Source organism: Balaenoptera borealis, assembly GCF_965194805.1.
Source record: "Balaenoptera borealis genome assembly, chromosome: 19".
In the NCBI taxonomy this organism is placed as follows: domain Eukaryota; kingdom Metazoa; phylum Chordata; class Mammalia; order Artiodactyla; family Balaenopteridae; genus Balaenoptera; species Balaenoptera borealis.
Window position 1 is genome coordinate 4,887,854 of NC_138878.1, and position 1,028,382 is coordinate 5,916,235.

Consider the following 1,028,382-nt stretch of genomic DNA (forward strand, 5'->3'; position numbering starts at 1 on the left):
CCAGCAGCACCCGCCTCCGCAGAGCTCGTGAGAAACGTGGACTCTTGGCTCCACCCAAGGTGGGACGAATCAGCATCTGCCTGTTAACAAGACCGCAGGTGATTCACGTGCTTGTTCGCCTGGGGAGCCTCGCCAGGAAGCACCTGCTGACGGCCTGGGCCTTTGCATGCGTGAGTCTACAGCCCCCCGAGGAGGGCACACGGACCCCCTTCTGCAGATGGGAAACTAGGCTCGGCGCCCCTAGCAGGTGACAGATGGGGGTGGGGGCCTGGGAGGCATGCCGGGAGGAGGCGTTGGAGATGGTGAGATCGGTGCAGCCTCCCTGATCTCTCCCAGCTGAGCTCCCTCTAACCCTCGGGGCGGCCGGGAAGGCCCCGCCCCCGGCAGTCTTAAGACTCCCGTGCTCAGGCCAGAAGTCTCAGAAGCTACAAGTTCTTGGGACGGATGGCCCTGACCTCTTGCCCGTGTCCTCCTAGGTTCGGGGACGTGACCCCAGCACGTGCTCTCTAGGGCTCCCATAATTCATGACTCATTTGCCCACCCCGGTGGAGCTAGAGCCTTCCTCCCACCCCTCTGGGTCCTCTGAAGTGAGCCCGAGTCCCCGTCCCTGATGGCCCAGGACTGTCTGTCGCCTTGAAGATTGGACTTGGTGGTAAGGACCAGGGGCTGGAGCCCCTTCGCTGTGGAAGTTGGCCTGGAGGCGGGTGGGTGGGTGAGAACAGCCATGGGGAGGAAGGAGTTGGGGATTTGGAAGAGAAACGGGGTGGGGGAGGGCAAGAGTGCCCATAAACAAGGTTGGAAGTTGGGGGGGGACTGGAAGTTATGGGGCAGGTGGTTGCATAACGCTTTGGAAAGGGGGAGCAGATACTCAGGAAGAGGGGTACGGAGGCTGGGGTTGTTGAGACAGACGTCTTGGCTCTGGCTGGATCGAGGAGAGACGCATCCCAGCTGGAGAAGGTTACTGTGAACTGGGAAGACGGTGCCGGGACCACCCCGTCTCTCTGCCCCTCTGCTGCTTCTAGCCATGGAGGGACAGACCCCAGGAGACAGAGGCCTTTCGGAAAAGCCGGTCCCCACGGCCGCCCGCCCCAGTCTATCCTCACTGGGTGCTATCTTCATTCTCCTGAAGTCCGCGCTGGGCGCCGGCCTGCTCAACTTCCCATGGGCCTTCCACAAGGCGGGTGGGGTGGCCCCAGCTTTCCTAGTGGAGCTGGTAAGCCCCTGGGGAGCATTTTGGGGCGGGGGGGTGGTTCTCTGGGGGCAGGTAGGAGCTTAAGTTTATTTTTCCAGCTAGAGCCCTGGGCATTGCTTTTGCAGAGCTGCCTGTCTCCGAAATTACTCCTGTGGCTTTTGGTTTTCCATCCCGCTCAGCTCACGAAGGGAGAAGGGAATCCCCCTGTAGGCCCGGGCCGAGAGCATCCTCTATGCGGCTGAGAACCTCGCAGCCAGGCGGGGTGGAGGGGGAGGGGGAGGTAGAGGCGCGGCGGGTCCCTGTGGAGCGCGCGGCACCTGTAGCCAATGAACCTGGCCTTTCAGCCGGGGAGGCGCTGTCTCCGAGCCACTGATTGACTTATCTTGCCTCCCGGTCTCGGCTCCACAGCGAAAGCCCAAATCCCGTGGGCAGGTCAGGACTGAGGCCGCTGTGACGCCCCCAACCTGCACGGTGTCAGCGGTGTTTGGCCAGTTCTGCTGGCTGCGTGTGGAGCCTGAACTCTCTCCCTTCCCAGAAAGTTCCAGGGCCTGACCGTCCTCAGCGGAAAAGAGCTGCTGATTAGCACAGCTTCATGTTATTAGCAGGCTTTTCCTTGGGCTGATAGGAATCAGGCATTTCGTGGTAAGCTCTTTGACCGGCATCATCTCAAATGCTTTTTTCTGGCAGCTGGCTGATAATGGCCTCATTGGTGGGCCCACGGGGCCTCTCTTGTCCTTCTGGAAGCTTCCAGATGCTGCCCTGCTCAGCGTCCGGTGTAGCCCGTGCCGCCCCCATGCTGGCTGAGCGCCTGTCTGGCGCCGGGTGTCTGAGACAGTGTGGTCTCCGTCCTTGTGAAGCTTGTTCTAACAGGGAGCTCGGACAAGATTCAAGAAGTCGAATGAGACAGTGTCAGATGGTGGGCAGCGTGACGGTGGGATGACATCTGTGGGAGCGGGAGCGGGAGGGGGGCAGAGAAGCCCCCTCCAAGGCGGCGCTGAGCCCCAGCTTGTCCAGGTGCACGTGGCGGGCAACAGAGGGGTGTTCGGATGTGTGCGGCAGAAAGGCCGCGCTTCCGGAACAGGGAGCCCGACCTCCAGCCACAAAGGGTCAGCGACAGAGCGGATGGGGCCCGCGTGGGGGTCCGTGGTCAGGCACAGACGGACCAGTCCGAGGACGCCAGGCAGGGCTGAGGCAGGGACGTGGCGCGCCGCTCCCCAAGCTCCGTGCGGGGTCTCCCGGCACCTTTCGGGGGTACGGATGCTGACAGCCCGGGTTTGGGTGGGCCTGAGATCGCGCATCTCTGACAGGCTCCCGGGTAACACGGATGGTGCTGGAGTGGCTTGCTGTTTGCACAGGATGGTCTAAAGATCCCATCTTGAGCAGGTAGGCAGGCTTCAGGAGAGAGGACCCCAACTATGAATAAATGGCAACTCCCGACAAGGGAAGAAGTCAGGCTGGTAATCAGCAACTCCCCTATCATTTCCTGACTCTCCCCTCCTCTTAGCCAGTGAGACTTCTGCCCTGTCCCCAGTTACAAGGCCTCCCCTCGGACGGGAGGAGTGTTTAAACATCCCTGCCACTGGGAGGTCAGTGGTGTGAGGTTTTTAGGTCTCTAATGGCCCCATGAGCACTGGAGGGTTAATGAAATTAACGAACCTGCACCCTCCTCGGCTCCAAAGAGAGGCGCGCCTGGCGAGGGGCTGTAAGGGCTCTTTGCTGACTGGCTGCTAAGAGGCTCGGGGACCGTCTCGAGGGTCAGCCACTCCTGCGTGGACAGCTCACTGTGTTAGCAGAGACGCACCTTCACTGGCAGAGGCTCAGCCTGACCCCCCACCCCCCTTCCCTTCCTTTCATCCCCAAATACCTATGAAGCACCTGCTATGTTCTGGGTGCTTTTCTGGGGCTAAATGGTAAGCAAAAAAGACACGATCCCAGTGTCCATGGAGCTTAGAACCTGGTGGATGAGAGAGGCAGGGATCCTCACGCTGTACGCTCAGTTGTGAGTATGTGGCCTCAGGCCCCTGGACCTGAGGACCACAGCCTGGGCAGCGTAAAACAACAGAAGTGTATTCTCTCCCAGTCCTGGAGACTGCAAGTCTGAATCAAGGTGTCGTCAGGGTCCTTCCCGCCTCTCCAGCTCCTGGAGGCTCCAGGCATTCCTTGGCTTGTGGCCACGTCACTCCAATCTCTGCCCCATCGCCACATGGCTTTCTCTGTGTCTCCTCGTCTTCTGTCTCTTATTAGGACACTTATCATTGGATTTAAGGCCCACTTGGCTCATCCAGAATGACCTCATCTCAAGATCCTTAATTTCACCTGCAAAGACCCTTTTTCATTTAATTACATGTTCATTATTTGCATCTGCAAAGATGGCTGCCAGTAAGTCCCTTTCACAGGTTCTGGAGATTGGGATGTAGACAAACCTTTTGGGGGATTCGACCCACCACGGGGGAAAAAAGTGGGCCCACGAAAGATGTGGTTCTGCCAGAAACGGAGGGTTGAGCCCACCTTGGGGGTGAAGTGTGGGGAGGCTTCCTGGAGGAGGTGACCTTGGAGAAGAGGGGGGAAGAGTAGGGGGTCCCCAGGTGAGGGACAGTGGTGGAGGCGGGGTGGTGGTGTTCCAGGCAGAGGAACCGGCACGGGCAGAGGTCGAGGGGCTGGAGGGAGCGTGCGTGTTCCTCCTGGCTCTGAACTTTCAAGTTTCTGTCAGGCGGTCCAGTTAGGTGTTCCCTTCAGCAGCCCTAGTTTTGGCTGCTGGCGTAAGAACGAGTCTGCCGTTCAGGGGCACGAACTGTGTCTGAAGACGGCCATGCTGGCTCTCCCCGGGCTTCTTGGCTGAGCACCTCACAGCTCCTGCATTGTTCTCCTCCATAGAAATGTGGGAGGGGAGTTTGGCCGTGGAGACCAGGTCCAGCTTAGGGAAAGGTAGCCGTCCATCCTGGAGAGGCTCAAAAACATTTAACTACGTGGGGCAAGTGGGTCTCAAATGCATCAGTTGAGGCTGGGGGGGGGCGTGGGGGAGAGGTTATCGAGTGGCGCAGGTGATTCGGAAAGCAGTTTGTAAGAAATTGCCAGACTTGAGCACACATCTACCCTGACACCCAGGAATTCCACTCCTAGGTGTGTGTCCAGGAGAAGGAAACGTGGGTCCTCAGAATGACTTATTCTAGAATGCTCAGCTCTTCCTTCATAGTAGCCAAAAACGAAGAACAGCCCAGATGTCTGGCAACAGGGGACTGGATCAACCAGTTGTGATTCTATCCACACAGTGAAATAGCACTTGGCAAAAATAGGAATAAATTTTACCGATGTGCCCGATAGGGCTGGCCCTCACAAAAGTTACCACTCAGTGGAAAGCCCGATAAGAAAATGGATAAAAGCAGAAAAATATTAGAGTGGTTTTTTTCTGGGCACGGGGACAGAAAGTGACTGGGAAGGGACAGGAGGGAACTTCGGGGACATGGTAACATTTTGTGTCTTGGTAGGGGTTTAGGTTGCACATGTACGTTGGTTATACCCCTTCCAATGATATACTGATACACACTTAAGACTTTGTGCATTTCACTGTGTGTAAATTTTATCTTACAAGGGAGAAGGACTGTAAACAAATATCAAGCTCTAGCGATATGCATGCCCAAATCTTTAGGGGGAAGTATGCTAATTAGTATCCACAACTTGCCTTGAAATGTACCCCCAAGTTTAGATGGACACATGGACGCATGGTAGAGGTGTGATAAAATAAGCAAAGTGACCTGCTTCTAGTAGAATCTAGGTAGTGGGTGCATGGCGTTCATTATAAAATTCTTCCAACTTTCCTAGATGTTTGAAAATATTTCAGTGTTGGAAAAAATTCCAACAGAGCACTGGAGAGGGAGTCTGGAGAATAAGAATGACCATCATTTCTTGAGCAGTTACCACGTGCCAGGCACTGAGCTGAGTGAGTTACGTGCTTTGTTTAAAGCAAATGCATCACAACCCTTCAGTAAGGTAGATGGTATCATCCCCATTTCACAGATGGGAAAACAGAGGTTGATGGTGGGCCTCATGCCACAGAGCAGGTGAGTGGCAGAGTTGGAATTGAACCCAAGTATGCCTGCTTCCTAACCACCATGCTTTACGGCTCTTCACCTGCAACGCATGTGATCTTAGGAAAGTAATTTAAACTCTGGGTTTCTGATACCTCATTTGTCCAACTGCTGTGGGGTGGTGGGAACCCCAGATTCACAGACGTAGAGCCAGCGCGGCCTCTGGAATCCACCTGCTTTGCAGCTCTGGTTTCAAGGGAGGGGGCTGGTGGCTTGTCAGGTAGAGGCCCTAGGCTGCAGGCAGCCGTGGCCTCTGCAGGTGAGACCCAGAGGGAGTGGTATCAGCATCCTGGGGGGCGGTTGTGGGCACGCCTGGCCCCATGGTCCTGTTCTGCAGGTCTCCCTGGTCTTCCTGATCAGTGGGCTGGTCATCCTGGGCTATGCTGCCTCCGTCAGCGGCCAGGCCACCTACCAGGGCGTGGTCGGAGGGCTGTGTGGCCCCACCATCAGGAAGCTGTGCGAGGCCTGCTTCATCATCAACCTGCTCATGATCTCCGTGGCCTTCCTCAGGGTGATCGGGGACCAGCTGGAGAAGTGTAAGTACCTGCCCTGGAGTCAGGGGCGACCCCGGGTGTGGAGCTCAGTTCTCCCGAGTTCCTGGTGGATGAACAGGATGTGGACGTTGGGCTCGGGCCCTTGGCAAGCAGCGGAGGCCGAGACCACTCCCAGCTCCTAACGTCGTGGCGAAGGGAGATGCAGGGTTAGTAATTACCACCGCAGTGAGAGTCAAGGAGCTGGAGGGAGCTGTGCTGGGGTGTCCAGTGGGGACTCATTTTACAGACGGGGAGGTGGCACCAACTGCAAGGACACGCCTGTGAGAGAGAATCAGTAACACCTTGAATTTGGGGACGTCGAAGACGCTCAGCCCCATGCCGCCTTGGCCTATAGTCCCCCCACTAACAATTTCCCTCTAAGCACTTCTTTGGCTGCACCTGACCGATTTTGATATGTTCTGATTTCACTTTTATTCCGTTCAATCCTTTGCTAATTTTTGCTATGATTTCTTATTTAACTCATGGGATGTTTAGAATTGTGTGATTCAATTTCCACTTATTTGGGAGTTTTCTAGTTGCCTTTTTGGTTTCTTTTTTTAAAAATTTTTTTATACAGCAGGTTCTTATTAGTCATCCATTTTATACACATCAGTGGACACATGTCAATCCCAACCTCCCAATGCATCCCACCACCACCACCCGCCCCCACCACTTCCCCCCTTGGTGTCCATACGTTTGTTCTCTACATCTGTGTCTCTATTTCTGCCCTGCAAACCGGTTCATCTGTACCATTTTTCTAGGTTCCACATACACGCGTTAATATACGATATTTGTTTTTCTGAGTTACTTCACTCTGTATGACAGTCTCTAGATCCATCAGCGTCTCTACATATGACCCAATTTTGTTCCTTTTTATGGCTGAGTAATACTCCATTGTATATATGTGCCACATCTTCTTTATCCATTCGTCTGTCGATGGGCATTTAGGTTGCTTCCATGACCTGGCTATTGTAAATAGTGCTGCAATGAACATTGGGGTGCATGTGTCTTTTTGAATTATGGTTTTCTGTGGGTATACGCCCAGTAGTGGGATTGCTGGGTCATATGGTAATTCTATTTTTAGTTTTTTAAGGAACCTCCATACTGTTCTCCATAGTGGCTGTATCAATTTACATTCCCACCAACAGTGTAGGAGGGTTCCCTTTTCTCAACACCGTCTCCAGCATTTTTTGCTTGTAGATTTTCTGATGATGCCCATTCTGACTGGTGTGAGGTGATACCTCATTGTAGTTTTGATTTGCATTTCTCTAATAATTAGTGATGTTGAGCAGCTTTTCATGTGCTTCTCGGCCATCCATATGTCCTCTTTGGAGAAATGTCTATTTAGGTCTTCCGCCCATTTTTTGATTGGGTTGCTTGTTTTTTTTGTTTGTTTTTTGGGTTTTTTTTTTCATTTTGAATATGACTTTTATTCTCTTTCAGCAGGTACAAAACAAAGCAATAAAAATGATTATAAAAATAACTGATGAAGATAACTCAAAGGATAGGTATTATACGCTTAGGCCATATTTGGGGGTTCTGAAAAGCTAGATGTCTAAATATTTATCAAACTTTAACTTCAAATGATTTTGAAGAGGTATTAGTTCAGATTTCATCTAAATCCTACTATTAGCTTTGGGCTTTGTTTGAACAAAATGAATATGAAATAATCAATTTGTTTAACATATAAAAGTGGTGTAAAAGATAGACATTCTTCTCCAGTCATAAGCATAGGGCCATAGTTTTAGCTCTAGAGAATAGGATGGAAGTGGAGGAAGTTACCTCTGTTCGAAGAAGTGAAAATGTAACACAAAAAATTTCATGCGAAAATTCAAAAGGGAAAACATTAACTGATAATGTCACACATAATCGTCAAGGTCCCTAGTACTTGGAGCATTAGGAATGCACCCACTCTTGTTTCAGGCGCTACCAGATTACTCATGTCTTAATTTTTCTCACTCTCTCACCTTCTTTCTCAGGTTGTCTCTACAGCAGGGAATTCCCTAAAATAGAGGGAAAAGTTTCCAAAAATTAAAACCTAGTCACCTATTGCTTTTGATTCTATTTATTGTGGTCATTGAGATACACACAACTGAATTACAAAAAGGCCTTTCAAAAATGTGTTGCTTATGCTTTAATTCGGCATTCAGCACCTCCAAAACCACTGAACAAAATAAACCACTGGACAAAATATTTGTATGGCCCCTCTGTCTCTACATATCCATTCCTGCTTACTTATCATTCCTGGAAGGAGCCATGTGTAAATTTTATTTCCTGACGTCTTTGGTCATGCCATTATCAGACTGCAATACCCTTTGAATTTCTCCCTCTCCTTCTGTCCTGTCCTCAACCAATATTGCTGTCAGTACAACATTTTTAGCAATGGAAATTCTATTCACACATCAAGACCAAGCACAAAAGATTGATTTCTCTCGAGTCTTCCTCAACCCTTCCTACCTAATACCAAATTAATTGCTCCTTATAAACGCTTCCACTCCATTTTCTCATTTTATGAGATTTGTTTTATCTGTATTTTAGTTTGGCCTCTTCGTTCTTGCCTTTCCTACCCAATGGTCAGGGCCTTGAAAGTAGTAGAACATTGTCATAGCTAAAAGCACAGACTCAATGGGTACATGCACTTCACTGAACACCTTTTATCTTACAAGCTAAGGCATCTGGTGAGTTGTTTAACCTTTTTCGCCACCTTTATATTCTTGCGTGAATAATAGCCTCACAAAATAGTGTTATGAGAATTAGATTAAATGACATATTATATTTAAGTATGATGCCCAAAAGAAATGTTGGAAAAAAATTTGCTAAAGTAAATGCTAGAAAAAATTTTAATTAGCTGAAAGTAATGGCCATATAACGAGTACATACTCATTTTGTGACTCGTTCATAAAACCCAGCATAGTGTCATGCACATAATTCCACATCTGAGCCCCTATTAAATTGATATCTGTAACTGGTTTCTCTAAATTCTGAAAGCCAAGAGCAAATATCTTTCAACGACTATAGTACTCAGGAATTCTGAGGTTCAAAATTTTCTTGGATTGATACACTTCTGTAAGTTACCTGCATGATTTTACGTTTCAGTTGCATAAACCGTGGTCTCTGCATAATATTGTTTTTTATGGATAAGTGAGTGAAACCCAGAGCATAAAGTCCGAGGTAGATAATAAAAGCAAGGGCTACGCAGGAAAAATACATAAGAGTTTAATATTACATATCTCTCATTCTCGTTTGGTGCTAAGAGCACGTCTAATTTAAAGCTACCAGAAACAGAGAGTCTTTACAAACCACCTGGGTGTGAGCGACACAGTGAACCTGCACCCTGTGAAGGAGAGAATTTCGCCACACGTTTTCTGGGCTGCACAGAACCAGCTGCTTAGACTGGTGGATAATTTCACTGTAGCTGATTTGGCATGAATGCAAGGAAAACAAACTTCTTTAGTGGACTTGACTCTCAGGCTCATATCAATCTTGCAATAGTAAACTGATAATTTTACATTACTGTGTTGTAGTGAAGAACATGATTTATATATATATTAAGCACTGAAATCACCCTTTAGAAGAAAATCCTTTAAGATCTGAAGAGACCTGTGTAGGTTTTAATCTTGTAAGTTCTATTAACAAAGCAGTCAGAATTTTCCTTTTGTATATATTTTTATATTTATTCTCCTAGCCAACTCCAACTATTTTCTCTACATTCTTCTAAAATTAATGGTAATAGTAATAATAGTTAAGTACCTTTTGGAGGACTGCTATTTTCTCAATGAAGGTTTAAGTATTGAGATTGAGGAGAAGCAGCTTGAATCACAGACAAGCGGAAAGTTTGAGCATCACAGAAAGACCCTAGAAATATCTTTTGAAATGTTTTCTGTAACAATTCCCGTCAAGCCAGGAGGGCTGGTGCTCTGTTACTAAGTGAACTGAGACGTGGGGGCATTGGTGTCAAATACGTTCTTTACCAAAGTTTTTTTTTTTTTAATTAATTAATTAATTTTTGGCTGCATTGGGTCTTCATTGCTGCGCGGGCTTGCTCTAGTTGCGGTGTGCAGGCTTCTCATTGTGGTGGCTTCTCTTGTTGCGGAGCATGGGCTCTAGGTGTGCAGGCTTCAGTAGTTGTGGCATGTGGGCTCAGTAGTTGTGGCATGCGGGCTCAGTAGCTGTGGCACACAGGCTTAGTTGCTCTGTGGCATGTGGGATCTTCCTGGGCCAGGGATTGAACCATGTCCCCTGCATTGGCAGGCGGATTCTTAACCACTGCGCCACCAGGGAAGTCCAGTGATACACCTCTAGTAGCAATCTTAATGCTTCATCCAGAATAAATATCACACGAGAGGAATATCCAGAGGTTATTTTTATCTCCTTTCTCTAATTTAGATGATCGCTGCATTCAAGTCTTGCTGCGGTCGGCAGGAGCAGAGCCCAAGCTGGGAGCGTGGCTGGGGGTGGCGGGGTGGGGGCGCAGGGTGCCGCCAGGCACTCGGCCCGGAGAACTTGGGCAGAGCCTCCGCCGTGGTCTCCGCCAGCGGCGCGAGCAACATGTCCAGTATGAACTTTCCAGCTCCGGGCCTGGCCGCTTGTTTTTTTTTTTAATATTGAGCTGCATGAGCTGTTTATATATTTTGGAGATTAATCCTTTTTCCGTTGATTCATTTGCAAATATTTTTTCCTATTCTGAGGGTTGTGTTTTCGTCTTGTTTGTAGTTTCCTTTGCTTTGCAAAAGCTTTGAAGTTTCATTAGGTCCCATTTGTTTATTTTTGTTTTTATTTCCATTACTCTAGGAGGTGGATCAAAAAAGATCTTGCTGTGATTTATGTCAAAGAGTGTTCTTCCTATGTTTTCCTCTAAGAGTTTTATAGTGTCCAGTCTTACATTTAGGTCTCGAATCCATTTTGAGTTTATTTTTGTGTATGGTGTTAGGGAGTGTTCTAGTTTCATTCTTTTACATGTAGCTGTCCAGTTTTCCCAGCACCACTTATTGAAGAGACTGTCTTTTCTCCATTGTATACCCTTGCCTCCTTTGTCATAGATTAGTTGACCATAGGTGCGTGGGTTTATCTCTGGGCTTTCTATCCTGTTCCATTGATCTGTATCTCTATTCTTGTGCCAGTACCATATTGTCTTGATTACTCTAGCTTTGTAGTATAGTCTGAAGTCAGGGAGTCTGATTCCTCCAGCTCCGTTTTTTTCCCTCAAGACTGCTTTGGCTATTTGGGGTCTTTTGTGTCTCCCTACAAATTTTAAGATTTTTTGTTCTAGTTCCGTAAAAAATGCCATTGGTAATTTGATAAGGATTGCATTGAATCTGTAGATTGCTTTGGGTAGTATAGTCATTTTCACAATATTGATTCTTCCAATCCAAGAACATGGTATATCTCTCCATCTGTTGGTATCATCTTTAATTTCTTTCATCAGTGTCTTATAGTTTTCCACATACAGGTCTTTTGTCTCCCTAGGTAGGTTTATTCCTAGGTATTTTATTCTTTTCGTTGCAGTGGTAAATGGGAGTGTTTCCTTAGTTTCTCTTTCAGATTTTTCATCATTAGTGTACAGGAATGCTAGAGATTTCTGTGCGTTAATTTTGTATCCTGCAACTTTACCAAATTCATTGATTAGCTCTAGTAGTTGTCTGGTGGCATCTTTAGGATTCTCTATGTATAGTATCATGTCATCTGCAAACAGTGACAGTTTTACTTCTTCTTTTCCGATTTGGATTCCTTTTATTTCTTTTTCTTCTCTGATTGCCATGGCTAGGACTTCCAAAACTAGGTTGAATAATAGTGGTGAGAGTGGACATCCTTGTCTCGTTCCTGATCTTAGAGGAAACGCTTTCAGTTTTTCACCATTGAGAATGGTGTTTGTTGTGGGTTTGTCATATATGGCCTTTATTATGTTGAGGTAGGTTCCCTCTATGCCCACTTTCTGGAGAGTTTTTATCATAAATGGGTGTTGAATTTTGTCAAAAGCTTTTTCTGCATCTATTGAGATGATCATATGGTTTTTCTTCTTCAATTTGTTAATATGATGTATCACATGGATTGATTTGCATATATTGAAGAATCCTTGCATCTCTGGGATAAATCCCACTTGATCATGGTGTATGATCCTTTTAATGTGTTGTTGGATTCTGTTTGCTAGTATTTTGTGGAGGATATTTGTATCTATATTCATCAGTGATATTGATCTGTAATTTTCTTTTATTGTGGTGTCTTTGTCTGGTTTTGGTATCAGGGTGATGGTGGCCTCATAGAATGAGTTTGGGAGTGTTCCTTCCTCTGCAGTTTTTTGGAAGAGTTTGAGAAGGATGGGTGTTAGCTCTTCTCTAAATGTTTGATAGAATTCACCTGTGAAGCCATCTGATCCTGGACTTTTGTTTGTTGGAAGATTTTTAATCACAGTTTCAATTCCATTACTTGTGATTGGTCTGTTCATATTTTCTATTTCTTCCTGTTTCAGTCTTGGAAGGTTATACTTTTCAAAGAAATTTGTCCATTTCTTCCAGGTTGTCCATTTTATTGGCATACAGTTGCTTGTAGTAGTCTCTTAGGATGCTTTGTATTTCTGCGGTATCTGTTGTAACTTCTCCTTTTTCGTTTCTAATTTTATTGATTTGAGTCCTCTCCTTCTTTTTCTTGATGAGTCTGGCTAATGGTTTATCAATTTTGTTTATCTTCTCAATGAACCAGCTTTTAGTTTTATTGATCTGTGGTATTGTTTTCTTTGTTTCTATTTCATTTATTTCGGCTCTGATATTTATGATTTCTTTCCTTCTGCTAACTTTGGGTTTTGTTTGTTCTTCTTTCTCTAGTTCCTTCAGATGTAAGGTTAGATTGTTTATATGAGATTTTTCTTGTTTCTTGAGGTAGGCTTGTATAGCTATAAACTTCCCTCTTAGAACTGCTTTTGCTGCATCCCATAGGTTTTGGATCGTTGTGTTTTCATTATCATTTGTCTCTAGGTATTTTTTGATTTCCTCTTTGATTTCTTCAGTGATCTCTCAGTTATTTAGTAACATATTGTTTAGCGTCCATGTGTTTGTGTTTTTTACATTTTTTCTCTGTAATTGATTTCTAATCTCATAGCATTGTGGTCAGAAAAGATGCTTGATATGCTTTCAATTTTCTTAAATTTACTGAGGCTTCATTTGTGACCCCAAGATGTGATCTATCCTGGAGAATGTTCCATGTGCACTTGAGAAGAAAGTGTAATCTGCAGTTTTCGGATGGAATGTCCTATAAATATCAATTAAATCTATCTGGTCCATTGTGTCATTTAAAGCTTGTGTTTCCTTATTAATTTTCTGTTTGAATGATCTGTCCAGTGGTGTAAGTGAGGTGTTAAAGTCCCCCACTATTATTGTGTTACTGTTGATTTCCTCTTTTATAGCTGTTAGCAGTTGCCTTATGTATTGAGGTGCTCCTATGTTGGGTGCATATATATTTATAATTGTTATATCTTCTTCTTGGATTGATCCCTTGATCATTATATAGTGTCCTTCCTTGTCTCTTGTAACATTCTTTATTTTAAAGTCTATTTTATCTGATATGAGTATTGCTACTCCAGCTTTCTTTTGATTTCCATTTGCATGGAATATCTTTTTCCATCCCCTCACTTTCAGTCTGAATGTGTCCCTAGGTCTGAAGTGGGTCTCTTGTAGACAGCATATAGATGGGTCTTGTTTTTGTATCCATTCAGCAAGCCTGTGTCTTTTGGTTGGAGCATGTAATCCATTCACGTTTAAGGTAATTATTGATATGTATGTTCCTATGACCATTTTCTTAATTGTTTTGGGTTTGTTTTTGTAGGTCTTTTTCTTCTCTTGTGTTTCCCACTTAGAGAAGTTCCTTTAGCATTTGTTGTAGAGCTGGTTTGGTGGGGCTGAATTCTCTTAGCTTTTGCTTGTCTGTAAAGCTTTTGATTTCACCATCGAATCTGAATGAGATCCTTGCCAGGTAGAGTAATCTTGGGTGTAGGTTCTTCCCTTTCATCACTTTAAGTATATCATGCCATTCCCTTCTGGCTTGCAGAGTTTCTGCTGAGAAATCAGCTGTTAACCTTATGGGAGTTCCCTTGTATGTTATTTGTCGTTTTTCCCTTGCTGCTTTCAGCAATTTGTCTATAATTTTTGCCAATTTGATTACTATGTGTCTCAGCGTGTTTCTCCTTGGGTTTATCCTGTATGGGACTCTCTGTGCTTCCTGGACTTGGGTGGCTATTTCCTTTCCCATGTTAGGGAAGTTTTCGACTATAATCTCTTCAAATATTTTCTCAGGTCCTTTCTCTCTCTCTTCTCCTTCTGGGACCCCTATAATGCGAATGTTGTTGCGTTGAATGTTGTTGTGTTGAATGTTGTCCCAGAGGTCTCTTAGGCTGTCTTCATTTCTTTTCATTCTTTTTTCTTTGTTCTGCAGCAGTGAATTCCACCATTCTGTCTTCCAGGTCACTTATCCGTTCTTCTGCCTCAGTTATTCTGCTATTGATTCCTTCTAGTGTATTTTTCATTTCAGTTATTGTGTTGTTCATCTCTGTTTGTTCTTTAATTCTTCTAGATCTTTGTTAAACATTTCTTGCATTTTCTCGATCTTTGCCTCCATTCTTTTTCTGAGGTCCTGGATCATCTTCACTATCATTATTCTGAATTCTTTTTCTGGAAGGTTTCCTATCTCCACTTCATTTAGTTTCTTTTCTGGGGTTTTATCTTGTTCCTTCATCTGGTACATAGCCCTCTGCCTTTTCATCTTGTCTATCTTTCTGTGAATGTCATCTTTTTGGTTTCTGCCTTAAATGCACCATGGTCAGAGAACACACCTGTATAATTTTGACATTTGAGACTTACTCTGTGCCTCAGCGTGTGGTCTGTCTTGGTGAGCTCTTAAAGGGTGTGTATTCTGTGGTTCTTTGGTACAGTGTTCTAGAACTCTCCATTAGGTCAAGGTGATCCAGAGCTTTGATCAGATCTTCCATGACCTTGCAGATTTTTGTGGGAGTGGGGCAGTGGCGGAGTCTAGTTATTCTGTCAGGTTATGAGAGAGAGAGTGTTAACATCTCCAATTATGATTGCAGATTTGTCTATTTTTCCCTTTAATTGTATGAATTTTTTGCTCATGGTTTTTGCAGCTCTCTTATTAATAAGCACACACAGTGAATTGCCTTTTTATTATGAAATTTTCCTTTTTGTCTCTGTAATTCTTTGTGAATATACCTGTGAATATAGCCTCTCCAGCGTCCTTAAGATTAGTGTTTGCACAGAATTTCTTTTCCCACTCTTTTACTGTGAACTTTGGAATTTTAAAACACACTTCTTGTAGACAGCATATGGTCGGGTCTTGCTTTTTTATCATCTTGACAGTCTCGGGTTTTAATTGGCATATTTGGACTTTTACTTGGAATGTAATAATGACTGATACAGTTGCATCTCGGTCTACCATTTTACTGTTTGTTTTGTCTGTTCTGTCTCTTGAACCATGAAGAAAGGTCCCTGATGCAGGGATGTGGAAATTAAAGGCTCCCATGTTGTGGGAAGCACTCTGATCTTCCACAAAAATCAAAGTTGGTAGATCTGAACCTCCCAGAGGGTAAATTGGCACAAAAATGCCCTGCCTGACAGTGGTAAGTAGAGGTCATGTCAGATTTCAATTCTGGTCAACTGGTGGTGCTGCTCTGCTGAGATGAATTCTGAGGTGCTGCCATGTTGAGAAGGATTCTGAGGGCCTGACTTATTGGCAAGGATCTGAGGGGCTGCCGTGATGGGAAGGATTTTGATGGGCTGCCCTGTGAGAAGGATTCTAGGGGCTGCCGTGTTGAGGAGAATCTTAGGAGCTGCCTTTTTGAGGAGGATACTAGGGGCTGCCCTGTTGGGAAGAATCTTAGCAGCTACCGTGTTGAGAAGGATTCTGAGGGCCTGCCTTACTGAGAAGGATTCTGAGGGCCTGACTTCTTGGGAAGGATCTGAGGGCCTGTCATATTGGGAGGGATTCTGATGGGCTGCCACGAGAGAAGGGTTCTAGGGGCTGCCTTCTTTAGAAGAATCTTAGGGGCTGCCGTGTTGGGAAAGATTCTGAGAGGCTGCTGTATTGAGATGAGTTCTAAGGGCCTCCGTATTGACAAAAATGTTAGCAACTGCAGTTTGGGAAGGATTCTGAGGAGCTGCCATTTTGAGGAGGACTTGAGGGGCCACTGTGTGAGAACGATTCTAGGGGTTGCCACGCTGAGAAGAACTGTAGGAGCTGCCATGTTGGGAAGTATTCCGAGGGCCTCTGTGTTGAGAAGAATCTTAGGGGCTACCGTGTTTTGGAGGGTTCTCGGGCGCTGCTGTGTTGAGAAGGAACTGAGGGGCTGCTGTGTCCGAAAGATTCTGAGGGGCTGCTGTGTTTAGATGGATCTTGAGGGTCTGCCATGTTGATAAGGGTTTCGAGAGGCTGCCGTTTTGTGAAGGATCTCAGATGCTACCATGTTGAGAAGGGTCTAAGGTGCTGTCTTGGTGAGAAGGATTCTGATGGGCTGCCATGTTCGGAAGGATTATGAGGAACTGTCTTGTTGAGAAGGATCTGAGGGGTGCCGTGTTGAGAAGGATTCTGTGGAGATGCTGGGTTGGGAAAGATTCTCGGGGCCTCAGTGTTGAGAAGAAATCAGTGGCTGTTGTGTTGAGAAGGATTCTGAGGGGCTGCCGTGTTGGGAAAGATTCTGAGGGCTTGCAGTGTTCAGAAGGATTCTGAAGAGTTGCCGTGTTGAGAGGGTTTCTGAGGTGCTGCCATGTTGAAGATGCTTTTGAGAGGCTGCCTTGCTGAGAAGGTTCTGAGGAACTGTCTTGTTCAAAAGGAACTGAGGGGTGCCGTGTTAGAAGATTTTGAGCCGCTGCAGTGTTAGAGTGATTCTGAGGGGCTTTCATGTTGGGAAGGATTCTGAGGGCCTGCCGTGTTGAGAAGGATTGTGAGGTGCTGCCTTGTTGAGAAGGATTCTTCGTGGCTGCTGTGTTTGGAAGGATGTTAGGGGCTGCCATGGTGAGCATTTTGGGGAGCTGCTGTGTTGAGGAGGACCTGAGGTGCAGCCCTGTTGAGAAATATTCTGAGTGGCTGTCATGTTGAGGCGACTTTTGAGGGGCTGTCGTGTTGAGGCGACTTTTGAGGGGCTGTCGTGTTGGGGAGCATCTGATGTGCTGCCGCGTTTAGAAGGATTCTGAGTCGTTTCTGTGTTGGGAAGGATCTGAGGGGCTGCCATGTTAGGAGGATTCTGAGGTGTTGTGTTGATAAGATGCTGAGGGGCTGCCGTGTTGAGAAGGATTCTGAGAGGGTGCCATGTTGAGAAAGTTCTGAGGGGATGCCGTGTAGAAAGGAGCAGGAGGGCCTGCCTTGTTGAAAAGAGTTTTAAGGGGCTGCTGTTTTGAGGAGGATTCTTGAGTGTTCAGGAGGAGGCGGAGGAGCTGCCATTTTGAGGAGGGCTCTAGGAGCCTGCCGTGTGGAGAGGAATTGTAGGGGCTGCCACGTTGAGAAGGACCTGAGGGGGCTGCTATGTCAGAAGAATTCTGCATGGCAGCTGCTGCTGTTGGGAAGGATCTGAGGGCCCGCAGTGTAGCTAGGATTCTGAGGGGATGCTGTGTTGGGAAGGATTCTGAGGGCCTCCCTGCTGAGAAGAATCTTAGGGGCTGCCGTGATTTGGAGGATTCTCAGGGGCTGCTGTGTTGCGAAGGATTCTGAGGTGATGCTGTGTGAGAAAGATTCTAGTGGCTGCCGTGTGGAGAAGAATCTTAGGGGCTCCCACATTGGGAAGAATCTTAGCAGCTGCAGTGTTGGGAAGGATTCTGAGGGGCTGCCAAGTTGAGAAGGATCTGAGGGGCTGCTGAGTTGAGAAGGATACTGAGGGCCTGCAGTGTTCAGAAGGATTCTGTGGGGCTGCCAAGTTGAGAAGGATCTGAGGGGCTGCTGAGTTGAGAAGGATACTGAGGGCCTGCAGTGTTCAGAAGGATTCTGTGGGGCTGCCAAGTTGAGAAGGATCTGAGGGGCTGTGGTGTTGGTAAGGATCCTGAGTGGCTCTCCTGTTGAGGGCAATTCTGAGGGCCTGCTGTGTTGAGAAGATTCTGAGCTGCTGCCATGTTTAGAATGATTGTGAGGGGCTGTCATGTTGGGAAGGATTCTGAGGGCCTCCGTGTTGAGAGGAACCCTAGGGGCTGCCGTCCTTTGGAGGATTCTCAAGGGCTGCTGTGTTGAGAAGGATTCTGAGGAGGTGCCATGTTGAGGAGGATCCTGAGGTGCTGCCTTTTTGAGAAGGATTCTGAGGGCCTGCAGTGTTCAGGAAAATTCTGAGGGGCTTCCGTGTTGGGAAGGAATATGAGGGACTGTGTCTTGAGAAGGATTCAGTGGGCTGCCACGTGAGAAGGATTCTTCATGTCGGGAAGGATTCTGAGGGCCTCAGTGTTGAGAAGAACTTAGTGGCTGTCGTGTGGAAGAGGATTCTGAGGGCCTGCCGTGTTGGGAAAGATTCTGAGGGGCTGCCATGTTGAAACTGATTTTGAGGGCTTCCCTGTTGAGAAGGATTCTGAGGGGGTGTCATGTGAGAAGGATTTTGAGGGCCTCAGTGTTGAGAAAATATGGGCCAGTATGTTGGGAAGAATCTTAGCAGCTGCAGTGTTGGGAAGGATTCTGGGTGGCTGCCATTTTGGGGAGGATTTGAAGGGCTGCCGAGTTGCGAATGATACTGAGTTGCTGTCATGTTGCGAAGGATTCTGAGGGGCTGCCATGTTTAGAACAATCTTAGGGGCTGTCGTGTTGAGAAGGATCTGAGGGCTGCTGTATTGAGAAGATTTCGGGCTCAGTTAGTGGATCACCTGGAGAGATTAGAGTACTGATTGGAGGCATGCCACCCCATCTCTGGGTGGATTGACTGGTGGGAAGAGAGCATCGTGTGCGTGTTTCTGGTTGGATATTTAGGGATATGTCTTTCTGAAGGCAAGTCCAGGTTACTTGGGCTGAAGGCTAATTGGAGGTTGGGGTTTTTGATGGAGTCGTTACATTCATTGGGTACAAATGACTATAAACGATGGTGCCGAGGACACCAAGATATGGCCTGGAAAGTGAGGGCTCAGGAAGGAGGTGGGTAGCCCAGATGGCAGAGGGAGGCTTTCCTGGCTTCAGGAGTCCAGATGGCTAAGAAGGGCTTGCCCCCCATCCCAGGCCACATGGGGCCTGGGACTCATGGAGATCTCTATGCGCCTTTGGGTACGTGCATTCCCTTGGCCTGTCTGGCCAGGAAAGCCTGCCTTGCCTCCCTCACGGGAGGTCTCTGTACCCTGAGCTCCACGTGGAGCTGTCCCGTTGCGTCGCTCCAGTAGAAGCAAGCCATTGTGGTCAGGCCGTTGATTTCATTTCATCACTGGCTTTACGGAGCATGTGGTGAGAACAAGGAAGGGTTATGTTACAGCAGTTGCCAGCACCCCCGAGTGGGCCGGGAACCAGCTCTCGGCACCTCCACCCACGTGCTTCCAGCCTCAAGCCATCTTGCTCTCTCCCCTTGGCTCGCCCCTCTCCCCCATCTGTCTAGCCTCTTCTATCTGATAACTCCAAATTCTCCGTCTTACTGTGGTGGAATCAAAACGGGCCCAGACTCTTAGGTGTTCCTTCTCTTGAGAGGTTGATAGGGTCTGTGTCCCCTCCCCCTGAATCAGAGCGGGATCCGTGACGGCTCGGCCTGGCGGAGGATGGCAGATGGGACACTGCCAGTTCCAGGCCTGGCCTTTAAGAGGACGGCACCTTCCGCCTTGGGCTCGGGACCCCCCAGCTGTCATGGACCAGCCTGCTGGACGGTCTGCAGGGAGGGCCCCACCAGGCACCCTGTGTGAGCCCAGCCATCGAGGACCCTCCAGCCCCGCCCCCTGCCAGATACCCCCAGGGGACCCCAGCCTATCTGGTGTGGGGCAGAAGCAGCCAGCTCAGCCCCGCCCTAACTCTCCTCTATCTAATAACGGGGTTGCCCTAGGCTGCTGTTTGGGGGACATGTATTCCAGGCCCGGAATTCACCACACACACCCTTTGAGCTCTTGAGCAAACCAGAAGGATCTTTTACAAACAGGAGGGCCTGGGTGCCCCAAGGGCAGACCGTTGTGTCGTTTGTTGCCGATTCCAGCACTTAGAGCAGCGCCTGCCGGGCGGAAGGAACTCGGGGAAGGTCTGTTGAATGAATTCCTACAGCGTGTCCCCTCCGTCCTGGTGGCACGTGACAAGGTCCCCATCCTGTTTGTCATCCCATCCCTTCAAACTCACGGGGATGACTCAGTGCCCACGGCGAACCCCCCCGAGGACCCGGAGCTGGGAACCCCACGGCCGCGGCTCTGCAGCTGGGGGAGGGCCCCGCGGGGCTCGCTGCCTCTCCTTCCCTCCCTCCCCCTAGTGTGCGACTTCCTCCTGCCCGGCGCCCCGCCAGCCCCGCGGCCCTGGTACGCCGACCAGCACTTCACCCTGACGCTGCTCTCCGTGCTGATCATCCTGCCTCTGTCCGCCCCGCGTGAGATCGGGTTCCAGAAGTACACAAGGTACGGGCTGCGGCCCCTTCCTGGCAGGGCGATGGCTGGGGCTGGGTCCCCACCTCAGCGCGCGTTTGGTGGGTGGCTTCTGTCCGCCTGGGATAGGGGAGCTGCTAGCACGGGTCTTCCCGTTTGGAGAAGGGGAAAAAATATTTTTAATTACACAAGTCGTACATGTGCCTGATAGAAAATACAGATAAACAAAAAAGAAAATTACCCGTAATGACAGGACCTGCAGCTGACATTTTGTTACTTAATGATTGCAGACTTTTTCTGCACACACGTGCGCATATGCTGGCACGGAGAGAGACACACACACACACACACTTTTTTCCATTTTACAGTCTGAGGCTCTCCATGTACTTTTGCAAAAATGAAGTCTGGCAAAAGTCTTCACACAAGTGTGCCACCCGCCTTCCCCTGTCATGTAACGAAATGGAGCAGAGAAAGTGGGCAGGACCCCCTTGCCCCCCGGGGACCCGCAGCCCTCGCCAGCCTTGTCCGGGTCCTCCTTCCCCCCGTGCTGTGGCCCAGCGGGCAGTGTCCCAACTTAGATGCTGAATCCCAGCGGCTGTTGGTGGAGAGACGGGGGCGCCCGTAGCGATCACAGCCTCGCAGGTCTGACCTCGCTGGGCCTGAGCGCGGCCCTGCCCTTGCCTGCCTGGAATGCTCTTCCCGCTGTCCCCAGTGTGCAGATAAGGAAATGGGGTCCAGACACTGGCCTGACACCTTGCCAGTGTGGGCAGAGCTGGCATCGAGACCCCGCTCCGTGTGGTTCCCCAGGCCCTACCCCACCGTAGAGGCCCCTAACGCTGCCCTCCGTCCATGTGTTAGCGTCCTAGGCACCCTGGCCGCCTGCTACCTGGCCCTGGTCATCGTGGCACAGTACTACCTCGGGCCCCAAGACCTCGCTCGTGAGCCCCGCCTGGCGTCGAGGTGAGTCTCGGGGGATGGCTTCCCGGGGCTGCTGTGAGGGCCGAGGGACGCTTCTCCCCCCTCGACCCCACCCACGGTTTGCACAGAGCCCTGGCTCGTCCCGTGAAATCCTTCAAGTCTCTGATGCCGTAGAACTCAGCAAAACCTCCTTTCCTGGGGCTTCCCTCGCGGTCCAGTGGTTAGGACTCTGTGCTTCCACTGCAGGGAGCGCGGGTTCAAGCCCTGGTCGGGGAACTAAGATCCCGCGTGCTGCACGGTGCGGCCAAAAAAAAAAAAGCTGCTTTCCTTCTTCAGAACGACAGCGCTATCACTAGTGAGGACGGGGGACAGACTAAGGGACACGGAAGCACTAGACACCCCACCAGCCTGGGGCTCCTAGGCTGGTGCAGACGCGTTCCCCGCAGTTTAGAGGCGGCAGAACCAGCCAGCAAGATGCAGGTGCAGGGGCAGAGGGCAGTGAGGCCTGACGAGCCTGAGCGAGGCCAAGAGTGGGAGTGGGCACGGGGGGGGTGTCCTCTAGGGATGCGGAGCTGCGGCGGGGACTTCAGTTTTGCACGGAAGCCATTGCAGGGTTTTGATCACAGCAGGGGCTTGAAATCAAATCGGCTGGTGGCAGGCCAGCTCCATGAGCCTGTGACCTGTGACCTGTGACGTCACCCGGGTCCTGGGCTCAGAAGGGCCCCGCACTTGGTTTAACGCCCTGCTGTCGCCATCCTGAAATGCTTAACTGCTGTTGAACAAGGGGCCGGCATGTTCACTTTGCACTGGGTCCTGCAAATCGTGTGGACCCTCCTGGAGGATAGGTTGGAAGTGGAGCGGGAGAGAGGAGAGAGTCCGGGTGGACTCTGAGCTCTGGCAATGCCGTTTCCCGGGCTGGATGGGATGGGGAGGGGTCGGGTGGGGATGTGTTAGGTTGGAGACAGCTGTGAGGCACTAAGTAAGATGTCAGGGAGCTGGTCAGACTGTGCGCCTGGAGTCCAGAGAGGCCTGGGCTGGAGAGAGGAACGTCAGCCCAGAGATGGCATGTAAGTAAGGCCAGGAGCCCAGGTGAGAAGTGTGAGCTGGTGGTCCTCCACCAGGCCCTGGGGGATCAGGGAGAGGGTGGCAAGTTAGGAGCGCGTGTTAGCTTCTTGGGGCTGCTCGTAGTAACAAGTGACCACAAACTGGGTGGCTGAAAGCAGCAGAAATTTCTCCCCTGCTTCTGGAAGCTAAAAGTCCCAAAATCAAGGTGTGGGCAAGGCTGCACTCCCTCTGGAGGCTCTGAGGGAGGGTCCTTCCTGCCCCTGCCAGCGTTGGTGTTGCCAGAACTCTTTGGCCTTCCTTGGTCTGCAGGTGCTTTGCTCCAGACTCGGCCCCCATGGTCACACGGCCTCCTCCCTGTGTGTTTCCTCTTCCTATAAGGACACCAGTTGTTGGGTTAACTCCCAGCCTACTTCAGTATGACCTCATCTTCATTTAACCAATTACATCTACAAAGACCCTTTTTCCAAATAAGATTTCATTCTGAGGTTCCCAGTGGCTACAAATCTAGGGGGACACTGTGAAACTCAGGACAGAGGATAATAGAATCTGGGTCTCAGAAGTCAGCAAAATTTGAAGAAGGTTGGGGTGATCGCCACCAAAGGCCGCTTCTGGGTCACATGGGGCTGAACGCTGGCGCCTGATTTGGCCACGGAGGCCGCTCTTGATGTGGCTGGGTTTCGTCAGGGCAGGAGGCGGGGTTGAAGGCCCAGGTGGATTGGGTTCAGGAGAGGAGGAAGGAGCCGGGAAAGAGCTCTTCTGAAGAGGGGAGAAGAGAAATGTGCAGGAGCCGGGGCACAGAGGCCATGGCCCGTGTGGCCCATGGCACACCAACGGCATAATCCAGCAGTGAAGGAAACCCGATCAGAAGAGGCCAGATCCACTGCTGATCTGTGGCCTTGAATCTGTGGAGGGGAGGGTCCTGCTCTCTGGAAATGCAGCCTCCAAGGCTGGAGCTCGGGCAGTCTCCCCCACAGGAACGGGAGAGGACAGCATGTGAGGCCCAGAGGACGCGGGCAGGCAGATGGAGCTGTGGGAGCGTGGGCGCTAAGAAGCTGGCCATCGGCTGACTGTGCTGTTGAGGAAAGTCCAGGAAGACAGGGCTTGGCTGGGAGGCTCCGTGATCTGCATCCAGAGTTAAGAGTCGGCCGGAGCGCAGCACAGAAGGGAGATACCACCGTGTGACGTTCCCCGTGGCTGCTGTGACACGTTAATGCCAAACTTGGTGACTTAAAACTACACAAATTTATTCCCTTACAGTTCTGATATCAGAAGTCCAGAATAGGTCTCACTGGGCTAAAATCAAGATGTCAGCAGGGCTGTGTTCCTTTTGGAAGCTCTAGATTGGAATCTGTTCCCTTGCCATTTCCAGCTCCTAGAAGCGCCCACATTCCTTGGCTCGGGGCCCCTTCCTCCATCTTCAAAGCCAGCAAGGTTCCATCTCTCTGACCCTGCTTCTCTGGTCACAGCTCCCTCTGACCATAGCTGGGGAAGGTTCTCTGACGGCAAGGATCCTTGGGCTGCATTGGGCCTAGATCATCCAGGGTCGTCTCTCACCTCAAAGTCCTGAGCTTCATTACATCTGCAGAGTTCCTTGTGCCGTGTAAGGTTCCCAGGATAAGGACATGGACCTCTTTGGGGCCCACTATTCTACCACAAGCAGGAAACCCCGATTCTATAGCGGGTGCTGTTTATGCCCCCTCCACTACATGTCCCTAAAGGTGCTGGAGGCCGGTACCTAGAGCTGCTTATTAAAGGAAGCTGGAGGGCCACCATCTGGGGACCACTGAGAGGGCTTGACCTGAAGACTCTGCCCCGTGCACACCTCAGTTCTCTTGGGCAGCTTGGACAGAGGTCAAACCATCCTTGCCCCGTTGGGGTCTGTTTGATGGATGCTGCCTGTGGCCCCTACCACCCCAGCCCCTAAGCTCCCTGGGAACGGGCAGCCTGCAAGGGAGGCTGGAAGTTCCTCCTAGCCACGCCCTGCCCAAGCTGTGCCTGCATGGAGAATGTCAAGTTACCATATGTCAGCACAGATGTACTTAGGAAGTGCAGCATTTAACATGCAGCCTTTTCCAACCCCCCAAACCCGGCAGTGGACGTGGTTATTAAAGCCTGTCTTATAGTCACGCTTAGTTACATCTTGCTGGTGTTGTTGAAAACTCATCTTCAAGTTGAAGGTTGTTTTGAGTTTAACTTTTTGTAACAAACACCCGTTTTCATCTCTTTACAGTCCTTCCTCCTGGACCTCCGTGTTCAGTGTCTTTCCCACCATCTGCTTCGGATTTCAGGTAACCTTGGCATCTGTGTTGAAGAGGGTGGCATTTGCAGGCTCTGGTGACCACCTGCTCCCTCAGGAGAGTGTGGCCTCCCTGTCGGGAGAAGCTCGAGGACTTGTTCCAGGAGGAGATGGGCTGTCTTTGGGGGACGTGCACGTGGCCGGCATCTGGGCTCAGTGAGCTGGGAACCTGCCCCGCCGGCAGCCAACAGCAGCGCATTTGTTTGTTGGGTCTGGGGTCGAGTGTGTGGGCCCGGGACCTGTTCCCTCCTTTGCACAGTCCTCACGGCCGAGTCGCCACGCCTGGGGACCTGGAGCGGCCCGCTTACGTAGAATGCCTTCGTGCAGGTGGATTCTGCCGCGGGGGCCCGGAGGCTTGCCGGCTAGGAGGGCCGGAAGGTGTGTGGGAGTTGGCGGTACTGGGCAGAATATATAGACTTTGATAGAATGTCATGGAGTAAGGAATTCCGTGCGTGGAATCCAGTGGAGGGGCTTCCGCCGCAGCGCTGGGTGGGGCAGATTCAGAGATGCCCTTTTCCAGGCGCTGATGCCTGGGCGGAGTCTTGAGGAATGTGTGGGAGGTGGCCAGCTTGAAGGGGAGGCCGCTTCAGCTGGAGAGCCACGGAGGGGAGGGGTCCCAGGCTGGAGAGCTGCAAAGGGCTGGGCGGGGCTGGAGGGGCGGGGGTGGGGTTGGGCTTTGCTCCCCGCCCTCTGGTCTCTCCTGGGGTCTCGCAGTATCCTAGCAGGTGGCAGCTGACTCCCTTCCTCCATTGTTTATTTTGGGAAAGATTTGCCTCTCTCCTAAAAACAACCCCCTACCCACCACGACAACAACGAAACCGCCCCAAGTGAAATGCGGTTCGCGAGGGAAAGTGGCCCAGGGTTGGCAGTGTCTCAGCTTTGTAGCCCGAGTGTCTTCTTCCTGTACTCGTGAACCAGCTTCTCTTTGCGTTCGTCATCTTATATTTTCTTTGAGAACCACTTTTTGGGGAAAAGAAAAGTCCTGAAACATTTCCATTTCTCTTTTTTTATAAATGAGTCGCTGTATCGTTTCTGGGGCTTAGCAAGCCGCTTACAGAGTTTCTCACGTTTCTTCCTGCACGCCCAATATTTTGAAAGATGGAAAGCGATGGTTTTGCTGTCAACCTTTTGGATGTCGTTGAGTCAGTCCTCTCTCGGGTGCCCGAGCACCATATGGTGTAGCAGGCTCGCGCCGGGCGGGGGTGCGGGGTGCTTTCCAGATGCTTGTAAGGAGGTGCCCCCCTCACCTTTGCCTCGGCTCCCTCATCCGATTCTCCTAGCAACCGAGGCCTGGGCTGCAGTTTCCAGGGACACGGGATGCGGAGATGGGGGAGTTGGGAAAGGATGCGGATTGCAGGGCGGGGGTGGGGCTGCCAGGATCCAGCTTGGGGAGTCAGGGATCTGGGGGTGGGGAGACTAGACGCAGGTGAAGGTGGAAGGGAGCAGGGTGAGGAGTGGCGCAAGGCTGGAGGGGCTGCTGTGCGGGGAGGGGGCGGGGGGTCACCTGGCGTCATCGGGAGCTCCGGTTCAAACACAGCCCTCCCCACACACTTAGCAGCGGGGCACCCCGTCCAGCCTGCGCAGAGTGGGAAGGAGAGGCCTGGGGGAGCACGGGTTGGGGGTGCAGGCTCTGCTCCCAGACACCCTGGCCACACGCGGTACTTCTCCCTGGTTTGTGTTTTTTTAATTGAAGTATGACTGATTTACAACATTGTGTTAGTTTCAAGTGTACAGCACAGCAATTCAGTTATATGTAGCTGAATATATATACATATTCGTTTTCAGATTTTTTTTTCCTTTAGAGGTTATTACAAAATATTGAGTATAGTCCCCTGTGTTATACAGGAGGTCCAAGGGTTATCTGTTTTATCCATAGTAGTGTGTATATGTTAATTCCCAATTCCTAATTTATCCCTCCTCCCATTCCCCTTTCCCCTTTGGTGACCATAAGTTCGTTTTCTATGTTTTTGAGTCTTTTTCTGTTTTGGAAATAAGTTCATTTGTATCTTTTTTTTTTTTTTTTTAGATTCCACATATAAATGGTGTCATGATATTTGTCTTTCTTTGTCTGGCTTTCTTCATTTAGTATGATAATCTCTAGGTCCATCCATGTTGCTGCAAATGGCATTATTTCATTCTTTTTATGGCTGAGTAATATTCCATTGTATATATGTACTACATCTTCTTTATCCGTTCATCTGTCGATGGACATTTAGGTTGCTTCCATGTCTTGGCTATTGTAAATAGTGCTGTAATGAACATTGGGGTGCGTGTATCTTTTCGAATTATGGTTTTCTCCGGATATATGCCCAGGAGTGGGATTGTAGGATCATATGGTAACTCTGTTCTTAGTTTTTAAAGGAACCTCCATACTGTTCTCCATAGTGGCTGTATCCATTTACATTCCCACCAGCAGTGTAGGAGGGTTCCCTTTTCTCCACACCGTCTCCAGCATTTATCATTTGTAGACTTTCTGATGATGGCTATTCTGACTGTTGTGAGGTGGTACCTCATTGTTGTCTGGATTTGCATTTCTCTAATAATTAGCGATGTTGAGCATCTTTTCATGTGCCTGTTGGCCCTCAGTGTGTCTTCTTTCCCCTTGTTATTTTTAAACGGCTTTGAGATACAACTTACATGGTATACAACTCACCCCTCTAAAGTGTACAGTTCAGTGGTTTTTAGTATGTTCACAGAGTTGTGCAACCATCACCACCATCAATTTTACAACATTTTCATCACCTTCAAAAGAAACTTGTACTTATTACCAGTCACTCCCCATTCCCCTCTTGTTCCCCTCCTAGCCCCTGGCAACCACAAATTTTTCTGTCTCTCTGGATGTACCTGTTCTGGGCACTTCATGTAAGTGGAATCATACAGTATATGGTTCTTTGTAGCTGGCTTCTCTCACTCGACGTGGTGTTTTGTTTTGTTTTAAATTTATATTTTTGGCTGCATTGGGTCTTTGTTGCTGCTCGCAGGCTTTCTCTAGTTGCGGCGGGTGGGGGCTGCTCTTCGTTGTGGTGCATGGGCTTCTCATTGCGGTGGCTTTTCTCGTTGCAGAACACGGGCTCTAGGCGCGCAGGCTTCAGTAGTTGTGGCGTGCAGGCTCAGTAGTTGCGCACGGGCTTAGTTGCTTTGGGGCATGTGGGATCTTCCCGGACCAGGGCTCGAACCCATGTCCCCTGCATTGGCAGGCAGATTCTTAACCAATGCGCCACCAGGGAAGTCCCACTCACCGTGGTGTTTTTGAGGATCATCCGTGTGGAACACGTGTCAGGACTGCGTCCCTTTTCATGGCTGAATGATATTCCACTGTTTGGAGAGTCCACAGCTTGTTTTTCCGTTCGTCAGCTGGTGGACGTTTGGACTGTTTCCACTTCTTACCCACCACATGCTCCTCTGCCCTGCATCTCATCACTTAGTGAACAGTGAGCTTGCTATTGGCCAGTCACCGTCCTAGCTGCTGTCCCAGCAGGGCAGCACTGCCCTCAGAAGCTTTATTTCCCCGCATAAGACCAAGAGAAACACAACCCAGGAGTCTTGGGAGAAACAGGAAGAAGGGCAGGGCTCCATCCTGCAACCACCAAACATCTTTTCCCCCAGGTCTGCGTTCCGGAGTACAGGAGGCGGGAACGTTGATCCTGAGTTCCGCTGCTTGTTGGTTGAGAGCGTGTGTGTGTGTGTGTGTGTGTGTGTGTGTGTGTGTGTGTGTGTGTGTGTGTGTGTGTAGGGGGGCAGTTTAAGCCCCCCAGTGCCTGGCTGAGCCAGCCTGCAAGCCAGCAGGCTCACTTGGGGTCAGGGAGGTCCCTGAGGCTTGCCTGTCGCGGAAGGTGTGTGAGAGCTTGCCCCAGGCTGGACGCCGCCTCTGTGGCTGGAATCGGGAGGCCTGAGGCTGGTGTGCCCCAGCCCCTCACAGTGGGCACTCCATGAGGGTGGGGACGGTGTGAGGCTGGTTGATGGGTACCCCACACTCGCAACAGGGGGGACTGATACAAGGACCTGAGTGTGGAGCGCTGGGGTTGGGTGCAGGGAGGCCTCGTGGCTGCAGGTGGGGCAAAGGGATGGATGACTGAGCAACCGCCGGAGTGCCCTTCACCCGTGGGCCAGGCTCTGTGCTGGGAATGAGGGAGGCAGGTGTGTGTGACACCACATACCTGACAGACGCTGAACCAGCAAACCCAGATGTGCTCACATGGGGGGCGTGAGAGCAGAACTCGGCCAGCTGGGGAGGAGGGCTTTCCTAAAGGATGAGTAGAAGCCGGCTGGACCAGGAGACATCGCAGGCAGAGTACACAGCACGGGCAAAGGCCCTGAGGCGGCGAAGAGGGACAGTGGTGGGCTGAGCTTGGTGGGCGGGGGGAGCGGGGCTCTCGAGCCTGGGGAGTGGGCGGGCATGGGCGGTCATCGTGTCGGCTTTGATCAGAAGTGAGTAAATGGATGTGGTGGTGGGAACCCTGCCCCGGGAGCCTGGGAGGATCCCAGAGCCCATAGGGCACATCCAGATACAGCAGCGCCTCTCACCCCTGGCCGCTCATCAGGGCCTCCTGGGCTGCTGATAAAACACCGCTGCCCAGGACCTGCCCCAGATAAATAAAGTCCACATCACAGGTGGGCTCCTGGCATTGGCTACATCTGGTTTATATTTTTAAAAATTTGACCATGTGATACTTATGATTTATATACTTCCTACACACTGTATGTGTACTCCCATGAAACCGTCACCCCGATGGGGATATAGAACATCGTCAGCACCCCTGGAATGCTCCCTGAGTAGCACCAAGCCACCCCACTGTTCTGCCCTCTGTCACCACAAATGGTAACTCTCAACTGAGGGTGATTTTGCCCCCTAGGGGACACTTGGCAATGTCTGCAGACATTTTTGATTGTCACAACTGGGGGGGATGCTTCTGGCATCTAGTGGGTCAAGGCCAGAGGATGTGGTCCGCATCCCACCATGCACAGGACAGTCCCCAAGCATCAGCAGTGCTGCGGTCGAGACCCCCGTCCTGGCTTGTTTGGCTTGTAACTTGAACTTCACGTACGTGGAAACATTCTTCTTTTCTGGCGTCTTTTGCTCCACGTTACAGCTGCGGGGCTCTCTGCGTTGAGGTGTGCAGTTGCGTTCACCCCTTTTCAGTGCCGTGTAATATTCTACACGTGAATATCTGACGACTTACTTCTACCTTCTGCTCTTGGTGGGCATTTGGGTTGTTACCCCCGTTTTGGGACACTGAGACTTTTTTTTTTTGTATTTTAAAAAATATTTATTTTATTTATTTATTTTTGGCTGTGTTGGGTCTTAGTTGCGACGCTTGGGATCTTTGTTGTGGTGCACGGGCTTAGTTGCCCTGCGGCATGTGGGATCTTAGTTCCCTGACCAGGGATTGAACCCATGTCCCCTGCATTGGAAGGGGGATTCTTTACCACTGGACCGCCAGGGAAGTCCCAAGACACTGAGACTTTTTAGATGGCGCCAGGTGGTTCTAGCGCCCAGCTGGCCCGACTCCCGTTGACCCCGCCGCTGCCTTGCAGTGTCACGAAGCTGCCGTGTCCATCTACTGCAGCATGCGCCACCAGAGCCTCGGGCACTGGGCCCTGGTCTCCGTGCTGTCCTTGCTGGCCTGCTGCCTTGTCTACTCGCTGACAGGTAAGGCCCGCGCGGGGTGCCCAGGACCTGGGTGCGGAGCAGTAGGAGAGACCGGAATAATCACAAGTGTGTATAGAGACCCTACCGCGTCCTGGGTGCAGTGCTAAGTGGTTTGACTGCCTGTGCTTCTTTTGTCCCTAACGCCCCCAGGAGAGTCCACAGTTCATAGCGGCGGCCACTGAGGCCCAGAGGGTTGCCATGGCTCGTCCAGGGCCTCCCAGCTATAGATGAGGCAAAGCTGAGATGCAAACCCGGGCCCGTCTGTCTCCCAAGCCCCTGCTCTTCACCCCCCGCGCCTCTGCCTGCCTGTCTGGTGGGATGGCGTCGGTGATGGCTGTCGGAGCATTATGTCCAGGCAGTCGTTTACAGAACACGCTCTTGGATGCAGTGGTTTCAGCATCCACAGACTGGCACAGGAGGGTCTTCAAAGGTGACAGCAGTGTGGCTCAGAGAGGGGGCTGTGCCACGCCCGAGGTCCCACGGCACGTCCGGTGCACAGCCCAGGGCCCGGGCTCAGGCTGGCTTCTGGCCGCTTTCCTCCAGCCCAGCAGCCCTTTCTTTCGTCAGCCTATCAGAGTCTCTGATTCAGGGAGCTCTGGGGCTCCCACAGATGTGTCAGGGGCCTTGGACACTTGCTGGGTGACTTCTGTCTAGCAGGGGAGGTCTCTCTCATTCTGTGGCCCCCTGAGTTGGACCCGGTGATTAAGAGTCTCCTTCAGATGGTCCAGGGCCAGCAGGATCCTGGGACTGGAGAAAAACCAAAACGAGCCACAGCTCTTGGTCAGCGATGGATGTCTCAGGACCGGGCAGGTGACGCGGAGGCCGAGAGGCACTGCTGGGTTGTGGGGTAGGGACCTGACTTCTGCTGTAACGAGCTGTGTTATTCCAGACAGTTGTTGGCACCTTGGGCCTTGATTTTCCCCATCAGGAAAATGGGCGCATGGACAGTTTCTTTGTCTAGGTGCTGTGAGGGTGGGGTGGACAGGGCACGGAAAGCATCGTTCAGAGTGCTTCCAGCCAGTCCACACCCACGAGTGGGCGCCTTGTACGGGTGCCGGGAGCTGTTTGGAAGAAGGACAAGGGACAGCTTTGCCCAGCAGGAGTTTGAGCCAGAAGGACCAGGATCCTGTAGGCTGAGGACAGGAAAGCCTTGAGATTCTAGAACTTTGTCAGCTCCTAGGGGAAAGCTTAGCAGCGGTAGATCCGGGTGCTGTCTGCGTGTCGGAGTTGAGGTGGGGGGGACAGCATTTTTCTAATCAGCTCTCCTGTGTTCCCCCCTTTACCCTTCACAGGCGTGTACGGCTTCCTGACCTTCGGGACAGACGTTTCTGCTGACATCCTGATGTCCTACCCAGGCAACGATGGGGTCATCATCGTTGCCCGGGTCCTCTTCGCTGTGTCCATTGTGACTGTCTACCCCATCGTGCTCTTCCTGGGGAGGTGAGGCCAGCTCGTGGGACACGGTTCAGTGCGGAGCACAGCACCCGTCAAAAATTAGCATGTGCCGGGCGCCACGCCAGCCCATGTGGCGTGGGGACTGTCTTCACCTCTGTTTCCTAGAGGAGGAGACGGGGGCAGGGGAGTCAGGTGGTTTGGCCAGCGTCGCCCAGCTGGTGTCAGGACTGGAGCCTGGCCCCCTGGGCCCCGCCCTGTCGGCTACCCACGTGCGGCGGGGGTTCCCGGGGAGTGAGCCCTGCCGGTGTGCAGGGCAGTTGGGGGGGCACTCTGGGGCACCCAGTGGTGGGCGAGTGCAGGGCTACAGCCCCCGGGAGCCCGTGGGAGCCCATGGTGCGTGGCCTCCAGGTCGGTGATGCAGGATTTCTGGAGGAGGGGCTGCTGCTGGGCGTGTGGGCCCCGGGCCCTAGCCGAGCCCTCGGGGCCATGGGTCCGGATGTCGCTGACCGTCCTGTGGGTCACCGTGACGCTCGCCATGGCCCTGTTCCTGCCCGACCTCAGCGAGATCATCGGCATCATCGGTGGCGTCAGCTCCTTCTTCATCTTCATCTTCCCAGGTGAGGGCCCTGTGTGTGGGGGGTGGGAGCCCGCGTTGGAGGGATGGCTCCCAGCAGTGTTTACTGGGCCAGGCGCGGGGGCCGGGGCTTCGCACACCTTCCCTCATTTAACATCTCAATGGCCCTCGAAGGACGTACTTGGTGGGCGTGCTGTTATCAACCCAGCCTACAGATGGGAAGACCGAGGCCCTGAGGCCTCCTGGGTGGAATAGCTGGCGTGTGGCGGGGCTGAGTCAGCCTCACAGCCTCGTCCACCCTCCCGCTGCTGCCACTCACTGTAGGATTTTATTTAATGTTTTCAATTATATGAAACTCCTATGGTTCAAAGGTACCCCACAGACATCTTCCTCCTTGTCCCCCAGTCTGGGAGGCAGACACAGTTTCCATGATGGATGGATTCCTAGGAAACCTTCCCAGTGTTAGTGAGTGATGATGTGAAATTCCAGTCAAATTGGCCTGAGGGTTATCCCGGCCTGGCAGACCCAGGGTGGCCAAGGCTAGGGGCTCCCGGAGAAGGAGTGGCACTGCAGGGGCAGAAACCCCAGATCCTGCGGCCCCTGGCCCTGGGAAGCGCTCTCAGACATGAGTTGGGGGGTCCGAGTGCCTCACCGCCTCCCTTGGCTTCCCCCCAACCGCCATCCACCATCTAGGGCGCATGGACTCAGTGATGCAGTGCCTTAAACACGCAGTATGGGTTGGATGTCCATGTCCTGGGTGGGGCCTTGTAGCTCTAGCCGTTTTCCGTGCTGGAAAGGACGGGCCAGGATAGGCTTGGCAGCGGGGAGACCCACAGGATCTTTAGGCAGAGCTGTCTGGCTTCAAATCCCAGTAGCACGATTAAAAAAGAAAAAAAAAAAAAATGACAGAAAGAAGAAAATAACAAAGGCAGCTGGCAGTTGTCAAAGGCGTCCCCGGGGTGAGGCCCCGAGTCTGGCCCTGACTCACTACCTCTCATCAGAGACGTGAGCGTGTGCTGTCAATGTCGCTGGAGAGGCCAAGGTGTTAGGGGGTGTCGAGCGGGGACCCCACAGTGGCGCCATGAGCCACCATTCGGTGCCCGCTCTCCAGGGGCAGGGTGAGCCTGCGGGGCCGCTTTGGGCAAAGGCCCTGCCGGCCTCTCGGGTCCCTGGGGACTGCTGGGTGTTGGCCGAGCCCTTGCGAGCTCGGGGCTGCTCTGGGTTCAATAACGAAGAGCTGGTGTGACCCCGTGTCTCCTCCGCAGGTCTGTGCCTCATTTGTGCCATCAGCGTGGAGCCCGTAGGACCCCGAGTTAAGTAAGTGTGTGCACGTGAGGGTGTCGACTCTAGCGTGTGCGGGGCTTGGCGGGAGGGGCGTGTGAAGGCTGCTCGCCCGCCGGGTCCTGCGTGTGAGGGAACTGCAGGCCAGGCCGGGAGGGGGGCCTTATCCACACAGCGGGGGGGGGGGGGGCAGCTGAGCCGGGGCTCCATCCCAGGCCAGCACACGGCGCCCTGCTCATTCCGTGCACGGCCGCCCTTCCACTCCGAGCGCTGTGGTCTCTGCTTGGAGCTTTATGCGGATTTGGGGTCTTCCCGGCGTCTGGAGGCCCGAGTCGTGCATGCTTCCCCATCCTGCACTCAGACCCCGGGCAGGGTGGGTACAGGCTGGTCCTGTTGCCCCACAGATCCCTGAGTTCTGGAGGCCGTGGGCTCCCCCATGCACCAGGGCAACACGTTCTATTAACAGGACACCAGGTCCTGGTTGGATGACGCCTCAGTGCTGGGCCCCACGCTCAGCCCCTTTACCCCTTCCTCTCCCTGCGATGCCGGGCTATTTCCATCCCAAAGACGAGGAGACAGAAACCAACCCACAGGCAGGTGGCGAGTAAGGGCAGAGCTGGGGCTCAACTCTGGCCAACTGGACGCGGGGCCCCACGCTTACCCCCTTCCCTGCTCCACGTTGCTGGTTAGACAAAACAGTTTGGACCATTCCTTTTTTCAGCAGAGTACCCTCCGCTGGGTCGGCCTGTGGTGTGACTTGGACCATGTACTCTGCCAACGAGGGGCCCAGTTGGACCCCACTGAGGAAGAGAGTGTGTGCACGGGTGATGGGCCAGAGCTCAGCCGGTGCCAGGGACCCACGAGTCTATGCAGATCTTGGTCCCATTTCACAGATGTGAAAACTGAGGCCAAGACGGCTAGAGAGGACACTGTAGTAGTTTTCTAGGGCTGCTCGTGGCTTAAATCAACAGAAATATATTTTCTCCCAGTTCTGGAGGCCAGAAGTCCAAAATCATGGTGTCAGCAGGGCCACACTCCCTCTGCAAGCTCTTGGGGGGATTCCATTCTGTGCTATTTCCTGCTTCTGGCGGCTCCAGGTGGTCCTTGGCTTGTGGCCGCATCAGTCCCATCCCTGCCTCTGTCCTCACACAGCCTCTCCCTTATGTCTGTGTCTCAAGTCTCCCTCTGCTTCTCTCCTATGAGGACACCTGTCATTGGGCTTAGGGCCCACCCCCAATCCACGGTGATCTCATCTCCATATCGTTAACTTCATCACATCCGCAAAGACCCTATTTCCAAATGAGGTCGTGTTCACAGGTTCCAGGTGGATGTGAATTTGGGGGACCACCATTCAGCCCAGTACAGATGCTCTTATGTCACAGCAGCCGTGAACTTGGGGCCCACTTGCAGCCTCTCTTTCCCCTTTGTCCAGCCACATGGAGCCCAAGCTTGGTCTTCCCACAGCGGCAGGCCTGGCTGGGTTCCCTTCTGGGTTGAGAAGCATTTTTCTGGGCATCTCTAAAGCTGACTTGGGCTTAGCACCAGCCCCGGTTGCCTGGGGGCCCCCTACACGGTTCTTTCCCTGTAGCGCCCTTTCAAGTCTTGCTGCTTCTGTGTGGTGCCTCAGTCCAAGTTCACAGCAGTTGTTACTGATGAGCTTTCAAGGTATTTTTAATCCTAGCGCCGCTTTAGGGCTTTCTGATCCATCAAAGCTGCTCCCAGGAGCCGGCAGCCCCGTCACGTTCACCTCTCTCCCCCCTTTCAGGCAGGCGGGTGTTTATGGCACCGAGCTGCCGCTCTGCCACGCTGCGTAACCGGAGATGGACTTTCCATGACAACGGATCCTTGTGGCCTTTGTTAACGGGCCAGAAATATCCCTATCATTTCGTGGGAATCTTATTATCGTGGCTCTTGCCTCACTGTCTGCAGCTTCTCTCCTGGTTACGTTATGAAGCCTGTGGACGTGGTCTCATGGCCACCAATTCCAGCCACTTCTGTCCCCTCCTCCATGGCCCCCCAGCCGCTGTTCTCATCTGTGTGACCTAGGGCTTTCTTCTTCCTCACTTGGGGGGGGCTTCAACCCCTTAAAGAAAAGAAGCGGAAGAGAAGGGAGTTTGAAACTAGTGTCTCCCTTCCCCCATTTCTTTGTCTTTGATAAAATATTGGGAAGGAACGAGGTTATGAAACAACAGATTGGGTGAGAGTTGTTTTTTTTTTTCAATTGCATGGGTACTTTATTTCCTGTTGTCTCAGAAACCCATCCCTACGGGTAAGGGAGGGTAACCTGAATTTTTTCCAAATTGGTGACTCTACTAGGCTTCACATCATAAGTTTTCTATGTGTGTTTGGCTCGTCTGTGCAAATCTCCAGAAAAGCGCGTGTTGACGTGAGTTTGTTGACTTGGCAGGTGCTTCCTGGAGGCCTGGGGGGTGGTCTCCGTGCTCGTCGGCACCTTCATCTTCGGGCAGAGCACGGCGGCGGCTGTCATGGAGCTGCTCTGAGCGGCGGCCCGCGCCCGAGCGGGACGGGGTCTCCACGGCTACCCTGGTCCGGCTGCCTGCATCCAGCCGTGAGACCGATGTTATTTCATCATAAAGATGCTGGAGAAACTGATACGTTCTGCCTTCCCAGGCTGCTCATTTGGGCTTCTGCTGGTTGCCAGGGTTTCTGGTGCTGTGGTGAGGAGTTTCTTAGTGTCCTGGGGCTGCCCTGCAAATGACCACAGACTGGGGGCTTCTGGCAACAGCAGTGCATTCTCTCAGTCTGGAGGCTAGAAGTCTGAGATCAAGGTGTGTGCTGGGCTGGCACGCTCCCTCTGCAGGCTGTAGGGGGAGGGTCCCTCCTGCCTCTTCCAGCTTCTGCTGGTTGCTGGCCATCCTTGGTTCTCCTGGGCTCGTGGCTGCCTGCCTCCAATTTCTGCCGCCTCCCTCACGTGGCCGTCTTCCCTATGTATCTGTCTGAATTTCCCTCTTATAGGGCTCACCCTAATTCAGTATGACTTCATCTGAATTACTTAATTGGGATCTGCAAAGATCCTATTTCCAAATAAGGTCACAGTCACAGTTTCCAGAGGTTAGGGCTTAAACTGTGTCCCCCAGAAAAATAAGTTAAACCCATAACTGGGAGGTAGGTGCTGAGGCCCAGAGAGCCCTGCTTTGGGGTGCTGGGATCAAAGACACGAGGCAAGCGCATTGCTCGGTGGGTGAGAGCCCAGAGGGCATTTGGGGCGGCATCCGTTGGGGATGGCAGTGCCACGGCACGGGGGAATGCCCAAGGAGATGCGTGCCCAGAGCTGGCCACACAGCCTGTGCTTGGCCTCTCTCCAGTGGGGGGGAACCCGAGGAGAGCCCCCGCCCCTTCCACTGGCTGGACCGGAAGAGCCCGGAGGACAAGTGCGCTGTCTGCTCCACGGTTCCCTCCCCGATCCCGGGGTGAGGAGCCACGCCTGCGGCTGAGGCTGAGGGGGCAGGGATGTGCCCACGGCCGGGGAGGAGAGGAGGACGGGGCCAGGAGCTCCCACGTCGCCGTGCTCCCTGGCACTGACCCTACCCAGGGCCCGGCAAGCCCTGGGCGGATGTTGCTGGATTCAGGCCGCTCTTCCTCTGCCCTGGGACACCTGCCAGACGCCAGCAGTGCCAGAGCCCGCATGGGCTGACGTCCTTTAGACACCTCCCTCCAGGTAGGCAGCAGCCGGGCCTTGTTTGTTATCTCGTGTCACGTGTGTGTGAGGCTGGTGGTGATAGGACCGTTTTAGAGTTTGGTTTTTTCCAGTTTATCCACCTGTATTAATTTTGTTTTTTTTGAGATGCAATTCACATATCACGTAGTCCACCCTTTTAAAGTGTACAATTCGGTGAGCATTAGATGTACAGAGGGATGCAGCCGTCACCAATATCCAATTCCCGTACACGTTTATCCACCCCCAAAGGAACCCAGGACCCGTTAGCCTTGACTCCCTCTTCCTCCCTCTCTCCAGTTCCCCGTAACCATGGATCCGCTTTCTGTCTCTAGGGATTTGCCCATTCTGGACATTCCACATGAATGGACGCATACAATACGTGGCCTTTTGTGTCTGGTTCCTTTGACTTAGCGTAATGGTTTCAAACTCGCCCATTTTCCAGGTGAGGCAACTGAGGCTTGGGAAACTCAAGGCCGCCTGTCCCGTGAGGTGCAGAGTTGGGCTGGGACTGATCTTGGGTTAAATTCCATCGTCCATTTTCTTTCCACTCCTAGGAGTGGCCAAGGGGGGTGGGAACTAGTTGACCCAGGGGGCGGGGATGGGGCCCCCGCCCCCCAGTGCCCTGGCTGTTGGCGGAGACTCTGACCCAGTGAGGGGGACACAGGACCCTTCTCCAAGTGCTCTCTGACCAGCCCCACCACGACCTGCCACACCCTGCAGTGGCCACAGCGTCCTCCTGGACAAGGGCCTCAGAACCGGCACACGTGCTGGGAGAATTGATTTCCTGGGGCATCTATCACCCCCGAGCTGGCAGCGGGTTTGGATGGTCAGAGACTTTATCATTCACACCCTGTGCGCTTGGCACTGTGCTGCTGCCCAGGAAGGCTGGGCTGTGATAGGACCCTTCATGGAGGGTCCTAGGTGAGAACAAAGCATGGCCGGTAGGGGTCGTGCCAAAAAGAGAGGCAGTGTACGAAGTGGCTTTGGAGTTGGACTACTGGTTGTGAATACTCTCTGCCATTTGCTTTCTCAAGATTTGGAAAGTTCATGAACCTCCTCTAAGAATCAATCTCCCCACCAGCAAAACAGAGCAGGCTTATTGTGTATGAGGCAATGTGGGCTTACTGTGTGAGAACTAAAGGTGATCATGTACCCACAGCAGCTGGTGGGGGACCCAAGCAATGGTAGTTTTATTTCCAGAAAAGCTAGGTTGAGAGTATTAGGAGGTGAACACTGAGCTTCCTGGCAGCTAAGGGAAAAAGGGAAGTATGAGGACCGTAGGGCTTATGCCAAAGCAGGAAAGCACATCAGGGAGGTGGTGGCCTGGCACTAATGCTAAGAAGAGATGAGGGTGGGGCTCTTGCAGGGGTGACAGGTATCACCCCTGGGTACGATCGTTTCCATCTCTCTGACAGGTGTAGAGGGGCTTCTCATAGGACTGAGCCTCAGATCAGCCATGATCACGCAAGGATGTGATGCAAAGAAATGCAGGCTGGGATGCTGCCCTCTGATGTCTGAGCTCGTGAGGCAGGTACGATCATCTCCTGGACTGACCTGCTCCAGCACTGAGCGCCTCCCCCTGGTTTGGGACAGCAGCTGGAGGACAGAGGGGCTCAAGTGGCGTGCTTGAGATCAGGGTGGTAGTGCAGGGCTCTGAGCATAGGCTCTGGGTCTGGAACATCTGAGCTGACTCCGCCTGCCATGTACCGGCTCTGTCACCTTGGCCAGGCCCCGTCCCTGCTCTTAACAGCCCTTGTCCTCAGGCTGCTGACCCAGGAAAACCTCCGTGAGCCTCGGCGTCCCTGCTCGGACCTGGGTCAGCATCTCCTCCTTTCCTTCTTCCTCCGGCCCTTGGTTCCCATCCTCTTTGTTCTCCTCTAAAACGAAACTGAGGGCAGCCCCTCCCTCCCAGCATAGCCATGGGGATGAGCTGAGACAGACCCCCAGAGCCTGGCCTGTCACAGGATCCCGGTCAGTGGTGACATGTGTGTTTGAGTGCAGAGACCCTCCTGTCTCAAGGGACAGCTGTGAATGTGGCCCAGTAACGTTCTGCAGTCGAGGTGACTCGTTCTCCTGCTCTGAGCAGCATGGGCTACAGGGGGTCCGAGTGTCCTGGGGCAGTGCCCTTCCAGTGGCTCTAGGTGCCCCCAGGTGACGCACAGGGACAGCAGCCCAGCACCTGAGGGGTTACCTGTGTCACACACAGGATGGTGGCCACATGCCTCCCGTGGAAGGCTTGCGTTTTGAACGGGACACGGCAAGGAACACAGATGCTGAACATCTGTTTGAGCAGGTGAGTTGTGATTTTTTTAAAAATGAGATTCATGTAACATAAAATTAACCGTTTTGAAGTGTACGCTGCAGGGCCTTTGGGTACCTCCACGGTGTCATACACCCACCTCCTCCATCGCTTCCCACACGCCTTCCTTAGCAGTAAGTCCCCCAGCAACCTCTACTCTACTTTCCACTGCTATAGATTTAACTCTTCCAGACGTGTCGTATGAATGCGATCGTACAAATGTGGCCTTCTGTGACCGGCTTCTTTCGCTCAGCATAGGGTTTGTAAGGGTCGCCCAGGTTGTGGCCTGGGTCAGGACTTCATTCCTTTTTTATGGCTGAATCATGGTCCACTGCATGGATAGACCTGGGTTTGTCCATTCGTCCACTGATGGGCATTTGTGATGTTTCTACCTTCTGGCTCGTGTGAATAAGCTGCTGTGAACATATGGGCACAAGTGCTTGCTTGCTTAAATGCCTCAATTCTTTTGGGCCTAGTATATACCCAGGAGGGGAATTTCTCGGTCATGTGGTAATTCCATCTTTAACTGTTGGGGGAACCTGACTCAGATCTGACCGTATTAACCTGGAGCCGTTCCTCTGCACCTGTCTCCGCTGTGTGCGAGGTGGTTAGAGCACAGGACTGGGGGCAGACAGCTGCTCTGACAGCTGCTCTGGGTTTGGATGAGGCAGTGCCACTTGGCTGTGTGACCTCTGGTGAGCTGCTTGCCTTTCTGTGTCTCGGTTTCCCTACCTGCGGATCCCAGGATGACACAGGAAGCAGCGACGGCGCCTGCCAAGTGCCTGGCACTGGAGTGTAAAGTAAGTGGAGGCTCTTATCCCCTTTAGGGTTGATGGTTGTTCTCTTCAGAGCCTGTTCCACCCACTCAGAATCTGAGGAGGCGCTAAGTGCTCGTGGGTGCAGTCAGCTCCGAGCCTACAGGAGGGGAGAGCTGGGGCAGAGGGCGACGGGCCCAGAGGCCGGGCTTCCTCAGTTGCGCCTCCAAGAGCCTCCACCCCCTGAGAATATTATTTTTAAAACAGCTGAGCTGCTTGGAACGGTAGCAGCGTCAGGGTGGGGTGACGCTGCCAGCAGGACCTCCTGCAGTGGCCTTCTCGTGAGGCAGGCAGTTCCTAATCTTCAAAGGAGGGGGTCTTCTCCCCACTTCACAGATGAGAAAACAGAGGCTGTGAGAGGCTGAGTGCAAGGACGCTCAGATGTTCGGCTGGGATGTGAATGTGCATTTTACGCTTCCAACAAGCCCCCATGGTTTCACTGGGCACCATGGCCCAGTTCCAGGCCCTTTCTCTCTCTCCTCCTTCCCCAGCCCTCAGCGGCCCCTAGGCAGCTGCATCCCTACCTACCTGCCCTCCTTTCCATCCTGCTTTAGGAAAGGGAGGCATGTCTCTCTCCTTGTCCCTTGAGACTTCTGTGTATTATGTCTCTCCTGCACCACGGCCAGGGAAATAGGGAGTTACAGAGGTTCCAGCATTGGACTTGAAATAATAACCTTTAAGTCTAGGGTCTTCTGTCTTGTTGGAACAGCACCTTTATGGGTGTGCAGTCAAGGATTGTGTCCAGGGAGGTCTGGCTTTTGCCCTCAGCTCTTACGAGGTGATGACCTCTAGGACCTTGGAACGTCCTGACACGTGTATCTTCGTTTACCTGGGGCTACTTGGGAGCAGCTTGACCTCCACAGGGGCTGGAGGCTAAGGTCAGCCAGAGCCGACCCCCAGTGCAAACTCTGAAGGTGAGCTTCCCTGGTTGGCAGCTCTGGGAGAACCAGGTGCTGTCTGCACGTGTCACTGGGAAGGGACACCCCTGAGCTTGGTCTCTCCGGGACCCTCCGCCATGGTGAGTTCAGTCTGTATGCTTTTGCTGCCAGAATCCGTAACCACGACTAGAACGGCTCGGCTGAGTTCTGAGAGTCCTTCTAGTGAATTACCGAGCCGAGGGTGGTCTTGGGGACCCCCGAACTGTGCAACAGGCATGAACTTGTTTGTCAAGATACATACATACCTCGGTCATCACTTCCATTTGACAGATAAGAAAGCTGAGGCGACTGGGCTCAGGTTTCAGGGGCCCCGAGCATCCTGACAGCTTCGCTCGCCAGCTGTCATCAACTAGAAAACACACACGCAGCCGTCCCCAACGCTAGTTTATTTGGTGCCTGTCCCGGGCGGCTGTTTGCCTAGCAGGGCACTGGCTACATGGGGTCTACTGCTGCCTGCAGGCTCGGCCCGGGCCTGGGGGGCACTACAGGGTCCTGGCTCCTACCAGGTGGAGGAGTGGCAACCAGGAGGCGCGAGAAGGGAGAGGTGGTGAGGGGCGAGCCCGGCCGAGGACATGGGGACTGGTCAGGTGTGGCCACTCGCTGGGGGCAGGGGCCGCTCCCCGTCACCGCCGCCCTCTGGCTTCCGCAGGGCCCAGCAGCTCGGATGCTGCTCTGTCAACAAGCGGGGGGCAGGGGTTCTCCTTCACTTCAAACAGCAGGAAAAGACCTCCTTATTTGGAAGTATATTGAAAAGACAGCTCGCTCGTATACCACAGTTTTTAGAAAAGAGTGGACGTCCTTCATCAGCGGGAGCGGGGCAGCGGGGTCAGCCGCGGGGCCTCAGGCAGGGGGTCAGTCGCGGCCCCGGGTGCACCAGGCAGCTGGAGGGGAGGAGGGGAGACGCGTCAGGGGGCGGAGGCTGCAGCGGGCCCCCTCTCCCCTCAGGGCCTGCAGGCTGGCGCTCCTCCTCCTGGTGCCAACTCTGTGCCAGGGGCCAGGCCCTACGAAGGGCGCAGAGGTGCTTGTCCTGGGGGCAGATCACCTGCCCAGGGAGGGAATGGTAGTCTGGCTGGGAACGCGGGGCGGGCGGTGGGGGGTGTCCCGCAGCGAGGGCTGCCCTGGCCTGGGGGTGCTTTCTGGGCCCCTGGCACAGGCCTGCCCCATGCTGGGCTCAGGGCCCCGGCCTCCCTGCCTTGTCTAGGACCCCCTCTGCTGGAGCACTCGCTGGTGGACTGCAGTTCCTGGCAGCTAAGGGAACAGAAGAGAGTCTGTGAGGTTTGGGCCTCAGCTCAGCCGTTTCTGCCTGGCCCGTGGCGTCCCCACTCCCCCTGTAGCTGGTCCAGGCCCTCCTCCCCGGTACCTGGCACGGAGATCCGGGAGAGGGCCTCGGGCTGGCTCAGCGTGTCCACCTTGACGTGCCGGAACGCCTTGCACACGGGGCTCTGCAGGTGCCTGCAACCCAGGGGGACGCCCGTGAGCTCTCGGGGCCTGGGGGCCACACCCCAGTCAGCCGAGCTCGGGGCTCAGAGCCCTTGTGGGAAGGTAGGGCCGGGGCCCCCGGGGGCTGGGGGCACAGCCTGGCTCTTGCCTCCCCATGAGCAACCTTCAATGAGAGAACTTTCTGGATTGTTATCCTTGGGCAGCAGTTCTGAAACAGGAGCAACCCTGGCCTCTGCTCCCAGGGCCCAGCCGAGCACGTTGAGGGGGTCAAGCTCCAGCCTGAGAAACACCGCCTCCAACTGGATTGAGGCCCGGCCTTCTGAGTGGTGGATGCCGCTGGAACCCCGACTCATCACCCAAGGAAGGGCCTGGAAAGGGGGCCGGGGCAGGTCCCCTCCCCCATCCCACCACCTCACCCCCGGCCGAGGGCTGAAACTAGAGAACGTGCGTGGCCAGGCCTACATCTTCCACTCCTCCTCCGTCTCCCAGAACTCGTAGACCACGAAGGTGACGCCGTCCGCCAGCCTCACGGCAGCGATGCTGCAAGAGGAGAGGAGAGACCGGACTCAGTGGATGCACCGGGCGGCCCGCCTGCCTGCTCCCCGCTGGGGTGCGCACACAGCCCACAACCGAGCCCAGGCAGAAGCTGCAGCAGCCGGGGGTGGTGACAGGCCCGGAAGCCAGCCTGTCACCACCCCGAGGCTGCTCTCAGCAACACACTCCCTTTCTGATCAGCTGAGTGCCCCTCTCTACCCTCGAGAGCAAGGCCTGGCCCCGTACAGTGGCCAGCATGGCTGTTGAATGAATGACAGTGAAACGTCTTTTTGAAAAAGCCTTTCAAGTCATTGAAAAACCTACCTTTAAAAGCATCTTCCACCTGCCACGCTGTCCTTCATAATCATCCTTTCATTTAATCCTTAAACGTAGGCGAGGCAGACGTGGCCCAAGCCCCTGAGCTGCCTTGCCTGTGTGAGCAGCAAGGCACTCACCCTCTTGCAGATAGGACTGAGAGACCCAGGCTGGGGGGCTGGAGCAAGCGGGGGGCGCCTCTAAGAATGTGGCCGACCCCGGGAGAGGGAGGCCCGGCCTCCCAGGTCACGCTACCACCCCATCTGGCCTCTCGGCCACCCTCCCGGTTCCTTCTCCTTTTCCCACACGCTCGGTAGCACAGAACCCCAGGCATCCCCGAGAGAGGAGAATCCTGGCCCGGTGGCATCTGCTGCATAATTACAGGCAATTCCAGGGTGGGGCTGCAGGGAGGACGCCCTTCCAGCCCCGGGCCCCCTTCTTCCACGCCTTCTCCCAGGATGAGCACACAGCTTCCGGGGCTCCGGGTGACACCTGCATGCCCCCCGCATCTCCCCACTTGTACATCGGCACCTCGCATGGCATCTGGAATTTAACATGGCCCAAAAGGCCCGTGCGACTCCCCGCGCCCACGCGCCTGACCTTCCGCGGCTTCTCCAGCTCAGCCTGTGGCCCCGTCCTCCATCAAGTTTCTGAAGCTGAAGAATCTCAGACTCCGCCTTGCCTCCTCTTTTTACAGCCCCCCACCCCATCCTGGCCATGGTCAAGTCCAGTCCGGCCCCCTCCAAAACAGATCCCAGCTCTGCCCACATCGTGCCCAGGCCAGTGCCCTCTCCGCGTGACCGCAGGGCCTCTCCCTGGCTGCCAGCTGCACGCCTGTTGCCACCCCTCCTTACACAAGGGAGGCAAGACCGAGTCTCCCTCCTGCCTAAGCATCTCTCCCCCGTGGTCCCTGGTCCCCGGAACGAGCAGGGCCTCCCTGGCCATCTGACCCACCCACCCCTGGGTCACTCTGTCGAGCCACACCAGCTGCTTGCTTTTTCGCAAGCACACCTCCCTCACTGCCACGCCAGGTCTGGGCAGCAGCCTGTGCCGGGCCTCAGATTCTGCGGGTGGGGCTGCTCATCACTCAGCCTCGGCACACATGCAGCCCCTCCCCAAAGCCCCCCGTTCGCTGGCCTGCACGGCGCCCCCCGCCAACCGGAACCATCTTTCTTCACCTGCCCTCTCCCACCACCCAGGATTAACGTGCAGCAAGAGCAGCCGCCTGAGTCACGCCGTACCCCCAGGCCTGGCGCACCTGCTTCACCGGGAAGCTGGTGGAGGCACACGTGCTCTTGAGGTAGGAAAAAAGCAACCGGGGAGGGAGAGACTCGAGGCAGGGAACAGGCACGGAGCCTACAGCTACTGTCCGCTGGGCACCAACGGGTGGGCCACAGACGGGAGACAGAGCCCGGCAGCTTGTGCCAACAGCCCTCTGGGACCACCCCCTGCAAGGATGCAGGCCTTGGCAGCAGGGACCAGAGGGTGAGGCCCCCGAGGGGCAGCAACCGTGGCAGCTGACGCTGAGTGGGCGCTGGGTGCCAGGCACTGGCCTGTGCCCACCACGGTCATTATTCCACTGACGCCTCCAACCCCCCCAGGGAGTGGGTCCGGTCAGTGGTCCCACTTTACAGATGAGTAACCTGAGGTCTGTGCGATGAAGTCACTTGGCACGTTTGTGCAGCAAGGAAGAGCCCGAGCTAGGGGACCTGAACCCAGCTCTTGGAACCACCCCGCTAGGGGGCTTCCCTGGGGTCCGGTGTGTTCTTGGGGTGAGGCCTGTCCTGCCCTGTGCCTCCACCCCAGGCAGAGCTCCCGGCCACCACCCCGCCCCGCGGCTTACTCACTGGAAGCAGTTCCTGGCTCCGGCGGTGCCCCTCAGGTACTGACGCAGGGAGTCCAGGAACTCGGCCAGCTGCTCAGGGCACACGGCCATCTCCTGCCGGACCAGCTGCAGATGCTGCGGGGCCACAGGACCAGTGAGCCACCCTGCGGGCCCCCTGGCGGCCCGCTCCCCCCGGGACCCCGCCCAGCCCAGGAGCCCGCCTCCCCAGGACAGGACAACTTCTTCAGAATAAAACTGACCCCCCCCCCCCCACACACACACACTTTTCATTCTTACACGTGGAGACTGGCAAAAAATGAGCTAAACTTAAGAAGCCAAATGCGGGAAGTAGTCCCACAAGTGCTGAAAAAACAGGGACGTTTAAAGAGGCTCTAGAGAGACTGGGAGCTGCCTGCAAGGCTTCGGGTCCAGGACACAACAAAATGAGTGACCAGCAAAATTGTTTCTGATTGAATCAGCATTGTGATGTCACTGTCCTGCTGATCACGTTGCTCCAGGCCCAACTGATCACAGCCCTGGAGCCTCTAAGAACGCTCCTGGGAGGGGAGGGTGGCCAAGTGCTGGGGCTGCATCTCCCCTTGTGGTGGCCCCTGGGTGGAGGTGTCAGGGACACCGAGCCACCTGCATCTTGAGGCCTGGCTCAGGCAGGGATGGGGCCACAGGAGGGGTCCTCACCATGTTGGTGCCTTCTTCATCCAAGAGATGCTGCTGGAGGTCAAACCAAAGGGTCTGCAACAACAAAGCACGAAGAGATGCTGGAGACAGAGGCCACCTCTGCTAGGGAGGCTTCCAGGACCACCACAGTGACACCCAAGCACCCAGGGCCACCGAAGAGCTCCAGCCCCTCCACCCCACGATTCCAGAGGCTCTGGAGTCCCCGAGCGGGTGGGAGCTCCCAGGGCCAGAGCTCAGCCCACCCTCCAGGCACGGTGCTGGCTCAGAGAGGAGCCGGGAAGCCAGGCTGGAAGACCAACCACAGGAAGTGGCACAGATCCCTTCTGGCCGTGGCATCTAGGGGGCGCTGGAGCCACAGAGGCCAAGCACGCCAAGTGCAGAGAACACGAAGGCGGCTCCACTGTGCTGAACCCAGGACGCTGGGGTTTTGTCACAACTTCCGCCGACAGCCTTGCTGGCAACAGGTTCCCCGACAACTTACACGTCGCCCCCAGTCACAGCCCCTGGCGCCTCATGAATATAACGGTCTAAATGAGGTAGTCTGTGCTCGCTGGCCTTCCACCGACCCTGGGGGCTAAACCCTCTATACCAAATCTTATGTAACTTTCCAGACTCCCTGAGGTCGCGGCTGCCCTACTGTGAGCTCTAGGAAAGCGGGAAGCCCGTGCACTCTGCTCCTGACCACGTGCTTGTGTCTGTAATGGTGCCACGATTTCAGAGCAGAGAACCCAGAGGCCACAGAAGCTGGTCCAGGGTCAGAGTCTGAGTTTGAGGCCAGGCCTGTCTCCTCCTGATGCACGGAATCATGATCCTTCTTCCTTTAACTTGGGCACCGCACTAAAGGCCACCTCTGTGCCCATCCCTGTCCAGCCTCCACGAGGACAGCCCGTGTCCCTGGCGCAATCCCGCACCCAGGTCTTTCCTCTCTACACAAGCACGTGAGTGAGGCGCATCAGCTGGCTGTTAAGGAAAACAGAGAGAGCGGCCGAGGTGCAGGGCCATGACCCGTGCATTCACCACCTGGAAATTCTTAATAATGTTGGAACAAGGAGCCCCACAAATTACACAGCCGGTCCCAGAGAGGGTACTGACTTTCCGGGGACATAGGGTGTGGATGTAGGCGTTTGTAGGTGGCCAAGGTCTGCCTGGCAGGGCAAGTCTCTTTCCATGGTTTTAAAACCATATAGGTGGGCTCCTGGAGAGCAGGGGCTGCAACTGGTTCCCTAGGTTTCTCCTGGCCAGCTGGGCCCCGCGGTGGTGAGGGTGGGGATGAGATAAAGATGAGGGGAGGGTGGGGGAGGGGCGGCGGCACCCACGTCTGCGCCCCCCGCCCCGTCTCCCTGCCTCGCCGTCCCAGCGTTCCAGGAGCCCAGGCACAGCTAGGAGCGCTCAGGTTGGCCCTTGGAGGGCGGGGCCCACAGCAGGTCCCGGATTGGCCCCTGCTCGCAGCTCGGACCAATCAGAGGCTGGGAAGAGGGCCCCGCCCCGTCTCCAGGACGCCCAGGTGCTCCTTGGTTTCCAGCCAGCCGGTTGTTCAGGCGACTGGGGCGCTAAAAATAAGCTTCAAAGAGCCTCCCCCTGGGGGCGCCCGCAGAGTTGTTATGACAACCGGGCCTCAGGGTCCCCGCCGAGCCTTTCCCACCGCTCCCACCCAGCAGCCGGCTTTAGCTTAGTGGCGGGGTGGCGGGGTGGCGGGGTGGCGGGGGTGGGGGTGGGGGGGGGAAGGAGATCCCACCCCTCGGCCTCAGACCTGCAGGTGGGATGGCCGCCTCCTCCCTCGGACTCCCCTGCAAGTCTCGGCCTCACCTCCTCCTGGGGAGCCCCACCCACTGCCCTCACGAATCCCTCAGAACTAACCCACGAACCCATCAAAGCACTATTTTTCTTTTGCCCTTTTGCAAAAGATATAAAAAAATTCAAAGAAGTAGGAAAAATGTAAACTTGCCACTGCAACCCTACAGCCTGGAGATGCCTGCTATCTTGGTTTATGTTGATATACAGGTATGGTATGTGTATAGGTTCTGGCATCAGAATGTCTAATAATAACTGCTAAATAACATTGTTAATATTAAATGCTAACTATGCAGCAGGCTCTGTGCTAAGCCATTAAGACATCATTTTGTTTAATCCTCACAATGACCCTGTGAGAGGTGCCATTCTGATTATTTTCTCTGTGGTTAGAGGAGGACTCTGAGGCTCAGAGAGGGTAAGTCACTGGCCCAAGGTCACACAGCTGTTAAGTGTTATAGCCAGGATTCAAATACAGGCAGTCTGATACTGGAGCCTGTTGGTAAACCTTAAGGCAAATTATTTTCTTTCTTCCAACGAATGGTCATCGTTATGGGCTGAATTGTGTTCCCCCAAAATTCATATGTTGAAGTCCCAATCCCCTGTACCGCAAAACGTGACTATATTTGGAGACAGGACCTTTGAATAGGTGATTAAGTTAGAATAAGGTCACATGGGTGGGCTCTAATCCAATATGACTGGTGTCCTTATAAGAAGAGATCAGGACACAGACACACACAGACACAGGGAGAAGACGGCCGTCTACACGCCAACGAGAGGCCTCAGAAGAAACCAGCCCTGCCAACATCCTGATTTCAGATTTCTAGCCTTGATCTGTGAGAGAATAAATGCCTGGGTTTAAAGCCCCGGTTCTGGCAGCCCTGCAAAGCTAACACAATCGTATCCTGAGTGCCTACCGAGCCATAAAATGTTCTCCGAAAACACGATTCCGCAAAGGCTGTGCCACTTTCCGTCACTTGTGGATGTGCCACGTCACATTTAAAAGACTTCACGCTGCCGGTCATTCTAATCTCTCCTGGGACGTCACCATCCCTCACCCACCACGTTGCTGGGTCTAGGCTACCACCTGCCCAGACCACCCCGCCGCCTTAACGCCTCCTTGAAGCTCTGTCCCCTTGCTGCCCGTGACCCTGCCGACTACTTCCTGCTCCTTGAGATGCCCCTCCTGGCTGCCCGCCCACCCTCCACAGCTGCTCCTCTCCTCCGGTCCTATACAGTGGACATGTTCCCGGCATCTACCCTTAGTCCGCACTCCACCTGGGGAATGTCCTTTCCAAGGCTTCCTGACTTCTGTCTCGAGCTCGGGCCTCACTCTGCACTCCCTGGGGGCTGGGAGGGCGGAGAGTGGATGCAGGGACAGGGGCGAGGGCTCAGTGGGCTCACCTTGCTCTCCAGCCGTCCTATCAGCCCCGCCAACCTGCTGATCTGGGCTTCCAGGCCCTCCTCCTTGGAGTCTGAGGTGACTGGGAAAGAGGAACAGAGATGCTGATGGGGGGGCAGGGCCAGGCCTAAGGTGGAGGGGAGCTCCCCGCCCTGCCCCGGGGCTGAGACCTGCCCCCAGCCCTCCCAGGCTCGGTCCCCATGGGAGGCCCAGGCCCCATGTGGACCACTCTGAGAATTCCCCCCAGCCAGTGCCCCCCACTCTGGGCCACTGCTCTCTCACCAAGTGGGAAGCTCTTCCCTTGCTCCACGGCCGTGAGCTTGTGGTTGTGGGCATAGAGGGGAGTGGAGCTCCCAGACCAGGTCTCCACCACGCTGTGGCTGGGTTTGCTGTGGTTCTGTCTGCAGAGGAGTGGGGAAACGCACACTGTGAGGGGGGCTGCAGGGCCCTGTCCGCTTGTGGCAGCTTCGACAAACATTAGGCACCAACTGGGGGCTGAAGCGCGAAAAAACTCACTCCGTGGAGCCCCATCCCTGTGAAGCGAACATCGTGGCCTTTGTTTTACAGAGGGGGACACCAGGCCCACAGGCCAAGGCCACGCTGCAGGCGGGGCCGGGTTGGGATCTGAACTCAGATCCTTTCCAGGAACCCAGACTCTGTTCCCGGGAGGTTTAGTTCCAGGGCCGGGCGAGGCTGAGCCAGGCCCCCAGCCTCCCCGCAGCCCACAGCTGCCCCTACCCCCCCGGCCCTGCTAGGAGCCGATTCAGTGTTCACTGCCCTCTGGGGTGGGGGCCTGGGTTGGCTAACAAGCCCCCTGTCCAAAAAAGGAAGCCCTAAGACACAGTCGAGAGCAGGCATCTAACAGGACAAAGATCCGTGATCCCGACCTCAGCCTGGCCCCATCCCGTCATGACACTACCCGCCACGCACATTACTGATGTGCACACGCACACACAGCCCACCAAACACTGTGCCTGGCACGTAGTAGCGACTCAACAAATGCCCAAACCCCCATGTGCAAAAATGCTGGAAAACTCACCACAGACATAAAAATACACCCAGACGCACATATTCCCCCCCGCCCCCCCACACACACTCCTGTGTGCACGGCCGACACGCCTGGTCCCCAGGGCTGCCTTGGTAATGTTCTGGAATTTGCCTCCTGTGAGCCTGAAAGCCCAGCAGCCTCTCCCTGTGCAGAGGGGCCACCCCCAAGGGAGGAGAAAGGCTGGCAGAGTCCTTGAGGTGTCAATCGTGGCGCCTCAACAGACTCAGACCATGAGTGGGAACAGTGGGAGTCCCCCAAGGGCGGCAGGGTCTGAACCAGTGGCTCGTGCCTGGGTCACGACGTCCCCAGGCCTGGGAAAGAGGACGCTCAGGGGACCTGCAGCTGAGAGCCAAAACAGCTGAGATTTGGGCGGTTTGAGGTGGCAGTGCCTGTGAAGCAGATGTGTCTCCCCATCGCGACGTGCCACCCCTGCCAACAACATCCCAAAGTAAGCTTCCAAAAAGGGGGCAGGCAGGTGTAACGGCTGACACGTGACGGAACTGGCAAAGTGCAGGAAATCGGCTCTGAAAATCATGCAGCGGTCTTATCGGTTCTGCAGCAGGATAGAAACCGCAGGTTTTAAAATCAAGATAGTGATTAAAAAAAAAAAAATGAAGAAAATCTACGTGACAACTTCCAGAGCTGAGGCTGTTAACCTTGGGAACCCTCAGAATCACAAGACTGATCAGCTATGCAGAGTCCTGGGCTCAGCTCCCAGGGACCCTAATCCAGCGGGCACAGCCGGAGCCCAGGAATCTGCATTGTGCATATCCTAGGTGACCGGGCTGCAGGTGCTCAGAGCAAAGGCATTTTGCGAACAGCATCACTGAGCAGCCTTTGCAATCATATCTGACTGGGACAAGCCCCCCACCAACCAAAAAAACACATCCAAACCCCCATGCCCAGCAACCAACATCCTGCTGTGCCGGGTCTCTGCCTGGGAAACCGCGGCAGAGACCCAAGGCTCAGTAAAGCTTGGGCATCCGGCAGCTGCCCCCGCCTGTTTCTATTTCTTTATTTCCCCTTTGCCCCGGGCACATCAGCTCTTCAGGGAAGAACAGGCACAGAGGAGTTGGCCGGAACTTGGGACAGCAAATGGGAGGGCTCGTGGCCCCCAGGGGCTGGCCCTGCCGAGCCGGAAAGAGACTGCTACTCTCCGGACCCCCATCTCACCGCCCCAACAGTGTCCCCCTGCAAAGAGGGGGGACCCCAGGTACTTTCCACGGCTTCAAGGACCCACAAACAAGGCCTTAAATAACACTAACATTGGGAGAAAACCACTCTATTTCACTGCTCTTTCAATCTTTCTGAAGTCATGCTTTGATGCTCCTTTGTTTTCAACGCCCATCTATGATCTCACAGCCTCTCTTTTTGAACAAAGAGGCAGCAGCCCTCAGGGTCCAAGCTGACTGCAGGCACCAACAGTGCTTATTTTTACAATTTCTTCACTCACAGCATGTGATAACTTGTTTTCAAATGATGGTAATAGCCACCAGAGTTTCTTAAATTTATTCCCAGGTTTTAAAAAATGAGTCAAACAATAGAATAGTTTTAGCTAAACAATAATGTGAGCAATATGGAAATGTGGCCAAATTGATCAGAGTCTAGGAACTAGTCATAACTCTGTGAGGAGGTAGGTGTATAATTGTCCCCACTTAAAGAGCTGGGGAAGTGGAGGCACAGAGAGGAGCAGCGGCTTGCCCAAGGTCACCCAGCCCCCAAGCACACGAACGTCCCCACCAAGCAGCAGGTCAGCACACACACGGCCCACCCCACAGGCCCCCACAAGATCCCATCAACGCACCGGATCTGGCTGGTCTGCTCTTCGATGGCCTCCACCGCGCTCTCCACCGAGCTCAGCAGGGACTGGATCTGATTGGCTGTCTCCTTCAGGAGGAAGCGTGTCACAAACTGGTCCACGTTGCTCCCACCCTCATACACCTGTGGTGGGAAGGGAAGGGGCACAGAGGGGAAAGGAGTTGGGGAGGGATCGTGGGTGGAGAGCTGGTGCAGGGGTGGGGGGACACCTGGGGTCAGTGTCTCTGCACTGGGATGGGGGTATCACAGGGCTCCAGCATGAAGGCAGGGGTATGGACTGTGCCTGTCACATAGCAAATACTCAGTATACAGGAGCTGCTATGATGATGATGATGGTGGTGATGGTGATGATGATGAGAAAGATGGTGGTGGGTCACTTCTATTCAACATAGTATTGGATGTCCTAGCCCCAGCAATCAGACAAGAAAAAGAAATAAAAGGTATCCAAATTGGAAGGGAAGAGGTAAAGTTGTCACTATATGCAGATGACATGATACTATAAATAGAAAACCCTAAGGATTCCACAGAAAAACTACTAGATCTAATAAATGAATTCAGCAAAGTAGCAGGATACAAGATTAACATTCAGAAATCGGTTGCATTTCTTTACACTAACAATGAAACATCAGAAAGGGAATGCAAAAAAACAATACCTTTTAAAATCGCACCAAAAAAAAAGAGAAAAACCTAGGAATAAACCTGACCAAGGAGCTGAAAGACTTATATGATGAGAATTATAAAACATTAATACAGGAAATTAAAGAGGATTCAAGGAAATGGAAAGATATCCCATGTTCTTGGATTGGAAGAATATTGTTAAAAATCATGAAACTATGGGGTTTCCTTGGTGGCGCAGTGGTTGAGAGTCTGCCTGCTAATGCAGGGGACACAGGTTCGAGCCCTGGCCTGGGAGGATCCCACATGCCACGGAGCAACTAGGCCCGTGAGCCACGGCTACTGAGCCTGCACATCTGGAGCCTGTGCTCCACAACAAGAGAGGCCGCAATGGTGAGAGGCCCATGCACCACGATGAGGAGTGGCCCCTGCTTGCCACAACTAGAGAAAGCCCTCGCACAGAAACGAAGACCCAACACAGCCAAAAATAAATAAATAAATAAATAAATAAAAAATCACGAAACTACCCAAAGCAATCTACAGATTTAACGTGATCGCTATCAAATTACCCATGACATTTTTCACAGAACTAGGATAATCCAAAAAGTTATATGGAACCATAAAAGACCCAGAATTGCCAAAGCAATCCTGAGGGGGAAAAAAAAAAGAAAGCAGGAGGCATAACTCTCCCAGACTTCAGACAATACTACAAAGCTACAGTAATCAAAACAGTGTGGTACTGGTACAAAAACAGACACACAGATCAATGGAACAGAATAGACAGACCAGAAATAAACCCACACACCTATGGTCAGTTAATCTTTGACAAAGGAGGCAAGAATATTAAATGGGAAAAAACAGCCTCTTCAGCAAGTGGTGCTAGGAAAACTGGACAGCCACAGGTAAATCAATGAAATTAGAACACACCCTCACACCATGCACAAAAATAAGCTCAAAATGGCTTAAAGACTTAAACATAAGACACGACACCATAAAACTCCTAGAAGACAACATAGGCAAAACATTCTCTGACATAAACTGTATCAATGTTTTCTTAGGTCAGTCTCGCAAAGCAATAGAAATAAAAACAAGAATAAACAAATGGGACCTAATCAAACTTACAAGCTTTTGCACAACAAAGGAAACCATAAAAAAAACACAAAAAGACAACCTACAGAATGGGAGAAAATATTTGCAAATGATGCAACCGACAAGGGCATAATTTCCAAAATATACAAACAAGGATTAACCAAGATGGCGGAGTAGAAGGATGTGCTCTCACTCCCTCTTGCGAGAGCACCAGAATCACAACTGGCTGCTGGACAATCATCGACAGGAGGACACTGGACTTCACCAAGGAGGATACCCCACATCCAGGGACAGAGGAGAAGCCACAGTGAGACAGTAGGAGGGGCGCAATCAGAGTAAAATCAAATCCCATAACTGCTGGATGGGTGACTCACAGACTGACGAACACTTATACCACAGAAGTCCACCCACTGGAGTGAAGGTTCTGAGCCCCACGTCAGGCTTCCCAACCTGGGGGTCCGGCAACGGGAGGAGGAATTCATAGAGAATCAGACTCTAAAGCCTAGTGGGAATTGATTGCAGGACTTCGACAGGACTGGGGGAAACAGAGACCCCACTCTTGGAGGGCACACACAAAGTAGTGTGCGCATCGGGACCCAGGGGAAGGAGCAGTGACCCTGGGGGAGACTGAACCAGACCTACCTGGTAGTGTTGGAGGGTCTCCTGCAGAGGCGGGGGCTGGCTCTGCTTCACCGTGGGGACAAGGACACTGGCAGCAGAGGTTCTGGGAAGTACTCCTTGGCGTGAGCCCTCCCAGAGTCTGCCATTAGCCCCACCAAAGAGCCCAGGTAGGCTCCAGTGTTGGGTTGCCTCAGGCAAAACAACCAACAGGGAGGGAACCCAGCCCCACCCATCAACAGTCAAGTGGATTAAAGTTTTACGGAGCTCTGACCGCCACAGCAACAGTCAGCTCTACCCACCACCAGAGCCTCCCATCAAGCCTCTTAGATAGCCTCAACCACCAGAGGGCAGACAGCAGAAGCAAGAAAAACTCCAATCCTGCAGCCTGTGGAACAAAAACCACATTTACAGAAAGATAGACAAGATGAAAAGGCAGAGGGCTATGAAGGAACAAGAAAAAACCCCAGAAAAACAACTAAATGAAGTGGAGATAGGCAACCTTCCAGAAAAAGAATTCAGAATAATGATAGTGAAGATGATCCAGGACCTCGGAATAAGAATGGAGGCAAAGACTGAGAAGATGCAAGAAATGATTAACAAAGACCTAGAAGAATTAAAGAACAAACAAACAGAGATGAACAATACAATAACTGAAATGAAAACTACACTAGAAGGAATCAATAGCAGAATAACTGAGGCAGAAGAACGGATAAGTGACCTGGAAGACAGAATGGTGGAATTCACTGCTGTGGAACAGAATAAAGAAAAAAGAAGGAAAAGAAATGAAGACAGCCTAAGAGACCTCTGGGACAACATTAAACACAACAACATTCGCATTATAGGGGTCCCAGAAGGAGAAGAGAGAGAGAAAGGACCAGAGAAAATATTTGAAGAGATTATAGTCGAAAACTTCCCTAACATGGGAAAGGAAATAGCCACCCAAGTCCAGGAAGCGCAGAGAGTCCCATACAGGATAAACCCAAGGAGAAACATGCTGAGACACATAGTAATCAAAGTGGCAAAAATTAAAGACAAAGAAAAATTATTGAAAGCAGCAAGGGAAAAACGACAAATAACATACAAGGGAACTCCCATCAGGTTAACAGCTGATTTCTCAGCAGAAACTCTACAAGCCAGAAGAGAGTGGCATGATATACTTAAAGTGATGAAAGGGAAGAACCTAAAACCAAGATTACTCTACCCAGCAAGCATCTCATTTAGATTTGATGGAGAAATCAAAAGCTTTACAGACAAGCAAAAGCTAAGAGAATTCAGCACCACCAAACCAGCTCTACAACAAATGCTAAAGGAACTTCTCTAAGTGGGAAACATAAGAGAAGAAAAGGACCTACAAAAACAAACCCAAAACAATTAAGAAAATGGTCATAGGAACATACATATCGATAATTACCTTAAACGTGAATGGATTACATGCTCCAACCAAAAGACACAGGCTTGCTGAATGGATACAAAAACAAGACCCATATATATGCTGTCTACAAGAGACCCACTTCAGACCTAGGGACACATTCAGACTGAAAGTGAGGGGATGGAAAAAGATATTCCATGCAAATGGAAATCAAAAGAAAGCTGGAGTAGCAATACTCATATCAGATAAAATAGACTTTAAAATAAAGAATGTTACAAGAGACAAGGAAGGACACTACATAATGATCAAGGGATCAATCCAAGAAGAAGATATAACAATTATAAATATATATGCACCCAACATAGGAGCACCTCAATACATAAGGCAACTGCTAACAGCTATAAAAGAGGAAATTGACAGTAACACAATAATAGTGGGGGACTTTAACACCTCACTTACACCAATGGACAGATCATCCAAAATGAAAATAAATAAGGAAACGAAGCTTTAAATGACACAATAGAACAGATAGATTTAATTGATATTTATAGGACATTCCATCCAAAAACAGCAGATTACACGTTCTTCTCAAGTGCACATGGAACATCCTCCAGGATAGATCATCTTGGGTCACAAATCAAGCCTCAGTAAATTTAAGGAAACTGAAATCATATCAAGCATCTTTTCTGACCACAACGCTATGAGATTAGAAATGAATTACAGGGAAAAAAACGTAAACAACACAAACACATGGAGTCTAAACAATATGTTACTAAATAACCAAGAGATCACTGAAGAAATCAAAGAGGAAATCAAAAAATACCTAGAGACAAATGACAATGAAAATACGACGACCCAAAACCTATGCGATGCAGCAAAAGCAGTTCTAAGAGGGAAGTTTATAGCTATACAAGCCTACCTAAAGAAACAAGAAAAATCTCACGTAAACAATCTAACCTTACACCTAAAGAAACTAGAGAAAGAAGAACAAACAAAACCCAAAGTTAGCAGAGGAAAGAAATCATAAAGATCAGAGCGGAAATAAATGAAATAGAAACAAAGAAAACAATAGCAAAGATCAATAAAACTAAAAGCTGGTTCTTTGAGAAGATAAACAAAATTGATAAGCCATTAGCCAGACTCATCAAGAAAAAGAGGGAGAGGACTCAAATCAATAAAATCAGAAATGAAAATGGAGAAGTTACAACAGACACTGCAGAAATACAAAGCATCCTAAGAGACTACTACAAGCAACTGTATGCCAATAAAATGGACAACCTGGAAGAAATGGACAAATTCCTAGAAAGGTATAACCTTCCAAGACTGAACCAGGAAGAAACAGAAAATATGAACAGACCAATCACAAGTCATGAAATTGAAACTGGGATTAAATATCTTCCAACAAACAAAAGTCCAGGACCAGATGGCTTCACAGGTGAATTCTATCAAACATTTAGAGAAGAGCTAACACCCATCCTTCTCAAACTCTTCCAAAAAATTGCAGAGGAAGGAACACTCCCAAACTCATTCTATGAGGCCACCATCACCCTGATACCAAAACCAGACAAAGACACTACAATAAAAGAAAATTACAGACCAATATCACTGATGAATATAGATGCAAAAATCCTCAACAAAATACTAGCAAACAGAATCCAACAACACATTAAAAGGATCATACACCACGATCAAGTGGGATTTATCCCAGGGATGCAAGGATTCTTCAATATACGCAAATCAATCAATGTGATACACCATATTAACAAATTGAAGAATAGAAACCATATGATCATCTCAATAGATGCAGAAAAAGCTTTTGAAAAAATTCAACACCCATTTATGATAAAAACTCTCCAGAAAGTGGGCATAGAGGGAACCTACCTCAACATAATAAAGGCCATATATGACAAACCCACAGCAAACATCATTCTCAACGGTGAAAAACTGAAAGCATTTCCTCTAAGATCAGGAACGAGACAAGAATGTCCACTCTCACCACTATTATTCAACATAGTTCTGGAAGTCCTAGCCACGGCAATCAGAGAAGAGAAAGAAATAAAAGGAATACAAATTGGAAAAGAAGAAGTAAAACTGTCACTGTTTGCAGATGACATGATACTATACATAGAGAATCCTAAAACTGCCACCAGAAAACTGCTAGAGCTAATTAATGAATACGGTAAAGTTGCAGGATACAAAGTTAATGCAAAATATACAAACAGCACACACAACTCAGTAACAGAAAAACAACCCAATCCAAAAACAGGCAGAGGATCTAAATAGACATTTCTCCAAAGAAGACATACAATGGCCAAAAGGCACATGAAAAAATGCTCAACATTGCTAACTATTAGAGAAATGCAAATCAAAACTACAATGAGGTACTACCTCACACCCATCAGAATGGCCATCATTAAAAAGTCTACAAATGACAAATGCTGGAGAGGGTGTGGATAAAAGGGAACCCTCCTACACTGTTGGTGGGAATGTAAGTTGGTGCAGCCACTATGGAAAACAGTATAGAGGTTCCTCAAAAAACTAAAAACAGAGTTACCATATGATCCAGCAATCCTACTCCTGGGCATATGTCCAGACAAAACTATAATTCAAAAAGATACATGCACCCCTATGTTCATAGCAGCACTATTCACAATAGCAAAGACATGGAAACTACCTAAATGTCCACAGACAGATGAATGGGTAAAGAAGATGTGGTATCTATATATACAATGGAATACTACTCAGCCATAAAAAAAACCAAAATAATGCCATTTGCAGCAACATGGATGGACCTAGAGATTATCATACCAAGTGAAGTAAGTCAGAGAGAAATACCATATGATATCACTTATATGTGGCATCTAAAATATGGCACAAATGAACCTACCTACAAAACAGAAACAGACTCACGGACATAGAGAACAGACTGGTGGTTGCCGAGGGGGAGGGGGAGTGGGGGAGGGATGGATTGGGAGTTTGGGATCAGCAGATGCAAACTATTATATATAGAATGGATAAACAACAAGGTCCTACTGTATAGAACAGGGAACTATATCCAAACTCCTGGGATAATCCATAATGGAAAATATAAAAAAAAAGAATGTATATATGTGTATAGCTGAGTCACTTTGCTGTACAGCAGAAATTAACACAACATTGTAAGTCAACTATACTTCAATAAAAAAAATAATAAAAAACAACTAAATTATAAATAAAAAATGTAAAAAAAATGGTGGTAGTGATGATGGTTATGAAGATGATGATGAGGAGGAGGAGAAGGATGGTGGTGGTGATGGTGGTGATGGCGGTGATGATGGTGAAGATGGTGGTGGTAATGGTGGTGGTGATGGTTATGAAGAGGATGCTGATGATGATGGTGATGGTGGTGATGGTGATGATGATGGTGGTGGTGATGGTTAGATGATGATGGTGATGGTGGTGATTATGGTGAAGACGGTGGTGGTAATGATGGTGGTGATGACGATGGTGAAGATGGTGGTGGTAATGGTGGTGGTGATGGTTACAAAGAGGATCCTGATGGTGATGGTGGTGATGATGGTGGTGATGGTTATGAAGATGGTGATGGTGGTGGTGTTCTTGATGTTGTTGTGGACAGGGATAAAGTATTAGGGAAGAAGAATTCACAGCCTCCTTCCTTCCTTCCTTCCTCCTCCGAGGTGGATTCTTTGGGCCAGGCATGGTGTCACACGCCTGTAGTCCCAGCTTCTGGGAGGCTGAGACAGGAGGATCCCTTGAGCCCAGGAGTTCCAGGCTGCAGTGCACCAGGCCCTAAGTTCGGCATCAACGTGGTGACCTCCCGAGAGCAGGGGACCACCAGGTTGCCTATGGAGGCATGAACCAGCCCAGGTCAGAAAAGAAGCAGGTCAAAACTGTGCTAAGTAAGCCCACACACCTGTGGTCAATTAATCTCCGACAAAGGAGGCAAGAATATACAATGGGGAAAAAGTCTCTTCAGCAAGGGGTACTGGGAAAGCTGGACAGCCGCAGGCAAATCAGTGAAGTTAGAACACACCCTAACACCATAAACAAGAATAAACTCAAAATGGGTTAAAGACCTAAACATAAGACATGACACCATAAAACTCCTGGAAGAGAACATAGGCAAGACATTCTCTGACTTAAAACATACCACTGTTTTCTTAGGTCAGTCTCTCAAGGCAATAGAAGTAAAAGCAAAAGTAAACAAATGTGACCTAATCAAACTTATAAGCTTTTGCACGGCAAAGGAAACCATAAAAAAAAAAAGAAAAGACACTACAGACTGGGAGAAAACATTTGCAAATGATGCGACCAACAAGGGCTTAATTTCCAAAATATACAAACAGCCCATACAACTCAGTAAAAAAAACCAAACAACCCAATCGAAAAATGGGCAGAAGACCCAAATAGACATTTCTCCAAAGAAGACATACAGATGGCCAACAGGCACATGAAAAGATGCTCAACGTTGATAACTATCAGGGAAATGCAAATCAAAACTACAATGAGGTACCACCTCACACCCGTCAGAATGGCCATCACTAAACAGTCTACAAACAACAAATGCTGGAGAGGGTGTGGAGAAAAGGGACCCCTCCTCCTCTGTTGGTGGGAATGTAAGTTCGTTCAGCCACTATGGAAAACAGTACAGAGTTTCCTCAGAAAACTAAAAATAGAATTACCATATGATCCAGCAATCCTACTCCTGGGCATATATCTGGACAAAACTATAATTCAAAAAGACACATGCACCCCTATGTTCATAGCAGCCCTGTTTACAATAGCTAAGACATGGAAACAACCTAAATGTCCATCAACAGATGAAGAAGATGCAGTATATGTATATATACAATGGAATATTACTCCCCCAAAAAAGAATGAAATAATGCCATTTGCAGAGATTATCTAGAGTATCATACTAAGTGAAGTAAGTCAGAAAGACAAATACCACCGTATATCACTTATATGTGGAATCTAAAATATGACATAAATGATCTTATTTATGAAACAGAAACAAACATAGAAAACAGACTTGTGATTGCCAAGGGGGAGGGGGTTGGGGGAGGGATGCAGTAGGAGTTTGGGGTTAGCAGATGCAAACAGAGAATGGATACACAACAAGGTCCCACTACATAGCACAGGGAACTATATCCAATCTCCTGGGATAAACCATAATGGAAAAGAATATGAAAAAGAATATATATATAACTGAATATATATATATATATATATACCTGAATCACTTTGCTGTACACCAGAAACAACTAACACAACCACTGTAAATCAACTATATTTCAATAAAAACAAAACAAAAAAACCCCCAAAAGCCGCCTGTGCTGATCAGTAGTGGCATGGTGCCTGGGAGTAACCACAGCGCCCCAGCCTGGGCAGCACAGCGAGACCCCATCTCTCTCATTAAGGGAATTCTGCATCTCCTAAGTGTTCTGTATGTCCCGTAAATAAACAATAAACTTTTGCCTTTAAAAAGAAAAAGGTGGATTCTTTCATGCTGCTACTCTGAGGAGTGACAGAAGAGAATCCAAAGCAGCCGGAGTAAACTGTCTCCCCAAAGAAAGTGCCTGAGACTCAGTCCCCAGAGGGAGGGGACGAGAGGGAAGTCTGGGGGGAAAGGGGGCGGGGCTTAGAGGCCGCAAGAAGAGGAACTCTGGGGCATAAGATGAAGAGGGTCTTCCACGGAGTTTGCTCTGTGATGTGAGACCATTTCCCCTTTTGTCAAGAGTCTGCAGCAGAGACACGGCTCAAGGTTCCTGGATCCCGTTGAGTTTCTTTTGGCTTCAGAAGACTTGAGTGGGAGGGAGAAGGCTCTGGCTTAGCCAGGTCACTCCAGGATGACAATGATCAAAATGACACTGTGATGGGAAGCTGGTCCCTCAAGCCCTGTGCTGCTCTCTGGCCTCCTGTACCAAGACCCCACCCTCCTGAGCCACCTGCCCCGGCACCTTGGAATTCTGCCCAGTCCCCGGCCAGGCAAGGGCTCTCAAGGAAAGAAAATTTAAACCATCCATCACTCTGACTTGGAATTAATTAGCAATAATTGCACAAGGGAACCACGGCTAGAGACAGAGAGACTGAGAAATGAAGGCCAGGGCGGGGAGCAGGGGAACACGGCTGGGGGTGGAGAGGGGCCGAGAGGAGAGGTGCACGCAGACGGGGAGGTGTGGAGGTGGACCTCCTGCGCCACCCATCAGACCAGGAGCGCTGGCGGCAGGCCCCGACGGGGAAGGAGCCGAGGGCAGAAAGCATGCCAGGTTCTGGCAGCCTAATGCACTGCAGTGATCAATTATCCTTCCTAGAAGACAGCTGAACTCACATGCAATCCAGTGATCGATGGGCTCTGGACAAACAAATGACCCCAAAGAACAGGAAGACATAACGAGGTAAAAAAAAACAAAACAAAAACTGAACAAAAAGAGAAAGGCTGCTAGAAGCCATCAAGCAGAAAAACGAGCTAAAGGGAGTATGTTAAAAGCACCCAGATAAGTGACTCAAGGTGCAGTCAGGGATCAATAAGTGTAACTGGTTAGTTGAATTAAAAAAAAAAATAAAGACAAAATTTTCAAAAGAGTAAAAATGCAACTTGTACAGTTTTGTCCTCCACTACCACTGATGCCTCAGCCGAGAGGCCAGCTCCACAGATTTCAGAGGGAAAGAGTCAGAGCTGGGAATTCCGCAACATGTGGGCAAGTTATTCACGTGCAGGATAACAGGGAGACCTGCAGAAATCTGCAGATTTCTGAAAGTTCATCAAATGAGCACCTTTCCGGCAAAGAATGCCTAGGAATTTCTCCCAAATCTTCTAGGGCTGAATCACAGAAAAATATTCTTGAATAGGGAAGTTGTGGAGAAAAAGTGAGGGTGATCACCCAAATGAAAATGAAGGTTACAGAGGTTAGGAAATAAAAACATTGATCACTAATAGTTAAATTTTAATCACACTGGATTAAGGGAATAAAGAGTGTCAAAGTATGGAAAAAGAGCCAATCATCTGAAAAATTGTTTTAATTTCACAAGAGGGGATAGAAAGTGTTCTTTATTAGCCAGGTATAAAAACAGGATTAAGAGAGTGTTTAACAATGTATGTTTTAGAAGTCCCTAGTAAAATGAAAACTAGAATGTTTACCTTTGAAATCATAATCAATGTTATAAACAAAGCAGACTACCAAAAGGTAAAATGTCAAAAAAGACGAAGGATCATTAAAAAATGGGAAGCATATAAGATTATGACAGCAGCCAGGCCAGACAGATCATAACAATAAAGAAAATCAGCCTAAACTGCCCCACGTAAAGACACAGTCCCAGATTTGACTAAATGAGGTCCATCTGGAGGCATATATAAAGCAAAAGAGCACCAAAGGATTTGCAAAGAAAAGCCTGTGCAAAGATTCTGCTACCAAATTTGATCGAATGATGAGGACGAGTTGCAATATCACGATCAAGGTAGAATTTAATGGGAAAGTATTACATAAGATTAAAAGGGTAAGAATAAATGACAGAAGGCATAATGCATTACACGGACATGACATTATTAAATCTTCGTGCATTATTAAATCTTTGTGCAATGGGACAGGATATTGCTACAAGTACGGCTATGCAGGGTTAGATGAATATAACCACTTTATAAGGCAATTCTACTTTATATCAAGAGCCTTAGACTGCCCAGTAATTCTCTACTTTTGATGATCTATCCTTAAGAAATAATGCAAAATGTGGACAAATACTGATGTCCCAAGGATACAGTGTTAATTGATAATAGCAAAAACCTGGAAATAATCTAACATCCCCAAGAACAGAGGAATAGTATGTAAATTTAAGTAAGAATATTTAAAATGATACTTTTAAACAGTTTTATTAACATGGGAAAGGTGTTTGTTAAAATGTTAGGTGAAAAAAAGCAGAAAATTTTTGTATACAGAATGATTTTAAGTGTATTAGAGAAATACCCAGAGGAAAAAAGGCTCAATGGTAATAAAGTGGTAACAGTGGTTAGAGATAGTGGGAATTAGAAGTGATTTGAAATTTTTCTTTATATTTTTCTCTACTTCCTAAATTTTGAATATTGAATATGTACCATTTAGGTAACAAAAGTATTACAACAAGGTCTATAGGCGTCAAACGGCATGGCTAAATATGCAGGAAGGAAATATTAGAATTTTAAAGATTAAATGTCAAAACACAATTTAGTTTGAGAAATTAGTTCACCAGTGTCCCACAGGACAGATAAATTAGAAATAATAAATGTCTATTGTAAAGGGCATTACTGGGAAAATGTGCAAGTCTTTAAAGTGGGCAAAAAAGATTACTGGGTTCCTTGTCTAATACACCCTTCTAGGTTATCTAGGTCTTTCCTTCTTTGGGAGCTACTTTTAAAACTCTAGCATGTAGGACTTCCCTGGTGGCGCAGTGGTTAAGAATCCGCCTGCCAATGCAGGGGACACGGGTTCGAGCTCTGGTCCAGGAAGATCCCACATGCCGCGGAGCAACTAAGCCTGTGCGCCACAACTACTGAGCCTGCACTTTAGAGCCCGCGAGCCACAACAACTGAGCCCACTCACCGCAACTACTGAAGCCCACGCACCTAGAGCCCGTGCTCTGCAACGAGAAGCCACCACAATGAAGAATAGCCCCCGCTCGCCGCAACTAGAGAAAGGCTGCATGCAGCAATGAAGACCCCACGTAGCCAAAAAATAAATAAAATTAAAAAACAAAACATTCACTTTGTTATAAAGCAGAAACTAACACACCATTGTAAAGCAATTATACTCCAATAAAGATGTTTAAAAACAAAAAAACAAAAACTCTAGCATGTAAAAACTTGACAATAATGCAAATAATTCTCATCCACAGAAATGCATATGAATTTTGTCTGGCAGAATTCAACTGACTATTGTCCTGTGAACAGTGACCAATTTTGCATTTATTCACAGATTCATCTCAGAATTCCTGGTTGCCTATGTACATGGCAAATGTTCTTTGAATTTTCCTTGGAGACAGTGTAACATCTTACTGGTTCTCAAATTAAGGAGTTAAATAAAATCTTTCACATGTGTATACTTTATATTTGTACAAGAGACAAATTTACCTTTTTACAAAGTTGTCTTTTAACAACATATATTTCACAACAAAGAAGGGATAGCTATTCTCAGATTTTATACTCTGAAAGTATGATCCACATCTTCTTCCCAAGTATCCATGGGAGAATTATAAAAACAAAATAACATGGGTCTTCCCTGGTGGCACAGTGGATAAGATTCCACGCTCCCAACGCAGGGGGCTGGGTTTGAGCCCTGGTCAGGGAAGTAGATCCCACATGCATGCTGCAAGATGCCACATGTGGAGATGCCACATGCCACAACTAAGGAGCCCACGAGCCACAACTAAGGAGCCTGCCTGCTGCAACTAAGACCCGGCACAATCAAATTAAAAAAAAAATTTTTTTTAATCAAAATAATATGTAGTGAAGAAATCTCAAAAAAATTTTTAAAAATAGAATACAAACTACTGGTTACTTGGTTTTATCCTAATACTATGAAATGAGAAATGAGTGAGGACATAACAAACTATTAGAGAATATTGAGAGAGGAAATATTAATCCTATATACTAAAATCTATCATTGCAGTGAAAGTATCATTCAAAGGTAGATTTCTAAAATTTCAAACTTTATTATCCAAAAAAATTTAAGCATTCCTTTTCACATATGAAAAAGTATAACAACAACAATAAACCTAAGGAAATAGGTGGTAGGAAATAATAATGATAAAAACTATAAATACAGTAGATTCAGTAGTAGATACAGAATCAATATTGCCAAAATGACCATACTACCCAAGGCAATCTACAGATTCAATCCAATCCCTATCAGATTACCAATGGCATTTTTCACAGAACTAGGACAAAAAATTTCAAAATTTGTATGGAAACACAAAAGACCCCGAATAGCCAAAGCAATCCTGAGAAAGAAAAACAGAGCTGGAGGAATCAGGCTCCTTGACTTCAGAATATACTACAAAGCTACAGTCATCAAAACAGTATGGTAATGGCACAAAAACAGAAATATAGATCAATGGAACAGGATAGAAAGCCCAGAAATAAACCCACTCACCTATGGTCAACTAATCTATGACAAAGGAGGCAAGAACATACAAATGGAGAAAAGACAGTCTCTTCAATAAGTGGTGCCAGGAAAACTGGACAGCAGTTTAAAAGAATGAAATTAGGACACTCTCTAACACCATATACAAAAATAAACTCAAAATGGATCAAAGACCTACATGTAGGGCCAGACACTATAAAACTCTCAGGGGAAAACATAGGCAGAACACTCTTTGACATAAATCGCAGCAATATCTTTTTTGATCCACCTCCTAGAGTAATGAAAGTAAAACCAAAAATAAACAAATGGGACCTAATCAAACTTAAAAGCTTCTGCACAGCAAAGGAAACTATAAACAAAATGAAAAGACAACCCACAGAATGGGAGAAAATATTTGCAAACAGTGCGACTGACAAGAAATTAAGTGCTGAAATATATTAACAATTCATATAGCTCAATATCAAAAACAAACAAATAACCCAATCAAAACATGGGAAGAAGACCTAAACAGACATTTCTCCAACGAAGACATCCAGGTAGCCAAAAAGCACATGAAAAGATGTTCAACACTGCTAATTATTAGAGAAATGTAAATCAAAACTACCATGAGGTACCACCTCATACCAGTCAAAATGGCTGTCATCAAAAAAATCTACAAACAATAAATGCTGGAGAGGGTGTGGAGAAAAGGGAACCCTCCTACACTGTTGGTGGGAATGTAAATTGGTACAGCCACTATGGAGAACAGTATGGAGGTTTCTCAAAAAACTAAAAATAGAACTACCATATGACCCAGCAATCCCACTCCTGGGCATATACCTGGAGAAAACCATAATTCGAAAAGATACATGCATCCCAATGTTCACTGCAGCGCTATTTACAATAGCCAGGTCATGGAAGCAACCTAAATGTCCATCAACAGAGGAATGGATAAAGAAGATGTGGTACATATATACAATGGAATATTTCTCATCCTTAAAAAAAAGAACAAAATAATGCCATTTGAAGATTGTCATACTGAGTGAAATAAGTCAGACAGAGAAAGACAAACATCATATGATACCGCTTATATGTGGAATCTAAAAAAAGGGTACAAATGAACTTCTTTACAAAACAGAAACAGAGTCACAGATGTAGAAAACAAACTTATGGTTACCAGGGGGTAAGGGGGGACAGGGATACATTGGGAGATTGGGATTGACATGTACACACTTCTAAATAGATAACTAATAAGGACCTACTGTATAGCACAGGGAACTCTACTCAATACTCTGTAATGGCCTATATGGGGAAAGAACCTAAAAAGAGTGGATATATGTATATGTATAACTGGATTCACTTTGCTGTACACTTGAAACTAACACAACATTGTAAATCAACTATACTCCAATAAGAATTAAAAAAAAAAAAAAGATACACGCACCCCCCAATGTTCATTGCAGCACTATTTACAATAGCCAAGACATGGAAGCAACCTCAATGTCTACTGACAGAGGAATGCATAAAAAAGATGTGGTACATACATACAATGGAATATTACTCAGCCATTAAAAAAAAGAATGAAATAATGCCCTTTGCAGCAATGTGGATGGACCTAGAGATTATCATACTAAGTGAAGTGAGCCAGACAGAGAAGGACAAGTATCATGATATCGCTTACATGTAGAATCTAACAGAAAAAAAAAGACACAAATGAACTTACTGCCAAAACAGAGGCTCATAGACACAGAAAACAAACTTATGGTTACCAAAGGGGAAAGGGGGTGGGTGAAGGGATAAATTAGGAAGCTGGGATTAACGTATACACACTACTATATATAAAATAGGTAACCAACAAGGACCTACTGTATAGCACAGGGAATGCTACGCAATATTATCTAATAACCTATAAGGGAAAAGGATCTGAAAAAGAATATATATATATGTATAAAACTGAATTGTGCTGTACACCTGAATCTTATACAATATTGCAAATCAACTATACTTCAATACAAAAGATATTTTTAAAGGAAAGAAAAGAATTTTAAAAATAAATACAGGAGAAAACATACTATATAAATTAAATTTAAATAAATGTGTCAGGGGCTCGTTTCTAGAAACAACTAATTAAAACAGGCAAAACTCTGTTAAACAGAAGTTTAAATGTAGCAAAATAGGACAAAATTTAAATCAAGACCTGAGCTGTAACAGCAGATGTTTTATTAAACGTAATCTGCATTATGTGCCTGTTTCAATGTTTTAAATTTTTTAAAAAAATCATAAGAACATACTATGCATAATCGATCATAAAACTGAACATGTCCATGGCAGTTTTGTTTAAAAATATACTAAAATGGACACCAAAAGTTTACCTAAAATTAGGATTGACTTTAAAATCACTATTAGAATAATCCCCTCCCCGTTTAGTACCTCAACCCAAGCCTATGGATTAATTCTTTCTATTTTTGAATAGAAACATGATTCTAAGTTAAAGAAGCTGATTCACACACAGAAAGATATTCAAAACCACCTACAATTCACTCCCTATCACACAATCTCAATTCCTGATAGAGACAGAGATAAAACACTCAGCTAGTGACAGGATTCAGCAACGTGGTAAAAGAATAATGTGCCAATTAGGGTTTATCACAGGAAGCTAAGGACTGTTCAATAGGAGAGAATCTAATAATAGAATCCACCCCATCAATAGGTTAAGAAAAATCATATGATCCCTGAAAAAAAATACCAAAAGGGCATTTGAAAAAAATTCACTACCACCCCCTAAGGCAACATTTAACGAAGGGAACACAAAAATATTTTTTAACAGACTGAAGACTTTATTTCTAAAATAAGAGCTGGTATTAATATTATAATTAGTGAAGTACTACTACAGAGATGCATTTGAACATCAGGAGCAAAACAAGGATGTCCGACGTAGTGCCATTACAATGTTTGAGAATTCAGGGTAAACGCAACAGGACGCAACAGAGAAACAGGAGGAACACATATCAGAAATGAAGACAGTAACTACACTAGTTAACAATGATACTATGACTGCACATCTACAAAAGCAAATGAGTCACCTTAAATCAATGGATGCAAGAGAAGTATTTGAAATAATCAATGAGCTGCACTTCCCCAAACAAAAACTTGTTAGAAAACATGCAAGAAATGCCAGTCACCATTGTGACAACCTATCATAGCATCACCACCATCACTAGGAAATCATGCAGCCTTTGGTACACTCCAACAGCAAAAATCCTGCAAACTGCTTTAGGTTGTACTGGTAGATGTTAAAATCCTCTCCCTTTTACCATCACATCAAAAAGAATAAAATACCTAGGAATAAAACTACCTAAGGAGACAAAAGACCTGTATTCTGAAAACTGTAAGCCGCCGATGAAAGAAATCGAAGATGACACAAACAGATGCAAAGATACATCACATTCTTGGATTGGAAGAATCAATATTGTCAAAGTGACTATACTATCCAAGGCAATGTACAGACTCAATGCAATCCCTATCAAATTAACAATGGCATTTTTCACAGAACTAGAACAAAAAATTTTTAAATTTGTGTGGAAACACAAAAGACCCCGAATAGCCAAAGCAATCCTGAGCAAGAAAAACAGAGCTGGAGGAATCAGGCTCCTTGACTTCAGAATATACTACAACTACAGTCATCAAAACAGTATGGTAATGGCACAAAAACAGAAATATAGATCAATGGAACAGGATAGAAAGCCCAGAAATAAACCCACTCACCTATGGTCACCTAATCTATGACAAAGGAGGCAAGTATGTACAATGGAGAAAAGACAGTCTCTTCAATAAGTGCTGCTGGGAAAACTGGATAGCAGTTTAAAAGAATGATATTAGGACATTCTCTAACACCACACACAAAAATAAACTCAAAATGGATTAAAGACCTAAATGTAATACCGGATACTCTAAAATTCTTAGAGGAAAACATAGGCAGAACATTGTTTGACATAAATTGCAGAAATATCTTTTTTGATCCACCTCCTAGAGTAATGAAAATAAAACCAAAAATAAACAAATGGAACCTAATTAAACTTAAAAGCTTTTGCACAGCAAAGGAAACCATAAACAAAACGAAAAGACAACCCACAGAATGGGAGAAAATATTTGCAAACGAAGCGACTGACAAGGGCTTAATCTCCACAATATACAAATAGCTCATACAGCTCAATATCAAAAAAAGCAAACAACCCAATCAAAAAATGGGCAGAGGATCAAAGTAGACATTTCTCCAAAGAAGATATACAGATGGCCAAAAAGCACATGAAAAGATGCTCAACATCGCTAATTATCAGAGAAATGCAAATCAAAGTTACAATCAGAGGGATTGGTGGCACAGTGGTTAAGAACCTGCCTGCCAACGCAGGGGGCATGGGTTCGACCCCTGGTCTGGGAAGATCCCACATGCCGCGGAGCAACTAAGCCTGTGTGCCACAACTACTGAGCCTGTGCTCTAGACCCCATGCTCCACAACAAGAGAAGCCCGCATACCGCAACGAAGAGTAGCCCCAGCTCGTTGCAACTAGAGAAAGCCTGCAAGCAGCAACAAAGACCCAACACAGCCAAAAATAAAAAAACAAACAAAAAAAAACTACAATGAGGTATCACCTCACACAGTCAGAATGGCCATCATCAAAAGTTCTACAGACAACAAATGCTGGAGAGGGTGTGGAGAAAAGGGAACCTTCTTGCACTGTTGGTGGGAATGTAAATTGATACAGCCACTATGGAGAACAGTATGGAGGTTCCTTAAAAAACTAAAAATAGAACTACCATATGACCCAGCAATCCCACTCCTGGGCATATACCCTGAGAAAACCATAATTCAAAAAGACACATGTACCCCAATGTTCACTGCAGCACTACGTACAATAGCCAGGTCATGGAAACAACCTAAATGTCCATCGACAGATGAATAGATAAAGAAGATGTGGCACATACATACAATGGAATATTACTCAGCCATAAAAAAGAACAACATAATGTCATTTGTGGCAACATAGATGGACCTAGAAATTATCATACTAACTGAAGTAAGTCAGACAGAGAAAGACAAACATCGTATGATACCGCTCATATGTGAAATCTAATTTTTTAAAAAATGATACAAATGAACTTATTTACAACACAGAAACAGACTCACAGATATCAAAATCAAACTTATGGCTACCAAAGAGGAAACATGGGGGAAAGTGATAAATTAGGAGGCTGGGATTAATATATACACACTATTATAAATAAAATGGATAACGAATAAGAACCTACTGCATAGCACAGGGAATACTACTCAATATTCTATAACAACCTATATGGAGAAAGAATCTGAAAGATAATGGATATATATATATAACATTCACTTTATTGTACACCTGAAACTAACACAACATTGTAAATCTAGTATACTCCAATAGAAATTTTTTTTTTTTTAATTTATTTATTTTTGGCTGTGTTGGGTCTTCGTTTCTGTGCGAGGGCTTTCTGTAGCTGCGGTGCGCGGGCCTCTTATTATCGTGGCCTCTCTTGTTGCGGAGCACAGGCTCCAGACGCGCAGGCTCAGTAATTGTGGCTCACGGGCCTAGTTGCTCCGCGGCATGTGGGATCTTCCCAGACCAGGGTTCGAACCCGTGTCCCCTGCATTAGCAGGCAGAGTGTCAACCACTGTGCCACCAGGGAAGCCCCCAATAGAAATTTTTAAACAACCAAAAGAACATAATATTTTGAAGAGATTAAAAAAAGCCAGAAACAGATTTACAGATATTGACAAGAAACTTTTGGTTACCAAAGGGGAAACGTGGGGAGGCGGGAGGGATAAATCAGGAGCTTGGGATTAACATACACACACTACTACATATAAGATAGATAACCAACAAGGACCTACTGTATAGCACAGAGAACTCTACTCAATAATCTGTGATACCCTATATGAGAAAAGAATCTGAAAAACAATGAATACATGTATAACTGAATCACTTTGCTGTATACCTGAAACTAACACAGCATTGTAAGTCAACTATATTCCAATAAAATTTTAAAAATAAAATCGTCTCTTGATAGAGAATTGTGTCACATCTCTGAATAGTTATGCCCAAAGACCAAGAAACAAGTACGTGTTTTATTAATACGGAAGACAACACTGCTGGGCAGTGGCTCCATTCCCAGATTTCAAAACTGAGGCTCAAGGCGGTGAGTTCAATCGCAAGGAGTCCCATGTGGGCATCCAGTGTGCCTTACTCAGCCATGAGGAGCGGAGCTGGGGCTGACACACTGCGCAAGGGTTCCAGAGCTTGGGGGCTTTCCATGCTGCCTTCTAACCCCCTGCCCATCTTGATACTTTCAGAATATCAAATAGTGTCCAAGGATGAACAATGAAAGGGAATTAGTCTCACACAACGTTAAAATATACTTCAAACACCAAGACTCAAAACAGCATGACGCTAGGACACAAATGGAAATGTGGGTTCGTGGAGGTTCAGGATCAGGCCCAGCTGTTTTTGGATACATGGGAAGAAAGGGATTCTCCAACACCTGGTAGAGCAGGAACCGAGTAGCATCTGAACAAAACATACAGAACTGATCTTTCCTATGACTGGGCACACAATAGGGGCCTAATGATACTAATAGTCGCCTTTGCTCTGTGCCAGACCCTGTGCTAAGCAGCTTAGAGACCTTTTACTTTGTTCAGTCCTTGTAAGGACTCTATAAAGTGAATGCTCCCATTCCACAGATGGAGAAACTGAGGTTCAGAAAGAGAAGTGACTGGCTGGGGTCCTTCAGCCTGGTCTGGCTGACTTCATCAGCTAAGCTCCCTGGCCTCAACCAGCAGGTGGCGCTGGTCTTTCCTGAGCTCCCACAGCTCAGGTAGGCTGCACGCCCTCGGGCATTACATGTCCATCACAGCGTGGCCCACTCCCTCCTACACGCCTTGGTCAGCTTGCTCCCATGCTGTGCTCCATACCTCCGGCCAGGTCCCTGACTCAGTTTCCCCTCCCATTTCAGCAGGAAGCTCTGGCTGTCTGGCCACAACCCTACAGGGTTCACCTTTCCGAGCCTCTGCTTCCATAGTTATGAAAGCTATGTTTCCATAGTTATGTCACTTATAGTTATGAGTGAGTGTCACTACCCACAGGGTTGCTGGGGGGATTAAGTGAGCGTTTAATCCTGGCTGTCGTAGATCCTCGGAAAATTCACGGTGACTCTTCTCCGTGGATACAGAGAAGGAACACACCCCACTGCTCCCCCCAGAAGCACCAGCCAGAGCAAGTGCAGACTCACAGGTAGGAAACGGAGCTGGGAGACAGGCTGCTTACGCCTATCTGAGCTACAATGATGCCCAGCCCACAACCTGCCCCATCTCCCTCCTTCTGCCCTCCTCCAGGGCATAAATGCCAACAAGGAGGTGACAGGCCTGCGGGCACAGACTCTGAAGCCACACCCGAGCCCTCCCTCCAGGACACGCAAAGAGTCCTGCACCCTGCTCCCTCCCAACACTCCTAATGGATCCACCACCCAGCTCACGTCTCCTGGTCTGGACACGGCGTTCTCACCCCAGACACCCTCAGATTCCCGGTCAAGTTCAGATGCTCAAATCCACCCCGATCCCTCCCCATCCGTAACCCTGCTATAAAGGGCATAGCATCGTCAGGTGTGACACCTGTCCAAGGGCCCTGGAGTCCTCAGTGTGACTGCCACTCCCTTCCTAGGACTCCACCCCAGGACCAAGCCCAACCGTGGGAAAGGGCCTCACGCTCCGAACCAGACACGGCTGGACAGTGCCATTCACCAAGCCACTCCACTCACTGCACAGTTTCCCTCACTCTCTCTAGAAGCCCCAAGCAAAGCCCACTTCAGAGCCAGATTCGCCCAACACTTGTCATCACAAATCCAGGCACCCTTGCGTGACCATGTCCTGGGGGAATGCAGACCCAAACCAGCACTCAAGCCCTGGCCCCCGAAAGCCACCCGCACCCGCTGACCTCCTTGGTGTAGCCCATGGCCTTCAGGACAGAGTGATTCAAGGTCTCCAGGGAGGCCAGGACGTCCTCGTAGTCCCCCATGTGGTCCACAAAGTAATCTGGGGGAAGGGAAGGCAGGGGTCAAAGGTCATAGGAGGATCATGGCCCTCCCCATGGGTCCTCCCACCAATCCCGTCTGTGCCCCTCATTCATTGCCTCTCCCCAGGCCCCTCCCCTCCCAAAAAACACACCCCACCCAAGCCTCGGTCCCTGCACAGCCAGCACCTACCACACAGCTCCTTGGTGTCCACATGGCTGCAGAGAGAGAATGAGAGGGACTCAGGGACTAGCCTGTGACGTGCCTCCCGCCCTCCTTCCCTCCCTGGCGAGCACAGCCTAGTGCAGCTGGCAAAACACCTCCCGGGCCTCTTCTCTTTTCATCCTATGCGCTGGCACCGTGACCCCGGCTTCACAGATGCGGGAACAGCAGGTGAAGAATGGCGCCCCCTCCAGAGGGTTCCACGTCTGTGCATCTGTCTGACCCCCTCACCATGCTTCCCCACCGCTTTCCTCTCCCAAAGCCTGCCCACCACACATCAGGAGCAGATGGGGCTAAACCGGGGGCTGGCAAGAGGGAGGGGAATAGCCCATGGCTATTACAGGCTGTCAACAAAACTCTCACGCGACGCACTGCCCCGGACATCCCTGCCTGCTGGGTCCTGGGCTCTGCTGGGGGTGCGGGTGGCCCTCCTTGCTCTCACTCTAGGCCTGGGATCCTCCTGTCCTTCCTCAGAGGAGGCCGAGCACGAGAAGGCCACCCACGCCGGGGAAGGCGCAGGCGGCAGCCTCGGAACGCAGGCACGGTGGGGCGGTGTGCTGGCGGCGGACGCCCAGGGACCCGAGCTTTGTGTAGGTCCTGATAACCTTCCCTTTCTGGGCCCCAGTTCCCTCCCTGAGACACGCCGGCCTACAGAGTGTGCCGGCTTCATCGAGAGGCTTCTGGGAAAAGGCTCTGCAAACTCTGTCTTGGAGGTTCCCCCAATCCGCATCACCTGGTGAAAAGTTCCGACAAGTCCTGCAGAAACGAAGCCTGCTTAATGGTGCTCAAAGTAGCATTTCACCGACCTTTCTGAGCCGTGTGAACGGTTTTGGGTAGAAAACCTGTTTAGCATCCCAAGGAGGGGATGTTTACAGCTCACACTCTGGGGAACGTTGGAAAGAAAACACCCAAAGGTCTTTAGAGGTCTGGTCTTTGCTAGTGGGAAGTCCGCCCGCCCGCACTCACATACGCTCTCCAGTGCCGCCTCCTCCCAGACCCAGCTGCGCGAATGAGGATGAATAATCGACAGGCACCTGCCGCAGCCCTTTCAAGCTCCCCGGGGCGCTGCAGGAACTGCTCAGAACCTCCATCTCGCTCCGGAAACAAAGCCCTCCCCTGGAGCCTGCGGCAGGAAGCCGTTTCTTTCAAGGGGCCTTTCCCCCTCCGCCTGCCCCACCCCGGCTCCCAGGACGCTCCGCCCCACCTCTGGCCCCAGGCGGCCCCGCGCTGTGTCCCTTGCCAACGGGCCTGGTGGCAGCTCCTCGTCCAGACCATCTCTAGCCTGTCACAGGGGACCCCGGCTTATCAAATCTGCTCCAAACAGCCCCGAGGAACTCAGGTGTGGAGTGGAGAAGGGGGCTCGGGCCTCATCCCGCCTGGGGATCACTCGGAGAGGGCAAGGCTGGAGTTCAGGTTGGGGAGGGTCGGGTACGTGTGAGTAGAATGCGTACTTTGCACTTGATTTAGGGATTTAGAGTTTTAGGTCTGGGGCCGGAGTTTGGGATTGATTGAGACACAGGTTAGTGTTCTGGCTGGGTTGGAGAAACGGTGATTAGGTACAGGGTGAGAATGGGAGTTCAGGTCAGAGTGAAGATCAGTTTGGTTTAAGACGGGATCCGGTGAGGATGAGAATCACAGAGCTCGTGTTGGGACCGGGGATAAGCACAAGGCGCTGGGGTCAGAACTAGGTCGAGGGGGCTCATCTCTCCCTTTCGTTATCCGGTGTATATTCTGCAAATCTAGGGTCTCTCCCAGCTTCGCCATGTGTGCTCAGAAAAGACAAACACTTGCCAACGCAGTATCAACCTATCCACTCCCCAGATCGCCCCGGCCAGTCGGGGCCAAACAGATGGGACTTCTGGATTAGCAGGTTTGGGGACTTTGAGGTCTCCGTGCCTCCAGGGGAGTGGGCGGTGGAGACTGGCCACTGCAAGAGAAGGGAAACGCTGCCTCCCGGCCCCAGCCCCCACCCCCCAGGACTTAGCTCACTTGGTATTGTCGGAGTCGATGGTGTGGAAGAGACCCTCTAGTTCTTTCTCGTTGAGGACGCCATCTGCAAAGAAGAGCTGGAACTCCTCCAAGGATAACTTCCCGTCATCTGCGAGGAAGGGGTGGGGGGAGAGCAGCTGGTGTCTAACAGATGGGACATCCCCAGACCCAGACAATTCCCAAATCAACAGGGAAACTCCAGCCAGGTAATCCCCGCCTGCCCCGCTAATTCCCAAACTAGCAGATAAACCCCAGCTCAGATCATCCCTGCCGGTGCCGCTAATCCAAATTAACCAGCAAACTCCAGTTCACAGAGATCACAGACTCATCTAGCTGATTCCCAAACCAACAGACCAACACCATTTACAGATAATCCCCAAACCAGCAACTGCTGGGGCTCATTAAGCCCCGCAGTCAACAAGTAGGTAGAGCACACCTGAGCCTGTCAGGCAACCTCCTCTCCCAGTCACCTGACCACCTGGAGGCAGTCTGATGACCATTCTCTTTTGGTTCCAAAAGCCCAGATAACCTCCGCACACTTTAATCATCTCCGCCTCAGCACCCAGGTCCTGATTCTGGGGAGGGAATGACCCCCCTCCACTCTGCCTTCACAGGGTCTGACGTGAGCCCGCTACCAACGGTGGCACTCACCGGGCCAAGGATGCAGCCCTGAGGATGCCAAACCCCGGGGGAGGTGGTGCCAGGCCTGGGGCTCTGGGGTGGGGAGGGGCTGGGCTCTGGACGAGGGGCCCTCACAGCTGACATACCTGTCCCAACGCTTCCCTCCCCGTCTCACCTCTTCGGCCTCCACTTGCGGTTGCCCTGGGTACCAGCACCCGCTGGGGAAGTTCTCATGGGTTGGGGGCAGCTGGGCCCCTGAGAGAGAGGCTCCCAGCAGAACTCCAGCGACTCCCCAAGCTTCCAGCCTCCGCTCCTCCCATCTGGGCTCTCCCGCTCAGTGCACCCACCTCCCCATCCCATCCCGGAAGCCACAACCCCCTCCTCACTGATCTTAGACCGCTTCCTGCTCCTCCTTAAAGGGGCCGCATCTGTGGGAGACAGCGGAGGTCAGGGAAACGGGTGAGCCCCAGCCCCTCTCTGCAGACCCCCTTCATTACTTCCGGCAAGTCTGCAGTCAAAGCCCTCGAGAGCCCACATGGCACGTTGTGTGGATTAGAAAGAAACGTGCTTCCTGATGGGGGTGGTGAGGAGATGCAGTACAGCATCAGAGCACGTGAGGGGAGGGCCGTGCAGGCTGGATCTGAGGCCCTCAATTCTCTCAAGTAGCTGCCCTTGAGCAGGGTACAATCCGCCCAATCAGACACGGCATACCTACTTGGACCCAGGCAGAAGCCACTCGTACATTTTAAAGGCTCTGGAGCTTCTATCTCTGCTGCCAACAGCTCTGCAGGGACTCAAAGTAGGGCAACTTTGAGTAGGGAGAGGGAGATCCTCACGCCTTGCGCTGGGCTCCGCCCCGCCCGTGTTGAGAAGGGCAATATGGGAGAGTGGGCACGGGCTTGCACGTGGGGGGCTGGGGCAATGTCCAGTGTGCCTCCAACTTCCTGTCTCAGGTGCTCAGGTTTGTTTTGTTTTCTCTTGTTTTCTCGGCCTTGCCCGCACAGCACGCGGGATCTTAGCTCCCCGACCAGGGATCGAGCCTGCGCTCCCCGCAGTGGAAGCTCAGAGTCCTAACCACTGAACCACCAGGGAATTCTCCCGGCTCATGTTTTAATGTCACAGACGGGAGAATGAATTTCTGACTTTCAAAACCCAGAGTCCCCCCAAATCAAAACAATCCCCCCCCACTCACACATAAAGACCCAGAAACCAACCATAAACAGCACGATACCAGCTGTGACATACATAAATGCTAAGTTATGGCTCTGTGTCTTCTGTGAAAGAGGACAGTTTCCAGGTTTCCTTTAACAAGACTGATGATGACCCAGGAGCCAGGGAGCGGAACCAGGGCAGACACACAGGCTCTGTGTGTTCACGCATCTGGTCCTCACAATGCCCCACGACATAGGTATACCATCACCTCCAGTTTACAGAGCAGAGAGGCACGGAGCAGTTATGGGACTTGCCCTGGTCCCTCAGCGGGAGGTCGAACCCAGGCCACCTGGCTCCTGAGTCCATGCTCCCAACCCAACCTGGGGCAGGGTCTTGTGTCGAGACCCCCAGCCACAGGGCTAGATGGAAAAGCCGAAGCCAAGTCTGGATTCAGTGGAAGCGTGCTGTGATCGATTAGTCACGTCTGCCACGGGCACGGCACCATCCCCGCCACCATCTCCTTCCGCGAAGCCAGGCACCGCCATCCAGTCTGCACTCAGGAGAACAGGCAGAGAGAGGCCCGCCAGGCCTCCTGAGCACAAAGGCTTCTCGGTGACATTTAGCTTGAAAGTCCCACCACAGCCCTACTGAACCCAGATCAGCTAATGAGGGAAGCAACATCTATCTGCCAGGGCCTCTGTCCAATTAGAGGAGCGAGAGGGCCTAGCACCTCCAGGACCCCCCCGAGCGGGCCCCTTTGCAGGTGTCCTCACTAATTAGCATGAGCTCAGCCTCTGTTGCAGTGACCTTTCAAATGCCAGGAGTCCGCCAGTCTCCCTGTTCCCTGGAGGAAACGCAGTCTGGCACCCACCCCTCCACCCTTCCAGGTCCTACACCCCAAGCTCCCCGGCAGGCACCCCACTCTCCGCCTCCCCGCGGGGGCCACGCCCAGTCTCCAGCTCCACCTCCACGAAGACGCCTCTGTCCTGGGAGCCACCAGGCCAGGCCAGGCCAGGCCAGCCCGAGCCGAAGCCCTTGTTCCTGTGATCCCTAAGGCCGATTCCACTCCAACCCGTGGCCTGGGGCCGCGGCAGGCATCTTGCTTCCGTGGACAACTGGGGCGGAGCCAGCATCCATTCCCTGCCCACACGATGTTGGCAGACTGGGCTGGGCTCAATCAGAACCGCCCGCTCTGCTCCCCAACTGAGAATCTGCCATCTTTGACTTGTCCTCCCTGAGCCTTGATTTTTGGCACCTGTAGAAAAGGGGGGGTGATGCTTCTTCTCCCACTAGGAGCCCAGGGAACGTCAGAGGAGGTCTGTTAACGTCTTGGTGCCTAATAGATGCTCCACAGCTGCGGGCAGTCTCCACCAGATGGTGAACGCCCCGTGAAGCACGGGGCGAGAATCAAACACTTGTTGACAAACCAAGGCCCGTTTTCCGAGGCACTCAATGCTCGTCAGCTGATGTGAGGACTCGCTGGCTCCTTGCAGCATGCCAAGACCCGAGCTTCACCCCACCCCCCATGACAGCCCCTCGAAGCGGGTACTAGTATGATTATCCCCACGTACAGATGGGGACACTGAGACCCTGCGAGTTTGGTGACTGGCCTGAGGTCACAGGGCCGGGAGGCGGCTGAGCCCTGGCAGCTCCTGCAGCAAAGCGGGGGCCCTACCTCCTTCTCACCAGCCCGGGAAGCTTCCTGGGAACCAGAATCACACGCCCCATTAACCCTGGTGACAACCCCCCACGGCCACTGGTGCCGGCCGGGAAAACTAGGGCCCCAGGGGCACGAGTGGGCTTGGGCTCAGCCTCTGTGGGGACCGCAGGAGCAAAGTCGAGGGTCCCCGCAGCTGTGCTCAGGGGGCGGAAACACGGCCTCTGATGGGCCGGGGTGCAGGGGGGCGGGGGATGAGCAACGAGGATGAAACCCCATCTGTGCCTGAAGGGAGACCAGGGCGCCAGCCACGCACCCACACAGACCCACACACACTGCAAAGGCTCCTGCAGAGCTAACCACCAGGAAGACACACAGACACACACACCCAACTCCACACACACACACTTGGTATGTACAGCAACAGTTGGAGACGGCCATTCAACCCTCATGTGCACACACTCTCAAAAGCATGAATGGTGACGCACAGCCAGACCCACACGGCTGCATCCCAGGGACACACACACCGCACTCCCAGCGGTGAATGAGTCCGTCACCTGTAAGCCAGCAGCTGTTTACCAAGGACCTACTGTGTGCCGGGTCCATGACAGGGACAAGCCCAAATACCTCCCTGGAAAAACCTCGTCATCTGCTGAGGGGCGTGACCAACACACGGTGATGACCTCAGGCCGTCTGCACATTAGAAGGTAGAGAGAGGCCCCCCAAACCCCCTTCTCTAGTCTCTGACGCTGTCCAGGCCGCGATGCCACGACGATTTCTTGAGTGCCACTCAAGTCCCCCCACCGCGTCCCTCTCCTTCCTCCATAGGGAATTACTCCATCTGATGGTCCTGTATCCCAAGAGGCCTGGGAGGGGCCACCGTCACACCCAGGGATGGTGGGTGAGAGAGGGAGACCCCTGGGCACTAGCTTCCAGCCCAGGGCTGTTCCCCAAGGTCTCACGCTCTACCCCCAACACAGTGAGGGGGCAGCTCAATGGTAACTCCCAGGGTCAGGAGGGAGGGGTGCTGGGGCCCAGGGGAGTGCTGCCATCTTGGCCTCCAGCCCACGCACGAGAGGGCCTGGGACCTGAAGGCCCCGGGGGAGTGGGCAAGCGATGGGCCATCTGTTCCCCACTCCTTCCCCAGCACGGGCCTTGATACTTAATTAGTATTTTCTCAATGGATGACTAAATCAACACTGAGCACTGCCTGCTTCTCTTTTAAAAAGTTCACCACCCATCTCCTCCCTGCATTTCCCCAACAGCCCAGGGAAGCAGACAGGTTATGTGTTATCACCCCACTTTACAGATGGCAAAACTGAGGCCTGGAGAGGGGCTGTGCCTTGGTTAAAGTCCACAGAGAGTTGCTTCCGGCCCAAGAATAATGACTATGGTATTAATACAAACGCTCTCTGTGGCCACTGTGAGGTTCAGGTGTGCCTTGGTAAACCTTGTTATCTTCTGACCCCTGCCTTCCAGAAAGGTCCAGGGTGGAACATCTCCAGCAAGTCAGGAGAAGTGGAGTGTCCTGAATTCACTGGCCACGACAACGTGCTCACTTTGTTCGGGAAGCCGCGTGAAGTGGGGAAATCTGCTGGGGTCCGCAGCAGAGCTTCGACTGTCTTCATGCAGCTGGGTGACCCCGGGCAAGTCACAGAACCTCTCTGGGCCGCTACGGAGTTGACAGAATGGGGGCAACAGCACTGACTGTATCAGGTGGCTTTGAGGAGGAGGTGTGCCAGGGCCTGGGAAGGGCCTGCAGTGAGGCTAGGGGCTTCCTGGGCCCCCGCCTGGGTTGCTCTGGTCCAGCCCAGCTGCATGAGATTAAAGTACATCAAGCATTTACCACGGGCAAGGCATCACAGCATCACCAGCACCTGCTCTCTGAATCCGCACGGCTCCCCTACTAAGTAGGAACTATGGGGAGTGTCATTGTAAGATGGGGAAACTGAGGAACAGAGCAGAGCCAGGATTCAGAGTCCTGCACTCCCAACCGGAAAGAGTCAGGTCCTCATTCAGGGGACAGCCTGGGAGGGAAACTCACCATTTTTGTCCGCACGGCGGAAAATCTGCAGAGAAGAGAGGTCGAATCAGCGCTGGCCCGGAAGGGGCAGGCTCTGACCACCGCCCCCAACCCCAGGTGGTCCTGGGGAAGCTGGGCCCCCTTCTCCCTCCCCGGGGAGGACACCCTGGCTGGGATCCAGGGGTGGGAGGGTGTTTCAGGCAGAGGTCCTCCCGCTGCCTGCACGGAAGCAGCTGCCCACTCTCCCTTCTGTGCCGGCAGCCTGCCCACGGCCACGCTGACACACGCACACGTGCGCGTGGACATACGCTCACAGCCATCACGTGCTTGCGTGTGTGCTTCCAGAGCTGTGGGTCTGTGGGCTGCACGCACTGTCGGACGCTCAGTCGCACACTCAGAATTCCTGTCCCATGGATGCAGCCACTCGCCTTATACCTCCCCCCTCCAGGACCCCTTGGGAGCCTGGTTTCCTCCAGGGAGGTTGGGTTAAGTCTGAACAGAGGTGTCTGCTAAGGGAACCTCGAGGCCTGATGACTGCATCAGCCAGGGCAGAACTGGATTATTTTGGGGGATGGGGGAGTGGGTAGGAGCAGGCTGCCAGGAGCTCAGAAATCTAGGTGCAGATGCAAGGTTCCGGCTGCCACGGGAAGGGGAAGAGGGGGGAGGGGGGAGGGGGGAGGGGGAGCCCAATCCCCTCCAGCCTCAGCTGAAACCAGGTAACTCCTCCTCCTGGTGTTTTTGAGACCTAGTAAGCCTTGCTGATGGAAGGAGGAGAGGGAGGCACGGCCCCTGTGGGTGATCATCACACCTTCAAGGACAGAGCCCCCTAGTCCCCTCCCTCCAAGCAACGGGGCAGGCATCCATCATCAAGCACAAACCAAAGCAGCAGCTCAGGAAGGCTTCTCAAACATCTCCCCTTCCTTTAGCTGAACCCTGAGTCCTGGGCACGGGGCAGTAGCCACTGTGGCTGAGGCAGAAAAGGGAGCAGTTATCAGAACCCCAGCCTGAGCACCCCACACGCCTGCTCCTGACTGCAAGGTTCCCGGAGGCGGGGGTCCCACCGTCAGGTGCCCGTGCCGGTGTGAGCGTTAAACAAGTGGCTGACATGACCACGTGATGTGGCCCCCATGCCTGCTCATCACCCCATTTCACAGATGAGGAAATGGAGGCTCAGAGCCAGCTCACGGCCAGCATGTGAGGACTCCAGAGCCCACCTCCAGTCCTGTGAGGACCAGGAGAGGTCTGGACAGGTCTTCCCTGCAAGGGCGGCCCAGGACTTTCAGCTGTGAACGCTGCTGGGGCTTTGAGAGGGTCCAGCTGTGCAAGTGCGTGTCGGGCTGTGTGTGAGCCTGTTTCGGGGGGCACTGAGCCACAGGCACTCACAGCACAGATCCCCCTTCCCTGCCCAGCCCTTTCCGCCCAGAGCCAGCTATGGGCTCCAGGAGGAAGGGGAGAGCGGAAATCCACGCTACCCCCACTCACAACGATGTGTGATACACACACACACACACACACACACACACACACACACCCTCTCCCAGAACCCCACGATGCACAAGCGAGGCACCCCAGCCCGCGGTCACCCACCACACAGGACACCCTCACTGGGACATGCACACCCCACTGCCATGCTGCCCCTTGGGGGGGCAAAGCTCCCTCCACCTGCCCCCAGCACTCTACAGGGGACGTCCATCCTGTAGAATCTCCCTCCTACGGTGGGGAGTGGGTGGGAGGGAGAGGTGGGGCAATTTGGGCCCCGGAGAGGATGGATGGGGGTGAGGAGAGGGAGGGAGGGTGGGGAAGGGAATGACGGGGCTCAGAGTGGATGGGGGTCCCCAGAGGGGTCCAGGCTCAGGGAGGACGGGGGATGGCTCCGCCTCTGCTGACAGGAGAGGGGACGACAGAGGTGCGGAGGGGGCCTCACTTAAAGAGGTGGTGCCTGGGGGAAGGGCATTTAGGGTAGAGAATACAAGGGCTTAGGGTCTACAGCCAGGACAAGAAAGGAGGCCCCCGACCTAAGGAGTGTGCGTGTGTGCGTGTGTGTGTGTGTGTTGGGGGGAGGTGGTCTTAGAAAAGCAACGACTGGGGCAGGAATCGGGATGGAGAGGAGGAGGGGGCCGGAAGCGGTCAGAGGCTCCCGTCCCGGGAAGGGATGGGGGTAAAGGATGAAGTGCCAAGCTGGGAAAAAGATGAGGGTTTGGCCAGAACAAAAGTAGGGGGGCGGTGGCCGGGTCGAGGGGCTCCAGGCTCCCGGCTCTGAAAACGTGCAGATCCCCAGAAGTGGAGGGAGGGGACGGGAGAAAGGGGGTCGTCCCGGTCCAGGAACGAGACAGGATTGGCACGGAGACCCGCCGGGAGGTAGAGGGGCAGGGGGCCGCGCTCTGGGACGCGGAGGGGCCGGTGCGGGTCCTGCTCCGGGCCGCCGAGCGGGAGGGGCCGGGGGGTCCGTACCCAGGGAGAAGGGGGCCTCGCGGGTCCCGGCGGGGACGGAGGAGGGCGGCCTCGGGGTCGCCCTCGTGGGAGGAGGGGGCTCGGGGTCCCGGCCGGCGCGTACTCACGTCCAGGATGACCGCGGTGCCCCCGCGCGGCGAGGCGGGGCCCGGGCTGGGGCCGGGGTCCGCGGCGGGGACGGCGGGGGCCAGCGGCGCCCGGGGCTCGCCCATCCTGGCGCCCACCCAGCGCAGCAGCCCGCCCAGCGCCCGGCCCTGCGGCGGCGGCTCCCGGAGCAGCCTGTGCGCGCCGGCCCTGCACAGGCGCGCCGCCCGCTCGCACATCGCGCCGCGCCCGCTGCCGCCACCGCCCGGAAGCCCGCCGACCCCCGCCCGGCCCGCGGACCGCCCCCGCACGACCCCCTCCCCGGCGCCGCCCGCGCGCCCCGCCCTCCCTCCCTCCCTCTGCCCCCGCGGCCGCGGCCGCGAGGGGACGGCCGGCGCCGGGGGACGGGAGTGGGGGGAGGGGGCCGCTCCGCCCGGACCCCGAGCCACGTGCCCCGTGGCCACAGCCCCCACCCCCCGCGGCCGGGCGCGGCGGCAGGGCGCTACCCAACAGGCGCGGGGTCCTGGGGGGGTCTGGCTGCAGGGGTGCGTCCCTGGGGGCTGCCCCCCTCCGAAAGTCTCCCGCTGTCCTCTCTCCGGAAGGTGCCCCGCCCCGCCCCGCCTTGGCACCGCCGCAGGGGCCGGAGCGCGGTGTCCGGCGAGCCCGGAGCGCCCTCTGCCGGCTCCGGCTCCGGGTATCAGCGCCCACGCACGGGGGTCTCCCCCACCACTCCGCTGGTACCCACTCTTCCCTTCCTCCCGGTGCACGCCCGGTGAGACCTCACCCGCCCGTTAAACAACGCCCAGAACCAGTCTTCACCCTGGAACACCCTCTTCCCCTCCCTCCCCGCATCCATCCACCCACCGACCCAAAGAATTAAACAAGCACCTGCTAGGTGCTAGGCCTGGTGCTGGCACTGGGTTCCAAGGACAGGGAAAACAGAAGATTTCCTTGGCCTCCTGGAGCTTACATCCAAGTGGGCGGAGCCAGATACTGGAATGATTACACGGATGAATGAACAATTAAAACTGAACTATTATGAAGCGGTGGCACCTTGGGCCACGAGAGGGGAATTTGCCTTAAGGCCACAGAGGGGCATGTGTCAGAAGAGGCTTCCTACAGGAAATGATCCTTATGCTCTGAGAGTGGAAGGAAGACGAGTTAAGAGAGGAGGGGAAAGTGCCCTCTGCTAGAGACTATCCTGTGCAAAGGCCCTGTGGCAGGTGCAAGTGTGGGGAACATGCAGGACAGACTGAAAGGAGACAGTGTGGCTGGAGGGAGAGTGGGAGAGGGTGGGACTAGACTGGAGGGGTGGGCGGAGCAGGAAAGCCTCGCCAGCACCCATTCCTCAAACACAGCTGCTGTCTCCTCTGCTCTCACTAAGCTGCCCTTCCTCTTGGGGCACCATCCATTGACTCCCAACCCCCCAGCCCAAGAACCTTCTCCCACTAGGCCCTGTCCTTCTCCCCCCGCCCCCACTCCCCAGCTCCCAGAGCAGGTCCTGGGCACCTGGCCCCCTCCCCAAGCACAGAGTCCTCAGACACAGGAGTGCAGGCAGGCGCTGGTTTTATTTGGGACCCAATTCTGGAAAGAGCAGGGCCTGGGGTCCTGCTGGCTCGGTGCTCAGCTGGTCCCGGTGCTCCCAGCTCACACCAGCAGCTTTCACCCCCAATTACAGGTCTGGGCCTACCCTGTCCTGTGGTCACTGTTTCCACCCTGGTCTGAGTCCTGGCAGCCTGGGTTTCTCACTCTTCACCTGAGAGGGCTGTTGCATGGGCTCGTGGCCGCTCCTGTCTCCTGCCAGGAGAGGCCCCCTTCCATCACTGGGGCATCTTGGGATGGGCTCTGCATCCAGCAGGGCCATGGTGCTCTCCCCTCCTCTTTAGGGCCTGGGTGCAAGGATGCCAGGCCAGGTGCTAGGGCGGCTTCCTGGCCTCCTTCCTCAGCAGGGAGCTGGCCACAGCCAGGGCCCCGCCCTGCACAAACCTCACAAAGTTGTCCCCGGCCAGTGGCCCCACGGCGTACAGGCCCTCCTGGTGGATGCTCTGGTAGGTGAAGGGGTCCACGTCAATGGGGTTCCTCTTGGCGCTCAGTGGCTGGTTGGGGTCCATGGCGAGGTCAGCGCCTGCCCCCGGGAGGAAGGACAGATCAGGGTGGGAGCCGATGAGGACCAGCACCAGGGCAATGCCAAAGACCTTCTGGAGGCCCTGGGGGTCCCGGAACACAGCCTGGCGGTCCTCCTTGAAGAGCAGCAGCTGGTGCTCAGGGAGGCTCCGGTAGCCCTCGTAGGGGCTGGGCGACAGGATGGACCGCTCCCGCATCATCTGGTGCACCTTGTGGTACTCAGGGTACAGCATCTTGGGCAGCTGGTTGAACACCAGGCCGGGGTCGTCCACGGACCGGCGGAAGGCGTGGATCACAGGGATGTTGTAGTGGCGGGCGTAGAGGACCGCGTCGGCCGCCGACAGTCCCGCCCCGATGATGAGGACGGGGTCTGAGGCTGGGGACATGGTGCCTGCCCGCGTGGCTGCCTCCAGGGCCGACAGATCATGATGGACGAAGGGCAGGGCCTCCCCGGGGATGCCCAGCCGGGCTGGGCTGTCAGACGTGCCAGTGGCCAAGACCACGTTGCGGGCGCATAGGGAGAAGGGCTGCTGGCTCCGGTCCTCGGCGGTCACGAAGCCGTTCACCTGGAAGAGGGGGCTGGGGTCCCGGGCCCCGGGGCCGCTGGGCTCGGGCGTCCCCCGCTCCACGGCCGTGACCACGGCGCCAGACACGAAATTGTGGCTCAGGCCCTTCTTGATCACGTAGTCGCTGTAGTAGTGGGCCATGTCCCCGGCCGTGGCCCGGCTGTTGCGAAGACCTCTGCGGGGAAGGACGAGGGAGGGAGAGTGTCACAGAGCGGACTGCGGGGGAGATGCACCACCCAGACGTGTAGGACTTGGTTAAGCGGTTTAACCTCTCGGAGCCTCAGTCTCCTCTTCTGTAAAATGGAGCTGATAAGGGTGCCTCATTAGGGTGGGGTTCCGAGTGTGGCCTCCGGTGCCAGATGGCCTGGGTTCAAATCCTGGCTCTGCCACCAGTGAGCTCTGGGCCTGGAACCCTCTGCCTGGGCTCCTCCTTTGCAAAATGAGGATGACCGTGGTGACAGCACCCGTTCCCTGCCATTGTTGAGAGGGTTAGATAATACGAATGAAGAATTTAGAATAGATCCTGACAGGCAGTAAGTGACATGAGGTCGGCCACTATTGTTCCTTCAAAGGACTAAATAATATTTTACATAAGTGTGGTAGGATTCCGTCTTTATAAAGTTCAGAAACAGACAAAACTAATCTACAGAGTTCGAGGTCAAGCAAGTGGCTATCTCTTAGGAAGCGGGTGATGGCTGGGAGGGGTCTGAGGGGGCTTCTGGGGACAGGGGATCTGTTTTCTGAGTCTGGGGGGCTGAAGCGCAGGTGTATCCACTCTGAGAAATTTCACCCACCTGTGGGCATATGAACTGTGTAGTTTTCTGTGTGTCCCTGTATTTCAGTAAACAAGTTGGTTAAAGAATAACCCATGTAAAGCACTTAGCATAGTCCTTAGCCCACACAGTAGCAGCAGCGACTATTATTATGATATTACTATTATTGTTGTTGTTGTTATTTCTATCGCTATTATTGCAACCCCTTCCGGGGCCATGACTAGGGCCAGTGTTGCCAGTGGGTGACGCACAGACTTTGACATCATCTCAGCTCCTCCCTGTAGCTACCTGGGTGACCTTAGGTGAGTTACTTTCCCTGACTTGTGGACACATTGTTACGGATTAACTCACTTGAAGGGAATCCTCTGTGACACGCCTTCAATACAACCCATGATTGCAGTGTGAGCTCAGAGCACATTCCCTAAGGCCGCTCCAGCCAACCCAACTCGTTAGTCTGCTCCTGAAACTGGAAGTCTGGAATCCATGCCTGTGGGCTGGTCATTTCCCCTCCTCTGTTTTAGTAAAAATTGTTTTAAAGGACCGTCCTCAGAAGATGTTCCATCCGGGGTTCTTGATAATAATGGCACATTGGAAAGAATGAAAGCTCCATGACTGGAAAGTGGTTTAGGAACCGTGGCAGCACCACGAGGCCGGGAGGGCATCTGTTGTGGCTTTTGGCTCCAACATCTAAGCACAAGGCTGGGTATGGAGGAATTAGTGGAGATGCTCACCATCTCTTGGGAGTATAAGTGGCCATGGGAAAGGATGGTTGCAAACACTGTGTAATGGCCCTGTGAAGTCCTCATGACATAATGTAACATTTTAAGAGTCCGATAGAAAAGGGTATGTCCACAAGTTAAATTTACGTTCCCATCTGTCTGTTAACACATCACTACACCAGCCTGGATGTCTTCCTATCAAATTTTCAGGGACAAAAAGTCTTTGCGTCCAAGGGACAGACAGTGAGCCCCGGAGGGGCGGAAACCGAGCTGCCAGAGAGGCCGACTGCCTCCTCGGTGGGGACAACAGGCCCCCTGTCACAGCCCCGAGGGCGGAGGAAATGTACAAGGGCGAGCCGGGGCTAGAATTTATCTATTCAGTGATTCTGCTGTCTCTCTGGGGTGGAGAGAAGTGTGCAGTGTGGTCATTATGGAGCAGGAAACCGGATGGGGAGAGAACCCCCCGAGATGCGGCAGTGCTAGGTAGGGGTCAGTTGTTTTCCTTTTCTCAATTTTCAGTTTTCTATAGTATGGTTATGTTTCTAATGCAGGAACATTTTTTAAAAAAACTGCATCCTATTAGCTGACCTAGACAAAAAGAGTCTGTTCCAGGCCAGGCTCAGAATAATGGGAGGCCAGAGGACTGGGAGCCTGGGCCGGAGGCTCCGGGGCAGGGCGTGGGGGGCAGGGGCCAGCTGTCACCCTCGCCTTAGAGCCTGGGATGCTACAAGGAGGCCAGGTCGAGGTCGTGCGGCAGGAGCACTGGACAGGGAGTCCTAGGTGAACGCAGCTCTGCTGCTCACTCCCCGTGTGGTCCTGGGCAAGTCCGTTCCCCAGCCGAGCCTCAGCTTATCCCCTGGAGTAAGAGGAAGGGCGGGCTAGCTGAGCCCCGAAGCCCTCTGGCTCCCAGTCCAATGTCGGGTCGGGCCCAGGTCTTCCCTGCCCACCTTGGGCTTTCCAGGGCAGCCCCACCTTCGCTTTCTGCATATCCAGTCCTTGACCTGCAGGTCCGGGAGCCCCATCCAATCGCCTTGGCTCAGGGTCACCATGGAGCCTTCAATGGACTGGGAGGAAAGGAGACCAAAGTCCAGGCTTCTGCTGGGCCCCAATCCACTCAGGGCTGGAGGACAGGGCAGGGCAGGCGAGGGGTGGGGGGAGGGGGAGGTGACTAGGGAAAGGTGGGAAATGGAAGCGTCCTAACCCAAGTTAGGGAGGAGGAGGGACCCTCCCTCCCGGGACCCTCCCCCCCTCCCCCTCCCCAAGACTTCATGTAGATTTGGCTCAAGTCCCCTCACCCCGTCTGGGCCCCACTCACATGCCAGGCCCCCCCTGGCAGGTTCCGGCCCAGGACCAGGTGGGGGATGGCTCGCTCCTTCTGGTGCTTCCAGGTGAGGACAGACTCCACGTTGCCCCCAAAGTCTGTGTCTGGGCGCAGGAGGGCATCAAACAGCAGGGCCACAGGGCTTTGGCACCGGCCTTCAAGGCCTTCGGACAGGTAATCCAGGTCCTGGGCGGGGGGACACAAGTCAGAGGGCCCGCTGGAGGAAGGACACCTGGTCCTGCCTTTCCACCCTAACATCAGGGTGTCAGATAAGCTTGGGAAATGCTGCCTCTCAAAAGGAGATCGTGCACATCAGCAAATTAAATGCTCTGACAAGTCCCGCAGCTGTCATTTACCCGTTTAATTTTGCCAAAGCCAGTGTCTCTCAGATTTACTGGAGCAGGGACATTTTTCTCTGCATGTTATACTGAGGGACGGCTGTCCTGTAGAACAGCGGTCCCCAACATTTTTGGCACCAGGGACCGGTTTCGTGGAAGACACTTTTTCCACAGACGAGGGTGGGGCGGAGGGGGATGGTTTAGGCGGTAATGTGAGCGATGGGGAGCGATGGGGAGAGGCAGATGAAGCTTCTCTTCGCTTGCCTGCCGCTCACCTCCTGCTGTGTGGCCCAGGTTGGGTGGGGGGGTCCCCCGCAGGGGAAACCCCTGCTGTAGAAGGCATTCTGAAAAACGCCTATCTAGACCCAATGCCAACTTCCTTCCTCACCCACCAGCTTGACGCTGGGAGGGGCCCAGGAGGATGGATGCTGCCTGAAGTGGGGGGCGGACACTGAGTGGCCTCCTGGAAGGCGAGGGGCGTGGAGGGGAGACTGGTGAGCCCTCCTGAGCAGGGGCTGGTGGACCTGCAATGTCTAGGGCAGGGGCTCTCAGCTGTGGCACAACTGGCATTTGGGCTGGATAATTCTTTGTGGCGGGGCCTGTCCTGTGCATCTAGGATGTTTAGCAGCATCCCTGGCCTCGACCCTCTACGCCTGTGGTGTCACCACTCTGGTCGTGACAACGGAAACTGTCTCCGGGTGGCCAAGTGTCCCCAGGGGGAGCAAAACCACCCCTGGGTTTAGAAGCACTGGTCTAGGGGAGGAGGCGCAAGCTGATGCGGTGTTTGTAAGTCTTCGAAGACAGCTGTGATTCCTCTTCCCCAGTTTCTGTGGCTGATTTGGTGGTCTCTCACACGTTTGGTCTTATGTCTCATAAATGCATCCTTTTTTTTTTTTTTTTTTTTTTTTATAAATTTATTTATTTATTTATTTATGTTTGGCCGTGTTGGGTCTTCGTTTGTGTGCGAGGGCTTTCTCCAGTTGCGGCGAGCGGGGGCCACTCTTCATCGCGGTGCGCGGGCCTCTCACTGTCGCGGCCTCTCCCGTTGCGGAGCACAGGCTCCAGACGCAGAGCACAGGCTCCAGACGCGCAGGCTCAGTAGTTGTGGCTCACGGGCCTAGTTGCTCCGCGGCATGTGGGATCCTCCCGGACCGGGGCACGAACCCGTGTCCTCTGCATTGGCAGGCGGACTCCCAACCACTGCGCCACCAGGGAAGCCCCTCATAAATGCATCCTTTTGATTTTTGCCTGGGAGAGTTTTCCCGCAATGGGGGTGTCCCTCCCACCCGGAGCTCAAGCCCACCTGGTCCACGATGGAGACCCCTGGCGCCTCGGTGAGCTTCCTCTGCAGCACGGGGTGCGGGTGGATGGCATCTGGCTTCACGTAGGGGCTGTAGCCCGAGAGCAGGTAGGACAGGCAGATGCCCGAGGGACCATTGCCTGGGGAGAGAGGGTGGGGTCAGAGGGCGGCGCTTTTGAGCACGAGAGACCACCACCACCGAGGGCTTTGGTCTCGATCTGTCTCATTCATCGATTTGCTCTTCATGCATAAAAATAAAAATAGAACACTTATTAGCACTATACCACTTTAACAACAATAAAGTTGTGGAGATAACTGCTGACATTTACTGAGTGCTTACTATGTGTCAAGCTTTGCGTCAAGTGATTTTAATAACAACGAAATAATAAGAAACTGACAGCCGCTGCTGCTGTACCAGGCCCCTCCATAGCCCCGAGCGCACTGAGCCAGACACATACCACTTTTCCTCCTTTTCTACTTGAGGACGCTGGGGCACAGAGAGGTTAACTGACTTGCCTGTGGTCACACAGCGGCATGACTGAGATCCTGAGATTACTGAGAACTGACAGTGGGGTCAGGTCGGTCAGAAGGATGTGTAAAATATTACAGCACAGATGGCTACGTGCTCTGGGGGTGATCTCGGGGGCCAAGCAAGGGTGCTCAGGGTGGGCGCTAAGCCACCTGTGGGGCTGGCTGCCCCCAGGTCTGGATGAATCGCACTGCTTATCCGAGGCACTTCTTGGGCAATTAACCTCATGACATCACTCCTATTCTTCTCTGTCTTTCCCCTGTCTTATGTTATGCTGTTCTCAGTCTTACTCATATGGAGACAGCTATTCAGACAAACCCTATGAAATCGCCGAGGCTCAACTGTTTTTAACATACAAAAATGGCCATTTCATGTGGTTCGACCTGCCGTTTGCCCGGAGGGAGGGGCCCTCTGTCCCCCATTTGTGCAGACCTGACGGCAGGACCACATGCTTCGGCTGTGTCCCCGTCACTCAGGCAGCAGGCACAGGGAAAGCACAGGACGGGGCGCAGGCACAGAACCCGTCCCCCGACCCCCCCGCCCCGCCCCTACTGCGCAGCCTCTGCAGAGCACCCTGCCCTTGCCTCGAGGGTTCTGGGAAGGGCTACTCAGACGGTGTTTTATAAATTGCTGAGCACAGCACTGGGCACAGAGTGACCGCTCCAGGCCCTGCCCGCTCCTGACCTCCAACCCTTGGGGCTCAGTGCAGCCCCTCCCCCACCCTGGGCGGCACTCACCGATGATGACGACCGGGAGGGGCTCTGAGCCGCTGGCACCAAGGTGGTCCTTCCACCCGTTGCTCATGGCTGTGGCTCTCGGGGGGGCTCGGGGCTGGCAGCAACCTGGGGGCACAGGGGAGGAGGTGAGCCGGGGTGTCATGCAGTCACTTCCCAGCTGCAGGGTGACCTCCTGTGGCCCTCAGGATCAAGTCCAAGGTCCTCCCTGAGTCTTATCAGGATGACACTCCCCTCTCATATCTGCTATACTCTGAACAGGTCCAATTATGCAGGGCTCTCTCCCCCAGCCTGGTCACCGCCTCTCTCTGAGCCTCACTCCACACTCCCCATCTCATCAGGGGCAGTAACTGTCCTCGAAGCTTATTCAGCTTCCATGAGGCCTCCTCTGCCCAACTGGGGGCAAGCCCTGCCCAGCACTTCTGTGACGGCCACAGCCCTCACCCCACAATCCAGCCCTCGGGTCTTCAGTGGACCCGGCCCTGGAGAGGCACTTCTGAGCTGGCGACCTCTCTGGGTCTCAGTTTCCTCATCTGTAAAATGGGAATAATAATCGTCTCTACCCCATGGGGTTGTTGGAGGGGGGGACACAGGTACTGTACGTGAAGCACCTGCCTCGAGAAAACGGGCCACCGGGAAGACACCAGAGCTCACTGTCTCCTCCAGGGGCTGGGCTAGAACAGGTGGACATGCAGAAAGCACGGAAGCCTGAGCCCCTTGGTTTGGGGAGAAATGCATGCAAACCTGCTTGTCTCTGGAGCGCCAGCGCCCCCTGCTGGCCACAAGCCCAAATCACTCAGAGAGACCCAAACCCCGTTCTTAGGGCTGCAGGTGCCTGAGGAGGGTCCAGACCCACCTTCTCCACATCCCCCCAACCGAGCTAACGGGGGCCCTGGCCTCACCCACTGTCCAGCAGCCCTGCTGTCCTGACCACCACAGGGCAACATGCACACGAGCGTGTGAGGAGCAGGCAGGCACTTAGCACTTTCTATGTCCCAGGTACTTGACATGTTTTTTCTCATGTCCTCCTCACAGTGACCCTATGCAGAAAGCACTGTTGGTGCTATTATCCCACTTCACAGATGGGTAAACTGGGGCTCGGAGAAGTCGCACAAGTTGCTCAGTATCACGCAGCTGACTTTTGAATCCAGGGATAACGGTGCCGAGGCTTTGCCTGAATGCACCGTGCACGCTGCCTGCCCTGTCCCCAGGGAGACATGGGGCTGGTAGCAAGTAAAGGGGTGAATGGGGGGGCACAGAGCCAGACCACCCAGAGCAGCCAGGGATGGGGGCCCGGCATCGCTGGCCTTCAGGATTCTTCCAGAAAAGACTGAAATCTGGATTTTTAATGTGAATTCTCTGATTTGGAAAAGTGGGCAACTAAGTCACATTTTTTGAAAATCTTCAACAGGCTGGTGAAACACAACCGAGGCCAGCGTATGACCTCTGATGTGCGCAGAGTGACAGCAACACCAGCGTCCACCGCTGGGCAGGTCCCAAGCAGAGGGACGAGGGACAGCCGCCTAGACAGGCTGGTGGGAGGACCTGGGTGTCACTCCCACAGCAACAACAGTGGACCTTCGCACAGCACTTTACAGTTTGCGAGGAGAGAAGCTTGCACCTGAGCCATAGCATCTGGGCCTCTCGGGCACCCTGAGAGGTGGGCGGCGTCACCGCCATCTGGCAGGTGAGGAAAGGGACGCTCAGAGGGTGAAGGGTGTCTCCAGTGTCACACAGGGGGATGTGACATTTAAGGACCCCCTCCCCAGTGCCCTCAGGTCCCCTGAGAATGGCCTTCCTCACCTCAGCTGGGGCCTGGGCTGGGAAAGCCTCCTCCTCCCGTCTTGGTGAGCCCCGTGTTCCCCATCAGGGACCATATGGCTCTCTCCACGCCTGGTTCCCTGCAGAGGCCCAGGCTGTCTGCCTGGGAGGAGGATTCCGGGGTGACACCACTGCCACTGCCAACAACGACACAGAATGACCAACATTTCCATACTTCCATGGAGTTAGCCAGGTGCCAGGCATGCTCTAAACACTTGATGCACGTTAACTAACTTAATCCGCATTTAGCTGCGTTGTTATAAGGACTCTCGCAATCACTCTCGTGTTACAGATGGGGAAACTGAGGCCCAGCGAGCTTCTCACAGCCCTGTATGGTTTGCGAGGAGTTTGCCCCAGCTTGCGCAGGCCGAGCTGGGTTTGAGCCCAGGATGGCCTGTTCCAGAGCCTTCTCTGTGCCCCCTGAGCTGGAGTGACAGTGTGACAGTGTGTGACAGAGGCCCCTCCTACCCGGCGGAGTGTAGCACGCGTATCCATCCCTGCTCCCCCTGCTGCTCTGTCCCAGCGCTGGTGTCGGGGGAGGGAGGCCAGGCGGCCAATGCTCGCAGCTGGGAGGGCACAGTTTCTCACTAACCACCGGCCGCTGGGTGTGCCTGGTGGCCCTGGGGAGGAGGGCTGTGGTTCCCAGAACTCTTCCTCCTGGTTCCTTCAAACAGCCCCAGGGCCCTGCACTGCACATCCTCACTGCCCCCAGGAATAGCACCAACGGGACGCAGGTGATGTCCTTGCAAGACGCTCCTTCTGCATCGGCTCCTTTAATCCTCATGGAGCCCACTTTACAGTCCGGAAAACTGAGGCTCAGGGAGGTAAGGCCATGCCCCCGAGGTCACAGAGCCAGGGGGTCATGAAACTAGTTTGTTCACCGAGGGCTCAGACCACCTGGACACCCCATAGCCCCGCACAATGGGTGCCAACCTGTCCCCAGCGCCCACGGAGTGCCCACCCTGGGCCAAGTCCTTTACTTGAAGCTTCAGTAAAGGACTGAGGATCCCAGCCCCTTTGAATCCTCCCAGCGCCAGTAAGGAGGGTACTTGCAGAAGCCCCCATTTACCGATGAGGAATCAGAACTGACTGCCCCCTTTTCACGCTTCCCGGAGGCAAAGGGGCCCCATTTACCACCAGAGCTTTTGGACTCCAAGTCCAGTGCTCGTTGCCAGAAGCTTCTGGATGCCACGCACATGAGGTCACCACCCAGAGGCTGACCTGAGAGGTTACTTCCTGTGCAGCGATACAGCCCCAAGTCCTGAGACAAAGCTCTCAAAACCTCGGAAGAACGCATGCTGCCAACTTTCATTTGAAAGTTTAACTTCCCATTTCTTCTATGCTTTTTAGTTTTGTGGGGTTGGAATGGTCAGTTTTTAATGCGAACGTTTTGTTGGAGTCCCTCTGGTTGGAGATGGCAAATGTCCACTGAAAAAAGTTAACATTGAAAACTCATTCAAGTTCACAAGAGAAAAGCAGCCTAAAAGAAATGGGAATAACTGCACCTTCCAAGGTGCAATTATTTTCTTTCTTTCTTTGGAGTTTGCAGCATTGGAACTTCTAGGGTTATCAAAGCTTGAAACTACTCTAAGACTTGGGGCACCTGTATGGCTACATTTACTGAGTACCTGTGGTGGCTTTTTGCTCATTTCACTTTAATGACAACCCCCCACCCCTCTGCCCCGTGGGTTTTCTTATCCAGATTGCCCAGAGGGAAAAACTGGGGTCAGGAGGGAGCAGGTGTCTTTCCCAGGAATGTTGGAGACCGCGCCCCCGAGCCCAAATCCTGCCCCTTGATACCTGTCAGAGGCCGGGTGAGTGCCCTCTGAGGAAAACAGCATGACAACAGTGCCACCAAGAAAGTGGCAGGGGGAGGATGAGGAGGCGCTCTGTCAGCCCAAGTGCCAGCAGCTGCCAGTCGCCAGGGTGACGCCTCAACGCTGGCGCGCGCCCCGTGGCACCACCTCCCCCCGGAGCCTCCCCCATCTGGAGCCCCAAGAGCTCCGAGGCTCCCCAGACCCTCTGGGACCCCTCATTCTCGGCACCCCGAACCCTCCTGGGAGAAGCCAGGTCCCCGGGACCCTGGGGCGGGAGCCGAGGGCAGGTGCCTGGGACCTCTGTCCCCTGCAAGCAGGAGAGGCGGGGTCCCGGAGGGCAGCACCCAGCCTGCCTGTGTGACCCAGTGGCCTCGGGGCGCCGGGCAACCTGCCCGGGCTGGCCACACCTCTCTTTCCTGCCCAGAGCAGCATCACGTGGGCTGGGGTGTACTCCAAGCGGGCAGGGCAGCTGTCAGCTGAGGGTGCCAGGCACCTGGAGATGGGCACGGCCGGGAGGGGCGAGGGAGGACCCTGGGGTGGGGGGCATCATGCTGGTCCAGGGAGCCTGCGTGGCTCCAGGGCCCCGTGGCCACCCCTGCCTGGGAGGGACTAGCTTCTCCCACCGCCCCCCCCATGCCTCGCCTGGGCCACTCACCTGATGGGCAGGGGTCGAGGACACTCGTAAGCCTGGCCTGGTCAGGCACTAGGAGAACCAGGGGTCACGGTGCCGGCCGAGGGAGCAGGACACCCATTACCCCGTGGGGATCCAAGAGGCTATGAGAGGCCGGGAAGCGAGGGTATTTCACGAGTTGGGAGGAGGCGGGTGGTGGGCGGGGCCAGGAAAATCACTTTCATAAGCGTGAGTCAGCAGGGGCCCCTGGATGAATGAACTTGCACACTTGAGGGAGGGCGGTCACGTTGCCAGCTCCGGGGCACGGCCTTAAAGGGCCCCTACCCGGGGCGGGGGGTTGGGGGGTGGGGCCGGTCCATGGTAGGGTGGGGCCCGGTCGTGGCCAGGCTGAGCCAACCTGGCCTTTCCCCTTAGGGAGGCGGAGACAGTCCTGCCCAACGTACAGTCAAGGCGGCCCCTTTAAGTAGAGAAAGAAGTCCTGGTGCCCTCATTCCACCTGGTTCTATGTGGTGTCTTCCCGCTTCTCCCCTCCCTCTCCCTCCCCGCAATAGAAAGTCCTCTGGCACCAGCCCAGAGCAGGCTGGGAACCCAGCTGTCACTTCCTGGGCAGGCTGCCTCAGTTTCCTTATCTGAGAATGGGGCTAAGTAATCACTCTCCCTCCTGGGTGGTCGGGGCGTTTCAGGGATGTCATTCTTGGTGACCGTGCCTAAAACATGGTTCATGTCTTCTTTTCTTCGTTATTTTTTCTCTTTAGCCTGTAGCATTGCGTGCCTCACATTTTGCCGATTCTTACTCATTTTATTATTTTATCGTCTCTCTGCCCAAACCAGGATGTGGGTTCTGAGTGGCAGGAAAGTGTTATCTCTGTCTGCTCTATCCTGAGCGCTCAGCACATAGTAGGTGATCCAGGAGGAAGGACGGGAGGGCTTGAGAACAGTACTCGGCCCAGAGACCTCAGTGCATATTAGCTGTTATTTCATTACTGATGTGACTGTCACCCCCGTCCTCCTCACTTGCCTGGGGACTTCCCTGCCAGCCCTGCGGCCCCATTAGGGCTGGGACCAGGGTTAAGCAAGGAGGCACTCACCTTGCATACCAAATTTAAGGGGATGCCAAAAACACTCAGTGATCAAGAAAACAGTATTTTGATGCAATTGAAAAAAATAAAAATTAATGCCAAAAATCCAAGATAAACGAAAATGTTAAAATTTCAAACAAAGATCTGTAACCATGCCATGCCAAGCTGTACTAGAGCCTGATGCAAAAAGAAAAATCAGAATACGCATGCTGTCTGTATTTAAAACTTTGACATTTTGTTCATCCTGGATTTGAGGTGTTACTTTTGATTTTTAAAAATACTGCATGAACACACTATGTGCCTTGATTATGGAGTGCTTTGCTGCCCCTTGCATCCTGTGCTCGAGGCGACACCTCTCTCCTAGTCCTGGCCCTGGTGGCCACAGGGGACAAGGGCCCTGCCGTGGAATATGCACAGAGGGGTGGCGGGGGACCAAGAGGGGGGGGACCGGGTCTGACCGCTGGGCTCCTTTGGGCACAGGGGGCGGGGCCCGGGTGAAGGATGGCTCTGAAGATGCAGAGTGCTGCTGGGACCAGAAGAGAAGGGGGAGAAAGGAGAGAGAGAGAGGTTGAGGGGGGGAGGAGAGGGAGAGAGGGGTGCCCCACAGGGAGGGGCTGTTGACAAGCGTTTGGGGGGCAGTAAGAGGAGCTGGGATGAGAAGGGAGACCCTGGGGGACCAGGCCCCACAAATCACGTGACTGGTCCAGGCAGGGCTGCATCCGGTGCGTGGTGGGGTGGGTGACAGCTGGCTTCTGGGCTCAGCTCTACGGGCCGAAGGAGCTTGGGTGAGGCACTGCGCCCTCGGGGCCTCCCTTTACCCAGGAGAAATGGCACTCATAGTCCTTTCCTCCTGGGGTCCTCGGCAGCAGGGACCCTTGGCGTCACATGACGCAGTGTGACATAACACGCAGGAGGCGGCAGGAAGTCCGTTGCTCCAGGCCTCAGCTCCCTGGCTGGCTTCTAGCTCTGCTGCACATGTGCTGTGTGACCTTGGGCTGCTGGTCCACCTCTCTGGGCCCCTGTTCCAGCGGGGCTTTGTTACCAAAACTCCCTGACACCTTGGTGTGCACCCCACACACACCAGGACCTAGTCTGGGTTTGCACACACCAGGAGCCGTGACGGCCGAAGATGGAGCTGCCCCTGGATGTCCCTCTGGCACAGGCTGCATCTTTCCCCAGCAGCCCTGCCTGCCCAACCCCCGCCCACTGTCTCCACTTCTCCATCCCAGGGCTCTGGTCTGCAGCCTCCCGGTGGTTTTGGTGGGTGTGTAAACTGAGGTCAGAGACTCCCACCCGGAGCATGGTGGGGCGGGGCGGGGCTGAGGCTCAGGGTCCGGAGGGAGAGCCTGGGAAGGAAGTGGGCTCCGGGCACCCCCATCTCTGGGTCTGGCCGGTCTTTCCTCCCGACCTGCCCCGCTGCCCCCACTGGCCCTGACCCCTTTTCCGGATTTTGAAAATTTGCTGATATGGGAGAATTGTGGGCGGGATATGGACTTTCTTCCCTGTCGCCTGTTTACCTGACAGCAGATTATCAGAAATAAAATGTGTTGAGTTGCTTCCAGAAAGCTTGACTAAGACAAAGACTGATAATGTCACAGGCAGACAAAGGGGCAAAGGTTAGAGGAGCCACAGAGAAAGAGCAAGAAGGGTCTTTGCAGGTTGACTCTTGGGGGACTGGCTCTCTTGGACTCCACTGGGTGCCCCGATTCCTTTAGACCTGCCCCGCCCCCTTCTCGGCCATGACTTTGAATACTAAGCGCCGGAAGTGTGAGCCTCCTCATTCTGATGTGCTATAAGTAGGGCTCAGATGCAGCAAATAAAAATATGGGCACCCAGGTAACTTCCGGAATTTCAGATAAACAAGAAATGAACTTTGAGTGTGTCCCATGCAATATTTGGGATATACTTATGCTAAAAAGTTTTTTTCATTGTTTATGTGAAATTCAAAGCTGCCTGGGCACCCTGCACTTCATCTGGCAAATCTAGCCTTAAGTGTAAAATATTCGCTAGATTTCAAACTGTTAGTAAAAACGAAAAACAACTAAAAAAGAAAAGGCAAAATGGCTCAATAATTTTTATATGGATTCCAGGTTGAGATGAATATCGTGAAAATATTTTGGACATCTTGGGTTAAGTGACATAGATTATTAAAATTAGCGCCACCCGCCTCTTTGTTTAACGACGCTTTTGGAAAACTCACAGTTACACACACAACTCTCATTTGGCTTCTGCGGGACGCTTGCACCAGCGGCTCGTGCAAACGGGGACGTTTTGGGACATTCCCGGGTTTAGCACCAAAAGCCCCGCCACGTACCAGGAGCCCCTCAGTTCCAGGTGAACCAGGATGGCTGGTCACCCTGGGCCATTGCAAGCGGCTGGTGCCTCGCTTCTGAGCCTCACTTTCCCACTCCGTGCCCTGTAGTGCCAGCATGGGGCTGGCAAGGGGGTAACCACTGGCCCGTGCAGCTGAGGGCAGGGGCCTGGCTCATGGGAGCAGCCTGTGCTTGGTGTGCAGCCCCCTGCCCCCCAGGCTCCCCCCAACCCCCCCCCCCGGCAAGTGCTCGGGAGCTGGGGAACCAGGGGAAGAGAGGGGAGGGGTAGCCTCAGGGCGCTTCCCTGGGGGTCCTGGTATTGAAACAGCCCTCACATCAAGCCCACCATTCCTCCCTCCCTAAGAATCCCCAGGACGTGGACTTCCCTGGGGGCGCAGTGGCTAAGAATCCGCCTGCCAATGCAGGAGACATGGGTTCGAGCCCTGGTCCAGGAAGATCCCACATGCTGCGGAGCAACTAAGCCTGTGCGCCACAACTACTGAGCCTGAGCTCTAGAGCTCACGAGCCACAACTACTGAAGCCCACGCGCCTAGAGCCCATGCTCTGCAACAAAGAGAAGCCACTGCAATAAGAAGCCCGCGCACCGCAACGAAGAGTGGCCCCTACTCACCGCAACTAGAGAAAGCCCGCGTGCAGCAACGAAGACCCAATGCAGCCAAAAATAAATAAATAAATTAGAACAAAAATACAAGATAAAAGAAATCCTAGAACGGTTCGAAGGGGCTGTTCTTGGCCTCTCCTCATCCCTCTCCTTTGGGACAGCTCCCATGGCTCTGCCACTTGCCGGGCACTTCCAGGCACTGGGCACTGTGGACACAAGGTTCTTTATACATAGTTGAGGCTCAGAGAGGCCAATATTGAGCCTGAGGTCACACAGCGTAGGTGGCAGAACTGGGGCTTGAACCCAGGGCTGCAACTGCAGAGCCTGGGCGCCTGCAAGAAAAAGGCTGACTACGAAGGAACTAAGGAAGGAAGACAGCCTGCTTCCTGTCTCAGACACAAAGGCACAGACCCCTGAACTCTCCCGGAGGGCCCCCTATCTCCACGGCCACCCCCTTTATGAGGCGTTCACACTGTAAGGTGTTTGGGGGATTGCTACATTTGATCTGTTAACCAGTCCAGTGAGGAAGGCTCGGTGCTGTTATTCTCCCATTCTACAGTTGAGGAAACTGAGGCCCTGAGAATGTGAGATGTAGCCCTGAGTCACGGCAGGGCCGGCCAGTGCATGACAGGAGAGCTAATATTTGCCCTCGCCGGTTAGAGTCTTGTCATCCACCGCATTCCATCGATTCTCCCGATAACCCACAGAGGTGGGCAAATATTTTCAATAACAAGTTTCGTTTACAGATGAAGAAACCCGGAGGGACCTGCCCAAGGCCAGGGGCAATGAAGTGGGGAGAGGGGATTCAGAGTTGGGTCTGTCTGGTGGTACAGCCTGCGCCTGCTGCCCCAGGACATCAGTGTGAGCCGCCAGGGCGCAGGGCAGGTTCACGCCCTGGATAGTCACCAGAGATCCCCCGGGGGAGACGGTGTCAAAGCTGGGGAAGCCCACATCCTGCCCCCGCATGGAGAGAACCAAGGAGGGCCCCGGGAAGGAGTGTCTGCACAGGGTTGAGGCTGGGGGTCTTCAGCTACATTCTCTGCTTCCTGATTGCCCCCTCTTTTCCTTAAAAACCAGGAGGAAAGTTTTGGCAGGAGAATGAATGTGTCTGCCCAACAGTCAGGGTGGACAGGGGTCCAGCCCCGGGTGTAAAAGGCTTCCACTTTGGAGTCAGACCAACCAGGATTCTGGCTCCATCACTTTCAGGCGTGTGATTTTGGGCAAGTGACTTAACCTCTCTGAGCTTCCGTTTCCTTATCTGTGAGCTGCAGACGGCACAGCAGTGCTTCTCATCTCTGCTGCACGTCAGAATCACTTGGTGGAGGGGGTTTAAAGATACACTAACACCCAGGCCCCAGTCCCAGAGATTCTGACATCACGGGGCTCGGATGCGGCCAGACACGGGAAGTACCACTGGTGATTTCCATGTGCGGCAGGGCTGGGATCCTCTGTCCCTGCAGCTGTTGGGGGATGAGCTGAGATACAGCTGAGGAACCGCCTGGTCCATGGAGATGCCCAATACATTGGACTCCCTTCCATCCTGGCGGCCCATCTTTTTGTAAACCACATTCTTTATGCTGTTGCAGGAACAGCCATGAGGTCTAAAAGAGAAACACGTCTTTGGAAGAGGCAGGCCACCAGGATGGCAGGGGCCAGCTGGTGACCCTGGTGGGGCCTCGACCAACCAGACAGACCTCGATGTCACCTTGCTCATTTACCGAGATTTGGTTTCCTCAACTTTGACTTTTGAACTTGATGGAGGACTCGACATTGACCCCCACGGCTTTTCATCTCATTCTCTCTATGCACAGGCATCCCCTGATCCTAAATTCCAATCCTAAGGGAAAACCCGGAAGCAGAGACAAACCCCAGCCACGACAGACAAGGAGACACGCACCAAGCACTGATATTTATAGCAAGAACTAAGCAACTTCCGTGCTGGCCACTGAGACCAGTGCAGCCAGCGGGAGCCAGTGCTCAGAGAGGACCATTCGGCAGCCTTTGGAAATGGCAGTTACAGAGCCAGGAGGCAATGTGGAAACTCTCTATGATAGAAACAAGTGAAGCAGACTACGTGGGCCTGAGGGCAGGAAGTGGAAAGGAATCAAGGAAAAAAAAAAAAAAGAAGCTAGAATATTTGCCAGGGCCAAGGAATTGTAGATGGATTTTTTTTTTTTTTTTTTTTATTTGGCTGCGCCATGCGGCACAGGGGATCTTAGTTCCCCAACCAGGGATCAAACCCGTGCCCCCTGCAATGGAAGCACGGAGTCCTAACCACTGGACCACCAGGGAATTCCTGTAGATGGATTTTTAAAATTCGAATTTTCACTATCTTTGTATAAACAATAGTAATAATCATAAGGAAAGGCAATTCAAGACGAGGATTTTCTGTTTCATTTTGTTCACTGATGTATGCCTTATGCAGGGCCTGGGACACAGTAGTAGCTCAATAAATACGAATTGAATGAGTGAATGAATCTTGCTGCTTTCACACTTTCCTGACAGATTCTTAAAAGATTTTGAGCACGAATGGCCCCCCTTGGCTTTATATCATGTGCATATAGATTGGCGTGCCTTCTGTATGTTTAAATCTTTGATGACAACTTTGCAGTGGCTTGAAGACAGAGCCCTGTGGTACGCCATTAGAGACCCTCCCACTAGTGGACACAGCTCTATCATTGGCAGAGGGGTGAGTGAAAAGGGTCCTGTCTGTGGAGTCAGAAACTCTGGGTTGTGTCTCTGGAACTTACTAGCTGTGTGTCCTTGGGCAAGTTACTTCACTTCTCTGAGCCTTCATCTCCTCGTCTATAAAATAGGGACACCTGTCCCTCAGGGTAGCTTGCTGCTTGGCACGTTGTGGGTTCTCAGCAAACTGTGGATACCGCCACCTGTGCTTCCCACCATCCAGACATTTTCACTCTGAGCAGAGAGTCATTTTCCAATCATCCAGCCCACAGTTCCACCCCTCCCCCACAAGTATCCTCTAGTGCAGTGGTTCTCAAAGTGTGGTCCCCGGACCAGCAGCACTGGGGAACTTATTAGAAATGCAGATTCTCAGGCCCCACCCTAGATTCACTAGATCAGAAATTCTGGGATGAGCCCCGCCGTCTGCATTGTCACAAGTCTTCTGCATGATCCTGAGAACCACTGCCGTCCACGCCACCCTCCGGACCCGTCTGCAGGCCCCACAAGACAAAGGAATGACCGTCATCTGACTCGACTCCTCCTGGAGAAGCCGCGCTGAGTACTTGGGCCACTGCTTCTTTCTCCCTCCGGCTGGTAATCCATAAGCAATCTGTGACCTGGGGCTGGAGTGTGAGCACGTGCCCCCTCGTCCCTCAGCAGCCTGGGGCCCACCTGCGTGTCCCTGACCTGGAGGGTCCTGCCGTGTCCTGTGAGTCCTCTTAGGGCATGTCCCAGGCCCCTCAGCACGCCGAGCGGTGGTTTTGCCGAGGGCTGCGACCTGCCCTGACCTGCCCCTCCTCCAAGCTTCCGGGCCCTCCTAGCAGGTATGTGGCTCCTTCAAGTCCAAGTTCATTGTCCGGGCGGACAAGCAGTCCTGGGGAAGCCGCTGCTGTTGCCCTTTGGCCCAGGGGAGCCGCGGCATCACCTTCCTTTTTCCTTTTGCCCCACATGCTGCTAAAAAAAGCCCTGTTTGCTGTCCTTATTGGATTTCACATACCCTTCAGGCCTTGCCTTCCTGGGCGGTGGTGAGGTCAGGGCCTCAGTGACCTCATTCACCGTCCTTCGTCCTGCGTCCTGCGAGCTGGACCTTTCCCCAGGAACTGGACGGGCTGGGAGAATAGCCCCAGGGGCATTTCACACGTTTCTCTGCAGAGAGCACCTGTGAATTCCCGGGAAGAGGGCTGCGGGGCTTCGGGGTCTCGTGGTTGCCGGAAGCAGGGTTCCAGACTCCTGTCCTTCCTTACTGAGGCCCCATAAGAGACGCCTCCAGAGTCTCTTATAAACTGCAAATTAGACCCTGTACCTCCTCTGCGGCACCACCTCCAGGGGCTCCTGGCTGTCCTCAGACCTGCCTGGCCTCAGGACCAGCAGACAGGCCCGGCAGGAACAGACCTGGAGGGGGGCCCACGCGCCCCGGCTCTCAGGGTCCCCCCGGCACCCAGCGCCTATGCTGTCTCCTGCCGGCTGCCCTGCTCTGCCCACGATCCCCTGCCTCACTTTCCTCTGGTTCCGGGCAAACCTCTCTGGATCCAGCTCTCTGCTGTTCAAATGAGGCAGGGATAACCGGAGCTTGCATTTCCTGAGCCCTACAGGGCGCTGGGCTTATATACCAAGGGCTTATAACCCAGGAGGCTCCTGCCTTGCCCACCAGACCAGAGCCAACAAGCGCTTCATGCCCAAGTGTCCCGCGTCAGAGAGAAGACGGTACAGGGGAGCTTTGGAGGGAATGGGGGTGAGGGCGGTGAGGCTGACGGGGAGCCCCTTGGCAGCGGTAGCACTTCCGCTGAGGTGGCCTGGTCACCCAGGGAGCTGGTGGAGGAGGCCGAGGGAAGGCAGGGCAGAGACACTCCCAAGCAGAAGGCCTCCAGATCATCAACTGCACCGCTTTGTTTGAAGAACTAAAGGAAGGCAGGAAGGGTGCAGGGGCGCCGGAGGGGCCGGCCGGGGACAGGCCGTGCAGAGAAACAGCCTGGACATTACCTGGGCTGCAGTGGGAGCCCCTGACCGGCCAGCGAAGCCCCGGAGCAGTGGGCAGGCTGTGGTGGCTACTTGGCGAGAAACGGCAGTGCCCTGGGCCAGGATGCCGGCGGTTTAGGCCGAGAATAGATGGGCGCTCGGTCCCTTCTGGAGCCGGCATCCGCACGACTCGATGACAGGTTATACTTGGGGAGTGAGCGGTGCCGCCCTGCTAAATGTGGAACAGCTGACTGACTCCCTCCAAAGGAAAAGCCAGGATCGCCATACCTGCCAATTCCTATGGCCAAAATACTCCCACCACGGCTGATCTGAAGCTACCAACTCCATGTGCGGAGTTGGGAAGAGACAAGCATAGTCCCGTGTGAGCCGACCCCAGGGGTCAAGAATACCAGCCATTCTCCTGGTTCGAGCAAGGCGACGGGTGCATCTTCACAGGGCCACTGACTCTGGGGACTTCCCTGGTGGCACAGTGGTTAAGAATCCACCTGCCAATGCAGGGGACACGGGTTCGAGCCCTGGTCCGGGAAGATCTCACATGCCACCGAGCAACTAAGGCCGTGCGCCACAGCTACTGAAGCCCGCGAGCCTAGAGCCCAAGAGCCACAACTACCGAGCCCACGTGCGGCAACTACTGGAGCCCACGCGCCTAGAGCCCGTGCTCCGCAACAAGGGAAGCCACTGCAATGAGAAGCCCACGCTCGCCGCAACGAGAGAAAGCCCGCGCGCAGCAACGAAGACCCAATGCAGCCAAAAATAAATAAATAAATAAATTTATAAAAGAAAAAAAAAAAGAATACCAGCCATTCTCCTGGTTTGAGCAATGCAACGGGTGCATCTTCACAGGGCCGCTGACTCTGGGGCCCCCTGGACCACAGGCAGACCCCCTGGGGATCTTGCAAAGCAGCTTAGAGGCCCCACTGGCTCGGCTGAGGTGACAGTGTGGCCCAGGGGAGGGAGGGAAAAGTGGCACCAGCAGCAGAGAGCGGGCCAATCAGAGAAAACAGAGAGACTGGGATAAAAATGGTAACGATAAAAGCTACGATCTACTACATCCTAACCAGATGCCAGGCTGGTGCTCATTGCCTTGTGTACCATCAATGTGCACGTCCTTCTCCGAGGCAGGTCCCATCACCAGCCAGGTTTACAGAGGAGCAAATCGAGCCACAGCGAGGGGCCGAGCCAAGCAGCCTGATGGCGGCAACCTCCGCTGCTGCCTACCTTCCCAGCTGAGCCCAATTCCTTCTCCAAACACAGAGCCTTCCTTGGGAGTGGTTTTGTTTTCTGAAGAAATGAGGCCTGCTTGGTCTCCTTTGATACTAGCCTGAGTTGAGACCAAAATGAACCACAGCTGGTTTCTGGTTCCTCATGGTCACCACCTTCATCCTTATCCCCATCGTCTGTCATCTTCGTCATCATGACAGCCGTCACCTCCATCATCATCACCATCTTCATCTTCATTTTCATCATCTCCGTCATCTTCATCCCTATCACCATCATCACCATCTTCATCATCACCATCTTCATCTTCACCACCACCGTCTTCACCATCACCACCATCTTCATCACCATCATCATCATAAGCATCACTGGGTAGTGGGATAACAGAACTGTTCCTTACATGTAGTTCTAAGTTATCTGCCATGGCCGAGTACTGCTTGTACATTTTAAAGGGGGGCAATCCCATGGTGGCACTGAGGTACTGTGATTGGAGCTGGGTAAGGAGACGGCTGGGACAAGGGGGCGCCTGTCTGAATAGACGAGAGCCCCGCCTTGCTCACAGGGCTGCATCCAGCAGGACCTGACAGGCCCTGGGCTCTTTGGACCGGTGGGGCAGCCAGCACGCTGGGCAGCTTGCCCTCTGACCTCCACTGCTGCCTGCCCTCTGACCTCCACTGCTGCCTGCCCTCTGCGGCACTGGGGTGCCGCCCCCGGGCAGGGAACCTTGGAGGCTCTGTGCATTTGGTGCATGGTTTGGGGTGCAGGAGCAGCCTGTGTGGGTTCGGGGAGGAGGGGGGCTGAGGTGTCCGCTGCATGAGCAGGGGGCCCCAGACACCCTCGTCACGGGACGGTTCCTGCACTACAGGTGATGACGCTTTGCCAGTGGAATCGGAGGCATGGGGGCTAAATCATCATCGGGCTGGGCGTGGCTCTGCTCTCCTCACGAGTCTGGGCAAGGATGGGCTGGCCCACCTCTGGCCGTCAAGGACTCTGGACCTGACTCCAGGCCACTGTAGCCTTCTTCCTCCTTCTGGAATTCAGACTCCATCCTCTATTTGATGAGGGTGGGCAGATGCTGTCTCCCCAGCCAGGGGGCAGGAGCAGGTCATCCTCTGCTCTTGTGCCCTACTCCCCTGGGAACTCTGGGCCCCCTGAGAGCTGAGGTGCAGGGTTCCGGGCACCAAGACGTCGACACTCGGAGGGAGCTGCCCCATGAGCCCAACGCCTCGCTTCCCAGGTGCAGAAGCTGAGGTCCAGGAGGGGAAGTGGTGCCTCTAGGGCCACCATGCTGCTTCCCCCTAAAAAGGCCAGGACTCTGGGGAGGGGGCTCCACGCTCCCCCGCCCTTCAGGGACTCAGTCAGCAGGCGTCTGTGCACCAGTGCTGTGCTAGGAGATGGGCACACGATGCTGGAGGAAGATGCAGGTCTCGTCCCCAAGGAGGTGACGACCCAGCGGGGAGATGAGCAGCTGAGCATGTGAGTGAACGTCCTGTCACCAGTCTGGCCATGTCAGGAGAGGCCCCAGGAGACAACTGGGCCGGGAGCAGAGCGTGGGAAGGACCCACTGGGCTAGGAAAGGTCTTCCAGGTGGGGGAAGTGGCAGGTGCAAAGGCCCTGAGGTTGGAAGGAGTCTTCTGAGAAACCAAAAGGGCGTGTGTGTCTGAGTGAGGGCATCAGCTGAGGCTGCAGGGGCTGACAGTAGCCAGGTCACGCACGGCCTGGTGGTCTTTCTCCCAGGAGCAAAGGGAAGACCCCAGATGAGGGTCACGGGATCAGACTCGCATTTTGAAAAGATCGTGGGGAGGATGAAGGCGAGTGTGGGAAGGAGACGCTGTGGCGTCTGTCCCAAGAAAGCAGCAAGGTCACGGCCACTTTCTGTCCCCAGGAAGAAGCTCCACCTGGGTCGGGCCATATTCCAGACACTGTGTGTGTGCGTGTGTGTGTGTGTGTGTGTGTGTGTGTGTGTGCGTGCGTGTGTGTGTGCGTGCGTGTGTGTGTTGTAGGGTATGACATGCAGACAGGAGAGGTGGAAGTGCCAGTGGGTGGAACTTGCTGAGGGGTTAAAGGTCACAGGGCACGCGGGCATGGTCTGTCCTCCTCCCCGAGGGTGCAGAGCTGCCCAGTGGGCTCTCCTCTCCCTGAGCCCGCGTGGTCTGTCCTGGGCAGGGGCAGCCATCACCCTGAGTGCCCTCTTCCTTCTCCTGGGACTGGCCTGTGTGGTTGCGCCTTCCACGTGTGTGGGGGGGTTGGGTCTCTGGCCGGGGCCTGGGGCTGTGGAGAGACAGGTCGGGCTCCTGAAGCCACTGACATCAGTGGGCACCCCCTGTGCTGGCGCCTCTCCCAGGGATCTCATGGGGAGGACAGGAGCCCGGGTCCCGGCAGGATCTGGGTCCTGTGAGTCTCCTGCCCTAATACCACCATGATTACACCCTGAACCTCCCCTCTTCCCTGGCAACCGTGGGATTGCATGTGTGTCTGGGAGCCCCCAACCCCCCAGACAGCTGTCCTGGTTCAGTCTTAGCATGCTCTACCCTACCCCAAGCTGCCCAGAGACCCCTCTCCCAGGGCCAAAACCAGGACAGATTACAGGATACGCAGGCCTGGAGCAAAATGATAACGCACGGCCCCTTGTTCCACAGTTAATAAGAACATCAAGATAGGGAACCCTCCTGCACTGCTGGTGGGAATGTAAATTGCTACAGCCACTAGGGAGAACAGTATGGAGGTTCCTTAAAAAACTGAGTTACCATATGATCCAGCAATCCCACTCCCGGGCATATATCCGGAAAGGACAAAAACTCTAATTTGAAAATACACATGCACCCCTGTGTTCACTGCAGAATTATTTACAATAGCCAAGACATGAAAGCAACTTAAGTGTCCATTGACAGATGAATGGATAAAGAAGATGTGGTACATATACACAATGGAATATCACTCAGCCATAAGGAGAATGAAATAATGCCCTTTGCAGCAACATGGATAGACCTAGAGATTATCATACTAAGTGAAGTAAGTCAGACAGAGAAAGACAAATATCATAGGATATCACTTATACGTGGAATCTAAAAAATGATACAACTGAACTTATTTACAAAACAGAAACAGGGGCTTCCCTGGTGGCGCAGTGGTTGAGAATCTGCCTGCCAGTGCAGGGGACACGGGTTCGAGCCCTGGTCTGGGAGGATCCCACATGCTGCGGAGCTGCTGGGCCCGTGAGCCACAATTGCTGAGCCTGCACGTCTGGAGCCTCTGCTCCGCAACAAGAGAGGCCGCGATAGCGAGAGGCCCGCGCACCGCGATGAAGAGTGGCCCCCGCTTGCCACAACTGGAGAAAGCCCTCGCACAGAAACGAAGACCCAACACAGCCAATAAATAAATAAATTAAAAAACAAAACAAAACAAAACAAAACAAAAAAACTGCTAATCCTCTCTCTTCCATTAAAAACAAAACAAAACAAAACAAACAGATTCACAGGCATAGAAAACAAACTCACGGTTACCAATGGGGAAAGGGGGAGTGGGATAAATTAGGAGTTTGGGATTAACAGATACACACTACTATATATACAATAAACAATGAGGACCTACTGTATAGCACAAGGAACTATACTCAATATCTTATAATAACGTATAACGGAAAGGAATCTGAAAAAGAGAGAATCACTTTGCTGTACACCTGAAACTAGCACAACATTGTAGATCAACCATACTTCAATTAAAAAAAAAAAAAAATCAAGATGGCAATAGCAGAGCTTAAACCCAGCGAGGGCCCTTCTGAGCCCCGAATGCCTGTGACGCGGCCCTGGTCCCATTTAGAGGTGCAGGAGTGGGGGCCTGCCAGCCAGTCATTTTCAGGGTAAGAGATGCCTCACAGCAAAAGAACTTACCAAGAGTCGGGCCCTGAGCTCTTTCTCTCATCCATTCACGCCACGATCAGGTTCTGAGCTCCTGCCAGACACCAAGCGCCACAGAGGCCCCGAGACTGGAGGTTGGTCCTGACTCTGGCCTTGGACGAGCACCCCGCACCCAAGGTCTCCACGGCCCCTCCTCACCAGGCCTCCCAACACTCACCAGCCTGGGGCTCCTGGCGGGCTTCTCCCCGGCACACTGAGGTGCCTGCGACTCGATGGCTGAACGCACTGATCCCCGGGAGGGGGTCCTCAGAGCAAGGGGGCACGGCATCCTGTCACTCCCCCACCATGCACAGCCCCCCATCTGTCTGTTACCGAGGGCCTCCCCATCTCTCGCCTGCATTGTCCTGCAATGCACTAACCTGCATTGTCCCCCTGAGTTCTGTGCAGTGGGTGTAACTTTTAACTTACACACAGTACAGTGCACGCTTAAGTTTGCAGATGTGCACGCCCACGTGGCCACCACGCAGGCCACCATGCAGGACACGCGCGGCCCCCTGGAATGCCCCCTCCTCTGACTCTGGTCCCCACACATTAGCGTTGTCGGCTCTCCATCTTGCCACCAACGGCATCGCACGGAATGTTCCCTCTCGTGTCTGGATCTCTGGCCCTGGGTCCGCTCACGCCGGTGCGTGGGTCGTGGGTCCCTGCGTTTAACCGCTGGGCAGAGCCTCACCGTCTGCATCCTCCACAGCTTGTGTGTCTGTTTCCTGGACATTTGGTTGTTTCTAGCTTTTGCTATGATGGTTCCAGAGCGAGCCTTTGTGGGGACACTGGCTTTCGTTTATTGGGGTAATGCATAGAAGCGGAAACGCCGGGTCACAGGGAAGGCGAGTGTGTGAGGTTACCAGACACTGCACGTGGCTCTCCAGAGGGACGCACCACCTTGGCCGGGCCCCTGTGGCCGCCGCCCGGCTGGCCCCCGCCCCCCGACACCAGCCAACTTCCTGCACGGGTAGCTGGCCACACCATTCCCTCGCTTGCTTTGCGGCCAGCCCCTGCCTTGGTGGGGGGCTGGGCGGGGGTGGAGAAGTTCCAACTCGGCGGCATCACCTGGCCCTCCACCACCGGCCCTGTTTATCTCCCCAGCCGTATATCCCTGGCTCTGTCCCACCTTGAACCTCATGTTCCAGCCGTATCGAAGGCCCACAGTTCCCTGCACACACGTCATTTCTGTCCTTCTGCGTGGACTGTCTTTTCCACCAGGAGCACACGTCCCTCCGTCGCCCTCCTGAGGGCGGCCGCCTTGTCTTCTCAGATCTAACCAGAGCATCTTGGCGACCTGTCGACGTCTCCCGGGCCCTGACCCGCATCCTTCGGCCCACTTCCACCTGGCTGCTCGAGGCCGCCTTGGCTGGGGCTCTTCTGAGCACGCCGGGTTTGCACCGTGGGAGGGGTGCCACACAGTGAGGGCAGCCCCTGCCTCCAGCTACGTCCTCAGAGCCCAGCAAGATGCCCGGCACACAGGAGGCCTCGGTAAACGTGCAGTAAATGCTCAGCTTCGTACAGTAACGCCCACACATCCAAAGCGTGCACCCCCGTGTGACCACCACTCAGGGCAAGACATGCAACACGCCCAGCTCTCGTCTGACTTTTGTCCCCTGAGGTTAGTGTTGCCGGTTCTTGAACTTGACATAAACGGAACCACACAGAATGTCCTTTCTCTCTTGCGTTTGCCTTCCTTTGCTCGCTCCGGACTCCAGCCCTGAGAGGCACATTCCTTGGGCCTGAATCCTGCTGCCTTGGTGGCCGGAGACCTTGGCAGCCCCTGCCTGACTGATTTCCTCCCTCTCCCAAGATTTCTCTTCCCCTTCTGTCCTCAGCCCGGGTCGGGGCTTTGTCAGCAAGTCGCTGCTTCCTAAGCGGGAGAGGCGTTTTCTTCCTGTCATCAGCAAGTTATCTTTGAAATTCAGGGACCCAAGCTGTGGCACTGCCCTGGTCCCACGCGCATGGGGTCCCCGGGCAACCGTCCCTGTCTCCTGTGCCTCACTGCATCCCCTCTTTGCAACTACCTGGCGGTTTCATCACTGTAAGCTCGGGCCCGTGCACGTCACCTTGGTCCACCTGGCCACACCTCGGAGCTGAATTCTCACGTGGGGTCCCAGAGCATCAGCACCGATCACCTGGGAACTCAGAGGTGCAAGTTCTCGGGCTCCACTCCAGACTCACTCTCTGGGAGAAACTCACTGCTTTCTTTCCTTTATTCTCATATTCACAGCACCTCTGACCCCAGATGTGTGGGTGTCTGCCCTCAGCGACTTGAGTCTCAGACCCCAGCTGGGTGTCCTACAATTCAATTCAATTCTGCCGCCAACCAGAGATGGAACAGACCCCACAAGTTACGGGCGCAGTCCCACCAGGCTGCTGCCCCACTTAGATGCCAGGCACAAGCAGTGGGTCCCCAGGCCACCCACACTTCTGTCCGCCTTGGCCACAAATCAGAGGTTCCCACGACCCCCTCCTTGGCTTCACTAATTTGCTAGAGGGAACCCGGGAAGACAGTTTACTTACTATTGTTGATTTATTACAAAGGGTATTTTAACGGATACACATGAACAGGCAGATGAAGAGACAGACAGGGGAGGTCTGGAAGGCTCCTGAGCACAGGAGTTTCTGTCCCCTGTGGAGCTGGCGTGCGTCACCTCCCGGCATGGGGACACGTTCACTGACCTGGCAGCTCTCCAAACCCCACACTTTAGGGATTTTTATGGAGGCTTCATCACGGAGGCACGATTGATAGTTAACTGACTCCCCGGCCCCTCTCCCCTCCCTGGACGAGGACGGTGGGGCTGAAAGCTCCAAGCTTCCCATCATGGTCCTGGTGACCAGCCCCATCCTGAAGCTGTCCCCGAGGCCACCCAGAGTCACCTCATTAGAACAAAAGATGCTCCCCTCACCCAGGAAATTCCAAGGGATTTGGAAGTTCTGTGTCCAGAAGTGGGGGTCAAAGATCAACCATTAGTATAAAACATGCTCCTAGCATTTCATCATGTAGGAAATGACAAAGGTTTTAGGAGCTCTGGCCGGGAAGCCAGGAATGAGGACCGAAATATGTATTTCTTATTATATCATGATATCATGCTCACTGAATCAGAAACTTGGGGGTGAGGCTTGGCAATCTGTGTTCCCACAAACCCTCTGGGGGTTCTGATGCAGCTCGAGTGTGAGAACCGCTGATTCCTGGCTTGTGAACATGTTGGTGATGAATCAATCAAAATGGGAACACAAATTCCCTGGAGTAGAAGTATGTTATCATTACTCTAAAAATTGCAAAGGGGTTCTGGAGCTCAGGGCTGACGTGGTCTGCTACGTCATCAGAGCACCAGCCCGAGCCTCCCTGGTCACAGACGCCTGCCCCACACGGAGGGCGATGTGGATCAGGTGTCTTTTGCCTCCCCGAGAGCAGGGGCCTGGCGTGCCAATTATCTGCCACTGGCTTCTCCCAGATCCATGCTCTCCCTTCTCTGTCCTGCTGTGAGCCCCGGGAGGCTGAGGCCCTAGCCAGCTGCTTCTGGTTGGATTTGATCAAAGGGAGAGGCAGGCAGGAGGCAGGAGGTCAGAGGGCAGGAGGTCAGAGGGCAGGAGGAGGGAGCAGTCAGGGCAAACGTTGCACAACCAGCTTCAGGGGGTGAACCAGCCCCAACTGGCAGTGTTTGCCAATTTCTGTGGTGTAAATGCTCCCACCGCGGTCAATTTCAAGTTACCCCCATGACAGCTCTGCCCGCAGAGTTGGGAAGAGATGTGCAGGAGTATTTCCAGATACATCCGTGTAGGGAACCTCACGACCATAGCTCGTAGCGAAATGGAGCGAAGTCATTAGGGAGTGATGAATTTTGAGTAGATGTTGTCTTTGCTTTGAGTATAATTTATTAATTGTAAGTTCCTATAATTTAATTCTCAATAATGGGAGTGCCTAACAACTGGTTCACGGAATTTCTGAAGGCTTGACAGCCGGCCCTCATAGGTGGGCGGGCCACTGGGCCGGGTGACACTTTCTCAGGCTGCCTGTCTGGAGCGCCCTCTGTGGTCTGGCTCCAGCCCTGTGACTCCTCCTCGTGGTCAGGCTCTCGCCCGGCTCCAGGGATGCTCTCTCCTCTTGCCTCTTTAGCCCGGGGAGAACTCAATGTCTCTCCCTGTGCCCCGGCTGGGTGGCCCAAAGGCGGTGTCCTGGGGTTGGGGGACAATGAAGCAGAAGCCCATCCCTGCCTGAACCCCTGCTCACTTCCATTTCTGTCAGTTATCAACGTTCTGCATAGGATGTCAGTGGAAGAAATGATTCTGAGACCAGAGGTCAGAAACCCGGGGTGAGGGTGGTCGGGGCGGGGGTACGGTGAGCTTCTGGAGGACAGAAAGGTACTCAGCAGAAGTGCCTGCATCCCTCGGGCATCGCGGGTGGGCGTGGCGGCGGGAACACTCTCGGGAGGTGCTCTGGCCGCATCTGTCATGATGACAGTGCACACGGCCTTGACCCGGCAATGCCTCGGGAGGTATGTGTCTTAGAGGCAGACTCAGACCTGTGTGAAATGATGTTTGCCTTGAGTTATCCATTACAGCATTGTTTAGAAGAAAACGGGACACGGCGCAAGTGCCAATCGTCAAGAGACTCGTTAAATAGGTTCTGGCACATTCTTACAGTAGAATATGTTACAGCCATTCTTTTTGGGATGGCACGAAAGGTTCTCCATGACTGCGAGTGAAAACAGGACATCAGGATGGTGGGCAGACTTTGCTTCCATTTGTGCAGGAAAAGAAGGAAGGCAGGGAGGGGGATGGGAGGAGGGAGTGGTAAGAGGGGAGGGACAGGTCTGCTGCCTGGGAGAACACGCCAGCACCTGCAGCAGGCGTCTCTGGGTGGGGACCTGCCTGGCTGGGGACTGGCTTCTCACTATAAACCCACTGGCACTTTCTGGATGTTGGGCCATTTTCCTGTACCATCTGGTCAATAAACAGATACAGTTCAAACAGGACTGAATACGGGCTCCTGAAACTTGACAGATGCCTCTTCCTGTTCATTCCCAACTCGGCCTCATCACCTTGGACCCCTGAACTCGAGTTAGGCCAGCCCCCCGACCCCCTGCTGGCTGACCAGGGTGGAGGCACCCAGCCAAGGCCCTCCAGGACCCCCGGCTTGGCAGGAAGGACCCTGGTGGTGACTTGTCTCTCCTCCAAGGGTTTCATGTCCATCCTGCCCTCCCTCTGCTCAGCTCCGTGGCTACACCCGCCTGAGGAGAGGGGCGTGAGAGCTGGGTACAGAGTAATGCACCCACAGCCATGCCCAGGACTCGGGCGGGGAGGGGTGGGGACCACATCTACCTCGTACACCCTGCAGCACCTGCGCCTGGCTCAGGGTAGGCGGGCAACTTCTCTGACTGCCTGACCGCTGGACAAGGACCCAGCTGCTCTCAGTTGAGGCGGTCCTTCCAGTGAAGGAAGCCTGATTCCGGCGTTTTTGCCTTCCTTTCTTGGAGGGAGGGTAGTTTCCACCCTGACGCATCTGATGGCGAGGTGTACGGGGATGGCTTTACAGCAGCATTTCCCAAACTCACTGGCCACGCACCCTTTCTTCAAGGTGCATTTTGCAGAACTAGTGTTCCCTGGAACACACTTTGGGAACCCTGGGTTAGACGGTTCTATAAATAACCACTGTCACCCTTAGAGGCCTGGGCGCTGGGGTTTTAAAAGATTCCCCAGGTGATTCCCACGTGCAGCCAGGGTTGAGAATCACCGCTCCAGAGCTAGGTTCAGTGGGTGGGGCCAGAGGACCGTCCTTTGTACTGCGATCCTGGGTCACATTAATAAGGGCATCATGGGCTTCCCTGGTGGCGCAGTGGTTGAGAATCCGCCTGCCAACGCAGGGGACACGGGTTCGGGCCCTGGTCTGGGAAGATCCCACATGCCGCGGAGCAACTAGGCCCGTGAGCCACAACTACTGAGCCTGCGTGTCTGGAGCCTGTGCTCCGCGACAAGAGAGGCCGCGACAGTGAGAGGCCCGCGCACCGCGATGAAGAGTGGCCCCCGCTCGCCGCAGCTAGAGAAGGCCCTCGCACAGAAACGAAGACCCAACACAGCCAAAAATAAATAAAATAAATAAATTTTAAAAAAAAATTGAAGGCTTTAAAAAAAAAAAATAAGGGCATCACCTACAGAATGTGGGAGGTGGCGGTCCTGCTTGATTCAGCACCAATCGATAATCAACGGGAAGGGAAAGGCTCTCTGAGGAAGTGACGTTTCCACTAAGCCCGGAAGGATGGGTGAGGAGCCTCCAGGCAGAGAGGACAGCACTGACGAAGACCCTGGGGCTGGGAGGGCCTGGTGGGTGTGAGGGTGACAGTGGGATCAAGGGTGCCGAGCGCTGGGGGTGAAGAGAGGGGGTGATGGGGAGGAGGGTGGAGGCCCGGCCACACAGAGCTCTGAGAGGCAGTGTGGTGAGGAACCTGCCTCAGGGGTGCTTCCCAGCTGTGTGGCCTGGGCCAAGTGACTTAACCACTCTGGACCTCAGTTTCCCCACAGGTGGCATGAGGATAAAAATAGCAAGCCCTGCACAGGTTTGGGGACGGCCCTGAACGCTGAGAACTGTCCCCGACTCACGGGGAGCCCTGCAGAAAGGCTGGCCTCCGCCACCAGCCGCAGCGTCACATCATCATTATCAATGGAGGTGCCCAGGAGGCAGAGCCAGACTAGAAACCAGGCCACCGGGGGCCTGGGGTTCTGGGTCTTTCCCATTCCGACTGCTCCCTCCCACCGCTCCCTGCGTACACACCCTCATGCGTAAGTGTCGGCGCTGGCAGGGGCGTGGGGTCTGGATCCCTTCCAGGCCCCCCACGGGGAGCTTCTGTGTCTCTAACGCTGTGGCCACCTTCCTGGAGAGGAGGCTCGGCACCCCGCCCACCCCTGCAGGCCTGCCACCTCCTGCTCCGATGGGGCAAAGGCTACCGGGTCACGGGGGCCTCGCTGGCGCTCTGAAGGCGGGGGAGCGGCGCGCGTCCCTCCGTGCGATCCTCCTGGCTCTGGCCGGGACTGGGTGAGGCAGGGCCCTGGGCGGGGGCCTGACTCCGTGCCCCACCCTCCAGCTCCGGGCAGGCAGCGACCGGCAAAGGGAAGATGCAGCCAGGTGGAGAAGGGGGGACTCAAGAGGCAGGACCTGCCCGGCCACCTCGGCTCCCTGCACTGGGAAGCCCGCCCTGCCCGGGTGCCAGAGCCGGTTCCCCCTCTTCCCGCCAGCCCCCTCCCCAGAGCTGCTCTTCCTTCCTTCCAGCTGCTCAGAGGCAACCTTTACACCCCGACCCAATCAGCAGATCCCACCCACTGTACCTGCAAATGTATTTGGACTTTGACCACTTGACACCACCCCAGCTGCTGCCACATCTGTGCCCTGTGTTGCTGCAAACCTTCTAACTAAACCGGCCCATCCTCCAGGCAGCAGCTAGGACAGTCACATCAAACAAAGCTGGGGGGGGAGGGGGGAGAGGGAGGGGGGAGAGGGAGGGGGGAGAGGGAGGGGGGAGAGGGAGGGGGCCCTAGCCTTGCGACGACTTCCCTCTCACCTGGGGTGTAAACCAGTCCTTTGTGACCCGGCATCACCTGTCTGATCTCCTCTCCCGCCTCTCTGACTTCCTGGGCCTCCCCCAGGCTTGCTCCCACCATGGGGCCTTTGCACTTGCCCTTCCCTGGGCCTACGATGCTCTTTCCTCAGACATCCACGTGACTTGTTCCTCCAATCCATTTGGGTCTCTGCTCATATGTCTTCTCAGTGGCCAGAGCACTCTGTATAAAACAGCAGCTCCTGGGACTTCCCTGGTGGTCCAGTGGTAAAGAATCTGCCCTACAATGCAGGGGACTCGGGTTCGATCCCTGGTCAGGGAACTAAGATCCCACATGCCGCGGGGCAACTAAGCCGGCGCGCCACAACTACTGAGCCTGCGCGCCTCAACTAGAGAGCCTGTGTGCTGCAAACTACACAGCCCACAAGCCCTGGAGCCCGCGTGCCACAACAAGAGACGAGAAAACCCGCATGCCACAACTAGAGAGAAGCCCGCTCACCGCAATGAACAATCCCGCGTGCCACAGCTAAGACCCGATGCAGCCAAAAATAAAATAAATACATAATAAATAAATCTTAAAAAAAAAAATAGCAGCTCCTACCCTCCTCACCCAGCTGCCTCTTGCCACACAGCCCTCGCCACCACTTACACACTACACACTTACTTGCTCATTTGTTTGTCTGAATCCCCACACTGGGATCCCAGTTCCCAGAGGGCAGGGTGTTTTCTGTCCTGTTCCCTGGTGGATCACAAATGCCTAGGATGGGGCCTGGCACGTAGGTGTTCCATAAATACCACTGCATGAATTGGGCTTACGAGCACGCCTTAAGCGAGGGACAATTGAGACCAGAGGCTCCTGGGTTCCTTCCTCTGGGGCCGACCTTTCTGTTCCTGGAGACATAACATCAGAGGGGTCAGCTCTTCCAGGGCACCTCCAAACCCCTGGCTCCCTGGGAGCGTTGACTGGCCTTCAGGTTTCTCATCTGTAAATGAGGGGGTCGGCCTGGGCTCCTCCCCTGGGACTTTCCATCTCAGACGTTCTGGACGCCTGTCCTTCCCGTCCCCCCATCCGTTCTAATATCCAGGGGCTTGGGAGTGTCTAACAGGAATTGGCGGTCAGGGTGTAAGCTGAGCCACGTGAACTGCTACCAGGCAAACCCCATGTGTCTCCATGTCATTGTTTAGACATCATCACATCGTGGGGAGAGGAGTCTGGAGGAGAGGGTGGGTGGCCTCCCAGAAAATACATCCAAGTCCTAACCCCAGAAACTTACGAATGCGGCCAACTGAGAAAAAAGGGTCTTTGCAGATCAAAGTTAATCAAGTTAAGGAGATTGAGATGAGATCATTTGGATTTAGTGTGGCCCTAAATCCAATGACAAGTGTCCCTGTCACAGAGAGGGAGATCTGACAGGGACAGGGAAGGCCATGTGACCGCAGAGGCAGGGCCTGGAGTGATACAGTCACGAGCCAAGGGAGGACGCTCCCGCAGAGCCTGGGGGGTGGTGCGCTGCCCACGCCCTGAGCCGGGGCTCTGGCCCCGGGACCGTGAGAGAACACGTTTCTGTGGTGTTAAGACGCCCAGGTTGTGGTCGTTTGTTACGGCTGCCCCAGAAACCTCCCACAGGAGGGACTGCAGGGGATTAAAGCCTGAAGGGAGGGCTGCTGAGGATTACCTTTCCCTCCAAGTTTCAGCTCCGGCCTTTCAGCTCGGTCGCGCCCGGCTGCGTCCTGCTCCCGGTCCTGGGATTGGGGTGGGGTGCATCGGGCAGGGAGTGTTCCGGGTGCAGAACCACCTCCCCTGGGCCACGCCCGGGCAACGCCTGGCTCTGGGCAGCCTGGCTCTGCCTGAGCTCAGCTGCCGGTGGCTGTGGCCTGGAAGCCCCGAGAGCTCTGCCGTCAGCCTTGGAGGCCAGCCATTTAAACCAGGACAACAGATCGTGGGAGTGGTGTTCCACCAACCACCCGGAGGATGGGGTCGGGGGCGCCACTTACAGACCACTCACCCCACCCCCGGGGGCTCGGCGCCCCACCTGCATCACATCACGGGGCACCTCAGCTTCCCCACCGGGAAGCTGTGGTTACAGGCATTTCACAGACGAGGAAACGGACGCTGCACAAACTTCCCAAAGTGACCCCCGCAGAAAGTGGCAGGGCTGGGGTCAGGGCCCAGTGAGGCCGCACCGTCCCCTGTCCGGGGGGCGGGGGGAGGACTGGCTGGGGCCTTGGGCATCCCTGGGGGCTGCGTTCCTCTGCAGGACTCGAGGGGGGCCCTCACCGTGAAGCACGCGGTCTCCTGGGGGAGCTGGTTCGCCAGAGACTCTGAGTCAGAGCGCCCGGGCCTGTCTCCACCAGCCTGACACGGGGCCAAGGTGGCGCCAGAGGCCTAGGAGGACAGAGGCAGGGAGGGAGGCCTGGCCACCCTCTCCCCCTCGGCCCCGGAGTGGCAGGGGCGTGGGCACACTGGCGAGGGCTGCTTCTTGCGGAGGGTCCACAGGAGTCGGTGGGGAGCTGGCGCTCTGAGGAGAGCCCGGGCTCTGGGCTGAGATGGGAGTGATGGTGGCCACTTACGTGGGCTGATGACAAGGGACGATGACGGGTTCTGGCACCTTCTGCACGGGGGGGTGGGGTGGGGGGAGTGTGCTAGGGCCTCCAGAGGGAGCTCCCGTCACCCTCGCAGGGGAGGGACCAGAGTTAGCCCGCTTTACTGCTGGGGACACTGAGGCTCAGGGGTCACAGCGCTTTCCCCAGATCGCGTGACAGCAAGCACAGCCCTGGGGCTCCCGACCAGGCCCCCTGACTCCACAGCCCACAGGCTTAACCCTCCTCGCTCCGGGGCCACGGGGCCACAGGGCCTGGCCGCCACCTCTCTGGAGCTCCCCCTCCTCTCTGGCCCCTTCTCGCCGCAGGCCGCCTTCCCTACCTGGTGACAAGTAAGGCTGGGTTTGCAGGGCTGACAGGTGACCAGCGCTGGCTGGGGAGGAGTGGGCACAGTGGAGCTGGCCCTCCCCTGGGGGCACCCCGCCAACCTGGCCGTGGCATCAGGGGAGCAGGGGGACAGGAGGCCAGGCTGGCCTGTTTGTCGCATCACAAAGCCCTATCCTGGCGGGCGGGGGTCTGCGGGGGGGAAGCCTGGACAGCCTCTGCCCCGGGGTCCTGGCTGGGCCCCGCTCCTTCCCTCGCAGCACCTCCACCACAGCACCCTCGGCCTCAAGGGGGGCACCCTGAAAATGGGCACCTCTTGCCAAGGTGAGCCCGAGGCAAGGGGAGGTGGGCAAGAGGCCCCACAGTTGGGTGGTTCAGAACTCTGGTCTCGGGGGCAGACATCGCCACGGCCAGCCCACCGCCGCCCCGCATCCGTACCCCTCCCTCCCCCCGGCCTGAGTGAGCCAGAGCCCCTGAATCAGCTGCTCCTTTAACCCCGTCCTGTCTGAGCGAAGAACAGACGGCCTCAGGCGACCTACACGCAGAGGCGGGGTCACATCCAAAGCTGAACCCAGGAGCTGTACGAACAAAGAAGAGAAAGGGAAATCTCTCCCAGCAGCCTCAGGAGCAGCGGATTAAATCTCCACAAACAACTTGATGTGCCTGCATCTGTGGAATACCTGAATAGACAACGAATCATCCCAAATTGAGGAGGTGGACTTTGGGAGCTAAGATATGTATATATTTTTCCCTTTTTCTCTTTTTGTGAGTGTGTATGTGTGTGATTTTGTCTGTATAACTTTGCTTTTACCATTTGTCCTAGGGTTCTGTCTGTCCATTTTTTTTTTTTTTTAACTTTTAAAAAATTTTTTCTTAACAAGTATTTTTGACTTTTTATTTTAATAACTTTATTTTATTTTACTTTATTTTATTTTATCTCCTTCCTTCCCTCCTTCCTTCCTTGCTTCCTTCTTTCTTTCTATGTTTTCTCTGTTTTATTCTGAGCCATGTGGATGAAAGGCTCTTGGTGCTCCAGCCAGGCATCAGGGCTGTGCCTCTGAGGTGGGAGAGCCAAGTTCAGGACCCTGGTCCACAAGAGACCTCCCAACTCCACGTAATATCAAACGGTGAAAATCTCCAGGAGATCTCCATCTCAACACCAAGACCCAGCTCCACTCAACAACCAGCAAGCTACAGTGCTGGACACCCTATGCCAAACAACTAGCAAGACAGGAACACAGCCCCATCCATTAGCAGAGAGGCTGCCTAAAATCATAATAAGGCCACAGATACCCCAAAACACACCACCAGATGTTGACCTGCCCACCAGAAAGACAAGATCCAACCTCATCCACCAGAACACAGTCACTAGTCCCCTCCACCAGGAAGCCTATACAACCCACTGAACCAAACTTAGCCACTGGGGGCAGATACCAAAAACAACAGGAACTACGAACCTGCAGCCTGCGAAAAGGAGACCCCAAACACAGTAAGATAAGCAAAATGAGAAGACAGAAAAACACACAGCACATGAAGGAGCAAGGGAAAAACCCACCAGACCTAACAAATGAAGAGGAAATAGGCAGTCTACCTGAAAAATAATTCAGAATAATGATAGTAAAGGTGATCCAAAATCTTGGAAATAGAATGGAGAAACTACAAGAAACATGTAACAAGGACCTAGAAGAACTAAAGAGCAAACAAACAGTGATGAACAACACAATACATGAAATTAAAAATTCTCTAGAAGGAATCAATAGCAGAATAACAGAGGCAGAAGAACGGAAAAGTGACCTGGAAGATGAAATAGTGGAAATAACTACTGCAGAGCACAATAAAGAAAAAAGAATGAAAAGAATTGAGGACAGTCTCAGAGACCTTGGGGACAACATTAAACGCACCAACATTCGAATTATAGGGGTCCCAGAAGAAGAAGAGAAAAAGAAAGGGACTGAGAAAAATTTTGAAGAGATTACAGTTGAAAACTTCCTTAATATGGGAAAGGAAATAGTTAATCACGTCCAGGAAGCACAGAGAGTCCCATACAGGAAAAATCCAAGGAGAAACACGCCAAGACACATATTGATCAAACTACCAAAAATTAAATACAAAGAAAAAATATTAAAAGCAGCAAGGGAAAAACAACAAATAACACGCAAGGGACTCCCCATAAGGTTAACAGCTGATCTTTCAGCAGAAACTCTGCAAGCCAGAAGGGAGTGGCAGGACATATTTAAAGTGATGAAGGAGAAAAACCTACAACCAAGATTATTCTACCCAGCAAGGATCTCATTCAGATTTGATGGAGAAATTAAAACCTTTACAGAGAAGCAAAAGCTAAGAGAATTCAGCACTACCAAACCAGCTTTACAACAAATGCTAAAGGAACTCCTCTAGGCAGGAGACACAACAGAAGGAAAAGACCTACAATAACAAACCCAAAACAATTAAGAAAATGGTAATAGGAATATACATATCGATAATTACCTTAAATGTAAATGGATTAAATGTTCCAACCAAAAGACATAGACTGGCTGAATGGATACAAAAACAAGACCCGTATATATGTTGTCTACAAGAGACCCACTTCAGACCTAGGGACACATACAGACTGAAAGTGAGGGGTTGGAAAAAGATATTCCATGCAAATGGAAATCAAAAGAAAGTTGGAGTAGCAATTCTCATATCAGACAAAATAGACTTTAAAATAAAGACTATTACAAGAGACAAAGAAGGGCACTACATAATGATCAAGGGATCGATCCAAGAAGAAGATATAACAATTGTAAATATTTATGCACCCAACACAGGAGCACCTCAATACATAAGGCAAATACTAACAGCCATAAAAGGGGAAATCGACAGTAACACAATCATAGTAGGGGACTTTAACACCCCACTTTCACCAATGGACAGATCATCCAAAATGAAAATAAATAAGGAAACACAAGCCTTAAATGATACATTAAACAAGATGGACTTAATTGATATTTATAGGACATTCCATCCAAAAACAACAGAATACACATTCTTCTCAAGTGCTCATGGAACATTCTCCAGGATAGATCATATCTTGGGTCACAAATCAAGCCTTGGTAAATTTAAGAAAATTGAAATCGTATCAAGTATCTTTTCCGACCACTACGCTATGAGACTAGATATCAATTACAGGAAAAAATCTGTAAAATATACAAACATATGGAGGCTAAACAATACACTACTAAATAATCAAGAGATAACTGAAGAAATCAAAGAAGAAATAAAAAAATACCTAGAAACAAATGACAATGAAAACACAACGACCCAAAACCTATGGGATGCAGCAAAAGTAGTTCTAAGAGGGAAGTTTATAGCAATACAATCCTACCTTAAGAAACAAGAAAAATCTCAAATAAACAACCTAACCTTACACCTAAAGCAATTAGAGAAAGAAGAACAAAAAACCCCCAAAGTTAGCAGACGGAAGGAAACCATAAAGATCAGATCAGAAATAAATGAAAAAGAAAGGAAGGAAACAATAACAAAGATCAATAAAACTAAAAGCTGGTTCTTTGAGAAGAAAAACAAAATTGATAAACCATTAGCCAGACTCATGAAGAAAAAAAGGGAGAAGACTCAAATCAACAGAATTAGAAATGAAAAAGGAGAAGTAACAACTGACACTGCAGAAATACAAAGGACCATGAGAGATTACTACAAGCAACTCTATGCCAATAAAATGACAACCTGGAAGAAATGGACAAATTCTTAGAAATGCACAACCTTCTGAGACTGAACCAGGAAGAAATAGAAAATATGAACAGACCAATCACAAGCACTGAAATTGAAACTGTGATTTAAAATCTTCCAACAAACAAAAGCCCAGGACCAGATGGCTTCACAGGCGAATTCTATCAAACATTTAGAGAAGAGCTAACGCCTATCCTTCTCAAACTCTTCCAAAATATAGCAGAGGGAGGAACACTCCCAAACTCATTCTACGAGGCCACCATCACCCTGATACCAAAACCAGACAAAGATGTCACAAAGAAAGAAAACTACAGGCCAATATCACTGATGAATATAGATGCAAAAATCCTCAACAAAATACTAGCTAACAGAATCCAACAACACATTAAAAGGATCATACACCATGATCAAGTGGGGTTTATCCCAGGGATGCAAGGATTCTTCAATATACGCAAATCAATCAACGTGATACACCACATTAACAAATTGAAGGAGAAAAACCAGATGAACATCTCAATAGATGCAGAGAAATCTTTCAACAAAATTCAACACCCATTTATGATAAAAGCCCTGCAGAAAGTAGGCATAGAGGGAACTTTCCTCAACATGATAAAAGCCATATATGACAAACCCATAGCCAACATCGTCCTCAATGGTGAAAAACTGAAACCATTTCCACTAAGATCAGGAACAAGACAAGGTTGCCCACTCTCACCACTATTATTCAACATAGTTTTGGAAGTTTTAGCCACAGCAATCAGAGAAGAAAAAGAAATAAAAGGAGTCCAAATCGGAAAAGAAGAAGTAAAGCTGTCACTGTTTGCAGATGACACGATACTATACATAGAGAATCCTGAAGATGCTACCAGAAAACTACTAGAGCTAATCAATGAATTTGGTAAAGTAGCAGGATATAAAATTAATGCACAGAAATCTCTAGCATTCCTATACACTAATGATGAAAAATCTGAAAGTGAAATTAAGAAAACACTCCCATTTACCACTGCAACAAAAAGAATAAAATATCTAGGAATAAACCTACCTAAGGAGACAAAAGACCTGTATGCAGAAAATTATAAGACACTGATGAAAGAAATTAAAGATGATACAAATAGATGGAGAGATATACCATGTTCTTGGATTGGAAGAATCAACATTGTGAAAATGACTCCACTACCCAAAGCAATCTACATATTCAATGCAATCCCTATCAAATTACCACTGGCATTTTACACAGAACTAGAACAAAAAATTTCACAATTTGTATGGAAACACAAAAGACCCCGAATAGCCAAAGCAATCTTGAGAAAGAAAAATGGAGCTGGAGGAATCAGGCTCCCTGACTTCAGACTATACTAGAAAGCTACAGTAATCCAGACAGTATGGTACTGGTACAAAAACATAAATATAGATCAAAAGAACAGGATAGAAAGCCTAGAGATAAACCCATGCACATATGGTCACTTTATCTTTGATAAAGGAGGCAAGAATATACAGTGGAGAAAAGACAGCCTCTTCAATAAGTGGTGCTGGGAAAACTGGACAGGTACATGTAAAAGTATGAAATTAGAACACTCCCTAACACCATACACAAAAATAAACTCAAAATGGATTAAAGACCTAAATGTAAGGCCAGACACTATCAAACTCTTAGAGGAAAACATAGGCAGAACACTCTATGACATAAATCACAGCAAGATTCTTTTTGACCCAGCTCCTAGAGAAATGGAAATAAGAACACAAATAAACAAATGGGACCTAATGAAACTTAAAAGCTTTTGCACAGCAAAGGAAACCACAAATAAGATGAAAAGACAACCCTCAGAATGGGAGAAAATATTTGCAAATGAAGCAACTGACAAAGGATTAATCTCCAAAATACACAAGCAGCTCATGCAGCTCAATATCAAAAAAACAAACAATCTAATCCAAAAATGGGCAGAAGACCTAAACAGACATTTCTCCAAAGAAGATATACAGATTGCCAACAAACACATGAAAGAATGCTCAACATCATTAATCATTAGAGAAATGCAAATTAAAACTACAATGAGATATCATCTCACACCGGTCAGAATGGCCATCACCAAAAAATCTACAAACAATAAATGCTGGAGAGGGTGTGGAGAAAAGGGAACCCTCTTGCACTGTTGGTGGGAACGTAAATTGATACAGCCACTATGGAGAACAGTATGGAGGTTCCTTAAAAAACTAAAAATAGAACTACCATGTGACCCAGCAATCCCACTACTGGGCATATGCCCAGAGAAAACCATAATTCAAAAAGAGTCATGTACCACCATGTTCACTGCAGCTCTATTTATAATAGCCAGGACATGGAAGCAACCTAAGTGTCCATCGACAGATGAATGGATAAAGAAGATGTGGCACATATATACAATGGAATATTACTCAGCCATAAAAGAAACGAAATTGAGTTATTTGTAGTGAGGTGGATGGACCTAGAGTCTGTCATACAGAGTGAAGTAAGTCAGAAAGAGAAAAACAAATACCATATGCTAACACATATATATGGAATCTAAGAAAAAAAAAATGGTCATGAAGAACCTAGGGGCAAGACGGGAATAAAGACACAGACCTACTAGAGAATGGACTTGAGGATATGGGAAGGGGGAAGGGTAAGCTGTGACAAAGTGAGAGAGTGGCATGGACATATATACACTACCAAAAGTAAAACAGATAGCTAGTGGGAAGCAGCGGCATAGCACAGGGAGATCAGCTTGGTGCTTTGTGACCACCTAGAGGGGTGGGATAGGGAGGGTGGGAGGGAGGGAGACACAAGAGGGAAGAGACATGGGAACATATGTATTTGTATAACTGATTCACTTTGTTATAAAGCAGAAACTAACACACCATTGTAAAGCAATTATACTCCAATAAAGATGTTAAAAAAAAAAGTCTACACGTAACAAATGCTGGAGAGGGTGTGAAGAAAAGGGAACCCTCTTACACTGTTGGTGGGAATGTAAATTGGTACAGCCACTATGGAGAACAGTATGGACATTCCTTAAAAAAACTAAAAGTAAAGCTACCAAAAGATCCAGCAATCCCACTCCTGGGCATATGTCCAGACAAAACTGTAATTCAAAAAGATACATGTACCCCTATGTTCACAGCAGCACTATTCACAATAGCCAAGATGTGGAAACAACCGAAATGTCCATTGACAGAGGAATGGATAAAGAAGATGTGGTACATATACACAGTGGAATACTGCTCAGCCATAAAAAAAGAATGACATAATGCCATTTGTCGCAACATGGATGGACCTAGAGATTATCATACTAAGTCAGAAAGAGAAAGACAAATACCATATGATATCACCTATATACGCAATCTCAAATATGACACAAATAAGCTTCTCTATGAAACAGAAATAGACTCACAGATCTGGAGAACAGATTCGTGGTTGCCAAGGGGGAGGAGGAATGGGGGAGGGATGGATTGAGAGTTTGGGATTAGCAGATGCAAACTATTATATAGAGAATGGATAAACAACAACGTCCTACCGTATAGCACAGGGAACTATATTCAATATCCTGTGACAAACCATAATGGAAAAGAATGTATATACATGTATAACTGAAGACTTTGCTGTACAGCAGAAATTAACACAACATTGTAAGTCAACTATACTTCAATAAAAAAAATAAATTATTTAAAAAAAACAAGCCCCCATCAGGGGCCAAGAAAAATTTTTTTTTACTGGCTTACATCTGTTTTATAAACTAAAATGGTTACATTTACTTATTGTAAATTCAGTAATGGCCCCATAGCTCATAAGTGATGACACCAGGGTTAGAACCCGTATCTGGGTTCAGATAAATTAGGTCCTAACCTCTACTGTCACAGGTAGTCTTTGTGATGACAAAATCGAAGGGAAAAAAGTACTGTAAAGCTACAGTTTTTATGTGTCTGAAGGTCACCCACAGAACAAAGATGACAGTACAGTTATGTCTGGGGGTTCTGTGGACGGGGCCGTAGGTTGGGATGGTCAGAAAATACAGGCGTATCTAACTCATGAACCGTCCTGGCCTTCTGGGCGGCTACACTTGGTCCTGCCAAAATCCCTTGGATTTCTGCCATCGGAAAGGAAGGGCCTGACAGTTGAATGATGTGTCTTCCTTCTCATCTAAGCCCTTCTGCCGCTCCAGTGCCCCCTCTGCTCTGAAGCGGCGCTGTGTCTGCTGGTGACAGCACAGCCAGCCAACCACCGGTGCTGGGCACAGCGGCCTTTTGATTCAAGGACATAAAGCAAGGGACACGGAGAGTGTTCCTCTGGGCTCGACTGGTGTCACTGCAGGAGTGGAGGTTAAGGTTGGAGGGACAGAGGTGTCACGTGTTTGTTAATAAATTTCTCTCATGTGTGACGTGTAAGACCCTCAAAAGCCCATGCCCCTGGCAGGCCCCCTCCTGCCTGGCTTCAGGCCAGGACTGATGAGTCCCATGGCTGTTTCAACACATGACCTTCCTCTTCGGAAGGTCAGCTATCAGCTGCTTCTTTGGAGGGTGGCAGCCTCATGATCCTGAGGTCTTGGGTAAAAAACTTTCAGCGGCAAGGCTGTTCTGAGAATTGCAGAAATTGGAACCGAAGGGTTTGGGATGTCCGGTGCTTATTTCAACAAGCTGACCCGTCTCTGTGGTTGCACAGAACCCAGAGAGAGCGCTGAGTCATGCAGACAAAAAGCTGCAACTGGTCAGAGTTTAAGGCAGTTGTCGGTGTTGGCTGCAAATGAACAGATTTGGGGGCAAGCCTGGGTATTCGGAGCCTGATGAAGCTGAGATTACCTGGTGCCCCAAGCCCCCGTATGCTAGCGTTTGAGGCACCACATTTATGGATGGGCTCTTTCTGCTGCACATCTGAGAGCATCTCGCTGCCCGGCAGACACCATGCTGGCCTTACTCGTCAAATATCTCACAGCCGCAGAATGGCCGCCAACACCAGCATCCGTGCAGGGAGCTGACGTGCAGGCCCGTGTGCAGATTTTTAAGCGAAAGCTTAATACAGCGTTCGCAGAGCTCCGGGAGGCCCACAGAGCCTGGACAGTCCCCCAGCATCAGGGCGCCAACCGCTGGCCACGTGGGGCTGGGGAGCCGCCCGTCTCCTGGCCCCCGAGGGCAGCATCTCCGGCTGAAACGCCGGGTTCTGAGTTCTGCCTGCACGTGGCTTTCCTTCCGGCCCTCGTACTGACCGCTGGCCCCTCGAGAGCACATCTGCAGCAACTGCCGTCGATAAGCCCAAGGGAAAAGCTCACTGTGTGTGTCCAGAGACAGGGTCCTTCAGAAGTTTCCCGAAGTGTGAGGTGTGCGTGAATCTGGAGGCTCTTGGACAAAGCCAGCACCTCGTTGAATCTTTTTCTGATTCTCATTCTTCCAAAAGTCTTCTGAGGACTTTCTGGATCTTCAAGGGGAACGTCTGTAAGTCTGTTTGGTGCTTTGTCCATCTTTCTCACTCCCTAACGTGCATCTCAGAAGGCAACCAAATTTATCTAGAATGTTGTAATACTGCTTTGTTTTTGATGTATTATTTTTACTCTTAACTTCTATTTATTGACAGGAAACACTGAGTGTTTCTTTATGGCAGTGATATAAAAATCGCCCTGGTGGTTACCAAACGTCTGAAGTTTGAGGCCACAGCCTCTACATTGAGCGGGAGGGATTTGTGATCTGGGCTCTGTGCCTGAACCAGAAAGCCATGTCTTGAGTCAGCCTGCACGGTGACCCATCTGAGGGCCTGGGGAGGGGGTGCCCTGGGACATCTGCGAACACGCCCACTCCTGCTCCACTGGAGACGACCAGCAGCTCCGGCTGGGGGGCCCCCAAGAGCCTGCGGGGAAACTTGGCGAAAGCCAGCGGAGCAGCAGACTTGGACAGCTCAGGTCGCTGCAGCGGTTCTGAGCGCCGTTAGCTCCTGTGAGAGGATGGGAAGCCTGCTGTGCATGATCTGGGTGCAGGTTTCACACCCGCCCGGGGGCTGGGGGTGGCGGGTGGGTTTGTTACTTGCTAAGTTGTGATTAAAGTCCCCAAGTTCGGGCTTCCCTGGTGGCGCAGTGGTTGAGAATCCGCCTGCCAATGCAGGGGACATGGGTTCGAGCCCTGGTCTGGGAAGATCCCACATGCCACGGAGCAACTAAGCCTGTGCGCCACAACTACTGAGCCTGTGCTCTAGAGCCCGCGAGCCACAACTACTGAGCCCGTGTGCCACAACTACTGAAGCCCACGCACCTAGACCCTGTGCTCCGCAACAAGAGAAGCCACCGCAGTGAGAAGTCCGCGCACCGCAACAAAGAGCAGCCCCAGCTCGCCGCAACTAGAGAAAGCCCGCGCGCAGCAACGAAGACCCAACGCAGCCAAAAATAAGTCAATAAATAAATTTATATCTATATAAAAAAAAGTCCCCAAGTTCAGGAAAGGAAGAGGCAACACCGCCATCTTGTGGCCAATAGTGTGCACAGCACCCGCGATGCCTGCTGATTGGGATCCAGGCTCAGAACCATTTTTAGCATCAGACAGGTTTCTGACGCTGCTGACAGTGGCAAAGGGGGATTTGTGGCCTCCTTGCCTCTCCAGCCACGGCAGGTCACCACTCACGGAGCCACCACACCTAAGAGGCTGCGTGCCGCAGACACCGTGCTGGGTTCCAGACCTACATCTCCCCTCAAATCCCCCCTCACAGCCCCAGGACTGGGCGCTACCACCAGCATTCCCTGCAGACCTGCCTTCACTGCCAGGCGGGGGACCTGGGGACACTGTGTAGCTCGGGAGAGGTGGAAGTGGGATTGTGGAGAGAAGCATGTCTTTTAACTTCCCTTTTTTGTGTTTAAAGGGAACTTGCCCTGTAGGTCTCAGGTCACACAGCAGGGCTGTAAGAGCAGCTCCCAGGCCCATCCCTCTGGGCCTCAGCGTCTTCAGCTGTCAGTGGGGACAATGGCGCTCCTGTAACAGGCCCCCTCGGGGTCTTCAGACTGAATGCAAGTCATCACCCAGAACATGCCTGCACCCAACAGCCCTCCATCAAGGCAGCTGGGATTGTGCTTCCTGGGCAGGAACTGGATTTGGAGGAAGTGAGGTCTTGTGGGTTCCTGGGGTGGGTGGGGGGGATTGTGTCCTATTCCCACACAGCAGCCCCAGGGGGCAGGACTCTGTGGGGAGAGCCAGGGCAGGGGGCCAAGCCTGGCCAGAAAGACCCTGCCCGTAAGGGGCCGTGATGCGGGGCGCCCGGGGTGATTGTCGCTGTCAAAGCCAGGGGACCCTCGGCAGGTGGCTGCGTTGCGTTGTCGATACCCATGTGCGCGTCCTTGGGGGGCAGACCATAGAACTGGCGGTCCAAACTGGGACACTTCCGAGAGGAAAGGGACGCTCTCGTAACAATTATGCCAGGATAGGGGCACCTCGGACGCGGGTTGCCCCAGGCAAGCAAGGACGACGGTCACTCTTGTCATCAGGTGGGCAGGTGGCAAGTGAAGACGTGGATGGAGATGAGATTCTCTAGGGGAAAGAAGGGACTCCTGCGATCAGGCCTTGAGGGACCATCTGCCACGACTTGAGGCTGGGGGGAGGAGGCAGCAGGACGGCCAGGAGCGCGGCCTCTCAGGGCGCCGATAGTGACGGGGAAGGGCACGTTCCCCAGCCCTGACTGCTGCCCAGAGGGCACCTGCTGGGTATACCCCTTCGGGGTGGCTGGGAGTGTCGCAGAGCTGGTGAGAGGTGGACCCCAGAGCCGGGTGAGGGGATGGAGCAAGTGCCCGTGGCAGTCCCCTCTGGAGCAGCGTGAAAAGAGCCTCACCTCTCCCCCAGGAAAACAGCGTTTGGAATACCTAAGGCAGCTCTCTGGTCTCCCTCCCTCCCTGCCAGAGTTATCAAGGAGGGACTAAATTTTGCTCAGGATGCGCTGTCTAGTGCACAGGAAGGAGGGCTGCGTTTCTCCAGTGGATGGAAAATACATACTGAGCCCCTGCTACGAGCCAGGTATGGCGGGAAGATTCACAGCAACGTACTTGAAACGGACAAGCCTGGGGGGGGTTCCAGCCTTTGTCACCCATACACACCAGGCTCTGGGGTAGGTGGGCTACGGCCCGCCCCCGCCCCCCTCCTCCTAGGAACCGTCCCCCCGACACTTGTCACCTCCCATCGCCATGGGAACAGTGGACGCCACCCGCAACCGCTCCACTCGACTGGTACAGAGACAGAGTCGCCTTCCAGCTGGACCCCTCGCGGGGCCTGTCTCCAGTCTCCAGACTGGGCCGATCATCTCTCCGCCCTGCCCACGGCTGAGGCCGGGTAACTAGCGGCGGGGCGACCCAGAGAGATGGTCTCTACAGCGGTGGGGCTGTGGGCAGACCCCTGGGCTGAAGCGGGTCTCCAGAATGTGGCGAGGCCTTGGAAGAGAGCGGAGAGGGCAGCGGAGAAGATGCGGGGGCCCTGGGCAGGTGGCAGGCCTGCTCTGCTCTCCCGCGGCTCGCGGGGCCCTGCTGTCTCCGCCCACGTGTGCTCAGCAGCTCTGCCCTCCTCCGGTGGATTTTCTGAGCTGAGGTTCTCTGCCCTGAACTGGCTGGAGCTGAGCGTCCGTCCCTGAACCACTGGCAAATACCGACTGCTCAGATTTTAGAGAAGACACTGGATTTAAACCTTTCCAGCAGCCTCCCCCTTGCTCGAGTTTTAGTGTCACAACACCTCCATCCCTGGCCGTCTTCCCCGCCGGGCTGCCCTCCCGACTCCACCCCCCTCACTCCCGCCACGGCGCTGGCTCCTGCCCTGGGGCTCTGCTTGCGCCCTGAGGTTGGAAGGCAGGGCGGCGTGCACGGCGCGGGGCAGGCCTGGGCTCGGGCCCCAGCTCCAGCCCCAGCAGCTGCTCAGCCTTCCCAGAGCCTCAGTTTCCTCATCTGTAAATGACAATCACTCCCGCAGGCTTCGGGGTTGGCAGGTGCGGAGAACATCCGGCCCAGAGCAGAGATAAACGCTGCTTCTTCCTCCTTTCCTCGATGACTAAGCATTAGCTACTCGAGAAGTCAGAAAGAGAAAAACAAATACCATATGCTAACACATATATATGGAATCTAAGAAAAAAAAACGGTCCTGAAGAACCTAGGGGCAGGACAGGAATAAAGACGCAGATGTAGAGAATGGACTTGAGGACACGGGGAGGGGGAAGGGTAAACTGGGACGAAGTGAGAGAGTGGCATGGACATATATACACTACCAAATGTAAAACAGCTAGTGGGAAGCAGCCGCATAGCACAGGGAGACCAGCTCCGTGCTTTGTGACCACCTAGACGGGTGGGATGGGGTGGTGGGAGGCAGACGCAAGAGGGAGGAGATCTGGGGATATATGTACATGTATAGCTGATTCACTGTTATACAGCAGAAGTTAACACACCAGTGTAAAGCAATTATCCTCCAATAAAGATGTTAAAAAAAAATTAGCTAGTCGAGAAATGCAAATGCAATCAGAAAAGAAGAAAAAAAAGAAAAAAAAAAACAAGGACGAGAAAGAGACCTGGGGTCACTCTACCGATTTTGCTAAACTGCAAATAATGCAGCAGCTTTCTGTGGTGAATAGGAATCACGGAGTAGCTTTTGTTTCTATCCAAGAAGAGATCAAAATGGACTTTATATTCCAACGAATATAAAGCCACAAACAGAACACGGCCCTCTTGCAGAAGTGTTATGCCCCTAGATGACCGACAGAGGGCAGAGCTGTGCAACCCTCAGCTGCCCTAGATCTAGAGGGCAGAGAAGGTCCAGCCCTCTGAGATGGAAGATGGGGTGGGTGGTGCAGAGGAATAATGGAGGGGGGCAGGCATCAGAGTGGCTCAAGCCAGCATGGGAGAGCCGGCTCAGGGCTTGCTGGACAAGGTAGCAGCTGGGAGAGCTCAGAGCTTGGGCCAAGCCACCGAACCTGGGGATCCTCATCTGAAAGTGAGGTGCTGCTTAGCTGCCAGGGGCGGTGAGGACGCCTCAGTGCACAGAAGTTCCTGGGAACGAATTAGTGCACTCAGTCACCTTATAGAACAGAAGCCAGAAAACCATCACAACTCTAATTTCCAAAGAGGGGGACGATGGATTCCAGAACCTACATCCGGGTGAGTGTGACGGTGGTCCCAGAGTCCAGATGTATAAACATCTGTAATAAAGACAACAGCTGGTGCCTTTTCAAAGCTTTATGCACTTCATCTCCTTGGAGCCTCTCAGCAGCCCTTGAGGTAGGTGCTGTGGTTACCCCCATTTAAAGATGGGGAAACGGGCAAGATGAGGGCAGGTGGTTTGCTCCAGGCCACCCAGCTGGGAAGCGGTGGGGTCGGGATTTGAACCCGACACTGGCTGGAGCCAAAGCTGGTGGCGTCAACCATTATGGCACCTACTGCCTTTCAGAACAAAACCGCCCACGAACAAGTCAGAGCAAGTCAGCCCCAAGGCCACTTGCAGCCCTGGAAACGGAATTAATCTGAATTCCAGAACAGCCCAAGACTGCTGGACAACAGGCTGGAGAGATCTGGGATCTGTCTGAACCACAGACCCCAAAGCAATGAGAGAGGAGAAGAGCCGTGCACGGGAAAGGAGGGGAGAACAGCCACCCCACGGGTGGGGTCTGTAGGGTGCGGGCTGGGAATGCCAGGGGGAGGAGGCTCTGTGCTGGGGAGGGGCGGAGGGGGCTGCAGCCTTGAACCCAGGGCGCTGTGGAAACTGACTACTAATGACAATCTACTGAGCTCTTACTGTGAGCCCACCATACTGCCAGGCACTTTACAGAGGAAGATCCGGTGGTCAGAGTGATGGCTTGAGAGCAAGTGGGATGGAAAACAGGTCTGGGAGACACCGTCCATGCTCCCGTTACTGCATCCCCCTTGCGATAATGCCCCCGGGGAGTGGGTTGTACTCTTCCGTAGGATGTAAATTCGCAACGTGAGGAGGGTCCGTGAGTAAACTTCTGTTGCCTCCAAACCCAGCTGCTGATTCTGACTCCTGCCTGGCTGCCATTGCCAGAGGACAACATACGCACAACTGGGCAGTCTGACCATCCCTCAGAGGAAGTGGGCGGCTGGGCTGTTTCAGCCATCTTCTGCCCTGCTAGGGCTTGCAGGGTAAGTGTGGGAAGTGAAGGGGGTTCCCTGTAACACACATGAAGTGAGGGGGATTCCAGCCCAGTGCACTGCAATGGAAGCGTCACAAGCTTTCCCTTCAGTGATGTGGACTGAGGCACGGAGCCCTTATCCAGCCAGCTACATCCATCAGCTCAGTCCGCTCCGGCTGCTGTAACAAAATACCACAGACTGGGTGGCTTAAAACAGCAGAAACTGGTTGCTGACAATTCTGGAGGCTGGAAATCTGAGATTGGGGGGCAGCACGGTTGGGTGAGGGCCCTCTTTCAGCTGCAGAACTCTCCTAGGGAGCTTCGTGAGGTCGTGAGTTGTAAGGACACTAATGCCATTCAGGAGGGGTCCACCCTCACGACCTAATCACCTCCCAGAGGCCCCACCTCCTAATGCCATCACCTTTGGGGGTTAGGATTCAACATGTAAGTTTTGGTGGGACATAAACATTCAGAGCACGGCACCACCCATCCACCCATCATCCAGTCTTCGCAGAACACCTAAATGTAACACATTACAAGAAATAAGGTTTGAAAAAAAGAAAGAAAGAAAGAAGGTTTGATAAAAATGGAAAATTACTGATGGTTGTGGAAGCTGGGTGGTATGTACCTAGGGTCATTACACTATTTTCTCCACTTCTGTGTATTTTGTTTGAAGATTCCCATATAAGAGGTTGAACAGAGATAAGGCGTGCAGTGTGGGAATCAGGGGCTGCGGTCTCAGGGGCCGCCTGCCACACGGAAGCAGTTGGTGCCTTAACTTTTTCCAAGCTCCTGGAGGGCGGCGACTTCAGGCCTGCAGAGCCCAGGGGCCTTCACCATCAGCTCAAAGCAAAACCGAGAAAGAGGGGGCTGCTTCCACCAGGATACAGAAAAGGCACAATTTCTAGCAGTGACCGCGGTCACGTTGTCTGTTACCAGGCAACAAGTGACACGAAGAAGACGACAGGGGTGGTCCAGGGACGGGTCTGGAAGGTGAAAGGCAAGGAAGGTGGGGACCTGCTGCCTGACTCAACATCACACCCCCTCCTCGCCCACAATCAGCAGCGCCTCTGCCATCACCTCTGTCCTCAGGCCACACGCTCCAGGCCCGCTTTACAGAGCATCAAACCTGCCAAGGGGCTGGCTGGGGACCAAGGGCACGGCTAACGAGGTCTCGGACCTCAGACACGACCACTATGCGATCGTGAATAACCACGTGTTTAATGCTTCACAGGACAAACTTGTTCTTTGCTACGAAATTCATCACGAACTTGAATCGCTGTAACTGTCAAGTCTATAATACAATTTAAGCCCCAGGCGACAAGAGCTCTCGTGTCCAATAATTTAGCTTAGTGAAGTTTGTGCAAAGTCACAAACCTTTTCATACGTTCACGATCTCCAGAATTTAACTAGTGAAGTGTAGCACAGCTCTCTACCGCTTTGCAATCAGCAGAGAGAAACGGCTAAAACAATCATGGCTGAACCATGTTCTACACTGAAAGGAATATCTGGTTCTCACCTGGGCCACCTGCCCGGGTCCTGGAGCGGCTGACCCATCCACCTTGGGACGAGAGCCGGCAGAGGCTCCATGGTTTCTGAAGACCATCCCAGGGCAGGGAGCCAGGCCGAAGGCCACGATGGAATCTTCTGGAGAGAGCACAGCATCCCCATCCAGCCCACGTCCACCTGTACCCACCACTACCTCGCAGCGGTAACGCATCTTCCCTCGTGCAAAGCCCGGGCCCGGCCTGCCGGTGTGACCCCGCCACAGGCCAGAGAGCACAGTTCAACTCTGGTTCACTCTAGAAGCTCCTTTGGGTACATAACCCCATCCCCGACCCCTCCGGAAAATTATACTTTTCCAACCCGGGGACGCTGGCTTCAGCAAAGGTGACTTAGAGTTTGCTGTTCTTCTGAAACTGGGCCACCAGGCTGAGGACCTGCTCGGAAGCTTTGATGCTCTTGGAGCTGAGGTAGGTGGCCCTGTTGGTGGCCGTGTCCTCCAGGAAGTAGCGGTAATTGACCATGAGGCCACACGAGCCCGTGATGCCCTTGAGGCTGACGTCGGCCATCCAGTTGATGCGCCACATCACGGCCCCGTTCTGCAAGTGGAAGTTGGCCACGGGGTTCAGGGCGTAGCCCCGGTGCTTCTCCCCGTACAGGTACCAGGCGCAGAGCCGCATCAGGGGGGCCTGGAGCGCCCGGACCAGCTGCTCAGACTGGACCCACTCGCTGCTGCTGAGGAAGGTCTTGAGGGTCTCATTCACGGGACCGCCCGTGATCTCGGAGATTTCTTTACACTCGGAATCTGTCAACAGTTCGTTCCTCCCGTGATCCTTTGCTTTTGACTTCAGCAGCCCCAGAAGCCACTTGGTGAACCCAGGGATAGGGGACAGACTTGCAAATGTCCCCAGGTGAGGAAACTCCTTCTGCAGGGCATGGTTGGGGTGGGGAAAGGAAGGTGGAGAAAACACACACACACACACAATTCAGCAGGTGAGTCACGGATTCACAAACACCTCCTTTCTCGCTTACGTATCATTAACCTCCGTGTGCTGCTGTGGGGTTTACAAAGTGATATTTGATGTGCATGAATCTTCTTCTTTCAAGGAACAGTTATTAAGGATCTGATGTGTGTCAGGTCCTGGAGGCATCCTGAGTCCCCAGGACAAGCCTTTACTGTGGGGTCTCCATCTGCACCACTATCCACGCCGGCAAGTTGGGGGACCTGCCTGAAATCGGAGGGGTGGGCTGCTACGATGTGGGGTGCCGTCTTCTGACTACAGGTCTGGTCTTTCTAGCCCACCAGGCCCCTCCCACGGACTTTGCTGCCGCCACAGAACCTGGTTTGGTGCTTGGCACACAAGTACCCAGTGACTGTTTGCTGTTTGTTGAATGAATAACTGATCGCCCAACTATAGCACAGTGGGTGCAGAGGATGGGATAGAAGGGGAGGCAACGGTTATGTCTCCACATCAGATAACACAGTTCAATCATTGTTGTTCAAATTACAGAGAGATCTCAATGATCACTTCAAAGAACCCAGTATTTTCCAGTTAAAAATGTAATATATGCTCACTACAGAAAAATTTTTTTTAAATTTAGGACGGAAGCAAAGAAACCACCATACTCTCCAGGTTTGACAGAGTATAACTCCTGATCCTTCTCTAGGCAATTTTTGCAAGGGCGAGACAGTTATTTTACATCCTGCTTTGTGGATTTATATCATGAGCGCTTTCTCATTGTCACTCAAAATTCAGAACCGTAACTTGTATCAACAGAATAATATTAAAAGATAAGACGATCCCATGCCTTTCCTAACCCTGTTCTTTTCACTGGACATTTAAGGTGCCTCTTTCATAAACCTCCATGAACACCTCTGTGTTGGAAGGGCTGCCCTTCCCTCCAGATTTCTCGGGTGACTTTCCGGCTCCCAGCCCAGTCGTGGAGAAGACGTCAGCGGCAGGATGGCTCCTGGGCTGCCTGATTCCGGAACAGACTCTGCTGTATCACCCAGACCCCGGATTCTGCTCCTCCTCTGACTGCCTTTCTGACCCTCATACCAGCCCTGCTACCCACCCGCCCTCGCCCCATTCATTAGCACCTTCAGCAAAGAAGCAGGAAATAAGAAGAAACTCAGAGTAATCAGATGTGCTTCTTATCGCCTCTGGGGAAGAAGTGGCAGGGAGTGATTCTAACGAAGCTGATACCCAACTGAATCCCAAGTTCTCAGACTTAAAACTATGAATTTAACACGAAGCACGCAAATATTTAAATTCCATCCTATCTGTCATTCTCTGAGGAAGAGCTTCTGCAGCAGCTGTCTGTGCTGAAACCACCAGAAGCACAGAGCGCTGCTCTCAGAGCCCATTAGTCATGACCTAATTATTTTACCTAAAAATTGGATTCTGCACATTAGAGTTCACTCCAGCCCCTCATGAGATAGCTTTAAAAAGCCCAAACCCAGAGTGGACCTGAACATTTCTGTGTGTTTCCCAGGGCAACCAAGAAAAGGCAATTATAAAAAAAAACCAAGTGCCAGTGCATTTACCCTCCAGCTGCCTGGTCGAACCTCGACACTCCCTCCTGGGCCGCGAGTGGGCGAGGGTGGGTAGGGAGGTTGGCACGGCCAGGACTGGACAGTGGGAGCGAGGGGGGCCCTGCTGGCGACTATGCTGGGACAGCGCGTGCCCATCAGGAGCCGCCCCGCCAGCCGGGGGCGGGGTCCCCTGCAGAAGCCGCCGCCGCCCCCAGGACGCATCTGGATGTGTGGCCCGTGAGAAGCTAGCTTTGAGGGCCTTTTCCTCAGCACTGCTTCCACCCCCTGACGAGTCTCGGGGCTCCTAGGAAGTGCCAAGGGGCACCTGGCACTTTTCCACCCCTCCTGCTCGCTCCGGCCCAAAGCTTCACCCTGTCCCCAGAGATGAGGGCAGAACTGCTCGGCCACCCCAAGGCGGGGACACAGACAGCGGTGCGGCGGGATCAGGGTCGAGCCTCGCTCACCTGCAGCTCCTTCACCACCCGCTTGATGAGGAAGGTGCCCAGCTCCACGCCCTGCAGCCCCTGCTGGGTCAGGCTCAGCGAGTATAAGATGGCTGTGGTGATCCTGTCCCGCTCCTCTGTCTCCGACGTGGGACTCTCCTTCACTATGATGGTCTGGAAAACACAAAGGACACTGATGGGCAGCCGTGGATGCACCCGCCCCGCCCTCACCCCTCCTGGGGGTCCCTCGACCCAAGAACCAGCCTCTAGAGGCAAAGCACCCCGTTTTGAGACGTCTCTGGAGGCGGCGGTGGTCTCACAACTTCCCTGGCTGTTTGCTCAATGTTGTATCATTTCTATCACTTTGAAATTCTCCCACAAGCTTCGCTGAATCACAACTGATGTCCCCCAGGTCTCTCTCAGGGGAGGTCTCTCTCTCTCTGTGCAATCTGCCGCCCTCCGACACCCACAGACAGCACGCCAGCCCTCTGCCAAGGCCAAGGGCCCCCCTCCCTGCGCTCCTGTGCGCAGGCTGCCCGCCGCGTCCCGCAGGCCTCCCTCCGCCCCGCTGAACCCTAGTTGTTTACACTTCCCAGTAAGGCGGACGCAGTCCTACGCAAGTTTTCTTTCAGGAGATGTACCTTTTTATGCCTTTCCTATGTACCTTTTTGGTTTTCTGCCACGTCCTTATATTTCCACAGTGAAACCACACGCCCGCACAGACACGTACGAGAAGCGATCTAAGAATCAGCATGACTCGTACTGGGAAGTCCCTTAGCCAAGTCCGACTTGATCGGCTCTGAGATGTGAGTGCGGGGTGTTCTGAGCTTTAACACCCTGAGGGCCACTGGACAACAGTGGTGGAGACCTTGCAGTTGGCTTGGACACAGGCCCGCCAGCCTGCTTCTGAAGGACACGCTTACGCTGCTCTAAACTCCTACCAGCTACCCTGGATGCCTGAAGTAGGGGAGTCTGGCCCAGAGTCCAGGCTGAGGTCTGGAGCCCACAGACTTTCTTAAATTGCCAACGGGGTGCGTGGGTCTGCGCGTAGCCCCCTGGGGAAAAACATCCTCAGCTCTCATCCCCTTCAGACGCTCGGAGGGTCTTTTCTGTGACTCCTGGGAAGCCATGAACCATCGCCATAAGGAAAGTGGGGCGGATGGTGACACAGAGGCCGTGACATCCGGGGCCCCACCAGCCTCTCCTGCACCCGCAGCTGACGGAGGAGCTCTCCTCCCATCATTCCTCGTCCTCATCTTGTTAAATCGCCTCCTTTGTTTTTCAAGAAGTCTGTAGGTTATCTTGTGGTTCTGGACTCAAAAGTCTCCAGCAAATCTTTTTTTTCAAGTTTAAAAAAAAAAAAAAAAACCCCAAACAAACGAACCTTTCTTTGATAATATGAATGAGATACGCACAATGTCAAAGAGGCAAGAAATAAACGCATGAAGAAGAAATCACAAATCACTCCAGAACTCAACACCCAGTCCTACTGTTAACGTTTTGGGGAGCGCCTTTCCAGGTCGGTCTCACCGGCCCCAGGCAGGCACACACATAAATACACGTGCATACAAAACCACGGACACACGCAGTCTCTCATGTGTCTGTCCGGACGCGCGAGTCTCCTCACACGGAAGGCACCTGCCCTCAGGGCTGGGACCCCGGTCCCCCACCGTCCCCACTTCTTCCATCATCCTGGGCAGATCTCTGCAGTCCCCTCCTAGCCTCAGAGTCCTCATGTCTAAAAATAAGCCTGAGTCACAAGGCGCTGCGGGCAGACGGGGCAGAGCAAACGCTCAGTCGACGTAATTCATGCTACACAGAAGGTCACACCAGATAGGCCAGGCTGGAACCTGAACCTTCAGTCAATAGTAAGTCAAAGTTGACGTTCCATGTCAAACACACAAAGCTAAATCCACACTTACGGCCACACGTGGGAGCGCGCGGTCTGTGAGGACAGGCCAGACGCACACGCCATCGTTCCCTCGAGCATCCCCTCCAGTGGACACGGTGGTTGCCACTCCCACCTCCAGACCACGCTGCAGTGAGCAACTGCCCAAACTCTCAGGCCTGAGCCTCTCTTGGGATAAATTCCCGAGGGTGGAATTTTCAGGTCAAAAGGAACACACGTTTTATATTTTAATAGTTATTACCAAACTGCCCCTGGGAGGTCGTGATAACCTCTAGTGCGTGACAGTGCAGGCGCCTCCAAACAAGCATCGTGCGGGAACGTCTCCCTGCTGACAAGCCCTCCACCCTCCGATGCCAGGAGATGCTGCCCAGCGCCCACCTGAGATCTGCCATCGCCTCTCAGCCTCCTAACAGGCCACTCCGACCCCGAAGCTGCAGTGACCCAGGTGTGCCCACTTCCCCTCACCGGACCTGCTCTGCAGCCCCAGCCCCTGCCCCCCGTGGGCCTGCGGACTGAGTGTTTCAGACACTCACCAACGCCTCGAGGAGAAGCCCAGCTTGCTCCGGGGGGGGAACCACCACACCGGGCAGAGCGCTGGGCCCGCGTCAGGCACGCAGCACAGCCGACTTTCCAATTTCTCAATCAGCTGTCTTTTGAAACTACCCACAGGCACTTAGAGGCTGAAGAGTTGATCCCCGCGCCCCTGCACTTGTACCCCCTTCCTCCATAACAGCCTGGACCACGTCTCAACCCAAGGTCCACACACCCTGGCAAAAGCTTGCCCCATCCCATCACTGCCCACACACTGCCCGTTCTCCACTCTGTGGCTGCAGATCTGGAGACTGTATCTAGCTAATGCAAAGATCCACAAAGGCCAAAAAGCAATTTATTTTCAAAAAGGGGAGAAAACTAAGTTAACAGAAAACTTAAGGCACCCTGGGCCGTCTGCCCCGTCCTGAATCGACTGCACGCAGGTACCTGGATGCTGCTGGAGATCTCACTGGTCAGGGCCACGTGCAAAATGATCAGGGGCTCCCCTGGGGTCGAGCAGTGAGAGAAGAAGTAACACCTTCTGTAGGGCCCCACGCGCCGTTTCATGTCCGCCCAGTTTTTAACGGGATGCACAGCCTCAGACCTGACGAGAACGTTATGAAGGGGCAAGACAAAAGTACAATTCACAAGTTAAATAGCCGCAGGGCTGATTCCTACCTGTATTATTCACTCAAGTCAAAGCAATCCTTTAAATACAGCTTCAACAGACTCTGCGGGAAATTCAAAGATCACTTTAGCGTGAAACAGCGCTGACTGAGAGGAGGCACAACTGGTGACCGTTTTACACACAAAACTGTGCTCTCATCCCCGCTCTTAAGACTCATTTGCCAGGCCCTGGGGGAGCAGTTATGTGGCAGATTTCAACACAGAGACTTGACCAGATGCCTGTCACTGGACATCCTACGTCTCTTGCTTCCTCTGAATCTCCGCAGTGTGAAGTCCGTGCTGCCTGAGGACACGCCTCGCCTGGCTGCTTCCATTTGCCCAGTGACCTCGGCCACCGCTGTTTTGTTTCAACGTGCGATGTGGCAGCATGCCACTGTCGGCCAGCCTGCATTTCACTGTGTCCGGGGGAAGGTGGGAATCACGCACTATACTGTGAATTTGGAGATTTTATCCAAGGGAGACATTTTAACAGCGGGTTGAGACAGACGTTTTTTGAGTTACTAATGCCAGTGCTTGGTCCAGTGAACCCGGGCAGCTCTGAGCATGGGGTCGTTGGGGAGACGCGGGCGTGAGGGCTTTAAATAAGAGGACGTGACCGAGACCCCAAGTGCAGGTTCACTGGCAGAAGGACCAGCTTCCACCTGTGCCCTTTCCTCCTCTGTGGTCTCGGCATCACCTGCTAGGACAGCCACCTTGGTGGATCCTGTGTTTGGGTTTTATCAGGCTTGGAACAAAATGTACACGGGAATGGAGACTGGCTTTCAACTGAAACGTAAGAAAAGCAGAAACGTCATAAATACTTACTCACTGATTTTCTGCAGCACTTCACACGGTGAATGCCAGGTGACCCGCTCCAGGTTCAGGAACCCGGAAGAAAACCATTCCGAGAACATGCTTTTCAGCACCCCGTTCATTTCCTGAAATGGAGAAGGGGGAGCGCTGGCCTTCCGAGGGAAGGACGTCCAGCCCATCCCCGCATCGCTGCCGCACCGGGAATTCGACTCCAAAACCTGATACAAACGAGGAGCGGGCAGGATGGGCCTGTCCTGAGGCAACCCGACCGGGCTCCGCTCTCGGCCACGACAGACCGAGCTCAGCTCCACTTCTTCCTTCCCTCCTTCCACCCGTAAGACACCTGGGCTCCACGTGAACTAAGTTGCCCAAATCAAATAACGTGCGCCGATGCATTCGCCGCCGTGAACACAGCCACACACGTGATGTTAAGCTGACGCTGAACGGCGTCTCGTGCAGGAAACTCCAACACCCTCTCGGGAACATTCTCTGGTTCGCCAAAAACACCCTTTCTTGTTTCCCAAGAGAAACGAGCACTGGGTCCCGCGCCCCACATTTCGACAGCTCTAAGGTGTGTGTTTTCCTATTTTAACATCTTGGTGGTCAGGACGCCTTGTTCAAATGATGGCGGGTCACTGTTTAATCGGCAGCATTTTTTCCTCCCTGAGTGGGCCGTAGAATAATAGTGTGTCGGGCAATCCATGCATTTAGAATTGATGACATTATTCTAATTTCACTTACTTATATTTATTTTACTTCCAAAAATGATTTGAGTCAACTTTACCATCAGAGATACATTCGCACTGAAACTTTTCAAGCAAGAACAGAACAAGAGGTGAGTAAGGAGAGGAGAGGATGCAGGGGCAGAACCATCCCAGTTAAGTCTGTGGTGACTGCCGACCATGTAACAGTGGTAAGCTTCGTGACAGCCAGAGCAGAGGGGATGTCCAGGGCAAGAGACAAGGCTGTTGTTCCTCAATGGCTGCGTCCCTTTTCCCCAAATCAACAGAAGCTTCACTTTTTAGCTGGGCACATGACTGTTCAGAATAAAGTTTGCACTGCCGCTAGGAGTAGTCATGTGACTGAGTTCTGGCTTCTCAGATGTAAGCAGAGGTATCCTGCAGCAGCTTCTGGGAACCTTGAAAGATGGCAGGAGCAGCAAAGGGCTGCTCTTTTTCTTTGTCTTTCCCACCGCAGGGAAGAGATGTCCTTCCATCTTTTTCTTTGTCCTTCCCAATGCAGGCTGGAAGGCGATGTGATGGCTAGAGCTGGAGCAGCCATTTGGGCCATGAGGTAACTCTGGGGATGAGTTTTTCAGGGAAGAGCAACAAACAGCAGTCTGGGTCAACTGAGGGCACCGCAGAGCAGGATCAGCCCTGGGCTGCCTACCTCCAGACTTCTTCATGAAAGACAAACTTCTCTTATTCAAACCACTGTTGTTTTGAGTCTCTGTTATTTATAGATGAACTGCATACTAACAGATACACTGCATATTACTGAATAACAGCAAACATCTCAGTATGCCTGGTACAGAACTGACCTTATGAATCCCTGTATAAGAATCACAAAGACCATGACGGATAACACCTGTAAAACTGTACACAAGCTATAAAACTGTTATAGGGCCATTTCACATTTTAATCCCTGGTAAAAGGTCAAAGGACTCAGAACCTTGTCACTTGAGGGTAAGCTGCAGGCATGGGGGTGGCGGCTCAGAAACGGTTTTGGAATGAAGCGATGCCCATCTTTCAATACTGAAGGCCTAGGGCACGAAAGAGGCCCCATGGGGGCGAGGAGAGGGGGTAAGTCTAGGACCAACGGGGGAAGGCACAGTCAGACTCCGTGCAAAGAAGAGCTTCTGAGTAGCGAGGGCGGCCCACAGAGGTCCTCCTGGGAGATAGCGGCCCTCCCCACGGGAAGAGATGAGCACAGAGCAGGCAAGAACGTGGCGGAGGTGGTTTAGAAAGGATTTCCACGTCGACAGGCGGCTGGACCAGATGACCTCTGTAACTCCTCGTAACTCTCTATCCCATGGTCTAGTCTCCTTCACTGGCCTCTCAGCTCTGTAAGGGCAGAGGTCATTTCTGATTTAGTCCTCTGGTTCTCAAAGCCATCAGTGGGGTCTTCCATGTGGAAGATGATTTAACAGATTGATGGCAAATGAAAAAGAGAAGACAAACTGGAAAACAGTGAGCAGGAAGTAGCAGGAAGGCAGGAGAAGGGATGGCTCACCAGGCAACACAGAAGGGCTCCTTACAAAACTGTATTTCCTGCACTGACTACAGGGGTCCTCAGCCTTCCTGGGGTCCCCACACACTCTTGCATATGTGCTAAAAACTGGGGACACTCTCCCCAGAAAAATGCAAACACATTAATAAAACTCTGCACACAGTTTCCTGGGGTTCATGGACCCCTGTGAAACTCAGTTCCCAACCAGGTTCCCCAGGTTGGGAACCTCTGCACTGAAAGGTTAGGAACGGACCAGCCGAGTTCCACGTAGGATGTACATGGAACTCTATGGCATCTCCGTGACACGCACAATAGGGACAAGTTGGAAAAATCTACCTCCGGCATTCATACAGTACTAATTATGAAAGGAATGGTCTGGCTGACGGAAGCGCCTCTTCTACGCGTCCCTTCGTTCTATTCTGGGCTACTGACAGCTATGAAGTGGGACACTGGACACGAGATCCGGGAATCTAGGTTAAAGGTTACACACCTCCACCGCCCAGGGCTAACAGGACCGCAGCTGTTCAGGCTGGAATTAGGTGCCGAGGGCAGCAAGGCTACCGGATCTCAGACAGCAGGAGGGAGAGGAATCGTGTATGCGTCATGCTCAGTGATTCAGAAATCATTTATCAGCGACCCAGGACTCGAAAATACAACTGCTGGGACGACGTTCCCATCTACAAATGAGTTCATCTCTTAGTGTGGCTAAGCACAGAATTTAGGAGAACCACGAGGACCACCAGGTTAACTTCAAAACAGGACAAGACACCACAGGAGGTTTCCAACCAACCGTGGTGCGGCTGGGCGCTGCAGTGGTGGCGTGGGGACCCTGACTGACACGAGTTTGGTCCCTTCTCCAATGTTCCGCCCGGGCTTCCATTAAGGTTCGCACAGCTCTCACCGTCATTTCTACATTCAAATCGCCCATCGTTTCCTAAATGCCAGCTCCCTTCTGCTGCCCACAAATATCTGACGGTGCCCAGACTCTCTCCCAGAATGGGAGTCCCCTTGGCTTCACTGGGGATTGTATCTGTAAGAGACTGAACTCTTCAACCCCAAAGGGCTTTTGGAAATAACTCCGCAGAAAAACAAGAAGCCTGTAAACTGCACACACAAGAAGCACGCGCCTGCCCGCACACCGTGTACCCCGCTCAGGAGCTAGACACACAACCGCAAGTTCACAGGGCGTCTCGCTGAGGAGGAGAGCAACTGACGGCTGGATTGGATTCACACCTCAGAGCCCAAAGCCCTCACTTCCCCGCCTCGGGAAAGAACACGCAAACCCGGACTTACGGCCACACGTCCAGGCATCATAATAAGCCTCTCAACTCACTTGGAACTTCAACAGAGAAGAAGAGCATTTTTAACAAAAAGAACATTTGATCTTGTAAGCAAAGGGACCGTTTCTTTTCCTGGTGTGATTAAGCTGCTTTGTGGATTTGGTATTACCCACCCCTGCCCAACACTGGATGACTGATTTATTGTTCTATTTCCTAAGATTAAAACTCGGGGTGGGGGGCAGGGGTCCTGCGATCAGAGAATTCAAGGACATTGACAAGTCCCTTTTCTACAAATTCCTTAATCATGAAAACAACTAAAATCCCTTTCTTGGGATAAATCCATTAAGATCAATTCACTTATTATAATCCAAGAAGTGCTTCAAAGCGGCATCAGAGGGACGGACCATCGCAGTAGAGACCTGGGATGAATCAAGAAGTCCCAGGCTGGCCTCTAAGACACTTAGGCTTCTAACGACCTTTTAATTGATGGGCAGCAACGTCCATCCTCTCCGCAACGGATCTGCTATCTTGAAAACCACAGCAGACATTTGACGTTTGCCGGGTTGTAAAAACTTTCTACACAGCACTTGCATCTTCCCAGCAAACAGACTTGATACCGACTCTGAACTTCCTATCAGGAAGGATTAAGAGTAAGAAAAGAAACCTCACCCGATTTAAAATATCCAAGAAAAGAGATCTACCCCGTGCCTGGCCTTCTGCCTCGGGCTTCATGCTGGGCTCCACTCAAATAGAAGTGTCAGGCTTCGGGATTCTTCCATATTTCCAATAATCACAGCCCTCGGTCAGAGACCAAGATGTTGACAAACTGCCCTCATTCGTAGCTGTGTTTTTAGCCAAGCTCCACGGTAGTTTCAGAAGAGAAGCAGGCTGCCCTTGGGCAGACTGACCACTGCCGCCTCAGCGGCCGAGCTGGTTGGCCCAGGACAGTTAAGGGACATGGCTACGATCACCTAAAATCACGCTTCTCACCAGCATAACTGGGGCCTTCCTTCCCCACCTGGTGCGTCTTCTGCTGTACCCACTGTTCCGTGTAAGATGGCTAATCAGCATCCTTTTGGGCCTCACACATGCCAGTTATTCTAAGGACGCCTTTGTGCTCACGAGATTCAGCAAACAAGAAGCTGCGAGGGGAAGCAGTGGACTGAGTCCACTCCAGGGCGATGCCCAGGCCTGAGCCCACAGCAGCTCTCGTTCACCTGACATTAGCTGGCAGCTCCAAGGTCAGCAAGGGCCAGGGGAGAAGCACACCCGTGTGATGGGGTGCCGTGTGCACAGCAAGGGGTGCTCAGGTCTGCTACTCCCCGCCTCCTGGGCGTCCCGCGGCATCCTAGGCCCCTGGGGATCTGCGGCTCCTGCGCTGAAGCTTCGAGGGCCAAACTGCTGGTGGTTTCCAACACTGGATTCCTAAAAGCGAAAAGCTCTAGCTTTTTAACCACCTCTTTAACTTGGCTGCAAAATCCAGAATGAAACAGAAATGGAATCAAGATGGACCACACACATTAAGTGATTCTGGTGATTAATTACAATATCAGATCCCAGTGACGATTTCTATGGGTTAAAAAAAAAATCAACTCTGAACGTTTTGAATGATAGGGATAAAAAAACATTCACGTAGCCACAGAGAGCAAAGGGGAAGGGGAGCAACAGATTTAGCTACTAACGGTTAGAGGCACTCGGGCTAAGGGCGGGTTTCCAGGTAGAGAAACGCAAGAGGTGTGATGGAGCCACCTGAAAAGGCTTCTGCACCCGGCGCGTCCAGACCACGCGCAGAGGCCAAGGTCAGGCTAGGGTCACTCACCCTCTGCTTGAGAAATATCTTGATTCCACGTGACTTTTTGCCTTTCGGTTGGTGATGTTTTTCCCTCATGTGTGTGGACGGCCTTGGTTAAAAAGCAAAGGAACCCTGAACGTCTGAGGACACGGTGTTGCTGGCAGCTCTGGGTCTCCCTGGGCCCAGCTCCCCTCCCACAAGCCAAGTCTCAAGGTCACGGCTTTGAGCTTTGATGATGTCTTCTCAACCTCATGATAACCAAGAGTTTTCTCTTGTATGTGTGGAAGAGTAAGGAAACGAGTCCAGTTATGTCTCACAGAATCGGATGCGACATCAGGAATCCCCCAGGACAAGGGCGGTCCCAACGTCTGGTAGGATGTCTCTCTCTCTCTCTCGGCCGCACGGAAACCTTCCCTGGCCTCCAGGTTCCGTTCCAGGCTCAGACCTCTGAATGGAGCAGTCTGACCTCAGGACGAATGGGAGTGGTTAGCTGCCGACTTCGCCAGATGGCAGGGCACCTGGGAGTCTATCTCACGCTTCATTCATCATTTTGCTATGCAAGACGAAGGTCCCAGTTTTCAAGGAGCTGATCATCCAGTTGCGGGGGATAAATACATTTCAAACAACAGATTCTGTGGTTAATGTATCAAATCCAACCGAGTGGTACAGACAATTACGTACCTATGAAGCTCAGAACTGGGTGAGGCCGCCCTGAGCTGGAGCGGCTGGAAAAGCCTAGCAAACGAGCTGCGAGTGGAGGTGGCTCTTTTTCTAACAGGAATCACGCAGGGGTGCGGGTTCAGGAACTTTCCATCCAGGAGCCAGCTTGGCTGGAGAGCAGGGGCCGTGGAAGGGAGCGAGTAATGCTGGGGGAGTGGGAACGTGCAGGATGGCTGGTGGGCAGCAAAAATGCCAAAGGAAAGACACCGAATGCCATCCTCCTGGCCACGGGAGGTTTGATGATTTTTCGACAGAAGAGCAGAGACTGACCTGATGCTTCAGAAAAAGGTGGGTGCTGAGGTTGCTGATAAGACGGAAGCTTACACAAAGTCTTGGAAAGATAAACACAGTCACAACCAGAGAATATTAAACTCCTGACTCAGTGAAACTAAATAAAACAAAGCCATTCATCAACTGGGTTGTTTTACCTTCCCTTCAGTTTTACAGAAAAAGGCAAATCTAAAAGAATAAGCCCATTTTCGATCTAGTTAGGTTGTCAACTAAGAGAGTTGGTGTGCCATGATGAAGTACACACCGTGGAGTCGTGGAGACAGGTCTTGGGTGGAGGCGCTCTTACCAGCTCTGTGCTCTGCGCGCTGCACTGGGCCTCGACAAGCTTTAATCACCTCATCTGTCAAACGGTCACCACGTCTTGCTGAGGATGAAATGAGCAAGTGCATGAAAGGCACTCACACATACGGTGCCTGCCCCTAACTCTTCCCATACTAGAAGGGAAGCCTCTGGACCAAGTGACCTTGGAGCCCGAGCACACCTGGTACCATATAGATAGCCAATGAATGGCTGAATGGATGGGTGGAGAGTTTCACTTTGGGACAGGTCACCTACCCAAAAGACATCCTACCTTGGATTAGGTAGACAGACATCCTAGCTAATTCTCAAGCCTCCTATGCAATGAGAATTAAGTTTCAGAAGGCTTTCAGGAGCAGTGGTCTCTGCTTTAAGGAGAAAAAAAAAAAAGTTCTGCTTGGATTGCAGACTAAACCCAAGCCTCTCTTGGGAGGAACCAGATGGGTATGCACACAGTGTGTGGAACACAAGGTCTCAGCCGTTCAGATGAGGATTTAGTTGGGAACATGGTCAATTTAACACACTGGGATTCCAGGACTGATTTGGTGCCAATGCAATAAACAACTGAGGTTCTCAGCCTGTGACTCTTATAGCTGAAGGCTCATTGGCCCTAGGTAATACTTAGCATTGTAGATTAGCCAGCTATTATGAGCAATCAAATCATAGCTACTATTATCATCCTGAGATTAACCCTATCCTAACTACACACAATTTTATGCATCTAGGGCTACCAAGAAAGATAAGAAGGTTTCTGATAAACACCATAACTCACATAACATGATGAGGATATAAAATGTAGAGCAAAGAACCTAGGAAATTTGGATTTGGGTGGATGATCAGAGACATACTTATTTGCTTTGAGGTCCTGGTCAAATCATGTGACCTCACGTGACTTGATTCCTTTACTGTAAAACGAGACATGCTTATCACCTCCCCAAGAGTGAGGCAATGAACGCAAAAACCATTATGCCAGTGTTAAGAGTTCTTAAACGAATCAGGACATAATCGTTCAACTGTTCAATTCTTTTTAAAGCCAACTGCACCTACTAAAGTTCTGAATGCCAGAACATTTACAGCATTTTTGGTTTACTAAAAGAGCAAGTTAGTGGTCCCACCATATTTAACATCAATAGTAATAAAAGGACTATATTCAACTATCAGCCACCTTTCAAGTCATCATTATTTAAATCTTAAACCATTTATTCGCATCTAACCTGAGCTCACTGTGCTAAAACGCCTGATTTCCTCAAGAAGTCAACTTAGAACCCTATTTTTAGGGCTGAACTCAGGCAGGTGAAAATGCCCTGGTCAAAGTTATGAGGCAGAGAGAAAATAGAAGGCATCCAGGCCCCTAGACGGTGGCAACCTCGAGTTCTCGTCACCTCTGTACGTTTCACAGGACTTTTTAGGACAAGGGCTTACACAGTGGGCACCGCAACTAACTTTTACTGACCCCCATCCAGGTCTTCCGAAAGGTACCGGATGCTCGGTCCGGTCCGCATCCAAGTGTGTCACACGGACGACACCTCTCAGGTAAAAGAATAAAGAAGAGACTGTATGGCGCACACTCAGCAGGAACGAGGCTTGACAGTCACCTTCAAAGTCAGCGAGGGCCTAGTTTCTATAAGACTGGAGCGAGGTGAGCCTAGAGGGAGGCGAGGACTGGGAAAGCGTGGGAAGGAAGGGGACAGGGTTCGGGGGCTCTGACTCGGGCGAAGTGTGCGCGGCGCCAGGCAAGGGAAGGTGGAGCGCGTGGGGCTTCAGGGGCGGGTGAGGACGCCATGGGGAGGGCCGCCAAGGGTCGGGGGCGGCCCGGGCGGGGCCTTACCCGGACGTGCGGCCCCTCCATCAGCTTGAGGGCCTGCGCCTCGAGCAGGTCGGCCCGCAGCTGCACCAGGAAGCGCACGCCGCCGTCCAGCTTGCTGATGTGGTGGAAGAGGCTGCGGTAGCGCGGCACCAGCGCGTAGCGCAGCCGGTCCTCTGCCTGCAGGAGCACGGCCGCCTCCCGCGGCTGCTGGAGCAGCTGGAGCACGGCGGCGCTCTGCTCGGCCACCTGGCCGTGGTCCACGCCGAAGCCCTGCGCCAGGCGGCCCAGCAGCTCGGCGCGCTCGGCCGCCTCAGCCAGGCCGCCGTAGAAGCTCACGAAGTCCGCGCACTGGTTCTCCGCCGGCGCCGGCGTCTTCTCGCGCAGCCCGTAGGCCGGCATCGCGGGCACCGCACGGTGCAGCAGCTCGTCCATGGCCCGCTCCAGGGCGCCGGCCGCCGCCGCCCGCCCGCTCGACAGCCGGGGTCCGGGCGGCCGCGGCGGCCGCAGGGGGAGCCGCGGCCAGAGGAGGAGGAGGCGCCCAGCCGACAGACTCGGCCTGAGGACTCGCATGGCGCAAGGATACAGCTGCCTGGGGAACGCCAACAACGCCGCCGCCGCCGCGCTTCCGGCTTCCGGCACGCGCCCGTCCGGTTGCCCGAGCCCGGGGGACGGGCGGGGCGGCGACCAATCGGAGGGCGGAGCGACGGGGGCGGGGCGGAGTGCGGCGCGAGGCCAAGTGTGGCCAAAGGTAACCCGGCCGGCGACCAATCGGAGGGCCGAGCGGCGGCGCGGGTGGCGACTTCAGGGGCGGCCTCTGCCCTGTCATCTGGCCACCCGAAGTCACCGCCTCAGTCCCTCTCCTCTAGGGCCGAGCTCTCCAGCCGCAAGGAACGTCACGGTCACCTAGGGAACCTGTTACGCACGCAGATTCCTGGCCCTACTCCGGAGACTGATCCAGTGTGCCTGGGGAGGAGCGGAGCAATCTGCGTGCCTACGAAGTATTCGTGGTGGTAATTCTCTGGCAAGGTAGCCTTTGTCTTGACCCCTGCCTAGGCGCTCCTCTCACTTACCCAGATGACCCCCAGAGCTGCAGCCCTCCTCTCTCCTGAGCTCCAGAGCCAGGCTTCCAGCTGCCTGCTGGAGAACTTTCTCAACGATATGGCAAACCGGGCTCTCCCAAGCATCTTGTTCCCCAACGTGTCCCTCCTTCCTTGGTCCTCATTCATTCATTCATTCGTTTTCATTCAACAGAGTGTTTATTAACCGCCTGGTATGTGCCAGGTCCTATACGGTGCACGGGGATAAAATAATGAACCAGATAGACCTGAACCTGCTGCAGGGAGTTTACAGTTTAACGAGGGAGACAGGTGATACCATAACTACAAATTGTGTTAAGTGCTATAAGGGAAATAAATAGGGTGGAGTGATATAGCTGGGTCAGAGCGGACGTCCCACTGTGGACAGGGTCATCAGGGAAGGCCTCTCTGAGGAGGTGACATTTCAACTGAGACCAGAAGAGGGGGGGAGGTGGGGAGGTGGGGAGAAGCTCACCTATCCATTCTCCCAAGGTCAAAAGCACCGTTTTTTATAACCTCTTCCCTGCCTTTCATCCCAACATCTAAATTTTATCGATTCTGCTTTTAAAAGACTCCTGCATTCATCTCTTCTCTCTGGCTCTCTGCTCCTGCAGCCCGTGTCACTTCTTACGAGGGCCACTTGCAGTAGCCTCTCTGCTTCCAGGCTTGATTGCTCCAATCCATTCTCTGCATCAGCTGCTGGGTGAACTTTCTAAACTATCCATCTAACTACGTTATTCACTTGCTCAACAACCAAATGCTTTGAGCCTGACAGGCAGAGCCTGGCACGGACGGCCCCTGCTCCCCTCTCTGGCACCGTGTTCTGTCTCTTCCCACCTCACGTCCCTTACTCTGTGGCCTGGTGGCTCCCAGATGTTTGGATTTTGGTATCAGTTTTTAAACACTGGGAAGACGGACACAGGACAGGGAGTGGGGAGGTGGCTGGGATCGCATCCGTCTACAGCCTTGACACACACCCCCCGCTTCAGACAGTCCCTCCTTCCGGGAGTGAGATTTCTGCCACAGTTAGTGAGAGACTGGGGGGAGTTCGCAGGGCTTGACGCCAAATTCAGTGGAGTCCAGAGGGAAAGCCATCCAGGGTCCCACTGTGCTCTTGGAGAAAGAGAAGCCTCATCTAGGTACAAAGGATGAAGGAGAGCTTCAAAGAACCCATTGAGAACACATGGTGGGCAGTATGCCCGGGCAAGCGGGCTCCGGGGCAGGGCCTTTCTTGTGTGGGGAGCTACAGGGCACCCAGCGATCGGTGGGTAGAGGACGGTGAACGCTTCCCTTCCTTAGTCACACAGTAGTCAGTAACTGATGTCCCACTGAAGTCCCTCTGCTGTCCCCTGTGCCTGTAAGAAGGATGTGTGCAGGCCCTGGCTGAGCCCCTCATGTGCCTCTCTGTACACTAATAGGACCACCAGTCATTCAGCACTTCCTAAGTGCCATCCCCTGTTCTTAGCACTTACATGCAGTATCTCATTTAAGCTTCCCAGTAACCCTATGGGGCCAGCACTATTATTCCCATTTTATAGAGGTGGGAACAGAGGCACAGAGAGATACAGGGACTTGCCCAAGGGCTTCCACTAGTAAATGCAGCAGTGCTCCCTGGGTCTCCCCCAGCCTGGAGTGCGGAAGGACTGTCTGGACCCAGCCTGCTCTCCCTCCAAAGTCTGTGCTCCTTCCACCCCAGGATCCTGCCTCTGCTAAGATGAGGATTCCTGCATTATTTAGAAGTGAGTTTGTTTTCATGCTGAAATGTTGAGGAACAGACAGGAGAGACAGGAATCTAGTAAATACCAACTCCCTCCCACACGGCCGAGGGTTGACTGCTTTCAGTCCTCACAGCAACACTCTCAGGTACTTGTCCCCCAACTACAGATGAGGCCGAGGCTTGATGGGGTCACGTGACAAACCAAGGTCCTCCTGTTAGTGAGATGCAAAGTCCAGGTTTGACCATTGTCTATCGGCGCCGAAGCTTTTGCTTTTCCCACTCTCGTGAGTTAAGTTTCTGGAAAGGTTTTCCTTCCTCAGAGGCCATACGGGAATCATCCATCTGTTCCCAAGTTCCATCCCAGTGATGATGGGAACCAACAGGGAGTGATAACTGTTATTTTATAATGGGGGAAAAAATTCAGAGGGGGGGCCAGCCCTAAGAGATATTAAAATTTATGAAGCTCCAGTAATTAAAACTGAATGAACAGACAAACATTTATGAAAATAACAGAAGAGCCCAGAGGTGCTTGGGTATTGGGTGTAGCGCCCCACATCATGGTCGCTTCACACATCACTGGGGGGAAAAGAGCAAAGCTGTGTCCTCACACTGTACAAAAGAAATTCCAGATGGCTTAAGGGTTTAAAATTTCACAAAGTGAAACAAAAGTATTAGAAGAAAATAATCCCAGAGTGCAACAAACCTTTTGAAGCATGACGCAAACCCAGAATGCATAAAAGAGAAGATAGGTAAATTCCAATATATAAATTTTTTAAGTTCTTTATACTTAAAAACAAAAGCAAAAGACAAACACTACCTTGGAGAAATATTTGCAAGCTATTATCACATACAAATGGCTAATCTCCCTAATATATAAAGAACTACAAAGCACCATAGGAAAAGACTGTCAACCCAGCAGAAAAATGGAGAAAAGATCTCACCAGAGAGTTCTTAGAAGAGGAAATAGAAATGCCTCTGAAAAATCTGTAAGGTGGGCTTCCCTGGTGGCGCAGTGGTTAAGAATCTGCCTACCAATGCAGGGGACACAGGTTTGATCCCTGGTCCAGGAAGATGCCACATGCCGCGGAGCAACTAAGCCCGTGCGCCACAACTACTGAGCCTGAGCTCTAGAGCCCACGAGCCACAACTACTGAGCCCACGAGCCACAACTACTGAAGCCCATGCGCCTAGAGCCCATGCTCCGCAACAAGAGAAGCCACCGCAATGAGAAGCCCGTGCACTGCAATGAAGCGTAGCCCCCGCTCGCCGCAACTAGAGAAAGCCCGCGTGCAGCAACGAAGACATGACGCGGCCAAAAATAAATAAATAGAATAAATAAATTAAAAAAATATATGAAAGGTGCTCAACTTGACTCGTGATAAAAAAAAATGCAAATTAAAATACTCCAGTGAGCTATCAGTTTTGATTTTCTGTGTTGTAATGATCAAAAAGCTGCGTGACAGTCTGTGCTCACGAGCCTGTGGGGAAGCAAGCCTCCTCTTCTGCCGCTGGCAGGAGCGTCACCTGGTACAGCCGTGTGGGGGGTGCAGGGTGCCTTGGCAGTTCTCTCTCAGCATCACAAACCGGCCCAGCAATGTGCACAGATACATCTTCCGTGTGCTGAATGCGTCAAGGACAAGGCTGATCAGACCTGGGTTCTCAGTCAGCAGGACCAGGAATCAGGCAGGGAGCCCAGGACAACAGCAGGGTCCCCGCAAGGAGATGGAGGTGAGGGTGGAACAGCCACCTCTGGCAGTAACAAGGGCTCAGATTCAAAAATCCTCTGCCGGAGCACCTTGGCCAAGAAGAAACAGAAAAATCAAGGTGGGGGAGGGGATGGTTGGAGCATCTCCATCCCCAGAGGCGAGTACAGGGAGCTGGGACAGCACATGAATAAAAACCGTGGGCTCCGAAGTCAGCAGAAGGTCCTGGGGACGCATCCTGGACCTGCCGTTTTCCAGTTCAGTGACCCTGAGTAGGTTTTGTCACCTTTTAAAGGCTCTTTCCACATCTAACAGATGTAGTTGACAGCAACTGTCTCTTACAGGCTTGTGAGGATTAAATGAAACAATTCATGTTAAGCACATGGCAAGTAGTAAAGCCTCTATCACATTTTAGTGAAATTATGGTCATTAATATTTGGGGGTGAGTGTATATTTGCATGTATCCAAAAATGGAGCACCATGTTGACCCCGGGCTCAGAGACACTCTGATTCCTGTGCAACTTCTTCCTGGAATTCTGCAGTAAGTGAGGGAAGAGGCAGCTGAGTGTGAGAAAAGAGGGTGGAAAGGGAGAGAAAGAGTCAGAGAGAGACCGAGACAGAGACAGAGACAGAGAGAGAGGCTGATGGAAAGCCATTTCCTTGAGCAATTGCCAGGATAACAAAAAGAGATTTTTCTTTTGAAACTATTTTCAAATAGTTACAGTTATCAAAGGAGATGATTTCGTCCTCTAGGAAGTGAGGCTCTGACCTCCCTTCCATTTTCTCCTCCTCCTTCTATTTCCCACCCCACCACCACATTTATGGGAGAGAATATCCCACACCAGCCAGGTCCCCCACGGAGCAAAACTGCAGGAAGCATTAGGAATACGTGGGACTTTTGTTCCATTCAGATGGAAATCCAAAGCATCTTTTGTTTAAGGGTAGGAGAGCCGGTACCTGGCTGACTAGGTGCCAGAATTCCTATAGGTAGAACCCTCTGGTCCAAGCGTTACAGTATAAAAGCACCGAGAGGTAGCAGTTCTTTATGGGGCCAGCCTTTGTTGGGCATGTCTGATCTTACAAGGCTCCAGGGAACTCTGTTTGGCTCCTTCTGCAGAGACAGAAATACACAAAGCCTTCTGAAGGAACACTAGTTCCTCTTCTCTAAGGAAGTGGTGAAAACTCATCTCCAGCTGGTGAAAGCAGTCTGCCTGGTCCAGACAGTTTCCTTTGGAGCTTGTCCTCATTTTCCGTGTCCCATGTGCTCTCATCTGTCCTGGGATACTCCTGCCCTGCTGCAGGGACCTTGTCCACTTTGCTTAGGTATTTGCTTCAAGTACAGTTCTCAATCTGTCTCTCTCCCAACTTCCTCCCTTTTCACATAGTTTCTTGAATCTGCTTTTTTCTGTGTTCATACTTGTTTTCCTCCAGGTGTCAACTGCCATTCTCTGCTTCCCCTGCTTGTGCCCTTGGTTCACAAAACATTGTCCTAATCCCAAACGGAAATTAAGAAAACAATTCCATTTACAAGAGTACCAAAAAGAAAAAAAAAAACCCAAAACTTAAGAATAAATTTAACCAAGGACATTTAGGACATGTACGCTGAAAACTACAGAACACTCAAATTAAAGAAAATCTAAGTAAATGGAAAGATATCCCATGTTCATGAGTTGGAGTATTAATATTATTAAGATGGTAAAACCCTCCAAATGAATGTGCAGATTCAATGCAGTCCCTATCAAAATTCCGGTTTGCAGAAATGGAAAAGCTGAACCTAAAATTCATAATGGAAATGCAAGGGGCCCTGAATAGCCAAAACTTCTTCTTTGTTTGTTCTTTAAGCAGAAGAACAAACCTGGAAGATTCATACTTCCTGATTTCAAAACTAACTAGAAAGTTACAGTAATCAAAACCATGTGGTGGGCTTCCCTCGTGGCGCAGTGGTTGAGAATCTGCCTGCCAATGCAGGGGACACGGGTTCGAGCCCTGGTCTGGGAAGATCCCACATGCTGCGGAGCAGCTGGGCCCGTGAGCCACAATTACTGAGCCTGCGCGTCTGGAGCCTGTGCTCTGCAACAAGAGAGGCCGCGACAGTGAGAGGCCCGCGCACCGTGATGAAGAGTGGCCCCCACTTGCCACAACTAGAGAAAGCCCTTGCACAGAAACAAAGACCCAACACAGCCATAAAAATAAATTAATTAATAAATTAAAAAAAAAACAAACCATGTGGTACTGGCAAAAAGGTAGACGTATAGATCAATGGGATAAAATTGAGACTCCAGAAATAAATCCATACGTCTATGGTCAACTGATTTCTCACAAGGGTTCTAAGACCACTGAATGAGGGAGAGAATAGACTTTTCAACAAATGGTGCCAGAACTGGATATCAACATGCAGAAGAATGAACTTGGATGTCTACCTCACACCACACACAACAATTAACTCAAAATGTATCAGTGACCTAAATGTAAAAACTGAAACTATAAAACTCACAGAAGGGAAAACAGGTGTAAATCTTCAGGAGGTTGGATTAGGCAATGGTTTCTTAAATATGACACCAAAAGCATAAACAACAAAAGAAAAATAGATACAGTGGACTTCATCAAAATTAAAACTTTCATGCATCAAAGGACATTGTCAGGAAAGTGAAAAGGCAATCCACAGAATGGGAGAGATATCTGCAAGTCACATAGCTGATAAGGATCTAGTATCCAGAATGTATAAAGAATTCCTATGACTTGGTAACAAAAAGACAAACAACCCAATTTTAAAAATGGGCAAAGGAATTTGAATAAACACTTCTCCTAAAAGGATATGCAAATAACCAATAAGCATATGAAAAGATTCTCAACATCAATAGTCATTAGGGAAATGCAAATCAAAGCCACAGTGAGGTATCACTTCAAATCCACTGGTATGGCAATAATAATAATTACAACAACAACAATAATAATAATAGTGAAGTAAGTGTTGGTGAGGATATTGAGAAACTGGGACTCACATACACTGTTGGTGGGAATGTAAAATGGTGCTGCCATTGTGGAAATTATTTTGGTAGCACCTAAAAAAGTTAAACATAGAGTTACCATATGGCCCAGCAACTCCACTCCTAGGTATATGTTCACACACGTTCACAGAAAAACTTGTACACGAATGTTCACAGCAATATTATTCATAAAGTCAAAAAGCAGAAATAGCCCAAATGTCCATGAATGGATGAATGGAATAAAACAAATGTCATATTATCTATACAAGGGAACATTAACAGCCATCAAAAGGAATGAAATACGGATACATGTTATAACACAGACGAATCCGGAAAACATTACACCAAGTGAACGAAGCCAGATACAAAAAAACCACGTTTTTTATGATCCCACTTATGTGAAATCTCCAGAATAGGCAAATCTATAGAGACAGAAAGTAAATTAATGGTTGCGTAGCACTGAGGGGAGGGGAGAATTGGGAGTGACAGCTAATGGGCGTGGAGTTTCTTTTCGGCTGATGAAAATGTCCTGAGATTAGATAGTGGTGATGATTGTAAAACGTTGTGAATGTACTAAAAACCACCGAATTGCACACTTCAGAATGGCTGAAAGAGGTACAAACTTCCAGTAACAAAATAAATGAATCACAGGTATGAAATGTGCAGCGTGGGGAATATAGTCAAAAGTTATGCAACATCTTTGTATGGAGACAGATGGTAACTAGACTTACCGTGGTGATCATTTTAAAATGTAGACAAATATTGAGTTGCTATGTTGTGCTACAGGAACCAACACAGTGTTGTAGGTCAATTATACATCAAAAACAAACTCAAAGAAAAAGAGGTAAGATTGGTGGTTACCAGAGGTGGGGGGGGAGGGGGGAGGGGGGAGGATTGGATGGAGGTGGTCAAAGGGTACAGAATTCCACTTACAAGATAAATAAGTCCTAGGGATGTAACGTACAACATGATTAATACAATTAACACCATTGTATGTCACATATGAAAGCTGTTAAGAGCAAATCCTGAGTTCTCATCATAAGGTAAAAATAATTTTTTTTCTATTTCTTTTATTTTGTATTTATATGACATGATGGATGTTCACCAAACTTATTGTGGGAATCATTCCATGATGTATGTAAGTCAAGTCATTATGCTGTACACCTTAAACTTCTGTCAATTATATGTCAGTAAAACTGGAAGAAAAAAAATAAAATGGTTAAAATAAAAATGAATTTTACGTTATGTGGATTTTATCTCCAAAAAAAAAAAAAAAGAGACCATCTCAGAAGGATTTGCATCTCTTTAGCCAATTTCCATCAAGAGAATCTGATTGGTCCAGCTTGGATTAAGTGACCAGGCTGGTATAAAAGGTCACAAAAACCACATGGGGCTGGGGGGACTTACCCTTTTGGGTAGGGACACAGTATTCAGAGGAAAGGGTTATGGGCCAGGCAGCTGTCCCCAAAGATGTTTACTTTAAGCATAAAAAAAGAGTTAAAGAAAATCTTGGAAAAAAAAATAAATCACCCATAATTCTAGCATCTTAATTATGACAGTTTTTATTTCTGCAAACCCTTCCAGTATTTGTCCACAGGCCAACATATTTTTCTGAGTTGTAATCACTATGTTTGTGCTGTTTATTTCCTGTTCTTTTTTACTTCCCACCATATCACAAACACTTCCCATGTTTCTAAATCACCTTCATAATTATCCTTTTTAATGGCTGCATAACATTCAATTGAGTTGATGTACCATAATCTCTTAATCACTTTGCCATTTCTGGATATTTACTTGGCTTGTAATTTTTTTCTGCTAATATATATATCATGCTGCAGGAAATATTCTCATGCATACTGATTTTTTCTTTACTGGAGTTGCCCAAATTACTTAAAAAGACCAAACAGGATAAAATTTCCCATGAAATGTCAAACTAACCAAGAAACCTAGCAATGGAGAGAGACACGTAAACTCACTGGGGCTCCCTGGGAAGACAGACACAACTCCTGGAGACCCCTCCTCCCCACCCAGGGAAGCCTCTGCTCTCTCACCCGTGGTGTGTTTATGCCTCTCTCCCCACTAGTGGTTCCCTGAGTTGTCTGTGCTGTGAATATGCAAATGTGGATTTATCTCTTCCTCTGGGTTGCATCCAGGTGGGTTTGTTTTTGCTGCTACAGTGCTACCATGACCTTCCTCAGACATGTCTCCCAGTCCTAGGGCCAGACTCCCTGTAGAGTTTCTCACCCTTGACACCAAAGACATGTTGGGATGTATCAATCTTTGTGATGTGTTTGTGTGTGTGGAGCTGTCCTGTGCATTCTGGCCTCTACCCACTAGATACCAGTAGCAGCTCCCAGTGGCAACAACCAAAAATGTCTCTGGACCTTGCCAAATGTCCCCTGGGAGACCACGCTGCCTTCCCACTGTTGAGGACCACTGCTTTAGACTAGTGGTTCTCAAACTTTGCTGCACTTTAGAATCACATGGGGAAGCTTTAGCAATATTCCATGCCCTGTATCTGGAGCACACTACAATTCAAAAAGATACATGCACCCCTAGGTTCATAGCAGTGCTATTCACAATAGTCAAGACATGGAAACAACCTAAATGTCCATCGACAGATGAACGCATAAAGAAGATGTGGTACATATATACAATGGACTGTTATTCAGCCATGAAAAAGAACGAAATAATGGTATTTGCAGCAACATGGATAGACTCAGAGATTATCATAATAAGTGAAGTAAATCAGAGAAAGACAAATACCATATATATCATTTACGTGTGGAATCTAAAATATGACGCAAATGAACTTATTTACGAAACAGAAACAGGGACATAGAGAACAGACTTGTGGTTTCCAAGGGGGAGGGGGTTGGGGGAGGGATGGAGTGGGAGTTTGGGATTAGGAGATGGAAACTATTATATATAGGATGGATAAACAACAAGGTCCTACTATATAGCACAGAGAACCATATTCAATATCCTGTGATAAACCATAATGGAAAAAAATATGAAAAAGAATGTATACATATGTATAACTGAATCACTTTGCTGTACAGCAGAAACTAACACAACATTGTGAATCAACTATACTTCAATAAAAAAAGAAATATTCCATGCCCAGACTGCACCCCAGACCAATTAAATCAGAACCCCCAGGGACACTGCTAGATGCCAGTTCTCACATTTCCTGCACACTGGAATCACCTGGGCACTTAAAAAAAAAAAAACAACACACGGATATCCCAGCTGCACACCCAGAGGTTCTGACATAATTGGTCTGGAGTGGGGGGCTGGGCATTGGGATTTTTAAAAGTGAAGCCTTAGATGATGTGCAGTCACGTTCAAAACCACTGAGGCAAATGCCTGTGAGCGGAATCGCCGGATGGTAGGGCTCCACTTTACTAAGTAATGGAAAACTGTTTCCCTACCACTTCTTCTTTTATACACGTCTGCCATCCTCCCCACATCCACGCCTCCAACCCTGAGCTCTGCCATGGCAGGGTCTGTGTCTCGTTTACCTTTAGATTCCTGTTGCCTAACCCGGTACACAGTAGCTGCTTCATGTATATTTGTTGTTGAATGATTGGAAGGGGGTTATAATTTTGCTGCGGTTTAAAAACACCTTGAAGTTAGAGCCAGCAGGGAAAGCAGCAGAATTGTAGTGACTGGAGATGGGGGTCAGCGCCCCCATGGAGTCTTTAACACGCTCCTGAGTCAAGCTAAGAACGGTGGTCAGTATCAGCAAGTGTGAGGACTTGTCGATGCTTCATTCTGATTCCTCTGAGGACTGTAAATGGCCATCAGGGGCCTCCCTGCTGTCTGAAGGGGGTGCCAGGAATGAGGGGCTCTGGGGTGCTGGCAGAAAGGAGTCATGGCTGGGATAGGGAGGCTCAGCAAAGAGAAGGTGGATGGAGATGGGAGTGAAGGGACTCCCAGGTACCACTCTGTGGTCGGCAGAATGATGTCCCCCCAAATATGTCCCTGTCCTAATCCCTGGAACCTGTGAACATGTTACGTGACATGGCAAAGGGGAATTAAGGTTGCTAATCAGCTGACACTGAGATGGGGAGATCATCCGGGTGGAAGGGGGAGGCAGAGGAGTCAGAATCAGAGAGAGACTCGAAGCCGCTAAGCTGCTGAGGGGGATGGAGGGAGGGGTCACAGACCAAGGAGTACGGGCAGCCTCTTGCCTGGGAAAGGCAAGAGGATAGATCTCCCCTGGAGCCTCCAGAAGGAACCAGCCCTGCCCACCCCTTGATTTTAACCCAGTGAGACTCGTGCGGGACTTCTGGCCTCCAGAATTGTTGTTTTAAGCCACTAAGTTTGTGGTTGTTTGTTACAGCAGCCATAGGACACTTATACACCTTCCAACGTTTGCTTTGTTTGTTCCAAAAGGAAACGCAACGGGCAAAGTATGTTTTGTATCAAACTCTGGCCTCTGTTAATAGTAAGAATAGCTAATATTTGGTGGTGAATGTATTAGGTGCCAGAGACTGTCTTAAGCACTTCACGCAAACTCATTCATTTAACCCTCACAACAAAGTCTGAGAGGTAGGTTCTATTTTTAATCTGCATTTGTACTGATCAGATAAACTGAGGCCCAGAGAAGTTAAGTAACTTGTCCAAGGTTGCCCAGACAGTCTGGCTCCAGAGCCCACACAAGATGCTGCCATGCTTGTGACTGATTACACAAAAGGTCAGTTTCTTTCTGGTAAGATTGCAGCCCTTCTAGATATGTGATGGGGCAAAACCATGGGGGCAGCTATGTGAAAGGAGCAAGCCTGTGTTATTGTAGAACAAGCAAGCTTCTGCATCTGGCAGGTTGAAAGGTTGAAATGATGGTTCTGTGGCTTATAAGCTGTGGGACTCCAGGCAAGTTATTTAACCTCTCTGAGCTTTAGTTTCCTCCCCAGAAACAAGACAACACAACTCTACCTTAAACAGCTGGCATTTCAGTGACATAAGGAAAAGTATGAGAAAACACTCCATAAGTGTATTTTCACTTCTTGCCCCTACCTGGTTCTCTGATGTAGGGTAGCAGGGAAGTGGTTGAGAAAGAGAGATACTGAGTGAGTCTTAGTTCCTGTGCTCAAACCCTCGAGGCACCACTTGCTTACTGTAACCAGAAGCAAGTTACTTACTCTCTCTAGCCTCAACCTTGTCATCTGTAAAATGGGTGCAGTGAAGCTAGTACCCCCTTATAGAGCAGTTGTGGAAACTGATAAGGGTATTCTGGGTAAAGTACGTGGCATGGTGCTGGGGACTCAGGGAGCTCAGTGGGCGTTAGTCCTTCTGCTTGCCTGACACGGGAGGGAGGAGCCCATCCTTCTGCTGAGGAGGGGACAAGAGATGGTGATGCTGGTGGGGGCACAGAAGCAAGAAGAGGCCCTGTGAGAAGCAACAGCTGACAGGGACCCAGAGGGAAGGGCCAAGCGGCCAGAGGTGGGCAGGCGGCCGGAGAACCAGGCGTTTCCAAGGACAGAGGGTGGGTGGCTGGAGCTTCGGCCAAGCCTGCAAGGACCTTCCAGGGTGTACACGGCGGTGGTCGTCCAGAGGGCGAGAGAGGAGGGCTGCTCAGAATTCACCCTCTGCTTCCATTCCCTGTGGGCCCGTACAGCAGCCTCCCTCATGGGGATCACACGTTGCCACGGGAAAAAGATCTGGTTCCGAAACTCGTACACCGTGATTGTATTTTTATTAAAAAAAAAAAAAGCATCCTGAAAAAACGTTCACCAAAATGCGAATACTAGTTATTTCTGGGTAATGGCTTTTCTTTTTTTTAAAAAACTTTAAAATATTTTTTAAGAATATATTTTTGGGTTGCCCAACCTTTTTTTTTCTTTTTCTTTTTGATTACAATGAGCATGCATGACTTTTAATAATAAGAAAAAGTCATATTTTCTACATTTCCATTTTGGATGGAAAAAAAGAACCTACATTTTATCTACCTTCATAACTTGTGCATCTTCCAGGAAGCTACACTTCACCCTTTATTCGATGCAATTTGACGCGGTGGACACTTGGAGGCACTTGGGTGAACAGCCCTCGGCCCCCCTGTTACAAGGATGAACAAAGCTCAGGTCCTGCGTCCAGACAGCTCAGGGTACCCAAGCCATCACTTCCCGTGTTTGTAAATGTCTCACGTTTCCTGCCTTAGTAACTATATTAAACGCAATGCAGTCTCTTCCTGAGGTCTCAGTATTCTCACCAAGACCCAAGTTAGTGTGAAATACTTTGCTGGGTTTCAATTCCTGTCTCAGGACATGCATTTCTTCACGCTCCTGGGGGCTCCTGCAACACACGGGGTCACTTACTCCTTAAATTGAGTGGTCGCAGACTGTCGTGATTTCTTGCTGGTCGGTGTTAATGGTGATATTCATATTTCTGAGCACTGACTACACGCTAGGAAAACGGCAAAGTCCTTCACACGTTTCATCTCGTTTAACTCTCAGATAACCCCTGAAGGAGGAGCTTTATTACTCCGTTTTACAGATGAGAAAACTGAGGCTCAGACAGGTTATGTAATGTGTCCAAAAATCACACAGCTAGTTAGCGAAGTGCTAAGATTTGAACCCATCTTGGGCCAATTCTAAGGCATAAGATGTTCATCTCTACGCAATACCACTTCCCAGGATGCACGACACATTTCATGGGCTGCAGCAGAATGTATGTTCCGAAGACGGTGGTAAGAATTCCTGTCCTCCTAATTCTCCTCTCCTTGAATCTGAGTGGGTGTGTGTAGCAGCTGTGCAGTTCGCCGCTCAGATTTCCCTGCAGGAAAGAACTCGGAGTTGAGCTGCAAGGAAGGCTGTTAGCCTGCAACCGCTAACGCCCGCAGCGCGCACCTCAGCTTCCAAGCCGAGGCCTCGCTCTTCCTGGGCAGCCCTGCCGATGACTCAGCAGAGCGAGGTCTGGGGCTTGGCCACTTCCCAGCATGGGCGTCTTCCAGCTCATTCCACCTTTGCTCCAGAGCGTGAGGCTGGGCTGCCCACCGCTGTCCAATCTGCATGCGCTCCGAGGCTCCCCCCGCCCCGTCCTGCACGCCCCGCCCCTTTCCCTTCACAGGTATCAGATCCACACCTTGGTCTAAAGGCTCTTCCTGCCCCTTTCTGCCTCCTTCCCCTGTTCTGTCTCAGATGTTACCCGCAACAGACCTCTTGCACTCCAAGCTCTGTTTCAGTGGCTGCTTCCCAGAGGACTCATGTGACACAGCCTACTGCTGTCCTATAACCAAGAGAATGTTGTGGAGGTGTTGCTGCATGACTTCCCAGGCTGGGGCATAAAAGCCGAGACAGCCTTCGCACCATTCACTGGGATACTCGCTCTTGAAGCCTTCAGCTGCCATGAGGCTGCCATGTTGTGAGGAAGTCCAAGCCAGCCCACCTGGAGAGACCACATGAAGCCCTGAGATGACGAGAAAGGGGTGGGGGAGAGTGGGGGGAGAGAGGAGGAAGGGGTGGTGCAGAGAGGGAGGGGAAGGGGAAGGGAGGAGGAGGAGGAGAGAAAGAGAGCTGCCTGGTCAGCCACCCCTTACTCCAGTCTCCTGCTGTCCTAACTCCAGCCATCACCGCACTAAAACCACGTGAGAGACCCCCAGCCACCTGCCCAGAGGAGCCCCTCCCCAACTCCTGACCCACTGAGACGGTGACAGGCAAGTTACTGTTGGCTCTTTCAAGTCACAAAGTTTTGACTCATTTGTTAGGTAGCAATAGATAATTGGTATAAGCACCCTGTGGACAGAGTGTGTGAGGCTGAGGCCTGTCATTTTCCATTAATACTTAAGCATCTTTGCTGCCGTCTGAGAGCTTGGCACATCGTAGGTGTTCAGCACACATCTGTTACTGCTTTGCATGTTCAATAAGATTATAAATATGGACTAGATCTGAGCTGCCTAGAAATACATGTGTAGCGGTTGAAAACATTCCCTTTCTAATTAAATTGTGATGAGGATCCATTCTAAGACAACCTCCAAACATTTGTTAATTAAGAGAAACAGAAGGTACTTCTGAGAACTGGGATTAAAATTATGAGACTATAAAGCTCAAAATTATGAAACCCCTACTGTCAAATGAGCAGAAATGACTGTGATGAGGTACTGGCTCCTGACCAATGTCTATATAAAGACAAGTGCAGTTGATACAAAGGAAAGCAAAGTTGTTCTTGTGTCTCCTCAGCCCATCACAAATCCTGACACAGGCTGCAATATCTTTAAAAAGGAAGAGACAAAAAGAATGGAAGAGAGAAGAAACAAAGAGGCATGATGTAGCGAAAATTTCCGGGCCCAGGAGTGTGTGGCTTCAGACACTTGTGGTTTGTCTGGTCTCAGGGAAATCCTTAATCTTTGCTGGGCTCAGTTTTCTCATCTGTAAATGGGGAATAATAATAACAGTACCCCCCCTTAATGGACTGTTGTGGGAATTCAATGAGATATGGATGTGAAGAGATTTATTGCCTTAAAGTACTTTACACATGGAAGCTTTGCTCACTTAAAACTATTAAGAAGAGACATTTGTTTTCTTGTTGTAAGGATCACTTGTCAAGTAGCTTTGGAAGCAAAATACTGTAATTGAAAACATGAAGATTTCTGAGCTGGGCATACCTGGGTTTCAATCTCATCTTCACCGATGTAAATGTAACTTGGTTGGTAAAACTGCTGGGAGACTCTACTAGAGCTGAAAGTATGCATTCCATATGACCCAGAAGTTCCCTCCTAGGTATGAACCAAATAGAAGTGTTCACCAAAAGGCATGTCCTAGAATGTGCACAGTAGCCTAGAGGTTTAAAAACTCAGACCTGGATGCGACCCAAAGGTCCACTGTATTCATTTTCTATTGCTGCGTAACAAACTGCCACAAAATTAGTGGCTTAAAACAACACACATGGGCTTCCCTGGTGGCGCAGTGGTTAAGAATTTGCCTGCCAATGCAGGGGACACGGGTTCAAGCCCTGGTCTGGGGAGATCCCACATGCCACGGAGCAACTAAGCCCGTGTGCCACAACTACTGGAATCCTGCACGTCTAGAGCCCGTGCTCTGTAGCAAGAGAAGCCACTGCAGTGAGAAGCCTGCAAACCTCAACGAAGAGTGGCCCCCGCTCGCCTCAACGAGAGAGAGCCTGCACGTAGCAACAAAGACCCAACACAGCCAAAATAAATAAATAAATAAAATAAATTCATTAAAAGAATTAAAAAAAAACAACAACAGCACACATTATCTATCTCACAGCTTCTGTGAGTCAGGAATTTGGGCACATGGGCTTTGCTTCAGAATCTCACAAAGCTGCAATCAGGTATCTACTGGGCAGGGGCCTCATTCCAAGGCCCGACTGGGGAAGGGTTCACTTTAAAGCTCATGTGGTTGTTAGCAGAATTTAGATCTTTGTGGCTGTAACCCTGAGGCTTTGGTTTCTCGCTGGCTGTCAGCTAGAGGTTGTCCTCAGTTCCTTGCCACGTGGGCCTCTGAAGAGCCAGCCAGGGAGAGAGTCTCCTTGCAAGATGGTGGTCGCCATCCTATGTAACCTAATCATGGAAGCAAATTCCATCACTCCAGCTGTATTCTATTGGCTAGAATTGAGTCAGACACCCTGCCCACTATCAAGGGGAGGGGGCCACCTTAGAGTCTGTCCGCCATACGCATCAACAGAAGAGTGGACACATAAAGCATGGATGTCACACAATGGAATACCCTATAGCAGAGAGAATGAGCAAATTCTACCGCATGCAACAAGGTGGGTAAACCTCCAAACACAATATGGAGTGAAAGGAGCCAGACACCAAAGAGTGATGATGAAACAGGAGGGGAGGGGGCAGGGCACAACATTTAAGAGAATGACAAAGCCCTTCAGGACATGACAAAAACTGGTTAGAACTGATCAGGTCCAAGATGGCAGAAGATTCGACTTCCAGTGGACCTTGAGCCTCATTATACCCTCACTGTAACAGATCAGCTAAATGACACACCCACAGGTGCCATGACAGTTCCAAGGCTGACTGTAAAAGGCCAAAAAGTGGGCGGTGGCCCAATTTCTGGAAATCCCCGCCCCTTCTCCAAAATAATTGGAATAATCCTCCCACTTGTTAGCCTGTGGAATTACCCAGACCATAAAAACTAACCACCGCACATTTTGGGGCCTCGTGCCTTCTGAGACGGCCCACACGCTGTTCGTGGAGTGTGTGTCTCTCTAAATAAATCTGCTTCTTACCTATCACTTTGTCTCTCACTGAATTCTTTCTGTGATGAGACATCAAGAACCTGAGCTTCAGTAAGTCCTGAGACCAGGTGTGTGATCTCAGTTAAAAGACCGTGGGTTCAAGTCCCAATCTGGGTTCCGGCCGGGTTCGAGTCCTAGCCCGTGGGTTCAATTCCCATCTGAGTTGTGCGGTTTCAATTCCATTATATAAAGCTCAATAATTGTCAAAACCAAACTCTGCTGTCAGAAGCCAGGATGGTGGTTACTCCGGGATAAGGGGAGATTGACAACTGGGATGAGATATGACGGGCTTTGGTGGTGGTCATGTTCTGGACACTGGTCACAGGGATGTGCTCACCAGCACGGTGCCATCTCACTGTGATGGGTTCGCTCCTCTGCCTGGACCACGTCTCCTCACTCGTCAGCTGGCTGGCTGCACCACAGCGCCACCTGTCCCAGAGCTCCATCCTTATTAAAACCATCTCCCTTCCTCTTACTGCTTCTCTGTGGGAACCTTTTGTTTCCACCACAGCAGACCTATCACAGATATGGAGTTGTTTTATCAATTTATTTTTAATTTGGTTTTTGTCTCTCTCCTCCCCACTAGGATGCAGGCTCCACGAAAGCAGGGACCACACGTGCCTTGCTCTTCGCCGTATCCCAGGGTCTACAGGTGAACAGCAACACAGAGTCCCCTCCTGTCTCCCAGTTCACGTCTCCTGTGAGAGAGGGGCCAGCAGAGGCTGAGAAGCGTCTCTGAACCATTTCCAGATTCTGGAGCTGGTGTGCAGCGCTCATCCGACCAGTGATGGCCAGAGGAGCTGGGCTATGAGGCAACGCTTTCTGGAAGCAGCGGAAGGAGCTGTAGACACGGCTCCAACGACATCCCCCCAAGCTCCCCATCACACACGTCTTCATCCTCCGAGCCTGAGCCAACTCCTTGCCTCCCTTTTCAGGTCGGGTTTCTTTGGCCAAACCAACATCGCACTATATATATGTCTTCTCTTGCCAGGAGGCAGTGACAGGTGGCTGATCCCCGACTCATTTGCACAGGCTGCCGGCGACAAGAACTCTTTGCTCCATGCTCTCCCCAGTGCCCGGCTGTGCAGATGAAAGGGGAGTGCTGTCACCATGGGACGGGACATGAGTCTGCTGAATCTATATCATTTCTGACAGATGCAGGGCTAAGAGACACAGATCTGCTCCTTGAGCTGAAAGTTTAATTCCAGCTGTAGGCTTTGCCAAAATGGAATGAGACATGGCAGGAGTGAAAAAGCAAAACAAGTGAACGAACAATAGTGAGCATTCTCTTTTCTCGATTACACCCTCTGTGTTTTCAACTGCCAAGCACAGGGCTTCCCTAAACCAGGACATCGGTTCAGTCACAGAAATGCTGGTGTTCGGCCACCAGAGGGATCATTCTGAAATTCTAAACGACTTCATTGCTCTCCGGCTCAAAGCCTGTCAACACCCTCGGTCACCCAAAACAGATTTTTCAGCACTTGTTCAAAGCTATGGCATTTGGGATTTGGAGCAGTTGCAAGCTGTATTCCAAATAACTTGTTACTGTTAAAAGTTAAAATATGGCTGTTTTCGGATGACTTAAAATTATTTTTAAATTAGAAATCTCTGACAGGTCTATATGAGAATGTTTATAATAGCACAAACTGTAAACAGCCCAAATATTCATCAACGGGGGCATGATAAATAAATTGTGGTCTATTCATACAATGGAATACTACTTAGCACTAAAAAAGAACACGTTACAGGTACACACAACAGCGTGGATGGCTCTCGTAAATGTAATAATGAGCAAAAAAATCCAGACACAATGACCGTGTGATGAAGATTCCATTACATCACACAAAAGATCAGGGAAAACTAATCTATGGTAACAAAAGCCAGAATAGGGGTTACAGCAGTGGGGGGGTATGCATCTGTACTCCCTGGGGAGTCTTCTGGGGTGTCGGAAAAGTTCTGTATTTTTATGGGAGTGGATTACTCAGCCGTATATGTAAAAACTACAGAATTGTACCCTTAAGATTTATGCATTGTAGCCCCATAGAAACAGTGGGTTTGATCTTATCCACATGTTAATGATCACATCACTCTCACTTACACTTTGAGAAACTTTTGGGGGTTGAGGAAAAGAAGGGGTGATGTAGTCAGTGAGTCTGGGATTGCATGAATGTGGAGGCCCGCCCAGGCTGCACTGCCTGTGGGAATACTGTCCGCCCCTTTGTTGAACATTTGGAAACCCTGACGTAGAGAAAAGCCATTTGTGATCTGGCCCCTTCCCATCCCCACATCGCCATCACTTTCAGCTCCCCAAACACTCCCTGAGGTTTGTGACTTCCAGAACTATAGGGGAATTAATTTCTGTTGTTTTAAACCACTAAGTTTGTGGCAATTTGTTACAGCAGCCATAGGAAACTGATACAATTACTATGATTATTTCTGTTATATTCGTTTTCACATCTCATCCCCCCCCCCTTTTTTTTGGCCTTCCTTCAAGAAGATTTTCATACACAAAAATCAACACAAAATGGATTAAAGACTTAAATGTAAGACCTGAAACTGTAATACTCCTATACGAAAGCATAGGGGAAAAGCTTCTTGACATTAGTCTTGGCAGTGATTTCTTAGATATGACATCAAAGGGACAGGCAACCAAAGCAAAAATAGACAAGTGGGAGTGCATCAAACTAAAAAACTTCTGCACAGCAAAGGAAACAATCAACAGAATGAAAAGCCAACCTATGGGACAGGAGAAAATATCTGCAAACCAAATACCCAATAAGGGGTTGATACCAAAAATACATAAGAAACTCCTACAACTCAGTAGCAAAAAAACAAATAACATGATTAAAATATGGTCAAAGGACCTGAATACACATCTCTCCAAAGAAGACGTACACATGGCCAACAGATATATGAAAAGGTGCTCAACATCACTAATCATCAGGGAAATGCAAATCAAAACCACAATAAGATACCACTCACACCCCACAGGATGGCCATCATCAAAAAGATAAGAGATGGCAAGCATTGGTGAGGGTAAGGAGAAACTGGAGCCCTTTTGACTGTTGGTGGGAATGCAGCTGCTTTGGAAAATAGCACGGAAGTTCCTAAAAAGTTAAAAATAAAATTACCATACGATCCAGCACTCTCACTTCTGGGTATATTTATCCAAAACACCTGAAATCAGGTGTCTGCACTCCCATGTTCACTGCAGTGTTATTCATAATAGCCAAGGTATGGAAACAACCCGAATGTCCATCGACAGATGAATGGATAAAGAAAATGTGGTATATACGTACGATGGACTATTATTCAACCTTAAAAAGGAAGGAAATCCTGCCGTTTACAGCAACGTGGATGGACGTGGAGGATGTTACGCTAAGTTAAATATGCCAAACACAGAAAGACAAATACTGTGTGATTCCATTTATATGAGGCATCTAAAATAATCAAACTCACAGAAGCAGAGAACAGACTGATGGTTGCCAGGGGCTGAGGGAAGAAGGAAACGGGAAGTTGCTGGAAAATGGAAGTTTCAATTGATATAAAGTCTCAGTTATGCAAGACGAGTCAGTTCTAGAGACCTTCTGCGGGACACAGTGCCGCCAGTTAACAAGGCTGTATTGTGCACTTCAACACTGATCAAGAGCGTAGATCTCGTGCTAAGTGTTCTTACTGTAACCGAGCAGGACCCTCGGAGGCCTTCCCAGAATAGACCCCACCATGTCCTCCGCCTGCCTTTTGTCTGCAGAAAAACTCTAGTTGAAGAATACATTTAATCGGAGAAGTGAGAAAGTGTAGAAAGAAAGGAAAACAGTCAAGCAAGACAAAATAACAATACCTTAGCCATTAAACAAAGTCAAGGACCTTTAGTTCTCCGTCAAGAACTAGAGATGATACTCTGCGCCATGTCCTGTGAGCTGTTTGGCAGGTACTGAAACCTCCACCAGGTGGAAGACGCTAACTGCATGCCGCCCACGAGCACGTGGACCCCAGACCGGCTGCAACCAGCAGGTTGAGGAGGCTGACTCCCGATGACCTCACCACCAGCCAATCAGAAGAATGTCCACGAGCTGACCACGCCCTGCTCTTTGATTCCTCACTACCCACTCCAGGGCGGGACACACAAGTCTTGAGGGCATTGGCCTGCTGCAGCCCCCTTTGCCTGGCAAAGCAATAAAGCTATTTCTTCTCTACTTCATCCAAAACTGTCTCTGCATTTCTATTCGGCACCTGTGAACAGGGGCTGAGTTTCTTGAGTTTCGGCAACATTACCGCAAAAAACAATGAAAAACAAAACGAACAGGATACAAGGAAACATTTGGAGGTGATGGATATGTTTATGACCTTGACTGCAGTGATGGTTTCATGGGTGTATGTATATGCCCAAATTCATCAAATTGTATGCATTAAATATGTGCAGTTTTAAATATATCAATTGCACCTCAATAAAGCTGAAATAAAATGAGAAGATACAGATTTCTTGAGCTTGAAAATCTCCCCCTTTTCCTGCTGAATCTACCTAGAGGGAGAACTTTCATATCCACGTTTCTCCAACACACTATCCTCTTTCATCTAGAATTCAGCGAAATTCTCCTGAGAAGTCCACGTGTATTAGACTCTCTGGGACGGGGATGGCGGGTGGCGGTCTGGGGGATGGAAGGGGATTTAAACGTAGATCTGGGGCCCCCTCCAACCTTACTCATTCTAAATCTCAAGAGATGGGAATTAGGATACAAAAATCTCCATTAAAAAACAAAACATAACAAAAACCACACCTCAGAAGATTCTGACGCACACGTAAATTTAAGAACCACTCATTTGGTTGCAAAATGCACCCCATTTTCGATTTTTATTTGTTCTTAATAAATACTGTAGCAAAATCTACATGTTCCAGTAGAGGGGGATGTTACTGCATGAAAGAAAAAGCCTTTGGCAGGAAAATGGGATTTGACAAGCCCCACTTCAGAGAAGGAAAATGAAGATGTTTCCTCCGAAAGGATGTCCACCTGTGGAAGGGCTTCTCCACCACCCACCCTGTTCGGGATCTCAGAAGAGAACCGTGGCATTCGGTTGAACAAATACTGGCTGATTTTGTTTATGTTCTGAGGATCTGGGAAATTGTTAAAGCACAATGCTGTTCAATTAGTAAGACCTTTGTTTTTAAGGGGTTTTTAGGGAAATGATTTTGACACCCATCGCCCTGTCAAGTGTGCATTTAATTCTTAGTTTTCTGACTTCCACTGCCGTGCTTGACACTCTTTGGAGGAAGCCGTGAATGAAGCTGTATTTTTTTAATCCCTAGATGAAATGAGAAGTCGCTGTAAAGTGGCATTCACTCTTGGACTCCATTTGCTCTCACGGATGCAGAGATGGAAATTCTTGCTGGAAGAGGGAGAGAAACTGACATTTTCCAGCAGCCCCTGTGCAAGGAGTTTATACATTGTAGCCTTTAGCTTCCTGGCTATCCTGCAAAGTCTGGATTAGTTTCTGTGGGTTTTTTGGGTTTTTTTTAAAGATTTAATTTTATTTATTTTTCGCTGCGTTGGGTGTTCGTTGCTGCGCACCAGCTTTCTCTAGTTCTGTTGAACTGGGGCTTCTCTTGTTGCGGAGCACGGGCTCTAGGCGTGCGGGCTCAGTAGTGGTGGCACGCAGGCTCTAGAGCGCAGGCTCAGTAGTTGTGGCGAGTTTCTCTGTTTTAAAGACAGGGTAACTCAGGATCAGAGGGGCTGGGGAATTTGTCCAGATCATACAGGAAGAGAGTAACAGCCTGAATCAAGATTTGAAACTTGGTCTAGCTGACTCAGTAGAAAGCAAAACAAAGAATCATCCCAGTCTCCTGTTACCTAAACAAAGGTTTATTACCTTTAGTCAAAAGGACAGAAATGTGACCAGAGATGCTACATGCATTAGCTCAGGATGAGGTCCAGCTGCCCCTCAAAGTGCAGCCCAAAAAGTGACCTTGTGAGAACTTCCCTAAAGGGGAGCTTTCACACCCAATCTGACCCTGGCCATCACAATTTCTTTCTTCCAGGGTCTTTGTGGCAGGCTGTTTGACGGTCCCCTAAACATGTCCACATCCTAATTTCCAGAACCTATGAATATATTTCCTTACATGGAAAGAGAGACTTGGCAGATTTGGTTGAGTCGGTAACCTTGGCCCAGGATTGTTTGGGTGGACCCAATGTCATCACGAGGGTCCTTGTAAAAGGGAGGCAGGAGGGTCAGGGTCAGAAATGGAGACAGAAGGACGGTCAGGAGCCTCCAGAAGGAACACAGCCCTGCCGACACCTTGATTTTAGCCCAGTGAGATCTATTTTGGACTTCTGCTGCGTAGAATTGTAAAACAATAACTTTGTATTGTTTTAACCCACTATGGTTATGGTAATTTGTTATAGTAGCCATAGGAAACTGATACAGTCTCCAAACATTTTTGATCATCAGTAAAAAAAAATTGACACCCATCAGTAAAAAAATTTACACTGCACAGATACATTATGTACATTATAAAGCAAGCAAAATCAGAAATTAAAAGGGATAAAATAAAGAGGACATAAGAAATATTTCAAAATGCATTTTTAAGTTTAGGTGCAGTAACAGTACAAAACCCCTTTTGGCTATAATTACAATTATTTGTATTAAAATATTAATAGTATTTTCAATCAGAGTGAAGGATTGAATATGCTTCATTACATTTTAAACTCTTTTAACACTTTTTCTCGATACCAAAATTTAAGGACCTGATTCTGAGGTTCAGTAGTTTTTTAACTGAAAAATATTTCCCACAAAGATTTGTGGCTCTATGTGGAAGCTAATAATGATCATTTTCCAATCCCAACCACCAATTATGCAAATTTCTGTGGACATGTGGCTAGTAAATTTCCATGTTTCCTAATCTTCATGTTGTTCTTACAAACTAATTGGAAGGTGGTACTTTTGATATTTTTACAAGTGGGTTCAAAACCCACTAAAACTTTTCCTACTAAACTCCTCCTACTATAACTTTTTAGGAGATTTTGTAAATAGTTAGAATGGTTTATTTCCAAGATTTTAGGCACACAGCTATGGGCACTTTCATAGGTGATACTTTTAAAAGTGGGTTTCTGGGGGAAAAAGGTGACACAATAATGAAAAACTTCCCTCAAATACTCTCTCCATAGCAGAAGTTTCTTTAAAAAAGCAATTCCTTTCTCATTAGTATTAAAAGTGGAATTTTTATGGGACAGATTATACTTATTTTTAATTGGAGTATATTTGCTTTACAATGTTGTTAGTTTCTGCTGTACAGCAAAGTGAATCAGCTTTATGTATACATACATCCCCTCTTTTTTGGATTTCCTTCCCATTTAGGTCACCAGAGAGCACTGAGCAGAGTTCCCTGTTGATTATACTTCTGAAATTATTTGCTGGGTTATTAATTCCTCAGAGCTACTTGTCACTGGAGAAAATATCAGCAAATTTGAAACACCTGTCATTTTGTTTTTAAAGAAGTGTAACTTCTTTAAGTTTTGACATTCTTCTATGGCTTCTGCCATGAGGTACTCAAGGTATCCACAAGGTTTCTTCCCATCTCATTGTGAGCTGTGGATTGCATAGGGTTAACTGCCCCAGTGACACCTAGTGGCATTGATGCTCATGTACTTCTCACATCACCAACTTCTTTTCCTTCGTTTTCCTTTCCCCCTCTTCTTCATCCTCCTCTTCTCCTTTTTTGACCTCAGGTAGAGATGGATGGGTTACAGAACACACCATCATCACTGGTCCACCCAAGATCCCTCATTAGGAAAAAGCCTTTCTCCCTTGTGCCCCATAGGTCATTCGCATTTCTCTAGCCCCCCAAGCAAGTCTTCTCATGTATTTAATGGGTTTTATTCAGGGGCGGCGGGGGGTACATGCTCTTGCAAAATACAGACTGTTGTTTTGTGTGATGTATTTTTAATGTATGTAAGTGGTTATCTCATTACTTTTTCCACTGAGCCCCTGTTTCAAAATCCATTCATATTGCTGTGTGTACCTCTAAACCGTTCCCTCTAGCTCCCTGCCACCATACGCAGCCCTGTATTTTCTTTCTTTCTCTCCAGGGATGGATATTCATACCTCTGACTCCTTGCCACCATGAAGAAAATAATAGATTGGACATCCTTGTACCTGGCCCTTTATAAAACTGCGTGAGCCCTTCTTTGAAAAACAGACCCGAGAGTAGCACTGCTGGGCCACTGGGCATGTGTGCTGCTTCTACTGGACCAAGTGCTGACTTTCTCCTCCCCGGAATAGCTATGCCATTCTGGTCTCCTGACCATCACACATGAGGATCCCATTACCCACATCCTTGCCAACACTTGGCATGATTCAGCTCTCCAACTGTCGGTCTAACACGTATAAAATACTATCTCACAGTTTTAATCTCCATGATGACTACTGAATTTGAGCATCTTTTCGGATGCCGTGATCTTCGTGGTGTTCCTCTTTTGTAAGTTGCCTGTTGATGTCTTTTGTCCATCTTCCTATTGGGATTACTCTCTGTTCTTACTGATTTTCAGGAGTTCTGTGAATAGTCTCTAATTGTGTTGTCCAATATGGTGACTACTAAGTGCATGTGGCTTTTGAGCTCTTGAAATGTGGCTGGTTCAAAGTGAGATGTCCTGTGATGGTGTAAACTACACTTACAGTCTGAAAGACTCAGGATGAAAAAGAAAAAGCAGAAGTCTCATTAATAATTTTTATATTGATTTTACGTTGAAACGGTAATATTCTGGACATATTAGGTTAAATATATTATTAAATTAATTTCATTTACTTTTATGTTTTTAAATGTGGCTATAAGAATAGTTTAAATTACCTAAGTGGCTCAAATTACATTTCTAGGGAAAAGTACTGGGCTGCCCATTTTTGACATTGTAAATGCTGTCTCCTACACTGTCCCCTTTTAATGAAAAGGGTAAATTTTACTCATAGTGCCTTTCATTTTTGAAAAGGCCTGAATTTTGATGTAGTCAAATTCACTAATTTTGTTGCTTTCTGGCTTATGCTTTGAAACGTGTTTTGAAAATTTCTTCCTCTGCCCTGGCCCACAGATATTTCCCTAAGTTTCTTCTATTAGCTTTGCAGTTTCATCTTTCACTTTTAACTCTTTCATTCATCAGAGTCCACTTTTATGTCAGGTGTTACACGGTTATCTTGTCTCTGCGAGTTAGTTATCCTTATACTATCTATTAAGCAATCTACCTTTTATTCACTAATTTGTGATGCTACTTTTATTGCATATTAAATTCTTACACACACACACCTGGGTCTGAGCTCTCCTCTTCCATCACTGGTTATACTTACACAGCTTTTCCATAAAATGTTATTGTTATTAAAGAAGTGATATACTACTGAGAATATATATTCCCTGGTACATCTTTCATTTAATGGCTCACAAGAAGTGGTCTTTATGTATTTCTTTACTGAAACAAAATCTAACAAATACCATTAGCTATGACATACTTTTTTTTTAAAGCTATACTCTCAACCAGTTGTATAGAAAACCTCCCACGCAGCTTACTTTCTTCTAATTCTAGGTTGTTCAAATCCTCAGTATTTTCTATGCCTTTTCCAATGGCAAGGCTGACAAAGAGACGAATTTTACTTTTTGCATTTTTCTTTATATTATTTGACCCATTTTTACCGCAGCAGGAAGAACAAGCATTTCCTCAATGGTATGTGTCTCTCTCGCCTATTGCTGAGAAATCTCAAGAGAGACTTTTGTATATTTATAATTATATTCAGTAGAGTTTTACAAAGCACTTAGTACTGTCTGGTTTTACATATTACTGAAAAAAATTGTGCGGGTTTGGCTTCATGTCTTGGAAGTTCAGTTTTTCAAGGTCATGACAATTTCGACTCTCATTATCTAGTATGCATAGGCGTAACAACGGGTAGTCTGAGAAAGGCGTGCTTTACTGACCCAGCGTCCACGCCTCCTTCCTACCGGCCCCACCTTGACTCGATTCAGAGATTCAGAGTCATTGCACCCTCTCTCTGTCTCAGAGTTTTTGCACAACTGACACCAGCCTGCTCAGAGGTGAGCACGTGACTCAGACCCAGCCAATCAGCCTATTCCAGCCTCCTGATCCTGATTGGCTCATGGGTGGACACGTGACCCAAGCCAATGATATTCAATTCTAGGGTTTTGTTGGAATATCAGGAAAGAGAAGCTGCCACTCCACTGCAGTTGCTGAACCTGAGGCTGTAAGCCTGGACCACCTGGGAAGAGTCTGCTTAAACACAGGGGGCCTGATGGTGTAGTTTGAGCTCCTCCTTCAGCCTTGCCTGCCCTCGGGGCCGTGGTCCAAAAAATGCCCCCCTTTTTGTGTATGGCTATTTGGGATGTTTATGGTCACTTTCAAACTATAGCACATCTGAGGAACCACTACACCCTGTTCTTTATCTTCAAGACTGTTTTCCTGTTTATAAAGGTCTTTGGTCAAGGCACAGGGCAGAGTGACTGTGTCACCTAAGGCTAGCTTGTGGGTTATCTATGACCGGCAGGCTTCCAAGTGGCCTGATGGAAAGGCCCTTCTCACAGGCCACTCTCCAAGCCCGAGCTGATGACATCCACCAGGAATTCACCAGCTTCATGCCCACCTCCCAAATTCTGTTCAATACATTCATAGTTAACAATACTGTATGGTACACTTGAAATTTCCTAAGAGGGTGGATCTTACATGTTCCCATCACACAAACACACAGAAAATGCTAACTATGTGAGGTAACAGATTTGTTCATTACCTTGATTGTGGTGATCATTCACAATGTACATCAAAACATCAAGGTGTACACCTTAAATACATGCAATTTCTACTTGTCAGTTATACCTCAGTAAAGCTGGAAAAAAAAGTGTAATGCTGCAATGTGAGGTCTTGCCTCTTATTTCTGATCTTTGCAGATGTTCTGGGAAAAGGGAGGATTTGCCAACTCAGCAACCTTCTGTGTTCCTAATTACCCACAGAATTTTTTGTTGGAAGACAGTGACACAAGCATTACAAGAGACGCAGAGAACCCCGGACTTGAAACAATCTCAGATTCTGATTTATAGCCTCATCATCAGAGAACTTGTGTCATCCTAACAAATTCAGTGCTCATATACAGTTTCATGGCAAAACTCTCTAGAAAAAGGCCTAGAAGTTTCTTTTAAAATTAAACATCCACCTACTCTACAACCAAACACTTCCATCCCTAGATTTTTACTCAAGAGAAATAAAAACATGTGTTTACACAAAGACATGTACATTAATGTTCTCCATAGCTTTGTTCATAACAGTTCCAAACTGGAAACAACCCAAATGTCCGTCAATAGAATGAGGTTTTTTTAAAGTGAAATATTCAGACAATGGATTACCACTCAGTAATGAAAGGGAATGGATGAGTAAACAAACAATCCGATTAAGAAATGGGCAGAGGAACTGAAAAGACATTTTTCCAAAGAAGACATACGCATGGTCAACAGGTACTGAAAAGGTGCTCAGCATCGCTCATCACCACAGAAAACAAATGCAGATGTAAATCAAACCCACAATGAGATATCACCGCGCCCCTATTAGAATGGTGCTCCTCAAAAAGACGAGAGACAAGTATTGCTGAGGGTGTGGAGGAAAGGGAGCCCTCGCACACGGTTGGTGCAAATGTAAACTGGTGCAGCCACTATGGAGAACAGTATGGAGGTTCCTTAAAAAAACTAAAAATAGAACTACCATATAATCCTGCAATCTCACTTCTGGGTATATTTCCAAAGGAAATGAAAACCGGATCTTGAAGAGATATCTGCATTCTCATGTTCACTGCAGCATTATTCACAATAGCCAAGATATGAAAAACAATTTAAGTATCCATCTACAGATGAAGGGATAAAGAAGAAGATACGGTGTGTATACACACACACACCCCGGAATATTATTCAGCCACAGGAAAGAAGGAAATCCTGCCATTTGCAACAACCTGGATGAACTTTGAGGGCATTATGCTAAGTGAAATAAGTCAGATAGGGAAAAACAAGTACTGTATGATCTCACTTACATGTAGAACCTAAAAAAAGCTGAACTCACAGAAATAGAGACTAGAATGTTGGTTGCCAGGGGCGGGGGGAAAAGGGGAGATGTTGGTCAAAGGGTACAGACTTCCAGATATTAGATGAGTAAGTCCTGGGGATCGAATGTACAGCATGGTGATTGTGGTTAATAATACTGTATTTTACACTTGAAAGTTGGCGAAGAGAGTAGATTTTAAATGTTCTCACCATGAAAATGAAACGGCTGGGACTTCCGTGGTGGCGCAGTGGTTAAGACTCCGCCTGCCAATGCAGGGGACATGGGTTGGATCCCATGCCGCGAAGCAATGAAGCCCGTGCGCCACAGCTACTGAGCCTGCGCTCTAGAACCCCGGAGCCACAACTACTGAGCCTACGTGTCACAACTACTGAAGCCGGCACACCTAGAGCCCATGCTCCGCAACAAGAGAAGCCACCGCAATGAGAAGCCTGTGCACCGCAACGAAAAATATCCCCGGCTCGCTGTAACTAGAGAAAGCCCGCATGCAGCAATGAAGACCCAAGGCAGCCAAAAAAAAAAAAAAAAAAGAAAGAAGCAGGTAGCAGTCAGAGCTATAGCACAAGTAGGGGAAACTTTAAAAAAAAAAAAGGAAGAAAAAGAAATGGTAATTATGTGATGTGATGCAGCTGTTAGGTATGGCGATAATCACTTGCAAGTGTATCAAATCAACCCGTTGTACACCTTAAACTCACACAATGTTATATATCAATTATCTCAATAAAGCAGGGAAAAAACTAACAGGAATGAACTCATAAACACAACAACATGGAGGAATCTCAAAAACATCATGCTGAATGAAAGAGGCCAGGCCCCCAAAGTGCATAATGTGTAACTTTGTTTATATGGAGTCCTAGACAGACAAACGATCTAGTGTGAAAAAAATCAGCACATGCGCCTCTGCGGCTCTGGATCCACCGCGGGCCATCCAGCAGAAGCGGGGACCCTGGAGGAAGGGCGGCCGCGGCAAACTGCCTTCTCCCTTCCTCCTGCCCTCCGACCACAGCCAGTGCTTCCACTGCCCAGACCAGACCAGCTTGGACGGAGCCCGGACCACAGCCCGCAAGAGTCAGGTACGGACACCGGCAACGTCACAGCCAGTAACTGAGCTGAGAGGCAAACCTGGGTCTGCCTTGCTCCTCAGCGCAGGTTGCCAGATTTAGCAAATAAAAGTACAGCTGCATTTGAATTTCGGATAAGCAACAAATGATTTTTTAGGCTAAGTATATCCCATGCAATATTTGGGGCATGCTTATGCTAAAAAATCATTCGTCCTCTGAGATTCGCATTTAGCTGTTCGTCCTGATTTCTATCTGGCAACGCTTTGCCAAGCAAGCCCTTGCTCTTTCCACATCTCCGTCCCGCCACCTCTTACGGGAAGAGACTACGGTGCACAGACCACCGTATCAGTGCGGCGCCTTGTACGTTCAAGACTGGCATTCTGGTTTGCACTTCTGTAGTGGTCAGAATTTTCTGGGTTACAGTGGCAGAAATGCAACGGAAACTAGGTAAGCAAAAGGGCAACTCATTAGCTGATGTGAAACCTTGGAAACGACGGGCCTCAGGTACTGGAACCAGGAAGCCGTCTCCTCTCCCTGTCCACCCCTCTCTGCCCGGCCTGCCTTCTCTCTTTGCTCTGCCCATCAACTGCGCCCAATTCCCAGACTCACATTTGTCCACGAGGGGCGTCTGCTTCTACTGACACTTGCGAACAATCCATGGGAAAGTCCGTCTTGGGCCACAGGGAAGCAGTCCCCCACATCCCTGGGCCTCCAAGTGTGGCATCGGAGCGGCATCGGCCAGGGCTTACCACGAATTCTCGGGCCGCCTTCAGATTCTGTGAATTAGAATCTGATTGATCGATCCTGCACGTGACTCTGACGCATGCTCAGGTGCGAGAACCACCGCCCTAGAGGAAGGGGAGCAGACACGTCTAGAGGAAGAGAAGGGCTCTGGGTGGAAGACAGTAAATTGTTATCCGTCACCTCACCAGCCTCTCTGAACCAAATTGCCGTGAGTTCTCACCATGTTTTGGTAAATGCGTCAGGGAGCCTGCAGGGGCCGAGACCTTGCGGTGTGATGACGTCACCGGGACCCGAGCACCGGTGGGGTGGCCTGATGACCCGCCTTCCCCACGTGCGTTCCCAGGTGTCTTTCAACCCTTGACCCTCCCTCCCAATCCAGCCGGCCTTTCCATCTCCATCCCTCCGTAATTAAACCGTAATCAGCCCATCATTAGTATCCAAGACAGGGAGGGCAATTAAGTGGTAAAAATAAGGATGCGGCATTAGCTGTCCCTTTTAAAGGCAGAACCAAGAGCCTTTTACATTTTGTAAAAGTATGCTATTATATTAATATGCCTAACCCGATTATGGTTTCTTCAAATTCCTCTCTTTTCACTTAAGACATTAAGGCAGACATTTTAAACCGTATCTTTGTGCAGCATTTCCAACATTAACAAATTATTAGACACTAATTGCTCTGGGTTCCAGCCACCCCTCTAAACAAAGTTTTCCATTTGCCGAATTTAAAACATAGCAGAGCAATTTGTGTTCCTTAATAGCTACAAATTTGTTAGCTTGACTCAGAACCAGCAAAACCTGGGAAGCTATTATGTAACTACATACAACATCTCCCCGATGATGGTCATTAATGCAGAGATTTCTAGAAAGCACCGTCATTATGATTGGGTCTACAACGGCCAGCGTTTGACAGCCTGCGGGGGTGGGGGTGGGGGGGTAGTGGCACAAAGCACCCCTGGAACATTTTCCTGGTCCCTCAGTGGTTCTTTGTGAGTCTGAAATAGCCCTTGGGTTTCCTTAAAGGGAATAAGAAACAGAGGCTGAAGCCCCAAAGCTCATCCTGAGCAGAGCAGCCATGGCGGCTGGTTATGACCTCTCTCCCCAACTCTACCTCTCAAATGGTCGGTTCCATTTCAAAACAGAGTGCTGGGTCTGATGTCATCTAATTTCTATTAAAATTGTGTTTACTTTAAAAAAAAATGGTTTTTTTGGGTCTGAGTTGGGTCTTCGTTGCTGCATGCGGGCTTTCTCTAGTTGCGGTGCGCGGGCTTCTCATTGCGGTGGCTTCTCTTGTTGCGGAGCACGGGCTCTAGGTGCGCGGCCTTCAGTAGTTGTGGCTCGTGGGCTCTAGAGCGCAGGCTTAGTAGTTGGTGCGCAAGGGATTAGTTGCTCTGCGGCATGTGGGATCTTCTCGGACCAGGGCTCGAACCCGTGTCCCCTGCATTGGCAGGTGGATTCTTAACCGCTGCGCCACCAGGGAAGCCCTAAAATTGTGTTTACTCTTAATCAGGGCACAGATATGCATGTTTCAGGTAACTCCGGGCAACGAGGTTCTATTTGCCTCTGCAGGAAGGGCCTTCCCAATCTGCTGACCTAACACTTTAGTTTTATGGAAGGGGAAATTGAGGCCCAAAGAAAGGAAATGATCCATGAAATTAAAAAAGCAGTAGGTTATGGAAGGGGACCCAGGAACCTTGATTGCCACCCCTCCCCCAAAGGACAGACTGCTCTTTATAGTTTCTCCTGACTTAAAAATCACAGCTTTGGGGCTTCCCTGGTGGTGCGGTGGTTAAGAATCTGCCTGCCAATGCAGGGGACATGGGTTTGAGCCCTGGTCCGGGAAGATTCCACATGCTGTGGAGCAACTAAGCCTGTGTGCCACAACTACAGAGCCTGGGGTCTAGGGCCCGTGAGCCACAACTACTGAAGACTGCACGCTTAGAGCCTGTGCTCCACAACAAGAGAATCCACCACAAGGAGAAGCCTTCACACCGCAACGAAGAGTAGCCCCCGCTCACCACAACTAGAGAAAGTCCGAGTGCAGCAACAAAGACCCAAAACAGCCAAAAATAAATAAAATAAATTAAAAAAAAATCACAGCTTCGGTTACTGTGCACGGAGCTGGGAAAATGAAGTGATGGGTAAGATGTGATCTTGGCCTTCAGAAGGCTTTCAATCCAACGTTGAGGGTCAGACGTGCAAAGAAACTGGCAAAAGTGTAAGGCAGAATGGGAAAAATCGTGACCTCTCTTAAATGTCTTGCCCTACTTGCTGCAGGGCCTTTTCACATGCTGTTTCCTGTCTGGCTCACTCTGTCTCCCTTCACCTAGTTGACTCCCATCCACTCCTCCTGGTTCCAACCTCACTTCCTTTCCACTGGGAGGGGCCAGAGTTCCTCTTATGCTCTCTCATTCCACTCAATTCCTTAGCCAGACTGAACGTTCCTTGAAGGTCTCAGCTGCATATATTGTTCGCCTTTGTACTCATCCACATAAGAATATAAACCAGTATGTTCTATGTGGATTAAAACTGTGAAAAAGGGCTTCCCTGGTGGCGCAGTGGTTGAGAATCTGCCTGCCGATGCAGGGGACACGGGTTCGAGCCCTCGTCTGGGAAGATCCCACATGCCGCGGAGCAACTAGGCCCGTGAGCCACAACTACTGAGCATGCGTGTCTGGAGCCTGTGCTCCACAACAAGAGAGGCCGCGATAGTGAGAGGCCCGCGCACCGCGATGAAGAGTGGCCCCCACTTGCCGCAACTAGAGAAAGCCCTCGCACAGAAACGAAGACCTAACACAGCCATAAGTAAATAAGTAAATAAAAATTAAAAAACAAACAAAAAACCAAAAAAAAATGTGTAAAAGATGTCTTGTGTTTACAGGGAAGCAGAAGCGTCCACCTTCATGAATGCCCACCCAGATAATGGAAGGTCTCGCAGGTCAGAGACAACCTTTTCTTGATTGACTGTCCCATGCACTGCAGGATATCGCGTGTCCCTCTGAAGGCCGCTGCCTACTTCAGGCATCGTGACAACCCCCCGCAAACTTCCAGAGCACCTCCTGGGGTGGGGTGACGACTCCCCCGTTCAAGAGCCACCACTCTAGAAACCCAAGAGACTTGCTTCATCCAGAGAGACTCACCTGCTGGGATACAGGGCAGGGTGGCGCTGAGGAGTGATGGTGTGGCGCCATTTCTCATCCCCTCACCCATTCAACACTTGTGTGCGCGTACGCTTGCTCAGGCTGGGTGCTGGGGACCCAGGGGTGAGCGGAACCTGACACAGCCCCTGCCTTCATGGGGCTTCCCCCTCCCCCAGCATTGTAAGGCAGATTGTAGGGAAGGTCTCTAACACCTGGATGGACAGGTGCTTTCACCATCACTGGTTAGAACGCTCTGGAAGAAGGAGTTACAGAACTTCGGCAGGACTTTGCACCTCTCAGACAAGTGCTGGTGCGCTGCCTAGAAGACGCTCTGGACAGTTCATTTTCACGTGTACACCCGTCTGTCTGCCCATCTCAGATGAAACAGAAGATATATGTATCAGATTTGGAGATGAGAACAAAAAGAGATGGCTCTTAATGCTGGATGATAGGATCGAGATTGCAAAAATCTTAACAGGTTGGAAGGATGGCAGGAGCACAGCTGGAGTAAATCAAACGAGGCTGAATGCTAAGAATCCGTCTTAAATGCCCCCAATGCCCACAAGTACAGGACAAGGCAGACCCAGCTTGGGAGAGGTTCCTACGAAGAACTCCAGGAGGCTTAAGTACCTCCAGAACAGCAATGGGATGTGGTAGCCACAAAGTAAATGCAACTCCTTGGCTACATTACGAAAGGTATTGGGTCCAGATGCAGGGAGGGGATAGTCCCACTGGAGAGGCAGTTGTTCTTGACTTCCAAATCACACCAGTACTACTGCTGTTACTGACCCCCTTGCCCCATTGGCACTGTCCCCCTCACTCTATGAGCATCTTAGGGACATCACTAAAATATCGAGGCTTTGAGAGAACCTGGGATAAAGCCCAGTGCAAGGGGTGTGGCCTTCCTAATCAACTGTCCTTTTGAGTCTCAGTTCCTCCACTGATTGGCTGAGTGACATTGGTCAAGTTAGTTCACCTTTCTGAGCCCCATTTCCTTCACCTGTGAGGTGGAGAGACTCATATGTGAGGATTAAAGGAAACAATGTATACAGAGTATAAGGTAGGCTTTCAATTACCCTGAAGTCCCTTCCCTATAATTTCTAAGATTGGATGCGATTCTATTGCTTCTTTCCTTTTCGTCTAGATGTGTTGGATGCTTAAAACATCCCACAGAGTGAAAGCAAGGGTCGTGTCACCAACCCCAATTAGATATTACAAAAGCTCCATAAATCTGGGTATGTGACAGGGAATTAAAAGCTGAAATTGTCTGGCCACTGCTCTAAAGAACAGAGCGATCACCCCATAAAGCAGCCCTCATGTAATTTTTTCCCGTTTGCCAGCAGTGCATGTCTATCAATAATCAGTAGGTTATTGATTTCCTAACACTGGATAATGCAGCTAATGGCTCCCGTTTACCCAGCCAGGACGAAATGAAGAGGCCAGGGTGTGCTAAATGACGGCTACTTGCCTCATTATTTGGGGGGCATGTTAATCCGCAGCATGGATGACCTACACAGAAGCTGGGTGTCTCTGGCTTTTGAGAATGGAATTGAGTATTGATTTCTATACCATCCTCTTATTGTTTAATTGAACAAACCACAGTCCCTGCGTGTGTGCTGCTGACCCAGACTCTTACTCGTTAACGAGCTAAATGGCTTTGCACACGAGCCGTCACACACCTGTCACAGGCTGTGCCCATGGAAGCCTGTGGCTCCTTGACAATTTGGAATGGAATTTATAACCCACGCTCCACTTCCTGTGTAAGACCGAGTGCACTCTTGAATCTTTTAGCAAATAACCTTGTCCACAGGCTTAGGCAAGAGGAGTATCTGATGATTAATTTTCTATGTCAACTTGACTGGCCATGGTGTGCCCAGATGCAACGCTATTCTGGGTGTGTCTGTGATGGTGCTTCGGGAAGAGGTCAGCATTTGAACCTGCAGACTCAGTAAAGCAGATGCCCTCCCCGGGGTGGGTGGGCCTCATCTAACCTGTTGATGGCTTGAGTAGAACAAAAGGCAGAGGAAGGAGGAACCTGCCCCCCTTTTTCCTGCCTCCCTGCTTGAGCTGGGGCATCTCATCTCATCTCCTGCCCGGATTTTCACCATCAGCTCCCTTGGTTTTTAGACCTTTGGACTTGGACTGAATAATACCACCTGCTTTCCTAGGGCCCCAGCTTCCTAGACAGCAGCTCGCAGGACGGCTCAGCCTCCATCACTAAATGAGCCAATTCCTCATTATATACGTTTTATATACATATATATACATTTTATAGATATAAAATTTTATATACACTTATATACATTATACACACACACACACACACACACACACACACACACACATGTCCTGTTGGTTGTGTTTCTCTGGAAAATCCTAATACATCACTTTCTTTTTTTAAATTGAAGTATAGTTGATTTACAATGTTTCAGGTGTACAGCAAAGTGATTGAGTTTCATATATATATATATATATTTTTTTTTTTTCAGATTCTTTTCCATTATAGGTTATTATACGATATTGAATATAGTTCCCTGTGCTATACAGTAGGTCCTTATTGTTTATCTATTTTATATATAATTTAAATGTTAATCCCATACTCCTAATTTCTCTCTCCCCCCCTTTCCCCTTTGGTGACCATAAGTTTGTTTTCTGTGTCTGTGAGTCTATTTCTGTTTTGTAAATAAGTTCATTTGTATCATATTTTAGATTCCACATATAAGTGGTATCATATGATATTTGTCTTTGACTTACTTCACTTAGTATGATAATCTCTAAGTCTATCTATCTTGCTGCAAATGGCATTATTTCATTCTTTTTTTATGGCTGAGTAATATTCCATTGTGTGTATGTACCACATGTTCTTTATCCATTCATCTGTTGATGGGCATTTAGGTTGCTTCCATGTCCTGGCTGTTGAAAATCCTAATACATTACTTCCTGGTGATGCCTTTGCTTTCTTATTGATCAGTGCACCAGGCACCTGGTCACTCCCCAACCCAATTCAGCTCTGGAAAGAACCGGGGGTTGGGGGGAGTGGGCAGGAGGGAACGGTGGAGGAAGGGTGAGGACAGGCTGTGACTGAATGTGTGTGTATGCGTGTGCATGTGCGCATGTGCACGTGCATGCGTGTGGGAGGAGGAGCACGGCAGGGGAAGGGCTGTACCTGTGGCGGGTGGCTTGACCTGCACACGGTTCTTCTCGCCCTCCTGCTCTCCCCAGTACGTCACTGAGGGTGGAGCTGGCTCACCCCACTGCCTCAGGGCTCAGCCTCCTGACCTGCTTTGTCCAATGGACTCTACAAGCAGACAGTACACACCGCATGGGACCAGGGTCTTCACGTGAGCTTTCGTGGTTTGGCCTGGCCTCTTGTGCTCCAGTTTTGGCCTTGGGGAGAGTGTGTCCCAGAAAGCCATCAGCCCTTCAGGAATAAAAGACCCATGGAGTAGACTGGAACCCAGCCCAGTGGCCAGAACAGAGCCAAGCCTCGCTCCCCTGCTGCTGCATGAATGAGAAATAAACGCCTGTTGTAGGCCTGGAGCTCGGGACTGCTGATTACACAGCATCACTGCGGAGACACCTGACTTCCGTGGTGGCTGCATCAGCTGCTGGGGGACTGGAAACAAGCGGTGGGGGAGGGGCGAGAAAGCGGGTCTGCCTCGCGGGCCCGAACTCTGAGCCGTGAGCCGTGTTTGGGATTCAGACGGTGGCCTCCTGCTGAGCACTCCTGTTCCCCCAGATTAACTTCCCGGATAGGTAACTGTACCTCTGGGCCATTGTCTCGGATGCTCAAGCAGCCGTGGGTGAGAACGGCAATTGCAGCACTGCTTGTCCGGAGGAAAGATGTAGACGTCCATCAACAGGAGCCAGGCTGAAATCCATGGGGTGTATTAAAGGCAGGTCGAATGGGCCAGACCACAGACATCTACTTGTAGAGGCATTTCACAAACAACCTGGGGCTGGAAAAGCAAGTTGTGGAATGATGCGGTCTGAATGATAATATTTACATAAAGATTACAAACCTAAAACACAATACTGCGTATTGTTTATGGATGCATAAAGCTGTGTTAAAAGTATAAAAACATACACATGAAGGAGAAACACCAAATTGATGGTGGGAGACCGTCAGGAGGGGCGGGGAGGGAAAGGACTGGAACGGGTACACAGGAGGCCTTGGCTGGATCGGTGATGCTTTGTTCCTTAAAAAAAACCAGATTTGAACAAATGTGACATTAGGCTGAGATCTGATAAGGCTGTGTAGGGGCGCACAGGTATTCATCAACCCGTTCTCTCTCTGTCTGTGTGTTGGAAATAGTTCAGATAAAACTGCTTTAAAGGAAGAAATGTCCGTGGTGCGTGACGCGTGTGGGCATGACGGGGGACGGTGGAGGAGAGATGTGGGCGTGTGAGTGGAGGTGACAGGGACGTGGCTGGAGGCCTGTGGCAGGCTGGACCCCCGGGAAGCCGGCTCTGGGATGGCGCTGACACGTGGGCGTTTGTTGAGGAGGGGGGAGGGGACAGGTCAGCTGCCCCCGGGAGCTGTGGAGCTGGGGTGGCCCTCAGAGCTGTCCCCAGCTGGGCCGAGACGGCCAGGCCTTCACACACCAGCACGGGTGGGTCACCGAGCGAGGGCCGCCGGGAAGGGCCTGACGGTGGGCGCGGCCAAGCGACCTGCTGACAGCACCGCCAGGAGCTGAGACGCGTCGCCACTGAGGGGGTCCGGGGGGCCCCACAGGTCACCTGCCCCCCCAGGTCATTTGGGGCAAATTCATGAAGGCTCAGGAACCTGCACTGGGCTCTCAATTCCTTAGCGCCCATGGTGATCGCACCTAGAATTTTAAATAACACTTGAAAAAAGGTTCAATTTGAAGAAAATTCAAACCTGCAGAGAAGTCGCAGGGACAGAACAATGACCACCCCCCACACATGCCCCTCACCCAGAATCCTCACCTGTTAACAACGTCCTCTGTCAGCATCTTCCCAGGAAGCCGCCCTCAACTTCTGGGGACACGCGCAGGGTCACGGCACTTGATCCTTCGAGAGGTCACCTGTGTCCCCTAGGAACAAGAACCCCCCCTTCCATAATCAGGGTATAAAGATCAAGTTCAGGAGCTTAATATGATTCCATACTATTATTTAATAATAATCCATATTTCACTATCCATTCCTATGCTGGGTGGCAATTTCCCCCCAATCCAGGATCCACCTAGGATCATTCCTTGCATTCTAGAGTCACGCTAAATAGCTTTTTAAAGGAACACTATTTTGTGCTTTTTGGAAGTTTCCTGGCATTTTCCAGATTCAACTCACGGGGAGCCTCGGCGTGGAAAGAGAAGCCGCCCCTGCCCCCCACCTCAGCTGGCCCCGGCGAGGGAGGGTCCGAGCCAGGGACCCCTCTCCGTCCAACCCTCCTCTGTATGCTCCCCTCATCCCCCCAGGATGCTAATGGTGACCCGGGGAAGGTGCCACCCGGCTCTTTCACTTGCGGTCTTTCCCCACAGCAAGCAGCGGAGTGAAGCCACTGAGACGCCCAAGCTCCTTCATGATGAGGGTTCTGCCCCACCAGGCTTCTCAGGTGTTTGCACCTGGGCAGGGTTGCTAGGCTGGGAGAATACGCACCTTAGGTTGGGTAGAGCTGGGTAGTGATGCTTCTAAAGCCCATGCAGCTGCTCCCCTTGTTCCCAGCCCCACGGGGCGTCCTGCATGCCCATCAGAACTGGCACCAAGAGCTGAAGCCCCGGTAACGAGCGCACACCGTCAGCTGGTGCCGAGCCATCTTCCACTATCAACCGGGCCTCTGACTTAACACATTCAGCCGCTGCCTTCCCTCTCAAGCCTTCACCCAGAAGCAGCACAAATACCTTTAAAAACACACGTAGTCATAGATACCGTCAGAGATGCTTCAAGGTTTGGACAGACACTGTCACACGCAATTCACCGTTGGCGTATCACACACAGCAATAATTCAACAACCCTTTATGAACACCCCTATTTGTTCAGGCCACTGTGGTTGGAGTTTCTGTGCCATCTGCCATGCATGCCCAATGGATACAACCTCCTACGGGTACAGCTGGCCGGAGCCTGAAGTTCACAGCAATGGATGCTCGCTCTATCATCCGTTGCTACTAGCAACACCTTGCAGTCTGATTCTGGCCCTGGAGAGAGACTGCTTGGGTTCAAATCTTGACGCTGTTCCTGAGTGACCTGGGTCAAGTACTGAAGCCCTTTGAACCCCCATTTCCTCATCTGTAAGATGCAGATAATAGTACGAGAATTAAGTGAACTGGGGCAGTAGGCACTTTGGCAGTGCCTGAGCCGGCAAGCACACACCCTGCTAGCTGCTGGCGTTGGGACACCGACCTGCCGGCCCTCCCAGGGATGGCTCCTCCCACAGAATGAACGTGGTGAACAAAATGTAATCATTTTATTTTTTGCATCAGTAGAAAAATATTGAAATCAATGGAAACATATTTGGACCATACGTACAGATTAATGGTCATATTCTTAAAACATAGAAAGATCCTGAAACAGAAAAAGAAAAACTGACAACCCAGTTCTTACAAATGGGCAAGGCGCTTGTGCTGGCAATTCACAAAGAAGAACCATAAATGGCTGATAAATAATCACGAGTTCCACCAGTAACTGAAGAAAAGCAAACTAAATCAACAGAGAGAGAAATTTTTTAGCTACCATTTTCAGATGATAGCATCAGGCCCCAACGATGGTGAGCCTGCAGGAAAATGCGCCTTTATCCCACACTGCTGGTGGGATTTAAAATTTCCGTCTTTCTAGGGTCAAGTCAGCAACATCTATCAAGGCTTTCTAAGCATTGAGTATCTATGAATTTATCTTAAGGAAATAATGACAAATGTGCTCAAGGAGCTTTGAGAATGTTCACTGCCTGCTGCTTATAAAGTGAACTGGATTCAACCTAAACATCCAACAAAAAGGGGTCATTTACATAAATTATGACACGTCCACACCATGAAAAGCTTCGTACCTTTACACAGCAGTAGAAAAAATGTTTACTGATATAGAATATGTTCACAGTTTATTGTTAGCTGAAGAAATAACTTAAATAAGACACTGTACATACGGTAAATCCATTTTGGTAAAAAATGAAAAGTACACTTTCGCAAAGGAAAAATATTTAGAGTCATACACTCCCAAACTTTAACAGTGTTCTTTTTGAGTAGCAGAATTATGGATAATTTTTATTTTCTTTTGATTTTTTAATATTTTCTAATCTCTTTATAATTTTATAGGCATCACATTTATTTTTTTTTTAATGGAAATAAGTTATGATGACTCATGTAAACTAAGATTGGATGGGCATGGGAAAAATACTTCTTTTTGATATACTTTTTCAAAAAGTGGTAATAAAGGGGGTTTTTCCACTTCCTTTGGAATCTTATAGTCTTTTTCAAAATTAGAGAAGAATCCAGTTGTGTAAGTGGGCAGTGTAAATTCCACCAGGAGAGTTTAATGGATTTACTCATTAAGAGCCTGACACATGAGGCTAGAAACTCATTGAGAGTTTCAGCCTTTGTCTCATCCTGAATCCAACAAGAAGTGAAGTCTTCTGCTTAGCAGAGTGTTCATTACACAATAAATTGAATGTAACCACTGAAAATATTCATGCAAATATCTTCATTAGTAAAATCACGCAATTAATCTGAAAAACACGCTAAATGAAGCAGCCAAATTGTTGCATATTTTCCCAGCTCTTAATTATAATTTTGGTAATCAATTTTTCTCCTGATTACCAAAACGAAAAAAAAAAAAAAAATCTTCAGCATATGCACAGATCTGAGGCTGAGCTGGAATGCGAGATAAAGCCCTGAATCGTTTTTAGCAAAGAAGGCCATTAACCTTTCCTGTGTTTTTGTTCATTGCAGGCATTTCCTGCTAATGCTCATTGCTCAAGATGATTGGATTTTAACAAGAGCTTTTTGGATCAAGCATCAGTCCTTCCTGAACTGTACGTTTTGCAAGCGCCACTGTCATTAAAGGTTACCATTATCATCTTCCCAGCGTATATTTCTAAAATGGCTTTTGACTGCGGTGTAAAAATTTTCCCTAAGTGAAAAGGGACATCCAAGCTCACGCCCCAAGGTACTCAGACAACCCTGTCCTCGTGGTCACATGTCCCACCTTCTCTGGTCTCTTGTTCCAATGTACTGAGTTAGAGGATTTGAGGGTGGGAAGACCACGCAGTATAGCAAAACCCTGGGGGAGGTGCTTAGTCCTGGGGAGCCTCGATTTCTAGTATCTGTAAAATGCAGAAGAGAACGAATTCACAAGCCAGTGAGGATTGAGATGAGTACAGTCTCTGGCACATGTAAAGGAGAAAATATATTTGCTGACATTTAGATTGATATCTTTTAACATGTTCTCCCTGAAACAGTCCACCTCCTAAGACTAAACAGGAAGTTATCACCTCTAGATAGGACAGGGCAGGTGGGTACCTGATCTTTCTAGCAAGATGTTGATTTTGACCATTTGACCTTAGAGTTCCTCCCAAGATGTCAAAATGCCTAATGCTCAGTCATGAGAGTAGAGCTGGGAAGAACACATATATGATACAGAGAGAAAAGCCAGGAAGGCAGGGCCTCGGAGGGCAGGTTGTGCACTGCACAAGGACGCCCTCTAAGGGGTGCCTGCCGTTCACGGCAGAGATGCTGTAGATTTGTGTATTTACCCTGAGAGTTTTCTAGATACAAAATCAGTACATTTGGGGCTTCCCTGGTGGTGCAGTGGTTGAGAATCTGCCTGCTAATGCAGGGGACACGGGTTCGAGCCCTGGTCTGGGAAGATCCCACATGCCGTGGAGCAACTAGGCCCGTGAGCCACAACTACTGAGCCTGCGCGTCTGGAGCCTGTGCTCTGCAACAAGAGAGGCCGCGACAGTGAAGAGGCCCGCGCACCGCGATGAAGAGTGGCCCCCGCTTGCCGCAACTGGAGAAAGCCCTCGCACAGAAACGAAGACCCAACACAGCCATAAATAAATAAATAAATAAATTAAAAAAAAATCAGTACATTACAGTGATTTTCTGCCAGATGGAAGTAAAGTACCCTGAGGAAGGGACACCTCTTCCTAAATTGCACAGACCCTGTACAGGCTGCCGCGTGGGGCACGCCCTCTGCTGCTGACGCCACAGGAAACGTGCGGCGAGCAGAAGGGAAGATCAGGCGCGTGGGTCCCTCGGAGGAGACCCTGGCCGGGGAGTTATGGGGGAACCTGAGGGCGGAGGCCTTCTGCCTGGCTCCTGCTCAGGACCTGGAAGGGGGGCTGCGTCTCGGGTGGTCCCGGTCACGTCGGCGTGAAGCTGCTGATGCAGCAAGATTAGAAGAGAAGGCCTGAAGGGCCGGGCAGGCGCCTGGCAGGAAACACGTGGTCAGTTCAGACTGGGAACTTGACGAAGACGCGGGCGGAGCAGAGCAAAGCCAGCAAAAGCAGAGAGCCCTGGCCCTCCCCGGCCTGCGCAGGCCCGCGGGGCGGGCGGGGCGAAGCTGGAAGCGCAGGCGGCCCTGCAGAGCTGGCCCGGGGGCGGGGCCCAGGCAGGGAGGGGACTAATCCCACCCTCACGGCCCCCCCTCCCTGTGTGTGTGCGCGTGTGTGTCTGCGCGTGTGCGTGTATGGTAGGTGTAGTGTGTGTCTTCCCAACGTGAACCAAGCACGTAACGCCAAAGGCTGGATTTGACGCTGACCGCCCAGCTCCACTGCCAGCCTGGCGGGAGGGGCGCCCCGGTAAGGATGTGGCCCGGTGCCCTGGCCAGAGCAGTAGGGGCGGCTCCCCCCGCCCGGGAGAGCGTATGGGAGAGACCTTGTTTCAGATGGCCCACAAACTGGAATTTTGGGGGCCAAGAAGGAGGGGGGACTCCAGATAAAGGGCCCAGGGCCCAGCTGGGGTAAATGTGTGGGGTGGGAAAGAGCGTGACTCTCAGCACCGGCGGGGAGTTCAAGGTGGCCTGGGTGTGGGAGGGGCCTGGGTTGAGTCTCGCTCACATGGGCTTTCTCACCAACCCACGGGCAGATGGGCTCCAGAAGCAGCATACACGGAACTCCCTACCAGGATTCCAGAACTCTCCTCCTAGCATGCCAGCACATGTGCCCTCTGCCTTCCCAGAAAATGTCCCTTCCGGAAAACCTCTGCTAGTAAGATAGAGGAAGGATGTGTTGTGTGTGTGGTGTGTCGGTGCGTGCGTGCGTGCGTGCGTATGCGTGTGTAGGGGTGGAAGAGGGGGGAAGGGAGGGTGGAAGAAGAAGATAGTGAAATCAAACCCTCCTCTAACACTCAAGCCCAGAAAGTTAGTTAAATGATTAGGGTACCCTTATGATGGAATGTTCTAGAACCATGAAAAAAATCTTATTTCTCAAAAATAACAGATCATCAGCACTTGGAATGACAGATGCGTAAGTCTTAGATAAAATCTTAGCAATTGGCATAGAACAACTCATTAGAGAAGAGTCGCCCAGACCACATCGGCTTTGTTCTTCATGTAATTTATCACTACACAAGAGAAAACATTTAAAAGCATTAATAATTGAAGCAGAAAATTTAAAAAAAAAAGATTCGATGCCCTCTTTTCATAAAGGCTGGAAAAACAGTAGTTAGAGGGAGTTTTCCCTTAACACAATGACCCTTTGCATTTGAAATTCAAATCCAACAGAGATTTAAGGAAGAGCCTGCCTTCTGCGCTTGGCACGGTGCCAGGGCCTGGGCCGGCCTCGCCTGTCCTCTCGGCCAGCCGTGTGTAAACCTCACTCTGCTCCTGCACTGCCTCTCCGGCCTCATCTCCTCCCATTCTCCCCCTTGCTCATTTAGCAGCAGTCTGGCTGGCCTCCCTGCTCTCCTGGAGCATCCCAGCTTCGCTTCTGCCACAGGGCCTTTGCACTGAGGGCTCCCTCTGCCTAGGACACTTCCCCCTGCCCCCGATACCCCCATAGCTGGCTCCCCCATTTCTTTGAGGTCTCAGTTCAAATGTCACTGTCTTCGTAGGGGCTTTCTTGAGAAACCTATGTAAAAAAAAACAAGGGCTACCCCAACTGCCTACCAGAGATCTCTCCATCTCTCCTCCCTGCCTGTTTTTTCTCTCTCATCATCACCTGCATACCACATACTGACTTGTTTATTTAGTGTCTGTCTTTCGCTGCCAGAATGCCAGGACCACGAGGGCAGGGCCTTTATTCACTGTTTCTCAGGGCCCAGAACAATGCCAGGCACAATAATTGCTCAGAGAATATTTGTTGCATGAATGAACGGACAGGCCAAAGGGCTCTGCCCTGCCGGAGAAGCTGTAACGTCCACAAATTCTGTTTCAAACCTTCTTGCTTAGAAATTCTGTTTGCTTGCATTTAAACATTTATTTCTGAAAAGGCAAAATATGCGCCTGGCGTAAAACTTGAAAGACACAGACTTAGGTGTACACAGTAAACGCTAAGCTCCCCTCCCACCCAGGGAGACCGCTCCCCTTGCCAGTCCATAGATGGAAAGGGTGGCTCAAGTGTAATTTATTTATTTATTTATTTTTGGCTGTGTTGGGTCTTCGTTGCTGGGCACGGGGCTTTCTCTAGTTGCGGCGAGCGGGGCGGAGCACAGGCTCTAGGCACGCAGGCTTCAGTAGTTGTGGCTCGCAGGCTCAGTAGTGGTGGCTCGTGGGCTCTAGAACTCAGACTTAGTAGTTGTGGCGCACGGGCCTAGTTGCTCCGCGGCATGTGGGATCTTCCTGGACCAGGGCTTGAACCCGTGTCCCCTGCACTGGCAAGCGGATTCTTAACCACTGGGCCACCAGGGAAGCCCCCCCGCAAGTGTAATTTAAATTTGCATTTCTTTTTGCCAAGTGAGACTGAGCCTCTTCTCATTAAGAGCAGTTAATAGCTGTTTTTTCTGAGGACTGTCTGTTGATTGCCTCATGCGTTTTTTTCTTGTTGATTCATCAGAGCGCTTTTCATATTAAAGAAATCAGGCCTACGGACATGCAAAAAGGTTTTCCCAGTCTGTCACATCCTTTGGCTTGTTTGTGGCATGCACTTTCACACAGAACAGCTTCATTTCCCTGTCAAATGTATCGATATTCTTCATGGCTGCAAAGCATTGTGTCATACTTGGAAAAGCTTCCTTTACTCAAAAATTATAGACAATTTTTCATGCATCTTTTTGTGATCCTTTTACTTGCTGTTTGCATTCAGATTAGGAGTAGCCTTGACCCCTTGTATTCCATGCAACAGGCCAGGAAGTTATCCTTCGATTTACCGTGAGCCCACAAAGTCTGTCCCAGGGAAACACCAAAAACCGAAGCACCACGGTTTGTGGTTAGAACGTGTCTTTCGTGGTTTCTAAAAACCACAGGGGCTGGGGGACGGGCTGCGTGTCGGGGGACTTACGCAGCTGTCCTGCTCGTGGTGCCACCCTGGAGGTCCAGAGAGGGTAAGTAATGAAGATATCCACCCCCCCGGCACAGGGCTGGAGGCTGTCTGGGGCGCCTCCTGAGGTTTCTGGACATGGCATCCACTGCAGAAGAATACTAGGGAGGTGAAACCCCGCGACAGGTCTCTAGCACACAGTGTTCTGGAATTTCTATCTCATTGGGATTCAAAGAAATCCAAATATGAGTGAACCGGAGAGGAGTCTTGAGGGTAGGGGATCCTGTAGGTGCCTTTTCTTGGAAACTCTGCACCCTCGACTGTAGGAGGGTCTGTTCTGTTCTGACACTTCTGAGCTCACTCCTTCTCAGGCTTTGGTATCAGCTTGTCTTCTGAGGAAGGAGATGCTTGCTTTTCTCATTTCCTCTTCCTCTCCCGCTGGGTCATTTCCTACTATGGCCACAACCACCCTCTACATGCTGATCGCTTCCAAACATGTTATCTCTGCTGTATGCTTTTAAAGCAAGACGTTTTGAGGCGGAGTGCTAACTTGGAGGAAACTAGGAAGAATATTTAGTTATTTGGTTTTTTAAAACATTAATACTTTAGCGTTTCAAAAAATGATAACACAGTTATGTTTTCTAAAAGCTGAACAATGTATAAAAGGGTAAAGAATAATTCTCAAGAAAAAAACACCCTCAGTAGTCTACTCCCCACAAACAATCATCCTTCTCAGTATTTGGTCTCTGCCCTATGGATAAAAAAACCAACCAATATGCTTTGTTGAAAAGGAGGAATTTTACTATACATACTATTTTTAATGAGAAAGCATGTGATTTTACTCACATTTGATAGTAACAGAATCTGAAGTTGAACTAAAGAAATCTCCGCATTTTGGACACACACACACGCGCACAAACAAGAGAAACAAGTTCACTGTCCCTTTAAACCTAAGAAAAAAGCTGATAAAAACCACAGAAGCTGAATTCATTAACTTTTTCTAAGACTCTATGTTTTAACTCTAGATGGTATTTACTGACTTTTTGGCATGAAAAAAATTTTAAATGTTGAAAATCTGGGGAGTAAAGCAAATTAGATAATTACAATTGTGACACTTGAATTAATTAATCTGTTTTGTCTTCTTGACTCTGTTTTAGAGCTGAAATCGAAGAAGACAAAAACACAGTTCAGTGGCTTTGAAGATTCTTTGCCTTCTGATTTTGCCTCAGGAGTAAGAGCTTAATATGAGTGGAAAATTAAGATTTCTGGTATACACAACAAAGATAAACTAAGGAATTCCACAGAGTTCAAATTATTGTCAGTGTTCCCAAATGGCACTTTTTATCTGTGGTTGAGGGAAGGGGAAATATCAACCTTGCTAATAAGATAACCAGTTTGAGTGTAATCTCCTGGAATGTATTAATGGATGGCTTGGTTTTTAAAGCAGTCAGGGGACCTGGAACTGAAATTTGGATGTTCTTTACAATCCACAGAAAAGACATGACAAGTTGTTCTAATGCGATTAGAAGATTATGCCTGATCACATTTCTCTTTCTAAGCGTATCGTCTATGAAACTGGCAATAAAGAAAGGGATCCTTGTTGTTGTAACTTGATCCTCCTACTTCGTGGAATTAATCCATCCAACAGAAATAAAGGGTTGCTTCCCTCATATCTCTCTTCATTTGTTCATTCATTCATCAATTCTTTCTTTTGCTCATGGTCTCATTCACTCGTTCAATAAATACTTATTGGGAATTTACTAGTGCCAGCACCCCGCTAGGCATGAAGGAAACAATGATGAATGTAGCAGTCAGTGTTTGCTGGGTAACAAGCCACACTATTACTTAGTATTGAAACTCAGTTTGATTTACAAGTATTAAGGTATTTTTAATAGGAACCCTCCTACAGTGCTGGTGGGAATATAATTTGGTATAGCCACTACAGAGAACAGTGTGGAGGTTCCTTAAAAAACTAAAAATAGAGTTACCATATGATCCTGCAATCCCACTCCTGGTCATATATCCAGAGAAAACTATATTCGAAAAGATACATGCACCCCAATGTTCACAGCAGCACTATTTACAATAGCCAGGATATGGAAGCAACATAAATGCCCATCGACAGATGAATGGATAAAGAAGATGTGAGATATATATAGATAGATAGATAGATAGATAGATATAGATATAGATATATAAAATGAAATACTACTCAGACTAAAAAAGAATGAAATAATGCCACTTGCAGCAATATGGATGGACCTAGAGATTATCATACTAAGTGAATTAAGTAAAAAAGAAAAAGACAAATATCATATGATATAGCTTATATGAGGAATCTGAAAAAAAGAAACAAATGGGGGCTTCCCTGGTGGCGCAGTGGTTAAGAATCCGCCTGCCAAGGCAGGGGACACAGGTTTGAGCCCTGGTCCGGGAGGATCCCACATGCCGCGGAGCCACTAAGCCCATGAGCCACAACTACTGAGCTTGTGCTCTAGAGCCCGCGTGCCACAACTACTGAAGCCCATGCACCTAGAGCCCGTGCTCCGCAACAAGAGAAGCCACCGCAATGAGAAGCCCGCACACCGCAACGAAGAGTAGCCCCCGCTTGCCACAACTAGAGAAAGCCCGTGTGCAGCAACGAAGACCCAACGCAGCAAGCAAGCAAGAAAGAAATGAACTTATTTACAAAACAGAAATAGACCCATAGACATAGGAAAAAAACTTATGGTTATCAAAGGGGAAGGTGGAGGGAGGGATAAATTAGGAGTTTGAGATTAACATATACACACTACTATAAATAAAATAAATAATCAACAAGAACCTACTGTATAGCACAGGGAACTCTACTCAGTATTTTGTAATAACCTATAAGGGAAAAGAATCTGAAAAAGAATATATATGTTCTTTTCTGGTTATATATATATAGTTATATATACATACAACTGAATCACTGTGCTGTATGTATACCTGACACTAACACAACACTGTAAATTAACTACACTTTAATAAAAAACAGAGAAAAGATATTTAATTCTCACCAAAACCTTATGACATAGAGTATGAGCCCCATTTTTAACATCAATACACAGAAGCACAAAGAGGTTATGTAACTCTCGGGGTCTAGGGGAGATAGATATTGAATAAATGAATGATGTATAAAAGTCTAGGTGGTCTGTATACTAGTCTACTTCCACTATTTTCTGCAGGTTAGGAACATTTCTTAGTTGAACATAACTACAGGATGGTTGTATAATCACAGTTATGCTGAGTTTGAAGCGAGATCGTAGCCGGTACCATCAGGGCACAGATCGCAGAGTGACCTGTCCTGTGCTAGGGGTTGCTATGGAAGGTCTCTCCCCAGAAGGGATGTTCAAACTCCCATCTAAAGGATACAAGAAAGAATAAGGGAGAGGGAGAGGGGTGGGGAGAGAGAAAGGCTCCAGGAGCACAGTCACCAGTGTTTGTGAATCACCACTAATCCACACTACAAAGTGAAATCTCGATCAGGTAAAGTGTGTCGCCATGCTGGGTGGCAAAGAGGGCTACCTCACCTGGAACCTTGAGGGGACTTCTCCCTCTCAGGAGAATCACCCACAGGTTCTGAAAGTAAGTTGCACTGTTTAAAACTCCAGAACAAAATTAGAAAGGCAGATGCCAAATGGGAAAACATTCTAGCCACGTGTGTTAGTCCAATCATTAATTCATTCAACTACTGAGTGCAGACTAGATTCTACAGTTCCAGACCCGTTCCAAGGATCTACCCAAACATGTACCCATATAGAAAAAGAGTGGGGGGGAGGCATTGCCTAACATATGTTCAAACTTGATTCATTTTTTTACCACATTACCTCCCCCACACCACCACCACGTCTTGATAATCATCATTGGTATTGACTAGCCTAGCTCATTCTTTTTTTTTTTTTATTTAAACTTTTGGGTTTATTTATTTATTTATTTATTTATGGCTGTGTTGGGTCTTCGTTTCTGTGCGAGGGCTTTCTCTAGTTGCGGCAAGTGGGGGCCAGTCCTCATCGCGGTGCGCGGGTCTCTCACTATCGTGGCCTCTCTTGTTGCGGAGCACAGGCTCCAGACGCGCAGGCTCAGCAATTGTGGCTCACGGGCCCAGCCGCTCCGCGGCATGTGGGATCCTCCCAGACGAGGGCTCGAACCCATGTCCCCTGCATTGGCAGGCAGATTCTCAACCACTGCGCCACCAGCAAAGCCCGCTCATTCTTTTTGAAAGTATGTACAGTACTGTTTATTTACATCTTGATGGATTTTAGGTTGTTCATAAATTTCTCCTTTTGCAACCAGGGCTACCAGGAATATCTTTGTTCTTGTCTCTTTGCACATGGGTAAGTTTTTCTTTAGTCTAATATCTAGAAATGAAGGTGTTGCATTCTAAACATTTTAATAGCTACTGAGACAATACCCTCCAGTAAAGCTGTACCAATTTGCATCCTTATCAACGTATTACGAGAGTATCCATTCCTCTGCCAATGCTAGGTGTCATCAATCATTAAAATATTTAACAAACCGAAAAGCCGAAATAACCCCCAAACAATACCACCACAGCAAAAATAAACAAACAAAAAACAAAAAACAACTAAAATCCTGATTTATCATTGTTGAGGTAGTTTGAATTTGAATCGTCCTATTTTTCAGTGTAGTCCTTATCAATTGTAAAGTGGCTGAGTTTATGAGACACTATCTCACCTTTCAGGAGTAATTTGCTTTGGGAAATTGCCCAGTTTTCTTTAAAAGTTTGTGGATGGATTGAGGGTTAAGCTGCTTCCAAATGAAGTTTAAGGTTTATAGCAAATTGTATGGCTCTGAAGGATATCAAAGTAATGGCTCAGAGCCATTTTGAAGTGCTTACAAGGCTCCTATCAGAATAAGAGCATATATGAGCAGGGAATCCATGATTTGCCTAGGGCTTACTCATTACAGAATTCCTTTTGGCGGTAATAACACACGTTGGCAGGCCACCTTTCCTTCTGAGCGGAGTAAATGTGATAATGCTCTATTCCTTGTATTCATCAAGAAAGGACGGTAATAGCCACATTGATAAACGTAGGCTTTATGATTTCAGAAGTTGTTTATGAAAAGAATGACTCAGGAAATGCAGATGTGGAACCACAAGAAATCTGAACTGGGCTTTTGACTGGGGCTGGTTTAATAAAAGCCATTATGTTTTACTTTGTACTTAAGACATTTATATTTTAAATTTAATCAAGTTGAAGTCTTAAGTGGCATACTTTTATTAAACATGGAATTGACTGAATACAATGGGTTTTTTTTCCTTTAAAAATGACTCCAAATTGGACTGACTTGATTCTAAGTGCTCAAGACTGGAACATTTGGTGAAGTCACTGGTAGGGATAGAAAACATACCCAGTAAACTAGGCCCTCATTCTTACGGAATTTCATGTTATGTTGCTAATAGAGAATGCGATCGCTCCTCTCGGAAGGCTCACACTTATAATAGAACAGTGCTTTCTGTGGTTTTGGGGTGTGATTACTATGAAATTGAATTTAAGAAAAACACCATATAATACCGAATCCATATAAAGAATTCATCTCTTGCACCAAGCTACCCAATCCATAAGAAACTCCTATTGATCCCACCTCTCAAATACACATATGATTCATCCAGTTCTCAGGGTCCACTGCTCGTCTAAGGCACCACCATCCCTTGTCTGGACCCCTGCCTGCACCAGTGCAGCCTCCCAGGGCTCTTCTGGCATCCACTCCAGCTCTGGGTGGCGGATGTAGTTTGGTACCAATCCGGCAACTGTCACCCTCCTTGCTAAGAACACCCAAAAACGAAAGAGAGGGTGATCCCATCTCCATCCCAGGGGTAGGTGCTGGTTAGTCGCAGCCAATCAGGGTAGCCCTGTTTTCACTGCAGTGGATGGTCCAACGGGCCATGAGGACAGTTTCCTCCTTGTTAAAAAAAAGTTACCGGAGGTGTTGATATTCTTTCCACTGGATATTGATGTACGTGGATGCGATGCCTGGTGCCCCATCGGGTCACCAGCCCCAGGATGAGGCCAGCACATTGGGGGTGGCCTGGGGCTCCAGCCACAGACGTCTCCTCTGAGTTGCCAGCAGCTCCAGGACCTCTTGAGCTCAGAGCCTTGCTCGCAATGACCAATTTCTGTGCCCATCTTTCCTCACTCCTTTGCCCAGCCCAATTCTTTCTGCTCCTGTAAAATCTTCCTCCCTCTAGACGTGTACTTTCTTATAACTCTTATCCTAGTTTCTCAGACTTTGCTTGCTTTGATGACCTTGACAGTTTTGAGCGGCACCGGTTGGGTATTTTGTAGAATGTTCCCGTTTCGGAATTTGTTTGATGTTATTCTCACGGTAAGAGTTTGGTGATGACTTTTGGGGACCAAGACTTTCAGAGGTAAAGTGTCCTTCTCGTCACATCATTATCAAGGAAGGGTACATACGATCAACATGATTTATCACTGTTGATGGTGATCTTGATTTGTTTGGTTTTTCCACTGTACAGTTGCTCTTGGGAAGGTCGCTCTGTGCCGCCTACACCTAAGGAGGGGGGGTTCTGCTCCCCCAGAGAGCCATTTCAGGGAAGGCTCGGCAGGTCTGTCAGGGAGTCCCCCAGCCAGGGTCTCCGTCAGAGGAGTCCTGCATTCTCCGGGAGTGGACCAGGCTCAGTGTCTCTGCCACACTCCGTCACTGGCTGGGCACAGTGTGGCCATGGCAAGTGTGGCCTCGGTACAGATGTGGCAATGGCTTTCAGGAGGCAGCAGCTGAGTCTGTGGGGCAGTCCCCCGCCCTGCAGTTGGAGATCTTCGGGACACCTCCTCATGGAAGCCTGGGCCACAGGGAGAAGCCACATGTAAGTGCTCCCTTGACAGTCCCAGCCGAGGTCCCAGACAGCCACCAGCATCAACCACCAGCCACTTGAGAGACAAGACCACCAGCCTCCAAGCCTCGCAGAGAAGGCCCTGGGCATCACGGAGCAGTGACGTGTTCTTCCTGCTGCACCCCCATCCAAATTCCCGACCCAAAGAATGTTCAAGCATTAAAAAAAGTGGTCGTTTGTCGCCACTAGGTTTTGGGATGATGTGTCACGCAGTGCCAGTAACTGGAACGCTGCCCGCCCTCACTTCCATGAGGACAGCCTGTCCCTTACAATAACCCCTCGTTTTGCTGATGTGGCCATGGTGGCTTCTGTGACATCCACCCTGGAGCGTCACTGAAGACCCTCTCTGGCCTGTGGCTTAAGCAGTCCCTGGAGCCACCGGGGAAGGGTGCTGAAAGGAACATTCTGCTTTTGACAGCAGCAAAAACTGCACAGCCACCGAGAGCTCTTCCAAGCCTGGGGCTCAGTCCTCCTGCACCCAGGCCATGGGTGTCTCTCCTCCTTGGTAAGGGCACTTTATAATTCACCCTTAAAAATGTGTTCATTTGAAGGGATTGGGCACTTGCAGTAGAATGGGAGGAACGAGCAGCTCAGTGCCCCTGGGCAAGCCTACGACCCACCTGGTTCCATTAGAAGTATTTTCCCACCCGTATGGGAAGGCTCAGCCTCTTCTGAGCAACGCAAACTGAAATGGTGAGACCAATCCTTTGACACAAAGAGGCTTCTGGCAAGGTCGTCAGAACTGCTATTTTCTGCTTATATAAAGAAATTGAAGCGTGATTTTGCGCAAACAAGATTTGCTGATCTCTAATGCATCCCAGAGTGTTTACTCACCACCTTTTGGAAAATTAGAATTTGTTTAAACAAAAGATTTTCTTCTCATAATCTATTTATGGCTGACATTGCAAAAGTCATTTCATAATACGACTCAAAGAGCGAGAAGAAGAAAGTGAGGGGAAAGGGCAGAGGGATGACAAGGGTCACAGATCATGGGAGAGGAGCAATTACTAGTTTTTAGCTGTTCACTTTATGCAAGCACAGACCCGGGGGGAGGCGAGAAAGAGATGAAGGGGAGGAGAGAGAGGGGAGAGACCACTGTTGGGACCTACTGGGCATTCGTTCCAGCTCTCCTTCCTAAAGGTATTGTGATTCCATTCAGCAGCTACCCCGTCCTCAAAGCAGACACCCCTCAGGAGAAGCTGCTCCCACCCCTGGCTCCAGGATGTGTCTGTACCATCCGAGGGCATTGAGAGACAGTAGAGTGTGGGCGGAAATTCTGGAGTCAGCCGGCTTAGACGAAAATCCCAGCTTTTCCACTTACAAGCTGTGCAACCTTGACCAAGTAGCCTAACTTCTCTGGGCCCGAGATTCCTCATCTGTAAAGTGTGGATAATCATTACACCCTTCTTATAGGGCTGCAAGAGGACTGAGTTAGTACTGTAAAGTGCTTAGCATGATGCCTGACACAGAGTAAATGTTTCATTTAATAAATAAAGCCAATCTCATTCGCATTCGCAGTATTTGGTTCAGGAACGACGTGACTGTCTCCAGCCAAACATACAGGAGAGGGAACTGACCCCCTCCCGACTTCTTGCTGTGTGAGAAAAAACACCCCCCATCTGTTTCATGGAGCATCAAGGGGGCCTGATAGTCACCGCTGAAACCTTCCTAAAAAAAAAATTCCACCATCAGTGCCTCAGTCAACAGCTGGCTATGAGCTCTCAGCAGGTATCCCGCACGCTTGGGAAGTTTTGTGACGTGAGAAAACAAAAGCTGCAACTTACCCTCAAACGCAGTGATATTCTCAGCGTATTACCGCAACCATTCACAAAGCCGGCGCAATGAGACATTTCATAGATATTGCCAACTAAAAATCGGCACTTGCCATCTGCCTCTACAAGGATGAAGTCACAATTTCTTGTGAGTGCTGACCTTCCACACCCCCTGAAAGGAGTTCAGGGTGGAGATCAGGAATGAGGCACTCTGTGCTCTGGGAAAAACTGGCAGAACAGGCCTTCTGACAGTTAGGTACTTCCAGAAGATTTTATGAGCCCAATTCTCGCATCCCCTTATATGTAGAAAATCACTAAAATCACCTATGGTGACATCCGCTCGTGACTAGCAGTAACCTTTAGGAGACTAGCAGCAACCTTCTGCAAAAATCTGTGCTTGATTGCACGTACCCCGCTCCACCAAAATCACACACATGCTAACCTTCCCCCCAACCTCTTTAGAGCACTTTCTCAGAGCTATCTGAAACGCTATCTCCTGGGCTATACTCCTCATGCTGCCTCAATGAAAAATTAACTCACAACTCTCACGTTGTGCATTTTTTTTTCAGTTGACAATACTTACTTAAACATGTGTCGGTCTTCACAATCTCCCTTTTGTAGCTTGGGGTCCGTGCCACTTTTCTTCCAGGTCCCCATTATGCCTATACATCGGGAAAGTTCAGAGCCCCGGCACCCGGGACCACTTATACTCAGTGAATAAATGGCTGAGTGTTCAGGGTCCACAGGCCACCTGAGGACCAGGCGTGCCCTGTCACGTGACCCAACGAGGTCACCTGAGGGCGCTGCCAGCGTCCGTGGGGCAGCGGCAGCTCAGCGCCGGCTTTCACATCATTCAAGGTGATCGCAGGTTCCGCCATCTAACCCGCGAGCCTAACCGCGGGTAAACAACAGACACACACACACGCACACACACACCTGCACGCCAGGTACGCAGTGGCGCCGAGCCTCGGCCTCCGCTTCCCCCTCTCGGGCTTAGGTTGGCAGGAAAAGGCTCCCAAGTCTCACTGTCCGCGTGCGGTCGGCTTGGCGCCGCACGTCCCGGCACGTCCCTCGTGCAGAGGCCCGGCGCCACTTCCCATTGGCCACAGCAAGTCACGTGGCCATGCCTGCGGCAGAGCGTGGGTAGCGCCACGCCCCCCGCGGGTCCGGTAGGTGGATGTGACCCCCCCACCCCCACCCCTGCTCAGCAAGGGAGTGAAGAACTGGAGCGCGAATCCAAACAACCAGCTATTTAGGGCTGCTCGTGGTGGCTGTGACCTTGGACTGCCCATCCCCTTGGCCAGGCTGCCACAGAGCGGAGTAGAAGTAACCAGATGCTCCTTTAAAGTACGGATTTCTCCGTCATTTCAGGGACCTGGAACTAATACCTTGTCAGGGTTCCTCTCCCCGCCAATCCCCGCATCTCCGTTACCACGGGAAAACGGCAGGGGCCCTCGTGCTTGTCGAGGAATTAAATACAAAGAAAGAAAGAATGACTCTGGAGGTAATGCATAAATATGACCGTTATCAAATTCAAACAATAAAGAAATGTACAAAGGAAAGATATTAACTCATCCCTCACCCTTCTCCCTGCAAGCTGACATCGTGACCTCCGCTTGCCTCTGCCTCCTGGCTGTCCCCGAGTGCTCATTTCTCCGCAATCCACGGGCCTGGCCAAACCATCTGTGCTGTCCTCAAACTTCTGTCCTGTGGGGTGCTTAGGAGTTGAATTCTCTCTTCCTTTCCAGGCTGCTGTTGCCTCCCTAGATCTTCTGGAGTCATACAGAAATGGAGGCTTGTAAAAATATGCCAGGATTCCTTACAGTAAAGTGCAACTTGACCTGGCATTTCTGAGGGAACAGCTACGCCAGGCCACATGGGTTCTCTTTTCATCAAAGGCCGAGCCTCCTATTCCCTCTTGTTGATGTTGACGGGCCCAGTGTCAGCCCAGGAACCAGTATGTCTTGACCGTCCCATAATAGGCAGGGCGGAGCAGCTTCTTTCCTATGCTTGTGCCCCCAACCGGTAACACTGGCCAAGGAGGGGCAGTCGGCTGGGGAGGAAGGGTGGTCTGCGCAGGGGCCTTGGCTGCAGCAAGGGGGCCGCTGTTCAGTGTCCGGCTCTGCCGTTTGCCTCTCCCCTGACCTTCCCGTATCTTCAGTACAAAGGTCCCAGCCCTTTCCCTTATTCTCTCAACCGAGTACTGAGTATTAGAAAGGTCTCCACCTCAACGGGCCTGAAGGATTAAAATGATTACCACATGGAATATTCTGGATTTGTCTGCCGTCTGGCCTGCTAAGGAGGACCCTGGCAGTGTCAGCTCAGCTTTCTTGGTTACAAAGCTGGGGGGAAAGGTCGATTGGAGAAAAGGAGAGAAACTTATCCCATGGCTTTCGGGGGCAGCCACACCTGGATAAAAATCTTGGCGCTGCCAACCGCTAACTGTGTGACCATGCACGGAGTGTCTTTCAAGCGGTGGGTGCTACGAGGGAATTTTAATCACCAATAGTCGACTGGTGTGATGTAGGGGGCCTGTATTCATTTCCTGGGTCTGCTCAACAAAGTGACACAATGTGGAGGGTTCACAACAGCAGAAATGTGTTCTCTCATATTCTGGAGGCCAGAAATCTGAAATCAAGATGCCAGCAGGGCCACATTCCCTCTGCAGCTGCTGAGGGAGGGTCCTTCCTTGGCTCGTCCAGCTTCTGGTGGCTCTGGGCATCCTTAGCGTTCCTTGGTGTGTGGCTGCATCACACCAATCTCTGCCTCCATCCTCACATGGCCTCTCCATGGGTGTTTTGTGTCTGTCCCAATTTCCCTCCTATAAGGACCCCAGTCATTGAACTTCAGGCCATCCTAATCCATTATGACCCCCTATTAACTCGATTACATCTGCAAAGACCCTATTTCCAAATAAGCTCACACCCATAGGTAACAGAGGTTAGGACTTCAACATACCTTTCTGGGGGAACACAATTCTAGTCACCATAGTGCCCTTCCCATATCGCCCACCTTTGCCACTTGACCCCTGACTTGCCAGCAACCTTCAGCTCTTCGCCTGAGAGCTTTATTTTGCCCCTGGAATCTCTGTTGCCACAAATGCCAGTGAATTAACACCACTTCATTCCCACTCCCTCCGCCCCCAGCAGGGCTCAAGCAATGGCTGATGGAAGTTGGTATATAAATATTCCAGCCTCCTTACTCCTTGGGGGATAACTCTGAGGCATGCCCTAGACTGGTTCCCAGAGTGCCCCAGGGGTACCAAGCTCCAGGTGCCCACAGGGGAAGCTGGCTTGACAACCCACCCTTTATCAGCTGCGTTCCCTTCTCTGCCTCACTTTCCCAGACCCTGATGTATTTCTTTCACCTCTCACATACTTACACCTTAGGGTTCACTGCTGGGGGAACCCAAATAAGACATTAGACACTCAGTAGTCCTTCCCCTGCGATAGGAAACCAGGAGGTGGCACAGCCGGGCAGGGCTTAACAAGGCAAGCATCTTCTTGAGCTACCAAAAAGGGGTGCTGCAATCTGGCTGCAGAAACACAGAAAGTGGGAAGAGCATATGTCTGAGAGTAGGAGATTCACGTTGGATTAACTAGCTGTGTGGTTTGGGGCAGGTCACTTAACCTCTCTGTGCCTCCATTCCCCCTCTTTAGAGTGGTGATGGGGGCCCAGACGACCTGTAGAATCCTTTGTGCTTCTGGGACTCTGGAATCCCACCGCCTGCTCCTCCCCACCCCCGACTTTCAACAACTTCTTTGCCTGGCTCATCTATTTATTATAACATTGTTTATTTATTAATGTTTTGGAGGCAGAGAAGGCATAGAAACTGGGGTTTGTCTCTGAGGGGCAGGCTCATGTTTTTGTATGGGTTCAAGAAAACATGACATAATACAGTGGAAAGTTTCATCATGGAAAAAGAAAAAAAATGATTTTCTTTATTCTATTTGTAACTGATATTTTCTCCTATTTGGCAACAAGATAAAGTGGGAACGTGGACTGACTTAGGGGTCAGGCGATCTGGGTTGAATGCCAGCTCTGCTTCATACTAGCTGTGTGATGTTGGGCAAGCTTATTCACTCATTCAGTGAATACCTATTCATGGGTGAGGGTCAGGCAATGTCCAGGACATTGGAGAGTCAGTTGTGTGCAAAATGGTGAGTTCCTGCCTTCTTGGTGCTTACAGACTAGAGAGAAAGACGTTAATCAGATAACCACAGATACACCTACACACCATGAGAGGAGCTCTGAAAGGTAAGGACAGGTCACTATGAAAGTGATAAACAGGGCAAGGTTTGCAAGATTTGAAAAGGTCTCCCTGAGGAGTGACGTTTGAGCTGAGATTTAAGTAGACATAGGTGTCTGCTAGGTAAGGAGTGGAGCAGAGGAATAGCATCTCAGGCAAAAGCAGCAGCACATGCAAAGGCCCTGGGGTGGAAAAGAGCCAGCACATCCTAGAACTAGCTCAGGGTGTCATTGACTCTTCTGTTTAGAAACAAATGAATATATAAAAATGCCTCCAGGTCACTGTGGCTATCAAATGAATTACTGTGTGAGGAAGTGCCCATCAAGCACTTCCTCTTTCCAGGCTTGGGAAAGTCAGGCAGGGAGGGCTCTCAAGTTCCTCATCCGGGGATAGAGGAGGGGGTGGGAATTGGGTTATAGGTCCCAGGAAAGCCATTACTTCACGTTGCCGCTTCATTGCACGTGGGTCAGGTGCCTTTTGCTTTAATCTGTTTACTGCTCTGGTCTCACGCTGAAGGTCATGGCTAGGTCCTATCTCTTGGGGCTTTGTTTGCTTTAGTTTTGAGAATTAGCAGTAAATCATGCAGGCTCCCGGCCATACCTTCTTGTGAATAGTTCTCTTGAGTCTGGGGACTTGCCCAACTCCAGGGGCTGACTGCAGCTAGAGGTCTGGGGCGGCTCTTAGGCTGGGTCTGGACACTAGGCTCATCTTTCAATCTGTGGGTGGAGACGGGGCCTCCACTCGCACTCACCTACCTCCCATCCCCTCTTCTCTCTCCTTCCCTTCGCCCACCAAATGGGTACAGGAGCCCCCCGCCCCCCAGCACTGCACAGCCATGGTCTTACTGGGATGTGCAAAGCAATCCCTTCACAGAAATGAGAGTCAGGACGCTGGGGTGGTCCAATGACTTTCCCAAGGTCGTGAGCGATAAGCCGGGCCAGGTTCGTGGCCTGTAACCTGTGCACAGGGCTTTGTGCTCGGGGACCGCCCCCCCACCCCCCCGCCCCCCCCGCCCCCCCCCTTAGAAATTCTTAATAGCTTCTGAACAAAGGACCCACATTCCATTTTGCACTGGGCCCTGCCAGTTACGTAGCCAGTCCTGCAGTGAGAGTTGGGCTTCACACCAGATGGGCTTCATTCCAAACCCAGCGCCCTATCGCCTTCAGCAGTGCTCTTTCTAAACCGCACATCTGTCATCTCCCTATGCGATACTTTCTGGCATTCAGTGGGTGTTAAATAAATGTCCTCTAATTTCTTTAGAGCCATGAATTGACTGAAGGCTCAAGTTGAGCGTTAAACTGAATTGTAACAAGACGAGACATGCTTCGGGTTCCATGTTTATGTCAGAAAAGGGGCTCAGGGTTCATCAGGCAATGCGGGAAGCTAACTGGGTTGGCTGGGGAAGGTGGTGGTTCAGTGGGAAAGTGGGGGAAAGAGTGGGAAAGACCCGGAAATTAGGAGCGTCGTCCTGAACTATTTGGTTCACTCTTTGTGGGAAACAGCACCTGATTCTATTTAGGCAACTCTTCTCCCCGATTCCCAACTCCAGCGCTTTGATGAGTGGGCTAAGCCCAACTCTGGTCTCATGGGAGGGCACTGACCCAGGCCTGGGCAATCAGCTCATTCCACCCCTCTAGGCTACTGTGATTGGCTCAGAGGCACGTGCTCCAAGCCAGACCAATGAGAGGCGACCCCAGGATGGTTGCGGGGGAACTCTGGGCCAGGGAAGCTCTTTCTGGAAGGGATCGGCAGGTAAGAGTATGAGATGCAATCTGGAACTGCTGGTGGTCATTTTACCATGATGGTGCGAGCCAGTGCAGAGGACAGCAGAGCTGACTGGTGGTGATGAGCACCTGGATACAGCCAGGCCTCAATCCACTCCCAAACTCTCACTTACAAGAGTCAGGAAATGCCCTTTCTTGAATCTGTGAGTTACCAGAAGCAAAAAAGATTACCGGTCACTCGTAGCTGAAAGCACAATGGTGATGGTAAGGAATGTAAATACCCTGAACAGAGTCCCCAGCCCTTGGCTGGTGACTCTTCTGCAGGGATTTGTGGGGAGCTGAACACCCAGCCCAGAGTGAAAGGAGATACAGGGGCTCAAGGGGCATTGGTCTCCAAGTCTCAGGTAGCCAGCAGCAGAGTCTAAATCTCCCTTTAGCCAAGACGACATCCTGAGAACCCCTCTCCCCATCAGGCCACTGCAGACCTTTGAGACTGACTCACTGGGGTCCACTTCCTCTCTGACTGCAGCTTTCCAGTGCACAGGTGCATCCCACCATCCAGTGTTTGCTGATCAGCTTCCTTCTGCCAGGCACTGTACTGGGCACAGAACCTGGAAGACAACTGTGTTTCCAGGTCAGCCCGGAAAAGCCAGCACAGCCAGTCAGCCATTTTTAGAACTGTAGGCTGCAGGGTATGGAAACATTCTTTATAATTTTTCATTAAAATTTTATTTTTACTTAAACGGTTGCAAGAAAATGTAAACCTACTGCACACTTTAAAAAACAGATGGGTAGTAGGTAGCCAAATTTTACTACGCTAGTCATGAAATGAAACTGACAAAAAGATGAACCACGCAATAAATCTTTTTGTTGATTTTAGGTGCTGGGCATTTCCCCAGCGATTCCAATGGCAGTACTGGCTTCCTTAAGGCTTTGGATGTTGATAACACAGGTTCTTTTTGAGGACAGGTGTCTTTCGTGACAATGACACATCTCAGTGGGTGCCTGGAACCTTCCTCTCCCGGCGCCCTCCTGCTGATTGGTGCCACACCAGATCCCCTGAGTTAAGCTAAACGACGGGCTATGTCCAGACCGAAAGATAGCAAAGCCCAGTGTAACTCCATCACCTCCACGTTTGGCACAACATTTAGTACGAGAAATTCCACATTAAGCCTGAAATGCAGGACGTGATGGTGGTCAAGGGGTAGGAAGCAAAACAGGTCAACAGAGTTGAGAGAGAGCGGGGTCTTCCACGGTGTGTCGCTGCAGCTGGCCTTTCCACACTTTGCAAAAGGGCTCTGTGCTGGAAACCCTTCTCCCCAGCTGCTTGAAATTCACATTGGGCTGAAAGTTCTGAGAAATACTGTAGAAAAGAAACCTGTGCACTTTGCTTAGTTCCGTGTTTCCCCAGCTTAACCACTGAACTTTTTGTTTGTTTTGTTTTGAGTAGCAGCTGTTTTTATACACTCTTTAGGAAACACCTGCTCAGACATTATACTGTTTCATGTTTCTAGTTGTGGCGGAATTATCCTTTACACAGAAGAACAAGGGCCACGGTGTGCATCTTCACTAACATGTATGTGAGCTTTCAGGCTGGTCCACTTAATGGGAGTGATGACAGGAGGGACAAGGCAGCTTGGACTTAAATTCCGACATGACACTTCTAAGTAGGTTTGCATACTTACAAGTGGGGCTACTTAGTTTATTTTAGAGAGTTCCAGCTAGCTCTCTTGCGGTCCATTTGCCTAACACCTGCATACCTGCAACGTGCCAGGACTTGTGCCAGGCGCCAAAGGGAACTTCAAGATAATACGATAAAGTCCCCAGAGGCCCCCAGGGTCCCTCAGACAGTGGGGGAGACAGACACACGGCAAGGAGTTTGAGGACAGTGTGACAAGTGTTAAAGGCATGTTTAAAATACTCTGGGGATCACAGAAGAAGGCTACCTCTCTTTGAGAGAACGGAGGCTATTTTTTTTTCTGAAAGGGAACAGTTGAATTGGGTCTTAAACGTTGAATAGGAGGCTACCAGGCAGAGATGCAGGTTGGGTTGGGGACATATTTCAGGGGCAATGAACAGAGAAATGTGTTGGTTGAGGTGCAGCGGGGGGAGGGGTAAGATTCAGATTCCAACTCCCACATGTGGGTTTTTCCACACCAAGCAATCCCCCGACAGCAGCTGGGTGTCCTGTAATTCAAGTCAACTCTGATACCATCTACTCAGAGGCAGCATCGAACTCCACAGGTTAAGGGCTCAGTCCTACAAGACCACTCTCCACTTCAGGCTCCCGTCACAGCCCAGCTGGTTACCTGTGCTTGTGAGCTAACGGCTATAACCAGAAGTTCCCACGACCCTCTACTCGGGTTTGATTAATTTGCTAGAGCGGCTCAGAGAACTCAGAAAGATATTTTACTTCATAGATAATATCCAGACAGAAGAGCTGCATAGGGCGAGGTGTGGGAAGGGGCACGGAGCCTCCATACCCTCTCCAGGTGCACCACTCTCCCTCTGCTTCACCAACCTAGATGCTTTCTGAGCCCCGTTTTCGGTTTTTACCGGAGGCTTCATCACCAGGGCATGATTGATTAAATCACTGGCCACTGGCCATAGATTCAACCTCCAGCCCCTCTTGCCAACTGGAAGTCTGGGGCGTGGGACTGAGAGCTCCAACGCGCCAATCACAGGGTTGTTTCCCCTGGCAACCAGCCCCCACCCTTAGGTGGTTTCCAAAAATCACCTCATTAACATAAACTCAGGTGTGGTTTGTTCTGGATATCAAGACACCTCTATAGCTCTTATCACTTAGGAAATTCTATAGCGCTTATCACTTAGGAAAAACCTTATCACTTAGGCTTTAGGATCTGAGCCAGAAACAGGACAACGACCAAATACATATTTCTTACTATAAATCGCAGTATCACAGGGGTGGGGGGCCAGGTATGAAGGGCTTCTATCCTGGGCTGATGAACTTGGAAAGTAAGTGCCCAGAGTTGCTCTGTACTTTCCCTACAAAGAGCCCCCAGAGCAATTTGGTAATCATGTAATTAAAAAATTAATTCTCAGATGGGGAGAGGGATGGAAAGAGAATAGAGCTACCATAAAGCAAGTACCATCACGTGTTAACCAAGGTGGTGTGGATACAGGCACTCACTGGGGAAATTCTTTTAGATCTGCCGTACGTTTGAAAATCTTCAGAATAAAATGTTTGGTAGCATGGACTCAATTCACATTTATTATTTCCCTCTTCCTTTTGCAGTGCTCAGTTTTTCTTAAGCTTCTCTTTGATTACTCAAGTTGCCAGCACCAGAGCAGTTACGTCCGCAAACAAGTTGTCAGAAGCCTCAGATGAATTTTAGACCTAACTGAATTCCCAATTTTCTTGCTTAGGAAAAAAAAAAAAAAAATCTCTAGAAAACAAATTAACCCTTGATATACCAGTTACGACTTCTTTTAAAAAGCTGGCTGTAAAATGCTAAGCCAGGCACCCAGAGATAGTCTGAATGAGTTAGTGAGGTCTGGGAAAGAAGGGAGGGTTCTGAGCTTCCAGGACAAAGGGCAGATCCCAAGCAGAGATCAAGGTGAGACGGAAGTCCAAAATCAAGGTGTCCTGGGGTGGGTTTCTGTTTAGAGGCTGTGAGGGAGAATCTGTTCCCTGCCTTTCTTCCAGCTACTGGTGTTGTCAGCACTCCTTAGCTTGCGGACACATCACTCCAGTCTTGGCCTCTGTTATCACAGGGCAGTCTCTGTGTCCCTCTGTGTCTCTTCTCTTCTTAAAAGGACCCCAGTCATTGGATGAGGGCCCATCGTAATCCAGCATGACCTCATCTTAACTTGATTACATCTGTAAAGACTCTGTTTGCCAATAAGGTCACATTCTGAAGTCCCAGGATAGGATTTCAACATACCTTCTGGGGGGACACAACTCAACCCACAGCAGAGGCGGACAGGAAGAAAGGGTTTTGGGAGGGGTGTTTGGCTGGTCCCTAGATGTGCTGCGTGGAGACAGTGTGCCAGGATGAGGGGGAAGTCGAGGTAAGTACAGAGCAGCCGGCCTGGAGTCGGGACCGTGTGGAACCAATAAATTAAACATCTCCAGAACTGCCTACCTCTGGACTTTTTTATGAGGTCATTAAATATCCGTACTGTTAAAGCCATTTTTAGTCATTGCTTGCAACGGAAACTATTCTAATTTATTTTTTTATTATCGAAATAAAATATCTGACCGTAAATACTTGAACTCAATACCTTGGTTTTGGGCCTAAGCATTAAATGTTTTCCTTCTTACCAATAAGAAGAAAAAAAGTCATGAGTTAGTTATTTCCTTTAGGATGGATGACTCAAAAGATAAATGAGAAACTTGTTCTTTCTTCCAAAATAGCAAACATGATTTCTTTTTAAGTACATGAAACTATGCTTAAAACCCTCCAAGAGTTCTTTTAAAATGTAATTTTACAGATATGTCTTCTTATTAGTAAAATCTTGTTACTTTCACAAGTTAAATTATATTTCAATATATTTATGTATTAACAGAATTGTCAACTCACAGGTTAATCTGCTGTGGGAATAGAAAAGTATGCCCAGATGAAAAGAATGCATTTTCATGAAAATAGAGATACATGAACTAATACATTATGAGTTTTTAATAAATAATCTCCTTATTGAATAACATCCTTCTGGTAAAATATTTACCATACTCTTTAAAACCTTTTTAAGCAACTGTCACACTCAGGAAGCTTTAAATGATGGGCTATCCTGTTGTGGCTGAAGAGTGGGAATGATTTCTCATGGAAGTGCATCTTAATAAGAAGCAAATTGATTTAAAGTGATTCAAGTCCTCGTGGAGTGAGGGCTCTTCACGCTCAGCTCCTTGGGCGGGAGGGCGAGCTCCTCATTTCACGGGGCCCGAAAGGTCGTGCTCTATCCCTGTGCTCCGATGTGCTGGGTAATTAAGAATCAATTCCTTTTAAATTACCTTAGGACTGGCCCAGGCCCGAGTGATTCAGAGTGAGATGCTTTTCCCTGCCACCCCGTTTCTCCATGCAGTGTTTTCCTGTGTAGGAAGGAATATTAAAAAAATGACAGGAGAATTGATTAAAGACACGGATCCCTAGCCCCTGTCCCATATGTACTGGATCAGAATCTACAAAAGAGGAGCCCAGGAACCTGCATGTTAATCCCCCAGGGATTTCTTGTGTTTAGACTAGTCTGACTCCCCAAAGCTATCAGACAACCCAAGTTGGTACCATAGGGCCCTCGTTCTCACACTTGAGGGAGATCAGTGGAGGTTGTGTTAAAACTCAGGCTGCTGGGCCCCAGCCTCAGGGTCTGCTTTCATTGCAAAGAATTCTTGCTCAGTTTACTAGATTACTTAGTATAATACAAAAAGAGATCCTTTAAGTTCAGAACTTTCCAAACAGCACCTTGTTGAAGTATTACTAACAAATCTTGTCCAGAATTGTTCTGGAATACAGATTAGCTTGAATAAACCCAAGAAACTTCTGGCAGTTCATGGTGAGGAAAATGTTCTCAGTGATTCCAGAAACACTGGCTCAGCTGTGCCAGAGGGGTCGCACAGACTCTGCTTCTCCTTCTGGGAAGAACAAAGTTGAGTCACAGATCATTGCGAAGCCTTGTCTGCGCTCGAGAAAATGAGACTGACCCACTGAATCTTACTGTATTTCCTTTTGACGAGGCTGGCAAAATATATGTTTCATATAATCAACTGTGATGAGGGCTCACGGACCCCAAGGCTGACCCATGGTAATCATCAACCTTTTTGAAATTCTGCTGGCAAGACAGCATACTTTTCCAGCTGGTTTCAAAAGAGTCTTTCTCTCTAAGTTTCTTATTTATTTATTTATTTATTTATTTATTTAATTTTATTTTTGGCTGCATTGGGTCTTCGTTGCTGCGAATGGGCTTTCTCTAGTTGCTGTGAGCTGGGGCTTCTCTTCGTTGTGGTGCACGAGCTTCTCATTGAGGTGGCTTCTCTTGTTGTGGAGCACAGGCTCTAGGCACGCAGGCTTCAGCAGTTGTGGCCCGCGGGCTCTAGAGCACAGTCTCAGTAGTGGCGCACGGGCTTACTTGCTCCGCGGCATGTGGGATCTTCCCGGACCAGGGCTCGAACCCGTGTCGCCTGCATTGGCAGGCGGATTCTTAATCACTGCGCCACCAGGGAAGTCCTCTCTAAGTTCCTTAATTATGGGCCCAAGGAACATAGGTTCTGATTGAGGGGTATCCATCAGAGCTGTCTGCCTATCAAGGGGGAAGTCTGATTTTCTTTGCAGGACATTGTTTTGCAGCTTTTCCAGCTTTGCAATCCGTGTACCACGCCAGTCAGGCTTCTGTTCCACAAAGAATTTGGGCCCATCCTTTGCCGCAGTAGGATTCTGGAGCAGAATCAGTCAAGTGGTCTATTTCCGGGAGAATGTATCATTAAAAGAAACAAGCATATTCTTTAAATTTCCAGAAATGACTTTTCTGATGATTATCCATAGCCCATTAAAATTAACTGGGTTTTCTTCCACATAACAGGCCTGTAGTTTTAAGATATTTAATATTTCAAATTTCTTTCTGGAAACACTGGGTTTTGATGGCAACTTCTAACGACCCATAAAAGGTAAGAGGTAGTAAAACTACAGCAGTGGTTTAGGAATGGGGTTTTTTGAGGGCTGATTAGATGGACAAAGATTCCAGCTAGAAAACTTTTTGATGTCAACGACCTTCGAGTGCTCTGAGGGGTTGAGGCCAGGGCAGCACAGGAGGAACAACTTGGGGAAAACATTTTCTTCACTCTTAGACAGAGACGAGGGGGAAGGAGGAAGGCGTTCTCTTTCCGTGGGCCGCGCCTCGGTGGGGCATTCTGGGTCCCTGATGGCCCTGTGGGTGTGGAATTCACTCTCCCTGGGGCTGCCCTCCCTTGTGAGACATTACAGCCCCCTTTGCAGCTGAATGCTTCCAAACTGCTCCATCCTGAATTCTTAACTATTGGGAAATGATACTGTTCCTTTTGGAAGGTAGACGTTTTGCCAGTGATCAATAGGAATCATTGGTCAAAAGATGTCCACAAAGTAGGAAAGTATAAATATACAGCCAAGACGATCACCACGAAGCAGCACAGCATCCCTGCGACGTGTATGTAGTTCATGTACCTGCACGTGAATGCGCTCGGCCTTGCTCAAGGAGGGAGCAACAGAACCTTCCATTTCCCCAGCATCACCAGGGCCCTGCGGACGCAGGTGTTCTGTATCTATTAGATCTAGAGCTCGTCCTCGGCAGGTGTCCGAGGAGCCTCCAGGCACCCCTCTTGGTGGAAGCCTCAGCGTGTGAGGGCCAAGCACTAGAACTGATTCTTTCCTAGCAGGTCGACCTGACTTGTAGAAAGATTCCTTTCCTATTTCCAAAGTGATCTGTGAGGTGGGTGAGTGTGACGTTCTGTCACATTCCCTCTGGTTTTTGTTTTTAGGCAGTGACTCACATCCCCTGCTCCTGCCCCCCACCCCCTTTTCATTCATGGAAAGTTTTAAAGAGGCCGCAGCTAAAGGCAGACGCTTAGCATTATTAGCAGGAGACCAAGGTTCCAGGTGATGGCTGCAAAGGCACCTTTTTAAGACCTCTGTACTCACGGGTTAGCAGGGAAACAACTGAAAATCAGCAGCCAGTATTCCCTGCCGTTTATCAAGGCAAACATTGTGAGAAACTGAACTGGATTTGTTTCTATAGTTGTTCTCAAAGAACTTAAAAATGCTGGTCCAGCACATTTCTAGCAGCCCTGAATACTTTGAATTCTGAATAAAAATTCACATCAAGCATGTTTATTATATAATTTAGGTCATGTTTAACTGAAAATGCAAAATGAGCCTCTGAAACTGAATTTCAAGATCCGGGTTGCGGATTGCCAAGCAGCCCAGCCAGGAATACTTGGAAATCTTACCTGGATGGACAGCTGTGGGTGGCGATTCCATGGTCCCTGCTTCCAGCTGTGTGACCTCGGTCAACTGTCGCCCAGCATTGGGTTCCTTCTGTTTAAAACGGGCTGATCAGATAAAAACTGAACTCAGGGTTGTCAAGAGATGAAGCCAAATAACGTAAACAAAATGCTCGCACAGCACGGTGGTTTATGATAAACGCTTTCATAGGTGCTGGTAGCTGTTACTAATCATTAACTGTGGCCAGTTTATTTTCAGGGTTAGATCTGACAACATACTGTGAAAATTCCTCCATTTTAATCTAATTATAATATGTAAACTACAGAATAAAAAAAGGGAACATAGTTATCCACACAGGAAACCTTCAATTTACAAACAGAATTTTAAAAAGTTCATTGTAAGTTGTTTGTTGGACTCTCTGTCCCCATAGCAACGATGCTCTAAGTGCGGTTAAGGGGTCCAAGGACTCACAGACAGATGAACCTTTAATCACCTGAAGTACTGTGTTTGTTCTGATAAGTTTCAAACACAATGGCACTTCAGACATGAAACAGCAGAAAAAATAAATTGATAAAATATTAAAACATTTAAAAATCCTGTGGCCTGAATGAAAGCAGGATTAACTAGAGGCCAAATGAGGAAGCTGATGGGGCCTCCGGGCTTGGAAAAAGAGGGCATTTAATCAAACCTAAGGCTGTTTTGCTTGCTGCAAAAAACTCCATGCTAGCTGTATTTCTTAGCTGAGTAGGAACTTCATGGGCCTGTAAATGAACAAAAAATAGTTGGAGAATAAGAGAGGCAGACAGATTTTCCTGCACCCAAAGATTATGCCTGAACTAGACAGGAGCCACGCTGACCATGCTAGAAGCCTTCTCAGAGCAGAGGCTCCAGGACAGGGAGGGTGCCTGGAACCCTGTCGCCGGGGCGGGCTGGAGGGGAAACAGCTGTGCCTCGGGCCCAGGAGGCTGTGGCCTGAGCGCTCGACTATGGGTGATCAGGCCCGTAACTTAGCAGGTGTTGCACTTTGCACTTCACAGGGACCATGTGAGGAAAAGCATCCTTTTGTACAATGTGGAGGCACCCCAGCCCAGGCTGAAGCCTTACCTGGAGGCTGGGGAACGTGAAGCGAGTGTTTATAAAGTGAACCCGGAGCTATTTATTGGATTTCTTTAACCGCTATCTCCCCAGGTGTGTTTCACACCACATGCAGGTTCTATGAAATGTTAATTAGGTGCCAAGTATTAAAAAAAAAATCCTTGGTTAAGTAACTTGGAAACTGGCAGATGAGTTAAATCCCATTTCTGCTCTGGGGGCTCAGAGCCTCTCCTGAGCTTATTTGCGTTGCCAGCTTTCATCAGGTGAATCACATGAGCCGGTAAGATGCTACCCCCAGGTGAGCACAAACCCTTCTTTGCTGGAGCTTCTCAGGGACGAGTGTCCTGGGGAGCACACTCGTGAAGGTTTCCCTGGGGACCCCGGAGGGCGTCGCTGTCCTTCGCTCTGGCCGGTGAGCCCTGCAGCCTGAGGCTTCCACACTCCTCGGCTTCCCTTCTGGCACCACAGTCTCCCCCGTGCCTCCCGTCCCCACTTTGGCTATGGGTACTGAATCCTTCCAGAGCTTCTAGCCGATCATCTGAAATGGTATGAAAACGCAGAAAACCAAACCAATCATTTTTGACACAAAGGAAGCGTCAACAGCAGGATTTCAGGCACCTTTATTCATGGCAGGTATTTTTGGTCAGGGGAAACATTCCTGTTACTTAAGGAGGCCAACTGCTTACATCCCAACTGTCCACTTGCCATTTCCCAGGCCTGGAAGCATCTTGCACACGGTCCCATCCGGTCCCTGAGTCCAGCTGGCTCTGGGCTTTCAGGGCCACACCTCGCGACCTACCGGCCCAGTGAGGGAGTTTCTGCGGCTTGGTGACAACAGTGGGGAATTCATTTTATCCCAGAAGAAATCGACTCCTCTGTGTTCCCCATATAATTTATAAATAGGACAAATTATTCCTTAATATTATTATATATTTGCAATTCAAACAATTAAGACTAGTGACATAGGAAACTTTAAAAAAATCATACTGTGTTGACTACGGGTTTCCCTCTCCAAAGCACTGTTCCATTCCCCAACTTCTTCCACGTTCTCTATACAAAACCATCCTGCTGTGACCGTCGCACGGGTCTCCTCCCCATCAACACTGCCTTGGGGCTCAGCGCTCCTGACACTGCACGCTGAGCCGCAGGACTTATTTTCCCTGTCTCCCATTATCAGTAATAAAGCCACTACTCTGCTCGAATTTAGGTAAGAACCAGTTTAAAGAAACTATTTCTTAAAAACTCAAGCCTACAACTAGTTATTTAGTAGGCATGGACTTAACATGGTCTGTTTTCCTTTTCTGTTTCTTTTCCCAGCCAGTAGCTCAAAAGATGGAGTAGCTTAGTTGTAAAGTCCTGCCAGACTTCCTATGGTAACTGCTGTAGATGGACAAGGTAGGGTCCTACTGAAGGTTCAAACCTCATGCAAAACTCTAACTGCTGAAAGCCTCATCACATCAGGCAACTCTGTCATTGTCCATATTTAAAAATTCTAACACTAAAGTGGCCGTGGCCACTCTTCGTTACTGTAGCACCTGACCTCAGGGACTCAGGCATAAAATCATGGTTCCATTCCGAGTTTTGGCGACAGAGTAGTGCCAGATATTTCTGAATACACAATTTTAAATGTTTTTAACCACTTGGAAAGTATCGCCAACACACTATTTAGTGTTCACTCATCAGTCACTCTGAGAATCAAAAAACCTTAACTATAAATGCCTTACTTCACAAAATCTTATTATAACCAAGGATCTCCCCTATGTCTAATAAAAAAATTACACAGCAACTTTTATCAAACAGCAACTACTACAAAGGGAATGATAGAAAAAAAATGACTTCACAAAAATACACTAAAAAATTTGACAATTGTATGCAGGAACTGCCAAAGTTTTAGTGTTTAATAGCACAACTGACCAAGGTCCAAGACGTGAATTTACCATGTTCAGGAAACATGGGAGGCAGGGGAGGGAAATCACTCTATAAACTAACTCTATAGTATGTGGTAAGAAGAATGCACACTTTATAATATAAAACCTGTCTACACATAGCAGTTAGTTGCAAAAAGCCATCTGTCTTCTCTTGGCTTGTAAAAAGGGTGTTCCAGATTCCAGTGCAGATGAGCAACCTGTTGAAAAAGCAAAAGCCATCAACGTGCTATTCATTCTGTAAGGACAAATAAAAATAATACGTAGAATTAGCAACTAAAAATCCTTTCACAATCCTCTTTGAATTAAATGTATTTTCTCTGCACAATATCCTAGCAAAACTACAATGAAAATCTTTATTAAAAACATTATTGTGAATTTGTTTTCTACTCCCACTCCTTTCCTTGCATTATGCCTGTCACTCGAGAAATTCTTCAATCTGTTCTCTTTCACTTGATGGGGTTTTTGACGGCCAGACGATATGAGACCCAGAGAAGCTCCTAAGACTGGCAGGACACTGCCCAAGTCTATAAGGAATCAAGATGACAACCACACAAAACAACTATGTGATTTACTGACATAGTGCATCAACCCAATCTACTGTTAAGATAACAGTAAATTTAAGTCTCTTACCTCCTAAACCTCTACTTATTTCCTTGGACTTCAAAGCAACCCGTACTTCATAGTTACCTATCATTTGGTCCAGCCAGGACATGCTCAGAAAATAAAAAAGGAATTTGGTGTCTTTTACTGTGTATTTTGCTTGGTACTCTAGTTACCTAAACATTCACAGTAAACCTTATTTTTATAGGGAATTAAAATGCTAAAAATGGGATGGGAACAAAGGGAGTTTAAAAACTACGTTTGGGTTGCAATGAAGTAACCACCACACTCAGGAAAAGGCTTGTCATGAAGGAACCCACTATGGTGAGAACATGGCAGTCATCTGTGCCTCTAGCTATCTTGCTGTAACAGGTATTTCTGATTATTAGTCTCTCCTCGTATCTGTAACCATGCAATGGAAAAACAAATCAACTCTAGGGTGAAGGCTTAATGTGGCCACAATCTAGGTCATCTAAATCATAATCAGTCATTGTCCTGGCATTTACCTAGTGCAGGGGGTGTTCCCAAGAGAATCCTTAGAACTTATGGCATTTATGAAGGTGGCAATGTGAGTGTTCTCTTTAAAAAACAAAACAAAACAAAACAAACCATTGGAAAATCTGCCAGTGATAAGAATTATCAGGCCAACAAAATACACTTCTTTGTTTTCGCCGTAATGATATAAACTCAGGGGTTATCTAATATTAACTAATGGTCTTAACTAGAGATCTAGGTCTCATTGATAAAAACAGGGAAAATAAATTCTTCATAAGGAATTAGTTTGGCATGAAAAATTCAAAGCCTGGAGTCCACAAGGGGAACAATACAAGGGACGCTTGCTAGATCCTGGCTGGGGACAGATCCAGAGAAAGTCCGACTACATCAAAATCACAGGGACATGCACCGCACTTCTACTGTCCCTCGCTCCCCTCACCTTCAACTCTTCTGTGTGGCAGGGATCTTGTTTTCCCCGTCCAGCTCTTCCACCCCGGCCTGTGTCATGAGGTCTGCGATGTTTTTCTCCAGGTCATCAATGCGACTGCTCATGTCATCAAGTGGGGAAGTTAAAGACGGCACCAACAGCTTCCACTTCTTACCCCTCTCCTCCAGGGCCCTGCAGACTACAACCTTCAACACAGTATCTTCACGAAAGTGGTTTTCCAATTTCCTTTGGATAGTGTTAGAATCTGGTTCAGAGCACAGGAGTCCGGGGTGAGGATCAAATCCCAGCCCTGCACTTTACTAGTGATGGGACCTGGGCAAGTTCTTTCACTTTTCTAAGCTTCCTGGCTCCTCATCCGCTACACAAAGGTAACGCTACAACCTCTTCATCAGGTGATGGTGAGGATCACAGGAGAGATACACATGAAATGCTTCGCTCACAGTCAACAGTCAATCATACTAGGCAGCATTACCGATAGACTGTAAGTTCCTCGCAGCCAGGGATCTAGCTCAGCTGTATCCCCAGCTCTTTGCACAGTACTTCTCAGGAAGTGTGCATCTAAGCTCAGTAAAAAAAAAAAAAAAAAAAAAAATCTGGTAAATGACTAGTGGAAGTTGACCTGCAAACCACCCACTTATCGCCACCACCATCCGGAAACTGGGATCCAAAGGCCCATCAGAGACTGATTACAAATAAAGGATATTTCTTCCAATGATCTGGTCGGACATGGTCTGAAATTTATCTTGCATCTGTTGCAGGAGTGTCTGCACCTGTGAAACAACAAAACACAACAGCCGACGCTTACCCCGAGACACCTTCACGGGATCAGGATAGGAGCCCTGGTGCCACGGGGAGACCAGGATTCCGGGTTCCGGCCCCAATTCTCCGCAGCTCCGTGGCCTTCGATTTCCCTATCCGGGTTTCAGTTTCCCCACCTGTCAAATTAGACTCGGGGGGCTGGTGACGCCCCCTCCCGTCTGGGCCCGCTGCGATTCCCAAGGCGTCGGGTGTTTTGGGGTGGGGCGCGCAGAGCAGAGTGGGTAAGGAGCGGAGCTGAGGGGAGCCGGGGTCACCGAGACTGAGTGGGGCTGGGTGCGGGGCTGGGTGCACGTCAGCAGGCGCAGGGGCCTGCAGCCAGCGGCCGGGGGGTCAAGGTGGCCAGGCCGCGGCCGCGAAGCCTCTAGAAACCTGGCTTCCAGAGACCTGCCCCGCGCGGCCGCGGAGAGGGCGCCTCGGTCCGCAGACTTCGCCGGCGTCCCCCGGGGATGCGGCGGCCTCGGGCGCGCCGCGCACAGCCGTCCCTTACCACCGAGGTGAGATCCTGCACGGTCTTGGGTTCTGTCTCTGCCATCTCCCCGGTTCCCAGCTTGGCGGTGCTGTCTCAGACGGTCACCTACACTTCCGTTTGTCCGCGCAGACGCCCCAGCGGCTGCTTCTCGCGACGACAGAGGCCACCCGCGGGACGGCGGGGTGTTGTGGGAGCTGTAGTTCGCGTTTCCATTCCGAGGCGAGGCCCCGCCCACAATTTCTCCGCCCCCTTCCACTAAGCCCCGCCCATCCCCGCCCCTACCGCGCCTACCTCCTGGCCCCGCCCCGGGAGGAAAAAGGTGAAACGAACCTGCGGTGGGGCTAACGAATGGAGAAGTGGCCTCGGTCTCTTCCCAGACCGTCGTTAAAGGCCGCGCTGGCTTTCTTAGGGCGCCTGCGAGGTGCCAAGTCCAGACCTGTGTTGCCGCCTGACCTCCAACAAAACCCCGCAAACCCCGAGAAGGGAGAAGGAGTCGGGTCCCTTGGAGGGAAAACCGACGTCCTAGGGGGGAGGGGCGCGCCCACCACTCGCCCAGTGCCCAGCTGCCGGACTGGTTGCGCCCTGGACACAGTGTTTTTCTTTCTCCCCACGATGGTCGAGTGGAGGTGCCGCCGTTGTGGGACAGGTTGATTTTCACTTTTAAGTGTAAGAAAAGTTCTGGATGGTGCAAAAATCCTAGATGACTTTTTACAAAGTCCTCAGACTCTTGTGACCACCAAGACAGGAAACATGACCAGTTCGCTGGAAGCCCCTCCGCCCCTTCCCTATCACCCCCACCTACCCACCCACGAGGCCGACCACCGTCCTGACTCTCATCACAGTCATTCCATTTTGCCAGCGGCTCAGCTTCGTACAAGTGGAATCGTACGAACGCCCTCCATAGAGTCTGGCTTCCTTCATTCAGCATGATGTTCCATGGTGTTGGGTGGGGAAGGTTTCTGGTTTGGTCAAGGAGGGAGCAGTGTGCAGGGTTAGGAGACTGGATTTGCTATTTCCGGAGGGGGGCACTGCGGAGTTGGGACCTCAAGTTCCAGCCCGGCAGGTGGTCTTGGGATTGGGTCTTGTTGGCAAGGGGGTAGGAGAGCCCTAGGATGAAGACCTGGCATGTTCCAGCAACGTTCACATTCCTTATCTCATTTAAGGACTGCATTTGGGGGTCAGTTCCAGCTTGGTTTTAGCTGCAGAGAGCCTGTAAGGGAAGAACCAGCATCTGTAACAAACCTGGGGGTCTGGTCTTAGGGATATAAGACTCGACTCTCTTCACCAGCCACTTACCTGCCTTCGCCCCTTACCTGCCTCCCTCCTTGCCCTCCTCCCCCCAGCCCCCAGGTTCCTTCCCTTGCCAAGAGGCAAAACATTTTATAATTGGGTTGTTGTTAACTGGTATTTAGCACTTTAACTGATGACTTAAAATAAACCGCTCTCTGGTGTTTAAACTTAATTCTCAGAAGAACCCTGTGATAGAGTTATCACCATTTTATAATGTTGAGAAAACAGACACAAAAGGGACTAAGACTCTTAAATCAGGAGGTCAAATTAGGAAGTAAGAGACAGGACTTGAGCCCAGGACTTTCTGACTCTACCCTCTCCTTTTTCTATTGTTCTAGAATTCTCTGAGTTGTGTGAGTTTAGAGCAGGGTTACTCAACAGTGGCACTGTTGGCATTTTGGGTCAGGTCATTCTTTGCTGCGGTGGGGGTGAGAGGTGCCCTGTACACTGTGAGATGTCGAGCAGCTTCTCTGATTTCTACCCACTAGATGCCAGTAGCATATGCCACCACCCCCTTCCCCGTCGTGAAAAACAAATTTATCTCCAGACACTGCCGAGTGTCTCCTGGGGTGAGGGGATCACCCTCAGATAAGAAACGCTGACTTTAGAGGGATCTATGAACATCGCCTAGAGTTCTGTTCACTTGTTCTGCAACCATGAATTTATTTTCGCTTGGACCATTTCTTGAGAATTTTCCTCTCTCTATACTGACAATGAAGGTTGGTGTGTTAGTTTCCTAGGGCGGCTGTCACAAAGTGCCACACACTGGGTGGCTTAAAACAACAGAAATGTATTCTCTCACAGCTCTGGAGGCCAGAAGTCTGAAGTCAAGGTGTCAGCAGGGTTGGTTCCTTCTGAGGGCTCTGGGGGCAGAATCTGTTCCATCTTCTCTCCCAGCTTCTGGTGCTGCTGGCAGTTCTTTGTGTTCCTCAGCTTGTAGACCCATCACTCCAGCCCCTGCTTCATGTTCACATGGCCTTCCTTCTGTGTGTGTTTCTCTCTTCTTCTCATAAGGACACCAGTCATATTAGATGAGGGGCCACCCTACTCCCGAATAACATCATTTGAATTAATTACATAGGCAAAGACCCTGTTTCTAAACAAGGTCGCCTTCTGAGGTACTAGGGGTTAAGATTTCAATGTGTCTTTTTGGGGGGGCACAATTCAACCCATAACGGTCGGTAAAGTTATACCACTTTACATTTGTATCCTACTTAGTATTTTATAAAGTGTTTACATAGAGCTCCAGAATCATTTAGCTTGTAAGTAGTCAAGGCTGGGTGAGATTGCAGGCCCTCTCACTTTGGACCCCAATCTCTGGGGCTCCCAGACTCAACACAGAAGACTGGGTACCCACACCCTGGATTTCTAGTCAGGTCTGGCATAGGGCCGTGAGCAACACAGAACATGAATTAGCACTTGGATCTGGAGTTTTGCTCTGTGTGTGTGTGTGTGTGTGTTTCTGGCAGGAGACTTGAGGCCTTTTTATCCTGATTGAAATGTTCTTTGCATAAATAGCAAGCTAACTTGACACTTTTTTAGTGGAGGCTTTTTTTCTTTTGCACTTAAGCAGAAAGACAGCATATTTTCTCTGTGTGGAGACCAAGGTCTTTTAAACAGCTGCTTTATGCAAAAACTCCACTAATTTATCGTCATGGCTGATATACTTACTTACTTTGCAGGGCTGACATACCGAATGTAACTGAATATTGTTCTACTAACAAAACTACTGTATTATGTGTGAGGCATTAGCAGTTTACCTTTAAAACTTTGGTTCTGAACAATATTTTTTTTTAACATCTTTATTGGAGTATAATTGCTTTACAATGGTGTGTTAGTTTCTGCTGTATAACAAAGTGAATCAGCTATACATTTACATATATCCCCATATCTCCTCCTTTTTGCATCTCCCTCCCACCCTCCCTATCCCACCCCTCTAGGTGGTCACGGAGCACCGGGCTGATCTCCCTGCGCTATGCGGCTGCTTCCCACTATCTATTTTACATTTGGAAGTGTATATATGTCCATGCCACTCTCTCACTTCGTCCCAGCTTACCCTTTCCCCTTGCCGTGTCCTCAAGTCCATTTTCTACATCTGTGTCTTTATTCCTGTCCTGCCCCTAGGTTCTTTAGAACCTTTTTTTTTTTTTAGATGCCATATGTGTGTGTTAGCATACGGTATCTGTTTTTCTCTTTCTGACTTACTTCACTCTGTATGACAGACTCTAGGTCCATCCACTTCACTACAAATAACTCAAGTTTCGTTTCTTTATATGGCTGAGTAATATTCTATTGTATATATGTGCCGCATCTTCTTTATCTATTCATCTGTCAAAAACCCGCATTTCTGTTTAAGTGTCATAGTTATGACAACTATGGGAGAGGGATGTCCTTAAATCATGAGGATGCTCTTGCAGGACGACAGTTTAGAAAATTCTGCCCTAAGAGAAGGCAGGGAAGCAGAGGGTAAAGAGGTAGTGCTTGCTTTAAAAGCACATTGTTACACACTTTGGGAAATGCTGCCGAATCAGAGTAGCGAGTCTCTTCTCCTTGGGGATAAACCTCAGACAGGAATTTCTGCAGGTGCTGGATACCCGTTTTATATAGAACAATCCATCAGGGCACCAATAATCCTCAGCAGGGAAGATGCTGCCTTGCTGGTGTGAGGAGGGGCAGGGCAGGGATTCGGGATCCACTCTTGGTGAGGAGCAAAGGTAGGGCTTTGTTATGGAGAGAAAAGTCTAGTTCCGGCAAATTTAATTTAGAAATGCCTTCACCCCAGTACCAGTCCTCCTGGCTTGGATTCCTTTGCGACATCAAGTTTTGCTAGAATCCCTGGCATGCACCATGGGTAGAGCCACTTCGGACTTTGACTTGGGAGGGTCTCTTTGAGGCTGTGTTTACGAAAGAACAGAAAACTGCTTTCATGGGGAAGAATGGTGTCACCTGTGGCGACCTAATCCATTTCGAATTGCTCTGCTTTGCTTTGGGTTTGAAGTGTTGGTTTATGTTTCTCATGTTCATTGTGGCAATTTTCCAAATTAGTGTCACCATGATTGGCTGACAAAGAATCAATTTCCTGGAGACAGAATGCCCAGGGAGGAAGGAAGTGTTTCTTAGAGACTCTGACTTGGAAGTTTGGTTATGGTTTGCTTCGCTGATCCCGTCATTATCCAATTGTTTTGTCATCATCAATATCATGTATTGTGTGTGATGATACACACTCCGTTCCGTTGACTCCTGGTGACATATGTGTGGTGCGGGCTTAGGATAAGTAGGAAAAGTATTGGTGTTGGAGTCATACATACCACTTACTAGGAGTGAGACGTGGTATAAGATAGTTTTAACTTTTGTGAACCTCGTTTTCTCATCTGTACAGTGGAGACAATCTCTGTTTCAACAGCCCATGAATTATATAAATTATATATATAGTTATGTATTACATATAAAATGTATAACATAATATGTAAATACACATATGTACATCAGTGTGTAAAAAGCTCGCCCATAGGAGGCACTTACAAAGTATTAGCATCCTCCCCTTCCTCTTTTTTGTTAAGGATCTTAATTAAGTAAACTTCTTGATGTCTGTCTATCCTGTATCTACTTCTCTCTCTGTTTCATTCTGTATCTCTCTGTGTCTGTCCGTGTATCTTTCTATGTATTATCTATCTATCTAGCAATCATCTATATGTTTTTTCCAAGTCAGAAGGATTTGACGGTTACGTAAGAAGAAAGGAAAAGAGTTAGTTATTAGGCAGGCAGCACTTAGTTTTACTTTTTGTCTTTAAATATTATAGGCCAACCAGAGCATCATTTGAAAAAATACACCTTTGCTTTGTCACTGTGTTTGAACTGTACTAAAGCCGGTCTAAGACAAGGTACACACATTAAAAATCCCAGATCACCTTTAGCTGACTATTTCACAAACAAGTTACAAATTTCATGGTAACTACACAGTAAATCAAATGTTAATTTACAGCACAGAAACTATAAGCAATTCAGTAACTAGGGCCCAAAAGTACTGTATCCACAATAGAATGAAAAAAATTTTAATTATAAACTTTTATCCTTTTTGAGCATTTATGAAAAAAAATTTTTTTTAATTTCTGAAAATTTGTATCTTGGGGGAATAAATAATATTTAACATCAAACAGTGTTGATATGTGCATGACAATGCAAAAACTTTTTCATATAGCCTTCATTTTCAATTCTTTAATAATCTGAATGCTTGTATGACTGAATGCTGAATGACTTTATTTTCTAAAGGAAAAGCTTTAAAAAAATAGCAGAAAATGGACATTTTCAGCATATACTTCTTACAGGGCTTCTCTGAACCACTTTCTCAAAGGTTTCGTAGCTTCATAGTGATAATTACTGTGGTTTTACTACACCCGTTGCTTCTCACAGTATCCTTACCGACCAGCAAGCACTTGGGACCAAACAAAATTTCCAAGGCTTATCAAGCTCAGCAACCCTCCAACGATTAACGTTCTGATAGTGCTGCAGCGTGAGCAAAAGGAAGAGGCTTTTCTGCCTCCCGAATTTGATGAATATCTAAATGACTTCTGCTTAAATCACAGACTTATTCTTAATTTATAGAATTAAAGTTCTTATCTGAAATCCTTGTTCACACATTCAGTCCCACCATTTTTTTCTGTCTCTACATATTTCGTATATGCCTTTCTAGAAACATAGTCAAAACTAGAGAATTTTTCCAGTAGTGGGCTATTCCATTAGCAATAGGAAATACAATAAGGGTAACACATTTTACATAGCAAAAGAATTGTTAATTGCCTGAGATGAACAATTATGAAAGCACTTCATCATCGCATCATGAGAGGTTCCAAATCTCAACAGCCAGATAAGGAGAGAAGGTGGGATGTATCATCTTGGTGAAAGGCGGGGCCAGATCATTATTATTATTATTACTATTACTATTCTTTAGTAGTTAAACGGAAAAGGAAGTTCAGTCTTTCTCAGTGCTCACCTTTCTCTTGGTGTGATTTTTTTCTCCTTGGTGTGATTTATCTGTTGACTCCTGCTTAAGTCAACTACACGTGAATAGATTAATATGCTCCATCTTCAGAACCAGAAACTGCTTGGAGATCCTTTAAAATTTGTCTATAGCCAAGCACAGAACAAGCTCTTGAAGATCCCGCATGACTTTCTCCCTTAGCCTTCCCTCCGCTCAGTTGGTTTGGTAGTGACCGGGTACTTGGGAGGACAGGAGTTAACTTTTGGATAACTGAGATCTCTGATTCATCTGGTAGACTCCCCTCATGGACCTGACAAGCCATAGAAGGGAAGGGAGGAAATATTTAAGAAAATGATGATATCTTGTATAGGAAAAATTTCTAAGGTTCCAATATTAATTTAGAATAGTGTTAATAAAGTTCTTAGAACTAAGAAGTAGTAGAAGGTCTGTTTAGTTGGTCTGGATAGATAGTGATGCTAATTAAGGCTTCAGACCAGGGCTTTCTGGTCTGAAGCAGGCACTGTGTCTGAGAGTTGGGGGTGGCATGGGATATAGTGGGGACAGCATGAGCCCTGGAGCCACGTGGCCCGGCTGCCGGTTCTGGAGGCCACTTACCTTGGGCAAGCTGTTTGATTTTTCTGAGCCTCAGCTTTATTTGTAAGTTGGAGAAGATAATGGTACTGCCTCACACGGCTGTTGTAAGGATTCAACGAGTTAGTAAGTATAAAGGATTTTATATAGTGTGGGCACATAAGTAATCAATGCATGTAAACTGTTATTACTATTAATTGCATTCTTGTACCCTGTTCACACACACCAGGACAACTGTAGACCCTTTTCTTCAGAATCACCTGGAGAGCTTGTGTACAGGTAGAATTACACTAAACCCAGCATCAAACATGGCGTTGGTAACAATTTTTTAGTTGCCAATCTTAAGATCAATGTATTCATTATGGATAAAACGCAATCTGATCGACTTCGAGAGTTCCATGGTAGATGGTTATTCCATTTATCGGACTGTTTAAAATGTCCTTCTGAAAATCTGGGATGAGTCACCAAAATTTCTAAAAATGTTCTTTAAGAATCAAAGTCTTATTTGATACCAGGTGATACTTACCATGAAACGCAGCTGGATTTATTTTGTTATGCTGTTCAGATTTGCAGGTGTTGCTGGAGTGTCAGGGCAGGTGCAGCTACCTGAAATGACGTCCACGTGGAGAAAACTGGCAGCATCGAAGGTAACTTTTATAGAAATTAGAAAATGTTCACACGTGCTTATTAAAACAAATCGTCTGAAATAATTTATGTCAGATGGGGAGAAAATGTAATTTTCAATTAGCTAAGGTGATTAATACACTAATAAAAAGAAGGTGTGACTGTTCATTCAATGAAACTAAAATCCTCAATCTTGCGCTCAGTAATGGGAAAGCAGTTTCTGGCTCTTACTTTTTTTTTTTTCAATAACCTGGACTAAAAATGCAGTGGTAATTGTGAAATAATGTTTTGATTCTACCTTTGGTTTCAGTAAACAATGTAAATGTATTCTAGCAAGTTAGAAACACCCTATGATTCAGGAAATGCTACCACTTTGGCTTCTAAGAATTGGGCTATTTTGTCGTTGTTGAAGGGATTAGAAAGAACAACATGATAGAAATATCTTGTCCTGATAAGAACTCTGGGGACAGGGAATATACTTAAATAGGGGATAATTAAGGCCTATCCTGCTTGTTGATGAAGTATGCCCTATACTCTGATTCCTCTGTGTTCTAAGCTAAGCTGAGCTACCAGCTTGATTGGTGAAGTGCAGGAGAGCCTGTGGGCTTGAGAGAAAAAGGCGAATCTTACACTTGCATACTTGAGTGGATGGGTCACTCGAGGTCTGTATTCCTCCTCACGGAGGGCCCCGGCTCATGGAGGAGGGCGAGGTTTCTGATGCTTAGTTAGCTTGCCTTTGAGCCAGGCTGCCAACCACCTGGCCATCTGAGGGTGTTCCTGGCTGTGCACCAGGTGGAGCCCTCGCCCCGCCTTACGGGAAGAGGGGAGCGAGGTCCACCAGGGAGACACAAGGCTGCGTCCTGTGAAGCCAGAAGACGAAATCTGGTAAAGTGTGACTGTGCAGGCTTGGACCCCCTGGCCCCGAGCCTGCTTTGTGCACTGGTGGGGGCTTCTGGCTTTACAGACTTACCCACTTAACAGGAGACGTCAGGGGACCCAAACGGCCAGCCAAAAATGTGAACTTGCACTAGGCCAGACCCAGCAACAGTGACATCAGACACAACATAGAAATCAGAGAAAAGCTACTGTCCAGTAGTTTTAACCACCAACACCCATTTATTTTAATGAAAAAAAGTCTCTGCATTCTATATGCTCCAAAAAGATTTACTATCAAAACAAATACAATATATGGAACTCTATCTGCATAATTTCACTACAATAAAGACAACATATGACTTCTAGTTCCTACAGAAGGTGAACTGAAAAGCACAAGTGCAAACAGAGATTGCATAAGAAAGCGTGTGCGCACGTGTGGTTAAAACCTTTAGTAAGCAACTGCATTAAAATATGCTAAGACACTTACCTGACCCTAGGTCGTGGCGAGCTCTAGGAAAAAGCCACAGGCTGTCACTAGTTTTATCTGCTAGAAAAATTTGGTGTGAGCTTTGATGGTTCAGTTACAGTTTATCGACAAGAAGATAATCTCAGTACAAGCACTAATCTCCTCCTTACTTTCACATGCTCACAGAATAAAAATCAATTACTTTTCATACATAATGAACATCTTTTATTTTCAGGTTTGCAAACGACGGTCGTCGATTCACACAAAAGGGTACTTTTAAAACTACCTGTATTTACTCTATTGTATGCATGTATATACGAAATGAATGGTGTGTATGTGCATAAATGTATGTCTGTACATGTGGGCAGATATATGTATACACATGGTACCTGATGACCTCTTCGGACACATGTATGACCTCCACGATGACATTCGCTGTTGTACATATGCCCGGGAGGGCGAGATTCTCTATCACGATCCGGGTCCCCAGAAAACCCACTGGGAATGTGGATTCTGGACAGTTACAAACGCAGATAGATAGATGCCCATGCATTTGATGGTAAAATGTCCAGCTCTGCTCCTCACCTCTCTCGCTCAGGATCACCATCACATAGGATGGCAGTGAAAACTGGTCATGGTCCTCATTCTAAAGAGAAAGGGCTCTGTCTCTGCTCTCCCCCTCTGCGGACCTGCCTGGCTGGTGGGTTGGTGGAGATGCGTCAGCTCTGTGGTCTGCTCTAGTGCTGAACTTGGTGCTGAGGCCCTGGTGGGGTCAGCTGCTATAGCTTCTACCCCTTCTTTGCTTAACCTCTCAAGGAAGGGTGACATACCAAAACCAAGCTTCTCCTGTAGAGTCTGTCTCTATAAATACTGGGTATATACACGTATAGATACACATACATATACAAATACTAACCCACAGACCAAACTGGATGTGTGGAGTGCTGACTAGCAACATGGCAACACATCAGGAAGAGTAGTCATTGTTCCTCCTCCCAGAAGGTCAAGTTCTATGCCATGATCTTTAAACACTCAGGGAAAATTCAGAGGATTCCATTAATTAAAGGAGAAAGGGAGATGCTGTCAAAATAGTGAAGTACAGACTAAGTGAAAATTGCAAAGAAAACAAAAATCTGGAACAATTGAGGCCTAGTTGTGAAGTCTGAGAGCTGTAAACTGCAATCTTCAGATCTGGATTTTTTTTGTCTTTTTTTCCTGTTGCTATGGAAACTTGGTAGTCAAGCTTCAGATGTCAGGAGTTCTCACAGACCTGAATGGAAAAGATTTCAGAGTCAAGTCAAGGAATATAACAACGCAATTCAAAACATTTTAGCTAAATACTAGATACATGACTGACAAGCTATAATAAATGCATTTATAAATATTGCACTACCTTGGGGAAGTTTTTTTTTTTTTTTTTCCTTAAGCATAACATTTGAAGAGAGAATGAATTGTTCCGCTGGTTTATGTCTTAAAAAGCTGGACTCCTCTGAAAACGCGAACGCCAGACACCTCATCTCAGACCAGCTGCGGCCACTACTGCTGCTTCACTGAGCCCTAACTCCTGCAGTCAGCCCAGAGCCTGGCTATTTTATAGACAAGCCTACTTGGTAGCTTAGAAATTGACGATCATCCCAGATATTTTTTTTTTGGTCACACAGAAGAGCAAGATAGTTAGTGGTGGTTCTCCAGAGATGGTGTATGAATTTCTGATGCTTGCTTTAACAAATGACTGCAAACTCAGTGGCTTAAAACAGCACAAATTTATTCTCTTAGACTCTGGAGGTCAGAATTCTTATGGGGCTAAAGTCAAGGTGTTGGCAGAGCTGCGTTCCTTTTGGAGGCTCTGAGAGGGGAGCCACCCCTTCCCTTTCCAGCTTCCAGAGGCCACCTGGGTCTGGTTGTGGCCCCTTCCTGCATCTTTGTGGCCTGCATCAAAGTTTACTGAGGTCGCCAGACTGTGCTTATTCTCTAGGTTTTACACCAGCTGAGGGACTTCTACTCTGCCTGATGATAGTATGAATGGAAATAGCTTGGTTCTCTGCCATTTTTGCTTAATTATTATTATATCTTGGAAATGTACAGGGAAATGGTACCACTAAAAACTTGTGTTACAAAGAAAGAAAAATGTATAAAAGGTCAACCCACAATGCAAGTATAGTTTATTCTGGAATGAACTGAATGCTGGAATATAATGGGTTATTCTGTAAAGCTTAGGGTTTTTCGTTCTAAATCTGTTAAGGCAGCGGTCCCCAGCCTTTTTGGCACCAGGGACCGGTTTCGTGGAAGACCATTTTTCCACGGACGGCAGGTGTGGGGAGATGGTTCAGGCGGTAACGCGAGCGATGGGGAGCCGCAGATGAAGCTTCGCTCGCTCGCCCGCCGCTCACCTCCTGCTGTGCGGCCCGGTTCCTAACAGGCCGCGGCCCGGTGCCGGTCCAGTCCGCAGCCCGGAGGTTGGGGAACCGTGTGTTAAGGGGTGGCTCAGTATGAACCTATTCTGCACTCCATTGATTTTAGAGTTTAAAGCAGTCATGTATCTGTTTGGAAAATTTAGAGCTGCTGCTCTAAATTTTAGATAAAAAGTGTTTGTAATGTGATTCAAGTCTAAAAAAGATGATACTGAGAAAGTTAAGGGTGAAAGCTGTTTTAACAGAAAGGGCCATGGAAATGAACATGCTAATTGAGATGCAAGTTTTCATTATTTTCTACACCTAGGGATCTTTATATTGCTTGACAAATGAATTCCTTTGGGGTTAGGAGTCGTCTGAACTCATTTAATTTCCCTTTTTTCAGTTGAATTTTTCATTGCCCTTGCTACCATCGCCGTAAACTCTTTGGTTACCTGGGCTGCAGTAAACTATATCCTTCAGATTCACCTATATTTGAAGAAAGACTAGAAAAGAACATATTAAATGGCATCACTAATTTCATTCAAAAATATTTTCCTGTGTGAGATCAATACTTAAAATAATCATTTTGGTCATTGAGAAAAACAGGAAAAAAATTTTGGCTGAATAAGATCTACCACATTTGAAACTCTCCAATCCCTGTTTGTCAACTTAGACTATAACCTATCTCCTGTGACAGCTGAGTTCATTACATGAAATAGTCCATGATTATGTAATGTTTTCAGCGGTGCATGTGCGAGGTCGGAGGTCGACTGTCATTGTCCATGAATTTGTACTACTTGGAGGGATCGGCTCTGTCTGCAGGCAGAGCACAGCCTGCTCTACTTGGGCTTGGTGCTTCCAGGCCATGCCTCTGCCCATAACATATTTCACAATGAAAAGGAACAAAATATTGACACACTCAACCACATGGACTGTATGATTTCATTTGTAGAAAATTCTAGAAAAGGCAAGAAACTAGTAAGAGAAGGCAGATCACTGAGAGTCTGGATTGGGGGGAGGGGATCAACAGCAAAGGGATACAAGGAAACTGCATCTTGATTGTGGAGTGGCTACACTTTACCAAAATTCATCAAACTGTACCCCTAAAATAGGTGAATTTTATGGAATGCAAATAATACCTCAATAAAAAGCATTAGAATGAAAAGTATTTCCAGTGGCTGTTTTTGCTCTTCTTGGTCACCTCTTTAAACTTCTTCATTGTGATCAAGATTACAATTCAATGCCCTCTCCTTTCTAACATAGAGACATTTAATTTTGGTACTTGTTCAAATGGTTCACCTGATCTGTCCTTTTATATTCTTGCTCTTGCTGATTAATTAGGCCTAAAACAATGTTCAGGAAGGTTTCAGCACAGTATTCTTCCTTGAACTTGCCTTGTCACACCACACAGAGCCCTACAAAAACCCTAATGGAGATGCCAGCTTGCTTCCTTGGGAGGGTCTTGGGGGAGAATTACGCATCCCCTCAATGTTATCAATACACAATTTAAACAACAAAATTGGCAGTGAAAATAATTTCATTTACATTTTCTATTACTTTCAATATCAGTAGTTTTACTTCCTTTACTTTTAGATGTCAAAGAAGGAAGTGCGTTATCTCTCAGTTCAACTCTCAGATGCAATAAAGGCTCCTACGGTATTGTAATAAACTGAAATGTTATTATCTTTTTCCACAAGGGAGGCAGTCTAATGACAAACACCGGCCTCCATGGGACCTTTCTGAGCATCAGTGTCTCATCTACAGAGTGGGATAAAACCATGAGAGCAATGACGGAAATAAAGAGAAAAGCCACAGAATACGGGGTGTTTCGTTAATGCTAGTCTACTTGGATCAGAATATTACTTGAGAGGAGGAGGAAAACCCATTTTCTCTTCCCATGCTGGATGATGTGACCCCTGCAGTTTTATGAACAAGGCCTTAAAGAAGGCATTGACACACTTTTTCTGCCAAGAGCCAGATAGTAAAAATGTTTTCGGCTTTTCGGGCCGAAGGGTCTCAGGGGCAACCACTCAACTCTTTCTGCGGTGGTAGCAGAAAGCAGCCACAGACAGTGTGTAAATGGACCTGCTGTGTTCTAATCAAACCTTAAAGGCATGAAGTGGCTTTATTTGACCCTCGGGCTGTACTTTGACAACCACTGATTTAAAGAAACATCAAACAGATTCTAGATTGGGATTGACATATATACGCTAATATGTATAAAATGCATAACTAACAAGAACCTGCTGTATAAAAACATAAATAAAATAAAATACAAAACAAAAACAAAAACAAAAACCAGATTCTACCACATCCCTAAATTCATTCAAGGACAATGGCTGGGTGGGGACGTTATCTTGCTCTTGCACCTTACAACCTAATTTCAGGGCTCTTCGGGCCCACGCCCCACACCTTGCTTAATGTTTTAGGCCCATTTCTGTGTGCCTTCTTGCCACTGTCACGTTAACAGCTGCACAGGTGGGTCAGCTGCTTTGACCTTGCTCTTAGGAGAGAGTCTGAGCCATAGGACACCATGGTTACTTATTCCTCACATGCCTACATTATTAGTTTCATTCTTCCCCTGTTAGGAAGAACAACTTGGGCTAGGTCTATAATAAAACAAGAATCATTATATTTAGCAGGCATCTCTAATGTTCAAATGAACATTATCAAATAATCTTATACCTTTGATATAAGGCCAGACTGAGGTTTGTTTTTGAAGCCAGACAGATGGGTGATGACACCTGTTCTTAACTATTTTGGGGGCTGAAACTACATGTCTTGCGGTGCAAAACATGGGAGGGTCAACTGAGTACCTTTCCAGCTGTGTAGGGAGATTCAGGGCTCCTTTCTGAGGATGATTTTGGCCTGATCTCAGGTGCCCTTCCCTGCAGTGGGATAACCAGGTGGCTCTCCATTTAGGTGAGAACAGAAAGCACATCTGATATCTCAAAAACAGAATGCATGCATCTGTCTTCTCTCAATGATACTACTGTGAGTATAAAATGAACATGAGTTCTTTAGGAGTTATCAGGATTAACTGTGATCCAAGAGCTCAGCTGGGAGAGGTGAGAAGTGAGCCATCCTTGGGAACCTGCTCATTACTGATGCCTGTAGGTCAGGGGTCTCCAAAGTAGGGCGAACAAGAAAATCCCTTGTTGGGAGGAAGCAAATACTGCCATGGCTATTTATATTCCTTTTAATCTAAACAGACAGATTACATCTTACTAATATTTAATACATGGATTTGGAGTAGCAGGCATGTGTATTATCATAAAATATATTGTGTGAAAATATACAAACACTCGGTGTGTGTGCTGGAGGCCACTGTCTCTTGGGATGTTGGTTCCATGGGTTGAATGGGCCTGGGAATCTGTATTTCAACAATCAGCAGTAGGAAGTCTCCATTTAAAAACCTCCCTGGCCGTCTAGAGGTGCTGATAAATGAGCAGGGTCCTGCAGAGCCTTGGTTCATCAAGAGTCAGGCTTTGATGTTGTGTAATTGTATTTATAGAGGGCGACGTGTGAGTGGCTACTCAGCTATCTTCTCCATCTGTGTACACACACACACACACACACACACGTGCACACATACAGCATTATTATTTCTGTACAATCACCCTGGAAGTACTGCCCTCTAGTTTACCCAGACTCTGCTATATGTGAATTCCAATGGGTCTCAGAACCCAGACCCAGTGCTGGGCTCGCTGTCTGTCTGGCGCTCACTCGAGAAGCTCGTGGAAAACATTCCAGAGGCTTACTGCAGTAGAGTTAGTTGGTCAGAGCAGGACACTAAATAACCCACGTGCGTCTGTTGATAGGGGAATACACTGCGCCTAATTCCTATGATGGGATGGGATGGGATGCTCTTGAGCAGTTAAAGTGAATGAACCAGAGCAGGGGTACCTGGCTGGTGCACCACAGTGCGTTTATATGGCTCTCGAATTAAGAACAGTTTCACACTTTTAAAGGTAGTAAAACACAGATGACAGAAACAAAAAAAGCCATAAAAAAGAATATGTGACAGAGCCCTGATGTGGCCCACAGAGCCCAAAATATTTGCCACCTGACCCTTGATGGAAAAAGTCTGCCGACCCCTAAACTAGAGCAACATAGATGGAGCTTGGAAATGTAATGTGGAGAGGAAGAAAAGCGAGTTGCAGAACATCAGGCTCAATATAATATGGATTAGATCAAGTTTGACAAACTGCACAAAGTAGAACTATATGTGGGGTTTGTGTGCGTGTGTGTAGTAACAGTATAAAACAATGTCCACACACACTCTAGCTCATGATAGCTATTGTCCCTGGGGAGAGAGAACAGGAAATGAAACTAGGGAGAGGAACACAGGGGATTTCAGCTTCATCTGTAATATTTTATTTCTTGAGGAAAAAGGAAGAAGAAAGGAAGGAAGGAAGGAAGGAAGGAGAAAGAAAGAAAGAGAAAAAGAAAAAGAAAGAAAGAGAATATAAGAATGAGAGAGAGAGGAATATATATTTCTTCCCTCCCTCCTCCCACTTCCTTTCTCCCCCCCTCCCGTGCTCCACCCATCCACCCACCCATCAACCCATCCACCCATCCATCCAACGAGACACTCCTCACTGTAAGGTCTCCTCTTTAGTTCTACACCCAGGACTCTGGCTCAGCACAGCTTTAAGTGTCTGACGTTGGAATGTGTCATTTCCTGTTGACTCCACTCACCACTGTCACCAGGATACAATAACTTCTATTCTTTATTTTCTAATCATCAATTTCTCAACCTCCTAATTCACAACAATGCAAATAACCTTCTCAAAATGTAAATACTGAGGCCCTAAAGGCTTTTGAATGGCATTAGCTACATGTGAATAATTTCTAAGGTTAAAATTGGACTAGTATGCCATAAATAGGAAATATCTGATACAAGTATCTATTCATTTCATGCTCACATCTATATTACTCGGCATAATAATTCATTTGTTTAAAATAATGCTTCATTATGTCATAGTCATGACTACTGGTCAGTGAAAAAATGTGTGAATTATGCATTTATCTCTTTTCCTATGGCCTCAACCTCTCTCCATGCATTCTCATGACTCTTCTTAAAAAGGTATGGAATCTCTTTTAACCTCACTAAAGATAATTCCGCACAATGCAGAGAGAAACAGGGCCCTAGTAGACCAGTTAAGCAATCTGGGCACATCTGTATGAGCTCAAGTTCAGGGGCATCTGCAGGAAGTTTCTTACCACCTGCTCTGCAGGACGGCCTTGGGTGCCTTTGCACCGTTCCTCACATTAGTGGGCAGGGGGATGTGAAGGTGCCTTTCAACATTAGTCAGAGCACTTTTACAGGTAACACTCTGTTACACCGACATAAACTAAAAATGAATGTTTCCTCTGGGATAAATTTTTTGGGAAGGATATATGGAAAAACAATAGCTTTGGTGAAGTTACGTTTTTGTACTGTGCATGCACTGGAGTTTGGTTAACTTACGAGCTAAGCTGAAGAAAGACAGGAGCAGGACTGCGGTTGCGCTGAAGTGCGGGGCCCCTGCCGTGTTGCAGTCCACTTTGGAATTCTTGCAGGAACACACTTGTACCCTGAGGTCTGTGATGTTCGTCATGGGTGGTTTCCCTGAATCTGTCACCATGATGGGCAGGTGGTAATTTGCTTTGTTCAGATTTTGAAGAAGGCTTACCAGGGCGTGCGTATCTACAAAGACAAAGGGAAGCCTTCATGAGAGAGGGCTGGACCTTTCCAAATAAAAGAGTGGAGTTTCGGCCACTAAACCCACACAAAACAGGCAGTTTATTCATTTAACTAGAAGAGTGCTTAAATATAAATCCATTAACATCAAATAAAAATAAAGATTCACTTCTTCAGTTGCAGAAGTCACATCTCAAGTTTCTGGCAACCACACATGGCTGGTGGCCACCATACCAGAAAGTGCCAGATAAAACACTTCCAGCATCGAGGAGTTCTATGGTTCAGGGCTATTATAATCAATTTCAAGAGGACCCACTTTCGTGAAGATGACTGAAGATGACTGACTACCAAGAACTCCTCCCTGAAAATTTATTATTATTTATTATTATATAATAATTTATTATTATTATTTATTATTCACAAAGATCACATTCAACATTTGGAAGAAATAATGTAAAAATCCACGCTCGAATTGTCACATTGTACATCTTAAATATATACAATTTTTATTTGTCAATTAAAGGTCATTAAAGCTGGGAAAAAAAGAAAAAAAAGAAATTGTCAGCTTAGAGCATTTTTATATAAGAATCCAAATTCAAATAATCAAAATACATTTTTGGAACAACAATAACAAAAATCCACTCACTTTTTTTTTTTTTTTATTTTATATTTTATACAGCAGGTTCTTATTAGTTATCTATTTTATACATATTAGTGTATTTATGTCGATCCCAATCTCCCAATTCATCCCACCACCACCACCACCCCTGCCACTTTCCCCCCTTGGTGTCCATACGTTTGTTCTCTACATCTGTGTCTCTATTTCTGCCCGGCAAACCGGTTCATCTGTACCATTTTTCTAGGTTCCACATATATGCATTAATATATGATATTTGTTTTTCTCTTTCTGACTTACTTCACTCTGTATGACAGTCTCTAGGTCCATCCACGTCTCTACAAATGACCCAATTTCTTTCCTTTTTATGGCTGAGTAATATTCCATTTTATATATGTATCACATCTTCTTTATCCATTCGTCTGTCGATGGGCATTTAGGTCGTTTCCATGACCTGGCTATTGTAAATAGTGCTGCAATGAACACTGGGGTGCATGTGACTTTTTGAATTATGGTTTTCTCAGGGTATATGCCCAGTAGTGGGATTGCTGGGTCGTATGGTAGTTCTATTTTTAGTTTTTTAAGGAACCTCCATACTGTTCTCCACAGTGGCTGTATCCATTTACATTCCCACCAACAGTGCAAGAGGGTTCCCTTTTCTCCACGCCCTCTCCAGCATTTGTTGTTTGTAGATTGTCTGATGACGCCCATTCTAACTGGCGTGAGGTGGTACCTCATTGTAGTTCTGAAAAATCCACTTACTCTTAAGGTGGGTAGGTCCCCATGTGTGGCTGTGGGGATGGGTTCTACAGTCTAGTCTCTATCAGGCCTCAGCCTGCACCCCTAGGTTTGGGTGGGAATCCATAGCACAACGCACAACTTGGAGACTGGACCCTTAAGCCCACGTTTGGTGGGAATATATGCCAGTACCCAGGCCACTGGGCAGCACTCAAAAGTGGCCACCCCACCTGGCACTGCTTTTGGTCTCGGGCTGTTTGCTTTTCAATCACTCAGATGACTATGGATTTTTTTTTTTAAATAAATAAATAAATAAATAAATTTATTTATTTATTTTTGGCTGTGTTGGGTCTTCATTGCTGCGCACGGGCTTTCTCTAGTTGCGGCGAGCGGGGGCTACTCTTCGTTGCGGTGCGCGGGCTTCTCATTGCAGTGGCTTCTCTTGTTGCAGAGCACAGGCTCTAGCCATGCAGGCTTCAGTAGTTGTGGCATGTGGGCTCAGTAGTTGCGGCACGTGGGCTCAGTAGTTGTGGCTTGCGGGCTCTAGAGCGCAGGCTCAGTAGTTGTGGCAGACGGGCTTAGCTGCTCCGTGGCATGTGGGATCTTCCCAGACCAGGGCTCGAACCTGTGTCCCCTGCACTGGCAGGAGGATTCTTAACCACTGCGCCACCAGGGAAGTCCCTTTTTTTTTTTTTAACTGTTCCTTTCTGGGCATAAACAATGCTAAGTATTCAGAAAAAAATTCTGGGACAAGAAAAAGAATTGAGAAGGCATTTTGACTATTAAATAAAACCAGGAGGGAAAAGAGTGTGATGACCTGAAGACAAAAACAGATGAAGTATTATCCTATCCAGAAGGCTACAGCAGCAGAAATAACCAATGTGGATGATTACCCCACTGACATGGCAGGTTAATACGAGGAACATTCTCTGATATCCCGCACGGAGAGGAGAAACTCTTAAATGAGAAAGTTCCAGCTGGAAAGAACTGGGGATGATTATTCAAATGAGCTACAGTCACAAAAACTAGCAAATAAAACACTAACCCCTCAAATAAGAGAAGGGCTGTTTTAATTAAAAATAATCAATGTAACAAAATTCATTCTTTAAACAGCAATGAAATAGACAAACAGGCAAAGAGAATCAATGACAAGAGAAAGACACCAATAAAATGAGATATGAGATAAGGCCATAACAAAACATGTGACATTTTTTAATAGAAAATTTTATGTACGACTGTACAATACATTTTCAAAACTTAATGAAATGGGTAATTCCCCATCCCTCTCAAAAACTGTACCGCTGAAGTACGAACAGGGAGCCCAGCCCTGACTGGGTCAATCGCAGGATAAATTTGCTATTGATGGCAAAGTGTATATAATGTGCGAGTTCCGGTTTTGGGCTTTATTGCGAGGCAAGGTGATCTTAGTAGCGAGTTCACATTTGCCAAGGGGAGGGAGGTGGAGGAGGTGTTGTGATACAGGGATACTTGTTAATTCAATACATTGATATTTCAGTCTTAATAAGGCAGATGATAAAGTTTTAAATTTAAATTTTAAGATTCCACCTGTCCATGTGCAGGGACTGGTAGAAAGGGACATTGCTTGCGAGTTTCATAAACGAGGAACAGGACAGATGGGAGAAGATATCAAAGTCGAAAGTCAAAGTCAAGGTCACTTTAGAAAGTCAATTCTGAGATCTGCAGCATAAAATGGAAGTTGGAGGATTAGAGGTTAAGACTTCCTGAAGATTCTTGTACTGGTGCGTCTCTTGAGCAAGCAAGCATAGCATGGAAAATCTCTGCAAAGTGCTGGTGAAAATTAAGGTAAACACAGAGGAGAGGCAGCTGAGCCAAGACCCCTGGCTTTTGAAGGCTGAAGACTGGGTGGGTGTGGAGTGTAAAGTATGGGCTGTGTAGTATACAGGGTACAGCATAGAAAAGAGAGGAAGCGAAGGAGAAAACTTTCATGTTTGCATTTCTAAGGAACAGATATTCAATATTTTTACAAATCGTATACAGGTGCTGGTAGGAAAATTGTCAGTATTTGTAACGTGTGAATAGCTTGAAACAAACCATGTGAGGATGCCCGAGAGCGGAGAGGAGGAGGAACAGGCTGGGAACAGAAACCACGCCAGGGAAACTAGGCTTCAAAGCTGCAGGATAACTACAGAATGTTCGGCGGACTTACTGTTGATCTTGGAGATCTTCCAGACTTTATCAGGAACAGTTGGTTTATGGATTTCAAATTTGAAAGGATCTGTATTTGGGTGAAGATCCTTATCTGAAGCTCCCAAAATGACTACGCTGAGGTTTTTGGCGTCATCACAGACCTCCGCTACCGTGGGGTAAATGAAGGGCGCGTTGTCATTCACGTCTTCCAGAGTTATCAGCAAAGTCCCAGTGCCAGTAGCGGGAGGGTCGCCTACAGAGAAAGGGGGGAGATGTTAGCACACAACCGGTACAAGGCAGGAGTCGTTGTCCACAGTACCTTTTCCCAGCATGCCAGATGCCTTTACTGTTGTCACCAGGTTTCAAACAGGACGGACAGGGATAGCTTCCATCTTTGGATAAAGTTTAGCAGTTTAAAAAGCCTCTTAGCATGATCTCTAGGTCCATCCATGTTGCTGCGAATGGCATTATTTCACTCGTTTTTTATGGCTGAGTAATAGTCCATTGCATCTATATACCACATCTTCTTTATCCATTCATCTGGGGTTTTTTTTTGGATTTTGTTTTTAAATTTAAAATTCTAACTCTAAGCCTATTGAGTAAAAATAATTGAGTGGCATGGATTCCTCTTTCTAACAGGAGGGGGCACTGATGCATGCAGCACAGAAGAGCAAGACTTAAAGGTTCAAGATCAAATGGCGTTGGTGGGGGGTGGGCGGTAGGGGAGAGGGGCATAGATATGAAGAAACCTGTTTGAGACATATACCCTCAGCAAAGAGAAAAGAGATTTGATCTTTTTTTTTTGTTGAATGCCTATATGTGATTTCATAACCTTTTTTTCCCAGTTATTAATTTCTAGAGGCCTATACTCATAGTGGGAGACAGTACTTCCCTACATTGTCATTTTAACTGGAGTCTGACATTAATTCATTAGGTTTTGAATAATTATGGGTTACTGAAGCAAAGTGGAAAGTATCCTGCATGTATATATTCACTTCTAAGTGAAACTTAATATTATTTGGATATAATATTAAAAAGTAAAAACTGATGTTTTCCCCCTTATATCCATTCATCTGTTGATGGACACTTAGGGTTCTTCCATGTCTTGGCTATTGTGAATAGTGCTGCTATGAACACAGGGGTGCATGTATTTTTTTGAATTATAGTTTTCTCTAGATATATGCCCAGGAGTGGGATTGCACTTAGATTATCATACTAAGTGAGGTAAGCCAGACAAAGAAAGACAAATATCATATGATATCGCTTATATGTGGAATATAAAAGAAAAGCCTTTTATCATATGTAAGACTTCTGACTGACATTCTTCAGACTTCACCTTTAGAATGCTAAGCTTTAAACATATGTGTCATACCAGCACGTTGAAAGTCACTCAAAGAATGGAGATGAGAAATAGAACTTATCCTCGCTTACCGAATTAAACCTTTTATCTAAACAGCCAAGTATTTGCATGTTGGCAGTGTAGACAGGATGGAGATTCTGTGAGAGATGACCATATTCCATATGCAGTATTCCTCTTCACTGACTGGGAGGTTGACTACGAGAGGAAGACCTAATCCAGTGTTTTCTCTTGTGGGTGATAAAGGGTCTGGGATGGCTGGTGGTGCCCCTGGGAGCTGGCATGGCTGGCCCGGAGCACAGGACAGATTTAGAAAGGCCGGTTATTGTGGTTACCAAAGGTGAAACGGTGGGGGAGGGATAAATTAGGAGTATGGGGTTAATAGATACACACTACTATATATAAAATAGACAACCAACAAGGACCTACTGTATAGCACAGGGAACTATTCTCAATATCGTGTAAGAACCTATAATGGAAAAGAATCTAAGAAAGAATATATATATGTATATACATATATGTACAAATATATATCTCTCTCAATATCTTGTACTATACTCAATATCTTGTAATGTAATCAATATACTCAATATCTTGTAATAACCTACAATGGAAAAGAACCTAAAAAAGAACATATCGGGACTTCCTGGTGGCGCAGTGGTTAAGAATCCACCTGCCAATGCAGGGGGCACAGGTTTGAGCCCTGGTCCAGGAAGATCCCACGTTCCGCGGAGTAACGAAGCCCGTGCGCCACAACTACTGAGCCTGTGTTCTAGAGCCTGCGAGCCACAACTACTGAACCCGTGTGCTACAACTACTGAAGCCCGTGCGCCTAGAGCCTGTGCTCCGCAACAAGAGAAGCCACTGCAATGAGAGGCCGGCGCACTGCAATGAAGAGTAGCCCACGCTCGCTGCAACTAGAGAAAGCCTGCACAGCAACGAAGACCCAAGGCAGCCAAAAATAAATAAATAAATAAAAGAATATATCGATATCTGTGTATATATATATAACTGAATCACTTTGCTGTACACCTGAAATTAACACAATGTTGTAAATCAACTATATTGCAATAAAAATAAAAAAGTCTTCAATAAAGATAAACTTAATGTTCTAAACAAAAAAAATTTTTTAAATAAAAATGCAATAATTCTCTGCAAAAAAAGAAAAAAGAAAGGCAGTTTCGTTATGAGAAATGAAGTCACTAACTGGCTACTGGGACAGTTGAAGCAACCATAATATAATCTTTGGGCCTTATTTTTAAAGCCTTGTTTTTATTCAATATTTCAGTTATTTCTTGAAATGTTTTTCATTTCAGGGAACGTTATTTTAAGACGCCCTTATAATCACCTATGCAATGTCTTTCACTTAAAGAACAGGGTGTTCAATCTTAATAAGACTCAGCGTGGCTTTATTTAACTTCCTCTCATTTTTACTCATCTATGCATTAGAGGTTTGCTCTTGGGACAAACCATTCATTAATAGCTTCTAATTTTCTGTGAGAAAAGTTACAGCCAAATTTGCAAGCCACAAATAGTAAGCGTACAGATTTGCCTTGTTCCAAAAAGGGTTTGATGCACCTCTGGAATTACAGTACTCTAATTCTGTATGCTAGGACTAAGCTAATGTCTAGCTAGCTCCCTTTTTTCTACCCATCCCCATTTGCACTTAACCAGATTTCCAAGCTTAATTTTATTTTATCTGGTACTATGTTTATTTTTGAAATGCACATTAAGTTTAAAGTCAATTTATGAACCACATGAGGGTTAAAAGCGGAGTGAATGTCTGAGCTCAGAGTACAGGTGTCAAGGGCAAGGCAAGGCAGGGTCTGACAGAGTCTGTTGATAAAGAAACAATGAGGACTTCCCTGGTGGCGCAGTGGTTGGGAATCTGCCTGCCAATGCAGGGGACACGGGTTCGAGCCCTGGTCTGGGAAGATCCCACATGCCACGGAGCAACTAGGCCCGTGAGCCACAATTACTGAGCCTGTGAGTCTGGAGCCTGTGCTCCGCAACAAGAGAGGCCACGACAGTGAGAGGCCCACGCACCACGATGAAGAGTGGCCCCCGCTCGCCACAACTAGAGAAAGCCCTCGCACAGAAACGAAGACCCAACACAGCCAAAAATAAATAAAATAAATAAATAAATAAATAAACCCAGGAGGAAAAAAAAAAAAGAAACAATGAGCCTTTGCAGATCCAGGCAGTTTATTACTTACATAGACACTAGAAGGACGAGTAGGCAAAGGTGGCTCTCGTGCAGGGGACGCCAAAACGAAAGGGGCACGTAACCACAACACGAATGAAGGGAGGCCCTGTTGCTGGGGAGCCAATTTCAAGCTGCTTTTCAGCAGTTTTATAGATGCAGCTGCAGCTGAAGAGGGTGGGCAGGAAGCCTGGTCCCTTGTCAGACCCGGGAAGGTGATGAGAAACGGTTTGTGACAGCCTCCCAGGGGACATTGGGAGGTGAGTGGGGAATGGACTGTTGCAGCTCCCGAGAGTTTTTCCAACACTGTCATCAGCTGCCACCAGGGGGCTGTCCCTACTGCAGGGCATACAGAGGGGTGGCCAGGGGATGCGGCTGGAGACAGATGTCTGGTCGGGCAAGGGGGCCTTGACTGTCACAACTAGTTGCTTGTACTGATGTTCCGGACTCACGAAGCCACCAGAGTTTTTCAGAAAGGCAGTGGAACAACCTGATCTGAGTTATTTGTAGAAACACACAATGGTATTGACAGGAGATGTTGGGCACTGGAGGCAGGGAGACCAGCAATAGATTGAGTCATGATGGGCAGTTTGAACAGCAAATAAATGTCTCATCTTGTTGATGAGGCACTCAGATGAGGCTGCCAGAAGAAAAGCAGAAGGTAGTGGGGAGCAGAAAGACAACGAACTCAGCTTTGACTGTGCTAAGAGCCTGTCAAATTCAGTGCACCCACACGGAAGTGCTCAGAGCTTGGGAGACATGCCAGGGCTGACTTAGCGATTAGGGAGTTGTCAATGTAGATGCTTTCGAAACCTTTCTAGCAAATTAGGTTACCCAAGGTGAAAGTGCAGAATGACAGAGGGGTGGGCACCTTAGGAAACCCCAAAGAGCAGATTAAAAGTTTAAAAAGCAGGTGATAGTTTCTGAAAGACATAGGGGAGATGAATTGGAGGAGGCAATGATCAAGAATTCAATGTGTTATGATGCACAAAAGGAGTAAAGAGAAGTAATGGGATTTTGCAAGGATGATATTACTGGCGACTTATTTGTTTGTTTAACATCTTTATTGGAGTATAATTGCTTTACAATGGTGTGTTAGTTTCTGCTGTATAACAAAGTGAATCAGCTGTATGTATACCTATATCCCCATATCCCCTCCCTCTTGCATCTCCCTCCCACCCCTCTAGGTCATCACAAAGCACCGAGCTCATCTCCCTGTGCTATGCGGCTGCTTCCCACTAGCTATCTATTTTACATTTGGTAGTGTATATATGTCCATGCTACTGTCTCACTTCGTCCCAGCTTCCCCTTCCCACCCCACCATGTCCTCAAGTCCATTCTCTATGTCTGCGTTTTTATTCCTGTCTGGCCCCTAGATTCATAAGAACCTTCTTTTTTTTTTTAGATGCCATACATATGTGTTAGCATACGGTATTTGTTTTTCTCTTTCTGACTTACTTCACTCTGTATGACAGACTCTAGGTCCATCCACCTCACTACAAATAACTCAATTTCGTTTCTTTTTATGGCTGAATAATATTCCATTGTATATATGTGCCACATCTTCTTTATCGATTCATCTGTCGATGGACACTTAGGTTGCTTCCATGTCCTGGCTATTGTAAATAGTGCTGCAATGAACACTGGGGTGCATGTGACTTTTTGAATTATGGTTTTCTCTGGGTATATGCCCAGTAGTGGGATTGCTGGGTCATATGGTAGTTCTATTTTTAGTTTTTTAAGGAACCTTCATACTGTTCTCCACAGTGGCTGTATCAATTTACATTCCCACCAACAGTGCAAGAGGGTTCCCTTTTCTCCACACCCTCTCCAGCATTTGTTGTTTGTAGATTTTTTGATGATGGCCATTTTGACCGGTGTGAGGTGACACCTCATTGTGGTTTTGATTTGCATTTCTCTAATGATGAGTGATGTTGAGCATTCTTTCATGTGTTTGTTGGCAATCTGTATATCTTCTTTGGAGAAATGTCTATTTAGGTCTTCCGCCCATTTCTGGATTGGGTTGTTTGTTTTTTTGATATTGACTGGTGACTTATTTGGGAGTGATTTCCATTAATGGGGAAGAAACAAGCTTGAAGGAAGCTGATCAGTGGTTCATGAAGCATGAGAACAGATACTCTTAAAAATTTTTTTTTATTTTAATTGAAGTATAGTTGATTTACAATGTTGTATTAATTTCTGCTGTACAGCAAAGTGATTCAGTTATACATATGTATACATACTTTTTCATATTCGTTTCCATTATGGTTTCTCACAGGATATTTTGAATACAGTTCCCTGTGCTGTACAATAGGACCTTGTTGTTTATCCATCCTATATAATAGTTTGCATCTGCTAATCCCAAACTCCCACTCCATCTCTTCCCCACCCCCCCTCCTCTGGCAACCACAAGTCTGTTCTCTATGCCTCTGCATCTGGAGAATAGATACTCTTTAGTGGGGCTGGTAGAAATTTAAATAGATTAACACCCAAAGACAGTTCTAGAGTAAACATTCAAATAAGTATCTGCTAAAATAGGAACACAAATGTAATTAATCATCAGAAGGATGGCTGTTTCTAATGGTGGCAGACCATCAACTTTTGTTAGCTCAAGAACTCAAAGGAAATGCGTAATTACTTTGAAGTTGGTTTTTCACTGTCAGCTTTAGTCATTTGGTTGAATTTCTTTACTGAAAAAAATATTTTTCTCTTTTTATGGAACTAATTGAATATCTCAGAGGAATCCATTATAATTTTTTCACTCTGAATATAATATGAAGTCATTTGGTACAATGGATGAGAAGGCATTATGAGTATTTGAAATATGGTCGTAAGAATTGGCCTTTCATGAACTTAATTATACTACTGTCTTCAGTTCCCCATGTGTTATTCCCAGGCCAGGCTGGTGATGTCTTTTTCTGAAGCCAAGTAAAATGAGCTTGTTTTTCTTTTGTTGAGAAGGTAAAGACTTGATTCTCAAAATCCTCAGGGAAAGCCTCTCCCAGTTTATATGCACAGGATGGAAAAAAAATCACCATCCAAAATTTAAATGTGATTCAATATTTAATGGTTCTTCACGAGCCCTTTGGCTCCAATAGTTCCGGGGGCCCAGGAAATACTGGAGCTTCTAGGTATTCCCTGGCACTCAGCAAAAATCCCACGGCCCTCCTCTCCCCCTTTCCACCAGCAACCCCAAGCTCCCAAGAGCCCACTCCAAGCTCCCAAGGGATATGGAGCTAGACCTGCACTTGCTCCTCCCGGCAGAGGACACATTAAGGCTCAGAGAAAGTCCCACCTCGCAAGCTGTGGAGGGATTGCTCGTGTCTGCAAGGGCTTCTGTCTTTATAGTGTCAGGAGAGGGAAGGGTCCCGAGAGATGAACCACTCCTGCCAGTGGGTCTTAAATTGAATGGGAGGTGGGTTCCCCTTTGGGAATCTGATGGTCATGGTCCTGCCTCCAGGGAAATGCACGTCCGTTCATACCGAAGGGTCCGCAGTCACTGGGAGTACCGGAAGTGCAGCCTGGGCTCTGAGCACGTTCAGAGCCGCTGATCTAGAACACCCTGGTTTTAGTTGTTGTGAGGCTGAGGTCAGAGAGTTTGAGGATGGGCTCAGATTAACTCTGTGAGTCTCAGGCCTCCTTCTCTAGAGCAAGGGTTAATCTTCGCTTTCTATGTCCAAACTTGCACTGTGTAGCTTGATTCTTACAGGCTCTCATTTCAACCATGAAAGCAAACTAAAATTCCTAAACCATGATTTAGGGTTATTATTAGTATTATTTTTTGTATCTTTTTCTTACGAGCTACTTTTTATTGTGGTAAAATATATATAACATTTACCATTTTAACCATTTAAAAAATTAATTAATTAATTTATTTTTGGTTGCACTGGCTCTTCTCTAGTTGCAGCGAGCGGGGGCTACTCTTCGTTGCGGTGCGCGGGCTTCTCATTGCGGTGGCTTCTCTTGTTGTGGAGCACGGGCTCTAGGCACGTGGGCTCAGTAGTTGTGGCTCACAGGCTCTAGAGCACAGGCTCAGTAGTTGTGGCGCACGGGCTTAGTTGCTCCGCGGCACGTGGGATCTTCCCAGACCAGGGCTCAAACCCGTGTTCCCTGCATTGGCAGGCGGATTCTTAACCACTGTGCCACCAGGGAAGTCCCCATTTTAACCATTTCTAAGTGTACAGTTCAATGGCATTAAGTACATTCCCACTGTGCAACGATCACCACTATCCATCTTGAGAACTTTTTCATCTTCCCCACCTGAAACTCTGTCCCCGTTAAACGACAACTCTCTCTTCCTCCCCACAGCCTTCACATCTTGGTGGGTCATTCATTTTGTTTCAAGCTTTCATGGTGCCAAACAATGGCTTGACATGGGTGAAATGGTCACCATTTTCTTTGCTGGATCTGAATGAGTGAATCTGTTCCATCAAGAGGACTGTGCCTTGAAGACCACAGAGATGCTCTGACATCATGAAGTTGTGCTCTGGACCACTGCTTGCTCCCATTTCCTTATTTGTCATTCCCACTCGGCACTGACAGCTTGTAATACCTCACACATTGATCAGGACAGGAACAAATTGATCCTGCTGCTTGATTTTGAACCAAGACAATTTAACTGGTACTTCTTCACTTTGGTGGTGATAACTTCCTCATAAGACGGTTGAGTTGGTGTCCTGTGCTCAATGCCAGCTGTCCTGGCCAAACCCTTGGTCTGGCTGGTTCAGCATTTGATGCTTGGACTTTTGTGTTCTAGGTTTATTTGGGGGCAGAGCTGTGCGTTTTCTAAGAGAAGCAGGATCATGTAACTAATGAAAGTGAGGATTTATGGAGAGAAGTTGAACCCCTGCTGTTAATCAGAGTAAGAAAAGTTCAAGCAAACCAGAGAGGTTGCTGTTTTAAGCACGTGGGGTTCTACCTTCCAATTTTCCGTCATTTTTTCAGAAGAGGAAACTGGGGCTCAGAAAGATTAAGTAACTTGTCCAAGGCTCTGTAGCATTGGTGGTGTGTCACCTGTTTGAGGGCTGTGGCCTATAAGACACAGTGTTCCCATGCCATGCACACTTTGGGAGCTCTAGCAAGGGAGTGGAATGATTGGTGATCGTAGCACAACCCACCATCTGCGCCAGACTCATCTGTGGAGCTCAAAGTTTAGGTATTTTGCTGCTTGTGGTTGGCATCAAATCAAGCATTGGTAGAAAGGGTAAAAAACAATCTCTGTGCTTTCGTTACTTAAGCGACCAACAATACATTGCTTTTTGTGGAAGGTGGGTGGAGCTAAGGCCTGTACCCAAGGAAACATGTCACATGTGGGTCTCCTGGCACTGCTTTGATGCTGTGGGTGGATGTAATGAGAAGCAGGGCCAGTTTTTTTTGTTTGTTTGTTTTGTTTTTTTTAAATTATGGGAATGTTATTTTACTCAGAACCCTGACCAAACAGGATTTCCACTTAGCCAAAAAAACACTGAAATTTTCTGATATGTTCCATTATTCAGAAGATATATATATACATATATATATATACACACACACATACATATGATGTGCATGATATAACAGACAAAAACAGTGTGATTCTAATTAAAAGATATATATGATTAGGAAAAAGATTAGAAAGAAATATATCAAAACCTAAGTAATGATTATCTCTCCAGGTAATTAACATTAAAATAATACTTTTCTCTTTTCAATCTCCTTTAATAATAACCATGATTACCATAATAATCAGAAACAGAAATGTAAACTCAAAAGTTATACAAGGATTTAAAAATATTTTTTTCCAATTCTTCTTTCTTTTCTCTATTTGTTTTTACAATGAATTGATATTTAGTAAATTCACAGAGTTCTGCAACTACCACCACCATCTAATTTTAAAACATTTCCATCACCCCAAAAAGAAACATCGGGCCCATTTGTACTAACTCTTCATACCTATTTCCAGTACTAGGCAACCACTAATCTACTTTCTTTTTCTATAGATTTGTGTTTTCTGGACATTTCTATAAATGGCATCATACAACATGGCCTTTTGTGTTTGGCTTCTTTCACTTAGCATGATGTTTTTGAGGTTCATCCATGTTATAGCAAGAATCAGTACTTCACTCCTTTTTATAGCTGAATAATATTCCATTCAGCTGATGGACCACATTTTGTTTATCCATTCACTAGCTAACAGACATTTGGGTTGTTTCTACTTTTTGTCTGTTATGAATAATGCTGCTATGAACATGTGCATGCAAGGGACCAGATTTTCACATGCTACAATGTCCCTAGACTAGTAAGATAAGACCCCAGTGCATCTCCTCAAGAGAGTCCCCTTAGAAGAATAGGGTCCCTGGTCTTTCCACATTTGGCTGGGCTGGCTTCATATGCAGAGAAGGTTGAATCTCAGCAAGAACTTTCAGAAGCTAGCTCTGAGAAGTAAAGGAAGGTAGTAAATTTTTCTAGTCACTGGGCCTAGAGGCGTGTAGCACGTGTCTTACCTTGGGAATCATGAATTTTGTATGGGGAATAGTGTGCACAGTGAGGTTGCCTGCTTGAAGAATAAAATGCAGGAAGAGAAAGTGAGAGGAGAGAAAGACAGGAAGCTCATTTCTGAGCTCCACGGGCTCTGAGCATCAGGACTGTTCTCCGTCACCATCCTATTATAATAGGTACCTGGTACCTACCTACCTGGTAGATTTTTGTGAGTGTGTGTGGTGAAGGAAAATGCAGTGTTTATCATATATTGCCACACAAGGAGAATGGGTGGCTCATGCTCAAAAAGCCTAAACTCCCCTGGTTGAGTTTTGAATTAATTTAGGTTGATTTGAAAAAGCTAAGGATGTGTTGCTCTTTCCATGCATGTAATCATATGTGTTTATATTTCCATACGTTTCCTTGTATTCTGAGAAAGTGTCCTCCTTTCCCCCACCTAGGGCAGAAACAAGGGTGTGTGTGGGATGGGGTCTGTGGAACTGGGGCTCAGAGTAGGGAGTCCACACCAGGTACAAGGAGGGAGACCTCAGCTGGGTGTCTCAGGAAAGCCTGAGGCCTCAACTCTGGGAGGGAAATCAGGAGGATGGGCCAATTCATGAGGAACCACAGTTCAGATGTGGCCCCTGACTGAAGGCTGGGCACCCCTGCTAGATTCTGAGGCTTGTCTGTCAGGGCAGAATGCTTGGGTGGGGCAAGCTACTCCCCCCAAGTTCCTTCCGCATTTCTGGGCATCTGTTGAACCTTTGCTAAGCAGCTGTGAGCAAATAAATGTCACATTTCTTATTTCATGTGAACAGGGCTCTAAGCTATCTTTACCTTTGCTCAGAAATGGGAGTGAACCAGGATTCTTCTCTGTATGGTCCCCCTTCATATTGCTTAGTTCATCCCTGTGTTCTATTTACTATGGTTTGCAGGATCAGTATTTTACAGATCTTTTTTTTTTTTTTTTGGCATGTGCCCTGTAAGCCAAGAATCTCGTTGCATTTTAATTCATAAGCATTTTTTATTGCTTTGTTAATAGAGATCTTACCAATCTCATTTTATATTTTGAAAACATTTAATAGTAAACCAACCAAAAACCTGGTAGAAAATAGATTTCCAAACTGCAGTGCCAGGTTTCCACGGGTGATACTCAATGTAGAGCTGAGGCAATTATTCACATAATTCAGACTCAAAAATTCTTTTGGAGGAGAAATAATCTGAAACCTGAACTGTTTAAAAAAAAAATTCCACCTTTTGGCTTTTTTTGTTTCCGTTTTACGGACTTTAAAGAAAAGGCCAAAGTAGGGGAATAGTTGATTTGGAGGCCATGTTTAAACATGACAGTTTTATTTTATTCGTTCAGCTAATAATTATTTATTGGGGCTCTGCCCTGTGAATTACTGGATATGTACAAAAATCAACCATACAGGGTGCCTGTTCTTGAAATGTTAGCAGTGTGGCAGGAACAGATATGTAAACAGATGCAGGATAGCGCTTTAAGTGCGGGAAGAGACATGAGGATAAAATGTCACGGGAGCTTGCGGCATGGAATAGTTAACTGTCTGGGGACAGTTCCAAAGGCTCCATGAAGATGTGGCTTAGAAGCGAGAATACTTTGTGTAGCTGGAGAAGGTTGCTCTAGATGGAGGGAATCGTGTGGCTATTTTGTGGGAATAAGTTTTCGTAGACTTTTAAGCAGGATGCTGGCTTTGATAAGAGCAGCGGATGCTGGAGGCAGGGAAAGGAGAGGGCTTGAGTGAGGAGAGAGGGCACAGGAGGACCAGCTGGGCGGCCAGTGCAGTAATGCGGACTGACGATGGGGGATGAGGTGACGGCAGCCAGGATGCAAGAGCAGAGGCTGGATTCAGGAGGCTGGATAGATAGTGAGAGCTGGACTGGGAGTGATGGGGCAGGAGCCTCAGTGGGGATGGGGTTCCAGCTTGGGGACCGTGCAGGTGGTGACACTATTACCCAAGCTGGGGAAGAGGGAATACCAAGGAGTACAAGCTAAGAGACCCCTCGGCAGGATGAACCGAGCTGGCATAGATGGGCATTGCAGACAGTATTTTAATGCCCAAATCAGCTTTTTTCCCCAGTAACGTTTGAAAACATTATGTTTAAGATGGTTGATTTGGCTGGTCAACATGGAAATGTCCTGCTGTCAGGTAGATGAAGGGTGGCTTAAGTCTCCCCATTCAGACAGAAGCAAGCTCCATGAATTGATGCCCATGGCGAAGGCAGCATTTTCTGGCTAATTCTCTGATTTAGAGCCCTCCTCCGAGTGGAGGGCTCTGCAGCCCGTCCCTTCTCTAGAAAAATGCTCAGACCACCACAAGGGTGGTCGTCAGATGGCATGTCATAGTTGCTTCAGACACTGATGACTCTGCAATGATAAGTTTAGAAAAATCAGTCCATAACTCAGCTCAAGTGGGTTGACTTAAATATTTAAGTTTTACAATATTAAAGTCCTTACAAGGCACCAGGAATTTTGCATTCATGATTTCCCATCCTTGTAACAACTCAGCAGGGCAGGTGGCATTATCCTTACTCTGCAGGTAGGGCAACAGGCTGAGAGGGCCTAAGTCTCCTACTGATGGCGGCACAGTGAAGCTGGGGAGCTGGCCCATTCCGAGGCGTAGCAGAGCACCAGGCCCCACTCTCTCTGTGGAGTGTACTTGCTGCCTACAGATGGCTCTGATCACAGCCTTTCTATTACCAGATCTCAAGAGTTCTTTTATCGGGCCATTTTGTCAGTGACAAAATTGTAGCTAGTATTTTCAACGTGATTGATATTTTACTGGTACTTGAAATAACGAGGAATGATGGCTGGGCCTTCAATTTATTTTTCTTCCTCAATTACTATAACAGCTGAGATAAGGGGTGTTAAACCGGCTTAATTGGGTTGCCATCATAACTAATGGCTTGATTTTATCCAAACTAGCATCTTTTAAGTAGAATTAATCTAAATAATTTTACTACATCCCCTAAGCAGTCTTGGTTGATCTACACAAAGAGGCATCTTTTTGAAGTTCAGATCCCTGTCATCCCCAGTTTGGGGGCCATTGTTATCCTGTAGTTTTGCGGTCATTTCACTATGGGGCCAAATAACTTTTTTTCTCTTTTAATCAATTTAAAAGTATTTTGCACAATATTTCAATTTAGAATCAGTTTGTGTTATCAGAACGTCTATTATATAGGAGACTGAGGGAAAAGACAGGTTAGGACATGATATATCTTAGCTTATGAAAAATCATTATCTTAGTCAATTCCATTTTAATTTTACAGCTATTATGTTTGGTTTTCTATCTGGGTCTTCTTAGTAACCCACAGCACATTTTTAACCGACAGACTCAAACATACTTTATACAAGTTGCTAAGTCAAGAAAACATGCTGCTGAATTTAGCGATAATTGGGCTTGTTTTTATGCTATCATTCCCTTATTCTTTTAAGTGAAAATAGATGGGGATGTGACACTTGATAATCACATAAAGGCTTCATATGGACGCTAGAGATAGTACGCGTTTCCTGGTTCAAACTATTTCGTATGCACCAAGCCTTAGTAAGAACTAAGAGGGATAATTTTTTTCTTTTTTCTTTAAACTCTCTGCATAGCCTGGGTGCTGGGAGCAAGGGCATTTGAACTTCCTGAAGCAAAATATTCGTCTGGCATTTGGAATCACAATTTAGAACTTCTCTGAGGGCATAAGAGCCATTCAATAACAATCATGGAACGCTGAACCCTATACGATTTCAGAACAGGAGGAGTGAAAGATGAGGTTACAGGTGAGAAGGAGGTAGGAAGACCAGCCTGATAGAATCCTGAGCAGACGGCAGTAAGCCAAGAAGCATCAGCCGGCTATGCCTTTCTGCCCATGACAATCTCCAGTGGGATTCCAGAACTCTTACAAGAAACTGCTTGTGGCAGTTTTCGGCCCACATAAGACAGTGAGACTAACACTTGACCTTTCTGGTGATTACCTGAGCAGCAATGATAATCACACTGGGATTTGCCCGGTGCTAATTGCTGCTGCTTTGCCCCTTGTCAGCACATCCCCAAAGGGATGCCACCTGACTGCATTCCTGAATGTCGTCTCTCCATCTTGGTATTTTCCTTAACAGTCATTATTTTTTTTTCCCCTTTCTTAACACATGCCAGAAATTCTGTGTTCGTTTAAGTCTCTAATGAAGGAGTTCCTGTACTCTGAAGGCACTAATCTGGGCCACATAAGGTGAGTGATGATATTCGTTTCTAAAGGTAAACTGCTCGCCAACATGAAAGGTCACACCGTACTGATCTGTAGGATGAAAGGCTTTATTGTGCCAATCATTCAACCACAGCCATTTCTGCTTTAGCAAAAGAAAAGCATTTCGCTTATAATAAAACAATGTTGTTAGGTAATTTATAGCTCATTAAAACCGATTACCGTTTACGAAAAGTGCCTTGTACATCCTTCAGTGTCCTGTGGGTTACAACCTAGCCTCTGTATGTAGGGAGTGATTAGTGTCTTGTCCTCCCCGAATCGTCCATAACCGGGGCATTATCCATATTATTGTGAAGCGCGATTCTGGAGTCTATATAGACTTGCTTTGGGCCCCACAAGCAAACAGGTCCAAAGAGTTTTTAATTTCTATTAACTCAGAACAGATTTCCAGCCCTGTATCTATCTTTTTACATTCTTCCATTCTGATATCACAGTTTCCAGTCTCTAAGAGGTACCTAAAAAGTATATTCTCTTTCTGTGCTGCCTTACCATTGTTCTGAACTGAGTAAGTAGAGCTGTGTGTAGGAGTTATGATGGGGTCACTTCGCTTTTTGCAAAGTGTTATAGGGACTGCAGAGCGCATGCTTCACCTTGTTCTCTCTGCAGACATCCTGTCATTCACCCCTCCTGGCAGTTTTGCCACCCGCTCCCCGCTCCCCCCCAGCAGCTGGGGATTGTCCTTCCTTAGAATTACAAGATGCTGAGAGTCTAGCTTTAGGGTAACGGATACTTAAACAGCACATGAATGGTCACAGCCTCCTGGGGAAGGCACAGTGGACCAGGGACACGCTCTCTGTGTAGCCATATGTATATTTTTTCCTAAGTTGTATTGAAATATAGAAACTTTCATGTTTCCACAAATACACAGCTTGAAGAAATTTCACAATCTGAACACACCCATGTAGTTAGCCCAGTATATACAAGATCAAGAAACTCCTCCACAGTTCCTTAAAACGCTAAAAATAGAGCTACTGTATGATCCTACAATCCCACTCCTGGGCATATATCCGGAGAAAACCGTAATTCAAAAAGACACATGGCACCCCGATGTTCATTGCAGCACTATTTACAGTGGCAAGGACATGGAAGCAACCTAAATGTCCATCAACAGATGAATGGATAAAGAAGATGTGGTACATATTTACAATGGAGTATTACTCAGCCATAAAAAGGAATGAAATAATGCCATTTGCAGCAACATGGGTGGACCTAGAGATTATCATACTAAGTGAAATCAGACAGAGAAAGACAAACATCATATGATACCATTCATATGTGGAATCTCATTTAAAAAAATGATACAAATGAACTTATTTACAAAACAGAAAGAGGCTTACAGATATCGAAAACAAACTTATGGTTACGAAAGGGGAAAGCAAGGGGAGGGATAAATGAGGAGTTTGGGATTAACAGATAGACACTATCATATATGAAACACATAAACAACAAGGACTTACTATATAACACAGGGAACTAAATTTAATATTTTGAAATGACCTATAAGGGAAAAGAATCTGAAAGAGAATATATATATTCTTTTATAGCTATATATATAGTTATTTACAACATTGTATATCAACTATACTTCAGTAAAAAAAAAGAGCCCTTCCACAACGTAATCTGGAAGCATGGATTAGTCTTGCCTGTTTGACCTTCATATAAATGGAATCATTCCATATGTGATCTTCTGCTTCAGCCTTCTTTTTGCTCAATGTTATGTTTGCAAGATTCATCCATGTTGCTGTGAATAGCTGCACATCATTCGTTCTCAGCGCTGTATAGACCCAATTGTGTGAATGTTCCACCATTTATTTATTCTACTTTTGTTGGGCATTTGGATAGTTTCCAATTTTGAGCTATCATGAATAGTGCTGTTACTCACATTCTGGCATAGGGGTGCTGGTGAACAGATACACACATTTCCGTTGGATGTACAGCTAGGCATGTAATTCCTGGATCATAGGGGATGCATATGTTCATCCTTAGTTGATACTCGCAGTTTCCAGAGTAGTTGTACCAGTTTACACTTCTTGCAGCTGGATATGAGAGTTCTAATGATTTCATATCCTTGCCAACACTTGGCATTTTCCATCTTTTCAGTTCAGTCATTTTGAAGGTGTGCTGAGTGTTGAATTTCATTGCATTTCCTTGATCAATTTGTATTTTAGTTTATATTTGGATAGTTTAATTTTTATTTCCTTGATGAATGAAGTTGAGCATCTCTTCATATGTTTATTGGCATTTGTATATCCTCAGTTGTGAATACCTGTTCAAGTCCCTTACCCATTCCTCTTTGAGTGATGTCTTTTGCATATAGATTGTAGGATTCCTTTGTAATAGAAATACCTCCTATTTTGTGGGTTACCTTTTTATATATATATATACTTTTTTAATTTTAATTTTTATTTATTTATGGCTGTGTTGGGTCTTCGTTTCTGTGCGAGGGCTTTCTCTAGTTGCGGCAAGTGGGGGCCACTCTTCATCGCAGTGCACGGGCCTCTCATTATCGCGGCCTCTCTTGTTGCAGAGCACAGGCTCCAGACGCGCAGGCTCAGTAATTGTGGCTCACGGGCCGAGTTGCTCCGTGGCATGTGGGATCTTCCCAGACCAGGGCTCGAACCCGTGTCCCCTGCATTGGCAGGCAGATTCTCAACCACTGCGTCACCAGGGAATTCCCGCTTTTTATATTCTTGATGGTATAATCTGATGAACTGAAGTTCTTAATTTTAATATAATCTATCATTTTTTCCCTTTTGTCGTTAGTACTTTTGTGTCCTGTTTAAAAAAACTTTGCCTATGCCAAGGACATCAGTATGTTCTAATATGTTTTTCTCTAAAAGATGTATTATTTTACCTTCCATATTTTGACCTGTAACTTATTTAGAATTGGTTATTATATATGGCATAAGAGAGGGGTCAGGATAATTCTTTTCATATGTGTGCCCCATTAACCCAGCACTATTTATTGAAAAGACCACGCTTTCTCATCTGCACTACCATGCTGTCCTTGTCATAATCCGGGACTGTATATGTGTGGGTCTGTTTCTGAACTCTCTATTCTATTTCACTGGTCAGTTTTTTCTATGTTTGAGCAAACACCACACAGTTTGAATTATTATAGTTTTCTTTTTTTTAAAACATTATTTATTTATTTATTTATTATTTTTGGCTGTGTTGGGTCTTTGTTGTTGCATGTGGACTTTCTCTAGTTGCAGCAACCGGGGACTGCTCTTCATTGCGGTGCGTGGGCTCCTCATTGCAGTGGCTTCTCTTGTTGCGGAGCATGGGCTCTAGGCGGATGGGCTTCAGTAGCTGTGGCGCACAGGCTTAGTTGCTCCGCGGCATGTGGGATCTTCCCGGACCAGGGCTCGAACCCATGTCCCCTGCATTGGCAGGCGGATTCTTAACCACTGCAGCACCAGGGAAGTCCCTGAATTATTACAGTTTTCTAATAGGTCTGGATATACGGTAGTGTCAGTCTTCCAACTTATTCTTCAAGATTTCCTTGGCTATTTTTAGCCCCTTGTATTTCCATATGAATTTTATAATCTGTTTCTTCCCCTTTCTCTCAAAACAAAAACCTGGGATATTGCTTGGTATTGCATTGAATCCTTTAGGTCCATTTGGAGAGAACTGAGATTTTAATAGCATTGAGTCTCCTAATCCACGGATATGGTATAGGTCTCTATTTACACAGGATTAAAAACTCTTAGTAGTGTTTTGTAGTTTTCAATATAGTCTTTGTGCTGTGTCCTCACGTGGTGAAGGAAGTCTCTGGGATCTCTTCTGTAAGGGAATTAATCCCGTTCATGAAGGCTTCCATCCCCATGGACCTCCCAAAGGCCCTACCTCCAAATACCAGCACACTGGGGATTAGATTTCAACATGTGAATTTGGGGGGAGGATACAAACATTCAGTCTATAGCATCAGCCATCCCATCCTCCAATCCCTCATACCTTCAAAATCTGGCAAACGTCTTAAAGAGAGAATGGCTGTGTGTTTAAGGTAAGTTTGCTTGCTTTGTTAGGTGTTTGTTTCAGTGAGACCCCAGGAGATTTTACTCTGCCCTTTAAAAGGCCTTTATCTATAACCATGTGCTTAAGAGCCCTCAAGTTTTCACTTTGTCACACCAGCCACATGACCGTTACAAGTGTTTCTCTTTTATTTCTTTCCATCCTGGGCCCTGCCTGGGTCAGGCCTGATCCTCACCCAGAATCTAAAATAGTCTCAGAGAGAAAAAAGTGGTTGGTGGCCCTACACTTTTTTTTAGAATGTTTCTTTCTTCTTTCCTATTTTAGTTTTTAGTTGAGTTAGGCTTCATTGCTTCTGCAGCTCTCTGATGCCTTTACAATTAAGATCTTTGTAATCTATCCAGATTTTTCTAGTTTTTGCAGTGGGGACACGGGTCTACTACATCCTACCATAAAGTTCCCATGACCATATATTTTATTGACATGTTTTGGCATAAATTCCTGAGTGACTCCTTGTTTGGAGAAAATCAATTTATTTTGCTTTAGCTTCCCTCGTGTTGTATGACAAAAATTCCTTATTCTTTCATTCCATCAAATACACTGAATTTCTATAAAATTAATAAAATCAAATGCTTACTTTGGATAACACTGAGACATCAGTTAGTACTACTAACTTTGATCTAACAGCACTTACTGTTGGTTTTTCCTGGTTAACCATAATATCTAGAGATAAGTTTTCAGTGAGTGACAAAAACGAGCCTTTAAACAAAAGTTACTCTGATTTATGAGGTCTTTGAAAATTTATTCTCTTTTTGCGCTAAGTCTTTTGAGCCTTATTCAAGGTTATCATCTCTAATGATGGTTCTATATAGTAATGCCAACTTGTTTTTTATTTATCATTCCATCTTCAGGGACATTTCTATCCTTTGGAAACATCTGTGACACCAGATTGGAATTTCCTTGTCTGATATTAGTATTAACAGAGTTAGATAAGAAATAGATTTCAAACTGCATTATTTCTTGAGGACCATTCTCGGCCGTATTCCTTCCTGTCTATAACCCCATTGGGGTGGGACTGACATTTACTGAACATTTAATATGGCTTTTGATGGAGAGTGTAGAGGGCACAGCACTTCATTTTCTCACGACAACCTCGTAAGTAGAAATTATCTTCCTCATTTTGTAGAAGTATTATAGAAACTGAGCCTCAGAATCTATAAGGAGCTTGCCCAGTCACATCTGGAGAGAAGACTCCTGTTTCCGGCAAAAATTAAAGTGTATTTCATTTCTAGTTTTTTGGATGAATAACTGCATAAAATATTTTATAAGGCAATGATAACTAAACTATTTGCTGGGTTTCAAACTTCCTTCATGGTGTTCTTAGCTGAGAATTTTCTCTACAAGTACAGATACTTTTACGTAGTACAGAACTCTGAAATCATTACTTTAGCTGATCTATAATTGATACTTTTTGTTTGAAAAGCATTTTAGAATTCTTGGCTTTTTGTCCTCCACTGTTGAGGCCCTTAGCACTCCTGTCTAGACCTATTCCTTCTACAAAACTTATCTGTTTTGATGGCGACAATCTCTTGCATTGTGACTCCCTAAGTAAAACCTCCTGGCCTCTATTTCAGTCCCATGTTGCAGTGTCTCATGGGATCATCTCAACATCCACCCCATACGGACAACATGGGAACAATCCTTTGAAACCAGTTCCATTTCTATTAATGGACTAGATTTCTCACTAGAAATCTTCGTATTACCATTCTCTCTTTCATATTGAGTATGTGTTGTTTTCAAAGCCTTGTTTTTTCCATCCAGATGTTTTCTAGATTCACCCTTTCTAGTTTGTTTCTGTTGCCAGCAGGCATACCTTGACCCTTTCAACTAAGATACCTGCTATGTCTAACAGTGTTTCCCAGCTCCAGACTCACTCCACCCAAACGACTTCCACTGCTTCTCTTACCTTGATTTCTGCACAGCTTTCTAATGCCTCCTTGCCTCATGTCTCATCATGATCTGATTGATTTTCTACACTGCCACGGGGGTTATCTTTCTAAAGTACAGCGTTTATTCTCGAGGAGTTTGATAACCAAATCAAACTCCTTGACATAGCATATGGAGCGTTTCATGATCTACTTTATGATCTATTCCGCATATAAATGAGTGCCTGCTCTAAGTCAGGCACTGTGATAGGAGCTGGGCATTCCACACAAGACCTCGTAACCTTATCTCTGTAAATATGGAGCCTCCAGTACTGCCGACCGATGTTTAAGTGTCTCACATAGCCACCTTCTTTCAGGCTTCTAGTAGAATGCCTTCCCTTTTCTCAACCTATCTTTCATCACTCGGTTTAGAGATCCCCTCAACCAAGAAGCTCCCCGTGACCACCTCTGAGGCTGGATGAGGGGCTCCTCTGGGCTTAGTTCCAGTAGGACAGTTGTGACAGTGTACTGCCACCTTCTGTTTGCTAGCCTAACTTGCCAAGTAACTCATTAGCTCACTGAGCACAAGGACAATGTATTATTCACCTTTGAGTCTCCAGGACCAAGCACAGTGTCTGGTCCAGCTCTCTGTTGATGAATGTCCATGTGCTATTTCATCGTGTCAGTTTCCTCCTCAAGAACTTACAGGATCCTTTGGGTGCCTGCTCTATCAGATGACTTGCCCGGATTTTGAGATGTCTTGAAGATATGACTTTCCCGTATACATCCAAATAGGTTTCTACATACTTACTCACAGTGGATGTAACCCTTCTCTTTTCTTTTCTTACCTCCCATGCCACACTCCCTTTTAATTTTGACTCCTCTGCTCTATGCCCTCAGGCACCCCCACCTCCTGACCCTGCCATTTATCCAAATCCTGTCTTTCAAGGCCAGATTCAAAGGTTGACTTCACTGTGAAACCCGCTCTGCCTACTGGGTGCCACACCGATCACTCACTTCTTAGACACGTGCTCTCCTACTTGGTTTTGTGTAAGTACCCAGCCTCTGAGAATTCTTAGTTCACCCGTTATTGGGTAATGAAGGCACATATAAAGAACCCTATAAAAATATTCATTTTGATATACATATAGGACTCAAAAACCGAATCTTCAGCTATGAACGGCTGACTTTTAGGAATTACAGGGAGAGCAAAACTTCTTGTGTGATTGACACAGTAGACACCTTAGCTTAACACACCCAGAAACCAACTCTGATTCCCCCCATCTCAGCCAATGGCAAATCCTGTTAGCTCTGAGTCTGAAATATATGGAGTATCTCCAGAATCCGATCCCTTCTCATCCCCTACTCTATTACTGGTCCAAGCCGCCATCTTTCCTAGGTTGTCCTCAGTCTCCTAAGAGGTGTCCCTACTTCTGTCCTTGTCTCCTATGTCTGATCTCAACAGAGCAGCAGAATGATCATGGCACTCTGAACTCTACTCTGAACTTGGCTACGGCATCCCATTTCAACATAAAGTAGAAGCCAAGGGTTGTACAGAGGCCCACGTGACCCTACATGATCTGCATCCCCATCCCCTTCATGTACCGCTGCCCTCTCTGCTCCAGCCCCCAGCCTCCTTGCTCTTCCCTTAGATTGCTTCAGGGGCCCCATCCCCACTTTCTTCATGTTTTTACTCAATGTCACTTCCTCAGTGAGCCTCTCGGGGCTGTCTGGTTCAAACTGTAGCATCCTTTCATTTGCTATCTCTTTTTCCTGTTTCATACATAAATAGTATACTTTCTTTTTTTTCTGAATAGTATGTATTTTACTCAATTTCCTTCCGTTCTCCATGACTGTGTCAGCTGCACGAGGACAGTGATTTTTGTTTGTTCACGACTGTATCCCCAGTGTCTGGAACAGAGTCTGAATTGTGGATATTGCATTATTAGCTTCTGAACGAACAGCAATTGTTCTGCGCTTATGAAGCTACCAGATGAGGGGACCTGATGTCTTTCCATGGTGCATATCATAAGAGGAAAAAAGCTGAGGGAACAATTCAATTGTCAGGGTCGGTGATGTCCTCTGGGACTTCCTTTCAACTTGCATTAGGTAAAAAAACCCTCCTTGTAGATGAGAACATGACACCAAGATGAAGGACATCAATGTGGCTTCCTAGCCTTGGCGCCTACTTGAGACGGAGCCCAGTGAGCTCGCTGCTCTGACCCCTAACTAGACAAAGACCCAGGAATTCCAGCACTTGGGGATTTTACTGACTCGTGTGTTTACACATTTGCTTTCCCTGCCCCCCTCACATTTAATTCTTCCCAAGCACACCTTTACGTATATCAGAAGAAATGTTAAAATGTAAAAATATATTTATAACCGAAAAATACTCACATATTGGCATTTAAAAAATGACTCACCACTGTCGATTGCCAGGAAGAGGGCAGTGTATACGCTGTTGTGGACGAATGGGGACTCGCGGTCCAGCACAGCAGTGGTGTCGACAGTCCCGTTGATGGGGTTGATATTCAGCCAGCCTGCTGGGTCCTTGTAAACAGAATACCTGAAAAAAAAAAAATCCCCAAACAACGTCAGATTACATTCAAAATAGATTCAAGAAATGTTCAAGGAGTACTGGGCACAAGCTCCCAGGTTAGCTGCCAGATAATTCTTAATACAAATCCAAAAACATCATTATAGCACAGTTGTTCATTCAGAAAGTAATGACTGACCATTAACTCTGGGCCTTTTCTGTTTTAAATATTTTGTACATGCACCTCCTTTATTCCTCATGACAAGCCTGGGAGGAAGGAGCTCTTATCTGCCCAGTTCTCACAGAGACAGAGTTCATAGCCTGTCTCCTGAGTCCAAGTCCAGTTTTTTTTTTTTTTGCTTTTACACCTTGGATGCATCTAGTATGCAGACTAGGCAGGAGAAGCACTGTCATGAAGGTACAGGCAAGGCACATGGACGCTTGGAGGAAGTAATTATCTCTGATGGAGGGTAACCCTGGGGTCCTCACAGAGGATGCAGTATCTGAACTAAGACAGAAGGAATGGGGGGATATTGTCAGAGAATGAGAGGACAGACACGTCAGGAAAAGAGAAGAATAAGAATTAACATATGGAACAGAGATATCACTAAAAATGTAAGTTCCACAAGAGCAAGGATATCTGCTCACTGTCGTGACCCCAGCTCCTAGAACATTACTTAGCACATACACAACACTCAATAGATAGTTGCTGAGTGAATGTTTAGGGACCAGAAGGTAGATGGTCGTGGTTGGAAAATAGCTTCTCTAGGGGAAACTGAAAGAAAATGATTTGCAGAGACAAATTATAAAGAACCTGAACCACCGTAGTATGGGGTTTGGATTCTAGATAACGGAAACAATCAAAAAATTTAAAAATGTTCTTATTTTTGAGGTTGTTGTAAAAGTAATACATGCTCATTGTAAGAAGTTCAAACAATAAACATGTACATTAAGTAAGAAATGAAAGTCTTATATATCAGGGAGACTGACTGAACATGACCCAGATTTCTTTGAACCGGGTGGCTTGGTATATGTGGGACTGTCCCAGGGACACCTTGCTAGTGCTCCAGCCACGTTAGTACTTAAGCCAGAAAGACGCTTGTTGGTGTTTTTGCCATTCTCTACCCACCAATGTTTGGAATTCATGTCCCTGAAGAGACATGAGAACTGTTAGTTCATCAGTCTTACACAGATGCCTGAAGTTGACCATCTCTGCCTTATACTGCCAGCTTTGGTTCTAAGAATGTCTAAAACTGGATTTAGCCAACAAGATGGCAAATCTCTGAATGAAGCGTTTGGGGCAGATTACCATCCTAGTCTTCACAGTGGAAAAGATGTCCACGTCCTAATCTCAGGAACCTGTGATGTTACCCTACATGGTAAAAACTTTGCAGGTCTAATTAAGTTAAGGATCTTGAGATGGGGAGATTTTTTTGGATTATTGGGAGAGGAAGGGGCTAAATGGCAACCACAGGTGTCCTTATCAGAGGGGAACAGAGATTTGAGACACACAGAAGAGAAGGCCATGTGACCATAGAGGCAGAGACTGGAGTGATGCAGCCACCCGAAGCTGCAAGAAATAAGGAAGGGTTCTCCCCTAGAGCCTTTAGAGGGAGGATGGCCCTGCTGACACCTTGATTTTGGCCCAGTGAGACTGATTTTGGACTTCTGGCCTCCAGAAGAATAAATTTCTAGCCACCAAGTTTGTAGTGATTTGTTACAGGGGCAATAGGAAATTAACACAGTAGATATAATATCCCCACTTACGGATGAAGAAACTAAGGCACAAACCACACAGATCCTAGGACTGTACAGTCTGGACATGGGCCCAGGTGGTCTGACCCCAGAGCCTATGTTCTAAACCCCCATGCTAAGCCGCTTCTCAGCAGAAGATACGCCCTGAATTTTGAGAAAAAGTGAGCTCTGAGTATAGAATCAGGGCTCCTCTAAGTGTAATGGGTCCGATCATTCGTGTGTAGGAGAGACCAAGGGGCCGTCCACAAATGTGTGGCCAAGGAGACGGGGATCCACCAAGGTTCCTCGTCCCTGACTTGGAGGCGATCTTGGACGGTTGCAGCAGCGTGACTGTCTGCTGAGGGAGCCTGTGGTCACTGAAAGGAGGGGTGGTCAGCTGCTCCTTGAGAAGGGGCTGAGGAGTAAGAAACACGGGCTAGCAGAGGGAGCAGAGGGAGCAGAGGGAGCAGAGGGAGCAGGGGGAGCAGGGGGAGCAGGGGGAGCAGGGGGAGCAGGGGGAGCAGAGGGAGCAGGGGGAGCAGGGGGAGCAGAGGGAGCAGGGGGAGCAGGGGGAGCAGGGGGAGCAGAGGGAGCAGGGGGAGCAGGGGGAGCAGAGGGAGCAGAGGGAGCAGGGGGAACAGGGGGAGCAGGGGGAGCAGAGGGAGCAGGGGGAGCAGGGGGAGCAGGGGGAGCAGGGGGAGCAGGGGGAGCAGGGGGAACAGGGGGAGCAGAGGGAGCAGGGGGAGCAGGGGGAGCAGGGGGAGCAGAGGGAGCAGAGGGAGCAGAGGGAGCAGGGGGAGCAGAGGGAGCAGAGGGAGCAGGGGGAGCAGAGGGAGCAGGGGGAGCAGGGGGAGCAGGGGGAGCAGGGGGAGCAGGGGGAACAGGGGGAGCAGGGGGAGCAGGGGGAGCAGAGGGAACAGGGGGAGCAGGGGGAGCAGGGGGAACAGGGGGAGCAGGGGGAGCAGGGGGAGCAGAGGGAGCAGAGGGAGCAGAGGGAGCAGAGGGAGCAGGGGGAGCAGGGGGAGCAGGGGGAGCAGGGGGAGCAGAGGGAGCAGGGGGAGCAGGGGGAGCAGGGGGAGCAGGGGGAGCAGGGGGAGCAGGGGGAGCAGAGGGAACAGGGGGAGCAGGGGGAGCAGGGGGAGCAGGGGGAGCAGGGGGAACAGAGGGAGCAGAGGGAGCAGGGGGAGCAGGGGGAGCAGAGGGAGCAGGGGGAGCAGGGGGAGCAGGGGGAGCAGGGGGAGCAGGGGGAGCAGGGGGAGCAGAGGGAACAGAGGGAGCAGAGGGAGCAGAGGGAGCAGGGGGAGCAGGGGGAGCAGGGGGAACAGAGGGAGCAGAGGGAGCAGAGGGAGCAGGGGGAGCAGGGGGAGCAGGGGGAGCAGAGGGAGCAGAGGGAGCAGAGGGAGCAGGGGGAGCAGAGGGAGCAGAGGGAACAGAGGGAACAGAGGGAGCAGAGGGAGCAGAGGGAGCAGAGGGAGCAGAGGGAGCAGAGGGAACAGAGGGAACAGAGGGAGCAGAGGGAGCAGAGGGAGCAGAGGGAGCAGAGGGAACAGAGGGAGCAGAGGGAGCAGAGGGAGCAGAGGGAACAGAGGGAGCAGAGGGAGCAGAGGGAACAGAGGGAGCAGAGGGAACAGAGGGAACAGAGGGAACAGAGGGAGCAGAGGGAGCAGAGGGAGCAGAGGGAGCAGAGTGAACAGGCATCCAAGGGGCCTCCAGGAGCCTCTGGTTGCCACTCAGCTGCCTCACAACAGGCAGCACCGCAGTCGTGTCCCAGCCTCACCACCAGCTAGGGAGACCCTCCACTGGCTCCCAGCCTCCGCTGCAGCCTCAGCACCAACCCCTGGACGTCTTTGGGCTTCTCAGAGGCACTGACAGACCCTCTGACACAGAATTCTCATTTTAATTCATACAGAGGCACGCCGGTTTATTTCAGCCGCTTGTGAACTTGAGTCACATGAACAGACCCAAGCATCTCTGTGCACACCAATCAAATTCAGTTTTTATACTGAAAGCAGACGGGCCAGACCTGGGACTGCAGAACACCACCAGGAAGAGGACCCGGCAAATGCTTCCCGGAAGGCATGGATCCAGTCTTCAGTGTAACAGCCTCAGGGGCACAGCGTCTGTTACCGAACGCACGTCTGTGTGCCCGACGCAGAGTGAGGCCAAACAATACCAAAACGTCGGAGTCTGGAGCAGAGAAAGGTTTACTGCAGGGCCATGCAAGGAGACGGGTGTCTCACGCCTTAAAAAGAAATCCAAAATCCCCAAAAGCTTTCAGCGAAGCCCTTTTACAAGAAAGGTGAGGGAGGGGCATGGTTAGCTGTTGCAGACTTCTTGGTGTCGTATCCTTCGTTCCTGAGGTCAGGTCACGGTGTTCCTGTAAACCTCCACCAAAACAAATGTTACTCTCTGTTCTGACAAGGAAGAGCAAGGTCCCAAGGCTCAACTTTCGCCCTCTGAGGTCCAGGCCCTGGCTGAGAGGAGGGGGGTCCCCGCGGGGGCCAGTTACCCCGCCCGGGAGGGTTCGTCCAGCACCCAGGCTGGGTCCTCCCGCCACTGCCCAGGCCCGGCTGAAGAGGCAGATCTCAGCTGGCAGCGCCCTCAGGGTCGGGCCCCCAGACTCCGCCCAGCCGTCGTCACTGAGGGAGCCTGGCACCCAGGACCCCGCCGGCCCTCAGGCCTTTCATTTAACCTGGAGAGAACCATTTGTAAAGGATCGACAAGAGTTCACGTGGTAGCAAATACCAAGCAGGTGAATGCCCAGCTCGCGACTATCGCCCTGCTTTGAGAAGAGCCCCAAACACAGAGGCGGACCTGAAGTAATGATTTGCACTGTCCTCGCAACTTAACCCTGACCTCTGGCCACCTCCTAGGGGGAGACAACTGATCTAAGCTGGACCAAGTTTTGAAACTTGAACGGAGAGGCTGAAGCTGTCTGAAGCTGGTACCTTAATGGCAGTGTCCGTCTACTCCCGTTGCTGAGGCCTCCATGGACCTCGACCCACGGAGACCGCCGCTGCCATTAGGTCGCGGAGGTGGGGATGCGGGAGGGGTTTGCAGCTTCTTCAAGGCCTGGGCCCGGCAAGTGCGCGGCCGTGGCGAGGGCTCTGGAGCTCTGCGGGACACAGCCCCCAGCTCACCCGCCGGCCCCGGGGACAAGGCCGCGATGCGGAAGACCACTGTGAGGCTGCCTGTCGGCGGAGCGGGACCTCTAACCGCCACGCGAAGAGTCTCGCACTAGGTCTCGCGATACGGACCGCGCGGCGGCTCCTCCCCTATTACACATCCATTTAATAAAATAGTATCAACACAGCACCATGCAACGCCCAACTGAGCATTTACTAGGCGCCAGGCGCTGTTCTAACAGCTTCCCGTATCTACTTTGTCAGCCTTCACATCAACGCTGTGGGGTCGATAATATTATTCCCATTTTACACATGAGGGAACTGAGAGGATGCTGGATGCTATAGATCTTATAATTGTCTTAATTTTTTCTATTAGTAAATTACAAGCTGCAGATTTCTTAGTTTGAACTTCCGTCATTTTAAACCGACTTGTATATTAAAAAAAAAAATCTTAAGTAGGATGTTTTATTTTTAAAAAATGTAGCACTGTGACTTTTTGCCAAGGAAAATGATATTGGATATTACTCCAGTGCAAAAACAAACCAAACCAAACCAACAACAACAAAACCCCTCAGGGCGATAAATGCCTTTGCCAAGGTCAACAGCTAGTGTGTAGCAAGGCTGGGATCTGAACTTGGTGCCAGGGCCCTGCCCAATCACACACGTCGTCAGCATCATGGGGGAGTTAAAAGCATAGACTTTGGAGTGAAAAAGACTTGGATTCTGGCTGTGTGACCTGGGGCGAGCTAGTCTCTGTGATTCTGTTTCCTCCTCTGTTAGGTGGGACAATCCCAGTGACCTCAAGGGTGGCTGTGAGGGCAAAGTGAGGCCTGACTCCAAGTGGCTGATGTGTGTGCCAGCGGCCACTGAGTCAGGCCCAGCGTGCTCTCTTTTGACGTGATCCACACCGTCCTCAGAATGTTTTGGAAATATATGACTCAGCGAGCCCTGGGGAAACAAGGTTTTGAAGCTAAAACAGTGATGGGGAACAGATGGAGAGAATGAATGAGGCTAACGGAGGTTTTCCCACACTCCCTTGATGCCTCAATTATCATTTCCATATTTCTTCAAAACAGAAGACATGTATTACTCATGAGAATGAACTGCTTTAAAAACACCAGCCTTTCATTTCGATAGTAATTTACACGTACACCTGGCAAAATGCTATCTTCTAAGACCCACCTGAAATGTCTCCTCTGGGTCCCCCCGTTTGAGTTCCCCAGTTAGAAGAATTAGTCACGCCTTCCTCTAAGTCCTTATAGATTAAAATGCCTTTAAGAGCATCATATGGGCCCTATAGGTCTGCCACCTTCACCAACTTCTCAATGTCAGGATGAGGTTAAAGTTGGCTATACTACTACTGCATGCTTACCGTGCCTGGCTTTGTGCTAACCATTCATAGTCAGACCACATTTATTTCTGTGGTTCGCAACACCCTGATGAAGTGGGTATCATCGCTGTTGTAAAGAAGAGACAACCAAGGCTCAGAGAGGCTTAGCAACTTGCCCAAAGCAGCACAGCTAAGAAGTAGCCGAGATGGAATTAAACACAGGTGCGCCAGATTCCAGGCTCTGGATCTTAACCAGGATACTGTGTGTTTATGCCCAGGAACAGGTGTTGGCCATTCTGCATCCTCAGGGCTGAGTAGAGTGCCCGAACAGGTGGTCACCCAGTAGATGTTACTGCATCCTTTCTCTTTCAGTTGGAACAATCAAGGAAATGGAAAATGCAAAGAAAGGTGACATTTGTTTCCCATCTTATCAGGTAACAAGTTCACAGTTGATCCAGGAGTGATCTGTGGTGGTTCAACATATTTGAAATCATGAAAAATTTAAATGGATATTTAAATATCCATATTTTATTCCTTGATTAATCGACTCAGAGTTTAGATTATAAATAAAAACTGAATGAAATAATCTAGCTTTCCACATTGGCAAAGAATGCTCTTTCATTCTCCCGTCATTTTTTTGTTTTTTGGGTTTTTTTTTTGGTCTTACGCTGCTACAGTTTTGCAGAACAATGAACATGTTTGCTTCTTGAATAAGGAAAAGTTATATTCAGTAGAAAGCTTACAGATGTTAATTGGAAGCTGTCCCCTAAGAACAATGCCCAGTAAAGGCCTGTACCCATCACATTTCCAGTGAAAGCATTAACTTGAGTGGTTTTACAGGATAATATTCCACTATTTTATTTTCCTTAAAAAATAATCAGGGGCTTCCCTGGTGGCGCAGTGGTTGAGAATCTGCCTGCCAATGCAGGGGACACGGGTTCGAGCCCTGGTCTGGGAAGATCCCACATGCCGCGGAGCAGCTGGGCCCGTGAGCCACAATTACTGAGCCTGCGCGTCTGGAGCCTGTGCTCCGCAACAAGAGAGGCCGCGATAGTGAGAGGCCCGCGCACCGCGATGAAGAGTGGCCTCCACTTGCCACAACTAGAGAAAGCCCTCGCACAGAAACGAAGACCCAACACAGCCATAAATAAATAAATAAATAAAATAAATAAACCCAGTTTAAAAAAAAAAAAAAAAGCTGAAATATTAAAAAAAAAACAAACCCCAAACACTTGCCTTTCCCTTAAACTCTTAAAAAAAAAAAAAAAAAAAAAAAATCAGGTCTCCATCGTTGTCCTATTTAATTGAATTTTTGCTGGGCCCTTTGTTTTCCGCTATTAGTTGATGTATTTTGTTTGGTGCCTCTTCCAATCGGAGACCTTAGGGAGGTCTGCCCGTGCCGCAGATCTCCTCGATGCCCATCTTCCTGTGTCTCCTCAGAATCACAGCCACGGAGAGAGGAGGACGGGGTCATTCCATTTACTGAGAATTCCCAAGTGCCCAGTGCTGGGTTTCACCGTGCCCACGCCCTCCAAACTAAGAGCTGCATGGAAGCTGCTGCAAGTAGGTGTGATCCTCCCTAACCCTGGAGATTTTTACCCCAGAGGGGAAAAGAGCTCAACACCTATCAACCAACCTGCCCTTCTACCTCCTGGCCTATGAGCCCTTGTGTCAAATCAGCCCTTTGGACCGACTGGCCAGGCACTCTGTAAGTTTCTGCATTTTCAAAGGTGTCTTTTTAATAAACCTTTAGTGCAAAAATACTGGCGTGCAAGATATTTTCTGTGCTTCTGGGCCTGAAAAATGCATATGTCTTATTAAATTGGAATTTCCAGGCAATTTATCTGTAATGTGAACTTTGCTTGTTACAGGGGAAGAAAAATCAAATTAAAAACAAGACTCATTTCACTCGGTATGTAGCTTCACAGGAGCTGCTCGCGTGCTTGCCAAGGCTCGACCTCTTCCAGGTGTCAGCATTGAAAGACACAGGGCAGGCTGATTAGTAGATCAGGGCAGTGGGGAGGCGGGGAGCGGGGCACCTAACCACAGTCCGGGCCTGCTTCCCTCGTGGGAAGCGGGCTTGCTGTCCGCAGGGCCCTGGCAGAGCAGGGAAGGAAGCTCCCAGGCCAGAGGGCTGGGCTTGGTATTGACCTGGAGGGGCCCAGCTCCCATGGGGGGGGACCCATCAGAAATATCCCGGGTGACGGCATGGGTTGTAGGGAGGGTTGGTATGTTTAGACCAACACACGAGCCTAAGCGCAGCTCATTCTCAAAGCGGAGTCAGTAAGGATGGGAAAGATTATGAGAGCCTGGAAAATGAAAACAAGGAAAGGGGAAATACAGAGTGATTTTCTATTCCTACTGAAGGAAGCAAACAACCCTGTAAAACCACAGGGAAGAAAGGAAACAGGAGGTGTATACTCAGCTCCTCACTTAATTCCAGCCCAATGGGCCCCCTATGTTAGATGAAATATCTGCTTGGGTGATTCAAATCAACCACTTTATTTAAAAACAGAACTAGAAAGAATTCCCAGCAGAAGGAAATACAATGTTTTGAAATAGCTCATGTAGCTATGGCTCGGAGTACAAAGGAAAGGGCATATTTCAAATCTCCTGACAAAACATACACAAGAGACTGAGGGACCAGTGGATTCCAGAATCCTAGCTCAGTTACACAGCACAGGCCACCACAGCGTTTGTAGAAATCTGGGGGACAGCGTTCTCTCCTGCTCCTGGGGAACCAGAGCCAAAAAAAGCAGTCTTGCTAACAGGAAGGACTTCTCAGGGACGGAGAGATGCCACAACCAGCAGACGTGGACAGGAAGAGCTTCCCAGATCCCTACCATGACAGCAAGCAACGCACAACCACACCTAATAAGGAGCTCACGTTCCACCCTTCAGTGGACACAGGTAGGTTTGGTGTGAGTCCATTATCTCTGCTCTGTCATAGGAAGTAGGAGGTGAGATCACTAGGGATTATCTTTTGCTTGGACCACTCCAGTGCACCTGATTCTTACTTCTATTCTACTTGCTACAGTCAGTTCTTCAAAGAGCAGCCAACTGAAAATTGACCATTTTCAGTGTATATCTCACATGATGTAAGTTCCTGCTCAGAATCCTCCAGTAACTTCCCTCTGGGCACACAATAAAATCCAAACTCCCGACCATGTCGCCAAGGCTTTGCCTAACTCTCCACCCGCCTTTCATCTATCTCATTTGACTGTGTCTCTGGTACCTCGAAGAGTGCCTGGCACACACTGAGTAGCTACTCAGTTGTTGGATGAATGAATGAATGAACAAGCCTTCTTCCACATGCTTTGACTGACCCAGATCCTGGGCGACCCAGAATTCTAAAGGAATTTTGTCCCGAGGTGCCCCATGGACAGACCTCTCGAAGAGGCTACTAGACCATCTCTCTCTTGTTACAGCCAAACTCCCACCTACATGCTGCTTCAGATGTGCCTTCATTGGGCTCTGACCTCACCCATGCTGTCAACAAGGGGATTACTTAGATTAGCCTGTGTGTCGGGGGTCCCGAAGACCCCCCCACCAGGTTCAGTAATTCACTAGGAGGACTTACAGCCCTCAGGACATGGTCACACTCCTGGCTAAGATTGATCACAGGGAAAGGATGCAGAACAATATCAGCAAGGGGAACAGGCACATGGCGTAAAATCCAGAGAAATCAGGTAGAGTCCTCTCCCAGGGGAGTCACACAGGATGAGCTTACTTCCCCAGCAATGTGTTGTCTACCAGGGAAGCCCATTAGGGACTCAGGGCCCAGGTTTGTGCTGGGGGCTGGCCTTGCAGGCACCCTCTTCCTGGCAGGGAGCAAAATGGCTGACTTTCAGAAGGAAAGCAGGTGTCCCGCACAAAGCATATTTTTTGGCACAAAGCCTGAATTCAGGCACAGGGAGCCCTCCTCCCAGGTAGGGTGCCGGGAACCCTCCAGAAATCCAACCTTCCAGGCATCAGCCAAGGGCCAACCTTGCCAGCAGGCCTTTCTGGGGACAGCAGTTTCAGGCTCTTCTCTGCATGTTCCATGATCACAACAAGGGGACTGATGGGTCAAAAGAAATTCTACTTCTTTTTAGAAATCATTTAATTTCTGGTTCTCCTAAAACCATGTTAATTCTCCTAAAACATATCCAAACCCTTGAGGAAGCCAGAAATCATGAGGGAACACGTTCTCTAGGTGAGGTGATGGCTGGCTTCCACCCTCTCACGTATACCCAATGACACGCAGATGAGGCCTTTTGTGTTTATTGCAGAAAACTCAGGCAACATAGATAAGCAAAAAGAAGAAAATTAAAAGCACCCTCATCTACCTCCAGAAATAAGCATTACTAAAATTTGGTCTAGAGGCTTCCAGACTATGTATAGATACACACATGAACACATGCACGCATGTGACCATGCAGTTCACTCCCTCACTGTGAATAACTATTTGCTGGGCGTCTCGTGTGCCAGGTGCCGAGTGTGGTGCTGGGTGGGCAGCAGTGGATTTCCTGTTTTGTTGGAACTTACACTCTGGCAGGCAGAGAGGGTGTTAATTAGTAATTTACATTAGTTATTTAATTACACTGGTGATGACTGCGGCCAAGGCAGTTTCCCTCACACAACACATCATGTTTTTCTAGTTTTCAGTATTTGCTTTCTGTTGTATCTAGAACTGGAGACACACATTCATTGATCACCGAGGAGGTGCCACACGATGTGTGTACGTTATTACGTATCATCGCCCCATCAGCCTGGAAGGTAGATACTATTACCCCATTCTACAGATGAGGAAACAAAGGCTCAGACTGGGCCAGTAGCTTTGAAGTGGCAGAGCTGTGGTTCCAGTACAGATTCTCTGTCTCCTGAACGTAGTCTGTATTTTTGTTTGCCTTGAGAGTAGACTGTGAGGGTTGGTAATTTTTCTATGCCATTAGCTCTCCAGATCTGGCTTGTATCAGGGTTACCAGGTTGCTGAGTATGATGGGGCCTTTCTGCTTTTACCAAGTTCCCCAGGTGGTTCTGGTTTACCAAAGCTTGAGATCTACCACTCAACCCACAATGATTAAACTCGGAAAGGAAACCCTAGGACTGTGTCCTGTGGGTGGGTTTTATTTAGGGGGTTAACTCAGGAACATGGCATTGGAATCTACACAAGAGTAACATTTTCTAAAAAAAAAAAAAAAAAAAATACCCAAACTATTAAGCTAATATAATACTCTTGTAAAATCCTATTTCTGTTTATAAAATTTCATACACCCTTGAGAAAGGTTTAATATAATACAGCACATGTGTGTGAATTTAATATCTTCATCACTAGAAAGTCTCAAATAATATTGTCTTAAACTGTTCTTTTATTGGAAGGTTCATATTGACAACTTCTAAGTCAAATTAGAGACTTAACCACTGGGACAAACTACTCAGTTATGATGCAGATATCAATGGTAACTGAGGTCTGAGAATCATTTGTTCTAAAAAATAGTCATTCTTAGTCACCACCTGCTCTCACTAGTGGGAGAGAAAGGGGCGGGGCCCCAGCCAGCGGGATACTGACCTTGCTTAAGATTATTGTGAATCTTCTGTGCCTGCAGAAGACACTGCCGACCCCCAACCTGCTCCTCAGTGCGTGAGCCCTGTGTGCACGGAGCCTTCCCTGCCAAGCAGAGGGGAACTGACATTTCCCGGGCACCAGCTACTTGCCAGGATCATGCTTGTCATCTCCAAATACCGGCTCACCACCTGTGCCAGGCAAGGCAGGTCTGCTGCTCACCTCTCCCAGCAAAGGTCACACCTGCTCTCTTGTTTGAGGCCACTAATCCTTTGTTATAATTTGCTGCCAGTGTCCTTACAAAGGGGCTGATAGGAAGGACCTTTTGTGCCTGTGACATGGCTTTGGGACCGGGCTCTTTCTAGTTAGAGCTTCATCCCCATTCTGCAAACTTATTTCCGAAGATGATTTATGAAGTCTCCCACCCTGCCTTCGAAACCTACGTGAATGCAGCAGTTATTAAAAAAGGAAGCAAAGTCCCCACAGCCCTGATTATAAATGTCTTGTAAGGTGCCCTCAATATTGACTCAGGCCAAAATGATCACAAAGAAATACGGAGAAATCTAGCAAGACAGATTCAACGTGTTAAGTCACAAATTTAACAATGTCAGAAAATTTTGGAAACTGGGACCCTGATACAGTAACTACATATGTGGCTCTTTTCAGTAACAGGCTGAGACTTCAGATTTCTGAAATCCAAGAACACATTTGTCAACTCTAGACAAGAACGTGAGTTGATATCTTCAGTGTTGGTGAAAATATTAAACAGATGCTTTAAAAATGCAACTACAAATTGTTTTTCATGATTAATGATCATTATCATGATCATTAATTTTGCTATTAATGATCAGGCCTGGCTCCTCTCCTGTGCACTGTCGTCAGGGTTACATTTCCCACACCTGTATATCCGGGCTGGGTGGCTTTTCCCAAGCGCTAGAAACTGCACTTGGAAGGGAACAGGATGACTTGGAATTTGGTACAGTTTGGTAAAATGTAAGCTTTCCTTCGTGTGAGGATATTCACCCGTTTGTTCACTTATTCGCTCATTCCATGAAGAGTCATCTGGCTTTCACTGTGTTCCTGGGTCCAAGAATGCAAACAAGAACAAGCCAGCAAGGATGGCTCATCATCTGAATATTCCACTGACCCTGTCATGAATGAACTTCTGGCCACGTCTGTAATGGTCTCTAACATCCCTCCCCGCTTAACCCTGGTCGGCAGACTTATGAGTCAGCCTCTCAGAGACCAGAACCATCCAAATACATGCCAACCAGCACAGAGCACGATGTTCATCTCACAGAAGACGAGGGGTTCCAGGAAGAGGCTCAAAGCAATGCTGGCCTAAGTAAACCCCAGACAATGAGGAAGCAGCAGAGAGAAACCAGTCACCAGACAGAAGAAGAGAAAGGAGAATGAGTTTATCAGGGCCTCAAAAAAGAATGTTTTGCAGTATGTATTTGCAAATTCACGTGCTGGGTAAAGAGGCTAAAAATTTGAGTGAAAGATACTTGCACGGCTGCTGGCAAATGTATAAGGACAGAAAAAGCATACATTTTTTAGCAGACAGGTGCTTAATAAAAATTTAAAAGATTGTAGTAGGGTTAATTGATGAGGGCAAAGTAACTCAAAAACTTAACATGAGGTCCTTTAAAAAATTATCATAGAGCTCTTACGTGGGCTGATAATTTTATTATGATGTGACTTAAATACTTACATATGGACATAATTCTTGTGCAACTGTAAAACCAAAACAAATTTACAGAAACACGGAGCCAATGAAATTTAAATTAACATCATAAAAACAAGTGGTTTGCCCAGGATTAGGTGACGCCCTCTGGCAAGGGGATGAAACGCTGGCATGGCTTGGAAGGACACCTCTTCGTAAACGTGCCAGGCAAGCCGAGCGTGAAGTGTAGCGTGTGCTGTCATGCATGTTGTTGGAAAAACTGTGTCAAAGCAAAACAATCCTTGGTTCATCCATGTTCACTCCGAGAACAGCTTATGGCTGGGGTTAAACTAAGAAACAAACTGATTTTCATCATTTATTGTTCCAAAATAAGATCTCAGTCAAATCTTTTTTTGGTTTTGAGTTGGATTTTGGTCCCCACTTTAAATCAGTTCGTCTTCGGTAGTCCTTTTCTCTCCCCGTCTTCCCTAGATAAGGGCTGCTGGTGGTCCCTGCTCTTGAAGGATCACAAATTGGAGGACTTGAGCTGGATGAAGGCCGTGGAGGCAGGACTTTGGGGGTGCTGAGCCCCACACTGAGACGTGCCCTAGGAAATTACTCCAGGCCCACACGCCTCCACCTAGGACCACTGAGGCCAAAAAACATCCTCAGGAAGAAAACAACTCATGCTAAGCCTAACTCTAGAGAAGCGGCCATCTCTTCCTAGAAAATCTCAACGTTTATAAATAGTGAAAACTAAAGGCACCGCTCTCGACGCCAGCCTCCACTTTGCCCTCAAACAAGCCCCTTCAGTTTTTTGTGCGTTTCTAATACGATGACAGGATTCTGCTGTCTTATCAGGCTTCTTAAAAGGAGACTTTCACTTTCCTATCCCACCAGACCATGTTTAGGCTGTGCGATGGGGTCCAGTTCTCAGTGGCCACTCATGGGCCCATCCTTAACGTCCCCAGGGCACAGGGAAGGTCCACATTCCTCAGGTCTAATTATGTAAGCGTTGCAGTCAAGGTTCGCCCATAGCCCAGCCCTCACCACCACCCAGGGCTGTGCAGCCCCGCCCCCAGGGATCACCGTCATGCCCCCAAGGAAGCAAAGGGGGCCCTGCTGGCCCTGGGCCAGCCTCTGTCCTGCAAGCCCATCTGCTGGGGTAGAGTCAGGCCAGGGTGGAAGGTGGGCCTGGGCCTAGGACCCTTGGATGGTGATTGGAGGCAGGGTTTCCAGTGTATAAGGGTCTTCCAGAAGGCCACTCAAGTGAGGAGGGGGACGGAGCTCCCTAGACACTCACTTTGGGAGATTTGGGGTGACCAACTTGAGACAAAGCAGCCTCTCTTTCTCTGATTTCCAGGACAGAGGCTGGATTTCTTCCTCACCCTGCAGGCATGTAGCTCAGCATCCTGTGGCTTGTGAGGCCATCCCTCGTCCATGAGTGCCCAACTTTACTAACACTTATTAGAAGGCTGAAAAGCAAAATAAAATAAACTAGTTTCAGCATTTCAGAGTTTGGGACAGATAAAGCCCCCTGCAGCGTGTGGCCCAGGTTGGGGGCCTCTCTGCCCAGGGCTGTACAGCTTGCAGGTCAAGTTCAGCTTCTGTCCACTAAAGGCGATGGCGTGGTGGTGTCTGGGCCAGGTGCTGTTTCCCATGGTGGGTTGTCTTGAAGAAACGTGGGAGAGCAAACCGGGATGTCAGAAGACCAGCACAGGAAAGTTAGTCAAACCCCCTGCATTCGTTCTCAGTTTATTTTTATTGGGTGATTAACTGACAGGCCATGGCCGTTGCTCAGCCCCTGAGCCTTTGAGCTCAGCTCAGACCAAGCTGGGCAGAGGTATCGGCACTTTCGAGAAGTCGATGAGTGAGGCTGCTGCAGGGACCACAGTGGGACAGATGGATGGCTGAGCCCGGCTTTACGCCTTGAAGGTCGGTGAGCACAGCCTGGCCAGCTGCCACGGAGGAGGTTCTCATGGGCGTGTGCTTGGCTTGGCGGACAGGCCTCCTCCCTCCACTGGAGTCCAGGTGGTGAGCGACTGCAGACACTGCTTCTTACGGAGGCTGGGCTGTGGGGAGAGCCACATGGTTCTTGGCAGGAGCCGAGAGGGTCTGGGCTGCATACGGAGAGACCTCGCCTGGAGCGCATTTCCACTGACCTTGGCATGGCCCATGGTCTAGCTGAGTTATCCCCCAAGCAGGTGATTCCGCTGGCTCCCCTGTGGGAAGGAGCTGGCAGGCATCTCCCACCACAGAGCCCTGGGCACTGATGTCCTACATTCACTCCATGCGTATTTTTGGAAGACATGTTAGAAGCCCAGAGCTCTGCGAGGGACTGGGGAGACTGCAGTGAACAAGGCAGGAAGCTCCCCGCCCCCTGATGCGGACCTTCGCCGAGGGCATTCATCGCCAGACACTGCACTTCGCACACGAGGTGGTGAGTGCACACGATGGGGAGCGGCTGTCTCCCTCTCTTCCCAAGCCCAGTGACTTGTCACACGTCTGGTCCGTCGCAGGTCTTAGTCAAGGATGGGTGAGCGCATGAGCAAAATGCCAGTGCATGAAAAGCAAACGGGAGGACAAGCTACGGAATTCTGAGGAGTCAATGTCCCAGCATTTGCAGGGCGTGTGAGGACGGCCGTGTGCCTGGTCCACGCGGTATGCGGTGGGTAAGTGGCCCCGGTGCGCTCAGGTGTGCAGAGCCACAGAGCTTTTGACAAGGGCGACAACGCATCCTGGGCCTCTGAGCCTCCCGCTGCCCGAGAACGCCAGCTGTTTCCTCATTCTTGCCTCCCCACCATCCACCCATCGTGCTCCCCAGACCTGAGGCCCCCAGCCCTCCACCCTCCCAGCCTTCGTTTTAGCTGCTGGTTTCTGCCGGGAATTCTGTCCCCAGCTCTCTGCTTGGCTGGCTCGTTATCATTCTTCAGACCTCAGTTGAAATGTCACCTCCTTCCTACCCCGCCCATCTACGGGGCCTCTCCCATCGACTCCCCATCCCATCAGGCTGCTTGCTTTCCCACTGGCACGTGCTGCACCCTGCAGTCAGCCTGCTAATGTGGTTATGTATTGATTTACTTGTTCACTGCCCGTCTCCCCACTGGAATGTAAGGTCTACAAGAGGACAAAGGCTTGTTCACAGCTGTCCTCAGGGCCTAGTTAGGGCCCAGCTCGTGGTGCAAGTTTAGCAAGTGTTTGCTGAATAAATAAATAAGCCAGTAAGGTTGCATGGAGGCAGAATATAAGAAGAGTAGTCAGCCCGTCCAAAACATTTACTTTGAGCCTTGTTGTTTTATATCAAAAGTAGTATTTACAATGGACATTTCTCAACGGTCCACTGCAGCATTTAAAATCTCCCAGGACCCTCTGGGATGGTCCACACGAGAGACTTTTACTCATTTTACATGTTTCCTGTCTGAACTCTAGAGAAAGAAAACTTACGCTTTCTGGATGAATCAACCTCTTCTAAACTGACTTCCCAGAAGACTCAAAAAGAACCCAGGTAATTCTTTGCACTTGTCTTGATTGCTTGGTTGTTTAAAAAGAACATCGCATATGCTTTTTGTGTCTTGAACTTTTCATCTAATTGTGATTAAAAGAACGTCTCAGTTTAGCCAAGAAGGAAGAGTTGTCTCCAACATCGCCAGTTCCTAAAACAACACTCCTAGAAGGAAATAAGTGAAAATCCCTTAAAACTCTATATATTCCTTGATCTAGAAATTCCTTTGCTAATAATTTAGCCTAAAGAAATAGTAAGGGAGCAACTTCTAAAATTTGGGAATGCTGGGTTAATAAAATCAAAGCTTCCCCTCCTTTGCAGGGCTTCTCAGAGCCTTGAAAATGTAGATTCACACTGTGAATATCCGAGAAAGGGCCTCAGAACACAGCATTACTCAAACTTATTTGGCAGAGTTATTTAGCTACAAGAATGTTTCTTCCGTCACTGTTCATTATAGAAAAATTAAAGAAACACCAGGTAACTGTCTATCAAAAGTGATTAGTTACCCAGATAATGAAACACCATGCAGATATTAAAAGACATGACAGGACTTCCCTGGTGGCGCAGTAATTAAGAATCTGCCTGCCAATGCGGGGGACATGGGTTCGAGCCCTGGTCTGGGAAGATCCCACATGCCGCAGAGTAACTAAGCCCGTGCACCACAACTACTGAGCCTGCGCTCTAGAGCCCGTGAGCCACAACTACTGAGCCCGCGTGCCACAACTACTGAAGCCTGCGCGCCTAGAGCCCGTGCTTCACAACGAGAAGCCACCGCAATGAGAAGCAGCCCTAGCAAACTGATACAATACTATATAAATATTAGGTTGAATCATAAAGCTGTCATTTTATTGGTCAAAACCCATCAAATATCAGCAGTTTCATACGGCCCAATCTAATCATAAGTGTATATACAATAAAAATGACATGTCATAATTGTACGTTTTCTGCTACTGGACAAGAGTTCTTTGAGGTCCAGGAGACATGTCTTATTTATCTTTGCTTTCTCTTCTCCCCAGGCATCCACTGGCATTTGGTAAACATTGGTGACTGATGAGTAAATTACCAAGATGAGCATTTTGAATTCCCATTCCAATAGAAGCCTTAATACGGCTCATATCAAGGCTAGTTCTCTCATTAAAAAGAATTACCGTGCACTTATCGGCAGGAGCTACTGAACTGTTTGCCAAGACCTTTTCTTCTCACTTCATAGGAACACAAATTAAATGTGTCTTTACCACACACACACACACACACACACACTCACACACAGCCCAGTGTCATCCAACCCTTCTTGAGTCACACCACTCACACACACAGGCTTGTGGCATCAGAGGGCAAGAGCGGGCATCTTCTCCCCAGGCTCCTGGGTGGGCACAAAGGACTTGAAGGCCAAGGTCAAGGATGGGCTGGGAGGCAGAGAGTGAGTGGTATGTGGTTCCAGCACCCCCCCAGTGTCCTGATCCCTCTCTTCACGCACCATTTCCACTCCTGCCTGTCCAGACCACAGCCCAGGGCATCTGAGTGTATGATGCTGGGCTCTTACTCCTGGGAGGAGCTTGGGTTCTGGGTATAGTCACATTTCTAAAAGCTTCTGCTATGCAAGAGAAAAAGAAAAGCGCCTTCCCTTCAAATGTATAAGTCAAAATTGACACAAAATAAACTAAACCCTTGAATCGCAAAAAAATGGCCAAATTAGCAGATGCAGGAAAAGGCTGCCATCTCCTGTAACCATGTGGTTTACTCTCTGGCTCTCCCAGTGTGGACCTTTGAGCCAAGCTGTCGGCTGGTCCCTTCAAGAGATCTGTCATTCCCAAACCTGGCCAGTCCTTGGGCCTCATGTCCCTAACACATGGTCTCTTGGAAAGCTATTCCAAGCCTTCTTCAACCTTTGAACGTAATTTTGTCTTTCAGGGCCTCTACTGTCAATTTACTAACATTCTTGGCTTTTAAATCTCCTACATTGACATTTTATTGTGCAAAACTGAATATATTTCCTTCTCAAGATGGCAAGGTTGGAAGTTGCTTCCTTGAGCACCACTAAGATGGTGGTCCATGGGGGAGATGGGTAGGTTTGCGATATAGCAAGTAGAAGAAAATGGTAGCATCTAGGCGATGGGTGAATGAGTGCTCGCTATAAAATTCTTTCAACATTTTGTGCGTTTGAAACTTTCATAAAGTTGAGGGAAAAAAAGGATGAATGTCTTTTTTGGGGACAGTAAGCACGTTCTGTTCCCACATTCATGTCTTTCTACAAAGAGACCATGAACCTTAAGGAGGTCACGCACTGTATGACTGCATTCATCTGAAATCTCCAGGCTAGGCAAATCCATAGAGACCGAAAATAGATTAGTAGTAGATTAGTAGAAAGATTAGTGGTTGTCTGTGGCAGAGGAGAGGCAGAATGGAAGTGATGGCTAAAGAGAATAGATTTTTTCTGGGGTAATGAAAATGTTCTAAAATTGATAGTTGTGATGGTTGTGCAACTCTGTGAATATACTAGAAACCATTGAAATGTACATTTTAAATGGGTAGATTGTGGGGTTCTCAATAAAGCTGTTATTTATTTATTTATTTTTGGCTGCGTTGGGTCTTCGTTGCTGTGCGTGGGCTTTCTCTAGTTGAGGCGAGCGGGGGCTACTCTTCACTGCGGTGCACGGGCTTCTCATTGCGGTGGCTTCTCTTGTTGTGGGGCAAGGTCTCTAGGCACGTGGGCTTCAGTAGTTGTGACACGTGGGCTCAGCAGTTGTGGCTCGTGGGCTCTAGAGCGCAGGCTCAGTAGTTGTGGCACACCGGCTTAGTTGCTCCGCGGCATGTGGGATCTTCCCAGACCAGGGATCGAACCCGTGTCCCCTGCATTGGCAGGCAGATTCTTAACCACTGCATCACCAGGGAAGCCCCAAAGCTGTTAGATATAAGAAAAATACCTTCAAGGAAGTGAGCTCTCCATGGTTTCCAAGGTGATTAAAGCACAGCAGCAAAACAAGACAAAAACCAAACACCCTTCGCATGATGCTCTTCAGAATATTCTACTAATGAACTGCAGAAAGCCAAAAAATGACAGGGGTAGTTTGATTTTCTTTCATTTTTGCCTGCTTGACATATGCTGGGTCAAACGAAGAACTCTCTGAGTCTCATCTACGGGATCTTTCTTCTTACTTGTAATGACTGCAGCAGAATGGGCCATGGTCACTAGTTGCCTGGTGAATGAATGAATGACAAATGAATGAGGGAGCAAGCACCCTGCTCTCCCCTTGGCCGTTCCTATCAATTCACGTCACTGTCTTTGAATGGATGTTTCACTTATTCTTAATCATGAAGGTTACAGCTGTTTCTTCATGGCATCAAGGATTCTTGTTTCTCCCAAACCCAAGCAGGAGTCCTCGTCTTGTCACCAATTTGGGCTGGTGACATTACTGCCACTCTTGAGCCTTGGTTTCCCATCTATAGAACAAAGGGCAGGTTCATCAATGGTCTGTAAGGTTCTTTCTAATGCTAGTAAATTATGACAGTCCTTACCCAAACAACAGTTATTCATGGCTGAGTAAAAAGTTATAAAATTATTCCTGGTGGGTAGATTCAAACTGAAGTCCTGGGAGTTTCTTCTACATGATGAGTGACATTTTACAATATAGTGTAAATGCAGAGAGTGGAAAGTCAGTCATTAAAGGTGAGAAAAATAAACAGCTGGCAAAGAATGCCGGTATAAATTACTCACTCTGACTTCAGGGGGATAATTTTTTTAAAGTAAGATCATGAAAAGTAGATTTATGTCCCCAGATCCAATGCAAATGCAGGATTTGTACAATAACCATTTATCAGGTCCTAAAGAGCTGATTTATGGCCCAGCGGCCCTACTTTGTATTCTGATGGGCTCAGAAAGTTAACTGACAACACAGAAAAAAATATCCTCCGACTCACTGCAGATGATGGGTTATAAATGAGCACAACTTGATTTTCTGCTCTGGAAAAGTAGTGTTTTGAAACTCTCATTAGAAATTAGTCGTTAAAGCTGTGCCCAAACTTGACTGTTTGGCCCATTGCTTTATTGCTGGTTTAGTCATTTAATTTCCTGACAGCGTTGGGCAGGGAAACTACTGCCTTTGCTTTGGAACATTCTAGGTCGACTTCTTTGTCTAGATTTAACACCAAGTCAGCCAGACTGTGCCCAGGACACATTACACTGCTGGCCTCTGCAGAGGTTTCACGCCCACGTACGACAAGCTGGGTGGCACAGAACTGGTATCCAGCGCGTGGGATGATGGGAAAGCCATCCAGGTACCCTCAGCCCCCACCTGCTCTGCGGGAGACACTGCGCTGGCCTGGAGCAAGTGGGCACAGAGGGATGACCGGGCTTCTGACACTCCTCCCCCAGTATCCGCGGAGAGGCTGAAGTAGTGTTTACCGGACTGCGTGCCCTATGGTTCTGGCCCCAGAATCACCTGTGGAATTAAAGACACAGATTCCCAGGTCCTGACACTGAACTTCTTGAGCTGGTAGGTCCGAGGGAGGGCTTAAGCCTCTGTGATTTTAACACCTCCATCGGTTTTTGATGCTGGTCCAGGGCTGGGCATTTGGGATTCGCTGGGGCCTGGGGCTCTGCCATTCCTTTAAGCAGCTGGAAGGTTGAGGTATAGAGTCCAGTGCATTTGATCTAAGGGGGATCAACAAGCAGGTCAGGAACCTTCCCTCCGGCTGGGGGATGGCCACAAAGCTTCCTTTTCACCCTCCATGTCCAGTTAATCACCAAATCATTTTGATTCTACTTTCTTCATGCTTCTCAGATCGGTTGCACATCTTTGAATTCTCTTCCTTGCTGTTCTGGTCCTGGCTGCCATCATCTCTTAAGCGGCCTCGCGGCCTCTTCCCTCTTCCCCTAACATGTGTCTTGTGCCTGAATGAGCTTTTTCTAAAATTCAGATCATAACATCCTTCTGAGTTCAGTCCTTCAGGTGTCCCGACTGCCTACAGATCTGGGCTTAAACCCCACAGCGGGCCATACAAGACCCTTTCCTGTCGTGCTCACTCGTTGAGTGAGCAGCTCTAGCCTCTGTGCCTTTGCCTACGTTTCCTGGGCCTGCACACCCTTTCCCTGGCCTGCCTTCAAGTCTCAGCTTGGCTGTCTCTTCCTTCCTTGACTCTTACAGGGAGACACAGATATGCCTTCCTCTCTGCCCTTGTCATACTGTCCTGTTTTTCCCTTGAAGGTCATTTTCATCACAGCTTTTATATTTATGATTATAAAGTGGTTGTTTATACAGCTACCTTTTCTTCTAGACTAGGTGAGCCTGGATAGTACAGGCCATGCATGTTTTGATGTCTATATATCCTCAGGATCTGTGAATCCTGGGGTTGGATGATCCTGGAACTGGTAGGAAGGCTGGGGAGACACACAGGGGTTCACCCAAAGGCCATACCAGGGGAGCTACTCCTAGCCAGGTCTCCTCTTGGGGTTTCCCTGGTTTCAACACAGCTCTTGTTCAACCAGCAGCCTGTATCTCTGTTGACCTCTCTCCATCAATAATATTATTCCTTTGGGGAGGCCGATACTCAGGTTGGTGGGGAATGGTGAGGTAAGTGTAGAGGTCTCCAGGAGAGCTTCCCAGGACCCCTTCAGGAGGACTTAGGAGATGGGCTCCAATATAATTTCAGGAGGCCTGAACTGGAAAGAAATCTCCCATGGCCAATTTGAGCTTGTTCAAGTTCATCCTCCCATGTATTCATACATCTATCCGTGTATCCATCCATATATACATTCACACCCCCATCCATCCATGTATCCATCCATATATACATTCACACCCCCATCCATCCATGTATCCATCCATATATACATTCACACCCCCATCCATCCATGTATCCATCCATATATACATTCACACCCCCATCCATCCATGTATCCATCCATATATACATTCACACCCCCATCCATCCATGTATCCATCCATATATACATTCACACCCCCATCCATCCATGTATCCATCCATATATACATTCACACCCCCATCCATCCATGTATCCATCCATATATACATTCACACCCCCATCCATCCATGTATCCATCCATATATACATTCACACCCCCATCCATCCATGTATCCATCCATTTATCCACTCACATATCCATCTCTGCATCCGGGCATCCAAGCATCCATCCATGTATCTGTCCATTCATGTATCCATCCAGCCATCCATCCATCCATTATTTCAGTATTCATCGGATGGCTACTGTGTGTTAGGAACTCTTATGTATTACTACATCTATGACAGAACTATTATGCTCTAGAAAGAGCAAGATTATTAACAGTATGTAAACAGACAATATAATAATTTCAGAGAGTGACACATGCTCTGGAAGCCATCACATTGGGCAATGGCACAGGGAGCGACTAGTAACAGGTGGGCAGAGTTAGGGAGGGCTTATTTAGAAAGCAGTGACCAAGGAACGCCTCTCAGAGGAGATGACAGATGAGACTTAAATGAAAAGGAGATAGTCAAGTAGAGATACAGTGGGGAGAACATTCCAGGCAGAGGAAACCATGGTGAGCTTATGAATCAGGGAGGAGCCTCCAACTGGGAAGCAGTTTGGGGATAGTGGCTAGAACAGAGGCCAGCAGATAGACCCGAGTTCAAATCCCCACTCAGTCATTAACACCTGTGGGTCACCGGGAGTGGTACCAACCTTTCTGAGCTTTTTCTCTCCCGTATGTAAAATGGAGACACTAAAACCTTACTCATAAGGTGGTTGTGAAGATTACATCACATGTGGATCATGGTCCTTGGCATGGGGTAGCTTCTCAAACTCACATATTTCAAAATCCTTTTGCCAAGTGAAAGTCACCATACTTATTGCAACAGAATCCTGAGACATGGGAAAAGATTGATCACCTAGGTTCTGGTAACCAGTTTCAGACTGACACTTCTATCTGACTTTGGTTTCCTTCCATATTTTAAAAATACTCTATGTACTCCCTTTATTATGCATGTCACCCAGCTCTAGTTACTGTGAAACTAGAAGGTCACAGCTTGGCTCCAGGCTCAAAAATATGGCACCTGTCAGGCGCATGATTTAAGAACTTGGTCTTCCTCAGTGGAACCACAGCGTAGTAAAATCCAGTCAACGATTCAATCCATTGCTGCTGAGTAAAAGCTGGGAGAAATCTTAAGCTGCTATATTAACACTAAACCTTTTATTAGTAAATGTTTTTAGTAAGATGACATTGAACCCCCTACTTCCCTCCTCCAGTCTCCAAACAGCTCAGCTTTGGAAGGAGGGCCAGAGACTCCAGACAGAAAGCAGTGACTGTGCTGGACGAAAAAAACCCCCAAACCCCCAAAGAAAACCAAGATAAAAACAAAGCACCTTACAAGGGTGTGGGCCAACAGGACACACAAACCCAATCTGCTCAGGCCTGCTATTTTAGTCTTCCCTCTTTTGATTACATTCACATCTGGCTCTTATTTTCCTTTTAGATTGCCAGAGGTGCACTGATCAAGGTTCAACATCTGGTTTTCTGGAGGAAAAATAAAGCCCAGATTAGTAGCATTTGCCCATTTCTGTGGTGTAAATACTTCCACCGTGACTGACTTCGAGTCTCTCATGATGCCATGGAGTGCGGAATTGGACAGAGGTGGTAACAACTGGCTCTTGCGAGCTGCTCTGAACTGGCTCTGGGCCAAGACTCCACGTCATCGCCCTAACGTCATGACCACCTCCTCTGGTTGGGTACACCGTCAGGCATGCACACATGACAGCGCATATAATCGTAACCATCACTGTTTGAGGCAGGGATCGTTAGTACCGGTTCAAGGATAAGGGGCCTGAGCTCAGAGGGACTGTGCGGCCCGCACAGGCTCACACCATGAGAAGGTGGCACTCTGCCCCCGCCCCCATTTCAAGCCCTCCTGTTTCTTCCCTGGATTAGTACCTTGCTTCCCAACAGGCTTCATGACTGCAGTGTCCCTGGGGTCCTCCCTCAGTGCTCTTTTGTGTATATAACCATCTACCCCAGTTCAGAACTGAGTCCAGTTTACTTAGCTTGCCCTAGAATGCAGCCTATACTTCCTCATACAATCCCTTTACTCTGGCAAAATTGATTTCCCCACTGTCCCCAGATGTGCCTAAAATCACTGACCACCCTCTCCCATCAGCTTTTCCCTACCCTGCTTATCCAGGATGGTCCCATGAAAATCCTGGCCCCTCCTACCAGCCCTGCTGGACCACCTTAGTCCCTGGGGCTCTCTTCCTGAATGTCTACAGCGTTTATGCCTGGACTACTCGCTTGGGCCTCAGCACCAGTGGCTTTTTTTTTTTTTTTTTAATAAATTTATTTATTCAATTTATTTATTTTTGGCTGTGTTTGGGTCTTCACTGCTGCATGTGGGCTTTCTCTAGTTGCGGTGAGCGGGGGCTACTCGTTGTTGCGGTGCGCGGGCTTCTCATTGCGGTGGCTTCTCTTGTTGCGGAGCATGGGCTCTAGGCACGCGGGCTTCAGTAGTTGTGTCTCGTGGGCTCTAGAGCGCAGGCTCAGTGTTGTGACGCACGGGCTTAGTTGCTCCACGGCATGTGGGATCTTCCCAGACCAGGGCTCGAATCTGTGTCCCCTGCATTGGCAGGTGGATTCTTAACCACCGCGCCACCAGGGATGAATGCATCAGTGGCTTTTGTAAAAACTCTGCTGTTTGATTTCTTACTGCTTCCAGGAGACCACAAGCTACTGGAAGGTAGAGACAGTGTGGTCTGCATAATTATAGAAGAGCCACAGACTCTTGCTCAGACAGGTGTTTAAGAACAGTGCCCAGAGCAGAATGTACGTGACTTGTCCACTGTAGAGCAATTGTAAGGAAGGATTCCGCTACACTGGGGTCTCAGACCCCACAGTAGCCTTACGAGAACAAACTCAATCTATTAAAATATATTTTAAAACAGCAAATCTCATTCTCTCCTCCCTTTAAACTATATTTACTTGTTACAAAGAGCAAGAGAAGGCAACGTCTCCATGGCTGAGTGTGCAAAAGACACGAGTTCTTCTGTGCTCTGGGTATGGGATACAAGATATATCACAACTCAATTCTCCGACCCATAGAGTTTTGGAGGATAGATGGGGCTGTCAACCCTAAATGAAGCTGGTCTGGATGGCTGCAGGCTGTGACCTTCAGGTGACTTTGGTCGAGCCTTCAAGGAGCGTGGTCACCCAACCCTAGCAGCGGTTGGCTGTGCCTGCATTTCTGGCTGCATCTAACAACCACTCCAGCCAGAAAAAGAGTGTGGGATTCTGATGCTATGGAAACATGGCACTACTGATGATGCTGGAGGTGCAGACGTGGAAACTCCCAGGCTTGGGGAGGCTCAAGCCTCACTGCCGAGACCACCCACCCCTAGGAACACCCTGCTGGAGCCCTACCCGTTCTGGACACAGTTATGGGCCACTCCACGGAGGCTGTGTCAGGGAAAACATTCTGCAAGGATCCTGCTCCATAGGAGAGGCCCCGTGGGACTTACCTTCCAGAACGGACCACCCCTGGGTTTGGTTTGCATGGGGTCCACATCTGGCTCTTGTGAGCCGAGTCAGGGTGCAGAAGTTAGTGAGGGCAAGGCCTGACAAATTCTGGAATCAAAATCACTGTCATATGTGCCTGATCAATGGAATGCCGCATGACCATTTGCCTCTCACTACTAATTTGCCTTAAAAAGGGGCAGCGACCAGAAGAGATGGAGGAGTTAGTTTTAAGAGACACTGACAGTGCCCTGGCACAGTGCCCAGTACCCCTTTAGTGCACATCAGGCTGGTGCCACCTGCCAGCACCTCCATTTCTCTGTCTGAGATCTTGCTCTGGCAGCCAGAGCCCTTTGCCCACCTGTGCAATGGGCTGGAGTGGTGGGGAATCAGCCCCACTCAGAGCGCCCCTTCCCCACAACCGATGGGAATTGACATATAAATACCCCAGCTCCATCGCTTCGGGTAAACTAAGCCTCCACGGTCTCCTGGGGTTCCCCGAGCAGGACTGGCCCCCTTTGCCCACAGCGGTAGCTGGCTGGACAATGCAAAGTGCACTGGTGCATTCCCTTCCCTGTCTCACTTTCCACTCCCTTGCTGGTATTTTATGAGATCACCTCCCAAATAGACAATTTGCACCCAATCCCTGTCTCAGTGTCTGCTTCTGGGACAACCAAAACTGAGACAGTTGTGTCAACAGAATTCCTATTGGGCAGTGGTTAATTCTTCCGGAAGCCAGTGCCTAGACCAGCATGAAATGACTTCATCCAGGATAGTGGTGAGTTAATTACAATGAGCTCTCCTTAGTGTTTCAACAATAGGAGAGGAAACAGAGCAGAGGAAGTCCTGAATGGGTTTCCATGAAGGAAAATCCAGAGAAAGGTGTCTAGCACACCTGCAGGCTGAGGTTTTAACAAGCTGCCTCTCGGGATCACAGAGAGATAACAGGCTTTGCATGCAGGGGCCACGGTTAATTGACCTACTTTTTGCCAAACTAACTCTTTCAACCCTCACTGAAGCCCTGCAGGCAGGTATTTCATTACCACTGAGAGATAATCAGACACTGAGACACTGTGGGGTTAAAGGTCCTCATCAATCCCCACCAGACGTGAATGAGGTCACAGATGGGGAGACCCAGCCCTGGCTCACTCACGCACACAGTAGGTGCTCACTTAATAAGATTTCCTGTTTCTTCCTGCTGTTCTGATGTACCCCCTCAGAACAACAGCCTGGCCCATTTCTCAGGTGTTTGAGTCTGTTTCACGCCATAGAAGAAAGATAAAACTGGGACTCTTGTATCTGGTATTAGTGAAGTAGGCAATTCAGACCAATCCTCCTACTAAGCAAGCTATAAGATGTTGGAAAATATATATAAAAAGAGGAAATGGGAAAGAAGTCAGGATGGGTTAGAAGACTGTAGGATTGCAATCAGTACAGGCCTCTATTTTCTCACACCCTTAATGGCTATGACCTCATTTTGAGGGGAGTCTTAGAAAGTTTTGCAGGTAATTTCGTCAGTCTGAAAGTTGAGCCCTTTCCAAAGAGTTTTTGATTTTGGAAAGAAGGAGCAAGACTAGATTATACCTAATCAAGTAAACAATCATTACAGAGGCCAACAGGGGAGAAAGAAGTGGAGATGAGTGGTTCCAAGGGTTGGTGGGGGGTAGGAGGAATGAATGGGCAGAGCACAGAGGGATTGTAGGGAGTGAAACTATGCAGGATGATACTATCATGGTGGACATGTATCGTTGTAGACGGGTCCAAACCCACAGAATGTACCACACCAACAGTGAACCCTAATGGAGACTATGGGTTTTGCGTGAAGAGGTACGTTCGTCAGTTGTAACACACAGTCCGCTCTGGTGGGGTGCTGGTAATGGGGAGGCCATGCATGCGTGGGGTTAGGGGTGTATGGGAAACCTCTGTACCTCCCCCTTTGCTGTGAATCTAAAACTGTTCTAAAAAGTAGTCTATTTAAAACAGTGGGCAAGTCTAGATTTCCCCAGCTTTATGGAAATAAAATTAACTCAGCAAAATGGAAGACAGTATCGAGAATACAATATTAAAGGTAAATTGTATACACAGGTGAAAGATTTCTGACAGAACACTCATCAGACACGGAGGGAATATAAGCACAGACTGGGAAAGCGGGAGGGAATGGACATATTCCTCCCCACTCCCCACATGCCAGTTCTTCTCCCTTCATTTTGGTAAAAATACTCTGATTGCTACCACCCCATCCCCAGTAAAGTCTGTCATCAAAGTCAACCGTCCCCTGGCTATGGGTGGGCCCTGACCCAAACCAAGCCATCAGAATCACTCTCAAGTCTGACTCCAGGACTCGGCAGACAGCTGGGGCTGAGCCCACGCTCTGATGCTGCTGCCCCTGGTCTCCCCTGACTCTGGGTCCCACCTGCTGTGACACCTGCTTGTTGATTTCGTGAACACCTACACAGCCTTCTGATGCATTTTGTTTCTTTTGCATACACTTCACAGAGTTAATTTCTGTTGCTTGCATCCAACTTCAACAGATAAAAAGCCCACTTCAGACACAGGACACTATCTGGAAACGCATTTTACTAATACTGCTGCTGCTAAGAAGGACAGGTGCCGGGGCCTGGTAGTTAGGACCCCCAGGCTGCGGGGACGAAATCCCCCTCCCTCTCCACGGCCTGCAGGAATGCCTGAAAATGCTGAAACAATCCACTGCCCGCAGGAAATCCCGGCACTGCCTGCCGGGGCAAGGTCAGCAAAGATAAAGTGGATGGGTTCTTGGAACTGAAGAAGAGCTGTGAAGGAAGCATTATCTAATCCCGATCAAGGAAAAAAGACCGTTAATCTCTGATGAGAAAACAGACTTTGCATTAGCCGTAAGTAACACTGCACCAAGTGGAGGAATAGCCCAAGTGATTATTACACAGAATTTAATATTTATGCCAGCATGAACTGACAGCAATGAAGCTCCGTTTCATACCTTTTGTGGAATGAGGTGGGGGCATTTATGACAAAGGCATGCATGCACGAATGAAGAAATATGCTAAATGTAGCAATAAAACTCCCACTCTCGAACCTAGCTGCTGCTTTTTCCAGCCCTAGCCAGAAGGCCCTTGCTCAGCAAATAACAATTACCTGAGATTTCAAATGATGTACAGAAACAGATGGGCATACAGAACACACTCATGCTTCTCCTTTCTCTTAAAAACACGAGAGAAATGGGAAAAGGTAGTTGGCAAAAACTGTAATTAAGAATTAAAGACACAGGATTAATCTCCAAAATTTACAAGCAGCTCATGCAGCTCAATATCAAAAAAACAAACAACCCAATCCAAAAATGGGGAGAAGACCTAAATAGACATTTCTCCAAAGAAGATATATAGATTGCCAACAAACACATGAAAGAATGCTCAACATCATTAATCATTAGAGAAATGCAAATCAAAACTACAATGAGATATCATCTCACACCGGTCAGAATGGGCATCATCAAAAAATCTACAAACAATAAATGTTGGAGAGGGTGTGGAGAAAAGGGAACACTCTTGCACTGTTGGTGGGAATGTAAATTGATACAGCCACTATGGAGAACAGTATGGAGGTTCCCTAAAAAACTAAAAATAGAACTACCATACGACCCAGCAATCCCACTACTGGGCACATACCCTGAGAAAACCGTAATTCAAAAAGAGTCACGTACCACAGTGTTCACTGCAGCTCTATTTACAATAGCCAGGACATGGAAGCAACCTAAGTGTCCATCGACAGATGAATGGATAAAGAAGATGTGACACATATATACAATGGAATATTACTCATATACAATGGAATATTACTCAGCCATAAAAAGAAATGAAATTGAGTTATTTGTAGTGAGGTGGATGGACCTAGAGTCTGTCATACAGAGTGAAGTAAGTCAGAAAGAGAAAAACAAATACCGTATGCTAACACATATATATGGAATCTAAAAAAAAAAAAAAAAAAAGAAAATGGTCATGAAGAACCTAGGGGCAAGACAGGAATAAAGATGCAGACCTACTAGAGAATGGACTTGAGGACATGGCGGGGGGAAGGGTAAGATGGGACAAAGTGAGAGAGTGGCATGGACTTATATATACTACCAAATGTAAAACAGATAGCTAGTGGGAAGCAGCCGCATAGCACAGGGAGATCAGCTCGGTGCTTTGTGACCACCTAGAGGGGTGGGATAGGGAGGGTGGGAGGGAGGGAGACGCAAGAGGGAAGAGATATTGGGATATATGTATATGTATAGCTGATTCACTTTGTTATAAAGCAGAAACTAACACACCATTGTAAAGCAATTATACTCCAATAAAGATGTTAAAAAAAAAAAGAATTAAAGACACATTCTCATTGAAGATGAAAGTAGATGCATATCATCAGAACCCCTCCTTATGGGAGACTAAGGAGGCATTTCCCAGTTTTGTCTTCTCTAAAAAAGCTACTAAATGTAAACAAACCAAAAAAATCCACAGACTCCAGGATGTCAACACTCTGCCTGTTTAAGTCATGAATACTGAACAGTTCCTGAGTCTATTTTGTGACACTAATTTGCGTTACAGTCTCTATAAACAATGTTTTAAAACTGTATCTCCTACTGATGGTTGAGAGTCTTTATCAATAGGTAAGAAAGCTCAGCTGTAGTGACGCAAACAGCCTCACATGTTTAGTTATCGGATATTTGCAGAGCACCTTGGTTGTACGGAACTGGGAGATAGCTCCCCTGCCAGAGCCACCACGTACCCCATGAAAACACACCTGAGATCGCTGGGTAGCCGGCTCAGGCAGATGGTCAGTTTGGACCTATGCTTCACACTGTGTGCGTGTTTTAATGCCAGCTGCATATTACTTAGAGTGTAAAATTTACATCTATTAAGTATTTCCGTCAATGATAAAAGAAATCTTTTTAAGGACAAGGATATTAATGGCACTTGAGGCAAGTCATTAAAGCAACATGATCCTCTCGACATTTCCAGAAACCATAGTCAGGGCCCAAAGCGCCATCTACTATCATATGACTTGCGTGGACGTGATTGTCATGGCTTCTGCGTCCTCTGTTTCTTCTTCTTCTAGCCGACCGCCTGCCTTTACTTTGGGCAGCCAGCCCTCTGCCACCCTGACCCCAGGGTTTTGCTTCTGCACCAGCTCCCCTGAGTTGACCCAGGCCTGTGGTCAGTGATTCGTCTAGGCTAGACACCTGATCCGCCCTGGACCCAGGAATTCTGCTGGAACCCTGGGAAGGAACTTTCCTGGGGCTGTGCACCTGGAGCTACTGCTGGGGTTTTGCGATATGAGGTCAGGACTTATTTGAGAGTGAAGCTGATGGCGAGGAGGGGGAGTCAAGAGGGAAAGAAGACTCCTGAGAGCCCCGCCCTGATGGCGCATGCAGGCCTGACATCACCAGTGTGCACTGTTCTGATTGGCTGGTGCCACCACTAACTGTTCCTATTTGAATATTTCCCACCAACACTCAGATCTGGCTCTAGCTAAAATCCCACGTCCCAGTTATGCGAGCTAATCAGTTCATTTTTTTTTTTCTCTAATGCCAGTTTGACTTAGGTTTCATTTGTTACTGAGAATCTCGACTATAGATGAATTCACCATTTGTGAGGGTTAAAATTTAAGTAACAAGGCTTTATGCCTATAGATTTGAAAATTAAACTTTTTTTTTTTTTGGTGGGAGGGAAATTTGAGACAAAGATCTACTTGGATTGTGTTTCCCTTCTTTGAAATGCCCTCCCCCTCTCCCAATTCTTTATAAAAGAGTGTAGTGCTTGTTAGGAATCAGCCTGGCTTCATCAACAATAAGTTGGTCAGAAGAATCTCATTTCTCATGAAAATGAGGTACCCCCTACCTGAACTCAGGTGAGGCATTTCATACTGTCATGTGGGAAAGATGGATGCTGGGGCGATGACCAGCTCTTGGGTGAGCTCCCCCTGCTGGAGGGGCCGTTTCCAGTGGGTGTCGGATTATCACACTTTGCTCTGTTGACCTGTCAGTTAGAGAGCTAAGTGTATTGGATGGAGAGAGGGTGAGATGAACCCATGAAGAAAGAGGTGCAGGCACTTGCTCCTAAGCTGGGTCAATCTGTTGTGCAGTGATAGAGACAGAGGCTAAGACACACAGTTCCCTTGTTACTGGCTTGAACTATATAATCAGTCCATTAATTAAAAGCTCAAAGGGCTCAGATTGCTTTGGCCTGAGGCTTCTTTGGCCTGAATCATGCTAGTATTTGAAAGCAAAAGTCTCCCCGCCCCCTTAGCATTTCTTTACTAGTAGCTTAGAAATGCACTGTCATTTCAAAGTCACTTTGCAGAACGTTTTTACTATGTTAATAGAAATCCAAGTGATGTATGAACAAACGTGGTAGGGCTGAATCTTTAGAGAAGCAATGTTGTTTTATACACCTCTCTACACTTTTATTATGTGTGTGTTTAACATAATAAGTGGCAGATATGATGTGTGGTGAACTGAACAGAGAGCCTAGCCATCCAGGGCAAAACAATGTCTATAACATTGAAATCAAGAGGCAATGTGGTATTTTTCCAAGAAAAGGGAAATGTGTAGACGAATAACAGAGGTAAAATATAAAACATTGGCTCAGATTCTGTAGCAAGGTGTCTTTGCCTTGCTGGCTTGTGTAGATGCAGCAATGGGGCTTGCCTACACCTCGAGGGGTACACCTGACAACACACAGTAAAATGAAGAACACAGAGCTGCCTGAGGATTCCCATCCCAGGATACTTCTTTCTCTAACATACAATTCATTACGGTAAAGTACAGGGATTTTAATTTTGCCTGTATTTTTCTTAGCTATGTTTTTTCTTACCGTACCTGCTATGCATAGAATAGACCCTGTTTCCGAATCTGAATCATGCCTCTCCCAACTCAGGTGTGCACGGTCCTGGAGTTTGGTTTTTGTGAGGCTGTGAGAGCCACAAAAACTCCGAGGCCTGCTGTAATGCACAAATTCTCTCTTACCCACCAGAGTCCCCTTTAAAAGGCGCTGCCCTGAATTGTAACGGTGTCTGTTGTGGGCTGAATTACTTCCCTCTCAAAATCCTATGCTGAAGTCCTAATCCCCAGCATCTCAGAATGTGACTGTATTTGGAGTCAGGGTCCTTAAAGAGGTGATTAAGTTAAAATGAGGTCACTGGGGGGCGGGTGAGCCAATAGGATTCGTGTTCTTATAAAAAGAGGAGATTAGGACAGACAAACACAGAAGGAAGACCATGTGAAGACACAGGGAGAAGACGGCTGTCTACACACCAAGGAGAGAGGCCTCAGAAGGAACCAAACTTGTGGATGCCTTGATCTTAGACTTCTAGCCTCCAAAATTGTAGGAAAATCCATTTCTGATGCTTAAGCCACCCAGTCTATGGTACTTTACTGCAGCCCTAGCAAACTAACAACGTGCCTGTTAGGTACCTGAACATGTGCTAGCCGGTGTGCCCCTCCACCATTAGGCAAGTTCGCTAACTGAGAAAATTACATTAAGATAAACTCCCCTGAAATGAACCAACTCCTACTCTGTCATCTATTATGCCTACAATAGCCCTTTTGCATTTGTTCCCCAGTACTGTACGCTCACAGAAGGCGGTGCACGAAAGGCCTTCTCCTTCTTTGACCTGATTAATTATGCGACACATCAGCACTGAAGAGCAAGGCAGGCAGACTACAGTCAGCCTTTCATATCTGCAGGTTCCACATCTGGGATTCAACCAACTGCAGACAAAAAATGTTTGGGAAAAAAATTCCAGAAAGTTACAAAAAGCAAAACTTGAATTTGCAGTGTGCTGGCAACTATTTATATAACATTTACACTGTATTGACTACTATTTACATAGCATTTACATTGAATGAGGCATTACAAGGAATCTAAAGATGATTTAAAACAAAGGAGGATATGCATGGGTTCTGTGCAAATACTATGCCATTTTATATAAGCGACTTGAGCAAGCGTGGAGCTTGGTATCTGCAAGGGTCCTGGGACCAATCCCCTGTGGATATGGACGGATGACTGTATTGACTTTCCAGTGGGATATCTTGAACTCTCCCTGTGCCTGAATTCACAGAACTTCTATCAGGAGAAGCCCAAGGAAGGGCCACGTTGCTGGCTGCTCCCCACCCAGGCAGCGGCCGCTGCCTCAAGTGAGGTGGGGTGTGCCACGGCCCCTCTGCTTGTCCCCAGGGTCCAGGTCACTGGGTCTGTGTTCCAGCAGCCAGGAAGGGCACTCTTCTCTATTTTGAGCCCCAACACATTCCCTAGAATTCTGCCCTGTTCATCCCAGTTTGACCCATGGAGATGACTTCCTCCCTCCTCCAAACATCCCAAGATGGCGGCTGTGTTTGTCCTTCAAGAGTTGCTTTTCCAGTCCTAGCTTCTTCCGAGTGCTTCATGTCACAGAGTTTGGAGCCCTCTTCTGTTCTTCTTAATAACAAGCATACTAGCCTGGTTTACTGAGTGCTTACGGGGTGGCAGTCACCACGCTAAGTGCTTCACAGTTAACTTTAACTCATTACCACCTTGTTAATCCCATCTAAGAGGAGGAAACTCAGGCTTGCGGAGGCTAAGTCAGTTTCCCCACGGCCTATTGCTCTAGCATAGGGTTTCACAACCTTGGCACTGCTGACATTTGGGGCTGTCCTGTGTATTGTAAGACATTTAGCAGCAACTCTGGCTTCTGTCTGCTGGAAGCCAGTATCAACCCCTTCTAGACATTCTAGACATTGCCAAATGTCTTCTAGGGGGCAAAATCACCCCTGGTTAAGAACCACTTAACCAGGCATCTATAGATGGGCGACTTGCTTTTTACTATTTGGGGAAGTCCAAGATTCTGGAGGAATGAATAATACTTAAAAATCTCTGTTCTTTCTATGAATGCAGACTACTGGAGAAAGAGGTAAGAATAATGAACTGAGAAAAAGACAGGGTCAGGAACTGAGGCACACACATCAAACAGATTTGCCCTATGTCTGATGCAAGCAGCCGACACAAAATGCACTGTCGTTCTCAGATTCCGTTACATAGGATGATAAAGTCCATGAATAAAATGTTTATTTCCTTGTAGCAAAAATGAAATTGTTCATTTCATTCTCCTACCATCATGTGCGACGACTAGCTCCAGACAAATACAAATAGGTCTGGTGATAAAAAGGTTTTAAGAGGCTCACCGAGGATAGCAACGCAACACGAGCTCTCTCAATAATTAAATAAATGTTTCCTGGGTGTTTGCTATGTACAAGGCCCTTGTGGGCACCATGGTGTGGGGGCACAGGGGTGATTCAGACACAATTCCTGTGCCAAGGGAGTGTTTCCCAAATGCAGTACAGGCAGTACCCTGGGTCTGGGAGACTCTAGGTATGCATGGATAAATGTTGTGTGAGCAGTACTGATCATGGGGAAACTCTCTTCAATTGGAAGCGAGAAATAGATGAGGGTTAGTGTATTAGGTTCTTACAGTTGCTGTAACAAATTATCACAAACCTAGTGACCGAAAACAACTCAAATTTATTATCTTAGAGTTCCGGAGGTCACAGTCTAAATGAAGGTGTTGGCAAGGCGGTGTTCCTTCTGGCAGCTTCCGGGGAGAATCCATTTCCTTGCCTTTTGCAGCCTCCAGAGGCTGCCTGCATTCCTTGTCTCGCAACCTCGTTCTTGCGTCACTCCAACCTCTTGTTTTGTTACCGCATCTTCTCCGACTCTGATCTTTCTGCCTCCCTCTACTAAGGACCCTTACGATGACACTGGGCCCACAGCAATCCAGAGCAATTTTTATATCAAGGGCCTTAATTTAATCACACCTGCAGAGTCTCTTTTTATCATGTAAGGCCACACGTTCACAGGTTCCAGGGACTAGGATGTGGGAATCTTCAGGCGTTGGGGGATAGTGTTCAGCACAGCACAGTTAGTATGGGGAGAAGGTAGGAAGACTGTGAATTCAGGGAGGGGGACACCCATCACAAAGAATTTGCGCAAAATGGGGAAAGAGCCTGCCAAGGTGCGAGTGCACTGAGAGCAGCAGAGAATTTAATTAAGGAAGGAGAAGAGGCTGCTTCAACCTCCTTCCCAGACGCCTGGGCAACCAGCCTCTCCTCAGGCTAATGACAGTGTAACATGGTCCCGACTCAATCCGTTAGAAACCACAGTCATTTCACAAGAAAGGATACAGCTTTAGGGGTTCACTGATGCCTCCAGCCACAGAGCTACTGAGCAGTGGAGCTAGGACTTGAACTCTGGTCCATCTGACTCCCAGCCCATCCTCTGTTCTCACAGACTTTGGGCTCTATCACAGATTGTGTTTTCCTTAAAAGGCCGCAAGAATATTTCTGATCTCACATGCTCCTCCCAACCAAAGGTAGAGTCTGATTTCCTTCCCCTAGAATGTGGGCCAGCCTTGATGACTGCCCTGATGAGAATGTAGTGGAAGTGACCCTGCATGACTTGCTGAGACCACGTCACAAGGTGACTGATAGAGCTTCCATCGGGCACTTGCTCTTGGGATGCTCATGGCCACCATATGGTGAGAGAGCCCAGGCCACGTGCAGGCGTTCTGGCTGACAGCCAGTGCCAACTGCCCATAAACAAGCAAACGAGCTTTCAGTGATTTCAGCCCCCAGCCTTTGGGGTTTCCAGCTGAGGCAACAGATATTGTGGTGCAGAGATGAGCCATCTCCACTCTGCCCTGTTCATAATCCCGACCCACCAAAACCACAGGATGTTTTTTTAGGCCACTAAGTTTTGGGGAGATTTGTTACCCACCCGTGGAAGCTGAAAGAGGCACTCAGCCCCAGGGCAGATTTGCCTGCTCTCCTGCCTAAATATATCCCCGGTTTTGTAAAATTTAAATTGGGGTGACAGCTCTTAACCTGCAGATCACTTGGCTCAGCTTTCCCCTCCTCCCTCCTGAGGATCACAAGTAGGACGGAAGGTGCAGGTTAGAGCCGGCTCTTGGTGCCACCTTGTGCAGGGGTACAGAAGGCGGGGTGAGCAAAGATGCAGTCAAGGTGCACGGGGCAGAGAACAGACAGTGAGAGTGTACCCAAGGCCAGCAACTGACCAAGTGGGTGAAGACCTACGGATGGTCATTAGCAATTTATTTGATAAAGAAATATGTATTGAGGTCTACTGTATGGAAGAACAAGGGATGCGATGGTTGAAAACAGACAACTCCTGCCTTCTCTGAGCATACAGTTCAGTGGGAAAAACAGACGGGAAGCAAAGATTTGCAAATGATAATTGGGTTATGAAAGGTATGTGCAGGAGGCTATGAGAATGTTGTTGGTAGGGCAAGGAGAGGTTTCTCCTAGGGAGTGGTGTTTGAGCAGAGAACTTGCAGGTAGAGGAGTTGGCCAGAGGCTGCTGTGTTCCTCAGGCTGGCGGGTGGGATTCAGGGGGCAGCAGCAGGCTGGAGACAGGCAGACGAGCTCAGGAGATGCTGAGAAGATGGGGCCCCAGGACTTGGTGATGGGGGGTATGTGGCGATGAAGAGCAGGGACACATTAAGGATGAAGTCCGGGCCTCTGGCTGGAGCATGGGGGACGGTCCTGCCCTTCAGGGACACAGGGAACACCGGGGGTGAAGATGAAGGTGAATTTAGTTCTGAATACCTTGAGTCTGATTGGCCTGTGAGGTTCCCAAATGCAGATGTCTAGCAGAAATTGTTTACATGGAACAAGGGAGCAGGAGAGCTGACTGAGCTTGAGATGTACATTTGGGAGCCCGAGGCACACTGAACTGAAGTCTCTATTGAAGTGGTGGGGTGAGGACCCCATGATGGGTCAGGAGCAGGGAGAGTCTTTGGGGGCAAGGCTGAGGACAATGGCTGGAGGTCATGAGGCGGATAAGGAGTGGCAGGAAGGGATGGAAGAGAGGATGGCTAGGGAGGGACCCTGCAGAGTCTGAGGTCTTGGAATTGGTGGAGGTCTGAGTGATAGTAAGGTTTCCAGCTCAACTAGTTCAACTAGTTCATTTCAATTCCCTCGACAGTTTTAGCCAAAAGATCACGGTGGACTTCCCAATTAAATGCCATGCTTCCCAGTCTTGCTGCATCTCAATATCATTTTTCTTGCCTTGTTTGGAGTCACGTGGTGTCCAAGACTGCATTCATCTCTGCTCCAGAGCACGTTTTTTTTTTTTTTTTAATTAATTTATTTTATTTTTGGCTGCGTTGGGTCTTCGTTGCTGCACGCAGGCTTTCTCTAGTTGCAGCGAGCGGGGGCTACTCTTTGTTGCGGTGCGCGGGCTTCTCATTGCGGTGGCTTCTTCTTGTTGTGGAGCACAAGCTCTAGGCGCGCGGGCTCCGTAGTTGTGGCTCGTGGGCTCTAGAGCGCAGGCTCAGTAATTGTGGCGCACGGGCTTAGTTGCTCCGCGGCATGTGGGATCTTCCCGCACCAGGGCTCGAACCAGTGTCCCCTGCGTTGGCAGGCGGATTCTTAACCACTGTGCTACTAGGCAAGTACCCAGAGCAGGTGTTAGGTATGTGTTTGCCAACCACTAAATCCTGCAGGAAGATGCTGTGGTCCTCATCCGAGACAAGCTCAGTTATTCATGAACTCACACTTTGGAGTGTCCATCTGTCTAGCTTTTAGCACAGTAAGTTACTTAAGGGACATTAGCCTTTGTTTTATCACCCAGGAAACAGGGATTGCAATGCTGATCTCATAGTGGTGAGTGAAGATGAAAAGAGGTAAGGGATGAGAAAGTACACAGCTCAGTGCCTGGAAAATTAACAGCTGCTTAATAAATGCTTGTTAAGTGAATGCATGATTAAGACATTTCCTTAACAGGTTGTAGCTCTCACACAAGTATGAATACCCCATAAACATCAAAAGTGCATACAGTGATTTCCTTACTACAGATAGAAAGCACCAGGCTTAGCATATGGCAAATTCTTAATAGATATTTATCAACTGACCTGTTGAACAGGTGCATAAATGAATGCTGTGCCCAGTTCTTCCTCTGAAAGTAGCAGGAGAGGCTCATTTAGGATACTACCCATTTCCTTCTCCTTTTATCTCACCCAGCAGAGCTGAGATGCGACCAACTTGGGGCCAAGGATGCCCCAAAGGAGATATGGCTGGGACATCCCTGTCACTCATCCCCTTACAGGAAGATGCAGCTGGTTTCTGGCTGCATGGTGACAAGCAGCAGGAGGTAGCTGCAAGCATGTCAACAGGAGAGAACTCAGGGCAAGCCCTGCCCTAGACTGAGCACAAAATATGCCTTAACCCGCTCACTACGGAGAGTCAGCACTGACCATCCTTAGTCCTTGACAGCATAAGCTCCAACTTGGAAGAAATAGTAAATGTTTGCAGAGATCTTAGAATAGGTCCATGCCCTGAGATCCACAGCAGGAACCCACTAGCTTGGACCTGCTGTTTCTTAGCTGTGTGAGTCCAAACAAATGTGTGTAACTTCTCAGCCTTGGCCGCATTTTTCTGTGAAATGGGTACGACAAGACCTGTCTTACGGTTGTTGGGAAGATGAAACAATAAATCGCACAGAAAATGCCTGGCACTTAGTAGTTGCTCAATAAAGTGTAATTTCCTTTTTCTTAGGCTCTCCATCTGATATCATTGCTTTTCTTTTTAAGTCATAAATCTTAAAAAACCTAGTTTTCTAGTTTATCTTCCACGGAGATTCCCAGAGGCAGATAAAGTGACCACAGTATGATATACTGAAAGCACAAAAGACAGAAAAACCCCAAATCAAGTAAAGCTTTGCTTCAGTTCATTTATCAGCCAGCAAAAATGATGACCTCAAATGGCCCTGAATTCCATTCTCATAGTCTGTTTAAGAATCAGGAAAGCATCCATTTTAGAAACCTAGTCACAATACACAATGCCATGGTTCAGGAAGGGGTGAATTCAGTTTCACAGAAAAGTCAATGGATGATGCCAGAAAAGCCTAGAAGTTTCCAAATTAGTGTTGGCCTTCCAGAAAGTTCAAACCCAGGGAGCATAGGCATCGGCTATATGTTGGAGGACAGCTTTGATGAGGCACAACAAACAGCATGATCTCACTCACACGCTGAAACTGTTTTCCTGAAATTGGACCCTTATTACTAAGTTAATAGAAAAAAAATTCCAATTGAACTTCAGAAGATTTTTTTTTCTATTATGATAACATTACAGAGCTCAATTTGGTGAAAAATGAGCACGGAAGGCTTTAACAATTTTCTAATGGAGCTTAAATTCAATTCTAAGAATAGTCACTATATTAATTGGCAAGGAAGGAACACTTAATTCCTGGAAATGTACTGATGGGGAGATGACACTTTCCTGGCATCGGGGCCTGGAGAAGCAGGGCCATGGCGGGCTGGATCTCAGAATGAGTCCCCTGTGGATCCCAGGGCAGAACATGCTCTGCTGAATCCATGTACTGGGCAGGCAGCAAACATTTCCCTGAATGCCCTAAACTCTCCTTCCTAGGACATGAGTTTAAGGTTGTAATTGGCTTGTTCCATGGGATTTGAAGAACTATCTGAATATTCATATTCTGATATCAATGTGAGAACTACAGTGCATTTTATTGTATCTTTTAGGATAATTGTTATTTTTTGTTCATAATATCTGTTATCTTAACAACCTAACTACAGTGGATTAAAAACCCCACCTAAGAGAAAGCAATGGAAAAACATATCTATCCTTTAACTCGTCTCGAGGCAGTTTCATTCCTCCAGATCAAATTGGAAATCACAGTTCCAGGTGAAAATGCGGAAATGCTTTTCAAATCCTGCTGAACATTTCTGAACCATGACCAAGGTTAGGCTATAGAATCTGGTGAAGGGTCCTTGTCGTTTTCTAGATGCCAAGTAATGTCTTTATAGAATTTACAAAGGGATAAGCCTTTTTCATGTTTCCTTGTAAAGAGAAGTGCTGTCTGTAGGGTTATCGGGATGAAGCTTTAGAGGACGTATCTTGTGCAGCTGAATGGATGCCATGACAGCCGAGAGGGATGTGTTCCAGGAAGCAATTGCTAGTCTGCGCCTGTTATGGACTCAGGGTCCTCGTGGTCTAGGCCAACATTTGAGTTCTCATTTGACCGTAGAAAAGGACCACAGTACCTCTCTGAGTGAGTCTGCAGAGAGAAAGGGTGGTTTTCTTACTATTTCCTTGTTTTTTTGCATCTTTAAAAAATTTTCTGAGATACATGCACCCCAATGTTCACAGCAGCACTATTTACAATAGCCAAGACATGGAAGCAACCTAAGTGTCAAGTGACAGATGAATGGATAAAGATGTCACACACACACACACACATTGGAATATTACTCAGCCCTAAAAAAGAATGAAATATTGTCAACTGCAGCAACATGGATGGACCTAGAGATGGTCATACTAAGTGAAGTAAGTCAGACTGAGAAAGACAAATATTATATGATATCACTTATATGTGGAATCTAAAAAATAATACAAATGAACTTATTTACAAAACAGAAATAGACTCACAGACATAGAAAATAAACTTATGGTTACCAAAGGGGAAAGGGATGGGAGGGATAAATTAGGAATATGCAATTAATAGATACACACTACTATGTACAACATAAACAACAAGGACCTACTGTATGGCACAGGGAACCATATTCAATATCCTGTAATGGAAAAGAATCTGAAATATATATATAACTGAATCACTTTGCTGTACACCTGAAACTAACACAATATTGTAAATCAACTATACTTCAATAAAAATTATTTTTCTGTTTATAAAGTAACACGTCCAGCAGAGAAAACTTGGCAATACAAAAGAGTGTGAAGAAAAAAATAAAAAATCACCAGTACTTCCAGGAACCCGACAGAATTGCTCCTAACCTGGTGAGGTATTTTATTCAACGTCTTTCCAAAATCGATTTATTTAATTGGGACCACACAATTAACCAATTTTGATGTCTACTTTTTCCACTTCAGTTTTTATCAGGAAAGAACACTTTCCCCTGGCTTATAAAACACAATTTTAACGGCTGTGTATTATTCCATTATGGGTTGCCCCATAATTTATTTATTCAGCCTCCTATTGTTGGACATTGAGGCTGTTTTCCAACTTCTTGCTATCATAAATAAGGCTCCAGTGAAGAACTCTGCACATAAATCTCTGCTTCCTAGTACATAAGTCTTTGACACCATTCTTGATTATTTCTTTGAGATAAATTCCTAGGAGTGGAGTTCCTGGTATCAAAAAGTATGACTGTTTGAAAAAAGTTGATACATAATGAAACGTGTCTTTCAGAAAGTTTGTACCAGTTTGCATTCCTCCCCTAACCCTTTTTTTAAAGCATCACTTGACATAAGACAATACTTTCTTGTTGCAGGGTGGGTGCTTTACTCAAAGAGGTGGGTGTACCAAGGAAGAAAGCTCTTATCAGCCTTGTCACTGGAATCCAGGAGACACAGGCTACATGGCCCAGGCGGATGGGCTGCCTGTTACTCAGAAGGTTGTGGGCTCCGAGCTCATGAGCTGCCCCTCTTCCCTGCCCCACCTCCGTATACATCCTACGCTAGTGTGGTGAGCTATTTTTATGCAGTAATATATGAGGCTCAAGGGAGTGCTGCTGTCACTTGCAGTTCCCTGAAGGGGCCAGTTCCTTGCTACTTCTCTGTGCATTTGCACCTTCCACTGCCTGGGCTTGGAAAGCCGCTTTCCGTGGTGCTACCTGGTCAGCTTTGGAGTTAATTGTTAAGACTCAGCTCAAGAGAAGATGGAAGTGAACAAACACTGGATGAGAGACCCAGGGCACATGGTGTGTGTCCTCAACAGCCTCTTGGCCGAATGGGGGAGATGAGAAGCACTCACGTGGCTGAGACAATTTTATTTCTCACCTGGGATGGAAAATGAAAGCTGGGATATACAAATAGGCTCTATATTCCAGTTTCCCTTTCAGCTAGATGGGGGGCCTTGATTCTGGCCAAGGGAAAGTGGGTGGACATGATAATGTCACTTCTGGATCTGGCCACAAGACCCCTGTAAGACCCTCCTCTCTCTCTCTTCCTTCCACAGTGACCCTGGGGGCCACACATGGAAGAGACAGTCTCACAAGATAGAAAGAGCCAAGAAGCCTGGGTCCTTGAATGATATTGTGGGTCAGAGCCATCTCCCCATCCTACCCCCCAAAATGGACAAATGGATTGTGAGATGAGGGAGCAATAAATCTCTGTGTTAAGCTATTGAGAGTGGGGGCTTATCTACTACAGCAGCTAGTGTTACACATCCTTGTTAGGACTCTCACTGGCAACTACAAAATGTGTGTGTGTGTGTATAAGTTGTGCTAAGTTATGCAAACAGGGGAAGCCCCATCTGGGGTTGGGAGTGGGTGATGGAGGAAGGCTTCGAGGATGAGGCTCTGTTTGGAATAATTGTTGAAGGATTAATTACAATGATAGCTAATAAGCATTGAGTTCTTTCTACATTCCAGATGCCAGATTAGTCTGGTTTATCCTCCCAACAATCCTAGGTATTATCTTCTTTCACATTTGGAGAGGATGAGGCCAGGAGAGGTGAAGTAACTTGCCCAAAGTCCCACAGATCTCAGTGGCAGAGTGGATATCAAAGCCAGCATGCTTACACACGATTCCATCCTGCCAGTATATGAGCAGGGCTTCACTACGTGGTGGTTACTTGGAGGGAGAGGCCAGGGGAAGCAACAGGAGCAAAGGCACAGAGAAGAAGAGATACGCAAATACTTAGTATCCCGCACACAGATGGGGCGCTGAGCAATGGGTGGGCGCTAACTGTGGTGCTGAAAGAGGAGCTGCATGGAGGACAGACCTAGGAGGTCCCGGGGGAGAGGCCACGGTGGGCAAGGGGTGGCACTCTAGGCCGATGTCCTAGAACAGAGGCAAAGGAGAATGTGACGTATTTGGGGGAATCACCAGATGCTGGTGAATCCACATAGAAGCCTGTACGTTCTGGTTTTGGCTTAAACGCATGTACCCTTGAAGGCCTGTTTGTCAACTTTGTGGGGAGAACAGCTGTGCATCAGGCTTGGCCAGTACGTGGACGTGGCCTCTATGACTGGCACACGGGATGAACTCCCTGGATCTGTGTCAGGGAGTGAGCTGATGAATGAAACATGCAAATATGTCACGTAGAAAATAAGTGAATCGGAAGAGCTGCATCCAGCATCGGGCTCCTTGATGCAGCCACACCTGCGCTCCATTCAACTGCCCGCCTTGCCTTTTCTGTTCCTAGACATTCTGACACTGAGTGCCTCATCTTTTCAGCGACTGAGGCTCTCTATTCTGGCTCAGTAACTGCAGCCATCACAGAATTAAGTAATGACAAAGTGAGTTATTATCCAGCCTGGCTTCAGCTGGGATGTAACCTGCAACCAAGACACCTCACTGTTGGAACGCTCACAAGACTGTCTAAGCAGTGACATGAAAAATGTCCCCTATAATTCCCCAGCTCAGAGCCATATATCCTCAGAGTGTTGACTCCACATTTTGTCGGGAATAATGCTGTTTTGTTGAGAAGGGGAAGAAGGTGTAATTAGATTCCTCATAAATGTTACATTCATCCTTGTTAATCAAAAATTAGTAGCTCTTAAAAAAAAATAAACACAACTCAGCTCCCCAGGAAGCTGACAGCAGTTCCCGTGGCCTGGTTAATTACACAAAATGAAACACAATGTGTTTCTTTGTCTCTTGACTGTGTAATTAACAAAATGAAATATAATGATGGCGATATTTGAGTGGCGGGATTAAAGGTGATTTTCAATTTGCTTCTTTATTTTTCTCTGTTTAATTTTTCTACAGTGAGCATATATTGCTCATTAAACAGCATTTAAGTAACTTTAAAAAGGAAATATGAGATTACATTCTAAAAACCTGTAAACAAAAGACATACTCTTCCTAAGCCCCTCCATCCCCATGCCCTGGCTCTCATGACACTCCCTAGAAATATGTCCCATCAGACAACTTCCGAGGCATTTTCCATTTTCTTTATCATACCTACTATATTTGGAACCCTTCTTCTGTTGGTTTTCTTACTTATTCTGACTATTCCCCAAGAGGAGGGCCCTGTTTGCCTGATTCTCACTAGGACCCCAACAACAGTGCCTGGCATACAGTTGATGCTTATTAAACAGCTGTTGAACCAAATAAAGAATGAAAGGATGGGCTTCCCTGGTGGCACGGTGGTCAAAAATCAGCCTGCCAATGCAGGGGACACAGGTTCGCACCCTGGTCAGGGAAGATCCCACATGCCTCGGAGCAAGTAAGCCCGTGCGCCACAACTACTGAGCCTGCGCTCTAGAGCCCGAGAGCCACAACTACTGAAGCCCGCGCACCTAGAGCCTGTGCTCCGCAGCAAGAGAAGCCACCGCAATGAGAAGCCCGCGCACTGCAACAAAGAGTAGCCCCCGCTCACGGCAGCTAAAGAAACCTTGCGCGCAGCAATGAAGACCCAACGCAGCCAAAAATAAATAAAGAAATAAAGAAATTCATTAAAAAAAAAAAGAAAGGATGTATATGGGAAAGAAATGTGCTATTTAAAACCACCAGGGTCTTCCAAAGAGAGTGGGGCTTTTTTGGTTTTCTAACACGTTTCCATCTGTTAGAGGTGAGCCTAAAGCTCTTTGGGGACAGTGGCTGGAGAGAACTGAATTACTCTAGAGAAGATCCTTGTTTTTACTCTCAAGAGAAAATATTGACAAGGATGAACCCCCAAATAGTTGTGCTGAGCGAAGGAAGCCAGACAGAATTTAAATTTCAATTTATATGAAACTCTAGAAGATGCACATTAATCTATAGTGACAGAAAGCAGATCAGTGGGGGGCAGGAAGGGAGGGGCAGGAGGGAGGGTTACAAAGGGGGCCTTTTTGGGGGTGCTGGGTTTGTGCACTATCTTGATCGGGGGATAGTTTCATGGGTGTGTATATTATGGCAGAACTTATCAAATTATACACTTTAAATATGTGCAGTTTATCATACGTCAACAATGCCTCCATAAAGCTGTTATGAAAAGAGAAGTTGGGGAGGAGTGGGGGAAATTGGAGACAGGAGACGAGTCACCACATGTGCTGAGGCTGGGGTACACTGGGGGGGATGATGTGTCCTGCGAAAAATACAGAGGGAACTTGGGCAGTGAGGAGAACTTGCAGCTGAGGGCTCTCCAGGGCTCAGACTCAAGTAATTTGACGTGATGTGACCGCATCCTCCTCCAACATCCTCAACGAACTGGACCACATGCACCACATGCTACTGCTGATGGCCAGTGTGTGTGGATGCGTGTGTGTGAGTGTGCACACGTGCATGTGTGTACGCTGAGGGGAACTGAGGAAAAGGACACGCGGAATGTAACAGACCAGCATGTACAAGATAGTGAGACAATTAAGAAACAGAACTAACTTGTCAGAAGTGGACACCTGAAGGCAGAAGTGACTGTTAGAAATGCAGGGCCTCCTCCTCTAACCCTTGGAATTTTCACAAATCCTGGGGAAGATTTTGGTCTGTTTCAGGGCGTGGAATCAGGATTCATCACAAGTTGACTTAAGTCTTAAGGGCAGGCAGATTCCAACTGACATCTGATGCTGCCCCCGTGCTCGTGGCTGTTTGTTGAATGAATATAGGAATATAATTCTCACTTGCTGTCAGAAAACAACTGCTATTATTTTGAGTACTGACAACAGGAGGCAGGATGATGACGGATGGGCTGTCACCGGGGCTTAGATCACCTTTCATCTGGTTGGCATGTTGAACGACACCTGTGTCTTGGGGGCCATGTCTTACAAGTCACGCATCTATTGGCTGATGGCTTGCTGTGGGGCAGGCTCCGTATCAGATGTGGAGATGAACACAGTGAATGTGACTCAGGCCTTCCTCAAAGAGCTCACAGCTCAGGGTAGAACACAAGCAAATCAAGAAACCTCCATAAGGGAAGGGCCGTACTGTAGGGGTTGGCAAACTATTTGGCCTATAGGCCAAATCAGGCCCTCTGCCTGCTTGTGTAAATAAAGTTTTATTGGAACACGGCCACATCCATTGGTTAATGTGGCGGCTTCTGCATTACAACAGCAGAGTTGAGTAGTTGAGACAGACCATGTGGTCTGTGACGCTTACATTACTTATCATCTGAACCTTCGTGGAGGACATTTGCCAATTCCGGCTCTAACAGAGTATTCCGAGCAAGCAGCTGTGACTAAAGCAACAATGTCAGGACTTGCCGACCCTGACTGCTGTCAAATCCAGCTCTCAGCGCTCCAAGCCAGGTGGCTCAGCTACGGGTAGAAGTCTTCCTGGTACTGCCTTTGTGGTTGAGTGAGAAACAGACTGGACCTCCGAGGGGAGTCTCTCTCTCCCCAGGAGGAGTTGAAATACAGGTGCTCATGGCCTCTCATCAGCTTTCCAAGGCAGTAGTACCTGAGCACCCAGGTGACGCCATCTCCCCCAAGGTGGCCTCAGGGAGACTCAGCAGAGCCCAGGTGCCCGGCCAGGGACACTGGGAGAGAGTGGAGAGAGAGGAACATCTTCTTTCATCCTCTCAAGCCCAAAGGGGAGGCTCAAACCAAGGAAGAGCGTCAAGTAATAATCAAATATGGAAATTTAATTGAGCATTTATCTACGCTGCTTATTAAAGTCAGACCCTGATGGAACTCTCTTTCCAGACTTTGCAAAAAGGTATTAAATATTAACCTCTGAAAGCCTGGTTAAAAATTGGCTTTGAAAGTTGTTTATTTGAATTTATTCATTAAATAAACAAAAATGTCCTGAGTGCCTGCTATGTACCAGGCTCTGTTTAAGACCAGTGTGGTTCTTACCCTCAAGAGGCAGGGTGGGGAGGTGGGCAGTGAATATGCAGGCAGGCAGGCCAATCCTAGTTAAACAGCTACCAAATCACCTCCAACACTGATTAGCCAACACTGAACTGTGTGTAGGTTAGGTTCCTATGAGCGTCTGGTCATGTTTTCATCAACCAAGCACTACACAACCTTGTCTTATGTGTGTTTCTGTTTAAAGATACCTTATTTTATACATTATCTATCTATCTATCTATCTCTCTCTATATATATAGTTGATTCATTACTTTGAACTCATGGCCGACAGGACTTCAACTCATGCCTGAAGGAAGCTCATCTAACACACAAGTTTTCTCCACAAGCCCCAGGAACACCAGTTAGCATCTGAGCCCTCTGCTTGGGAACCATTTTTAACAGGGAAATCATCAACAAGCTCAAAAATGTGAGTAACTCGGCACCTAACAGCCTGTGAGAAGCAAACGTGTTTACAGTACGAGCTGAAATAACAAGGCAGAGTATCACTTCTTGGACCTCAGCTCGGGATGTGCATGTCGGGTGACTCAAATTTTTCACTGTTCCGCGCTCATCTGCCAATGACCGAGAAAGCACTGCAAGTATTTTTCCATCACAAGTAAATTTTAGTGTGTAGGTGAACTCACAAATATAGAATATGTGAATAATGAGGATCAGCTGTGATTCAAGGCAGAGGGAATAACTTCCACAGAGTTCCTGAGTGGGGAAGATGCTGGAGGAAAACCATGAGGTTGGAGCGGAGACAGCCAGAAGGAGAGTGAGAAGAGAAAGGTGTGGAAGCAGGGCCGACCCGGAGGATACTGCCAGGAGAGTGCATTGTGAGGAGAGGCAGGGATGCAAGGGGAGATCAGTGGGGATGCGACGACGTGCCTTAGACCAAGTGTGCGCGGCGGAGCTGCAAGAAACACACAGATTAAGACCTAATTGGAAACTGATGTAAACCACAACATTGATAGAGTGAAGGAGGGAGAAATATATATTAATTTTCATAGATGCAAAAAAAAAAAAAAAAAAAAAAAAAAAAAAAAAAAAAAGACCTAATTGGAGATGGACCTGCTAAGATAGTTGATGTGTTTCACCAATAACTAGACAACCTATGTTTTAAGTATTTGTGAAATATTTACTTTTTGATCTAGAGATGTTTAAGTTTTAGACATACAGGGTAAAATATCAAATAGTAATCACTTGCCCATAGATTTCCAGTCCCAGGGAACAGCTCAGTTGTAGGCATTCCATGAAGGACAGCCAGATGGATGCCAGCGTGGGTTCCGAAAGACATCTTTTCATGATCTCAGTCTACTGGATCCCCTGGTCCTCCCATCTTCACAGATTTTAAAAGACGCCCCAGACACAAAGAATACAGGGATGAAACTGATCCTCTAAACACTGACCCTAAAGTTTAGTCAGTGAAATAAAGATCCCACCTGGAACAGAATTTTGAAGAAATTTTATGGGAATTTAAAGAAGCTATAGGGAGGGTGGGAGGGAGACGCAAGAGGGAGGAGATATGGGGATATATGTATATGTGTAGCTGATTCACTTTGTTATAAAGCAGAAACTAACACACCATTGTAAAGCAATTATACTCCAATAAAGATGTTAAAAAAAAATAAAGAAGCTGAACATTCTGCTGGATACAGGTTCTGTTTTGTTTTGTTTTAAATGACAGCTTCTCCTCTTACAAAATAAAAGAAAGAAATATTTTCTCGTTAAAATATTCTCTGGCGTAAATATATCTGAACTTGAATTCCAACCCTTCCACTAACAAACTGCCCAACCCTCAGCATATTTTGGTACCTTGGTTTCTCATCTATAGAACAGAGATAACCACACACACTTCAGGGGTGCCCAGGGCAGTGGCAAGATTTCTAGATGCTACATTTAGTTACTTTTTGCATTTGCCTTTTCTATTTCATTATGCTCTCTTTTTTATTCATGGTTCCTATTCTTTTTCCCTAACCGTTTTAAACGTAATTATTTTATAGTCTAGTTCTTTTTTTTAATCCACAGATTTCCTTTTCTTTCGAGCCCAGCTATGGATTCCATGAATGAGGGGGTTACAATTCACCCCACATTCCTAACTCTTGCAGAAAGGGCATCTCCTTTTGCCGGTCCACCATGATGCCGGCTCATGGCACAGACGGTCTTTGGTGCTGCCTATTTTTTGGCTGAACACACTTTCACTCCTGTTCTGGAGCCGCAGAGTCATAGAGCATTTCTGACCCCACCCTTTAAATTTACAGAAGAAATGGGCCCAAAGTAGAAAAGTGGCTTTCACAGTGCTGTGCTGAATCATATCAGAGCTGGACACAAAAGGAAAAAAGTTACACCAATCCTACTTTACTTAAAAATTTGATATTTTGTTTATCATGAATTTTTACGTTAACTTTGATTTTAAAAAATCATTGCATTAAAAGATGTTCTGGGGGACGTCTCTGGTGGTGCAGTGCTTAGGAGTCTGCCTGCCAATGCAGGGGACACGGGTTCGAGCCCTGGTCCGGGAAGACTCCACATGCCGCGGAGCAACTAAGCCCGTGAGCCACAACCACTGAGCCTGCGCTCTAGAGCCTGCGAGCCACAACTACTGAACCTGCGCACCACAACTACTGAAGCCCGCGTGCCTAGAGCCCATGCTCCACAACAGAGAGAAGCCACTGCAGTGAGAAGCCCGCGCACCGCAATTAAGAGTAGTCCCCGCTCGCCGCAACTAGAGAAAGCCCACGCGCAGCAAGGAAGACCCAATGCAGCCAAAAATAAATAAATAAATAAATAAATTTAAAAAAAAAAAAGAAAGAGGATCTGTCTTGATGGCCGAGATTTCTGTGCGCCGAGGAGAATTCTTTGCTCACCTCACCAGCCCTGGTGGGAGGTCTTGGGGGCGGTGCCCCCGTCTGGCCCTGAGAGTCAGCCCAGAGCCTCGCCTTCCTCCTTCACCGCCCCACCTCCTGCTCCGCCTCCTTCTCCACCCCTGGCGCCCTGTGAAGACTGACCTGCCTCTGGCCCATGAGCGCCATGTGCTCATCCTGAGGAAGGGAGCTCTCAGCGCAGTAACTGCACGTGCAAACGCTGGCCCCTCAGACCACAAGCACCTGTCCTCACAGAGCGCTCCCAGGGACAGCTGTGGCCTCGAAGTCAGCCACAGGGAGGTCACAGGCATTGTGGGAAACTCCAATTTGCGGAAAGGGTTTCTAGTGGACGTTGTCATTTCTGGCTGTTTACCATCTTTCATCGCTCCTCACAGCATCCCAGGCTCCCTTTTGGACAAACAAAACCCCGTTTTGTGCAGTGTTGGTGATGGGAGGTAGCCCCAATCTGATTCTTGCCCGGATGCACTAGGAGTGATATGGGACATGCAACTTAGCTCCAGCAAACCCGACACTCTTTCAATGAGTGAGTGACGTGGGAGGAGGGTGGTGGAGTTCATGTTCATGGCACGGGAAGTGTAACCTGAGAACCAGGCTGATCCCTCTGTAGGGATCACACTGTCTTCCCTCTTGAGTCCTATTTGGTGGCCACTCATTTTTTCCCAGCTTATCCTCTGACGTCCCGTCCAATCTGTGATCACCCATCTCAATCGTGGAAATTCTTGTGTTATTCCACTTAGCAGAGCTGACGCTGGCTCTGTTGCTTGCAGCCATGGATCCTGACAGATCTTGGACTAGAAATACTCAGAAGTGCTGAATTGTACTGTCCTCTTTTGCTCATAGGTAATGGTCTGCTTGCTTCATCTCTCTTCAAAAATTCAACCAGATGTGAAACTTGTTCGGGTGACAGAGTCTCTGCAAGTCATGGTGTTATTTGCTCGGCATCCTATGCTTTGCAGAGCGTCCTAAAATCTTGATAAATTTAACCCCTATGCCCAAACCAGGAACAGTTTTACCAGTAGAAAATATGACTATGTTTTATGTACGCTCTAGAAAGATTGCAAAATCAAGCATACCTGTCCACCAAAGAGTCAAGCTGCAAACCTTCAAAAACCAGTCATTTTTAATAATGGTTCACCATGCATCCATTTGCTCTGTCATCTTTGAGTACTTGCTTGCAGGCAAGCAAAGGGCAGATGACAAAACATAATATTTAAAAACTTTTATCTGCTCCCTTCCATCTTTCTAGGAATGGGGATTTTAGCCATTCCTAGAAAATGCCACCATGAGATTCTACCAGTGAGATACCTTGGGCCGGCTTGTGGACCACCAGCAGGGTTCTCCAGGAGCAAACGTGGAAACCTATCGTCATTCTTGGGAGCTGTGACTAACTTTCATTAAGTCACTTCCCTAATAAGTGTTTCCATAGACTTGCTTTCCTGTGAGTCCATAATGCCTGAATATCACAGACTGTAGAAAAACACTCCTTTCCTTCTCAAAGAGCCACCTTTAGGGAACAGCTACATGTTACGTTCTTTGCTGAGAATGATAATTGGGTAGTTACGGGCATACTAGGTGCCAGACACTGTGCTCTAAGCACTTTACCTGAATGATCCGGTTTTTCCTTCACAGTGACTCTACAACCTAGCTATTATTTGCCTCATTTTACAAGTGGGGAAACAGGCACAGAGAAATTGAATGTCTGCCCAAGGTTACACATCTGGAAAATGGATGAGTGGGGATTTTTGCTCAGGAAGCCTCGTACTAGGCGGCAGTTGGGGCCACCAGAGTCCCTGGGCTCTGCTACTTCTCTTTGAGAGGCCATATGAGACTGGGGGCCTGCCCCTTTCCAGGGGAGCCCTCTGGGGCAGCCCCTGGAGACAAGATGGAGTCTCTGATAGAAGCAAAAGTCAAGAGCTGTTTCCTTCACATCCATTGAGAAAACACATTTTTCACAGTTGCGATTTTCTAATCTTCCCTAATTAAAGTTTGGCAACATTAGGAAAGGATTTTATGATGGACCGTTTGTTCTAAGGTAACCATACATATAGGAGCAGAGGGAAGTGAATTAAATGGAAAAAAGCCCTGAGACAGGGGCAGCCAGGGAAAATGGGAGCATCATCAATCGTGCAGCAGGTGCATGTCCAGCAGGTGAGGGTGTCCCTGTCTGATGACGACAGTGGGAAGAGCTTCCGCGTGAGGGGAAGAGCTTCCGCCTGAGGAGAAGAGCGCGCCTGGACGCCCGCCCGCCCGAAGGCTTTCTGCAACCTCTGGTCCAGGCAGCTCTGCCCAAACCACCTCCCCGTGGTTCTTACAGGCAGCTGGGCAGCAGTGGTGTTTGCTGTGGCATTCAGTGGCAGGGGATGTCATAGATTTGAAGACTATCAGGCAAAAATCAGAAATGGAATGTGCAATTTTATTCTGAAAAGTAGAAGTCCAGTAGAGCAAAGTTGTTGTTGAGGGGTGAGCTTCTCCGGCATTAGTTGGTTTGGGAGGCAGAGTGTGGAGAGGTGAGAGGTCTGTCTTGCAATTCAATATCCTTCATGTGAATCCCTGTGACCTCGGGCAAGTTCTCCAATCTCCCTGCGCCTCATAGGCCTCACCTGTGAAATGGGGCGATCGTTGTGCCTTCCTTACAGGGTTGTCGTGAAATCAGAGGCGACTGTACGTGTAGGGCATGGAGAACAGTGCCTGGGACACAGGGAATGCCGGCTACTCTGTCGCAGCCGTGAGCACATTAGTGCTGCCACAAGAAAGGCGCTGATTTAGACTGAATGCGTGAGGAAAGGGGACCAGAGAAGGCAGCACAAGATGCTGATGGCAGAAGAGAAGGAGATGGACGGAGCCAGGCCGACCTAGGGCTGATCAGCTCCTGGTTGCGAGTATCCATGCCACCCTGGGGCCCAAGGAGGCAGTGCTTGGCAGACCCTGGATGTGGCGCTCGGGGTCTGGCTGCCCAGCTAAGAGCACGTGCTGGATTCAACTGCGCTGGCTCGGGGACTCTCAGGCAGCTGCCTCGTGTACGACACGCTGGGCAGGGCTGCTCCACAGAACGTTAGAATGTCTGAGCGCTTCACCCCGGGGCCTCCTTTCTTTTCCACCGTTGCGCACCTCTTTGGGGATCTCAAAGGCTCAGGGATGTAAATTCCACCTGCATGTGGCTGACGCCCTGACTTTTATCTCAAGCCCAGACTCTCCCTGCTACCCAGGTCACCTGCTCCCTGGTTCCATCTCAAACGCAGCATGATCAAAATTGAGCTCCTGATATTCCCCTCCCCCAAGTCACTTCTCTAGTAAGCTTGTCTATTTCATAAACATCCACCCTGTTCTTCCAATTGTTTAGGACAAAAACCTCAGAGTCAACCTTCATTCTACTCTCTCTCTATCCCTCTCTCCCCCTCTCTCTCTCTCTCTCTCTCTCTCTCTCTCTCTCACACACACACACACACACACACACACACACACACACACACACACACACACCACATCTGGTTAGCAAATCCCCTTTGCCACTGTAACCCAGCGGGACCCTATGGGGCCTTCCCGGGACAGGGACAGACCCCTCCCCCATACCCTCTGCTTTAGTTCTTCTCTGAAGTACCTACCTAGATAATAGTATCTGATGCATATTTCCTGAGTTTTTCAGATGCTAAAACCACGACCAAAAGGAAGAAATTAACTACTTGATGATCACGAGCACATAGCCCCCAGACCTTCTGGTGCCTAAGGACTGATCACCAACAACCAGAGAATTGTGCACAAGCTGATCACACACCCTGGATGCTAGTCCCTCACCTGGCCCTTAAAAATGCTTTGCTGAAAACCTTCAGGGAGTTTGGGGGTTTTCTGAGCATGAGCCACCTGTTCTCCTTGGATGGCCCTGCAATAAACCTTTCTCTGCACCAAACCCCGATGTTTCAGTTTGTTCGGCCTCACTGCGCGTCGGGCACATGAACTTGCATTCGGTAACACCACTACCTTGCAAACATTTCCAGTATCTGCCTGCTTCTCACTGCTTCCACTGCTACTGCCAAGTCCAAACCCTCTCCACCTCTCACCTGGATTATTGCAGCACCCTCCCCACTGGTCCTCTGCTCTCTCCCTTCCCCACCGACTGTCTTCTAAAACCACCAGAGCCTTTAACTTCCCATCTTATATCTTATTTATAGTAAAAGCTTTACCCCACTCAATTGTGGCCTCATCTCCCACCTGCCCTCACCCCCTGGATCACTCTGCACAGGCACACTGACCTCCCCACCCCATCTCACACACCTGCACACCCTGCCTCAGGGCCTTTGCACCTGTCATTTCCCCTACTTGGACCACTCTTCCCCAGATATCTGCATGGCTCACCCTTCACTTCCTTCAGGTCTTTACTGAGATGTCAGACCCCACTGCTTTCTCTGCTTTATTTTCTTTCTTTGCTACTATACTATTTATTTTATTTTTAAATTTTTCTTTGGAATTTTGGAATTTTATTTGTTTTTTTACATAGCAGGTTCTTATTAGTTATCCATTTCATACATATTAGTGTGTATATGTCAATCCCAATCTCCCAATTCACCCCACCCCCGCTTCCCCCCTTGGTGTCCATACCTTTGTTCTCTACATCTGTGTCTCAATTTCTGCCCTGCAAACCGGTTCATCTGTACCATTTTTCTAGGTTTCTGACTTACTTCACTCTGTATGACAGTCTCTAGATCCATCCACGTCTCTACGAATGACCCAATTTCGTTCCTTTTTATGGCTGAGTAATATTCCATTGTATATTATGTACCACATCTTCTTTATCCATTCGTCTGTCAATGGGCATTTAGGGTGCTTCCATGACCTGGTTATTGTAAATAGTGTTGCAATGAACATTGAGGTGCATGTGTCTTTTTGAATTATGCTTTTCTCTGGGTATATGCCCAGTAGTGGGATTGCTGGGTCACATGGTAATTCTATTTTTAGTTTTTTAAGGAACCTCCATACTGTTCTCCATAGTGGCTGTATCAGTTTACATTCCCACCAACAGTGCAGGAGGGTTCCCTTTTCTCCACACCCTCTCCAGCATTTGTTGTTTGTAGATTTTCTGATGAAGCCCATTCTAACTGGTGTGAGGTGATACCTCATTGTAGTTTTGATTTGCATTTCTCTAATAATTAGTGATGTTGAGCAGCTTTTCATGTGCTTCTTGGCCATCTGTATGTCTTCTTTGGAGAAATGTCTATTTAGGTCTTCTGCCCGTTTTTGGATTGGGTTGTTTGTTTTTTTAATATTGAGCTGCATGAGCTGTTTATATATTTTGGAGATTAATACTTTGTCCGATGATTCATTTGCAAATATTTTCTCCCATTCTGAGGGTTGTCTTTTCGTCTTCGTTATGGTTTCTTCTGCTGTGCAAAAGCTTTGAAGTTTCATTAGGTCCCATTTGTTTATTTTTGTTTTTATTTCCATTTCTCTAGGAGGTGGATCAAAAAAGATCTTGCTGTCATTTATGTCAAAGAGTGTTCTTCCTATGTTTTCCTCTAAGAGTTTTATAGTGCCCGGTCTTACATTTAGGTCTTGAATCCATTTTGAGTTTATTTTTGTGTATGGTGTTAGGGAGTGTTCTAATTTCATTCTTTTACATGTAGTTGTCCAGTTTTCCCAGCACCACTTATTGAAGAGACTGTCTTTTCTCCATTGTCTATCCTTGCCTCCTCTGTCATAGATTAGTTGACCATAGGTGCGTGGCTTTATCTCTGGGCTTTCTATCCTGTTCCATTGATCTGTATTTCTGTTTTTGTGCCAGTACCGTATTGTCTTGATTACTGTAGCTTTGTAGTATAGTCTGAAGTCAGGGAGTCTGATTCCTCCAGTTCCGTTTTTTTCCCTCAAGACTGCTTTGGCTATTCGGGGTCTTTTGTGTCTCCATACAAATTTTAAGATTTTTTGTTCTAGTTCTGTAAAAAATGCCATGGGTAATTTGATAGGGATTGCACTGAATCTGTAGATTGCTTGGGGTAGTATAGTCATTTTCACAATATTGATTCTTCCAATCCAAGAACATGGTATATCTCTCCATCTGTTGGTATCATCTTTAATTTCTTTCATCAGAGTCTTATAGTTTTCTGCATACAGGTCTTTTGTCTCCCTAGGTAGGTTTATTCCTCAGTATTTTATTCTTTTTGCTGCAGTGGTAAATGGGAGTGTTTCCTTAATTTCTCTTTCAGATGTTTCATCATTACTGTATAGGAATGCAAGAGATTTCTGCACATTAATTTTGTATCCTGCAACTTTACCAAATTCATTGATTAGCTGTAGTAGTTTTCTGGTGGCATCTTTAGGATTCTCTATGTATAGTATCATGTCATCTGCAAACAGTGACAATTTTACTTCTCCTTTTCCAATTTCTATTCCTTTTATTTATTTTTCTTCTCTGATTGCCATGGCTAGGACTTCCAAAACTATGTTGAATAATAGTAGTGAGAGTGGACATCCTTGTCCTGTTCCTGATCTTAGAGGAAATGCTTTAAGTTTTTCAGCATTGAGAATGATGTTTCCTGTGGGTTTGTTGTATATGGCCTTTATTATGTTGAGGTAGGTTCCCTCTATGCCCACTTTCTGGAGTTTTTATCAAAAATGGGTGTTCAATTTTGTCAAAAGCTTTTTCTGCATCTATTGAGATGATCATATGGTTTTTCTTCTTAAATTTGTTAATACGGTGCATCACATTGATTGATTTGCATATACTGAAGAATCCTTGCATCTCTGGGATAAATCCCACTTGATCATGGTGTATGATCCCTTTAATGTGTTGTTGGATTCTGTTTGCTAGTATTTTGTTGAGGATCTTTGCATCTATATTCATCAGTGATACTGGTCTGTAATTTTCTTTTTTTGTAGTATCTTTGTCTGGTTTTGGTTTCAGGGTGATGGTGGCCTCATAGAATGAGTTTGGGAGTGTTCCTTCCTCTGCAATTTTTGGAATAGTTTGAGAAGGATGGGTGTTAAGCTCTTCTCTAAATGTTTGATAGAATTCACCTGTGAAGCCATCTGGTCCTGGACTTTTATTTGTTGGAAGATTTTTAATCACAGTTTCAATTTCATTACTTGTGATTGGTCTGTTCATATTTTCTATTTCTTCCTCGTTCAGTCTTGGAAGGTTATACCTTTCTAAGAATTTGTCCATTTCTTCCAGGTTGTCCATTTTATTGGCATACAGTTGCTTGTAGTAGTCTCTTAGGATGCTTTGTATTTCTGCGGTGTCTGTTGTAACTTCTCCTTTTTCATTTCTAACTTTATTGATTTGAGTCCTCTCCCTCTTTTTCTTGATGAGTCTGGCTAATGGTTTATCAATTTTGTTTATCTTCTCAAAGAACCTGCTTTTAGTTTCAATGATCTTTGCTATTGTTTCTATTTATTTCTGCTCTGATCTTTATGATTTCTTTCCTTCTAGTAACTTTGGGTTTTGTTTGTTCTTCTTTCTCTAGTTCCTTTAGGTGTAAGGTTAGACTGTTTATTTGAGATGTTTGTTGTTTCTTGAGGTAGGACTGTATTGCTATAAACTTCCCTCTTAGAACTGCTTTTGCTGCATCCCATAGGTTTTGGATCATCGTGTTTTCATTGTTGTTTGTCTCTAGGTATTTTTTGATTTCCTCTTTGATTTCTTCAGTGATCTCTTGGTTATTTAGTAACATATTGTTTAGCCTCCATGTGTTTGCGTTTTTTACGTTTTTTTCCCCCTGTAATTGATTTCTAATCTCATAGTGTTGTGGTCAGAAAAGATGCTTGATATGATTTCAACTTTCTTAAATTTACTGAGGCTTGATTTGTGACCCAAGATGTGTTCTATCCTGGAGAATGTTCCGTGCACACTTGAGAAAAAAGTGTAATCTGCTGTTTTTGTATGGAATGTCCTATAAATATCAGTTAAATCTATCTGGTCTATTGTGTCATTTAAAGCTTGTGTTTCCTTATTTATTTTCATTTTGGATGATCTGTCCACTGGTGTAAGTGAGGTGTTGAAGTCCCCCACTATTATTGTGTTACTGTCTATTTCTTCCTTTATAGCTGTTAGCAGTTGCCGTATGTATTGAGGTGCTCCTCCGTTGGGTGCATATATATTTATAATTGTTATATCTTCTTCTTGGATTGATCCCTTGATCATTATGTAGTGTCCTTTCTTGTCTCTTGTAACATTCTTTATTTTAAAGTCTATTTTGTCTGATATGAGTATTGCTACTCCAGTTTTCTTCTGATTTCCATTTGCATGGAATATCTTTTTCCATCCCCTCACTTTCAGTCTGTATGTGTCCCTAGGTCTGAAGTGGGTCTCTTGCATATATATGGGTCTTGTTTTTGTATCCATTCAGCGAGGCTGTGTCTTTTGCTTGGAGCATTTAATCCATTCACGTTTAAGGTAATTATCGATATGTATGTTCCTATGACCATTTTCTTATTTGTTTTGGGTTTGTTTTTGTAGATCCTTTTCTGCTCCTGTGTTTCCCACTTAGAGAAGTTCCTTTAGCATTTGTTGTAGAGCTGGTTTGGTAGTGCTGAATTCTCTTAGCTTTTGCTTGTCTGTAAAGCTTTTGATTTCTCCATTGAATCTGAATGAGATCCTTGCCAGGTAGAGTAATCTTAGTTGTAGGTTCTTCCCTTTCATCACTGTAAATATGTCATGCCACTCTCTTCTGGCTTGTAGAGTTTCTGCTGAGAAATCAGCTGTTAACATTATGGGAGTTCCCTTGTATGTTATTTGTCATTTTTCCCTTGCTGCTTTCAATAATTTTTCTTTGCCTTTAATTTTTGCCAATTTGATTACTATGTGTCTCGGTGTGTTTCTCCTTGGGTTAATTCTGTATGGGACTCTCTGTGCTTCTTGGACTTGGGTGGCTATTTCCTTTCCCATGTTAGGGAAGTTTACGACTACTATCTCTTCAAATATTTTCTCGGGTCCTTTCTCTCTGTCTTCTCGTTCTGGGACCCCTATAATGCGAATGTTGTTGCATTTAACGTTGTCCCAGAGGTCTCTTAGACTGTCTTCATTTTTTTTCATTCTTTTTTCTTTATTCTGTTCCACAGCAGTGAATTCCACCATTCTGTCTTCCAGGTCACTTATCCGTTCTTCTGCCTCAGTTATTCTGCTATTGATTCCTTCTAGTGTAGTTTTCATTTCAGTTATTGTATTGTTCATCTCTGTTTGTTTGTTCTTTAATTCTTCTAGGTCTTTGTTAAACACTTCTGGCATCTTCTCGATCTTTGCCTCCATTCTTTTTCCGAGGTCCTGGATCATCTTCACTATCATTATTCTGAATTCTTTTTCTGGAAGGTTGCCTATCTCCACTTCATTTAGTTGTTTTTCTGGGGTTTTATCTTGTTCCTTCATCTGGTACATAGCCCTCTGCCTTTTCATCTTGTCTATCTTTCTGCGAATGTGGTTTTTGTTCCACAGGCTGCAGGATTGTAGTAGTTCTTGTATCTGCCGTCTGCCCTCTGGTGGATGAGGCTATCTAGGAGGCTTGTGCAAGCTTCCTGATGGGAGGGACTGGTGGTGGGTAGAGCTGGCTGTTGCTCTAGTGGGCAGAGCTCAGTAAAACTTTAATCCGCTTGTCTGCTGATGGGTGGGGCTGGGTTCCCTCCCTGTTGGTTGTTTGCCCTGAGGCGACCCAACACTGCAGCCTACCCTGGCTCTTTGGTGGGGCTAATGGTGGACTCTGGGAGGGCTCACACCAAGGAGTACTTCCCAGAACTTCTACTGCTAGTGTCCTTGTCCTCACGGTGAGACACAGCCATCCCCCGCCTCTGCAGGAGGTCCTCCAACACTAGCAGGTAGGTCTGGTTCAGTTTCCTATGGGATCAGTGCTCCTTCCCCTGGGTCGTGATGCACACACTACTTTGTGTGTGCCCTCCGAGAGTGGAGTTTCTGTTTCCCACAGTCCTGTCGAAGTCCTGCAATCAAATCCCACTAGCCTTCAAAGTCTGATTCTTTAGGAATTCCTCCTCCTGTTCCCGGACCCCCAGGTTGGGAAACCTGAAGTGGGGCTCAGAACCTTCACTCCAGTGGGTGGACTTCTGTGGTATCAGTGTTCTCCAGTTTGTGAGTCACTCATCCAGCGGTTATGGGATTTGATTTTATTGTGACTGCGCCCCTCCTACCGTCTCACTGTGGCTTTTCCTTTGTCTTTGGATGTGGGGTATCTTTTTTGGTGAGTTCCAGTGTCTTCCTGTTGATGACTGTTCAGCAGTTAGTTGTGATTCCAGTGCTCTCGCAGGAGGGTGTCTATACTATTTATTTAAAAATTTATTTTCTTGTTTGTTTTCTATTTCCCCCTGTGGGATTGTAATATCCATGATGACAGATAATTTTAACTGTTTCTACTGCTTCTGTATCCCCAGTGCCTAGAAAAGGGCCTGGCATAATGTAGGTGTTCATTAAACATTTGTGGAATGAATGAAAAATTTAACGATTAAAGAGGTGGCTTATCTCATCCTAACCCAAATCCAGAAGCCCCATGTCACATGTGCAGCCCTCACATGGGAAACCAAGGCTGTTAAAAGTCGGCTACATAAAGTCTGATCTTATCCTGAGATTCCTGCCAACACCATTAGACTACACAAGGAAAACTCTGAATTAAACATATTAGGAGAACTGTATTTTAGAGTCTCATCACTTGAAAACAAAGCTTCACGATCCTTTTGGAAATCAAACTGGGAGCAGAGATGAAGCACATTTCTTGAATTAGTTACAAGATTCTCTGTCTACGGTTTCATTACCTGTGTTAGTGCTAATGCCGTGATAAGCCCTTCACGAGTGTGCAAGGTTGGTGATTGGCAGATAGAGATAATAAAATACATCAGCTATTTTCCCTGACTTCTGTTGCTATCCTGAAGTATGTGGCTTTCTCAATCAATGCTATATTGGTAGCTTCTGTAGCAACCCTCATCTAATTCAAATGCCTTTACTAAAAAAAAAGAAAAACCAGCTAAGCAGATTTTACAGCTTAGAAGACACTGAGCGAGAAACAATATTAACATTTGTCAATATTTGCTTTATTGGTTCTGAGAATTAATTTCTTAGGCTGCAAAGAGTGACCATCATAATTATACTAAAATATAACCAATTTGAAACCATGCTGTTAATAATGAAAGTCTGGCCCATGGCCAGTTTATAACAACATAGATGGATGTTGAAAAGGTGGGTAAATTGTAAAATAACCTTTCAACTGTTTTTCCAAATGGTCAGACGTTTCATAGTAACCAAATCGAGCACCTCTAATTGAGGTTAATAATGAAAATCTTCCATCTCTGGATCACTATAAAGGCCAGAATTCTATTTTTAGCCACTGAAGCTGTTTAATCTTTAAACATTCAGTTGTTTAATTTATTAGACCTTGTTTCCCACTGCCATCTTCATAACAGAAAATCTGATTGCGAAAAATAAGAGTCAGCTGTTTTAATATATTTACATAAATAATTAAAAATTCTACAGCAGAGTACGCAATACAATGTATTGCCACCATAAACTTCCAATGGAAGGATGTCACTTTAATTAAAAATTACAAAGGTGCCACTATAAACAATTCATTTACATTTCAAGCTCTGTGTTGACTCAAGAGAGAAATAACTAATAAAAAAAACCCAAACAAACAGAAATGACCTCACCCCAAATCCTATTATTGAGGTCAGTAACCACATTTAATTAAGATGAAGTGTTAATAATATATTTTAGTGGACAGAGGCTCTTTTCATTTCCCCAGGTAGAAATGTTATTATTTGGCCTTTAACTTCTGATTAAAATTTAAAAGGTGGGAGTCACCCCAAATTAAACTCTTAAATCTGGTTTTGAAATCTGGCTTTTTCAAAAGGGGAGTTACAACCCTCCTTTCTCCTCCCAATAAATGGTAAGCTACTACACATTTTGAACATCTGTGTTCCTGAGAAATGACAGTGATGACAAAAATCCTAATTTCCAAGGGAACTGATTTTTGCCATCTCCTTCCAAAGGTCTTAGAAGATACAGAACAAAAGGCCCCATAGCCAGCTGATGACTTTTGCTTGATTTCCTATCATGTTTTTTGTGATTTCCTTTGAATGGGCTCCAATATTAGATTAAATGAGGTGTTAAAGAAAAAGGCTTGATGACTCACAGGAAGACCAGCAAAAACCAAAATTGGGCCTTTTAACAAATCTTTTGGGACTGAATTTTCATCACCGCATGTTGCATTCGGTACCAGTTTGAGCCCATGAATGAATCTACCTCGGAGCTTAAAAGCCTCCAAGTCTAGAGGAGGAAGGGAAGGGAAATGACTTAAAAAGACCCAAAGAAATCAGAACAAAGTAGGCTGTGGTTTTCAGAGTGATGAGGACCTAATCTGGATCTGATTCAGATATTCTGTGTTCAAAGGATGAGTTCAATTTGGATCATGGCTTTGGAAGAAGAGCCGGCGGATGGACCTGACTCCTTAGTGTAACTTCCACAGACCTAGGAAGCCCAGTGAAAGGCCGATCGGTCCTGCTCAGGCTTCCCTCCTGGGACTGGTTTAAAACAAGGCCACATGCAAATATTTCCATGGTTGGTAGACACTAGACAATACCTGAAGATGAAAAATAATAGTAATCACAATAAACCATGTCTGCTTATGCACAAAATGTCTGTACGCAGAAACTCCACCCCAGCTGCTGGCAAACCATGCTATACCTGTTTACTAAGCACTTCCAAAGGCCAAGCGCTGGGCTGTTTTAAGACCTACGATTGGTGCAGCCAATATGGAAAACAGTATGGAGGTTCCCCCAAAAACTAAAAATAGAGTTGCCATATCATCCAGCAAACCCACTCCTGGGCATATATCCAGACAACACTACAATTCAAAAAGATACATGCACCCCTATGTTCACAGCAGCACTATTCACAATAGCCAAGACATGGAAGCAACCTAAATGTCCGTCCACAGATGAATGGATAAAGAAGATATTGCACATATATACAATGGAATACTACTCAGCTATAAAAAGAATGAAATAATGCCATTTGCAGCAACACTGATGAACCTAGAGATTATCATACTAAGTGAAATGAGTCAGAAAGAGAAAGACAAATACCATATAATATTACTTATATGTGGAATCTAAAATATGATACAAATGAACTTATCTACGAAACAAAAACAGACTCACAGACATAGAAAACAGACTTGTGGTTGCCAAGGGGGAAGGAGGGTGGGGGAGGGATGGATTGGGAGTTTTGGGTTAGCAGATGCAAACTATTATACACAGAATGGATAAACAACAAGGCCCTACTGTATAGCACAGGGAGTCATATTCAATATCCTGAGATAAACCATAATGGAAAAGAATATGAAAAAGAATGTATATGTATAACTGAAGCACTTTGCTGTACAGCAGAAATTGACACAACATTGTAAATCAACTACACTTCAATAAAATAATAATAAAAAAAGGACCTCTGAGCCTCTAAGAACTTTTTCTGTCCATGGTGGCCTCCTCCCAAGTCATACCAAATATATTGAAATGTACTCACATTGCAAGTACATTTTTTTCCTGTAAAATTTTTGAGATAATTTTTATATCACTACTTTTGCTTTTGGAATTATTTGACTACTGGGAATATTTCACTAATAATCCCCTATGATTTCTCTAGTGCCGACTCAGACGTTCTACAATGTGAGATCTACAAACAGTTTGCAAATGCAAAGACATTTTTGCAAATACTAAATTCAACCTGCCAGGACATGGAAGCAAGCTAAATGTCCATCAACAGATGAATGGATAAAGAAGATGTGGTACATATATACAATGGAATATTACTCAGCCATAAAAAGGAACGAAATTGAGTTATTTGTAGTGAGGTGGATGGACCTAGAGTCTGTCATACAGAGTGAAGTAAGTCAGAAAGAGAAAAACAAATACCGTATGCTAACGCATACATATGGAATCTAAAAAAGCGGTACTGATGAACCTAGAAACAGGGCAGGAATAAAGACGCAGATGTAGAGAATGGACTTGAGGGCACAGGGGGGAAGGGGAAGCTGGGATGAAGTGAGAGAGTAGCATTGACATATATACACTACCGAATGTAAAATGGATGGCTAGTGGGAAGCAGCTGCATAGCACAGGGAGATCAGCTCGGTGCTTCGTGACCACCTAGAGGGGTGGGCTAGGGAGGGTGGGAGGGAGGGGATATGGGGATATATGTATACGTATAGCTGATTCACTTTGCTGTACAGCAGAAACTAACACAACACTGTAAAGCAATTATACTCCAATAAAGATGTGAAAAAAAAATTCAACCTGCTAAAGTCATGGTGCTGTGGACACTCGATCTTATTAACTTCAATGTTGCTGTTTTCTTTTCAAACTTTGGAGATGATAGATTATGTGTTCATGTCCTTGACATTTTTGTAGGCTCCTGGAAAGTTTGAAGGTCTTAGTGCTGGGCCTCAGTGCTTAATTAATTAAATGGTACTGATGAGGCCCTTGTGTTTTACCAGGGATGGCTATAAACATGATCGTTACCCTCATAGAGCCTGAGGTTCAGTGGAAGATGGACAGTTAGGTCAGGAATCACAGTAAAGCACTAGACGTTCAGAAAGCCCTTTGGAGTGCAGTCTGAAGGTCAGGGTAGCCCACCTGCAGAGGCGATGCCTAAACTAACATCAGAAGGACATACAGCTGTGGACGAGGCGGTGGCGAGAAAAGCCCCAGGAGTTCACCTCATTTGCGTGTTTTCTTTCCATAAACCGAGGTTCAGAGAGGTTACATTTTCCTCATCAGCAAAGAGGCAGACTCATGGTTGTGAGAGTTAAATAAGACTTTGGTGACAGTGCTTTTGGTAAACTTTTATATAAAAATGTTAGGCATCTTAGTCATAGCACCAGCAAAATAGATGTGTCCAGGGGTATCGTGGCAATCTTTGCCTAGTTTAGTCTGGTGCCCAATTCCCAGGAGGCAGAGACCAGCTCAAAGGCATGGGGATAGTGGCACTTCTGGGGAATTCAGGAATCTGTTGATAAGCGAGACCATAATGATGCTTGGAAATAAGTTATTTCTGTTGCTTGGCTTTTTCTCCCCAGCTGGAGACCACTGGTTCTTACTTCCCAAGGAAACAATTTCCTTCTCTCCTTCCTTCCTTTTCCTCTCTCCCTCCCTCCCTCTTCCTTCTTTCCTGGGGCATCATCATTTGCAACAAAGCTCTCGCTCTTTTGACTAAAAGCTCCCCGGAGGCTGTAGGCAGAGATCATTCTCACAAGTGAAAAGATAGCACCCAGCAGTGTTAGGCCCATAGTAGCCTCTAAATAAATACCAGTAAATGAATTCAGTAAAGGAATGAATGGAAAACTATAATGCTTGTGCTTTTTTCAAGCAGCTGTCTTTGGCAACACAATTATCTATTATTTTGATTGTGTAAAAATATAATTTCATGGCATGTATTCATCTTTTAAAATCTACCCTGTAGTTTTGTATTACACAGAAAGGTTCAATCCCCAAAGGTGTTCATGGCAGAAACTTCTAGTTACCTCACAATACCCACTCTTCCTTTCTTCCTCAGTAAAGAATCCCAGTTTTAAAAGTTGGTTGCTATCCAGCTGAATGACCATACTTCCTAGTATTTCTTACAGCTAGGTTTTGGCCATGTGACTAATTTTGGCCAATAAGATTTAAATAGAAATGTGATCAACTTTCAGGAAGACTCCTTAAAATATAAGAGACTCCCTTCTTCTTTCCCTCTCTCCCAAACTACTGTCTGGAATGCAGATGTGAAGGCTGAAGCACTAGCAACCATAATAATTGTCCGTGAGGAAGAGGGTGCCGGTCTCGAGGTGACTGAATGGTGAGCAGGAAGGAGCCTGGGCCCCTGACAGCTTTGTGGAACTGCCATCCTAGCCCTGGACTGCCATAGCCGCTCTACACTTATTTTATATGAGGGGGAAAAAAAAAACCACTTCTATCTTCTCTGAGCCACCATCATTTTGAATTTTCCTTTTATATTGAGCCAAACTTAATCCTCACAGATACAGTGCTGCTAGATGCACACTTGTGGGGTTCCCTGGATGAATGATCCTTTCCCCAAAAAATGTTGAGGAGTAATGGGTAATTTCACATGGGTGGGGACAATATTTTTCCTCAACACGTATCTTATGTATTCAGTGTGTGGGCAGAAGTCTCTGCTGCAGAGTTGTTTACTACGGACCCTGGATAAGATGAGTTCTGTCAGAAAAATGTTTGGAATAGGAATTGCTACTTGGCTGCCTCAATAGAAATCCCCGGATTGGTCAGAGAATGAAATAAGTCCTCTCAGACCATTCAAAATGATTGAGCTGCCGGCTGCATCCTCAGAGTAACCAAAGCAACAGATCTGATGCAACAGTGAGTCCCTGCTTCTCATTTCACCGTTAGAGAATGTTGGGCAAATACAGTCATTTCCATTTTAGCATAATTATCATTGAGCTGCTCTTTCTGACAATAATTAGCCAACAACTTCAGGTGCACGAGTCCACTCCTCACTGGAGACACTGAAATGTCATCGAGAACTGCCAGATTCCTGTCTCGTGTACACGGAGGAAGGCTCCACCCTGAAAGCTGAAGCCTGTCTCGTTGTCATTGCAGGTTGAAGGACAGGGTGTGGAAACCAGCTCTGTTTTACAACACGTCAACGTTCACATGACCTTTGAGCACAGAAACTTTCTAACCATCAATTCAAATAATAAGGGAAAATAGAAATGTGATTGCCTAGGTAAAGAGACAAAGAAGTCTTTATATGACAAAAAGCATTAACATCAACACATTTGCAAAGTATTTTCAGAAAATTAATGATGCATTAAACAATTTAGCTACAAGCGTGTCCACTGACCTTTTAAAAAAATAATTTCACACAATTGGAAACAGTCTAAATAGCCAACAAGGGAATGAATAAATAAGTATATTCGTGTAATAGCATTGTAGAATGCATACTATTCAGTGACGAAAAATAGTGGCTATTTCTTGATATGGAAAGCTATTCGCCATATATTGGGAAGTAAAAATGACAGGTTCCAAAACAAAATGGGTGATGTGAGCCAATTTTGAAAATAAAAAAGGGAAATACTCGCACAAGTGACTGGAGATATACCTAAGCTGTTAAAAGGGGATTTCCTTGGGTGGGATGATTACAGATTTTTAAAATTATCTTCTTTATTCTCAACTGCCTTTTCAAAAGTTTCCTCCATGAACTATCTTAACTTTATAATAAGGATAAGAAGATATAAGTCATTAAAAAGAAGAATTTCATCTGTCACTAGCCCACCGCTGTCCATTTTGATTTGGCTAAGCACAATGCGATGGGCTTTTAAACAAGTTTTAATAACTCAGGCTTTTTAGTGAGAATATTCACTCTGATGCCTGGACACCTCCTGTCTTCAGAGTTACAGGCTTCTCAGAGATGAAGACGCCTTTCACTGATTTTAACATTCCCTGGTGAGATAAAAGAGGGCATCACAATGGCAGCGGCAGAATCACTGTGCCTGAGAAGGGCTTTCCATCACAGAAGACAGGACCAGGAATGAGTTAGAATTAAGGTCCTAAGCTTTGTGGGGGCTGGGAGTGGGGAGGAGTTTCCTGTTTTGACAAGGGAAGGAGCCTGCCCTCAGGGAGGAGGTCAAAGTGCCTGTCAACTTGGGGGCAGGACCTGAATCAGGCCGGTTGGGGTGGAGCATGTCCTGCTGTGCTAAGATGCCTTGAGGGCCTGGCTAGGCATCTGAGATGAGATGGGGTTACTGGAGCTGAGGCACAGAGAGTCTTGGAGTGAGATATTGATAGAGATGGAAATGGGGGGAGGGGGAGAGACAGAGACAGAGAGAAAGAAGAGGAGGAGGAGGGGGGAGGAAGCAGATAAAGGAGGAGGAAAGAGAAGAGAGGAGAGAGAGGAATGGGAGGAAGGAAGGAGCAGAGAATCAGACAGAGAAGAGATGGCCATGAGACAAGAGAGAAAGATGGACCTAGAGGGAGGGGGAAGATGCCAATAGAGACAGTGATGGGGAGGGAGGAAGGGCAGAGGGAGACAGAGGGAGACATGTAGAAGAAATGTACAGAGCAAAGGACAGACCAAGAGTAATCGGCACAGAGAGGGACACAGAGAGAATGACAATGTGGACACAAAGAGTCACACACACAGACAGGGACACCCGCATAACCTGCACAACTGCAGAGCCCAGCGCCGTGCTATTGCCGGGAATCAAGACAGGGGCAGATGGCGCTGGCAGCATCTTTTTGCATGTGCCTTTGTCAGCTGAACTCAGAGCTCTCCTTGAGATAAAAATAGGAGTTCTCAGTTCCTCCATCTTCCAATGCCTGCTCCCCAAAGAATTATTAAGACAACAACACCACCACCACTCACAAGGTCATCGTGTCTTTCTGAGAATTCTGGAGAGCCAAGCACGGTTTATTAGAAAACCATGTCCCAGCCTGGCCCCTCCCCTCAGCCCTGCTCAGCCTCTGCACACACAGCCCATCGGGGACAGTGCTTCTCGTGTACAGGATCAAAGGCTGCAGATAATTAATGAGACTTTTCTCCCTGAAGAGTTCCTGTGACAATAGCTCAACGTGTCAGGGATGTTATCCCTGCCTTTGATGGGCTCAGAACCAGCAACAGGAGAGGAAGGGCGGAGGGGAGGGGAGAGGAAAGGGGCGGAGGGAGATCCAGTCAGTGCCAGGCTGAGAAAGGGTCACTTCTGGGCAACTCTGGATCCCAGCAGGAAGGAATGTGTCCGAGGAGTCAGGCCAGAGAAATGTGCGTCACACACACATACATGCACACGCACATACATACACACACATGCATTTATTTTGCTTCAATGCTGGAAAAGTGATTTGTCCAGACACTGCTCAGCCAGCCCCATTTGTAAATGCTACAGTTCTCAGGCAAACAGCCACAGAAACACCTCAGCTATATTTTCTGAGGGGACTCGTGACACTGAAATTGGTCAACAGTGGCTCTCCGTGGTCCCTGATGACTCAGCATCCATTCCCACCTTCTGGGAAGAGCCTTCTGCATTCCTTTGGGAACCCACCACCCCAGTTCATTATGGTTGGATGCTGGGTCCACGGTGGGCACGCGCACCAGGACTAGCCCCGGGCACATCCCATCCTCCTGCCATTCTGGGTCAGAGACAGGTGTGTGTCCAAGTTGGCTCAGTGAGACGCAAACCTGGCCCTTGGGCAAGTATTGATACTACTGGTTAGGAAGGATCTCTTTCTGCTGGTAGGACTGGGATTGTTGGCGGCCTTGACCCTCTACAGCCATACAGATATGGCTGAGGATGAAGCCAACCCAGGCAAGTGCAGAGTCAAGAGGTGGGGAAAGAATATATTCTGAGCACCTGAATTCTCACGCTGTATGTCCTTGTCCTCCTTTTCAGTTTTGTGGGCCAGTACATGCATTTTTGGCAGAACTCAGTCTGAGATGGGTCCTGGCCACTTGTGACTGAGTGTCACAGCTGTAATGAGCAACTGTAGAAACAGGAAGCTCTTCAGAGCTTTCTACGCTCCTGCTTTTTACCGCAAGTCTCACGTCTAGTAATTTACAAATTGCTTTTTCTGATCTCCTTTTCTCACAGTGGGCGCCACTGATGCCCCACCCGAGATGGAATGGAGGACCACTGTACCCCGGTTCCAGGAGCCGGCCTTTGCTCTCCATGGCTCCAATCCTGGCCTTGGTGCCCCTCAACGTCTTGGCTCTTGCCAGTCACACGCTCCCTCTCCAGGCTCCTGTCTCCCGACTCAGTTTGCCGGGGCTGCTTTCCGTGGCCTCTTGCCACGCTCCAAGCACCACACTCCACTTGCCAGATGGGATTTCCTTCCTCCTTCTCAATCAGCTCCCTGCCGTGGGGGTGAGGAAGGGCAGCCGCATCTGGGAACATCATGTCTCTTGACTGTCAAGATGCCCTGAGTTGGGGGTGCGAGGCTCCAGCCCAGGTAAAGTGGACCCGCCCCTGGGCATGTGAACCGTGAGCCGAGGGACACGAGAGTGGATAGTGGCTGGAGGTGAGCACCCTGTGAGGTGCTGCAGTGCCAGCCTGTCAGGTCCCATTACCTAGAGACTCAACAACGCCCAAGCTCCTGGGCAATCTTGGCCCAGTTCTAAACATATTCTTCAATTCTATAAACTACTCAACATCACTAATCATCAGAGGAATGCAAATCAAAACCACAGTGAGATACTATCTCACACCTGTCAGGATGGCCATCGTCAGAAAGACCACAAGTAATACATTCTGAAGAGGATGTGGAAAAAACGGAACCTTTGTACACTGTTAGTGGGAATATAAATTGGTACAGCCACTATGGAGAACAGTGTGGAGGTTCCTCAAAAAAATAAAAATAGAACCACTATAGGATCCAGCAATTCCTCTCCTGGGCATATATCCAAAAAAAAAGAAAACACTAATTAGAAAAGATACATGCACCCCAGTGTTCATAGCAGCACTATTTACAACAGCCAAGACATGGAAGCAACTTAAGTGCCCATCAACAGATGAACAAATAAAGAAGATGTTTTATATATTTATATATTTATATATATATATATATATATATATATATATATATGATGGAATATTACTCAGCCATAAAAAAGAATGAAAATCTACCCTTTACAACAACATGGATGGCCCTAGAGAACATTATGCTTAGTGAAATTAGAGAAGACAAATACTTTATGTTATAACTTACATGTGTAATCTAAAAAAAGAAAACAAACAGATGTATATAAGAAACAGAAACTGACTCACAGGTATAGAGAAAACACTAGTGGTTACCAGCGGGGAAAAATTCTACCAACTGCGTGTAGAATCTTCCAGCAAATTCTCCCTTTTGCCTAAGTCAGCCAGAGCTGGTCTTAAACAAAGAACTCCGAGAGACCCACCTCTTCCACTGTCTGCCCCACCTTAGTAGGACCTCTATTCCCAGATCCCAGACACCTGTCTCAGCCCCTCCCCATCACATTAACACTTTCCTGTCTGGCAGCATCCCAAGTTACCCAACAAAGGCACAGTCCCAGGCTTAGCAACATCAACCCCATTTCAATCCATTTCCTACCCACCCTGGAGTCACCTCTTTGTAGAACTGCAAATCAACAGTTAAGCTCCCCTAGACATCCTAAATTTGTACAACTACCTTACAGTCTGTTAAGCTACAGGTTTCCCGATCTAAGACCTTAAGGAAAGCTTTCTCTTTGATGTTTAAATTGTATGTTTCCTTTGCCAGATACTGAGCAGGAAAAGGGAAAAAAAAGGAGAAAAGGAAAAAAAAGAATGGCTATTTCAGATTTACATTATTACAGGATTTGGTATTATTTTGTAATTTTATCTACTTTGTCTGGCATTTCATAAAGTTTTGTTGTAAAAATAAATCCCCTTTTGGGGTTGGAAAATAACTTCTGCCAGCTTGCTCCACGGTCCTGTTGCTGACGCGGAGATGGTGGCACATTTTTAGGTGTTTCAAATCAGGAAAATAAGACATGTTTATTTGAAGTGCGTCTAATACTTGGTTATCGGTACCTCATATGAAAAGATTAGATTTTGGAAGAGGAAGATTAATTACTTTCTTTAGCGGAGACAAGTGTGCATTTGGACCTGCGTGCCAATGTGTTTACTGTGAAACGTCGCACCAGCGAGGGCATCTCATCTCCACTAGCATGAGATGCACTGTGGATAATGATCATTTAATTAAATCTCATTATGAAAATCTCTTCTTCTGAAGTACTGGACAGAGCTTAAGAAATGAACACTGAAAATTTGAACTTTTTTTTTGGTCTGCCAATCATCAGCGGAAAACCCAACCCCGATGGTCCATTTCTAATTACCAGGCAATGTCTACTCCTTTCCCTTCTGACAGTTCAGAGTCCAGAGCACTTAGAAGAGAGCATGGACTTTGCAGATTATACTGCAAAGTTTGCATCCTAATTTCTTCCACTACTAAGCTGGGTAGTCTTGAGCAAGTTACTGAACCTCTCTGAACTCCTAATACCCTTAACTGTACATGGAGTTAGCCTTTCTCATAAAGTTGTGGCAGCTGATAAAGTAGGTGTCTGAGATGCAAGGGGCCATATGTGGCGGCTCCTTTCTTTGTCCCTTCCACACTGTGCTTGGCACCAGCAGACCCCTCTGGACATTTGAGAACACAGCCCTGGAGCCACTCTCCTCCCGGGCTAGTCTATTGCCAGGAATCAGGTGCAGGGGCAACATCCCCACCTAGTGAGCCTGGTCCCCTGGTGCCACCAGCCGCCAGCTCTTCATTATGACACAAACTTCCTGCTCACCCAGATCATTAACAAGTTTAATTTAATGGTAGTTTGCTCCGGACAACCCAGACCCTGCAACCGGAAAAGAAAAGCCATTGCTGCCCGCCTCCCTCCCGTCTCAGGTTACCCAGCCGCCCACTCACCTGATGGTCTGATGCTGCAGGGAATCAGGGTCTGTGGCATTCACCGTCAACAGCACGCTGCCCACGGAGATGTGCTCTTGCTTGGTCACCATCATGGGGTCCGGGTGGAAAACCGGACCCTCATTGACATCCAGGACGGTGATGTGGACGGTTGCTGTGGAGCTGGGGCCGTAGGAGACGTCGGGCACCAGCGGGTCCTCGTTTTCCACTTTGATCAGCAGGGTGTGAAAGGCAGAAATCTCATAGTCCAGAGGCTGAAAGGCAGAGAGAGGGGCTCAGCACGCGGGTCTGCCACAAAGGGCAGGCACTTTTGCACGAAGGCCTCTGACAGACCCCGAGCCGTGTGGACGCTCAGGGGTGGATCCAGGTTTTGTGGGCTAAGAAGCTTGATGCAATATGGGGTCCTCTTTAAGAAAAAGAGTATGAAACATACAGATACCAAATTAGGTGTGGAAGTTGTTCCTTTTTTTAGATTGAGAAACAACTTACAACAATTACATGAGTCTCAGAGACCTGTATCCTTTGTTGTGAGATCTCTTTAGGTGACCCCCTGGCAGCGCTGACATTAAAGGCCTTCCCACCGGTAGCCTGTGACCTCACGACTCCGGCACTCACGGGGGCTCCAGGGGGTGCGCATTCTGCCAGTAGGGTGTCATGTAGGGAAGAGCATTCGGGAGGCTGACACACGAGGGGTTAAGCTGCATGGCCCTTCCCCACCGGAGGGCACTGGAAAACTGGTGGGGGGGCATTTTTATTTGTCCCCATGACTCGGCAGCTCTGTGGCCATTTTCTGGGCAGGGGGCAGTGATGCCAGATACATGGCCATGCCTGGGACTGTCCCACCAATGAGCAACCCTGCTGAGGCCCTTTCCACGTGATTCTGTAAAGGGGCTGATGGTAACCGCCTCCCTTGCTGCTGTGTAGACTAAATCAGAGGATATTAAGGAAACTCCATTGTAGACATTATTAACATGGTGCCCTGTCCCTCACAGAATGTCATGGACGACATTCACTCAGTCACTTTCTTTCCAAACCACGAGATGCAGTGTGAGTGACATTTCCTGTCAATGGGGGTGTGTGTGAGGAGACATTTAGGTGAGATAAGGACACACTTATTATTTCAAGCTATTTTCCTAATGTTTACTGGGAAAACAAGTAGCTAACTCATCAGGCCCATGACATAATGGATATTCTTGCTGGGAGGACGAGACTAAAGTGAGTACAGGGAGGTGGTTCACACTCAACCAGAAGTAAGGAAATGGCAGTACACGTCATAAGGGATCTGGGAATGTGGCATCAGAGGTGAGCATGGCGAAGCTGGGGAAAGAGCTCTACGGGTGCAGGGGGTAGAATCTGGAATCGGGCAGCTTTAGTTGGGAGAGCTTTAGGCAAAATTACATTATCTCTCATAATAATTACAGCTAACACGCACGCCCCACACTCCACACCTGTGAAAGTGCACCCGCACAAATACACATGCATATATATATGCACAGGCACACACACACTCAGGAAGTACTGACCCCGGAAGTGCTTCCCGGCTGTAAGAGGACCGCCCCTCCCGCCCTCACCTAGAACAACTCCCAACAGGGTCAGTATTAAGATTTTAAGCGCTAACAGATATCAAGCTGTTGGTACCTAGGAGCTACCCAGTTATGTTGTGGTTCCATCCCTGGAACACAAGAATAATTTACCACTTCATCCTCCTTTCTAACAACAGATCTCTGTCCTTCCCAAGTCAAGCCCCAAATACGCAACCCCAGTGAAATAAGTTCCAAACATGGGCCAGGGAGCTGCCGTGCTTGGAAAGCAGAGTCACTCATCCCAGTCAGGACACTGAAGGGGACGGGAGCCTTGGGCGCGCTGGGCAGTGACAGTCTGCCGGGCAGCATCCTGAGCAGGGTGGACGCACAGAGCGTCCACCCCCCCTGAGAACCTTCTCGACCGCACCCCAGCACGGGGCAGACCCAGCCAGGCAACCCGAGGCCCGGAGGATTTCTTTCATACCAGCTCCCAGGAACACACCATCTTCCTGGAAATAAAGTTAAGGACAACATGCTGAGGCTATGGAATCCTGAATCTAGCCCAACTGGATTTTCTACCATGATGCAAATGGCAGCAGGGTGGGGTTTTACTGCGTTTCTTAGCTCTGCAGGGCCCTTAACAGGCAGCAGCTGTGAGGCCAGCAGCGTGAGCAGCAGGATGGAGTGGAGCGGCCCGGGGCAGAGGAGGAGGAGCAGGCTCCCGACAGGAACGGGAATCTTACCATTGTCTCCTAGGGCCGTGGTAACAAAGCACCAGGTGGCTTAATGCAAAGCTTAGTACAAAGAAATGAACTGTCTCACAGTCCTGGAGGCCAGAAGTCCAAAATCGAGATGTTGGCAGGGCCATGTTCTCTCTGAAAGCTCTAGGGGAGCCCTCCCTGCCTCTCCCAGCTTCTGGCGTTCCCGGGCTGGCAGCGCATGAGTCTGACCCCTGTCTCCACCATCACCTGGCCTTCTCCCTGCGTGTCTCTGTCTTCACATGGCTGCCTCCTCATAAGGACACCAGTCATCTTGGATTGGGGGCCCATCCTACTCTATTATGCCCTCATCTTAACTAATTACACCTGCAGTGGTCCTATTTCCAAATAAGCCCACATTCACAAGTTCTGGGGGTTATGACTTTAATGTCTTTTTGGGGGGAGGCACAATTTAACCCTAACAGTGGGGTACCCACAGCTCCCCCCATTCACACACGTCTTATATTTACATATTACGTATAAATATACATACAATATTTGATCTGCATCACAACCCCTCATTACTTTCCTGACATAATCCATCTCTCATTGTGCACCTACTGTGTGCTAGGAGGGCCCCGTGTGCATCATCTCACCTAATCCTCACCTTACCCTCATAATAGTAGGTGATTTTAGATCCTTTTTACAGATGAGGAAACAGTTTCAGAAAGGTTAAGTAACTCGGTCAAAGTCACACAGCTAACAAGTGGCACAGAGCCGAGATGCGATACAGGGATTCTGATGAGAGAATCCGAGCTGATAACAATAAACTGCTTTTGGTACCGGGTGGTATTTCCACAAGTAATGCTGATGGGGACTCAGCCCTCTGTCCTGCCTTGGGCCACTTCATTCATACCAGGAAGCAATGTAGCTTAGTAGTAGAAAGCGCTCTTTGCTCCCAGAGCCAGAGGGGAGGGGATCGAGTCCTGGCCATAAGAACTCTAATGAATAACTACTGGACCACAGGCACATCACTGCATCTCCTGGAGCCTCAGCTTTCTCATCAGTAAAGTCCTAGTACCAAGGATTGTAGTAAGATCAGAGGAGATGATGCATGCTGGGTGTTTCACACAGCGGCTGGCCTGGAATCGGATATAATAACAAGAGGCTGTTAAGACAGTGAGGAAGAGGAATATGGGTAGAAATAGCTGGAAGAGCCACTGCCCTCCTGCCTTGCCTCTTCAGGTATGTTCGAGGCTGACATTCCTCAGCAGAATGCTGGCTTCTGAGGAATGCAGATGTGAGTAGTGGCACAGAGAGAGGGAAGGAGAGAGAGAGAGTCCAGCCTTTTCCGGAGAGGAGGACCTCTGCAGTGCTTACTTCCGTTTGCACAAAGCTGGGTGTAATGACACCAGTGGGGCGATGCCCAGGGCCAGTCTACCAGAAGCTGATGAAACGTGGGTCTCTGCTCCCACCCCTTCCGAGGCCTGCCCTGGGTCATGCTGCATTAAGAAGCCCTCCGTTGTCTCGGGCATATAACCTTATTAATGTGATTTGTCTGGTGTGGGGTCTCTGTGTCAGGGATGGGAGGAAATTGAAAACACTTCCAATAAAGGTACAGAGATGTAATTTGATTAATATTTCATCAAGTGTCAAAAGAGGGTGTGGACCATTGTTCTGGAGGATTTCAAGGCTGGAAAAGCTGGCTCTCATGGGAAGGGTAAAGAATCTGGGGTTTGTTCTCCAGAAGAGGGAGGCTTTGGAAGTGATCAGACAGTGAGTTTTCAGCCTGTGACAGGTTTGGGGATCAAGGATGCCTGCTTTCTCAATGCTTCCTTCTCCTCTGAGGACAAAAGAGAGAACAGACTTAAAATGCAGGGTGGATTATATTCAGCTGAAAGAGTAACTCTTGGACAGTTTGGAATAGGACACGGCTACTCATCTGGCAGAACTGTTAGGATTCGGTCCTGTAGGAGGAAGGACTCCCGCAGAAACCACACAGTCCTGAGACCTCCTCTTGTTCTCCCGTATGCCGACTGCTAATTGTGTAGGGCGGAGCTGCTTGTGGTTGGGCTGCAGCATGGCCATGTCCACCCACCCCTCACTGCAGACGCCTCAGAGGAAAGATTCAGACTTCCCAGCCTTCCTTGCAGCTGAGGGCGGGCATGTGTCATCCGGTCAGTGACACATCATTGGAAATTGTCTGGAGGACCCGTGGAAAAGACATTTTTTCCCCTAATGAGAAGAGAGGGGCCCATGAGGGCACATATACTCTCTCTCACTTGCCTGGCTGCCTCCTTGCTTCCTGCCTTGGAACACGGCAGTAGGAAGACGTGATGCCCGGGGCTGTGACAGCCATTTTATGTCCATGAGGAAAACATCAGAAACATCTGTGGTGCCACCTGCTGGCTCTCTTGACACGTTGAGCTGCCAGCCAATCCTAGATTGGCCTACCTTCATCTAGTTATGAAGATCATGAAATTCTCCGGACTATTTAAGCCACTATCAGCCTGGCATCTGGTTACGTACAACTGAAAGCATTCCTAGCTAATGCACTGGGTTGCTAGCAAGGTGGAGAGCACAGGGAGCATGGTCAGGCCAGCCTCCAGAAGGCTATCCTGGGGCTTTAACTCAGGTGCACTGAGAAGCAGAGAAAGCTCAAGGCCCTTTATACAAATTCATGTGGCAGGCAGCCAAAGGGGGGATGCCCCCATCCCAATTCTGAAGCAAAGGGAGTCCACTTGCTAGTAAAATGGAGACCCAGGGAGGGCCCCAGGCTCTGTGGGCACCTCCTCCCGAGGAACTGCAGGTGGAAATTCCTTGTCCTACGGCAGTGCTCGTCCACAAGGCTGTGCTCTCCTGGGGCAACTCTCCCTCCTGTTCTGACCCTGCAGGTGTGGGGCAGGCCCAAGAACCTGCATTTCAGCTAGCATTCCAGGTGACTCTTCTATATGCTAACGTTTAAGACTCACAGCATTGTGGGCCAAAGGGGGAGTGTGGGGAGAGGAGAATACTCTTTTCCAGTCTAGCTTTGCTTGTATTTTATTTTCCTCAAGCTGTAGCAAACACAGGCCGGGAGAATGGTGCTCCTGCAGGGTTTATGGTGGGGATGTATATTTACCCAAGCTTTGTCTTCCAGCTGCAGGTTTGGAAAATTGCCTGATGCCTTTCATAGATACAGGGCTAGCCTCAGAGAACAGCCAGTGGCTATGTTTTATTTTTTTACGACTTTCACAGCTTTGAAACTATAGCACTGAATGTAGGAGGGCAGTGCCAGGATCTCCCGGGAGTCCTGGCAAGGGAAGAAGAATTGGGAAGACCCAGAGGCTGCTCTTTTCAGGGAGACGTTTGGGGCTCAGTTCAGACGAGGTTCTGAAAAGGACAGGGCCTGGGAGAAACCTAGACCCCTCATCCTCTGGAGAAAGCCGGAAACTTCTCTGAGGTCTGCCATTCTCAGTGGCTCCGGGTTCTGCCCCCAGGGATGTTGTGGAACTTTGTTGGTGCAAACGTTTATACGGCCCTGCAGCTAGGCTGAATAATGACCCCACCCCCCAATATGTCCATGGTCGAATCCCTGGAACGTGTGTTACCGGACATGGCAAAAGGGACTTTGCAGGTGTGATTAAGCTAAGGACCTTGAGCTGGGTAGAAGATCCTGGATTATCCAGGTGGGCCCAATGGAACCACAAAGGTCCTTAAAAGAGGGAGGCAGGTGGGCTTCCCTGGCGGCACAGTGGTTAAGAATCCTCCGGCCAGTGCAGGGGACATGGGTTCGAGCCCTGGTCTGGGAAGATCCCACATGCCGCGGAGCAACTAAGCCTGTGAGCCACAGCTACTGAGCCCGCGTGCCTAGAGCCCGCAAGCCACAACTACTGAAGCCCATGCGCCTAGAGCCCGTGCTCCACAGCAAGAGAAGCCACCGCAATGAGAAACCCGCGCACCGCAACGAAGAGTAGCCCCTGCTCACTGCAACTAGAGAAAGCCCGCGTGCAGCAACGAAGACCCAATGCAGCCATAAATAAATAAATAAATAAAATTAAAGAACACTGCACAAAAAAAAAAAAAAAAAAGAGGGAGGCAGGAAAGTCAAAGGAAGAAGTAGATGTGACAATGGAAGCAGAGGGTCAAAGTCAGAGAGAGATAAGAAGATGCTGGGTTGCTGCTTTGAAGATACAGGAAAGGGCCATAAGCCAAGGAATGCAGGCAACCTCCAGAAGCTGGAAAAGACGAGGAAATCAATTCTCCCCCAGAGCCTCCGGAAGGAACCAGCCCCACCGACTGTAGCCCTGTGAAACTGATTTTGGACTTCTGGCCTCCAGAACTGTTAAGAGACTAAATTTGCGTTGTTTGAAGCCCCTGCGTCTGTGGTCATTTGTTACAGCAGCCCCAGGAAACGAACACAGGCACCACGTGCCAGTCACATATTAGCTTGTGAGCTCCTCACAACAACCTGGAGCGGTGGGTTGTACCATCATCCTCATTTTACAGATGAGGAAACTGAGGCACAGAAAACAATTAAGCATCTTGGCCGAGGGTGCACAGGGAGTAGATAACAACGTTCCTGCTTGGTCCACTAATACGATTACTATAAACACGATTGCTCTCTGCTTTTCAGGCAAATTGCTGCACGCACCAGAAAAGAAGCTGTGTTCCGATGGACGTTCTGGTCTGGCAGCAGCTCTCCCAGAACCTCCCAGATCCCTTCCTCCAGGACACGGGGACCACCAGCCTCGCGTGCTCTGCTGCCACCCCCCTCCCTCCCATATTTCTGAGCCCTCCTGTTACATCATTGTCACTTTCCTTCCCGGTCCCCCTGTAGCAGACAGAGGTCAGCTAGCTGGGCAGCAGTGCTCACAGGCGGTTTCACACGGAGAAGCGTCCCGTGTGTGTAATTATCTGCTGTGTTTGACAGATTAAGAAGAACTGTAGGGGCTTCCCTGGTGGTGCAGTGGTTAAGAATCCGCCTGCCAATGCAGGGGACACAGGTTCGAGCCCTGGTCTGGGAAGATCCCACATGCTGCGGAGCAGCTGGGCCCGTGAGCCACAATTACTGAGCCTGCGCATCTGGAGCCTGTGCTCCGCGACAAGAGAGGCCGCGATAGTGAGAGGCCCGCGCACCGCAATGAAGAGTGGTCCCCAGTTGCCACAACTGGAGAGAGCCCTCGCACAGAAACGAAGACCCAACACAGCCAAAAATAAATAAATAAATAAAATTTAAGAGAGATAAGCAAAAAAACATTCTCTCTATAAATTTGATCTTTAAAAAAAAAAAAAAAAGAACTGTAATAACGCACAATCTGACCATGGATCTTTAGAAAACCTTCACAGGTCCCATTTTTGCATATCTTTGATAATTCATTATCAAGCATATGGAGAATCTCATTTAAAAATTAAGTTTGTTTTTTTTTTAAGGTTACACAGAAGTTTAGGTTTTCCAGAACCTGTAGAACAACTTGGTTTTATAGCCATGAGGGTACAAGCACACCCCTACGCTGAAGCCTTTTCCCATTTTAATTCCGGGAGGAGGAGACAGCGGCTGGTTTATCCTCGACCTGGGGCCCTGGGTGCTCAGGCGAGGAGGGAGGAGCAGTTGGAAGCACCCTTACTTTGACGACGGAGAGCATCCCCTCGTTGCTTTGCGGGTTGGTGTGGATCTCGAAGCTCTGCCCAGGGTTCCCGTTGATGATGGTGTAGGCGGCCCTCCACGCGCCTGTGGTAGGATCGTCCTTGTCCTCAACTGTCAAGTTGACAATAACTCCCACGGCTCCTTCCTCGACTGTGGCTTGAAACTGCAAACAAAGCAGACCGTCACTGTCACTATTTTGGAAAAAAAAAAAAAAAAACCACAGTGAAGACCATTGATGGCACTCTTACCATATGCCTGGTATTGGGCACATTACCCATACCATCTCATTAAATAATAAAGACTAACAGAGGAAGATCACGATGCTGTGTGTGCCAACAGATGATATGCTTCAGGTTCTCTCAGCCTTATGCGGGGCCATGAGGCTGAATTCCCTCCTACAGGATGTGGGCAGAAGTGATGTTTGCCAGGGCTGGCCTGGGTTCACCTGGGCTGAGGGTTAAGAGAACAGCTGTGCTTCTTCTCTGGACCCCTTTCCTTCTATCTACCTGGATGCAGACAACCAGGAGACCCAAGGGGAAGGTGGAGCCACAAGAGGGAAGGAGCTTGGGTCCCTGAGTCACCACATGGAGGTGGGTGGGAGCCTGTCCTGAACTGTTGTCGAATGAGAAACAAACTTGTATTGAGTTTGAGCCTTTATGCATTTTTGTTTGCATTTGTTCTTGTAGCCTTGTTACTGAATGCAAATCTGTGTGCCCAATGCACAGTGAGGCCAAACAATACCAAAACGTCAGAGTCTGGAGCAGAGAAAGGTTTACTGCAGGGCCAGGCAAGGAGATGTATGGCTCATGCCTTAAAAACCCTGAAGTCGCTGAAAGCTTTCAGCGAAGCCCTTTTACAGGAACGGTGAGGGAAGAGCATGGTTAGCTGTTGCAGACTTCTTGGTGTCGGATCCTTCGTTCCTGAGGTCAGGTCACCGGCAGGTCACGGTGTTCCTGTAAACCTCCACCAAAACAAATGTTACTCTCTGTTCTGACAAGTAAGGGCAAGGTCCCAAGGCTCAACTTTGGCCCTCTGAGGTCCAGGCCCTGGCTGAGAGGAGGGGGGTCCCTGCGGGGTCCAGTTACCCTGCCCGGGAGCGTTCGTCCAGCACCCAGGCTGGGTCCTCCCGCCACTGCCCAGGCCCGGCTGGCAGCGCCCTCAGGGCCAGGTCCCCAGACCCTGCCCAGCCGTCATCACTGAGGGAGCCAGGGGCCCACGACCCAGCCGGCCCTCAGGTGCCTCAGGCCACCCAAAGGTTGGGGCAGAGCGGGCCGGGTCCCAGGGACCCAGGGAGACCGCCGTCGCCATTAGGTAGCGGAGGAGGGCACGGGAGAGAGGTTCCCGCGGCCTCAAGGCCTAGGCCCGGCCAGTGGGCGGCCATGGCAAGGGCTCTGGAGCTCTGCGGGACACAGCCCCCAGCCTGTCCTGGGGCCCCCCAGCTCACCCGCCGCCTGAGGCCGGGGACGGCCCGGAGGGACCCAGGGAGAAGGCCGCCGTCCACCTCTTACCTCTTGCCGTGAGGACCACCCCGGGCGGACTGTTGGCCGAGCGACCTCTAACCGCCACACTAAGTGTCTCTTGCTAACCCTCCTGTGCTTGAGGTCTCGCGGTAACGGTTGCGCGGTAACGGCTGTGCACCGGCCCCGCCCCTATTACAGCCTCACCCACCCTGAACGACAAGGTAACCAGATAATCACACCGCCATCGCTCACATATGGAGGGACGGGGATTGGAACCCCAGTGTTTGACTCCAGAGCCTCTGCTCAACTGTAGCCTCTTCCTTAGTGAAGGAAGCCAATTTCATCCCTCCCACCCCTTGCCCACACCTAGCATGACTTTAAAAGGAAGGAAACATATTTTCTAAGGAAACATATAAATCGTTTGGAGCTTTGTTGTACCTGTGTTTTTATTGTAACACATCTCAAATATTTGTTGCAAGTAGATGTGGTGAAAAATAAATCAATAAATGAAAAATCAGCTTTCAGGTAGAGAATTTCACGAGCCATCATTAGCACATTCCTTTGAGCTGGAAGCATAAAGTATTGTTTTGGTGCTTACCTCTGATACACTACTGGTGAATAGTAATCTGTTTGCAAATATTTTATATACAATTAATACCAATAAGCTGACAACAAGAAGAAGAAATATCCTGGAATTTCAATTAGTAGGAAAGAGAATCTAGAGACAATAAGAGGATGTCAGAAAGCCCTTCTGTTCAAAGACAAGTAATTTGAGAAATGAGGTTTCAAAAGCGGTGGCTGATTAATTAATTGACTTGCAAATCATTAATCACAAGCCATAATCTTGATGCCTTGGGGGAGCAGGATGGGGACGGGAACTAATTTGTCTGTCACAACTCAGCAAACCTGCTTGAGCTGTTTCCCTTCCCTACAAGCGGTGCTGGGAAATTCCTGGAACACGCACACTGGATGGAAAGGAGCTGGAGTGAGGGGAAGTGGAGGGTACTGTCACACAGAAACAGCTCCACGAGACAGTTATTTTGACCTGATTCCTCTGATTCTTGTTTAAGTTAGGCCTAACTTCTATCTTTCCCCCCTTATCACAAAAATTACGGAATTCCTGAGCTTGAAATCTAGACTGGTGGTTCCCAGCCCTGTTAGAATCTCCTGGAGGGTTTTTTAAAAACACTGTTTTTTAAAAAAAATAACCCTATTCCAGTTCAGTTGGTCTGGGGTAAGGCGTGGGTTTCAGTGTTTTGTTGACCTGCCCAGATATTTCTAATATGTAGTTTGGATAGAGGAGCATGAGAGTTCAAGGTCAAAAACGGCCAAAGTAAGGATGTGAGAGCCTGCCCTTGTGCATTGCAAGGCTGCCTGAGTCCCATGCTGAGGCGCCTGCAGTGCATGTGGGATTGGTAGGAAGGAGAGCTGTGATCAACTACTGCCGTCTGCCATGTGTCCAGGAGTGGGACACACGTGCTATCCAATCCTACAGGTGGCAGATAAAGAAACAGGCACAGAGAGAGAAGGAAGGAAGAGGTTTGTCCAAAGTCCTTGAGTGAACCAAAGGTCAGATACAAATCTCCTGGACTCCAGTAACGTCTGCTTTCCACACGTTCTATTACTCACGCCCACTCAACAGTCCCATTGCTTAGGCCAGTCCTCCACCCCCTGCTGTGGTCCAGAGCCAGAGGACTGATTCTCTGTCCCTCCTGATCACAGCAGACCTCAGCTCATAACCTGTCCCTGTGGCTGTTCTGACACCTGTACCTTGGGACAACAGGCAGACAATTCAGTGGGTTTGGGAGTGCTAAGACTAGAGGATGCTGGAAACCACCAGTCAGGTGCGAATGCCATTACATCCAGTCCACAGGTGAGGAGTTACTTTGTCAAGGCAGGTGAATGTCACATTGCTGAGAGGAAGACACTCTAAGAACAGATCACGATTTGAGGAGGCTGGAGGCTCCACATGTGTCTGTCTTGTTCAGGGCTTTCTCTCCACCCCTTGCATGACGCTGGGTGCATAGAAGGGACACAGTAGGTGTCTGTTGAGTGAATGAATGGTCTTAAAATAGGAAATGGGGCCTGGCATCAAAGGTGAGGGCTGAGAGGAAATGTGGAGGGATGAAGCTATACAGGAGTGAGACTAAGAGAGACTGGCATGGTGACGGATGCCTGATTCTGCCACTTGCTTGGATGGTCCAGGGCAGGAGGGATGGGTTGACCTCCCTTGTTCTCCAGAACATCTCCAGCAGGGATGCCTATGACTTTCGAAGACACTGGGTACGTTATGTTTGTTGGTCCCTCCTACCACACTTGATTTTCATAGGCTTTAAAAATTTCATTTTTTTTCCCCCTGATGTGAGGAAAAAAATTAAAATTTTCTTAGATCCTAAAAAATTCATTTTTTTTTTTTTTTTTTTTGCTGATTTTAGGAGTTCAGGCATGCGCTTATAGTGCCTGGTCCCCAGTACACAGCACAGTGCTGGACACATGAAGATCTTCTGGATGGATGGATGAATTTGTAAAATTAATATTTAGGCCATGTATAGGTGAGAAAAGCCTGTGCAGTTTCTCCCATGACACCTTTTCATGACATCCACCAAGAGGCTGGTGCAGAATACCATTTCAGTGCGTGGGCAAATGAGTCCAAGTGGAACAGGAAGGTGATGTTTTAGAAATTCTCACGGCATGCATTACGACCCTAATATAGCCTTAGATGTAGTAATGTGTCCACAGCTACATTTACCTACCATCCATCACCCATCCATCCATTTATTTTTCCTCTGTTCATCCATCCATCCATCCTTCCATCCACTTATCCATCCTCCATCCATCCTCCATCCATGCATCTGTCCATCCATCCACCCATCCACCCATCCACCCATCCATCCATATTCCAGCCAGCCAGCCAACAAATATTCGTCAAGCGGCTTCTGTGTACCACACATGATATAGTATTAAATTCTAAAAAATAGAAAAATAAAAAAATAAATTCTAGGGATACACTAGTAAACAAGACAACAGACATGGCATAAGTTTAATTATAAAAATATGTGAAGTGTTGGGGAAGAAATAACAGTTCTTGGAGAGCCTGAAGCTTGAGGCGAGTGGTGAGAGGGGGTGGTGCCTGACCCAGTCTAGGGAGGGTCATTAGGGAAGAATTCCCTGAGAACTGAAAGAAGAGGAGTTAGTGAGATGAAAGGGGAGAGAGCCTTCCTGGCATCTGGAACAGCAGGTGCAAAGGCCAGCAGTGAAGGAAGCACAGGGCATTTGTGGACCAGAGGGGAGGTGGGTGTGGCTGGAGAGCAAAGGAGAACTCGGGGAGAACTGTTTGCTATTGGACTCCAGAGGAGAATTGAGTCAGATTATGCAGAGCCTTGTGGGCCAGGGAAAGGCATTTAGAATTTGTCTTGAGAGCCAAGTGAAGTCTAATCAAGGAACTGGATTATGTTTAAATCTACTCCTGGGAGAATTCAGAAAAAAATCTTTAAATATAGAAAACATTCAACACAATTATTATAGTCTTTGTTAAGACCATTATTTGATTCTTGCATAAACTATAAAACCAGTTTCCTTGAGCATCCATTTAGAAACTCATTATTGCTTAATTAAATACTCATTCTATTAATTCTATTCAATGTTTAACCCCATTATGTAATTCAAGAATGGAAAATTAAGTAGATTAAAATGAAACAGTACCGTCTTATATTTCTATAGCAATGCTCACTCTGTGATTTAAAAACAATAGACAGACATTAACTTACGATACTAGAGCAGGAGGAATTACGGATTGTAACATTACTTCATTTAATTGGAAAAAAATAAAGTTACTTTTCTGTTAAACTGTGCAGCAAATCAAATACGAGATGCAAAACGTGTTTTTACACAATCAGTATGGGCGACTGGCTTGGGACATACTGAGTTTCATTAGCTCTCTCCTCTCAATTCAGAACTGAGTTACTTCATTTTCTTTTCTTTGCCAAGGTGAGGTGAATTTTGTGATGGACATTTAGGAAGAGACTACTTGGACTTGCCACAAAGGTTATCCATCACCAGGGGAAGAGGGACTTGTATTTTAATTTACACTGAGAATGAACACTGTTCCTCACAGAGCAAAGAGTTGGTCCTTAAGGTTAACCTGAAAGACGGAAATAACGATCAGCAGGCTAGAAAGCCACAGATGGGGGAGAAGCGACAGCTGATGACTTTAAGGGACCGGACACATGCAAGCCTGCCTGCTCCATCGCTGGAGTCCAGGTTCATGAGCTGCCAACCCTGGGGTTTCATGGAGAACTGATGTTGAACTTGAAAAGCTGGGATATAGTCATCTGGGCCCTGGCTTTGAAAAAATTAAAAGATAAGGTCCCAGAAAGTTTTACACACTTCAGTTTCTATTTGTGAGGATAAAAGGGTGAGGGAGACATCATCAGAAGCTGAACTTGCAAGCACTTTTATGAGTCTGTATTTACATAAACGATGCAGCTTGTTGGGAAAATCTAATTTCTTGCTGATAGCCTAATGGGTAGAAACTGTGATTGCTATAAATAAGATCATACATTTAAGGATCCTGGCATAGACTAAGGAATCAGTATTTGTTAGCAATGGTGATGATGATCGATTTCATTCTGTATCATATGAAATTCTTACTAATAAATTGGAGAATATGGCTCAAACCCCTGTGACTCTTTCTGTTCTTATCACAGTCTGCCTTCCAATGTGGTTGTCTTGTGTAGATAGCTTATTTCCCTTGGTGGGTGTGGAAGAAGCTCTTTGCTCTTCAGTCGTGTATACCTGACACTCACAAACTTGCCTATCCTTGTCTTGATCTTTATCACCAAGACAAATGATGTTAACTTATCACACCCACATTTAGAAGGAATAGCTGCATCAGATATCTGGTTTCCTTCTATCTATGATTAGGAGTCATCGTGGGGTAGAAAGATGCAACACCTCATTTAAATAAATAGTCATTAAATGTCTATTGCATGTCAGGGGGTCTGCCAGGCACAAGAAGTACAGCAGTAAATGAGAGGGACACTATTCTCTCCCCTCATGGGTTTACAGCTCAGCAGACTGACACATTCCCTCCTGGTCACCCCATTTTTTTTATATGCTTTGCTCACACTATTCATTTTCTACCATTTCTCCACTGTCATTCATCCCAGGCTGCAACTATATTTGGACATGATTTAGTTTACAGCTAATGGTCATTTTAATAAATGGTGCTGGGGCCATTGGCTAGCCATGTGGAAAAAACAAAGAATCTTGATTCCCTACCTCACACTATACAGAAATTGTGAAAGGTAAAACAATCAATGTTTTAGAAGAAAACATAGGAGGACATTTTAATTCAGCTTACAGTTAATGTTTATGTGTACTTTATATATATGTAATATAATGTAAAATATTTAAAATACATATAATATAAAAATATAAAATGTAATTATATATATAAAGTACACATAATATAATATAGATAATATTTAAATAACAAATTTAGTAAGTATAGAGTTTATTCAGTATTTTAAAGAAGGCTTTATGTCTAAGGAGTGATGAACAGCAGAGCCCCACAAGGGACTCTAGGTTGCTTGGCTGAGAACCATGGTCTGCTCATCAGCCATCCCTCAAGACAACTGTGCCTACTGAGTCCCTCCCTAGCCACGTCCCAGTAGGATGTGCATGGACAGGCCCCGAAGTAATACCAAGATGGGAGGGGACCATTCGGGAACCCAAAAACCCATAATGGCCCCAGACATAGGTGAGCGTCTTTTACTCATTTCCCATCTAGTCAACATTCTCTCTTCTCTAAATATCATTTCCTCTTTGAAAATGAGGAGTGGTGTCAGCCCTTTGGTTTTCAACGCCCATGGGAGACAGTTCACAGAGAGAAGACGTAAAGCAGATGCTAGAGCTGGGCTTCCCGGCAACTGTGAGCAGAGACTTCCCCGCCCTCTCAAGTGGAGGCAGCCTGGGGTGTGCCCCTATCAACTGTGAGACGGGTCTTGTCTCTGTTTCCGAAAATGCCCAACACCACCTCTTTCATAAAGTGAGAGCACTATAATTAGACATTCAACTTTGGGATCATTTTTGTCTAGAGAATACAACCTGAGGGGAGAAGATGACAGTGTACATGTGTTGGAGGGTCTCACGATAAGAAGAATGACCACTCCTTCTCTATTCTCACTGAGAAAAAGGAAAGTGAACTAAATTGTACGTCACATGCCAGAGATGATAACATTCTAATGGTGGATGGCAGTCTTCCTTTTCTGAAGATTCTTTAAGTTTCTGAGTAGATTTAGTTCAGGGTGCCTGTATCCATAAAACATCTGAGGAAACTATACCTTCCCCAGCTCCTGCTGAAAAGAGTGTTACTAGAGGGCCATTTGTATCACACGATCCCAGCTTTCATTGCCAGAGCTGACTGGACCCAGAAGTGGCACTGGACTCACAAGTCACCAATCTATTGGCTGCTTCATGAATGATCAGATGATTTCTCTAAGCATATGAACTCAGAGAAATAGAGGCTATATAATCAGAGAGCAAAGGGTCCTTAAATCCTAAGTTTCTGAGTAGATGAGAAATGGAGTGGCCATTTTTTGTCATTTGGACATGAACGAATAGATGCATAGAGAAGCAAAAGAATGGACACACTGAAAGAAAAACCAAGAGATCTTGGGGGCACTCAGAGACAGACAGATGAGGAAGCATCCTGGATCTCTGACTAGTTTCCCAGTCCTGCTCCTGTTCCCCTGAGGCTCCCTGTGCTTCTTGTGTGGGGTGCTCCCGTGCCTCTCAGCAACCCCATCTCCTCTCCAGCCGTCTCATGTGGGTTTCTACTCCTTGCAACTAATGAAGCCCTGGGAAAACAGCTGTGGTGGATGGATGTCTATCACTCTCAGGACGTAAATGTGGTCCTTTTGATGAAGATTTGGGTTTCATAGATGTTTCCTCAAATATTTTTTCTTTTTCTCTTTTACATCTTGCTATGGAAATTTTCAAACAGCTATAAAAGCAGACAGAATGAAGTAATGAACCCCATGTGCCATCATCAGGCTTCAGAGATTTTCAACTTATGCCCCCATTGTGCTTCATCTACACGCCCACTTCTCCCCATTCCTGTCTTGTTTGGAGCAAATCCCAGACATATCACTGAATCTGTAAATAATTCACTGCTTGTCGCTCAAAGTTAAAAACTCTTTTAAAGAAAACAGAATCAAAGTCCTCTCCTGATCCAACTAACATTAATTTCTTCTACTGACAATTATTGTGTTTTTCTTTTGTGCCGGATGCTTTACTAAAAGTATTTGCATGTTATTTCTATTGTGGGGAGAGAGAGTCCCTTGTAGCTGCGGTAAAGAACAGTTAGAGACTGGCCTATTAGACTTCTCCACGGGTTACGAGAGTCTTCTCAGTTAAATGTTACTAAACATTTATGTTTATTATGCCACACACCGTTACTAAACAGGTGAGGAAACAGAAAAGCTGAATGCGGAAATAGTTCAATGATAATAAGGAATAGCAGCTCGATGGCAAAGAAACAGGTTCCTGAGTGGGGAGGACTCTCCAGAGTTGCTGGCATTCCAGGCAGTGAGGTTCTTGGTCCAGGAGAGCCGAGGCACACATCTCCTAGTGGATGTGACCCCCAACCCCCCACCCCAGGGAGCCCCGGGCCAGGAGGAGAGCTATGTGCCTGGAGGGCTGCGTCTGGGGTCCTGTTCCAAAGAGAGGAAAGACAAGCGTCACGCAGCCTCCCAGCTGTACAGGTGCCAGGGGATGAGCCAACAGGCAAGAGAGGGAAACAATATTCACCTCGTGCTCCGGCAGGAATTATCCTCCCCTCCCCACTCAGTGCACTCTCTTCTGTATTGATTCATTTCCTAGGAGGAGTTTCCATGGTTGCTGCAGACACAGAGGAGGTGCTGGGTACCCGACTTTGGAGGAAGATGCCCAGCCAGGTTCTGGCTTGCTGGGGGCCCGACGGTCCAACAAATTTGTTTATGCAATTCTTCCTCCACGTGACCTCGCCTACCGAAGCTCCTCGAATTTACCAATTACAGATGCATATTGCAGCTACGAAGTGAGTTTTCAGGAAGAAAAGACTCAAATACTAAAACATATCTTTTTGTCCTCAAAACAAAATGAGAACACACAGCCACTGAAGACTGGCAGAAAAATAATACAGCTGGGCAATGGTTCTCAAACTATGTTCCTTGGAACAAAGAGTGTTTGAGAGATGGTGCAGGAGTCCCACGAATGTATCACGTATTTTCCTTTAAACAAGAAAGACTGAAACTGCCTGAGGAATCTGCTAGATATATTTTATCTGTTTTGCATATTAGAGTTCTTGTCTAAGATTTTGCTTGCAAAAAAAAAGTTTTGCTGCTGAAATGACGTTTGAAAATCACTGCCTTAGGGAACTGATGAAATAAATATTACATGTGATGGTGAGAGAAAAATAAAAACCAAGGAGCAAATATGCCTGCATTGTTTTTTCTCCACATGCCCGGTGTGGAAACTTTATTTCATCTGACATTAATATCTCTCCTTCGCTTGAGTTTCTCTTTTTAAAAAAATGAAAGAAAAGGCAAAACACATTTGTACATTTGATGAGATAACTGAAAAATAGTTTAATTTTGAGAAGCAAAGAGATCTTCTGCAGGGATATGCATTCAACACAAATATCTGAATCTGGATGAAGAATGACTTTTCTTTAGGAACAATAGCATGGTCTGCTCTAAAGACTTAGAATTTGGTTTACGCAATTCTGCAAATTTACAGGTGTGGAAAATTCAGTGAAATGGGGCAAGTTCTGATCTACCTCTAACTCACGGGTAAATTCTGTAACTTCTCTGAGTCCAGGTTTGCTTATCTGAGGTGTAGGGTATCAGGCTAGAGCAGGAGTTCTTAACACTGACTGCACATTAGAATCACCTGAAAACTACTCATGATCTGAGGTCCCACATTCAGAGATTCTCTTTGGGTAGGGCCTAGGCATTTGCATTTCTGAAAACTCCCCCAGATGGTTCTGATGAATGGCCAGGAGGTGAGAACAGCTGCTTGAAATGACTCCGAAGGCCCCCTCCTAGTGTTAGGATCGGACTTTAAAAAGATCATTGTGACCTATTCTAGCTTGTGTGGGTCCTAGCCGGTGTTGGGAGTGCCAAAGGATGCCACTGGTGGGACCCTTGAGATTTCTTACAGTTCTCTGCTCCAGGAGTCTATAGGAGTTGCTAACGGACCAACGGAATACATTTGCCAATGAAATCACAGGGCTATCTCCTGGAGGTCATCTTTTTCATCACCTCAAACAGAAATCCTGTACCCATTAAGCAGTCATCCTATTCCTCACCGCCCCCCACCCCCAACCCCAGCCCCTGACAATCACTAACCTACCTTCTGTCTCTATGGATTTACCATTCTGGAAATTTCATAGAAATGGAATGACACAATATGTGGTCTTCTGTGTCTAGCTTCTTTCAATTAGCATACTGCTTTCAAGGTTCATCCCTGTCGTAACCTGTGTTGGCACTTTGTTCCTTTTACTGGCTGAATAATATTCCACAGCATGGATGGACCACATATTATCTAACCATTCTGCCACTGATCAACATGTGGGCTGTTTCCACTTTTTGACTATTGTGAATATGCTGCTCTGAACATTCATGGACACGTTTTTATATGGACGTATGTTTTCATTCCCTTGGGCAGATACCTAGGAGCGGAATTGCTGGGTCACATGGTGACTCTGTGTGTAATGCGGTGGAGATCTAAGTCATTCACCAATATGCAGAGAGTGCTTGGGTGGCACCTTTTAAACACATGAGGCCATGTACTGTTTGCTGGCTTCTCAGAGCTCACTGCCCCCTCCCGTGTGAGGGAAGGCAATATTTGAGAATGAAGCTTCCCTCTTTGAATGGCAGGAGGGGTTGGGAAGAAGGGGGATCTATGGGCACCGTATCTCCTTTGACTAACCCACTTCAAGTAGCCTCCTTTCCCCTATTTGCATGCGGTATTGCTCAGCTTAATGCAGAAATAAGACGGACACCCCGGAGCTCACGGAGAACAAGCCCTGCTCTGTACGTGCCCCTTGCAGCTGTTTCTAACTAGAGAAAGTACATCTTTAATCTCCTGAGCGGTAGGAAAATCGACACACTTGGCTAGGCTCCTGATGCTAATGCCCCAGTACAAATAAGGACACGAGAAACCTTCTGCTTTCATTACAAGGGATTTGTACAAATTCACACATGGAATTGACTTACAGCTTCTAATTTATATTTAAATCCCAAATGTCGTTGTCAGAAGAAACTGCTTTAAATCTATTGTCTGTGTCTGCACCATTGATTCCTGTTTCAAATAGACCCCATGGGACCAACTGTAATTCCCATCGGCACCTCTGCATATTTCTTCCCAGAGGTGGCTTGTGGTGCTTCTGAGAACATCTGAGTCCCACAGGTAGAAAAGATGGATGAGAATTTTTCCCTTGGGAATCAGACCCAGTGAGAGGGGAAGGATTAGAAAAATCATTCTCTGTCCCTTCTGGGCTCTGATCCCAGGGTGGAGTCACACTGGAAGTCTGTGTGGGGAGAGAGGTGCCCCGATGGCCATCTTTCATGTTGAAAAGAATGAATGATGGAAAGTTACTCATGTTCAACACCCCCTGAAGCTCTATAACGTATTGGCTGTGTGACCTTGGTCAAGTCACTTAACCTCTCTGTGTCTTGATGTTCTCATCAGCACAATGAGAAAAATAATAGTCCCTACCCTTATAGGATTATTATGATGATTGAGAATATTTATAAATGTCAAGATGAATGCCAGATATGTAATAAGCAATATAGGCACATTGTCACGATGAACACAGACAGAAAGAATACAGAAATGAAGTTTGTAATGGTGCACATCAATTATAAGGAATGTGACCAGAGAAATAAACTTTGTTCTTTTGGGCTTTTTGTTGCTGTCGTTAGAGTAGACTAGTTTTGCTAAATAATATTTCTGACAATATAAATTTCCCTTGTTGTCTAAAACTACTTAGACTTGGTGTCACGTATAATCAGAGGTGTCCTGACCAATAGTACCTTTTAGAGAGGTGTCCTGACCCATAGTACTTTTTAGTTCCTAAATGTATTTTTAATCTAACTTAGGGTTTCTCAAGAGCAGTGCTCGTGACACTTGGGCTGGATAACGATTTGCTGGGGGGGGGGGGGTGGTCCTGTGTGGGATGTTGAGCAGCATCCGTAGCCTCCACCCACCAGATGCCAGGGGCACCCGAGCTGTAAGAATCAAAAATGCCTGCAGACATTGCCAGATGTCCCAGGGGAGCGCGTGCGTGCGTGCGTGCGTGTGTGTGTGTGTGTGTGTGTGTATACAATCCTCCCTGGCTGAGAATCACTAATCTAGCTAAACCAGGTCGGGGGCTCCCTAACAAGTATCTGCCTGTAAATGGCAGCCCATGAGCTCCCCCAGGGCAAATTTATCAGCAAGTTGGTCCTAGACTTAAGTCTCATGGGAAAACTGAAATAGCATAATAACATTTTCCAGGGTAATTGAATCGCACATTGCCAGAAAAACATTCAAGGGTAAAACTAAAGACTGTAATTATTATGAAAATTATTGATGTAGTTTTCATTGCTCTACAATTTTTGAATTAGCCACTGATAATCCCTTTTATAAAAGAAGAAAGGTAGTTTTTCTTGCTTCTCCTTCTTCCTGACACTTGCCTGCCTCTCACTTTTCAATAAACACGTTCAAGCCTGTGTGTGCTACGTGGACTCAGGTGCAGCAGAGACCCGGGCCCTCCTCTGAGGGGCAGCCCTGTCACCTGTGGGGCTTTCTCCATGGGCCTCAGAATTTTCCATTTGGTCCAGTTAGAACTATGTTCAGACCCAAGCTTATTTGGCAGTGAAGAATTACTGTCTGTGGTCCATTTTCCCCTCCCAATTTTCCAAACCCCTGCTACTCAAAGTGTGGTCCCTTGGCCAGCGTGGGTATCACTTGCGAGCTAGTTAGAAATGCAGAATCTGGGGCCCCGCACTAGACCTTCAGAATCAGCTTCCAGGTGATTCAGGGCTGCATCAAGTCTGAGACGTCTGCTCTTGACCGCTCTACCAACTCTTTGTGACTCGGTGCTTGCTGCCTGACCCTGATGGGCAGAGAGACCAGAATACAGGTGCCCTCTACGTTCAGCACTCCCAGCCTGGAAACCTAGAGACTAGAGGGGGCCTTCTCCCTCCTGTTCAATGTGAACTTCTTCCCTGGGTCCCATCCCCTCCCCTTCCACCTTCCACTCCTGTCCTGCTTCCCTACCTGCCAACTTACCCCACCTCTCAAGTCTATAACGTGTTCTCGACTCTCCAATTAAGAACACAACCACAAAACACGCGCAGCGAAGCGAAAGCCTCCCTCCACTCTTCCGTGGCTCTCATTCCCTTCGCAAGAGGGGCCTGCATTTCCTCGGCCCCCACTGTGCGATAACAGAGCACTAAATACCTTGGAACCTGCTGTGAGGGCTAGGGAGCACAAAATTTAGGACTGCAGATTTATCTGCAATCAAGGAACCATATAACTGGTCGTTGTTGAGGTGTAATTATAGGAGAAAACATACTGTTCAAGAATCCTTACCGGGTCTGCTGAACAGGTGCCAAGGAGGCTTTTCATGAAACTCACACGTAACAGGCCAGACACTGTCCAACCCCAGCCTGTGGCTGCTGCATCTGGGCTGCTCCACGCGCATGGGGACGGCCGTAAGGAGGCTGTATTGTGAGTATGGAAAACAGCAGCTCTCACAGAGTTAAGGACTTCTAAGTAAAAAAGTGAAGTCTTCCAGCTTGATTTTTCCCTCCCTAGTGACAGGTGGGGCAGTGAGAAGTGCCAGGTAGCATGGGAGAGCCTGTGGGAAATGAGAGAAGCTGAGGGGAGAGAGAGGAGAGAGCGGGGAGATTGACAGAGAGACACACAGAAAAAAAGAGGTGGAGAGAGAAAGAGAGAGCCAGTGGGGGGAGGGCAGTGCCGGGAAAGAAGGCAGGGCTACACATGCGAAAAAGAGAGAGACAGAGAAAGGGAGACGAGAGAAACAGACTGGAGAGGGAAAGAGAAAGAAGGAGAGATAAATAAGTTAGAAAATAAAGACAGGAGAAAGAGATGTAGAAAGAGGGAGATGGGGGTGGCTTAAGGGCTTGGTTTTGCTTTTTCTTAAATAAGAAAATCTGGGCAAGTCAAGAGCCGCGTTCCAGCACTTTTGGCATTCCCAGGGCCTGTGCCAGAAGAAGCTGAGGACAGAGATTTCCATATTAATAGAACCCAATGGTTGAGGCCTCCAGTCTAACTACTTAGAGCAACTGCAGTGGGAGGAACTGAGGATTCAGTGACTAAGCCAGGACCCCTGGGAGGAGGGGTGACCGTGTCCACTGCCCCCACCCAGAAAAGATGCTGGTGGGTTCTGGGCCCTGGGCGTTGCCTCTACGATAATTACCAGGAAGCCCAGTCTTTTTACGACAGTTTCTAAAATCAGTGCATTAGACACAATTGGATATGATCAAAATGACCCTTAAAAGTCTCCAAAAGGGTCCTTATGGAGACTCTCACGGCCCTGGGAGGCTGTTCTACTCTTGGGCCACCTTGTATGAAAAAGCTACATGTGACTTCGAGTGTATACAGACTTGTATAAGCTAAATGTTTGGATGATGAGTCATGTGTGTTTCATTAACCCCACATAGGTCCTTCCAAGGGATGGGTTTGCATCTCCTGAACTCATCTTTTTGTTGCCTTTACAAATATTTAAGGAGAGGTTGCAAACCAAGGAACCAAGCAAAATCTGTGGTCCTTAGCCTCCAGTTACCTTATGTGAAGTTTGTGTTTTTAACACATCTCAGAGGGCCTGCCCAGGGCAAGGGAATTGTAACAGGGACCATAACAGGCATGGTAGCTGGTAGCTTTCTGGGCCCTGGTGGGGTCGGCCAAGGGGACACCTGAACATAATCTCTTCCTTTTTGGCTGGAGGGCACCCCATAGACATGCACCTGAAACAGCACCCTGCTAACGGCCACCTCTGGACAATACTCATTCTTCACATGTCAACTTGTGAAGATTGTTGAGGATGAAAAAATGGGCCATTCCTGGGGATACACATTCTAGCTATCCTTGAACATGGAAAAATCCATCACTTTGTCTTCTCTGTCAATAAGAGCAACTTCTGAATGGAAATAGAGTCCCTGGACCATCAGGTTTCAAAGAGGCTCATAAGTAAGTTGATGCAACACACACACACAGATACACACACGTATGCACATGTACACACACATCTTTTGCAGGAAGGGAGTGTTTCCAAAGCGAGTCCACATCTAGCGTTGTTGCTATAGTAACACAAGTGAAAGAGGAAGACAGCTTCACAAACAAAACACAATGGTGAGCTTCTTCTGTCACCTGCCTGCGACCTTGTTCTTTCTACAGTCAGGGAACAGGTGGAAGGTTAGTGTAATTTAAGCCACAAGGAAGTGAGGAGGCCTGAAGTCACAGCAGTGTGGTACAGACCTCAGGGGAGGAAAAGAAAAAAACATGACGCCTGAGGACAGCGAGTTCAGGGGCTCATTAGCAGGTAAAGGTGACAGGTGGGCGCTGACTCTTTCTGATGTAACCAGCAGCTAGAGAAGAGGCCATCAGAGGGGGTTTCACAGCCTCAGAATTGCTGGAACAGGCTGTAGCATGGGGATTTGGCTGAATTGAGAAAACTCAAATAATTGGGTACAAAATGCCTGTTTTCTGAAGAAAGCCACGCTCTGCAGACTAACAGCAGCAAAATGATGATTAATAGCATGGTAATATCAATAGCAAAAGCTAACATTTGCATGCTTCCTCGATGTTGTGTGCTGGGCTGATGGCCCTTGGAATCCCACTTTACTGGGGTCCCTGCTACGAACGTGGGCCCTTTTCCGGGTCTAGAATTCTGTCCCTGTTCTGTGCCCGAACGTCAGGTGCTTCCCTGGACCATGAACCTCTTCTTCTGTGCATCTGCTGGAGCCCATTCACAGCAGGGCAGGTCTTCCTCCATTGTCAGGTAGGTGTCTATGCAAGTACAGAAACCAGTGTAGCTCAGGAGATGGAAAAGGTGAAGGTAATTGAAAAGTACTTTGATCATACTGGAAAAGGGGCTATAAACTGCAATTTAAATAAATACTCATACCTTTTGGACCCAGCGTTTCACTTGTGAGAGTTTATCCTATAAAAACCTTCATACGTGCGCACGAAGATACACATTCAAGCATTCTTACTGCTGTGATATTTACAAAAGGAAAAACCAGGGACCACCAAAATGTCCATCCCTAGGGGACTGGTCAAACCGTGGGACACCAGTGAAACAGAACACGATACAGAGCCATTAAGATAATGAGGGGGCAGGACTTCCCTGGTGGCGCAGTGGTTAAGAATCTGCCTGCCAACGCAGGGGACACAGGTTCAAGGCCTAGTGTGGGAAGATCCCACATGCCGTGGAGCAGCTGAGCCCGTGCGCCACAACTACGGAGCCTGCGCTCCACAGCCCGCGAGCCACAACTACTGAGCCCATGTGCCACAACTACTGAAGCCCACGTGCCTAGAGCCCGTGCTCCACAACAAGAGAAGCCACCGCAGTGAGAAGCCCGCGCACCGCAACCAAGAGTAGCCTCCGCTCGCCGCAACTAGAGAAAGCCCGCGTGCAGCAACGAAGACCCAACGCAGCCAAAAATAAATGAAGAACTAAATAAAAATTTATTAAAAAAAAGATGATGAGGGAGCTAATTGCTTGGCATTATTGATCAGAAGGGAAATGTATTGTATCGGATGATGCAAACACCTTGGGTTTACTTAGTAGAAATAAAATGTGTTAAGTTAATGAAATCAGGAGAAAGTGGGCCATGCAAGGGGCACATGTGAAGGCAGAGCTGAGATAAAGAGGAGATTACAGATTCTTTAAGGGTCGAGATTGCAGGAGCCAAGGACACAGGTGGAGTTCACCAAGCTGCTGTGTGTGAGGGGCTGGGAGTGCGGGGCTGACCCTGCGGGCGATGCTCCCAGTTGCCTGGGTAGAGCCCTCTCCCCAGGTTAAAGGTATAAAAATAGAGACAGGCCACGTGAGAATTCAGCAAGTGGTCTCTAGGGGTGGAGCATCTTCCTGCTGGGCTTCCACTCAGAGCAGGGGTCGGGTAGAGTGTGTGGGCGGTGGGTGGCTGTGCAGGGGACAAAGCATAAGATCATGAGGGGCTCAACTTGAATCACACATAAAGGCGGTGGAACCTCTGGGATGCTGCTGACATGCTCGAAATGACCACTCATGGAAGTAAACCAAGAAGGTGTGATACCCCGTGTCTCGTTCATTCCAGCTGGAAGGAACTTTAGCTGGGAGATGGAGGAACCCACTCTCCTGAAGCCTTCTGTCAATTGCCTTGAATGGCTAAACATTACGGAGTGTTTCTCCGCCCTTTGCTGTCACTAAGAAAGGCCAAGACCACCCAAAGCAGGTAGCAAAAGCAAAAGGGGAAAAAATAAAAATAACAGCAACAACAGCCTATGTTTACTGAGTGGTTACTCTGTGCCGGGGATAGGGATAAACTCCCTACACATATTATATCATTTGATCCTCACCATAGCCTAAGGAAATAAGGAGCATTATTTCTCTCATTTTACCAATAAGGACAAAGGTACAAATCCTGATGAAATTGCAACATAGTATGCATAATTTGATCCCATCTTTGTAAATAGAAAGTAGGGAAAAGACACCTGTTAAAACCTTAACAGCGCTCATCTCTCGGGATAGTGGAGAGACCTGGCAACTTTGTGTATTATATGCTTGTATGATATTTTAAAGGTTTTTTAAATAGTGGGATGAATTATGTTTAAAACAGAAAAAAATAATTTTGGAGGGGATAAAATGCTATTGAATTCAAAATGCATTTAAAATTAAGTTGTTTTCTAAAATACTTTAGAAAAAGAAAAATAAAGTGGGAAGAATCATTCTACTTGATGCTAAGCCTCACTACACAGCTACAGTAATCAAGACAGTGCAGTACTGGTGGAGGGAGAGACACAGATCCATGGAACAGAATAGAGAACCCAGAAGTAAACCCACACACAGATGCCCGTAAAATGGGGCTGGAACCACTGCACATCCACAGGTAAATAAAGGACCTCAACCCCAATCTCATACCTTATATAAAGATTAACTCAAAATGAACCATGGATTTAAATGTAAAACATAAAAATATAAAACTTTTTGAAGAAAACACTAATTTGAAGAGATACATGCACCCCAATGTTTATAGCAGCACTATTTACAATAGCCAAGGTATGGAAGCAACCTGAGTGACCATCAAGAGATGAATGTATAAATAAGATATGGTATATATACACAATGGAATACTACTCAGCCATAAAAAGAATGAAATAATGCCATTTGCAGCAATATGGGTGGACCTAGAGATTATCATACTATGTGAAGTAAGTCAGACAGAGAAAGACAAATACTGTATGATATCACTTACATGTGGATCTAAAAAATAAAACAAACTAGTGAATATAACAAAAAAGAAACAGATTCATAGATATAAAGAAGAAACTAGAGGTTACCAGAGGGGAGAGGGAAGCAGGGAGGGGCAAGACAGGGACAGGGGGTTAAGAGGTATAAACTACTATGCACAAAATAAGTGAGCTACAAGGATATATTGTACAGCATGGGGAATACAGACAATATTTTATAATAGCTATAATGGAGTATAACATTTAAAAACTGTGAATCACTATGTTGTATACCTGAACTTATATAATCTTGTAAATCAACTATACCGCAATTAAAAAAATAACAGGAGAAAATCTTCAGGACCCATTGCTAGACAAAGAGTTCTCAGAGTTGACATAGAAAGTACAATCTATATAAAAAAAAATGATAAACTGAACTTTACTAAAATTAAAAGCATTTTCTCAGTGAAAGACTGTATTAAGAGGATAAAAACATAAACCACAGATTGAAATATTTGCAAGCCATGTCTCCGAAGGAGGACTTGTATATGAACCATGTAAACAACTCTAAACAATCCAATTAGAAAGTGGGCAAAAGGACTTCCCTGGTGGCGCAGTGGTTAAGAACCTTCCTGCCAATGCCAGGGACACGGGTTCAAGCCCTGGTACAAGAAGATCCCACATGCCGTGGAGCAACTAAGCAAGTGCACCACAACTACTGAGCCTGCACTCTACAGCCTGTGAGCCACAACCACTGAGCCCACATGCCGCAACTACTGAAGCCCGCGAGCCTAGAGTCCGTGCTCCGCAATAAAGGTCACTGCAATGAGAAGCCCGCGCACCTCAACGAAGAGTGGCCCCCACTCGCCACAACTACAGAAAACCCACCTGCAGCAACGAAGACCCAACGCAGCCAAAAATAAATAAATAAATAAATAAATAAATAAATAAATAAAATTTAAGAAGTGGCCAAAAGACGCAATCAGACATTTCACAAAAGAGAATAAAGATGGCAAATAAGCACATGAAAAGATGCTTAATACCATTAGTCACATAGGGAAATGCAAATTATAATCCTAATGAAATATGGCTAACACCTATCAGAAAGGTTAAAATTAAAAATAATGATAACACCAAATTCTGGTGAGGATGTGGGGAAACTGGACTTCTCAGACATCATTGGCAGGAAGAGAAAATACTACAGCTCCTTTGGAAAATTGTTTGGCAGTTTCTTATAAAACTAATATGCATTTAACATATGACCCAGCAATCACACTCTTGGGCATTTATCCCAGAAAAACAAAAACTTACGTTCTCACAAAAACCTGTACATGAATGTTCATAGCAGCTTTATCTGCAACAGCTCCAAACTAGAAACAAGCCAAATGTCCCTCACTAGGTGAATGGTTAAACAATCTCCGGTTTATCCACACCATGGAATATTACTCAGGTAATAAAAAGGAACAACTACAGATACATGCAACTACTTCCATGGCTCTCAAGGGCATTATGCTAAGTGAAAAAAATCAGTCTTAAAGAGTTACTGATTGTTTGATTCCATTTATATACCGTCCTTGAAATGACAAAACTATAGCCGTGGAGAACAGATTGGTGGTGCCTGGGGACAAGGCCAGCTGTCGGGGCAAGGTAAGGTAGGTACAACTATTAAGGAGTACCAAGCGTAGCCCTTTGTAGTGATGAAGGAGTCCTGTATCCTGATGCTGGTGGTGGTTATACAAATCTCTACATGCGATCAAATGCGTAGAGCCACACACACACACACACACACACACACACACACACACACACACTGGTGGAAACTGAATCAGATCTGGTTGACGGTACCGTGCCCATGTCCACCTCCTGGTCTTGCTATTGTTCTACACTGACAGGAGATGTTACCATGAGGAAGCTGAATGAAGGGGTCAACAGGCTCTAGGCACCGTTTCTGCAACTTCCTGCATGTTTGTAATTTAAAAATGAAAAGTTAAAAAAAATTAAGTTACCTTTCTATGTAAGCCTGAAATTATGCATTTTGGGGCTACGGGCTGATTTTACTGTTAATTTGGAGGGGGATCAACTTGTTCATGGTGGAATCCACTTTGCAGTTGGGCTCCCATACACTGTACCAGGCCGAGACCTCTGATTCAAATGCACCCCATTTTGACAGGAAATAGTTTTTTTGGAGAGAGAGAGAGAGAGAGAGAGAGAGGAAGTGCCACAGAAAGCTAATGTGTTCCTCCTATGAGCAAGTAACTCAGCAAGATACCATTTTCCCTGTGAGTAAGAAAGATCGTTAATAGAAGTGAAACAAAATCTTTCAACAGAGAAATGAACCCCTACCCCTATAAGAAAACACTCCATGCAACATTAAAACAAACTCTTTCCTAATCTGGTTAACTCGGGCTTTGTGCTGATTTAGCTAATAGAGTGGTGAGGACTGTCAAAAGATGGTACATCAACATGTTCAAAGCAATACTTCTCAGATATGCTTTTCAACACTGAGTAAGGAGAAAGGATGTTTTTCAACACCCTGAACCAACATACACAATGGGACAATTCTGGGGTTCTTAGCCAATAAAATTACTCTTGGCGCAGCCTTTGTTCATCCAAGAGTGATGGGATTTCTCTTAGGCTCAGTAATGTGGGTTCAAAGGTGACAAAACTTTACCATCCATGGCTGACCTTGAGGATAATTTCTTTCTTTTTTTAAAATAAAATTTATTATTTATTTATGGCTGCGTTGGGTCTTCGTTGCTGCACGTGGGCTTAGCGTGGGCTACTCTTCGTTGTGGTGCATGGGCTTCTCATTGTGGTGGCTTCTCTTGTTGCAGAGCACGGGCTCTAGGTGTGCGGGCTCAATAGTTGTGGCAAGCGGGCTCAGTAGTTGTGGCTCGCGGGCTCTAGAGCGCAGGCTCAGTAGTTGTGGCACACAGGCTTAGTTGCTCCGCGGCACGTGGGATCTTCCCGGACCAGGGCTCAAACCCGTGTCCCCTGCATTGCCAGGCAGATTCTTATCTGCTGCGCCACCAGGGAAGCCAGAGGATAATTTCTAATTTGTCTGACACCAGCTCCTTGGTGGACCAGCTGTAATCTGGGCATGTTACCTAACCTAGCTAACCTGTCCTGCACAGAGTTGCTGGTCACTGTCATCAACATCTCCATTTTACAGGGGAGGAGGCTGAGGCCAAAAGAATTAAGGAACCCATATAATATCTAAGAGCTGGCAAATGATGGAGATGGGACTGAACCTAAGAGTCATCCGATTTTAGCATGTGACCAGTCTCCGCACATCACTCTACCCTGCCTTGTGGATACAAGGACTCAGAAACAAAACTGGGATTTTGGGGCGTAATAAAAAGGGTCCTTCTAGTCAAACCAAGTGTGTGAACAGAGAGACAACGGGGAACCAGGCAAATGAAGCCCCTTCCCCACCTCGTCGTCCCCTCCTTGGCTTCTGTCTTCTGAGACAGAACGGGGTCATTATTTTAAAAAATCCTGTACTCTCCATCACATTGCTGTCAGTGGCATTTGCTTCCTTGCTGGAATTTCAAAACCCCAAAGCAGACTTGTCATATGGACAGTTTATCTGCCCAGTTGGTGAATGATACTCTTAAATCTTTTTTGGGTGTCTAGGGTCCATGACCCTGACACGTGGTTTGGTCAAGTGAAAACGAAAGAATTGCCTGGGGCCCCATATCCCCCAACAGCCTACAAACTTATTGGTGGCAACACGGCTGCTTTAATCAGGGGGCTATTGACAGCGTACACGGATAGAGCTCTGCCGGGAGCTGTTACAGGTCACCAAGGCTGGCTTCCCTCAACAATATTTTAATGTGCGAACGCTAACAAATGGCACTCCAATGGCTCCTGAGAAGCCATCTCGCCGGCCCCTCCTGATGTGACTTTCCTCTTTCCTTCCCTCTGTCACCGCTCTCTGGGGAGCTTGCCCTGCTGACACTGTCCACGTGAAGCGGCGTCTCTGCTAAATGAAAGGACTCCATCATTTTTATGCTGGTCTTCCAGACACCAGGAGAAGCTACCTTTCCCCCATCAAAATGTTACATGGGAAAAAGACAAGCCATGTTTGAAATTACAGGATGGTCATAGAGCTCAAGCAAATGAAGTTAACAGGGTGTTTTTCTCCAGGCAACGGGGCCACGAAAAAAAAAAAAAACCCACTCAGAATCTTATTAAAGCCCTAAACGCAAGATGCATTTATGGATGCAGAGCAGATTTCCATGCCAACCTAGAAACTCAGGTAAGTTTTACTGCCCAGTTATGGCAGAATTTCATAAATAGACTTCTTCAGGGAGCAGACTTTTGTCAGATAACCTGAGGGCTTCATTCTGTATCCTTTCCAACCTACACTCATTGATTGCATTTGCTGGCTACAAAATGCCTTCCTTAAGTTTCCCTTGAACCACACCGGCAAACCCAAGACTGAGGACAGTGGGTGAGGGAGTGCTCTGTAATTTCAGCCCAACTGTTACGGGGGCAGGAATACATCTCTGGGATGCTATCATCATCACAATGGCCCCTTTATTGAGCCACATGCTGGGCACTATGCTTGCCATATATTATTGGCCTTGACACTGAAATGCTCTACTTTATTTAACCCTTATTACAAGGTGGTACATTTTACTCCTAAATAAACCTCTCAGAGAGGTTAAGTAATATGTCTAAGCTCACACAGCCAGGAAAATGGCAGTGCAGGGACCTAAAGTAGATATGAGATCAACACGTGAGTCTTCCGAGCTTGGCTAAATGTCCATTAACATGAGATGCATCTGTTATTTGCCTCCTGCTGCCAGTCAGACAACAGGCAGTGCATGGGAAATAAGGGTGATCTGAGGGTTCTAAAAGATAGAAGCTAAGACATATTTTGGTTACTGACACTGTCAGCAGACTAGCAGACTGTCTTGTCTAACTCAGTGGAGTCAAGGTGTGTTGCAAAGCCCCCTCCTTCTGCATCTAAGGTGTCAGCTCATGTGACTCGGCTTGTCAATCTTCTACATAGATGGCTGAGGAGTCTTCCAATTGGATGTTGGTTGTTCCACCGCCTTGCTCGTGTTGAATAGCCCTGAAGAGATGGGATTTAAATTGTGCCGAGGATATTAGTCTAAAGTGAATGAAGTGGAGAGTAGACTTCTCGCTTATGTCCCCAGAGTGATAAATGAAGGACCGTAATTTTTTTTCTAAGGAAAAGAAAATGGGAAATCAACGTGGATTTCAGACACATGAGAAATAGCTTATGAATTTAGATGATAGCTTGGTAGAGATAAATTGTACATCTGTTCATTCATTTTAATAAAGTGGAGAGATGGCATGCTGCTGAAGCCCTTGGACAACCCTGGGTTTTTAAAATTATGGTCCTGTAATAGTAGCCTTAAAATTTGTAATGCAGCCAGTGGTTTCTGAATTGGAGGGAAAATTCATTTATAAAATGAAAGTTCAGACTTTGGAATGTAAATGGGAAAATGCAATTTTTCTTGGCCAGATATGAATTAGTCCTGGGAGGGTTCTGCAGCATCTTGACCATAAAATATGTATTTTTGAATCTTATGAGAAAGTTTTCAGACTGCTGACAAAACTTCTTTGGGCAATCTCTATTTAGGTAAATTGTTCAGGTATGAAACATATGGTTAACCGGCTTTGTTATTTCTGCCTTGAACTTGGTGCTTCGTGTACAAGGGCAATTGTAGATTAATATTTCCATTTGAAATGAGTCTAGCCTGTTACAAATACAAAAATCATTTTTACTCAGTAGTAGAAACATAAGGAAGAGAACTTTTATAGACCAGCAATTACCAGTTGCCATGAAATTTTACTCATTCAACAAGTAGTACTGAGTTTCTTATTACATGTGAGCCCTATGCTTGATATTGGGGAAATACAACAGTCCTGATTGTAGGTTTCCTGCTGACTTTAAAACCTAGAATTGTTATTAAAATTTCTCCAGAAATAGGTATTAAGCCCATAGAAAGCTTTTGACAGAATAAGCAATTTCAATTTTATTTCATAAATCAGCTTCTCAAGTTTTCAGGTGGGAAGGAAGTACAGATAACCTGGTCGTATTGACTGGCCATAGATAACACAGGCCCAGCTAGGAAAACCCCCAGACCACCTCGAATATATTTTATTTGCCTCCTCATCAAATACTGAATGGATATAGATGACACACTTTAGCCCATAACCTTGTAGATTAAAAAATATAGACTGCAGAGGCTGTTTAGTCTTAGAATTGAGGGCAATTAGTTTTTGTCTTAGGTCAGTTTTTGCCCAAATAGGTAAGATATTCTCCCCAGGTTTGTGGGAATCTAGACTATATCTCAGGAAGTCACATGGATAAGGGGTCTGGGGTGTAGCTTATCAGTGGAGACAACAGAGATGGGACAAAGGCAAAAAAATAAATGTCCACATTCCTCACAGGCAGGACTACGGGGTGAGTACTGGCCAGATGGAGGAAGATAAAGGCCCCAGGGAGTTTTGCAATTAACAAGTTTTGTTAACCACTGCCTAGAATTGGAACTAGTCAGGTCAGAGGGCTCCTGGGAATTGTTTTTATACATCTATGCTGACCTACATCTACTCTCTTAGGCTGCATTTCTGGAAGTGCATTTACTGGACCAATGAATAGGAAAGGTTTTAAAGGCTTTTGATAGTGTCTGGGTGAAGGGTCTACTCTTGAGCATGGCTCTGCCGCCTCCTCCAATGGGACCTATTTCGAATTGGAAACGGGACAAAGTCAACTGCTGAGAAAGAGAGATGGGACAAAAGAGAGGTTTGAAGAGAGCAGAGAGGTTGAGGTCAGCCACCAAGCAAGTAGCAAACGGGGTGTTATGAGTTAAATAGAAAGAATGGAAGACCCCTCCACTCCCACCCAGGTTAGGAAACCATGTTTATGACTTGCATTCAAATATCATCTATTGACTCACTCACCTTTAAATTCCCCTGGTCACAGTGCCTGGCTCATAGGAGGTGCTTAATTAATACTCATGGAACACCTGAGTGTCAACTACATCCTAAGCACTTTCAGATCCCTCATCCTGGTATTTATCCCTCGTAATATTCCAGCAACACAATTTTAACCGCATTATTCACAGGGAGTCGCCAGGATGGCTCCGTGTCTTAACATGTCCAGATGGCTGATGGTTTCCCTGTACTCCTTGGGCCTCTGGCATCAAGTCTGGCCTCAAAACAGTTACAAAGATGAAGAACGTGAAACAGCCACACGCTGCGTGGCAACGTCAGCTAAAGTAATTTAAAAGCCCCGGAATAAGAAGCAACCGCGTTCCCTATCATTTCAGCTGGGCAGAGCTGCTCTGAGGGAATGGCCCTCCTCTAACCTGGCTTTGAGATGCTACATTTTCTGTGCCACCTCACTCATTCGTGTTTGTCTCCTGCTACCCCACGGCTCACCCACAAGTGCGGGCTGACTTTGTCTTCAGATTCACAGGCCCTTGGGCTGAGGTGCCCCCTGGAGAAAGCTCCAGACCTGCCCTCACAAAGCGCAGGGCGCAGATGCACTTGACTCTCCCCAGGTACCAGCAGCTGAGCTGTCCCCTCCCCTTGGGACTGTGGGCCAGCGGTGCTCCAGCTCAGTACTAGTGGATGACACCCCTCACTGTTCTGAAGCAAAAAGGCGGGAGAATATGAGTGGCAGAAATTGCAAAGAGAAAAAAAATCATATTTTCTACAGGTCTGAGAGGTAAATACCAAATCCCAGGACGGGCAGAGGAAGTAGACGGCCCCATAACTGTGAAACCAGGTAACAGACCCTGTTAGCCACAGTCACTGGCATGTGGGGTGGGGCTGGAGGGAGATGGAGAGAATGAATCTGCAAAAAATACATAGTGAGGGCCTCTTGCACCGGTCAGGGTGTGAATGGGCCATTCTTTAAACATGTGCATGGGGGCTTCAGAACACAGAAGCCAATAAACCAATCCGGAAGAATTAAGCCTCTCCTGGGACCGTGGATCTTCGAAGGGAACACAAAGGACTCATCACACACCCACACAGACACACAGACACCCACATACACACTCACACATATACATACATACACACACACACACCACATACACACATACACACCACAGACACATACACACATACACATACACACTCATACACGTATACACATACACACAGATACATACACACACAATTTTATCTATATTTAGGTGGGGAAACATGATTAACTTATACACAGTGGTGTGCTGGTAAATGCTTAACAACTGACTCCTCAGGGGGAAAAAACGCCCTGATTTGTAGCTTGTGTCCCCACCACGGCTGATTCAAGCTACCAACCTGATGTCAAGCACACAAAATTGGGAAGAGATGCACTCAGTCAACTCTCGCAAAGCCAGTGCAAGGCGGCCTGGTGCAGCCCTGCTTGTGACCACCAGGCTAAGCTCATTCTCTTTCAAACAGGTTCTGGGTAGATGGAAAATGTAGCTTCGATCTGTGCGTATCCCTTTTTTCAGGGAGCAATCCTACCCCACCCCTTGGGGTCACACTGGTGTTGTCAACCACAGGCCTCACTTTTCTTCCTCAGAAATGGGAAGGTGACCTTGGGTGGGCCAATCATTCCATCATTCCCTGGCACTCAGTGTCTGGTCTGAGTGACCCTGTGACCCAGTACAACCAATCAAAGTCTTTCTGTGAGATTACTGTTTGGTTCTGGGCAAGAGGGTGTGCATGTCTTCCTTTGTACATAAGCCATGGGGACATAGGCTTATGGTCACCAGAGGCCATCTCACCTGCCACGAGGAGAGAGCCTACCAGAGAATAAAGCCAATACAGAGAGACAAGCGGAGCTGAGAGATGGAGTGACATACAGAGAACATTCTGATGATGCTGCCTGAGCCCTGGAGGCAGCCACATCTGAGGTCAGAAAGCCCTTCAGTGCCTCCCCCAGGGATGAGGACCAATGCCTTCCCCAGGGATGAGGACCAATGCCTTCCCCAGGGAGGAGGACCAATGCCTTCCCCAGGGATGAGGACCAATGCCTTCCCCAGGGAGGAGGACCAATGCCTTCCCCAGGGAGAAGGACCAATGCCTTCCCCAGGGATGAGGACCAATGCCTTCCCCAGGGATGAGGACCAATGTCTTCCTCAGGGATGAGTACAATGCCTTCCCCAGGGATGAGGACCAATGTCTTCCTCAGGGATGAGTACAATGCATTCCAGGATTTGCTCATGCTGGTTCAAAGTGGGTTTCTGCTTTCAACAACAAAATGAGTACAAGCAAACGATCTTTAACTCTGGAGAAATTAAAAGCAGATTTTCTTGAGGAAGAATGAGCCTCTAGTCTCAGCCTTCGTCAAATTGATTTGTGTTTTCAACTTCCCAGAGCTGAAGGAAAAAAAATATTTTGACCATTTCTATAGAAGGCTGCTATAAGTGGTCAGTTCATTTCACTGGGGTTTGTTGAGGCTTTCCTCTGAGCCCATCATGTGGGAGGCCAGTGCTTGGCTATTACAAACCAGACAGCTAACTGGTTCTGGCTGGGATATATAGATTTACAGCTCTGAATTGAACCTGTGTTAAACCATGCATCTAGGGGCGATTAGCAAAGGCATCTGTTCCTATTTGCAGAGCTGCCGGGCAAGAGTGCTATTTGTTGGATTTGATTTAATGCAACAAATATTCTTTGCACTCCCTCTGTGTACACTGTTCTGTGACTGAAGGGGAAGAAGGTGACAAATGAAGCTGTGTCTGCCCTCAGGGAGCTCCAGTCTGGAGAAGGCAGAAATGGATACCTAAAATGCTGATCCAACGCACGCTGGGAAGAATGCTGTGATTGAGGCAGGAAAAAAACGCTGGTGAAAGAGAGCCAGTTAATTCTGACTGGGAGACCTGGGGGACCTTAAGGGAAATGCATGGCTTCCTGAAGTCTGTTACTGGGGCAGCAAACTCACACAGGGTGGGCCACCTCTCTCACCCATCCCTGTGCGTACACAGCACAGGCTAGCCCCAGCTCCTTCTTTCAGCCTCTTGCCACTTGCATGCCTCAGGGCATTTGCATATGCTGCAGGCTTTGCTCAGAAGGAGCTATCCTAGCACCACCTGCGTCACTTCTCTTAGCAAAGCCAAGACTTAAGAGGATGACAAATTACTTTACGACCTCTCCTTTCCAGATCTCAGACCAGGTCTGTTTTCCTTAGGTCATGTTCCCAAAGCTCTCTGAATTTATCTGTGGGATGCACCCCTCTTGCACTCCTTTAATATCTGTCCTCCCTACTAAGCCACAGGAAGACAAGGGCTTGCCCATCTTCTTTAAATCTCCAGCCTTCAGCTCACTGCCTCTATTAGCTAAGCACGCGGTGAGGGCATGAATGAAAGGTGAGGCCACTTTCAACCCTGCTAACTCAGAACAAGTATATCAAATGCACAAAAGATCTGTGAACTTGAGGAAGCACATTATTTCATTAATGTTCGAGGAACTGCAGTAACGACAGTCATAAATTTAAAAGATTTAAAAATTTTTATCGGAGATAGCAGACTAGTATAAATGACCCTAGTTAATGAACCAAAGTTTTTCTTGCTTTATAGGCCTTTGCCCGAATTCGCCAGTGAGTAAAACCTGGATTTCAATCGAGATATCTAATAATTAGTGTACCATTATAAGCCACTGACAGCGATACCGGAAGATTCTGAATTAGATATGCACATGAAGGTATATAAAGTGGAACTGTCAATATCTTTCCAACAACGTTGCTGCGTTCAACATAGGTTATTTGATTTGGTTGTTGAGAAACTAACAAAAGGCCAGCGTGTCGGGGGCCTGGCTTCTTTCACTTCTGAATCCCACAGAACCAGAACAATGTGTAAAAATCTCAGAAAGTGAGTCTAGCATAATGGCTGAGAGGTGCGCTCTGGAACCAGACACCTGGACGTGGCATCCCTGCCCCAGCATACTGTAACCGTGGGTATGTTTCTAACATTCCCATGACTCAGTTTCATCATCTGTGAAACGGGGATAATAAGAGTACTTATGTCATAGGGCTGTTATGAGAATTAGATGAGTTAAGATGCCTAAAGCACTTACTACCTCCCATAGATAAGCACTTAATCACTGTTAGCTTAAAAAAATTGGTTTTCTGGATGAAAACATTTTTCATTTATTCTTTGCTTGTAAGAAATGATTATTATATTTGCCCACTAGACCTATCAAAATAAAGACACAAACTACTAATCAAATTCACTGGCGATTAGAAGATCTCTCCCAGGCTTCCCTGGTGGCGCAGTGGCTAAGAATCTGCCTGCCAATGCAGGGGACATGGGTTCGAGCCCTGGTCCGGGAAGATCCCACATGCCGCGGAGCAACTAAGCTCGTGCGCCACAGCTACTGAGCCTGCGCTCTAGAGCCCACGAGTCACAGCTACTGAGCCCACGCGCCACAACTACTGGACCCGTGTGCCTAGAGCCCATGCTCCGCAACAAGAGAAGCCACGGCAATGAGAAGCCCGCACACCGCAACGAAGAGTAGCCCCTGCTCGTTGCAACTAGAGAAAGCCCACGCGTGGCAATGAAGACCAAACACAGCCAAAAATAAAAAAATAAATAAAATAAATTAAAAAGATATGTATATTAAAAAAATAAATAAAATAAAAGATCTCTCCCCTTTTTTTTAATTTGAAGAAATTGTGGAGGGAGAAAGAGTAGCTTACACTCATCCTGGCGAGCCCAGGAGAGAAGTGTGTGTGTGTGTGTGTGTGTGTGTGTGTGTGTGTGTGTGTGTGTGTGTGTGTGTTGTAGTTGTATCTAGGGCTTGCACTAAACACTGTCCTGATTTGAACAGAGAGGCAGGTGTGGCAACAGGGAGGCAGGAGGTGATGAGGTGATGCTGGAAAAGTTCAAGCAGAACTGAGATTGGAGGTTATAAGCCCTGCATCTTCAGCAGTCCCTGGTGCCCAAGTGTAAACGGAAAAACCAGATGGATGTTCTCTGAGGAACAGCCCTGCCAAGGAATCCTGGAGAGCTGACCTGAAGGGCAAGACCATGGAATAGGAACATAATAGCTGTGGCTGAAGTTGGCAGATGTGCTCTGAGAATGGGGTCTACAGACACTGCGCTGGCGAGTCGTTAATGCTGGCATGGTGCAGAAGCAGCTTAGTGCAGGGTTGAGAGCATGGGGCCTAGACTCCGGGCAAGTTCTTCAGCTCTCTGAGCCTCAGTCTCCACACCCATGAAATGGGTATGACAATGAGAGTCTCAGGGTTGGCAGCAGGAGTGAACAATGGAATTTATGTAAGCCTCTTGGACACTGCCTGGCACAAAGCAAGTGCTTTCAGAATTCTGCATTGGCTTCTGGATGTTTGTTTAACGATAAAGAGGATGAAGGAGCAGGTCCAGGAGTGTTGGACAGACAGAACTTCTGACAGAATGGCCAGTCTTGCCTTTGATAAAAGCTCATTACATATTTGCTATTATTGATGGAACACTTGTTAAGAGAAGACATCTCTTTGAATTTGCAAGGAAAAAGGAGGTGCAAAGTTCAGAATCTCAACCTCTAGTTCCCCAATGATCTGGGGAGGAATCAGCCCGCTTAGCCTCAGCTTTCTTATCTGCATGGGGTGAGAACGAGACCCTTTTCACTGGGTTCTCCAGGTTTTAGGTGGGAGAGAGTATGTGGAGTGTGGAAGGGCTTCATAAACTTAAAAACAACTGTGTAAATGTCCACTAATGCTGGTTCCCTGCTGTTATTTCCAGTTCTGTGAAGGATATAGGTGGTGGGTCGTGTGTGACTGGCGGCATCATCGCCAGCAGTCTCTGACCATAGGAACAATGGTATTCCTGAGCAGCATGGGGTCTCCAAGTCTTGGAAGGTCTACCCTTTACTGTGTCCGCCAATGTCTTCCCACTGCACTTCCGGTGAACAGCCTCCTAGCCTTGCCTGCGTGACCGGCCCCAGTCTCACATCCCCCGTCGTCTCTCAGGCTGCTCCAGCCACACTGGACAGCTCAGTTCCTCAAGCAAGACATGCTCTTCCCAGGCTCCGTGTCTTCACACGGACCCTCTGCATACTCCCACGTCTCACTGGCATGGGCTGAATTTTGTCTCCCCAAAAAGATCTGTTGGAGTCCTAACTGGCAGTATCTCAGAATATGACCTTCTTTGGAAATAGAGGTGACCGAGCTAAAATGAGGTCGCAGGGTGGACTCCAATCCAATATGACTAGCATTCTTATAAAAAGGGGGAAATTATGCACAGACACGCACACAGCGAGAAGGCCATGTGAAGATGAGGGCAGACGGGTGACGCACCTACAAGCCTATGAGCGCCACAGATTGCCAGCAAACCACCGGAAACCTAAGAATCGGGCATGAGCAGATGCTTCCTCAGAAGGAACCACCCTGTGGATACTTTGATCTTGGACTTCTGGCCTCCAGAACTGTGAGCAAATTAATGCCGTTCAAGCCGCACAGTGTGTGATATTTTGTTACAGCAGCCCTAGGACACTAGCACAGTCACTGTAAATGTCACCTCCTCAGTGAGTGTCACGGCGTGTGCGCACAATGTGTCCATGTACGGTGATTCCATCTTGTCACTAGGGACCATATGTAGCTATTTGCTTTGCTGGTCAGTTGTCCCCACTTTAGACCATAACTTCCTGAGGTCAGGGACCATGTTTGTTAGGCTGGGATGTTGTGCTCACCACACTGCATCCCAGCCTAACACAGTTACTGGCAAAGAGGAAGTATGGAATACACTTCTGATGGATGGGCTGGTGAATCAGTGAATGAATGAATGAATGCACTTTGGAAGGCAACAGTATAATGTTACGATATGCAATAGGTACATTCAGTTAAGACAGGAGGAAGAAGATACTTCTCATAAATTCCTGTCTTCTCAGATCTGGGCAGGTCGACAGCATAATAAAATGCTGCCTATACTGGGAAAACTGATATTCAGCCTGTAACTAAAATAGATTTTAGTTTGGAAACAAATGAATATATTAAAATCAATTCTGGATAATTTTGTTTAATCCCATTTAGAAGAATGAGCCCACACAGAACTCTGGGGCTGTGGAATATTTTCTTCCTTGTTTTTAAGTTCGCAGGAAAAGTCAAGTCTGTCTCCACTCTAATGATTCCTTTATGTATTATTTATTAACGTTCAGTTTTCTTTCTTTTTTCTTTTTTTTACTTGACTGGTAGGGAAGTAGATTTAGGGCTCTCTGCAGTTATGCAGATTTGTTTATTCACTTCTGGAAAGGAATTTAACTCCAACCCTCTCGGCTCTCTGCACCACAGAAAAATGATAAACCTTAGGGTCCCTCATGACTTTGTGTTACAGTAGGGCCTTGGTTTTGCACCAGCAGCAGTATTTTGTGCCACAATGAGGCTGGCCTGGGATCTGCAATCAGCCTTGAGCAGCCTCCCTCGGCTCTAAAACCGGAGGGTTGGGTGAGGTTCTTTCTAAAGCCCCTTTCAGCAACATCACTCTCTAACTTTTCGATGGCCTCTGCTGCTTATTGTCAAACATTTATAATTTATTCACTCCTTTGCACATTATTTGGGTATGGTCCAAAGCTGGGTGCTGGGGCCAGAGCAGGGAACAAAAGAGACAAAGTTCCTTTTCTCGTGGAGCTTACATTCTAATTTGGGGAGATTGACAATAAGCAAATAAATAACTTAATTGTATGGCACATTAGGAGGTGAATATTATATATTATTAGAATAAAATAAGTGCAAACTAGGATGTGTACATATTAGAAAAGAAGAGAATACATAACAGAATATTACATAATGACATATGATGGTGTACATGCAACACTGTATATAATATGGAACTGCAATAATATTTAATAGTGTATTAGAAGCTGAGACACAACAGGTGGTAATAAGGACTTACTGCATGAATAACAATTTCATCTCTAGTTAAACTTTTGATGTTGCCCCTGTGCTGAGTCCTAGAGGCAGTGATGAAAAGGACCTGTCCCTAAATATCAAAGCATCTAAACGATGCTGGGAGACACAGGATGATGACACGACTAAAAGGCAACGTCATGAGCCTGAGCTGGGGGATGCCTAGTGTGCAGGAACAAGGAGGGAGAAGCAGTAACCCGCCTGGGGGATGTATAACTTGGGGATTTATAAAAAGCATAAATTGGAGCTTTCCAGGTACAAAAGAAGAGAAAGGCATTCCAGGGGGAAGGGAACAGAATGTGCAGTGGCACGGAGGCACGCCAAAGTTTGCTATGTTGCGGGGATAACGAGCGCTTCAGTGTGGTCTGAGATGGAGGTAGGTTGTGACCAAGTGGACCGTGTTTAAAACCATCCACGCGCAAGACCCGGTGCTCTTATTTCTAACACTGTTGAGCACAGAATGGTTTCCAGGTGCAGTGCAGGCTTGAACATTGCATTTTCCAACATCTCCTTTGGGTTGCTCTTGGCTTTCTATTTGTGAACTCTTGAGTTCTCATTCTGCAAGCTGCATTACAAGGTGTAGTGATATTACATTTATAGAGTTAAAAAATAGATGTTGTACAGCTGTGTGGTTGTTGCTCTTGGTGTGAGGATATTGTCTTTGAGCAGAAGCAGATGCATGAAGCCTTCAGAGGCCCCTGTGCGATGGAGTGGCTCAGTGGTGAGACTCTGCCAGCGGTAGTACAAAATTGCTTTCATTGTCACTGCGTTGCTGCTGACCCTCTGAGCATAACCAGAGGGTTAGCCAAGGCACAGAATCTGCATAGAGGTTCACACAGGGACGATGGGGGTCAACGCATCATAAGTATAATTATGAAAGAGCGATTAATGCAATAAATCATCTGGCTGTCTGGTCTACCTCGACAAGAGGCTTGAAGAACCAGCCACAGGGTAGATTACAGTTTTTCACTTCAACAAATCCAGATGTTTCGACATCACAAACACAGTGTATAAGCGACACGGGCATTGTCGACAACGCAAGATTTCTCACCCTGCTGTCTTTGAACGATTAAATCTGGGAAAGCACACACTACCCTTTTCCTTAGCGGGAAGAATCTTGTTTAGATGATGGCTTCTATTTATAGAGCACTGCTTACATTTGAACAAATGTTTCCCTTCACTCTCTTTCAGTCGAGAAATCCAGCTGTAGACCTGCTGTTTCAAGTACCTCTGAAATTTGAACACTAGGAGATTTAGTTGATGATTTCATGTTTTTCTACGACCTTGGTGCAGGAGAAGAAAGCAATGAACTCACCCCTTCCAAGTGAAGATAAATGGGGAACGTGGGTGTTGGCTCTTTTGCAGCCAACCCTTCTTCAATTATATGCTGGGAAGCTGGGAATGCAATTTGCAATAGATGGCTCCTGGAGTCCTTGGACAAGATGTTGGCCTGGACGAAGACGGACCAGGAAGTGATGTAATCTGGAGGGATGTGACCATTTGCACAGTTGGGAATTGGTGGTATCCGTGCACTGAAATCACACTGCTCTATTCTCTCCAAATATTCCCTTTCTGTACATATTGGGATACCTCCATCCACCACCCAAAGCACGGGATAAAGATCTCAATAGTGTTATGTTTGGACTCCACCCTCCAGAAAAGTCACTTGTGTCAGATAACTGAAATGGGTTCGATCTTCTAAGAAGTATGTGGTTGGTTTTCTGGATTAATCTCTATTGAGCAAGGAGAATATATAATTACGTGGTCAGTGTTTAGACACAGGCACCTCTGAATTTAAAGGGCTCTCCTAAGGGAAATAAACTCTTATGGAGAGTTTCATTTAAAGCACTCAAATATATTGCATGAAATCCCGGAGGAGTGGATAAATACATTCACTTCAGTTATACCTTTGGCACACAAAGGTACATTTATGAGCTATATACCTGGGGCCATCAAACTACCAAAAACAAATGAAAAGGTCCAAAAGAGTTCAGAAAACTTCCAATACTCATGTCAACTCAAGAGCGAAGGAACGGGAAAGCAAAGTCTGCCTCTAATGATGCAGTTCAATTCCCTTGGGGTTAGAGTCATTTCTTGATTATCAATATCAAGGAGGAGACACAAAATTTTTAATCTTTTTACTAAAATGAGTTGATTTTGAAGCAAATGGTATGAGAGGGGGTGGGTACTGTCAAAACATTTAATTATATTTCTTCAATCCATATTTTTAATGAAAATATTGCGATGTTTTGTGCTACAGTGAATTCCATATACACAATATCTACTGCTTTTCCCTAGTAATCCAGGTTAAAAAGCTAATCCATATTTTTCTTTGTTTATGGTAAGTGGGGCAAGCTTCTTCTAGACCACCCCTCAAATCTAGGATGGCTCAAGAACACAGACGTCACACAAAACCCCCCCACCTATTTGAAAGCACTACAGAGCTATGAAGACAGCCAGAACTTGAGAATCCAGGATCCTGTTGAGAAGGGAAGTTTACTGAAGTGAAGCCAATACTTTATGGAACTTTTACCCTTAACACAGTTTCTAACTGATAAAGGCACAGGGACAAGAGGCTAAGAATCTGAGCAGAAGAAAGTGCTGCTAAGAGACCAGGAAGCTGAGCAGAGCTTTCAGCAGTCTCATGGGGATGACAAGACCACTGAAATTCAGGGTGTCCAAGGCGGAAGGGCCCTTGTGAAAATACCCATCTTTCAGCTGGGGCCCCAGAAAGGCTGTACCCAGGAGTAAGGGAAACCACAATAGCCCTCATGTAAGACTGAAACTCAACGATGAACTAATTCAATCCTAGACTGATTTAAAGTCATCCTTTTCTACTCTTATTGGTTTACAGAAAGCAAAAATGATAAAGTTAAGGAATAAAACAAATGTTACCCTGACATCATCTTGCATCAGATATTTCATTGAGAGGAAAAAGTAAATTTCTGATGTAAGAAATAAAATAGTTCCTTGATTGATAAACTTACTAATGAAGAGAAGTGAGTCATAATGAACACATTGGTAAAGATTTAAATTTCTTGTGATTTACCTGCAATACCAACATCAATAAAGACAATATAAAACTCTTAATATGTCTCAAAACAAGGATGTGAGTGACATGAATAACAAGTGTCATCAATTTAACGATTAGTCTTTATACAAGAACATTTGAAATTGCAGAGCTCATATATATATGTATATATACGTACATATATATAAAATATATATATGACAGAAATTTGATAGAGATTTCCTTAAATTTAACCACAATTCTCAATATTTACATGAGTTTTCCAACAACAAAATAATGTGGTAAAGGTGAAAATATGTTTCTAAACTCTCAATAATACAGAGCAAATTTCTATCAACCCTGCTACAGGAAAGACTAGTCTTTTTGCTCTCTTTCTATAGAAAATGGTTTTGCATAATTATTATATAAAGAAGAGACCAGAGAGTTTTCAGTCAAACATGTAAGAGAAAAAGTATTATAGGGCAAATTAGGCAGCTAATTAAGAAAATATTTTTATTATGAAAGCTCATAGTCCAAAGAAAAATAAGACTCCTAAAGCATTAAGGTCCTTGAAGACTTTTAGGAATTGGAGACTGGACCCCAGCACCCCCTTGATAACTGAATGCAAGTATCTGCTGGTGGCTCAGTTTCAGCTTGCCGGCTTCCAGCTCACACCATTTATCTTCACCCCTTTATGAAAATCAGAGCATTTACCCATCTCTCATCTTCCAGGAAGACAGGGCCTTTTAAGTTTTATGCCATTTTCATTACATGTATCGTAATGTTATAGCTTGAACACTGAAACATTTACTTTAGAAAGAATTCATCAAATAGCCAAAAAAAAAAATCCTGTTATTCAGTCTTCATTACCAATTGCCATTTTAATTAAAATCTGAAAATCAACTGATTGAATAAATGAATGAAAACTCATTTAAAAACCTTATGATCATTTGCAAACACATTCTTTTAAAATTAATAGCAAGTTTGTTAAACCTCATGACCTGGGGTTTACGTGAAAATGAGTTATTCAGTCAGTATGTGTTGAGCATCGGCTATGCTATAAATACAAATCACATGTCTTTTCTTAAAAAAAAAAAAAAAAAAGCAACTTTAGAGAGAGAAATGGACAAGTCATTTTGCTCTAAATGGGACTGAGATTCCCAACTATAATCCAAACTCTGGGTTTGGAAAGTTTAACTAGATTTCCTAAAATCATTTCCAAACACCTAATCTAGAAAAGTCACGACTAACATGTAAACATAAACTAACAGTTAAAGCCACGTGCGAAAGCTATTAGGAAAACTCACGGAAGACTCTCCATAGGGAGACTAGTGCTTCTAACCCAAATTTTCATGAAAATCAATGACTAAAAATTGATTTCATGTGTCAGTAACAATTTAAAGTACTTGGTTCATCATATCCAGTGACACTGTTCTCCAGTTAAAATCACCTTCAGGAAACATTCGGCAGAGAGTGAATTACTGAGTGCCAACTGGGAATGCAACAAAGAATAAGAGAGGTGTGGGCTTTGCTTCTCAGCAAGCTTACAGTCAGTGTGAATAAACACAAGCGGAACAAATGATCTTAGTTTGCACTAAGAATGTGCTGTTTAAAATACCCTTTAAAATATCTCCTTCCTTAGTAACAACCCCTATATTACCAAGGGCTGCAACCTGCCAACTAAAGATGGCTGGAGTTTTTCTCAGTCTCCCTCACAGATCAGGAAGGCTAAGGAGATGTAAGTCATTTGACTTTCTGGGGAATCTCTTGAAATGACATTTACTTAGGTGGCAGGTCCTCCTCTGCCCTTCTCATTTCCTGCTTCTTTCTACCTGTTACATGGACATGATGGCTGGCACTGCGGTGACCCTATTGTACCATGAGGCAGCTTTGGGGAAGGCACAAAAGAAAGATAAGAGGCATACGGTAAACTGACAATATCATGGTCTCACCATACTGGCCTGGGACTGTCTACCTACGGACTTCTATGTGAGAGAAACTATACCTCTGACTCATTTAACAGAGCACTATTTCCTGTCTGTTATTTGTGGCCAAATGAAACTCCTCTTTTAAACAGATCAAAAAATGCACCTCTCTGGAGATGGAAGACCATGTAAAATAGAATTTTTAAAAAAGATAAGAACCATATACTTCTATGAATTTCCTAAGAAATGTCCTAATATATGCAGAAACTTACATAAGACAACATCTTCTTGGACAGGTTTCTAGATACCTTCAAGCCCAAATGACCACCATTTCCATTCTGGGATGACTGAACCTTGACCTTCATCTCTGAAAATTATTTCATCTTCAAGATCACAGGGTCCATGTTTTCTCTCTCTTTCTAGTTCATCCTGTTTGACCACTTCCACACCCAAGACCACTACCTTTGGGCTGAGTCCTTATCAGTCCTCTTTTTCCACCTAACAGGTTCCTCTTAGCCTTCTTTGCTTTTGCCCACAGTGATGAGTTTTACAGATTCTGCCACCTCTCCTCCAGAATTACTTCACCCCTGGAACTTGAGGGTCTTAATCACGTATTTTGAAGTGCTTGAGCAGCTTCATAGATCGCTTTCAAGGAAAACAGCAGCTTTTCAACATGGAGGGGAGATGGCCGTTAGACAAGAACGCCAGTTGGCCTTTTGAATTTTAGAAACATCGTCACCATCATATCATCATCTGGCTCACCGCAGCCGTCTTCCTCACCACCTTCGTCGCTGCCTTCGTCCCACTATCCTCGTCATCACTGTCCTCTCTACCACCTTCTAAATTACCACCATTTCCCCATGGCCAGCACGCCAGAGAACACGAGGTGACAAGCACTAGTGCTCTTCACCATGCAGCTCACTTGACATTCACAAGAACCCAGTGAGGTGGGCGTTATGATCAGCCCCATGAACAGGTTACAAAACGAGAATGTAGATGGTGAACGTGCTCAGATCCCGTGGCTGGTAGGTGTGATATGAATCCAGTTCTGGTCCAGAGCCCAGCCCTTCACATCGCTGTTATACCACCTCTACCGTTCTGGTGTCCAAAATGTATGAATCAGTGATAAAGAACATCAGCCATCCTGGAACGTGTTAGAAAATTTAATTGTGAATTTGATTTATCCAACGTTGGCAAAGACTCCTATGGGATACGTAATATCTAAGAGAGAGAATCTGATGTACTTGGCTAGTTACCCATTTTTCTCGTTTTGTTACTTGTATCTCCATATGAGTTGTGACATCATCTCTGCCCTGAGGGAATCTCAAGCTCATTGTCCAATGTCCATTTTTTAAAAAATAAATTTATTTATTTATTTATTTTTGGCTGTGTTGGGTCTTCGTTGCTGTGCACGGGGTTTCTCTAGTTGTGGTGAGCAGGGGAAACTTTGTTGTGGTGCGCGGGCTTCTCATTGTGGTGGCTTCTCTTGTTGTGGAGCATGGGCTCTAGGTGCTCGGGCTTCAGTAGTTGTGGTGCGCGGGCTCAGTAGTTGTGGCTCACAGGCCCTAGAGCCCAGGCTCAGTAGTTGTGGTGCACAGGCTTAGTTGCTCCGCGGCATGTGGGATCTTCCCGGACCAGGGCTCGAACCCATGTCCCCTGCAGTGGCAGGCGGATTCTCAACCACTGCGCCACCAGGGAAGCCCCCAATGTCCATTTGAAGAGAGTTTTGTGCTTTTGCCAATATTCACAGATGAATACAGTTTCCATTATACTATTTAAGGTCTCTTACTTTAAGATCTATGTTAAAATTTTTCCTTGAATTCATTGGTATTAATAACAACAACAACAAAAGCCTCTCACTCACGGTATTTAGTCCATAACTAGGTATACAATTCTGAGCTTAGTTTAGGCTCCACTGAAATAACTAATTAATCTCACCCACCTGGTAACGTTAATAGGTTTTCTCATTTTAGATTGGGGTTATCCAATTTCTATTTTCATTACTATGTCTATATTGAATATTACACTGTGCCTTGAGTTATTCTTTTGAAAGAGGTTTGCAAGAAATTCTGCAGATAAACCAATATCTCCCAATGAATATCCCATGAATACCAGCTCGATGAGCCATGGTGAGATGGACCAGGAAAAATTATTCCCAGGCCAAATAAGTCTGAGAAACCCTACAGGACATACCTACCCCTCTTGGAGAAACACAAAGCATTTTAAAGGTACCCAGAAGTCCTACAGTAAAAGAAATCTTTCACACCATTCATCTCAGTGTTCTCCACATCTGTCTGACCCTGAAATCTCTCCCCACCCCCTGCCCTATAATGATAATAACTTGTGGAACTAATTTCTTGGAACACAGTTTGAGAAACATGGGAATAATAAGCAATCTGTGTTAGCAGTTTTAGAAACAGTGTCATGGGAGCAACAGAACAGACCGTGTTAGCTACATGGACTTTGTTGTTTTGAGGTTAGACTCCTGAGTGTCCAAGACACCACTGGGAGAGGGGGAGATTTCCACCTCCTGAATGAGTCATGTAGGGCTGCTAATGTGGAGAGGTCACTGCGGAACCAGGGGGCTGAGAAGGGCCACCTGGGGTAGCCCTGAGACACTTGAGAGAGGGGTGGGCAACTGCAAATCCAGACACGGATCTTTTCTCTGAACGCCCAGGAGGGTAGAAAATATCAACGGCTTCCTTGGAAGCAAAGCACTGCAGCTGAGAGCATGGTAAACAGGGAGCTGTGCTCACGTCCCATTTCTGCCACTTACTCTGCCTATAACCTGGAGATCTAGATTCTCTGAGCTTAAAATAAGCACTCTCATTGGGTCAGAAATGTGGCTCACGAATCCAACCCCACACGGTCAGATGAGGCGATGGATGGAGGGTGGAGAGCCCGTGGTGGTGGCGGATGCCCGGGAAAGGTCTGGCAAACGACGGGGCTGTCATTACTGATGCTACGCTTCTGCTCAGTAAGGGGGGCGTCAAGTCCTTGGCTCTGGTCCTGACCCCCAAAGAAACCATGACCATAGCACATTTCCATCAGATGCACAGTGCCAGTGACTTCCTAGCCTGGATACAAATTCAGCAGCTGGATGAAATCTTGCATACTCAGCCTGTCCCCAAACATTGCTCCACTGGAAAAAATGGGAAACAGCAAGCACGATCCACAATCATAAAAGCACAGGAGCTGCGAATAAGTAATTCGCAGCTAGCTCTCCCAGACAAGCTAACTTGGTTGTTATTTATAAGCTCCTGGGCCACCCTGTTATGGCCAAGAAAATCTGCTTTACCTTCTTGATGTTTTTCCGTCTGGCCTCTCAATCTGTACTTGCTGAAAAGAATAGTTATTGTTATGCTAAAATCACAATAGGACTCACACAATTCAGCACTAAATAACACCAATAAAACTATGAAAATGGCACTTTGGCATTAAAAGTTGTCTTCTTATGGACTTTAACAAGATTCAATGCTTTTGTTTTCATAATGCTTTGGTATTTTCAGCTTTACAAAAAAAAAAAAAGAAAAAAAAGTAAAAAAGTATTCCAGCAAGACACCATCTTCTCTCCACAAAGGAGGGTTTTGATGTCCCAAACAGGGAGCTGGCTAGGGCTGTGGTACACTGAATTAATATTAATCAGCAATCACGGCCATGACCACAAGGCTGGCGTTCAACAGGGGTTTACCTCTTTCTTGGTGAATTTAGGTGAGTGATCGTTTTTGTCATCGATCATGATTGTCGCTGTGGCCGTGCCTGTTAATCCAACATCCAGTCCAGCCATATCTTGAGCCTCAATGATCAACTCATACTTGGGATTTTCCAGAGTCTACAAAGCAAAAGCACAACAGAGGATGACATTTAGATCTGGGTTATCACTCGGGATAGGGGAGATGCACGTTGCTCGGGCCGACGCTGTGTGCCCCTCTCCATCTAGGGCAGGCGCCTGTCATAGCACTCTTACCTGTTGTGCATAAATGTGTCTTTGGAATCTCTCCAAGGCAAGACAGTCACTATTCATGGACTAGAGTTGGCTGTGGGGATGGAAACTTAATATCATTTCCCTCATGCAATAGCATTTACCACCATAATTCCTTGATGTTATTTTAAGGGTTGCATAAAATATAATCATATGCATAATTTATAATTTATTTCATCATCTTCAATTATTAGGACTTGAGGTTATTTCTAGTCTTCTTAAAATTTTGACAATTTTAAATAACACTGCAATGAACATCTTTATTCAGGAAGCTCTCAATGTATTTTGATTAAAAAAAAAAATGATAGATTCCAGGAAGTGGAATTATTAGGCTAAAGAGTATGAACATTTTAAGAGTCTTTATTGATATTTCAACATTGCTTTCAAGAAGATCTTACCGATTTTCGTATCATTCCTATCAGGATGTTTAGTTTATGACCCCAGGCATGGCTTGTCGCTAAAGAACAGCCGACCTTGCCCCATGAAGCACATTGGGGGATGAGTGTGATTCTATAATGGCTGTTGAACAAGGATGTAAATTTCTCATAGCACTTGCCCTTCACCAACTTGCAGTGAAGGTAGCTGTGGACATACCCCAGGGCAGCTTCAAGCGCTAACTCTAGTGGATATGTGCTGCCCTGCCTTCCCAAGCATCCATCCCATCCTCCTCTGGTACTGAGGCTATACTTCCTTTGGGGGTATCATCCCTGCCACACTCTTAGTGCACGTGGAGTTCAGGTAGGGTTGACTCTATCCCTGGACTAGGGATGGTCATGTAGCTCAGGCTTGTACAATCAGGGCCTCCCATTCCCATTGCCATGTGATGGGCACATAACCCAAGTTAGGCCACCTGGGATTGAAACTCAGTTCCAGGACATATTTCTTTAGAACTTGTAGGCAAAAGAACTCCTCTTTCTGTTGGACTTGAAGGTGGTAGGACCAAAATCTGGAGCTGGTGGTGACCATTTGCAACCACACAGAGAAAGGCAGCCTGAGAAAGAAGACAACACAGAACTGAGAGGTAGGGATGGAGTTCTTTTAACCTAATTTGAGCTCTTTAATAGTCATTGTTGAAGCCAGAATTTACCCCTCAGATTTGTGATTTCTATGAGCTAATAAATTTCTCCTTTCCTTAAGACATTTAATTGAGATGTTCTGTGAGAAGCAACAAGGGAATTCTGACTAATATTGCAACGAATGTTATGATCAATTATCTGGTTATTTGCAAGAAAGTGTAAGAGCAATTGTATCACACTAGGGTATCACAATAGGCTCTTCACAATAGTGTTCCAATAATTTCATGAATACATTGTTTTTCCTTTTAAAATTTTCCCCTCTGCAGAAATATTTTTTTGACCAAAGAGAGTTATTATAATTTTTTCTTTCATTAGTTTATGCATTCCTTTAGTTGGAAGTTATTGAACATCTAGTCTAAATATGGTGCTGGGGATATAGGGATGGGAAAAGGGTCCTTTTCTTTAAGGGGTTCAGAGATGTTTAGGGTTGACGACAGGCATGTTCACATATAACTGTAACAAAATAGAGTCAGAGCTAAGCAGAGGTACATACAAATTCTTGCGCTAGCACAAAGGAAGGACATGGCTTAACTCTCCTGTAGTTTAACAAATTTTATAAATAATTTAAAAAAATGAACCAGCCAATTCCTGTCTCCTCATATAAATAAAACTTTATGACTGCAATGGGAACTCGACTGATTAACCTAGTGGAAAATCAATTAGACTATGAACTAGATATATTGCAAGGTTTGAAATGAGATGTTCCAAAGTCTCAATTTTCTGCCAAACTTAAGGCTACCAAAGAATATGTTTTGTATTGTCAAAGAATATCCAATTATTGTAAGGAAAATAGAAATGATCCAGTCATTTCTAAAGTGGAAAGTGAGCATTCCTCTCTACCCACCCCCAACCCCATCTCCAAGAGGTAAATGTTGTTAGTAGTCTGGTGTCTCCCTCCTTTGTCCTACACATCACACACACATTCAATCATTCCCTATTGGATGGTCACTTGTTTGAGTTGTTTCCAGACCAGCATAATTTATTCAATCATTCCCTACTGGATGGTCATTTGTTTGAGTTGTTTCCAGACCAGTATAATTTATTCAATCATTCCCTATTGGACGGTCATTTGTTTGAGTTGTTTCCAGATTTCCACTTTGAAAAGCAACTCGAAGATAAGAAGTCCACTGGCCTATGAGTATTTGGGGATTTTTCTATAATAAACATAATTGCTTTCACAATGACAAAAATAATAGAAACCAAGCAACCAATGATAAAAGCACCTCCTCTGAAATGTGGAAGACTTAGAGAAAATGGCATATGTATGAGCCCCCTTGCTCTTGCCCAACTGGAAAACCTTCCACTCACCTCTGACCTGCCTCCCACTCCAGCTGAGCCTTTTCTAGGAAGTCTGCCCCTAAATCCCTCTTACTTGAAATATACATGCACATGCGCATTTCTGCACCGCTCAGAGTCACTCTGCCTTTGTTACTCTGCTGGACAAGGCTCCTAGGCAGCCCACAGCTGCCCATCGTCTGGGAAGAAACACTGATGCAGAGAAATAGGCCCTGGTGGCCACGTGCACGTTTGTCTCCCTCACAATAGTTGAGTGAGTCACGGTTAACTCCCCAACCCCAGCTGGGACAATCGGATTCTGGGAATATGAAATGTGAAACCAGGCATCATGGAGACAGAACGTAGGGCAAACCCTCTTGCCTCTCCCATGCTGCTCCTGGGCCCAATAGAAGGATTTTACCTTCTTTTTTTTGGTTTTTTAAAATAAATTTATTTACTTATTTTATTTATTTTTGGCTGTGTTGGGTCTTCGTTGCTGTGCATAGGCTTTCTCTAGTTGCAGAAAGCGGGGGCTACTCTTTGTTGCAGTGGGCGGGCTTCTCATTGCGGTGGCTTCTCTTCTTGTGGAGCACAGGCTCTAGGCGCATGGGTTTCAGTACTTGTGGCTCGTGGGCTCTAGAGTGCAGTAGTTGTGGTGCACGGGCTTAATTGCTCCATGGCATGTGGGATCTTCCTGGACCAGGGCTCGAACCCATGCCCCCTGCAATGGCAGGTGGATTCTTAACCACTGGGCCACCAGGGAATTCCAGGATTTTACCTTCTTGAATGTTCTGGGAGGACACTTACCACCCTGGTGCTCTTCTCTGCCCATGCGGGACGCACCCCGTCTGGGGGACGAGATCTTCAGCCGTCCAGCTGTTCTGTCACTGGTGAGTGAACTGAACAGGGGGTAGGAAGCTCATTGTCCTCTAAAGGCCAAGCTGCACTCTCCTTGGCACGATCTGATTCTTGGGTTTATTTCTCTCAGTTGGTTCAAGGCTCAGAGGGGAGATAGGTATTATCAACTCCAACAGAAAGAGCCTTTCCGGCTGAGTTACACTGAAGGCACCGCTCTAACCAGAAAGATGCAAGCTCTGCCTCTGAGATCTGGGCCTGTGCTGGCTCTTGACTTCACCTCTCCCCTGGATTCTGTAACACACCCTGGTGTTTATTCAGGAGATTCTTTTTGGCACTGAAGTCAGCCAGAATCAATTTCAGTTTCTTGCCATCAGAGGAAACTGTGGTGAGGAAAATGTTACTTGTTTACCCAATCCTATTGCTTTTGCCTGCAGGGCGTACAGCTAGACTGTAAGAGGAACTTGTGTGACCAATTCTGGCCAATGGAATGTGGGCAGAAGTGATGGACTGACCTGGCCCCTAAAACTCCCACGTATTCCTCCATGTTTCCTATTCCCAAAGAGGAAGAAGCCTGGATCTCCAAATGACTATATGGCACAGAGACCCTTTGCTGACCTGCTTTAGACTGAGACGTGAACAAGATACAAGCCGTTGTTCAGGTTTAAGGGAAGTTTATTACAGTGCTTAGACTACCCTGACTAATTTGAAGGCTATATTTCCTGTTTGGTCTTATTTTGAATGCCCATTTACTATCTCCCTAAGTGGATGACAAAGTTTTCAAGGGCAAGGACCATGCCTTTGACCCCAACACCTAGCCAGTATGCAGCACGCAAGCTGGGTGATTTACTTTCATTATTGATAATGATGATATAGTACTGTTTCCTTGAACTAAATTATATCTCAAAGGTCTGAGCATATCAGTGGCATTTCCAAACCAGAGCCATTTATTCTCAGGGAATGGCTTATTCTTTGGAGAACTCTAGCTCAAGGAGATAGGAGTGTATTTTGACAAAGAGAAGCACTGTGTCAAAACTGGGAGAATGAAATTGACTGCTTTGATTTTAAGCTATCTGATCTGTAAGACATATCTAAGAGTCAAGCTGCTCTCCTGGTTTGAATTCTGCAGCTATGCATTTCTACTGTATTTGCCATCTCTTCCTGGGTGTCTACTTGCTACCAGTTAATATATATGCTAGAAACAAAAGGAAGATGGTGTGTCTGCAAGAAAAAGCCTCGGGTGTATCTCCACAGACACGGGCTGGGTTCACTGATCACACTGATTTGAAAAGCAAACATTCCATCTTGAAAAAAAAGAATCAAGCTGTGTCACTAAATATGGCATGTAATCAATCACCGGACCCTTGATGTTTTACACAGCTACCGCGACTGCCATACGAGTGAGCATTTAACGGAACATTTATCACTAATAACAAGCACAATGGTAGCTGTGGGGGGGAATCAATGAATAAATGTTACATGGAGAAAGGTTCTGCTATTAACCCATGTGGTACCCCATCCTCCTCTTGCTTCATCTTGAACTGCCCTCCACATCTCTTTTCACACTTTGTCCAGACTGGATTTCCTTCTACTGTACCCCACTTTTTCTTACTTTTGACCTTTCCACCTCTACTTCCTCCTTTAGGTGAATTCCTGCTCATTTCTGATGGTCATCCTTCACTGCACTGAAGCTCCATGAAGGCAGGGACCTTATTGCATAATGGGGTAGCTGACACTTAGGGAAGGACAATCAGCATTTGATCAATCACTGTTACCTTGGCTCCACCTCTTAGTAGCTGAGTGAACCTGGTCAAGTTACTTAAGTTCTCCTTGCCTCAGTTTCCTCACCTGTCCAATGGGGAGAATAATAATACTTCTAGGATAAGTGAGGATTAAAATAGGTAAGATAAAATGCCAAGCATGGAGCTTGGCATGTGTAGATGGCTGCTGTTATTACGTAGTAGAACCTTTGGAAAGTCTTCTAAGGATGTGGCAAGAAGCTAGGATGGCCTCCAGGGAAAGCCAGAAGCAACTGAATGCTGCCAGCAACCACTGAAGAGCCCGGAAGTGGATCCTTCCCCAGTCAAACCTTCTGATGAGACTGCAAATTCTGCACCAACACAGAGACTGCAACTCTGTGACAGTCTAGTGAGCAGAGGACACAGCTAAGCCATGCCCAGACTCCTGAACACACAAACTGTGAGACAGGAAATATCTCTTGTTTTAAGTTACTACATTTTGGAGTGATTTGTTATGCTGCAATAAATAATGAATACAGTTTTTCTCCAGCACTATCACAGTCTGTAATATTCTCATTTATTGATTACTTGTTTATTGGCTATGTTGACCCTGACCACTTGAGCTCCATGAGGTCATGGACCTTGTCTTGTTTAAAGTTTTATCTCCCAGCTACTAATTCAGTGCCTGGCACATGGCTGTTATGCACTAATTAGTCACTTATAGATACATTTTTAATAAAATAATGAATTACAAAGAGTGATGTGCCTGTAAATGTTTAACAGCACATGTGCCTGATTTGCAGCGTTTGTCAATTTTGGTGGTTTAAATACTCTTACCATGGCTGATTTCAAGCTACCATGATGTCACAGAGTACATAGTTGGAAAGTGGTATACACAATCAGTTATTATGAGCTGGTAAGAGTTGGCTCCAGCTTATAAACTGTGCTTTAAGGTTCAAGGAAATCTGTAAGAGTCTTTTTCAATAAATCCTTTTGTTGTCTAACATTGCAGGTATTGTTAATGAGAAATATTAATATGAGATTTATGGGAAAGAAATAAATTGTAATGCAATTTATTTATTTATTTACTCATCAGCTTTGCCCGGATAGGCTGAGACTCCTTGTGATATGGCACCTGAACAGGGACCACATTCTTCTGCACCTGACACCTAGTCTATAAATACTGCAAGCAGATTGGTGAAAACATTATCTGGAGCAGAACAAGTTGTTGTCTGTCTGGAGTTTGATTTATCCACTCTGGCCACATAACACTGGGGAAAGGTAGTCCATAAATCCAGCAGGAACCGTGTACATCCCCTTGTAAAAGGTGCCCTTTTCCCACTGCAGACAGCGAGTGACATTCCTCCATCTTCCTATGCAACATGGCGAGTTGGGTTTGACTTGTGTTTGTCTTTAGGCCTCCTTTTACTTTGCTGCTCAGTGCTAATGTGAACGTTCAGGTGCTTGGCTGTCATCTGCTGTGTTTTCATTTCGGCTGGGGTAAGGATAAAGAGAAGGCATAGCTCATTTCCCCACATTTACTGGTTGCTGACAAAGCCAGCAGGGTGGGGAAGCAGCAGGGGAAATAAACACAGCCTCTTAGACACATGAGGTTGGAATAACCTAAGTGATAGATTTCAGGTTGAGGGATACCCAAATCAAATAAAACATTTCCATGTGAAGTGTACTTCTTCTGATGTTACTGATGAGTCACGGCAAATAAAATGCCAAAGGCATTCATAACGTACCTGGAAAAATCACACCCTTCAGACCCAAGGTGGTAAATATTTGACATTCAGGTTGATTCCACTGAAACATTTATATAGTGTCTACTAGGTTCAAGTAACTCTGCGAGGATGTGATGAATGATACAGATGCTGCTTTCAGTCCATTTTTAGATAAATGAACAGAAAGCAAGTAGATAAAGTATGATGAGATAAGTGTTATTTGAAGTGTACCAATTAAGGTCTGTGAGAAGGGGGTCAGGACATGGGGTGCTCAGGAAGGCGATATGAATTTTATTTAATATTTACTGAGCACTTACGACGCATTAGGCATTGTGCTAGAGAGTAGTAACGAGTAAAGGGAGACAAATCTGGTGCTAGGTAATTCCCAGGTAATTTCAGCAGAATGAGATGGGAGTAAGAAGAGTGCTGTGGTTATTGCAAAAGAAAGGTCACTTAGCCCAGACCTTGGTGGGGGGGAGGAAGGAGACGTTCCTGCAGAGGAGAATCTCCTACTATAGGATTAGAAATGGGATCTTGATGTGGAAGTGAATTTCTGTGGAAGAAGATGAGAAGCTATTAATCCTAAAACAGTATTAAATTCAATGGTTTAATCAGAACTGAAGACTGATTCTGATTCTGGGCAGGACACCCTGGGAACAAGAAGAAGTATAAAATATATTCCCTACTTTCAAGGAACTCATAGCTTGGCTGAAGGTAAAACATGTATAAGTGGCTCCACAAGGCACCAGGTAGTGTGTGCTGCACATGTATGCAATAGGTTCAGATGTGAACGGTGCAGCTGGGAGGGCTACTGTGGTTTTTAAGTGGCTTCAGGATAACGCAGGCCGGAGCTGAGCTTCGAAGGAGGCTGTGAGGGCAGAGAATTCAGAGGGGAAGAGGAGCCTGAGCGCCAGCATGGAGGTCCAGCTAACACAGGGCCACTAGTGCGGCTGGAATCAAGGCTTGTGATGAGAAGAGACACAACCTATTGTCTCTTGAAAGTATCTCAGACATCATCTAGCCCATCCCACCTTCAACGAGCTCCCAGCCTGAGGGAACAGACTTAGGGAATCCCAAGAAGCATATGGTTGGTTTGGGGCAGATCTGAACATGCTAAAGAATTGCTTGGTTTAATCTGTTTGATTGAGACAAGGAAGTGCAGACGTCTAAAACTTGAAGGAAAATAAAATTAAATGAAAGTGCTCTTTCTCTATCGTTTTAATATATTTTCACAGTCACTGTTTACTGTGTTAGCCTGTTTCTTCTAAACTTTTGGCCTTGAATTGCCATGGCAACATTATGCCCAGTACATAGTAGGTGCTTAAGACAGACTGTCTCAGTCAGTGCTTCTGGAACTTGCTTGTATCAGAATTCCCTGGTGGGTGCATTAAAACACAGATTTCAGCCCACTTCGAGGGCTTATGGTTCATGAGGTCTGGAGTAGGGCCTGAGGATGTGCATTTTCGGAAAGTTTCTGGGAGATGCTGACGCTGCTGATCTGAGGACCACGCTTTGATCAGCATCGTTTGGAATGAACACTTGATGAAATGCAGGTCAACGAGTACCCTTATTTTAACTTAAAACTCACCTGTTTATGATGCAATTTAAATGAAAAACAGAAACATAGTTTACCAAAGTTTCTCCGTGGAATTTTCCTTTTTTTTCCCTTTCTAGAAAAACTGTACTCCCAGTAAGACATTAACTAACACTATGGTTGCCCCTCGAGCCTGCTTCATCTTCTGGATGTCTCCTTTGGATGTTCTCCCTCAATTTTCATGGACCAATGACAGAACTTGTCATGGTCCCTGCAACATGGCCCTCCTCTCGGAGGCATCACCTCAAGCTGAACGCCTGGGAGCTGTCCTCAGCTCTTCCCGCTTTCACTTCAAAGAGCCCATCATCAAGTGTTAATGATGTCGCCTCCCCAGCCTCTCCTGAGTCCGTCCTCTTTCCTCTGTCATCCCTGTTGTCACATGACTTCGAGTCCTCATCTTTTCTCACCCGAGTTACTACAACAGCTTTCAGACTGGTTCCCTCTGCTCTCTTCCAGACCCCTCTCCACCCAAAGCCAGATACAGTGAGCTGTCTAAACTGCCACTTGACCACAGGACCCTCCTCAAAATGCGTCAGCAGCCCTTCGGTAGCTACAGGATAAGCTCCAAGCTCCTGAGGCGTAGAAGACACCCCCGCCCTGGCCTGATCTCCTAGCGCTCCTCACTCACAGCGCTGCACCCCTGTAACGCCGGGCTACCTGCAATCCCAACACCTCGGGCTCTTCACTCCTTGACACCTTAGCTCATGCTGCGCCCCCTGCCTGGGAGGCCCTCCCCACCCACGATTCCCTCCACCCCCTTGGAGAATTACTCGTCCTTATAAACCTTACTTAGATGTGTTTCCCTCCTAAAGCTTTTCTGCTCTTCCCAGAATTACTCCTTCCTCCTCTGCATTAGCCCTGTGTGTATGTCATGGTGAATGCTTTTTTCTTGGTTGACTTAATGACACAGCAATGTTCGCTTCACATGTCTGTCTCTGTGATTAAGCTGTTAGGTGCCCAGTGTCAGGTTCATGAGTCAAGCACAGGGCACAGTGGAAGTGAGCTCTAAATGCCGTCAAGCTTTTGGTCCTAGAGGCTTTCATACCTTCTGTGGTAGGCAGAATACTGGCCCCCAAAGATGTCCATGTCCTAATCCCTGGAACCAGGGAATATGGTACCTTATGTGGCTAAAAGGACTTTGAAGATGTGATTGAGTAAAGAATATTGAGAGGAGAAGATTATCCTGGATTATCCGGGTGGGTCCAAAGTAATTACAAGGGTCCTTATAAGAGGGAGGTGGGAGAGCCAGAAAAGGAGATGCAACAATGGAAGGAGAGAGAGAGACAGAGAGAGACAGAGAGAGAGAGAGAGAGAGAGAGAAACAGAGACAGAGAGAGACAGAGAGACAGAGAGAGAGAGATTGGGAGGGAGGGAGGGAGGGAGAGAGAGAGAGAGAGAGAGAGAGAGAGAGAGAGAGGCTTGAAGATGAAGAAGATGGTACACTGCTGGCCTTAAAGATGGAGAGATGGAGGAAGGGACCATGAGCTAAGGAACGCAGGTGGCCTCTAGAAGGTGGGAAAGGCAAGGAGACGAACGTTTCCCTAGAGCTTCTAGAAGGAATCAGCCCCACTGACACCTTGAATTTACCCCAGTGAAACTCATTTTGGACTTCTGACTTCCAGAACTGTAAGATAATAAATGTGTGTTGTTTAAGCCACAGATTTTGTGGTCTTGCTATGGCAGCCGTAGGGAATGGATACAGCTTCTCTGGAGAGCGCTCATCAAGCATCCTGCAGAGCCAAGATGCTCGCCAGCCTCTCTGCCCCATGTGGTGCTCATTGTCACCAGCTGCCACCTTCATTTCACTCCCAGCTGCCCCCTTCCCAGGACTGCCCACCTTCCCAGAATAGCATCCACTATCTTCCCTCTGGAAAATATTTCCATTTCAATCCTTTGAAGCGTAACGTCAACCAGACCTTTCCTACAACTCTGTCCAGCAGGAGGAGGAGATGAATTTCTTCCCATCTACAAAGTGGTGAATACCAGTTCAGTTTATTGGAGAGTTTTCTCTTCAAAATATACGGTTTTCAATATGTCAGTCACTTTCCTAGTATTCATTAGAGCCGTCGATGGAAGCAAGGACCCTGTCTCTAACTTACTCCTGCCATATCCCCGACACCTGGCCCTCTGAGACATGGAGGCCCCAAAATACTGCCTTTATGTGGCCACTGGGTTACACTCTTTGAAAATAAATTGAATTCTAAACCCCCCGGGGAAAAATCACACAGCCATCCCAGTGTCTGGTGCTCTCTGTTAATATTTGACAAATGAATAAATCAAAGGATGGTGATGCGGATCACTACGCAGAAAACTTGGCCTCAGGGATGCTCTTCCGGGTTGCAGCAGTTGTGGGTCCAAAGGCAGGGCCTGGGCAAGGTTGGATGGGCTGAGCTGGTCTCCAGGAGGCTGGGTTGTGCAGAGTAGGGCACGGTGACAAGGCTCTAGCTTTCCAGGAGCGAGCAGGGAAAGTCCTTCCCCGTTAGAGAGACATCCATGCCAAGGGAGGCGTGGCCTTCTCTGATGCTGGTGGGGTGAGCTCTCCCCCACCTCATGGCAGATGCCCCAGGGCAGGTCCCAAGCCCAGGCTCAGCTCTTGGCCTGTCACAAATCCTGACTGTATAAGATGCAAGGGGGACCGGTAAAGGTGGGACAACCCAAGGCTCAGCAGTGAGGTCTGGATGGGAACGACCTTTCAAAAAAGAAGAGAGGGCCAGGGAATGTTGCTCAGACAGGCCTCAGCAAACCCGTCTGGGGGCTGCCTCAGGTGACCCTGGGGAGCCATAGGTGCCACAGTATAAAATCGGGAAACTGGTATCCCTGTCATCTGCCAAGCAGTCTCCGAAAGCAAATAGCTTTTCTTGGGTTTCGATTTATTACCTTCTAAAATGTCATTCTCTGTATGGGTAATAAAAGATAATACGTTTTATGGTGGCTCCTTATGTTAAGGTTTTACAAAATCTGTTATTAAATTATCTGCATAGAATCTAAATGAATCTTACTAGGTGACATGGAATAGCAAGGGTTTTTTTTTCCTTTCCTGTCCCCCAGATCAAGTGCAGTGAGAAGGGAGGCACTCTCTGCATGTTTTCTAATCACACAGCAGAAGGTAATGCTTTTAAGGTCAGACTAAAAACTGAGTTCTGCTGTGTAATCGGCTTCACAAAGATACATACTGATCAAAACGTCCAGAAAATTCAATCACTGACTCCCAGTGACAAAAGCACGTGAGCCCACCGAGGGTTGGAGGATGTTTCTAAAATTAGGTTCTAAATGCTTACGACTTGGAGCCATTGCGGCTTTACCACCTTTGCCTGCTCTTGGTTCTCTGCATGTTAATGGCCTTTTGCCCGTTAATTTCAGGCGCTTAATCAGTGTCACCTCCTCCCCTTAGACAAGCACAGTCTAGGCGGCCTTTGTCAAGCTTGATCCATCCAGCTTTCCTAGAGCCTGCTCCCATGCAGATGTGATCTCTTAATGGAATCTGCCATCCAGGGTTACTTTTCATCAGTATTATATGTTTTCTCTGAAGCCAAATGCATTTTTATGCAAAGCTTACTTCGCTTTAGAGTTCTATTGCTGTAATAATCCCACGTAGCTTTAGAAACAAAGGACCCCACTGAGAGAGTAGCGAATCGGCCACTGACACCCCCCCACTCCACCCGAGGACAGGAAAGCGATCCAGGATAGTCCTTTTACACGTCATTGGGTTATCCTCTTTGAAGATGGATTGAACTATTTCTAAATCATCCGAGGAAAAATCACACAAGATGGATTCCGATTATGCCACTGCTGTTGTTCCAAAAACGAATTCATATTACCAGGGAGAAAAGGCAACAAGGATAACCCGGCCGTGGATTCTTCTGGAAGGCTCTCCTGTCACTTCCATGCCTGGCACAGTGCGTCCTCTTGCTCACCTTCCTCCCGCGTTACTTGGACGAGACCACCCAGCATCGTGATCTCCTGCCCCATTCGCACGAGGCGGCCCTTTTGTGATCTTGGCTGCATCATTCATTTTGGTCTTGAAACCGTCTTGGCTCGGCTGACAAGAGCTGAGCCTATTAACACCCTTGCATGTTAGCTGAGCAAGGAACAAGGAGTCAAATGTTATGACTTAACATTTGGTCTTGCCCTTTGCCGGCCCAGTCTCGCAGACAGCCAGAATGTTGATAAAGACAAGTGTGTTCTTCCTCACAAATAATAAAACCCGTGAACATGCCCTTGGAGGGCTCCTTTCCATTTTATTTTTTAAAAATAACAATAAATAGAGTGCTCTGCGTTCCCTCCAGCTCCTCTCCAGTGCCCTTTTCAAAGTAGAGGGGAATTGAGCTCTGTTGCCTATAGAGATGTCCTAGAGGGAATCCCAGAACCTCAGCTCAGGTCCTGGTGGGGGTCAGACCTCAGCCCTGGGACGAGACCACACCTCTGTGCCTCGTGCTCCCCCCTGGCTCTAACCCCAACCTATGGGCGCCCTCTCTGCTCCAGGCCACAAGTACTCATTCCTTACCAGTCCAGCTGGCTCCCATTCAGACCGTCAGTCATTATTAATAATCATGGCTACGTCCCTCATCGAGCACTTGCTATGTGCTGGAAGTGGTGCTGAACCCTTCGTGTGCCTTGCCTCTGCCGATCCTCATGACCCACACCCCCTTAGGAGGGTAAGACTGTAGCTCCCACTGTATAGGTGAGGATTCTGTTGCCCAAGGACACACAGCTCTTACGTGATGGAGCTGGGACCGGAACGCAAGTTCTTGGGTCCACAGCCTACGCTCATAACTGCTACACTCTGGGGTCCCCTCATCACCTCATAGCCTCTCTTAGTGGTAGCCCATGGATTCCATATGGGAACCCATTTCCCATCTGTTCACACCAGCCCTGGATGGGTTGGGCTTGGAAGGATCGGAGCTTCTTTCAGATCAGTCACCAGGTGTGGGCAGCTCTTTGGACACTCTCCACCAAGTCTCTAAATGTCTGCCTTCTTGGAGACCCCGGTATTCCCACAGCTTCATTTCTCCCTACCTTACTGATTCTGACAACTTCAATTACCACCTGTCTCTTTTATGTCCAAATCTCTCCTAATTCCCAAACACACACTTCTAACTGCTTGCCTGACATTTCCACCTGAACGTTTCACAAGCACTGCAAATACAGCATGTCCCAAAGCAAACTCAGGATCTTCCGAGCCAAGCACACTCCCTCCCTGTCCTGGTTTGTGGTGGCCTCCTCCACCCAGGCCACCGTACTAGAAGGCCCTGGTACCCTCTCTCATCCCCTCTGACTCTCTCTTAAAAAGGAATCTCACATTATCCCATTCTCACTATTCCCACTGCCCTTGTCTGAGTGTGGGTCACTGTGTCTCGCTTTGACTGCTATTTCCTGAGACAGCAGAATACAAACTTTGGAGCAATTTGGGAAGGAGTTATAGGGTGCAGGAAGGTGGAAAGAGGTCCTGGTTTAGCAGCATCATGACACTGATGGAGGGAAGGCCACCTGGACCAGCCCAGCATATGGTGCACCAGCAGCTGTAACCACTGGCCAGTGGGAGATTTTATATATATATATATATATATATATATATATATATATGGCTGAGATTTTTTTATATATATATCTATCTGTTTAAAAGTCTATCTCTATACCTATCTATCCATCCATCCATACACACACACACACACACACACACACACACAATGTTTACAATGGTTAGGTCAGTATGATGGAATTACAGATACATATTCTTTTTTCCTCCCTGTTTTGGGTTATCTATATTTACTATTTTTTCCTACTAGAAAAATGTATGGCTTGGGTTACGAGGAAATACATTTTAAAAGTTACAGTGTTAAAAAAGAAAAACGACAAAATAAACACAAAACCTCTTCAAAGTGATGCTTATGACATCAGATCTATACCCTCAGAATATTTTTTTTTCCCTTTTAAATTGTATTTTGGGACCAATGGAGAAAAACGTATTAAGCCAAGAGCTGTGTAAAAACCAGAAAACATCAGTATAAAGACAGAGAGACGGGGGCTTCCCTGGTGGCGCAGTGGCTGAGAATCCGCCTGCCAATGCAGGGGACACGGGTTCGAGCCCTGGTCTGGGAAGATCCCACATGCCGCGGAGCGACTAGTCCCGTGAGCCACAATTGCTGAGCCTGCGCGTCTGGAGCCTGTGCTCCGCAACAAGAGAGGCCGCGACAGTGAGAGGCCGGCGCACCGCGATGAAGAGTGGCCCCCGCTTGCTGCAACTAGAGAAAGCCCTCGCACAGAAACGAAGACCCAACACAGCCAAAAATAAATAAATTAAAAAAAAAAAAAAAAAAAAAAGAGACAGACATTGGCTGCGCGCTGTCCTGCGCAAGCAGCCTGACCTGCCCAAGCAGCCTGACCTGCCCACGACGCTGGCCGCGGTCCCCCCCACCCCGCCCCCGGAGCCAAGCATCCTGAGACTCTGCCGCTCTCCTTTCACTCACATCTCAGCAAGCCCTCCCCCCGCCCCCGGGCTGCAGGTGAGAACCTGAGACTCAGAGAGGGTTCATTCATTTATTCCTCAAATGTTCTCTGAGGGCCGATTGAGGGCCATGAGTTTGTTTAGCTGGTGGGGATAGAGCTGCAGACAAAAGTCACAAAGACCCCCCCCCCCCCCCACCATGGAGCTTATCTTCTAGGTGAGGAGACAGATTGTAACAAAACCAATAGAGATAGATGCTATGCTAAAAAATTAAGAAGGGGGATAGAGAGTTCTGGAGTGAGGGCAGAGGCTCAAAGAAGGTCACATCTGATCAGAGCCATGAAGAGACCAAGGAGGAGCCACAGAGATACCCTGGGAGAGAGCAATCCAGGCAGATGAGTTAGCAAGTGCAAATGTCCTGAGGTAGAGGCACGTGGGATGGATAGTTAAGTCTGAAATATTTTAAAAACACTGAAAGTAATTCTTGAGGACTGACTTCTGACATTCTTGCTATTCTGCTCTATTGATATTCAAGGCAGTGAGCACCTATTTAAAATAGAAGCAAATGCTGGAGATGTAGTTTTGGATAGATGACTTGACTATAAGCTTTATGAGGGCAGAGACCATACCTGCCTTCCAAATGTCCCATATTCATTTGTTGGATGGACGAATGAATATAGTTGTGATTTTTATAAAAGAGAAAAAGGTTTTCATCAACTTACAAAAAATAAAAAGCATGTTTCATTCAATGCCAGCTGAAATCCAATCTGCCCAAATTTCATTATAGACCTAAAAATCAAAGGCTGGGATTTTAACAACATAAAAGTATTTAAAAAATAAACAGAATAAATGACACCTTCTTTGCGGAATGCACTTTTCTTTCTTTTATAAACATTGACTCCCACAAACAGAGATCTGTCATCTAACAGGGACGCTAAGTGTTGCTATTTGGCCCAGCAATCAACGCAAACATTTGGCAGTTCTCAGACTTATTATAGTCAACTCCAACCCCATGGAACTTTTAATAAGAGAGCGTAAAAGAAAAGGTAAAGTAATGAAATGGACAGAAATGAAAACTGGGTGGTGCACTGATCTCAGACTTAGGACCTCCCCAGACCCAATTTAATCAATTACCAAGTTGATCAATTCCACCCCCTTAAGTTGTTTATATCCATCCTCTTCTTTCCATTCCCATTACTTCTCCTTTAGTTGAAGGCACAAAAAATAAGCCTCTGTGGTCTCCCTGAGTGCCATCTCACCACCTCAAGTGCATTTTCATGACAATTATCTTTCTAACGCTCAACCCTGCTCACTCTGCTGCTGTGCTCTAAACCTTTCCACGGCTCCTTATTGCTGCCAGGATCCTGTCTAAGCTCTGGGGCTTGGCACTTGAACGCCCTTGGAGATTTGTCCCCTTCTAATTGCATTTCCTACCACGCCTCCCCTCATTCGTTATCCCAGCAATACTTAATCGCTGGCCATGGTTTCTTAACCCCGCCAGGTTCTCCTCACCTCTATGCCTCCGCAAACACTGTTCCCATTGCCTAGGACGGCTTCCATCCACGTGTCTCCCAGGCAGGCACCTACTCATCGGTTAAGTCTTAGCTCCCACGTTACTCCTCTGTGAAGCCTATTCGGATTCTGCCACGTCTACTTTGGAGTCTACTTTTCTGCACTCACACTGTGCCTTATTCGTGCTTAGGTTTAATAAATACCCACCTTATCACTATTGCACATTTAGCTCCCTGCTAGCCTGTAGGCTTCTCAACGGCTGTGACTCCTTGCCCATCAGTATAGTTCTTGGACATCAAAGATGCCTAATAAATACTTAAAATTGGAAAGAATGATCGAGTGTGACTTCAGCCTTAGGAAACTCGGAATCTTGGTGAGTAACAGTCCCCTGGACCAGCCAGGATCCACCTCCGGCTGAGGTCGTAATAATGAGGTGTGGAGATGGTGTGGCCTTCAGAATCAGACAGCATGAGATGCAGCCCTGTCCCAGCCCTTACTACCCGTGTGGACCTGGACAAATCACTTAGCTTTCTCGGTGCTTCCAATACCGCCTCTGAAAATGGGTATATCATCATCTACCTTGAAAGGTTGTCGTGAGGATTAAGGAAGAGGATGCCTGCAAAATGATTAGCACATCATGAAGGGAACACCACCACCTAGCTGCACGTGTTGACTGTGGACGAGTTACTCTCACTTTCATCATTTGTAAAAGAGAGGGAATAATAGTATCTACCCCACAGTGTTGTTGGGAGGACTAAATGAAATGATACATGCACAAGACCCAATAGTGAGCATTTGTTGAGCATTTATTATTACTATGATTGCACCCAGGATGCTCTCTTACTGGACCGCTTATCACTGTGAATTGTGCCATATGTTTACAAAGCTGTAAGCTGTTAGGAGCCAGGGATCACTGATGTCTCTTCATTGTCATATCCGTGACACCTGCCTATTGTCAGGCGTACAGCAGATGTTCATTAAACACTAGCAGACCAGTGCCTACCCAAACGTCTACTGCCCTCTGTCTCTCCAAACCGTACCTGCCCTTGAGGGCTTGGCTCAAGGGTCCCTCACATCCTGAAGGCGGTCCCTACTTCCTACTGTAGGTTATCTGCTTTTGAAACCTACAACATTTGCATGTCTCTCACATCTTCCCTGTAATATATTTCAGCCTGGAACCTACAATGGTTATTTACATTTCAGCTGCCCTGAAAGATGGGGTGTGCCCGTGTAACCACGTCCCCTTGACAAGCTCTCAATCAGCCAGACACTCACTGCTGGTCTGTACCCTGGAACCCTCAGTCCCAGCATATTTTACCATCCAGAAAAAGGCCCTGTGGCTATGAGTAATGGATATTTTACAGGGTCTGAGCAAATCAAGAATGGCTGGACATTCTTCACCATGAAGGAACGGGTGGCCAGGGATATTTTCACAGATACACCATTTAAACATCATCATAATACTGTGAGAAAAAAATCTACTCAAATCCACCCAGCATAGCTCTCTGCAGTATTGAAGACTGCCTCTGTTCAAGCCAGAGGCACCCACATTAAAAATAAATGCTTAGTCGGAGAATATTTAATGGCATGGAAAATGTTTCTATTACATTGTTGAGAGGAAAAAGCAGGTAACAAAACTGTATGAACACGGAGATCCCATTTTTGTAAGAAATGGACTTATCTATACGCAATTTTTAAATAGGGCAGGAGAATTACGTATAGCAAGATATTAACAGCAATCATCTCTGACTGGTGTGGTTATGCAATTTTAATTTTATTCTTTGTGTTCTTTTCTAATTTTTTACAATAAACATTATTTAGTGGTCGGAAAAAGAGTAAGTTTTATCACCTGAACTGAAATGTAAGGTCAAGGTGATTTGGACATTTCTATGTGATTTTGGGGGGGAGGGGAATGGATCACAAGGCGTGTGGTACTGGATGTGGCCTCTTGCTCTTCTCTCCTCCTCATGTCCTAGGCTCCAGTGCAAAGCCAAGAGTCCCAAGACCCGGGCTTTGCTTGAAAGCAGACAACCATTTCCTTGAACCGAGAAGTGACGGCCATTAGCAATTCTAACAGGGGCGTCTGTGCGGCCCTCCCATTACAATAGAAAAAGCACATTAAGTAAAGGACACAGGCCTCGAGGCGGCTCTCTAAATGTCAGCGTGCAGCCCTGCACGTTTATATCTCAGCAAACACGCAGGCTTCTCCAGAGAGCCTGGCCGACAGCTGGTTGGGGTGCGAACCAAGAATTCGACTAAATGTTAATTGGCCTTGAGGTGTGACATGGGGGTCCTTTAAAGGCTGTGCTGGGAAACTTCGTCTTTTCCCAGCTTTGCTTCCTTTAATGCGGTCATCCATAAGTCATGAGGAGGATCTGGCCAGTAAGCACAGGAGGAGCAGAGCTGTTTAACTCTTTCCTACCCCCAAAGCATCCATTATCCACATGGTATTCTGTGCCTGTGAAAGCACCACGAGGTCTAATGTTTGGATGGAACATACCCATACGTATTAGGAGTCCCTTATATTAGTTTCCTGGGGCTGCTGTAACACGGCACCACAAACTGGGTGGCTTAAAGCAACAGACATTTATTGTCTCACAGTATTTCAGTCCTTTTTATGGCCACATAATGCTCCATTGTATGGATCTACCCCATTTTACTTATCCACTCATCAACAGATGGACATTGGGTCGCTTCTACTTTTTTGGCTATTATGGATAATGCTGCTATGAGAACTCATGTACACATTTTCATGTGGACCTATGTTTTCATTTCTCTTGTGTATATACTTAGGAGTGGAATTTCTAGGTCATATTATCTGTCTTCTTTTTTTTTGATGTAGGCATACAAATTGACCTCTTTAAAAATTACTCTTCATGGATTCGGGTTTTGTTGTTTTTTTGGATTGGGGTTTTAAAACTGGAGTTCATGGACACCCCAGGGATGAATTTGGGACATCTCCTAACCTCAGAAATTGTATGTGAAATTATGGTTTCTTGTACATTGTTTCCTGGGGAGATGTTACATCAGATTCTGATCTGCCTGGTATGACTTGGTCATGGTTTGGGAAGAGAGGGAACTTATATGTCAAGACTCACTAGGAATCACTAAGTGCAATTTCCAACCTGCAGATGAGAACACGGAGGGTGTAAGAGCTGAAGGAACTCCCAGTTCTGAGGCTGGTAAGTAGTGAGTGAGGTCAAGATTTGAGCCTCGGTCTGACCTCAGAGCAGCCTAAACGGTCAACCTCATCTAGACTGTGGGATTTGGTACCTGGTCTGGAGTCCCAGCTGCTACTTCTCACCAGGGTTTTTGAGGCACAGGCTTCCAAGAGGACACTGCAGTGAGGGCCTGGTGGGTCCTCTCCGCTTGGAGCCGTGCAGTCAAACGTGTCAATAATCAGACTGTAGACTTCGGATGCAAACTCAAGTGTATTAACGTGGCTTCTAAGCTCAGAGAGCTGGGTGTCCATGTCTGACATGTCAAGGGTGTGCACCAGAGGAAGGATAACGACAACAATAGCAATGTCACCATAGTGACAACGTCTGCTGCCATTTCTGGAGCATCTTCATTGAGCTAGGCACCCCTCATCAGAATCTTCAGGACGACACTGCACGGTCTGTATCAGTAGCATTCCGATTTCAAAACTGGAAAATCGAGGGGTACGGGACCCAAGGGCGCTTCCTGGGAAAGGTATAGTTGCAGAAACTCTTGTACCTGGAGACTGGGCAGAAGGTCTCTGGAGATCCCAGTTTCTTCCCTAAATCCAGGACACCCAATTCACTCAAATCTGGGGCAAGATGGTTTGGGCTCCCCCATGCCAAGGTTAAGCGCTGAGAACTGCCCAGACAAGTGGGCAGCTACTCAATTAGCATGTATATAACTGGCATCTAGTAGGTCCTCAATAAATGTTTATCAACTAAATGAGTGAGTTGATCAAACAAATCTGGTCTTTTTGCCTTTAAACAATCTGCTTTGGTGATAAGAAAACAGTCACTGCATTAAAAACATGCAGCCTCATTTACAAATCTTGGATTTCTTTCTGCCTTTGTTTTATATTTAATTTTTTTATAGTTTTAGGAACGTTAGGTAGATTTCTATTTATATGGAAAAGCAGATTTTTCTTATGACAGCTCTGCGCCAGGAGCAGGATCCTGAGGTTGCATGTGGACTCCAAAGGCAAGGGTGCCACGGCTGATTAGCGATGTCCCCACAGGGGCAGGAGGGGCAAGCACGAGTAGGACCATCACAATAGCCAGTCTCCTTCCCCTGGTGGTTGTATGACCTCCTACAAGTTCCCTGGTTACCTCCAAGCTGGTAGATGGCTGGCCTGGTTCTCTTGCTGAGCGAGCGCAAGCCCCAACCCACTAAATTCCGACCATGCTGAGCGGAGCCACACCCACCGGCACTAGATCCTAGGGTCCAGGCCGTCTAAGAAATACATATGTTGGCTCCAGTTCATCTGATAGAATCTGTGTAACCAGCTCCTAGACACACTTCAACCTTCTCCCTTCTCCCCTACCTCTCCAAACTCAATGATTCAAGGTTCTTTCAGTGTCTAAATCTTTTTTATTCTTCAAATTTCTCAGCAGCTCAGCAACGTGTCACTGTGTTGTGCAGTCATAAAAATAATATTAATGTTACGTGGTGCGAGACAATGCTCATACCGCATTCTGTGGATGAAAAATATTGAGTGTGTCAACATGTTCAAGGCCTAAAAAGAGAGCTTCATCATTCAGCCTGCAGTGTCTGTAAGTACTGTATACATTTCAATTCTTTATGTGTGAAACTTAATGAGTTTGGATTCTTTGCCTCATTGGTCATAGCGCTGGGAAATAAAACAAAGGGAGAAGGCATAACTTTCCCACATTTAAACTTTAAATGCATCAGATCTTTAAAACAAACTAAACAGAAATGAGCACTAAAATTTATAGGAGAAGTGATGTATGATTTGAATTTCCAAAGTATATTTTGGGTCTGTTATAAATTCTTCCAAATCAGGAATGCCATGTTTGGCTATTATACACGTCCGACAGCTTTTCTTCTGCCCATGTCCTGGAAAAACCCAGGAATAACACATCGTAACTGGTGAGCTAAGGCTAGAATATTCAATCCAACGGAACAGGGACTTATTGAGGTCCTATGAGGTGCCAGGCCCCGTGCTCAGCACTGGGGACTTAAGAGATGAATCAGACACCAATACTGTATCCATCCAGGTGAGATGAGATGGTTCAGAAGGAAGAGTAGGAGGGAAATGAAAGAAAATTTTAGGAAATGGAATCAAAAAGACCTAGTTATCAATTAGGGTAATGATAGTTATGAAAAGAGATAACACTATTGATCACTGAAGATAGGTGAAGCCGTGTGAACTGTCTAAACATTATCCTATTTGACCCTCACTGCACCCTGGGACAAGGATATCGCCACCAGCACCACACACACCCATTTTACAGACGAGAAAACTGAGGCTCAGAAACTTTATATGACTTCTCCAAGTTATTCCAGAAGCAAGTAACAGAGCCAGGATCTGCACACAGGCAGAATGACTTCTCAGCTCCATAGCCAGTGTGTGTATTTGATGCGATGAGCGAGGGGACACTTTCTACCTTGGGCACCTAAGTCGATGGAGTTAAGACCAACCATGGAATCAGGACGAAAAGAAAAAGCAGGGTTGGAGGACAAGAGTGTGGCCAATTTAAGGCTGAGTTAAAATTGAGAAGAAAGAGAAAGAGAGAATAAACTTTACCCCTGCTTCTCCTTCATAGTAAACTCCCTGTGCTGGATTCTCAGGGCAGATGCCAGCCTCACACTAGGGAGAGTCAGGCAAATATTTCTTGATTATGTGGTAGGTAGAGACATATGATCACTGTTACCTTGAAGAACTAACTCAGGGCCTGCTGTCTCCCTGTCAAGACCATTCTTTCAAATTTGCTTAAATTTAGGTTATTAGTCTAATTCAATGCACAGATCATTTAGGTGGTCGATATCTATTGCTTTAAGGGCCAGAATTCTTTAAAAAGGGAATAAAACCTTGGACTGATGCCAAGCTAAGGAAAATGAAATAAAGACTGTTCAAGCCTCCTCCAGCAGCAATTGTCAATTTTGTTTTTGTCCCTCCAAGTTTGAATCGGTATGAACTGCCGGGGAGTGATAATTTTCTGTCTTTTAATTCCCTTGCAGGTAGGACATTTAGATTTCTTGGCAGCAATATGATATTAAAGAATCCAGGGACTTCTCTGGCAGTCCAGTGGTTAAGACTTCGCCTTCCAATGTAGGGGGTGCGGGTTCAATTCCTGGTCAGGGAGCTAAGATCCCACATGCCTCAGTGGCCAAAAATCCAACACATAAAAAAGAAGCAATACTGTAACAGATTCAATAAAGACTTTAAAAGAGGTCCACATCCAAAAAAATCTTTAAAAAAAAAAAAAAGAATCCATACGGAGCAAATTGGGTGACGATTTCCTTTGGGAATTACTTCCAAACATTTTGGTAATTACACAAAGTGAAAAGGACTGTTACGTTTGTAGAAATATGTATGTGTTCACAGGGTATATTTTGGCTTCCTTTGGTAGGTGTTGTTCATTCATGCTGGCGAAAGATGTAGCTTCTCTGCTTTCAAACATTCAGTGTGGTTGCCAGCCTCTGAGTTGAGACCAGATGGTTGTAAGGAAAGGACGAAAGGGAACTTTCTGGAATTCTAGGATGGGTTTTGTCTCCTGTGCTGAGTCCTCCAGCCATCATTTCCAGTTGTCTCAGAATGTTGCCCTCATTTCTTCTCACAGCAGCTTCTTAGGGAGGGCAAGGCTCTCCCCTCACTAGAGCATGAGCGCCGTGAGGGCAGGAATCCAGCTTTCCTCGGCTTTGTCCCCACCGCCTGGCTTGGTGCTGGCATGCTGTCCGAGCTCAGGAAGTGTTTGCTTAAGCAGCAAATCGGGACATCATCTCAAGGGGAGACACAGAGTCAAGGCCCTGAGATAAACGTCACCCCAGATGAGCCCTGAGAGAAACAGGAGGAGGTGGGCTTTAGAGGATGGGTGGGCAGACACAAAGGACTCCATGCGGCCCTTCTGCCAGCTCTCCAGGTCGTTGTGTGGCCACTGAGGGCGTGGAGACTCCGTTTGGCATGGTATGAATCAGGACCTCATATGTCCTGGTCTCCTTTGCTTTGCTTTCTGGTCACAAGATGGAACTTCTCCCCACGCACTGGTACATTTTATAAGAAAACACAGGCCACACAGAACCACAGGCCTGAGTCTGAGAAAGGGAATGGCTGATAAGTTTAAAACCACTGGCTTCTGCAGAGAGGCAGACAGGCCGGAGGCCAGATGTCCAGACATCTTTGAGCACACCCCAAGTCTATATGAACAGAGGACGGAGCCCTGTTATCTTGGGAAGGAGATGATTAGGAATTGGAAGGATTTTTCTCCTTTGAATCTGATGAAAATTGGGAATGAGACTTTTGGAAAAAGTAGAACAAAAGTATATTTGCTGCATGTGTTATTATTTCATTCATCCAAGTATCTCTTGAATATCATTTCTAGAGAAAAAAGAGCGTCCAGTTCATAGCCCACAGTTCCCTGCAACTTGCCTAAAGTGAGTCCCTGTGGGGGGAGGACACATCAATTTCTCAGAGATGGCCCTGAGCAGACTGGCTTACAAGGACAATTGCTCAGTAAGTGACAGACCACGTGCAATGCGGCTGGCATCACAGTGGAATTGTGTGGGGCACAGCTGATTCGACTTGGAAGTCCAGGGAAGGCTTGGCGGGGCATGTAAGCTGGGCCTGAAAAGATGCATAGGAGTTCCTCAGGTGGACGAGGGCGGGAAGGGCACATAAACTGAAGGAACAGTGTGTGCACAAGACAGCATGAAAAAGCCTTGTATGTTTGTGGAATAATGTTACACATATTTGGCAGGAGTCTGAAGTCAGCAGAAAGAGGGAAAGGAGAGGAGGCTGGCAGAGTGGTTTGAGAGCAGATGTTGAAGACTTGGAGTTGATGCACTAGGCAAGATAGAGTTATCAGTATTTTTAAGCAGGCGAGGATGCTTTAGAAAAGGAGAATGTTCTGGAGGCAGCAGGAGGATGGTGGAGTCGGCAGCACGGAGAGGCAGTTATGAGACTCTGCAATGGTCCAGGCAAGAGAGGCGAGGGGCAGAACGAGGACAGAGGCTCTGACGGTGCAGAGCAGTGGACGCCTTTGAGAGCAGGTCATGAGGAGCTTCTGGGGGACGGACTGGGTATGAGGGAGGGGAGGGTGACTGAGGACCCTTTATAACTGCTTGAAAAGGCACCTTACTGAAACAGACACCGTCTCCTTAAGTTTGACCGTCAGAAGTTAGCAGGATGCATTTCTTTCTCCTGTGTCTTCTTGGTCCTTCCTGTCTATTAGCAACAAGGCATTCATTCATTCATTCATTCATTGCTGGTGCCCTTACTTGAGCCTAAACCCTGCCCCAGTCAGAAGTTGGCCAGATTTGCTTCCATTGTATTCATCCCCCAACCCCAAACAACAGAGCCAAAGCACATTGAATCACATCAACTAAGCTCAGAACAGGACAGGAGATTCATTGATAACTCCAGGACACATGTGGACGTTCATTATGCTTGGAAACTTCACAAATGAAGTGCAAACAAGTACTCACTGGGTTTGGAAAGACCCAGGAAGAAGGATCAGAATTTGGTCCTGTTCCCTCCTCCTAGGAGATAAGGGAATTTTCTCTCTACCACTCTCCAGTTCATCTCTACAAGAAATTAATATTTTTAAAGGCCAAACTCCTGGCTTCATTTTTCATCTTGACAGCTTCTGAAATGCAGAGAGATTTTGCATCGGATCGGCTTTTTTCCCCTTTGTTTTGGGGCGAGTTTCATTTCATTCCACAAGCACCTGTGTGCAGACCAATGAAACGTCTTTGAAATGAGCTTGTGAGAAGGGGATTCGATGAGTTAATGAGCCTGCTGCCTGCCTGTGAGCTGGGTGTGGGGGGAAGGAGACAGGATTCTCCAGGGCCGTGGGCATCCCTCCGTGTAGAACGGGGCAAATTGTTACTTTGGTTGCAGCTAGAGGCAACAGAATTTACAGGATCAGAACTGGTGCACATTTTCTTTTAAAAATTTAAACAAGTACATGTTTCTGTTTTATAAATCTTCAGTGTACCAGCTGTGCCATTTACTGGCTAAGCCTTCTGCCAGCGACTTTCCCTGTGCCTTGGTTTCCCCATCTGCACCTCATAAGTTCAGATGTTTCCTAGTTAATAGGCATGCCCTTAATTAAAGGGGCATTTGTTAATCTCTGATTTAGTGCCTCATGCCTTTTCTGGTTGCCCATGTTTCTTGGAACAGAGAGTTCGACCGATATGGCATTTCCTTCAAAAGACTCACAAGCTACTGGGGAAGTGGGGGAGGGTTCAGAGAACATGGTAATGAGAGCTGTGATGGAGACGGCGTGGGCTTAAGAAAGCACGGAGGAGGGGCGTCTCAGCCAGCCCGGGAAGTCAGAGGTCACCTGGAATCCGATCAGGTTCAGTGAAGTGGAATCCGAGTTCTGGAGGACAAGCAGGGGTTGGTCAGATGGTAAATGGGGAAGCTGGTCACGACCTGGCATTCCAGGTGAAGGTGGAACAATAGCAAAGAGCCTATAATTTCACATGCAGGGAATGGCAGGTGGTGAGTGCCTTAGGGATGGAGTGAACATGGGGAAGTGGAGAGAGGAAAGGTGAGAGACTTGGGCAGAGGGTATCATGAGATGAGAGACAAGGGAACGGGGACATTTGTGGGTCTGAGGTTCCTCCTCTGGGATTTTGCCTCTGGAAGTGACATGCAAGGAGCCAGCAAGATGAGAAATGATGAACTTGATTATTAATATCTGAGCAGGTGACTGATAACTCTGAGGGCAGAGCACTATTGTAAAATGAACTGGAGACTGGGACTCCACCGGATCCTCTATCCTGCTTTACAAGACAGGACTATGAGGGCAAATCTCCAGCCTGCCTAGGGGCCTGCCCAGACCCCAGGCACAAAGGGCCCGCTATATTTGGATGGAAAAAATGAAAGGGGAAGAAAGAAGAATGGAGCTGGGATACTGACTTTGAGATGCAGGGATCTTATCTAACAGCAGACATGGCCCAAAGGAGGTTCCAGACCCACAATCATTTAGCAACTCATCCTCCTGTAAGAAGAATGAGTAAGGGGTTCAAAGAGGGGCAGAGGTCCCCATCCCAGCAGGCCACTCCTGTCCTATATGGAAGACATTCCCTATGCATTGAAATACAAGTTGTAGAAAGAGGAAGAACAGTCTCTCCCTTCTCAACGAAGGATGGGTGTTGGGAGAAATGCCTACCTTTCCTTCCACTGTGAGCAGAGGTGCCAATCATCAATTAGGCATTTGGCATTTCCTCCAGATATGGGAATGGCACTGTGGAACTGTCAGGCCAATAGACACACAACTTTGAGAATACAGTGCAAAAGCTACAGAATGAGAACTGGACACTGAAAGAAGAAAAATCAGACAAGGTACACAGAACAATAATAAACCAGAAAAGAATAAATCAGCTGAAAGCAGAGAAGAGGAGGGTGAATGCCCAGAGGTCCCCATGCAGCTGGAAAAAGTATAAGAAAGGAGGTGAAAATCCATCACCTTCACCCACCACATAAAGATTGCATTTCTCAGATGTCTTACTGCCTCGTCCGTTCTCTCAGGGAGTTTCCAAGTATTCATCCAAGCAGACAACAGGAGATGAACTAAATGTCACCAAATGTCCTGAAAGAGTGGAATCATTGTGATAAAGAAGCACTCTTGAGGATAGAGGGGGCCTGGTAATCAGTTCTCCAGAAAAGCTCTCTACAAGCAAGAAAAAAAGAAGAATGGCAGAGGGATGAGAATCCCAGGGAGGGATCTGAGATGAGGACTGTCAGGGCTGAAAAAGCAGTGTGTGCCGGCAACAGAGAAGAGGGCTTGGAGAACTCCAGTGCATGGTGTCGAGCAGGAGTCTGGGGTCAGGGTTCTTTGAGGAGGTCAATTTTAGCCAGAAACCAAGGAGGAAGCCTTGGGCCAGGTTTGACCTGTTTCTCTAAAGGCGAAGGGTCCGAGAAGGATCACTGGACCTGAAGGGTGTTGATGAACTGCAAACATGCAAAAATACCCTGACACTTGACAGGTTCAGGGCACGAGAGTGATGCAGGCAGAGACTCAAAGACACTGAGAAGTAACAGACAAAACAAGAGATTCCCTTTGCCATGGTGGCCCTATGTGGCATTCCATCTCTACCTGAGATCGCTTCTCACTGGAAAGAACAATTCACAGCATTCACAATGGGACTCTGAGGGAACTGGCCTATGGTGGACATGAGAACTGAGGAGCCAGGAGGGGACAGGCTGCTCTCCTTTGTCATATTCCTAGTCTCTTTACTCTGCCCCACGAATGGACCTAGAGTTCCCCAAACAGGTCACATAGTATTTTCACCTCTTTGATACTCAGGTTAAAACTCAGCCCAAATGTTGCCTTTTCCAAGAAGTCCTACCTCACCCTCTAATGATCCTGATTTGGGTTTATGCCAATGCTCTATTTTCATAACACTTACCACCTTGTTCCATAATTACTTGTTTACCCAACATTCTTCTCCACTAGATTTTGAACTCCTTGAAATGCCAGACTAGGTCCAAGTTTGCATCCCTGGCAATTTGCATGGTGCCTTGTACACAGAAGGCACTTGACTAATAACAATGGTAATAATAACACTAGTAGTACCTACCATATATTGAACATTTACAAAGTACCAGGCATTGTGCTAATCATTTCACACACTTGACCTCATTTGGCCTCATAACTGCTCTGTGAGGAAGGATCTACATCTCCATTTTACAGATGAGGAAACTAAGAGTTGAGATTACTTTTCCAAAGTCAGAAAGGCAGGATTTGAAGGGACTGATATTCAGACCTGGGTTTCTCAGATTCCAGGGTCCACATTCACAGTTGCTTCACTGAATAAAGAAAAGAACACATGCTTCTTCTCCTGGATGGCTGTGATGCCATGTTACTCAGATAGAGGGTGGGTCAACCCTGGAAGGAGGCAGAGGGAAGGCAGAAAATAGGACAGGCAGCTTTGGTTTGGGTAGTTATAGTCTTTTTGATCTGTTTCTCAAGAAGTCTTGCTGTTTTGTACATATATGCCTTCCTAAAAGTGGTCTTTTCTAGAGGAGACCCACGCTGTAGTCAAGAGGATTCACAGAATGACATGTACAACTTTCAGCAATCTGTGTGATTCAAGCACACTGATTATCAGGAGAGATGAGATAAGTGTCCCTCCTCCCCACCCCCAAGCAAGACCTCAGCTTAACCAATGGATGGATTCTACAGTAAAAAGTGAACGTTTAAAATCTAATTAATACATTTGCTCATAGTTGCTTTTTCTCTTTGAACACCACTTTAAATTCAGTCTTTTTCCAGGATAGAAAAATATAGCTTCAAAAACATTTTCATCATGTTGAATTTGAGGTGAATAAATGCACTGTCCATCACAGGAACCCACCCTGGTTCCATGACTGCTTACATTCCCCCAAAGAATAACCATTACCTTAAAATTAGTAATACTCGACATAATTGGAATTCAGTAATGCTTCCCCACATGATTAGGATCTGCTGGATGACCTAGGAAAAGGAAGCAACCAGTATATGCCACTTCTTGCCTTTCTCTGCAAATCCATCAACCATTTCTGGAATATGGTGACAAGAAGCAATCTGTTCATTCACTCATCAGTCACACACTCTGCACTTCTGACCATGAAAGGGACCTCACAAACCAGCTAATCCAGGTCTCCTCCTGTAACAGATGAGGAGACACTCCCAGAGAGAGAGGAAAGGGGACGTCTCCAAGGTTCAAGCTCAGGACACAATTCAGGTCCTCGTTCCTTTTGGCTGTCTCACAGTCGAACCAAATATACACTCAGGCTTGTTTATTGTATCAGTAGAACAGCACTTCTAGCTATGTTTCAGACACACACTGGCAGTGTTTGATATTAGTTCTATCACAGCACAAACATGGTTTATTTCTTAATAATCTCCTCCCTTCAAGGATACTTTCGTTCTAAGCCTCTTCTACCCAAAATAGACAGGCAAAAACACTCCACGTGGGTGCGAGCACATCAACTTCAGAGAAACTATTCACCTAGCCTACACTGCACAAAGGTTCATTAAGAGAAAAGACAATCCATTTAGCCAAGATATGTTTTATCCAAAGTCTTACACTTGCCGGAAAGTTTATTTTCATGAGCTTCTTTTTACTTGTGCAACTTCATATAGGGCTACTAAGATTGAAGACTGAACTAGGCAAATAGAGATCAAACATCTGATATTTTATGGAACCCAAATGTAACCCACTGTTTTCGCTGAACCAGATTACGACACTTGCTTCCTGTCCGCTCTGGGTTACATAAGAACGGAAGTTAATGTTGTCTGTTTTTTCTTTTTTTGATGTTTTTGCTATTCTGGCTTACTAGAACTAAACTCCCCAGAGGTGGAAAGATGAAAAGTTCTTACTCTTGGCAAGGATACTGATGTCTGATCTAATCCAATCAAAAACACAGAGTCCTTATGCTAAGTGGTGAAATACAGAGAAAGACAAACACTGTATGATATCACTTACATGTGGAATCTAAAAAAAAATACAATAAACTAGAGAACATAACAAAAAAGAAGCAGACTCACAGATATAGATAACAAATTAGTGGTTACCAGTGGGTAGAAAGAAGGGGGGAGGGGCAATATAGGGGTAGGGGATTAAGAGGTACAAACTGTAAGGTATAAAATAAGCTACAAGGATATATTGTACAACACGGAGAATATAGCAAATATTTTATAATAACTGTAAATGGAGTATAACCTTTAAACAGTGTGAATCACTATGTTGTACACCTCTATTTTATATAATATTATATACATATCAACTACACTTCAATTAAAAAAATATATATTGTGGGAAAAAAAAAGAATTCCAATGCCCTCTTCAGACTAGAACTCTAGTTCTGAACTATCCTTTCAGCACCTAGAGTTCCACTGTCAACAGAGCCTCCCCATAAAACAAAAGACTAGACCATTTACAAGGCTGGGGTTCTTAATGCAGAGCTTTGCTTTCCTTTGAGATCAAGAATATGGAAAGCACACGGAAGCCACTGTGAGCTCTCCAGAGTCCTGACCATATTCTGTGGACAGATTTGTGCTCTCTGGGATCCTGGCTCTATAGCACTGCAGCTCTCCTGGATTCCAACATGTCACTTTAACCATTTTTATTATTCATCTCCCACCCTTTGGATATCTGAATCCCCAGCTTAGCTTGGTGCTCTGCCTTCAAACGGGTTAGTCAGAAGCAGAGCAATGGTCTCTTTTAAAGAATTAAAAAAACAGCTCTGTTACTGAGCTGTTAAGCATTGTTAGAGTTGATGACACCATCACAGCAATCACCAGGCACCATTTATTCAGCACATACTATGCACTAATAAGAAATTTAGCTACGTTATCTCTTGAATTTCATCATCACCTTGTATATCAGGGATTATCACCATTTTGCAAATGAGAAAATGGAGGCTCACTGAGGTTGAACAATTTTGCCTAAGATCACTGCAGAAAAGAAATAAACATGTAAAGTGCTTAGAATAGTGCCAACAGTCTAGTAAAAACTCAATAAATGTTAGGTGCTAGTAGTTTTTCTTTTTATACTGTGCTGCTATTGACTTAAATATTGACCCCCCCACAGAGAGGGAGGAAAATATACTTTGATAGCACTCCCTCTCTGCCTCCAAATATCTTTTGAAGGAGTGATGGACAAACTAGAATGGATTTTTTCAAGGGAAGAAAAGAATAGTCAATCAAAAATGATCTACTGGTTTGGTAATAGCAGAAAATTGGAGAGGAAACTTAAAGGAAATAAGACTCTTAAGAGCCATACCATGAGTTTACGGATGATTATACTTCATGGTTGTTCCAATCTGCCCTTCCCCTTCTGGGTTAATCTGCTCGTCCCTCAGCCCCTGGAGGGAGTGACCTTATGGAACATGTAACCTTGCATAGCTTGCCTAGGGGCATAGCTTCCTGGGCCAGAGGTGGACACACCCCAAAGGGGAACCAACTCATAATTAAGGGCGAACCAAACATAGTCACCTTTTGTGAATTTGGAATTGAGATTCTAAGAGACTGAATACATTTGCAGCAATGCAAAAAGATGTCACACAGAGAAAGTGGCCTACTTACATTAGTGGCAGAGCTCACAGAAGGAAGGTCCAGGGACCCCTGTTGCTGAGGGCCCTGGAGCCATCCCAAATCCTCCCACACCTCAGGCCTGGTGGTCTATCTTTCCCTGGAGAGCTGGGAAACCACTTGGTATTTTTACTCTCTGAGTTGATGGATTGGGTTTCTATTCCCTCCAACCAAATGAATCCTTGCCAAAACCTACAGTCACCCCAATCAGCATACATTATGATACAACTGGGCTGTGTGATTCTGCTTTCACTTCTGAGCACCATATTAAAGAGAAACTGCTGCTTATTTGCTGAGTAGAAGGCGTCAGGGTGGAGACCATGAGAGAACTGTGAGTAGGTGGATTGTGCTTGATGGAGACTCAAGGGGTATGACTATGCTTCTACATATTTGAAGTGCTGTCAGGGGGCAGCAATGCAACTTTTAGCACTGTGGCTACGGGGTAAAGAGCTAGGAACCATAGATAAAAGTAATAGAGAAGATTTCAGCTCAGAGCCTGGAATAGAACACAGAGTCTAAGCTCCATGTTGGGAAGAACTTTGTGTATCTTGTTCTTGCCTTCACTCAGCTCCTCTCCCAGGGACCAGCACAGAGAAGCCACTGAGTATCTATTTTCCATATAAATAATTAGGGAGGTAGCAGGCTCCATTCAAAGGGGCTGGGGCGTCATAGGAACTTGAATGGATCAGGGTTTCATGAGCTCAAAACCCTTCCAAACCCTAAGGTCCAGTATGTCATTATGTCATTATGGAAGGTAATAGACAATGTGGCCCCCATCATTTGAGTAATCAACAGGTATACTGGTCAGTTGTTTGATCTGCTTTAATCTTTAAATTTCATTTAATAAAAAGATTCCAAATCAGAGAATTTGGGGAAGCACAAAAAAGCATAAAGTTTCGAGAAAATGCTATGAGCTGAACTCCTTGTTCTTTGTGACAGGAGGGAAGTTGATAATCCACGCCGTGCTTCTCATTTGGAACATGGATACAGTTAGGGCGCCTGCCTCAGGGTTTTTGCTTTTCTAAACAGAGATGAAATAAAGTAACATATGTAAGGAGACTAGCACAGTGACTAGCCCATAGTAATAACTCAACAACATTGTAACTAGCTATCATTAGCTACAGAATCACTTCATTAACTTTTTAGAATGAAATCTTTGCATCTATCTCTCTTCTCTCTGCCTTCCTAGTTCCATGCAATGCTTCTGATCAAAACAGCGGTGTTTAAAACAAATGAGGAGGTGTTCTCTTTAGCTCCGGGAGAGGGCTCCTGCTTCTCTGCAGCCTCCAGCATGACTGATTTATGAGATGCTGACCCCACGTGGGAGGCAAGCATATGGTTCTTCACGGTATTGGACACTGACCCCTCTGTGCTGTTGCCGTAGATACAGAGGACCTGACATTACTGCAGACACTGGACTCCGGACACCAACATACTGAACATGACCATGGATCTTGTTTTCTCACTTACCACATGGGTAATTATTTAAAGGTTACCCCTCCCCAGAGCAATTTCTCTGTTGCTCTCATTAAATCATATCAAGGGCCCACATCACTCACTTTAAGCACTAGGTATTTCAACAAAGTTGAAATGATGCCAACTAAATTTACTCAAATACAAACGTTCAATAAAAGGCAATTTGGCTTTGAAAAAAATAGAAGTTTCACTTGCATTCATAAATGTTACATGCAGGCTCAGATTACTCTCCAACAAGATGTAGATTTAAAACGTAAATTATTTAAAGTGCCCGAGACCTGTGCCCACGTTTCTTATTCTAAGGCAGTGACATACATTACACGTACATTATTCACGCGTTAGGCACTCATTACATACACACTGCTGCTGCCAAAGGCATAACCAGTCAGGAAAGAGGCTGTTGCGTATTTCAGACAAATCTGGATACTCTATCCCTCCATTTTTTACCTTTAAGCTCTGTTTTAATGGAAATATCTTTCACAGGTATTACATATGTCCCTGTCCCCTACAGATGTGTGTGCCCACTGGAGGGTTCTCTTTGAAAGCATCGACTCTTCTGCTAACTGCTCCTGGTCGTTAGTATACCCAGATCCAATTTTGTGACCCATGACCTATGACCTTCCAACATCCTACTAGACAATGCGGATTCACTCTGATATCCTAAGGGCTAGCAGAAAGCAAATGTGATGGTCCCAAACTCTCATCCCTTCAATAAGAGGTGATTTATTATGTTCACCCAGAAGGACTCTTGTCACATCAGGAAGAAATGACCCCTCCAGCTTGTGAGTGACTCAGCAGGCAGACGCCTGGACACTCCTTTTGCTAAAAAGCTCCCTGGCATCAGCTGGCACCTTGACCATCTGCCAATTGCCCAAATGTGGAGTGAACTGTGGGGTGCCCCATGACAAGCTTGCCCCGTTGCTGGATAAATTATTGAAGTCAGGGCCAAGGTCAGTTCTAAGTGGTTTTCTTGATGTTGTGGAAATATTTCCTGTTGTTCTCCATGTCCCTTGATTTGTCAGAAATGCTCAAAATGAGAGAGGGAGGAGAGTGTGGTGATGAAGGACTTAAGCTCCAGATTCAAATCCTGACTGAAACAATTACGGCTATATGACTTTTTTAATGGAACTGTAATTGACCTACAACACTATGTTAGTTCTAGGTGCACAACATAGTGACTTGGTATTTCTATACATTATAAAATGATCATCGAGATAAGTCTAGTTACCATCTGTCACCATACAAAGTTATTACAATATTACTGACTATATTCCCCATGTTGCACATTTCATCCCTGTGACTCATTTATTTTGTAACTGGAAGTTTATACCTCATACTCTCCCTAAATCTCCCTATTTCACTCATCCTCCCGTCTCTCTCCCCTCTGGCAACCACCCGTTTGTTCTCTGTATCTGTGAATCTGCTTCTGTTTTGTTACGTTTTTCCATTTGTTTTGTTTTTTAGATTGCACATCTAAGGGATATTGGGTTGGCCAAAAAGTTTGTTCGGGTTTTTCATGTTGCAGAAAAACCCGAACGAACTTCTTTGGCCAACCCAATATCATATGGTATTTGTCTTGGTTTGACTGATTTCACGTAGCAAAATGCCCTCCAGGTCCATCCGCGTTATCACAAATGGCAAGATTTTATTCTTTTTAATGACCGAATAATATTCCATTGTGTGTATGTATGTAAGTATGTGTGTATCTAGCTATCAATCTATCTATATGCCACACCTTCTTTGTCCATTCATCTTTCAATGGACACTTAGGTTGTTTCCGTATCTTGGCTATTGTAAATAATGCTGCAATGAACATAGGGGTGCATGAACCTTTCTGAATTAGTGTTTTTATTTTCTTTAGAAAATACCCAGAAATGAAACTGCTGGATTGTATAGTGTTTCTATTTTTAATTTTGGGGGGAGGCTCCTTACTATTTCCATAGTGGCTGCACCAATTTACATTCCCACCAACAGTGCACAAGGGTTCCCTTTTCTCCACATCCTTGCCAACACTTATTTGTTGTCTTTTTGATAATACCCATTCTGACAAATGTGAGGTGATACTGTACTGTGGTTTTGATTTGCATTTTCCAGATGACAGTGATGTTGAACATCTTTCTGTGTCTGGTGGTCATTTGTATGTCTTCTTTGGAATATTCTTGATTGGGGTCCTCTGCCCATTTTTAAATTGGGCTGTTTGGTTTTTTTTTTTTTTTTTTGATTTTGAGTTGGATGAATTCTTTTTACACTTTGGATATTGATCCTTTACCAGGTTTATGCTTTGTTTTATTAACAGTTTCCTTTGCTGTGCGAAAGCATTTTAATTTGATATAGTCCCATTTGTTTAATTTTGCTTTTGTTTCCCTTACCTGAGGAGACATTTCCAAAAAGATATTAAGACTGATGTCCAGGAGCATACTGCTTATATTTTCTTCTAGGAGTTTTATGGTTTCAAGTCATACAGTTGAGCCTCTAATCCATCTTGAGTTTATTTTTGTATATGGTGTAAGAAAGTAGTCCAGTTTCATTCTGTTGCTTGTAGCTGCCCAGTTTTCCCAGCACCACCACTGAAAAGGCTGTCTTTTCCCCGTTGTATATCCTTGCCTCCTTTGGCATAGGCGGATTGGCCACATAAGTTGCGCTTATTTCTGAGACCTCTCTCTCATTGACAGCTGCACTGTAAAGAGTTGTAATTCTGGTGTGCCTGTAGGAGCAGGGGTGCCCCTCACAACGGCTGTGTGATTCTGGACAATTTATTTGACCCCTCCAAGCTTCAACTTTGTTATCTCTATTTGGAAGAGAGGATGCGTGTAAAGCACTTTGCACCCTGCTTGGCACAGAGTAGATGCTCAGGATATGTCTGCTCATGGTTCTGATGACTGTGGTGGGCTTATTTATCTCAGGGTACCTATTCCCTAGTATTTGTTTCCTCTTTTCCACCTTATGCTAACTCTGAGGAATCTTCCTTCCCATTTAAAACCATGAGCAAGGATTTTTGAGGGCTGGCTTACTTTAAAGCCTATGAAGTCTTTACCATAATAACAATAATAAAAAAATTATTATTTATCTGACTTGATGCCAGACCCAAATTGTCTCCAAACCCCTCATAATGGTTAACTTTGAACAGTGCTGCAGGCAGAAAGAAAATGAAAAACTGAAATTTTGTACTGTGCCTACATAATTTTTCCATTAACTCTCTTTGTAATTACATTTAAAATTAATACTGTCCACAGGTTGAATTACTTAGGATGGTAGAGAAAACAGTTAAAACATTCCAGGTACTAATCTTGCTTTTCCAGGCCTTAGCTTTGCCTGCCTCTGGTAAGCCCATGGTTCCAAAATTATTTTTCATTGAAGAAACATAAAAAGATGCTATAAACAGAGCAGAGTATCCTTGCATGGGTGTTTTATGTAAAGTGCTTGGAATGGCAAATATTTGACTTACTGGGGTTGGGAGCTGAGAGGACAAGCAATGTTAGCCAACCTGCTACATTCTGCTTAAAACCTGTAACAGGAACACCTGTTCTGATGGGCTTTGCAAAGTATCCCCAAAGCAGACTGCTGTTCTCAAAACGCCACAAAGGTTTCAAGCAGCCTTGGGCTTATTGACGGGTTTTCTCCACCTATGCTAAGCGTCCTACATCTGGAAATCACTCTTCTAAAAGCGCACGTGATTCAGCCAACTATGAGTACTCACATAAATCTTTGGCTTTTCCAATGAATGTGGAATCAGAGAGACCAGCACTTTTAAATCTAAGCACCAGCAAAGTTTGAAAACCATATGAAAAGGTGTCTTCTAAGGGCTTCTCAAATTTTGATGTGGGCATGAATCACCTGGAGGATCCTGTCAAAATGCAGACTGTGATTCAGTAGGTCTGGGCCAGGCAGGGTCTGAGATGATGAATTTCTACCAAACCTCCAGGTGTTTTCCATCCGGCTGGTCCATGGACTGCACTTTGAATGACAAGCTTCTAAGATACACATGGATCTGCTTCTGGGCTTGAGTTCCCACTGTACACACCATGGTGTCCTTGCACACTGTGGGTGAACTAGTCACTGCGCTACAGTGAATGACCTCCCCTCCTTCAAGCCGCCTGGCTATTCGGGCTGGCAAAGTGCCCGAGGAGCACTCTCTGAGTGTAAGATGACCATGAGGGGCTGCACCCAGTACATGCTGACTGGTCCTTGCACCCAGTGGCCCTGGGTCTGCAGAGCCCTGCCTTCCCGGGACATGGACGTTCTTAGGAAGTGGTGTACCCTTCCATCAGAGCTAGTCCGACATTTTCTTCTCTGTTTTCCCATCGCCTTCTTATCCCTGCCTCCATCACCATTTAATGTCCCCTCCAATACCTACATCAAATTGTTTTTCTTTATCTCTTCTTCAGTCTCATTTTTGTTTGGCTTGCTGTCCCCTGCCACTAACTCTTCCGGTCTCCAGGGATCCCATGATTTTCGGGCTGAGTTCAGTTTTTTAGCTCTCCTTGTTTTTTTGTTTTTTTTCCAGTGTTCACAGCTTCCTTTCTCCTCCCAGCCAGACTTTCACCTACTGTTTCTACACCCAGGTTTAGAAAATCTGGGAAGCAAGACTCAAACAGGAGTGGCACTACTGCACTGAGATCTGAATCTATAACCTCCTAAAATGATCATACCCTTTGATCCAGTCATTCTACCCCTAGGCATTTATTAAGAAAACAGGCAAAGACACAGGCAAAGATATCTGTACAAGGTGTCCATTGCAGAATTATTTATAATAGCAAAAAAAAAAATGTCTAAAATAAACTGGTGGTTAAGTAAATGATGGTACATCAAAACCGCAGGTATATTATTTTGACATTAAACATCTATGCTTTAATGCCTACTGATTAGGTGAGAATGCTCATAAAAGTTAAGTGAAATAATGTGACTAGACAATGATGCATATATTAAAATTCCAATGTTATTAAACTATGCATAGTAAAGAACTAACAAGAAACTCACCCAGTTATTAGTAGCAGTAGTTTTCTCTGGTTGATGGGATTATAAATGTTATTTTTATAACTTTTATATTTCCTGTGTTTTCCACAGTGGAACTGCATTCCTTTATTTCAAAAAATCTTAATATTTAGGAAAAAAATATTAAAAATAAAAACAGTTTACTTTATGAATTTAGATAATAGACCTCACTCACAGATACTTTAACTATTTGACTATCAGGACAGCCTGGAACTCACATTAGAGTTTCCTCTGAATATTGTAAAATACTAAATGGAGTAGCTGTAATAAATGCTCCCTCAGCAAAAATGTTTACATACAATCACAGGCTTTTAGAGAAGAAAGTGGGATGTGATCTGCCCCCATCTTTCCCCTAAATAGAGTAATCTCTTTTGCCACGTTCCCACATTCTCTCTCTAGTGACAAATTCATTTAAGATGCGATTCCTCAACTGGCTAGCAAACTAGCTTGACTATTTTGGGCATAATTACAGATAATTAGGCAGCATCTTAGAGTAATGTGACTTTCCACCATTGCAAAGAAAGTAATTTGCACTTTCAGTGTGACTCTCTTCTGTCTCTATACTCTGCAGTATCAACATTTTGCATTTCCCCTATTAGTTAATGCCTGACTAGGGGACTGAGGGCTGTGCCAGGATGATGTCTTGAGGAAGGATTTATCATGTGAGCACCAAGCAATCAGTGCACTCTTCGCAGTAACTGAGAGTTCCAGTAGTCACTGGGTCGGCTAACACACTGACATTTCCTTGACCACGTGACTTCAACATTTCCTGGTGAGATAATGCCTTTAGACATAGGCAACTGTGCCCTTCTCCATGGTACAGAGTCCCCAGGACCAAGGAAATGTGCCCAGCCAGGTCCCATGGGTCCCTTCTAGATCACTGTGTACCCAGAACCCCAGAACTCCCAGTCCAAATGACAAATAGACCAAGAGGACACTCAGCTCTCCTTGAACGGTGTCATACCATTTATCCCATAGATGCAGGTGGTGGAATTGTCAAATTATTTTTCTAGTATTCTCCTGGAATTAATCAATTTATTATCTACCCAAAAATTTCTGCCATTCATTCTGTTATACATTTAACCTGCCCATCTATAAACTCACCCATCTATCTACCCATTCATCCACCCATCCATCCACCTATCCATCCATTTTTGTTGACTAACATTAAGTAATTATGTGCCAGGAACCATATTCATCACTGATGAAGATGTTACGGTCGCCTGACTTGATGCCCCTATAGGCCAGGAGGTGAGATGGGTACACAAATTGATGACACCGCAAAGTGATGATAAATGGAAGAACAGAAAGGCAGCTGATACGATTTCACCAAGGGAGTAGAGGGATCATAAAGGCTCCCTAGGTGACGTGTCTCAAAGAATGAGGGTATTTTGCCAGGGAGAGAAGAGAAGGATGGAAATCCAGGCTGAATGAATATATGAGCAAAGACTCGGAAACACGAAGATGCAAGGCAGGTATGTGCAAAGGTGAGAAGCAGCACACAGTGAAGCACCAGGTGTGTGCGCTGAAATGAGAAGGAGGCTGCAATGTAGTAAGAAGGCAGGCTGCAGCGATACGGTAGCATATCTCATGGTCGAAAACCAGTTGTTTGTTTGATCGGTTTAAAGCAAGGTTGTAACATGATGGAATTTATGTTGAAAGGAGTAACGGGCGGGCATGAAGCATAGATTGGAGGTGGGATCATTTATGGGCGATTGGGAGGGACAAGGGGCCATATCAGAGATGTTTTCCTGGAGTAGAAGGTTGAATACACAGGACCTGGTAGGACAGGGAGAGCGAGAAATTTAAGGCAACTCAGAGATTTCTAACTTGAGAGTTGGGTTTACCATCAGCAGAAATGGAGAATCCTGGAAATGAAACAGGCTAAGCATGGCGGCTTCCAGCTCATTCACTATTTCACTTATTTATGGGATGTTTAGTGAATGTCCACTATGTGTCAGCCACAAAGGATACAACGGTGAACAAGATGGACGTGGCCCTACCTCCGCGGAACTTTCTGCCTCGTTTTCACAAGTAAAACACAGAAGGATTGACATTTTCCTCCTTCCTGACGGACCCACAGCTGGAATCCCCAGGAACTTCTCCCGCAGCCAGTGTGCATACACGGGCCAACTCCTCCATTAAGGGCAGAATGTGCTGTCCGATTAATTGCTTGGCAATTGACCTCCTATCAGTCAATCATCTGTCATTAAGACACTGCTGTCGGCAGTGTTCAATCACCAAATGTCACTGATGGCTCCCTATCGCGCATTATTGTAAAACTACATCACTCCTCACGTGAGGAATAAGTCATCAAAGCAGATGCTCGAAGGCTTTGCCAAGAGCACTGACAACTTCCATCCCCACCCCCTGGATGAAAGAGGCTTCTTTAGGGAATTTGACATTTCTAGTTCTCCCTGGCTTGAAGCTCCTGCTAGACAGCCGACCAAGAGATGTGACAGGTGTTCTTGTGTCTCGGTCAAGCACTTGGGGCTTTAACAATATTGGAGCCCCGGTGTGCTCGGCCACTCGGCAGAACGCATTTCCCGGAAGTGTGTTCTGTGCTCTCAAGTTGTGAATCCCGCAGAGTCAGAACAACAAGCTGTGATCTGTTCTCTAGAAGGTAAGAGTGCCTCCAACCCGGGGCAGCTGGTGCTAATGTGTATTTTCTGCTTGGTCAGCTAAATCTCCTTTTGGTACAAACAACCCTGGATCATATCAGCAAGCCAGGAGGGAAGACAGACACACAGAGTTAAAACCAACCTTATGGTTTCCCCTCTCGGGGCCCCTCTCTTTCCCCTTGGTGCCACCAACAGTTACAAATGCTTTGATTATAGGAACAAGCTTTTATAGTCCTCCTTCGACTTTTCCTCTGAAGGATTATGGAGAATGCCTCTTTCTTTAGTTGATGGGTTTTGCTTCGCCTTTTTCTTACTGCAAATTCAATGTGGTAGCGGTTTTATTAACTGGATTTCTCATGCTGTGCAGAGGTTTTTGTTTTTGTTTTTGTTTTTGAGTGTGGATAAGTGTGATGTGGGAGGTAAAGCTGTGGTCACCGTGCCGTGGAAGGGGTGGTGCTCCACGCTGGGATATTATCCCCAGCCAGACTGGGGACCCCAGAGTGGGACACATGGGAGCGCAAGCTGGCATAACATATGGCAGCTGCCACGGGGGGAGGGCCGCTTGGGGGTTCACATCCTTCTCCTGTGCTCCCCACCGTGCGGCTGTTCAGCTTGCACACAACTTAATCCACTCAACATGCTGACTTAGTACTTTTGTCTGAAATTCCTTTTTTTTTTTTTTTTGCCTATTTTCAAATAGGTGCTCAGCACAGAGGAAGGAAGAGAGATGGGGTGAAGCAGGGATGGACAAGCTGGAGAGGGGGGTTGTTCCTGGGGACTGACTTTCAGGTGCACCCACAGGCTCTCACAGGTGAGACCCGAGGACTCCATCACAGCGTGTCTGTGTTTGTGTCCTTCCCGCCAAGGCAACGTCCCGAGTGCTTAGAGAGAGCCGTTAATGACCTGTGAACAGAGGTTAAGCTTGGCTTTCACTGGGTCACTCGGCCTCTTTCTGCTCCTCCAAGCTTTCAGAGTGGTTCTTGATCTGCTGGTAGCTGACAAGCACTTAGCCAGATGGGAAAGGAAATTAGGCAGACAGGAGGAAAAATCACACTTCTTCCTTAGTTTTCCTAAGAAGAAAATGACACACGAGGAGGCAAAGAAAATCCTCAAATGAAAATGCTATTGAAGCATTTGTTACCCTTCTCTATTTTGTTACAGGGATGGTAGTAAAACCCTTAGAATGAGAGGGCCGGAGGCTTCTCTTCAAGGCAGAAGGAAGGAGTGAATGGGATTTTGGATGGTAGGACTTGGGGAGGTGAGAATCCAGAGTAGGGGTGGCTGGAAATGGCACCAACAGGGTAGAGAAGGCTGCCTTCCTAGGACTGGTGAACATGTGGAAAGAAAATAAGCCATCTCCACACCTGGATGGCTCCACACTTTTGAGGCCTCCAAAATGTCTCAAAAACCCATTCATGGTCTTCACTCACCCCACATTCCCCCTATGAAAGAACTGGGTCTCCAGGGACTCTAGTTCTCAGAGAATGGCATGACCTTTTGCCCTGTTAGCTAGACAAGACCTGAGGGTCATCCTTGACACTGTGTCCTACATCTAAAGCAGGGTGTCTCAACCTCAACACTATTGGCAATGGAGCCAGGTTGGGGAGGCCGCTGTCCTGTGCGCTGCAGGATATTTAGCAGCAATGCCGGTGTCCACCTATTAGATGCTAATGGCACGCCCTTCCCCCAACCTCTGTGCTTCACTCCCCACCTGCTGCAACCACCAAAAGTCTCCAGACATTGTGGGATAGCCCCAAGTTGTCCCTGGTTTAGAACCACTGATCTAAAGTTAACCGCCATCAAGTCCTGCCGGGTTTATCTTCTCAATCTGCCGACCTCTCCCCACCCTGCACCCTCATCACTAGGTTAAGTGATCATTACTTCCCACCTGGACACCTGCTCCAGCCAATCTTCTCATGCCACTCCTGGCTCCTCCAACCCACTTTCCAGACAGCAGCCCGGTCGATGATTCCAGAATCAACTCTGCTCACATCATCTCCCCATACAAAACCTTTGGAAGCTTTCCTATGCTCTGAGGATATAGATGAAGACTTCTAACAAAGCTTAAAAGAATCCAGCCATGTGTGAAGAGAAGGGAACCCTCCTACGCTGTTGGCGGGAATGTATTTTGGTGCAGCCACTATGCAGAACAGTCTGGAGGTTCCTTAAAAAAACTAAAAATAGAGTTACTATATGATCCAGGAACCCCACTCCTGGGCATATATCCGAAAAAGACAAAAACTCTAGTTTGAAAAGATACATGCACCCCAATGTTCACAGCAGCACTATTTACAATAGCCAAGACATGGAAGCAACCTAAGTGTCCACTGACAGAGGAATGGATAAAGAAGATATGGTACATATATACAATGGTATATTACTCAGCCATAAAAAAGAATGAAAAAATGCCATTTGCAACAACATGGATGGACCTAGAGATTATCATACTAAGTGAAGTAAGTCAGAAGGAGAAAGACAAATATCATATGATATCACTTATATGTGGAATTTAAAAAAATGATACAAATGTACTTATTTACAAAACAGAAATAGACTCACAGACATTGAAAACAAATTTATGGTCACCAAAAGGGAAAGAGGAAGGAGGGATAAATTAGGGATTTGGGATTAACAGATACACACTACTATATATAAAATAGATAAACAAAAAGGACCTACTGTATAGCACAGGGAACTCTACTCAATATCTTGTAATAACCTATAAGGGAGAATAATCTGAAAAAGAATACACACACATACACACATGCAACTGAGTCATTTTGCTGTACACCTGAAACATTGTAAATCAACTATACTTCAATAAAAAAAGAAAAGGAAAAAAAAGAAAAAGAAGAGAATCCAGCCATGGCCTGCTTCGTCAGCTTGTCTCACACCATTCGCCTCTTCCCATCGGCTCCTGCTGCCCCATGAAAGGTCCTCTGTGCCTCATGTTCCCTCCAGCTACACATCCTTCTTCCTCCTTCAGACTTCAGTCTTTTGGATCAAGTTTCCAAAATCACTTCTCCAGGGTCTCAAGCTTCCCAGATCCCCCTGTGTCAAGGCTCCCAGTTAGACACCGTATGTCTTTCCGTCTCAGCTTTTATTACGGTTCATAATTCCATATTTATCTGTGCCCTCATTTGACTGAAGTTCCCCTGTCCCACGAGACTCTAAGCTCTGTGAGTTGCAGGGACTATGTAGGTTACCATGCTCCTTCCTACCCCTGGCACCTAGTACAGTGCCTGGCATATAAACCTTCGCTGAAGGGAGGGAAATACATGGAGATGGCCTGATGGATTAAAATTCACGCCAACAGTTCTCCCTGAACTTGAAGCCAAGGCTTTTCCGGACCAGAAATGTCCCTTCCATTCCCTGTTGTTGTTGTGTCTTCATGCATTTCTTCATTTCACAAGTCTTTCCTGAGTACCTACTACGTGCCAGATGCAGATTGACACTGGGTATTCAGACAAGGCAGGCTTGGCCATGACGACGCTAAGCAGCAGAGACGTACATCATCCAAGCAAGGGCAGCCCTGTGAGGACTGTGGAAGGGGGCGTTACTGATATGCAGATGGCTGGTGTGTGCTCTGAGGCCATGGAAAGAGAAGCCCTCACAGCCTCTCCTCCTCACCATTGTTTTTTCCCAGACTTAACTACCCAGGAAGTAGGAGTCAGATTTTGTTGAGCAAAGACTGGGAGGCACAGCATAAAACATGAGTTAACCTAGATGTCACTGATTTGTAGAAATGGCACCAATCCTAACATGTTATTTGGCATTTATATTGCATTTCCTAAACGGATTTCCAAGTGTGTTTTCAGAATGCCTTGAACCCAGAGAAATAAGGCACAACAGCCTTTTTCTTACTTGATTTAAAAAAAAAATCAGTGGCCTGGCCAACAGATGAATAACTGGTACAACTGGAAACGCAGCTTTAAGTTAAATTAAATCAAGTCAGTTGAGCACTCATCTGTGGCTACTCGCCACCTGCAGGTTTGGTGCTAGGTGCTGAGGATGCCAAGATTCTGGGGCTACTAAGACAAGGAAAACAAGAGTCTTGCCCTCATGGAGTTCATAGCCTCTTAAGAGGGAAGGAGCCACACAGACCTCTGCACGATGTACCAAGTGCTATTTTGGGTATAAGTGCATCTATCCCATTATTCAGGTTTCAGCCCAAACCTCACTTCCAAGAGGCTTTCTCTGATCACCCTGTGAAATATCACACTCTCCTCTGCCAGTTATACTCTCTCTCATTACTCCATATTAATTTCCTCATAGCACTTATCATTTTCTGAATTAAGTATCAGTTTATGTTTTATGTTATATTGATTCCCCAGCTAGAAAGTAAACCCTACATTTTCTTGCTCCCCTTCATACTCTAGTGCCTAGAACGGCATCTGGTAGGTGGCTGGCATTGAATGAATGAGTGAATGAATGGATGGACGGACAGATGGATGGATGGATGAATATTCTCAGGGAAAGCCAGTCAGTTCTCCCTTGGGAGGTTGAGGGTTGAGGAAAGCTGTAGAAGAGAGGCGATATCCAAACTGGGTCTTGAAGTAGGAGTTCCTTGGGTGGATGAGGAGGGAATCACTAGATATAAATATTTATAAACTTGGAGGTGGCAGGAAGAGGGATGTTGGACTCCACAGGGTGGCAGGAGAGATGTGGTGGGACAGGAAGCCGGGGCAGGTTGTGAACAGGAGCGAAGGCCACGCCCAGAAAGGAGACTTCTCCCTCTAAGGATGTTTGTGGATAATGAGACTTTTTAAGCACGAGAAAGGTGGGGACAGATCTCTAATCTACAAATCCTCCTCTGGTGGCCCAAAAGAATGAGGCTGCTCACTGAGAAAATTAATGAATATTTCCCAGGAGAGAGGAACGGAATTTGTAAGTATCTAATCTAGCACATCCACAAACTATTTTTTTCTTCTTTGTTGACATCAGATATCCTTTAAAATCCCCCAACTCTTACTGTAAAGTCTTCTTAGGCCCCGAGCACGTTGAACCGCGCTTGGAAGGTTTCCACGTCTTCCCAACCAGGGTCATCTGGGATTTAACACTGAACGACTTAGAAGAAGGTCTAAGAAGCTGAAGGACTAATTAAGTCCCGACTGGGTAAAGAACATGGGTTTCTAACAGTGAGTCTGTGGGGTATTTTTAAGCACTCCCTGAGGGAGGTGAACAGAATAAAAGCTTCATCATTAAGTATCTTTCCCGTAAATGGAGTCTCCTAGTTAGTTTGTAGAAAGTCTCATCAACTAAGAATTACATATCATACTTATAAATTTCTCTTTCTTAATATCTATAAATGTAATGGCTGGAAAGCACGAGAAAGACTAATATATATTAAGCTCACACTTAATGGCCAGGCATTGTCAAAGGTATTTTACATACTTTAATCCTAGTAGAAATCCTGTGAACTGTTATTTGTCCTCATTTTGCGGATGAGGAAACAAAAAGTGAAGGGTTAAATCCATTGCCCAAGACCATGCAATCAGTAAGAAACAGAGCAGGGATTTTAACCCGGGTTCAAACCCAGAATATAACAGGGATCAAAAACATAGACACAGGAGTCCGATAGACTGGGCTGTAGGACTTGACCACTCAACACCATGTGATGCTGGGTTAACCATTCCGCCTTAAAGCTGGGGCTTCCTCATCTGGAATGTGGGATCGTGTAGTTCCTACTTCAGAGATCCTGTGAGTAGGGCCATCATCTCACGTTCAATGAGAGGACATGCACCAAGCACTCTGCACAGAGCCTGACACGCAGAAACCACTCAGTGCAGTTCATTTTCCACACTGCAGGAGTGACCGAAAGGTCTCTGTTTTAATCCGGGAAAGATCCAACACCACTGCAAACAACCAGATGCTAAACGACAAAGCTGCACTCTCCCTGGCCGTCCCGCCGCTGGCCACGCCAAACGTCACTGATGAGATGGTTCCAAAATCACGGTCTTGTTCACTGAGGCAGCTTCATGTGCACATTGTTTTCGCCTGGGTTAGGGCTTTTCCGCCTCGGTATTTTGACGTTTGGAGCCGAACAGCTGGTCGTCCTGTGCACTGCAGGATGTTGTGCAGCATCCCTGGCCTCGACCCGCCAGATGCCAGTAGCGCCCCCTTGACTGTGACGACCAAAAATGTCTCCAGACATCGCCAAATATTCCCTGGTTGCACAATCACCCCTCCCCCACCCCCACCCCCAGTTAAGGACCACTGACTTAGGTAAAAAGTAACAGTGATTTATGAAGATTCAACAAGAGGTTCCTAGGATTCAAAGAGGTACATTTCCCCTTACCCTGATAGCTCACAGCACTTGCTAAATAGAGATGATTCTCACTGGGGGGCCAAGGCAGGGCGATCAACAAATCGCCATCACCAGTGAGCTCATCAAACTCCTGCTACCCATCCACATGTTTTGTAGATTGTTAATTGCCCATTAAAGGAGTCATGTCATTTAATAAGCATTCTGTCATTTGGCTTCATAAGGTGGAAGGAAAGCATGAGGACCCAGGAAGGGTCTCTTTCACATTTTTAATGAGGGGTGACAGCTATGTTCACTCACCCAACATTTATTGAGCGTCTGCTATATGAAATGTCACATGTTAAGCCTCTAACAGCATCAGGAAAAGACTGAAGTCTTTTATGAAGGCCAAATTGCCTCATGGAAGGAATACTAATTGATTTTTCTTATAGTTATTGAAAACCTACTGTGTGCCAAGCCACAGGCTAGGCTCTGGCTAGAACACGCTGAGAGTAAAGGATATTGTTCCTGCACTCTTGTAGCTTACAGTAAAGCAGTGGGTCTTAAAGTGGTGTCCTTAGACCAGCAGCATTAGTATCACCTGGTGTTATGGATCGAACTGCGTCCTTCCCAAAAGATATGTTGAAGTCTTAACCCCCAGTACTTCAGAATGTGATTTTATTTGGGAGTAGGGCCTTTATAGAGGTAAATCAGACAAAAATGAGGTCATCACTGTGGGTCCTGATCCAATATGATGGGTGTCCTTATATAAAGGGGAAAACAGGACACAGAGACAGAAATCTGTAGACAAACAGGGAAAATGCCACGTGAAGGCAGAGGACGGGGGAGATGCAGCTACAAGCCAAGGGACACCAGGGATTGCAGGCAACCAGGAGATGACAGAAGAGGCAAGGAAGGAGCCGTCCCTAGACCCATCAGAGAGCATACAACCCTGACGACAGCTTGATTTCAGACCTGTAGCTTCCAGAACTGTAAGATAATACATTTCTGTTGTTTTAGCCACTTAGTTTTTGGTACTTTATTATGGCAGCCCTAGGAAACTAAGCTTGGTAGAAATGCAAATTCTTGGTCCCCACCCCAGATCTACTGAATCAGACACTGTGGTATGTATGGAGATCCAGCAATCTGTGTCTTAACAAGGCCTCCTGGGGACGCTGATGCATGCCAGAGTGTGAGAACTACTGATGTAGAGCCGTGGTTCGCAACCCTGGCTGCGTATTACTTTCACCAGGGTAGCCTTCAAACAAAAGCAAAAACAAAAACAGTGTCTTAGGGATTCTGATAGGATGATTCTAATGTGCAACCAGGCTACGAATGGCTGGTCTAGAGCAATGTCTCGCAAATGTGAGTACGCACAACTCAGCAGGAATGGCATCACGGGGTGGGGGGTGTCTTGTGAAAATGCAGATCCGGATCCAGTAGGGCTAGTGTGGGGCCTGAGACTCTGCATTTCTAACATGCTCTGGGTTGATACCATGCTTGTCCGTGGCCTACTTAAAGTGTAAGTGAAGTAAGGGTCACGTAGTACTAATACTAAAGTTGACAGTAATAATAGTAGCTAACAAATATTTATTGAGTGCCTTCCAAATGCCAGCCACTGTGCTAGGGAATGGAACACATTGACAGATGAGAAAGAAGTGGCTTGAATATCGTGGGTCCTGAATTCTGTCTACGGTTTTTGCATTCCTACGGGAAAGGACCTTATTGAACCTGTGAGGATACCTGATAAGGTAGAGCTGAGTCTTATATCAGGCAGAGCAATGCTAACAGCTGTTACAGATAAACTACAATTCTCAACAACTTAGCAGATAAACATTAATTCCTCCCAGTACGCTCAATGTCATGGCGGATTCCGGTATCCAGGTCCTTCCTTCTTGGAACATGCCCTCCTTTTTGCCCCTGGGGTGCTGCTCTTAGTTCAGCTGGTGGATGGGGAAAAGGTTGAGGAGGCCCAGGAGTGGTCTAATGACTTCTACCAAATTCCACAGTCTCTGTTACACGGCCCTGCCCAACCGCGAGGACACCGGGAAATTAAGTCTAGCTCTATGGCCAGAGGAAAAGGAAATGGGTTTGGTGAAGACACTGTCTCTACCACATGTCTTGAAAGATGAGTCAGGTTGGTCAGATGAAGAAAGGGAGGGAGTAATAAGAGGGTGGGGTACCAAGAATTTACAATGGATGTTTGGTAAAGGATAATAAACTAATCAAATTTCCATAGCTTCTCTGGTTACCATTTTCCTTACAAGAACAATTATGGTACTCCACTTAGGTCTTCATTGCTCCAACACTATGACATTAAAACGTTTCTATGGAACTTGAATAGACATTTCCCCAAAGAAGATATACAAATGGCCAATAAGCACGTGAAAAGATGTTCAATATTACTAATCATTAGAGAAACACAAATCAAAACTACCATGAGATACCATCTCACACCCATTAGGCTGGCTACTGTTTGAAAAACAAAAAACAATTACTGGCAAGGGTGTGGAGAAATTGAAACCCTGTGCACTGCTGGTGGGAATGTAAAATGGTACAGGTCCTGTGAAAAACAGTATGGTGGTTCCTCAAAAAATTAAAAATAGGATTGCCATATGATCCAGCAATTCCACCTCTGGGTACCCAAAAGAATTGAACGCAGGGTCTTGAAGAGATATTTATACACCCATGCTCATAGCAGCATTATTCACAATAGCAAATACGTGGGAGCGACCCAAGTGTCCACTGACAGATGAACAGATAAGCAAAATGTGGTCTATACATATAATGGACTATTATTCAGCCTTAAAAAGGAAGAGAATTCTGCAATATGCAGAATGTGCAACATGGATAAATCTTGAGGACATTATCCTGAGTGAAATAAACCAGTCACAAAAAGACACACGCTGTATGATTCCGCTTATATGAAGTACTTAGAGTAATCAAAATCATAGAGGCAGAAAGTAAAATGATTGCCACGGGCTGGAGGGAGAGGGGAATGAGGAATGATTGTTTAATGGGTACAGAGTTTCAGTTTTGCAAGATGAAAAGAGTTATGGAGATAGATGGGGGAGATGGTTTCACAACATTATGAATGTCTTCAATGCCACTGAACTGTACACTCAAAAATGGTTAAGATGGTTAATTTTATGTTATGTGTTTTACCGCAATAAAAACATTGAAAAGATGTCTAAGGAAGCGTGTTGGCACCATCCTAATAATATTCAACAGGCAGATGGGCTAGATGTATCTGGACTTACTCCCATCATCCTTGGTCACTGGACACTAACACGGGCCAGAGGCTGGAGCTGATGGCTGGGCTTAGAGCCTGAGATGAGACTGGCGTATGCATTGGGGAATGAGCGGGGATGACAATAAAGACCTCAGCCAGGAGATGTCAAGAGGACGCCAAGGCAGCATCTGCATTCACAGTGGTCTCCACAGCCACCTTTACCGAACAAACTGTTGTCCTGGTTTGACCATAACACAAAATATTTTTAAGTAGGTCTTGTCCAGGACAAGCCACCTACATATCAGAAAGACTCAGAGCCAAGAGAATTGTATCTAAGGTCAAAGAATGAGTTGCAGAAGGAGAGATGAACCACGGATGGAGTACCAGGGAGCTGTATGGATTGATGCCCACATCATGCAAAAATTCCCTCTTTGGTGTTCCTAATAGCTGATGTACACTTTTTGACTGCCTGAGCCCTCTTTCAAATGTTGAGCTGAAACCTTTTTCTGTGGACCCCATCCCTCTCAGGGTGTACACAGAGAAAGCAATTTTAGTCTGTCTGCACGACTTTGGGCAAATGACTTCGCCTCTCTATGTAGCAATTTCATCATCTATAAAATGGAAATAATTACAGTACCTCTCCTGCATGGAGCTCTCGTGAGGACAAAGTGAGTACCTGATGCATAGAAAGTGCTCTGAAAATAACAGCTAGGATTATCATGATTACTCTTTGTGAACTTTTAAAAAATGGCACTCAGGCTCACCTCCGTGTCTTCTCCCCTATCAGATTTTCTCTCTTTCAATTCTTCAGCTTTTGCTTCTTGTAGAGAGCCAAGCCTTTCACTTTCATCTGGACTATCATCTCCCAAACTGCATTCTAAGGGTAATAGATCCTCAAGGTATTAGTAGTATTTCCTTGAAAAACAAAGTTTGGGAAACACTTTGTATACCAGATGCCACCCTTGAAGGTTTATAATATACCTTGGTATAATAAAGGTTCTGAAAAGTCCTCAGCATAGAGGACTGTTTATATGGGTTCATGTGTGTGCCCTCTTAGTGGAAATGTTAAGCTGGCATGATACTTGTGATGGGCAATTAGTCATCATCTAGTATAATTTAAAACAATTCTATATACCCTTCAACCAGCAGCTCCAGTTCCAGTTACCCAACCTGGAAATACTTGCACGTGGATCATTCTAGTTTAATACGTCTTTGAAAACACATTATGTGTTCTAATTGGACAAGTAACCCTTCAAACCTTGCCTCATCTGCTGATGTGATAACTATGCCTTTCTTTCTGTGCCTAAATCCAAATCACTGACAAAATAATCGCATGATGGTGCTCAGTTGACACCGATCCACCACTCTACACTTCTCCTCTATGGAACCACCACATTTTCTGCAACCCACCCACAAGGACATCCTATTGTCTGAGGATTGCATTCCTTCTTTAAATTATTCTCTCAAGTTCCTCTCTATAGTTTGACTATAAATTTGGACTCAACTGCCTGGGTGAAATCTCATAAAAGTCCTTTCAATTGAAACTGTATTTTTTTCCTTCACTAGATCAACAGATTGTTGGTCTGTCTTAACTGGTCATTTCAATCTCGAGATTCTGATTGTCTATGGAGATGAGAAGAGTGTAAACGCTTTGGGCGACACTGATGACTAATACCTGGGAAACTGTGCAAACTGAAACAAATCTGGAAAGAAATAACCTAAAGTTACCCAGAAACAAATCCACTGTGCACGATCCAAGCAACAAGAGCCAAAGCTTCCCAGTCCCCTCCTAATCTTTAGAAATGGTTTTCTCCTGAGCCAGTTGGCATATTTCCATTACAGCCTTCTGAATATGTATAGACACAGCAGGTATTTTAAGATTGCTGCAAGTGTCTGACAAAAACATTGTGCATGTTCAACTTGTTGAGGAGACATCTTAATGACAAGCAAAGCAATTTATAGAGGACATATTTTTATAGCACAGTAACATCAACATTTATTATTTGGGTCATAACTGGGAAAGGAAACAGACTTTCCCCATTTAGACAACAAAATTAAATTCCTAGGAAGGCAATAGAGAAACAGGCACAATCTCGAATATAGTTATGGTATAAAAGAGTATTCTTTTAGAAATATGGTGGTTAACCTGGGAAGAATAGTATAATGGCCTGATCAAATGTTCCCAAGATAGAATTTTGCAGTACAATCCCTTCCAAAGGGCTAAAATTTGATATTGTAAAAATTCAAGGTAATCAATCTACTATAGGCATTTTTCCCCCAAGAATGCTACTATATCAGGTGATAGTTAGATGTACTTATTATTTGCAACTCATTTCCCCCAAAGAATTAGTAATGCCTAAGGAGCTTTTGCCTTAGAATTACAAACGTTCTGAAAAGTCCTGCAGTCATAACCTAAACCTTATTTAGGTTAGGCAGGGTGTGGGTAAATGTTTTTTACTTTTCTCTCGATGTCATTCATATTCCAGTTCCTAAGAATTAAACAACTGTGTATCTACTGAATTCAGTTTCTAACACATTATATATTCAGGTCTCGCTGATAAGGAAAACATTCAAATAAAATACTTAAACCAAATGAAGTATATTTTACCTTTCGGTTCGTAGCCTAAAGTGCTACACAGGTAATGCTACTGAAAGAAACAGAGCAGGACAAATTGACTGGTACCGATGAGCCAATTTATTGCCACAGGCGGCTTGAGAAGGTCACGTGAAATTTGGTTTCGCCTAGCTGCTCCGCAGACACTAACCACGCGCCTGCTATGTAGATAGAGCGTACTGCTGGGCCTTCTGAGACACAGCCGATGAAATGCCTACTCTAAATCTATGGTTTTCCTGTATTTCAATTCGATTTCAATTAAGTCATCACTTCTGCCAGTCATCCTTGTTACTACAAATTCCAAAGTGTCTGCATGCCCTTAAGATCCACATTTTTCCTCAGTACCCTTTTTTCTCAGCAAACGAGCCACGCTTCTGCCTCACTGCGATCATGAGTTCACTCTGATATGAGCCACCTCCACTCCCTCCTCCCCATCTCAAATTCTACTCGCCCCAGTCAAGAATTGCTGGTGTCATCCTTGCCATCCATCCCTTCTGTATCTGTGACAGTCAATCTGACACAAGTGCTGCTGCTTTTTCCCCTAGACCGCCCTCAGGATTGTACCCTTCTTCATCTCCACCATCAGACTAGCACATGTCTCTTGTTTGGGCCAAAATAATAGTCTCCTAGTTGGTGTTTTTCTTACCTCTGTCTCTTCTTAACACTCAAACCAGAGTGATATTTCCAAAATGCATCTCCGAATGTCTCATTACCACTTAAATTATTTAACGGGCTTCCCGTTTCCATTAGAATAAAGACAAAACACGGCCCACAAGTCCTCAGAGCCTAGTCCCTGCCGAGCTTGCCAGGCTCACTTGCACCCAGGCTCCTGTTCCTCTCCACGCTCCATCCCATGGGCCTTGCTTCAGTCTTTAATACTCACCATGCTCACACTGGCCACAGGACCTTTGCTCATACTCTCTCTCTCTTCCTGGAATGTTCCTTCTACCCCTTCTTGCTTGGTTAACACCACCTCATCTTCTTGATTCACCCCACATATCACTTCCACAAGAAGGCCTCCCATGACTTCCTTGTCAGGTCAATCCACCCTACTATAGACTCTCTGGGAACCATGACCCTTTTAACACATGTTACCTTGGTTGGTATCTTTATTTGACTACTAGTAGGTCTTCCCTACTAGACTGTAAGCTACATGGAAACAACACATGTTTAGTTTTTGCTCACTTTTTCCCCGCATAGCAACTGGCATAGTTTTGGCTCATAGTATATACTCAAAAGATATCTATGGAATGGATTTCTTGATTCATAATGCCAAAGAGATCCATGGCTGTTCATGGGTATTTAATCAAATGCTTTCCTGGGTGAATTCCTTTCACTGACCACTCTAAAGAGAGGTGAGCCAAAGCTTGAATGGTTATTTCTCTTTTTAGCTGCTCCAAACACTTCTTCTGTGCCAAGCACTGTCCTGAACTCTTTGTGTGCATTCACTCGTTTAATCCTCACAGCACTCTTAAGAGATGGACACTACCATATCTCCATTGTATGGCTGGGAAAACTGAGGCCTAGATGTTAATGAACTTGTCCAGGATTACGGAGGCAGATCAGCATTATATTCCTAGCACCATGCACAATACCACAGGCTAAGGGCTCAATAAATATTTGTAGAATGACTGAATGAACAGGTGAAGTAGCAAAGCTGGTCTAACATCAGCCACAGCTCCCTAATACTTTTTAGTCTGCCCACTTCTTTTGGTCCCTGCTGTCACCCACTCATCTGAACCGTGGCCACTTGTCACCAGAACTCTCAACAGCTTCCTCCCTCTTCTTCCTGAATCTGCTCTTCCCTCTCTCTACGTCACCCACCTGCCATGTGGTTAGAGTGACTTCTGGAATGCAACCAGACCCGTCACTCCCTTTCCTGAAATTCTCTAGTGGCTTCTCACTGTCCTTTGGACACTGACCCAAGTGCTCACACTAGCCAGTGTGATCATGGCTCTTTCCAGCCTCACCTTTCTCTTGCCCCCGCAGGGGCCAGCCTCCTTCCTGACTTGGGGACTTTGCATGTGCTGTGCTGCTGCCCAGAGCACCCTTCCCCCTCTGGTCTCCCAGCTAATTCCTAATGGACCTTTAGGCCTCAGTGTTTCTGGTGGACTGAATAATGACCCCAACAATATCTCGGTCCTAATCCCCAGGACCTGCGAATGTATCTTAGATGGCAAAAGGGGTTCTGCAGATGTGATTAACTTAAGAGCCTTGAGCACATCAGTGTTCCACTGGAGCCATCACTTTCTTCACATTGTCCTACAATGTCATCCTTCCCACTGACATTTATGCTTTAACAAATTTGTGTGAAGAGGAAACCCTCAATCGTTACTGATAAAATCATGGATTTGACCAGCCAGTTGGGTATATATATGTGTTCGCTAATTCATATTTAAATAATTCAACTATATGCATACACATGTTCCCAGCAACACTATTCACAATAGTCAAAAGGTAGATACAGCCTGAACAGTGGATGAATGGATACACAAAATGTGGTCCATCTGTACAATGGAATATTATTCAGCCATAAAAAGGAATGGAGTACTGATTCATGCTACTTCATGGGTGAACCTTGAAGACATTATGCTCAGGGAAAGAAGCCAGTCACAAAAAACTACATACTGTGTGATTCTACTGATACGAACTGCCCAATATAGGCACATCCACAGAGACAGGAAGTAGGTGAATGGTTAGCAGGGGCTGGGGGCTGGGTGGGAGGAGCAACTGTTTAACAGGTCTGGCTTTGCTCTTGGGGTGATGGGCATCTTCTGGAACTAGACAGAGGTGGCGGCCGCACAGCACTGTCGATGCACTAAATGCCACTGAAATGTTCATTTTAAAGCGATTACTCTTACGTCATGTGAGTTGCACCTTGATAGAAAAGTAAGTACACTACTTTTCTTTTTTAACTGAGTAATACTTCAATCCTCACAGCCTCCCCAGCTGAGGAAACAGTGTGCCCCACCTTCTACCACCTCCTCACCTTGGGGCGTTTTTCTCGATGCCCATGAGTTGTTACGGATGCTGAAAAGCCTGCCAGCTTTATCTAGAAACACCAAGCAAAAAGCCCGACATTCTGTCTGTTGGCTTCAGGCAGGCACCTGCCATCCAGGCGGGAGGAGGTAAAGGAGCCTCCAATCTTGTCGCTGGGGGGCGTGCCCCATGAAAAAGCTTTGCCTCTGGAATCAGTGTTTATCTGCAGCTCAGCCATTAAGGCGGGGAGCAGCACTGGAGTGCTCTTCTGGGCACGTTTAAGTGCAATAAACACAGGCATGGAGTGGGCCGTCACATCGAGGGGAGATGTCCCACGCCTGCCCTTCTCCAGCACGACACCCACTGCTGTCACCTGCTGATCTTCCCAGATGAGAGCCGCCTTTGGGAGAGACAGTGATGTGAGCAGGCGGAGGAGAAGGAAGGTGGGGATCCTCGTAGCCATGCCCACTCCTCTTGCACACGGGCAGCTGCAGTCAGCTTCCCTTGCGGAAAGCTCTGTCGCCGCGGGTTTGTGTTAGAAACAGCTGGTGGCCGAAGGCCTGGCAACTAACCAGCCACGCTGCTCAGGGGCAGGTAAGGCTGTGGGCTCTTCCCTGGGCGCTGCTGCAATTCCGTCTGTAGGGGTGTGGGCACAGCTCGCGGCTCCTTACACATACCAGAGAGTTTCACGGGGCTTAATGGAACTGACCCTGTCCTGCCAAGGAGAGAGGAAGAGGACTGCTCAGGTCCCAGCCAGCTCGGCTATCCCTGTGGATGACCAACCACCTGTTGTGACGCTCCTCTGGCTGCCAGGTGTCACGCGCGGTGCTGCGGAGACAGCGCTGGGTTACAGCGACGTGTGAACGTAAAGCTTCTGGTCTATTTGGGAAGACAAATGACCCTCTGTTCACTCTGCAGCTCTGCATCTAGTCAGGAACACGGTCCGATTAAAGGAGACTGCTGTGAGGTGGGCTGCAGGCGTGGCTGACGCGGAAGGCGGGTGGCGGGTGGTAGGAGAAGTAGGCTGACAAAGAACGTGCATCCTGACAGCTCATCGCTGACTTCCCGCAGATCACGCCGGGGGTCGCACAGCATCAGGGTCCTCAAGGAGAGAATCGCAGCTCAGCCGGGACACAAAGCTCCAGGTTGGCTCTTTATTTGGAGGTCCTCATTCGAGGATGACAAAGCGACCTCAGACACTGAAGCTGGAAATGCCATCCAAATGTTTAAGAAAGTGCCCAATACGAGAACCATAAAACTCAGCACGAGGTCAGCTTGATGGTAACTCCACAAAATTCCAGCAATGGAGCCCTACAGGGACTGATTTTACAGTCCACTCAATTTGGTGACAGTTCTCAACTGAGAGCTTCATTGTCTTATGCTTTAACTGAAAGTATTTAACCTATTACAAATTATCATGAATAGCACCAAACCGAACACCCCCAAAATGCTCACTTCAAATATATGAACCTCTTCACAGGCCAGCAGGAGCAAGTGGGCAGAGCTATGGGGTGGATGGAGGACAGGTGACAATGTTCAGGGAACATTCCGCATGGCCACTCAGCATCTGTATCAAACGCCCCCTGCTGGCAACTCTAGGGAGGCCACTGGACTCTTTCTTGCCCCCCCTTTAAAATGGTCTTCACAGGCTCTTTGCTCCCCTCCTTAGCTAGGACTGAATTTTCAACTTTCTCTTCGTAAGCGATTTTAGAAATGTTCCCTTATTACAAATGCAATATTAAAATAAAAGAAATCTAAGAAAAACATGAGCTACAATCCCATAATCACCTAACTGAATAAATGTTTCATTTATTGAGATTCCTTTTAATCTTTTTTCAGCATGCATATTCTTCTTTTTCCTCATATGTGGTCATTTTATAGATAAAAGTTTCATCTGGAGCATTATGTCATGAGTAATTTTCCCTTTTGCTTGTTTTTTAATTTTTAGACTTTGAATTTTTATTTAATTAATTATTTTTCACCAAGGCAAATGAGTTTCATTATTATTATTATTATTATTATTGAAGTACAGTTGATTTACATGTTTGGTTTTTTAAAAATCTCCATATCCATTTACCCTACTCAAAGATAACACTAGTACATATCACCCATGCCTTTCACCATCCTTACAGAATCCTCCAAAAACATATACAAGGACTTTCTGTGATTTCTTTTTACAAAAAATGGCATGTACATTTCTCTTCTCAAGCTATATACATTGCTCTGGGCCACTAAGTCAGAGATATTAAAGTTATTTTTTTAAGCCAATTCATATTTCATAGAATGGATGTAATACAGTGTACATTTATTTAACTTTTTACTTTTTGTGCCTGGAGAAAACAATACTTCAACAACAGCCTTGAATATCTATCTTCAAGAACTGAGGTTTTCTATTTTTAGGATGGCTTTCCAAAGTAGGATTGCTGGGTAAAAGGCAATGCCTATTGATCATTTTAGTACATACTGCAAGAGTGGCTTGTAAGTGACAGAGCTAGGAATCAAATCCATGTACACTGGCCTCTAGAGTCTGAAGTCCCAGCCATTAATACTGTGCTACCTCTTTAACTTCAGAGATGTCCAACAACAGAGTTGAACTTCTCAAAGCAGCAAGCTTGCCTAGACATGCAATGTCCAAAGAAAGGCAGAGGGATTCATGGGGAGGGGGCTCTGGTGGAATAACCTCCATCTTTTCTTCTTATCTGAGATTTTCATATTCCCTAAAATGAATCCACTGTATTTCAGTCTGCTGGGCCAAGCAATTTAACCGTAACTACCCTGTTAGTAACTGAGCATGACCACTCTTGGGACATTTCTCAAGGTGACTACTGCTAGTTCAACAGTTACACAGCCACGATTCCTCAGCCATAATGAATAACAAAAGAAACTTGGAGAAACTCACTTTGATCAGTCTCTATCTTGACTAAAACCAAAGCTGAACCATAAATGGACTATTCAGAAATAAGGGTAAAAAAGTAGCACATCCAGCATAGTATATTTTTTTCACTGAGTAGCATTTCTTAATAGTGTTAGATGCAATTACATCTAAGTACCAGTTGCAATATCTAGAAATAGGTGATCTGATATTTACAGCAGTAAATCCCTTCTGAAACAACATTTATGCCATATATGTGTGAATGTAAGTGCTATCACAAAGGGCTCTTAGAAGAGCCCATTAGAGGCTTTTATTTTATTTTATTTTATTTTATTTATTTATTTTTTTTGAGGCTTTTATTTTTGCATCGCCTTGAGAACGAGCCTCACAGGAGCTGACGTTTCACTCTAAGCCCCACAGAAGGGTAACAAGCCCATTCAGACAGCCCGGCTGCAATAGGAGACATTTCCCTAAGGAGAAGACATTAATGGAAAAAATATTTCACCTTTGCCTTTTTAATTTTGCAATTTAAAATCTCTCTAAATACACTTCCCCCTTTAAAATGTGATCAACCCCAATTTCCCCATCTTTATTACGGCAAAGAGTCAGTTATAGTATTACTTTTGGAATAGCAGCAGGGGCATTATTTAGATTTAAGGGAGAAGGCATGCATGAAACTGTTATTCAACTGAATATGTTTAGTTATCACAGCTATTAGGAGGATTATTAAAGAGTTTGTGCGAGTTTGGAATATGCAGACGGAACTAAATACCTGTATGTGTGTGGTGGGGAGCACGCTTGTGGCTTATCACGTGTGCTTTTAATTAAAGGCTCTGTTGGAACCTGTAGAGTCTAGCCCTGGCGCTCCCAATAAACTCTCTGTGTGCCCTTGGGTAAATCACCGAACCCATGCAAGGGGAGCCCTGAAGATTTCTTCTGGTTCTCATACTGTTTGAAGTTTTGATACATAAATTAATATTAAACTATTAGTGAGAAAATACAGATTCGTTTCCATGTTACAGTCTAATACTGATGCCTGTGATCTCAAAGGTATTTAAGTTGGTAAATGCCACTGTCACCCTAATGATAACAGAGACAGTAATAGGAGCGAGTGTCTGTGGGGTTGCTCATGGGTGCCAAGCCCTCTGCTGGGTGTTGTCTCGCATCTGCTCCCAGGTCCTCTCAGGGGTATTGTTATCCCGATTTTACACATGAGGAAACAGACTCAGGTTGACCAGAGTCATCTCTCTAACGCGATGGGTAGATGAAGTTAAAAAAAAAAAAATCACTGACCATTCTCAAATTTTTCCTCCTGTACTGCAGTTACGGCGATTGAGAAAATTCCCTTTGCCTCCAAATTCCCACTGTCTGTCTGCTTTGAGATAATAATTGGGGCTACCACAGAAGTTTCCTTGCCCCCAGAACTGGGACAAAGTGTTAAAGTAAAGGAGAAACTTGAGCTGGCTGGGGCTGCGGAAGGTGAACGAGTCAGTGGTTAAGCTTCCTGACGGCTCTGACCCGAGTCCTAATGCTACCACGTAAAGGCTCTGTGACCTTGGTTTAATTACTTAGCCTCTCTGAGCTGTACTTGTAAAATAGGCATCAAATAGTACCACCTCGCAGGGATGCTGCGGGGATGAAAAGAATTAGCACTCTTCCAGCTGTGAGATGCCAGACACGTGTCTGTTGTCACTGTTTGCCTCTGGTTTGGGGTTGAAATATCAGGAGAAAGGGGATGGAGAATAATGTGAATATATAGAGTAATAATAAAATGTTGTCCAGGGTGATGCAGCAAGAATCTACGAAGAGAAAAACCTTGGTCTACTGGCTTCACCGTGTCTTGCTCATGTGTGATGTGCAGCTCACTAAACCCCACCATCGACAACCCCTTCTCTGGGCTTCATGGCTTTGCAAGGTTAGTGTTATGTGCCCCCTTTAAAGATGAAGAAACCATGCTCAGAGGGCTGAGGGCTTTACCAACTCCTTGCAGTAAAATGGAGTAAAATGGAGGCACAAAACCCGTGCCACTTTGGTCTGCTCACTATGGTTGTAAGTCATGTCTGAACTTTCTGCTTCTATAATTGTAAAGGACTCATAACAATGTGGTTACACATCTTTAAATCTATTTCTGTATAAACAAACTAAATTAGTATCTACTCCTTCACCGGGCCTGGTATGAATATATTACTCATGCATACTACATGCTGATTTATTCTTCTAATAATGCATTATTCATTCTCTTAACAGCACATAATGCAAATCCACAAGAATCTCTATGAAAACAAATCTACTGAATGGTAAGGTCATGACAAATATGGTGACATTTCAACACTGTGGTCTCCATTTCATTAATTTCTACAACTGAAATAATACCCAGCTCCTGTGGGCGGACTGTCTGGTAAGTGATTAAGAGCTGTGATCTGAGGAGGTTGGTTGGAAGGTGCCAATTACACTGGTGACTTTGGAAGTACCAGAGGCTTTCCCTTTGGGCTGGGGCAGAGATAGGGACCTACACTCCAGGGCCTTGGTTCAGGCTCTGGCTGTGTCATCTTCCCAGGAATGGTGGATGCTTCTAGGAGTTGTATGGTGTAAGACTCGAGTACTGGAATGGGGTTTGTTGTCGCTCTGGCCTCTTTCTCCCAATGTTCTTTGTGCATCTGGAGCAATGCAGCAGGCTGGGGGAAAATGGACAGGATGTGGGGTGTACGACGGGATATGCCAATTGGGTGGAGGCAAAGGGGCTAGGAGGAGCCCCAGCCAGCTGCCAGGGAGTGGCCTTCAGAAGACAGCCTGGACCCAGAAGGCAATGGCCATCAAGGGTCGACCACAGGATAAGGGGGTGTCCCTGGAGTATATCCAACTCAGCGGTGGGGAGTGGATGAGCCCAAGGTGAATGCGTATGTGTGGCAGGTAGTCCCGGTGAGGGAAGCATTTGTCGGCACAGTGCAGGCCCTACAATGGATTCTGGGGTGGGATCTGAGTCTCTGCTAAAGGAAAATGGAAAGAGCGGGGTATACGATGAGACAGGTGATTGGGTTTAGAAAGTCTGAAGAGGATTCAGCTGTCAGGCTCAAAGAGTGGAGTTTGATGTTCAAGCAAGACAGCCAACCAGCCAACCTGGCTTCCCTCCACCCATGTATTCAGCTACTCATTTGCCAGCACCTACTGCGGATGTGCCAGGACAGTCGTAGGTGCTGGAGCTACTGGGCGAATACAACAAACACAGATCCCGTGCTCATTACGTGTGGGTGTATTTATTTAGGAGCGGCAGGGCCAGTTGCATTGAGGAGAAGCACCTATGATCAGGGCACTAGTGGAGGGTATAATGGGGGGGATCAGGGGGTCAGGAAGGGCTTCCTTGGGGAAGTGACTTTTCAGCTAGAACTTGAAGGGCAATTGTAAGTTAGCCAGGTGAGGATGGAAGTGAAGAAAGTTCTAGGTAGAGGGAACAGCACCTGCTAAGGTGAGTCTGAAAGGGGCTTGGTGCTGCTGGCAGGGATCACGCTGAGAATAGTCACGGGGTGGCTCGTTTTGGGGCTGAGTTGTGAAGTGTTGAAAAAAAATTATTTCAGTTGTCAGGGTTGAATTGGGTTGAACCTACAGGTGAGGCCAGATGGCCTCCATGGGAAGTCCCCAAAGAATGCATGGCTCCGAGGCTGGACTCCGGGCCAGCCTGACACCCTTGTCACCACCTGAATTTGCAGGAGGTCAGATCCTGACAGGGACAGTGGTTGGGAAGTCAAGTGTCACCCACCCGCTGATAACAAACGACTCCATGGGGTTTAGAAGCCAGTGTGCTCAGCTACTTGGCTGTGCTTTTTAATTTTCATTTATTGAGCAGTATAAAACTAGACATTTATTGGCCAAAGACCATTTTTGTGTTCCTGTAACTCAAAAATGGTTACCTTTGAAAAAATGAAGTATCACCTGCTTCAAGTGTAAAATAGAGACCAGGCCTCGCTGGCACCGGCTGAATTGTTCACGTTGGAACCTCCGCAGTTGCACATTATGCCGTGGACCTTCTTCCCCAAAGCGCTTTATTACAGACGCGCATCTTAACTCTCGACAGTCCGTACCGTGAACTCACGTAAGACGGAAGTGTATGCTCCAGCAGGTAAATAATAGATGGCATAAAAAAAGGGCAGGACCCATTTTGACGTGATCCATTAAAGTGGATCTGAAGCAACCATGATGGCCTTTCCATGAAGATTCGATAAAAACGTGGAGGCTGCAACGGAGGGGTGGCTAATAGCGCAGGCCAGGGAGTCGCCTCCCTAAGTGGGCAGCAGCCAGAGGGCAGGGAGCTGGGATGCGTGTGGGCTGCTCACTCTCAGAAAATCACTTGAAAAATAACAAACACTTCCTGAGCGCAGCCTCTATGCTGTTTCAACAACCTCCCAGAATGGAATTATTATCCCCATACTATAGGTGAGGATACTGAAGAGCCAAGAGGTTGAATTTCTTTCTCAAGGTCGGTCAGCTCAAGGTCAGAGGCAGAAGCAACACTAAGCAGGCCCACCTGACTCTGAAGCCAGCTGGTACCCATGGAAAAATCAACAGCTGTAAGAATCACCGAGTCACTTTCTCTTCGGTAGGTGGCTGGTCGCTCCACACACAACTTAGATGGATTTCTCTAATACCCAGCTGCGCCAGCCAATGACTGCGTCAATATTTGTGAAACTTTTACATCCCTTTACGCCTGACAAGGGGTTTAGGCAGTACTGTCATCCGATTCTCTCAGGAGACTGTGGAGTAAGCTGTCTTCACCCCGAATTTTATTGATGTTGTTGACACCCTGAAGTTAAAACCCTGCAGAGGGTTCCTGGCTATTAATACTAATACTAGCACAAGAATTCAGGTGTTTTTTTTTAGATTATTGGTTTTTCCATTTTTGCTTTGTTTTTAACTTCAGAGAGCAAAGAGTACCCTCTCTCTTGAGAGACTTCCCAAGTCACACATGGGGGATGATTACTTTATAATTTAAACTATAAAGCCTTAAAGCCAGAAGGGACCTAAAACAGTGAGAGATAATTACTCATAGTTATGACATAAGGTGGCACATGTAATAATTTAAATTTAATATGTGTCAGAAAAATACTGGTTTTCCATTAAAGTGGCCCAATGGTGATATGGTATTTCCTACTTGGACATGTTTATTGAATAAATGCAAGTGTGTTGTTATAAAGCATAGGAAGTAAATGTTAGAACAGGTATTAGACAGATATGGCAAAAATTATGAAAGTGAAACTTTAAAAGTTGGCATTTGGGAGACAATGGTTGAAACCTAAGGAGAGGCACTCTGGGGCAGCCCATCGCTCTCCTTTCGAGGGATTTTTCTCACTTGGATGAAGACCCTGAGCTGTGCAGAGTCACATGGCAGACCCCATGCTTTCCTCTAGCCAGTGCCCATCAGCACCCTCCGGGCTCTGCCCAGTCAGCTGCAGAGGGAGCCAGGCCCCCTTCTGGCTCTAAAGCTGATAATACCTCATTCCTGGGAGCACTCCATTAAACCCTTCCAGAACAATTTTACAGACTGGGAAGCCATAATCAAAACTGGCAATCGAGTGGCAGACACTTTGGCAAAATTATATGCAGGCAAGAACATGGCTCTAACGCCATCATAGAGTGGATGCTTGTGATGACATCTAGACATGGATTATCTTTTCTTAAACACATCATTCATGGTCTCCAAGAACAAACACAGTCCAAGCATCTCCCACAGGGCAGACCCTTTAGCCCACTTCAGTAAACATCCGTGTGACCAACACCCAGATCAAGATATAGGACATTCTCCAACCCAGCAGGCTCTCTAACTGCCATCCCTCCAAGGTAGTCACTATTCTGACCTCTGTTGCCATGGATCTGTTGTACCTATTCTCGAACTTCATAGAAATGGAATCATTCACAATATACTCTTTTGTGTCTGGCTTCTTTTATTCAATATTGAGCCCACAGGTGTCACCCATGTTGTGTGTAGAGCAGTTCATTCTTTTCATTACTGCCTACTTCACTTTATCTACCTATCTGTCTACCTACCTATCTATCTTTCTACTGTTAGTGGACATTTCTATAGTTTCCAATTTGGGGCCATTATACAAAACATTGCTGAAACTATTCTTGTGTGTCTTTGGTGGATATAAACTTTTAATTCTCTTGGGGGCAGTCTACAGAGATAAATTGCTACATTATAAGGTATGCAGATATTTGGGTTTTAGAACGTATCGCAACACACTTCCAATGTGATCCAATGTACACTCCTATCAGCAATATTCAAGAATCCCGGTTGTTCTGCATCCGTGCCAGGACCTGACATTGTCAGTTCCTTCGATTTCAGCTTTGGTTAATGTTGATGTCTTGAAGGTACCCAAGCCTAAGCCCCCAGACCCTGTCCCTTTTCCTGAACTTCAGACCTTTATTTGCTATTGCTCGTTGTCTGTTCTCACCTAAATTCTTTTCATGTGTCTTTCAAAGTCAACATTGTCGGCTGAGGACTCATATCTCCTTTCTGACCATCTGCAAATCTTCCTCAGTCCTAGCTCCAATAAACTCCCTAAATGCTAAATTCCTCATGCATCTTTAGTTACTCTTGTTCCCCTGTCACTCGAATTTGGAGGGTTGTACCTCTGCAATGTTTCTTGTATTGGGGTCCCTCCTCTTTCCTCTCACACCACCTCTGCTCTCAGCCCCCATTATCTCTTGCCTAGACTATTTCAAGTTCAGTAAAAGAGGTTTCTTTAAACAGCTCTTTTCGGACATTTTAGAAATGGCTTTAATTCATTTCCTAGACAACTTCTCTGGCTCCTGATCAAAGGGTCTATAAACTTGTAACTGGATTAGTCTAATATTCAAGGTATTATAAAGTAGCTAATTTTCTCTCTCTGTTAACTCACTGAGATTCCTTCAAATGAAGACTATAAAAATATGATATGAAATTCATTTTCACAGAAGTGTTTGTTTTTTTTGAAGTACTGGTTCTTTCTATGTATCTGGAATATTACTGAGGCCACTCCACAGTTCTTCTAGAGGCTCCAAGCTGGGGGCTGCTTTGAGGCCACATGTCACAAACCGCCCCATAAAGGCCCTTGGTTATTACTGGGCTCTAACGTTGGGCCCGAGAAACCCACGTTCCTGATCGTACCCTCTGAAGTCATCCTGCTTGGCTGAGACAAGACTCCAGGCATTTGTCTCCATCTCTATGTAGAAAGTGTCTTCTAACCTAACTAAATGACCTCAGATTTCCAATGTGTCCAATTTCTTTCAAACTCCACTCTCCATTCCTCCAGATTTGACAGGCTTAAGGGCAATGGTAAAGTTTACTGGCTCCGAGAAGTGGGATCAATGCTGCAACTGGAATCAATGAATGCTAACTCCAATATTACTAACTTGAGGTGTGGGGTGAGTCACTTCACCAGGGCTCAGTTTCCTCATTTGTAAAATGGAAGCCATAACTGCACCTACCCTGTGTCAACTACAAATTGGCATTTTCCATTGGCACTTGCCATCTGCCTCTCCAAGGATTAAATCACGTGCTGCTGCAGCTGCTGACTTGCAACACCCCTGAAAGCAGTTCAGGGTGGAGAGCAGAAATGAGGCACTGTGCGCTCTGGGAAAAACCGGCAGAACACGTCTTCAGACAGTTAGATATTTTCAGGAGCCAATTTTATGAGCTCAATTTTTGTATCTCCTCATATCTAGAAAAGCACTAAAATCCTTCATGGTGACATCTGCTCCTTGTGACTAGCAGTAACCTGCATGAGACTAGCAGAAACCTTCTGTAAAAAATATGTGCTTGATTGCATGTATTCCCCCTTCGCCAAAATCACATACATACTGACCTTCCCCCCTGCCTCTCTGGAGCAGTGTCTCAGAGCTATCTGGGATGTGTCTCCTGGGCTGGAGTGCTCATTTTGCCCCAAATAAAACTTAACTTGCAACTCTCACGTTGTGCATTTTTTAACACCTAGAAGGTTGATGTGAAAATTAAATGAGACAATCTGTGTAAAGCCCAATGCTAGCATTTAGTGAGTACAATTGACAATCTGACTATTATTATTATTAATGCTAAAAGAAAGTCACCACACTGTCCATTTCCTCCATTCATACATTGCTTTGTTCCTAATCAGCTTATTTCAGACCCTCAGCAATTCTCTCTCTCCTTTGAGTTTTGCCCTCTGGATCCGTCTTCCAGCCTCTCAACCAGTTTGCCTTGTTTCCCAGACTCCAGCTGCAACAAGGAGAGTAACTTCCTGGTGATGATCCTCGTGTTCACCCCCTTTCAGCTTTCTGGGGCCATGCGATTCCTTTTAGCCCATGGGAAGTGTCACTTCCAGGCTGAAGCATTTAATAGCTGGTGTTCAATACCTCGGCTCTTTCCTCCTCTGCCACAGCTGCAAAGGAGGTCACGGGCTCCACGCAGTACAAGTTGTCAGAGCCTCTGTCAGCCTGGGTCCCTTGGTAACTATGTGGAGCAGAGCTTCCCAGCAGATCCATGATGGACAAGTAGCTTGAGCAAGAAAGAACCTGTGTTGTGTTATGTCTACTAAAGTATTAGGGTTAACTTGTTACTGCCGCATAACCTAGTCTAGCCCTGACTAACACACTAATTTGCTTTTAGATTGACAATCTGTTAATGAGCCTCTTTTGGCCATTCCACATTCCTGAACTGTCCCGGAGGGATTCTCAGGTTGAATATGGCCCACTCTCCCAGCACCCTCTCAGAGCCACCCTCTTGAGCATCTTCTTATGCTAGAACTGATTGTACCCAGTGAAAGATCTGGTCACAGCCAATGACTCTAAAGAGTTTTTCTGGAGTCAGTAAGAGATTCTAGGAATTCACTTCACTTTTACCTTTGCCAGAATTACTATACACTCATCCAGGAAAACATGATAGCCAATGTATCTAGACTTCTTTCAATTCTTTAAATATGCCAGCAATATAAATTCACTGGTCCCTTTACCAGTAATATTTTTGCTCCAATCCCTACCACTTCCTTTACCTCCTTTCCTGGCTAACAACCTTCAAGTCTCAAAATAAGTGCCACTTCCTCCAGGAAGTCTTCCTTGATTCCCCCAGCTAGGTGAAGATCCATCTATTGTATACTCCCAAACTTGCCCCAGGTAACACTCAGAGCATTTGCATTTCTTATTTAATGTCTTCTCTGCTGAGTTATAAATTCTGTGATGATGGGGCTGCAGCTGGCTTATTTACCACTATACACTCATTTCCAAATTCTGTACCTGGAAGAGAGTAGGTGCTCAAGAATTATCTACTGATCCATAAAAATTATCTGCCTTTATAAATAAGAAGGAGAACAATGCAGATAGATGCCCCCCCCAACACGAGTAAGCCAGCTCTCACATTAAAATCCCATATCTAGAATGAGATGACGCTCCTTTGAGATAACCCATAACTCACTGCACTGTAAAGAACTGTTTCCCACAAATTGCTTTCTGCAAAGTTTAGTTCATTTTCACATTTTGAAAATGTGAAATAAAGTCAGATCCTTGGCTTCTTGATTCTGCCTCATACATAAGCTCACTTTGGTGCTGGCATGATTTTTATGGGCTAGAAATTAGTGGAGTATTCACAAAGAGAAATGTCATGCAAGCCTGGCTCAAGATCCAAATTACAGAGACTTCTCCCGACTCTGAGAATAAAAGGACCTCAACAGAGCAACGCTCTCCAGACAGTCTCGGTTGTCGAACTGTTTTCGCTTTTCATTCTTTAGCATCGCAAAGAAAATTGTCTAACAGTGCAAAATTCTTGGAGGAAAGTTTCTACCCACCCCTCTGAGTCAACATGTGACAAGAGCTATCTGAGGATAGCTGTTACACATTTTCACGGCAAAGATAACAACTCGCCACATACTCCTAGATGGGGTCTTCAAAAACCGAGTTTTAGAATAAACCACTGGGAGCAAGTTTTGAATTAATTTTCTGGGTTGGAATAGAAAATAGAAGCAACTCATCTAATACAAAGAACATAACAAGATAATGTTACTCCCACATATGTCAGCTTTTCATTTCTTTTATTTTTCCTAGCTCATGTATATATATATATATATATACACACACACACACATATATACACGTATATATATATACATATATACCCACACAATTTTTTAATGCTAGAGTGTGTGAATACATTATAAAACGTAAGTTATTAATTTATTTCTAAATGAAACGAATGCTTTGCTTGGTGTGTTTTTCACTCCTTCATTCACTCAACAAAATATTGTGGCTTTTGGAAAAAGAATGAGGTTTTTTTTTTTTTTTTAACCTGCATATAAAGCCCCAGTTCTCATATTTTGGTAATATCTCTGTTTTGACATCTAAGAAATTCTAAGTATTTGAGAAAATTTGCATTGCTTTTTAACATTGAAAACTTTGACAGTTGGAGTAATTTTCTAGTCATTCACCCCTGTGAATCTAAAGTGGTATCTTTTTCTAGCTTCCATCAAGGGAAATTACAATACAGTGTAAGGTTCCTCTCCTGATTACAGAACTCATCTTCAATTGTGTCACTAAAAAGACCAAACACATGCAGACATTTGAAATAAGAACCGGTCCCGACTGTTTATTACTGCTTGTTAACTCTTCCTAAGTCCATAAAACAGCAGTGACGCTGAAGTTACTGCAGAGAAAAGAGCAGTGTTTAAATGGAAAATGCCGTGTAAATGAATTTTGTAGTGGTTGTTTCAAAGCTTCTAGAATCTAATCGAAGAGGCTCAAAGTTGGTTCGGAGAATCCTTAAAAGTAATCCAATCCAACCACCCAGATGACGTACGAGTCCTCATGTAAAGATGTATTAACTCTTCTGAAAACAGAGCTGAGAAATGTGAAATGACTTGCCTGAAGCCCTCCCCAGCTGACCCAGAGTATACTGAGCACAGAAGGGCTGCGTGAGCCTGGGCAGGAGAAGACCGCTCTCAGCCCCCATTTCTACATGTCCAGTTGGGGGTGTATGAGTATGCTAGGGCTGCCATAACAAAGCACCCCAAACTGGGTGACTTAAACAACAGACATTTATTCTCTCACAGCTCGGAAGGTCAAAAGTCCAAAATCAAGGTGTCGGCAAGGTTAGTTCCTTCTGGAGGTTCTGAGGGAGGGTCTGTTCCAGGCCTCTCCCCCAGCTTCTGGTGGCTTGCTGGTGACCCAGTTCTTCCTTGTGGACATCACTCTAGTCTCTGCCTCCATCTTCAGATGGCATTCTTCCTGCATCTTCTGTGTGTCTCTCTTTTCCTTAAGGATGCCACCAGTCATTGGATTTCGGTCCTACCCTAATCCAATATGACCTCATCTAATACATTTGCAAAGACCCTATTTCCAGATAAGGTCCATTCCAAGGTTCTGAGGGACATGAATTTTTAGGGGACACTATTCCACCGGGTAGGGAAAGCGATAATGACACCCACTGCATAGGGTGGTGGTGAGCATTAAAAGCATGTAAATAAATATAGGGAACTATGTCTGCCACATAGTAAAAGCATGATCAATGTTGGCTGTATTAGGAATTGTCTCTAAGCCCAGGCTGTATTCCTACATAGCACACAGGATAATTTCATTCTAATGTCGATGCTTACAGCTTCTGTTGACACATTTTTAACCTCCAAGATGCTTCCTATTGGGTATATGGGACAACTTTTGGCCCAAAACATTCTCTTGTATTTCCACCCTTTACTTCCCTACTTTTAATCTTAGTCTTCATCAATTATTTGGAGACTGGAAAAGGGCTGGCAAAAACCTGATCTTTGTCTCTGAGCCAGATATAAAAGAAATTTGTCTTGTACCTTTTGGAGAAATTTTCCAGATAAAGGGGACCTGATACTTTGGAGCAGGCAGCATTTCAAGTCCTCTGTTGTCACCCTTTCCAATGGGCATCCTGGGGGCAATGTCTGAGTGACAGGCTATGGGATTCGGGTCATATTCAGACCTGACTGTTGATCTTTGCTTGATGCTTTGCAACTTGGGAAAATAAAGTAAATCCAACCCAACTTACTTTGTTTCAAAGTCCATTTCCTGTGGTGCTAGCAGGCATCAGAGGCTCAAAGACAATTCGTGAATTGTTTGGCGAGCATAACCCTGGAGCTTAACATGAGGTTCAACCGAAAGAGATCTGGGCTTTTCTTTCTTCCCGTGTTTTTGTCCAATCTGTGAAATACTTTCTGGATTTAGCTGATTTTCCAGGGTCAGGGTTAAAAAGCCCGCTGGATTTGATCAGCGGTTCTCAATGTTAGTGTGCGTTGACATCACCTGGTCGGTTTGTTGAAAACACAGGATGTGTGGTTCTGTCTTTCAGTAGGCAGACAAGCACCCCAAGCACATGTGGGAAATGAAACACTGGTGGTGAGGACATCAGCTTCTAGCCTCGTGCCTCTGGGTCTCATCCTCTCCATGGAAGAATTCCGGAAAGGATTTCCCAACCACTGTGGTCCTTCTCTTAAAATTCCTTATTCCAAGGATTACTTCATCTGTCAAGGTACCTCTGATTTCCTGATAACATTTTGAGAAGTGGAAACTTTTGCCAAAGAAAGTAATTCTCTCATTGGCGTGTTGTGTATTTTTAATATTCCATTAGATTTTGTCCACTTATCTCTATAATTTCAAATTGTACTATATCATTTATGGGCTGCAAAAGGATTTTCACAGGCAAGTTCAGTCCAATTGTGTGACGGTGTGTTTATCAGTTTCCTCAAAATGTCATTTAAATTCATATTTCACATTCTGAGATCTGTGCTGTGTTCTCTCTCCATCTCGGAAAGCAAAAAATCACACACATCCAACTACCACTTCTAATATGAATAAAAAATGTTCTCCACTTTATCTATTCGAAACCAATATCCCTGAAGAATCTAAACATCTCACTCTTTTTCTTTTCTTTCTCACAAAATAGCCCCAGGAGAAACCTATCAGCCACATCTCAGCCATCCATTCAGAGGGCTACTGGACTGAGCTGACAAATCCAATCCCACTGTAAAACAAAGCAAAAACATACAAAAAAATCCTTTAAAGTTGAATTAATTATAGACATGAAGGAGATATGCCCACAGAATCAAACCAGGCTTCCATTATTCTGACCAGGTTCCTGTCACCTTGCCACCTACCAGCTGCGTGACCCTGGGCAAGTTACCAACCTTCGAGCTTAGCATCCCCATGTGTATCATGAAGAAAATAACAGTCCCCCAAACTCAGAGAGTGTAAGAATGAAATGAGAATTCATGGAAAGTATTCAGCCCAATGACTGGCTCATACTGAATCTTCAATAAAAGTTCCATTATTAGTATGACTTTTTACTGCCAAATAAGGACTCTTTGATAACTTGTTTCATTTCCTCTGATGTCTTACTCTTTGCCTTTATGTTTTCTTCCCTCTGCCAGTAACAGTCTTCCTCCCTCTCTTCGCAGAAACCTTCTTCTTACTGTCTAAGTCAGGAGTCAGCACACTATGGCCCATGGGCCAAATCTGACCCACCACTTGCTTTTGTCAATAAAGTTTTACTGGAACACAGCCATGCTCATCTGTTTATGCTGTGCTGTCTGTAGCTACTTCTGCGCTACAGTGGCAAAGTTGAGTAGTTGCAACAGAGACCATATTGCCCAGAAAACCTGAAATATTTACCATGTTGCCTCCCATAGATAAAGTTTGCAGATCGCTGCTCTGAGCCCCCAGATCAAGTCATCCCATTCGTGGCCATCTTCCCCAGTCCTCTGAGACAAAGCTACTTCTCTGGCCATGCATGTCCCTGGTCCCACATATCACTGTGCTATAAACAATCATCTCCACGCCTGTCTTCCTGCTACACTGTGTGAGCACCTTGCAGGTGGGCATCAGCTCTCACATCTTTGAAACCCCAGGCTAGGAGGGTGAAGGCCTTCAGAGAAGGAAGGCCCTGTGGGGTGGAGGAGAAGAGGGTTGCGTGGAGGGACTCTGGAATCTCAGCTTCCAGTAGGGGTCACAGAAGGGAGGACACAGAGGGCTTTTGCGATGCATGCACACTACACACACCCCACAGAGACAAGTGTACACCCACCTGTGCACACAGCTATGTTCACATATACATACTTTTGCATAGCCTGTAACTCCATGCACCCGTTAGCAGCATAGCAAAGTACAAACGCACACACATCAGTAGGGTCTTCATACCTGTGGACTAGGAATGCTGCCTGCCATATCAGTAAACAAAGGATGTTGCAGCCATCAAGCCACCACATTACAGCGACCCCCCGAAGGTGAGCCCTGTGGGAACTCGGGATGGAAACAGGATGCCAGCCATCTAGCAGTCAACTGCTGCAGCCACCCTGACAAGACAATGCACCCTGAGGAGATTCAGGATGAGAACACAGAGGATACTGGTCCAGATAGCTGAGGTGCATATCAAAGGAATGATTTCAATGAGCCCAGACTCTGCATCTTCCCATTCATAGAAAAGCACTAATTTTATTAACTTGAGATGTCTGGTTTTCTTTAATTAACAATAATCTTTTGATGTTCTGACTACCTGGTCTTCGTTGCAAAAACTCCTGTATATCCTGGCTCCCCCCACCCTGCCCCGCCTCTTCAGAGCAGTCCCTCAGAGCTATCTGAGAGTCCTGTCTCCCAGGCTTGAAGTCCTAAGAATGTCTGCCAAATAAAACATTTACTCTCAACTTTTAGGTTGTGCATTTTTCTTCAGTCGACACACCTCAGTCCTACATGGCACCTGTACCTGTTGCGTGACAGCTTAAATATAGAGACCAGAAGGGAAGGATGGATCTAGCTGGCTCTCTGATTTCATTTTGTTCTCCCAGAAGCAGACCCTAAGACCAAGATTTGGGTGCAAATAGCTTATTCAGGAGGTGATCCCAAGAAGCACAAGTGAGTGAACAGAAGTGAGACAGAAAATAAGAAAAAACCCAATATATGGGGCGGTAATGAGCAGGTTATCACTGTGGGCAGTTGGGGTTCAATCCTGCAGGGTTATTGGGAGACTGGGTAGAACACATCTCAGAGCTGCCCTACTCAAAGGGTGAGGAAGGGATATTTATCATCCATAACTCTTGTCTCTCAAGGGTTGACGGCTGCTCCTTGAGCATGAACTCCCCCAGAAGACTGAGCACACTCCCATGGGAAGAGGAAGTCTCCAGGCTGACAGCTGCAGGGATGAAGAAGCCGACAGCCCATTGGGAGTGGTGAGTGTAGGGCACTGCCACGTTATCTAACCCAAGAGTCAGAGGGTTGATGCCATCACCATATTGCATTAGCAGGGGTAGGGGACGCATGGTTTATCCCCAATTTTCCATTCCATCTCCTCACTCTCCCCTTCAGAGCCCCAGTGAGTACGTTGTTGAACCAGGGACACTAGAAGGAAATTATTGCTCTGATTCAGAAGACTCTACATTTATTAAGTAAAAATTATTTTTAAATTAAGTGATAAGACTCTTGGTCAATTTTTATTTAAAAACAAGGATGTTTGAGCATGCGTCATTAAACAGGATTAGGCAATTCAGAGAGCTATGCCAACAGGCAGGGTGGCTTTAGATACCAACAGTCTAGCTCAGTTAAGCATTCCAGTTGTCTTTGGAAAAATTTTATTTTTTTTTGGTTCTCTAATTCCCTTCCAAAGAAGCAACCAAATATCATTATTCTACTGTTAAGAATGGGATTAAGAGTATGAACTAGTTAATACTGCTTCTAAACCCCTTTAAAGGACTTAGTCTTTCTAATGAAGACTGCTTTGAAAATACCATTGGCTTCAAATGTATCTGACTTAAATTTCCCCAGGTTTCTATATGGACTCTTCATTCAGACATTCAACCATCTTCTGAGCCCCTGTTAGGGACAATACCTCTATGAATTAATGAATACATTGCAAACCTTCTCAAGAAGCCCAGAATTGACAGAGGAGAGAGACTATATTCAAAACATTGTTTTTTCTTGTGATAACTGCATTAATGGGATGATAAATAATTTGTGTGTGAAAATGAAGAGGGAGCAATCAATTCAGCCAAGGAAGACTGGGAAGGCTCCGTAGAGGAGATACTCAAACCAGATCTGGAAAGGTACAGAGAGCTGAGCAGCAACATTAACAAAGGAAACAGTGTAGGTGAGATAGTTATCTACTGCTGCATAACAAATTGCCCCGGACTTAGTGCTTTAAAGCAATGAAAAACATTTATTATCTTACACAGTTTCTGTGAGTTAGGAATTTAGAAGTTGTTTAGTTGGGTGATTCTGGTTCCATGTCTCTCATGAGTTAGCCATCAAGATGTTGGTGAGGCTGTCGTTATCTAAACACTTGGCCGGGGATAGAGGGTCTGCTCCCAAGATGGCTCAGCCACACTGCTGGTGAGTAGGTGCTGGCTCTTGGTAGGTGGCCTGTTATTTGCCACGTGTCTCTCTCCATAGGGCTACTTGAGTGTCCTCACAACACGGCAGTTGGCTTCCGCCATAGCAAGGAAGAACAAGAATAACCAAGGCCTGGAAGTCATACGACGTCATTTCTGCTAGATCTATGGTTACACGGGTCATCCCTCTTCCACTTGGGAGGGGGCTACATAAGAGCATGGATACTGGGAGGTAGGGATTATTGGGGGCCATCTGGGGGGCTGGCTGCCATAATATGCAAAAGCAAGAAGCGCATCATCGTCTTTCAGGGAAAGGGAAAATGTTGATGCCATGCCATGGGAATGTAGGGTGAGCTAGGGAAGCAGTAGCAGGAGATAATAATCAGAAAGCTTAAGTCAGATTGTAGTTTAGACCGAGGAGGTTAGACAAGGGAAGCCACTACACCTGCTGGTCTTTCCTTCCTCTCATCTGTTGGGATCTGGATTCAGGAGCGATGGGTGTCCATAGCAGAACTGGATTCTCAGCAATGAGTCCCTCCCTCTGAACTGGCCTCCCAGAGAGATCAAAGGGCTCCACATCTTTGAGAGCATCCAGACTAGCTTTTCCACACCCTCCACTCTGACCGGCTTGCCCCAGACCCAAACTAAGAGGTTAAAGGCCCAGAAGACAATGTCTTCTTCCTTCCACTTTGACTTTCTATTCCTGCATGGTCTGACAGCCTGTCTTGGTCTGGAATGGTATCAAATTCTGTTTGCCATGAGTAGAACAGCAAATCACAATGACAGCCTCTTTGGGGTCATGCTGATCTGGGTATGAATTCCACCTTAACCCCAGTCCCTGAAAGTGGATGTCCCCTCTGACCTTCAGCTTTCTCATGAGCAAGGTGGGAATAACAGCACTATGTCATGGACTGCCGAAGGAATGAGGAGGGGGAGTGTGGGGTCTGGAGGCCAGAGTTGTTTAAACTTAATGCAGAGACAGGGACAACTAAGTTCAAGTCTAAGGTCAGAGGTTGGGATCAGGGAATCATGTTTTCTCCTCTTTGCATGAGAGTAAGAGGCGAAGACAGAGATGGTGCCACAGTTGGGTGACTATGCTCACCCTCTCCTTTCTTCTTTCCCTTCCGCCACCATGTCTCTATATCCTGGCTCCCCTCCACTACAGACAAACCCATAAGATTGATAAATGGAAGGCTGGTGAGCATTTATGGGTGGCTAAATGTCTTCCCTTGACCTGTTACTTAGAACCAAGTAGGGCAAATAGCCAAGCAGGTCCCTGGTACAGACGGCATTTTTCTAGATACCATTATTTCACTGAAGTAGTATTTCTCTTTTCTGGAGGCACTGCTGTTGTCAGATCCTCTCAGCACCCATGCTCAGAGAGAGAATCATTGTGTTGCTTCTGAATGTAGGAGGCAGTAGTCTGGAAGATGTTGTTTGGATGATCAAAATTTGAATATTGGGGGAGGTGGCAGATTTTAGTGGCTAACGTGGCCAGCAGGATAGCTCTCATCTTCTTCAAGTGGTCATAGAATTCCTTCTTCCTTGCTCTTGGCATGGCCCTGTGTTGTAGCAGTAAGCATGTAGGTACTGTATCATAACTCTTTTTGTATTTGAGACACGAGTTTGGCCGAGCATCTCAAAGTCTGTATCTATGACTTATTTATTTCTGTCATGCCAGTATGCTGGAGAGTTTGCTGGACAGGAGATGAACTCAATAAACACTGACCACCTCGATCAAAGATTCAATAACCCCATGTTTTCCTCTTCTATCTGTCCATGTCACGGATGACAAATGACATGGCAAGAGCGTCCCCACTCCTACTTTCCTCTCTCAGGGAAGACATTACTAATCAACTACTGGAGAAACCAAATGTGACTCAGAATCCTTCCCAACACAGCACTCCAGAAAGCCACTGATAGCCTTCAGAGTGGTGTATGAACTTAAAGCTATATTTCACTTTTAACTGTGTAGACCATGGCTACCTCTCTCCTTGGCTATAAGATCTGCCAACCAAGCAAAGTACCACACCAAACTAACATCCACGTTGTTATTCCTTCCCTAGAACCAATTGTTGGACTGAATCAATGGATTCATTTGGGGGCCACACAAGCCCAAGGTTTAAAATTTACAATCTGATAGGTTCTCATTTCCTTTTCTATCAATTTAGAGAATCACTGATAGGTCACTTAACAAAGCATCCCTAGGGACCCATTATGCTTGGGCTCTGTGACAGCCAGTCACAAGGAAGGCAAAGGCATAGAGTGGCCATCAACAATGTCTCTGTTTAGTGAGATGGAGGGCAGGAGAATGAACCCAACACATGTGGGCTCCCCCAGAGGGAAGAGGGAGCGCTAAGCAAGGGAGATGAGGCTTCCACTCAGTTCCTCCAAGCTGGAGTCTTAGACATTTTGTGCCATGGACACCTTTAGGGGCCTGATGAAGCTTGTGGACACCTTCTCAGAATATGTTTTTAAACACATAAAATAAATTCTTAGGATAACAACGGAAGACAATTATATTTAAACACAGTTATCAAAATATAAGGAAAATAACTTGATGGTACATGTGCTTCTTTATCAACTCATCAGTAACAAGATTGAGTGTTAAATCTAATTATTACATTAATTTCAAAGAAGTAAACAAAAATTGCAGGGGAAATTTTTTGGATATATCTCCATCCACTGTGATGGGATATGAAAATATCTGTGACTTTGGTTATCAAGAGTTGCCGAAACAGCCAGCACTGTCCTGGTTTATCTACTCTCCCAAAGGAAAAAGATACAAATTGTAGTTAGTAGTTAATGAAAATAAATATGAAGTATTTTTCTCATTCACGTTCATGCACCGCCCTAGATTCTATCCACAGACCTCAGATTAGGGCCCTGCCTCTAGGAAAAATTACAGGAATTTTTTACAGAGAAGGGAGATTTTAAAGTTGGAAATTTTGATGCTTTATTTGAGGCTGATTTTTCTTTTTAATAACTACATTCACATGTCACCATGGGACTTATTTGGCAGGACACTAACTGCTGGCTTGTATGAATATATTCCCTATTTTTAAAAAACCACTATAAACAAATGTTATTTACGAAGAACATTCTTTGAAGCGGCTGCGCTGGTCGCCCTGGGAGGCCAGGTAACCTCGTTATCTGCTCTAACACCAGCTGCTGTCAGGCTGAGTTCCGGCTGGGTGTCTGGTGGGGAGGGTGAAGCTGTTATCTCTGGCCCCGTAGCCACACCAGCCAGTTACTCAGGGTGGACCCAGCTCCAGGGCTGGCTCCCATCTTGCCAGAGCGGAAAACGCCGAGTCCAGGTCACAAACGTCCCGCTCCATTTTCTACCCCGCACAACAAAAGAAGTGGCCAGCAAAGCCTTCACTGTCCCCCTCTGCCTGTGGGGACATTCAGTACGCTGAGTGCTTTTTGATGGTGTCCGCCCTTTTCTCTCTCTTTTAACAGGAAATCTGCTCTGTGCTGGGTTCAAGAAACCCCTCTAAAATCCTCCCGCCCAGTGAGCCCTCAGAAGAGAAGAACCAAGGGCCACGCTCCATTTTTCCATCCTCTGGTTTCTCTGTGGAAGGACTTGAACTGGTGGAAACTCTGGGTTCTTCCCCTGTGCCCTGCGTCCATTCAGAGGAACAGGTCCCTTTTCCTATCTTGCACGAAGGTAGCTTATGGGCCAAGGCTGTCGGGCTGCGTCCTCCTGCCCTCACTCCACCCCAGGGAAGTGGATGGAGACACTGGGCTGTGAGCATGGCATCTCCCCAGCTGGCTCTCCCTCTGTCTCTCTCTTTCTTCCTCCCCGCCATCTCTCTCTGCCCCAGGCTTTGCCTCTCTGCCTGGGAGAGGATTCCTGGGGTGGGCTCCACGCAGGTGGGTGTAGCCTGTGGTTGTCCCACTCTGCCTGTGACTCAGAGGGGCCAAGTCTCTAATTCAAGCATGAAGTATCAGCAAGTTTCCTTGGCCACAGACTCATGGCTCTCCTTGTCGATCAGCTTCATTGGTAACTGAGCCTACGGCTTGGTCTCCAGTTGTCCTGTGTCTTATTCCTTAGGGGGTTCTAATTTGGGAGGAGAAAGAAGGAAGGGCATTGTTCATGGACTCCTAGCACCCCAACACTATAGTATTTGCCTGAATGAAGAAAGCCCTCAACTTCTACCCTTTGCCTAATTAATGAGGATGTGGCTGGTCTCATCAACATATATCCAGCACCTGTGACTACAGCTCTCCAGAGGATGCAAAATCCACACTCCGGTGGAGACTCTGTAAGGCACAGAACTAAAGCAGAAGCAACAGGTTCTACTGTGCCCTTAATGAGAACTAATGGAAGCCACCTCCTGCAGGCAACACTGGTATTTCCTTCCACTGACTCAAGTGGGCTGGTTGGGTTGGATGGCAGACACTCAACCTTCCAGACAGGCCCTGAGCTATTAACTGATAGGCCTGATAACGGTCTGGCCAAGCGGACTTCACCCCTGGATAGAACACATCTGTGTCATCCTCAAGTCTCATCATTATTTTATTACTGGTAACAATGGCTACTATTGGTTGAGAGCTTTCTACGTGCCAAAGCTGATGTATTTCACATGTCCTCACCTTTGCTCTTCCAAACCATGCAAAGCAGGTTGTATCAGTTTCCTATGGCTGCTGTAACATCTTACATAACTTAGTGACTTGAAGAAAAAATGGATTTATTATCTTATAGTTCTGGAGATCAGAAATCCAAAGTGGGTCTCAGTGGGTAACATCAAGGTGTTGGCAGGGCTGCGTTCCTTCTGGAAGTTCTCTGAACTTGTTTCCTTGTCTATTCCGGTTTCTGGAAGCTGCCTACATCTCTTGGATGGTGACCCCTTCCTCCATCTTCAAAGCCAGTAGCACAGCATCTTTAAATCTCTCTCTCTCTCTGACTCTGACCTTCCTACTTCCCCCACATCGGGACACTTGTGATTATATCAGGTCCAAATAGAAAACCCAGGATAATCTCTGCATCTCAGTATTCTTAACTTAATCACATCTGTGAAGTTCCTTTTGCCCTGTAACCTAACATATTCACAGGCTCTGGGGATTAGGATGAGGACATCTTGAGGGGGCATATTCTGTCTACCCTATAGGTCACACTATAAGCACCATTTTAGAGGTGAAGAAACTGAAGCTCAGAGAGGTGAAGTAACTTGTCCAAGGTCACACAGCTAACAAGATGCAGAGCCAGGATTCCTCCTCAGGGCTCTAAAATTCCCAGGCCCGTGCTCTGAGCCATTACACCCCACGGCCTTTCTAACTGAGGGAAACCAAGTCAAACTTTTCAAACGTGTGAAGAGGCTCAGAGCAGAGAACAAAGAAATCCCTGAATAAGTTTTATAAACTATAAGGTTGTCCTTTAGGTGTCCAGATTTTCCCCTCAATATGGTCTGTGCTTTTCACTCAGCAGCCTGTGGGGAGTAGACAAACCAGAAGTTTGGGGGTCAAGTCCAATTCTCACATGGATTTCCAGCATGTGAATCAGGAAGGTCACATCAGCCCTCGGGAACTTGGTTGCCCCTGTGGAAAATGGGTATGATGGTCCTATGAGGGTTATGGCCCTGACTTAATGCCTGGCTGAAAAAATAGATGCTGTAATTGTTCACACTGTAGATGTCCAATGGGAGTACAACATACACTCCCCCACATATTAGATAATCTAACACCAAGAAGAGGTAAGAATGGAGTTTTCCATTCTTCCCCATCCCAGGAATCCAGAGCTCAAGGAGACAGAAAACAAGAATTAGAACCCAAGGAGTCTTGCATGGAGAAAAAGAAGTCTGCAAAACAGTTTATAAGACACAGGGGAGCAAATATCTAAAGGAATTTAATCTTGGTTCCTACTTCTGAGGTCCATAAATAGAGATGCTGTTCATTGAATTTCAACAGTCATTTCTACAGCTGTTCTTTGCAAAGGTCAAAAAAAATTTCATTTCCCATGGCTGTCTTAAAAACACAGAAACACACACCACACTATATCTATTAAGCTGCCTGCTGGAACCGATGAAAGGAAAGGTAAGCAGCACATATACATGACGAGGAAAGCCGCTGCCATGGCCATGTGGCTTGAAGAAATGAGAATGCTTATCATTTCAAGTGGGGAAGTTTCGACAAGATTTACCTTAATACACCCTTAAAAACATTCTTTCCTGACATTTTAAATGCGTTGCCTGTGATCCTAGCAATATTGGCAGAGGCCACGATGCCTGGTATGATTTCCACTGTTTTGTCAACGAATAAACTGGCTCATGTAGGAACCAGTCTCTGAACCCAAAGGTGACAGTCATGCTGCCCCTTGAGCCATCGTGGTGTGGTGTCCTAACTTGGAATCCCCTGCCCTCAAGACCCAGATATAACTGCGTTCCAAAAAGATGAACAGAATTGTATTTTCATTACCAAAACAATACACGGTCACTGTACCCAAACTAGAAAATACAGATAATGGCAACAGCTAACTCAAACCTGTTATGCTTCTAAGTATGTGCTTGTATTAATTCATTTAATCCTCACAACAGCCCGATGAGGAAGACTATTATGAGTCCCATTTTACAGATGAGGAAACTAAGGCACAGTTCCAACCATAAGGGGTTTGTTCTCTGTATTATGCCACTTTCATACAATGGAGCTCTCTGGGAGCATTTACAATGATGTAGGAGAAGAATATTTAATGACATGGACATGAAAATTATGGCTACCAGTTGTTCAAGCTACTAATGTTCCCAGGATCACAGAGCTGGTAAGAGGTGGGGCGGGGGTGGGGAGGCTGAAATTCAAACTCAAGCAACCTGGATCTGAAGACTGTCATCTTAGACACTGCACTGCAGGAAAATTAAGATCACTTGCAATCCGAAAATGACCATTCCTAACACATTTACACATACCCTTTCACATCTTGGACTGTGATGATATGTGTTATGGACTGAATGTTTCTGATCTCCTAAAATGCATATGTTGAAGTGCTAACCCCCCAGTGGGATGGTATTGGGAGGTGGGGCCTTTGGGAGGTAATTAGATTTAGATGAGGACATGAAAGTCCCACTAGTGTCCTTATAAGAAAAGGAAGAGAGACCAAAGCGTCCTCTCTTTGCCATGGGAAGACGTAACGAGAAAACGGCCATCTGGGGCTCCCACCAAGAAATGAATTGGCCAGCACCTTGATCTTGGACTTCCAGCCTCCAGAATTGTGAGAAATAAATTCCTGTTGTCTAAGTCACCCAATCTCTAGTAGTTTGTTATAGCAGCCTGAATAGAATAAGATGATGATGATAATGATATATATATATAAACAAAAAAGAATCAGAGCCTATGTGGTGCTTTGCGAACTGCATGTTAATATATGTGAAAATCCTTCCATATCATCATATGTTCTTTTACCACATCACTTTACATGACTTAATGGAAGCCCAGTGTAGGAATATAGCACAATTTATCGAACAGTTGAACAGATCCTCAATGGTTGGACACTTAGTTTACCTCTTTAAATAAATCCAACAAAAACTCCCACTGGTGGATACTTGATTATGTAGAACTGCTTAGTCAAAGAATACTAGGGGCATTTAAAAAAGCTATTTGATTCTTATTGCCAAAATACCCAACAAATAGGGCCAAGTTGTATTTCCATACTAAGGCAGGAGAGTACCTTTCTCCATGGACTTTTTGCACCAAGTTCTAGAAGCCACCTGGGCTCTGTAACCTGGAAGAAGGCCACCTGGCAGGCACTGAAAGCCCACATCTTAATCAGCGCAAAAGCTGCCTCAAAACTCCGTGTTTTGCTTTCCTGTGTTGAATAGACGGTTCAAAATCGATTTCCTCTGTGAGGTTACATTCCAAATAAGTAATAATTTTGATCCATATACTGGGGGTAAAACGCATGGGCTTTGGAGACAGGCTGATTAGGGTCACATCTCAGTGACATCAAGAGTCTCCATCTCCTACAAACAATAAATGCTGGAGAGAGTGTGGAGAAAAGGGAACCCTCTTGCGCTGTTGGTGGGAATGTAAATTGATACAGCCACTGTGGAGAACAGTATGGAGGTTCCTTAAAAAACTAAAAATAGAACTACCATATGACCCAGCAATCCCACTACTGGGCATATACACTGAGAAAACCACAATTCAAAAAGAGACATGTACCACATCGTTCATTGCAGCACTATTTATGATAGCCAGGACATGGAAGCAACCTAAGTGTCCATCGACAGATGAATGGATAAAGAAGATGTGGCACGTATATACAATGGAATATTACTCAGCCATAAAAAGAAACGAAATTGAGTTATTTGCAGTGAGGTGGACGGACCTAGAGTCTGTCATACAGAATGAAGTCAGAAAGAGAAAAACAAATACCGTATGCTAACACATATATATGAAATCTAAGAAAAAATGGTTCTGATGAATCTAGGGGCAGGGCAGGAATAAAGCCGCAGATGTAGAGAATGGACTTGAGGACACAGTGGGGTGGGAAGGGTAAGCTGGGATGAAGTGGGAGAGTAGCACTGACATATATACACTACCAAATGTAAAACAGCTAGCTAGTGGGAAACAGGTGCATAGCACAGGGAAATTAGCTCTGTGCTTAGTGACCACCTAGAGAGGTGGGCTAGGGAGGGTGGGAGGGAGGGAGATGCAAGAGGGAAGAGATATTGGGATATATGTATATGTATAGCTGATTCACTTTGTTGTAAAGCAGAAACTAACACAACATTGTAAAGCAATTATACTCCAATAAAGATGTTAAAAAACAAGATAAAGGAGAATTCAAACAAAGACAGGAAAGTGCTCAGCTCAAACTCCTTAAAAAGACTAATGATACTTTTACAATGGAAATGTTAACACTGCATTTTAAGGGCCTCATTTGGAGACTGTTTCCATTTGCAAGAAAAAAGCAAGCTAGAAAAAGAAAACAAACCCCCCACACTGACCATTAGCTACTTTGAATAGTTGCAAATTGCGCGGGCTATGTTCAGAAAAGCTGGCAGATTTCAGCTGATGAATTTCAGTCTAGCAGCCAAGATGATCGACTAAATAAACCATTTATCAAATGTTAGGGACCTTTATCTGATTTTACTTTGTAGTGCAGCCAGACATAGTTTAAAAACATAGACAGAGCTATCAGAATGAGGGGCTGAGTATGGTTTTAGAAAAGAATAAAACAGTGCCCCCAGTGAACCCAATTTCGTTTAGTAGGATATGGTCCTTATTTTCTCCAAACATTTCCCCATTTAAGCAAGAAACCCAGATCCTTATGACCATCCTATTCACCAAGGTATTCTTAGAGCCTAGTGCAGTTCCTCACACAGGGTACGTATAAGGTGAATAAATGAGATTGCTGGATGATTACACAAGGGCAAGAGTAAGCTCTCAACTAAAATAAAATAATTTTTTCTGTTTATATACCCATGCTAGGATGTGGATCTTGCAGTAAGTTCTGAGACAGTCTGTTACCTAGGTACTCATAGACACAAACTGAAGGAACATAAGCCATCCAGCCCTCCATTCATCTCTTTATCCATCCCTCCATCTATCTATTCATCCATCTATCCCTCCATCCTTCCCTTCATCCATCCATCCCTCTGTCCATCCCTTCTTCCATCCCTCCCCCTCCATCCATCTCTTTATCCATCCATCCCTCCATCCATCTCTTTATCCATCCATCCCTCCATCCAGCCCTTCATCCATCCATCCAACAAATCTTTACCGAGTGTCTTATTTACCTGGCACTATGTTTGGCAATGGGAATAGAGAAATGGGACAAAGATCCAACATCTCTTTCTTTAGAAAGGGTATGTTCTGGAACGGTTTCAGAAAAAGTGAACGGAAGAGCTTGTAATGGAAAATACACCAAGTTTCCAAGTCAAACTTGATGTCTATTACCATCGAACTTATGATAAGGCAAGGGCAATACATGGTCACTGCAGCTGCCCTCACGACTCAGCTGTGAATCCAAGGAATTGCAGTAAAACCCAGCCCAGCACTGGCAAAAACGAAGAGTCATGACTCACAGAATAAAGTGAACATACTCTGCACAATCTGGGGAGACTCTTCTTATGTCTGTGACATGTGGGTAGAAACAGTATGTAAAGCTCTCAGCAGCATTTGATGGGAACTGGAGCCCGAGTTATCAGCAGTCATAGGAAGTGTGACAAATGGTAATGACTGTACAATGCTTTGCTATCTGCAGAAGGAGAGGGGGTTGTGCACATCTCGAAAAGGCGATACAGTTGGTAGTGCAGATGTCATTACCAGTGATTACTGATGAGGAAATGGGCTCAGAGAAGGTAAATGATTTGCCCAACGTTACACAGCTGGCCAGGTGGGGAACTGGCACTCACAGGCGGCATCCTCAGAACAAATCGCACACCAAAGGCATTCAATAAATGTTCTTTTTTAAAGAACTATAGTCTCAAAGTTGGAAAAGACATTAAAGATATAACCTTTACTGGTTAACTGAATCCCTTCTGTTACGTCCTACAAAGGGCAGTCTGTGTTTGACTATATCCTACAACAGGGAGCTCACTAACCACTCTTAAAATGTACTACTAAATCAATAATGATAATGATGCTAGCTTGTGTTTATTTAGAATAGACAATGTGCTTTACATATTTTGACACATCTGATCCTCACCAACAACCCACTTGAGGTACGTGCTGCTATTCCCATTTTATAGGTGAAAACCAAGGCACAGAGAGGTCCAATAACTCACTGCTATGGGTTGAAGTGTGTCCCCGCAAAAGATATGTTGAAGTCCTAACCCCAAGTACCTGTGCATGTGACCTTATTTGGAAACAGGGTCTTTGCAGATGTAATCAAGCAATGATGAGGTCTTTAGGGTGGGTCCTAATCCAGTATGACTGGTGTCTTATAGGAAGACACAGGCACGCACAGAGGGAAGACAATGTGAAGATACACTGTTCCAGAAGAAGGACATGTGAAGATGGAGCTGGAGACTGGAATGATGTGTCTACAAGACAAGCAACACCAAGAACTGCTGACAACTACCAGCAGCTAGAAGAGGCAAGGAAGGATTCTCCCCTAGAACCTTCCAAAGGAGCCTGGCCCCCCTGACACCTTGATTTCAGACTTCTGACCTTCAGAGCTGTGAGAGAAAAAAATTCTGTTGTTTTAAGCCACCCAGCTTGTGGTACTTCATAACAGCAGTCCTAGGAGACGAATACACTCACCTAGGTCAAAAACCAAATAAATGATGGGGCCAGGATTCTTTCCCCAGATCCCACCTCATAAGTCAGCAGGAACACTGAAACATGCTCTCCAAAGGCAGGAAGACCGTGCAATTCACAGCACATCTGAATCATCTGGGTTCTTCTTTAAACTACTGATGCCTGTGTTCTACCCACCCCGAGACTGATTTTACGGATCCAGCTTTGTTTGGAGCACCGAGGTTTCTAAAGCTCCTCAGCAAAGTTCGAGAACCAGTGTCCTAGTTGATTCCACTCTTCCCCTCTAGGAGAGTAAGCAGAACAAATCCACTCTCTCTTTCCAAAGACCAGCCCTCCTTAAACAGGAAGACAGCCCTCCTGTTCCCTCTGAGCCCCTCTTTTCCAGGCTACACATTCCCAGGTGGTCCACTATCCAAAGAAGGCCTGCAGTCAGCTGTGCTGCCCCAGAGGACTCCTGAATCACGGTGCCTGCAAATACACCCGTTTTGGGGGAAGCCACAGTGTAGTTAACCTTGGACAGACTGGAAAGCAGGGACTGACCCACTGTCCCTTCCACGGACCATATCGTTTTCCACCTGGCCTGGTGTTCTCCCCAAGGTCACGGCTCAGTGGAGGAGGAACATCTCAGGGAGATGCCCACTGGACAGACAGCATCTGCTGGGCAAGGCTGGCCCACAGAATTGGAAGCCAAGTCAGAGGCTGATCGTAGTTAGGAGGGAGAGGAGGGGGTCAGTTATGGGTCCTCAGAAGATGAAGTGGATGTGCTGCCTTCTAGCATGTTCCCATTGCCCAGGGTGGGCGAGAGACGGGCGGTCTCGCCCCCGGCTCTGCACTGCAATCGGGTCCAGAGGCTGCAACGCCACCCTGGGCAATGAAAGGTCACCTCGCCAGAGAGCGGCCTGAGCACACAGAGGAGCCATCCGTTTCGCGCTGCCTGCCTCTCTCTCTCCCACATCCTTGCTTCCCTTCATCTCGCAGCAAAGCTGTTTCTGAGCTGAGGACTGGGACTGTGCAGGGAGGACACACCGACACAATCCTCTCCTGTCGAGCGCGGGGAGCAGCAGAGCGGCAAGAGCCCCTGTCTCCCCTGGCCCCGCTCAGGGCGTCCTGGGAGGAAGAAAGGGCAGCAACCAAAATGGCAGCATTAAAGAGCACTGACTGTCCCCCATGACAAGCTTTAGAGCAGCGTGACCGTGTGCCAGGCAGGGAAGGCGGACGGGCAGGTTCCAAAGAAACAGTGCCTGCCCACCTCCCTGAGGTCCTCTGTCACCTCCCTCCTGGGGTCCTGTCGGGGTCCTCTTTGGGAACGTACTAGATGGAAAATCAAAGTGAAAACTTCACATCAGTCGAGCTCAGGTCAACGCTTGAACTTCCGGAACCTCCACTCCCACAAGGCGGGGGCCAGACAGGAGCAAACCATGTGCGAAACCGCAGGGGCCCCAGCTCTAGGAGGAGTCCCCATCCTATTTGTGAACACCCACTCAACGCGCAAACACACCACTTGAGTTACTGTGAGTGAATACATGGTAACCACACTTAACATTGGTTTAAATCATATCAAAGTCTGTAGGGGTCCCAATGGAATATTTTCCTAAAAACGAATGGTGCATAAACATGTTTTAAGTGTTCTGACCAGATGATCCAGAAGTAGACTTTTGAAACCACACCTAAGACAGGATGCCTTCTCAGAAGGTCTCCAGAAATAGTAACAAACAATTGCATAATCCCGCCGCGGGCACTTGTCATATGGCCATGAACCCTAGGAAAGGTACCGTGAGATGAAAACACTGCAAACTGCAACATACTCACGGGAAGTCTGACGCTCAAGTTCTGTCCCTTTAAAGATAACTAACTTGAAGTCACGTTTTACCCTTTCAGCAAACTTGCCGAAGAGAATCTTAGCACAGCGCTAGTAAACAGACAAGGCTTGTCTGAATTCAGGGACATTTCTTTCCTTCAGATTGTAGCCATGTTGCCTGGGTCAACACTGAACTCTGGAAACCCTCACAGAAACATGTCATTTTTCATTCATTTTCATTGACTTTCCAATTTTGGTCAAATTGCGTTCTTTTTTTCCTTTTTGGAGCTGTTTATGTATTGTAGCTAGAAAGGCTTAATTCAACTCCCATAATAATATACTTATTGCTACTTAACAAAAACCCAAATGATAAGATCATGAACTTGAGACACATTTATCCCCCAAATAAACCTTAAAAATGGAATGATCTACTATATTATCATTTTGGTTTATAAATAGAGACTTACAAAGCATTTTCTACCAGTAAAAAGAGAAGCTGAGATGGAGAAATCACCTTTCTCTTGTAGGAAGAATTTGCAAGTGCCTTCAGGAGAATTAGGGGTTATGGGAAAGCTGGTGTGTGTGCGTGTGTGTGTTCTCGCACATGTGTGCTGGGCAGGGAATAAAGGGAGAAATGGAAAGTTCTTACTTGCCTCTGAAGATAATACGTCAGTCAGGCAGTCATAAAAATAGGGAGGTTTGGAAAGAGAATGAGAGACAAAATGGAGGAAATGGACTTAAAATGTTCTTTTTTCTGCTTCCTATTTTAAACGAGAAACGATTACATTTTCCAAGTGACAATCAGAGTTTCAATGCAAATTTCATTCTCTTCCTCCCTTTCCAATAATTCCCCATTTCCAGCTACTGTTTCCCACTCTTCACATGTAAAATCTTAGTGTCATCTCCAACTCATTCTTGTCAATATACCAAAAAACCTATAATTAGGAGTTTTAGGAGTGTTGAAATTGTGGTAGGTAGTGGGCAAACAAACATGCAGATGATCACAATCTCTGTTCTCAGGAAATTTACTGTCTAGGCCAGCAGTGCCCACTAGCACTTTCTGTGATGGTGGTAACAGTCTCTGTCTTGGCCAGTACGGTGGCCACTAGCCACACAGGGCTCCTGAGCACTTGAGATGTGGCTGGTCTGACCAAGAAATTGATTTTTACATTTTAATTTCAAGGATGTCAATTAAAATTTAAATAACCACATGTGACTAGCAGTTACTGCATCAGGTCTAGGCCAAGAGGAAGGGGATATTCTTGTTGGTTTTTTTCTTGCGGGGGGCGGGGCACGCGGCATGTGGGATCTTAGTTCCGTGACCAGGGATCGAACCTGCGCCCCGTGCATTGGAAGGCGAAGTCTTAACCGCTGGACGGCCAGGGAAGTCTGATGGAAGGAGATATTCTTTAAAGAGACAGATGACAGTGTAAAGGAGCATGTGGCAAATGCCATGTGAGGGCTGCAGGTCAGAGCAGTCAGAGACTGGAGGAGGAAGAAGGCTGTGGAAGACTCAGATGTGGAGCACCGCTTCCTAGATGGGGTGGATCTAACCCAGAATCTTGTGAAGAGCTACGGCGAGGAAAACAGAAAGGAGAGGAGAAGGCTTTTCTCACCCAGGGATTTTTTAAATCAAAGACACAGAGGGGAAAATGCACAGGACTGTGAGGGAAACCCAGCACTCGTCCTGGGGCAGATGGTGCTTGCAGAAGGTCAAGGGTGACTGCCAGGGGGCACGGCCATGGAACGATGTCCTGCTGGGAACAAGGGATCCCAGGATGGGGGCAGATCTGGGGGGGTGATGGAGGCAGAGAATCCTCAAGTGGGTTGACATGCTGTGTGAAGGGCCAAGAGGCTCTCCTATGGAAGGTAACCTGTGGGGAATGACAGGGTGGCCCTGGAACTTGGGAGATAGGCCAGGGCCAGCGCACAAGTGTAGGGGGATGTAAGTGGGCCAGGAACACATGCCCTCCTAAGTGTGACAGCTGCTACCAGCTCCACCTGACTGTCACAAGTGGTCTGACCCATCGTCCACATGTGGAAATTGGGGCCCCGATTTCCAGAATTTCTGATTTTCAGAAAGGCTGGAAATTGGAATTTAAAAAAATATGAAATCAAAATATTTGGATATGGCGACTAATGTGAAACTTTAAAACACCCTGGGCCAAACCAAAGAGCAGGCACGTGGGCTGACTGAGGTCCATGGGGCACCTGTCTGTGACACGTGACCTGGAAGATGGGTGAGGTTCCACAGAGACGGCCTCGCAGGACAAGAGCAGAGACTGAGGGGAGAGAAAGGCTCGGGCGGAAACACTGGCGCAGGCCGCAGAAGGTTTGAGAAAGAAGTAAGCCAAAGCCACCTGACTCTGTGACAAGGAGGAGAGTGTCAGTGATCTGGGACAGTCACTTCCCTCCCCCTTCCTTCCCCCCTCCCTCCCCCACCCTCCTAGCAGACAGGTGAGGCAGGCAGAGCCCACAGTCGCTGGGGCCTCAGGAGTAAGTGGCCGGTGATGTATGGTTCCCAGGGGGTAAGGGCAGAGGGGAGGGATACATTGGGAGACTGGGAGTGACACGTACACACCACTATATATAAAATAGATAACTAATAAGGACCTGCTGTACAGCACAGGGAACTCTGCAATGACCTATATGGGAAAAGAATCTGAAAAAGAGTGGGTACATGTACATGTATGACTGATTCACTTTGCTGTGCACCTGAAACTAAATCAACTATACTCCAATAAAAATTAAAAAAAAAAAAAAAAAGAGTAAGTGGTCAGTGAGGAAACAGGCATCGAGCTGAATGAATGCAAATAACCGCAAAGGACACGGCTTTTCCAGTGTGTGTTTTCTGGGGTCACGTAACATCCCATCACCCTTGACAGATTTTCGCCAATCCAACCATGTTTAAATATCTCATTTCCGCTGCTACATAAAGTGCCGCTGACGGAAGCCCCACATCTTCCCTCATGTGAAAGCCACGTTCAATTCTCATGAAAAAGAAGTTGTGTGCTTTTCAGCTCACCTCCCGGTCCAGCAGTGCAGGTGACACGACGGTGACAATGTCTCCTTTCTCAGGATCGATGTAGAACATGTTGGGAGAGGGCTTGTCAGGCGTCTGCTGACGGATATTATACCGCAGGAGGGCATTATCCGTGGCCGGGTCGTCCGCGTCAAAGGCTGTCATCCGCATCACCGTGGTCCCTGAGGGGGCAGGAGCAGGAGATGGTCACTTGGGGGACAGCAATGGGCAGAGCCCCTCCCCGCACCTGGGCAATGGCAGTGGAGTGATGTGTCAATCACTTTCCAAATTAAAAAAGCAAAACCTTTCCCTGGCTCCGTTAGGTTTTAGCTTTCCTTCCGCCCTCCCTCTCTCCTCCACCACGTTAAAAGACCTGAAATAAAGAAATCTTTGCTGTTCAGCAGATTGACAGCTTAATTTTTCCTTCTCCTGATATGCTGTTTATTTCCACGGGCTTTCATTTCATTGTGGATGTGGCTCTGTGACAATGGCTTTCATTTTAAAATCTCTTATTGAATGCCTACCACGTGGGGGGCCCTGGGCTGGGTGTCAGGGAAATAGAGGTGCCAAAAAGTCACATTCCCTGGGGTCCGGCAGGTCAGCACTAAGCAGGAGAGACAGCGTTTGAAAATAATAAAGGATTCACAGTGCACTGAGAGAGGGTGATGTGAACACGGATGAGAAGAGCCTCACCTAACCAGGGGCTCAGGAAAGGTCGCCGGTGCAGGTGGGTGAGTAGGTGTAAGCGAGGGGAAGGAGGGGCGCCTCAAAGGGAAAGGTATTGCGGTTAATTCCGGTTACAGGGAATGGGCGCGGATGTTACTTGAGCACGCTCTGTGCGCAGCCGCAATGCTGACACTTTAGAGACGAAGATGGTATAAAGACGAAAGTGATGGGGACTGTTTGATTATAACAAGGTTGAGAAGGGTGCCGGATACCAGTCTTGCTCACACACAGCTGATATGAAGGGCGACTGGCATTAGGTGCTTTGGAAGACAACTGGATAGCAACTAGTAAAAAAAAAATGCATTCACTCTCTTGGCATTTACCCTCAAGAGACACTTGCACGTGTCGACAAGGGGTTTTGGCGGGGATGTTTACGGAGGATCCGAGAAACACTTGGAAAGAACCTAACCATCCAACAACAGAGGAATTGCTAAAATGATGTTACCCCTACACTGTGAAATATTCTGCAGCACTTAGAAAAGGTTGTACATCTAATGTGCTCTAACATGGAAGGCTCTCCAAAACTGAAAAATATCAAGTTGGAAAATGTTATCCATAGTATAACATCATTTTTACGAACCTATTTGCACACAGAAAATTCCACAAACTTTATGCATATATTTTTCAGGTACAGTTTATGTCCATAAATGGATAGAAGAAGGTCTAGAAGGGTGAACTTCACAATGGCTTTGGTGGTTAAACCTGGGAAAGGAGAGAGGGCACTGGGATTAATGGTGATGCAGGGATGAGGGAAGATGGTGGCCGATCTGTAATGGTTTGATCATTTTTACAAGGAGCATGTATTATTTTGTGATTAAATTTAATTTAAAGGGATCATAATTATAACCACCAATAGAAGCACGGTCTAGAGTGGAATCTGGCACATTTACCTGCTGGTCTTGACAACTGCGAGCCACCATATTTGGCTCAGGGTGACCTGCCCAACTATGATTTTTCACTGTGGTTTACTCTTCTGTGAATGTAGGGCCCCATCTTCTGATTCTGAATCCTCTGAGCCCACAACACGTGAGCTAATGGGTAGGAGATGGAAGCAGCAGACCTATCGTCCCCAGCAGGAATATTCATATACAGAAACTATTCAAGCGTAAAGGAAACATAGAGTTCATCTAGTTCAGTCACCATCCCGGTATTCCTTTCCCTTTCATAACACTGCTTCTCAAGCCATCAAAGCCAGTCTATTTTTTCCCATAATCAGAATCAGATTATCAGCCATTAGGTCCGAATGATCAGGCAAACGGATCTGACCATCCTAAGGTAAGATCTATCTGTTAAATAGTCTCAGTTCATCTCACCAACTTGTTAAATAGTCTCAGTTAATTTCACCAATGTTGCCATTAAGCCAGACGCATACAGACACATCTTCTACTCTGTGTTGTGTCTTTGCCCTTCTTTCTCTGTGAGACTGTCACAGGGCAGGCCTCAGGGCAGTGTCAGAACAGAAAGCTCTCGGCACACGCAGCCCACTCCCTCGCCCCTCGCCGTTGGAAGAGGTCAGCAAGCCATGTGGTTCCCGTGCTGTTGCTCGCTGAGCTGCACTGTGCAATCAGGGTTCTTTCTCTGCCCAGTGGGCCAGGCAGCCGCTGCCAGTCTGTCAGCGTTAGTGTCAAGGGTACACTCGTTTGCCTTCCTGGTCTAGGAAAACAGGCCCACTTGGGGGTCTCTGTCAGAAATGAAAGGCAACTTCCAGGCCCACATCTCACCCTGGGCCATGCTAAGTGAGCTCCATGTGGGCAAAGACCTGGAAGGAGGCCTCCACACCACGGATGCCACAGGAAAGAGTCCTCAGCTAAGTACCTGTGACCTGGTGCCCTGCACTTGGTTAGTGTCTAATGAATGCTTGACTGATGGAATCTGTGCCCTATTTAATATGCCTTTAATTGAAGTCAGAAACGAACAGGCAAAAGAATGTATAAAAAAAATGAAGCCATCATAGTTTGTGATTGTCATGGCTTCATAGGAAGGAAAAAAAGACCTCTCAGGGTGATGAATTTTTAGTTTCCACCAGGACATTCATTGATAATGTCTTTTTTGGTATTATTTTTTATAGATTTGATAATATGGGATGATAAAATGTTATCCTAGAATATTCCCAAGGTTACATAGAAGATGTTTTTTATTTTAATGAATTGTTAGGGAGCAAGTGAACTTGGTCTCAAGCCCTGCCTTTGTCTTTACCCTGCTGTGAATACACACCTGGATTTACTTCTGAGGCCCACTTCTGTGGACAATGAGATTGCTTAAGTCATCTAAATAGGTTTGCAGCATTGAAGAAAACGACCTTGGGGTAACATCTAGGTTCAGGTCTTAACTGTGTGAACTTGAGCAAGTTAATCAACCCTCCTTGAACCTCAGTTTCCCCATATGCCCCCTCATAACGTTAGGACATTAGTGACACTTTTCTCTATGGTGACTGTAAGGACTTGATGGGACAATACATTAAATAACTTGGTGCAGTGCCTGGTACGTTAGAGTTCTGAGGAGGATGCCTTTTATCATCGTCCTGTCCTGGGTTCTGAGCCCATCATGGCGGTGCAGGCAATGACCTCAGACGAAGGAGCTCAGAAGTAAGTTGTCCGTAGAAACCGGCACCTGCTATGGCAGGAGTCCCGGTGCCCATCATCTCAGAGTTGCCCTGCCTTACCCTCTCCCTCCTGCCTTGTCCACAGTCTTAGTTTATAGATTTGGGTTTCTACTGGGGAGATCACAAATCTATGATAACATATACACATGCGTGTGCATGCACGCACACGTACACGCACACAGACACTCACACACACATTCTGGAGCCGCCACTGCTTCTCCATACGGTACTCTAGCCCTTCTCTAGGATCAAGGTTCTATCCCGAGTCCCGGTACATCTGATGGGCCCAACACCCTGTTCTCACCTACTCCTCCTCTGGGGGCTGGATCATGATTTTCATACTTCCAGGTTCTGCAATGGCTGGATAAGCCTCCTAAATCAGCATTTCCTAAATTGTTTCCAAGGGACCCTGCTTCCATGGGTTCATCAGAGAAACACATTTGGGAAATATGCAGAAAGCACAGTTGAGCAGGTTTCCCTCTAGGAGAACTTCCTAGCATCCTTAATAAGCAAATGCATATTGTAAATCTCCAAGAGAAAACAGAATCTGTAGCATTTCCTAAACTTCCCTGTTGATGGAACCTCTTCATTCTAAGAACTTCTTTATGTGATGGGTCACATGGTCCTAAATTTTGCCCTTGGGGGACACAGACTGTGTTCTATTCATATTTATAAGCTTGGTAGCTATCACTCAATAGGTCGTCTGTCAATGTTCTTTGGGTAGAATTGCATTCTTGCAACTCACCATAGCTTTGCCTTATTCCACAGTGACCGGAAGTCATGGATGACTCATTAGTGAGAAGACTGGACAGCACTGCCTGGACATTTTTCATAACCAGGCATGCTCCCCCACTACCTCTGAGCTCTCTTCCCCCCCAGAGGTCCCTGTTGGACCTGGGTTTAGCAGACATACACCAATTCCAAGTCCAGGGCTGATGTTCAGCATGTAGGCACCAGGACAGTTGTTCCAGGGCCTACGGATGGCCCCTATGCCTTAACTTTGCCCACGCCCACGTGCTGGACTCTGAGAAGAAGGGCTCATTTATTTCCATCAGCCCAGCGGCTTCTCATCTGTGCTTATCCTGTGCCTATGTGTGCTTCCTGATGGCAGAGAAATGATAATTATATGATAGACACACGTGTGGGTCCTCCATGGAGTACACTTCTGTCTTCTTCCCCATCACAATATTCTCCCATGTGTCAACATAAATGATCATCACTCTGTCACTCTCAGGGCTAGAGGAACTAGCAGTGGTCCCTCCAAAGCAAAAGAATTACAGGCTGCTCGTTGAAAGCCTCAAGTCAGGCAGTCATTTTCTTTTGTCGAAGGACATGGCTGCCAATGTGATAGGCTGATAAACAATTAGGAGAGTTTTGTCTTCGCCAGTAGCCCCTTCCTCTTGGCTGTGTTTCTCTGATTAAAGACATGTGCCGCCTGGTGTCATGACCTTGAAGCCGGCGTCTGAAGTTCCGCTTCCTTGTGATTTCAGGCACAGTCACACCCTTGAGAAGTGGAGTGCAGCTCTGAAGGTGAGGGGCTGTTTTCAACCTCCAGGTAAGGTCAGCCAGCCTCAAGAGTGGGAGACTCCAAAAGAGCTCGCTCTGTGCCACAGGTGACAAAATTCTACTGTTCCTGACATTTCTTTGTCTTCATCCCCAAACATTTCCTTCACGTGATCAAAAGTGTCAGACTCCTTTTTTAAAAAATGATATTCCTATAAGTGAATAATATATTGAGACATGGACATGGACATTCACGTCTGTATTTGGCAGTGAATACACTTCGATAGCACAGTCGAAGCAACTGTATGCTTTCCAGGGGGATGCAAAACATAAAAACCGATATGATCAGAGACGGCAGGCATCACTAAGTGAGCTCCTTAGATGTGACAAAATGTCACGTCATCAGAAAGCATCCAACTCATGAGAGGAGGTAGGGCATTCTAGCCCCACCCAAACATCTATCTCTGTGACTAAACTGTCTCAGGGATGTGCCTCAGAGGTTACTTTTAAAAGAGAACATGGCCACAGATCCGGCACAGCATAACCCACTCCTTCGTGTTTATTCCCGTGTCAGAAGGAAAGCCCTTAGACTCTAGGCACCTTGACTTGTTTAGCTGGGTGGGAGGGACACAGAAGCATCACGGAGTATGTCTAGTTGGACTGACACTGATTTGAAACTAAATTTCTGTTGGAGTCCTTCAGGTTGAAGGGGTTCTGGGCATCCTGATTCCAAACGCCCAATCAGCGTTCTAGATGTGGGATGACAAACCAGCCAGTGAGCCCGGGGCTGAGGGCATTCCAGAACAGACCTGGGCAAACCAGAATAAGTGTGTCACCCTATAGGCCAAGTTCTGCTATCAGATACAGACATATCTCATGGTCACGACTGTCAGAGTACAAACATGAAAATCGCTGCCAATGTGACATCAGTGGCCCGGGACGTGCAACTCCCCACTGGTCAACCAGTCTGGGACTGCTTTCTGACCACACACGTGGACACAACCCAGCTCTCTCCTAACAGTTCTTAACGGTGAGAAGAGAACCAGGTGAACAAATGCAGGAAGAGGGCTTCCCTGGTGGCACAGTGGTTGAGAATCTGCCTGCCAATGCAGGGGACACGGGTTCGAGCCCTGGTCTGAGAAGATCCCACATGCCGCGGAGCAACTAGGCCCATGAGCCACAACTACTGAGCCTGCACGTCTAGAGCCTGTGCTCCGCAACAAGAGAGGCCACGACAGTGAGAGGCCCACGCACCGCGATGAGGAGTGGCCCCCGCTTGCCGCAACTAGAGAAAGCCCTCGCACATAAACGAAGACCCAACACAGCCTAAATAAATAAATAAATAAATAGCATTCCCTTTAAAAAAAAAAAAAGAGTAAACAAATGCAGGAAGAACAGTGTTAGAGGCACTGCTGTGGATGTGGGCTGTCTACTTTCAAATCCCGCCACACCAAGAACCATCTGGATATCCTCGGGCAAATTCCTTTACTTTGTGGAACCTCAACTTTCTCACTCACAAAAGAGCATCTCCCTTAACCGGCTGTTGTGGTGTTGAATGAAATAATGCAGTGTTTCTCAACCTTTATTTTTTCATGATCACTAATATCTAATAGGACACCAAGAGTCTTTTTAGATATTTTTTTCCTACCTGTCATCCCCTGCCATAGATATCTATGATGGCCCTTTGAGGACCACAAACCACTGTAATATCTCATGTTTTTAATGTCCCCCCAAGCACCAATTTTTTCCCTCTTGGAGGTGATAATGTCCCCAATGAGAATGTATAAATTAAGAAATATAAAGTCCAGTGCCTGGGCAGTGATAAATGTAAGTGTGAGATGTAAGTTTTATTTACTGTTTTTTATTTTTAAAATTTTTAAAATTTTTAATTTTTTGGTAAGTTTTATTGATATTTTTGTTGACTGCTGCAATTTGCAACTCAGTTCTGGCGGGGGGGGGGGGCTCATTGCCATGACGATGGTGATGGGCCAAATGTCTCATGGGACCCAACCACATAGACTGCAACTCATACTAGTTCTGGGACTCACACCCAGGATCTGTAGAAGCAGAGATTAATTAAAATCTCATAAGGAAACAATCCCTCTCTTCCCTTAGATAAGCCTAGAAACTTCTGTTGAGCGCATGCATGCCATGACTCATCTTCCTCTGATCTTGTCAATGTTTCTGTGTACACGGGAATTAATAGGGAAACTGTCAAAGATTAGTTGACAGAAGATACCAAACCAATCTGATAGGTATCCAGAGGCAGCCCGCACTCTGCAGTGCATGCATTCCTGAAAAGGCACCCATGGAATGAATCGTAAATAATGTCTTATTTCCCCATTGACCTACATTAGCATTTCAGACCTGCTTTATCTTCATTTGAGGGGGTGTCCAATCAGAAGCTGCTCCTCATAATTCACTTTAACTTTTTCTGCTTATCTCCAAAACACTCTGCTAGCAGGTGGGGTGGGGGAAGGAGGTGGGCTGTCTGCTGTGGGTGAGGAGACTCTTAAAGCCCTGCCCGATACTCCGGCGGAGAGAGAAGAGGTGCTCTGACTCTGACTTTGGTGGGGAGAGAAGGGGGAAAGCAGGTTAGATCCAAGGCCAAGGCCAAGGCCAAGCTGGGAGATTCAGCTTTGTCACCATTTCTCCTTCGGGGGGCCTGACCCTCTGTTCCCCAATTATCTAGGGGTTGTCATTTACCAGCACAAAGACTCTCTCGCAGTTTTCATTTGGTGGTCAGGCTGTGCATTAGACCTAAAAAGTTCTTGGTAATGTGAGTTTTGATGAAGATGCCAATGACCTTTGGCCTCTCTTTTGACAGCAGCCCAGACACGTTGGCCCTGAGGGTGCGGCTCTCCGGTCCCATTCCCAGAGTGGGGTCATGGGAGCTGGGCCGGGAGTGAGAAGCTCCAATGTCCACCCAGTGCCCACACGGTCACTTACATGAGTAAAGGGATTCTGGTACAGTTGGGAGAGGTGGTGGCTAACTAGAGGGTATATGTCCGCCAAAGGGGCAGCTACCTTCTAGTTCAGGGTAAGTGCTGCATTTCTGAAATGCAAGTCTGGAGAAGCCAGACCTTTTGATTTTTCAAGACAAGGTGGGAATTTGGATTTTCATATAAACTGTCAAAATATGTACATGTTGGACACTAGTTCAAATGTAAAAAACAAAAGATCACTGAGTGGGACTAAGAAAGCCAAACAAAAACAGATCATGGCAGGCTTAGTCCCAGGCTCACCGGTTTTCAACCTTTGATCTTGACTGTAGGTAGAGGCAATTCTTTCCCCCAAAGACAATAACTAAATATTGTTACTATATCCTCTAGTGATAGATTACAGTGTAAGAAAATGGCATATCCACTATAAAGAGTTCACCCTTCTTCCTTCCACCTCCCTTTTGGAACAGGGAAGTTCCCCTATGTGGCCCCAGCCCCAGCCAAGTGGGAGGCAGTAGAGACACAACGATACAAACATGTGATGCATGTGTCATGTGCTAACTTATTTGATCCTATAGTAACTCCAGGAGGTATGTCATATTGTTAAACCCATTGTACGGGTGAGGAAACAAAGACTGAAAAGGCCACGTAGTCACCCCGTGAGCCAGGATTTGAACCCTGCTTTACTAAAGAGACTGCAGCTCAGACTGTGAGTTGCTACCCAGCATCCATTCTTCCTTGCTTCCTTAGTAACATAACTCTTGATTTTAGCTGGCCACATTGCTGACTAGGTGAGATGCTAGATGTCCCAGCTTCTCTGCCAGCTACTGTGGCAACCGACTAAGGTTTAGACAATGAGATATAATCAGAAGTAAAGTGTGTGAGACTCCTCGGAAGGTTCCTTAAAGGGACCTCAACCAGAATGTGTGTGCTTTTGTAACACCCTCTCTCCTCACTTCCTGATGCCTGGGATGCAGATGTGATGACTATAGCTTCAGCAGCCATTGTGGACCATGAGGTGGCCCTTCAAATAAAAGCCACATGATAGAAAGGTAGAGCAGAAAGACAGAAAAAATATGAGTCCCTGAGTCTCTTATGACCATGGAGTTTCAAGGAAAGCTTGGAATTCCTCCCTTTGGCTTTGTTTACATGAACAAGAAATAAATGAAAGAAAGGTGAAAGCCCATCTTGTTTAAGCCATCATCATTTTGAGTTTGCTATTTCATGTGGTCACAACTAATGTTCTCTGAAAAAGGAGAAAGTAAAGATTGAAGAAAATAAACACATTTTATTAAATAGTTTTACTCTAGAAAGTAAATTTTGTTGCTTTAGCCTAGAGCTAGAGGGCACTAATTTAGACAAGTGTAGAAACATCTAGTCACAATTGGTAGGTATTTTCAAATATTCGAATTGATTTCCACTCACCTAAATCATCTTGAATCCAGAGATAATCTTTCTATCAGGTGGTAAGACTATCCTATTAGTAGCCCCCAGCAAATCATAACTTTGTATTGTCCCTTCCACCTGGACTGTGTGTTTAGCCGTCTGACATTCTCTGGCCAATGGGACACATGGAAACATACAAACAGAGGTTTGGAAGTACTTGTTCACAAGAGCTTGTCCTCCTGGAAAGCAGCTGCCATCTAAAGATATCTGGGCTCTCCTGCTGGAGGGGCCACATGTCTGGAAACTGATGCTCCCTGGCCGACACCCCTAAATACCCATCAGACATGGAAGTTGAGGCCATCTTGGAACATTCAGCTCCAGTTGAGCTTCTATGTGACAGCAGCCACATGGCCAACCTCAGGCAGGACCAGCAAGAGAACCGCCCCACTGAACCCATCCCAACTTGCAAAATAATGAACAACTAAATGGCTGTTGTTTTAAGTCACTAAGTTTTGGTGTGCATCATTATACAGCAATAGATAACAGGTAAAGGAGTGTAAGTAGATTAATCTTCACATAGAAGCTAGAAAATATTGTATAATTTAAAAAATAGTGTGGAAGTTGCCATTTTAACTAACCAAATAGCACACCATATTTAAGGGATGGACCAAACTAAAAAGGGACAGGTACAGGCAAAAAACTGATGAGAATAAAACGCAACCCGTTTCCCAAATGTTGGGCTTTTGGGGCTGCCAATGACATCACCATAAATCACTGCAATATGTTGGCCGCTGAGCGTGGTGGTTGCCTAATGGATATTCTCTGTTAAAGCACTGACTCAAACTGTCACAAAGTACATACTTTCAACGCGGTTTGAGGTGAGTAAGTACCTTCAAATAAGAAGACAACTCTGTTCTTAAAAGTGAGAACACCTTCAATTTTGAGATAGTCGCCCACTTCCTTTAATAGCAGCCAGGAGTGCCTCTGTGTAGCTGCAATTACCACAGGCTTGATTTGAAATGCGATCGACTTCTCCTCTCAGATTTGTTCTCCCTCCCGGGAGCTAGTTGGTTTTTTAAATACAAATTGACAGTCAAATATGTAATAAGTTATGACAAGTCGAGCAATGGCTGTCCCCCATCTGTTTTCAAAGGTTGTTTATTTTTATAGCGATAAAGAGATGGTGGCGACAGAAGCACTTTATGATTATTTCAATTCTTCCGTGGCGCCTGCTAATCGTTCAATCTCCACAGTGTCTTTGCCCTACTTCTCTGGTGGGCTGTTGTTTGAGCTGCAGCGGGCCAGATGTCAGGAAAAATAACTCTTTTTGAGATAGAAAGTAACACATGGTAAAACTGGGGTCCCTCCTGTCAGGAGTCACTGTATTGCCCTAATTTCTTTGTTTCATCCAGCATTTTGAGGTAATGTTTTTCTCAAAACCTATTAAAAATTCTATTTAATCTTTTTATCTATAATTCCTTTCTGTGCAGCTCTTTTAAAAGGATCCAGGAAACACTGCTGAATTAACTGATCTTGCCTAAAATACTTCAAAAAAGCATTTTTAAGTGGAATCTCTATCCCCAGTACTGGATTAGTACAAAGTAGCTGAAATTCTCGAATGTGAAAATATTTTTTCCATAAAACTGAAGAAAAAAAAAAACCAAAAGGCAATTCTGGTGTATTTTTTGTTTGTTTGCTTAACCAATTTAAGAGATATTTAAAAAGCAATTCTAGTTCTCCTTAGAGCAGTGGTTTTCAATTGGGGGTGATTTTATCCCTCAGGGGACACTGCGGAATGTCTGGAGACATTTTGGGGTCGTCACAACCAGGGCAGGGTATGTGATGCTGGAACCTAGTGGGTCGAGGCCAGGGATACTGCTAAACACCCCACAATGCATAGAGCAGGCCCACCACAAAGAATTATGCAGCCCCAAATGCCAAAAGTGCCAAGGCTGAGAAACACCATCTTTGAGTTATTTATACCTGGGTCTCTAAAAGTAATGGCACTTTTAAAATCCCATACCCAAATAATTGAAACAATTTGCCTCTCTTTTGGAACTCTCTCTTGTAGATGTGAAGTTCACTGAGCACACAGATACTATCTCTTCTGTATTTATTCCCCTCACAGTGGCTCAAATATTAGTACCACAGAATATGTAAATATACAGAGTATATAATGTTTAAGAACATGCTAATACTAGATGTAAACTATTATATATAGAATGAATACACAGCAAGGTCCTACTGTAGAGCACAGGGAACTAAATTCAACCTCCTGTGGTAAACCACAATGGAAAAGAATATGAAAAAGAACGTAGGTATATGTATAACTGAATTGCTTTGCTGTACAGCAGAAATTAGCACAACATTGTATATCTACTTCAATAAAATAAATTTTTAAAAAAGAAGAACATGCTACTTCTAACATCATTTAGTTTTCCTGCTTTAATTTTATATAACTCAAAGCATGAAAATCTTCAAAGATAACAGGATAATGAGCTTTATAAGAGTAGTAAGAGCTTCATAAACGTTTGTTGAATGCACGAGTGAATAAATAAATGAATAAGGTAAATGAACGAATGAATAAAGAATGAATATTTTTATTTGTTATCATCTTTCTTCTATTACAGCTTGAGGTAATGGTGAAGGTATAAGCAGAAACAGGTAAATAATTAATGCCTGACTTGCACTAAATATTAATTCCTAAGTAAAGTCTGAAGATAGGCCTATTGCCCCCATCATTTTAAGAGCAAAGGGGAGGCAGTTTTGCTATTTAAAATCATTGGTTTGTTATTTCAGTTTAGCCTATATTAGGCTGGGCTAAACTGAGATAACAAACCAATCCATGCGTCAGTGGCTTAACGCATAGGGTTAATTTCTCTCTCAGATTCAGCTCATATTGCGGCTCCCTTTCAAGGGGTTCCTTTCCCAGTTGTGATGTAGGGACCTAGACCCTGGCATCTTGTAGCCTTGCCACTGGGACACGCGGTTTCCTGACTGTTGTGGGAGAAGCAGAGAGCTGCAAAGCCACGCGCAGACTCATTAAGTGCTTCATCCAGAAACTGTGCAGATCACCACTACTGCCTGCAGTCTATGGCCAGGTCAGTGTCTCAGGCAAGCTCAAGAGCAGGGCCGGCTTCATGGGTGTGTGGCCTGTGTGGTCGGCCGGGGTGCTGTGTTCAGAAGGGCCCTGTGCTCGTTTTAATGCTCTGCTGTCACCCTCTTGACAGTCTTAATAATTGTTGAACAAGGGGACCCCCATTTTCATTCCACAAATTATGCAGCCTGTCCTGGTTAAGAGCCAGGAGCCAGACCTGCGAGAGGCCTGGGAAATGTACAAGAGGCATCGAGACCCCCCTGGGTGCAGCGGAAATCTTGGTCAGAGATCCTGTCAATCAGGCCATAATGCAGAGCCCTTTGTTTCCATCATTAGGGCTCCAGTGGTTACTGCTCATAAAACTCCTTGCTTCCCCAATGGTTTCATCCCTATTAGGTGGGAAGCATTACATAACAGCTCAAGAAGTCTAAACAGCGTTCGCGCTGGTACCGGCCTGCTCAGCGCGACCTGCTCAGTGCTGGCTCCCGCCTCCCAAGCTCTTGGTTCTCTGCCCTGGGAGACCTGTGCAAGCTTCTTCTGGCTCCCAGCTCTTGAGCTGCTATCTTCCTGGCCTCTGCCTTGATTTCCTGGATCCTAGGCTGCCTTCTTCTTTTTAATAAGATACTTATGCTTGACAATCTGGGTCCCACCAGATGTGGGTCACACACCAGTATGAAATTAAAGGAATATGTGGAAGTATGCCTTGCAACCCTGGCTGCTCATCTGAATCACCTGGGAAGATTTAAAAATACTCATAAGGCCTGAAACTCACCCTCAGAAATTCTGAATCTACTGACCCGGCATGGAATCTGGAGAATGTGATCTTGGCAATAGATGGGGCCAGACAGATGAAGACTCTGACACTCTATTTATTGGCCATGTCATCTGGGCAATACATGCAAGTTCACACAGCCTCAGTTTCCTCACCTGTAAAATGGGCAGACACCTGAATGGGTGACATCACTCGCCCACCGACCAGGCTATCCAGTGGTCAGTGGCTGAGCCACAATGCCTTTTGTCTCACTCCACTCCAGCACAGGTCATGTTGTCCCTTAGACATTTCAGATTACATTTTGCACGTGGAATAGTTAATTTTCAAGAACTCTCCCTGCAGACTGGCTATAGAACACCTTTGCTCTGACCCACTAGAGCTTGTCTGGGGCATCTCTGAGCCACGTCAGGAGCCCAAAGGACAAGCAGGGCCAGCAACCCGAGTTGTGAAGAATAGATAGACGATCGATGCCCCCAGAACTGCACCTGTTAGGTGAATAACCTGCCTGAAGTCACAGGCATGATCAATGAGGGGCTCAAGGAGGTTTGCAGAGGGAGGAGGAGGGGGCTGGTGATTATTGCAGTAACAAGATAAAAATGAGGCAGGATGCAGAAATACGGCACATCTGAGACTCGAGACTCTGCCTTCAATGGGAAGAAAGTGCCGGCAAATTGCTGGTGGAGCTGTAATGTTGCTGATTTTGCAAACATGTGTTCTTCAACTTGATAAGTAAATACATATTGGGTACCATGGTGATGTTGCAAGCTGTTGTTTTATGGCTGGGAAGTCAGCTGCCTGTGATTTATGCGAGCAATGGAAGTATTTATAAAATAACACTGACTTAGAAGGAGTCATTTTATGAGTCTGGGGAATTGGATCTTTTATGAAGAATAAAACTTGATGAAGGAGCTTGATCAGGGTCACACAAATCTGAAATTAAACGCGCTTGGGATTGAAATCTAAGCGGGACCCCTCTGGATGTCTGGGCTCTCAGCCTGGAGAAGGGTGACAAAGCTTCTCCCTGACAATCCTGCCATGTGGAACTGGAGAGTCATTTCCACTTGCCATGACTGTTTCTCTCCAGGGTGAATGTCACTTTTGAAAGCTGCATTACCTCTTCCAGGCCATCAGGACACCACTCAGGGAATAACTTAGACACCACGTAAAACTAAGCGATGCATATCTGATTCACACTTGTATCACACAGAACGCAACAGTCAGGCACACAGTAGGTGCTCAGTAAATATTGAGTGATGGAATAAATGGAGAATAGATCCAATAGCGTCTGGCTCACTCTGTATGAACATTTCCTCATTTCATTTATGTTTTTAAATTGTCTCTCCTGTGCGTGTATTTCAGCCTCCTAATGGTGCTGCCTTTCCAGATTGGAATGTTCTCTTCTTGGAAACAGTCCGGCAGGGGAGAGACCAAAGACATCTGCTTCCCAAGCTGAGAGAACCAATAGGCACACGATTCAGGCTGGACTGACTGGATGCACCCCTGGATAAAAATGGTACTCATCCGATGCAGCTGTTTTGTGGATTAAATGAAGTTAATATATGTAATATTCAGCCCAGGGCTCTGTGTTCTTTGAGAATATGATTATTATTCCAAGAAGAGACAGGCATAGCTCACAGGCACCTCTTTTGATAAAGAAGTTAAGTCTGAATAAATGCACGATTAGGTGAAATAGATTTTTTCTTCCTTAAGGTAATCTTAGGTTGCATAAATAGACGTAGACTATCAAATACAAGGGAGGCGATCATCATTTTAACTCAATATTAAGCCTCAATAATATTTCAGGGTCTGTTCCATGCACTGGGTGACTCGCAGATAATCAAAACACAGCCCCTTCTTGCAAGTTGCCAAATTGATCTCGGTCTTTCCTTTAGCCATGTCTGTCTTTTCTGAAATTCTTCCTGTTAGCCAAGATCAATTCATAAGCTTCCACTCTTGCCCTGCAAAGGGAGGGCCAGGAGAGCTACCCTCCAATGCCCAAAGGTCTGATGTCACGAGTAAGAAGAGGCAGAGGGAATGTCGTGTGGTTAGAGGGGCACCTGCGTGTCTTGGCTCCTTGGCCCCTTCCTCCATCTTCCCAGTCCGCGGCACAGCATCTTCAAATCTCTCTCCGCATCTCTGACCTCTGCTTCCCTCATCACATCTCCTTCTCTGACTCTGACCCTTCTGCCTCCCTTTCATAAGGGCTCTTATGGCCTAGGGTTCTGGTGGCAGGAAATACACAGACAGTTGAAAGTGAGGGTGTGCAAACAGGTGTGTGTGTGTATGTGGGGTGATTCACTACCACTAAAAGCCCAGGAGAGCCATACGCATCTGCAACAGGGCATCTTGTACTGTAACAGTTGCCTGTTACAAAGCAGGATGATGCAGAGACTGTTTGTGGACAGACAAAACAGATTTATGGGAATGGCGGGAGTCAAACGTGACCCCCTCTTAAGGTCTCTTCGTGCTCTACCAGCCCATGTTACCTGCAGGGCTTGAGAGACCACAGCTGCCTCATCAGTGTGTAATGGACCCTTTGCATTTGCACAACCTAAGAATCTCATTTTCAATATAAGATATGCTCTCACGGGCCAGTCCTGTGCCCACTCCAAGGAAAGCAGAAATTCTGCCTGTGTGTTGCAGATATTCATTTATTTCAACTCCACTCTACTGGGGCCACTTTGTGGCAGGTCCTGAGCTAGGACTGTGGATACGGAGATGAATAAGACAGTCCCTGCTCCTCAACTTTCCCACATTCAACTAGGAGAGACAGAAACGCTTAAACGCAAAATTGCACCACAGTGCAATGCAGGCACTTGGTAAAAAGCACATTCAAGGTCGTTCTGAAAGCATCTCGTGGTGGGCAGCATGGATCTCCACTGGTATAAGGTGACTGACTTAAGAATGTCTTTAGCAGCTCCCAGCTGCGATTTAGGGCGGGGACAGTCTCAAGTTGCTTTTCCCTGCATTACCAACTGTGAATGGTCTGGTCGCGCCCGGACTATTTAATTATTACTTAGCATTTAAGTCTTTAAAACATTTCCTTCCACAGAATAACCTGCCCATTTACTGAGCGCAAAGAGGTAGTAAAGCCTGCAAAACAGCACCACTGGCCATCTTTAAACTCTCCCTCCTGCTAAGAGCGTGGGCACGTTAAAGATTTTTTAAGAGCTGGAAACTCTGAGACAAGTGAATTTGCAAGTCAAGTTGAAAAAGCACCGAATTAAAGGTCCTGAGCACCCATCACATCAACCACTGCCCTCCATGCTTTTGAACATTTAGGTTGCCCTGAATTCAACCTCTTCAATACCAGCTGCCCCAGACATGGCCCGCAAAATAAGAAAGTATTGTGGTACAAAAGACCTCATCTCAGTAGAGAAAAGAAGCACTAAAGTAAGCCACAGGGTCCTAAGCAACTCATTTTGCCAAAATGTGAGCAGTCAGAAGCCCACTACCTGTGATTGATGGAAGGAAGGGATCAGCCAGCAATTAAATGAGAGATTGAAGCTTACACTAGGGGATGACTTGCAGATGCTTAAATTTCATCAGGGACAGAAGGGAAGAGAGACAGAGTGAAAACGAGATGGAGAGAAAGGGAGAGGCAGGAAGGCAGCAGTCTGAATTCATTAACTGAGCGAAAACGCACTGAGGGTTTGCCGTGAGCTGCCCACAGTGTTACCAGGTGTCTGCCCCCTCTGGGCTTATGTCCCAGGGACGCTCCTGACGCACCCCTCACAGACTGCACTCGTTTTCTAGGGCTGCTGTATCAAATTAGCACACGCCAGGCAGCTTAAAACCATAGAAACCTGTTCTCTCAGAGTCCTGGAGGCCAGAAGTCTGAAATCAAGGTGTGGGTGGTGTCACGCTCCCTCTGAAGGCTCTGGGGAGAATCTGTCCCTTGCCTCATTCAACTTCTGGTGGCCGTTGGCATTCCTTGGCTTGTGGTCCCATCTCTCTCTGCTTTGCCTTCACATCACCTTCTCTGTGTTTCTGTGTTAACACCTTCTGCTTCTCTCTCCTAAGGACCCCTGTGATTATATTGGCCCACCTGGATAACCCAGGGTAATCGTCTCATCTCAGAATCCTTAACCTAATCACATCTGCAAAGGCTCTTCTTCCAAATAAAGTCACACTTACCAGTTCCAGGGGCCAGGACTTGATATCTTTGGGTGGCCACGATTCAGCCTACCACACTGCTCACAATGCATGAAGAGCTATTCTAAGCCCTAGTGCGTGAACTTGACCTCATGGAGGTTCTGTTCTCATCCCCAGGTTGTCCTTGGAGGAACAGCGGTGACAGGCTTCCAGGGCCTGGTGGAATCGGAGTTGGAACCCAGGCATATAAGGAAGCTAGACTCCTGTTGTACAGCCAAGAATGAGGCAGATGGAGGCAGACAGTGGGGACAGGGCAGGGCAGGACCAGACATGAGAAACATATGCGTATCTATGGCCCCAAGAATGTTTCTGGATCAGTTTCCTGAGAATCAATTCAGTGAAGAACAGCTGCTGGGCCTCTGCCCTCAGAGGTCATAAATTCTGTTCTTGGGGTCAGCTAATGATGGACACATTTTCCAGGCTCGATTCCCAAAGACATGCAAGGGACCAGCTCCTAAATCTCAAGATTTCCAATACTGCGAAAGCCATTTTATCTTTACAGAAACGTAGCAAAGTGGCCCAGGAAGATGAATGTGTGACATTCGCTCACACTTAAGCTCTTCAAGGGCTCTGCTGGATTTAGAGGCAAAGAAATATCTTTGTCACAGAGGACACATGCTTTATATTTCTACAAAAACATGAACAAGACAAGCTTTTTCCTCATTTCTTTCCAATCTTTAAGGAAAGAAAAATGTGCACAGTGTATTTTTTTTTTTCCTTCTTTGAATCACAAAACATTTGACAGAAAGAAGCTTTGGAGTTAATCCAGTCCAAGGGGCTCAATAAGAATGTTCTCCTTGAATGTCAACTATTACGGGTTATATTTCTTGCCAGTACTGAGAAGTAAAGTTTATGGAGAAGGGTTAGAACCCTCCACCCTTGCCCTTGGATTCTGCTCTACTTGGATCATGGCTGGAATCCTGGATCATCCTGGTTCCCATAATATACAAGGGAAACAGACAAACCAGAGACTGTCAGGAGGAGAGGGGACGGCAGGCAGTCTAGATGGCAGGGCTATTGTGATGTAAGATTAGTTCTAGTAAATTGGGCCCTTTTTCAACCTTTTTTAAGACTGAAAGGGAAGGAAGGATAGAGAAAAAGAAGGACAAAAACTAGCCTAACATGATTGGAAGAGATCATGTCCTAAAATGGGAGTATGTTACCTTCTAATACTCGAATGATTTCACGTTTATATTGAAACTCAAGACCAGGGGACTGGTCTTGGGGAAGAACATGGTGACCGAGGGAGCTGTCCAGTGATGGAAGGTGCTGCCTGCTGAGCAGTGAGCTCTCATTGCTGTGTGTGTGTGTGTGTGTCTCTGTGTGTGTGTGTGTGTGTGTGTAGATTGAACGACGCTTGCTGTTGGGTATCAGAAGGGAATCCTGCTTTCAAAGGAGAGCGAACCATCAGATCACCTCTGAAAACGCCCTCAACTTTTAGCATCTGTGATTCTGGTACACAGAACAATGCCAGTGAATTTCAAGTTCACAGTGCCAAAAGGGCATGGAAGTGGGAGAGGAGAGAGTTTGTTAGGTGGTTCCTCAGCTGATAAACTTGTGAACTGTGCTGACTGTCAGAGAGTGAGGAATGGAAAGAGAGGAGTAAGAGAGGCAACTTTGCTTCTCATCTCCTCCACTTATTCTACAGAAAGGCACACGAGATCACATACAGACCACCAATTCACAGTTAGCTGACAGGGAGGTTTAAAGAATTCCCCCAATTCTACAGCCACACAGGCAGCAAGCATCTCACATTTCCTTTACCTCCGAGTCACTCTTATCAATTAAAAAGGCAGTGCCCATTGACTTGAATCTTTATTTGAGCCCTTGTGAAAATTTCCATCTTAATAAACCAGCTGAGTGGCTTGTCTATTATCCACTCTCCTGAAAAGTGTTGATGTCACATCTGCGTCCATGGGGACTGAACGCTTCAAAAGAGCTATTCCAACTCTAAGTTCAGATTCAACTAATGTTTATTGAAGCATCTTGCCTTAGACATTTCCATACACCTTATCTCATTTACCCTCTTACGATTCTGGGAGATGACCCAGTACCTTCTAATGGCTTCCTAATGCATTCCCTTCTCACACCTTTAAGCTACTAGTTTGTTTTCTAACAGGCTCCAAACTATTATTCCATCTTCACTTTTCTTTCTACAACTTATCACCCTCTGAAATGTTATAAATTCATCTGTTTAGTTTGTTGATTGATGATCTCCCCTCCTTCACCAAATGTAATGTGGACTTTTTCTGCTTTGTATCACCAACACGGATGTTTGTGGAACAAATGAATGAACACCATCCCTGCTATCTCCAATTTAACTTTTCTAAAATGAGCGGTTCCTTGTGTCATTCCCAGACATGATATACTTTGATGGCTCCTGCTGGATACAGTAAAAAAAAATCTAGAATAAAGCATCACGGGCCTTCCTGACCTGGCCGGAGTTTCTCTCTCCTTTGCTCTCCCCTCATCTTTATCCCCTCCCCTTCCTGCCACATTGACTGTGGTGGCCATTACCGCTATCAACAAATACTTCTGGTTTCTTCCGGCCACGTGTAAGGACTGCGCTTGCCTCCTCTGCTGGACTTAGGTGTGGCCCTGCAACTTACTTTGGCCCATGAAATGTAAGCACGAGGGAGGCGTGTCCCTTTCAGTCGGAAGCTTTAAGAGGCGGTCCTCGTGCCATTCGATCTCTCCCTCTGCACAGCCACTGCCAATGTTACACATGGGAGCTGCTCCGCTCTGTCAGCCTGAATCCCAGAGAGAGGGTGACATGGAGCAGAGCCCCCAAACAGCCCCCGCTGGCCATTATCACGAGAAGAAATAAACCATTTCTTGGTGAGCCACTGCATTTTAGGGGCAATAGCAGTATAAGCTAGCTCATCTGGGCTGAAACACTGAACTTGAACTTCCCCAAACTTGCCATGATGATGGCGCATGCCATTCATTCAGGCCTGGACTCTCATCTCTCCTCTCCCCCTTGCGGGTCCTGTGGCACCTCAGTCATTTCTGCTCATCTTTTAGAACACTTTGGAAAGTCTGTCCCCCAACCTCCTTCCTGAGGCAGGATTAAATATTCCTTCTCTTTGGCCTCATTTCCCTCCCGGCTTTATCTTCACCCCAGTCCTGTGCACACTGGGTTGCAATTGTGTACGTAGTGTCAGAATCAGCTACTAGACTGCAGCTTGAGGGAAGGGCTTACCATCTCCACAGGCATATTCCCAATGGCTAGGAGGCTACCAGGGTACCTGGGGTGTAAGTATCACATCGACTTTTGTTGGATGAATGGATGAGTGAACGAGTGAAGAGTATTAGAAGTGTTCTTATTCACAATTTTCAGGGGTATTGGATTAAATACACCAGTTGCTTCCTATTTCCTATTTAATCCTCTCTACTCCTTGAAATAGGCCTCCTCATCCTTGTTTTAACAGCGGAAAAAAAGACTCGGAAAAATATAGTAATGGATTTGAGATCACAGAGTCAAACAGGAGGCAGGGGAAGATTCAAACTCAGGTCTCCAGCCTCCCAAATCCAAGTTCTTTTCCTTGTCCAGAGCCAGAAATTGGGCCACAACAGCCCCTTTCCTAGGTCCAAGTTCAGCAGAGAGACAGGTCCTGCTGAACAGACCAAGGTGTCACCTGCAGGGCAGCTGTTGCTACTTGGGGGAACCGCAGGGTGGGTGTGGAAGGTCCTGAACTCAGCTGTCTGCCCTGAGATGCTCCACGCTTCCACCTTGGTCTCTGTTAAACCAAATGGCTTCCTATTTCCACCTGTGACTTCTCTTTGGTTATTCTCACAGTCACGGAAGCTATGAGGTGCAGGGGATAGCAGAGCTGTGCAGTCCACCTGCCAGTATGACTGCAGGGAGAGTGAGTTATGCAGTCTCTGTTTGAACACCCAGGGACATGAGCGTACACCTTACGAGGCCGCCCACTGCTTTTTTGGGCATCTCTGACTGTTGGTGAGATCTTGTGCACACTGAGCTGGAACCAGTCTACTGCAAACCTCTTGCTCTGCTCTGGCTCTTCCACATCTCCCTCTGATGAATTGAAAACTTATCTATCTATGCATCTTTCATTGCTAGTCTTCTGACCTCGCTGCAATTTGTCAACTTTCTACTCAAATCAAGGTGCTGACAGCAAAATATGCAAGATGTGTCCTGAGCTGTGCTGGCTGTGGGAGGATGATCACTGCTCTTAAAGAGGAAATTAACTCACTCAGAAGGCACTTATACAGAAATGCCTTTCGAGCTTGTGGTCAACTAGGACCCCAACACTGTTTTCGCATGAAATACTATTTAATATAGGGAATCTCACCCTGATTTAGTGAGCTGGCTTTTTAAGAATCTCAGGCAAAGACTTTACATTCATCTCTGTGACATTAAATCATCAGCTCATGGTTACAGCGTGTCCATGCCTTTTAGAAAACCTGAATCAATCATCTGACGGATTAGCTATCCCTCATCTACTCTGGATGAAGCATGATTTTGATAAGTTATTGATATAAATGTTGAATAAGATAAGATTAGTGCCTGGTAAATGTCATCTAGCTCATATTTCTCTCTTTCCTTTTTAAAATTATGAATTATTTCATACATACACAGGAATATATGTACATAAATTCACATATATATGCATACATACAACACACATGTACACACACATATACAACACATAGCAAGGTATAAGAAAGAATATAATCACACTTCTACCCACCACCCCACTTAAGAAATATCATGTACGATGCCACTGTAACCCCTGCATGTTTCCCCTTGATCTCATCCCACGTCCTTCCCTCCGAGAAAAATGGTTATCAGGAACTTATCTAAACATATTATCTAAACATATTTTTCATGTTTTCGAATTCTCTAGAAATGGGATCACACGGTATGTATTTTTCTGTAAACTGTGTTTTTCACAGCGTGATATGTTTGGGGGCTGAGGGGCGGGGGGAGTGGGGGGGTCCACTGTCAGTGCCGCAGAGCAGTTCATCAAACGACTGAGCTGTCATTCACCAGCCACGAGACGCTTAGCTCGCGCATACACTGTTTCCTATTTTTGCTGCTGCCGGCCATGCTGCTAGGAACATCCATTTCCGTGTGTCCAGGTGCACATATGGAAGTTCCCTGCAGGCATGGACCGAGGAATACATTGCACGTCTTCAGCTTTTGTAGATAATGACAAACTGTTCTCCAAAGTTGTTTCAATTTACACTCCCAACAGCCATGAATGAGTGTCCCTGTTTTCCCACGTAGCTGCCAACACTTGGTATTTCTAGACTTAATATTTATCAATCAGGTAGACATAAAATAATATCAAATTGTGGTTATTATTTGAATTTCATGATGGTTAATGAGTTTGAACAGATTTTTGTACATTTATTGGTCATTTAAGTTTCCTAATCTTCAAAATGACTGTTTATACTTTTTACTATTAAATTTTTTTGCTTTATTTCCCACTGAGTTTAGGGGGCCTATATACTCTCTAGTTACTTATCCTTTATTAATTAAATGTGCTATAAATATCTTCTCCAAGATAGTGTCTTAGATTATTACACCACTTTTAACATTGCGTGTTCTTTTTTTTTTATAATTCCTAAGATTTTATGGAAGAACCTGTCATGAATCAGGCTGAGGTCTAATATATTATGCTTTGGGCATTCCTCTTCTCCACCAGCTGAGTAACACTATTGAAAACTATATGCTCACAACTCGTTTCTATATTAATTCATTCTGTGCTTTTTCTAGAACTCTAGGGAAGTTCACCAGCATGTAGTTTCTAGACCCTTCCTTTTACCTCTTTTTGTACCTCATGTGCTCAGCTCTCTTCCTGTGATGGAGAGAACCTTCACACAGGTTTTACCTTTAGCATTTCCATAAAACCATCACAATTTCCAAAAGCTCCTTCCATTTCTTTCTTAGAAAAACAGTCACAAATCTATGCATCTGTCAGCCATTTTCCTACGGCTCTGGATGGCATAGTGAAACCAAATTGGAAAGTTTAATTAGTTAGCTTGCTTCAAGATAAAAATGCAAATAAAAGTTTTCAGTTTCACCTGTTCATGAGCCAAAGGCAAAATTAATTAAAGTCAATGGAGAAAAGTAAATAAACATTTTGAAATAAAAGAAATAAATATTCTGAAAGTATGAGGTTAAGGCTCATGAAACATGAGAGAGTCAATTATTTACAGTCATGTGTTTCTGCCTGAAAATTTAATCATGTCTCTGTCCTCTTTCCCATTGGAAGGCATGCTAAGAAGAAAAGTCTTTGAGTTTTTTAAGGATAAACAAGGTGATCAAGATGGTTTTCTTATCAACAGCATTGCTACATTCCAAGGTTAACAGAACATTTTTGGACAAAATGTCAGTGGACTTTCTGAGTTCTGTTATGTTCATTATGATAAAAATTTTTTCTCTTTTTATAAAATTGTGAAATGGGTATCCTGTATATAACTTTGCTGTATTTACAAACCAAAGAAAAGTTGCTATTGTGTAGTTGATCATTATGGTATTTAAATCAGACTAGTCCTAGAGCAAAAACCAGTGTTTACATTGGGATTGACAGTTGAGATGTCAAATAAAAAGAAAAATCCATGAAAAACGGTCATTTCATACTTGGTAAATAGACACTGCTTTTGCATGATGACATTTCCATTTTGGACACCATCCAGGGACAGTCCCTGGAGGCTGTTTTCTCATTATTAAACCATGGTGTGAAACTGAGATCTCATCAGACTTGGGTTGGATCTGGGGAAGAGACAACTGTTGCGGGCCAGGATCAGGGGACTGAATGTCAGAAATAGGCAATCCCACTGGTGGGAATTTATCCAGTAGGACTGAGATGTGCCAGCATCTAAAGAGAGTCCACGAAGAAGACTGATGCTGGATTGCTCAGGCTTGCAAGACAACAGGAAGAAACCTGAGAATGTGAAATGGATATGTAAATTACAGTGTTACTACAGCTATTAAAAAGAGAGAATTTGTATTGTCATGGAAACATGATCACAATTTTTTTCTTGGGTGGGGAGGCAGGTTATAAAATAAACTGCGTTCTGTAACTTCATGCTTCATAAAATCAAATGAAAACAGTCAAGTCCTGTGTGAAGATATGTATGTGTAGATGAGGAAACCACCTAAGAGGAATACACACAAGTTGTTAATGGCGATGATGTTAGGAAGTATTGGGTTGGAACTGGAAGGGGTGGAAAGGGTCATTTTTAATTTAGCCATTTTTGTGCTTTGAGTTGTTACCACAAGCATGAATTTACTACGCAATTTAAAGGAGGGAAATAAAAAAGTAAACAGTAAGTAAATAAACAGACCAACTAAGTGAGAGCCCAGAGGACAAGAGGAGAAGCGGATCTGGGATCAAGCCAGTCCAAGACCTTGGATTCAGCAGAAGCAGGGCCAAAGATGCAGAGAAGTCCCAGGCCTCATGCGGACAGCCCTTTGGATTCCTGGAAGCTCCCAGCTGGGGGGAGCTGGGAAGGAGCGTGTACCCCCTGGGCACAGAAGTGGTGGGTGAGTTTTGGCCTCTGATGGAGTTAGAGCCTGGGGGTACTTAAGAAATCCCGAGCAGCCCCTACTCTGCCCCTGGGACCCTCTTCTGTTTCTGCCCTGGGCCAGGCCAGGCACGCTCACGTCCAGTGAGGGTTATCAGATCTGCCACCTTGGGAGAAGCAAAATCCCATGGGGAGAACTTACGAGTGCAAATTTAGAGGCGCCGCATCAGATAAGTCAAGTCAGAATTTGGGGGAAAAGCCCCAGAATTGGTACTGTAAGACATTTCCCTCAGGTATGTGACAAACTCTTGAAGGTGGCTCCAGTGTCTGCTCTTCCCGGAAGCCACCTCCGAACTCAAAAGGGTGACACCCACATTCCATGAAGCCACGTCCCCTGCACATACTGCTGACACGGCGGCGCCGCTCACGTTCCGCTGTAACTGATCTCTTGGGCAGCCTTCTCACCAAAGGTAGGGGCTGTGTGGAGCCCATCACAGGGCCCCAGCACTCAACTGATCCTTCTCTTTCGCCACGCTTTTGGCCCTGGCACGTTTGATTTAGTTAAACTTTTGGAGACACCTGACTCTGTTAGTTAAACTGCCACATCCCGACTTCCCCATCTTGCCTGGCAGTTCCTGGAGGGCAGGGGATGTGTCCGGCCTGTTCTCTGCTGTCTGGGCAGCAGGCCCCCGGTGCCAGGCACATATTCAACTCCCCATCACTATTACTCAGATGAAAGAAGGCAGCAGTCCAGACCTCTGAATGAGTGGGGTCAGCATCCGGAACACAGACCAGAAAGGCCCAGCACAAACCAACCTCCCTGAAAACGGTGGGTAAGATGCAGCAGGGGACTCTGCCGCCCCAGCCCTTCTGTGTTCGTAAGGATGCCACACGCCTCTTCATCAACAGCGTCTAAGAAACTAATTGGAGGCACTAGCCTGTCATTCTTCCAGAGCTATAGAAGGTGAAATCCACTTAGTGCTTTGTTTCCAGCAAGCACAGAAGAAGAGGGAGATGGCCACAGGGAACGCAGGGCTGCTGGCAGAAAGGGACACCAACTGGTGTGAAGGGCTCTGAGGAGGAACATACTGCACAGCTTGACATTCTTAGTGATCCGGGGACTTGCTGATGCGAGGGGCCTTTGGGAAAAATGCAGCTGAAAGCAGTAAAGGCAAACAAAGGAGCCACCTGTAGCAAAGGTCGGGAACTTCCCAGTGGGAATATACAAATCAAATATTTAGGGAAGAAGAGAACATCTGGAAGGAGGGAACGAGAACCTACAACCAAATCCCTGGGGAGGATGGAGGCCAAAGAGACAAGGCTGTGATTGGGCAAATGGAACAGAATGGGCGGGACCTGGGGGGCATGCCCCGTCCCCAGGTAGACCAGTGTTCACATTGGGCTGTGTGCTTTTTAGATGCTCGGGAAATATTTGATTGAATGTCCAGCTGCCATTCACCAGGTATAGGGGCTTATAGTGAGTCGCCTGGATCTTGCCACTTTCCTTGTCCCACCCCACGTGTTCTGCATTGTATCCCACACTGATTAAGAACCTAAGCTCTGAATCTGAAGTACCTGGGTTCATGTCCCAAGTCCATAACCTATGAGGTCTATGACCTGGAGCAAACTCTGGAACCGTTCTGAGCATCAGTATTCACATTGGAAAACGAAATAATAATGGCACCTATCTCACAAGCTACTTTTGAAAATCGAATAAGCTAAGGTATTTGCCAAGGCATCACCATCCACCTGCTACATAGAAAGCACTCAGTAAGTGCTGGCTGCTATTACTTCGTGTTTGTTGGGGAGCCTCTGACTCATGCACAGGGCCCTGGGGTGAAGAGCGAGGGGACTTCGAACATGGATCCCCCACTTGATGCTGTAGGCACAGCAAATGGTAAAACTAATTTTGGAAAACAGTAGGTCTCATGTGTCACAGAAGTGCCACTATTATTTCCTTCCCTGCTTCAGCCTACATCCAGCCATTTTTCCTGATGACATTCAGAAGAAAGGGGAAAAACGCACAATATGCTTTAGATGTTCACTGCACTATTATCTACAGCAGCTGAAAATAGGAAATCTCCCAAACTGGAGGTTTTACAACCTGGAACCACCATCACGAGGGGATCTTGGCAGGAGCTAAAAGGATGCAGAGTAGATACAGGAGCACTCTGGATCACTGTGCCTAATGATATAAACTGTAAACAGCCTAACTGCCCACAGGGAAGGGCCTGAGGAAGAACTCTGGGTAGGTCCATTTGGGGAATATTATGCAAAAGGTAAAAAGAATGAGGCAGATCTAATCGCAATGACAAGGAACATCTTCAAGACATATTAAGTGGGGGAAAAAGCAAGTTAAAAACAATACACCCTGTACTATCCCATGCATATCAAATATGTCTATTTTGTTTGTAAACATAGATGAAAACATCTAGAAATTAGGCTAGTACAGGGATTATCTCTGGCTAGGGCTATGGAGGCAGTGATAATGGGAACTTGGCTTTTATTACTATAGCCTGAGAGCTTTTTATGAAGGTAATCATCTTTTACTTTAGATATTTAAGAAAAAGAAGAATCAATAGAGTATGTTTTGGTTCTACATATGGTTTCTTAAAACACAGTTTCTGCAGCTAAAAACGTCTGAAAATGGCCTAGATGTTTAACCATAGGAATATGGCCAAATAAATCAGATTTAGCTACTTGATGGACCATTATGTAGTCATTAAAGGTTATAATTATAATGACTGGGGAGCAATCTGGTACATGCTTATGATATATTAGGTAAAAAAAGTAAAATATAAAACGACGAATATAGGATGCAAGTGGACACAAATTAGAAGGAAAGACACAAAAATAGCCATGTCAGAGTGAAGCAGTTAGGGCTGATTTCTAATGGTAATATTGACAAGGTGTTTTTTGAATTCATAAAGGTAAGTCAAATTGCCGTTGTGATTTCTTTGGGACTTATTTGGGGATATGTACCATGCACACAAAACAGAACTTACTTTTGAGTCGGTCTCTCAGACACATACAAACTATGCCCAGGAATGGGTGTAATTTAAAGATGTCTTCTGGTTAATCTTTCCTAAAAGCAGACATGTTTCCAAAGACAGCTACCATGGCATGCCCAAGTCCCTGAGAGACCACCGTAGATAAAGCTGCAAAGATATAGGTGAGAAGATCTCTATGACCCAGTTCCTTAGAAGGTACCTGCACCCGCAGCCTGCCTGGGAAAGCAAGGAGCACAGGATGGCACCATTTTGAGCTGGAGCCATAGATTCATGGTAAGCTTTCAACCACGCAATTCAAAGGAGTGACATACAGTCACGCAAATATAGTTCCCCAGTCTGAGTGGGCTAGTACGGGATGGGGCTATGAACCAAAGAGTGATCTGTGCAACCCTGGTTCTGGCAGGTGCACAACGGATGAAGGGTTTCCTCTCACACACTCTTGGGAATACAGCCGAGTACATTCCTCCTGTCCATTCACAATGCAGCATCCGTATGGAAGGCTCTGAAGACCCCACCATTAAATTAGACTGTAAACGGGTCTAAATCCACTTTGTATCCTATGACGCCCACCAACATTGGGGCAATTACAATAATTAAGGCAACTCTAATTTTATTAAGTGCTTATAACATGTCAGGTACTATGCTAAGCGCTTTTCAAATATTACCTCATTTTACCCCTTTCAACAATCTTGTGTGGGATGTAATGCTGCTCCCATTTTTTGGATGAGGAAACTGAGGCTCAAAAATTTAAGTGCTCTTGGCCAAAGGCACTGAGGAGAAAGTAGCAGTTGGGTTTCTTATGCCACCGTGCATCTCAATCTGGTGAAATGCTGGTGTTCCTGGAGCCACATGAGGGGAAATGGACGGAAACTAACATTCAATGTGGGAATAAGTTTCTCCCCTTCCAACACCCACCTCTGCTCTCATCTCATCTAGGAAGATTTTTCTAAGCATCCCAGATAAATAAATCATCTCTTCCACTGAGCCGCTTCTATTGTTTGTCATCACACTGCAGTGTAGATATATCTGCAGATGTTTAATTTTTCTGTTTAATTGCAAGCTTCTTTAAATATCTTGTTCATCTTTGTGGGAACCCAATATCTGGTTATTATATATTATTACTTACAAAACTGCTGGCAGGCTATAAGTACCTCCCCTAAACAAACAACAACAAAATCAACCAAACACAAAACTAACCAAGGAAGTGAGATGCTGCATGAAACAAAAATCATGAATGCTTTTGTCCTCGCACAACTAAAAACTCATTATAAAGCCCTTACTGCCCCAAAAGACAATGTGTATATTAGTCTCTGTTCTCACAGTCTAGCACAGAGTTTGGCACCAAGTAGATAATCAATAAACACTTGCTGAACAAATGAGTGAATAAATGAAGGAATAAATCATCTTCTGTAGGAGTAAGGTCTTATTATTAAACTGATAATGAGTAGCTAAATCATATTCATAATAAAGCAGGAAACATAACGTTACCTGATTTACTGGCATAGAACCAACTGTTGTGAGGTTGATAATAAACATTAATTTTTAAGAAAATATTTCAAATACATGTTTTTCTCTAGTCTTGGGAGTAATCGTATTTTGGAACCTCGAGCTGGAACGTGTCTCCTCTCATACGATGGGGTGGTGGGGACAGCATGTATCATCAGGACTGCCTGGGTGGATGGGCCTCAATTTGGCACAAGTGGGGAATTGAAAATATCAGCCCTGACACTCATGGATCCACAGGGATGAGACAAGATTAAACGGAAGAGCAAAATCCCTGAGCTGCATCCAACTCACACACACACTAGATGCACTGAAAGCTTCCTTTTTAAATTAACACCAAACATAAAAATTTCAAGTTTGAAAATAAAAATTAGGGGGAGAGAAATCCAAAACTGGGCAGAAGACTTAAATAGACATTTCTCCAAAGAAGATATACAGATTGCCAACAAACACATGAAAGGATGCTCAACATCACTAATCATTAGAGAAATGCAAATCAAAACTACAGTGAGGTATCACCTCACACCGGTCAGAATGGTCATAATCAAAACGTCTACAAACAATAAATGCTGGAGAGGGTGTGGAGGAAAGGGAACCCTCCTACACGATTGGTGGGAATGTAACATGGTACAGCCACTATGGAGAACAGTATGGAGGTTTCTTAAAATACTAAAACTAGAACTACCATATGACCCAGCAATACCACTACTTGGTATATACCCTGAGAAAACCATAATTCAAAAAGAGACATGTACCACAATGTTCATTGCAGCACTATTTACAATAGCCAGGACATGGAAGCAACCTAAGTGTCCATTGACAGATGAATGGATAAAGAAGATGTGGCACATATATGCAATGGAATATTACTCAGCCATAAAAAGGAATGAAATTGAGTTATTTGTAGTGAGGTGGATGGACCTAGAGTCTGTCATACAGAGTGAAGTAAGTCAGAAAGAGAAAAACAAATACCGTATGCTAATACATATATATATATATATGGAATCTAAAAAAAAATTAAAAAATGGTTCTGAAGAAACTAGGGGCAGGACAGGCATAAAGACGCAGACGTAGAGAATGGACTTGAGGACACGGGGAGGGGCAGGGTAAGCTGGGACAAAGTTAGAGAGTAGTGCTGACATATATACACTACCAGATGTAAAACAGATAGCTAGTGGGAAGCAGCCGCATGGCACAGGGAGATCAGCTTGGTGCTTTGAGACCACCTAGAGGGGTGGGATAGGGAGGGTGAGAGGGAGACACAAGAGGGAGGGGATATGGGGATGTATGTATACATATAGCTGATTCACTTTGTTATACAGCAGAAACTAACACAACTTTGTAAAGCAATTATACTCCAATAAAGATGTTAAAAAAAAATTAGGGGGAGAGAAATGTAAATAAGACATGATTTTCCTCTGCTTTAGAAGCATGGGATGTCCTGAAGTTGGTGTCTCTCCAGGTGGGTTCCTGACCACCAGCACCAGTATCACCCGGGAGCTTGTTCGAGATGCAGCTTCTTAGGCTCCACTCAGATGTATGGAACCAATAACTCTAGCAGCGGGGCTCAGCAATCCGGATTTTAAAAAGTCTTCCTGGTGATGCTGATGTACGCCAAGTTTAAGAACCGCTGTAAGTCACACACTCTCCTTTTCAAACTTAATACAGAACTTGATTTTCAAAAAAATTTTTTTATTCAGTCAAGTAAGATACAGCAGTATTTGGCATTCTGATAAAATATACAAAGCCTCTGTAATGGATCAGATACTACCTTCTACATAGATTCTCAAAAGGATGTTATCGGGTAGAAAACTGTCCCTCTACCCATTTCACAGATGAGCAAATACAGGGTCAGAGAGGCTGAGTCATGTGTTGCCGGTCTAACTCCAGAGTCCATGTAATTCTGACTCAGAACATGCTCTGTGCCATTTATATCTCAGTCTTTGTTGTTTTAAAAAAAATTTATTTATTTATTTATTTATTTTTGGCTGCACTGGGTCTTCGTTGCTGTGTGCGGGCTTTCTCTAGTTGCAGTGAGCGGGGGCTACTCTTCGTTGCGGTGCGCGGGCTTCTCATTGCGGTGGCTTCTCTTGTTGCGGAGCACAGGCTCTAGGCACGTGGGCTCAGAAGTTGTGGTGCACGGGCTTAGTTGCTCCACGGCATGTGGGATCTTCCCGGACCAGGGCTCGAACTTGTGTCCCCTGCATTGGCAGGTGGATTCTTAACCACTGTGCCACCAGGGAAGTCCCTACATCTCAGTCTTTGAAGAACAGAGCCCAAATGGCTAAGTGAGAACATCCAGGGTTGAGGGTCTCACAGGTGGGTTTTGGGCGTCATGCAACTTCCCTGCAGGAGCCACCAGGGATGCACACTTTGTCCACCTCTTGGCATAGCACCAATCACAGAGGGCTGTAGTCACATCTGCCTTCCCCATTTGGCTGCCCACTGAGATGGAGCTGGGGCGAGTTTGATCTCTGCCTCCCTAGTGATGAGCAAGGGGGGAAACCATCCATCTCTGTTCTGCTAGTGAAGACCAGTGATTCGGCACTGAATGCTTTCTTTTATTAGAGGTCCTCTCACAATAAAAATAATAACAGCAGCCCCCATTTGTAGGGCACTTTCCATACACCAGGCTCCAGTCTGGGCTTCACTTTGCTTGCAGTAACCCACTCTTTAAAACAACACTGTGAAGTTGGTTGAGCGTTAATGTCCCCATTTGATGGACGAAGAAATCAAGGCGCAAAATGATTTGTGCGAGATCACACAGCAAGTGAGTTGCAGAAGAGGGACCTGAGCCTGTCAGTCCTGCTCCAAAGCCTTGTCACCACCAGGATGATCAGCCAGCTCCATGTTCAGGTGGGGGATGACGTGAGAATTGGGTACAGAACCAAAAAACTCCGAAGGGACAGGCGGTAGAAGTGAAATGCCAAAGATTAGAAATCCAGGTTCGTGGTGACTAAAGGAGAGAATTAATTTCTGTTTTGATACATGAAGTGATATTTGCAGAGCAAGCACCTTACCAAAAAGTCAACAATTCCTGCTCAGCATCAGAGCTGTATCTGGGGATGTGCCAAAGTTGTGAGCTGGCAGTACAGGCGTGAGGGCAGGGACTTAGTGATTCTCGTCTGTCGGTCGCTTTTCTCTCGGTGCCACCAGATCTTTACAATTAACCTCATCATTTGCTTTTATTGACTATCCTCTCATCTTGGGTCTCAAAAAAACATCTAGGGCCCCTAACCTTGTGGGCTTGGCATTCTAACTAAGACGACACATCACAGATCGTTATAGATCACTGTAGAAATGAATTACATCGTGGCTGGTTGGTTTTGTCCCGAGGAACGTAGGACGTCTGAGATGTAGGTGAATGTGGAAGCTGCAGCCTGCAGAGCCCACGCGCTTTGCCCTGATCTATTCCTGATGCTGTGAAATTAACCCAGTCTTCCGGCTCGAGGGCTGCCAAGGTGCCACTCAGTACCCAGGAGCCTTTCCTTACTGACTTCTCTAAGAAGAGGATTTGAAAGCAAATCTGCAAATGAGCCTTTCCTTACTGACTTCTCTACATATCAGTGATGCCACAATTCCCTCGTAGCTTGGCTTGGGCCTTGGCATTAAAAAAAACCCAAACTTTAACCCACTTAACTCCATTATCACCTACACAGAGTCAGGCAGCCCTCTACCTAATATTTTCCCTTGGAAATATCTGTAGACCAACTCATGTCAGTGTCTGTGAGCCAAAGGGCTTTTGCAAACTCTCAAGTGCAGCCTTCCTCATTTCAAATGAGCAAACTGAGGTCCAGAGAGGTGGGTGCAGAGACCACAGAGTGAATCAAATTGAAGGCTGGAATTTGGATCAGCACAGCTTTATTTGGGAGCTTCTTGAGAGACGGAAATGGTCTGACTCGTATTTGTACACTGCTCAAGGCCCAGTACAGTGCCTGGCACACAGTATGTGTAACTGACTTTTAAAAATCGTCTATTTCCAACTTTATATTCCTGCTTCTATTACTCTTTTCACATCTCACACTTGGTTTATTGCAGTAATCTGCCTGTTTTCACACTCTTCTTCCTGTACACAGACATGAGACTCATCTCCCTAAAGCTCTAATTTCATCTGAACCTCCTTGGCTCCAACACTTTCAATGGTGTTTATGTGCCCATTGGATGAGCTTTTCCACAGTCTTGCTCCTGCTTCTTCCATCTAACTTCTTAATAACACATTTTTTTTAGGGGAGGTGGTTTGGTGGTGGTGGTGGTGGATTTGTTTTCTTGAAAACATTTCCTTACTTCTTAACCCCTTCAATGCAGGTACGCTGCCACCAGGTGGCAGTAATGTATCACTAGAGTTAGACTTGAGAACTGGCCAAACATGGTCCGCTTTTCATTGTATTATGAAACTATAACTTTTAAAAGCCCAAACAGCATAGCTTCAAGACTTATGGTAGGATCTGTTACATTAACTCCTTAATGAAATCATCATGGAATTTGTTCAAGTTGCCCAGATGTTCCTTTCTCAGCAACTCCTCTATGCGGCAGACTAGACAATGGAAATCTACCGAACTTTGTTTAAATCAGTTAGAGGGTAGACCTCTCTGTCTGGAGCTCCTGTTTCTCTCATTAGCACCAGAAAGAGGAGATATAGAGAATAGGCCAGAATAACTTCAGAATTAAATGGTGCTATATCCCTGTGTGGGTTTTCTTCCACTGTTCAGAAGAAAGAACCTCTTTACTCTGCTAATTTTCATTTTCTGACCCTCCTTTTCCTCTCTGAGGCTGGGAATAATTTAAATTATTTTGTAAAACCAGAGGAATGGGGCTCCAAATGGTGGAAACTGATCTCAGTAAGCAACTTCCATTAAAAAAGGCTCAGCTGACCTATCTCTGCCTAAGTACCTATTTCTAAATTTAATTGATGTACATCCTTGTGTATTTTTATCCCTAATAAAATATTTGGGGTGAGTAGGAAGGGAATAATTCCTTGCAAAACTTGAAGTTGCATTTTTGCATCCACAGGCACAGCTATTTATGAACTATCTGATGCTTGAGTTCATCTGCAGGAATCATGTCTCTGCCACTTCAGTGTTTCCCCAGGTACCTACATCAGGGAAGACTAGGAACTCTGAGTTACATTTCTAGACTTCACATTCCTCCCTGCCTTCCTTCTGACCAAATTTTGAAATGTTTATGATAGCTTCTAACTGTGAAGTTTAGAAATCTCAACCATTCACTTTTACTCAGCCAAGTGATGAAGGCATCCATTCTGAATTCTAAAGGCAAAAGGCAAAAAAAAAAAAAAAGGACAGAGAGAGGAAAAACATGATTATCTTTATCTCCAACAAAAATGCGTGAGGAGAAATTAAAGCTAAGTGTGAAACTCTTTGACACCTTTGTGGAATGTTAATGCAGTTGGGGAGGCTATCAGTCTGCAATCCCGGCTTCCTCATTTCTGCAACCAGGTGATAAAGCCACCTCCTTAATGACACAGAAGTGTGGACAAATTGAGGCCACGTGTGCAAATAGCAGGATCTGATGTTCTTGGCCAGAAATTCATCTTGGGGAAAACTTAGAAAGCCTTTCTGAAGTAACTTTTCTTTCTTCTGTATAAGAATGACTCAACTCGGTGAAAATGATGCAGTTATTAACCTTGTAAAAATTATTTAACCTCTCTCAACCTCAGTTTCTTCATCTGCAAAATGAGAACACTCTTACCCACCTGTCCGTGTTGTGTGGGAACTAAATGAGAAAGTAGGAGCTGGCATGGAAGGAATATTGTGAATGAAACAGAAATTAATTTGGTGGACAGAGATTCAAACTGGTTCTAGCACACTCCAACAAAGATCTACTGCTTGAAGCACTGCATTTCAGCTCTATCCTTATTATTATTGAAAACACTGACGAGGGCATGGATGAGGACCATGAAAGTTCCCTGGGCACAGTCATACTGTCAGGGGCTCTTCACAAGGGAGATGGCACAGACAGGTGGGGAAGAGCATGAATCTGGTGCCCTGTGGCCCGGTTGTGAATCCTGGCTTGGCCACGCAACACCTGCGCAAACTCGGACAAGCTCCTTAACCTCTGGGTCAAGATTTTAAAAAATCTTTCCAGGTGTTTCTAATGCACAGAAAAATTTAAGAGCATTGTCTTAGGGCAAGTTCCTTCATGTCTTTAAGTCTCAGTTTCACCATCTATAAAGTGGGAAAATCACAGCATGCAATGTACTTCATATGATGGTGCAGAAGATTAAATGAGATAATGAATGTTCAGTGCTTAGCGTATTACTTGGTACATAGCAAGGGCTCAGTAAATGTAAGTCCCTACTATCATTATCTTCATCATAGTCATGTGGTTATCATTATCACTCTTGTCACCATCACCATCACCATCATTGTCATCACATCAGCAGCAGCACTGTAACTAATTACTATTAGTGTCTGTCCCACTGTCATCCTCACCATGATCATCATCGTTGTTGTCACCATTGTCATCACCATCTGCCTCTACGGGAGGTGCCACTGATTCCTGTAGGGAGCCCCTAGAGTACCTGGCACTCAACACAATCATCTTGAATTCTTATTTCTTTTTTCCACCCTTTGGGAAAAGTGAGGTACTAGCAATTGATAAAAATTCTTTATGAGCAAAAATGTTGATTTCACTCTGTTCAGGCCAAAAATGTATAAGTTAAACTTCTTCATAACGTTGTACATGCACTGAAAACATGCTACTAATGATGGTCATGCCTGCAGGTCCAGTGCTCCAAGCTTGCTCTTCAAGTTAACCCACTCGGGTCCTGCCCCTGTTTTGTAAGGGGCTACCGATGCCTTTCTCAGAGGTGTGGCCTACTCAGGGGTAAAGTAGTGTAAATGCAGCTAGAACTCCATCAGCCATTCTGAGCATCACTGTAGGAGCAGGTCACCCATTATATCAAATTCTCAGCTTCAGATGAATTCCTTTTTGCATTTGACATGGAAAGTGATAAGTATTTTTCGAGCTATTTTTCAGTTGTGAGCTTCAGTCTGCTGAGATGGAATATGCAGATCGGGGCCTGAACAGCTGTAGCACTCCAGAGTGGCTGGTATCTTGGTGGGCTTTATTTTAAAGTCTCTGACAGTTCAATCTCACTAAATAATGCAGCTGTTTAGGAAAAGCCATACGATCTTAAAATAAGTCCCTGAAGGTCAAGAATACAGGTTGAAATTTTATTTTTTGGTGAACAGCATTTGACAAAATAACAGAAATGTCCCTTGTAATATCTCTTCCTTTACATCTTTGAATGAAATTACCAAGCACACATCACTGGATGTTCATTTATAAACATTTTACATCTTCTCCATGCATTTCTGGCAGGGTATTAAGGTAACATTCTGATTTCACTGCGCCCAATGAACTTAAGGATTCTAAAGAACGATTTCAAAATGCAGCTCTAACTTGAGGTGTCACTGATTATTTGGAAAGCTCTTTGTTACATCTAGCCCAGGAAAAAACAAGCCTCACATCATGGAAAAGCTAAAGTATTGACTTCAAAAAAACTGTAAAGAAAAGGGGGAGAAATGCCATGTAAAAGTTTTTCAGGACAAAGCTGAATCCTGCTCATCCATCATCGGTCTCTTCAAGGTGGCATGCGATTCAGGAGCAAAGCATTTGCATCCGGAAAGATGTTGGCCAAGGGTTTCTCTGTGCCCCTTGAAGACGGGGGTTTTGGCAGAGTCACCAGATTGGCAGCTTTGAAATAGCTGCTCATGGAAGCGGAAGACAAGGCGCGAAGGTCTTTGGGGAGACCTCATCCCAACTCACGTAGAATCCTATACTCTTTGAGGCTGTTGGGGGCTACTTCAAATACCTTCATGTCCCATTTTATAGATGAGGAAACTGAGGCCCAGAGAGAATAAATGATGTGGGTCCGTTAATGCACTCAATTAGTAACAAAGCCAGAGTTAGGATGCTGGTAGCAGTGGGGCATGGGGAGGACACACATCAGAGCTGGACTGTGTATTCCTCCAACCTGGCTGACAGGTACAGGTCTAGACATTATTGTTGTGTACAAAAAAACACCTGGCTTCCAGACTGTGATCCAACCCTTACTGTATGACCTAGGCCAAATCCTTTAACTCCTCTCAATTCCATCCTCCTTATACATAAAACCCCATTACTAATCCCCACTTCATAAGGATGTTGCATCAATAGAATCCTATATTTAAAAATACTCAGAACAAAGCCTTGTATATAGTAGTACTCAACAAGGGCTCATGAATTGGTTCATCCCCTCTGATGTGTTAAAACATTTTTTCTTGGACTAGGGTGTGGGGCCCATCACTACAGGGAACCTAGATTCTCCAGAGCTGAATCATCGTAAATTCTACTTGTACTGTTCCAGTGGGTACTCCCATACTTTTTAGACCCTGTTTCCATTCTGGTTCAGGAAAATTCAGCCATTTAACTCCTCACAGTGCTAACCAGCATCTTGGTGGCAGCTGTGACCATCAGAAGTCATATCAGGAAAAGCATGAGCTTAGCTTAGGGTCACTCATAGAAGATGCCTAACTGTAAAGAATAGCATGCAAAAATTGACAGACAAACTTTTCTCATGTATCACAACTTATTCATGTTCCTATATGAAAATTTAGAAAATATCAGTGACCAAAAAGTAAGAAATAAAAACCACTCATAATTCCACTGATCAGTGAAAGTCATCATTAATATTTCGATAGGAACATACATTTTATATAGATTAACAAAGTGGTCCTTAAGTTCTGTAGCTTACTTTTTGTCAATGTTGAATGTGGCGTTTTCCCCAAGTAATTAAGTAGTTATCTTTTAAATGGATACATAATATTCCATCATTCACATACTCAAAAGTATTGAACAACTGGTAGAACGTATTTACCAACCAATCAGAATGGGGAGAAACAGCTGGTAGAACCATAAAGGGTAAACCAGATGATTACTGGCCATGGTTGTACTATAACCAGTTTCTTATTAGAAATCTTTCACTTTTATTGTTTTAAAAATGTTCTGGTCATAGCAACACTTTTCTGATGAAAGTGCAGACGGTAAATCGTTAAGTATATTATGAGGTTGAATTCCTAGAAGTGTAATGTGTGTGTCAAAGGATAAACAGAGGTTTGGGATGCTGGCAGAGGACAGGCTTTTCAGGATATCCACCTCCAGGTCGGTCATGGTCACGGGCTCGTGTTTCCTTCCTTGGGAGACACCCCCAAATGGACAATTAAGAAAGGCTAAAAACTAGTAGTGCTGGAAGGGCACCAGGACTCCCCTCCTCCCCATCTGACTCCTGACTGTCCCTCATAGGAGGAATTCTAGCTACACAGACCCCCTCCCCCCAGTATAGTGAATCCTGATTTGTACAGTGCTTGGGGGCTACTAGGATGGAGGAATGTTCTGGGGCTCTGGCCTCTGCTTTGGTGCCGCTACTAACTAAACAAAATGTGGGCAAGTCACTTTGTCTGTCCTGGTCAGAGTTGATTCTCTTACATGTAAAGGAGATGACTGGGCCAGACCAGTAATCTATTCCCTTTTGGTGTCATCAGCCTAAGAGTCTATAATTCTATGTCCCCACATTCTAACGCTACTGCATTTTAACAAAGAGAGCTTTCTTCCACTTCATGTACCACCTCTCCCCTCCCTCTACAGTACCCACAACAATCCAGTCTCCACCTGCACAGGGACCAAGGCAACTTTTTAAAAAATGTAAATCGTCCAGTGATTTCTCCTCACTCTGAGATAAAAGCCAGACTTTCTGCCGCGGCCTGCACAGACTCACGCGGTCTTACCCCTGCCCACCTCTCCAGACCCATTCTCGCCTTTGGGCGCTACGCTGGCAGAAAAGCCACACTCATTTTCAAGCTCATTCCCACTTCCGAGCATTTGAAACCCTGTTCCTTCTGCCTGGCATCGTCTTCCCCCAAGACCTTCCCTTGGCAAAGCTCCTTTGGGTCTCAGCCTCTGAAATGGCTCTTCCTTTGCCGGGAACACGTGTCCCCTGAGTGCAGGTGGTACCAGTTTCTTCTTGCCTTTGAGGTCTCCACCCAGATGTTGCTTCCTTGGAGGGCACTGACCGCAGTGATTCAAGTTGCCCTCCTCTTCGGTCACTCTCAACCATGCTACACCCTTCTCTTCTCTGCATTCAGCACAACGTCATCATGTGTTGTTCACCTGTTATATTTTTTATAGAATATAAACTGTCAGGAAGTGGACACCGGGGATTGACAACACTCACGAAATGCGTGTTGAATGAATGTGGGGAGGAAGGGAAAAGCAGCCATTGACAGCGAGGGGCTAGCCTGGCACCAGTAGCTGGATGCTGGTGTTTTCTTGTTGAACATGAACAACTTCGCAGAACGTCAACAGCAGACAAGACCACTACGTGACCACGGTGGACCAGGACACGAAGAGGCCACTCTGTAATCAAGTCTGAGCGCAGGCAGACCTGAGCATTCTCCAAGCCACCCTGCTTCCGGGCTCGTAAGAGTGACAGCTGCTTCTTTGCTGACTACCGCTGTGGCCTCGCCCTAGTCCACCTACCTGTACAGAGATGTAGTAGGTTCCCAGTCACAGAATGACCTCTGCTTCCCAAGAGCATCCAACTCAGAGTAATGCTCCACTTTAATGAACTTTCCCCCAAGGCAGCTAACAAGAGATCCAGTTCTATAAGTCTTCCCACCCTCTTACAAGGATGCCCACCGTTCCCCGTGGTATGTTCTCCCTCCTTGTAATGAGCAACAAACCCAATTTGCTTAACTACAGGTGTGTTCCTGGTGGCCCCTGGCATTGAAAGGCAATGACAGTGAAAAACTCAACAAATAATAGCTTCTCTTTCTTGAGTAACTGCTACGTGCTGGACACCGCTATTTCCAATACAACAGCCTTGGAATGTAGATATTACTATTATTATTCTGATTTAAAAGTTGAGGACATTGAGGTCAAATTGGATAAGTACCTTCCCAAGGTCACAAAGCTATTGGCGGGGGGGGGGGGGCCTGCAGTTTGAACTGTACCTTCCTGACTTCAAATCTTGTATATTTTCTCATTATTATAGTGTTTCCTTTTTCTCCTTTTCCTTTAGAAGCTATGGCAGGTGCTGTATGCTGGTAATGAGGATATGCATGATAAATGTGCTCCTTCTACTAGTTTCTCCATTTGAAATGATTAACATTCCTGTTGGTTTCAACCCTCTGTGAATGTTTGCATTTTAGATTTTTGCTCCTTCAACGTCACTGCCACAGAAAGTTTCTGGGACAATCTCAGACATACAGAATATGTTCAGCATCAGAAGAAATATTTTAAGACAATCACTCTGCCATTTGGGGGAGTACAACTGTGGAATGGAGAAAATATTTAAAAACATAGATTTGTAAGAAAGGTAGTTCTCCATTTGGGTTTTAGTAGGAGAGAGTTCATTAGCTTTCTGTATTTTGTGTCCTTGTTCTTTAAATAATGTCTCCTGCGTTTTGTGTTTGAAATCTGACTAATGAATGAATTTAACAGTTTCCCTAGAAATTAAAACTCAAGGTTGGTGGTAAATGAAAGAAATATATATGTATACGTGCATGTATACATATACGGACTGAACAGATCATTATTGAGAGTCAATGGTGAACCCAGTCCTGGGCTGGGTGTGTTCATTGATGTCACCTTAAATACATTCAGTTCAGATGCTTGAATTCCTAAATGAACTCACAGCAAGATAAGATGTCAGCGATATAGACCTGGTGTCATTAGGTCCAGGCAGCATTCGGTACCTTCAGTCCCCCTCCATCCTATGATCTGAAATTTCCACCAGCTGGAAATCATTGCTGGAGTTGGGTTGATGGACCTTGGTGAATACCACAGACCAAACATTTCAGTCTCATCTGATTCTGGAAAAGCCTTTAGGACAAGTCCCTGATGCTCCCCTGTAGGTAGCTTGATACAGCCACCCAGGCTCTCTGATTTGGGAACACGCCTCTTGAGCCACCATGCGGTTTTCATCAGAACAGTGGCCTGATCAGGTTTCTGCCTTAGAAGCTGCTCTATCTGCAGCGGGAGCGTGGGATGGAGTGGGAGAGGCGGGCTGCAGAGAGGCTGGGGACAGGCACCACGGGAGTAGCCGGGGGGATGGAGAGATGGGAGCGCAGGAGAGACATCCAGGAGCAAATGTGAGAGGGCTTGGGCACTGACTGGCTATCTTGGAGCAAGAAAATGCATTTATATAGAATGAATACTCTTTATTTGCTTTTTACCTTAAGTTGAATCCCAAGAGGAGTCATGTAGCATTTGTCCTTCTGTGACTAGCTAATATCGCTTAGCATGATGTCATCTATGTTACTGCATATGGCAGGATTTCCTTTTTCTTAAGGCAAAATAATAGTCCACTATATGTATAAACCACATTTTCTTTATCCATTCATCCATCTATGGACATTTAGTGCTGATCTATTACATAGAGTGGATCTGGGGTAAGTAGGAAAAGGGGCAATCAAGGATGCCCAATTTTTTTCTGGCTTGGGTGCCACATTGGAAAAATCATAAAGATAGGTAGGTCACTGGGTGAAGCCTTTATTTTATTAATCAAATTTGTATTTGATTAATACGAGCTTAACAAGCTGAACATGCTGCCTGTTCTAAGTGCTTTATGAATATCAATTCATTTAATACTTATTATATCCCCATGAGGTAGGGACTATTATTATCTCATCCAACAGGTGAAGAAACTGAGGCACAGAGGGGTCTAATAACTTGCCCAAGGTCACACAGTTAGTAAATGAGAGTTGGTTTCCAGAGTCTGTGCTCTTAACCATTACACATTACAGCATCTTCTTGAGGCCAAGGTCAGGATCTAATGTTCATGAACGCCCATCTACTGGTGAGAAAGGAATGGGGCCCAGCATACCTCAAGGACAGCCAAGGGAAAGTTCATTTTATTGTTTTCACTTTGATTTAATTTGGTCCCAAGCACAACAATCAGGAAACAGTTTCATCATCCTAGTCTCTTACATTAAAAAAAAAAAGAAGAAAGATGGTGAGTTTCTGATGGAGGCTCTGATGGAGTTTCAAACATAATTATTTTAGGCCTGTTTATCCATAAAGAGCCCTACCAATGGCGCATGATGATTTATCTCTATGGATTAAATGTCACAATGGAGGAGCTGTGGTCTAAATCATACATTCACAGCAGACCTTGAGAGACTCTGAAGGTCTCCCAGCTGCACACACAGAAGTTGACCAAAATTTTCAAAGTTTTCTTTTTATCATCATGTAACTGAAATTACACATGGAATACATTACTTGGAGAATCACTGATGATATGCTTTAAATGACAGGCATTTAAAGGCACCAAATTTTTTCAGAGATCCTACTTTATCAGTCCAGGTAAGTCTAATAGATTCACTATCTGACTGATGCCCTCATACCAGTTTGAAAAAAAGCATAAAGGCTTCTGAGCCAAAGAAAATAGCTGAGTATTTGGGCATGTTACTATTCATTGTTCGATGCTTTTTTTTTTAGGATAATAAACACTACACGTGGTACATCACTATAAACTCCAATATGGAGGAACATATGCAGTGAGACTGCCCCAGAATAACATAACCAATGAAATGGAATTTCAGACCAAGAGCATTTGGTACATTCTTCCTTAAATTTTTTATTTGGCGATAGGCCCTTCAGTAATCTCTAGAGCAGGGCTTCTCAACCTTGGCCCTACTGACATTTGGGGCCAGATAACTCTTTGCGGTGGAGGCCGTCCTGTGCACTGTAGGATACCAAGGACCATCTCCGGCCTCTACCCATGAGATGTCACTAGCACACCCCAGTCGTGACAACCCCAAATGCCTCCAGACATTGTCAAATGTCCCTTGGGGAGGGTGTGCAAGATCACTCCAAAATAAAACGACTACTCTAGAATATTATTATGCAGGGGGATTGGCTATGAAAACCTGTTCAGTAAAGAATTGTTATTGGGGTCTATGAGACCACATGTTTATTTATTAAACAGCTATTTATTGAGTGCTTGTTAAATGCCAGGTGAGGTGAAAGGCTTGGAGGAAACAGCAGTGGGCAAAATATAGTGAACATGGGCTATAGCTTAATAATGGGGTAAATGCTGATTTGATTTCTTTGCTATCTCTTATAGATAGATTTGTAACTATTTAAAAGAAAAAAAACCACTGAAACAAAGTGTAATACTTTGCAAGCAGCTTATTCACAGTAGTTTGAAATCCCTTCATTAGATGGTGTAGAAGAGTTGATCTCTTCCACACACCTTCCACCCCGTATACATAACACAAATATAATAAATGTATTTATCACACACACACTCTTCTCAACAGACAGTTGAGCGGTGACAAAGAACCTCTAAAGAAAACACAGACGTTTCTTTCTCTCATGTAGACGTCTGTATGTAGGCAGTCCTGAGCTGGGGTGGGGTCCTTTAATCTTGGAGGTGTCAGACTCTATTTCCTTGCTCTGCCACGTGGGCCCTCTATTCCCTAGATGGCTGCTTATGGGTTCATCTTCTTGCCCACATTTTACCCAGCAGGAAGGAAAACAGGGATCAAAGAAGAAGGACAAGGGATAAGCACCAGCATTTTACAAAGGGAGATCCCTGGAGGCAGCCACGTGGCCCAATGGCCCAAACCTAGCCATATGGCTACATGCAGCCACAAGGGAGGCTGGGAAATGTAGTCTTTACTCTGGGTGGACATGTGCTCAAGGATCTTTCTATTCCTATGGAGGAAGAGGAGAACAGATTGGAAGACAAGGAGCAATGTCAACCGCAGTCACCCAGAGGCATTTTTCCTTCCTCCATTTTCTCCTCTCCACTGACATATATCAACTACATTGAAGTTTTGAATAATTAATATAATACCACCTCTTTATAAGAATACCAGATGCTCTTCATCAGAAATTCCTTTTCATTTGATATGTTGGTAAATGTTTAACAACCAGCTCTCCTCGGGGTGGGGGGTGGCAGCGGGGAGAAACAACCTGATTTCTAAGTTTGCCAATTTTTGTGGTGTAAATACTCCCACTATGGCCAATCGATTTCAAGCTACCAAAATCTCTGGAAGGTGGTGTTGGGAAGAAACATACTCAACTGGCTCTCACAACCAAGGTGGCTCAAGCTGGTACAAGCTGACTTTACCACAACTTTGCTTATGAGGAAACACTCAACACAGTGTCTGGTACAAAGTAAACTCTCAGTTGTTTATTTTATTAAAGAATTAAAAATATATGACATGCATTCACATCCCATTCATTCCCCATATATTTATTGAGTGCTTACTATGTGCCAGGCCTGGCATTAGCCACTTAATGGGGGGCAAAATCGACAAGATTCCTACCTCACACAGTATAGCTTGCAGTGTGATGAGGAAGACAGGCAACAACCAGTGACAAAAGGAAATGTAGGAGGACAAAGGTGGTAAGTGTGGAGAGAGGGAGTCACAGAGGGGCTTGGCCTCACTTAGGGGCACAGCCACATTTTATAAGCTGAGCTGAGCCTGGAGGCTGAGGAAGAGTCACCTAGGCCTGGATGTGAGGTTCAGGGAAGAGCATGTCAGCGGAGAGAATGGTATTAACAAAGACCCCAGGATGGGGTAGGAAGAGCATGGCATGTTCAAGGAAGGCCAGGGTGGGGTGCAGGGGGCATGGGGGAGTGGAATAAGGTGGGGTAAAAAGAGAAAGCAAGGGCTGGACCACGTCATGGTTAGACACTGGTTTATCTTTCAGAAGCAACAAGGAGCTTTGAAGGTTTTGAAGGCAGTGCCATGATATCAGTGTTTGGGAAAAAGATCACTCTACCTGCACCAATAAGGACACATTAAATGGGGGCTTAATAGATGCAGGTGTGTCAGGTATAAGGCTCTTAGAATGATTCAAGAGAGAAATGATGGCATACCCTTGGCTAGAGTGGTGGCAGTAGACACAGAGAGAAATAGACACATTTCAGACATATTAAGGGGTGACATCAACAAGGCTGGGGCACAGATAGGCTCTGGGGGAAATACAGGAAAGGACTGTATCTACAATTATTAAATGCTTTCTTACTTTGGACCCTGGACGGATGCTGGGTCTTTTATTGAGTTTAGGATGGAGGGAGTGGAGGAGAGATTCTAAGTTAGATTCTGAGCATGTGCACTGGAATCATTTCATCTATTGATGATCCTTGAGGAAAGTACCCCCATCATACCAGTGGAGAAGTAAGTTCAGAGCCAGTGCCACACAGCTACTGAAAGGCATGGTTGGGACTCAAACACAGGTCTTATGATGACAAACCCTATGGTTTTTCCACAATGTAACACAAACTGCATCTAACAGGGTCCATCTTAAACCTGTGGCAGAATGAATTTAGTTACTGGCAAATCGTCATTAACCTGAGCTGCAAGGTGGGACCTCAGCTTATGTACAAACAAGATTGGGCTATTAACGGTGCCCCTTCAAATTGCTTTGAACAATTTCTTCTGCACTGGACTAATGAGCCCTATGCTGCACTTCTGGGAAACCTCTCACCTTGTAAAATAAAGTCCATCCGATCGTGCTCTGAATACTGACCTTGCTACAATGAAAAGAAAAATAAGCAATAGAAAAGATTGATTTCCCTTCACCCCACGCAAAGAAAATATTTTTCAATGAGCCTCTAAGTGTAATTCATATTTTTAGATTGAGTGTGTTTTGCACTGAGGGAAAAAAATAACCATTGAGAACTATTACCAATACCACGATGCCGAGTAATAAGGGCATTTAAAAACCGCTCTCATCTCCTGCATGGTTCCTGCATAAACAATTGTAACACGCCATGACAGTGGCTAATGGCATATTCAAGGAATCTACATCAGCCTAAGTTTCCCTCATTTGTCACCAGGTCAACATGGCTGGATGTGGGAGGGCCCCCCTTCTCTAGTGCCAGGCTAATGAATCTTCTGGTGGCGGTACTCCCGAGTAAAAGATTTTTAGGAGAAATCACACCTGGTCCGTGAGCTAATGAAAATGGAAGTGAGGAACTGCTTCCCATCACAGACAATGAAGACAACTGCCTTTGGTAAAATTAGCAGGTACATGAAGAGAACCATTCACGATCTTACTTATACTGGGTCAGTGTAGTTTGTCATGTATTTTCACATCACGAATTCTATTACATGGAATAGAAGTCCCTATTTACATGGAAGTTGAGTTAGAGACGTCACAGTTGTTTTTTTTTTTTTTCCTGCTGACTCAATGGACCCACTGGACAAGCTTAAAGAGAAAGCAAGATAAGTTCTATTTCCCCCATTTTACAGGTAAGGAAAGTGAGGCTCCAAGATACTGGGTAACCAACTGATCATCACACCCAAAGGAATAAGAGTTAAGCCTAGAACGCAGGGCAACTCCTTCCTGGTCCTAACACTCTTCCCACGAGTAAGTTCCAGGAGTGCAGGGACTTGGTTTTGCTCCTTAGTATCTGGCGCATAGTAGGTGCTTAATAAATATCGCTGCTGGCTTCTTTGTGCCTCTCCTTCCCGGAGGCACGGTGCCATAGAGAGGCAAGGGAACTGGAAAGCAGAATACCAAGACTTCCCCTGAGAGCATGGATAAGTAATATAACCTCTTTTGCCCTTGGTTTCTTTTCTGCAAAATGAAAATAATCCAGTCCTAACTATGCAGAGGAGCCATAAGGATCAAGTCAAACAGGGAGATTAGAGTTTCCTTCAAACAGCACACATTTAAGGTGTCATGGTTATTTTTAAAGTACGGAAAATACTCCCAGCGACCTGTTTGCTCTTCTTGATCAGATATGCAGCCTCCAAGGCTGTGTGCACGAGGCAGCTGCAGAGACCCAGCTGCCTGTGTCATGCAACTTTGCCTTCCAGAACTTTCCTGGGGGCCTTCGGGGCAGCTCATGACATTCACATGAGCCTCAGAGTCTTCTATACCTTTTTTTACCCACAGTCAGAGAGACACCTGGTGGCCTCTGTGGGTCAGAGCCCTCCTGGACTTCAGTCTAAAGGTTTCCCTTAAAGCTCCATTTTTACCACTATATTTACAGCAGCTGCGATCAAGGTGGTGGGGTGGGGTGATGAATCCTCCTTCACTGTTCTCTATATCATGGGAAAATATCTCAAGTGTAGGACCACAATCTGTCATCTGCCGGTCATTCCACTTGGGACACACTTCTTAACGTTTCTCAGCCTCAGTTTCCTCATCTGTGATTAGGAACCAGCAGGGCACAGGACTGAATGGTAGGATGCAATGTGAGTGCTGAGTTCTGGGCCTGGAATAGCTCTAACAATGACTGCAGCACGTGCATCTGTCATATCCCAGCAGCTCATTCTGACAATTCATTCTCTCTTATTCAACATGCACGACAGCCTGGTGGATAAGACAGAGCTCCATGTGACTGGGATCCCCGTTGGCTTCCAAGCTGTGTTCATTGTGAATCATAAATTTCCAACTGAGCAACTGGATTACACTCACAAACGACCATTTCTCAGCAATCCTGGCTCTAGCACAGCCTGAGTGACTATTCCCTGAGGTCTGGGTGATTGGAGAGCTTCCCAGCTGGTATTCCTGCTTCTACTCTTGCCTCTTTCTTCAGTCTGTCTCTCAACATAGTGGCCAAAAGGATCATTTTAAAACATAGGTTAGATCATGTCCCTCCTCTGTTCAAAAGCTTCCAGTGGCTCCCCGTGTCACTCGGACTACATCCAAAGTTCACACAATGACCTACAAAGACCTCCATGGTTTTACACCTCTGCCCTACTTCCTCTCTGCTGTTATCTCCTGCTACAGTGCTTGGATGGATAATTAAAGCCATAAAGAGACAGGACCAAGATGGTGAAAGAACTCTAACCCACGCTTGCCTTGCGACAACTTAGTTGATTCAATCAACCCAACTAAGCAACAAGTGAAAGAACTGGTGTTTAGATAGAAGTAGACAAGAGGCGCATGATAAACTACTCCCACCCCCCCGCCCAAATATCTGGAATATGGAAGGGGAAGCCACTAAGTAGAAATACGACTACTGGATAGGAATATAGGAATTTCACATCAATGCTGACAAAGAATCTTCTTACAACCTCATTTGACAATGAATGGAATGAACTTTCTTTCAAAAGAGAGTAAATTCTCCACCATTGGAAATATTCAAGCAGAGACTGGAAAATTATGAGATAGAGAAGCAAGATTTCAAACAACAGAAGGCAGATGTGATGAGATTATATTTAATATCCCCTTTAATTCAGAGAGACTACTATTTGTAATATTGAAGAAAAGAGGGCAAATAAATAAGAACCAACTGCTTTAGCTTCAACAATTGTAAAGCAATTAAAAGTCAACAGAGAGTGCATGTCATAGTGGAATACTGCAAAGGTATTTTATAGGAGGATCTCTGCTTGGGCCAAGTGATTGAAGCAAAATACTAATCCCTTGGAAACATAAGCCAAAATTGGCCCCACTCTTCTTGGCATTGTGAGGAGGAGCTGAGGTGGGGTACAGTGAAAGGCTTGAGACCATGGACCAGTGGAAATGTAACCGATGGCCAATCCTAATTGAGGAAAAGGGAGTTGTTCTAATTATCAAATAACATACTAGGTTGTTGGACAGGAAATCTAGTCATGTACTTTTATTTATTTCCCTCGTGCTCTTTTCTCTTTTTTTGGGATCATCTTCAGTGCTGTGTGGATGTGTGTGTGTGTGTGTGTGTGTGTGTGTGTGTGCGCGCGCGCGCGCGCGCATGCACGCGTGCACGTTCCTCTATTGTCTTTTAGTGTATAATTCAATGGGTTCATTCCACAAACATGATGGCAGATCTACTTGGCACCTGGCAGGGGAATACACTGATGAACAAACTCCGGCCTGAAGGGGCTGACCCTTTTCCTTTAGGATTCGGTGTCACAGGAGAGATTTGCAAAAAAAAAAAAAAAAGGTAGACCCACGTCTCATAAAGAAACCATTTGGGTTCGATCCTAGTCAAAGAGGAGTCAAAGAGACCTGCTTTGGACTGATCATGGAAAATGGGCCTCTCCTTCCACAAATGAGGTAACAGTTCTGGGTCATAAAGCGATTTCACAACATGCAATAGAGACCTTTCTGTGAAAGCTGTTTTTCTGACCTCGTCTTATGGAGAGTACTGAGAAGTCACAACTAACCCAGACAGCAATATCCTGTCCCACTACCAAATACAAGCGTACCAATACCATCTCCTTAAATAACAGACTTTCCACTCTCTTCCTCTGTAACTGTCCCACTAAGCCAAGAGGAAAAGACACTTGCCTCCAGGAAATATATTGAGAGCAGGTATCTGTGTCCCTTAAGAGGGAAACTGGTAGAACAAATCCCTAGAACTGGTTACTGAAGATAAACGCGATGGATTTACGGTCCAGTTCTATGGTTATTTTAACAAATAAACCAAGAATAGTGGCTGAATGCATTGGAGAATAGGGAAATTTGAAACAACTGACTTAACCTGAAAACAACAGAATCAATGCACCAAATAGAATTCCCCTAAAATATAAACAATCGATTATGTGTGGCTTATTCCACAAACAAAGGCAAGAAGAGACTATCAAGCAGATGTAGAATCTTGTCCGTTTCCTTGTCTTACAGACTGATTTCTAATATGTCTACTTACTTTTCATTCTAGCAGCAAATATTTTGGAGCATCTTACTTCCTAGGTGCCAAGCACTGAAAGATCCGATTTTGTAGGTGAGTGCTTATTTTCATGGCTTATTCAGGGAGTTATTTAACAAAGCATTATAAATCATGAAATGTCACTGTCATCTCTATACTAGGCATAGCTTTTTAAAAAGCAGAATTCTATCCTTTAACTTGACAACATAATAAGAAAATCTTGTCAATGAAAAAACAAACAAGCAAACAAATGAAAAAACAAACCAGAAAAGTATTGAAGTTAAAAAATCTAACCACTGAGGCTAAGCTAACGGTGACTTACAGAATGTTTCCAATGTTTTTAAAAATAAAAAATGAATTTCCCATAATAGTCAACTGTTTTTGCCTCCTGCTATTTTGCAGTGTTTCCCAGGCATTGAATCCCCTCAAGTCCCATGGAAGGTCATATCAAGCCCAATAATAAAACTCATTTTTCCCCTCACAGGATAAATACAAGCAGTCAAAATGCAGCATTCTCCCTCTACTAAAATGCTGATACCTAGCCACCGAAGCTTTCACATTAATCTTATAAACATGGATGACTCCTCTCTGTGTCATGCACAAATAGAAAATATACCAGAGACCACTTCTTTTGAAGGTTTTAGCTCAGGCCCATTGGACTAACCAGAGGGCCAGCTACAGACCACTCTGGCCCTCCTGTCACCTTTCGCAAGTGAAGTGACACAGACCTGCCAAAGCTGTCGGAGACTCTTGACTGGCTCTAAGAAACATCTTCACGGCCCCGAAAGGAGCTGCAGAAGCATACTTACTAATGTTGTTAGAGGAACAGAGGCTCACGCCGTTACAAATGGGCGCTGGCCAGCTATGCGGAAGGAGGCGGTAGCGGAAAGGCCGCTGGCCACCAGCGCTTCTCTGCGCTCAGGCCTCACAGGCAGGGGTCTCAAAGGTCCCTGAGTGCCTGGCAGCGTCACCTACTGGTGTTACACTCTGTATGAGTTTCTTACGGCTGCTGTAGCAAATTGCCACAATGTGAGTGGCTTAAGACAATTTAGATTCATTATTTTTAGTTCTAGAGAGCTGAAGTCTGACATGGGTCTTATGGGGGCTACAATTAAGGTGTCAGTGTGGCTGGTTCCTTCTGGAGGCTCTAAGGGAGAACCCATTCCTTGCCTTTTCCATCTTCTAGGGGCTGCCCACATTCCTTGGCTTGTGGTGACATCACTCTGACCTCTGTACCTATTGTCACATCTTTTTCTCTGGCTTTGACCCTTGTATGTCCATCTTACAAGGATTCCTGTGATTACCTTGGGCCCACCTGGATAATCCAGGCTATTGTTCCCATCTCTAGATCCTTAACTTAATCACATCCACGAAGTCCCTTTGGCCATGTAAGGTAACATATTCACAGATTCTGAGGATTAGGACAAAGACAACTTTGACCATTTGAAGGGTCATTATGGTGCCTAGCACACACTTTAAGAATAAGAAGGGAGAAAACAGAGGGGTTGTATTAGTAAGGAATTTAGATTTGATAGAACAAGTGAAAAGGGCTTGTAGTCATTGAGGGCCTAGGGGAGAATAAAGACAGTCATTGATTCTAGAATGCAGTGAGCCCAAGAGTCTGGGAGATGGGCAAAAGATAAGTGTGTGTGTTTGTGACCTTCATAAAGTTAAAGAGCTGGTTAAGTAGGAGAGGAAAAGAGGATGAACAGAAGGTCATGGTCCAGGAGAAAATTTAGGGTAGGAGACATTGGAGTCCCTGGGATATTAGCAAAGTGTGGTCTTATGAGTTGTCTGCTCAAGTGAAAGGGAGATAAACATCATTGACATAATGGAAGTCAAGAAGCTGGACCTTCAAATCAGGTGCTGAAATCACTCTGATGATGAAAGGAGAAAGGGTAGACAGGGAAACCAGGACCCAGAGTTCCAGAATCCCAATGAACGGGGCTAAGAAACCTGGAGGCCAGGCTGTGGAGGTAGTATAATCAGATGGTGTGAGCTTCAGAGAAGGAGCTGATGAAACAGGGTGATAGTATAAAGGCTCTTTCAAGAGATTCCCCCAAATATTGACCTTACCTCTTAGTTTTGAAATATTGGGGTTGAGAGAATTGGAGAAAGAACCAACTCCACTTAAAAAGAAAAACAAACAATTTTCTCTACATCACTTATCATTTGACTTATTATATATTTTATTTTTTTAAACCTTGTTTATTTTCAGTCTCCCCAATAGAATATAAGCTTAATGATGGTTCAGTATTATATCTTAGGACCTGTAACAGTGCTGGACAATATTAGGTCCTTTATAACTGTTGAATGAATGGAAGAATAAATAGAAGGAAGAAAGGAAAGAAGAAAAAAAAAGAAAGGAAGAGAAAGAAGGGAAGAAGGGGAAAATGAAAGGTAGATATACTTGTACACTGCAGGTTAGCTGGGAAAGGGCTAAGCTTCTCTAGAGGTGAGGAGGAAGGATGTGTTGTAGAAGATGACTGAAGACACAAGGAAGTTGAGAATAGAAAGTTCCAAAGGCAACACTGGAAGGGAGGACAAGGGAGAGGAATCAGCAGGAGAAAGATATTTCGAAGGGAGTTAATGAGCTAAGTAAGAATTATTTTGGGAGTGTGATCTAATTTGGGACACTCTAAACTAGCTACCCGTTTCTGTGAGGCTCCAGAGCACAGGGAGCTGGTTTTATTCAGGAACTGACACCTGGTAGAGGCTGGGCACTTACAGGGTAAGTGGCTGGTTGGAGGGAAAGAATATTAAGAGCTGTGCAACTCCAGAGCTGGACCCTCCTTCCTGGATAGCTGCAAGCAACAGCCTAATAACCATCTTTCAGGGATGTCCTATGGCTCAGTTGAACATTGGTTAGAACCAACGTTAGATGACATCTTGGTCTCCTTTCAATTACTGAGTCTTCAAATGGCCAGAGGGACAATCTTCCCCTCCTCCTTCCAGTTTACACTCCAGTTGTTTCATTCATTTTAATGATGCGGGAGCAGAATGACCTTTTGCAAATATCACCCACAGCTTGGAACTTGATTGGCAAAGAGCTGAATTGCAGCTCTTGACCCAGGTCGTAGGCATACTATGGTGCGATAGCAGATTCAAGCTACTCAGGAGGAGGAACAGTTCCATGGATTTAATTTCCCATTACTATGGCAACCTTGAGACTTTTGTTGCAGCAAAAGGTTAAACACAACCAAGTGTTCATTAAGATGTTCCACTAATGAATTACGCCAAATTCTTATTCATGTGTAAATCAATGGCTGTGTGAGTATAAGGATGTAGAACAAAGAAATGGTGCACAAGCCAGGGAGAGCTAACTGTCTAATCAACCTTGGGATTAAAATTGGTCTCTGACTGATACAATGGCTTCATCTGTAACATGCATGAAATAACTATAATTGAGAGGAAGAAAATCAGACATTACATAATAATATTCCAAGAGCATTTGTCTAGGATCAAGAATTATTTTTTCATTCTTGCAAAACCATTTTTGAAAATGTTTAATTTCTTCCTTTTTATCTTTGATGGGCCTTAGTAATCCCTCCAAAATTAAGAAAATGGCCAAATAATATTTATATTCATTTATCTGAGTCTAGGCAATATGCCATCCAGCATTACGTCTTATGACAGCAGCTTCAAAAAGAAATAGTAACAGACGTTTCCAAAGTGGGGGTCATGGCAGGAGCCTCAGAAATCCAACTGATTTGTGCAATTAGAATTAACTGACTATGGCTCTAAGGATGTTTTTGTGATGGAGCTCTGGGCACTGCACATACAAAACAAATGGTAACTATACAAGTAAGAGGTAGGCTGGCATGTAGAAAGTCTTCAGTCCATATTAGATTTCCCTTCCCTTAACTGTTTTTCTTGGCAAAGTTCTCATTCACATCCTTTACTTGTGGGTGCCTGGAAGTCCAGTCATGGTACCCAACCAAGTCCTAGGCTGCTTTAGGATGATGGGAAATGGGGGTAGGCAACCAGGATTCACTTCCCACCCAATCCCGATGCTCCCTGGAGCCCTAAAGATTGCCACGGATGCCCCAGGGGAAACTGGAAGAGGGGCAGAGGGACTTGTGGATCTTTCAACCCCCAAACAGAGAAATAATTTTGATCTCATATATTATTGGGGCTTCACATGCAATCATTTATAATAAAGAATTTCACTGCGATAGGTACATGGCCATGACTACAGTCTTTGAGGATAGTTATAATTGTATTCTTCAATATATATATCTTTGTCTCTGAAATTATAGGGATTCTGGAAATCAGTTTAAAAAATTTATTTCAGACTCCTAGAAAAGGTCCATACAACATAGGCTTTTTTTTCCCACTCAGTCATGTTGCTACTGAAAGAGTAAGGAGTAAGTTGCTTTAGGCCTTTTTTCCTCTTTATGTTTTCATAAGAATCAAATACAATGAGAACTTTCAATAATGATGCAATTAAAAGATGCTCTCTTGGGTAAGCATATACATGTTATGTTGAAAATACCTGCAATGCTTTAGAGCTGCAGAGAACTTACATAATTCTTAAACCTTATCCACCAGTAAACAAAAGGAAACAAAAGAGATTCTTGTGGAACCTTGTTATTTTTAGATTCAGGGTCAGTATAGCAGAAATTGAAAAAAACATGTTTCCGATGAATTTGCAATTTTATGTAAAATTATAAATGAAAGAAAGACAGACACTGAATCAAAGAATGAAGCTTTATGGAATGTGAATCCTATACGTTTAATTTATCTTTGTGATCCTAGTATCCCGCACAGTGCCGGACATCTAGTGGGCATTCAGGAGATAATTGCCAGATTTTCCTCCTCCTCCTCATCATCATAGTCATGACCCTCATCCAACATTTCTGTGTGTTTAGAGGTTTCAGGCACTATTCTAAGCATCTTACTTGTATTATCACATGTAATCCTCAAAACAGTCTTATGTGGAGAATACCATTATTATCTTCCTTTTAAATATGGGAAATCTAGGGCTTAAGTATACACAATAACTTTTCCTTCCTCCCTCCCTCCCTGCCTCCCTCCTTTCTTCCAACATTTATTGAGCACCTGTGTTTCAAGGTATTGTTTCAGGCATGAGGACACAGAATGAACAGGACAGTCAAAAATCCCTGCCCTCATGGAGCTCATGGAATCCTTCTAGTGAACAAGACCATTCAGCTAGTAAGTCACTGGTTCAGGATCGGTACCCAGAGAGTCTGAAGAGCATGCCAATAACACAGGAAATTATAGCCTAGTGTGATATTTAGCTTCTTCAAGATGCGTTCTTTTTTTTTTTTTAACATCTTTATTGGAGTATAATTGCTTTACAGTGTTGCGTTAGTTTCTGCTGTATAACAAAGTGAATCAGCTATATGTATACATATATCCCCATATCTCCTCCTTCTTGAGTCTGCCTCCCACCCTCCCTATCCCACCCCTCTAGGTGGTCACGAAGCACCGAACTGATCTCCCTGTGCAATGCAGCTGCTTCCCACTAGCTATCTATTTTACACTTGGTAGTGTATATATGTCCATGCCACTCTCTCACTTCGTCCCAGCTTACCCTTCCCTCTCCCTGTGTCCTCAAGCCCATTCTCTACGTCTGTGTCTTTATCCCTGTCCTGCCCCTAGGTTCTCCAGAACCTTTTTTTTTTTTTTTTAGATTCCATATATATGTGTTAGCATACCGTATTTGTTTTTCTCTTTCTTAGTTCACTCTGTATGACAGACTCTAGGTCCATCCACCTCACTACAAATGACTCAATTTTGTTTTTTCTATGGCTGAGTAATATTCCATTGTATATATGTGCCACATCTTCTTTATCCATTCATCTGTCGATGGACACCTAGGTTGCTTCCATGTCCTGGCTATTGTAAATAGTGCTGCAATGAACATTGTGGTACATGACTCTTTCTGAATTATGGTTTTCTCAGGGTATATGCCCAGTAGTGGGATTGCTGGGTTGTATGGTAGTTCTATTTTTAGTTTTTTAAGGAACCTCCATACTGTTCTCCATAGTGGCTGTATCAATTTGCATTCCCACCAGCAGTGCAAGAGGGTTCCCTTTTCTCCACACCCTCTCCAGCATTTATTGTTTGCAGATTTTTTGATGATGGTCATTCTGACTGGTGTGAGGTGATACCTCATTGTAGTTTTGATTTGCATTTCTCTAATGATTAGTGATGTTGAGCATCCTTTCATGTGTTTGTTGGCAATCTGTATATCTTCTTTGGAGAAATGTCTGTTTAGGTCTTCTGCCCATTTTTGGATTGGGTTGTTTGTTTTCTTGATATTGAGCTGCATGACCTGCTTGTATATTTTGGAGATTAACCCTTTCTCAGTTGCTTCGTTTGCCAATATTTTCTCCCATTCTGAGGGTGGTCTTCTCGTCTTGTTTACGGTTTCCTTTGCTGCGCAAAAGCTTTGAAGTTTCATTAGGTGCCATCTGTTTATTTTTGTTTTTATTTCCATTTCTCTAGGAGGTGGGTCAAAAAGGATCTTGCTGTGATTTATGTCATAGAGTGTTCTGCCTATGTTTTCCTCTAAGAGTTTGATAGTGTCTGGCCTTACATTTAGGTCTTTAATCCATTTTGAGTTTATTTTTGTGTTTGGTGTTAGGGAGTGTTCTAATTTCAGTCTTTCACATGTAGCTGTCCAGTTTTCCCAGCACCACTTATTGAAGAGAATGTCTTTTCTCCATTGTATATCCTTGCCTCCTTTGTCATAGATTAGTTGACCGTAGGTGCATGGGTTTATCTCTGGGCTTTCTATCCTGTTCCATTGATCTATAGTTCTGTTTTTGTGCCAGTACCATACTGTCTTGATTACTGTAGCTTTGTAGTATAGTCTGAAGTCAGGGAGCCTGATTCCTCCAGCTCCATTTTTCCTTCTCAAGGTTGCTTTGGCTATTCAGGGTCTTTTGTGTTTCCATACAAATTGTGAAATTTTTTGTTCTAGTGCTATGAAAATGCTATTGGTAGTTTGATAGGGATTGCACTGAATCTGTAGATTGCTCTGGGTAGTATAGTCATTTTCACAATGTTGATTCTTCCAATCTAAGAACATGGCATATCTCTCCATCTGTCTGTGTCACCTTTAATTTCTTTCATCAGTGTCTTATAGTTTTCTGCATACAGGTCTTTTGTCTCCTTAGGCAGGTTTATTCCTAGGTATTTTATTCTTTTTGTTGCAATGGTAAATGGGAGTGTTTCTTTAATTTCTCTTTCAGATTTTTCATCATTAGTGCATAGGAATGCAAGAGATTTCTGTGCATTAATTTTGTATCCTGCTACTTTACCTAATTCATTGATTAGCTCTAGCAGTTTCCTGGTAGCATCTTTAGGATTCTCTATGTATAGTATGTCATCTGCAAACAGTGAGAGTTTTACTTCTTCTTTTCCGATTTGGATTCCTTTTATTCCTTTTTCTTCTCTGAGTGCTGTGGCTAAAACTTCCAAAACTATGTTGAGTAATAGTGGTGAAAGTGGGCAACCTTGTTTTGTCCCTGATCTTAGTGGAAATGGTTTCAGTTTTTCACCATTGAGAATGATGTTGGCTGTGGGTTTGTCATATATGGCCTTTATTATGTTAAGGTAACATATTACCTAACATATATTAAGGTAACATCCATGTTCATCAGTGATATTGGCCTGTAGTTTTCTTTCTTTGTGATGTCATTGTCTGGTTTTGGTATCAGGGTGATGGTGGCCTCATAGAATGAGTGTGGCAGTGTTCCTCCCTCTGCTATATTTTGGAAGAGTTTGAGAAGGATAGGTGTTAGCTCTTCTCTAAATGTCTGATGGAATTCGCCTATGAATCCATCTGGTCCTGGGATTTTGTTTGTTGCAATATTTTTAATCACAGTTTCAATTTCAGTGCTTGTGATTAGTCTGTTTATATTTTCTATTTCTTCCTGGTTCAGTCTTGGAAGGTTGTGCTATTCTAAGAATTTGTCCATTTATTCCAGGTTGTCCATTTTATTGGCATATAGTTGCTTGCAGTAATCTCTCATGATCCTTTGTATTTCTGCAGTGCCAGTTGTTACTTCTCCTTTTTCATTTCTAATTCTGTTGATTTGAGTCTTTTCCCTTTTTTTCTTAATGAGTCTGGCTAATGGTTTACCAATTTTATTTATCTTCTCAAAGAACCAGCTTTAGTTTTATTGTTCTTTGCTATTGTTTCCTTCATTTCTTTTTCATTTATTTCTGATCTGATCTTTATGATTTCTTTCCTTCTACTAACTTTGGGTTTTTATTGTTCTTCTTTCTCTAATTGCTTTAGGTGTAAGGTTAGGGTGTTTATTTGAGATTTTTCTTGTTTCTTGAGGTAGGATTGTATAGCTATAAACTTCCCTCTTAGAACTGCTTTTGCTGCATCCCATAGGTTTTGGATCGTCATGTTTTCACTGTCATTTGTCTCTCAGTGGTTTTTGATTTCCTCTTTGATTTCTTCAGTGATCTCTTGGTTCTTTAGTAACGTATTGTTTAGCTTCCATGTGTTTGTGCTTTTTACGTTTTATTCCCTGTAATTCATTTCTAATCTCATAGTGTTGTGGTCAGAAAAGATGCTTGATATGATTTCAATTTTCTTAAATTTACTGAGGCTTGATTTGTGACCCAAGATGTGATCTATCCTGGAGAATGTTCCGTGCGCACTTGAGAAGAAAGTGTAATCTGCTGTTCTTGGATGGAATGTCCTATAAATATCAGTTAAATCTATCTGGTCTGTTGTGTCATTTAAAGTTTCTGTTTCCTTATTTATTTTCATTTTGGATGATCTGTCCATTGGTGTAAGTGAGGTGTTAAAGTCCCCCACTATTAGTGTGTTACTGTCGATTTCCTCTTTTAAAGCTGTTAGCAGTTGCCTTATGTATTGAAGTGCTCCTATGTTGGGTGCATATATATTTATAATTGTCATATATTCTTCTTGGATTGATCCCTTGATTATTACGTAGTGTCCTTCTTTGTCTCTTGTAATAGTTTTTATTTTAAAATCTATTTTGTCTGATATGAGAATTGCTACTCCAGCTTTCTTTTGACTTCCATTTTCATGGAATATCTTTTTCCATCCCCTCACTTTCAGTGTGTATGTCTCACTAGGTCTGAAGTGGGTCTCTTGTAGACAGCATATATATGGGTCTTGTTTTTGTATCCATTCAGCCAGTCTATGTCTTTTGGTTGGAGCATTTAATCCATTCACATTTAAGGTAATTATCGATATTTATGTTCCTATTACCATTTTCTTAATTGTTTTGGGTTTGTTATTGTAGGTCTTTTCCTTCTCTTGTGTTTCCTGCCTAGAGAAGTTCCTTTAGAATTTGTTGTAACGCTGGTTTGGTGGTGCTGAATTCTCTTAACTTTTGCTTGTTTGTAAGGGTTTTAATTTCTCTGTCAAATCTGAATGAGATCCTTGCTGGGTAGAGTAATCTTGGCTGTAGGTTTTTCTGTTTCATCACTTTAAATATGTCCTGCCACTTCCTTCTGGCTTGCAGAGTTTCTGCTGAAAGATCAGCTGTTAACCTTATGGGGATTCCCTTGTATGTTATTTGTTGCTTTTCCCTTGCTACTTTTAATATTTTTTCTTTGTATTTAATTTTTGATAGTTTGATTAATGTGTGTCTTGGCATGTTTCTCCTTGGATTTATCCTGTATGGGACTCTCTGTCCTTCCTAGACTTGACTGACTATGTCCTTTCCCATATTAGGGAAGTTTTCAACTATAATCTCTTCAAATGTTTTCTCAGTCCCTTTCTTTCTTTCTTCTTCTTCTGGGACCCCTATAATTTGAATGTTGGTGTGTTTAATGTTGTCCCAGAGGTCTCTGAGACTGTCCTCAGTTCTTTTCATTCTTTTTTCTTTATTCTGCTCTGTGGTAGTTATTTCCACCATTTTATCTTCCAGGTCACTTATCCCTTCTTCTGCCTCAGTTTTTCTGCTATTAATCCCTTCTAGAGAATTTTTAATTTCATTTATTGTGTTGTTCATCATTGTTTGTTTGCTCTTTAGTTCTTCTAGGTCCTTGTTAAACATTTCTTGTATTTTCTGCATTCTATTTCCAAGATTTTGGATCATCTTTACTATTATTACTCTGAATTCTTTTTCAGGTAGACTGCCTATTTCCTCTTCATTTGTTTGGTCTGGTGGGTTTTTACTTTGCTCCTTTATCTGCTGCATATTTCTCAAGATGCATTTTGAATGGGGTAGAAACTCTTATTGAGCAATGTAGGAACTCTTTGCCTTCTTAGAAAAACCTCTACTTTGACTCAGGAGGAGATGGGCAATTGGAGGGTGATAGTTTAAAGGCCTAAAACATCTGAAACTGTGCCTTTGGATGAATGGAGACTGGTTTTGCCTCACTCCCTATCACATATTCTGTATGTTCTAGTGGTGACTATTTCAATATCCCCAGAAAGATGTGTCTTGGAAAAAATGTTACCACTGGTCGTGGACCTAGAAGATCCATGTCTGCTGTCACTCAGAAGCTGTCTGACTGAGTTCTCCCTGGCAAGTGTTCCTCCACTGTGAAATGTTCAGTCCTACTTCCCTGGAGTTTTATAGGGATTAATTGAGACAGTGTCTGCCTATGTGCCCCACCCCTTACTGGACTCAGCTCCTGGGAAAGTCTCTGTGTCTGTAATTCAGATGGATGGGCGAGTGAAGAAGAATGTTCAAGGGTCATTCTGTTTCCCAAATCCTCCCCAGTGCCAACACACCAATCTTGGGATCCTGTCTTCAGAGCTGTGACACTCTGCGAGAAGAGAGGACATCACACGTGCATTCCCCCCAGGAAGTTTAGGTTTCCAGAACAGCTCTTCTAAGTCCTAGAAACTCCACTTGCTCTGTAAGCTCACTGAAAACACTGAAACCAGTTGACATCCCTTTTTTTCTGTCTCCCAACTATAGCCATCCTGTTACAATTACTATTTGTGGTCAATTTGTAAGGGCTTTGGCTCATACCACCTCCACTAGCAAGTGTTCAGGAGATTGTTTCATTGCCTGTTTTTTGGTCATGATTCTCAGTCCTTTGAATATCCAACTTCTTTAGGAAGAAGTGGATGAGTGAGATTAAAAATAGTCATATTAAGATGCCCCAAGACAACAATTAGCGAATAACCTGTTTCCCAGTGACCAGTCGCAGATATATTTTCCCCTTTCAAACTTTGTCTCCTGGTTTTCTATTTGGGATTGAAAATATTGACACATTTAATGAAATACATTAAATGATGAAGTGACACTGAATTTGTCTGCTACATAATTATGTTCTCCAGTTGTCAATTCACTCTCTCTGGTCTCTGTTCTCTCTCTGGTTCATATGCCATGGACAGCTTACTAAATGACATTCAAAATTAATGCCATCCTACACACAATCCATACTCAATGTTTCTAATATTTATTAACACATAATTATGATCAAGTATTAACTCAGTTATTCAGTGCCCCCTTCTAGGCACTAGGGAGAAACACAGTGATGAACAATTCAGATAAAACGCACGCTTCCTTGGCAGTTACATTCCCATGGGAGGAGATGGATAACAAACAAATAACAACATCACACAGGTATGTGAAGAGCTGTGTAAAGAGTTAAAATGGGATGACGTGGAAGAGAATAACAGTTTTTTGTTAGATGGTGTAGCTCAGGGTCCCAGAAGGAAACATAAGGCACACTCAAATGGGGATACATTGAGAGAAGTTTATAAATGGACTATTTACGAATACATGGGAGGGAGGGAAAACACAAGGCATAGTTATATTTACCATTCCAGCACCTGAAAGAATGGTCATCAGAACAGAATGGAGGGGGAAGGGGAGAAGGAAGAAGAAAGGAGAGAGGGGAGAGAGAAGGGGAAAGAGAAGGAAGAAGAGGAGAAGAAGAGGAAAAAGAAGAGGAAGAACAACAGGAGGAGGAGGAACAGCAGGAGGAGGGGAGGAGGGGGAGGAGGAGAAGAGGAGAGGGAGGAGGAGGGGGAGCGGAGGAGAGGAGGAGGGGGAGGATGAGGAGGAGGGGAGGAAGCAGAGGGGGAAGAGAAGGAGGGAGAGGAGGAGGGGGAGGAGGAGAGGCAGGAGGAGGAGGGGGAAGAGAGAAGACTGCTGGGTAGGAGCCATGACCTTTGGTTAAGGGATGCAGCCAGGCAGCACTGACCCCACGGGGGTGGAGCTAGGGAGAAAGGAGTCTGTTGACCGCAGTCTTACTCCTCCCTCCCGTCTCCTGCTGGTATTCCTGATTGGCTGAACACAACAGGAAGCTGGAAGGCAAAGGAGCCCACTGATACAGGGCAGACAGGGCTCACCCTCCTGCAGTGCACAGCAGGGTCGCCAAGGGGTAGGGAGTGGATCTAGACGGAAAACATCCAGCACAGGTTGTCAAGGTGGCCTGTCTGATAAGATATTTAAACTGAGGCCTCAAAGCAGGCAAAGATGGGAAGGGAGAGCAGAGGGAGGCTGAGGGAACATCTTGTGCAAGGGCCCTGAGCCATGTGCATGTTGTGAGAGCAACAAAGGACCTGGGGATGCAGGGGAGCTCAAAGAGAGGGAAGAATGATGACAGGGGGGTTGGCTTTCTGAGCCCTGGCAAAGGATTAGGATTTTATTCTACGGGCAGTGGGAAGCCCGACAGGGAGTGTCATCATCTGACTTACGTTTTGAAGAGGAGATTCTTGAGCATGGAGAAAGCATTGTTATTGTAGCAATAACAGGACGGCCATGATGGTAGATGGGATGGGAAAGAGGACAGACTTGAGATATGTTTTGGGTGGGTTGGATGTGGGACAGGAGGGAAAATAAAGGAAGAAGGACACATACGTTTTGGGGGCTATTGGTTCCGTTTATACTGAGCTGGCACTGTACTCACAATTCCTATTAGACATGCAAGTGAGATGTCATATCAGCAAATGGTTAGATGATTTTAGAGGTTAGGGCAGAAGTCAAACATTCTTTAATTCACAGATCACTTTAGCAGCACAGAGACTCAACCTTTTCCTGCTTTTCCAACTTAAAGGAACTTAATAGACCTGAAGAACTGTTATTTTTGATCAGACACCAGGAAAAGCTTTAAAGGAATCTATCATAAGTATTAATTCATGCAAGAAATCAAAATCTATTCCGTTTCAAATCATAAGCATTGATACTGTAAGAAACCAGCTGATTGATCATCTCAAACACTTTCACAGACCATCATATTTTTCTAAAACATTGGCCCAACTTAGAATCACTGATGCTCTAGTTTATCATGACTGAACCTCACTGAACATCTCCTAAACATAATATGAAATGGCCCTGGGTTTTAAGTTTCTCTGCTAAAGAGAGTGACTTTATGATTTCTTAGGTGAGTGTTAATATGATTTTTAGATCAACGATATGACATCTTCAAAACAAATTATTTTTACACAGCACAATACAACTTACGGAAAATAGTACCAAGAAAAAATCCTGAGGTCCTAGAATATCTAATTGAAGGGGAAATGGCCTTCAAACTATGATAAATTCTCAGCTAAGTAGCTCTCATATAAATCCACAAGATCTACCAACTTCTCTGAATGATTGATTCTTAAAAACCAAGACTCCTACTATAAATGAGTTATGACCTAACTTTTATGTCAGAAAAACATGAGCTAAATGCTTGCATATGGTGATACTTTTTAAAAAAAAAAAAAATTTATTTATATTTATTTTTGGCTGCATTGGGTCTTCATTGCGGTGAGCAGGGGCTACACTTCATTGTGGTGCACCGGCTTCTCATTGTGGTGGCTTCTCCTGTTGTGGAGCATAGGCTCTAGGTGCACGGGCTTCAGTAATTGTGGCACACAGGCTGAGTAGTTGTGGCTCGCGGGCTCTAGCGCGCAGGCTCAGTAGTTGTGGCGCACGGGCTTAGTTGCTCCGCGGCATGTGGGATCTTCCCGGACCAGGGCTCAAACCCGTGTCCCTTGCATTGGCAGGCAGATTCTTAACGACTGAGCCACCAGGGAAGTCCAGATGGTGATCGTTTTTAAAAAATAAGAAATGCCATCAATTTTAACAACTGAAATATCATGGTTGAGGATTGCCAAAACTTTGTCTCCTGCTTTAATAAGAAGGTTCTCTGGGTGATCTTGGCTATTTTATCAGCTTATTTAAAAGAACTAACTTAACAGAAGAAGCATTTTAATTCCAGGAAGAATGCTGATATTGTTAGTTATACCAGAGCAGTCTTTGTTGGCTGGCCACCACAAAGCCGTTTCCCAACTTACTCCTTCCTACTGCACACTGGGAATAGAGCCCAGAAAAGCCAGAGACTTCACTAGTCCCCTACGCAGGTAGGAGTGCCCATGTGATTGTCCTGGATAATTAAAAGTTATGGGGATTCCCTGGTGGTGCAGTGGTTAAGAATCCACCTGCCAATGCAGGGGACACGGGTTCGAGCCCTGGTCCAGGAAGATCCCATGTGCCGCGGAGCAACTAAGGCTGTGAGCCACAACTACTGAGCCTGCGCTCTAGAGCCTGTGAGCCACAACTACTGGGCACATGTGTCACAACTATTGAAGCCCGCATGCCTAGAGCCCATGCTCTGCCACAAGAGAAGCCACCACTATGAGAAGCCCACATGCCACAATGAAGAGTAGCCCCCGTTCACCACAACTAAAGACCGCGCACAGCAACGAAGACCCAATGCAGCTAAAAGTAAATAAATTAAAAAAAAAAAGTTATGAAAAGTCTGCAGGAGTTTCTGGAAAGTTTTTCTTTCCCAGTAGAAGAAGAAAGGACCTTGAACCTTCTCTCCCCTGCCTACTCTCACCTCATTCCCCTTCAATGTGATCTTGACGTGACTGGAGCTGCAGCAGCCATCTTGCAACCATTAGGCAACAAACGCAAGGGAAAAGCCAACATGCTGAGGGTGAAGAGGTGTAAGGATACAGAGCGCTTACATTCTCAATGGCATGATGAGCTGAACTACCCTTAACTGCCTACTTCCAGTCACTTTATGTGAATTCACTAAATGTATTCTTTAATCTACTGTGCGCTGGATTCCTTTACTTGCAGCTAAATGTAGCCTAAACGATCAACCCTCTTCTTGATATTCATTCTTCCCTTGGCTTCACTAATTCTGAACTCTCCTGAGCTTTTTCTTCTTCTTTGAAAGGGTTCTTAACCAGTTCCTCTTCCCTCTCCCATCCCAAAATACGTGTGATCCCCCTATATTCTATATGCAGCCCTTGTTCTCACTTTCCTTCATATTCTCCCTTATTAACTCTATCCATTTCCACAGCTTTTACTATCACCTACATGCAAATAGTTTCCAAACCTGACTTATTTCCTTAATCACAAGGATATAAATCATAAAGCTCTCATGGGTGAATTGGGTGGGGCCATCCACAAGAACTCCCGCTCATGCAGTAACACCACGCACTTCAGGGCAGGAGAGAGTGGGTGGCAGTCATCAATGGGATCCATTTCTTGGCTATCTCAACTTTCTGAATCAAGAACTCACTTTCCTTCTGCCCACTAAAAGCTAGGAAGTATTCAAAATGTTCAATTCCAATAAAAAATGCCAAATTTTGTTTTTTGCTTTCCCACCTCCTTTTCTGCATCCTTCAATTGTTATAATACTTGCTATCGTTATCTTCATTTGGGGAATTGACAGTGTGACATTGCTTATTTTCTATGACTATTTCTTAACACTTGTACCATTATATAACTTCTATTTTCTTTTAACCTTTACCTAAGGCCCCCTCTATACTTTCAGCATGAGAGAAAGTGAATATTAGACAACAAATCTGTTGAGGAGAACAAGACGAGGCTCTAACTTAGATGACATGGGGCCCTGGTGGAGCCTCCTGCCGAGGCTGAAGGCATGGCCATCGCTGAAACACTCATGAAACTGGTAATGTCTGCCATTCAGTCAGCACCTCACATGTGCTGAGTTGTGTGCATACATTATCACCTGAGAACCCTTGAACCATGAACTACCCTGAGAGAGAACAGAGACAACTCACATATTCCTAGGAGCTGCATGCACAGATCTCTGGGAACCATAGCTTCATTAGGAGCTATCCTGGGTACTGAATTGTTTCTTCTCTAACCAACACTAATCTCTGGGCTTGAAAGCTGCTTGAGACTTCAACTAATTCGAATTTTCCAAATCTGTGTCCAGCCAGACATCCTGCTCCAAATTACACATTACCTGCCCTTAATTGATGCCCTCACCTGGTGGTGTTCAGTGATGTTTTTTATCACCTGCACAATTCCTTGGTAGAGACTGTGACAGCACTTCCTTGAGAGGGAGGGTCAAGTCAACATTTACAGCACCTAGCTCCATGCCCTAATCATGAGAGTTTCTCTCCTGTTATATATTTTTATTCTCTCCATCTGTAGTAGGAAATTCATTGTCCTCCATTTAAATATCATTCTTTAAAATTGATGTCTAGTTAATCTACCTCTCAAGATGAAATCTGAGTCATCAATTCTCTCAAGCTGGAATCCAGGTATATAGTATTCGTAACTAAAAAAAAAACCCTTTCAAAAAGATTGGCCTATTCAGAGAAAAGAAATTCCTGTTATTATATAGAGCTGAGTGTGCAATATAGTTTATTTGGATTGGAAGTAGAGTGTTCAATAATTTTAGGTGACTCCTCAACCTGCTGGAAGAAATAACCAGGGGAAAATGCCTTTTAGAACATATATTTTTTAGTATATAACCACCATATCAGTATATCTACAGAAATGCCTTGGGATAACTTATCAGTGAAATCACCTTATATAATACTGTGGGTTTGGGGCGGCATATCAGGAATGGGGTTGCATAAATTCCTCTCTGTATAGGAAAAATGCTACAGCCATAGTTCAGTGTGATGGATGGTCCAGTGTGAAAGCGATAGTGGGTGATGCCAGGAGATGATTATCAGTATCAATGGATGGCCCAAATGTATCCCTCAACTATAGCATTGCTGTTCCAACCTGGGAATGAATCCTGCCTCCACCACTTCCTAACTGTGTGACCGTAGATAAGACACTCAACCTCTCAAGACCTCAGTATATTCATTGGTATAATAGGAATCCAAGAGCACTTGCCTGATCAATGTAAAGTGATAAGCACAGTGGCTGACAGTTGTTACTGGCTCAACAAATGTTAGGTATGCTTACTGTAGAGTATGGCAGTTGCTCTGTAATTCCCAGTTCAACTGCTGTCAATAAAGGATGTGGAATCCTGTCCCAGAAGCCTCCTCCATCCATGTGGGGTGTGGTGCAGAGCTGGTACTCAGAAGGGTAACTGACCTCACATACAAGAGACCATCACTACTTTACTGGGAATCTAGTGATTGATCATGTACACAGGTAGTAGCAGAAATGACTGGTTGTTTCCAACAACTGTTCTCCCTTTCTTTCTTCCATAATAATATAATTCTCAGCCAGATATACGGCTGTCCAGAATAAATATTTCACTTTCCAGATCTCTTTGCAACTAGCTGTGGTCATATGATTAAATTTTGGCCAATAGGATGAACACACAATTATTATATGCAATTTCTATGTTATTCCTTTAAAGGGGGGTGCCATCTCCTTGACTCTTTCCCTCTCCTGCTTTCTGGAACACGGATGTTGTGGACAGCCATCATGGACCATGTGGATGAGGGTGGTACCTAGCACCGTATGTACAACAACACTAAAGGAAGGTGAGTTCCTACCACATGGAGTACCATACTAGCCCTGACATTCTCTGCCACTGTGCTTTTTCATGAGAAAGGAGAGAAATACATTTCTATCTCTTGAAGTTACTATTATTGTAGGTCTCAAATAGAGCAATTGAACTTATAACTAATATTCACATGTACTAAGTGATTAATTTAATTGATTAATTTTTATGAATGCCACATTTAAGTAAGGTCAAAATACCTCATCCAACCAACCATCCATCTAATCACCCATCCGTCCGTCCGTCCGTCCATCCATCCATCCATCCATCCATCCATCCATCCATCCATCCATCCACCCATCCATCCATCCATCCATCCGTTCATCCAATACCTATTCTGATCGCTATGATAGGTATTAGAGAACACAGTGATGAATGAATCCCTGGCACACCACAGATGACTCTTCACAATCTGGTTCTGACCTTCCTTTCCAGCTGGAAGTCCTGCAGGGTCCTCTGCCATTTCAAACATCTGGGCATTTGTATATGCACATTCTCTAACATGGAATGCCTCTTCTCCCAACAAACCCCTACCTCATTCTCCAGTACAAATACTACCTCCTGTGAAAACCTCCCTATGATCTTCTGCATCCCGCCTACAAGGGAGAATTGACTGCCCCTTTGTTTGTACATCTATAGCACTTTGCGTGTTGGGACTCCGTAAGGTTCTATGTGGAGCAGAGGCAAGGTGCAAGTGGGTTTGAATCCCAGCCCTTCCCCTATTATCAGTGAGATCAAGCAAGCTACTTCATTTTGTTCACGCTCATTTTCCTGATCTGAAAAAAGAGGTACAAATAGAATTTACTTCACTGGGTTTCTGAGGAGGTTAAATGATGTAATCCACACAAGACTGAGAGCTTAGAATTAGACATATAGTTAAGGTCTCAATAGGGTGTATCTGTTGAGCTACCATCATCCATATACCTGGATTTCCCACTATATTGAGGGCAGGATACCATCTTACTAGTATCCAGTACTTAGTATAATACCAGGCACACAACGACCAAGGGATGCTTTTGGAATCCACCCAGCAAATGAATCAATGAATGAAGGACAGTTTCTTGGACTTGAAGAAATTAAAATGGAACACATCATTTGGCCTCTCCTAGATGTGCCTGGGCTGGGTACGTGGTAGTCTTCCAAAGGTGGCATTAATGAAGAGCTCAGTATCATTTCAATAAACCTACGCATAGACTCAAGAGTCTGGCCACGGGTGGGGGTGGGATGGGGATGGAGCTGGCCACAGGTCTCACAGAAGGGAAGGGCCGGCATCCATGAAGGACAGCTTCTAGGCTGGCCAGCAGTTACTTCCACACGCTGCTCTTTAGCCCCTGTTCTGCCCACTTCACTAGAGCGCAGTGTGCTGTTTGCTGTTTCAGAAAAAATATGAAGTGTTAGGAAGGCAGTGAGAAGTTGGGTGGCATCTGCCGGTGCCTCATGAATTTAGGAAACTTTTGCCATTCCCTATCAGAACAGAAGCATCTGCCGAACCTTCTCCATACAACACCTCATCTACCGAACGGGCCTGCAACTCCCCAAAGAAGGCAAGTAACCTTCACAGAGAGAAAAGAAGGGAAAAAGAAGCCCTTCATCACTCCAGTTTGAACTGTAAAGTCTCTTCCTGTCAACACCACCTTTCCTACTGTCACCTGGCGAGTCATACTTAAAAAAGCTATGACAATGTCCTAGCTCTCATCACCGAGATTCTATCTTCTTCTTCCTTTTTAAAAACTAATTCCCAGGAGGCAGAGATCACAGGCCAAGTTCTAACATTACTTCCTCTTCAAGGGAGTTCTTGAACAGAATCTTGGTTTGTACAGATTCAATCAAATGCCCACGACACTGGATCAAACCTTAACTTGTAACTGGAAATCTGCCCCATGCCCTCTCTGTATTGTCCCCTTGCCCCCAAGCTGCAGGGACAACCTACTGACCTATAGAATGTAAGAAAGCCTGACATTTTCTTTTTTCTTTAAGAAGAATGGAAACTCAGTCTACTATATCTTCTTTTGATTTGGGAAAAAACCCCAATGCTTGCCATGGCTGTTATAATTTTCCAGGATGTCTGTACTTTTCTTAGCCTATAAATTTCAGCAGGTAACAGCTACTGGATACTTACACTATGCCACAATAATTGCTTTTCATAATAAAATTTTAAAACATCTTCCCAACAATCATATGACGCTACAGCTAGTACAGCCTTCCATTTTCCAGATGTGGAAAGCACAGCACAGAAAGGTGAGGTAACTCACTGAAGGCCACACAGCTAATCAGTAGTAAATCCAGTGTCTGAACCTTGGCTCTTGCTGCAGAGCCCATTTTCCTAGCTACCATGCTCTGCTGCATGATTTAAAAAAAAAAAAAGTAAGTGTCTGGCAGAGTTGACAAAAGGCTTCAACAGAAAAGGTACATCTTCCCTGGGCTTTGAAAGATGTATAGACGTTTTCCAAGTTGAGGGGTTGAGAAGGATGCCAGGGTAGGGGAGGGGAAAGTTATTATTTCTCTTTCTCTCTCCAGGTGACTGGAACTATTTTGCTGTGAAACAGATTTTTCATCTCAGTGACACTTCAGGCCTCCCATCAAAGCAGAGGGGGATTTATCCAAATTGAAGAGAGACTCCTGACTGCTTACATGCTAGGGAAAATGTCTGCTGAGTCCAGAATTGTATCTCTAAGGCCTGTCTGCTTCATAAGAGATGTCCCTGGTGATGGGTGTAAATCACTGACTGCTGCTTTAGAATTTCTCTGGCTGCTGCAAAAATATTTAAAATGTATTTGTCTTGCCTGCTCAAGTGTTTGTTTGCTGCAACCTCTCTGCCTTAATGTTATAAATCTGGAGGCTCTTTGCTTTCTTTTCTAAACAGTAACTGCGGTATCAGTGAGAAAGATGAATTGTAAAGGCAAGAGAGCAAGGGCAGTGTGATCAGTAAGGCACTGCTACAGCAGGTTAAGCTGGAGAGCAGGGTTCAACTGGTCTGTGGCAGCAGGAAGAGAATGGGGAAAAGATGAAGGAAATATTCTGAGTGCGGCATGTTCTGATTGGCAGGTTAAGAGAAAAGGGGCATAAAGGTGGTCTCTGGGAGGGGAGAGAAAATAAGAGAGGATGGCAGTTTAAAGAAGAAGAAAATAACTTGATTTCAACCTTCAATTGAGCAGGGAAGGTAGCCTAGTGAAGGGGTCAGAAGTGTGGCCCTGAAGTCAGACTGCACCAGTTGAAATCATGGCTCTGCCACTTACTATGTTACCTTGAGAAAGCTGTGTGTCCTTGAGCTAGTGAATTAACCTCTCTGTGTCTCTGTTTTCTCATCTGCAAAGTGAAAGTAATAGTACTGGCTGCCTCAGAGGATCGTTTTAAGGATAAATATAATAATCCACGTAAGGCACTTAGATAATACTCAGAAAAAGTTAGCTAATAATATTATTGATAAAAATAATTTCTAAATTTTATCACAGCTGAAACTTCAAGACTGTTTAGGATGTGCCAGGCACCGTTTCAAAGAGTTGCACATATTATTTAGCAGAACTAATAAAAGAATCCTATAAGAAACGCAAGAATCCTATAAGACAAGTATTATTTTTATACTTGTTTTACCGATCAGGAAACTGAAGCACAGAGAGGATAATTAGGTGGCCCAAAGACACACAGCTAGGTAGTGGCAAAGCCAGGATTCAAACCCAGGCACTCTGGCTCCCGCATCTGTGCTTTTATCCACCTCTCTACATTTCCTTTCAAGCTATTAACAGTGCCTCAAGGACATCTGTGTGAAGATGCTAATAGGAAGTTAGAAATTCAAATGTGAACACTCAGGAGAGGGCCAGAGCTTGAAGTGGTTCCTTTGGCAGGGATTGTTATGGATGGTATAGCTCAACTCGTGGGTGTGGGATTTCCAGCTGTGGAGAAAAGAAAGCATTGCTCCCTGAAAGCTGGGGGATACTTACACAAGGAAGACGATCCAGCGAGGGACATGGAGGTGTAGCTTAGGTGAGCCAGGTGAGGGCAGGTAAAATAAAGAGATACACAAGAAGATTCGATTGTTCTTATGGAGAGGTCAGAACAAATAAATGAAGTGGCTATTGTATTTAGCAATCAGGACATCTTTGGAACTTTCTGGAAAGCACTTTCACTAAACCATACAGGTTGACAAGTGGGTATTTGTTAAAGGAAGTGAATTGTCAGCTTTTCTGAAGTTTTCAAAGGACAAAAAGAGAGGGCGGCAGGTGGATGAGGCGAGCACGGTGAGGGAGGGCTGCTTGGAGGATGGGTGGGAGGTGCTGCAGCCTGTTTATGGGCTGCACGATGAGGGGACAATTTCTCTTTAAGGTGCCTATGTTTTAATCCTCTTGTCACTTTCCCCAAGATCATTCCACACTAATCTCTAGTTGGGGAACGTAACTGCATTGCATAATGAAATTCATTCTGTTCCATTTATAAAGAATGCTTGGCAAAGGGATGATTAGTTGCCTGGTGAGGAATGAAAGTAGCTCAGCCTTATCACGGTGTAGTCTGGAGGAGGAGTGACTGATAATAATTGGGGGGAAATTCTGTTTTTATTATGGCCTGAGGTGGTGATCACATTAAAGCTAAATACTCTTATGTGCCGTTTTAAAGCATCACCTATTGTGAGATCTGAAGCCGTTTATGGGGGACCTCTAGACAGAAGAGAACGCGCATTACAAAATTTAATGGGCTCTAAAATAATTTTAGACAAAACAAGAGACCACTGTCACTGCATCACCGTGCTTCTTCATTTGAATATTACAATAATGTTATGCTGACATACTTCCAATTAAATACGGATTGTGAAACGCTGTTATAACTGTTTGATGCTATGATGTGTTAAGTAAAAAAAGCCAAATGTAGAACTGTATATGCATAGTGAAATAAAATGCCAATATATCAGACGAAGGAAAACAGTAGCTAGGTTATGATGAATGGCTTTTTCTTCTTTTCTTTTTTTCCCCAAATGTGTCTATGGGTTATATAACACAGTTACATTTCCTTTAAAAGTAGATAACATGAACTATCACTTCTTTTATTTAAATAATTCCACTGTTCATAGTTCTGGGGATTTTCTAAAGCTGTACTTCTTACCCTGGGTTCATGATGTCCTGAAATCATAAATGTGTGGCTATGTGCAGGCTGGATGGTTCTGCTTGTATCAGATCTCCAAGGGGCTCATGACCTCATAGTGGATAAGAACTCATGGATGACAAGCATTTAGAGCAGCCTGTATGTTCCAGTCCTGACATCCATCTGCAGTGAGCTGATGTGCCCCTCCCCCTCCCGTGGAGGCTTCCTTCCTTTGGGGAACCGTAAGTACAGATGGGAGACCTGCCTCCCATTCCAAGGTGACCCCAACAATATGGCTATGGTGGCAACATATGTCTGACTTTCACAAACCTTTGTTTGTAGACAGTCTTACAGTGTGAAAAGAGACCCACCGTTCCACATGGGTAAGTGCATTGAGTTCTTTTTTAAAGGCTCATTGTTGGAATGAAGTTCTAGCATGAACTTGTACTCGCCTTTCTCTCCCTCCTTCACAAACATTCACAGAGATCTTGCTCTTAGTAGGTTGTGAATACGGGTTTGGACCCCGATTTGTCCTTATGCTCTGTGTGGTCACAGGCTTGGGCTTCTCATCTTTAACACGAGGATGCCACTATCCATTTTATGGACTTGTTAAGGGGATTAAATGAGAAGCAGACGCCAGCATGCATACGGACGCTCCGCACGTGTCAGCTTCCTTCCCTTGTACGTGATTTCCCTGCATTTTCACACCACTCACTAACCTGTATATGTGAGCACCTACTATGTATGAAACACTGTACTAGGTACCAAGGATACAAAGGGATTAAAAAATGATCTTTGCAGCATCATAGGCTATTTGAGATATCACCTTTAAAAATAGCATGTGCTAAGTGCTAAAGGGATTGTAAACATGTCTCAATGTTTTATTTACAAATGTATTCAGTCTTTCAAATATTTGTTTGAAATATTTCATGGTGTGCTAAGCCCTGTTTGGGGCACTGATGATCTTGCTGAGAACAAGAGAGACAAGGCCTCTGCTGTCATAGGGCTCTAGATGCAGCAACGGGGAGGCTGGCAAGAGGCCAGGCAATGCTTATACATCTTAGATGTTTTCAGTTGGTGTTAAACGCTAGAGAGAAAACACAAGTGAGAGGTCTGACAGAGTGCAGCTGAGTGGGATGCTAATTCAGGTGGGGTAACCAGAAGAGACCTCTACAAGGAAGTAACATTTGAGGTGAATAGCAAGGACTCAGCTCTTCAGATGTCAGTGGGTGCTTGTTTCAGGTGAAAGGAGTATCTGGGGCAAAGCCCCTGAGATGGGAATGAGCTTGGCACCTTTGAGCAACAGAAAGAGCCCGGTGTGTCCGGAGGATGCTAAAGGTGGGCAGGAATGCAAACCATCACTGCTGTGGATGGATCAGCATGAACCAAGTGACCTATTGGATGGGGGAGAGAAAAAGGACACTCAGGCATGAGTTGACTTTTGAATTTCAATACTGCATATTTGGGCAAAGACTGGAAGCACTAATAGATGAAAAGATTGACTGGATCATAAATGGCTGCTCCAATCCTGATGTTTCAACACCTGTAGCTTATCATGATAGGGATCTGTGTTAGTACACTGTGTAGTACCGGTGGGTACTCAACACTATGACTGAATTCCGCTGCTTGAAATGTGATCAAATCGAACTTTCTTTGTAATACTTTTGAAAAAAGTTCAATGCAGAATAAAAAAAGAATTTCTAAGGGTAGTATATATAAACGAGGCATATTTAAAGCAACCCACGAAGACATAAAAGAAGCAAAAAAGAATATCCTATGATTGCACTATATAGCTTGAGCTTACAAAAGATCCTAATACAAAAAATGGGGGTTTGTGCTGCATTCAACGTAGTACTTTTTTCTCCTTTATCAAAGGCCATTAGCCAATAACCTTTACCCTCCTAAGCACTGAAATTAGAATCTGGCATTATCTGGGTCTGTAGATTGTGGTCAGACACTCCAAAATGCAACATGAGTTTTCACATTTGCTTCATTTTCTAACATTTTCAGAAGATGGGAGGAAACTGCAGTATAAGAGAGGAAAAAAGGTTAGAAAGCAAAAACGCTTTCTTTTTTTTTTAGGAGTAGAAGAAATAAATAAATACTCACTCCACACTTGGATGTAGCTTTGATTCTGTTGGTAATTTAGATAGCAATAAACTTTGTCTATTTAAAAACCCATGAAAGACAGAGAAGCTGAACTCCATTAACAACTTGGCATCTCAGTGCTCCGCTTCAGCTGATAAAACCATGTGTTCTACATGGGTTGTGCTCATAATCTTATTACCTGTTAACAGGATTTGTTCTTGCAACTCCCAGGGACCCCTTCACCACCTTACTCACATGCCCAATGTCAAAAACATTTTGATAAGACCCTAACCTGCTCAAGGAGGCTTTAGATATCTTCCAGGAACACTTCTCAGCTTCTAGTTCAGAAATTCCATGTTAACATGTATAAGCAACCAGACACAAGTCAGGATTTAGAAGCAGCCAGTTAAATAACCTGGCTTTAATGATACTCCTAGAATATCAAATCTCTTCTGTCTTGTTGAGAAATGACATGACACAGATTGTACCACTCAAGAACCTGCTTCTGGGGAAAAGATGAATGACTCACTGGTCACGTTGTTCTATAAAATCAAGGAGGGAGTTTCATTGTGTGAGAGATGTCATTTTCAAGAAGGAAACGGGCTAGAGAAATGTATGGTGGTAATTTAGTCCTTATGAAGCACAAGCAATGGGTAGATTACACGATGGATCAAGATCAATAGTGAAACTCGGGCTTCCCTGGTGGCGCAGTGGTTGAGAATCTGCCTGCCAATGCAGGGGACACGGGTTCGAGCCCTGGTCTGGGAAGATCCCACATGCCACGGAGCGACTAGGCCCGTGAGCCACAACTACTGAGCCTGCGCGTCTGGAGCCTGTGCTCTGCAACAAGAGAGGCCGCGACAGTGAAAGGCACGCGCACTGCGATGAAGAGTGGCCCCCGCTCGCCGCAACTAGAGAAAGCCCTCGCACAGAAACGAAGACCCAACAGAGCCATAAATAAATAAATAAATAAATAAATAAATTTATTAAAAAAAAAAATAGTGAAACTCAAGTCAGTGTTTACTGAGATCTGAGTCTAGCCACCCAGGTGCCTCTAGGGTGGCTTGAACTCTCCCATCCCAAGCTGAACTCTTTCCATCCCTTGTACAGACTCTGCTGCTGCCTCATCCATAGCCCCAGGTCTTATCACTCCCTGCCGGCAGACTTTTGACTATGAAACCTTCATCCTTTCCCTGAGGGCTTTCTTTAAAGGCAGAGGAGGCCACTCTAGCACCTGGCAGGCCAGGAGGACTGGGGAATTAACATCCCCTAGGAGCGGCCCTCAACCAATTACTGATGGGAATTGGTATATAAACACCCCAGCTCCCACATCTCTCTCTCTCTCTGAAGCCTTATTTTTTTTAAACTGTTTTCTAGTGTTGCCCAGTGGGACTGGACTCTAGTCACCCATGGAAGTAACTGGCTAGATAATCACCCATTATTAGTTGCTTTTCTTTCCGTCTTATTTCCTCACTTTCCTAATGGTGTTTTCGGCACCTCCAAAATAAACCAAATTCCATTCAAATCCTTGCCTCTGTGTTGGCTTCTGGGAAACCAAGAATAAGACACCCCTTCCATGCCCTGATTCAACTGAGCCACTGGTCAGTCACCAATTTTTCCCAAGTGAAACACCTGGATTAATAGAGAAGCCTTGTGTTCCTAACTTTGGCTTAGCATCTGCCTTCCTCTTTCTCCTTAGCCCTCTTCCTTGCTTCCTCTTTATACAGGGTGGAGATGAGTGTCCATATCCACACAAGGCACCAGGACAGCAGCAGCCACTGCTACGCTTGCTTGCTTTAACTAAATATTATCTTTAGAAAGTCCATTTTCAAATCACAGCTGCCATATTTTTGTGCCTCTTCTAAAGTTACTTAAAGTATATGGTTTGTGTGTGTGTGTGTATGTGTGTGTATTTGTACTTGTGAATAAGGTTTATAGTTTTGCCAATGGGAAATATAGAATTCTTTGTTGTTTGGATGACTTCTTACTCTAACAATGACCACAGTGATAATTTATAGTCACATGACTCATGAAAAAATTGTCCACGTGTCAGAAGAATGAGGCCAGGTGCATACTTAGTTGCAAATAAGGACTCTGAAAATTGTCCCCAACTTGGCCAAATCCTCTGGTGCCAGTACTGCTGGGTACAGAAGTGATCCCTCCATTAAGATGTCAGCAGGATGGTGCTACCAATGGGAAGAGACCCAAGGAATCACTTGGAATATTGTTGGAAGAGGGCTTAGGAAAACAGAAAACCTCCAAAGAAATCAAGAAGCAAATGGAAACTTTGTCCTTTTAAAATGCCATGCATAAGAAATTGAGATTAAGGAACCAAGATGGCGGAGTAGAAGGACGTGCTCTCACTCCCTCTTGCGAGAACACCAGAATCACAACCAGCTGCTAGACAATCATCGACAGGAAGACACTGGAACTCACCAAAAAAGATACCCCACATCCAAAGACAAAGGAAAAGCCACAATGAGATGGTAGGAGGCGTGCAATCACAGTAAAATCAAATCCCATAACTGATGGGTGGGTGACTCACAGACTGGAGAACACATATACCACAGAAGTCCACCCACTGGAGTGAAGGTTCTGAGCCCCACATCAGGCTTCCCAACCTGGGGGTCCAGCAACGGGAGGAGGAATTCCTAGAGAATCAGACTTTGAAGGCTACTGGGATTTGATTGCAGGACTTCGACAGGACGGGGGAAAAAGAGACTCCACTCTTGGAGGGCACACACAAAGTAGTGTGCGCATCGGGACCCAGGGGAAGGAGCGATGACCCCATAGGAGACTGAACCAGACCTGCCTGCTAGTGTTGGAGGATCTCCTGCAGAGGCGGGGGGTGGCTGTGGCTCACTGTGAGGACAAGGACACTGGCAGCAGAAATTCTGGGAAGTACTCCTTGGCGTGAGCCCTCCCACCCAGAGTCTGTCATTAGCCCCAGCAGACTCCAGTGTTGGGTTGCCTCGGGCCAAACAACCAACAGGGAGGGAACCCAGCCCCACCCATGACCAGTCAAGCGGATTAAAGTTTTACTGAGCTCTGCCCACCAGTGCAACAGTCAGCTCTACCCACCACCAGTCCCTCCCATCAGGAAGCTTGCACAAGCCTCCTAGATAGCCTCATCCACCAGAGGGCAGACGGCAGATACAAGAACTACTACAATCTTGCAGCCTGTGGAACAAAAACCACATTCACAGAAAGATAGACAAGATGAAAAGGCAGAGGGCTATGTACCAGATGAAGGAACAAGATAAAACCCCAGAAAAACAACTAAATGAAGTGGAGATAGGCAACCTTCCAGAAAAAGAATTCAGAATAATGATAGTGAAGACGATCCAGGACCTCGGAAAAAGAATGGAGGCAAAGATCGAGAAGATGCAAGAAGTGTTTAACAAAGACCTAGAAGAATTAAAGAACAAACAAACAGAGATGACCAATACAATAACTGAAATGAAAACTACACTAGAAGGAATCAATAGCAGAATAACTGAGGCAGAAGAATGGATAAGTGACCTGGAAGACAGAATGGTGGAATTCAATGCTGCGGAACAGAATAAAGAAAAAAGAATGAAAAGAAATGAAGACAGCCTAAGAGACATCTGGGACAACATTAAATGCAACAACATTCGCATTATAGGGGTCCCAGAAGGAGAAGAGAGAGAGAAAGGACCCGAGAAAACATTTGAAGAGGTTATAGTTGAAAACTTCCCTAACATGGGAAAGGAAATAGCCACCCAAGTCCAAGAAGCACAGAGAGTCCCATACAGGATAAACCCAAGGAGAAACACGCCGAGACACATAGTAATCAAATTGGCAAAAATTAAAGACAGAGAAAAATTACTGAAGGCAGCAAGGGAAAGACGACAAATAACATACATGGGAACTCCCAGAAGGTTAACAGCTGATTTCTCAGCAGAAACTCTACAAGCCAGAAGGGAGTGGCATGATATACTTAAAGTGATGAAAGGGAAGAACCTACAACCAAGATTACTCTACCCAGCAAGGATCTCATTCAGATTTGATGGAGAAATCAAAAGCTTTACAGACAAGCAAAAGCTAAGAGAATTCAGCACCACCAAAATCAGCTCTACAACAAATGCTGAAGGAACTTCTCTAAGTGGGAAACACAAGAGAAGAAAAGGACCTACAAAAACAAACCCAAAACAATTAAGAAAATGGTCATAGGAACATACATATTGATAATTACCTTAAACGTGAATGGATTATATGCTCCAACCAAAAGACACAGGCTTGCTGAATGGATACAAAAACAAGACCCATATATATGCTGTCTACAAGAGACCCACTTCAGACCTAGGGACACATACAGACTGAAGGTGAGGGGATGGAAAAAGATATTCCATGCAAATGGAAATCAAAAGAAAGCTGGAGTTGCAATACTCTTATCAGATAAAATAGACTTTAAAATAAAGAATGTTACAAGAGACAAGGAAGGACACTACATAATGATCAAGGGATCAATCCAAGAAGAAGATATAACAATTATAAATATATATGCACCCAACATAGGAGCACCTCAATATATAAGGCAACTGCTAACAGCTATAAAAGAGGAAATTGACAGTAACACAATAATAGTGGGGTCTTTAACACCTCACTTACACCAATGGACAGATCATCCAGACCAAAAATTAATAAGGAAACAGAAGCTTTAAATGACACAATAGACCAGATAGATTTAATTGATATTTATAGGACATTCCACCCAAAAACAGCAGATTGCACTTTCTTCTCAAGTGCACATGGAACATGCTCCAGGATAGATCACATCTTGGGTCACAAATCAAGCCTCAGTAAATTTAAGAAAACTGAAATCATATCAAGCATCTTTTCTGACCACAACGCTATGAGATTAGATATCAATGACAGAGAAAAAAACGTAAAAAACACAAACACATGGAGGCTAAACAATACTTTACTAAATAACCAAGAGATCACTGAAGAATTCAAAGAGGAAATCAAAAAATACCGAGAGACAAATGACAATGAAAACATGACGATCCAAAACCTATGGGATGCAGCAAAAGCAGTTCTAAGAGGGAAGTTTATAGCTATACAGTCCTACCTCAAGAAACAAGAAAAATCTCAAATAAACAATCTAACCTTATACCTAAAGGAACTAGAGAAAGAAGAACAAACAAAACCCAATGTTAGCAGAAGGAAAGAAATCATAAAGATCAGAGCAGAAATAAATGAAATAGAAATAAAGAAAACAATAGCAAAGATCAATGAAACTAAAAGCTGGTTCTTTGAGAAGATAAACAAAATTGATAAACCATTAGCCAGACTCTTCAAGAAAAAGAGGGAGAGGACTCAAATCAATAAAATTAGAAATGAAAAGGGAGAAGTTACAACAGACACCGCAGAAATACAAAGCATCCTAAGAGACTACTACAAGCAACTGTATGCCAATAAAATGGACAACCTGGAAGAAATGGACAAATTCCTAGAAAGGTATAACCTTCCAAGACTGAACCAGGAAGAAATAGAAAATATGAACAGACCAATCACAAGTCATGAAATTGAAACTGTGATTTAAAAACTTCCAACAAACAAAAGTCCAGGACCAGATGGCTTCACAGGTGAATTCTATCAAACATTTAGAGAAGAGCTAACATCCATCCTTCTCAAACTCTTCCAAAAAATTGTGGAGGAAGGAACACTCCCAAACTCATTCTATGAGGCCACCATCACCCTGATGCCAAAACCAGACAAAGACACTACAAAAAAAGAAAATTACAGACCAATATCACTGATGAATATAGATGCAAAAATCCTCAACAAAATACTAGCAAACAGAATCCAACAACACATTAAAAGGATCATACACCATGATCAAGTGGGAATTATCCCAGGGATGCAAGGATTCTTCAATATACTCAAATCAATCAATGTTGATACACCATATGAACAAATTGAAGAAGAAAAACCATATGATCATCTCAATAGATGCAGAAAAAGCTTTTGACAAAATTCAACACCCATTTATGATAAAAACTCTCCAACGTGGGCATAGAGGGAACCTACCTCAACATAATAAAGGCAATATATGACAAACCCACAGCAAACATCATTCTCAATGGTGAAAAACTGAAAGCATTTCCTCTAAGATCAGGAACAAGACAAGGATGTCCACTCTCACCGCTATTATTCAACATAGTTTTGGAAGTCCTAGCCACGGCAATCAGAGAAGAAAAAGAAATAAAAGGAATACAAATTGGAAAAGAAGAAGTAAAACTGTCACTGTTTGCAGATGACATGATACTATACATAGAGAATCCTAAAAATGCCACCAGAAAACTACTAGAGCTAATCAATGAATGTGGTAAAGTTGCAGGATACAAAATTGATGCACAGAAATCTCTTGCATTCCTATACACTAATGACAAAAAATCTGAAAGAGAAATTAAGGAAACAATCCCATTTACCACTGCAACAAAAAGAATAAAATACCTAGGAATAAACCTACCTAGGGAGACAAAAGCCCTGTATGCAGAAAACTATAAGACACTGATGAAAGAAATTAAAGATGATACCAACAGATGGAGAGATATCCCATGTTCTTGGATTGGAAGAATCAAAACTGTGAAAATGACTATACTACCCAAAGCAATCTACAGATTCAATGCAATCCCTATCAAATTACCAATGGCATTTTTTACGGAACTAGAACAAATCATCTTAAAATTTGTATGGAGACACAAAAGACCCCGAATAGCCAAAGCAGTTTTGAGGGAAAAAAACGGAGCTGGAGGAATCAGACTCCCTGACTTCAAACTATACTACAAAGCTATAGTAATCAAGACAATATGGTACTGGCACAAAAACAGAAACATAGATCAATGGAACAAGATAGAAAGCCCAGAGATAAACCCACGCACTTATGGTCAACTAATCTATGACAAAGGAGACAAGGGTATACAATGGAGAAAAGACAGTCTCTTCAATAAGTGGTGCTGGGAAAACTGGACAGCTACATGTAAAAGAATGAAATTAGAACACTCCCTAACACCATACACAAAAATAAACTCAAAATGGATTAGAGACCTAAATGTAAGACCGGACACTATAAAACTCTTAGAAGAAAACATAGGAAGAACACTCTTTGACATAAATCACAGCAAGATCTTTTTTGATCCACCTCCTAGAGTAATGGAAATAAAAACAAAAATAAACAAAGGGGACCTAATGAAACTTCAAAGCTTTTGCACAGCAAAGGAAACCATAAACAAGACGAAAAGACAACCCTCAGAATGGGAGAAAATATTTGCAAACGAATCAACAGACAAAGGATTAATCTCCAAAATATATAAACAGCTCATGCAGCTCAATATTAAAAAAACAAACAACCCAATCCAAAAACGGGCAGAAGACCTAAATAGACATTTCTCTAAAGAAGACATACAGATCGCCAAGAAGCACATGAAAAGCTGCTCAACATCACTAATTATTAGAGAAATGCAAATCAAAACTACAGTGAGGTACCACCTCACACCAGTTAGAATGGGCGTCATCAGAAAATCTAGAAACAACAAATGCTGGAGAGGGTGTGGAGAAAAGGCAACCCTCTTGCACTGTTGGTGGGAATGTAAATTGATACAGCCACTATGGAGAACAGTATGGAGGTTCCTCAAAAAACTAAAAATAAAATTACCATATGATCCAGCAATCCCACTACTGGGCATATACCCAGAGAAAACCATAATTCAAAAAGACGCATGCACCCCAGTGTTCATTGCAGCACTATTTACAATAGCCAGGTCATGGAAGCAATCTAAATGCCCATCGACAGACAAATGGATAAAGAAGTTGTGGTACATATATACAATGGAATATTACTCAGCCATAAAAAGGAATGAAATTTGGTCATTTGTTGAAACATGGATAGCTCTAGAGACTGTCATACAGAGTGAAGTAAGTCAGAAAGAGAAAAACAAATATCGTATATTAACGCATATATGTGGAACCTAGAAAAATGGTACAGATGAACCAGTTTGCAGGGCAGAAATTGAAACACAGATACAGGGAACAAACGTATGGACACCAAGGGGGGAAAGCCGCGGGGGGGTGGTGGTGGTGGTGGGATGAAATGGGCGATTGGGATTGACATGTATACACTGATGTGTATAAAATTGATGACTAATAAGAACCTGCTGTATAAAAAAATAAATAAAAGTTAAAAGTTAAAAATAAATAAATAAATAAATAAATAAAAATGCCATGCAGAGTCAATTATGCATTTGTGAGTCAATTATGCATTTGTAAGTCAATTACAAAAAAGAAAACAGATGAGTTTTAAGACATCTTATGTGCAATGCTGGAAAGGGTTTCAATTTAGGAGAACAATAATTTTAAAAAATGGTTTTAGGTCAAATGAGAAGGGAAGGCTTCTAAAATGCCTCCTGGGGATTAAATTAAAAATGAGTAAACTAATTGTATTTGCAGCTTAAATAAAACTCCCTTGAACTGCTTAATGGGCACCTACCTCCTTTAGGTATATTCTAGAGAAAACCCAATTTGCAATTATAGGCTAAGGAGATTAATGAATCACTACATTTTATTTGTATTAGAACCAGTGATCAGAAGAAATTTTTTCTGAGTTGGAGTGAAAGTAAGCTAGCTAGAAAAGTGGGCAGAGCTTTTTCATGAACCTATATGTTTTAGCAGCCTATACATTTCCTAAGTTCAGGGGCCAAAAGTATTTATCTTTATATAAGAAGGGGGCCTAGCACAGTACCTAGCAGACAGTTGGAGCCTAATAAACATACAAAATAAATAAAGCTACAGTAATGTTTCCAGCTGTGCATATTTTAACTAAATGGGCAGAGGTAGGGCAGAGATGGAGGCAACAACTGTGCTCTCTTGGCCTTGGTACCTCCAGGGCACAAGTGCCATTTGCTGAACAAATCCATGTGCACCTGAGCTCCATGAAGATGGGGATTTTTTTCTGCTGAGTTCACTGTGGTATTCCTGCACTTAGAGGACAGCCTGGCACATATTCACAATTTCTGCTGAATAAACATGGTAGAAGGAAGGAGAAATCCTTTGAAGGTCAAGACCAATTTTAGAAAATGCAGGTTTTATCACTAAGTTGATGTATGTATTTTATTAATTTACTTTTTATAAAGCAATTACTGTTATTTAATAGTCATCAAATAGTTTTAACAATAGTGGCTTATTAAGAATGTGCCAGACATTTCATATACATTATCTCTTTTCAACTTTAAAACAATCTACTGAGGTAGAATCTATCTTCATTTAATAGAGAATCACGTTAAGGTTTAGGAGAATGACTTGCCAAGGAGTCCTCAGCTAGAAAAAGGAGGCAACGTTGGGGCACTGTCTTAACTTGGGTCTGAGACAAAAGCTTGAGAGCTGGTGGTTTATTTGCGGGTGGATTCAGGAAATAGGAGTGAGGGCGCAGAGGAAGATAAGGAGGGAGAGAAGTCTACAGAGATGCGTTACTGAACCAGCCGGGTACCACGTGGGAAATGGGCTCAGTCCCACTGGGCACCTCTGAGAAAGCAGGAATAGGTTCATCTTAGAACTGCTCTTCCATAGATAGGGGGCTGGACATTGATTCCCTGACTCCTGTCCCCAGCTAACTGGTGGCTACCTCTGGAGACATTAACTTTCCCCATTCTGGGCTGCCCTGTGTTGGTATGCAATGCCCTTGGCTTTGAAAGAGCACTTGATTGGGAAGATGCTGGTATGGAGGGTGGGGAGCCCACCAGAGCTGCAGCTGAGACCCAGGCAGGCTGAGCGCTCCTGGCACAGGGACACTGAGCATGTCCGCTGCCTGCTCTAACTTCATCCGTGTCCTGTTTTAGTTTTAACTAAGCAGCTATGTTGCCTCCTGTTGAGAGGGAAGCCAAGAGGAATGCAATGCGAAACCAAGCACAGCTTCTGCGGTGCTCATAAACCTAATTTAGGGAAAGACCTGGGCCCGTGAAAAATTAGGTAACAAGGTGCTATTAGTAAAGAACAACTGAGTCCATGGGTGGAGTATGGCCCTTAGGCAAATAAAAATAAATATTTCCTAGAATATCAGTTTCCTATGGTTGCTATAGCAAATGACCCCAAACTCATTGGCTTAAAACAACACAAATTTATTCTCTAATAGTTCTGGAGGTCAGAAGTTAAAATAGGTCCATGGGGCTGCATTCTTTTCTGCAGGCTCTAGAGGAGAACCTGTTTCCCTGTCTTTTGCTGCTTCTAGAGATCACTTGCATTCATTGGCACCTGGTCCCCTTCCTCCATTTTAAAAAAATTTATTTTTAATTGAAGTATAGTTATTTACAATGTTGTGTTAGTTTAAGGGGTTCAGCAAGGTGATTCAGTTATGTATATATATTGTATATATAGGTATATATATATATATTTTTTTTCAGATTCTTTTCCATTATAGGTTATTACAAGATATTGAATATAGTTCCCTGTGCTATACAGGAGGTCCTTGTTGTTTATCTGTTTTATATATAGTAGTGTATATCTGTTAATCCCAAACTCCTAATTTATCCCTACCTGCCCTTTCCCTTTTGGCAACCATAGAGTTGTCTTCTATCTCTATGAGTCTATTTCTGTTTTGTAAATAAGTTCATTTGTATAATTTTTTTTTAGATTCCAGGTATAAGTGATATCATATGATACTCATCTTTCTCTGTCTGACTTCACTTAGTATGTTAATCTCTGGGTCCATCCATGTTGCTGCAAATGGCATTCTTTCCTTCTTGTTTCTGGCTGAGTAGTATTCCACTGTACGTATAAACCACATCTTCTTTATCCACTCCTCTGTCCATGGACATTTATCCTCCCTCCATTTTTAAGGCCAGCAGCACAGCATCTTCTCTCCTCTCTGAACACCTGTATCTCTCTTAATAAGAAGCCTTGGGATTACACTGGGACCAACAAGATAATCTCTCTAAATCAAGGTCCTTAACTTAATCACATTTTCAAAGTCCCTTTTACCATCTAAGGTAACATTATCACAGGTTTCTGGGATTGGGATGCATGCATCTCAGTGGGGTTGGGGTGGGGGACATTATTTAGCCTACACAGCCAGTAGCTCCCTATACTTTCTTTTTTCTGGAAGAATACACATGGCACTAACTGTTGATATGCTTGTTTTAGGGAGAGGGACTGAGACTTCAGAAGAGGAAAGGAGATTCTGACTCTTCATATTGTGCTGTCACCTGCACCCCGCTTTTATTTTTTACTATCTGCATCTATTTCCTTTTGCTAAAAGAAAACTGTTACCTTGCTTTTCTGGATCCTGAGGTTATGTATGGACTGCTCTGTTTTCTGCTTTAGACATTTCTGTATTATAAAAACAACAATCTAACCAATGTTTTTAAAACCTATGGTTCATCCATAAAATGAACTACCACGTAACCATTAAAGAGAATGAGGAAGGTCCGTACACAGTCCCCAACAGGAAGAGTTGGTGGAAAAGCAGGATGCAGAACTGGCTGTGGAGAATGCTTCCATCACTGGAAAAACACTGCAAAAGGGATATATGTGTTTCCTTCTGAACAAAGATTTTGGGAAGACACACTATACATAGTAGCTGCCCTGGGGAGGGGAACTGAGGAGGATTTTGGCACAAGACTTTTCACTATCTACTCCTGTGAAATATTTGACGTGTATGTGTAAAATACTACATAAATATATATATATATGTATATATGAAATTTTATCATGCCCATGTCTTACAGTGCTATACAAAAAGAAAGTACTGAATGATGCATTCAGTAGAGCAATAATACAACCTTTACCAAGCTCTTCATCTGGCCCAGACTCTGTGTTAATAAGCAATTCACATGGATCACATAGTCTATGGATTACAAATGAATGAGTGTTCAGTGTTTGGGGGGAAGTAAGAAATAAGATCAGGCAGGTAGAATAATCCAGTACTGAAATCCAAGATGGGAATTTTGGAAGTTTTTAGGGTGGTTTTTGGTTGCTACCATCGGTGGAAGAGTCAATTGGATTTCAGTAGCAGAACCAGAGATGCCAAAAGTTCTAAAATTTGAAGGACAGTCCCCTCAATAAAGAATTATCGGGCTTCCCTGGTGGCGCAGTGGTTAAGAATCCACCTGCCAATGCAGGAGACACGGGTTCGAGCCCTGGTCCGGGAAGATCCCACATGCCGCGGAGCAACTAAGCCCACGTGCCACAACTACTTAGCCTGCGCTCTAGAGCCCACGAGCCACAACTACTGAGCCCACACACCACAACTACTGAAGCCCACGTGCCTAGAGCCCGTGCTCCGCAACAAGAGAAGCCACCGCAATGAGAAGCCCGCGCACCGCAACGAAGAGTAGCCCCCGCTCGCTGCAACTAGAGAAAGCCGGCGCACAGCAACGAAGATCCAACGCAGCCAAAAATAAATAAATAAATAAATCTATTAAAAAAATAAAATAAAATAAAGAATTATCCCATTTTGAACTTTACTCTCAGGGTACCATCCAGCACTCATGTAGGTGAAAATCTTCTACATAATTCTCTGAGTAGAGAACCTACTGCATACAAACAGAAGGTCTTTTGTGTGATTTTAATCTGCACTGTTTCATCCTCATGTTCATGTGTACCTCTGCTTTTCCCTTTCCAGGATCTCTTCTACAAAATGGTTTCTGAGACATCTTACTTCTCCTAAATCCAAGCTGATTCACTATAAATAGGTGCAAATATTTGACTATGTCATTTTTATCTTCCATTAGAGTCATGCCTGAACATTTACATTTAAAAAATATATTATTTTATTGTAAATTACTTTCCTTTTATTATTCCTTTATAACTGTATTAAAATCATGGCATAGTATTGAGAATTGTTTCCAAACTATGTGTGTTGGTAGTAATGTTATCTATGGATTTCATTTGGGGAGAAGAAAGGAACACTATGATGCTCTTCACCAAGGGGTTCAAAGTCAGATGCCTTCGGGGGTCAGGCAGCCTGTGTGAGGTGGCCTGGGAATGATACTGTTGGTTGTGGACGCCCCACTCCACCCCAAAGTATCCAAAGTTACAAAGCGTTTAAAGATTGCTGGACAAACCAAATGTGGCTGCTGTCTTCTCCCAGCCTGAGGACTCCCAGGTGGGACCTCCATTCTAGAAAACGATGAGTCACTGAAAACCAGGGGATGACCAGAACAGTTCCTGCTTTGCTATTCTGTCTTGAAGAAGCATTTTTTCTCCAAAGCACTGACTTCATAGAGCACACCTCAGCTTTTCATTCTTGTAAGACATTATTTCATTATAACGAAATAGGGCTAAACTGTACCGTTAGCAATTGCATTTATGTGGTTGCTAGGTAACCAATTTGTCCTTTGGGTTTTAGAAGCAGCTGAGGGTGCTAAATATCACACTATAAATCAGGGTGGCAAAGGGAGCTCAGACATGCTTAAGACGGGGCGTCCTCCAGAGGGGCAGATTGTAACTGGTTATCGATGAGATTAAAAAATTAGGATCCAAATTCAATTTAAAAATTCGGACACACCAACGAGGAGAAAAGGGACATACTATATCTAAGTTTAAAGAGAATGAGGTAGAAAAGAAAATGTAGTCTCATTACTTAAATTAGGTAATATAATTTAATTCAAAGAAGACTAAGACCCAAATTGCTTATTAATAATGACAATGATAGATGTACTTTTGACTTCTTGCTAGCTTTTATGTGTCAGGCACAATGCTGTGCTTGACCTGCATCATAGCATCGAAATGGTACTGATCCACAAGATGGTTATTATCTCTATTTTGTAAATGAGCAAAACGAGGCACAGGAGCTAACCTGAGTTCACTATATACAAATCATGCTAAACTGGCCATCCTTTCTGGAGAGAATTACTGGGTTAGGTGTATTTTAGTTTCAGCAAAAGGAAATGGTCTGTAGTATTTCTGTGGATTGATACCTGTGATTTGGCTAATAAAACCTGGTGGATTTAAGGTGGCCTAGATAATCACGTCCCCCTGGTGCAATGACATGCCAGTGGGCGCTCTTTTGAGGGTGGGTTACTGTTCTCTGTCCTGTTCTACAACTTTTCAATAATTGGTGAGGATGAGCTTGTATAAGACACAAAGTTGACGGACGTGGTAGAGCGCATGGTCAATAGGATGCACTCTGGGAGCCAGAACAGTTCTGAATTAATAATAATAATAATGATGATGATGATGATAGGCTAGTTTATAGTATCAAAGTTCAAAGTAACCTTCTGGATGGCAGAAAACCAAGAATTTGATCTTGAACACCTGTGTATGCTATGAGGCAATACGTAAGAAGAAGAAGAAGAAAAAAAAAGATAGCAACATCCACATTCTGGGATATCTCTCTCTTATTTTTTTAAAACGTCATTCCTTGGATGGCCACTGGAGTGCCAGGAGTCCTCAAGACCTTGAGCTCTGGAGTCAGGCTGGGTTCAAACTCTAGCTCTGCTACTTAATAGCCGTGTGACTAGTAAAATTTCTGAATCTCTCTGTGCCTTTGTTTGTTTTTAATCTCTAAAATGGGAATATTACTAGTATATATATTATATGCGGTTGTTGTGAGGATTTAATGAGGTCATGTGTGTAAAGAATTTAGTGTAATCGATGTACTCAGGAAATGCTAGTGGTTACTACCATCCTTAGTCCTAGGAATGCTACTAACAGACTGGCTTACAGCGCCAACATCTAAAACAATCTCAGTAGTCTTGAGTGGGTCTCAAGTGACGGCTACCAGTCGTGCAAGGCAACAATGGACAACTTGTGGGCCAAATGGAAAGATTAAGGATTAATGGGACTCAATTCACACCTGATTCAAGTCACCATCTTGTATTTACCTATATTTAAGTCTATGTTTTCAGGGACCTATTAGAGCCTCACTGTGGTAAAGAATCAAAGATGGATAACACACAGGTATGGGATGGTTTGCACATCTTAGAAGCAGTGGGGAAGAACCAGGTTGCCAAGTGGCATTAGTTCAGGAGGCTCCATTCACATGGCAACTGTCCTCCCGGGGGTGGGGTGGGGGGGTCACCATTCACAGAATTTACATAACTGGTGCCCTGGAGTTGGGCCATCTGGTATCCCTCCCGGCTCACGAGCTATAGTTCAAGAGATGAGAAGCCTGACTAAGAAAGCAGACAAACTCCCTGCATCTGTATGTCAGAAAACCAAACAATCCCTCTCCAACATCTGTGTTCACTGTGAGGAAATTTACAGTGAGAAGAAAAAGGGCAGACAGGCAGACATTCCTGGATCGATTTTTTTTTAAAAGTCATTCCTTTTGTGGCCATCAAGGAGTCCCAAGGTGCCCTCTAACTTTTCTCAGATATTTGTTAAATCCTTTCCAAAGAAACCCTTCTGAATTCTCCAGGCCTGAGGATGTTCCTTCCCTTCTGCTTTCTTGCAGGATCTTAAGGCAGGCATTGTAAGGGAGCAGTTGAGAAAACAGATGCTACCTTTAGGCACCACACAATTATAGGAAATTAATAAGGTGCTATATTGCATCATACATTTTTCTTGGCATTTGTTCATATTGATATCCTACGTATGTCCTTTATATAAACTTGAGAACATTTTTAAATGAGTTGGGTACAATCCTCATTGTCTGTTCATTCTTAAACAATGGCTATTTATTTGAATGCCTAGTAGGTGTCAGGCATTATGCTAGGTACAGAGGATAGAAAGGCGAGGAAAAACCAACAGAATCCCTGACATCCTGGAATCCAGAGTCTTGTGGAAGAGACATAACACTAATTAATTGCACTCAAATAAAAGCTTTAATACGAATTTAAAGTAGGGCTGGGAAGCCCGACTTTAGGGCTTCCCAGCCCTAAAAGGATTGTGCTTGCTTGTTAGCATAAAAGGGAATCTCATCTAGGCTGTTACTAGAAGGTATATTTGAAATTGAAAAGATAAGTAAGTAGCAGAAGGGCTGTCTGTGGGGGTGTGTAGGGCTAGAAGGGATAGCACATTTGATTAACTACCGTGTTAATGGTCTTTTCAACTCATAACTGACGATCAGACCATTGGCTACATTGACTTATATGGGACGCTCGTTATCTGTTGTGTGATAAACTGTCCTACAGCTTGGAGGCTCAAGACAATCACAATGCTTGTATTATCTCCTAGGGCTTCTGTGGCTCAGGAATCCAGGGAGGGCTCAGCTGGACTGGTCCTGGGGTTGTAGCTTGGGGCCTTCGTTGCAGTCAGCGGATGGATGTAGCTGCGGTAGTGGGGTGAAGGCTGGCTGGCCAGGCACCTCTCTCTTGCTCTCTTCATGTAGTCTCAGGGTCCCTCCATGTGGTCTCTCCGTGTGCACTAGTTTGGGCTTCCTCACAGCATGGTGGCCTCAGTGTGGTAGGACTCTAAAAGTAAGATTCCCAGGGAACAAAGGGAAAGCTGCATGGCCTTTTATGACCCTGCTTCAGAAGTCACTTCTGCATTTTATTGGTCACAAGTGAGTCCCTAGTCCACTTGGATCCAAGAGGATATGATAAAGTCCCCATAACTCAATGAAAGGAATGTCAAGGTCACACTGAAGAAGACCACGTGAGATAGTAAATATTGTGGTCATCTTTGAAAAAGGCAATACATGGGAGAAGCCAAATTAACATATTTTGGACTAGAGTTCTTCTTAAGAACTATCTTTAGTACAGAGATTTATAAGAATTAACTTCACTTTATATTTATTCTCCACCTCATCATTATGGAGATAACATATTTCAAAACACTTGACAATTTACAAAGTGCTTTTAACTGATCATCATAATAAGCCTGCTAATTATTAGGACAAAATATTATCGCCCGCACTGTTTAGACAAGAAAACAAAGACCCAACTTTTCACAGACAAAAAGGGAGCACACTCAGGACCTGAATCCAGAATTAAGTGTTCTTTCTTCAGAAACATCATTTTACTGAAACATGCCACAGCAATGAAAAAAATCACAATTTATAGTCTGATGGTCCTTGTATCCTTTTTCGGATACAAAGCACTTGAACAGTCTATGGCTTTGACTGTTAGCAGCATCATTTATATGAGAATATGAAAACCCACTGTTGTAAATAGCATCCATTATAGACTGAATATAAAGACCATTTCCAAATTGCTTCCAACATTTTTTGTCCTATCTTCTACAAATAATTAAGGGTTAGCAACTTAAAAATTAATTCTAGTGGTAGAGCTATGCATCTTGCTTAATGGATACCATAAATCAATCCCATGAGATAAAATCTACTTTAAGAACTCTAAAGAAAAGGTGCTATTTCAAAGAAGGCATTGTTATTTCTCTCTCTTCAGAGTAGCGGCCCAGACCTCATATTCCAACCTCTGAGCTACTTACGGCATCAATTGTGAACGTGTTAGAAATGCAAAAAATGCAACTTTTCAAGACTCATTCCAGGCCTGGTGTAGTGGGCTGAATGGTGGCTCCCTAAAAGCTATGTCAGGTCCTAATCCCTGGAATCTGTGAATGCGACCTTATTTTAAAAATGGGTCTCTGCAGATTTAATCAAGTTAAGGATCTCAAGAAGAGATCATCCTGGATTATCAAGGTAGACCCTAAATTCAATGGCAAATGTCCTTATAAGAGAAAAGCAGAGGGAGATTTGAGACAGAGCGAGAAGTCTATGTGAAGATGAAGGCAGAGATTTAAGTAAGGCAGCCACGAGCCAAGGATGCCCTGGAGACACCAAAGGCTGAAAGAGGCAGGAAGGATCCTCCCCTAGACCCTTTGGAGGGAGTGTGGCCCTGCCAACACCTTGATTCGGGACTTCTGGCTTTCAGAACTGTTAGGGAATACATTTCTGTTGTTTTAAACCATCGAATTGGTGGTGATTTGTTACGGCAGTCCTAAGAAATTAATACCTAGGGAGTAAGAAGCCCAGGTAGTGGGCCCTGCAATCAGTATTTCAGCAAGCCCTCCTGGTGACCGTGATGTACGCTCAAGGTTGAGAACCACCAGTCAAGGTTGAGAATCGCTGGGTAATTGAATATATGGCTCTATTTATGACTGGCTAGAAATGTGGACATTATTTTCCTACAGGACAGCAGAGGCCTTTCTAGATATGTTCAAATAGACCAAGTATGGACATTGAGCATCTGGAGTAAAACTGAGTCTCAGCAGGTAAGTGAACTACTCCAGGTTAGCTCTGGAAGGCTTTCTCTCTTGGGGTTCTTCTCATTTACAACAAAGATTTCTTTTGCTCTGAATAGGGACAGAGCAATGTGCCAGGCACTGCAGTTATATGTAGGTATAAGATTTGATTCTTACCATCAAGAGTTCTGCCAACTCACTGGAGAAACAGGACGAGTAGATACAAAGATAAACAATTCCATCTCCAGCTTCACAGGGGCATAATGTCTTCGAAACACCCCTCATAACTTACCAAATAAAAAACTCTTCAGGCTACAAGTGTATCTTTAGCCAAACTCCTCCTAAGCACTGGGGTGGCATTAAATCAACACTGGCGTGCTCTCATTTCTAAAGTACAAGATGCAGTTTCCCAATGAATAATGCATCCTGCTTCTCGCCCACGCACACGCTCCTTACAGATTAGTTTGCATATCAAGAACAGCTAGACTTTCTAAAAGTCACATCAGAGCAGAAGAACGTTCACCTGTGGATACACTTTCTAGTGTGTTTTTAAATTCGGGCATTTGAGGGTACCCTGAGAGAAATCGAGATACATCACAGCCTGAGCAGGAACACACATCCGCTGTTGAGAAATGACCCTGCTCTTGACTGAAGGGCTGAGCTTCTTGACTGGCTTAAATTCAGTGTGAAAGAGGTGGGGCTGGCTCTCACCAGCTGTATGTCTTCTTAATCAAAGTGACACACGTGCCACTGTGACCCCCAAAGTCCTTTGGGGACACACAACCTACTGGGAGAGGTACGCCCCGAGAAGAAGGAGGGGGTGCCCATGACTGTGGAGGGACGTGCTAGGGGATAAGATCAGGAGATTATGGACAGATGGCAGCCTGAGGCTGGCACCACGGCACAGCATCAAGGCTACAGGCTTCAGACACCAGGCTGCTTGGATCCCGAGCCCTGCATCTCCACTCAGTGGCTGTGTGACACTGGGCAAGTGACTTAACCTCACAGAGCCACAGTTTCCTCGCTGTTATGTGAGGAAATAATAGGGGCTACCTTAAAAGGTCGCTATGAGGATTAAACAGTTAAAACACAGACCATTCTAATAACAAAGCCTGGCAGAATATGTAACATATTATCTCTTCTTTTTCCTCTCCTCCTCCACCGTCCTCTTCTCCTCATCATCTTCATCTTCTCCATCATCATCATCATCACCACCACCACCACCACCATTCACAGTGTGACCTCACACCCTTGCAGTCCCAGGGTTTAAATCTGATTCTCCCTCCTCGCTTGCTTTTTGCTAACTCACCTTAGAAAAGCCATTAATCTCAAGAACCTCCCTGTGCATGGCTAGCATGCCTCTCACTTTGCTGGTAGGTGAGGATGAGGCAGAGTTCACTTAAAGCCCCTAACACAGAGCTTGACTCTTCATAGACACTCAGTAAAAGGTCCTGCTGTGACTCAAAATAAAATCATTATGACCTGACACAGAGGAGAAAGGTTTGAAGGGAGGAGACCAGCAAAACAGCAGAGGAAGGAGGGACTTGGGCTCCTTCCACATCTCTTGGAAATGACAGGAGGGACTTAGCTGACGTGTGACAGATGAAGACCATCAGTTCACTTACTCCATAACTGGTCACTGGCACAGTTCCAGGCACTGTGCTCAGTGTTTTATCCTTCTCTCAATGGTCCAATGAGTCAGGGAATGGATTACCCCATTTTACAGATCAGGAAACTGATATTCAAAAGGGTGACATAGGGAATTCCCTGGCTGTCCAGTGGTTAGGACTCCGTGCTCTCACTGCCGAGGGCCCAGGTTTGATCCCTGGTCGGGGAACTAAGATCCCACAAGCCACGCGGCACAGCCAAAACAAACAAAACAAACAAACACCCAAAAGGGTGACATAAATTCACCTGAATTAATTAATTATTAATCTATTACTTAATTGTTAGTTTTCCATGTGGAAACTATTTAGAATTCAGGTTCCAGCTGGCCTCAGCTTTTAATGACTACACGATACCTACCTTACGGCACCAACACCTGCAGCCTGCTAGCACTACTGACATAGGTCTATATTCTATCACCTTCGAACAGTGATGGGGTTGAAGGGAAGCTCTGTGAGGACCCTCTACCCCACCCTTCAATGTGGGAGAGCTGGGCAGAGGGTCTTCCGGAAGAATAAACCATCACACCCACACCCTAAGCCTCCAGGAGATCAAACTTTGTACAGCTGTTGCTGCTGGCAGGGGAAGCCACTTTGAAAGGCAGGAACTTCGGGCCATTACACCTTCCAGATATCACTGCTGGAGGGGGCGGGTAACCACTGGCAACCGAACCGCCTTGGAGAACTTGGGTCTCTAGGCGGTTGCTGGGGGTCATGAGCATTAGATGTTCCTTGGCTTTTCTCTTTCTCTCACGGCCCACATACAGTTCATCAGCAGATCTGGCAGCTCTGCCTTCCTTTCCAAATGCATGTGGAACCCGCCCATCACTCGTCACCACCATGGCTCCCACCCTGGCCCGATTCGCTGGTATGACTGAAGTAGCCTCCTCACTGGTGCCTTGCTTAGATTTTCCTCCACTTCAGTCTCTTTTCCAGACGTCAGGAAGGTCCTATAAAATGAAGGTCAGGCCATGTCTTGCCTTTCCTTGTGAGTATAAGCTAGGCTCCTTACAATGCCTACATGGATGGATAGGATCTGCTCCTCTGGCTTCTCCCAAAGTCACCTCCTGCTTCTCTCTCCCTTCTCACTGCACTCCATCCACATTGCCTTCTTACAGTCCCTCCAACAAGCCAGGCATGTCCCTGCCTCAGGACCTTTGCACAATCTATTTCCTGTCTGGAATGCTCTTCCTCCAGTTACGGATGTGACTCACCTCTTTCAGGCTGTGCTCAAATGTTACTTTCTCAGATAAGCCTTCCCTGACCACTCTACTGAAAATGTCCCATTGTACCCTTACCCCAGTCCTGCGCGTCCCTTTTCGTGCTGATTTTTCTCTCGAGCTCTCATTACCTAATACTCTACATAATTCTTATTCACGTTGTTTATTGTTTCCCTCCACTAGAGGGAGACATACACTCCGTGAGGCCAGAAGCCCGGCATTAACAAGTATCTGTAGAATGAATGAATGAATGGGTGAATGCATATGTTTAGCCTGGCTCCTGGACACCCGTGAGATACCGCTGCTGTCACATACATGCTTGCGCCTCCTCCACACAAGACTTGGGCCAGGGAGCACCAGCCTAGTAGCCACCCCGGTTCCTAGTGGGCGCGACATTCCAGTAAACATGAACTTTGTCTCTGAGTCACTGGCTCTGGCAGCGGATTGTAACAGAAATTCCAGGCGGGGTTCTCGTGCCACCTCCAGAAAAGGAATCGATTCGGCTCAGTCCTTAGCCCGTCATCCATCATCGTAAACAAGCATGTGTGCTCGGAAAGGTCCCCCAGCAGTAACTGCGTGTTCCCACAGCCCCTCCCAAAGGTAAAAATAGTATTCTCATGAGAACACTTCCTTTCCCAGACTACAGAGCCAGTGCAGAGCCAAAGGCTCCTGCCCACCCAGAGGTGGCATTTCCACGGGCACCACTTGCCATCAGCTTAGCACCAGCTCTGGGTGACACGGTCTCAGGGAATAACACCAGGTGTATCCCTGGAGACATGCTGTCAGGACATCTGTGACGCTCTGATTTTGCCTTATACACTATATATGTATTTTTTCTAATTGGAATTTTCTCTGGATCTTGAAAGGGCTGTTGCCCAGGTCTGGGCACCACCCTCCATCCAGGCCGCCCAAGCCTCCCTCCTCCCAGCTCCCTCAACCTGTTCATCCTCCCTCCTCCATCCTCTCCTGACCCAGATTCCCTCCATCCTTGACCACCAGCTCTGGCCTCCCTCCTCTTGAAGCTTTCTCCTGCCTACTCTGAGATTTTCCTTTTTCTATTTCCTACATAATTTAAAGATGGCACCAAATAATTTAGCATGTAATTGCAGAAGCTCTTACATTGTTATTCTTTTACGTGTGCTGCTTCTGCCTTTGAACCAGGCTGTATTCTTGGCATCTTTTCTTGTTTTATATCTCAACTTAGGGCTCGGTCTGGGGAAGCTGGGGTCCTGGGTGAGGGCCCGAAGCCATTCAAGGAGAAATGCCAAGCAACTCCAGAGCACACATCTAAGAGAGGGTGAACATTCCTGTGATGTTCTTGCTGTGACTCTCTTCGAGAAACAGCTTCAAAGCTCCAGCTTTGGAACTCTGGCAGGGGAGACATTAAGGATAACTGGGGCTCTAGAATCTAATTCAGTTCTCTAGAATCCATGAAATAGCATTCAGAATCTTAGCTCATTGCCTTTAAGCACTTACTCACTCATGGCAATTTTAAGGACACTCATAAATAATATATAATATAAATTATAAATAATAACTAGCATTCATTTAATACTTCTAACCCATTAAGCACTGTGCTAAGTATCCTCTGAGATAGGAACTACTGCTGAACTTCCTCCGTGCACCCATTTTGGAGATGAGGAAACTGAGACTTGCAAAGGGCCAAGTGGCTATTAGGTCGTGGGGTCAGTAGGAGAATTCAGGCTGTTGAAGTCATTCAAAGAAGAAAACAGAAACAATATGCTTGGGGCATGTCCTGGAAGTGTGTGGGGTGTTTTCTGGAACCTGTAACTCAGTTTTACATTTAAACCCCAAATACGTTGGCACAACTGCGTATACTCTGCGTTTCTTCAGGACTCAGCCACTGCGACTACAGAGGGGGGCTTCTTGTTTTCATTTGGATCAGAGCCTGCCAGTTCTGGAAAGTCACTTAATGGTGGTATCTCTCTAAGTGTCATGTGAGTGACCAACATGAAACAGACCTGTGTCCACCTGCACCTGTAGCGGATGCTTTCGTGGTGATCTCGTGTAAGGATTCTCGCCTTGGAGAACTTCGTTATGTCTCCAGGGTGGTCGTGCCTGAGCATTTACATATTAACCTGGACATTCTATCATTTTTTCCTTTATATTATACTGGAGGCTTATTATTTTTTAAAAAATGTGTGTAGGCAGGTTAAGATTTGATGAGTGTCACAGAGGGGTGTTAAGAAGGTCTTAGAAGGTGCTTATTAGCCTCTCAGTGTCCCTGGGGTTGGAGGCAGCAGAGGTGACTCCCACCCAGGGGGGGTCTGCACCCACACATTAAGCCCCACCAGCAGATGCCACTGCATGGTTTGAATCAGGAAGGAAATCTGAAAGCGAAGAAGAAGAGCAAGCCGGATGCAGCTCGCTAAGGGCCAGGTCACTGCTCAGCCCGGGGTCAGCTCCAGTGGGTTTTACTGGCACTTGCTCAGGAGCAGGTGGTGAGAGCAGACCTCCCCGGTTCGAGGCTCCCCTCTCCTGCTTCAGCGACCCCTGTAAGGAGCCATCTCCACCAGAGGTCTGGTCAGACAAGGGGAACAGGAGCAACACCTGTGTTCTGAGAACCCCAGCAGGCAGCACGCAGAGCCTCAGGGTCGCGGTGCCAGACAGGGAAGGTGTGTGTGACCCAGCCTGTCACCACGGCATCTCGAGGGCACACGTGTTCCCTGGCTTTGTTCACTTAAGAGAAGCCAACTGGATATAGATCTGCCAGCACTTTGATCTCGGACTTCCAGCCTGCAGAACTATGGGAAATAGATGTCTGTGCTTAAGCCACCCTATCTATGGTATTTTGTTACAGGAGCCTGAGCTAAGACAGGTGCTGTGCAATTTTGACATGAGGAGGAAGCCCCAACTGGAAGCAAATGGAGAGGAAAGTACACAAAGCGTGAAGATCCCCTTGGATCATGGGACCTTGTGATCAGGGCTGCACAGCTGATTACCATCATCCAGTGCCCTGTGGGTACCACTCTAGAGAGGCAAGAGGAAACCTGGCCTTTCAGACACTTCATCCAGACCCTGGAGGGGTGAGCCCGTGGTGTGAGCTCCTTGAGAGGGAAGCTGCACTGAGATGGATCCAACCCTCCACCAAGAAGAAACTCCAAAGGAGAGGCTGCTCCATACACATGCACACACAAACCTGCCTAGAAAACTGTCTACAGAAACATGCACTGAGCTGTTAACAGCAGTCATCTCTGGGTGGCATGACTATGGTGATTTCATGTTCTTAGTTTTGCTTATCTTTTTCTAAATTTCTATAATGCACATAATGTTTTTGTAATAATAATATTTTCCTTTAATTAAGAGACAAAAAGCAATCTGGGTGATTCCGATGCACGCCCAAGTTTGAGAACCAGCTCCTGGAACACAGTTTTCTTAACTTTCCAAGCATTAGAATCGATGGAGACAGTCTGATCTCTGGGTGTGGCTGTCGGGGAGATGGGGGTGGGCTTAACAGGGTTTAGAGCCAGGAGTCCTATTAAGTGACTGCTAGCAGTTCCTGCTGGTAATGTTCACTGTGGGAATGACAATTCCTAATCACATCTCAAAATCACACATTACCTTTAGGCAAATTAAAAATCTTTGTGGCTGTTCTCATGGAAAAAACGAGCACATTTATCATGGAGATGGGACATAAAATCCACTGCACCAGGACCCTGGCTTTAGCCTTATGTGGTACTTACTGCCTCCCGGGTATGTATGTAGATTTGGGGATATGCGGGGCCTCAGAACATTTAATTCTCGACTTGAGACCACTGGCCGCTGGCCTACTGGGAGACCAGAAGGCTGCTCAGAGAACTCGTGCCTCTGAGCCCACAGACTTCACAACATATCTGTTTAAAGCCATATGAAGGGACTTAGGCTGTGGCAAGTGTTCTTGAGTTTCTCAGCTTCAAACCCAGCGTCTGAAGATGTTTTGGAGTGCTCCAGGTTTCCTGTATCCCTACTCAGTCACACATCCCCTGTTATCATGAGCAGGAACTCAGGGAGAGTGAAATCTGCTAGGAAAATTACAAGCATAGATAAGGCCTTAGAAAGTGTCCTAGCTGCCAGCCTCAGATAGAGGCTCCTTCCAGCAAAGTTGACTTTCTTATCACAGAATAAGGATAAACAAACAGCCATGCTTGGATCCTATTAGTCAAAGCATCACAGAGAGACTCCAGACCTTGATGTTAAAGTGTCTCTCTTGGTGTCTGCTCCTGATTTCAATGTGTGTGCGTGGGGGGCAGGGTTCACCACACATTCAATAAGCAATTCTTGAACACCAGCAGGGAGTCCAAGAATTCAACTCAGTTCTGACACTGTCTACCCGGAGACAGCATCAGATTCCACAGGTTGAGAGTTCACGTCTACAAGCCTGTTCCTTCCCACAGTTGCAAACCCAGGTTGTTACCTGTACTTCTGACCAACAGGCTATAAATCAGAGGTTCCCACGAGCCCCTCCTTGGGTTCAGTTAATTTGTTAGAAAGGCTCACAGAACTCAGAGAAACACTTTACTTTCTAGCTCACCAGTTTATTGTAAAAGGATGTAACTCAGGAACGGCAGGATGGAAGAGATGCAGAGGGCAAGGTGCAAGGTATGGTGAAAGGACGTGGCCTTCCTTGCCTGCTCCAAGTGTGCCACTCTCCCCAAACCTCCACCTGTTCCCTGACTCGAAAGCTCTCTGAACCCCATCCTTTTGGGTTTTTATGGAGGCATCGTCACAGAGCATGACTGGTTAAATCACTGGCCATTGCGATTGAACTCAATCTCCAGCCTCTCTCTCCTCCCCAGAGGTCAGAGGGTGGTACTGAAAGTTCCAACCCTCTAATCACAGGGCTAGCTCCGCTGTCAAACAGCTCCCATTTTTAGGGGCTGTCCAAAAGTCACCTCATGAATATGACAAAAGACATCTTGATCACTCTCAACACTTAGGAAATGCCAAGGGTTTGGGGAGCTGTGAGCCAGGAACCTCAGAGAAAGACCAAATATATATGATCATCTGGATGATAAAACGTATATTTTTCTTATATATCACATTTCAGTACCCCATCTGAATCCAGATGCACGAGGCAACGTTCCCGGTAGATTTAGGGGCTGTGTCATCTTTCCCTGCTGAATGGATCAGGATGACTTAGTTCTCAAACTCAGAGCCATCTGAGGGAACTACAAATACTACAGACTGCCAGGCCCTACTCCCTGAAGACTTTAATTCAGGAAGTCCTAGTGGAGTCCATATGCATTAAAAAAAAATCACTCCAGGACAGAGCAACAAGCTAAGTGATACTACGAGGAAGTGACGGGATAAGACGTCCAAAAGGTGGGACTTTCCCTTAATGAGTCAGTATTTTGTAGAGGAAAAAAAGGGTGGGGGGAGGCGGAAGAATGTGCTGGATTAAAAGACATAAGGGATGCAACAATCAGACCCATTGTGTGGTCCTGGAATGGATCTCAGTTGAGACAGAACAATTAATTGTAAAGAATATTTTGGGGTAAACTGGGAAAAATGAAAATTTTTTTTCTTATAGAAACTGGAGATTGTTAACTGAGAAAAGCAGGTTTGAAAATAACATGTATGGTACTATCTCATTTGGGTTAAAATGGATAAAAAACAAATATGTGCCTAGAAAAACAGGTCATGACATAAGGCGTTTTCTAAATTTCTACAATGCTCACGTGATGTTTTTGTAATAATGAAATGTTTTATTAAATTAACAAATAAGAAGTGATTCTGATGCATATCCACATTTGAGAACCAGCTCTTTGAGCAGCGCTCTTCTAACTCATCTGAGCAATAGAGTCACCTGGGGCACCTGTTAAATGTATGGGTTCTCAGGTCCCTGCCCTGCAGGATGGGACTGGCTTTGTGGTGCAGCCTGGGAGGTAGATTTTGCACAAGTGTCCTGGTGATTCCTATTACCAGCTAAGGATGAAAAACTCTGCTTTAGACCAGAGCTTCTCCCACTTTTTGAGCACAAGAACCCCCCAGGGGATCTTGTTAAAATGCAGATTCCGATGGGCAGCTCTGCTGCAGAGCCCCAGATTCTGCGTTCCTAAGGGCTCCTGGGCGAGTGAACAGGCGACACAGGCAGAGTGTGAGGCAGCAGGGCGTGGTGTGGGTGTGGCTGCCCTGATCCAAACCGGCAGCTGCTGCTCAGCTCTGGCCTGGCGGTGAGGCTCGCACACGTTTGCCCGCTGTCGTGTAATCTTCCCATTTTTCAAGAGAAGCCAGAAATGTGATTCTGAAATGAAACCTCCTACTTTCAAAACACTGCACAGGCCAAACAAAACACATCTGCCAGCTAGATCCAGCCTGGGGCCATCAGTGCTGTACTGCTGGTCTCACCCACAGTAGGAGTCAAATCCCCAGTCCTGGTAACAAACGCCAATGAGTCCACAGGACAAAAGTTAACCAATAATTATTCTTGCTGACACTGACGGCAAAATTCCAAACACAGCAGAAATTCCTGAACGTTCAACTCCTTTGTGTTAAAATGAGCACAGAGAAACTCAACTCCAGCTAGCACTTTGACACGCTGGGTAAACGTTGTCCCAAGGCAGATAAAAGAACCAGAAAGCTAATGTGTCAAAGGGTTGGTAGGGGTCAGCGGGCATCATAAGATGGGCATATTGAGAACCTCTCCTTGGGCCCTACTGTCCACTAAACCCACTCACAAGTCAGACAGTCTCAACCATGTCCGAAACTCACCGTGAACTAAAGTTCTTGAGATTTGCAAGAAAAACATATCAAAGTACCATAAGAAAGCTAATTTTGCAGCTCTTAATGAATCCCATTTACATTTTTTTCAGCTCTTTGATTTCTGAGCACTATTTAAGGGGGAGGTTTGTTCAGTTCATTTACTTTGGATTTTTAACTGGCCAGGGTGACAGTCCTCAGCAGTATAATTTCCCTCCTGTGCCCCTATCAATAAAATGCATCCAAGAGCTAATATCCATTCTGAGCTCCACTGAGGACCAATACCTTCCAGAATCACAGTGACTTGGACAACAGTAAACAACCAGAAGGGAGCCAAGACCTGCCATAGGCATTTAGTTCTCAGTGGAGAATAAGAAACATCTCGTGCTTTCTTCCTGCAGAAGACACAACCCTCAAGGTGAGGAACTATGGATTAAAGGGAACTGATCACAGAATTTTCAGGTGATCCAAGGAACGCATGCTATGCCTCCTCTTCCTCCTACATAACAATTTGGATAAGTTTGAGGGGCAAACACTATGGGTTGATTGACCTAACACCCATTTCCAGACACCGATATTGGTAAGAAAACAAGTATTTAATTTTCCCATCCTCCCTTGCAATCAGGGGTGGCTATATGACATAGTTCTGCCCAATGAAATGTAGGCAGAAATTTATTGTAGCATTGGGCAAAGGATGATGCTTCAGGGAGTCTTTGGCTTTTCAGATGCAGTGGAAAAGATGGGATAGATACCACTCCTTCTCCTTCTTTCTACCTCAAATGCAGATGTGATGGCTGGAGCTGAGGCAGCCATCTTACAATACTGAGGGAAAAGATTAAGAGAATTACAATGAGGTCAACCCCGGCATCATTGTGAGGCTGAAGAGCAGCCACCAAATAACCCACAAATTACTTAAGCCACAGCAACTGTATTTCCTATTATGTATAGCAAACATAATCCTAAAATGTATAATTCCTCATAAAATTACAAATACAAAATCTTACCTGAAGTGAAGTGGCCACACAGAGCAAGGATACCATATTTCACTGTTGCTTAAATTGGCTTCTAGAATCTGCTGGTAACACTACCAAGGAAGGGTAGGAGGAACTGAGAATCCCACCTACTGCCACCCAACACTTCTTTTATACATGAGTTTTAGCATCATGCTAGAAGAACTTACACAAGAAATAGAGTTTCTTCCACTTAAGAAAGTTGTTATTACCAACAGCCTCCTTGAGGCACGGGAAGAAAGCAGGGTTAGTGTCCAGGTGCCTCTAAATATCTCTGCCTCTGACATCTGTCCTCAGAATCTCATTCCTCTGTGGCCAGTGGCCCAAGGCTGGTTCGTCTGGATGGTTCTGCTGCTGGCTTTGGTCAAGAGACTGTGGTTGTACGCCCTTCTCCACACTGGCTGGGGCTATTTAATTCCTGTCATAGTGAAGGAGCCCGTGTGCTTCTGGGTCTAGCATCACTTCAGTAGCACGTGTTTACCGAACATGTACGTGTTTCCAACTGGTTAATCCTCAAAGCCCTACAAGGTGGGTACTGTTGTTTACTCTATTTTCAGATGAGGAAACTAAGACTGAGAAAGCTAAAGTGATTGTCCAAGCACCTACAGCTAGAAATGGAGATGCTGGGGCTGCATGCTGTCAAAGTTCATCCTCTATACTGTTAATATAAACTGCGTCTTGAAAACTACCCAAGTACCTTCAGATGGGTCCTGGGTTAGAAGGAAGTCAATAAAAAGGCGTCTCAGTTCTCTTTCCTTTTCTCAGTCCAAATGCGGAGAGTGAGACGTGCCGGGGATGGCAGAGGTAGCTAGTATTCACCAAAGAGTCCACTCACTTCCCCGTGTTTTCAGCCTCCCTTGTGGTTAGGTTGGGGCCACATGGCTAGTACTAGGTCACTCGACTGAGAACAGAATTGATGTCTCTTTCCTGAGCTGAGGGAGGTAAAAAGCCACATGTCACCTCCATCCCTCTTCCTCTTCCATGGAGATCATGGAGATGTCCTAGATGTGTTAACTACAAGAAGGAGGGTAGCCCTATTCGTATCCCAGATTTCATCATGAAGAATTCATTTTACATTGTTAAGACACTGAGATTGTGAGGTCTGTTTATTACAGTAGCATAGCTGAGCTTATCCTGACTAGTAACATGGGCCTCTGAAATGTGATCAGGACACCTTGCTTGTAGCAACTTTGCAAAAAGAGGGATTTGTGATGTGGAAGCTATCATAATATAGGAGATTCATTTATCACTGGGGTTATTCTGTGTCCAAATCATAGAATGCCTTATCTGCCTAATGAGGCAGGCAGTTTCTTAGAATTAACATGAACATGTTACTTGTATTACAAAATTTGGCACTGCTTAATGGAAATGATGATCCTCTCTAATTTCAACTAATACTTCCAGCTGCTGCCTCTCAAGGATTTTGTAGTTTGGCCCCATATTTTTATAGGGTGAAATGTTTGCAAAATATATGTATAAGCCTCTGCTAATGAATGCAATTTTATGGCCCATTACACTTTCCATGCAAATGTAGAGACAGTGGGGTTGCCTGAGCTGGGAGTTGGCTGAGATTTGCCAACTGTGTGGTTTTGAATGGGGATCAGAAGAGCCTATTTGAAATAAAAATATACATTGGTGATTCAAATACTTATTGAGCAAATACTATGTGCCAGGGCCTTTCTTAGAGGTTGGAGGTACAGCAGTAATTAGGACAGAGTCCCTGCCTCATGAGATTTGCATCTTATAGATGAAACTGAACTTTGGAAATGACAGATGGGTTCACTTGAGGGTGTTTAGAGACTCTAAAAGCCAAATGTGTACCTGAAGAGAGAGAAATGAAAGCTTTCACCATTACCCCAAACTGATACATATGAGGCTTTTCACCATCTGGCCCTGCTCACCTGTCCAGCTTTCTCTCCACCACCACCCCCTGTCCATTTACTTCACTCCAGCTCCACCGACCCACATGCATTTCTCAGGTATCACCAAGCTTTCTTCCCCCAGGCCGTTGTCTAAGCTGTTCTCTCTGCCTAGAATACACATTCTTCCCCTGCCTTCTTGGTGTTTAACATGTTAATGCCTCTTTGTCCCCCTGAGACAGTTCAAGGGGTTGACTCCTACAGGAAGCCTCTTTGGATTACCTCTAGTTTACCTTAACCCTCCTAGGGACCCCACATTATCTGTCTATAAATTTACCTCATTAACCTTTTCCCTTTCCTCACTGGCATGGAGGAGTTGATGGAGACCTGATGGATGCATGGCGTCATGGGATGAAGGGAGGGACCAGTGCCTGCTGGTGCCTGAGATGTGGGTGCTGGGGGGACTGGAGCTGATATGGCAGGCAGAAGGGATGGCTGGCATGGTTGGGAGACCAGTTACATTGAGTGATTTGATCATGCCAGTTAGTAAATACACTGAGGATATTGCCAGTCGGGTTTCCCACTGTTGAAGAAGGTGAGTATGGAAAGGTGGGACGGCTAGAAAAAGCCTTGAGGTATTGGATTGGAAATGGACATACTGGTTTGAAGTTGTGTTTTAAAATGCTATATATGGATGAAAAGACAGATGTAGTAGTTATAGATGTATGTCTATGCGCATGCATGTGTATATACATGTATATATACACATGCGTATAGTTGTGTGTGTAGTGTATATGTACCCTCACTCTGTCTGCTGAGAGGGCCTGGAAGCAATGACATCCAAGCAGTAATAAGCTCACCAAACACCCAGTCCTTAATTTCTAAATATTATTCTCCATTGAAGGAAACCAGGGTTCCTTGGTGAAGTGGTTAAATCCAGCACTGGTACAGGAAAAGTACAATGTGAGTCCAGAATACCTTATTATTTAAGAAAGTAATAAAGTAGTCAAAAAAAAATGATGAACTATCAAAAGCCCCAACATGTGGCTTCCACTGGCCAAACATGGCATAATTTGAGCATAGCATTAAAAATATACAGCAACACAAAACAACCCAATAAATAAAAGTGAAATCCCATGAGCCCATACTAATATAAATAAATAAGTAAATAAATAAATAAATGAAGGAGAAGAACTTACAAGTTATATACATTTTTCTCTTCTTCCTTAATTAAAAAAACAAAACAAAACACACATACACACAAATTTGGGTAATATCCCCCAGTGAAACATCATATTTCTCTGCTTCCCTTGCAGTTATGTGATCATGTGATTGATTCTGGCTAATGTGATATAAGCAGAGGTACAGTATGGGAAGGGAAGGGGCTGCAGGTCCAGAAACTAGATGTAAAGGCTGGAGTTCCATCTGCCATCCTGAGCCCTGAAGTGGTCTTGAGGGTGGAAGCCATGTGCTTAGATGGCAGAACCTGGTCCCAAATGGCATCTCGAGGCTGCCCTATACGACCTCTGGATGTCTTTTATGTGAGAAAAATAAAGTTGTCACTGCTATTTCAGATGGTTTTCTGTTACATGCAGCTGAATTTAAACCTAAATAATGTAGGTAGAGAGGAAGGTTTCAACTGTATCTGTCATATCTTATACCTTAAAAAAAAACTGGAGACAAAAATAGAAAGAATGGGCTGATGATCAGTAACCAGTGAGGGTTAACTTCCTTCTCCAGTCCTGTATTTTGATAATCTTAAGAAAACAAAGAAAAGCACAAAGAACAATAGACTAAAAATCTGTACACCCACCATCTGGAATTGCCAACTATTAACATTTTGTCATATTTGCTTTCCCTTTATTTTATTCAAAGAAATAAAACATTACAGATCTAGCTTAAATCCTTGTTATCTGCCATTCCCTGTTCTATCCCCCATCAACACTTTTACCAGCAAGAGCCACTGTACAGAGGATGGAAGCTCCTCATCCATTTCAGGTTATCTTAGGCATGTATTTGTTTCCATGAATAATAGATTAGATTAGACATATATATTTATTAATTTTTAAATAAACTGCATCATATGGAATACACATTAAAATTGGCTTTCTTGTTTCTGAGCTCTACCTTCACAGAATATATATGTATACGTATACCTATAAAATACACAAACTACTGCAATTTAATACTTATTTAATTTTATCTAGCCACTCCCCTATGGATGCACATTTAGGCAATTTTCAATTTATTGCCTTTTTTTCCAAGTTAAGATTAATCCTTTCTTTTATTTCAACAGTCAATATACTCATTATTCTCAGAAAAAAACATAAAAGCACTCAATAGATGCTTAGATTATTACATTCTCTGTGTAAAATAGACAAATTTTAAAACAGGTAAACAATATGTTGTTATACTAGAACTTATACCCACAAGGTGGTATGTGAGGCTGATCCACAGCAACTCTTACAACGATTTGAAGATCCAGGGGAAATAAGTAGAACAGAGCATATTAACGAGAATATACCTTTTTAAAAATGTTACTCTTTTTGCATGACATTCTACTCCTGCATGCAACCAAAATTATTATTTTTTTCTAGCCTTATCAAGGTATAATCAACAAACAAATATTGTATATATTTAAGGTGTAGAACTTGATGTTTTCATATACATATCATTGTGATATATATATTTCATATACATATCACCACCATAATCAAGCTGATTAACATATGCAGCAATGGACATCCTCACGTATGTCTCCTGGTGCACATGTATGTTAATTTCCTTCTTGAAGCCTGTTGTTACATACTGATGAACCAGGAGAATGTCAAAGATATAGTGTAATTACTTGAGAAAGGCATTTGAAAACTCCTCTTATGATCACATTATAGATACAATGGGCAACATATAGGCTGTGTGATCATACTCCCAGGTGAATTTATAACTGGTTAATCAACTTCACCAAAACACTGTACAACTGATTTCTAGGAAAAGATCTTTGTGGTGTGACAGAGATCTAGAACTTTATTCTATTCAATAACCTTATCTACCATCTATCCATCCATCCATCCATTCACTATCCATCCATCCATCCATCTATCCATCCAATGTTTTTGAGTAACATTGTACCAGGCGTCATGGTAGACACTGGACACTGAAGAGTCAACAGCACCCAGCACAGTTCTTGACACATGGTTGGTATCTAATTAATATTTGTTAGCTGACACTTGAGAGAGATGTAGTCAGTACCCTCTCAAACCTATAGAGTCGCTATGACTTTGGTGAAGATTCAGAATGCATATGAGATTTTAAGATTTTTTTTAAAAAAGGGACTGGGAATACTTGGTAATAAGTCAGATTAATGAGATAAGACATTAAATTCTTTCCACAGCATAAAGCTGATTAAATAAAACTTATAATTGGCAAATGTGACATCAGGAATAAGCGTATGTGTATACACACACCAATATATACACAAACATATGCATGTACTAGTTCTAAGTTTGATAGATCTATCTCGGCAATAATTGTGCAAAATATATACTCAAGTTTCTGGTTGAGCACAAGTTCACCATGAGCCAATGCTGTGAGCTTAGAAGGCTAGGAACACTAGCTGGATCCTAGGCTGAATTGGGGTGTCTGTACCAACCTCTGGGCAATGGTAAATGACAGCTCTACTGTTTCATAGGTGTTTACTATTGTACAAATCGAAGGCACTATCAACAGCATACTTATAACTAACTGCAACTATTCCAATTTAAAGAGGATGTAACTGAGACTCAGAGAGGCCAAGTAACTTGCCTAAAGTCATGCAAATAAGACATGGATCTGGGGGACTTCCCTAGTGGTGCAGTGGTTAAGAATTCACCTGCCAATGCAGGAGACACGGGTTCGATCCCTGGTCTGGGAAGATCCCACATGCCGTGGAGCAACTATGCCCGTGCGCCACAGCTACTGAGCCTGTGCTCTAGAGCCTGTAAGCCACAACTACTGAGCCCACGTGCCACAACTACTGAAGCCCATGCACCTAGAGCCCCTGCTCCACAACAAGAGAAGCCACTGCAATGAGAAGCCCGCACACCGCAAGAAAGAGTAGCCCTCGCTCGCTGCAACTAGAGAAAGCCCGCTCATGGCAACGAACAGCCAAAGCAGCCAAAAATAAATAAATAAATTAAAAAAAAAAAAAAAAAGAGAGAGAGATGGAGCTGGAATTCAAATCCAGCCATATTTGGTGTCAGAGTCTTAACCACTTGACTATGCTGTATTACTTCCTTGCCTATGTAGATGGACCCACAGTTGCACCCTTCCTGAAGATATGACCAATCTAACTCCATGGAACCCATTTTTGAGGAGTGGGAAACAAAACCATGTATATTATCATTAGTCACCACTAGAACAAAATATCGTACCTATGAGAGCCAATACTGCCACAAGCTCATGGCCACAGCGTGTGCTTTCATCTCCAAGAAACTGCTCTCCACTTAAGAGGAAGGCACAAATGGGCTAGAAAGGCCAAGTTTGTGATGTAGCTCTCCCACTCCTAGTCTTAGTACATTTCAGGGCAAGGCAGACATTTTCAGTCTTTGTTTCATTATCAATAGTGGCGTTTATACCTCATGGTTGTTTCAAGGATTAGAACTAATATTATACGCGAAGCCAACCACAATGCCCACCACATAGTTGGGGCTCGATAAACGGTAGTGACAACGGTGAAACTGCTCCTGCTGTGAGGATGCTCCTAGGAAGCAGAGACCTGGGTCTTCTGTATGGTTGCGAGGGCCCACAGGGTACTGACGAGCAGCCTGCCCTCCTCTCACTTCCTGTAGGAAGAGGTATAGTTTTCTTTATAATAACTCATCCGTCACTCATCAAACCAAGACCTCAGTGGTCTCCTTCTACCCAGAGGGGTACTTTTTTATAATTCATCTGCCCAGAGGGGACACCTTTTTCTAATATTTACAAAGTGCCTCATTGGTTAGCTTTGTGCTAGGGTCTTTCCACCAGACATCTTGACACCAGAACAAAGACCAATCTTACCTGTCCTAACCTTTGTCTTTTCCAAGATCCATTCTACTGACTTCCCAAAACAAGGCTTTCAGGTTACAATTCTTGTGAAATAGCATAAATGTGGGAGTCATGATCAGGTAGAAGAAACAAGAGCCCATTGGCTGCAGCCTCAAAAAGTATCTCCTGTTTCTCAATCAAGTAACTTTTGTTTTATTTTTACATTTACGACTTGTGATTGCATGTTAGAGGATTTGTCACCTCCAGTGGGCACACTGAAGGACCTGAATGAAATACAGCTATGGGAAGACTGACAGTCCCTGTGACTTACCATAAAGCTCACCAAATGTTCAATAGCCCCATCAAAGAGAGAATCCCAGGAGGAAGAGACTGCAGCCTGCATCTATGATCTATACCCACAGACAGAGACACACTTTGGGATTCAGCAGGGAGAGGATAGGATGGACCAGGGTTCTTAGGAACACAAGGCAGGGTGGGTTAGATATGTGATCTAACATTCTGTGTTGACATTTATTAGCATTTGCTGTAGTTCTTGCCATTACTTGGTTACATGGACCCTTCCCTCTTTCTCATGTTTAATTCAGTTCCCGTTCTAGTTATTTAGTGCTGCAGAACAAAATAAAATCCCCCATATTTAATGACATAAAACAATTATTTTGCTTATGATTTTGTCTGCCAGGATTCAGGAAGGGCTCAGCTGGGTGGTTCATCTCAGATCCACATGGGGTCATCTGGGGATGGAGAATCTCTTCCAACATGGCTCCTGCAGTCATGTGGCTGAGGACTTGCTACTCTTTGGCCTCTCTCCTTCAAATAGCATCTCATCCTTCAAGCCCTCTCCATATGGCCTGGGCTTCTCCGAGGAGTCTCTAGATAATCAGACTTCTTACATGGTGCTGGCTTCTGCCAGAGCAAGTGTTGCAAGAGACAGTAACTGAAATCTGCTCATCTCTTTAGGCCTGAACTTGGCAACTGGCAAGAGTTACTTTCACCCTATTCTCTTGGTCAAGGCAGTCAAAGAGACCACCTACATTCAAAGGGAGAGGGCATAGACTCTCAAAGAATTTGAAGCCATTTATAATCCACCAGAGACTCCCAAGTCCATCTCTTTTACCTTCTAAATCTCTTCAGAACATGCCTCACCCTCACCATCTCCACCATGACTACCTCAGATCCAGCCCTTGTTAACAAACTGCCCATCCTCTCTCTTACCTGTTCTCCACTCTGCAGCCACAATATTTTTTTCCAATGCAAATATGTCCATGTTGTGTTTCTACTTCTAAACTTCTTCATGTGCTAGTCATCTATTTCTCTTTATGCCCTTTGCTCTTGATAACAGCATTCTCACTTTCCTTTGAGTTACCACCCTTTTTCCCCCATTCTTAGTCCTTGTAGTTCAGGGAGAGCTGACATCACCCTTCCCTCACACCTGGCTCCAGGTGTGGGCATATGATTCAGATCTGGCCACTCAGAATCTACCATACCTGTGCACACACTGATCATTTCAGAGATGGGCACGCACTTAAACTGGGCCAACAGAGTCATACCTAGGACTTTCAGAGGAATTACATGTAAATAATACTTTTATAAAGTGTGTGTGTGTGTGGGGGGGTGGTGCTGAAGTTACTAAGGCAGTAGGGAAAATGCCAGGTGGACATTGTTGTTTGTTGCCACCTGGAGAAAGCCAACACTGAAAAAAGGGGAGCCAGGGACTAGAGAGAGAAACATTACTGACAATATAATTAAATCACCTAGATACAGCCATTCCTGAAGTCCCTCTTGGCTTTTTAAACAAATGCATCGATACAACCCTTTTTCTACCTAAACTCACTGGGGCTGGGTTTCTGTCCCTAGGAGTCAAAAGTGTCTTAACATGTCTACTATGCATCATGCTTGCTTTTCTTCACCCCATCAGCTTGCTTTGCGCTCAATGTTCTCCAGGGGTAATTTGCTCACCTCTCTTTCAGCATTTAGCTTTTTGGTAAGTATTGTTTCCTCCATTCTGTCCTGAGCTCTGTTAAGGGTCTGACTTTGATGTACTCATCTTTGAGTTCTCAGAGTCCCCTGGCACAGTTTCTCAGACACAAAAGATAGTCATCAGATGTCAGTGGAACGCTTACATTTTTTAATCCACAAATATTTGGTTCCAAAGTTGTTGGCTGTGTCACTGCACACTTCAGACCCTTCTTGCAAAGAATTACACAGACAACCACAGACCCCACGCACAGTCCCTTATCTGCCATAACGCAAGGGGGTCTCAGCACTTCTTTAAAAATTAATTTGTTCCTTAATTAAGAAACATGAGTATTTCTAATTAACCAACCTTCTATGTAATGTAAACAGATCACAAGTAACTAAACGGCTTTGCCTAGCTTGTTGCATGTCTGAGAGCAGTACAGTGAGACCATTTTTGGCACATCAGCTGGTAGGCTGGGGAATATGCAGAATGCTCTGACTTGGGTAGTTGGAATTAAAGGAACTTAAAGAGTGGGAATTTGTCAGCTCTTAATCCCTACCTAGCAAATTAAATTGCTGCTACATTACATGACATCATTTTCAGAATTTCTTGAGATGCGAAATCCCCATGGCTATGAGAGAACTGACTCAACCTAACATACGTGTGTGTGTGTGTGTGTGTGTGTGTGTGTGTGTGTGTGTGTGTGTGTGTATACATGCTACCTACACAGAGATGTGGCAAAAAGGAGATAATTCAGAATAGGATCGAGCTGGTTTGCATCAGGTTCTCACGGAAGCAGTGTACCATTTACACTAGAATAAGTCAGAGTTTGAGAGGAGATAGGAGGTAAGATACTTTGCATCTGTAATGAGAGATCTGTCATTCTCTGATGCCATCAGGTGTGTGGGAAAGCATCCAAGACAGACTAATGGTTCTGTAATAATGCTAATGGAGGATTAGCCCAAGGTGTGTTCATTAAATTTCTTCTACCTTGAAACGATTCACTGACCTGGATCCTCTCATATCCTGAAGGGGGTATGGGTTCCAACTCAGATGCTCTTTACACCTTGACAAAGGAAAATGCACAACCCAGGAAAACTCCAGTGTGAGGACTGTTTTCTACACAGATATTACATTATTTAGTCAAATATTAGTGAACACAGCAGCACATACACTGATAGTTGAATTTATCAGCAAAGAAAACATGTTCTCTTTAAAGGCATGAATAAAAAATAAATAACACTCTTAACTTTGCCCAAAGCAAGTACCTCTAATAGTTTATTTTATTTATTTTATTTTTAAATTTTTTTAATAGATCTTTATTGGAGTATAATTGCTTCACAATACTGTGTTAGTTTCTGTTGCACAACAAAGCGAATCAGCCATATGTATACACATGTCCCCATATCCCCATATCCCCTCCCTCTTGAGCCTCCCTCCCCTCCTCCTTATCCCACCCCTCTAGGTCATAGCAAAGCACCAAGCTGATCTCCCCGTGCTATGCTGCTGCTTCCCACCAGCCAACTATTTTACATATGGTAGTGCATATATGTCGATGCTACTCTACTTTGCCCCAGCTTCGCCCTCCCACCCCTTGTCCTCAAGTCCATTTTCTATGTCTGCCTCTTTATTCCTGCCTTGCAACTAGGTTCATCAGTACCACTTTTTTTTTTTTTTTTAAGATTCCACATATATGCGTTAGCATACATTATTTGTTTTTCTCTTTCTGACTTACTTCACTCTGTAGGACAGACTCTAGGTCCATCCACCTCACTACAAATAACTCAATTTTGTTTCTTTTTATGGCTGAGTAATATTCCATTCTATATAGGTGCCACATCTTCTTTATCCATTCATCTGTTGATGGACATTTCCTCTAATAGTTTAGAAACCAATGGAATATGGCCTGAAACCTTCTTAAAGGTTATGTGGCTATCATTCACAGTGATTAAATGGATACAAAGAAACCCCCGACCTTGGGTAAAATGTAACTATATTTAAATGTGTGTGTGGCACACTGTTGATTCTTCCAAAATTCCAGAATTTGCAGGCCAAGGGGTAGGACTAAAGCTTTTCTCCATTCAACATGTGGGTCTAGTCTTTGCTTTAGGGAATGGCAGCAAGCATGTGCAAGAAGTTTACATTGTGTATGGAATATCTTCCACTCCCTGCCCTACTCTCTGTCCTTGGCACGTGGCCTGAATGGACTGCACAAGCCCTCTGACTTCCTGTGGGGTTTGGAGATGAGAAATTGTGGGAGTTGAGTGAGGTCAGGGTGTTTATTACCCTGGACCCCTCCCTTCTGGGTTGCCCTGGGCTGGCTGTATCCCACGCTGAGGGGCTCTGCCCCTCTCAGGGTGGCCCCTGTACATGACTCTCTCCTTCTAGCTCTGTAACTGTTCCCTCAGTCCCCAGGGCTAGGGACGATAATGGCTCTGTTCTTCCTGGCTCCTTCGCATTTCCCCTTTTAAATAGGGCCTTTGTAAAATGGGCCCTCCTACAACTGTCTTAATTTGAGTGTGCCATCTGTTTCTTACTAAGATGTGGTTACACACAGCAAACACGTTCAATATCATTTTTCAGCTATTTGTTCAATATCATGGAAATCTCCAAACACTCCCAAACTCTAATTCTGGAAAAGCTGTCAGAGCCAAGATTAAAATTGGTGATGCAGGTGATCAATTCTATTGCTACGACCACAAAGTACTTAGGGAAAATGGTTTTAGAGTTTTAATTCTATAGTATTTCTGTTGATCATTATGCTTACATTAGCAATCATTGCACTCCAGAGAAGGTCATTCCATGACTCTCTCTGATCTGCAATTCCGATATCCTAGGAATTCTAGAATGGAAGACAGGCCAGGGGAGGTTATATTCCTAAACAAGTATGCTGAGGGGCCTCGCAGAAAGAGTCACTTCCCACACATGGGGTCCCTGTGCACTTTGCAAGAGGATATCGAGGGAGACACTGAAAGGCTGCATGGTCCTCAGGCCGCTGACTGGCGTGCTGTTAAGTCATCGAGGTTTTGCTGAACTTCATTAATGATAGCAGTTTATCCCAACTGCGAGGATAGTGTTGCTTTGTCAATGTTGTTTCCTTTTCAAATTCCAGCATTTTATGAAAGATGTCTACTCTGGGAAAGTGAGGTGAACGGTGGCGAGTGACGATGTTACTTCTGAAAGCTGAGTGAGGCTGGGGACCTGCCAGTAAAGCTCCTTAAATGCAGTCAGTGTGACCTCCTCAAAGGAGAGTTCATTGTAATTATTGGCATCTCATGAATATCAAAAGAATTCATAATTACAGGAGCTTCATTAGGCTGTGTTGCTAAACATGTCCTGAAAATTGTTTCTGATGCTGTTTTAATTTAAGAACAATGTTGGTATTGGGAATACTTGACAATTATGAGTTGGTCATTCATGTGAAATTGAACTTTTGACAGTTGTTGAACAGTTGATGAGTTTGTGTGTTTCATTTTATTTCTGTTATTTGGTTGGTTCTTTTGGTTTTCATTCTTGTGAAAAGCAACTTCACTCACAGCTGGTGTGTATGGAAATGCAAAGCACACACTGTACTAGTTTTCTATTTCTAACTGCCACAAATTTAGTGGCTTAAAAGAACACCCATTTATTATCCCACGATGTCTGCAGGTCAGAAGTCTGGGCACAGTGGGGCTCATCTGGGTTTCCTGCTTAGGGTCTCACAAGGCTGAAATCAAGGTGCTGGCTGTGCTATGTTCCTCACTGAAGGCTCAGAGGAAAATTCCTTTCCAAGCTTATTCAGGACATCTGCAGAATGGATTTCCGTCTCATGCTTCTCACCCTACCCAACTCCATCTTCCAGCCAACAACAGGTTGAGTCCTTCTCAGGCTCTGAAACTCCCTGAACTAATTCCTGCCTTACCTCTCTAACCTTATGCTGCTGCTTCATCTCTCTTACTCTCCTGCCTTGCTTTTCTTCTTTTAAGGGATCATATGATTATTTGGATTTACCTGGATAACTCAGGATAATCTCCCTACGTTGAAGCCAGATGATTAGTAACCTTAATTACATTGCAAAGTCTCTTGTGCCATGTAAGGTAACATAACCCCAGGGGTAAGACCTGAGGGTAGAGAACACGAAGGCCAGAATTCTGTTGACAACACTGTGATGGTGAATTTTATGTCAACTTGACTGGGCCACAGGGTTCCCAGACACTTCATCAAACATTGTTTCTGGGTATGTCTGTTAGGATGTTTCTGGATGAGATTAATATATGAATCAGTAGACTAAGTAAAGCAGATTGCCCTCCCCACAATGGGTGGGCATCATTCAATCAGTTAAAGACCTGAATAGAAAAGAAAGATTTGAGTAAGAGGAAATTCCTCCTGTCTGACTGCTTTGGAGCTGGGACATTCTTTTTTTCCTATCTTTAGACTTGAACTGAAACTTTGGTTCTTCTTGGATCTCAAGCCTGCTGGCGTTTGGACCGGAACTACACTATTGGCTCTCCTGGGTCTCCAGCTTGCCGACTGAGGACCTGGGGACTTCTAAGCCTCCTTTAATGTGTGAGCCAATGCCTTATTTTATCTATCTACCTATCTATCCATCTATCTCTATTGGCTCTGTTTCTTTGGAGAACCCTGACTAATACAAACATGCAAAAACTAAAGTCCAAAGTTACCCCTCTACTTTCTTTGGTCCCTAGAGTCATCAAGCTAACTGCAGTTTTGGCCCATTTTTCCTATGGGCCAAATGGTAAAAGCCACCATGAGTTTAAAGTCACCTCTTCCATCTGGAATAAAAATTTTCACTTAGATGCTCTATTTTATACTGATGTGTTCGCATGGTATGAGGGAAGATATGGAGGGAAGTTGTGTGATTCTGGTAAGCTGACTGCCCACCAAGTTCCAGGTCCTTATCTGTAAATGGAAAATTCTTTATCTATTTTTTGGGGTAAGGCTGAAACGAAGTGATGTGTATTAAACTCATAGCTCCAGATCCTGCATATTATCCTTATAGCAAAGCTGGGCACTTACTGGTAAGTAGGAAGTGAGGCAGAGGCTACCTGAAAGGCCAAAACACATCTACCAATAGTTCTGGTTAGATTCATGGGCAGAAAATGTGTCTATCATTTTTCATTTGAATTTATTATATCTACCTTCAGGATCCTCGATGGTCAATTTCCTACCAAGGACCTGGCCAAAAGGTTGGCCTTCATGAGAAGAGGTGAGGAGATCCTCCAAAACCAATGAAAATGTAAAATTCTTGGTTAAGATTTATATAACATTTATATTTGTTCAGCAAAGTTTTTATGTTTTGAGTTTTGGCTCTGTGAAGGAAGCTTGCTAAACCCAGAGGGGTGGATGTGCAGGGATTGAGAGTCAGGAAGTATCAATGATGTGGTCCCTATGCCCAGGCTACTCACAAGCTCCCCTCCCTGCACTGTTGGTCCTGACATTCCCAAGGTCAGAAGTCTACCTGACACTTGGAACCCCTCACTATGTTCACCGTCTTGCTCTCAGACCATCTTATGTTCAACCTGGGTCTCTAACTGCCACTCTGTGGAGGGGGGCATAACTACTCGGGTATCTCATGATGATCCAGCAGTTCAGTACCAAGGTCTGCCTTTCCAAAGTGCCTACCATCTCCTGTACGCCAGGCTCATAGGACATCCTGCTTGTAACAGATTCTCTAGTGCTGCATCATCTTGGTGGTTGACGTGCCCCTTAGCATCTTGAAGCCTCTGAGAACTTGGGCAGTAAAGAAACCAATTTGACTTTGTTTCCTTCATTTACTTAACCAAGAAATCCTTTGAGTGATGCCTTACCCTCCAACTAATTCTCAAACCCATAACAAAATCTTGGAAGATGCTGGTTTCTCTTGCATTTTAATCTTTTAAAAGTTAAATAAATCCCTTAAACTTTGGGTACTGTGTGGGGACCAGTCACTGGCTAATCCTAAATCTATTCCAAATCTATTCCCAATTCCCTTCTCTCTAGCCTGCCATACATGCATGCGCGCGTGCACACACACGTATACATGTACGCACGCATATATATATATAAATACTGGTTTGTAAGTGGTTCTTCCTGCAACTAGGGGTAATCATACAACACAGTTGTGCTCAGGGCATTGGTTAACGAAACACCACTGAGGGCTTATGGTAAAGACTTTGCATTCCTAATGAAAAGCGAAGACACTGTCTCCTGTCCCCTCTTTCTTCTTCCGGGAACATAGACATAGCTGTGGCGTTTAGCGCTGGGACGAGTCTTGCAGCCACAAGAGAAAGGCCAAAGTCTCACCGAGACACTGACTGTCAGATCACTGAAGCACAAGCAGCAGCCACCCACCTCTCAGCTTCAGGAAACAGGAGAAAAATCAACCTGAGATGTTTAAGCCACTTTAATTGCTATTTTGTTACCTGCAGCAGAAACTGCTCCTGATTGATATTTTACTAGATGAATTTAATGGCTAGATCCCTGGTTATGGTTTTTCTAACTCTAGAACTGTTTCTTCTGGTGGTGTTTGCCCTTCTGTAATGTAGCCTGACCTTACCCTTTGAGTTACAATTAGGACCAGACACAGCTGGAATGTCTCAGGCTATTAGGAAAAATCCATGTAGACAGTCACAACCTAGAGCAGCTTCTTAGCCTGAAAAACTCTCAGCCGAAACTGCACTGTGGTTTTTGTTGCTTGCCTGTTGCATCTCCCGTAAGCAATAAAATAAACATTTCTTATTTAGATGCACAGCCTTGGCTGGGGAACAGCACTGAATGCTTACATCAGAGACCACTGAATAAGGGTAAGTAAGTCTTACTGTGGAGGACAAGCAGGCATACTAAGAAGTAATTATCCCACACTGAGACAGAGGAAATGTAGTCTCCTTGAGGGAAGATGGGATTAGAGGTCAGACACAACCGGACTCACATAGTTTCTCCTCTGATTATCTGCACCAACATCTCTGAGCTTATGTTTCCTCATCTGAAACATGGAGATAATAACACTCAGCATCACTGGGAGGATGAAATGGAATGATGAGTGTGAAAGTACCTGTCCTGATGTCTCTCCCCTATGAGGCAAGCCGTGATGGCTTGGTGAAGGAGCAGAGATGTCTGTTTGATGTGGCACCTAGTTGCCAAGGGCAAAGGGACGGGGTAAAAGATGGAGGATGCCCGAATGTCTTTCATTTACACACCTTGCTGAAATATGTCAGGAAAGACTGTAGTGCGGTTGTTTTCAAAAGCTTTCTTTCGCTAAATCTCATACACCTGACAATGACAATGCCATAACAGAAATGTACCCAGGTTGGCAAAAGTAAAGGTCTTAGATTACCTCACGAATATATGGGTATTGGTGGAAACTTATGAAGGGGTATCTAACTTGAACGATTGTATTGTTCCAAAAACTCGACATTTTAGTGGAAACTGGATTTTTTTAAAAAGAATTTTTCAGATACCTGGTAAGCAATCTCCTTAGAAAACACTTATGAGTAGTTCTTTTACTTAATTGATTGGAATCTTTACTGATGGGAATTCCTTAGGGTGAGGGAAACACAAAAGCAGATGACAAATTAGATGTGCTATAAAACAAACAACCCCAAACAGAGAGGGACCATTTCTTGAGGGGGCACTACATATTGGGGCTGGCAAGAACTTTATATATATATAATCTCATTTATATAGATAATATATATATATTATAATATATATATAATATATATTATAATATACATATAAAATCTCATTTAATTCTTATAACAAAACTGCAAAATAAGTAGAGCACAGGTATACCTTATGTAAGGGACACACTCTCGAATATCTCAAATAATTGAAAATGCACATAATTCAAGACTAATCTTTACAAAGAATGGTACATATTCATTTTTATAAGCTAAAACAGCATCAACTATGACAAGAGCAGATTTATTTAAAAATGAACCCTGTCTTTAGCAATGAAAAGGAATGAAGTACTGGTACCAGGTACATACATACGACACAGATGAACCTTGAAAACATTATGCTGCATGAAAGCAGCCAGTCACAACACCCCACATAGTGTGTGATTCCATTTAAATGAAATGTCCAGAACAGACAAATCTATAGAGGCAGAAAGTAGATTTGTGGTTTCGTAGGGTTGGTGAATTTGGGGGGGAAATGGGAAATGACTTCTAATGAATACAGGGTTTCCTTTAGGGATGGTGGAATTGTTCTAAAATTGACTGTGGTGGTAATTGCACAGTTCTGTGACTATACTAAAAGCCATTGAATATTACACTTTAAACGGGTGAATCAGTGAATCGTACGGGATGTGAACTTATTTCATTGAGGTTTATACTAAACCCTGCCAGCCATTTTGAAAAGTATTTAATTCCTGGCAAATGCTTCAAATTTGGGAGATCACATTGTTTCTAAATTTGTGCACAAATGAGATTTTGTTAATATTTCCATATTGCAGCATTTCAATTTGCCTAATTCAAACTCATACAAAATGCTGCCACAGCGGATGATTGTCAATTGAAAACGAGGAACTAAAGGCTCAAATTCACACAGCTGATAAGAGAAGGAGCCAGGATTGGAATTCGGCTTTGGTGGTTGGCAGAGTTCCTCCCTCCTCTGCAAGATGCGAGGTGACAGCACTATGACCCTCTTGAATCTATTGTCATTAAAAAAAAAAAATCAGTCAGTAGCTACTAATATATCTCCAGCACGTGTAGTATTTCGTTAGGCAATGTGCTCAACGCTTGACATCCACTTTCTCATTGAACCTCCCAGCTTCCCTTTGGAGGCATTATTGTTATCCTCATTTTGCAGGGGAGTTACCCAAAGCTCAGAAGGTAAGACAACAGGTTCAAGGTCTCGCAATTAGTAGCGGAAACATAACTGAAAACCAAGTCTTTTGGACACAGGAGCCAGTAGTCTCAACCCTCATGCTGTGCTCTTGTCAGAACATATTGATCTTCCTGATGACTGACGGGCACATCCTTACGATGCATTTCCATGGGCAAGGAAAAAAATTAATATTCTCTGAAAACCTTCTAGGGCCGTCTTAACATTCCCTGTACCTTTCCCCTCCTTCACTAGTCCTTGGGATTGGACAAGAGGTCAGCACATTGACGTAAATGGCACCCACATGATGACGTGCATTACTGGAGTATTTTCAGATAATCACTACTGGACTAGGATCTGAAATTACTGAGATGGGAGGGAATCAAACCCTCTATGCCTAGAAAGTTGCCATCACAAGGCATTAAGTATGTTTTTAATCTAATAAAAAGATCTAACAACAAACAGACTTCAGGATGCTTTCTGGAAAGAACTCTAAGATAACGGAGGAGACAGACCATTTTTGTTCCAGTAAAGGCTCAATTTTCTGATTACCATACAAAAACTGGTGGCGTGAAATGCATACAGAGGCGTAAGTGGCTCTGAATGTCCTGAGCAGCATAGCACAGCAGTTAAGCATGGCTTGAAGTCAAATGGTCTGGGTTATAATTCTTACCGGTTGAGTGACACTGCATATGTCAGCTGTTATTAGATTTGGCAACAAATACAGAGAACCCAATGTAACAGTGAGTTAAATAAGACAGAAGTCCGTTATTGTCTTATGTAAAATAATTCTGGAGACGCAGTCCAGGGCTAAAATGATATTCCACAAGCAACAGAGTCCAATCTCTATCTTTGTACACCTCCCTAGGACATGGTTTCCATTCTCAAGGCCACCTTACAAAGCACAGTGGCTGCACGAGTTCTAGCCATCATATCCTCATTCCAGGCAGCAATAAGAAATAGGTGGTTGGAGGAGGACAAAACGGCACTCTCCCCAGCTGACCTGGCTCCCAACTCATCCCAGAAATCCAACACAACACTCTGTTTACAGCTCACTGGCTGGTATTTGTCACATGGCCACATCTAGCTGCAAGGGAGGCTGGACAACAGAGTTTTTATATGGACACACTGCCACTGTAGTGGGGTACGTTGGGGTCTGTTACTAAAAGAGACCAGAACGGATGCTGAGGGAAGAGGTCTCTGCTCTCCTGGAAAGACTGGTTTCTAACTTTAAGGTTCAGTGTCCTCTTTGGAGACATGGAGATGCTCACTGCATCTCCCTCTTAGGACTCCTGGGGTGAGGCAGTGAGGTGCTGCAGAGGAACCCCTTACCACAGGAGCACAGGGCCCGGCACCCGCTCCTGCTCACAGGCGCTCACCAGTAACTTGAGCTACATGCTAACTGGGCATCCTCAGAGGAGGAGGCTCTGGCCACCACTCACCCCCGAGCTCACCACAAACTGGTGCCGACCAGGGCCGACACTTTGTAGCATCTCCCCTCCAGACTTCAGATTTGGGCCTCATAACCAATACTCTTCATTTTCTCCATCCAGGGAAGGGTTTCTTAACCTTGGCACTACTGATATTTTTGAGCCAAGTAACCTTGGGCTGTGGGGACCGTCCTGTGTATTGTAGAGTGTTTAGCAGCAACCCTGGCCTCTACCCACTAGGTGCCAGTTGCACTCTCCCCTCCCCCAGTGTGACACCCGGCATGCCTGGGGAGCAGGGCAAATCATCCTCAGCTGAACCATTACTCTTTCTGTGATGTCTGCATTCACCGAACATGTTTCTTTGACAGCAGCAGCATGGGTCTCTCGGGTTATGTCTTAGTGGCATGGGTCAACATTTCATGTTAAACCATGTCAAACCTACTTTTCCAAACTAGCAGAAATCCACCCAGCCATTTTCAAACGATGTGTTACATGCAGAAAACCAGATTAACTTAATTCTGCATGTCTAGGTTACTATTCAAGTCATCACCTGTAACCCTGGCTTATGGCTTCGGTGTGAGCCAACGAGCATGGAACCTGCCCAGCAAGACAGAGGGTGAAGTTGCAGAATTGAGAATAGAAGCAGAGGAACAGACAGCAAGCCCCTCACTGCGTCTGATTTTGATGGCCAAGGGAAGAGAACCGTGAGGTCCTCCCTCATTCTGAAGTGACCTTTCCTGAAGATACAGAGGCCAACTGCAGAAACATAAGCCCTGACCTGCCCTCCCCATGACTCGGGTGTCCCTGTTAGCAGCCCACTATAAACCAGGAACATCGCAGAAAAAAACTGTGGCACACTAAACAAAAGTGAAAAAAACAAAAAAAAGAACAAGAAGAAAACACTGAAATTCCCCAAACCAAACTTTAAAGAAATCTTTGAAAATAGCCAGGCTTCTGAATAATGAAATAGCTTTGGGTACTATGATTGATTTTTAAAAATGTAGCCATAATTAAAGCAAGAAAGCTGTAAGTCTATTAAATTTTTTTCTTTGATACTGGAAAACTCAATTCATGACCTAGATTTTATAAGAACATATACTTAAAAGGGATTTTATATGCCCTCTTCCCATTGAACTCAGAATATTGAATCTCTTCCATTTACTTAAGAAGGGAGGTGGTTCTATACATAAATTACTCGGGGCTTTTTTAGTCTACTGTTCATATATTAAGGTGAAGTGATTCAAAGGTATTTGTATAGATGGATGGAAGCAGCCTCCCTAGACTCTGCCCTCAGAAGGGACAGGATTCTTAGTGCAACGGTGCTGCAGTAAAAGCTGGTTTATCAAGCTTTCTGCTGATTATAAATCTTTTCTAACTGACATCTGTAGACTGTCTTGATTGACGGCCAGCATGCCTTATGAATCTTGGAGAAGAGTTCTTCTTGAGCGTCTCCTGGACTAACGCTAGGGGGAGGATCTGGCTGTATTTGAGAAGGCAAATATGACACACACACGTACATGCATGCCTACACAGGTGTGTATACACGTGCACGCACACAAATACATACACACTCACACATATGCATACAAGGAAATGCTCCCTAGGGTGGCAGATTTGGATTGATCTTAGCATTTTCGTGGGTGAAGTGGTAAAAGGACAGTGGGTGCCGTAGTTGAGAAGAAATGAAAGGGCACGGGAGTTAGGCTGAATTTGAATCCCAGCTTTATCGCCCACCAACTGTGTGACTTTGGGGAAGTAACCTAACCTCCCTGAGCTTCTGTTTCCTCGACTGTAAAAGCATTGTAAGGATTGCATTAAGATAAAGGCACAGAACCTAGACCAGCGTCCAGTACTAGAAACATTATGCAGGTGGTTATCCTGGCTTCTTTCCTGGGGGCCGGCGCCGCCTCCCTGCCCTGGTCCTAGTGAGATGCTCCCGCGGCCCCTGCCTTCCCCAAGCAGCACTGTCGCGGGCTCAGGATGTGCTTTTCACCCGCCTTCCTCACTCCTCTGCAAACTCCTCCGAGTCAGGGTCCGTGTCTGTTTTATGCATCCCTCCCTGACCCCATCCTTACTGAGCATCAGCGTATCTGGTACCGAACTCGCACTCTAGAGATATTTGTTAGAAGAGGAATAAATTGTCAATAAAGACAACATTTGTTTAAAAATCAAATAAAAAGGGAAGTTTATTGTTATTCATACTTTCTGCCATTTGGGGCTACTTGTTCATTGAACAGAATTTATTGAGGGGCTACCATGTGCCTGGAACTCTGCTAAATGCTGACAACTGAGGATGAAAAGACAGTCTGGTCCCCTGGCCTTAAGCTTATGCCGTAGAAAGAAAACCAAAGGTAAAATCCAGTTCATACTTGAGGAAAATTTAGAAACCTATTAAGGTTTACAGTATTACCATAATTCCAAATAGATGGCGTTGGTTACAATAATCCGGCACCCTAAAATGAGTCAATATTCAGTACTCCCCCATTCATCATGGGCTCATCGCAAAAATCTTACGTGACCTCTTCTAGTCACCTCCGTTGTTCCCACCCCGGCCCAGGCCACAGTCCTCTCGTGCCTGGAGTGCTGACATGTCCTGGTTGCCCTACTTCTGTTCTCCACTGAGTAGCGCAAGTCATATTTTAACAGTAAAATCAGACTTTACCACTCTCCTGCTTAAAACCACCCAAGGGATTCCTACTAAATCCAAAATGTAATCAAAACTTACAGAGGTCTAACTCAGGGGTCTGTAAGCTTTTTCTATAAAGGGCTAGGTAAAGAATATATATATATATATTTAATATTTTAAATATTTAACATATATTAAAAATATATATTCAGATAGTTTATATATATATTTAGGTATTTATATATAAATATATATTTTATAAATTTTAAATACATATATATTTAGGTAGTATATATTTTTGGCTTTGTGGGACATTCAGTCTCCGTCCCAACTACCCAACTCCAAGAGCATCATGTGAAAACAGCCACAGTCAATGCTTAGATGAATGGGCATGGCTGTAATCCAATAAAACTTTATTATCTTTATTAAAAAGAAACAGGCAGCAGGACAGATTAGGCCCATGGCCCACAGTTTGCTGACTTCTGCTGGCCTATCCCCTGGAACTCACCAGGTGCCCTTCTTCTCGCTGACATTCTCCCACCACAATGGCCACCTCTCTGTCCCACCATCTTCATTCCTGCCTCAGACCTTCACACTTTCTGATCCCTCTGCCTGGAATGTCCTTGCTTGGCCCCTTGACACTGTGGCTCCTGCATTCTCACTGGTCTCAGCTTAAATGTCACCTCTTTAGAGAGATCTTCCTTGACCTCATTGTCATTCTATCACATCACCTTGTTCTATTTTATCCAAAGGTCTTAAATTACCTTGTTTATTCCATTCATTGTTAATTATCTTTCTCTTCCCACTACAGTGCAAATGCCTTAAGCGTGGAGAGCTAACTGGTCTTGGCCACCGCTGCATCTCCAGCACCTAGAACACTATCTGGCTCATAGACCCTGCCCAATAAATTTTCTTTAAGTGATTTTGCTGAATGAAGTGTCATCAGGAATTGATTTGAAATAAGGGCTTCCCTAAAATTATAATTGCTTAATGCCATTGTGGACCTGCCGCTCTGTTGTATTCATCTATAACACTAAGAATTCCTGGGCCGTTCAGAGTGGATCCTCAGGCGTCAGGGATGATTTCAGTGGCACTGCAGTCCACCGTGCTCGGTGCCGTAACAACTCAAGGACGTTTTCATTTTTATTTTGTAGCTGCTCAACTGTCACCTCATTTCCATTTTGACTGGAAATCCCCAGCAGATTTATTCTTTCAAAATGTTGTAGAATGATCACTAAGCTTCTGAGGCTACCAATGCCTCTTTACCTTCCCTTCACTTTAAACTATTATGTTATTTTAATTAAGTTAATTAATAAATTTTTATTTTATTTTTCCATAGTTGATGTCATAAATCCTTCTCTCTCCCAAATGGGGAGGGATGGAAGGATGACTCCCAGCCTGAGACTAAAATATATCCAGCAAATTAGTGGGTCAGGGCTACCAAGTATTTATTTTTAGAAGGAAGTAACCTCCATGAGCACAGAAGCCATATCTCTCCAGGTCACTGGGTTATCCTCAGTGCCTCAAAGATCTGACATGAATGAGTATAAGGGTGGGTGATGGGCAGAGGGGAGACAGACACATAAGGAACAAAGATGTCATGGTTAGAGAGAAGAGTGATTCAAAAACAATGTGGTGTTTGTTTCCTGAAATGGTCTCTAGTCCCACTGACTCATATATGAATTTAGGTGGAGAGAGGGCTACGAACGAAAATGAGAAGAGCTGTTTTCAAAGTTCCCCACATTTAAGATGCGACACACAGTTTTACTGGTTGGGTATCCTCTGAACAGAATATAGGGCTCTAGACATCCTCCCCTGTCTCACCAAGCCCTGTGGTACCTCCAAGGCACCCGTGGACCAGCAGCAACATACACAATAGCGTCCATCAGAGAGGGGCTGGGGTATAAAGGAGGGAAAACAACAGTGGCTACGACAAGGTTGTTGACAGGCTTGGTTTAGAGCCCCTGTAAGACATCACTTGGGGACCCCAGACATGGTTAGAAGCAACTGGGTGGACATTCAGTTTCTTGAATACGTAGCAAAGTCCAGATAACTCAACACTTTTGATGCTCTTTATTTTCTGGAATCTTCCTTTTGGGAAGATGTCTCTGATTAGCTTATGCAACTCCTTCATCAATTTTGTTTTATGGTCAACTGCACTGGAGTGATTTGCATCATAATTCAATCTGAATGACACTGCAGCCTGTTAATGACATCTGTTCCTAGGCAACTTCCCTCAGCTAAGACTCCAATGATGACTCCAGGAGAGGGGTCAGAATCAACAATTTCAGTCCTCTTCCTCGGCCACGTAATCTGGGGAGAAGTTTAGAGCAAGGCCGTTCACAGCCTACAGACACGGTTAGTGAAGTGACCACAAGCCTTAGAGAGATATTGGGAATAATCCAGAAATATAAATAAATGTCCATCAGTATGCTCATATGTGAACGGAAAGACTATTGTATCTTCATGCATGAGTTTATTAGCCAAGATACAAATATAATCCTCTGATTAGAAGTGTCACCCCAATATACATCAAAATGTAATAAGCATATCCTTTATCCTATCAATTCCACTTGCATGTATTTACCCTAAAGAAATTGTCACACAACTAGAAAGAGACGTGTTCTCCCCTGTAGAATTGATTGTAAGGAGGGAAAAGTGAAAACAACTTAAGTCAACAGGGGATTGGCTGACTAGATGATGGTAGATCCCGACGCTAGCTGTTTAAAACAATGATGTCTCTTGATAGTTACTGATTTACAAAAATGTCCATAGGACACTGCAGGGTGAAGAAAGTGAGCTAGAGAAGAGCACGCAGAGCTCCATCTCTGTGAAATTGTGTGTGTGTGTGCATCCCTGTGTGTGGAGGTGCCCAGGGAGAGCCCTAGAACCATGCTCCCTGAGGTGGCAACTGTGGTCTCCCCCAGATGGTGAGACTGGAGGGTAATTTTACTTTAAAAAAGCTGGGGAAGAAAGTGGAATCACTTTATTTTTAAAAGAAATTTATCTACTTAAGAAAAAAATAGCCCCGTGCCCACTATTCCAGAAGCTCACAGGACTGGCTGGAATAGCTGAGAATGGAAGAACCTTTGATGTGAAAGTCTAAACACCAGCAGAGGAGAAGTGGAGAGCTGGTGGACCAAAAGGCCACATGCAATTACTGCAACAAGTAAACAGGTGACCAGAAAAGGGACTTTACCACCAGGTCATACCAACAAACTGAGAATTCACGCTGAGCTAGGTCCCAAATACCAACTCTCAAATATCAAAACCATCTTTATTTGGCTCAAGCTGTTTTAGAAAATACCAACTGCCGAGCAAAGCTGACCTCCTGGGACAGCCATTTGTCCCAAAGACCACTTGATCGGCTGCTTCCCTCATGTCTGCCATGGTAGGACTTGTTTAAAAATTAAAGTAACTGAGACTTGAAGAACAGAAACTCAGGTGGATCCCAGAGATAAAATAAAAGACAAAGCCCCCTGCTCTCCTCGTATCACCTCTTCAGGGAGGCTGGCTTCCCTCCCTCCTAGGATGAGGGGTCCCTATGGCTACATTGCCTTGCCCCCCAATTTCAATTCTGATTTATCTGTTGCTTGTCTCCCTGCTTGGCTCTGCAGACCAGGAGGGAATGAGCAGCATCTGGCAGGTCCACAGCTGGACCCTCAGAGCTTAGAATACTGCTGGCACAGAGTAGATGCTCAGTAAAAATACTGGATGGAAAAAAAATAAAGGGAGCAAGAGAGGGTACGGGTCCTCAGGCTCTCAGAAGTTAGACGATGAGGCTTTAGCTGCTAATCTCTGCCTCTGTTCAATAGCCTCAAGAAGAGTCAGCACACAACTAAGCAACGGGTATCTCTCAGGACTCAGAACACACACCTCTAGGTCCTGTGGTCCTGTCTTCTCTCTAAAGAGAAAGGTCAATGTTACATTCACCTTTCTCAGTTACATAGTTTGAGGACTATGATATTTTCCCCATTACCTCCCTCCCCTGATGTATCTCAAGCTGCCCCACTTGTCTCGGTGGCGGGCTCCCTTCTCCCAGCTGCCCCTGCTGACAGGCAGGGTGGCCAACAGCATGGAAGCAACAGCATGGAAGCAAAAGCCAGTTCCTGTATCTTGTTGGAAGATTTCCCCTGAGCTTCTGGAACCCAGCTTGCTGAAACCCTGCTTGTGGTCCCAGCTGACCGAAAGGGCCTGGGAATTAATTAAAGTCCCTCTGGGGAGAGCTCTTAATGGATGTCTGCCAGGCTTGCGGGATGGATAGCCCAGCTCCCTGGATCCTGAGCTGGGGTAACTCCAATGTGTGTGTTTTACGTCATTTCCCAGAGCCCTCCCTCCCTAAGGGATCAAGCTCAGAACTGCCTGCTCTGGCAGCTGGCTTAACGCGGCACCTGAAATTGGCTGGCTTCCTTTTCCTGCAGCTCTCCCCACTCACGATCCCGTACCTGGCAGGTAAACCACCCGCCCTCAGTCCTCATCTTAGGGTCTGTTTCTGGAAGCCCTGCACACCATTCCTCATGGATAGCCCTTCTCAATGGTGCCCAGAGGACCACCAGTGGCAAAAAACACTGGGGAGCTGGTGCCAGCAGGCACTGCGGGGCCCTGGTGTGTGCGTCCTCCAGGAACGTCAAGGGTCCCAGCCTCTACCTACCCCCTACTTGTGAGGTCTTGGCACGCACTGGGCATTCAGAAAACGTCACACTCACACGGAGCTCTGGTTTTCTTTGAGGAGCAGCCAGGGCCTGGGCGCGGGTCCCATAAATCAATGCCTTGCAACTCCACAAAAGGAACAGTCCATAATCTGCAAAGTTCAAAAACTATTATTTTCTGTTGATCTTCCTTCATCTAGTAATGATTCCCCAAAACGATAGCCTGGAGTTTAGTGCTGAGCAGCTAGAAATGGCCTCCTGTCTGCACATACAGATAAATATGGGTGACCTTCCTCCATGATGGACTGGTGCTGACGGCATCTGGGTACACTGCAACATGAAAACGATGTTTGGTTGGTTGGGAGATGGATGTTCTTTCACACAAACTGCATGTCTTTTTGCCTTGCCTTCCCTAAAGGATAGGCTGCCAGAATAATAAGAATAATTGGAGCATTAACAATACACTGGCATTTCTTAAACACTTATTATATTCCAAGCATTAAGCATTAAGAAGCACATTGCCTAATTTACTCATTGCATAAAGTTTTCTAGGGTAGGCACTATTCTACACCCACCCCATCTACAGACAAGGTGACTGAGGCTTCTAGCAGGTTCAGTAACCTGCCCACAGTCTCACCTTGTTAAGGAGCCAGGCAGAGCATCAAACCCAGCTCTAGGCCACAGTGCTATGTTTAGGACCAGCTACATAATTTTTGGGGTTCAGTGCAAAATGAAAATGCAGGGCCCCTTGTTGAACAATTATTAAGAATTTTAAGATGGCAACAACAGAGCATTAAACCAAGCGTGGAGCCCTTCAGAGCCTGGGGCTCTGTGGGGCTGGGCAGGTCCCACCCCACGAAGCTGGCTCTGGTTATGCGGATGCAGAAGAAAGTGATGTGAGTGATGAAAAGGGCTCCCATGTTTAACATCGTTTAACCCTAGAGATGGAACAACAGCTCACATTAAATGAAAAATGACTCAAGGAGCCTGGCTCTTTGGTCAGAAGAGCTGGTTATTTTATCTCAGGAGCTAAATCAAAGAGTCTGGGCCTGCAAAGAGTCTGTGTGAGAGAAGGTGCCCAAGAAAGAGCCTGTGCCTTGAGGCCAGACGCGGACCCTGATTCTAGCTCATCCACCAGCTAAGGGACTTTGGGCAAGTTCCCGGACCCCTTTGAGGTTCAGTCTTCTCATCTGTATGATGGGAAGAGTGGTGCCCAGCCCTCAGGGCAGAGTGGAGGAAATGATACAGTGATAGAAAGTCGTCGGCACACAAGTGCCCATCTAAATGCCGGGATCATTCAATGGCTATTTTCACCGTGAAGTTTGTGGGTCAGTTGAAAGAGCACATGATTTGAAGGTTGATGCTGCAGGTTGAGTCCTGAACACTGTCCCCCATCAGCCATTTGTGTGAACTGGGCAAAGTCAATGAACTCTTTCTGGGGTCAGCATCCCCCTCTGTGAAATGGATGTGATACAAGGTCCACAACACGTAGGATTCCATAAGCCACAAACGAGAAGGACATTGTGGAAACAGAAGAGGCGATCATTTCTCTAGCCTGTCAGGGCTTGTTGTTATGACTTACAAGTGGCTTAGGTTGGGAGGGGACTGGAAAATGGGTCTCACCTTCTTTCCCAGCTCCCCACTGTCCTTGCAGACGCTTCGGGGGCCATCTGCCTGAGCTCTCCCACAGGGTGCTAAGTAAGCTAAGTGTTTTTTCCTCTGAAACTTTTCCACAACATTTCCATATTTTTGACCTCAAATTTGACTGACTCCATGTCAATTTCTGCTTTATAGTCCAACCCAGAGGGTACTGAGAAAGAAAACAACGATTCAGGCCAAATTCTGCATAGCTGGAAGAAACTACTCCATACAGATATCCAAGTCTTTATGTATTTTTATAGGATAATACCAATCATAAATAGAAGTTTGAGGTGATTTATGTTTTGCTGGGTATGTGTCCACCCTAACTCAACTGCTTTGTGCTTTAACAAATTCAACAAGCATAAAAGATTCCCTTTTCCTTTGAAAATACGACATGTATATAAAGCAATAAAATTTGAAATTTCTTTCTCAAGCTTTAAAGAAGGGCACAGTGGGAGAAAAACTGGACATTGTCTAATCATATACACACATAATATACAAAGACATATACATGCTCACAGCCGACTCGGATGTAACCACTGTCATTTACATTTAGAACACTCTTCCTGCCCATCTCGAGTTCCAGTCACTCACATTCAGGGCCCGGGTACCACACATGGAAACTGGGAATCATTTTTCTGCTCTGCTCAAACTCCAGTCTCTTTAACAGCTTTCCCTATCAGTTTTCCTAACCTGTTCTGCACATCAGCTTGTTTAAGAAGATTTCCGTAAGCATCCAACCCAAATTCTAGGGTGTGTCTCACCAGAAGCCATCTCTGCATCAAAAGCAGCCCACTGAGCAGTGCCACGGGGAAGGTCTGCCCTGAAGTGACCTGACCCACCTTCACCTGCCCGCTCTCCATCTCTCCAGGACGTTGCCCATAGGCCCTCTCCTTTTTACAGAATGCATTCAAATCCCAGAAGGGAGAGGGTGCTTCTGCCCCTGGGGATCTATCTGATGAGGTGCACAGAGGCCCAGCTCCTCAAAGCTGAAGGGAGCTTTTAGGCACCTTGCATACAATTATTCACCTGGTAGTCTAGGCAGGTTGCCATGACAATGCTTCCAGAGCCTCCCGTATCTACATGTTATTGATACATCCCGTCCATTCAGTAAAGGGGGAAAAAGAACCAGCTAAAGCAGCCCCTGAGCTTCCATCTCCCATCGGCCTGAGGAGTGACTCCTTTGCTTACAGCAGGCGTTTGGCGTAATCCAGACACAGCCACACTGACACTCTTCATGTGGCATGTTTTCACTCAAATGTATTTGAAAGCTAAAAATCAAAGTCCAGCCTTAAAATAGGGATTTTTCTACTTTGCTCTTCACTTTCTCAGGCATTATACTCAGGAGTGACTTCTGCTGCTGGTCATGGAATGCTTTAATTAGTAGCTATGGGCCAGAAAAGGGAGCTCTCAATTCTAAAACCTTCTGTGATAGAAAGGTTAAACATGGGGAAAAGATACCAGGAGTTCCATAGTAACCTTGAGTGATTTCTGTAACACTAGGTACATGTATTGCCAGAGAGAGAAATAAAATGCTTGCTTTTGGCCCTTTGACCAGAGAGAAAAGTTTTCTCCATCCATGTCTTCTACGGAAAGGGAAAAAAAAGTCCTACCCATTTTCCCCAAATGGTTCTTATTAAAAGGCACTTATGAAGAGAAATAACTGAGGAGCTTGCAGTGGGGACCTTAATTTTCTGCAAAGTCCCACTATACCACAAGCTCAGCCTTGGGCCCTCACAAGGGTGAGCTAGATATTTACATGGTGTCCGACATCAGCCATACATGGGAGACTGAGATGTCGGTCCTCCTTGAAGGATCACCTTTGGGCACAAGGGAAGACATGTTCCTAGTGTGCAACACGCCAGTCATGTTCTGAGTCGCAGCTTTCCAGCTCTTGCTGCTATCCAGGGAAATAATATGTCAGTGTTGATGCATGACAACAATAAGTCAGAGCGGCAATGAAACAGTCTCCGGAATCCCCAAAGATCACAGGATGCCACTTCCCAAGCCATTATGCGAACGGTGAGCCAACGTAACATACCTGTAGGTGATCCCTCCATGACGTGGCCAATGTAAGGGCCTTCCCGAAAGATCGGTCTGTTGTCATTCTGATCAATCACGATGACTTCCAGAGGGACCGGCCCCTCGAGAGTTCTACCGTTGACATCAATGGTCTCCACGAGTAGCTATTGGAGGAAAGAAATTGGGGGAGAAAGAAGGCATTCATTCATTATGAAAATTGAAGTCGGGTTCTCTGGAGAAAGAATGTAGGTTATATCAGCAATTTTATGAGCCCTTGGCAATATTCAAACTTTGGTCTCAATGGATAGTCACCAGGACTAGAATAGAAACTAAACATTACAGAATAAAAGACAAAGATCAGTTCATGTTAAGTCCCACTTGGGAAATTTACAATTAATTCATTAAATCTGCAAAGGAAGTCCAAAAAAAAAAAAAAAAGGAAACACTAAACACCAGCAATCAGTCACAGCTGAGAAAATATGCTTACATTGTTTCTGTTTTTCCAACATCATTATGCTTAAAAGGAATGTTATGCTAATAAAAAGAACTGACTAAGCAGTTATGAACAGAGTATATTAAGAAATAACCGAAAGTGTTTATGGTAATATTTGGGAGAAATTCAGGGCAGTAAGTATTTATAGAGAACCTTCCTGAGGCAAGGAAGGTGCTTGCTGGGGTCCTGAATGAAACCGTGGGACTCCTGCCCACCAGGCCTTTATAATCTAGCAGGGATTTCACAATTCCATACAGAACTACCTTCAGATCTCAAGGCTGAAGAAAATAGCATAGAAAAACCAGTTTTACTGTTGCATGGTAACAAGGAATTATGTCGTGGCTTTTCTAGTGAACCATGCAGACTTTATGCTCTCATTTCTGTGCCTGATACTTCCTTGATTTAACTCAGTGGCCACAGTGACACTTCTTGGATATCAGTGGTGGTCCCTGCATTGGGACCCTGTTGAGTATTTCTGTCAGAAAAGGTCTCTGTAGCTGGAATCCTTGGGAAATGGTCTCTGCAATTGGAATCCCAGCACACCTTCTCACTAGTCATGTGACCTCAACTCATACTCTTAATCTCTCAGTTTTATCATCTGTAAAATGGGATCATAAAACACTCATTATTAGGGATAATGGTAACCAACATTATCCAGGGCTTACCGAGGCTCTCTACTATATTAACTCACCTGATATTCACAGTGACCCTATGAACCATTTCTGAGGAGGGAATGAAGCCAATTAGAGGTTAGGTGGTGGAGTCTGGATTTGGCCCTGTGAAGTCAGTCCCCAGAGTTTACATTTTAAACTGCTATAAACAATGCTTCTAGATCACTTTATATAATGCCTGTTACGTAACTCATCTCAAGAATATTAGCTGCTGCTACTGTTGCTACTGTTATCATCAATACTGTTGTCAAAACTAGCCCTAATTAGGAAAAGAAAAGAGAAACACGTTTGTTATACCCCACCTGAATGTGTTATAGACTGGTTTCACCCTTTGGAAAGTCGCATGGCAAAATTCACCACATCTATGAAGGACACATACTTTGTTCCATTTGGATACCACTCTGGGTTCTATTTGAGACAGGTTGCACTACATACATGGAAATACTTTCTGCAGTGTTATTTCTAATAATGAAATTACACTGGCATCCACTAAATGTCCAGTGCAAAAAAGACAAGTTGAATGAATGTGTTTGTAGCAAGATGCTAGAATACAGCCATTAGATAATTATTCAACTTTGTTGATCTACTTAGAATACTGTGTGAAAACACAAAAAATAGCATGTGTACTATACATGTGTGATGTACACATGTGGACAGAATTTGAAAGTAGTAAGCAAACATGAAACCAAGTATACTTGGGTAGAGGAATTTGTTTTTCATTTTTTCTTTAACACTACTTCATCCTTTCACTAACAAATAACAAATTCACACACACACACACACACACACACACACACTTTGATTTCTGGGGTAGATAAAATAATGCATGAGTACCTTAGCTAAGAAGAAATTAAATAAGCAGAGCCTTTTAACATCTGCACACAAAGGAGATCTTACAGAGAATGAGCTTTTATGCTGATTTTTAAAGCTACTATGAGAATACTGCTAAACGAAGAAAATAAAAATCAAGCTTTGGGAGCAATTTCTTGTAATAATGAAGGTCTGGCCTTTTGTCCTCCCAAAATTGCCAAGAACTTGACTTGGCCTTCATCCTGATCAACTGTATCTCCTTAGTGTCTGTCTTTCCATTATGTTGAGCTGGATCTAGAGTCTGCCCCTCCCAGTTCTGACAGATCTGCATATTTGGCAAATGTGAATTCTGTTCCTCTGTCTTACTTGTGGCTTATGACACTAGCCAAGTCTTGTAGAATGTGGGGGATTAGGATTCAGATGCAAGATGCATTAAGATGCAAGATATGCGGTGTCAATATTTAATCAAAATATTCCAAAATGTCATTATTGGAGGCAAGGATTTTTTTTTAACATCTGTATTGGAGTATAATTGCTTTACAATGGTGTGTTGGTTTCTGCTTTATAACAAAGTGAATCAGCTATACCTATACATATATCCCCATATCTCCTCCCTCTGGAAGCAAGGATTTTTGAGCAACTAGAAAGTACGATAAATCCAGTCTCATGTTAACCATTTCGCTCTAAACTTTGCCCAGCGGGTGGTCCTTCTCCCAGGGATCAAAGCAGAAACTCAGAAGCCACCCTCTTCCCTAAGTGAGGCCTTCTATCCCCAGCCACTCCATCAACGAGTCAGGTCTACACTGCTTGTTCTGTCTCCTGAATTTCTCTTAAATCCACCCTCTCCTCTCCAAATCTATCATCACCTCCAGAGATTAGCTTCTGACACTTCCCACCTGGGCCACTGCAACAGGCACCTAATGGGTGTCCCTGCTACTAATACTGCCTGCCGTAATCTATTCTCTAAGGGGTTTGTGATGGTTAATTTTATGTGTCGACTTGACTGGCCATGGGGTGCTCAAATTAAACGTTATTTCTGGGTGTGTCTGGATGAGATTAACATTGGAGTCTGTGGACTCAGTAAAGTAGATGGTTCTCCCCAGTGGGGGTGGGCACCAGCCAATCCACCTGAGGGCCTCCATTCCTTGCTGCCCTTAGTGGTCTTGCTTCTCAGGCCTTCAGACCTGGACTGAAATATATGCCATCGGCCTCCCTGGTTCTCAGGCCTTTGGACTTGTACTGGATCACACCACCAGCTTCCCTGGGCCTCCAGCTGGCCCAGGCAGATCCTGGGACTTCTCAGCCGCCATAATTGTGTGAGTCAGTTCCTTATAACAGAATCCTACTGCTTCTGTGTCTCTGGAAAAGGCTGACTAATACAGGCTTCCAAGATGCCTTTTCAAAATTTTTATTTATTTATGTCACCCCAGAATGGACACCTCTCAATCGTTTCTCATTCCTCTTACGATAACAGCCCATTCCTTTACTGTGACAAGTCTCTTTATCATCTGGCCCCAGCCCACTTCTCCAAACTCATTTCACATCACAAGAGAGCCCCTCTATTTCTCATTATCCAGCTACACTGATCTTTCCTCAGTTCTTCCAATCATCCCATTCCTTCCCAACACAGGTATCTTCATGTGCAACCCTCCTAGCCGGCATGAGCATCCCATCTGCCATCTGGTCAGCCCCCATCCCTCCTTCAGATCTCAGATATCACTGGCAGAGAAGATCCTTCATTACCGCTCCAGACTACCTTGGGTGTCCATGGTTGACACTCCCACGGCACTGGTACCCTGCCTTTATAACACTTTCCATAACACGTAATTGCTTATTTATTTGTGTGACAATTCAACTAATGTCTGCCTCTCCGGCCCCATCAAGACAGAGGTGGGGTGGGTGTTCGTGCCCAACAGCAAATCCCCAAGGCTGAGATTCAGTGCCCGGCACACAGCAGGCACCTGACTCATTGCTGACTGCATAGAGCCCTCCTGAGAAGAGGCAATCCCTCTTTAAGAGACAGGAGTCCAAAGTTTTGGCCTCAGCTTTGGCCATCTGTCCTGTCTCTCCATTCCTGGCACACAGAAGCTGACTGTCAGTCCCAGGCTCCACGGACCGAAGGCCAGTTGACTCTGTGCAGTCTTAATTCATGAACAAGAACCACAGTGGTAAACAACAGCCAAGTACATTAAACTGATTACTTGCCTTTTGAAAGAAGGGAACTAACATTTATTTGGTGTCCAATACATGTCTGGGCTTTTTATGTGTTGCCTCATTTGGCTCAAAACAACCTAGAGAAATACCCATTGCAGCAAAACTCAGAGAAATTTAAGTACCTGGTCTATGGTCAAAAGCTAGTTTGTGATCCAGCTGGATCCAAACTTAGATCTGACTTGAAAATTTGTGCTGTCCCCCACTGTGCCCTTGTTTGCTAAATGCTCTTTCATGGACTTTCCTTACATTTTAAAAATTCCTCTTTACTAACTATGTTATTTACTTAATAGTTTTGCTGTACATAGATTGTTATGTTTCACTGATGACTCCTCCAAGGCCAAATTATCCATGAATTCAGGGGTATGGTGAGCTTATTTAAAATCTTTCCTAATACACATGAAAATACGTAAGAAAACACACCATGAGCCTCTATGTATAATGTGACACCCTGCCACAAGTGACAGGTTGGGAAATAGTATAGCATCAGCCTAGCTACAACATGTTCCCTTCTGGAATGTCACAGACTTTCTGAAAAGAAAAGAAAAGACTTGGACCTCTTATAAATGTAGCTCTCAAATGACCAAGGTGAATAAAATGGGGAGGGAACAAGGTACGCAAATCACTCTTAATCTGTTTAAGGAAAAATTACTTTATGCAACACTGGAGACATGAAGATACCACATGAAGGTACCACATGAACTAATCGCTCCACTTCAGGGGCCGTGGTAGGTGGACACCAGGTCATTGGGTCCTGTGTGTAGGGTGAGAGGGAGCTTGACCTCTGAAATGGGGAGGAGGTGGTGAAAAACCACAGGAGTCAGAATGGAAGCTACGCTGCCAGAGGAGCTCTAGCTGAAGCACATGGGGTCCCCTCGGTTATCATTCCTGAACCCCACTTCCTAGGTTCTCGATTCTCCTTCCATATCCTGGGGGTGTCTCCACCAGAAGTGGGAACTATCAAGTCACAACATGCAAACTGATGACTCTTCAAACCAATTACTGCACCATAATAATGGAGATGGGCTGTGCACGTGCGTAGACAAGAATCCCTTAAAAAAACAACGCGACACAAACGTAACAAGCCAAATTACAAAGCACGTACAAGCACACTGGCCTTTGGTGTCACAACAAGCTATTAACATCTTGCCCTTCATTTGGCTTATTCTCTTTGCTCTGTTTATGAAAGACACAATTTAGTCAGACAAAATTTGATACTGTGATCTGATCCAAAGGGATGAACTGATGAAAAACAAATGCTACAAGGTTTTTTGGGTGAAGGCCAAAATGAAGACACTGGCTCTTAAAACACAATATTTTTTCTATGAGATGACCCCAGTAACAGATGTCAAACCTGGATCAATGAGATAAGAAACAAAGTGTGAGATACACAGTCTATAGACTCATGAGTCATTTTGAAGTAAAATAATTTAGAAAACACTTCAGTGACCTTTTTGAACTCTGATAATTCTGCTTTGGGCTAAATGTTCAAATGAAGTAAAACATACACAACATAGTAAATTACTTATTTGAGATGATATAGTTAAACTACCGGTTATCAGTGGAATGCGTGAGTGTTCACATGCTTTTCAACCATATGTTTTTACATCACAGAAAATGAAGAGAATTTATGAGCTATAACTCTAACATAACGTGACTCAGTTTCTCTTTTGGACACAGATATGATGTCTCCTACCCAAATGAGTAGGTGCCCTCCAAGTTACCTCTTTGGGACATAAAAACGTTTTCCGACGTGGATGCTGCTTTGAAATACCTGTTTAGGAAATTCTACTTGAACCAATTTATAAGTCAAAAAGATGGGCCTTGTTCCTTTCATTCCAAATACCATCTTTTATAATAAGAATAGTTATAATGCTAGAAATGCAAAATGATAACTAGAAGTTTGCTGCATTCAATTAGGGATATACAAATGTCTAACAAATATTAGACATCTCCAGTTATATGTGACTACAAGTTTAGACATACAGATTTACACAAAACCTTGAAACACATATGAAAAATAAGATGCCAGCATTTGCCTCCACAGAGGAGAAGGATAAAGAAAAGATGAGACTCAATGACTATGAAGGTGCTGTGAAATAAGCACCGGGTTCCACGTTAGGGGAATCTAAACTTGATATGATATTCCTGGAAGGCAGTAGAAACTATGTCTTGAGAACCTCAAAGATGTTCATAGCTTTAAAAAAAAATTCGATAAAAATTCTATGGAGATAAAGAATCCCACAGAGATTTTGCATAAGTAGGCTATCGTGAGATTATTTATAACAGATGATCTCCAAAATTAAGTGCCTCGAGTAAAGAAGGCACTGATAGATATTTTTATTGAATTTTTGTTTGCAATTCTCACACCCTCCCCACCTACCAACATCTCATAAAGACCAAACAAGGGTTTTCCACCAAAGACATCCTCCCCGATCACTGAAATTACACTAGACTTTGAATCAGAAAGCCTGCCTTCAAATTTCAGCTCTGTTACCTATAAAGTGGCTGTGGTTGGCAGAATAATGACACTCCTAAAGAGTTTTATGTCCTAATCCTGGAACCTGTGGATATGTAAGGTTACCTGGCAAAGGGGAATTAAGGTTGCTGATCAGCTGACCTTAAAATAGAGAGATCAGTGTGGATCGTCTGGGTGGGTTCAGTGTAATTATGAGGGTCCTTAAGAGAGAGGAAGAGAAGCAAGTCTGGGTGATTTGATGTGAGAAGGTACCTGACCAGCCATGGCTGGCTTCGAAGGTGGAGGAAGAGGCCATGCGCCAAGGAGTGTGAGTAGCCACCCGAAGCTGGAAAAGCCAAGGCCTGCTTCATAGCCTCCAGAAGTGAACGCAGGCCTGCTGGCGTGTGGTTTTAGTCCTGTGAGTTCCATGTTGGACTCAAAACCTATAGAAGTGCATGATAACAAATTTGTGTTGTTTTTCATTGCTACAGTTGTGGTAACTTGTTACAGCAGCAGTAGAAAATTGATACTGTGGCCACATCATTAATTGTTCAAACTGGAACAACTTTTAGAATGAAAGCAGGTACTATCAACAATTAAGGCACAACAACAGGTGGAAATCAAGACTGTCCCAGGCTAACTGGGTCACACGACGAGCCTGTCTTATTAAGGAACTTCACTTCTCCATATCTAAGTTGGCGCATGTAACAAAGGATGTTTAGAATGTCATTTTTCTCTTTGCTAAAGGAATAAAAAGATAAGCGAGTGTGTGTAGCACACACATAGGAAATTCAAAACAAAGCTTTGTTAGATCAGATGAGGTTTGGTGACTTGGGCATTTGTTCACTCCCAACAGACCTTTCTTTAGACTTTTGCAAATGTGGATACAGTACCCTCGATTCAATTCTTCTGTGTCAGCCATTACCCCCTCCAAATTGCTTTCCTATTACAGTAATCTAGATTTCTCTTTCACACCAATCATTTGCATATTCAAGTTATTTTTCTCAGCTTTATTCATTTATCGAAGTTGAATCTCATTATGGACCAACTCCTGGAGAGTTCCCAGGGAAAAGATATTTTTAGCCTTTTTAACATTCCTCCACCTTCATTTACACAGTTCTGTGTGTAATCTTCCCCTTTATGGACTGGACGTGGTGTTTACAGCTCCCTCAAAAAAATGATCAAAGAGGCAATAAAGGTTTCCTACTTGTTAGATTATTAATTAAAGATCTTGATACTACTATCAAATGTTCTTTGAAAAGCTTGCTTTGCTTAGAGCCATAGTATTTCTTTACTGAATGTGAAATTTTACTTTTAAAGTATGTTTTCCACCAAACATAATGAAAACACTTTTTCTTTCTTATGAATGTATGCTCACAACCACGCTGGACTTTGAGGGCATTTTTCTATTTAACTTTTGAAAGTAACTTTAATTATGTGGAAGAAATCTATGCAGATATTCAAAATAATTTTATGTAAGCAGCCTGGGTAAAGTCCCAGTGAATATCCTCTACCCCAAGAGAGGACACAGGCTGAAAATTTTAATTGGTTCAAGTAGAATTTATATAAATCATGTATGTTGGAATTATGCCAGATCCATTAAAGATATGTACAAGGGTTAAGGGGATTTTCGTGCAAAGATGAGAAATACAATACTTTTAAAAACAAAGCTGTAGGAGAAAATTATGGGCGATTTTATTTTCACTTGCCCTTCTTCCTTCCTAAAGTGAAATTCAGAGGAATAGAAAGCAATGAAATACGTTTCTTTCTTTCCTTTTTTTTTTTTTAGTTTACAGATCTGAAGTCATTTAGTTAAATAAGTATTAAAATGTTTTATGAAACATAATTTTCTTCAAAATTAAGGTTGAAATATAAAAATTTAAATTATAGCCTAATAAATCCAGATGGATTAAAGTATTAGGAAGAAAAAAGTCTATTTTTTTGAATATTTGAATATTTATGTAATACAGTAGGGAAGGCCTTTCTAAACCAGTATTAAAGGCACAAGTTATTATGTGCATTATTGAGAGGTTAAACTACTTAAATGCAAGTTTCTTATATCACTAAAATACAATAAATAAACAGAAAACTAAGCGAAATATTTGCATCATGTAAAACAGAGGCCTACTATCCTGAATATACAAAGAGCTGGTTAAAAATCAATAGGGAAAAAACAACAATTAGCAAAGCAAGAAAAGAAAAAAGCAATAAATATAACATTAAAATGAGATGGTTTTTTGCTTATATAATTGACAAAATAATTAGAAAAACCTAATAGTATTTGACAAACTTGTCAGAAAACCAAATCTCATACATTACTGATGATACTAAAACATCTTTCTGAAACGCCATTTGTCAATATGCATCACAAGCCTTGAAAACATGTGATTCTACTTGCTATATGTGTGTGCCAGGGAATAAGGGGTGTTTAGTAACATGTATACTCATTTCAATATTGTTTAAAAATAGGAAAAATTACAAACAACAGAATGTTCTACCTGGATATTGATGAAATAGATTTTGGTATTTGCACAAAGAATACTATATTGCAGAAATACTTGAGGGAATGGAAAAATATTAATGGCATGGTGTTCACTGTATGAATTAAATAATCCAATTGCTAAGTAGTACTACGTGATGAAATTTTTGAAAAACAGGCAAAGACATTACACTATTAAAATTATACTAAAATATTAACAGTGGTTTTATTGCAGGTAATTTTTTTTTTAACTTGGCTTCTCTACACTTTTCTGGATTTCCTATAATGGGCATGTGTTAATTTCACAGTTAAAAAAAGAATATATAAAATTTATTTTGAAATTGACTACAGATTGGCTACAGTTTATCACAAATGGGGAGTTACGGGAACCTGTTAAACTTTAGGACATCTAGTATCTCTTAGTACTGATGATTAATGGGAAGCAGGGGAACATTAGGTTTATGAGATCATTAGTATTATGGTAGAAAACAGAGGGTGGTTGGCTTTTCCCAACTTCACAGGTCTTTGATTTTGGATAAAAAAGAGTCTCATGCATTTGACAGAACTTTATAATATGGAACTTGGTCTCATCAGCTTTATTTTCTGAACCATCACTGTTATCAATGTCTGCTTCTTCTTTGAAGCTTCACTTTTTATTTTATTTATTTATTTATTTATTTATGGCTGTGTTGGGTCCCTGTTTCTGTGTGAGGGCTTTCTCCAGTTGCGGCAAGTGGGGGCCACTCCTCATCGCGGTGCGCGGGCCCCTCACTATCGTGGCCTCTCTTGTTGCGGAGCACAGGCTCCAGACGCGCAGGCTCAGCAATTGTGGCCCACGGGCCCAGTCGCTCCGCGGTATGTGGGACCCTCCCAGACCAGGGCTCGAACCCGTGTCCCCCGCATTGGCAGGCAGACCCTCAACCACTGCACCACCAGGGAAGCCCTGAAGCTTCACTTTTAATCTCACTGATAAATTCTGAGAGCCAGCAAAGAGCTGAGACTCCAAGTGTGGACTTAGGGTTGAGGGAGACTTGGCTCCAGGCCCTGATTTTACTCCTTATCAACTCTGTGATTTTAAACCTATTCAGTTACCTTCCTAGAATCTCAACTTTTTCATCTTTAAAATGGGAGAATGGGGCTTCCCTGGTGGCGCAGTGGTTGAGAGGCTGCCTGCCGGTGCGGGGGACACGGGTTCGGGCCCTGGTCTGGGAGGATCCCACATGCCGCGGAGCGGCTGGGCCCGTGGGCCACAATTACTGAGACTGCGCATCTGGAGCCTGTGCTCCGCAACGGGGGGGGCCGCGATAGTGAGAGGCCCGCGCACTGTGATGAAGGGTGGCCCCCGCTTGCCGCAACTGGGGAGGGCCCTTGCACAGAGGCGGGGACCCAACACAGCCATAAATAAATTAATTAATTAAAAAAAAAAAAAAAATGGGAGAATGGGACCTGTCTGATGGGGCTGTCATGAGGTAAAATACTTGACATTCGTAAAGCATTTAGCAAAACATCTGGCACATAGCAAGTGCTAAATAAACAGTGGCTGCCAGCATCCTTAAAGTGTTTTGTGAAGCAAGAAAAATATCCTTAGAACATTATGGTCTTGATGAAGGTTCACAAACTCAAGCATCTCAGGGAAGTTGCTGATACGTTGCAGAAGCTACCTGTAGGAAACTGAAGCTCATTTAGAATCAAGAAGATACACCAGCCTCTTGGTGCCAAGACCTCTGTTCAATCTCCACGTGAGGAATGGATTCGGCCAAGTTCATGGGCCCATGCCAGATTTCTCCTCCCTCTCTCTCTCCCACCCTGTACTCAGAACCAATGTGACCTGGGGAAGGTGTCAGTGACCAGCTCAGGCCCACACTCTGGGGACTCAGCTGTGAGATGACCTCGTTGTTTTTCTGGCTCTCCTCAGACATCCAGGTCCCCATTGCTGCTATATTGGTCCTGCTGTCTGGGCTTTGGACTGCACGTCCCTGGGTCCACTTAGCCCTCTGGGTTGGCCTCAATTCCTGTTCCACTTTCTCCTTTGGAACAATGCCTAGGGTTCCTTGCCCTCCCAGGCGTACCTTTATCACCCTCCGTTTCCAGACTGGGTCCCCCCTTTTGGTGGCACACTCTCATCTCCAGGACAGTGACAGCAATGCTCTCTTTTTTAAGTAAACTTCTTATTTTGAAATAATTTTTTATTTACCTGAAGGTATAAGAAATAACACAGAAACACCCTGCACCCTTTATCCAGTTTCCCCCGTTGGTAACATCTTATAAAACCACAGTCCAGGATCGCAAGCAGAACACTGATGTCAATAGAATCCTGGATTTTATTCAGATTTCCTGATTTTTATGTGTATTTGTGTGTGTGTGCATGCACATATGCCTGTGGATTTAGTTCTATGCTTGTGTCCATCACCCCAATCAAGATATAGAGCAGTTCCATTTCTGAAAGTTTCTCTCATGTTAGAGAACGATGCTTTTAAAATTTTAAATTATTTGTGCACCTGTATTCATAGCATCATCATTCATAATAGCCAAGAGGTGGAAGCAACCCAAGTGCCCACTGGTGGATGAATGAATAAGCAAAATGGAATATATACATACAATGGAATATGATTCCGTTTTAAAAAGATAGGAATCTTGCTACTTGCTACCACATGGATGAACCATGGAGACATTATGTTGAGTGAAATAAGCCAGTCACAAAAAGATAAATACTGTATGATTCCTCTTATATGAAGTACCTAAAATAGTCAAATTCAGGGACTTCCCTGGTAGTCCAGTGGTTAGGACTTGGCGCTTTCACTGCCAGGGCCCGGGTTTGCTCCCTGGTCGGGGAGCTAAGATCCTGCAAGCCAAGTGGCGGGGCCAAAATTTTTTTCAAAAATTAAAAAAAATAATAAAGTAGTTAAATTCATAGCAACAGAGAGAATGGTAGCTATCAGGGGCTGAGGGGAGAGGAAAAGGGGGTTGTTATTTAATTGGTATAGAGTTCCAGATTTGCAAGATGAAAAGTCCTGGAGAGCTGTTTCACAACAATGTGAATGTAGTTAACACTATGAACTGTACACTTAAAAGTGGTTAAGATGGAAATTTTTATGTCATGTGTTTTGTTACCATAATTTAAAGAAACCCTTTCATTTGCATGGGAATCACCTGGAAATGTGGATAATGCAGACTCTTGGGACCCAACCCCAGGGATTAGTAGGTTCTCAGCAAGGCTCAGGAGTCTATGTTAAGTCATCCTGAGTAATTCGGATGCAGTGGCCTAAAGACTGCACTTTGGGAGAACCTACTCTGCAACAGCTCAATTCTCCTCATGTTATTGCCAAACAGAAGGCGCTAAGACCCAACAGAGACTGCCTCTGGTTAAGGCGGGTTGACTAGCAGGGCAAAAGCTTAAGCTTGCTACTTATGCATAAGACCCTTACAGTAATGAGCAACACACATAACTAGGACCACCTGGCTTTCATCACTGCCAAGATGCAGCTGAGTGGTCCCCTTTCCTCTTCCCCATTGTTTCCTTAAGCATTTCAAACTCGGACACTGTCTTCGCATGAGAGGAATCAAAATGAGCTCCTAGGTGAATGGTGGTGTAGCTACTGAGTTGAAGAAGACTGTGGCCCATCAACTCTTTCCCCAGGCCCAGTCCATCAGCTGGTCCTGTCATCTGTACCTTCTCTCCTCGGAATGTGACCATCTCTCACAATCTGTTTGTTACCCTCGGGCTGAGCCACCCTCTCTCACCCGTGTTGCTACCAGATCTCTTAATTGCTCTCTCTGCTCCTGCTCTTACACCCACACTCTGTTCCCAGGTTACCTTTAAAATGAGAATTGGACCTTTTGCTCTTCTGCTTCTCAACCATCCCACACAGATTGTGTCCAAAGACCTCGCTGTGGCCTACAAGTCCCTGGCATGAACCGTGGACGCACCTTGACCACATCTTCCATCATTCTCCCAGAATCCTTCAGTCCAGCCACACATTCCTTCGAGTTCTTCGAGCCTGTTAACTTCCATTCCAGGGTCTTTGAAAATACTGTTCCCTCACCTATAAATACCCTTTCCCAAGAAGTTTTTGGGGCTCGCTCCTTCATTTCATCATTCACACCTTCTGTCAAAAGTGAGGCCTTCCTTACCTGCTTGATCAAAACTAGCCATCCCTCCATCACTGTCCAAACCTTGTCCCTATGTTGTTTCCAGGCTCTTGTTACACGCCTACTATGCAGTCATTTCTTGTATCTCCACCACTCCTACTAGGAAGTCTGCTCGCGAGGACAAAGAGTGCCTGTCTGGTTCCCACAGCACAGTAGGACAGTGCCTTCCACATAGTTGGTTTTCAATACATGTAACAAATGAACAATAGATGAGTTGAAGGCTTTAAGTTTACAGGGAAGTTTCTTTTTTCCAGAGGACAGATCAATATACAAGAAAGAAATAACAACCTATCTTTCAAGAATTCCTTGAGGGTGAATCCAGCTAAAAGGCACTGCATGAAGGATTCAACAGAAGCATATTCTGCCTATTTCAGAGGAAGAAACCAAGTTCAGTGAAGTTGTTACAACTGTCTAAAGTATGCAAACATATTTTACATGGGATTATTCACTGTTTGCCAATGACTGATAGAAAATTATTTTGTTCTGACACACATATTACTAATAAGCATATTTAAATGAAAGAAAATAAAGCAAGTGGAACTTAACACAAATCCTAGCTCGCCAAAATGATCCCATCTGTCCCTGCCTTTATAAATGAGGTAAATGCAAGTTACAAGAATTGACTCATATTTCTTACATGATTCCGTCTTTACCATTCTTATAACCTTAGCTCAGCATCTCTTCTCTGATTTTTTGCTTGTGCAAGAAAATGCCTCATACAGCCAGGCATGACTGTGTCATCATCAGATGCATCCTGTTAGATTCTTCTGGATTTCCATCCAGATTGCTCCACCTTTTCTCCTTTGGCCAGATGCCCCCACCTCAGTTTGGTGCACAGGTTCTAAGCTTCAGAGTACAGACCGTCCACTCTGCATCCACGTTGCAGTCAGCCTGCATTTGGCTTTGTTCTGGGCCATCCAGCTTCCCCCTGGCAAAGAGACACCCAACTTCCTCAAGCATCCTGGTCAGCCCAGAATGAAAGTGCCAATGCAACTCATTACTTTGCTGATGACATCCCTTTCTGCATGCTTCTGGGCCTGCAGAGACGAGTAGGTGTACAGCTCTCCCTGCTACCTAGATGGTGCAGCAAATGGCCCAGGAAGCATGACACTGCTGTGTGAAGGGTAAGTGCTAATGAGCCATAATTTATCTGCCATCTCCCTTCTCTTATGAGTTCTGTTACACTGAACCACAGGAAGCTGCAGATTTTGTAAGTCAAAGATAATCAAATATTGGTGATTCCAGCTCAAATGCGGCCTGCTGTCTGTTTTTGTAAATCAAGTATTGGAATACAGCCACGCTCATTCATTCACCTATTGTCTAAGGCTGCCTTCACATTAGAACAGCAGAGTTGAATAGCTGCAGAAGAGTCTGTGTAGCTCACAAAGCTTAATGTATTTATTATCTGGCCCTTTATTTATTTATTTATTTTTAAAGATTTTTTTTGATGTGGACCATTTTAAAAGTCTTTATTGAATTTGTTACAATATTGCTTCTGTTTTATGTTTCGGTTTTTTTGGCCACAAGGCATGTGGGATCTTAGCTCTCTGACCAGGGATCGAACCCACATCCCCTGCACTGGAAGGTGAAGTCTTAACCACTGGGGTGCCAGGGAAGTTTCTATCTGTCCCTTTAAAGATAAAGTTTTCTGACCCATATTCTAGAACATTCAGTGTGGAAGGAGGCAGCAGAAAAATACCCAAGAAATAAGAATTTTGATGTAGATGATAAGCCCAACTTGACACCTGGACATCTCTTTAACTAAACTCTCTCATTATTTATTCATTCAACACATATGTTTGTGCCCCTACTATACCTCAAGTTCTGCACAAGGTCCTTCATTTACAATAGTTTAAAAACGGAGCCTTAAGATTTGTTTTTAGCTCATCTAGAGCCGCCACCATTCAGTGGAATTAAATTAGCATTATGTAAATAATTATTAAACAAGGAAGGATGTAATAAGGAGATCCCACTTAGACTGTGGGTGGGGGAAGCTGAGGGAAGGCCTCTCTGGGGGAAATTGACAGGGGAAGAGGAGGGAGAGGGTGTGAACAGAGCCTGCACCTTTGAGAAACTGCACAGAAGCCAGAGGGACTGAGCAGATGAGAAAAGTGCCAAGAGTGACATGGGCTGGGACTGAACAGGTGGGCAGGGCCAGGTCCAGTGGGGCCTTGTAGACGATGCGAAGCATTTTGGTCTCTTTCCTCAGGGTGACTTAGCACCTCTAAGACCCTCTCATGGAGCCACTTGGAAAACACTCTGGCAGCTCCTCAAATGGTTAAGCACAGAGGTACCACAGGACCCAGCCAGGTCACTTCCAACCATACACCCAAGAGAAACGAAACATAGGTCCACACAAAAACATGTACATCAATGTCCATAGCAGCATTATTCATAAAAGCCAAAAGGTGGAAACAATCCAAATGTCCGTCAACAGTGAATGGATAAACACAATGTGGCCTATGCATACAACGGAACATTATTCAGCCGTAAAAAGGAATGAAGCACTGTCACAGGCTACAACATGGATAAACCTTGCGAACATTATGCTGAGTGAAAGAAGCCAGTCATAAAAGACCATATTTTTTATGATCCCATTTATATGAAATGTTCAAAATAGGCAAACCGATAGAGGCAGAAAAGTAGACTGGCGGCTGCTTAGGGTTGGGGAGGAGGAAGAGTGACTGCTAAGGGGGACAGGGCTTCTTTTGACGTGATGAAAATGTTCTAAAAATGACTGTGGCGGTGGTTGTCCAGCTCCGTGAATATACTAAACGCCACTGAATTGTATACTTTAAATGAGTGAATTGTATGGTGTTATGACTGTTAAAATATCATTTGTTAAGTGGAGCACAGGGTGTCAGATAGTGAGCCATGGTTCAATGACAGACCATGAGAGAAACTGAAATAGAGAAGTTTATTACTCACAAGTCCTGCAGGAGGGGCCCCATGGGGAGGTCAAGGCAGAGTGCAGACAGAGAGCAATGGGACCTGGGGTGAATGCCTTTACTTAAGTAAAGAAAGTGAAGTGGTGTCGGGTTCCTGGGCTAGGGCCAGACTGGCAAATTCAAACCAAAAGAGCAGGGTTTTGGTAACTTCACAGGGGTCTTATCTAAGAGGTGAGCAAGGGGAAGGCCCTGGGACTCAGGGGAGAATACGGAAGGCATGGGCTGCTGGGGAAGTCACGCCAGGAACTTACACACGCCTGTGACTCTGCGGGCTGTTTTCCAGGGTGGGCACCTGTACTAGGACCTGGTGTCAGGTTAAGGTCACTGCAGGCTGCTTGGTCAAACAAAACAGATGCCAAGGAGGCAGCAATGCCATGGAGTAGCTTAGCTAAACTCTCAACATATGGTGTGGGAATTTACACCTCAATAAAGCCATTAAAAGTGAAACCTCATATGGGTCAGGAGGTAGGGGATGGTGGTGAGGGAATAACTCAGATTTGAATTTTAAAAGATAATTCTAGAAGATGTGTGGAGATTGGACTGAAGGGTCCAAGAGGGGGTTGGGCAGTCTGGTTGGGAGTCTTCTGAAGGGGTACAGGGGAAAGTTGATGATGGTGTGCCCCACGGCAGTGATTTTTGTTAAGGAATAGCGGTGAGGAAAACTCGAGTTTATTCAGAACATTTAGAGAATGGTAGGTTCTACTTAACTTTATTTTTCGGAACCAGGGTTGAGAGTAGGAGATTCTGGTTTTAATCCTGGAGCTGGCATAGCCGTAGCGGTTTGGGGCCCCTAGGCCAACCATCACCTCCCTTCTCTCATTTGCAAAATGGCAATAGTAACACCTGACCTACTTCCTTCCTAGGGCAAATTAGATAAATGGATATAAAGTTATTTTTCAGGATAGAGCAGTAGGTTTAGAGCAGTATGTTCCATGTGTATGTCAGGTTTCAGAGAATTAAAACTCAAGGAAAAACACTCAATACCAGCTAAATTAAACAAAGTGTAATCCTTCTCTGAAAATTCAGGAAGTCGTTAACTCCAGAGGGGCTCGGAATCGCTGCTACGAATATAGTGCTTAATTATAACCTGTAGGTACTGAGAAAGTAGGAGACGGTCCTGACATTATAATGACTGTAGTGTCACAGGCTAGATGAAGCTTTTAAAAATGACTCCATTAGTAAAAGCAAGTCTAGATGCTGCATCCTCTGGCATGTTCCTTGACACAGCCAGAGTTAATGCCTCCTTGGGTGCCCTCAGCTCCCTGCAGAGACGCGGGCATTGTTTGCAGGCAGGTACTGCTGTGACCCTCTTAGACCCTGAACTATCTGAGTGTAAAGATTGGTTTTGTATTCATCTGTCTCCCCAGTTCTAGCATATATTAGGTGTTCAGTATTTGTCGATTGAATAAATGAAACCGATCAATCAGTCAATGAACAAATGAACAATCTTTGGACAATGAATGTACCACAGGGCATTTGTGCTTGTGTTTTTGAGAAAACAGACATGAGCAATACACCCAAAGCTAGACATTCACTTATGCTTTCTGGCTGCCACATCACTACTGAAGCAAAGGCCTCATCGCAAGATGCCTGCGTCTGCCTCACTCATCACTGCCTTCCCCGCGGAAGGCAGCCAGCGCTGCTTCCGCTGTGCTAAAGTGCTGCTCCAGGGAGACTCTGGCCTGCAAATGTCACAGGCTCTAATCTCACCTCCAATCTCATCGACAGACATAGTGTGTCTGTAGCCGGAGGCCTCCGTTTCATTCCTCAGATGTTTCTGAGCCCTCTCAATTATCCCAGGGCTCTGGGCCCCTCATTTTCCTGAGGCCGGTTTTTTTTCACTAAGTGAATTTCCGGTCTACAACCAGCCATGCTGAAGGTCCTGCCCTCTCTGACTGCCTTACCCAGCTGATCCAGAGCCCCGAAACCAGGCCTCCTCCTGCTGGTAACCCGTGGGCGGGATCTGGTCCTGACATATTCACGAGGAGTTAGTCCTTACAATGTTTAAAAACTTGTTTCCCAACATCTTAAAGCAGGAGTGTTTAAATAAGATTCCAGATTCCCAGATTTTCCAGGAAAAAAAAAAAAGGTATTACAGCCTAGTGGCTATCATTTCTACATGGCAACCTGCTAAGATGGCAGTAACTCTCATTTAAACAGTTCTCTATTTCCCCCTGGTTTTCTCCCCAAAACTAACGCTGAGTGAGACTTTATTTCCATGCTTGCCCTGTGGTTTTCTTATACCTGCACTCACTTGCAATAACTTCCTAAAGTCATGGGTATTCGTGCTCATAACACCTGTGACCAGTGGGCTCCAGGCGAATCTTCACTTCCTTTCAATTCCAAAGTTAGGAAATCTTTCTATAGTTTGGATTCAAGATGATGTTTGTCATTTCCTTTTTTCCTACCTTAGCATTTTGTAAGAAAAATAGCTGTGTAGCTGTTAGCAGTCAACACCAATTTAAATAATTCCATTGCCAATGAATGATGTGTGACATGCTTGCAAACTGATCAATTTGCTGTGCTACTAATTAATTCTGTGAAATTATACATTGCCAAGAGCTTTCTGGCCAACTTTGTAAAGAAAGTGGTGTAAGACAAAGTCAACTTTAGAAAGGTAATTTCAGGTGAGCTGGCCTAAATTAGCATATTAATAATGGACCACTGTTCCACAAGGGATTGATGCCTGTTTCTGCAACTTCAGGCTGAGCCCTTTACAAACTAGTTTTCAAAGCGATAAGGTGAGACGGCAGCAGGGCCCCTTACTTTCAATCTCCTTCTCTTTGGATTCCATGCACTTTGTCAATGAACTCTACGAAATGTTTCAATAACCTTCAGTTCTCATTACAGTATTACCTGGTAACATCATATGGCTTACGTTCCCTTTAGCACATTTTTAATAATTTTGAACTTTCTAAAGACTTCAAATTCAAACTAAGATATTGACTTTGGGATATTTCTTCTTTTCAGATTTATTCCATTACAGTTCCTAAACCCTTGCATTCCTAAATCAGTTCAGTAACTTTTATTAACCCAAGCCAAAAATCTAACGGACTGCAATTTGAGGCTGTTTGGCTGGAAGTGATAGTTTTTTATTCTCATTCCTCATACCTGGTCCACACCCTCTAATCTGCAACTGAAAACTGTTTTCTCTAACGGCAGGAAAATCTCAAAAGTAGCTGGATTTCTTACTTTTTTTGATTTCCAGCACTGCTTATTTGAAAAACATATCTTCAGAGTATTTTATCAGGAGAAAAATCACTTCTCATAGAAATAAAAGAGGTTTTTTTAAAATGTTGTTTGCTTTAATTGAGGTGAGCGGGACAACGCTCTCACAGGTGATAAACATTTAAAAATTATTACCTGATTTCTGTCATTTGTTCTGACCTATTTGTTTTACTGCTAAATCAGACAAATGCTTCATTCTATATGCAGCTTACCACACGCTAGCAATGTCTGGGTCTCAAAAGTGTCTACTTTCCCCAAATGGATCTTGGACGAGAAGTCCTGTTTCTTGGACTGATTCTTAAAAAGAATATATAGTCCAAGATGGCCAAAGTCCAACCTAAGTATGACCAGTTGTGCCACATGCAGTGGTCCCCAAAGCCTAGTTCCCATGCCTGTCCCCTACTGCTGGTGGGCGGCACTGATCACTTCAGTTACTTAGAGTGTTTGAAGATTTTGAATGAGCAGGTGAAGAACTGGAAACAGCTATCCATTCAATTATCCCTTAAATTTTAACCTTGACCTGATCATTAACTTAGAGCCTGTTATAGCTTTTCCTGTCCTTTCATTCTTAAATCCATCAACAATTTCTTTCTCTTCACCCGTCTTCTCCCTTACCTGACACTTTTTTTTTATAAATTTATTAATTTATTATTTATTTTTGGCTGCATTGGGTCTTTGTTTCTTCACCCCTTGGAGGGAGGGGGGCTGGGGGGACTACTTTACATTGCGGTTGTGCGGGTTTCTCATTGCGGTGGCTTCTCTTGCTGCAGAGCACGGGCTCTAGGCACGCGAACTTCAGTAGTTGTGGCTCCCGGGCTCTAGAGCGCAGCAGGGTCAGCAGTTGTGGCGCGCGGGCTTAGTTGCTCCGCTGCGTGTGGGATCTTCCCCGACCAGGGCTTGAACCCGTGTCCCCTGCACTGGCAGGCGGATTCTTAACCACTGCGCCACCAGGGAAGCCCAACACTTTTTTTTTTTGTTTTTTGCTTCTCTCGTTCTGTTACAGCTTTGCATAGATGACATGATGTTTTATGAAACTTGCTTCGCTCCTTTATCACTTGTTTTGTTTAGTAATTTAAATCTTATTCTCCTTGTTCTTAATAAAAAATATTGATGATTACAATATTTTATACTTCTCCGAAAGGTAAATCATGAAGAAATGATTTACTATTCTGATACTCAATTCATTCTTTTTTTCACACACCCAGGAACAAAAAGGGGTGCTCATGCTAGGACAAGAGGAACAACCTCACTGGAAATAGATTCACCTACTTTCCATCCATGTCTTTGATGACTTCTGGGGGGTCTACTTTGCAAAGAGTAAAATTGGGATGCTACCTTTGCCAGGCAGCAAACAATGGGCAATGAACAGAGGGAAAGTCAAAGAAAATTCTAGAAGTCAAGCCCCTGACACCAGAACATGCAAAGATTTTTAAAGGAGAACAGCAGTTATCGTGTTAGTAGGTAAACATGTGCACCAAAATAAAACATATCCTTCTCAAGTGTCATCGAGTGACAGACAAGAGGCAGGGAAGGAGTGTGACTTTGTAAGATGCCTGCCTAGAGAACCCTTTTGCATCCTGCAAACCGTGCTTGGGCACCCCTCTCTTGCCAAAGTCTGCCTATACTCTGCCTTCATATAGTTCCATATATACCTTAATGAGTAATGACTGAATAATGATTTTTGGTTTTGATTTTTCTTCTTGTCTCTGGGGACCCTTCAGAGGTAGGGACAAGGTCTTACCCATTTCCGATTGTTAGTATCCAGCACAGGGTCTGGAACAATCATTTGGATTGGACCAAATGTGCCCATAAGATGCCAGCAGTGACTTTAAGAGAGAGGTCGCACCACCATCTGACCCCTGACAGAGAAAACCGCTGGTATACAAGAGTACCGCCGCCTGGCCCTTTGTTCCTGGCAGACAATCCCAAGGTTTAGGAGGACAATACCAGAACGCCACAAGCAACTCCCTCCTTTGATTTCCATGAAACCACACAAGGAAGGTGCTAATGCAGCAAACTCACTGAGCTGGTAACTGTCTCTGAGCAGGAGTCAGCGTGCCACACTGGGATTACTGAGCTTGCTTTCAGGATGTCCTAGAGGCCGAGTTGGAGCCACAGAATGAAAGCAGCAACTTGTGTTAAACAGACAGAATCAGAAGGTTTCACTTGGGATCTTTCATTCAAATCAAACCTCAAAAGGTTTTGATTGTCTAAATTCCGTGTGAATCGCTAGCTTATCGCCTTTAGATGATGAAAGAGAGATAACTCAGTTTTAACAGTAGACATGACTTTTAATCAACATTTGAAGGTCAGACAGCCTCCAAATGCTAAAGTTCACCGAAAGGGTACACCAAATGGGATGATTTAAAACTTAAAAAACAAAGAAAGGCGGTGGATCAATTTCCCCAGACAACTCACATCCAAGAAAACCCAGGAAGAGCATCCTCACCGGAAATGAACCCCACATCACCTTGTCTCTTTCAACAACAGCAGCAGTAGCGGCAACTTACGTTTATTAAATACTTGGTACGTTTTCGACACTGTATTATCATCAACATTGTTATCTTTTCAACCCCTCCAATTACTCTGTGGGACAGGTACCTTACTACCCCCATTACACAGAGAGGAAACTGAGGCTGACGGCTGCTGCCTCCAATGATCTCCCCTTTGGCTAAACTCCAAATCCAAACATAACAGAAGCGGTGTAGACCACCTAGGAAGGGACTAGGACAAAGCCTGGGCTCCAGTCCCAGCCGTGGTACTTATCAGCCGGGTGACCTTGGACAAATTACTCAGTCTTTTCTGGGCCTCAGTTTCCTCATCTGTGAATGGGGGCATTGCTGCTAGACAGGACTATTTGCAGCTCTTGGCCAGCTCTCACTGCCATGTACCTCCAGGAAAGTTGGAAGAGTATACAGCCTGACCTCAGTGACTTTGGACTTAGCCATGCGATTTGCTTCGATGAATGAAATTCAACCAGATATGACATGAGCAAAGACGTTAAATGTGTTCATGTAGCTTAGTTTGGTCTCTTGGGCTTCTGCCATCCATTATGACAGGGCTTCTCAACCTCAGCTTTATTGACATTTGGGGCCAGATAATTCTTTACTGTGGGGGACTGTCCTGAGCATTGTGGGATGTCTGGCAGCATCCCTGGCCTTCACCCATTAGATGCCAGTAACAAGCCCCTCCTCCCAGTTGTGACAACCAAAAACATCTCCCGGCATTGCCAAATGATCCCTGAAAACCACAATCACCCCTGATCGAGATTCACTCTGCTATGTTCTTAGAGCTGGGTGGTCACTTGCTCAAGGAGAAAGCAGCAGCACCCGGGACTTACTGGAATCTAAACCAACCTGGAATACAGCCCAGCACAGATGAACCTCAGCTGACCAGTAGGTATGGGGACAAGAAACATAAATATGTATTGCTGTAAACCACTGCGATTTTGTTTTGCAGTAAAAACCCCAACTAACAGTCTTGCCATGAGAACAAAATCAAATATATGGTAGACTTCCCGGCAGAGGGCATGCGCTGCTGGTATTTTTAATATTATTAGACTCTGTTCAGAGTGCCAAATGTAATGGGTTCGCCTGTGATGCATCTCACCTCTCTCCTGCAGAGCTGTCCTCCTAAAGCCTTTTCAGCAGCCTTCACTACTCTGCTCCAGGGACCACATTCCCTAGTTCATCTATGATTGCATCCAACTACCCTCCACCTGCCTGACTCCCCCCTTGGAGCCGGTATTCATAGCCAGGCTGATTCCCTCCAACTCTAGGTAGTAGCCTTGACTGTCTTTGACATTGTTCCCTTTTTCTCCCAGTTTATGACGAACTGAAAATCCAGAGCCTTGACACATATGAAATAGTTTAAACTAGATCCCCATTGAACTTGGTCAGCGTGCCAATTACTGTGGTAATTATTCAGTATTTGTATGTATGTTTTAGTATATGACTTCAAAATATTAACCTCTCACAAGCGCAAAGACCATTTTCTGTCTGTTTTTCTATGTTAAGCCAGAACCTACCACAGTTCTGGCATGGAATCTTGGCTGACTGGATGGATAAATGAGTAAATGAGCTGAAAGTACATACACCCAGCATAACAAGAACACTAATAATGTAGATATAAATTGATGGTCACCTAAGAACCTTGTTTGAATCCACAAGATTCAGATGGGTTACCCAGAGTAAACATCACTAGGTAATATGAAAAGAAACACTCAGAGCTCCATGATAAAGAGAATACATTGAGGAAAGGATCAAAGTTTTCCTAAAGGTTAGGTTGTTTCTTTCTTTTTTTTAAATCCAGAGTTGGTAATATATTCAATGTATTGTTTCCCTCAATAGAAAATCTTTCACAAAGCATAAATGGGCAAGTATATGTCTGTAGGTCCTATGTAGTATTATTAAGCCAGACAACACCTATCACGACTTATTCAGAGAGAGGAAACAGTGATGTCAAAGAAACAATTAGCACACACACAGTGGTGTTGGTGGTGAGCTTTAAATATGCATAGCTCTGGCTCCAAGGTTCTGTGCTATTGTTTTGGATTTACTTCTTTGCCCCCTGCACAAGCTAGCTAAGACATCAAAGTCACCTTCAGATAAATCAATTCCACCTGTATGTAGTTCTCAGTGCTATGGACCTCACTTTGCTAAAGGACCTAAGGGTCTGCTTTGGATTCAGCAGAAGTGCTGAATCTCAGGCTTCCACGATGATCACAATTATAAGGATCATACATGGAAAGGCTCCCTTTGTGGTGGACATGCTTCTGCATTCTGGAACTGTTACTCCTCACCGTTGCTCTGTAACATCAGCAGGAGGGCCCATTTTGTGGTTGAGGGCAAGTGCCTTGCCTGAGGACACATCGGGGGGGGACCGTGGATTCAAGCTCTAACGCCCTTTCTAAGATAGACCACGCTGCCCAGAGCAGAGACTGAAGATGAGAAGGAAAATGCTCAAGAACCCACAGGCACCATCAACTAGCTGTGTACAAACCCCATTTCAGGTACAGGGCCCCAAAGCTCTGAGAGTGAGGTAGTGTCTTATGCAACATTTAGGACATGAATTCAACATGCGAAGTGAAGACTACAGCAAAACTTCCTTCTGAAACCAGTAAATTCACGCAGAAAGTACAGAAGCATCTCTCAGTTTTTTCTCTATTGTTGGAACAGACAGCTGACCTTCCGCGGAGCCCCAGATGAAGTTGTGGGCTTATCTCCATAGGGTGCAGATGACCAAAACGTACCATATCTCAGACGCTGGACTCACACACAGCTTTGAGATACTCTCACTCTGAGACCGCAGCAGTGGTTCAGGCTGCTCCTCCCCTCACTAAGGGAGGGGGCTACTGAGCAGAAAGGGGAGGAAACACCCACACGACTGACATGGTTCTCTCTCTCTCCATGTTTCCAAGCAAAATATTTGTCTTTGCATAAACTCGGTGTGTATATGATGCAACTACCCCCTAGCGATCTGGGGCTTGGATTTTCTGCCTGTAATGAAGAGTAGAAGGTGTCCATTGTGTGTATATTGTTAGAAAGGGCTATGTAAAGGTGAAGGGCAGCTGTGTGATTTGAGCAAATGGAAATGGCTTCAATAACCTGCACAGCTGAACACACTGACATGCAATCTCGGGGGAGGTACTACCCAGGATGGGGCATATTGACCACATTTCACAAACCAGCCCGGCTCCCCAAACCCAAGAGTGGCCTCTGTCCCTGAAACCAGCTGACCTAACTTTACGTGTCACCCCAGCTATCCTAGTTCAGAAAATTACTTCTCTTATTAATCATCAGTCTTGTTTTTAATGCTAAATCATTCTGATATTTCTCCTGTACATTTCTCTAATCAGCTGTTAGCCATTAAGACACATTGAGAAGAACAAAAATATTCAGATTTTTGTGACTCATTACCCCAGTTGGGAAGATAATTGGTTAAAAAAGAAGAAGAACATGGAAAACATTATAGATTGTCAGTTTCCCAAAGTGTGGTGGTGGGGCGAACAGAAGTTTATTAAAAATAAATAATACTAGATGCAACACGCATAGCCCATTACACTCGGGCATGTTTCTGATTAGGGCAATGCCAGACAACAGCTCTTCAAATGAGATCTGACAGCAGGTAAATTACACTGGGTAAGGGGTTAAGCTGATCCACAGAACAACAATGTCTTGATCATAAATAGGATTTGTGTGCTGGAAAATACATTCCATCATTAATGCAACAGATGAATGAACTGAAAAACATCATATTGCACCACAGTTTTAAGTAGCTTACCTTAGCAATGTAATATGGGTAGTAAGTCATGCATAAAACCCGGTAGAAGCTCATTAAGTCAGGATCAGTTTATTCAAAACAGCACATATTTCAAATAACTGTTCTTCCTTAGCCAATTCCAGACTCTATTGTTTAACATCAACTAAATAATGGAAAATAAGGCAATTATAATTCATTATAAGTTGTGTCCCTCTAAAACTCTCGCTTTTTAAATTGGTAATGCCAGGGACTTCAAATCTTCTACGTTGGTGAAAATCCTTGAGAGTCATCTACTGGCACAGCCCACCCAATACTCTGTGCCAATACTTCTTCTAAAAATCTCCCATGGCCTGAGGCTCTTCAACTTTGGGCTGAGAACTTCTGAAAATGACAGTCTCATCTGTTTTGAGGGGTTTTATTGCTTTATGGGGTTATGAGTATGGAACAAAATTACCGAAAAGGCGGTTGCTGGCCATAGGTTAGTGGCAATGCTCATATGAAGGATGGTTATGATACACTGGGCAGTGTATACAGAAGGTTGCATATATCAAGGCGGTTATCAATATCTACATTTGCAGCATCCACAATTTCAAAGATAATTGCACTCAAAGATTTCAACTCAAAGATTTCAAGTCACCAACACATCTGTCAAAATATCAATAGCTGTGAAATCTGCCAGTCCTTCATAATTCAAAGACTCCCCTCTAGGGCTTCCCTGGTGGCACAGTGGTTGAGGATCCGCCTGCCAATGCACCGCCTGCCAATGCAGGGGACACAGGTTTGAGCCCTAGTCCTGGAAGATCCCACATGCCGCGGAGCAACTAAGCCCATGCGCCACAACTACTGAGCCTGCACTCTAGAGCCCGAGAGCCACAACTTCTGAAGCTCGTGTGCCTAGAGCCCGTGCTCCGCAACAAGAGAAGTCACCACAGTGAGAAGCCCGCACACTGCAACGAAGAGTAGCCCCCGCTCGCCGCAACTAGAGAAAGCCCGCGCCCAGCAACGAAGACCCAATGCAGCCAAAAATAAATAAATTTATTAAAAAAAAAAAATACAGACTCCCCTCTAAAAAAAAACTGTTATTTATTCAATGTTCTCAACTATACAAAAGTAAATGGTCCAGGAGAGATATTTACAAGTGTTTCAAACAGAGTGCAAACCTGTGAACATGCTCCTGGGCTTCACTGGCTATTTGCGACCCTAATGTCAATTCTTCCTACTTTAGACCCAGACGGGCTGAGTTACCACTTCCCACGCACTTCGAGAAGCTGCATCTCATGTGATCCCCCAGTAACTCCCTGAGAGATGGGTTGGGGTAATTGCACTTTACAGCAGGCTCTGGCATGATGCACTCTAAAACCAAGGTATCACAGCAAGAGGTGCCAGGCTGGGACCTGAGTGCAGATTTTCTGAGTTGAACTCCTGGCTTTTGTCACACCCACAAGCTGCTACTTTTACTGCTGCCAAGTTATGCATGCAGATTTGCAGCTTAGGTTCAGAAGTAACAGATAAGCAATTAAGCTTGTTTGGTTTTGTTTCATGATATGATATGGGAGATATCTGGAAGTTTGACTTTCTTGTATCCCTGACTCCCTTCTATAAGTAACAGCACACTGCTTATCCTTGGGCTGTTAACTGACTCGCCCCGCCCCCACCCCTGCCGTTCTGGTGGGACTATTCATCACAATGTTATTTCCTCCAGTCCTGCCCAAGAGAGGCAGGCTCGTGACCCAACCTAAGCGAATCAGAAGCTCTCTCCCAGAAATGGGAACTATGATGCAAAGGGCGCTTAGATGGAAGGTGGGTGGAAAGGAGTTATTCCACTGGTTCTGCCTAAAAAAAAGAGTCTTCAAGAGTTTCTGGCTGGAATTCCCAGAAGTGAGCCTATTCCTGTCCTTTCTGAGACCCAGCTGTCAGATTTTAAATGTGTAGAATACAGCCAGCATTCATCCAATGATTCTATGACTGCTTAAGTTGGCCAGCGCTTGTCTGTCCTCCAATCACAGAACCCTGAGCAGCTCATGAGAGAACATTACTTGGAACTGGTCCACATCTGCATGCTTACAAGCTTGGCCAGCTCCTCTGCAACTGCCTGAAGGGGGCAGACCAGGGAGAGAAGTGGATTGTGCAACCAAGGGCAGAAAACACAAAAAGGACCTTGGAGCAGGAATGTGTCAGTGTGTGTGTGTGTGTGGGGGGGGGGGGGGCGGAGACATATTATTTCCTAAGATTCTTCCCTCATTAGCAAGGGGTTATATTTGTCCCAGCTGAGGAAGTTAGCTATGAAGAAATGACCCTTCAGGGCATCATAGAGAATACAGGTCTTAGAATCAAACTGGATTGGGTTCAACCCCCATGCCAGTCCTTATGGTGTGGCCTCCCACAACTCACGTTCCCCCACTGAGACTCAGTTTCTGACTCTGTAAAATGGGGATCCTAGGGAAAAAACTGTTTGTGTATGCATGTGAAAATACATGTGTATATACGTTATACACACACAGACGCAGTGCATATGGCTTTGGAAATTCCCTGACTATGGGGAGACACAGGGACATAGTCTAGGGGAAGGAACAGGATTTGATACAAACCATTTGCTTCACATACATATGGGTGTCTGGGCTCTGGTGTACACATAAATATAACAACTTTTACTAAAAAAAAAATTTTAACAAATCTCCTTGCTGCAAAGCAGCCTCATTTCACACACAGGGAGCACATGTCCTGATAAGAGAATGGACTTGCTCCAAGTCTCAGAGAGGTCATGGAGGGATGGGGACAGGCCACCAAGACTTCAGATGAATTTTCAGCTCTGATTCATATGGCAAATAGGAACTTGAGACCCAGTCAAGGATCTAACTGGCACAAGCGGGACATCACAGCCATGACAGGGTTCTGACGAAGGAAACTGAGATGTCAGAGGAGGCAAGAGAGAAGGGAGCTCCCTGTAGGAAGCTTTTACCAAAGGGAGGAAGGAAGGGGGCCTGGCCAAGCTGTGTCTGCCCTGGCAAAGGACAGCCTTTCTGTCAGAGTGCCTTGTGTTTTGTGGCCTCTCTGGAACCATCTGTACTGTGACTTGGGCTGAAAATAACCACAGAATCAAGGCTGCCATAGCTCCTTCAGTCTCCAAACTAGGTCCAACTGGGGTTGTTTCCCTGGTACTTTTACAGCCTTGAAGCAAATGTATTGCAGGGAAAAAGCCTCAGCTTCAGTTCAGTTCCCTCCTACGGGAGTGTCAGCTCCATGAGGGCAGGGGCAACTGTGCCTGTCCATGGCCAAGGACACTGCCCAGCCCAGAGCACATGCACAAGGATTAATTTTGAAGGACTGGGGGAAAGAGGTAGAAATGACGGGAAAAGGAGTCCAGTGAGGAAAGAACAGAGAGGTGGGAGCTGGCTGGGTGCCTGAAGGAGAAGAGCTTTGGCCGAGGAATGAGGAATGGGGAATGGACCTGGCTAAGGACTGTAGACCCATCTTACTTCCAATTTGAACCTTTGTATGACCGTCCTCTCTGCCTCCCTGTACATATGTGTGTGTGCAGAAGTATACAGACATCCGTTACACACACTTACATATGTGCACACATGTATATTCACACACACGGTTTTAAAATCTTCAGAACTTCCACGATTCATTTCCTGTTTCTCCACCAACAATTGCAGAAACTAATTTACCTTATCAAAAACGCAATTACTCAGTATCTTAGACTGTTATTTATTTGACAGCCTTCTAATTTTCTCACTTTTACCTAATTTGACAGGGAATATTATTGACATAACTAATCTTTCAAAATGACTTTCACAAGGTTAGTTCACTTGTTAATTGACCCTCCGTGAGGGCAATTTATGAAGCATATTAATTTCATCTGTCACTTCCAACACAAAGTAAATGTGGAAAATAGTCTATCTTTTATAAAGGACGTTATAAAAGAAGTATGTCGGAATTCTTAATTAACATATGCATATTATATCAACCATTGATATTGTGTAGAACTTTTATACCTACTCATCTGAAGCTCTGTCTCCCTTTTATAAATGTTTTGTTATTCCTTTATGATGACGGAGAGACACCTTCGCTGAGAATTATCCCTTCAGGGATAAATCACCACCTCAGAAATGAAGCAGCCATTTGTCTGGAAGAATTTCTGGAGCCCACAAAGACAAAGTTAAAAAAAAAAAAAAAATCCCACGGAAGTCCTATGAAGAGAAAAGACTTCCTTTCCAGAAGGCTGAAGCCAATGCACTCATGAGTTATTTCATACTCTTGGTATCGGTTCTCTATGGGACAGAATCAGACACACCACTTGCCCACTTTAAGAAAGGAAGGTGTTGCCTTTAGAAGCTGAGTCATACCTCAAAGGACATCTGCTGAAGACAGAGACCTCACCCCTTGGATCTGACTTTGACATAGATCTTCTCTGAACTTCCTAGTACCCCCAATTCAATCTCAACCTTAATCATGGTAAAATCACTCTGGAGCCTAGCAGTAGGAAAGTGCTTGGTATAAAGCTGTAAACAAAACAGATACAAGCTTGATGCTTACAGGGCTCCCATTCATGCAGAAGAAACAGCAAAGTCAACAGAAAACAGAAGAGAATTACAGGATGGAGGGATAAGCACCTAAACCAAGTGAGGGGCGGTTCTGGGGACTGAGGCGTAGTGAGGTGACAGGAGGAACAGATTCAGGGACAGAGGAGGGGTTTTTCTTGGCAGCCAACCCAGCATGACTTGCGCTGGTTCCCTCGTTCCCTCCCTTGCCCTGGATTCCCTGCCTGGAGCCTTCCCAAATTCCTGACTCCTCTACTGCCGCTTACGGATTTTATCCTTTAGGTTCCAACAGCTTAGTAAGCACCACTTCTAGCTTCAGCTCTAGCAAAGATGCGCAGGCTGGCTTCCACATAGGCGTGTGTTTCTAGAGTCTCAGTTCTTCCCCCTGGTTTCTACCCAGCTCTAAACTTTCCACACTCCAAGGGGAATCTCCTATAAGCAAGGGCTCCGTTTCTTCATCCAGCCAGAGCCCTAGCTAAAATGTTGTCTCAAGAAGGGTTTTTTTCATGGATTGCCATCTTAAATCATCCAGGTTCAGCATTAACATTTTCTTAAAGCCTTTTAAAGTAACAGTGTCTTTTGCCTTTGTGAGCTTAAGTGTCTTTTTCTGCCATTTGCCTCATACTGATAAACTCCTACTCCCTTTATGAAGAGATTAAATGTAATTTTCAAGTGTGAAGGTCTTTTTATAGGAGATAAGACCAGAATCCTCTGTTGGGGCTTGAAAGCTTACAAAAAAAAAAAAGCCGGGACTTATTAAAGCTGAGTTTAGCCTCACTGTTTATGTTTTCTCTGACCAAACAGAGAATTTTTACTTTCTGTCAAGCATCCTGTTAAATCCACTCAAAGGTCATTCCTGGTTTTGAGCTAAGCACAAAATATAAATGTTTGGGAAGAGAAAGGCTTATCTTTAATTTGACAGTAATGGTATTATAAGAGTCGGCATTTTCTTTGTTAAAGTAGCAAAAAATATATATTGAATAGTAATAAAATATTAAAAGTATGTTAAGGCATATTTCTCCCTGATTTTTCCATAAACTACTTAATAAAAGCATATTTTAGAATACTTACAATGAGAACCATTTGACTTATGATTGAGATAATCCATGCCAATGATTTACACACAGAAACACTTTTTAAAAAATGTAAATTATGAAGGTGGCACTCTGCAAAGTCCTCATCAATCATGAAAAATACATATTTTGAATAAGTATTGAAATGTATAATCTATACCTCATCGATCTCAGCATGGAAGCCCTGCCATAACCAGCTAAAGTGCAGCACATGTATTATCGGAAAATAATCACTCCTCACTCAGATGTTAACACACGATAATAGTGCTAAAATGCTGTTCTGAGCGATAACATTTCTGGGGAGAAGAAAATTTCTTCTTCATTTAATCTCATAGCCAAAAAAAAGAAAAGAAAAAAAAAAAAGAAGGCAGGTAGGGGTGTGTGTGTGTGTGTGTGTGTGTGTGTGTGTGTGGTTCAGTATCTTTCCTTTCTCTTCAAGGTTAACAAAAATACCTTTTACAATTCTCCTCCATTTCTATTAATAAAGTGGCTGAATTATGCCCCTGCACCTTTCCAGACACTGAAGTGACATTCCTGTTGCTTTAAGATTTGATCAGTGAAGAGAATGTGATAATAGGTTTGAACTGACCTTCCCTCTCCCAGGGGAAGGGCTAAAAAAATAAAATAATTGAAAGGGAAAAAATATCATGCCAAAGATAAAACACACATGTGCTTACAATGGAAGTCAACTTGACCCACACAATCATCCAAAGAGGAGTGGGGGAGGGGCTGGCAGGCGGGGATCACCGTTTTCACTCCCTGGACACAACAGGCTACAGCAGACATGACTGAAAATCCCTTTACCACAACTGCTCTCTGAAGGTTGGTAGCATGACCCAACTGCGGTTTGTATCTGGAGCTAAACTTGGGAGAGTTTATTCGTGCTGAAAAAAGTTTAATTTGTTCCACTATTCTCATTTTTGCATTACTATCTAGGGGCTCAGAAAACAAACACAATATTTTGCTTTCTTTACTTCTTTTCAGTTTTATAGATAGGTTAGAAATAGGGCTACTCTTCCTTATGGAACACTTCCAAAAGGCTAGGCACTTTCTTCTATATTCTAGAACCATCGTTCTCAACTAGAGGTAATCCACTCCCCCACCAAGGACTTCTGGCAGTATCTGGAGATGCTCTTGGTTGTTGCACCTGGGGCTGGTGGATGCTACTGGCATCTGGTAGGTATACACCTTACGATGCACAGGGCAGCCCTCACGAGGAAGAATTCTGCGGCTCCAAGTGTCAGTAGTGCCAAGGGTGAGGGTGAGAAACCCTGTTCTAGAGGTATTACGGTAGTGTTCATATCAAAAATGCAGGTTAGGCATTTTTATTATTCCTATGTTTCAGATTAGGACAAAGAGCCTAAGAGGTCCTGTAATATATGGAGTCGCTGTTACATGCTTGCACCTCTACTAATTGCTTTACGGTACGCCATAACCTTGTCAATACCAAAATTAAGCAGTATTAACCCCATTTTACAGATGAAAGAAAATGGAACATTAATTGTCTAGGGTCACATAGCTATTCACTGGCAGAACTAAGATACAAACTCTCTTCTGCCTGGTACCAAATCACATGCCCTTTCTCCTATACCCATTGAGTCAAGCTCATGGCTGCTAAAGGGCAGAACTAGGATTCAAGCTTAGAAGGGATAATTCCAACTTCCAGACTTTTTCCACGATATTTTGTTGCCACAAAAGGAAAGACAAAATCCTTCCAAAGCACAATATTCTGGGATTAGAATGAAAACTTTAAGACATCAAAACTCCTCAGTACACATGTAGATTAAAAGGTCCTTCCAGAGAAGAGAGATTGGGCAGAAGTGCCCAGGCAGGAGGCTCTCTGTGGTCAACAGTCCCCGCATACACCCAGCTGGATGCCTGGAAACAGATGTGGGTGATTATGTCAGGGGATCAACTCACTCACTGCTTCCATGTGAACCATGCTTACACAGTGGGAAGTCATCAAAAGCAGGACAGTCCTCTGACTACAAATGAGTCAGCTCTGGTTTTACAAACTGACCTCACATGGGAGCATTCTATTTTAGAAGACAAAAGCTTGCAGGTCTGGGGGAATGCATAGCTCATTCCAGTTATACACACTGGAAGCCTAAAGAAAAGGTTCCTTTGCAAAATATGCAAAATGGGGAAATTCTGTCTTGAACACTTTAAGACTTGATGAACTACACACACACACACACACACACACACACACACACACACACACACTCACTCACTCACTCATACACAGAGGAGGGAGGGAGAAGTTGCTACTGAAGCCTAACTCACCTTATTAGCAGCTTCACCAAGGTGCTTAAATCACACGAATTTAATTACTAGCCTATTAACCCACAAGACATCTGCTCCACGCCTTGCTTATAAATATCACATCCACTTTCTCACTTGTACAACACAAGTATTTTCACTGTTCCTCATTTCGGTCAATCATGTATGCCAAAGGGCATTTATAAGAGCTTTTCATTCATCCAGCTGGCCAATATCCCATAGGTACTGAGAGCTAGTATCTATCATTTCACATGCACGCTATATTATTATGTCTGATCTAAGTAGCCAGCTCTTAGATTCTGATTTTCCCAAATGCATAATCACTTTTATCTAGACCTCTAGGAAATCACCCCAGGAAAAACTGGAATCACCACCTTGAGCTCCCCTCCTTCCCCTCAACTCACCCTCTTAACAAGTTACCTGGTCCCATTCAGACTCCTTCTAGAATTATCAACAAAATTTCACTCTCCAGGACTCTGATCTTGCCCGACCCTCCAATCCATTTCATGGGTTGTTCCAGACTGAACTCACACATCCAATCTCATGTGCTCCCCTGCTTCAAATCTTTCAGTGGGTTGCCAGCTCCTTCGAGATAAAACCCACATTTCTTAGTGTGGCTTCATAATCCTTCATAATCCATCCCTCACCTTCCCCTCCAGCCTAATCTATCACTCATCTGGTCTCTACGCCACTTCTCCAGTCCAGTCAAATAAGAGTACTTGGAATTCCCAGCACAATTGTGATCTTCTGTGCCAATGGGTGTGCACACACTGAGGTGGTTCTCTCTCCATCTCTAACAGTTATAGACCAGAAAAGCTCCTATTCATCCTATAAAACAGGCCGGGTCTAAAGTCCTCGGGGAAAACCTTACCTGGTAATTGTGAAGGCTGACCCTTCAATCCCACCCAAGATGCCCATCTAAGCTGCCATGGGAATCCCGGGTCCTTGTATCCCCTCTTCCTCTCTCTGATGTCATCGTGTCTGGGATTGATGGAGCCACCTTGATACCAGCCAAGAGCTAGTGGTAGACTGGGAATGACAGTGGCCACCGAAAATGGAAATAACTGAGACACTGATGGAATTTTTTAGCCACTGTAGTTACTGTACCTAGGAGTTTGCCCTTCTTCTGACCTCCCAGTTTGACGAAATTTTTCCTCACTTAGGTTTATATCAGTTTGAGTTAGAGATTTGTTACTGGAAGCTAAAGGCATCTTCACTTCATTGCCTTCTCTGACATTCCTGTTCTTACCTCTGCTTGGCTTGATGCCCCTCCTCCGTCTTGCCCTACTTTTGCCCCTCAGGGCATTTATATTGGAATTCTCCTTTGACCTGTCGGATTCCACTTATTAGGCTATGAATCCCCTAACATCAGGGACCATGATCTTATTTGTCTCTCCTCTCCTAGTTCCTGGTAAACAGCAGATATTTATAACATTTTGCAAAATTGACTTTGCTGAATAGCTACCAGTTAAAGGATTGAGTTGGGAGAAAATTTAAGTTGTGTCTTCCCTTATACTTACTCATTTTTGGGTATATAAGAAGCCCTGATTGTACTGTGTGAAAAATACCTTTTGACTTAAATTCTGGGTCTGGGAAGCTTAATTAAAACTTGGCTTTCAAAATGATAACTTAAAATTAATTTGAGATGTGAAATTTTAATTTAATCCATGGAAACGTGACTGATGGTTGTTCTAATCCTATTTTAAAAATCACTTTATTGAGGTACAATTGACATAAAAAAAACTGTACATGTTTAACGTGTACAACTTGATGCGTTTGGAGATAAGTATATACCTTATCTATACCATGAACGTCACCACCATCTATGCCATGAACATATCCATCACCTCTGAAATAATATCCATAATATATAAAGAGGGTGGCAGCTATGTTTTCTTTAAGAAACTATCTTAGTACCATGTACATTTCCTTCCTTCCTTCCTAGAAGGTCCTAAAAACATCACACACCCAGTCAAGTGGACAAATTTTAAGAATGCAGTGGATGACTTTTTATATGTAAACACTGCACAAACCATGATCTTTCCATCCACTGCAGAATTTTAAAGTTTGAAACCTTATTTTTGGGGAGATTATTTGACTCATATTTTACTCTGACAAGAACTAGGTCTGGGAAGGAAAAAGCCACAGTGGTTTTGTCCAGCATTATACCCCACGTGCTGCCTGGTCTGGTGCTGAGCACCTAATACTTGTGCGTATGTGTTTGTTGAACCAACAAATGAACTGGGAGCAAGATGCAGCCGACTCAGCTGGTAACTTGCCAGGGCCCAGTTCATCCATCTCTAAATTTGAGATAACATCTTCCGTTCCTACTTCCCAGGTTTGAGAAAATAAAACGAAAATATTGACACAGACGTGTATGCAGCAAGCTGCAAAAACCCATAAAAATAACATTAAGTGCACACTTAGGAAATGTAAATATGTCGACCTATTTCTTCATATCCCTAGACTTAAAGGTGAATCTAAATGTGAAACTCCATGAATTTCCAGTACTTCAGACTGCAGAGTGTTTTCTAAGTCAACCTTTTTCATTAAACAGCTTTGGTTTCATCACTAACTGTAAGTTCTATGAGAGCAGCACTGATTTCAAAGATGGTCTTTAATGATCTCTGCTTCTTGGTATTTACACCATTGGGTAACCTCCTCCCCTTAACTTCCTCTAAAGAACAGAATATGGCAAAGTGATGGGATGTCACTCCTGTGATCACGTTACAAAGACTGGGACTGCCATCTCACTGGCACTCTCTCTGTTTACTTATTGGCTTGTACACTTTGATGAAGCTAGCTGCCACGTAGGAGAGGCCCACATGGCAAGGAACAGAGAGTGACATCCAGCCAACACACAGCAAGGACCCGAGGTCCACAATCTGACGGCCCATGTGGAACTTGGTTCTTCTAAAAACCACATAGCTCTGAAGTGGACCCTTCTTCACTTGAGCCTGGAGGTGGCTGACACCTTGCTTGTAGCCTGTGAGAGACCCTGAAGCAGAGTTAAGCCACGCCCAGGCATCTGACCTAAAGAATCTGTAAGTTAATAATTGTGTGTTGTTTTAAGCTACTAAGTGTTGGGATAATTTGTTACACAGCAATAGCTACCTAATAAAACTTCCATGGATTTCCAGAACTTCAGATTACAGTAATAGGGACTGGCATATTCTAAGTTAGCCTTTTTGGTTAGCGACTCTGGTTTTATCATTAGTCTGTAACCTTAATGAGAGCAGGATCATAGACATTTTAATCACTAAATAAAGTGAGGATGTCACAAAGTGCTGACACATAGGGTGCACTTGATAAATGTTTGTGCAATGAATGATGACTAATTAAGTGAAGCAAGATAATCTCTGGTGAAGCTGAATGACATGCCAGGGAAAAGCAGGTGAGTGACGGGGACCTGGGGGGAATATGGGGGATCCTCCTATAAAAAATGAAAATAGCAAGAGTTTAGGCACAGCAACCAGGGAAGTCTATGTCTTCTGGGCTATGACATGAGCCAGGCAGTTTACAATAGGGCAGTTCCATCTTTATGTACCTTCCCTTACAATGTTCTGTAATTTCATCTTGTTTTCCCCACAGCCTAAAATGGAAACTTAAAGAACTCAAACATCAAAAATAAGGAAATAATAAAATAAAGAGGAACATCCACACTGTGGTATACTCTGCAGTCATTAAAAAATGATGATATACATGACTTAGAAAGATATCACCTCCATTCAGACTGGATATAACAGGTTGCAAAACAGTGATTCCATTTTGGTAAAAGTTTATGTGTATTCACATACTAAAAAGTCTGGAAGGAGATATACTGAGAGTGCTTATCTTTTTCTGGTGAGACTATGGGTAATTTTTACTCTTTTTATGCTTTTTAGGATTTTCTAATTTTTTTAAACTACAAACATGCACTACGTTTACACTCAGAAGCAGTAAAGGTTATATAAATTTATTGCTAAATACATAAAACAAGGAAGATGCCCTAAAGATAACACTTTCCTGTTAATACTACTATTGGAAAAGACATCACATTGTGTAGAGTGAAAATCCCCTTGGCTCTTCTTACTTAAGGATCCTGGAGCTGGGACATTCTCATGCAATAGTCAGTGAGGCTGGTGTGTTGAGGGGTTTCATGCTGGGGCCATCTGGGCCCCTGAACCTTAGGTCCTTCTGATTCAAAGGTTAAGCAAGAGAGATCAGTGTCCCTGATGTTTTAAAAGGTTTTCAAAGGAGATCCACCAGCTCATACTAGCTGCTTCCATAACAGATCCTTACTTCCTGGGGTTTTCAAGTCCTCAAAAAGCTTGGCTCTAACTCTAGAATAGTGATTATCGCTATGTTTTCAGCACAACAGAATGAGTTGAGGAGCTTGTTCAAAGTTCTCTTTCCCTCTGTGAAGGGTTAACTTTGCAGGTGTGGGGCAGGGCCCAGGAATCCATGCTTTCACACATGCACTCCAGAAATTTAGGTACCTACTATCTAAGGGCTACATATGGAAGAATACTACTTTCAGAAGCTATCATTCTTGTTGGCTTTGTTACATTCTAAGATAAATAATACTTTTATCTGTATTGGTGTCTTCCACCTTTTTTCTTATTTTCAACAACTGCACAGACTGGAATACAGAAATATGCTTCCTCAAGAAGAGTCTAGAGCTCACTCTGAAATAGTTTCAGGCATATAAAAGTTGAGCTTCAATGTCCTTCTATTAGTCTATTTACTCCATTCCTTTGGTTACCTGTCCATTTATCCACCACGGGATACATTAAGCATTTATGTGCTGGGCACTGTGCAGAAGGCAAGACTCACAAGGATTCACACCAAAGCCCTATTTGACATTGAAATATCCTTGACTGGTTGAAGTATGTCAAGTTCTATTTGACTGAAAGCCCGGCATATACTGTACTATATCAAGAGCTCTCTCCAACATGTTGGCAAAGGCATCTGACTTCAAAAACCACTGAGAACAGTACCTGGCATATAGTAGGCATTCAAAAAGTGTTCAAGGACGGGCTTCCCTGGCGGTGCAGTGGTTAAGAATCCGCCTGCCAATGCAGGAAACACGGGTTCGAGCCCTGGTCCGGGAAGATCCCACATGCCGCGGAGCAAATAAGCCCGTGCGCCACAACTACTGACCTGTGCTCTAGAGCCCGCGAGCCACAACTACTGAGCCCGTGTGCCACAACTACTGAAGCTCGCGTGCCTAGAGCCCATGCTCCGCAACAAGAGAAGCCACCGCAATGAGAAGCCCACGCACCGCAACGAAGAGTAGCCCCCGCTTGCCCGTGCGCAGCAACAGAGACCCAACACAGCCTAAAATAAATAAACTAAAAAAAAAAAAAAGTGTTCAAGGAAAAACAACGTCCTGGCGCAGGGGAGGTAAGTTAGAGCTACTTGAGAACACGTTTCTTACATTCATCCCCTCCCCTCAGATCTCCGTTCTTACGCACGCATTTCCCCCCTTACCTCCTGTCAGTACTGCTGCAGTGAAAACAGATCCACAGCCCACCAGGCAGGCATCCCTCTCGCCTTCATTCTGTCTGCCTCAGATCTATTTCCAAAACACATATCTGATTTCATCATTTCTTTATTTAGGAAGTTTCCAGTGGCTCCCCACTTTCTCCAGCAATTTTTCTCAATGTATGGAATGTTCCAAACCATCACAAAACTGGGTTCCATCATGATGGAAACACAAAGTCCCCTTTCCCCGTAAGGGAGTGTACGTTTACGTGCTATTGGGTCTAGATGCAGTCTGCTATTAGACTTAGCTGTAATACGTTGCAGAATATTCAAATTATAGGAAGACTGGTGAGAGTATATTTCACTACAAAACTATTACCTCTGTCTTGAAAACTGTGTGCCCTACCTAGATGACAGGGATCCATCCCATCAGGGGTGTGTGTGTAGTGCTCACTGAGAACTGCCAACACGCAGCCTGGACGGTAAATGCCTGAGGTTTCCGCTACCACATCCTCCACTTCCCTCTTTGGCAGACATCACTAGCAGATCACAGAAACGAAGACCCAACACAGCCATAAATAAATAAATAAATAAATAACGAATAAAAGAGTGTCTTCAATTATTAAAAAAAAAAAAAAAAATCTTAAAAAAAAAAAAGTTGTCTATCAACAGAAGCCAGCTAATCTTTGGTTTCTCACTATAAATGAATACATTTGCATTCTGGCTTACATCTCTCATGAGTTTAATTAGTAAAAGTCCATGTCCAAGATACAAATCATCTCTGGATGTAGACACCAAATCAGGCTTCTACGTCTACAAAGAAGAGGACTGCTGGCATGGTGAGGTCTTGTGGCCTTGTCTGGGACTTTGAGCTCCTTTTTCAAATGGCAAGGCTGCCACATCCCCCTTTCTCTGCACACGCTGTAGCTCCCAAATTAGAGCGTGAGCCCCAGAAGGCATGGGTCAGATCACATGTCTTTGTATCTTCAGTCCCTAACACAGTAAGCATTTAATAAATATTTGCTGCTAAAAATAACTTGATGAAGTTATTAATTTTACACAGCAAGGTAGGTCTCTGACCTCTTATCAGAGGATTATGTCCTTATCAGAAATAATGTAGTGCAAAAATCTGTCATAAAAGCTCAATGCATTTTCCATTACTGATAACCCATTCTTTAAAAAGTGTTTTAAAATAGAATATAATATTGCACAGTAATTACTGTTGTGATAACACCTGATGCAATGTTCATTGTTGTTCTGTAATTGACCCAAGTACCTGCTTAGTAACTTCAGTCCAAGGGACGTGTTTAATTATAGATTCAATCGTCTATTCAATACCAAAACCCACGGCATCAAGGATTGGGACCTAATTACCCAACAGGAATTGTAAAAGCAAACTCATTTGTTTTGTTAAAAAAAAAAATTACTCAATTCTTATTTATGTATTATTCCATGTAAGTATAAATAAAAAAGAATCAGTGTACAATCAAGCTAAACTAATGTAACTGTTCAAGCTTTTACAATACTGATTTTCTGAATATGCCCTGAGGGAATTCACAGAAATGCAATACTAATTGACAGTGGTTTTTTTTTTTTTTTTAATGAGCGTCCCAATGATTTCAATTCAAATATTCAAATATTCATAATCATGTTTTATCATCCAAAAGAAATTGCCAACTTGGTGAGGATAGTTGATAGGCCTTATTCAGGAGAGCTCTTGAGTTTTGAATTGGGCAGACTTGCTCAGAACAGAAATAGAGGTGGCAAGACAAAGATAGAGCTGAACTTGATGTCATTATGGCCGAGAGCTGCTCACTTTAATGCCACACTCCAAGCAATTGCAGGGGGAGAGACTGAGGGTTCTCGGACAGCAGGAATAAACAGAAAGACATCAGCTCTAAAAAAGCTCCATGTGAAAAGTGACCCCGTGATAGAGGACAGAGAATCCCAGAGTGGGGTAAAATGAGAAGAAAATCAGAACAAAACCAGAAATGAGATGTTAATGAAGCTACTTCTATGAGCTTCATTGGGTGGAGGAGAAAATACCACTAACTCCTGTTGTGATTACGACTGGAGTATTTTAACTGGGATTTACTGATGTCTGCATTCACGCTTCAGTTGACAGCTACTGAATTGTTAAAGCTTAAACGGAAACTCACTGCATTGATCTTATGTCTAGTTACAACCTGCCACTTCTTAAATTTGTACTTTCTGAACTAAATGTAAACAAAGGTGGTGACATAAGCCAGCAGTGAAAAATACCTGGAGGACATTGTAAGTTAACTCTGCCGTATAGATGAATTCAATCACTCATATCCACTGAGAGCAAGTATGATTAAAAGGGATGTGATAAATTTGTATATTAAAAAATAACTGTGGGGAACTTTGATCTGGCCAAGGTGACATTAGCTACGTCGAAAATAATCATAGAAAACACTTTTTGAATATACACGGGACCAGCTGTACCAGATGTACTGAGGGGCAACTCAGAGCATTTTTCTGAATAATTCAGGTAGAAGTCCCATTTGGCCTAAATTCAGGTAAAAATAAGTTGGAGTTGAATTATCCACCTTTCCCTTGCCATAACCTCCACTGGTTTTGAGTTGTGAGTAGTCAAGGCTAGTTTTATTTTCAGTTACATCAAACAGTGTGGGGCCACCATAAAACCTTTCTTTGCCCCTTTGGAAATAAATCTAATAGTCTACCCTGGATTGTCTTTCCACTGGGTTGACAAAGCAGTCTTTGAAAATGTAAATGAAAAAATATCCATATCTGGGTCTAACACTAGAATAGGGCTCCAGCATCTGCATTTTTAAAAAGCACACCACATGGTTTTGATGTGTGCCCACAGCTGATACACATTGCTCTAAATAGAAGCCCAAGGAGAAGCTGTTAGCAGACACCAAAAAATAATGAGATTAATATAATTGGGTCCTGGAGTTGATGTTAGGATTTCTAGCAGTAGAGGCCAACAGGGTCCAAGGTTGGGTTATGTACTGTTCATTTCCTGACAACCAAATTAATGCACATTTATATACAGACAGCAAGTCTTCCTGGTCCTGGACTCCAGCAGAAATTTGCCGTGTTGGTTCTTGCAGATGGGGGAGTAGGCACCAGCTCATGATGGGTCTCACTCTTGTTTCACTGAAGACTCACTTGAATGTAGGAGTTTCATATTTTTCTCTTTCAAAAGGGCAAAGCACGGTGGTGTTCCATCCCTGCCAGGGAGCTGTATCTAGCAGGCGGAGTTAATGGGAGCCCAGGTAGGTTGATTTTTCTCCTAAAGTACAACTGACATCTCCATCATGCAAACTGCCTGGATGTTCAAACGGATGCAAATGCCATTGCCTTTTCAGTCCAAAATCCTTTAATGTTGTAGACCGCCGGTTTCATCAACAGCATTAATTTCCATTCAGACCTTGCATATCGAGTGACTGTGCGGCAGCTGTTCTTCTTGCAGAGAAATGGAGATGTGTCCACTTGAGTTTTATGAAAGGAAAAATAATTCGTTTGGGGATATGCCATATCTGTCGACGACTTTTTGGGAAAAGGTTAAGTAATCAGCTTCCTTACACAGTCCCGGATGCACGCTTTCTTCTTGGTAACGCTCTGCTGTGGGAAATGTCACCTTCAGGAGGCCCTGTGTGCACAGCTGGCTGTGTGGGACCCCTTCAGCTGGGGGTGGGGCGGCTTCCAAGCAGCTAAGGGAGCTGCCTTCCGTTGCCTCGCTCCTGTGCCTCTGCACCTGCTCTTGCTTCCTCCGTGTCTTCCTTTCCCTTGTTACTAAACGTTGCCAATGCAATGGGCTTTAGACCTAATTTGCTTCCCTCCTCCACCTAGTGTGGACCTTGTCTGCTCTTCTGTTAATAAGAGACCTCACATCGCATGGCTGTTAGGAATTAAAAGGAGCGGGTGCAATGCTCAATTCCTAGCACAGTGTCCCCGGCAGCCCTCAACAATGGGGACCAACCGGCAGTGAGTGATCAGGACTGGACTAGGCTGAGGGGAGTACGGAACCTGCTTTCCATGACAACGGAAACACCAGCCATGAAGACAAATAATATTTTAATGTAACATTTTACGAATTCAAAGTGAATGCAGAAAATCCATGATGAACAAACCCTCAAAGTTTTAAATAAAGACAGGATCAGTCATGGTGCCAAGGTGAACCATATCGGAGCCTGAGGCTAAAAGGAAAAATCAGCAATCCTGATGCTGCCTTTATGTAAAATTCTGATCTTTTGCTCGTTATGGATTTTCTGCATTCATTTTGATCTGTCTTTAAATTTTTGATACTTTCTTCATCATGGATTTTTTGTGTGTGTTAATTTTGAGTTTTTAAAATGTTGCATTAAAATATTTTTCTTGATGATTGAAGATTTGGGCCCCCGAGACGAGTATCTCAATGGTCTCATTCATTTCATCTTAATCTGGGCTCCTCTGGAAATTACTATGCTCTGTGGGAAATCTCTGATTTCATCCCAGCCATTTTGGGGTCTTTCTCTGTGCTGGGCTTCCTGAGTGCGCCACTGATTTTTGCTGAATAAGCATGACATATAAAGTAATCTGTGGGCTTGCAAGCACTAATGGCTTTTTCACACATGTACCTTAGACTCCCAGCATAACCTGGAAGCTCTATCTCATGTAGGTGACCCTAAATTGGAGAACAAGAACCTCCTAGATGAAGGGAAGGAGGGGTGTCCTCAGGGGTAACCATCTATAGTTTTAGAGGTTGTAACATACACAAGAGGATAGATATACCAAGGGGACTGAAAATCCAGCCCACCAACCTGAGTCCACCCACAAGAAAAGAATATATTTTAAAATTAGACAACAGACACCTACGAGGTTGCCTATACCCAGAGAGGGCCCGTTATTATATCTGCACAAAGACACCATATGGGATGGCAGAAGCTGTGAAGACAGGACTCTTTGGGTTTGCCCACAAATATGGAAAAGGTATTTGTCAAAGAAAAAACAACCCTAGCATGGTAAGTAACTGACAGCATCTCGGGAGGGTCCCCTGGGGCTGACGGGGAAGAATGGAGGCTCACCCAGGTCCTGGACTGAGGGGAAACTGCTACTAGTGTCTGCGTGAGTGGTCAGCTGGCATCCAGTTCATGTTTCCAACACTGGGAATGGGGAGAGGCAACTGGACTCAGACTCGAGTCAAGGCGAAGGTGGCTGAGCTGGAGAGCTCTTATGCAACAGCTCTTGGCTCCTCTGAAGCCCGCGGCAGAAAGGGGGTAACTCAGGGGGAGGGGCCCTCCAGCCTTCCCACACTTCTTGGTCGGCCTCTTCCCAGTGTCCTCCGATGCCGGGCAGCAATGAACGGTGTTAAATTTTTTTCAATACGTCATTGGATATTTTAATGCAAATATGGTCATTAAATTTGCCGACAGACCTAGAACATATTCTAGAATCCAGTTACTTCAGTTATTTAATGAAGCACTAAGGTAGACCCCCATCCCCAAATGAAACATAGAACTGTCAGCTCAGTCATGCAGTCTCTAAAACAACAGCATTATTACTTTCTCAAGATTGCACTTCTGATGGACAGACCTAATTAAAAGCACCAATGAAAACTGCGGTGGGGTGGGGATGGTGGTGTGCTGAATTGGGCGATTGGGATTGACATGTATACACTGATGTGTATAAAATTGATGCCTAATAAGAACCTGCAGTATAAAAAAACAAACAAACAAAACAACTAAAAAAAAAAAAAAGAAAAAGCACCAATGAGAAAGTGACCGGGATCAGGTCAGAGAATAATGAACACAGATAAAACCATATAACTTTTTTTTCCATGGGATTTTGTCTTCATTTTATGTAGGACTTTACACATTAATACAGACTTTTTTTCTCTTGCCAAGAGTCTACAGATAGGATCACATGAATATCCTGGTCCCCCAGACAAAACGTACTTCCTCTAAAGGTTAAGGAGGTGTTCCAAAGTCAAACAAAAAACAAAGGGGGGAGAAATCACGTGTGAGAATAACTGGGTGTAGAAAGAAGGCCTCTGAGCCGGAGCTAACATTTGTGTGGGGAGAGTGTGTGGGGAAGCCCGCCAGATCTTTTATAATTAAAATACAATCACCAAACAGCTGCAACCAGCTCAACAGAACCTATCTGGCTTCCTCACTTTATTACCAAAATTATTTTACTACCAAACTCTGGCCTTTGTTTTCTTCAGCATAGTCTGAAAAGGGTTAAAAAAAGGCATGTACATATTATATTATGTAACAGTATATTATACTGTATTATTTTATGTTAGATTAATCATATACTAATTATTTTGTATCCATTATATATTAAGTGTACTATTTATTATGTTAATCATACTCATTACATTTTTACATTATGTTATGTTGTTATATATTATATATTTAAAACATTTGCCATTTTTCCAGCACTAAATTAACCAGAGACGGTCTCAGCCTGGAACATGGCTGGGTCAGGAAATGTTAGTTCCTGACCTCCTTCCACTAAAAAATTCTCTTCCAATTTTCTTCAGAGTGTTCTGAATCTTTAATCTTAACCATGCTTTTATTTCCTGCAGGCCGTCATTTTTCTGAGTGTTCATGATGTTCCTGGTAGTATGATAAATATATTAATGTGAACGGTCTCATTGTATTCTTACCTGTGAGGCAGGCAATAGCATTCTATTCCGTTGTGCAGATGGGGAGACTGAGGTCTAAGTGGCAACTTGCCCAAAGTCAAACAGCTAGTGACTCCAGCACTATCTAGAACCAACCCCTGCTTTTGACTGCTTAAGTCTCCTCCCCCTAGGTGATCTCTTTGTTCAGGACTGAGAATCCAAAATGAGAAGCCAACAGTGAGCGTTTTACAAAGATCCCAGAACTACAGTGAATCTGGCTCAACTACACATGGGACAACAACTCCATGACTGACCGTAAATTCACACTCTTTGACAAGTGTCAGCTGAGTTGGCTGATAAGGCTGTCTCTAAGAAGAGGAACACGTGATAACCTAAGGACGACAGGGGCTTGGTTTCAGATCCCAGGGAGCACGGTGACTGGTCCTAAGCTTGGGTAAAGACACGTGTCTGTCCTCACTCACTTACATTCAGTTATCCAGTCAATAGTTTGGGAGGACTTATGTTTGTCCTGTGCTGAAGCAGACATCACATAGATACAGTAATGAGTAAAATAAGATCCTTGGCCTCCAGGAGCTCACAATTTTAGACAGGAAGGTAATTCACAAGTATATGTTATCACAACAAAAGATGATTAAAAGGCACGTGCATGGGATGGATGCAGATGCTATAGGAGTTCAGAGAGGAAGAGATTATTTCCAACTGAAACTAAGACTTCAATAGGCAAAGAGGCAGATAATGGCAAGGTGGGATGGAGAAGGAACCTCAAGGATAAATTAAACCACAGTGAAAATTCCGAAGTGTGTTAAGGTAGAGCGTCTCCTCTGGCTGCACGTTAGAATCTCCTGTGGAACCCCTCTAAATGCACAGGGCTGCACAAGCAAAGGTTCAGATTCAGCTGGTCTGGGGTGGAGTCTGGGCAGTGGTGTTGTCCAGTAGCTCGGCAGGTGATCCAAACATGCAGCCGGGGTGGAGGACCCCTGATGAGGTCTGGATGAAGGAGGGCCTTAGGGAAGGGGACTAACATTTACTGAGTAGCCCCACTGTGTCCGGGGACCTTTCCTGTCTCTGAACACACAGTCTCTCATTCAATCCTCTCAACGATCCTATGAATAAAGGGTGAAGAACTTGAACTCATGGGGAGCTTACCATAGCTGTAACTGTGCTAGCAGAATTAATTATCTCATTTAGTTGAATGCCAAGTTTATGAGGTTTCATGTTGGCCTGTCAACACTGAGGCCATGGACAGTAACATAATGTGCTTTGAAGAAAATCCATCCATCAGCAGCCCTGACTGAGGGCTAACAAGGCAGTGAGAAGCCCCTGTAATTCTCCCGGTTGGCTGGAAGGAAAGACTTACTCTCTCAGGGCACTGGGGTAATTTATTTGTCTGCCAAATTTTCTTCCATGTTACTTGTCACTTTCTTATTGATTTACAGGAGCTCTTTTTATATTAAGGACAGTAGCTGTCTGTTATATATGTTGCAAAATTTTCCTGTCATTTTGTCATTTGTCTTGTAACCTTATGGTCTCCCAAATACACAGGAGTTTTAGTTGCTTATATATTTTCATTTATAGTTTCTGGGGTTGGAGCATTGCTTTGGGAGTCCTTCCCTAGTCCAAGATTATATTTTTAGCATCTCCTGTATTATCTTTTGGTATATTTTACTTTTTTTTTTTTCATTTTTAGATCTCATATCCATCTAAAAGTGCATATTGCTATATGTTGTCAGGTAGGAAGCTGATGATGTTTTTCCTAGATGTAGAGACAATTGTCCCAACCCCATATATTTGAATAGCCAGCTCCTTCCAGGGTAATTTAGATCCATTATTAAGAATGGGTAAATTGCCCCTGAACTTTAAGGTGAGATTTAATACCAGTTTTCAGCAATGATCTCCAGAATGTGGCAGCTATGTGTGGTGTTTGAATGATGTTTACGTTCTCCCTAACCTCTGGCATTTGCAGTTCAGCTATTGTGCTGTGGTTTTCCCCTAATAGAATTTTAAAACAATTATTTTGTAATGTTCATCCAGGAGCCTCTTGGCACTGGGAATATTTTAAATTCAAACTCAACAGTGGAAGGGAGGCATGTAAATCCCCACCAACAAATCCTCAGAGATGGCGTATTTACTTTCTCTTCTACCTCAGAGCTACAAAAATATGTGGCTTACAATGATTTAATTAGAATAAATCTAGTCTTGACATTAGACCCGTTTGTATCTGTTATATAGAAGTCTTACCTCTGGACTCCCAGAGAACTTAAAGCAATTTCCTGTGACTAAATATTCAATTCAAATCTAATGATGTGAAGGAAAAAAAATGCTAAAATGAGATGAACCTGCACAAAAGTAGTCAGAACCTGAATTCAGAATGAGTTGATTCATTCTGTCAAGAAAAGCATCCATTACAATATAAAATAAAAATAAAAAGGACTTTACCATACTATGAGCCAGACAGAGTGCCGTGGGCTTTCTGCATTTATGTCTAGTCTTCACAGTGGCCCAGCGTGCTAGCTGTTATTCTGATAAGATTGATGAAGAAACTGGGGCGCAACATCTGGTCCACACCCCTCTCCTGGCATCCAGGCCTCAATCCTGGTCTCGGTCTCCCTTCTTGGCAGCATCTCTTACTATAGGTGCAAGTTCTTAAGGGAATGAGAAACAGAGGTCCTCAAGGAGAGTCCTCAGGCCTCTAATGTGTTTTCCTGCATCTGTACTCTTTTCTCCTCTGCTCGCATATGAAGACTACCCTGGAAAACGCCACATTCGCCGGCTTTGCCAGATCCAGGAGTAGAGCCTTTGGTGGCAGGAGCTTCCTGCTCCTTCTTCCAGAGCCTGTTGGGTGCCTCACTTCCCAACACTGTGACACCAAGAACACTTATACTATGGGGAGTGGCAAATGCTACAGCTCGGGGCTTTGCTTTCCGCCTGCTCCGAGCCAGTTACTAACCATTTATCCCTGCACCGCTGTCTCCCCACTTTGGAAGCGCTATTCTAGGAGGCTAAGTCTTTTGCTTAGAAGATGCCTTTGGCTCAAGGGGCGCATGGTGGATGGGGAAGGACAAGAAGGAAATCATAAGACGGCTTCGGGCTGGTTCTGATTTAGGCTTGGGAATGAGAGAGACAGGGAGCCAGATAGATATGTGATCTCATAAAATCTCAAAGCTAAATCCCCGATGTTTTACATTTTTTCATCTATCGAGGTTTTGTTCCCCCATACATGTAACATAAAATTGGATGACTTCAAATTTGCTGAATTTTGAGGAAGTCTGGGGGAATATTATGAAATATTTTTTCTAAGCAAGGAAAAAAAATCTGGTGGCAGATTCCTTTCTATGCTGCACTACTGCAAAACACCTCAGCCTCCTTGGAGAAGGGAAAGTATCAGAACTTATACCAATAGAAATCATAATTTTATACAAATTGAACGGATATGGATCAACAATTTGATATAGCTGAGTAAAGATAGAGAAATTTTTTTTTAAACAAATTTAGTCTGTTTCTTGGTAGCAGCAGTTGTCAAACTTTTTGGTCTCAAGATCCCTCATGCTCTTAAAAATGAGGATCCCAAAGGCCTTTTGTTTGTGTGAGTTATAGCTTATCAACATTTACATATTAGAAATTCAAACTGTGAACCTAAGACTATGTATTCATTAATCCACTTAAAGTAATAAACCCATAACTTGTTAACGTAACACTTTTTTAATGAAAAAAATAACTATATTTTCCTAAACAAAAGAAAATGTAGTAAGAAGGATGGCACTCTGCCTGGCTTTGATGTCTGGACTGCTGGGAGACAGCTGGATTCTCTTAGCTGCTTCTGCATTCAGCCTATTGCAAAAGTACCCACCAGCTAGCCTCTGGAAAATTCTATGGTACATTTGTGAGAGATGAGAGTGACAAAGGCAAAGAGCATCTTGGTGTTACTATGAAGATAGTTTTGACCTTGTGAACCCCTAGAAAAAGTCTCAGGAATTCCCAGGGACATTTTAAGAAACGCTTCCCCTTTTTAAGCCTTTAAAAAGATTCCCAAACTGTATTGTACACATGGTCTTGTTAGAATGCAGATTCACTGGGCCCCACAGATAGAATTCCTTAATCAGTAAGTCAGCTTAGGCATCTATATTTTAAACAAACTCTCCATACTTTGAGAAAGACCCTCATCTTATGACCTTCAGGCAGGCTTTGTTCAACCTTCCACTTGACGACTAAAACATATTTGTGAATTAGATGAGCTCCCATCCACATGCAAGGTCAGAACCATGAGCAAGAAAACCCCCAATCGAATACCATGCATTCCCTCTGCAAAGTGAGAGGGAGTTCCTGTAATAAGGGTACTGCGGCATCTGTCCATCTGATGTTTACTGAGCACCTACTCTGCAACAGGTACTGTGCTACCTCTGGAAACTCAAAAGGTACCTGAGGGACAATCACAGGCTCAAGATGCTTGCAAGTCATATGAGGAAACACCCCAGGCGCTGGTGGGGAGAACACAGAGGGAAGATGAGGACATCCTCAAAGTACTCAGTGATGGACTTGGTGTAGAAAGACTGGGCATTTCCTGGGCGGCTCTAGAGCAGTAGGGCTAGAATCAGTGGGTGGAAAACAGATCTTGGCTTGACAGATATTTCAAAAAGAGCTACTCAGGAAAGGGTGGATGGGACAGAGTGGATTACCTCTCACAGGGATTCAGGAAACAGTCTGAGAGTATGGGGAAGACTGAGTAATCATTATCAGCCTGTTCAACCCTGTTGTTCTAGGATCTTGTAAACTAGTCCTGCTCTGACTACTCAGGGTTTATGGGTTTCTTTCCTTATACATGTTTTCTTCTATTGTGATTACGTAAGTGGTCATAATGAACCTGTGGTCTTCACTATAAGCCACCTCATTTTTTTTTTCCCAAGACAGGACATAAAGCATAAAATTGAAAGTGCTTCATTAATCTGTAAATTCATAAGAGCAGTTGCTATGTCTTATTCTCTCTTCCCCGTCTGCCACGGACCCCACTAACCCAGGGCTTGGTACCCAGTCCATGCACAGGACTTATTTGCTCTGACTGGAAGGTCTAATTCACATCAAGTAGGCAGTAGGCACTATGGGTAACCAAAGCTTTTAATTGCTCACCCCTGAGTTTTCACTAACGCCAGTGAGGAAAAAGGCAGCCCCTCCCTTCGAGCCCCTCCCACTTGCTTTGCTAGTTCAGCCATCCTTCCCAGTTATTTCAACATATCAAGACAATAAACACAGCTCTTCATCAGAGAAAAGTTAGGAAGACTGGATGAGGATCAATTGCTGCGTTGTCTTGAGTACTCTAAAGAGGCATTTTGTGCTCACCACCTCAATTCAATTAATCTGATCAGACAGGAAATTAGCCACCAAAATTGCCTATTAGGTGGACATGACCCAACAACATTTGGAAAGACAGCATGATGGCTGCCCTAATTTCTCAAGTGTCATCTAATCAAAAGGAAAAAGGAAAAAAATGAAAGAAGAACGTCAATATTATCTCTAGCTACAGTGGCTCAGCATCTCTCCTTCCCCAGTGGTGTAGGGCCTTGAATATTTTACCCGTTCTATGGGGCCAACTGTTCATTCAAGCATTTATTGGGGGCCTACTATGCGCCGGGTGCTGTTCAGGGAATGGGGGTGTGGCAGGAATAACCCAGACAACAATCTCTGCCCTCACGAGTTTATACACTAGTGGGTGGTGACAGACAAGTTCTCCGGATAAAAATACGGAATGCTAGGTGAGGTGGGTGAGGGTGACGGTTGGAATTTTAAGCGAGAAGGACTCACTGAGAGCACAGGATGAGCATGCCTGAATGGAACAAATGTGCACAGAGACTAGATTTTATCTGCTAAGAAGCATGTCCTCAACTCTCATCCAAAAAAGATTCTGCCTGGGAGCTTTCTTATAAACACTTTGCAGACTACACTTCAGGAGTTTCTAATTTAGAAATCCTGGGTGGAGTATGAGAATCTGCATATTTAACAAAACACTCCCTGGCCTCAGGGTGTTTGGGAACCTGAGCTTTAGGATCTGGACTCCCTTTGAATAACTTTACATAATAATTAACTTTTTTTTTTTTTCTTTAAGTGCATTCTGTGCATTCACAAATCAGTCTCTATGCTGGGAGTAGGGATTCCTCTGGGAGAAAAGACAGACTCCACTTCTGGAAGGAGTACACTGTTTAGTGGGATGTATAGAAATTAACTAAATAGCCACACAAACATAAGTTCAAACGCGGTAGGGGCTTTAAGGAGAAGCAGAGTAAGGGACTGCAGCCCGTGGCAGTGTCCTGAGTAGGGGGTCAGGAACGGCTTCCTTTAGGGTAGGAGTCAAATGATAAGTGGAAGGAAGAAAATTTTAGAAAGAGAAAAAAACATGTACCAAAGGCCTGAGATAAATGAGAGGTCTCTGATTAACAACGCCTTCCGTCAGTATGAACTTTCCAGAACATTCTCTCCACCTCCAGCCAAGAATAAAACCAGCCTCTCCCCTGAGGCCACCTTTCTGCCTGCAGCCCTGCCCAGCTACACTACTGTCAGGGAGGCTTTTAGCAGGGCTGTGGCTTGATGGGCCTTTCCTTTAGGTGGTCTGTGGTGGGCGGAGCTGGAATCTCCGCACAACTACGGCACCTACCAGGAACTGGTGGGGGACCACGGACACCTAAGGGGACCGGAGGAACACCAGCAACCAGGCAGGACTTGAGGGAGAGCGAGTAGGGAGGAGAAGCGGAGGCGGGATGGGACCGGCGCCCCTGAGGGGAGGCTGGGCGAGGGGAAGGGATCCCACGCCCGGAGGGGGATGGGGGTGGGGGCACCGCTGGGAGGGCAGACGATCAGAAGGGAGCGTGGCCAGCATTTCCCCTGCCCACCTGGGCCCCCGGGAGCTTGCTGAGATCCCAGGCCTGATCCTCTGCCCACCGAGGCCCCCTCCGGCCGCATAGGTGCCGAGGGAGTGGGAGGGAGGGAAGGCGGAGCAAATGTAAAGGCCGGACAGACGGGACCGGCACCCCTGAGGAGCGGCTGTGGGGGGAGGAGTTCCCACACCCAGCGGGGCCCACCCATGGTTAGGGGTCCAGTGGTGACCGGGGAGACTCTCAGGAGGGCGGGGGAACAGAAGGGAGCGCGGCCAGCGTTTTCCCTGCCCACTTGTGCACCAGGGAACCTGTTGGGCTCCCGGGCCTAAACCCACGCCTTCGGAGGCTCCCTCCAGCAGCACAGAGCCTAGGCCCCGCCCCTACACCCCCACCCAGGGCCCTACCTCTGCACGGGGCACTCCGAGACCCCCTCTGAGACCCCCTCCAACCGCCCACACACCCTCAGGCAGGGCCTTACCTCCAAACTCCGGAACTCCACACTCTGAGGCCCGACCTCAGGCCATGCTGCCTTTCCCCCACCGCGCAGATCCTGAGACTAGGCCCCGCCCCACACTTAAACGTCACCCCCAACTAGGCCCCGCCCCACGCTTAAACGTCACCCCAACTAGGCCCCACCCCACACTTAAACGTCACCCCAACTAGACCCCGCCCCCACCCTAAACCTCGCCCCCACCTAAGTCCCACCCCACCTAAGCTCCGCCCCACACAGCCAAGGCCTTTTCCACCCTTTTTTTTTTTTCTTCTTCTTTTAGGGTGTGGGTCTGTTTTACCTTGTTGTTGATTCATTTATATTTTTATTTTTTCTAATCTTTTCTTTTTCTAATTTTATTTTATTCTTTATACTTTGTTATTGTTCTCCTTTGGCTTGTTCCTTTTCTTTTTCTTTTTCCTTTGTGGTTCTGTTTTACCTTGTTGTAGTTGTTTCAATTATATTTTTATTTTTCCTAATATATTTTTTATATTTCTAATTTTATTTTACTTTTTATTCTTTGTTATGGTACTGCTCCTTTTTTTTCTTTTCTTTTGCAGTGCCACACGGCTTGTGGGATCTTGGTTCCCAGGCCAGGGGTCAGGCCTGAGCTCCTGTGGTGGGAGAGCTGAGTCCAAACCACTGGCTTAACAGAGAACCTCAGACCCCAGGGAATAGTAATCGGAGTGAGGCCTCCCAGAGGCCCTCATCTCAGCACCAAGACCAGGCTCTACCCGACTGCCTGCAAACTACAGTGCTAGACGCCTCTGGCCAAACAACCAGTAAGACAGCAATACATCCCCACCCATCAAAAAACACGAGACAACAAAAAAATATGTTACAGACGAAGGAGCAAGGTAAAAACCTACAAGACCATATAAATGAAGACAAAATAGGCAACTTTCCTGGAAAAGAATTTGGAGTAATGATAGTAAAGATGATCCAAAATCTCGGAAACAGAATGGAGAAAATACAAGAAATGTTTAATAAGGACCTACAAGAACTAAAGAGCAAACAAACAGTGATGAACAACACAATAACTGAAATTAAAAATACTCTAGAAGGAATCAATAGCAGAATAACTGAGGCAGAAGAATGGATAAGTGAGTTGGAAGAGAAGATGGTGGCAATAACTGCTGTGGAGCAGAATAAAGAAAAAAGAATGAAAATAATTGAGGACAATCTCAGAGACCTCTGGGACAACATTAAACGCACCAACGTTCAAATTATAGGGGTCCCAGAAGAAGAGGAGAAAGGGTCTGATAAAATATTTGAAGAGATTATAGTCAAAAACTTCCCTAACATGGGAAAGGAAATAGCCACCCAAGTCCAGGAAGCTCAGAGAGTCCCATACAGGATAAACCCCAGGAGAAACATACCAAGACACATATTAATCAAACTAACAAAAATTAATTCAAAGAAAAGATATTAAAAGCAGCAAGGGAAAAGCAACAAATAATATAGAAGGGAATCCCCATAAGGTTATCAGTTGATTTCTCAGCAGAAACTCTGCAGGCCAGAAGGGAGTGGCAGGATATATTTAAGGTGATGAAAGGGAAAAACTACAACCAAGATTACTCTACCCAGCAAGGATCTCATTCAGATTCAACGGAGAAATCAAAAGCTTTACAGACAAGCAAAAGCTATGAGAATTTAGCACCACCAAACCAGCTTTACAACAAATGCTAAAGGAACATCTCTAAGAGGGAAACACAAGAGAGAAAAAGTCCCACAAAAACAAACCCAAATCAATTAAGAAAATGGTAATAGGAACATACATATCGATAAGCACCTTGAATGTAAATGGATTAAATGCTCCAACCAAAAGACACAGGTTTGCTGAATGGATACAAAAACAAGACCCGTGGGCTTCCCTGGTGGTGCAGTGGTTAAGAATCTGCCTGCCAATGCAGGGGACATGGGTTCAAGCCCTGATCCGGAAGATCCCACATGCTGTGGAGCAACAAAGCCTGTGCGCCACAACTACTGAGCCTGTGCTCTAGAGCCTGCGAGCCACAACTACTGAAGCCCGTGTGCCTAGAGCCCGTGCTCCACAAAAGAGAAGCCACCGCAATGAGAAGCCTGCACACCGCAACGAAGAGTAGCCCCCGCTCACCACAACTAGAGAAAGCCCGCATGCAGCAACAAAGACCCAATGCAGCCAAAAGTAAATAAATTTATTAAAAAAAAAAAAAAAGACTCATATATATGCTGTCTACAAGAAACCTACCTCACACCTAGGGACATATACAGACTGAAAGTGAGGGGATGGAAAAAGATATTCCATGCAAATGGAAATCACAAAAAAGCTGGCGTAGCAATACTCACATCAGATAAAATAGACTGTAAAATAAAGACTGTTACAAGAGATAAGGAAGGACACTACATGATGATCAAGGGGTCAATCCAAGAAGGAAACATAACAATTATAAATATATATGCACCCAACATAGGAGCACCTCAATATATAAGGCAAATGCTAACAGCCATAAAAGGCGAAATTGACTGTAACACAATAATAGTGGGGGACTTTAACACCCCACTTACATGAATAGACAGATCATCCAGACAGAAAATAAACACAAGCTTTAAATGACACAACAGACCAGACAGACTTAATTGATATTTATAGGACATTCCACCCAAAAACAGAAGAATACACTTTCTTCTCAAGTGCACATGGAACATTCTCCAGAATAGATCACATCTTGGGTCACAAATCAAGCCTTGGAAAATTTAAGAAAATCGAAATCATATCAAGCATCTTTTCCAACCACAACGCTATGAGATTAGAAATCAATTACAGGAAAAAAACTGTTAAAAACACAAACAAATAGAGGCTAAACAGTGCACTGCTAAATAACCAAGAGCTCACTGAAGAACTCAAAGGAGAAATTAAAAAAACCTGGAAACAAATGACAACAAAAAGACGATGATCCAAAACCTATGGGATGCAGCAAAAGCAGTTCTAAGAGGGAAGTGTACAGCAATTCAAGCTCACCTCAAGAAACAAGAAAAATCTCAAATAAACAGTCTAACTTTACACCTAAAGGAACTAGAAAAAGAAGAACAAAGAAAACCCAAATTTAGTAGAAGGAAAAAAATCATAAAGATTAGAGCAGAAATAAATGAAATAGAAATAAGGAAAACAATAGCAAAGATCAATAAAACTAAAAGTTGGTTCTTTGAGAATATAAACGAAATCGATAAACCTCTAGCCAGACTCATCAAGAAAAAAGGGAGAGGATTCAAATCAATAAAGTTAGAAACGAAAAGGAGAGATTATAACTGACACTGCAGAAATACAAAGGATCATAAGACACTACTACAAGTAACTATATGCCAATAAAATGGACAACCTGGAAGAAATGGACAAATTCTTGGAAAGGTACAACTTTCCAAGACTGAGCCAGGAAGATTAGAAAATATAAACAGACCAATCACAGGTAATGAAATTGAAACTATAATTAAACATCTTCCAACAAACAAAAGTCCAGGACCAGATGGCTTCACAGGTGAATCGAATTCTATTAAACATTTAGAGAAGAGTTAAAACCTATCCTTCTCAAACTCTTCCAAAAAATTGCAGAGGGAGGAACACTCCCAAGCTCGCTCCATGAGGCCACCATCACCCTGATACCAAAACCAGAGAAAGATATCACAAAAAAAGAAAATTACAGATCAATATCACTGATGAACATAGAGGCAAAAATCCTCAACAAAATACTAGCAAACAGAATCCAACAACACATTAAAAAGATCATACACCATGATCAAGTGGGATTTATCCCAGGGATACAAGGTTTCTTCAGTATATGCAAAACAAACAATGTGATACACCATATTAACAAATTAAAGAATAAAAACCATATGATCATCTTCATAGATGCAGAAAAAGCTTTTGACAAAATTCAACATCCATTTATGATAAAAACTCTCCAGAAAGTGGGTATAGAGGAAACCTACCTCAACATAATAAAGGCCATATATGACAAACCCACAGCAAACATCATTCTCAATGGTGACAAACTGAAAGCATTTCCTCTAAGATCAGGAATAAGACAAGGATGTCCACTCTCGCCACTATTATTCAACATAGTATTGGAAGTCCTAGCCATGGCAATCAGAGAAGAAAAAGAAATAAAAGGCATACAAATTGGAAAAGAAGAAGTAAAGCTGTCACTGTTTGCAGATGACATGATACTATACATAGAAAATCCTAAAGATGCCACCAGAAAACTACTAAAACTAATCAATGAATTTGGTAAGGTTGCAGGATACAAAATTAATGCACAGAAGTCACTTGCATTCCTATACACTAACAACGAAAGATCAGAAAGAGAAATTAAGGAAACAATCCCATTTACCATCGTGACAAAAAGAATGAAATACCTAGGAATAAACCTACCTAAGGAGGCAAAAGACGTGTACTCAGAAAACTATAAAACACTGATGAAAGAAATCAAAGATGCCACAAACAGATGGAGAGATATACCATGCTCCTGGATTGGAAGAATCAATACTGTGAAAATGACAATACAACCCAAAGCAATCTACCAGTTCAATGCAATCCCTATCAAATTACCAATGGCATTTTTCACAGAATTAGAACAAAAAACTATACAATTTGTATGGAAACACAAAAGACCCCCGAATAGCCAAAGCAATCTTGAGAAAGAAAAATGGAGCTGGAGGAATCAGGCTCCCTGACTTCAGACTATACTACAAAGCTACAGTAATCCAGACAGTATGGTACTGGCACAAAAACAGAAATATAGATCAATGATACAGTATAGAAAGCCCAGAGATAAACCCACACACCTATGGTCACCTAATCTATGACAAAGGAGGTAAGAATATACAATGGAGACAAGACAGCCTCTTCAATAAATGGTGCTGGGAAAACTGGACAACTATGTGTAAAAGAATGAAATTAGAACACTCCCTAACACCATACACAAAAATGAACTCAAAATGGATTCGAGACCTAAATGTAAGACTGGACACTATAAAACTCTTAGAGGAAAACATAGGAAGAACACTCTTTGACATAAATCGCAGCAAGATCTTTTATGACCCACCTCCTAGAGTAATGAAAATAAAAACAAAAATAAGTGAATAGGACCTAAGTAAACTTAAAAGCTTTTGCACAGCAAAGGAAACCATAAACAAGACAAAAAAGACAATCCACAGAATGGGAGAAAATATTTGCAAATGAAGCAACAAAGGATTAATCTCCAAAATGTACAAACAGCTCACACAGCTCAATATTAAAAAAACAAACAACCCAATCAAAAAATCGGCAGAAGACCTAAATAGACATTTCAGCAAGGAAGACAAATGGCCAAGAGGCACATGAAAAGATGCTCAACAGCACTAATTATTAGAGAAATGCAAATCAAAGCTACAACGAGGTATCACCTCACACCCATCAGAATGGCCATCATCAGAAAATCTACAAACAACAAATGCTGGAGAGGGTGTGGAGAAAAGGGAACCCTCTTGCACTGTTGGTGGGAATGTAAATTGAAACAGCCACTGTGGAGAACAGTATGGAAGTTCCTTAAAAAGATAAAAATAGAACTAACATATGACCCAGCAATCCCACTACTGGGCATATACCCTGAGAAAACCATAATTCAAAAAGACACATGTACCCCAATGTTTATTGCAGCACTATTTACAATAGCCAGGACATGGAAGCAACCTAAATGACTGTCAACAGATGAATGGATAAAGAAGATATGGGACATATATACAATGGAATATTACTCAGCCAGAAAAAGAAATGAAATTGGGTCATTTGTAGAGATGTGGATGGACATAGAGCCTGTCAGACAGAGTGAGGTGAGTCAGAGAAAAACAAATATCATATATTAACGCATATATCTGGAATCTAGAAGAATGGTACAGATGAACCTATTTGCAGGGCAGGAATGGAAAGGCAGATGTAGAGAATGCACGTGTGGACGCAGGGGGAGAAGGGGAGGGTGGGATGAACTGGGAGGTTTGACATAAATACACTATCTTGTGTAAAATATGTAGCTCGTGGGAACCTCCTGTATAGCACAGGGAGCTCAGCTCGGTGCTCTGTGATGGCCTAGTTGGGTGGGATGGGGGTGGGGAGGGAGGTCTAAGAGGGAGGGGATGTGTGTATGCGTATGGCTGATTCACTTTTCTGTGCAGCAGAAACTAACACAACATTGTGAAACAATTATACTCCAATTAAAAAAAAAAATGAAGGTCTGTGGTATTGGCTACACAGATTGGGTGGTCTGGGGGTAGGCTGGAGGTACACGTGTAGACTGGCCTTCAGAGACGGTTGTAATGGGCTAAGATAGTGAAAAGAGGGCCTAACCCCAGGTGAGGGATGCAGAGGAAGAGTAGAAAGTGTGAGCAATGTGGTCAGAGATGATATTCGTACCTCTACGTATGGCAGCCTGACACAGGTCAATGCTTAAGACCTTTGACATCTACACATGGGATTAAGCTCAACTGTTTGACCAAGGGCAGTTTTTTTCACCCCTCTACGACTCTATGTCCTCATCTGTTGAATGTGGAGATAACTAAACCTGTCTCAGTGGATAGTTGTGAAAATGAAAACTGGGATGACAGCTCCATAGCACTGAAGTACTCCTCCCAGGGAAACCACAAGACATCAACAAACAGCAGATGAACTTGAAACCATAGCGTTAAGACAGTCTTCACTTTTACATAGCCCTCTGTGGCTGCTTTCAGATAGGCCACCCTGTAGACTTCTTTAAGAATTGATATTGTTTTAGAGACATTTTGCTCGATTAAAGAAGCCATACACACCATAACCAGGGTGAAGAATGCTCAATAAATATCATCTTTGTGGTTTGCTGAAAAAACAAGCACTGGAGATATGAGACCAAAGCCTGTTCTTTGAGCACCAGTCCAGAGCATCGGGCAGAGCAATGGTACCGGAGATTCGGTTATCTGAGCGCAGTGTGCGTATGGTCCTATATTAACAACTGCATACGGAAACGGAAAAGCTGTTTCCCAGCAATCTCATCACTTGGCTCTGGCAGTGAAATCCTCTTCTAAAATCCACACATGGTTGACTGGTCCACACAGAAACCCCTAGGCATCCAATGGATCGCATTTCCCATATCGTCTCTTCCACAGCTTATCCTTCTTTTTTCAGTTTTTGAGAAAAGCTCTTTAAGTGTGTCCAGCCCAATCCCCAGGTATTGGGGGTAGTTTCTCCGGCTTAGTAAAGCTTTAGGGGCCACACAGGCCTATTAACCCAGATGATTATGATTTGCTGGCTGTTCCTGTGCAGCCTGGTGGACCCCATAAGGAGAAGAGAGATTTGATGAGCTCTGGACTGCACCTTTCGGAAATCTATAAAGTCTATAAGGACATCATAAAACAGAATATTTTTCAGCTTTAAAAATTCAACTTTTAACAACATGGAAAAATACTCATGTGGTATGAAGTTCTAAGCGCAGAATGCAATACTATATGTGAGGCAGGAACCAAATATTCTCTTTGCCTGAAATGCTGTCCTTCCAGCTCATGCTTTCACATCACTTAGGGCTGCACACCCTTTACCTCTGCAGAGGTACAAGCATTCCATGTCAATCTCTATCCCTTGGCCTCTCAGTTCTTACCACTGCCCAACATTAGGTCATACATTTGTGTAATTTTTAAATTTATCATCTGTCTCCTTCACTAGTATACAGTTTCTGTATGACTGAGGACTTTCTCTTATTTGCCCTGCATCCCAGTGATTAGGACTGTGCCTGACACAGATAGGTGCTTCATAAATTTTTGTTGAATGAATAAACAAGAAGGACTCAAATAGTGGTTAAATGAATTAACTATCTTAAAGATACAAATGAACTTATTTACAAAACAGAAATAGACCTACAGATATGAAGAACAACCTTATGGTTACCAAAGGGGAAATGTAGCATGGAGGGATAAATCAGAAGCTTGGGATGAACACACACACACTACTACATATAACATAGATAACCAACAAGTACCTACTGCATAGCACAGGGAACTCTACTAAATATTCTGTGATAACCTATATGAGAAAAGAATCTAAAAAAGAATGAATATATGTATATGTATAACTGAATCACTTTGCTGTACACCTGAAACTAACACAACATCATAAATCAACTATATTCCTATAAAATTAGAATTAAAAAAAGAATTAACTACCTAAAAATCGTTATGGAAATTAAGAGAGATAATGAATGGGAAAGCACTTTGTAAAGTCTGAGGCACACCCAAATGTTTATTTATTACCATTATGATATGTTGGCTGCATCAGATCAAAAATAATTTGCAGTGACAAGGTCTTCATATGGATCATCTAGGTTGGAAGAGATTAATCCAGCTGAAGAGGCTTGAATGTAAATTATTACTTCCCAGTTGCAGTGGCACAGATGACTGGACAGTAGCATTTTTACTGGAATTGATTTGTAATCAATATTCACATAGGATTTATTACAGAATTTTCCTCTAATTATCCTAAGTGAACAATTCTGGTCAAAGGCTTTGAAGGGAAAAATAAAAGAAGGGGTTCTATAAATAAAGCTGGCTTGCAAGTGCTACATTCCACTCAAGTACCATGAATTATTTCCTTATTTTTATTGAGAAACCAGCAATATTATGATTTCCAGAATTTTACGGTCTTGGGTATGCATTATGCCCTTCTTTTCTTAACTATTACTTCCAGGTACTGCCTTTTTTAATAGAAGCCCATTATTCTGGATCGGGGCTCGTAGAGCAGCCATAATTTTGGTCACTTTTGCCTCACGGGGGGCGGAGGGCAGAGTTGCTGTCTAAATCCAATTCAAGAACATTGCTAGTGGTCTTAAGCCAGAATAAGGAGCAGCCTACTTTTGGAGCTACCTTGAACACTCACCTATAAGATTTACTAAAATATCATTTATAATATCCCCTTGTTCATGAAATGAACATTTTCGCTCATAGACTTCTTGGGGAGAATATGGTATGTGATTGAGATGTACCATGTTCTCTTTGAAAAACTATTGGGGATGGAACCTAAGCTCTCGGAGGAACGTGTATCAGCGGTAATAATCAATAAATTGCCTTCCAAGAAGAAGTAACCATAGGATTTTATTTGCTAAGTGGGGCAGAATGTTCCCCCCCCTGAGGGCAAGGACCTGGTGCTGTTCCTGACAGTATTCCCAGCACCCAGAGCAGAGCCTGGTCACTGCAGGCACAGGGCAGATCACTGTGGAAGGAATGTTTGAAATTCAAGGCTGCAGTTGAATTGCTCAAGACAAGGGGGAAATGGAGAGGACACCACCAGAGGGTCCCCTTTCTTCTCACATACAGGGCTCACCCTCTCCTTCTTAATAAATATCCAACATCACTAAAGAATATCAGTTTGAAATAACACCAAATTATTAGACTGTCCAAGGTACACATAGCTCTATTCAACCCCATTTGCTCAACCTGATTTTATCACTTCCTGCAATGATCAATTCCTCTAACCATCAACTCCTGTTTGGATCTGATAGGCCTAGAGCCTGACCCGACACCCCCCCAACCGCTGCCGCCAAAGTAAACAATGAACCATTTGATAATACAAGTCTCCTGGTTCAAGGCATGTTTTCAAATATGTGGGCTTTGGTTCACTGCCATGTCTGCTTTAGTTTCCTGCTTAGCAAAGAGGCGTGACTACCTCTTCCATCTCATCTCAGAGCCCTCTGGAGGTTCTCTGTGTTGCACGTTGGCCTGATTTTCAGACAGAAACAAGAACAGAGAAAGGATGGGTCCGTGACTTGACGCTGATCCGTGGCAGAATCCTAAAACCGGTCATTAAACGTTCGGCCCAGAAGGAAGCTAGTATATGTTTGTGGATTGCAATGAAACACTTTCTCTCGGTGGTATGCAAGATTATTTTAGATGGTGTAAGGATGAAATTTTGAGATGTATTGCTTATGTGTGATAAGCCAACAATAAGTATTACACAAAATCTATGTCTATACAGATATTAGAGAATTAGGATCAGGTAAAGCTGGCAGCCAAAGGGAGCAAAAATCATGAATTTGGGAAGTGAATGACTGACACTGGGGAAACACAGCATCAGTGCTTACAGCAAGCCCGCCTCACAAGCAGCATCAAATGCTTTGTGTTAGGGCCTCCAGTTGCCCGAGTTGGCTTGGGGTGAATGAACCCTGCACACTTCTGCCCAGGGCCCACCCTGAGTCCCTGAGAAGTACAGGTTGCCTTGTCTTGTCACGTTGCCAATTTCAGGAATTCTATTTTGCTTATTTAAAAATATTGCTGGAGCTGGATCTGAGGCTGCCTCTGAATAAAGAGGTTTTGTTTGCAGAAAATTTATAAGCACAGTGACTCACAAGGCAGTGGAAATGTGGAGGAAGGAACAGGCAAAGAGAAAGTGCAATCATATTACTGTTCTTAGAAAAGAAAGGAAGGACGCGAAGGGAAGAGGAGGGAAGGGAGGAGAAGAGAAACACAGAATCTGTAAAAATGTCTTTGGTATGAGGAAAAGCAGCAAATCTATAAATGTAAATGATGTATAAATAATTCTTATCATGAGAAAACACGCCTGGGAGGATAGAAGATGATAGATAGGAACATGTCTTGAAAAATATGAAGCATCCCCTAAACTTGGAGGAGAATGATTAAGTGCTAAATCCACACAGATGAACGCCTTCACACATACAGACAGGACCTGCCTTCACACATGGATTCACACCTACACATTTGTGTTGTGCAGAAGCCCAAGGATTTACACACTCACATCTTTTCCATGGATACTGACATCCATAATTCATGCTCTCTACTTCATGATGTAACTATTTTAAATTTCACAATGGGGGTAGCTTAATAAGGGAAGCTTCCCATTATACAAGTAGTGATTGTAATTCTCAGACGCCCAAAACAAACCGTATTTCCTTGTGGGTATATTACTGCAATGAAACATGGCCACATCCCAAACTGTAAACCCTGAGCTTGTCGACTTTCCCATATAGAGCTGTTTCCTAAATACACATTTTATTCCATCCAAACACAGCATGACAGGGCCATCTTAGCACTGAGAGTCATTAAATACTCGTGTTATACAGTTGTAATTACAAGCTGCCCCTTTTTTGGTATTATTTCAATAGATTATTGCCCTGCTGTGTAATAGTGTATAAAGAAACAGCAGTATCTCTTGCTGGTATATTGTGGAAATTAAAATTCTCAATACTACTTCAGTAATTAATTTCCAAAGAGAAACCAGTTTAGTTTAATAAAGAGATTAATGAAAATGTTGCAGAAGATATATTTTTCAGGAGGTATGGTACATTATTTTCTTGCATTCGAAATAATAGAACCATTTCAAAGGACTTAGTAAATCTAGCCTCAATCAATTCTGTCTAACTTACCATAGAAATGCTTTTTAGGGGCTTTAAAGAAGTAGGGCAGACAAACCAGATCAGACCATCCCCAAGGTACAGAGGGACTGAATGCTTCTCCAGGGGCCACAGTCTCTGGATGGCGAGCTGTTGTGTGTCTAGGGCTATTTGGTGAAGAGCAAGTTTAGAAGGAAGTTAGTCAGAGGTCAAAGACAAGGTCATGGGAAACTGTACACAGGGTATCAGGTAGAGACGAGCAGTGGATGAAGCATAGGACCTAACCCATTACTACCACCCCCTCCCCACCACTGAGGTCAACATAACCTTTTTTCTTTTACAAAGTGCTTTTTACATACTGTATATTATTACATTTATTCTTCACAACGTCCCTAGGAGGTGTGTATCATCATCATCAAACTCATTCAATACATGAGGAAATTTACAGTATGGAGAAATCAGGCGATTTTCCCAACATCACAGCTAGTAAATTAGAAAGCTGGATTCAAATTCAAAACTTATTCCAGATCCCGTGTTCTTAAAACATACCACATTCACTTTGTCAAATGCCCATTCAGGATTTTCTGGGGTGGTCCCATACTACACCAACTATGGAATGAGACCTGGGAGTAAGGATATACCATGACTCAGGTGGGCTGGGAGGGTTCAGTGGACTCAGAAAGTGGTTCTTTGGGACAAGAATAAAAGAATCAATGAGCGAGATGATGTTGGTAGAAACAAAGGGATTTTGCTCTCTTCCATCCCTGCAATGGAGTCATAAAAGGTGTAGAGATACAGAGGCACGGTGTGTTGTGAAGAAAAACCAGTTATTCAAACTATACATGGAGTAGTAGATTAACTAAAGGCAGCAACCTTAACTGATAACAACATGAAGTTCCAGGGATCTTTCTGTTGCCAACAGGATTAGATGTTTTATAGTTGGGACCAGGTGAATTTGGTAGCACTACGCAGCCAGAACCACCAAGGGCTCACATTTCCGTATTTTCTCTGCAGGCTTTCTGGACCGAGGTGACCCCAGAATTCTTAGTGGGCTGGGGATCCCTCCTCTGCGTTCCCACAGCACTCTGTACCCTGCTGTAACACTTTCAATACTATTCTAGTAACTGTTTAGGAATTTCATTCTCTCGCCAGACTGCATCTTTATATCTTCCACCCCCAGGTCCAAAAAGATGAACCTGGCACAGTTTAGATAATCAATATTTGAGACATAAAGGACAGAGTGTCTATCTATTATGCTTACAGAAATAATATGTTACCTAATATTTTAATGAAATTTCATAATACAAATCTGTGATGATAGGATTTGTCCTGCACTTTAGATGTTCTCAGGAGTCCTGGGAAGGGGAATTGTGACATGGAGGCAGGCCATTCTGTGAGTTTTCTGCGCCGATGTAAATTATGTTAAGCTACAATACAACAGTTGCATTTCTAAGAAGCCTCAGGTTTTCAAAAATTGCTTTTCTAATAGAAAAGGAGATGCTAGAGAGTTCTGGACTCACTAAGTTATTGTTTTTCCATTGAAAACATTGACCATAAAGGCATCTTTACAGATAAAATGTATTTGATTACTGAAAGCTAAAGCCGAGGAGGTTGGCTGGTCAGACTGGAATACAACAAACCAAAGATCTTCTTTGATGACCCTCCAAACTTTCTGCTTTGGCCTTGTTCTTGCAGTTCAGCTGTGGCCAAGTTCATGCCACACAGAGCCCAAGAACCAATGGGACAGGCAAGCAGAGCAGCTCCAGGCCTCTCTGTTGTGTTCTCAGCGCTCATTTCCTGTGAACCTGTGCCCACCTTCCACTGTTTACCCAGTCGTGGATCATGGAATAGAAATCATATTCCTTAGTTAGTCAATCACATTCTGTTCTTTTCAAATTTTGATAACTTTGTAGTGCGGGAGGAATGCCTACACCTAGGAAAATTATTGAGACCAGGATGCTACACACACACGTAGTGAAATTTGTATTTCATTTCATGTCATTAATGCTTTCCAAAAATGTGATATATCTATAGATCTATACATCTATCTATATCTATAGAGCTATAGATATATAGTATCTATATATCTAGATATATAGTTACCATATCTAAAACTATAGGCATATATAGAGAGAGAGTTTATATATCATATACGTATAGATATAGTTTATATATAATTAAACCCAGTCTGGAATGTTTCTGTAATTCATATCACACAAGTGAATGCACAAATCAGAAAAAAGTATCTAACAGATTGTGTGTCCTGACTATTAGTCTGGAAAAAATGTGGTAACTGTAGGAACAGCTGTGGCGCCTGCCGTGGCATTCTTGAGCCAACTGGCAGCAGCATTTCTATGAACAGAACCAAGATGTGCCAGACGTGCCAGCTGCACACAGCTCAGGCATAGATAGCTACCATCCAGTTGGTGTCTTGTTTGTGCTCCCACGGAACTTCTGAAATTCCTTTCTACATATTGCGAAGGTTACTTATAACATGGATATGGATACATGCATATGTGTGTGTGTGTGTGCATATGTACGTATACATATATATCACTGTATTTTTAAATTATTATTATGTCATTTACTATTATCAGGGGTTTGCTCTGGTCCTATCACTCTGTGAATATCCATGCGTGAGTGTGCATGTATGCACATGTGTTTATGTATGTGTGTATGCCTATCTATCTCTACCTACCTAACTTTTAATCTGTACAGTTGCTCTGGAAAGGATATTATCATCACCTTTTTTTGATGAGGCAATCGAGGCTCTGAGAGGTGAAGTAACTTGCTCAAGGTTACACAGCTGGAATTAACTGAGGTGGGATTAACGATCAGAGCTGCTGCCTTTCAAAGCCTGGGCAATTAGCCATCCCTTTATCAGGCCTCCTTCTCATGAACAGGGATCGTGTCTTATTTATGATTGCATTTTCGATGCCTAACACCATGCCTAGACTAGAAAGTAAACTGATAGTCTGTTGAATGTTTGGGCAAACACATTCGCGAAGGAAGGAAGTTGAGGTGATGTAAACATAGCAGGCACTTTTCACTGTTTATTTGAAATCCTTCCTTTTTGGCAGAATAATAGTTTATATCTGGGGTCCACCATTTCCCACACAGCCATGTGGCCACGGAGGGTATCCCCATCCAAACAAAGAGATAAATCATGATAATCTACCATTCTTGGTCACCCCACTTCCCTTGCCAGCAATTGGTTTAGGATAGACATTTCACCTGGTCTGGCCAATGAGGCATGAGGGTACACATGCTAGGTAAAGGAGCTTCCAGGAAAGGGGAGAAAAAAGAGATGCAAAGGAAAATACACTCTCTTCTTTCACCTAAAGCTGATATGCCTGCCTGCGACATTTGTGGCTGTGCAGCTGTCCTGCACACGTGGAAAGAGTCAGCCTGAGGATAATGCAGTAGGCTAAGAGAGACAAAGCAGAAAGATGGAAAAGAACCCGATCCTTGATGCTGGAGAGATGCTGAATTAACCATCCCTTTAGCTTTCCTACATGTCCAGGCTTCATTTGTGAAACGAGAAATATTCCTCATGGTTTACAACATTTGGATTGGGGTTTTCCGTTAATGATTTCCAACGGCTTTCTAACTGTGTCAACCAACAACGCAGGTCCTTGCTGCACTTTTGGGTTTCACTAGCTCTGTTCCCCCCACCCCCCAAATCCCTTCTGCTGAAGAGGAAAGCAAGGCTGGAGATCGTGGCAAATGAAGATGTTGAAGCAGACACAGAGATCTGGAGCAACAGCTGTCGCAACAGCTGCAATCAGAGCGTGACTAGAGAAGGCTCAGCTGAGAACTGGAGGTCCCTGTGGGTCACAACGGAAGGTTACAAGGAGACACCTCCACCTGTGACCAGGAACGGCGAGTGAAGGCTAAGAAGCACTTACCCGTGGGCAAAGAGAAGACTCAAGAAGAGGTGAAAGACCACGAGTGAGGTGAAAGGCAGCCACAGTTGGTGATGTCTGTGGTGCAGGGACCTTGAACACGCCTATGGGATTTACCGGCTTAATGCTAGCTATATAATTTTCCCCACTTACGCTTCTTGGTCTTGAGTCAAGAGACTTGGTAAGGGGCCAAGTCTGCCTTTCCATTTTTTTAGGTGTTTCCAGGAGCGCTGAGAGGGGAGACCATGCCAGCAGAAGCCAACCTCTGGAAAGGGACTACCTGGGGACACACAGATGAACACACTGACATGCCTGTTATAATCAAATTAGCTGCCATTAATGAATTGTAATAATATCTGATGATATGGCTAAGCCACATGCTGAGGATCATATTTTACGGGGCTATTCTCCACATCAACCATCTAGGAAAGAGTCAAGATCCTTCATTTGAAGGACGGTCAAAGAATCTGCCCTCAAATACCTGGGATCTGTCACGTGGAATGGCTGGGAGATCTTTGTGTACCTCTAAAGGGAAGAATCAGGAGAAAATGGATATTTTTGAGAAGACAAATCTGAGCTCAGTACAAGGCAGTTACTTATAGCCTGATCTTCTGAAAATGAAAGGTTACTGTTACATTCTCATCTACCACTGGAAATGCTCCAAGTGTTTGAGAAGAAACTGAACGACCACCTCAGGCAAGAGGATGTTGTGTGCAAAAAGTTGAAGTAGTTGATTTCTGCAATTATTTCCCATCTGAGACCTTATGGAAACACCCATATCACTGAATCCACAGGAATGAATGCCAAGTCTCTTTAGGAGCTATGAGTCCTGTTTTTTCTCATATAATCACACTCAGCCCGTCCATCTTTTCCTTCCTTCCTTATTTATATCTATTTCTATAGTGTATTCATTTATTTAACAAGATGTTATTTAATACCAGACAATATGCCAAGATCCAAGAATATCAAGTTTAAAAGAACACATCCCCATTTCCTATGACTCACTTAGTCATTCTTAGGACAAACAACATAGTATCAATTTAGCTGGTTGGTTTGAAATATAATTATATCAGGTCTAATGAATTTAGACTAATTGGCAAAAATCTCATCATTTGGTAGTCCAAGTAGGCAACACGAAAAACGATGGGAGAAGGCTTTTAAAACAGAAAATCCCGATCATCAAAAACCACACCAAATATTATAGAAACGCCTGCAAAAGAAAACCTGTTGATATTTTTGTTTCAAGTTATCCCAGTCTGTTTATTATATCCATTTCATGAATTTTTTAGGAAACCCTTTCACTTGAAAGTTATGAAGTTTTTGGAATTTTTTTTCATTTTTCTCTAAAATTATTTTCCTGCTTTAGATTTCTTTTTTAATTTGGTTATTCCCAAAGTGAAGATGGGGCAATCCAGTGAGAACATTCCCCTGGGTCCTCAAGAAAATCCAGGTCTTTTAATATGCAAAACATGTTCACATTTCCCAAGGGCTCAGAGCATAATTAGAAAAAACACTTGGGGGCTTCCCTGGTGGCGCAGTGGTTGAGAATCTGCCTGCCAATGCAGGGGACACGGGTTCGAGCCCTGGTCTGGGAAAATCCCACATGCCGCAGAGCAACTGGGCCCGTGAGCCACAACTACTGAGCCTGCGCGTCTGGAGCCTGTGCTCCGCAACGAGAGAGGCCGCGACAGTGAGAGGCCCGCGCACCGCGATGAAGAGTGGTCCTCGCTCGCCGCAACTAGAGAAAGCTCTCGCACAGAAACGAAGACCCAACACAGCCAAAAATAAGTAAATAAACAAATGTGGGGTTTAAAAAAAAAAAAGAAAAAAGAAAAAAGAATATTATTAAAAAGAAAAAGAAAAAACACTTGGCTCTTCACCTGGACTCTACAGTATTTGAAAGGACGTGGAATTTCCTTTTTTCAAACAAAACGCCTGCCCCAAGTCTACTTTTATTGACAAGCATTTCAGGGGAGACAGCGTGGGGAAAAGTTTCCTCCAGCTCTGTCTCCCTGCATATCTGATTATGGCACAGCCGTGCAGACTTAATGTCCTCTTCCCCGTGGATAAATCCGAGAGATGGAGCCCATTACCCACCATGTGGTCTGGGGAAATTACACTAAGAGAAGGTCACATGAGGCTAAACCCCATGCCCAGGTCTCCAGGGGTGCCTGCTGTTACCCTGTTATATTCAATTTATACAACTGAATATTAAAAGAGAGAAGCCGGTTGTGTCTTCCACCTGGATGTTTCAGGAAACTCCATGGCTATTAATCACTCGGTAGCTTCTCACTGTGCCAGCATGAAGACAGCTGTACCAGGTAACCCCAGACACGAAGACTTCCCACGTGTTACTGTTAAATTAAAACCTGGTAGGTTGGAATGACTCCAGGACGGGACGGGACACATCTGATTAGTGACTGTCACCTAACTTTCTGCGCTGCACAAAATGAAGAAAAGAGAAAGATACTACTGTCTTCATCTTTCAGGTTTATCACAGGTTCCTCAGCTCAGCATACTGACATTTTGGACGGGATAACTTCCTTGTTCTGGTGGCTGTCCTGTGCATTGTAGAACCGTTAGCAGCCTCTCTGGTCCCCACCCACTAGACGCCGGAACTCCCAACCCAGCCGTGACAACCAAAACTGTGTCCAGTCAGTGCCAACCATCCCCTGGAAGGCACAATCATTCCTAGTAGAGAACTCTCACATTAAGCCCATGGTTAAGTTAATAATATCTGTAATGTGCTTGGCCCAGAGTTAGAACTCAGCAAAGAGCACTTCTTTCCCTCTCATTGCCATTTAGATGGTCAGTGACCCAGCGTTCCATTGTTGTGTCTGCCTGCCCATCACACACGCCCCTTTGGATGGTGACTAAAGCAGGTGATTGCCCTGTTGTTGGGTCTGTCAGTCAAGATGCCCTGTCCTCCCCTAAGGGGTGGACCTGTGACCCAAGGTAGGCCACTTGGACCCACCCTGGAATTTGGGTGTCTCTGCAAGGACCCAAGGTGCCCTTGGCATTGGTTAATTCACCTGAAGGGAATGCCACCAGTTCCTGCCACCAAAGCCCAGAGCTCCTTGGTTTCATGGCCTCTCTAAAGATCTGCTTCATCAGTTTAACTGTCAATTCTGGGAGCTTTTCAGATATGTTCTTTTTTCATTTTCAACTTCATTCAAGTGGTTTTAAAAAAAATTTCAATGAAGGTAAATAAAGGACATAATCATTCTCTAGAAGTGAGTGGCGAGACAACACGGCGACCTTGACATAATCATTCTCTAGAAGTGAGTGGCGAGACGACACGGCGACCTTGAAGGAGAAAGGGATGTTAGCGGACGGGGCTGCGGTGGCTGTTTGGAAAGACAAGGTTTCCTCTTTTGTGTTTTCTCTCCCGTCACGATTCAAAGTGTGGTCTGGGGCCCAGCAGCATCGGCACCTGGGAGCTGGTTGGAGATGCGTCTCAGGTCTACCCAGACCCCCTAAGGTCCCAGGTGATTCTAATGCACACCCATTTGTGGGGTACTCCCCGAGAGAGGCTGAGATAAACAGCAATCACAGTGCCCACAGGCTCCCTTTGGTGGGATTCTGGGCCAGGCAGAACCCACCATGCTGGGGAGGAGACAGAGAAGGAATGGATACTAATAAAAAATTTATTCTTTCCAAAACCCCAGACACTCATCCCTGTCCCTCCACTTACATACTTTCAGAGAAATATGCTCTTACCTAACAACTTGGATCAGTGTTTTTAAAACTGGGTGTCACAATTCATTTTCAGATTATGAAATCAATTTATAGGTCAGAGCCAATGCTTCAGATAACAGAAAAGAGTAGAATAGAAACTGGAAAGCAAGCACTACCTAGGGCAGAGAGTCAGTATTGTGTGTGTGTGTGTGTGTGTGTGTGTGTGTGTGTGTGTGTTGTGTGTGTGTGTGTGTGTGTGTGTATTGAGGTATTGAGGGTACTGGATTGTGATGTAAAACCTACTTCTTTTTACAAAAAATGTTTACAAGTCACCATCTTTGACCTTCACCAAGAGTTGTCCCAAGAAAGAGCCGTATAAGAATTGTTTCATCTCTCCATCTTTTAATTGTTAAAATTACTCAACACTTATGTCCATTGGGTTCCATGATGACCCACCACAGATTCTCCTCAGAATTCAGGCCCCTAAAGAAGTTTGCTTCTTTCTTTGGAACAGGTGCTCTGGTTCACAGCACAGGAACCTGGAGCTCAGTTTTAAGTCAACCGGTGAATTTCTTAGGATTCCAGACTGAGACCTTTTCTATTTGGCTTTGCCTTGTCTTACATAAATGATTCTCAAGTGCTCCTCTGCCTGTGTTACATGCGTGTATGTTGCACACCCCTTTTTGGAGACAGCCGTAACATAAATTAATAAAACAACCCAACGTATAAACTAACACACAGAACCCCCTTGGCTGCCCAAACAAGGGCAGAAAGCATAGTAAAACCGTGCCTGGGGATTTTGTTTTCCCCACGCACAGAAGACAGACCCCCCCCCCCCAGTCAGCATCATCTAACCTTTACTGAAGACTCACTACGTGCCGAGCAGAGTGTCTAAGCGCTTGAGAGAGACTCACCCATTTCATTGGGAGAAGCAGCCAATGGCGTGGATACTGGATCCTCTTATCTCCATTTCACAGATGACAAAAGGAAGCTCAGAGACGCTTTCCCACCTCGTAAGACCTGCGCCAACCTGCTTTAAGCTCACCCTCTGAGCCATGGTGCCATCCTGTCACCTGCCCAACGCCTCCAGCACACCTCCTCTCCCTGTCCCACCGCAGCCATAACGAGGAACATGCTTGTCCCCCTTCCCATTGAGACACAAGTCCACGACTGGCAATTACAGGTGATACTATGACACAGCACACAAGCTTCCTTTTATCTTTTCCATTTCCCTTTGTTTATATATCAAATGGAACAGCTCTCACCCTCTTCAAAGGGAGAAGGAGGGGCAGTGATGTGGAATGAACCTTTCAGAAGTGGAATTTGATGGTGAGTGAAAGACTTACTTGAATTAGAAGGTATGAGGACTGGTCACATGCCTGTCATTTATAGCATCGTGATGTGCTCTATGCCATTAACTTTTAATTAGCTCAGTTAGAGCAGAATGTCTGACACCACAACGAGCACATATAAACACCCCTGTCGATGTCATGTTAAATTAATATCTCCGAATGGCAGATTCTCTTCTTGCATTAATGCGTTTGCCACCCTGGCTCTGTTAATTGTCCCTGGCACTATGTGTTGGTCACATCTGAGATGCGCCAGTGGTCCCCAGGCAACTCCAGAAAGCCACGCAGAAGACAGAACACGGTACCCAGTCTTTCACAGGCTGCCTTCCTCTCATCTTGATCAGCAGCAGACACACTATTTTCAGCATTAAGGCTTCACTGGCATACTTTTCCTCATGCAGCCACTAAAGCTGGCTAGATATCTTTGAGTCTGATTTTTTCTGGGTACATTAAGAAGGTTCATCTTAAAAATCAGGAACCAGGGTTGTTAAAGCAGACTATTCTCAACAGGGTGTTGCAAGTTCGAATATGCTACACCTTTTTCGGCTCCTTCAGCTGAAAATATTAGCAGTTGAAAAATTTTTTTTAATAGTCAGACTTTGGCTATGCCTCTGTAGAGCTATGCTTTTTAGCTAAATCAATGCCTTCACTCATCTTAATGAACGTTATTAGTACAATTCATGGCCTACATCAAAAATAGCCCCTAAACAACCACCAATTTGTGCTTGGTTATAAAGGTGTTTGGTTTAATCTATCACCTCACATATTTCATCAAGAGTGTGTAATAATAAATCTTTAAGACAATCAGCGTTGCTGGTGTGCGGCCCCACCCACTGGGGTTCATCTTCCTAACAGATTCATAGAGGTACCTTCCCCTGAAAGGTTTCCTTCTGTAAACTTCTTACGTCAAGGACCCAACATCAGAGAACTGGGACCGATGGAGACAATGAATTGAACCTAAAAGCTGAAGGGCGTGAGGAAGGGGGAGACCAATGTTCTTGAACCTTGGCTTTTGGGATTGGTTTAAATGCTGCTTATATTTATTTTACCATTCCAGTTTTAGTAAAAAGAAAATACAGATGGATTCCACTTAAGCTGCAGCTATACGGGGCTTCTTTGGATTTGTCAAATATACCATCACTTTCCCTTCTCTCAGCCTTTGCACATTCTGTCCCTTTGTCCACGATGCACCCCTTTCTGTGTGTGGCTCACTCCTGCTCACCCTCAGGCAAGAAGGACTGGACATCTCTTCTTCAGAGAAGCCTTCCTCCATCCCCAGACTTGGTTAAGATCTCCCATTCTGCGTTCCTATGATGTCCCGTAATTTTCCTTCAAAAAAACTCATCACTTATTGTTCAGAGTCTGCTTCCTCACCAGATACTAAGCTCAAGGGCAACCACCTTTGCCTACTGTTCCCCACAACACGTAGCAGACACGCCCTGAGAGAGATATAACAGGTGAGCAACACATATTTGTCAGAGAGAGGAAAAGTTAGGGAGCGTGAACTACATCAGGGCCCATCACAACTCCCCAAGGGCAAGGCCAGGCTGCAAACCTCTGAGGGGCTCAGGAGGCACTGGGAACTGCTTGTGGGCAGGGACCATATGCCCTTCACTGCAGGTGCCTGAAATATTTTTAATGTTTTGAAAGATTCTCTTCAATCTCCTTGTGGCCTGGAAGGGCTCTGAGTTGGTGATACTTAAAATGAAAGCAACATTGGTTTCTGATTATCTTGGAGCATCAATTCCTCATAAATACTTCAAGTTTTTAAAAATTTCACTTACACTGAGCCAATTTATATACAGCTGGTTAATCCTCAACAGCCTTTTAAGGTTGGATCTAGGTCAAATTCTCCCAGGTTTGACCATCATCAGGCTGTCAACTTCTCCTTTCTGGTACCTACTATGTGCCCAGCATCTAGTCAGTTTCTCCATAAAGTGTTTTACCAATGTTGTCTCCTATAATCTTCAGAAAAACCTTATGGATTTGGAACCAATATTGTCATTTTACAGATAAAGAGACAGAAAAGCTATAAAGCTTGCTCAGTCAGAAAGAGGCAGAGTTGGGCTTTGAAACCAGTCCTGTCCACACCATAGCACCACTCTACGATAAATATGACAAATATCACAACTGAAGTTGTCTCAGATTGATGAATTCATCCTACTATTGGACCAGGGAAGCAATGTGTCTAGATGCCAAGAAGGGGACTCTCGGGGGGATTAAATGAGGCTTGGACAGCTGGGCCAGCACAGCCCTCACAGGAGGAGCCAAGCTGGGGCAGGACACATGTGCCAGTCTTTGCTGGGCATGATGGCAGGGACTTTCTCACGTGGAGTCAATGCCAAGTCCCTGAATATGCCCATGAAGACATTTCCCAACCTGTAAGAGGCTGAATTGTCTGTATCTGTGGGAAAGCCATTTTCTACATGCAGTCCTAATTTTCTAAAGCAAATAAAAATAGGCACCTTGCAACTAACCCTAGTTTAAAGCTGGGGAAGTGGGGGAGGCCTGGCCTTCGGGGCCGCGTCTGCACTTCTTTTTCTAATTTCAAAGCCCACTATCACAGCCACACAGCCCATGATGAGAAATGGGCTTCATGTGCCCCAACTTGGCACACGTTCAACGACTGAATACTCAATCTTTCCCACAGTCAAGTTCCTCTAGAGTCAGTATTTATTATTAAAAATAATAACAAGAGCTTTTGTGCATTCCTGCTGCTTCAAGAGCCATCTGTCACAGACACCTTGGGCAAGGAAGCTATGAAAAGCATGAGGAGCGCTTTGATTAGCTGCAAAAACACAAGAAAGAGCTGGCCTCCTGCTTTTGGACAGATGAATTTTAGCATCTCAGCCAGCATTTTCCCCTACTAGGGACATTTTTACAAGGAATTTAATTGATCCAATTAGATTCGGTATAGGAATCAGTTATCTTTATAGTTACACTCAGCCAATAAGAGAAGCTGGGCCAGTCGCTTTTATTGTGGGTCTCAAATTGGAAGAAGCACAAAAAAGCTAAGCAAAAACCTTGAGAATTATTGAACGGATTCAAGGCTTGGGTTTTTTTAAAAAAATTATTTATACCTCACGTGAATCCACACTGGATTCGAGGTAGCTTGCAAAACTAAGCACAATAATGCGGAATTACAAATAGATGAAAAGAAGGGTCAGTGAAGAGAGAAAAGGAGGGAAAGATGGACACGGCATGCCATCCGCAGATGTAGTTATGCTTGAACCACAAATCTGACGCTGTGTGTCTTGTCAGCCAAAGTGGAAAGGAGAAATATTGATAGTAAATGACGTAAATGGCTGATGTAAATGGCTGAAGGTGGTGAAGGACAACACAAGGCACTTTTTCAAAAGGATTCCTGAGTCTCAGATCAGGAGTCTTCCTAGAGGGTCCTGGCACCATAGACCCTCAATTCCATTTCAAGTAATGACCAAGGACTGGATGCCAGGTAGTGAGCTACAGACGTTCTCTCGTACCGTACAGCAGCCCCATGACATAGCCGTGGTCTCTCGTACCGTACAGCAGCCCCATGACGTAGCCGTGGTCTCTCGTACCGTACAGCAGCCCCATGACGTAGCCGTGGTCTCTCGTACCGTACAGCAGCCCCATGACGTAGCCGTGGTCTCTCGTACCGTACAGCAGCCCCATGACGTAGCCGTGGTCTCTCGTACCGTACAGCAGCCCCATGACGTAGCCGTGGTCTCTCGTACCGTAGAGCAGCCCCATGACGTAGCCGTGGTCTCTCGTACCGTAGAGCAGCCCCATGACGTAGCTGTGGTCTCTCGTACCGTAGAGCAGCCCCATGACATAGCTGTGGTCCCATCCCCCAGATGGGCAGGCTAAGACTTGAAGAAGTGACATAACCTGTACCAGGGCGCATGACGAATACCTGGTTCCAAAAGCGGCCAGCTCACTCCCACACTCAGAGTTGACCTCTCCGGCCACCATCTTTGAGTCAAGGGAACACTGGGGTGTCCCCTCCTTAGGAACTCTGATCTGATCCAGGGGCTGCTCACTCTTTTGGCCTCGGTGGGCTGGCTCTCCATCCACAGATGGATTCTGAGCGGAACGTTATTACCACAAAGGTTCGGGAGAGTTCAATTCCACTGTATCTCTATGTACTATATATGTCCACGTGTATGTGTGTGTTAGAGAGTACAGAGCGCCCCGTTTCTTAAATATGCGAATCTATTACACAGATGTACCTGCATGTGTGCACAGGCAGTGGTGCATACATAAATGGCAATTCTAGGTGGAAATAACAATAACAGCCATAGCTAACACTTAGAGCACTTACTGTGTGCACCACAGCAAAATGACACCTGAAAGGGCAACGTGGCTCGTGGAGCTCACTGAAAGGCTAGGTGACCCCTTCAGGTGACAGCTCATCAGTGTCATCAGCTCGGCTCGGCTTTCGTGTGCTCCGAACTGCTTTACAATGAAGCGCACGGGTATCTCACGGCTGATGGCGTGGGTCTCTCAACGTGACCGCACAGCTCTCTGCCTCAGACGCAGGCTGCCTCTTGCTTTGATCAAGATGACTAACTGGTGGGAAACCCAGGTGGAGGAGGCAGCTTTCTAGGGTCACAGTGGCATCACGCTCTGAGCTTCAGTGCGCAGAATCCACATAGAATGGGCCATCTGTTACACTACTGTCAGACCCCCGACTCTAGCAGTGGAGGACAGCGGGACCCCCTCCAAACTACTTGCCCATAGGAAGCCTTTTACAGAATTATGAAATAGAAACAAATGCAGCTTAGAGGATTTTGATATAAAAAATGCAACTTAAAAAAAATTGAAGGCTGGTTTGAAACTTTTTCCCAATTATTTTACTACCAGGATGACAAAAACAACAAGACTTGTGAGTGACAGTTTTCACTTCTTCATTGAGTACTTACTCTGTGCCAGGAGCTGTGCTGAAGATTTGATAGGCACTGACTCAATCCTCCTAGTACCCAGTAAGCTTGGTTTAATTGTCAGACCCACTTTAAAACCAGGATGCGAAAGTTCAAACAGTTGAGGTCACCCGCCCAAGGTCAGATTGGGATTTGACCACAAGTCCATGTGAGTCCTGAGCCTACTGTCTTGACTCAGGACTTCTTGCCTTACTGACTACTCACCTCTTACCCTATTGACCTCTTACCCTGTTGACATTTGGGACTAGGTCGTTCTTGCTTGCGGGGGCTGCTCTGTGCACTGTGGGACAGTGAACAGCATCCCTGTACCTTAGATGCCAGCAGCGCTCCCCTCTCCATTCGTGACAATCAAAAATGTCTCTGGATGTTGCCAGCTTTCCCCTGGAGGGGAATCACCCCCAGCCCAGGCTGAGCCTTAGTCAATGTGCTGAGCTGCCCAGCGTGGCTGAGATGCCGATGCTCACCACTGAGATACATCACACAGCTCCTTGTCACGCCCGATTTGGCTCAGCCTAAGCCCCCAAGAGTCCTCAGCACAAGAAAGGAGGATGAGATTCGCTTTTAAGAACAGGTGTACTCCTAAAATGTTTTCCATAAACACAACTTTATAATGGTTTCAAGATGATCGTCCTTGCTTAATAAAATCTTATTTCCCCGTTTGCATTCATTAGGAAGTTTTGGCCATGATTATATTAACCATAATGTCCTAATAAATACTTGCCTAAAGATACAGCAAATACATCAAGAGAAATTAAAACTTTCTCCTCAAATTTTAAAAATGCCACTCATATCCTAAAATAAAAATATTCTTGGGGGGCAGGGAGGCTAGCTCATCGGCTTGGCACAGGAGTGGAAAGACATAAAAGGGGGGATGGTAAGACCTGGGGTAACGTCAGGGCTTGACCTCCCCTCCCACCCACAGATCAGTCTACACAGGCGCACCCAGCCTCGGAGGGTCTTCCTGGGGAAAGAGGCACCCCTCTGGGTCTGCATGTTAAATGCTTATAAAGCTCAGCTGGGTGGGGGCAGGTGCCTTTCTTCGTGTACACCTCCCTCCAGGCAGCCTCAGCTCTGATGTCCAGCCAGGCGACGGCACGCAGTGCCCCGATCTACCACAGACTACGCCTGCTCCTTGGATGCAACCCAGCCTCCAGCTGCCATCCAGCGGTGGTCAGCAAGGTGGGGAGACAAGGTCTCTGTTCCCCAGCCCATCCATCTAGACCTCAGAGGCCTGGCCTTTCAGCTAAGACCCCAGAGACAGTTGACTCACCTCCTAATATTTCTTCATTTTTAAAGAACTATAACTATGGGAAATCTAACTTAGATCATATAGTCATTTAGCTGATGGGTTAGCTGCTAATGGTCTCAGGTAACTTGAGTTATTTGGCCTCTCTTATCTCGTCCCTACGGCAAAGAAACAACTACTTGGTTGGTCAATGACAGTGCTGTTTTGGGGGGTTGTTAGCTGAGCACTTACAGAAAAACTGGAGTTAAAAATGCTATTCACTGTAAATTGATACAGCCACTATGGAGAACAGTATGGAGTTTCCTTAAAAAACTAAAAATAGAACTACCATACGACCCAGCAATCCCACTACTGGGCATATACCCTGAGAAAACCGTAATTCAAAAAGAGTCATGTACCACAATGTTCATTGCAGCACTATTTACAATAGCCAGGACATGGAAGCAACCTAAGTGTCCATCGACAGATGAGTGGATATAGAAGATGTGGCACATATATACAATGGAATATTACTCAGCCATAAAAAGAAATGAAATTGAGTTATTTGTAGTGAGATGGATGGATCTAGAGTCTGTCATACAGAGTGAAGTAAGTCAGAAAGAAAAAAACAAATACGGTATGCTAACACATATATATGGAATCTAAAAAGCAAACAAAAAAAAATGGTCCTCAAGAACCTAGGGGCAAGACGGGAATAAAGACGCAGACCTACTACAGAATGGACTTGAGGATACGGGGAGGGGGAAGGGTAAGATGGGACAAAGTGAGAGAGTGGCATGGACATATATACACTACCAAATGTAGAATAGATAGCTAGTGGGAAGCAGCTGCATAGCACAGGGAGATCAGCTTGGTGCTTTGTGACCACCTAGAGGGGTGGGATAGGGAGGGTGGGAGGGAGGGAGATGCAAGAGGGAAGAGATATGGGGATATATGTAGATGTATAACTGATTCACTTTCTCATAAAGCAGAAACTAACACACCACTGTAAAGCAGTTATACTCCAATAAAGATGTTTAAAAAAAAAAATGCTATTCACTTAATGGATGTGGATCTTTTACTGGGAAGTTCTCATCCAAACAGGAAACTGGACCTGTCTCATGAACTCTTTTTGTAGATAATCTGTAGCACCAGTTTCAAAGTTTCCAAATACTACTTGTTCCAAGAATGCAAAATTTGTAAAGTCTAATCCATCATAATTTCCAGCACCATGGTCTTGGAATGGACATCACTTAGAGACAGAGGTATCTCTGGGACAAGTAGCCCCTGGTTTCTACTATAAATATACTTAGATGACATGGGGCTGTTCTCTGTCACATGGTGTTGAGTCTTGTTTTTCCCTTGGGTTTGTTTGATTTACTCCTGAGTATCCATTTACTTCACCTGTAAATTGGCTAAAATGATGGCACCTCTCTCCTAAGTTGTCATGGGGATTAAATGAGATAAATCAGTGAAGCTTTAGTAGAGTGCCTCAAGCAGAGTAAGGTAATGACATTACTAACTGTACAGAACATTGTAAGTTTGGTAGGGGCAGCGGTATGCTGGTAAATGCTTAACCCTAGATCCCTGGAAAAGTGAAAGATCTTTGGTTTGTCATGTCTGCCCATTCTCAGGGTGTAAACTCTCCTGTCACAAATGACGTCAAGCTACGAATACTGAACATGGAACTGGAAAGAGATTCTAAGCCATCTCAGGAGAGCTGGTACTAGCTGGCTTCAGCATAGCAAGCCCTGAGTTAGACGGCACAATATCCTCTAATTGGTTTGGTCGATGTATCTCAAAAAACGGTTCTCTATGACATATAACTTGCTAAAGAGAATCAAGTATTGGCAATCACTCAGGGAAAGCTAAGGGCAAGGTCCAGGCACAGAACAACTGGTGTGTTAGGAATAAAGCTCTGGGGGATATCCCTGAGTTCCCTGGATTTGGAACTGCACTTTTCCGCCACTCAAAATTATTCCTAAAGGTCATACAAGAGACTGACTATGATTTCCAGTCCAGTCCTTCAGGACAAAGAAATGAGATGAGGGCTTATGGACTCAAAGAATGAAAGGCATTAGCAGATTCTTTGCTAGAATTAAAGACTCAAGAGTGTTGGGTTCAGTTTTGGGATACAGGAAGGGGAAGACGGCAAAAGTTCATTCGGAGATGATCCACGTGGCAGTTGACGACACTGGATTTTGGGAGTTCTGAGCTGGACAGGGAAATGCCCTGCACGGAGTGGTGGGTAAAGCTACGGGTTTGGTTAAGATTGGAAGGGTTGGAAATAGAAAAAAGGAAAGGGAAGAAACGTGTGAAAGGCTCCGTTTAAGATGAGAAGGAGGGAAGTTCATGAGTGCTTTCTGGGAAAAGTTCTGAGAGACAGAAAGGGAACTGGGAAAGTTAATGTCCCAGAACCCAAGGTGAAAAGAGTTGCTACGTTGTACGAATTCTCTTGATCTACCACCTGCTGATGATTCCTTAGCCTTATTTTCATCTTAAGTTATTAATAACCCTGTGAATCAATTTTTTAGTGCCATACAATTACACCTGCCTATAACAGTACCTCCTGCCGGTGATTTGGTGCTGTGGATCCAGATGAAGTCTCCGGTAAGCTCCCTAGGGCTTAGGAAAGGCTGCAGACAGCAGCAAATACACACCCACTCCTGAAGGACAGACACGGTCTCAGGGGTTTAGGATTTTCATTTCTCCCTGTTCTCTCTCCTCCTCACCTGCACACAAACACACGCACACTGTTCTCTCCCTACCTGATCTTTCTGTCCCCTTGTCCCCTCCTCGTAGCTCTCCCTCCACTTGTCCCCACTGATGGGAGCAAAGCTGGAGCTGCGAGGGGAACAAAGCCAGTGGGTTCTCACAGTGTTCAAACCCTCCCCCAATCTCGTGAGCACCCCCTGATCAGGAGGGTCCCCTAGAAATTACAAAACATCAACCTTCCCCTCCAGATTCATCTTGCCTTCTCCCCCCCTCCCCTTTCTACTCCCCTACCCAACAACCCGGTGTCCCCTGGACTTAGTACACAGAGCTGTAGAGACAGAGCAGAACAAAGGACCCTAATCCATGGGCGACATTTAAAGACAGCAGCTCTCTTTAAGAATCATCTGTCCTTTGGAAGCCTGTTTTATATTTGCCATGACTCACTAGCTCATATTCAGAGGGTGCATTTAGGCTTGACTTCTGGATTTGATACTGAAGCATTGTTTGATTTGCCCATTGAAAGGATTTAGAATTTAAACAATATGGCAAGTATTAAAAGGTGATCTAATGCAGGGTGGGGGTGGGATAACATCCAAATCTGAATAACATACGTGTGTAACAAATGTTTTACAGGCGGTGTGCCACTGTGGTAATTTTTTAAAAAATAAAAATGATGATAGCCTGGCCTCCATCCTCAAAATGTCCAGAATGAAGCAGAAAGGGGACGCACTAGATCCTGACACAAGAGTCGGGTATGTGCCACGTTGAAGCACCTACAAAGCTGAGCCCTCATCAAATCGTTTAACATTTCCAGCTCTTTACAACTCAGCCACAGAGATCCTCATCTGGAACCTTATTCTCTCCAAGTGTGCAAGTAAATTATATCTGGTACAGAATATATTGCCGCAGGTTCTATCCCCCGCTCCCACCTTCCAGTGGACTTAAATTAAATGACCTGCCAGACCCTGTCTCTCTTTTCTTCAAAATCAAATCTATGAATCAGTTCTTCCCTCTTTCCTGGGATGACATAGATCAGATGATCTCTAATCCTAAATTCACAGGATCCCTTTGCCTAGAGCGGAAGACCTAATTCAAACATTCCTACGTTTATTTTCACCCTTCCCCCAAATCAAACCAGACGTCCTTCCGGGTTCATGTCAGTCATCACCAAGGATGCTGAAGCCATCCCAGAAACCCATGTGATATGGATGTGCAAAGGCACTGAGGCAGCAAGATGCGGTAAGGAAATGACGAGTAGCTCAGCGTGCTAGAGCAGAAGCAGTATCTGAAAGAGAACTGAAGGAGGAGACAGATGGCAAAGGGTCTGCGTCTCGTTGGAACTCATCCTGAAGTCAACAGAGAAGTGCTGATGGTTCAAGCAAGGAAGTGACCAGATCCAGTGGTAGGCCTCTGGCAGCAGCACTGGGGAGAAATAGAGATGGGTGTCTCAAAGCCAAAGGGGAGAGTCTCACCTCTTCAGGTGAGAATGAAAATTAGAACTGAGAAAGTAATGTATGGCTGGACCAAGGAGGAAATATTTCGTAGATCAAACCAAGAGGAATTAGTGACTGCTTCTAAAAGTATACATTCTAGAAGAAAAACAAAAACAAATGGAGATGAATGAACCATGGAGACGTGTAGAGATGAAGAAGCATGCCAGGCCAGGGGCAGAAAATTTCCCACAGGTGAACTTTTAAAAATCTCTTTTGAAAATGTTAGTGGAAACTGGGTTCCTGTCTTAACAGTGATTCCAAAAACAATGCATCTGCAGAACAAACAAATTCTAGTCCCAATACTTAACTGAATAAAAGGCTATTCTATAGTCTTGATTATAACAATAAATGAGAACTAATTTGGGTTTTAGGCAAAAAACTTTGTGGTGAGAGAAGAAACAAGGATTAGCTTAGGTTTTCAACATGCTGAAAATACATTTAAATTGTATTTCAGAGCTCAGGATCTAACCCTGGTGCATGGACAAACATTTTGAATTTAATTTCAAATGAAAAAGCTAATTATTTAGTTAACAGATGACCCTTTGATTAGTTTGTGAAGATCACAACTAAGAATTCTAAATCTAAATGGATTTCTTAGACTTTATACCCAAAGGAGGCCAGCTCAGTTTTAGCACTTTTCTCTCTTGGTACCTCTGAGCACCATCTGAGACATTACTTAACAATTATCTCTCAGTGCTGAAGTGTAAAGTAAAAGATAAATCACACATTTTAAAATTACTTTTCCTGCAATGGACTTCCTCCAGTGTTTGATCTTAAATTTAACAAGACCAATGTCATCTTCCCACCAAAACTTCTTGAAGTCATTTTCTACAAAGCAAAAGTCTTCTAAGATGCTCTGTTGGGAGATGATGGGAGTTACCCTTGGTCAAATAAGTCTGGACTACTAGAATCCAGAGGGAAAGAAACCAGCTTCACCCTGGTGAACTGGTTTTTCAAACTTGGTTATGGATATGTATATATGTATGTATGTATGTATCTAGTATGTATGTATGTAGGTATCTAACCACCTATCTGTCTATCTCTCTATCTATGGCATTGTGTGTAGAAAAGAGCTAACACTGTAGAGACTGCTGCTCCTGGAAAGGCTTGCTTCCAAAGTTTGCCCTTGGCTGGCATCTGGGAACTTGGATTTTGGGAGGGTTTCTACTGTTCCCTAACTGATAATGGTGGTTAACTGTGTACAACTGGTGTGTACAAAAATATACGGTTTATGCTGGACATCTGCTTTCTTTCTGGAAGTCTGCAGTTTTGCTGCAAACCAGACAGAGGATGCCCATGTGAGCAACCCCCATAAAAATCTTAGGCACCTAGCCTCTGATGAGCTTCCCCGGTAGACATTTCACACATCTTGTCACAAGTTGTTGCTGGGAGAGTTGAGCATGTCCTGTGTGACTCCATTAGGAAAGGAACTTGGAGCTTGCACCTGGTTTCCTTCCCACTTCACCCCAGGCACCTTTTCCCTGTGATAAACCTTAGACCTGAGTATGACTACATGCTGAGTCTGTGAGTTCTTCTAGAGAATTACCAAAAGCGAGGGTGGTCTTGGGGATGCCTGACACATATAGCATCCATCAACGTTTTGCCAGACAGTGTTCCAAGGAAGACATTTAGGGAACAATTGCTCAACAGTATAGACTAATTAAGAGAATGTATGTAAAACACGTTCTGGCAGATGAGATGGGCTCTATAAACAGTAGTCCTTAATATTGCTGCTCTAACATTCTTAATATGATTGTGAGAAAATAGATGCCCTCTTTGCTGCACCCTGAAAACGAGCCACGTGCCCTGCACTTTGCCGCGCCACACAGCAACTGCTCACGAGATGTGTGCTGAATGAATTATTGGGCCTTTATTTACAAAGTGCTGTGCCAACACTGAGAGGCCCATTTACAGAGTGCTGTCTCAGCCCTCTTGAGGCTCACAAATCTAAAACAAACACTATCAGTAAAGACAGAGCTGTGGACAAAGATACAGACAGAAAACTCAGCAGTAAAAACAAATGGATGCAGAAGAAAAAAGAGTGGTCAATACACTTGTACCAAGTCAAAAGCTTGACACCCATATGTTTCTAATTTTGGAGGGAGACATGTGGACGGGCTTTAGAATTCTCCATTTCTAGAGATGTGAATCAGGGGGTCCTGTGAAAGCCTTTTCTATGAAGCTGATAAACCCATACGGGAGAAAGCTTTGTAGTAAATGAAGAAGAACATGCTTCAAATGGTGATGCTACACTTCCAAAAAAATCGGGGCTTCCCTGGTGGCGCAGTGGTTGAGAGTCTGCCTGCCAATGCAGGGGACACGGGTTCAAGCCCTGGTCTGGGAAGATCCCACATGCCGCGGAGCAACTAGGCCCGTGAGCCACAACTACTGAGCCTGCGCGTCTGGAGCCTGTGCTCCGCAACAAGAGAGCCTGCGATAGTGAGAGGCCCGCGCATGGCGATGAAGAGTGGCCCCCGTTTGCCACAACTGGAGAAAGCCCTTGCACAGAAACGAAGATCCAACACAGCCAAAAATAAATTAAAAAAAAAAAAACTACATCTAAGCCAGTTGGATAAAGTGTGTGTTTGCTAGTTTTCTTATTCCAGTAAACTTTCACTTTCACTGAGGCTCAGAGCTCATAACTAACTACACTGCACTAACTGTAAGTATGATGGCCTCATATTCCAGCTCACCCAGGACAAGGCTCCACCATCACTAACCACGTTGTGGATGAGCTACCTACCCTCTCAGTGCCCCAGTTTCCTCAAGAGTCAAATGAAGATAATAATAGTACCTACCTCACTGGGTTCTTACAAAGAATAAGAAAAGCTGCTTGAATAGTGTCTGGCATATAGTACATGCTTGAAAATATTAGTGGTTTTTGAAGGTATTTCCCTCTGAGCCAGGGAAGATGAGAAACCAGCTCAGCTAGGGAGAGTGTGCAAGTGGCATGAATGTCTATTTCCCTGAGAGAGACGCTGTCAGTGATTGTGGTTCTCTTTCCTGTTGATCTGGAGGCAGCCTCAGAATCTTCATCAACGTAGGTCTCTGTTATGAACCAAACTGTGTCTCTTCAGTTCGTATGTTGAAGTCTTAACCCCCAATATGAATGTATTTGGAGACTTAGATAGGAACTTTAAAGGGGTTAATTAAGGTGAAACGGGGTCATAAGGGGTGGGCCCTAATCCAGTCTGACTGGTGTCGTTATAAGTAGAGGGAGAGATACCCTAAGTGCACGAACAGAAAAAAGGCTATGTGAGCACATGGTGAGACGACAACTGTCTGCAAGCCAAGGAGAGATGCCTCTCGAGAACCCAACCCTGCCAACACCCTGACCTTGGACTTCTGGCCTCCAGAACTGTGGTATTAAGTTCTCCAGTCTGTGGTATTTTGTTAATGACAGCTCAAGCTGGCTAATAGTCCCCAAGAAGGCAATCCTCTAAAACAAAGACTTTCTAGGAATTTCCCCAAGTGTTGCTCTGTCTCCCGGGGACACAGACTTCTGCCTATTCCATGGGGATCCTCTTGTGCTGATCTAACTCCCTGAAGCCACAGTGGTTCCTGCGACTGACGATGATAGGCTTGCTCTGCCTGGGCCTTCTCCACACCCTATAAGCCCAGCCCACCCTGACTGGGCCATTCACCTGCTCCAAACATATCTGATTTAGAAAACCTTGGTTTGGGTTTATACTGGTTGCAACTCAGAAAATTTTGGAAGTAATCCTTTAGCACCAGAAGATGACCAACCTATTTTTCTAATGGCATCTGCATATGACATGGTATTCTTCTGTTCACCTGTTCCTTTCAGCCATCCCCACCTCAATAAATGGCAATCTGGCCTTCCTTTTGGCTCAAGACAAAAATCTCCTAATTACCCTCAATGCTTCTTTCTTTAACATCCTACTTTTAATCCAGCCGTAAATTCTGTTGTCTCTCTCTTCAAGATGTACGTCATATCCAACCCCTTCTTATCACTTCCACCTGGGCCACCCTAATCCATGCTCCACCCTCTCCCACCTGACTTACTGCTATAGCCTCCTGCCTAGCTCTGTTTCCTCCACAGCCCCCTTCAGCTTATTTGCCATGGCCCTGCCAGGATTCCTGGGGAAAGATATGTCACATTGCATCCTGCCTCTGCTCAAAACCTTCAATGCTTCCCATTTTACCCAGAATCCAGAGTCCATGCAAAGGCCTACAAGGCCCTGCATGATCTCCCCTCTCCCCCATCTTCCTTAAACATATCAAGCTCACTTCTACCCCAGGGCCTTTGCACTTGCTGTCATGACAGTTAAAAGGGGGTCCAGGGCTTCCCTGGTGGCGCAGTGGTTGAGAATCTGCCTGCCAATGCAGGGGACATGGGTTCGAGTCCTGGTCTGGGAAGATCCCACGTACCGCGGAGCAACTGGGCCCGTGAGCCACAACTACTGAGCCTGCGCGTCTGGAGCCTGTGCTCCGCAACAAGAGAGGCCGCGATAGTGAGAGGCTTGTGCACCACAATGAAGAGGGGCCCCTGCTTGCCACAACTAGAGAAAGCCCTTGTACAAAAACGAAGACCCAACACAGCTAAAAATAAATAAATAAATAAATAATAAAATAAAGGAATTCCTTAAAAAAAAAAAAAAAAAAGACATGTATTAATTTAGAAAAAAAAAAAGGAGGCCCAGGCCCTGGGGGGAAAATTGGTGGCACCCTGGCCAAGGCAGAGCTGCTAAAAATCTTCACATAAGCTTTTCCCTGAGCTCCCTCCCAGACTGTAGGACCCTATCTTTTGTAACACTCTCTGCCCCCAATCTGGCTGCTGTTCATCTGTGTGGCTCTCTGTCCCTACAGCTATCTGCATAGCTCACATCCTTCTCTTTCATCAGGTCTCTGCTGAAATGTCTCCTCTTCGCAAAGGCCAGCCAGGACCATCTCATATGAAATAGGAGATTGCTCATGTCCTGCTTTCCCCATCCTCCCCACACTATTTAATGTCGTTCAGGGGCATTTATCCTCCCCTGCCCGCTCTGCGGCCGTAAGTTCCCTGAGAGCAGGAACTCTGGGTCATTGTTTAGTGCCTTGAACACTATCTGACAGGTTGTAGCAGCTGAGTAATCATCTGTTGAATTAATAAATGTGTGAATAAGTGAATGTGTGGGGCAGGTGGAAAAGATAAGTACACTTCAGAATAAGCAAATCAGTCACAGGAAGTAGATTGACCAGAATGATGCCACACTGTCCTGTCTTCTTGATGCGCTGGGAGCCCCAGACCCTTTGGGGAAGGTTTACAGTTCCATGCAGTTGTTGTGAGTTAGCCAGCGTGATGCCCCCAGCTTGATGGATCACAAAATAAGACCATGCTGGGGTCATGACATTGCAGAGAGGTCTGTGAATCTTAACGTGGCAAGTGTATCTTCTGCAGGTTACAAGATATTAATTGCCTTTGGTATACATTCTGTGTTTAGAAAGGGCTCTCGTCTCTCTTCTCGAGCATCCATGGCAAAGCATCTAGGCAGTGAAGCGCTAACTTCATTTCCTCTTCCCATTCATCTTTTTTATTTCCAACTCAAGGAGCTAACCCTGCTGCTCTCCCTCTGCAGTGATAACTTATAACTGAACTACCACTGATCTCTCTTGTTAATGAAACCTTGCTCTATTTCTCTTAAGAATGACATGGGCAGGGCTGTTAAACAGCCAGTATGACAAGGCAGGCACTGTGTTTAGAGTAGGAAGGGAAGCCTTAGCCCCTAGACCAGCACTGCTTCTTAGCTCCTTAAGCTTTCCTGAGAATGCAACCGAGATGCGAGTAAGAGCACACACAGGCCATTTTGCAATGGCTGATTCATCTCTCTGATCTGAATGTAATTCACTCCAAACCCAAATTTACTCTTAGCTCCGAGGTGTGGACAGCGGGGTGCATATGTTCTTTACAATCAAAGTTGGAATGAAAGAAGACTGTGTTGCCTCTATGCCAGACCTAGTTTTCTAGGACTTAGAGGCAATTTATATAGAATGATGAAAAAGCATTCAAAAGGGGATGTTCAAGGTCTAAAAACATGAATCAGGATCGGTTGAATAACTTTGGGATCATTTTCTTTATGTTTAGTTTCCTTTACTGAATAGAAAATGTCATTATTGATCATTTTTGGAATAGTTAAGTGTTATAAAACATTTGTGCAGAACTAAACTACTGGTTTCTTTTTCTTTTTTTTAATTGGAGTATAGTTGCGAAGTTTAAAAAAGAAAACAAGTCTTGCAACCAACAAACGAAATTCTAGACCTATACATCCTTCATAAGCCCCTGAAAGCATCACCCAAGATGGCTTTCTATAAAAGATACCCTTTTGAGACAAACATTTCTTCAATAATAAAGTTAGTATTGTAATGATACTTCTTTATCAAGAATAAATGTAAATAAAGATTTTTTTAAAAAGATTGGTTGAATAAATAGTGTGTCTGAAAAATCTGGCTCAACCAGAAACTTTAGGTGGCCGAGATGACAGAAACCAGGGTCTTCTCTGCTGGTCGAGCCTGGAACTCAGCTAGAACCAACCTGGCCATGAAACAAAGACCACTGTGGAGATAGACACTTACTCACACATTCATGTTTTTTCCCTAGGATTTCAACCCCTCCAAGAGATCTGCTCTCGACAAACAGCAGAGCAGCTCATACTTAATGGAGCAGCTTACAGGGAAAAACAAGACCCGTTCCTCAGTCCCCATCTCATTCTCCAGGTGGAGATGAACTTGGGAACCAGGCTTCCAAGGGGAGGAAGCACAGGGCAACAGCAAGACTATGGACTTTGACATCGGAACACATGGTAATAAATTCCCACTCCTCTCTCTGCCTTCTGGTTATATGACTCTAAGCACAGTTCTTTCACCTCTCTAACCCTCATTTATTCAAAACACCACTGTGTAAAGCATAGACGAACTACCAGTATCAAAAGGCACAAATAATGTTTAGTGACGCACTTATTAGATGCCCAGTCCTGTGCACTTAACAGGCAATATCTCATTTCATCCAGCAGTTCCAGCAAGTAAGTCCTCTCATTTCTGCCTTTTTATAGATGAGAAAACCAAGCCTTACAGATTAAGCAACTTGCCCCAAATTACATAGCTAGTGACAGGTAAAACTAATATCCAAACAAAGACCTGCGTGATGCTAAAGATAGCACTTTCACCCACCCTACTTCCTAGACCTGCACTTTCCAATACCATAGCCATCAGCCAAGTGGCTATTTAAATTAAGATTAACTAAAACAGAAGTAAGAAAAAAAAATCAGTTTCATAGTTGCATTGGCCATAGTTCCAGTGCTCAACAGCCACTGTATTAGACTACCACCTATGTGGCTACCATATCGGGCAGCATAGGTAGAGAACACTTCCATCGCTGCAAAAAGTTCTACTGGACCACACTCGTCTAGTCCTTCTCCGATATATAAGGTGCCTGACTTTTCGTAGGCATTAATGAATGTGAGCGTTGACCATGTTCAAACAGAAACGCAACTGTTCCTCAGCCTGGTTCCATTAGGCTATGGTCACAGAGACTGATTCAGGTTGTGAAGAAGATGAAAATCATGCACTTGGTGGGGGTGGGGTTTCTCTAAGCAGAAGAGCACGCAATCACAACACAACACTGGGAACAGGGCTTCAGAAGGGGCCACAATATGGAAACGGCCCTGAAAGTCCAGCTTAGTTAGTTTCATGGTCACTTGCTTCCACCTTGGGAGCAAAGACACTTGTGGGTCACCAGGCTCCGATCGTTAAAACATCACCACGGTCTGGGTTGCTGGTCAGCTCTCTGCTGAGCTGGGCAGATGCTGCTCTTCTTTCTCTCAATGGCCACTCGTGTGTACTCAACATCTATCTCCTTGGGCTGTAATTTCTTCAAATTACTGTCAGCTATGGACAAGGTGCCCAGGCTGCCTTTGAGAATGTGCAGGACATCCCCTCTTGATTTTCTCCATTTCTTTCTGCCCTGCCCTCTCCCTCCTGGTATTTACACCTGGGTTTTCCTGTCCTCTCACTTTTGCCTCCCTCACCATTTTTTATTTCCCATTATTTAAAAAAAAAACAAAACTGAGGTCAAATTCACATAATATACAATCAGTCATTTTAAACTGACCAATTCAATGGCATTTAGTGCATTCACAGTGTTGTGCAATCACCATTACTATCTAGTTCCAAAACATTTTCATCATCCTGAAAGGAAACCCCAGTACTCATGAGCTGTCACCAGTAATCAGCTTTCTATTTCTATGATTTACCTCTTCTAGACATTTTCTATCAATGCAGTCATGCAGTACGTCTGGCTTCTTTCACTCAGCAGCGTGTTTCCGAGGTTCAGCCGCATTGTACCATGTATCAGTACTGCGTTCCATTTTTATGGCGGAGTAATAGCCCACTGAGCAGATGACCAACATTTGTTTATCCATCCCTCAGTTCATGGACTCCCTTACCTCCTGATTAGCTAAAACAACAGGAAGGGGGAGAAGCCTAGTTTCCACGACGTTAATGGAGAACGTTGATGCCAAATTGTCTCCAGAATTGTTTTTCCAGGATGGCAGAACACGTGGCATCTCAGGAAGGCATGTTGGCATCCATCAGGCATTTCCACCTTGACCATTTCTTTCTGGTCTCATTACTTAAATTTTTTCTCACTAAACATTAACCACAGTGTGATTTCTATAGTGCTTAATAGTTCTTATAGGAGAACATTGTTATGAGGTTTAGTTTTTAAAGGTGCGGAATATGCTGGCTTAAATAAGTTCTCAACTGCAGGCCTTCTAAATGTCTATACTGAGTCAAAGGTGCACTGTGAACTTCAAAGAAGCAATTACAGTTTTCAGTGTTTCTCAAACTTTGAATGTTTCCCAACTGTTCCCAAGGGAGCACAGAACTCCCTTTTGTGTGAGTATGTGTGTGTGAGTGAGTGAATGTGTATGTGTGTGTGTGTGTGTGTGTGTGTGTGTGTGTGTGTGTGTGTGTGTGTCTGTCTGTCTGTCTGTCTGTCTTCGGGCCATCTCTCAGTTCTTCTGTTTTTCACAAACAGTTTGAAAAAGCTAGTCTATGTTAATATCTGAATCCTTCTTAGGTCTATGTAATGGGGGGGCTGTCGACACACTTTAGAGACTGGAGTGCTTCTGCCAGGCTTAAAATAGGTACATTTTGAATCACAAGTTAAATATCTTAAACGCATTTAAATGCAAATTATTTCTGAATTAATCATATAGGCTATATAAGGTGTCATGAGTTTGAACTGCAGCCGAATGGTAACAACTCATAACTTATAATAATACAATTTTCATTTGGAAAATATCTTAATCCTTCAGCACTTCATAGCACACAAGTTTGAGTATCTCAAAGGCAGAGAGTCATAAAAAGAAGGTATCCTTAAGAAATGCACATTCCAGCATATATCCTCAGTGTATGTATTAGCAGTTAAAATATAATCTGCTTAAATGTGCCGTATAGTTGGAAATTGTGTTTCTGAATAATATCTACATAATTTTTGATAAAAATAAACTTGCAGTAAATTATCTAGATCTTAAGGTACCAAAGACAAATGGCCTTTGCTGGAATTAGTTTTCCCTCAGGAGTAAGGAAATGGAATTTGTCCTCTGCAATGAGAAAAAAAAAAAATTAAAACACCATGCAGAATTAAAAATGAGCACTGGTGAGTTCTTCTAGGACCCTATTACTGGCTGCTTCTCAGAATTAAGGGGGGCCCTCTGGACAGCTGGAGCCCCCAGCATATCAAGATTCCGGCTAAAATGAAGTCTGGTTGGTGAAAATAGGACTTGGTAGACAGAAGGTTTACCATGTTTGAGCACATACGTTACCACTTTCAAATTTCACAGCAACCCTATAGGGTAGGTTTTCCTTTTCTCATTTTACACCAGAGTTTCCCAGCGTGATATTATGGCATTTGGGGCTGGATCACCCTTTGTGGTGAGGGCTGTCCCGTGCATTGCAGGATGGTTAGTGGCATTCCTGGTCACTACCCCCGAGATGCCAGTAGCACCCCTTCCCCACTTGTATTAACCAAAAATGTCTCCCAACATGGCCAACTGTCCCCTGGGGGCCAATATGAGTCCTAAATGAGAATCACTGGCTTACAGTGAGCAAACCCAGCCTTTAAATGCTGTGCGACAGAGCCAGTGTGTAGAGCCCGGACTCTGGGTGGGAAAGAAGTGGGTTTGTCACCTGACTCTGTCACCCACCGGCTGTGTGACCTGCTTCTTGATACTCCCTAAGACTTCGCTTCTCCAGGTAAAAAATGCACAAAAACAGTCCCTTCCTTCAAGGCTCCTGAGGGAGCAGCAGATGTGTTTTGTTCACTCTCAAATCCCCAGTTAACTTTGGGGGACAGTTAACTTAGGGGACAGTTAACTTAGGGGACAGTTAACTTAGGGGACAGTTAACTTTGAAGAAAAGGGCTTCATCTGAGCTGGACACAGTGTGAGGTCGAGCTTGGCTGCTGCTATTCTGTGTGAGTTGCACTGGGGCAGGAACCCGCACTCGGAGCTGACGGGGTCCAACACCAGGGTGCTTCCCCTGAGGCGAAGGCTAGTTTGGGGTCAAGACCAGGTACGAGGGACCTGCCTCCTTAGGCTGAGGAATTCACACTTCATCCAGTGGCCCTGCCTTGCCTGTGGAAAAGAAGGCCTCAGAGCAGTACCTCGTGCCAAGTGATAGAGCCAAAGCAGCTCGGAGCCCGAGGCCGCTTCAGGCACAAACAAAAATCAAGTGTCCAACTGTTCGTTGTTTCTCACTTGTTCTGAAGAAAATGATCCTCAAACAACACCAAGATGACACTTCAAGAAGGGAAATGAGCAAAGTGTGAAAGAAGCTGGAACATTTAAGTTCTGGTAGGAAAACACATCAGAGAAACGATGATCTGCCTCCGACCTTAAGAAAGGGAATCACAGGGGTGCCACCGAGGGTTGGCTGTGAGTCAGCTCTCCCGCCAGGTATCTCCCGATTTACAGCCAGCGAAAGAGGGGAGCCCTGTGTTCACACTACTGGCTATGCCTTCTGTCCCCAGGTTCTAGAGGTGACTGTAGCCAGGGCCAAGGGTGAGATCATCCATCACTTACCGGCTGTGTGACCTTGGATTGATGCCTAACCTGCTCTTTGCCTCTACTTCCTATCAGCTGAATTTAAAATCAGATTTTTCCGGATAATCCAGGTGGACCCAATGTTGTCACAGGGTCCTTACAAGTGGGAGAGGGAAGGGGAGAGAAAACAGTGTGGGCAGGACTCACCTCACCATTGCCAGCTGTGAAGACGGCGGAAGAGGTCACAGGCCAAGGAGGGCCGGGGTCTCTCGAAGCTGGAAAAGGCAAGGAAACCGATTCTCCCCTAGAGGCTCCAGAAGGAACAAGCCCTTCCTGCTGACACCTCGATTTTAGCCCAGGGAGACCCCTATTTGACTTCTCACCTCAAGAACTGGAAGGTAACAGATCTGTGCTGTTTTAAGCCACCAAGCTTGTGATCATTTGTTATGGCAGAAACAGGAAACTACCACTGGTTACCTAACACACTGAGTCAATGCCGGGGTAGTGAGGGCAGAGTGAAACCCCAAAGCGACAGTCTCAGCATCACCGTGGTGGTGCCTATCCTATTACTTAGAGAGTAAGAGTTGGCCTCAGGTGCAGCCCACGGGCTGGACAGCCCCAGCCTGCCTCGAGCCCCCTTGAGCAATGAGATGCTCCAAAGGGAAACTTGCCAGGAAAGGGAAGCAAGGATAAGCTTCATCTTATACACAGCATCTGCACGGTCATTCTCCCTTTGCAAAGCCTTTTCCAACCACTATTTAATTTATTCAGGAAGCGGAGTGCAGACACACTCAGGCAGCCCCTGCCCTTGATCTAGAAGTGGGGTTCGCTGCACCTCCATGAAAATGCCTCTGCGGAGCCTGTCCCAGTGGAGTTAGTTCACCTCTGAGCCTGACAGCATCCCCACACATTTAGCCTTTCCTTGGAAATCTCCAGAAAAGGGAAATGTATAAGCTCCCTTTCAGGACTGACTATGGTCTCAAAAACTGCTCTCAGGTTGTCAAAGGACTATGGAGCTGCCAATTCCTAAGGGCCATGAGGGCCCATCTAGTTCAGAGGTCATCAAACTTTTTCTGTAGATGGGCAGAGACTAAATACTTCTGGTAATTAACAGAGAGCCTCAGATAAAAGAAAGTAAGAAACACTAAACAGGAACTAAGGTGACGTACAGTTCAGGATTAGGCTCTGCATTAAAAACTCAAAAGGATTCCCTTTTCTCCAGCCCGGACATGGAAGCAACCTAAGTGTCCATCGACAGGTGAATGGATAAAGAAGATGTGGCATATATATATACAATGGAATATTACTCAGCCTATAAAAAGGAACAAAATTGAGTTATTTATACTGAGGTGGATGGACCTAGAGTCTGTCATACAGAGTGAAGTAAGTCAGAAAGAGAAAGACAAATACTGTATGCTAACACATATATATGGAATCTAAAAAAAAAAAAAAAAAAGGTTCTGAAGAACCTAGGGGCAGGACAGGAATAAAGACGCAGACGTAGAGAATGGACTTGAGGACACGGGGAGGGGGAAGGGTAAGCTGGGATGAAGTGAGAGAGTGGCATGGACATATACACACTACCAAATGTAAAATAGATAGCTAGTGGGAAGCAGCTGCATCGCACAGGGAGAGCAGCTCAATGTTTTGTGACCACGTAGAGGGATGGGATAGGGAGGGTGGGAGGGAGACACAAGAGGGAGGAGATATGGTGATACATGTATGTGTATAGCTGATTCACTTTGTTATAAAGCAGAAACTAACACACCATTGTAAAGCAATTATACTCCAAGGAAGATGTTAAAAACAAAAACAAAACAAAAAAAACTCAAAAGGAATAGAAGATGCATTACCAATTGTGAAATGCCAGTCCCCCAGGTTTCTGAGCCTTTATGACCAGCTGTTGAAGACCTCTACCTTGGGTCTACCACCTTTGCCTGTGCCGTCCCCCAGGTGTTAGCCATTGACTCAACACTCACCCCAAGCCAGGAGGGTATGATCCACTTCGGAAGAACACAGGGCTCTCCTCCCAACTTCTCATTGTCAAACATCGTCAACCTAGTCTTGGATCCATTAATGTTTGACCTGCTAAGCCATCATTTAATGAGGATGCCTTCTCTCCTGTCTTTCACTTTATCCCACCTTTGAAGTGCCTGGTCTGTCACATTGACCAAGGCTCAGTTTGACCCCAGCTGCAGGCAGGGAAGGAGCATCTACAAGTGACAGAACACAATCAAGTCCCTTTAGCAAGCATGTCATCTTTCCAACATGGTACCAGAAACATGGACTTTGCATAAAGGAGTCCATTATGCAAATATCCATACCTTCAGAAGAAAGAAAAGTAATATGGAAATGATCTTTTGCCACATAACGCCTTATTGCAAGAACAAGATAAGCTTTCTTCATAATAAAGATCTTAAAACAGCTGCCAATCAAACAAATCAACAGCTAACAGCTCCAGCCAACTGTGTTTAATAAACAATTTTGAGATAGCCCACTGATAAACTCACAAAGAAGAAAGAATTAAAAGCTTGGAATTTTAACAGGGAATGCTCTCTTGGCCTGGAGGTTGAGCCAAACTAAATGGGAAGGACCAGGCAAACACATAAAGTATTCCCCACCCCTCCACCCATGGATTTAGAATAAGGAGAGGTTTTCTGGTTTACTCTGTCTAGAAGGGAACTTTAAGGCTGAGCTCGGGGAAGGCAGGGTTTATCTTTTATCTCTCTCTCCCAGTGCCTGCTAGGTAGTGGGTTCTCAACAAATGAATGCATTTTTGAATTAATTTCTATTTCATGGCAATTTGAATGTTATTGTTGACTTTCTCGAATAAATCTTATCTTCCTGGAATGCAAATTGGATGTCACTCCCTTGCTTAAATCCCTCCTAGGCGTCCTTAGAATAAAATCCAAGCTCCTTACCCTACTCTGCAAGCCCTGGTGGGACCAGGTCCCCCAATTCTTGCTACTTATTTCACCCAAAGGTATATTTAATATCTTCACCATGAGTTTGAATTCACCACCCAGGTCTTCCGGGAGAGGACGCCATTTATGTGATTTGTGCCACTCTGGCTTCAGAGACACAGAGACAGGACTCACTGCCTCTCACTGTCCTCCACTGGCAAGCAGAGCGGTCTGTGCAAAATCCAAATCTGACCGTGTCACTCTTCAGCCTGAAACACTCTAACATCTGCCCGTGACCAAGGGCTATTACGTCTAAGCTCATTCCTCGGCATTCGCCCCCCCACCCCCAACCCCGCCTCCTCGCTAGTCAAGTCCATTTCCTATTTCCCTCAGGAGTCACTGTCTCACTTCTTCAGAGCAGCTTAAGCTCTTCTGCCCCCTCTCTCCGGAACACTCTCCTGCCCTGCCCCCTCCTGTCCCCTGGCTAACACTCCTCCTCATTCTTCATCACTTGCTTTGATGGCCCTGCCCTTGTCCCATGGTGGTGTAGGTGTCTTGTTACAAATCATCATCCCCAACTAGACCAAGAGCTTTACAAGGACGGGGACAGTATCCCGTGCTGTTGTGCCTCAGAAATGAACAGACCTCTTGTCTATTCAAGCCTGATGAATATTTCAGTGAACCAACCAGATCCTCTAAGAGGCCAGCCCCATGCTGGTGCCTGCAAAGCATGACACATGGGGTCTGTCCTGTGCCTTGTAGGATGTTGAGTAACATCTCTCACCTCGACCCACTAGATGCCAGTAACACCAAGTTGGGGCAACCAAAAACGTCGCCAGGCATTGCCAGATGTCCCCTGGGGGCGGGGGGGCACAGTCACCCTGGATGAGAACCCCTGATGTCAAGGATACCTGAGAGGGAAGGACAGCATTCCTGCCCTCAGACCTTCCATCAGGTCTCCCTGCAAATGTCAACTCCAGGTGAGGCCTGCCTGGACCATGCAGCTGCTTCCATCACTCTCTGCATCTTTAATCTGCTCCATTTTTATTCCCAGCATGTATAACCACCTGATGTGTTACATACCCACTAATGTCTGTATATTGACAGAGTTCCATGAAGCAGAAACTTGGTGGTGATTTGCTGCTCTATCCCCAGTAACTTGAACCAGTGGCTGGCATGAGTTCGGCATCCCATCGATGTCTGCTGAGTCAATAAATCTTGTAGTTGATCTGAATTATGCTTGACGGGGCTGCTGAGCGCACGCTGGCCTTCGTGTGTGCACAACCTTTTGGCAGTCCCAGGTCGCCTCTCCGCAAGTGCTGTCCACTTTGCTACGCTTCTCTTGGCTGGAAGAGAAGGCTCAGCTGGCAGAACAGCAGGGTCCTCCACACTCTCCTTTTCATCCTGGGATTTTGCTCACAGATTCACTCCATTTCAGTTCTCTAATTGATGCAGTCTGTTTCAATTAAACTTTAAGCAGGGGGCTGGCCAGAACTGAGCTGGGTAACCTGGAGGTCGGTAGCTCCTGCAGCCTCAGTGAGGACATGGGTCACATGTGCCCTTATTCCCCATCACAGGACTCTGGGTTTCCACCTGCTCAAAGGGAACTTAGCCCCCATCACAACATCACTCCAGGCACATCCTGGGAAACCCAAAGCTGACTTCACAAGTGCCCCCTGATCAGTGTCAGCTTCTTCCTCCTTCATCCGGGCCACTCGAGGGAGCTTCGCCATGGTGATCCACGCCCTAGTTACCAACCCTTCCCACGCCAAGGTGCTGCAGGAGTCTCTGGGCAGGGGGATGGCCTGCTTTAGAACTGTCATCCTTTGTCGCTTGGCCTCACAGCCGTAGTGCTTGAACCTGGAATCTTACCCGGTCTTTTGCCATTGGTTTAATTAGCTTCTGGTCCTCCAATTTTGCAAAGTATCTCATAAAAAAAATAATTTCCATCATTTTCTGCCCTCTAACCCCAAAGTGTCAAGCTCACTTTAAGGGGCCAGAGGAGGAGGACAGCCTGTCTTCATCTTCTCTTTTGCTCCTTCCTCCTCCTGGTCCCTGCTCCCAACTAACTCCTCCTTCCTTCCCTCCCCAGCCCATTTTTACAAAATGTGAAAAAAAAACCCCAACCCTGTATGCCTACTGACGATGCAAATAGATGGAGAGTGGGTGGTGGAAGCTAGAATGGGTGTCTTATCTGTGTTTGCAGGATCTAGTCCCAGAGGGGGTGGCCACCATGCCTGTTTTGGAGGGATAACAAAATAGCAACAGCATTTTTTTTTCAGTACTGAGGGTCAAAACCATTTGTCAATTATTGAACTTGTTCTTACTTATAAATTTAGCAGGTTAGATAAAATGGGTCTAAAGGCTCTTGCAGTCCTGATATTTTGTAGTTCTTCAGCATCTTGGGCAAAAAAAAAAAGCCACCAAGTCATTTGAAAAAAAGCTACGAGGAAAAAGATTTGGTTATAGTTAGATAACTAAAACAAAAAAAAAAAAAAAAAGAAAAAAAGAAAAATTGATCATCACACATTTATTCATGCCATGAACGTTTGGTAGGTCCAGACTGTGGGCCAGGTGCCTGGGAGGCGAGGGGAGGAGAAAGTTGAGGGAGGAATGCGGGGTTCTCCCACCTGCCAAGATTCAAGTTGGACCTCTTCTGAGGAGTTTGTGCTAATGAAGTTTAGAAAATATGTTTCCATAGCCCTGAGTGAGGAAGCAGCTTTGCTTAGTGGACCAAATAAGTAATCAGTCAGGAGCAACTCGGTGGTCTAATCCACGTATGCGGCTGCTGCAGTGGTGCCGTTTAACCTCTTCATGCCTCAGTTTCACCAGGTGCACCTGGCAGATAAGCCCAGGTTGCAAAATGAGGCGCTTGGAAACATGAAGAGCCAATCGGGAAAGAGTCAGATGGAGTTGCTTGGAGGTACTGGCGTGGGGAAAGACTGCGAGCAATTCCTGAATTATTTTTTTCTAAAGTGAGTCAGAAAACAATCCGTTTACTTATTTATCGAATTGTGTTTCTCTGCATTTCAATTTTTTAAGTGCTTGTGTCAAAAGAGAGATCAGAAAGGAGTTTGTTTCAGATATTCACTGAGTGAAGCGGTTGATTGAGGGGAGATAATATCTTTGATTCTCTGCTATTGTGTGTTAGGAACTCCTACCTGTGTATCTCATTTGACATTCACAACAAATCATTGGTTGGTATCATTAAACCCAATCCTAGTGATGAATAAACTGGGGTATCAATGAATTATATTAACTCAGTGGTTCTCAAACTTGGCTTCACAGTGGAAACACCTGGAGAGTTTGATCAATGGACTGAGGTTTGGTCCCACTCCAACACATTCTGATTTAATTGGTTTGGAGTACAGCTTGGGCATCAGGGGGTTTTAAAAGCTCCCTAGGTGATTTTTTTAAAGTGCAGCAAAGTTTGAGAACCACAAATAACTTACTCAAGGTTACAGATCTAAGATGGCAGAAAAGCTGGTTCTGCTGAGCCCAGGGCCAGCTTCTTCCTATCCGGAATTATTTTTGCCTGAACTGGCTCAAATCTTCTGAAGACACTTTCATCTCTGGCCTAAAAGGTTGGTCTGAGAAATAAGCAAAGACTCAGTAACATGGTATTTAACAGTCATCCAAAGTCTACAGAAGAAAGAGCAAAGAGGCTTGGGACAAATTTGCCTGGCTCTCAGGGGCCATTAACGAAACAAAAACAAAGGCAGTTTTGAAGAGTATGGATTGGATTGAGAGGGCTTTCACATGGCGTACCAGGGCACCTGGAGAAATAAGCACCTTTCAGGCACAAACCTATGACCCCAGCGGCACTGTAATGGAAATGGCTCAAAGGCCACCTTCGCTGAGGCAAATTAATGAATCAAGCCAGCTGCCCTGAAATTAACACTTAGTGGATTTAGACCTGGGGTTCTCAAACGTGTGCCAGCATCAGAACCACCTGGAGGGCTTGTTAGGCCCGAGGTGGGGCCTGAGAATTTGCATTTCTAACAAGTTCCCAGACGCTGCTGCTGGTCTGGGGGTCCGCGCTTTGAAAACCGCCCATTTGGATGATTGCCTTCTCCGGAGGAACACACGGTGTTACTGACATTCAACCGTTTAACTGCTCGCTAGATGCCTAGCACCCGCTTCACCTCTCTTTCCCCTGCAGGGAGCTTCAACTACAAAACCGGCACGTGAGGTGAGGGCTCCCGATTCTGGAACACTCAGTAAGTGCATGGAGCACTCTTCTTACACACCCCACTCACCAACTGCAATACCACGAGGAGACGGTCCTGCAATCTCACCCTCGTTCTAGAGATGAGAACACAGCTCGAGAAGAGAATAGCTTGCCAAAGGTGATACAGTGTCAGGACAAACCATGAAATGGCCGCTATTCACCCTTTTTTCAACTATAAAAATGGCAATTTCATATGGCTCCTCTGTTAGCAGGGTCTGTCTAACCTCAGTAGGTCTGATACCAAAGCCTAAACTTTTAACCCAAGTCCTCTGTCTCCTCCCAGTTAGGACGCTTTCCTAGGCCATATGTCTTATTGATCGACAGGACCAAAACGTTGAGACGAGATCATAGGGGTGAAGCCACACTCTCCAGGCAAGGACTGGTCACTGGCCCTCGGCTAGCCATCCTCATCACTGACCGCCTCTCACCTGCAATAAGTTGTACTGTATAACTCAGCCAGAGCGAGTTATATCCCAGATGGCGTGGCTGACCCTGAAGGTGACAGCCCCCGCCCCAGGCCCCTTGCTAGCTCAGCTGGAGTCCTTCCTATGATACAGGGTCTTCCCTGAACACATCTCTTCATGCGACTCGGTGAGGGAAGCGAGAGACATAGGCAGTGGCTCTGCTTTGGGGATTGGAGGTTCCGGAAAGCATGGCATCAGGGGCACCCAGCATTTTAGGGCAGCCAAGGCAGAGTCGCTAGCACCCCGTTCTGAGCATCGCAGGAGCGGGGTGACAGGAAGAGGTGGCAGTGATGATGACTCCTCTAGAACAGTGGTTCTCAGCTGGGGGCAATTTTGCCCCCGTGGGGCAATTGGCAGTATCTGGATGATTGTCACGACTGGCACTGGGGGATACTATTGGCATCTAGTGGCTGGAGGCCAGGTGCACTTCCAAACACCCTGTGATGCCCAAGGCCAGCCCCCGTAACAAAGCATTATCCAGCCCTAAATGTCAGTAGTACTGAGGCTGAGAACCCTTGCACTAGAATCGTACCACATATGGCTGGGTATTTCCTGTGGCACTGCTGTTTCTGGTCATTTTACATGGAAACCAGGTTGTTGGGTCTCTTTGGCAATTCTATAAGCCATCTGTACCCTGCAATAAACCCTTTTCTTTGTATGTTAGTTGGAGGAATCACAACTAAAAAAGACAGCCATGGGGAAGATCAGACTAGAGGATGAAGAAAGAATTAGCTTGTCCCCAGAACTGAGGGCTGGGGGAGGATTTCCAAGTACAAGTATTATCCAGGGCAGCGCAATTCTATCAACGTAATGTGTACGTCATCCATGTACAACATGGACATTGTTATAACTCTCTAATCTGAGTAAATCTACATCTCCCAGTTGTCTCATGATTGCTAACAGTATGATACACATACTTCCACATGACAGCAGCATTTTTCATCTTAATGTACTTTCTGCTAAATTGTCATATGTGTTAGCACTGGGGCGGAGCCACACATGAAGGGAAACACAGGAGCAAGGATAGATACCCTTTGCCTGTCTGGTGTATTCCAAATTCACAGTGATACTCTTAGCCATAAAGTCCAAACTTATCCAGAAATTTGGCTCAAAGGAGAGCAAGTTGTATCCCAGAAAATGTGAGCACATTTTCAGAAGGACACAATGAAATCCTACTCGAGTTCTAAGACCAAGAACACAGATGGTTCCCTTTACCAGTTCTATAATTGAGAATGATAACCGCATCAAGCTCACCTTTATAAACATTAAATGAGATCATCACTCAGGTATCTAGCACAGAGCCTTGGCACGCTGTAAACGTTCAATAAATGTTAACACCCACATTAAACAGTAATATATCTTGGGAACCACTTTGGCCCTCAGCTAACACGTCAGTAAGGACAAGATAATAAAGCTTGTGAATGTGGAGGTCTAGAGAGCTCTTGGGGACTTAATAGGTGCTCAGTAAATGTCAGTTCTTGTTCTCTTTCCAAGTGCTCCCCTCTTTTCCCATCCAACTGTGACATCCCCAGTGCTTGGTGCATCTCCCACGGTGGACAATGGAGCAGGGCGAAGGTCTCCTGCCCGTGACACCTGCCCACTACCAAGCTCCTGTTTCCTGTTTCACCTCTCACCCCCTGCTGGGCCCAACTCCAACCCCCCACCTGCCTAACAGACTCTGTCTCCCCCTCCACTCCTGTCCTCCCATATTGACAAATTTGCAGCCAGCAGATTATAGACACAGTGTGAGTGAATCATTACCACCTGCTAATATTTTTATAGAATTTCATAAACTTGGTCATTCATGAATCATTTACACTACTTTATTCCAGTGAAGAGTTCACAAATCACTCAAACGCTGGCAAAATGCATAATAATGAGTAATATTTCAGGAGGCTTTGCATTAATATGTCAGCTTCCAATACGGCAAGAGCTAAATTATTTTGCCAGGTGCCACTTCGGGTCAGAAGCATGGGAAGCCCTTTGGGGGCTGCAGCAGGGAGAGTGGGCAGGTGGCCATGGGTCTTGGAAAAAGACAGTATTTAAGAAGAAACAGATCATCCAGCGAGTCAAATCCCCTTCCAATAAGTGGAGTTCCTGGGAAAGAGGCCTAGGAATTTGCAGATTAGACATCAGAGTCTAGTTGGAGGTAAAATAGGAAGAAGTGTTTCTTAGTAATTGAAAATTCAGGGCTTTAGAAGTGGAGAGAAACAGATATGGATCCCAGATTCAACACACACCAGCTGGGAGACCTTGAAAAATTATTTAACAGTTATTTGCTTATCTATAAAATGGTGTTAACACCTACTTCTGAAGTCTCTTGTGTGAATGGATTAAGTAAGACAAAGTATATGAGTTGTTTAGCACAACATCAGCCATGTAGAGTTCAATAAACAGTAACTTTAATGATGATACACATTCAGGGGCTCAAGGACAAATTTATCTCAGACTATTTCTTTTCGTGCAAATCTCTGAGGCTTAGTTCACAATGCTTTCTTGTTGGATTTGGAAAATGCTAGCACCATAGTATGAACTTGCATGTGAATAGCACTTACCTTTAAAATAAACAACAACAAAATTCACCCATGTGCTCTCTGCTTTTTAAACTTGCAAGAGGGGAAAGTAAAATGTGGGAATTGGAGACCCAGGATTCTGCTCTTCGAAGAAGCAGATCTGCAACCAACCACAATGCCCACCAGGGACAAGATGGACCTAACTGCACTAAGACAGTAAATCATTTCTAAATAGGCGCTTGAAATGAAGTGGATTTGCAACTTTCTTGTGCCCAAAGTATATTGAGAAGGCAGGAACCCAGTTCTCATTAAAATCCAGAAATAGCAGAACCAAACACAGAGTAATAGGTAGGGACCTTCCTCAGCAGGGACACGAAGAGAACAGGGCAAAGACTAAATTGAACAGCGAGAGGCATGGGGGACCTGGCATTAGAAACTGGGTCCTCGTGAGGCTGGGGAAGAGTGGCTCAGGCCAGGCCGCCGTTTGGCCGCTGTACCCCTGGTACTCCTTTCAGACGCTGTATGCCCGCCAAGCCCCAGCAGCCTCTCCACTGGGCACACGTGGCCCTGCGCCAGGGGTAAACCAAGAAGAACAACGAACACGGCACAACTCCCTGGCGTATCACCTGTACACAGTGGCGAGGAGCTTAAATCCGTTTATTTTGAAACAAAGCCTACGCATTAAAATGAAAGCTCCGTGAGGGCAGGGAACCTGGTGCGTCTTATTTCCCATTATATTCCTCATCCTGCAGGTCCTCAATCAAATATATTAAGAATGAATGAATTGATGAATCAATTGATATGCTATGGAGTACATTATGAAACTACAAATAAACTCAAGATTATTTAAGAGAAGTTCTTGCTTGAGATGGGAAGGCTGGGCCACCACCAGTTTTCATTTACCTCCTTTGCCTTTCCCCTCACTAATTCTCACTCATGTGGTAAGACTGTATGGGGCTTACCATGTTCCTGGTACTATTCCAAACGCTTGACACGCATTAACTCATTTAGTCCATTAAATCCTATGAGATCAGTATTATTATTGTCCCCATTTCACAGATGATAAAATCAAGGCAGATACCCTGCCTAAGTTCCCATAGCTAGTCCATAAAAGCTGTGCTTTTAATTCAGCCAGCACGGCTACATGCAAAATTATGTTTGTAACTGCTACATACTACATGGCCTCACTTTAAGGAAAAATATGAGATGCTCTATGCTACAGACCAGACTCTATTTTACTAGCTGTTTAGCAACTACTAGTTAGCAAAAACTCGTCATTTCATCTTTTATTGGACTGGCCAAAAAGTTCGTTCGGGTTTTTCTGTAACACCTTATGGAGAAACCCAAATGAACTTTTTGGCCAACTCAATACAAGCATTAAAGGTGCTAGTACTATCCCTATTTTATGGATGAGAATCACAAGATCAGAGAGGGTAAGTGGGTTGCCCAAGATCACACAGCTCAGTAAGCAGCAGCGCTGAGATTTGAAAAACAATTTTCTGACCCCAGAGCCGTTGATATTAATCACTATTATCATTTACATAAAAATAAAAGTGACCCAAATTAAAAATAAAAAAATAGTGGGGTTTTCTACTCAACCCTGCCCTCTGATACCTTTGTGAGCATTAGAAAGGGGCCGCCCTCTCCCTGTGGACACAGCCCTGAACTGCAGTGCAGCTTTTGGCGAGTAAACTGGGGGCTGGATCAGGCCTTTCTCATCCCTCAGCCATCCCCCTTGTGCAGTAAAATCCCTGCACAGCTGTACCTGACAGCCCTGCATTCAGCTTTCGGAAGCCAGAGGAAAGGGACACTTCATGAATCAAAAATTCTCCTTAAAGAAAATCTCTGACTGGTATCTTTGACAACATCAAAACCAAGCCACCTGATTGACCAAAGGCCACCTTCTCATCACTCCCACTCCCTATCAGTCCTTGAATGTTGGTGTTTGAGTTCTTCCCGCTGTAACTGCCCCAAGGCATCTTCCCCTCACTGTCCCTGGAGATCAAGGTCATTGCCATCTAAGGAGAATGTTCACTCTGAGGTGGGCCCTGGTTTACAGAGCCCAGAAATCTCTCTCTGAATGTGGAAGGACTCCCAAAAGGGTGACGACGTTTTAAACCACCTTTGGGTCCCACAAACATCAGAGAGGATCAATTAGCCACGCATGCATCCAAACTCTTGTTCAGCTCTTAAAATGGCTCCTACAGAGTCACCCCAAAAAGGCATCTCTCAGCCTCTCATTTACCAGTTCTCACTCCTAGCAACCAGTTTTTTCCGGTTTCTCTGATTCACGCTCGTCCTATTTCCAGGCTACAGAACACTCCCAAGAAGACTTCCGCTCCTTTATTCTTTATCTTGTACCCTCTTAATTTCCTAGGTAATTCTAGAGCTCAGCTTCCTCCAGGAATCTCTCTCTTTACTTAAAAGAGGGGCAGCAAATGCTATGAAGTTCAGTTCCTGTCAGGATAGAAGGAAAAACCATGAGTCTGTGGTAGATGTCAACCCTCTCACAGTTGAAGGTAGAAAACTGTTGTTAAAAACTTGTGGAACTTAACCAAAAAATTTAAATCTTTTTCAGCAAAAAAATGAATAAGAGCAGCTCTGATTTACTGAAAGCTCACTAGGTGATGGGCATTGTGCTAAGAATTTGCAAAAATAATTTTATTTCATTTTATACAGTCCTTAGAGATGCTGATACTATCCCCACTTTGTGGAGGAGAATCAAAAATCCTCAGAGAGGGCAAGTGGGTCGCCCAAGATAAAAACAGCACAGTAAACGGCAGTGCTGAGACTTGAATGGCAATTTGCTAACCCCAGAGGTCTGAATCACTATGCTATGAAATCATGAAATGTATCGTATCTTTAGTTCCTTGCGTCTGAAAATTAAGAGATATTCCTATCACAGGCAGGGAAAAAGTAGAGGGCATCTACCCATGGTCTGCAGCTGGCTTGTCCTACAGCAGCTGGACACTGACAGCTGCCAGGTCACCTGTGGTCACCGTCAAGTCCAGCTGGACCTGGGAACTTCTGAGGGTGCCAACATTCAATTTCTACAACAACCAGATTCCGTGCCGGGGGTTCACTGAGGATGCACAATGGTCACCCTTTGGCATCCTCTGACAGATGGTACCCCCTGCAGATGCTCACAGCATCTGCCTTTTGGCAAAGTTTCTGAGAGGGAGGTCCTCCCAGGACCCGGGACCCTGGAACACCCTGTTCAGCATGAGGCTGGATGGGCCCTTCCTCACCCACTGCCCTGTATTTGTCTAGTATTTTAATGCCTCTAATGCCCTCTTCTATCTTCTCCTCACTGGAAACTCACAGCAATCCAGCTGGTGGCTAGGCAAGTGTTATCTGCATTTTATGGGTGGAATCCTGAGGACCAGTGCTTACTTGGTCTTCCCAAGGTCAGTATCTCATGGTGACAGAGGAGGCTAGACCCAGGGTACCCATTTCCCAGCCAGAGCACTTGACTCTCCAGTGCAATGTCCCTCCACCCTCTGTCTGCAGAAAAGGAAGAATATGGAGGTTTTTTTAGGGAAGAGGAAGTAATTTTGTTGAAGTGGGATTGGGATGTTCTTACAAGGTGTTTTGACAAAGAAAACCAGAGATGCCAAGTCCAGTCCTAGAAACTGGCCGCCACCCCCCAGAGCCCAATCCAGGTAAATATGCGCATGTGACGGGCAACGGTGATGGAAAGCAAACACTGTTGACTGGGCCTCGTTCCCAAGTGCCTGCTTCCAGCTCAGTGAGCTGCATCCCACAGAGGTTTTCCCCGAAAATGGCTGGGAATCCTGTCCCATTTCTTGAAAAATGAGCTTACTGCCCTCAGAGGCTTGGGTCCTTAATACAGGCTGTGAGATGGGACTCTTGGGGGTGTCGTAGGGAGGGGATAGGACAGACCTGGAGCCTATATGAGATTTAATGCTCACCCCAATATCTGTGTGCAACTACTTTGGTCTCTGAATCTTGAACAGGTGTCAACTTCTGAAACTATCCTTTTACAAATAGCCTTTTGTTTCTCCATATAAAAGAGAAGCAAGTACATTGTAGAAAAATCAGAAAAAAAAAAAAATCAACACCAAATACAACCACCAACACTTTGATTTTTCCTCTGTCACGCTTCTTCACAAACATACCCATCATGATATGTGTAAATACTCCATCTGTAATGAGGATACCATATGTGTTGGTGTGTCTGTTTCTATTCAGTATCTTGAAAATCTCCCATATAACTAGAACTTCTTCAAAAATATTTTAAATGGTTGTAGAAAACTTCCTTGCAAAATTGTGCCATAATTTAACCATTATATATTGCTTCATATTTAGCAACTGTTTCCATTTTAAGGATCGTGTCCTGCTATAACATCACTGTACAAAAATCTAACTAAATTCCTCTCTATTTCCTTAGGATGGCTTTCTAAAAGTAGAATGATCAGGTCCAGGGGTTTATACTTTTTTCAGCTCTTCATTATCAAGCTGGCTTCTGGAAAACCAATGTTAATGTAAGGTTTCTGACCTCCTCTGAGATCCCCCCAGGGTCCCCCCTTCTTGGCTTTTTGTGCCCAAAGTCTCGCACAGAGCTGGGGGGCTCCGTTGATGAGATAGGGGCCCCCACTGCTGCTCTGTCAGGGTTCAATGCCACTCGGCTTCCACAGAGACACACTTAAAGCCGCACAGCCCCGGGTTTGATGAAGCACAGAAATAATGAGCTCAGTGGGAGGGAAGCAGTCTTTGAAAGGCACATCTCTGCGTGTGGGGTGGGCACTCGGTGGGGGGGAGGGGTACTCACTTGATAGGTAGCGATTGTTTCTCTGTCCAAGTTCCGTGTCACGGAGACGCTACCCGTGTTCTCATTGATTCTGAAAATTCCTTTAGGCTCTTGATCCACTCCCTTTCCAGTGAGCCGGAACTTGGACCCTTCCGGTCTGTCACTATCGACTACCTGGTCAGAGAAACAGAGCGACACTTAAGACTCTGGCTGGAAAACAGAGAAAGCACAGTACAAACACACCTCAGTGACCAATCTACTAATCACAGGTGCCAACGCAGAGGTGCTGGATGAACTTGACTAAAGCAGCATCACCAAAAAGAGCATCACTGTTTAACACCTTTCATCCTAATGTGCAAATCTTTGTGGCTTTCAGCCGGGGAAGCTTACCAGCCCTGGGGTGACGTATAGTGATGAATCTAAGAGGGAAGTAACTTCATGAAGTTCAAGGTTGGGCATTTGTATTATTTTTAACTCCCGGGAAACAGGCTTTTTTTCTGCAAGTAAGACCAAATAAGCAATGGAAAACATTTGACAGTCCTATACCGGGCAGGCATTAATCAGGGTTCTAGGTTATCTATGTGTATGCAGTCATCAACAGCGCCACCTATGCCCTTGCTTCTACCAGGTACTAGGCATGGTGCTGAGAAGGAATTTTACACACACTTTAAAAAACTCTGACAACAATGCTGGGGGCAGGGAACGTTATTACTCATACTTAATGAATGGAATCAGTGGGACTCGGGGAGGCTACGCAAGCTTGCCACGGTCACAGTCATTACAGAAACAAGGACGGGATTCAGAAGCCATCTTCCATCTCCCTAGGGGCACTGCTATGCTACACCGTCATTGCTGAATTCACTAGACGTGGTCAGCCTTGATCTGACATTTAAAGAATAAATTCAAAAGGTAAAGATATAGGAAGGCAGTTCCAGGCAGAGGGAAGAGCATAGACAGGCAGCAGGCATGTGAGAGAGCCTCAAAAATTCCAGAATGGTTTGAGGAGAGGTGAGGTTGAGAGGTAATTAGGGGGCAAATTATGTTATGTTTTGATGTCATCTGAAAGCATCCAATTAAAGAGAAAATCATAATTTGCATAGGTTAGTTCTAGAGTTCTAACAAGCATTCATGTATATTTAATATCACTTTATCATCAATACCTGCAGACATTAATTTGATTATAACACTATAGAGGTCACTAACACAACAGACATTCAGAACAACGGATAAAAGAAAGCTAATACTGATCTGGCTGTCATCAATTTACAAGTAAACAGGCACCTATTGGAATATAGTCAACTGAGTCTGGAGGATTTAGGTGGCTGAACCAGAAATGTGTCTTCTGGTGGAATCAGGAAGAGGTGTGGTGGTGGCACTTCTGTGGGCGCCATGCCTGCAATTCTGACGTGGGTCACCAGGTGGCAGTGGTGCCTAAGGCAGAGTGAGCCTCATGGCAAGCCTCCTCTGCCAGGACCACTGGAGTAAGAGCATGATGCAGTCCATAGGGCAGTACAGTTTTTTTCTGATTTAAAATATTCTTTATTAAAATACACTGAGAAGTTTGATTAAACACCAGTTACCTCTGTTTGCATTTTTTTTAATTAACAGAAAATATCATCCAAAGCGAGACTAAAAATAAGGTATGTGGTATCTTCTGATGAAAAGCATTTTTAGTCACTGCTTGACTCGATTGAATCCAACTGACATTACCCTCACTGCTTGGAAGCTCCATGAGGTCAACAGCCTCAGCATATCGGGCTCACCGCTGGGTCCCATGCCTGGCAAAGTGCCCGGCATACGGCAGGGACCAAGGCCAATATCTGTTTAATGAGGAGCTCCACTGATTAGACAAACATATGTCTCAATCCTAGCTTGGCCAACGATCAGTCCTGTGACCTTGAATGTGATTCTTTGCCTCTTTGGCTCTCAATTTCCTTATCTATAAAATAGGGATAACGACACTTATTTCCCAGGGTTGCTGAGAGTTTGTTGAGATACTGTGTGCACATAGAAGGGGCTCAATAAATCAGAACAGACAATTAGAATACTAAGATAAGAATGATAATAATAACAAAGTCATGCCATTGTTGTTAATGGGTAGGACTGACACCTCTAGGCATAAAACACATCTTAGCCACAATATAAAAAAAAATCCCTTTCTAAGGGAACACATTTCCTTTTAAGAAACAAAACTCACAAAAGTCTCTGGTTTCAGGACAGAAGTGCTCTGGAAACAGACTTACTGTGGGAAGGGGCATCTGAGCCAACTCTGTTCCTCTTTGTCTCTTTCACATTTACCATCGCTCCCCTCCTGCTCTTACCACTTCAGCCCAAATATGGATTAAAACCTCTTCCTTTTGCTCCCCTACACACACCCGTGGGACAAGTCCTCTCCAAAGGCCATATTAACTAAAGGGAAATGAACATGGGAAACCTACAAAGGCTATGGAACTGTCCTGCTTCCTAAGAGTGGATTTCTGACCACACCCACTAGAAAGGACCTGTCAGGAGAAGGTTTCTGTGATCTGTTCTCCTTTCTTGACCCTCCCCTGCTCTGAAAGGGTGGGGAGCACAGCACCCCAGACCTTCTGGAAGAAACACAGTGGGAGACCGTCCTGAAAGCTCTCTTGAGGCAAACACTGCCATCCTCCCATTCCTCTACCTGCCACTCAACATGGAAAGCTGAATTCTAGACTCAGAAATCCTCCCAGGGCAACTTTTCCTCCTGCTGTAAAGATCAGGTCTATGTCATTTCCTTTCTCTCTCTTAGAGATCTTGAACCACGTGACCTCATGGAAGCAGGGTCTTGGAGAGAACCCTGTTTAATTAGTGCTGGTTGCTGGATTTAAATGACTGATTCTCTGGGGAAGGAGCAAGACCTCTGCTCAGCAGTGCACAAGTCTCTCTCTCTCTAACATTTTTTTTTGAATTTATTTAATTTATTTATTTTTGTCTGCGTTGGGTCTTCATTGCTGCATGTGGGCTTTCTCTAGTTGCGGCGAGCGGGGAGCTACTCTTTGTTGCGGTGTGTGGGCTTCTCATTGTGGTGGCTTCTCTTGTTGCAGAGCACGGGCTCCAGGCACGCAGGCTTCAGTAGTTGTGGCACACGGGCTTCAGTAGTTGTGGCTCATGGGCTCTAGAGCGGAGGCTCGGTAGTTGTGGCACATGGGCTTAGTTGCTCCGTGGCATGTGGGATCTTCCCGGACCAGGGCTCAAACCCGTGTCCCCTGCATTGGCAGGCGGATTCTTAACCACTGCGCCACCAGGGAAGCCCAACATTTTGTTTTTAAAGGCCTGGCTTTGAACGTATCAGTTGAACCTGCCTCCTGGTCCTCGGTGCTGTATCTGTTTTGAAGGAGCGCTCATAGCCACACCAGGCACGGTGCCCCCAGACTGATGAGCCTTACAGGGCCGCCAGCACAGGGAGGTGAAGGGCCTCATTCTACCTGCAACAATTGGTCTCAAGATATGGTTCCCTGGACCAGCCTGGGCATCACCTGGGAGCTCTTCAGAAATGCAGATTCTCAGTCTCCACCCAGACCCCCTGGATCAGAAACCCTGGTGGTGGGGCCTCGCAATCTGCGCTGTACTAGGCCCCGTGGGTGACTCTATGCACACCCGGGATTGAGGACCACCCATTTAGATGGATTTCGGCACCATCCACACTCATTATGATTGGTGATGGTTTCCACCGTTACTGTTGGGAGACTTCTGCCGGAAAAAAGGCTGGGCCTGTTTGCTACCTCCCTTCCAGACCTACTTTAAACATATAACACTATTAGGAACTCTTAAAAGCCTGTTTTCTAGAACGTCAGTAAAGCAAAGTTGGTATTTCTCCAAGTCCCACATTTCCATGTGTATCAAAGGCACCCCAGGGCATGGAGGAACCTTGGAGAAGAAAGCATGGGAGTAGGGGTCGTTCTCCACGGGAAAGATGGGAGTCTTGGCTCAACTTAGATTCAGGAATTACCCAACAGCTCTCCAGCTTCTTGGTCCCCAGGTGGGGCTTCAGAGGGACCCCGGTCCACTCCAGCCTCACTGAGCTGGAGAAATAGGAGGTACGCAATGGCTGCAAAGGAGGCCTCAGCCACACGTCAAAGCTGTTCCATGCAAGTCAGGTGGGTTTCCAGATGACCTTTATTATACTACGTTAAACTCCTAAGATTTGTCCAAATGCTGCTCTATGGCTGTGGCCCCAAGGCTATCGTCCTTTTCTTGTTGTTTAATGTGATGGAATGTAAGAAATCCAGTGCACTCCTGCCCAGAACAAATCCTGTCATGAGTCTCTGCTCCTGCAGCAGCTGTTAACACACATTATACCACATAGCAGGGCTTCACAATTAGCTGGTCCTTCCTATTATTCTTTGTAATTCAACACTACTTTTCACAGTGGGATTTTTCTTCATTGTCCTCTGAGTCAGAATGAAAAAAAATAGCTAATGATGAGAAAGAACTTGGACGCTGGGTGCCAACACTCTGGGAAGGGCGTGTAAATAGCACACAGGAGTCCTGCTGCATACCTGGGTAAAGTCACTTCCCAGGCAGCAATGAGGGTGACCGGAACATCAATTGTGTCGGTGGCATGGCTCAGGTGGGACCAGAGTCCTCTGCACCCAGCGAGGGGCAGGAAATACAGAGGCTTGGAGCAAGCAGTGATGCTTGGTCTGAGTTTCGAAGGGTGTTTTCACTGCCTACTTCCTCCAGAGTGCGGTGTATTACAGACAAAGCCAGGGTCCCCCCTTGAATCCCGTTCCCACCTCCATTCTCTGCTGCAAGTAGCCAACAATACCAAGTTGCATTGTGTTTTAAAGGTATTCTATGAATTTATATACATATATACATACTCACAGAATATATAGCAATTTTGAATGTTTTTACATTTTTATAAATAGGACCATTTTGTATAAATTATTCTATAATTTTTCTATTCAATGTGGTTGGAAGTTATATATATATATAGTATGTAATATTTTTACATATATTATTATATTTATGTAATATAAATATATTTTATATCACATAGACAGATAGATAGATACAGACTTTGGGGGTAGGAGTAACTTTCCATTTATAGAAACACTGCCTAGATAGTATAAAGTTCCCATATAGCTTTCATCCAATTTTCCCTAATATTAACATCTTTTATAACCATGGAACATTGGTCACAACAGAGAAATTAACATTGATGCGTGACTATTAACTAACTAACCTCCAGATTTTATGTATTCAGGTTTCACCAGTTTTTCTACTTCTATCATTTTTCTGATCCAAAATCCAGTCCAGACCCCACATTACCTTTAGTCAGTGTGGTTTTTTTTTTAAAACATCTTTATTGGAGTACAATTGCTTTACAATGGTGTGTTAGCTTCTGCTTTATAACAAAGTGAATCAGCTATACATATACATATATCTCCATATCTCCTCCCTCTTGCATCTCCCTCCCACCCTCCCAATCCCACCTGTCTAGGTGGTCACAAAGCACCAAGCTGATCTCTCTGTGCTATGCGGCTGCTTCCCACTAGCTATCTACTTTACATTTGGTAGTGTATATATGTCCATGCCACTCTCTCACTTTGTCCCAGCTTACCCTTCCCCCTCCCCGTATCTTCAAGTCCATTCTCTAGTAGGTCTGTGTCTTTATTCAGTCAGTGTGGTTTTTAATTGCCCATTATGGTGCTTCCCTGTAGGTTCAGACATTTCCTTAATTGTGCTGACATCATTTTTTTTCCCGTATGGAAAATGTATTTGATACATCAAAATGCCATAGTTGCCAAGTTCTGTATACTCTCTTTACTATAAGAACTTCTAGCTCTGTCCTCTGCCAATCTCCAGTACCGGCAATTTAACTCAGATCTCCACTAGAGATTTTTGACCGTTTTGTTGTCAGGGCCAAGAACACACACAACACTCACAGTAAGTTTTCAGCAAATATTTGCATACCAAGTAAGTAAATGAATGTTACGGTGGTCTCCTAACTGGCCTCCATGTTTCTGATTCTCTCTTTTCCCTTCCTGTCCTAATTGCAACCAGAACGGTCATTCCAAAATGCAAACACAAATCTGGCCAAGACAGTTCTCAGATTAAAACTTTCAATGGGGCTTCCCTGGTGGCGCAGTGGTTGAGAATCTGCCTGCCAATGCAGGGGACACGGGTTCGAGCCCTGGTCTGGGAGGATCCCACATGCCGCGGAGCAACTAGGCCCGTGAGCCACAATTACTGAGCCTGTGTGTCTGGAGCCTGTGCTCCGCAACAAGAGAGGCCGCGATAGTGAGAGGCCCGCGCACCGTGATGAAGAGTGGCCCCCACTTGCCGCAACTAGAGAAAGCCCTCGCACAGAAACGAAGACCCAACACAGCCATCAATAAATAAATAAATAACAAAAGTGATTGTTTAAAAAAAAAAAAACTTTCAATGTTTCCCCATTGCTCCCAGATTAAATTCCCCCAGGGCCCTCCTTGATGGGCCTCCACCTGCTTCTCCAGTTCTGTCTCTTGCCACCATGAGCCATAGGCCTTCTGAACTTTGCCCACTTTCTCTGGACCTAGGTCAGCTGGACTCCTATCCCCCGTCCTGTCTGCTAGAGCCTCTCCTTGTCTTCCAGGACTCAGCACCAGGGATTGCCTACTCACTGGAGCTTCTCCTGACCCTCTGCCCTGCTCCAGGGAGACCACCTCATCATCGGGGTCTAGCCCTGCTCACCGCTGAGGTCTATTAAGGCACAGAGAGCAGAGGGCCTCTTTGTTGGGGGTGGTTATTGTCCCTTGGGCTATTTATTTATTCTTTTAACATTTCCTGGGTTTGGAACACATAAGACACCTGATTAAGCTTTCAAAAAAAGTGCAACTTTGTTTGCATGTTTTTATAAGATCATAAAATGCTTCATAAACTCACAAATTAAAGTCTGTTGTACTTTTTTTTTTTAATGTGGTCAGTTTACCTATGCAACCGCAGTATCTTCTCATTTCTCTTTTTACAAATCCCCAAAGTTAACTTCCCAGGCAGTGCTAATGCCCAGGAGTCATGAAGGGACCTAGAACACGTCCCCATCCTTATAATCTGCAAAGGATTCCCTTGTGTGAAGACCCTCTGTCTAAGCACGCACTGTGCTCGCTGCACAAAGCAGCTCCAACACAAATACCCCAGCACTTCTGCCCTGTCATAGCCAACTAAATTAATGCTCTAATTCTACCTATTTAGAAAATCAGGAGATACTTATTTTCAAAGGATAAAAGACTCTACGTATATAAGCAATATGATCAAAAGGATGAAAAACTAGAAAATAATCAGTCTCTGCCCCCGCACATTTCCAAAGGGAATAAATCACATGTGAATAGTATAGGTCTTTGGAGGATGGAGGTAGGGGTGATATTTTTTCCTTCACTCTAGAATATTTTTGGTTTCATAAAATGAGCCTATATTACCTATTATACAGTTAAAAAACAACAAAAAAACTCAAAAACAGAACAACTTTTTAGAAACATGTAAGAGTAATTACTGGAGCTTGGTGTATATGCTAATTTAGAAGTTGTTTTCTACTTCATGTTAAATAGGAAAAAACCCACTTATTGCCTTTACCTATAGTTATTAGAAGACATTTTTTTTTTTATCGGTAGGTTGGTTCTCTAAGGTGATTTGTAAGCAGTAATTAATTCTCATCTGTGGTTTAGTCTTTGACATGCCTTTGAACTTGAAGACACTTAGCCATTCAGCAGTCTGGGCAGCTGTTAGATCTATGACCGTCTCTCACCCTCATGCTGCTCAACAACTTTCAACCATTAGGTTATAAATTAACAAGGGGGACTAAGGAAAACCCAGGGCCAAGAGTTCCAAAATACGTGGTGGAGAAGCACAGAACCAACACTCTGGCAATCCACCAGAGGAGGATGATGGCTAGGGACCAACCGCACAGACCAGGGGTTCTCACACCAGCAGGGCTGGCTGTGTTCACCACCGAATTCAAATGGTCTCCATCCTCCCATGGAGGGTGCTAAGGTTAAGGGCAGGATGGAGCACTTGGGAAGGAAAACCAAACTCCAGTAACACATGATGAAGGGAAATCTGAATACACTACACTTACCCTTCATCTATCAGCACTATCATTGCACCAACTTCGTTTCCCTTCTTTTATAAGAAAGGCACTTAAGATTATGCCTAAGCACAGCTTAAGCTGAGTTCCACAGGATTCAGTGTTTAATTGGTAGGGGGTTTTTGCATTATTTCCTGATAGTTTTAATTTTGTGGTTACTTTCTGTAGGCTGTAGAATTTTTTTTAATGAGAGTATTTCTTAATTTACAAGTATTTCTAACATTTTAATTATTTATTTCCAACTTGTCACAGAATAATGTGGCTTATGAAATTTCTACTCTTGCGAGTTTTTTAAAAATTTATTCATGGTCAAGTGCAATATCATCTTTACTAAATGATCCATTGACACATGGAAAGAATGAGTATTCTGCAGCATTATTCACAGTAGCCAAAAAGTGTAAGGAACCCAAGTGTCCAACAATGGATAAATGGATGAACAAAATGTGGTATAGGCATAAAATGGAATATTATTATTCAGCCTTAAAAATGAAGGAAATTCTAACACATGCTACCATATGGATGAAGACATCATGTTAAGTGAAATAAGCCAGCCACAAAAGGACAAATATGTATATTTAAATACACATATTTACATACATAATTGGCACAATGCTGCTCTCACTGAGGGAACTCGGTTTATATTTGTTAGTGTATTCCAAACTGATACCACCATTCACTCAGCCTGATGGTCTGTTTCTCTCCCATGATTTTAATAAGATGTTTCCTTCTTGAGTATAATTTCCTCTAACATATTATCTCCCTCTACCTTCTTCTCTTCTATTCAAAATATTTACTGACCATTCACTAGTTCCAGAGTGTTCAAGGGCCCGCAGTTCAGTATACTCTATGAAGCCCACATTACGCAACATGGGAGATGTGCTGAAAGAGGCCACAGCAGACCAGAGACAGAAGTCATCTTTGGGTCATTCAGTCATTGTGCCTTACCTATCTGGGGCCAAAGTCCATTCACTGCCCATCAGTATCACACTTCTGCATCTCTTTATTGTCCAAGAGAATAACTGGGATTCTTATGTATCACTTCCTGAGTTTCTGGTTTCTTAATGCAGACTGTGAGTTTCACCCTCCTGCTCATTGGGCCCCTTGACTTTGCCTCTTGTGGTTCTACCAAAAATCAAGATGGTCCCTTGGAACGCATAGTGAAAAGTCTAGATTTTCTATACCTGTTGTCTCTTCTATATATGAATCAGATTTATGGTAGTGGGAAGTAGTCACTGAGGCTGTTCTTTAATATTCTGGCTCCTCTTCTTCTGGTCACATAGTAGGACGATACTTCCCCAGCCACCTGAAGTTGGCTGTGGCCATATGACTTGCTTTAGCCAATGAAGTGTGAGTGAAAGTGACATGTGTAACTTCAGCTTATTTTGAGTAAAAGCTTTAAGAGCTATGATGTGCTTAGCCAGGTTCTTTTTGCCCTCTCCAAGGTGACCAGCTATGTTCCAAATAGTGGTGACTTCATCAACCTAGATCCCAAAGAAAGAAAAATGACGAGATGCAGAGCCTCCACCTAACCCCTCAATGGACATGGAGCTTGGTTAAAACCTTTGTTTTTTTTTTTTTTTTTTACTTTGATCAACTGAAATGGGAGTTGCTCATTACCACTGCAGAACCTAACCTATCCTGACTAACGCACAGAGTGCTTAGGACAACAGGGTTTGCAGTTTGGAGCTCACTAACAATGTGGATGTACTGGGAGTCATGTGGCCTCTCTGAGCCTCACTCCCATTCTCTGCCAAATGAGGGAAATAATGCCTATCCTAAAAGGGTTACTGTGGGTAAGTGATCTGAGAGATACCTAATGCATCAGTACATAAACCTGCTCAATAATGTAAGGCAATTGTTATTTTTATGATTATTAAACGGTGGTGGTGATGACTATGACAGAGGCTACCATTTATTGAAAAATAAGACTCTGCCACACACTATTCTAAGCATCTTACATACATAAGTTCATTTAATCCTTACCACAATTCCATGGGGTAGGTACTGATGTTAATCCCCACTTTACAAAGAAAGAAAATGAATCACAAACACCTTACCAAAGTCAGCTAGATAATGGCCTTGCATTTGAATCCAAGTATCCAGAGCCCACGGCCTTAACCCCCACTCCACGTGGCCAACGGATCAAAGTCTGCTGGGTTGTGCAGGAGTGCCCCAGGAGCAGAATCAACAAAGCACTGGAACCTGCACTGCTGAAAGTGCTCCTGGTCTGGACTCCTGCTGACACACCCACCCTGTGAAGACTAGGAGCAGAGATACTCATCTTAGGCCACACTGAGAAGAGATACTCATCTTAGGCAGAACCAAGATTAAGGACTTCCAAGTCTCAGTTTCCAGATTTATATGTACCCAAGGGGTCACCCATTTCCTCTGTACATCAAATTCCCGGCAGGAACATCTTTACCGTCTCACATTCTCTGAGCTTTGGCATAGTAACTGTGCAATTTGGGGGGTTTTGCATGCCTTCTGCCGTGTAAAAGGATAATAAATTAATCATGCCCTTGGGCACTGTTGAAATACACATACTTAATCTCTTACTAACTTGCCGAACTTTCCTTCCTTGCCACTGCTCTGCTCCTCTCCCTTCCATCAGTTCAGATTTTTACGGTTCCCAAAGAAATATTAAACCAAATATTTATGCACTCATCTGAACCACAGTTCAGAGAAAGCAGTGTAACAAAATCAGCATTATGAACCTGGAGCTATTCCCATTTGGAAGTAATAAACACGAACAATTGAACAATTTCTCCCCGGAAATGCATGTTGGCTGCCCTTTCACTGAGAATTTCAACGCTGATTCTTGTTATTCTTATAATTCAGGACAAATTTTAATGTTAAGTCTGATGCTTGGAAACACAAGCAAACATAAATACAATTTCAATCATTTTCAACTGAAAGCCTGACATTCTATTCTGCTTTGCATGTGCTTCGGTTAGAACCTGTGTGAGGCTTTGAAGTGCCTCATCCCCTGAAGCACCTGCTCTCTCTCACAATCGGATCACACCTGATTAAAACCTTTCAAGGGCCCCCCTACACCATCACTTTCAGGGAAAATTCATGCTCCCTCAGAAACGCATTCAAGGCTCTTTATAACCTGCCTTTGCCTTCAGCCTCAAATGTCGCTGAGTCCGCACACATCCCCCGATCCTGTTTTGCTGTCATTTCCCCCAAAGTGCCATGCTTGGGTCTACCGCTGTTTCAGCCCTGGGCTTACCTTCTTCTGACCCATAGGCTCTTATACAAAAGCAGAGCCTGGCCAATCTGATCATCTCTTTGTGGATCCTGGGATTGGGACAGGAAGAGACTGACTCAGTTGGCTGAAGGCTGTGGACCCTTAAAGTCTTATCAGCTTGAAAGCTGAGTCTACCATCTTGGGGAGATCCAATTGGGCCATAAGTGCAGACCTTGACAAAGAAAATAGTCTACTTGGAAAATTAAAAAAGAGAGTAATGAATACTTGTGTGTATGTGAAGCCACATCAGGCTCAAGCATGGCATGTGTTACCACCCTGCATCTGATAAATGATCCACTGCAACATGACTTAATCTCACGCCTCAGCCTTGGTCTCCAAATTACACTCTTAGACCAAAATATCACAGTCCCCTTTCCCAGTGGTGTCTGGTGAATAGCTTTAATTCACCAGGATCCTACTAAATGGATACCTGTATGGATCATTTCATCATTGTCTCTCCATTCCTTAATTACACTGATCTCTTCAGAGAGGACTTCCCTGACCACCTTATTAAAAAAAAAGTCTCCCCTCCCAACATCATCCTCTATAAACATTTTGTTTTTCTTCACGGAATCATCACCTGACATAGTTATCTGTTTTTTATCTTTCTTTACCATTAAGATATATGCTCCAAGGTATCAGGGACTTTTGTTTGTTCCTGTGAACAGTGCGTGGTGAAAAATAGACATTTAAATACTTTGCAATAAATAAAGAAGTTATGTAAAGGGACGCTGAAATGAGAGACTATATGGTCAGAGAGAAAAGAAAATTATAAAAGTTCAAAGATCAGTGAACTTGCACAGTTACTTTGGTTTCAAAATGGCTTATCAATTTCTGGTAAGGACCATCTCTGCTTCTTGGGCTTGAGTTCTGAGGGGTGCTCTGGTATCCTCCGAATAGCGTCACCTCCTAATTAAATGATCCCTGTGAGACATCCATGTTTAAGAATAGAGCAGTATGCTCCCTGAAAGTTAAGAGGCCCATGGATGCGATGGAATCAACGTAGGTAAACATCTTTCTTCTTCTGAAGCTTCCGGCTGCCTAAACTATGGATTTTCCAAGGGAAGCCCAACAAGAGAGGATCATACAAACTGAGTCAATGAAGGCTTTGGCAAAGCATTTCAGAAGAGGCACAATAAATGGAAACATCTTGGTTGGGGGTGCGTATGGGCTTCACGCTCCTCTCAAGTCATGATAACAAATCCTCTAAACAGCCATGGGTCAACACAACTGCCCAATTACTGCCCTGTGGGTGACAATTCCTAAACAGATCATGCTGTGTGCAGTGTTCTATCCCAGGGATACATGTGAGGTAGGGACCCATGAGGGAGCATGTATTTGAGAGAGAAGCCAGGTGGTCTGTTCTACAGAAGATGAACACAGTGGAGCCCCTTAAGTGATTGGAAATGTAGAAAGATGGTGGCAGGAGGCACAGTTTTGGGCATCACCTAAATACCCGCAGAAGAGATTGGTTTCATTTTGTTCTTTTGAAAAAGCCAAGATACAGAACAGACAGATTTCAGCTCAAATGAAGGAAAACGTCCAGAGGTTAAAGAGCTTTAGCTGATGGCATGGGCAGACTGGTGCTGGAGAAGGCTGCCACCGCACGTCCAAGCTCACGGCCCACCTGGTAAAGAAGGTGGAGAGGTGATCAATATCAGACACTCTGAGGTTGTTTCCTACTCCCAGCTGCTGTGATTACTTGAGTCTGAACGTGGAGCAGCTCTGAGCACGTGGGCATAAGCACTCTGTGAGGCCGGCGAGGGATGAGGTGCTATCTAGGGACCTCTGTTTAAAACCAGCTCAGCCACTTCCTACCCACTGGCTGGACAAGGATTCTCTTACATTCCCTGGGCCTCCATTTCTCTAGGTGCTGTGCAGGATCTATCACTCCTCCCTCTGTGGTGCAGTGGTTTAGAAAATGGCTTTTGGGTCAGTTTGAACTCTGGCTCTAATATGTCCTTGGATTTTGACCTTGAGCAAATCTTTTCACCCATCTGAGCATCAGTTCCCCCTTCAGCTAAATGAGGATGATAGACCCACGCCCCTGAGGTTCTGGTGAGTAGAGAGTACTATGGCTGGCACACAGTAGGCACTCAATCAATGTCAACAATTATCATCTGAGTACATCTAACTATAACACCATGTCGATATCAGGATGACTTTTAATAATTATAATAATTATAGAATTATAAAATAAATTACTAATTTTAATAATTAAGAGGATTTTTTAAAACCTTCAAGTTGTATCCTAGGTAATAACTGCTTTCACTGAGGTCTTATAAATGTCAGGTACCATGCTAGAGCTTTATGTGCATTCTACCAGGGAGGTAACTATTATTTCTGTTTTAAAGATGGGGAAAGTGAGACTCAGTGAGGTGAAGTCAATTGTCCAACAAGGTTACACAGCTGGCTTGGGGACAGGACGGGACATGGAAATTTCTGAGCCCAGCTGAGTTATTCCAGAACTCCAGGTGTTGGTCTGACACCAACTCCTGGCTGCTCGGTTTCTCATGGCTCAGCCAGATGCCTCCATAAGGAGCAAGGCTGGTTGTTCCAAGGCTGGGACTGGATTATGAAAGGCCTTCTTTGGAGGGATCCTGTTCAACAGACCAGCCTGCTCAGACCCCACGCCACGTGGCACAGTGGGTGCTCCCTGTTACACGGCCCAGGGCCCCGGCCCATATGTTCAGATGCACATGCTACACGATGGAAAATGAATGTCTGCACAGTCCTGGGGCTTTCTGACTTGAAGCCAAACAAATTTACCCAGGCTCATTTGTCAGCTGCCTTAACCCCCCTCCCTCCCAGCCTAGCTCATCCCTCCTTCCAAGTTCCTTAGTTGTTATAAGCTTATCACAGAAGTAAATCAAAATGTTCTCAAGAGGAGAAGAAAAGATAAAAGCAAAAAATGCAACATCCCCAAGAGAGGAATATTTTTTATAGTTCCACAACTCTAGCAACTCTTTCTTAAAAAAAAATCCATTATTTAATTTTCGTACCATGGAGGTGCTAGTCATGAATAATGGCTCCTCTTCTACCTTCTAGTATTTCTAAAATATTAATACTGGTTGGATACCTCCCCTAAGGGGAAGCAGGAGGTGAATCTTTTATAGGCTCCTGAGCCCTGTTCCCATACTATGCATTTATGCGATTACTACCAATCATATGCTCTGGGCTTTTCAAATTATGTCTGCACCAAAGGATGGAGGCCACACAGTGGGGTGGAAAGGGTAAAACGTGTTGCTAAATAGTCCCTTTCTCATTATTTTCTTCATCTAAGTCTTTACTCTTTTATTATCCATCAAGATGCACCTTCTATCTCTACACCAGACTTGGGCTATGAATCATAAATAGAAACTACACTGAGGCATCCAACTTCATAGCCGCCCCCCACCCCGCTCCATCCAGGTCAAACGTCCATCAAGGCTAACAACAGTTCATTACATCTTTAGCTGCAAATTGTCAATGTTAAGCTTTGAACACTGAGTCCCAACCTATTTATTCTTGAGGTCAAAATTTTATGTCTGTGCGTGTGATGTGTGTATGCAGTGTGTGTATGTGGGACTGATCTATCTTTATACTCAGGGTTTAAGGGAAGAAGGAATAAGGAGACTGTTTCAGAATAAACTAAAGACAGTACTGTAAATTGTTGTACTTGGCAATGAACTTTTTTTTTCAATGAAAAATCAGGTCTGTTTTATTCCTCTTTGTAAAACTAACACATGCACACTAGGAAAAAGCTGGAAAGAAAAACCAAGGTAAAAGGTAGAAAAACAGATATTCGATGATGACGTCCCCCCTCGATAGTTACAATTATTTTAACATATCAATGACTCCCTTCCAGTCTTTTAAACGCATACAACTGCATAAATATATTTTACTTAAATATTTTTTACTTTGGGATAATTGTAGATTCACATGCAGTTGCAAGAAATACCCTTTACCCTGTTTCCCCCAGTGGTACCATTTCATAAAACCATAGTACAATAGCACAATCAGGATATTGACATTGATGCAATTCAGTGATCTTATTAGAGCTCCATTTTATTTGTAGTCATTTGTGTGGTTGTGTTCATTTAGTTCTATGTCATTTTGTCACATGTGTAGGTTTGTGTATCCATCACCACCATTAAGCTACAAAATAGTCCATCACCGCAGGGACCCCCATTGATGTTTTATAACCATGCCCTCCTCTCCCCCATATACCACCTCTCCCCCACATCCCTAGATCCCGCAACCACTAATCTGTTCTCTGTTTCTATAATTTTGTCATTTACAAAATATCATATAAATGAATTCATTCTGTATGTAATGTTTGGGATTGATCTTTTTCACTCAGCATGATTCTCTGGAGATCCTTCCAAGTTGTTGTTGTGTATCAGTAATTCATTAATTGTATTGCTGAGCGGTGTTCCATGGATCAACATATGGACCATAGCTTAACCATTCACCTGTTGAAGGACGTCTGGGTTTGTTGCAGTTTCTGGCAGTTACGAACAAAGCTGCTATGAGCTGCTATAAACATGTGTGGACAGGTTTTTATATGAACCTAAGTATTCATTTCTCTGGATAAATGTCCAGGAGTGCAACTGTTGTGTCCTATGGTAACTGCATGTTTTACAACAAACTGCCAAGCTGGTTTCCAGTGTGGCTGTACCATTTCACATCCCCACCAGCAGTGTCTGAATGTTCCAGTTTCTTGCATCCTCACCAGAATGTGTTGTAGTTACTTTTTTTTTTTTTTTCCATTCTAGAAGATGTGTACTGATAGCTCATTGTAGTTTTAATTTGCATTTCCCTCAAGGTTAATGCGGTAGACTATCCTTCCACGTGCCTATGTGCCATCTGTATATCCTCTTTGGTGAAATGTCTGTTCATGTCCTTTGCCCATTTTCTAATTAGGATGATTGGGACTTTTGCTGTTGAATTTTGAGAGTCCTTTATATATTCCAGATGCTAACCTTTTGCTAGATATGCAGTTTGTAAATATTTTCTTTTAGTTTATAGCTTATCTTTTCATAGGCCAAAAGTTTTAAATTTTGATAAGGTTCAATTTGTCAAATTTTCCTTTTAGGAATCATGCCCTTTGTATCAAGTCTACGAACTCTTTGCCTGGCCCTGAATCCCTAAGATTTCCTCCCAATTTTTTCCCGAAGATTTAATAGTTTTACATTTTACATTTACATCCATGATCCCTTTACAGTTAACTTTTGTATAAGGCATGAGGCTTAAATTGAGGTTCATCTTTTGCCTACAGATGTCCAATAGCCCCAGCACCATTTGCTGAAGGAGCTAACTAGCTAACTTTCCTCCATTGAATTGCTTTTGAATCTTTAGTGAGAATCGGTGGGGAAAACCGGGTGAAATCTCATTCCTGGTTCTCTATTCTGTTCCATCAACCTATGTGTCTTTTTCTCTGCTGTACCACATTGTCTTGATTACTATGGCTACATAGTCTTAACAACGGGTAGAGAGATTCCTCCCACTTTACTCATCTTTTTCAAGATTGCTTAGCTCTCCTGGGGCCTGTGCCTTTCCACATAAATTTCAGAATAAGCTTGTCTCTGCCTATAGAAAACCTTGCTGGGGTTTTTTATACCAATTGCATTAAAACATAAACGTATCTTTATTTTTTTAACATATGATACCATGAGCATTTTCCCTGTTATTACTAACTCCTTTTTAATGGCTACCCAATATCTTAAAATACATACACCATCATTTAACAACCAATTCGGTAACAATGAGCATTTGATTCTTTTCAGTTATGAATAATGTGAATGAAGCTACCAAGAATATCTTGCAAAAGAAGAAAATTCTCTGCATTTTGGAGTATTTCCTTAGGATAGATTCCCAGAAGTGGCATTACTCAAATAAAGAGGAAGAATATCTTAACAGTTATTTCTATTTGGCTATTCTTTCACATATGTTTACCTATATGTGAAAAACATTACCATTAGCTTTAAAATTTCATTTCATTATGAGTTTGAATGTCAAGGTAGGAAAGATACCCATCAATGAGGAAAAGGGACATTGTAGAATTGGCAAATAATGTAGCAGTCATGCCTCCCAGAATGATGTTGATTGTAATACCACCTGGCCCAACTCTTCAAAGTGATGCCACACACCTGCTCTCAGGTAATCCCCTCGACTATCCAGTGAAGGCAGGTAAGGAAAATCAATTCCTGTTTCACCTACTTTAGGACAGCTATTTGCTACTAAAACGTTTTTTAGAGTCTCTTTTCGTCCTAAAGAAAAAAGATTTAGTTAAGTCACTTTCTTTTTACCCATGAAAAGGGAAAGGGACAAATTGACCAGCCTAATCTATCTCCTTATTGTTTTGGCCATGAAAATGGCTGTTACAGGAGATGCCCTGAATGGGAGGTGAGAAATATCTGCCTGGTAGAGTAACCGATGACACCTCGGGAGGGCTGACACAGTTCCATTTATGTTTTTATCCTTCCTAATCGGGTTTTCTCCTTTTTCCCTAATGGAAGTAGAGGTTCCACGGAGAGACAGGAAAACAATGCGTTCTTTCCTTTTATGCGGTCACTTTGCTTTTCAAACTGTGCTGGATCTGCACTGCTAACAGCAAGCATGATCAGCCTCGCATCGTGAGTCTTAAAAGCCCAGGTTCTGGGCTTCCTGGTGGCGCAGTGGTTGAGAATCCGCCTGCCAATGCAGGGGACAGGGGTTCGAGCCCTCGTCTGGGAAGATCCCACATGCCGCGGAGCAACTGGGCCCGTGAGCCACAGCTACTGAGCCTGCGCGTCTGGAGCCTGTGCTCCGCAACAAGAGAGGCCGCGACAGTGAGACGCCCGCGCACCGCGATGAAGAGTGGCCCCCGCTCGCCGCAACTAGAGAAAGCCCTCGCACAGAAACGAAGACCCAACACAGCTAAAATAAACAAACAAACAAACAAACAAAAACCCCAGGTTCTCCTTCTGAGGACTCAGGACAGCGGTGACTCCTGGGGCCACGTCAGGATGCACTTAGATCCTTACGTGTATCCTGCATGGATGCAGCAGAAGAAAAGAAAAACCAGTCTTTGAAAAACTAGTCTTCATACACGCAAATGGTGGGATCAGGTGTCCTTGAGGATTGTAATGTGGAGAATCCCTCAAACTATAAACACTGGGATGTAGGAAAAAAAAGTCCCATGTGTGAATGGCAGCTTTTCTAATGGAAATATTCAATGCTCCCTCTCCACTGTGGCGGTGGGGCAAGGAGAAGGAGAAGTTGATATTAGTTAAGTGTCTGCTTTGGAACAGGCACCTTAGCAAGGGCTTCTCTTACATATGAATTTTCGTCATCTAAAGAGGCATCATTAGCCCCATTTCATAGAGCACACAGTGGAACTAAAAAGCTGGAGCCAACTTTCCAAGAAAAGCTGTCAATCAAAGTGAGGCTGATCTGATGCCAGGTTGAGTTCTTTTTTCTACCACTCCTTGATGAAGATGCAGAGGGAGACAGAAAAGAAGGCAGTGATTTGAGTTAGAAGAGCAGATACAGCAATAAATCAATGAACTGACAAAAGAGGTGCCCTCAAGTTCTCTGCTTTTGAATGTCACTCTTGTAAAAATGAATGGAATTCAGAGGTTGTGGGAAAGGGTCTCAAGGAGACCCGCCTTGTTTCCACTGAGGATGTAGTCTCTTACTATCCATCCTGCAGAGAATTGGGGTCTCCTCCAAAAGAATGAGCCCCCTTCTCCAGTGGAGAAGAGGGAAATACAAACAGTCCTTGTCCTGTACCCAGGGAGCAGGGTCAGAGTGCACAACCGGCGTGCAGAGCTGGGGTTCAAGTTCTTGCTCAGCCATTTAATTATCTGTGTGTCAGAGAACATGCTACAAAATCTCTCTAGCTCTCAGCTCTCTCCATTGTAAAATGGGGATAATTCCCACCTGGAGGTTTGCTTCAAAGATTAAAATGAGATAATGCAGGTAAAGAGCTGGCACCTGGGTTGACTCAACATCGCTTAGCAAGGTAGCTATTATCACGGCTACGCTGCTGCCTTTCTTCAAGCATAGCTTCCACAATTGCCTGTGTGATGACAGTTCTCCAATTCACAGTGCCGCCCATCAGGGCAGAAGCACTTGCACTCACTAGGTGATCCAGGTGGCTAGGTATGTGCCCTCTAACACATACACCCCCCATGGACGCCTCCGTTTCGGCCAAATCTCCCTCTACAAAGCCCAAGTACAGAGTTCCATTCTTTCTTCTCTTTAAGAGAAGTGGTTTCTGTGTTCTTTGTGAAGATACATGTACCATTTAAACTCTGCACAGAAAATCAGACCTTCATCTTTTAGATGCATTGTTTCTTCTGTGTTGAATGCAATTCTCATCTTGCCTACTCACTAGGCACTGGCAGGGCAACAGTGCATTGGTGTACACATTTGGGGCCACCCAGAAATGAAAACTCCATCAGCCTCTCGGAATTTACTGCCTTGGGGAGGGCTCAGGTGACACACCAGGCAAATACCCACTGAGGAACGCATTTCTAGCTCCCTGCTAAAGGCAGCAACGCAGAGCAGCCAAATCTATGTCCATGCAATTAACCAGGGAAACTCGGGTCCTGCCAGCACCCTCTTCTACATTTCTTCTTTGGCTACGGTTCTGGGGAAATAACTTTTCTCAGAGCATGCTGTCCTTTTTATGCGGAGAGAGGGATGGGAATCACACAAAGCACCATAAGCAAGATTTCATCTTGTGATAATAGCCAGAAATGTCAAGAAGGCACTGAGCAATTCTTCTAAAGGCCACAACTCCAAACAGCTTGAGGAAGAAGACCCTGTATTGCCTATTTTCCCCACATTCTCCGTGGAGTTGAACCCACAAACCAGCCCTGGCATGTAACTGGCACTTAGTGGTTCCCCGTTGGATACTGGGAGTGTGCAGAGGAGGAACACTGCATATACAGAAGCAGCTTCCGACCTGCATTTACAAAGTGTTTCCAAAGGTTCAGGAGCAAGAGGAAGGGTTCTCACCTGGGCGTGTACCGTGCCAGGTGCTGAAAATAATACAATAGCGACCAAGGCGTCAGTACTGGTTGGTGTCGGGCTCAATGCTTTAGGTGCCTTTACCATCTCTTTTGACTATCACATTAATCCAATATGCTTTTCTGTCTCTTTTTGTCATCAAATAAACTCCACGAGGTAGGTGGCTTTATTACCCCCATTTTACAGAATGGGAAACTGAGGCACAAGATGGTTTAGAATTTTTGCCAAGTTCCTATAATGCATCAGCAGCAGCCTAGATGAAATAAACACTTATGATTTATTACACGCTTATGTCCCAGCAGTGCTAAATACTTAACATGTGTTATCTCATGTGACCCTCCCCAAACTTTTATGAGGTAGACACATTATCTCCATCTTACAGGCCAAAAAAACTGAGGCTTAGGTTAAGAAACTTTCCCTGAGGCTCACTTAAGCCTTTCTGCCCATTAAATTTTTGCTCTGAATCACTATATTAAGCAATCAGATCGATAATTTGCAACGAGATTAACCAAATAAGGACAGTCCTACCCCAAACCTGCCCTTGAGGTGACCAAAATGAGCAGACTAAGAAATGGTCAGGGCAGTTGTTTCAGCAAGCTTGGTAATTACGTGGTTAACAAAAGGGGATTCAATCAATTGCTTAGCAATTAGCCATTATGAGAAGATGGAAAAAAAATCCAATTGACTATCTGGTAGAGCAGGAAGCATTTTAAATGTCACCACAGTGAGAGAAATATGTGAAGATTTGTCTTCATAATGGTTAACTAATTGCAATCTTCAAATTTTATTGCCTTGGAAAAATAACTCAATTCAAGAGACGGAGTGTTAACACTTGGGGCTATTTCTCCTTTGTCTTAGTTAGCATCAAAGGGAGACATGGGAATTGATCAATCCCTATAATCTAAGAAGACCCCCTCCTAATGAACAGCCTCCTTGAGGCACAGTGAACGCACTAGTCATCATTTTATCATCTAGAAGTACTTAGTACCGTGTGGAGACATGTGGTCAAAACATGCTGGCTAAATTGAATTAAAATTGAAAAGAAATGCTGGGATCCATCCCCCAACCCTGAGATCCCTTTAAGTGAAATTCTAGAGCAGTATATGCAATTTGACTTTGGTATAAATATAGTGAAGGAGGGTAGTGGTAGGTTTCTTTAGCTAGCAGGCTCTCCAGCCCCTTCTGAGATAAGCCCTCCCACCTGCCCCATGACACACAGCTAGTGCCACAATCATCCTGTCATGACAGCCCTCCACTCCCACTCCCATTCCCACGGGGATGTGCTTCTGGCCAAACCAAACCTGTTTCTCTGGCCTCGTATTTCTCTGGCCATAGAGAGATGGCTTCAGGATTGGGTATTTGCCCAAACTTGGACCAAACTGTATTCTCCCCAGGGCTTTTCTGCTAGAGCTGCCTTTGAGTGATGCTAGAGGAAGGCTCTTTGTGCTGCTGGGAGAAAGTCTATGTACAGAGGAGAGAATGAGGCCAACGTGCAAAGGAGGAGCAGGGAGAGCAGTTCTTTGAACCTGGGATCCAGCTGTTCTAAAGCCAGATGTACGCTTGGCTGTCCTGGTTTGGGGAGTCAATAAATGCCCTTTACTTCAGCTACGTGAATGAGTTTCTGCCACATACAATCTCCAAGTCCTGACTGACAGAATCCCTTTCCGACTACTACAGTTACTTTTGCCTCAGTTTGTTAATATTGGGGCAATCAGAGAAAGAAAGAACTAGAGGTTGAGAATGGGGTGAGGGGGTAGGCTGTGGAGGAGGGCTAAACCTTTGAGATGAGACTTTGGGGAATCCCAGAGAAGCTGGGCACAAGGCAACCCTGCTCAAAAGGAATGACTGTACGCGAGGAGCTGGAGGCATGGCCTTGCAGCTGAGTGTCTGGGATGCTGCAAGGACACGGGCAGGCACCCACAGACTCCTAACGCCGGAAAGGGGCCCCAAATCAGGGCGGGAGACACGCACACACGAGAAAGCTTTTACATTACCTGTCACAAAGCAAGACCTGAATGTATTCGGTTGAAACAGAGAACTGACTTCTTTCTAAAGATTCTACCCAACACAGCTAATGAAAATGCAAAATGCACCGTGCTGTATTACTAATGCAAGGTGCATAGATGCCAATGAACTTCTATCACTGAGAGCCCATCATTACAGCGGAAGTTAAAAATACGGGTTCACCAACGGCCTCGCTCCGCCTTCTCCCCATCCCGAGGTCTTGGTCAGCGATGCGCAAACCCACTTTGACAAACAACGGAAAGAAAAAAGGCAGTGTCAAGCAGCTGAAGGAGGCACAGTAAACTGTAATAATTGCTTGTAAAATTTTACGGTTGTTCATTAATCTTGATCACCTCAATTTCTAAAACGAAAGATCCATGGTCTTTTTAAACAGACAGAATTCGAGTTTACAGGAAATTTAATAATATTCATATTGATGCAATAAGAAATTCCGAAAGTCTTAAATTTTCTGCAGACTTTGGAGTGGATGCAGCCTGTTATGGTAGAAAAAGGTCAGGGATGAGGGTCAGATGCATGTCCAAAGCCTGACACGGGGCCTTAAGCAAGTAATGGCATCTCTCTGAGCTTTCATTTCCTCATCTGGGAGATGGGGATGATGCCGGCTTCTTTGCAAAACCACCACAAGGACTAGAGAAGAATGTAGGAAAGTTCACGGAGGCACACAGCGTGGCAGGCAGAGCTGCAATCATCACTCCAGAACATTTTCTAAACATACCCAGAATCTGATCACCATCACTCCTCTCCCCTCCCACAACCATGGCTCTGGGTTCAGCCCCTGTATGTTCTAGAACCTGAGTGATTGCAACTGCTCCCGGCTTGCCTACCTCGTCTCCCTCTCCCCACAGCCTATATTCCGTCCGTCAGAGAATAAATTATGCTTAAGAAATAGCAGGTTACAATGTTTGTTTAAAATCACCACCTCCCCATCCATCCTTCTCCTTCCCTGGGGACATCTGCCTGCTTTGATGGGCAGCGTTCTCCAGCTCACGCTCCCCATCAAAACTCATCCTCCTGTTGCCCCACTCTTTCGAGCCAAGCTTTCGATTTTCCCAGGTTACAATGAACTCATCTGATACAACTTTAGCACCAAGAAATTTAACTTTTTCTACCCTGAACCGGGTGGTTCTCAAGCCTGACCATATACTACAATCTTCTACACAGGTGGGTTACTAGGGCTGCAGTGGGGCTTGGGGGCCAGGATTTTTCTAGAGTCTGGGTGATTCTAATGTGCTATCAGATTCAGAATCACTGTTGTTAACCCTGCCAGGAAAAGTATTTAGATGTAAACGGCGCCTCTTGGAGATAAGACACCTTAACATAGAACCTTTTCTAAAGGTTCTAAATTTGAAGGCATCATGGGGGCAGCTTCGACTTTGTGCTTCATTCAAAAATCCACCAGATTGTGCTTGTCAGCTACCAATATGCAGAAGCAGCTGTGAAGGCAAAAGGTGGACCAATCACGGACACGCTGGTGTTGGCAGAGTCTACCTTGATGTCAAGGGGTCCATTTGAGCCTCTGATGAGCTCTGGATCCACACTGACCACCCAGAAGAGCAGTGAGCAAACAGCTGGGCTCACAGTGGATGAGCAAGGAGAACCTGGAAGCATATTTCACCCACTTGCCCCATGAATATGCCTGTGACACTGTGCTTATTTATGTACATGGTACTGACATGCATGTGATCGTAAGCGACACGCGTGTGATCCCAACTTGGTTGTTCTCCTCTGGATGTATCACGGGTCTTTTTTTTTTCCTTAGTACACTCCTAAATGGTATTCAACAAAAAAGCAAAGACAAAACAATGCCAACAACGACAAAAAATAAAACGAGAACCTGAAACACCAGAGGCAGATCATAAGGCTGTCTTGAGAAGCCCAACAACTAGGACGCCTTTCAAAATACGACAATACAATTTTAAAAGCATTACTTTCATTATGAAATACTATTTTATTTAAAAAAAAAAATCTGCTCTAAGGTATAATTTCTTTTCTTCCACAAGACAGTGCAGGAACAAAAGGGAGATGATAATTGTTTTCCAGACACTTTCCAGGAATAAGAGGTAAAGATTCTCAGGGCACACATGAATGGAAGATGCCAGGGAATTAGTGGAAAATGTGTCAAGTGCATCAATCAGTGATGGGAAGAAATGAGAAATCGGCTTTTCTGAGCTGTTGCATTTATGATCTTGTTCCTGGTGATTAAAGCAACAACTGTGCCGGTTTATTTTATTGATTATTCCTGTTCTCGTTATGATAACCTACAAAACATTTCCAGAAATAGTCTGGGTCAACATGTAAATGGTAGAAATAGATTTAACTAAACATCTTACAGGATACCGGTGGGAGTGTATTATATTCAGGAATATTCCTCAGATGACGTGATATTGTCTAAATATGAAGAATCATAATTTACCATTGAGAGAAGTTAAACTACATGTAGAATTTTAAATTCTCAGAGAAAATACTGTGTTTAGCATCAAATTTGACAAGCTGGTCCTGAAGTCTATCATTTTAAGTTACTTGGCATTTTTAGAAGATCTATTTAGACACATAGTTGATGATTTCTATAGCAACAAAGCAATTTATTGAGGAATTTCTATGTGCTAGGTGATGGGTTAGGTGCTTTCCATTTGCTCCTTTTATTCTGAGAGCAAGCTTCTGAGGTGCTATTATTTTTATTTCATTTTCCCAGGAGGAATTTGATAGTGATTTAGTGATTTGCTCAAGGTCACATAGCTTGTACTCCAAGAAGAAGGAGTCAGTGTAGCACAGTAAAGAGTACAAACTCAGGAGCCAGGCTGCTTGAATATGAATCTCAGCTCTGCCACTACCAGCTGCAGAATCTTTAGGATTCTGTGCCTCAGTATCTTTATCTGTAAAATGGGGAGAATAATACTATCTACCTCATGAGGTTTTTGGGAAGAGATAAATAGCTAGCTAGCTAGCTAGCTAATTATATACACAACCCACAACACAGCTTATATGTAAATACATTCACAAATATATAAAATACACATAAAGTGCTTAGACGTCACAGACACTAAAGAGTTACCATTTGTATAGTACAGAGCAGGTTTATGTGTCAGATATTATTACCATGATCATCAGCATCCACTCTGTCTTTACGTTTACACTCAACCCTTGGTATCTATAAACATCTCCTCTCTCGTGGTCCTACCTTCGCTTTTATAGGGTCCTTCTTTTGGTTGTGGGGTGATATGGGGAGCACAATCCCAATGAAAGAAAAGGAGTCAACAGTTTTATTTTTTTTAAGAGTTAAAGGAAAAGGCCTATTATTAGCTATAACAGATGAGAAAAAAAACCACCACAGTGAAAGCTTGGCTCTCATAAGCCTCCACACAGGGAAATTCTATGTGAAAAGATATTCAAGCCAGGTTTGGAAACAACTACTCATGTTTCTGACCTTTTACATTTTTTTCTGACCAGCGTTTAACTCCAGAAGCTGTGAGATGCCTGACCAATGAGACTGCAGATATCTCCCCCTCTGGATCTCAGTTCCATTTGTGTAATTAGTGACTTGGCTTAGATGTTGATGTTCAAGATGAGATGGACAACTTGCCCCTGACTTTTTGGTTGTGGGGACGGAGCGGGTGGCTGAAGGGCCTCAAAGGACTGGGTTTCCCCTCCATGCTTCCTCCTCCCTTACTGCCAGACACAACGGATTCAGCTGTATCTAATTTACTGGATTTTTGGATAGGATTTTATTCGAAGAACAAATGTTGAAGCTCAGAAAACTTTTGACAACCACTGGCTTACATCCCTTCCAGCTTTGACACTGTGATGCTCTAAGATCAGATGTCTGGCTTCTGATATGCCCCAGCCTTCCACACAAGGTGCCCTCTTGGACAGCAGTGACAGCTGCTGTCCTACGGGGGAGGGACGCTGGGGCCAGAGGAAATGGAAACCAGTCTGAATACACACTGACATTTGAGAGAAACACAGAGGTTTCTAATATTTAGATTCTAAATGATGCTGCTAAAAACATCCCAAGAAAAGTTGCCTTTAATTCTTCCAGTTGAAGCTATAGTAACATTACTGGATTTTTCTAAAGGACTTGGTGTGTACCCAATTCCCATGTGTAGCATATAACTCACAGATTTAATTATAGATCTTCCTCAGTCACTAGTTCCCTAGGAAACAAATCCATGGCTCATGTCTTGTGCATGGAAGGTCATAGCAAGAAGATAAATATTTCCTGCATTTTGAAACTTTATCTAGAGGTCACAGGTCTGCAACTCAGCAGATGAGAGCGCTTCAGACAATAGCCAAGAGCTGCCGTGTTTGACGAATATCAAGGATACTTAAAACCTTTTGTGTTTATCTACCCACCTAAACGACTGAATTTTTTCACAGTATCTCTTTTCCTTTTTTAAGGCTGAAATACAAATAAGATGGGAAGTTTTCTTAAATGTTTCTTCCTGCTCAGTTAAGATAAAAGCTGTTTGTAATTTAAAAAATGGGAACATTATCTGAAAACTCCAAGCTCATTTTAATCACGTGGACTTTGCAGGTCAAAGATCTTTTTTCGTCTTGAATCAGGTTGAAAACTGCCGCAATTGGCCAGATATATTGAGAAACTAAAACAAGAGGGCAAACTCAAAGCAGAACATTCAGAAAAGGCAAATGCCTTTAAATATATGAAGAAAGATCACAAAGACAAATTTTTTCCTTATGACTAGAGGAAGTCAGTCTCATTTTACTTTATAATTTTGTGTATTTAACACTCTATGAAATTGGTTCCCGCTTGTTCCCATTAAGCCACTAACTTTTTTTAGTCCTATGTGAGGATTAAATGGGAAAACATAAGAAAAGTACTTTGTAAACGTCAAAGAGCTATACAAATGTTAGTGATCTCAATTAGCGTCTATAGTATAAATTCTTAAATGAAATCCTTTTGGTCACAGTGGGGCAGGACTAACGCAGGGTTTCAGGTGTCCACAGACTTTGACAAAGTATGGAGAGGAGCGCGGTCATATGCTCTTAACGCACCTTTCACGTGGAGATCATAAAGTAACCAGACAAGACCATTCAGTGAAACTCCCAGAAACATCCCAGAGGGGTTCAAAAGATGAGTAATTGTCCCAGCAGAGCACAGCAAACCGGTGGCAGAGAGAAGACCTAGGGGCCTAAACCTGGTGTTATTACATTGTCAGCTTCTCCCGCAGCCTTGACAATACACAGTTTATGGCTTCGGTGGGAGACCAGAGGCATGAGAAGAGAGCAAGCTTTATTTGTTATTCTTTAGTGAAAGGAAAGCTCCAGGTCAGGAGAAAGAGATTATAAAGTGACATAGGGCATTACTAGCAGGAGGCAGGGAAGAAATTAGTCATCATTTCCTTTCTCAATGCATCACACACAAATTGCTTTTGCTCCTTTTATGGGCCTCCATAAAATATTAATTAGGATATAGCTAATATTTATTGAGCTGTTATTAAGTACCAGGTAACATATAGTTTTCATATGTTCTCATGTAAAGCCACAAACAACACTGTGAAGTTGGTAAAGTCTCAGAGGGTGACTCAGCTCTTTTCCAGCTAATAACCGGAACACATGGGCCAGAAATCAGGGTTTCTATGCGGAAAGCCTGTGATCCAAGCCATCACACAGTTAAGAAGGACGGTTCTAACCATTCTGCAGTCAACATCTCCTTGGGGAATCTATGCAAATTGTGATCCTTCTCTTTCCAGATAAACACACACACACACACACACACACACACACACACACACACACAGGGCCTATCATTTCAGATGTTCAGAGACCCCCCCTAACGTCCATCCATGGATCAAGGGTCAGACACACCAGGTTAAGAACTTCTGTTCCACAAACCTCACTGGCTCCTGGTCACCCTCATCTCTTCCTTCCCTCTTTTCAACAACTCGCTCAACTCACCCTTCCTTAATTTCTCCAAGGTGGGCTCACAGAACCAGCCAGATCTGAGATTCCAGCTGAAGTTCATTTTAATGGTGACATAACTGAGGGATGTACTTGCTTTACTGAAAAAAAGCGTGCATGCCAATTAGTGCCGTCCAAAAGGTGGTGAGAGAGGCTTCAAGCGTGATGGGGCTTCTGGTATTATCCACAGCCGGGGTTCCCTGCTGGGGTCCTTGGGCACCTGAGCCAGAATCACCCAGGGCTTGTTGTCAGGAGCTCTGGACCCCACACAGCAGACCTACTGAACCTGAACGTGAGGGCGTGGGTGGGGCCTCACTCAAGCCGCACAAAAAATCGTGTAGTCAATTCAGGGCACACTGCAGTTAAACAGCCCCTGCGACTGAGAAACACGAAGTCCCAATACTAAATGACTCGCCTGAGGTCTCACTTCTTGTTGGCATCAGAGCTGGGCCTAGACACGATGACTCCTGACAGCCGTTCACACATTTTTATCTCAAATACCCAGAAGTGTGATCAAAATTCAGTAGACAGAACAATTCATTTTAAACACATCATTGTGTTGAGAAAATGGATTTGAAATAGTCAATGCTTGTGCGAAACGAAATGTTTGTGATTGATTTCTTTAAACCACTAATGTCCCCAAACAGGATGTTTATTAAATCACCAAAACGCATGAATTTAAATCCGCTGTAATGGCTTCATTTTAGAGAAGAAGTCTGCTTTTAATAGGACTGTGTTTGCTCAGACAAGAGAAAAAAAAGAACCCCATTTTGTTGCAAATTGTGGATTAAAATAAACAAACCAACAAATGACTATAGCAACATGGATTAAGCAGCCTTTGTCTGTCTGTTTTACGGAACCCATTAACTAGAGTGATCATTTTTGTGGAGTTAAAATTGGCATGCATTGTCTAGCCATTATGTATATGAAAAAAGGGGCATGCTTTTAGGGATCTGGAAAGTTCTAGGGTAATGTGCAGCACTAGGGCCCTGTGGGTTTTATGTCGGGTGTACAATGCACACACTCCAAACATGTGACTCCTTTCAGACTGTAACTGTAGAAAACTTACTGATGGGGCACTTCTCTACAGATCTGACGATGAACTGGCATCCATGTGGCTTCCCTCAAATTGTGCTCCTGGAATAAAAGTCTGATGCTCTAGGCCATTTATATTGGTTTCATTCCTCGACACTTTATTTTTTTAAAGAAAATAGAATATGATATTCTTTATTAAAAATGTTTCTAGCAAGTTTTTTTTTCCCTTAGCCTCATGAAGCAACTAAGCCCGTGCGCCACAACTACTGAGCCTGTGCTCTAGAGCCCGCGAGCCACAACGACTGAACCCTTGTGCCACAACTACTGAAGCCCACGCGCCTAGAGCCCGGGCTCCGCAACAAGAGAAGCCACTGCAATGAGAAGCCTGCGCACCTCAACAAAGAGTAGCCCCCGTTCGCAGCAACTACAGAAAGCCTGCGCGCAGCAACGAAGACCCAACACAGCCAAAAAAATAAATAAAAATAAATTAAAAAAAAAAATGTTGATTGATTTAGTGCTGTGTGATGAAGAGAATGCTTTCATATATAAAAGCTTACTTCTAAGCTACCATGAACCTAATGACATTTTAAAATACATAATCACCATGCTCCAAAGTCACTGTGTTTCGGCACAGTTGTGTCTTCTCACTAAATAAACCAAGGCTTACTTTTTTTTTTTTTTTTTTGCAAACTCCAAGGCTTACTTTTAAGGGAGGCAAATCACACTCTCAGAGCTACAAATACTAAACTTCAATAAATCTATGGATTAAAATCCTGTGCCCAAAGAAAACATGAAAAGTGACTTATTTTCCAATCATATCCCATTTATCAGCATTTTCACATTAAAAAAACTTAACCTGCTTTGATATGAATATATGTTGAACCAACTTTTTTTTGATGCTAATGAAGGCTTCTTTTAAGTGGAAAAAGTGATGTGCACTTTATCCTAAATCAAGAGGCAATATAGGAGTATCATGGAGAATTATGCAGATTCCAGAAATATAGAAAGCTGAATTCACACGCTGGCTCAGTGACATACCAGCTCTGTGACTTCAGGCAAGTTACTCAACATCTCCCAGTGAGAAAGACTCCCTTTTCTTGTTAGTCTAATGGCGGTAATGATAGTACTCGTCTGATAGGATTGGGAGAATTAATGAGATGGCAGAAGGTAGTGCTTGGGACACTGCCTGGAACATAATAAGTACTTCGATCTTATGGGAAATATTGATTTCACATCAGTGGGACCTACAAATTCCAAAGGTCACCCTCAGTTTCTTGGACTCCCTGACCCCCTTACTGAAGTGGTTTTCCAATGAAGAGGCTTAAAGTTCCTGCCAGGCCACCACCACACTACCTCTGATGTGAGATTCCAGTTCCATAATCACTAAGATAGTGGCACATTTATTGAGACTTCATGCATACAGGTCCCATGCAACAAATATTTCTGCAAAAATATACCTCCATATTTGGTCAAGGTATATTTTCTCTGTGCACTGAAATGCACGAACACACTGTTCCGGAAAATAAGTGCATGTCTCTTTGTGGCTTCCAGAAGCAACTGTAATAAGTTAGAGGGGGGTACACTGAACATGCAGAGGGCAGGAGGGGCCAAAACCAGGCTATTCGTGTATCTTAATGAGCACTAATTAAAGGTCTTATTCGGGGAAAAACAGTGGAAGGTGAAAAAAGTAAAGCCAACCTGTCAGTAACTCTATGGATTCTATAGACATGAGCTATGATGGTTAGGGTCATTAGCAGACATTCTGACATTCAACTGTAAAGCATTATTCATGAACACAGAGTGGGCGAAATTATACAATCTATTTAAATAAAATCAACCGCATAACAGATATAATTTCACAAAGTGATCATTTTTAAAAATAGAAAATTGAATTTCAAATCAGCATTTTAATGGCCCAGTGATCCAAATATTAAATTGATAATCAGGCCACAGTGATTTGCATGAGTAGCTGGAAATATTCTTATAATTCTGTAATGATCTATGAAATGCCAGAAAATTCACATGCTCAGAAATATATTGTCCCAAGGAGAATCTTAGACTATTGATGCTGGAGGGAACCTCAGAGATGATCTAAATCAGTGGTTCTCAACCGGGGGTTATCTTGCCTCCACCCCTTCCTTCATCCCCTCCCACCCCCGCCCCCTGGGACATCTGACAATGTCTGGTGACATTTTTGGTTATTGTAAGTGGAGGGAGGGTGCTTTTGGCATCTAGCGGGTGGAGGCCAAGTGTGATACTAAGCATTCTGGAAAGCCCAGGACAGCACCCCACAACAAAGAATGATCCAGCCCCAAATGTCAACAGTGCTGTGGTTAGAAACTCCTAATTTTCTCTCTACAGAGTAGCAAGCCGAGACCATGGCTTTTCATTGGACCAATGGTAAGCTGTTGACTAGATTTCAGGGTTCCTGGTGCTATTTTTTATTTCTCCACTAGGTTTCTTACAGCCCCATCATTCCTGCCTTCTACCCACTTACCTTAAATCTATCATTCAAGATTTATTAAATGCTTACTCTGTGTTTGGCACAGTGAACACAGCAGTGAACAAGATAAACACGCTCTTTCTCCTTTGTTTTTATAGCATGGTGGGAAAGGCGGGTCTAAGACACAATAACAATACAAAGAATTATCATTGTGATAAGCACCGAGTGAGAGTACACAACCAGGGGAACCCAATTCAGTTTGACATCTTGTTCTCAAGCCAAGTCTTCTAATACTAAATACTTTATCACACATTTAAATAGCCTTGAAAGAGATTTTGGGAACAGGCATGAGTTCTGACAAGTAATCCTATATCTTGGAGGGAACCTTGCAACGTGGTCGGGGAAAACAGCGATGGCTACCACTCACTGGAGACTTTCTATGTACCAGGCACTGTACTAAATTCTCTCCTTACATTTAATCCTCACCACGGGTAGTAACTATTGCCATCACAATCCCCAACTGACGAAACTTCCACACTTTGGATGAGTACCTTGGCTTGGGGATATGCCATAGTCTGTCACAGCTGAGTTGAACTTTGAGGAAGGTGACTGACTTAGACTTGCTCATTCAATGAGGGCCTCCTTCGTGATGTAGTAGACTTGGTGGGGGGTGTCAAGGCATAATTGTTGATTAGGTGATTAGTCTCTGCCCTTGAGGAATTAATGGGGGAAGTAAAGGCAGTTTGAAGCAAGCAAATGTGCATGTCATGGATTTATGGGCAATATTACCAATTGCCATCTTTAAAAAAAAGAAAGTGGTAGAGACTTTAATATATATCTGAGGCTTAGAAGTATGTCTTCAGAACTGCTCTGTCCAAAATGGTAGCCACAAGCCACATGTGGCTATTAAAATCAAATAAGATTAAAAATCCAGTTGTTTGGTCACACCAGCCACATTTCAAGTGCTCAGCAGCCAGCTGTGGCTAGTGGTTACTATACTGGAGGTGCAGATATAGAACATTTCCATCAGCACAGAAAGTTCTAGCAGACAGGGCTGCCCTAGAACTTGGGGTAGCATCCAGGGGGTAAGGAATCTCTTAACAGTCGCGCTCAGGCTGACCTTCTCCTGACTTTGGGACCTAAGGTCGTTTCTAGCTGGGGCTGTTTGGGGAAAAAGGGAGCTGAGAGCTTGCTACACTCAGACCCCCACGGACAACAGAGCTACAAATCAGGAATCTGACAACTATGGAAGGACAACTATGACACATCCCAGACATTAATAACATACATCCACCCCCAGACCCCTTCTTATGCCAGTAATTCCCCTACCAGGAATTTATCTTGGAAATAATTAGGGACATGCATGAAGTTGAGGATGTTAAGTGGAATGGTATTTATAATTAGGGAAAAACTGTAAACCCACTAGATGTCTAACAATAGTTTAAAAACAGGGAATTCCCTGGCGATCCAGTGGTTAGGACTCAGCACTTCCACTGCTGGGGGCCTGGGTTCAATCCCTGGTTGGGGAACTAAGATCCTGCCAGCTGTGCGGTGCGGCCAAAACAAACAAAAAGTAAAACAAACAAAAAAACTCCACAAAAATTAAAAGGCAATCACACACAAAAACACACCAACAGAACAGACTAATGCACACCTCAAAGTCCAATGCTGTACATGCCCTCTTGACTTGGAAAGGTACTGAAGGATATTAATTGAAAAAGCAAGTTACAAAATAGTATGCATATGTTGATCACATTTTGTGAGTATAATACATACATATGCATAAAGAAAGTTGTAGAGATCTCTAATGCATTTGGTGTATTGGTGATCCATCTGGCTGGCAGGGTAAGAAGTATATATATACATATGTATATATGTATATATATATATATTTTTTTTTTCTTTTACTTATCTTCATTCTTATGCTTTCCCAGTGAACAAGTCTACTTGTTCAAAGCTATTCTCAAAACTAACGATCAGCAAGATAGGGGTTTGTTCAGTCACTTAGTGGTCACCCAGCTCAAATTCAGACCTCTGAGTTGGTAAATGGTGCCCCTCCACCCTACACAGCCTCTCCTGGCTCCTCTGTTCTTTTCAGTCAACTCTCCCTTTTCCCCAGTCTCTGTTCTGGCTCGTTAGAAAAAGAAATGGAACCAAATTCATAGGGCCTGTGAAGTTCTGCCTTTACCAGTGGGCTACAGTGCGGGTTAAGAACATAATTTAGCATCTTCAACTGAACCACTGTGCCGTGAAGTTATTTTATGTATAAGATATAAAAGAATCTAAATTTTCTATTTCAGAAACATCTATCCTAATTTCTTCTGTCCAAACCAAATAGAGCTGATATTCATGGCCAAAAATCACAGGCATTATTCTTTGGTAATTTCAAAAATAAAGTGAGACTCTAGAATAGGGCTGCCCAGTAGAACTTTCTGTGATGGTGGAATTAGTTTTTACTGGAGCTATCTAAGACAGTAGCCACGAGCTACAGGTGGCTCTTGAATACTTAAAATATGGTTAGTGTGGCTGGGTAACTAAAGTTTTTATTTTTTTAAATTTAATTAATTTAAGTATAAATTTAAGTAGCCTCATGTGGCTGGAATGTGAATTGAACTCCTACATAGTAGCATGAAGAGCCCCCTTCATGGCCAGGTAGGGTAAAGTTCATATGGTTTGCAGAGGTTCTGAATGACACGAGTGCTCATTGGTTTTGGCTCTGCTTCAACACATAAGGCTTTAAGAAATTCTGAAGTATTGGTCAAGATAACAGAAACATATTGGAAAGGCAAATTAATCTTTTTTTAAAAAAAGGTAATGCCAAGCAAGAAGATGTGACTTATGAACCTCTCTAAGTGGTATTAACAGATGTAGCATTAATAAGAAGGGATGGATTCTGAAGTGAGATGGATGATAGGATTCAGCATTCAAGACATGCTCCAGTGATTTGACAGACACTGAGCTGACCTGATCTTTTTTAGGAACCCATTTCCTCCTAAACTCAATAAGCCTCCAACTCCCCTGGAATGGAAATGGAACAGAGAGATGCTGTAGGAGAGATTTCATACAAACCAACCAACCTCAAAGCATCAGATTTTTGGGTTTATGGGCATCTGTCCCCATAAATACAGTTCCGGGGGGTGACTGGAAGATCATTGTGATTTTCAGGTCATACCTCTATGTTCTGTGGTGATGGCCACTTTGAAATAACCAAGGATGTGCCAGCTCCCTGGGTCTGTGATAGCATGCCCTAGGTCAGAGAAGATAAGAGGCAGCTTCTAATCGTAACTCCACTGACGGAAGGATGAGGGTTAATGAGGGGGATATTGGGAAGGGAACAGGGCAGAACCTCAGTTTGGGGCAGATCTTCTTTGCTTACTTCCTAAATGCAGATGTCACCAGAAGATAGGGAGAGTCATGGAGTTTTGGCTGTGTACCACGTATTTTTCAAAGCATCTTTCAAGTGGTTTGCTGGATTTAGCAAATAAAAATACAAAATGTTCCAGTGCAATATTTGGGACATACTTATACTAAAATATTAGTCACTGTTTATCTGAAATTCCAGTTTAACTGAGGCATATTTTATCTGGCAACTCTGTCATGAAATACCAGTCCCAAGAGATCTCCCATGGCAAAAAGTTCTCCGTGCTTAACCACACACTGGAAATGCTGCTAACTTTATCATCCTCTCAGAGATTCCCAAAGATAACAGCACGTTAAAAGCTCTGAGAAGTTCCACAGCAAATACTTTCACAATCTTTAACACAACACTTTGCAACCTTTGAGAACATATTGCCCAGCAGTTAAAGTGGTTTAAATGCCAGCTCCAGGGTTAGACTGCCTGAGTTCAAATACTGGATTCACAACACAGTGGCGGCTCTATGATGAGGGATAAATTACAAGGAGATCCTGGGACTGGGCATCTGTAAATGAGGATGGTCATAGCACCTCCCTCACAGGCCCAGGCTGAGAATTATGTGAATCGGCATAAAGTATTCAGCATGAGTCTGACACAGGGTAATTTCTCCATGAACATGAGCTTTAATAGTCACAGCAGCAGCAGGAACCTTCCACGACAATGGCTCTTAACGTCCAGGGAACGTCCAGTGCCTCTTAACGTCCAGTAGCTGCAATTTGGGACATGCAGAAGGTAGATCAAAGAAAGGTAGGGAGAGTGTTGGGTTGGTCCAGCATGGCGTCTCCTTCACTGTCAGACTGGCTGGCCTTGAACTCATTGTGCTCATTGTGGTTGATGAAATGAGAATTTCTGGTGCAGCAGAAGGTTCAGTGAATCAAACTGCCTAACGATACCGTGCCCTGCCACAGGGAGCTACTTAGCCTTCTCTGTTTTTATTAGCTACTGTTTTAGCTTCCCAGGGCTACCATAGCAAAGCATCAGAAACTAGGTGATTTAAACAACAGAAATTTATTGTCTTACAGTTCTGGAGGCCAAAAGTGAAAAATCGAGGTGTCTGAAGGGTTGGTTCCTTCTGACGGCTGTGAAGAAGAATCTGTGCCAAGCCTCTCACCTGGCTTCAGGTGGTTTGCTGGCAATCTCTGGCCTTCCTTGGAGCGCAGACACATCACCCTGATCTCCGCTTTGATGTTCACATGGCATTCTCCCTGTGTGTGTGTGTCTGTCTCTGTGCCCAAATTTCTTCCTTTTATAAGGGGACCCATCTTATTGGATTAGGGTCCACTGTAATGACCTCATTTTAACCTGATTAACTCTATAAAGACTCTATCTCCAAATAAGGTCACATTCCGAGGTACTAGGGGTTAGGACTTCAGCATATGAATTTTGGGAGAGCACAATTCAAACCAAAACAACTACCCTCTAGAATGGAACTAATACCAGCTGCCTTTCTCACCACATAGGACTGTAATGAGGCTTCAGTAAGAGAAAGTAGGGGGACAGATTTTAAGAAAGTTGATCGCACTATAAAACTGCATGGTAACCATTTAATTTCATGTGTTGCTCTGCACTGGAAATGGTGTTCAAACTTTTGCAAGAAAGATGTCAGGAAACTGTGACTCTTCCCATAATTCTGCCTGGAAACATATAGCCAGGGATTCCACATTTCCAAAGACATACAGGTTCTAAGGAGATGGGAGATGCATGCTATTTGTAGTGTCACTAAATTCCCTGATGGCATATAGGAAATTGGAGAGAGACAAGGAAATGAAGAGAGAGACAGATTTCAAAATTTACTGTCCACTGATCTTGTGTCAACCTAAGTGCTGGACACACGGCTTGTGAAATCTTAATCCAGGAAACTGAGATTATTTATGAGCAACTTATTTTAATGGAATGGACAACCTTATTATTAGAAAACCTTCCTAATACAAAAGAGAAAGCAACTCTGGAGGGGAGAGGCTGATGAGAAAGGGATTAGAAATGAAGGAAGAGGGCTAAGGCAAAGGTTTATCAATTTTGTCATTTTAGTTGATGCTGCCTCTGTTGTCTCTTAATTGTCAAAAAAACTAGTTTCCACTGATCTTGACAAATTTAGTCCAGTCAGGAAATGAGCACATGCCTATATCTCCTATACTTCTCATCCATGCTTTTGCCACAGCCTGTTACCAATTCTTGGCCTTTTAATTTTACTCCATCAACAGTAAGTCTTTAAAATTTAGACACATTATAAAGATGGGTGCTTAGAAGTACTTTCTGTTTAGGGAATCTGTCCAGGATGCTCCAAAGGAGAATCTCTTACTCCTCACTAAAACATCTTTGAAGAAATAAAATATATCCTAAATTCCAACAATTTTAAGTACTAAGACTGACAGATAATTACCAGGAGAATCTCAAAGACAGATGGAACGGAATTGGGGAAAAATGAATTAGGACTTTCCCATGCTTTGCCTAATGAAACAGAGCAGCATCTCTAACCAGAAAATAGGGAGACGCCATGGCCCTGCCCTATCTGTAGCCTGTCTTCCAGTTCAGGAACCTCAGTTCTCCATCAGAATCAAGGAAACGTTTCTATACATCCTGACTTCTCACTGCCCCTGACCTCTTGTCTATGTCTGAAGTATGACATCAGCTTTGAGAAAACAAGAAACAGTCATTGAGGGTAGGAACCTACAAAATGATAATGGTTTTCCCTTCTAGAGGAAACATTAAGGCAAAATAACTAAAGCCATTTTGACAATAGCATTTTTCAGAAGGGCTTGTTCTACTATATATTAAGCACATTATAAAGCTATGAGTATTAGAACAGTGTAGAATTATTGCAAAATTTAATAGATGAGAGGATCTCAAAATAAACTCTGATAGATTACAATTTAACATCACAAAAACTGTATCACAAAACCAGAAAAGCAGTGGATATTAAAAAAAAAAAACAACAAAAAACAAACACTTGGAAGGAAAATGAATTTGGAGGGTGAAAACTCAAAATGGGCCTTTACAATAAAGCATACATCAAAATACATTCTAGATGGACTGAAGAATCAGATGTGAACACGAAGCCACAAAAATTTAGAAAGACATATGTATTAGCATGACTCTAATCTTGGAATAGGCTAAGGATGTTAATTGTAAAAACAAGGGAATATGTCATAAAGAAAAATTATATTGTGTCTGATTAAAGATTTAAAAAATCAGTGTCTCAAAACGTCAAACAAAATTAATTCAAATAACAAGCTGGCAAAAAAGTTGCCACTACATATGACAGGCAAGAGATTAATATCCATAATAAGTAATAAGCACTTACAAATCAATAGGGAACTTATTTATACCCAAATAAAAAAGGGAATAGGGCTCAAGAAGGAGCTACTTCACAAGATGTGGAGGAATGAGAGACAGAGAGAGAAAAAAAAAAGTCACTAGTATTTTTAAATGGCAAAAAAAGATAACAGTATTTTATCATTGTCATCTATCAAAGTGATAGATTTAAGCAAACCTTAGTACTTAATGCTGACAAGGGAAAGGTAAACAGGGACTTTCATATACTGTAGGTGGCAATAAAGTTCAGTGTTACATCTCTGCAAAGCATTTTGATAATTATGTATTAATTGTTAAAGGAATTTATCTTTTGCCAATACAAACCTCAACTTTTAAGGATCAATGCTAAGAAATTAGATAACTATGGACACACATACATGTACCTAAACCATCATTACAGAATTATTTAAAACAATGAATTTTTGGTAGAAAACTAAATAACCTACAATAAGTGGAAGCTTAAATAAACTGATAGTCTGTAAAATATTTTCTTACGTAGACATTAAATATCATAGTTTTGAAGAATTCAATGAAAGGAACATTCCCACAAAGTAAAATTTTAATCGCAGAATACAACCTGAATATATTTAATTTGATCCTACATACAGATATATGTAAATGTGTATGTACATAAATACCCACACAGGTGTGTGTGCATATATATGTATGTATGTGGGTGAGTGTATGTGTGTGTGTGTGTGTATATATGTATATATTAAATACTCATATGGATAGAAAAAAATAGACACAAACCCACTAAAATGTTATCAGAGGCTCTCTCTGAGTAGTAAAATTACAAGCTAATTTTATTTCCCTCTTTTATTCATTCATTCTTTCATTCAGCAATAAGTATGCATTGCTTTTACAATGAGAATAAGTTTATTTAAAAATAAAATACTGGAGTCAACATCTATGAGATGCTAATGTTTATTCTGTTATTTTATAAATATTTATGAAATGGCTACTATTATCTTAGCATTGCACTAAGGAAGGGCAGAGACATTTGGAGACTTTCTGCTGGAAAGAATGATATAGTCATTCACAGCATTTTAGTTTCCTACTCCTATTCTATTCTATTCTATTCTATTCTATTCTATTCTATTCTATTCTATTCTATTCTATTCTATTCTACTCTACTCTACTCTATTCTATTCTATTCTATTCTACTCTATTCTATTCTATTCTATTCTACTCTACTCTACTCTACTCTACTCTATTCTAGTCTATTCTATTCTATTCTATTCTATTCTATTCTATTCTATTCTATTCTATTCTACTCTACTCTACTCTACTCTACTCTATTCTAGTCTATTCTATTCTTTGGGTGGCACCATCCATTAGATGGTGCTGAATGCCCAGCTGCACTATTTGACAATGGGAATCAGAGGGAGGGAGACAAATTTTGAAAACACTGTAATTAGGAAAAAGCAATAAAAAATGAAGTTGACCTGAAAGAGTTTGGGAAGAGACTTCAGGAGAGGCGAAGGATAAAGTGGAACGCAGAAAGATGAAGCAAAACTTGCACAAGCAACCAGCTCAGTAATAAAACCAACGTTTGGGCCCAGGTTTTTGCAAATCTTATCACCTTTTTTTTTCTTTTACTACTACCAGTTGTACCTATGGACAAGAATCCAGTACCCAATCAAAGCCTAAGTAGACAGCAGGAACGTACAGTTGTAAATATGTTTGCCAATAACTAAGTTAAAATATTTATAAACCTTAATGGGATTATTAGAACACTAGGAAAATCCTGCCATGTTTCCTTACATAGTGCATTCATTTTCATGTAGATTCCCACGTCTCAAAATAAAAATGCAGCAAATAGAGGAATTTTCAAACACGAGAATCCAATTACTTCATTCATAACATCTTAGGGAGGTAACTATGGGGGGCAAGAGGCAACTACTCTGATTTTTTTCAAACAGTTGAGAGATTTACAACCCTGTGCATATGTTTCATGAATGGCAGTAATATGTGTTTGCTCCTGCTTCATAGTAAGGCTAAAATCATCTCATCCTGCAAATGCTATTCGGTGCCCAATGGACATTTTTCAAAAATCTGAATTGGTAAATGGTGTTTTATCAATGCAAAGTTAAATGTGAACTTCAAAAGACACAAAGTTGGGTATAAACATGGGATGCACTATCATAACTGCACCTGAATACATTAAATATGGAAATGAGGGTGGCCCACAGCCTACAGCTCCCTGAACCTCTTGCCCAACCACATAAATTAACCAAATGGCATGTCAGTGGAAGTCGGCTTGGAAAGTCTGTGTTCCTCACAATTTTTTGAAGTTTAAATGTTTCCGAGATAATAAAAAGCTGATCTTGAAAGGAGGGGAGGGAAGAATCAAGAGGTTAATTATCTGCTGACTTGGATGGCTCCGGAGATGTGCTTAGTTTTACCCCTCTCTCATCTTAGCCCAATTACTCTTCCAGTCAAGGCTGACAGGTCCTCAAAACCCATTTCTGCTGAAGACCCCTCTTCCTCCTGCCCCCTCCTGCTTAAACACTGCCTTAGACATTTACATATAATAGTCAGGTCTGGTATTTCACTTCTCATTGTACCTGGGCAGTGCTTGGTTATTCATTAACAGTAGGAAGAATTCACACTCTTAATGCCAGGGAACATCTGCTGAGAACTGATTTGTTAAACACCCTTTTTTGCCCCCAATATAGTTTAAGATCTGGTCGCCAACTGCAAACTGTCAGTATCGCTGCCCGCTGCTATGGGAAGGTGCCTTCTGATTAAGGTAGATTTGAACTTCCGCAAACAGTGCACATTCTTCATTTTCCCCATAATTTCATTTTTTCATGTTTAAAAAATGAACCTTTGAGCTTAGCACCCTCATGCCTTGGATTCTATGTGGCCCTGCCTCCTCTCTGATCACTGCTTATTTCAGGCTCCTGTCCTGTCTTCTGCATCCTGTAGAGAGATGTTGCTGAAGGTTCTTTCCAAAGTCCCCCTTCGTTGTTAACTTCTCTCCACAGTCCCTCCAGGAGGAGAGGGCAGTGACCTAAAGCCCATTTCTAGTTCCCACTTCTCTCCTCAATTCCAGGTCTGTAACGTCTATTTTTAGGTCAAACTGGCACCTAATGCTTATTTCTAAGCCATCCTGCAATCAAACTCCGCCTCCATCTTTAATTTATGTCTCTGTCACCAATACTCACTGCCTTGTCCTCCTCTGCTGTAACCACCAGCTCAGGGTCTCACCACCTAGCCTGGACCTTCCTTAGTCTCCTGGCTGCCCTCACAGCTTGTGCTCACTGCATCCTCCACAACAAACTGTCTCGGCACAGAACCTGGCTTCCTGCTCTGGAGCCTTCAAGTACTCCTTCCTCAAATGCCTTCCTCGGTAGATGCCCAAAGTTTCTTCTTCTAGCAGAGGTTGATAGGTTTTGCATAATAAAAAGGGTGCTGTAGCCAAAAGCAAATTAGAAATGAAGAGTTAACTTAATCTGATAAAATGTGTTATTTTCTTCAAAAAGTTAAGTCCACTTCTTCCTTGCCCCATAGCCAAAATGTTATAATAGAAGGGCTCCATTTAGCTGGGTAGGGAATTGTCTTCTCAACCCTGGCAGATTTACAAGATGGCTGAGAAACAAAGTTTAAACCAATATTTCACTATAATACCAAGATCAAATTTATAGATACAATAAGATCCAGGATGTGTTTCAAAATGGGAGTGGGAGAGGGACCAGAGATATAGAAATAAGAATGGCCACCTGTAGCTAACTACTGAGGCCATGGGCACTCATTACACCATTCTCTGTCCTTGTAGATATTTGACAATTAGTATATTGAAAAAAAAAAAAGAGCTTGTCATCTGTCAATCCTCAAGGACAGGGATATATATATTGTTAAGTGACTATAAAATATTACAGTATACAGTGGTAGGGGACTTTTTGGCTGCTATGTCCAAGTTTCCAGCCAATCTTGACAGTAGCAATAGTTTCCAATTAATATCTACCACTATCACCCCAATGTTCAAAGCAGCACTATTTATAATAGGCAAGACACGGAAGCAACCTAAATGTCCATCAACAGATGAATTGATAAAGAAGATGCGGTACTTATATATAATGGAATATTATTCAGCCATAAAAAAGAACGAAATAATGCCATTTGCAGCAACATGGATGGACTTAGTGATTATCGTACTAAGTGAAGTCAGACAGAGAAAGACAAAGATCATATGATATCGCTTATATGTGGAATCTAAAGTAAAAATGACACAAATGAACTTATTTGCGAAACAGAAACGGAGTCAAAGATGTAGAAAACAAACTTGTGGTTACCATGTGGGAAAGGAAGGGGAAGGAATAAATTGGGAGAACGGGACTGACATATACACACTACTATATGTAAAACAGGTAACTAATAAGGACCTACTGTATAGCAAAAGGAACTCTACTCAGTACTCTGTAATGACGTATATGGGAAAAGAATCTAAAAAAGAGTGGATGTATGTATATGTATAACCGATTCACTTTGCTGAAACTAACACTACATTGTAAATCAACTATACTCCAATAAAACTTTTTTAAGAAAAGAGTTAAGCACACAAACTAGTCTGTTCACTACAATGAATCTTAGAATATCCGTCAATTACTGTGAATTTTGAGTCTTCAAGAAAGGAAGGGGTCAGGCAGCATTTTCTCCATTGTTCTCCAACAGATTCATTTGGGAAGGGTGTCTGTCTTGGGGGATCAGTTTTAGGGGTGTGCTCTGGATATCCTGGGCAAACTGAGAGTACCCCATCTGCCATCTGTAATCAACTGCTAGATTTGGCCATTTATCCTTGAGCCTCCAGACCTTCTTCTCTAGGGATTCCCTCAATTCCTCCAGCCCAAGTCCTTAACTGGCTCTTTTACAGTCTTCTCAGCACTCCCACTGGACACTTCGGACACTCCCTGCCAGCGATCAGATCCTGGTCTGCTGAGAGCTCAGCGCCCAGGTCAGAAGCTGCACTCCAAGTGCAGCGCTTTGGAGTCAGAGGGCCTTGTGTTCAATCTCCAGCACCGTTTTAACCTGGATAACCTATGGCAAGCAACTTAAACTTCCGAGCTTTAGTTTTCTTATCAGTAAGATGGGAATAGCAATAACGCTCACTCACTGCATAAAGGGAATGAAATGTTGACTGCACAGAAGATCATTTTCGTACTGCTTAGCACATGGTAGGCATTTAATAAGCGGCACTGGCCCTTGATAATCTCTACTACTGGGAGTAGCTATCACCGTAAACCTCCTTCAGAAAATAAGGTTGCTCCCACTTCAGCTGGACCAGGAGCCCAGATACCACTGTACCGACTAAGGCAGAATGAAAGCGAACCAGCTCGTCCCAGGAACTCAAAAGGCAGACAAAGGTCTGTTCCCTTAAGTCAGAGTAACTGGAATGAGACCTACAACCACAGCCCCACTGGGCTCTCTCGTCCGCCCCGACACCTCCGGACTTCCAAGAATTGTGTGGCTAGGCTCCCTGAGGTTCCTGATCTGCTCTTTGACCACATCCCTGAATCTCACTAGTCAGTGTATCTGGCCCTTCAGGATTCACCACAGACTGGCCTGCTGGAGACCTGAGAAAGGGAAGCCATCGCAGTGGGGTTCCAGAAACTGGGAGCCGCAGACCCAGTCCCACCTCTAACCAAAGGGATTTAGAAGAAACCCAAAGCATAGCTGCATGTACCTTACTTTATAGGAGAAAAGCGTCCAAGGGCTTGTCCAGAAGGTAGGTTGAGCAACTTTGGGAACCACTGTTAACCCTGCCAGGCAGAGCTGTCTGTGAATCTTCTAATCACAATACTCCTTTGCCTCTGTTTGGTACTTTGCCTCTATTTGGCACTAGACTTAACCAGAATTATCTCATTCAATCCGTTTTGCAGAGAGACAAAGTAATTTACCCAAAGGCACACAGTGGTGCATGGTGGAGCAGTGGTTTTAACCTGAAAAATCTGACTCAGGTTCCTGAAATCTTGAACCCCTGTGCTAAATACCCTCCTTTATATGTCTTGAGGCTCCTAGATGTTTCTGAAACCCTGAGAGAAATCAAAATCACCTGCTTAGACACGCTGGTTCTGAGCATGCGTGATGCTTCATTTATGAGTGAGAGTGACTTTGGCTTGTGACCTGATTCCACCACATGTATGGCCTGGGCAGACACTTCCTCTCTACAGTCTTCAGTATTTTCACTGGGAAATTAAGACAATAATGCCCACCTTTTAGAGTTGGCAGAGAATTAGATGCGACAAGCATCTAAAGCACCAACCCTGGCATTTAAGCAACTTAACAGTGTTTTGGTTAAACACATGGGCTCTCGAATCAGACTGAGTTTTCATTTGTGTCTCAACAGTTTCTGGTTGTGTGACTGTAAGATACAGCTAATAACTGCCTTATTTATAGTGTCGAGGTGGTTGTTAAATTAGATGTTTTCCAAGTGCTCGCCATAGTGTTCAGCACATAGTAAGCACTGCTTATCATAATAAATAAATCGCATCAGTAATGTGATTACTGTGAGGGTGGCGGTGTTGCTGCTGCTGTTTTTAAGGTTAGGCTAGGCTAGGCTGCAAAATGAAAATAGACTAGAGCAGAATGAAACCCCAGAGGCTTAACAAAACACAGGTCAGTTCACCTCATGCCCACGTTGTGAATTCAGTGTGGTCAGTGGGGGCTTTTTGCTCAAGAACCCAGGCTGTGAAGCCTCCACCATCTGGCAGCTGGCACCACCTGAAATATATCCAGGGCCACCAGAGCAGGGAAAGAAAGAGAGAAAACGGCATGCTTCGGCTAGAAGCAGCCAAGTGGCTCCATCAGACAGCAATGGGGCTGGAAGATAGAATCTTTCTGTGTGTACAGGAAGGAGATGAGGGCTGGGCACTGCTGAGCAGCAGTGCCTCTGCTACAGTGATAATGGCACAGGCAGCTGCACAAGGTGATGGGCTTCCAGCTTAGAACCTTGTGCTCAACAGGGGGTTAATAACTGGAGCCATTGTTTTTTTTATTATAAGTTAACCGAGGTACAAGTCTTGACCACGTGATGGGTAACGAGCTGGACTCTGCACCAAATCTAGAAACAGTGCATTAGGGAAAGAAGGAGCTTTCCTATACAGGTGAGTATGCTGAGCTCTGGCGCTGCCCCAGCTAGCTCCATAATGTGGGTATCAGGGCTCTCAAAGGTCCCCGACCCATCTATAAAATCATTACTCCAAGTGTGATCCACAGACCGCCTCCATGGGAATCACCTGGGAATTTGTCAGAAGTGTAGACTTCTGACTTGTCTCAGACCTACTGAATCAGAATCTGTGTGTGTGTGGGTTGGGGGGTGGGTAGGGGTGTAGAGTCCACAGTAAGTATTTTGATAAGCCCACCTAGTGACTTTTAGGCAATCTGAAGTTTGAGAACCATGCAAAAGGGTACTTCCTGTCCTTGATTTCCCCATGGGCACCACCTCTGATACTCAGACTCAGGGTGCTCCTTCAACACCATGCCTTGTCCAACCCCTGATGCTGGTTAAAGGAACTGAGGTTTAGCATTAGAGAAAGCCAGATCCAATTTCCAGCTTTGTCATTTACTTGCTGTGTATTCTTGAACAGACCACTCAGTAGCCCTGAACTCCAGTTTACTCATCTGTAAAATGTGTACGATAAAATGGCCTGGCATTTTGTTAGAAGGATTCAGTGACATCATGTTAAAAAAAAAAAAGCATCATGATGATGACAATGACAACAAAAATGATTGTGATGATGACAGTGGTGATGGAAAGCTTCTGATCAGCAGCTGGACCTCACATATGTAACAAATGGGACACAGGGCTATTTTTTATTGTCTGTAAAATGGAGTTTGGGACTTGATTATATGATGGGTAAGGAAGTATTAGGAATATATGTAATGTTATGTCTGAGACACAGTTCATGTTTAACCTATGCTGGTTTCAATTTTCCTTTAATTTCTTGTAAAACAGACCTAATCCCTGAACAAAAGGGCTAGCTGTCTTTACTTCTGAATTAGAGCCAGGAAAGTGGAGAGAGAAATTGGCATTGATAGAAAAACATGGATTCCTAAGTACAGAAGAGTCATATTAATAATGACCAATTTCTTCTCTGGTTCGATTGCTACCTCATTTTGAGTTGCAATGTCCTCAAACAACCATGATGGGTTATTTGACATAGTATCTTAGGCTTTTGAAACTCCCATGTTGGGCAGAATTTTAGAGTTGGTGTTTGTTGTTGTTGATTAATGTAATTAGTTGGGGAGAGTTGTATTGTGAGAGTGACAGAGATGGATGGGTAAGAAATAAAGAAAGTGGATACAAAATGGAACCATGGTGGGCAGCCCTTTTAACTCTATAAATATGCAAACCCAAGCAGAGTCAAGGTGGGGAGAGAAATATTGGTGGTCTGCCAAGACAAGACATAGGAATCAGTGGCAAACAGAATAAAAACTCATAATGCTTGGTTTGCCTATTTAGCATCTGTGTTTGTTTGAACTAAATCTGCTTCTAGCTCCAAGTAGTTAATAGGAATCTTTGATTATAACCTGCCTCCTTAAAATGCCCCTCCCTATCCTTATACCCAGTTCAAATAGAATTATAACTATTTGTTTAAAAAACAAAATAAAATCTGACTATTAAGAAAACCTTACTCATTTGAGGATTTCTTCAGTACTGAAGTTCAATGTTCAAATACTGAACACTGCATGATTGTTGTTCTCTATCTTCTAGGGAAATCCAGCACTTTATGGAGATATTAGCACTTCTCTCTAGAAATCTGAGGTTTTTCTTAATTTGTCCTAGAATATAGGGTAGCCCAATATAGCTTTAAAAATCACAAGGAACAAATGACATCAAAAATTCAAAAGCATTCAGACAGAGTCGCTCATCTTTTTCATGTATAATATATAGGAATGTTAGGCGTGCTGACACGGTATTGGTGCAAAGGCAGGTCTCAGTTCCATAGCAATGCAGTGGTCTCAAGATTTGTGACTGCCCTGGATTGTCCAATTTTTCCTCCAACAGGAAAGCTTCTACATTGCATTAAGTCCCAGTAAAGGAAAAACAAATGTACTGGCAGAATTAGACATGAGGTCCCAGGCAAACATTTGTGTAGAAACTGTTTTTCTCACCTTATGTTTAAAAACATCTTCGACATCCTTTAAAATGCAGGTTGCCATGGTTGCAGTTGTTGTGCAGGCAGGGACGTTTCCAAGCATCTCTGAGCTCATCAGTTAATGCCAACAGATCAGAGATTTTTGAAAATTGATATTTATAAAATATCACCTCTTTTTTTTTCCCCTCCACATCATAAGTCACATCATCGAAGGCAGCTGGATAGGTTTACAGAATTATCAATGATGGTTATCACTGTGGATCTGGCCTTTTGAAAGGCCGCGTAAGTGTCACATTGACCATATGCTAAAGGTGACCTTTGATCTAAGTCCACATGTGGTGGGTCAAATTCATTTGCTGACATTCACAAACATGAAGAATTGCCATTCTGATAAATCAAAGCCATCATCTTTCACCTGCATTGTTGTAGATCTGTCCCTATGACAACCACAATCCTAACTGCTATCTGCTTGAAAAACCACACTGATCAAACTTTTTTTAAAGCGTAGCTTTCTTACAAAATTCACAATTTAAATTATGACATATCTAAGATCATGTGCTAACATGCTTTATGTAAGACCCTTAAAACCAATCCAGCCCAACTTCATGCAATTTTACATGCTTGAAAGGCCACACTGTTAATGAACTGGTTAAATCAATGTCATAAATGTTCAAATAAAAAATGAAAGCTATATCCCTTTTAGCGACTACAGTGTCCCAACATTTTAAAAGTTTGTGTTTCTTACTTTCCAAAGGTTCTTTTTTATGTGTCTATTTTAACATCTGCTCAAAAATTCATGGGAGAGATTCAGACATCAATGTCTACATCTTGACCAGTTTGATTCTCCAGTCAGCCTGATGGTCTTTCTCATACAGACCTTAGCCCATCATTACACAATCATAAACCCCACAATACTGACCCCTAATTGTTTAGAAAGTATTTTTGAAATATGAAAATGTGATCTGACTAAAAGTCATCAATTCAGCAAATTCACCAGAATGCAGCTTCTGTAGTAATCTCTTTGGTCTTTCATTGGCTTTATTTTAAAAAGCTAGGAATAAATTTAACTCAACTAGAGTCACAGGAATTCAGTGTCGCTTAGAGATACAGAATCAGCAAACTGATGAATGGTCTACTTTTTTCCGGGGTACTTTTAAAAGCCAGATGATTTTCAGTCCTCTACATTGGGCCAATGGGAGAGTTAACCAAGACAGAGAAAACAGACAGACTACAAGACATGGAAGGGAAAATGAAGAATCAAAATTGGACCATGTTGAGTATCTGGATGTTCAGGTATCTGATTATCCAGGAATTGAGAGTGAAAATAGATTTGGAGCTCAAGTGAGAGGTGAAGGTTGAAATTCAGATTTGTGAATTACTGATACATATGTAGTAATGAAAGCCCAGAGAGTAAATGAGTTATCCAGGAGGAGTGAGCAAAGTAAAGACAGAAGGTGCTTGAGAAGAAACGCACCCCACAGCAAGCCTCACGATCAATTATCTCGGGGCAAAAAGGCATCCAAAAGCAGGATGAGAAGAAGCAACATCCAGGAGGTAGCGAGAGAAGCACGAGAACACCTTGGTGAAGAAGCAGAAAGCAAAGAATAACAAGAAGGAGAAATGTTTCTTTAAAGTAAGATGAGAAGGATGGAGGCTTGGAGTTGCCTCTTCCCTGTTTGTTTCCCCAAGACTGTGGGCTCCCAGAATACGGAAAGGAGCTCTGTTTTCTTTATCATATTCCCAGAATTTACCTCACTCAATGCCTGGAACAGAGAACCCCCCTTATAATTATTTGATTCAATGAAAGAATGAAAAGATCAAGGTGCAGCATCCCTGAAATGAGTGCACTCCATGTGTTGGTTGGGGGCTGCTGGTGACCTTTTCTATAAAAATCTGAGAGGGCACTGAAGCCAGATTTCTCTCTTTCACTGCTTAGGTAATGTGGTATTATCCTGAGGGGTCCTTTTGCATTTCCATAAAAAGGAAACTCTAGTTCCCTTAAAGGATGTGACACAGTTTTCACAATCAACTGTATTTCGACTTTAAAATGCAATTAAAATGTAACTATAATGTAAACTGGGTTAGCGTGAAGATACTTCCAAAATCTCTCTGACTCATCCAAAATGGGAAGTGATACCAAATTGTAGCATCCTTAACATCTCACAGCCACCCACACCCTGCCCAATGAATCCACACATGGTTCATTATGTGGCTGGTGATCATTATAAGAGAACGCCCAACTGATAACGTTGGTCTGTTATCTGTAATCATCTCAGTGGTTGATCTGAATCACAATACAGTTAATGAGATGGACTTTGTGGCAATTAGCTATTAAAAACCAATAAAAAAAGACTCATATTAATCTAAAAAGTCAATTCCGTGACAATCTATGGAATCAGGATCAGATAATAAGCAAACTGATTGAGACCAGCATTTTGAAGGAACCACAGTGCCTGACGTCATTTGAGTTCTGGCATCCACTTGCCCTTGATTTGGACAAGATGATAAGAAAAAGAAAAGGAAAACACCATCTAATTAATTATGACACCCTTGTTTAAATTTTAGAAAATTGCTCCTTTGAAGGGCACTGTGGGGAAAAAAAGCAGGCCTTATTTTCACCTGCAGTATCAGAAGCAGAGGTTCTGCTGCCTTCCGGATCAGAGGGATGTGTCTATCTACTTGATGGCAAGCCTCTGAATTAGTGTAAATATATGAATGGCCATAAAAACATCTGTGCCGAGTGAATAAGGAATACAGCAGCACAGCATTTATGGAAGGAGGCAACAAAAAGGGATGCTGTCTTAGCTTGGTTTCTTGTCACCAAGAGGCCGAAGTCAAGCCCTGGAAGCAGGTGAGTGACACCCGATTTAGCCCTATTCGGGCCTTGTTAGCTGCCTCTGGGGCCTTCTATCTGGAGTCTTTGAAGAAAACATCAACCTTGGTGCAGCAACCACAAGAAAATCAATTTTCTTCAACTTAAAAGAGCACCCTTGATCAGTGTGGGCACCCTGGCACCCACTCCCCTAAAGGAAACGCTTTTACCATAAGAGGACATGTCACCCTTGTAGAATCGGTGTGTGTTTTAGAGTGCCATAGATGTGGCACAATGCTAGGATTAGACCCTTGAAAGGAAGATGCTTTCATTATACTGGCTAGGGATGCATGGTGGAACTATGGAATGAATCATCATCAGTCAGAATCCATTGATACTCGTGCTTTTAAAGAACCAGTGACCCTTAACAAAGAGAGATGAATAGGCCTTGGCATGTTGAAGCAAGCTGGTGTATCATGACAGCGTACCGATTCAACTCAAGGGGCTTGGTAATTCTTTAATCTACACCAACACTATGTTCAAGGCACAAACAAAAACACTTCTTATTGAAGAACCTTTCCTAATGGAGTTCTCTCAGTCTGGAATGCTCCTCTTCCCTGGCTGATTCTGACCCAGCCTTCACACTCACATCCTACCTGTAGCCCCTGGTCTCCACCTTGGCTGCACGTTGACTAACCTGGGGAGCTTCAGGCCATGCTGATGCCTGAGTCCACCCCACAGATTCACATGCAACTGGTATTGGGGTGTGTCCGAGATGTGTTTTAGACTGGGAGATTTGTGGAAGCTCAGATGCTCCTAAGGTGCAGACAAGTTTTGAGAACTACTCTTTGTAGGACCTGTGCTTAACTCTGATGAACATGACCTTCATGTTCCCCCTCAGCTTGGTTAAACTGTAGACAGGTTTCTTCCTGAGTATAAGCCCTGGAACCCCTTATTCTTAAGAAACTTGCTTTAGAAAACTTAAAATTGTAATTCTTTCTCTGCCTTTTTAAATGTAAATCTTTTCCCAACTTCTGCTAGTTTTACTGCTAGTTTTATCTTTCTTAAAACGCAATAAGCCATTCCTTTTACATGTAATCATTGAAGGAGCCAGCACCCCTGTCTCTCCGTCTCTGTGGGAAACAACTCCCGTAAGTGCCACTTAGCAAACACAGATAGGCTGATCACTGACCAACCTGCCCGTACTTCTCCACTAGCTCATCCCAGTGCTGAGAAAATCCTCCCACCTTTTGTTTCAGCAGTTGAGTTCAACCTCTCTCCTCTATTGCAGTAGTCTTAAATAAAGTCTTCCTTGCCTATTTAACTCTGTCTGGTGCAATTTTAATTTGACCTCTTGCCTGAACTGGACCAGTCTGTATTCACATTTTCTGTTTGCATGTCAGTTTTCCCCACTCCTTCAAGGTCTCCTTTTTGTTTTTGTTTTTGTTTTTATCCTTTACCTCCTCAGCATCTAGCCCACGGCAGGCACACAATGGGTCCCCAATACATTTCCTTTTGCATTTTAAAACTGTAGTAAAGACTGGAGTTGCTTAATGTGCACAAGTAACTTATTTGACTTCAGCTATACGCACCACTGAGGGGAAGAGGCAGAAGACAGGCCCCTGAGGGAGAGTCATCCAGAGAGAGAACAGAAGACCAAAAGAGGAACCAAGAAAAATGGAGACTCCTTATTTTCCCCATTGTCCTTTGCTCCTTTCAAATTAGACCTTGGCCTTCACTGCCCCAGAGAAACAAAAGACATTAATTCTTGGCTTTTGAACTTCTAAAGGCTCGGGTCTTGGCATTTTAAGTGCCACGTAGGGGACTTTCAAGGATAATTTTGACACCATGCAATTTTTGCTTTACAATGCTGACTTTAGAAAATGACCCTTCTGCCTCCACCTGGACCTCCACTTGAGATGAGTCTCCCCTCTGTCCTTTCCTTGTGCAGTCTGTTGCTTTCAAACATTTCTCAGTCAGAGATTACTTGCCTTTGATAACTTATTTGGTTGTGTTCAAAGCTTGTTCCTTGAAATTAATATTCTTGAACAGTAAATGACATACATTTGACTATTTCCAGAAAAGTGGTCTTTACCCCTTTAATATAACTTTTAGTAGTATGTGAACATCTCACTTTCCAAATGAGAATTAAATAACTGAATAATTAACTTAGGTTTATTTTTCACAGGAATTTCTTTCCCTAAACCATAAAATTTTAATTGGCAAACTTTATGTCTGTACACATAGTTCAAGATTCCAAGAATCACTTTGAATATGAGCACATATAAAGACTTTTTTCTATAGAAAAAACAAATGAAATAACCTGATTTAACATTTACTTACAGGTGTTACAAAAAATACATAGAACACACCTGGGGCCAAAAATCTTCATATTTTAAAGGCAAATGATACACAGTTAGCTCCTGACTAGCAAGATCTGGTGTATAATGTATTATTTCATTGATGGCATGCTACCTGATAGTTTCTCAATCAATGTTTTATTAGTCAGCTGAGGCTAAATTCTGCTGTGTTAACAAACGATCTCATAATCTTAGTGAATTACATTAGCCAAGATCCATTCCTATCTCATGTTAAAGGTCTATTACAGATCAGTTTCAACTCTGCTCTAAATCTTTTTCATTTCAGGATCCAGGCTAAGGAAGCAGCTCCTCTAGGAAATGCTGGTCTCATGGCAAGGTGCAAAGATGGCAAGATTGTGGCATGGCCTTTCAAGCTCCCACTTCTATATGACACATGTGACTCCCACTCATATTTCATTGGCTGAAGCAAGTCACACATTCAAGCCTGACACCACCAGGGCAGGGCTTCCTAGGGACAGGCCAGGAAAAGAAAAGGAGCAAATATTTTTGAATAATAATATCATTTTTCACAGTAAGAGTTAAGTGAACAAGCTTTTTTTATTATGTGGAACTTCATTTTACTCTACCCACCCTGGGATTGTTCCTGTTTTCCTAATATGAAACAACTACAATGCCCACCATATTAATATTCTAGGACTACTATTAAAAATACCACAAAGCAGGTGGCTTAACCAACAGAATTTTTCTGTCTCATAGTTCTGAAGATCAAAGTGATGGCAGGGTTCGTTCCTTCCAAGACCCTGAGGGAGTTTTTGTTTCATGCCTCCCCACTAACTTCTGGTGGCTTCCTGGCAATCTTGGCATCCCTTGGCTCAATCTCTGCCTCTGTATTCACATACTCTTCACCCTAAGTGTATGCCTCTGTCCAAATTTCTCCTTTTTATAAGGAAATAAGTTACAGTGGATTAGAGGGCAACCCTCACTGAATAGGACCTCATCCTAATTAATTGTAATTGCACTGACCTTATTTCCAGATAAGATCACATTCTGAGGTACTAAGGGTTAGGACTTTAACATCTGAATTCTGGAGAAGAGTTCAACCCATAACAACCACATATCATGTTTGTCCAAAACAGTCCCATTTCCTGCTGTGGTCCTGGTGACATTATTACTAGAGATCCCTCTTTCACTTTCAAGAGTGTCCCAGATCGGACAATCAATTAAATGGCCACCCTAAAAATAATACATGATCATTATAGAGAACTTGAATGAGTATAGAAACAGTTAAAGTAGAACATTTTAAAGGGATCACCTTTAAGTATCAGTCCATTTGAAATTCTGCTATTAACATTTTGGTGTATACACATAATTTTTCAATAAACTGGAACAATGCTGTAATACTGGGGTTTTTTTTGGTTTTTTAAAAAAAATTATTTATTTATTTTTGGCTGTGTTGGGTCTTCGTTTCTGTGCGAGGGCTTTCTCTAGTTGTGACAAGCGGGGGTCACTCTTCATTGTGGTGCGCGGGCCTCGCACTATCGCAGCCTCTCCTGTTGCGGAGCATGGACTCCAGACGTGCAGGCTCAGCAGTTGTGGCTCACGGGCCTAGTTGCTCCGCGGCATGTGGGATCTTCCCAGACCAGGGCTCGAACCAGTGTCCCCTGCATTGGCAGGCAGATTCTCAACCACTGCGCCACCAGGGAAGCCCTGTAATACTGTTTTTGCAACCTGCGTTTTCCTTTAATAATATTTTTGTGCATTTTTCTATATACTTAAAAAATTCTTCGAGAACATGATTCTTAATGACTGCATAATAGTCTGTCATATCCACCCTGTAATTTATTTAATGACTTTCTTACTGTGGGTCATTTAGGTGGTTTCCAAGAGAGCACTATTTCACAAAGTCATTTTTGGCATATAAAACATCAAACAGCAATTTTAGAAAGATGTAGCAAGAATTTCCTACATTTGAGTATGTTTCTCATAACAGGTTAATCACAAGTGATATTTCTCATGCACATTTACAAAGGGGCTTAAGCTCTTTTTTGTCTCATTTTCCTCAGGAAGGAAAGGGTTTCCAAAAGTCGACTGCTCTAGACTGAACCACAAATCTTCTCTTTTTGTTTGTTTTGCAAAAAGCTTCTTACTGATTTTACTTCTAGCAGACTAAGTAGCTTGGGCTTTTATTTTTCTAAGCCTATGCTAGAAAAAAGCGGCTGCTTCATTGCACCATACCAACACCTCTTAGAAAAGACTTCTTGGAATTTCTTGTCCAAATTCCAATTCATTTTACATGTGCTGGGTTAGAATAATCAGGTTCCAGGTTTAGGACATGATGGTCATCAGCCCAGTGATGCACTTTACAGGCATGTGTGCCCTGCTGGAGGGGACAGTGAACGAGTATCTTGGATGGGAATGATGGGAAGGGGGTATGAAGGAGGATTACAGAGACCCTGCTTCACTGGGTGGGTGGGTGGGGCGCTGTGGAATTCTCTGTTGAAGCTTCCCAGGGAATTCTAATGCAGCTGCTCCATGGCTGACCTTTGTCACGGAGCAGAGTGTACCGCTATTCTTCAATTATGTGTCTGTCGCTCTGATGGGACTGCGAGTTTCCTGCAAGGATACTCTGTTCTTTTTTCATCTTTCTAAGCATCTGAGATAAAGTAGTGTTTGATAAGTGCCTGAGTCACTAAGAACAGTAAAGTTGAGTGGTATGGGAATAGGACTGATTTCACTTTATTACAAACAAACTTTGCACACATACTGTGTGCTTGTCACTAGACTAGGCATAAAGATGAATAAGATATGATGACTGATATTGGAAAATGTACAGTTTAGTACAAGAGATAACACAAGTAAGGAAATCTTTTCAGTTCAAAAGTGATGTTTCAAGAGTAGAGTTACATGAAAAGTACTCTAGGACTTAAGTAATATTAATTTCCTGGTGGAGTTGGTAAAAATTTTTAGAAGAAGAAGTTTGTGCATTCATTTATGTGCTGATTAATCCATTTAATAAGAGGCTTATTTGTTTGTTCATTAATTCATTTGTTTATTCAGAGGCAAACTATTTAGCCTCAAACTCACATCAGGCCAAGTGCTGGGCACTAGAAATATACACAGAATGTAAATAACAGATAGGGCTTATAATCTAGTGGGGGTTAGGAGCAGGTAACAGAGACAAATGCACAATATGCTAAGTGCTGTGATGGGGGAGCAGAGGCTGTAATGGAGATGGTTAAGGGGCAGGGCCAGTTGTGCAGGTTGTTCATGCCACAAGGCAGTTGGAAAGGGGAGATTAAAATCTAGCCTAAGTGCCCCTCATCAAGTATCTTTCCTACCTTGGAGATTTGTCTTACAAGAAGGGAAAATTTTTCCTAATTCCTAAAAGCCGCTACGTGGGATAGAAGCAGCTCTGTTAGGCGAGACGTCTGAACAGGACTGGGAGGTTCAAATACAGCTTCCTGGAGGAAGTAATTTCAAAGTTGAGATTTGGATCAACACGACATAGGCAGGTGTGAGTCAGTATGTGAGTGTGTGAGCAAATGTGGAGTTGAAGGTGACAGTGATGTCGCTGGAGAAGTGAAGGGTTTTCCAGACATGTGGAGCAGCACAGGCAAAGGCCCAGGATGGGAGGCATTGAGAGACACGTTTTGAGAATTGAAATTATGAGAGAGGGAGGGAGGCAAGGGGTGAGAGTGAGGCAGAGAGAGGATGAGGGGGTAACAGAAAGAGAATGACGAAAGAATGATGAGGAAGAGGAAAGGGAAAAGGGAGAAAGAGCAGGGATAAAAAGACAAAGGAAAGGAGATAAGTGGAAGAGAGAAATAAGAGGGGAGCAGAGAGCCACAGACAGAGCGAGAGAGATGGGATGAGAAAGAAACAGGGTGTTGAGAGAGAAAGAGATACTGAGGCAGGAGAGGTTAGAGAATGAGGGTTATAAGCCACATTAAGAGTTTGGTCTTTGGGGACTTCCCTGGTGGGGCAGTGGTTAAGAATCCACCTGCCAATGCAGGGGACACGGGTTCGGGCCCTGGTCCGGGAAGATCCCACATGCCGTGGAGCAACTAAGCCTGTGCACCACAACTACTGAGCCTGTGCTCTAGAGCCCATGAACCACAACTACTGAGCCCACACACTGCAACTACTGAAGGCCGTGCACCTAGAGCCTGTGCTCTGCAACAAGAGAAGCCACCGCGATGAGAAACCCGTGCACCGCAACGAAGAGTAGCCCCCGCTCGCCGCAACTAGAGAAAGCCCGTGTGAAGCAACGAAGACCCAACACAGTCAAAAATTAAATAAATAAAAAAATTTATTAAAAAAAAAAAAAGAGTTTGGTCTTTCTCCTGAGGGCAACAGGGAGCCACTGGAATGACTGAAGGAGGGGAGTAACTGGATCAGATCTGTGGTACGGAGAGCTCCACTTGGTTGCTGGGTGCACAATGGATTCAAGGGAGAACAAAGCTGGAAGATAAGGAGACCGACTGGACACCAAGGCTTTTCACAGCCCTACATTTGGGTCTTCAGTGAGGGCAAGTAGAGAAGGGGGAGAGGGATACTCCAGGTAGAGAGGACTTGCATGTGGATGTGTGATAGCATCCCAGGTGGAGAGCACTGTTGCATCACAGCCAGGTAGGACGGGCTGGGAACGCTGGGAATCAAGATGGCAGGAAGGTAGGGTGCCCAGGTGAGATTGGGAGGTTGCTGAATCACTAAAGAGCTTAAACTTCATCCTTATTCAGTATCAGCCCATTGAAGGCGGTAAGCAGGAGACTGGTATTATCTATTTTGAGTTTTAGTAAAGTTACTCTGGAGGAAATTTTGAGAATATTCGCATCAGAACAGAGGAGGACAGGGGGAAGGAGGTCTCTCCTATTGTGGACTGGAGGGGAGATAATGGAGTACAGTAGAGATGCGGAATATGAAATGACGTGGGGGGATTTCAGACATAGTTAGTGAGCCTTGGTGATACCTGAATGGGGGTAAGGGAGCAGAAAGGTTCCAAGGTGATGCTGAGATTTACTTTTCATTTGCTTGATTCAGGCTTTTTATGTATATATGATATGATATAAGAGAAGCAGATTTAGGAGCTAGGGAAAGTACTTAATGAGCTCATTTGGAGATACGGTGAGTTTACGAGATCTGGAGAAAATCCTGAGGACGTGAAGCAAGGAGTTGAAATTCAAGTCTGAGTATCAGTAGGGTCAAAGTGAGTAGAGTTATAGATGTGTGAGTTGTCAGGGCCCTGGGTTGGGTTGAAGTCATGAAAATGGGTGAAGGTGACCAAAGAGAGGGTAGAATGTAAGGAAAAAGGGAGCCACACCTGGAACCCAAGGAAACATCAACATTTAGAGCATGGTTGTTAAATACAGAATTGGCTACACAATTGGTGGGGACCCAGCACAAAATGAGCATGCAGGGCCCCTTGATAAAAAAGTATTAAGAATTTCAAGACGGCAACAGTAGAGCATTAGACCAAGCATGGTTGGTACTGGTCTCCATCACTATTGCTTTACCAGGTGGGTCATTCTAGCCTCCTCCCCTTGCTTATCTGTAAACCACCGCCACTCCAGCTGTGAGAAACCGGACTCCCACTGTCCTCCACCGACGTGCTGAATTGTTCAGTTCCAGTATATATGTGTAATGGTTTCAGAATTGTTAACCTGTACCCTCATGGGAAAGAACTTTATTAATTAGAGTACAGCGCTCTGTACAGTTTCATTTCCTTATAGTCTGAGGGACTCCACTCATTTCCAAAGTTATTTAGGTCATCAGTTTCTTCCCCACTCCCTTCTGTGAGGTTGTTTCATGCGCTTGTAAAACAGTTTGATTATTTTGCCACCTCCTGCATGCCATCCTGGGATCCTATGTCAAGTTCTAAGGGTTTGGACAGAGTCAGTGTTACGTTTCCACTGTTGCAGTATCATTCAGAATCATATGGTAACATACAGTTCTTCTACTATCCTAAAAAAATCCTCTGTGCTTCATCTACTCAACCTTACCCTCCCATCCCCCACGCCTCTGGCCATCACTGATCTTACTGCCTCAGTAGTTTCCCCTTTTCCACAATGTCATATAAGTGGAATCATTCAGTGTATAGCCTTTTCAGACTGGTGTCTTTCATTTAGAAATATGCATTTTAAACTCATTCATGCCCTTGCATGGCTTAAATGCATTCCATCAAACAGATGTACCACAGTTTGTTTATCCCCTCACCTACTGAATGACATCTTGGTTGCTTCTGGGGTTTTATTTTTTTTTTAAAGACTGAACACAAGATAGCTCCATTTTTAAAAATTAATTAATTAGTTAATTTTTGGCTGCACGGGCTTTCTCTAGCTGCAGTGAGTGGGGGCTACTCTTCGCTGCGGTGCACGGCCTTCTCACTGCGGTGGCTTCTCTTGTTGTGGAGCGCGGGCCCTAGGCACGCTGGTTTCAATAGTTGTGTCAGGTGAGCTTAGTAGTTGTGGCTCGCGGGCTCTAGAGCGCAGGCTCAGTAGTTATGGCACACGGGCGTAGTTGCTCCTCGGCATGTGGGATCTTCCTGGACCAGGGCTTGAACCCGTGTCCCCTGCATTGGCAGGCGGATTCTTAACCACTGCGCAACCAGGGAAGTCCGCTTCTGGTTTTTAAACAAGCTTTGAATAAAGCTGCTGTAAACATTCATGTGCAGGGGTTTGTGTGGACATAAGTTTTCAAATCAGTTGGGTAAATACTTAGAAGTGCAATTGCTGGGTCATATGGTAAGATTATGTTTTGCTTTGTAAGAAACTACCAAACTGTCTTCCAAAGTGGCTGTACTATTTTGCATTCCCACCAGCAGTGAATGAGAGTTCCTGTTTGCTCTGCATCTTTGCCGGCAATTGGTATTGTTTTTGTTGTTGTTTTTCTTTTCACCATTCTAATAGGTATGTAGTGTCATCTTGTTTTAATTTGCATTTCCTTTGTGATAAATGATGTTGCACATCTTTTCATATGATTATTTCCTAGCCATATGTCTTTTTCCTTGAAGTAAGTTTTCAGATCTTTTGCCCATGATTGAATTGAGTTTTTTGTTTTCTTGTTGAGTTTTAAGAATTCTTTATGTGTTTTGGGCTTCCCTGGTGGCACAATGGTTAAGAATCCGCCTGCCAATGCAGGAGACACAGGTTCGAGCCCTGGTCTGGGAAGATCCCACACGCTGCAGAGCAACTAAGCCGGTGTGCCACAAGTACTGAGCCTGCGCTCTAGAGCCCGCAGGCCACAACTACTGAGCCCACGTGCCACAAATACTGAAGCCCGTCCGCCTAGAGCCCATGCTCTGCAACAAGAGAAGCCACCGCAATGAGAAGCCCGTGCACCACAACGAAGAGTAGCCCCCGCTCACCGCAACTAGAGAAAAGCCCAATCGCAGTAACGAAGACCCAATGCAGCCAAAAATAAATAAATAAATTTATTTTAAAAAAAGAATTCTTTATGTGTTTTGGAGATAATTCCTTTATCAGATATGTGTTTTTACAAATATTTGCTCTCAGACTGTGACTTCCCTTCAGTCACTTAACAGTGTCTTATGCAGAGCAGAAGGTTTAATAAAGCCCAATTATTAGCTTTTTCTTTCTTGTATCACGTTATTTGGTGTCCTATCTAAAAACTCATTACCAAACCCAAGGTCATCTGGATTTTCTCCTATGTTTTATAGTTTTGCACTTTTCATTTAGGCCTTTGATCCATTTCCATGGTATAAGTACTCCCCTCATGGCCGACTTCAACCTGCTGAAGTGAACAGAGTTGGGGAAAGATGCATATCAGCTGCTGCAAGCTGGCATGAGCCAGCTCCAACGTAATGATGCTTTTAATCATTTGCCATCTGCAGGACTTCACAAAGAACTTTGGAGTAACTGATTCTGACGATAGGGATTTTAGACCTCATTTACACTTGCATTTTTCATTATTCCCACTGTTCTGAATATTTGGTGGTACACAAAAATTAATATAAAAATTTTAACAGATAAAGAATAGAGTATGGGGTAGGTTCTACCTGATAGGTTTCCAGCACATAATAGGTCTCCATGAACTATTTGTGGAATTGAGTTCCTTCTCAGTCTTTGCCTGTATGAAACTAATTTTCTCACAGTGGCGATCCCATCATGGACCCAATGAATAAGTAATACTGAACACGTGAGTTAAAGTTAGCACCTCCCCATGAGAGGTCATTGCCATCTCTTATTAAGAGCTTCCTGGTACTTCCTGGTCAAATGAGTATAAACGTGTTTTCTCTGCTTTGTTTAATGGAATAACCTTAAAGCGTGGAGAGGATCTCACCACTGTGGTTTCCACCTCTGAGGTCATTAACATGATTTATTATGAAGCTACAGGAAATTAGTTGCTGAATATTTCAATATGGACAGGAAATAATGTAACTCCATTGTTACCACAGAACCACTGTATCTTGGAGTAACCTGTAGCCATAGTAACAAGATAAGGACATACTCCTTAAATGTTTAACTATGATTCTATACTTCATGCACCTTCAAATACAGTCAATTCTTGTTATTTATAATTGAATTAGTTTTCTGATACATTTGGGGTTCACTTTTCAACAGTGGTTTTCAATTACCCTAATTTAAGATGATGAGTATAATAAGACTTTCTTTAGGACATTATTGTTAGGACTGGAATAGAACTCCTTATTGTATAAAAAGGACCTGAAAATGGCCTTTTAAAAAATGAGTAAGTATTTTTGAATGAGCAAAATAGTGTCTCTGAGGGTAAATATTAGTGGTATAAGGGTAAATCTATCTCGGGGTCTTCAAAAGTGACATTCACACTACCTGCTGTAAATCCTAAGTCTGAAGATATTAACTGTATCACAGTAATAGTAACACTCTACAACAATAGCTAATATGGTTTGAGAATTTACCATATGCCAGAATTCTCTCAATGATTGTCTTATTTAATCCTCAGGGAAATGCTAATCGGCAGGTACTGTTATCACTTCCATTGTGCAGATGTGGAAACTGAGGCACAGAGACATCAATTATCTTGACCAAAGTCATCTGGCTGGCAAATGGCAGGGGTGGGATTGAACCAAGGCAGTCCTACTCCACAGTCCATGATCTTATCCATTGTTCCTACTGCTCTCCTAGTCCTGCCAGCCAATCACAAAGGACTCTGAGTCCACATGCTGCTGCCCATGTTCTCTCAGCCCCTGTGCCTATAGCCATCCCTCTGGTCCCTGACAGAGTAATGCCACAAAGAGTAACCAGAGCCTACTGAATCCTGACCTTCTTACCAATTCCACTGGCCCCACAGTTATGGCTTATGTTGGTGCACAGGTGTTGGGCTTAGGCCCAGAGAACCAAGGTGAGTAAGGCGAGGTTGCATCTCCCCATGACCTCAGACACCAGCAGGAAGGAGACACCAGATGAACAGCCAGAAGCCCTCTAGTGGGATGTGTACCATCCCAGGGAGGAGCACGAGGTGAGACGGGAAGGAAGCTCCCTCCCCATGAGCAAGTCAAGTCAAGCTCAGAGCAGAGCACACTTGCTCTAACTGGAATTTACCGGAAGAAAAGTACTTGAGGGAGGGAAAAGTATTCATGCTGAATATTTCTAGAACATAACACAGGAAGGCTGTGACAAATTGTGGAAGGAGGAAGTGATAGGGAATGAGGCTGCAGTACAAGGGGCCAGGTCAAAAATGACTTGAAGTTCACATGGAGAAGCTACAAGGAATTTTAAGCAGATATACTTTTTTATTAGACTTTACTTTTTAGAGCAGTTTTAGGTTCATCACAGCAAAATTAAGCAAACGTAGAGAGATTTCCCACATACTCACCCCCATCCCCCAGACGTGCATAGCCCCTTCCATCATCAACAACCCCTACTAGAGTGGAACATTTGGTACAACTGATGAAACTGCACTGACACATCTATCACCCCAAGTCCATAGTTTACCTAATAGATTTACTTTTTAAAGGCCACTGACAGGGGCTTCCCTGGTGGCGCAGTGGTTGAGAGTCTGCCTGCTAATGCAGGGGACACGGGTTCGAGCCCTGGTCTGGGAAGATCCCACATGCCACGGAGCAACTAGGCCCGTGAGCCACAACTACTGAGCCTGCGTGTCTGGAGCCTGTGCTCTGCAACAAGAGAGGCCACGATAGTGAGAGGCCCGTGCACCGCGATGAAGAGTGACCGCGATGAAGAGTGGCCCCCACTTGCCGCAACTAGAGAAAGCCCTCGCACAGAAACAAAGACCCAACACAGCCAAAAATAAATACTAAAAAAAAATATATATATTAAAAAAAAAAAAAAAAAAAAAAAGGCCACTGACAGTAAATGGATTGGAGCAGACAGGAAACGGAGGGAAATGAGCCGAGTTAGAAAACGACCACAAGTCTCAGGAAGGCAAGACTATATCTTAAACTGGGACCTTCAGAGAGAAGGGTGGAGGGAGGCAGGAAGATGTGAGGAACATTTAGAAGGTGGAACAAGCAAATTTTAACACGTGATTGAATGTAGGTAGTAACGCCTTACCATGGCTCTGTAGAACGTGATTCCTACCCATGTCTCAAACATCCCATCTCTCCATCACTGGTGTTCAGCCTTATTGGTCTGATCTTTAATACTCTGAACGTAACACTTTAAAAAAATATCCATGCCCTCCTTTCTTCTTTGATGACCAGATCCCAATTTTGTTTGGATTGCCAGTATTCCCAACTAATTCTTGCTTTTCCAGTTGCCCTTGCAACTCAAGATGCCCATGGAACACCATTCTGGTCAATGAGATATAAGCAGATATCTCCTGGAAGTTTCTAGAAAAACATTTGCTTTTCCCCCTATTAAAATAAGTGACACAAATTGTTGTCTTATAACCTTCTCCTCACTCCTGACTTGACCTTGGTTATGATGGATATGCTGAACTTCTGTAGTCATCTTGTGACCCAGAGGGAAAGACTAAAAGGACTGCAGAATTGCTGGCTCTGACATAGCTGCACAGGTAAAGCCTTTGCCTACATTTAAGCTTCTTGCTCTGTGAGATAAACAAACCCCTACATTGCATGAGACACAATGGGTGAGCTTCCTATTACACAGGCTTACACAACCATAGGGGCCTCAGCAGATGCTGTCCCTCCACCTGGAACATTCTTTTATTGGCTACAAATATGGCTTTTATCATCCTTTGAGTCTCAGTTTCAATTTCACGTCCTTTGAGGAACCTTCTCTGATCACTCTGTCTAAAAGTGGGGCCTTCTGCCGTGAAATGTGAGTGATAGCCTTGAGGGCAGAGCACAAGTCAGTCTGTCAGCTGCTATGTTGCTAAGATATAGCATAATAACTACTCGATAAATATTGAATGAATGAATATATAAATAAATGACAGCATGATGTCTAAAGTGAATCAGAGATCTGGAATAATTCTTTCAATCTGTAGTCATTTCTTCAGCAAAAAAAAAAAAAAAAAAAACAAGTGCAAAGCAGCAAGGCAACAGGACCCTGAATGAAGGTATGTTTATTTCCATTTGCCGAACTGCATTGACATGGCCTTCGGTGTCTGTTGAACAATTAAACCAGCTCAGAAATAATGACTGCATTGTTGCTGCTCATAATGACAACATCGCCCGTGACATGTCAGGAAGGCTCCCAGCACCTGTGACTCCGTTCGAAAGCCTCGGTCTTCAAAATCACATACCCTCTCTGATAGTGACTCTCTCCTTTTCATTAAGCTTGGCATGGCAGAGTCATAACTGTTGGGTTTCAAACAGTAAATATCAAACCAAATGCTGTCGCTGCTGAGACCAGTGATAGGTGGCCCACAGCGGGGTCGGCGTCAACCTTGCTCTGAGTTTGTCAGGGAACAAGGCAGCACTGCAGCTTGGGGCACCCCGACAAACAGCTTATCCGTGTAATTAAAGCAGAATTGGATGTCCTACTGCTTTGTGCTCCATCTCCCTTCATGTGGACAAATAAACTGGAGGAGCAGCATATGGATGGAGACCAAAAACTGAATATGATATCCCCGTGCTGATATCAGCAAGGGCAAGGAGCACCGTCCACGGCAACCCCGTGTGCAGCCGGGCCATCTGTATTGCACACCTCTTGATGCCAAAGTGCAGTGGAATCATGTTGCACTGTTCTCCAGGCAATCTGGGGCCTCCTACGTCTCCACTGACCTACCCTGCGTGGCACAGGAGAAGCAGGCTCTGTAGCTGCTGTTTGTCAGGAGAGAAGGCCATTTCTGCCAACATTTTGCAGAAGAGGATGCTGCTCTTGAAACAGACACCTGGGTGGGTGGAGCCTCCTGCTCACAGGTAACGAACTCATTCTGACAGCTGGACTCTTGTGTGATTCTTTCGGGAAATCTAGCCTGAGCAGGGAAAACAGACAAATCGATGGTCTGGGTGTCTCTCTTTTTGCCTTTTATTTTTCCTTTGGCAGGATCTAGGCACAGTATAAGTGATGTAACAACTGCAGGAAATAGATATTTATTCAGTCAAAAAACTATGATGTGTCTATGATGTCCCAGGCCAAGATCTCATGGTGCCTACATTGGCATTTATTGCCGATCGTATGTTCTCATCTCCTCAACTACAACACAGAAAATGGCAGACAGGTGGACTAGACGACTGCCTTAATTTTTAAAAATTATTCTGCCTGGACAACGCTTAACCAAGTTAGCATCATTTAGAAATGAAGTATCATGTTGGTTAAATCACGTTCACTTCTACGGTAACTTTGACTCTTTACAAAGGTATCAACTACAGAAAAAAAAGACACCTTCAACATCCAAATAAGTAAATGCCTATCTCACTTCCTCATGGAAGAAATCTTCACAGCGACTCAACACCTCTATAGGCTGATTTTGGCCAGGAAGGGAGACAAAGAAAGGAGGGAATTGATGGCCAAGCACTTGCCACATGCTTACCATGATCAAGCAGGTGATTTCATTTTATCCTTCCCCAAACATGGATGGAAGGTGTTACCAGCCTTGTCTCATATAAGAAACAGAACTCAGATGGTTTAAGTCACTGTCTAAGAGTCAAGCAGCTAGTCACCAACAGAACAGAAACCAAATGCGAGTCTGTCTCATTCCATTTTTCTGAGTCACAGGATTGGGTCATGCGTGGATCCTAGCTTCCCTAGCGATTCCCAGAATTGCCCATGGCTTCCCTAGCTATTCCCAGAATAGCCCATGGCTATTCCCATGGTTTGGATAGCCATGATGATAAATGCCACCCTTCCAGTAATAAAAATGAGTATGTTAACCTCAGTTTGCTTAAGACAGGGAACTACTGTATGAAACATTACAAAAATATATTGGCATCCAAGTGGTTCACTTTTTAACACATTTTTGTTTTAGTTACCTACACTATTTACCTACAAGGAACCATTCTCTACACAAAACTAAATACAGCAAGTGTCACCTCACAACACAAAATGTACTTTACATGTTACATAATATGAATTATTTAATATGTGTATAAATACATACTCATATACTACATTTAAATTTCTGAATCTTTCCCCAAATGTCTCCTTTCTTCTACTAAATTCATCATTTTACCCATTTATTAACTGATATGATAAAGGAAAATTATTTTTATTAATCCTAAACTTAATAGCATTTTTTTCTGCATATAAAAGAATATGTAAGCACCTGTAGGCAGAAGTAAAGGTGTGTCCTTTGTTTACTGTTAACCCATTGTGGGGAGACCACTGGAGTTGGCCCTTTCTGACCATTCATTCATTCATTAAACAAATATTTACTGAAAGCTCAGTCTGTGTCAGACATACGCTCGATACTGAGGACAAAATGGGAGGACATGCTGAGGACAACATGGGCAAACAACCAATGTAGAAATTATGCTTTCCAAATTATCCTGTTTGGGTAATGTAAGTGGCTCTTCTCAGACAGAACAGGGTGCTAAACAGGTGGACTCTTGTATTGCTATATTCCCACTTCCTGGAGTTCCTCAGGAAGCTCTTTCCCTTCAAAGGCTGAGTTGGTCCTGCAGTGTGCACTGACCCTGAAAGGACACTTGGGGCCATCAGCTGAGTTCTTAAGGTTGGACCACTCTCTAGGAATGCTGATAAGAGCAATGAAAAGATAAGGGATCAGTCTCAAAAACAATCCTAGAGATTGTGAACACCTGACCATCAATCATGGTGAGTTTGTGGGAGCCTAAAGACCCTCCTTCTCAGGACAATGAAGGCTCAGAAGATCAGGCGCAGGCAGAAGGGCACCAGAGGGAGGGGCAGGACTTTTCCCGCCTGCTGATGCTGGACAAATCACTTCCCGTCTTATCTTTTAAGTGAGGTGTTTGGACCAGGCCATCTCCAGGGCTCCTCCCAGCTCTAATATTCTATGATCTCCCTGAATTGAGAAAGGGATAAAATTAAAATATCAATAAACATAAACACAACCAAAGAGCAGCCAGAGCTTCCAGGAGGACTCCTCTGACTTAGGAAGGGGACGAGGGGACACTTCAGATACTCAGTGGTTCACTGAACAGTGCCAAATGTCTATTCAACAACCGTACATGAGTGGGCCAGGACGCTTGGTCATTTACCATGTAGCAAGTCTTCCTTTATCTGGGGAACATGTGTTGCTAGGGGTCCTTGGTACTATAAGCCTTGGGTCATTCCATTCCCAGGAGACAGAAACAGTGAGAAGAAACAAAATCATGAGGTATTCTTCAGTCATTTTTTTATCATGTTAACGTCTTAAGAATTTTTGCATGATGGCTACATAGAAATACTTCTAAGAGTCAAGAGAAGAAGGTAGGCTTTCAGGGTCCCAACCGAGAAGAGAAGATTGCGCCTGGATGCCACCACTGTCGATCATCAGGAAGAGGTAGGACACTTTAGTACAAAGAAGCAGTAACCAAGTTGTGTCCATGCAGCTTAACCATAGATCAGCCTATTAGTATTAGTATCAGTATTAGTATTACTGCCACGCCCACCTAAGGAAAAGCAGCTCAGATGGATGAAGGAATTCACCCCAGCAGAGTATTGAGAAACCAGTGTTTCTCAACTAATGTCTGATATTTCTTAATGACATCTTGATTAGCAAAGAAAAAAAGAGACTTTGTTAGAAAATTCTTTGACTTGGTGTCAAAAGTTTAGGACCCCAAGAAACAGTGCCCTGCTCAGGTAGAAAGGAGACAACACAAATGAGGCTGTGTTTAATGTTGGAGGGACCACAGGTAGAACTAGAGGCTTCAGGAGTGTTCTTTCACATTCCCAAGAACGTACGGAATGTACATATCCAATTAGCTGTATTTTTCAATCCTCAACAGGGCTGAGGATATACTGCCCCAGATGACAGCTGCACAGCATAATGAGAAGAGAGATGTTCTAGACCTAGGGGTTATGGGATGGGTGGGGAGGGGAAGCTGGTGGTGCCAGAAGGAAGCAGAGCTGAAGTAGAAATGGACAAAAAACTTACTAGAACAGGGACACAGTGGATTTAAGCCTATCCCATGTAGGAGAGAGGCAACTTGCTGTTTTCCTGAAATATGCTGTTAGACCAGCTTTGACTGTTTGTGTACAGTTTGAAGTTTCATGTAAGGTAAGCATTGTTAATATATATATAATATATGTATACACATATATACACATATATATGCCCAATACATATATATTCACGCAAAGATTTATAAATGTTGATGGTCACAGCAATATGATTTACAGCTGGGAGACAGTGGAGGGAAACAACTGAATGCCATCCACTGGGGATAGCATAAGAGGTTTTTAACCATTTTTGTGTCGTGGACTCCTCTGGCAGTTGGTAAATCATGTGGCATCCTTCTCAGAAAAATATTTTAGGAGCAAAAAATTAACAAATTGGATTACAAAGGGAACTGATCTATCCATGGACCCCTTCGGGGCCTGTAGACCCCACATTAAGAACCCCTGGAACTCAAGGATGGCTGACCAGTAGCATGCCATACCACATAGCCTTTCCACATGATGCTGAAGAAAGACATTGGAGGACTGAGAGATGTTTCCGAGACACCGGTGAGTGGAAAACATCACTGAGTGCCAGATGGTCACGTGTGGATAGTGTACATCTAGGGTAGAGCTTCTCCAAGCGTAGGCCCCAGAACCGGGAGCTTCAGCTGAACCTGGGCGCTGCTTAGAACGGTAACTCTCAGGCGCTACTCCAGACTTACGGAAACCAAATCTTGGGGGTGAGGCCCAGAAATCTGTGTTTTCACAAATCTGTATGTACTTCAAAGGCTGAGAAGCACTGTCCTGGGATGTCAACAGTGGTTTGCTCAAGTAGGGGAACTGGGGAGATTTTTCTACTGTTAAATATGTGTTTTTTCTTCAAAGTTTTTACATGAACATCTGTTATTCTTATAATAAGGGGAAAAAGTTACTAAAAAAAAGATAAGACAGATTTATTCTATGGTATGTTAGGAATGATTTCCAGACGCAAGTAACAATATAAAAGCACCACTTGTACGGAATTTCAAGTTGTCAAATAAATAAACTAAAAATTGAGCAACATAGAGCCTGTGAATTGTGTATACTAATGCACAGCCAAACATCAGCATTCAAAGAAGAAATTACTAAGAAATGTATTTAGAATGAATTTGAGGCTAGAAGGCCAACAGTGAACACAGTTGTTATGCATTTCTGAGCTGCCAGAAAAAAAAGAAAAGATTTTAAATCCGCGGCAAAGAAGGACTAAACTAAAATCCCTAGGCACGCATCAGGCAGGATTTGTGTGCAAACTTGGGAAGACACAGGGAAGGGATTTCTGAGAGTCTGCTGCTCTCTCCAGCCTGTTGCTGGTGCAGAATGAATCCATTCTCTGAAAGCAAGACCTTCCTTCCAGCCTGCATGTCCACCTCTATGTAACATGCAGGTACAGCTGTTTCCTCTGGGAGAGGTGATCTCTTATTTCAAAGGAGGGCAGCACAGCAGCCTCACTGAAGTTGCAACTTTGTTGAGGGGGATAAAATAGTTCCTTTAGCTTCACAAAAGGTCTACCGACCCATAGCTATACCCAACATCCAGGTGGCTTTCCTCAGCACGTTACGGAGTTGCTGTGAGGCAAGGACTTCTGTCTCATTGCATTTTTCTGAGTCACAGGATTGGGTCAGGCGTGGATCCTAGCTTCCCTAGCGATTCCCAGAATAGCTGTCCTTGCCTCACAGCCATATTCAGTTATTCTAAGCTCTCCAGACACACCAGCCTTTCTCTTGCCTCTAGACATTGGATCATGCTTTTCCCACTGCCTGGAAGATTCTCTTTCTTTCCATCTCCTTGCCTACTGGTACACAACAGCCAGGAATCCTCCTGGGAATTACTTCTTCTGTCTTCTTAACATCTCCACGCTCCACAGCTGCCTATCACGGTGCTTATCTGCCTGTTTACAGGGCTGTGTCTCCCCTGGAACGGATGTTCTTTGAGGGGGAATCTATGGGCAGTAGCCAGTGCAATGCCAGGCACATAGTTGTTTGATAAATATTTCTGAATGAATGAATGAATAAATGAATGAATGAATGAGTCAGTGAGGCCCAATTTTTCAGCATAGGAAGACTATCTCCCTGCCCAAGAGGCCTAAACTGAGGCTTTTCTTCATGTCATGATCCAAATCACCCAAGACAAGAGGAGACACTAGCATCTCCAACGAAACACCCACAGATGCGAATGTTTAAACTTGCAACAAAGGGTCTTGTAGCCACCATCTCCCCCACCACTGCTTACAGAGGCAGGCCAAGCCCAGGTGCCTGGAAGGCACTGTGCCCAGGGACCCAGCCCCACAGTGAAGTCTCTCTCCTATAACTCCATTTGGAAGTGAGGGCTAGTTTCAAGCTAGAAAAGGAAATAAATGTGGGTTTTTCATTCATCCCTCGCCCTCTGCAGAAAACCGTCTATTGGCCTGTTTCTGTCTCCATCCATTTCTGCCTCGATCTTCTGCCCAGCTGGAACTGGAGGTCTGACCACAAAAAGGTCCAATCCATTCCCCATGGCGCCCCAGGCCCTGCTCCTTCTCAGCCCTTATTGACTGAGTCAGCTGTGGTCTTGGGGCTGAGAAAAACGAGCAGTGATATCTCTAAATTACACCAAAGTTGGCCTTTTCTGCTTTCACTCTGTTCCTTGTGGCTCCCTTTGAACAGGGCTGTCAGCAGAGATACTGACAAAAAACATGTGGTCTGAAGGGAGAAAGTAGCTTTCTTTACAGCAAAGAGAGCCGTTTTCTGCTTGTCAACACGTGGTCTACTCTTTAAGCTAAGACATGACCTCTGGCCTCGACTCAGTGTGCAAACACACACATCAAATAAACATTTGTGTGGTTAACCCTCATTTCTCCGCACTTCACAGAGAATTTTATCTCTACCTTTCTCATTTTCCAGGTAGAATCAGGACAACTGTCACAGAATTTGTCTGCCTCGGGAAACTGACTCAGGGAGTTTTTGTGCAAAGGAGGAGAGGCGTGGAGGAGCTCGACGACAGGCTCAAGGTCTGCGTCTACCCTGCACTGGCTGCGGGACCTTTTACACAAGTTACTTCGTGCACTTCAAGGAGCAAAGTTGTCCGAAAACGACCCCTGGTGCCCACTCTGGATAAGAAACAAGCTAAAGCCTGGGATGGGTGGCTGAATGGGTAAGTCCCTTCCCCAACTGGAGGTTCCACTCGAGCACTACTCCACATGGGGCCAGTGTATCCTGATCCTATCCAGGGTCACATTCTATGGGCCCAAGGTCACTGGTATGCTGGAGCCAGCTCCTACTGCTTCGTGAAAGCCAAGTGTTAAATATTCAAGAATTTTGCAAGTTGGCAGCTTGCAATTGGCCACTGCAGAGGTATTTACACCAGAGACAGCATCAAACACTACAAGTCAGGGCTCCCCTTGTCCCCAGGAGCCAGTTTACTAGTATACCACTGCCCCAGGCATCTGGCTTTGGACATCTGGAATCTCGGATGACTCCTATAAACCTGGGTACCTGCACTCATGCTGCCAGATACCCTCAGAAGTCTGATTACCTGTCCACGGGCCAGCTAAGAAGGGAGAACCATGGGAGCAGAGTGTCTTTTCTGGCAAACCTATCCAGTGTGCTCAGATGTCTGCACAGGCCCTAGCATCTCTCTCTGCAGGATGCTGGGGAAGGGGGAGCAGCGCTTCTCATCTTTGGCTCACCCCTGGCTCGTATGTGTCCTTTCCTCTGTCTCCAAACAGCCTATTCCTTAACCCATGCCATGTGCTATTTTGAAATCCATCCAGAGCCCTAGTACATGGCAGGTGGCGATGCTGCAGGAACTCAACTTACATGACTCAGGCTGTACCACAAGTAGACTACAAGTCTTGCATGGTGCTCGGCCTCAGTTTCCTCAATGGTACAACAGGGACATAAGATTGGTTTCTGAGAGTACGTGTGGTTTCTGCATGTGAGCGTGCTATGCAAACAGCAAAGACCCACGGAAACTAAACATTCGCGTATGTTACGGTGCAGAAATCACTGAAGAGTCCTAGGTTTCAGTACTGCCACTCTTTTACCTGTGTTACCTTGGGCAAGTTACTTAACTTCTCTCAATTTCGATTTCCCCACCTGAGAAATGGGTGTAGTACCTTATAGGGCTGTTATAAGACCTGCACAGGACAACAGTGAGAGCCATGTTTGGCTTAGATCCTGATACTCATTTGATGTCGAAGACTCTAGTTGAATTTGAAAATTCCTCAATTCTCCTACCTCTAGGGTGCTAACTCAAGCTGAAATGACGGATCCTTTAACGTTCTCGAATAATTAAACATAAATTCGGTCTGAGGGCAAAAGTACATAACGATAAAGCCCTAGGAAACTTTCACATTGAGAACTGAAAGGGTGATAAACTCAGGGCTAAAAATATTGTTTCCTCTATAGGCTAAGATGCCTTTATTCGCTGGATGTATATCAGGGAGGGCATTTTTGCATATATATGTATTTGGCAAAGAACCAAAACAACTCAATTATGTTTTATCATTAATTAAACTTTGCAGAAAGAGGGCAACACTTGCTAATGGTGAATATAAGCTTTCATTAGACTTAGTCAAAATAAGTTAGAATTAACTCTGCTCAGTTGTGAATAGAAGTTCTGAGTTTTTTGAGTAGATTTAAAATGTCATTGCATGTATGAGCAAATGCAGAAATAGAGTCACTTTCTTTTCTCACTCTCTTTCTGCCTCTTTTTTTTTTCTCTCTCCCCTCCTCCCTTTTACCCCCCCCGTCTCTCTCTCCCTCCCCCTTTACACACACACACACACACACACACACACACACACACACACACACACACACTCCATCAGCATCAAATCTATCACGATCTGCTAAGGATGCTTATATGACCTGACATAATGGTTGACTGCCAAGCAATTTATCTGGTAGTCTCACTGCCACTGTGGAAAATTAAAATTTGCTGGAAACATCCAGACTGATTATATAATGGTCTGTTAATTCCTTTCTAACAACAAACCAGCTATGGTCACTTAAATCAGTAACCAATGAATACCTTAGCCAACCAGCCATAGACCTGGTTAGAATTCAAGTCAAAGAATATTTGAGTCCCTACTATGTGTTAGGCACTGTACTGGATCACTCACTACCCTTGGTAAATTACAGTTAATGGGAAGAAAAATACAAAAGAAACTATATTGCTGCTCAAAATGTGTTGTGTCATCTAAGAGGTATAAACAAATGTGTAAAGGAGGTCAAACAAAAATTCCATGGAGGAGACCGACTGCTATATTTAAAACAGATAACCAACAAGAACCTACTGTATAGCACAGGGAACGCTGCTCAATATTTTGTAATAACCTAAATAGGAAAAGATTTGAAAACGAATAGATACATGTATATGTATAACTTAATCACTTTGCTATACACCTGAAACTAACACAACATTGTTAATCAACTATGCTCCAATATAAAATAAAAATTTTAGGGCTTCCCTGGTGGCACAGTGGTTAGGAGTCTGCCTGCCAATGCAGGGGACACGGGTTCGAGCCCTGGTCTGGGAGGATCCCACACGCCGCGGAGCAACTGAGCCCGTGAGCCACAACTACTGAGCCTGCGCGTCTGGAGCCTGTGCTCCGCAACAGGAGAGGCCGCGACAGTGAGAGGCCGCGACAGTGAGAGGCCCACGCACTGCGATGAAGAGTGGCCCCTGCTCGCCGCAACTGGAGAAAGCCCTCGCACAGAAACGAAGACCCAACACAGCCATAAATAAATAAATAAATAAATAAATAAATAAATTTATAAATAAAAAAAATAAAAATTTTAAAAAATATAGGCTTGGGCTTCCCTGGTGGCGCAGTGGTTGAGAATCTGCCTGCCAATGCAGGGGACACGGGTTCGAGCCCTGGTCTGGGAAGATCCCACATGCCACGGAGCAACTGGGCCCGTGAGCCACAATTACTGAGCCTGCGCGTCTGGAGCCTGTGCTCCACAACAAGAGGCCGCGATAGTGAGAGGCCCATGTACCGTGATGAAGAGTGGCCCCCACTTGCCACAACTAGAGAAAGCCCTCTCACAGAAACGAAGACCCAACACAGCCATAAATTAATTAATTAATTAAAAAAAATATATATATAGGCTTTAGCCCAGCATTGCCCAATAGAAATATAACACGAGCCATATAAATAAGTTAAAATTTTCTGGTAGCTACATTAAAAAAAGTAAAAACAAAAAAAACCCAAAAAAACATGAGATTAATTTTAATCATAGCAATATATCCAAAATAATTTTATTGCAACATGACATCTACATGAGGATTATTGAGATACATTCCATTAAAATCCTAACTTACATCTCAATTTGGATGTTATATTTTCAACAAAAATATTTAATCTGTATTTAGACTAAAATTTACAAGATAGAGTCAATATCTTGTAATAACCCATAATGGAAAATAATCTGAAAAAATATATATATATATGTATAACTGAATCACTTGGCTGTTCCCCTGAAACTAACACTATATTGTAAATCAACTATACTTCAATTAAAAAAAATTTACAGTTGAAAAGTCAGATTTACATGCAAGTTGTTCCAATAATTGGATCAAGCAGTAGTTTTTAAGTTTAAATTAAAATTAGTTAAAATTTAATAAAGTGCAAAAATCCAGTTCCTCAATCACACTCGCTACATTTCAAGTGCTCAACAGCCACATGCGGTTAGAGGCTGCCATGCTGGACAGAGTAGACGTGGAACTTTCTTCAGTGATGCAAATGTGCCATGGGATGTACAACCTTAGAATGTAAATGAGGTGGCCCATTTACATGGGTGAGGATGTAAATGGGGTGGCCATTTACATGAGTGAGGATGAAGAGGGCGTGTCCCAGAAAGAGGGAAGAGTTCAAAGTCATGGAAATATGAAATGCATATGTACAACTAGGGTTGCTGAATGTAGAAATAAATTCTGCTGGTCATCTCACCAAGAAAATTTTGAGCACTGAGCTTCTGGACATCTTAGATCACCTATATTCAAATTTCTCTCCTATACAACAACAAATGGTAACTTTTAGTCACTGAATAAAACTGCTACTTGTTTGAAAATGGGGAAATGAAACAGATATAAATTTTTGAGAAGAGGCATGTAGTTAGACTTGAATAAAAGGTGTGAAAAAATGGATTTTAAAAGGCTGATGATGATTATATAAAATAAATCAGGCAACAGAATGGAGCAAGGTACCCTAAGTCTACATTTCAGTAGAAAGGTGAGATGGAGCAGTGCTTGATGGGGATGGATTTAGTATCAGCTTTCTGGTCCAGCTTCTGGGGATGCAGCTTGGCACCCATGGTTCGCAAAGTGTTGCAAAGGACTATTAAATGGAGTAAAATAAATTTAATCCCAAGGCCATAAGACTCCTTAGCACCTGTTTGCATAGGTGGGCATAAAGGGGAGATACAGAGTTCTTGGATGTGGGGAGACCTCTAACCATGGTATACATCCAGAACTCTGAGAAATATTTAGGACCTGCTGTAAATTGTCCTCAGGTGTGACTTACATTCATGACACAATCAAAGCAGAGTCCTGGTTGAGTGGTTTTCATGATTTGGTCTAATGATCTATGTTGATTCCCTTTATGAAGAGCACATGGTCCCATTACCTATTTCTTCCATCCTGGGTTAAAGATGTCCTTCTAAAGGCCCATTCTACCAATTTATAGGGGATATAAAAAAAGGAATTTCAGTAAAATGTACTTTCATTGGTTTTGATGAAAAGGGTTTGTGATGAAAATAGAATCTCTAACAAGCATTTCATAAATGACTTGTCTTTCAAACTTAACATAAAACAGAATAAAATACATCTCCAGAAGACCTCCTTGCTGCCTCACAGATTTAAACTCCCCTGCTCTCAATCAACTCAAAAATCTCTACAGACGCAATCAAATATTTATCAGTGAAAATTGGTAAAACTGAGAAATTATTTATGGCCCAAATTTTGAAATAGTCATACATTGAAGGGGGAGGAAGAAAAAAAAAAAAAGGTTATGTTGGGAACTACACATTTCTCTCTAGAGCACATACTCCCAGACCCTCCCTGCTGTCTAGAATTCAAAAATGGGAAGGAAATCACAGGTTTGAGGAAATGTGTTCACAGCTGGGTGTTTTACCCTTTTTTCAGAAACATTGAGAGATATGATGGAAAACCAGCTCCCAAATTCTAATAATTTAGCTACTTACCAACTAATTATTTTGCAGATAGATAAAATATGCATATGTCAAAACTTTGCCTAATACCTAGAGCTGCCTGCGTAGCTTTTTAGTGAATATGCAATTCTACGTGGCATGGCCTTCAACTGTGAAAAACCTCCCACGGGGGTAAATTCGCTGCAGCACCTTGCTTTTGATATCGTTACCCTTTAGTATACAGGTCTTCTTTCTTTAAAGAAATTCAAATTGTGATAAAATATGACAAAAAAGAAAATAAAGAGACAAATACTTGGTCTCCATTCACCATCCTGAATTGTAAGACAAAGTACTTTCGTGCCAACATGCCAGCTCTTCCGCCTTTTATAATAATTTTATATTTAAACTTAATTTTTCCCAACATTGTATTATGAAATTTCCAAACACGTAGGAAAGTTGAAAGAAGTTCACAGTGATCAACTGTGCTCATCACCTAGATTCCACCATTAACATTTTGCTCTACTTGCTTTGTCATATATCTATCCATTGATCCACCCCTCTAACCATCTTATTTCTTGGTACATTTCAAGGAATTAAACTTAGTTTTAATGATACCTTTAAAAAGTAATTTTCAGCAAGGACATTTCACTCCATGGAAGAGAATTCTCAGGTTGCACTCAGTAGCCCTGAGCATACTGGTTAAGAGTGCAGACTGTGAAATCTCAAAGAGGTGGCACAAAGCGTGCCTCTGCAGTTAAGTGTGTGACTTCGGACAGGTTACACTGTCCCTCTGAGTCTCATTACCCTCATTTGGCACCTTTTTGGAAGATGATCCTTGTGGGGTTGTTATTATGAAAACTCAACATAATAGATGAAAAGTGCTTACACTTTACTGTGACAAATAAGGAATTTGTGATGATTTTTTCTAGTCTTCTCTAATCCTGTGAGATCAAGGACTCTGTTTCCTTTGCCATTAAATCAGCCCCTTGCACAGTGCCTTGTAAATAGCAGAGGCTGCATATATACTTATTGATATGAATTGGGTTAAATTTCAGAGGTTTTCCCTCCTGGGATGAAACAAGTACTTATTATTGGAGACAGGCAAGTGCAGTGGCTTCAAAGGCACGAGGCATAAGAAAGTTAGTTGAGGAAACGAGTTGGGAGCAGGGGATGAGACAAAGAGAAAAAATCTGGCCTGCAAAGCAACAGTGTTTATATCAAGTTTAGTGATAGAGCAGAATTCATCAGTGCCCAGTCCCAGGCCCTTGCACCTCACCTTTCCAGTGCACACCGGCCGCCATGATGCCTAAAGGCTCTCGCGCAAGCCTCAGAAGGCCATAGTGCCTGTGCACAGAACACAGGGCATGATGGATGTGCTGGGGAGTTTAGACTTCTGGGAGCAGCCCTCAACCAGGATAGGGCTGGTATATTAATACCCCAGCTCCCTCCTCCGTGGACAGGATAACCCTAAGAGTGTGTCTTACACCATTTTCTAGCCTTTCTCTGTGGGATTACAATCCAGTCACCCACAGTGGTAAACAGGCCTCTCAACTGGCTGTTTCCCCTTTCCCACTTCACTCCTTCACTCCCTTACCAGTATTACTGGTATAGAAATTACCTGCATTTGAATTCTTGTCTCAGGGAACCCAAAGTAAGACAACTGTCTTTATGCCCACAGAATCTCTTCTTCAAATGGCATTCTACACTGAAATCTGATATGTAATATTTATAAGATTAGAGCTGCCTGACTCGCAGAGTCTGGGTGGATGGGAGCGGCGACGTGTGGAGGCCAGAGCCCTGCCTCCTGGGTCTCTTTTCCCTTCTCCCAGCCTCCCCAGCACTCAGTGAAGACTCCTATATCTTCTCACAGCTTGACAGAGCCTTGCTTGTCAGCTACAGGCAGAGTTGATTAGGATATGATATAAGATATAAAGAGAAGAATAAGAGGAATGAATAAAAACAAGCAGAGACAAAGAGGAAAATATGTTCCTTCAAAGGCCTAAGAAGCATGGACAAACACATAATTTTTGCAAGGCAGTGCAGTTATTCTGTAAAAGCCATCGGGAGGTTTGGGAGGCTTTCACACCATTATGATGTTAGTAGACTACTGCACTTAGAAAAGCTGTTGTTTGTAGAGAACCCAGGTTGAAACCCAGGGTTGAACCCAGGTGGGCAGTACATAGGGGCTAAGGAGAGAGAAGTCTTCAGCTTGAAAAACAAATTGTGTTCTGAGGCTGTAACAAGAAACCATGCAGAAGAATGTCCTTAGTTAGCTGCATACTTATTGATCCATTATGTATCGCAAGGAAAGAGCCTTGTGAAAACTCCCTAAATATACTGAGGGGGGACAAATGTATGGGGTTGGAGGAAGCTTTAGGATGACCACACAATTTATTGTCCAAAGCTGGACAAGTTTAAGGGGAAAGGTGGTGTTCATAATAATTATGCCAGGACAACCAAATTTCCAGGCAAGTGAGATGTGATAATTCACCCTTGTTGTAAACTAATTAATAGAATTGAAACTCCAATACTGAAAGTATTATAGTTTAGTGGTAGGCAGGGGAGGAGAAAGTATTTTAGGTCAGACCTCCGTAAACTTGAGTGTGCATCAGAATCACCTGGGATCTCCTAAAAAATGCTGGTGCTTGGTCTTCACCCCCAGACCAACCGAGTCAATTTCTGAGGGTGGAGAGTGGCATCTGTATTTTAACTGCCTCAGGTGATTCTGATGCACAGCGAGGGCTGAAAACACCAAGCGTACATGAAGGAGACCTGCAGAACAAGGGTGCAACTTGTGTCTCAAACTGTCTGGGGGCAGAGTCTTGCAGACTTGAGGACTCTGGCCCCTTGGCGAGTTCTACCCTTGGCTTCAGGGAAACCTACACAAAGGCCATGACAGAGGCTAGGGCTGTCCAAAGGGCCAGGGCACGTCAGCCGTACCACTGTCCTCTCAGAACAGCGCCGCTTCCCTTTGCATCATATCCTGGAACCCTGGCAAGATTTTGCATCTTTGGTACAGTGATAGTTTAAAATCATAAATATGGTTATTATCAGGATATCGGATTATTAATGCTTCTAATTTCCAATAGAAACAGATTTCTAAGAGTCCAAGTCACACTAACGTCTTGCCCAGGTCACTATAAAACCTTCCTCTTGGCTGTTTCTTTGTGTCCACTCCTCCCTACCACTCTGCTCCCACAGATCATTCCCTACAAGGCAGCCAGAGGGACGTTTCAAAAGGTCCAGACACACACACACATACACACCTGGGAGACTTTCCAGTGGTTTCTGGCTGCATGCACGATGAAAATCCTATTCATCACCATGGTCTCCAAGACCCACGTGACAGGCCCACTTCTCTGACTTCAACTCTTATCACTCTTTTCCTTGTTCACTACATTGCAGCCAACCAGGCATTTTGCTAGTCAAATCCACCTCATTCTTTCGCACCTCCAGGCCTTTGCACACGCAGTTCCCTCTGCCAAGAATATGGTTTTCCCGATCTCCCCTTGGCTATCCCTTTCTCATTCTTCCCGCCCCCACTCAAACGTCAGGGACACGACCCAGCTGCTCCCAGTCATTTGCGTCGAGATGCCCTCCTCCCTCTACACCCTGGTCCTGCCATTTACTCTTCTTCACATCACCCCGTGTCTGTTACTCACAGCATTTGTTATCCTCTGCAGTTTTCTCATTTCTTTACTCATTGAAAAAAACTATCTCCCCACTAGAACACAAGCTCTATAACAATAGGGGCTTGTATGCTTGTTCACACCTCCGCTAAACCGATCTCAATCTTGGAGTCTGGCATATAACAGGTGCTCCTTGTTGATTCAGTGAATAGATAAACAATCCAATAGCACCAGCCATTCAGATCATCCACTCAGCTAACCACCATTGTTCAAATTCCGAGATCATTGAAAAATACGAACTGGTTAAAATTCGATTCTCCATGTGGGCTTTCCTATGGGGAGAGGATGTGCTGACCAGGCAACAGCAGTATTTCTGCCTATTTAACAGTGACTATTTCTTCCTGGAAAAGTTGTTTCTCTGATTCATTTGACAGTCTTTCTGGATCTGGTTAGTATGGTTTAGTTTCTTTGATCTAGTTTTGTTTTTAGAGAGCTGACCCAGTGGTGCTCCTGGACCTACACATTTGAAAACTAGGATCTAAATAAAAGGACACATATCATCATCCTGGTATACTAAGGGGACTTACCTGGCTGATGGCCTGGGCATCATTTACAAAAGCAGTGAGTCTATTTCTTAACCAATGACATCCTCATATCACAACTCTTACATCATTATCTACCATGTAGATCTCAAAATCATGACAAAGGTGTTGTTGTGTTTTTTTTTTTTTTTTGTAAATTCCCTTTTTCATGACCTTTGACATTCTTTTCTTGGCAAAAACTTTTGGCCTCTTACCATAGAGGATCTGAGGCCAATTCCTGCTGGTCGCCAAGCCAGTCAGAGTCAGCTTGTCTCGTGTATGCTCATCTCGCAATAAAAACATGGTTTAGCAGTTTTCTTTTGTCTGACTTACCTTGCCAACATCTCTTGGGAAAGGTTGTCGCTGATTCTCTGGAATTAAAATGGGAGATACCACAATGGACCTCTTTTGTCTCGGGACAGGAGAAGTTCTTTCAAATTTAAATATATCCTAAAAGAGAAAAAACAAATCAATTGACTAAAATCCCCCACGGTGAAGATGTATCAGTCTGCTCTGAGATATGGCTCCTTTGTTGTGAAAGCATACAGCTATTTGGACATTGTTAATTTTATTCTATCAAACCTCATTAGCGTTAGCAAGTACATCATTAGAATTATACTAAAGCTGACATTGTGATTCACAATGACTATCATTAAGCTGTTTAATCCCATCTTCTGAATCATTCTATTCACAATGTCAGTCTTTTTTCATACATCCTTCCATGCTTGTGTATTCCCATTCTTAATCTGTCAAGTGAGGAGATTACTTGGCTGGTCACTAACCCACAGAACTCGCTGGATACAAGTGACTCTCCTCACGGCCAAATGCAAGGTCCTCACAATCACAAATGAATAGGGATGAGGGGGAATCACAGAATTCCAAACACAATGTTCCATAATGTCAGGCATTATGGAGACTCTTAGTCAATGTTCTGTCAAAGTCTGTTTGCTATTATTAGTGGGTCCACTACTGGAACTCACTCCCCACGCAGTATGTCCCAAACTGCAATCACTGGAACAGCACTGTGAGAATTTCTGTCTTATCTGTAATTCACCTTTTTAATTAAATAAATGGATGCAAAAAGGGAAACTCTGTGTCATTATTTTAAATATAGTACCAGTATGGCTTCTCATAAAAAGTACGAAAACATAAAAATAAACAATGAGATCAATGATGTTATTAAATTTGAGCTGGAAACTTAGGTGGGTGGAAAGTTTCATCTTTTGGAAAGGGAGATAAGAAAAGGTTACAGGGGTGTTAAAGGGTTGTTAGCACTGAGCTGAGACTTTCTCCTTGACCCAATCAGAGGACTGAAAGAGAATTAAAAATGGGATATCATTTTCAATATATAAACCAATCACATTCAATACCACACACTAGAATTATCTGAGGTACCACCAAAAGCAAGCATCTCAAACTCTGGACAATAAGTTCCTATGAAAATCATGTGGCAAATTATATTTAAACACCATCACTGACCCATGCTCCATAAAAGTGTGTGCATGTACATGTATATATGTTATAGGACAGTGATATAGTTTTATACATATATAATTGTTTTATTTTTATTATTTTTAAAAATATTTACTTATTTATTTGGCTGCAGCGGGTCTTAGTTGTGGCACATGGGATCTTTAGTTGCGGCATGAGGCATCTTTAGCTGCAGCATGCGGGATTTAGTCCCCTGACCAGGGATCGAACCCAGACCACCCGCACTGGGAGCACAGAGTCTTAACGACTGGACCACCAGGGAAGTCCCAATATATAATAATTTCAAAGGAAACTCTATATAAGAAAAGTCAAGTAGGAAACAAGACCAGAGAAGGCTATGAAAATGTATATAAATAGTCTTTCTCTTCATTTTGGTCAGATTGTAAACTGATGTTATTCTTGTGGAAAGTAATCAGGCAGTATTTATTTATCAAGAACCTTACAAGTGTACATATCCCTTCACTCCGTAAGTTCACTCCTACGAGTACATCCAAATGCTAAATTCAGAAGAGGAAAAAACTGAAAGCAGGAAGATGTTTAGTGAGACATTATTTAAAAAGAGCAAAAATGGCAAACCACCTGAATGTTCAATTGCAGGAGAAGGTTAAATTTGGGTCCATCAGCAGGAGACACTCTTAGGCAGTCACCAATAAGGCAGCTGTGAAGACCATGTTCTAACCACTATGATCATCATTTGACTGCTTCCACAATCACAACCACAAACTATTATAATAACAACAATTTATTAAACATGTGTTGGGCCATGTGCTAGGCACTTTACATGTGTCTTTGCTAATATTTGCAATAAACTTCTCAAGTAAATCCTAGCCCTCCTTAACCAATGAGGAATGTTAAGCTCTGAGAGGTTATATAAATTGCTGCAATTCACCTAGTTAGCTGAGAGAATATGTAAGATAATATGTGTAGGAAAATACAAAATACCATATTGGTTGCCCTCTACTTTATATAAACTATACTGAACATAGAAGAATAATATTCAAAACCTCAATGAATAAGTCCAAATAAAAGACTGCTTGGGGACTTCCCTGGTGGCACAGTGGTTAAGAATCTGCCTGCTAATGCAAGGGACATGGGTTCGAGCCCTGGTCCGGGAAGATCCCACATGCCATGGAGCAACTAAGCCTGTGCGCCACAACTACTGAAGCCCATGTGCCTAGAGCCTGTTCTCCGCAACAAGAGAAGCCACCACAATGAGAAGCCCGTGGACCGCATCGAAGAGTAGCCCCCGCTCGCCGCAACTAGAGAAAGCCCACATGCAGTAACGAAGACCCACAGCAGCCAAAAATAAATATAAATAAATTAATTAATTTAAAAAAAAAAGACTGCTTGGTTTCTAAGAAGAGCAAAGACTCAATATTCAAGCAAAGACAGAAGACTGGAGTGTGTAAAAGACAGTGAAAAGAAAGAATCAGAAGCGTTAAAATGACAAAAAACCAACCAACAGGGGCTTCCCTGGTGGTGCAGTGGTTGAGAGTCTGCCTGCCACTGCAGGGGACACGGGTTTGAGCCCTGGTCCAGAAGGATCCCACATGCCGCAGAGCAGCTAGGCCTGTGTGCCACAACTGCTGAGCTTGCACTCTGGAGCCCATGAGCCACAACTACTGAGCCCATGTGTCACAACTGCTGAAGCCTGTGCGCCTAGAGCCCGTGCTCTGCAATGGGAGAAACCACTGCAATGAGACACCTGCGCACCACAACGAGGAGGGGCCCCAGCTCACTGCAACTAGAGAAAGCCCGCACAGCAATGGAGACCCAACATAGCCAAAAATAAATAAATAAGATAAATTAAAAAAAAAAAAAACCCAACCAACACACCAGCCAAATAAATAAATAAATAACCCAACCCCAACCATGTAGAAAACAGCAGAGAAAGAAAGAGAGAATGGGACAGTGAGAAGACAATGAAAAACAGGGTGGATTACATCCGTAAAACACTGATGTATAACATCTGTAAAGATTCTGTTGGCTTATTAGGGAATATGAAAAGAACAGAAAACATGTAAAATACGTGCAATATACGAATCTTATTTACAATAAAAAAAATCTTGAAGCTTGTATAAGGGAAAGTCTAGGAAAGCACTTTGAAAAGATTTAAAGTCCTATGCAAATGTAAGGGATTGGTGATTCTGCTCTATAATAGAGCAAAAGTAGGTTTCCATTCATTATGATGATATATGTGAACATGTATGTAAAGTAATGAAAAGCATACTCACTGTCAGTAACAAACATTCCATTGTTTGCAGTACAGAACTTATTTGTGTTTGCAAGCCTGTGAATGGGTGACAGGTGACCAGAGTTCCTGAGTCCCCATTTCTACCTCTGGTGTCCTCCCAGCTTACCAGCTACTGAAGCCCACATTGCCAATCCATTTCCTTCACCCTCATATTCCAGCAGCCTGGTAAGAAGGACACCTGTGTAAACCCCTGGCTCTACAGTACCTTGGAAGAGAAGCAGGAGGCTCTGAGTCTCAGGATAGGAAACGGCATCTGGAAGGGAGGGGGTGGAGGTAGAGTGACCAACTGTAGAGAGGCCTCCATGTGCATAGGACTCTCTGAGCCCACCATGGTGGGCAGGACTGGGGCATCCTTTTTCTTCCAACTCAAAGTTTTTTGTGTTACAATGGCAGGGACCTCAATAAAAAATTGGTCCATGAGTGTGATTCTATGTCTGTGGCTCCACTTCTGTCTTTTGTGATTTATGTGTGTATCTATTAACTACGTGTTTGTGGACAGATGTCTACCTTTGGTCAGGTCTGTGGTAATGAGTTTGTCTTTGTGCTCTGAAGCCAAGTGCTTCTCTGTGACTGGGGCCATGGAGGAGCCATAGCATCTAATTTGACTGACAAATACCATATGCACATCTAGGCACGTGTGTGTGTATTTGTATCTGTCAATCTATCACGTGAAGCCTTTGAATGCACCAGGATGTGGCCGTAACCTCAAGGTAAGACAAGATAGTAGTGAGGTTTAAAAGTATATGACTAATTCAAGAGATGTTTACAGAAGAAGAGACCGAGGTGTGGGAAAGAACAGAGCATCAGGCTAAAGAAGAGGCTGTGTGAGGACTCCCTGTCTTCTGGTGTTGCCATTACCAAGTGAGAAGTAAAATATTGCCTGCTATATCAGTAAAGAAAGGATCTAGCCAGCACATTACAGCTGCCTGGACGGTGCAGCCCGAGGAAACTCAGGATGAGAAAACACAGGATGCTGGCCCCGGATAGCTGAGGTGCGTATCGAAGGAATGATTTCAGTGAACCCAGACTCTTGCATCTTCCCATACATAGAAATGTGCTAAATTCCTTAACTTGAGATATCTAGTTTTCTTTTATTAACAGTAACCTTTTGTTCCGACTACCCGGTGTTGTTGAAAAACCTCCTCTATATCCTGGCTTCCCCCCCTTCCTCCTCTGAACAGTTTTCTCAGCCTATATCTGAGATGCTGTCTCTGGGCTTGAAGTCCTACGAATGTTCACCATATAAAACATAACTTTCAACTTTTAAGTTGGGCATCTTTTTTTTCAGCCAACACAAGATAGTGGGTAAATAGGAAAAAGGCAGTTCTGGCCACAGATGATGGGTGCTGTGACTTTGAGGGCAGCCAACATAGTTTTCTAGAGGGTGTACAAGAAGTTGCATTCAGGAGGGAGAGATGAATGAGGACAAGAAATGTCACGATCGCCCACGTACAAGAGGAGCTAGATGTGACGGAGGAGCTGACGCCACCCAGATGATGTGGACAGGGAAAAGGGAGGAACTCAATCATCCAGTGAGCTTCTAGAAGGCCAGCAAAGGCCACAGGAAGGTTAGCTGGCAAAAGGAAGAAAACCAAAAGGACAAAGAGATGAGGATTTCAAAAAGGAGAGCTTGCACGGCCGTATCACACAACTCAGGCGTCCCCTCCAGCAGGCCGAACACTACGAGGAGGCTGTTGGGTTGACGATGAGCAGGTAATTGATGACTTCGGGAAGACAGCTTTAAGAGTGCGTTAGGGTCCAGGGTCAGAGGAACCAAAGAGAAGCGAGGGCTTTGGTGAGGAAGGAAAGAACTTGGAAGAAGTTGGAAGTCTGTCAGCTCAAGGGGAGACCAGGAAGGTGCTGGGCTGAGAGGCGGGGGTCAGAGGAAGGCAGCCATAGTGTTGGGTGAAGGAAGACACAGAGGGAGGTGACCCCAGAGGGAGGCGGATGTCTGCAGGAGGTGGGAAGGGAGTGGTCAGCAGCACGACCGGCCCCAGAGAGGAGACAGGGAGGGGTTTCAGGGGAATTTCTCGTCTGCAAAGGACGGTAACCCTCCTGCGCTCTTGGTTATCAGAATGAAATGAGAAACGGCACCTGCAGGTGGTCTGCACCCTCCAAAGAGCAGCACAAAAGTGAAGGATGGTCTTATTCATACCAGGACAGCGGATGTGAGGAAATGAAGACAAGCCACTCGGTGCCTTTTAGGAGTGAGTAATTCAGCTGTGGGTGGCCTGAGGCCAGATCTTAAACAGACACTTGCAGACACGCAGCCATCTCCAGATTTCTAGACTACTAGACACATGCACACTGACATCAAAGTTCTCTCTCACCAAACACAAACACTCATGCACTCGTGCACGTGTACACACTCAGAATCCATCTGATAGGGTCACACGCATACACTGACACACACACACTCATTAACAGATGCACATGCAACAGACACACATCACAGGCCTAGACCCAAGGACACATACAACACACCTTCCCCCTGCAAACCAACACAGTTCCCTCAACCACAAGAACACACACACAGACACACACAGACACAGGCGCACACACACACACGCACACACACACACATGGGGCGTGCAGAGGAAAGTGCGCGACTAGCCATGCGCCTTCAGTCGGTGACCAATGATCCATCCACGTCTTTGAGCCTGGAAAAGCCGGAGGCTTGCAGGAGCCTCATGCAATCTTGCTTAAGTCAAAGGGCAGAACTCTGTCCTCTGGCAGACTCACTCATGCGGCGTTTTACTACAGGGAATTGTCACCCTTACATAAATATCTCTCGTCTCCCATGGGCTGACTGGGGCCTGTGTCTTTCTGTCGAAGGGTATTGGGGTTTACAACCTCATTTGCTTTCCTCCCTGATTCTCAATCTCAGGAGAAATTGGCAGTGCATTAAAACAAGTTTCATGCTACCTGGGGGTGTCACATCACACAGTCCCAAAGAGCACCTTGGAAATAATGAGGAGGCCCCCGTGACTGTGAGGGACAGGGGAGGGGTTGGGGGTGGGAGGGGAGGATGGGGGCCAAGGGAAGGAGGAAGGCAGAAAGGATGAAGAACGTGACAAGGAGAGAAAGAGTGGATTTATTTTCATTCATTCATTTCTTCAAAATCTATCTGTGGATCCCTTCCTTCCTGCCAGGAGTAATTCTCGGCATCTGGGATAGTGCAGTGCCCGAGAGACAGAAGCTCCCTGCCCTCATGCAGCTCACATTCTAGAGGGAGGAGACAGACAGTGAACACGGTCCAGGAGAACAGATAGGCAGGGAGGGCTGACTGTGCACAGAGGAGGGGAGGCCGGGACGGGCCCCCTGGGAAGGCAGCCTTGGAGGATGAAGGAAGCAAGGAAGGCGCCCTGTGGCGGGACGAGGGGCCACCAGCAGCAGGAACAGACCCTGGCAAGTGTGAGCTGCAGGGAGGCCTGGCCTGGAAGAGCCGGGGAGACAGTCCAGGGAGCTGGTAAAGGGAATTCAGATCCTGGATGGCCAGCCACGTAGACTGCAGAGAGCACTTGGGCTTTTACTCTGCGGGAGATGTGAGTCATGGGAAGGTGTTTTGTTTGTTTATTTCTTTTTGTGGGAGGGTCTTAAGCTGAAGAATGACATGAACCCGCTTACAATTATATATATATCTATACACACACACACACACACACACACACACACATATTTCATGTTGGCTGCCGTGTGAAGAGTAGATTTTAAAGGTTAAAGTAAAGAAATGTTTATCTGTTGGGTTTCTTCCTTTTTCCAACCCTGTCTTCACAGAGCACTGAGATTCCTCCTAAGATGCAAACCTGAGCTTTTGATCTGGGGAAAAGGGGAGCTGGGGGTCAACTTTCCCTGGCTGGAGTCCCTCTACCCTCGTTCCCTCCCACAGTATTTTTAATGTATTATCTAGGTACAATTTAAGTACCGTTACATTCATCCATCTTAAGAGTGCAATGCAACGATTATCAGGAAGTTTACAGAGTTGTGTGATCATCACCACAAACTAATTTTAGAACATTTCCATCAGCCTCCAAAGAAACCTCATGCGCATATGCTCACTCCCCCGTTCTAAGCCCCAGCCGCTGGCAACCATGAATCTACTTCCTGTCTGTACGCATTTGCCTTCTCCAGACATGTCATAAAAGGGAATCACAGTATGTTTTCACAGTATTTTCATGGACTCCGCCTCCACTTCATAGTTGCTTTGAAGACCATGAAGCAGAAAGGGATACAGTTAGTGGTCAGGGGTGTGTAAGGCCAGCCCGCGGCCTCCAGGTGCGACCATGCTCGGGGGCACCCGGAGTCCCAGCTGGCCCCGGGCTGGCTGAGAGCCCTGCTGTAATCGCAGCCCATGTCTCCTCAGTTCACCTCTTCCCACTGCCCCCTCCTGCTGCCCTCATCTCTGTGCGGATGCAGACACCCCTCCCCTTCTCCACACAGATCTCTGAGTCACAAGGTTTGTTCCCAGGGAACCCACCTAGGACACCGTCAAGGCAAGAGCTGTCCAGAGTAGAGACTAACTGGGCTGGTGTCCAAGAAGTGAAGGGGAACAGAAAGGTTTGGGCCCAGACTGGCGTTCTACAGCTGGGACCACTCTCCATGTTTTGGCTGTCACTGTTCCCTCCCTCCCTCCACGTCCAGCTGAGGGCTGAAAAGTCTTCCAAGAGCCACTCCAAGAAAGTAGTGAGACTTGAGAGGAAAAGCCCTGCTTTCCTCACAGTGAACCCAAGGCCAGACAGCAGCTCGGACCTGTCTTGCTACCTGTCAGAGGGTCTTCATGAGCCAACACCCAAAGGGGCAGGAAGTGGCCAGAGAACTCATATGTGCCCGCCCTAGTTCATGTCTCTGCATTAGGTAATAAATGAGAGGGAAAAAGAGCAACAATTTTATAAAGAAGCCACAAGCCACTGCCTTTGTTCTGTCTCCAACTTCGTAACTTTTGGGCAAAATTATGTGCTAAGAGAAGTTATTTGAACAGGGAAAAGCGTCGTAGATGCTGGCAGCATCCCTCTGGCTGAAGCAGGGAGTGCAGGGAGGGCAATGCCAGCTGAGACTTTTCAGCCTGGCCGGACTGTGGACAGTCTTGTAGATCACGTTGGGAAGGTCTGATGTGCTTCCCAGGCAGCGGGGAGCCTTTACTGGTTTCGTGCAAAGGTATGATGCTTTGGGTTTGAATTCCATGTCTGGTTGAAGGATCATGAGAGTTATTCCTTTGATGAGTTTGAAGCCTGGGTTCTGGACTCAAGTCTGAAGGTCACAGCCTATTCCTTTCTTATCTTTCTAATCCTAAAATATACTTGGCATCCTGGCCCTGGACTCACTGAGTCTGCCAAAGGAAACACTGCTATTTAGTGAGTAGCTATTATGTGCCAGGCACACTGTGACATTATCTCATTTAATGCATCCAACAACTCACAGGTAGAACCACCATGCCTGTTTTCCTGAGGTTCAAAGATATAAGAGACTTATCCAAAGTCACTTAGCTCTTAAGTGAGAGATGGGAACCCAGGCCTCTGTGACCCCAGTGCCCCCTGATCCAAGCAGGATGCTACTGACCTCCCCAGGGCTGTGCGTGGAGAGAGCTCCTTACTCAAGTATAAGTGGAGAATCACAAGTCTAACTTTCGCAGAGGATAGGTAGCAAATGTCAATCAGCCTCCGGCTAAAAGGAGCAGCTATACCTTTACTGCAGGGGGACAGTTTAATTGTCTGCAAATTTCTGCAAATGAATGGAGCAGCAGAAATCAATCTCCAATTTATTCCATTCTTGCAGCTGATCTCAATGTGCTGAAAGGTGTTGGGAGGAGGGTTCTGTGCTACTCAGTTCGCATTTCATATGCAATCAAATGCACCATTCAGCCAGCTTTGCTGTACCTGGGGTGAGATTTAAAGTGTGCTTTATTACCTCCTGGGGCTGAAGTTTGCCTACTTAAAGGAAGAAACAGTCCACAAACACCAAACTTTCAGCGGCATATTTAGGAAGTTGGAGGGCCAATATACTAAGTTTGCATCATTTCCAGCTATCTATTTTCCCAATATTCTGGAGGCCAAATGTCAGCTGGCCTGAGTCATCTGTTGCAGGTTTACAGGACAGTTATGCTGACAATAAAATGGGGTGATATGGAAATTGTCCATTAGTATGGAAATGTGTATTACGGAGCTAATTTTAAAGCTGGGGTGGGGTGGGGAGATGACGGCTGGACTCCTAGGGTGCGGTGAAGCCAATCTGCTATTGTAAATTATGCCACACCTGCTTTTCAAGGCCTGCTGGCATACAGCTGGGAGAAATGGGTGCAGACCACTGTTCCCGAGAGTCCCCAGGCACCATGGTTTTCCAGAAGTGACCACCAGTGACATCAGAAATGATTTCTCCAGTAATGAGTCACTATCAGGGGCTTTGGGGATGTCTGATCCAACGACAAGAACCCTCACAGTGACGGTCCATAGCAGAGCATCTGAATGATTAGCACCAAAGAAGTAATACATTCCCAATAAAAATAAACGTGACAGTCATTTCTGTTAAGTATGTTTAGGGTGGAAAAGAAATGGCTTTGGCCAAAGTAATCAACAGAGAAAAAGAAGGTTTTACCAGAGGGGTTTGCAATTTGAGTGGTGACTCCAGAAGTTCTCTGTCCAGCAGCCAAATAGATCTTTTAAAACATTCTCCTTCCTCTTGTTAATGCCGTTATTTGCTTCCCCTTGCGAAAGGATGAAGCCACCAATGTTACCAAGGCCAGGGAGGGCCGGCAGGTGTGGCTCCCAGTGGCACTCCGGCTGCAGGTGCCCTCGTCGTCCTCCTGGCTGTGCTCCTGCAGCACGAGCCACCTCAGCGTCCTCAGGTGGCGAACGCTTGCTTCAGGGCCTTCCACCGACTGTTGCTTCTCATCATTCCTCCCTTCTTGTGCCTGGTTGACCCCCCGATCCATCCACGTACTCCCAGCTCAAGCACCCCTTCTAGACTTCTTCAGTCTCTTTTGCTTGAGGGGGCGGTGCCTGCAGCTTGCCCGTTACATCCAGAGCTCTTATTCAGCTTCTGATGAATCACACATCCTTTCAGTGTTTATCAATGTCTGCCTTCCGCACAGGCTACCAGCTCCATGAGGCCAGGCAGCACGTCTTCCTGGTTTGCTGCTGTGTCCCCTGCTTCCCAGTACAAGGCCAGGCATATAGCAGGTGTCCAAAAAGTATTTTTAAAATACTATTAGATAAAAAAATTATTAAATGAATATAGGGTTGTTGTAGAATTCGGATAATCCAGGTAATGGGCTTAGCATAGAGCCTGCTTCAGGGTATCTGCTCCATAGTTATGTCTGATAAGTACATGAATAAGATGCCTATGATTCCATGTTGATTTCCTCCTCAAGCCAAAAATAGCCTCTGTAACAAGACAATCACCACGCTCTCTTTGGATTCTGTGACCCTTCAGTGTTTTGTGAAGTCACTGAGTCTATAGAAGTTTTTTAGAAAATTCACCCCTTGGACTGCCCAACAGAAGACCATAGCTTTCTGGAAGAAATGACAATTGAGCTGAGACCTGAAGGCCAAGTGGGGTTCATCCAGGGAAATGAGGAGGAGAGAGAGTTCCTGGCCAGGGGAACAGCAAGTGAAAGGGCACAGAGGCAGAACATGGCCAAAGACCAGAAGGGCTGAAGCAGAGAGGGTAGGGCTCCAGAAGCTTTGGGAAGGGCTGGAAGGGGAGGAGAGGGCCGGCCTCTTCCATTCACATAGGACTGTTCTGAATCCTGAGGACCATGAGAAGCCCCTGAATGGTTTTAAGCAAAAGTCTGGGATCTGAGCTTGTCTTTGACCTTGCCCTGTCAGAGCTGAGGGGCCACCCCCGCAGAACACATTTTCTTAAATAAACTTTCCTTCCTGATATTTGTTATCCTTACTTGAAAAGTTGGACTTAAAAATATAACACAAGTAAAACACCCTCCCCTCCGCCCACACATATTCTACCACTTACTCTAAAACGTCAATTTCCCCACGTTAGAACTGCTAGTTAAAAAATAAATAAATAAAACAAAAGCAAACGCTTTGGATGAAAATTTGCCAAATCACACTTCCAAGACGGAATTGCCTCCGAAATATTTCATGAATCTAGCAGCAGCAGTAACAACACAAATCAGGACTTGCTGGTTTCAATAGAGGTGGAAAATGTTTTAAACATATTTAGATTCTTTAGTTCGAGGTCCATTCAATCACGTGTGATGGTAATGGGAATATAACGGAGACAATTTTCCTTTATCTGCTCTGGCATTGATAAAATATTCATGTTAAAGAGCTACTTCTGAACACCTGGAGGCATCTTGCAGAGTGTTACAGATGGGCTTACTTTTCCAACACACATATGTAGTCCGGCCTCAACAGCTGTATTCATCGCAGTATGTATTCGGGATGCGTGAGCACGTAGCCCAGACCCCATGCTTTCTGGTTGGCATGAGCTCATAAATGTGTGATTGGCCTTCAAAGAAAGTGCCTGTTAGAAAACCCACATGTGGAAAAACAATGCTTTTCAATTCAGTGCGTACGTATTGGGTGTTCGTCAAGTGCTTTTCCAGCGGAAGTTTCACAGTTAATGACAGTGACTATCCTGTGGGTACCTCAAACACAACATGTCTTAAACCAAATTGAGTCCTGTCCTTCCACCCACTCTTGCCCAAACCCATAAGGTTTCCGGCTTCCCTTTTCTCGGCTGTTGAAGGGCTAGACGCTTATTTCCTATGGATGGTTTACTTCGTTTCCACCATACCGCACTCCCAAGTGGTTGCCAGCTCCGACAGATTCCACCCAGGGGATTTTCCCTGGAATACATCCCCTCCTTCTCTAGGACCACGTTCCCTGACATGCTGTCTGCTCTCCTGTAGCCCACCTGCAGGTTCTTCGTGACTCATTGTTCCTTTTTATACAGGAGCCCCCTGGATAGAAGAATCACAACCAGGACCTCAACACTCTGAGTCTGGGCTTCCCGGAAGCAGACACTGAGGTAAGAATTTAGGGGCAAATAGTATTTTAATATATTTTCTAAAGTTTCTATAATGAACCTATTCTATTTACAATCAGTACAAAAAAAAAAAAAAAAAGAATTCATTTACTGACAACCCTGTATCAGACAAACAGAAATACTATTCTAAATATATACTATATAGAATAGTATTTCTGTCTGTCTGATACAGGGTTGTGAGTAAATTAATTCTTCCTTCCTGGTTTTAATATACTTTTTGCTCAAGTTGAAATTGGTCTGAATAATTTTGCATCTTGTGCTTTGAACCTAATGATAAATAGCAAGTTTTCTTCGCGCCCATGTTGCAAATTCTGTAGACATCATTTGGTAGCTGCACAATACATCATGTGGATGCATCAGCCCGTATTTAACCATTCCCCTGATGTTATGCCCATACGTTTAGGTTCTTCTAATTCTGTTATTAAAATGCAAATAAAATATCATTGTATGTAAAGTTTTCTTTGCTTACTTGCTGGTTTTTCTCTAAACAGGATTCCTTAGAATGGACTAGCAAAAATGGGATTACTAGGTCAGAGTTGATGAACATTTAAAGGACCTGTCCCATGTTGCCAAACCCCCAATCACCACTGGAAACAGATTTGATCTTGCCATGGCTGAGCATCCGCAGGTGGTTCCAACACACCTCTCTGGCCGCAACTCCTACAGCTCCAACCATACTGCTTTTGCCCAAACTTGCCAGGCTCTCTGGTGACTTTACACCTTCATTGTCCTGTGTTCCTCTAACCTGGCTATTCTCTTCTCACTCACCTCTAGTCCTGTCTACCTGACTGATAACACGCAGAAACACACACATCCACCACCCCACAACAGGCGCCTATTATATACTATGTGTGTCATTCTCCAGTTCAGGGTACATAGTAGTTACTGGATAGTCTCTATTAACTCTGGCTTTCTTCTGCCAGGTCGCACTAGTATGCAAATGCATGCTTTAACTTTTAAACTTTAATAAAGTTTATTTAATAACTATCTATTTGTTTAATGAATGCCATCAAATAGCAGATGGCAAGCTGGTAGTATCTCTTTTCTTCTTTTTCCAAAGGAGTTTTTGAGTTTTCCATTCCTTAAGGCAACTTCAGAGAAGAGGAAACGCTTGCATTTTTACGTAACACCTGATGCATTTAATCATCGGATTGGACGGGACATCGCTCTCCCCTCCCTTGCAGCTGAACTGCCTCACTAAATGGCAGAAGACCGTGCTGGCTGTGGCTGTGGACGGTACAGCCACCTTGCAATGAGGTTTGGCCTCACATGTGCCCAAGAGACTGGGTGATGATGGATGCCACTGGGTTATTCTAGGATGGACTCAGAGGAAAACCCTGTGTGACTTTATCAGGTCCAAAGCCAAGTGCTTCTTTACTTTCTTAAACCAGCTTCTCAGGCAGAATCTTATGGTGATCCAGGGAAAGGAGGGCCCCTAATCAAACTTTCCCAATAGCAGCGGTGAACAGTGTGTTCCTGTCTCAGATAAAGTAATGGAGGCAGGACATTTAAGGCAGTGTCCTGTACGTAAGAAAAGGGAAAAGTACATATCACCAGGACTCATTCTCTGGATTTAGTCAATTTTTGAGACCCTTGTTCCTCCTGTTTTTATCTACTTTCCTTCTTTTTGTTCATTAACTTCTTGATGTTATGGCCGCAAATTCTAAAATTAGAAAGCTGTTTCCCACTCTGGCCACAAAGTCGATTGCCTCCTTTGTCCAACCGATTTTCAAATATCCTTTATGACTGAAATTCAAGATTATTTTGCTTAAGGAGTTATTCTCAACATTTAACCTAAATCATCCTCTTTTCTTCCCCTCTGTAAATTTATTTTCTTTCATTGAAGCCTCCCCCAAACTTTCAGTACTATTCCTCCTCCTCTTTTGTTAAAGACATTTTAATTAAGATACCGGGGTTACATTAGCCTACTTAAGCAATATCTCTCTTTTATCTAGCTCTCTTCAGTGAAGTCCCGAATCAGCAATGTGTCTTTCATCAGCCTGTTCCATGTCTCTCTCCTCCCTTTGTTCTGTGGTTTTAGTTAAGTTACAGATCCTCACATTTTAATTCAGCCCCAACCGCTATTCCACACTACGCCATTCACATTAATAAATTCGTCTTCACAATGATGCACGCAATGTCCCATGTCTCCCTACATCACTGATTACTGCGGCCTTTGAAGGTTCAAAGGTGTGTCAGATCTATCAGGAAAAAGAGGAAAAGAGATCATATTTGATATTCTCCAACATCTGAGGTTTCCTTGGGCTCAGTGGTTTGATGTTGGGAGGGTAAAACAACTGCTTTAAAAAGAGGATAGGGTGTTATAAATATTCAGTTGCCATGTAATACTCATTCTTCCTGAAAAGACTGAAGGATCAGCCTCCTTTTTCAAAGCCAGGATTGACAGATACAGCAACCATTTGATAACGGACCACGGGAAATCTATTACGGGACCAAGAGAAATGTGTTAGCATCCCAGCTATTCTGTGAACATGCCCCACAGGAAGGGAGAGATTTCATTTGTTTTCAACTACTTCTCCACATTAAATTCTTCAAGCGTTTTACAAATAGAAAAATATCTTTGAAAATCAGTGAGTACTAGATGATGAGAGAGAACATTTTTTGAGCACTTACTATGGGTTAGACACTAGGTCTTACAAAGCATTTTTCTCTTTAATGCTCATACAGTCGCTGTAGGTACCATTACACTCCCATGCTACAGATCAGGAAACTAAGGCCAAAAAAAGTTGCTCAAGGACATACTTCTGGCGAGTGGAGGAGCCAGGATTTGAACCTAGAGCATTTTATTTGGAGACTGGATTATTATCCATTCTACTTCTGGCCTTCTGTGTGTGCCCTCTTTCCACATTAAATTTTTAACTACTGAAAGGATTGTATTCAGGATCTCTTCCAGTTAAACTTAACATGTATTACATTTATCCTTGATCTGGTCTATGAGCTGCATCTTCAATATATATTCAGAACTTGACTGTTTCTCACTCTGTCACCCTTTCCCAGCTGCCACCACCCTGGTCCAAGCTAACAACCTCTTTTGCCTGGATTATGGCAAAAGCCTCCTAACTGGTCTCCCAGCTTCTGCGCTTGCCCCAATACCCCCTATATCACCCCCACAGCAGCCAGAGCGGTCCTGTTAAAACATGAACTGGATGACAACAGTTCTCTGCTTTATAGCTTCCAGTGGGGCCTCCTGGCATTTGGAGTAAAACCAGTGTGGCCTGCAATGTTTTACATAATCTTCCCCCAGCCCCTGGCCCCCTGTACCTCAAGTCCCCTTTGACTCACTCTGGCCCAGTCTAGTCATACTGGCATCACGGTGTACAGCAGGTACATTCCACCTCAGGGCCTTTGCATCTCCTGCTTTCCCTGCCTGGAATGCTCTTTCCCCAGATATTTACAGAGTTGCTGTATTAGTTTCCTATAATACAGCAACAACAGGGTATAACAAACTCAGTGGCTTAAAACAACACAAATTTGTTATCTTCCAGTTCTGGGGGGCAGACATCCCAAACAGGTCTCACTGGGTTAAAATCAAGGTGTGGTCAGGGTGGTGTTTCTTCCTGAGCCCCTAGAGGAGAATCTGTTTCCTCCTCTTTCCCACTTTCTAGAGGCCCCTGACATTTCTGGGCTTGTGGCCCCTTCCTCCATCTTCAAAGCCAGCACTGGAGCATCCTCAAATCTCTGTCTCTGGCCTCCTGCTTCTCTCTGAGAAGGACTCTTGTGATTATCTAGGCCCACCAGGATAAGCCAGGATAATCTCCCAAACACAAAATCCTTAATTTAATCCCATCTGCAAAGTTGCTTTTGCCCTGAGGTGGCATCACAGGTTCCAAGGATTATGATGTGGACATCTTGGGGGCCATTATTCTGTCTACCACGGTACCTCTTTCACTTCATTCAGATCTTTGCTCAAACGTCAACCTCTCTGTGAAGGCTGCCCTGGCCGGTCTAGTCAGCATTTCTGGCTCTCACTAAAACTTCGTACCCCCATCCACGCTTTATTTTTCTCTTCTCTGCAAGGTAACAATCTAACATACTTATATTGATTTATTTCATTGATTATTTGTCTCCTCCACTAGAATGTAAGCCCCATCAACACAGGGATTTTTGTCAGTTTTTTGTAGCCATATCCCCAGTGCCTAGACTCGTGCTGGCATATAGTATATGCTCAAAAAAATGTGTGCAATAATTTATATCCTATACCATAGGCTGACAAATAGAGTGTCTTCATCACATTAGGAGATGAAAAACGAGAAAGAATTCAATCCGTCATGATTCACTGAGTATCTTTATGTGACTTCCACTGTGTTACATGATGTGTGAAATACAGAAATTCATGAAGAGGTGTCAGGCTGTCATTTACAGTGGTGAAGGCTGTGCACTGCACAAAGGCCCTTGGAGGAGGTGGGCAAGGGCTGAAATTCACCCTGTGTTAATGCAACCTTATGCCCATGGGGACTGTGGCCCTTGAGGGGATGGCTGTTTCTAATTCACATGAAGGTACTGTCAAGTCTCTTGTACCCCGGCTCTGCCCACCTGGCATAAGCTAGCCCTAAGTTCTTCCCCCAGGGGCGCTTTAGAGCTAGTGAGACACAGGAGGGGAAGAACCCAGAGGAGGTAGACAGAGGAAACGGTGAAGAGGACTATAGGACCATTGGATTCAACCTAGGAACACAAGTGGGGCTCAGCTTCTACCTGCTGTCGAGCCTTCTCGGCCTGGAAGTTGGGGAATCTTGGTTTCTATCCTGCCTGTGCCACCAAAGCTGCGTGACAGTAGGGACTTTACTACTCCTCTCTGAGCAGCAGCTCCCTCACCTCCGAAATGGGTGGGACAATCCTGCCCGCACAGGGTTCCTGTGAAGGTTGTGAGGAGGCTTTGTCAACTCCAAAGTCTGCTCTCATATTGGTTCATCATTTATAAGATACGGCTCCTGCCTCAGTGATGCCTTCACTCAGGACATCCAGTGGCTCTCCCATCAAAGTGAAGGGTGAGGCCATTACAATGGGCTGTGAGGCACCATTTAATCTGCCCCACCTCCTTCACCTGTCAACCTTATATCCTACAACTCTGCCCTCTGCTGACTCCACTCCAGCCACACTAACCTCCTTGATGTTCTTTTGACCATGAACATTCCCACCTCAGGGCCCTTGTACCTGCCGTATCCTCATCCAGGAAAGCTCTACACCTGGGTCTCCATGGCTTGTACTCTTACTTCAGCCAAGTCTTCCCTGACCCCAAGAAGACTGCATGATATCCTCCAACACTTCCTATCTCTCTTCTATGCTTTATTTATATCCATATCATTGTTACCATCTAACATGCCACATACTTTGCTTATTTATATTATTTTTTGTCTGTACCGTCTCCCTCCCCACATCAATACATAAATCCATGAGACAGACATTTGCTTTTTACCTTTCTTATTTACTGGTCTAACCCTAGACCAGTTAATAAGAGAGGTAAACCAGAACAGGCCTTGGTACCCGGTTAGTGCTCAGACGACACATGAATTCAATGAATGATGAATTAATCTAGTTGAAAAGGCAAAATGAGCCTATATGGAGGAATACAATCAACTGAGAAGCTCCGCTGTGTTTACTGACTGTTAGCAGAAACGGAGATTGTGCCTGAGTGAAGTGATCAGGGTGGCAGGCTAAATGCTGACTTGATTTTGCAGGACAGTTAAGGTTTGGATGGACAAAGCAGGGACTCCCAGGTAGAAGAAACAACGGAGGTAATAATACTAGCATCATATACTTACTGAATGCTTGGCAGGTGCTAGGCACGTTATAGATACATCATCTCATTTAATCTTCAAAACAGCATTTTGGTAGCTACTATTATTAACCTCATGATGTGGATGAGGAAACTGAGGTACAGCAAGGTTAAGTAATTTGCAAAGAATAGTTCAAAGAAACATAAGGTTTGTAACAGTAGCAGTGTGGGTCCTTACTCTAACAAGTAGAAGTAAAGTACTTAGCTCCTAGAAGACCCTCACTAAATGATGACTGTCATTATCAGTACAATAGGTAGGCCAGAGAAATTACAAGAATTTTGGTGTTTTTCCTTTCTTTCTCATGCCTTATAAATGGGCTGATGCATGAGCTCAAACAGGTTTGTGAACTCCTTCCCTTCCACCTGCAGAAATTTCTATTTTGTGTTGGACACACTGGGTAGCAACCATGAGTAGACACTACGGTGTGTAGCTAGATGTCTAGTCTCTAAGATTATGGACATTTTATATTTGAAGGAACATCAATATCTAAGCCAGAGGCTGGAAGATCAGACAGGAGGTCACTGCTCCAAAAGTAGCATCTTCCAGGTCCAAGAAGCAGCATCTTTTTCCTCTTTAATGTGGAATATTTATAACAAAGGTGCCCCGTAAATATGTCAATATCTTGCTTCTGATATACCTGGCTGCCATTTACTGTAAGAGGCAGTTTAAAACAGTGGTGGAAGGCACTACTGTTAATTTGATGATCTGTGTTCAAATCCCAGCTCTGCCACTTACCAGCGATGTGCTAAAATTATTCAACCATTCTGCGCAACAGTTTTAACATGTATAAAATGGATACTGTAATAGTACCTATGCCATAGGGTTGTTGTTGTTGTTGTGCGTGTGTGTACAAACCCACACAAATATGCACATATAGTGTTCTTCAAGTGTTGGCTATTACTTTTCTTTTAGGATACATTTAGGGTACATTCTGTAGTGATATTTCTCCTTTACACCTGTAGAGATAGTTAGTATTGGACTCAAAGAAGCAACTATCAGTTTCAATTAATCTGTGCAGGCTCACATTTAATTTGCCTCTTTTCCCAGTGCTCACATCTTATCTGTTTCAACACTCTCCTGATTCACTCCTCAAAATGTTTCTTATCATAATCAAAATGCTTCAAACTAGTAATAAAAATGAAATCTTAAAAGGAGCTGGGCATGGGCGGTGGGGGAAAGACACATTACAAACAGAAGAGAAAAATAAGGATGACAGCGGATGTCTTGCCAGAAACAATGCAAGTTAGGAGACTATGGAGCAAATCTTTAAAATTAAATCTTTAAAATTAAAAGTGAAATAAACACTTTTTCATATAGACAAAAGGTGAAAGAATTCAACACCAGCAGAAAAGCACCAAAAAGAATGCTAAATAGTCCTTCAGTTGGAAGGAAAAGGATATCAGAAGGAATATGGATCTATACAAACAATGAACACAATAAATGGTGGATATGTGGGGAAATAGAACTTTTTTTTCTATTTTTTTTATGTAAGGTGATTGAACAAGTAATTGAAAAGGTCTTGAAAAGGTAACTGATTGGTTAAAGCAGAAATAACAATGTACTGTGGGGTTTATCTACAACATACAATAAAGTAAAATGTGTAACAGCCATACTGCAAAGGCTGGGGAAGGGGAACATGGAAGTACACTGTTTGTAAGGTTCTTACACTAAATGTGAAACACCACAGTATTATTTGAAGGTAAACTGTGATAAGTTGAAGATATACATATGTTGGGACTCTTAAGTCCCAACACAAGCACTGAAACTACCAAACAAAGGATGTTTCTTGAGGCCATGCTCTTCAGTTTGGTCCCCAGTACCACTTTCTACTGTATGTGCCAGATCCTTGGGACCAGTGAAATTTCTCACCTGGACCATCCCAATAGCCTCCTAACTTGTTTCTCCTCTTGCCCTATAGCCTCATCTTCCTTCAGTCCATCTAGATATGCTTCTAGACCAGGCATTCTGAACTACTATTTACCAAATGTTATCTTTAAGGTAGCACAGAATAGGTACTCAGTGGATACGTGTTATAAGAAGAAACTAACAGATGAAGTCATGGTTCTTCTTTGCTTATAGTGTGGTCTACTCTATCCTCTTAGCCTGACATTCAAGGCCCTCTAGAACTGGAGCTCAGACAAATTTTCTAATTTTCTTTCTCTAATGGAATCATCTACTTTAGATCAAATGCTACTGCACCGTGATCACTGAACAGCTTTAATGTTTTCCTGCTTTTGTATATTACCCCATAGCATCCATCTTATCTGGAATGTCCTTCCCACTTAAATTCCAAAGATGCCACCTCCTCTCAGAAGCCCTCCTTGATCATCCCAGTCAAGAGAGTTGTGGAAGATAGGGAGGGAGAAGTTGTCACCCAGGCAGCCAGACTGTCCCTGGCAAATAGCAGGGTATTGGCTGTACCAGTGAGATGACTCCTAAAACCCTGCTACAGTACCTCTGATGCAATTGTGAAATGGTTTTAATTATTTTACAGACTTTGATCACGCATGTCTACACTGATTCTTTGACTTTTCAGCTTGCAAAGTCTTATTTTTTGAAGAAGAGCAATGCTGTATATGGCAGCAATCTCGTAATCTTGAACACTGTTAAGTCTTTCTGAGGTGTAAAAAGGGCCAAACTCAGAAAAAAAGACCAGCATTGTAATAGCTTAGAGGCAATTCCAGATTATCGGATTGCCAAGAATCACACTTTCTCATTATATGAAACGTAATGGCTCGTGGACTGTGTGAATATATGTGCAGGAATGTTTCATATCTGTTAGACTAAATGTTTCTTTTTAAAGATAAAAACAAAGGCAACTGAATCTCCCATCTATATGGCAGTATTAACTCTTGTTGAGCAAAACTGAGGCTCAGAAAAGTTAAACAGGGCTTCCCTGGTGGCGCAGTGGTTGAGAATCTGCCTGCCAATGCAGGGGACACGGGTTCGAGCCCTGGTCCGGGAAGATCCCACATGCCGCGGAGCAACTGGGCCCGTGAGCCACAACTACTGAGCCTGCGCGTCTGGAGCCTGTGCTCCGCAACAAGAGAGGCCGCGACAGTGAGAGGCCCGCGTACCGCGATGAAGAGTGGCCCCCGCTCGCCGCAACTAGAGAAAGCCCTCACACAGAAACGAAGACCCAACACAGCAATCAATCAATCAATCAATCAATCTTTAAAAAAAAAAAAAAAAAAAGAAAAGTTAAACAACTTGTCCAAAGCAACACAGAGAGTCAGTAGCAAGTGGGGACGTATTGATTGGGTTTTATATCAATATTTCTCCAGAGGTACACTCAATCTTGACATTATTCAAAGGACAAGATTAAGATTTTTTTATTTCCAAAAGTGTTCAAAGGATTTTTTTTTTTTAATGAGAATTGGAAAACACTTCAGCATGGCCCTGACTTTCAAAGGCATCAGCACTTTTTCCTTTAAACTAAAATTCAGATATTAAGAACTCTGGTGTAAAAATCATCACTTTCAAGTTCAAACTGAACAGTAGTCTTAAATCTAGTCTTGTAGTTGATCAGAAGTAAAAGAGAAAATATCACACTTGATTAGCACAGTACCGTTTACATATGCGACCCTGTTGGTTCCCTCCCAGCACATAACTGTGGTCAGGCCCAGGGAATTAAACCCCAGTTGACTGACTCTGCATTGACACATGACTGTAAAGCACAGACTCTCATATTAAGGATTTAAGTTGGGCTTCAGCAGAGACTCTCAGTCCTGAAAATTGAAATCATGAGTCGTGATGGCAATAAAATGCTCATGAAATGTGGTCATGGCCCAGGGGTAATTTTTCTGTAATTGCACTTTCATTTCTGTGATCGGTCCTTTAGCTACGGTACAGAGAGGATGCTTTCCATCTTGCATTACAGGAGCTGTTAGAGAACTTCTCCAAGAACAGGGAAATGGTTGAAATATGCAGATCCCTGAGTGAGCCTTCTCTCTGGGATAATGTTTAGTCTCCTATTGGGTCTCCAGGGTGCTCTCAGAGAGAGCTATGGACTCATGTGATAATTCATGATGGTTGGACTGATCCAACATGATGAGGTTGGTAAAATCAGCATATTAAAGTAACCATGGTGTTTCCTCGGAACAAATCCAGATGTGCCCAACGGGAGAAATCCATGTCAAAGAGTCAATTACTCCTATGATGTAATAAGTTTTGGAGGAGACAGAAACTGAGCAGGGAATGAGGGAGAAATAGAACACGAAGTTCATCTCACCAGGAATAGGCAAAGTGTGAGTGTTTCTTTTGTAGAAAGAGGTTGAATGAGCCCCAGAATTCCCAATGTAACTAAGTGAACAATATTAAGGACGAAGAAAAACTAAGGCACTTTTATAACCATTCTCACTCTCACATTCCCAGCAGTAGATGGTAACCACAGTGCCTTCCCCTATCAACTCAGAGAACTATTTAGCTTCTGTACAAAGCTAGGGAAAAAACACTATGACAATTAATTTCATAAGTTGAAGCAGTTCTGCAAAACTTTCAGATCTTCCTCCACATAGTTAGTAAGCCATGTTATACTTAAGAAAAATTAATTTACTGTATTAGCAATCTCACAGCAGAGCCCAGATTTGCTCAGTGAGTCTAGATAAGGTTAGCTTCCCTCTCTTCGGGGCAATAATGGGGGTGTCTGGGAAAAGCTAGATGTACCTGGACTTCCAATAAGACAGAACTAACTGCACAGCTAATGAGAAGCACAACAATTTTAAAGTGGCAGGAAAAAAAGTAGTAATAAGAGATGAAGAAAGAAAAAGGAGTAACAAAAGAAGACAGATGAAGCCTGTTTAAGGTTTCTATCGATTGCACTATTTTATTATATCAGTATGGTGCTCAGAAGGAACTAGTGTTGACAAGTTAATGAACTCTAGTTAGATATTTCCAGATGAAGCTGAGAATGGCATTAGCACCCGCCTTGTCCTAATCATCTGAGACCTTGCCTTGTATAAACGTCTTGATCATTACAAAGGAGCCCAAATTATCTGCACTAACAATAACCATCAATCAAATGCTAAGAAGACAAAGGGTGTACAAATCAACGCAGGGTCACTGGAGGCGTTTAACGGAAACCGGGCTGGACTTGAATTAGAGGACCCGGGCTCTAGTCCCTGCTCTGCATTTAGTAAGTGTGTCCCTTTGAATAAGTCTTTTGAATCTTTCTGAATCTGGGATTTGTTTCTGTAAAATAGGAATAATACTGCCTATCTTGACAGACTATAATAAAGACTGAATGAGCCATTAGGTATGGATTACTACTATTTCAAAGTTCTGCTTGGTAGGATGATGTCAAATGAATTAGAACTTAGAGGTTCTTTTACACCAGGGATGCTTAATGCCAACATTACCTGGTGTCCATGGGAAAACTTCCAGATTCTTTGGACCTATAAAAATTATTTGTAAAATTCTATCTGTTAACACACAGATGTGAGGGATGCATTTGTCCTCCAAAGCCTTAAGAACCACTGCTTTAAACTCTTTGGAGTAAAGATATCTTTCACTTTTCTACATTGTTTCTGATCTTATTTTTTTTAATGATTCATGAAACAAACATCTATTCAACACCTACCATGTGCTATGCACTGTTCTAGATGCTGGGGATAGAGTGGTGAACCAAACAGAAAAAAAATGTCCCTCAATAAGCTAATATTATAACAGATTTATTCTCCAGGATAACCTTATGTATTGAGGCACTAATATCTAAACTGTATATTTAGAGGGAAGTGGGAATAGAAAGTACTTGTGCAGTTAAGCAAGGGGATCTGGTTTGAGCTGACTAAACTTCCAGTCGAGACTCATTCCAATAGCCCAGGAATGAACGCAGGCATAAGGGACTGGAATTAATGTCAGACCCACCCATTTGGCCTGGTAGACATAAAATGTGTTTAGGGTGCCACCCTCTGAGATTTTCATAGAGAATGGCAACACCATGCTGATTGGGACACTGGGTTTCTCAGACTATACTGAAGGGAAAAAAAAACCAAAACAACACTTCTCCTACTGCCGGCTGAGAATGTATCGTAAGGAAATAATTCAACTTAAGGTAAAGAGTTATTGAATGTTCATGGCACACTGTTTTTCTGATAGTAGAAGATGATGAAAGAGGAAGTAGGGAGAGAGGAAGAGGCAAAGATGGGAGGCAGAGAAAAGAGAGGGAGGCAGGGAGGAAGGAAGAAAGGAAGGAAAAAGGAAGGGAGGAAGGGAGGAAGGGAGGGAGGGAGGGAGGAAGGAAGGAAGGGAGAGGAAGGGAGGGAGGTTAAAAGGAAGGAGGGAAGATGAAAGAAAGGAAGAAAAAAAGAAAGAAAGGAGACCACTGAAATATTCCACAAAGGAGAACTATTTAAGTTTACAAACGTATTGGTTTGTCAACTAGAAGAAATATTGTGCAGTCTTTAAAAATAAGAAGATCATGGAGCAATATAAAAAATGTTCATAATAAAATAAGTGGAAAAAATTATAGAACAAACTTTTGTCTACACTATGTGCATATATGTGCAATATATTTGTATGGGAAATAGAAGGGAATGTTCACTGAGTATTTTTCTGGGGGATCACGAATTTTTTTTTTTCCCCAAAATGGTTTTAATGCTGTTACAGATTTCACAACACAAAAACTTAAAAAAAATAAAAAAGTTCCCAGATTTGTTTTTATTAGTCTGCATTATAATGAATGTTGAAGTCTGGTCTGGAAACCAAATCTGCTTTGAAAATAAAGAGTCTAATTATTGCTCTAAGTTTTAATCACCAGCTTGCGCAGTCTGAGCAGACAGGCTGGGAAGACTTGCGAGTCAGTCTGACAGAATTATTGAGAGTGAAGAGTCTGCACTGGAAATGCTGCTGTCTTTCCTCACTTGAACTTGAGCAGAGAAAATAGAAAGTGTTATTAGCATCTCCACCAGGGGTTTGGCTTCCGTGGTCTGAACCACAGAACAGGCTGTGGGATGGGCTGGGGGCAAGGAGGAGCCTAAAATTAAGGAAAGGAGGGAGCTAGCAAGAGAGAAGAGAAAACTGGTGAATGGGGTAAATGGCTACCAACCAACGTCTCAAGTCTGCAGGGGGTGATTTTGGTTTTCATCCGCAATGGAGCTTGCCTGCTCAAACCCTGCTCTTTAAATCTGAGAACCAGCCCTGTTCCATGCTTCTAGCATCAAATTCGAGAGATTTTTAGAGGAACGTGGACTGTTCATCGGTACCTTGCTACTCAAAGCAAGGACCTCAGAGCATCAGCTGGGAGCTTGTTAGAACCCTAGACCGCACCCCAGAGACATGGAATCAAAACCTGAATTTTCAAAAGATCCCCACATTAAAACCTGTATGCACATCAAAGTTTAAGATGTGCTTATCTACATAATTTCCGCACACTTTTGACTCAGTTTACACAGATCCCATCTCCTAATTGTAGCCCTTAGAGCAAAATCATGAGATAGAAAGGCATGCAAATAAGCCATCATACTATATTTCATGATATCTCTGGTCTGTATCACATTCTAGAAATCGAAGGTGTGCCCTAAAGGCCATTTCCCACTGGACTGTGAATTTCTTCTCCTACTTCCAGGGGTCGGGGTGTGGGGAACCAATCCATGTGGTTCACTATTGCAGCGGCCGAACTTGGCACCATACATGATCACACTTGGTGAGCCAAAGTGACGGAGTGGGTGAGTGTGATAAGGACCCTGGGAACTCGTGAGGTATATGCACAACACCTGGAAGGTAAGCTATACGATGGCAGGAAGCGTCCACGGCTGTGCCCTAGTGCACAGAGCAGTGCCTGCCCCACAGGAGATGCCTGACGGATGATTAAATGATATAGTCATGACATTAATTATACAGTGGAAAACATCTTAAACTAAAATTGATGAAGGACTGAAAGGCTAAGAGTTCATGACCACATATGGGATGTGGTGTTAGTGGGCTGGAATTAATCCTTGGCTTTGCCATTTACAAGCTGTGCATCTTAGTTTACACATCTGTACCAGGGGGATGATACCCACCTCTCAGACTGCTGTGATATTTAACCAAATGTGTATTTAGACTTAAATCTATAGAGATGGAAAGTCATTTGTAAAACTCTAAGTGTCAGCAAATTTTGTCTGTAAAGGACCAGATAGTAAATATTTTAGGCTTTGCGGGCCATACTGTTTCTTTCTTTTTTTTTTTTTTTAAGACTTATTTATTTATTTATTTGGCCACGCCACGCGGCTTGGGGGATCTTAGTTCCCCTACCAGGGATTGAACCCGGGCCCTCGGCAGTGAGAGTGTGAAGTCCTAACCACTGGACCGCCAGGGAATTCCCCTGGGCCGTACTGTTTCTGCTACAACTACTCAACTCTGTCTTGGCGCCAAAGCAGCCATAGGCAATAAATCAATGAATAGGCATGACTGCGTTTCAATGAAACTCTGTTGGTAAGATCAGGTAGTGGGCCACGTTTGGCATGTGGGCTGCAGTTGGTTAAGCACTGTTCTAACCCTCTATATATATTAGTAATCATTACCTACCAGCTTCTAAATGCCAGCAAGAAACTTGCCATAGAGCTTATTTACTCACTTGAAGTATTTTCCAATCTATAAAAACTTAAGATATCAGATGAGAACATATACAGAGCTTTAAACATGTTGAATCATATAAAAGACCAAACTTCTTTAGAGAAGCTCTAAAGGCATTTAAAACTTTATTCTTACAATAGTAGCTTTTCACTTTGTAAGACAGAAGCCCAGAATAGGCACATGAAAAGATGCTCATCATCGCTAATTATTAGAGAAATGCAAATCAAAACAACAATGAGATACCACCTCACACCGGTCAGAATGGCCATCATTAAAAAGCCTACAAATAACAAATGCTGGAAAGGGTGTGGACAAAAGGGAACCCTCTTATACTGTTGGTGGAAATGTAAATTGGTGTAGCCACCATGGAAAACAGCATGGAACTTTCTCAAAAAACTAAAAATAGAGTTGCCATATGATCCAGCAATCCCACTCCTGGGCATACACTCAGACAAAAATCTAATTTGAAAAGATACATGCACCCCTATGTTCATAGCAGCGCTATTTACAATAGCCAAGATATGGAAATAACCTAAATGTCCGTCGACAGATGAATGGATAAAGAAGATGTGGTATGTATACATACATATATACATATATGTATATATGTATATATACAATGGACTATTACTCAGCCATTAAAAAGAATGAAATAATGCCATTTTCAGAAACATGGATAGACCTAGAGATTATTATACTAAGTGAAGGAAGTCAGAAAGAGAAAGACAAATACCATATGATATCATTTATATGTGCAATATAAAATAGGACACAAGCAAACATATCTATGAAACAAAAAAAACCTCATAAATATAGAGGACATACTTGTGGTTTCCAAGGGGGTGGGGGGTTGGGGGAGGGAAGGATTGGGGGTTTGGGATCAGGAAATGCAAACTATTATATATAGGATGGATAAACAAGGTCCTACTGTATAGCACAGGGAACTATATTCAATATCCTGTGATAAATCATAATCGAAAAGAATATGAAAGAGAATGTATACCTATGTATAATTGAGTCACTTTCCTGTACAGCAGCACTTAACACAACACTGTAAATCAAATACTTCAATAAAATAAAAAAAATTAGACAGAGGCCCAGACTCAGAAAGGGAAACCAGTTTACACAATATTGTATCAGAAATGGCTTTTGGAAGTGAGGGCTACTGGTTCTAGATCAGACATATCTCACTAAAACTCTGGGCTTATGACCTGGCTCTGTGGTCAAGAGTAACCTGGAAACATGAAAATGTTAAAGGAAAAAAAATAGAGTATTGCAAATTGCATCCAAAGAATGTCAACAGCCTGCTTTTTGCTCCATTGTTACAGCGACAATCCTGACATTTAAAGTCATAGCTCTGTGAGTTATAAGCCTAACAGGCAGCAGGGAAGCACAAAACCCATGAAACTCCACAAGGCACCCTCAGCATAAGAAAATAACATCAGAGTCGAACCCGCCGTGTGTCAGCACAAGCTAAAGACGCAGGAATTTCGAAGAGTCTTGCTGTCATGAGCCAAAAGGGGAGCGCACATCTGAATTAAGGTAAAGTCAGAACAGGAGGTACTTCCTAAATACTTCTATGATACCCAAGTGTGTGTACGAGCTGGGAGCTAACCATCGTCAAAGCCCCTCCCAAGCCTGGGGCCTGTTCCATAACAAGTGTTCAGTAAAGGTGATACCACACTCCTTCTTCCCCCTGCTTCTCTTGTTATTAACACTATGAAATCATCCTGCTAAGCATCTCTCAGTGTATAGATAAGACCATTTTTAATTAGTACCTATCTTGTATTCAATAGTAAATGGACTTAAGCATCTGAAGAAAATGTTTTTAGGTTTAGAAATTCAATGAATATGTAGGAACATTAATAAATGATGTTAATGGCTGTGGGTGCCATTATACTTACAATTAGTGAAGAATATTTTAATCTCATTATATTGACCTTGCTAGCTTTTAATACATATTTCAAAGCAGTTGAAATGAATCAGAATTCTACCAACAATTTTCATCCAGTAATATTTCTCAAGAAAACTCTATTAAACCAAATTAAGTCACTGTTCAGTTTTCTACACAGCATAAATACTTTCAAATTTAAAAATAATTCAATTTTAATGATGAAATTATTTTCATCAGGATGAATTGCATTGTGTATAAATTTTATGCCAAATATGTGATTCATTGATTGGTTTTTGCTAAATTAAAATTTTCCAGTGGCAACTTCTGATTTGTGGGTTCTGTTTTGTGGCTTTATTCTACCAAGTCCAATGTTGCAGTTCTGTATTTTTGAAAAGAAGTTTTGATTCTTGCATCAATTTCTAGTTAATAATAAAATAAAATTTCATCTGTGTAGTTCTGGCCATTGTCACTTTATTTTGTTCTCATTCTCTGACCAAGTCTAATTTTTCACGGGACATTTTTTGTGGTTTTCCATGATGCCAACAATATTTGATCCTTCAGCCAATTTTTCTTCTACAAAAAATTTTACATTTGCAGTTTGAGCCACTGCCTGTTTGATTTTGTGTGTATTATCTCTAGCAGCAATATATTAATTGGATTCAAGACTGGTGGTCTGTATCTATTTCTTGGAGTAAAGAACATCAGTAAAGCAAAGACATACACCTGAGTTCAAAGCATGGTCCAAATGTCAAGGTCAAAACAGCAGTGTCAAAATATCTTGCTTTGAAAATTAGAAGTTAAAGTTATACAAGACCTTGAGGAATGGAGAATCCAATTTAGACTTAAAAAGGTAGGGATTCAGCTCAGATCAGCTCTTAATAAGGATCTGGGCTGAAAATGGCTCCCTTCTCTTGCAATGAGCTCTTTACAACCATTGTCTCATGGAGTATTCATTACAGCGCCAGCAGGCAGGAACTATCCCCATTTTACAGACTGGGAAACCAAGGCTCAGAGTATCTTACCCAGGATCATACAGCTTATAAATGGCAGAGCTAGGATTTGAACACTGTAGCTCTTAGTCACTAACACTGTATTGTCTAGGCTCAGGGTTTACTGAGTTTTCTTGGGGAAATGAGACTGTCTTGCAGTCTCAAGGCTACATCCAAGAAAACCCTTTTTTTCACTTGTGTCTTGAAACTGATGTGAATTTAAAGAGATCAGTGCCTTGCTATCTGAGTTGCTATTAATTATTTTATTAATCATTTTGCACTTGGGCCACCATCTACCCATCGTGGGACACCTTCAAAGACCCTTGTGCCTTGATTTGTTCTCAATCAGAGCAGTTAGACACCTGCCTTAGGTGTAGGAGCCTGTGCTGATTTGAGACAAATGTGTTTAACTCTCCTAATAAAGGGTGTGAACTGGGAATAATGCAGCATTTCACAGTGCCGCTCAGAATATTTCTGAATAGGTATCCCAAAGAAAAAAATGAAGACCTCTATGTTTACTCTGGCAAAATGCTGAATATAATAACTATCCCTCATCAAGGGTCTTAATGTCTATGAACATAATGAAGGCTCTGAGAAGTCCTGCAAGTAAAAAAATAAACCCAAGTTTCCCCAAATATGGCTGGCTCACCCTTCTCACGACAGCCGAACAACACATCAGCCATCTTGCAACCATGTGGGGACAAGTATGAGGGTTAAAGCTGGCAAATTAAGGGTGGTGGGATGAAATGGAGGAATAAACTGGCTTTCTCATGGCACTGCTGAGCAGCTGAATCAACCCAAACAATCATCTATCCTGGGACTCCATGTTAAATAAGAAAAAGCACCCCTACTTAAAAGCTATTCTTTCTTTAAAAATCAATTAATTAATTAATTTTTGGCTGCATTGGGTGTTTGTTGCTGCGCGCGGGCTTTCTCTAGTTGCGGCGGGTGGGGGCTACTCTTCGTTGCGGTGCGCGGGCTTCTCATAGCAGCGGTGGCTTCTCTTGGTGTGGAGCACGGGCTCTAGGTGCGCGAGCTTCAGTAGTTGTGGCACGTGGGCTCAGTAGTTGTGGCTCGCGGGCTCTAGAGCGCAGGCTCAGTAGCTGTGGCGCACAGGCTTAGTTGCTCCGCGGCATGTGGGATCTCCTGGACCAGGGCTCGAACCCGTCCCCTGCATTAGCAGGTGGATTCTTAACCACGGCGCCACGAGGGAAGCCCCTTAAAAGCTATTCTTAATCAGGCTTGTTGGTTGGTATTTTGAGAATCAAGTAAGATTCTATATTTAAAGCTGTGTATCCATACCAACCCAATATCATTTCCACTTTAATTATGGAAGAGTCTGAACTCTTGCAGCCAAATGCATCCCTGATACCTGCTCAGTATTTATGGAATAAATAAATACGTTTTCCCACCATCTTTAAACTTGAAAGCACACTGTTTTCTGAAGGAGAGTCATGGGTTCTCCTCCACAAACATGCTCTAAGAATAGGGTTCACATGGTCGTTCTACCCAGAGCACCTAAACCCCAAAGGGAAAGTGAGTAGTTCTGGATAAACATGAAAGTGAAAAAGGCAGGAAGAAGCAAACAAAAACTCCTAATATTCCATATCAAAACAAACACTTTCAAAGTGACAAATCCTCTCCCTGGCTAGCCCTTGCTAAATCTGCCCCAGCCACATAAATTGCCACCAGCTGATAATGCAATCAATTGGCTCCAATCTTTTGTTTATGTGATCATTAGTTCAAAGCCAGAGACAATTTGTTGGGTGTGAAAAATGCTACCTATGGCACCTGAATTTACATCTGACAATTGATTTGGGTCCCAGTAGGCTTTTAGGACGGCCTCTTCTGGAAGTCAGTGCAGCCACAAAGCATGATAAAAATGATGGTGGGTCTACAGCAGCGTGCTAAACTCACTGTAAATTTCAGGTCTCCAAAGAGCCACAGTTGGTAAAGTATTATTGATGAGATGGTGAGACTTACCCGGAGCCATCTTTTTTGATGATTTAATATTGACAACTCAACTTAATAAAACATAACTTGGGATAGGCAGAAGGGTGTTATAATAGCCTGATGCCCTTCATTATATTTAGCTCTGATCAGATGATTAATATAAGGCATGTTAAACAACCAGTGAGCTGCTAAGATTTAAAAAGTTCTAAGCATTGGGGGAGTGGAATTCTCGTCAATTCACAGCTTGAGGTACATACTGAAAAGAAGTTTCCAACTATAGTTCTCTTGAGTTTCTCTTTGAGTTGGCATCTTTTCCAATACCAATTTCATTTTTCATATTATTGGAAGGCGGCATAGAGTAGTAGAGAGAAACAGAATTTCAGGGGAGCTGATGTGTTTTGGGATCTGTTACTCACAGGTTCTAGGACACTGGGCATGTCAGGAATTTCTCCAGTCTCAATTTTCACATCCACAACATGGGGACGGTGATCTTATTCCTCCTCCAGCGAGCGTGTTAGGGCTGCACAGTTGAAAACTGAGTGCCCTTATCTTGTCTTCCTTCTAGCTTTCCTAGTCTTACTATCCTTTATAATTTCATCACATCCTTGTTTATCCTGTTCAGTGTGAAGTTATGTAAATTGTCCTAATGCTTCATTCAAACAGGCGAGACATACAGTGAGTACACATAAAAACACCCGTCGGGAGTTTCCCTCAAGGGTATTCTGAGAATCAAGTAAGATACTGTATTTAAAACTGTGTATCCATACCAAACCATTATCATTTCCACTTTAGTTATGGGCGAGTCTGAATTCTTATAAATATCCAATTACTATATATTTAGTGAAGCGATTTAGAGAGCATGAAAGCATATCAGCTTCTATTGTGGTTTTGAATCATTCTTATTAAGGATCAAGTTAATTGCTCCCAAACTTATTATTTTCCCACAAAAAAATAAACCATCTTACCAAAGAAGTCTGTGGAAAGGGAAGACACCATTCAAAACATACCATCTGGGAATAGATATAAAACATAGTTTTTTCCTTTGCATGCCTTGTAAAACAAATGTGTGAATTCATTATTGCTGTTAAAACAGCAGCATCAAATGCATTGCTAATTAATATCGACCCTATAGTGGAGGAACATTTTCTGGTCTTTCCGATGTAAGCTGTTCTCATGCCAAACCTCCTGATTCTGTACTTGCTTGTATATCCTAATTCTAGAGCTGAAATTTCATCTTCGTGGTTTCAGTGCATTGCTCCAACTTAGTGAGATCTTTATGAATTTGGAAAATTTTCATCTCCAGTATTAGCTAGTACTCTGTTTATTTAAAAACATGTTCATGCCCTTGTCTTTAAACTCTAGAAATATGATCCTTGGTCTAGGTGGGTGTCCCTGATACATGTCCCAAGCGTCCTGCAACTCCCCTGTTAGCACAATTGTAATCCCTTGTTCAGTGCCTGTCTTCATCCCTATACTATTAGGTTCATGAAATATATACCACATCTGTTTCATGTACCAGTGTAACCTCTGGGTCTGCCACTGTGGCTGATACATAGTAAGTGCTCAATAAACACCAGTTAAAGTAATCAGATGGTTTCGAATCTACTTTCTTAAAATTAAAAGACTCTACATAGCCCCGGAGATCCTTCTTTACTAATAGGGACTGCAAAATAACCCACTTTCTGCCAAGCTTCCCTTGCCATTCACTTGATAATCTTCCTTGTGGGTTAGAATAAAGTTCTCCTCATTGCTTCTTCTATATTTTGAGAAACAGACTTTTCACTACTCAAGACTGTGCAAGACACAAGCAGACTTCTTTGATTTTAATAGTGCAAGATTCTTTGCAAGTATGTATTAGCTGTGGACACTGGGGCTGGTTACTATCTGAATCTTAGTTTTCTCAACTTTAAAATGGGGCTAATAATAGGATATATCTTACAGGTTTGTCACGAGAATTGCATGAGACAATCATAGTGCATGCAAAATATTTAGTTGAATACCTGGATGCAGGAGGAGGAGATGTGGTTGAAATCCCTCTCCCATTCATTTACTCATTCAATAAATATCTGGAATGAGCATGAGTGGGAGAGAAACCAGATTTTCCCTCCATGCTTTTCACACACAGGCATTCAGGTTTTCCTGGGTTTCTAGACCCAGCTAATCAGGACAGCTGGCTGTCAACCCCAGTCTGAGACTCATGGCTACCCTGAGCCATCTCTAGAGTAGAGAAACCTGGGGAATGAGATAAAGGGCTCTTCCCCACTGTGGATGATCCTGGAGAGGGCACTTTATCATCGTGACACTTGACACTCCCTCTGCAAAAGTCAGAGCCTCCTTGACCTTCACCCAGGCCACAGGATTGCTGTGGGGATCTTAATGAAATAAAGTTGATAAAGCACTTCAATTTCCTTAAAAAGGGATGAGGCAGATATGTCATTTTTATTAGTCCAAATATGAAAGTACTTTTAATGAGCATCCTAGCTTCTGAAATTTGCTACTTAACTTTAGCTGGTTGACATTATTTCGTAAGTACTAGGCTACAATTAGAAATAAGGTTGTTTTGAAGGATTTTTTTCCCTAGAGGAACTTACATAATATACATATGTAACTTTGATTATTTTTTCAGAAACCATGGATCATCCAAATAAAGAATGACATTTTTTAGTAGACTATTATGCAGCCACTAAAATCACATTCTCAAAAACAACTTGACTGACGCAAGAAAACCCTCATGATATATTTACTTATAAAAAAGGAGGAAGCACATTTGCTTACATGTGATGCGTTCTCCGATCTTTTATTTATATAATTATGAGTGAGAGCAAAAATTTAATACCAAGGATAATGACAACAAGGTCAAAAAAAAGAGAGACTAGCACCTGATTTGAGTCGATTACAGGCCAGAGTTGTACTAGGCATTTTAAATATACTGTTCCATTATATTTTTAGTACTTGCATTTGGTGGGAGTTATTACCCTCATTTCAGTCTCATTAAAGCACATGTGTGGTTGCTACGATTACTATCACCCCATTTTACAGATGGGACAACTTTACCTCACAGATGTTGTCCCTTGCTTCAGTTTCAAATCAAGTATGCATCAGAGTGAGGTTGATTTTATGTCAGAGAAAAGTTATCCTCACAGCAAATAAGGAAAATAATATGAATAACCATCAACATAAGGTAAATAAATGATGGTGCATCCTTACAAGGGAATGCTCGGAAGCCACTGAAAACTGTAGTGCAGGGGATTCCACTTCAGGGGTAGCTAAGCAGCTTTACTTGATCAACCCTCTGGTAGATAACAGCCAGAAACTCTTGACATCATATAATAAATAACTACCTCGGAGGTCTGGAGAGTGAACTAAAGCAGGAAGAAACTGAAGGGAAGTGAAGCGTTGGAAGAAGAAAACGGTACTGGGTGAGTTTCCCATTTTCATGGCTCTCAGTCTGCAGGTAGGACCACTCAGTGTCAGGTGGACAGCTAAAAGTCTCATGGAAAACCCAGTGTCAGTGGCTTGTAGGATACAGAAAAAGGTTCAGGACAACAGCCTGGATGCTGGACAGTAAACAGGGAAAACCCAGACAGGAGACACTCAGAGGCAGAGACCCCCAACTTCTGTGTATGAAGTCTACCCAAAACTCTGCTGATGTGGCCCCTGGACCATGCATAGATGGGCATTCTCCAACCACCAGTGTCTGAGCTTCCACTCACTGCATGGCAGATAGAGTATGCAAGCTTGTGTTTAGCTAAGCTAAAAACACAACAGAACAAACAAACAAAATGCTCTTTCGGGGGAAGAGAACAGAATCCAGAGTCTCTATATCATATCTTGTACAATGTCCAGGGTACAATCCAATTTTTGATTGACACTAAAAAGAAAACAGCAGAGAAAATATAACCCATTCTCATAAGGAAAGGCAATCGATGGATACTAACTCCAGGGGCCATGCAGATTTTGGAATTATCAGTCAATGGTTTGAAAGCAGCTACTCTAATTATGATCAAGTATCTAAAAGAAAATATGATGAAATGATAGGAAATCTCAGCAGAGAAACAGAAACAATAAAAATGAACCAAATGGGAATTCTAGAACTGAAAAATAAAATATACGAAGTAAAATATTCACCGGTTGGTCTTAACAGCAAAGTGAAGATGAAAGAAAGTCACTCAACCTGAAGACAAATCAATAGAAATCATTCAATAATGAAAAAAATAGCAAGAAAGAAGAGGCACAAACAGATCTTTTTAGGGACATGTGGAACAATATCAAAAGGTCTAACATGGGTAATTTTTGTCCCAGAGACTGGGGCAAAAAAATGTTTGAAGAAATAGGGGCTGAAGATTTCTCAGATATGGTGATACAATAAAATCACAGAATCAAATCCAAAGAAGGGTAGATACAAAGAGAACTACATGTAAGCCCATCATAGTCAAACTGCTGAAGACCCAAGATGAAGAGAAAAACTTTACAGCAGCCAGAAATCCACACACATGACCTCTATTTTATTCATAAAATTGAAGTCTAAAAGAGTCATAGACCTAAATGTAAAAGTTAAAGCTGTACAGATTTTGGGAGAAAACGAAAGAATATCTTCTCTACTATGGGTGTAGGCATAGATTTCTTAGAATGGACACAGAAAGCTATACCCAAAAAGAAAAACATTAAAATTAGACTGTATTAACATTAAGAACTTTTTCCCATCAAAAAACATCATTAAGAAAATGAACAGTCAATCCACAGACTGGGATAAAATACTTGTAAAATATAAATATATCTGACAAGGGACTGGTACCCAGCATATGTAAAGAACTCCTATAAATCAATGATAAAAAGACAAAAAATAAAAATAAAAAACGGGTAAAATATGTGAAAAGATACTTCACAGTGGGAGATGTATAAATGACCAATGAGCACAAGTCATTAGAGTAACACAAATTAAATCTGCAATGAGATGCCACTACATACGTACAAAAATAACTAAGATTAAAAAGATCAGCAAAACCAAATGTTTGTAAAAATGTGCAGTAACTGCCACTCTCATGCATAGGTGGGGAGTGGAACAACCACTTTGGAGAAAGGACTGGCCGTTTCTTATAATACCCAGTATGAATCTACCCCGGGACGCAGCAATTTTATTCCTAGGTGTTTATTCAAGAGAAATGAAAACATATGTCCATACACAGATTTGTAGGTGAATGATTGTTTATGGTGGTTTATTCATGGTTGCCAAGAGCTGGAATCAACCCAGGCACCCATCAATAAGGAGGGTGGACTAAAAAATGTGCTAAATCTCGGCAATGAAATACTACTCAGTAACAAAGAAGAATGAACTACTGATACATGCAACAACATGGGTGAAGCTCTAAAACCTTATGCTGAGTGAGAGCAGTCAAATAAAAAATACGTACATACTGTTTGATTTCATGTACACCGAATTCTAGAACAGACACAAGAAATCTATGGTGGGAAAAATCAGCACAGTAGTAGCCTCTGGAGTTGGGAGTAGCGGCGGAGGCAGGCAGTGACTAGGAGGGGCCCTAAGGGAACTTTCTGTGGTGATGGAGACGGTTTCTGTCCTGATGGGGGTTCGGGTTGCACATCTGGGTTGCATTTGTCAGAACGCAAACGGTATACATAAGATTTGTGGACGTATCATATTATATGAAATTTACTTCAAAAGGAAAATAAGAACTGTAAACAAACGTCGAACTCTAATTAATAATATGCATGCAGAAGTACTTGGCGGGGTGTATTACGTATTTGTCACTTACTTTGAAATGCAAAGAAAATGAGATGGATTGATTAAAATATAGAGGGATGGATTTGTGTGTGTGTGTATTTTATATACACACACATACACACACACATATGATAAAACAAGTAAAATGTTCATTGTAGAACCTAGGCTATGAGTATGGTTGTTCAGTATGAGCTTCTTTCAACTTTATTTTGAAAATGTTCATAATAAAATGTTGGAAAAAAAGACAGTTCAGAAACTATTTTATAAAATGGAAGGGCAGGCTCCCATAATGCTGTGAAAGGATCTGCATCTAGCCAAGGAGACATGATACTTGTAGGTCTAAGCATCCCTACCCCTGTAATAAGTGCTAGACGAGCAAGGCATGGTGGTGGGTTTTGATCCAGACCCTTGAAATACTTAGGAGACAGGATAAATGCTTTAGTCATTTCCTGTTTTTATATGGAACATTTGGGAAACTTGGCTCTGTTATTTTCTTTTTGGAATATTATCAAACAATGCTCAAAAGCTCTTTGTGCCAGAGGAAAAAAGCCTGGTCATGCCATCATGTTGAGTTTGATGCCCATATGGGCCACTTGGTCTCCTCATAGCCCTTTTTCTTATTTTCCTTCCAGTTTTATGGTCGTTAGGCAGGATGTCTGGAATCAGCAGACCTCAGTCCTGGCTCTGTCATTTATCAGCTTTCAGCCATTCTGTATACTTTTCTTAACACATTTAGACCATTTTCTCCTTCTCTTTCATGGTTTGGTCACAAAACTGATTCTGCCATGTAAAGGTAAAATCTAGTTCCACAAATGTGTTGAGAGAATTTTTGTAGCGATTCTGCCTATGAATATGTTCAGTATCAAAGAGCTTTAGCTGGTTTGACTTCTAAAATATACCTTCCATCTGCTGAGCTAATTCACAAATCCGCAACCTTTACCAGAAGCACAGGGACATCTGATCACAAAGGAGAAGAGGAAGCCTTCCCAAACGAGATCGATAATCTCTACTGGAAAACTCAGGAAATCCCAAATATAGCATTTCCTTGCCATCATTTTGCAGAGACTCCTGGTGTAATACAATAGATACAGTGCCAAAATCCCCCTGGCAGAGAACATTAAAGGTCATCTGAACCAAACATTCTGAGAGTGCAGCCACGTAGCAAGGCATGCATCTTATGCAATGCTCAGAAACCACAACCTGGCTCCCTTTGCATCCACAGTAACGTTACTGAACTCCGCCTGGGCCATTCTAGCTCAAGAATGTTGTCATTCACCCCAAGGTTAAGACAGGTGAAAGTGGCTAGGAAGGAAAAGTGCAGCTTGAGCACTTCTCTTTTTTTTTTTAAGATTTTTTTTTTTTTTTTTTTGATGTGGACCATTTTTAAAGTCTTGATTGAATTTGTTACAATACTGCTTCCATTTTACGTTTTGGTTTCTTGGCCACAAGGCATGTGGGATCTTAGTTCCCCGACCAGGGATCGAACCCACACCCCTTGCGTTGGAAGGTGAAGTCTTAACCACTGGACCGCTAGGGAAGTCCCCTCAAGCACTTTTGATGAAATGTCACTTCAAGGCTAAGAGGGAGGTCTCAGGTGGTAAACCTTGGTCAGGCTATTGTCACAAGCTGATCTTCCTAAGGTCACTTAGTCTCTCTCCTTGTGGTCCCCTCAAAGCAGACCCTGAGGAAGGACTTGGGTGAAAGTCTTTTATTTGAAAAGTGATGCCAGGAATCACAAGTAGGAAGCGGGGAAGTGAGGCAGAGCAGGGAGACAAGCATGTAGAGGACACAGTAAGGGGCAGGCAACCACTGTGGAACTCAGTCCCGCTGAGACCCTCTGAGAGACAGTGGAGAACATGCCCCGGAATTGTCCACTATGGACAAGGATACTGGAGAGTCAGTCCAAAGATCCTACCTTTCCTTGGCTTTCCCGACTCAGCAAGCTGTCAAGGGAGGGGCTGAGGCAGGCTCTGGAGTGCGGAGGCTGCCATGCCGAGGGGTGAGTCCAGGATAAGGGTGGGACACCACAGGGAGGGCAACAACCTCCGCTCTGCTCTTTGTCTAATTCAGTGTTTTTCAGACACTGAATTTAATGCCTGGAATCAGCAGATCTGGATACGAATACTGACTTATAACTGAATATTAATATCATTGAATATTGACTTAGCAACACACTTGAGCTTTTGGCATTCATTTCCTCATCTGTAACAATAGTATCTAACGAAGATTAAGGGAGATGATGACTGAAGGGGAGTTCCACAGACTCCTTCACAGAGAAATCATTCCGTGATGTGCAGTTGTTACATCGTACTCTATATTGTATGTACAGCTGACCTTTGAACAACAGGGGTTTGAACTGCGTGGGTCCACTTAAATGCAGATTTTTTTCCATAAATATAGTACCTGTATTTTCATTTCATATATGTTTCATACATATATAGGTACACTGTTATATATGTATATATAAATACCTACATGTTATAGTATATGTTATAGTATAGTGCATATAGATCATGTCACACTATAATATATTATGTTATGTTACATTAACTATATTATCATAGTTTACAATTATTATGGGGAGATACAATACTAGGACGACCGATACAAGATCCTTTTGTAACCATGCAGGCCACATTTTTTTCTCTGCTTCCCCAAGATCAATATATTCTCTTTATGTAAATAAGATCTTCAGCAGGGACTCTGGAAGCAGCTTCTTTAAATCTAGCTGGTGTGTTACCAGGGGAATTTTTGAGAGGGCCAATGGGGAGGGAGATGTTAGGAATTCTCATCACCATGTTGGTGACTGCCTGCTTAACTTTTGTCACAGCATTATTAAATAGTGGTTCCTAATTAAATACACAGAGGAAATCAAAGTTTCAATGCTCTGTTTAATACAAAAGGGAGGTAATATAGTACAGTAACTGAAAAAGGTCACACACACAGATGTGATTCTCACAAGAGCATGCGCAGACACACACACACACACACACACACACACACACACACACACACACACACAAAAGAACCCAGTTGTTGGCACTGAACGTCCTTGGTGGTTTTAGTGCAAGCTCTAGAACCAGACAACTTGTACTCAAATCCCAGCTTCACAATTACTAGCTATGCAAGCCTAACTGAGTTACTTAACTTCTCTCAACTTGCATTTCCTTACCTGTAAAATGGGGATAGTAACAGCACCTTGCAGGTCCTATTATTAGGATGAGGAATTGATGGGCCGCTCTGAGTAAAGTGACCAGCTCAGCACATGACACATGCAAGCACACAGGACATCTTAGTGTTGTGGTCATCTGAAACGGGTTTCTTTCAGATCCTAGTATATCAAACTACTCTCTGAAAGGCCACACATCTTAAAATATCTGCATTTCACTCTCAGGTATATAAGCAGAATTTTAGAGCCCAGTGAAAAGTTAGAAATGCTCCGGGGCAGTCTGCCTCCAACTTTTCTCCAACCTGGGGGGTCTCTTTAAAATGTAGATTCAGATTCAGTAAGTGAGGTCTGGGATTCTACTTTTCTAATAGTGATGGTGATTCTGCTGCTGGCCCTCAGATCGGATCGTGCTTTCAAAAGACAAAAGCCCTCATTTTCCAACCAGGACCCAGAACACTTACGTTGAGTTGACCAAGACCACACAACTAGTAAAAGAAGACTCATATTTAGAATTCAGGTGTTTTGACTCCAAGTTTATGGTCCCACTGACCCCTGAACACAAATATCATCTAGCTTCTGACGGGAAATTCCTCCCAGCTGGAAGGCATTTCTATTGATTTTCCATAGAAAGGGGGACTCCATGATGAGGTAGAGTCCTCCGGGGAGAACTAATTGTGTCCTCAGTCCACAAGATAGGATTGTATTGAGATGCACAAGTCAGACACAGGTAGCATTTCTAGTCTTACACATAAGCACCTCTTCAATCCAGTCGTTGTCAATGGATTAATTCAATTATTGGAAAACTTTTAAGTGTCTTTGGAATACCTCAGACATGTGAATCTAGTTTTTCAACTGCTCATTTTATGAGCTATGAATACTGATCAAGTACTTCCAGTGAATGTTTAGTATATAATTGAGATATGCTCTAAATGTAAAATACATGCAGGATTTCAAAAATTACATACAAAAAAGGGATGTATTAATAACTTTTACATTGATTACGTGTTCAAATGATCACATTTGCATGTACTGGGATAAATGAACCATATTATTCAGTTAATTTTACATGTTTCCTTTCTCTTCTTTAAATGCTGATACAAAAAATTTAAATTGCGTATGTGGCTTAAATTATATTTCTATTGAAAACTGGTTTAGATGGATGGATAGGTGAGCATATAGATGACAGAATCAACCCTATGCATTTAATTTATAATCTAATTTATATATGATATAAATTAGATATGTAAATCAACACACATATAAATTATTTCAGAATTCTCTCATGTGTACCTATCCTCTCAGATTGGTTATATATGCACCTATATATGATATGTATTTCTTAACCTTTGTTCAAACATTAAATGTGGTTAAATTTCTCTCACATACTCACGTTAAAAATGCCTTTCTATGTTTATGACTTGAAGCAATGAGTACTCATTACAATATGCTTGTACTGGATAGTTGATTTCATGAATTACTAGTTCCCCAATGGCATGCGGAGAGGGCCTGCAGCTCCCGGAAGAGAACGTGTCTCCCTCCCTAACTGACGTGTCCTTTAACGCATCAGCGAGGGCAGCGAACGTCCTCCTCCCCTTCAGAGAGCAAATGGTCTGGCGCTCTAGCCAAGGCTTGGGGGGATCCCAGAGAAGAGCAGTGGTAGCCCAGGTTCATAACTTGGCTCTACCACTTAATACGTAACCTTTAGGCAAGTTAGTTAGCCTCCTTGATTGCCAGTCTCCTTATCTGAGAAAAGGGGACTATGAAAGCACATGTCTCATAGGGGTTTGTGAGGACCACGTAGCATGTTGCTTGTAGAGGACTCTGCATATTTCCCGGCACAGACCAAGCACTCAGTTCACCCTGGCTATTGTGGTAGAGATGTCTAATGCTCGTGTGTAGTCAGGTCTCCTCTCTTCTGGGCATGGTGATGATCACACTCTCCTGTCCCCTTGGCAACTGGATGGGGCTATGTCATTATTATAATAGATGGATTACAGTAAGAAGTGGGGTCTGTTATTTCCAGGACAGATCATTTCGTTGTGAATGCAGAATCTGGAATGTTCTCTTCCTTTGCCATGGACAACTTACTGGTATCAGATTAAGATGGTGCAGTCATGACATCATGGGGCATGATTACATGAAGCAGAGCACTTCTCTAACCAATATTGGTTATGTAGCATGAGCAATAAATAAGCTTTTGTTGCTTAAGCCATTAATATTTGGAGGATGGTTTATTACTGCAGCGTAACTTAACCCGACCTGATTCATATACGGTTACCTAAGGCAACTCCTCTGTGGAACTAGGTCTTTTGACTTGGATTTACAAGGCCTTTCTATAGTTCCTGATCTACAGTCTCTCAAAGATAAACATCAAGAGTTCAGTCATTCTCTCCAAAGTAAGTGTAGGTCACTCATCTTGGGTGTTTCCTCTTCATCTACCCCCACCAACGTTTTTCCCTCCTGAACCAAGTTGCTACCAAGGCCTTTTTTTTTTGAGAAAGTAGATTATATAAGTCATGTTTGCTTTCCTAAAACAACTTCTGCTTCTAAAACAGCTTTTATGACCAAGATACTTTTTTTTTTTTTACTGCACCAAGGCTATTAAAAAGAATGGAAACTACAGATCATAAAAGTGTCAAAAGTGAAACACTCATTACCATGCAAGTTGTGAAATAAAATCAATATATGTTAACCTATTAAGAACAAAGGAAAATAAAGGTAAATTTAAATATGTTTTTGTTATTATTTGATCCAAATTCATGGATCCATTGTTGCTAATGGCTAGAAGGGACCCCAAAGGTCATTATGTCCAATACCCTCAAATTGTCACAATCAAATTTATAGTGGTTCATGTCAAAATATTTAGTTGTAGGGATAGACATAACATGTACTTCCAGTATTACATTTTTAAAGAATAGTTAATGATTTTACAGCTTTCTAGAAGCTAAGAAAGCTAAAATTTGTTGCTGCAAGAGCAGAATTTCTTAATAAGCATGCCAAGAAGCAAGAGGATTCCAGAACAGCTAGTATGATATTTAAGGTGAATTTTTTTTCTATCTAGAGAAGCATGGTGTTCCTTAGAAAAAAAGTGAAATTGTCTTCAAAGATCTGGGGAATTTTTTAAGAGCCATTGGTCCAATTTTTCCTAATTTCCTGACTTTCATTCCCTTATCTGGCCCACAGCAACCACAATGACTGCCCACTTTACCTGTATCTCAAGAGAGAAGACAAGAATCAACATTTATTTCAAAAGCTCTGTTTTCTTCTAAAAGATAACTGCTTGCTCTAGTAAGGGACAGAACCCAGTATGTAAAACTTGAGGTCTCAGGAGCCCTTGGACCAGGCCCTATCCGTGACGACCAGTGTTATCATCGGATTGGAGGACAAAGTGAGCATTTAGGGAGAGCTAATAAGAATGGTCCCAAGATGGTGAGGCTGGAGGAAACAATGATAGTGTTTCTGAGAGGCAGCATAGCCTAGTGGCTAAGGTTCCGGTGCCAGACTTCCTGGGTTTGAATCATACTGGCTCTGCATTTTCCAGATAGGTGAACTTGGACACTGTCTTAACCTCTTCACGCTTCAGTTTCTCATCTTTGAGATAAGGATAATTAATAGTCTTTACCTTAGAGGGCTGCTATATAACTTAAAGGTCCTAATACTTGTAAAGCACATAAAACAATACCTGAAGTGTAGTATGCACTATCTCTATAGGTGTTTCTTAAAAAGAAAATAATGGTGTTGCCAAAGCGATGTAATCAGATTTACAAATGGTATTTATTAATCAGAAATCTGAAATCCACCTTCAGCTTCACAGTTCTGTTAGAGAACCACTTCTGTGAGTTGTGGCCTGTGCTGGAACCCTGATAAATACAAGCGGCCTTATCTGAATGAGGTTGAGACTCCCGATTACCCTTCTAATGGAAGAAACACACTGACACAAATAATTCAAGATGTATGATTATGAAATCATTTTGTTTGATGTATTACAGGATAATTTAAGAACACACGTTGGGGGCTTCCCTGGTGGTGCAGTGGTTAAGAATCCGTCTGCCAATGCAGGGGACACGGGTTCAAGCCCTGGTCCGGAGAGATCTCACACGCCACAGAGCAACTAAGCCCATACGCCACAACTACTGAAGCCTGCACACCTAGAGCCTGTGCTCCGCAACAAGAGAAGCCACCACAATGAGAAGCCTGTGCACCGCAAGGAAGAGTAGCCCCCGCTCGCCGCAACTAGAGAAAGCCCACGCGCAGCAACGAAGACCCAACGCAGCCAAAAATAAATAAATAAATAAAAAAAAAAAAAAAAAAAAAAGAACACACACTGGGGATTCTGAGAATCTACCTTAAATTGTAGCAGTTACTGCCCCCTTATTCTTGGGTACCTAGACACTGAACTGAAGAGCATGGGAAGTGGCTAACTTTAAAAAAAAAAATTTTATTGGAGTATAGCTGACCTACAATGTTCTGCCAGTTTCAGGTGTACAGCAAAGTGAATCAGTTACACACACATATTTTGCCCCCAACCCCAAATCTTATAAATCTTGGCAGTGAAAACATTCTGACCAGTGGGTGGCGATCATGTGTCATGATGCAAAAGACCATATTTCCTTCAAAAAGTTTAGATACTGGGCAGAAATAAAAGAACAAGGGAGTAGGGGGTGGAACGGCTGAAAAAAGTGGTGAGCAAGCTGTGCACAGACCATCCCCTCAACGAGCTTGCAATCTTCAAATCAGATAGTGCAGCTGCCGTGATGTAAAATATTCCAACCCTTCCCATCCCAACTGCCTGCTTAATTCCTCTCTCAGGGCTATGGGAATATTCAAAAATAATAACATTAATGATGAAGATGATGGGGGGCCAGTCTCTGCTAGTGACAGCAAAGGGTCATGGACCAGTCATGAGCACTGTCAGATAGCTGGTTCCGAAGACCATGTCTTAGTCTTTAAATAAAGAGGCTGCTGCAACAAAACAGAGCATTGCATGTGAGAATCCTACTGCCTCAGATTCTTGGCTAACTTGACCTGCCTTGGCCAGATTCTGAACGCTATAGCATGAGTGAGAGTGTAGTGTATTCTTGTGAGGCTGATCTCTGAAGTTACAGAGTTCTGAGTTTGTCTCACTTAATAGCTATGTGACATTGTATCAGCTAGTTTTCATCCATGAGCCTCAGTTCCTCTATCTGTAAAGCAGGGATGGACATCATTGAGACAATGTGTTAGGGAGTTTTAGAGACTAAGAGAGATAATGCCTATAAAATGATTATGACAATGTCTGAAACTTAGAAAATATGTAAAATTATCATGATCATCAACATCATCCCATTGGAAGCTGGCATCTGCTATGATTCAACCCATAAGATCTGACAGTGGCACCTGTCTCCCACTGATGTTCTTAGTTTCCATTTCTGCTGAGGCTGCCATTTTGCTAAGTACTAGTTGTATCTTCTGTAGAAAGGCAGCAATGCCCCAACTAATAGAGTAGGTGGGAAGATTCAATAAGATGATGGGCTGATCACGCTCTGGTAGCCCTGGAGTTAAGAACAAGGGTGAGGGCTTCCTAGCTCAGGCTGTGAATACTCCTGTTAGGTCCCCCTTCAAGATTTTGGCTTGACTAAGTGGTAGAATGGAGGAAGGAGAATGTGCGAGGCCCAAGACACTCCAAGATTTAGAGGCCAGGGAGAGGAAGAGGAATGAGCCAAGCAGGCTGAGAAGGATGGGTCAGGGAGGAAGGAGGGGAACTAAGTCATATTACTGCTCTGCTTTTTCTTTTTCATTAAAACACATTTCTTCATCCTGTCCTATTCTAGCATTTTCCTAACATATTTATGTTTCCTTTGACTATAATAATTCAATAGCACTAAAAATATTATAGGATGTGCATTTTATCTCTAAAGCTAAACATTCAATCAGGCCTTTGGATCATTAATCTTAGTTTGTCTAGGTTGAAAAACATGAAAACTTCAAAATTTTAACAGAAAGCGATAGTCCTTTGTATGGTTATTTGTTATTGTTTATTAAGTATTGACTGTCTCAAATACTATTTAGGTTAGTCCCTTCGTGTGTTTTCTATCGTTTAATCCTTGACACAACCAAATTTGGAAGGTTCCCATTTTACAGATGGGGAAACTGAAGTTCCAAGGGGTATGGTGACTTGCCCAAGTTCTCAGTGATAGTAGACAAGCAGACAGTAGGCTTTTCTCACTTCTAAGTCTATGCTCTTCACCATTGCCCCACACAGCCTCTCTGCAAACTGACCAAGACGACAGAGAGATATAGTGAGTTGCCTTCTGTTGCTCTAAGATTCAGTAGTAAGGGAATGAAGGCTGCTCTTTGGAAGGGAATCTGTAAATCAATAAATAATCAGTAAGAACAAAGATAGGCAAAACTAGGACAAAATGACTCCAGGGAAGTGAAACTCAGCCATCTGTTTGAAGGGGTTAGTACATCTAAAGAATGAGCTGGACCTAAAGAGGGTGGCCACCAATGGAAGCTTAGATAACAAGATGCCATGCTGGCAGTGCCCATCCTGGAGGCAGGAAGTGCTGCTGAGGCAAAGAGCCGACATCCGGGTGGCGAAGGCAGTCTGGGCTCATGGGTGGAATTAAGTTAGCGGGCTTTCTTAGCCCCATTCCTCTGAACATCCACTCTGACCACACTTCATACTCATTAAGCAGTCTTCCAATTATGATTTGGCTTTCCACAAAGAGTGAGGGAGAAGCTGAAAATGTGCTGACCACGTGGACTTTGAGTATCTGGTCTCTTTGACGGTAATTTCTCTTTGTAAATTAGCAGATCAGCTCCATGCAGGGAGAGAATTTGCTGATCATTTGTGCTTTGTGTATCTCAGCGCCTGTGATAGTTATTCCCCTTTTTAAATTATAGACTGGCTTCATATAGGAAAAGAAAATGCTGATCACACGGACTTTGAATGTTCCGGTCCTTGTCACACTCATTCCTCTTTGCAAATTAATAAACTGGCATTCAGGTTTTATAATCCCTTTTGTAAGCATTAGTTGTAAGAGGTGGCTCTTCTCTTTAGATTGACAATATCAGGAGGTCCTTGGTTTGCTGGGTGAACAATTTGTCCCCATTTGCCCAGGACTTTCCTGGTTTTAGCTCTGTAAGTCCCCAAGCTCAGGAACCTCCTCTGCCTCAGGAAAACCAGGGTAGCTTGCTTAGGATTTTCTCAATTTTAAACGGATAGTTTTGCATCTTTCTAGAGATCCCCTTAGTCCTTGATAACCCTACAGCTTAGCCACTTGGTAAGGAAAACCCAACATTGCCATGTAGCTGAGAAAAAGCCAAAGTGCTTCAGAAATTACCTACATGTGCCAAATTCAAATTCCATATCTAGTTTTAGAAGGACCTGTAAGCTGTTACTGTCTTATGACTTCTAGATATTACAGCACAGTATAATCCATGAGTATTTTACTTTACAGCTCTTATACCTAAGACATTTTACAGAAGGCAAGCTTTGCACTAACATACAGGAGTTGAGATGATTGTTCTATACCTGGACCTCATCCAAACTGCAGTTCTTTCCGGCTAAAGACAGTCTGCATTCTTATTTTTAGATCCCAAAGCCATTTGCTAGTTGCTACACAGTGGTGTGGTATAGTCTAGCTGAGGTGTTGAAGATGGAAGTTTCCCCAGCTGTATTCACTGCTGACCCTTACCTCTACTACCCAGAGGGAATGGGAAGAGAGCTTGGGAGACAGCAACACGTCCAATGAACAAGCACCCACAATCAGTCTGTATTGTCCATTTCACCTAATTAGCGGCAATTCTGCGTTAACTCGGTGGCCCACCTCCCATTTCTCTGCTCTAGCATTCATCAGAGCTGACCACACTTACTTCTCCAGGCTTTCCTTACCTCTGCGATACCACGCTCTCCTGGTTGTTCTACCTTCAAGCTTCTCCTATACCCAACCTCTAAATGTTGGGATCCCTCCCAGCTAACCTCTGGGATCTCTTCTCTGAAGCCCTACTGTCCAGTACATAGCCATGAGCCACCTGCAGCCATCAAGCAATAGGAATGTGGCCAGTCTAAATTGAAGTGTGCTGTAACACACTAGATTTCTAAAACTTAGTATGGAATAAAAATAGCTCATTTAAAAATACTGATTGAATGATGGAATGATAATTATGCTATACATTGGGTTTAAGAAGATATTATTAAAACTAATTGTACCTGTTTCTTCCTACTTTTTTAACGTGATTACCAGAAAATTTAAATGTACACATGTGCCTCGCATTATATTTCCACTGGGCAATGCTGCCATGAAGTCTTCTCCTCAATGACCTCAAAAATTCTCAGACAACTTGAGACTGACAAATCCAAAGCGTGCATTTCCAGCTCAGAATGTAATGTCATACATCCATCTGATATTTTTAGAGATCTCTACTTGGACATCTCACAAAATTCTCATACTTAGCCTGTTCAAATCTTGATTCTGTCTCCTGAACTTGCCTCTCCCCAGTTTACCTGATTGTTCCCAAGCCACTCCTCAAAAAAGATGCTACAAAACTGACTTTGAAGATGAAGGAAAGGGCAGCCTCTAGAAGGTGGAAGAGGCAAGGAATGGATTCTCCCCTAGAGTCCTCAGAAGGAACCAGCCCTGCCAATACTTTAATTTGAGCCTTGTAAAACTCAGTCTGCCTCCAAGATTGCAAGAGAATAAATTTATGTTGTTTTAAGCCACTATGTTTGTGATAATGTTTTATAGCTGTAATAGAAAACCAACAGAGAGAAATGGCGCAGCCCTTCTCCCTGCACAGCCCTGTCATGACTTCCTCCAGTAATATTTTAAGCCAATCTACTTCTCCCCATCTCCATCACTACAATTTTAGGCTGGGTTTACTATAACAACTTCTTAACTAGTCTTTCCTTAGGACGAATTAAAAAATGGTTGTAAATGCTTTGCCAATCTTCCCATCAAGAGGTGGAGTCTATTTTTACTTCCCTTGAATTTAAGGTAACTTTGGGCTACTTTGACCAATAGAACACAGTGGAAGCAATGGTGTGTAACTTCCTGGGCTGGGCCTTAAGAGAGATGTAGCTTCACTTTCACATGCTTGGACTGATCCCTGTGGAAGCCAATGACCACATAAGACCTCTGATTAGCTCTGAGGAAGCCCAGGGTAGCATATGGAAAGAGACCATATGAAGAAGCACTGGGGTGCCAGATTTCTGAGTAAAGCTTTCTTGGATCTTCAGGCTAACCAAGCCAGCAGCTGATAACAGCTCAGTGAAAGATCCACCTGATATGCCATTGAACCCTGCCTGAATTCTTAACCCACAGAAACATGACCAAATAGAATGGTTGTTATTTTAAGTCCCTAAGTTCGGGGTACTTTGTTACACAGCGATAAATAACTGAAATACCTCTCTCCCACTCATGTGATGGCTCTAACCCACCTGTGACATAGCAGCCAGCATGGTCATCTTACGGTTAGTCTGAAGGTCAATTCCCCTGCTTATCACTGCACGTAAAAGAAAACTGAACCTCCATCCTCTGTCACTTCCCATTGATCCCTGGAACCCAGCCATAAGACATCAAAAGCATCACTGGATATTTATGGTCTAACAGCTATTCAATTAGAAGTGCACTTATTAATTCAATACCTCTTTATGCGGTACTATGTTCCAGGCACTGAACTATGCTCCAGGCACTGAAGTATTAAGGACACAGTGGGGAACAAAGTGGCATGGGAGATGGACCCCAAGCAAGAAAAGAAACAATGCTTTTAAACATCAAACATTGTGACAAATGCTGTGAATGGAACAAACACACACACACAAAACACACTGCACCGTGACAGAAAATTAACAGGGTGTACCCAATTTAAGTAAGGTGATAAGGGAAGGCTTCTCCGAGGAGATGATGTTTAATCAGATGTTTGAAAGGGAAAGACCTCGGCACCATTATTCCTAGACCAGGCTCTGTCTTTCTAGATGCAAAGCCCAGAACCAAAGTCCAAGAGAGGCCTCACAACTCCCCCTGGTCCTAAAGTCTCAGCAATTGTGATACCATTTATTTTGCTAACACACCTCCTTCTTCATTTTCCTCTGCTGCATAAATTACTTCTCTGGCCAGACTCACTCACTATCTCGGCTGCCAGCCTCCAATCCCAGTCCCCACAATGTCCCTAGAGTGCCCTCCTCTCAGATTATCATCTCCTGGCCTATTGTGACACCTCAGTGCCAACATCAGCAGGGACATTAACACAAGCATTGGCAAACCCGAAGTCCAATTACCTTTCATTTCTGTTGGGCAGAGGTTACTCACAATTGCCATATTTGAGAGGTGGGGTAGGGCTTCTTTATTTTTGCTCTATTCCTTTATATATTTATAAATATTATTATATAGTTTTTGACTAATGTTACAATCACAGGTTCCTGGTTTCATTTAGCTGTGGTGGAAAAGGCAACATGAGCTCGTTAGTATTAAAGTCATTTGGTGACGAGTTTGCAGTGGGTACCCTGGACCCTCTGATGTTGGTCCCTTGGCACATGGGAGAGCATCTTCCCTAGCGTACCAGTGATGGGCGTGTAAGAGGAATTTTCAGCTGGGAAGGACATTTCTCACTCATCGGCTCCTGCCAATTACTCATTCCACTATATGCCAGGGTTGGCACAGGGAGAAGGTCACTGGGGACCGTTTTGGAAAGAAGATTCACATAAACCATGATTCCGGGAATTCATATGATATGGTTTAAGTCCGCCCCCCACACACACACCAGCGTGGCTCCTCTGCCACCCTGGTATAGAGCCTCAGTTGTCTACTAGGGACCTTTGGATTTTGAAGAAACAAAGTATTGTATTCAGAAATATGGTGAATCAAGGAGGTCTGAGCTAACTGAATATTTGTTCATTTCATGAAGGATAATCATTCTGTCTCTAAACGCCACTGAAGATGTGTGTGTTAGAGATCCAGAAAGTCAGTCCTCTAAGCCTGGGCTGTCCTCTGACTGACTTGTCATGGAACACCCTGGCTCAAACCACAGCGGTGGTGAAACAATCCTGTGTCCACTCTGAATGTGACATCACCGGAGAGCTGGAGCTCCCTGAGGCAGTGGCAATCTCTTGCCCTCGTGCCTTTGCCCGGGTCACATCCTCTCAGCCACCTCTGATTTCAGCGGCAGCTGTGCTGCAGAGTTCTCTGTGAGCACAGACTTACCGTGTCCCAGGGTCCTACCCCAAGTTCACGTGACTGCAAGTCATTCTTCCCAGGACTTGTTCTGACACATGCAGGAACTTGTTCTAAACACAAGGCAGTTGACACCCCCTGGGACAACTCTCAATCCAAAGGGAGTAGGCAGCCTGTGGATAAAGGCTCCAGCATCCCCATCTTACAGGTGGATGATCCTGGGAGGTATTCCAAAGGGCTCTCACAGTTCCTGTTTAACTGAAGAAATTACTCCTATTGCCCACAGAAGCAACCTCAATAGTTTACCTTTTGATTAGCTTTTTCTCCTTCCCTGTCTCATTCTACCCTTTCGTCACTTCTGCTCCCTTGGACTACCTCCCAGATACATTTCCGGCACCCAGGTCTCTGTCTCAGGCTTTCTGGGGAACCCAAACTAAAGCAGATGCAGTCCAACCAGTACATCCATCTTTGAATGAGAATGGATTAGCACAGAGCAAGAGGCACTACTGCAGGTTGGCAGCAGGGTGGGGAGGAAGCAAAGCAAAGAAAATACCCTTCCAAGGCTTTGTTGGATCCTGGAAGAGAGGTAATCTCATCACCAGACAGTTTCTCTGAGGTCAGAGTGTGTCAGCAGTAATTATTTTTACCTGACTGCATGTTGTTTCTAGGACCATCCCAGATGCTGACTTCAAAAGCTTTCTAGTTTGTAATGTGCTATATAAGACTTCTTTTGTTCTTTCCTGCGTGCCCAATTCCATTTCTGGAAGACACACAAGAAAAACAGCATTATCATGGAAACATCATTATTCTCTTCTCCGCACTCTGGTCAAGGGAGCGGGGCAGAGAAGACTGGCTCCTGAGGCCCAGGCCAATCCTCCTGGCAGTTAGAACCCTCTGTCCATGCCATCCCTCAGCACCATGGCAGGAAGTCTGAAAGAGCATCTGTCAGAACAAAAGGTATCCCCGTAATCTGTGAGGTCACAAGAACACATATGTTGGGAAAAAGAGAAACACATTATTTGACACCCACATGTTGAAACACAAAAATTGCAAACCATCAGGGAAGGACAAGTATTTTTCTAGAAGAATTTGGCCAGTGGCATATATGAGAAAGCCCACTCAAATCAAACATAGAGGCTCTGCTACCCAGGTCCTTTTATTTGATGAGTGAAGTGAAACCTACTTTTTCTCCAATAAATTGTAAAGATGAAAAAAAATCTTCAGAGGGCTCTGAAAAAGGAGAGGGGCTAAAGTCACACTCCAAACCTGACAGAGCATTTAACTGACAAAGAACAAGAAACTAAATTTGTATTTAGGGCTAAAAAATATTATTAAATGATTTGTGTGTTTAAGACAAAAAAGATTTCATGGAGTTAAATAAGTATTCTTACTTTTAAAAGTAAAGTTGCTTGGGAGTCATGATAATCTAAGATACCCCTTTTTCTTATTTCTAAGCCATTTCCCCTACCCCATTTCAATGTCTCTAAGAATTAGAGATGTATCTTGCAATTGATGTTAAGGAAGGACTGTGTCCAAATTTAAGTGTCAGCATTTTTCTTTCTTAGTGGTACCTAAAATACAGGTATGCTTGACTCACACGCTGGTCTCAACTCCTTTCCTCTCCCACTTCTAGAGTAGGAGGTGATTTTATCTCAGGGGGTTTAAACTTCACATTGTCAGGTGTCAAGAAGATTCAAGATGGTGCAGGCCAGAAGGAATGGAGGGAGGCTAGGACCTGGTCCTAGCCAGGTTTGTGTGTCAGACTAAGGATTCAGGCTACAGTTTCAGTGGTATGTATGCATTCTTCTTACACCTGGGGTGACAGTAAGAAATATTTGCTAACTCACCAAAAGGAAGAGTCATCCAACTGCCACTTTCCTTTTACTTACTTTCAACTTTTTAATTAAAGTGTAATATTTATCATTCATATATTAAACTGCAAGTGTACAGTTTCGTGAATTTGTGTGTGCATGTAGTGAATACTCCTATATAACCACCATGGAGATCAAGATATACCATACTGTAATCACCATAGACACATCCCTCATGCCCTCTGCAGTCATCATGCTTCCAAAGGTAACCACTGTTCTGATTTCTACCACTGTCAGATAGTTCTGCCCATTGTTGAACGTCACCTACCTGGGCCCGTCTCCTTCATATCTGGCTTCCTTCATGTGATGTTATGTCTATGAGGTTCTTAAGCATAATAGTATTTTTTTATTGCTACATAATACTCATCTTATGTATATATTAAAATTTATCCATTTGTACCTTGATGGGCTTTTTAGGTGTTTCGAGTTTTTAGCTATTATGAATAGTATTCTGAACATTCTTGTACCTGTCTTTCGGCGTACATATGTATACAGTTCTTCTAGGTATAGATCTAGAGGTGGAATTTCTCGGTCACAGATGTTCAGTTTGCAGTGAGTTAGAGTTCCAGTTGCTGCACATCCTTGTCAACACTTGGTACTGTCTAAGCCATTTTGGTGTGTGTATGTAATAATATCTCTGTATAACCTCCTAATAGCTTTACTGTGTGTTTCCCTGATGGCTAATGACTTTAGAAACCCTTTTAATACGTTTAGTGGTCATTTGGATATCCTCTTTTGTAAAGGGCTGGTTAAAACCCATTAACCATTTTTAATTGGTTTATCTGCCTTTTGTTATTATTTTGCAGGAACTGTTAATGCATCCTGGATAAATGTCCTATAATAGATACACATATTACAAATATCCTTCCCACTCTGTAGCCTACCTTTTTATTTCCTCAATGGTGTATTTGGATGAGCACATTTTTTCTTTTTTTTTTAAATGTTAGTGAAGTCCAATTTATCTCTCTTCCATTTGTATACATAGGAGAAATTGGCTTATAATTTTCTTTTCTTTTAATGTTTATGTCTGCTATTTTGATGAAGGTTATACTCGCCTTAATAAAAGAAGTTTAAAAAGGTTTCACTTTTTCTATTTCATAGATGATTTTTTAAAATTGATTTAGTTTCTTCCTTAAATGTTTGGTAGAATTCACCATGAAGTCACCCGGCCTGGAGTTTTTGTAGGCTATAGAGTTTTTAAATAATAGATATAGGACTATTCAGATTTTCTATTTCTTCTTGTTATGTTTTGGTAAGTTTGTTTTTATTTTTTGAGAGAATTTGTCAAATTTATTTAATTTTCAAATTGATTTTCGGAAGTGTATTCACAATGCCCTTTTCTTGTGTTTTTGTTTTTCTTTTGTTTTTTTAAATATTTGGAGGATCCCTAGTGATATCTCCTTTTACATTCATTTGATTGGTAATCACGCCTTTTTTCTTTTTCTTGGTCATCCTTCCTAGGGACTTACCAACTTATGAATTTTTCTAAGAACCAACTTGTGACTTTCTTACATTTTTTCCTACTTTTATCTACTTTCTATGTTAGTTTTTATTTTTATCTTTATTATTTTTATTTTTATCTTTATTATTTCCTTCCCTCTATTTTCCTAGGGTTAAATTTGCCATTCTTCTTTGATTTAGATCATTTACTTTCAGCCTTTCTAGTTATGCATTCAAAGATATAAAATTTTCCTTTACTTGATCTGCATACCACAAGTTTTATTTTCAAAATATTCCACTCAAAATGTTTTCTACCTTCTATTATTATCTCTTATTTTACCCATGGAATATTTCTAAGTATACTGCTTCGTTTTCAAACATATGGGGATCTTCTAGTTTTCTTTTTACTATTGATTCTGTTTTAAATCCACAATTGTCAGAATACATATTCTGTATGATTTCTATCTTTTGAAATTTTTTAGATGTACTTTATGATCAGCATATGATATATTGGAAACTATTCCATGTGTTCTTGGAAAGAATGTGTATTCTGAAGTTTTTGATGCCGTGTTCTATATATGCTATCGAAATTTCCATTAACCTTATTTCCATTTAGACTAATATATCAGTTTCTGAGAAGCGAGTTAAAATTTCTAGCTATGATTATGGGTTTTTCTATTTTTACTATTAGTTCTGCTTTATATATTAGTTTTATTTTACATTTGTTATTGAATGGAGCCAAATCTAGGATTGTTACATCTACCAGCTGTATAGTTTTATAATTCTGAAATAACCCTTTTTATCTGTAGTAATACTTCTTTAACATCTATATTTCCTTTGATAATAGCATAGCTGCACCAACTTTGTTTTGGTTAACATTTATATGATGTTTATTTAAATTTGTTCACTTTTCATCTTTTTGTATCCTTACATTTAAGGTATATCTAATTTAAGCAATATATAGCTGTTGTTTTAAAATCCAGTGTAATAATCTTTGCTTTTAATTGTAGTATTTATCAATTTATATTTCCGGGCCTCATGTTATTCTATATTCCACCTTACCTTGCTAAATCATCTCATTGTAAATAGGTCCTGTTTGCATTATCCTAAAATGAGTATCTTCTGATATACAAGGAGAGAGAACGTCTAAAAATGAGGACACATAAAAAGCCAAAAGAAAACAAAGGAAAACTGGGTTCTTTTGACACATACTGAGGCCCTACATTAAGTTTATGGTACCCATTTAGCTCCTATACTAAGTTATAGTTAAAGCCAGAACTCCCAACCCTGTGCATTTACTGTATGTACCATATTAGGACATGGTCATTCTCTCTGTACTAGATAATAGTATTTAGTATTTACTGTGTGCCAGGCGCTGTTCTAAGATCTTCACATGTATTATCTCATTCAACTCTCATATTAACCCTAGGAGGTACTATTTTTATTCCCATTTCACAGATTTTTTTTTAAAGTTAAGTTTTAAAATGGTAAAAAAGAATTTATCACAAATCTCAAGGTCGATGAATTCTAGAGCTGAGATTTAAACCCAGGAAATTTGACTGCAATGGCTTAACTATTAAATGACTCACTTTTTGGCCTTTCCCAGTAGGTTGTCTTATGTGGAAAGAAAAACCAGGATATCTTTAAACCCTGGTCCAACGTAAACAACCTATTTACTTTGCCAAATACTACTTTATAAAATGTCTATTTTATTAATAATTGCTGATGGTCTATCTTCCATTGTTCTTACTTAAAGTTTTATTTCTGAAATTTCCATTTTTGCTTTTCTAAATATTCTTAAATGTTTTATGAGTCTTCATAGCACATTTTCTATAAAAAAAAATATGGATTGTAGTTTTTTGCCATGTGTGGCAGAATTCAGGGAGAGATGAAAATATATGAACCTGAATTGTTAAGCTTACATCTTATTTCTACAGGATGCTGTTCTTTTTCTTGCCAAAGAAATGTTGACAGTTTGGATTTATAACAATGCATTCAGAAACCTTGAGGTTTTATAACAGAAAATAATGTATCATTAGGCACTCTGAAAGGATAATGAGGCATTTACTACTACTTGCTCATTTTGGTAAAGTTTTCTAGAAATAAACATTAACTTGTATGGACTTGGCATATGGATCATTCATGAAGTAAGCAGAGAATGCACAATATAGTTAGCTGCTTGAATTATTTCTCCATAAGTTATTCATGCTTCTAATTTATCTAACCATTTTCCCTCTCATACAGTATCTGAATTTTCCTCATTTCCACATGACAGGAGCGCATTAGCATCAACAAGGACAAAGTTAACCAAAAAAAAAAAAAAAAAGATTAAATGGTTGACCAAAGAAGCCATAGTCAAAATAAATCAAAGAGTGAAGTCCTAGAAAAGAGAGCTATATCCCTCAGAGGAAACAATCCAATTTTGGGTCTTAGTTTCTCTCAGGAATTTGAATACTTCATTCTTAATGAGATGATGAATAATATGATAGGTATTGTAAATTCTACCTACAGCTACATTTGATGGTAGGTAGGATGAAGTTCGTATCTGGCTGTTGTGGTCAATAAGCAGAGATTTCCTGAGAGCTCTCACTATAAGTGGTAACCCTAGCACATTTGTAAAGGATTCTGAGCATCTTAATGAGATCCAGATTATAGAGCTCCCGGCACCCAGTCATTGCAAATTATGTAATTTGTACGATTTACAAGTATATCATGTTTCATTATTAATACTGTAGCATTATTTTCACCATGATTACTTACAAATCTCAAAAAAAGAGAAATTCATAGCAACTGATTAACCTATTGGCATTAGCATTCGTTTGGCTAAAATATACATCATTAAAAAATAAATCAATGGTTCTGCTAACATCACAACTCTTAATCTGGTCTTTATTCCTGTAAGCCTATTGCAATCGATTTATACCACCCCGAGAGACAGATGTATAAGAGACCATATCATTTTAAGTGAATGTGGAGGATAAGAGCTTACTTTGGTGGGAGAATCACATGAGTGGTGAAGAGCATTGAAGGGTGAAAATGACAAAGCCAGTTTGGGGTCAATTTGAATGTTGCTCAGTAGGCATCAGAAGCCCCTGGTGGCCTTTGAATAGGGCACGATATGATCCTGGCTATTCTTTGGGAAGAACAATTCAGCAGTAAAAGGCATGTGGATTGGATCAAAAGGGAAGAGAAGAAGTCAGACTTAAGAGAAATGCTATTCACAAAGCACCATCACAGGCCAGGTAAGAGGATGTCATGTCTTAACTAGTTGTAGCTACTATAATGGAGAAGGTGTACAGGTAAAAGCCTCATGGGAGAGAGAAAGAATGAGAAGTGCCACTGACTTCTCAGGTGATGAGGCATCAAAGACAAATCTAAGGCTCGGATGCCTGAGAAGAGAAGGATGCCACTGTAAGAAATAGAGAATCCAAGAAGATGAGGGTAGAGGTTCACAAGAGTAAGTGTTTGTATACACACACACTAACCTTGAGAGACAAGACATACAAGTGGACATGTCCTGTAGGCAGTAGACATGAGCAACCTAAAGTCAGAAATGGAGCTGTGAATTTAGAGACATCCTAAAGAGGGGATGTTTAAAGCCACTTGGTTGGATGAGATTGTTGAGAATGGTAGAAACCAGCAGAGGAGAATCAAGACAGAAATCTGAAGGACACCTCCAATGACAGGAAGAGAAGGAAGAGGAATTAGAGGAGAAAAAATATAAGGGGTTGCCATATACATAAAGAGTGGGAGGACCAGGAGAGTACGATGTCTTTGAAGGCAGATGAGACAGCATTTCAAGGAGCATTTCAAAACTGTCAAACGCTCTGGTGGGAATGTAAAATGGTTCAGCTGCTATGAAAAACGGTTTGCTTGTTCCTCAAAAAGTTAAACATAAACCATATGACTTAGCAATCCCATTCCTACTTCTAGGTATAAACACAAAAAGGATTGAAAACTAACACTTAAACAAATACATGTACATGCATGTTTGTAGCAGCACTATTCACAAGTCAAAAGGTGGAAACAACCCAAATGGCCATCGATGGATGAATGAATAAACAAATGGTGGTCTATCTATACAGAGTAGTATTAGTCAGTCATAAAAAGAAATATAGTAGTTATACATGCTACAACATGAATGAACCTTGAAGGCATTATGCTAAGTAGGAGAAGCCAGTTGTAAAAGTCCACCTATTATATGATTCCATTTATATAAAATATCCAGAATGAGTAAATGCTCAGAAACAGAATGCAGATCAGTGTTTGCTAAGGACTAGGGGGATCAAATGATTACTAGATATGAGGGGTTTTTGGGGGCAGTAATAAAAATATTTTGGAACTAGAGGTGGTGGTTGCATAACATCATGAATATATTAAATGCCACTGATATGTTCAACTTAAAATGGTTAATTTTATGTCATATGAATTTCACTTCAATAAAATAAAAATTAAAATAATTTGCCAAATGCTTCAGAGAATTCAAGTGGGCTCAGGACTTAGAAAAAGTTTAAGGAAACCAGCTCTTTTCTTTCCATGATCTTCAAAAGAGAGAAATTTCAGCAAAATGTTGAGGGCAGGAGGCCCATTTTGGAGTATTAAGGTGTGAGTTTGTGATGGAATAGACATTTTGAGTGAAGACTTTGCTTTCCAGTAGACTGGTGAAGGGAAGGGCGGTGATGAGAAAGTGAAATCGCCCTATGGAAATTTGTTTCAACCCGGGGAGATGGGAGCATGTTTGAAGGCAGAGGGGAAGATTCAGAGAGGAGGAAACCACTGAAGGTATAGAACTGAAGGGGAGCATATGATGAAACTGAAGCAGAAAGGACTGGGGTCAAGGGCACAGTGAAGGGTCAAAAAGAGAAGGAAGAGTTGGTCTTCCTCTGAGAGGGGAGGGAAAGATTGGAGGTGGGCAGAGATGGAAGAGGGAATCAGAAAAGCTCAGGCTGGATGGTATAAACTTTTCAGCAGAGAGAAATGAAGGGCCAGCTGCAGAAAATTGCAGGCAGTGGGGTAGGGCCTGTTGCTTAAGGAAAATGGAAAAGTCTTGGAGTAGTGCTCAAGGTGATGAGCAATAAATTAAGCGTGAATAATCACAGAGTAAAATAATGGCAGGGACCTGGAGAGAGGAAGTTGCTGTGGGTCCATGAATGTGAATGCCTCATCAACCAAGTCTTTTCACATCATGCCTATCCTGTTTTCCAAAATTTTCTTTTTGTCTATAGATGGGGCTTCACATCTATACCCACTGATGTTGCCTTATTAATTTCAGTGCATCCTTGTAGGTACTTGAGTTCTTTTTGAATCTCGAGTTTACAGTCAGTTAGGACCCCAGAGCTGTGAAAGTTACAAATTAAAAATCATGTCTTCATATATTCATCTCCATCACTGGGATGAACTCAGTCAGTTAGGGCCATTGACTGCATGCAGAAGCCATTCTTTAGGCTGACAGATTATTTTTCAGATCTTTTAGATGCAGCTATTCAAATAATCTGAATCTACTTTACTAATATTCAGTGATAATATTCAGCTCATATTTCTCTATCTTGACAAAAAAAGGATAAAATGTTTTGATAAATGCTTTTTGAACAGTCTGAGTACAAAGCATAGCTCTGAAATATTCCAGTTGTATAACTGTGGGCAAGTCACATATCTTTTCCATGTCTTACTCTGTTCATCTGTAAAATGAAGATAATAGTACCTATGTCATAGAGTTGCTGTAATGATTAAATGACTTAACATAAGAAATGCACTTAGAGAGGTGCCTGGCACAGAATTTGAGCTAAATAAATGTTGGCTATGATCAGCATTATTAACATGAATATTCATTCCATCTCTGGCATTTGTTTAGTCATTCAATAAGTATTTATTCAGTGCCTGGTATTACATTAAGTGCTAGATTTATAACAATGAACAGTTCAGTCACAGTCTCTACCCTTATGGAGCATATAATTTTACTTTACCTAATAAACCAACACCAAAATTGTAAGATTTATGTAGAATTTGAAAATGTATATATAGGGGGACGTTCTTGGGTTTTTTGCATTTATTTTTCTTTGATTCAGTTTCTGGGTCATTTTTTTTCTATGTAGAAAAAGTATTATCCAAAGGCCTGAGTGAAAGAGGAAATCACAGGAAAACCAGGCAAATAAGACTGATGGTCATGCTCTTAGGAGCTAGGCTTTGCTAACAAGGTCCAAACTGAATAAGAGACTTGGAGTAAAAAAGCAGTCAAGCCTCAATTATCTGTGTTAACTGGGGTTTGTGAGAATGGACAATGAAAGGAAGAAGATAATGCATCCTGATTTGCTGTCTTAAATCTCACAGCAGAAGCTAAAAAAAATAAGTAGCATACAGGGGCATCTGGAATGAGAGTGATGGACAGGGTGTGGTCTTCAGGAAAAGCCTAGTTATAGTTATTCAGACCATTCCTGGGGTCTCTTGGAGAACTACCATTGTTTACAGCTTTTTAACTTCAAAGGAAAGGAGTTGTAAAAAGTTGTTGTCAACAGAAGCCCAATTTGCCTGATATGATGAAGGGGTTGGTTGACAATGCACACCTTTTGTCAAAAGGATTTGCTGCACAAAGATAGAAAATTGAAGGAACCATCTAATTCCATAAATAGCTGGGAGGCAGGAGAAACTATGTAGACAACAAGGGAAGGAAAAGCCCCCTCTTGAACCTCAGGTCCAATTTTCTCTTATTGGTGTAAGAGACAAAGAACAGTGAGGAAGACTCTGTAATCTCCCCTTCTGAATTGTAAGAAGGATGGTGGCAAACCATTGGGGTCAATGGAGTTAGAGCAATACACTCAGGCCAACTGAAGGCTGCCTCTAATCAAGGAGGATATTTTTGAACTGTTGCCTGGAAGGCAGTCTCACATTTTTTAAGCCCTATTGGCCTTGAGTAGCCCTTGAATATTTGTATTTCTCCATCCCTTTAGGGAAACTCTTTCTCCACCTAAAGGTCTCTCCAACTGGCTACGTTCACCAGTATTTGGAGATTGGGAATTGCCAAGAGCAGTAAGAGGTCATCTTTGTTAGCATTTGAAATTTCTCTGCCTATATCTAAGTCTATTGATAAGTCATATTCTGAAATTGTATATGGGATATTATTTAAAGTACTTTTTCGATAATTTCTCTCTCTTTGCATGATAAAGAAGAGCAAGTGTTAACAAAATCTATTTTCTGTTAAAAAAAATCATATTTTGATGCCCACGTACCCACAGTATTTGCTTTTTGATTGTTGATACTTCTGGCCTTATAAGAAAGAAGCAATTCAGCAAAGCGTGGTTCTGTTGTGGACCCCACTAGGATGTAGGCACTCTTGTTGTTGTTGTTACAGTAAGTTCCCTACACATGAAGCTTCAAGTTACGAACTTTCAAAGATGTGAACGCGCTTGCGCATGTCCAGTCACGTGTTAGTTCACGTGTCTGGCATACATTGTCACGTGTGTGCATCCTCTACAAGTGGTTGTGCTTTTGTGTACTTTACAGTACTGTATAGAGTATAGTAGTATAGTATCTTTTTTTAAAATTTATTTTTGGCTGCGTTGGGTCTTCATTGCTGCGCACGGGCTTTCTCTAGTTGTCGTGAGTGGGGGCTACTCTTCGTTGTGATGTGCGGGCTTCTCATCGCGGTGGCTTCTCTTGTTGCAGAGCTCGGGCTCTAGGCGCATGGAGGATGAGAGCTACTACCCAGACATCACTGGATCGTTTTTTCAAGAGGGTAGATAGAATTGAATCCAGCAAGGAACCAGAACCTGTGTCATCAACATCAGGTATGAGTGAAATTGCAGCTTGCCCTTTGTCTCCTTTTGCTGACAATCCTTCAGCTCTACCATCTCCCACCTCCTTCCCTCCTCCAGTGAATAACTCTTCTTGCCTGTGCGCTTGATGCCAGCCCCTGTATGCCAGCTGTTGTACTGTACTATTGTACTTTTCAAGGTACTGCACTGTAAGATTAAAAATGTTTTATTTTTTGTGTTTGTTTTTTAAGTATTATTTGTGTGAAAAGTATTATAAACCTATTACAGTACAGTACTATATAGCCGATTGTGTTAGTTGGGTACCTGGGCTAACTTTGTTGGACTTAGGAACAAATTGGACTTACGAATGCACTTTTGGAATGGAACTCGTTCATACATAGGGGACTTACTGTATTATTATTACTGTTATTATTTTTAAGTAGCATCCCTAGAACGTAGAACTCGAGGGTTTCTGCTTCTGTTAACAGGAGCAGAAAAAAGACAAAATAAGCCTGATGAGGTTGGGCCCTGGCCAGAGGCTCATTCCTGTTTGTCTGTGTGATAGCTTGAGACTAGACTTGGCTTTGTCTGAACAAGCAATTGAGTTGAGGATCAAACAGCATCAAAGTGTGGCCCAAGAGGAGCTGCCACCCCGTCATTTGCCACAAATCAAGCCCGGCTCACAGAAACCTGCGTGGGCAGATAGAGGATATGGTTGGCTGGAGCCATAATGCTCTTCTTTGCTTTATTTTCTCCAGATGCTCAGGCTTCTTCCTTAAAAGTCTGGGTGAAGAACATGTAATTTAATTAACCCATGTGCTTGGTGGAGGGAGACTGAGTAAGTGGTACTTACTCTCAATCCTCTCAATGTTCCTTTGTTACCGAGTTTTCGAACATTGAGACCAAAAAACTAAATAGAGACAGTCCATGGTCTGTAATCAACAACTGTGCCCTCTTATCATTGAAATTTTTTTGTTTGTTCTTTCAGTCAGAATTGAGAACCAGACTTTTACAGGGTGGCCTAGGAGACATTTACATTTGAAAATCTTGTGCTGTTTCCAAGTGGTTCTACTTCCAAAGGTTTTATTCATGAGGAAAGTTTTTAAAAAGTGTCATGACAACACAGGGCTCCAACTACCAAAAATTTCCTTAGAATTCTCTCTCAGATTTATATGATTTTTAAAATTTCTAATCAGTTTGAAATTTTCCTACGTCATTTCATCTCCAATAAGAGCAACCGTGCCAACTGGCAAAGACCATGGTGATCAGGTATCTTATTTCCACGTGCCAGATGAGAGGCAAGTTTAAAAAACACGTTACCACCTCAATACTTACACTTAGAATTCACTTGTATTTCATTTATGGTAATAATAAAAGATAGGAGGTTAGAAGTATATCAGAGAGCCTAGAAAAATATGCATTCTATCACATTATCTTATCCCATCAAAAATACTAGGTGAAAATTTCTCTCTGATGATTCTATATTCCTTTTACTTGAAAAGTCCCAAGCAGCTGTTGGAAAGCTAGCTGTGGATAGAACACTGGGCCTAGGGAATCACTGTCAGTTTGAATGCTGAGGTGCCACTTGACCTGCTCTACCACCTGAGACTGACCAACCTCTTGACTTCTCTGAGTCTCAGTTTCTTGACTCATAAAACAAGAATAGCACCATCTGTTTCAAGGTGTTGTTGTGAGGATCAAATCCATATAATAAATACTAAAATAAAATTTTAAATTATAACTTAAAAAGTATAAATGTAATACATTTTCACTAGACTCTAGGACTATGAAGATGAATGAGATAAGGTCTGAAGTAAAGGAACTCAGGGCCTAAGGGACATTTGTATTTAGAAACCTTGTGCTGTTTCCATGAGGTTCTTTCTCCGAAGACTCTATTCATGATGAGAGTTTTTAAAAGTGTTGTGATAACACAGGACTTGTCCACCTACCTAAAATTTCTTTAGGAGTTTTTGCTCAGCTCTGCATTCATTTTTTATTTTCTAACCACGTTTTAATTTTCCTATGTCATTTCATAGTCTTTATAGTAGAATAGAAAAGCACTAGTTCTGTTGTAAATGTCAGTATTACTAAAATAGCAGGGACTGCATAGAATCAGAAGGCCCAGGCCCAATTCCCAATTCTGCCACTTGCTGACAGAATGATGACATTGGCTAAGTCACTCAGCATCTCTGAACCTGGGCTACTTCTGCATCGGCAAAGTAGGAACCAGATTACCAATGGCACAGGCTGGCTATGAGGATTAGAAAAACAGACGTATGTGTGAGAACATCTAAGACAATGTCCTGACATGTAGTAGGCCCCCAGTGAATGACTCTTTCCATTTCTCTTTCAAAATTTATGAATATTCCAGCAGAGTTCCATGGCAGCCCTGTCTAACTGATAGCCAAGTTCTACTTGTGGCTATTAAGCACTTAAAATCCAGCTAATCTACATTGAGATGTGCTGTAAGTGTAAATACATACTGCATTTCAAAGATTCAGTATAAAAAGAATGTAAAAAATTATTAATAATGTTCACCTGATTACTTATTGATATATCTTAGATAAATTATGTTTTAGGTTTTATATATATTGGGATAAATTTATTTATATATATATATATATATATATATACACACACACACACACTTCAAAGATACTCTCCATATCTATTTAGATATATCTGTATATGTATATATGTATATGTAGAGAGACAGAGATATATATATAGAGAGATATCTATATAGATATGGAGAGTATCTATATAGATATACAGAAATAGATACAGAGATATATCTATATAGAGAATATCTATAACTACATCTATGAAATTTAACCTAATATGCATATATTGGGTGTGTGTATGTATATATAAAATATACAATATATACATTGGGTATATTTATGGTTAAATATATATGTTAAATATATACTATATATGGTTTAATATATACTATTTTATATTAGCTTTATTTATTTTATTTATTTATTTATTTATTTTGGCTGTACCGTGTCTTAGCTGTGGCATGCAGGATCTTCGTTTCAGCATGTGGGCTTCTTAGTTGTGGCATGCAGGCTTCTTAGTTGAGGCATGTAGACTCTTAGTTGCAGCATGCATGTGGGATCTAGTTCCCCGACCAGGGATCGAACCCAGGTCCCCTGCATTGGGAGCAGGGAGTCTTACCCACTGGACCACCAGGGGAGTGCCTGGTTTAATATATACTATTAAAATTAATTTCATCTGTTTCTTTTTCTAATGTTACGATAAGGAAACCTAAAATTACATATGTGGCTCACATTGCTTTTCTATTGGCCCACACTTCTGTACAGCATAAAATCTTGAGTCTTCACAAGCCAAAAAGAAGCTACTTTTAGTTATCTAGACTTTCTATGAGATCAGTTATTTCTTCCCCAAGCATTTCAATTAAAATTAATCTTCAGAATATAGTTTTCTTAGATTCTGATCCACAAAGCAATCTGTTATCTACTTAAATTAATGAGTCGAAAGATGTCTCTTATCTATATTTGAATAGTATCCTGGAGCTAAGAATCATAAACATAACAATTTAGTTGTGTGTCAACATGTAACAGCCTAATACCGTGTTCTACAGGCCCAATTCTTGGATCTGTACCAATATAATTTTGGAGCTATATATTTTCCCCAATTTGGGTGACAGTTAAATGGATACTAATTTTCCTTAATAGTAACTGGGGAGGCATTTGCCATGAACAGTGGTCCTCTGCAGGTTTTTGAAGTTATCACTCTTGTTAAATCAGAGCATATTACGTATCTACAGCTTTAACTCTTCATTTCTTTATGGCCACAGTAAATGCACAGATTGGTTCTCCACCATGGCGGTTATAAAACGCATTTCATGGGAGCAAGATCGATACCATTGACCAGCTTGACAGACTCCAAGCCGCTCCCAGTCAATGTGATAAGATCTGGAGACAAGGCTATTAATTTTACCATAAGCTGGTTGCTCTCATTCTCAGAGATGCTTTAAACAAATGAAGTCAAGTCACATGGATGCGGTGTGACAGGCACTTTGGGAGTTAGATGGTATAGTGGCCAGAACAGAGAAGATTCAAACGGTTGGCTCAGGGATGATAAAAACTGGAGTTTATCTCAGTAACGAAAGTGCAAAAATATTTTTGTCTAGAATGTGTGAGATTAGGAAAAATGGAAAAAAATATGCACAAGTGACAGCAACTGGGTACTTCAGTGAAGAATAAACAATTCGTGATTGAGAATCCTCTGTTAGCACTGGGTTAGGTACAATACATGTTTTTCCAATTTCATGTCCCCCATGATGGTATATAAGCAAGGCCAGGGTATCACTGTACAGATGAGAAAACCAAACCTCAAAGGAGTTAGGTGACTTTTCAGTGCCACATGACTAATAAGTACTAAATGTTTGATTAAATCCCAGTTTGGAGTCATTCCAGGTCCCGGTTAATTAATATCATCCACAACAATTCAGCTAAATGTCCCAGAGCACATACATATGCAGGAACAGAGGGGCACTCAGCCACTGATTTTGAGCTTCTAGATTTACCGTTCCAAGAGGTACTTAACAAATGGAACCTTAAGATTCTGCAAAGCAGTGGATTTAAAAGGTATAATCCCCCTGAGGATCAAGATGCATAATTAACAGCAACACTAATATTGGCTTCTGATCAGTTGATGACATATTTTATTTTAAATATTAAAAATAAAATCAATGGTTTCTCCCAAGTTGTTCCTTCCTCTAATTGCTCCTTTTATTTTATTTTTTTGGAACTATTTCCATCGCGATTCTTGGAACTGGATTAGGAGACAAACTTATGTCTTTTAAATTGCATGTTTATAGTGGTAATGATCAAACAAGGTAAACAAGCCTTAAATTTTGCCTTTTCAATTTCTGTCATAACTTTCTCTGTTCATCTTATTTTTTTTCAGGAATTTTTAAAATGGCCAAAAAAGGGGGAAAATAATTTTTTTTTTTTGCATTTAATTTAAGCAACTTGATTAAGAGACCAGTTTCCCTTTCCTGAGAATACCATGCACTGACTTCCAGTTAAGAAGTGTAAATTGTTTGTAATTAACTTCTACATACTGCAAGTCTTTTGATGTTTGTTAAGTGAACCCATAGGAATAAAGAATCCTCTCTTGGAAGTTTAGTCAGTGTTTCACGTAAGTTCACGCATAATCTTGAATTCTCTAGGTTGTATAAGTGACAGAATTTGGTCCTATTGGAAGGGAGGAAGGATTGGGTTGTCTGAATTCGCCCAGTTCACTCACTGTGCATGTATCACAGTCTGACTCTAATGATACGAGGAGGAGGAATAACTGGCTTTTTCGTGGCCCCTACTTTGTGCTCGGCACTGTTCTAAATACTTTGCATACATTTACTCATTTAATCCTTGTGACATCTCTGTGAAGCTGATACTATTATGAGCCTATTCTACGTCTGAGGGAACTGAAGCAGAGGTGGCAAGCGTGGCACTGGGAATCATGCCAAGGCATCCAGCTTCAGGGCAGTGTTCTCAGCCTTCCTGCATGGAAGCCAGGGCCCTGAGTTCCAGAGCTCAGAATCGAGACGAAAACAAACACAGAAAAATGAGATGGTTAAAGTTTAAGGCTATGATGGGGGCCAGCCAGGCAGGGCTCTCTGAGGAGCATGGAGGAAAAATCACTTAACCAGCCAGGGGACAGTCAGAGAGGTGTCCCCGAAGAAGGGAAATCTTGGCAGGTCCAGAAGTTTCAAAAGAGTTAGCCCTGTCAATTGGTGCTGGCCATGGGGCAGCTGGGGCCATGGCGAAGAGGGCATAATCCAGACAGAGGAATGGCCAGCATGAACGGGAGGGAGAGCTCGGCCAGTTCAAGAAACCACATGTGGTTTGGTATTGGGGGGTGGGGGCAGAGTTCAATGCAGGGAGTGGTATGAAAGGAGGGACTCAATCTACTCATGCATTTATTCAAAAGACATTTGCTGAACACCAACTATATGCCAGCACTGTGCCAGGTGCTGAAGATAGAGCAGTGGACACACCAGGAAGAAAGGAAGGAAAGCAGGGAGTGAGAGAGGGAAGTAGAAAGCAAACAGACTATATTCCTGCCTTCAGGGAGCTTATAGTCTCATCAGGGAGCCACACTTTAAACATCTAAATAAGGAAGTAAATGCTTAATTACCAACTGAGAAGAAGGCCAGGAAGGAATAGAACAGGTGCTAGAAGTGAGACTAGCAGGGGAGACCTTCCTTTGGAACGGGTACCAGGGAAGGCTCTTGGAGGAAGTAACATTTCAGCAGGTCAAGCCACTTAGAAGTGAAAAGGAATCAGGCTAGACTGCAAAGGACCTTTTCACACATATATAAAGACTTCAGAATTCATCCCAAGGGCCAAACAGCCTGATGAGGAAGTAAGGGCCCATTAGGCAGAGGAGTGATGGGATCAGATTTGCACTGATAACCCCAGTCTGGGGGCAGGGAAGTCTGATTCAAGCCTGTAGCCTGTGGGCCTCCACAACTCTCCCTTCTGCTACATGCATGTCTCCTGCTTTGCTCATGAGACTCAGCTGCCTGGGTCACAGGTGTCTAAATTCTACAGTTGCTTAGAGCGTGAACTCCCACATTTCAAAATGTAGCTGGTAGGTACAGTCTCTTTAGCTCCCAAACTCAATTCAAAATAAATTCCTGCAAGCTCTGTGATGTTCTTACTTCCCAGCCTGACTTTACTGAGTTCTTATTTGACGTCAGAATTCGGTGCCATAATCTACAGTTATGGAAGCTACAAATTCTTAAGTTAGAAATAAATAAATAAGTGGCATATTTTTTCCCCAGGCTTGAAACGTGTAAAGGAGGTTGATGAGTCCCATTTACACAGCAGGTAAAGACATCTCTATCCAAGATGCAAAAGGAATGAAACACAGAGCTTTTCCATGTAAACCTCTGGAGTTCTATATTCAAGGTAAAAATAACTAGCCAATTAATAAGTAAGTAAATAAAAGCAAATGCTCTCCTGTCTTCATGTTCACCATTGCCAGGCAGTGAGGGACAGCAGATCTGGTGGGGGCAAGCCACAGCCCTGTCCAGACATACTTCTGTGAGTCAAGTTCAGGATCACATTCCACAGGCTAGAAAACACCTTTGTGCACACATGGTTAACCTTGGCCCCCTCCTTAACCATCCCCCCTCGTCTGTCCAAAGACAGGGGATTCAACTGCTCCTCCACCCATGCAGATCTAAGATGATCTTACACGGACCAGGCAGGTACTAGCTTCTGGGTAACCCATTAAAAAGGCAGCAATAGCTTGAGCGTCTATAATTAAACCATTAACAATCAGACTTCACAGATTTGGGCTACAGGCTTTCCCGTGAAATGGGGTCGCAGGGAGCAGGTAAGGTAAGAGAGGCACATCCTTTTATTAAAGAATTGCTGGGCTCCAGTTACTGCAGCTGAATTGGGCTTCACTGGGGTTACATTTTTCTTAGAGAATCCTTCCTTCCCAAACATAGTGATGTGAAACCAGCCACTGTGACATCTCTCCTGTTTTGATTGTGCTGGGTGCCCCAGTGCCCTTGTTTCTCTCTTTGGCCTCACTTTCTTCTTCTACCTCTAATCTCTGGTTTCTGTGTCATGGCCTCAGAGAGGACATTTAGCCCGTGGTTCCTTATCCTTTCTCGAGAGGTTCTAAAATAATGCCATTGATGGGACATGTCACCTGGTGTCTGGTGCTGAGCCCAATGGAATGATTCTGCGATAGAGGCTCTATTCTTATCCCTGCTTCGTAGATGAGGATGTTGAAGTGCAGGGAGATGAGTGGCTTGCCCAAGGTCACGTAATCATAAGTGGTGGAGCAGAAATTTGAACCTGCTTAAGTTTGACACCAAAGCCAAAGCCCTACCACTATGCTGCTTTTCCCCCAGATGTTTACCCAGATATCCATCCCTGTCTCTATCAAGATGTCCCCAGGAGCCACCAACTCAACGCATCGAAGCTGGACTATTCACCTTTCCCAACCACAATTCCCTGACTGGTCCAATCCATCTCCATCCTCCTAGGCTAGACAATTTGGAATCATCAGGACGCTGAATCTTGGCTCTTTCTTCCTTCAAACCACACCTTCCACTGGTTGTTCCCCTCCATCGCTACTGTATTGCTCTAACTCATGCCCTCACCTTTGGACCCATGGGTAGCCACCCAAGGGGCACAGTCTTCTGGTGGCAGGAAGGAGAACGGGTGGAGAGGCCAGAATCTCAGTCTCATTTCTGCCAGTTTCAAGCTAGGAGATCTTGGCCAAGTTCTCACATCTGTAGGAAGGGCTGCCATCAGCAGCCTCACAGGGGGTTGTGAGGGTTAGAAATAACGCCCATTAAAGCATACCCTGAGATGCACACACTTACGAGAGTCCCGCTAAACAATACAGGCTCTCACTCACCTCTTTGTGCCTCGGTTTACCCCAGATTGTAAAATGGGGACAGGAGCATGTGCCTCATCGGTGGTGGGGAGATTAGATGAGTCAGCCTCTGTGGCCCGTGGTGCAGCACCTGGCACACAGTAAGCGCCATGCACGCATTGGCTGTCGTTACCAGCCCCACCTCCCCTGCCCTCTCGCTTCCCTAAAGGCACAGAGCAGCCTTCACCACTGCCTCCCTACTTGGTACTTAATCAACATACACGTTCACTTTCTCTCCCCATCCAGGAGCTGAGCTGACTAGTGTACTTATTGTTTTCCTTCTCTAGCAGCTGGCCCACTTTGCCACACAGAGTAGGGCTTCAAAAATACCAACTGGGCATCCGTTAAGGACTGTGCTTTCCTTAGAGGGATTCTCTGGCTAGCTATTTTGTTTTCCTTTTTCTTTTTTTGGACTTTTTGTATTATGGACACATCTGGGCAACTTCACAAGGCCGATTTTCAAACCTCACAGAATTACTGGAGGCAGGAGATGAATGCCCCGTTCAGCTGGAGCCTGGCCAACTGACCAGGACAGCAGCCTCCACTGTGCTTTATAAGAAGCAAACGATTGCAGCCAAGCTATGTGGACGGTGTGTTCAGAAAGAGACAAATGAGAAACAGCTGGGGCTCCAAGGAGCTTTGCCTCCAGAAGGGTGTCTTTCTGGAACTCAAGAGACCAGCTCTTCAAGACGGAGTCTCTTGGTAACGATCCTGGGTCTCCAAGCCCATGAAAGCGAAGTTTTGTCCTAAGAAGTGCCTCCAATCCCTCTGCTCTGCTTTGAGCTCAATACTATGACACTGTCTGTTCCAGATTTAAAGACGAGCTGTCAATCACGATGAACAATATTCATCTAAATACATCCCATCCTGCATGTGAACCCCCTTCTGTGAATCTCTGAGCCATTTACTTGTTCCCAAGAAGCACTTCGTGCTGCACATTCTGGCAGTTTTGTTGCTTTAGATATTTGGAAGTCATTTATATCACGAGTTAGTGAGATGCTGTGAAAATGACCACGGCTAAGTGAGAGATAAGCTCGCTTTTGTGGTGCCAATGGATTTCCACACTGGTATGTATTCACCAAGATCCTATTTTCTTTTGAAAACATCAGTGGCACACTGTGGATTCATTTGTAGCTTGCTACCTACCCTTAACTCAGATTCACAGATATGAAGGGGAATTATGGAGCTTGTCCAGTCCAGAGATGGCAAATATATTCCAGCTGTAGAAACATCTCTAAATGACCAATGGATAGTAGCTTCCAGAAGCATTGTATTGGGAGAGATACTCAGGTCAAGCCAGGGGTGATTAGCAATATCTGCCACGTATATGGTGACAGAGTGGGGCAGCACACATGCCACTTATTTGCCATTGAAGACTGTTTAACCCCTCTAGTCTGCAGATATATGATTCTTTCAAGATCACACAGACAGCATTGGCAGGAAAGCAACACTCACATTGTCATTTGTACTGTCTCTGCTCCCCAGCTGTGGAATCGGTGTTCACTCCACCACTGAACAAAATTAGCAGATAAAGCAGGGTTATGGGGAGCGTGGCAGATGGAGGAAGGCAGTGGGAATCACAGGCTTTAAAAAACTGGGTAAGAGCAGGCCAGCAGCATGTAGGAAAAGGCTAGCCGCACCAAGCTGGGGACATGCCATTATTATTGTTATTATTTTGCCTGGGTCTTGCTGTGTGTCTTCCCTTTCTATAATCGAGAAGCCACAGAGTCTCTGAACTCCTGGTGAAGCAGGAGTAGGTAAGTCCATTGTACCAAATGTTTCTGGATGACACAATCAGGAAGCCTGAAGGGCAGTTTGTGGCATTCCTAAAGTCACATGTGTGCAGGGGCAGAGATCTGCATACATATGCATGTGGAAAGGAATGGGCACCAGTGCATGGCAAAGGGGCAGCGCCATATGCCATGGTTGCCTCATATACAACTCCAGTGGGCGACTCTGGTTCTTGCCTGCCCAACATCCATTTCCCTTCCTTAGATGACAGCATCCTAACTTACTTTGAGTAACTAACGACCCTTTTTTTCACTCTCAGTCTATATACTTTAGGTGGGGCTGAGTCTACCCTCATTTGGGGGCAAGGCATGTGACCCAGACTTAGCCAATCAGAGCCTCAGGACCAAATGGACACAGTAACTGGCTCAGGGATGGACACACGCTCTAAGGAGAGCCAGTGAGATTCGGTTTCAAGCTTGGGTTGGCAGTATCAGGAAGAGATGCTCTCTCAGGTGACATCAGACTGAGAAAATGAAGTGGAGCTGCTGAGACCTCCATACAGGGAAGCAGGGATGGTTGGGACTGTCTAAGAGTAAAGACAGTAGAAGGAAAATGGAACCACAGATGGATAAGACCAAAGCTGATGCCGTCATCTGGGCACGGATACATAGCCATGCTAGCAGGCAAAGCTATCCCTGAAATATTTGTCACATGACCCCAAAAATTCCCCCGGCCACACTGTTTTTTGAGTTAGGTTTCTATCATTTGTAAACAACAAAAGAATCTTGACCAATAATAAACCAAAGACCCATTTTCCCCAAAAGACATACAGACCGCAATGTTCCTCCTTGGACCCAACTTATCCCAAGCAGTTATATTACCTGCAAGGAGCCCCGGATGTCTTTCCCTCCGACAATCACGAGTTCTGCCATGTCTTCCGCATGGGGAGTCCGGGCGTGGACGAATAGAGTCTTGCCCACTGCAGTTATGTTTCTCAGGGCGACTAAGCTGCCATCATTGTTCACCTTGAAGTATGGGCTTGAGACCTCATAGTGTAGCTTGTCATTTCCCTTACAGTCACTGAAGGTCACTGGCAAAAACAAAACACATGAACAGAAACAGGAGTGTGAGTAGGTTGGGCAGCTCAGTCCTGGAGCTATCTTTGACCATTAAATGTGGATTACCACTCTGCATTCCAGATCCACGAATGCTGCCCCTTATCCCACAGCACCCTCTTGTAGCCATATGGCTTTGACTGTGCTGAAGGACCTCACTCAATCAAGAATCGTCCTTAATCACCTCCCATGGCCCAGGCAGGTGCAAAGCCCTTTGATGCACAAAGAGAACCTCTTCCCTGCCCTGGAGTGTAGTGAGTTAAGCGTACAGTCAGATATGGTGGAGTGATGTTTGAGGACACAATCTCCTCCCTTCTGTATGAGGTGCTGTGGCAGAACCAGAGAGCTCAGGAGCCTTGAGGGACAGCTTCATAGACACGATATTTGAGCTGGGTCTTGAAGATGAACGGGAAATTAGAAGGCCCCTAAGAGGGTATTGGGGTTCTAGGTTACTCAAAGGCATGGAGGTGGTGAAGTAACAAAACAGACTCAGAGAAAGAGAACTAACTCAGTGCACTGGGATCAGAGGTGGACTTGAAATGATGCAGGGATGGGGAGGTGGAGAGGCTGGAAATGAAGCTGAACATGTCCTTTAGATACAAATTAGGAAATGCCGCTAAGTTAGGAGGCTGCCTCATAGCCCTGAACTATTTTTAGTGTGGACAGGGTCAAGGTCAGGTGTGTGTTCTGGTCCATAGCCCTGAACTATTTTTAGTGTGGAGAGGGTCAAGGTCAGGAGTGTGTTCTGGTTCCAGGGTAGATCAGTGCTTCCCACGGGGCTGGGGTGTATCGGAATCACATGGGAGATTTGTTTTTTAAGTACTGAGCACCCAGTCCAAAGATTCTAATTTAGTAGCTCTGGGTTCTAGAGAGCGGTTTGGAGAAGGGCAAGAAGAGAAGCCAAGAAAACTGTTAGTTTGGTGTCATACCCATGATGCCTGGCCCAGATTAGGACAGTGGCTGGATAGATGTGAGGGCACTTCCTACAGCTGCATGGCTAGGTTGTGTCCGAGAAGCAGCCGTCCTGGCGGAACTGCATGGAGCTCGGGGCCGTTACCATGAGCAGCAGCTGTGACAGCTGATCTATCACGCTTCCCTCTGCAGTGCATCTTAGTGCACGATTCTGTTACTACAGGTATCACCACTTATTGTCTGTACGTGTGTGTGCCCGTCTGCCTTCCTCTGTAAACTCTGGGGACCCTGGGGGTAAGCGTGGAATTGTATTACCTGCTTTCTTCCCCACCCCCACTTTTGTTTTCTTAGCTCTCTGCTAAACAGGCTCGTTTGTTCGTTTACTAAACCTTTAATTGGAGCATAACACAGATACAGAAGAGCACATAAATCAGAACGTACAGCTCAATGAATTTTTCACAAAGTGGGCACATCCGTGTACCCAGTGCCCAGCCCTAGACACAAAATATTACCAGCCCCCCCTTCCTCCCCCTCCCTGAGTAAAATCCCTACCCTCCTCCCCAAAGGCTACACTATCCTAACTTCTAATACCATAGATTAGTTTCATTTGTACTTGCACTTCATGCAAATGGAATCGTAGAGTGGGTGCTCACTTGTGTCTGCCTCTTTTACTCAACATTATGTTTGTAAGATTCATCCAAGTGGCTGCAAGTAGCACAGTTTATCCTCGTCAGTGTATAGAATTCCATTATGTGGCCACACTGCGTCTATTTATGTACTCTACTGTTGATGGGCATATGGGCTATTTCCAGTTTGGGGTTCTTAAAATATTACTACCAGGAACCTTCTTGTGTGTCTTTTAGTGACAATATCTACCTGGGTCCAAGTACACTGTTAAAGCCATATAATTGTCTGCTGAATTAAGCTGATCTTTCTATTCTGGGACCATAATTCTTATGGTGATAATAACCATTTTAGCTGATCATTATAATGGCTAATGTGAATTGAACACTTTCTACACATGAGACTCAGTGCTAAGCATTTTACGTACATGACCTTATTTAATCTTTACAACAGTTTTGACCCCCTCCCTCCACAGTCTGTAGATAAAGTAACTGAGGCTTCTGAGAGGGCGAAGGAGGTGCCCAGCACGCAGTCTGTAAATCATAAAACCAAGATTTGAACCCTGGTCTGTCTGCTTTTCACCACTACCTGATCTCAGTAAAGACAAAGCCCTGTTGTAAAACACTCCCCTCCTGAAATCCCAGCAGAACCTGCATATAATGACGTGCGTCCCCAGCTCAGTCCTGCTCCCACGTTCCCGCCCAGCCCGGAAGCACTTCACAGGGTGCCAGTGCCACCTCGAGGTCCCTCTGTGTCAGGGCTCCAGCGCCTTTCCTGGCTGCCAAGTCAGCTCTAGGGGCTTCTCTGTAGTGTACACACATGGGATCTCTTGGGAGTCTGCAGTTCTCAGACACTTGTTCACTTCCTCTGACCATCTTCGTAGCTAGGAGCGATTGGGCATGGCTGGGTCCAGGTTTTGGAAGTGAACTACGAAGGAGAGACATGGCGGTTGCTTTCACTGTCACCATCAGTTAGTATCAACCCACTGAAGGCACACTGCTCAGATGACAGGGCCCGCTTGGGAACTTGTTGTCTATTTTGCCAGGAGGCTGGTTCTGGCCTTAGTCCCTGGGCAGGATCAAAGAAGACAGTCTCAGCTGGGAAGGGATGGAGGCTAGGGAAGGCATACAAAGGCTAATATGGTTATTATCACCACAATAATTATCTTCCCAGAATAGAAAGACTCTGTAGGGGTTCTAGTTTCACAGGTAAATTCCTTCCTTCTTCCCTTCCTTCCTGTCTTTTCTCTTTCCTTCCTTCCTTCCACAAATATTTCCTGAGCCCAGGTTATGCCAGATGTTGGGGTTATAATGTTGAACAAAGATGGACACAGTCCCTAGCTTGAAGTCTAGTGTGAGGGTGGAGGGGTGGGGATGGACATTAATAGGGGACTTATTACAGGCAGACAGAACCACAACATGTGGAATGGCCCTGGGGCATTCAGGGAGCTGCAAATAAGCCAGTGAGATGGGCACAGAGAGCAAGGGAGAAAGCAAAGAAGAGATAAGCTGGTCCAGGAAATGTGGGGTCTGGAAGGCCACATAAAGACGTATTTCTTGAAGGAAATTTGGACCCGTCCATCACAACTGTAGAACCGACTTCCCTCCTCTTGAGTCTCATACAGTTCTGGCTCCCCACGCAAAATAAAGCTCAACACTCAAGGCCCTCCCTGTCCACTGGCCCCCCACTGGCATCCATCTTCACTCTGTGTCTCCCACGTTACCCACTTCCGCACCTCCCGACAGCTACGCTACTCTCCTACCCCTTCGGTGGATTGTATTGCTCCCTCTGTGCAGAAGGTAAATACTTCCCAGCTTCTTCACCCTGTTAACTCTATCATTACCTCTATCATTAACTCTATCATTCTTGGAGAGTCAGCTTGGGCCACTTCTCCAAATATCCTCTTTGTGTTGCCAGCGTTTCCTGTACATAGTGAATTTTATATCATATCATATCAACAGGTCCACTCTATGTATCTGTTTTCCCCATCAGAACCAAGGGCAGAAGTTGGATCTTATTCTTTTATTCATCTCCAGCAATGAACAGAAAGCTTTTCCATACAGGAGGCCATCAATAACAATTCCACTTAATTACTCTCTCGGGGTTGAATGATCCCCTAGTGGTGGTGGAGCAGGGGTCCCTCTTCCATACTGGGCGCAGAAGATACTGCAGGCAAGGCTGGGAGCTGAGAAGGAAGGCCCCTCATCACCTCTTGTTTCGGTTGAGCCCAGCAGTGGAGCCAGGTAGGAAATGAAGAACTCAGCCATGGTCTCCCCTTAGTTCCCCAGGCTCTGTGTGCATCCATTCATGATAGCACTTAGCCTCTTGTGCTTAGCTTTGACTTAGCTCACTGGTGGAAGTCAGGGGTGGTGCCTTATCTTCCCTCATAATCCCAGTCAAGCTTCGCATAGCCACTAAGCATAGTTGGGATCGGTGTGTGAGTGTTGAATGAAGTTTTGACAAAGAACAGTAACTTGTTATTTACTGAGTGGCATCTGAGTGCCAGGCTCTGTGCCCAAGACTGTACATTCAGTCTCTCCTTTTAGCCTCATAGCAATTCTAATCTATAGCAGCATTTCCCAACTTTTTTTCATTATCTCCCCTGACCCAGGAGCGTTTTTAGATGTTTTTGTCTAATTGCCACCATTCTCATGAATTGTCAATGTCATAGACATACTGTATACCAGTTTATTTACTGCATGTATATGTGTACTCTACACACACACAAAGTACAATTTTTGCCTCTCTCCCAAGAACCCATGTCACCCCTTTGGTGACATATAGCCCCACTGAGAATGCATAATCTATAAGCCTCATTTCCATATTATGGGAGAAAAGACTGAGCCTTGGAGAGACTAACATGCTCAAGGCCATACACCCAGAAAAGGCAGACACCTGGTCCCAGTCTGATCAGACTGCATCTATAGTTCAAGCTCTCAGCACATCCATTTCCCAGAAATGATAAATGAGAGGAAAAAGGGCAGCTGCCCCCATCCTGTCCCCTCAGGCCTCTCACCGATCCCTCCAGGTCGTCAGAGGTACCAGGTGAGGGCATACTGAGAGACCACATCTACATTCAGGACCTGGCACACAGTAGGCCCTCAATATATTCTAGCTCTCTTCCCAACTTGTGCCATCAAGTAACTAGGGTTGCATAATTGGGTCTTATATATTTTAGACACCTTTTACCAGTTCAGGAGTGAGTGCTTTAGACTGTGGGCCTTTTTCAAGCCTATGAGAATCACCTAGAGAATATTTTTAAAAAGTAGCAATACCTGTCCCAACTCCGAACCGAGATTCTGACATAGCTAGGCTGGGGTCCAGGCACTAGTATCTCTTTAAGACTCCCCAGATGCATCTAATGCAGCCAGGGCCAAGAACTAGGACCTTGGACAATGGATTCTTTGTCAAGATGCCAGGTTTCCACATTTCCCAGCGATTCCTGGCACAGAGAAGAGGGTGGGGACCTATCATGCCAGGAACTGCTATTCTCGTGCCCTAAGAAGAAGCAGTTTTAATGGTAGGTTTCTAAGCCATTTTCCAATCCTGGCTCATGTGTAGTGGCCCTGAGACCTTGGGAAAACCACCTGTCCCTTTAACCAAGGAACAAACAACAGTACCTCCCCTCATAGGTACTATAATTCTTACGGTGAGCATTAAACAAGATATGTACCTAGGTACATAAAGCACTGTGGACAGACCCTGGTGCCCCATGAATAAGAACTATTCTCATCGTTATTCCTGTAATTCTGGACATTAAAGGAGCTTCACTTTCCTTTTCTACACAGCTTCCTTCTTCTAGCTGGTTTTCTGCCTGCCTCCTGGGTCCTTCCACCTCCTTCTTGTCAGGTACCCATGTTCTGGCCTATGCGGTTACCATGGGAATGGTTACTACAGACATTTCTGCTGAGGCTAAAGGAGTGAGGCAGATGATTCTGATCCAAACTTGCCCATCTTTGGATCCTCCCACTTTTCTTGGCAAAGCCCTATCTGTCTCACATGAGAAGTCATGAAGGAAAAATGACATCAAAGGAGTGAAATTACAGTGCCTGCCCATAGTGGACGCCACAAAGTGATGTTAAATATTCTTCAAATGGATTGTTTGTAAAGATAACAGGCCAAAAATCCAAGTCATTCTTTTTTCTAAAAGAGCGACGCTGTGCTGAGAATCTTCTATTCATGATTGCGGTGAATCCTCACGTTACCCATTTGAGGTGAGGACTTTTTTCCTCTGGCAACCGAGACCTAGCGTCAATTAGTCTAGGCTAGTCTGCCTAAGCAAATGTGCTCCTTCCTTCAACCAACTAGCTTCCAGATTCACAGTCTAGCCATACTTTCATACCTGATCTATTATTCATTTAATATTTTTCTTTTAATTAACTCACATTTTCCTTTACAAAATTATTTGAAGATAATCTTTATAGTACATGATGAATGTGCCAAATGTGTTTTTTTTCTAAAAATGTTAAAATAAATTTAAGAAGTAAAAACATATGTTTGTCCATGTATGCACTAAAACCCTCATAATGATGTGTGTTCCATTCTCCAGAAATGCTGGCTTGGGCTATATTCCTCCCTCATTTGAACAAATGCATGCCTGGCTCTACCCTACTCAGGCTTAAAATCTAGGAGGGCTCTGATATAATTATATATGATTATCTGATATAATCTAGGAGAGATTCTGATATTTGAAATAATATATACAACATGAGTAATGAGGTCATGAGAAAGACACAAACCTTAGAAAAGGCACAAATCTAGACCACGCCGACGATCTTGTTTTAATATTAATCAAAACAGAAATAGGTCACAACACTCTTTGTTTCTTCTTCCTCCTGAAGGAAACAGACTGTACTTCCCCGCTGATTGTAATCTCACCTTAAATTTCCTATTACAGGGCACAATTGATAGGATCAGCCCGCATTGTCTAACATTATGAACTTTGTTGACACAATCAAAATGTCAGTGATTCTCAAACTTTTAAATAGAGATCAAGCCAGTGCATGTTTCAGGGTGCAGAGTTCAAAGAACATATGAAGGATGAAATTGAATAGTCTATGTCTATTTTTTTAAAAAAATAGATGTTTCTATAGAGACAACCTCCTAAGTAGCTCAGAATAACACCATGAAGATAATTGAAAGGAAAAAATTCTAATAAACAATTAAACTTGTGAACAAATATTGAAAACCTCTATCTGAGGGGGAAAAGGAGCTATCTGTACTATTCTGAACCTACAAAGGACTTCCTTACATAGTTTATCACTGGCATTTAAAATAGCTTCTGGAAAAAAAATTATACATAGAATATACAGTACATGGGGATTTATTGGAATCAATTGCACAACATCATTCTTTGAAATAATCTTTGAACACCCCAGGAGACGAAAGGGGGGAAGTAAACAATCCCCACCTGGGGGGAAAAATGCAAATTAGGCGAATGGCACCACTCAGAGTTTCAATTATGCTTTCAGCATGTTTCCACTCAAAATGTCCTCTGGGCTTAATGCAAATGTCAGAAAAAGACAAACTTTAGCTGGGAGACAAAACCACAATTGAATTGGGAAGTTTGGCTTGTGAATTAAGGGGCTTAATCTTCCTGACCTTGATTTTATGCTTTTCTATTTCTTTCTTCTGAATGTGGTTCTCAGGGATGGAAATGGAAAAGGCATAGAATCCTTACCATCTAGAAACGTGTGAGGAAGCAAATTAAGCCATATTATGATCCCAGAAAATGTAACAATGCAGATGGATTTAAATTTACCTGCAAAATATAGAGCAGGCCTGCTCATGTAGATAGGTATGAACTAAATATGGAATCTGTGCTATTCTTACAAGTGCTTTGGGGTGAGTCTGTGATCCATGCACTCGTATCTTACATGGGCAAATGGTCCTAAATACATTATTCACATTTGTAGAGACCGGTCTACACATAACTTTAGGGCCTCTCAGAGTTGGTGGCCTGGTGGAGTCTTGGTGGCCAAGACTCCACTTGTACCCGTGTGTGGGGATATGTGACGATCAGTAGTAGTGTGGGGTTGGAACCAGTCAACCTGGGAGGTGTATTCCTCCCACAGTCAGACACACTTGGATCTACTTCTAGCAATCTATACTTGCACACAGAAGAGAATGGCTGTTTCAGCAGTATGCTGGTTAAAAAAAAGAAAACAAACAAACAAAAATGCAGAATGTATGTCATTTACTCTCTCTTAAGACTGTACCACATATCCTGGTACTCATAGCTCAGTTAGTCAAACAGAATTCAATTGCTCCATTTAGCATGGAGGGCCTGCATATCCATTGATCTGCAGAGTCTTCGCTGGGGCATGGAAAGCCATGCCTTTCTAACAACTGAAATAGCACTTAGTTCAGAAACATCAGATGGACTCTGCCCAGGATACAGACCATCACTTAATTGCTTTTCACATCCTCAGTAGGGTCCAACTTTCTCTGAAAGAACTCAGAGGACTTTAGTCCAGAGGCTCTTTGGATTTGCCCAAGTGAGAGAAACAGAAAACATTTCCTTCGGTTTCTCAGAACACCCTCATTACTCAAGCCTTCTAGTCAATCAAGGTTTCATTAACATATGCTCAGTCCCACCCACGGTGGACCAGATCCCTGTATGATACATCCTCCAGCCTTGATTCTGTGTACCCTCCTGATTGCTGAATGCACGGAACCATATCCTGTGTTCCATGTTTGGCCTGGAGTCAGCACTGACATCCACAGAGCTTCTGTAAGGTTCTCGGCATGTTCCTAACCACGACTGATTATCCCAGCAGTGGATTTCACCTCCAAAGGCTTTGTAGATTTGATAGGTGCAGAATGCACATAAAACAGTCTTAATACATCTCATGTGTCAATCCCAAGTTTGATAAAATAGAGTTTCAATTCTATCATGTCAGCCAAAGACATCATAATGAATGATTCCATCAAGTGATCTTCAGCAGAAACCTATTTTTTGCCATGTAAACCCTTAAGGGGCTCCTCCTGGAAAAAGAGCCCACATCTGCCTGCAGGGGATTTTCTCTACCTACCATTAAAAACTGAGCTGCTAAGCTCTGGATTTAGTCTTTTCTGCCAGGGTCTTACATTTTCCTCTTGCTACTGATTTTTTTTTAAAACACAGCAGGTTGTTTTCTGAAAAAATGCTACGCATTTTCTATCCCATGGTGGTTATAATCACTATGAATTTGTATCTCAGGTTGGAATTTATATGGCACAGTGCCTGACACAGTACATACTCAATCCTGTTTGTTGAACGAATAAATAGCAGAACTGTAATTTGGTAGATAAGCAAATTTGAAACTCCCCAAACAAAACTGAGAAGGATGGCCCAAACTCATGTGAAGATTTGAGTAAGGTGACTTGAAAGTCACCTGATCATTGAAACAGGAATCACTGATTCAGCAACTTTGAGAATCACCAAGTCTCAGATTTACAGAGATTCCCTCTGATTTCATATTACTAGCCTATGTCTCTTACTTAGTCCTTAGTTTTTGATTTATCTAGTAATTACGTGCACACATGTCTCCCTCTCTGAGTATCTATAGGGTAATAAGTTAATGAGAAAAGAAATTTGCTCCACTATAACTTATATTTGATATTGTTTTTGGAGCTGTCTGGAGACATGTAGCAGAGTGTCCTGGCTGAGCCTATATTGAGATTCAGATCCTGACTGTGTGTGATGCTCTGGCAGTACCATGATTTCCCAAATACCCCTATACCCCATGAGCAGACATACATATAGAGAAAGGGACCTTTAAGAAGGTGGACCACAGAGGTGGCAGAGTCAAGATGGCAGACTAGGAGGACATGGAGTTCGCATCTCTGCAAAACTAGAGCACCTACCAGGCACCAGTGGGGGACCACAGACACTTAAGGGGATGGGAGGAACCCCCAGCGACCGGGTAGGACTTGGGGGGGAGCGAGTGGGGAGGAGAAGTGGAAGCGGGATGGGACTGGCGCCCCTGAGGGGAGGCTAGGGGAGGGGAAGGGATACAATGCTCAGAGGGGGGAAGTGGGGGCACCGCTGGGAGGGCAGACGATCAGAAGGGAGCGTGGCCAGCATTTCCCCTGCCCACTTGGGCCCCCGGGAGCCTGCTGAGATCCCAGGCCTGATCCTCTGCCCACCGAGGCCCCCTCCGGCCGCATAGGTGCTGAGGGAGTGGGAGGGAGGGAAGGCGGAGCAAATGTAAAGGCCGGACAGACGGGACCGGCACCCCTGAGGAGCGGCTGTGGGGGGAGGAGTTCCCACACCCAGCGGGGCCCACCCATGGTTAGGGGGTCCAGTGGTGACCGGGGAGACTCTCAGGAGGGCGGGGGAACAGAAGGGAGCGCGGCCAGCACTTTCCCCGCCTGCCTGGGCACCGGGGAGCCTGTTGGGCTCCCGGGCCTAAACCCACGCCCTCCGAGGCTCCCTCCAGCAGCACAGAGCCTAGGCCCCGCCCCTACACCCCCACCCAGGGCCCTACCTCTGCACTCCGAGACCCCCTCTGAGACCCCCTCCAACCGCCCACACACCCTCACCCAGGCCCTTACCTCCAAACCCTGCAACTCCACACTCAGAGGCCTGCCTCAGACCTCAGGCCATACTGCCTTTCAGCCCACCAGACAGGTCCTGAGCCTAGGCCCCGCCCCACACTTAAACGGCACCCCAGCCTAGGCCCCACCCCACCCTAAACCCCGCCCCTGCCTAAGTTCCACCCCCCCACCCCACCCTTCTTTTTTCTGTTGTGGTTCTGTTTTACCTTGCTGTAGTTGTTAAAATTATATTTTTATTTTTCCTAATATATTTTTTATCTTTCTAATTTTGTTTTATTTTTTTATTCCTTGTTATTGTATTGTTCCTTTTTTTTTCTTTCCTTTTGCAGCACCGCATGGCTTGCGGGATCTTGGTTCCCAGGCCAGGGGTCAGGCCTGAGCTCCTGTGGTGGGAGAGCTGAGTCCAAGCCACTGGATTAACAGAGAGCCTCAGACTGCAGGGAATAGTAATCGGAGTGAGGCCTCCTGGAGGTCCTCATCGCAGCACCAAGACCAGGCTGTACCCAACTGCCTGCACACTACAGTGCTGGATGCCTCAGGCCAAACAACCAGTAAGACAGCAATACAGCCCCACCCATCAAAAAACACAGACGACAAAAAAATATGTTACAGATGAAGGAGCAATGTAAAAACCTAAAAGACCAAATAAATGAAGAGGAAATAGGCAACTCACTTGAAAAAGAATTCAGAGTAATGATAGTAAAGATGATCCAAAATCTCAGAAACAGAATGGAGAAAATACAAGAAACGTTTAACAAGGACCTAGAAGAACTAAAGAGCAAACAAACAGTGATGAACAACACAATAACTGAAATTAAAAATACTCTAGAAGGAATCAATACCAGAATAACTGAGGCAGAAGAATGGATAAGTGAGCTGGAAGATAAAATGGTGGAAATAACTGCCATGGAGCAGAATAAAGAAAAAAGAATGAGAAGAATTGAGGACAGTCTCAGAGACCTCTGGGACAACACTAAACACACCAATATTCAAATTATAGGGGTCCCAGAAGAAGAAGAGAAAGAGAAAAGGTCTGAGAAAATATTTGAAGAGATTATAGTTGAAAACTTCCCTAACATGGAAACTGAAATAGCCACCTAAGTCCAGGAAGCGCAGAGAGTCCCATACAGGATAAATGCTAGGAGAAACCCACCAAGACACATATTAATCAAACTAACAAAAATTAAATTCAAAGAAAAAATATTAAAAGCAGCAAGGGAAAACCAACAAATAACATAGAAGGGAATCCCCATAAGGTTATCAGCTGATTTCTCAGAAGGAACTCTGCAGGCCAGAAGGGAGTGGCAGGATATATTTAAAGTGATGAAAGGGAAAAACTACAACCAAGATTACTCTACCCAGCAAGGATCTCATTCAGATTCAATGGAGAAATCAAAAGCTTTACAGACAAGCAAAAGCTATGAGAATTCAGCACCACCAAACCAGCTTTACAACAAATGCTAAAGGAACTTTTCTAAGAGGCAAACACAAGAGAAGAAAAAGACCCACAAAAACAAACCCAAATCAATTAAGAAAATGGTAACAGGAACGTATATATCGATGATAACCTTGAATGTAAATGGATTAAATATTCCAACCAAAAGACTCAGACTGGCTGAACAGATACAAAAACAAGACCCGTATATATGCTGTCTACAAGACACCCACCTCAGACCTAGGGACACATACAGACTGAGTGAGCGGATGGAAAAAGATATTCCATGCAAATGGAAATCACAAGAAAGCTGGCGTAGCAATACTCATATCAGATAAAACAGACTGTAAAAGACTGTTACAAGAGATAAGGAAGGACACTACATAATGATCAAGGGATCAATCCAAGAAGAAAACATAATAATTATAAATATTTATGCACCCAGCATAGGAGCACCTCAAAATATAAGGCAAATACTAACAGCCATAAAAGGGGAAATCGATAGTAACACAATAATAATAACACCCCACTTATACCAATGGACAGATCATACAGACAGAAAATAAATAAGGAGACACAAGTTTTAAATGACACAACAGAACAGATAGACTTAATTGATATTTATAGGCCATTCCACCCCAAAACAGAAGAATACACTTTCCTCTGAAGTACACATGGAACGTTCTCCAGAATAGATCACATGTTGGGTCACAAATCAAGCCTTGGAAAATTTAAGAAAATTGAAATCATATCAAGCATCTTTTCCAACCACAATGCTATGAGATTAGAAATCAATTACAGGGGAAAAACTGTAAAAAAACACAAACACATGCAGGCTAAACAGTGCACTGCTAAATAACCAAGAGCTCCCTGAAGAAATCAAATAAGAAATAAAAAAATACCTAGAAACAAATGACAACAAAAACATGGCAATCCAAAACCTATGGCATGCAGCAAAAGCAGTTCTAAGCGGGAAGTTTATAGCAATTTAAGCTCACCTCAAGAAACAAGAAAAATCTCAAATAAACAATTTAAACTTACACCTAAAGCAACTAGAAAAAGAAGAGCAAAGAAACCCAAAGTTACTAGAAGGAAAGAAATCATAAAGATCAGAGCAGACTAGAGTCCGTGAGCCACAACTACTGACCCCACGTGCCACAACTACTGAAGCCCACAAGCCTAGAGCCCATGCTCCACAGCAAGAGAATCCACCGCACCGCAACAAAGAGTAGCCCCCACTCGCTGCAACTAGAGAAAGCCCACGTGCAGCAACGAAGACCCAACGCAGCCAAAAACAAACCAAAACAAAAAAAAAAGATCAGAGCAGAAATAAATGAAATAGAAATGAAGAAGACAATAACAAAGATCAATAAAACTAAAAGTTAGTTCTTTGAGAAGATAAACAAAATTGATAAACCTTTAGCCAGACTCATCAAGGAAAAAAGGGAGGAGACTCAAATCAATAAAATTAGAAATGAAAAAGGAGAAATTACAATTGACACCACAGAAATACAAAGGATCATAGAGACTACTACAAGTAACTATATGCCAATAAAATGGACAACCTGGAAGAAATGGACAAATTCTTGGAAAGGTACAACTTTCCAAAACTGAACCAGGAAGAAGTAGAAAATATAAACAGAACAATCACAGGTAATGAAATTGAAACTGTAATTAAAAATCTTCCAACAAACAAAAGTCCAGGACCAGATGGCTTCACAGGCAAATTCTATCAATCATTTTCAAACTCTTCCAAAAAACTGCAGAGGGAGGAACACTCCCAAACTTGTTCTAAGAGGCCACCATCACCATGATACCAAAACCAGACAAAGATATCACACAAAAAAAGAAAATTACAGATCAATATCACTGATGAACATAGATGTAAAATCCTCAAGAAAATACTAGCAAACAGAATCCAACAACGCATTAAAAAGATCATACCATGATCAAGTGGGATTTATCCCAGGGATACAAGGATTCTTAAATATACTGAAAACAACCAATGTGATACACCCTATTAACAAATTAAGGAATATATATACTAACAAATGTAAAATGGTCAGCTAGTGGGAAGCAGCAGCATAGCACAGAGAGATCATCTCGATGCTTTGCAAAGACCTAGAGGGGTGGGATAGAGTGGGTGCGAGGGAGGCTCAAGAGGGAGGGGATATGGTGATATATGTAGGCATATGGTTGATTCACTTTGTTGCACAACAGAAAAGAGCACAGTACTGTGAAGCAATTATACTCCAATAAAGATCTATAAAACAAAACAAAACAAAACCATATGATCATCTCAATAGGTGCAGAAAAAGCTTTTGACAAAATTCAACACCCATTTATGATAAAAACTCTCCAGAAAGTGGGCATAGAGGGAACCTATCTCAACATAATAAAGGCCATATATGACAAACCCACAGCAAATATCATCCTAAATGGTGAAAAACAGAAAGCATTTCCCCTAAGATCAGGAACAAGACAAGGATGTCCACTTTCACCACTATTATTCAACATAGCATTGGAAGTCCTAGCCATGGCAATCAGAGAAGAAAAAGAAATAAAAGGAATACAAATTGGAAAAGAAGAAGTAAAACTGTCACTGTTTGCAGATGACATGATACTATACATAGAAAATCCTAAAGATGCCACCAGAAGACTACTAGAACTAATCAATGAATTTGGTAAGGTTGCAGGATACAAAATTAATGCACAGAAGTCACTTGCATTCCTATACACTAACAACAAAAGATCAGAAAGAAAAATTAAGGAAACAATCCCATTTACCATCGTGACAAAAAGAATGAAACACCTAGGAATAAACCTACCTAAGGAGGCAAAAGACGTGTATTCAGAAAACTATAAAACACTGATGAAAGAAATCAAAGATTCCACAAACAGATGGAGAGATATACCATGTTCCTGGAATGGAAGAATCAATATTGTGAAAATGACTATACTACCCAAAGCCATCTACAGGTTCAATGCAATCCCTATCAAATTACCAATGTCATTCTTTACAGAACTAGAACAAAATATCTTAAAATTTGTATGGAGACACAAAAGTCCCCGAATAGCCAAAGCAATCTTGAGAAAGAAAAACGGAGCTGGAAGAATCAGGCTCCCTGACTTCAGACTATACTACAAAGCTACAGTAATCAAGACAGTATGGTCCTGGCACAAAAACAGAAATATAGTTCAATGGTACAGGATAGAAAGCCCAGAGATACAGCCATGCACCTATGGTCACCTAATCTATGACAAAGGAGGCAAGAATATACAATGGAGACAAGACAGCCTCTTCAATAAATGGTGCTGGGAAAACTGGACAATTACATGTAGAAGAATGAAATTAGAACACTACCTAACACCATACACAAAAATAAACTCAAAATGGATTAAAGACCTAAATGTAAGACTGGACACTATAAACTCTTAGACGAAAACGTAGGAAAAACACTCTTTGACATAAATCACAGCAAGATCTTTTATGACCCACCTCCTAGAGTAATGAAAATAAAAACAAAAATAAGTGAATGGGACCTAATTAAACTTAAAAGCTTTTACACAGAAAAGGAAACCATAAACAAGACAAAAAGACAATCACAGAATGGGAGAAAATATTTGCAAACGAAGCAACAGACAAGGGATTAATCTCCAAAATATCAAACAGCTCATGCAGCTCAATATCAAAACACAAACAACCCAATCAAAAAATGGGCAGAAGACCTAAATAGACATTTCAGCAAAGAATACATACAGATGGCCAAGAAGCACATGAAAAGCTGCTCAACATCACTAATTATTAGAGAAATGCAAATCAAAATGACAATGAGGTGTCACCTCACGCTGGTTAGAATGGGCATCATCAGAAAATCTACAAACAACAAATGCTGGAGAGGGTGTGGAGAAAAGGGAACCCTCTTGCACTGTTGGTGGGAATGTAAACTGATACAGCCACTGTGGAGAACAGTATGGAGGTTCCTTACAAAACTAAAAATAGAGCTACCATATGACCCAGCAATCCCACTACTGGGCGTATACCCTGAGAAAACCATAATTCAAAAAGACACATGTACCCCAGTGTTCATTGCAGCACTATTTACAATAGCCAGGACATGGAAGCAACCTAAATGTCCACCAACAGATGAATGGATAAAGCAGATGTGGTACATATATATAATGGAATATTACTCAGCCATAAAAAGAAATGAAATTGGGTCATTTGTAATGATGTGGATGGACCTAGAGTCTGTCATACAGAGTGAAGTAAGTTAGAAAGAGAAAAACAAATATCATATATCAACTCATGTATGTGGAGTCTAGAAAAATGGTACCGATGAACCTATTTGCAGGGCAGTAATAGAAAGGCAGATGTAGAGAATGGACGTGTGGACACAGCGGGGGAAGGGGAGGGTGGGATGAATTGGGAGATTAGGTTTGACATAAATACACTACCATGTGTAAAATAGATAGCTAGTGGGAACCTGCTGTATAGCACAGGGAGCTCAGCTCGGTGCTCTGTGATGGCCTAGTTGGGTGGGAATGGGTGGGAGGTGGGAGGTCCAAGAGGGAGGGGATGCGTGTATGTGTATGGCTGATTCACTTCCCTGTGCGGCAGAAACTAACACAACATTGTAAAGCAATTATACTCCAATGAAAAAAAAGAATAATAACAACAACAACAAAAAAGAAGGTGGGCCACATACATTGCTCTGGGGCCTTCCAGAAATAACCAGAATAAAAACCAAGGGAGGAAGGTGGGTTGGTGTCCTACAATTGTGCTTGTGGGAGCTATAAGCTGCTGCAGTAGAAATATTACTATTTGCATGATCTTGTCATTGTCCAAATATTAGAAAAGCCTGATGAAATTCAGGGTACCATTTGGAAGGTCTGGTTATTTCTGAGTGAAATAATTTGCTGGTCATTGGATACTTTCAAGTAGAACTTAAATGACCGTTGAGCAGTAATGTTGTAGAAGAGATTCCAGCATTGGATGGTGTCTCTTACAGCTGGGAAATTCTATTATTCTAAATCTCAACATATTCATACATTAATCCATACAAGTATCATTTGTCCACTTACAGTATGAAAGACAGTAGGCAGTAAGGGATAAATACCAACATAAAGACAAATAAGGTGGATTATCTGCCTTCACGATATTCAGAGTCCAGAAGGTTGGAGCACACAATCATTTGGAGGGCTGTCCTGTTGAAGCACGGGTGTTCCATTTCTTCATTGTGTCAAAAGGCCAAACACCACCATAGGGTAGATCTTAGAAGCAAGCAGATCATAATTCCAGGTAATAAACTTATTTCTAGCAGCAAGAAAAAGTCAGCCAATGAACGGGTTTATAGTTACCAGAAATATCCAAGGTGAGGGGTTATCAACAAGTATATCTCACCTTACTGAAGAGTTGTACTCTCTAAAAATTGCTTAGAAAGCAGATTTCTCTATAATTTTTCTACATTTTATTATAAAATTGGATGTGTTCTTCTAGACAATGTTTTGGCCTTAAGTCACAATAAAATTATATTTAAGAATGCAGCTACACATTAGGAACATCTGAAGGGATGAATTATAACTTTTAAGGTAAATATTGATACTAAGCCATAAACCAAATGGTAAAAGTATGCAAATTCTGTGGGCAAACTTTTTAATTGGCTATGAAAGTCTGAAGATCTAATTATAATGATGACCACCATCAAGTCAGCAAAACTGAGCAGCACAGACCTAAAGGTCCTTTAGTTTTGACTCAGTCTCTTCCCTAGAATTGTCAGCAGGATGATCAACTCTTCTCTTTCTGGGCTCCCACAGAAGCTGTTGGGTTTTAGAAGAAATGAGGATGATTTGGAGATGAAGGCAGGTGAGAGTGTGGCAGGGGTAACCCGATTTTAGGAATAAGTTAAAATATCCAAGCTGACTAAACAAAGTATGAGTCTTCAGGGAATGTGTATTGAATCAGCTTCTGATTTAAAAGACTGAAACAGATTTTAAAATGCTACCGTGAATAGAGAAGATGGTCTATAAAGAGTTTATAATCTATAATCTGAAACGGTACTCAGTAAACAGTGATCTGTAAGTGTTCCGAACCTGGAGGAGAGGAGAAGCTAACCACCCAGCTATTAGCAGAGTACTGGGAACATAATAGATATTGAGTCAGTGATGCTCCCCACCCCAATCCTTACACGATATTTCAGCTGTTTTACAGAAGGGGAAATGAGGGCCACTTGGAGAGGCTGAGTTGCCTATCATGCAGAGGTTAGTGATAGAGTTCAAACTGAGTTCAAACCCAGTTCCACCACGCTCCAGGCTTTTCATTGCACCACTCCGTGTCCTTTAATTACTATATTTGAAAAAGTCTCTGAAAGCTAGTGATTAAAGACCGGAATTTTTTCACATAAAATTTAACAAACCAATCTTTACTGGGTTAGCCTACCAACCTACTTGATACACAAAATGGACAAACTGACGGGGTAACAAGAATTTGTAAAATGTCAAACTTTGGTTTATGACCTAGTTGTGAATGCCATGTGAATATGATCATTCCCTCCAGTTCATACTAGTTCAGTGAACGTAAATGGCTGCGGCATCAAGGGTTAAAGAGTTTTGATTCATATGAACATGCTTTGGGAATTATCCAAAGCATTTCCCTAGATCTTTAAGACACCCTGCTAAACCATAATGCTGATTTTTCATGGTTGATGTCAACCTTCTGTAATAGTTACCATTTACAGCTAAATACTTAATAAACATTTCTTTTAATTCTCCAACAGTCCCATGAAGGTAGTATTTTATAGATGAGGAAACTGCGGCCCAGAGAGATTAAAAAAATTTCTGAAGGCCACACAGCATTAAGTAGCAAAGCTGGAACTCTGCTTTTTACTTCTATTCTAGGGTCCTGTCCCAGGTCGTGGGGAAAGAGGCAGGGTTATTCCAGGATGGTGAAATTCAAAGTAAATGTTAGAAGTCATTCTACAGTTAAGGAACACTTGGATTAACAGGAAGTTAAATTGTCTGTCTAGAGGTGAAAGAGGTGTCAAAGATAGAGATGCGTAGAATCTTGAAGTAAATGATTAAATCCATCAGAAGGAAAGCTCATAGAGCAGAAGCCAGAAGACCCTGTAGATCAAAGCTCAGGGAATAATTAGGCTCCGAAAAAGGTTTAGGAAAATACATGAATGGGACCCAGCCAGATCTTTATGAAGACCCAAATCATCCAAAAGTATTCAAGAGCTTTTATTAGCATGGTTTCTTTAAAGGGTGAAAGAAAAGATAAGTGTGAAATTTGCTACCATTGATCTATCTATAACTTTTATTGAAGCACTTTAGAGATTTGGACTTTCTGCAGACCAACGCTCTGCTACTCTACTACAAATTCATCACAAATCCCCAGATTACAGGAGACAGCACATGGGGGAGGGGAAAAAACAGCATGGAAGTTTGATCCATGATCTTCAGAGTGGTTTGATTTTCATGAAGACTCATAAATAACCTGTAGCCAGTGTGTGGATGGGCATCTTGTGTGTTAAAAATCCTGAGGCATTTTGAACATCCCACCCTGCATTCCCTGTGGATACCTAGAGTGTTTCTATGCAGAGACGTCCTTGTGCTACCTGCAGAGTTGTGTTTGGGGGCTCAAGTACACTGTCTGTGGCAACAATGAGCGTCCTTCCTAAAAGGTATGCCTGAGGTATTGATGAGGTTGGTGGCTTGTCAATAACCAGCAGGGGATGCCAATCAAACTGCAACACAGGGCAAAGCGCCAACTTCTATACCTTCACAATTGTTTCCTGACCTATCCTTTGGTAACCCGGGAGCCTCCTATAGCTTCATCTCCATCTCTCTGGCTACACTCTGCACTAGCCCTGCCTGGTAAAAGTTGGCAATCAAAAATGTTAGTGGACTCTTTTTGGTTGTAACCAATTAATTCATTCACCTCCTCCCTAATTGCAGTGGGTGAGATGCTCAGACAAATTGGTTCTGTCTAGTTGACAAGACCTTATCTGGAAATTAAAATAAAATGATCTGGCTTACAATACATGAAGCACAATTAATTCTTGTATGCATATACGGGTTTCTGATGTAAGCAAGAAAATGATCAGCCCTCTAGGTCATGCCTATTTATCCTCCAGTTGCCAAGAGATTTTTTATTGCATCCCTTATGCTGTATGGCATTGTATCTAGATTTAGCCTCATGGGAATGCAAGAGGATGCCTGCCAAGAGTATCTCATCACTTGTTAAATGTATCCCATTTTCCTGTGATTTCTTCACTTGACAACAATAGCCCACATTCATTTCCTTAAGAAGTAAAAGCCAGTGCAGCTGAAGGCTTTTGTGCTGTTTTCCACCCTACCTGAATTATCATGGGAAGTGCATGAGCCAAATGTAAATCACAGCTTTCCATCAAAAGTGGCACCTTTTGCAATTGAAGGATTCTTATAGGGGATCTCAAGCATATTACTGTGATTACAGAAGGCCCCACGTGTCTGGAAATGTTCTTTTTGCACATACCCACGGCAAGTCTAAGGTTCCTGAAATTTATCGCTCGTGCTTTTTCTTTATGTATATGTGCTGCAAGCTGAAGCATATGGTCCCACACAACTGTGATATTTATGATAATGAATCACAGATGTTTAAAAGGATATAATCTGAAAACACTTAAATGTTAAGATGCTGAAATCTTACTGCAAACACTGTGAAGAGAGGACCTTCTTTGGATTATGTTGATTTTCAGATACATCACTAGGAATATGACTTGACATATCCTGGGATAATATCAGGCAGAAGGGAATGACTTCTTTCCACTCTGAAGAAGTATGGTGTTCAAAGTAAGTAAGGCACTCCAGGGGTGTAGATTGATTATTCTATAGATAACTGAATTGCAGCCCCTTCTATAATTAAGGGTGAACTTATACAGTGGATAATCTTTTACTATGCACCCATCCTACAACATATATTATTTTAATGGCCATTTCCAAATACAACAAAATGTTTTTAATTTCACTGGAGTGAAATGGGAAATGCACCCATTTACCCCCCATCCATCCCTCACTTACCCCATTAGCCACACGGTTTGGTGTATATTCTACCACATTAACAAACTGTATACACACGGATATGGTACAGTAGTTTTGTTCTTATACCTATTACAAGCTTTTTATGTCAGCTCATATAGAAATACTTCTTTTTCATGACTGGATAATTCCTCTTAATATGAATATGCTATCATTAAAGCAGTCTCCTATTGCTGGACACAGGTATTTCCTGTTTCATAATTACTAACTGGTTAGTAATAAATACATTTAGACCTGCCTTTTTGTGCATATGTGCAAGTATTTTTCTGCAGTTGAGACCCATCTTATAAACTGCTGATTGAAATTAAATGCCCATTTAAAATTTAGTTAGACACTGACAAATCGTCCACCAGAAAGATTTTATGGCCTTGGACCCTAATGCAAAGTGTAATAGAGTTCTCTTTCCTCACACTAACAGTGGATAATATTTTTTGCCAATTTGATAGATGGAAAAAAGTATGGTGTTAATCTGCATATTTTTGATGAATAGTGAGGTTAGGTGTGGTCTCATAGTATTGGCCATTTAAATTTCTTTTTCTGTGAATTTCATGGTGTGCCAGAGTACTTAGGAATTCAAATCGTCATCGCTTGTTCTTTTGCTTTTCTCCTTACTAGTCTGTGAGCTTCTTGAAGGAACTGTGTCTTGCTTGCCATTCTATCTTCATTCTGTCTTCATTCTCTCTTTACTCCGCAGAGACTAGGCATATGCTTTGTGGAATGAATACAGGTTTGTACGGATGAGGCTGATATTTCTGTTTTCTACCACACAGCTGCTTACCAGAGTCCCACTTTCAAAGAGGAAACTCAGTCCAACCCCTCCCTTGGTCCCCCTTCCCTTACCAGAATAAAACCTTCACACTTGCAGGGGCTTTGTCAGCCTAGGAACCCTTATATCTAGCACAGAGCCTGACAAATAGTAGGCACTCAGTAACTATTTTCTAAATGAATCAGTCTTTGATGTATGACCTGTCAGACTGTTCCTATATCAGATACCATGCTGGCACCCAACTCTGAAATGTGCACTGGAGGTTTTGATGTTATTTCTGCTTTTCTGTTCATCTCCTGTGCCAATGGATAGAGGGACCCTCAAGGCTCTTAGTGAGACTCTTAATTCCACCTTGCGAACCAGGGTTTGGGGTGTGTATAGAAACTGTGAAAGGGAAATACTATTATGACACTAGCAAATGGGCCTCATTGCCTGGGTTTGTTCTTGTTTTTTATGGCAGCTGTGTAGAGAAAGCTGCACTGCAAACTTTCTAGAGTTGAGATGCCCAGTTGAGATGCTGAACACATGAGCTGAATTCACACTCATATACTGAAATAAAAATCTAAAATCAGCTGAGAGAAAGGAAGAGTTTGTAGGTCATCTTACGACCACATGTCCCTCTAAACCAGGAGTTAGGAATTTATGGTCTGAAGGCCAATTCCAGCCAACTTCCTCTTTTATAAATAAAGTTTTATTGGAACACAACCACATTATTTGTTTACATGTTGTCCATGGCTACTTTAGCCTGTCTGGCTCACAAACCTTAAGTAATTACTCTCTGGCCCTTCGCAGAAAAAGTTTGCTGACCCCTGCTGTAGGGGGGTCAGCAAACCATTTTTCTCCCCCATTTTTCAAAAGACCTACTCTAAGCCACCCGAGTGCTAAGGCAAGTAAACTCTCCCAATGTATTTTGCACTCTCAGTTGCATGATTAGCCACAAAGACTATCAGCAGAGTGGGAAAAATGACTCACAAACACTCAATTAAATGTTATCTCAATGCCCGTGTATTACTTTTAATTTTCAAAAATAAAATCTGCTGGGAGATATTTTCCATTCAAAATAGAATCGCAAGAGGTTTAACTTTTTAAATACACTTTTAAAATCCATTATCTGCAGTCATTAAATATATGGACAAGCACTCATAGAGAAGATGAATATACCCAGAAGAGCAGAGGGGAATTGTATATATCTATATTTTTTATGTCTCTAAAGCAATAATTTAATTTAGAGCCAAGAAATTAGCTGAGAATCATGATTTTGATCAAGCTCACACACAAAACTGTTTGTCTTCAAGGTCTGTTTCATGCACATAAAATGATCTGTCATTTTCTCATGTGATTTGTCATTAATTTTTGTTTCTTTTCTTGTAGAGGGTCTGTCATTATTTTCCCCAAAATGACTAAGATGTCTGATTTTCTTCACTCTGTAAGTGAAGCCATTTGAAGATTTAGCTTCCTGGAAAATGAGATGGGAATTATCCAGCCCAAAGGTGGTAAGGAAATAGTGATTTTATTTTTTTTCCTCTGATGAGGGCTTGGTTCATTAGCAAGAAGCAAATCACCATTTCTTTGAGCAAAAAGGCAAAAAAGAAAGACAGAAACCAAAATCCCTCAAATTGTTTTAACATCTCCATGAGGTTAGTAGCTATATTGAAGCAATGCAAAGGGATGGTTACTGTGTATTTTAAGTAACTAAATACCAACGAACTCAGAAAAGTACCACATTTGAACTACAGCACGTATTTCCTCTATAATTTTGTAAGTTTGAGTTGGATGGTTTCCTGAGTTCTTAATGCTTTTTAAGCCTGGGTATCACGGATACAAATTTTTATTCATATTGTTGTTCATTCAAAGGGTACTGAGTAAGGAGGACACAGTTCTAGGCTGAGGAATGGGTATAAAAGTGAAATCTGGTGATAATTAACAAGAGTGCATGAGGAATGATGGGAGAATGAGGTAAAGTCATTCTCTCACTCTTTCACCAGTAACAACTTTGAAAACGTTCATAATAGCTGTAATGAATAAAACGGTTGCTAAGCTCAACCCCAATGCGCTCTGAGGAAGACGGGGCAAGGGCAAGACCCTTGGTTCTACTGAGGCTCCTACTGGGTTTGGGTGGGAAAAGCACAGTGGTTGCTAAAGAGCTCTGCATAAATAATGAAAGGTTAATTGGGAGAAAACAGGAAATCGGGCAAGAAGATGTAAGGAGTAGAATTGGGGTTGGGGCAGGGGGGGAAGAAAGGGGAAAGCTGGAGAGGTGGTGGAAGATCATGAATGACTTCCCTGATCCTCAAATCCTTGGTAAAATCTACCCCGTTCATAAATGATGTGTATGTGTGTTTCTTGTGCAAACTGGTTCAGGAGCCATGTTTTACTGTCTGCTTGGCGTAGCTCAAGAAAGAGGCAGCCTTTAAGGCACAGGACCCAGAGGCAAGGCAGGTTATGAAGACACAAGCCCCCAGAAATCAGTATAAGTTAGGGGGACGGTTTTGGATTTCCACAACGTATTGAAGTTAGTAACTGAATTCCCATTTAACTAACCCTCCAGAGGTTAGAGTGGGTCCGTGAACATTGCATTTACATCTAATATTATTCAGCTCTTTCTATGAGTCAGGCAGTGTGTTAAGACTTTGCATGTGTTATCTCAGTATCTTATTAATTTTTCACAACTGTGTGTCATGTTGGTATTATCTCCCCACTTTACAAATAAAGAAACTGACTCCAAATGGAGACTGTGTGACAGGTATATCTGTGAAGCTACACCTGTGTGACAGGTGTAGGAGAACCTAGTGTCCAAACAAATCTGCACAACTGCAAAGCTCACACCTCTTACTACTTGGCTTTGCTGTCTCTCACCTACTCAGCAAACTAGTCTCAAGGATTCTGTGGGTCCCGTACGCACAAAACAGAAGAAAGATCAGACCCTATCTTTAATGACGAGGCAGTCAGTGAGTCAGCCAGCCATTTAAAATCAGGTGACAATGTCGCATAACTGGGAAAACAGTTGAAGTGTGAACTAAGTTCTCTGGGAAGGAAAAAAGAACAAGCGGTCTGGTTTGAGCCTGACTCCTAGAAGGTTTCATGGAAGAAATGGCCTTTGCACTTCACCTTGAAGGATGAGCAGTACCAGAATAGCTGTCTTCTACAACTGACTGCAAGTAAGCACCACTGCTGTGACTGACATCATAAATGGACTGATAGATTTCACCGAAGGATGTTTCTAGCCTCAAATGCACAAATTATCTCTAATTCCTTTAAAAAGAAAAAATAAAGAAAGAAAAGCAACGCTGATTCAGTAGGGGTGTGGGTAGCTATCTAGAGCCTTCACCAGCCATGTTTGTAACAGATCCACCCACGTGATGATGTTTTTTTAAATATTCTGAGCAACTACAAAGCACAACACAACTTTCAAAGTGAAAAGGGGAAAGAGAGGGCAGCAGAAGTGAAAAGTGTGTGAGGGACAGAGCTCCTCTTGATTAAATTTTCAAAAGGAGATGATAAATGCAGAGAAAATGTGAGAACAAAGACATCCTATGGTTTATACTCTTGAATTAAAATAAGCAAAGAAGCCAACAAACCCTAAATGTCTACTTGTGAGAGTTAGTTATCTATGTCTGTAGTTCAATTTTCCTTGCAGAGTTAATTCAGGCGGGAGGGGGTTTACCTGATCGTTAAAAATAGTATTAACCTCCCTGATCTTCAGTTTGTTCACTGCATAAATGATAGGACTGGCGTAGACTAGGGATTCTCAAAGTGCGGTCCCAGGACCAGCAGCAGCAGTGCCATTTAGGAGCCTGTGAGAAATGCAGGTTCTGGGGCTCCATCTGAGACTAAGTCAGAATCTCTGCGGACAGAGCCCAGTGATGTACAGGTCAACATGTCCTCCAGAAGACTCTGGTTCATGCTCAAGGGTGACAATCCCTGACATAGATAATCTTCCAGATGATTGAACAGCTACATGACTCAGTGATTTGATTAAAAACACATTATCCAGTATTAACTATGCACTGTTTGATACTTAATTTAAAAATACAAATGTCCATTAAATATACAGAGAGAATATCAGCTTTGGAGCCAGAATGCACAGATGTGAAGAGTCCTCCCTCCCAGCTCTACGAGCTTTTGCACAGAATCTCTGACACTCAATTTCCTGATCTTTAAAATGGGAATAATGATGTCTATTATCTAGAATTATCTTGAGAAACGAAAATGGGAAGTATCTGTTACTACATAGGAAGGCACCTAAAATACTTGCATGTGTAATTTTATTAAAATAACAGACTTAACTACAGTTGGTTCACAGCCCTCCTTTTTTAATAAATATCATAATTGAAGCAAATGAAAAACAGCTCTTATTGATCCACTCTGCTTAAATTGAGAGGGTTGTTTTTCTGCAACACCGTCTCCTAAAGGAGGTACGTCTCAGAAAATGTAATATAATGGATGCTAATATCAAAAGGCCTAATTAAGTGTCATTCAGTGACTCATCCTTTTGAATGAGATAGACATGAAACACAAATCTATGAAGTCTAAAGAAAGGAGGGAGGAAGGCCTCTTCCTTCCTGGGCTATTGCAGCACGTCCTGCACTGGTCTCCCAGTTTCCCCCTCCATCCACTCCCACCCGCAATGGTCTCAACACAGCAAAGAAAGGTCCAGATACAGCTTTAGGTTTATGTCACCACTCCACTCAAAATGTGGAGTCAAAGCCGAGTTCTTACTCTAGTCTACAGTACCTTATGTAACTTAGTCCATGTTATGCATCATGCCCTGCTATTCTTGCCCTCAGTCACTCCAGCCTCACTGGCTCTTTCTCAAACTCCCAGGCATGCTCCTGCCTCAGGACCCTTGCATTTGTTATACCCTCTGCCTGTGACGCTCTTCCCCTACATATCCAAGGCTCCCTTCCACATGTCCTAATTTCTTTTAGGTATCTACTCAAATATCACCTTTGTCACAGGGCTTCGCCATCTAACATTTCAATACTTCCCCACCTTGGCATTTCTTTGCTTTTTTGTCCTTAGCACTTCCCATTATCAAAATGTACACACTGTACGCTTTTGTTATTTATACTACTTACTGTCTTCCTCTTTCTCAAGAATGCAAACTCAGGGTATCTCAAGAGCCAGCAACAGTGCCTGGCACATGATGAATCAGTACATGGTGATTCAATCAATGAATGGATTAATTCCCTTCATTTGCATTCCTTTACTTAGCTATTATCGTCTACCAATCACTTGATGATGAATAAAAGTAACAAAGTAAGTAGGCAGGTAACCAATTGGAGAAAAGGACAAATACAATGTGACCTTCTGTCGTTGTTGTTTGGCCAGGTATGGATATGGGAAAAAGAAAAAGTTAGACGCATAATAATTTTAAAGCATTTCCTCACCAGATATTTTTTTTGCTCTTAGGGAAGTTTCTCAGGGCAGCAATATAGTTTATAGCATCAGAGCTCAGAACCTGACAAGTCACGGAATCTTAGACAAGCTAAGCCACATTTTTGAACTGTAGTTTCCTCGTCTGTGAAATGGGTTGCAGGTTGATATATATAACTCACAGGACTAGAATGAAAATTAAGTGAGAGAGATTTCACAGATCCATTCCCATGGCGTCTAGCGTAAAGGGTCAATAAACACTGCTGGCTATCACTGGAATTTAAGTCACTCAAATCAGGAGAAAATGGAACAGGCGCAGCATTTTAATGGCAAAACAGATCATTCCTATCTGAGTGAATTTCAGGAACTGGAGTTTCTACTCTAACTCACCCAAACATCATATTGGGGTAAAACCAGTTTCTGAAAATCCAATTGCCATCATTTTGAAAAGACCCGCTTTTTAAACATTAGTAATGGCTCCTGACTCCCCTCAAACTCCTGCTGGAGTTACGGCACACTTCACTTAGTTTCTTGATTAGACACTACCAGAAGCAAACCAGTGATTACAAAAGTGAATAATCCTCGTTCGGTTTTGGCCTGTCAACAAACACTGAGCAAACGACATGGCAGAGAGTGGTGTCATTAAAGCCTCACCAAGCAGCGAAGCAGTAGGCCAGACTTCCCCAACCCACCCCATCTTTCCCAGGCTTAGCCTTCGATTTGCCCAGAAAGGCAGGCTTTGGCATTTTTCACAAAGGAGCTGCCTTGGGGGAAAGTAAGTTGTGTCAGTCCAAACTGTTTATGAGATGTGTCTGAGTTTTGTTTTCTTATGCATCAGGGAGAAGGCATCTCAGATCACATTTTTTTCTCTCTCTGTATTAATGAAAAGTTATATTATCACTTGCATCTAAAAACAAACATACACTTAACATGGCAATAAACTCCTTCATGGTAATTAACTATTACATTGAGCCTTTTGTGAATTAAAGATGTGATTCAGACTTGAAAGTACCTCCACTGAGCATCCGGAAGATGACAATTACTATAGAGTTTCATGTTAAAGGACACTTGAGTTCAACACTGTGCACCTAAAACACCAGCCGTCTTAGGCTACTGACCTCAAGGACATAAAATGCAATGCTGACCCCGGACTTAGTACATTGCAAAATGATTTTAAATTATACTGTGAATTGCAAATTAAGGACTTTTGCCTCATTAAAAATGAACAAACAAACAAAACACCAATGCTAGGAAGAGGATGTTCTGAATAATATAACAGAAGTCATATTTTAATTGAAGTCTTTCAATGTCTGCTATTCATTTTGATCCACTATGGATGAGGCTGACCCTACAACTTGCTATAATTTTAGTCAGGCCTCATAAATGCCCTGGCAGGAATTATTTTAAAGATGCTGAACCCACTGCAAATATTTAAAAAGAAGTCAAATCAAAACAAAGCAAAATCCAGAGAAGCCAAGCCCTCCTGTCCGAGATAGAGAACCAATTAAGATGCTCCTGGTGAGAACGTGAGCATAAGCTGTGATGAGAATTCAACATTGCTTCTGAAACAAACTACACTGTGAGACAAGTTCTGTGTATCTGGGAGGAAGAGGAGATGAACACACACAACTGGCGATTCTCCTTTGTCTTTGCCCTTCACATCGGGAAAACACTGTTCAACACTCTCCCCTAAAAATCGGACAGGTGAAGGCCTGAGGCTGTTGGTCAGAGTAGCCAGCTCAACTTGTGAGACACACTGAGCTATGACGGGGGTGGGGGGATGTCTCTTGCCTGCAGCCAAGGGACTTCAGAACAGTGCTTTAGTATGTCTATGTGTAGCAGAATGCAGGGAACTGGAAAGAAAAGAGATTTGAAAAGGGAGAAAGAGTGAGAAGGGGCTGGGCCCTAGAGTTTACAGGCTTTAGTAGAGAACATCTCTCTTCTTCTGACCTAATTTTTTTTTTTTTTTTTTTTTTTTTTTACTGACCTGATTTTTAAGTGGAGACAGCAAAGCAAAATATTCATCAGCAATGAAGGGTAGAGCCTTTCTCTGTCTGACATACTTTGCTTAGTATGATAATCTCTAGGTCCACCCACGTTGCTGCAAATGGCATTATTTCATTCATTTGGCTCTGGAAGAAACTGTGTGTCTTCCTGTGGTAATAGAATCTCATCTGCACTCTCTGGGTTTTACCTCCGCACATAGCTACTTGGCTAGAAACTATACTTCCCAGCATCCCTTGCAGCTGAGTGTGGTCATGTGACTCAGCTCTGGCCCATGGAGAACAAAGTGAAATGAGAGGAAGACTTGCAGCCAATGGCCTTTAAAAAAATAAAGATGCTATCGGGCTTCCCTGGTGGCGCAGTGGTTGAGAATCTGCCTGCCAATGCAGGGGACACGGGTTCGAGCCCTGGTCTGGGAAGATCCCACATGCCGCGGAGCGACTAGGCCCACGAGCCACAACTACTGAGCCTGCGCGTCTGGAGCCTGTGCTCCGCAACAAGAGAGGCCGCGATAGTGAGAGGCCCATGCACCGCGAAGAAGAGTGGCCCCCACTTGCCGCAACTAGAGAAAGCCCTCGCACAGAAACGAAGACCCAACACAGCCATAAATAAATAAATAAAAATAAATAAAATTAAAAAAAAAAAGATACTATCTTCTCCCCTTCCTCCCTGCCCCCCTCCTGAAGGCTGGATAAGGCTGGAGCATCTTTATTACAGTTATTAGCCAATACCTTAATTAATGTGGGTGCCTAGGTCTGAGTTGACATGATTGTTGTTAATTCAGAGTTCTTCCAACTCACATCCTTTTTTTTTTCTTTTTATTAAAGTATAGTTGAATTACAATATTGTGTTAGTTTCAGGTATACAGCAAAGTGATTTGGTCATACATATATATATTACAAGATATTGAATATAGTTCCCTGAGTCATACAGTAGGTCCTTGTGGTTTATCTGTTTTATGCAGTGGGCATCTGTTCATCCTATACTCTTAATATATCCCTCCCCTGCTTTCCCTTTAGTAACGATAAGTTTGCTTTCTATATCTGTGAGTCTGTTTCTGCTTTGTAAATAAATTCATTTGTACTATTTTTTTTTGGATTACACATATAAGTGATAGCATATAATATTTGTCTTTCTCTGTCTGACTCATTTCACTTAGTATGATTAATCTCTATGCCCACCCATGTTGTTGCAAATGGCATTATTTCATTCTTTTTTATGGCTGAGTAATATTCCATTGTATATATGTACCACATCTTCTTTATCCATTCATCTGTTGATGGACATTTAGGTTGCTTCCATGTCTTGGCTATTGTGAATAGGGCTGCTATGAACATTGGGGTGCACGTATCTTTTCAAATAAGAGTTTTCGCCTTTTCCAGATATATGCCCAGGAGTAGGATTGCTGGATCATATGGCAACTCTATTTTTAGTTTTCTAAGGAACCTTTATACTGTTTTCCATAGTGGGTGCACCAATTTACATTCCCACCAACAGTGTAGCAGGGTTCCCTTTTCTCCACACCCTCTCCAGCATTTATTCTTTGTAGATTTTTTGATGAAGGCCATTTTGACTGGCCAACACACATCCTCTTGAGCCTGCAAAGCCTTTTGCAGCCTTCCCTGTCCCTCTCTTTCTCCTTCCCCATCTGAGTCTCTGCCATCTACCATAATGGCTGCAAGAGAAAGCCAATATCTACTGGGTCAGGAATTGGGTCCAGCTCACCTGAGTATGTTTCTGCTGCCAGACTCAGTGTTCCACTGTTGCATTAATTAACCCATGAATACATCCTCACTGAATCAGAATTTCCCTCTCATTGACAGAGATCATTATTTTTTCCAAAGAGCATTTAGTGAGTGTCTACTTTAGGCTGACTCATTCAATTGTCTTGATTCTTCCACATCCTCCTTTATTAATGTGATGAAGTACAGTATTTACATCAAGCAAACCCACTTGGAATTTCCTCAAAAACAAACCAAATGAGAATATAAAAGAAGTGGCAGAGAAGCATCATAAATATGTAAGTTCCTGCTTATACAGAATTATTTAGGAGACACAGTATGCTGATTAAGCACTGTTCATAGATCTTTAAGTACTTCCATCAAACATTCAGAGGCTCCTTTGAAAGGAACAGTAGGAATTGCCCATGAGGCTTAGTAAGCCCCTCTGTGCTCTAACGCTATGTTGGAGCAGTAGCTAGAGCTCACTTTTGGTTCCTTCACCTGTCTTTGCCTGGCTTCTTCCTGTAACATCCCAGAACAGAACATAAAATGATCAACATGAGAGGCCAATGTGATCAAGTCTGAGAGGTTTGCAACTGGGTTGCACCTGTTTGCATAAGAAATAAGGTACCTTCTCTGTTCTCTTTTCCATGTTCAGTGGCTGCATCTGTGATCATATGTGACTATCCTGATTTTACATGTATTTATTCTCCCTACGCAGCATTCCTTATTTTGTCCCTGTTTATGAATCTGGCTTTTTGGGAAATTAAATGAAAAAAAAAAAACCCCACAATCTATTTAAAGAGATAAAGTATCATTCGTATCAGTCAATGCTACCTGGAGTCACAAAGCTACTGCAAGATTCTGAAGATATCATGAGAGATAGCAATTCACTGCCCCTGACCTTTGCCAAAGTAGCAGACCCTTCTCACCTCCCAACAGCAATTTTCAACTCAAACCACATTTGCATTAGCCTCGAGGCAAGCTGGGCTTTTCAAGACAGTCATATGGGACTAAACACTTATGGAAGAATTTTAAATGAGGTAACAGCTATTTATCTAAATCATTTCCTCGTTGGGGAAAGGGCTTTGAATTTGGATTCCTATTCCAGTGCTGCCAAATAAGAGCTGAGTTATCTTGAGCAGAGCATCAGTGTTTTCATCTCTGAAGTGGGAATTTTATACCTACCCCTCTAGGCTGTTATAAGAACGTCATGAAGTAATACATATAGTGTATGCTCAATAAACATGTGCTGAGTAAATGGATACCACAAGTAAAAGCTCTACATGATCTGCTCTTCTCACCCTTGCTTCCTTATCATTCCTTCAATACACCAGACACCTCTAGTCTCAGGGCCTTTGCCATTGCATTTCCCTCTATCTACAGGGCTTCTTCCTCCGGACACCTACGTGATGCGTTCCCTCATCTCCTCCAAGTCCTGCATCAGTGTCCCCTTCTCGGTAAGCCCTTACCTGATGATCACTTAATTCACAACCACAGCTCTTCCCCTAATCCCAGTTCCCTTGTTCTGCTGATTCTCTACCGCACTGGTCACAATCCAACTTCCAATACATTTTACTTCTCTGTTGTCTGTCTGCACCCAGCTAAAATGAGTACATCACAAGGGCAGGGATTCTTGTCTTTTTAGTTCACTGTATCAGTTTTCTAGGGCTGCTATAATAAACTACTACAAACTTTGTTGCTTACAACAACAGAAATATATACATTCTCTCACATTCTGGAGGCTTCAAAATCAAGGAATTAACAGAGTCCCACTCTCTCCAAAGGCTCTGGGGCAGATTCCACTCATTGCTTGTTCCAGCTTCTGGTGGCTCCAGGCATTATTTGGCTTGGGGATGCATCACCCTCATCCCCACCTCCATCCTCACAGGAGCTTCTCCTCCTCTCTGTGTTGCTTCTTTGTGTGTCTCTTATAAGCACACTTGACATTGGATTTAGGGCCCATCTAGATAACCCAGAACCATCTCATCTCAAGATACTTAACTCAGTTACAATTGCAAAGGACCTTTATCCAAATAAGATCATTTTCTAGGTTCTAGGGGCTATGATATATGTGAATGTATCTTTGGGGGGCCACCAATCAACAGACTACATACACTTTTATAACTTCAGTATCGATAAGAGAGGCACATTGAGGAGCTCAGTTCATATTTGTTGAATAAATGCCAACAGTCCTTGGGACATGGTTGGGACTTAAGGAGATTACTTTTCTCACCTGAAGAAGCGCAGTTTCGGGTGTATCTGAAATGTGCAGCTCTCCTGAGAGGAATTCAGTGAGAGAGCAAAGGAGAACACAGTTGCCCCTTGGTGTCTGAGGTGTCCACAGGGGCTTGGTTCCAGGACCCCTGCCCCCACAGACACCAAAATCCAAGGATACTCAGATCTGATATAAAATGGCGCAGTATCTGTATATAACTTATGCACATCCTCCTGTATACTTCAAACCATCTATAGATTACTTATAATACCTAATACAATGTAAATACTATGTAAATAATTGTAAATACAATGTAAGTAACACGTGAGTAGTTGCTGCTATGCGGCAAATTTAAGTTTTGCTTTATGAAACGTTCTGGATTTTTTTTTCCGAATATTTTTGATCTTTGGTTGGATGTGGAACCTGTGGATAGCAGGGTCAGCTGTATTCTGCCACTTGGAAGGCCTTCCCACGACCCCCCAAACAAAAGTGGTCCCCAGTGTGGCTTGCGTGAGCCCCCTGACTGGCCAGGATTTGGGTTCCTTGCCATCTATGAAGTACATCAAGCATCCTCAGTCATCCACAGGCATAAAGGACCACACTGAACCCCTTCTGACAAGAAAAGCAAAATATGAGGTTCATTTCTAAGAACGGCACATCCATTAACCCAGTTGCCAGATAATTCCTCAGAACCTCCCTGATTTGCATAAATACCTCCCAGCCAATTTCTTTTTTTTCCCTTAAATTAAAATGAAAGTGGCAGCTCTGTGGCTGAGGCGCTGGCCATGGTCTGCGGGCTCCACATTCATGTGAGCAATGACGGTTTGAATACTGGATCAATGGAGCAGGAAGAGATGAAAAATATCCATTATCAGCACTGGTCACTATCTCCTTGAACATACAGAATAACTCTCACTTACACGGACAATAAACTCACTTAAATGGGTTATAGGAATTTAAACCAGTGCACGATTAACTTGTGCTAAGTGGTCCAAACAGAGGGCTATAAATGCATTCTCAATTGCAAGAATGATCAAAAAATGGAATTGTTAAGTGGTTCACATGGACAAACATAAGTTGCTTGCCTGCTCTGTGCAGGTTTCTATGCTGAGTAGGCACGGTGAGGGTTTTTAAGAATGAATATAAAGCCATCTTTCCTCATAAGAGATCAGGAGAACAGTTTTTCATAACCAGATTAAAAGCAGAAAGTTAGATTGACACACACACACTGCTATATTTAAAATAGATAACCAACAAGGACCTACCGTATAGCATAGGGAACTCTGCTCAATATTCTGTAATAACCTAAATGGGAAAAGAATTTGAAAAAGAATAGACACATGTATATGTATAACTGAATCACTTTGCTGTACACCTGAAACTAACACAATATTGTTAACCAATGATACTCCAATATAAAATAAAATTTTTTTAAAAAGTAGAAAGTTAGAGTAGTAGAATTCACAAAGGAAGTGCTCTACATTTTGAAAGGAATACATGATTCATCTGGATGGTAATAAAATTCATGAAGTTTTTTTAAGGGGAAGCTGGAAATGAAAAGTGATGAGTTAACCGAGAAAAGAAAATGGGTGCACAATGAGTAAGATGTACCTCAACTTATGTTTTGTCCTTAAGAGGTAACTGGTGACAAGTGAATGTACCTAGGACAGGACATGCACACAGAGGTGACTGACAGGGAGAGATGTGTAACGGTAACATTCACTAAGAACTTACTATGTGACAGGTACTCTGCAACATCCTCCATATAGACCAGAGTTTTTCTACCACAGTAACTATTGACATTTGGAGCTGGATAATTCTTTGTTCTGGGTGGATGTCCTGTGCGTTGTAGTATGTTTAACATCTCTGACCTCTACCCACTAGACACCTGTAGCAATCCCCAGTTATGACAAGCAAAAATGTGACCAGACATTGCCATATTCCCCCATGGGGAGCAAAAATGCCCCCAGGTTAGAGCCACTGATAAATACTGTTTTACCCCATCTGCTTCTTAGGAGAACTCTGTGAGGCAGCATCACAAGCCTCATTTTATAGATGAGGAAAGAAAGCCATGTAAAGGTTATAGTATGTGCTCGACGACACTCTATTGGAAAAGGATCCTTGTCCGTTGAGATATGTGGTACAAATACATTTTTTTCAGTATGTCATTTGCCTTCATACTTATAGAGTTTTTCTTTACTGTCCAGAAACATTAAAATTTTATGTAGTCAACTATATCAATTTTTCAGCTTATAGTTTTGACTTTTGGGTGACATGTTTAAAGTCTGCCTAACCACAAGATTGTAAAAAAAAATCACCTCTGATGGATTTCTTCCAGTTTTTTATGGTTTCCTTGAACACTTATCTTGGGACCATCAGAATTCATTTTGATGTGAGAATATGTATATACACATAAACGTGTATTATATGTCTATATACAGTATTTGTTTTTTGTTTAAAATGCCAAAAAGAAAAGGGTAAGAAAGATTGGTATTATTCTAAATCTTATTACTTGGAGATAGCTGCACACATTTTGCTAAACATTCTTCAAATCACCTCTATGTAGGTACATGTACCAAGAGTTGAGCCATAGGAGTTTGGGGACTGACAAGGGAGGAAAGAAAATAGCCAAATACAAGCAACTTTGGGGGATATTCACAATGAGGAAGCAGAAAGAGAGAAGGGGGATAAAAAAGGAGTTAGAAAGTGTACAGTTAGGTAAGGAGGCGAGTCAAAAGAATATAACATAATGGAAACCAAGAAAAGAGATGTTTTCATGATAGTGACACTCTTCAAGCATTAAACGCAGCAGTAAAGTTACTGCTGATGGAACATGAAAGGATGTGCGTTTGGTGTCTGAAGGGATGTTTCTGGGAGAATGAAGAGTTATCAGTGTGCAAAAAGAGTAAGATAAATAGTCATGTGAATAAGACAAATTCTAGAGGCACAGAGTAAAAGCTTCTTTATCAAGAAAAGTTCTGGTGAAGGTTAGGAATGAGAAGAGGCAATATCCTCAGGAAACAAGTATCAAGGGAAAACTACATATCAGGGCTTCTAACCTTAGGCTCCACCAGCATTTAGGGGGTGCATGAATAGGATTTAAGGGACTCTGTAAAATCCTTTAAATTAAATTTAAATTTTGTGTTTATGTATGTTATTCTGAGGATGTGGAACACTTTTTACCCAATTATCAATAAGTGCTGAGAATTACTTTGTCATAGGATAGGGGCAACTTGTGTTAATTTATAGCAGAGGATGATGACCCAATAAAACGGCCTAGATTGGGAAGTTGAAAGTGGTAGCAGATATTTGATTGAACAATGTCCGAGCAGAGGTAAGAGTAGATGGAGTCAAAGGTATGCCCCTGGCAGAAAAGTCTAGTCCTGAGATATTACTTGTTCTTCTATCATCATTTTCTATTATCACTAAGAGGATGGGTTGTCCAGAAAAAAGGCAAATCACTCTAAATGGAAACAAAACAAAAAATTAGGAAAGAACATCACCAAAATTACATCCCTGCTTATTTCTGAATGATGGAAATACTGTTTTCTTTATTCTGTTTTTCACTATTTTCCAAACTGTCTTCAGTTAATACATACCAATTTTGAAATCACATAAAACACAAAATGTTATTAAAATCAATAGATTAATGCAATTAAAAATAATTCTAGGAAAAACCATGCATGATACAAGCAAAATGGATTTCTCCAAGGAAGATCGCTATGCTGAAATATAAAGAGCATTGGGGCTCAAGAGACAAATGTAGACAATTCTGGAGCAGTAGAAAGGACAGGATTACATCAGCCTGGAAGATGAGCTGGTCACTAGGTCTACCATGGATTGACTTTGGTTCATAACACCCCATTCTGAGACTGTTTCCCCATCTGTGAAATGGAACACTGATGCCTTCTACATAGAATTTCTAAGCAGGTTAGATGGATTACTTATATGAGTGGATATTTAATAAATGCACATTCTTGGGGTTCTCTAAGTTATCAGCGTCCCCTTAGCTGACATAGTTGCCCTGATAAGAGCTGTAGCTGGTAATCACTCGCTTTCTACACTCCACCTTTTAAAAGTGACCTAGAAAGTGACAGTGGCTATTTTAACGATACGCAGAAAGTTATTTTAGAAGCCAGGTAGACGAATGCGAAAAACCTGGACTTCTGTGTTGGACAGATTGGAGCTTAGATCCCAGTTCTTCTGCACATCAGCTGTGTTAATTGTGGACAAACCTCTTGAGCTTTAGTATCATCATCTATAAAATGGGGATAACAACTTGGGCTCAGGCTTGTTATGAGGATGAATTGAGATTAACATCAAATGAGAGACTGCAACAGGATTGGGGGAGGTGAGTGGGGCAAGTTGTACATATGTAAAGTCTGAACTTCATTTAACATGCTGATGTTTTGTTTACCACGGATTTTTGCATGAATTTTTATTTTTTTTATAGACTATTGCATTAAATATTATGTGTTTTGATTACTGAGGTTTTTGGCACCCCTTCATAAATGTTGTGCCCTAAAACAATACCTCACTTGCCTCATCTTAGTCCTGGCCCCCAAAGCCGACAGTTACTGAATGTGTACAGTGAGTCAAACACTGCACTGAGCACTTTGTCTACATTTGCCTGTGAGTAAATGTTCAGCATGGTACCTAATCTAGAGTGAGGCATCACCATCATCATCACCATCACTATTGTCATGACCATCACCACCATCATCATTACTGTCATTGTCATCATTGCCATCATCATTATAATCATTTATTATGATTTTCTAAGTCACCTTAAGGAAATTCCATAATATTTCTGAGTTGTAGTTCTCTAATTTTTATAAGGCTAACACTACCTCCTCATAAGGTGTAAAAGTTAAGCAAGGTTGTTTTTGTTGTTGCTGTCATTAGTGTTGCTGCTGATTCCAATGTATGACCTGCCTCCACAGAAAAGCCAGCAAGTGTTTGCTGAGAAATCAGATGACTCTAATGAACACGGAGACCAGTCAGGCAGAACAACAAGGCAGGGACACTCTTTGTCCTGGATTGGCTTTTATAAGGCTGCCTAAAATTTTCCCAGAAAGAAACACACACTGTTCTCCGAGCTGACATTTCCATACTCATAAAGCTTAGTCCTGTTCCAGTTCAGGAAACTGATGAGTCACTGGGTAGAGGTGCTGGGAAGAGGAAGGGGTTTACTCTGCTTTGCGTGTGTGCTTGTGCTACAGTTTTATTGCTCATATGTTTTTAGATATACAATAGGAAAGGAATATAGTAACCTCCTAGCCACTGCCCCACCCAGAAAACCTCAAGTCATTAATTGCCTTTTTTTCTAAAATGGAAGAGTTATTTCGTCTGCCCAAAGGTTCCATTTTCCTTTACTATGCTTTGCTCTGTAAGCCTTTTAATCCTGTAAGGTACAGCCATATAAACAAACAAGGGAGAAAACTGGAAGATGAAAACTCTTCAGGTTCATCCAATTTTGAATCCCACTTGACAAACACAGCAGTACATGGTTTTGTTAAAGGCTGCGAGGATTGTGATTTGACCTTCTTCTTGCCACTGTGTGAAATGTAAACACTGTGCTTTCTCATAATTAAAATATATTGATCCCCTAGCAGCCTACAGCGGGGCTGGGTAATCTTTCTTCTCAATGGATGCAGCATGATCCCTGTTGTCATCTGGTTACATCCAATCAGAAGGAAGCCATAATAGGCTGATGTGTCTTTGTACTTCAGGAAGTTGTATAACGGGGGGAAGAGTATCACTTCTACTCTGAAAATAGTTGGTGTGTTTTCAGGACACACTGTGGTATTGTAATAAGAGACCAGAAGATTCAGTGGTTTAAAGCAACAAAGAAGTTTCTTTCTCCCTTATGTCACAGTCTGGGTTAGTGGTCCAGAATTGGAATGGTGGCTTGATGGTGTTGGGGATCCATCTTGTTACCATGCCATCTCCAGCATGTGCCCTTGTTGGCTTAACTGAAGATAACTTACTACCAATGTCTGCATTCCAGCTGGAGGGGAGGGGGAAAAAAGGAAGGGAGAACATGTTTCTTTCCTTTCAAGGGCATTACTTGAAATGCATACTTCATGTCTACTCGTGTCTCATTGGCCATCACCCAGTTGTATAGCCACACCTGGCAGAGGTGGCTGGAAAAATTACTCGTTAGCTGGGTGATCATGTGCCCAGCTAAAATTGCTACTGCTGTTGAAGAAGGGAGGATGGATATAGTAGGAATCACTAGGAGTCCCAGCTACAGTTGAATTGAATCAATATTTGCCCAAAAATGGAGAGAGGGATTCCTGATCTGGGGTCTCTATTCCCAAACATCTTGGGTTGTGGTGATAATTGATGGTATTGATAAAAATGATGAAAATAAAGACAGTAGCAGCTAATATTTCCTGATTTCTTGCCTTACACCTCTCTAAAGTGCTCTGTAAACATTATGTGATTTTATCTTCATGATAATCCTATTGAATCAATAGTATAATTATCCCAATCTTACTCACAAAGAAACTGAGGTGCATTAAGTTCAGAAATTTGCCCAAGGTCACACAACTAGTATGTAGGCAAGTGGAACCTAAACCCATGTGTTTCTACTTCCAAAGTATTCTCTTAACCACTTTGCTTCCACTTTGCTTAGATGCTAATGGTGGCCTGAAATGGTTCAATATTTCAAAAAGCTGAACTAAACTGCAAACTCTTCCATAACCAGATCATCTCAATTAGCTAAAAGGTGTTTGTTTGGGGCTTGAATATAATTGATCTACATTGGTCCTTCCATTTGTCAAAGACTAATAAGAGTTTTTGGCCCTGACATAGACCTTGATTAACCTTCAAAAAGTAGGAAAATGAATGAATGCTTACTAAATGCAATTTGTTTGGCATACAAACTCTTTCTAAACATGGCTTCCAGATGAGGGGAAATAACCAAAGGTGTCCTTAGTTCAGTAAAAGCTGGGAAATGAGGATTTAAAGACTGCCCACTGCAGGGCCCCTTTGCCGGTGCTGACAGAAAGGGTAAGCCAGAGCAGAGCAAGCAGATCTCTGAACATCCCTAAGGGAGGGGGCCTCAGGCACACTGATTAAGCTCAGGGCACCACGTCAGTCAAATGCACGCACTGTGTACAGAGCCATGGTAAGGGACTTAGAGATGTGGTCTCAAGGGTCAGGCAACCCTGACCAAGAACTGAACAGAACAGCTAAGCCAGTTAGTGCGAGGCACGGCAGGCTGGGCTCTGAGGCGCAGCTGCTGTCTTCCTCATGCATCAGCACATTGAAATGCTGGGGAAGGGAAAGGGACTAGAGCATTCCTTCCCTCCCCACAAACAGATGGGTAATTAGGCGAAGAGTGGGCGCCAGATGCTGTGCTTCCCCTGAGACCAGCACCAGAGGCAATGGCTGGCTCTGCAGAAGGCATTTCTGCTCCTGAAAAGGGACATCATGTTGGAAAAAGAATCGTGGCTTCAGGGTTTCTTGGAGGGAGAGGTAACAGTGTTTATCCTTTGCCAGCCTCCTCTCTGGACTAGGTGAGTGCTGTTCTTAGGCGATCCCCCCTGACCAGAACCAGAATGTCTAGGGACATTTCAGGAAAACTGGCTTCTTAGTGCCTGCTGATATCTGTTTCTGCTGGTGTTTGTTTCAAGGGCCTGTTTTCTGTGTTTTACAGTACAATGATACAGACGTTTCCCCTGATGTGAAAAGAAGCGCTCAACTAAATCCTAGCTGAGAAGTAGCTTCCTCTGAACTATGAGCCACAGTCTAATACAACATGCCTTTGACGATGATTCAGCTGCAATTGTTTGCTATTAATCTAAAATAAGTTCTTGTGGGAAAAGTCCTCCAACATCACCCAAAACACTACTTTGCAATGATGATGGATTTTGGCTTGACAACAAGGCTGGCAAGGAAGTCTAAGATCAATTTCTAGAGTCTGCACAGAGTCAGTTTACATGCCTCTCTCTCCCTGGCCCTTTTTTTTTTTTTTTTTCCCAGCTGAGTAAAAAAAAAAAAAGTCCAGCCCTGACTTAGACCTGCAACAATTTAAATCAGTAGTGACAGGGTAATGAGTGTAAGTATTTGTAAGATGTAAAATGCTCTCCTGATCCAAGGAACAATGGTGTAAGCAGTGCCAGTGCACTACGGTGAGAGATCCCAAGGCACTTGGAAAGGAGGAAACAAACTGCCCTTGTGAAATAAAATGTAAAATTAGCCCACAAAGAAGAGTCCTGCAATGTGAACAGAAGGAAAGAGATTCTAAGATCAGGAGTGTAGACAGTTATTGGATCAACTGTATTAACTTACCTAAGAACCAATGTGTGAATCAGAAGACAGGGCCAGATAAGACCTGAAGAAAGAGGAAAAATAGGCCTGGCCCATCTAAGCTCTGTCCAAAGAAGACACCTCTTCAGACCACTAGACTTTGGGGATCCTGGGGGAGATGGACACATGAGGTGGTCTCAGCCAGAGGCCACTGAACCTCAGCGTCCAAGTTCTTCTTTGTACAAGGTCATGTCTAACCAGTGTCTTCACTTCTATTAATAACTTGATTATTGCTTCAGCCTAAACTAATTTTCTATCCCTCTGAACTCCTCCTCTGAACTTCTGTTAAACTCCTGTTTAACAAGAACCACAAGGCAACTTTTTATTTTTTTCTGTATATAACTCCCATGGCACCTGACACTGAGTTAAAGCAGTTGCTTTAAAAAAATGTACTTATGGGTTAATTAGTTAAATAAGACCAAACTACTGATCATGCAATCATTTAGTTACAACTTTTTGACACAGGGGGTGTATCAATAGTTCTGGAATACTGCAGAACTGCAGTCTTCTAGAATGTTAGACCATCTCTAAGGTTCCACATCCCACCCCAAAAGTGTCCCACAACTAATTCTATGACAGTCTTTCTCCAAGTACAAAACGAAGTTCCACTTACATCTGAGTCTAACCTGAAGATTTGTTTTTCCACATGCATGTACTTAGCCCCGATGGTGTGTACCACAATCTCCAGGGAATGTAGTCTAGAGAATTCACTTTTTTTTTTTTTTTTTTTTTTAGAACAGGCATCCCAGGTGCTTTTCATGCACAGTAAAGTTTGAGAACTACTGATTTCAAGCCAAGCTCCTCATTTCACAAAGAAAGATGCTGAAATTTAGATAGGTGATGCATCCACATTTAGTCTGTGCCAAAGTCTGCTCAAGAACACACTTCTACGCTGCATGAACACTCTGCCTGATGTTATTCTGAAGTTTACCACTTCCTACTGCAGCAATCATGACCTTAAGGAAGGTCATCACTGGAGTTCCACTTTCATAACACTCTTCCATCCTCCAGTGCCCCTCTCCTCCTGCCCCTCTCCGTGAAAATTACTTTTATTAGATGAAAAGTTTCTGCTAGAAATGGTTTCCTCATCCCTTTCTGATATTTTTGTATAGCTCGCACACTCTACTCTTCTTGATCAACATAAAATTCTCTAATAAGTTTGTACAGCCCTCCACTTGCATCCTAGATAATGATATAAAGTGGGTTTGTTAAATTGGCAGAATTAAAATTTTAAATTTCTCCTTCCCTCTTCCTCTACCCTGATCAAGGCTGAGGTTGGCTGTGTTCAAACATCTAATTCTCCTCATTGAGAGACAATCATTTCTATTGCCGAAATCAGCAGTCCTTTAAGTAGCCTTGCGCCACGTACAACATCCGCCTCAGCAGTTGACTGAGATGCCCATGCTCCTAGATCATGCTTTGGCCCTCAATAGCTCAGTTCAGCTACCCACATACCACAGGAAAATTTTTATAGATTATGCCCTGGAGGCGGCCGTGGGACGAGGAACTGGAGTGGACTGGGAGTTCCGTGGGCACTGAACTGGACTTGAGCGGGGCGGGAAGGAGACGACAGCCAGACTGGAGCACAGTCGTGCAGGAGGTGGTGTCTGAAGTAAGCAGACGGAATCTGAGCTGAAGGTGCATCAGCATAATGTTGACCAACCTAGAGCAAAACTGCATCTTCCCCTAACAAGGGGTGCATGAAGAGGAAGGTGTATTACAATACAGACTTTTTAAAATATTTGATTTTTGCCTTAAATTTGTCTCTTAGTAAAAACCAAAATTATGGTAAATATGATCCATGTAAGTAAGATCCACGTGATACCTGACAAGAGTGTGCGATCAGTTTCTCAAATGAATGTGTGGCTATAGTGAGCTACTGATAAATGCGCCGCTATTCCTTTGAGAAGGTTTTCTGGGCCATCAAAGTTGCTTAGAGAATGGGAAATTGGGAAGGAAAGAACAATGGAGCTACCCAGTACAATCAAAATCCCCCCACAACTGGAAAAAAAAAAAAATCTATGACCAATGTTTAAATACCTGATGAAAATATTTAAGAGACATGTTTTGAAATGGTGTGCCAGTTACCACCCTGGAGACCTCCAGAAGGCCAGGACGCAAGATGAGGTGATTCCCCCAGGTGAGAGAACAGGCACGCCCACTTCAGGACTTTATCAAGCCAAGGATGGCATGAACATGGCAGAAATGCCACCACTGCTTCCTCAAGCCCTATCTATGGTAGTCAGTATTACTGCCCTCTTTCCCAATGAGATCAGTATGGCTTCAGAATTGTTCTCAAAGCAGGGCCACTGATTAGTGCTGGCAAATGAAATAAAGGTTTTCTTCTATTCTAGAGCCAACAGATGTATGGGCCCTGGGGCTGGAATCTGGTAAGAGACTCAGTGTTAAAAAGACATGAGAACTTCTTGGCTTCCTTTGTTATTATCATGCAAGTGACTTGAAATCCTGAAAAAGTACAGGAGGAACCCAGGTGAATCCTCTCCCGTGAAGGGCAGAGGAGAGTGAAAACTACAAAAATATATTCCCGCTTCCTCACTGCTGACTCATTCCAAGGGAAGCACAATGAATATGTCATCTTCCTGGAAATGAAGTTTGTATATTTTTTTTCTAGAACCCTTGCTTTTCTACAGAACAAAAGGCTATCCACTCCAAAGCTGAACTTTGGAAATGCTACATCTGGCTTCTTGACTACCAGCCACAAGGGACTAGGGCTGGGAAGGAGAGAAAGGGAAGTTGTTTAGGAGGAGAGGAAAGTGGATGCAGAGAAAGAAAAAAAAAAAATCATGATGTGACCCAGTGTACATTCACTGGGAAAGAGGGCAGTAATGATACTCCCCTAGACGGGCTGAAATGAGGCCACTGGCTGATAAGAAAGGAGCTTGGCTTCAAAACTTTGGAGACAGGAAATGGCCCTTGAAAAGAGCTGGTCAAGGAAGACGGGGACTGAAGAAGAGAAATTTACTAAACAGTTGTTGGATGGAGAGCGGGGCCTGGAGAGAATTTCTATAATAGGATCCCAGGGATTTTAACAAGGGCAGTTTTCTTTGGACACTAAGGCTTTAAACTAAATTCTCAATGTAAATCACAATGCTTGGTTAAAGAGAAAAGTGGCCAGGAGGGGGATGAAAGTCAATCAATTCTAAATAGATGGGTTAAGCTAGGAGAGCTAGCCTAAGTACAAAAAGGACCCTGTACCCTGAACATAACATGAATGCTGAGAAATCTTCACTCTGCATAATAGAAAAAAAAAAGTCTGTCACATTACTGGCTGGTGGACCCTAGTTTTTCTTGGGGCCTTTTTCCTTGTCCAACTCCTTTCATTGCCATGTTCCAGGTACAGGTTGAATATTCACTCATTCATTGATTCTTCATTCTCTTTTCCCCTCTCTTCTCTCTCATCTTCATAGATTTTTGAAAGTCCATCTTTTCTGTGTAAGTGCAAAGCTCGTCCTGGATTTCAATTTCAAAATAACTTAGCTGCTTCACTACTTAATTCCTCCATAAGTCAGTTTGTTGTCTGACATCCACAGGGCTCACTTAGGTGCTGCCCAGAGTCTTCAGCGCTAGAGACATAAGGAGGAATGAGACAGTGGAGGCCTCAAGTAGCTGACAGTCCATCTGGTAATGTCCCCATCTGATGTCATTTCTGTCTTCACCTCTCACCTCAGAGAACCTTCTGTCTTGTGAGACACAGAAATTTACTGAGCAAGCATCCAATTGTAATCCTGAATTTGCTCTTATTTGCTCTCTTTCTAGACCTTTCCAGCTTTGCTAGAAGCTTCCATGTTCATCAAGCTCTGTCTGCATAGCTCCAGCCTCCCACTTCTCTACCTTACATCAGGGGTCACCACGCCTATCCTCCCATTCTCCAGTGACTTGCCAAGAAAAACTCCATTCCTTCTACTCTTCTCACTTTGGAGGCCTCTAACATGTTTCCTTCTATAAAAGTAGGTTTTTACCTTTAAAAGAAAGCACACAGACACACATACAGACACACACAGAACACTTCTATTGTTACACTTTTGGGCCAGCTGCCTTGGGTGCCCATCAATCTTCAATGATTTAAGGAAGAGGGTTGTCACTACAAGATATTAAAAACAAAAATCAAAAAATAGCTCTGCTTCAGTGGGCGGGGCAGTGCCATGTTCTGGCAGGAATGCTTTGCTGGCAAGGATGGAGTTCCAGCAGCTAGTGGTAGGAAATGATGAGATGAAGGGCTGTTGGCTCATCAGATTGTGATTAACACTTCAGAGGCAGGAAGACCTCTCTGTGCTGGAGAGAGGTTATCTTTTCAAATCTCAAGACCAGGCATCATCACAGAGAGGGATGGGGCAAAGCAACACAAAGTCCTGAGTCTCTATGTGACAGTGGAATCCCACAGACCCCTGCTGAGAAATGCAGCCACAGGGAATTCCTTGCACCATGCTCCTTACCATTCTTTGTGATTGAAACAGCGAAGAACAACATAAAAAGAAGTCATATGTACACTACCAAACGTAAAATAGATAGCTAGTGGGAAGCAACTGCATAGGGCAGGGAGATCAGCTCTGTGCTTTGTGACCGCCTCGGGGGGTGGGATGGGAGGGTGGGAGGGAGGGAGATGCAGGAGGGAGGAGATGTGGGAACATATGTATATGTATAACTGATTCACTTTGTTATAAAGCAGAAACTAACACACCATTGTAAAGCAATTATACTCCAATAAAGATGTTTAAAAAAAAACAAAAAAAAAGAAGTCCTTATCTCTTGGCTAATTTGTGCCCAAAACAGGCAGCATTCCCTAAGATCTCTGCTCCATAGATTGAAAGATAGCAAATTAATTCAATAGAACTCTTCTTTTGGGGGAACTTAAGGGGGAAAGGCAAAGTAAAAAAGAGGCCAAGAATGAACAAAGACAAAGAAGCTGAATCATGAGTATGGTGATGACCACTATGGAGGGAGCAAGGGAGGCAGCATCTGGGGAATGGCAGGGTGACCGACCAGTCACTGGAATGCTTCTGGGTGATTCGTTTGTTTGTTCTTTCAATAAACATTTACCGAACAGCTACTTTGTACCAGGCACTTTGCTGGGTCCTGTTGATTCATGAAAAGCAAGTTACTAAGTCCTAATTCCGTCAAGCTAAGATGGTGTCTAGTATTTCCTTACATGGTCTGTGTGATCTTCTGATAGACTTAAGTCACCTGAACCACCTCGGTCTGCCCTACACAAATGGAAAGTACAAATTAATAAAAGTGTAAAAGAACTAGGGGATTTGGAGTTCCAGGTGTGGTAGAATGACATACAGTCTGAATTCTTATAGTTGGGCTCAGCCTTGTGACTTGCTTTGACCAATAGGTGCAATTGGATATGATGAAAGCAGAGGCTTGAGATGTGTTCCCAAAGTTGGGCTTGCCTCTTGCATTTCTTCTCTAACCAGAAGAATGAGAGACACAGGGAACAGAACTAAGTCCCACCCATGGTCCAGAGCTAAACCCAGCAGTTTAGATCAACCACATTCCAGATGACCCTCAGACACAGGAGCAGGAAATAAATGCTTGCTGTGATGAAGCACTAACATTTTGAGGTATTTTTGACCAGGAGGGCAGTGAAAATCTGAGAGAACTGGCAAGCTAAAGAGTCTGATAAGGGGATTTTGTGACCATGGACTTCATATATTTATGATGGAGATGGTAGATATTTGAAAATGAAAATGAAAGCACGAATGGGTGTTCTCAAGAAAGCACTCTTGTTCTCATTGCATCAAATGCCAAAGGCTTGTCATCAAACACAATGGAAGTCAGTTCTGGCATTCACACTGGTCCCCCAGTGTTGTAGAGGCTCAGATGTACCAACATGAAAATTCACATCATCCTGTGAACATCACTAAAATCTACAAGATGTGTGGGTGAACTCTAACCCAGGCACTAAATGTATTTATACGTTGTCACATTTTGTCCCACAGCAACACTATAATGTATCTAAGAGTAACGTCAACACGTCAGAAAGGAGGAGACAGGTTCACAGACCATGAGGGTCTTGCCCAAGACCTCACACATAGGATGCGGCAAACCATTCTGAACCCCAGAGCTGACTCTACAAAATCTGTACACTTATCCCTGGAGGGCCTGTGTGAGAATTCGCCTGGAAGGGAAATGAAGCGGAAAACTGGGGAAACGTCTAATGAATATAGTGGTCATCCAAGCACCATTTATTATCCTCATTGGAGCCATCTGATTATAAAATTGATAGTACTTTATTTTTTCCTCCAAAACTAACTACCAACTCTTAATTATTTCAAGATCTCTGAGTTCTGCTTTCCCTGCAGAATAGGATGAATCATCCCCTAATTTCTCTTTGCTATAACAGAGGTGCATTTTAACTCCCCCTCCTTTATATTCCAAAAAAAGTTCTCCTAAGGTCTGAGAGATACTGATGCTAGAGTTCCCTGGACACGTGTGGGTCCTACAGAAGTCAAGGAACATTGGGATCAAAGGGCTCATACTTTACTTCTGTAAGGACTCCTTTCCAACGCTAAGGAGAAACAGAGAAAATAATATGAATTACTGACCTTGTTCAATAGGAATAGATTTTGAATTTGTTGTTCCGGGTCTCAGTGAGTCAACACCTCCATGCATGCTGCCTTTCTATCACCCATACAGGGGTGAGCACACGAAGGAGGGGACATAAAGACAGATGTTCTGGCTTCACAAGTTAACTACTGGGAATACTGCAGATGCTGGAGAGTTGTGACAATTGCATTCTAAGCTCCAGGGTGAAAGCAGTGATTATAACATTAGCTAATAGTTATCAAGTACATAGTACGTTCTAAGCTCTGAGCAAAGTGCTTTATACACATGCGTTATAGAAGAGTCCTCACAAAAATATTCTTGGTAAACTGCCTAGGTTTAAATCTCATACCTCTTACTAGCTGTGCAACCTTTAGCAAGTTATTTAACCTCAGTTTTTTCATCTGTAAAATGGGAATCACAGTTGAACCTAATTCAGAGTTGTTAGGAATAAATGAACTAATAATGTGCTTGAAACAGTGACTGTCACATAACAAGTTGAATATATTAGTGTTCGCTATCATCATTACCCCATTTAATCACTTCAATAAACCTAGGAAAGAGGTGCCATTATCATCCTTATTTTACAGCTAAAAACAAAAAACGAAACAAACAAAAAATCTGAGGTTCTGAGAAGTTAAATATCTTACTCAAGATCACTCAGGAGATAAGTGGCAGAGCCAGAATTTAAATACATTCCTATTAGATTCTGATGTATATGTTCTTAAGCACATTAAAACAAACAAACTTCTGATAGCATAAAATATTTCCAATGTGAAAACACTGGTAAACTCTATCTAAAATCTGGGGCATTGTTGCTGAATACGAAGGTGTGGTTTCCAAACTGGGCTGGCCAATAGGATTACAAGGGTAATAATTTGTTATAGTTTAATCCAGTTTCCTACTCCCCTTCCCTGAGATCCTGATTTAGAACATTTGGGATTTTTTGTTAATGGCTTCCCAGGTGATTCAGACAATCCACCACGTCTGGAAATCTACTGGAACAGGGCACTCTCATGATTGTTGAATCCATTCAGATCTCTGGTATGGAAAGTCTTACTGGCTGCCCAATCCAACTTCCCACCCATGACTGGAAGCCCATGTCTTTGGCAGATGGGACTCCAGCTATGAGACGCCTACAGGAAAAGCACTCCTTATGTGAACCCAGGTCTACTTTCACCCACTGTTCCTCCCATTGGAAGCTCAGTGAACAAATCCATTCCCCCAAACAGTTAGTCCCCAGGGTGTGTGTAGGGGGGGTGTGATGGTGTACAAGAGTGGACGAGGGCAGATTCATTCAGAGAGACATGCTCTGAAGTGAGCGCACGTATTTGTCCCCATCGTTCAGGGTATGCAGAGTCCCTCTCTCATACACACACTCCTGCTGAACTGTTCCAAAATCTCTAGTCAATTCATTGTCAATTTATGTCAAGCGTGACATCAGCTCACAGCAGTCCTGTCTCATGGATCCCTCTGTTGTTTCTAAAACATCTCATTTTCCTCCCACTTTCTCCTCCTGGTGCCAGGGAGTTTGCATTGTGTGAATACTCCCTTACTGGCGGTTGCAAATTCTCTGTGTCTGCCTGGAACCCAAGGAATCCAAGGAGATGGACTTCGCCATCAGGTCTTGGCCCTTTAACCCTCCAGATCAGACACAGAGCATATTAGCCCAGATCCATGAGAAGCAGATGCAAGGTGGAACTAAAGACCAATGATTTTATTAGGGAAACACCTGGTGAGAATATGTGCAGGAAGCTGGGAGCACCTGGGAAAGCCATCGGACTGAATGGCAAGTCTGACTTGGAGTGAGGGAAGGCTCGTACAGGTATCCTAGAGTCTAAAGGAGGCACTTCAAGGCCCTGGGGGAGTCCCAGAGCAAAGGTCAGCTGTCAGATGGGCTCCAAGACTCCCAGGAACAGGTCTGCCTTAGCACCCCTGCCTTGCTGAGTCATTTGTGAGAACAACTAATAAGAAGTACGACCTCAGCCCAAACGCTGCCACAGACTTGAGAGCTCAGCAGCTGAAACCATTGGTTGCTTATGCTCCCAGTGGTTAGAGGTCTGGGATGCATATTGTCACGGTTGCCACACTTAGCAAATGTTAATAGTTACTATTTAAAGGAGTATCTCTCCCGCTCAGGTTGATGGTGATCTCCACCAAACCTTTTTTTACTTATTTCTGCTCAAAGCAGACAGAAAGATTCCTCATTCTTCAATAAATATTGAGAAGTCTGGGCCATTTGTAGAAGGAGCTTCATTAGGAGAAGGAGCTGAATTGGTTATGGGATTGTGAAGAGTTTATTAGTGTGGAATGCAGCCAGGAGAAGATGTCCTGCAACAAGCTGGGGTAAAAGACCTGAGTAAAGACTGGGACTGAGCTGAAATCAGAAAGGAAAATCTTCTTTATAGAATTCATAGTTGAAACCATAGAAATTCAGATGGTTGTCCAAAGAAACTACGTAAAGACAAATTAATTCCTGTAGCAGCAAGCTAGTAGTAGCAGAATAGAGGTCTCCCCAAACAGTGTCTATTCTAATCCCTGAAACCTGTGACAGTGTTAGGTTACATGGCAAAAAAAAAAAAAAAAAAAAAAAAAAAAATTAAGTATACAGATAGAATTGAGGTTGCTAATCACTTGACCTTGAAATGGGAAGATTACCTTGGATTAATGGATTATCTGTGTAGGCCCAATGTAACAGCAAAGGTCCTTGTGAAAGACAGAGATAGAACCAGGGTCAAAGAAAGATTTAAAGATGCTGCTGGTTTTGAAGATGGAGGAAGGTGCCATGAGCCAAGGAATGACGGTAGCTCTAAAAGTTGGAAAAGGCAAAAAAATGGATGCTCCTTTACAGCCTCTAGAAGGAACTGGATGACACCTTGATTTTAGCCCAGTGAAATCTTTTTAGGACTTCTGATCTCCAGAACTTAAGATATTTTTGTTGTTTTTATTTTAAGCCACTAAGCTTGTGGTAATTTGTTACACAACTTTACACAACAGGAAATTAACACAGTTCTGATGCCAAAAACTTGTAGATATTAATGGCATAAATTCTTATTTTCTTGGGACTTTTCTAAATGTTTTAAATCAATTCTCATTTACAACCCTACAGTGTAGGTAGTATTATCCCCATTTTACAGGTAAATAAACCAAGACTAAAAGTTTCAAATAACTTGCCTAAGATCACATAGCTAGTAAGTTCAAATGCTGGAAGTTGAATCAAGGACACATAGCTTCATAGTTCATGTCCCTAAAAACAATGCTATACTTCCTTTTTCAGAATGGAAGGATAGCAAGGAACAGCCTTCAGACAGCAAGGTAGGAGGAGGGACTGAGTGTTAAGCTATAGAAGCCATGGGAGGACCAATTTCAAGACTGGGGTAGGAAAAGAAGAAAACAGTATTAGAAGCTGTAGAAATCGAGGAGCATGGGCTGTGGAATGGTCTAGACTAGGAAACCAGTAGTAGCCTTTGACAGCCTTATTGTAATTGGGCAGAACATTCAGAAAAGTAGGTACAACATTGAAGCAAAGGCTGACTGTGAGCGTTGTATGTGGGGAGGTATATCGAGAAATATGACAGTTTTGTGAGAAATATGACAGTTTTTCAAGAAATGCAGAAAGTGGGATCAAGTAAAAAATATATATATATATTTTTTGTTGTTTTATGGATGGGTGTTATGTGTATTTTTTCCTTCTTTCTGACAAAAAGAAGAAAGGAAAACGCTTGAAGGGGATGGAGAGAAAGGAACCAAATACAGCACAGGCTTCCCCATGAACCACAGTTAAGCCTCCGTAAGAAAAGACATTCTTTCCTCTGAGAGGAGAGGAGGAAGGGACATGATGGGGGGTGGAGAGGAGGCTGAGGGCGTTCATCCAGACCTGACTGGATCCACCACCTCACCCTCCAGGGATGGGGGTCTGGGAGAAAGCCTCAGATGGGAGATTTGGAACTGGAATTGTGGTATGTGAGCTGGGGAACGGAGAAAAGATGAATAAAGCATTCTTCAGGGAACAAATGTATCAGGACACAAACTTTATTCACAAATGTTGAGGATTAATTTAGTTTTGCGATATGCCAGTGAAAGGCAAAACGGAAGTGTCTTATTATTTTTGTCCCTTTGAATTATTTTGAAGTGACTAAGTGCAAGTCAGCAACCAGCTCAAAGGAAAATATCTCTGCAGAAATGGAGTCCCTTTTGGAAACTGCCTTCGGCTGATATTGTATGTATGTAGGCCAATCACAGGAGGCTGAGCTCTCTGATGATGGGGCTTCTGAGGTTCCTAGCCTCCTTTGTGCTGAAAATGACAGAACTTGGGGCAGGAAAAAAAAAAAACCAACAGCCGCGTATTGTCCTGAATCACTAACTACAAAGCACCAGAGGGTTTCATTTAAGGAGGGGAGCAGCCAACAGGAACTTCGTGACAGAGACTTGAACACAAACTGTTGTTGCCTTTTAGTGCTCATGAATGCCTGGCCATAAAACAAACAAACAAATAAGCAAACAAACATTTTCTTGACTATTAGGAAGTCAAGAACATGAAACAGGAGGACCAGAAAAGACAAGAAGGTTCATGGATACATTTCATGAAGTTTGGGGGCTCTGGGACTTCGCCTGAGCAAATCACTGAAACTGAAGCCTCAGCTGCTTCTATTTCAGAACATGGAAACCACTGCCTACCTCACTAGATTGTTGGGGAGGATTAAGAGAGATGTTCTTACTTCAGGGGTCAGCACAGTGTTTTTGTGGAATGAGCCCTCAAGAATCACATTTGTAGTCATTTTAAAATACAGTGTCCAGTCATCGGAAGTGTATAACCCATGTTTTACTGAGTCATCTTCAATGCACCATCTTGTGTCCAGCACTTCAAATGACTCTGCCTCATCCTGACCTTCTGCATCTTGGAGAATGGCCTTTATGGACTCAGTCAACCTGCTCCCTGGCCCTCTGACTTTGACCAACGGGCAAAACACACTGGAGAGGGAAGAGAGGGAGGAAAATGCAGGTATTCATTCCTCTGCTCCCTCGCTGCTGGGACACTGAGGGTGGCTGTGTCTCTGAACTGAAGGCCTCAGATCCTATCAGGTGATCCCACAGTGGCCTCCTTGTCTCTCCAGGAGTCCCAGGAGGGCTCCCCCTCTTGCCCTGTCAGGCCAGGGATGGGCTGGTAACTGCTCCCTGCATTTAGCCCTAGTGCTGCCCGGCCCCTTGTGGTTCCCCTATGTTCCAACCACACACTTATGGATGGTGGCCTCTGTTATGCCACACTTCTCCCTGCTACTTTCAGCACGGCTTGGTCTGATCTTGTTTTTTTTCTTTCAGAAAAGCCTGCAGGAAAAGGCTTACCACATTCTCCTTGTTGGTCTGGGTGACTTGATGCTGACAGTAAAATGACTATTAAGCTCCGGCTTATAGCCTGGCCCTCTCTGTGCCTCCCAGGGCTGGGGCTTGGCTCCCCTTACTCACCCACGTTCCATCCAACCCTGCAGCCCCCAAAAGACATTGGGCTCATGGCTGAAACTCTCTATTTAGCGATCCAAGGGAGGGCAGGGCCACAGGGCCACACAATTCAAAGTGGAACTCAATTGTGGAAACTTACCGACCTGATTGACGCAGATGTCTTTAAGAACATTTGAAGGGTAGGCTTTTAAAATTTATTCCAGTGGTTTATTTACCTGTTTTAAAAATCTTTTAAGAGGAAAGATATAACCTTCCCTCCCTTCTTGTCACTGCCTCATGGGGGGATCAGCCTGCCCAGAATAGACATGGCAAAGCCACACTGATGGACCAAGAGTTTCATGCCCCCTTCTTAGAAGAGGCCACTGACATTGCCTTGGCCACCTTGCCGTCACCCATTCGTGGCCAGGCCTGGGGGAAGGAAATCCTGAGCCTTGGTGCCACACAACTAGCCAGCTGAGTTCAAACACTTGCTGAGTCCACTCCCCGTGCCCTGTGCCATACGTGGTTTTGGTAACAACACCACCTCAACAGCCCTACTCAGGAGTCGAAATGACTGAGTGAGTGCAAACCCTACCTTCAACGTCTACCACTTGTATGTCTGTAAACAAATCTCAATCTCCACCTGCCTCAGTTGCCCCAGTTGTAAAACAGGCATTCGTGGTTGTCATGTGATGTATTTTCTATAATGCACAAAGCACTGAGCACAGGGACAGGTTAAACGGCCAATAATTATCATTTTAATCTACGATGAGAATGACTAGAAAAATGTCTAAAGTACAGTTTTTCCCGGAGCTCCAGTAAAGCGAAGGGAAGAGACGTACAACTCCACAATTACAGCGGAAGGTAATCCACTCATTAATGGAGGGAAGAAGAGAGAGTCGGGGACCCCGAGGAAGAAGAAACAGCCTGCACGGGGGCAAGTGACAGAAGGCTTCAGAGGAGAGCAAGTAAATAAAGCTCCTGTTTGCTAACTTCTTCAGAGCCCAGGCCCTTCAAAGCTGGTCCCCGCTGGTCTAACTCATCCCGAGCTCCTGCCTAATGAAGACTCTTCGACTGTCTCCTGAGCCATCTACTTTTCAGCTCTCCGCAAATCTTATCTTGAAAAACGCCTTCCTTTCCTCCCTCGTCAATGCCTTTGCATTTCTCTTTCACTTTGTTATTGGTCATTGACCAGGCGCTTTCATCTCTTCACAACACAGAATCCTTACAGCGCTGTTTTCTGCCATTTATACAATCCTGATATGCTCTCCTCTCCTGCATTATTTAGCACCGAAAACTGAGGGAGGAGAGAGCTTGCAGGATAGATGTCAAAAAAATACGTTGCGTCTAAATGCGTTATGCCATGACCAACCTTGAAAGGAGACCACTGGCTTTCAGAAACCGAGGTGTGTGTGTTAAGGGAGCCACTGAGGAGGGGGAGAATAACTTGAAAATAATGTATAAAATTATTTGCATTTAAATACGCAAAAATTTGTCACAATATATTACTCTCCAAGAGGGAGAGCAAGGTCTGCGATGGATACTATAAACTAAGAAGGACTGATGTGAGGAATGTAAGAAACTGTAATTATTATTTTAATTAATAATTGTGATGACGAGAATGTTGTTATCATCATTATTTATTGGGTGCTCACTCTTTACCATTGACTCTGTTAGGGCTTTGCATTCATGATCTCATAGAAGCCTCACAGCAGTCCTATGAGGCAGGCAGTATTATTATCCCCGTCACACAGAGGAGAACAACAAGGGTCAGAGAGGCTAGGAAGTTGCCCAAAGTCACCCAGCAGTTGCGGAACTGGGAATGATGCCCAGCTCTGCCTCTGACCACTACCCTACACTCCCTTCCCACTGTTTGAGGCTCTTTTCCACGGAGTCCCCAAGCCCTGTGGCCTCATGGGGGGGGGGTACTGGTTTTGTCTCCACTTCCCATGCAGACCCCTGGAAGCCCTGTTCTGAGCGCCTGCCCCCACCCCCTCCACCACTGCTCCAAACAGCCAATCCAGCCACAGCAACCAGGGGCTCAAGGCCATCCCTACCCCGCTTTACCCACTTTACTTTGGTTTGGGCAATTCCAGTTCTCTCTTTAATACTTATCTGTGCTTTACAACCATAAGACTAACAGAAATCAGAAAGCTGGATCAGGCCAAATGATCCTGGGGGTACGGAGACAAGGTACCTAATGTTTAACCATAGTGGGTGTAGACCGGGGTGGCCACTGTGCAGAGTAATCTAGCACCATCTCAAAATAAGTCTAGTCATACCTTATGCCTCAGTTTCCTCCTGCTGCTGTAATAAATTACCACAAACCTAGTGGGTTAAAACAGCAAAAAGGTATTACTGTACAATTCTGGAGGTTAGAAGTCTGGCTAAAATCAAGATGTTGGCAGGGTCACGTTCCTTCTGGAGGTTCTAGGGGAAATGTTTTCTTGCCTTTTCTAATTTAGAGAGGTCACCTGATTCCTTGACTCATGGCCGCTTCCTCCATCTTCAAAGCCAGCAATATAGTATCTTTAAATCTCTGACTCTGACCCTTCTGCCTCTCCCTTCTTTCTTATACGAACCCCTGTGATAACACTGGACCCACCTGGAAAATCCATGCTCCTCTCCCCGTCTCTTAAGATTTTTAACTTAATCACACCTGCAGAATCCCTCTTGCCATATCAGGTGACACATTCACCCATTCCGAGAATTAGAAAGTGGACATTTTTGAGGCCACAATTCTTCCTGTCATACCTATGACCCAGCAACCATATTCCTGGGTGTATGTGACCCAAGAAACTTCTCACGCTGATCCACAAGTGAGTCATAAAGCGCGTTACGGCAGAGTGATTTGGGGTGTTGGGAACTACAATGGATGTTCCACACCGAGACACTGGAAAAGTGAAGTGTGAAGGGTGCACAGCCCATAGGAATAGGTGGTAAGTAACAGCCTAGATGTTCACACAAAGAATGCTTAATGAAGGAAAGTAAAAAACGAATAAGGTAAGTGACACAGGCTCATTTACATCCATTTAAAAACTAAATTCATGGACATAAAATGGCAATATGTATTTTGCATGAATACCAGACAAGCAAAAAGACACATTTGCACACACTGTCAACGGCAGCCAGTAGGACTAGAGAAGGGAATGGGGTGGGGTAGACAAATAAAGGGAATAAAGTAAAAAACTTGTTCAAACACCACCTCCTCCATGAAGCCCCCCCACCTCCTCCAGCTCCCAGGTGGAGGTGCCCAGCTTGGCAGCGTTGCTCTTTAGCAGAGTTCTTGTACGCTGTCTTGCGTTTGTCTTTTTGCATCTCTCACTTTACCCTGAGCCTCTTGGAAACAGGGACTACATCTTGTTTTCCTTTGTATCTCTGAAGCATAACACAATGTCTGCCTCACAGTGGGTACCTAATATGTGTTTTGTTAAGTTGAACAGTGAACAGTGGGAAAACAAGACATCTGGAGTGGGGTGTCTCATATAAGCTGACACACAGAAAGAATTCTAAGGACACCCAAATGGGCTTTCAAGCTGAGTCTGGAACAGAAAGTTGAATCATAAAGCCTGCTTCTTCAGGTGGGCAGAGGAGAGGGATGGCAAAGAGAATGTAGACCTCCTCAGTATCTGCTTCGCCGCTAACTCCTCAAGACAAAATGCCAAGAAAAATGAGCATCAGAATAAAAACACAGAACTCACAGAAGATAAAAGACACCTTAAGTTGAGTCAAGGGTGTGTAAGGCTGCAACTAGTTGCTCTAAACAATTCAATCCAGAAGAACAAGGAGGGCACTGAGACAGGGCATAGAAAGAGTATGCCAAATATTTCCAAATATTTCAAATATTTCAAAAGTGGCAGTGGATTCTGCAGTTCTATAATGAGACTGACATTGTGCTGGGTCAAGACTCCAGAGCTGATCATTAAAGCAATGGTTCTGAACACTTAAAAATAAAATAAAGGGGTGATCTTTAGAAGCCTGCAAGGGTTCATTAAAATTGAGTTGTGCCTGAGTGACCTGATTTCCTTCATGGACATTAAATGGCAAAAGACAGACTTGTGGTAGATCTTTTATACAAATTTCAGCAAAAAAATTTGATAAGCTCTTTCTCAGTGGTTTTAAGGACAAGGTAGATGTCTGCCTTAGTAACCACTTCAATGGACACACCCAAATGGCACTGATTCATGGAAGGTGCCAATCCTGATGGATATTTCTGAAATAATGTCACCACCCATAATAATAAAAATGGCAGTCATGAGTTGGATGCTTTCCATGTGATAGGCATTATCCTTGGCAATTCACACAGAGTTAGTCATTTCCTCCCCCCATCAACTCCATGGGGAAGGAGCTATTTTATCCCACTTTGCATGTGAGGGGTGTGAGGTAACACGGGAGAAATATCTCCCCCAGGTGCCATGGTTCCGGAGACTGAGCTAGCCCAGCGTGTAATTCTGCTAATGAGCTTTTACATTAGTAGCTGTGTGACAGAATTGTAGAAATGGAACTCAGAAATCCAAGAGCCTCTGCAGAAATGGAATAAACATTTCCCTTGTCTTATTCTGCAAACACTCCCTGTTTCTCATCCAAACACAGATCTCACGCTCGGAATTTTTTTGCCCAATCCATTTCTCGAGAGCAGCTCCCTGTGATGTAGCCTGTTCAGGGACTGTCTTCCTCCCTTCTATTGGTCTATTTCCCACATTCTTTTAACCTGTACTTAATCGGTGCCCTCTGCGTTTTGGCTTTGGGATTCAACTTCACCCCATGCTGCCCCTCACCTAGATAGACCTTCTTCTGTTCGAAATCCATCTATGCAAGGTGCTGTAAAATACAAATCAGCTTACAGCCGGGTCCAACAGTATGGGACTTCCTGGACGAGAGGGTTAATGCTTTAAACACCTACAGAGGCTTCACTCCCAAGTAATCCTCCACGGAGCAGAGCAGTCACTGCAAACAAAGTTAATGGTCATGTGAAATCAACTGCCACAAGACTGGGATTCAGCAGATATTCCCTGTTCAATAGGATCTGGAAGAGCTGGCTCCTAAGGGCACAGATGGTTAGGGGGAAATAATCCAACTGACTTAAATGTTCATGCTTTTTAGATTTCATTCTTATCTAAACAGGGCAATCTATTTTGCACTATATTATGACTAAGAAGAAACCATTTGAATTCAGGGTTGAATTTGGGCAGGTGAGTTTATGTCACAACTATATTCAGCTGTCCAGGCATTTGATGCACACTGGTTGAATACCTGTCAGGAATAATGAGGTCAAACGGATGATGTCCAGGGCCTGGAGTCAGGGGGCTGGGGCTTAAGTTCCAACTCTTCCATGCATGTACTGAATGGCCTTAATCCCTCTGCCCTGCACTCCTTAATTTTTAAAATACAGGTGATGATACACACCCCACAGGGCTGTTGTGAAGATTATGTCTGTTCTCTCCAGAAGCTGACCACGAAACAAGTGCAAGCGGTTTATTTGGGAGGTAAAGGGAGCACCTGTAGGAATAGGAAATAAGATAAGGTAGGCAATGTAGCCACAAAAGGTTTGTTATCAATCAACGGTCAGTGTGGGAAGCAAGAGGCAAATCTTGGTGGGGAATTCTGGAAGCCTCACGGTTATCTCACCTGAGGGGTGAGGGAGCTGGGGTCCTTATACACTTGCCCCTCTGGTCTTCAGTTGAGAGCTGCTCCCAGGGCGTGTGTGTTCCCCAGCAAGTCAATTAGGCCTGAAGCCCTGAAGCGATAAGAAGCAGGGATATGGGTGGGACGCCGGCAGTGTCTGCGGCAGACTATGCAGCTCCTCTGTGTGACAGCCCCAAGTTACTCATGCATGTAGTCTTCATTTACAGAGTGTTATGAGCAGAGTGAACCCTGTGATAGACCCTGGGCACAGGAAGTGAGTGACCTGCTCTTATGATAATTTCACTCAAGGTGAAAGACAGTCATGAAAATATTTATAGTTAACAGTGAAGAGTGCTGGGATAGGGAACTAACGAGGGAGCTATGGAAAATACAGCACTGGAACTTCATCTATTATATGGATTAGGGAGCTCCTCCCTCTCCGCAGACAGGTAAGGTTTGAGTCTGTAAGGATATGCAGGCATTAGCCAGTGGAAATTAGGGCTCTCTAAGGGAAGGTGAGTTGATACAAACATTGAGAAGATCTTGAGGTGGGAGAGACCAAGAGCCAACAAACTAATGGCCCTAGTGCAAAATCCAGCCCAATTCCTACTTATGCAAATAGGATTTCACTGCAACACAGCCACACGGTGCAGTGGGGGCTTTCTCCACACAGCGGCAGAGCTGAGCAGCTGCAAGAGAAATTCTATCACCCACGATGCCTACCTGGCCCTCTGCCGAAAAAAGTTTGCTGTCCTCTGGTTTATATAATGACCTGGAAGTAGATTCTAATGCATTTTAAACCATTAAAAATGCTTATTATTGCTCTACACAGATAATGTATAAGAATCCACTCGTGAAAAGCTCATAGCCTATTGAGAGGAACAAAATGGCAAAATAAATAACTACAATGCCATGTGATTGATTCTGTAATAAAAGGCTATACCAAAGGTTTATTGAGCTGCCAAGTAGAGAATAATTAGTTCTGCCTAGGAAATGGAGATGGCTTCGCAGAGGAAGATGTGGGTCTTGAAGTTTGAGTCCATCTCTGGGTTAATGTAGAGAGTTCAAATTAATCCAGGCAGAGGGTAGAATGTGTTCAAAAGGATAGAGAAATGAGAAAGCAAAAATGTTCAGGAAAGACTACAGGTTACCTCCCTTGTGCCTCCAAGCAGCCGGCAGGGCCATGAGTATGGCCTCCTGGGAGAATTGCCACTTAACACCCTTCACCTCTACAACCAGCTTTTTTAAAAAAATTTATTTCAAGAATTAGTCAGCAAGAACAGACAGAAACTGGATCACTGGGTCTGAGGACTTCTTGGAAAATAAATTCTCTACATAAAGGATTCAAGACAGGCAACTGGAAGGTGGCAGATTTTAGGTGAAGCAGTAAGAGTTGAAGTGTTAGGATCCTTGGGTATAAAAACGGCATATTTGACCTCCCACTGGCCAAACTGTAGACAACTGCAGCATGAGAAGAAATGATGATAATAATAGATTGTAATCCCATAAAGTAAGAATCCATAAACCCATGCTGATACAACTTTTAAAAATGAAAGTTAACAAATGGGGAAGAAGGGAAAATTCTTCCTTTAAATAAAATGCCAACTTAGTAAATGCAGAAGGATTCATGCAATTAGAAAATCACCATTTGGCAACCATGACCTTAATAACAGTTTGGGGCAAGGATCATCAATGAAGGCTAGAACTAGTGGATGAAAGTATGGAAAGAAACAAGATATTTGTGAGACTGGAAATACCTCCTTACAAGATTACGTAAAAAGGAAAAATATAAAGTTTATAAAGGAGAAACTTGGCAGATACCACCCTAATTAAGTGACAATGTTAACTCACAGTAATGATACAAGTAGAGACTAAGTGCCTCCCTTTATGATGTACTAGGATTCTGTGATGCTTTTGTGGTGTTTTTGCCATAAATGCATAACCTGGATCTAATCATAGGAACCCAAATTGTGGAACAGTCTACAAAATAAGTGGCCTACAATTTTAGAATATGTAAAGATCATAAAAGACAGAACAAGGTTGAGGAGGTTTTCCAGATTAAAGGAGGCTAAAGAGATGAGGTCTAAACACAGTGTAAGACCCTGAGTTGGATCCTGGATCAGAATATTATTTTCCTAATGCTATAAAGAACATCAGTACCATAACTGGCTAAATTTGAGTCAGGTTTGTAGATTAGATAATATTCTTTCAATAGTGTAAATTTCCTAATTTGATAATTATTCCATGGTTCTATAACAGAAAAGAAAAAGATCTTTGTTTTTAGGAAATACCACTCTGCACATTAAAGGTAAAGGGGCACCAGGTCTGCAATTTAGTCTCAAATGGTTGGGGGAAGGAAGGAATAATTAAGTAGGTGTGATAAAATGTTAACATTTGGGACATTTGGGATAAGGGTCTAATGGAATTATCGGTATTCTTTTTGCAGCTTTCCTGTTGGTCTGAATTCATTTCAAAATAAAAAGTTAAAAATAAAATTTCATATGTTTTGGAAGGCAGACTTCCAAGACAAAGGCTCTGAGTCAGACCAATCTGGATTGGAATGTTTGAGCTCATTTTGATTAGCTGTGTGACCTTGAGAAAGTTGTTTAGACTATCTAAGCCTCAATTTTCTCATGAATAGAAGAGAAAGACTAGTACCTACTTCTCAGGTTGATGTAAGGATGATGCAATCACTGTGTGTAAAGCACTTTACACAGTGCTGGACAGCTCCTGAGCCTGACTCACAAGGTACCTCAGGGGGTGGCCAAGTAGCTCTGTCAACTTGTTGCCTGATTGGTTGACAGGGCTTCTATGTGCCCTGCAAATTTCAGGCTTTACCTATGCACTTGGCTCCATTAGGGTGCCATGCTATAGGTTCCAACTTTCTCTTTAAAATACTACTACTTAGAAAAATCAATGAATATAGTCAAACAAAGTTTAACACCCTTATCTTTTCCAACGTGGCTCTGGCTCTCCTCCAGCTGAGAAGACCATTTTGCTAACCCAGTTCCTAGAACTTTGAGAGAGAATACAGGGAAGGAAGAAAGTGAAAAGTAAAAACAGAAGGGGTGGTTTGGCTGGGAGTAGAAGTAGGCTGGGGGAGACTGCAGAGGAGAAGATGTGAGGAAGTCTTGCTCTGGGTTAGAGGTGGATCAGTTTTAACATTCTTGAAGAGAAGGGAGTTACATCTTACCTACTTTTAATTATTGGACTCTGTTCTTTGACAACACATGGTGTAACTGAAGTTACCTCACCTGCGGGGTCCATTTTCCTTTCTTAACTCCTGGCAAGGTGATATTCTTGGAAGGTGATCAAGAAGGACTTTCCTTCTCTGCCAGCTACCCACCCCTCCCACCCACAAAAACCCTCTCCTTTAATGCACTGAAAGTTGGTGCCACCATCTCCAAACCAGGACAGTAACAAAGAACAATCTAGCACAGGCAACTTGGCAGGATTGGGTTAGGTAAATTTTGGGAGGGAAATGATATTTTAACTATTGGATAAACTGTAGGTTGTTATGTTTTACTTCTTTAAATGCTTGGCTTTCAAATTAGCCTGGCGGCCCCTGACCTCCATCAACCGCTGGAAGCTTCACAGACGTTTCCTTTCTGTGAAGAAGTGCTGTGAGTTGATACCCACCTCCTACTCCAAGCAAGGAGAGTGATGCTGACAGAAGTCCCTCACTCAAATTCACACGGAGAAAGGAAAAAAGCTGTAGCCCTTAGTAATACAGAACACCCATGGGACGCTTACCCAGCATGGGCAATTACCTTCTCTCCCTGGCTCTTTACCTTTCCCCGAAGGCTGAGTGGATAAGCCTCTACCTGCCTTATAAGACGGCTACCTACTGTCACAGAGCCCCACCCTTATCACAAGAGGGCACCGCTGGTGTTTTAAGACTGCCGTATACTTGATGTTTTTTCAGCTTAGTAAGCCCGTCGGGATCTTTCAAGATAAAGCCGTTTCATAAATTTAGCTGTATTACAGAATAAAACCCTTTATAGGGGACTTCAAGAAAATTACATTAGTCTATGCGTCTTTTTTCCTGGTGCGCTACCACCCAGATTGTTTTATAAATACAGAGCGGGCCCACTATGGATTTATTAGATCTCAGCCATCTCCATTCCTTTTTCTCTCTGGCATGTGTTTCCTTTCCAGTGTTTTGAGTACTACATTGTACAAAGTGAGAGACAGAGTACACAAAGCGACTCAGGAGGTCTCAAAAGCCCACAGCTCCACCGGGCGCCGGTTGCTCCCTGTGTGAGCTCCCACAAAGGATGTCACGTTGCTGTGTCCAACTGTGAGAACAAGCAGGCTGTCTCTGTTCCCCCACGTGGCTTTCCTGTGCGCTCGCTATCGCTCCCGTAGGAGAAGGACTGCAAGGGCTTCCAAAGCAAGGCACGGAAAGGCTGCTCCCATGGGCTCCTCACCTCAAGGGAAAATGGGTACTTCACGCATTTCGCCAATATGTACAGAGTATTCAGCTAGTTTATAGGCCGCTTACCATGCCCCAGGGATTGTTCTAGGTGCCGAGGGCTGGGTGGGCAAATGCCAATCAGTTATAGGCTCTGTCCCCGTGGAGCTTACATTCCAGTGAGGAAGCTGGGGTTTAAATCAATTCTCAACGAATTTATTATGTAATTATAGCTGTAATTACAAACACAAGGGAAGATAGACTCCGAGAGAACATAAGAAGGAACAGAGTCACCTAACGTGTAGTTAGAGGTGAGTTCTGAGACTGTGAAGGGGTGAAAGCACAGGAGGGGCAGGGGTTGTGTAGAGAGACTGAGACAGAAGTTCCCTGCAGAGTGGACAGAGGGAACAGAGGCGTCAAGAGAAGTGTGGGAAAGAACTTCAAGATGGCAGAAGAATAAGACACGGAGATCACCTTCCTCCCCACAAATACATCAGAAATACATCTACATGTGGAACAGCTCCTATAGAACACCCACTGAACGCTGGCAGAAGACCTCAGACTTCCAAAAAGGCAAGAAACTCCCCACGTACCTGAGTAGGGCAAAAGGAAAAAGAAAAAACAGAGACAAAAGAATAGGGACGGGACCTGCACCAGTGTGAGGGAGCTGTGAAGGAGGAAAGGTTCCCACACACTAGGAAGCCCCTTTGCGGGCGGAGACTGCGGATGGCAGAGGGGGGAAGCTTCGGAGCCACGGAGGAGAGCGCAGCCACAGGGGTGCAGGGGGCAAAGCGGAGAGATCCCAGCACAGAGGATTGGTGCCGATCAGCACTCAGCAGCCCGAGAGGCTTGTCTGCTCACCCACCGGGGCGGGCGGGGCTGGGAGCTGAGGCTCGGGCTTCGGTCGGATCGCAGGGAGAGGACTGGGGGTGGTGGTGTGAACACAGCCTGAAAGGGTTAGTGCGCCACCGCTAGCCGGGAGGGAGGCCGGGAAAAGGTCTGGAGCTGCCGAAGAGGCAAGAGACCATTGTTTCCGGGTGCGCGAGGAGAGGGGATTCAGAGCACCGCCTAAATGAGCTCCAGAGACGGGCGCGAGCCGCGGCGATCAGCGCGGACCCCAGAGACGGGCATGATAGGCTAAGGCTGCTGCTGCCGCCACCAAGAAGCCTGTGTGCAAGCCCAGGTCACTCTCCACACCGCCCCTCCCGGGAGCCGGTGCAGCCCGCCACTGCCAGGGTCCCGTGATGCAGGGACAACTTCCCCGGGAGAACGCACGGCGTGCCTCAGGCTGGTGCAACGTCACGCCGGTCTCTGCCGCCGCAGGCTCGCCCCGCATCCGTACCCCTCCTTCCCCCCGGCCAGAGTGAGACAGAGCCCCCGAAGCAGCTGCTCCTTTAACCCAGTCCTGTCTGAGCAAAAAACAGATGCCCTCAGGTGACCTACACGCAGAGGCAGGTCCAAATCCAAAGCTGAACCCCGGGAGCTGTGCGAACAAAGAAGAGAAAGGGAAATCTCTCCCAGCAGCCTCAGGAGCAGCGGATTAAATCTCCACAATCAACTTGATGTACCCTGCATCTGTGGAATACCTGAATAGACAATGAATCATCCCAAAATTGAGGCAGTAGACTTTGGGAGCAAAGATATATATATTTTTTTCCTTTTTCTCTTTTTATTAGTGTGGTCTTGATACTCCGGCCGGGTGTCAGGCCTGTGCCTCTGAGAGGGGAGAGCAGAGTTCAGGACATTGGTCCACCAGAGACCTCCTGGCTCCATGTAATATTAAATGGCGAAAGCTCTCCCAGAGATGTCCATCTCAATGCTAAGACCCAGCTCCACTCAATGACCAGCAAGCTACAGTGCTAGACACCCTATGCCAAACAACTAGCAAGACAGGAACACAACCCCACCCATTAGCAGAGAGGCTGCCTCAAATCATAATAAGGTCACAGACACCCCAAAACACACCACCGGATGCGGTCCTGCCAACCAGAAAGACAAGATCCAGCCTCATCCACCAGAACACAGGCACCAGTCCCCTCCACCAGGAAGTCTACACAATCCACTGAACCAACCTTAGCCACTGGGGGCAGACACCAAAAACAATGGGAACTACGAACCTGCAGCCTGCAAACTTACTGTGTTTGTAGACCCCAAACACAGTAAGTTAACCAAAATGAGAAGACAGAGAAACACACAGCAGATGAAGGAGCAAGGTAAAATCCCACCAGACCAAACAAATGAAGAGGAAATAGGCAGTCTACCTGAAAAACAATTCAGAGTAATGATAGTAAAGATGATCCAAAATCTTGGAAATAGAATGGAGAAAATACAAGAAACGTTTAACAAGGACCTAGGAGAACTAAAGAGCAAACAAACAATGATGAACAACACAATGAATGATATTAAAAATTCTCTAGAAGGAATCAATAGCAGAATAACTGAGGCAGAAGAACGGATAAGTGGCCTGGAAGATAAAATAGTGGAAATAACTACTGCAGAGCAGAATAAAGAAAAAAGAATGAAAAGAATTGAGGACAGTCTCAGAGACCACTGGGACAACATTAAACACACCAACATTTGAATTATAGGGGTCACAGAAGAAGAAGAGAAAAAGAAAGGGAGTGAGAAAATATTTGAAGAGATTATAGTTGAAAACTTCCCTCATATGGGAAAGGAAATAGTTAATCAAGTCCAGATAGCACAGAGAGTCCCATACAGGATAAATCCAAGGAGAAACATGCCAAGACACATATTAATCAAACTATCAAAAATTAAACACAAAGAAAAAATATTAAAAGCAGCAAGGGAAAAACAACAAATAACATACAAGGGAATCCCCATAAAGTTAATAGCTGATCTTTCAGCAGAAACTCTGCAAGCCAGAAAAGAGTGGCAGGACATATTTAAAGTGATAAAAGGGAAAAAGCTACAACCAAGATTACTCTACCCAGCAAGGATCTCATTCAGATTCGACAGAGAAATTAAAACCTTTACAGACAGGCAAAACCTAGGAGAATTCAGCACCACCAAACCAGCTTTACAACAAATGCTAAAGGAACTCCTCTAGGCAGGAAATACAAGAGAAGGAAAAGACCTACAATAACAAACCCAAAACAATTAAAAAATGGTAATAGGAACATACATATTGATAATTACCTTAAATGTAAATGGATTTAATGCTCCAACCAAAAGACACAGACTGGCTGAATGGATACAAAAACAAGACCTGTGTATATTATGTCTACAACAGACCCACTTCAGACCTACGGACACATACAGATGGAAAGTGAGGGGATGGAAAAAGATATTCCATGCAAATGGAAATCAAAAGAAAGCTGGAGTAGTAATTCTCATATCAGACAAATAGACTTTAAAATAAAGACTATTACAAGAGACAAAGAAGGGCACTACATAATGATCAAGGGATCAATCCAAGAAGAAGATATAACAGTTGTAAATATTTATGCATCCAACATAGGATCACCTCAATACATAAGGCAAATGCTAACAGCCATAAAAGGAGAAATTGACAGTAACACAATCATAGTGGGGGACTTTAATGCCCCACTTTCACCAATGGACAGATCATCCGAAATGAAAATAAATAAGGAAACACAAGCTTTAAATGATACATTAAACAAGATGGACTTAATTGATATTTATAGGACATTCCATCCAAAAACAACAGAATACACTTTCTTCTCAAGTGCTCATGGAACACTCTCCAGGATAGATCATATCTTGGGTCACAAATCAAGCCTTGGTAAATTTAAGAAAATTGAAATCATATCAAGTATCTTTTCCGACCACAACACTATGAGACTAGATATCAGTTATAGGAAAAAATCTGTAAAAAACACAAATGCATGGAGGCTAAACAATACACTACTTAATAACCAAGAGATCACTGAAGAAATCAAAGAGATAATAAAAAAATACCTAGAAACAAATGACAATGAAAACACGATGACCCAAAACCTATGGGATGCAGCAAAAGCAGTTCTAAGAGGGAAGTTTATAGCAATACAATCCTACCTCAAGAAATAAGAAACATCTCAAATAAACAACCTACTCTTACACCTAAAGCAATTAGAGAAAGAAGAACAAAAATACCCCAAAGTTAGCAGAAGGAAAGAAATCATAAAGATCAGATCAGAAATAAATGAAAAAGAAATGAAGGAAACAATAGCAAAGATCAATGAAACTAAAAGCTGGTTCTTTGAGAAGATAAACAAAATTGATAAACCATTAGCCAGATTCATCAAAAAAAAAAAGGGAGAAGACTCAAGTCAATAGAATTAGAAATGAAAAAGGAGAAGTAACAACTGACACTGCAGAAATACAAAGGATCATGAGAGATTACTACAAGAAACTACATGCCAATAAAATGGACAACCTGGAAGAAATGGACAAATTCTTAGAAAAGCACAGCCTTCCGAGACTGAACCAGGAAGAAATAGAAAATATAAACAGACCAATCACAAGCACTGACATTGAGACTGTGACTAAAAATCTTCCAACAAACAAAAGCCCAGGACCAGATGGCCTCACAGGCGAACTCTACCAAACACTTAGAGAAGAGCTAACATCTATCCTTCTCAAACTCTTCCAAAATATAGCAGAGGGAGGAACACTCCCAAACTCATTCTACGAGGCCACCATCACCCTGATACCAAAACCAGACAAAGATGTCACAAAGAAAGAAAACTACAGGCAATATCGCTGATGAACATAGATGCAAAAATCCTCAACAAAATACTAGCAAACAGAATCTAACAGCACATTAAAAGGTTCATACACCATGATCAAGTGGGGTTTATCCCAGGAATGCAAGGATTCTTCAATATACACAAATCAATCAATGTGATATACCATATTAACAAACTGAAGGAGAAAAACCATATGATCATCTCAATAGATGCAGAGAAAGCTTCTGACAAAATTCAACACCCATTTATGATAAAAACTCTCCAGAAAGTAGGCATAGAGGGAACTTACCTCAACATAATAAAGGCCATATATGACAAACCCACAGCAAACATCGTTCACAATGGTGAAAAACTGAAACCATTTCCACTAAGATCAGCAACAAGACAAGGTTGCCCACTCTCACCACTTTTATTCAACATAGTTTTGGAAGTTTTAGCCACAGCAATCAGAGAAGAAAAAGAAATAAAAGGAATACAAATCAGAAAAGAAGAAGTAAAGCTGTCACTGTTTGCACATGACATGATACTGTACATAGAGAATCCTAAAGACTCTACCAGAAAACTACTAGAGCTAATCAATGAATTAGGTAAAGTTGAAGGATACAAAATTAATGCACAGAAATCTCTTGCATTCCTATACACTAATGATGAAAACTCTGAAAGAGAAATTAAGGAAACATTCCCATTTACCATTGCAACAAAAAGAATAAAATACCTAGGAATAAACCTATCTAAGGAGACAAAAGACCTGTATGCAGAAAAGTATAAGAGACTGATGAAAGAAATTAAAGATGATACAAACAGATGGAGAGATATACCATGTTCTTGGATGGGAAGAATCAACACTGTGAAAATGACTATACTACCCAAAGCAATCTACAGGTTCAATGCAATCCCTATCAAACTACCAGTGGCATTTTTTACAGAACTAGAACAAAAAATTGCACAATTTGTATGGAAACACAAAATTCCCCGAATAGCCAAAGCAATCTTGAGAAAGAAAAACAGGGCTGGAGGAATCAGGCTCCCTGACTTCAGACTATACTACAAAGCTACAGTAATCAAGACAGTATGGTACTGGCCCAAAAACAGAAATATATATCCATGGAACAGGACAGAAAGCCCAGAGATAAACCCAAGTACATATGGTCACCTTATTTTTGATGAAGGAGGCAAGAATATACAATGGAGAAAAGAGAGCCCTTCAATAAGTGGTGCTGGGAAAACTGGACAGCTACATGTAGAAGAATGAAATTAGAACACTCCCTAACACCATACACAAAAATAAACTCAAAATGGATTAAAGACCTAAATGTAAGGCCAGACACTATAAAACTCTTAGAGGAAAACATAGGCAGAACACTCTATGACATAAATCACAGCAAGATCCTTTTTGACCCACCTCCTAGAGAAATGGAAGTAAAAACAAGAATAAACAAATGGGACCTAATGAAACGTAAAAGCTTTTGCACAGCAAAGGAAACCATAAGGAAGACGAAAAGACAACCCTCAGAATGGGAGAAAATATTTGCAAATGAAGCAACTGACAAAGGATTAATCTCCAAAATTTACAAGCAGCTCATGCAGCTCAATATCAAAAAAACAAACAACCCAATCCAAAAATGGGCAGAAGACCAAAACAGACATTTCTCCAAAGAAGACATACAGACTGCCAACAAACACATGAAAGAATGCTCAACATCACTAATCATTAGAGAAAAGCAAATCAAAACTACAATGAGGTATCACCTCACACCAGTCAGGATGGCCATCATCAAAAAAATCTACCAACAATAAATGCTGGAGAGGGTGTGGAGAAAAGGGAACCCTCTTGCACTGTTGGTGGGAATGTAAATTGATACAGCCACTATGGAGAACAGTATGGAGGTTCCTTAGAAAAGTAAAAATAGAACTACCACACCACCCAGCAATTCCACTACTGGGCATATACCCTGAGAAAACCATAATTCAAAAAGAGTCATGTACCACAATGTTCATTGCAGCTCTATTTACAATAGCCAGGACATGGAAGCAACCTAAGTGTCCATCAAGAGATGAATGGATAAAGAAAATGTGGCACATATATACAATGGAATATTACACAGCCATAAAAAGAAATGAAACTGAGTTATTTGTAGTGAGGTGGATGGACCTAGAGTCTGTCATACAGAGTGAAGGAAGTCAGAAAGAGAAAATCAAATACTGTGTGCTAACGCATATATATAGAATCTAAAAAAAAAAAAAAAGGTTATGAAGAACCTAGGGGCAGGACAGGAATAAAGACGCAGACATAGAGAATGGCCTTGAGGACATGGGGAGGGGGAAGGGTAAGCTGGGACGAAGTGAGAGAGTGGCATGGACTTATATGTACTACCAAATGTAAAATAGATAGCTAGTGGGAAGCAGCCGCATAGCACAGGGAGATTAGCTCGGTGCTTTGTGTCCACCTAGAGGGGTGGGAGGGAGACGCAAGAGGGAGGAGATATGGGGATATATGTATATGTATAGCTGATTCACTTTGTTACAAAGCAGAAACTAACACACCATTGTAAAGCAATTATACTCCAATAAAGATGTTAAGGGAAAAAACAAAAAGAAGTGTGAGGCATCCCAGGAGCTCACAGGTGGGGTCTGCTGGGGAGGGAGGCCTTGTCAGGAACTGGATCTTTGTGGCAAAGTGGAACAGTTGAACCATTTCAAGCAGAAGGGGTCATGGGCGGGAGGGGTGGGACTGACACCACTCTTCTTTCTCCTCTCTCAGAAACTTCATAGATCCCACCCCTTTTCATGTATCCCATTTCTCCTAACTTCCTTTGTTTGTTTGCAAACTAACATCAGTCTCTGTATTAGATTCCTTTTGCTGCTGTAACAAATTACCACAAACCGTGTGGCTAAGAAAACAACAGAAATGTATTCTCTCAGAGTTCTGGAGGCCAGAAGTCCAAAGTCAAGGTGTAGTCAAGGTGTTCCTTCCTGCCTCTTCCAGCTCCTGGTGGCTTCAGGTGGTCCTTGGCTTGTGTCTGCCTCTCTGCCCTCATGGTCACATCACCCCCTCCCTATGTCTCTGTTTTCCTTTGTGTCTCTTGAAAGGACACTTGTAATTGGATTTAGAGTCCACATGGACAATCCAGGATTATCTCAAGAGCCTTAACATAATCACATCTGCAATGACACTTGTTCCAAATAAGCTAACATTCATTGGTTCCTGGGATTTGACAGGGTATCTTTTGGGAGAACACTTTCTGGCCTACCACAGCATCTCTATTATTTTACCATGGATTTATGTCCAAGAAAGGGGTGGTTCCAGAAGTTCTGATTTAGTTGGTCCAGGATGAGGTCCAGGTACCAGTACATTCTTTAGTCCCTCAGGCAGTTCTCATGGACAAAAGACTGAATCACCAATGCAGACAGGGAGTCGATCCCGGTTTGCTGAATTGCGGGCAGCTGATCTCAACTCTATCATTTAGGGCCTGAACTTAATACATTATATATCTAAAGAGTTTAGCCAGTGGAAAGAAACCTAAAGAAATAAAGAGATCACAACTTTCTATTCTCCATTTCCTCAGAACTGTGGGTTAGCAAATTTTTGTTTTCCAAGGAGCACTCTGAGGTGGGTATGGGGGAAAGAGAATGGTGGCTTATAATAATAATCAGGAGGCCTGGCATTTAGGCCTGGCTGTGCTCCCCTCACACTGATCGTGGGAAGTCATGTTTCATCTCTGGGCCTCAGCTTCCTTGTTGGGAAGGTTGAAGGTGAGCTGGCTATTCCTATCCATCAATAGAAGTGGAACATGTGCTCTCCTCCCAGCTGCAGCTCACAAGCGTCATTGCCAGGACAGCCCCAGAACCTAAGAATCCAATGCTCTGGCGACAAAGCAAGTATCTGTACGTTGTATTATCCTTTTTACCCCTCAAAAATCACAACATAAAATAGAAACACCTGTACTAAAAACGATTTGTATAGAGCCCTCCTATAATTACAAATCACAATGGACTTGTTTGCATTAGCAATCGTTATTTTTAAAAAGAGAAAACACATTGCAACCTTGCTACAGACAAATGAACAACAAAACCTTCTCTAGGATGTACTTATACAAAGAAGTTCCCTAGGAGATATCAGAAATAAACCAAGTGAAAACACTGGTGTCCATCACCCTTTGTTTCTGATTTGCACATTCTTGTAGTCTGTACTTGCTATTGAAAATGAAACCTAGGGTCTATTTTCCTTGTGAAGTGCTGAATATGAAAAAGATTCTTCTTTGAGATCACACCAAGTGGACAGTTCTCGCCTGTGAACATGCCAAGCTTTGTGTTGGGCATGTTCAGATACATTATCCTTTTCCTCTGTAGCTCCAGCCTCCCAACCCTTCCCTGGGCTCCAGACTCCTATTTCTAACCACCCACTCAACAAGTTTCCACTAAGAAATCTGACAGGCACATCAAATTAAACATGGCCTTCACCCCCTCCCCATGTTCACTTCTGCCCAAATCCTCCCATTCTCAAGACAAATAGGAAAACTGTTCACCAACCTGCTCAAGCCCAAAGCATCGGAGTCCTCTCAGATCCTCTCTTTCCCAGAGCAACTCTGCAGCGACTCTCAATTAGCTTCCACGCATGCCTCTTATTTGATTGCTTCTCACCATCTGCACCTCGCCCACCACGTGTTGACACCCCCGGGCCTCACCTGGACCACCACTGATTTCCTTGCCTCTACCTTTGCTCTCCCTGCACACATGCTTGACCCACTCACCAGATAATGGTTTTAAATCATACACAGGATCACATTGCTGCTCAAAATTCTTTAATAGAATGTAAAATAGTAAACACAGTGTGGCAGTTAGTATAAAACTGAACATGCGATTACTGCATAACCCAGCCATTGCACTTTTGGGCATCTGTCTCAGAGAATGCAAACTTCTATTTGAACAAAAACCTGTACACAAATGTTCATAGCTGCCCTATTCAAAATTACTAAAAACTGGAAACAACCCAGATGTCCTTCATCAAAGGATGGTACATCTGAACCATGGACTATGTCTCAGCAATATGAAGGAATGTGTAAACTTACATAGCAATGGGATTTTGCAGGTGGAATTAAGGTGGCTAATCAGCCGACCTTAAAATGGGGGAATGCCCTGGATTCCAGGTGGGCCCAATATAATCACAAGAGTCCTTAGAAATGGGGAGGGAGGCAGAAGAGAAAGTCAGGGATTTGGGGGTGGGTGACTGCAGAAACAGCGGTCAAAGAGATGCAGCTTTGCTGGCCTTGAAGATGGAGAAAAGGGCCACAAGCCCTTAGAGGCTAGAAAAGGGAAGAAAACAGATTCTCTGCTAGAGCCTCCAGAAGGAAATGCAGCCCTGTAGACACCTTGATTTTAGTCTAGAGAATAAATCTGGTTTATTTTACGTGACTAAATTTGTGGTATTTTGTTACAGCAGCAATAGGAAATTACTGCAGGGGGCAAAACATCCACTGGTCCCCCAAAAATGTCATTCAGATTTGAGTGAAATAAATGTCCTGTAATTATAATGCTATCATCAATGCTTTCTTGTCTCTGTCTTCTTTTTAAACAAAACATGAGTTTGAAATGTAGGAAAGATGTAGGAAGATAAACACGAATCGTGAAGTAGAGGCTTTCCAAATAACAGGGGGAATTTTCTTGCTTTGTATATGTCAATGCTGTGAAAGATAATTATTTATATCCAAAAGGGAAATGTTAGGTATTGGTTACAGCTGTCAGACCATGAACACTGCTGGGAGAGCCTCCTTCCTTGCCAAAATACTGTACAATGTAGATTTCAGTGACACCAGAGAAGTCTAAGTACATTTCAATTTGATCTTTAATCTTCTCTTTTCACACTAGGCAATTCCTGGGGTAGATTTCGTTCATTTCAAGCACTTCAATATCTGCCTGGATGAAAAGTCACATTCAGCCCTCAGGCAGAATACTCCTAAAATGTGCTCATTCACCCAGATAAAAGCATCTGAAGGCCTTCGGTAGGGGCATTCCCTGCCTTGTTGGCCCCGACTTAACCATTACTCATTCCTACCTTTCACCTGACCACACTGGTCCCTGAAGACAACTGAGCCTGTGACCTGTGCCTGATGACTTCTGAGTTGAATGACTCTCTTAAGTGGGCATTTTGGGCTTAGCCTTTTCTGCAAAGCTGGGGACCCACCTGTGCAATGCCTGTTTGTTATCTCCATGGGTGAATCCTTCGACCATTTAAAATCCAGCGCATCTAATGTGGCACTCATTCTCTTCCCCGCAAACCTGCCCCTCCTCCGTATTTCCCATCTTGGTGAACCGATCCATCAGATAATCGATTTTCTTATGATAAACTTGATGGATTTCTCTCTCTGCCTTTCCCTTAACACTGGAACATCACCAGGTGTTTCAATTCTATCTTCTAAGTTTCTCTACTCTGCATCCTCCTTTCTAACCCTACTGCCTCTGCTGAAATCCATGCTTAAAGGGATTTGACATTTACTGAGCATGGACAATATGCCAGATACTGTTTTGAACACTTGTGTGTGAATGATCTCAGTCATTCCTCCCACAATCATTCTGAGGTATATGTTCATATTATTCTCATTTTTAGAAGCAGAGAATAATGCTAAGGGAAGTCAATTACCTTTTCCAAGGCCAGATAGCATCTAAACTGGGATTCCAGCTTAGGCATGTCTCCCTCCAGAGTCTGAGTACTTAGTCGCTGATCTGTGAATTTACTGAGACTGGGACAGAGCAGTGGTCTCTCAATCCACCTTTACCACCCCTTAGGCAAACGTGGACACCTTGGGCCAGGTAGATTAAGGAGAAAGTGAAGAGGATTCTGTTACAGGGGTGTTTTTGTCTGCCTCTGAAGAAATGGTATGAGGACGCAAAGGTATGAGAACAATTCCCTGGCTGCCATTTCTCCAACAGTGGCAATAACTGATAACAATAGTGACAAAAGTGTAAGAAATACTCATTGTAGTAACTAATACTACCCACCATGTATTAAGTGCTCATCACTGGCCCATCATTTTCCTTGGCACATTCCATGCATTATCCCACTTAATGTGTGTAACATCCTAGTGAGGAAATGAAGCTCAGAAAAGTTAAGGAACTTTATAAATATCACAATATCAAAAAATGATGCATCCAGACCTTTCTAAGCTCGAAGCTGATGTTCTTAGCCACTATGAAACATTGTCGTGCATGTTTGTTCAACACAGGATATGGTTCAGAAGGCAGCTGGTGGCATGTACAAGTTGTGTATGTTCTTGGACAAGTATTTAACATCTCTGTGCTCAGTTTTATCACTTGTAAGTGTGGGTGCTACTGCCACCCTCCTGGCCTTTATCTATCTTGAAGTTCCAATATCTGACACCACTGGTTTGGTGAAAAGGGGTATGACTCCTGTGCTCTTAACTCTGCCAAGATTGCACATGACTGAAAGGAAAACTTACTTATTTCTCCAGATTAGTTTTGCACGAAAGAATGTAGCAGAAACTATCTGTTCCCTAAAGAAAGACCAATATTTCCTGATCTTCCTTGCAGCTAGATATGATTGTGTGGCCAATTGTGGCTGATGACCTATGAGTAAAAGTGGTGGATACAACTTCTCAATTGCATATTTTATGGGAGTATGTCCTTGCTGATCCTCCTTTCCACTAGCCTGGATGAGAGGTGGTGGTGAGCCACCTGGGACCGTGAGGACAGAAGCAACATTCCACAGATGCCAGGAAACAAGAGAAGCCAGGTCGTAAAGATTCAGCCTTGGAAATTCCCTGCTGGTCCAGTGGTTAGGACTTGGCACTTTTACTGCACTGGGCCCAGGGTTCAATCCCTGGTCGGGGAACTAAGATCCTGTAAGATCCCCCAAGCTGCGCAGCAAGGGAAAAAAAAAAAGTCAGCCTTGCACAGATTTCTCAGACAGATTCTCTTCTCTCCATCCCTGTCTCCACCAGATCTCTAAGTGACAGAGTGGGGCCACCACATCAGTCCAGAACTGCTTGTGTCTGGATTATCACTTGAGATAGAATAGATAGATTCTATCTTACTGAAGCCATTGCCATTTGGGATCTTCGCGATGACATTTGAATCCATGTCATAACCAATATAAGGAGAGAATGGAAATCCACTGAGCCAAATGCTATTGGGAAAGTACTTTCAAAAGTTCAACTTAAGCAAATTCTCCAAAGCCAAAGAACCTAGCACATTAAGGGATGGTAAGAGGTTTGGTTTGGCTCTGCTCAATTTAGAGCGTCCAGCAAGGGGGGTGGTGAAGATAAAACTGGATGGGTCATCAGGTGCCAGGTCACGAAAGTTGTGCTCCCACACGGTAAGGAACACACACTTGAACCTGGGGGCAATGGCTATACAGAGCTCTAAAAGGAAGTGAGATGATAGGTCTGAGCTCTAGAATGACCCACTCGCTGCCCTTTGGAGCAAAGACTGTAGCGTAAACTCTAGCGTTAGGGAGAAGAGTTAGGAGGCAAGAGCTGCTGGTGGCCTTGACAGAGGGTGGAGACAGGAAAGGAGAGAAGTAGATCTGTGTGAGAGATATGTGGGAGACTAACTTAAGACTTGATGGCTGACTGGTAATCGGGTGAAGGAAGCTACTGGAAGGAGCAAGAGTCATGCCCAGATTTGTGGTTTGAACAACAGCATGGTGAGTGGCACCCTTGATATGCTAAAATGAGAAGCATACACAGGAGAAAAAATAGGTTTGGCGCTAGGTTGAGGGTGAAGATGTGGATAGGCTGTGAGTTTAACTTTGTATTGAATACTTCTAGAGAATGACATGCTAGTGGGACATCCAAGAGGTGGTGTCCAGTAGGCAGAGTTAATAATAAATTCATGACAATGGCAGTGAAGGTATAGACTGCTTATGTAGAACCTTGATTTAACATTCTTATGTTTGATTTGACCACCAAACTTTTTTTTTTCCCCCAAATTAAATCATACTTAGAATACTGGGAGAGCAAGACAAAACCCTCTCAACCATCACTGCCCTCATAGGTATTAATACATTTTATTTACTTGGATTATTCTAGGCGGAAGCCACTTTGGAAAGCATTCTCTCTCTTTATTTAAATTTCAAGCTCCTTGTGGGTAAGAGGTTTTTCCATTTCTTTATTGTGTGGCTTATAATTAGCCATATAACAGCATTAAATGACAATATAGCATTTTTGAACAAAGCTTGCCTTAGATTCAGGGTGAATTATAGGGATGCAGTAGCCGCTTGCTATGAAGAAGACCCCAACAACGACTCAGAAGTGCATCTTCTGGTGCAGTTCCTCTTAAAGTTTACTTTTCTCTAACTGAACTGTGTCTGTTTTTGTCCCCCCCACTGTATTCCCAGCACCAAATACAATGCCTGACTCACAGCAGATGCTGAATAAAAACAGAAACAAATGCATGTTTAATGAACTGCTGCTTGTATACGCTTTAAATTCTAGCTATTTAGAAACTGAAGGCCAAAAATACTCTTGATGAAAACGTGCATCACTACACCCGGTAGGGTTAACCAGACAACCCATAATCATAAACTAAACGAATAATGATGAAGCTAGAGTATTAATAATTTATAAGTAAAAAGCAACAAGTGCAGGCATGGAGATTCAGGATCAACTTAAGTCAACAGTTGACAATGCACTGATAACATGCTTCTTGAATACCTTAGGAATTCTGGAAATCTATGTGTGCAAGGGCATGGTGGTGACTTTTCTCCTTTGCCAAACAACTGAGACAGGCTGTGCTCAGCTGAACAGCAGATTTGTCATCAATAAACCCCGAGACCATCTCGGAGAAGAGTCAGGCAGGTCCACAAAATGTTAAAAGCAGAGTTGCCATATAACCTGGCAATTCCACTCCTAGGGAGATACCCAGAGGAAATGAAAACATATGTCTATAAAAAAAGCTTAGAAACAAATTTTCATAGCAACATTATTCATAATAGCCAAAAGTGGAAACAACTCAAATGCCCATCAACTGATGAATGGATTAACATGAAATAAAACATTATTTGGCAATAAAAAGGAATGAAGTACTGATGTATGTTACAGTAGGGATGAACCTTTAAAACCTTATGCTAAGTGAAAGAAGCCAGACAGAATGATCACATAATATATGATTCCATTTATATGAAACATCCAGAAAAGGCAAATCCACTGAGACAGAAAGTAGGTTAACGGTTCCCAGCTGCTGAGGGTAAGATAGAGGAAATGAGGCATGATCACTAGTGGACATAGGGTTTCTTTGGGGGTAAATAAAGGGTTCTAAATTCGATTGTGGTGACAGTTGCACAGTGACTATACTAAAAACCATGGAATTGTGGATGTTAAATAAGTGAAATATATGTTATGTGAATCATATCTCAATAAAGCTGTTGTAAAAAAATAATAAACTCTAAGAGTAAGAACTCATTTAGTAGGCTATTGTATATTGGTAGGCTTTAGTCATGGGTAGTAATAAAATGCTATGGAAGGGCACTTCAACACAAGTGCTCTGTGACTTCCGACAAGCTGTTTCAACTCATGAAGTCTTGGCTTCCTTGTCTGCAGGATAGGAATGCAGGAGATGTTGGTACTGGCTCTTATCCTCTTGCATCACCAAGGTTTCTCTCTGCAAAGCATCTGTGTCTCTCCAGCTGAGGGCTTTCTCCAGCCACAGGAGTATGCTTGGCCCCGACACAGGACAAACCAGAAGTGCTTGAGAGTCAGTGCCCCTGGAAGTAGCTTTCAACCAATTACAAACAGAATCTGGTGGATCAATACCGCACCTTCCTTGCCAATTGTGTGGTGCAACTTGGTGGTGTTCTACATGTCTCCCAGACATACTGAGGAGGACTGAACCCCAGCTGCCCACAGAAACAACCTGTTCATTAATGTATCGTATACTGCTTTCCCTCCCTTCCCAGCTCACTTCATTCCCTATCAGTGTTTCTGACATCACTTCCCAAATGAACTACCTGCACACAAATCTTCATCTTTGAATCTGCTTCTGAGGAAACCCAACTTAAGACAAGAGATAATTAGAGTGTCTTCTTTTTAGGGCTACTAGATGGATTAAATAACATATTACACATTGAGCATTTCAGCACTGTGTCTGGCCACGTAAGAACTGTTAGCCATCATCACTATTATCATTAATGTTATTGTTATTATTACTGAAAACAAATAATTGTCTTGAATTTTTCATCAGATTTTGGCCCATCTAGAAGCCTGCCTTGGCCTCCCGACAAATATGAGAAAAAAACGCCAAGTCAGTATTGTGCTTATTATTTCACTACCGAGCAACCAGTTAATTATTTTCCCCCAACTGACTCTGAATTTTCAAAGACTTTATCTAGCAAACTGCACAGATTAAGTAATAATTCATTTGATCTCCCATGTTTTATTAATCAAAGACACATATAACTGCCAATCAAAGCTTCTGATCAGCATGAAATTACTAGGGTCACCGCGTAGAGCTAATATCATTTCAGTAAAAGTACAGAATCTTGATGTTTTTGTTAGTCTGTGAGGCTTTATCACTTGTAAAAGTATGATTATATTAGATTTTCTGAAATATTTAAAATAGCTTGCAGACCTCTGTTGCTACCATTGTGGTCTCCTAAGACCCAGGGACCCCATGTTGGCAGTTGCTGATCTAATAAACCAAAATTCATTAGGAGATATGCTTGTTTTTGTCATAAAAATTGCAGCAATAAAAGCTTTATTGCCATATTTGGCAGTAACCTTTCTTTATATTATGAGAAAATAAAGGATAAATGGAGTTTTAGTAATGTATTATTTTTTTTATCTTGACTTTTTCACAATGAAATATCCTCAAATCTAAGAGTGGCGGGATTACTCTAAGATGCCAAGCCATTTCAAGTTTCCCACTACAATATTTAGAGATCACAGTTTATGAGGAAAAATAATAGAAGAAAGAAGGAGGAGGAAATGAGCAGTTTAGAACAGTAGAGCAAAGGAATAATTCTCCATTGCTTAAAGCAAGTAACAGTTACTGGTGTTGTGTTCATAGGCAGATGGTCTATGTATACTCGCTTGACCTTCTGAATTCCCTCTCCCTTCTCCACCCCTGCTCTGTCCTTAAGTAGCTCACCTGGAAGCCTTGTCCTCAGGCTTCCAACTGGGTTCAGCAAATGGGGAGCACCAGCAAGAGATCAGAGACAGAGGAGGAGGTTTCCTTCCTAAGGGTCATGAAGACTGGCTGCATCCCTCACCTGAGGACCACAGTCCTGTCACAGCCAGCCCTTTTCACACATCTCTCTCTGACTCTAATTCTGGTAACTGCTCTCATCCTTTACCCTATAAGCTTTGTGGTGGTCATGGTGTCCACCATTGCTAGGCCCAGGAAGCTGAGTAATTCCTTGTAATTTCCCTAGACATTGCTCACCATCTTTGTCAATCAATAGTCACTTTATTACATTCTCTCCAACTGAACCATTTTAATTGTGTCATCTATTCTCTGCCAGGACCCTACTGAAACACCCAGAGAACCTAACCAGAAACTAGAGGGCAAGAGAGCCAGGTTGATAAGGTCTACGCAGGCCAGTATCTTGCGGCACAGGGAGAGTGGAAAATAGTAGACAAAGTGTTTCTGGAGGTGCCAATGGGCTATATCTGCCCCACCAAGATTTCCGATATATAAGATAGATAAATATTCATAGGGTTTGTATGAGAACTAAATAATATGATCCACAAAAAAACTTATTACATTGTCTAGCACATCATAAATAATTTATAGACATTAGCTAATGTTACTATATTCAAGGCTCTGTAGAAAAATCCTATTCATCCCCTGCTTTGTGAATAACAAAAAGCACCTTTTCCCATATGCTTGGTATCTGAATTCATGTTAGAGCCATCATTGCAGTTAAGAGGACAAATTACCTGCATGAACACTAGCCAGCACTCGTTGAGAACTTACTATTTGCCAGGGATGGTGTTAATTACTTTCCAAGTGTTGTCTCATTTAACACAACAGTACCATTAAGGAAGTAATTTAAACTCATCCTTTTACACATGAGAAAACTAAGTAGGCTAGTAGGATTAAGAGAGCTTCCAGCTTACCCTTCCCCCTCCCCGTGTCCTCAAGTCCATTCTCTATGTCTGCGTCTTTATTCCTGTCCTGCCCCTTGGTTCAGAGTGGCATGGACATATATACACTACCAAATGTAAAATAGATAGCTAGTGGGAAGCAGCCACATAGCACAGGGAGATCAGCTCAGTGCTTTGTGACCACCTAGAGGGGTGGGATAGGGAGGGTGGGAGGGAGACGCAAGAGGGAGGAGATATGGGGACATATGTATATGTATAGCTGATTCACTTTGCTATAAAGCAGAAACTAACACACCACTGTAAAGCAATTATACCCCAATAAAGATGTTAAAAAAAAAGAAAAAGAAAAAGAACGCTTCCCAAGCTCACACGGTGCAAAATTGATAGAAGCAGTATTTGAACCCAGGCCCATATATCCACAGCCAGTGTCCAGGATTCACTGTTTACAAGAGACAGATTCTTCAGAGTGAATCCTGAGCAACTTGATCAGCATGGAATCAGGTCATCTGAGCGCAAAAAAATGTCTATGCATTTATCATTGTCAAAACTCCTTTCAAGAAAATATGCTGTAATTGTACATTTAATTCAGCCCCAGCACAACACAATGTTCCAGTGAAGCATACAGCAAAGTGACATGTGTTGAGATTGTGACCCTGTTGGGAGGCAGTCTTGTAAAACTTGCACTAAAGAAAAATGACAAACAAACAGATGCAGTGGTTTATTGGCTTCATCTCTTGTGGCACCTCTGTGGCTCCCGGGAAGGAAATGGAACACTTAGGAAGATGTGCTGGGCGCCCCCCAGGCCCTATGGGCATATGATAGCTGTACTAGCAAGAGGATTTATGTTCTTTATGCCCTTGAGTATTCACCAAACTTCCCACTGGGGAGACAGTCACGGACACCAGAGAGAGTATGGGTCAGTGATGAATGATCCCCTCTCTGGAGCTCTCTGGGCTTCCCTCCACTCAAGCCAGGCCTGCAACTGCCTAGGGAAGCACGTGAGAGCCCTGCGGATGCTGCATGTGGGGAACTGGGCATCTTGACACAATGAAACTGACTGCCATAGACTGAGCCTCTGCATGCTCTAGTTTGAGAATCTGAATGTGGCCACTTTTAGTGCTGCTTACTAGGGTGCCCAACACTTTCATGGTGAGCTATGGCTGACTACCAGTACCCACTGCTCATGTCAACACCTCCAGAACAAGATGGGATACATTGTAGGAGGTCAATTAATATGTGTTGAATCAATGAAAAGCCATCCGTTCTTTGGGAGCATAGACAGCCTTTCCTCTACAGACACTTGAAAGGTGTCTCAGTGGGGGAAGTATAGTAAGGAGATGCCCTCTTGTCAGTACATAGTCTCACAATGATTCCAGCCACTTTGAGACAAGACCCCTACACACACACACACACACAATCCGCAAAACATGACTATTCTGTCCTATACCCTCATCTCCTGGCCACAGATGATTGATCCAAGGCAAGGTACCTGAACCAATAAAATTCTCCTCAGGGATTTGAAATTCAGGGCATAGAAACATAGCAATGGGTAACATCCAAGCTGAAGCATGTCAGTGGGAAATTTCTAGAAGGTTCTCCAGCATGCAGACATGTTTTTGTCTCCTTCCCTTATGAGTCAGTCCCTTCTTTTATTTCATGCATATACCACTATCCCACTGTTATAGGTTGAATTGTGTCCCCCCCCCAACAAAATATGTTGGAGACCTAGTACTCAGTACCTCAGAATATGACCTTATTTGGAGATAGGGTCTTTATGGAAGTAACAGGTTAAATGAGGTCATTAGGGTGGGCCCTAATCCAATATGACTGGAGTCCTTATAAAAAGGAAAAATTTGGACACAGGTGCAGATACTCACACAAGAAGACCACCATGTGAAGATGAAGGCAGAGATCACGGTGATACATCTATAAGCCAAGGAATGCTGAAGACTTCCAACAGACCACAAGAAGGTGAAAGACAGGAATGGAACAGACTCTCCCTCACAGATCTCAGAAGTAACCAACTCTATCTGTACATTGATCTTAGACTTCGAGTTTCCAGAGCTGTTTGATAATAAATATCTGTTGTTTATGCCACACAGTTGTGGTACTTTGTAAAAGCAGCCTTAGCAAACTAATACATACACCAACAATACTCTTCTTTCTTTATTTTCCTTATATGCCAAATATTAGAGTGGATTCCTGCTGCCTGCTTCCAAGAGAAACTTAACTGATACTCCAAGTAAACCATGGTGAAGATTGATTCTGATTTTAAATAAAGTATCCAACTGTTTGTGTAAGGATTGTGGCTCCTATCAAACAATGAAAGCAAAATTGAGTTTGGAAAGCAAAATTGAGTTTGGAAAGCAAAGCAACTCATAATTAACACAGAGATGCTATATCAGAGAGACCAAAGAGATCTACTTAGACCAAAGAAGAGAGGACTACACAACAGTCTTTCTCAGCCATGTGAAGGATGGGGAAAACAACTTGCTGTAAAGAAAGCTTTATTTCTCTATTTCTAGCACAAATGGCCGAAAACAAAGAAACCCTTGAGGGCAAATAAATTGGTTTTTTGGTCTATAATTTTATATAAAAGACAATTATAAAAATAAATATATGCACTGAAATATCAACCCTATTAAAAATTGGCAGCAGATCTATTATGGGTTGAATTATATGCTCCAAAAAGATATGTTGAAGCCCTAACCCCTGCCACCTGTAAATTTGACCTTATTTGGAAATAGGGTCTTTGAAAATGTAATAAAGTTAAGACGAGGTCTTTTGGGTGGGCCCTAATCCAATTTGACTGATGTTCTTCTAAGAAGAGGAAAATACCGTGTGAAGACACAGACACACAGGGAGAACACCATGTGAAGACAGAGGCAGAGACTGGAGTGATTCAACTACAAGCCAAGGACACCTGGAACCACCAGAACCTGGAGGAGGCAAGGAAGGATCCCCCCTAGAGCATCTGGATGGAGCATGGCCCTGCCAACACCTTGATTTTGAATTTCTAGCCTTTAGAGCTGAGAGACAACAAACTTCTACTGTTTTAAGTAACCCCATTTGTGGAACTTTGTTATGGCAGCACTAGGAAACTCATAAACTCTTGCTCTCAAAATCTTGCCCTGGGTCACAGAGGAGGATTACTTGTGGTGATTTGATAGCAATTTGTAAACTCTGTCACAAAGCAGAGTTGGAAGATATTCACATTAGCCAAATCTCTTACAGTAGTATGAAAGTGATATTAATTACTTAAAAAGTCTAGATAGGAGATATACAAAAATAAGTAACTTTTTAATCTCTCTAGGCCTCATTAAAATATTTTCAGTGAATTAATGCTAAAATAAGCAGTATTTCTACAATCATAGTTGAGCACTGGCTTAATTCAAGCCAGGAGGATTAGTTATTTGGTGTCTTCTGTTAAATATTCAATAAACATTCTGTTTTTGAGTGAAGTAAACAAGACAACTGAAAAAATTCAAAGAAGGATAGGGCATCCCAAGCAGCACCTTTAAAAGTGGCTGAGAGCAAATTTTGTCTTACACTGTGTCATGAAACACTGTTCTTAGAAGAAAAAGAAAAGACTGCCATCATAGTTGATAAAGAACACTTCCTTCACTTTCCAGCAAAGATCGTGACTGTGATCTTTTGATTGTTCTCAAATAACGATTTGTTTGGTCTAAAAATAGTCCTTCTGCAAGGATGAAAAAGAAATTTATTTTTCAGGACTACGTTAAAAGGAGCACACTGAACTCTAAAGGGGGAGAAAAAGATAAATCTATTGAAGGCATGCCATGTGTTAAATTTACTGCTGATGTTCCAAGAAAATCTTCCTTAATATTTTTAGACTGAGATCAATGTATTTGCAGACAATTTTAGAATATAAAGGAGTCTAAAGTGAACATCTGCTTTATTGTCTTGGTCCTAGAGTCAACCTTCTGGCTTAAAAATTTAGAAAGCAGATTTGGGGGAATAAATACATAATTTTGGCTTATCCAAATAGTTTACTCATGTGCTTGGGGAATAAAAATGATTTTTCATTTCTTTGTTTTGACAGAAGATTAACTTTAGAGGTACTGGCTTTATTAAGCATTGTATGACAATGTCTTTCAATGCCCATTAAATAATGCTTAGTACAGTAAATGTTAAATTACCATGTTATATCTCCATAAATACATGTGAAGTCCATATGAATGCCAAATGAATTCAATATGGTCACTTCTATTACAATAAATGCCAAATGAATTCAGAGTGATGAGGCACTTAAAATGTCATACACTTTCAACTAGTCCCATCATGAATTCATTACTGCCACGTGACACCATTCTTGTCAGGGTTTCCATTTTAAATAGTATTTTCAGCAGTTTGTAATAAAATTCCATTTGAGGACTTGATTCTCATTGGAAATATGGAAGATGAACTCTATAAGTCTGGAAAAGTAGTGCCAAAATAACTTTTGGTACATTGCAAAAGTCCACACACCCACCAACCTGCAAGTTTAATATTTGAATAAAACATATATAGACTATATAGTTATGGTTTTTGATATTTTATATCCAAAGAAAATTTTAATTTGATAAGTTTCCTCCTTGAACAATAAGTTCTTTCATAATGTATCTCTGTAAAAATTTACCTAGTTTTATACCATTCTTATTAATTGAGACAGATATACACATAATAGACAAATGGGAAAACTAAGAGACCATAACTATTTTAGTCAAGACACAAGCATAGATTTACAGCAGCCAAGACATGGAAGCAACCTAAATGTCCATCGACAGATGAATGGATAAAGAAGATGTGGTACATATATACAATAGAATATTGCTCAGCCATATAAAAGTTTAAAATAATGTCATTTGCAGCAACATGGATGGACCTAGAGATTATCATACTAAGTGAAGTAAGTCAGAAAGATAAAGACAAATACCATATGATATCACTAATATGTGGAATCTAAAATATGACACAAATGAATTTATTTATGAAACAGAAACAGACTCACGGACATAGAAGACAAACTTATGTTTACTAAATGGGAAAGGGGGTAGGGGAGGGATAAATTAGGAGTTTGGGATTAGCAGATACAAACTACTATACATAAAGTAGATAAACAACAAGGTCCTACTGTATAGCACAGGGAACTATATTCAATATCTTGTAACAAACCATAATGGAAAAGAATATAAAAAAGAATATGTGTATATATATAAAACGGAATCATTTTGCTGTACACCAGAAACTAACACAACATTGTAAATCAACTATACTTGAATTAAAAAAAAAGACACAAGGATGGATAATATCTGATTTCATGATCCAATATTTCCCTCTTTTCCAAAAGTATCAACTCTGCAAGTACTCTTGATAGTCCTTCTGTGAGTGGGAGGTAGAAATAGTCAGATAGGTAGAGTGAATATAGACAGCAGGAGGAAAAGAGATCTGGAGAAATACAAAATGCAGACTGACAGATGTGACATCCAAAGAGGTAGTAGGAATACTTGCCAACTCTTGTTGAGGAGTCATAGATCCTACAAGGGTAAATATCAAGCTAAAATATAAGCTCTGGTATTGCTAATATCAGCCAGCTACCAATGATAGTAATCAGAGTTAGGAATAAGGAAGAGAGACAGTCTTAAACTTTCTTTGAACAGTTGATATATTTTAATGTATGTATATTCTTATAAAGACTTTGGCCTAGTGTTATTGGCAATAATTCAATTGTGTCTAATCTGTTACAGCATCCTTTGTAATAAATACATATATATGTATACATATTTATGCAGTCTAAATGTAGATTCTGCTTAAAACACTTTGAACTTCACTTTAGTGATTATACATACAAATCATTTTTACTCTCAGTGAATTTCTAGGAATATGTATTTTATACTACTGAAATATAAATCAGATACGTTGACTTGAGATTTCATTTTGTTACCGAACCAAGATTAAGATTAGTTTTATATTTGGAGATACAATTTTAGTCAGCGTGCCTGCCAATCAGTAAAATATTTTATAACTAACACTGCTACTTATGTTTGAACCTACATTTTTGAGAAACTGCTGATGTCCTTCCTTCCATTATTCTATTCATCTACCTATCCCTCCCTCTCTCTCTCTATCCACTCATCCATCCCTCCATCCCTCCATCCATCCATCCATTTATTCATTCATTTACTCAACAAATGGTTTGTACTACTTTGTACTAGATGTTGTAATAGACACGGGGGGAGAGTATAAGATCAGAAAGACACATACTCTTCTTTTGAGGATTTTAACTGATTGTGGAAGAGAAGTTACAAGACAACAGAAAAAGTGCTATAAAAGTTGGAGGTACAAATCTCTAAGGAAGTCCGAAGGAGAAGACTACTGATTTCTTTCAATAGGCCATGGAAACATTCACAGAGAAGGTGACAGCCAAGCTGAGGCCACCGAAGGAACTGAGACTATCCCTGGGAAAGGACTCTCCAGGCAGAGGCTGGAGGTAGCTATTTCATGGCTACTTAGCACTGTCCCTCCATCTGTGTAAATCTTCTGAAGTATTTTTGAGGGTAAAAATACTTTTGCTTGTCATGATGCCTCACCTCCATAACTTTTAAACATATGACAACATGGAAGGAACAAAGTGAACCTTCTCTTCCTTGCAAATGAGACTTAGTATCAGAGGGGAGGGATGTCATTACACTGGGGTACCTCCACAGCAAAAAAAAAAAGAGGGGTCTGGCCCAAAGTAAAACTAAATGAAAGCAAATAAAACAATACAAAACCCCTGATATATACATATTGAATATATATCACTAAGAACCTTGAAGAGGCTCTTTGTTGCTGTTATTGTTCTTTCATCTTTATAGAAATTGCCAATAGATGGTACAGAAAGTCTTGCTTAGTATCCCATAGGGTGATGCTTTCAGCTTTCACTCGGTAGTCTAGGAAACATCATCTTAAAACCTATTTCTCACTTGATCTACAGGTGTTGCTGAGATCTGCACTGAGGGTCTGCAAACTGTAGCCTGAGGGTTAAGTCTGGCCCATAGCTTGTTTTTGTAAATAAAGTTTTATTAGAACATAGTCATACCCATTTGTTTATATATCATCTATGGTCATTTAGGGGACACAATGGCACCATTAAATGATTAGAGACCTTATGGCCCCAAAAGCCAAAAGTATTGGTTATCTTGCCCTTCTCAGAAAAATATTTGCTATCCCTGATCTATGTTAAGTTCCAAGTGAGAAATGTCTTTGAACCACTAAAAGTTCTGCTTAATCTATTTTCTCCTCATGGATAACAAAAACAAAATATAATGCCTGATTTCGTTTTTGTTTTGGCTAACAGGAAGCTCAAAGAAAATTAAGGCAATTTTATAAGTCCCAATTGTTAGGTTACCAGTGTCATATATTCTGTTCAGTTGATACTACTGACTTTATATTTGCCCCTCTGTATTTTTAAAATTTCTCTTGTGTAGATGTATTTTAAGTACTTTATTTAGTGTGGTTTGTATGAACTGCACATAATACTTTGTGAAATGAAGTAAGGAATGGATAGATAGTTACAGATGTAAAAGATAGATAGATAGATAGGGCTATATATCCATCCGTCTGTAACCCACTAATCAGTTAAAAACAAATAAGTCTACAGGGGCATACAACAAAATATGTATAGTTTTATAAGGGGACAGGATTGGGCAGGTACCCAGGGTTTCCCAACAGTGGTATTATTGAAATTTGGGGCCAACTGTTTGAGGCGGGGACGGGGGTTGGCCTGTGCATTGTAGGATGATAACAGTATCCCTGGCCTCTGCCCACTAGATGCCAGTAGTGTACTCCTCCTCCATGTGAAAACAAAAATTATCTCCAGACATTGCCAAATGTCCCCTGGAAAGCAACTCCCCATGCCCACCCCAGTCTAGAGAAAGCAGCTCTCTTGTGCTTTATCTCCATCTCTTCTGCTCTGTTACGAGATTAGCAATCTCATGGAGTCTGCCGTAGCTCACTGAGGACCCAACGTACCGGTGACTGTATCGGGCAGCAATCCCATTTCTATCAGGTTAGGCCATGCATGCCTCTGTGAGTCACCCAGCAGAAGTCCAGGACGGGAGAATATAATAAAACCAAATCCCATAAATGGGATTTTAAATTAGGGCCCTTCCACAGCCTGTTCATTGTGCTGTACAAAGAGAGGTGAGCTCTGTCATGTACTCTCAGCCCTGGTAAGACGCTGCTCCTGATCTCTAATGACAGTAATGAATTAAATAATGGCTAAGTAATGAACTGGGTTATTTCCTAAGTCTGGAGATCAAGAGAAATTAAATACTCAATCTCAAGGGGTCTGAGTTGATAAAGGGCTATTTAAATGCCTTCACAGCAGTGGAAGCAAGACCTGAATAAGATGCAGACTGACAATATTGCCTGCACCCTCTTTCTCAGTAGATTGTGGAATCAGCTAAAGCTGATAATTGCAGAGGATGGAAGAAAATGTGAGGTTACCTCAGTGATGTGGGAAGCGAAATCACTTGACAAAGGAAACTTGGTTCATTATGAGCACGTTTTGTCTTGTTTACACCAAGCATCCAGATACTGAATTTAGAGACATCTGTGTAATTGATCGTAGCAGACTAAACTGTGTCTCTATTTGATATAACCTTAAGGGCAAGTGCAGACTTATATTTCTTTGTTCCCCAAAGTGTCTTGGACATAATAAGTGCTCAATAAATATTTGATTGACGTGACAGAAGCTGGTGGTTTTATCCACAAATACCGAGTAAAACATACATTGTCTGATAATAGCCGAGTCCTCAGAGCCTCAAATAGAAGGAAGGAGAGGCCTATTTTACACAGAGAGGATTTTCAGAGTCTTATGCTAGTAATTACACATTTTTATCATGAATTATTTTTCCATTTGAGTCATATAAACTTTCACTATTGGATACTTAGTCTTATAAACTAAAAGACAAATCTTTCACAGACATATCAATCGTTTCAACAAAATTATATTTTAGGATGTCTATCCTGCAAAGGGTACATTATGAAAACTGATTTGTTCTATGCTATCACATCTGACTCATGCTACTAAAGCAATATATAACACATATATACAGAAAGAAGAAATCATGTCTATATTTCTTTTCTATGCATGAGAAAGGAGTCTGCAACAAAGACAATTAGAATGGAAGAATGGAAGATCAGTAAGTGGGAAATGACAATAATTCTAAATGCTGATCTATCAAATCAAATATGTAATTAAATGTATATAATTCAAAAGTGCAATTAGTCATGCATCATAAGATTCTTTGGACACATATTGGTAGTGTTAGAGCAGAGTTATTTTATTAAAATGAGAATCAATTAGCTCATCCTTTTGTAGGCATACAAATAATTCAGCTTTTCCAGGGAGGCAATCAAGGATACTGGATAGAGCATCAACTTTGGAGTTAAACAGAACTGAGGGCAAATCTAGGGATCACCATATTCTGTCTCAGTGACCTTGGGCATCTTTAACCAGAGGCAATGCAGTACCATCAGAAGAGGCTAGATCCACTGGAAAATCTGAGTTCCAAACCAGACATCATAACTCACCAGCTCTATGACCTTGGGCAAATCATATATTCTCTTTGAGCTTCAGTTTCACATCTTTACAATGAAGTTATTCTGCCTCTACTTGGGTATCTTCCTTGTTTTATTGGCATTATTACTCCAGGCCAGGGCATATACAACATGGTTTATATCAACCAAATCAGTGCACCCATCAGAAAGTGAGAAAACTGCTGAGTGGGCACACCCTGGAGTGCAAATCTGGGAAGTGTTTCACAACCTAAATGACATACACACTGGGAAAGCCATTCCTGACCCCTCTAGGTTAGGTCCTCTGGCACATATTACAGCCCATATTTCTACTATAAAATCACTTATCACAGGGTATTCTAAATGTCTATGTTAAAGGGAAAATGATTAAAAATTGCCATTCTTGTATTGGCATAAGAATGGACATAAAAGCCAAGGGAACAGAACAGAGTAAAGTAATAGACCACACATATGAGGTCATTCAGTTTATGACAAAGATGTCACTGTAATTCAGTGGGGGAAAAGGATGGTCTTCTTAATAAATGATTCTGGAGCAACTGGGGAAAAACTAAATCTTGATCCCTACCTCACACTATACACAAAGTTAATTTGAGATAAAAATTAATCATGAAAGCTAAAGAAAGCAAGCTTTTAGAAGACATAGTAGAAAATGTCCATAACCTTGGGGCATGCAAATATTTCTTAAACAAGACACAAAAAGCAGCAAGTTTAATAGGAAAAATGAATTATTATTCTTCATTAAAATATAGAACATTTGTTTATCAAAAGACACCAATAAGAAAGTAAAAGACAAGTCACAGACTAAGAGAAGCTCGCAATACACACATTTGCCGAAGATTTAAATTCAGAATATATAAAGAACTCAAACTACCATCAAGGGAAGTTCCTTTTAAATGGAACTGGAGAGCACCTTGGGTCTGGATACAAGCAGTTGAGACTGGAACTCAGTGAAGGAGCAGGAACAGGGAATAGATTCATACCATGTAAGAGACCCAGCACACTGCGTGGAAAATTAACAGAAGGAGAAATGGGACGGGAGGTGGGAAAAGACAAGGGTGAGATGTGAGAAAAAGAGAGTTGGGTTTATGCAGCCAAAGAAAATGAGTCTGGTACCTGAAGGACATTTAAGAATAGTCAAGTTTAATATTTCATGGAGAGTTGACACAATCTCCAAATACAACTTTCTAGAATTCAGTAAAGTGTGCTACCCACATAGTGCTTTATGCACACTTTTGTGAAAGTAAAGATGGGGGCTATCTTCTATGTGTGGATTGTAGAATATGAAAAGGATGACCAGGCAAAACAACGAAATAAGCAGAAGCATGATCTTGGAGCTAGAGGTGACCATTGATGCGAGAGCTCCATGAAATGCCAAAAATTTCATAGATATCACGGAACATTCACAAGGCATGGAATGGAGGTTTGGACTAATATTATTTAGATTTTATAGGATGTGAGATTCCAGGTGATTGCTTCTCTCCCAATAAGCTCTTTGAGAGCAAGGTATATAATAGGAGCTCGAAAATATTTCATGGAAAATGAATGAATGAATGAATGAATGAATGAACGAACATGTTCATGAATGAAATTTAGGCTTTTTGTTCGTCCTCATCAGTTTTCAGAGTTTTGATCACTTTGTTACCTCTTATTTTGCTGGTGTCTTTTCATTTGTCCATTTTTCTATCATTCACCAGAAGCTCCCAGTCATATGCATGCTGTATTGTCCATCTACAAAGCAACATTTCAGCTCAAAGGTGCATCTTCTCCATTTTGGGAGATGAGTGGCACTATAGTATACAGCGATTCAAATGCATTTGCAAAATAATTACTCCTCTTTCATAACACGAGCCCTGTTATCTGAATAAATGTTTCCCTAATAAAGCTTGCAGCTGGGTTGAGTTTGAGAAATACAACAATTAGGAGTCATGGGACAGGAGCTCAAAAAAGGGTTCCCTTTTAACACCAGCATTTGCTTCCTACGTCCCTGATTAGGAGGAACGGGGCCTGCATGTGACTGCCAACACAGTGCTGATTGCTAATCAAGTGGCCATGGTATGTGGGAGCAAAAGAAAATTAGAAAACAAACGTAGATGCTGATTAGTTTTCTACAAACATCTTGAAAGATGTGTGAAGCAGGAGCCAGCTAAGGTGAGGCAAGTAAGAAGAATCCAGCGCTCTCTGCTTTGCCAACCTCACCTGAGTCAAATCTGGAATTAAAAAAGAAACTATGGAACAGGGGATTGCAAAACCCAGATGAACCTATGGGGTAAATGTTAATAATAACAATCACAGTTACATCTGTTAAAGTTTGTATCCAGCTTTACCACTCAGCAAGTACAAGGATGTTCACTAGCTCATTCTAGTCTAATAATTACTCCATGAGTTGGTTGTTAATTTTACCATCTCCATTTTACAGGTATAAAACACTGAGATTCAGCAAGGGGGCAATTTGCTCAAGGCAACATATATGTAACTGAATCAGGATTTTTACTGAGGTCTTCATTTCCAAATTAGGCTTAGCATCTGACCTATAGTGGAATGAAATATGCCCACACAAGACAAGGGCTTATAAATTCAACAATAGCAATAATAAACAGAATTTGAGAAATGAGTTTCAAAAATTCAGAGATTAAGGGAACTGGGGCTAACCACTACAGCTAGAGGAAACCAGTGGGAAGGAAGTGCTTTTTAAAAACACCCATTCTGGAGGAAAACAGAAACAACCAGGATTGTGGAGGAGACAGACATTTAATTTCTACCATTTATAGGTTCAAGTCCTCAACTCTGTACTTGAAAGTGTATACTCAGGGATCTCACCTGAATGTTGGTTTAGCTATGTGGGTACTTCTTACTTTGTTACTGTTCTGTCAGCTGGCACTCCTGTAACTCACTTACCTACCAAATTTTTGGAATATTGGGAAGAGAACACAAGTTCTGCCCCTCATTTTACCCACAGAGTGTTTTGTGAATGGCACACAACCTTTATGAGTTGATTATCTTTCTCTTTTGGTGGCACCCAGCGGTATCCTGGAGATGGCTAATTCCAGCTTATGAGAACCAATTGTGCACAATTTTCCCCAAATGCCCATTCAGTGATGTCATGTCGGTACCTATTTCTGACTTGAGTCATGGTGGGAGTATTTACACAATGGAAATAGGCAAACACTACAAATCACAGATTTTTTTTTTTTCCAGAGAGCCAGTTGTCAAACATATAGCAGCACATTGCTTGATATATTTGTAATGTCGTTATTTTTTTTCTGCACATTGATTTTCATTTTTTGCTTAAATACATTAATTTCAAAAGGAAAGCACATCATTACTGTAGATAAGAAAACAATATGGTCCTACCATATTGAAGGTACCCTTAAAGATAGGGGCACCTAAATAGAAGGTACCCTTAAAGATAAATCTCAGCTGAAACAAAACAATGTTAGGACATTCTTAACCGGATAATGGTGTTGCAAAAAATAATAAACTTGTGGTCTACTTTCTCCTCTGTGAAAAAGGAGATTAGCAAGTGTGGAGAGGTATTAACCATACTCAGAAACTATGGTGAGACTCTCTACTTGAGGTAAGAGAACTGATAGAGGCAAATTGCTGTGATGCGTTTCATAGAAAACTGGCAGTCTGTGGAGCTGCTTAACACTGTGACCACTGCTTTCTAGAGCCATTTACACACCAGAGGGGAAGCTCCCAGGGTCTTGCCCAAATTCCACAGGCCCCACCCTGTTTTACTGTGCTCCAGACAACTTCCGATGGCAGGGTCTCCAGTTCTATGTCTGGGAACTTTTCCCAGAACCACAGAAGACTGCTCTGCCTGTGTATATGGCAGTCTTGAAGCTTCTCTGGTGGGAAGTGCCTTGGAATTAACACCGCTTTCATGGGAGTAGCTCTCAACCAAAGGAGTGGGAGTAAATACACTCAACTAAAGGGCACTGATTTATCAATATCCCTTTTCCTCTTCCCTCAGGTGGGATAATTCTGAGGCACATCTTCTACGTTGTTTCCCGAGTTTTCCTATGGGACTTACTTTAGTGACCTACCACAGCTTATGATTCCACCCTACATTGACTCTCTCCTTTCTCCTTGTCTCCTGTCCATTTCTGGAACCCCCTGGCCCTCACATCAAAGTACTGGCACTCACATCTTTGTCTCTTCTTGAGGACTCAATTGAGACACACACAAACTCATGTCCTCTCAGGTGTCCCCACTGGACCAGGCTTTGGACAGCCATGTCCTCACAGAAAGCCAACACTGATGCAGGCCATGTGATGTTGACATTGAGTCATCCACAGACTTCCCATACCTCAGACACTCTGCAGAAAGCTCAATATGGAAATTACTTCATTATCTCCTCTAAGGCTGGCTGAGACCATTGACATTTGAGAGGGCTGATCTAAGAGAAACATTGATCATTTAATCTTCTCAGTTCACTGAGCTCTATTCCCGAATGAAGTCTGATCTCCAGGAAGCTTAGCTCTCTGTGGGAATGCATTCACCTTATCATGATTCCTTTCCATGTCTTTACTGAGGTAAGGTATACAAAGTAACCAGGCAAAGAATGTTTTTACACCTCTGGCAAAATAGCTGTGGAGAAGCTGTACCTTGTATACTCAGAGCCCTTTTCAGCAGAGGCTCTTACAATACATTCCTACCAAAAATAAATGACAAGAGGAAAATTTTTTCTCTTCCCATTAATTGGCATGCTTCTTTTTTTTTTTTTTAAATCAAACAATGAGAACTATTTAAGCCAACACCTTTCCATTTTTTCCATGGTTAAGTGGAAACTCAAAGCAAATTTGGTACTAAATATTAGTAATTATATCCCATTATTGTTCTTCTGTATTATATTTTGTCTTTTTAAAATATTTATCTTTATGCAATTGTACTTTAGTAAAGTATTTGAAAACCCAAATCTTTAAAAATAAATGCTGTGGACATGATCAATGAATAAACAACATTAAACCCATAAATAATCAAAAAGCTGTCTTTGCTACAAAATATCTTCAGAAAGGAACAAGTAGATACTATTAAGGTTTCACTCAAGATCATCTGCATTTGGTTGACAGCAAAAACAAAGTTCCTGCATGTTCAGAGATAACACATGAAGGATCAACAGGTAACCTCCATGATCACTGGCTTGCAAAGATATATACATTTATTCAATCACAAATTATGTGTCTCTACTATGTGCTAGGTACCGTATTAGGGTTAGTAATAGCTCTCTGAGAAAAGAGATACTGACACTCTTCTCGTGGAATTTATAATTCAGCTAGATTCTGTGTGTGTGTGTGTGTGTGGGTGTGTGTGTGTGTGTGTGTGTGAAAATAGCCTCAATTAAAGACTGCCTAAACTGACCTCTACTGAAAAGTAAAACAGCAACAAAGAGAAATAAGGAAACAGCTTTGTAAATGTGATTGTGAATATTTATGTAAATGGGTCTTCATATCTCTGAGGCTGGCACATTGTATGAGTCATGGCTTGTGTTATAGCTGCTCCAGAAAAAAACAAAAAAAACCCGGAAAGCAATGTAATGAGTGTGGCCACCCTATCAACAGGGAACAGGCATTTATGGATTTAGTTTAATACAAGTTATTATTTTTATTTTCTTAACAGAACAGAATTGAGAACTCTGTGGTTGCCATTTGTTTAATGGTATACGAGGTCTTGACAAGAAATTGAACACCATCCCGTGGCATCATTTTGGAGGTGTCGCGCTGAGGTTACGGCACAGAGGCCCTGATGAAGGAACATCTCCACTCTTGGCACTATGTTACCATGGACTTCAAAGGTGAACTCTCAGAGGAATCAATGATCCACAAAACTTGATACCCAAGGGGCAAATTGATGGACCCAGCCTCCCCCATATCTATCCTTGCCCTAAATCCATGCCAGTATGACCCCCTTGTATGGACAATACCCATAAGTAGAGCTGATTCTATCTAGTCTCAGAGTGCAGGTCCAAATTGCCTTATTCACAGACCTCTGTATTTAGGACAGGAACTTTTTCATAGGAACTTTGTGGCCTATAGGAGTGGTTCTCAAAGTGAGGTCCTGGAACAGCAGCCTCACTAATTTAATTATTGGACCCCATTTCCAACTTTCTGAGTCAAAAACTCTGAAGGTGGGGCTTACCATTTTAATGAACCATATAGGTGATGCTGATGTACGCTCAAGTTTGAGAACCGCTGGCCTGAGAACCAGAGTTTTCTGAATTATTTTCCCACATAGGTCCTTTTAACTTTCTTCTTTAACCTCACAGTGCTAGGAAAACATGTTGGAGAGCAGCTACGTCTCATTTATCCAAACAGCACACAGGTCTTGAGACCAAAGGAACTTTACATGAATAGTTGTGAGCTATTTTATCACACAACTGAAAATAGGCCCCCAGAATCATTTGATTCAGCCATCCTAAAAGTTCACACAACCCCCTCACTCAAAGGTATATCATAAAAAAGAGAGAAGAAAAAGTTGGTAATGCAACACTGATCTTACAATTAAATTTATATGCTAACTCTTGCTTTCATTTATGCTTCTACTGAGTCATGGCTCCCACATATTTAACCAGTGAGGTTCATTGTGTGGACCCAAGTACATTAATTGCTAATAGCTCAGCCCACCATTTTAGACTATCAAATTATTTTTGATTCCTGAATCTGTTATCAAAAGTGTCAACCAGAATGACATGCCATCAATATATCAAATATTTCTACTCATCATATCTTCATCGGTACCAGGTATAAAATGTAAAGGTCTATGTTAAGGAGTAAATACTGGGCCTACCAACAGCACCTCCTCAAGTAGACATCATCCCATGAAAAACCATATTTTTCAATAAAGGTTATACACACAATCTTGAGTTGATATCACTTGACCAGCATTTGGATGATAGTCTCCACTCTGTCTGTAAGTATTGTCTTGGGAAGCTCCATCCCAAGTGTTAATTATTTAAAAACTGTGTCATCCTCTATTTTAAAGGAGAAGTTCATGGAAAAAGTTAAGATTTTCCCTTATAGATTAGCTAGAAATAGCTAAACTCACTTGAGTCTTGAAAAATAATCCCTTTATTTCTTTAGAAATTACTGCCTGAAAATTACACATTATAAAAATGGGGCTAGCAGGACTGAGGGGTTGTCAAAAACAAAAACAAAAACAAAAAACGATGCCCAGTTAAGTTCAATTTGAATTTCAGATAAATAAGAAATTTTTGTATATGACCTACGCTCTTGACCACTAATGCTGAATGCCTTCCTTGAAAGCTTCCTTCAGATAGTAAGTCCACATCTGTCCTTATGCAAAGCTGCTGCATTCCTCTCACTAACTGAAGTGATTTTTTTTTTCACAAATTAGCATGGAATTTATCAGGCGGCTGGACCATAGCCCCTTTTTATTCAGCAGGTGTTTTCTGAACATCCACTCATGGCCAGACTCTGTGTTAGATACAGAACTGGTGGAGAGGGCCCTCCATCCCATGGCTGTCTTAATTCCCCAAAAAGAAACCCTGGAGGTCTAATTCTTGCGTCCCCATTGCTTACAGAACTGTCAGACTTCTGTTTACGCTCAGAGTATCAAGAGTTGAATGGCTGAGGTATTTTGCTAAGCCTGGTGCAGGTTCAAATCTTTCCCAGAGTAGATGTATGTGTTTAGCACTGGGAAACAGAATTCCCCATATTTACCAGTGACTGTAAGCATTTTTCCTGTTTGTTTATTATCAGACATGGTTTCAAAATAAAAATTAATATTATTTTCTAGTTACTTTCAATTACATGCTGAGAAAATGCTATGGGGGTAGTCAGATAAAAGAGGTTAGGTACAGGTTTTAGCTCAGGAGGCGAGTGCAACCTAAGTATAAGTGAGGTCGAAAGCTGGTTTCTTGGGCAGAGTCACATGTGTAATTACTTAATCAAAAGAATCTCTTTAAGATTATTCCCTAGGGTATCTTTCATAAGAGGAGATGGTGCCTTTTTTGTTCGGAATTAGCTTCAGTGGCGCATTCACCCTCTTCAGAATAGAAAGAGAACAGTTTTGTGAGTACCGGCAAAAGCTGCCCCTCTGGAGAAACGATGAAGCCAGAGGTCTAATATTAGAGTATGCAGGGAAAGGCAAGTTTTAGGCCTCAGAATTTTAATCTAATTTGGGAATAGGAGTGATTTATGTCCTATCTGATAGGTCATCATTTCCTGAAAAGGAAATGGACAGAGGAAGATGTTTAATCCTCACTGCCCTTCTTACCTGGGGTGAACTTGGACATTGATTTATTTAGGCATCTCCAAAGCTTCATGGCATTAATTTTAAGTGCTCAATTTAAAATGATATATTTAGGGGCATAATCACTCAGTATCCTAAGAACATCTTAACATGTTTATTAAAGGATAATTACAAACTTCTACTGAAAAGAGAGCTGATGGGGAGCTCTTTGATTATGGCTCTGAAGAGTTTTCTAACATTACTAAATTATTTATAAAAAAGAAAATATATAAATTGGACACGTGAAAAGGAAATATATCTCTTCGACATCCCTATACAAGCTAGAGTTGCTTCAAAGTAAAATGTAAAACACCCAAATGTGATCCATATTTAACATACCTGCGTTTAATATAATGCATATAAAGTGCTTAGAAAAGTACCTGGTGCATTGTGAGTGACTGTTGAATGTTAGCTATTGATCTATTACAGTATTTAAAAAGATAGGGTGCCAGCCAGACACAAAAGAGAACACGCTGTATGATTCCATTTACATAAAGTACAAAATAGGCAAACTAATCCCTGCTACTAAAAGTCAGAAGAGTGTTACCCTTGTGGAATAGTGACTGGGAGGTTGCAGGGGGCCTCTAGGTGTTGGTCACGCTGTTCTCCATCTGGGTGCTAGTTATATGGGTGGGTGTTCAGTTTGTGAAAATTCATCAAGCTGTAGATCTGTGACTTCTACACTTTTCTATATGCAGGTTATACTTCAGTAAACAGTTAAAAGCACAGAGCGTCAACCTGGTTCAAATTATAACATATGCATTTCTTAGAGGTGATCCAATAATTTTAAAGGTATGCATAATGGTTCCCAAAATGGATAATGAAAGCCATCCAAACAACTACAAATCAGACATCTGTAAGAGAGAAAGTGCTCTGCAAACATAGAACACGATGCCACCCGTACTGGTAGTATTCACACTAGAGCGATCTAATGAGATAGTTCTTCCCACTCCAGTGTCAGAAACAGAGGCTTGATCAATAACAGGAAGAGTGGACACACAAAGAGGATAAGTGGTTTCAGTTAATCTGATGAACACAGTGTTTATCCCAATCCCCAACCCTTCCAGTGATTTCTCATTAAATATCAGATATAATAAAAAAGTGTAAGCTCTCTATAAATCCTCCATTACTTCAGGATTTAAAAACAATAAAGAAATTTAACCATTCCAATCTGTGATTTACTGATACTTGAGGGGTTTTTAGAGAACCTGTAAAACTCTCATCTTGCATAATTCTTATTTATGTAGGAAGATGTTAATTCTCAAGAGAAATGCAAATGAAAACAACAGTGGAATAGTCCATGTTGGCCAAAAGATGGGAAAATATTGAATAAGGTTGGTAGTATCCAGAGTTGGTGACAGTATGGGGACAAGAAACACTTTCAAAGGTTCTTGGTGGCAATATAAATTGTTATGACATTTGGGAAGGCAATTTGGTAGTATCTGTCAAACTTTTAAATGGATCTATCTTTAATCCAACCATACAACTTCTGGAATTCATTCCTACATGCAGTGGTTCTGTATGAAGAGATGCCATTTTTGCAATGCTTATAAGAGTAAAAAACTAGAGGCAACGTGGATGTCCATCAATTAGAGGAGTGGTCAAATGAATGAGTGCATAGTGATGAGAAATAATATGCAGTCATCAAAAAGCCTTAGTAGGAACTTCCCTGGCGGTCCAGTGGTTAAGACTCCACACTTCCACTGCTGGGGGCACGGGTTCGATCCCTGGTCGGGGAACTAAGATCCCACATGCTGCGTGGTGTGGCCAAAAAATAAAATAAAATAAGATAAAGCCTTAGTAGATTCCCCACACACACATACATAGAGAATGCATGATATGTATTACTGAATGGAAAAAATGGCAGAACAGTACTAATGGTATGATCACATTTATTAAAAAAAAAAACAACAACAACTAGTTGACCCTTGAACAATGCAGGTTTGAACTGTGTGGGTCCTCTTATTTTTTTTTTTTTCAATTGTAGATACATCTATATTATACAATCTGAGCTTGATTGAATCCATGGATATGAAGGAACCACAATAAGCAGGGCCAAATCTAAGTTATACACAGATTTCAACCAGGAGGAGGGTCTGTGCCCCTAACTCCCACCTTGTTCAAGGGCCAACTGGATTTATTTATTTTTGTATCTGCTTGTTCATAGCTCAAGAAACATGCAGAGGGACACACACCAAATTATTAATAGCTGTTACCCTTTTCATGGTACATTGGGAGTGGTAGAGAGTGGACATTTTCACTTTTTAATCTTTATACTTCCTTATTCATATATTTTTTCAAAGAGCACATATACTGTTGTAATTACAAAAACGGAAACACCTAAAAGGAGAGAAAACAAATGAATAATTGCTGTTTGAAAAAAAAATCTATGTAGTTCTGGTATATATCTTTGGAAACGAGCAAGGAGGTCTGAGAATCTCTGAAGCACCCTGTCCTGAGAGGAGAACTGAGTAGAAGGCAACAAAACTTAAAACTAAAGGTGCAGTTTTATTTCCCACCCTGAAATATCTACATCGTCTCTGTGGGGCTACCAACAGCCCCTTGCTTTATGATTAATCTTATCCCTTCATTGCCCCCCTTTTGCTTTCTTTGGTGGCTACTCCCACAGTTCTGTTCCCAGCCAACTATGATTCCTGTGAGCCTCTGCTCAGGGTCCCCAGCTTTGGACCATCCTAACAACATGTCTGCATTTCTCCCAGGCCTCTGCTTTCGGGGCTCTTATCAGCTTCTCTGGGTCTATGCCCCCAGGCTCCTGGTGTCACTCTGAACTCCAAGGATATACTAAACCAGCAGCCCATACCTTCTCATTCTTCCCCATAAAGCTTCTTTTGTGCATTGATGAACTGCCTGGTGCTGTACAGGTTTCCCACATTCCTCTTTTCCAGAAAATTCCATGATATTCATCCTAGCAGAGTTGGTCAACCCCTAGCTTTTCACACACTTCCTCCAGGAGTTCTCCTAACCCCATCCCTAAATAAAACTACATATTCCCTTCTTTGCCCTCCTATTGTTCTCCACACCACCTCTATCGTTTTACCTAGAGCATTGCATTTCACTTCATTGTCTACACTGTGGGAGAAACCCATTGTCTACACCTGGGTTGAAACCCAATTCCACTATTCACTGGCTGTGGCTTCATCTCCTCATCTGTAAGATGTGGTCAATTTTAAGACTGACCTCCAAGGATTGTTGTGAGGATTAAATTAATAACACAGTAAAGCATTTAGTGCTCCCCATATGTAGTAAGGACTAATCAATGTGATTATTAGAACCACAACTAGACTATGATCTTAATAACAATTTTATCCTATAACAATGTGATGGTGATGGTGATGCACTTTCATCAAGTGGTAAAGTCTATGTTCCATCTCCTGGAACCCGCGTGGAAGCTCACAGTGCCTCAACCACTACAGAATATGGTAAAGTGGTATTTCCAAGCCTAGGTCATAAAATACCACCGCACATTTCTATCTACCTTGTTCTCCTGGGATGCTCATTCTTGCCATTAGGCACCGTGCTGTGAGGCAGCCCAAGCGGTCACACGTGGGTGTTCTGGCCAAGAGCCAGCAGCAACAACCAGACACATTAAGGAACAAATCTTAAGTGATACCAGTCTTCAGATGTTGAGTTACCCCAACCTGCAGGCTGCCCCAGCTGACACTGTGAAAAATAGAGGTAAATAATTCCCACCAGGCCCTCCCAAATTACAGATTCATGAGTAAAAGAAATGATTGATATTGCTTTAAGCCCCTAAGTTTATGGTGGTTTGTTATACAATTATAACTGGACACTGAAATAAGAACATAGCAAAGTATAGCATCTTATCTTAGTCACTAATGGACTGGTGACAACTCTTCACCAACATAGCTGAAAGGAGATCTCTGGTTTAGTTGGACTCTACTTGTCCATACCTCAGATTGCTCAGAGAGGTCAAATAAGCTGACTAGAGCTACAAAGATGGAGAGAAGCAGAGTTCAAATTTCTACCATGCTCATCAGCCTCCAAAGTCTGTGTGCCTAAAGAGCTAAGAGATACTGCCCCCACCCTCTAGTTATCCAGGACAGACTTCCAGAGAAAGAGTCAAGCCCAAAGCCATGGATGAACTTTACAGTACAGGGAAGAGAGTGGAGAGAGCATTTCTAAGTATGTTGTTGGGATCCAAAGTGCAGGAAGGAATTCAGCAAAGTCAGGATGCAATAGGAAAGAACAAATCTGACTCCATATTGGATCTCTTCCTTTTACTTTAACCTTTGTATTCTATTGCTTTTGCTACAAGTTAATCACTAAAGGGATGTTGCCTATAAGCTTAAATTATACATAATGGCCCATGTCTGGGAGCCCTGCCTCCAATATAATGAATGTTAAGCTAAAATATCTTTGTTTATTTCACAAGAAACCTCCTGACCAGGCTCACCTGTGAATGGCTGCAGGAAGGAGGAAATAACACATCCCCTCTGGAGTCTGACCAGAACCAGATTTTTACCTCCTCCCCTTTTAGTATAAAAGAAGCCTGAATTCTAACTCAGAGAAGATGGTTCTTTAGGACACTAGTTCACCATCTTCTCAGTGTGCTGGCTTTCAAATAAAGTCACTATTCCTTGGCCCAACAACTCATCTCTCGTTTTATTGACCTGTTGTGTGGTGGGTGGTAGGAGCTTGGACTCAGTAACAAGGACAGGCTGAGAGTGGTTCAGGGTGAGGCTTATTATCCAAGTCAGTGTCCCCAGTCAGGTCCTCTAAAGTTTCAGGAAAGTAAGAACCAGGGTGTGAAAATGTCTTAATACCTTTAAAGGCCTTGTGTAAGGATCAGCAAACTATAGTCTGCTGGCCAAATCTGACTCACAGCCTTTCTCTGTAAATAAAATTTTACGGGCACATGGCCACGCCCATTCATTTATGTATTATCTAAGGCTGTTCTTGTACTATAATATTAGTATAGAGTCGAATAGTCGAACTACAGACTGTATAGCCCAAAGCCTAAAATATTTATTATGTGACCCTTCACAGAAAGTTAGCAATTCCTGACCTAGTGGAATTTATCCACTTATGCAAGATAAAGCTTTACACTCTAATTAAAATGTCTTTTTAATTTTTTTTTAAACTGTTGTCTGGAATTATACCAACTCTCCTGCTGGTTATCCTGTGTTGATCAGAGGCTCTAGTTGGCGGATCTGCAAGTCTTTGTTGAATTTTTTAAAATATGAAAACTCATTATTACCTAACAAAAGGACTTTGTAGACAGAATGTTCCAACAGATGGATTCCATGGAGAAAACAGAAAAAAAAGTAAGACAAGTCCTTGGTGGTAGAAAGCTAAGAGACACAATCAGGAAACAGTGTATTATTGAAGTGACAGGTGGAGAGATACTAAGGACAGACGTTGGTTTGTCTTAAGCAGAGGAGATAAACTAAGGTCTGTGGGCCATATCTGGCACTCTGACATGTTTTGTTTCCTTTAATACAGAGTCAGTATTTAAATATAGTATCTACGTGTTGGCAGGCAGTTCAGGTTAGCTGTCCCAACACCCATTCCCAACTCCCTTCTCCCTGACTGCTTCTCCCACAACGGCTAAGTAATACTTTCCCAGCTTCCTGTGCAGCTGGGGTGATCACATGACCTGTTCTAGCCAATGAGATTTAAGCAGAAGTCTGGTAGGAGTTTCCAAGGCAAGTGTTGGCCTTCTTGGTAAAAGCCTGGCACTGCCTTCTCCCCTTCTTCCTTCCTTGAATACAGATGCTATGGCTTATTTCCAGCTTTTTCTAATAAATGGGTGGATCCAGCAACACTGAGTCTACACTCCCACCTGCCAATTATTTGCAAGAACAGGGTAGCAACTGCCTCCCTTTAAACACTGGCTGAGGGTACTCTGGGTGGCCAGAGTTGCTCTGGGAAATTCCTCTTAACTTTCTGTTAATTTCCTCTTTGATAAGGAGCTCAGGAGCTGCTGAGTGTTACTGAGAGCTGGCAGAGGCAGACACCCAGAGGGCCAGGCTCTCGGGTGAGTCCCGCCCTTCCTCTTCTTCTCGAAAAGGGGAATCATACAGCACAGTCTGCACTTCTTGGCGAAGAAAGCTCAGATCTCTTAAGATGATTTAAGGATGAGAAATAGAGACTGCAAAATCCACCCACTTGAGTAATCAGAGTATTATTCTTACACAGTTCTAGAGTCTTATGGGAACTTTTTTAAAGGAAAAAAGGGATGTCTATATATATATATATATATATATATATATATTTTTTTTTTTTTTTTTTTTTAATTTTTCCCCCCAAGCATGTATCAATGAGTGTCTCCAAAGTGCTTTAAAAACAAAAATTACCAGCTTTAATGAGGGGGTAAGAACAGCACTAAGAACATCTGAGACAGTTCATCCTTAATAAAATTCTAAATGTTAGCTGGTTCCATTACTCAAAGCTTTCACTCAGCACACACGTTATTTATTATATCATTCTGCATTCTGAGAAACACCAGCCATGGTGACTTGGAAGAGGTGGCGCTATTGCACAGGAAACCTCACGTTCCATATTGATAACGGTAACTCACCTGCTTTCCTAGTGCTCTCCGGTTTATCTTAAAAGCTGTAAAAGTAGGTAGATGGTGGCTTTTCTTAAGGTGCTGGAATAACCTCAGGACCCAACTGACAACACTGGATGGGATGTAATGGCTCCAACTAAGAAAGTGAAAGTCACAAATGCACAGCAACTGAGAAAAAGCCAAACCACCACCACAACAACCAGAGTAAATATTCTGTTTTGACTTATTTTATCCTAAAACCATTGAATTACTAGATGGGTTTTGTCCTAATCCTAAACTTGTTTTGTTTTTAAATAATGTTGACTTTTATCAGTTGGGAAGAGGGGTTGGTGAGAAGCAACCTCTTAAAAAACAAGTCCTTAATCTTTATTTTCTGTTTGGTTAAACTTGAGTTTCTGGATTTGCATTACAGAAAAACTGTATATATCCAGTTTCCCTAGGAAATACCTCAGTTAATGGGTTTTCTTCCATCAACTTTGGTTGAAGAAACTGACTCATGACTCATTTGCCTATTAACAGTTCTTGGAAATTCTGAGAAGCCAGTTGTTAGATAGATGCAAGCCTGAATCCAAAGAACAGGAAACACTACTTTGGGTGCCTAAATTATGTTACTCCGTGATCATTTGCAGAGGGAAAGGGCTGGAATCTGCAGAACTATAATCTCCAACTCCAACCCAGGAATTTTCTCTTTATCTTTAATTACAACAATCATTTCAAATGCAATAAATAAAGACTATTGTTTGTATCATAGAACAGGAAGCAACAAAGCAGCAAAGTAGAAGGAAAGAAAACAAATATTTATCAAGCACCTACCATCTCCATGCACCAGGCTGTGTTCCACAATTTCATATGATTTATCTCGATGAAGTGTCATGGCTGGCTGGCTATGGAGGTTTTTAAAACTGAGGACATGGAGTCTCAGGAAAGTAAAGTGGCTTTAGTCCAGGTCACAAGGTAGCAAGTGAAAGTATGGTTTGTCTGATGCCCCACTTGATCATTTACAGCCTCAAAGGACATTTGGGGGCAGGACTCCACTCTAACTCTATAACACGTCTAAAAGTTGGCCTTTGCCTGAAACCTCCCAGAGAGAGAGACTTCACTCTTCAAACTAGAGCTGGAAATTTTCTTGCCTGGTTTTATTCCTTTATAAAGCCTCAAGAACAAGAGCAGTAATAACTACTCTCATGTACTGAAGCCTTCCTATAAGCCAAAAATGGTTCTAAGTGCACTACATACACCAATCCTTACACTTACTTCATTCATTCACTGATTCATTCATTCATGCAACAAGTGTTCATTAAACTCCCACCTGTGCCAGATACTAGAGATCGTGGGGGACCCTCATGAGACAGATATTATTATCCTCTTTTTACACATAAGGAAACAGAAGCTCAAAAAGATAAACCTCAAGCTATACAGGATGGCACAGACAGGCTAGTGATTCACCAGAGAGGTTTTCTTATCCTCTAGGGCCATGGCTGGACTAACTCTGCAGCCTCTCTTAGGTCTGGTCGATGGAACGTGTACAGGAGTGGAGTTTACCATGATCAGACCTGGATCATAAAATCCTCATGGGCAGGGGGCTTCCCTGGTGGCGCAGTGGTTGAGAATCTTCCTGCCAATGCAGGGGACACGGGTTCGAGCCCTGGTCTGGGAAGATCCCACGTGCCGCGGAGCAACTAAGCCCGTGCACCACAACTACTGAGCCTGCACGTCTGGAGCCTGTGCTCCGCAACAAGAGAGGCCGCGATGGTGAGAGGCCCGCGCACCGCGATGAAGAGTGGCCCCCGCTCGCCGCAACTAGAGAAAGCCCTCGCACAGAAACGAAGACCCAACACAGCCAAAAATAAAAATAAATTAATTAATTAATTTAAAAAAATCCTCATGGGCAGTTTTCTTGAGAGCAGGAAGTAAACTTCTACTTGGTAAACTCCTGAGTTGGAGAGGTCTGTTACAGCAGCATGCATTATCTAACTAATACATACAGTTAGCTAGCAGAGGGTAAGGCCAGGGTTTTGGTCCAAATCTGTACGATTCTGGAGCCTGGATTCTAGAAGAGGGGACGGCACTGCTCTCATTTGCTTCTCTTTAACTTGCGTACACTGATCTGAGTTCTACCTTCTAGAGAGTGAGAGAATCTTCCCATTTTTTCTTCTGTAATGCAGTCCTTCAGAGACTTGAATTCCATTTTCACGGGCCTTCCTTACCTTTCCTGGTTCCTTATATGACATAGTTGTTCAGCCAGATAAAATCTAGTTTGCCAGTGCCCTCTTTAAAGTAAGAGGTAGAAAAGCTATAAAGAAAATCAATGAAACTAATAGTTGGCTCTTTGCAAAGATCAAGACTGATGAATTTTTAGCTAGACTGACCAAGAAAAAAAGGGAGAAGACACAGATCACCAAGTTAAGAAACAAATGCAGAAAAGCATTTGGTAAAACTCAACATTCATTCATGATAAAAACTCTCAACAAACTTGAGACAGAAGTAACTTCCTCAACACGATAGAAAACATATACAAAGAAACCTGCATCCTACATCATATGGAGTGGCATGAATGCTTAATAGACTGAACGCGTTCTCCCTAAGATCAGGAACAAGGCAGTGATTTCCGCTTGCATCACTTTTATTCAATGTTGTATTGGAGGTTTTAGCCCGTGCAAATACGGGGAAAAAAGGAAAGAAAGAAAGAAAAAGAGGACATGAAAAAAAAAAAAAAAAAAAGAAAGGTATAAGTTAGAAAATGGATCCTGAGGCTTCTGACCAGCACAGTCTATAGGGGCAGTTGCCCCGGAGACCCAGCTGCGCTTGCTAAGCATGGTCTCCGCATCCTCATGGGGAAACGCGCCCAGCCCCCGACCCCAGGCTCTCAGTCCCTGTGAACAGACGGGCTGACTCTATTCCTGGTACCAGGAGGGAATGCCTGACCTTGGCCCAGGCCAGGGCCATCAGTTTATTTGGTCTATTTACTTTAGTCACATAGCTGATTCATGGGGTCATGAATCAACACATGAATCATGTTAATAAAAGTGAACTTCAGTCTGGACTTTTGTTTGAGCTGTGGGGAAATACACAGCCTCTCTCCACTGGAGTTGTTATGAAGTTAGAACTTGAGCCTGGAGCTACAGGAAGCTATCTTGACTGTTAAAAAATATGGGGAGAATGGAGCCAAAGTAGAAGAAAGCCAAGCAAAGAGATGAAGAAGTCCTGGTGCAGCTGTTGTCTTGAGCTTATATACCCAGCCAGTCCTGAAGCCAGGACTATTCGTGGACTTCTCACATACATCAGCCATGAAATACCCTTTTGCCTCAGCCAGTATTAATCGAGTTTCTGGCATTTGCAAGGGGAAAAGTCCTGACTAACTCAGGGATTGTGACACCCTCCTTGCCTTGATTTTGGTGTTAGCTTCACCATGACGCTCTTAGAAATCAACAACTCATGCTTTTATAAGTCTCCCGTTTGAATCTAAGTCATAGTAGAATCAGGACTATGTTTCATTTTCTAGTACAGTATATCCCCAGTGCCTAGTACACAGTAGGTATTCAATTAATATTTGCTGAATGAAGAGAAATTCATGGTGGAGGGCTGGACAGATGGATGAATGATGATGAATGGATAGATCTGTTCTGAATTTTACTAGGGTTTAAATTCAGCTTCATTGGTCTTTAATTTCCAGGACTTACCTTCTTTATCTTTTAAAAGTGTTAGTCATGCCCATTTCCTATCTACTCACACTTCTCTTCTCCACAATGTCTCAAAAATTACACAAACTGTTGCTGAGATTGTAATCACTATTTTCTCGGTATCCTCTGTGAGATATAATTCATCTAGCCTTAGAGATGCGAACTCGCTTAAATCAATAGGATGCACTTTTATCATCTTCTCAACTATCTTGGACTCCAATTTTCTCCTACTTATATTTTTCGACCCTTTTACAGGGTGATGATTATTTTCTTTGACCATAAAAAACAGAGGTAACCTGAGCCTGCATGGTTCTGCTTTTACCCTGCCATCCGTTGCCAAGGCACCATCTGCCCAACAGCAGGTCAGTCTACAATGGCCTAGACAAACCTCTTCACACTGTCCTTGGCTTATTTGAAATTTGCTGTAGTAGAGAATCTTTAGGCATCCATACAATTTTTATGGGTCATGCCCCTCATGTATATACCTCAGTGTATTTTATATGCTCTCTTTTAAATTGAGTTTACTAGAGAAGTCCATATTTTGCCACAATATGCCTCTTTGGATATATTTTCTCCTCTCTCTCTTTTCTCAATCATCTTTCATGTATTTACAGTTATATAACCAGAATTTCCCTTTTAAGAACATTTATTTCTTTTGTTACTGTGCTCTGTGTTAGTGTGTCTGGTTTTTTAAAATGTCTACATTTTCTCTGAATTTGACTTGATATATTCTTTCCCCAAACCGGGGCACCTGTCTGGCTTAGCTCCGCATGCCCTTCTGTTGGACCCTCCCACACGAGACCAGCACAGTCACGGGTTTCCACTGCCCCATCGACAACACAGTACACACCGGTCCCTTCTGGGCAGTTAATGTGGCCATTTTCTCCCTGCCATGTGTGAGCATCTTTCTTCATTTACCCTTTCTGATGAGAGCAGAGATATTCAGCCTTCCTTCCTCACTGACCCCACTCCCCGTAAGTTACCTTTTTAATGTCATATCAGTTTAGAGACAAAGGCCCGGTGCTTTTACTTGTCTCCTTATATTTATCAATGATCACTTTTACAGTGAGTGGCTGTGTGAGTGTGGATATGGGAGTTTTCCAGTTCTCTTGTCTTGGAATAGTTCCACATATTTCCATTTGCTGCATATTAATCTGAACTATGGTAAATTTAATTTTGTTTAAGAAAAACCCAAATGTGTCACATAAAAAATGCAGAAATAGAAATTCTATATATTATAACTATCTCCAATGGGGGAAATTCTTTAGATCTTCTGCTTTCTTAATTCACAAACACAATTAAGGTATATGACAATTATATATCTCAACAAATGTAAAAATACTGATATCCCGAAATATGCTGCTGGCCTTTGTGTGCATGCATCTATCATGGCATTTACCAGACTCTTCCTTTCTTTTGAATCATTTATACATGAATCTCTTACCTACTATACTGAGCTCCTCAGAGCCCGTGAATTAATTCATTTCTGTATACCCTATTGCATCTTGAATGTGGTAATGTACATAGAAAGTGACAAATAAATGTTCACTCCATGGAACTGAACTTTGGACTCCATGTACAATCAATAGGATAAAAAGGAATTCAGTGTCTGGAGGCATTTATACATCATCATCTACACAGAAACATCTGATATATTAAATATGAATTATTTTAAACTATTAATTAAAACAGAGCCAAAAAGACTTCTGCTCAGAAATGCTTTGAACATTTCTTAAAATCCTTTAAGGCCCAGACTGCCTTTCTTTTGTGTTATATAACTTCACTATAGTTAATTGGTATTAGAGAAGCTGTGACGTACAGATCTCCTCTGATGATCTCCTGTGCTAAAAACAAAGAGCAGTGAAACATGCCCATTTTTTAAAGGGTGCATCTCAGAAGGTACCTTAAAGTGCCTCACGCAAAATGAATGATCCAAGGGAAGAGGCAGCTTTACAAGGAGCTGTACAGTCATCTGGATAGACAATCACCAAAACTCACAAGACCCCCTTGGAGCACATGGCATCCCAGAGCACAGCACTTCCGCCCACCTGACCAGCCCCTCCAGTTTAGGAGGGTGTTTTAGTTGCTCTACACTCTCCATGCCTGCTGTGCACACGGCACTCTTAAGATTTGTCATCAGTGACTGCATTTCCCCCCAGGTCTCTGTATTTCAGCAGAGAATAAAACAATCCCTGTATATCACTTTGATAAGTGTGTACAAAGCACTCTGCTGTCTTTGGGCAGGAAGCTGCTAAAGAAAGATACCTTCGTTACGGTTTACAAAACAATTTTCAAAATGTGCTGCTTTGGCCCCTTAGAGTCAAGTTCAAAAATAGAAGCCTATAAAACTTACCCGGAAAACCACTGTCACAAAAAGACATTCTCCCTGTATTTGGAGGGCACACTTTAGTCTGTTACATTAGGCTGCTCTGATATTAATCTGTACACTAAGACTGCCTTAATTAACCATAAAAAGGACAACTGAAAACACAGGATTTGATCATTGCACATACAACACTAGCGCCATAACTACCAAATAGGCCATTTTGCAGAAAGCATCCAGGCCTGAGTTCTGTTTAAGCTGTCTCAGGGTTACATTTCATCATCCAATTTCAAAAAGGCAACAGGATACTAAGTTGATTAGGAGTCAGTGAAAGTTTAGACCATTGCACATCGTGCAAATTTAGCTTCCATCCACCCTCCCTGATAAGGATGGGGGAGGGAGGGAAAGAAAGACATTTACACATTTTCCAAGGATTAAAATTGGACTTGCCTGATGCTCACAGTGACACCTTTTGGTGTCACTGGATTTAATGATGTTATAAATAATGAGTTAAACACATTTGGAGAGTCTGATTAATGAACTCAGGGACCATTCTGTAATAGAGAACACTGATGCCTAAATGGAGCGTGTAACTTCCACATTCTCTGATCTCTCATGAGTTGTGGATTCCAGGACAGCCCTGCCCTCTTCCCCCTCCACAGGCTGAGAAGCAGAATGCACTTCTGCCCGCACCAGTTGTGACCAAGCTTCAAGAAAGGATAACATGCCTGTAAAAATCATCACAACTTGAGTTTCTTTGCTCTGTTACTTTTTGGGAATAGTTTCATTTGTTGAGGAAATCAGCCTTGCTAATTACTGGTAGGTACCTGGGTTCTTTTAGAGAGAAAAGTACTGGTAGCTATCACAGCTAAGACACTTGCAAGTGGTTGAGTTGAAAAAAGAAACTGGCCAGTTTCACTATTTGCTAGTTTTGCAACAAGGGACAATTGGCTTTAAATTGCTGGTCCTTATAGTCCTTCCCCCTGCCCCACGAGGGGGGTAATAAGAGTATTTACCCGAAGACATTGTTGTGAAGACTATGCGGCTTAAGATATTATATGGGGTACACAGTTAGCACTCAACACATATTATGCATTATTAGTAGTAGTAATAAGTGGGCCATGATGGGGGACTGCATGGGGAGGTGGGTGGTGGTACCAGTTGTACCACGTAGAAGCTTGCTGTAGAATCTAATCTAGCTTCAGGCAAAAGCCTGCTAAGCCACTGGTAGCAAGGAGCTGCTGGCTGGAATTCTGTCTTCATTTCTCAAAGCTCCTTTTCTCGGCATTCCACTCCTGTCCTTGTCCCAACAGTGTCATTGCTCTTTTTATTTTTCCTTTTTAAAGACAATTTTTTTTAGAGTAATTGTAGGCTCATAGCAAAATTAAGAGGAAGGCACAGAGATTTCCCATATCCCCCTTGCCCCAATACAGGAAGAGCTTCCCCCATTATCAACTTCCCCCACCAGAGGGGTACATTTGTTACAACTGATGAACCTACACTGACACGTCATCACCCAAAGTCCATAGTTTTCCTTAGGGTTCACTCTTGGTGTTGTACGTTCTATGGGTTTGGACAAATATGTGATGACATGTACCCACCACTATAGTATCATACAAAATACTTTTCACTGCCCTAAAAATCTTATGTGTTCTGCATATTCAACCTTCTCTCCCCTAAACCCCTGGAAACCACTAATCTCTTCATTGTCTCCATAGCTTTCCCTCTTCCAGAATGCCATATCGTTGGAATGACACATTACATAGCCTATTCAGATTGGCTTCTTTCACACAGTAATATGCATTTAAGGTTCCTCCATGTCTTTTCATGGCTTGATAGCTCATTTCTTTTTTAGTGCTGAATAGTATTCCGTTGTCTGGATGTGCCGCACTTTATTTATCCACTCACCTACTGAAGGGCATCTTGGTTGCTTCTAAGTTTTGACAATCATGAATAAAGCTGCTATAAACATCCCTGTGCCGGTTTTTGTGTAGACATAAGTTTTCACCTCCTTTGGGTAAATACCAAGGATTTGATTTTCAATCAGATCCACTGCTTGCTGGACTGTACGGTAAGACTGCACTAGAAGAGGATGTTTAGTTTAGTTGTTGCTCTTTTGTTACCAGAGGGCTTTCCCTAACGTGTGCTTTGCCAGCTTTTACACAATGACTAACAGAAAGGGGGTATAAATATTCCAAGGCTCCCTTGCCTCTCAGGTGGAATAACTCTCATCAAGCTCTATGCGGTTTCTCAGTGTTCCCCTCAAGGATTAAGCTCCATTGACCACCCCCCCCATTGGTTACTGTCTTAATGACCCAAGCTTCCCTGCTAGTTGCCTTCCCTTCCCTGTCTCAACCCCCTGTTTCTCTACCTGTGTTTCCTTCATTTCCCCAATAAAGTAAGTGCCCTTGAACCCTTATCTCAAGGTCTGCTCATGGGGTGCCCAAGGTAGACAATCCTCAGTGGTCCCTCCTCCCCATTCACCCCCTCATTCATCACACTAGTGTTATTTGTCAACTCCAGTATCTTCTACCTTTGTTTACCTGCTCTACTGGCCTGGGCAGTACTGTCACTTTTAGGCCTGTTTCCCCCTGACTGCCTCATGGTCTTTATTCACAGACAGCTCTGATGGGGAAGACCTAGATGTCCACCCTGTTCCCTCTATTACAGCCCCGGGTGAGAGGTGGGGAGATCGGGCAGCAGACCCAGAGCTGGGAAAGAGAAGGCGCTCAGCGCAGTGGGCCAAGGCACAGGGTGTGGCTGGAAGATTGTGCACCCGTCTGAAGGTCTGCGTATTTCGGATTAGGCAGCAGAACACACTTCCCAGAATATCTCACTACTGTCTGCTTCTCCCTCTCTCTTTAGGCTTACTACCTGCCCTTTGGGGGACAAAAAGCTAAACTATAATTCACTATGTAACAGAAAACACGTTTTAGACCATTTTAGAGTCCATTTTTAAGTCTGAGTTCCACCTCTACTGCATTTTTATTTACTTATTTTGTATTAAACATTTACTCAGAGAATCTCATTCATCAGTGCGGATAATGAGCTTCCCCAGCCCCACCCCCAATTTCCTGCAATTCGAATTAGGACCAAATACAGATTTTACAATATTGAGACGACAAACATTTAAAGAGACATAATTGCCAGGCACCGCTGTCCTCAAATGCAATAATAGAAGATACAAATTATATTTGGTTTCTTCCTTCCGGGGGTCAGTGAAGAATATCCAGCTAAGAGTATTTTAATCAAGCTATTTTATGTACTTCCCTGTCTTTCATATTAATCACTCACCTACTTTAAGAACTGTTTTGACCTAACAGAGGATTTTGCACTAGATCAGAGGACCCCAGTTATCTGAGAAAATGTCAGCCTGTTTGCATTCATTCATGCATTAATTTCCTAATTGTCTGAGCTTCACTTATGTGTTGTTGAGACCCATAAAGCTTTTAGAGTTGAGTAGGAAATTGAAATTTAGGTTGGCTCAAATTTAGTTTCCTTGCTGTGTGACAGAGGGTTCCAGTAATGTCAACCCCCCACCCTTGATGAGTTTATCAAATTGTTACGAAAACAAGACAAACAGGTGAGAAGTGACACGTTAACATGAAGAGGCAGAGCTTGGGTAAGTCTGAAAGGAGAGGCACAGACAAGGAATTGGAGGAAGGAGAGGTTGGAGATTTGGGGGAGAAGAGGAAGGAAGAAAAGCTGCTCTCCCCGCTGGTAACCATGGTGATGGGAGGGCTCAGGAGAGGGCAGGAACGGCTGTCAAATTAGAGCAATGAGAGCTGGGGGCTCTGAGGGCTGTGCAATGAGGAATAGGACTGGACTATGGGTAAATCATGAATCGCGAGCACCTAAGATTCACGAGGGGCATCTGGAAGTCCAGGTAGCTGAACAAGGCCAGAGCACTGGACACAGCTAAGGCTCCAGGACATCAGCTGGTTGGGGCAGCTCATAACAGGCACTTGATGGGGGTCTTAGGGAATTTGGTGGCAAAAGTTAGGATTCCAGGCCAGGAGCCTGGGGCCTTGGTATGAGGGTGACCCAGGCCCTGCAGATGATGTTTGGTGGGCAGAAGAGGAGGATGAATGTCCATGTTTACTGGGTGCTGTCTGTATCACGGTGTCCGAGCACTGGTCCCATGAAACCGCGGAACATCTTCACTGTCTGTTTTGGGGTTAGCTCATGTAATCCTGACCGTCACCCTGGGGGGTGGGCCCTGTCACTATCCCCATTTTACAGATGGAGACACAGAGTCAGAGAGGAGGAAGGATTTATCCAGGGCTGTACAGCAAGCAAGAGGCAACATCAAGGTTCAGATTTCCACTTCTGCAGAGCCCCCTCCAGGTCACTTTGTCCTAAAACAGGTGATGCCATGATGCTTTGGACATCAAGAAGCCACTGCAGTTTTGTGATGAGGGGAGAGGCATGATGAAAAGGAAATGACAAATGCAGTAGTCATACTCAGCTGAACTGACAAATCTTTTCTTGACACTGCCATGGACTCTTGGTTTTCCTCTTTTGGCAGAAGTTTATTTTTCACACAAACCACATTACACTTCACACCTTGATGAGATGTGTGAATGAATGAAAGTTGCAAAGAAGTTCAGTGCTCAGGGAAACTGTGGAATTCAGTTATAGGCTCTCAAAGTTCCATTTTGGTTCTTGACCTTCTTATGCTTCCTGTCAACATGGGATCTCAGGTCCCCCCACCCTGGGGCTTAAATTCTGTAAGTTATTGGGCTGGCTTTGTCTTGCACCTGAGCTGAGCTCTGAGTCTACATCAACTTCAGCATCTCCACCTACTGCTAACTTCTGGCGGAGAGCATACCAGCCTCAAAGAAACCCCTATCCCATTTGCTGCCCCAGCTACACAGGTCAGAGCTGAATAAACCCATCAGCTGGGAAGCCTTGACCCCCTGAGTAGGAATGAACACCTTGCTGTGCTCTGAAAGAGAATAGAGAGTTTTGGAAGCCCCATTTTCTAATTTAGTACCTCCCAAACCAAAAGGTAATCCTTTTATAGAGTGTGAATCATACTAGAAATGTTTGGAGAAAAATAACAATGTCACGTGACCACCAATAAGCACCACGAAGCACCCGCACAGCGTGTTTAGTGGTTGGAGACTCGGAGTCTGGGAGCCTTCGCATAGGACAGAACACATTTTCCAGCAGGGATTAGCCTTGAGACTAGAGTTTAATGAAACAATCACTAACACTGGAGTCGTGGGCAAAAAAACAGGCAAACTCCAGGGAGCTCCTAGTTTGTCTGGGGAAGACATTTATCTAATAAACCATGAATAAATAATAGAAAGGAGTTTAAAGTCAAGAGATGCAGAGGAGCCAAGGGACGAAAACTGGGGGTTGGATGTGTAAGAAGATGCTTTACAAGCAATTTAATGTCTTGACTTTGCAATAGACATTCACTCCTGGAAAGATACTGTCACCTGTGCAGAAAGAAGCATGCACAATACTGCTTGCTCATGGCAGGGACTGTCAGCCAGAATAGAGCAGGTTATGCAGTGATGATAAAGAGCTCCAAAGTCTCCATGACTTAGAACAACAAGGATTTAATTCTTGCCCATGCCCCACGCTCCATGCAGGTCAGCAGCAGGATTCTGATGATCATAAACACCTAGGGACCTAGACGACCAAGATGGCAGCATCTCATGGGGTGGAAGAGAGATTGGAGAATTGAGCACCAGCAATTATATACTTGGTTCTGGAAGTGACACATGTCACTTCCACACACATTTCCGTGATGAGATCCAGTGACATGGTGATGGCTAACATCAAGAAGGTAGGGAAGTATAATCTCTTATGACCAGGAAGTAGAAAAGGACCAGATATTGGTGAACATTAATACATCTACCATGTGTAATGGCAAAAATTGGGAAGAGGTACCTATTTCTTCATCTGTACATAATGTATAAATACATCCTTATGAAATAATATTATGCAACAGTTAAAAAAGACTTGAAAAATTAAAACGCAAATTGCAGAAAACTGCACATAGTATATATCAATAGTACCTCTCTTATATATGGCTCACCCATATCACAAACTTCTATGTATCAGTGGACATATATATGTGTGTCTAAATGCACAGAAAAACCTCCGGGAGGATGTCCATCAAACTAATAATGGTGGTTACCTCTAAGAGAGGAATATGGTTGCAGGGAAGAAAAGGGAGTTTTTGTTTTTCTGAATTTTAAAATAAAAATGAATTTATATATAGTCTCTGAATTTTTTTTAAAATGTGTTCTAAAAAGGCATTTGTCTGTTGCCCATGACTGTTGGTTGGATGACCCCTGGTGCTAACCTAGGGTGCCATGTTCATTGTAGGAAGGTGACTTAGAGCACTTTTGACCTCCATGAGCTGCACCACCCATGTGTTCAGCAACCCTGTCCATATGGGAGGGATTTTCACTATTAGTTGGCCCTACTTGGTCTTGAATCTGGCACTTTCTGGAACATTCTGGAATTTTAATTCGATGGGAAGGCACCTCTTCTCACAGGTTCTCTCATCACCTTTGGCACCCATGGGGTAATATCCTGGGGAATGTCAAGTTTCCAGATGTTTTCTTTTTCCTTCCTCATTTCAAAACTGACCTATCCTCTTCCCATCCTTAATTCTTATTCCTTCAGGTCTCTTCTCCAGGCTAAAGATAATGTGGTCTAACAGAATCATGAGCAAAATAAATCCAACAGATATCTTATTTCCCCCAAATAACATACTGTTTTAAATCGAGCAAAATATACAGCTTTCTAGAAGGGTCTTAGAGCAGAAGTACGGGGTATTTCAGACACAAGGGCAAGGCATAGAAGACAGTGTGCAGCTGAATTCCCAGCATCCTGCAGAAGAGGCTGTGCCCACGAAGGATCCTCTCATCTTACTGTAGATCTGGCTTTCAGAGTCAGACATAGTAATTTTATAGGTTGACATCATGGAAAGCAGCTTGGAACAGCTACAAAATGGAATGTTACTCAGTGATGAAAAAGAAATGAGCTATCAGGTCATGAAAAGACATGGAGGAACCTTAAATGCATATTTCTCAGTGAAAGAAGCCAGTCTGGAAAGGCTATATTCCATATGGCTCCAACTATACCATATTCGGGAAAAGAGAAAACTATAGACGCAGTAAAAACATCAGTGGTTGCCAGGGGTTCAGAGAGCAAGGGGGTCTGGAGCACAGGGAATTTTTAAGGCAGTGAAATTATTTTGCATGATGTTGTAATAGTGGATACATACCATTATACATTCGTCCAAACCCATAGAATGTACAACACCAAGAGTAAACCCTAATGTAAACTATGGACTTTAGCTAGTGATGATGTATAGATATTGCTTTACCAATTGTAACAAAAGTACCGCACTAATGCAAAATAATAGAGAAAGCCATTGAGTAGGGGCGTAGGTATATGTGGTAACTCTCTGTACTACTGGCTCAATTTTCTGTAAAACCCAAAACTGCTACAAAAAATAAATGCTATTATTATTTTTTTAAATTTTGCAGAGCTAGTTTTTTTTTAAGGAATTTTGAAGGCTCAACTATGGTTTGGATTCCAAGATACGCTATGTCTATTTTGAGGGGAAAATACTCAAAATACTTGTGAAAAATGGGAATGAAACAGAACCTGGCACAGACTTGCTATGGCAGGAAGAATGAGACCAGAGTCCTTGACAAGAGGGTTTCCCTCTTAACACACTGACCCAAAGGTGGCTGCTCTAGCCTCTTCCTCTGCTTGGAAATAGAAAACCCACAGGAGGCAGCATAAATGTTATCATTGGCTTTGGCCTCACCATGAATTTTTGCACTTTTGCAAAACAGAAGAAGAAAACTTGCCAAGTGTGGAATGTTTTGTTTTTCCCTTTCCAAAGAAAAATATACCAGAGTTGGATGGGCTCAGTGTCTGGACACTTCGTAGGTGAGGCAAGGCTCAGATTCAGGTTGTGGTGTGATTTTGGAGAACTCACTGTATCTCTCTAAACATCGGGGTTTGAGCTATACAATAAAGGGATTATGATTAAAGAGAGGTTTAGGAGGCCCTAGGGATGCTAAGGAAGTCTTCTGAGAGCCAAGTGAAGGGCAAAGAAGGGGGTCACAGGTAACGCTAGGCTTCCCCACCCCCCTAGAAACACACATTTGTGTTTTGCTCTGTTTTCTTTTTGGCCTTCATTGTGATGAAAATTCCTTTCAAAGAAAGGATTCCACTGAACTAGGTGATGACCAGATCCCATTTCTGTTTCTAAAATCAACATTCCAAATTAAGTTATTGAGTAGACCTTGAATGGTAGGTGTGACCCACTGAACCAGAGGGAAGATCTTGGAAGGAAACTTTTAGTGAAAGCTGGGCAAGGTTGACTAGCGTCTCCCCCAAATTCATGCACATCCAGAACCTCAGAGCGTGACCTTATTTGGAAATAAGGTCTTTGCGGATGTAATTAAGGTCACACTTGATTAGAGTGGGGCCTAAATCCAATGATTTCATAGTTCTAGCCTCCAGAACTGTGAGAAAATAAACCTCTGTTGTTTTAAGACATTCAGGCTTGCGGTAGTTTGTTACTGCAGCTCCATGGCACTAGAATTAGCACCTCATGTGTATGAGGCATTTTCAGGTGCGTCCCCTCATTTAAATCCTTGCAATGAGAAGCCTGACTTTATCACATTCCTCTTTCTTAGCTAGGAAATATCCTTTTAAGATTCTCAAATTTGGGGGGACATGGTAAGGATCAAATGTTACAATGCCAATTGGCTTGTGATTGCTTTTGAGGGGTTTCCTGCACAAATGGCCAAAACTTTGATGTAGTAACAAAAACTATCTTCTGGAAGCTGGTAATTCATGTCAGAGAAGTGGTACTAAGTGCCGATCCTGTGCTAAATGTACCCTCATAATTGACACCTTGGGGGTCTGCTAAGCTACAAGGTTAGTGGGGAGAGTGTTAAGCTATAAGCCTCCTAATAAAGACCTTCTGAAAATCTGGAAGCCTGGAAAGATCTGGAAGATGGAAAAACAGAAACTGCAGGAACTTCTCCACCTGGCTTAAGAAAATACAACATGAGTAATTCTCTTTCCATGCTGCTTTGGAAAAGTTCTCTCTCTTTTTCTCACTCTCTGTACATATATACATAAATATATATTTACATATATATACACATATACATGTATACATATAACATATATGCTTACATAAATACACACACATATATATATTTTATTCAAAATCAGAGTACATTCTATTTAAATATTCTCTGAAAGATAAATTTTGACAGGGCTTGGGAAAAGACAAAAGTACGGAGAGAAACTGTGCCACACAGCAATATGGTAGCCACGAGCCGAGGCACGTGTGGTTATTAAGCACTTGGAATGTGGCTCATCCAAATTGACGTGTACTTAAAGGGTAAAATAAATGCATGCTGGATTTCAAAGACTTAGTACCAAGAAGTCAAATATCTCAGGGATTTATTACATTGCATATATGCTGAAATGATAATTTTTTAGATACGTTGGGTTAAAGTATATCATTAAAATTAACTTCACCTGGTTCATTTACTTTTTTAAATTGGCTACTAGAAAATTTAAATTTATTTATATGTCTTACACTAAATTTGTATTGGATAGCACTGGTCTAAGGGATACATGCTCTCTGATACCTTTCACTTAGTCACTGTTTTGAACATTTTTGTTCAGGAAGTTCTAGTTTTCCTTTACAAGTGATTTTTTTTTAACTTTCTGTAAGAATTCTCGTACACACAGAGGATTCATTTTATAACACTCTAGTTTCTTTTTTGATGGTAACTTTTCTGTTTCTTAAAAATAACTGTGAGATGTAAAATAAGATTAATTTTGCCCTTAAGTGTTAGTTACATTATGAATTGCTGAGTGACCTTGGGCAAGTCACTTAACTTCTCTAGGCCCCAATATCACCACCTATAAAATAAGCTGGTCTAGAGATGATCCCCAGAACAGTGATTCTCAACCTCTTCCTCTCTTTTCAACATACTGGATGGTTCTGGGAAACTGCCATCAGCCACCACAGTTCGCTGTGCTAACACTGCTGCCTCGGCTTCCTCCCACTTCCCCTGGAGAATCACTGCCATTCCTTTCACGGACTCAGTAAGAAAATTCCAGGGAGGAGACAAAGTGCAGTAATTAGAGTCGGAGCCTACAGAATGTTGGAGCCATGGAGGAAAGTTACATTCGTCTAGTTCCAGCGGCGCACTCCCCTCATGGGAAATTATGGCCCAGAAGGAGTAACGACCTGCTAGTCAAGTCACCCAGCTGGTCGGTAGCAGAAGGCTGGCTCCGGCAAACGCTGACCACTAGTTAGCGTACTTCATGGTGCATCCATGAAGCTCTGACGGGAAGGGAGCCTTGGGTGACACAGAGCTGCAGAGCAAAGACTGCAATGCATGGTCGCCTATCCATGTGCTGCTCCCTGCCTCCCAGAGACCTCGCCATCCTATTGGGAGGTCATTTTTCTCTGTCTTAATTTACGACAAAGTGGAAAAGGACAAAGAATTCGGGGGTATGTGAATTAACGAGGGTGTCTAGGAGAAAATTTGACACCTTCTACCGATTTAAGTTGGAAGTCATCATTTCAACCTCTCTTCAGAGAGATTAGAAACTCAATAGAAAGCTACTCACAACAGCTTTCCATGCCAAAATGTTCTGAAGTACCAGAATTTCCAAAAACTGCTTACATGCTTCTGAGCCTGGCAAAACGGTGGATGAGACAGAATGTTCTGTTCTGTTTAGACATGAGGCATATCAGGGTTAGATAAAGTCATGATTGACAAAGGTTTGTATTTATTACAAAAGATGCCAAGTTATATTTAGGTGTTTTTTTTTTCCCTTTAAATCTCACTCTAAATTGCTTGTCACTTTTTGAAATATCATAATTAGCACCAGTTAATTTGTGTGCTTAAATATTTTAATGACAGGTTATAATTTTAATAGAAAAAGCAGTTTAGAAGAAAATCACAGGGTCCTATGACTTCCAGGGAGTAGTAGAGAGGAGAGAGAGAGACCAGGCTTTGGAGTAGACAGAACCCAGACCCGGAGCCCAATTCTGACTCACCACTTCCTACCTGCAGGGTCTTTATTAATCTGCATCACCTCTCCATACCTCAGCATTCTTGTTTATGAAACACAGATAACAAACCTAACTCTTTAAGGTGCTCTAAGGATTATCCCAGGCTTGTTACTGTAAAGCCCCTCACACACGTGGTACACTAGAAATGCCCATTTCCCTTTCCTTATACCCCCTTGCCCCCTAAAGAGAGAGAACCACGGTAGAGCCTGGGTTCTGGGTAGAAAGTTCCCAGGGCAACTAAACTGTGAGAAACATTTTCCAGAGGTCGCCAGGGCTAAGTAAAAAGAATCATCAAAAGGAAAAGGAAAGGGCTCAAGTCCCAAGGGTAAGAGGAAAGGAATGGCTGGGTGAATAATTAGGAGGCCCAGAATCAGAAAGGAATGGAGTGGGAGGAACGTCTGAGGACACAAGTTCAGCAACCATGAAGTAGTGCTTCCACTTTACATGTGAGACAGTCCACTGGGGACAGCCAGGGCATTTGAAGACCCTTCATAGGGCCAAATGCCCACCAAGTCACTCCTGTGCCCAGGTGAGGTGGGTTGAGCGGGATGGCACGGTGTAGATCTCAGCCCTGGGAGACTCATGATTCAATAGGGTGGCCATGCAAACTCAGTCCAACCAAGGTGCTGGGTCAAATGGTTTGCACTGAAGGTGTCCAGTACCGCTGCTATTGTCGATGCCATGTGTGAATTAGTGTCTGCTGTGGGTTATCCTATTAATAATTCAGAGACAGAGACTTGAGGGCTGGTTTCACCACTTACTGCTCATGTGATTTAAATTCCCTGAGCCCGGGAGCTTCCTTGGTGGTGCAGTGGTTAAGAATCCGCCTGCCAATGCAGGGGACACGGGTTTGAGCCCTGGTCCAGGAAGATCCCACATGCCGCGGAGCAACAAAGCCCATGCACCACAACTACTGAGCCTGCGCTCTAGAGCCCGCGAGCCACAACTACTGAGCCCACGTGCCACAACTACTGAAGCCTGTGCACCTAGAGCTCGTGCTCCACAAGATGAAGCCACCGCAATGAGAAGCCCGTGTACTGCAACAAAGAGTAGCTCCCGCTCACCACAACTAGAGAAAGCCCATGCGTAGCAACGAAGACCCAACGCAGCCAAAAATAAATAAATGTATAAATAAATTTATAAAAATAAATAACTAAATTCCCTGAGCCCCAGTCGCTTTGTCTATAAATTGAGGCCACCGTTACCTTCTTTGTACGGTTGTTGCAAGGATTAAAAGCAATAACATATGAAAGGTGCAGACAGTGCCTGGACTAGAGCAAGGATTCAGTAGTTAACAGCCATGAAGATGAAGATGCTGATATTGCTTCTATCTCTTGTTGCTTCTCCAGGACCCTTCAGTTTTGTCCAGACTTCAGACTTCTCAATGATAAGATATTTCAAAACCTACTGTTGATTCCTTGCTCACCTTGGATGAAACCCCTCCCTACCAAGTGGCCCAAGGAAAACATCCTCTGCATTTTAAAAGAATATCTAGGCGGAAATAAAGAAGGTCAGCTGAGGTGGGCTTAGATGGGATAGAAAATGAATGAATGAATGAATGAATGAACGAACAAAGGAACAATGAATGAATGCCAAGATGGTATGGTATTTTGCCAGCAGGAATGAATATGGCACTGATTAGTGGGGAGGTAAAGTTGGAAGAAGCCAAGAAAAGAAACACATGAGGAAAGGGGGGAGGGGGAGGTTAAGAAGCTAAACACATTCCAGGTGAAATGAGTAAATAAATCCCAAGGAAAGAATGAAAATGAGAATTAATCAGGAGTGTGCTGAGCCGCGGCGCTGCCAGCCACAATCAGAGGGCTTCTTAATTGCTTGTCAGAGACCAACGCATCCTGGCAAAATGATCCTCAACTAATGCTGGCACTTTTTTTCTTTCCCTAACCTGGCTTCATTTATCATGATTAGAAAACAAGTCAAAATTGATTTCTGTTTATTTTATAAAGCAAATCCCCAGGGAACCCTTCTTCCCAGTAGGTTTGATAATTTTTACCTTAGAAGAGGAATACCCTCAGAACATAAAGAACTGCATTGTACTGTTCAGGAGGTTAGGACATGTGGATGTATAAAGTCTATGGATATTATGAAAAATGGCAGTCTCAAACTTTTACAAATCACCTCAAATCCATCAACATAAGCCTTTCAGTTCTTTCCTACTCTAAAATGGGCAATCGAGAGGCAGTTTAGTATGGGGAAAATGGCCCATGCTTTAGAATCAGACAGATGTGTGTTTGATTCTTAGCTCTATGGCCTAACAGCTCTGTGACCTTGGGCAAGTCACTAAAAGAAATCTCAGAAATTTAGCTCAAATCTCTGAGGTTTGAAAATGAGGTTACTAATACCTCTCAGATTGTCCAGGGGGATTAGAGGTTGAGTATGTGAAAGTTAGCTCAGGAAACCTGCTCTGCATATGGAAGTGATGGAAGTGATGTCCTACAAGTTCAGGGAAGCCATCCACTGGATTCTAAGCTCCATGAGGGCAGGAGCTGTGTCCGCTTTACTTTGTTATAGCCTGGCAGTTGGCACAGGGCTTGGTATATAGTTGACATCCATCTTATCTATTTAACACTCACTTTGCACCTAGTGTGTGCAAAGTTCCGTCTTATGTATTGACATTGACCCATTTAATCCAATAAATCTGTGTTGGCTGCACGACTGCTATTCATTCATCCTTTGCATAAAGATATTAAAGCACTATTCCCCAAACAAGGTGGCTCCTTGGGGAGAACACCCTTCTAGAGCCTCGAGAGTAATGGGTAGATTCATTCATTCTTTGATCCATTCATTCTTCTGTTCACCCATGCACTTGTTTGTTCACCAAATATTTATATTTTGGTTTTACACTGCTGGCTCAGCCCACTATCATCATCCTAGATAAAACACAGGGTCAGCTTGTCCTCACCCCTGCTCCCTGGCTACCCAAGAACTTCATTAATTCATTTACACACAGGCACGCGCGCGCGTGCACACACACACGCACACACGCACGCACACACACACCCACACCCCCTCAGGCAAATCCTCCATATTCCACTAAGATTTTGTTATTCAGTTAAATCACATTTGAACACCTGCAAGGAGATTTCTAATTTGGGGGCTTTGCACTGCCTGCAAACAAACTGGGACAAGAACAAGACAACGTAAAAAACATCTTTTTCTCCTATACGGACATTTTTATTCTTCAAACAGATTCCAGAGATCATGTTCTCTTCCTGGAAGTATAAACACAGCAAAAAAAAAAAAAAAAATCAATATACATCTTGGCCCATGTGAAACAATCTTATGAAGGGGCATTCATGTGATCGCCAAGTATTAAATACCTAGAGGTTTCCCGCAGCATTCTGGCTACCAGACCATTCTCAGACGCAGTTCCTTGATCTGAAACAGCCCTTTTGCTGGGGTTTAGTGTTTAGGACTTGCCTGCTCCTTTTGGTTTATGCTTAACCCTCACAATTAATTCTGAGCCTCCTGCCTGGGCAAGTTTCTGCCATAGAATTTCCTGGCATTTACCCAGCCAGAAAGGAAGTGATTGATGCCTTCCTCACTCTTCTACACAAAAGCTGAAAGGTTGGGCAGAAATATCACCGGCCTCAGCGCTGGCCTCTCCCAGCCTCACCTCTTGACCCACACTCTTGATTTCATCCCTCACGGATCCTCAGGGACGCTGCTCCATCAATTACCCTCTTCTTCGCTCCCATCTTCAATCACTTCCTCTCCACTGGCTACTTCCTGGCAGCTTACGAGCATGTTTAAGTCTTATCTTTTCTAGGAAAGTAAAAAAAAAAAAAAAAAAAATCCTCTTTTCAATTCTCCCACTTCTGAAGTTACTTCCCTATCTCTTACCTTCTCCAGGCAGCCAAGGTTTTTGATAGAATTCACTCCCCATCTGTCTTCTCTATATCATCACCCATATACTCCTTCGCAGTGAGTGTTCAGCTATGCTTTGGGCAAGGGTGGGTCTGCCCTCCTGGTTTTCACCGTCCATTGGGAACAAAGATATTGGTGAAAGTGGTGAGTGCTATAAACAAGGGTGGTGCTCTGGGACTGCGTAAACTTCAGACTTGACCTGAATGTCAAAGAAGGTTTTTTTTTCTGGTGGTATTGGCATTTAAACAGAGGAACGGATAGAAATCCATGATCTGAAAGGGCCTTAGGATAAAGCACTCTTGGCAGAAGGAATGGCAGGTGCATAGGTACTGGGGTGGGAAAGAACATGACATGTTTGCGAAAGTAAAAGCATGGCTATGTTTCTGGGCCATAGGGAGTGAGAGAGAGAAGTGTAAGATGGAGCAGGAGAGGTAGGGAGGGGCCCATCATGTGGACCATATGTACAGGTTTTGACCTTCCTTCTCAGGCAATGGGGAACTCTGGTGACCTTCGGCACTTATAATCACTTGCACACACCCACTACCCAGAATACCATGTGCCAGGAAATAGTGGGACCAGTAAGAACAAGTAAAAGAAAAGAGAAATCTGGCTCCTTCTCAATTCTACTTATTCTGAAAACTTAACAATTCAGTCTGTTTTTGTAGGTCCATGCCTTTGTTGTCAAAAGAATGCTGTGACATAATAAGAAATATATACTGGGTTGGCCAAAAAGTTCATTCGGGTTTTAAACATTTTTATGGAAAAACCCAAACAAACTTTTTGGCCAACCCAATATTTGGTCTCTGCCCTGGTTCCTGATACAGAGCTCCTAGAACCTTTATAATTTCCTGAGTGATGAAGGTGATAGGAGTGTCTTACACAGAGCTCCTAAATCCCTTGGAATTTCCTGGGTGATAGAAGCATATTTCGTTCTAATGAAGTGACCCTTGGTGGGCTTCTCAGTAGCTTCTGGATGGGAGCTGGTCACCAAAAAGATCAAGCCATAATTAGAAGCCTAGAACTTTCAGCCCCATCCCTCCATCCTCTGGGGAGGGGAGAGGATCTAGAAATTGAGTCGATAATAATTGGTTATGCCTTTGTGGTGAAGCCTTCATAAAAATCCCTGAAGTATGGGGTTTGGAGAGCTTCTGAGTTGGTGAACATGTCCATGTGCCAGGAGGATGGTGCACCCCAACTCCATAGGAACGGAGCTCCTGCACTTGGGACCCTTCACAACCTCACACTATGTACCACGTCATCTGGCCATTCATCTGTATCCTTTATAACATCCTTTATAATAAACCAGTAAATGTAAGTAAAGTATTTCCCTGAGTTCTATGAGCCAACATAGCAAATTATGGAACCTGAGGAGGGGATTGTGGGATTCCTTGATTTGTAGTCAAGTCACAGAGAAGTGTGGGTGACCTGGGGACCCACTACTTGTGACCGGCATCTGGGGCGGGAGAAGTCTTGTGGGACTGAGCCCTGATCCTGTGGGGTCTGCTCTACCTCCAGGTAGTTAGTGTCAGAGTTGAATACAGTTGGAGAACACCCAGTTGGTGTCCAGAGAGCTGGGAAATTGCTTGGTGTGGAAAACCCACACATTTGGGGTCATAAGTACTGTGAGTAGAGAAACAGCTTTCTTTTAAATGTGTTCACACCAAATGGGTCAGTTGAGACAGGAATGCAGATGTGTTTCACTGCATGACTACCATTTGATATAAAAATGCTGACAATAAGCTATAAGACCAAACCTGCATACACATTCCAGGACACACACACACACACACACACACACATGCCACCCATCTGCAGGCATCGCCTCATTTATTCCTGAGCCTCTAAATTAGAGCTTGTACTAGATAATAAAATAGACAGGATATTCGTTATCATCAAACAAATATGAAACTAAGCTTAGATAACATAAGGATTCCGAAAGTTAAGTGCTATTTTATGGTACCTTTCAATTTAGAAGTGCACTGCAGATAAAACATGGCTTTGGTGTAAACCACTGATGTATTGTGTTGTTAAGATCAATGAATTATTAAAAGGATAATCTTTTAAACACCAAGAAATTGTCTTCTAGTGTACTCTAGGGGCTGTGGGTAAATGCATTACACATACAAATTCACCACTGCCTTGGGTGTAATTTATACAAACTGCCAAGTACCCACCCGACATCACAGAGACTTGATTCTTCTCCCACTCGCTCAGCTAATGTGAGACCCTGGGCACTGAGCATGGAGGAAGGAAGGGGTCATAGCATTAGCACTCTGTCCTCTATTTGCATTAGCACTCTGTCCTCTATTTGCATTAGCACTCTGTCCTCTATTTCTGTAGACAACTGAAGGGCACACAGTGACGGGCTACCCAGCTTGCCCTGAGAGGGAGGTCTTGTTACCCAGCTGATGGGTGTGCTCTCTGTGGACAGTCTTTATATATTGGTCCCATCAGGAATTTCCTCAGTTGCAGAGACTCACTTCACCCAAGGTTTCATACCTTCCCCAGGCAGCCCACACCCAAATACTGGTTGAAGCCAAGGGTACTCTTTAATGAACAAGCACTTTAATAAACACGCTAACCTCCAGCTCAGAGTCTGCTTCCCAGGGAACCCGACTTGAGATAACAGTCTTGTCCAGAATCCCAGCCCCAGCTCACTGGATGCAGTGTTCATCTTCAGCTCCCCACACTTTTGTCTGTGCTGTGCCACCCACCTGGAATGCCATTCCCCAGTTATCCATCAGTCAAAATCCAACCCCTTTGTCCAGGACCAGTTCCAATGTCCCATCTCTGCAGACATCCCCCACAGTCATTTGCTTCTTGCTCTGTGCTCCCAGAGCCCTCTGTACTATTAAAGTACTCATCTTTATAGTTCAATAGACCAGCAGTGTCCAAGACAATTATAATATGGGCCAAATGTGCATTTTTCATTGTCTAATAGCTATGTTTAAAAAGTAAAAAGAAACAGGTGGGATTAATTTTAATAACATAGTTTATTTAACTTTATATAACCCCAAATGATCATATGACTATATGTAATCAATATAAAAGCTGTTCATGAGATTTTTTTCACAATTTTTTCCATGCTAACTCTTTGGAACCCAGTGTGTACTTTATACTCACACCACATCTCAGTTTAGGCCAGCAACATTTCAAGTGTTTAATAGCCCTATGTAGCTTACTGAAATGGACAGTGCAGACAGTGAGTGCCTCAAAGACATAAAGATTAAAACTTAGTCCATGGACTGCCTTGCAAAGGCATTTGATAAACATTTGCTGAACGAATGAACCAGTGAACGAATGGCCAACGATGAGTGAATGAATAAAAGAACGATCAATGCAAATTCATGAATGAACATCTTGGTTACCCTGGTCTAAGCCTAGGATTCATTCCTATGCTCCTCTTCCTTGCAATTTTGGGGAACTTCCTCTGCAGGGCAGTGCATCTCTCTGCACCTGTATCCCCTGTACATTAATAATGTACAGCATAAGCAGCTAAGGGTCTAGACTTTAAGAGTAAACTTTATGAAACAGTGCTCTGCCGTGTAGTAGCTTCTGATATGGGCAAATTACTTAACCTATTTGGAGTCTCATTTTCCTCATCTATGAAATGGGGATGAATAATAATGGTGCCTAGGGTTGCTACAAGAACCAAATGAGGCATTGAAGGTGAATGGCTTTGCACATAATAGATACTCAATAAAAAGGTAGCTAACAAAGCCAAAAGTAAACATAACATGAGGGAAAAATTCCTTCCTTCCTTTCTTCCTTCTTCATTCATTGAACTAATATTTTGTATACACCTCTGTGGTGGCCATGAAGATGTACTTCTCAGAGCCTTAACAGAAGGGAATATTCTGATCAAAACTCCAGCTGTTATGCACTGAAATCCATCGCCACATTTCTTACCACGGCCATGCTTCCACATGCTGCTCCCCGCCAGTTACTGAACACAACAAGGACACAAAGCAGTGTCATTCCTGGAGGACCCATGAGTCCTTGGATGGGCAGTTTGGGCTTAAGGACTCCCCTAAAGCATTGCTGTACTTCCACCCAGGCTTTCTTCCTTCCTTCTCTCTTTTACTCAGGGTCAGACCCACACCAGCCTTCCAGCTCCTTCCTCATTTTCTCTGTGTCTCTTCTTGTAAGGGCACTAATCCCACCATGGGGGTGGCACCTTCATGACCTAATTATCTCCCAAAGGCCCCACAACCGAATACAATCACATTGGGGATTAGGGCTTCCACATATGAGTGTTGGAGGGACACAAAGATTCGATCCATAGCAATTACCCACAAAGAAAATTCATCATAATTTATCATAATATCATATCAAAATTAATAATAAATTAATCACTTTTGTACATTACAATTAATAGAAACCCATTACTTGATTCAGTACACATTCCAACTTTGTTTACTTTGCAGTCACTTATTTTGGAGTGAAGGTTCATTATGTTGTAAATGTTTCTTGCCATTGCTTAGGCCACATTAAAGTTGCCTGTATCTATTTTTGTATCTCTCCTATTTTAAGGCGCATCTGTCAAAACAGCTGATGCCAACACATATGTATTTGTGTGATTTTGTAACATATTAAAAACCGAGACTTTTCCTCTGAATATCTAATTGGCTCTAGTGATTGTGAGGTTTATCTGTTTGGGTTTGCTTGTTTGTTTGTTTTCAATCTACAATGACTAATTTACACAGAACTCAGGGATTGCAGTTGTCCACGATTGGAATTACAATGACTTTGTCGTCTGCTTTCCATTTTTTCCCCTCTCAATCATTGAGGACACATCTCTTAGACAATTATCAGGAGAGTATTCAGTATAAAGTTACCATTCACAGCTCACAAATTTTACAAACTTGGTCTTGGAGTGCCAAATGTGGAAATGTGTTTAGCAATTACTCTATTAAATTCAATATCTGTGGAAAATAATTATTGTATTTGACACCAGTGCAAAATGCCAACACTCTAAATAAAAAGAGCTGAAGGGTTACTAGGCCCAAATTCCCAGAACTGCCTGAATGCTTTTAGTAATTTGGAAAACTCAGTCAACATATTGTGTCATGAAAAAAAAAAAAAAAAGTTGCACTGAGCATTTCAATTAGCTGTTTTCCTAGTTATTTTTAATTAAATGCTAAATGACAGAAAAACTTGTACTGGTTCTATTGTACTTTGTAGACATTCCACCCCAAACTCCCTTCTGGTGTGTAATAAAGTAATGAGACAACAATTTGTACACTGAAATGACTGTTTTTCCCTTCAAAGTAGACACCTAGTGACTCACTTACTCTAGCCAGACTTATTTGCCAAAATATTTATTTGCCAAAAGTATTTTTGGTCTCCTCTATAAGAACTGTGTTCAGAGGAGAAAACACACCCCCTCTGAATAAGCTTTATGAAGGAAAATCTTTGCTCATGGAAAGTGGAGTTGATTTTTGGAAACAGTCAAATGTCACCCAGAACAAATCTTGCTGAATAACGTGGGTGAGACCACGGTGCATGGGTGTGCCTGCCCATAAGCTGTATATATATATATATATATATATATACATACATATGTATATAAAAATAATAAGAGCTAATTCTTATTGAGTGCTTTCTGTGCTTGCCACTGTTCTAAGTATCATACGGTGTTAACTGATTTAATCTTCATGACAGCCTTAGCAGGAAATATTATCATCCTCATTTCACACGTGATGAAACTGAAGCACACAAAGGTTAAGTAACTTGTCCAAGGTCACAGAGCTCTGAGCTGATAGTTATGAACGAGGAGTCAAAACTGTACTGAGCAACAGTAGTGCTCTCAGAGCCTTACTTTCCTCATCTGTACGATAAGGATGTGATAAGCTTTAGGAAGCGTTCACACATGTGTACATACATACAGTCTTGCTAGCCCATGGTATTTCTAAATCACTCATTCTTGAGTGGCATGCTATTTTGCTTGATCATATGGGAACCTAAAGTGTGGCCTGTTCTTCAGGTCAGGACCATAAGAATAAGTGTAACCCATTATCTGTTCAACCATGGTCAGTGGTATTCACAACCTCAACACACAATCCTATGTAACACTGATCTCTCCTGGTTCTACTAGGATGGTATTTTCTGATTCCCAAATGATAACAAGTGTCTGTTAAGTGCATGAGCAGGTAGAGAGACGCTGGAGCCGTCTACTTGACATATGGAATCTTCTAGACAATCCAAGGCATATGACCAATGGACTTTAGTATTGTCAACAATGCGTTGAGTTCCTACGATACTAAATGCAGGGGAACCTAAGATGAATACAGAACAGTCCTTGAGTCTTAGCCTTGTAGAGGTGCTGCAGCTCTAGAACAGGATTTTCCAAAGTGCGTTCTTTATTCCTCTACCTTCTAAAGGCAGTGTGAGATTAAAAAAAAAAAAAAAAAGATGGGATATGCTGGGTTCCAAAACACCTGCTTCTTTCTTGGGGGACCTCTTTGACATCCAGAAAATTGAGAACCTCCAAGAGAGAGGCACAGAATACAGATATTCCAAATAAGTTCCAGCATGGAACTCATTTCACCCAGAGCCCCTGACAGGGATGGGGTCTAGTGAGAGCCATGCTCGATGCTGTACTCTAGGGGGCAGTAGGAAGTGAGTCCTGAGATACAAAAATTGAATAAGAACAAGCTATAAAAAGCCCTCCTCTATGACTTAATGTCATGGTCACTTAAACTTTCTGGGCTTCAGGTGCCTACCCTCCAGAGATAAGAACCTTGAATCAGCCAGTTTTGTAGTTTCCATGAAGACTCAGTAGGGCAATCAATACAAGCATACCTTGAAAACTCCATGTTAAGAATGCCATTTATTTTACTCTTTGCAAAGAACAGTTTCATCCACTGATGACCCCACAGCTGAGACCTCAGATTCCAATGAAGTACTAGAGAAGCTGACCTCAGAGAGCCCTCCTCAGTTATTTATTTCCAACTCTAGCAAAGGAACAATAAAGAAAGGGGTTTAAAATGGTCATTAAGTCCTGGGCCTTCCAAGGAAACTGAGGCTGGAAGTGGTGATGGGACCAAACTCATACTCCTCACTGAAGGGGCTGGGTCTTCCCATCCTGTGCAAAGGCCCATCCCAGACAATCACAGCTCTGGACGGCTCTTGGTCAGGTCTTCTACCCTGAGCATCTCTTTGGGACCAGGCTCTCAGGTCATTAATTACCTACACTAACTGTGATCTCTCTCTGTCCATCTACATCCAGATTCTGAAAAATGATCCCCTGTGCCTGAAACCAGCATCCAGTGGTCAGTATCTCCAGAATCAGGAAGATTGGGAGACTTATTGGAAATGTATTGAAATGGAAATGGTTTGTATTTTGGAGCCAGTTTAATTAGATATATCGTTGAATCTGTGGAGGGTCAAATACACAAAAAGCAAAGTACTGGGAGGCAGTATCACAAATGCATTTACATTTTAAATAAATTTCCTATGGAGGTCTGTGGCCCATACCACTTCCCCAAGAAAAGTCTTCACTCTCTTGAATGTGCCTCTCTGTGAATAGTCTCCTCACTAGAAAGCCTTAAATCAGTCAGGCCCTTCAGATATGTGTATATTAATCCGGAAAAAGACTTTAAGATTGAACAGTTTTAAAAAAGACACATGGGATTATTTTTTGTCTAAAGCAATATTTAAATATAGCAAAGACAGAAGCAACTCTATCTGTGTACCTCCTACGTCAGAACACACAGCAGAAGTGTAGGTGAGGTCTTAATCCCAAAGATTAAGGTACAGAAGCATCATTTGAGCAATTATTTTATCCTGTGGATACTGTGAACCAAAGAGCTGGAAAAAATTTCCTCTTTGTCTTGGCTGTTAATGAGATTCCAAAGTTACATCTCTAGTGTCTGTACATGATAGACAGAATGGGTGCCCATCTGTCCCAACTTCACCTAGTTTCCCACTTGCATTTTTCCCTCCACTCCACTCCACTGAAAGTGAGTCACCCTCATTCAGAATTATTCAGGATTGGAAAAATGATGACGTTTAAATACTTGAGGGAATTTTTTGAAAAGAAAATAAGATTTTCTGTGGGAATCATTTTTGGTGATTGAAAATAAGGTTAAGGAGAATAACCACTTAAAAACTGACTCTCATTCATATGAGAATGTTTCGCAGAAGTAGCTTATCAAAACGGTCAACCACAATAACGATTATAACCCAGGGAGGTAAATAAAGCAAACTATTAGCTCAGGAAATCTATTAAAGGCACAGGATCTTACAACAACCCTGGCAATGAAACATAAACAGACTTGGGTGAATGGAAGGCTGGCCCCCACCTCCCCAGCTTTCTTGAGACAAACACTTTGTAACAGACCACAAGGCAGAAAATGGAAAACTACTGCACCTGGAAGACAGAGGCAAATTGCAATGGTCTATTCATTTGGCAAAGTTTAGATTTCAAGAGCCTTAACTACACTTTGGGGTAGTTAAATGGACAATGTTTTAGCACTGCTGCTGTCCAAAGCAATTAATAATCCCCATTTAGGAGTGGAATGTGTTTGAGATCCACATGTGGTAAGAATCACAGAACTTCAGTGATGGGCAGGGACTCAGAGACCATCCCAGGCTGGGCGGGAATGGTCTGCTAGAGCAGGCCTGAATGGAGAAGGCCTCCTCTCCAGGTAACCAGGAAGAACACAGTGATGGAGCAGCAATGCCTATTGGAGGCAATGAGGACAGAGCCATGGGCTTACCAATTATTAGCCATTCCGTTTCCAGCCCAGTCCCCTCATTTGACAGAGCAGGAGACTGAAATATTCAGAGAAGGGATTTGATGGATGTCACGTGGGTCCCAAGGCCCCCAGTCCAGTTTCTTCCCTGCAGTCCCTGCCTCAGCCAGATCAAACTTTTTTGCCTTTGTTCTTCTAGATTTCACAAAGCTTTCTATGAAGAGGGCAGCCTGTAATGAGGCAATGGAGGCACCAGTCTGATTTAGCTTTCTATGACAAGGCCATGGAGACTATAGACAGGCAGGCCTGGCACAGCACACAGGTCATTTTCTAAAAGGTCGTTAGGTGAGTTTTGGAATTTGGGTCTCAGAAAAATAATGCCGTAGGTGGCTAACCAAAGAGACAGAAACAAAAACAAGCAAACCCCACCAAGATCAGCAAGCAAAACACCCGACTTATAGCCTTTTCAGCTCAAACTATACTGTCCGGGAATAATGATGTGTTAAAGGGAAACTGCTGAAGTTCGGAAATGCAATTCAGGGCCAGAACCCACACCCCTCCCCATGTTTTGTCCCCCAGAGTGGGGATTCACCATGGTTTTAAGTCATCCTTAACTTGAGGATGCCGTCTGTCGCTGGAATAAGGCCCTCGGAACATTCTTCTCACGTTCTTTTCTTCACTTCCCCCGGTGTTTTCTGCCCAGGGCCTTCTCCCCAAGCTGGACTGTCTGGGGTGGGGGAAAGAAAGGCAATCCTCCAGGGAATTCTCCACCTAATCAAGCCCACAGCCACGGTAGTGTTGAAGGCTCTTTCCTGTTAATAGCAATGAGCTAAAATGTATTCTCCTCCCATGCCATTCCCTTAACAATTCTTTTCTCTTACTTAGATCAGGAGCTGGCAAACTATGCCTGTGGATCAGGAGCTGGCAAACCATGCCCATGGACCAAATTGGACCTCTGCCTCTTTTTCTAAGTAAAATTTCATTGGAACTCAGCCAGGCATGTTCATTACTGATTGTCAACAGCTGCTATTGTGCTACAAGGGCAGAGCTGAGTAGTTGCAACATGGATGGCATGGCCCAAAAAGCCAATATATGTATTGGGTTGACCAAAAAGTTCATTTGGGTTTTTCCGTAAGATCTTACAAGAAAACACAAACGAACTTTTTGGCCAACCCAATACAATCTGGCCCTTTAGAGAAAAGTTTGCCAATTTCTGCATTAGACCATTAGAGAAAATGAATCTTTGGGCACACAGTCTAAAGTGATTTCTCCTCATATTAGAGGGAAGTCTTTTGGTAGGTTCTTCACCATATTTAAAGGGAGACTGCTGGGGTGAGAAACCTATACAGACGTCATTGTTCAGAAACCTAACAAGCACAGGTTTTAAAAGAAGTACAAAGAAAGAGGAGCACACGACCAAAAAGAGACACATAAAAGGCATGGTAAGAGGAGTAGTTACCTATTATTGTTATCTACTATTTTCTTCAATGAACAGAATGAACTTGAAATTTAGAACAACCAGGAAAGCATCACAGAGATGAAAGGACACCCACTAAAAGGTGGGGAGGTAAGAAGCTTCCGGGCACTTAGAAATGAATTCAAGTCCAATGGCACTTGGCTGAATATGGTATTGGCTGAAGGGACACAGTAAAGTTCAGAAAATCATAACAAACACAGGGACAAAGTTCAGAATACTGCAGATAGGCCATGACCAATTTTCATAAATTGGAAAAGAGTAAATTCCAAAACCTTCCCATTAGAAAGTCAAAATTTTAAACTCTGGCAGAATCATTAAGAAAAGAACAAACACCCCAGTAGAAAAATGCACAAGTATTATAAGCTGACAGTTTTAAGAAATAGAAATAAACATGGTCAGAAAACATACGGCAAAGTTCAACTTTGCTGGTAATTAAATAAAAACGAGTAATAAAATAGCAATGAGATCCTACGTTTTGTCTACTGGATTGGCAAATGTTTGCAGAGACACATAAGGCTGGCAAGAGTGTAGAAAATCAGGCCATATGGAAATCACATCCATATGGAAATGCAAAGTGGTATAGACTTTTTGCTGGGCACCATGGTAAGCTTTCAGATATGTACAACATATAACCAGCAATTCTACTTCTAGGAATTTAATGTAAGGAAATAACTATGAATAGGGATGTTCATCACAGCATTATTAATAACAACAGAAATTTGATATAAATAAAGTCTAAATGAATAACTTTCATAGTTTGGTTACAAATACTTGTACCATAGAATATTTTCAGCCATTAAAACAGCACTTAACATGAGTTTATGAAACAGATGGATGTCAGTAACATAAACAAAATATACATGTGTCTATTTATTACTACCTTTATAATTATAATTATAATAGCTAGACACTGTATTAAGTATATGTTCTCTTATCAAATCTTGGCAACTCAAATAAGGAAGAGTAATAATAACGACAAGGATAGCTAATATTTATTGAGAACTTCCGTTATGCCAGGCACTTGGCCAACCATCTTATATGGATTCTGTCATTAAATTCTGACGCAATTGTATGTGGTAGACACTATTATTAATATCATTTTATAAAGGAGGAATACAAGCCATAAAAACTTGTCCAAGGTTGCACAGAAAGTGCAGGGTACAGGCAGGATATGAATGCACAAAGCAAGTCATTGAAAAGCCTGTACTCAACCACTATTCTATACTCTTAAGGAACTATTATTTCTTCCTGGGATGAATGGAAGCACAAAGGGATGGATAGATGGGAAGGTGAATAGATGCATAAATAGAAGGGTGGATTGATGAATGGATGGATGGGTATAAGGAAGGAAGGATGTATGGATGGATGGATGGATGGATGGATGGATGGATGGATGAATGGATGGATGGATGGAAGGGTAGATGGATAGATGGATAGGTAGAATGGTGGACAGATGGTTAAGTGGAAAGATGGATAAATAGTCAGAAAAAAAACATAAAACTAGTTATTTCTTAGTAGTTCTTTTATGGTTTTATTTCCTTCTTTATGCTTTTTCAGTAATAACCAAATTTTCTACAATGTATTGCTTCTGTAACCAGACTACAGAAATATATTTTATATTAAAATAAATTACAATGCAAAGAAAAAACAGTGCTCAAAATGCTATGGTTTTTGTATTCATCTCTTGCAAAAAGGTGATTTAGTTCTAGGTTGCGCAAGAGCTGAACAACGTCCCCCTTCTCCGGCTATATATAGGCCCAGAAGAAAATTTCCAACACACAGCCAAAACACAAAGCAGCCTCCTGAACATCACCCAAGAATCTGTGGGCAAGTCCAGCCAACCAAGAGAAAATGTGCAAATGGGATTTTCTCCCTAAAAGAGACAGCCTTAGTCTAAAGCCATAGTTGGCTAGAAAATAAGGATGGGAAGGAACTTGGATTTTTTTTTTTCACAGCTTAGACTTTATATTGTGAGTTGATGATCGGAGGAAAAATAGCATGGCCACTGAAGTATTCAAAGGACTTTCATACAAAAATTGGACAAGGCTGAACAATCTGAGAAAACAAAGTGGCCTAAGTCTCATCGGCTGAGAAAAACTTGGAGATGTCTTTTAAGTCTGAGCTGTTTCTAGTCCCATTGCATAACAGATGAGTTGGGGCAGTCAGAGTTTAAATTTAACGCATTTATTTCAGCAATGACATTTCTGAGCAAAGTTCTATGAGTGTGTTAACTTTAGGTGAGTCAAACACCACAACAAGGGACATGGAAAATAGATTCCCCCTGACTTCCCTTACTTCCCTCCTCCGTCCCTTGGCTCACCCTGGGCCATGTAATATGCCTCCAAGGACTTGAAAATTATAGGCACCAGGTTGCTGCTATTAACTAAATATCTTGCTTTGTCTGCTGCATAGACGACTGAGGGAGCCTCATTTTGTTAGCTGTCAGCTCTCCTAGTTACAAGAGCTGAATCCAGCTCGCTCTGCTGACACCCCCACCCCAGGGAGCCTCCCTGTCTCAACAACACGCCTCTGCTGGCTGCCAAACCCATCTAATACCTGCAGATTTCCTTCCCCCAGGACCGGAGGCTCTTGAAAGTGGTCTCCACTTTAAAAGTCTGTCAGCTAGAAGAAGATATCTGCATTATGTTGAAAGAGGGAAAAGGAAAGAAGCTTAGCATGTGTGCATGCATGAATTCAACCAACAAGGTTTTATTTATTTATTGAACTCCTAAGTGACACTTTACTATTAGCCAGACACTGTTCTAAAAGTTTTACTTACAGTATTTTTTTTTTCAGTATTTTTTAAAATACCTCCCCCCACAACCCATGGAGTGGATATTATAATTATGCTTATTTTACAGATGAGGAAACTGAGGCACCAGGAGGTTAAATAATTTGTCCAAGATCACACAGTAAATTGAAGAGTCACGATTTGGACCCAAGCAGTTGGGCTCCAGCAGTGAGCTCATTACCAACATGCTGTGTTCATTAAGCCCAACACTGTCCCAGGCACAGAGCAAGAACCAAGATGACCAGCATGATGGACGTCTCCCCTTTGGTCTCCACAGACAACACCATGAAGAGTAGAGGTTGCCCCATCCCAGGCATGCTCTTACTAAATCCTCACAGAGGCCCTGTGAGCAAAGTGTGGATTTATATGCACCCCTCATACAGATGAGGAACTGAAATTTAGACTAAATATTACGCCCAGGGTGATGGGAAGATGCAGTGTCTAGACTAACAAGTGACAAAGCAGAGGCTTGGTATCAGCATCTCTGAGTGGTCCTCATACTGCCTGCATCAGAATCACCCGAGATGTTTGACAAACTATCCCTGGGTTCCCCAGTCATACTCAGTCTGAACCACTGGGCATGGAGCCCGGCAACCTGCATTTTGCACAAGCCCCCTTAGGCCACCAGGTGATTCTGACATACACTCAAGTCTGAGAACTTTATCTATTGTGCAGCTGTCTCTTTCTCCTGCTGCTACATACAATTGCAGTATATGGTGATGATGATGATGATAATATCATGTAACACAGAAAGGAGTTCACATGTTCCGTGAGTGGACATTCCCTGCTTTTATTTCATATAGTTGCTTAGTAAGTCACATTTTCCACAATGAAACTGGCATAGTTTTTAAGCCCTCTCATTTCTTATCCCTTCTCTTATGCTTTCTGGATTTAAAGGTGTAAAACCCCATTGTCATAGCCTCAGGTGATGGCATTCTACAAAATCCTGTCTCTCCAACCCATAGAAGGTGATAATAAAATCCAGATAATTGAAATTAGTGAACTCTCTCATAGGACAGATCTCTTCAGACCTCTACACATTAGAGGCAACGTCTAGGATTTATTGAATACTTGAGTTAAAGCAGTAGGCTTATACATGCTTCCTTCATTTAAACAGTTCCATTTTAAAAAAACAAAAGATTATTTTTCTTCCTAATATTCCAAGAAGGAGAGTAGGCATTATGCATATCAGAGAGAGTGAACACAAAACAAAATCACTTGATCAAAATCCTACTAAGAGTATAAATAAATTCTTTAAAATTAAAGACCAGATTTTGTATGCCTTTAGGTTTGTTTTTTCAAAAAGGAAGGAAGGGAAAAAGGAGGGAAGCAAGGAAGGGATAGAAAAAGAGAAGGAAGGAAGAGGGAGGGAGGGCAGAGGGAGGAGAGAGGAGGAAGGAGAAAAGAAGCCACAGAAAATAAAAATCATCCTATTCCCTCCACTATTCTCTCCAGCACAGTTAACATTTGTGGTGCTCCAGCTGCCCCCCGCAGAGGTGACCACTGTAAACTGCTGGCCAGGTCTGCCTTATGTGCATAAACATGGGTCAGAGAAGGTAGAGGTGCAGACTCTGGAGCCAGATTGCGTAGATTTGATCTGTGTGATCTTAGGAAGTAAGTGACTCTTCATGCCTGGTCTCCATGTTTGTCACACGAGGATGGCATTACTATCCACCTCCTAGGAGGCTGGGAGGACCCATGGCACAGCAGTTGGACATTGCCTACCCTGTGTAATATTCTATTAGTAAAGATGAACACTTATTATGTTGTTAATATTTTTGTAACACTTGTGTACCTTACTTCACACCATGGCAGTAACTTATGAAAACAGAAGTGTAAACTGAATCATAATTTACCTGCTCTAGAGATTTCTGCTATTTATTTTTAAAAGTTCCAATGTGAATCTCATGTAAAAAAAAAAAATTGGTGTGTGTGTTTGTGTGTGTGTGTGTCTGTCTATTCAGGCTTTTCTAAATCAAGTTTGCTGAACTTAAGGTATTACTCTATAGCTAATTGTTAGATGGATTTTTTTAAGTAACTTTTTTTGTAAAATAAAAATAGTATAGCCTCATTTTAAAAATATGAATGAAAGAAAGGAAGGAACGGAATGAAGGAACAAAGGAAGGAAGGAAGGAAGAAAAAATAGAAAGTCAAAGAAGAAAGCAAATAATGCCTGTAATCCAACCACCCAGAAATAACCTTTGCTAATATTTTGACATACTGTTTGCCAGCCTTCAATATCTTTTTGTTTTATTTATTTATTTATTTATTATTTATTTATTTATTTACTTAGGCCACACCAGGAGGCTTACAGGATCTTAGTTCCCCGAACAGGGATTGAACCCGGGCCTCAGCAGTAAAAGAGCCGAGTCCTAACCACTGGACTGCCAGGTAATTCCCTCCACATCTTTTTAATGCACATGTTGTCATTTTTGTGAAGAAAGTGACAAAACATCAATCCAGAATGTCAATCTAGAAAATTACACAGACTGGGAAGACATTCTGGAACCCAGTTTTCAAAGATGTCAGTCACCATTATGATAAAACTGAAGTTACATAATGATGAGATTTAATATGGAAACCCATCTAAGAAAATGTTGTCCTATTGATGTTTTATAGCTATTTTCTTTTGTGGAATGCTCTTCTTAAAATGGAGCAAACGACCCCCCACTTCTCCCAAGTTGGCCATGAGGAGAACACATCTTAGAGTCGATACCCCTGCAGGATCAGGAAAAAAGAGAGTAAGGAGGGGGGAACATACAGATCTGTGACTCTGTTTGTAGCTAAATGATACCTCTGCATCCCCGTGTGCCTCAGCTAGTCCTAGGTCTGATGTAGGGGTAGAGTGGTACAGAGGCTAAAAATGCTTTTTTGGTTATTTTTTCTTGCCTATAGTTAATCATTTCTTGTCTTTAAAACACATCAAGTGATGGCTAATAATGTTAATGATAACAGTGCTTATGGCGATACTAACAAACATTTATTGAGGTTTAGTCTGTGCTCCTTACTGTACTCTGCACTTTAGTGCATTGTTTCATTTAATCTTCACCAGATAAGTAGGACACAGGTACCATTAGTGTGCCCATCTTACAGACTGGAAAACCAAGATTGAGAGAAATTACGTAACTTGCCTAGGGTCACAGCATTAGTAAGTGACACAGCATCCTGGATCGACCCAGCATTGTCAGGCTGGCTGTGCTGCCTCCCTAAGAGGGCTCCACCCAACAGGTGATGCCAATGGTGAAGAGAGACACAAGGATGCAGAGGATAATGAACAAGTCCCCAAGGTTTGGAGTTTTGTATAGGAAATACATTCTGGTTCTCTTTTACTTTCAAAAACAAACATTTTGTTAAGAAAATAATTATATGCTGAGCCTTCATGTACTCATTAGGCTACAAAAAATATGAAAAATTTAACTAAGAAACATCTTATAAAGAAGCCTAATATTAATGTTGATGAATTGTCAGGGGAGTATCCTAGTAGGCTTTTTAAAAACAAAGTATTTAAAATCTAGTTGGTTTTATGAATGTATTATATTACATTCTGCTTTTTTTACTTAACATTCAATCATAGCATTTTCCCACATCTTTAAATATTTTCAGAAACATTATTTTCATGACTACCTGATTCTTGATAATATGGATGTGTCAGAATTTATATAACTTTTCCATGAGTTGTTTCTGAATTTTCCCTATTATAAATTGTGCCCCAGGTAACAAACTTGCACATAAAAACTTTAGTATATATTTTTAATTCCAAAAGTTTTAAATATAAACTGGATCTATAGAGCACACTACCAAATGTGGTAAAATAAAGCAAACTATGGAAGAGCATGAATTGTCTGTAGGTGACTTTATAACTCAATCATCATTAGACATTGAATAAATAAGATTTCTTTTCTCCTTTAAGAAGTCTTTCTCAACTAGCAAGGGGAAGAGTGTGTTAGCGGGGGCAGATTTTGTCAACATTTCCCAAGGCATCCAACCCCTCCTCTTCCTAGTGTGAAGATCATCTGAAATAGCCTAACACACCTTAAAACAACATGCTCCATCAGAGCCAGAATTATTTTCCATTTTCAAGTCCCTGATGAATTCTGCCTTTATTCTCAAGAGTTTGTATGGATAGATCAAGAAAACTATTTTTATGACTTCAGCATTCTATTTACTGTATTCCTTTAGAAAATTCTAGCCTATCTTTATTCCATTTAAAAATAAACCTTAAAATTCCTATGTTCATCTTCTGCTTAAAAAAAAAATTTCTGTTTTTATACACTAAAATGCATCCGCTTTATAATACTTTATTTATGATGGTAGACTGAGCTGAGAACCCACTTATACCTAAATTAATACCAATACAGATTCCTAAGAAGACACACACACACACACACACACACACAAATAATCACATATGAAAGTTAATACAAGGATACCCGAAAGATAAAAATTAGATGGAATTATAGTTTAAAAAACAAAAGCAAGTACTACTACAGAAGGTGGGGGTGGATCCAGGGCAGTGCCATTGGGGTGGAGCTGGGAAGAGAAGCGGATACAGGGGGCACAAGCCAAGTGATTAGCTATGGTTCCACAGGTGGAGCAGTCAGACAGCCTTCTCTCTCCCTCCCACCAGTGTGCCAGGTAGCAACACTAGAAATGTGGGTGTCTGTCTCTAAGGGCAGCAGTGACTAATGGAAACTATCTCAGTGGGTACCAGATGGCTTTGTTTTCTTCCTGACTGTAGTGGATGCTGTAACACACCTGTCAGATTCCTCTTCGGGGCTGAAGGATTTATCTTCCCAGCCTTTGGAGACAGCCTTCAGATGTCAGCCCTCCCTGGAACTGCCTTGGCTGAAGACTCTCTTCTCCCCTAAGGTGACAGTCCTGTCTCATGGCCCACATTCCATGACAGATCACCACTGAGGTATAAAGGCCTGGCTCCTTCACCCCAACTCAAGACCAGCCTGAAGGGCCATTCTGGCTTCAGAGTTCCCTAGGGGGTTGGCTGAGCATTTAGTGAGACCATGTGAGAGCCCAGCTTCTCCTCTACCCATTCCTACACCCACAGGTGGCAACCTCCAAAGCACTCTCTTATAAACTTCCTGCACACCAATCTACATCTCTGAGTCAGCTTTCTGGAGAC

General features: G+C 44.6%; 6 protein-coding genes and 3 long non-coding RNA genes across 26 annotated transcripts; 3 read left to right on the forward strand and 6 right to left on the reverse strand.

Annotated features, from left to right (window-relative positions):
• Window positions 1-522: 522 nt before the first annotated feature.
• Window positions 523-36,100, forward strand: SLC38A8 (solute carrier family 38 member 8). Of its 5 annotated transcripts, none has more exons than XM_082366888.1 (10): window positions 1,023-1,213; window positions 5,012-5,129; window positions 5,615-5,813; window positions 21,167-21,268; window positions 24,522-24,579; window positions 30,123-30,237; window positions 31,530-31,677; window positions 32,041-32,249; window positions 33,472-33,523; window positions 35,895-36,100. In XM_082366888.1, the coding sequence occupies exons 1-10, from the start codon at window positions 1,025-1,027 to the stop codon at window positions 35,986-35,988; spliced, it is 1,284 nt and encodes a 427-aa protein (XP_082223014.1). In that variant the 5' UTR covers window positions 1,023-1,024; the 3' UTR covers window positions 35,989-36,100. The 5 variants fall into 5 exon arrangements, with proteins under 5 accessions (XP_082223015.1, XP_082223016.1, XP_082223014.1 ...); XM_082366892.1 differs by lacking the exon at window positions 5,012-5,129 and adding an exon at window positions 20,200-20,341; XM_082366889.1 differs by lacking the exons at window positions 33,472-33,523; window positions 35,895-36,100 and adding an exon at window positions 523-652 and having other exon boundaries at window positions 32,041-33,447.
• A 5,848-nt stretch (window positions 36,101-41,948) lies between these two features.
• NECAB2 (N-terminal EF-hand calcium binding protein 2) lies at window positions 41,949-84,473 on the reverse strand. 3 transcript variants are annotated; one of them, XM_082366894.1, is made up of 14 exons: window positions 84,183-84,471; window positions 81,646-81,670; window positions 77,179-77,220; window positions 76,172-76,280; window positions 74,153-74,178; window positions 73,885-73,982; window positions 52,071-52,207; window positions 49,501-49,619; window positions 49,221-49,300; window positions 46,029-46,082; window positions 45,355-45,467; window positions 43,121-43,198; window positions 42,579-42,670; window positions 41,949-42,099 (listed from the first exon to the last, which is right to left on the reverse strand). In XM_082366894.1, the coding sequence occupies exons 1-14, from the start codon at window positions 84,396-84,398 to the stop codon at window positions 42,071-42,073; spliced, it is 1,218 nt and encodes a 405-aa protein (XP_082223020.1). In that variant the 5' UTR covers window positions 84,399-84,471; the 3' UTR covers window positions 41,949-42,070. The 3 variants fall into 3 exon arrangements, with proteins under 3 accessions (XP_082223020.1, XP_082223019.1, XP_082223021.1); XM_082366893.1 differs by lacking the exon at window positions 77,179-77,220 and having other exon boundaries at window positions 52,071-52,270; window positions 84,183-84,473; XM_082366895.1 differs by lacking the exon at window positions 77,179-77,220 and having other exon boundaries at window positions 84,183-84,470.
• A 1,235-nt stretch (window positions 84,474-85,708) lies between these two features.
• OSGIN1 (oxidative stress induced growth inhibitor 1) lies at window positions 85,709-140,550 on the reverse strand. 6 transcript variants are annotated; one of them, XM_082366883.1, is made up of 7 exons: window positions 96,857-97,002; window positions 94,367-94,521; window positions 92,567-92,671; window positions 91,304-91,440; window positions 89,657-89,848; window positions 89,314-89,405; window positions 85,709-87,024 (listed from the first exon to the last, which is right to left on the reverse strand). In XM_082366883.1, exons 3-7 carry the CDS (start codon window positions 92,631-92,633, stop codon window positions 86,076-86,078), a joined length of 1,437 nt encoding a protein of 478 aa, XP_082223009.1. In that variant the 5' UTR covers window positions 92,634-92,671; window positions 94,367-94,521; window positions 96,857-97,002; the 3' UTR covers window positions 85,709-86,075. The 6 variants fall into 6 exon arrangements, with proteins under 6 accessions (XP_082223009.1, XP_082223010.1, XP_082223013.1 ...); XM_082366884.1 differs by lacking the exons at window positions 94,367-94,521; window positions 96,857-97,002 and adding an exon at window positions 140,430-140,550; XM_082366887.1 differs by lacking the exons at window positions 94,367-94,521; window positions 96,857-97,002 and adding an exon at window positions 119,857-119,961.
• On the reverse strand, window positions 137,129-153,382 carry MLYCD (malonyl-CoA decarboxylase). 2 transcript variants are annotated; one of them, XM_082366873.1, is made up of 5 exons: window positions 152,765-153,375; window positions 144,340-144,452; window positions 143,296-143,452; window positions 140,430-140,582; window positions 137,129-138,355 (listed from the first exon to the last, which is right to left on the reverse strand). In XM_082366873.1, exons 1-5 carry the CDS (start codon window positions 153,311-153,313, stop codon window positions 137,822-137,824), a joined length of 1,506 nt encoding a protein of 501 aa, XP_082222999.1. In that variant the 5' UTR covers window positions 153,314-153,375; the 3' UTR covers window positions 137,129-137,821. The 2 variants fall into 2 exon arrangements, with proteins under 2 accessions (XP_082222999.1, XP_082223000.1); XM_082366874.1 differs by lacking the exons at window positions 143,296-143,452; window positions 144,340-144,452 and having other exon boundaries at window positions 152,765-153,382.
• Window positions 153,383-224,103: 70,721 nt separating this feature from the next.
• Window positions 224,104-228,447, reverse strand: HSBP1 (heat shock factor binding protein 1). Of its 2 annotated transcripts, none has more exons than XM_082366948.1 (4): window positions 228,277-228,445; window positions 227,674-227,740; window positions 226,962-227,082; window positions 224,104-225,624 (listed from the first exon to the last, which is right to left on the reverse strand). In XM_082366948.1, the coding sequence occupies exons 1-3, from the start codon at window positions 228,319-228,321 to the stop codon at window positions 226,964-226,966; spliced, it is 231 nt and encodes a 76-aa protein (XP_082223074.1). In that variant the 5' UTR covers window positions 228,322-228,445; the 3' UTR covers window positions 224,104-225,624; window positions 226,962-226,963. The 2 variants fall into 2 exon arrangements, with proteins under 2 accessions (XP_082223074.1, XP_082223075.1); XM_082366949.1 differs by lacking the exon at window positions 224,104-225,624 and adding an exon at window positions 226,388-226,606 and having other exon boundaries at window positions 228,277-228,447.
• An 8,387-nt stretch (window positions 228,448-236,834) lies between these two features.
• On the reverse strand, window positions 236,835-884,070 carry CDH13 (cadherin 13). Its single transcript, XM_082366865.1, has 12 exons — window positions 883,868-884,070; window positions 810,094-810,210; window positions 729,254-729,406; window positions 619,623-619,767; window positions 486,289-486,467; window positions 395,153-395,293; window positions 352,682-352,864; window positions 344,855-345,108; window positions 271,288-271,430; window positions 248,705-248,938; window positions 244,950-245,168; window positions 236,835-238,353 (listed from the first exon to the last, which is right to left on the reverse strand). Exons 1-12 carry the CDS (start codon window positions 883,916-883,918, stop codon window positions 238,346-238,348), a joined length of 1,827 nt encoding a protein of 608 aa, XP_082222991.1. The 5' UTR covers window positions 883,919-884,070; the 3' UTR covers window positions 236,835-238,345.
• LOC309616390 lies at window positions 279,769-305,969 on the forward strand. 5 transcript variants are annotated; one of them, XR_014237449.1, is made up of 4 exons: window positions 279,769-287,472; window positions 288,230-292,577; window positions 292,675-292,795; window positions 295,774-305,969. It is a non-coding gene; the product is annotated as an uncharacterized lncRNA (long non-coding RNA). The 5 variants fall into 5 exon arrangements; XR_014237450.1 differs by having other exon boundaries at window positions 288,230-288,305; window positions 289,319-292,795; XR_014237451.1 differs by having other exon boundaries at window positions 288,230-288,305; window positions 292,440-292,795.
• On the reverse strand, window positions 672,924-691,284 carry LOC309616399. Its single transcript, XR_014237462.1, has 2 exons — window positions 691,233-691,284; window positions 672,924-691,184 (listed from the first exon to the last, which is right to left on the reverse strand). It is a non-coding gene; the product is annotated as an uncharacterized lncRNA (long non-coding RNA).
• Window positions 793,069-803,619, forward strand: LOC309616395. Its single transcript, XR_014237458.1, has 2 exons — window positions 793,069-794,237; window positions 800,298-803,619. It is a non-coding gene; the product is annotated as an uncharacterized lncRNA (long non-coding RNA).
• Window positions 884,071-1,028,382: the final 144,312 nt, after the last annotated feature.

Coding starts and splice junctions, on each gene's coding strand:
- SLC38A8 (XM_082366889.1), top strand. CDS start 1,025: ATGGAGGGACAGACCCCAGGAGACAGAGGCCTTTCGGAAAAGCCGGTC. Junction 1,214..5,011: donor CAGCTTTCCTAGTGGAGCTG/GTAAGCCCCTGG, acceptor CAACTTTCCTAG/ATGTTTGAAAATATTTCAGT. Junction 5,130..5,614: donor CGTGCCAGGCACTGAGCTGA/GTGAGTTACGTG, acceptor CCTGTTCTGCAG/GTCTCCCTGGTCTTCCTGAT.
- NECAB2 (XM_082366893.1), bottom strand. CDS start 84,398: ATGTGCGAGCGGGCGGCGCGCCTGTGCAGGGCCGGCGCGCACAGGCTG. Junction 74,179..76,171: donor ATCGACTCCGACAATACCAA/GTGAGCTAAGTC, acceptor CTCTCTCTGCAG/CCATGTGGACACCAAGGAGC. Junction 49,620..52,070: donor GAGCAGACCAGCCAGATCCG/GTGCGTTGATGG, acceptor ACTCCTCTGCAG/ACAGAACCACAGCAAACCCA.
- OSGIN1 (XM_082366884.1), bottom strand. CDS start 92,633: ATGAGCAACGGGTGGAAGGACCACCTTGGTGCCAGCGGCTCAGAGCCC. Junction 91,441..92,566: donor CCTCCCGGTCGTCATCATCG/GTGAGTGCCGCC, acceptor CTCTCTCCCCAG/GCAATGGTCCCTCGGGCATC. Junction 89,406..89,656: donor TGCCAGGGGGGGCCTGGCAT/GTGAGTGGGGCC, acceptor CTTTCCTCCCAG/TCCATTGAAGGCTCCATGGT.
- MLYCD (XM_082366873.1), bottom strand. CDS start 153,313: ATGCGAGTCCTCAGGCCGAGTCTGTCGGCTGGGCGCCTCCTCCTCCTC. Junction 143,453..144,339: donor GTGCTGCAGAAAATCAGTGA/GTAAGTATTTAT, acceptor CGTTCTCGTCAG/GTCTGAGGCTGTGCATCCCG. Junction 138,356..140,429: donor GGGTGGTGAAGGAGCTGCAG/GTGAGCGAGGCT, acceptor CATGCCCTGCAG/AAGGAGTTTCCTCACCTGGG.
- HSBP1 (XM_082366948.1), bottom strand. CDS start 228,321: ATGGCAGAGACAGAACCCAAGACCGTGCAGGATCTCACCTCGGTG. Junction 227,741..228,276: donor TGCAGGATCTCACCTCGGTG/GTAAGGGACGGC, acceptor GTTGTTTCACAG/GTGCAGACACTCCTGCAACA. Junction 227,083..227,673: donor CGACCAGATCATTGGAAGAA/ATATCCTTTATT, acceptor TAACTTCCCCAC/TTGATGACATGAGCAGTCGC.
- CDH13 (XM_082366865.1), bottom strand. CDS start 883,918: ATGGCAGAACTCGTGATTGTCGGAGGGAAAGACATCCGGGGCTCCTTG. Junction 395,294..486,288: donor CTGCACTGCTGGACCGGGAG/GTGAGCTGAAAA, acceptor TTTGCTTTGTAG/ACTCTGGAAAATCCCAAGTA. Junction 352,865..395,152: donor CTAAATTCACCAAGAAAGAG/GTAAACCCCTGT, acceptor CTTTGTTTGCAG/TTTCAAGCCACAGTCGAGGA.